General features: G+C 49.0%; 10 protein-coding genes, 1 long non-coding RNA gene and 1 pseudogene across 29 annotated transcripts; 8 read left to right on the top strand and 4 right to left on the bottom strand.

The window, feature by feature from the left end:
* Window positions 1–114,855: 114,855 nt before the first annotated feature.
* On the top strand, window positions 114,856–132,083 carry LOC132438814 (uncharacterized). The gene is made up of 3 exons (XR_009522227.1): window positions 114,856–114,887; window positions 131,622–131,775; window positions 132,039–132,083. It is a non-coding gene; the product is annotated as an uncharacterized lncRNA (long non-coding RNA).
* Window positions 132,084–138,946: 6,863 nt separating this feature from the next.
* On the top strand, window positions 138,947–184,889 carry KDM8 (lysine demethylase 8). Of its 2 annotated transcripts, XM_060031942.1 has the most exons (9): window positions 138,947–139,231; window positions 147,714–148,209; window positions 150,547–150,713; window positions 152,124–152,256; window positions 153,993–154,037; window positions 158,133–158,282; window positions 159,099–159,191; window positions 159,285–159,383; window positions 182,541–184,889. In XM_060031942.1, the coding sequence occupies exons 2-9, from the start codon at window positions 147,742–147,744 to the stop codon at window positions 182,859–182,861; spliced, it is 1,476 nt and encodes a 491-aa protein (XP_059887925.1). In that variant the 5' UTR covers window positions 138,947–139,231; window positions 147,714–147,741; the 3' UTR covers window positions 182,862–184,889. The 2 variants fall into 2 exon arrangements, with proteins under 2 accessions (XP_059887925.1, XP_059887926.1); XM_060031943.1 differs by lacking the exon at window positions 182,541–184,889 and having other exon boundaries at window positions 138,954–139,231; window positions 159,285–160,498.
* NSMCE1 (NSE1 homolog, SMC5-SMC6 complex component) lies at window positions 164,000–197,037 on the bottom strand. Its single transcript, XM_069541412.1, has 8 exons — window positions 196,979–197,037; window positions 189,492–189,638; window positions 172,543–172,664; window positions 171,696–171,773; window positions 170,325–170,471; window positions 165,624–165,740; window positions 164,685–164,805; window positions 164,000–164,215 (listed from the first exon to the last, which is right to left on the bottom strand). The coding sequence occupies exons 2-8, from the start codon at window positions 189,604–189,606 to the stop codon at window positions 164,151–164,153; spliced, it is 765 nt and encodes a 254-aa protein (XP_069397513.1). The 5' UTR covers window positions 189,607–189,638; window positions 196,979–197,037; the 3' UTR covers window positions 164,000–164,150.
* Window positions 197,038–222,358: 25,321 nt separating this feature from the next.
* On the top strand, window positions 222,359–260,395 carry IL4R (interleukin 4 receptor). 14 transcript variants are annotated; one of them, XM_060031952.1, is made up of 11 exons: window positions 222,359–222,475; window positions 234,562–234,942; window positions 240,747–240,837; window positions 241,237–241,411; window positions 243,134–243,285; window positions 244,482–244,633; window positions 249,617–249,773; window positions 252,935–253,034; window positions 254,839–254,917; window positions 256,336–256,385; window positions 257,868–260,395. In XM_060031952.1, the coding sequence occupies exons 3-11, from the start codon at window positions 240,768–240,770 to the stop codon at window positions 259,402–259,404; spliced, it is 2,472 nt and encodes an 823-aa protein (XP_059887935.1). In that variant the 5' UTR covers window positions 222,359–222,475; window positions 234,562–234,942; window positions 240,747–240,767; the 3' UTR covers window positions 259,405–260,395. The 14 variants fall into 14 exon arrangements, with proteins under 14 accessions (XP_059887935.1, XP_059887937.1, XP_059887933.1 ...); XM_060031954.1 differs by having other exon boundaries at window positions 234,809–234,942; XM_060031946.1 differs by lacking the exon at window positions 222,359–222,475 and adding an exon at window positions 225,479–227,314 and having other exon boundaries at window positions 240,750–240,837.
* Window positions 260,396–300,929: 40,534 nt separating this feature from the next.
* IL21R (interleukin 21 receptor) lies at window positions 300,930–332,582 on the top strand. The gene is made up of 9 exons (XM_060033087.2): window positions 300,930–300,962; window positions 318,520–318,583; window positions 321,353–321,455; window positions 324,478–324,677; window positions 327,032–327,177; window positions 327,819–327,996; window positions 328,459–328,555; window positions 329,546–329,630; window positions 331,414–332,582. Exons 2-9 carry the CDS (start codon window positions 318,535–318,537, stop codon window positions 332,176–332,178), a joined length of 1,623 nt encoding a protein of 540 aa, XP_059889070.1. The 5' UTR covers window positions 300,930–300,962; window positions 318,520–318,534; the 3' UTR covers window positions 332,179–332,582.
* Window positions 332,583–341,540: 8,958 nt separating this feature from the next.
* On the bottom strand, window positions 341,541–414,113 carry GTF3C1 (general transcription factor IIIC subunit 1). Its single transcript, XM_060031961.1, has 37 exons — window positions 413,893–414,113; window positions 411,720–411,929; window positions 408,780–408,956; window positions 407,888–408,031; window positions 406,183–406,279; window positions 401,340–401,463; window positions 387,278–387,436; window positions 385,564–385,679; window positions 384,189–384,498; window positions 383,202–383,416; window positions 380,483–380,619; window positions 378,723–378,876; window positions 375,689–375,792; window positions 374,497–374,681; window positions 372,770–373,024; window positions 372,358–372,503; window positions 371,082–371,179; window positions 370,491–370,587; window positions 370,195–370,372; window positions 367,337–367,478; window positions 366,879–367,014; window positions 366,359–366,440; window positions 366,037–366,225; window positions 364,110–364,267; window positions 362,098–362,240; window positions 359,876–359,957; window positions 357,638–357,750; window positions 355,887–355,949; window positions 354,905–354,998; window positions 351,261–351,433; window positions 349,810–350,097; window positions 348,858–349,117; window positions 347,501–347,781; window positions 345,226–345,778; window positions 344,507–344,558; window positions 343,477–343,669; window positions 341,541–342,539 (listed from the first exon to the last, which is right to left on the bottom strand). The coding sequence occupies exons 1-37, from the start codon at window positions 414,111–414,113 to the stop codon at window positions 342,327–342,329; spliced, it is 6,342 nt and encodes a 2,113-aa protein (XP_059887944.1). The 3' UTR covers window positions 341,541–342,326.
* A 267-nt stretch (window positions 414,114–414,380) lies between these two features.
* KATNIP (katanin interacting protein) lies at window positions 414,381–614,982 on the top strand. 2 transcript variants are annotated; one of them, XM_060031962.1, is made up of 28 exons: window positions 414,381–414,401; window positions 434,398–434,459; window positions 465,785–465,861; window positions 474,657–474,826; window positions 476,423–476,520; window positions 488,674–488,805; window positions 510,692–510,959; window positions 517,492–517,623; window positions 532,268–532,440; window positions 533,444–533,503; window positions 534,979–535,097; window positions 536,675–536,777; window positions 540,683–540,898; window positions 551,866–552,003; window positions 570,572–571,439; window positions 584,814–585,539; window positions 586,348–586,553; window positions 588,745–588,823; window positions 596,137–596,314; window positions 601,174–601,339; window positions 604,611–604,768; window positions 606,273–606,337; window positions 607,670–607,780; window positions 609,500–609,639; window positions 611,497–611,598; window positions 612,169–612,329; window positions 612,453–612,541; window positions 613,074–614,982. In XM_060031962.1, the coding sequence occupies exons 1-28, from the start codon at window positions 414,395–414,397 to the stop codon at window positions 613,130–613,132; spliced, it is 4,863 nt and encodes a 1,620-aa protein (XP_059887945.1). In that variant the 5' UTR covers window positions 414,381–414,394; the 3' UTR covers window positions 613,133–614,982. The 2 variants fall into 2 exon arrangements, with proteins under 2 accessions (XP_059887945.1, XP_059887946.1); XM_060031963.1 differs by lacking the exon at window positions 414,381–414,401 and adding an exon at window positions 431,069–431,380.
* An 8,185-nt stretch (window positions 614,983–623,167) lies between these two features.
* GSG1L (GSG1 like) lies at window positions 623,168–841,147 on the bottom strand. Of its 2 annotated transcripts, XM_060031965.1 has the most exons (7): window positions 840,620–841,134; window positions 761,443–761,490; window positions 700,827–700,979; window positions 664,388–664,499; window positions 649,316–649,483; window positions 635,450–635,517; window positions 623,171–623,861 (listed from the first exon to the last, which is right to left on the bottom strand). In XM_060031965.1, exons 1-7 carry the CDS (start codon window positions 840,969–840,971, stop codon window positions 623,764–623,766), a joined length of 999 nt encoding a protein of 332 aa, XP_059887948.1. In that variant the 5' UTR covers window positions 840,972–841,134; the 3' UTR covers window positions 623,171–623,763. The 2 variants fall into 2 exon arrangements, with proteins under 2 accessions (XP_059887949.1, XP_059887948.1); XM_060031966.1 differs by lacking the exon at window positions 649,316–649,483 and having other exon boundaries at window positions 623,168–623,861; window positions 840,620–841,147.
* Window positions 841,148–862,730: 21,583 nt separating this feature from the next.
* Window positions 862,731–970,094, bottom strand: XPO6 (exportin 6). Of its 3 annotated transcripts, none has more exons than XM_060031969.2 (24): window positions 969,486–970,094; window positions 935,136–935,226; window positions 932,021–932,133; window positions 931,025–931,222; window positions 925,834–925,993; window positions 923,604–923,681; window positions 914,325–914,778; window positions 910,918–911,044; window positions 904,762–904,871; window positions 895,961–896,069; window positions 894,416–894,505; window positions 892,989–893,058; window positions 886,356–886,515; window positions 883,156–883,248; window positions 879,384–879,528; window positions 877,571–877,717; window positions 876,477–876,666; window positions 870,836–870,991; window positions 869,762–869,876; window positions 869,415–869,586; window positions 867,846–868,007; window positions 866,457–866,555; window positions 866,071–866,301; window positions 862,731–863,521 (listed from the first exon to the last, which is right to left on the bottom strand). In XM_060031969.2, the coding sequence occupies exons 1-24, from the start codon at window positions 969,486–969,488 to the stop codon at window positions 863,420–863,422; spliced, it is 3,375 nt and encodes a 1,124-aa protein (XP_059887952.1). In that variant the 5' UTR covers window positions 969,489–970,094; the 3' UTR covers window positions 862,731–863,419. The 3 variants fall into 3 exon arrangements, with proteins under 3 accessions (XP_059887952.1, XP_059887951.1, XP_059887953.1); XM_060031968.2 differs by having other exon boundaries at window positions 894,416–894,508; XM_060031970.2 differs by lacking the exon at window positions 894,416–894,505.
* A 39,915-nt stretch (window positions 970,095–1,010,009) lies between these two features.
* On the top strand, window positions 1,010,010–1,010,468 carry LOC132438816 (protein transport protein Sec61 subunit gamma-like). The gene is made up of 2 exons (XM_060033088.1): window positions 1,010,010–1,010,074; window positions 1,010,308–1,010,468. The coding sequence occupies exons 1-2, from the start codon at window positions 1,010,010–1,010,012 to the stop codon at window positions 1,010,447–1,010,449; spliced, it is 207 nt and encodes a 68-aa protein (XP_059889071.1). The 3' UTR covers window positions 1,010,450–1,010,468.
* A 5,660-nt stretch (window positions 1,010,469–1,016,128) lies between these two features.
* On the top strand, window positions 1,016,129–1,019,830 carry LOC132437686 (solute carrier family 35 member E1 pseudogene; annotated as a pseudogene).
* Window positions 1,019,831–1,023,551: 3,721 nt separating this feature from the next.
* Window positions 1,023,552–1,048,123, top strand: SBK1 (SH3 domain binding kinase 1). Its single transcript, XM_060033090.1, has 4 exons — window positions 1,023,552–1,024,320; window positions 1,041,941–1,042,173; window positions 1,043,610–1,043,812; window positions 1,044,559–1,048,123. Exons 2-4 carry the CDS (start codon window positions 1,041,948–1,041,950, stop codon window positions 1,045,390–1,045,392), a joined length of 1,263 nt encoding a protein of 420 aa, XP_059889073.1. The 5' UTR covers window positions 1,023,552–1,024,320; window positions 1,041,941–1,041,947; the 3' UTR covers window positions 1,045,393–1,048,123.
* Window positions 1,048,124–1,075,134: the final 27,011 nt, after the last annotated feature.

Below are 1,075,134 nucleotides of genomic sequence, written 5' to 3' on the forward strand. Positions count from 1 at the left end.
AGCTATTATATATAGAATGGATACACAAGGTCCTGCTGTATAGCACAGGGAACTATATTCAATATCCTATGATAAACCATAACAGAAAAGAATATGAAAACAGAATGTATATATACATATAACTAAATCACTTTGCTGTACAGCAGAAATTAACACATTGTAAATCAACTATACTTCAATTTAAAATTTTTTAAAATACGTGTGTGTGTACACAAGTGCATGTCTACACACCAGCATTTATTATGTGTCAGGAAGAGCTCACGACAGAGCTTTTAAAGTAGTAATGTATTTAAATTTCATAACAATCTTAGGTACTGTCATCACCCCCATTTTCCAGATGAGAAAACCGAGGCAGAAAAGGGCCAAATGACTTGCCCAAGGTCACAGAGCCACTGAATGGCAGAGCTGGGATTTGAGCTCAGGGCATCTGGCTCTAGTGCCTGTGTTTGTAACCCCCACCATGGGTGGATCGTTAAATCTTTTGGGACTATGAGGTCTGGGTCACCTGGACCTCCTGATCGTCCTGCTCCTCCAGAAGCGAGACGTAGGCCCTGTGGGTCAAGAATATTCCCTCAAAGAATGGTTGCATCATTTTGGCATCTACATGAGCAGCAGACCCTGAAAAACCGCCTGGCCTCCCAGGCTGAGCACCGCCCAGTCCTAACCCTGCAGGAGCGGGCCCCAGGATGCTCCCAGGAGAGGCAATTTTCAGGCTGCCCCAACCTCCTAATAGCTCCTGCCTGTTCTGCCTGATTGGACCCAGCATGCTGAGGCAAGACTGCAAATTCCCATTCACCCACTGGAGGGGCCCTTTCTTTTTTTTTTTTTTTTTTTGCGGTACGCGGGCCTCTCACTGCTGTGGCCTCTCCCGTTGCGGAGCACAGGCTCCGGACGCGCAGGCTCAGCGGCCATGGCTCACGGGCCCAGCCGCTCCGCGGCATGTGAGATCTTCCTGGGCCGGGGCACGAACCCACGTCCCCTGCATCGGCAGGCGGACTCTCAACCACTGCGCCACCAGCGAAGCCCTGGAGGGGCCCTTTGACAACAGCACCAACAGGAATTAATTAGGCCTGTGACAGCCCCCAGCTCGGGACAGCTTCCTGCAGGTACCTGCTCAAAAATCCTCCCCAGAGAGCTCTTTCCCTCTGATAAGCAGCATGCTTATCACGTCACCCTGTTTTATTTTCTTCATAACACTTACTGAAATCTAAAATTTTCCAATCTGTTGAATTACTTCTGCCTATTTCTTGTGTGTCTCGGTCCATCAGAATTTAAGCTCCTAAAAAAATCCTACTTCCCTAGCACCTAGCGGCTGGCACATGGTAGGTACTCAATAAATTTTTGTTGAACAAATGAATGAGTGTGAGGGGCCAGCAACAGTGACCTTTCTGGGGGAAATTTCTGGGGTCGGTTATTCTATAAATTCACGTTCTGCAAAACAAGCCACCTACGCAACAAGTTTTAAGTTACCATGTTGACAGAACTGTGGTTAAGACCGTGGTGAAAAGACCTTGAAGGATCAGTATGAAGGCTAGAGTGGGTCTGTTTAACACAAGAGTGAACTGTAAATAATCAGACCAGGAGAAAGTAGTCAAATAGAAAAAAAATTTTGTGTGCTCACTTCCACCAGATAATAGTCTAGGTCCTGGGGTCCTGGTCCTCCACACACACTTCCTCCTCCAGCTGCCCAAGCTAAACTTCTGCCCACATGCTCACTCTTGGAGGTCACCAAAGAGCAGAGGGAAGGGACAAGCTCCATTTACGCTGCCAAAGAATGGGGCAGGTGAGGGAGCATCTCCCCCCTGAACACCTACTGTGTGCCAGACCCCGCTTGAGAAGCCTGTACCTTCAGCATCTTGGGTTTTCATCCCATAACTATAATGATTCCCCTTGTACAGATGAGAAAAGTAAGCTCAGAGAAGCCTCGTAATTCATCCAATTCACACAGCGAATCGGGGGAGGGACTCAGGCCCACTTGGTTCCCCAAAACTTCATCACACTGACACTGCAGGGATTAGGGGGTGTACATCGCCCTTCTTGCTACACAACTATATTCACATCTTATCCCTGCTGTAACGATTACCACAACCTTAGTGGCTTGAAGCAACACAATTTTGTTATTTTCTCGTTCTGGAGGTCAGAAGTCCTCCAGTGATGGTGCCTGTGTTTCCACGGGAGGTTCTAGGAGAAAAATCTGTTTCTCTGCCTTTTTCAGCTCCTACAGGCTGCCTGCTTTCCTTGGCTCATGGCCTCTTCCTACATCTTCAAGGACAGCAGCCTAACAGCTTCAAGTCTCTCTCTATCCTCTGCTTTTGTCACCACATCACCTTCTCTGACTCCTTCTCTCCTGTCTCCCTCTTATAAGGACCCTTGTGATTACATCGGGCCCACCCAGATAATCCAGGATAATCTCCCGTCTCAAGATCCTTCACTTAATCTCAACCACAAAGTCCCTTCTGCCACGTAAGGTCACATATTCACGGCTCCCAGGGTTAGGATGTGCACATCTCTGGAGGACTATTATCGGTCACAAGGACTTCGAAGATCCCATCACCCCAACCCCCATCACAGAGGGGAGGTAAGACATGGCTAAATTTCGGTCCTATAATATTAAAAAAGTATCCATGCCAAAGAAAGAGTCAGATAAAGTACCGATGTAAGGGCTAGAGGGAGAAACTTAATAACCCCAATGGCCCTTACTTAGTGCCTGCAAGGCACTGTTCTGAGCTCTCTCTATAGTTAACTCACTGAACTGCAAACCTGAACTCAGTCAGGTAGGCACTATTGCTATCCCATCTTACAGTTGAGGAAACTGAGGCACAAAGCAACCAAGAAATTTGCTCACCCCAGCTAGTATGTGGTAGAACTGGGATTTGAACCCAGGCCCAGAGTCTTAATGACCACTCTGCCTTGGAGCTGCCCCCTCACATGGCTATCGACCCTGGCCTGCACATAGTATCTATTTTTAAGAGTCCCTTCTCGCGATAACGCAGCTTCCATTGATTGGGGGCCTCATCGTGTGCTGGACTGCGGGGCTGTGCTAAATTCCTTGAGTGCCTTCTTTCACCTAATCCTCCCCTCAATCCCCGATCCTGGGATTCCCTCCCTTTGTAGTGATGAGATAAAAGAGAACCAGAGGGATGAAATAATCAGCGATAAAGCCAAAATTGAACCCTGGGACTTTAAAAATCCAGGCTGTTACCACCAGAGCCCACCTGAGACCAGGTGGATTGCAGCGCATTAAGACAAGGCCCCCAGTCTGGCAGGTCTGTGGAGCCATCAGCCTCCCTCCCCACCCCAGAGCCCGCTCTGCCCTTCAGCAGTGGTCCAGGGGCGGGGGAGGCAGTGTCAATAACGTGTGACATCCATAAACGCTGCTGGCAGAAGCTCATCAATGGTGCAAAGGGGCTTTATGTTTCCCAGCTCAGATGAAGGCAGTTCCTTGTCTTGCCTTGGGCCAGCATAAAGATGTGACCTGCAGAGGTTGCATTTCTCTCCAGAGAGAGCCCCCGCCCCAGCTGATGGGGCTGGGAGGGCCACAGTGACACGTAAGCAGCAGCCCCACTGTTTCCCCCTCCCACCCAAGCTCAGCCAAGCCCCGCTCAGTCTCACGGCAGTTTCCCATCCTGGGTGTTATACCCCCCCACCGTGATTTAAAACTGCTGATGGAATTCAGCCCCTGGGATGGAGCCCCGTGGCTCTGGATTTGGGGATCCCTGCAGGGTTAGGATTAGGGTCTCTGGACTTCCAGAATGAGGATCCCAACCCAGACGTGCCTATATTCATTCACTCGCTCACTGAAAATGCATTGCGCACCTACTTGGTGACACACCCTGCTCCAGGCACTGGCGATGAATGATAATCGAGGCCAAGACCTCCTCTTAGAGATCGTTCCAGAGACGGGGCTGTACGCAGCCCAAGGATCTTCATAATAATGTCTAAAAGCGGACATTTAAGAGCAGAGATAGGGTGCTCCTGTCCAAGGTCACACAGGTTATGAACCACAGAGCTGCTCTCAGAACCAAGTTTGCCCTCTAAACCCTTCCTCTTTTAAAGGTTACTGACTTGAAACCCCTGTAGTGGACGAGAGCCAATGTTGGTTGGAAATCAGCAAATGCCTTAAACGTAAATCTCAGGAGGCAACTGTATGTGAAGGGAACATCTGAAGTTGTCACAAATCCTGGCGCATAGTAGGTTCTCAAAAAAATATTTACAGAAGGAAGTGTGGAAGGGAGGCAAGGAGAGAAGGAGGGAGGAAGGAAGGCGGGAGGAGGCTTAATTTCGGAGGTGATCGTGTTTCCCTGCTGAAAGAGACAGTGAAGCTGACAGTTTTATTGTTCAATTGTTTCATATGGATTTTGAATAAAAAATTGGCTTCTTTTAAAGAGGACAATCCTGAAAGCCTGGGAGACCAGTGGTGAGTCATGCGTGACTGCTCTTGGCAGCCTTCTCACAGCAAGAACTCCCTGTTTGCTGGCGGGTGGGGCTTAGAGCTCAGCAGGGGTGGGAATGACCTCCAGGCTCCCCTACCAGGGTCCCAGGGGAGGAAAACTGCACGTGGAGGGACCTTCGCTACTCTCTCTCCCTGCTCACCATTTGCAAATAACTGCCCTGAAGGCGGGACCCCGGCTCAGTGCATGGTCCTTCTGTCTGTGTGATCTGCCCCAGACCTGGGACCCACTGCCTCCTACTCACTCTGCGATCGTGGGCAAGTCTCTTCCTCTCATTTGTAAAATGGGCGTAAGAAAACCTCCCTCCCAGGACTACTGTGAGAATTTGGTGAGACGTGGTATGTGCAGCATGAAGCACAGAACCTGCCTTGTAACAGGTATGATCGCTGATATATGATGGGATTTAATAGGGATTAAATGGTTCTCAAAGGTACAAAGGCCACCATCTTCACCAAGGAGAGAGGAAGAAGGAATAAGTAAAGGAGGGGAATTGAGGGCACACCCAAGGACACTTGCTCACCTTGAAAATGGATGGAGGGACGCCTTTCCCATAACGGTTTATTTGCCTTTTTTTTTTTTTTTTTGAGGGCAGGAGGCTGAGAGTAATCCCCGAGAGGGCAGAGGGTAGAAGGAGAAACCCAGAAGTCAGCCAGGGTTCTTTCAGTTATACTTGAAAGAAACGAACTTAAAATGGTTTCATTGAGTGAGGGAAATGGATTGGCTCAGGTAACTTTGAAGGCTGGCTTCAGGCACGGCTGTATCCAGGTACCAAAGGATTGTGTCAGGAACCTGTGTCTCTCTCTGTGTTGCTGTCACCTTCAGGCAACTTCTCCCCTGTAAATGTGCCCAGTAGCACCTCCATGCTTTCCTTCTCCCTGCTCAGTAACCCTGATGGAAAGAGAACCTCTCTTCCAATAGTCTCTGTACCAGTCTCAGCAGTGGCTTCCATTGGCCTGCCTCAGGTCACGTGCCCACCCCTGAACCAAACACTGCAGCCAGCATGCGTGATGTGCCAATTGGTCAGGTACGGGTCATTCACCAACTCTTGGGACAAGAAGGTAGCGTTAGTCCCACCTGAACCAATAGGATTTAGAATGAGAAAGACGATTTCCCAAAGGAAAATCAGAATACTGTTTCAGAAGATGGAGAAATGGCTGCTGGGCAGGTAACAAATGGCAGAGGTACGCACACGTCAGAAGGCTTTGCAGCCCCAGGCTGCAGTGGGGAGGGTTTGCTTGGCCCTAAGGCCCACCACCATCTGCTCTCATTTCATTCTCCAGCTCCCTGTAACACCAGATCCCGACCTGGAGAATCCAAGCCCCTCCCCCATTTCCCATCCCTGTGTGGAGGAGATGCTGATAGCCCTCCCATTCCATGCGTTGAATACAAGCCTCCCATGGCCCACCAGATAGCTGGTGGCCAATATAAATTAACTCGATGCTTGTCACTCACTCCCTGTTAATCGCCTTGGACACTCTGGCTTCGTCCTGCTCAGCTCTGGGGTTGTATTTGTTTCTCTGAAGCTCTTCTTGCCTTTATCCTCCAGGTAAGAATGATGCTGTTTCCTTGGACTTGATAATGGTTGACCTCTGCATTCTCTAAATTGTGACCTGCACTCACCCCTGTGGCACCTCCTGAAATCATTTCTCCGAAACTTGCACTGAGACCCCACATCTACTGGACATGACACTCCCCCACTCACACCCAAAGAAGGATCGATCCCTGTGAGAGAAAATATATATATATATCATCTGCCTCTGGTTCCTGACACAGAGCTCCTAACACCCTTGGAATTTCCTAAGTGAGGAGCACCATTAAAGAGTCTTTTGTTATGTTAATGAGGCGACCTTTAGACATTTCCTAAGGATGGGGGCTGGTTGCCAGGAGAACCAACTGTGTGATTAAAGGGTTGGAACTTTCAGCCCCGCCCCCAGACCTCCAGGGAGGGGAGAGGGATTGCAGGTTGAATCAATCGCTAATGGCCAAAGATTTAATCAATCATAACTATGTAAAGAAGCCTCCATAAAAACTCAAGAAGGTCAAGGCTTGGAGAGCTTCCAGGTTGATGGACTTGTGGAGACTGGGGGAGAGTGGTGGGATCAGAGAACATGGAAGTTCCACGCCCTTTCCCTATGCCTTGCCCAGAGCATCTCTTCCATCTGGCTGTTCCTGAGTTATAGAATATCCTTTTATAATAAACCGTTAATCTAATAAGTGAAATGTTTCTCTAAGTTCTATAAGCCACTATAGCAAATCAATTGAACCGGAGGAGAGGGTCCTGGGAACCTCTGACTTATAGCCAGTGAGTCAGAAGTACAGGTTAACAACATGGACTTGTGATTGGCATCTGAAGTCCTAGGAGGTTACTGGAACCTCCAATCCGTGAGCTGATTTATAACAACCTGGACTTGTGGCAGTCATCTGAAATAGCTGTGTCGGGGCATGTGAAGGTGAGTGGGAGTGTTGTAGGATGGAACCCTGAACCTGTGGACTCTGATGTTACCTCCAGCCAGATAACGTCAGGATTGAGTTAAATCATACAACACCCAGCTGGTGTCCCGAGAATGGCCTGGTGGAAGCGTGGGGAACCCGTCTCCCACACTGAAACTGAATGCTCAAAACCTACTTAGCCCCTAACGACCAGAATTAGTTCTGAGGCCCCAGCAAACGGCCGTCCATAAAGCCAGCTCCAAGTCATTTTTATCATTTGCCATTTGCCACTTGAAACATCCTCACCCAATAATTTTTCCAACAGGCTTATGAATCCTTTAGAGCAATGCTAGCTGATGTAACAGATAACCCCCAAACTTCAGCAGCTCACTCTAACAGAACTTCTTTTCCCTCCCATATGTAACAGCCTGATGTGGGTGTTCCTGGATATTGGCAACACCGTATTCAGTGAATCAGCAACCCAGGCTCCTTCTGCATTGTGGCTCCTTCCCCCTCATGGATCCTTCCATTTTATGGCTCCACCATCCCCTAGGTCCTCAGAGCCTTCCACTTCCCACCAGACATGGAGAAAGGTAAAACAGAAGGCTCAACCTACATCTTAAGGTCCCAGCCCAAAAGGGACCGCTATGAGGTCTGCTCAAATTCCATTGGTGAATCCAGTCACGTGATCATGCCTGGGCACAAGGGAGACAGGAAAATGAAGCAGCTGCTTCCCAGTGACAATCCCATACTATGCAAAGGCGAACAGAACACACATCTCTCCAAGGTAACAGGCTATCCATGCCACAGCATCATCTTATCATTTTATCATTAGTCACTAACCATAGGTGAATTGCTTTTTAAATGGATTTATGTTGTGCAGAGTCTCCGTGTATTAACACCCACCTTTCGATTCCCCAGTTATGATCACTGTGTTAACCAACATCGTGTAGCCTGCAGCAAATCAAGCCATTGCCAGGTTCCACTTGGGAATCCCCCGGGGGTCTGAGTAGTTGGATCCTGAGGCGCATCACAGGAAAGGATTCTTGCAGTGAAGCTGGGTCACAGGGATTTCTACTTTCCACGGTACACAAAGGCTTCATTTGGCATAAGTGAATGTCCCAAATATATCCCTCTCAATTAGAGATTAAAACTCCCCAAACCCATCTCTCCCTTAGAAAACCTAGTAAAAAGTGGCATTTTGAGTGTGTCACTTATACAGACTCACTGGGGACGCAGCAAGAGCACATCCACATGAATTATCGCACAGTGCCCAGCGTGTCACAGGCCTTTTAGAAGTGTGTCAGGCCATGCAGATTGAGGTCTTTGGTCTGGCCAGGCATTGGATGGTCACCTAGGACAGCCGCAGGAGGACACGAGGTTAAGAAGCCAAAAGCCAAGCTCTGAGTTCCCAGATCTACCTCTTATTCAATCTGTGACCTCGAACACATCACTCAGTCATGCTGAAAAATGGGAATAACAACATGACCTACCTCCTAAGAGCGCCGTAATTATCCAGTGCCTGTAAAGTGCTTAGCAGAGCGCCTGGCACGTAGCAGGCATTCAGTAGATATTAGCAGTTGTTATTCTTAGGAGTTCATCTTATGAAAAAGTCATATATCTACTGATTTACATCACCTGGCTTCAAAACGTGTTGGTTCAGGATTGGTTAAAGGAAACGGCTTTGGGGACCACTGGAGTAAGAAAGGCCAAGGAGCAGAGGGGGCTGCCTGAACCCTGTTCTGAGGAGTCCAAACACCTCACAATAGGGACTAGCGGTCCTGACTGCAGTGAAGTCAGAGCCAGGCTTTGTGTGGACAGAGACAATGCCCTTTAGGACCCCAAACTAAACACTGAGCCAATAGGTCAAATCGGAGAGGAACCAAGAGTAGTAACTTACACACCTGCCCCAGCCTCTTCTGACCATACATACCACACACACACACACACACACACACACACTCAGAGCAAGCACTTACTACAGCAATTCCACTTCTGAGAATTTTTCCACAGGAAATCATTGGATTGGTGTATAAATATTTATGAACAGGGATAGTTATAGAACTGGAAACAACCTAGATATCCAACAATAGGGGATCCAGTCAACAATAATGGATAGCTCGTAGCATTATGCATCCATTAAAAACAATGACGCAGATCTCTATTTATTGACACAGAAAAACAGTCCTGATTCATCACTTAAAGGAATATCAGACTGAAATAAGCTTCTTGATTACAAAAGCATTTAGATAGCATTTACCATGTACCAAGAACTATACCAAGGACTTTACATATATTAACTCAATTTACTGCTCACACCAACCCTGTGACTCAGAACCTGCACAACAGTAATGCTGACAAGCAAAAAGCAAACTCTGGGTCCCTGATGGCATCTCTGAGCTGTGCACTCACTTGGGAATACCTATACATTTTTCTTCTCTTTTTTTTTAAATTTATTTTGTTGAGGAATAGTTGATTTACAATGTTGTGTTAATTTCTGCTGTACAGCAAAGTGAATCAGTTATACACATAAATACATTCTTTTCCATATTCTCTTCCATTATGGTTTATCACAGGATATTGAATATAGTTCCTTGTACTATCAGTAGGACCTTGTTGTTTACCCGTTCTCTGTATAATAGTTTGCGTCTACTAATTCCAACCTCCCAATCCTTCCTCTTCCCAACACAAGACTGTTCTCTGTCTGTGAGTCTGTTTCTGTTTCACAGATAAGTTCATTTGCGTCATATTTTAGATTCCACATATAAATGATATCATATGGTATTTGTTTTTCTCTTTCCAACTTACTTCGCTTAGTATGATAATCTCTAGGTCCATGAATGTTGCTGCAAATGGCATTATTTCATTCGTTTTTATGGTTGAGTAATATTCCATTGTATATATCTACCACATCTTCTTTATCCATTCATCTGTCGATGGACACTTAGGTTGTTTCCATGTCTTGGCTATTGTGAATAGTGCTGCTATGAACATAAAAGTACATGTATCTTTTTTAATTAGAGTTTTCTCCCGATATATGCTCAGGAGTGGGATTGCTGGATAACATGGCAACTCTATTTTTAGTTTTTTGAGGACCCTCCATACTGTTTTCCATCATGACTGCACCAGTTTACATTCCCACCAACAACGTAGGAGGGTTCCCTTTTCTCCACACCCTCTCCAGCATTTGTTATTCGCAGATTTTTTGATGATGGCCATTCTGACCAGTGTGAGCCTATACGTTTTTCTTGTTTCAAATAAATAAACAAACCCCAATATACTTAAGCCAGTGTTAGTTTCCTGTGCATTGCAGCCAGATGCAATCCTAATTCATATATTTGTAAATGGCAAGGATGGGATCTAACCACTCCTGCAAAGGTGGCAGTGCACAGCCAAAGCACAAAAGGAGATGTGAGAAGATCAACTTTCTCTGGGCTGCCCTGGTCCAGGGCAATCTTCTGCAGGGATGCAATATCTGTCTTCCTCCTGACCCAGCACAAGAACCTGTCACTGCCATCTTTTGCTCCATCTTGCCAGCTGGCCCGCCCCCAGGACTACACCCAGGAGTCTGGGGAAGCCAGGACACTCCCCAGGGTCATTCCTCCCTAAGCTCATGGCTCTGTCAGGTTCATTGCCGGAAAGACACTTTGCATCTCTTCTGCTCATTGCAATTCAGTCACGTCAAAGCAGCCCACAGGATCTGAACGCAATTTTCTCATTGAATTATGCTAAATCCTTTGGGGAAGGAGGCGAAATTATTTAAAACCTATAAAAACTAAAGCAACATTCTGGCTCTATATTTTAACTTTCTGATCATTATTTAGAGTTAACCTTTTCTGCCCCTAAATCACAAACCCATTTTGCTGTATATCAGGCAGCACGGGCCATAAGGCATGGGAAAAGAGAAAAGCACCCAGGCAAAGAGCAGACCTGGGGATTGCTACTTGGGCTCAGGCAGATAATAGAAAATGAGGTGGCATTTTGCTCTTAGAAATCAAAAGTATCAGGACGTGACTCATTGAAGCAGCAGAAAAATGAATTGTGTCTGTGTTGTTATAAATATTAGAGCAATAGATTAGGGGCGAGGTGTGTTTCTGTGGAATGCATTGAGTGGGGATGAGAATTCATGCATCAGGCAGACGAGGGATTGAATCCTGTGCCTGGGATCTCAGGAAATTAGTTATTCCCTCCATACATAAAATGAAAATAACTCATTCAATTAGGAGGTAGGTACTATTATTTATTGTTATTTTTTAAGTGGAGGAAACAAGGCAGAGAAGTCTCAGCCTATGAGGTCAGAAATAGCAAAGCTAAGGTCGATTTCGGGCTGGTGGCTTCAGGGACAGGATTGGCCTGCAGAGTAAATAGATATTCATTATCTTCTTTTTTGCTTAGGACAGTGCTTGGCATATAGTAGGTTCTCAGCAAATGCCGGATGAATAATTTGTATAAGTGTGCATTTATAATCAAATACATTTAATTTGTATAAATAAGTCACATCAATAACCTTATCAACACACCAGTCTAATTCCTGTTTATCATTTTTCCATAGCAGGCTATACTGAAACCCCAAAACTGGCTGGATGCCCCTTATTTGATGCTCTTATAGCAGCACCCTGTATTTTTCTTTCATGGCATTTCAATGCAATTAATTATCCATGTGATTAGCTGGTTCATATGCAACTTCCACTCCAGCCCTGTGGGTTTTACAATTGCAGGGACTGGGTCTTTCTCATTCAGATCCCCAGCACCTAGCACGGTGCCTGATAGGACGTACGCAGCCATTCAGCAATGTTGATTGGGTGTTTACTATGTGCCCAGCAGTGTTCCAGGCACTGTAAATAAAGTCCCTGCCCTCTCGATTCCAGTGAATTCAGTAAATAAGCAAACCAGTAAGTACTTAGTCAAAGGATATCAAAGGATATATCAAAGGATGTCTTAGTCTGTTCGGGCCACTATAACAAAATACCATAGAGTGAGTGGCTTAAATGACAGACAGACCGATCTCTCCCAAAGGACCAGTTTCTCAGTTTTGGTGGTTGGGAAGTCTAAGATCAAGGTACAGGCAGATCTGGTGTCTGGTGAGAACCCTCTGCCTGATGACCATCTTCTCATTGTATGCTCATATGGCAGAGAGCAGAGAGAGAGATCCTGTGTCTCCTCTTTTTACATGGGCACTAATCTCATCATGAGGGCCCCACCCTCATCACCTCATCTAAACAATCAGTTCCCAAAGGCACTATCTACTAACACCATCACATTAGAGGTTAGTATTTCAACATATAAATTGAGGGGGAAGGGAAAGGGGGGGGGGAACAAGCACGTAGTTTGTAGGGAACAGTGTAAGTGTTTGGAGAACTGTAAAGCAGGGGAAGACTCCTGGGGGAGGGGGTTACTTTATAGAGAGTGGTCAGAGAAGTTCTCTATTAAAAAGATGGCCTAATTGAGCAGATAGATGGGAGGGGTCATAAAAATATCTGCAGAAAGAGCTTTTCAAGCAGAGACAACAGCAAGTGCAAAGGCCCTGAGGCAGAAATGTGCTTAGGATGTTTAAGGTCAGTGTTGCTGGAAGGGAGTGAGTCCGATTCAAGGAGTGGAGTAGATGAGGCCAGAAGGGAGATGGGGCAGATAATACATAAATAATTATGTGAAAGAACCAAAAAGAGACAGAGATAGTATCTGTGTTCTTCCTCTCCACATTCACAGACAAACATCAGGTGACCTACACAACACAGGGTTTGGAACACTGATGACCTCTGAGCAATTGATACAAAATCTCAGAGTCTCTGGCCTGAAGAAGAAGGATGGGGCATGGCCACAGTCTCCCAGCATCCAAAGGGCTGTCATGGAGAAGATGGGTTGAATTGGTTTGGGATCATTCCAGTGGCCAGGCTGGAACCAATCGATAGCTCTTACATGAAGGCAGAATAAAGGGACAAATATTCAAAGTCACGGTAGCTAGATTTCTTCTTCCAGGAAGATGTACTAGACACACTTTCCCCTTTCGTTTCCACTAAGTACAAACAAAAACCCTGGAAATTACATATAAAACAAACCTAAGGAGACTTTGAAAGGTGAAGAGAAGAAGACAGTCTGGTCAGGGAACTTGGGACCCCAGGAAAAACACAAGAGTGAGTTCCCCGGGTTCTCTCTTTGCCTCCTGTGTCTCAGACTTGGAACTGAAGGAAACAGCAACCGGAAAAACAAACGCCACAAACAAAAATAAACACTAACAAAAGCCTGATCTCTCCCAGCCGAAGAACCAGGAAAAAGGCAGCCTGGAAAGACAGAAAACTTCAGGACAATAAGCACACTACTGCAGCCAAACACCACAGAGAAAGGAACCGTGGCTCCACCACCCACACCAGCAATACAAGTGGAAAGCCTACGTGTTCACGCTTGTGAGGCTGTAACAGGGCCCCCAGGCCCTACACTGGGGTGACATCAAAGAGGTCGGAATAGGGAGCAACTGAGCTGCAATGTCAGCCTCAACAGCTCATTGATTCTCAACAATATTATTGCTAGAAGTCAGGCACACGCCTCAAGCATAACATTTGTGCCTAAATTAACATCGCTACAATATAAGCAAGTACATCTGCCTGGTGGCTGGAAAAAGAAGTCTCTTACTAAACAGCAGATGTAAGAGAATGAAGGAGCCCAGGGCTCCCATCAATCAGGTGACCGAGGGGATTGGCTCAGGGACGTGCATGTGGCCCAAACCATTCCGGGGCAGGCACGAGACTTTCATTCAGATCACTGGTGCGGCAAGAGCTGTATTATGCTGCTCCAAGAAAAGAAAGTCAGTCTGAAGGTGGAACCAACACAGAGGAAGCAGAACTCAGCCATGAAGAGTCTGAATCCAAATGACGTCATTTGGAAACTGGATCAAGCCATACCTGAAGTTACTCCTGGTCTCTTCTGTTACAGGAACGGACAAACCCCCTTTATATTTAAGCGGCTTTGGGGTATTTCCCACCCCTTGCAACCAAAAAAGTCCTAAATGACTGAAATGGGTGTGGCGTGAGCTCCTCTCTCACTATAGATGCAGAAGCAGGGGTGGAATGGCCGTCTGTGAAGGAGGCGATAGCAAGATTCCAGCATGAATGGGAGGTGGGGCAACAGAGTCCCTGTACAGTGTTTTTCTTGTTCTTGGGGGTAACCTTCCATGACGTTCTTGGTGAGGTTTAAAGACCCTTTGTTCTGCATCTAGACGAATGATGGAATTTCCCAGGAGAATAAATCAGCCCAGCAACCACTGGTTTATCTCTAGGATGAATGCTGGAATTTCCCAGCAGAATAGATCAGCCCAGCAACAGCTGGTTTATCAGGTAGGTGAGGTCCTGTGTGATCTGGCGGCTGCTCTCCTCTCTGACCTCTCATCTCACTCTCCCGCATACTCTCTCCTCTCCTGGTCATTTCTTAAATAGAACAAGCGTGTTCCAACCTCAGGGCCTTTGCATTTAACTGTTCCCTCCACCTCCAGACCTTTCCATGGCTGGGTCCTTCTCACCTCAACCCAGAGGTCACCTGCTCAGAGAGGCTAGGTTGTCCTTGATGGACACATCTGAATTGCAACACCCAGACCCCTCTAGTCTGCTACCGTGTCTTATGTTCATCACAGCACCTTTACAGTCTGAAACGACCTTAAATTAATCTCCATGAGAGCCCAGGCCTCCTCTGTGTGTCGACTGTGGTATCCTTGGAGTGCAGAATAGTACCTGGTAGAAGAAAGATGAAGGTAAAGAAAGAAGGAAGAAAGAAAGAACAGAGGCAAGGGACAGAGGCCAAGAGCTAGGATGGGAAACTGCTGTCCACTGGGGCCTTTCTGTCTCCTCTGGGGACCCACTAAGCGACCAACTTTCAGTGGTTTGGAGGTCCCAGGGGTGGTAAGCCTCGGGTGGCCACACAGGAAACCAGCTCATTAAAGTACACTTGACTGATGTGTCTCCAATCCATCCTCCCTCATCTGTGCTTCCTAGAATCACCTCCTAAAGGAAGTAAATGCCCAGATCTTTGTCTTTGGTGCTGCTTTCAAAGGAACCTATATTAAGACAGACTTTTACCCAGATCCATGCAAGGACACATGTGGAAATGTTCGTCACCGCCTTGCTCATGGTAACATGAGATGGGGGCTAACTTAGGTGCCCATCACTAGGGGAATGGATACTAGGAAGGAGTCAGATGGAGTAAAACAAATGAGCAAAAAGTAGCATGGAGAGATTTCTGAGACATAGTGTTGAGGGGAAATATAGCATGATGCTCTTTCTGTCATTAAAAAACACCCACACTTAAAAATCAACACATATTTCTCCTAAATACATCCTGATTTAAGAACTTGAAATATATTAGAGTGGCTGCCTCTGGGGGAGCAATGAAATGGGAGGAGAGATGGAGGTAAAGAGAACATATATACGTTCATAATGTTATGAACATAACATTAATTGCCTGGACCACTGACGTGCCACAAACCAAGCGAGAAGTGTGGTTAATTCACCTCTGTGCAGCTGAGGTCCAAAAATAAAAGTAAAAAATAATAACTCAAATCCATCTTCTCTTCCCCGAAATAACTCCCACGCCTCCTTTGTATCTCCATGCATGACCCCCCGGGCTCAGACAGAACCCGCATCAGGTGCCCCTCCAGTGCCAGGTGCCTGCACTTCATCACGCCGTCCCAAGTGCAATATCACGCTCATCCCTGTCACTTCTGGGTCTCTGTCTGTCTTCCCCACTCTACTCTCGTTCTAGGAGAGCAGCAGATACATTTTCTCTGTTTCTCCCTCTTCCCTCCCCCTCGCCCTCCTCCCTCCCTCCCCTACACCCTGACCCCTGATGCAGCTTTTGGCACTCTGCAGATTGCTGACTGCATGAATGAGTGAAGACATCCGTGAGAAAGCCAGTCATCAGAGCCACATACACGCAGCCACAAAGGTTCATATCATGCAAATCACACCAAACGTACACTCAGAAAACGCGTCACAGAGCCATACCCGCACAACACACGCTGAAGACGTGGAAATACACATGGAATATGCCCAGATAGGCGCACATTCAGAGCTCTGCACCACACAAAGGCACCAGGCACCAGCCCCCATTACTGTCAACTGCCTCCAGCCTGACCCTCCTCCCCCCACCCTGGGCCTTCCCCAGAGGCACCTGCCTGCCCCCATCCCTGGGCAACGGGGGTCTCCCAGCTTCCAAAGCCAAACTTCATTTCCTATCCCGATGGGTTTCTCCCTTTTAAGCATCCCTTCCCAACTCAAGCTCATACCCAGGTTTCCTCTGGAAGCCCCGTCCTTTCCTCCTGAGAACTTGTTCCCAAACTTCCAGCTTAGCTGGAAAAAAATTACTCAAGCTGCCTCGCCTACAAAGGCCAGCCTCCTGGTACCCAAAGGGGCTTTGGCAGGATAAACAGAAAAAAGGCAGACTGCTTTCTCATTTCAGAAAATGAAAGCAAAGGGAACAAGGAAGGAAGGGAAAGCAGATAAAGCTGAAAGCCTTTAGGGAAAGGTTTTCATGAAACCCATGGTCCAGAGAGCTGGAAGCTTCCCTCTCCTGCCCTCGGGAAGAGAACTTGTGTGCAGTTATCCGGAGGCTTGCAACCTCAGCTTCAGTTAGAGCTCACACCAAGGAAGGCAGGATCTTATTTGCCCTGTCCCCAGTGCCTTGTCCAGTGCCTGGAAACACAAAGGGCACTCAATAAATATTTGTGTTCTGAGCAAACAGACTCAACAAGGGCAGAAGCCTGTGGACAGACACCTTGTTGTCAGTATTAAGTAAATGTCGACTGTGACAAGGCAAGGGCTTTCATGTCTGTTCTCTCACTCTGTTGTGAAGGATCAGAGAGGTTTGTTCACTTGCCAGAGGTCACACAGCTAGCAGGAAGCAGGTGCAGGGTTGGAAAGCAGATCTTTTATTTGTTTATTCGTTCGTTCTTCTTCTATTACTCACTGAGCACCTACTACGTGCCAGGCTCTATTTTGGGCTCAGAGAACAAAATGTGGAGCAAAAAGAGCATATTCCCCTGTCATCTGAATGAGGGTGATGCTTGAGGAACTGGAAACATGTGGAATGAGTTATTAAAATTTAGTAGGTGGACTTGGGATTTGGGGATTGGTTGCATACATAAAGGGACATGTACGTAGTGCAAATGGAGAAGGGGAATTTGAATTGGCATCATCATCATTATATTACATGTATTTGCTGATACTAGGTGTCAGGTGCGGATCTGTATTAATTCCTTAATTCAGTTAATTTACTCGCGGCAAGCCTGGAGGCACGTACCATTGCTGTGCTAACATACAGATGAGAAAAGTAAGGTGGGATGAGGCTGGGTAACTTGCCCCAGGACACACAGCTGGTGAAGGCTGTGGCTGCGGAGTCCACATGACAGGGCAAAGTTGAAGGAAGAAGTGGTGATGGGGCAGTTTGAGGTCTCTTGTTACTGTTTGAGTCTTTGTGGATTTTTTCTTTAAGATGGAAAGACTCGAGCATGCCCCAGAATGGACTGGACACCTTCTACGAAGACCAGTGGGGCTCCATCCAGCAACGTTAGAAGTGCGTGTGCCCAGCATCAAGGAATTCTTCTTCTGGGAATTTATGCCATGGATACCCCAGCATGTGTGAGAAATGATGTGTCTGCCCCAAAGTGGGCACTGCAGCCTCCTCTGAAATTGTAAAAGATTGGACAACCCATACGTCCACCAGTAGGGGACTGGTTACATCAACAATGGTAAAGCCACCCAGTGGAATGCCATATGGCGATAAAAGGACTGAAGAAGATCTTTGTGTGCTGATATGAAATGATCTCCAAAATATACAAGGTGAAGAAAAGGAAGGCACCCAACAGTGTGTAGTGAGACCACATACCCATGGAATTGCTCGTGTGCATAAGATTCTCCGGGGTGATCCACAGGCACTAGCAATTTGGGTTAGTCTCCTGGAGGGAAACTGGGTTGTAACGACAGGAGCAAGGGAGAGATTCACACTTTTGAACCTTTTGATTATATCACTGTATCTATCAACTACTGCTGTAAAACAAAGACCACGAAATCTCAGGCTGGGCTTGGGCACAGGCTGCAGGTTGGGTCTGGGTGACTGGCAGGGTCTGCCCCATGTCTCTGTCTCCTGGGGCGTGGTAATGCCGAAGAGCAAAAGGAACAAGCAGAACGTGCCGTTACTCTAGGATCTGTGCTCCAGAATCGGCTGCCGTCGCTTCTGCCAAAGCAAGTCCCAAGGCCAAAGGGCAGAGACGCACACTCCATCCCTAGTGTGAGGAGTTTCAAAGGCGCCTGGCCAAGAGCAGGGTTCACAGTCACATCCCCCTAAATGCGGTCCCGAGTGTGGGCACACGCCAGGCATGCCTATCCTATTTCTCGGTTCTTTCCAGCACTTATCTCTACATAAGTCACCGTGCTAATTCCTTCACTTGTTTATTGTGACTTCTTCCATCCACATGCAAGCTCCCTGGGGCCGAGGATTTTGTCCTATCCCTCACTGAACATCAGCAGTGCCTGGAACACAGTAGGTGCTCGATTAAAAAAATAAATAAGTTCAAATGAACGAAAGGAAGTAGGAAGTTGAAAGACCTTTCTTCTGGCCATTTCTATCGTCTCTGTGAACTAGGAGATAAACGATCATTTGCTAAGACGGAGGGGGTGAAGGAGGGGTAGGAATTGAGGGAGAAGCTACATCTGTGACGGGAATGGGAGATTAAAGAGCTGATTAAGGGTTTCTAGGAAACACAGAGGGTGCAACTGAGGCTGGAGATCATGAAATTGAAGCAGGACCATTGTAAGAGCCTCAGTGAGCTTCCTCTCTGTCTTTTCAATGGCAAATAAGAGGGCAAGTTGGAGGTCCGGGGCCTGGGATCTTCCAGGAGGCATGTGGTAGGTTGACTGCTGTAATGGTCTCAGTCATTCCAGCCTCCCTTTATCCACGCCCCTTGTCAGTGTCCTCCCACCCGACTCTAGGATTGACCTTTGGACTTATCAATACTTTGGCCAATGGGATTGCAGCAAACAACTAAAGCTGAGGCTTTTAAAAGTACTTGTACATTTCGATTTCCTCCCTTGTTGCCCTGCTTCTGCCAGGAGAACAGGTGCAGGCTACTAGCTGAGGCCATCCTGCATCAGCCAGCCCCCTGCTGATCCGCCAGCTGACTGCAGATGCTTGGGCAGCCAAGCCAGCCCGGAACCGCCCGGAACCGCCAAATCACCGAACTGACCCACAGATTCATGAGAATCATAAAGGGTTGTGTTTGCAAGTCACCGACTTTGGGTCAGATGTTGGGGCAGCATTACAACAACAAGATAACTGATACAGGCACATGAGGTCAAGGACGCTAAGTAACTGAGTCTATTGGCAAGCGAGTGGATGACTTTCAGTAATTCTGTTTCTACCACACCACTCAGAAAAGGTCACCCAAGGAGTTAGGAAAGATTAGCCCCAGATGTTGTAGGCTTCTAGGAAACTCGGAGAATATTGAGTTCAGTTCTGGCCGCTTTCTCCAATCTTGATCTCCCAACCCCCAGGTGTTTGGCTGGTAGGGAAACCAGATAATAAAGGCTGTGGGGTACATGACTCATGAGGAGAGTTTGGACATTATCCCATCTAATCCTGGCAGCAACCCCAGGTGGTCCATGTTTTGTCCCCACCGTGCAGATGGAGAGACAGGCTCAGAAGAGTGCGGAGCTTGCTTGGAGTCACAGAGCTGCTGCGTGGGAAGGGAGGCGCTGGTCAGGTCAGTGACTGCAAAGCCCGGGCTGCTTCCGCCACACAGGCCCCCGAGGGCTGGCCATCCGCAGCCCTGTGCCCTCTCCCAGCCACCTCCTGGCCCCCAGCCCCACTCCTCCTGGCCCTAACTGGCCTGCTTAGCGTTCAGCCCAGTGAGACCACCCCCCTTGGTTTAAAAGCTCTTCAGGAGATGGGAGAAAACTTGGCATTTACCTCTGCACACAGCTTTAAGTACACACACTGGCCAGTCTTTACAGATTTAACTGTCTATAAAACTCCTCTGTGTGCGATTCCCACATGGATCTTCAGGGCCTCGCACGCTTCTTGGCTGGTGCTGTCTCCCAGGCTGGGGTACAGCTGGTTCAACACAAAACAAGGTTACCTGCCAGACTGTGTGACTTTGAGCAAGTGATCCAGGGCCTCAGTTTCCTCATCTGTAAATGGGGATAATCACAGCAACCTGTCACGCGGTTGGGAAAATTAAACGAAACCATGCAGATAAAGCTTTTAGTGCTGTGCCTGGCACACACACAACGTGGTAGCTAATATTTTGAGATCTCAACACATGTTTGCCCCCCTCAATTTCCTGGAACCCTTTCTCCCCCCTCCGCACCCCCTACTCCCATGTTTAGCCATCCACTTTATTGACTCGGGGGACAGGTGATTCAGAGGAAGATATGAGATGTAAGAAAGGAGGCTTTAAAGCTTCAAAACACTGAACCCTGATGAAATCAAGGTATACGGTTTACACCATAAGGAACATTCCAGAGAAAGAACAGCCAGTGCGTCAGCTGGGAGCCATCCTCCTGCAGGTAACAGAACACCCAACTCAAACTAGCTAAGAAATAAGACAAGAGCAGGACTGACAGGGCCAGAGGGAGAGCAGCTTCACAGGTGGGTGACCCAGGAACTCAACACTGTCACTCAAGACAGACCAACTGTCCTCCCTGCCTTCAATGGAGGCTGTTCCAAATCAAGGCTGGATCCCCAGGTAGGGACAAGAGAGCTGCCGGGTGCTCCCAGGGCCTTCCTCACACAAGGGGGTGAGGGGGTGGGAGCACGTGTCTCCAGATGGCTCCACCCAGAAACCCCCAACCAACATCATCTCCCACCTCACTGGCCCCAAACGGGCCACGTTCCCACCTCTGAACCAATCCCTGGAGGAATGGGTTGTGCCGAATGGGTAAATCCGTGGGCCTTTATGCCGATTGGCAGATCCATCATCCCTGGGCCTCTGGGTCCCTCCCCTCCAAATACTGAGGGACTCTTGGGGGTAAAAGGGAGCTTCTTCAGTGAAGTTTTCAAGGCATAAAGTTTATGCCATAATGAATAGAGTGGAAAGAGGATAGATGAAGAGCTTACTAAAAATCGTCTTATCCATACTAGATTACTCCTTGTCTGAACAATATCTGTGCTATATACTTCAACACTTATCTACTGGAAAGTTCCTGTGGGGCTTTCATAGCCAAGATAGCTGTCATTATCTCTTTCAGAATGTGACACCCAGAGGTGACACTGTTCTCCAAGGAGGTCTGGCCAGCACAGAGCACCAGGGGGCTGTCATCTCCAATGGTGATAATAATAATAAACAGCTAACTTTTGTGGAGAAGTTACTGTCTGCTGAGTGCTGTGCTGAGCATGTCACCTTAACTCTTTCAATCCTCGTAAAAACCCTGTGAAAGCAGGTCCTCTTATTATCCCCATTTTACAGATGATGAAACAGAGGCACAGGGAGTAGAATTAACCTGCCCCAAATCACACAGCCAATCAGTGGAAGGTTTGAATCCAGGCAGACTTACTCAAGCTTGGATGCTGTAATGCCTCTCCTCCTATAGTGCCGCGGAAGTTCACATGAGACTTTTGACAGGAGGAGCCATTCGTTCACCTGGCAAACGTTTATGGACTGTGATATGCCAAACAAGCTATGACATTTAAAATTCATTTCTTCAACAGGAACTATTTTAAATGCTTACCCTGTACCGAGCACTGTATATAGTGCGAGGGGACACGGTGGTGGGTGATCCTGACCTAGCCCCAGCCTTCACGAAGTGCACTGTTTTCAATTTCCTTGCCTGTAGTGCTGAGCCCACCATCATCTAAAAGCTCAGGGCTGTCCCGTACAGTCTGGTTGTACAGTGAACGCACTGCGCAATGACACCCAACATAGAGGGGAGTGAGGACTGAATTCCACCGCTCACTCCCCTCATCAAATCCTGCGCTCTGGCATGTAGCTGAAACTGTCCAAAAAGACATCTTTTAAAAAAAAAAAAAAAAAAGACATCTTTTTAAGAAAGTTGCCTTTGACGCATCAAGCCATGCGCTGCAGTGCTCCCTCCACCCAGCAGGGGGCACTTGCTCTAATTTACACAAAAGCACCGTAGAATAACCCGACCCCGTAAGAGCTGCTTCTGCTCCCACTGCCATATTAGGAGTCAAGGTTTTGGTTTGGTTGGTTGGTTGGTTGGTTTCTAGAAGAGCTGCTGCTAAAATATGGCTCTTGGTTCCACTGTCTGTCCGGTTGGGTGTTTCTGATTTGAGCTCAAGGCTTACACCTGCTGCGTTTAATCTCTAAAGAGCTGATCCTATCGCGAGTACTGGTCGGTGAATTATTCTTCCTGAGGGCTTGCATCTTAAGAAGTTCATCACTCACCCAGGAGCCTCAGGGACAACCAGGAACCAGTCTCTTTGGAGGTAAGAAAGTCCTCCCCAGTGACCAGAGTCAAGGGTCCATCAACCCAGGGAACCCAGATCGGTCTACCTCCTCCCCATTCCCAAGTGGAGTTGAAGCAGCAGAGACCCGGTGTTGACACTGGGTGCAAGCATTGCCCAGGACCCATGGCAGGTGCTGTCAGCCCTCCATCTGCACCCCTTGGGTCCCCTTTACCATCCACACCAGCTCCCAACGTGCCTCCATCCCAACAGCCAGCACCTGCACCTCTTTGCTGGAGGATGGCCTCCAGGCTGCTGGAAGCCACCTCACCTGTGTGCACGAGGAGCCAGAAGTAGCTGGGGATTCATTTCCGCTGCCCCGTGGAAGCCTCTGACCTCTGGCTGCCTTTCCCCAGGCCTGGTCCAGAGAGGAGGTGTCACCTACACTGCCTCCAGGGCTGCCCCATGGAACTGAGCCCAAGGTTCACTCCATGGGACCTTGTCTGATGCCAACCCTGACTTCTTTCTTCCCTTCCGTCTCACTCCTTCACTCCCCTACTGATTTTCCCTGGAGGATGCTTCCTAATAAAAATCTTACACATGAGGGACTTTTCTGGTGGCACAGTGGTTAAGAATCCGCCTGCCAATGCAGGGGACACAGGTTCGAGCCCTGGTCCGGGAAGATCCCACATGCCACGGAGCAACTAAGCCCATGCACCACAACTACTGAGCCTGCGCTCTAGAGCCCTCGAGCCACAACTACTGCAGCCCACGTGCCACAACTACTGAAGCCCACGTGCCTAGAGCCCGTGCTCGGCAACAAGAGAAGCCACCGCGATGAGAAGCCTGGGCACCACAACAAAGAGTAGCCCCCACTCGCCACAACTAGAGAAAGCCCATGTGTAGCAACGAAGACCCAGTGCAGCCAATAATTAATTAATTAATTAAAAAAAAAATCTTACACATGAAACTTCATCTAAGGGTCTGATTCAGAGAAATTGAGCCTAGAATGGGAACTGAAGGAAGTTAGCTAGGCCATGCCTGCTGGGTCCCCTTGCCCATGCCCCTTTCTAAGCCTCCTCTGTAATTTCAGGAGACATATGCCAAGTTCCAGTTGGGGCTGAGCCTCAGCCATTTAACTCAATCCATTGGCTCCCTATGGAATCCATCTCTCACATTTTTTTCCTAGACCTCCATGAAAAATGATTTGCAAAGTCCTCTCTCTCCCTCTCCCTCTCCCTCTCCCTCTCTCTCTCTCTCTCTCTCTCTCTCTCTCCCCCGTCTCTCTCTCTCTCTCTGGTTAAACTTGGTGTTCAAGGACTCCCCGAGATGTTTCTCTAAATGACAGCTTTATGGGGCAATAGCTGCTGATGTTATATGTGTCCTCAGATAGGCAAGTCTTTTTATACTGTGTGTGTCCCCATAAAAATGATTGGTTTTAAGTTGTTATTCTAATACTGCTGTGATTGTAACATTGGAGCCGACAGTCTCCAAGGAGAAGAGTATCAAAGCCTGATGAATAGACGCAGGAGGTCCCATCGGTCTACATGGCAGGAGGATGAGGCTGCTGGGCACTGCCCGCCGGTGGGTAGGGCCTCAGAGGCTGTTGTTTTTATGTTATCATAAAGATAATAATTAATGTGATAGTGTCATAAATAATCAAAACTCCCCCCGGCCCAACTGGATAAAACCAGAAGCAGCTCATTGCGGCCTGAGAGGAAAGGAGATGGGCAGAGTCCAGAAGAATATAGATAGAAAAACACCGCTACATACAGAGGGACAAACAGAGAAGGATCTAGGCGGAAGGGGGAAATGAAGCAATGGGTTCAAAAAGAGACAAAGATATATGACAGACAGGTGAGTACTGGGAAAAGGGAGATAGGGACAGAGGGACCCATGGACAAAATCTAAGGCCAACAGACAGAGACAGACACACCAGACACACAGACACACAGACACTGGCAGTCATGGAAACAAAGAACAGATGACAGCAAGACCAAGACAGACAGACAGACGGAGGGGGAAGTAGTAGGAGAAGCGCAAAGGAGTGACTAGGAGAGGAAGACACACACGGGACAGGATGACAGACTAGAGGCCAACATCACAAGCAAAAGAGAACACAGTGGGGAAGACAGGCTGAAAGGCAGATGTTTAAGAGGAGGAGGTGGCGGAAGAGGAGGAAAAGAGGAAACAGAATGAAACCAAACCAGGCCGGCAGGCAGAAGAGTTCCCTAGGGGGACACAGTGGGGAGAGTCTGGGGGGTAAGAATGAGGGCTTAGGAGCCAGGTGCCTGGTCCCAAGCCTGGTTAGACCGCTTGCCAGTAGCTGAGTGACCTCGGGCATATTACTTAGCCTTTCTATGCCTCAGTTTCCCGATGTATAATGTGAGGCACATAGACCCAGCACCCACCCAGCCCCTCATCTGTGGTCCCTGGCACCTCGGCACACCTCTGGTGATAAAAAAAAAAGCCCCTGGGATGGCTCCCAATCACCCCCACCACCTGTGTTCATGCCTTCATGGGACATCCTGAGCGTGGGCCAGACCTAGTGACCAGATAGAACAAACAGGATATGGCAAAGGTGGTGGGGTGTTGCTACTGAGATTAGGTTGCCAACGCCTGTGCCTTCCATCTCTGGAGCTCTGGCCCTGGAGAGAGGATGTTGCCACGGTAAGGACTTCCCTATGGAGAGCTCCACATAGTAAGGAGCTGAGGCCTCCAGCCAACAGCCAACAAAGACCTGAGGCTACCAACAGCCACAGGAGCGAGCTCAGAAGGGGACCCTTCAGGTGCAGCCTCAGGAGACACCCTCAGCTGGAGGACCCAGCTAAGCCAAACTAAGATGCCCACAAACTAAGATAATGGTGGTGGTTTTAAGCCTCCATGTTTGGGGGTAATTTGTTGTGCAGGAATTAATACCTGATACAGATTTTGGTACCTGGGAGATAAGTCAGAGGAAGACAAATACCATATGATCTCATTTATATATGGAATCTTAAAAAAAAAAAATCAAGCTTATAGATAGAGAACAGATTGGTCATTGCCAGAGGCAGAGGGGATGGGGGTGGGCAAAATGGGTGAAGGGACTCAAAAGGTACAAACAAGTCCTGGGGATGTAATGTACAGAATCATGATAACAGTTAATAAGATTGCATTGTATATTTGAAAATAACTAAGAGAACAGATCTTGAAAGTTCTCATCGCAAGAAAAAAAATTGTATAACTTTGTATGGTGACAAGTGTTAACCAGACTCACTATGGTGATCTTTTCACAATATATACAAATACCGAATCAGTCTGTGGTACACCTGAACGTAATATAATGTTATACGTCAATTATACCTCAATAAAAGAAAGAGAGGGACTTCCCTGGTGGCACAGTGGTTAAGAATCTCCCTGCCAATGCAGGGGACATGGTTTCAATCCCTGGTCCGGGAAGATCCCACATGCCGCGGAGCAACTAAGCCCGTGCGCCACAACTACTGAGCCTGCACTCTAGAGCGTGTGAGCCACAACTACTGAGCCCATGTGCCACAACTACTGAAGCCCATGCGCCTAGAGCCCGTGCTCCACAACAAGAGAAGCCACCGCAATAAGCCCACGCACCACAACGAAGAGTAGCCCCCGCTTGCCGCAACTAGAGCAAGCCCGTGCACCGCAACTAGAGAAAGCCCGCGCACAGCAACGAAGACCCAATGCAGCCAAAAATAATAATAATAAATAAATAATAAATTTATTTTAAAAAAAGAAGAAAGAGAAAAAGTTGGGAGAGGCTTTGGAATGAAGCAAAAGACAGAGGTGGGATGGATGCCAAGCCACGTGCTAGAGAAAGACTAAACTTTGGACAGACTGTTACTGAAGCCTGAACTGTGAGGACACCAAAGGGTGGGGATCAAAGGGAAACGGGAGCATGTATTGGGAAGGGGATCTTGTTTTACAGTGACAGGAAGCTCGGCAACATTCTTGGCTTCGGTGACATGGAAAGTAGGAAGTGTGCCCATGAGCCTGGTGGTGGGTGGTGTTGGAAGCTGTCTCCTGGCTTCCTCTTGCTGCTTCTAGAAGAATGCCAGCAGGCCCTTGAGTGCCCTTTTTCTGTGTTGCCTGCCATAATGAACCAACCACGTGTTACTGTCCTGCTGCTGCTGTGACAATTTATCACGAACTGAGTGGCTGAAAATAATGCAAATGACCTCAGTTCTGGAGGTCAGACATCTGACATGGGTCTCAGTGGACTGATATCAAGGGACCAGCAGGCCTGCATTCTTCTAGAGACTCTAAGGGGAGAATCTGTTTCCTCCAGCGACTTCCCTTTTTCAGCTTCTAGAAGGCACCTGCATTCGTTGGCTCGTGGCCTGTTCCTCCATCTTCAAAGACAGCTGTGTAGCATCCTCCAGTATGCCTCTGACCCCTACTTCCGTTGTCACATCTCCTTCCCGAACTCTGACTCAGACCCTCCAGCCTCCCTCTAATAAGGACCCCTGTGATGACACCGGGCCCACGCAAAGAATCCAGGATCATCTCCCAGCTCAAGATCCTTAGTTTAACCACATCTGCCATCTTGCCATGTAAGGTAACACATTCGCAGCTTCCAGGACTAAAATGTGGACTTGGGGGGCCATTATTCTGGCCACCATGCCACTGTGCCAGCACTGATCCTCCTGTACTTTATGTATTGAATTATCTCTGTTCCTGACCAGGCTGTGAGCCCTATGGGAGGACATCTAATGTAGTGATTTAGGTCTTGCCCAAAGTCTAGTTTTAGAGAGATTTGCACGCAAGGCGTGACGCAGCCCCTTACCAGTGACACATCACTCAACTTCTCTAAACCTCAGTTTCCTCATCCAGAGGCTGGAAGACCAGCTCCTGCAGAGTTTGTGTGATAGGCTCACCCCTCGAACACCAGCCCTTACAAGAGTCTGGAATCATACCAGGTGCCTAATAAAGATTTATTGAATGAATAAAAAACAGTACCTACCTCATAAAGCTGTTATGAGGATTTAACGAATAAATGATACAGAGCACATAGCACAGGGCCCGACATGGGGTGGGCCCTCCACCTGTCAGCTATGATGATTATTAGATGGAGATGGAGTCAGCGAGAACGTGGCTGAGACCAGAGGCAGCAGCAGAGACCACGGGCAGATAGGCAGCGGCAGGAAGGGAAAACAGGGAGAGAAGCACGAGGGACAGAGGCAGGGGACCAGCTCACGTTGTCTCCCGGATCCACTTAACTCCTGCATCCTGGGAGCAGCAGGGGTGCCTGCCTGGAGGCAGAGTCAGGAAGGGGAATCGTTCCTGTAAGACCCCAGCCTAGAACCAGGAAGAGACAAAGAGAGACAAACAGATCCCCAGCAAGGCTTGAGACAGGAAGAGAGAAGTTGAAAGGGTCCTAGAAAACAAGAAGAGAGAAGCTTCCTGGGTCCTAGGTGGTTACATCTGAAAGATCATGTGACTTGTGAGCACTTACTATGTACTAAGCATTGTGCTGTGTGCCATGTACACACAAGTCGCCTACATTCCTCTCAGCAACCTACGGATTGGGTGGTATTCTCATCACTGCCCTCTCACAGATGAGGAAATGGAGGCACAGAGATGTTAAGTAACTTGGCCAAGGTCACACAGCTAGCAAGTGGTCAGGAGAAACTGAATATCATGCAGATTGGTTCCAAATACGTTGTTCAGTTAGAGTCACAGTGCTGTTCTTCATGTAGGCCAGAACTTCTGAACCCACAGTCCATTAAAAGCTTCCAAGAGGCCCACAACCTCCTAAAATTATATATAAATTTTCAGTGACCCACAGAGGCACACATGCACATATACCCATGCCTGGGGCAATAGCTTATACCTTGAATCAGATTCTCTTAGGGGTTTATTGCTCACTGATCGGGAATAGCTCACTCCACCTTGTACCCATTTTACAGAAGAAGAAACTGATCCCCAAAGAGATAATAGCTAGCCCAAGATCATTCAGCAAATGAGTCTTGAACTCCTGGGCCCCATCCAGGACTCTGCCTCCTGGGTAAGACAATGCCCCCCCACCGCCTGCACCAGAGACCCCCAGGTGAATGGGAAGGGGCCTCTCTCTGCTTTCTGGGCCCGGCTCATTTTGGTGTACCAGTGGGTGTAGAGGAACACCATTATTCAACCCTGAATCCCTATATACAGCCCATCGCTGCCAGGGCAGTGGATCCACTGCGCTCCCCCTCCTGGAGAATACCCAGGCCAAGGGAGTAAGGGGCAGGACTTAGAGATGCCAGAGTACTGAAATAAAGGGGGTTGAGGGTTCTGAGTATATCTCTCCCACAGCAAGATGTGAAGAAACTAGTTCAGGGATGGAAGACGGATTGATCATCAACTGACAGCCTTAACCTCACTAAGTGACCAGTTTCTCTTCCTCAGAAAAACCCCACGATGACCTTCACCTTCCTGGGGCCACCTCTTTCTCAGGTCAGCCACTATTTTTAAGCAAGAGTATTGGGGAACAATAGAAGAACATGAGGTCTTGGAGGTAGCCAAGGGCCAGATCACATAGGGTCCTGGAGACCAAGGGGAGGAGTTTGGATTTTATTCTAAGCACCACGAGAAGCCATGGGAGAGAGATGAGCAAGGAGTATCCTGATGTGGCTTATGTTTTAAAAGACTCACTCTTTCTGTTGGATGGTAAATAGACTGTAAGGGGCAAAGGTGGGGTCAGGGAGACTAGTTAGAGGCTATTGCTGTGGTCCACATGAGCCAAGAATGGGAGAGGGGCAGTCCAGCCAAAAGATGCTGAACAGACAAGATCATATATCCACTAATCTTGTCTTCTCTGTACGTATCAGTTAGCTACTGCCATAAAATACTGTGTAACAAGCATCACCTGCATCAGTGGCTTAAAATAGCAATTACTCTGTCTCTCTCACAGGACTGCAAGTTGGCCAGAGCAGCTCCGCTCCATGAGTCTCATATTGAGGCCAAACTTGGGAGGCAGTGACTGTCTGGGGAAAGCTTTGTTCCATGGCATAGAAGCCCACAGAGTGGTAAGAAGTGCATGCTGCCTCTTAAGTCTTGGGCTCAGAACTCTCATGCTGTTCCTTCAGCCTACATTCCATTGGCCAAAACAAGTTCATGACCAAGCCTGACATCAAGGGATGGAGTGTGAATATTTTCTGAACGGCAGTCTAATCCGCCACAGTCCTCTGGGTGCTCCTCACTCTTCTCCTGCCCCAGGCAGTCCCTTCCTGAACCAACCAGTCCCTCCCGCTCAGGGTAATGAAAGTTAACACTTGCTACAGGGTTGCCATGTGAGTGCTTTACATACATCATCTCCTTTATCTTCGCAATAATCCTGGGAGGAAAGTCCATTTGTTCTTTTTCCATTTTACACATGAGAAAACTTAGGTTCAGAGAAGCAACACAGCTCATTCAGCACAATCCAGGTAGTATCAGAGGCAGGATTTGAACCCTGAGAACCCAACTCCAGGGTCTGGAATCTTAACTGGTTGCACTCTTTTGCCTCCCCAGACCTAATGGACAATTTGGGGACATAGGATTCACCTCTAAGGACTGAGAGTATCCATACTCCAGAGTGGGGAGCTAGGAAAAAGCATAGGTTTCAGCTAAGTCCCATCTCTGCACCTCAGTTTCCCCATCTGTGAAATGGAGACGCTAACACCTTCCTTACACAAACGTTGTGAAGATTAAAAATGATGCCTTGTGCATACCAGGCACATGGGAAGCTCTCAACAGCGAGTAGCTAGTCTTACTAAAGATAGAACTAGGAGACAGCAACCCACACGGAGCATGTGCCGAGGAGGCAAAGGTCTCTCTCCACTCCCTGCTCTCCACCCCCTACCTCTCCAAAAAAATCACAGTTGATCCACAGCCAGAGACAACTGTGTCAACAGTCAACAGTGTTCATTTTCTGAGTACTGTCATCTGTTATGCTGACCGAGAAACAGCCTGTTTCAAGCCCATTTGGCAAATGCAATTAATTTCTTCAGTATTAAATTGTCTTTTCCTAATTGTCCATATGGACACCCAGGCAGAGGGAGGAAGGGATAGAACGAAAAGGCTATTAATGGGACTTCCCTGGTGGCACAGTGGTTAAGAATCCACCTGCTGATGCAGGGGACATGGGTTTGAGCCCTGGTCCGGGAAGATCCCACATGCTGCCGGAGCAACTAAGCCCGTGCGCCACAACTACTGAGTCCGGGCGCCTAGAGCCCGTGCTCCGCAGCAAGACAAGCCACTGCAATGAGAAGCCCACGCACCACAACGAAGAGTAGGTCCCCCTCACCGCAACGAGAGAAAGCCCGCGCCCAGCAACGAAGACACAAACGCAGCCAAAAATAAATACATAAAATAAATAATTTAAAAAAAAAAGAAAAGGCTATGAGTAGCACTTCTTTGCCAGTGATGGGGTGCTCTGAGGGTGGACCCGAAGCTGTCCAGTCACAGCACTGGCAGCCAGACCAGGGAGCACCCACATGCCACTCAGGCTGAAGAAATTCCCCAGGGCCCCTCCCATGCACGGGTGTGTCCACGGCGGTGCGTGGGTGTGCAGCTCACCCGCCAAGTGTTGTCCGGGCCTCTCACTGCATCCCTAGGAGGTGTCGGATTCTAGGGCTGCGGCATGGGCATGCCTTTCCAATCCTTGGGTCTTCAAGCTGCAGGCACATTTCTAGTCGAGGCCCTGAGCCAGGTCTGACCACATTGGCAGTGTCATCTCACCAGTGGACGGAGCTAGAATAAGTCTAGCTGCCCTGGGCTGAGTGTCACATGTGCCTGGAGGATGCTTGACAGTGTATAACCACAGGGATCCCGCCTCTCCAAAGCCCGGCCTGGTCCACCCAGCTGTGCTGCTCTCTGCGTAGCTGTCGATGTCCCCCAAACCAGCAAGCCTGACCCAGGTGACAAACCTCCACCCTGAAAACTGCCCCTCCCCCCATAGCCATGTTGTACCACATGGTTGTACCTGACGTGCACACCCACGAGCCAACTGGAGGGGCACCATCAGACCCTCTCTGTGCATTCATACGGACTCTTGATGGCAAAAGGTAGACCTCCAGCTCAGACTGGCCTGGGCAAAATGGTAATGCATCAGCTCACGTCAACAAAAGCCCGAGGAGGGAAAAGCCCCAGGCTTCGCTGGATCCGGAAGCTCAAAAAAAATATTACTGAGACTCGGTCTTGACTCTGCTTCCATCTACAATGGCTTTATCCTTCAGTGCCACGAGTGACCTCTAGCAGGTCTAGGCTAATATCTGACCACCCTTGCAACTCAGCACAAAGAGAATGTGTCTCTCCCAAAAGTCCCAGCGAGAGCCCAAGGTGAGGACCTTACCTAGCTCATGTGACCATCCCTGAAAAAGTGTGCAGTGGCCACAGGACTTAGAATATCTGGTTGACCCTGCCGGGATCACAGGCTCATTCCTGGAGCTGAGGTGTAGGGGGAAGGGAAGATTCCTGCCTCCACTGCATGGACTCGGTGGCGGGGCAAGGATGAGGCCGTCCCCAGAGGAAAATCAGGGCGCTGGCACTAGAAGAGGACACTCTGCAAACCTCTTGGGAATCGGGACTCAACACTTGTCGATGTGAGCTCATCCCGTGCATGGACATTTGGGATAGGAACCTGTATGACAGCGATGTGTGCAGAGAGGCAGAGAAAGCCTGTCTGCAGAGAGCATGACAAATAAAATAGACTGTACAGAGCAAAGGGGCAAGCAACAAAGGCCCCGGATCACAGAACATTTTCAACTCCCAGTCCCTTATAAGCCAGACCTTCATAACATTCCCATTAACTCCAAGAGGGAGGAGATTGTGTCCAGCATGTATTTTCCCCAGGGAGCAACATCCCCAGCTCCCTTTGCGGAACCACGTCCTCCTCTCCCAGTGCATGTGGTTCAACTGAGGCTGACCCCACTCCTCCCCACTAAATCCAGTGGGGGGCATGTGAGCCAGGCCCAGCCAGTCAGCTCATTCCATACCTGTCCTTGTCAGTGACTGGTTCAGAGGGCAGGCATATGAACAAAGCCAGGCCAGCAAGGCCTGATTTCTTAGACCTTTGTTGGAACCTCAGGGACGAAGGCCATCTCTTTCCACAGGACCACTGACATTAAAACTGATGTGACTCCAGAGGTGCTGGAAGCCATGACAGGCTGAGGAAGAAGCCAGTGCAGAGGGAAGCAGAGATGACAGATGGAGACATATTCTGAAGCCACTGTTCGGGCTTCTAGATCCAGCTCTGCCTGAAGGCAGCCTCTATTCCCTGGCACTTCTGGCCCTTTTTCTTGCTTAAGTAAGTTAAAGTCAGAGTTTCTGAGACTTGTAGTCCAAAGAGCCCTGACTAAGAGACTCCTTCCCAAGCCATTTTCCTCCCTTCCGTTCCCACTGTTTGCTTAGTCACCCATGGGGAAGCATTTTGAAATCAGAACAGGAGTAGGATCCTGAGGAGGGTCCTGAGCGCCACCAGCTCCCCCCAAGATCCAGTATTGCCTGTTTCAGGCAGGTCTGACTAAGGCGCAGTGTAACCCAGCAGCTCTTCCCAGACCATCCAGTGGGTCTTGGAGTTAAATGTCTCATCCGGGATCAGGGACAAAGCCGCTCTGAGCCCCGTACCCAGGCTTCCTTCGTTGTCTACTAATCACACCATGAATGAGAATAAATACTGTTTAAATGCTAGGGCACTGCCTGATCTTCTTGTCTCTTTGTAGGTGAGCTATAGAGGGCTGTTGGTCCCAGGTCATCCTCCCAGGGCTACTGCTCCCAATGGTTGATGCCTCATGCCATTGTACAGACAACTCAGGTCATGATCTGCCTGACTCATGGATTCAGCAGTCACTGGGATTCTGCTCCTGCTGCATTCCTCCCACCCCATTGGAGCTCTTGGAACCAAAGACTGTCAGAATACACCAGAGGTATGTGTTGTACCTGTGGGGTGATATCAGGATGCATATGGTACAAAGAGCATATGGCCTTTGAAGTCAGATCTGGGGTCAAAGGCAAGTTACTTAACCTCCCTGAATCTTAGTTCCCTCATTTGTGAAGTGGAGGGAACGATGCCTGTCTTACAGGACTGTGTAGGAATAAGCGAAAGGTGAGCACCTAGGACAGTGCCTGGCACAGAGTGGACCCTGAATATGTTGCATGGAAGGAAGGGAGGGAGGGAGGAACAGAGGGAGGGAGGGAGGAACGAAGGCAGGGGAGGGGAGGGGAGAGAAGCACCCAGCACATGTGGCACATGACAGATGCTACTTACTTACTCACTCCCCGCTACCACTTCTCCCATTTTACACCCAGACAACTCAGACACTTTCTGTAGTTTTCCCAGGTTTTGACCTTTCCAGTCCTGACTCCACCCTCACGACGTCATCAGCCCGGTTACTCCACAGCCACACATCCTGGGGTCTCCTCCCGGGGCTGAAGTGCCCAGCCCAATGGTTCCAAGCCACGGGAATCCCAGAGACAACCTTTCCAATGCAGTTTAACCTTCGTCGTCAGAGGCCTTCTCGCGCACCCTGGAAACCTGAGGCAAGTCAACAGCATGTGCTTCCCAACACATCCCTGGAACCTGCCCACTTGAGACATCAGGCAGCAGGAACAGATGCTTCTGTTTAAGGAATGCCTATTATGCCAGCTTGCAAACCGGTGCAACTTCAGTCCATCCCACAGGTATGTTTTGTTTGACCTGAAAAGGGTCTAAATATTTGAATAACTTACCAACATTTAAATATCAAAAAACGTCACGTCAAAATTCGTTAACAGTCTGAAGATGTGGACTCACAGAGCCCCCTTTGACTGGGGCATGGGCTCCCATTTGCCACAGTCTTCGCCAGGCTAGCCCCTTTAGGCATTTGGGTGCAGGACTTCTGATATAATAACAATAAATTCAGATTAGAAAGGGAAAATTAAAACTGCCCCTGTTTGTAGATGGCATGATTATCTATGTAGAAAATTCCAAAGAATCCACCCACACAGAAACTTCTGGAAGTAAGAAGCGAGTTCGGCAAGGTCACAGGATGCAGGACCAACATACAAGACTCAATTTCTATATACTAGCAATGAACAAGTAGAAACTGGAATTACTTATCAGTTACAATTGCTCAGAAAAATTAAATGCTTAGGAATAAATCCAGCAAAATATTACAGGGATTGTATGCTGAATACTACAAGATGTTGATGAAAGAGATCAAAGATCTAAATAAATGGAGAAATGTACCATGTTCATGGATTAGAAGACTCAACATAGTAAAGATGTCAATTCTTCCCAGATTGATATACAGGTTTACTGCAATTCCCATCAGAATCCCAGTAAGATTTTTTTTGAAAGATATAGGTAAGTCTATTTTAAAATGTATATGGAAAGGCAAAGAACTAGGATTTGAAAAGGTTGGAAAAGAAGAATAAAGTGGAAGGAATCATACTACCCACTTTTAAGTCTTACTATAGAGGTACAGTAATCAAGACAATGTGTTACTAGCAGAGGGACAGATGCATAGATCAAGGAAACAGACCAGAGAACCCAGGAATAGCTGCACCCAAGTACAGACAACGATTTTTGACAAAGGTGAAAAAGCGACTCGGTGGAGGAACGGTACTCTTTCAACAAATCGTGCTGGAACGTTTGGACATCCGTAGGGAAAATAATAATAAATTCTATGAGCAAAGGGATGTTACTCTGTTTTGTTCACAGTTCTACCCTAAGCACCTAAGGTAGTAATTGGCACAAAATAAGTGCTTAATCAAGGTTTGTGGAATGTAGAGTAGCTATAAAAGCTTCCATTTTTTAGCCCTGTGTCCCAGGAATAGGTGTTACTATCTCCGTGTGATAGGAGGGAAATCTGAAGTGCAGAGAGGTCAGAAAACGCGCCCAATATCGGCATAGGAGGGAGAGCCAGTATCAGACGCACACGATCTAATTGAGTCCGTCCGTAGATCCCTTTCTGCCCACTTTCTGCCGACGGAGAAGCTCAAGTTCAGAGACACTGCATGAATTTTTCGGGCCCCACAGCTAGCAGGAGGCAGAGCCAAAAGTTGATCAAGAATCTGCCTGATTTCAGGACACTTGCCACTGCTTCCCACAGCTTTCCCGGGCGGGATCCTCAGACCGGCAGGCTGAGTGACACTGCCCCTCTCGGTAAGCCCTCGCCTCTCCCTGTATTTGCTCAGAGCCTGTTGGCATATGTGGCTTAAACACCAGGGCTCCCAGGGGAGCGCAGTTCACCGAGCCGGCTCATTTATTCATTAATTTGCTTTCCGTATTTTCAAACAGAAAGCAGCCGTTCCAGGCAAGGCAAATCAATATTGTGCTCCACGATTCGTCTTCATTCCCACCACATCCCTGCTCCGTCCCCGGTGCTTCTCATCCGGCCTCCTCCTAATGGCTTCCTGGAGGCTGACGAATGGGATGTTCAGAGGCAGCCGCGCCGCGTCAGAAGATTAAATCATTAATATCCACATCGGTCATTTTCACGAGCCCCCCTCACCCCCAAGCTCGTCACCACCCTTGTGTTGAGCTCACTGTTAGTGATTCGGGCAGACACAGTCAAGATGAAATTGCCACTTCGGAGATTTTATTGGCTGCAAGCTTGGAGATACTGATTCTCTCTTCTTCTGCTTTTCTGAAATCAGGTATCCTGCCCAGAGATGCAGAAGTTATTGAGAGGGGGACTGAATATGGACTGGCTGATTTCCCCAGCTCTGTTTGCCAAAGGGTTTTCTTGTTTTCCTAGAAAGGAGAGAAAGGTAGTTTCCTCACGTTCCTTTTGTAGTCACAGTTTAAAACAGGGTACTTACTATTTGCCAACCACTGCTAAGCACTGCACAGGTGATGCCCACGATGTCCTCCCAGCAACGTGAAGAGGTGGGAAGTATTATTAGCTCTTTTTGCTGAGAAAACTGAGGTTCTGAGAGTCCCCCCAAGATTACAGGGAACTTGAACTCAGGTATGCCTAACTCCAGAGACTGGGTTCTTGCCCATCACCGACACGGCCCTGCTCCCCCCTCATTAGCTTCAAGAGGGGCACAGGTAGAAAGATAAGAGATGTTAAGTGTTATAGACTGAATATATTATTCCCCCAAAGTTCATAAGTTGAAGCCTCCCCTAATGTGATGGTATTGGGAAGCGGGGCCTTTGGGTTTAGATGATGTCATGAAGGTAGGGCCTCCATGATGAGATTACTGTCCCTAAAAGAAGAGGAAGAGACCAGAGTGTGCTCGCGCGCTCTCTCTCTCTCTCTCTCTCTTTTTCTTTCTCTCTCTTTCTCTCTCTCTCTCTCTCTCTCTGAGAGAGAAGGTGAGAAGGTGGCCATCTGCAAGGCAGGAAAAGAGCCCTCACCAAGATCCTGACCATGCTGGCACCTTGATCTTGGACTTCCCAGCTTCCAAAACTGTTGTTTAAGCCACCCAGTCTGTGGTATTTAGTTATAGCAGCCCAAGAGGACTAAGACATCAGAAGTATCACTATATCCTGGAGCAGGGTTGCAGGTCAGCCCAGGGTGGGCAGGGATGAAGGGGGCAAGATGCTGGAAATCAGAGCACAGTGTGGATCTGATGCTTTTACACCTCCTCTGCCCACAGGCAAATCCACAGACCTGAACTTCCCCACCCTTCAAAGCAGGAGGGAATTGAAAGTATTTCCTCTTAAGTTCCAGAAGGTTTAACTTTATCTCTCAAGGATCAGATAATAAATATCTAAGGCTCTGTGGGCCATACAGTTTCTGTCACAACTACTCAACTCTGCCGTTGTAGCATAAAAGTGGCCACAGACAGGTAGGTAGGTGAATGGGCATCGCGGCATTCCAATAAAACTTGATTTACCAAAACAGGCAGTGGACCAGATTTGGCCTGTGGGCTATAACTTCCCGTCCTGGAGGATGGGGCTTTAGGAGCAAGTGTTTGTGATTTCTGGACCAGTGACGCTGGCCTGCCTTGCACCACTCAGTGGGACCAGGATGCAGGAAATGTCAGCACAGGGAGGGGAGAAGCAAAGTCCGCATCAACGTGGCCAGATAAAATGCAAAACCACTGCCACAGAGTAGAATCCAAACTGGAGTCAGTCAGGGTAACACAGCAGAAGGTAAGTCTAATAATAATAAAGTATAAGCAAAAATCCTTACCATGATCTACAAGATGCTCATGGTACGCTCCCCCACCTCCCACCCACTCTACCTCTCTGTTCTCATCTTCCACTGCTCCTCCCCTGGCATGCTCTCTCAGCCACGCTGGCCTCCTTACTCTTCCTCAAACGTCCAAGCTTGCTCTCACCTCAGGGCCTTTGCACCTGCTATTTCCTCTGCCTGGACCTTACCACTGGGCTAGCCTGCTGGGGGATGAGACCACGTGGAACACAGATAAACTGTCCCAGCCGAGGCCCTTCTAGACCAGCTACCAGCTGACCATGAACAGGTCCAGTCAAGATCAGCCAAGCTTTGTCCAGGTCAGCAGAACACAACCAAACTCTAGACTCATAAGAAATAATAAGTCTTTGTGGTTTTGAGTCACTTCCTTTTTGGAGCTCGTTCTTACACAGCATGAGCTAACTGACACAGAAGGCTGGGCCACCAACTCACTGTATGAATAATAAAAGCATTCACTATGTCTGGTCTCCGAATTCCTCATCAGGAAAATAAGAGAATCATAAAAATTTTACTCCTTCCTTTGTCTCACGTTGCAGCAACATTCAGCACTATAGCACACTCCCTTTTTCTTTTTTTTTTTAATTGAAGTATAGTTGATTTACAATATTGTGTTAGTTTCAGGGGTAGAGCAAAGTGATTCCGATATATATTCGGATATATACATTCCTGTTTTTCAATTCTTTTCCATTATAGTTTATTACAAGATATTGAATATAGTTGCCTGTGCTATACAGTAAACGCTTGTTGTTTATCTATTTTATATATGGTAGTGTGCATCTGTTAATCCCCTACTCCCAATTTATCCCTCCACTCTCCTCCCCTTGGGTAACCATCAGTTCGTTATCTAAGTCTGTGAGTCTGTTTCTGTTTTGTAAATAAGTTCCTTTGTACTGTCTTTTACATTTCACGTATAAGTGACAGCATATGATATTTGCCTCTGTCTGACTTACTTCACTTAGCATGACAGCCTCTAGGTCCATCCATGTTGCCGCAAATGGCATTATTTCATTCTTTTTATGGCTGAGTAATACTCCACTGCGTATATGTACGCCACCTTCTTTACCCTTTCCTCTGTCGATGGACGCTTAGGCTGCTTCCGTGTCTTGGCTCTTGCAAACAGGCTCACTCACTCTTTCTGAGGCTCTTCCTCCCCTTGGCTTTCATGGCACCACAGTCACATGGTTCTCCAGTTTCTTCCCCCTGTTCCTTCTGCAGAGTCCTTCCCCAGTGCCTGGCCGTGAAATACTGAAGTTACTCAAGACTGGGAAGTAGGCCCTCATCTCCTCTCATTATAAATCTCCCAAAGTCATCACATCCACACCCATGGCTTCACTTGCCATCTCTGTGCTCCACTGGGCACACGCTTTCCTCTCCGTCAGTAACTACGGCGGAATGGGATGGTCAGGGGCCATGTGTGGCCTAAGCTAATCACGGTCTGTGACCTGGGCCTGGGCAAGAAACCCAGCCTGAGCACATGGATCCTCCAAACATGGGGTCGTGACATTTAAAACAAGGGAGGCATGACTCTTAGGTTGGCAACTAACTGGACAACCAGAAATGCGGATACCATCCTTAACCTCTCTCCCTATAAACAATCCCTTCCCCTACCTAATCCGTTAGAGTCTGGTGTATTTCCTCCTGAGCATCCCTCAAATCCACTCCCTTGTCTCTTGCTCCATCTTTAGCACCTATTCCAGGCCAATTGTGCCCCTTTCCTGGATGAAGGCGGCAACCTCACAACTGCCCCGCCACCCCCGCCTTGATCTATGCTACTTCCTCCCGCAGGGCCCCCTTTATTCAGCAACCACAAACTGACCCAGGTGTCTTCCTGCTGAAACTCTGAGTGCTGGCTGCTCTCATGAGGAAGCGGGCCCTGCCCGGACTGCCTCCTGCTGGCAGCTCCTCTGTGCTCCCCCTCACTCTCTCCACGGCAACCAGTTACTAACATGGGCCACACTGCCTCCCGCCGCAGGTCTTTGCACATGCTGTCTCCTCCTCCTAGACTGATCCCATTTCTCCTTTTATCTACCTAACTCCTTTTCATTCCGCAGATCTTAGCTCAAACATTACCTCCTCAGGGAAGCCTTCCTTGATCTCCTGACTAGGTCAGGCGCCCATATAACACATTTGTAGCCCTGTGTAACTTTCCTTCATGAGCACTTACTTTTACTGTCATCTCAACGTTCCGAGTATGATTCTTCGAGCAACAAGAACAGAGATATGCCACTCGATCACACTTACTTCTTCCTTGAAACAATCCCAGGATGTAGGTTCGACTACCCTCAGAGGCGAAAACTTGTTCAAGACTCACAGCTAGAAAAGACTGAGCAGAGATTTGAACCCGGGTTGATCTGACCCTAGAGTTGAACTCACTTCCTTTCATCAGTGGTTGTCTAACTGGACTCCATGAGGCCCTGGGATTCAGCAGGTGTAAAGCCTCAGGGAATAAGGGAAAGCTAAGCAGAGTCAGTACCCTGTACTTTTTGTCCAATCTTTGCCGACCCGTGTCCCTCCAAGAAGCATGAGCCTTTCTTTCCTCTCCTTATCCAGAGCCTTCATCCTGCACCATGTACCCTGGTTAATCTTGAACTTGGCTTCCCAACTTGTTCTTGGCTTCCCCAGGTCCTGTCCCCGTCTCTGGTCCAAGGCCTCCTGCCTACCCCTTGGATTGGAGATTCTTGGTACCAGCTTCTCAGCTCTTCTCAGAAGCTCTTCTCAGCTTCTCCTTCCTGGCCCAGCACCCAGTGGTCAACACACCCCCTTGGTTCACCTTACCCTGTGAGTGGGACTGGGGTACATGGTGGCTTTTAATAGTCAGTAATAACTTTGGCAGCTGAATTAGTCTTTCTCTCCACTCCCAAGTCCTTGGGGACTTTGATGTCCATTGTGAATGAGCCAGTCAACATCTTCAACCTCTCCAACTCCAATGGACCTCACTTTCCTTCCACTTCGACCACCCACACCCGTGATTATGACGTGCCAACTTTTGCTTGAACTTGAATCCCAGTCTCCTACTTATCAACCACAACCTCCTATCATGGCAACCAAGCCCTCCCCTTACGTTACTCTCTATAGCTTCCATCTCTTCTTGACCACTCTCCATCAGTTATCCCCTCTTACTTGTTTTTCAGCCCCTCCTTCTTATTCATCCTCACCATTCAATCATGACGGATTCTTTTCAGTCTGGAAAAATCTAAATCCCTCCTGGAGCAGATGCTCTTGGTGTCTGATCCTGTCCCCTCAGTTTTTTACTATTGGCATCACTCCAATCCAACTTCCCACTGCCACCACCTTTGTCTCTTTGCCTGAGGGCTTCATCTGGCTGCCAGAGCCCACTCTCCCCATGCACACGGCAGGCCAAGTGTCTGGAAATTAATGCTTCCTCAACCAACGAGGAAGAGTCCTCAACCGATGACCGTGGGAATTGGTGGATAAAGACCCCAGCTCCCTCGCCTCTTGCGGACAGTAACTCAGGTGCACGTTCTGAATTGCCTTCTCTAGTTACCCAATGGGATTAAGTTCCATTTTCCCTCAGTGGTTACTTGCTTGCTGGCACACCCCTGACTGATTTCCTTACCTTTACGTCTCACTTCTTCACTCCCCTACTCGTGTTTCCTGGGATCACCTCCAAAATAAACTACTTGCACTTAATCCTGTCTCGTGTCCGCCCAATCCAACATCTCCTCTGGGTACTGCTCCTCTATTGCTTCCCTTTCTTGGACCAGCACCTACACCTATACTCTTGTCTCTTCCATTCACTCTGCAACCCACTGCAGTCTGGCTACCACCCCCAATGTCCCGTCAAAACTGTTTTTTCCTAAATATATAAGAGGCCTTCCATTTTATTTGGCCTCCGTACAGCTTTCAACATGTTGCCACTCTCTTCTCAGAACTCTTTCCTTCCTTGGCTTCGTGACATCACTCTCTCTCTGCTTTTCCTTCTACCTCTCTGCCATTCCTCATCAAGTTCTTTCTCAGCTCCTCAGAACTACAACTGCCCTTTAAATGCTGAGATTCCTAAAGGCCCCACCACCCTTGGCCTTCTCCTCTTCCTCTGAGGTTACACACTCTCCCTGGATGATACCTTCCAACTGCGTCCCAGTTGACTTTCCAGTTGCTCCGCCCACACAGAGCACAATTCCAAGGGTCAGATCTCAACTCCAGCTGCCAATCAAATCTCTCCAACATGTCCTAAACCCAAATCATTCTTTCCCCGCCCCTCTCTGGTTAATGTCATAACCATCCAACCAGTCACCCAGCCCACTTGGAGTCCTCTTAAACTGCTTCCCCTAATTCGGTCGGGATACATGATTCACCACCCAGTCGTGTCGATCTGGCCTCCTGAATCTCTGTCCTCTCCATCTCCATGATCATGACCGTGGGCCCAGGTTTCTGCAATAGCCTCCTTGCCAGTTTCTCTGACTCCGGTGATCCCAATCCAACCCATCCTCTACACCGCTGGCAGAGTAATTCCTTCTGAAGCACAAATAGGAGGCCCTCCTCCTCCTGCTTGAAACCCTCACTGCCCTCAGATAAGGTTCTGATCCCTTAACAGGATTCCAGGACCCTGCATGACCTCGCTCCTGGCCACCTCTCCAGCCACACCTCTCACCACTTTGCACGTTAGTGACTCTAACCTGGCTGAATATTAGCATTATCCGGAGAGCTTCAAAACAAGATACCAAAGCCTCGACCCCACCTCCAGAAATTATGACGTATGTGGTCAGGGATGAGTTGCGGGCACTGGTATTCACCACGCTGATTATTAACTGTCTCACCACCTCAAATAGGTGGTGACTTTCATAGGGGGTCTTTCATCACTCCAACAGCAGGCTCGATACAGGTTCATTGAATGGATGAATTAATGAATGATCCCCAGTCCCCTGTGGCCATGGGAATAGGAACTTGTCTTTTCACTGCTTCCTCCTCCTCCCATAGTTTGATGCCAAAGCACGTAGTAAGTGCTCAATAAATATTTGTTGAGTGGATTAATAAATATCAGACGTGGAGAGACGAGCATCCACGCTGCCCTCATTTTTACAGGAGAGCTCTGGGGAGCAGAGACAAATCAAATTAAACTTCCTACAGTTTTGCTAAAATGGAATTTGCCAAAGACGTCCTGAGAAATGGATTTAATTAGGTCTGTTAATAGGGGAGTCATTGGTGGCTAAGATTTAAAGCTGAGGCTGAAAAAGGTATCAATAATTTTACCGTTTTAAATTATACAGGAGGTTATTTCTCACTCCTGCCTTAATTATGACAATGCAACTTGATGAAACCTCAGCTTTGGTTTCAGAGGCAAGACCTGATATTTCATTGAAATGGAGCATCAGAGGTATGGCAGCTGTACTCGACTGGCTCAGCCCAGGTGTGCTGGCCGTGGAAGAAGTGGACAAGGGGCGCTGCACAGCCAGATCTCATTACACTAACGACTGTCAGTACAACCCCGTGTGGTTTTTAATTGCAAGAAACATCCAGGAGAGCGAAAGGTGCGGCCGGTCTCTAATGATGGCGTGAAATTCTGCATAGGTTTTCAGAGCCCAGTAGATTTCTTGCATTTCATCCCCTCATTAGGCAGTTTTAGAGACCTGAGTTCTAATTAGTTCCACCGTCAGATCCTGAAAGGGGCACACCCTTCTTCTTTAGCTCACCACTATCAGAAATACTCAGCTGTCGCCAAAGGATGGAGCCAAGTAACAGCAGCTGTTTAGGGTTCTAGCTTCCTTCAGATACAAAGACCCTTGAATACCCACTGGAAGACAATATGTTCTCTGGGGACTCAGAAAATGAGCCTGGATACATGGTAGGGCATCATTCATTCTACAAATCTTTCTTGAATGTAACTATGTGTCAGGCACCCTTCTGGGCAGAGCTGGGACTAGGGTGAGGCAAGCGAGGCTCTCAGGGGCACAATTTGAGAGAGGGACCAAAAAACGCAGGCATCAAGATAATCAATATTTTAATACAATATTATTAAAAATAAGAATTAATGCAGGGGCTTCCCTGGTGGTGCAGTGGTTAAGAATCCGCCTGCCAATGCAGGGGACACAGGTTCGAGCCCTGGTCCAGGAAGATCCCACATGCCACGGAGCAACTAAGCACGTGCACCACAACTACTGAGCCTGCGCTCTAGAGCCCGTGAGCCACAACTACTGAGCCCACGTGCCTAGAGCCCGTGCTCCGCAACAAGAGAAGCCACCGCAATGAGAAGCCCACACACCGCAACAAAGACCCAATGCAGCCCAAAATAAATAAATAAAATAAATTTCTTTTTAAAAATTAATTCAAATATATATATAAAATGAACAAAATATCAAATTTTTAACTAAAGACAGGCTCTAAGGACCTAAGCCTAAGGCGTCCCTGCAGGACCTGCCTCTCCTGCCTCACCCCAGCCCCAGCCCTGGTTCTAGGCACTGGGGATACAGAGAGGAATTGGTCAAAACCCCTCCTCACGTAAATGTTCAAGTGGCTAGGAGACAATGAACACAATAACCAAGTCAAATATATAAGGCTGGTGGAGGGTGTTATGGAGAGATATAAAGCAGAGAAGGGGAAAAGTCCATAGCAAACATCTCAAAACCCCCTCCCCAGTCCGGACTTTCTACTTCCTGGTATAGTAGGAAGAACAGGGACTCCCAGCCCAGTCCGAGGGGCAGAACCCAGACCCACCAGCCACCTGAACTAGGTCTTAGGGCACTTAACTCACTTGCTTTCCAGGCTTCACTCACGCTCTACCATCTGAGGAATGGAAAGGTGGGAGTTCATAACCAGGGTCACAATTGTGAGCAATCGCTCTGCATGGAGCCCTGTGCTGAGCTCATGAAGTTCATTCCCTCATTCACCCCTCAGCACGATCCAGCGGCAGTGGGTATTTCTACGGTGTGGAAAGCTGACACTTCACGTTGGACCCAGGGGAGGGTGAGGCTTTGAGGTTCTTCAGGCCAAATTCCCAGCCGTAATGCTGCACACCCCAAACTGCAGCAGGGTTCTGCGCCTGAGTAACCGGGAGCAAGCCCCTGGATCCTTCCGGGCCTTACTGTCCTCATCTGAAAAATGGGGATAATGACGCTCTCCCCCCCGACCCAGGACCGATGAAGCCATGCGTCTGGCATCCAGTGGGTGCCCCGTAAATGTGGGTGCCCCTCCTCCCCTTGGCCCCTGCCCTGGGCAGTGATACCAGTCTCCAAGGCAATGGGGCAGAATCAACCAGTGAAGTTCAAACGCGGCCCATTTCCTATTTTCCTGACAGCCTATTTCATGGATCACAGAGACCCAAGCACAGCTGCTCATTCAACGGAGGAAAGAATGAATTCATTTTCATTTTCATTCCTTAATAACTGATGTGACCTATTCTCTGCTGATCTCTCCTTTCCGAGGCTGCAGCCTTTCCCTTTAAATTTGGCCAGAGAGAGGGAATGTGCATCAATGACAGAACGTGCTGCCCGGAGAATGCTGGGAGCCACCTCAGCGCCGTGCAGTTTTAAGTCCAAATGAAAGATATTACGTCACGTTGTTTCAATTAAACAGAATTAAACTATAGTCCTAGATCATTAAAAATGAACCAATCTGCGGGACAGCTTCCGAGTGCTTGGCACTCAGTGCCCCAAAAGGTGCCCAGCTCCCACAGGGTTGTTTTTTTTTTAACACCTTTATTGGAGTATAATTGCTTTACAATGGCGTGTTAGTTTCTGCTGTATAACAAAGTAAATCAGCTATACGTATACATATATCCCCATATCCCCTCCCTCTTGTGTCTCCCTCCCTCCCACCCTCCCTATCCCACCCCTCTAGGTGGCCACAAAGCACCGAGCTGATCTCCCTGTCCCACAGGGTTTTATGTCCTCATTTTCTGCCAATAATTCCTCCTCTCTGTGAACGTGAGGGAATAATTTGCTCAAAAGGCCATCACCCATCAGCGGTGGCCACATTCCGCAGGCGGCCCTGCTGTGCTAACTCAGGGCCAGCCCTGCCCTCACTGGCGCTCTCCCCCCCGGGCTCAGGCAGGCAGGGCAGCCTGGCAGCGGGGATGCACTGGTCGGCCCCAGCATAGGGACCAAGAGAGACTTTCAGAAGGAGGATGCTGAGCCAAGCCCCGGCTATTCACGTGGTCCTGCTGCATCCGCAGGTACCAATCCTGAAGTTACCTGTGCTAGAAAGGAAGAGCGCTCTGCTCACTGGCGTGCTCTCTGCCCTTTACCCTGGACACATCCCCAGGTGTTCCCTACAGTCCTCAGGCCCAGAGTGCAGAGTACCTGAGGCAGGTGGGGCGGGAAGCGGAGGGAATGTGAGTCCCAACAGGCTCACCATTAATTCCCAGCATCGGTGCACCTGCCCTGTTTTGCATTCGTGAAGGGACAGAGACAGTCTCGAGCCCCAGACTACCTGCTCGGTGTCTGCCCCTGCCTCCCTCCTGCCCGTCCCCTAAAGCTAGACCTTGTCCCTGCTTCCTACAAGAGCTGGCCCCTTCCTCTGGATCACCACCAAGCCACTGCTCTGTCCCTTCCCTGCCAGTCCCTGGTGGGGAATGCAGGACTGTGGGAACAAGAAGTCAGACAGCCGTGAGATGCCCTCATACCCAAGAAGGATCAGAATTTCCGAAGCAAAAGAGATGCCTCTGTGTACAGCAGAGGGACGCTGAATGGCCCCGGGCAATGGGAAAGGAATTCATAATAGACACGACAGTGGTGATTGGCCCTGCTGACTGCCAAGGGGCGGGGCCGCTCACTCTCCAAGGAGCACCTGCCTTCTCCCCTCACCCTGCATCCCAAACAGAGCCAGCCAGCCCTCTCAGACCCATCACAGTCAGGCTAAGCACCAGGGCCATCGCTCTCCCAAGTGTTAGGCAAGCGTTGCATTGAATCTTTATGCTTCTTGATCTTTTGAGGATCACGGACACCCTGGAGAGTTTGATGAAAGCTGTGACTCCTCCCTTAGGGGAGAAAAAAGCATACTTGTGGCTCAGTGCAAATTCTGTACACAATTTCAATGAATTCCCCGAGTCCTTAAAACCCACCTATGAACGCTTTGGGGGGGGGGGGTCAATGAATTTCTCAATTCAGTCATTCAGTGAACATCTATTAAGTATCGGCTAATAAGTGCCACGCTTGGCGTTCTCACAGTACTACTTAATCAGATTTGCACACAGAATCACCTACAAAAAAGCACAGGTAGCCAAGCCTCTCTCCCAGCACAGCAGTTCTCAATGCTGACTGCACGTTGGAATCACGTTGGAGAGCTTTTCAAAATTCTGATGCCAAAGTCTCACCCCAGACCAATTCATCAGAACCGCTGCGAGTGGGACCCAGGTGATCTCAGGTGATCCTGAGGAGCAGCCAAGGGAGAGCCACTGTCCTCAACAAACCAAACACTTATGAAAAGCTCCCTGCGTGGTTATAATGTACATCTGAAGGTGGTCGATTCACTCACTCAGTAAATGCTTAATGAGCATCTATTATGTTGTGTGCCAGGCACTAGGCTGGGTATCAGGGGCAGAGCAGAAAATAAGAAATCAAAATCTCTGCCCTCATGAGGTTGACATTGCAGCAGAGGGAACCAACAGCAATAAATAACCAGTACGTAAAAATCATCGCAAATCATAATTAAAGCCACAAGGCCCATAAATTAGGATGTGGCCTGAAGAATAATAGAGGGATCTTCTTAGGGAGGCCAGGGAAAGCTTAATGAGTGACACTGGAGCTGAAGCCTGAAGGGACCAAGGAAAGAGCATTCCAGGCGGTGGGAACTGCCAGTGCAAAGGCCCTGTGGCAGGTAAGAGCTCGGAATAAGAAAGCGGCTAGTGTGGCTGGGTATCCGAGGTAAGGACGGGGTAGGGTGTGACGTGGGATGAGGCTAAGAGCAGGAGCTCCACCAGGCAGGGCCATGGAAAAATTGAGGTTAGACTCCCGACTGTGAAATTCTCTGCAGTCCTCACAAGTGGCTCAGCGAGGAGTAAGCGGCTCAGAAGATGAAGTGACGTGAGGAAACACAGCACATAAGGGCCTCAGCTGGGATGCATGGCCAGGTCTCCTGACCTGGCAAAGCAGAGGCCACAGGCCTCTTTGAAAGTGGTTCTCACCTCTTCTGGCCGTGATTCCTTTATGAGAAGATTTGCCACTAGGACCTCGAAAAATGCAGACATGAGGACCCAGAAAACCCAGACTTCACCCAGAGTGGTTACCGCCAACAGAAGTAAGAAAGACCTTTAAAAAGTACACACTTTGTCAAAATCATCGATGGATAGCCCTATCTGCAGCAACAACCATCAGCAGAAGAGTCACACGTAGCCAACTGCACCGAGAATCAGCAACGGATGATGAGACCATCTACACTGAAAACCATTCTTGGGAAGAATACGATCCAGAGCCGTCAATGCTGGGTCCACCTGTGTTAAGACCACCAGTGGCAATAACATCAGTCCTGTGAACCCCCGTGACGAGCCATCCCTAACAACATCCCTCAACGGCAAAACCATCTCTGTTGAGAACCATCGTTGGTGGGCTCACCTGTGCACAAACTCATCAGGGGAGACAACTGTTCCACGATGAAACCATCCTAAGTGGGGAACACCATCTACAACCAACACCAACCATGATGAGCTCAGAAGACACAACCACCAACCACAGATGGGAATGTCCACGTCGAGAGCCAGCTGAAGCGGGCACTATCCAGGGAGCTCTGTCCCAAGCACGCTCTGTGGCACGCGCTGCCCACAGGAGCCAGGAGCATCTAGAGAGGACAACTGTGATGACTGCATCAATGGGGCCCCATCCCTGAGGAGCGTCACCCAAGGAAGCGTCACACTTTCACTTTGAACACTGTTTCCAGACAGCTTCAGGCCAGGATCTTCCCAGGAGCAAATGCTCCCTGACGTCCATCCATGTCTCTGTTGCGGGGGCGGAGAGGGAATGAGTGTGTCCTCGGAGGGACAGAAGCCAGAACAGTCATGAAGACATCCACTGGGTACCAGAAGGAAAGCTGAGGGGGCACCAAAGACAACAAAAGGTGTCTGGAGAGGCTGTGTGTGTGTGTGTGTGTGTGTGTGTGTGTGAGTCTGTGTGCGTTCCAGGCACGGCTACCATGACAGTGGGTCACGATCGTACTGAAGAACCGTGGAAGGAGTAGGGTTTAGCTACCAACTCTGCTACTTCTAAGCAAAATCCTCACCCTTTCTGAGCCTCAGCTTGCTCATATGGAAAATGAGACCAGTCACCCCTATTTCACACATGCATAGGATGGTTACGTGGATTACACGAAAATGTATTTTAAGTACCTGGCTAGTAATAGACATTGTTTGTTCCCTTCCCTTTTTTGCCCATCTGTAAAATGGGCACAGTGGTTTCTGCCTTGTTTCACTCACAGGCACAAATGAGACTGCTTAATAGAGCATCTGCTTAGGAGTCAAGACGGTTCAGCAGCTGGGTTTGAGGAGGGGTGAGTTTTTCTGGGTTTGAGGGTGCCACGTGTCTGGACGGGTGGGTTCCTTCCCCTCAAGCATGAGCACCCCTTTGGAGGACAGTCTCCCTGACCTTCCTGGCTCTTCACAAACTGACCTAAATATGTTTTCCCTACCTCAGCTCCGGCTACTTCCTCCTAACCCTCTAGGTGCTGTCACAAACCTGAGTTCAAGCCTCTGGGCCTTTGCACACACTCTTCCCTCTGCCTGCCCTAATTTGCATGCAGTGTAATTTCCATACAATATAATTCACCCTTTTTTAGTGTACAGTTCTATGCTTTTTGACAAACACACACATGCAGTCATGGTGATCCACCATCACCCCCAGAATACCAACTAGTTCCATCATCCCCCGCAAAGTCCCCTCATGCCCCTTTGTATCCGTCCCTCCTCCCACCTCCACAATCGCTGACCAGTTTTCTGTCCCTACAGTTTTCCAGAATGTCACGTACATGGAATCGCACGGTTGGAGCCTGGCTGCTTTCACTTAGCTGATGCCATTTGTGACCCACCAGCATCGTTTGTGTTCGTCCTGAGTCGCGTCCATGGTTTACCAGTCCTCTGGCCGAGACGCATTCTGCTTGTTTCCGTTTGGGGAGGTGATGAATCGGCTAATAAACGTTTATGTACCGGGTTTTGCGCGAACCAACGTAAGTTTATCATTTCACTTGGGTGAATGCCTAGGAGAAGACGGCTGGGAGGCATGTGAGCGTGCTTCGCTTTGCAGGAAAGTGCCAACTCGTTCTCCAAAGGAAGCTCTGCTTTACCGGAGCTTCGTATTTGCTAGCGCTTCGGTTTTTCATTTTAATGATCTAGCTCCCTGTTCATTATCGTAACAGTACGAGGAAGTTTGTTTCAGCCTCCTATTATTAACTCCACTTTACATATGGGGAAACTGAGGCCCAGAAAGACTAACACTGTGTGGGTTAGTTGGCAGGGTTGGGATTTGAACACAGGCAGTGTGGCTCCGGAGTCCATGATCCTAACCATTGGCCTCTCTACCCTCCCCTCTGTGCCTTGGACTCAGCGGGCCCCCAGCAAACCCAGCCACAGGCCACACCAAACACAGGGCCCCCAGCCAGCTGTTTCTTGTCTCAGGCCCCTAAATATGATGCCTCCCACTGGATGTGTCTGTCTCCCTGAGGGGAGGCGCCACTCCCACCCCATCTGATTTTTTTTTTTTTTTGGCCGTGCCATGGCTTGTGGGATCTTAGTTCCCTGACCAGGGATTGAACCCGGGCCCACGGCAGTGAAAGCATCGAGTCTTAACCACTGGACTGCCAGGGAATTCCCGGCCCCACCCCATCTACATCCTTGAGGCCCCATCCCTGTCAGCGGCACCAGTGATCGCCGAATGAATGAATGAATGAATGAGTGAGCAGGCAAGTGAGTGAAGGATGCATGGCTGAATCAGAGGAAGAGAGCTGGGTCCTCCAAGGCCCGTTCTCCAGCGACTACAGCCCACTGTCCAAAAACAATTGTAGCTCAGGATCCAAAAGTTAACTACCGCTTACTGTGCGCGCCCCAGCCCCCAGGACAGCTCCCTCCTCCTCTCACTGTCTGCCCGGCAGATGTGTGTTGGCCCAGCTCCCTCCCACCCCAGCACTGGGCACACAGCAAGCACTTGAAGTGAGGATCATTTTTCATGTGGGCCCAGTGATTTTTTTCTTTCCTGTCCACTAGCTCGGCGTTCAGGGTGCAACAGAGTTGGAATGATGGGTCGGCTGCAGGCGCTGGCTCCTGAATTATTAACTGGGCTGGGGAGAGAGCTGCTTACAAATGCTGTCTGTCCAGCAGACCGCGGCAGCCCTCAGACTTCAAACAGGCCTGGAGTGGGCAGGCAGGACAGGTTGGTGGGCCTCACATGCTGACCAAATCCAGGACCTCTGTTCCCCTGTGCTCCCTTGGCCTCCGTCCCCCAGCCCTGCCCGGAAGGAGGTCATCTTTCACGCTATGATGTGCCTGTTCTGTTGGATTCAAGCTCCTGACCTCTCCTCCTCTGCCCACTCCAAAACCAGTGGGTAAAATGGATGGAGTCTGGCGAGTATGGTTCTCTCTGAGCCAGGAGCTTGCTGGGTAAGCCGGATTCTCAGTCCAGGGCTCATAATGGGCAGGGAAGGGGAGTAGGGCATCCAAGGTCAGGTCCCCTAGAAGCAGAGCCTGAGCTGGGGGTTCTTGTTCCAGGGAGAAGGGAGGAGGAAAGCAGGTTGGGGAAGGGAAGGGCCTGGAGACCGGCCTCAGGCTGATCTCATGGTGAGGGGGAGGGAGTGGGAGGGGGGCAAGGGGCGGTGTTCTACAGTGTCAACTGCAACTCAGAGCTGGTCCCACCTTCAATCAAAGGGGGAGGGCCCTTCATGCCTCCATGCCTGGGTGAAGGGAACATAACCTCCCTGGTGGAATAGCTCCCATCCAACTAAGAGCAATTCTCCAGAGAAGGGACAGCTGTGAGTCACTAGTGGCAATGCCAGGCAGGCAGTCAGGTTGGCATGGTGGCCCCACACAGTGATCAGGAGCTCAGCTCCTTCCAGATCTCCATCCGCCATCCTTAGGATGGGACGCTCGTGCTCATGGTCCAAGATGGCTGTCCAAGCTCCAACCAACACATCTCCGTCCAACACATCGAGGAGAGCAGGGGAGGAAGGAGGGAAGAAAAGCTTGGCCCTTCTTTTTTAAAAAAGGCTTCCTAAAAGTCCCATACAACAGGGCTATGCCTAGCAATAAGAGAGTGAGGAAATTTGGTCTTTATTCTACGAAGCAATGTGTAGAAATGAAATTGGCATTCTGTTACTGGTAGGGGAGGAAGGAATGGATATTGAGGTACAAACTGCCCCCGATCAATTCTCCGCTTTTTACCTTCTAATAACATCACCCTTTCACTTAACACCTTTGGGGTATCTGGCGAAAATGGCCCCAATACCTAGCAACCCCTCCCACTAAGAGGAGGAGTCCATTTCTCCATCACCTGAATCTGGGTTGATCTTGTGATCTGCTCTGACCGACAGAAAGTGATGCTCTGCAGTTCCAAGTCTAGGTCGTCAGGGCCCTTGCAGCTTCCGCTCACACACTCTTCACTCTCCACAGCTATCACGGGATCAAGCTGGGCCAGGCTGGTACATGATGAAAGAATCCCCAGGCCCCCCAGCCGTCCCTGTCAAGGCCATCATAAACCAACCAGCCCCACGTGACCCACCAGGGACCACAGACACATGGACAAGCTCAGCCCAGATCAGCTGAGCCTGACCCAGACCAGAACCACCACCCACTGAGCCAAGCCAAACTGCTGACCGACAGGCTCCCGAGCTAAAGTGGGTTTTTGAAGCTGTTATCTTTGGGGCTAGTTTGTTACACAGATAAAGCCAGCTGCTACTGCTCTGCTATTGGCCCCTTGCTCTCAGGATAAAGAACAGAATTCTCCCCGTGACCTCCACGGAGCTGGCCTCTGCTGACCATTCTGGCCTCATCTGTTCCTCCCTGTGGTGCCTTCACTTCCTCAGACTCCCTCGCCCTGAGCCTCGGCACCAGCAAGTCTGGGACCCAGAATGTTCTCTGCGCCCCTCACTTGGTTACTGCCCACTCTTCCTGCAGAGTCAGCTCACGCGTCCCTCCCCTGGCAGAGGCTTCCCTGGCCCCTGGTGCAGCTCTCAGGCCACCGTGCCCCTCCCGGTCACAGCACTTCATTCAAGTTGTAACTTGACCCTTCCCTGTGACTCTTTGATCAAAATCTGCCTTTAGCTCCACAAGGACAGGGACTGGCTCTAATTTGCTCTTCGTTGGGTCTCCAGAGCCCAGAACAGCCTTCGCACAGTCGGGGCATCTTTGTGTCCCCAGCACCTAGAGCCAAGCCTTGCACACAGTGGGTGCTCAACGCATACTTTTGAATGAATCAGTTGAATCTGAGCATTGCAAGGCCAGCCAGTGGAAACTTGTCAAACCTCGACTGTAATGTTAGTTCTTAAAACACGAAAGGTCAAAAGTGAGAGCCATGGAGGTTGAAAGTCTCTCTCTCTCTCTCTCTCTCTCTCTCTCTCTCACACACACACACACACACACACACACACACACGCACGTACGCACGCACACACGCACACACCAAGTCCGGCAAGGTCAAAAAAGTGACTGTTGACAGACTTACCTCTCGGGCTCTTATGAGTCCCTAGGACCACCTGCTCTCCTCAATGGACTGTCAGTTGTAGTTTACGAAAACTTGCCTGGAATCCCTTTCTTTCTAAAGAAAATCCTTCACTTTCCTATCACATCAGCTGTATGAGCACAAGGTGGCCTCATTCTAATCCTAGAATTCACAGCAACTTAGAGGCCAGATGGGGTTCAGCATCCCTGGGCACAAGTCTCGGCTCTGCCACACACCAGCTCTGTGCCTCGGAACACGCAATTTAACCTCTCTAATCCTCAGTGTTCTCACCTGTATAATGGGATGGAAATAGCACCTCCAGGGTAATCTGTGTCAAGCACATCTGTCTCAATGCACGGTCGGCCATCAATAAATGGTGACTATTTCTGCAGCAGACCCTGGGGCTGGCCTGACTCTCCTCCCAGGCAGCTCCCAGCCCAGGGTGTGTCCCGCTAGTTGCTGGTTTACATGTCTTTCTGCCCACCTCCCACCCTCCACCCCACCTCCAACCCCAGCCCTTAGCTCAGGGCCTGGCACAGAGCAGATGGTGATAAATGTCTGTTGAATGATGAAATAAGAACTTGAAGAGGAAAGACGGAATTCAACTCATTCACACATTCAGTATTCACTAGGCGCTGAGCCCTGGGCTAGATGTCAGAGAACCAAACCAGAATGAGACCATTTCTGCCTTCCGGTTGCTCCTGGGCCGGAAGTCAGAAAGCACCAGCATGCAGATTTCACTTAAAGATCCAAGTGGCCGTCGGCCTGAGATCTGGCCACGTTCCCACCTGGCCGCAAGCTGCTGGCGCAGAGGTCCCTCTATTCCAGACTTATTTTTTGCATGGCCTGTAAGCCATTGAGTTTGCAGCCCTGGGCTGGAGGGAGAGGCAGATGGGTAGACAGTGCAGCAGAGGAGATGACGGAGCCAGAGGCGGCGTGAGGCCCTCACTCAGTCTGGGAAGACAGGGAGGCAGGCGAGGGAGGGACGGGCCATTTCTACTCAGACCACGCAGTGACAACGGGTAGGTCAGTCGCCTTCTCTGGCCTGAGTTTACTCCAGAGTTACATGACGGGGCTCTGCTAGATCAATGGCTTTTATATATATCTGTAAAAGTACTTGAACCCGTTCTCCCAACCCCACCCCAAAAGAAAGGAGACACGTGCGCAGATAGAGGCCAAGCTTGCACAGCTGGGGGGCAGTGGGCAAGACCCTAGCCATTTGTCCCCCACCTGGAGCCCCAGGCCACAGGGATCTGGGAAGAACAGTGGAAAAGATGGTTCTGGCACTTGGGATTCTGAAACCACGTCTCATCAGTCCTCTGAGGCTCAAACCAGGGGTCAAAAACCCACGAGTGCCAGGCCCAGGCCCAAGCCAAGCGCGAGGGACCACAGGAGTCCCCGTTACTTGTCACGGCATCTTAGGCTGGACTCTTCCAACCCAGATAGATAAACTTGGCTTATGTATCAAGTACTTATTTTTTATTTCCATCAAGAAATATGTGCTCTTCCACTTGTCTGGAAATACATGGCCCTCTAGGTCTATCTTTGACTTTTTTTTCTGTTTTTGATTAAGATGTAATATCAAAAAAAGGCTCACTTTCTTCCTTGGTTGGTAGAAGAAAAATGTGGTGCAGGGATCATGAAAGACAGAAGCTACCATCAGCCTCAGGACAGGAAGGTGACAGGGAACAGTCGGGACTGGGGTGAACTGGGACCCGCCGAGCCCCGTCTCAGGAGAAGTTACCACTTAGCACCAGCCAATGGCCGCTTCGCAGGAAGGTGGCGCCAGTATTGCCGAGTCTGCTATTTCCAGAAAATTGGAAACTGGACTTTTTGTGAGAAATCTCCTGATTTTTAATGATTCTTTCCTTTTTTTTTCAAACAACACACTGTTCTGGCAAAACATGTCCATAGATCCAGATTTATCCTAGGAGTCACCAGTTTCTGACCTCCACTCTAATAAGTCTGGTTTATGAAGCTGGTTCTCCTTGGAGATTGGCTGGCTTCCCACACTGAACTTGGCAGTGTCCCGTCTGAGCTGACAAGTTGGCAAAAGAAGTGAGTGGAGGTCCTTCTTGGGAACCCCACACAAACTCCCTCCCGTCCACACCCCACCCCCTCCCCCGAGAACAGATGTAATGGATGAACAGAAACAAAAAGGCAGCTTGAGATTGGACAGACTTTAGAGACATAAAGAATGATTTTTTTCCTGCAAAGGATGACAGGCAATCAGTTTGACCAGGGTGAGAAGTGTTTAAACCAATGCCCTGAGGGTTAACTACAGAAAACAAGAACGACCAAGTGCTCCAGCCAGCAGTCCCAGTATCTTTTTAAAACAAATCCAATCGCGTTTCCAGCACCTTGCTTAAACCTTCAATGGCTTCCCCCTTGCCCTCAGGGTAAAGACCAAATGCAAATGCCTTAACTTGACCTTGATGCCTTCCAGGATCCAGCCTTTTCTCCAACCCCTCCCGCACAAGCCCATGACCCCATGTAGTCCCCACAAAAGTACCTTTCCTTCTCTTCTGGGGATTTTTACAAATTTTCTCTCAATCTGGAACACCCTCCTTCCCTTCTTTTCCTCCCCAACTCTCTCCAGAGGACTCAATTCAGGTGTCCCCTGCACCTTCCCTGATCTCACCCCAGGCTGAATTTAGGTGTCCATTCCCTGTACTCTCACGACCTTCTGCTTTGCTCCATCTTTGTCCAAGTCTCCTGGGTTGTAATTGTCCACTTCCTTGGCAGTTTTCTCCTCTGTGGGGGCAATATCCCCAGCACTTAGCGCAGAGCAGCCACTCAAATGTGTGCTAAAGGAAGAAAGGAGGGAGGTCTGTAAATGGAATAAACCCCTTCCTACAAAGGCTTTGGGGTACAGATCTCCCTGGAAACAGAGGCCTCAGTGGGTGCTCAAAGTCCCTTCCATCACGTGGATTTCAAAGCATCAGAGTCAGTTCAAAGATGGCAGGACTTCTACTCAGAGAGGGACAGAATTTATCAATGATCACACAGCAACATGCAGGCAAAACTCCAATGAAAACTCAAATCAGGACTCTGCTGTGTTCTTGGCTCTTATTTACTTTCTCAAATGCCCCTTCCCCCACCGAGGGGTCAGGAAAAAGTCAAGGTGACGGCGTGGCTGGTGGCAATGGTGGGGAGGACAGAAAATACAGAAGGTATTTTCTCTTCTAGGTCTTCGTAGGCACTGGCTTCATGAATTATTCATCAGGAAATCTGCTTGAGGTAGTATCTTAGCCTTAATTTTCAATTCCCCTAAAGCTGGCCAATTCTCTGCTGAAAAACCTCTCAATTATTAATGTTTCTAAAACAATATTTGTTGTCTCTGCATCTAGCAACAAGCCAAGGCCTCATAGCTAGTGATCCTAACCCGAAAATCCCAGAGAGAGGCTGGACTTGCTGTTGAGGCATTTCAAGGGGGTCAGGGGGGTGTTTGGCTGCAGCAACAGCCAGACGGAGAACATTAAGCCCACGTAGAGAACAGGTACTTAACAGTTTCCTGTTATCAGGAATTCCCAGGACAAAAGAAACTACAATAAAAGCAAAAACAATTACTATGTATTGGTCACTTATGTGCCAAGAGGGAGGCTAAACACTTTACTTTCACTTATCTAAGTCTTACAAAAACTCCACAGGGTAATATTTCTCATCCCCATCTTACAGATGAAGAAACTGAGGCTCAGAGAGGCCCGTGGTTCCACAGTTCACAGCTCAGGAGAACGCGATTAGGACTCAAGTCTATATGACTCCATGGCCAGTACATTCTCTATCTTGACACAATGGTGTCAACTGGGATTTTAGTTGCATACAAGGAAGAAGTTTCTGGAAGCAAATTATGTTACTTTCAAAGAGCGTTTGCAACAAGGCACTGATGGAAGGGCGATATGGATGAGATGAAATTCGGTTGGTGTGACAGTGGAAGTGGGGAGATCTCTGGAGCCCCCGTAGGGACTGCTCTCCTTTACTGTAATACAGCCTAGACCGCCCAGGTCTCGTTGGTGGCAGGTGGGAGGAGGGGCAGGAGACAAACTCTAAAAGCAGTGACAAAAGGCGTGTGTGCGCCACCTTTAACACTCAGACTCAATCATGGACAAAGGGCATGGTGGTGCTGCTGGAGCCTGGCTGAACAGAGGACCCAGGCTGCAGAGCCAGGCCAGCCTGGGATGGCGTCCCCAGCTGAACTACCCCTATCCTCTCTGCCTCTCATTTGCCACATTTGTGAAATAGGGTAATGCCAGTCCCTCCCCCATGGGGTTGTGTGCCCATGACGAGACTGACACACAGTGAGAGACCAGCAAATGCCAGCCCCCCTGTCCTTTTCCCTCTGCTGAGCAAGAGGCTAACATTTTCAAAAAGACTTGCTAAGGAAAAGGGGAAGGACAGAAAGGAAACAGAGAAAACACGTCTTTTTCAAGCCTCTTTAGTTGCAAGGGGAAAAAATCCACTCAAAAGGGATTGAGGCAAAAGGAGGAAGTGAGGGAGAAAAGGAACAGCTTACTGAGCACAAGGCGGGCTCTCACAGGATGCAGGACCCCGGGCCGGGTCTAGCAGAGCCTCACGGGCCAGAAGCACCGCTTCTCTCAATGTCTGCTTCTTCTCCAGAACTCCGATATCTCCTCTTCCTGTCCTTTCCTGCATTTCTTTCCCTCTCCTCTCTCTGCAAACCTGCTTTCTTGGCTTTTCTGCGGATAGAGTTGGACACTGCATGGCTCCCTGGTTTTCGAGCTCTTTTTCAAGGTCTCAGCAGCCTGATTGGCAACGCTTACGTCTCAATTCCAAATTCTGATTGGCCCTGCATACTGTCAGGTATACAATCTGATTGGCTGGGCCAATCAGATGTGGCCAGCAGGGAGGGTGTGGCTTAGTAGAAACATTGCGTCTGGGGCCTCTGTCCTTAGGGAACTTAAAACCGAACTAAGAATCCACTACACCCCCACCAGAATGTCTGAAATTAATGCCTTACAATACCAAATGGTGACAAGACTCTGCAGCAACGGGAGCTCACATACACTGCTAGTGGAGTGTAAAACGGCACATCCATTTGGGGAGATTTTTTGATAGTATCTGCCAAAGCTGAATATATCCCTACCCTTTGACCTGGCAATTCCACTCCTAGGTATGTATCCAAGAGAAATGATTGCTACCTCCGGCAAAAGGAATGTACAAAATGACCACAGCTCCAACTGGAAAATGTTCATAACTCCAAACTGGAAAAAAAAAAATCTCCACCAACAGTAAAATGGACAAATTGTGGCACATTCATATGATGGAATATTGTACAGCAGTGAAAAAAGAATGAATATTGCCACACATAACAACATCGATGAATCTCATAGGAATAACGTTTAGCAAAAGAAGCCATACACAAGAGAGTATATACTATAGGATTCTGTTTACAAAAAAGTTTATCCATGGTGATAGAGACCATAGTATGAGTTATCTTTGGGGAGTATCAACCGCAAGAGGGCACAAGGGAACCTCCGAGGGTGTTATAAATATTCTATATCTTTTTCTTGGTGGTGGTTATATTAAAAAAATATCACCAGGCTAAACATTTAAGATTTGTGCCCTTTACTACACATAATTCCTCAATTAAAAAAACAAACTTGTGGGACTTCCCTGGTGGCACAGTGGTTAAGAATCTACCTGCCAATGCAGGGGACACGGGTTCGAGCCCTGGTCTGGGAAGATCCCACATGCCGTGGAGCAACTAAGCCTGTGTGCCACAACTACTGAGCCTGAGCTCTAGAACCCACGAGCCACAACTACTGAAGCCTGTGCACCTAGAGCCCTTGCTCCGCAACAAGAGAAGCCACTGCAATGAGAAGCCCACGCACTGCAACGAAGGGTAGCTCCCGCTCACCACAACTAGAGAAAGCCTGTGCGCAGCAACAAAGACCCAACACAGCCAAAAATTAATTAATTAATTAATTAAAAAACTTCTATAACACATAAATATAGAATCAACTACATAACCACCCCATCAGCAATACAGTCACCTTTGTCTGAAATAGAGATAAGCACAGGATATACAAACACACGTATACATATGTTACATACATATATGTTTTCTATATTTCACTTGATAAAATATTGACACCAGTAGACTGTAAAATAAATGACATATATAGATAATGTATACCCAGAGAAACCACTAAAAAAAAGATACATCCTCAAAAACACTATAGATAGAATTCTAAAAACTGTTCAAGTAACCTACAGGAAGGCAGGAAAAAGAAAAGAGAGAAATGAAAAAAGAGAACAAACATAAAACAAAAGATGAAAAGACAAACTTAAGCCCTAACACAGCAGTAATTACATTAAATATAAGTAGCCTAAATATATCAATTAAAAGACAGAGTTTGTCAGAGTGACCTAACTACATGCTCTCTACAAGAAACTCCCTTCAAATATAATATAGGTAAGTTAAAAATAAAAGAATGGAAATATATGCATCCTGAAAATTTTAACTAAAAAATCAAGATAAAGTATAATTCAGAGCAAAAATAATTAACAGAGACAGAAGGGAACACCACACAAAGATAAAAGAATCTACCACGAAGACATAACAATCCTAAATATGTATGCACCAAACAGAACTACAAAATATATACAGCAAAACCTGATAGAATTGAAAGGAGAAATAGATACACGAGCACAATTGGAGACATCGACACCCCCTCTCAACAACTGATAAAACAACTATTCAGAAAATCAACAAAATCTTCTTCTAGTCAGAAGAACTCAACAATATCATCAACCAGCAGAATTTAGTTGACATTTATAGAACACTCCACCCAACATCAACATAATACACATTCAAGTGCTCACAAAACATATACCCAAATAGATCGTATTCTAGGCGTCAAAACAAACCTCAATAAATTTAAAAGCATTAAATCATACAGAGAGTGTTCTCTGGGTGTAGTAGATTCAAACTAGAAATCAATAACAGAAGTAGAACAGCAAAATTCCTAAGCTTTTGAAAACTAAACAACGCACTTTTAAATAATCCATGAGTCAAAGTGGAAGTCTCAAGGGAAATTTAAAAATATATTGAACTGAATGAAAATAAAAACACAGTATGACAAAATTTGTGGACACAGATAAAGAAATGTTGAGAGAGAATTCATAGCACTAAATACTTACACGAAAAAAGAGTAAAACTCTCAGATCTAGGAACTAGAAAAAAGAGCAAAATGAACCCAAAGAAAGCAGAAGAAATATAAAAACAGAAATCAAAACTGAAAACAAAAACAATAGGGAACATCAATAAAACAAAATTTGGTTCTTTAAAAAAATCAATAAAATTGATAAACTTCTAGGAAGACTGACAAAACAAAAAGAGAGAAGATACAAATTGCCAAATTTAGGAATGAAACAGCAATATCACTACAGACCCTGCAAACATCAAAAGGATAATAAAAAAGGAATAGTACAAACAACACATACAATCTACACCCAGAAAGCTGGTAACAAATAAAATGAACCAATTTCTTGAAAAACACAAACTACCTAAACTCACTCAAAATGAAATAGGTAGGAGGCTTCCGGGAAGATGGCGGAAGAGTAAGACGCGGAGATCACCTTCCTCCCCACAGATACACCAGAAATACATCTACACGTGGAACAACTCCTACAGAACACCTACTGAATGCTGGCAGAAGACCTCAGACCTCCCAAAAGGCATGAAACCGCCCAAGTACCTGGGTAGGGCAAACGAAAAAAGAATAAACAGAGACAAAAGGATAGGGACGGGACCTGCACCAGTGGGAGGGAGCTGTGAAGGAGGAAATGTTTCCACACACTAGGAAGCCCCTTTGCGGGCGGAGACTGCGGGTGGAAGAGGGGGAAAGCTTCGGCGCCGCGGAGAAGAGCGCAGCCACAGGGGTGCGGAGGGCAAAGCGGTGAGATTCCCGCGCAGAGGATCGTGGCCGACCGGCACTCACCAGCCCGAGAGGCTTGTCTGCTCACCCGCCGGGGCGGGCGGGGCTGGGAGTTAAGGCTTGGGCTTCGGTCGGAGCGCCGGGAGAGGACTGGCGGCGTGAACACAGCCTGCAGGGCGTTAGTGCGCCACGGCTAGCCGGGAGGGAGTCCGGGGAAAGGTCTGGACCTCCGAAGAGGCAAGAGACTTGTTCTTACCTCTTTGTTTCCTGGTGCGCAAGGAGAGGGGATTAAGAGCGCTGCTTGAAGGAGCTCCAGAGACGGGCGCGAGCCGCGGCTAAAAGCGCGGACCCCAGAGACGGGCATGAGACGCTAAGGCCGCTGCTGCCGCCACCAAGAAGCCTGTGTGCGAGCACAGGTCACTCTCCACACCCCCTTCCGGGGAGCCTGTGCAGCCCGCCACTGCCAGGGTCCCGGTATCCAGGGTCAACTCCTCCAGGAGAACGCACGGCGCGCCTCAGGCTGGCAACGTCACGCCGGCCTCTGCCGCCACAGGCCCGCCCCGCCCTCTGCGCCCCTCCCTTCCCCCGGCCTGAGTGAGCCAGAGCCCCCGAATCAGCAGCTCCTTTAACCCCGTCCTGTCTGAGCGAAGAACAGACGCCCTCCAGCGACCTACACGCAGAGGCGGGGCCAAATCCAAAGCTGAGCCCCTGGGAGCTGTGAGAACAAAGAAGAGAAAGGGAAATCTCTCCCAGCAGCCTCAGAAGCAGCGGATTAAAGCTCCACAATCAACTTGATGTACCTGCATCTGTGGAATACATGAATAGATAACGATTCATCCCAAATTGAGAAGGTGGACTTGAGAGCAAGATTTATGATTTTTTCCCCTTTTCCTCTTTTTGTGAGTGTGTATGTGTATGCTTCTCTGTGAGATTTTGTCTGTATAGCTTTGCTTTCACCATTTGTCCTAGGGTTCTATCCATCCGTTTTTTTTTTGTTTCTTTAATTTTTTCTTTTTTTCTCTTAATTATTTTTTTATTTTAATAACTTTATTATATTTTATTTTATTTTACTTTATCTCCTTTCTTTTTTTCCTTCCTTCCCTCCTTCCTTCCTCCCTCCCTCCCTTCTTTCTTCTTTCTTTCTTTCTTTCTTTCTCTCTTTCTACTTCTACTAATTCTTTCTTTCTACTTTTTCTCCCTTTTATTCTGAGCCATGTGGATGAAAGGCTCTTGGTGCTGCAGCCAGGAGTCAGTGCTGTGCCTCTGAGGTGGGAGAGCCAACTTCAGGACACTGGTCCACAAGAGACTTCCCAGCTCCACATAATATCAAACGGCGAAAATCTCCCAGAGATCTCCATCTCAACACCAGCACCCAGCTTCACTCAACGACCAGCAAGCTACAGTGCTGGACACCCTATGCAAACAACTAGTGAGACAGGAACACAACCCCACCCATTAGCAGAGAGGCTGCCTAAAATCATAACAAGTCCACAGACACCCCAAAACACACCACCAGACGTGGACCTGCCCACCAGAAAGACAAGATCCAGCCTCATCCACCAGAACACAGGCACTACTCCCCTCCACCAGGAAGCCTACACAACCCACTGAACCAACCTTAGCCACTGGGGACAGACACCAAAAACAACGGGAACTGTGAACCCGCAGCCTGCAAAAAGGAGACCCCAAACACAGTAAGATAAGCAAAATGAGAAGACAGAAAAACACACAGCAGATGAAGAAGCAAGGTAAAAACCCACCAGACCTAACAAATGAAGAGGAAATAGGCAGTCTACCTGAAAAAGAATTCAGAATAATGATAGTAAAGATGATCCAAAATCTTGGAAATAGAATAGACAAAATGCAAGAAACATTTAACAAGGACCTAGAAGAACTAAAGATGAAACAAACAACGATGAACAATACAATAAATGAAATGAAAAATACTCTAGATGGGATCAATAGCAGAATAACTGAGGCAGAAGAACGGATAAGTGACCTGGAAGATAAAATAGTGGAAATAACTACTGCAGAGCAGAGTAAAGAAAAAAGAATGAAAAGAACTGAGCACAGTCTCAGAGACCTCTGGGACAACATCAAAGGCACCAACATTCGAATTATAGGGGTTCCAGAAGAAGAAGAGAAAAAGAAAGGGACTGAGAAAATATTTGAAGAGATTATAGTTGAAAACTTCCCTAATATGGGAAAGGAAATAGTTAATCAAGTCCAGGAAGCACAGAGAGTCCCATACAGGATAAATCCAAGGAGAAATACGCCAAGACACATATTAATCAAACTGTCAAAAATTAAATACAAAGAAAACATATTAAGAGCAGCAAGGGAAAAACAACAAATAACACACAAGGGAATCCCCATAAGGTTAACAGCTGATCTTTCAGCAGAAACTCTGCAAGCCAGAAGGGACTGGCAGGACATATTTAAAGTGATGAAGGAGAAAAACCTGCAACCAAGATTACCCTACCCAGCAAGGATCTCATTCAGATTTGATGGAGAAATTAAAACCTTTACAGACAAGCAAAAGCTGAGAGAGTTCAGCACCACCAAACCAGCCCTACAACAACTGTTAAAGGAACTTCTCTAGGCAAGAAACACAAGAGAAGGAAAAGACCTACAATAACGAACCCAAAACAATTAAGAAAATGGGAATAGGAACATACATAGTGATAATTACCTTAAATGTAAATGGACTAAATGCTCCCACCAAAAGACACAGATGGGCTGAATGGATACAAAAACAAGACCCATATATTTGCTTTCTACAAGAGACCCACTTCAGACCTAGAGACACATACAGACTGAAAGTAAGGGGATGGAAAAAGATATTTCATGCAAATGGAAACCAAAAGAAAGCTGGAGTAGCAATTCTCATATCAGACAAAATAGACTTTAAAATAAAGACTATTAGAAGAGACAAAGAAGGACACTACATAATGATCAAAGGATCGATCCAAGAAGAAGATATAACAATTGTAAATATTTATGCACCCAACATAGGAGCACCTCAATACATAAGGCAAATACTAACAGTCATAAAAGGGGAAATCGACAGTAACACATTCATAGTAGGGGACTTTAACACCCCACTTTCACCAATGGACAGATCATCCAAAATGAAAATAAATAAGGAAACACAAGCTTTAACTGATACATTAAACAAGATGGACTTAATTGATATTTATAGGACATTCCATCCAAAAACAACAGAATACACATTTTTCTCAAGTGCTCATGGAACATTCTCCAGGATAGATCATATCTTGGGTCACAAATCAAGCCTTGGTAAATTTAAGAAAATTGAAAATGTATCAAGTATTTTTTCCAACCACAACGCTATGAGACTAGATATCAATTACAGGAAAAGATCTGTAAAAAATACAAACACATGGAGGCTAAACAATACACTAGTTAATAACGAAGTGATCACTGAAGAAATCAAAGAGGAAATTAAAAAATACCTAGAAACAAATGACAATGGAGACACGACGACCCAAAATCTATGGGATGCAGCAATAGCAGTTCTAAGAGGGCAGTTTATAGCAATACAATCCTACCTCAAGAAACAGGAAACATCTTGAATAAACAACCTAACCTTGCACCTAAAGCAACTAGAGAAAGAAGAACAAAAAAACCCCAAAGTTAGCAGAAGGAAAGAAATCATAAAAATCAGATCAGAAATAAATGAGAAAGAAATGAAGGAAACGACAGCAAAGATCAATAAAACTAAAAGCTGGTTCTTTGAGAAGATAAAATTGATAAACCATTAGCCAGACTCATCAAGAAAAAAAGGGAGAAGACTCAAATCAATAGAATTAGAAATGAAAAAGGAGAAGTAACAACTGACACTGCAGAAATACAAAGGATCATGAGAGATTACTACAAGCAACTCTATGCCAATAAAATGGGCAACCTGGAAGAAATGGACAAATTCTTAGAAAAGCACAACCTTCTGAGACTGAACCAGGAAGAAATAGAAGATATAAATAGACCAATCACAAGCACTGAAATTGAAACTGTGATTAAAAATCTTCCAACAAACAAAAGCCCAGGACCAGATGGCTTCACAGGCGAATTCTATCAAACATTTAGAGAAGAGTTAACACCTATCCTTCTCAAACTGTTCCAAAATATAGCAGAGGGAGGAACACTCCCAAACTCATTCTACGAGGCCACCATCACCCTGATACCAAAACCAGACAAGGAGGTCACAAAGAAAGAAAACTACAGGTCAATATCACTGATGAACATAGATGCAAAAATCCTCGACAAAATACTAGCAAACAGAATCCAACAGCACATTAAAAGGATCATACACCATGATCAAGTGGGTTTATTCCAGGAATGCAAGGATTCTTCAATATACGCAAATCAATCAACGTGATACACCATATTAACAAATTGAAGGAGAAAAACCATATGATCATCTCAATAGATGCAGAGAAAGCTTTCGACAAAATTCAACACCCATTTATGATAAAAACCCTGCAGAAAGTAGGCATAGAGGGAACCTTCCTCAACATAATAAAGGCCATATATGACAAACCCACAGCCAACATCGTCCTCAATGGTGAAAAACTGAAAGCATTTCCACTCAGATCAGGAACAAGACAAGGTTGCCCACTCTCACCACTCTTATTCAACATAGTTTTGGAAGTTTTAGCCACTGCAATCAGAGAAGAAAAGGTATCCAAATCGGAGGAGAAGAAGTAAAGCTGTCACTGTTTGCAGATGACATGATACTATACATAGAGAATCCTAAAGATGCTACCAGAAAACTACTAGAGCTAATCAATGAATTTGGTAAAGTAGCAGCATACAAAATTAATGCACAGAAATCTCTGGCATTCCTGTACACTAATGATGAAAAATCTGAAAGTGAAATCAAGAAAACACTCCCATTTACGATTGCAACAAAAAGAATAAAATATCTAGGACTAAACCTACCTAAGGAGATAAAAGACCTGTATGCAGAAAATTATAAGACACTGATGAAAGAAATTAAAGATGATACAAATAGATGGAGAGATATACCATGTTCTTGGATTGGAAGAATCAACATTGTGAAAATGACTCTACTACCCAAAGCAATCTACAGATTCAATGCAATCCCTATCAAACTACCACTGGCATTTTTCACAGAACTAGAACAAAAACTTTCACAATTTGTATGGAAACACAAAAGACCCCGAATAGCCAAAGCAATCTTGAGAACGAAAAACGGATCTGGAGGAATCAGGATCCCTGACTTCAGACTATACTACAAAGCTACAGTAATCAAGACAGTATGGTACTGGCACAAAAACAGAAAGATCAATGGAACAGGATAGAAAGCCCAAAGATAAACCCACGCACATATGGTCACCTTACCTTTGATAAAGGAGGCAGGAATGTACAGTGGAGAAAGGACAGCCTCTTCAATAAGTGGTGCTGGGAAAACTGGACAGGTACATGTAAAAGTATGAGATTAGATCACTCCCTAACACCATACACAAAAATAAGCTCAAAATGGATTAAAGACCTAAATGTAAGGCCAGAAACTATCAAACTCTTAGAGGAAAACATAGGCAGAACACTCTATGACATAAATCACAGCAAGATCCTTTCTGACCCACCTCCTAGAGAAATGGAAATAAAAATAAACAAATGGGACCTAATGAAACTTCAAAGCTTTTGCACAGCAAAGGAAACCATAAACAAGACCAAAAGACAACCCTCAGAATGGGAGAAAATATTTGCAAATGAAGCAACTGACAAAGGATTAATCTCCAAAATTTATAAGCAGCTCATGCAGCTCAATAACAAAAAACCAAACAACCCAATCCAAAAATGGGCAGAAGACCTAAATAGACATTTCTCCAAAGAAGATATACAGACTGCCAACAAACACATGAAAGAATGCTCAACATCATTAATCATTAGAGAAATGCAAATCAAAACTACAATGAGATATCATCTCACACCAGTCAGAATGGCCATCATCAAAAAATCTAGAAACAATAAATGCTGGAGAGGGTGTGGAGAAAAGGGAACCGTCTTGCACTGCTGGTGGGAATGTAAATTGATACAGCCACTGTGAACAGTATGGAGGTTCCTTAAAAACCTACAAATCGAACTACCATATGACCCAGCAATCCCACTACTGGGCATATACCCTGAGAAAACCAGAATTCAAAAAGAGTCATGTACCAAAATGTTCATTGCAGCTCTATTTACAATAGCCTGGAGATGGAAACAACCTAAGTGTCCATCATCGGATGAATGGATAAAGAAGATGTGGCACATATATACAATGGAATATTACTCAGCCATAAAAAGAAACAAAATTGAGCTATTTCTAATGAGGTGGATAGACCTAGAGTCTGTCATACAGAGTGAAGTAAGTCAGAAAGAGAAAGACAGACACCGTATGCTAACACATATATATGGAATTTAAGGAAAAAAATGTCATGAAGACCCTAGGGGTAAGACAGGAATAAAGACACAGACCTACTAGAGAATGGACTTGAGGATATGGGGAGGGGGAAGGGTAAGCTGTGACAAAGCGAGAGAGAGGCATGGACATATATACACTACCAAGCGTAAGGTAGATAGCTAGTGGGAAGCAGCCACATAGCACAGGGAGATCAGCTCGGTGCTTTGTGACCGCCTGAAGGGGTGGGATAGGGAGGGTGGGAGGGAGGGAGACGCAAGAGGGAAGAGATATGGGAACATATGTATATGTATAACTGATTCACTTTGTTATAAAGCAGAAACTAACACAACACTGTAAAGCAATTGTACTCCAATAAAGATGTAAAAAAAAATAAAATAATTTTTTTTAAAAAAAGGAATTGGTAATTTGAATAGACCTGGAACTGCTAAGAAAAGTGAATTTATAATTTTAAAATTCCCCAAAAGAAGTCTCCAGGCTTAGATGGTTTCACTGGAGAATTTTATCAAGTATTTAAAGAAAAAGTAATAATAATTCTACACAATCTCTTCTAGAAAATAGAAGAGAGGGCACTTCCAATTCATTTTATGAAGCTAGTATTTCATTGGCACCAATGTCAGACAAAAACAGTACAACAGAAAGAAAACTACAGATCATTATTACTCATGAATAGAGATGCAAATACCCTTAATAAAGTATCAGCAGATAGAATTCAGCAATATATAAGAAAAAAGGACACACCTTGACCAAGTGTGGTTTATTCAAGTGACGCAAGGCTGATTCAATATTTGAAAATCAATCAACATAATCTGTGTTAACAAGCTAACAAATAGAAATCACATGGCCATATCAGTTGATAAAGAAAAGCATTTGACAAAATCCAACACTCATTCATGATTTGAAAAAAAACCCTCTGAGAATACTATAAATAAATGGGAATTTCCTCAACTTCATAAAGAGCATCTACAAAAAAACTATAACTAATACTATACCTAATGATTCAAGACCTAATACTTTCTCCCTAAGTTCTGGAAAAAGTCAAGGATGTCCACTCTCACCACTCTTATTCAACATAGTGCTAAAATTTCTAACAAGTGCTATTAAGCAAGAAAAGGAAATAAAATGCATATAGATCAAAAAGAAGAAATAAAACAGTCCCTATTTGCAGATGACATGATTATCTACACAGAAAATGCCAAGGAGTCTTTAAAAAAAGAAGAAGAAAGAAAAAGAAAAAACTCCTAAGCCAATAAGGAAGTTTAGCTAAGTTTGCAGGACACACGGTAAACATACAAAAATGTTTAGCATTTCTGTATACTAGTAATGAACACATAGACACTGAAATTTAAGATACTATACCATTTTCAATTGCCCTCTCCCCCTCAAAATGAAATACTTAAGTGTAAATATAATAACATACATACAGTATGGACTCTTATCCTGAAAACTACAAAATACTGATGAAAGAAATCAAAGAGGATGTAAATAAAAGGAGAGAAATACCATTTTCACAGATTGGAAGAACTCAACAAAGAAATGATATCAGTTCATCCCAATTTGATATTCAGTTTTAACACAATTCTTATCAAAATCACAGAAAGAGTTTTTGTAGATGTAGACAAGATTATGCTAAAATTTAAATGGCAAGACAAAGAACCAGAATAATTAAAACAATTTTGAAAAGGAAGAATGAAGTGGGAGGAATAAGTCTACCTAATTTCAAGCCTTATTATATAACTACAGAAATCAAGATCATTGACAATAATAGAGGAAAGACAGCACAATGCATAAAATGAAAAAAGTGATACATTGAACATCATAAAAATTAAAAACCCTTTTCTCTGTGAAAGACTCTGTAAACAATGAAAAGACAAGCTACAGATTGGGAGAAAACATTTGCAAACCACATATGCAACAAAGGACTAGTATCTAAAATATGTAGGGTTTCCCTGGTGGCGCAGTGGTTGAGAGTCTGCCTGCCGATGCAGGGGACACGGGTTCGTGCCCCGGTCTGGGAAGATCCCACGTGCCGCAGAGTGTCTGGGCCCGTGAGCCATGGCCACCGAGCCTGCGCGTCCGGAGCCCGTGCTCTGCAACGGGAGAGGCCACAACAGTGAGAGGCCCGTGTACCGAAGAAAAAAAAAACAAAAACCTAAAATATGTAAAGGATTATCAAATCCAATAATAAGAAAACAAACAATCTAATTAGAAAAAGGGCAAAAGAGATAAACAAAAATTCCACTGAAGAGGATATACAGATGGCAAATAAGCACATGAAAAGATGTTCCAACATCATTAGCCATTAGGGAAATGCAAATTAAAATTACAAGACTACATACCTGTCTGAATGGCTAAAATAGAAATTAGTGACAAAACTAAATACTGGTGAGGATGTGGAGAATTTGGATCACTCATACCTGTGGGTGAAAATGTAAAATGGTACAGCCACTCTGGGAAACAGTCTGACAATTACTTATAAAAATACACATGTGACTACCAGATGACCCAGCAGTTATACTCCTGGGCATTTATTCTAGAGAAATGAAAATGTGTGTTCCCACGAAACCCTGTATACAAATGTTCATAGCAGCTTTATTCATAATAGTGATACATTCCAGATGTCTTTCAATTGGTGAATGGATAAACAAACTGTGGTACATCCATACAGTGGAATACTGCTCAGCAGCAAAAAGGAATAAACTATTGATACATGTAACAACTTGGATGAATCTCCAAAGTGTTACGTTAAGTGAAAAAAAAAAAAATCTCAAAAGTTACATACTGTGTGATTCCATTTACATAACATTCTTGAAATGATAAAATTATAGAACTAAAGAACAGATTAGTGGTAGCCAGAGAAAGGGCAATACAAGAGATCCTTGTGGTGATGGAAATGTTCTGTATCTGGACCATAGCAATGTCAGTGTTCTGGTTGTGATTTGTACTGTGGTTAAGGAAGTCATTGCCATTGGGGGAACATGGGAAAGGGGTATACATGGGCCCTCTTTGTACTATTTCTTACACCTGCATGTGAATCTACAATTATCTCAAAATATAAAGTTAATTTATGGTTCTTAACCACAAGAAAAAAAAACCCTCTAAACTCCCCTACCTCACCCTAGTGCTGGCCCTAGTCTTAAACCTAGACTCAGTTTAAGGCTTTTCCTCACAATTTTGGCAAATTGACCATTAGAAGGATGACTAATTTGGGGCAAATTGTCTTTGATGACTTGGCTTTGAATGAACTAACCTACACTCCAGTTACTCAGGGTTAGGAAGAAAGAGGCTGAGGGCGTATATTAGGACTGGATAATACCAGTCTTCAGAGCCGCTTTAAGGAATCTGGACACTGTCCTTGGGACAATGAAGGGTGTATTAGTCAGCTCATAATACAAAGTGCCACGGACTGAGTGGCTTAAACAACAGAAATTTATGTTCTCACCGTTCTTGAGGCTTAGAAGTGTGATATCAAGGTGTCAGCAGAGTTGGTTGCTTCTGAGGCCTCTCCCTTTGGTTTGTAGATGGCCCTCTTGTGTCCTCACATGGTCCTTCCTCTGTGTATCTGTGTCCTAATCTCTTCTGATTGAAGACAGCAGTCATGTTGGATTAGGGCCCACTCCCAATGACCTCATGTTAACTTTACCTCTTTAAAGATGGTATCCCCAAGTACAGTCACATTCTGAGCTACTGGGGATTAGGATTTCAACACATGCATTTGGGGGGAGGGGATGTAATTCAGCGCATAACAAGGAGTTATTAAATGGTTGAAACACGGGGTTAGTGAGGTGATTCATATTTGTGTTATTTGTCTTGTCCTCTGGCTTCAGTGTGGAAAACTGATAGAAGGTAAGAAGGGAGGTGAGAAGACTGATAAGAAGGCTGTCACCATCGTCCAGATAAAAGAAGATGGGGGTCTGCACTGAGGCAGATGCACTGAAGTGGAGAGAAATTTACAAATCCAAGGTGTCATAGTCAGGGCTGCCCTAAAAGCAGACTACAGACATGGACTTGGATACAGGTAGTTTATTTGGGAGATGATCTCAGGAAGCACCATGAGGAAGGTGGGAAAGGGAGGCAAGAAAAGGAGACGAACCTATAAAGGGTATGCCAAGGAGCAAATTCCCCCTGTGGGCACCTGGAGCTCAGTCTCACTGGGAACCATCTGAAGAACCAAGTAAACTGCCCACCGGAGACAGAACTGGCCCACTGGAGGACAGGGAGCCTGAGTAATTTATCCACCAACTCTCATTCCCCATTGGTTGGAGACGGCCCCCAGGGGTCCGCACACATCTGAGTAGTATATACACACAGCCGAGCGACCTTTGGAGGCTGTGAAGCACTGTCGTCTAATAGAACTTTCTGCAATAAGGGAAATGTTCTACATTGATGCTGTCCAATATGGTAGCCACTAGCCAGCCACACGTGGCCACTCAGCACGTGAAGTGCAGCTGGTGTGACTGAGAAACTGAATTTTTCATTTTACTTAATTTTAATGAACGTAAATTTATATAGTCATATGTGGGAGTGGCCATCCTATTGCCCAGCACAGCTTTGGAGAACGCAGAGACCTCACAGAACACAGGACCTGGGGCAGGAGCAGGGAACTGTCCACCACAGCAGTTCTGAATCAGGCTGGCTGAGTGGGTCCGACAAAGAGAGGGAGAATCAACAGGACTTGGTATTTAGTTGGATATGGAGTTGGGGGCTGTGCTGGTGGCTCCAAGTAGGGTGTGCTACAATTGGCCAAAGGCTGTGCAGGTGGTGTTTCCAGGGGCTGAGCTAACCAGTGCCATGGGGCACACTTTGGACCCTTATGTCTGCTGCTAGAAGGGGTCCAGAGGATCAAAAAATGGTTCCCTCACTGCTCTTCCGAACAGGACTAAGCCTCCCTTACAAAGGACAGGGCAGTCAGTCCTGAAGGAGGCAGGTTAAGGGGAGAAATATTAGTGTATTTGGGGTCTCTTGTGAATATTTTGTGGTGTTCTAAAAATGAACATAATTAAAAGCAGCATTTCTTTCAGAAAATCAAAACAAGGTCCCCACCTAAAGAAAGTGATGTGGGTAGATGCGCGTTGGTAACAGACTTGGCAGTGCTCTTGCAGTGCCTACGTGCTGACACGCTATAATTTTTTCTTGATGGTTAGACATACTCTGTTGTTATTCAATCTGACTCCTCTGAGACTGTTGCCAGTAGTCCAATTAAATAGTTAGCTGAATATATTAGTGCACATTGCTGTGTATTTGGCCCTAACGAGGTTTACAGGAAATGCATTTCCCAGGCCGCAAGGGCTCCAGAGGTGGGAATTGCTGATGGCTCTGCTCTCCTTGGCCATCGTCGCTGGCCCCAGGCCAGCTATCCCTGAGAAAGAGCCTCTGATAAACCAAGATGACAGAGCTAGAGCAAGGAGTTGGGGAGCGGCCCTTGGTTTCCTGAAGAGAAATAATCAGTCTTGGGCCTGCTCCAGCTGCCATAACAAAATACCACGGACTGGGTAGCTTAAACACAAAAATGCATTTTCTCACAGTTCTAGAGGGTAGAAGTCCAAGATCAAGGTATCAGAAATTTTGGTTTCTGTCTTCCTGGCTTGTAGATGGCCACCTTCTTCCTTGGCACGCACAGAAAGGGAGATAGAACTCTAATGTCCCTTCCTCTTCTTATAAGGACGTCAGCCCCATGGGATTAGGGCCTCACCCTTATGAACTCATTTAATTTAGTTATCTCCTTCAAGGCCCTATCTCCAAATACAGTCACATTGGGTGTTAGGGTTTCAACATATGAATTGGGTATGGGGCACAATTCAGTCCATAAAAGGGTGGTTGAAGACACCAGTTAGAACAAGCAGAAAGCAAACTGGATCTTGGTCACCTCTGCTTAGAAGGATGCATCCTGACAGAAACATCCCATGCTCACACAACCAATGTTTATTGAGCACCTACTATACACCAGACGTCGAGTTGGTGCTGCAGCTACTGTGGTGAGCAAGAGGGGTTTACTTCTCTTGGAATCTAGTAGGTCCAAGAGAAAGTGCAGGACACCATGAGAACACACACATCAGAGCATCCCTAGTCCTGACCTGGACAGCCCTAGCAGGCTTCTCCAAGGAAGCAACATTTAAGCTGAGACCCAGTAAATGATTATGGATCATTTTTCCAGGGGAAGGAAGTGGGAATGGCAGTGGAGTGCTGTTCCTGACAGTGGGGACAAAACCTATGCAATGACCTTGAGGTAAGAGAGCACGGCTCATTAGAAGAACAGAGAAGTCAGGGTGTCTAGAGCAAAACCCTTCCTTCCCAGCCCACGACAGCACCAGGGCATCATGGGCACCCACCCTCATGGGTCGGATGCTGGATGTTGCTAAGATGTTCACTGGCCAAGACTCAGGCTTTACTTTCTAAAGTTCTCTCTGGCCCTGAGAGGCTAAGACAGTTAGGGTGAGTGGTGTCCTCGCATATCAGCAAAGTTGGTGGAATCATCCCAAACAGACCCTTGCTAGCCTGAACCTGGGGAAGTGGCCTCTTGAAGCCCATAGTGACTCCCAAAACACCATCTGTGAGAGGCCAGATGTGGCCAGGTAGATGGCTTTTATAAAGCCAGGTAAGAGGCAGCACTTTGACCTGACCACATCTTCGGTGGCATCCCAGAAAGCCAGGACACAGCCCCCAAGTCAGGGAGTTCCTATATAGTACAGTGAATGGGAACTGGGGCCCTAGAGTCAGAAGGACCAGGATTTGAGCCCTACTTCTGCCTCTTCTGGCAAGGTGACCTTGGGAAAGTTGCTCACCTCTCTGAGTCTCAGTTTCCCCATCTGAAAAATGGGAATTTATTCCACAAATATTGACTGGCTGCCTACTGTGTGGCAGATGCTGTGCTGGGTGTCTGTGATACAATGGTAAACCCAATAGACACAGGTCGCTTTTGGTCTAGCAGGGGAGCAGACAATCAACCCACAGATGAGGATAACATGTGACCGGAACAATAATGGAAACCCACAGAGTGAGAGGATGAAGACAACAGGAATGAGGAGGAGGGGCATCCATTCATACAAGGGGTCAGAGAAGGCTTCTCGGAGGAGGTGACATGTGAGCCAAGACCAGAAGATGAGCAACAGTCCCTAACTCCCAGGGCGGGTGTAAGAACTAAATGAAACACTGTCCACAAAGTGCCAAGCATGGTGCCTGCACATAGGCAGAGCTCAAAAAACTACTGACTTTATCATCAGCCACTAAACCATGAGCTCCTTTGTTTGCCAGAATACAACACATACAGAGCTGACTGAATTAACAAGCTTCTTTTTTTCTTATGCTATCGTGTTGCTGGCAAAGTCTTTATCTGGCCTTCATTTTTGAAGGACAGTTCGCCAAGGGTTAAACTTATAGCCAACAATAATGTCTTGTACACTTAAAATTTGTTAAGAGGATAGATCTCACTTTAAGTGTTCTTATCACAATAAAATAAAATTTAAAAGAGTTTACCAAATTAATACATTTATAATAGTAATGGTACTAGTAGTAGGAAGAAGAAGAAGAATTGCTAGTAGTTCTAAGAGTAGTAGTATTAACAGTGGTAGTAATAACAGTAGGAATATCAGCAACTCCTGCTACCGCCGACCCTTTCAACAGGGGCGCCATGTTGCAAGGGTAGGAATGTGAGATTTCAAGTCAGTCAAAGCCACACTTGAATAATCCTGGCCCCACTACGTGGTTACTGTGAAGCACTGAAACTCACTTCCCTAAGCCTCAGTTTCCTCATCTATATATGGTAGGGACAACAGAGTGCATCTCTCAGGGCAGCTGTAGGGATTGGGGAGGTATATGTATGGTGACTCAGACAGAGTAGGCCCACAATACGTGGTGATTCTCCACATGCCAAGACGTCCTGCCCCGTAACTGAACTCCAGGCATCTGACACTCAACCACCATCCTTAGGGAGAGATGGGGAAGCCAGCTGGGCATGTGTGGGTCAGGCCTTGCAGCTGCCAGCAACTTATGCTCACCAGGCAGCCACTGCTAATCTGGGTTGGGGTAGCTCACTTCGCTAAACGCTCTCAGACTTATCTGGTCCGGGAACTAGACCCCTTGGAAAATTGCTAGATTGAACTAAACTAAGTAAAAGTTTTCCACAGGACTGAAATTCCAGTGGGCAGAGAAATGTTTTCTGACACATTTAACTGTCAAAATAATGCATATCTATCAATCAACAAGAAAAAGCAAAACTATAAAATAGAAAACTGACAGGGACCTACTACATAGCCCAGGAACTATACTCAATATTATATAATAACCTATAAGGGAAAAGAATCTGAAAAAGAATATATATATATAAATAATATACGTATGTATGTATAACTGAATCACTGTGCTGTACACCTGAAACTTACACGATATTGTAAATCAACTATACTTCAATTAAAAATGTTTTTAAAAATCCATTGACAAGTAAAAAAAAAAAAGAGAGAGAGAAAAAAGAAAAACAACCCCAAATGGACAAAGTATATAAATAGGCAACTCACACATAACAGAGACTTTGGACCAACTAACACACAAAAAGATCCTCGGCCCAGCAAGGATCTATGGAAATTAAAGAGAAGCCCTTTCAGACCTATCAAAGGGACAAAAAAATTAGATCAAAAGTGGCCAGGGTTGGTGACAGTGTAGGGAAATGGGTACTTTCATGTACTGTTGCTAGAAATGAAACATGGTAGCTTTGGGGAGGGCAATCTGACAGTGCCTGTTAAAATCTGAAATTCGGATATTATTTTAGCCACTGCTAAGTGAGTATCCTAGAGAAATACTCATATCCGGGCCCAAGGAGGCATAAAATAGGGATGGTCACCACAAGCATCATTTGTAAGAGCAAACAGTTGAAAACAGTGCAATGTCTATAGATATAGGAATGACTAAATTAAAATAATACAATCATATTATGGAATATAATGAAGCAGATAAAAAGAGATAGATCTAGACGAATGACCACAGACAGAAGATGTCCAAGACATAGTAAGTGAAATCAGAGTGTTATAGAATTAATGCATATAGTATAATCTCATTTGTATGGGAACAAACAGAAGAAAATAATGTATTCCTATAGGAATGTATGTGCATGTGTATGTGCACAGATACACAGAAGAAGGTTGAAAGAAAACACAGTTAAATGATAACAGTTGTTACTTCTGGGGAGAAAGGGGGATGGATTGAGGGGGACTTCAAGTGGAAGTTTAGTATTAGCCATATTTGAATTTTTTTCAAGAATGCATGCATGTAAGGGAAGATAGTTACAGCATACAAAACAAATCAACAAAGGATTGTTATTCAAACTGTATTAAGAATTCTTATGAATTGGTAAGAAGACAAAGCCCACTAAAAAAGTGGGGGAAAAAAGACATGAACAGGAATTTCCCAGAAGAGGAAACTCAAACAACTAATAATATAAAAATAAATAAATAAACTAAACCCAAACAAACAAACACACAAACACGTAGATACATAGAACAGAGTAGTGGCTACCAGAGGCGAAGGGTCAGCAGGGCGGGGGAGGGGGGAGTGTGAAATGGGTAAAGGGGTTAGCTGTATGGTGACGGACGGAAACGAAACTTTCGACGGTGAGCACGCTGTACTGTACAGGGAAGTAGAAATACAATGTTGTACACGTGAAACATATAATCTTATAAACTAATGTTACCTCAATAACTAATAATTTAAAAGATGCAAATCTGACACACAGAAAACTCTTGGTACAACCTAGTATCATTTCAACATTCAACAGATGTGTGTTGAGTGCTTACCATGTGCCGGTATGGAACAAGGTCATGGCGGGTGGGGGAGGGGACTGATAATGGGGGAAGAAAGACACATTTAAGAAATACGGGAAAAAAAAAGAAAAAACAGACAAGAAATAGGAAATTTACAGATTAGGCTCAGCTCTGAAAATTTTTTAAAAGAAGAACTAGAACAGGAATGGGGAGTTGGCTGCCTTTAGATAGCCTTGATCAGAAGAATGTCTGTGAGGACACGACATTCGAACCGAAGGATCCAGTCGTGTGCAGAGCTCAGGAGAGAGTGTTCTAGCCCAGGAAGTATCAGAAACAGAAAGGACAAGGCCCAGTGCAGTGAGAAGCCTGTGGAAGTTTCTCAGCAAAGTGAGACAGGATCTGAGCTGTGTTTTAAAAAAATCCCCCGGTCCAAACCCATGGGATGTACAACACAAAGAGTGAACCAAGAAATGTAAACTGTGGACTCTGGGTGGTAATGATGTGTCCATGTAGGTTCATCAGTTGTAACAAATGTACCATGTGGTGGGCAATGTTGATAACAGGGCAGGCTGTGCATGGTGCGGGGTGGTCTTTGGGAAATCGCTGGACCTTCCACTCAATTTTGCTGTGAACCTAAAACTGCTCTAAAAACATAAAATCTTCATTAAAAAACTAAACTACTGGGGCTTCCCTGGTGGCACAGTGGTTAAGAATCCGCCTGCCATTGCAGGGGACACGGGTTCGAGCCCTGGTCTGGGAAGATCCCACATGCCGCAGAGCAACTAAGCCCACACGCCACAACTACTGAGCCTGCATGCCTGGAGCCCGCGCTGTGCAACAAGAGAAGCCACCGCAAGGAGAAGCCCGTGCACCGCAACAAAGAGTAGCCCTGCTTGCCGCAACTAGAGAAAGCCCATGCGCAGCAACGAAGACCCAACAAAAGCCAAATAAATTAATTAATTAAAAAAAAAACTAAACTACTGAATTGAAAACAAAATAATAAAAGTTGCAAATCATAAAAGCGCAAATTAAAACCACAACGAGATTTCAATTCCCACCAAACAGATGGGCAAAATTGTTAAAGTAAAACATTCGCGGGCTTCCCTGGTGGCGCAGTGGTTGAGAGTCCGCCTGCCGATGCAGGGAACACGGGTTCGTGCCCCGGTCCGGGAAGATCCCACATGCCGCGGAGCAGCTGGGCCCGTGAGCCATGGCCACTGAGCCTGCGTGTCCGGAGCCTGTGCTCCGCAACAGGAGAAGCCACAAGAGTGAGAGGCCCGCGGACCGCAAAAAAACAAACAAACAAAAAATAACATTCGCAAATGCTAGCAGGGATGTGGAATCACAGGAATCCTCAGACACTCTTGGTGGGGTGTTTGGTATAACCACTTTTGAAAACAGGTTGGATTTACCTCCCAAGTTTTACATAAGAAAATCCCATGACCCAGTAGTCATACTCCCGGGCACATACCTAGATAAACCCTTCAACAAGTGTGCCAGGAGACATAAATAGGAATGTCCCGCCAAACTAGTCCCCCCAAACAAAACAATTCATGTGTCCATCACCAACAGAATGGATACATGGTCTGCAGTCATTCACGCAACGGTATACCAGACAGCAGTAAAAACGAATTCAACCTTAGCACAAAATTCAAGATGGCGCTAATTTTTGGAAAGGGAGGGAAATTGTCACTGGGGAAAAGCACCTAGGAGGTTCTGAGGTACTGAGAAATGTTCTACTTCTCAACCTGGGTCTTTATTTTACAGTTACTTTTTAAACTCTGTGTGTGCTTTATATACTATTTTTTTATTCTTTTTTAAATTTTTATTGTATATTGGAGTATAGTTGATTTACAATGTTGTGTTAGTTTCAGGTGTACAGCAAAGTGATCCAGTTATATACATATCCATTTATCTATTCTTTTTCAGATTCTTTTCCCTTATAGGTTATTACAGAGTGTTGAGTAGAGTTCCTTGTGCTATACAGTAGGTCCTTGTTGATTATCTATTTTATATTTTATATTTTATATAGTAGAGTTATACACTATTTTAATGTGTGTAATTGAAAATAAGAAAAAGTCATGAAGGAAAGAAGAAGAGAGACGACTCAGCCCAGTGGCACATCTGTTTCCCTCCACCCAGGAGAGACCACGAACTTACCTCTGGATCCACAGAGAAAAGTGCTCAGGTTGGCTGAACACCCCAAGAGCCCGCATGGTGATGACAGCGGCACAAGCATAGGACAGGCCCATGAGGACCCTAAGGCCAGTCTGCACCTTCCAGTCTCTTTCTCTGCTAAAGCCGTGGCCATTGTGGGTTTAGAGTAAAAAAGGAAGCCCACTTTCTTCCCCAAGTCATTGCTCTAGAAAGGCCTTCAGACATATCTGATCCAACCTCTTTGCCTCACAAAGACCCGAGAGAGGGGGTCACCAAATCAACATAGTCATTCAGTCTAGATCAGTGGTTCTCAACCTCCCTGCCCTCACCATGACCCCCAGGGCAAATGACGTCCACAGGAGTATCCTGTCAGGGATATATCCAGCCTGTGATCAGAGCATAGACAAGACAGACTCTGGGTTAGGTGCAATGCCCCCAGGGAAACTTAAAGTCAGGAATGGGTCCATGTCCCCTGACAGACCCCATCTCATTCACAGAACTGGCACAGTTCCTGACACAGAGCTGAAGCTCAATAACTATTTGTTGACTTAATTTTTACTCCATCTAATTTATTTCAACTAAACTCCCTGTGCCTTTAAACTGAAGAAGAGAAAAGGAAAGGCTTAAATCCACAGGGAGGTGTGGAAAGCATACCAGGGTTCTGGAAAGTGCAGGTACCATGTTTGAAATCAGAAAGCAGAGCCGAGAGGCAGCCACAGGCCACCTGGAAGCTACTCACCTTTGGGAAGTCACTTCTCTGTGGAACCTCTACTCTTCCTTACACGGCTGCCGTGACCTCCTCTCTCCACTACCTGGCTTCCTCTCTGACTCAGGGGTCCAAAATGGCTGCTCCAACCCGGAATCCACTTTGCATTCAAGTTCAACTGCCACTACCAACTGGGAATTCCCCTCTGAGTCTTGTTCAAATTCCAGGAGAGAATCCGATTGGCCAAGCCCATCCAGGCCACACAAGTGATAGGTGGTGAGCCAACCTATAGTCTGGCTGTCCTCAGGTCACATGGCCACTGCTGGTCCGATCAGCCATGACTGGGAAGAGAAAGGGTAGAGTCACTTATTATAGATGACGGCAGTTTAAGGTGACCCAGGGCTGTGAGGAGGGAAGTTTCTTGCAGAAGGCGGATGGATGCAGGAGAAAATTAGCATCTCTAGTCCTTTTAACCTGTGGTTCCTGAGGTCTGAAACGTTATCCTTCAGGGAACCTGCCTCCTGGGATCTGAGCGAGAGGGTCAGGGATATAGTGGTTGGCATGAGTGTCTTTTAGATTATTTATCTCAAGCTGGAAAAACGAATATGACAAGGATTAAGAGTATAGGGTGGGGCTTCCCTGATGGCGCAGTGGTTGAGAGTCCGCCTGCCGATGCAGGGGACACGGGTTCGTGCCCCGGTCTGGGAGGATCCCACATGCCGCGGAGCGGCTGGGCCCGTGAGCCATGGCCGCTGAGCCTGCGCTTCCGGAGCCTGTGCTCCGCAACGGGAGAGGCCACAACAGTGAGAGGCCCGCGCACCAAAAAAAAAAAAAAAAGTATAGGCTGTAGAGTCAGACAGATAGTGATCTAATCCTGGATCTGCCACTTACTCTCTGTGTGTACTTCGGCAAGTTACTAAATGTCTCTGAGCTTTTGTTTTCTCAGCTGTAAAGTAATACTAGAACCTACTTCACAGGGTTGTGAGGATTAAAGGTGACAGAACATGATGCAAAGTGTTAGCACAGTTCCTAGAGCAAAGTAGATGCTCAATAAATGTCAGCTTGTTCTTCTGAATGGAAAGCCCTCATCCAGACACGTGGACAGACACCTGGCCACGTCACTTGAGCACCTGGATGCAGGTGTGCTTCAAGTCATTACCCTGGACTTTTTGGATAAATAAGCAAATAAACTCCCTTTTGTTTGCACAGTCCTGTTTTAACTGGTTCTGTATCACTTGCAGCCAAAAAAATGTCCTGACAAAAACACTGTAAAAAATTACTCTCACTCACTTGCTTTCTGACCAGCTTTCTTTCACAGAGAAAGAAAGCAGTGAATTCACAGCCAGTCACTGAGGACTGCATATAGCCCAGAGGCTGTCTTACCTGTGCTTCAGATCATAGGCTAGGTGTGCCTATAACAAGATACTCCTGTGGATGTCATTTGCCCTGTGGGTCATGGCAGGGGGGCAGGGAGGTTGACAACCATTGGTCTAGACTGAACAGCTGTGTTGATGACACATGAAGGTCCAGCAACCCCAACCCACCTCCTGCCAGCCCAGCCACAGCACAGCCTCTGAGGGTGTGTCTGAAGTACGGGGGTCTCCACACACCCTCTACCTCCACACACACACACACATGCACACTCGCCTTTCCCGGGCATTTCTGACAATGCCAGTCAATGGGCAGAGACTAGGGTCCTGGCTCAAGTGGTCTGGACTCCCTGGGGTAAGAAGCGCTTCATTCTTCCAAAGACTCATTCTATCATTCACTTAAATACCCATTCTTCTCATGCACACTTCCTCTGTGCCAGGCTCTGTGCTGGGCGTGGGGGTGGAGGAAGTGCACAGAATGAATGACCACCATCCCGTGGAAAGAGCTCCCAGACCAGCAGGACTCTCAGCCATGGATGTAAGTGGTACTGCGGATGGGATAGGTACCAGAGGAGAAGAACAGACATGGTTCTGCGTTTCCAGAAGCAAATGCCAGGACACACAGTCTCACAAATACAGTCTCACCCACGGGGACATGATCAGGGATGTGGAGACTTTGAGGGATGGAGTACAGCCGGTGATGAGAGTGGTTACAGACAAGGGCATGGCTAGAAAGGGGGACAAGGTCAGGCAAGGGAATGTGGTCAATGGGAAGGTTCCCATGATTGTTCAGAGATGTTCAGTTTCTCTGCTTTATGTTATGTGGTAGGATTGCACTTCCTTTGACATTGGCTGTGGCTGTGTGACTTGCTTTGGCCATGATATGTCAGTGAGAGGGATATATGTCACTTGCGAATGGGCAACTTGGGACACCCCAGATGGTGGAGGCTCTGTCCACCAGGGTCCCGAGTGAGGAGAAACCCATGAGGGACACGAAGCATGAGGGAGGACGAAACCTCTGTGACTCGGAGCCACTGAGATGGAGATGGGCGACGTTTGTTACTGTGGCAGTACACAGTCTGCCCTGACTGATGTGGTCAGGGTAGGGCGATGAGGGAGCAGGGATGGGGGAGGGGAGGGACTGGGACCAGTAGATCCTGCCCCTCTTCTTTTCACCCTCCAGAGGAGTCTGGCCCCGCAGACAGGGTTGCTCTCTGAGCACAGCCAGCTGTCTTTGTCTTCCTTCCAGAAATTTCACTTGATTTCCCTGGAAGGGACCTGGAGAGCTCTCTCTCTTTCTCTTTATTTCATTCCGAGGATTCCTCATCCCCTCTGTGGAGCCTGCGTTTATCCTGAACTCTGTCAGCTCCGCTGAGCAGCCATAAATCAGGAGCTGTTGCAAAGAGAATCTGCAGAGAAGAAAGTCAAAGCCAGGTTCCTCGGGCAGAGAAGGGGCGTTGAGAACAGAGCCCCCAGGATGATGCCAGCTCCTCCAACCCTAGCCGGCTCTGCAGGGGGTCCAGACACTGCCCCCACCGCACACACACCCAGGCAGCTAATGGTGGTAGCAAATTCTGCCTCCTGTAACCAACGGGGACCATATTTCAACAAATCTAAGATGCCGTTGACTGTACGGTGCACCTTTATGTACCACTAAGAAAGAAAGAACTCGGCCAATTAAACCAAGACATACTGCTTTATTAGCACTTAGAATTTTTATTTTATATGTATCGAAAGGGCTCTCTTAGACGTATTTAAATGTAGATTTTTATCATATATCACTATGGTGCCTATAAAAAATGGAAAACGTGAGCCAAATAAATTGGTCAAGTTATCCTACAACATCTTTGCCTTCAGAATTTGACTTCTGTGAGTCTCTTTTCAACTCAGAGTCATTGATGTTTGTGTTTTTCACACAATACCATCTTCTGGGACATCAAGAGCTTAGGTGATGCACCATCTCTTAAAAGAGTGTTCCACCTTTGTCCCTGAGATTTGATCTCAAGCAGACATTCATTCTTCAAGTTTTGATGTTGCCACTTTTTAAAAAATCTTGCCACAAGTTTCCAGGCAATGAAACTTGCCTGGAAAGTGCATCACACTGCCATCAGGCTAACAATTGTGAAATGCCATTTCATAAGATGAAACCTGTTTTCATGGAGAGGAGAAAACACGTGTCTTTGAATCAGTGGCATCTGCACCCACCTTCCCTGATTCTGCTTCTAATGTAATAGACAAGAGTTTGGGGTCATAAAGGCATGGCTTCAACTCCCAGCCACTCTACGTCTTAGCTGTGTGATGTATACCTCATTTTACTGTGCTTCCCAGATATTGTGTTTTTTAACAAACTGAAGGTTTATGACAATCCTGAGTTGAGCAAGTCTATCAGCACCATTTTTCTAACAGCGGTTGCTCCCTTCATGTCTCTGTGTCACATTCTGGTAATTCTCACACTATTTCTAACTTTTTCATTAGTATTATATTTGTATAGTGATCTGTGATCAGTGATCTTTGATGTTACTACTATGACTCACTGAAGGCTCAGATGATTGGTTACCTTTTTTTAGCAAAAAAGTATTTTTAATTAAGGTATGTACATTTTTTAGACATAATGCTATTGCACACTTAGACTGCAGTATAGTGGAAACATCACTTGTATATGTACTGGGAAACAAAAAAATTTTGTGTGACTTTCTTTATTGCATATTCACTTTATTGCAGTGGTCTGGAATCAAACCTGCAATATCTTTGAGGTCTGCCTGTGTTAATCAGGGTAGGCTATGATCTGCTGCAGTAAAAAACAATCCCAAAATCTCAGTGGCTTAACACAATAAAGGGTTGTGTTCACACAAATCTACTCAAGGTCAGGACCACGTGTCAGGGCAACTGTCCTCCACATGCTAACTGCCTAGAACACATGGTTCCATCACCTGGAGTGATGGGGGGGGTGGGACTCCATAATTATCGAAGGACATTTCCCTGCTTCAGCCAGGAAGTGACACCCATCACTTCCACCCACATTTCAATGGCCAGAACTAGTCCCATGACCCTGCCTAATGTAGGGGACTGGAAAATGTTCTTGTCTGTGTAGGCAGGAAGGAGAAAAGACCAAAATATTTGTGCCTGCAGTAAAGTCGAGCACAGTGATACTAGGCAATTTGCTAAATCTCTCTGAGCCTTTGTTTCATGTCAAAAGGAGGGTTATGAATGTGTCTATTCCTGTGGCATGGGTGACGGACGGATGATGCATGAGACACACACACTGCGTCCTGCCTGATGCAGGGTAAGCACTCAGCGAATACCAGCTGCGATGTATCGAGACCTCCTGAAGTCACACAGAACACCCTTCCCACCTGGAAACGACTATGCTTGCCCCACATCAACCCCTGAGGCATCTCTTCTCTCAGGTGAAACAGTCCCAGCCCCACCCCATCCCACCCCCAAGTCCTTCTCATGATTTTCTCCCCAGAAGAGACCCTCAGAATCACTCATCACCCCTTCTTTACGTCTCTGCTATCTGACAGCCCTGGTGCCTCCAAACACTTGCTTTGTGACCCTTGCCAAGAGCACAGGCCTCTCTGGACCTCTGCTTCCTCGTCCATAAAATGAAGAACGGCAGCAGAGCTCCCCGCCTCGAATGAGGGGAGGTAATGTCAGCAGGAACCTGGACCTGGAGTCTTGAGAACTCAGGGGCTCCCCCGCCCTTGTCTGGAGTCTTGAGAACTGCAGGAGCTCCCCCTAGTCTGATGGAAGGTCAGTCCTGCTCTAGCCCACGGGGAAGGAGGGGAGGATGTTAGCAGAGCTCTCCGTTTTTCCCAAGAAGGTGTGAAATCTGCCAGTTTTTAAATGTCAGCAACTACTTCTTAGGAAAACAATTAACCCTATGTATGCCAAACAACACATGTCAGTGGGGAGGGTTTGGCAAGCTTACAAGCTCTGGCTACACCTTAAGTCTTTAAGAAGCTAGAGGTGGGACGTTTTCCCTTTTAATAAATATTCCTGGACCCAAAGATCTTATTATTCCCCCTCTCAGGAGAAGAACCACAGGGGGTACAGGGAGAGAGGTCAGATTTGCTGGTGACGGTGATGTGTCTGCTTATAGGACTTGATCAAAACCAAATTCAATCAGCAGAAACATCCATGAATAAACCTATACCAGTGCCCACTCCACGCCAGGCCTGGGACACTCAGAGAAGAATCAGATCCAGACCTCACCCGTGAGAAGCTCCCACACACAGGAGAAGACAGATAGAAACACAGGCCACTGAAACGGCAGATGTGGGGATGTGTGAGCCTGGGGTGTGTGGCTGGGAAGGGGGCATCAGCCCAGGTGCTAAGCTGTTTTCCAGGTACGGGGGTGGCGGCTGTGTATGCAAAGGCCTGGAGATGTGAATGTGCCTGTTCCTTGAAGAAAGAAGGAGCATTGCAGGGAGGCTGGAGCCTGGGGCTACGAGGGGAGTGGGAGGAAGGGAGACAGGTGACTGGGGGAGGGCAAGATAAGTCCCCGCCCCACCCAGCTCCCCGGTGGTTCACCTGGCACAGAGCCTGGCACTAGCAGGCATCAATCAAAAAGTCTTCCCAGTTGGTTTCCACCCTAGCAGCCCATTAGAATCGCCCACAGAGCTGTCAAAAATTACCAGGGTAGGGGCCCCACCAGAATTTCTGGAGAAGACCAGGTAATCGATTCAAAAGGTTCCCCAGGTGATTGTAATGAGCAGCCTAAGTGGAGAACGAGGGAACGGGAGGCGACGCTCCGAGAATCCAGCGCTCACCAGGTGCCAAACCTTGGGCAAGGCTCCTCTGTGGACCGTCACTCTATCCTCACAGCTGGCCCGTGAAGCTGGTCCTCGCTGCCCAGATACGGAAGGGGCGATGCAGAAACGTTGACAACTTGCCCAGACACGTTTGGCCAGAGGTGGAATTTGTAGTCCAACTGCAGAATCCAGAAGGAAGGAAGGAAGTGAGAAAGGAGAGAGGGAAGGAGGAAGTTGAAAAGATGGATGGATGGAGGTATGGATGGAGAGAACGAATGGACGGTGGGCGGGCGGTGAAAGAATGAGAGGGAAGAAGGAAGGGAGGAATGAACGGAAAAGGGAAGAAGGAAGGCCGGGAAGGGAGAGAGTGAAGAAAAGTAGTATGCAGGGGTTGAAGCAATGAAGGAAGAAAGAATGCGTCAATTAAGGAAGTACAATCAGGCCCTCCATATCCGCAGGTTCCGCATGCGCGGATTCAACCAGCCACGGGTCAAATTTTGGTTGAACCAGGGGATACTGAGGGCCAGCTGTATTACCTCACTGCATACAAGGGACTCGAGTGAGCATCCGCAGATTTTGGTATCCGCGGAGGTCCTGGAAGCAATCCCCCGCGGAAACCTGCTAGGGTAACAGAAGCAGCCCGAGGTCTCAGGCCGGCGCCTTCCGCTGCCCCCGCAGCCCTGAGCCAACTCGGGTCACCGCCCCGCCGCCGCCTTTTGCATCCCTTCGCCCCTTCCGGGACGTGGTCTGCGTACGCGACGCCGATCGGGCGGCCGCGCATCCGCAGGGCCCTGCTGCACCCTAGCGGCGGCGCGGGGCGCTGCAGCGCGGGGCGGCGACGGAACGCCGCGAGGACCACCCTCCCCAGGGACCCTCCGAGCCGCCCGCGTTCCCTAGCAACTGGCCCTAAATGCTAAGTCCCTCGCTCCGGCAAGCCGGGCGCCGGCTGCAAACTTTAGCATCTCTAGGCCTGGCATCCGCTGGAGGGAAGAGAGAGAGAAGCGTCTCCCGTAGCTTTTTCCCGAAAAGGTTTTCTCTTCTCTCCTCCTGAAAAAGGATAATGAGGTGGGGGTGGGAGAAGGAAATGGTTTAAGTTTTAAACTGTGTCTGCCGCAGGCAACAATCCAGGAAAGGTTTTTCCCTGTTTTTAAAGAGTCACGTTTGAAGCATTGAGGGAAGATCTTTGCTGCAGCCCAGCGGCCACTGCTAGACCTTGGAAAGTCTCTGCAGAGAACCTGCTGAGTTAAGAGAGGGTCCCACGGAGGAACAGCACCGAGGCTTGGCGGTGGCCGAGGTCAGTGGAATCGCCAAGACTAGCCCAGAACCCTTGAAAGGCCGTGGCTAACGTTGACGGAGGGCTTCCTCTTTGCCAGGCATTTTTCATATGTGGGCTCATTTTAAACGCAGGGAGCCATGAGGTTGGTTTTATCCCCACTTCGCCGAGAGGAAACTGAGGCCCAGAGGAGTTAAGGGCCCAGAGCCAGTTAGTGGCAACACCCGGGTTTTAAGCCATGAAGTTCCACCCAGGGCTCACAGGCTTAAGGGCTCTACGGTAACTGCTAAAAATGGATGCTATCACCCCTCTCACCCAACAAATACACTGAGACCTCCAGAGGCTTATTCAAGGCCACTTGTGTACAGTCTGCTGCCCAGACCCTCCCTCCCACCCTCACACCCGAAATGTCCCCCTTGAACACCAGGAGCTAATCTCAGACAGCCCCCCGGGCTGGTGGAAGAGTGTTGGCAGCCGGCCTCCAAGGTGGCCCGAGGCTGTAGTCCCCGACAGCATCCCTGATGACACAAGCTGTGTGCAGGGGGCAAGGGAGCTCAGGGGCTGAGCCACAAACTCTTCTCCACCTGTCTCTTGCCTCCTCCACCGTGTCCAGAGGCAGAGAACTGACACATGAGGCTTCATTTCACCTAACGACTCGTTCATACAATCAGCTGATATTCATTGAGCATCTGCAGATGCCAGGCCCAGTGCTGGACAGTGCGGGGGCGGGGGGGCAGCGGGGGGCGGGGTACTTTGTGATAAAGACAGGAAACAAACTAATCAACCAAGGAATGCACGAGATGATTTTGGATGCTAAGTGCTGAGAAATGAATGAAACAAGTGATGCACTAGGAAGAGGCTGGGGGAGAGGGGAGCGGAACACTGCTATCAGTACCCTTGTTTGAATCCAGCTTTGCAGTTGCACCTCTTGGATTCTGAGGTGCATGCCTCTGTCTGCACCTGGTCCCCTCACCACGTGATGGCTTGAAGGCAGAGCCTGTCCTCCCATCCCTGTGCCCCTACCCCAGGGCTGGGTGCCGGGCAGCACCTCAGGGAAGGGAGCAGAGCTGATCTGGTACTTGCTGAGTGAGGGAGCCCAGAGATGGCTGAAGAGTTTACCTCATGGCATTGAACTTGACACTAGTTTTGGGAAGAGAGATCCCAGTGACAGTCAGTGTTCTGAGCCCTTGCTCTGCTCAGTCATTTGCATGCCTCATCCCCATCAATCCTTGCAATAGCCTTTCAGATAGATACCATTACTAATCCCATTTTACAGATGTGGAAACTGAGGTCACATCTCTAAAGAAGGAGAGCCAAGATTTGAATGAAGACAGCCTGGGTTCAATACCATGATTCTAACCACTGCACCCTACATTCTGCCACCCAGCAGGCCTTACACTCAGTGGGAAATGTCTTGGAGGTGGAGGTGTTACCTTGAGCGAGTCACTTCCCCTCTCTGAGCCTCCATTTCCTCAGGTCTGTGAAACAGGGGTGAAGCAGGGGGCCTACCCTGGCTGGGTTCATTTTGGGGATTCAATAAATAATGCAAGAAACCTGCCCAGCAAGAAGCCTGGAATTCAGGAATAGGTTTTTTTAATTAAAGGATGAAGAAATAAATGAATGAGCATGTAAATGTTAGTTCCCTTCCTTGTTCTTCAATTCTGTAATAATGGGAAAAAAAAAAAAAACTAAAAAGCTTCTGCTGGGTCTGCTGCTCTGCCCAAATTCCTGAACACAGCAGACAGTCACATATCCCCTCAGGCGTCCCTAACAACGTGCACACGTTGCTGACGGGCTTGCAGCCTCTCTCTGGTTTGTGGCTAAAGTGTAAGGCAAGAGACCCCATCCAATTCCTTCTGCACAGCGTGTTCTTGAATCAGACAGACCCGGATCTCCAAATCCCCATCTATCACCTACTTGCTGTGTGATCTTGGGCCGATGTCTTAACCTCTCTGATGTCTGAATTCTTCACTTGTTAAGAAGATACTGCCACATTGGGCTGTCCTAAGGAGGTCCTCTAAATCCCCTTTCCCTGTGAAGCGGTGAGGGTAGGCAAAGGGAACAAATCCAGAAGGTGATGTTTCCACACACACATAGCTGTGAGCTTCCTGAGCTTGAAGTGAGGTTGAAATTGAGTCGTCCATTATTCTCTTCTTCACGCTCCTTTCTCATGTGGCCTTACCCCTCCCCCACACCCAATCCACCCCATGGGTTTCACCTCAAAATATAACCCTGAGCCCATGCTCTTCTCTGCATCCTCACCACTCCATCCCTGGTCCAATCTACTGTCATCAGCCACCTGGACAACTAGAGGAGCCTCCCAAACTGTGCTCCCCACCCTGGCCCTCCCCACCCAATCCACTCCCCAGAACTTGAGCCAGAGAGGTCAAGTTCATCCCAAATCAGATCACTCCTCATCTTAGACCCCGCAGTGGCCCCTCATTGAACTCAGAATAAAATGGACACTGGACCACCCCTTCCACGACTGGACTAGATCTTCTCTGTTTGTCCCCAGGTCACTCTCCATCCTTCCCCACACTGTTTAGTGACCCAGAGGCTGACCTGAAGGGTCAACATCAACCTTTGCCCTCTGGCTTCTGGAGGTGCCAGCAGGAGATGGGGGTGGGAAGGAGGGAGGCGGTATCATTCCCACTTCCTCTCTGCTTGGCCGTGGGCTGGCATGGCTGGGTCCGTCTGATGAGAGCCACTGGTGGTCTCCTACAGCCATGACTATTTCTGGGTTCCCCTCACTGCTCCTCCCTGGCCCCGTCAGGGCTAGGGTGGCAACAAGGGCCCCACTGCTACTGGTGCCCAGGTGCCTCATGCCTCCTAATCAGTCTCCCTCAACCCCACCCAACCTCCATAAATAGTCCCCTCATTAAACTTTCATCGCTTACCTCCCTGAGTGTGCCGTCTGTTTCCTGTCTGGACAGCAACGGATGCTAAGACCCTCAAGATCCACCCCCTACCTGGCTCTCCATCCTCTTCTCACTCTTCACTGCACTCTGGCCACACCTGGCTTCTTCCTGTCCCTCCACCACAGCAAGCTGGGAACCTCCTTGGTGGCGCTGCATTTGCCATTCCGTCCAGCCTGGGACACTGTTCCAGGTCTTCACACAGCTGGTCTCCGCCCAAATGGCACTCTTCAGGGAGACTTTTCTTAACCACCTATCACACACGCCCTAAAGTGTTTTTTTCTCCAAACACCTCAGACACCAAGATGTGTTGGGTGTTTTCACACCAACAACCAATTCTGCAACTCTGCACTCACCAGCTGGGTGTCCCACAATTCAACACCATCTGACACTAAGCGCCCGAGGTTAGCACAGACCCCACAGGTTAAGGGTCCTGTCCCACAAGACAGCCCCCACTTCAGACCCCAACTGCAAGCCACGGGCCTCCTGTACTCCTGACAGACTGACTATGAGTCAGGGGCTCCCACAACTCCCTCACTGGGTTTGGCTAATTGTCAAATTACTCACAGAACTCAGGAAAACTGTTTACTTATGATTACTGGTTTATTATAAAGGATACAACTCAGGAACAGCCCGTGGAAGAGATGCACAGGGCAAGGCGTGGTGGAGGGGTGGTCCATGGACTTCCATGCCCTCTTCAGGCACATCGCCACCCCTGCACCTTGATGTGTGACCAACCTGGAAGCTCTCCAAACCCCATCATTAGGATTTTTATGAAGGTTCCGTTACACAGGCACGAGGGATTAAATCACTGGCGCTGGGTGACTGCACTCAAACTCCAGCCCCATCCCCTTCCTAGAGGTCAAGGGGTGGGGCTCAAAGTTCCAACCCTCTAATCATGCCTTGGTCTTTCTGGCAACCAGCCCCAATTCTGAAGGTATCTAGGCCACCACCCCCAGTCATTCTTAGCATATAAAACAACACTCTTATCATAAGTCCCAAGGGTCTTAGAAGCTCTTGAATCAGGAACCAGGGACTAAGACCAAATATTACGACAAAAGATGCACCTATCACCCCCCATCACTCAGAAAATTATAAGGATTTTAAGAGCTCTGTGCTAGGAAGTGAAGACAAAGACCAAATATATATATATTTATATTTCTCATTATCGCACAATATCACACATCCTAATCCATTTCCTTCACTGGATTTATACCAGTCCAAAATTAGCCCCCTCATTTATTTGTTGGCTTAGGTTTTTGACTATTTCCACCTATAAAAGTGTTAGTTCCACAAGGCAGTCTTTTTGTTTACTGCTGGAGCCCCAGCGCCTAGTGCCACACCTAGAACATTGGAGGGACTCAGTAAATATTTATGGAATTAATACAAGAGGTATATGTTCACTTAGAAGAAGAGATGGAGGACACCCACCTGGGACCCTGGAAGGCAGTGGGAGCACTTGGGTATCTTTTCCAAGCCTCAAACCTTTTAGTGAATCCTCTGAGGGCCCCGGATCCCTTGTAGTTCAGTTACAATCCCAGGTGTGTTTTCTGAGAAGCAGGTGGATGTTGATAAAAGAGCCTAACTCAGGAGTCAGACATATCTGAGCCTCAAGCCTGGCTCTGCTATACCCTGCACTTCCCTGAACCTCAGTCTGGAATAAAAGCACTGAAGGAATGTGAGCTACTGAAATCATTATGCAAGTTTGACTGCACACTGGGATCACCAAAGGAGCTTTAAAAAGCACTGATGTAACGAAAGAGTAAAACCTATACTCTGAAAATTACAAAACATTGTTGAATGAAATTCAGGAAGATCTAAATAAATGAAAAGACATCCCATGTTCATAGGTCAGAAGATTAAGTGTTGCCATTTTGGCCAGACTTCCCAAACTGATCTATAGCCTCAGTGCGATCCCCATCAATATCCCAGCTGGCTGCTTCCTTAGAAATCGATAAGCTTATACTAAAATTCATATGGAAAGTCAAAAAATCAGCAATACAATCTTACAGTCTTGGAAGAAAAAGAGAAAGTTGGAGGATTAACAGTTCCCAATTTCAAAACTTACAACAATACTACAGTAGTTGAGACAGTGTGGCATTGGCATAAATATCAATGGAATAAAATTGGGAGTTCAGAAATACACCCATATATCCATGGGCAGTTGATTTTTGGCAAGGGAGAAAGAATAGTCTTTCCAACAAATAGTGCTGGGACAACTAGATATCCACACGTAAAAGAGTAAATGAAGTTGAACCCCTACCTCACACCACATAAAAAATTACTCAAACTGGATCAAAGACCTAAAGGTAAGACTATCAAATGTAAGACTATATAGTTGTTGTAAAACTATCACATTCTTTGAAGAAAACATAAGATGAAATCTTTGTGACCTTGAGTTTGGATCTTAGATATGACACCCAAATCACAGCAACAAAAGAAAAACTAGATGAATTGGACTTAATCAAAATTAAAAACTTTGTACTTCAAATGACATCATCAAAAGAGTGAAAAGACAACCCATAGAATGAGAAAAAGGGTTTTCAAATTATATGTCTGACTTGTATGTAAACTAAATAAAGAATTATTACAACTCAACAATAAAAACATAACTCAATTTTTAAATGAGTAAAGAATCTGAGTAGATATTTGTCCAAAGGAGATATACAAAAGGCCAATAAGCACAGGAAAAGTTGCTTAACATCATTATCCATCAGAGAAATTCATACTGAAACCACAGTAAGATACCACTTTACACCTGATAGGAAGGCTATAAGCAAAAAGACAGATACCAATAAGTTCTGGTGGTTGTGTGAAACAAAGTGTAAGAAACCCTCTTGCCCTTCTGGTATGAATGGTGCAGCTGCTTTGGAAAACAGTCTGGCAGTTCCTCAAAAGGTTAAACATAAAGACATCATGTGACCCAGCAATTCCATTCCTAGTATACACCTAGGAGAAATGAAAACATAGATCCACACAAAATCTTGTACAGGAATATTTATAGTGGCATTATTCATAATAGCCAAAAAGTGGAAACAATCCCAGTTTGCATCAGCTGATGAATGGACAAATAAAATGTGGTATATCTATATAATGGAATATTACTCGGCAATGAAAAGAAACGAAGTACTGATACATGCATGAGCCTTGAAAACATTATGCTAAGTGAAAGAAGCCAGCCTCAAAGGACCACATATTATATGATTCTATTTATAAGAAATGTCCAGAATAGACAAATCTATAGAGACAGAAAGTAGATTACTGGTTGCCTACAGCTAGGGTGGAGGGTGGAGGCAGGTGGGGGGATTTGGGAGTGACAGTGAAGGGGTGCATTGATATCTTCTTGGGGTAATGGAAGTGCTTTTCAGTTGGTGGTGGGGATGGATGCACAAGTCTGTAAATACAGTAAAAGGCATTAAATTGTAAGAGAGAAAGAGAGGAAGGAAGGAAGGAAAGGAGGAGGAGGCGAAGGTGGGAAAGGGGGAAGCGGGGAAGCGGGGAAGGGGGGAAGGGGGGAAGGAGGGAGGGAGGGGGAAAGGAAAGGAGAGGAAAGGAAAGGAAAGATGCTGACATTTAGACAATCTGCTTTAACTGGTCTGGAGGGCAAGTGTCTGCATCCATGCAGGCTCTGCTTACCAAGCCCTGAGCTCACAGGGCTGATCCTGCCCACAGGCATCTCCTTCTCCTAACTCACACTAAGGTCCTGTGGTGATGCTCCGGTAGCTGACTCAGTCCTGCCCTGAGGAAGGGACGGGATACTAACCTCCCCGTCTTGCTCCATGAGACTCTGGCAAGCCTGACCCTCCCTGGTCCAGGGAGAAGCACATGACCCAAGCCTGGCCAGTCAGGGTGCTCCATGCACCTGGATACAGTGATTGGCTCAAGGATAAGCATGTGACCTAAAATGATCCAATAAGATTCTCTCTCCCAAGAATTTGAATCTTGAATGAAGTGACACCGGACGGAAAGTGGTTACAGCTAATTCATCCTGATGGTGAAGCTGCCCAGGCTCTGCCTCCCAGACCCCCAAGCAGCTATGACGGTTCAGCAGTTCCACACCCTTCTGACGAAGCATGTGTTTTCTGCATATATCGTTCTCTTTTGCTTGCAACCGCAGACTGGACCCTGATGCTCTGATCTGGTACAGGATCTCCCCAGCCAGACACCCCTAGGCTCAGCCTACCGAAGCTTCCTGTCCACATTCTAGGAGGTATTTGTCTCTATGTGCTTCTTGGTACAAGGTCAATTACAACTTTTCAGCAGTAACGCCGTCAACTGACCAAGAAGCACTTTCTGGTCTTCCTCCCCAGAATCCTAAAGTTGACCTGATCCACAGTGGGTACAGGGAAGGGACCCCAATGGATGTCAGGACACTAGCAGACTGTGGGACTTTGGGCAGGTTGTCACCCCTCTTAGGTCCTTCCATTTCCAATTCAGAAAAATGAGAGGTTTGGACTGGACCCGACAGCTCCTATTACAGAGGCAGAGGGGTGGGATGGCAGAGTGGCTAGGAGGCTGGAGACTGCCTGCTTAGAATCCTAGCTCTTCCCCCTCCCTCACCATGCAGCCCTAGCCGGTAACTTCCCCTCTCTGTGCTTCAGCTTCTTCTGTAAATCAGTTTAGAAATAGGACTTGCCTCATTGGGTTGTTCTGAGGGTCAAATGATTTAATATTTGTGCTTAGAACAGTGACAGGCACATAAGTAAGGAGAGTAAAATGCAGCCGTCCTGCACCTCTCGTGACCCCTGCCAGCTATGGGCTCCTCTGGTCCAGAATGGGGCGAGGGAACAGGACCTCACAGGACATGTCACCCAGATGGCTATCTGTGTTCCATTGACTCACATGGTCCTCTGTCCTCAGGTCGTAGGTGTTTATGATGGGGGTGGGGAAAAGGAAGCTCTGGGTCTCTAAGCTTCCAAGGAAAGAGCAGTCTTTGACCTTTGCCTCTTCCTCTGCACCCATCTTCAAGGGCTGTAGGATGGCAGGGTGGGACGAGCTTTTATAGCATGGTGAGTGAGACTCCTGGAAAAAGGAAGAAGGCTTCAGGAGGTAGTTAGGTTATACCATGGAAAGAGGAGGCGTTTCGGAGTCAGAGAGGCCCGAGTTGGACGTTCTGCTTCTGCCACTTTCTAGCTGTGTGACCTCGGGCGATTTCGGTTCTCTCATCTATAAACCTGGGAGACTAATGCCCTCCTGACAAGTGCAATGGCTGTCTTCATGGCTTTAAACTTCATGCAGTAGGAGGTATCTTCCCCTGCCCTGTTTGAAAACTACCCCAGGTCCCGTGGCTCTTCTGACCATGACTGTCCTTCTCCAAGGAAGCAACACTAGAATTGCAGTCTAACAAGACCAGTCGTTGGTGCTCTGTTCATGGATGTAACCCAGCACCTAGAACAGAGGTCTCCCCCGCTTGGCTAGTCCATTGGAAACAGCCACACATCCATTGCCCTGAAACACTCTGGGAGTGCAGGCTAAACCCCTTCAAGCTCTCCTAGAGGAAGAGCTCCTAGGAAATGGTAGTACTCACCAAACATCCAGGTGCTCCTATGTTTCCCAGACTTCCTTGCAGTTGGATTAAAGCCATGTGACAAGTTCTGGCCAATGAAGTGAACAGGATTGCCATGTGTCCCTTCTGGACTGAGATGGTTAAGAACCTCAGAGGCTTCCACCCTCTAGCTCTCCTCCCTTGAGGGCCAAGTATTCTAGACAGCACTGCTATAAGATGGAAGAGAACAGCATCAGACTTCAACCTGAGCAGGAAATAAATCTTAGTTTGATTAAGCCACTGAGACTTCTGGGTTTATTTGTTACTGCATCAAAGACTGTCCTATCCTGACTAATACTCTCCACATACCAGTCTTACTGTTGTACTCCATACACCTATCTCTAGCTTTACAATGAAGAGAATAGCGCCTTTAACTCCTTAAGACAGGGAAAGAATAAGGCTCTCAGGATAGCTTTTTGTAAAGATATCTTCCTCACAAATTGTTTGCCTTCCTCTTCATTTTCAGTTCTTTTCTATTTCTGAAGTAGGTAAAAGGGGATTGAGAGTTGAGGTACATGTTTCCAACTATTTTATTTGTAAGTCTGCATACAGAGAATTGGCACCTCACTTTGAAATTGCTAATCTGTCTTATCCTGGTGCCTAATTGAAACCTCAGTTTTAACATCTAATTACACAAGGCTGTTGTAAGATAACAAGATTGAATAATATTACCATTCTATGAGTGAAGTTATGCTGAACAAGTAATATTTATTATCACATTTAATCCTTCCAGCAACTCTGAGAGACAAGTTACTACTGTTATGAACTCCATTTTGCAGATGAAGAAGCAGGTTTGGCGAGGTAAGTGACTTGCCCAAAGACACTAGGAAGTGTCACTAGGAAGTGTCAGAACAGGGATTGAACCCAAGTCAGATTGATGCCAAAGCCCCTGCTGTTAAGACATATAACCCTCCCTGCCCCCAATTCCTCAGCAACAAGCCAGGGGACTGAAGTCTCCTGGTGACAAGGGTCTATCTGCTGGTCAACAGTGGTGGTGACAAAACCAGCATCTGTACCCAGGTTCCTGTCCCCAAAGCTGGTGACTACACTGCCTCCATGTTTGTGAGGTACCCAGTAGATAGTAGGGACATAGTGATGTCAGCATCCCCTTCCATCCACAAGGAAATTAACCCAGTTAACTAACCTGGCAACTTTCCTTTGGAGGAGCCCCGCCTCTCTGGAAGATGCAGCAGGCATACCCAAGGTCTCCTAGGATGTATACGCACACAAACCCATTGCCATGACCATCCCTTAAGAAGCCCCATCTCTTTTAAGCCTCACTATCCTCAGAGAGATCTAATCCTATTCTCCCTCCTCCCATTGCCCCACACTGCTATCCTCCATTGGCACTCACTCCAGACATATTATTCATGGTGAATTCATTTGTCCTAAATGCAGATGTAAGATGTAATTCCTCAAGAATTCAAATGTAATTTAAAGTTATTTTCCAATATCTAATCTGCCTTTTATTTATTTAGGGCAATATTTCAGCAGGCGCCTCCCAGCCAAAGTACCAGGGTTTATTTACAGTGCCAGGCCCAGCAACAGAGGGAAGCCATGCACCCGAGACACAGACGTGACCAATTTAAAAAGTAATTACAACATTGAACACAGCCTTAAATAAAAGCAAAAAGGCAGGAGACAGGAGGGGAAGCAAAAACATAAATTGGGAACAATACCGTTTTCCCCAGATGTTCTGTAATATTTGCAGCTTGCCTGGTACTGGCACCCTGCCCTGGCTGCCTCAGACACAAGCAAAGCAACCAGCAAGGAGGGATGGTGCAGCTCTGCCCTGTAAAGAGGTGAAAAGAAGTCTCTAATTATGATAGATTATCTATCTGCCTGTTTGCCTGTCTGTCTTAGTATCTTTCACTAGTGAGACCCCTCTTAAACTGGTTCTCAGGAGACGAATTAGTAAGCTATATTATGACAAGTAACCAAAACTCAGCCCAACTCAGACAGACCTAACTAGAAAATGAGTATCTTCTGGCTCATGAAAAAACCATCAGTCATGTTAGCTTCAGGTACAGTTAGATCTAGGTACTCAAAATCTTCAAGAATCTCTCCATCTCTATCTCTTGGCTCTGCTCCCTGCAGAGTTGACTTCATTCTCCGTCAGGCTTTCTCCACCTGGTGGCTACGATAGAATCCCAACAGCTTCAAGCCTACATCCTACCAGCTTAGCATTCTCAACAGAAAGGCAGTGCTTCTCTTCCCATCGTTCTAGCAAAAAATCTCAGGTCAGGCTTTCATTGGCCCTACCTGAGTCACGGCTGATCCCTGAGCCAATCACTGTAGCTGGCGAGTTTCAGTCCTGTGATTGGCCAGGCCTCGGTCAGATTCTCACCCCTTGAGAACAGAGGTAAGACCAGTCTTGCCCAAACCACAGGGACTGACAGTGGGGGGAAGGGTGATTCCTGAAAAGAAAATTGAGGTTCTGTGAGAGTTGAAGAAGCAATAGGATGCTGGGCAGGCAAATGCAGCTGATTTCCACCACAGATACAAATGATTTCTGTCTGTTTCCAATCCTGTACTCTTCCTACATCATCTCCAGACCATGTTTAAAGATGTGTGAGCAGGACTTCCCTGGTGGCGCAGTGGGTAAGAATCCGCCTACCAATGCAGGGGACATGGGTTTGATCCCTGGTCTGGGAAGATCCCACATGCCGCGGAGCAACTAAGCCCATGTGCCACAGCTACTGAAGTCCATGCACCTAGAGCCCGTGAGCCACAACTACTGAGCTCACATGGCACAACTACTGAAGCCCACATGCCCCAGGGCCCGTGCTCCGCAACAACAGAAGCCACCACAATGAGAAGCCCACACACATCAACAAAGACCCAATGCAGCCAAAAATAAATTTTAAAAAAAAGAAAGAAAAGATGTGTGAGCAGAGTGTACTCTATGCTCCACTGTCAGGAGTACAATAGGACCGTCCTGAAGAACATCAAACCTTTGGGTTCCTCCCTCAACTTTACTTAAAGAGGCTGTCAATTACAGATAGCATGACTAGGAATAGAAGGCATTTTTCATCACTGAGCGTAGCCTGCAGCATAAGGATAGGTACAAAGCAAGTTGCCCTTCAAGTGGACTTCTTTCAAGATGTAACAAGAGCTTTGAATGAGTCAAATAATAGCTAATTGTCTAATAATTAGGTCAGAGGGGAAGCATGAGGTAATACTTATGAACTGACTCCAAACCAGTGCCCCTGGGTCCACCTCTTACCCAAAGAGTGACTGTGTATGTGAAGTGACAACATTGACCATAGAGATGTAACCCTGGGGCCTTGGCCAAGCGTAGCACTGAAGGAGTCAGAACACCTTCTCTTGACAGATACCCAGAAACTAAACCCAGTGTAACCACAGAACAAATCATCCACAAGACTGTGCAGAATTTATCTTCAGCGGTGACCCCTGCGGTAAGAAGAAGCAGCTGCAGCAGTGGACCTACCAGGCTCCTGCTCTTGCTTCGTCTGGGTTGGAGGAAGACATATCTCCTTGTGAACTAAAAAAATTTTTGAGGTTCAGAGAGCATTCCAGGGAGGGGGGGGGCAAGGAAAGAAACTTAAGAGGACAGTGATAAGTGCCCTACTAATAAGGCAAGTGAGTGCTGCTGAAGCAATTGGTCAGAAAGGTACAAGTACTCTCTCTTATTTATGCCGCACTTTGGTGTGGGGTCCATAGAATGTTTTCCATTAAAACAGTTTATATAGTAGAGTTGAAGTATCGCTGATAACAATGAAGTAATGAGAAAAAGTTTTAATCACAGAAGTCAGATTTCCATATTAGAAAGATACTCTGGCACTACGTTGGATAGAAATAGGGAGACCATTTTTGCAGGAGATTAGCTGAGAAATTATGAGGACCTAGACTGAAGAAATATAAGGAAAGATGAGGACACAACTTGAAGAGGTATGCAGGAGGGAGAATCAATCGGATTTAGTGATTGATTAGATGTGGAAGGGTGAGGATGTGTGGAGAGGGAAAGAGGAGAACCAGGATCCAAGGAAGGGAGGGAATAGCATCCCCAGGGTACAGAAAGGTAATGAATGTTGAGCTGGTGTGCTTACGGTAGTAATGATGCTGATACTGACGGTGGTGTTGAAGGCTCTGGTCATGATGTGGTGGTGACTGTGATGATGATAGTGATGATGGAGATGATAGAAGTGGTGATGCGACAGCGGTGACGGTGTGGTATTGATAAAACGGGTTTAAGGAGTGATGATGGTGATGATGGAGGTGATGGTGGTGCTGATGTTAATGGTGATGATGGAGGTGATGGTGGTGGTGATGGTGATAAAACTGGTTAGAGAGGAGATCATGGTCATAGTGGTAGTGGTAGTGGCTGCTGTGATTATGATGATGATGACTATAATAGAATTATAATCAAGATGTTATAACCAGAAAACCTAGACGTGAAAGTGGCCACATTCAGCATTGGCCACTCCGGCTGCCCCATCTTGACACCAAGCACCTACTAGGGAAGATCCTACCTTCTCCCGGCCTCATCCATGAAACAAAAATCACACCTCTCTTCTCCCATCACGATGGTAGGTATCACTCTCACGCTGTAATCACTCAATGGGAAATAAACTATAAGTGAGCACTGGAACCAGCAATTCCCCCCACAGCAGGGAATATCCATTATTTACCCATAAAAATATTTCAAGGGTTATTAGCATGTAAACTGTGATTAATTAAATTCACAAAAATTGCTTCCGATGCATGCAAATGCGGCGGCTCCTGCTGGGTGAGGCTGAGGTTTTACTCTCTCTGTGGCTGCTTGGGGGAAGTTGCTCAGCTTGTCCCTGACTCCAAAACTTCAGAAAAAGGAAAACTATAGGGTCCATATTAAATGAGGTTCTGCCCTGAGCTCTTCCAGACTCATCTCTCTTCTAGACTCATCTCTCTAGATCAGGTCTACACAATTAAGGGGATACGTTGGGTTGCTGGTTTCCCTATTTAGGAATTTATTCACACCCATGAGTTTTGATGGGGCCTGAAGGTCATGGAGCTTGAAGGAACCAGAAGGGAGAAAATCAGTTATCAGTGGTCCACTCTGACCACTGAGTCCAGGAAAGGGCCAAGACTAGCTCCCAGTTCTTCTTTTCTAGGGCTTTCTGTATGCCTCCTTAAATTCTTACAGGGTTTTCGTGAGGTCAGCAAGACCCTAGATTGCATACCCAAAGGAAGATGGCCCAGAATTTGTGGCCAGAAGAAAAGGGCAAAGGAAGACGGAGGGATCAGACTGAGTGGTGTTGCAGTGACCTTCAGCATCGAAAAGGTTTGTCCATTGTCTCTGTCTTTTAAGCCTCCGAAGATCCACCTGGCTGACTCTCTAGGCATTTGGTGCTACAAAGGGTCCACAGGAATTTCAGTTATCCGAGAACCCATACAGGTCCCCAGCACCCACCCTGGTACAGCCAGTCCCTAACAAGGGTTGTTCTCCCTGCAGCCTCCACGAGTTCAGTCATTGTTTCTCCAATCCCGGCAGGGCCCACCTCAGCCCAGATGTCTGCCCAGGTCAGGATGTTTGGAGAAGAAACAGACTGTGTGTGCCTGGGTGGAGTCCCTGCGAGGTCTGCAGCTCAGGGACACGCACTCTCCTGCTAGGACCCGCCCACATCCAGAGGCAACGAACACTTGCCCGCACCATCTATGGGCGGCCAGATGCTCTGTTGTGCGTTTTCACTCACAGCTGTGTAAGTGGTGGCGTTACTCAGGTTTTCCTGATGAGGAAATGGGGTCAGCCATGCCTTGAGGACACCACCCATACCAGGTGCCTTTGACAAGACAGGCAAACTCCCCAACACAGACCCCGATGCCCCATCCTGCGGCCAGCTATGTACACAGCAAGACAAGGTCAGATAGTTTCACTGTCCCCCAGAACACTTCCCTGATTCTTTTCTTTTAATTGAAGTATAGTTGATTTACAATGTTGTATTAATTAGTGCTGTACAGCAAAGTGACTCAGTTATACATATATATATATATATACATTCTTTTTCATTATGGTTTATCACAGGATATTGAATATAGTTCCCTGTGCTATACAGTAGGACCTTGTTGTTTATATAAATGTCTTTTTTTTTCTTTTGGCCGTGCCACATGGCTTGTGAGATCTCAGTTCCCCCGACCAGGGATTGAACCCAGGACACGGCACTGAAAGCCCAGAATCCTAACCACTAGGCCACCAGGGAACTAACTACCTTAATTCTTGAGGGCAGGTTTTGGCCCAATGTCCTGGGGCCTGATTGCCAATCCTGAATCTTCTGCACCATTTCTCCCAGAGGCTCAGGAGGCTGCTTTGAGTGAGGCAACGTGGAAGTTCTCACATGCAACTCCCTTGGAGAATGGGGAAAGGGCTTTCTGAAGGAATGGAGTCTCAGGAAGGGTCAGGACAGGAAGATGAAAAGACTGACCCCCAAAGTCAGGACGAAGGAGTCAAGGGGAGCACAGCCTGGCACATAAAAGGGGTCACGAAGACATAACTGTCCCCGAGCCCCTGGCCTCAAGCAATCCCAACTCCACTGCCACCGCAGCCGGCCTAAGATCTGGGCGCCCAAATACCAGGGGCCTCTGGGCACCAAGGGACCCACCTGGATCCACATCCGCACAGCTGCAGGGTCTGTGAAGGGGAGTTCTGACACGTTAGGGTCTCGGGGGCCCAATGATAACACTGGGGCGACCTAATAGTTGACAGAATTGGAAAAAAACAAGGCAGAACTCAGTAGGGAAACTCTCAAGTCTCCTGTGTCTTAACAACCCACTGCAGTCCTTGCCACGCAGAATGAGCCCGAAAAATTCTACACTTGCACTGTCAGGTTCCTTTTGTCCTTCTGGTGTGCAACCAATCTCTTTGAAAGCCTTGACCTCTGCCGTTTATCCAGGTCATTCCTATCCATAGTGTTTTGGAGTCCTCTTACGGGGACCCAGCCCCCACTACCTCATAAATAACTTCTAGGTCACCTGGGATCTTCACAGACTCAATACTGACATTGCACTTGACTGGGCTGGTGTCTTGGACGATGGTGGTGGTTCCAAAACCTGGTCGGGTATCCAAATCTCCCAGGGACTTTTTTTTCTCTGCTATTAACAAATAAAGGGAGAAGTACTAGATATAAATGGTAATCAAGTGAAACAGTATCAGAGGGCACAGAGTCAAAGGGTAACTTTCCCACCTAATTCAGTCAACCAGTCCCCATTTTCAATCCCCACAGGTGATCACTGGACCAGTTTCAGGGGTATCCCTTCTAGAGAGAGTCACGAATATACAAGCATCCAGCTCCCCCAGCTTCTCCTCCCACCTCCAGAGGGAGACACACCATCAAGACTCTCACCATCTTGCTTTTTCCTCTTAATATTTATTGGAGAATATGCCATAACAACATGTGTACATCTGTCTCATAATTATAAATAGCTATGGATACCGTAATTTATTTAATGAGTCCCCGTCTGACGGACCTTTAATAAGTTATTAAATGCATCACATTTAATCCGCACAATCTCCTCTGAGACATGTTATTCCTGTTGAACAATCCAGTGCAGTTCAAAGGTGATCCGTGTACCAACTAAAATGATTAGGAATCCTGTGATATTGTGATTTATAATAAGATATATATATATATATTTGACTTTTGTCCCTATTTCTGGCACAGAGCTCCTAAAATCCTCGGAATTTCCTAGGTGATAAGAGCAATAAAAGTATCTTGATATTTATAACAAACCCCTTTTGACCACACCTGAGTTTATGTTAATGAGATAATGGAGAGCACCCAAGAATGGGGGCTGGTTGTCAGGGGAACCAACCTCGCGATTGGAGGGTTGGACTGTTCAGTCCCACCTCCTGACCTTCGGGGGGAAGGGAGAGGGGCTGGAAGTTGGATCAATCCCCAGTGGCCAATGATTTAATCAATCATGCTTACGTAGGGAAGCCTCCATAAAAACCCAAAAAAGACTGGATTTGGAGAGCTTCCGGGTTGGGGAACACACGGAGGTTTGGAGAGAGTGGTGCGTTCAGAAAGCATGGAAGTTCTGCAGCCCCTTCCCCATGATTTGCCCTGAGCATCTCTTCCATCTGGCTGTTGTTGCGTTACATCCTTTTACAATAAACCAGCAATCTAATAAGTAAAATGTTTCTCTGAGTTCTGTAAGAGGTCCAGCAAATTAATGGAACCTAAGGAGGGGGTCTTGGGAACCTCTGGCTTATGGCCAGTCTGGTGACAACCTGGACTGTGATTGGTGTCTGTGGTGGGGCAGTCTTGTAGGACTGAACCCTCCACCTGTGGGATCTGATGCTGTCTCCAGGTAGATAGTGTCAGAATTGAGTTGAATTGTAGGACACCCAGCTGGTGTTCGATAATTGCTTGGTGTGAAGTCGGCCTCCGAATCAGAAGTCTTCAATCCCGGCCGCACAGTAGAATTACCCAGGGAGCCAGGCTGTCCCTCACAGCTTCTGGGCTGAGGTCTGCACTCCACCCCCTCCTCTGCCTTAGCTGCTGGAGGCTATGTGAGGTCCAGCCAGGCTTTGTAGTGATCAATCCATCCGTTTTTATTTTATGTTAAAGTTGTTCTTCCTGCCGACCACCACTGCCTCCAAGCTATTTCAGGACATTAACCTTTATGGCTGGCCCTCCTCTGCCACTGTTTCTTGGGGTGGCATTTTACTCCACTCAGAAGACCCGGGGACAAAGTAGCGACAGTAACTGTGCAGTTAACACTCCAGGACCCCTGAAGTGCCGCCTTCCCAGCTGGGACTGGTGGCCTTCGGTTCTGTCCCCTAGATGGTGATGGAGCCAGACACAACTGCAGAGAAAGACACCAAGGGGGGTCGAGAGGACGGAGACAGATACCGAGAGAAGCAGAGAGACAGAAAGCTGTACCCTCGTCCCACCTATCCAAAGATGACTTGTATGAATTGGCTCAAGCACATCTTAAATCAGATAAATAATCATTTATTAAGACACTACTATCAATAAAAAGCACTACCCAGAGTGCCTACTGGATGCCAAAGGTAATACAGACCTCGCCTCTGGTTCTCTCTGAAATCCTACAAGGAGGTATTATTGTGAAGAAACTAAACTGCAGCCCAGAGAATTAAGCGCCTTACCCAAGTATATCAGTCAGCGTAGGCTAGGTTATGCTGTGTAAAAAACAGTCCCCCAAATCCCAGTCATAAAGCATCAGAGAGCAGTAAACTATCTCCTTCTCAAGCTGCGCGTCCAACAAGGCACGGCAGCGACTCTGCTCCATGTCACCTTCTTTCATGGACACTGTGCTTCATCCCCAAGATAGCCCCTTAGAGGATGAAGGACCTAGTCCCCAGTGATGTGTCGGTAAATGTTTAATAATAATTCTCTGGGAGAAAAAAATATAAATACACACATTTATTACAAATTTTGCTGATATGAAGAATGTATAGTGTACTGTTTATATATGATAATAAAATAGGTAATACTTTTTATTGTCAATTCCATATAGCCCAATAATTCTCACAGAATGCTTTTATTGATCTTTATTGAACTCATACATCCACAGCCACCTATAGTTGCAATTCAACTGTTATTTGACTTTTTTTTTTTTTTACTATTCACAATGTAACAGCTACCAGTGACATTTAGTTTAGTCTGCCTTTTCTCCATCACTTTCTCCAGTCTAGACAATCAACCAAACAAAGGGAAAAGCCGTGATTTGTAGCATTTGCCAGTTTCTGTGGTATAAATACTCCCACTAGGGTGGATCTCAAGCTGCCGAGGTCACTGAATGCAGTTGCGTGACAGCACACGCTGTGCAGTATTTCCACCATACAATGATGGAAATCAGCTCAAGAGCTCAGGTAAAATAAAATAAAACAATTGGGAAGTGATGAGTCTTGAGTATTTATTACCTTTGTTTTTAATAAAATGTGTTTATACATTTATGTAATTTAATTTTTAATGATGACCATGGTTGGCAACTGGCTCGCCAAATTCCTGAACATTTAATAACTGGTTCTCACAGGCTGTAGCAGCTGGCTCCTTGGGGATTCCCCGGTGGTCCAGTGGTTAGAACTCCACGCTTCCATTGCAGGGGGCACGGGGTCAATCCCTGGTGGGGGAACTAAGATTCCACATGCCATGTGGCGCTCCCCCCAGAAAAGAAGTGGGCACCACTGCTATTCTCCAGCTGCTGGAAGCGCTGCCCTCAGCCCACAGCTGTGCTCCCTCTGCGGGAATTGCTCTCAGCTGAAGAGCTCCACTGCCTCCAAGGTTGCATTCCCTTCCTAGTGTGTGTTTTACAAGGACAGGTTCATATTTTAGCCCATTTTGTGAGCCCCACTGTGCTTTATTCTGTTGTTCTATGCAATTTGACTACTAATGAAAACAATACGAATGCATTGTTGCTGCATTGGTGTAATGGGTGGTTTTGCACTTAGAAGAGGCATTCGGATGATCTAGTTATAAATGTGCATAAAAGCCCCCTCTACTAGTCTAACTGCTTTCAGCGAGTCTCACCAGTGGCCTTACATCTGCAGAGCATTGTGGACTAGGCGGACTTTTTTTTTTTTTATTATATGTGTTTATTTATTTATACTGTGTTGGGTCTTCGTTTCTGCGCGAGGGCTTTCTCTAGTTGTGGCAAGCGGGGGCCACTCTTCATCGCGGTGCGCAGGCCTCTCACTATCGCGGCCTCTGTTGTTGCAGAGCGCAGGCTCCAGACGCGCAGGCTCAGTAGTTGTGGCTCACGGGCCCAGTTGCTCCGCGGCATGTGGGATCCTCCCAGACCAGGTCTCGAACCCGTGTCCCCTGCATTGGCAGGCAGATTCTGAACCACTGTGCCACCAGGGAAGCCCTAGGCTGACTTTTTGAGAGGATTGAAATTGCTTCATATTGTGATCCTAAATTTTATATTCACTATATTCCCTAAAGTATGCCTTTATAAATATTTTATGACCAGGAAAGACAGAAGTTCCTGGGGGTAACTTACATTCAGTGAGTGATTGATATGAAGGTATAAAAGCTCAGACCATTGCCCCAACTTGGGACATCTCTGAAGGACCACCCCAGCTTCAGAGCTCTTGCTTTCCTCCCTTCATCCATGAGTGTGGATCCCAAGAGCATTACCTGGTAAACTTCATGTGTGCTAATCTCCATCTCAGACTCAGCTTCCCAGGGAGACCAGCCTTCACTCTGGGGTCCAGGTGATGGCTAAGCACATCTGGAACATTTTTGTTGGTCATCATGGAAAAAGGAAAGAAACGTTTCTGAGGGATCTCACTTCTGCTCACAGCCCATTGGTCAGAGCTAATCACATGATCCTACAACAATACTATCTAGTTCCCCCCAAATGGGAGCTCCAGAATACTTGGCAAACAGCACTGGTGATTACCACTGCACAGACACACGGCTGGGAAATAGCAGCTCTGGGATAGAACTCCAGGTTTCTCTGACCACAGAGTCTATGGTCTTTCCTCCAGGCCATTTGAGGAGTGAACCTCCTCGCTAGGTCCTAAGAATATGAAGATGAGTAATATTCATTCCCCACCCCGAGCTCCACACTGAAGCACCCACAACATGAAAGCTGATATATAGACTTGTCAGGTCAGAAATCCACACAGTGACTGAATCTTAGTACTCTCAAGAGACGCCTAAGAGACTACTAGTCTAGGTCGGCAGATACACTCCATCCTCCCACGTCACATACATTGCAGACATCACTAATCCATCATGACACTTCTTCCTGATAGGCCACGATGTGGTGAGATCTCCATTCATGGTTCCAGACAGACATTACCAATCGGTTATAGAAAGCACAAAGTTTAAAACCATTTGCCTCTCTGAAATCCTCCGATTTAAATATAAGGAAACTGAGGCCAGAGAAGAAAAGATCATAACCCACATACATGGTAAGTCAGTTTGGCCACATTGTCGCTCCAGCAAAGACATATGTCCTGGGAGGACAGCTACCTGAAGCACCCTGAGTGCTCATTGCTAGGAGGTAGAAAGCCAGCCTCAGCCCAGAGCTTTCCCCCTTGCTTGGCTGATAATAACTAAGAGCAAAAAACAATGATATTTGCCATCTATAGGGCACATTCCATGTGTGACCCCCAGTGGTAAATCCTTGAAATGCATTCATCATTTCTCATCCTTACACCATCCTCAGGTGGTTGTTAGGAATAGGTAGCATGATGTCTGCCCATTTCAAGATGGAGAACCGGAGACTCAGAGAGTGATGGTAGGAAGTCTCTCCTGCAGTGAGTGTTTATTACGTGGCAGGTTCTATCTCTTTTGATCCTCACAACAGCCCTATGAATGGGGTAGTATCATCTCTCATTTTGCAGATAGAGAACCTAGAGCCCAGTGAGGTTGTGTCTGTGACCTAATGTCACAGAGGTGGGATTGGAATCCAGACAGTCTGACTCTACCATCCAGCTCATGACAGTAGATGGTGGTTAGTAGAGAAGTTAGGACTTGAACCTCCTGTTAGTCTGATGCTCTCAACCACTAAGCTTTACTGGCAGTGCCCACTGCCCATCTGAGGGTGGCGCTAAGGAGAGACTTGGAGCTGTGTCTGGAATGCAGAGACCTTGCAGTCTGCAGAGCAGGGCAGAGCAAGAGAGTCGCATGGTTCACCCCAGGCAAGAGGTAACCGGCCAAAAGGAAGCTGTGATCAGAGGAATGGCGTGTTCTGATTGGCCAAATCTCAAGCCCACCCCCGGGCTATACATCCCCACAGCTGAGTGCAACGCCTGGCAAAGATTAGGCGCCAGAGAAATGATTGCTGAGTGATTGTTTCAGTTTACGTTTACTGCATAGAGAACCACCCCTAAATGTAGTGGCTCGAAACAACAGTCACTGTATTTAGCTCATGGATTCAGTAGATTTACTGGGCTGGCTCATTGGAGCTGCGTGGTCGAAGGGGGTTCACCCACGTGCTAGCAAGCTGGTTACCATCAGCTGGGCGGCTCAACCGTGTTCCACATCGTCTCTGCTCATCCAGCAGGCTAGCCCGGGCTTTTCCACGTGGAGTCTCAGGGCAGCACGAGGGGACTAACCTCAGCTGGCACCGCATTTGCTAACATCCCATTGGCCAAAGGCCATCCCATAACTGAGCTCGAATCCGCAATTTGGAGTAGACTTCACTTCTTAGTGGAAGAAGTGCATCACAGAGGGACTGGATACAGGGATAGGAAGAATTTGTGCCCGTTTTTGTTGCAACCTCCCACAGTGATTGAATAAACAAGTAGATGAATAAATAGAAAGGCAGAAAGGAACTAATGAAAAGGTTATGTCCAGGTTGAGCCCCTGAACTCCGTCTGAACTCGGAACCTCTTATATTCCTCTGTCCTTGGCAAGGAGCAGGGGACGGAGCACAGACGTGCGTCAGATGGGATGAAGTGGCTGGGGAGAGGCCAGCAGGAGCGAGGGGCTGAGAGGATCCACGTGCCCAGGCCCCAGCTAGCCCAGGGAGGAGAAGCAGGCTTGTGTGGTCTGCAGGTTCCTGCGTACCACCCTCCCCCCTCCCCCTCCCCCAAAGCTGCATCCCTGCCTCTTGACCCAGCCATCCCTCTGCCCACCTGAGCATTCTTCCAAACCCCCTGTGTCCCTTATGACGCACAGTGCTGGGGTTTGTAATTGCTGTAGTGATTACTTACAGCCATTACATTAAGTTTTAAAATGCTCCCTTCAAATGGAACAATGTTTTTTCAAAGTCAACAGCTGGTTCACAGCTTGAATGCAGCCATTAGGATAAATTAAATAAAAAGGGTAATAAAATCATGGTCTAAATTTAGTTTCTGAAGAGTGCATAGGCTCAAAAAAAAAAGAGCATTTAAATAATGCCTTTAAAATGCAGCCAGAAAAGCTGATGTTAATTCACTCCCTGATTATGTCAGCTAATGGGCACACTGGCACAATTACCCACATAATTGCCCTGGTGTGGACAAAGCCCGGAGCTCACTCCCAGGGTTCCTTTGTACAGCCCACAGGGTCCACAATGGGAAGGGGTTCTCAGACAGGTGGCTGTATATGCAGACATCCCCACAAACTGGCTAACACGCACACGCACACACACACACACGTGCACATCTGCTATAAGGGACCAATTGTCCCTTGAAGCAAAATAACAGCAAAGATAATGTACAGGGCAGGCCCCCATCCCAAAGCATCTTCTCATTACCTGCAGCCACCTGAGGCTACCTGCTGTTACCTGGCAGGCTGGCTGGAGCGTCTTTGAACTTGCTTGTATGCAAGTTGCAACATTCAGCCACTAAAACCCTTTGCCTCTGAAGGGTGGCAGAATATGCCACCCCAAAATATGCCATTTTGGCATAAGGATTCTTTTGAGCTGAAGGCAACTGAAAGAAAAAAGATACAAGAAAATCTCTCCATCCTTCTCCTATTTGCCTAAAAGCAGAACATAAATTTGTAAAGGTGTCCCTACTCTCTACCGGGAAGGACAGAAGTTAATCACTGGAGACAACTCTAGAATCTTATGAGCATGGAGATGACACTAGAGGAATCTACACAACAAACCTTACTAACTAGCTCTCATCTTCCATTAGTTTCCCCATAGTTACCTCCCCACAGTTTGCTGCCCTAGAAACTCAAAGTCCTTTTCCTTCTCATGTCACTCTAGCACTATATTGTGCCTGTGTTAAGATGCTATGTAAGCCCAAGTCCTGACCACTCCTTTGAGTTACTCAGCACTGGACACTCCCATGAGTATGCTAGACGTACATGTTAATAAACTTCTGTTTATCTCTTGTGGGTCTAATTCACAGGGCCCCAGACAATGAATCTAAGATGGGTAGAGGAAGAAAGCATTTTCTTCCTCCCCTACACCTCAAGGCAACTTGCCTCATAACCCACCTAAAAAGACCTGTCCAGCACTTCCTCCGGGATCAAGCCCTACATTCCAATTTGGAGCCAGCCTGGACTTGAATCCCACTTCTTCCACCTACTTGCCATGTGGACTTGAACAGTGATCAGCTCATTCTCCAAAGCCTCTGTAAAAAGGAAACTCATCCATTCTTTCATACAGTCAGTAAATATGTACTGAGCACCTAGTCTGAGCTGGTACCTGGGACACAGCAATGAATCAGTCGGACAGAAATCTCTGCCTGAAGGAATGTAGATCCTAGTGGACCAGACAAACAATGAACACAATCAGGAGGAATATGTATAGACTGGGAGAAAGTAATTCATGTTTGGGGAAAATAAGGTAGGGGAAGGAGGGAGGGGGTGTTGTAATTTTAAATAAGGTGTTTGGGGGAAGGCCCTGCTGAGAGGGAGCAATTGGGGTAAAGCCTGAAGGAGGACAGGGAGCCAGACACATGGATATTGAGTGAAGAGCATCTGGGTAGAGGAACAAAAATGCAAAGGCCCTGAGGCAGGAAGGAGGCCAGTGTGTCTGGAACAGAGTGAGCAGGAGAGTGGTAGGAAACAAGGTGAGAGAGCCACCAGGGGAATAATAAGATCCAATTCAAAGGGCTAATCCCTTCATTCAACCAGTATTTACTGAGTATTCAGAACACACATTAGACAGGTTTGTTGTGAGAGTTAAATCAGATCAAGTGAGGGCAGTTCCTGGCACCTACTAAGCTCTCAATACACGGGAACCACTATTACTGCAGAGGGGTGGACCCCCCTGCATCCTGGGCAGGTGGAGGTGGACACACTGTTCAGGAGAGCCTGAGTCCTGGCTCTGCTTTCTGCCCCTGGCTGAGGATGCCAGTGAGCCTGGCTCCAAAGCCAGAGCCTGAAGGTGTAAACAGCCCTTTAACAGGGTGCCTGGGTTGTTGGGGGATTTCTCCCCAGCTGTCGGTCCAGGTATGGAAGGTCCGCATCACAGCAGAACTCTGTTGTCTCCTCATCCCTTAAAAGAACCATCCTGTGTGGAGAGGGACACAGGAACTGGTCCCATGGAGGGAACCAGGGGAGGGCATGAGAAATCAAGAGAAGATGCTCCCACTCTGGGGACTGCCTTGTGCAGCCTTGGTTAAAGAAATCGGTCCCTTGTAGCAGGTGTGCACACACGTGTGTGTGTGCAGGCAGTGGTCTCTTTCCCCAAATCTGTAGTCTACCTACTACCCGGCAACTCTTCCTTTCCTTGTTAGCACCCAACCTGGGCCCCGGGGTTCATTCACCACTTGAGTCGGCCACAAGCGGGCTCTCAATGCCCCCCTTTCCTCTCCCTCCTCCCATTAATGTATCAGGCCAAGGCCCCACATCACACACACAGGCGCGTGCGCGCACACACCTCCTTCTCCATCTTCTCTCAATTCTTACTCTTGAAAGTACTGCTCCCAGGGCTGGCGTGGTAAGAGGTAACCTGGGGTCTCCTCTGGCTTTTTAAGGATGGCCACCCTGGGCTGGTCTGGTGGGTCATACAGACCACTTCTACAGAAGCACTCAGGTAGATGCTTCCTTTTTCCACTACTATGCCTTAAGGTAGTCTCTCCTCACCTGAGTGATATAAGACCTTAAAGAAAGAATAGCTGGGCTTCCCTGGTGGCGCAGTGGTTGAGAGTCCGCCTGCCGATGTAGGGGACGCGGGTTCGTGCCCCGGTCCGGGAAGATCCCACATGCCCCGGAGCGGCTGGGCCCGTGAGCCATAGCCGCTGAGCCTGCGCGTCCAGAGCCTGTGCTCCGCAACAGGAGAAGCCACAGCAGTGAGAGGCCCGCGTACCGCAAAAAAAAAAAAAAAAAAAAAAGGCAAGCATATGATTGTGACATTCTTATTGGGGCCATAGGTATGAATTGTTCTATAACTCCTGAAATAGAAGATATGCCCCATTTCTTTAGATGTCTAAATCAAGTCATACCCCCATTGGTTAGATAATAAATTCAATAGTAGTCAATTTCTGGAGTCTTCTCCTTTCTGTGGATCATACAAGGATTCCAGGGTTTGGTCCAAAATAATTAGAAAGGATTCAGTTTTCAGGTCTTGTGATCATCATCCCCTCAGTTACTGCTTGTGGCTGTAGAGCACAGGGACTAAGAATAGACTCTATGGCTTATGGCCTCTATTTAAATCCCAGTTCTCCCTTTCACTGGCAGTGTGACCTTGGGCAAGTTGTGCCTCAGTGTCCTCATCTGTAAAATGGGAGTAATACTGAGACCTATAACTTAGCGTATTTAATACAATGAGACCTGGCACTAGTGAACGATTGATAAATGTTTGCTACTGACGTTGTCACCATCATGCACTATGCCCCCACCAACAACTGCTCTTTGGGATGGGTGACAGATGCCCATCAAGGGTTCTCTTCAGTGATGCAGGCCTGTTTCGGGCCCCAGGGACCCCATTCCCAAGCTTGCAGGACTGAGAGTCCAGCTTCCACAGCCCTCATGGAGCCACCCCACTGACAACCTACCACCTGGAGGGCCCTTTGCAAGGGCCACCACCTTCAGAACCTCAGCATCTCCTCACCCAGTCCCAGAGGCCAAAATATCTCTTTCCCCTGCGAGCACCAGCCCCTTGCACCTCTGCATCCCAGATGCAGCTAAATTCCACTCCAGGGAGCCTCAGACACCCAGGGTTCCTATCACCCACATCAGAGTCTCCTGAAGTGTCTGTTTAAAATGCAGAGTCCTGGGCCCACCCCAGAACTGGGGCCCAGGAATCTGTGTTTTCAGCCAGCCCTCTGCCTTCTGCCCTTCTGCTCTCAGGGGGTGTGGAACCTCTGATTTTGCGGCAGGTCCTGGGGAAATGGGAAGAAACATTCCTCTCATTCCTTTCTGACGAGCCTAAAGCAGTTGAGGAAAAAGAGGAAAAAAGACACCAATTAATTTTTCAGTAATTCACACTGCTCCCTAGGAATAACTTTGAATCAGCTCTAATTCTGTTGAACTTAATCATTCTTTGACCTCGGTACTTTAATGGCTTTTAATATCAAAGGGTTGTGATCAGCCTCCCCTCTAGTTACAGCCCCCGCCCACACATTTGGGAGGCCAGGAATAGAGTATCACTGTTCAACCCTCAGAAAACTTCCTGCCCACCGAATCTTGTCCAGAAACCTGAAACAGCGCGTCCCATTTTATGAAAATTTGCATTACGTGACTTGGAAAACGGCGATTTAAAAATATTAATAAAGACTTGCCGTATGTTCAGATTTTGAAATAATGCAGATCTTGCTTTGCATTTATCCCTCTGGGAAATTTAGTCTTGAATAATGCATGGCTTCAGGAATGAATCCCTTGCATAAATCTGATCAGAGCCGATCTGCTCTAATGTTGGGGGAGGGACCCCAACACTTAACCCTTTCTTCCCCTCCCCTGCCCTCCCTGTGTCCCCCACAGGAACCTGTAGCCCAGAGGTGGCCTGGGTGTCCATTCAGTTTTTTTGATAAGATTTCCTGACCAATCATTCTGCTGAGACCTGCCCTCTCATCCACTCAATCCCAATATGTTAAGCACCTACTGTGTGCCCGTCCTGTCATGTGGGCGTATCATCTTTGTGGAGTTTATACCCTGGACCAGCCCTCCCAACAGCCTGAGACGCCAGCGTTGTTCCCAGTGCAAAGGAGGAAACTGAGGCTCAGTCAGAGGTCACCCAATGATTATGTTATGCAGAAGCCACATTTGAAAGCAGTTTGTCTGATTCCAAAATCATCATTCCATCTGCTGGTTGAGAGGCAGGGTGTTGAAGTATCCCAGATCCTGGCCAAACACCACCACATCTCAACTACGGATCTGCAGGGGACGTCACTGAGACTGTGATCATGCTTCTGTGGACAACACTGGAGAGGGGAGCAATGCCTACGTCACAGGACTGGCCTCCTGCAAGGGAGGTCGGGAAGGCGTTTCGGCCGGGAGCATCCTGTTGATATATATATATGGGTTCTGTTATCAGAAGGGGGAATGGATATTGGGAAGGCAACCCAGAGTGTCTCGTGCAGAGAGGAAGCTTGAGGAGAGGTCTGGAAGAATGATAGGAATGTTCCAGTTGAACAAAGGCAGGGAAAAGGCTCAGCAAAGTTCAACATTCAGAGGCAGGAGAAGGCAACTGTTGACTTGGAGACCCAGAGACAGAAGAGGGGGCCTGGTGGGTAAAGAACAGGACGGAAGACAAGGCTGGGGCAGCTGCTGTGAGGAGACATCTCCACACTCTCCCATTCAGCAGGTAGGACCCCAGGTGGGAAGGGAAAGGGGTGGGTGCTTCTCGTCACACCTGTATGGCCCATATGGACGGGCCGTCTCCATATGGGCGTGTTATGAGCTCCCACAAGTTAAGCCTCTTCTTCATAACAGTGTTGTATTTTCTCCCTCAGAAAGTCTAGATTCTGTGAAACACTACATCTCACTTTGTTTCTGTAAAACCAACCCAAGGTCCTCCGTTCCTCTCACTTTGAATTCTGCATATATTTCTGCATATAAAGAGAAATGGCTGCATGGGGTGGGAAGGGGTGCTGGTGCCTGGGAGGGTGTTGAGCTAATGACCATCTAACCTGGGGGTCCCCGGGCCCACCTGCCTGATTAACGGCAGTGACGGGGATTTACCTGCTTTGACAAGAATTTTGGCCTCCAGAGCCCTGTTTCTCCATCAGCAGTATTTATGGGATTACCCAAGGTACTCACATATACTCACAAATAGATCTGAGCCCAGCCTAGCTGCTGCCTTGCCAGGCACCAATGTCCCCACCATCCCCAGCCCTCCAGATGTCACCGCTCTGTGCCCTGTGTCGGGGAGGGGGAAGCAGGGGAGGCAAATGGATTTTTTTGTTAATTCACTGTTACAGCAGCCTCCTGTCTGAGCCCCTTGGGCCCCAGTGTATTCCAGAATGAAAGAGCTTTCTGTTTTGAGTTACAGCCATCTCCAACCCCACAGGGCGGAGCCCCCCAAAAGTCTCAGTGGCCTCTTTCGCTCCAGCCATAGAAACTTCTTGACTACAGTTAGATTCTTGGGGATACGTGCACAGCTCCCCCCAAAGTCTCCTTCCCGAGGAGACTTCCCGCCAAAGGGAGCGGATCCAGCAAGAGCGTTTGTTTCATGTAACCCCACTCCCTGGACACAGCAACGGGACAGGGCAGCTGACCCAAGCTGGGCCGTTCAGATGAATTTCTCCCAAAAAATTCAATGCTGAGGCCAAGAGACATTGGGTCTATTTTCTGTGAGGTCTGGAACTTGCAAAAATGAACCAAAAATCTGAGAAACCTCATCTGTGCTCGGGGCCAGAGAGAAACAGAGATGAGAGGCACGAGAAAAAAGCACGTGGGTGTCTGTCCTCTTCCCAGCTCCAGGCCTTTCCAGCCCATCACTTCCTTGAAGACTCCATATGTCAACGCTGGTCAGGGCTTTGGGGTGCCTGCAACAGGCTCCACTCTAGTTGGTTGAGGAAATAAAGGCATTTATCAGCAACATTCACTGAGTCTCCAGAGAAGCTAGAGAATTAAGCCTACCAAGCCAGGGAGGGTCCTCAGATGACACTGCAAAGGTATTTTAGCAAAGACCCTACAGCGGCCCCTCATGCTGCTGGAGCTGGACCCATGGCGCCCCTGCCAGGACCTTCCTCCTGCTATCCTGAGACCATCCCTGGTCCACACCCAGGTTGCAAGGGGGGCTGCCAGATGGCATCCCTTGACTTCTATCTTGAGGAGGCAGGGCTACGAAGAAAGACAATTTCCCAAAGATGTTCAAAAGAAATCACAGAGCAAGACAAATATTCACTGCCTCACTGTAGCAATGTCTGTCTCTCTCTCTCTGTTTTTTTTTTTTTTTTGCTCTTGCTAGTGGCTGTTATAAGATCTTATGATGAAAGTCTGGGCTCAGCATCCTGGCCTTGCTCTGACCACTGCAGCAGCTGGACCAGTCTAGCTTCTTACCAGGATCAGGAGGGGTGAGACAAGTATAGGGCTCAGGATGCAAAATTTAAGGAGGCGCTTACTCTCAGGCTCGTGGAAGTGTGGGACCAGCGCCTGGGAGTGAGGGTCTCCTTAAATTGGATGCCGTGGGTGCAGGCCCCGCTTCTTGCTGCTTCCGAGGGTTTGCTCTCCAGATGTCTCAGCCCTCATGTAAACACAGATGGGGGATCCACCCCCATCAGCATTCCTGACACATTTCAACATGCCTGAATCCACTTAGAAACCACTGGAAACAGGGACACATTTGTTTGGTTGACTGATTCACAATGATAACAACAAAAAACACTAATCACACACTGACCTCGTGCCAAGCACCTGGGTATTTCATCAACACCACAGCTCTATGAGGCTGTCATTTGATCATCCCCATTTTACAACTTCTGAGGCACAGAGAGGTTAAGGGACTTGCCCAAGGTCACACAGCTAGTAAGTAGCAGAACCAGGAATCAAACCCAAATCTCTGCACTGCCTCTTCCAAGCCCCCTTCAAGAAAATCAGCTGCCTGCCTGTGAGAACCACAGACACAGTGGAAATGACCATTTTTAACTCACTCAAGCTGTTTAGAATGGCCACAGGGCTATTGAGTCATCAGCCCCTAAACCCACTAGTTATTGTTATAATTAGTAGCATGAGTGTCGGTGCCAGTACAATTACTATTACCATGACCGTGATGTGGATCAATTCTTTGTGTTGGATTTAGGCGGGTGATCTCATAAAACCTTCACTACAAGTAGGTGTATTATTATCCCAATTTTACAGTTGGGGAAACTGAAGCACAAAAAAAGTCAAGTTAGGGGGCTTCCCTGGTGGCGCAGTGGTTGAGAGTCTGCCTGCCGATGCAGGGGACACGGGTTCGTGCCCCGGTCCGGGAAGATCCCACATGCCGCGGAGCGGCTGGGCCCATGAGCCATGGCTGCTGAGCCTGCGCGTCCGGAGCCTGTGCTCCGCAACGGGAGAGGCCCACGTACCACTAAAAAAAAAAAAAAAAAAAAAAAAAGTCAAGTTAGTTGCCCACAATCACACAGCTGGGAAGTAGTATCAGAGTACAATGCGGGTGGAGTGATGGGGTGGGTGAGGGCGCAGAGGGTCAAGAAGAGTCCGTGAAGCATATCCAACCCATCAACCCCAGACTCTTGAAATGGATCGAAATCTACCTCCTTCTGACTGGTCATTTAGGGCCAAAATAAGGCCTGCAGGCGCCTCTTCCCTCTCCGTGGCCTGTTCAGAGGAAAGATCATTTTCCCCAGAATACCCACACAGTCTCCAAAAGACAACAGCCTTCCAGCAGCCTCACACGAACTTGGTGATGGAAACAGATTTCTCCCATCTTCTGCTTTCAACCAAGTGACATTTAATTCAAGCTTATAAAACCCACATAACATGTGGTAACAATTATATCACCATATTGAGGCTGAGAAGTATTAAAGTCCAGTATTAAATTAGTCAGACAGGCACGAAGAGGCCTGGAAAAGGATGGCGGCAGGGGAAATGTCCTATCTGATGGGCCCCAGGCAAAGCCAACAAGAAATCCATGGGCTGGACTGGGCTGGGGGAGCGGGAGCTGGGTTCTGGGACATGTTCTGGTATCGGGTGAGCGCACAAATTTTACAAGATGCTGTTCTGTTCAAAGCAACTGTTTAGCCAGGGATAGAGGTTAATATGGCATTAATGAGGTTCCACTCAAAATTAATGATGATAACGATGGTGGACATGAGTCACACTCCCCTTCTTAGTCATGTTTACCCCTTGGCATTTAACACAAGCTTAAAATACAGGAGAGAGTCATAAAGTATCTAACTTGTACTGCATTGTGTTGGTGGTGATGAAAATATGAGTGATGGTGACAATGAAAGCGGTGGTGGCGGTGGCGGTGATTTGGTGACAAGTAGAGGCAAGTGGTGGTGACAGTGGTGGACTGTGGTGAATGATAATGGCAAATAGGCTCACAGTATAAGGATGGTGATGGGGGCAGTGTTGGTGGGATTAACAATGGTGATAGCAATGGTGATGAAGGTGTCATATTGATGGCAGACATGGTAGCACTGATAGTTTGGTGATGGTTGGAGCGGTTGATAGATGGTTGGAGATGGTGATGATGCCATGGGTGATGGTCACTGCTATGGTCATAATGTAACCAGGACAGTGGGCCGCCGGTGGTGAGAGCGGTGGAGCATCGTGAAGAGGGATGGTTATAACAGGATGGTGGTGGTGATGGAGGTTGTGACAACGATAAGTGAAGGAAGATAAAGGAGGATGGAGAAGGGAGAAAAGGGAAAAAGTATCCTGGGGCATTGATGTCATCAGCCTTGCTGACAGGAGCTTAGCTCCATTCCCTTTGGTCGCTGGAGGTCAAAAGGCTCATTGTCCCCCAGGCTAGGGACCCCTCCCACCACCACCACTTCAGCGGGAATGTACAATCTCAACACAGGCCCTGCGGAAATCCCTTCCTAGGGGGAAGATTGGCCCAGACCAGGTTTCATAAATGCATAGATGCCCTCCCTCCATTGTCTAAATCACCAAGTAGGTTTCCGGGAGAGTAAAGACAGCAAGATGATGTGGCAGGCAAGAATCTGGGCTCCGGAGTTCACTTGGATTTGAATTCTCCATTGTGCTGTGTGACCTTGGATCAGTTACTTAACCTCTCTGAGCCTCGGGGACTTCATATGTAAAATGAAGCTCATAACAGCACCTATCTCCCAGGATTGTTGTGAAGATGATGGGAGACAATGCTGTAAACACATGACTCATTGTTTGGTGTCCCGTGGGAATTCAATAATGTCAGTTGTCAGTATTATTACCCACCATTGTTGTTAGATAAATAGAAGGGGCTTCAATAAAGGGTCAGGTCCCCAGAATTCTTTGGGGCAGGGAGATTGGCATCAAGAAGCTCTCTCACAGGGGCTTCCCTGGTGGCGCAGTGGTTGAGAGTCCGCCTGCTGATGGAGGGGATACGGGTTCGTGCCCCGGTCCGGGAACATCCCACATGCCGCGGAGCGGCTGGGCCCGTGAGCCATGGCCGCTGGGCCTGCGCGTCCAGAGCCTGTGCTCCGCAACGGGAGAGGCCACAACAGCGAGAGGCCCGTACTGCAAAAAAAAAAAGAAGCTCTCTCACAGACTCTGTGCGCTCTCCAGTGCCATCTGTCCGTGGAAACACACAGGAGAGGCATCCTGCTTTCAGAGCAGCCATGCAGAAGTTAGAGTGGGACCCCTGTATGACCGAGTGGCTTCTGGCTGGGGATGGCAGGAAGAGGGTCCACATCAGAGCAGCCTGGTGGTGTAATTTAAGTGTTCCTCCTGTCTGCATAGCCTTCAAGTCTGGCGGTAGCCCTCTGGAAATTCTGTGCTCTATTAAATCATTTGTTATTCCTCTTCAACTTAAGATTGCTGCAGTGGCTTCTGTGGTCTTACAACAAAGAGCCTTAACAGCTGTGTTCCATGGCTTATAGCCCATCTCCTCTGACCACACACTGCCCTTGCTCAGGACACACGGCTTCACTTAGTCCCTCACCCTCTCCCAGGCACTGCCCAGGGCAGCTTTGCCTGAAAAACCTACACTCCAAGCCCCAGAGGATTGGGCACCAGCCACCATTTCCCTCATTCATCCAATCACAACGTTTTGAGAGCCTGCTAACCATCAAGTTATCTCAGAGTCCTGTGGAAAAGCGTCATCACAGGAGGAGTGTGGGATCCTTGCTCCGGTAGAGGCAGCAATAAGAATGGTGGTAATACCATCATCTAACACGCACTCTGCCCCGGCAAGGTGTCAAATGTTTTTCCAAGCACTTTACTTCATTTAATTCCCACAACAACACGATGAGATAGATCATATTATTTCCGTTTCACAGATAAGGAAATTGAGATACAGACAGGTTAAGCCACTTGCCCAGAGTCTTATGGCTTTAAGTGGCAGGCCAGGACCTGAAGCCCAGCGGCCGAACCTGATCTCAGCTCATAACCACTCTGCTATCCTGTTTCTCTAAGGTTTTTTAGGAGCATATAACAGAGGCACCCAACCGAGTCCTGGGGGGCACAGGAGGAAGGGATGGTGCCTGGAAGCAGTGGTGCTACCTCAGGGCCTGAAAGGTTCGTAGGAGACAGTGAGGTGAAGAAATGGGGAAAGAATGTTCTTGGCAGAAGGGTTAGGACCAGCTTGTGCAAAGGCTCAGAGGTGAAAGAAGGCCTAAAGGAAGCCCAACTCATTTTTCTGAGCTATTCCAAATACAATAGTATACGGAGAGTTGTAAAACGATGGAGAATGGGAGGAAGATATCTTTTGTTGTTTGCTTTCTGTGTACCAAGCATTGCACTAGTTAGGATAAGTAATTCCAGATGTTTTAACAAACAATCCACAAAATATTAGAGGTCTACACAATAAACAGTTGTTTCTTGCTCATTGAGAATCAGTCCAACATGGCAACTTCTGGCAGGCACGAGGCCTTCTATGTGGTTACTCAGGGATCCTAGCTCCTCCTACCTTATGGCTCTGCCATCTTCTAGGGCAAGGGTCAGCAAACTTTTCTATAAAGGGCTAGACAGTAAATACTTTTGGCTTTGTGAGTCATAGAGTCTCTATCACGATTACTTAACTCTGCCATTAGAGCACATATGCACGGCAATAGACGATACATAAATGAATGGACATGGCCGTGTTCCAATAAAATTTTATTTACAAAAACAGGCAGCACGTGAGATCTAACTCATGGGGCATCATTTGCCAACCCCTGTTCTAAGGTATCAGAGCCTTCCGCTGGAGCTTCACACCCAGCCAGCAGACAGGGGAAGAGTAAGAAGGATCTTGAGGGGGGAGGTTATAATAGTCCTGGCTTGGAAGTAGGACATCGCTTATGCCCACATTCCACTGGCCAGAACACAGTCACATGGCCACATTTAACAGCAAGTGGGACTAGGAAATACAGGCTACGTGCCCAGAGGAAAAAAGAAAGGGATTTTTGTGGATGTACAGCTGTCTCTGCCACACACACTTTACATGCATCCTCTCACTCACTAGGTGGCAGGTAGGTAGCAAGAAGGTATCAGTGGTCCCAATATACAGCTGAGTATACTGAGGCTCAAAGAGGGCTAGAAACTGGTTGAGATCACAGTCAGTAGAAAAGGCCTGTCTGCATGAAACTTCCAAAAGCAGTCTTGAAGGAGAAGAAAAAAAAGTAAGAAACTCAGCCTTGGGGGAGGGGAGTATAAGTAAAAATCCGCCACAACGGAGGATGAATTTGGGATAAAATTTGCTCAAGTCAAAACCCCAGGCATCATCCCTGATGTTTCCCTTTCTATAACCCAGCAAAAAAGGAGCCCACACCTTGGAGGTCACTGCCCCAGTCTCCCATGGCCACCACATTCTGGCACAGAACCCCAAGAAGTCGCAGAAGTCCTAATGTAAACTTGGCTTCCAGGTGCCTACAGAGAAGGTGTTTCCCAGGACTGGAGAGCAGGATATATTTCACTTAATAATGGTGTTAGCTTGACTTCTAAATATTAGACATGTATGGGGGTCCGCATTTGTGCTCTTGCCCCGGTCCTGCCAACAGTAGGGGTGGGGGCCTGTCTTTACCCTCCAACTCCGCTTCTTAACCATGGCAAATATCACCTCTCCATGTCTAACATAGTTCCCGAATCCACCCATTTCACTCCGACTCCGTTGCTTCCACCTTAGTCCACGCCATCTTCACCTCTGCCTGGACTGGGAAGACAAATGTCCTCCTAATGCGCTTCCCTGCTTCCCCTTGAATCCCTCTCTGTCCTTTCTCCATACAGCAGCCAGAGCCACTACTGCAAAACGCAACTCAAATCCAGCTCCTTCTCTGCTTAACATCCCCCAGTGGCTGCCTGTTGTTAATATATTATCCAGATTCCTCATCACCAACAGCCATGTCTCACGCTCATCTCTTGCCCACTGCCTGCTGTTCCCCAAGCTTTTGCCACTCCTTCAGCAAGCCAAGCCTGTTCCTACCTCAGGGCCTTTGCACTTGCTATCCCCTTTGCCAGGATCATTCTTCCCCTGGATAGCCACATCTTGTTACAGGATTCCCCTGCTATCTGAAAGCAGAGCATTCCTATGAAACCTTTTGTAAGCCGAAATGGCATAAAGCAAAGAAGCAATTACCTTAGGACACATCTTGCTCACGGATGCACACAATAAAACAAGGTAAAGCACAGATGCTCACAGGCCCAGTTCAGAGCTACGGTGGCTTGATGCCGAGATGCTGAGTGTGGTTCCCAGGAAGGAGCTTGACAGGGCTGCATGACTGTGTCATGAATGGCTCGCTGCAAAGCAAACACTGAACGCTAGTTTCACTTTTCACCTTTTTTTCATAAAAGAGAAAGCCCTCCTTGGATTTTTGTCGGTTAGCAAATAGAGGTCCTAATATAGGTGTTTCATAAGAGCAAAGTGGCATAAAGCAAACTTTCAAAAAATGGGGGATACCTGTACTTCCAAGGCCACCTGCTCAGGGATGCTCTCCCTGACTCTTCTCTCTAAAGATGTCTGTCTCTCACTCCATTCCCTTCAAAGCACCATTACAATCAAGTAGCCAATATATTATTTGTCTCATTGTCACGATTCTCCCAGAGGAGAGTCAGCTCCAGGAATACAGGGCCATGTTTGCCCTTTCTACCCCCCAACACAGCGCCTGGCATAGTTTATTTACAAGACTGGGGAAAACCTATAAATAGAGGTTGGTGAGAAGGGGGCTTCCATCTTCACCATCAACCACCTTCCATCTTCGAGAAGCAGCCTAGCTAGGATGACCAACTGTCCCATTTTGCCCAGGACTGTCCTAAGTTTAGCACTCAAAGTCCCACATCCATCCTGGGACAGACCTCCTCGGTCCCAGGAAAACCAAGACAGCTGGTCACCCTAAGCACAGGACAGTGGTTAGAAGCACAGACGTTAAAGCCAGGCCACCGCATCCCAGCTCTGTCACTCACCAGCTGTGGGACCTTGAGCAATTTATTTAGAGGTTTGTGCCTCAGTTTCCCCACTGTGCAACGAGGATAACAATAGCTCCAACCTCATAGGGTTGTGGTGGGGATTTAATTGAGTTGACATTTGCAAAGCACTGTTGAAGCAGTAAGTAAAGGGTGCTGTGCCTAGCACTTAACAAGTGCCCTGTTAAATAAATAACCTACCTCTCCCTTCACCTCGAGGGAAATACCAGTTGAATAACGGAAGTCACAAGCTTGCAGCGATTCCTCTCTCTCTGAGAGTTGATAGCTCCGAGGTGGCGCTTACTCTCTCTTACTGGTCCTGAGAAGCAGCTTGTTCAAATGCCAACTGCCGCGTGTCACCTTAGCTGGCGGAAAAAGTTGTTCCCCTTGGTCATAACCCAGAAGTTATGATGCTTTGCTGTTCTACATGGAAGTGCAGGTTGGGACTCTTTGTAAGTTTTGGCACCTGCCAGTCTCAGCAGAGCAGATGAGGGAGAGAAAAGCCCAGGGCCAGGAGCAGCTGACGAAGAGCGGCTTTTGCACGCGGCTCAACCAAGAGGCATGAAATGAGTCAGGCCTTTCCTACTCTTCTAGACCTGCCTGCCCAGCGGGAGTGATAACTCCCTAAAAGGGTCGCAAGGTCAACTCCAGCCCAGCCCTAAAGGCTTTCTCCCAATAAGAGACCCTGGAGCCCTTCCCTCCTTAAGTAAAGAGGAGATAAGAATTGGTCCGTTCTGACTGAAAGTCAATGTCATAGAAGGGGGGGTAATCTGGAGCCTGAAGGAGGGTGGCAGCAGCCCCGCATTTCATCCACAAACACGGTTGCTCAAGAAATATATTCGTTTGTTAAATTCTTCTGCAACCCATTGAATCTCTGACGCTTGCCCTCGTTTTGCCGTGCGAGCATTAGAGTAAACTTCAGTCCGCTTGACTTTCCCGCCCCCTTCTGGGACTGGGCCTCGGCTCTGGGGTTCCGCGGTGCCAAGATGTTACAGCCAGTGTTGGTCAGTCACTGTCTGTGTGGGTTTCCATCCTTCCTGACCACACGACCCCTTCAGAAGCAGAAACTCTCTGTAGCTTCCAGAACATGCCCCAGAAACCGCTCAAGCTGTCTCTGGCACCATCCTCCGGAACCTGAGAACTCAGATGCCCCCAGGGACCAGACTAGTCATTGAAAGAAGAAGCCAGGTAGACTGGCTGTGACACAGCGGCAAGAGGTAGGGGCTTCGGGAAGTAGCAAGTTGGTGTCAGGCTCACCCGTGGGGAGGGGCAGCCTCACAGGAGCACAGGCCCAGGGCGACTGGATCTCTTTTTCACGAGAAACTGCAAATCTGAACCTGAATTTTCAAGAGAATTTTGAAATATCCAGTCTCTTATGGACAAATAACTAAAAAAAAATTAAGACAATTCATGGGCCAAACGAAGCATAGTTGTGGGTAGGATTCAACCCAAGGGGAGGCCTTAGAGGAAGCCTCCTCTCCGGGACCTGACCAGGGAGGTACTCAGGCCCCAGCCCTTCACCTCTCACCCCTCCCCTGCGTCAGCCAAGGGAAGTCTCTCTGCAGCCTGGGGAGGGGGTCCGTTCTCCCCACCGTTGTTCCAAGACGGTTCCGAGGTGCCTCAAATCCCCAGCAGCCTCTTGGTTCCTCCGAGAGCACTCTAAATTCTCCTGAAAGAGAAGAAAAGCCTAGAAAGGCTTATGGGCTATTTCTTCCTCCCCTTCTCCTGTATCCCTCCCCTGAGATAACAGCTGCCTGATTTGATGAGAAGGGAAAGGGGAAACTGGAGGCAGGTGGAACAACAAAAAAGATAAAGTAATAGATCCAAATAAGATGCCGCTTCGTGTACAAAAGCAGATGGGAGGAGGTGGGGGGAGGGGACGGAGCAGAGAGGACCGAAGTCCCTGGAACCTCAAGGGATTCAGGCCATTCCTCCCCGTGAGGCAGGGGGAGGGGATGGGTGACTGGTTGAGATGGGGTAGTCCCAGAAGGCCTCTCCGAGGAGGTGACATCTGAGCTGAAACCTGAAGGATAAAGGAGCCGGCAGCATGGAACCAACCAGAGAGAAGGCATTCCAGGAAGAGGGAACAGCAAGTACAAAGGCTCTGAGGGATATTCAAAAGAAGCCAGGGGGCAAGTGTGGCCTCGCCGTGAGGGAGGGCAGAAGAACCGGACACGTGTGCAGGACCACGGTGGCCGCAGCTTGGATTTCGGTATTAGCCCCTTTGGGAGGGTGGCGAGCATGCGAAGGGTGAGATCTGATTGACAGTTTTATGAGCTCACTCTGGCTGCTGTTTGGAGAACAAACAGTAGGGGGCGCAAGAGTAGCAGCGGGGATGGGTCCCCTGGGTGGGAGGTGACGGTGGTCCAGGCCGCGGCACTCAGGGAGGATCAGGAGACTGGTGCTTGCAGGAAAGGTATATTTCAGAGGTGCTGCTGGTCAGACTCTCTGGTGTTGGGCAAAGGAATCAAATAATAATAATAAAAAATAACAACAGCAACAACAATAAAATAGAAGAAAGACTCTGGATGATGCCTTGGTTTTTGCCCGAGCATTGATGAGTGTCAACCTGGGCCATTCAGTCATCTCTCAATAACTATTTATAGAACAACAATTTATTAAACACCTACTGTGTGCCAAGCTCTGGGCTAGGCCCTGGGGAGCTACAGAGCTGGAGAATACAGGGTTGGTGTCCCCAGGGCTCCACCCTAGGTGACCTGGGCTTTCTGTGACACCTCCCCCTGAAATTGCAGAGGAGGAGAGTGAAAAGGGCAATGTGTCCCTCCAAAGTAAATCCTTTCATCGAGTCGAAAATATTTCCTGAGCACCTACTATGTGCCAAGCACAGTTCAGCAGGAAACAAGACAGGCAAGGTCCCTGCCACTGTGAAGCTTCTACAGAGCAGACAGAAAATAAACGTTTATTTAAAATGCATGTCACGTTAGAAAAGCTGTGAGTGCTGGGGAGAAAGTCAAACCAACGGAGAGAGGAGAGGAAGGCTAGAGCTGCAGTGTTAACTAGTAGGTTCTGAGAAGGGACATTGGAGCACAGATGCGAAAGCAGAGAGCCCTGGAGACTGGAGATGGAGTTGGAGAGCTCCAGGCAGGGGAAGCTGGAGCCTCAGAGGCCCTGAGGACAGGGAGACCCTGGAATGTTCTAGAAGCAGCAAGGAGCCAGAGTGGCTGAACAGACCAAGTGAGGCAGGTAGGAGTGAGAGAGAGTAGGGCCACATCAGCAGGGCTATGTGGACCATGGTAAGGACTTTGGGTTTTCCCCTGAGTGAAATGGGAACTCAGCAGAGGGTCCAACTTGCCGAGGTCCACTCCCCTCAGCTACTCTGCTACCCTCCCCCATATACCCATCAACCCCCTTGAGTCCCAGGGAAGGCCAGACAGAGCCCCCTACTCTCATGGGCTTTTCCAGCTCAGCTGCCATCTCTGGGGCCAGCAGTGACGTGATTTACAAGTCCCTCCCCGGGGTGGTGTGTTTTGAGGCATCTGTTCGTTTTTATTGCTTCTGTCCAGGGCTTTGGTACTCCTTCACAGATCAAATCACTGCCTGCCTTCCCGCTAATTCAAACAGCTGGTTACCGCTCACCGGTTCCCCCGCTCTAATTGCCAAGGGAAGAATTATAAATAAATGTGTACAAGCAAACAGATGCTGTCATTTAAAAAATCAATCCATCTAGCAAAAACGCCCCACTTAGGACTGAAGTGGCAGACTGCAGAGCATGTGTCTTGGTGGCATTTTGAATGAAATCAGAAAAACAATGACGGAGCTTCCTAATGGATTCCCAAGGAGGAAATGACCAAGGACGGAAGGAGGGATGAGGGGGTATGGACACAGTTTACAGCTCCAACACGTGGGACTCAGAGCCATAGCAGAGACGCAGGGCTCCTTTGTTGTTCTGAATGTGATTCTCTCCTTTCCCCTCCTTCCAGCCTTCCCCTGCCTGTTCAACTTGTTGTGACATCAAGTCAGATCATTTGTTATTACATTGTGAGTCTCAGACGCAGTTGGCGGTCCTCACTTTGTGGTTTCTAGGAACCTTAATCCGGGGTGAGGTGTCACCCTCTTTGCTGTCCTGGGCACATAGCTAGACCATCTCCCACCCTTCCTTGTGGCCAGCTTTGTACTGAGAGGCCACTGGAAGCAGAACAGAAGTGACCATTGTCAGGCCTGGCCCATAAAAATCTCCCACATGAGATCTGCCACCATCTTTCCCATCCATGGACGGAAGGAAGAGGACTTCGAGGCCCCTGCAGAGGGTAGGCCTCAGCTGGAGGGACTGTGGGTCCCCAGATGACTGTACGGCGCAGAGTCTCCTTGTGCCTCTACACTGGGATGCAGTGAGAGGGAGAAATAAACTTACTGTGTCTGGCCAAAATGTTGGGGTAGTTTGTTACTGTTGGGATCCTACTCTGACTAATACATGAGTCCCAAAATTCCTTCCTTCCTTCCTTCATTCACTGAGCACATAATAAAAATAATATCTAATTATCTCCTTCAGACATCACAGCAATCTGGAGTAATGAATGGAGAAACTGAGGTTCGGAAAGGTTAAGTAACCTGCTAAGAGACACACAGCTGATAATAACAATAATAATGGGGGCTTCCCTGGTGGCGCAGTGGTTAAGAATCCGCCTGCCAATGCAGGGGACACGGATTTGAGCCCTGATCCAGGAAGATCCCACATGTCACGGAGCAACTAAGCCCGTGCGCCACAACTACTGAGCCTGTGCTCTAGAACCCGTGAGCCACAACTACTGAGCCCACGTGCCACAACTACTGGAGCCCGTGCGCCTAGAGGCCGTGCTCTGCAACAAGAGAAGCCACCGCAATGAGAAGCCTGCGCGCCGCAACGAAGAGTAGCCCCAGCTCACCGCAACTAGAGAAAGCCCACATGCAGCAATGAAGACCCAAAGCAGCCAAAAATAAATAAATAAATTTATTTAAAAAAATAAATAATGGCTATCATTTATTGAACACTTTGTATGTGCCAAACACTGTACTATATGCCTCATCTGCAGGAAAGATATTTTTTATTCCTCATAAAAATTCTCATAGGTATTGTTATTATCCCTATTTTACAGATGAGGAAACTGAGGCTTAGAGAGACTAATCAAAGGGAGGAAGGGAGAAAGGAAGGAAGGAAGGGAGGGACGGAGGGAATAAATAAAAGCAGAAGGATTCAAACTTTCTAGTTTGAACAGGCTAACACTACCTGTTCTTACAATCCCAAGGAGTCTCTAATAAGTGAATCACATTGCATCTTAAAATACCAGCTTATCTCAAATCAGGCAGCCCTAGAGAAACACACACACACACACACACACACACACACACGCACGCACGCACACACACTCCATAAAGGTTAAAATCATTACATCAAAATAAAACATATGGCCACCCAAATCTGCATTTATTACATCTAATTGGAAGAGACACAGTCAAGTACTTGAATATTTTAGCAGTTTCCAACATGCAAATCACTGTGCCAAGACCCAATTACTCTCTAATCAGCACATGGCTGGCTGCTGGTGGCACTGAGTTGGAAAGGGCTCCATCCTTCCCCTCTCCGCAGCAGTGTTTGGGTGGTCTCTCATTCTGAGTCAGTTTGCATTTGTTTCTGCCTTTAAAGAGCACCCCATGAACAGAAAGACTTGAAAAGCTCCCTCTCACCAGGTTTATACCCTTGATTAGTGTCTGGGGAACACAACAGTCAAGGTATTTGGCTCTAAAACGAAATTGAAAATTCAGATCTTTTCATGTAATCTCTGACTAATCAGTTTTAATGAAGAGATTCTAGTCATTGTTGTTTAAGCCCTAGGACATACAGGGAACAAATGGGAATTAACAGAGATTTATTTTTTCTGGCCAATCCCAATAAAGGTCAGAGGTCCCGTGCAGAGAGCAAGCTGAGAAAACAATGGTAGTATTTCCCCAAATGCTACTCATTTGAGTCCTTGCCCTGAGGATTTTCACCATATCTGGGTATCATCTAGCAAATGATTCACTTATTTTTCTTCGAACAAATTCACTTTTTATTTTGGTGAATTTTGCATCATTATGTAAATGAAAATCCAGTATCACTCACTCTATTTAACGTTTATTAGTCTGGAAAGGTTAGGCGATGCAGCAATAACAGTTGCTCCCAAGAGCAAAGTTTCACACGACACGTGTTGCATCTCCACAGTGGGTTGGCAGGAGGCCCGCTTTACTCACTCAATGAGTGTCAGGCAGAAGCAGCAATGCCATCTGAGAACAGGCGATGAGAGAACAGGAGGGTCGCTCACAGGCTTTTAAATCTTCCACACACAGCCCATTAGCCACAGAGAGTCACAAGGCCCTGCCAGAGTGCAGGGGACTGAGACATAGGGGGGCGGGGGAGGAGGGGGGCGCATGCAAACTGGTAAGCAGTGACTGTCTCTGCTGCAAAGAGTGACTGCCAGAGTAAAATAAATAAATACGCTTAAATTCTACCCAGAAGGCTGTGTTGTAAGAACGCTCTGAGCCAGGACATTAAAAAAGAGAAGAAATGAGCAAGTGTTACAAGTGCTCCATTTGTAGCACCAAACTGAGACTTTCTCCTTGACCCCAACGAAAGGACTAGGAGAGTAATGAGAAGGCAATGATTGTCTCACAGTGTGGCTCAATGTTATTGAATGTATGTCCCTCTATCAACTAAAACCATTGTCAAGAAAAACCACACCATGGAAAGAGTTTCTTTGAAGCAAAATAGAAACCAAACAGGGGTGAAAGATGTTTTAAATCAAATAAGAATCCTTGGGCGGGTAGCAGAATCACTGTCGTGACAGATGGTGTTTTCCAAAAACGATGGCACCAGTATATCCCGTCTCATAAGCTCTTACGATGTGACGGTAACAGACCTTCAACCAACAAGCGGGAAATCTGTGTTCTCTCCCCTTGATTCTGAGCAAGGCTGTGATTATGACAGAAGAGAAATCCATGACTTCGGAGGCTATGTTTAAAAAGGCAATACACCCCAGTAGCAATGAGCCCACCTAACACCCAGATCTTGGTTTCTAGTACCATTCTCCAATAAAAGGAACCAGGGCTCCTTGGAGAAATGGCTGATTCTAGACAAAGGCAGGAAATAAACACGATAAGTCTGGAGCATCTTGTAGTGCCTAAAGGTAAGGAAGTGCGCGCGTGCACGCACGCTCACACACGCACGAGGAGGGGAATGAAAGGGACACAATAGTCAACCTGAAAGAGCTCCCAATGGCCAAAGCTAGAACAATTCAAGCAACAAAAAAAGAACGCACCCTAGCACAAAATAAATAAGTGAGTCAATACTGATATAAATAAATGATTGCCTACATAAACAAATATGGGAAACTAGACAAATCTCCCATGCAGAAGAATTTCAAATAATTTATGTTAGATACTCTGCCCTCAAGAAGGTGGAGCCCAACTCCCCACTCCTTAAGTGTGGGCTGTGCATATTTAGTGACTTCCTTCCCAAAAATACACTATGAAAAAGGGGGGAAAGAGTAATTTTACAGTGGAGAAAACTAATAATCACCACCTCACCACATGATCAAAATTAACATCAACAGTGATCAGTCATGCTGACGATATATACCCTTGGTATAATGTGATAAGAAGGGCATTTCACCAGTGTGGTTTTCTACCCCCAAACCCATAACCCCAGCCTAATCATGACGAAAACATCAGACAGATCCCAGTTGAGGGACTCAAAATTGTCACCGTCATCAAAAACAAGGAAAGTATGAGAAACTGTCACAGCCCCAGGGCACTAAGGACATTAAATGTAATGTCGTATCCTAGATGGAATCCTAGGACAGAAAAAGGATATTCGGTAAAAACTAAGGAAATCTGAATAAAGTATGAGCTTTAATTATATAAAGGTATCAATATCGGTTCATTAATTGTGATACACGTACAACACTAACCTAAGAGAATAGGAGAAACTGGGTGTTGGGTACATGGAAACTGTCTATATTATCTCGGCAGTTTTTCTATAAATCTAGAGCTCTTCTAAAACTGTTTTGATTTTTTTTTTTAGGTGATACAGCTTCCTTCTGGTACTCTTTTTCTTGGGTCGTACAACTTAGATGTCCTGCACTGACATGGAGAAGTCCATCTCCCTGACACCATCCCGTTGCAGTGACTGTGTAGCGGCTGCCTGAATCCTCCCAGCCCAGGGACCAGATATGTCGGTGAGCAGCCTTTCAGACGTCTCCAGTCCTTGGCCTTCTAGCTGCCCCAGCTGCCACCAGGTGGAACACAGGCAAGCTGTCCCCACCATGCCCAGCGCAAGTTGTAGATTTGGGCACAAAATAAATGTTGTTCTCAGTCGATTGTGGTGGTTTGTTAGGCAGCGTTAGATAAATGGAACCACTGGTCTGCAAAACCAACTTTGGTGATTGGTTGGTTGATTGATTGATTGATTTTTTTACGCATATGTATTGACCTTTGCTAGGTGCTGGGCAGTGAACAGCGATTCACAAGACCTGGTCCCTGCTCCTGAAGAACTCACATTCCAGAGGAAGAAACTGAGCTCCATGAGAGTAAGAACAAATGATGACAATACTGGATTTGAGCAAAGGGATGGATGCAGTATTTCAGAGACACAGAGAAGAGAGTGAAGGACTCTGGGGGAATCCTGGGGATGTGAGCAAAGAGGAGCACCCAATGTTACGCTGTTCTAAATGTGTTACAACAGTCATATGAATTAATCCTTCCAATTAACCCCATATACATACATATACGTATATATACATACATATATATATATATAGGCAATGCCACGCAGCATGCGGGGTCTTAGTTCCCCAACCAGGGATCAAACCTGTGCCTGCAGTGGGAGCGCAGAGTCTTAACCACCAGACCGCCAGGGAAGTCCCTCCAATTAACCCTATGATGTCATTATTCTAGCCAGTTTAGAGATGAGGAAACTGAGGCACGGGGAAGTAAAGAGATTTCTCAGAGCCTGCCCAGTGGCAGAGATGGGATTTGAAGGGTCTCCCAGTTTTCCCATCTATAAAGTGAGGGTATTGGATAAGGCACACCAAGGCCATTTCTACCTCTGAGGTTGTGTTATGCATGGGTTTTGCCTGCCCAGCATCTGCTCTCCTTCTTCCAGTAACAGCACCCCAATTTTTGAGAGCAGAACTGCTCAACCTCCACTCTCAATTAAGGGGGAACTCATACCTTTCCATGGCCAATCACAGTATCACAACGACTTTACACCGTGATTAGCTCAGGCATATATACAGGGATACAAGCCAGACCAATGGAAGTCTTCTCCAGGACTTTTGCTACAACTCTTAGGAAAAAGCACTCTATTTCCCCTGGAGTTGCTAATACTAGGATGTAAACTTGGAACTGCCAGGGGCCACTATAAGAAGAGAGTCTGCCTAGAAATAAAACCAACCAGTTCAGAGGAAAAAAGAGAGGCCAAAAGATGAGGCAACACCATCTGAGCACCTAGGTCCAGCCTTGCCTGAAGCCAAAACAATCCCTGGGATTATCTGTCATGTGATTCAGTAAATGTGACCATCTGAGTTGGATTTCTATAATTTATAACCAAAATATGTCTGATACAAATCAATGATGATGATATGTGCTAGGGTTTGTCCCCTTATTTTTATTCTCCCTGTTAATGTTTAAGTTCCCAAGAACATAAAATATGCCTTTTCATCTTTGCAGCTTCATCCCCACCACCCCTGCCAGAGCCTCACAGTGCCTGGTTCATCAGAGGACTCAGGAAAATATTCGTGGAATTGCCCTAATGGGCGTCACTGATCACTTTCACCCCAAGCTTCTCCAGCTCCTTCACTAGATGTAAGCCTTCTGAAGGTCTGGGGTACCCAAGCTTTGGTCTGATTCTTTAAAGAACACGAGGCTCTGAGCAATTAAAGTGTCTTCCTGCAGTTTCTGTAACCAGCCAGGACTAGAGGATTGGGGCACAATTGCGCCCCAGCAACTGTGCGACCTTGGGAGGGTTACTGCCTCAAGCTTCCCTTTTCTTATTTTTAAAATGGAGTTTTAGGGAATTCCCTGGCAGTCCAGTGGTCAGGAGTCCGAGCTTCCCCTGCAGGGAGCACAAGTTTCATTCTTGGTCGGGGAACTAAGATCCCTGAAGCCACGTGGCATGGCCAGTAGCTAAATTAATTAATTAATTAAAAAATAAAATGGAGTTTTAGTATCAACATCTCCAGAACCACCACTGTTGAAAACAATGGTAATCGCAATCCTGATGATGATGACGATGATGATGTTAAATGGCCCTTCGAGTCCCCCTGGGGAAAATCAACTAAGCTCTTTGTCTATATTTGCCCCCTCTCTGCTCGCGGATGATGGCCTCTCCCCATGGACACAGGGATGGACACAGGGCGAGGACAGGACATCCTGACTCTTCCTTCTGCTTCATCCTCAGAGGCATCATCTGCTGCTGGGCGCAGCTCCCAGAAACCCCCTGCAGCGGGGGCACAGCAGGGCAAAAAGGCAGCCAAGCTGAGACGTCTTGGTGGCAACTGCAACGTTCTGTGAGGAGCAGAGCCCAGGCTGCTCCCTCTCAAGACAGCCCAGAGACCTCCCTGGCGGTCCGGCAGTTAAGACTCCATGCTTCCAATGCAGGGGGCGCGGGTTCAACCCCTGGTCGGGGAACTAAGATCCCACATGCCCCGCGGTGCAGGGCCCCCCCCCCCCAGAAAGAAGACAGCCCAGAATCTCAAGCTTCTTCCCCAACCCACCCCACCCCACCCCGTTTTCAGTCTGCACTGAAATTGCTAGAGGAAGACAGCGCAGGAAGACCCCAGGCCTCTTCAGGTTATCGGATGGGATACCTGGGCTACCGGAGATGTAAAAAGCCAGGGGCTGGGCCTGGAGGCAGCAAGACCTGGTTTGGGCGGGTACTGACTACAGAGCCGAATGTAAAGATGGCCAGAAAGGGCCACCCCCCCGCCACGTCCCTGGCCCCCTGCCACACGCTCACCCAAGCCGCACATCGTGAGTTCTTCCCAAGAGGCTCCCATTCGCGAAAGGCCTTTGCCAGTTTTCCCATATTCTGCCAACCCCTAATGATCGTACTGTTTTCTTACCCCTCTTTATCTATTCTAAGATGCATATTCTTTTTCACATTTAACGTCTGAAGCCAGGATGCCTCTTGCAGACTATGTCATCATGTAATCGCCGTAGAGCCGGTGGTGGTTGTGACCAAGATGTCATTGCCTATACATGTGCAAACTGGGCAGACATTCCTGATGAAATGACTGCCACGATGACACTTCAACGTTCCCGGGCGTGGGAGAAAATGCCTCCCCAGGCAGCCCTTGTATCACCGGTAGGAGCGCCCATACTTTGGGGATCTTTGCTCTAAATCACCCCTATGGTCTCTCCTGCCCTGCCCCCTGCAGACAGGCTGTTTTCTCTTCCTGGAACACCCCCTCTGCGTGGAAGGTATCTGAGTTACCCCCCTTCCCTTTATTTAATCCTGAGCTACTCTAAAGCTCGTACACGTAATAACCATTATAACTGCTTGCAGATTCGATGGGGTGGGAGATGGCGCGGCAGCGGCAGCTTGTCTCTGTTCCATCACATCCAGAATTCAGCTGGGAAGACTTGTATGGTTGGGGGTAGAACCTTCTGAAGGCTCATTCACTCAAGTACCCGGTACCTGGGCTTCAGGGGGCTCAGACGTCTTACATGGGTGCTCCAGGCTCCTGAGAGTTCCAGGGAACAAAGCAGAAGCTGCGTTATTTTCTAAAACCCAGCCCCAGAAGTCCCATAGCGTCACTCCTGCCATATTCCATCGGTCAAAGTAGTCACAAGCCTGACAGAAACAAGGAACAGGAACTGGGGCCTGGACCAGTAGGCAAATGGGAAGTTGGAACGTACGGATTCTGGGACAAACAAAAGAATAGGGGGTATAGTTTGAGATGTACAGCTGTCTTATGAATACTCACCACCACTTTGGGATGTAGGTTCTCTTACCCATTTCCTGGAGGAGAACGCTAGGGCTCAGAGAGGCAATACGTGGACCAGTCTGTCTGACTGGACGTCAGAGACTTTTTGCCTCCATCCCAGTGGAGTCCACTCAACAAAACACCATGTTTTTTCCTGCCCAGACTTTTAAGATCATCTTAGACTCACTAACTGAGGCAGTGAGGATAACATACCAAAGTGGAAGGAAGGCACAGAATAGGTAATTGACCAGCCCTAGGTCACTCAACCAATCAGTGGAAGAGCCAGTATGTGGGCGGTTTTCACATCATCTTTAAACAATTGGAGTAAATTAAACATCTCTTCTGTTGCCAAGCTAAATGTTGTTTTCCAGTTTGGAGTTTTGTTTGTGTGTATTTTAAATAAATGTGATAATTAAGCCGCAAACGTTCCCAGCACACTTGGATATATTAAAGTTACAGGCTGTTGATCAAATGGAGAAAAATCACGAACACGGACATAAATGAGTCCTTTTGTTTGTTCAGTGCCTCTTGCAGCACTCAGATGGGTCTGTCAGCTTGATGGCGGGGGAGTGAGGGGAGGTGGTGGATTGGCAAGGAGACTACAGAAAGTGAAACCCCATGGTGAAAGATTGTCGTTCTTTTCTTTTCTAAAAACATTTCATCTGTGCCTGTATTTCATCTCAACCAGCCAGTTTTGAAAACACAAACAAGCTGGCAAAAGGGCTGTTTCTCTCTGCCTGGCTGGCAGCACTTCACACTCAATGTTAAAGGCCAGAACCCCTTTCCTGATTGTGGAAGAGAATCAGAGGGTCCTTCTAGAATCAGGGGGTCCTGGTTTCGAATCTCCTTTGGTCCTTGCAGTGGGGCCTGTCTGGGCTCTTAGAGGCCAAGTGCCCCCCCCCACACACACACACTGTAGTCTCTGTCCATTCACTGTCAAATAAAAAAACAAAATCAGACTTAGTAAGGGGAGACTTTGATTTGAAAGGATGATTGCAAAGGGGGAAAGGGGCTATTGTAACAGAGGCAGTGCTGTGACCATAGTTCTGCAAGCATCTCAAGGATTAGGCAAAAGAATTTTCCTTTTATAAGAGGAGAAAAAGAGGCAAGAAGGAACCGGGAGGTTGGATGAAAGGGAGGCATGATGGGACAGGAGGTCAGGGAGTGTTTTATCCTGAGGCCGGTCTATTCTCAGGAGGGGCTGTCTGCAGGCTCAGGCTGAGAGTGGGCCAAAGTTCAGGGGCCTGGAGGAAGGAGAGAATTTAACCAAAGTTTAGTCAACAAGTGTCAACAGGGAATTCCCTGGCGGTCCAGTGGTTAGGACTCCATGCTGTTGCTGCTGACGTTGCGGGTTCAATCCCTGGTCGGGGCACTAAGATCCTGTAAGCCAAAAAAAAAAAGTGTCAACCGACAAAAAATGTACAACCTAAACACTGAGAGTTATGTTTTATTCGGGGACATTACTGAGGACTCCAGCCCAGCATATAGCCTCTCAGATAGGAACTGTTCCAAAGAAGTAAGGGAGTAGCCTAGACATATAGGAGTTTTTGTAAACAAACAAAACCTATGTAGTCAAACAGCAAAAGATTACTGCTAATCACAAATATCAGACATCTCATGTTAATGATTTCACTGCTTTTCCATGTTTGGGAAGATGCAAGAGTCTGGGCTCATTAAAACAATTCCTTTGATATGCATCTTAACTATCAAGGGCCGGTATCCTGTTTTTCTCCATCCTGAACTCTCCTCAGGGTGCACCGGTAGGTGTGGCTACAGTAGCTGACGGCTTGATGGCAGGCAACACTTTTCTCATCCACACAGGAATTTTGCTCAGAATGATTGGTGGAGACAAGCAGTTCAGCTAGTTACTTATGAGGCAAAGAACAGGGATTTGGAGGCTCTGTGGCTGGCCCTGTCATAGGTAAACGAAGTGGGCATCCATGAGTTCCCCTAAGTCACAGGAGGAATGGTGGTTCATTGCAGCAAGTACCTTTCCAGAACAAAAAAGGGTAAGGGGTCTTCCTCTAACCTTCACTGTTTCCAGGAGCACAGGGCTCAGGTAAAATTCAACGCTGTCATCACCCAACTGGGGATGATAATTATGATAGTACTATCTACAATTTTCATATTTTAAAAGTACCTCGGAAGTGCTTGGTGCGTAGTAAATGCTCAATAAATATTTGTGAATCTCACCCGTGAGATCTGGGAGGGCTGGGTAAGTTGATTCAGTGTGTTTTCTTTGGTACCAGCACAGTACCCAAGATCCACTGATCAGCTGAATTGGCCTTGAGCAAGCCTCAGTCTCCCTGACAGTACAGTTACTTTTTTTTTTTGGCTACACCACGCAGCTTGCAGGATCTTAGTTCCCCAACCAGGGACTGAACCTGGACCCTCAGCAGTAAAAGCACAGAGTCCTAACCCCTGGACCATCAGGGAATTCCCAGTTTCCTTGACTGTAAATAAGACATGATAATCTCCACCTCACAGGCTTGTGAAGAGAATTACATAATTTGGAGGAGTCTAGGGGGCCCAGACAATGCCTGACACATCTCTGGTAACCAGTGACAAAGACTCTCTCCTCAACTTAACTCTGGTCGGACTCTTCTGAGACCTCTTTGTAACTACACCTTGCCCTTGGGCTCTGTCTTTGATCTGCTTTGTCTAGTTTTAGCAAGAATTCTGCTGGGTCAGTTTAGCAAAAATCCCTTACCCTTCATATCTGATCAAAATCCTTATCCTTCACCCTTGATATCTTATCACCCTGGCCTGCCATCAGCAAAAAACCTGGGACCTTGGTTTAGCCAGAATTCCCCTTACCCATTATGTTTCCTCTTAATAAGTTTCCAACCACTGACCCAGATCCTGCTCCTTGGCTATCAATCTCCACTTGTCCTTGCTGTATTCAGAGCTGTGCTCCCTCGCTCTCCCCTATCACAACACTTCCGCCCCTCCCATCGCAGCAGTCCCAGTGAATAAAGTCTGACAAATACCACAAATAAATTTTTTTTTAACACCAGTAAATAAATTTCCCTCCTATTTCCACGTGGATTCCAAACGCAGTATGAGCAGAACTTTCTATCGCCTCTGTTCAATGCTTCAAAGGGCCTAGTCCTTGGAGACCATGGGGAGTGTGCTCAAAACCAAAACCCCCAGTGACGCCCACACCACTCAGCACCACGCTAGCAGGGGCAGAAGGACGGACTCTGGCTCCTAGCCCGCCACTCCGTACTGAAACCCTGAGTCCTCCTCACTCGCACAGGCCGTGGATGCAGCACTTGGGGGTGAACTTCGAAAAGTCAGGATCTGCGACTTTCCGAAAGTACGAGTATTTGACCACTTTATCTCACTGAGCCTCGATTTACCGCTCTCTAAAACAGAGAGAAAAATCCGAGTTGTACGATTAGATAAAATGGTAGATGTGATTGTACACGAAGTTATCGTTACAGAGGCAATCGCAGGTGTTACCCACTTGGAAACAGAAACCGAGGCGAAAGCCCAAGCCTAGGCTGTCGCTCCACCCTCCGGCTTTTAAACGGGGCGGGGCGGGGCCACGGCATCGATCACTCGGCGCTCCTCTAGGCACGCCTTGGTGATCGATACTCCTCGGGCAAGCCTCTGACTACTCGGAGACAGCCGGAGTATTCGGTCCAGAAGGAAAAGTCGTCGCCGGCCTCCGACGACTCGACACTGTCCAAACTCGAGACAGGTGAGTTTGAGCAACTCGAGAGGGCGGGCAGCTCTGGCTCCTTAGAAGCGGGGAGGCCGGGCTGAGAGGGGAGGACTGCGCAGGCGTAGCGTGAAGGGGTGAAGCAGGAAAGGACGGTCTCGCGCGTGCGCTTTGGGAAGCCCAGGGCGGCCCTTCAAAGCAGCGAAACGGAGCCGGGTGGTGGGGGGGTGGGGCAAGAACCTGGGGTAGCGCATGCGCTCTGAGAACGCAGGTTAGCCGTTCAACTCCAGCGCCTCCAGGGGTAGGAGGAAGGCCCTGCGCGTGCGTGGTGCGCTTCTTACGCCAGTCGTTTCTTTTTGCGCGTGCGTGAGACTAGGCTGTCGTGTCCCTGCGCGGTTCTTGGTGTCGCGTTGATGCGACTCTAATGCACTTGCGAGGCTTCCGATTTCCGCCGTGTTTGTAGTGGCAGGTGGTTGCCGGCTGACCCTCCCGGGCCAGTCGTCTTTTGTCGGTCTGGAGCTAGGTCGACTGGGCACGCTTAAACCATTGGGCCCCAAATGTGGACCAAGGGAAATGAAGCCCCGGGGGAGGCGCCGGGGAGGGAAAAGGTGTGAGACCTCGGGGTGGAGGGTTGGTGGGTTACGTAGAGCCCGCCCAGCCCGCTCGTCGTGGGGGACCCAGTGGGCCCTGTGCATGTGGCCGCCTGGAGGACGGGGGTGTCTAACTCGATAGGGGTTAATTCTGAGCGGAGATGGGTCACCGTGCCCAACAAGTTTGGAGTAAATCCAGGGGCAGGAGGTGGGCAGGTGTTGGGGCCACACCGACGGCCCAAGCCCAATCCTGTCTGCTCGTTACAAGACTGGGCAGCCTGGTCCCAGAAAGCCAGATTGAGGCCGACGTATTCTGGGAGGCGCTTTAGAGTTTTAAAGATAACTTAAGAGAATTCTGGGATGACTGCGGTGGCTTCCTAGAAGGCTTTATTTTATAAACGTCAGGAACCTACTTAACTAACAGCCAACCAAAGGCCAGCTTACATAATGCCCTCTATCTGGATGGTGAATTCATGAAGTCAGGACCTGAGTCGGGCTGTTGTCTACAGCCTGTAGTTGGCTTCTTGGTGTTTAACGTAACCAGCAAGAAGCCGTTTATGAAGTTCAGATTAGGCTGGTTTATAAAGCCAAGACAAAAGCCACTCTGAGAGGTTAGCTCGTACAACCTTGGTCTGACCCCCTTTTCAAGATGATTTCCTATGCCAACAAACAGTCCACTGAGAAGAGCAATTCTATGCTGCCTGTACCTGAGCTTCCTGTGGAAGCTGTCTCATGTCATGAGACCGGTACAGACAAGTGGCACTCCAGAAGGTCAGTTTACAAAGCCAGGACACACGACCACTCAGGACACAAGACCTTCCTCTGGAAGATTTGTTCATTTAATACAACCTTTTATAAAAGGCAATTCACCTCTACCCTCACCCCCTTCAAAAAAGCCTTATGTAACCAAGAAGAAGTCTTTTAAGACCAATACCTGTCTAGCCCTAGGAGACTGACTTTAAAGTGAGGATACAAGGCCACTCAGGCTTTTTCACATGGCCTGTGATTATGGGGACCATGGGTCTCAATGTGCCTGGAATAATGCCAGTTTATGATTTGTCCCTGAAAACTACTATCAGTACTTCCAGTATTCAACTTGTGTAAGATGAAATTCCTACGTGCAGAAATGGCAGTTCCAAACAGTGAAAAAAAAACATTGGCAAAAATGATGAGAGTAAAAGATTTTGCAAAAGAAAAACGTATATTTTACCAAGCTAAATAAATAAAAGGCTTATATATAGCATCCTGGTTTGTATGATAAATTCCGTAGTTAATCCACCTATACCTACTAGAAGGCTGTTTATGCAAGTTGCTTATCCCTTTTACGTGGAGCTCTGGGAAGCCAGTGTAAAGGCCAGTTTGCAGTCCCACTCTGAAAGACTGTTCACACAGTTTACCCTTGATTCCCTCCTCTGGAAGCCTCGTTCGTTTAATACAACCTTTTATTAAAAAAAGGCAGTTCAGTGAGGAACTCTGGGAAGCAAATCAGTAAAGCCAGGCCATGAGGCTACTCAGGCTGATACCTTACTCCAGAAAATTGCTTGATACAATTGTCAAGAAACCTTTCTATCAGACTAATGTGTGGGGAATGCTGGAAGCCTGATTTGTAAAGCCTGGACGTGAAGCCATTGAGAAAGGCAGCGTTATGTAGCCTCTGCCTGACCTTCAGTGGAAGGCCGTACCAACTGGTTGGTTGTTTGAAGGCTGCTGGTTACAGCCCACATGAGGCCAGCTCCTCTGGAAGGTTGTTTCACACAGCTGACAAGAAGGTGTTTCACCCAGCCAGGGAAGGACCTTGCTCCTATAAGGCCGTTTCAGATGGCTAACAGGAATCATGGAACATAGGTTTGTACAACTAAGACAAAGTCCAGCCTTCACCTGGCCCTCAGACGAGGGCCCAATATGTAATGAAGCCAGTTTTTAAAACAGGTCATGAGGCCACTTTGGAAGACTTTTATGTAACACGCTGTGGCTCCTCCTCGGAAGGCTGTGTGATTCGGCAACTAAAAGGCCAAATCATGAAAGATTCTGGGAGGCCGATGGAACCAAGCCATACATAAGACTACTCAGGTGGGTGGTGGCCAGCATGGCAGCTCACCGGGTTGCTACAGGCTGCAATTGTAAGCCCCCCCGGGAGACTAGTGTTTAAGATCAATCGTGAGATGCACAGGGCCGTTTCAGGTGGCTAACACAGAGGCAACCTGTAAAACCATTTTGAAAATGAACTCACAGCCATCCCGAAGCTCTCACCTCTGAAAGGCTGTGTCGTGCAGCATCAGCGTAAGTCTCTCTGAAGGCTTTGTTGTAAGACGTTCACTGAGGAACTCTGGATTCTATTTTATGTGGCCACGAAGAGGCTGTTCTGTACAGCCAGCTTGAGGCCCTCTCTCCCAGAGGGCTGGGCCACATGGCCATCAACCTGCGGCCCTCCCCTCAACCAGCTGGCGAAGCAGCACATCAGCCGCCTTACCAGGCCAGTTTATGAAAACCAGAGACCACCTTGGGAGGTCATTCTACAAAGCAGCACGTGGGGCCACCTTAGAAGCTGGCTTTGTAAGGCCTTTGCGAGGGACTATTTTGTAAGGTCACCCTGGGAGGCCAGTTTACAAAGGTTAAAATCTGTCCCAGGGAACTAGTTTATAGCCCATTTGAAACCCTCCAGGAGGCTATTTTCTAAGGCCACCAAGAGACCAATTTACAAAGTTGGTACATAGGCCCTAGCAGAAGCCATTTTTGTATTAAGGCAAACAAGTCGTCTTCTGGGAGGCCTTTTTGTAGACCTTTGTGAGAAGCCAGGATATGAGGCCTCTGAGGCCTTTTGCACGCTCAAGGTGAGATTTTTCGAAATTGCTTTATGAGACTCATGTGAGACACTCAGGGGATGAGCATTGAGGCCACCCAGGAAGGCCAGTTGGTGGGTCCACGTGCTGCTTTGCGTGTGGCTAGTGGATAAGACCATGCTGGAAGTCTGCACTGTGAACCTTTTTTTAAAAAATATATTATTTATTGATATTAGTATAGTATTTTTTAATAAATTTTTTAATTTTTATTTATTATTTTTGGCTGTGTTGGGTCTTCATTGCTGCACACAGGCATTCTCTAGTTGTGGCGAGCAAGGGCTACTCTTCGTTACGGTGCGTGGGCTTCTCGTTGCAGAGCACAGGCTCTAGAGTGCGCGGGCTTCAGTAGATGCAATACCTGGGCTCAGTAGTTGTGGCTTGTGGGCTCTAGAGCACAGGCTCAGTAGTTGTGGTGCACGGGCTTAGCTGCTCTGCGGCATGTGGGATCTTCCCGGAGCAGGGCTCGAACCTGTGTCCCCTGCATTGGCAGGCAGATTCTTAACTGCTGCGCCACCAGGGAAGCCCCGCACTGTGAAGCTCTTAACGAGACCAACACAAGACATTTATGAATCTTCTAGGAGGCTGGAGATAGAAATCATCCTGGCGGGCTTGGGCCAGGCCACTCAGGCTCTCTGAGTCCTGTCATGCAGTAAGCCAGCTGGGAAGGATATCCATTGTGAACCCGGGACTGAGCTGGGATCTAAAGCTGCAAAAGCTGATGCAGTCCTCATGCCCGAACATGAAGAGTGTCTGAGTGGACACTGCCACTTACTGTGAAGTTTTGGACAAATTGCTTAATCTCCCAACTCTCACTTCATTCATCTGTAAAACCTCACACTGTAGAATTGTGAGGGATATGTTAGATAATGTACATAAAACATGGAGCATTGGGATTTCCCTGGCTGTCCAGTGGTTAGAACTCCGTGCTTTCACTGCAAGGCCCCGGTTTTGATCCCTGTTCTGGGAACTAAGATCCCACAAACCGCGTGGCACAGAAAAAAAAAAAAAAAAACCAAAAAACATGGAGCATTGACATGGCGCATACGGAAGGGCACTGAGGTTGAGCTTAATCTCAGTTCTGTCTCTGCACAATCGATTGACTGTGGTCTGGACTTTTTTTTCTGGACTTTAGGTTTCTCATCAGCAAAATCGGAGGGTGGGGTTGCAGGGGAAATGATCACATACACCCCTGTCCACTTCACAGTATGTGAGGAACAAATAAAATTCGAAAGCGGTGCTGGGGATAGACTGCAGAACTGAGAAAAACTCTGAATTACTGCACTTACTTTAGGACAGGCCCAGGAAGAGGCACCTCAAAAATAACAAGCGAGAAGGGTACACCCTTCTCTTATGTGAAGTGATAGGGTTTTCTCATCTGTAGAATGGGGAGAAGAATAATTCCTTCCTCAGAGTTTTCTTGAGAGTTAACCCAGATGTGCAGCTTCATCATGTGCTGGCTTGTGATCTTGTGGCTCCGGTCCCTCGTTTATAAGATCATGGATTTGTGAGCTAGACTGCCTGAGTTTTAAATTCCTGCTCCACCTCTTATTAGCTGAATTGCTTTGGGACATCATTAACTTCTCTGCTTTAGCTTCCTTATCTGTAAGATGGAGATGATAATAGAGAGTTTCTGTAAGAATTAAGAGTATATATAAAGCGCTTGGAGCACTCCTGGCTTTACAGCAAACCTTTGTAAGTACTTTATCAGCTTCGTAGGGTCATTGTGGGGGTGAAATGAGGCAAGTATTCTGTCTGCTGAAATGAGCTGAAATGGAGCCCAGCAATAGGAATGGCTTGTCCGAAGCACCCTCAGGGACCATATCTCTAGCATCCCTCACACATCTTTGTTTCTCTGTCTACTGCTAACGTGTTCACACACATTAGAGCTAAAGGGAACCATGCTTTCTCCTCCTGTTCTTTGGTGTGAGTTATAGATGGAGTCCCAGCATGTCCAGGAAATCTGGTAGGAGTGTTTATTATCTATTGCTGCGTAACACATCACCATAAATTTAGTGACTGTAAAACAACACACGTGTATTATCTCTGTTTCTGTGGGTTGGGCGTCTGGACACGGTTTAGCTGGGTCATCTACATCAGGGTCTCTCACAAGGCTCCAGTTACGGTGTCAGGGCTGAGCTCTCATCTGAAGGCTCAGCTGGACAAGGATCTAAGTGCCTGTGGTTGTTGGCAAAATTCAGTTCCTGGAGGGCTGCTGGACTGAGGCCCTCAGTTCCTAGCTTGCTGTTGGCTCTAAGCCACCCTCAGTTCTTTGCCACATGGGCCCCTCCAACAGGGCCACTTGCTTCATCGATGCGTGCAAACCAAGAAGGCAGTAGAGAAAGTCTGCCAGCAAGATGGAAGGTCCAGTCTTATATGACCTGATCCCAGAAGTGGCATCTCGTCACTTTTGCCATCTTAGACCAAAAAGTAAATAGCTACACATACCAAACCTACACACCTGTTGGTTAGAGGCAAGTAATAATCATTTTCTATCGCTGATATAACAAATTATCACAAACGTGATGGCTTAAAACAAAAATTTGCTAGCTTACAGTTCTATAGGTTAGAATTTAAACATGGAACTAAAATCAAGGTCTCAGCAGGGCTGCATTCCCTTCTGGAAGCTCTAGGGGGGAATCCATTTCCTTACCTTTTCCAGCTTCTAGAGACCACCCACATTCCTTGGTTTGGGACCCCCTTCCTCCATCTTCAGAGCTGGCAACATTGCATTGTCTAACTATTCTGTAATCACGTCTCCCTCTGACTCTGACTTTAGCCAGGAAGGATCCTTTCAAGGACTCCTGTGTTAGGTTGGGGCCAGCCAGGTAATCCAGTATAATCCTATCTCACAGCCCTTATTCTTCATCACATCTGCAAAGTCCCTTTTGCCATGTTAGGTAACAGACTCACAGGTTCTGGGGATTAGGATGTGGACGTCTTTGGGGGACGTTATTCTGCCGACCACTCAAATCACAGGTCCTGCCCGTACTTAAGGGGGTTAGATAAGCGTGTTCGTAACAGCAAGCAGGGATCATTGGGCTCTCTTGCGCCTTAGGGTGACTTTCTTCCCTCACGAGAAGCGGAGCATGTGATGGGGCTTTATCACAGCAAGTCTTCGTTCTTGCCTTCACCATCCACCAGTGGCTCTTGAGTGTCAGTTACTTTTAAGGGTCAAATAAGGTTCTTTTATTATTAACCACAGAAACCCTGGTTGACATAAGCAAGAAGAAATTTCTTGGGAGACTGTGGGGCCCACAGAATCGACGGAAAGCTGGAGACCTGGGCTTGGAAAGGACGAGAACTAAAGTGCATCCTAGGAATTGCGGACAATAATTGTGAGGCCCTAGCAAGAATAGTCTGGTCCAGAAACTGCCACTAGGACAAAATGAAATGCCAGCTATCTCTGGTCAAGCTGACCTACTTAAAGTTCACATGCAAAGGAGGCAACTCATTGTCTAGCTTGGGTCACATACCCACCCCTTGGCAACATCCCACCAGACTGATCTCAGTGGGTATGATGGAATTTCTCAAAAGGAGATGGAGGTATGTTGTCAAGAAAGAGAAGAGGATTCTGAGCCACCAGAACTCAACAAATACCCTCTACTATGTTCTCTGCCATCTGTTTCCTCAATAATAGAAGGAAGTTACTGCTTCATTCAGGGCAGGATAACTGCTGCAACAAGCATCAACACCGTAGTGGCTAAACACAACACAAGTTTAGCTTTTGCTCCGGAAGCATTCCAGTGTGGATATTCCTAGTTGGGGGGCTGTCTTATGGCTCTGCCATCCCCTAAGGCCTCAGAGTCTTTAGCTTCCAGCCAGTGGATAGGGAAGGTGTGGAGGATCATACAGTGTTTAAGTGTTTATGGACCAGGCCTGGAAGGGGCATGCGTCACTTCCATTCATTAACTGGAACAAGGTGCTGTGGTCACATCTAATTACAAGTGAGAAATGGAGTCTAACTGTGTGCCCAGGAAGAAGATGGAATGGGCTTTGGTGAGCTTAAAGCAAGAGTTTGTTTTTGTAGATAAAGTTTTATTGGGACACACCATGCCCATTTGTTTACATACTGTATAAAGCTGCTTTCACACTACAGTGACAGAGTAGTAGCAACAGTGACTGTATGGCCTGCAAAGCCTAAAATATTTGATATCTGGCCCTTTACAGATAAAGTTTGTTGACCCCCAGCGTAGAGCAGTCTCTGCAAAAAGCATGATGGTCCCTATTTCTTAGTATCAGATGAGATAGGGCATATGGCAGCTGTTAGTATAATGCCTACAACATTGTAGTGCAGATAAATCACCGTAAGTTGAGCAGTAGAACCTATTCACATGTTAGTACTTATTCCTAGAGACTGGCCTGCCATCTGTATATGATGTGCAGGCTAAAGTCACTAAAGGCACCAACTGTGATAAACCTTTTCGTATAGGATTTATGTATTTCCAGGTTTCCTCCAGAGACGTTAAGATCTCATTCTTTCAGTAGTCCTAATTGAGTGCCTACTATGAGCTTGACTCTGCAAGAAGCTCAAGGGCTATTCAAACCCAAAACACTCTCAGAGCATCTTGGCAGGCTTCACATAGGGGATCATTTAAGTTGGGCCTTAAAGGTTGGATAGGAGTTTGCCAGAGAAGAGGGGTGTTGGAGGCATTTCAGACAAGAATAATACATGTTACTCTCTGAACAAATATGGGTCCGGTGCCCTCTGTGTGCCTAGTGTTACGCCAGGCCCTGAAGATGCAGTGGTGACACCAGACAGATAGGGACCCTGCCCTCACAGGTGCCCTCACAGGGCGGAGAAGACCATTGTTGAAGACTCAGTGCAGATGAGATGTGTGTTACATGGGACAAGTCCGGAAGGCTTGGTAACCTATAGGGGTCCAGGTCTGTGCGTGGTCTCTCTCTCAGTCTCTCTCTTTTCTTAGGAAAATAGTTTATATATTTTTAAAATTTCAGTGGTTGACATTTTGGCCACTGGATGTCATCACAGATCTAGCTTGTTTTCCCCCAGTCTTATTTTATGAAAATGTAGAACTGTAAATATGTAGGCATACAACGTGGTGTTTTGCTGTAACTTATCTTTCCCCCCAGCACTCATCGGACTGAGCCGGCTGGGCTGATGGCGGGGCCGGGCGCGCTCTGGGAGGCCCTCTGGGCACTCCTGCCCCGCACGAAGGAGGAGCTGAAGCTGGAGCTGGGAGAGAAGGTGGAGGGCAGCGTGGTGACACTGCTGCAGGAAGCCGCTGAGCTTTTCTACGGGGACAGGAGGCAAGAGTGTCTGCAGACCTGCGAGGCGCTGCTCGACTACTCCTGGGAGAAGCTCAACACAGGGCCCTGGCAGCACGTGGACAAGGGCTGGCGGCAGGTGTACTCCTTCAGCTGCCTCCTGAAAGCCGTGTGTCTGTGCGCGCCGCCGGGGGATGCTGCCTCCGTGGCCGCCGCCCTGAAAGCCTGCGACATGGGCCTGCTGATGGGGGCGGCCATCCTTGGGGACATCCTCCTTAAAGTCACTGCCGTCCTCCAGAAGCACCTGCTCTCTGGAAAAAGGCCTGCCCCCGGCCCGAGCCAGGAGCCGCTTGGCATAAAGGTATCCGGGGGCGGGGGGGGTGGGCAACCGCCACTGACCGCACCCAACAAAATCCATCAGCCCTGTTTTCCTAGAAGTCACAGGTCAGCTCTCCCCTGGGCTGAAGCCCCTGGCGTGCTGACCCCTTTGGTTGAAAAATGGCATCTCCATCGATTTGGAAATGGAACAGCCTCTTGTCTCAATTTTTTTTTTTTCCCAGTTTGTGCAAAAGCCGTGCCCCTTGGGGAGAGCAGGAGGGTGAAAGCTTTGTGGTTCCTGAGAGGAATGGCTCAGAGGGATTGTGTGGCCGAGCCCTGCAGCCAGCGGGAGCCCTTCTCTTTCAGCTTCTTCCTGGCCCCTTGGCTGAGGTGTCACCCACTTTCCTGGCTGCCTCTGTCTTTGTGCTGCTGAGTTTGGATGAGACACTACAACTCACGTGACTAATCGGTCCTGCCCCTTAGATACTTGGCCGTGTCCTCACTGGTGTTTAAGTGCATGTGAGTCACTGAGGGTGGTTTCCTCAGGCTTCACATCCCAGCACTGACACGCGGACCCACTCACAGCACCTCTGGGCAAGTCAGTCACCTCCTCTGAGCCTCAGTTTCCTTATCTGTGAAGTAGCAGAGTGCTGACCCCCGGAAAAAAAGGGCCGAGACTGTACTGGACACTGGGTGAGGGAGTTACGGGGTGTTTTCGACATTTTTCTAAATATTTTCATGTTTTCAGAATTCCCTACAGTGAGCATTATTTTTCTATAAGAATAATGCAAATGGATGTCATAAATACACCATACATGTAACTGAAATAAAAAGTGAGCCTATAAACAGGGAAGAGAAATTTGCAGCAAAGCTGTCAGAGAGGAGATATCTTTATTGTATAAGAATTACACAAATCAACAGGGGAACAGAAAAATCTGGGCCCCAGGAGGTGGAGAGACCAGACACACGAACAGACTGTTCACAAGGAGGAAACAGATCTGTTAAACATGTGGGAAATGTCCAACCTCACCTCTGGTTTAAACAAACAAACAAACAAAGCAGCCGTTCTTGGCTCTGAAACTATCAGATGAGATTTTATACAACACCCAGTGTTGCCAAGGGTGCCACAGGGCCAAGGGCATGGGGTGTTGGTGGACCTTTCAGAGGGTCGGGCAGACGTGCGGATCAAGGGACAAATATCTGTCCCCTTGGACCCAGGGGTTGCACCCACCCTTGCCCCGGCCAGGGCTGTCCCAAGGGATATGGCGGTGGCTTCATGGCCAAGGTGGTGTTCGCGGTCTGGAGCAGTGTATACAGTCAAGGGGGTGGGAGCTCAGGCTCTGAAGGCAGCTGCCTGGGTTCACATTCCTGTGCCACCCCCTGCTGCCTGTGCCACCTCCATTCCCCTGCCTGTAGGAGGGGCTTTGCTCGGCAGCCTTACTGAGCCCCAGCGGTGGCCCAGATGTGCCGGGAACCAAGGGCGTGGTCCAGACGCCCGTCCTGGAGCTGACATTCTAGTGAGGCTGTGAAAGAATGTCTTCTCCTAGGTGGTGAGAAAGGGGGGGAGGCTGCTTCAGACAGGGTGGTCGGGGAAGGCCTGTCTGACAAGGGAGTACAGGGAAGTCAAAGTCTACACTGGGGACAGTGAGAAAAGAAGAGGCAAATACAAGGCCTCGCACATCGCCTGCAGGGAAGAATGTTAGCTGTCGCTGCCGCCACTGCGTGAGTGTTGAGAACGGGCCTGGGGTCCAGCAGGGGGAGCAGAGGGAGGTGACAGGTGCCAGGCGGCAGTGCTGGGTGCTTTACGTGTGAGGTCTCGTCACCCAGTGGGGTTTAACGTGTGGGGAAATGGGCTCAGAGACAGTAACTTGTTCAGGTCCCTCAGCTGGGAGATGGTTAAGTAAATGATGAGGCAGCCACTCAAGACATTGCAAGGACTGAGTGGCAGCATGGAAACTACTTTAGAGAAATTATTGGACAGAAGAGGCAGAGTTGCTTATTCATCGTGAATCTTAGAGTGGATCAGAGATGCATATGTGTGGACAAAGTGGGAAAGGAACATACAGTAATGAGAAGAATCCTTGTATGTTAGATGGTGGAGTTTGGGATAGTAAGTTTTCCTCTATGAAAGCAATATATTAGTTTTATAATTAAACAAACATTTTAAATGAACCGGTAGAGAAGAAAACATCTTGGTATCGTGAAAGGTCAGTAGTCGCAGTAGCAGCAGTAAAACTGACAATAAATGTTAACTGTTATTATTGTTACTAATGACACCTCAGCTGTCTTACTACCATTGATGCAAATTCCTAGTGGAATGCCTCGAATTTTGGCCTTTCTGCAGTTGTTGCCATCTTGTTTTGTCTTTAATTTTGAACAGAAAGCAAGGAATGACCACGTTCCGATTCCAGATATGACGTCAGAAAGCACGGTGCCCCGGCTTCACTGTCCATCCCTCCAGTATTTCAGGAAGCATTTCTTGGATCCAGGGAGGCCTGTGGTCTTGGAAGGTGTGGCCAACCACTGGCCGTGCATGAAGAAGTGGAGGTGGGTGTCTGCTGAGGGCGGTGTGGTTCCTCTTCCCAATTTAGCATCCCCAGAGACCCCCAAATTCCTCCTCCCATCCCCAGGTGAATACAGCCCCACAGACACTTCACTGGCAGTGAAGTGAGATGGATGGCCGAGGGGCTAAACAGGCATTAAAGGCACAGTGCTCTGAAGCGATGCCAGAGGTTGTAAGATTCTTAGCTTCTACAGCTTGCCGGCCCTAAGCAGTTTTTAAGGAGTGCATCATGGAAGTCCAATGTTAAGTCCATTATGCAGTTTTGCAGGATCTCAGGAATTCTGTGGAGTTTCTTAGGGGTTCCTGAGCCTTGAGAGTAGAAATAAGAACCCAAGGGCTTCCCTGGTGGCGCAGTGGTTGAGAGTCTGCCTGCCAATGCAGGGGACACGGGTTCGATCCCTGGTCCGGGAGGATCCCACATGTCGTGGAGCAACTGGGCCCGTGAGCCACAACTACTAGAGCCCACTCAACTGGAGCCCGTGCTCCGCAGCAGGAGAGGCCACCGCAATGAGAAGCCTGCGCACCCCAACAAAGAGTAGCCCCCGCTCTCTGCAACTAGAGAAAGGCCGCAAGCAGCAACGAAGACCCAATGCAGCCAAAAATAAATAAATAATTAAAAAAAAAAAAAAAGAACCCAAGACAGCCCCACCCCCTCTGCGTGGGCTCCAAGGGCTCCTGTGTTTATTCTCTCCTCATGTCTGTTTCCAGTCCCTCCTCAGATTCATGGTGGCGAGGTCAGATCAGGCAGCTGGACAGTAGCCTAATTTTGAAATGAGGAGGCGTGTCTCAGGCAGGTGGATGGAGCCAGGCTGTCTCGTGGCAGTGGTTTTGCGGAGGGAGTGGTTCCCGCTGACACTTGTGTGCTTGACCACGCAAGGCGGGCACATGCCATGTCTTCCCTCATTGTCCCCTCCCTGGTTCCTGTGCGACGGGCACTGTCATTACCCACAGTTTGCAAACGGGGAACAAGGGCTCAGAGAGGTGAAGGGACTTGCCACAGGTCCCCTGGTGGGTGACAGGCAGGGCTGGACTCGGCACCAGGCCACCGGAGCTGAGGACCCAGGCCCCTCACCACCCCGCACTGTCCTCCACTGGCCCGAAGAAGATCTCTGCTTGTGACAGGGCGAGCAAAGAGCGAAGTTGAAAGGCGCTAGGCAAGCAGGGAAATAGAGCTGCCCAGCAAGAACCAGATTCATTGGTTGTATCTGCAAAGCTGCCCAGCGCCAGGTGGGCAGGTGACCTCGCCTCTCTTGCACCTGTGTCTCCTCAGCAGTGAATTGGGTCTTCCTCCACCTCGTTTGTGCCAATGAAAGGAGACCAGCGTAGCACATTTAGCAGGGCACCCAATGGGTGTTAGCATACGATGGCGATGCCAATCCCTGTTTTCCAAATAGTCTGGAGTACATCCAAGAAATCGCTGGCTGCCGCACCGTCCCAGTAGAGGTCGGTTCCAGGTACACGGACGAGGAGTGGACCCAGACGCTCATGACTGTCGATGAGTTCATCAGCAAGTACATCAGGAATGAGGTGTGTCGTTTGACTCCTGTCCCCTAATACTTAGGAGGGAGGGGACGCGTTACATTTGGACAAATAACTTCCATGTGTCGCCAGGGGAGGTTTTGGAGGAGTCAAGAAGCTATTCTTTAAGGGCCTGTGGTCAGTAGGCTGGCCAGCACGAGAAAGGCAGGCGGGACATAAGGTTCCCATTTCAGGCCCTTTGTTTTTTGGAGGTTTTTTTTCTTTGTTTGGGTTTTTTTGGTTACAATTTAGTGGGTTTTGGTATATTCACAAGATTGCGCAACCATCACCACTATCTAATTCTAGAACATTCTCATCACCCCGAGGAAACCCCGTACTCATTAGTAGTCACTTCCCATATCCCCTTCCCCACCATCCCCAGGCAACCACGAATCTGCTGTTTCTATGGATTTGCCAATTCTGGACATTTCACATCATTGGAATCATATAATATGTGACGACGTGTGTCTGGCTTCTTCTATTTAGCATAACGTTTTCAGGGTTCATCTCTGTCGTGGCACGTACCAGTGCTCCGTGCCTTTGTATGGCCGAATACTGTCCCTTTGATGGATAGACCGCATCTTGTTTGTCCATTCCTCAGTGGATGGCCGTTTGGGTTGTGTCCACTTTTTGGCCAGTATGAAAAATGCTGCTGTGAACATTCACGTACACACTTTTGTGCGGACGTGTGATTCTGTTTCTCTTCGGTGTATACGAGGAGCAGAATTGCTGGGTCAGATGGTAACTCTGTGTATAACCTTTTGAGGAACTGCCAGATTGTCTTCCAAAGCAGCTGCACCATTTTGTCATTTCTTACAGTGAGGGCCTTGCGTGTCTTCCTCTTCCTGATACCTGTTGGCCACTCTGGCCACAGTTTGGGTCAGTGGTGCCCAGCATCCCATCTGCCCCGCCCCCATCTGACCCTTGCAGAGGCCCTCGGGCATCTTCAAAGAACCCCTGAGCGTCGGGGAGCCCGGTTTGTAAAACACTGATCTTTGAACTCATCTGATTGGTAGAAATTTTCACAAAATGGTCATCTCCAGTGCAGGCAGTTGTAGGAAAGTGGACTCTCACATTAACTGCTGGTGAGATTGTAAATGATGTAACGCTTGGGAAAACAACGTGGCAGAAGCTATTGAGATTTAAAATCCACGTACTCCCTGACTGCATTGTTCTCCTCTTGGAAGCATGTAAACGTCAGGACCAGAGCATTCGGCTGTTTATTGAAGCACCGCGGCAGAACCACCTTAATGTCCACCAGCAGGGGGATGGTTGAATGAATAATGATGCATCCTGTCTATAAACATGCATGCATCAAAGGAGTGAGTCACATATGCGTGTACTGACCTGAAGAGGTCGTCATGGTATATCACTAAATGAAGAAAGCAGACGTCACAGTAATATAGATTGTATGATTCCATTTTTATTTAAAAAAATCCTTATGTGTGTACAGCCCCTTCACGTTTCATGTGAGAAACCTGAGCCCCGGGGCTCAGGGTGACTTACTCAGGGCGGAGGCAGGGCCAGATCTGAGTCCCCCCATCAGCCCAGTCTTGCTGGCTGGCAAGGGATCACATTCGCCCCCGGGTCGGAGGAGGGGGTACCAAGCAGGCCGGAGACGAGGGCCCTCCAGGTGACGCCTAGGACAGGGTGCTGAGAGCCAGCCACACGGGCAGCTCTGAGGAGGTGTCCCACGACTAACGGGGCTTTTCTGTGTCGCCTCTGGTCTTTCTCCCGTGGAGTAGCCGAAGGACATCGGGTACCTTGCTCAGCACCAGCTCTTTGACCAGGTGAGTCCGAGCCCCTCTACCCTTCACCCTCTCCCCTCCTCCCACCTCCCTTCCTAGGCGCTGGCCCCGGAGGGTTGGAAAGGGGTCGCAGCCTCGTTTGCTCCCCAGTGGTACTGCCCCCTGCGGTGAGCAGGGAGGCCCCTGTGCCGCTACCCGTGCCCTACTCGCCAGCGGACAGCAGGGGAGCAGAGCAGGCCCTAGGATGGCCCCCAGGGGATGGAGTCTAAAGCCCAGGCAGGTGTGGTCAGAACCGAGGAACAGGTCCCCCAGGTGAGGGTGGCAGGCTGTGACCTGACCCAGAACGAGCGAGTGGCCGCTGACCTGGACTCACAGAGTTCCCTGGGCAGGGCCTGGAGCCGCCCTGACCACCTTTCGGTCGTCTGCTTACGAGGCAGGCTCCCGGCACCTGGGCCTGTGTGCTGTGGCAGGGCCCGGGTTCCACTCCTCTGGGTACCCTGACTGGCTGGATGGAGGACCCTCAGGACGAACTGGTGGAGACTGAAAGACGAGGGGGCCGTGGGCTGGAGCTGAGGGGAGGAGCAGGGCTCGAGGCTGAGGCCAGTCCCAGGGAGAGGCGCCTCATGAGCCAGGGTCGGAGGGCAGAACGAACCCCACGTGCTGGGCGCGTCCACCAGCGTGAGAGGGTTTGGTCAGAAAAGCAGAGCGGGAAGCCGAAGAGGGAGGCTGGGGCCAAGCTGGCAGGGCCTTGAAGGCCAGGCCAAGACGGCGAGGAGCCTGGGACGTTTGTGAGCTGGAGGGTTCCCACTCCGAGGTGGTATTCCCGGGAGAATCCAACAGGGGCGCCGGGGGATGCAAGGAGAGCGCCCAGGGGAAGAAGAGGGACGGTGGCAGGCTGCGCTAGCTCTGTCTCCGTCACACATCCTCCCCTGAGACCGTCCAGGTGTGGCCCAGACAGCGCCAGCGTCCTGGCTTTTAGAGGTGCAGGGTCCATCCTGGGCCGCACCCAGATCAATGGCACCAGCATCACCCGTCACCCAGACCTGCGTCAGGTGGGGCCCGTAGCCGCCAAATGCAGAGCTGGGGAAGTGCTGGCAGGAACCAGGACCGTCTGGCTCGTGGGGAGTGAGGAGATGGGGCTGTGCAGTGCTGTGCAGGATGGCCACAGCTGAGTTGGCAAAGGACAGGAAGAAGGGCCGCAGAAGGTGAACAGGGACTGTCTGCGGGGGGCGAGAGGGCGAGGGGGTCCCTCCCTCTCTTTTCTGCGGTTTCCAAATCATCTATAATGAGTATGTATAGTCCTCATAACGAGAAGAACGAGACTTTGTTTTCAAATGCAAACAAAACAGAACAAAGTGAAGTGTAGCGTGAATCAGATTCATCCTGTGCTTTCAAAGCCGTCCAGTTAGGATGCCGAAACGCTCAGAGGAGGGCTCACCCTGGGGAGCCCTCCGTCCACCCCTTGCCTCATCCCCCGCTCTCCTCTTCGCTCTGTACTTGGGGGGTGGCCCAGGCTGTGGCCCTGGTGGTGGGCGGCAGATGGCTGCTTAGTAGGCCCCTGTGCACGGGCGCTGAACCCTGCCCTGGGGACGCAGGGACAAAGGAGACAGTCGCTCTCCTGCCCCGTGGACCTGAAAAACACACGTATCTGATGGTAATGAGCGCCTTGAAGGAAAGGAGAAATGTACCCTACAAAGGAGGCTGGGCGGGGCAAGGGCTCTTTCCATCTGATGGTCAGGGAAGGGGTCTTGGGGAGGTAATGTCTGAGCAACAGCCCAAAAGATGAGCAGTAGGTACCCAGCCACATGGCAAATATTTTGCCCATTTCTTTTTTATTGGGTTGTTGGTCGTCTTATTTTGAATTTTAGGAATCCTTTATATATGTTCTGGATGCAAGCTAGTTGTCAACTGTAAGCATTGTGGGTATTTTATCCCTGTCATCAACTTGCATTTTATTTTCTTCTCGTGTCTAAAAGGACATGACAAGCGCCATGCCAGCTGGGAGAGCAGCAGGTGTGAACTTTCACCTTCAAGGGGCAGGAGAGTTCAGCGTGGCCAGAGCCGAGCGCATGAAGGGGAGGGAAGTGGCAGATGGGGCCTGAGAGGGAGATCAGGGCTGGAAGAAGGATGGTTTTCTTAATGTGAAGGGAAGTATTTCCAGATGGCTGTGGCACTGTCTGGGGAGGAGTTGGGGTGACAGGTGTGGAAGCAGGGAGACCACTAGAAGGCTGCTGCAGCGGTCTAGGGAGAGCTGACGCCGTGCGTGGAGAGACGGGGTTAGGACGTGTGTGAGCTGCCAGCACCTGACGTGGTGGGCGTGCAGAGATCGAAAGAAAGGGAGCAGCCCAGGAAGACTCCTAGTTTGGGACCCGAACCACTCATTAGATGGAGCTGAGGCATCCTGGGGGACTCGGCAGATGTGGTCTTGGCCAGGCCTTACGCCACAGCTGCCCAGAACGGGCAGTGCTGGGCGGGAGGCGAGGTCAGGGGCTGGGTGTGTGCCCTGAACAGGGAAGACCTGGGTCATTCGGGGTCAGGACCACAGCCAGTGGGAAGCTGGGGTCCCTGTCCTGACCGGGGGGCCCCAGTTGGGGATGTGCCAGCCTTCAGGAGCTGCAGGTCCAAAGTTACAGGGGGGCAGGAGGTGATGGGGCCAGGTGGGCTGTGTCCTCTTGCCCAGGCGTCCCCATGTGAGGACTCGTGGGTCCTGAGTCCTGTCCTCTCTTGCTAAGTAAAGAAAAGGGGGATTCAAGTTGATCAGGCCCCTGCCACGTGATCTCAAGAGACCGGCCTGTCCTATCCCCTGGTCTCAGTCATAGTGGGGCTCGGCCTCCCAGGGCCCCTGGAAGCCACAGGTCAGCTTAGCTCCCTGTCCTGGAGCAGCTTCCTCGGGAGCCCTAACTTCACAGCCTCCCGGAGGCCCCTGATGCCGCCACGCAAAGGAGCAGCACAAGCTCACTTCCAACTGGGCCGAAGTCCATGAATGGTTTTAAGACTTCCACACTTGACCACGTCGCTTTTTTTTTTTAACCCAATTTTTATTATTTGTTTGTTTGTTTATTTTTGGCTGCATTGAGTCTTCGTTGCTGCCTGTGGGCTTTCTCTAGTTGCGGCAAGTGGGGGCTACTCTTTGCTGTGGTGCACGGGCTTCTCACTGCAGTGGCTTCTCTTGTGGCAGAGCACGGACTCCAGGCCCGTGGGCTTCAGTGGTTGTGGCTCGCAGGCTCTAGAGCGCAGGCTTAGTAGTTGTGGCGCACGGGCTTAGTTGCTCTGCGGCATGTGAGATCTTCCTGGACCAGGGCTCGAACCCATGTCCCCTGCATTGGCAGGCGGATTCTTAACCACTGTGCCACCAGGGAAGTCCTGACCACATTGCTTGATGCCACCAGCAGCCTGGCATGAGGGTGCCCCCTTTACCACATCCTCACCACCACTGTGTGTTACCACTTTTTCAACTTCTGCTAATTTGATCAGTGGGAAATGATGACAATGTTTATTGCTAATGAGACCGAAACCCTTCTTTATATCTAATTCATCTTTATGTGTGATCTGCTTTTTGTCCTTTTCTTATTTGTATACCTTATGTATTGGGATCCTTATTATTTTTCCTTATCAGTTTGTGTGCACTCTCTACATTAACCTTCCTTTACACAGTTCAGATGGTTCCCATTTCACTCCCCATCTTTGTATTAAGTAACTTCTCTTAAATGTACCAAGTGTGATTGCTTTACCATTAGGAAATTTTGGAAAATCTTCCCTTCCAGAGATTTCATTAACTGCTCAGTCCCATTTTCTTTTTGTTTTTCTTTAATTTGATGTTCTAAAATTAGAAAATTGCAAGCTGGTTTATTTTTAGGTACAAAGCAGTGGTATCAGGTTTTTAAGAAAAGGAAACAAAGTTAAAATGCATATGACGTGGAAAGAAATCTGAAAATAAAATTATAACCCTTCCCTAGCAATTATGTATTTACTTTTTAGAATTGATTTTTAAACTCCTATACAGTAAAATGTGGCTACAGTCATATTATTACACAAGAAGAGAGTGTGTATCGGCCTTCTGGGAGAGTCAGTGGACTTCTAGGCTGCTGTGTCCCACAGGCCTGGTCTTGAACCTCCACGTCTGCTCTGACCCTACAGATCCCGGAGCTGAAGCAGGACATCAGCATCCCCGATTACTGCTGCCTGGGCGCCGGGGAGGAAGAGGAGATCACCATCAACGCCTGGTTCGGTCCCCAAGGCACCATCTCCCCGCTTCACCAGGATCCCCAGCAGAACTTCCTAGCCCAGGTTGGAGCTGCTCAGAACATCGGCCTTCCCCCTCCTCCTGGCCCAGCCACACGCGGCCTGGCCACGTTGTCCACATTTAAACACTAAAGAGATGAACCACTGACAGGGACGTGGACAGAGTGAAAACAGAGAAAGAAAGGTACCAGGCCTCAGCGGGGGGCCCTCTGCCTGGTCGGGGCGGCTTCCAGACATGGCTCCTGCATCGTCTGGGTTCCCAGACGCCTCCTGAGGGCAGAGTGGGGCCGGGCGCCATCTCCGGATGGAGCAAGTGCCCCGACGGCTGCCTCTCCCCTGCCGTCCATCAGAACCAGGCCAGCTTCTCCTGCCAGAACCCTCCAAATACGGGGAACCTGCTCAGCCAGTGGGTGGTTTTATGGAGACCCAGATAGAGCAGCGCGCCACGTGCGTGCGTGTATGTTGTAAGGGGAGGGGCACCTGTTATAAAACCACCTTCCGTCGCAGGAAGAGAGGTTTGACAAGTGAGAGTGTTCTTCCAGCCCGGGGGCCAGTCCCCAGAGGCAGCAGAGGGGCCGGGAGCCAGACCGCCTCTCAGCCTTGCGAACGTGGCCATTCACTTAACCTCTCTGTGCCTCCATATCCTCACCTGTAAAATGCGGGGAAAGGATAAACCACCTGGGATGGGTGTGCTGAGGCTCAGAGTTAACACACATGCAGCACTGAGACCGCGGTGCCACCGTCGAGGGCCTGTTAGCAACAGTAGCGCAGGCAGTGACTCCTAACCTGACGCGTGTGCTGGGCGCGGGGCGGCCGGGGCGGCCGGGCACCTGCTGAGGAGGGCGGCTCTCTTCCCTGCAGGTGATGGGCAGGAAATACATCCGGCTATACTCCCCGCAGGAGTCAGAGGCCCTGTATCCTCATGACACGCACCTTCTTCACAACACGAGCCAGGTGGGCCTGGAGGACCCGGTGGGACCCACCGTTTCCCCTCCTCCACACCCCGTCTCTTGAGAGCAGGCCAGTGACTTCCTTCGCTTTCCTCAGGTTGACGTGGAGAATCCCGACGTGGAGAAGTTCCCCAGGTTTGCCGAGGCCCCATTCCTGTCCTGCATCCTGTCTCCGGGAGAGATCCTCTTCATCCCGGTGAAGTACTGGCATTACGTGCGGGCTCTGGACTTGAGCTTCTCGGTCAGCTTCTGGTGGTCGTAGCCCGAGAGGAGGGTGCCCGGCAAGCAGACGCGCTCGTGGTCACACATCCTCCGCCCTGTGCCCGGCCCGGCCTGCGCCTAAGGACTCCCTCGCCTTGGCACACGCAGGGCGAGGGGTGCCCAGGCCAGTGTGGGCAGCAGAGGCAGGCGGGTGGGACCCCAAAGGGACATTCCCGGCCCACAACCTGCACAGAAGCTCCGGGGCTCTGAGGTTGGCTGCCTGGATTCAAGCCTGGCCCTGTCGCTTAACCGCTGCATGATGTGGGGCAAGGAACTCCACTGTGTCTCCATCTGGGGAACAGGGCGGCGCTAGTCCTCACCACAGAGGGCTCTGGGGACGTGGTGTGGGCAGAGCTGCGCTACAGACCTCAGGCGCTGTCACCAGCCTTCCTGATTATTACTGTTGTAAATACTGGCCTGTCGGGACAGCCATGGCCCGCAGGCTCTGGAGCGGGGTGGCCATGGCCTGGTCACGGGGGTGCTCAGCTCAGGCCTCTGATGGGCAGTGGGGAGCCTGGGGCAGTTTCTGGCTTGGTTACTGAAGTGTAACCTGCCTTCAGGGAAGCGCACAGCCCTGCCAGCTTGGTGAATTTCCCACTCCACACGCTCCCAGCAGCCAGGAACCACCTGGCGGCCCTCCTGCCCCTTGCTGCCGCCATCGCCCGGGACCACTCCTCTCTGAAAGAGGGTTTTAGGCCAGGAGAGAGGCCCAGGCTTCAGACTTTCCATAAACACGTTTGTTTGTATAAAACATGGGTGGTTCTGTTTGAATTTTGACCAGGTAAGGATGCTGGGGGCAGGGGTGTCACAGACCTGCAGGAACAGCTGCGGAGGCGGCCCAGGGCCATGCCTCTACCCACCAGGCCTCTCTCCCTCCGTGGCCACCTCATGTCTGCTGGTCTTGACCTTGGCCTCGGTCTCTTCCCTCTTGTAGGTAGCCTTCTTCCCAGGGGGAGAAGATGGCCCCAGCAGGTCAACTCCAGATCCCAGCACCTCTACCCACAGCTCAGAAACCTCAGGGAAGGTTCTGACCATTGGGCCTGGGACCTTCGCCCATTCTGGGGCAATGCCGTGGGGCAGGGAGTGGCTGCTCTGATTGGCGGGGCCTGGCTCGCAGGCCCCCCCTGAGTTCCTGTGAGAAGGGGGGTGGGAAGCATTGATGGGCAGCTAAAACTAGCTACTAATGTCCTCTGTAACCAGGCCAAGGAATTTGAACCTTATCATGTAGGTCTTGGGGCTTCAGCGTTTTGAGCAGAGAGATCATCAGAACATACGTTTGATTCTCAGCAGGGAAGAGGAGGGGCTGATGGGCAAAGCTGCAGGGTGGCCGTGGGTCTGACGCCGTGGGTGAGCCCGGGCAAATACGAGAGCTGTTTAGAAAGGAATTGCGGGCTCTGTGAGCAGTTGCTTGTGAGGTCGTTTATTCCCCTACCCAGCATTATTGATAGTTATTTACCTCATTTTTCATATGAAGAATTTATAGCAAATATCAACGCCGCTGAAGGCAGTCAGGCATAAAATAGGGATGCCACCATGCCCACAGGCTCGCCATCAGTGAGGAGACGGGCTGCAGACGAGCCATAACTCCAGGGCTGCCTGCATAACGCCCACTCCTTCCCCGGCTCCAGCTCCCACGGTGGCCCAGCCTTTAGGACCCCATCCATCCCAGCTGGCAGGTCCCACTCCTGACGAAAAGCGGTTCTCCTGTAATGTCATGGTTCTGAAGTTAGGGACTAGAGGAAGCGTTCATTAAAACATATTGAGGCCTGGCCGCCTCGAGCAAGTGTCCCTTGTCAGATGGGAAGATGAAATCTTCATCTGCTCTCCGGGCAAGGCTCCCATCTTGCTAGTATCCCCGCTGGAGGGCTGGCTTCAGCTCTGAGGGGTGTAGACTGAAGGCGGCTTAGAAGAAAGGTGCCAACCAGCTGCTTGCAGGGCCAAGGGGAGGTACGGGCACCCACCCACTGGAGCTGCAGAGGCCTGCTCAACACCGGAGTCCTGTGCCAGGCAGGGCGCGGCATCGAGCAGGATGGGGGCCCTGCCCTCCTTGTGTTTCATGCTCTTGGGGGGGTCCGGAGAGGAGACGGACAATAAAATAAGTAGTGCGGATAGTGGTAAGTGCCATGAAGGCAAGAGAACAGGGTGACGGTGGAATGTGGCAACAGGGGAGGGATTGGGGACGTGACTTTCATAGCTGACGTCTGAGTAGAACCTTGAAGGACCTGGAGTCCAGAACTGACACTGAGATTTGAGGACGGCGCTCCCAGCAGCAGGTGCAGGAGCCCCGAGGCAGGAAAGCCTTGGCCTTGGGAGAGAGGAAGGGGCTGGTGCAGCACAAGCAGAGGGCGCTGAGGGAATGGGGAGGGCAGGGCCTGGACTGTGGCAGCGGGGGGAGGGATGAAGGTGCTAAGCAAGGAGAGACGAGGGCTGATCACATTGCCGTGTGAGAAGAGCCCAAAGGGGGAGACTGGAGGCCGGAAGAGCGGTCAGTGTCCCCGGTCCAGTAATCCCTGGAGTGACACGCTTGGGGCACCAGTGGGAGGGCAGAGTGGTGGGAGACAGGCTGTGCCCGGGGGTGGCAGGGCCGGATCACCAAGGCCTTGAGTGCCAGGCAAGTGCTCTGGAACTTGGGGTTAGGGCTTTGGTTGGGCCGTGCCAAGGGGTCCTCAGGAAGTTCGTGCTGGCGTCACCGCAGGGGAGACTGGCAGCAGGAGGGCAGTGTCCCAGCAGCAGGTGCTCAGAGCTTCCTTGACACCTGCGTGGTGTGACCCTGCCTGGCCTTGACCGCCCAGCCACCTGCCCGGACAGGCAGGAGGGCCACGGCGTGCTGCTCTGCTTTTGGGCCCTGGCCTCCATTCGCCCTTGTCTGGAACAGCATTGTGGAGGATGCCCTTCCTCCCGGGAATGCAGCCTTGGAGGGTGTGTCAACCCGGAGCCCTTCCTGCACCTGCATCTTGAGGGCGCACTGGGAGGACGAACAGAACAGCTGGAGCTGCTGTGCAGTGGCTGCAGTCCCCACCGTGACCGGGAGTGGGTCTTCCCCGCCGGAATCCCCGAGCCCAGGGTCCATGTTTTCTCAGACCCTCCCAAGAAACCCCTTTCTGGGTAAGCTGGCTGGGGCTGGTTTCGGTGGCACAGCTGCGCCCACCCGCCCGCCCGCCAGTCGGGGCTCCCGCAGGGCTTCACCCAGGCTTGTGTTTGCCTTCAGAAGGCTGGCCCAGGGGCCGGGCCGGCGCACAGCTGAGCGCCTCTCGCTGCCTGGGGGTGGGCCTCAGGGCCCAGGCCGGACCCGGGTCCCGCCCCACAGTGGGTTGATGCAAGTGAATCGGGCAGAGGGTCCTTGCCGCACGGGTGGAGGACACCCCACCCTTTGGGCGCCCACATTCATTCCCTCTCTCCCTGGTAACAGCGTCTTCAATTTGCTTAGAGAACCTCCTCCTCAGCCACGTGGCTCGGGAGGGGCTGCCCTACTCACGGCTCAGAGGTGGCCCAGGCCGAGAGTGCCCATTGGACTATCCCACCCTCCCCCACAGGTATCCAGATTGGATGTTTGCTGGGATGGGGGAGCCCCTAAATGAGGCCCGCCCTCTTCCTCCTGACGGCGGGGCCTGGGTGAGCGAGGCCTGCAAGTATGGAAGCCATTTTGCTACCCTGAAGAAAGAGGCTGGATTTGCTGGAAGACCGTGTTTTAGGCGCCAGCGTGAGGCCAACACTCATGATAACAGGGCAGAGAGAGAAATAGGATGCCTGGTGACATCACTGGAACCACTAAGTCAAGCCTCTCCTAAAGGACCCCCTCTGGCCAAGTCCTTCCTTGTTTAAGCCACTCTGAGTTGGGTTTGCTGTCATGACTGAAGGGGTCCTGATTGATTCTGGGGTGGAAGGGAGGCGAGACAGGGAGTCAAAATAGTGCGGCAAGTGTGATGGTCAGAGACACGCGGGGAGGTGGGGGACTGGAGTGGAGGTGGTGGCAGCCTAACTAAGATCTAAAGGGTGGACAGGTGTTGCCCGCAAGGGCGGGACACGCGAGGGGAGGGCAGGCAGGCGGGGGAGACGCGTGTGCAGAGGCCTGGCGGTGAGGAACACGATGGTTCGTTCAGGGACAGAAAGAAATGCCATGCCCTGGAAGGTAGGAGGCCAGAGGGGCTGCGGTACATGGGGCCCCATCGCGTGGCCCAGGCCCGCGGGCAAGGGCAGTCAGCAGGGTCGTGCCAGGCCGCCTGGCACGGTGGGAAGGTGACTCCGCGGGAGAAGCCTGGAGCCGGTGGGTGATGCCGTTCAGGCCGGTGCGTCTTGGGCCAAGGAGGGTGCAGCCCGGGGGGCGTCGGGGGGGCCAAGGCCCCCACAAGCCCAAGTCGGGCCGGCCAGTGTGGGTGGGATGGGTGACCACAGCTGGGGACCGAAGGCAAAGCCGCCCTGAGCAAGTGGCCTCGGACGGTGCTGGGCAGGAGGAGCTCTGCCAGCCTCACTCCGGAGCCCAAGCCGGGGGGCTCCCAACTCTCAGTGAGCTCCAGGAAAGGGGGGCACCCAACCACAGACGAGGCCGAGGTGGCTGCTTAGTAAGTTTATTCCAAACCTGTTAACAAGTGAATGTAAAAGATAAAGGAGGTGAATCACGTGAAACACGAAACTGATGCCTCTCTTCCAAACGGGGCGTGCCGGTCACTGCCCTGAAGGCGGTGGCCGGCTAGTGCTGCCTGGATCACAAGGACCTTTTGTTCGATTTGGAGATGCTGGCCTCCCTCTCCTTCTCGGGGTCAAAGACTTCTGTACGCAGAAAAGCCAGAAAATACTGTGAACAGTGCGGCCGGCTGCCATCCACATTCACGGCTGTGTGCCAAGGACTCTGTCCTATGGAACATTCTACTCTCCAGGAAGGCAGAATTAGTCCCAGTTGACAGATAAACAGAGGGAGCTGGGGACACCGCTTATACCTCCCCTCCCGAGACAGCTGCCAGGGAGAGAGCCTCGTCTACACCAGACCCTCACATGCCTCAGGATGTCTACCAGGGTCTAGGGAGCCCTGTGGAACAGGGCAAGCAAAAGCTGGCCTCAGCTTACAGCAGAAGCTGCTTCAGCATGTGCAGCTCGGGTCCTGCGCACACGTGGCGGCTCTGTTGGCGCACCTTGCCTCCCTGCCCCCCGTGGCCCCTCAGGGCCATGCACCACAACTCGGGCACGCTCGCAGCCCAGCCGCCCAGAGGCCAGGAGGAGACAGCGGCTTAGGGACACGAACCTGGTATCTCGTGGGGCCAGTAGTCGTTACAATGGGGGCAGCGCGGCTCCGAATGGGACTGGAAGTACTTGGCCACACAAGGCAAGTGCATCCTGATTCCACAGGTCTCGCAGCTTTGACCCTGAAATGAGAAAGGTGATGGCTGTGGAGCCCGCCGTGTTCATAAACCTTCAGGAAACTGCAAGGAAAACGTCCCGCAGGCTCAGTATTTTTGTCTTCTAGGCCCCAGATTAATAATAAGAACAACCCGTAAGTCTAACTTAGTGCAGTGAGTTTTAGTAAAGAATCTGATGAATGAGCACACGGGGAGGAAGCTCAAGGCTCCAAAGGCCGGAGCGCGGCAGCGAGGGCGGCAGGCCAGGCCCTTGGAGCAGCAAGGCTAGTCCCAGGCTCCCAGCACGTGTGGGTCCTGCAGTGGGCGTGAGGACGGCCGCTTTGCAGAAGGCACTTTAGCAACGTGGAGCAAAGCTTTCAACAGTCGTGTGTGCACTCTGTTCCAGAAACTCCACTCCCAGGAATTCAACCCAAGAAAACCACCAGGTGCCCAAGGATGGACGTGCAAAGAGGCCTATCCCGGTGTAGGTGACGATCGCAAAAAGATAAAAAGGAAACACAAACATCCAGCACCGGTCCAGCTGCTCTGCTCTGCAGCCCTACAAAGTACACAGGGGAAAACAGATGACAGGGAAACCATGGTTGAGACAGAACGGTGTTCACCACACAGCTGCTGAGATAATATGGACCACACAGAAGACCTCTGAGAGCCTTATCTGGAAAAAAGTAGAAAGAGCCCTGGGACGAGAACAGAGGGACCAGGGAGGAGAGGCGGGCCTTCGTGTGCTCATCCTCAGACACTTCTGCGGAGACGACCATCTTCTGCTCATGCTGGAGGAAGGCCTGGGGCCTTCTAGAAAGTGCCCGCCCCCGGCCCTGTGGTACCTGGATGAGGAGGCTGTGACAGATGGTGCAGACCTTCACGGCGTCGGGGTACGTCTCCCGGATGTACTGCTCCATCTCCAGGATGGCCCGGCCGTGCAGGGTGAACTCCCCTTCCTTCTGCAGGGACACAACAGGAAGAGGCATCTTTTACGAAACTGGCACACCTGGCCCTCTTCCCACCCTGTATCTCTGCTCCCATGGCCCGAGGCCCAGAAACGGGGAGAGGGCCACACGCCCCTCGCCGCACAGGCTTTCACCAACCCCAGTCAACAGGCATCCACGCCGGCCTCTTGCAGAGCCTCTAGTGGGGAAAACTTAGGTAAGACCTAAAAGGAAACCGAGGCAAGGACCCCCGCCCCCGCATCTTCTTGGCGCCTTCCTTGTGCCTTCACGGAATCATGGATCTTGCACGGCAGCCCCACGTGTGAGGCCTGCCCAGCCCCCCAGATGAGGACAGAGGCCGGGAAAGGGAGGCAGTGATCCCACAGCATGAACTCCACCCCCTACCCAAGCGCCCACTTCCTCCTCTCCTCCCCAGAGCCCCCCAGCCCCACCCCCAGGGAGCAGCACAGCAGGTGCCCCCAGCCCTGCTGCCTGGAGCCTCCGAGGGGACCATCCGTGATCACTTCCAGCCGCGCCACTTTACGGGCAACGCTGGAGACGGTCCAGGGAGGCCCCCGGCATGGCTGGGTGGCATGGCTGGTAGGGCCTCCCGGTTCCCCCAACCAGACACGGTGGAAAGCCAGGACGTACAGAAAACCTGGCTGCGGTAACTACCCTACGGCCAGCTCACAGGGCAGAGGCAGGGGTCACAGAGGCCCACGGACGTTTATTCATGAAAGCCGACTAGTGAAGCAGGAGATGAACCTCTTAACCGTGTTCGTTCCTCTCCGCTGCCCGCGCTGGGGGAGGAGGAGCTGCCGGTGGGGCTCCTGGGCAAAGGGCGCTGGAGGGCCGGTGGGGCCGGTGGGCAGGCCGACATTGCAGGCCTCAGGAGAAGCCACTACCGGAACCTGCGGCTGCTGGGTCAGCCCAGCACTCTTTCGTGTCTCCGCTCTTCTCCACCTGACGCCTGCAACGAGCGGGGCCCACTTCACACCCCCTCCCCACCGTAAGCCAGCCAGGAAGTGCATTCACTCTGGGCCTCCAGTGGTAGGCGGGCCACCACCCAGAGGGAGACACAGCAAATGGGCGCAGTCAGAGAGCAGGAGCGCTGACCGTGGAGAGCAGGGCGGGCAGGCAGGACACAGCCCAGGGACTCAAACAAGTGGACGGGGGCCCGGCACGAGGCACTGGTGTCCCGTGCCGCAGGCTGTCGGGCCAGCCAGGAAGCGGACAGGAGCTCTGTGCCCCTCAGGTGCTGGGCACGGGAGGGCGGGCCTCCCAGGCTGCCCTGGGTCCTGTGGCTGCTACCTTCTCAAAAGCTCCCCAGTCCGTAACAACGCTCCATCTCCACGGCCACCCTCACCCTCCTAACTGCCCTCTGGGCCCACCCTTGCCCCTCTGCAACCCTGTCCAGCGACCTGAGCTCTGCGAGGCCCAGCCCTGTGATGCTCCGCCGTTCTTAGGCTGAAGAACCAAACCCCTTACTGCCCACCTCCAGGCGCACCTTGTCCCCTCTTCCAGAGCGCCCAGCCGCAGCTCCTTGCGCCCACCATGCCCACTCGGGCACAGGCTGCTCCTTCTGCCCTGGACCATGGTCCCCACCCCCAGTCCAGGTGCCTTCTATCCAGCCTTCAGCTGAGTGTCACTTCCTCTGCAGAGGGAAGGTTCCTCTGTTAGCGCTGTCATAAAACCCTGTTTCCTCTCTATCTGTAACTCTACTTCAGTGAGATGCGGGGCTGACCTCTGGCTCCCTCCCCAGACCGTGGGCCGGCCCAGTTTTGCTCACTCTGTGTCCCCAGCACGTGATGCGAGGCCCAGCGCTCGGCAGTGCTGTGATAAACGTCTAAGGGAAGAGTTGCATCGACCCTTGCATCGATCCCAAGGAGGAACGCCCGAGGCTGGGGTGAGCAAGTTCAAGTTCAGAGTCAGGCTCGAGTTGCAGTTACTAAACATCTTCTAGCGGCCTGAGACTGCCCAGTGCTCACTGTTCATGACCCCACTCATCCTCGGGGCCGCGTCACCGGGACAGGCGGCCTGCCCTGGATTTCCAAGGAAGACCCAAACCCAGGTTATCTCCCAGGCCTCACAGCCATCCTTTGAGCTGGGATCCTGCGGTGGGGACTGGTCCCTAGGGTGTGCAGAGATGCAGCTGCCAGCAGACACCCAAGCTCCAAGGATCCGTGCTTTCTCTGAGGCCTCCTCCATATCTTGGGGCTCGCCTGCTGACCCTGACCACTCCCTACTCCGGGGCCCCCTGAGGGGCTGCACAGGTGCCTCAGCACCTCCGTACCCTGTGCAAGGCCAGGGCGGACGGAGCCTTGCGCAGGGTACCGGGCGCAGGGTACCGGGCAGGGCTCTCCAGGTACTTTCGTAAAAAAGTGCCGCCAGGTGACATTCCCCCACAGCGTGGCTTCTGAGGAAAGTCCCGTTTCTGAGAGGCTAAGACTCAGACATGGTCCCTCCGGTCAAGGTGCTGCCCCAGGAAGACTGGTCGGGGAACTGGCCAGCACTCACCTCGCAGCCCCTCAGCTGTTCCTCGAAAAGTGCCACAGAACTCACCGCCACGCCCATGCCGACCACTTCAGAAAGCACTCCGCCCTCACTACACAAACACCTGCGTGCCACCACCGTGCTCATCCTTCAGACGGGAAACAGGCTCAGAGGCGAGAAGCCGCCGCCAGAGATACTGGCAAGGCCAGAGGAGGACCCTAGGGGTGTCTCACCACCATGCCCTCCCCCTCCTCCCGGGTCTGTTCCTTTGTCCACACGAGGCTGGAGGGGTCAGTCAGCACAGGGGGTCCCCGGAGGCCGTCGGGGCTGCGGAGGCCAGCGCTCAGGGAACCCCCAGCCCTGGAAGGACGCACCAGCACCTCCACTTCACTGAGGAAGAAGCAGAGAGCACAGGAGGCAGGGCCCAAGGCAAGTCCAGCGGACCCCAGAGGCGTCCTTTCCTTCTGTCGTCCCTGCTCTGGGCAGCAAAGCATCAGTGCCGGTAAAGTTGGGCGCACAGCCCTGCACCGTGGTGGGACAGCACCTGCATGTGCGAGACACACATGACCACCCTGGGGCCCAGAGCCGGGCACAGAGGCTGCGCCTAGGCAGCAGAGGGCGAGCTTCGGGGGATACGACGGGTGTTCGTACCCACACAGTCCCGTATGAATACTGCTATTTCCTAATCTACGAGGATTTCTTGTATTATTTTGGGGGTGAGTTTTAGATAAATGCTGTTCCCCTGGAACTTCATCTACCCACCCGGTTGCCATTCAGGAAGTAGTACCTCCAGGAGTGATGAAGTACAACGATGAGGTCACAGTCCCCAGCCTTAGAAAGCCTGGCCCGAGGACACAGCATGGTCAGTTATGACCCGAGCTGCCCGAGAACATTCCGTATCGCCAAATCCACCCCAGAGAGGAAGAAGAACTGTGACAAAGCAATTGATGGGGACCTGCAGTCACCCAAGCTGGGGCCTGAACGTGGCTCTGCCACTTGCCGGGTGTGGGACTTCACCCAGATCACAGAGCTGCAGTGGGTTCAGCTACAAAACAGAGCTAAGGGGCTCCCCGCCCTCACAGGGCGGCTGCGAGGACCCAAGCACGTGCTGCGCAGACACGCCCAGAGATGCTGGCAGCTCCCCCTCGCCCCGCCCTCGCGGCCGTGGCCTCTTCAGACATTTCCTCCCATCAGGCAAGTACCTCAGGCACTGAACGTTTCTGGTCAGGCTACCAGGGCCCGCCCACCCTCTGAGATCAGTAACTCAGAACACTGTCGCCAGGACTCCAGAGGTGAGCTCCACCCCAAAAGGAAGTGAAGCATCATGTCACCACAGCAGCGGCCTCCCACCAAATGAGGAAGTTAAGGGACTGTCTTGGCACGTCCTGCCCAAACACAGGCCCCCGAGGGGCAGGACTGTGGTGCACGAGGCAGCGCTGAGCCTGTCTGACTCGCATTTCTTGTAAACGGTGGTGCGTTTGTGGAAAAAGAACTGAAACATCTGACTGCTCCAGCCAACAGAATTAGACACGGGGCGTCGAGAAACTTGAACCTCTCAGATTCCTACAGCTCCTCTCCAAACGCTTATCTACACGTCCCCTTTGCTGTTTAAGGGCCACCATCTAAGTGAAAGAACCCCACAGCGCTGGCCCTGGGTAACATGACGCTGGCAACGATAACCAGGACGGGGACGGCGATTTCCGGGAGGGCCCAGCACTGGCACCAACACGGCGGCTCGCCCCGCTCGCCACGCCCCCAGGGGCGCACGCCACCCCCACAGGAACGCGGGGGCACCCGCGCCACCAGGGTTCAGGCCCAGGGCTGACGCCAGCGCCGTGCTCCTGCGCGCCACACTACGTGGCCTGTCTGGGAGCAGAGTCTGGGGCCCACGGCTCTGCCGCTTCCAGCTGGGGCTCCCCCGGGGTCACGTGAGTGAACAGGAGGTTCCAGTCCTCCTCGCAGGGTCACTGTGGGCCTCAAAGCAGAGAAGGGACCCAAACGGGCCTGGCTCAACAGACGTCCGTTAGATACAATATGGTTTTGGAGGAAAAACTGTGATTCATTCTAAAAAGTGAGCCAAGCTGGAAAATCCACGGCACGAAGTACCTCAATCAGCCATTTGTTTTGTACGAACTTCTGCAGCACATGCTCGGCTTCCTTCTTCCTCATCTTCTTGCCCTTAAGCTGATCAACCAGGTTCAAAATATTTGTGGAAGATGCAAAGCCAGTTTCTGAGTCAATAATCAGTTCCAACTGGAAGAAACAGATACCACATTCATCTATTAAACTGGCACAAACAACTTTCAAGCAATAATACCAATTCTGGCAGGGGTGCAGTTATACTATTCCTATCACAGACAGAACTGCAGGACTCTTCAGGAAAATAACTTAATAATATGCATCCAAAGCCATAAACAGTTTTGACCCAAAAGTCCCTCCTGTAACACCATCCCAAATGAATGACCTTAATGCCCCCCCAAATCAAGAAGGGTCACTTCACCTCCCTGAAGATGGAGAAGCTGAGGAATGAATGAATAAGGAAACGGGGCAGCACCCCTCCTACTCAAAGGTGGGCAGGCCATCAGGGCTGGTCTGAGTGGCAGGCTGGAGTCGGGAAGGGCAGGAGAGCAGGGTGGGCCGCGAGAGCACGCTCGGGAGCTGCAGAAGCACTGTGGACCCAGGGCCGCGAGAGACCGGCCGGCCGGCCGCCAACTGCCCTAACACTTCTGCCCACAGCAGGGCACAGCCACTGGGAAGACAGCTTTCCTGCACACACAGGTGTGTCTGGCATCTTAGAGCCCAGTTCTCAACCCTGGCTGCTGATCGTCCCCAGGGGAGACTTAGGAAGGAATGATTCTAGGACTCGGTCAGTCCTCAGAGACTTGGACTCGACAGACCTGAGGCCAGAACGTCTGCGTTGTTTTTACCTCCCCAGTTATTACGTTGCATCCAGAGCTGAGAACCACTGTCTTGACCGGGTGCTCAGCCAGGTGCGTGACAAGGTGGCTGGGGGAACAACTCCAAAGCCAGGCAGGCAGAGCAGCGCTTCACAAATGTGCCTGTGCAAACGGGTCGGGGGCACCTTCTTAGAATGCAGGGTCACATTCAGCAGCCTGGGTGGGGGCTGGGATTCAGCCTTTCTAGCAAAAGCTCCCAGGCGATGCTGCCACAGTACCAGGCAGTGACACCTGCTCACCTGCATCACACACCCAGGAGGCCCACTGCTGCTCAACCAGCTGGGGTCAAACCCCAGCTGGGGTCAAACCCGGACCAGCCTTTCTTTCCTAGGCAGCCGTGGCAACCAGCAATCGCCTGGCAGCTGTGAATTCTGGGCGAGGCGCTTGGTGACATCCCCCTGCAAAGGGCTTTCTCGGGCAGCAGTGGTGACCCTCTAAGATTGCAGTTTCCATTTCCAGTGAAAGACAGGTATTCCTATAAGAAGCCCAGCTGCTGGGCAATGGGAGTTACTGTACTTACAGCCTTTCTAAACAGATCCAGCTCATTCTCTGCAAAATCTGAGGCCATTTTAGAAATTGAAGTTGTTGCAAGATTCACCTAAAAAATAAGTCAGCGTGAGGGTCAGGCTGTGCCCTTCACTTGTCAGTTAATTCACTTGTTGGCGCTCTCTCCCTCCCTGCCTCCCTCCCTGCCTTGCCAGTCACGGAGCACCTGTGTCCCGGTACTGTGGGCCACAGGGATAAATTTGTAACCGGTCTTATGTTACAGGCTTAAACCTATAGCTCAGTCAGTATGTCTAATTTTCAGAGATTTTAGAATTCCCAAGATCGTGCGATATCTTCCAAACTCAGATAAATTCAGGAAACTTGTCTGCATGCTAATGGAGCTTCAAATGCAAAAGGCACTGGGAAGTCTGGCAGTAAATAAATCTGATTTACCGATTTGACCCAGCATTTCCATGTTATTTGATTCTATAACCCTTTCTTCCATGGACAACGTTTGGGAAACCCTGGGCTAGAGCCCCTTTCTGTGTGGGCCTGGTGGGTAGGAGCCTGATCTCCCTTGACAGCCTAAGGTGGTTCCCGAGCCAAGGATGGGGGTTTGTATTTCACCCCCTCCCCTAGCTGGGAGGGAAAACCTGAAAACAACAGGAGGCCCCAAATATGTCTCAGTCCTTAGCGGCCATGCACGTTGTTGCTTTTCCCAGCTTCTATGTCTTGTTCTAAATGAAAAGGCATCTTATCCCTTTCTCCCTCCAAGCCCTTGGTGAGGCGGGTGCACCTGCATTCGCCCCAGTAAGGAGGGCACGGGGCTGTCTCCACCGCGGTCCCTCACACATCCACCAGGGGGCTCTGTCTGCACTCACCAGCGCATAAATGGGTCTCCCGTCATCTTCCGTGACGCCTTTCTTTATCTCGATGTACAAAGACTCCAAGACACTGTTAATGTTGTTGATGAAGTCCTCCAACTTCTCTACGGTAGCAGTGCCTGGAAATAAACAGGCAAAAGCGAAAAAGGGGGAGGGTGCTCCATCAAAAAAAGTGCAGCTTGTTTCAACCCCGCCATCACCCTGAACACGGGACAGCAAAGCCAGAAATGGGTGGAGGCCCTGGTCCTGTTGGGTGAGCGCCAACGCCTGTGGCTTCTTTCTTCCTGGAGCAAAGAGACAGCGCTGTGAAGTACAAACGCCTGGGAAATGGCATCTGAGCCTGCTGAGGTCTTCCTGTCTTGGCTGGCAGCCCTCGGCCTCCTCCCCAGCCCCAGTTCCCTGCCGCCCTGTCACTGTCCCCACTCAGCACCTCAGTGCAGTGGGCATCACAGCCTGACTCCTCCGTAGAGCCTCTGCCCCTGCCTGTCCTCATGCACGCGTCAGGTCCACCTCTATCCTTCCTCCCTTTATTCGACATCCAAACACACATCGAACACAGGCACACCTGTGCTGGCCCGGGGCTGCGACAGTGAAGAATAACGATGACAGGGTAAGAACAGCAGCTCACACGGAGCACCCACCCCGGGGAAGGCCCTGATCTGAGCACTTTTCACGCAGTAATGAACCCACCCTGCCTGCAGAGGGGGGCTCACTCACCCAGCGTTACACTGCCAGGCACAGCGAGCAGTGGGGAGCCCTGACAGCACGGCCACAGCCCCTGACCTGTATGCCAGCCACCTCGTGCTGCCCCTGGTGACGCACAAGGCAGCAGCACCCTCTCCAGGGCCACCAGCCTGTCAGAGGAGGGGGTATGGACAGAGCCCGGGGAGCACCGCAGGGGGCTGGGGTAGATGGACAGCAGACTGGCAGGGGAAAGAAGGACGGCTGGCAGGGCTGCGGCGGCAGCAGCAGGAAGCAGATGGCCCAGGGCCCCACGGGCTAGGGGGCGTGTGCCCTTCCTCCTGTGGGACATGGGAGCCTCTCAGAGCTGGAAGCACAGGAGAGACATGGTCAGCCTTGGGTCCTGGAATCACCCTGTTGTACTGTGAGACTTTTTTAAACCAAACGTATGTATTACTGTTTTCACTTATTAAAATAATTAATTTCAAAAGATTTGTGCCTTAGAAAAATCACTGTAAGAAAAAAATAGCGGGAAAACAGACAATATATAACATTATGTTAAAAACAATAATAAAACCAACAAAACAATATGCAGGAAAAAGGCCAGGAAGGTTACCCACAAAACTGATGAACAAGGCCATTGCTAGGAAGGGAACTAAAATGAGGAGGTCATCCCAGGGCACTTGAACTTTATCTGTTTGGCTTCTTAGAAAGGTACTTGTAAGCTCCTTGTATAGCTAAATATTATGAAAGTTTAAAAAACTAAACGATCACACTGGTGGCAATGGCGGTTGCAGCCACGTAAAGTCGGCAGCTGTGACACAGGCACGGCGTCTGCTGAGGAGGCCCAGAAAAGCTAAAGACAAAGACCCGGACAGAAATACTAATACGTGAATCACAGGCAGGATCTAATCTTCCTTTACAACTAAAGTTGCTTAAGTTAAAGAAAAGAAAAAAAAGCAATTTAGGGAATTCCCTGGCACTCCAGTGGTCAGGACTCTGAGCTTTCACTGCCGTGGCCCGGGTTCAGTCCCTGGTCAGGGAATTAAGATCCCTCAAGCTACGTGGCGTGACCAAAAAAACAAAAAACGATGAGGAAGAAAGCAATTAAAGAAAAAATTCGTATTAATAAACAGGTGGTACTCGGACGTGGCAAAAATCCTAACGGTAGCGTGATGATGAAATCTGGCCACAGCTGCTGAAACACCATGATCAGAGGAGTGAAACACGGTCACATTTCCTGCCTCCGTGCCCTGCTCACGCGCCCTCCTCCTCACTCCCATCGACCAGTTACGAAAGCCAACTTGCAGGGCACTTTTTTCCACGAGCTGTTCTCTGCTGCCCCAGCACGAAGTGCTCCTGTGCTTTCCTCCGCTCCCACACCATGCAAAGCATCTCGCCCCGGTGTGTGGGGCCAGCTACCACGGACGAGCCACGCGCCCGGCTTGCTGGAGACCCTTCGGCCCCCGGCAAGCACCCGACTCAAGCCTGGGAAACTCAGGCGCGGGGCCCCCAGGCACAAGGAACCATCTCCTGCCCACCAACAGGGCCTCTGCTTCGGGAGCCAGCCCGTCCGTCCCACGTGACGCAGTGGCAAGTCTCACATCCCCCTGAAAGCAACAATTCACATTTTCCACTGAAAAGGCCTCTCCTGGGTGTCGTTCAGAAGAACGTACTCTGTGGGCAGATCAAAAGCATTCTGCTACCTCGGACTTTCCTTGTCAGCACGGAGATGAGCTAATAGCCGCCCTGAGCTTTCCCCTCTCCTACCACCTCCAGTTTGCTGTCCAGCCTCACTTTTCAGAAACATGAATGTTCTCAATTTAAGAAAAAAAAAAAGCCCTTCCTACCACTGACCTTGCAGCAGCCGGCCGCCTACTCAGGGGCTCCCGTGGGCTCCAGCGCACAGCGGCCCTCTCGGGGGCTCAGCCACAGCCCTCTGCTGGGCGGACCTGCCTGTGCTGCCCACAGATGCCCTGCGCTGCACCATTACCTGGGAATAAGCTGCTCTCCTGTTCAGCCACACCCCCACCCTAACTGGACTTCTTGGGGCCACAGAGGCAGCAGCACGGCCGGCCCAGTTCCGCCCCGCCCCTCTGTGGGCCCCCAGGCCAGCCTCTCCGTTTCCCTCATCCCTGAAGGCCACCCGCCACCTCACATCCAACCTCACACATCGAGAACACTTCCCCACAACCCTCTCTCCACCACGCCTGCTCCAACCAGCCAGGCTTCTGACCGTCTGGCGTCCCAGACACGTCCCTTCCTGTGCAGGCCTGCCCTGACCACAAAGGATCAGGGTTCCGCGCTCTGTCTCTGTCCTCCCACGGTCCTCAAGCACTTCCTTCCCCATCACACTTTGTTCCAGTTACCAATTCTGGCTGCCCCACTCCCTAAATAGACTCTACCAAAGAGTCTTCCTTTACCCCATCTGTGTGATTCTGGTGGGAAAACAAATCCCATAGGCAGAAAACCAGAGTGCAGGAACCTGCAGGGGCCAGGTCCCAGGTCAGCCAACAGTGGGCCAGAACCCGTGCTCAGCCTGTGAGACACCCTCTCAGTCTGAGCAAGGGACAAAGGGATGGCGGAAGGTGGTTCTAGCCCAGTCGCTGCAGGGGGAGGGTGACTTTGGCCGTGAGGTGCTGCTGTGCTTTCCTGTGCCTGGTGCCCTGGGGCTTTGGCCCATTCCCCAGTCTGGCCACCAGCCAACGGTCAGTCCCGTGTGTTCCTTTCCCAACAGCCTCCCAATACATTCCTTTTCAGGTTGGCCAGAATTGGGAACTCTTGCTTGCTACCAAGATCCCTGATGTGCCCGTTAAGTGTCAAGGTAACACCAGATCAGTGCTTCCCAAAATCAAGTCTTCAAACCAGCTAATTTTCACTGCTCTGCCCCCTCTCCCTCCCCTCTTCCTGGAGCCCATGGTGGAAAAGCTACAGTTGGCAAATCTGTAGGAACAAAGTGGCCTAAAGCAGTGTCCGAGGATCCATTTGGCCCCAATATCCTATGAGTCCACGGCCATGATGCCGTGCGTGAGATAAAGACCACATCACATGATTCTGAGACAACTATTTCCAGTCTTGGTTCTACCACTTCAAGGGACTTCAGAGAACTAACGAGTAACCTACTCCTCCCTTCAGATCCCGAACCAATTGAGAAAAAAAGACAGGCTTCAGGTAAGTATCAAAATACCAAGTTTTTACAGGTAGAACTGGATCAGAGGCTGGGTCCCTCCACACCAATGACCAGCAGTCAGCAACATGGGATGACCAGCTATAAGAGGTAAAGAACAAGGCCCTGGACCTACCACAGCTGCCTCTTCTCAGAGAGCAGAGAGACACCCTAACCAGGACGATTAGCACCATGGCTGAAGCAAGCAAGGGTCTGTAGATCTTTGGTGCCACCTGTGTTCTCTCTCCATGTAAGCAGGGTGTGCCTGTGCCTTTCTTACGGAGTGTGGTGAGGCTGCTACTGTTGGGCTGAGCACAACAGGCCTGTAAATGTGGGGCTGTCATCACCTTAGGATGTGCTGGGCACTGCTCATTAGCTTGGCTCATTGCATCACTGCAAGAACACTAACTCCATAAGGTGAGCTGTTATTATCACCTTTACATACCAGAGGTTAAACAACTCGCCCAGCGTTGGAAATGGAGCCCAGGCCAAGCTCCTGGGCAAGAAGCCACACAGCCTCTGTGGAGCAGAGCAAGTGTCCTCTGGGAACATTCCCTACCCCAGACCCCACCAAGGTCACACCTACATTCCTCCAGAACTTGGCACTGTGCCTTCAGGGTCACAAAGAGGGACTCAGCCAATACAGAAAGACAGGAAGCATCTGAGCAGTGCCTGGGAAAGACGCCAGAGGCGGTGCTGACGCCACAGGGCTGTGCCCCAAGGCCACGTACAGGGGCTGTGCCCGGCCAACATCCATCATTCCTCCAGCCCTGACTACTCAGCCAGGCCACGGGGGCCACATGAGCTGCTGCGGGAGGAGCTAAACTAAAGGCCAAGGACTCAGGAGAGGACAGAACAGCTCTTTCTTCAGCAGGAAATGCCCTTCTTCTGTTGGGGCAATTAAAAAATGGGACTCAGGGCAGTGGACTGGCTGGGGTAGCACTGAGCAAACGGGACACTTCTCTGAGGAGTGAGAGCTGGTTCAATTCATTTTGAGAGGTCGTTTTTTTCTGGCCACCACTGTTACCTCCTCTTCTTTTAAAATAAATTTTAATTTAACCAACAAACCTCTTCTTGTTAATCAGAGTCTCTGCTTCCCGGAAGCCTACTGGAACCCAGGGTTCACTGCATACTTGGGCAGCAGGAAGTCTGCCGCCCTAACTTCTGAGCAACAGATAGTTTTGTTCCAAACCAGGCACCACAGATAGAAAACTTTTAGGCAGAGGAAATACTATTTTAGGCAGAGGAAATAATAGCAAAAAATAAGACCCCAGGGGACCAAACCACTTATGGGCCAACGTGCCCCATGAGAGCTCTCTCATCTGCTGGGGCCAGCCGGGCTGTGCTCCTGAGCACTGAGGACGGGGCAGCCCAGGCCCTGGACCAGACGTGGGCACTAGGCCACATCAGGCCCGAGAGCAGACCCCTGGGCTGGGAGAGGCTGGCAGGCAGGCACACTGGGCCAGAGAGGTGTGTGGGGGGTTGCGTCCCAGCCTAGGGCTTTCACCTCAGTTGCCTGGGGAAGATGGTCCCCTCGACACTCAGGTATGTGAGCTGACAACGGCACTTCCACAGTGCGGCTAGTGAGCAGCGCTGGGAAGCGCAGGGACAGAAGGACAGCGGTCTCTCATGCGGCAGACAGATCAGACAAAGAGTTCTCTCCATCTGTATGTCACATCACTACGTGCTAAAGTTCTGCTCCCTCAGGATCTCATCAGACCCTCACGAACGACCGCCAAGGGGAGCCAGTATGTGGTACAGTCTGTTTTCCAAAAGAGGAAACCAAGGGTCAGAGAGCGTAAGGACTTATCCAAGACCACAGGGCCGGTAAGTGACAAAGTCCAGGTCAGAAAACAAACATCTGGCCTTCAGTCTGGCACAGTGACAAAAGGACCTGAGCATTCATTTAAAAAAAAAATTCTTACTCAGATATGCAATGAGGTCTGAGAATTGTGTCAAAATGATACGGGGGTAAGTAATCAGGAGCACAGATAAAACAAGATCAGTCATGAGTTATCATTTTAACTGGGTGACGATGTGTACATGAGGCTGCGTTGTATTATTCTCTCTACCTTTCTTTCTCCATAATAAACGGTTAAAAAAATATTTCGACACTCAACAACATAACTTGCTGCCTTAACCCCCAGGAGTCTGAATCAAAAAAGAGAAAAATGGTAGCGTCTTGTGACAACGGAGATTAGCTCAGGGCTCTGACTGTAAGCTAGATCCCAATGACACACCACCAGTTTTCAAATTCTGGTGTAGGCTGGAGCCCTGCCATAAAGAGACACGGTGACTGCAGAGGCCACTCCGTCCCCTGACCCACCGGATAAGCGGTTGTGGTTTCTCAGAAGCTGGACTGCAAACAACTCAAAGGAGCAGACTGTGTCACACACATTCTTCTGAGAGACTGAATGTACAAACGGACAATAAACGTTATAGAAACAGGGCTCTGATCCACAATCTGCAGCACCCAGCCCAGGGAACCAACCCACCGCCTAGTGTAACCAGCCCAGGAAGCCAGCCTGCTACCTGTAAGTTAGACCTGTAGGAGGTCAGACCACTATCTCTAGCAACCAGCTCAGGAAGCCAGCCATAAGCTCTGTAATAATTGGCTCAAAATGACCAGGTCTTGGGCTTCCCTGGTGGTGCAGTGGTTAAGAATCCGCCTGCCAATGCAGGGGACACGGGTTCGAGCCCTGGTCCGGGAAGATCCCAGATGCTACGGAGCAACTAAGCCCGTGCACCACAACTACTGAGCCTGTGCTCTAGAGTCTGGGAGCCACAACTACTGAGCCCGAGTGCCCCAACTACTGAAGCCCACACGCCTAGAGCCTGTGCTCCACAACAAGAGAAGTCACTGCAATGAGAAGCCCACGCACCACAATGGAGAGCAGCCCCTGCTCGCCACAACTAGAGAAGGCCCGCGCACAGCAACGAAGACCCAAAGTGGCCAAAAATAAATAAAATAATCTATATTAAAAAAAAAAATGAACAGGTCTTGATTAATAACTGACAGCTTCCCTAATTTCTGTCCCTGCTTCCAACTTAGGACCAACCTGAGAAAGCCAGGTGTGCTCCCGCAACCAATCACAGCCTGTCCTGCTTCTAGACTGTCCGCCTCCAGCTTCCTGAGCCCACGGCCTCCTATCAGGGCACAGCTGAAGCCTTCCCTTTGTTCCTCTATACAGCTTTCCCACTCCTCTGCCTGCCAGCAAGTCTCCAAAACACAAGTCCCCCTGTCAGAGCAAGCTCTGAATAAACAGCCATTGCCTGTTCTCATCTGAGTGGCCTTCACTGATGTCCACACTCTGTACACGTGGGACTTGGCTCAGCACCCCGTTCCCGGCAGGGGTGAGGAAGGTGGCTGAAAGGCACGGGCAGGCCTGTGGTGCCATCGGAAGGATGACTCCGGCCGCTTTCGTCCGGCTCACTGCAGCCCTCCTCTGAGTCCCCAGCGCCTCGCCCCTGGAGTGCGACACAGCCTCCTCCAGCCTCCCAGCGTCCACCCTAGCCCCCCACCCGTCCTCCACATGCAGCCAGGGTGAAGCCAGATACCCGCACCACCACTGCCAACCTGGAAGCCACCAGTGGCTCCCGTGTGCCCCCTCGCTCTACTCTCAGCCGCGCTGGCCTTCCTGTCACTCACACCCCCACTCAGCACCTGCACTCGTGATCTCCTTCCACGAGTATTTCTGAGAAAATCCCAGCGCGAGAAATGCAGCCTATGGTCTACATAACAATTCCTATCACCCTACTTACCAACATCCTGGATCTTCTGAGGTGAGTTCCCACCCCCACCCCCAGCCCCGGGACCTGAGAGTAGATGGTAGGGGGAGGGACATACAGGAAGGAAGGGGCAGCAAGGCGCATGCACTGGACGTGGAGCAGGAAGTACTCTGTGCCAGGCACTTCACCTAAGTTCCTGTTTAACACTCATGACTTTTCCATGAGGTAGGTAAGATCTCCTCTATAAAACAGAAAGCAGAGACTCAGAAAGTGAAGAAAAACACACTTTCCCAAGTCCCTGATTTGAACCTGTGTCTTCAAGAAATGGCTTCCCTATTCCTGCCAGTGGAGTGTGTGGTAATCCTGCTGAAGAATCCACTCCCAGCCCTCCCACACACCCACACACCCTCCCTTGTGGCTGGGAGCCAGTATGAAACACTTCCTGGAGCAAATGAAGGCCACGCTTTGGGAGAGCGTGGAGCACACAGAGGCCCCGGCTCAGCAGATCCGCACTGGCCTAGAAGGACTGCTGGGGACCATCTCCTCGCTGGGTTCCTGCGCCGCAGTCATCAAGGGCCGGCTGGAACTTGGACACAGTGAGTCCTTCAAGAGCCAGAGATGTGAAAGCCACAAGAGTTTGTTTCCTCGTGGCTGCAGAGCTTCCAGAACCCAAAGACTCTGGTCTGAGCACATCACAACTGCCTGTTATGAAATTCTGTATGTTGAAAAATTCATCAAGTTGCGTTTGAGATGTTACTTTTCATGCTAATTTTATGCCACTTTTCAGTTATGGTCACAAGCCTAATCCCCCTTGATTAACTGAAAAGGCAAGCAGGCTGACAGCGGTATGCTTATTAACTGTTCATCACGGCCAAAGGGCAGAAATGGACAATGAAATCATTAAAAGCAGGAGGAAAACTTATTTGGAGCCAGCATCTAATCATCGCTGAGTCCTCCTTGGAAAGAGAAGGTGCGTATAAACGTGACTGCAGATACAGGATAGAATACTAAACTGAAAGGTGGACAGCATCACTGCCTCACCACTAACACGTGCCACCCAACGATGAGTCTGAGCCCTGAGGCCTGCAGAGACAACAGCGCAGATGCGGTCATGTAAATCCGCAGGAGGAAAACAAAGCTAGGATGAGGGCAGATGAGAGGTTTGACAAGAACGGAAAATATCTATCATCCATAATGTTCCTCTGACACTGTGTTCCCTAATCTATTTTTGGTACATGCACTTCAGTTCACTGGTGTTTTGCCTGAATGTCGTATTACTTATTCTGCTCGCTGAAATAATGTTAAGTCTTAATTTTTTAATCTAAGATTTCAGATATTCTACCTAATTTGTCCTGAGGACAAATTGTATGTGACAACTAAATGTGACACATGACTCTGGGGTGGATCCTTTGCTAAAAAAGACAATATTGGGACAACTGGAGAAACACCAATGGGGTCTGTGGACTAGATGATAGTGATGGATCAATGTTAATGTCAGATTTAATGGTTATCCTGCGGTTATTCAGGAGAATGTCTTTGCTAGAAGGAAACACACCCTAAAGAATGTAGGGGTGATGGAATTTCAGATTGGTAACCTACTCTTAAATGATTCAGGGGGGAAAAAGTTCTTTGTACTATTCTTACAACTCTTCTGTGAGTTTGGAACTACTTCAAATTAAAAAAATTAATTTAGGGCTTCCCTGGTGGCGCAGTGGTTGAGAGTCTGCCTGCCGATGCAGGGGACACAGGTTCATGCCCCGGTCTGGGAAGATCCCACATGCCGCAGAGCCGCTGGGCCCATGAGCCATGGCCGCTGAGCCTGCGTGTCCGGAGCCTGTGCTCCGCAACGGGAGAGGCCACAACAGTGAGAGGCCCGCGTACCGCAATCAATCAATCAATCAATCAATCAATCAATAAATTTAAAAACCCTAGGAGCTTCAGGCAAGGCAGGCCCTCAAAGAATCGCGCACTGACTCAGAAGGCAGCACTGGGCAGTGCTGGGGCCCAGAGTCATTGTGTGAGAAGGGGCTACACAGCACACCAGACTCCCAGGGGTTTCTGCTTCCTGCTTTGTAAGACGAGGAGGCTGGACCCAATGATCCCCTAAAACCCAACTTGTTCAACCAAACAGAACCAGAAAGACCAGCCCCAAAATAGTTTAACAAGGCGGGTAACTCTGAAAGACTCGTTGCTATGAAACTGTGGGCTGTGGCAACTTTCTGCTTCTGCCCAGTAAAACCACATGATCAATGACACACATTCCAACCCAGAGTCAGGTTCAGGTTCAGGGCCCCCTCAGACCCCGAGCTGGGCAACACCATTCCCCGACAACATCATCAGGAATACCTACTTTCCAAGGGGACGTGGGCCTCCTTCGAAGGCTTCAAAATTCAGGCTTCCATGTTTGTTTTGTTTTTAGGAAATTGAACTAATGAATCTTCCCATAACTACTTGCCAACTCTCTTGGGAGTCAGACTTCACGGTACACGAAGGTTCAGCAGCCGTTCAGAATGAAATCCAGTGCTACCATGTCATCTATGACAAGAAAAAAGGACCTACTACCCAGACATCACTGGATCGGTTTTTCAGGAGGGTAGATAGAATTGAACCCAGCAAGGAACCAGACCCTGTGCCATCAGCGTCAGGCATGAGTGACATTGCAGCCTGCCCTCCATCTCCTATTGCTGACGATCCTTCAGCTCTACCGTCTCCCACCTCCTCTCCCTCCTCCAGTCAGTAACTCTTCTTGCCTGTTCACTCAACGCCAGCGCCTGTGTGGCAGGTGTTGTACTGCACCGCTGTACTTTGCAAGGTACTGTACTGTAAGATTATAAATGTTTTCTTTATTTTTTGTTTGTTTTTTATGTATTATTTTTGTGAAAAGTATTACAAACCTATTACAGTACAGTACTATATAGCCGATTGTGTTAGTTGTGTACCTAGGCTAACTTTGCTGGACTTACGAACAAACTGGACTTAAGAACGCGCTCTTGGAATGGAACTCGTTTGTATGTAGGGGACTTACTATAATTAAACAGTTCATCCCGCTAGAGGATTGTAAGTAAAGAAAAAAGTATTGGCGACCTCTGGAAGTTAATGATGACTCAAGAAAGCAGACTTGCTTAGCAACAAAACCATGCAACAGAAGTATCAGACACACCCCAAAACAATAAAACAATGGTGGCATGAGACCCACATCCTACCCATATCCTGACTCAGTAAGTTAATGATTCCTCGGACACACTCCTCTGCATGTACTAAAAACAAAAATATAAGGAAAAGGTGACATTATACCAAAACCTGAGATGATTTAGCATTTTTAGCGTATGTTACCGCCTTTTTGCTCATTTCCATAGTGCCACGACAGTCCTGGCTTGACCAAGTAGGGACAAGAAAACTCCCCCGGCCAACCTGTAGGAGGAGCTGATGATGGAAGCCTGACCTCTACTCTAGAATGAGGAAGAGGGTGGCCTTTACCCCCTCCCCACTTTTCCTTTGATTATAAAACTGTGGCCCACTAAGTTCTCGGCACACGGCACCCTCTTGCCCGTCGGCTGCTTGTAACCTCACAAGCGTCCTATTCTAATAAATCACTTCTTATCTATCACTTTGCCTCTCACTGAATTCTTTCTGCACTGAGACATAAAGCACCGGAGCTCCTCGGAGACCTCCCTGAAACGCCACCTAGTGGTTTCAATTTGACTGAAACTGAGTTGAATCTATATATCATTTGGGGAAAACTGATATCTTAGCGATACTGAATTTTCCAGCCCATGAACATGGCATGTCTCTCCATCTATTTAGATCTTCCTTAATTTCTCTCAGCAATATTTTGTGGTTTTCAGTTTACAGACCTTACAAATTTTTGTCAGATTTATTCCTAAGTACTTCATATTTTTGATGCTATTATAAATGGTGCTTTAAAAAATTTTTCAGTTTCTGATGATTCACTGCTAACATACAGAAATGCAACTGATTTTTGTATATCTTGTATCCTGCAACTTTGCTAAACCCACTTATTAGTTCTAGTAGCTTTTTCAAAGATTCCATCACATTTTCTACGATGATCATGTCTGTGAATAGACACTTTTACGTCTTCCTTTCCAATGTGGGTTTTTTTTTTCCCTTGCCTGAGTGCACTGGCTAGAACCTCTAGTACAATGGTGAACAGAAATGATGAGAATGGACGTTCCTGTCTTGCTCCTGATATTAGGGGAAAAGTATTCAGTTTCTCACAATTAAATATGTTAGCAGTAGTTTTATATAGATCCCCTTTATTGGGTTAAGAAAGTTCCCTTCTTTTCCTACTTGCTGAGGGGTTTTTTTTTTTTTGCGGTACGCAGGCCTCTCACTGTTGTGGCCTCTCCCGCTGCGGAGCACAGGCTCCAGACGCGCAGGCTCAGCGGCCATGGCTCATGGGCCTAGCCGCTCCGTGGCAAGTGGGATCTTCCTGGACCGGGGCACGAACCCGTGTCCCCTGCATCGGCAGGCGGACTCTCAACCACTGCGCCACCAGGGAAGCCCGTTTTTTTTTTTTTAAATCAGAAATAGATGTTGGATTTTTCAACTCTGTGCAGACAGTTGTTGATTCCTCTCTCCTGCTCTAACGCCTGAGGTCCTGTTTATCTTGCTTACACCCTGCTCCTGAGGATCGCTTTCATTTTCTGTAAGAAACTTCTGCTTCATCATGCCAGGGTAGGTGTTGGATTTTGTCAAATGCTTCTTCTGCACCTACTGAGATGATCATATGGTTTTGCTTTTTTAGTTTGTTAATGTGGTGAATTACATTGATTAATTTTCAAATGCTAAACCAACCCTGCATTCTTGGGGTAAACCCCACTTGGTCATATTACATCAGCCTTTTTATATATTGCTGAATGAGATTGACAAAAACTGTGTTTAGAATTTTAGCATCTACATTCATGAGGGATCTTGGTCTTTAGTCTTCTCTCCTTGCGATGTCTTTGGTTTTAGTATCAGGATAACACAAGCCTAACAGAATGAGTTGGGAAGCGTTCCCTTCTCTTCAATTTTCTGGAAGAGTGAGGGTGGAATTGGTATTACTTCTTCCTTGAATGTTTGGTAGAATTCACCAGGGAAGCCATTTTGGGCCTGCAATAGGCACTATTCCCAGCCCCGTGTGAACATGCCACATTGTTTCCCTAATTCTTTCTTTCAACTGGTTCTTTCCTCAGCCTCAGGTAGTTCCCGTGCTGATCTGTTCTCAGCTGGATCCTTGATGGGGGTGGAGGGGCACTCTACAGATCTCTACTTTTCTCTCTGTGCATCTCTCTTCTCCAGTACAGTTCTCTGTCCTACAAACCCTAGCTGCTTTCATCTCCTTGAACTCTCAGCTCCATCTCAACTCAGAGTGTCTGTCTAGCTCTGCCTGGTTTCCCCTGTGCCATGGTCTGAAAGTGCTCTCACAGCAGTGAGCGGAGGCAACTGTAGGGCGCAACCCAATTCTCCCTGTGGTATAAGAAAGATACTTGCAGGTGGGAGGGAGGGAGACGCAAGAGGGAGGAGATATGGGGACATATGTATAGCTGATTCACTTTGTTATAAAGCAGAAACTAACACACCATTGTAAAGCAATTATACCCCAATAAAGATGTTAAAAAAAAAAAAAAAGAAAGAAAGAAAGATACTTGCTCTTTGTCCCTGGTTCCTGGCACAGAGCTCCTAAAACACTTGAAATTTCCTAAGTGATAAGGTGATAGGCATGTCTTTTGTTCTAATGAGATGACTCTTGGCAGGTCCCTAAACAATTTCAGGATGGGGGCTGGCTGCCAGAAAGACCAAGCCTTGATTACATGCCTGGAACTTTCGGCCCCATCCCACAACTCTGGGCAGAGGAGACTGAGCTAATCACCAACGGCCAATGATTTAATCAATCATGACTACGTGATAAAACCCCCATTAAAAAAATCCCTAAATGTTGAGATCTGGAGAGCTTCCGGGATGGTGAACACATCCAGGTGCTAGGAGGGTAGAACACCCAGAGAGGGCACGGAGGCTCCAAACCACCCCTGCCCCATGCATCTTATCCATATGGCTGTTCTTGAGTTGCATCCTTTATAGTAAACCAGCAAATGCAAGTGAAGTGTCTTCCTGAGTTCCATGAGCCATTCTACCAATGTATTGAACCTGAGGAGGGCATCATGAGAACCCTGATTTATAGCCAGTCAGAAGTATGGGTGGCCCAGGACTTGAGACTGGCATCGTAAGTAGGGGCAGTCTTGTGGGACTAAGCCCCTCACTGGTGGGATCTGACTCTAACTCCAGGTAGGTAGTGTCAGAACTGAACTGAGTTCTTGGACACTCAAGTTGGTGTCCAGAGAACTGGGGAGGTAGTGCTGGGAAAAAAAAATGCATATTTGGTGTCAAGAGGGAAAAACCCTCATGCTTACCTCTCAAGAGATCACTGTCCTTCACTAACTAATGACCGGTGTTGCATGTTTTTGTCCATTTTTTTATTGTTTCAGACAGGAAGGTAAATTAGTCCCTGTTACCCTATCTTGGTCTAAAGTGGAAATCCTCAAATCCAAGTCTTCTTAACCACCACTCCCCAGGCCTCCTGTACTTACTCCCATCAAGGGGGCTTATACTGGAATCATCTGATTCCGTGTCTGATTCCAGGTCTGACTCACGAAACCCAAGGCGAAGCAAAAGTTTATCTCTGTGTCAAGTTTATCTCTTGCACAGAGGCCTGGCCCACTGGAGAGTCTCAGGAAATGGTGCTGGATGGCCACATGCTTGTACACAAGCCCTGGTTCAAAATCTAAGGTGCTCCAATGCCAGGAAGAAAGGCCAAGGCTTTATACCAGGACATCAGAAAAAAATTGGAATTCTTCACTAGCCAGAGATGTGGGAAATTGGTCTTCCCCTAATGACAGTAAAAGGAGAGCCCAAGCAAGAGCCCAGAATAGGAAGTGCTTTGACAAAAGGGACAAATGCTCTGGGAAACTGAAACTTGCAGTTTCAAATACTCCTTTGTTTCATCATTCTCTGGGAACCTAAATATTTTTCTAGTTGGTAAAAGGGGAATTTCCTAGGAATCTCTTCAAAAGATAGGAGATTAATAATATTGGTCTTACAAGTTTTTACTTAATTTTAGATAATTTCATTCTATCATCCCTCAGTTTAAAAATCTCTCAAATAACATTAACACTTGGAAACAAGCTTTTCTCTCTCTCTTTTTTTTTTTTAATGAACGATGGGAGAAAACACCTATAGTTCTATCCTGACTACCCTAGCCATAACCATATCTTGATGCACAGAAATGGTACATAAAGTGTGAAGAATAAATCAATTCCTAGACACATTTTACAGGACTTTCCTAAATTAGGTCATGACAACTTTAAAGGTCAAATAAAGGCAAAACCACTTTCATTCTTAGTGCCCAGGCATCATACAGCTCCTTCCAGTGAGCTCTGAAACTTCCCCTCAACAATAAAGCTCACACTCAGGACTCAGATGAGAAACTAAAAGGGAAAAGGAACTGTCACGTAGGTAAAATTAAGAAAAGCATGATTCTGCCCATCACTAAAGGACATTGAGGGCCAGGTTTAAAGTCCTGCTGTGTTTTTTTAAAGAGCAAGAGAAGGTAGCTTGACAGATGTAATATTCCCTTTCCATAAAGGAGGCTCTCACCAAAGACCCCAATCCACCACAGTACAGGCAGTTAGAGCAAACATATTTTCAGCAGAAGGAGAGTCTCAAACACAGCAATAATTATGTCACTCTCCTGCTTCAAATCCTTCTAGAAGTCTGCAATATCCACAGAATTAAATTTAAAAAAAAAACCCATTACTATGGTGTACAATTATGAGCTCTTCATAACCTGTAAACCTACGTACCACAAGAACCTGTTCTCTTCCCACACGGCATATGTTCTTGTCCAGAGTTTCCCAAGGTTTGTAGGTCAATTAAGTTTGGAGACAGAAGATTAAACAGAGTTTAAAAGGATTCCTTACTGTAGGGCCCCTCCAAGCTTTTAATTTGTTGATGCGCGCCATCCAGCTCCCAGAATTTCCCGTGAACACCTCACTGGAGCAGCCGCTTCAAACCCTGCCTCTTCTCTACATGCCACCCTCTTAAGTCTTCCTTCTTCTGCACATCAGGAAGATACTGCTTCTCTCCTCACTGTCTTCCCTCTTACTGCCCTCCCCCCCTCAGCTCCTAGGGATCTGGCTTCTGCCTCTGTCAGGCCACAGACTGCAGTTCTCGAAATGTGTCACCTCGTCTTGGGTCCCTTCACCGGTGCACCCAGGGCCCCTCCCACACCTTTCCCCACCCCTCTCGACTTAGCTGACTACTTCTTTTGAAAATTAAAAATACAGAAAGACAAAAACATAGAATAAAAAACAAATACTTAAATTCCTGTTAATCAGTCAGAAGGACAACCATTAGACTATGCTGACAATGCCATGTTTGTCTTTTTTTTAATAAAAGAACAAAACAGGGTAATGATGAAGTATCCTTTGATTTCTAGTGACAAAACGATCCCACGCCTCCTCTCCCCAAAGGCAAGCACACTTATGGTGTACTGCACATCCTTCTAGAATCCACTTTTATATTTTTACACACAGATGTATGTATTCATGAACAATAAAGATCGTGAAGTTTTACAAAAACACTTAGCACAATGACATCATACAATAGGTATAATTTATCAACTTTCTTTTTCACTCAACAAGATCTACCCATACTGACACTCAGTCAGTAAGATCTACCAACATTGATTTCACTGATCTATCAAAATGGATCCTCTTGCTTCTACTGCTACCTCCAGTTATTGAAACCAGGCCCTGTCTCTAAGTGCTCCGCATGTGTTATCTTACTTACCCCTCCCGACAACCCACTGAGAAGATGCTCCCAATGCCCACAGCTGGCACAGGGCAGGGATGGCCCTTCACCGATCTGGCCAAGTCCAAGGCTGTGCCCTTCACCCCTGTGCTAAGGTGCCCTCTTCCTATCAATAGCCAATGCAGCGCCTTCTGTGCCAGGTGTTTTGTATGTATTATGTCTCTTAATCCTCTGAACCACCCCAGGTATGAAGTACAAATGATTATCCTCATTATAGAGATGAAGCAACTTGGACTGGAGAAGGTGCTAGAGCTTTGGTGTGAACCATGACTATCCAGCTTCAGAGTCCAAGTTCTTAGCCACTGGGCTAAATTTCAGATTTACTTTAAAAAAATAAAAAGTTGAAGATGAGATGAGAAAGGTGGGCTGGCATGAGATGGTGAGAGACTTGAACGCCCAGGTCGGCAGTATCGGTTGACTGGGTACATGGTGTTAGTCCAGTGTCACTAGTCCCTGATCACACGGTGGCAGAGCAGCCTGGGAACAGGGAAACGATACTCACCGCCATGGACCTTATAGCAGTGCTTCTGCAAGCGCTGGACGTCCCACTCCTCCAGCACGCCGTGAGTCATCAGCAGCTGCAGGAACCGCCGGTGGACATCAGTCATGACGTCCATTCTCCTCGTGCTGCCCTGCACGGATGGAGGAACTAAAAAAGAAGCAAAGGCAATCCAGTCATGTCTGAGCACCAAAAGCAACGTTCCACGGTCCGTTCCAATTTACATTAACAGATAAAAGTTTGTTATGGTTTTTAAAATCTAGTTCATCACGCCGAATAGTACAAAGATGAAAAGGACACGAGTCAGGGGTGAGGCAAATTAGTACTGGGCAGTGGTGAGAAGTATGGACTCTGGAAGCAGCCAGAAAGCCTGGATTCACAGGCCGCTCCACCACTGAGGTGTGTGAAACGGGGACACTTAACCTCCACGTGCTTCAGTTTCTGATTTGTTAAGTGAGAATAGTGATAGAAACGTCTTCACTAGAATTACTATGAGGATTAAATGAGTAAATACACATAAAAGCCTATAACACTATAAGTGGAGTATAACCTTTAAAAATTGTGAATCACTCTGTTGTACACCTGAAACTTACATAATATTGTGTATCAACTATACCTCAATAAAAAAATACATATAAGAGCCTGGTAACAGACTAGACACTAAAAAAAAAATTTGAGCTATTTTTACTAGTAGACTTCTGGGTCTGAAACTTGGCTCAGCCTCCTACCAGATCTATGGCCTGGGATAAATTTAGCTGAGGCCCCATTTCTCACTATAAAATCAGAATAACTTTCACTGCTTAGAGAACTACTAGTAAACACTTAATAAATGCTAGTTTCCTTCTCCTTTCCCAAACCACTAATAAAACAACTGTCATGCTAGGACTGCAAGGTGTTTTTCAACATCTCCTGCTCTCTACTAAAACGCTAACTTTCCACAAAGATCAGAGCTGATAAAAGGACTGCACAAGCCCTGATCAAAAAGCCCTCCCCGGGCTTCCCTGGTGGCACAGTGGTTGAGAGTCCGCCTGCTGATGCAGTGGACGCGGGTTCGTGCCCCGGTCCGGGAAGATCCCACATGCCGCGGAGCGGCTGGGCCCGTGAGCCATGGCCGCTGAGCCTGCGCATCCGGAGCCTGTGCTCCGCAACGGGAGAGGCCACAACAGTGAGAGGCCCGCGTACCGCAAAAAAAAAAAAAAAAAAAAAAAAAAGCCTGCCCCTGCCACAGAGAGGTGGCGCAGTGCAGCAGCTAAGACCTGAGGGCGAGAACTAGACAGGTAGCTTTGAGACCTGTGCCTGCCAGACCCGCCTGATCTTAAGAATCACCTAACCTGCGTATTAAAAATGCAGACCCCCAGGTCTTTTCTGGAGGTTCTGACTGCAGAGGGGCTTGAAATTCTGAGGTTTTAACATCCACTTCAGGTGATGCCATGATCTTATACGAAAGTCGCTGTTACCTTAAGCAAATATAACACAGACACATTTTTAGCTAATATGCTTAATCTCAGTCTTTTCTTCTATAAAATGGGGATAATACGATCTTTAAAGAATAAAATGCAGTTTAAATGAGATATGACTACCAAGGATTTGCCAAGAACTAGCTCTAGGAGATACGCAAAAAGGCTAGTTACTGCTCTTTTTAAATGGCATCATCAGCTGGGCCTCAGAGCTGGGAAGATGCACCATCTCATGACCGGCTTCTCTGACTGCCTGCTAGCTCTCCTCAAGAATATCTCACCAGCATCTCAACCTCAACCAATCCTAAACCAGACTCATCTCCTCCTTCCTCAACCCCTTCCTCCCCCCGAGTCCTCTTCGAGAATCATCTGGTTTGGGTGTTACAGTCCACGCAGACATACAGACACCACAGACCTGAGCATCAAACCCTGATCATCCTCTCCTCTGAGGCTGACTAGATCCAGCCAGTCCCCAAGTCCTGCCAAGTCTATTTCCTATCACTAGGATCAGGTACCTTCATTCATCCATTCTATTTTTAGGTATTGAGTACCCCTTATTTGCCAGTGATTGTTCCAGACACAAGAACAGAATACGCTGGGCTGAGGAATTTGGACTTTTACCCTAGAAACTCTGGAGATTCAGGCTTTCCAAACTAAGGGTCTTTAAGTAGATGACAGAGCCAGGCTGTCAAACCAGATCAAAAACTTGTCAAATTGAATCATTAATAAAACCTAGCTATATGACATAGAAGTTACCTCTAAAACATAAGAATGCCAAAAAATTTACAGTAAAAGGATAGGAAAATATACACTCTGTGAACTAACCAAAAGACAGCTGATGTGGCTATATCAATATGACACAAAATAGACTTAAAGGCAGAAAGCATTACTAGAGATAAGGATGGTCCCCATAAAATGATAAGAAGGTTCAGTTCCAAAGAAGCCATAACAATTTTAAATATTTAAGCACATAATAACAGAACCTCAAAACAGTTAACAGACCTACAAAAATAAACATACAAATCCATAACCATAGTGGGAGATTCTAAGATATCCCTCTCCATCATTGATAAATGAACAAAAAAATGTTGTAGAGAGAAGATTTGTAAAACACAACAAAAAACTTAATCTGATGGACATGTATAAAACATTGTACTCAACAGCTACAGAATACACAATCTTCAAGCATACCTGGAACAATTTTGCAAATTGCCACATATGGGTCAGAAAGCAAGTCTTAGCGAACTGTAAAAGACTGGTCTCATACAGAACATGTTCTCTGACTGCAATGCAATAAAGGTGGGAACCAGAAAACAGAAAGAAAAGTAGAAAAACTGTTTAAAATTTAAGAAACACACTCTTAATCCTTTATCAAAAAGGAATTGTTAATGGAAATCAGAAAATATTTTGAACTGAAAATAAAATATTACACATAGAAATTGGTGGGAGGCAACTAAAACAGTAGAGAGAAATTAATAGCCTTAAATGTTTATATATAAATATATATTTTGGGGGGGGAGGGAGGCGTGAAAATTAGTGAGTTAGACAGCCATCTGAAGCTATAAAAAGAATAACAGCAAATTAAATCCAAAGAACGCTAAAGAAAGAAAATAATAAAGACCAGAAATTAATGAAATAGAAAATAAGTGCATATCTGAAAAGATCAATAAAACCAAAATTATTCTTTGAAGGCACTTAGTAAAAGTGACAAACCTCTGACAAGATTTTCCGACAGAAAACTTATAAATAAATAATATTTGGAATGAAAAAGGGTAACTAATTGCAGACACAAACATTTTAAAAAGATATTATAGACAACTTAAAATAAGCTGTATTTTAAATATGTACAAAGTCATAGGAAATTCATTCTAAACTGACTAAAGATAATTTAAAAACCTAAACAATTTCATAACCATTCAAGACATTTTATGGGAAATTTATCTTCCCACAAAGAACACTTCAGGTCCCAATGGATTTATCAAGAAATCCTACCAAACATTCAAGAAACAAATCATTTCAAATGTTACATAAACTATCCCAGAGCCAGAAAAAGAACAAACCATCCCCAAAGCATCTGATGAAGCTGATGTAAGTTGGGCACTGAAACCTAACAAAGACAGCAAAAGAAGGTAAAATGAAAATCCGTTATCTTTCATGAACAAAGCAAAAATGTTAACATACCGAACCTAGCAATGTAAAAAGGACAATATATTGTGATTTATCCCAGCAATGGTTAAACATCTGAAAGTCCATCAAATGTCATAAAAAGAAACAAAATTGAGTTCTTTACAGTGAGCAGGATGGACCTAGAGTCTGTCATACAGAGTGAAGTAAGTCAGAAAGAGAAAAACAAATACCGTATGCTAACACATATATATGGAATCTAAAAAACAAACAAAAAAATGGTTATGAAGAACCTAGGGGCAAGATGGGAATAAAGACGCAGACCTACTAGAGAATGGACTTGAGAACAAGGGGAGGGGGAAGGGTAAGCTGGGAAAAAGTGAGAGAATGGCATGTACATACATACACTACCAAATGTAAAATAGATAGCTAGTGGGAAGCAGCTGCATAGCACAGGGAGATCAGCTCGGTGCTTTGTGACCACCTAGAGGGGTGGGATAGAGAGGGTGGGAGGGAGACGCAAGAGGGAGGGGATATGGGGACATATGTATATGTATAACTGATTCACTCTGTTATAAGGCAGAAACTAACACACCATTGTAAAGCAATTACACGCCAATAAAGATGTTAAAAAGGGCTTCCCTGGTGGCGCAGTGGTTGGAAGTCCGCCTGCCTATGCAGAGGACGCGGGTTCGTGCCCCGGTCCGGGGGGATCCCACGTGCCGCGGAGCAGCTGGGCCCGTGGGCCGTGGCCGCTGGGCCGGCGCGTCCGGAGCCTGTGCTCCGCGGCGGGAGAGGCCAGGGCAGTAAGAGGCCCGCGTACCGCAAAAAAAAAAAAAAAGATGTTAAAAAAAAAAGTCATATGTCAATAATATCTCAATAAAGCTGTGGCGGGAGAGAAAAACCAATCAGTGTGAGCCACCACATTAATAGAAAGGAGAAAAAGCATACCATCATCTTAATAGATGCAGAAAATATAGTTGATAAAATCCAACATTTGTTCATACTAAAAACTCTTTAACAAACTTGGAATAGAAGGAAACTTCTACAAAAACCCACAGCACACATAACACTTAAGGATGAAATGTTCAAAGCAATCACTTTAAAATCCAAACTGATCCAATGCAATTGAATCAATACAATTCCAATAAAAATCCTCACAGGCTTTGTGTACATGTCTGTGTGTGACTTGACAAGATGGTTCTAAAATTTACATAGAAAATGTAAAGGCAAAGCAGCAAAGACATTCTTAGAGAAGATAAAGGCAGGAGGACTTGTCCTACCCGGTACCACGACTTATTATACAGGTAGAGTAATGAATAATGGGTGATAATGGTACAGAAATGGACAAATAAGGCCAATGGAACAGAATAGACAACTAAGAAATAGAAATGGGGCCCCGCATACCGCAAAAAAAAAAAAAAGAAATAGAAATGTATACATATATGGATACTTGGTATGTTGAAGAAATGGAACTCCAGATCAAAGCAGACTTTTCAATGAAAGGTGCCAGAACAACCCATTATTCATATGTGAAAAAAAATAAAACTAGACCCTTCCTTCACATTATGCACAAAACTCAATTCTTGAGGATTAAGGTCATAAGAAAGGAAACACAATAAAACTTTTAGACAACAATATAGGAGTATATCTTTATGACCCAAAGGTAGGGAAAGCAGAATTTCTTTAAAAGATATGAAAAGTACAAACCATAAAAGAATATACTGATAAATCCGATTTTGTTAAAATTAAGAACCTCTGTTCATCAAAAATACAGAAAGTGGGGGAGAGAGAGACAGAGACAGAGAGACAAAAGACAAGCTCAAACTGGAAGGTATCTGAAACACATTTAAGCCACACACAAAAGATTCAGAATATATAAAGAAATCTTACAAATCAGTAAGGGGAAGGCAATGTAAGAGAAAAATGAGCAAGAGAAAATTTATGAAAAGAATGCACAAATGACTAATAAATACATAAAGAAATGTTCAATGTCATCAGGCAAATGAGTATTAAAACCATAGTGATTAATATCTTACCCGTCACCAGAAAGGCATACATTCTTAAGAATGGCTGAGGCTGAAACTTTCATCCACTGCTGGTAGAGTATAAGCCCTTATAACCACTTCAGACATTGATTTGATACCACTAAAAATCTGATATCCCCAGAAATCTACTATTAGGTATATACCTTACAGAAACTTCCACGTTTACCCCAGGAAGTATGTTTATGAAGCATGATGTAATAGCAAAAATCTGGCAACAGTATAAGTGCCAGTCAACTGAAGAACACCTACATAAAGCCTTTCTAATCATACCATGGAATTCAAAACAGCAATGAAGTAGAGCTACTCATAGTAACATGGATGCATCTCATAAATGTAATGTTATGTGCAAAAATCAAGTCACACAAAATATATATTTGGATCCCATTTATATAAAATCTAAAAACTAGCAAAACCGTACACTGCATTCATGAGCGATACATAGATACTAAAAAGTACAAGGAAAAACAAGGGAATGATAACACAATATTCAGGGCAGTAGTTATCTGTAGGGAGGGAAGAAAATGATTCAGTGGCGGCTTTGAGGATATGACAATGTACTATTTCTTAACTTGGTGGTGTGTGGATGGTGTTCACTGTACTTTTGTTCTTCAAACTTATATCACACATTTTTATAGGTGGGTAACTTATCTTAATAAAAAAAAAGAAAATTATATAAGTATGTTAAGGAACAGCCAAAATAAATGTTAATAAGGAGGTATAGAACAGTATACAATGCTATAATTTGGGAGAAAGGGGTGGGAAAATGAGGGTGAAAGATACTTATAGGCTTGTTTATGCAGAGAAGTCAGTAGTCTCTATGAAAGGGGGGGGGGTGTATCACCATTCAAATAATTTAAAAATAGAAATATTTGTGGAATAAGCAAATCTCAAACATAACTATCTGTGCCAAGTGCTAGACACAGTATTAATGTTCCACATTCACAGTCTCATTTCATCCTCCCCAGAACCTTATGAGGAAAGCATTACTGACCCCATTTTACAGATGAGGAAACTGAGGCTGAGAGGGCACAAGGCGACACAGCGTTAGTGATGGAGACAGGGAAGTGACCATACAAAAGCAGGGTGAGGAACTGTGGCAGCCTCAGTCCGAATTAGTGAGAAATATGAGTGAACGATAAAATTATGATCCAGATCCCTTATCTGCAATTTTCAAATCTCAAAAGATCTCAAAACTAATCTTTTAAGTTTCAAAACCTGACCTAAGGTGAGACTATTTATGGTTGTTGTTTACCCCTTTCGCGTAAATATGCACATATTTAGCTGTGAGAAAAGTAATGTATTTGATCACAAGACATTGCCCCAGACCCCGCTGAAGATATGACAGAACATATAATATATGCGCCATATTACCTTTCGAAAATCCGAGAAATTCGGGATTCTGAACACATCCAGCCTCAGGGCTTTAAAATAAGGGGCTGTGGACTTGTACAAAGTAAGAAGTTCTGTACCCAAAATAGAGGGGAAGCACAGAGGCCGGCGAGACTAAGAGGGTGGTCAGTGAAGGCCCTATTTTACGTATTCAGTTTAGACAGAATTTTGTATTTTGCTTTTTCAACTAATATTATGATTTAAAGTATTTTTTCACCTCATATTACGTTTTTAAAATGTCTGTCTGCGTGTGATGGACGAGCTTCCGGTCTACCTAGCTCTGCCGCCCCTCACCAGTTTCCCCATCAGGAATTGAGAAGCCCCAGTCCCCGGGCCTCGGAGCCACACTGTGGCACAGCACGCGGACCGACCCCCGGGGCCTGACCCCCCCACCGGCCGTCCGCCCCTCGCCTTCCTGAGCGACACTCTTCCTTCCCTGTCAGCCTCGCGCCCCCGCGCCCCGATTACCCACCACAGCGCTCAAGCACAGCCCACACTGCCGGCGGCGAAGGCGAAAAGGCGGACTCGGCCCCTCCCTCGGGGCGGGGCTAACGCGGACGCGGCGCTCCCATTGGTGACTGTGGCAGATTTGTCCCTCCCACCGGGTGACTCACTTCCTGTTCTCCAGCCCGCGCCGTTGCCTTGGAATCGCGGGATCCGTCCGTGAGGGCGGGAGTTAGCGCATCTAAGCGGCTCTCGGTACCTTACAGGAAAGCGCTTCCGCTTCTCGTCCTCCGCCTCCCGCTCCGCAGTGGCACTACGCGGCCCAAAAGGGGGAAGAGCAAGAATGCAGTATGCCCTCTTCAATGGGCGCGATTCCGTGGGCACAAGTTAGTGCCCCGTCCCGGGCCTCAGTTTTCCCATCTGTAGAACTGACAGTGTGGCCTCATGGTCAAGAAAGAGGCCTCTGTTGTCTTATAGAGTGCGCTAGAATCCTGACTGTCACTTACTAGTTGCCAGATCTTGGGCAAGTCATGGAGCTGCACTGAGCCTCAGGTTCTTCTTCTGTCTAGTAGGGATAATAATAGTCCCTATGAAATAGTGTGTTTGTGAGGTTTTAAGAGATAATGGGACATGGAAGTGCTGATTAAATGTTAGCTACTGTCCTACCTGGGCATTGTTGTGAGAAGTAAATGAAGTTATTAACAGAGGTGAATGGACTGTTTTGCGTCTCCAGGGCACTCATTTTACAAACGTTTGTATTCCAGTCCCTGGTCTGAGAGCTGGTCGTGCAGTCTAGCAGGGGCAACAGGTAACAGGTAACTAATTATAGACCAGTAGAAAGTGCAAGTGTCAATCCCTGTGATGATATCTTCAAGTCCCTACTTGGCCGGTTACCACTCCTGTGGTCTTGGGCAACTTCTCAGTCTCTCTGGACCTCAGTTTTCTCATCTACTGCGGGAGGAAACCAGCAGAGTACTGTGGTTAAAAACTTGAGCTCTGGAGCTGGACTGTCTGGACTTCAAACCTGGTTCTTAAACTCAGAATCTCTGAGACCCAGGGCAAAGTACTGAAGCTCTCTGCCTCAGTTTGCTGCCTCTATAAAGCAGGATAATAATAGCACTTTGTTGATAGGATTGTTGTGAAGATTGACTGAGTTAATACATGCAAACCACTCAGAGGTGTGTCTGGCACATAGTAAATCCTCAATAAATGTGAACTTCCATTACTAATACAGTACCTTGTAAATTGTCCTAGGGGCAGTCGAGTAAGAAAAGAACAGCCCTAATGAGACCATCCATGTTTTATTTACTCTGCACAGTTTTGGCAAACTTTCAATTCATAACCTATATTTAAAGTTGAGGCATTTCACGTAAAACCCTAGGGTATCTGACAGCTCTTGAAAAATGGGGCACTGTAGTGGCAATCAGCCAGCATTCTCCCATGGCAGTGCTTGTTCGGAGCTTGGTAGAGACTGCACCCCTTCGTAATGAATTGTGTGTTTTCCTGGTGTGTGGAGGGATAAAAACTGAGGACCACGAGTAGAAAACGCTGGGGACATTTCAGGATCAAAGGGACAAGAAAGAAGGTAGAAAGACCAGAAAGAGATTCAAAACAGAGTGGTATCAGGGGCAAAATAGGTAGGAGAGAGTTTTGAGAAGCAGGGAGTGGTCGGGATCTTCAGCGCTCTGGACAGGGCAAGAAAGGTGTGACCCGAGTTTAGAATTTGATGGCCAGTTAGAGCCCATAGAGAGAGGAAGAAGCTAGCTTGGCCTCCAATAGGAGTGGATGCACGGAAGCTGAGGTCGGGGGTGCTGACTACTTTTCGGAAGGATGGTTTGGGAAGGGGAGACACAGGAGCAGAGGGGAAAAGTAGAATAAAAACAGGGGAGACAGGAGAGGATGGGGTCAAGGACATACGGAGACAGGATTACTTTTATCTTAAGGAGGAAGAGAGACGCTCTGAAACAGAAGGAAAGGAAGTGAAAATGTTTAAATAAAGGCTCACCCCTGATGTCTTCTCTTTTCTCCATAAATTAGCAAACTATCATTCTGCTGAATAAAGGGGCTGGGGAGATGCTAGGGGACTTGAGGGGGTCAAAAGGTTTGGAACAGAGGCCGAAGTGAGTGCAAAAGTGAGGTTCCAGCGAAGGTTGAAACCTTAAATGTGTAGACGGGACAGTCGCTTACCCGGTTCCCCTCCCCCCCATTCCCCCCCCTCCCCCCCCCCCCCACAATCTCCCATTCGCGTGTCAGGGGCCTCAGAGCAGAAGCTAAGTGTGGATTCATCCTGGGGTGGGTCTTGGTTGGGCATATGCCACTGATTCTAGAAGGCAAAGCAACTGGAGGCGTTGGTGGGAGGGCCTTTGAAGTGATCCACCATGGTGGGCAGGCAGAGGGAGGGAGGAGGGAAAGTGCTGAGAAATTGACGTGGAGGGTACTGCAACCAGAGGCCTCAGTGTGGCAGGCTGGGTTCAGGAGGAACAAGTAGTGAGTGAGGATTAGAGTTCATGATGAGGGAGTGAGTAACCCACCACTGGGTGACTGTCCTGTTCTCTGGTTGACTCCATCCTCAGAACACAGCCCATTCTCTGGTTGACTCAGTATCTATCTAATAGGACCTTTGCGTTGTCAGGCATTGGACTGTCTGCTACAGGACAACTCTGACAGCTCAAGCATTTCTTCTGAAAGTTGACCCTAAAAGATACAAGAGCTACATGTCTGTAAATGTGTTGTATCAAAGGAGGGTAACTGAGGGCTTGGCTAAAGAGGAAGCTTGGGACCACATCATAGGCTAAGGCAGTGGGTCTTTAACCCGAGGACCACAGAAGCTCTCAGAGAGGAAGTGATGAAATCAATTTTGTACTTTAGACAAAGAACATTAGCACATCTGTTCGTTTCAAACACAGTTGAAACATTTACAGAAATTTACTATGCACTGGCCCAGCAAAGGAAGCTTAAATTCCAAAGAATCTACAGACTGTATTCACAAACCGCAACAAAGTAAAATGAAAAATCAACAACAAAAAGAGAGCCAAAAAGAAACCTATTCAACTCACAAGAATACACCTTAAATTAGTAACTGCAGTTGCTTCTCAGGAGGGGGCCAGCAAGACAAAGTGATTTGTTTTTTTATCACCTGCATCTTTTACTTATGAAAAGTAAAATTGAAAATTATCAGCATACATTTGAGTTTTATTTCTTAAGCTGGGTATTCATTATATTATTTTTTTATATCTTTTTGTATTTTGAAAGATTTTATAATACATTTTTAAAACAAAAACAACAGGGACTTCCCTGGTGGCGCAGTGGTTAAGAATCCACCTGCCAATGCAGGGGACACGGGTTCGAGCCCTGGTCCAGAAGATCCCACATGCTGCAGAACAACTAAGCCTATGTGCCACAACTACTGAGCCTGCACTCTAGAGCCCACGAGCCACAACTACTGAGCCTGCATGCCACAACTACTGAAGCCCACGCGCCTAGAGCCCGTGCTCCGCAACAAGAGAAACCACTGCAATGAGAAGCCTGCGCACCGCAGTGAAGAGTAGCCCCCTCTCTCTTCAACTAGAGAAAGCCCACGCACAGCAATGAAGGCCAAATGCAGCCAAAATTTAAATAAATTAATTAATTTTTAAAAAAGAAAGAAAAAGAACATACATTTGGTAACTGAAGAATACACACGGCTTGAAAAGAAAACCAATTAAAAAATTATAAAATATTTAGAAATGAATGACAATAAAAGCCTGACATAAAACTTGTGAGACATAAAACTTGTGGGATCTAACTAAAACAACAATTAGAGGAGGGATTTATAGCCTTAAGGGTACTTATTACAAAGCAAGAAAACAAAATTTAAGTGTTGCATATAAGAGGTAGAAAAATAAAAACTGAAGAGACAACAAAAGGGAAAGCAACTTTTCAAAAGCAAAATGAGAAGAGTAAAATGAAAAACAAAAGAAAATGAAGTTGATTATGGAAATCAAAACCCGACGTTCTGTTAAAGACAAATAAAATAGACAAACTCCTAGTAAGACTGATCAAGAAAATGATACACATAGGCAATGTTATAAATGGCAGAGGAGACACCAGATAGAATAAAAATGTTAGAAAACATCGGAGTACATAATGAACAACTTTATGCCAATACATTTGAAAACCTAGATAAAAGGTAATTTTTGACAAAATTACAAAACTTGGTCCAAAAAGAAGAGAAGTAGATGAACAATCATCAATGAACTTGAAAAGGTAGTATAGAAGACTGGCTCCAACTGCCAAAATGCCTAGACCGAGATAATTTTACTGGAGTGATACACAAAAAATGCGAAAAACAAAAAACAGAACAAAACTGTATCACACAAACTGCCCTGGAATGTGAGCAAGATGGAGTAGTCGATCCAACACATTCTATGAGGCTAGTCTAAACTTGACACCAAAATGAGAACAGCAGAATTAAAGAAAATGTCAGCTCCATCTATAGTACAAACATGGTTGCAAAAACTGAGTCTCCCAGTGTATCTTCCAGAAGAGGAAATTCAAATGGCTGCAAAATGTGTAGAAAGATGTTCAACCTTATTATTACTTGGAAATAAAAACAAAGAGATACCGATTTTCCCCCATAAGAATGACAAAACGTTGCCAAGGGTGAGAGGAGACCAGTATTCTGGTACGTATATGGTGGAGTTGTAAATATTATAGCTGCTCTGGAGAGCAATTTGGTGTTACTGAAATAGAAAAAGCTCATCTGTCAGCTCCACTTCTAGGAAATTAACTGGAGAAAGCTTCCCTTGGGCTCTTCAGGAGGTTTGCTGTCACAGTGTTGGCAATAGAGGAAAAAAAAGAAAACATCTTTAACAGGGAAATGAAAAAGCAAAATATTCACGTGCAATAGATAATTGTGTAACAGTAAAAAGGATGAATTGACTCAAGTATTTCCGCGGATGAATCTTAAAAGCATAGAATGGCGTGGGAAAAAAGCAAGATACAAAAGGATGCAACAGGATTAGCATTTATGCAAAATTGATGAAATGCATAATGGGAATAGTTTATATTTCCAATAGATAAATATATGCATATAAAAGTATTTTCTTTTTAAGGATTGGAAATATTATCACAAAACTGTTACTAGAGGGGCTCTAGGAAGGGGGAAGGGGTGTGGGATGAGGTCGAAAATAAAGAAGTCTTGAGGTTTATCTGTAATATGATAATCTTAAAATAATAAAACCATATATTCATATATAGAGTTTGTATAATTTTGCAAACATCCCCTTTAACAAAGGGGATAGAGGTAAATGTGCCAAAATCTTAACAGTGGTTAATGTTGGATGGTGGGAAAATGGATGACTGTCATTTTTCTTCTCTTTCACTTTTCTGTATTTTTTAAAAATTTCTAATAGAAAGAGTGAAAATAAAAAGAATGAAAACCACATTTTAATTTTTTAAAGTACATGGCAATAAAGGGAGAAGAAAGTAGAAAGGTTAAACCCTTTTCATTTTTTCATGACAGTCCTCGTTAGCATCTGTTACTCACATAATTTGGAGATTCATTACATTTGAAGTTTGATCTGGTGGAGGTAATGGGTATGAATTTGTGGAGCAGAAAGGGAAAGTGATTCCCCTCTACTCATCCCTTATCTTAGAAGGATGGAGACAGCCCCCAAAGGTCAGCTTTAAAAATGATCCCTATTTAGAGTCCAACAGTGGACTGGGAAATGTGCTTGCTGCTGGACAGTGTAGACTGTTCAATCTTCATAAAGGGCAATTTGGCTGTGCCCATGACGAGCCTAGACATATCATGTTCTTTGACCTCATAAGTCCACTTCTAGGAATCTGAGGACATAATCAGAGACTCACACAAAGGTTAATGTACAAAGAAGTGCATCATAGCCTTAATTCCATCAGAGGAAAATAGCAACAATTTAAATGTCTCCATATAATTAAAAAGGAGAATGGTTGGCATAAGTTAAAATTCTGCAGAACATTATGCAGCCTGAAAATCATGTTTTCAAAGAATACTTGAGGTCAGAAAAAAAACACGATGCAGAATATTTTCAGAGAAAGAGAAAACTAGAGAACTAGAAGAATATATACTAAAATATTATCGGTGGATATCCCTCATTGGGGGGATTACGGGTAAATGTTTTTTCGTGTCACTTTCTTATATTTTCCAACTTTTCTCGAAAAGCATGTCTTATATTCATGAGAAATATTATTTTTCAAAATAGAGTCTGTGATCATGAAGATTTTAGATATAATGAAATTGACACTATAAAAATTGGGATCTAGTTACAGCCATATTTATCTAGCATCATCCAAGATTTGTTATACAGAAAGGAATTTTCCATATAACTAGATTATCCCTTCATACACTAACATTTTAAAAGTTTTCTCTTTTCTGTATTAATAATTCTAAAATACTTATCTGCCATTTTAAGCCAATAACAACTTTTCTTGATGAGTACAGGGAAGCTTTTGAGGACAATTACTACTTCTAGGGCTTTTTGCCTTTGCATGAAATACCCCAAGTTTGTAACTGTAGCATCAGCTGTTTACAATATTTCCATCTTCTTCCCTCTGTCAAGCTACCAGCAGTCCTAACCTCTTCTTGTAATTGCCTTCTTTTAACGTCCCCTGGCCTGAGCAAATAAATGTTGGAAAAGTGGCAAATAATAATAAGAAAGCTAAATATTAGTAAAGTGAACACATTTAGAATTTGATACACCTACTTTCTCAGGCCTCTCTTTTGCCTGTGTCTGAGTGATTTTCAGATAAGATTCAAGGTCATAGTGATTTCCTAACTGACTTAAAAAGAAAACTTATCAAAGGTTGAATTCAGGGCAAGCTGATCAAAACTCCAAATCCAGCATGGTCTCCAGTAAGCCTTTTGAGAGCTCTTGAATTGCAGTGACTGTTCTGATCACATAAGGAACATTCTACATTTGCTCTTCCAAGGTGGTCCATGTACTAGCAGCATCAGCATCACCTGGGAGCTTGTGGGACATCTCACAGCATGAGTCTGAGGCCCCACCCTGACCTACTGGAGCAGAATCTGCATTTTAACAAGATCCCCAGCTGAATCACGAGCACATCAAAGTTTGAGCAGGACTGATTTAGAAAACATTTAAATTTATTCACACGTCCCATGGCACAGGCTCTTAAAGGTTATTCCAACAAAAGCATTTTCTCTCTCTTTTTCTCACTGGGAACAGGTTGTAAATCATTTTCACTTTACATGTGTTTCTTTTAAAAGGAAGAAAAGTGGAGAATTCCTTCTCCATGGTTCTTCCTCATGGGTTCAGCAACCTCTTGGGACACTTTTATTCTGATTTGAAAATTATTAATTCCTTTGGGAATGATAGACAAATATTTCCAAATTGCTGCTTCTCTCTTTGTCCACAATACAGTGTTAGACATCAGGATTGGGGGAGGGGTGGGATGGGGAGATGAAAACAAAAAACCCTACATATAGTATCTGTCATGAATTAAGAGCCTAGTGAATATTATTTTTGTTCTGATGTTTCAAAAGTATTTTATTCTTTAGCACTTAATAAATTTTTGAAGTTATGAATCAATTATAATATGATCGAAAACATATATATACATATACATTGCCACCATCATCATAAAAATAGAGGTAAAATCATATTTTTAATCTCTTAATTAAAACTCACTTGAAAATAGATTTGGAAGCCAAGATTGAAAAGAATGTATCTAGTTGACTCATCAAATTTTTCATTTTCATTCAACTTTTGCATTCATCCTAGCAAATAACAAACAAAAAGCTGAAGAATCAACTCTTGCACTGAACAGGGATGAGAGCAGCTTGGGGGACCCAGCTGGCAGAAGCTATGAGGATGCAGTCAGGCTGCCATCCCTTTGGGGTTTCATGTCACCCATCTCAGGATTTGTACTGGAGGGAGAGAGCAGCTGATTGGCCCCAGTCAGGTTTTATGTCCCACCCAAGGCAGAGGTGAGTGGACAACTTGATTGACAGTTTCACCAAAAAGGAAGGAGGGGTCATCCATCCAAACAAAATTGGTGCACTGTTACAATAGAAAGGGAGGGTGCATGCAGGTGGGCAAAAACACACACCTGCTCCAGAGCTGATCCAAATACCCAAGTATTCAGGGTGGACATAATCGAGAGGTTTTAAAGAGGTGACATTCAAGATGAGCCTTGAGGATGGGATAAACGTGATGAGGAGGAAACCGAATCTAGGCCAAGTGTGGATGCAGGGGTAGTATCATCTGCAAGAAAGAGGAGACTAGTTGAGTCTGACTAGAAGTGATTTTCACTTACTTTTTCACCCCATCTTGCCAGCTTGTCTTTGCTCCACTGGGTGTCAGTTCAGGAGACACAAGCGGGTGGAGGCTGGTGGGAATGGCTCACCCTCCAACACGAGTTGGGCACCTTGGTCTTCTGTGTTGACTGAGATTCTCAGTTCTCCTCCACATGGCCTCTCCTGGGGCTCACTTACACTGCCTCGGGCGCAGTGGTCTCAGCGCGGTTGGATTGCTTATCCCATGGCTTAGGGCTACTGAGGATGTAACAGTGGAATCTGCTGGGCCGTCTTGACCCAGACTGACAGCATCAGGCCCTCTGCAATCGAAGAATTAAAGTATTTGACAGGACCCGTGCAGGTTCAGAGTGGGAGGGGGCTGCACAAGACTGTGGATCCTGGGAGATAGGCTCCATTGGGGGCCGTCTTTGGAGACCAGCTACCATGGAGGACATACCTACTCTTGGCCTTCTTACTCCCAGCCTCCAGCATAAGGTATGTGGTGAGAAGTGGGTAACATTGCAAGAAAGATGAGTGCAGTGAGGTCGTCTAGGCCTCAAATGTCGGCCTAAAGAGTTTAAACTTCTAAACCATAAACGAGGGAATTCCCTGGCGGTTCAGTGGTTAGGACTCTGTGCTTTCACTGCTGTGGGCCCGGGTTCAATCCCTGGTCGGGGAACTAAGATCCCAGAAGCCACATGGCATGGCCAAAAATGTTAAATTAAATAAAATAATAAAAAATAAAACATAAATGAAAATGATGGTGCTGGTTGGGGGGAGGGGGCAGGGCGAGCAGAGGTCTTTCTCTTCATGGGCCTCTTTCCAGGTTTCCTCTGTATGTCTTATTGGTCAAAACTGAATCACATCACCACCTCTTGGTGCAAAGGAGCCCAGGAAAGTGAGAATCTGTCAAAGAGGGTTAGGACTGCTGTTTCTGGCTTCAGTCAGTCATGATTCATTCTTTAGGCATGGGCCATGGCAGCTTGAATGAAGTGAGAGAGAAGAAGGGGTGCTGGGTAGGCTATAATACAGGGGCTACGACCAGCAACAAAAAGCAATTTGTTGCTTTAGTTCATATGAGAGGGAGTTAGGGCCTGGACAAGGGCAGAAGCAGCAGGGAGAGGGAAATAGGGCAGATGTGAAAATGAATCCAGGAGTGGAGTGGGCAGACCATGGTGGCTTACAGCTGTCTTTCATGAGAGAGAAGGGGAAAGAGAGAGACCGACAGACGGGGGGAGGTCAAAGATGGTGACATCATTTCCAGCTTGCTTAATTGGATGGTGACACCATTAACTGAGGCTGAGAACACAGAAGGAGAAGTAAAGTTGGAGAAAGATGATGAGTTGGTCTTAGGCATGGAGTTTGAGAGGTCTGAGAGATAGCAACAGGGGAAACGCACACAGATGGGGATCGTGAAACACTGGGACACGGAGGACTGGCAGGGCCGGATGTAGAGACAGAATTATCAACATAGAGTTGTGGTCAAAACCACACTATCAAATTATGTCTCTGTTTGTACAAGAATGCACATCTCAATACTCATAGAGCTTCCTTCTGGGAAGAGGGATTGGGCGGGTCGGGGCTGGGGGACTAGATCCAGGGGAAAACATTCACTGACTTTACATCCTTATGCATGGTTGAAGCTTTGATCACGGGCACGTATCCGATAAGGGAAAAGTAAGTTTGTAAATGAGCTGAACAAGGAGAGTGCTAGAGGGAAAAGAAGAGGACGTGGTGAATGATCCAATTTAGAGGGAAGAAGAAAGGAAAGAGAAAAAGGTGATTAGAGAGTCTGGGTGGAATCTTATAAATCAACACAGGAGAACATTTGAGGAAGAACATTTCAGGAATAACATTTGAGGAAGAAGAAAGGAAAGAGAAAAAGGTGATTAGAGAGTCTGTGTGGAATCTTATAAATCAACACAGGAGAACATTTGAGGAAGAACGGGCAGCTGCAGAGGTTGGGGAGACTGCGTGGGACCTGGAGAAAGAAGGCCTTTGTGTTGAAGCTGCCATTGTTGACCCTACAAAGTTCTGTAAGTGTGGAGATGAAATATAGTCACACACACAGAACTGTGGTGACATAAGGAGAGAACACGGCAGCTCAAGAAAGCGCTGGAGACAAGTGCTGCCACAGAAATGATATTTCTTAACTATAGCAGACCTATCACATCCTTAAAATGTATGATCCCACCCCTCCTCAAAAATTTTAGCTAGTTTTTGACCTATGGGACTCCCACACCAAGTGTTAAATAAACCTGTACAAGGCACACACCAGTTATTGCTGTAACATCCTGCATCACCATGGGACCAGTAGTTGTGGTGTAGATAGGTTGTGCATCTGTCTTTCCCACGAAATTTTTTCTAGTCACAAAATTAACCAGAAACAAGAGAAACATAACCCCTGTCTCCCCACCGACCCCTTTTCTCAGCAAAAGAGAGACAAAGTTTCCAATACAATAAAATGAATAACGTACGGAAACTAAGTTAGAAATAGTCATAACAAGGTGATGATAGGTAATGGTTTCTTTGCCCATCCATGACAGGCTGACCCCCATGTTACAATTCTGATTATGGGATGCCCCCGGATAAAATGAACAAGGCTGTGTGATCAGATTGAGCACAAACCAAGCCCGAGGAATCTGGATTATTCACTTGTGAGTGGTTCCTCCCTTCCGTCTGTATTTTCTTTTGCTGTGTGTCCACCCACTCTCCTATGGACACACTGTAGAACTGCCCATGAGGCCAACACACGTACTAGTGGACCAAGAAGCATCACCCATCTATGACCTCGATTGGCAGTCAGCTCTTGTGCTAATGTGAATCTGGGTGGGGGAGTGGAGGCTGGAGAGTAGAGGGTGTTCATTGAAAGGGCCCCAGGAGTCGCACTGCCACTTCCTTTCAACAGTTACTGAGCATAAATTTCTGTAATAATGTATTCAATGGAATACTTTCAGCTGCTCATACCAGAATCCCCAACTCAAAGTAGCCCTCATAATAAGGACATTTCAGATCCAATTTAACAAAGTGTTCTAAGATAGGAAGTTCCAGAGTTGGGGCAGCAACTCAACAATGTCATGGGGCTTCCCTGGTGGCGCAGTGGTTAAGAATCCACCTGCCAATGCAGGGGAGACGGGTTCGATTCCTGGTCTGGGAAGATCCCACATGCCATGGAGCAACAAAGCCCGTGAGCCACAACTACAGAAGCCCGCATGCCTAGAGCTCATACCCCGCAACAAGAGAAGCCACTGCAATGAGAAGCCCATGCACTGCAACCAAGAGTAGCCCCAGCTCCCCACAAATAGAGAAAGCCCGTGCACAGCAACAAAGACCCAACTCAGCCAAAAATTAATTAATTAATTAATTACTTTTAAAAAAGATGTCATCAGGGCCCCTGACCCTTGCATCTTTCTGCTCTGACATTTTCAGCATGTTGACTTTTATCCTTGCCTCTGCCCTCGTGGTCACAAGATGGCTGCCACAGCTCCAAGTGTCACCTCTCTCTATGATACTGTCCAAGGTCTCTATCTCACTGTCTTTTTATCAGAGAGGAAAATCTTTCCCAGAAGCCTCTTGCACACTTTTGTTCAAGTCCTGTTGCCCAAGATTGGGGCACAGGCTCCTGTCCCAGCTGCAAGCAAGGCTGGGAAGATGAGTACTTTGCACTTTCAGTCTCTAAAGTGGAAAAAAAGGAGCTGGGAATGACTGTTGGGTAGGCAACCAAACACCCACAACAAGTAACAATAATAAGAATAACAAGTAAAAATAGCAGCTAATATTAATTGAGTTATTGGTACACGACAGGCACTGTTCTAAGGAATTAATATGCATTACCTTTGTTCATCCCAACCAAACTACTATAAGATTGGGCCCATTTTACTGAGGCTCAGAGAAGTTTAAAAAACTTGCCTCAGTGACACAATGAGAAAGCCCACTCTTGAGCATTTGGAGACCAAGGTCAGTGAGACTGTTCTTGACCTCAGAAGACTCACAGTTCAGAGAAAGGTCCAGGCCAGGAAATAAATCACTGTAACGTGGTGAGTAAGCGCTGATACATGTGTAACAGGGTATGAGTTAGTAAGAAACTGTCTGGCCTCGGTATCCCTTGCCCGCCCCCCCCAGGCAAGCAAGACCATGCTGTGTTTCCAGTGAAAACTCCCAGGGAAGAGCTTGGGGGAGATGGGCAGAAGCAGCGAGTTCCTCAACTGGGAGGAGGGGGTGCGGGCCTTTGGGGATTGTGTGACGATGCCATGCTGCCTCATGGTGCACAGGGAGGTGACAGGATCCCCTCTGTGGTGCCCTTTGTAGATCAGAGCCCAGAGGGTTCTCCGTAAGTGTCTACACTGCATACATGCCTCCACCCTCTGTCTCAACCTGGAGGCTGGGAGAGTCCAAGCAGCTACTTAGAGTAATTTGTTATACTCTGGGGCATGAGGTCTCGGCACCAGACAACTTTATTTGGAACAACAAATTCCTGTGGCGTTTCGTTCATCCAAAGAGAGAGCCAGCTTGACTTTACAGCTGCTCGCGCAGATAGATGGAAATGCCAAAAAAGGAATCACTGCCTCTGCTGTAGGAGAAGGAATCCAGAAAAATCGCCACAGAGGAGGTGCAGGTGAAGCAGAGTACTGAAGGACGAATAGGAGTTTCACCAGGGGAACAAGAGAGGGAAAAACATCTATGGAAAAGCAAAGAGGTATGAAAGGCATTGCTCCTCTCCGGGACTGTGAATATTCTGAGCGTTGGGCAAATGGTGCAGAGCTCAGGTGATGACTCTGGTAAAGAAGACACCAGGGTTTTGTCTTGAGCTCCAAGACCGTGGGTAGGTAAGCCCAGCTCTTAAAATTGCAGAAATGACTTTGAATGAGGGCTTCCAAACTTGCACTTTGAAGTAGAAGAACATTTTTTTTATGCATGAACACCTCTACAAATTGAAATTAACTGTAACTCCAATATAAAAATCACATATAATAGAGATACATTTTTTCTTGACCACAACTGTCTTGAAGTTAGGAAACACGATTTTAGTAATAAATTAAATTAAGTCTGAACCTGTATGCCCAGTGACAAGGCTGGTGAGAAAGCTAATCTCTGTCAGAATGGGAGAACTTTTTCCCATCCAGCATCGAGTGAAAATCCAGGGTCCAATCCAGTCCAGATGGTGGATGAGAGCCTTGTGGTTTTCACCCACCCAGATGACTTCGAGAACGCTGACTGCTTTCTGCTGTCACCTCAAGCGGGCTCTCTGATGCAGGAGACAGGATTCTGTCCGTGGTCCAGCTTCCCTGGGGACAGCAGACAGCTATTTCCCTCTGAGCTGGGCACAGGCTCCAGCTACTGCCCAGGACCTCCAACTGGCCCTGGTCCCAGAGTGGGGAACCCGCCTAGCTCTGCTCACTTCTGGAGGCCCCAGTCTCCCCAGGCTCTCTCAGATTAAACCCTAAGTGCCTTAACCTGGTCTAAAGCAGTGTTTTTCAAACTGCAGGTCACGACCCATCAGTAGCTTATAAAATCAATTTAGTGGGTCATGACCTCTAATGCTTTAATTATTAATTTATTATTTAAGATCTGAAGGGTGAAATGACTCACTATTTTTTTGTGTAATTAATTGTTTGTTTTGGTCATGCGTACATTTATTTATTTTTATCAATCGCTTAATATCTTTTTGATGTTTTTGCCAAACATCTGATACTGAACTTATTCAAACATACCAAGAAGATATGAATACACATATTCCCACCATCTAGATTCTACCATTAATACATATTTTAAAAAATTTTAGATTAAGGTATAATTTACTTACAGTAAGATTCACCTACTTTAGTGCACAGTTCTGTGAGTTTTGACCAATACAGTCAAGCAGCCACTACCACAATCACGATTCAGAGCAGTGCCTTCAATCCAAAAAATTCTCCCCTGCCCCTTTGCAGTGACCCAGCTTCCCACCCCGTCCCTGGCAATCACTGGTCTAGTTTCTCTCCCTAGAGTCTGTCATATAAACAGAGTCATACAGTAGGTAGCATTTTCAGTCTGGCTTCTTTCATAACACATAGTACTTTGGAGATTTTTCCACAGTGTTGTGTGTATCAGAAGATTCTTCCTTTTTATTGTTGAATAGCATTCCATCATATGGATGTACTGAGGTTCATTTATTCATTCACCAGCTGGGGGACGTCTAGTTTTTGGCAGTTACAAATAAAGTCACTGTAAACATTTGCAGACAGATTGCTGTGTGAACCTGAGTTTTCATTTCTCCAGGATAAATACCTCAGAGTGGAAAAGTGGGTCGTATAGTAGAACATGTTTTACTTTATAAGAAACTGTCCAACTATTTTCCAAATGACTATATCAATTTGCATTCCCACCAGAAGGTGTGAGAATTCCTGTTGTTTCAATCCTCACTATCACTTGGAATTGTGATATATTTAAAAAAAATTAATATAAGAATATGAGCCATTCTAATATGTGTGTTGAGGTATCTCGTTGTGATTTTCATTTCTAAACCCCTAATGACATGATGCTGAGCATCTTTTCACGTGTTTATTTGCTATATGTCTATATTTATTGGTAAAATGTCTGTTCAAGTCTTTTGCCCATTTTTAGGAATTGAGTTGTTTTTTTATTGCATTTTAGAGTTCTTTATATTATAGATACAAGTCCTTTATTAGATACATAGTTTGCAAATATTTTCTTACCATCTGTGGCTTGCCTCTTTATTTCCTTAGTAGTATCTTTTGAAAAGCAGAAGTGTTTAATTTTGGTGAAGTGCAATTTATCAATTGTTTCATTTATGTCTACATTAACATTTTTAAACAGCTTTATTGAGATAAAATCCATAAACCATGCAATTCAGCCATTTAAAGTGTATAATTTAATCGCTTTACTATATTCACAGATCCGTGCAAACCATCACCACAATCAATTTTAGAACCTTTTCGTTACCCCAAGAAGAAACCCTGTACTCCTTAACCATCAGTCTCCTGCTGTCTCATCCCCACCTCCAACCCTGGGCAACATAATCTACTTTCTGGCTCTTCAGATTTGTCTATTTTGGAACTTCCGTATATACTAAATAGAATCACACAACATGTGATCCTTCACAGATGGCTTCTTTCACTTGGCACAATGTCTTCAAGGTTTATCCATGTTGTAGCTTGTATCAGTGCTTCATTTCTTTTTATTCCCAAATAATATTCCCTCGTATGAATAGGGCACATTTTATTTATCCACTCTTAGTGGATGAACATTTGTGTTGTTTCCACCTTTTGGGGATTATGCATAATGCCGTTGTGTGCAAGTTTTTGTTGTTTACATATTCTAGATACAAGTCTCTTATCGGATATATGATTTTGAAAAATTTTCTTCAATTCTGGGGATTATCTTTTCACTTTCTTAATGGTGTCCTTTAAAGCCCCAAAGCTTTTAAATTTGATGATGTCAAACTTACTTATTCTTTTTTCTTTTGTTGATTGTGTTTTTTGTGTCATAGCTCAGAAATCATTGTCTAGTCCAAGGTCAGGAAAATTTATATCCATGTATTCTTCTAAGAGTTTTATAGTTTAACTCTTCCATTTAGGTCTTAGATCCATTTTGAGTTAATTTTTGTATATGATGTGAGGTAAGGATCCAACTTCATTCTTTTGTTTTTTTGGGTTTTAAAAAAAATATTTATTTATTTAGGCTGCACTGGGTCTCAGCTGCAGCACTCGGGATCCCCGTCACGGCATGCGGGATCCCTCAGTTGAGTCATGCAGACTTCTTAGTTGCGGCATGCAGAGTCTTTAGTTGCAGCATTCAGACTCTTTTAGTTGTGGCATTGCGAACTCCCAGTCACAGCATGCATGTGGGATCCAGCTCCCCGACCAGGGACCTAACCCAGGTCTCCCACGGTGGGAGCGTGGAACCTCACGTGCTGGACCATCAGGGAAGTCCCCAACTTTATTCTTTTGTATGTAAATATCCAGTTATTCCAGCACCATTTATTGAAAAGGCTGGCCTTTCCTCATTGAATTGTCTTGACACGTGTTAATAGTTTTTTATATTTGCTTTATCACGTATCTGTAAATATTTCCATTCCTCTATCCATCCACCAATCTATTTTATTTTTTGATGCATTTCAAAAAGTGAGTTGCCAACACCAGAATATTTTCTTCTAACACTTCAGCCTGCATATCATCAACTACAGTTCTCTAATTGCCCACAATTTTTTTCCTTTTGATATAAAATGTACATACAATGAAATACACAAATCTTAAGTGTACCACTTGATGAGTTTTGACAAATGCATTCACCTGTGCAATGCAAATTCCTTAGCAAGATATAGAACATCAACACCACCCCAGAAAGTTCCCTCCCATGCATTTATTTTTATGTATTTATTTTTGACAAATGCATGTGTCCATGTAAGCACCACCCTAATCAAGATGCAGAATATTTTCATCTCCTAAGAAAGCTCTCTTTCACTTCTTTGCTTTTAATCTTGCCTCACCCCATCTGCAGCCCAGACAGCCACTGACCTAATTTATACCACTGTAGATTAGATTAGTCTTGTCTGTTACAGAATTGCATATAAATGAAATCATACGATGTGTACTATTTTGTGATAAGCTTATTTCACCCCTGACCAACATTTGAAAAACAAAATAGAACAGAATACAACATTTCAGAATGAATGGCAAGTCGCAGTGCAAAATATTGCTTTGTTGATCTTTGTTTCACATATGCATGCACACACGTGTGCATGTGCATGTGTGTGTGTGATTGTACCGGGCCAGAATAGAAAATGCATTTCTTACTGTGGGTTGTAATCAAAAAGATTTAAAAGCTACTATTCTCCTGGACCAGAACCCTGTTTCTTTTCCAACTGTCTTGTCATTCTCCCTGTCCCCTCAGCTTTTTTTAATCTCATATCAATTACCCCAGTAGTTGGTCTCCTCTTAATAACCTTGCAAATTCTGTTTCTTCCCCTGGGTCACTCTCCCCACCTCGTCCCACTCACGTTTAAACTGGAGAACGCCTACTCACCCATCAGATGTTCCACATTTGGCCCTTCCTCCAGAAAACTTCTGTTTTCATGCTTCCCTCTCAGAACTGGTATAACATTGTACCCTAATTACTTGGTCATGCTTTCCTCCAGCTGACCATAAGCTCCTTGGGGACCGGGACCATGTCTTATTCGCCTTTGCAGTCCCTAGCTCCCAGGATGTGATGACATATAATAGGCATCAATAAATATACACTGAATGAATGAATAAACCCCAGGGTTCTGGGTGACAGGGTTTTAAATAAACCAGCCTGTTTTTTCCCAAGGCCCCATTCCTGCATATTTTATTGTCCTGTATATCTCTGATTTCTTAACCATCATTTTTTATAACCTCCTTCAATCACCCTGAGACTTTAGCCTTTCAACTTTCTTCTCTCCATGCCCCATACTAGTCCTTTCATCCTTGTAACTTCCTTCCAGACATGCTGAGGCAAACAACTGTCTTTATGAGGATGACATAATAGCCTTATCTTTTTTTATTTTTATTTTTGTAATAGCCGTATCTTTGTGACCTCTGTCCCAGAATGGCCCCGCATCTTCCAAAATAACGCTAATTCTGTGACTGTGGATATGGGAGTGGGTGTGTAGGGTGTGAATGCACATGTGCATGGAGAGATGGTCATAGGCAGGAGAGTCATTGGCTCATTTTGGTCTGGGTCTTGCCCTCAAGGCAAAGAAGCCCACTGATATACCTCCCAGATAGAATCCCAGAGAGGAAGTATAGCAGAGTGGTCAAGGGCACAGGCTGTGGAGTAGGAGGGATATTGGGTATTGTGCATTTTTACCACTTGCTAGCTGTGAGATCTTGGGCAAGTTACTTAATCTCTCTGAGCTTCAACATCTTCGTCTATAAAATGGGGATACACAGTGTTGTTTGAAGATTAAATGGGACAATTAATTATATGGCACTGGGCACATGGCAAGTTTCCAAGGAATGGAAATGAGTCCAGTCTGGAGGAATGACATTTCCCAAGAGGTATGTCTGAGTGTCCGAAGGAGAAGAGAAAAGACCCAGCCAGAGGTAAGCTGAGTTAAAGACCAAAGACACAGATGGCACTCAAGGACCAGCAAAAGGCCACTCAGGGAACACAGAGACATCACAGGAAAGCATTGGACGTGGAGCCCCAGTGTGCCGAGAGCTGGTTTCCACGTTCTTTAACTGTCTGGGCTTCAGCTCCTCCTTGGTCACTTCCTGCTGGGCAGTCGAGGGTGACTCACCGAAGCTCTGTAGGTCTCAGCCACGTCAACGATCCCACAGTCCACGCCTTCATTCACTCACTCACTCAGCAGGTGCTCTGTGGGTGCTGGAAATACAAGACTGTTGTTTGTAGCTGTATCCTAGTACATAGTACAGTGCCTGGCACATAGTAGGTGCTCAATAAATATTGGTTCACAGAGTAAATGAACAAGACAGACAGAGTCACAGCCCGCAAAGAGCTCACATCTAATAGAGAAAACAAGCACAAAATCACAAGGTGCCCAAAACTCCTGAACAAGCACATTGGGTAAGTGGCCACAGGCATACAGAGGAGGTACCCTGTCTGGGAAGCTCAAGACCTCTCCACTGAGGACATGTCAGGCCTTCAAAAAAGACGGTGGTTTCTGCAGGCTGAGGAATGCAAGAAGAGCACAGCCAGCCCAGGGAACAGAGATGGAGAAGGGGAAGCTCATATTATTAATCACTTACTATGGGCCGGAAATTTTATATTTGCTTTTTCACTCTTGGAAAGGATTAGGATTTATCCACAATGAAACAGGAAGACACTGCCACTTGCCATGCCTAGAATCCTTCTGCCTCTTGCTCTCCCCTCTGCTGGGCCTCAGCTCTCATGTGCATTATTGCAACACCCTAGCTGGTCACCAGCCGTGTCTCCCTCAGATTCACCATCCATGCAGCTGCCAGAGGGATTGTTCTATAATCCATGGTTGAACCTCTCTTGCCTTGGTTTGGAATCCTTTGACGCTCCACATCACCTGGGGCTGGTGTTCAAGACCTTTTGTAATATGGCCCCAAGCTGCATTGCTGGCCCCAGCCCGGCACTCCCTGAGATATACTTGTACACCTCCACCCCTTGCTCGTGCTGCTTTTTCTGTCTGGGTGCCCACCTTCCCTCTTGTCTCCTTCAGAATGCTGCCCTACCTTCCACTGCAGCTCATTCCTCTTCAGAGATGCACTCAGGACCCATTTCGGATGCCTCCCTCCCTGGTAGTCCCCACGCTTCCTGCTTGTAGCCTTTTACCCCTGATCACAATCTGGTTGTACTCAATTTGACTACTATCTCTTGAGTCCTCATTGCTCTGAGCTACAGATCAACCTCAGGGGAAAAGAAATAAGCCAAGTAAGGCTGGGTCTTCACCCTTGGGAAGCCCGCTGTCTGATGGGAGGGTCCCCTGAGAGTCCTGTGGTCAAATTAGCTTTTAAAGGTTGGAAGCCTGTTTCCTTTAACCCAGTGGTTCCATGTCTGGGGCCACCACCACTTCCCACCCCACTTTGCATTTGGCAAAGTCTGGAGACATTTTGGTTGCTACAACAGGCAGGAGGCTTCTGGAATCTAGTGGGTAGGGGCCAAGAATGCTGCTAAACATCTTACAATGCATGGGACACCTCCCCACAACAAAGACTTATCCAGCTCAAAATGTCAATAGCACCAAGGCTGAGAAACTCTGGTTTAACCATTAAGCAATGAGGAGTCACAGGGAGATTCTCAACCAAAAGAGAGAGAGATTTAACTTTGTGAATTCTGACAGCTGAGTCCGTGGTGGCCTGGAGGAAGGCAACACTGGAGACAGTATAATTCAGGCCTTTTTTTCCTTTGTCCCGGGACATCAGTGAAGTAAGCAGGCAGGAGTGTACTGGTCTTCAGCCAGGAACACTAAGCTCTGTGTACATTCCTCCCAGATGGCAAATCAAGCATATTGCAACAAGCGCAGTGTTGCAACGTCAGTTAGGCTCCTGAGAGGAGCTTCTCTCTCCTGAGGAAGTGTGCTCACTCAGTACTCACCAGCTATGCAATCTCGAGCAAGTATCTTACCCTCTCTGTGTCTTTTCCCCAACTGTAAATGGACCTAATCATAGTACCTAATTCCAAGAGTTTTTGTAAGGATTAATTAATATATGACAAGAGCCTACAACAGAGTCTGGTACATAGGGCCACACTACTACGTAAATGTCAGCTCTCAACATCATCCTCTCATCACTACCACCATCACCACCACCATCCTTATCATTATCATCAACTTCAACATCCCCACCACTATCATCATCGACATCCCCTGCACCACCACCATGATTATCCCCACCAGCACCATCACCGTCATCATCATCACCATCATCATCATCACCACCGTCATCATCATTCCTTTCTTTTAGAAGAAAGCCTGTTTATCGAACCTGCGCTACCTGAGGTTTGATTGGATGTCATTCTGCCCCAAGGGTGGTAGCAAAAGGGATCAGCCCTCAGCCCCGTTGACACAGTCTGCTGGCTATGTCCACAGAGCTTGGTTCAGGGTTGTCATCAATCCCTTGGTCCTCACCCCCCAAAACCAGGTGAGTCAGGCCAGCTTGGAGGCCCCAGATGGCTCCAACTCTTGAAATAAACCCCCTGGATCTGCTCTGTTCAAAACTGCAAAATGACAAAAAGTCAAAATTTCTCCTGTGGAGAAATGGTGTCTGGAGGTAGACCACAGCTGCTGCGGTTCAGCTGTTCAAAGATGTCAGGGCTCCCATGTCTGGAAAATTCTTTTCACCTTACAAGAATTCCAGATATTGGCCCTTGCTGGAGTTGCTTCCGTAGCCCGCAGACATAAGGACTCCCGCACTGCGGTTGTCTCGGCCTTCCCTCCTGGCGGCAGGATGGTCTGTGTTCACAGCCGCGAGACCCCTTCTATCAGGAATACTAACATTGCCCCGGAAGCACTCCCCCACATACAGACTTCCATGTGTGTTTAGTTGGCAGAACTGGGTCACTCAGCCACCCATAGGACAAGGGAGGCTAGGAAAGCTGGAACGGGACTGTCATGATTGGCTGAAACAAATCATGATCCATTGCCTCAGGGAGGGTACATCGCTGCCCTGAAGAAGCCTGGGTTCCGTTGGCAAGCAAGAACGTGAGAGGTGAGTATTGTAGGTCTGCAGCAGTTCAAGGTACAATGGCTGCAAAACAAACTATCCCCAAACTTTGTGGCATCTATTTAGCTCATGAATCTGCAACCTGGCCGGGCTCAGTGGGGACAGTTTGTCTCTGTGCTACTTGGCATCAGATTGAAACAGTAGCAACATTCATTTTGCTGGTGACTTTGCAATTTGGTCAGGGTTCAGTGGGCTCGGTTCATGTCTGTTCCTCTTGGTGTCAGCTGGGATGGCTAAGGAATGGGAGCTGGAAACATCTGAGGGCTCGCTTGCTCACATCTGGGCCTGGGCTGGGAAGTCCCGTACAGCTGGGATTCCTCCGGCCTTTCTCTCTGTCTCTCTGTGTTCTCTCCATGTTCTCTCTCCAGGACTGTGGCTTCAGGGTAGCTGGACTTCTCACATGTCAGCTCAAGGATCCCAAGTGTGAGCTGAGAGAGAGAGAGAGAGAAAGAGACAGAGACAGACAGACAGGCAGACAACAGAAAGAAAGAAAGAAAAGAAAGAGAGAGGGAGGAGGGAGGGAGGGAGGGAGGGAGGAAGGAAGGAAGGAAGGGATTCTATACATAGACCTTCTACCTTTCACAAAAAATAATGCAAAATGGATCATAAACCTGAATGTACAGTGCAAAACTATAAAACTTCTAGAAGATGACATAGAAGAAAATCTAGGATGTGGGTTTGGCAATAAGTTTTTAGATAACAACACCAAGAGCGTGATCCACGAATGAAAAAACTTAATAAGTTGACTTTCATTTTTTAATAAGTTGACTTTCATTTAAAGTCAAAAATTCCACTTTACAAAAAACTCTGTTAAGAGAATGAAAAGATAAGCCAAAGCTTGGAGAAAATCTTTGCAAAACACATGTCCAATAAAGGACTTGTATCCAAAATATACAAAGAATTTTTAAAAACTCAACTCTAAGAAAACAACCCTATTTAAAAATGGGCAAAAGATCTTGACAGATGAAAAAGAAGATACACAGATGGCAGATAAGCATATGAAAATATGCTCAACATAATACATCTTTAAGGAACTTGTAGATGAAAACAACCATGAGCTACCATTACACGTCTACTACACTGGCTAAGATCCCCAAAACTGACAACACCGAATGCTGGCAGGAACGCAGAGCAACAGGAACTCTCATTCGCTGCTGGCGGAAATGCGAAATGGCACAGCCATTTTGGAAGAGTTCGGCAGCTCCTTACAAAACTAAATGTATTCTTACCATATGATCTTAGCAATCACACTCGGTATTTACCCAAAGGAGTTGAAAACGTGTCCACATAAAAACCTGCACACAAGTGTTTATAGCAGCTTTATTCATACTTGTCAAAAGCTGAAAGCAGTCAAGGAGTCCTTCTGTAGGTGAATGGCTAAATAAGGAGTGGTCCATCCAGACCATGGAATATTATTCAGTGCTAAAAAGAAATGAGGTAGCAAGCCATGAAAAGACATGGGGGGACCTTAAATGCATATTACTAAGTGAAAGAAGCCAGTCTTAAGAGGCTATATACGGTCAGATTCCAACTATATGGCATCCTGGAGAAAGCAAAACTATAGGGACAGTAAAAAGATCAGTGGCTTCCAAGGTTCATGGAGAGGAGGAGGTGAAGCCTAGGGGATTTTCAGGAAGGTGAAACTCTTCTTTATGTTGCTGTCCTGGTGGATAGATGTCATTATGCATTTGTCAAAACCCACAGAACAGCTCAGAAGAAAGCGAGCTTTAACCTTAATGTAAAGAGCAGACTTCAATTAATAATAATGTATGAATACCGGTTCACTAACTGTTACAAATGTACTGCATGAATGCAAGACGTTACTAATAGGGGAAATTATGCACAGGGGAGGGGGTACTATAAGAGCTCTCTGTACTAACAATTTTTCTGTAAAATCTACAACTGTTCTACAATTAAAAAAAACAATTTAAACCTGAAAGACAGGATTAAAAACAAGTAATGTAATGTGAGCTGAGCTCGTATTGAGGCTGAACTTGGCAACCGCCTGTGTTGAGGGCCTGAGTTGTTACTGCTTTGGGGCCTCCAACTCCCCCTCCAAGGCCTGACACAGAGCAGCCACTGACAAAGTTTGGACAGCTCAGGCAGGCATCCAAATAGTGCAGCTATATGCGAGAGGGCAAACTTTACATGTATTATCCTTCTAAGGCTTCAGGACGATGCCTTATTTTCGTTAACTCTTTTTTTTTTTTTTTTTTTTTGGCTGCGTCGGGTCGTTAATGCTTTACATTGACATAATTTCAGACTTACAAAAAAGTGGCAAGTACAAAGAACTCCCATATTCCCTTTCTCCAGATTTCCCAAATGTCTTCACATCCAACCACATCTGCCCCATCCTTTCCTGTCTTTTCAGTGCTGTTTTTACCCCCCATTTCACAACCAAGCAAACAGGTGGAGGAAGCAGGCTCTGAATTGGCTTCTCATCTTCCTTCTGATCAGAACAACAGCGAACATCTATTGAGCACCTACTATGTGCCAGGCGTTGCTCCAAGAACTTTTCATGCATCTCATCACATGTATTTCAGACCCTATGAGGTGGGGCCTGTGATCACCCCCACTTTGCAGATGTGGGGGCTGAGGCACAGTGCACGAGCCACTTCACCCAGAGTCCGACAGTAAGCAGTGGGGTTCGTACGCAGACGCAGACGCAGTCGGTCTGGTGGAAGCGAGGGAAGAGTGAAGAATGACTTAAAGATGCAGAAAACAGGGTGGGAGCCCAGTTCGGGAGGCCAGGAGGGCAGACAGCCCAGACCACACATTCCCAAAGTGAGACTTCCACTGTCTCCAGATAAAAGTTGGCACAAACTCAGAGACACAAAGACGGGGCAAAAGAAGATTTCATGTTTAGGAGGGGACCCCAGCACTATCCAGCCTGGGTCTGCACACCTCCTACCTGACCTTCTTCCCCTCTCCCCTCCTCAAGGCTCTCCAGCCAACCTGGCCTTCAGGCAATTCCTCCAACATGATAAATTGGTTCCCACCCCAGGGCCTTTGCACTTGCTGTTCTCACTTTCTAAACTAGTCTTGCCCCCATCCCCCTCAGGCTAGAAGCTCAAACGTCTCCTCCTCCAGGAGGAGATAAGTCTCTCTCTGTTTTACTCTCTTCTTGGTATCTCTTGTTACCTGAAATACTTTGTTCATTTACTGTTTTTCCCTACCTTCTGGGCTCCAATAGGGCTTTTACGGTGTGCAGTGATTAGTGGTCCATGGAGCGTGGGTTGGAATCCCACACCGGCTGCATGATTCTGAGCAAGTTTCCCCATCTGTAAACTGGGGGACAGTAGTATAGCTCCCTCACAGGGTAGCTGTCAGTTAATATATGCATGGCCTTAGAAAGGGGTCTGCCAGATGGTACTAACTGTTGATTGAAGAGTTGTTTCACAATCTACATTTTTTTTTTTTTTTTTTTTTACAATCTACATTTTGATAGAGCCCGGCATATCGAAGGCGCTCAGAAAACGTTTGCTGAAGAGAAGAACACACGTCCGCATCCAGCAGAAGTTGGGCTGTCGGGGAAGAGTAGCAGGATTAAAGATGCCCAGCCCCCCAACCCTTAACGGACCTGCCCCCTGTGCCTAGAGAGGCAGAGAGGGGCCTCAGCAGGACAGGCAGGGGCAGGGGCGGTGGGACCGGCTGGTGCCAAATCCGGAGGCTCCACCCGGAGCTGGGATTTTATTCTGAGAGCTAGGGGAAGCCCTGCGGAGTTCTCCCCGCTGGGGTGTGACCTCCAGTGGCCTTGGGGCCCGGGCGCTGGGATCGCCTCCGGGAGAGATCGGCAGCCCCTTGGACTGCGGGGACGGCGGGGACCGGGACAGGGACTCAGCTGTGACCGTCGGCGCCCCTGCCGGGAGGGCGACCCGAGGAGCGCGGAGTGAGCGGGGCGGTGAGGGGCGGCGCAGGCCAATGGGCGGGGAGCGGGGCGGGGCGCAGGAAGCTGGGCGGGCTTGGCAGGCGGCCTAGGAAAGCCCCGCCCGACGCAGCCAAGGCTGGGACGGCCGCCCGGGGTGTCTCCCACTTCCCGCTCCGGCGCTGGAGCGGCGACTGGGCCAGGAGCACACAGGTAGGACCCGGGGCCCGCGCACGGGTGGGAGGCTGGGGGATCGGCCCGGGCACGCGGCGGCGGTCCACAGAGCGCTGGGCCGCCGGCGGGACGCCAGGCGGCGGGGACCCCGGGATTTCCCGATCCCCAGTGGGGATTGCTTACCTGCCGGCTCCTCTTCGCGCGAGGGGCAGCGGAGCCTCCGTGCGTTCCGCCCAGCGCACCTGAAGCGGGGCTGGGGAGGTTAGGGCTGATGCTCAGACACCCGCACGCCCCAAACTCGCCCCGTCCCCGACACGTCAGAGGGGCGGTCCCTTGAAGGGGCTTGGGAACGTCGTGAGCGTGGGGGGAGGCAGGTCTTGGGCCACCAACCTCCCCCGTCTTCTCTGGGCAGTCACCCCCAACCCCGCGCACGGGAGATCGGTGAGGATTTGGATAGAGGAATCTGGTGAAACAAGGCCTTTTCGACCTCTGCTGTCCTTATTTGAGTATTGGATGGGCCCAATAATAGCGATCATTTGCTGGGACTTATGTTGTACGGGCCTGCCCTGAGCACTGAAAGTATTCTGAGTTAAAGTTCAAAATAACCTTTCTGGTCGCTGCTTTGTGTTTATTGTGGCCATTTTGCAGATGAGAACTGCCGAGGCACAGGCAGCTTACATGACTTGCCCAAGGTGATGCCCACAAAAAAAGTGCAGAGCAGGATTCCAACGCACTCATTCTGGCACCAGAGCCCACTGCCCTCCACATGTCAACATTTGTCAAACTACCCCGGAAACAAATTCTCCAGGGGATTCGCTTAAGGTGCAGTTTCTCAGGCTCTTTTTGGTGAGATTCAGATTCAGTAAACCCAGGAATCTAGATTCCTCTTCTCCTTCCTCTCCTTCTCCTTCTTCTTCTTCTCTTGAACAAAATCTATGTTCTTGTAATCAGGACAGTCTGGGGACCAGCAAACGGTGCCTGCTGCTGGGATTCATACATCACCCCCAGGCCAGCACTTACCCTGCCTGAATCCCAGCCTTTGCCCTCTGCGGCGAGGTAGGACCCCCGCCCCCCTGCAACTCCTCCCCTATGGGCGGCCTTTTAGGATCACCAGGCATTTGCTGGGACAGCAGTGCCTTTATTAAAATCCTTAAGTCCAGTGGGAAAACTGAGGCTCAGGTTTACTTTTGTCCAGGTTTCCCCCACAGTCAGGGGTTTCCAGAGTCCTACAAAGGCCACTTGAACTCAGCTAGCCCCACCCTGAGTACAGATGAGGATGCTGAGGTATACAAAGAGGGGTGACCTACCCCAGCCATTCATTCACTCATTAGCACTCACTAGGCACTGCTTGAGTGCTGTTCAGGGCACTGGTGTTTGCCCTCAAGGAGCTCCCTCTCGGGGGGGCGGTTGGGGAGAGCTATGAGGAAGGGAGGAAGCACAGGTAGGGGGTGATCAACCTTCATGGGTCAGTGGGACGGACTTCATGGAGCAGGGACCTCTGAGCCAGCCCTGGGAGAGGAGGAGAAGAGCTTGGTAGGTGTAGAATGAAAGGGAACAGCATGCTGAACAGTGGGAACAGCATGGATAAAGGCTAGGAGATCGTTCAGGGAGCGGGGGGAAAAGCCAGTGCTGGATGGAAAGGTGGGGAGTGTTGTGAAAGGCCTTGAATGCCATGCCGAGGAGTGTAGGCCAGTGTATTTTACCTTTGCCTGAACCATAAGAATCACAATACAGATTCCTGGGCCCCACCGTGGACCTCTGGAGCTAAATCTAGAGGGAGGCTGGGGGAAGGCCGCAGGGAGGGAAAACCACTAACCAGTCACGCTGGTTACAATACACCCAGTTACCAGCAGGTCTGGGATGACCTGAGGTTTTCCAAATTCTGGACAGTGACTGAGTAACTGATGTGTTTTGTACAGCAAAGCCCAGGGTTGCAGAAAGCCGAGGGAGGGGCAGGAATGCTGTCCCCGAAGGCATTCACAATTTCCTGCTGTTCAGATTCAGAAGAGGAGCTGAAATGAAGTATCAAGGAAATGAGAAGAGAGACCCTTTCCCGGACCCCCTTCTCTCTACCCCCCTACCCCCCATCCCTACCGTCCGGATGGAGGAGAGAGTTTGGGATCGAATGTCCACTGCCCTTGACGGCAGCTGGGAGTGGGGCAGGGACAGAGGTCCCCTGGGTGCTTCGTTTCCTCACGTTTGTAAAATTGAGCTTCTGTGAGTGCTAATGACATCATGTTTTATAAGCTCCTTAGCACAGTTTCCAACACAACACATCCACAGTCAGTATCCATGTCTGTTGTTAGCTGTCGAGAAATATAGCTTGGAGGTTAAAAGCATGGACTCTGGGGCCAGATCGCACAGGTTCAAATGCTGGCTTTGCCACTTCTCAAGACTTCAGTTTCCCCATCTGTGAAATTATAGTGTCTACTTTATACCATTTGTAGTGATGATGAACTGAATTCATAAGTGCCAAGCATACAGAACAGCGCCCAGTGTGAAGCAAGCACTATATATTTGTTAAGTAAATAAATGCACCCCATTGGATGGCATTTAATCTGCCCATTTTGCAGGTGAGGAAACCAAGACTCAGAGATGTGTGCGGCGGCCTTGCCTAAGGTCGTACATCTAAGAGCACATCTAAGAATGACAGATGGAGGGATTCAAACCTGCTTTCCTTCCCAACCTCTGTCCTTTCCCACTGTGCCACTTTGCTGGGGTGGCCGAGAGGGACACCTTTTGGAGCAGTCCTCAGGACCGTGGAGACATACCAGTCTTGTTTGACCAGATTTCCCTTGGCTCGGCTAGAAGAGAGGCCGACGCTTGCCTAGATGTTGTACGAATTTGCCCTTGCAAGAATGTGGATGGGAGAACCCCAGTGGAGGATGAGAGACCTAGAGAGACCAGGGGACCCTGCATCTGATGGGCCGTAACCCCTGTTGCTTTGCTTCCAGCCAAGTCATTCTGCTTCTCTGACCCTGAGGCAGAGAAAAGGCTTGAAGACAGGGGCCCCAGGTTCAAATGTCAGCTTGCTGTTCTTCCTATCTGTGGGATCTGGAGGAAGTTGCTTAACCTCTCTGAGCCTCAGTTTGCTTGTCAGTAAAATGGGTGTTTGGAGGGGGAGGGGGCGGTATTCGTGAGATGATTTTTGGAGATACCTTGCCCACAGCCCCGTGATTGCTATTTCTCTCCCCAATCAGGACAGAGTCACTTCTTCACATCCAGCGCCTGGCTTCCTCATTCATTTCTTCTTCGGATATTTATTGGGTACTTGTGTGCCAGGCAAGGTGCCAGGTGCTACTGATAGAGCACTGGACAAAGTCCTTGCTCTCCTGGAGTTCGACTTCTAGTTCTGAAAACAGGCAGTACACAAACAAACATACACAGATCTATACTCCTTATCTAACATTGGAAATCCACAAGCTCTGGAAACCGGAAGCGTTCTCATCACTCAGGTGGAAGCAAGACCTGACATGAGCTAAATGCGAGGCTCTTTGGAGGCTTTACTTACTCCCCTTGGTGTGAAGACTCGTGTGTCTCGCTGCAGAGATGTTCATGTGACTGGTCACAGTGTGCTCCTCGGGCCCCATGGCGGGCAGGGGTGGTTTTGATGGGTGGTATTTTATACAAGATGACCTTTCTCTAATCTGAGTAATTCTGAATTCGGAAACACACCTGGCCCCCAGGATCTCAGCCAGGATGACAGGCACCTGCAGTATCGTGTCACATAGTGACAGTGCTTGGAAGCAGTGTGGGGGTGGAGTCGGGGGAGCCTCTCTGAGGAGGGACATTTAGAAGGACAAGGGGCAGAGACCCTGGAGGAGCGGGCCAGGTGGAGGGAACCAGAGAGGATGCTAGAAAAGGTCTCGTCCGCCCGACCGGCCCCATTTCCGGGCCTGCTGCTTGCCCCCGCTCTGCGTGCACAGTTCTGTCTAAATGCACACATCTTCGCCTTTCCAAGAAGTGGTGATGCCTCTGAGGTTTCGGGTTTGCCTCCGACTGACTCATTTTCATTCTTGGGGCCCCCTTGGGACTCCTCATCTTCTCGACGTCACTTAAGAAATCCAAGTCTTCACCAAAGCAGGCCTGGGAGCTGCGACTGTCTGGGGATGCTCACCGTCTGGGCTGGCATCTGAGTCCCCCCTCCCCCTCCCTCCAGAGAGAGAGGGAGGAGGGGGGTCCGGGTGAGGGGAAGAGAAGCTTGGCCCTCGAGGGTTTGGTGGGACGGCTTTCCTGAGAGGGAGGAGGTGTTCTAAGCAACAGGACTGTGAAGGGACTAACAGCCTCCGGCCTGCAGAGCCAGTTTGCGAAGCTGAAAGTGACAGGCGCGCACATGTCTTGAGTGCCAGCGTGGGGGTCGCTGCTTATACTCAACTCAGCAAGCTTGCTGGGGCTGGGGACACAGCAGTGACTGATGCAGCAACAAGGGCCCTCATGGAGCTGACCATCTAGTGGTGGAGGTGACTTTTTTGTGTTTTTTTTTGTGGTACGCGGGCCTCTCACTGTTGTGGCCTCTCCCGTTGCGGAGCACAGGCTCCGGACGCGCAGGCTCAGCGGCCATGGCTCTGCGGCATGTGGGATCTTCCCGGACCTGGGCACGAACCCGTGTCCCCTGCATCGGCAGGCGGACTCTCAACCACTGCGCCACCAGGGAAGCCCTGGAGGTGACTTTTGAGCTAAGACCTGACATAGACACGTGGATATCTGGGGAAAGAGTGATCCCAGCAGAAGGAACAGCAAGTGCAAAGGCCCTGAGGAAGTTGATGTGGTTGGCTGGAGTTGAAGCAAGTTGAAGAGGCCTGGGGAGAGAGGTCAGGCAGGCCAATAGCAGCCAGAGGCCTGCATTGTCTCACTCAACTTGTACAGTAACTCTACGAGGTAGGAACTGCTCACCTCCCATCGATCTGCCCAGCAGCCCTGTGCACATGGTCAGGCCAGGACCGACGTCACAGGTGATCCAATCATTGCCCAGATCATTCTACAGATTATTTTACTGATGAGCATCTTCCCAGCATGGCAGACACCCTAAAGCAGAGGGGACGTGGTGGGGCTGAGGGTCGTGGAGGCAGGTAGATGCGTCGGTGCCTCCCCAGTTCCCTGGGGAGGAAACTGAGGCTCAGGGAAGAGACTTACTCGGTGATACAACTTGGAAGGGGCAGAATCTGGATTCAAATCCAGGGCTGGAAGCCTATGCATTTAACTACTATTCTGAGCCATCCAGCCCAAGGAGCAGAGTTTAAGAGAAGTAGGTTTCTAGGTTAGAAATAAGGGAGCACAGTCACCAAGAGCTGTTTTGGTGAACTGCGGAAGGCCTGAGGGTTTCCTGAAGCAGCCAAGAGAGTGTTTTGTCTTTTTAAGAGGAACTTCTCCAGAGAGGAGGGACGCCAGATCTCTGCGGGGGCAGCCCTCCAAGCCCGCAGACTCTCAGCTTCCCAACAGTCTTGCTTATGGGGAGTAGGCCTTCTAGAAACCAGATTCTACTGTTGGACAGCTCTAACTGGGAGAATATCTTTCCTGGGATTTAGCCAAATTAGCTTTCCAGGAACTTTTGCTTTCTGGCTTTGCTTCTACCCCTTGGAGGTAGTAAGCATCCTCTTCCATCCCAGCGCAGTGATTCTCTTATTCAGATGACACAGCCATAATTCATTCAGTCATTCTTCCTCTTCAGTCTGGCTTTGGGCATGATCTAATTGGTCAGAGTCCCACATAGAAACCATTGCCTCCCCCAAAGCCTGCCCAGTCAGAGAGGAGGGAGACTCTCACCTCCTTCGATCTGGAGCCCATACCTCTGTTGATACCACCTGCAATCATACTTTGTAGTGGCCACACCCCAGTTGGGGCTGCTATTGAACTTGTCAGCTAAACCCTCCAGTTCTCTCCTCTACACGAGCTGCTGTCAGTTAAGGTTTCTTCCATTCTGAGGTTCCTTGTTTGAGGCTAACAGTCGTTCTCAGTCTTTCTTGTTTTCTAATAAATCAACTGCAGGCTATAATTTTTTCTCTGAGTACTGCTATGGCTTCATTCCACAGGTCTCGTTACACAGTGTCATTCACTGCTAACTATTAGAGTTTATAATTTCCCTTTTGATTAAAAGTGTTATGTGTGTTATAATTTTTTTAAGGTAGATGGAATATTTTAAGTTATCTTTTGATTGTTGATTTCTGAATGTATTGCATAATGGTCAATATTTGTAGATCCTATGATATCAGTGATGGAGAATTTGTCGAGATCGTCTTTGTAGGATTTTCTGGTCCATTTTTTTTCTGTTTGTTCCTCTTGCTTTTGAAAGGACGTGTGTTTTTGTTGGGTTAAAGTTCTAGAAATATATTTTGTTCACGCTTACTAATTATATCGTTTATATTTTCTCTGTTTTTATGTAGTTTTCTCTACCTGATATATCTCCCACTATGATAGAGGATCTGTTCATTTTTCTCTGGCCTCCTCTCAGTTTTTTGCTTCGTTTTTGTAGGTATGTTGTTAGGTGCTTATAAACAATATACGATACGAGTAGAAGAGGGCTCATGATTTTCATGCCTTCTTGGTGAGCTGCTCCTTTTATCAGTATAAAACAGCTACCTTTCTTGTAATACTTTGATGCCTTAAAATCCATTTTATTCAGTATTAATATCGTATACCTGTTATCTTTATTTGCATTTTTCCTGACTAACTTTCCAATTCTTTATTTTCTTTTCTTCCCCTCTAACGTCCAAGGACTTTTCTTTGACCCCAGTCTGGTAGCTGCATGAGTTTAAAAAAAAAACAAAAAAGAAACTTGCATTTTAGTCTCAGCTCTGCAACCCACTTGCTCAGTGATCTTGGGCAAGTCATTTTCCCTCTTTGGGCCTCAATTTCCTAAACCGTGACATGGGGATATGACTCGCTTTGCCCCTCTTTAGGGTTTTTGTGAAAATAACAACACATAGTGAATATGAAAGGCATTGTAAACATCCCTGTACTCATACTAGTCGTTGGGTGTAAACACTGGCCGGCATTCTAGGCAGTGAGAATGGCATGTACAAAGGCCTGGAGGAGGGAACACATCCACAATGAGGCAGCCAACGACTTCAGTTTCGCCATCATTGGTTGGCTGCCTCTGCGTTCGCAAGGAGACGTGCATGAGACACAGTCCCTGGCCTGGAGGACTTTCAGTCTGGAAATGGAGCAATATGATGCGCACGGCTCACTCTTTATGAGAATGGAAATGATGTTTGGACAGAGGGACAGGCAGAGCTGGGAGGTGGGGGGAGGAAAGAGTAGCGTTTGATCAGACATCCTGAGAGGGTGGCGTAGGAGGAGGGCACTGAGAGGCAGAGGAAACAGCCCAAGGGAAGTGGGGAGTCTGTGGCTCATATGGGGAGGGTGGGGCAGGGCTGGGGGGGTGTAAGGACTGCTCTTTGATCCCCTCGTCCGCACCCCCTGAGGAGGAAAGCAATGGGGCTTTTGCAAAATTCTGGAACTCCTCACTGACAAATGATACTGCTCGGCCACAGGAGGGCAGGCGGTGATGGCGTGTCTCCAGCCTTGCTCCCTCTCATCACCATAACAACCGCATCCCACGGGGACAGAAGGAAGGAACGTTTGGGAGTGCCAGAGCTTAGGGAGCTTAGGGAAGGTGCGGGGGAGGGGTCTCACCTGTTGCTTCTTTCCTCTCATTGGGGGTCTTCTGGTGTCTCAGGACACCCACTCACCCAGGAGGACATCACCTGGTGGTTGTAAGCCACAGAGGGACCACAAATGTGGGGTGTGGTTTTTAAAAATTGAGCATTTAAAAACCAGGGTAATATACATACAAATCTGGGTTTCTAGCTTCTTGTGAAAAATCGAGCACCCTAGTGACCCCTAGGTCTTCATTTACATGGTGCAAAGCAGAGTGGCGGGTACCTGTTAGGACTGGACATGTGCTCGCCACCTGCCCCCTCTCTACTCACTGAGGTCATGCATCTGCATTCTCTTAGATATTTGGTTGACGTTGGGGGAGATGACCCTCCGTGGCCGTGAGAGGTGGCTGGGAGCTGGGAACTGCCCCCGGAGGGAGTGAGCGCCCCATTGCTGGAAGCAGGCAACTAGAGGGTTGATGGCCCCATGGCAAAGGCCTAGGGGAACTTGAAGTGTTAGCTGACTTGGACTCTGGGGTCTTTGGGGATCCACCAGCTCTGAGAACTGGCTGTTCTGAGACCTTCGATGACAAACTCCAGTAGCCTTGTGCACCCTCTGCTCTATTCCCTTCCCTCTCACCCATCGTATTTTTCTTTTTCTTTTTATTGCAATGTGCATGCAGACAAGTGCCCGGCTTCACAAAGTAAACACAAGCGTGTATAACCTGATCAGGAAACAAAGCGTGACTCACCCCCCAGAAGATTCTCTCCCGCCCCACCCTCCCCAGGACACTTTCCTGACCACTAACCCCAAGATTGGTTTGTGTCCTTTTGGACTTCATATAAATGGAATGAGTATTGCCCTTTCAAGCCCAGCTTCCTATACTCAGCTTGTACTCTGAGACCCTTCTGTGCTGTCATGGCAGCTGTCATGTACTCAGGGTCTGTACTTGGCGTTTGGAGACGAGCTTTTGCTGCCTGCTCCATCAGCACTGCCCTAAGCCTCTTCTACCCAGCTATGCCAGCCATGGTCTCTTTGCCTCCCCTCAACCGCCCCAGGAGGCAAGTGGTTCAGCTCTCATTTCACAGATAAGGAGACTGAGGCTCTGAGAGGACCACAGTGTGTCAAGGTCTCCCAGCCAGTCAGTGCAGAGTCCTTGCGCTTAGGCTCAGAGTTACGCTTCCGCATCTTAGATGCTCTGGGGTCCCTGCCCATGTGGGTGTCCCCACACATCTGCGTGTCCCTGACCGTGCCAAGAATGATAAAGGATGAGACAACAGAAAGAACTCGAGGGACAGCCCCATCCCAACCCCCGCCTGTCTGCAGACAGACCATGAACAGGGAGCTCTTATCTGTGCTGACTGCTTTGTGTTTGCCCAGGGACCAAAGTCCTGGTCCCTGTTGAGACATGCTCCCTGTGAGGACTGGGCAAACAGTGGTCGTGGTGGAGGCCAAGTTCTAGTTCATCACTTCCTGCCTCGTTACCTTGAGACTATTTCTGAATTCCCCTGAGCATCAATTTCCTCCTCTGTGCAGGTAATGTTTAACCACATCTTCCACACGGGGCTTGCTGGGAGGAGCAAACAGAGAGGTGTATAAAAGGAGTGAATTTACGGCTGCTTCCTCCATGCCAGGTGCTGTACTGTGACTCCAGAACCAAAAGATCTGGGTTCAATTCCCAGGCCCACCTCTTACTAGCTGTGCATCCTTAGGCAGGTTCCTGGACCTCTCTGGGCCTCAGTTTCCCCATGTCTACAAAGGGAATGATAATAATTGCACCTTCCATGTTCCTCAGTTGGGGAAGGGTGGAACCTATGGGCAGAAGGGCCCAGGGCATGGTCTCTAAAGACTCAAGGAATTGGGGGCAATCATGGTGACTTCTGGTGACCTCAGTAAGAAGGCGAACTGGGAGCCGTGACTGTCACTAAGACAGCCAAACTCTAATCAGCATCTTGGGGCCGGGACATCTTGTATCTGTGTATCAGGGCAATGAGCAGTAATCAGGGTAACGCCCCAATTACCAGCTCTCTGGAGATCAGCTCCCCCCTCCCCTCTTGGGGTGGCCAAGATCGGTGTGGTGCCTGCCTTGGGCTCAGAGGAGACTGAGCCAGAATTGGTCAGTGTTTATCCAGCAGTAAGAGGCAGAAAATGCCAGCTCTGGGAGCTGTATCCCTGCCTCCATCAGCGATGGCTGGCCAGGCCGCACTGCACACAGCCAGGGGGAGTGCGTGCATTTATTCTTCCATTCAGCAAATATCTATGGACCCCCCCCCCCGCTACTGTGTGCCAGGCGCTGTGCTAGGCTGTAGGGCTATAGCAGTGAACAGGGTGGGCACAGCCTGTAGGAGCTGGTGTTCTCTGGGGGATTTGGACTGTGCACAGGACACATGCGTGTGTGACAGGCAGTGAGGAGTAAGTGCCAGGAAGAGAAATAAAGCAGAAGAAGGGCTTGCAGAGTGAAGGAGGCTGGCCGCTGGTCCTGAGCAGGTGACGTCTGCACTCAGGTCCTCAGGCGCAGCCTCCTCCCTGGGGGCACTGGTACCTTCTGAGGATGGGCGTGGCTTCCAGAATCCTAGATGGAGTCACCCGGCTGCCCCTCCCGTGGACATTTGGACTTAATGTGTCCGCAGCCAACGTGAGCGTCCACATTGCCATAAGGTGGCTGTTAGCACAGGATGCCAGCCTGTCCCGGAGATGGTGCACCCCCTTGGGGCTCTGGCCCAGCCGAATCCCACGAAGGAGGTTCACGGTCTCCAGCCCCCTCCCTCCCCTCTCAGACAAGGCTGTGTCTCTCACTCTGCAAGCTCCCGCGGGCTTCAGCCACAGCTGATGACCTGCAAACCGGTCTCTAGCGTGAGCCTTCCTTCTGAGCTCCAGGCCGCTAGGACATACTGCCTCCTGGTTGCCTCTTGGGGCCCGTCGCCTACTTGGACTCACCAGGTCCACAGTATGGTGAAGTGCATGGTCTTCCGCAGCAAGACCATGCCTTTCCCGGCACCCGCCACTGTCCATCCGCCCGTGCTCCAGCCCAAGGCCACCTCCCTGCTCCCAGCTCCCAGCCACCAGTCATCACCAAGTTCTGCCACGTCTACCTCCCAAACAGAGCTAGAGCCTGGCTTCTCTTCTGCAGGTCGAGCGGCACCGCCTCTTCTGTCAGCTACTCCTGCACTCGTTCTCCACACGCAGGTCAGAGTGGGCTTTCTGGAAAGCAGCTCCTCTCCTGCCCAATAGCCTTCAGTGGCTCCCTACTGCCCTGAGGAAGGAGTCTGAATCGCTTACCACCCCTGGTAGACAGTGTTGTCTTCCGGCCCTTCTGACTGCACTGCTCTCATCCCCTATGACCCCTGCCCCTCACTGCAGCCAAGGGCCTGTCTTGTAGGATGGGAAATGGGCCGCGTCCTCCCTATCTTAGGATCCTTCAGAATCTGTAAAATGGGTTTAATAATTGTACTCATCTCATACGGGGTCTTAAAGCATCCTAGAACAGTACCTGGCATGAAGGAAGCACTGTATAAGTGTAAAAGTCAGAATAAAGTAAAGTACATAAGCTCATTTATTGAGTACCTGCTCTGTGCGGGGCACCGGCTAGGCTTTCTGCTTCCAGAAGATGGAGCACGTCCCCTGCCCTCACGGAGCCCACCATGCCTTCTGGGGGATATTCTTCCTCCCTCTCCACATGCCGCCGTCCCTCCCCTGGAGGATTCTTGTTCATTTACCTGCCCCCTGGCCCCCCACCAACGCTGTAGGACCAGGTGGCCCTTCCTCGCCCCTCCTCATGTCCTCAACAGCCTCTTGCGTATCTGGTGATGCCTGACCTCACGCTGGTCCTTCCCACAGCCCACTCCATCTTGGTGGGTGGCACCTGCATCCTTTCAGTGGCTCCGGCCGAAAGCTTCAGAGTCATTCTTGACCCCTACTTGTCCCCTTTTCTCTGACGCAGGCCCCGAACTCCATTCTGTCAGCAAAGCCTGTTGACTCTACCTTCACAGCAGATCTAGAATTTAACCTCTTCTTACCTCTTCTTCCCTACAACCCTGGTGCACCTGGCACCTGGTGCCTGGGCTAGTCCAGTGGCCTCCTCATGGGTCCCTGCGTCTGCCCTTGACCCCAGAGGCCGGAGGGAGCCTTTGAAGTCTCACCTCTGTGCCCCAAATCCTCCAGTAGCTTCTCTCCTCACTCAAATATTTGTTAAGGGAAAGAAGGAAAAAAGGCACGACTGAATGAATGAATGGCCTTTTCCACATCTGTCCTAGCTGGCACGCAGTAGGTGCTGAGAAAACACCTGCAGCAAGAATACATGGGGCCCCAGCGAGGGGGTGAGGACGCGAAGCACACAGTAGGCGCGGGGGGAGCCTGGTGGGCTCTTTGGCCGAGGTGTCTGGTTCTTGCTGCTGCCGCCCCTCCCCTCCACTCTCTGGGCTGGGGGTGGGGCAGGCAGGCAGAGCCCAGGCCATTTTGGGGCCCTGGCCGGACTTCCTCACTATCCTGGGTGGGGCTGGTGATGTGGCTTTCGCTTCTGGGAACCCTAGCTGGACGGCAGTTCTGGGAAGGCTGCTGACCCGTGGAGAAGTGTATCCCTACCCCCCCTGCCAGACCAGCTCAGCAGACGCTTCAGGCCAGCGTAAGATTGTGGAGTTTCAGGGGTCAGCGGCTCCAGAGGGAGGTCACCCGCAGCGCCTGCTGTCCCGGGCTTCCTATCCACATGCCTCTTGTCAGAGGACCGGCTGCATCCTGTCTGCTGATCCAGCCTCCCACCCCCTCCACGTCGGTTTGCAGCCAAGAGAGGGGAGAGGACCCGGAGGCCTGCACACCCCACTGGCTTCAGGAAGAGCCCCGCTGGGTCACTTCTGTGCCGCTGCTGGCTTCTGACATTTCAAGACTCGCCACTCATCTCCCCGCAAATAAAAAGAGTGAGTTAAGTGTGTTTCCCGGTCAGCAGGAGTGTTTTCCCACTCTGTCTGCTTCTGCTCTTTTCTTGGTCAGGCTTTCACCCACTCTGCTCCTTCCTCACTCCATGAACTTGGCTTTGTCACTTGCCCTCTGTAGGCCTCAAGTTTCCTCTTTGGCCAATCGGACTAATAACACCACATGCCAGGGCTGCAGGGACGACATTCTGAGAGGCAGTGGTGCGTGGATTCTAGAGTGAGATTGCCTGGGTTCAAATCCTGGCTCTGTGACCACAAACGAGTGCTCTGGCCTCTCCGTGCCTTCATCTCCTCATCATTAAAATGAGGATTTTTTTTTTTTTTTTTTTGCGGTACGCAGGCCTCTCACTGTTGTGGCCTCTCCCGTTGCAGAGCACAGGCTCCGGATGCGCAGGCCCAGTGGCCATGGCTCACGGGCCCAGCCACTCCGCGGCATGTGGGGTCTTCCCGGGCCGGGGCACAAACCCGTGTCCCCTGCATCGGCAGGCGGACTCTCAACCACTGCGCCACCAGGGGAGCCCGGATTTTTTTTTTTTTTAATTATTTTTTTATTTTTGGCTGCGTTGGGTCTTCGTTGCTGCGCGCAGGCTTTCTCTAGTTGCGGTGAGTGGGGGCTACTCTTCGTTGCGGTGCGCGGCCTTACCGTTGCGGTGGCTTCTCTTGTTGTGGAGCACGGGCTCTAGAGCGCAGGCTCAGTAGTTGTGGCGCACGGGCCGAGTTGCTCCGCAGCATGTGTGATCTTCCCGGGCCAGGGGCTCGGAACCCGTGTCCCCTGCATTGGCAGGCGGATTCTTAACCACTGTGCCACCAGGCAAGCCCTAAAATGGGGACTTTAATGGCATCTACTTCATAAAGTTGTGAGAACTAAATTGCTTAATATATTATAAGCACTTAGAACCACGCCTGGCACGTAATAAGTACTGTACATGAATGACAGTTATTAGGGGCAAAGGCTTGGTACGTACTCCATGTTTAAAAACAGATTATTGTATTCATTGTTGTTGAATTTTAACCAATCATTGATTTAATAGATGTTTCATGAGCACATACTGTGTACATGTCAGGCACTGTTTAGGCACAGGGGACAAAGCAATGACCATGGCTATTTCACTTAAAGGAATGTTTGTCATGCTGATTTGTAAGACCACTTTATATGTTAAGGCCCTTCACTTTCTGTAACGTAGATTGCCACTTTCTGCTAATCTTTTGCTTGCTTGCTTTTTTTCTTTACGGTGTGTTTTGATCTGGGGAAGTTCAAAACATTTCTGCAGTCAAATCTGTCTATCTTTGCCATCTACCTACTGAAATAAAATAAACATTCACCTATATAACCTCAGAGATATGATGAGAGATGGTGATAAGTGTATGACAGAAATAAACCGGGTGCCGTGATGAGAAGTAACAGAGGGTGCCCTCGCTGGATGGTGTTTCCGGGTGTAAAGGGTGCGAGGGAGGAAAGGGACAGGGGTGTGTCAGAAGGCCAGTGGGACAGAAGGCTCGTGGGGGAGGGAGCACGAGGGAGGGAATAGGAGGGGATGGTAGTGGGGTCTCCGGGGGCCAGATCACCAGAGGGGCTTGGGTGGTTTGGGTTGGTTTCTTTTTTTGCATTTTCTTAAACTTCTTATTTTATGGTAATTGTTGTAAGGATTAATCCACGCAGTTGTAAGAAATAATACAGAGAGATCCCCTCTACTCTGTTTCCCCCAAGGGTAACATCTTACAAAACTATAGTTCGGTATCACAGCCAAGGTATCGACATTGATAGAAACCACCGATCTTCCTCAGATTGCCTCCGTTTTACTGGTACTCGTTTGCGTGTGTGTTTGCGTGTTTGCACACGCACGCACATGTTATTTTTATTCGTTTTGTTAGCTTGCTTCTCATTAATTTAACTGTATCACGTGTACAGTTTTTGTCTCCACCACTGCAGTGAGATACAGAACAGTCCTATCATCGCAAGGATCCCTGTGTTGCCCTTTTATAGCCGTGCCTCCCTCCCTCCCTGCTGCCCCCCCCCACCCGTGCGGGCAACCACGAATCTATTCACCACTTCCATAGTCTGATCATGTCAAGAATGTTACATAAAGGGAATCAAGCGGCATGTAGCCTTTTCGATTGGCTGCTTTCATTCCGGGGCTTGGATTTGATTCTGACTCAGAGATGCTGCTCTTGGATGGGCTGTGGACCCCTGGGGCTCTGTGCTCCCCCCCACAACCCGACCCCGGGGTGAAGACATCTTTCACCAGAGGCCAGAGGCCAGTGAAGTGAACAGACAGATCATGGCCTGGTTTCCAATTTGAAAATGACTCTGGTTTCATCATGGAGAAGAGACTCGCGTTTGTAGCAACTGCTAACTGCCCCCCACCCTGCCGGCTCCCCCTCGTTTCAGCGTTCTCCCCAGCCCCAGACTGGGTCTTGGAAAAACCTTGCCACGACCCTATTCAAAGACCCTCAAAAACCGCTCATTGCCTGGGGGGCGGGTGGGGCTTTGACCTGGAGTCCTTACTTGGGCTTCAGTAAGCTCAAGGAGCCGTTGTGTCTGAACCGCTAAGACGGAATGCAAAATTGAATGTGTGCACTTTTCTGGAAACAGAGCTTGGAGTTTGCATCAGAGGTTCAGATGGGTCAGGGACCTCCAAAACATAGAGAACTCTGGGGTCTAAACACAGATAGTGGTTAAGAGCCAAGGCTCTGGAGCCCGACTGCCCCCCAGGACTATCACCTCTCTGTAACCTCAGACAAGTCACTTAACTTTCCTGAGCCTTGATTTCCTCCTCTAAAAATGGGAAAAAATACTAGTACTTACTGAAGAGGGCTGTTTTAAATATTGAATTATTGTATGTAAAATGTTTAGAAAGAAACTTGGCATGTTTAAATATTTTGGTAAATATTGTATGCTAGAAGAGCTGGCTGGGGTTTTTTTTGTTTTTGTTTTTGAGGTACGTGGGCCTCTCACTGTTGTGGCCTCTCCCGTTGCGGAGCACAGGCTCCAGATGCGCAGACTCAGCGGCCATGGCTCACGGGCCCAGCCGCTCCGCGGCATGTGGGATCTTCCCGGACCGGGGCACGAACCCGTATCCCCTGCACTGGCAAGCGGACTCTCAACCACTGCGCCACCAGGGAAGCCCTAGAAGAGCTGTTTTGATTATTGAATTAATCGATGTAAAATGTTTAGAAGGAAGCAGGTTGACCAACTCTTCCTGGCCCATTTCATTCCATCTTGTTGGGTTCAGTCTGTGGTTCTAGGAGAAACTGGAGTTGGTATATTGAAAGGTACCTTGGTCTCAGAAGCCAGCAGACCTGGATTCTGACTCTGGCCCTGCCCTCTCGCCAGCTGTGGGACCCGATGGGCAAGTTATTTGATCTCTCTGGCCTCGGTTCCCTTAGGAAGAAAGTGGAAATAACAACCCATCTTGCAGGGTTCTTGGGCAGAGTCAATAAGGTAATAACTCTAGTGCACATGGCAAAAGGTCAAGCACATGTGAGTACTTAATAAGCAGGACTTTGTCTACACAAATGCTTGGTTCAGCATAAGGGAGCTGTTTCCAATAGTCAGGCTCTGCTCAAAAGTGACCTAGGGGTGACCACCCCATCCATGGAAAGAGTACAAGCAGAAACTGGATGGCAACATGTCAGAGATGGGATCTCGGCAGGCACCCCTGTTCAGGTTGCCACTTGGGCTGGGCAGGTGACCCCAAGACCCCCCCCCCAGCCCCTACATGTCAGGGTGTGGACTTGAAATTATTTCCTTTTGCCATGTGTCTTACACCCTGATCATTTGGTAATTATTCTTTTTAATTCCTTTGCTTCTCTGCACCTTCGTCCTTCGTTCCCTGTGATGTTCAGAGAGGCCTTGTCGCCACCACATCTGTGCCGCGGTTTCTCCTGAGATGCAGCACCTGCCATCCCTGTGAAACCAGTCAGTGTGCGTGTGTGGGTGTGTGTGTGCACATGCATACGTCTGGATGTGCCTTCCAAAACAGATCAAAGATAACACCCTGACCGCTGTAGATGTCATGATTTAATCTACCCTGGGGGGGTTGCTTCACTCCCCCACACCTTTTTAAAGCACTTTACCACGGTAGCCTTTCTGCTGTGTGACCTTGGACACGCGTCTTGACCTCTCTGTTTCTCTTTCTTCGAAATTGGGGCTAGAGTGACCCCTTTGACATCTCTGCCACAGGATGCTGTGGATGTCTGTGAACTCACAAGAAGGAAGGTTGCTGGGACTTGGCAGAGGAAACCAGCATCACTGTTTTCCAAACCCCACCCCCACCCCTCCTTCCTCGGTCTTCACTGTGGCTCTGCCAGGAGGGCCAGTTGAGACTTTGAGTGGATACCAAGTCTCCCCCTAGGGAGAGCTTTCCAGCCCCGTACTGAGCCCATCAGCGGCCCCACAGCATGTCCAAAGTGAATTTATTCGACAGACTTGCCTGAGCACGTGCTGCGTGCCAGGCATTGCCGTAGGTACTAGGAGATTGGCCGTGCACAAGACAAGCACAGGCTCTCGGGATGACAGACACACAGTTGAAAGGAGAACATCTCCCATTCTCCTTGCCTTTTGCCCCCAGGGCACTTTTGGAAGAGTCTAGGCCGCTTCCTGCATAGACTGCCCCTCAGTGTAGGCTTGTCTGATGTTTCCATGTGATTTGTACACTGGGGGCAGGGACCCCAGGGAAGTGATACTGTGTTCTTCCAAGGGCATTGTTTTCAGAAAGCTCATGACCTTGGTTTGTCCCATTCCTGGCCATGTCGACACTGACCATTTGGTTAAGGTGGTATCTGCCAGGTTTCTGTATATAAGGGTCTATACAATTACATATATCAAGTATTGTATGTGAATTATGTAAAGTTAATTCATGTGAGTTTGTGGGGAGATACTTGGAGCCTGCTGTGGTGAAATAGAGCTGTCCCTTCCCCCCACTTACTCATCTTTATCGCCGTAGACTCCTGCACCCCTATTTTAACTCTGAGGGTTACGGCTGGTTACTATAATATTCATTGTGAGGTTCTAATTGTGCCCGTTTGGGCCAGTGGGCATCCATCCTAGCTGGCTCCTGTGTCTTTTCAAGCGGTCCCCATCATTCGTGGAGTACTTCCTTACTTTCTAGCGCAAGAAGAATTCCAGGCTTTTCTTGTACTTTCCCTGCTCCTGGAGTCAGCTGTTTCTCCGAGGAGCCCTGGTTCCTGTCAGTCGAGAATAGTATTTAGACGCCAAGACCTGGGCACTGGGATGGCATGATCATCAGATGCAATGCATGATTCTGGACCAGATCCTGGACTTACAAAGAGCATTGCTGTGGCAATTAGCAAAAGGGAAACAGGGTCTGTGCATCAGCTGGCGGTAATGCATCCGTGTTAATTTCCTGGTTTGGATGGTTGTGTTGTAGCTATGTCGGCGGCTGTCCTTGTTTTTCTTAATAAACACTGGAGTATTAAGGGGCCATTTATTCATTATGAATAGATGGATGAATAAGATGAACAAATGAGAGAGAAGACAGAGACAGAGACTGAGAGAGTATCAATGAGGACAGGGAGAGGAGAGGCATGGGGGTGAGAGTGAATCCGTGGTATGTTTGAAGAGCAGCAGGAAGTAAAGGTGTGCAGGGGGGCAGGTGCAGGCCTGGCGGAGAGGGAGGCGGGGCCGGGAGGAGGGGGCATGCGGCGTAGGGGGAGGGCTGTATCTGGAGGTGAGCTCTGAAAGCTGGGCTCGGCATGATGGGGGCCGGCTGGCATGATGGGGGCTGTGGGAATCATGAATCAGCGCTAACGGGCTCACTTGCTCCCAGCAGGCGCTGTAGGATCTCCCAATGGGGTGGCTTCACTCTGGGCTCACGTTTTCGGTGGGCTGTCTGATCCTGGTGTGGGCGGCAGGCTGTGGTAAGTCACCATCTCTCATTCATTCATTCCTTCCTTCATTCAGCAAACCTTTACAGTATTGATTGTTTATGCACCAGGCTCACGCCGTGGGATAGATGCCTGTGATGGTGGGATAGCTACCCTTAGACTGACATATTTTTCCTTTAATTCGGCCAAGGGCAGGTAGTTGCATTTGCATACTATAGAGGTGCATTTGGTCTGTCTCCGCTGATGGACCCTGTACCCAAGGGTATTTCTTCAGCTGCAGGCATCACCCCAGTGCCAGCTGGGAAGCTCACAGAGCCCCATTCCTGGCCCCTGCATTGTGAGGACCGTGCCTCGGACAGTGGTTTTGTTGTTTTGTGATGGGCCCCTTGGTCTCTTTGGGCTGGTTTCCAACCCATCCCTCTTGGTCGTCAGGCTCCAGCTGCTCAGAGGTCTCCTGTGTCTCCCCAGGGAGCATGAGGGTCGTGCAGGGGCCCACCTGCTTCTCCGACTACGTCAACATCTCCACCTGTGAGTGGGAGATGGCCCGGCCCACCAACTGCAGAGCTGAGCTCCGCCTCTTCTACCAGCTGAAATTCTTCTACTTCGAGTAAGCCTGGGCTGAAACCGGGAGTTGGGGAGGGTTTGCCTCGGAATTCGCCTGGCCCACCTGGTACCCCGGAGTGCGTGTGCTCAATGCGGTTCACGGGGGCTTACTGGGCATGGTAGAGGGGAGGTGCCCTGGGGTGCAGCGTGTGTAAGACACAGCGAGTGCGTCACGGTGCTCCAAGCTCAGTGTCACCAAGGCACGTGGCATGTGGATGTGGTGGAATCCTGGACTAGACCAGCAGTTCTCAAGCTTTTTCATCTCAGGACTCTCTTGTGTGCTTAAGGATTAAGGGACTTTCTAGGTGGTCCAGTGGCTAAGAGTCCATACTCCCAGTGCAGGGGGCCCAGGTTCTATCCCTGGTCAGGGAACCAGATCCCACATGCTGCAACTAAGAGTTCGCATGGTGCAACTAATTATCCTGCATGCTGCAACTAAGACCCGGTGCAACCAAAGAAAGAAAGAGAGAAAGAAAAGAATTAGTGAGGACCCCCAGAGCTTTAGTCTGGGTAGCTCACATCTACCAATATTTCCCCTATTGGAATTTAAAACAGAAATTTTAAATCACAACAGCCCACAAGTTCACATTCAACAGGCTGTTGGAGCAACGGCCCATCATCACACATCGTGTACCCTCTGGAAAAGTCCACTGTACACTTGTGAGAGAAGGAGAGTGGAAATGGCAACTAATGTCAGAGTATTACTATGAAACCAGTTTGACCCAGTGGAATCTCAGACCACACTTTGAGAACCTCTGGGCTAGGCCATTGTTTGGGGGTACAGTGTTAGCGGTGGAGTTCACAGCCATGGTTGGTGGACCATGGAACTTGGGATATGTTTTTCCAGGTGGTTCACTGGGATAATCCATGGTACACAGGGGTGACCAGTGGTATAGGTGGTGCTCCAGGACATGATCCAGTACACGAGGCACACAGTTGTGGAGCACGTTGGGATATGCAGCACACCTGATGTGGGCCACACTGACAGAGCTGTTATGCCACGATATACTAAGGTGGACCAGCTGTGCTTCTGTATGGGCCACATTGGCCTAGACCAGGGACCTGCAAACTATGGCCCATGGGCCACATCTGGCCTACCACCTGTTTCTGTAAATAAAGTTTTATTGACACACAGCCATGCCCATTTGTTTACGTATTGTCTATGACTGGGGCTTTTTTGTGCTGTATCAGCAGAGTTGTGTAGTTGGAACAGCAAGAGTATGGCCCTCAAAGCCCCAAATATTTACCATCTGGCCCATTACAGAAGACGTTTGCTGACCCCTGGCCTAGTCCATGAGACACGGGGTTGGCTGTTTTGGGTGACACATTAGGATTAGGCTGTGGGGCACAGGGTATGTGCCTGCCAAGCCACAGTCCGCTGTACTGGGCTAAACTGTGCTACCAGAGGGGTGCTGGAACAGACACATATGTTGTTACAAATTCTTTCATGCTGTGGGTTCTTCCCTTTTGCTGGCTTTCAGGGTCCAAGGCTGGGGTCAGGGGCGGATAAGAGTCCATGGTGGGTGTGGTGAGGGGCTGTGGCCCTCAGGGAGGCGGTCCCAGGCCCCTGTCCCCATTGCATCCTGGCCACTCTGCTCCCAAGTTCCCAGATCTGGTCCTTGAGGCAGGGTGACCAGGAAGCTGGAAGGGCCTGTGGTTCCTTGAGGTGTATCCTGGGATGCCCGTGGGTCACATGACCAGCCTAATGCAACATCTGTGTCTGCAGAAACCACACGTGTGTCCCCGAGAACAGAGCTGGCGCGGTGTGCGTGTGCCATATGCATATGGATAACGTGGTCAGTGTGGACACCTACCAGCTGGACCTGTGGGCTGGGGAGCAGCTGCTGTGGAAGAGCGCCTTCAAGCCCAGCGAGCATGGTGAGCAGGGCGGGGCAGGGCGGGGCAGCATAGGGCGGGGCAGCATAGGGCGGGGCTGCAGTTGTTCCCACATCGCCAGGGCGGGGAAGGCAGGCTCCCCTTGGGGGAGGGGGCCATTCAAGCAGCCTCCAACCCCTGATGGGGTTGTGGCCCCTTTCTGGGCCTCAGTCCTCCCATCTTTGAAATGGGGCTGGGCTCAGCAGTACGTCAGGACCCCTTCGGTTCAGATATTTCAACGCCCTGTGTTTAAGTGCCCAGATCGGGGTGCTGAATGAGGCATATTTGGTGGAAGGCATGTTTGCTGCAGATCAGAAACTGAACCGGGAACCGTCCTTCTGCCCTCTGTCAACTGTTCAGCTGCTGCTTCTTCAGACAGCCTAGACCGTGGGAGGCTGACCTCATCCTGGTACCCAGAGTTCCCGCAGGAATTCCCCAAGAGCTTGCCGGGGTGTAGTGACAGGAGTTTAAAACACTACTTATTGCTGTATGATCTTGGGCAAGTCATGTTACCTCTCTGAGCCTCAGTTTCCAAAAGACAGTTATTATCCCTATTTTGCAATTGAAAAACACCGTACATAGTTCAGAGAAGGCAAGTAACCTGCCCTCAGGTCACACAGCTCCTCAACAGCAGAGGCAGTATTCTCACAGAGCTCACAGTAGTCACCACTCCATCAGCAATTCCGGAAGGGCTTACTCATACCCGGAGTTGGAGGGTGTGTGGGGGGGTGATTTAAATTGACCCAGGAACGAATCCATGAATTGAAAGAGTTTTCATGTGTGTGTTGATTTTAATGCTCATAATATACCTGTGATCTCATGGATGTGATTGCTTTAAAAGAGACTAAGTTTTAAAACACATGAATCAAAATAAAGAAAAATACTTGGTAGATAATAATACAGAGCACGGAGATGGCCAATAGAGTGAAGGATAAAGGTAGAAAGGCCAAAGTTTGGGTTACTTTGCTTATGCATTTTGCAGTCACTGTGGAAATGTCGTTAACAACCACTAAAGTGGATTTTAGCGACGTGAGAATCGGTATCAGGGTTTTAATTCTCCACCACGACGAAATCTGTGTGGTATCCCATCAACGTATTGCGGAGGTGGTGTTGACTGAAAATCTAAATGGTCTGCAGGCCGGGCCGGGCCTCCTCCTGACGCCCAGCCCAGCCCCTCACCAGGCACCACTTCTCCGCAGTGAAACCCCTGGCGCCCAGAAACCTCACTGTTCATGCCAACATCTCCCGCACGTGGCTGCTGACGTGGAACAACCCGTACCCTCCTGAGAATCACCTATACTCCGAGCTCACCTACCTGATCAACATCTCAAATGAGAACGACCCCACGGATGTGAGTGGGCGCCCTGTGGGGTCTCTCTGTGACCTCTTGAGACTCAGACGGGTCGAGACTCAGGCTCTGGGGTGGGAGATGGGGAAAGTGACCCGCGATTGGACAGCAAACCCTGGGGATCTGGACCCCCAGCTTCTCCTCTGGCTCTATGCCAGGACCAGGCCCTCCGCCGCTCCAGGCCCCTGATTCCCAGCGTGCACATAGGGGAGTTTATTTCCGGGCACTGTTCCTCATCTATAAAGAAGGACTCTGGACCACATTTGTTCCCCAGGGGGCGGGACACTTGGGATTTTAGGTGATACCTCCAAACACACTTAAATGAGCGAATCCCAGGGTGAGACGGTCACTCCACGCCCGCGCTCCTGCCCGACCCTGACTGTCAGGGGAGGCATCTCAGCTGAGCTGATCGGTTTACTAATCCTTCTCTTTAACAAAGAGAAGAGGCTGCAGGCTCAGAGCCTTCCCCCAGAAAACAAGTTCAGCCGAAATTTCATGCCGTTACGTGGTTTTGATTGCGTTTCCTTTATGAGATGCTCATGGCATTTCGTACTTGCCTTCCAGTCATAGCAGTGGCAGTGAGGTTCCATTTTATTTTATCTTATTCTATTCTGTTATTTTATTTTATGATGTTTCTTTTTTAAAAAACGAATGTATTGACATTTTTAAAATAGGGAGAGCTGATTTGTAGGAAACGATGAAGTAAAGAATCACAGGGGCTACACAGTGGGTGGCTTGGCCTGACTATTTTAGGTGCAACTGGGGGTGGAGGCCATTTGCAACCACCCATGTTTTCCCCTCAAATATTCCCATTGCAGGGATGCCATGTGAATACCAGGGGCCTCAGAGTCCTACAGAGCTGGGTTCCAGTACCTGCCCTGCCACCTGCTGCATGATCTTGAGGTTTTTGCTGAACCTCCTTGTGCCTCAGTTTCCCCATCTGTAACGTGGCGATAACAAGAGTACCCATCCCATAGGGCTGTGGAGAGCAGGCAATATATGACACAGACAGGCTCCCCTGTCATCAACGTCATCCTCCTTTTCTCCTGAGTGCCACAGGCCTTGGAAATCCCATCTGACTCTCCCTCCCGCGCCCTGGCCTGTTACTGTTGAGGGTCTGCTGGGAGCCATGCCCTCGTGTCCCGGGACCCAGGCTGGCCTGGCTTCGGCTGCCGGGGAGCAGGCCCCTGACATCTTGAGCTGTCACATCAGCTTCCGTCCCTGCTTCTTCTCTTCCTGGCCAAGCCGGGGGCGTGGCAGGTGTTGATTTATCTCTCTCAGGTGTGGTTTTCCTCCTTGGCACTGGGCCAGGATGTGGTGTAGAAGCAGGAGTGGGGCAGCCAGGCTCTCAGAGCAGTCGAGAAGAGGTGGTTGGCACAGACGCTGGGGAAAGACACAGGGTCAGTTTTGTCAGTAAATCCCCTTCCCGTTCCTGGGCCTGTGCAGGCTTCGTTCAGGGCATAGCCTGGAGGGGAGAGAAGGGTACAACCTATAGGGCCCAAAGGAATATCAGTTATTTGCTTATCATGGCTGGATCCAGGTTCCAGGAATCTCCATCCTTTGGTCCTGCTTTATTCTATGTTGGCTTCACTTTTAGGCAGGCTCTTCCCTCATGTAGCTGCCAGTACGTCTACTAGCAGCTCCAGGCCTGCATCTTAAAACCGCAGTGGGAAAAGTTCTTCTCTCCAGATAGTCCCAGTAAAAGTCCTGGGGCCAATGATCAGTTATCTGCCTGGGATCACATGCCACTCTCTGAACCTGTCGCAGGCTGTGGGCAGGAGACGGGGTGCTGGTGCAGTGTTCTCACTGGCCAGGGCTGAGTCACATGCCCACCTCTGGAGCAGGTCAGGTCAGCCTCACCCAAACCAGATGGGCTGAAAATGAAGGAGGGGCGGCTCCCCAAAGGAGGTTCTGCGGAAGAGGAAACAGAGACTGGGCTGGCTGAAACACAGCTGGGTTCAGGCCCCAGCACCAGACTCCAGCCAGCGGACAGAATTGTGCCTGGGCTATGGCTTAATGGTCATGTAGGTGCTCGGGGCTGCCTCAGGCCTCGGAATTCCAGGTCCAGCTTCTCTTGCTGGTGGGGCAGAATCTCCTGAGACACCCTTCCCCCGTCTCTCCCTTTCCAGGGACAGAACCGGGCCTGAAGAATTCCCCTCATTAGTCATTGGCCAGAGATAGTCACGTGCTCCTCTCTAACCAGTCACAGGCTAGGGAATGAAATAGCCGTGATTGGTTTAGACCAATGAGAATTAACCCTGGAACTGGAGACAGAGGCTTACCTGCCCTGAGCTTTCGGTACCTGACCCCAATTGTGTAGATGCCGGGTGGGTGCCCAGCTGTTTGCTACAGTATTGCAGACACCACCTGTGGCTCAGACTGGTGGGATCAATTCTAAAAATATTAGAAACTCGCTGTGGAATTTGGGAGATGGAGATGCTCATTGTCCTGGATGATCTCTGGACGAGGTTCTATAATGGAGTTAGAGTTTTGGCTTGGGCAGTGAAGGATGTATAGGAGTTCTCTAGCTAGGGAATGGTAGGCCAGGCAGAGGGAACTACATGAGCCAAGGCTTGGAGGCATGAAAATTCATGGCATCTCTGAGGATTATGGGTCTGTGGGAGTGTGTACAGTGAAAAGGCAGAAAATGAGGCCACAAGCTTACTGAGGGCCATGAATGCCATGTTCATGATAATGTCGCGGGTGCTTACTCTGTGCCAGGCTCAATGTGTATTATCACTAATGACTGGGAAAGCCCTGCAGGTGGGAAGGTGTTTGTCTATCCATTTTAGTGACCAGGACACTGAGGTTTGGAGAGGTGGAATGACTCGCCCAGTGTCCCACAGCTGGAAATGGCCAAGCTGGGATTTGAAGCCAGGATTTGGACTGAGGGACCTGTGCTGTTCTCTTCTTCCGGATCTTTCTCTCAGAATGGTCTCCCGAACACCTGGCCTTTTTTGTTAAAAAACACACCAACCACAAGTAATTCCTCGGAAGCTCAATTTCTTTTTTGTTTCTTAGTAAACCATTTCCCAATTCCCTACACCTCTCTAAGGTGTGTGATTCCTTCAGTGAACGAGATCCAGCTGCTGCTTCCTGTTTACTGCGATTTAGAAAGAAAGGAACACCGGCAGTAAGAGTGTCCTCTGTCCCTGCCCTGGTCTCCTCCTGTCACTTCCACCCTGTCCCCAGCTTCCCTGGAAAGTTCCAGCTGCCCTCCAGTTTCTCCAGCAAGCTGTTAGGACTTTGCTTCCTTGCTGTGCACACCTCCCCTCGGCTCCCTTTACACCAGACCGTTGCCCCCAGGTGCTTCCAACCTGCCAGCAGTAGTGTTGCCAGGAGCTGGGAAGGGGCTGTGGGGGATTGGAGGGGGGCGCTGCGAAGGGATGGACCCTCCACTGGGGGAGAAGCCCAGGCAGAGGATTCAGGCCACTGTCGTGCTGTCAGAATCCATCCTGAACCCAAACTTTACTTCATTTTTTATTTTTTTAAAGTCTTAAAAATAAAAGTAATATTCACATGAAGTAAAAAATTCAAAGGCTACCGAAGGACTTAGAAAGGAACTATGTTTCTCTCCTAACCCCGATCTCCAGTACCTCTCCCAGAGGTTGACCACTGCTCCCCGTCTCTTGCCAGGAGGGGAAGGCCAGGCTAGAGCAGGCAGAGGGTGTGGGGGCATGTGTGTCCTTCTAGAGAGAGTCTATGCCTGTACGAGCAAATGTGTGTGTGTTCCTTCATCACTGTGAAGTTTTTATTATTACATGATAATATTACTGCAAACAGAACTGCTTTCAACAGCACATATTTATTGCCCCAGAGTTTCTGGGGGTCTGGAGTCTGGGCACGGCTCAGCTGGGTCCTCTGCTTAGGGTCTCACAAGGCCGCACACGCAGGGGTTGGCCAGGGGCTTGCTTCCAAGCTCCTGTGATGTTGGCAGCATCCAGTTTCTTGTGGGCTTTGAACTGAGAGCGTCGGGTTCTTGCTGACCTTTGTTGGGAGGCCGCCCGCAGTTCCTTCCCTTGTGGCCTTTTCAAAGCCAGCAAGGGGGAGAGAGTCTCCTAGCAAGTTGGAGTTACAGCCTTGCATAATGGAATCACATCCACGTAGTCCCTATGTATCCATCACCTTCACCATATTCTGTTGGTTAGGAACAAGTCTTAGGTCCCCCTGCCCCTTTAGGCAAGGAGAGGGGATTACACAAGGGCGTGATACAAGGTGGGGTCACGGAGCCATATGAGGCTGTCTGCCACCATCACTATGCCTTCTCCCTCTATATTTTGAACATGAAAGGCAACAGACAACACATACTAATCTTCATGTTACCTTTTTCACTTAACAACAGATCTTGAACCTTCCTTCCCAGTTGGGGCTAGGTTGGGCGGGACTGAGATGATGGGCCATTGTGTTTGGGCTTGACTTTGGAGCCTCTAGAGAGACCTTGAAGGAGAGAGAGGGACACAGTGACCCTGTCTGTGCCTCAGAAAGATCACTCTCATGCTCTCCACATGCCTGGCCCTGTCCGAAGTGCTTACCTGTGTTAACCCACTTAATCCTCACAGAAACCCTGGGAGGTAGGCACTTTTATTATCGCCATGTTGCAGAAGAAGACATCAAGGTCCAGAGAAATTATGGTTACTTATCTAAGGTCACACAGCCAGAAAGTGGCAGTAGGAACTCTTACCTTCATTGTACAGATGAGGAAACTAAAACTCAGAAAGGTTCATCGACTTGCCCCAGTCACGTCAAAATGGCTGATCAGGGTGGGAGTGAGGGTCAGGATAAGGGCTGATTCCCTGACCCATCCTGCTCGATTCTGGTCACAGTTGTGGAAGTGACAAACAAGGGCCTGAAATTGGAGGAATAACCAAATACCTAGGCTGGTGGCTCTTACACATTGTGGGGTCAGCTAAGGACAGCAGCCCGGGTGGGAGCTGGTACTCCCCTCCCCCAGACTCGGTGCACTAATGGCTCCCTTTCCTCTACCAGTTCAGAATTTATAACGTGACCTACAAGGGGCCCACCCTCCGCTTTGCAGCCAGCACCCTGAAGTCTGGAGCTTCCTACAGCGCCCAGGTGAAGGCCTGGGCTCAGAGCTACAACAGCACCTGGAGTGAGTGGAGCCCCAGTGCCAAGTGGCTGAACTGTGAGTATCCTGCTGGGAGTCCTGAGCAGTCGGCCGCGCCACGTGGCTTGCAGGATCTCAGTTCCCTGAACACGGAACCAGAGATTGAACCTGGGCCACGGCAATGAAAGCCCGGAATCCTAACCACGAGGCCACCAGGGAATTCCCAGCAGTTAGCCTCTCTGTTCCCCACTTTCATTCTGTGGCCAGAGACTTCCCCAAGCCAAACATCTGGTTTCCATATCACAGGATGCTCTAATTGCAGTGACGGAATTACCAACTGATGTGGTGTACTGGTCAGGGTAGGGTAGGTTACGGTAACAAACACACGAGTTCTGCGGCTTAACACTGTAGAAATATGTTTCTTGCTCACATAACAATTCAACACGAACTTTGCTGATTGGTAGGTGGTTTTCCTCCCTGTGGCTCCGTCATTCTCTAGGACAGAGATTCTCAGCCTTTCTGTATCATGGACCCCTTTGGCAGTCTGGTGAAGCCTGTGGACCTCATCTCAGAATAATATTTTTATTTTTTTAAATTTTATTTTAGAGTATAGTTGATTCACAACGTTGTGTTAGTTTCAGGTGTCCAGCAGAGTGATGTAGTCATACATATTCATATATCTATTCTTTTTCAGATTCTTTTCCCATGTAGGTTATTACAGAGTATTGAGTAGAGTTCCCTGTGCTGTACAGTAGGTCCTTGTTGATTATCTATTTTATATATAGTAGTGTGCATATGCCAGTCCCAACCTCCCAATTCATCCCTCCTCCCCACCTTCCCCCTTGGCAACCACAAGCCAGTGTAATATTTTTCAACGTATCAAATAAAATACATAGACCTTCAAGGGAAACCTAATTTTATTGAAATGCGATTATAAAAAGATTTTAAAATATACTTGTTATCTAGGAATACATGCTTCTTTAATAACACATTAAAAACAGGATCTAGTGGTAGTTGTCATAAATACTGTAATTTCAAAGTAGATGAACATAAGTGGTATTTCCTGCTACTGCAGCTGTCAGGTGATTTGAGAATAGCTGTGACTTCTGATGGGGGCTAAGTAACTAATGCTGCTATTACTGTGGTTTGCTCCCTCTATTCCTAATGGGAGGAAATGCCAGGTTTCAGAAGTTAGTGAAAACAAAGATATCATTTCTTTCCCCTCCAAGTTCCCAGACCCCTAAATCCTAACGGCAACCATGTTGGAGGTCTGTGGACCCCAAGTTAAGAATCCCTGCTCTGTGGACCTGCCATCATCTGCATCCAGCCAGCAGGAAGGGAATGAGAGCGGGGAGACCACACCTGCTTCTTAAAAGTCTTAGCCCAGAAGTGACACACATCCCTTTCTCTCAAGCTCTATTGGTGGAGCTGGTCACGTGGCCACACATAGCTGTAAGGGATTCTGGGAAATGTAGTCCCTCACCTGGTAGCTGCATCCTCCAAACAGCTCTTTGCGCCTTTATCACACTTTTGCAAAAGAGTATTGAATTATCTTACATAAAATGAAGTCTTTATTTTATTTTTTTTTGGCCGCGCAGCATGTGGGATCTTAATTCCCCCACCAGGGATCGAACCCATGCCCCCTGCAGTGGAAGTGCGGAGTCCTAATCATTGGACTGCTATCAGGGAATTCCCCTAAAATGAAGTCTTGCCAGTGGACCTTCCTGGTTCATACAGCCGCTCAGTTACATCACCCCAGAGTCTTTTCTTTCCCTCTGCCATCCCTAGCATGGTAGCATTTTATCCTTACCCTTGTCACCTCATGGCCCCAAGTTGTCTGCTGCACACACCCTCATGCCCAAGACCCAAAGGAAATGGAAGTCTGCCACAAGGAGTGTATCCCGTGCATCTTTTATCATGAAACAAAAACATTTCCAGTCCTGGTGGCCTTTCCCTTGCCTTTCATTGTTCAGGACTGTCACGTGGCCTCTCCCAACTGCAAGGGAGGCTGGGAACTGAAATGTCTGAAAAGGGGACTAGTTTTGGCCCATGATTGGCCCAAACCTCAGGGTGGGCACATTGCAGCCTAGCAAAGAAGAAGGGGAGATAGCTGTTGCGTGGTGGAGGCTGCCTCGGGCATCATCCGTACAATGGAGAGAAGGAAGGGCTGTTGTGAACATTCAATGAAGGAAGGATTCTTCAAAGTGCTGGGCACAGTGGTGATTGGCAGGTACCTCAACCCAACCCACCACACGCCCCTCTCAGCATCGCCTATCCTGTTCCATGGATACCTCTTGACCACCTGTCTCCCACTCCGGGCTGTGAGCTCTATGGGTAGTATCTGCTCTGTGTCTGTATCTCCATTGCCCAGCATGGTGCCAAGCACACAGTAAGTGCTTAGGAAAGTTTTGTCAAATTGATTTGATTCTTCCTTTAACCTGGAGAAGGGAAGGGAAATAACTTGTATGGGACAGATACCATGTGCTGGACACTCATTATTTCCACAGATATTTCTTGAGTTCCTACTACGTGCTGGCCTAGTGGTGAACAAAATAGGCAAAAATCCCTATTCGTGTGGAACTGACATTCTAGAGGGGGAGACAGAAAATAAACAAGTAAACAAAAAATATAAATGAGATCTAGATCCCGAGGACAATAATTCTGGGAAGGAAATAAAGCAGGGGAAAGGGATGGGAGGAGGCAACAGTAGAGAGGGTGTGAGGGAGAACTTTTGGGACCTGACAGTCAGCAAGGAGAGGGGGCCAGCTGTGTGAATGGACGTGCGGGCACGGCGTCAAGTGTATATTAAATCGTACGATCCTCAGAACAACCCTATGAGTTAAGTAGTTATTAACCCCGTTGCACAGAGAGGAAACCAAGGTACAGAGTGAGTGAGGGGCTTGTCCTGGGTCGCCAGCTAGTATATGACAGAGTCAGGCTTCGAACTGGGGCCGTCCAGCTCCAGAGTCTCTGCCCTTGACCTCACTTATTTCAAAAAAGAGAAAGCAGCACGTTCAAGATCCTGAGGTGGCCCCGAGATTTGGAGGAACAGGGGACAGCAAGGAGGCCGATGTGGCGAGGGCTCCATGTGCAAGAGAGGGGAGTAGGAGGGGATGCAGCGGCCAGCTCACGCAGAGTCTTGGAGGATGCTTTCACGAGGCCTCGGTCTCCTGCTCTGGGAAATGGAGACCAGGCTGGACGCAGCGCGATGCAAGCTCATGGCTTCCCTCCACTTCCAGACTACGAGGCGACCTTGGAGCAGCGCCTCCCGCTGGGCGTCAGCATCTCCTGCGTCATCATCCTGGCTGTCTGCCTGTCCTGCTATGTCAGCATCATCAAGTGAGTCCTGAGCTGTGCAGGAGGCTGCCAAGCCAGCCCCCTGTGGTGTGGAGTGGGTGGGAATTTCCCCTCTGATCTGTCAGCTTGCAGCCCTTTCATTCAACGATAGATATTTATTGAGCAGCTACTATGTGCGAGGCACTGGGACCGACAGGGACCCTGTGTCCTTGGGGAGGCACAAGATGCCAGGCCACCAAGTAACCATGGCTGTTTTCCATAGTGATCCTTGCGCTGAAGGAGATATGCCAGGGCGAGGGGGCCTGTTTTGGATGGGGAGGCCAGTGCAGGCCGCTCTGACGAGGTGTTTGAGCTGAGACCTGACTAGGGCAAAGGAGCTGGCCAGGGCAGGAGCTGGGGGCAGGGCCTTCCTTTGGCAGAAGTGAGATGGATCATGCCCAGGGTATGGCCCAGACACTTGAAGGCATGTGGCAATAGACAGAGGAATTCTAGATGATTGTCCTGCAGAGTCAGACCTGGGTTCAGATCCTAGCCTTGCTGCTTCGTAGCTGTGTGACCACGTTTCTGAACCTCTGTTCAGCCTTGGGTCCCTATTTCATCAGTCCCAAGAGTCCTAAGGGACTCCCCGATCACTCGGTGTAGGGGGACAGAAGGAGCGTTGTTTCCAGTGAGCTTGAGCCCTTGGAATCATGGAGTCTCAGAGCCTCAGTCCTCCCACCTCTGAAATGGGACGAGCGGGCCCCAGGTGACCACTTAAGGATGGCGATGGTTGAGGATTGATGTGAGCAAGTGTCTGTACTCTGCCGGGCACACAGTAGGTGTGCAGGGAATGCAAGGTCCCCTCTCCACGTCTGTTGCTGATGCCTCTGAGCCCCCCTGGGCTGGTCTTTCTCCTTCTCTGAGCCTCAGTTTCCCCATCGTCTGTCTTCCCTACCCCTACTCACTGTGTTCCAGTGCTCCAACCTTGCTGTTCTTTGAACGCCCCAAGCAAGATCTTCCCTTGGAGCCTTTGCACTCGCTGTGCTCTCTGCCTGGAAAGCCCTTTTTCCAGGCATCACCGAGACCAACTCCTCCTCCACCTACAGTTGCCTCTCAGAAGTCACCTCCTCAGGGAGGCCTTCCTGGATCACACTATTCCTCTCTAGTCCCTATCTTCTTTATTTTTATTCCTGGCACTTATCGCCAGGAATGAATGATGTCACATAATCATTTCTGCAGGGGTTTTGCCTGTCTTGTTCACTGTGTGTCCCCGAGGCCTGGCACAGTGAGTGGTACATAGTAGGTACTCAATAAATGTGTGTTAACTGACTGAGTGGAGTGGGTGGAGGCTAATCCAGGGGGTGTCTGAGGACCTTCCCTCCCAGCACTGATGCTCCGTGGCTCCAGGCTGACCCAGGAAGGGAGAAGGAATACCTCAGCCTCTCAGGCCATCCCAGGCCTCTCCCCAGCACCTTATCCTCAGCTGCTCCAGAGTAAAGGTTGTTGAAGGGGAAACCCAGAATTCTCTCTCTGCAGCTTGAGTGTCTCCTGATTCCCTGGAACTTGTTCCCTCTGGAGCAGAGGCGGCCACATTAGGAACTCCACTCTGGGTAGCAGGATGCTGGAGCCCAAACCCGGCTCTTCTGCCCACCAGCTGTCACTTCACCTCCCTGGGCCTCAGTCTTCTCATCGGTAGAGTGGGGTTAGCAGTAGAACCTGTTTCACGGAGTGAGGGTGAGACAGCCAAAAAACCTATCGACATGATCTCTGACCCCTGATAAGTCTTGGTGACTATGATAATTTTTATGGGAGGAACGTCAACCTGTTAGTGATACAGGGACCAACATCTTGTCCTTTTCTTTTTCAGGATTAAGAAAGAATGGTGGGACCAAATTCCCAACCCAGCCCACAGCCCCCTCGTGGCTGTTGTCATCCAGGATTCTCAGGTAGGAGAGGGGGTTGGTAAGGATGCTGTGCACTACGTGTACAGGGAAATACGACTCAAGATGTCTGGGATGTTCAGGATATTTCTTGGCTTTGGGGGTTGCACATGGGAAGTCAGGAAGGTTTCAGGGTAGGTTGAGTCAGCAGCTAGAGGCTTTCACTCCCTTCCCTTTGGCTTCCATGACTGTTCTTTCAGCCTGGGTGGGAGACAGGGGTTCCTCTGGGGTTGGTTTTTTCCCTCCCTTGGGAGGAGATGATCCCTGAGGTCATCGGCATGTCATCTCTTGGCAAGGTACCTGTACCAGAGCAGGAGGCCAAAAGGAGAGGGAGAAGGGGACAGGCTTTCTGTATATTCCTCTTAGGAGCAGGAAACTGCCCCCCAAAACACTAGCAAATCTCTCCATTCTCATTGGCTTGAATTACATCACAGCCTCTTTCCTAAACCACTCAGTTGTAAGGAGTGGGAATACTTGAGACCAACCAGGTGACCACCCCTGAGCTACCGGTGGGGTCAGCTTCCCCAATGCGATGGCCAGGTGGGGTTTGCCTTAGTGCCATCAGGGTTCTCTAGGACAGGGGGAGGCGGGGATACAGGTCCCGTCTAGAACAGAAGGTCTGAGTGTCCTCAATTCTCCAGGGACCCTGTAGCAGGCTCTGGAGTCCAGTGGTACTGGCTTTGAACCCTGGCTCTGCCACTTACCTGCAGGTTAGACTTAACAAGTTGCTTAACTTCTCTGAGCCTCAGTTTTCTTGTGTGGGTTATAGCAGTGGTTATAACAGGGCTGGTGTTGGAATTCACCAAGACAATCCACATGAAGTGTATATTACAGCGTCCTGCACATAGTGTCGTTTATGTATCAGTTAGATTTTGCTGTGTAACAAATCATCCCAAAATTTAGAAAGTTAAAACAGTAGCCACTTATGTAGCTCTTGCTTCTGCAAGTCTGTAGTTGGGCTCTGCTCAGCAGTGGGGGTGGAAGGATCCTGGGTTTGGCTGGGCCTGTACCAGTGGTCTCACTCGCAGGTCTGGCAGGTGGCTGACACATCTGGGGCCATGGAGGTTACTAAGCCATGTATGTGTCTGTCATCCTTCAGCAGGCTGACCCAGTTAGCACAGTATCACTTCCACCACATGCTATTGGTCAAAGCAAGTCACACAGCCATGCCAGGTTCAGGGATAGGAGGAGCTTCAGAGACTGTGGCCGTTTTTGCCATCAGCCACAGCAACTTAATAGTGCAGCCTCCTTAATTCTCAGAAAACTGAGGCTCAGAGAGGGGGAGTGACCTGATCAGACCTCAGACCTGTGTGATGTCAAGACTCAAAGTCTTCTCACGGCAAACATGTGCTGAGCATTGCTGGACGATAGGCTGGGCCGGCAGGCCTCTCGGCTCTGTGTCACTGGCTGTCTCTATGTTTTAGGTGTCACTGTGGGGGAAGCGGTCCCAAGGCCAGGAACCAGCCAAGTGCCCGTATGTATATGAACTTGGGTCATCGCCTATATGGATTTGGAAGGGGATGGAATTGGGGTGGTGGGCCCCATCTTGAGAGTCTGCCGTATCTTCCTTGTTGTTCAGCACTTGTCCTGTGACACTAGACTTCAAGGGATAGCAGGGGGAGGGGTGGTCTGGGTAGGTCAGCTGCTGGCTGAGTCCCCTGAGCTTCACTGGGGGTCAGGTACATACTGAACCCCCTTGGGATGCCCAGTCTGTCCTGAGCAAGCCTGATGGGGGTAACAAGCAGGGCAGCTGTACCACTTGTTAAACTGTTGACATAGTGGCACACTGGTGGGCAGAGACCACTATCCTGGACCCTTGAATATGCCACCTGGCCTCCTTAACCCCTCTCTCAGGGCCCCTTGAACCCACCCACAATCCAATAACTGAAGGGTTTATACCTAGCACAGCAGGGGACTCCAGGATGCTGCCCCAGCCCTAGGACTCCCCAGCCATTCTAATTGGCCCTTACTTATGCTATGGTGTTGATAGGTATTTTATTTTTATTTATTTTTTAACGTCTTTATTGGAATATAATTGCTTTACAATGTTGTATCAGTTTCTGCTGTATAACAAAGTGAATCAGCTATATGTATACATATATCCCCATATCCGCTCCCTCTTGCATCTCCCTCCCACCCTCCCTATCCTACCCCTGATAGGTATTTTAAATACCATCATCCCTGACAAAGACTTCTTATTCAATAGATTGAGTTTGTATTATATGCCAGGCTCCAGAAATCCCAAAGTAAGACACAGGCCCTGCCTTCAAGGAGTTCCCAATCTAGTAGTGAGGGTGGACTGATAGATTATTGATTATAAAGTCTGGAAGTGTGTTTGCAACAGGCAGACATTGACACCCACCAGGGTTCTCGGCCTTCCCTAGTCAAGAGAAATTGACTAGATGCCAGACAAGAAATTCAGGCAAGGCTCTACTGGGGCCCCTGCTGCAATGGGGCGGGGCGGGGTGGGTGAGGGGCTGGGGGGTGTTGGAGAACAAGTAGCAGGTTCTCTTGCCCACTCCCCGAGGGGTGCAGGCGAGCTGGTTCCTGATGTGGGGTGAGGGTAGGGGTGTGTCCAGGGATTGGGCCGGAGGGGTGGCTTAGGTGTCCTGCCCACCCCTCTGGCGGTGTGAAGTGCAGGCGGCATGCGCAGTACCCTGGTTTTGCTCCTGGCTCTTCAGAAGTGGCAGTTGCGTTTTTTGGCCTTTCTGTATCTTTTGTACAAGCCCCAACTGCGCTTGCAGCCAGTATTTTTTAGTCCCATATAGTTTCTTTGTATTTTGTTGCTGGAGGTGAGGTTTGTCCACTTGCAAGCATCGTAGCACTACAGCAAAGGGTCCTGGGTCCCAGCCTGTCTCAACATCAGTCCAGGGTGATTTTGAGCTGGGCTTTGAAGGATGAATAGGAGATTTTTCAAGTGGAGAAACTGAACCCTGATCGAACTTTGCTCTTGTAGACACTGGAAGACTTGTCTTGCCAAGCTTCTGCCCTGTTTACTGGAGCATGGCATGGAAAGGGATGAAGATTCCTCCAAGGCTGCTAGAAATGAGCCTTTCCAGTGTCCTGGAAAAGTAGCATGGCACCCCATGGAGGTCAACAAGACAATCCTCTGGCCAGAGAGCATCAGCTTGGTTCGGTGCGTGGAGCTGTTTGAGGCCCAAGTGGAGAATGAAGAAGAGGAAGTGGAGGAAGATAAAGGGAGCTTCTGCCCATCACCTGACAGCAGCGGGGGCAGCTTCCAGGAGGGCAGGGAGGGCATCGCAGCCCGGCTGACAGAGAGCCTGTTCCTGGACCTTCTCGGGGGCGAGGTTGGGGGCTTTAGCCCACAGGGCTTGGAGGAGTCCTGCCTTCTTCCACCTTTAGAAAATCCAAGTGTTCAGAGGCCCTGGGCCACGTCCCCAAGTGTGGGGCCCCAGGAGGCATCGTCTGAGGACAAGGAGCCTTTGAACCCAGAGTCAAGTCCTCCAACCCAGAGCCCAGCCAGGCTGGCTTTCCCAGAGATGCCCGGCGTCATCGCAGACAACCCCACTTACCGCAACTTCAGCACCTTCCTGAGCCAGTCCTCAGGCCCTGGAGAGCTTGACTCAGACCCACAGCTGGCCGAACACCTGGGGGAAGTGGACCCCAGCATCCCCGCCGCCCCCCAGCCTGAGCCAGAAACGTGGGAGCAGATCCTGCGCCAGAGCGTCCTCCAGTGCAGGGCAGCCCCGGGCCCCGCCTCGGCCCCCAGCAGTGGCTACCGGGAGTTTGTGCAGGCGGTGAAGCAGGGCGGCACCCGGGACAGCGGGCTGGAGGGCTTTGGCCCTTGCGGAGAGGCTGGCTACAAGGCCTTCTCCAGCGTGCTCACTGGCACCGCTAGCTGCCCGGGGACATCTGGGCTTGAGCCCAGCAGTGGGGAGGGGGGCTACAAGCCCTTCCAGAGCCTCACTGCTGGCTGCCCCAGAGCCCCTGCCCCAGTCCCCGTCCCCCTGTTCACCTTTGGACTGGACGTGGAACCCCCTCACAGCCCTCAGGACTCACTCCTCCCAGGCAGCACCCCAGAGTGCCCTGGTTTGGAGCCAGTGGTCAAGGAACAAGACAGCCAGAAGGCCCTGCTATCCCCGGAGCCAACCACAGACCCCCCCGGGGATGACCTGGGCAATGGCATTGTCTACTCAGCCCTCACCTGCCACCTGTGTGGCCACCTGAAGCAATGCCACGGCCAGGAGGAACGTGGCAAGGCCCACATCGAGGCCAGCCCCTGCTGTGGCTGCTGCCGTGGGGACGGGTCCTCACCCCCGGTGAGCCCCCTGAGGGCCCTGGACACCCAGCTCGGTGGGGCTCCATTGGAGGCCAGCCTCTCTCCGGCCTCCCTAGCACCCTTGGGTGTCTCAGAGGAGGGTAAGTCCCCCCTGTTCTTCCAAACTGCCCCCAACAATGCTCAGAGCTCAAGCCAGACCTCCACGGTGGTGGCCATGCTTTCCCCAGGGCCCACGTGCACGGACGCTTCCTAGGTGCGTGCCCACTTCTTGCTGGAGTCTACAAGTGAGGACTGGGCCTTACCCATGACTGCGAAATGCCTCCCTCCAGAAGGCAGCCCGGCTGGCAGGGTTCCAAAAGACTCAGGGAACCCTGCTATGAAGTGGTGAAGTTGTCCAACACTGGGGCTACGGAGACCGGCCGTCCCCGGCTCCCAACGTTGGCCCGGGCTCGCCACGTCCCATGGGAGTGGAGGCACCTGCAGAGACCAGGAGGTTCCCGGGCGCCTTGGCTTGTGAATGAGCTGTTGGTCATTTCACGGGTCCACAGCTGCCCCAGTGGACTATCCCTGTCATGCTCAAGGTGTGTTTTGTCCACCGAGTTGCTCTGTTACTCGTGTCTTGCCCAGGCCTGGGGTTAGCTGCCACCATCTCACTGGATCGGATGCTGAGCCTAGAAGCTAACCAAGCCAATGGGAGAATGACTTGGGAGGCCTTGGGAAACTGAGGTCCAGAAAGGGTGGTCATTTGCCCAGAGACGCCTGTTCATTTAACAGAGGTTGACACTGGCAGCAGAGCCTGAGCTGCGGAGGGGCGCTTAGTCAAGTGGAGTTAACGAGGACATGAAAAATTGTGATTACCGAGCAGTGACGGCGTGCTGCCAGTTTCCCACACAGCTGTAAGGTTGGGGGTTCCTGTTAATCACTGGATCCCCAGAACAAGCATGCCTGGTGACCTTGGGGCCGGCGTGTGCCCCCATGCGTGCCGTCGCTGGCATCGGTGGTTCAGAGGGAGTGGCTCAGGTCTCCTGATCCAGCGAGCTGGGCGTCCAAGATGCCGACACCAGGCACGTCACCTGCACCTCGGCCCCGACCTCAGGTTGAGTAATGTGCATTGTTTGTGTGCATCTCAAAAATTGTTTCATCACCTGGTGTTTGTGTTTGCTGAGGAGGGTAGAATGGGAGGGGGGGGATGGAGTTTTGTATAAATAAAGGTTCTTTACCTCCTTCCCCACCCTCCCCACCCCATTTATTAACCAAACATACTGCCAGGCACTGTTGCGAGTGCTTTATCTCTATTAACTCGTAGAATCCTCCCATCCAGAGGTACTGAGACCAACCCAAGAGGTTAAGTAACTTCCGGTCTTCTTGGGTTTCCCTGAGACCAGGATTCAACTGCAGTTTGTTGAAATAGGTGGCGATCCCAGGAAGCCCTACTTGGAGAGCGGGGAAAGGAGGCAGGGAAGGGCAGGAGGCAATAAAAGGTGTTATCGCACAGAGTGCCAGCGCGGGCAACAGGTGCGTCACGCCGCGGGGGAGCTTGGGCAAGCCAGGCACAGTGCATGCCTAGAGGTGGGGAGCTAGCTGTCCACCAACTCCCATCTGTCATTGGTGGAGGGCTGCTGCCAGGGGCAACTCCCCAGCACTTCCAGCTGCTCCAGGAAAAATTCCTCCGATTGAGAGCTGGGGGGGTGGGGGAGGAGCGGTGTTGGAGCAGCTTTGGGCACGTGGAGATGTGGACAGGGCTGTGATTGGCAGCTGCCCCTTTGCCAAGGTCACACAGCTAGTGGCAGACCCATAGCTGAGCCATTGCTCAGCCTCTTTGTAGATGATCCGTGCTTAACATCTGGGCGGTCGGTGTATGGAGTGGGCCTCAGACAGGCAGGCAGGGGATCTTAAGCTCCTTTGTCTGCGATCACTCTGTGTCTGGGTAGCCGCCCTGACTGCCACGCTTGCAAAATGAAGGGCTCGGCTGTTTGAGGTTCCTTCCTGCTCTGGCATCTTATGTAATACATTACAGAGGTGACGGGGACCTCACTACCTCACATGCAGCCTAATGTTTGTGAGAACTGCCTCCTTTGTGCTGAGCCCAAATCTATCCCTTTAGCTGCCTGAGTCACCACCCCACACCCACGGTTTGCAGATGAGGGAAACTGCTCTAGAGAGGAAAAGGGACTTGCCAACGTCACACAGTGAGTGGCAGAACCTGAACTAGCCCTCTGGACCTTTTGTCTTCAAGAGTTCTTTGTAATAAAATATAATAATTTACAATAAAAATAACTAGTTAGGGCCAAGCAATTTGCTTGGTGTCGTACGCTGACTGTGTCACAGCTCTAGCGAGCAGGTTATTATCCCAACTTTACAGATAAGGGAGCAGGCCCAGAGAGGTTGAGGTTTAGCTTAGGGCCACACAGCTGGGAAGTCCGGGAGCCAGGATTTGAATCCAGGTCTGATTGCAGAGCTCCCAGCCACCATGGTGTGCCATCTCATGTACAGCGTGGCACTGACTCGATTGTCAGCTCTGATTAGCCTGCGGGTCATCTCAGAAAATCAAATTTTAAAACTAAGCAGCCAGTGGATAGGACTCGGTGCTTTCACTGCTGTGGCCCAGGTTCGATACCTGGTCGGGGAACTAAGATCCCGCAAGCCTCGCGGGGTGGCCAAAAATAAAATAAAAACTAAAAAAACCAAGCAGCCAACAGAGAAAATATATTTGGGTGAGTGCTGGAGAGCTGGTTGGATTGCAAGTCCAACAGAATTGAGACTGACTTATTCTATCCCCAGGATCTTAGGAGGAAGACACCCAACTTGTCAGCTGAGGCTCATATTACAGAGTCCGCCGGGCTTTGGGAAACTAGAATGGAGAACTAGGCAGAGACATCTCCCATCTCTTATCCAGATTTCAACCCACCCTCCCAGGTTCAGGGAAGCTGGAGAGAGGTCACCGTTCTGGCTTCCCCAACCCCCTTCTCCATCTTAACACAGGGAAGGAGGAAGCGGAGAGAGCGGGAAACACATCCCACTGATGTTTACTGAGAACTTACTATGGGCCAGCCACTGTGCTGGATGTGAGGAAACTGAGTGACACAAAGTCCCTTCCCTCTTGGATCCTACAGTTCAGTGGGGTAGACAGAAATGTAAAAGACAAAAGGAAAAAATAGGAGTCTGAGATGGGGGGGTTAGTGGAGAGGTCTTTAAGGAGGTGACATGTGAGCTGAGCCTTCAGTGACTAGAAGAACCAGGATGGACTGGAGGAAGAGCATTCCAGGCAGAGGATAGAGCAAGTGCAAAGGCCCTGAGGCACAAGGAGTTTGGCGTGTTCCCAGTAAGAAAGATCAGCTACAGCGCAGTGAGCCAGGGACAGTGGTGAGAGATAAGGTCAGGCAGGATGGGGGACTGGAGTGAGGAATTTATATTTTGGCTTAAATGCACATTAGCCCCACCCACTGAGAAACATGGTCCAATAGACACCCATCTCTCTTCAATCTCTCCAGTCCCAAACGTAATCCATCTATAAGCAGGAGCCCAGGAGAGGAAGTGGAGGCACTGGAGGTGTTCCTCCAATAGGACTCCCTCTCACCTCGCAGAAGTGGAGAACTAAGGTTCCTTCTGACAACAGTGACGGGGGTGGTTAAAATCCTCCTTGCTGCTCTTCTCACTCAGGGGTGAAGTGAATTCCACCAGAAATGTGTTGATTAGCACGGGGGAGTGGCTAGCTGCCAGGGTCTTCCTTGGGAATTTCTTTGATAAAAGACTTTTAAAAATCCCCTTGAAATCTGATCTTGACCTCCCAGGCATGTCTCCAAGTTAGGCAGGGAACCCAAGGGTCTTCGGGGTGTGAATTCCCAGCCCCCATCTCTGCTCTCTCTGTCTCCTTTGTCCTGCCTGTGTCTTCATTTTTTTCATTTGTAAAATAAGAAGGATAATAAAATCTGCATTGGAGCGTTGTCCTGAAGATAGTCTACATTATCATCATCTTCATCATCTCCTGGGTTTACTCCAACCTGGCGGGGGCACAGGTAACAAGAGTGAAAAGGTACAACCCGCTTAGAAATCTAGAATTCTCAGCCTCAGCGACTGCTCTGGGCTTCCTCCCGTGGACCAAAACCAACCAAACAAACAAAATGTTGCCTGCCGTTTCAGTCAACAAAGAATGGTGTCTGCGTTCTGGTAAACAAACATAGTGCCCGCCATCAAGCCTTCCGCCACTGCAGCTGCCCCAGGACAGTGAGCCCCGAAGGGAATTCGGGAGAAAAACAGGATACGCGCCCTAGACAGTTAAGATGCCCGGACTCTCGCATCTTCCCAAACACAGAAAAGCACTAAGATCATTAACTTGAGATGTCTGCTTTTTCTTGTGATTAGCAACAATCTTTCGACGTTCTACTACATGTTTTGTTTTGTTTCAGCAAAAACTCCTATAGATCCAGGCTGCTCTCTTACCTCTTCGGAACAGTTCCTCAGAGCGCTGAGAGGCTGTATCCCAGGCTATATAGTTCTCAGTAACGTCCCTGAATAAAACATAATTCTCAGCTTTTACGGTGTGCTTTTTGTTTTGTTTTGTTTTTTTTCAGTAGACACTCCAAATCTCCCTGGTAAGCCCCTGATGACTCCCACTGCCATTAGTTGATCCTGACATGGGAGATCCCCAGCTCATGCCCGCCCGCCTCAGTCCCCCATGCTCTCTGGTTTCTGCCTACTCCTTCAAGGTCAGGGCTTCCCCAGACTAAGCCTGGCAAGTCACTCCTTCATTCAAATATAATTACTCCCTGACAGCAATTGTTAAAACAAAAATAAATTTCTCAAATTATGAAAGTGGATCAAAGTTTTATTTTAGATTTTTAGGGAGGGAATCAGAAAAAGAGAGAGAGAACATTGGTTCAAGGAACAATCTTAGTGTTACCAAATGCAAGTTCATGTGCCGGACACACAGTGAGACCAACAAACCAAAATGTCGGAGTTTGGAGCAGAGAAAGGTTTATTGCAGGGCCGTGCAAGGGGAGTGGATGGCTTGTACTCAACCCCGAACTCCCCAAAGGGCTTCAGCAAAGCATTTTTAAAGGCCAGGTGAGTCGGGGGCGGGGGAGGGGGGGGGCGAGGCGGGGGCGTCACAGGGTGTGTGATCAGCTCGTGCACGGTTTTCTGATTGGTTGATGGTGAGGTATCAATTGTTAGGCGCCAGTAGGTCTGGGGTCATCAGTATCAAGCAGTTAACTTTCTTCCATTTAGTGGTGGTTTTAGCATCTGTAAAAACAACTGAGGAAATGTGCATCAGATGCTATTATCTAGATATCAATACCTCATAGAGGAGCTACAGCAGAGGATACGGGGGAGGGGTCTGTCCCCAGAAGGCCCCAGAAGGTCCCGCTCTGTTACGTTAGGAAGGGGTTTATAGCAAGACAAATGAGTGTCCGGAATAACGCTATCCAACAGGAATTTTTGCTGTGATGGAGAGCTTTCACGTTGTCCAATACCGTGGCACTAGCCATGTGTGGCTATTACACACTTGAAATATGGTTAGTGTGACGGAGGAACTGATTTTTTAATTTTATTGAATTAACATTTAAATTGAAACAGCCCCCCCCAAATTTTAAATAGCCCCAAGTGGCTAGTGATTACATTATTGGTATTGGACAGGAGGACAGGGCTAGATCATTACAGTCCAAGGTACAACTTTAGCAATTGCCTCAGCGTGGAGGAGAGAGGATAGGGTCCGAAGAGATGAAAGGAGAGAGGAGGGACAGGTTGCATCAAACGTTTGCCCCAGAGCTACTGAGGGGCGGGGTCTAATGGATCGGGTGGGACCAGCGGGGGACCGCCCCACCAAGTAGGAAGTAGGCGGCAGGTGTGGGCGGAGCGAGATGCTGGCCGCGTGAGTTTCCCAGCGCCCCTCGCCGGTCTGCACCAGAGGTATGGAGAGCAGGAGGGGTTCCCCAGGGTAGCAGCACCAAAGGGGGCTGGGCGTGGCCGGAGACTGGAAGGTCTCAGAAGAACCCAGGAGACCTCCAGAGGCATTGAATTCGGGGTCCCCCCGCCCTAGCCCCGCACACCCCCCGCCTCAGTTTTACAAAGATTTTTCCAGAAGGTGGGGGTGGCAGGATGGGGGGGTCGTTTCCGCTTTAGTTTTTTTTTTTTTTTTTTAAAACAAAACCCCTACTTACCAATTTTTTCTGATTACTAAATCGGCACGTGCCAGCCTTCTCCGATTCAGGGAAAACCTAAACGTTTTAGGTTAATAAATAGGAAAGTGAAAAACACCGGAAATCCTGACCCCCTCCCCAGCACCTGGCATTTCGTGGGCGGTCCCAAAATGTGTATGTTTGTTTTTGAAGGTGTATCTCCGTTAACATCCTGTTGAATAACCTGACATTATTTTCCCACGAAAGTTATTGATTAAAAAAACAACAGCACAAACAGCAAGAAGTTTCTGAGCCCCCGCTGCAAGGGAGGCATGACCTCACCGGATCCTCACAGCAGCCAGAGACCTCTGTGCGAGACTTTTCCATGACGTACCCTGACTCCTTACCACTCTTGTCTGCCGTTTGCCTGGATTCTTATACCGCTTTTACAGGTGAGAACACTGAGACTCAGAGAAGCAAGGCTCTGCACTCATCCTGCCTCGGTTTGAACCTGCCTGTGCCAATTCGGAGCCGTGTGACTGTGGGCAAGGTGTTGACCACTCTGGGTCTCAGTTTCCTCCCCATCAAAGATGGATAAGAGAAGTACCCTGCAGCCCACAGTGGTGGAGTGAGGAGCAGATGTCTTGATGGGTGAAGGCCAGGCGATGCCCAGCTGCTCTTGTGACGAACTGGCCTGAGCTTCCTGACAGCAGCAGGACAGTGCCAGTTCTTCCTCAAAATCCCACCCTTTTCCAGCTTTATTAACGAGTTGAGGACGCCTGGCCAGTGGAGATCAGACTGGCTGGAGACCAGCTCACTGGTCCCTGCTGCCCCCTAGTGGCTCACTCTTGCCCAGCGCCTGCCTCTGTGCCTATGGAGGTACCATGCCCAGAAAGCCCAGAAAACTAGGCCTGGGCTACCTCCACCCTCCCGACCTCTCCTCTCTTTCATCCCTGTCTTTCTCCTCCATCCCCTCCAGCACCTGGCAAAGGGCTTGACATACATTCAGAACTCAGGGTGCTCCGAGGACCAGCTGTGTGGCTCAGGGCCAGTCATGGAACCCCTCGGTGCTTCCTTCCTCTTCTGTAAAATGGGAATAATAATAGTACTGACTTCACGGAGCTGTTGTCAGAATTAAATATGTTAATACGCATAAGACTCAGAATGGTGCCTGCACATAGTCGTGCTGTCCGAGCGTTTCCTAGCATTATTGTTATTATACTGAATGGGTCTGTGGGTGTCATAAAACATAATTAAAGGAGATAATAATATTCTAAATTTAATGTCACTTTATTTTGAAAAGGACAGACTGGACCAATAGAAATCCGACACAGAAATGGTCCCGATGGCGTCACCCCACCAACTGTGTATGTGTCCACATCCCTTCTAGACATGGTCCATGTGCAGAGTCAGTGTTTGTATCTTTGCAGAGGTTTCTGTCATGCATTTCTCATCATATATTCATATATATTATATAAGACAGGTCTTTCCAGAGAAGGAGAACAAAACAAGAGAGACCAAGATGCAGAGAGAGAGAAACACTAAACAAACTTCTGATCCCAGCTCCAGTTTGATACTTGACTCCAACTACAGAATGACCTCTGACCCAGCTGTAGACTGATTCCTGACCCATGCTGTGGACCTATTCATGATCTTAGCTGCACACTGACCCCAGCCACCTGCTGACCCCTAGCCCTGGCAACAGAATAATCTTTGACCCCAACCACAGACTGATCTCTGACTCTGGCCACTTGGACCCCTCACTCTTACACACTGACACACCACCCCATCTGGGAAATGGCATTTCCTGATTTCCAGCTGGTAAATTCAGCTTGAGTTGGTCAACATATCTGGTCTGTCTGTCCTTCCTCTCTGCCATGGAACCACAGAGAAAGCTCGCAGTTCTCCTTTCTAGTCAAAGAGAGCAGTGTTAAGGAAGTCCCCTTTGCCACCTTCTCTTCTGCTTTGGATGTGATGTCTGGTGGTTTGGCAGCCATCTTGTGATCATGAGGGGACAAGCTAGGAGAAGAAAGATAGTGCTCTGAGTGGGGCAGAGTGAGAGTAAAAATAGGGCCTGGGTCCTTGATTATATCATCAAGTGATCAAATCGACCTCTGGATTCTGAAATAAACCATAAACATGCTTTTGTTTAAACCACGTAGATTTTCTTGGTTTAAACAAGAAAAGCCACAAAGCAGCTTTAAAGTCATAAAGCAGCCTTAAAGACTGTAGTTGGTAGAATAATGGACCCCTAAAGACGTTCACGTCCTAATCTCTGGAAACTGTGGACATATTACACTGCAAGGGAGAATCAAGATTGCAGGTGGAATCTCAATTGCTAATTAACTGACCTTGAGATGGGAGATTATCCTGGATTACGTGGATGGACTGATATAATCACAAGAGTCTTTATAAGTGAAAGAAGGATGTAGGAGGGTTAGAGTCAGAGAGAGAATTGAAGATGCTCCGCTGCTGGCTTTGAAGATGGAAGAAGGAGCCAGGTGCCAAGGAATGCAGGCAACCACTAGAAGTTGGGAAAGTCTAGGAACAGACTCTCCTTTCGCGTCTCCAGAGGGAATGCAGCCCTGCTGACACCTTGATATTTAGCTCAGTGAGACCAGTTTCAGACCTCTGACCCTAGAACTATAAGGTAATAATACATTTTTGTATTTCAAGCCCTGGATTTGTAGCATTTATTACAGCAGCAATAGGAAACGAATCCACAGATACTCCTCATTCATCTGGACACATCCCAGCCTTCTTTTTCCTCAAGCCCTTCACCCATCACCATCCTCTCCCTCATTTTTGCCACTCAATCTCCACTTCCGGAGGGTTCTGTCAGATCTCTGCCTGCTCCGTACCTCCGTCACATCCACCGTTTCTTGTTAAAGTGAACGTGGGGCAGGGCTGAACTTCATGGACAGGCCACCAGGGCACTAGTGCTGCAGGGCCCTGTGCTTGGAATTTGATGCTGTGAGGTCCCTTTCCTGAAATTCTTAATAATTTTATTTCTGAATCTGTGCTTTGTAAGGGAAGCCCCATGGGACAGTAAGGCATGCGCCAAGGGCTTGGAGTCTCTGCTCGAAACTCCCACCTCCAACCATCTGCCCTCCCCCCTGGGAGAGGGTCATAGCCACCGGCTCCTGCACCCCCTGGCCCTCTAGATACTACTTGGCCTCCCGCTTCCCCCCTGCATCCAGTATCCACTGGAGGGGGCTGGACACAAGGAAGGCACAAGGGAGGGTGGAGGTCGGTTGCTCACTTCATGGGATCTTGGTGAAGAGTATGGCGGTGACCGTTCCCACCCCAGGTGTGTCTGCCGGGTGGCCAGAGGCTGCAACTCAGCCGAAGCGAGCCTCTTGCCTGCCCCCCATCCAGGTACCAAGAGTCACCATCTTGAATTCTTAGTACTTTTTGAAGAAGAAGCCCTGAGTTTTCATTTTGCCCTGAGCCCCTCAAATTCCGTAGCCATTCCTGACATGGAGTCATTCTTTCTCTTCAAGATTGAGCCCTCCACCTCCAAACACCATCACTCCCGTGTTTTCAGCTTTTTCCCTGTGCAGGCTTCTTCCCATCACCACGTATAGCTGTCCTGGTCCCTTCCATCTGCAGACAACCAAAGCTTCCTTCCACCAGCCTCCGACTTGCCCTCTCTCTGTCTCTCTGTCTCTGTCTCTATCTGTCTCTGCCTCTGTCTCTCTGTCTCTCTCTGTCTCTGTCTCTCTCTCTCTGTCTCTGTCTCTCTTTCCCTCCCCAGACACAGTTCTCGAAAGCAGTCTCCTCTCTCTGTCTCCGCTTCCTTAGAGCACACCCACTCCTCAGCCGTCTCTGCGCAGAAGCACTTCTGCCTGGAGCCTGCTTCCACGGACAGCAGCTACCAGGTCCAGGCCTGTTTCACTCCCTAGCGTCCCCTGGCACCAGCCTCTCCCTTGTTCTTGAGGCTCTGCCCTTCTTGGTTTTCTTGCTGCAGGCTGTTTGCTCCTGGACAGGCTCCCTTCCCAGGCCTCCTCTGCCCTCCCTGAAATGTTGGGAATCCTCAAGTCCTGTCCTGGGCCACACACACACACACACACACACACACACACCCCACGGGGAATCTTATCTGTGTCCATACAGATCGTAGCCAACCACAACCTTTACTAAATCTAGACCAGAGTTTCATGGGGTAGGGACTGTATTGTCCAGCACCCAGCATAGTGCCTGGCCCACAGAGTGTGCTCAAGAGACATTGGTTCAGTGCATGAATGAATGAATGAATGATGCCTTCTAAATATGTCTCCCCAGCCCAGATCTCTCCCCTGAACTCCAGACCCATATAGCCAAATGCTTTGGGTGTATCTCAATTTCCACATCTCCCACCCAGATATGTCCCCTGTAGTAAACATCGCTATCTAGTGTGACATCAGTTATGATATATTGTATGAAATATTGTCCTTGATTTCTCATCAGGTCTCCCATGCCTTTCCCACTAGAAGGTAGACTTCACGGAGACAGAGATTTGGGGTTGGTTGGTCTACTGCTGTACCCTGGGGCTTTAGAACAGAGTGTGGTACATAGTAGGTGCTCAAGAAATACTCTGAACAAATGAATGGATCTCCACGTGGATGTGCCCACATCTCAGACTCAGTGTATCCTCAGCTAAGTTCTTCATTATCCTCCGCACACTGTCTCCTTCCGGGTCCTGGTCTCAACTGCTAAATCGAAAGAGTGAGCGTTACTGCAGGCAGCGCCCTCCTCCCTCTCTACCGAGATTCGGGCGCTGGCACCCTGTTCCTAGCACCCCATCTCTCTTTCCTGCTCACGGTACCTCCTGGCTTGCATTAGCCAGAAGTGTGGCACACATACCCCTGGGGTAATCCAGGTGGGGGACACAAACCCCTGGGGTCCCTAAGATGATTTGAAGTGGAACATGGGTGTGGGGTAAAAGGACATCGAGAAAGTGATCCCTTTTTCAATTCTCTTTCTCTTCATCTGACTAGCCTTCCACAGGCTACAGTATCTAGCTAGAATTTCATAATTCATTTTTGGTGTCATTGTTTTTGTTTTTATAGTTCATTTCTGTTTATGAAAAGGAAGGCTGGTTTTCCATTTGTGATGAAGACAATGTTTCTTCTAAAAATAAAATTCTTTAAATAAAACAAGTAAGTCAATATGAAGAAAAAGTTTTAAAGTGATGGAGGGCTTCCCTGGCAGTACAGTGGTTAAGAATCCTCCTGCCAATGCAGGGGACATGGGTTTGAGCCCTGGTCCAGGAGGATCCCACGTGCCGCGGAGCAAATAAGCCCGTGCGCCACGACTACTGAGCCTGCGCTCTAGAGCCTGCGAGCCACAACTACTGAGCCCACGTGCCACAAACTACTGAAGCCCATGCGCCTAGAGTCTGTGCTCCGCAACAAAGAGTAACCCCCACTCGCCGCAACTAGAGAAAGCCTGCACGCAGCAACCAAGACCCAACGCAGCCAAAAATAAATAAATTAATTAATTTTTTTAAAGTGATGGACAAACACGTACATCTGGAAGAAATAAACTGTGGCAGTGTGGATGAGGGACAAAAGTTTGGAAGATGTGGGTCTACAGACCAGAGCCCAAACCCTTTGCAGCCTGGCTCCTGGCTCCTCCCTTCTCATTCCTTCAGCCCATACTACTCCCCAGACACATGACCTTGTGTGATATAACGACTTATAATAAGAAATATATATTTGGTCTTCGTCCCTGTTCCTGGCACAGAGCTCCTAAAACCCTCAGAATTTCCTAAGCGACAAGAGCATTAAATGTCTTTTGTTATGTTAATGAGGTGAGCTTTGGGAAGCCCCTAGGTCCCCTAAGGATGGAGGCTGGTTGCCAGGGGAACCAACCTTGTGATTAGAGGGGAACTGACAGTCCCTCCCTTCAACCTCCTGGGAAGGGAGAGGGGCTGGAGATTGCGTTCAATCACCAATAGCCAATGATATGATCATTCGAGCCTATATGATGAGGCTGCCACAGAAACTCAAAGGGACAGGGTTTGGGGGCTTCTGGTTTGGTGAACATTTGGAGGTGCTGGGAGATTGGCTAGTTCTGGAGATGACCTGGAAGCTCTGTGCCCTTTCCCCATACCTTGCCCTAATGCATCTCTTCCATCTGGCTGTTCCTGAGTTAAATCCTTTCCTAATAAATGAGAAACTAGTAAATAAAATGTTTCTCTCAGCCATGTGAGCTGCACTAGCAAATTAATCAAACCTGACCAGGGGGTTGTCAGAACCAAAAAAAATCTTTTTATGAGCCAGTAAACCCATTTTAAAAAGCTAGTTCTGTCACTTGCAACCACAGGGCTCCTGCTTGAAACAGCGTTTTCTTGTTTTGTTTTGTTTTGTTTTGTTTAGATAGAATTCACATAGCATAAAATTCTCCATTTTAATTACTTAAAAATATACAATTTACTGGGTTTTAGTATATTCACAGTGTTGAATCCATCACTGCTATCTAATCCCATCATCACCCACCACACCCCTCCTCGCAAAAATACCCCAAGTCATTAGCAGTCACTCCCAATTTTCCCTCCGCACATCCCCTGATACCACTGATGAAACGTCATCTTTTAAGACCCAGTTACAGTGGGCATTTCCCCAGAACCTTTCACTAAAGACAAGGCAGAATTGTTCTCTCTTTTATATACATCCCTTTATTATCACTTATGATTGCCAGTTTTATTTTTTGTTTTTAACAATGGACTATTTTGAACATACAGAAAATTACTACTCCTGTTTCTCTGACTAGACTGCCTTGAGGGCAGAAACTATATTTCTTCTGTGTCTCCTAGCCCCCAGCCCAGGGCCGGGTTCAGACAAAGTGTTCAGTGAAAATAAATAAATAAATAAAATATTAAAACAAAAAGTGAACAAGGGCTCAGTCCAAACATCCCAGCCCTGGGCTGGGCCAAGACGTGAAGATGCCAGAAAAGGTTTGTTGACTGACTGCTGGACATCCTTGGTAAACAGTTCCACAATGGATAACACTCTTACCTTGTTTGTGTGTGAAGGGCAGGTGGGGGTGGTATGCTTTAGCTGAACTGATCATTTCCCACACTCTGACAATTAATTAAACCCCAAACTAAAGTTACAGTTGGTTGCCATGTCTGGGTACTCCCTAAAATTTCCCCAAGCCACACCCACTTCAGATGCTTAGAGGCAGTAGAGTGGGGAGGCAGAGCAAACCAGCCATCACGGGCATGTTGACTGAACTTCTCTCATCTCAGTTGTCCCATCTGTACAATGGGGCTAAAAATACTAAGTATGTCCTAGGGTCATCTGAGGATTAAATGAGTGAAGATTTGCATAGCATTTAGATGAGCACTGGCTCATTTAAGAAGTCTATTAAACAGGATACTTTTTCTGGGTTAACCAAGAAGTGTATGAGATCACTAAATCATTGCACATGCTGTTTCCTCTGCTTGGAAATACTCTTTTCTACCCCTTACTCACTGCCTTACTCTGTCACCTTTCCGCTTAGATGCCCCCACCTCCAGGAAGTCCTCTGGCTCCCTAGACTTTGGTTAGGTGCCTCTCCTCCAGGCTCCTTACACCTGTGCTTCCCCATCAGCACAGATGATCTGAGACATCTTGGGGTGCCCGTTGTCTTGCATGGGGCGGGTGCTGAGTTCATGAAAGGACATATCAGAATATACATCAAAGGATAAACAAGTGATTTTGTTCTCATCCCTGAGCGCTTCTAACTGAGACTCTTGCCCTGCCCTGGGCACCAAGGCCCTGGTTGCATCCTCCATGTGTCCCTGGGAAGAGAAGGCTGTGGACCAGTGGGCATCCTAAGGCTGGTTTGCACCAGCTCCAGAGAGCAGCTGTGTCATCTTTACTCAGCCCTGCATTCTGTGACATCAGGTTGGTAGCTTGAAAGTGGCCAGGGTGGGAATATTTACAACCTGGAAAGCAGCAAACACCACACACCAGGTTTTTTTTTTTTTTTTTTTTTTTTTTTTTTTGCGGTATGTGGGCTTCTCACTGTTGTGGCCTCTCCCATTGCGGAGCACAGGCTCCAGACGCGCAGGCCCAGCGGCCATGGCTTGCAGGCCCAGCCACTTCGCGGCATGTGGGATCCTCCCGGACCGGGGCACGAACCCGTGTCCCCTGCATTGGCAGGCGGACTCTCAACCACTGTGCCACCATGGAAGCCCCACACCAGGTTTTTGTTGTTTGCTTTTTGATGGCTGACCGGCACAGCCCCCGTTGTCATTTGGGGGGACCACAGAACGCTTGTTTCAGTCTCACCGGGACATGCTTTCCCACAACTAGATTTTGCGCGTGCAGCTCCCTCTGCCTGGACCCCTCCTCCCCTCCCCCCACGGCTAACCACGGCTCCCTCGTGGCCCCTGACCTTTGAAGGACAAGACCTGTGCTGCTTCCTCCTGCCCTTTCCCTGCTGCACCCAGCCTAGCCTGCAAGCTGCTGCTGTCAGTAAATGCTTGTTGATTGTCTGACGGTTCTTGGTAAATACTTTTGTGAGTTTGACCTTTTCCCCATGTGAATGTGGGGAAACCACGGCAGCCTGAATTTTCAGTAAAGAGGAGCCTCTTTGAGGAAGGGAGTCTTTGCAGAAACTCACCACAGCTGCCTGGAAGCAGAGTCATTGCAGCCCTTCCTCCCTGTGTGCGCAGCCTCTTGGAAGACCCAGGTGACTCGGGGCCACGGCTCCCTCCGGTGCAAGATGGGGGAAGAGGAGGAGGTTGGGGACTTTGGGGCAGCGGCTCTTGGTGGGGTGGGAGGCCCTGGAGGCTGACACGCGTGTGCACACACACAGGTGGGGTTGGGCACGTCAGCAAATGCATGTGGATTTGTCACTTGGATCGTGGTCTGGTTTCAGGCGGGTTGACAGAGGCCTGGGGATCTTCCGACCGCAAAGCGTGCTGAAAATAATGCTGGTCTCTGTCGCCTGCACAACCCACCTCCTGCCAAGACCCAGGCTGTGCCCTGTGGCTCCAGCAGAGAGCGAGAGGGTCTACTCCTGTGTGCACATGTGGGGAACAGTACTCACAGTCCCTGATGCATGGGAAGGCTCAGCTCTGCAGAGTGAACACTCAATAACCAGGACCTGTCTGATTTGACCATGGTGCGTGCATGTCTACACAGGCGCGTGCCACCCCCCCCCATCCATTACACATGTGGGGAAGGCGGGAACTCTGTTTTTGTCACTGCTATGTCCCCAGCACAGTGTCTGGCACATAGTAGATGCTCAATAAGTATTTGCTTTTATGCAAGTGTGCACGTGTACACACATATGTGCCTGTGTTCACGTGACCGTGTGTGTACCTGCACACGGGTGAACATGGGTGGATGGGGCTGTTGTGTGCTTTCCGTACAGCCACGTGAACAGGGCTGTGCACGCCTGTGTGTGAATGTGCCTGAAGAGGGAGCGTGAGAGAGGGGGCTGAGTCCTCACCGGCCCACGTGACCACGCGTGATGCATCTCCCAATAGCTGGGAATCTACTTCTGAGACCTCAGGTTGCACGTGCGCATGGGTGCGTGAGCAGGGGTGTGATTTCATGTGCACGTGTGTGTATGTGAGAGCTGTTCAGATGTACACATGGGGGTGTGCATGGACTTTTGTGAGAAAGGTGATGGGGCGGTGGTTAGCAAACTGTCCAGGCTCAAATTCCTTTCATTTCATAACTCGTCCATCTGAGCAACCATGGACGAGTTACTGAAACTCTTTGTGCCTCAGCTCTTTATCTGTGAGATGGGGTGAGAATAGCAGCTGTCTCCTGGAGCCATTTGGGGGACTAACTAAGACACTAGCCCTTGGCACTCATTCCATTAGGAGTGGCTCTGGGCGTGCCCATGAGAAGCCCATTGGGTGGGAATCTTCCACTAATGCCAGTAGCGAGTCCCAATCATGCCGCCTGCTACTGTTTTAAGTGGTGTGTTGCACATGGCTCTGTGAGCACATCTGTGTCCCCAACCTGCCCCCACCTCAGCCATAGCGAGATAAGAACCCTCTCTGCTGGGCATCAAGATTTGCATGTGGGTTACAGGGAAGTAATCAGGCTTCGGTCTAAGATGATTGGAGCAGGGTGGAGGTGGGGGGAAACTGGACTCTCGTCATTGCAGCCCCTCTCCTCAGCCATCCTTCCTCCCCGCTCGGAGGAGCAGAACTTGGTCTTTCCTTGGTCACCTGACTCCATCCTCCCAGCCTGGAGAGATCAGTCTTTGCCCGGCCAGCTCACTGGGCTCTGGGGAGGAAGATATGAAACGATGGGCGAGGAGCTCACTCTGAGAAAAAGTGGTCCTAGGATGTGCTCACGGTGATTCCATTAGGAGTGGCTCTGGGCGTGCCCATGAGAGGTCCATTGGGCCGGAATCTTCCACTAATGCCATAAAATGGAAAGAACCAGGTGACTTTCGGGGGTCTAAAAAGAGCGATCATGCTCAGGAGGGGAACTTCGTACCTCAGAAGACATCAGAGGAGACTGTCAACCGATTAGTGTGATTAAGGAGGATGAGGACTTTCCTTCACTCCTGCCCAGGCCCTGGGAGGGGCTGGAGGACAGGAAGTGACCTCCGAGGCTAATCCAGAGTGTTCATTCATCCACTGATTCACTTGAATCACATTTCTTGAGTCCCAGAAGATTCTAGGCCCTGGGGGATCCAAGACCGGTTCCTGCCCACGTGGAACTTGCAGTCACATAGAAAAGCCCCAATAATGCAGTGAGGCTCACAGCACGATGAGGGAAGCATGGGCCCAGAGGAAGGGTGACTCACCCAGTCTTGGGGCATCAAGGAAAGCTTCCTGTAGGAGGTGACATCTCCAGTGAAATCTGAAGGATGAAAACCAGTTTACCAGGAGATGGCAGGGGCGAGAGGGCATCTGGTGGAGGATACAGCACAGGCAAAAACCTGGAGGAACAGCCTGACCTGGCTGGGGCACACAGTGTGAGGTGGGTGAGGTGGTAGGTGAAGCTGGAGGGGAAAGCAGAGGCCTGGGAGCCACACGTGGTGTTTGAGGCTGAAAGGACCTTGTCATCTGCAGGCCATCCTGACTCGGGGATGGCAGGGGTGCCTATTGCCTGGGATGAGTCGAAAGTGGGGGTGGAATGGGGCTGATGGTGGAAAGGAGGGCCTTGAAATACCCATGCAATCACTCGACAAATATTTCATGAGCACCTACTATGCGCCAGGCACTGCTCTGAGGGTGGGGGGCTGTGCAGTGAACAGAACAGACAAACCACGGCCCTAATGAAGTTGCGTGTCTACTGTGGGGACAGACAGCCAGGAGATGGGCATGAGCACACTGAGTGAGGCCGGGTGGCAGTGAACAGGCCAGGGAGGTGAGGGAAAGAAGGGCAGAGAGCTGCCATCGGGGGAGGCCAGGGAAAGCCTCGCTGAGGGGTGGGGGCGTCTGAACACTGGCTTGACGGGAGTAAAGGAATGGGCCACGCACGCATCTGGAGGTGGGAGAGGCAGAATGTTCCGGGTGGAGGGGCAGCCTGGGCAAAGGCCCTGAGAAGGGAATGCTGTGATCCACGAACAGCAGGGAGGCCAGAGTGTCCGGAGCAGAGAGCGAGGGGGCGAGGAGATGAATTCCCTGGTGGTGGGGACCAGCCACGGAGGGCCTTGCTGGTTCCCTAAGGACTTCGGGTTTTTATTTGTTTGTTTCTTTTGGCCGCACCGTGCGGCATGAGGGACCCTAGTTCCCCCACCAGGGATTGAATCCGCACGCCCTGCATTGGAAGCACAGAGTCTTAACCACCTGACCGACAGGCTAGTCCCAGAACTTTGGGTTTATTCTACAAATGACAGCAAGGCTTTGGGGGGCCTTCCCCAAACACTTCCCCAACATGGAAGTGACGAGATCAGATTTTTGTTTTATTTATTTATTTTCATAAATTTATTTATATATTTATTTTTGGCTGCGTCGGGTCCTCGTTGCTGCGTGCAGGCTTTGTTTTTAGTTGCGGCGAGCGGGGGCTGCTCTTCGTTGCCGTGCACGGGCTTCTCATTGCAGTGGCTTCTCTTGTTGTGGAGCACGGGCTCTAGGCGCGCGGGCTTCAGTAGTTGTGGCATGCGGGCTCAGTAGTTGTGGCTCACGGGCTTAGTTGCTCTGTGGCATGTGGGATCTTCCCGGACCAGGGCTCGAACCCGTGTCCCCCTGCATTGGCAGGTGGATTCTTAACCACTGAGCCACCAGGGAAGCCCCCAGATTTTTGTCTTAAATGACTACTCTGCAGGGAGGAGAACAGGATGTGTTGGGTGGGGGAGGTCCGAAGGCACAAGTGGGAAGAGCGATGAGCAGCAGCTTGCTGTGATCATCCAGGTGAGGGATGCTGGTGGCTCAGAGCAGGTGCTGACCTTGGAGTCTGGGTGTGTTTTGAAGGTAGACCGGCAAGACTTCCTGACACATGGGTTCAGGGTGAGGAAAGAAAGCGAGAAGGCAAGGATGACCCTGGGCTGAGGCCGTGCTGGGAACCCAGGCGCACTTGCAGTCCACCCCCTTCAGCCTGGAGCAGGTGGAATAATTATCACTGAGAAGCATAATCATAACCCCTGCTGTCTGTTTAGCCCCTACTCGGCCAGCCGTGGTGACCTCATTGCATCCTCGTTATTTTCCCATCTGCAGGTGGGGGTGTAGAGGCTTAAAAGAAGGAGGCCCGCCCAGGCTCTCTCGGCCCTAAGGGTTGAGGTTCACCTGCGATGTCATCAGTAAGATTGTGGGTCCAACACCGCTCCCACTACAACACCAAATCAGGGGTCCTCTCCAGGGGCTACCTGGCCATGTCTAGTGACACTTCCGGTTGTTACTACTGGCATCTAGAAGCCCAGGATGCTGCTTAACATCCTACGAGGCAGAGGACAGCCTCACGGCAAAGAATCATCCAGCCCAGATGTCTACAGCACCGAGGTGGAGAGACCCGGCTCCCCCATCCTTCCAGCGCCCCTAAGAGACCACCTGAGGGATTTGGGAGCCCTTCCCTGAATGAGAAGTGAGTCTGTGTTAGGGTGGCAGTTAGCAGCAGGCAGCTGTGGTGACAGAGGCTGGTTCCTCTGTGGAACTGAACTTGACATCCTTGTGGCTTTTCTTGTCCTTTTCAATTGGTCCAGGCATCTGGGCCTAGGCCTCTCATGTGTAGACAGTCTCCAAGGGCCTGATGTGTCCCCAGCCCACTACCCTGCTAAGGACCTTCTATGGCTCTGGGTACCATCTTCCCTCCAGTCAATGGCCTCACCACTTCCCTCTTGTCCACCCACACCAGGGCCCTCATTCCGCAAATACCCTGTGTCTCTGCTTGGGGCTTTGTTGCTCATCTCCAGGGCACACTTCCTTCCTCTTTCAGTCTGTTCTTGACTGTTTTCCTTCTCTTATTTTCTTCTGCATTTATCTTGCTGCTCTTTCTCCAATTCTTGAGAGGGATGTTTGAAACATTCCTTTTTAGCTTTTCTTCTTTTCTAATTTATGAATTTTTAAGGCTACAAATTTCCCTCTTGGTATTGTTTTAGCTGCAACCCACAAGTTTTGATATGTACTTTTTGTATCGTTCAGTTCAAAATGCTTTCTAATTTCCCACTGTGATTTTTCTCATTGTCCCTTAGGTAATTTAGAGGTGTATTTCTTTGTTTCCCCATCCACATTTTTGACAACCTTTGGAATGGCCTCTCCTATCTTTTCAACATAGTGAACTGCTCTTCTGAGTCCAGTTCAAGTGGCCCCTCCTCTGAGAAGCCTTCCCTGGACAGTCCCTCCACCCCAGTCCAGGCATGTAATTAGTAGTTGCCTCTTTTCTGTTCCCATGGCACTTTATACAGACGATCATTGTAACACTTTTAGGGCACACAGTAATGTATCTGTCAAGACTCTTTCAGTTTCAAGTGAAAGAATACTGGTTCTTTTGGCTGAAACCAAAAGAGAACTTACTGTCTCATTTCACTAAGATGTCTGACTTTTAGGCATAGCTGGATCCAGGTGTTCTGATTCCTGACGACTCAGTTTATCTCTTGGTCATTTCCTGTATGTTGACTCCATTCTGTTGCAAGTTCTCTCATTGTGGCCATGAGCTATCTGCAGCTACTCCAGCTACTGCAGATATAGCTCATCCTCTCTGCTCCAAGTCTGGAGTCTTTGCCCTAATTGTCTCATCAAAAGTTTCATGGAGTCTCATTGGTTCTGACTGGGTCACATACTCTCACTGGATTAATTAATGTGGCCTGGAGAATAGAATACATTGGTTTAGGACAGGGTCATGTGCTCCCCTGGGGAGAGAGACAGAAAAAATCAGAACACAATTACCAGGAGAGGAGTAAGCTAGTACCAGAAAGCTAAAAAAGAAAAAGAAAAAGTAAAAAGGCACTACTCCTAAATACTGTTACTACTAACAACAACTATTTAAGTCAGTCTTATACTCATCGAATGCCACCATCCCAAGTGCTTTACTTTTAGTCTTGCGTGTCCCTTTCCCACTGGACTTGAGACCATCGACAGTGAGGGAAGTTCTATTCTATTAACTGAGAAAAATCAGAAGCTACAGGGAAGGAAGGAGATGGGTAACTCTTCCTCAACCCTGTTAGTGTAGCTGCTGCAGTAACTCTCTGTCTTAATCAGCTCTGGCTGCCACAACAAATACCACAGACGAAGGGGCTTAAACAACAAATTTATTTCTCACGGTTCCAGAGGCAGGAAAGTCCAAGATCAAGGTGCCGACTGATTCAGTTCCTGGTGAGAACCCGCTTCCTCGCTTCGACAGCTGCTCTCTCACGGCATCCTCACGTGGCCTTTCCTTAGGGCCCGTGGAGAGGGGGAGAGAGAATGAGCTCCCTGGTGCCTCTTCTTGTAAGGACACAAATCCAATCCTTAATGAATTCCTTAGCAGCCCCATCTCCATATACAGTCACATGGGGGGGTTAGGGCTACAACATGTGAATTTTGCGGGGACGCGAACATTCAGTCCAGAACACTCTCCATCCAGGATAAGCCCTCCCACATCTTTCCAAAAATGAGAGCCGCAGAGACACTGAGCATGAAAGGAGGCTTTATTGGCCCTGTGGTCCAACCACACATGCAATCAATCTGACCATACATACACCCACAACAACAGGTGGCCAAGCCTTGGTTTGCATACGACCGGGGACAGGAAGTTCACCTTCTACTGTAATTAGGCAGCTCTGACTGCGCTGGTCTGGACCTAAAGGTCAGCTCTCACATCCCGCACCCTGAATCTTCTCTTCTTCAAGCTAAATACCTCTGCTCCCTCGTGGTTTTCAGACCCTCTTCACACCCCTCCCACCTTTTTGGTTGCCTCTTCTGAATATACTCCAGTTCACCAATGTTCTTAAAACGAAGGGCCAGAACTAGACATAGGCTGCAGGTGTGGCCACTACAGTGAGGCTCACCTCCCTTGTTCTGGGCACCACACCTCTCTTAAGGCAGCCTCAGGGTGCCTCAAGTTTCTCTTGGCCATGACATACTCTTGATGTTGGGAAAACCCCCCAAGCGCATGTTGCTTCAGTGGTTCTAATACTCGCACGTGTGAAATCGACTAGTTGACTTGAAGTAAAGGATATAACACTCATCCTTGGTCAGTGTCTTTGGAAGGACCACTACTCACATCTCTATAAATTTGTAATGCCTTCCCTCTTGCCATGCCCTCTCTCCAGCATGCAGGTGCTTTGTGACCTTCCATTTTTAATTTCAAAAATGGAAATAGCTTCATTATTTTCCTCAGATTCCAGAAGCAATGTATCACTTTAAAAATCAATACAGGGGGGCTTCCCTGGTGGCGCAGTGGTTGAGAGTCCGCCTGCCGATGCAGGGGACACGGATTCGTGCCCCGGTCCGGGAAGATCCCACATGCCGCAGAGCAGCTGGGCCCGTGAGCCATGGCCGATGAGTCAGTGCGTCCGGAGCCTGTGCTCCACAACGGGAGAGACCGCAACAATGAGAGGCCCGCGTACCGCAAAAAAAAAAAAAAAAAAAAAATCAATACAGGGAATTCTCTGGTGGTCCAGTGGTTAGGACTTCACGCTTCCACTGCAGGGAGCATGGGTTCAATCCCTGGTTGGGGAACTAAGGTCCCACATGCCTCATGGCACAGCCAAAAAAAAAAAATCAGTACAGAAAAATACAAAAAATTAAAAATAAAAATTCCCACCATCTAGATATAGCCCCATTAACACTTGGAGCTAGACTGCCCAGATTCAAATCCTGACTTGACCACTTTCTAGCCCTATGATCCTGGGCAAGTTGCTTAATCTCCTGCACCTTCATTTCCTTGAGTCTAAAATGCAGATATTAAAAGTGATAACTTAGGGACTTCCCTGGTGGTGCAGTGATTAAGAATCCACCTGCCAATGCAGGGGACATGGGTTCGAGCCCTGGTCCAGGAAGATCCCACATGCCGCGGAGCAGCTAAGCCCCTGAGCCACAACTACTGAAACCCGCTCTCCTAGAGCCCATGCTCCGCAACAAGAGAAGCCAGTGCAATGAGAAGCCCACGCACCGCAACAAGAGTAGCCCCGCTCGCCACAACTTGAGAAAGCCTGCACGCAGCAATGAAGACCCAACGCAGCCAAAAATAAATAAATAAAGTGATAACTTAGCACAGGGCCTATTAGATGGTAAGTTCCTTAAAACTGTAAACAATTTTGTTATTAATAATTGTATCAGTCAGGGTTCTGTTTCTCTGGAGAACCTTGACTAATACAGAGAAATATGTCTTAGTCGGTTCAGGCTGCCATAACAAAATACCATAGACAGGGGCGGGGGTGGGGGCAGCGGGTGCTTAAACAACAGAAATTTATTTTCTCACTGTTCTGGAGGCTGGAAGTCTGAGGTCAAGTCTGAGCCAGGAAGTCAGCATGGTCAGGTTCTGGTGAGGGCTCTTTTCCTGGCTTGCAGACGGCCATCTTCTTGCTGAGTCTTCATGAAAGTTGGGGAGGCAGAGAAAGAGAGAGAGAGTGTGTGTGTGCTCTGGTGTCTCTTCCTCTTCTTATGAAGCTATAGTCTTATCAGATTCAGGCTTCACCCTTATGACTTCATTTAACTTTAATTACCTCCTAAAGGCTCTGTCTCCAGATAGTATAACATTGGGGATAAGGGTTTCAACATATGAACTGGTGGGGGGGAGGGGATGCAGGTCAGTCCTTAGCAATAATATCAGTATATGTGATGGCTATTGTCTTTGTGTAACATGACTCTGTACCCGCACCCCCTTCTTTTTGTGATAACCACAGCGATGGGTTGGCAGTGACCCAATCAGAGCCTCCCTCCTCTTGGTCACAGTGACTCGTGCAGGTATGGCCAGGTTACTCCAGCTGAGCCATCCTTGACCCCAGACTGGCACACAGATTGGCTTGTGATTCAGTCCAAGCCAATGCAAATAATTCCCTGGGGTTTTTCTGGCTGGAGTCCATGGAATCTACTCCTTTCCACTCTGACTGCAGAGCTGGTGAGTTGGGAGTTTGGGGTCTCCAGGTGCTGCACAGAGAAAGCCCGACTGCAGTAGGAGAGAATCCCTTTCTGAGCTTTGCCCACCTGCTGCAATACATTCCCAGGTTTGCTAAGCTTGCTTGGTTTGGTTTTCTACTACTGCAACTGGAATAATGTTGTTAGTAACAGGCCCCGAGTAATAAAATTTGTTTAGTTTATTTTCTAGGATATGAGAGATTGTTCGTTGTCAGTGTCAGTTTTATCTTTTTTCCTCCATAACAAGCCCCTGATGGGCATCTATCCATCAGTCAGGATTCTATCTGCATCTATATCTACCGCTATGTCTACATCCACATCTGTATGCAAATCTGTATCTATATTAGTTCAAATACAGGTTCGGTTGCATGCAACAGGAACTCAAGATGATAGTGGCTTAAATGAGTGTTTTTTTTCTTACATGGACAGAGATGTCCAGGGCTGAGTGGTGCCCCACAAAGTCACCCGGGCACCAAGGCTTCTTCTATCTTACTGCTCTGCCATCCTTAGGATATTTTCCATGTCTGCATTCTCCGAGATGGCCACCACCATGCCCACATTCCAGGGATCAGGAGAAAGAAAGGGGGCAGAATGGCAGGTTACATTCCCTCCCTTTATTTATTTTATTATTTTCATTTTTTAGTGGCTTTAAACAACCATTCTGTCACGATCAAACGTTCTGTGGGTCAGGCATTTGGACAGGACCCAACAGATACGGTTTGTTTCTGCTCCATGGTATCTGAAATTTGAGCTGGGGAGATTTTTTTGTTTTGGTTTGCCCACGCCACGCGGCTTGCAGGATCTCAGTTCCCTGACCAGGGATTGAACCCAGGCTGCAGCAGTGAAAGTGTCAAATCCTAACCATTAGAGCACCAGGGAACTCCCAGAGCTGGGGAGATTTGAAGGCTGGGGGTAACTTACCAGCTGGGGGCTGGAATCATTTGATGGCTCGATCACCTGCAGGTCTGGCACTTGGGTCAGGGTGACTCAAAAACAGGACAGCTGACCAGCAAACCTATACGTGATTTCTCTGTGCAGCTGGATTTCCCCACGGCGTGGCCGCCTCAGGGTTCTTAGAGCTCTTGCCTGGCAGCTCAGCGCTCCCAGTAGAAGTGTTCCAGTCTTTTTTTATTTTTAAAAACTTAAAAGATTTTAAAAGTATAAGACACCTCCCTATAAAGGTATGACTCTGAAATTGCACGTGGTACTTATACTCACAAAACCTGATTTTCTCACTTGATCTATTACGTCTTTTGATTTTAAATAATATAAGCTATCTATTTCTATATCATCTATTTTATATACAAATTAATTTTCCCATTTTAATATCTGCAGAGTATTCCATGATATCAATGTTTTATAAATTATTAATACAACCCTCTCTTCCTGGTTCATTCCAACTTTGTCAATATTTTTATATGTACCTGGCATAACTTGTTGCACCAGTCTGGGTATACAAATAAGCCCCTTTCTCTTTCTGATAGTCATTCAAACCCCCTGTGTGGTTACAGGTTACATTCAAATGGTATGAGACCAACCACAGTGGCTCAATTACTTAAGGGTCTATTCTCTTGTGTAATGTGAAGCCTGGAGGCAAGTAACTACTGACATTGGTTCATGGCCTGTGATATCAGCACCAAGTTCTCTGTGAGTCTCTTAGTCTTTCCCTTTGGTTCCAAATGGCTGCTAGAGCTCCAGCCATCATATCTACACTTTAGGCAGGAGAAAGGAGGAACTGGAAGAATAGAAGGGCCAAAGGGTGCTCTCAGAAGCTCCGTTTGAACATTCTTATCATTAGCTTCAAGGAAGGCTGGGAAGTGATCTGTTAGCTGGGCTGCCCAGAATTACAGTAGTTCTTTTTTTTTTTTTTTGAATTTTTGAATTTTCTTTTATTTATTTTTTATACAGCAGATTCTTATTAGTTATCTATTTTATACATATTAGTGTATATATGTCAATCCCAATCTCCTAATTGATACCACCACCACCACCACCTCCGTCACTTTCCCTGTTTTGTGTCCATACGTTTGTTCTCTACATCTGTGTCTCTATTTCTGCCCTGCAAACCAGTTCATCTGTACCATTTTTCTAGGTTCCACATATATGTGTTAATATATGATATTTGTTTTTCTCTTTCTGACTTACTTCACTGTGTATGACAGTCTCTAGATCCATCCACGAAGGACCTAATTTCGTTCCTTTTTATGGCTGAGTAATATTCCATTGTATATAGGTACCACATCTTCTTTATCCAGTCATCTGTCGATGGGCATTTAGGTTGCTTCCATGACCTGGCTATTGTAAATAGTGCTGCAATGAACATTGGGGTGCATGTGTCTTTTTGAATTATGGTTTTCTCTGGGTATATGCCCAGTAGTGGGATTGCTGGGTCATATGGTAATTCTATTTTTAGATTTTTAAGGAACCTCCATACTGTTCACCATAGTGGCTGTATCAATTTACATTCCCACCAACAGTGCAAGAGGGTTCCCTTTTCTCCTCACCCTCTCCAGCATTTGTTGTTTGTAGATTTTCTGATGATGCCTATTCTTACCGGTGTGAGGTGATACCTCACTGTAGTTTTGATTTGCATTTCTCTAGTAATTAGTGATGTTGAGCAGCTTTTCATGTGCTTCTTGGCCATCTGTATGTCTTCTTTGGAGAAATGTCTATTTAGGTCTTCTGCCCATTTTTGGATTGGGTTGTTTGTTTTTTTAATATTGAGCTGCATGAGCTGTTTATATATTTTGGAGATTAATCCTTTGTCCGTTGATTCGTTTGCAAATACTTTCTCCCATTCTGAGGGTTGTCTTTTCATCTTGTTTGTAGTTTACTTTCCTTTGCAAAAGCTTTTAAGTTTCATTAGGTCCCATTTGTTTATTTTTGTTTTTATTTCCATTATTCTAGGTGATGGATCAAAAAAGATCTTGCTGTGATTTATGTCAGAGTGTTCTTCCTATGTTTTCCCCTAAGAGTTTATAGTGTCCAGTCTTACATTTAGGTCTCTAATCCATTTTGAGTTTATTTTTGTGTATGATGTTAGGGAGTGTTCTAATTTCATTCTTTTATATGTAGCTGTCAAGTTTTCCCAGCACCACTTATTGAAGAGACTGTCTTTTCTCCATTGTATATCCTTGCCTCCTTTGTCATAGATTAGTTGACCATAGGCGTGTGGGTTTATCTCTGGGTTTTCTATGCTGTTCCATTGATCTATATTTATGTTTTTGTGCCAGTACCATATTGTCTTGATTACTGTAGCTTTGTAGTATAATCTGAAGTCAGGGAGTCTGATTCCTCCAGCTCCGTTTTTTTCCCTCAAGACTGCTTTGGCTATTCAGGGTCTTTCGTGTCTGCATACAAATTTTAAGATTTCTTGTTCTAGTTCTGTAAAAAAATGCCACTGGTAATTTGACAGGGATTGCATTGAATCTGTAGATTGCTTTGGGTAGTATAGTCATTTTCACAACATTGATTCTTCCAATCCAAGAACATGGTATATCTTTCCATCTGTTTGTGTCATCTTTGATTTCTTTCATCAGTGTCTTATAGTTTTCTGAGTACAGGTCTTTTACCTCCTTAGGTAGGTTTATTCCTAGGTATTTTATTCTTTTTCTTGCAATGGTGAATGGAATTGTTTCCTTAATTTCTCTTTATGACCTTTAGTTGTTAGTGTATAGGAATACAAGAGATTTCTGTGCATTAATTTTGTATCCTGCCACTTTACTAAATTCATTGATTAGCTCTAGTAGTTTTCTGGTGGCATTTTAAGGATTCCCTATGTATAGTATCATATCATCTGCAAACAGTGACAATTTTACTTCTTCTTTTCCAATTTGTATTCCTTTTACTTCTTTTTCTTCTCTGATTGCTGTGGCTAGGACTTCCAAAACTATGTTGAATAACAGTGGCGAGAGTGGACAGCCTTGTCTTTTTCCTGATCTTAGAGGAAATGCTTTCAGTTTTTCACCATTGAGAATGATGTTTGCTGTGGGTTTGTCGTATATGGCTTTTATTATGTTGAGGTAGATTCCCTCTGTGCCCACTTTCTGGAGAGTTTTTATCATAAGTGGGTGTTGAATTTTGTCAAAAGCTTTTTCTGCATCTATTGAGATGATCATATGGTTTTTATTCTTCAATTTTTTAATATGGTATATCACATTGATTGCTTTGCATATATTGAAGAATCCTTGCATCCCTGGGATAAATCCCACTTGATCATTGTTGTACGATCCTTTTAATGTGTTGTTGGATTTTGTTTTTGCTAGTGTTTTGTCGAGGATTTTTGCATCTATATTCATCAGTGATATTGGTCTGTGATTTCCTTTTTTTGTGGTATCTTTGTCTGGTTTTGGTATCAGGGTGATGGTGGCCTCATAGAATGAGTTTGGGAGTGTTCCTTCCTCTGCAATTTTTTGGAAGAGTTTGAGAAGGATGGGTATTAGCTCTTCTCTAAATGTTTGATAGAATTCACCTGTGAAGCCATCTGTTCGTGGACTTTTGTTTGTTGGAAGATTTTTAATCCCAGTTTCAACTTCATTATTTGTGATTGGTCTGTTCATATTTTTCTGTTTCTTCCTGGTTCAGTCGTGGAAGGTTATACCTTTCTAAGAATTTGTCCATTTCTTCCACGTTGTCCATTTTATTGGCATGTAGTTGCTTGTAGTAGTCTCTTAGGATGCTTTGTGTTTCTGCAGTGTCCACTGTAACTTCTCCTTTTTCAATTCTAATTTTATTGATTTGAGTCCTCTCCCTCTTTTTCTTTATGAGTCTGGCTAATGGTTTATCAATTTTGTTTATCTTCTCAAAGAACCAGCTTTTAGTTTTATTGATCTTTGCTATTGTTTTCTTTGTTTCTATTTCATTTATTTCTGCTCTGATCTTTATGGTTTCTTTCCTTCTACTAACTTTGGGTTTTGTTTGTTCTTCTTTCTCTAGTTCCTTTAGGTGTAAGGTTAGATTGTTTATTTGAGATTTTTCTTGTTTCTTGAGGTAGGCTTGTATTGCTATAAACTTCCCTCTTAGAACTGCTTTTGCTGCATCCCATAGGTTTTGGATAGTCGTGTTTTCATTGTAATGTGTCTCTAGGTATTTTTTAATGTCCTCTTTGATTTCTTCAGTGATCTCTTGGTTATTTAGTAGTGTATTGTTTAGCCTCCATGTTTTTGTGTTTTTTAAGTTTTTTTCCCTTTAATTGATTTCTAATCTCATAGTGTTGTGCTCAGAAAAGATGCTTGATATGATTTCGATTTTCTTAAATTTACTGAGGCTTGATTTGTGACCCAAGATGTGATCTATCCTGGAGAATGTTCCATGTGCACTTGAGAAGAAAGTGTAATCTGCTCTTTTTGGATGGAATGTCCTATAAATATCAATTAAATCTATCTGGTCTATTGTGTCATTTAAAGCTTGTGTTTCCTTATTAATTTTCTGTCTGGATGATCTGTCCATTGGTGTAAGTGAGGTGTTAAAGTCCCCCACTATTATTGTGTCACTGTTGATTTCCTCTTTTATAGCTGTTAGCAGTTGCCTTATGTATTGAGGTGCTCCTATGTTGGGTGCATATATATTTATAATTGTTATATCTTCTTCTTGGATTGATCCCTTGATCATTATGTAGTGTCCTTCCTTGTCTCTTGTAACATTCTTTATTTTAAAGTCTATTTTATCTGATATGAGTATTGCTACTCCAGCTTTCTTTTGATTTCCATTTGCATGGAATATCTTTTTCCATCCCCTCACTTTCAGTCTGTATGTGTCCCTAGGTCAGAGGTGGGTCTCTTGTAGACAGCATATATATGGGTCTTGTTTTTGTATCCATTCAGCAAGCCTGTGTCTTTTGGTTGGAGCATTTAATCCATTCACGTTTAAGGTAATTATCGATATGTGTGTTCCTATGACCATTTTCTTAATCGTTTTGTGTTTGTTTTTGTAGGTCCTTTTCTTCTCTTGTGTTTCCCACTTAGAGAAGTTCCTTTAGCATTTGTTGTAGAGCTGTTTTGGTGGTGCTGAATTCTCTTAGCTTTTGCTTGTCTGTAAAGCTTTTGATTTCTCCGTCGAAGCTGAATGAGATCCTTGCTGGGTAGAGTAATCTTGGTTGCAGGTTCTTCCCTTTCATCACTTTAAATATATCATGCCACTCTCTTCTGGCTTGTAGAGTTTCTGCTGAGAAATCAGCTCTTAACCTTATGGGAGTTCCCTTGTATGTTATTTGTCATTTTTCCCTGTTGCTTTCAATAATTTTTCTTTGTCTTTCATTTTTTGTCAGTTTGATTACTTTGTGTCTTGGCGTGTTTCTCCTTGGGTTTATCCTGCCTGGGACTCTCTGCACTTCCTGGATTTGGATGGTTATTTCCTTTCCCATGTTAGGGAAGTTTTCGACTATAATCTCTTCAAATATTTTCTTGGGTCCTTTCTCTCTCTCTTCTCCTTCTGGGACCCCTATAATGTGAATGTTATTGCATTTAATGTAGTCCCAGACATCTCTTAGGCTGTCTTCATTTCTTTTCATTCTTTTTTCTTTATTCTGTTCTGTGGCAGTGAATTCCACCATCTGTCTTCCAGGTCACTTATCCATTCTTCTGCCTCAGTTATTCTGCTATTGATTCCTTCTAGTGTATTTTTCATTTCAGTTATTATATTGTTCATCTGTGTTTTTTTGTTCTTTAATTCTTCTAGGTGTTTGTTCTTTAACTCTTCTAGGTCTTTGTTAAACATTTCTTGCATCTTCTCGACCTTTGCCTCCATTCTTTTTCCGAGGTCCTGGATCATCTTCACTATCATTACTCTGAATTCTTTTTCTGGAAGGTTGCCTATCTCCACTTCATTTCATTGTTTTTCTGGGGTTTTATCTTGTTCCTTCATCTGGTGCAAAGTCCTCTGCCTTTTCATTTTGTCTGTCTTTCTGTGAATGTGGTTTTCCTTCCACAGGCTGCAGAATTGTAGTTCTTCTTGCTTCTGCTGTCTGCTCTCTGGTGGATGAGGCTATCTAAGAGGCTTGTGCAAGCTTCCTGATGGGAGGGACTGGTGGTGGGTAGAGCTGACTGTTGCTCTGGTGGGCAGAGCTCAGTAAAACTTTGATCTGCTTGACTGCTGATGGGTGGGGCTGGGTTCTCTCCCTGTTGGTTGTTTGGCCTGAGGCAACTCAACACTGGAGCCTACCTGGGCTCTTTGATGGGGCTAATGGCAGACTCTGGGAGGGCTCACACCAAGGAGTACTTCCCAGAACTTCTGCTGCCAGTGTCCTTGTCCCCACGGTGAGCCACAGCCAACCCCCGCCTCTGCAGGAGACCCTCCAACACAAGCAGGTAGGTCTGGTTCAGTCTCCCCCGGGGTCACTGCTCCTTCCCCTGGGTCCCGATGCACACACTACTTTGTGTGTGCCCTCCAAGAGTGGAGTCTCTGTTTCCCCCAGTCTTGTCAAAGTCCTGCAATCAAATCCCGTTAGCCTTCGAAGTCTGATTCTCTAGGAATTCCTCCTCCATTGCCGGACCCCCAGGTTGGGAAGCCTGACGTAGGGCTCATAACCTTCACTCCAGTGGGTGGACTTCCGTGGTATAAGTGTTCTCCAGTTTGTGAGTAACCGACCCAGCAGTTATGGGATTTGATTTTATTGTGATTGTGCCCTTCCTACTGTCTCACTGCAGCTTCTCCTTTGTCTTTGGATGTGGGGTATCTTTTTTGGTGAGTTCCCGTGTCCTCCTGTCGATGATTGTTCAGCAATTAGTTGTGATTTCGGTGCTGTCGCAAGAGGGAGTGAGCACATGTCCTTCTACTCCCCAGTCTCTCTACACTGTGGTTCTAATATGAGGAAGAAGGGCAGGAAGGAAGCTGGGAGGCAATTAGCAGTGGCTGCCATTTGCCCTGCAGCCAACGTTGGAGCCTCACCCTCATCATCTCAGCTCTACACACTGAGGGGTTCTTATTGCAAATACTTGCAACTAGTAGCCCGAAGGTTTATTGTTGACTGCAGGTACACACAGGAGGGCAGCTGAACTGCCCCTGGAAGCAGCCCTCTACTAATGGCAGGTGGGGTCCTAGTGAAGAAATACCCCGGCTTCCCTGCTCCTCGTCTGGGACAAGTTGGAGAAGTTAACTGGATTAAGTTCCAGTTGCCACAGTACTAACCCGCTCTTAGAGCTCCCTGTTGGCTTCCTGCCCGGCCGTGCCTCACTTGCTGACTGGCCTGCAGATGTTTTCCGGGATCACCTCTCAAATCCATCACGTGCACTTGAATCCTTGTCTTATAAATTGCTTCTGGCTCTGCAACAAGAGAAGCCACCACAACGAGAAGCTTGCGCACCACAACGAAGAGTAGCCCCCGCTCGCCGTATCTAGAGAACGCCTGCGTGCAGCAATGAAGACCCAATGCAGCCAAAAATTAATTAATTAATTAATTAAAAAGAAATTGCTTCTGGGGGAACCCAACCAAGACATCCTTCCTGCCTCAAACAGCAATAATGTGATCCATGGCTGGGCAATCTGATCAGCCCACCAGGGAGACTAATTTGAGGAAGAGATTTAGAAAATTCTAAGACGTTATCATCATCTGCTTGAATGAGAGTCCTGTTTGGTCCACAGCCTCAAACACACCAAGGTGAGTCTTGAAAGCAGGATAATCATTTCCCTTCTGTGTTACTCGTAACTGGGGGCACCGTTTATTAGTTTTACCTTTATGTTCAGCCACTGCTCTTGAAATAAATCCACTGTAACAGCGTAACAGAATGAAAAGATGGTTCCAAGTCTCAGCCACATGTGTGTACAGCCCAGCCCTCCTGCCACCACCCTCTAGACGTTACCTTCTGCTATGGTGAGTTCTCAGTGTAACACCTCCTGCCCTTCCTTGGCTAGAGTCCTCAGCAGACCATTTGGTCCATCAAAGGAGACCTACAATGTTGGGCCTCAAAAGGAAATGGATGCGGAAGGAGGTGCCTGAGAGAGATTTTAAAAGATGTAAATAAATGGAGAGCTAGTTCATGGGCATGGATTGGAAGATACAATATTTTTAAGATGGCACATGTCCCCCAATTGATCTATAGATTCGACACAATCCTTGTCAAAATCCCAGCAGATATTTTTGCAGAAATTAACAAGCTAATCCTAAAATTTATACAGAAATCCAAAGGAACCAGAATAGGCAAAACAATTCTGAAAAAGCAAAGTAAAGTTGCATGACTTTCACTTCCCAATTTCAAAACTTGCTACAAAGCTACTGTAATCCAAGACCTACTAGAGAATGGACTTGAGGATATAGGGAGGGGGAAGGGTAAGCTGGGACAAAGTGAGAGAGTGGCGTGGACATATATACACTCCCAAACGTAAGGTAGATAGCTAGTGGGAAGCAGCCGCCTAGCACAGGGAGATCAGCTCGGTGCTTTGTGACCACCTAGAGGGGTGGGATAGAGAGGGTGGGAGGGAGGGAGATGCAAGAGGGAAGAGATATGGGAACATATGTGTATGTATAACTGATTCACTTTGTTATGAAGCAGAAACTAACACACCATTGTAAAGCAATTATACTCCAATAAAGATGTTTATAAAAAAAATTTTTTAAAAAGCTACTGTAATCCAGACAGTGTGGTACTGACACACAGATAGACTTAAAGCAATGGAACAGAATAGAGAGAACAGAAATAAACCCATACATTTATAGTTAATAGGTGCCAAGGTAATTCCATGGGGAAAAGATAATCCTTGTAACGTATTATGCTGGGACAACTGGATATTCACACGCAAAAAGATAAGTTTAGATTATCTCACACTATACACAAACATTAACTCAAAATGAACAATGGTGCTAATCATAAGAACTAAAACAATGAAACCTTTAGAAGAAAACATAAGGAGAATTTTTGTTACCTTGGGCTAGGCACATTGCTCTTAGACATGCACCAAAAGTGCAGTCCACAGAAGGGACAAATAATTGGGAAATTGCACTTTAATAAACTTTAAAATGTAGAGAATTTCAAGGCTCAGTCTTTCCACTGACACAAGCATTAAGCTGGCAAAACCTGTCAGAATCAACTTTTTTTCTGGAATCTAATCAAAACTGTAAAGCAACCAGGGGGCCTCCTTGATGAAGAAAGAGACTCAGTATTTGCTAAGAATGTATTGTGGCATTTTTGCTTATCTGCTTACTATTTCCTATTCCCCAGCTCAGTGAGTGGCGGGGGGGGGGGGGGGTGGGAACAGTGGTCTGCATTTTGGGTGTGATTTGCTAGAACAGGAAAGGGCAATACAGACTTTGTTCTCAAAGAATTGTGGTTGTACCTTTTGATCTGTCTGGTAGCTTCCTGAGGGACTGCCTTGGGCATTTGCCTTCGTCATGCCCCCCCTTTGAAACTCTTTCAAGACTGGAGCTGCTTCCTAGGTAGTGTCTGTTGAAATAATTTAAAGACATATACTGCCCAACTGGGGCAAGGGGTGATGGACAGAGCAAGCACAGACAGACCAAAAAGCCTGGGAAGGAGGAGGCTGGAGAGGAAAATACAAAGGCATTGAAAGGCTTCCACATATACCAGGGAATCTGGAATGCAATGCATGTGCCCAGGGCTGAATGCAGCACAGAAAAGATCTGAGAAGACCCTAGGTTTGCACCTCTGGCTAATCTTTGGATTCTTCACAAGCAGGTGAAACGCTAAGGTGAAAGCTAAAGTGCAGTTATAGTCAGCCTGGCTAAGCATTGAAGAAGTGTCCCAGCCAATCTCTAAAGATTGAGAAAGTAGTTTTTGTTCTGTGTGCCTTATTCATTTTGGCTCCAGGTGTTTAAGGAAATCTCTATCAGATCGCTGGCTGACTGCCAAGATAATGGAATGGAGTGGAGACTTCAGTGAATATACAACAACAAGGAATAATACAGTATTTGCAAAAATAGATTGGAAAAGTCACTCAACAGATGGATGGCTGCAGCCAAAGCAAGCAACAAAAGCAAACCCTGTTGGGGCAGAAGGGCAGGGGAGAATCTAATTTCCAGAGTTATCACATTACAATGTTCAAGATGTCCAGTTTTCAACAATAACAATAACAATAGGGCATAAAAGACATAGGAAAGCATGGCCCATTCAGATAGGAAAACACAAACCAAAAAGGAAAACGACAGAAACTGTCCCCGAGGAAATCCAGACATTGGGCTTACTAGATAAAGATTTTAAATCTGGTGTCTTAAATATGCACAAAATGCTAAAGGAAACCATGGATGAAGAACTAAGGGAAACCAGAATGATGTATGAACAGATAGAAAATATTAATAAAAAGAAATTATACAAAGGAACCAAATAAAAATTCTGGAGCTGAAAAGTAAACACTGAAATGAGAAATTTACCAGAGGGGTTCAACATCAGATTTGCAGCAGGTAGAACAAAGAATCAGTGGCTTGAAGATAGGCAAATTGAAATTATCCAGTTTGAGGTGCATAAAGGAAAAAAAGAGTGAAGAAAAGTGAACAGAGCCTAACGGACTTGTAGGGCCCCATTAAGTATAACAACCTATGATTTATAAGAGTCCCAGAAGGAGAGGAGGGAAAGGGACAGAGAGAATATCTGAATGGCCTCCACCATTTGTTACTACAAATCAGTAACCTAACTGTACACCTTAAGGAACTAGAAAAAGAAGAGCAAATTAAACCCAAAACTGGCAGAGGAAGGAAATAAAAACGATTAAAGTGGGGACAAATGAAACAAAGTATAGAAAAACAGTGAAGAGGATCAACAAAACCAAGAGTTGTTTCTTTGAAAAGATCAACAAAATTGACACACCTTTAGCTGAACTAAGCAAAAAAGAGAAGATGCAACAGACTAAAATTAGAAGTGGAAATGAGGCCATTATTACCAACCTTACAGAAAAAAGATTATAAGAGAATAAAAATTGTATGTCAAAAATTAGATAACCTAACTATCCATTTAGAAATGGAAAGACTCCTAAAAAGACATAAATTACCAAAACTGACTCAAAAAAAAGGAAAGAAAATCTAAACAGATACATAAGAAAAAAATAGTTGAATCAATAATCAAAAACCTCTTAACGAAGAAAAGTCCAGAGTCAGAAATGCTTCACTGATAACTTTTACCAAACATTTAAGGAAGAATTAACATCAATCCTTCTCAAACTCTTCGACAAAATAGAAGAGGAGGGAATACTTCCTAAGTCATTCTATAATACCAAAGCCAGATAAAAGCAGCAGAAGAAAAGAAAACTACATTATGTGCCAATATCCTTTATGAATACAGATGTAAAATCTTCAACAAAATACCAGCAAACTGAATCCTATTGCATGTTAAGAGGATTATACACCATGACCAAGTAGGGTTTTCCCAGGAATCCAAGGGTTGTTCAACAAAAAATTAATCAATGTAGTACACCACATTAATAAAATGAAGGAAAACCCACATGCTGATCTCAACTGATGCAAAAAAAGAGAAGCATTTGATTAAATTCAATACCCTTTCATGATAAAAAAAACACTTAGCAAACTAGGAATAGAATGGAAGTCCCTCAATGTCATAAAGGCCATATGTGAAAAACCCACAGTTAACATCACACATGATGAATGATACACCAAAAGCTTTTCCCCTAAGATCAGAAAGAAGGGTGCCTGCTGTCACCACTGCTATTCAACATCACACTGAAGGATTTTGCCAGAGCAATTCAGCAAGAAAAAGAAATAAAAGAAACTGGAAAGGAAGAGGTAAAATACCACTATTTGCAGATGACATAATACTATAGCTAGAAAATCCTTAAGGATTCACCAAAAAATTATTAGAGCGAATAAACAAATTAAGCAAAATGGCAGGGTACAAGATTAACACAAAAGTTAGCTGTGTTTATATACACTAACAATGAGCAATCCAAAAAGGAAATCAAGAAAACAATTCCATATATAATAGTATCAAAAATAATAATACACTTAGGAATAGATTTAACCAAGGAGGTGAAAGACTTATACACTGGAAACTACAGAACATTGCTGAAAGAAATTAAAGATCTAAGTAAATGAAAAAGCATCCCATGTTCATGTAATGGAAGAATTAGCATTGTTAAGATGGCACTTTTCCTCAAAACAACATCTAGATTCAGTGCAACCCCTGTCAAAATCCCAATAACCTTTTGTTCTTTCAGAAATGGAAAAGTTGATCCTAAAATTCATATGAAATTGCATAGGGCGCAGAATAGCCAAAACAATCTTTAAAAAGAACAACAAAGTTGGAGGGCTCAAGCTCCCAATTTCAGAACTTACTACAAATCTACAGTAATCAAAAGAGTGTAATACTGGCATAAGGACAGAAATAGAGATCAATGGAATTTAATCAAGAGTCTAGAAATAAATCCATGCATGTATGGACAGTGACTTTTGACAAGGATGCCAAGACAATTCAATGGGGAAAGAATAGTCTCTTCAACAAGCAGGTGCTGGGACAACTGGTTATCTACATACATGGACCCTTACATCATATACAAAAATCAATATAAAGTGGATTAGAGACTTAAATATAAGAGCTAACAAAATAAAACTCTTAGAGGAAGGTATAAGGGTATATCTTCATGTCCTTAGATTTGGTGATAGACTCATAGACATGACACCAAGAGGATGGGCACCAAAAGAACAAAAGAGAGAAATTGTACTTCATAAACATTAAAAACTATAAGAAAGTGAAAAGATGACCACAGAATGGGAGAAAGTATTTGCAAATCATATATCTGATAAGGGTCTAGTATCCAGAATATATAAAGAACTCTTACAACTCAACAACAAAATGACAAACAATCTGTCTTAGTCTGTTCGGGCTGCTATAACAAAATCCAGTAGACTAGGTGGCTTATTAACAACAGAATTTACTTCTCACAATTCTGGAGACTGGGAAGTCCAACATCAAGGTGCCAGCAGATTCGATAGAGCCCGCTTCCTTGTTTATAGACTGTTGTGTCCTCACACGGCAGAAGGAGTAACTTATCTTTCTAGTGTCTTGTTCATAAGGGCACTATTCTCATTCATGAAGGCTCTGCCCTCATGACCTAATCATCTCTCAGAGGCCCCACCTTCTAATACCGTTACATTTGAGGGGTAGGATTTCCACATGTGATTATGGGGGAGAACAGACAGTCTATAGCACAGCCCAAGTTAAAAACAGGCAAAGGACTTGAATAGATATTTCTCCAAAGAAGGTGTATAAATGACTACCAAGCACACGAAAATATGTTCAACACCATTAACCATTAGGGAAATGCAAAGCAAAACCACAATGAGATACCACTTTATACACACCAAGATGGCTCTAGTAAAAAAAAAAAGGAAAATAGTAAGTGTTGGCAATGACGTGGAGAAATTGGAGTTCTCATACATTGCTGGTGGCAATGTAAAATGGTGTGGCTGCTGTGGAAATCTGTTTGTCAGCTCTTCGGTAAGTTAAACATAGAATGACCCAGCAATCCACTCCTGGGTGTATATCCGCAAGATTTGAAATGCAGGTCTGCACATAGATTTGCACGGATATGTTCATAGCCGTATTATTCGTAATAAAGATAAAGTGAACACAATCCAACGTCCACCAGCTGATGAACGGAATAACCAAATGTAGCGTTATCTGTGCAATGGAGTATTACTCGGGCATAAAAATGAATGAAGTACATGCTACCACACAGAAGAAACTCACACATGTTACACAAAAGAAAAGAAAGCAGACACAATAGACCACATGCGTGATTCAATTTATACAGAATACCCAGAAAAGAAAAAGGAAAATCAGTAGAGACAGAAAGGAGATTACTGGGGCTGGGAGTGGGAACGGGATTGACTGCAAAGAGGAACAAGGGACCTTTTTGGAAATGTTCAAAAAATTAGATAGCAGTGACGACGGTTGCAAAGCTCAGTAAACTTACTAAAAATCATTGAATTGTACACTTACAATGGGTGAATTTTATGCTGTGTAAATTATACCTCAATAAAACTGCTAAAATAAAAAAGAGGAAATGGGTTGAAGGAGGGGCTGTGTCAATTATTTTTTTCCCAGTAGTCCCCTTGGCTGAAATGCAAATTTAACCACTTCCTCCCCACTGACCAGCTTTAAATACTCAGGGGTGTTGAGAGGGTGTTGAGAGATCTTATTTCACCCTCTTCTGAGACCTCCTGGGCCACATTCGCGAGACAGGAACTGACCTAGAGGGGTCCCTTAAGGGACCCTTCCCTCAACACAGATCTATTTCTAAGGGGACTCAGGTTCACCCCAAAGGACATGGCAGCTGTCAACTTTCCATCTCCAAAAGCATCTACTTTTTAAACACAAAGGGTTAAGTTGCCACTGCTGCATCTTACCCACTCCCTAAATCATGGCCGGAGCACTCTTTTGAAAATGTAGATTGGATTAAGCCACTCCTCTGATGAAACCTCAGATGACATCCATTTTCCCTTGGAGCCAAATCTACCTCCTTCACCCCATCCTGCAAGGTCCTAGGTGGTGTGCAGGATGTGGGACTTCCACGACTCCGTCTCCTAGCATTCCTTTGCTTGTTCACTCTATTCCCCACACTGTTCCCAAGTTCCTGGAGCGAGCCACACTCCCTCCCACCTCAGTGCCTTTGCACTTGCAGGACCTTCTGCCTAAAATGCTTCCCCTGTGGCTGGGGTATTTCTTACCATCCAGGGTGCCCCCTCTGTGTCACTACCTAGACCTCTCATCTGTTTTCTATGACAGTATAATTTGCATTTAGTTTGTCCATTACTTCTTTTTGTCTGTCTCTCCCCACCAGAATACAGGCTCCATGAGGGCCACCACTCTTGTGTATTTCTGGAGAATGTCCCCAGTACCTAGCCAAGGGCATGTTCAATGTCGGCGGGTAGAAGGCCGGAAGGAGAGAATGGGTGGGTTGGGCTGCGTGGGTGCATGGGTAGAAGAATGCAAGAGGGGGTGGGTGGGTGAATGGGTGGGTGGAAGGCAGGCAGCTGGGAGGGAGGGTGGGAGGAGGGACTGAATATCCCTGGGTTAACATACATCCAGAAGCAGTGTAGTGCAGTGATCAAGAATGTAAACTCAGGAGCCCAAATGACTGAGTTCAAATCTCATCTCCACCAGCATCAGCTGTGTGACCTTGAACAAGTCACTTAACCTCTCTGAGCCTTGGTTTCCTTATCTGTAAAATAGGGATGATGTCGATGATGGTAATAATAACTACCTTCTCATGTTATTCTGAGGTTTAAGTGAGGTGATACACCTTTAAAGTCCTTAAAACCCTGGCACAGAATCAGCTTTCAGCAAATATTAGCTCTTTTTTTTTTTTTTTAACTACTCCTTCTCTTGATCTTTCATCCATGGTATCAGAAAACTCACCCTGAAGATCAAGAGACAAAGAAAAGCTGGTTTCCTCTCAAGAAACGTGCTCCAGAGAATACAAGTTATTTTGGTTGTGAGGAAGAGAATCTCTTTAGGGCAAACATCTTTTGAACCGGCCACAGGGGAATTTGTACCAAGTTCCTCAGAAACAACTAGAAAAAGAAAAAAAAAAAAGAATAAATAACAAGATGCTTTCTCTTTTTCTCTGGAGCGGTCATGTGGCTTAGCTGCAAATTATTTCCCAAAAATGAGTCAGCTGGGGAGAGATGGCATGTGTGTTTGAGCCAACCTGTGTCATTAAAACAGCACAAAACAGCCCCCATCCACCCTGGTAACATTTCAAGGATGAAGTGTTTGGGCCCATTTCCACAGCCTTAGGAATCTGATCGACCCAGGTTCAAATCCCAGCTCTGACACTTCTTGGCTAGTGTGACATGTCACCCCTCTAAGCCTTGGTTTCTCCCACTGTAACATAAATAGTCATAATCTTATTTGCCTCACAGGGTTTGTAGAATAAATGAGATCACCTAGTGCCTAAGAGATGCAAGATACTAATAGTGGCAGTTGTGGTGGCACCAGCTCTTTGAGGCTGCTGGGTGTGAACTTGCTGAATTTTGTCCCCAGGTTTCATAAATGTTTGCAAGAGACATCTGACCTTCTCACGGGCCCTTGGCTTGTCAGCAAGACAAGAATTCTCTTGAGAATTTCTTTTCTCTATTTTCTTCCTGAGTTCCCATGTGTAAAACGGCTAGGTCTCCCCATTTGACAGACGGGCAAAGCGAGGCATTCAGAGGGGTGATGTGACATGCCCAAGGGATTGTCTTCTCAAAGGCACGGAGACAGCATCCTGCTCCCTGCAGCATTGCAGCAGGAAGCCGGATTCAAAGGAAAAAGGCTCAGGGAGTCTGGAAGGGGGTCCGGAACTCAGACCTCTGCTGGGCCAGGCAGGCAGCGAGAGGAGTGAAGCCGGCCAGCGTGCAAACTCCAGAAGAGGGGCCATTGCCTCTCCATGGGACCTTGGGCAGGTCTCTGGGTTCTCATGCTTCTCTCTGAGCGGAGACCCCTGGGGACCTCGCGGGTCTCGCTGTGCCACCTCCTCCCCCCTCGGAGCTTCAGTTTCCACAGCGGGGAGAAGCGGCGGCTCACCGCCCCCCTGCCCGCCTTAAAGGTCAAGACTGTGAGGCCTGTGGGGGTCTTGTCACCCGTCCGCAGGAGGCAAACGTCACGCCGGTGGCCCCAAATGTCTTCCTAGCGGGCGACCTTTGGTGAGCAGTGGGCCTTGCCCTGGGGCCGGGCCCCCTCCCACCTCTTTCTCGCTCCCTGGGGGAGGAGCCGGCTGCTCTGTGGGCGGGGCCTGGGGAGCGGCTCACCACATCCTCCCCTTCCTCCCCACCCTGAGCACGCGGTGGGGCTGGGTTGGCAGGCACCGCCTCTGGCGGACCCACTGGAGTCTCTCTGCTGAGCGACCGAAGGGCTCGGGGTCCGACTGTCTGCCTGCTTCTCCCTGCGCGTGACTGACAGCCACACGGCTGTCTGTCTGTCTGCCTGGGTGGCCAGCTACCTCTTTGCTTGGCTTCTCCTGTCTGACTGGCGGGCCAGCCCTTGGCTGCTGTCAGTCCATCCCCCATGCAGCTGACCGGTCCCTGCCCAGCAACCTCTGTCTTCTGTCCGTGTGTGACCTCCTTGGGACGTGACTGATGGTTGCCTTTGCTTCTGCGTGGCCCGCCTGCCCGGAGCCCAGCTGCCGTCCGTCTGGGTGACAGGTCTTGTGCTGTCTGGTCGGTGACTTGGGGCAGGTTTCAGCTTCCCACCCCAGTCCCCTGCCTGTTCTCCCAGACCCCCATCCCTCACGCCAAGCCCAGCTGCCGTCCCCTGGGAGCCCACCGGATTGCCCGAAGCACAGAGAGAATGGATTTCTGAGAAAGAAGTAGGACAGCAGGTAACTCACCTCTAGCTACCGCTCTGGAGGGGGCGTTGGGGGGGAGGTACCTTCTCTGCCCAGGAAGACGTGCAGGGGTCCTGTGGCCTCATCACACCTGGGGACAGTTCACCTGCCTGGCGTGCCTCTCTATGGGTCTTCAAGAGGCCCCAGGGACATAGAGGCAGAGGCAGAGGCATGGCTGAGATGACCCCCTGAGGTTGTGGAAACCAGCCTCCAAAAGGCAGGGGCTGGGGAGGGAAAGCTGGTTCCAGACTGAACATGATGTGACAGTCACCATGGTTCTGGGCAGCTGAGCCGGGCAGGGGTGGGCATGAGTGTGACGGGGTCTGTTTGGGGAAGTGGGGAGGCATCGACTTTGTACCAGGTTCTGTGTTTTATCTCCTTTATTTTATCTAAATCCTTTAAGATGCGTTGGTGTGCCCATTTCACAGATAAATACAGGTTCTGAGAGGTAGAGTGATTTTCCCAAGGTGACTCAACCAGTACGTAGCAGGGTCGGCAGGTGACTTGGAGGCTGGTCCTGCCCTCCACATGCTATCTCCTCATCTTTCCCCTGAAAACACAGCGGATGTGCTGATTCTGAGAGGCAAATCCGTTCTGCATGTGCGGAGGAGAGGGGAATGAGGAGACTCAGGGAGGCTGAGCCTTGAAGGATGGGTTGAATTTTGACTTGGGGAAAAAAGGGGGAAGGAAGAAACAGGCAGACACACTCCTGGCAGAGGAGCAGGTGAGTAAATGCCTGGAGGGGAACTTAGGATGCAGAGGACCCAGGGCAGGTGGGGCATTAAAAAGTCAGGGGCTGCTCCTGGGAGGACATCTGCTTTCCCCTGGGGGAAAGTGCGGGGGTTTTAGAAGCACATGGTAGAGTGGGGAAAACCTGGCGGGTTCAAAATCCAGCCATGCGGCTTCCTGGCTGGGTGAACTTGGGCAAGTTTCTCTGCTTCTTCTAGCCTCGTGGAGCCTCGGTTCTCTCATCTGTGAAATGGGGAGAATGGCAGCTCCGTCCTTGTAGGGCTGGTTGTGAGGATTCGAGGGAATGAAAATATCAAAGCTGCTGGCTGGGGTCCTGCCCAGGAAGGGAGTCTGCATCATGAGGAGGCTGGAGCCTGTGGAGGAGAAAGACCAGTTTCCAAGAGCCATGGAAGGTGCAGGGACACACTCGGGAACGTGCAGTCGGTCCCACCTCCCTGAGCCGCCTGGGTTCTGGTCCTCCCGGGGCCAGCGCTCAGCATGCAACAGGCGTGTGAAGCTCTCCCGTCATCTTCACAACACCAGGTGAGGCTGGTGGCCTCATTCAGCCCATTTCACAGATGAGGAGACTGCCCCTCAGTGAGGAGAAGCTTGCCTCAGGTCAGCTGTGACCATAAGATGCAGAGCTGGGTTTGGAACCCCAGGGTGGCAACCTGCTGGACAGGATAACAAAAAAGCAAGAGTCATAGTCCTGGGGCACCTTCTGAGAGGGGCATTGGATCAAGGGGGCTGGGCAGACCCCAGAGCGGGAGCCCCGATGACCTGTTCCCCATGGTGGGTTCAGCAGAAGCCCTAGTCTTGTCTGCCCCACACCTGGCAGGGAGTCTGGATACTCACATCCCCGCGGTGGAGGAAACTAAGAGCCCTTATGTTAGGACGTGGCCAAGACCCCGGGCCAGGAGAGGCAGGTGAACAAGACAAAGGATGTGCCCCAGATGCTGCAGGCTCCCGCCTGCCCATCAAGGAAGGGAAAGGGGTTGGAGGTGGGGACTGGAGCCCAAAGGGGCTTATAGGCAGAGGAAGGGGGCTTGCTGGAGGAGGGGCCCAGTTTAAGAGAAGATAGAACAAGTAAAGCAGGCCACCAGAAACTTTGGGAGGGACCAGCTTCTCCACAGCATCAGGACCACCCTGGGGCCTGATAAATAAATGAATGAAAGGAAGGAAGGAAGAAAGGGCATCCTTCCTCCCAGCGAGGGGAGCCAGTGCCTTGAGAACCCTGGCAGGCCAGAATGATGGCTCAACTTCTCCACACAGCTGGGAGGTCTCCACAGTCAGCTGGGGAGCCCTGGATCTGGCTCCTCACCACACTACCGATTGTGATTTGGGGCTTTGAAAACAGTCAGACCTAGGTTCGAGTACCATCTCCATCACGTAGTACCTGTGTGACCTGGAGTGAGTCACTTAACCTCTCTGAACCTTTGGTTTCCTTATCTGTTATATGGAAATAAGAATGCCTATCTCGGTTTGCTGTGAGGTTTTATTCAATGTGTATTTATTGAGCACTGTCCTAGGTCCTGGGGACTCGGTGGTACACAGACAGAGCCAGTGCCATTTTGAGGGGAAAGAGCTTAGCAGTGGCTCACGAGAAACAGCAGCTACTGTGTTTTACTTTAAATGTCATTGGTGATAATTGTCTTGTTATTACCCAGGACACTTGGTGTAGCTTCTGGCATATACTCAGCCCTCAATAAGGGATCATTCTGTGATGATTCTACTCCCCCCTTTCTCAGATGGGGAAGCTGAGGCTCTGAGAGGGCTGGGGATTCCTAGGGTCACCCAGGGAGTCATGTACAAGCAGAGGAAAGAAAGCTGTGAAGACAAGCGAACACTTTCTCGCGGGGGGGGTCTTCCCCCCATCACAGCCCCTTCCTCCCCCGCTTCTCCCCTTCCGTGCCTTCTGCGGCACCCTAGCCCCCAGGGGCAGGGGAGGGGGGGCTAAGAGGAGCCCCCGCTTCATGGCTCACAGGTGGCACCGCCCCCACTTCTCGCCCTGGCGCCCGGCCATAGGGACTTTTTACGACAGCTCAAATGAGAGCTCTGAGTAAACTTGGAACTTCTGAAACAACCTGACAATATTCCCCGGGGTGTGAGCAGAGGTCCCTCTGAGGGCCCCCGATGGCCAGGCCACCTGCAAAAGGGCCCTGGCCTGCGGGTCCTCACAGCCCCCAGGAAGGATCTGGCCACTCATATCGTCCTGAGTGAGGTGGGGCAAGTGCACCAGCCTGGCTCCCTGCTCGGGCCCTGGCCGCTCCTCGCTCTGTGACCCTGGGCAAGGCTCTGGGCCTCTCTGGGCCTCTATTTCCTCACGTGCCAAGAGGGCTTGATGATGTAGCCTGGGACGGGGGCCTGCAGGCTTTCTCCAGTCTGAACCAGTAACCCCCAGTCTACTTGGGCCAGGGCCAGGGCAGGCTGATGGGGGCATGCTGGGCCAGGATGGGATAAAGGGCAGGTCGCCAGCCCTGCCCCCCACCCCACCCCAGCCCCCCATCCCCCCCTCATGACCTCAAGCAGCCCTGGTTGAAGCATCCTCTTTTCTCTGCCTTACAGCTAGCCCCTCCTGGTCAGGGGGTCGGGGAAATGGGGCTGGGGTGAGGTGTGGCTACCGGAGCCCAGGGAGGCTGCACAGTCTGGCTGGGGTTGCCCAGCACAGTGAAGGGCAAATAGAGATGGCACAGGAAGGAAGAGTTTGCTGGGAGTGGGGCATGCGCCTCAGCTGGGGGAGGTTGCACAGGCTGGAGAAGTTCCTGCAGGGAAAGGCCAGTCAGGCTTGGAGAGGCTGCGTGGACAGGGATTCATGGCCCGGCTGGGAGAGAGAGACGGACTAAAAGGTTCCACAGGCTCAGAGGTGGGACAGGCTGGGCAGGCCTTTCCCCTCACGTTCAGCTCCTACTGACTAAGCTGTCATCCCAGGGTCTTGGCACACCTGTCCTCAGACACCCCCAACCCACCCTTTGTCACCGCCCCCCGCCCCAAACTATGTAAAAGGCAACTTGCAATACTCGCACACCTACAGTGTGCCCTGCACCCGCCTTACGCTCCCTCAGCCAGACCAGGGCCACTGCCCCCATTCTACAAATGAGGAAACTGAGGCCCAGAGAAAAGAAGAGCCCAAGGTCCCATTATGCGTTAGAGGCAAAGCCTCCTTCTGGATCCAGGGCCACAAGGCTGGTTCTTCCCCAGCCTGAGAACTCCGCTTTAAGAACTCGCTGTGTGACCCTGGGCAACCCAACGTCCCTCTATGACAATTTCTTGCTGCTAATCTGATGACAACGGTCATGGTCACTCAGACCCTGGGAACTGAGGGTGTTGCCCCGGGTGGGGGGAAGTTCCTGAGGACAGTGACAAAGTGGATGGAGAAACCAAGACCTCTTGGGGGCTGCCTTGGGGCTTGCTCCTTGTAGGACTGGACACAGCAATTTGTAGCCTCTGTCACTCATTCACCATTCGTCAGCTCCTTGTTAAGTATCTGTTATGTTCCATGCCCTGTTCTCCGCACTAGGGATGCCGCGTGAACAAAATAGGTAAATTTCCCAACCTCTGGGAGCCTGTGCTTCAGGATAGAGACAGGTCATGAACACAAAACCAGGAACATTTGCTAAACGAATCCTAATGTTACAGTTGCCAAGAAGGAGACAGACAAAGAGGGGTGTGTGGCACCCAGAACTGCAGGGGAGACGCATTTTAGACAGAGAGGGTTGCCTCTTTAAGGAGGCAACACTGTAGCTGAAACCTGAGGATAAGAAAGTAAAGAAGCAGAGGGGGAAAGTGTTCTAGGTAGAAGGAGTGGCATGTGCACAGGCCCTGAGGTGGGGGGAGAATGTTGGAGCTCTGGAGCCTTTATGCTTATCAAGTGCATACAGATCTTCAGTGCGCTGAATTCAAGAAAGAAGAGTCAAAAAGAATAAGATTTATCTTTGGAGTGTACAGTCTACATGGGTTTCAACATTGAGGGTAAGCTTCAAAATCCATTATGATGGAAAGCATCTTCTTGTGTTTAGTCACTCACGTAACAAATGCTTTGAGCACCTACTGTCTTGTCAGGCACTGGTTAGCCACTGCCATTCAGCAGTAACCAAGCAACAACGTGGTTCCCGCCTAGAAATTGCTCAGAATGTTGCCAAAAACACCATGAGCAGTGTGCTCTGGTGGAAGGACGGACCCCAGAGGAAGGAGTGACTCATGCCTTGGAGAGGCCAAAGAGTTACAAAGGAGATGACATTTGAACTGGCTTTTGAAGCCTGAGTAGGAAGCTGGTAGACAGCCAGGGGAAGCAGACAGTTCCGGTGGCTGAAAGAGCACGTGCGAAGGTGTGAGAACCAGATGAATGGGGATGTTGTGAAGATGTCCAGATGTCGGGGATCTGGAGAACCTGGAGTCCGAGATGAAGACTAGGGGCAAAGGGAATGTTGGGGGGCAGATCCTGACATGTTTTGAATGCTGGGCTGAGGAATTTGGGGCTTTCTCTGAAGGGCAGTGGGGAGCCGTGGAGAGACATAGCTGGAATGAGGACTGGCCTGGAGGGGCCACAGCTGGAGGCAGGGAGGTCAGGGAGGAGGGCAGGAGGAGGGCAGGTGAGCAGAAGTCCTTGGAGACCAGGGACAAACTAGGAGCCCTTTCTTCTGTGTTCCCTCTCGGGAAGTCCCTCAGTCTTGACACTTCCCCTTCTGGTGACCTGTTGGGTCTTGTTTCTGGCACCGCTGGGGAGTCCCTCTTCAACAACCTCATGTCGTCTTGGTCCCTATGGAAAACGGGCCATTTTAATTTTACCACACCCCTCACCGTTCACTCTCAAACCCCAGTCCCCACCTGGGTCACATTGGAAACGATGACCGGCTTAAGGATCTGAATGAGTCTCATTCCTGAATCATCGGTGAGCGAAAGAAGATACAGGGGAACCAAGAACTTGGGTTCTTTCCAGTTTGGGGAGGTAAATAATGCGGCTGTGAGCACTCCAGTACACGTCTGCTTCTGTACATGTACATTTTGCTCTTTGGTGCATAATCTAGAAACGGAATTGTTGGGTCTCCTGTTCAGCAGAAGTTTTCCAAAGTGGTTGTACACTCCTCAGAGAAACTTGAGTAGAGATGGAGAGTTTTGATTAGTTCATATCCTTTTTAGCACTTGGAAATGTTTTTTTCATTTTAGTCATTCTGGGCTGATGTGTAGTGCTATCATATTGGGATATAAATTTGCATTTCTTTGATAAGTAATGATTTTAAGCCTTTTTAACATGCTTGTTGGCTGTTTGGATGTTCTCTTTTAGGAAGTGTCTGCTTAAGCTTTTTGTCCATTTAAAAACAAATTGAGTTCTGGGTTATTTATTTATAATTGTTTTGTAGGAGTTCTCTCTATATATGTTGTATATAATTGTATACATAGTTTAACATATTATATATTTATATACAATTATATAAAATATATAATTATATGAAGGAAACTATAACAGATATAGATATAATCTCCCATTTCAGTTTCTTTTCCATTCTTGTTTTTCAATTTGTCTTTTTGTTTGTGTCTTTTTTTTTTTTTTTTGCGGTTCGCGGGCCTCTCACTGTTGTGGCCTCTCCCGTTGTGGAGCACAGGCTCCGGACGCACAGGCTCAGCGGCCATGGCTCATGGGCCCAGCCGCTCTGCGGCATGTGGGATCTTCGCGGACCGGGGCACGAACCCGTGTCCCCTGCATCGGCAGGTGGACTCTCAACCACTGAGCCACCAGGGAAGCCCTGTTTGTGTCTTTTATAAGTGAAAAAATTTCTAAATTCAAAAGGTACTTCCACTGGAGAAAAAAATGGAATTACAGTGTGACCTATTATTGTCACCTTTTTTGAGAACAATAAAACATACCCCAATTTAATGAAGGTAGTTTACTCCATCAATCAAGCTATCTTCATCAACATTTGGCAATTTATCTGACACCTCAGTATATTAATCTATTATTGCCTGATGCATATTTTTGTAGATTTTAGACTTATGCACAAGGTAATTGTGCAAGTATTTATTTCCCTTTTGATAAGCTATCTGGGAAGATACCAGGACACAGAGGTATGATTTGTTTCCCACATATTCTACTTCTCCATACTTAAAAAAATTTTTCTTAAATAAGGAAAATAGTACATAAACTTTGCAGTGTGGCTTATGACTTCTTAAAATGAAACAAAGTTGGTTCTTCTTAAAATAGAGGTCAAAATTAGTATTAGTATTCAGTATCAACATATGAATGTTGATACTGAATCACGTATCAGTTGATTTCTACAAAGTTACTTAATTTACATTCTACTTTGTAAAGGTAAATTTGTCAGAATCATACATTGCTATGTAAAATTAATATCCTCTCTATAATTGATAGTTTATTTTATGATTTAAAATTCTCCTTAGTTTCAGTGATGGTGATATAAAGTTCAAAGTGAATATTTTAATAAGCTGTGTCATTGCTTTTAGAGAAAATGCATTGTATTCAAGTTGCAATATATTTTAGTTTCTGCAGCATTACTCAGTCTTTATAAAATTGCTGAAAACATGTTTTTGTGTACTTTTGACATACTCTTTGAATGAAAAGACATAGGCAAAGCTAGAATAAATGCAATACTCAGTGTTGGTGTAACATTATGATTTATGGAGTAATAGTCTGTTCATGAAATTTAACTACACTGAACAAGACTCTCATTGCAAGTACATACATTAAAAAAATTTTTTTGCTGCTTTTTTGTTGTTGTTGTTTTTGCTCAGTAATGCACCACATTTTTTTTTCTTTTTACCTTTTGACCCCCTTCACCTGCTCCTCCCACCTCCCACTCCTTTCTTCTGGCAACCATCAACCTGTTCTCTGTATCTATGAACTTATTTATTATTATTATTTTTGGATTCTACATATAAGAGAGATCATACAGTGTTTATCTTTCTCTGTCTGGCTTATTTCCCTTAGCATAATACCCTCGAAGTTCATCCATGTTGTTGTAAATGGCAAGAATTCATTATTTTTCATGGCTGAATAATATTCCATTGTATGTCTATTCCACATCATCTTCATCCATTCATCTGTTGAAGGACACTTAGGTTGTTTCCATATCTTGATTATTGTAAATAATACTGTAATGAACATAGAGGCGCAGATATATTTTTGAGATACTGATTTCATTTCCTTTGGGTATATACCCAGAAATGGAATTTCTGGATCATGTGGTAGTTCTATTTTTAATCTTTTGGGGGACTTCCATACTGTTTTCCATAGTGGCTGCACCAAATACATTTCCACCAACAGTGCACAAGTGGTCCCTTTTCTTCATATCCTTACCAATACTAGTTATTTCTTGTCTTTTTGATAATAGCCATTCTAACAAGTGTCAGGTGAAATCTCATTGTGATTTTGATTTCCCTGATGATTAATGATGTTGAGCGCTTTTTTCATGTACCTATTGTCCATCTGTATGTTCTCCTTGGAAAAATGTCTATTCAGATCTTCTGCTCATTTTAAAATCAGATTGTATGAGCTCTTTATATATTTGGCATATTAGTCCCTTATCTGATATATAATTTTCAAATATTTTCTCCCACTCAGTAGGTTGCCTTTTCATGTTGTTGATGGTTTTCTTTGCAATGCAGAAGCTTTTTACTATGATGTAGTCCCACTTCCCTATCTTTGCTTTTGTTGCTTTTGCAGTCCACTTAGAACCTACTTATTTCTTCATAATTCAGTCTTGGCAGGTTTTTAGGAATTTATCCATTTCTTCTACATTATCAAATTTGTTGCTGTATGATTATTCATAGTTGTATCTTATAATCAATTTTACTTCTGTGGCATCAGTTGTAATGTCTCATCTTTCTTTTCTGATTTTAGTTATTTGAATCTTCTCTTTCTTAGTCTAGCTAAAGGTTTGTCAACTTTGTTGATCTTTAGAAATATATTTTTTATATTAGTCTCAAATTCAGTGCCCTTGTTTAACAGTTATTATCTAACAGTTTATCTGTTAAGTATCTGGACTTTTAAAGATAATATCATTCCAATCCTTATAGTTTTCTAATATTTATAAATTTATTTATTTTTCTTGCCTTATTGCATTGACTAGGACCTCCAGTACAAGACATTCTTACATTTGTCCTGCCCTAGAGGATAAAGTGTTCAATATTTGACCATTAGGGATGTTAGTTGTATATAGTGTGTGTGTGCACGTGTGCGCATGCGTGTGTGCTCCCTATCAGATTAAGAGCGCTCCTTCTATTCCTGGTTTCCTGAGAGTGTTTTAAAAATCATGAATGAGTGTTGCAAATTATTAAATGTCGTATTAAAAGTTATTAAATTATCGTATAAAATTTCTTCTTTATTCTGTTTATGTGGTGAAATAGATCACTGACTTTCAAATGTCAAACTACCCTTGTATTCTTGGAATAAACCTCATGTGATAAGGCTATATAATTTACTTCTGTATATATCATCAGATTTGATTTGTTAATATTTTGTTTACAATTTTTGTAAGTATATTTATGAGATTAAACTATAATTTCACTTTATTTTAATGCAAAGTGTTGGTTTCAAGGTTATGTCTTTAATTTCAGTGATTAGTTCATACATTTAATAAAAATACTGAGGTGTTTGGGATTAAGTGTAACTTCTTACTATTTGTTTTCCTTTTGTCCTATCTATTCTTTGTTCCTTTTCCTTCTTTGTTCCATTTCTTAGATGAATAAAGTTTTAAAAATTATTAATCTCTGTTTCCTGTCTATTAGTTTGTTATATTTTCTTTTGTAGCTCTTTTAGTGTTTTTCTTAGCGATTACAGCATGCGTAATTGATTTTTTCTTTTGGAGTCTACCTTTATATTAGTATTTTTATCACTTCCCAGACAATACAGTGACCTTTAACTTTATTCACCCCTTCTTATCTTTGGGGTATCATGGTAATGTAGTTTAATTCTGCATATTGTTTAAACTTCATAAGATATGATCATTATTATTTTCAGCAATCAGTATTATTTATATTTATAATATTCTATTGCTCTTCATTCTTTCCTACAGTAAATTGCTTCCCATCTGAGATTATTTTCCTTTTGCCCCCAAAATTCACTTTAATATGTCTTTTGATGCAGGTCTACAGGTGACAAATCCTCTCAGCTTTTTTTTTTTTTTTTGGTATAAAAAATAAAGATTTATTTTGCCTTCATTTAAAAAAAATTGTAATTAAGATCCAATTCACATACCATAAAATTCACTCTTTTGAGGTATACAATTAAGTAGTTTTTAGTATACTTATAAATTTGTGCAATCATCACTACTATCTAACTGCAGAACACTTTTATTGCTCCAAAAATATCCTATACCCATTAGCAGTCACTCCCTATTCCCCCTCCCTCCAACGCTCTAGCCCTTGACAACCACTAATCTACTAACTGTCTATGGATTTGCCTGTTCTGGGCACTTCATATAAACAGAATCACACAATATGTGCCTTTCTGTGTCTGGCTTCTTTACTTTGGATAAATTTTCAAGGTTCATCCATGTTGCAGCATGTATCAGTAATTGATTCATTTTTATGGTGGAATAATATTCCATTGTATGCATAGTCTACATTTTGTTTGTCTATTCATCAGCTAATGGACCTTTGAGTTGCTTCCAGTTTAGAGTTATTATAGGTAATGCTGCTATGAACATTTGTGTAGAAGGGTCTTTTTGTGAACATATGTTTTCAATTCTTTTCGCTATATACCTAGGAGTCAAATTGCTTGGTCATACTATATTAACTTTTTGAGAAACTGTAAAACTGTTTTGCATAGTGGCTGCACCATTTTACATTCCCGTCAGCAATGTATAAGGGTTCCACCCTTATACCCTCACCCACATTTTTTATTTTCCATTTTTAAAAATAGTGGGTGTGAGATGGTGTCACTCCATGGTCCTTATTTGCATTTCCCTAATGACTAATGATGATAAGCATCTTTTCATGTGTTTATTGGTCACTAGTATATCTCATTGGAAAAATGTCTATTCAGATCTTTTGCACAGTTTAAAATTGGGTTGTCTTTTAGATCTTGAGGGTTCTTTATGTATTCTGAACACTAACAAATACATGGTTTGCAAATATTTTTCCCATTCTTTATATTGTCTTTTCACTTTCTTGATAGTGTCTTTTGAAGCACAAAAGTTTTAAAATTTGAAATAGTTCAATATATCTGTTTTCCTTTGGTTGCTTGTGCTTTTGGTTTCATGTCTAAGAAACTACTGTCTAATACAAGGTTCTGAAGTTTTACACCTGTATTTTATTTTAAGAGTTTAATACTTCTTCCTCTTCGTACTGGGTCTTTGATCCGTTTTGAGTTGATTTTTGTATATGGTGTGAAATAGGAGTCCAGTTTCATTCTATTTCATGTGGATACCCAGTTGTATGAGCACCATTTATTTTATTTTATTTTATTTATTTATTTTAATTTTTTAATTATTTTATTTTATTTTTGGCTGCGTTGGGTCTTCGTTGCTGTGCGCAGACTATCTCTAGTTTCGGCGAGTGGGGGCTACTCTTCGTTGTGGTGTGCAGGCTTTTCATTGCGGTGGCTTCTCTTGAGCACAGACTCTAGGCGTGCGGGCTTCAGTAGTTGCAGCATGCGGGCTCAGTAGTTGCGGCGTATGGACTCAGTAGTTGTGGCGCACAGGCTTCAGCAGTTGTGGCGCGTGGGCTCTAGAGTGCAGGCTCAGTAATTGTGGCGCACAGTTGCTCCGTGGCATGTGAGATCGTCCCGGACCGGGGCACGAACCCGTGTCCCCTGCATCGGCAGGCGGACTCCCAACCACTGCACCACCAGGGAAGCCCCCCCACCATTTATTTTAAAGACTATTCTTTTCCCCCAGTGAATTGTCTTGGCACCCTTGTCAAACATCGATTGAATGTAAATGTATGACCTTTTTTCTGGACTCTCAGTTTTATTCCATTGATCTATATGTGTATAAATAAGCCAGTACCACCCTGTGTAGATTAATGTAGCTTTGTAGTAAGCTTTGAAATTGAGAAGTCTGAGTCCTCTAACTTTGTTCATCTTTGTCAAGATCATTTTGTTTATTCTGGCCACTTATATCTCCATATGAATTTTAGGATCAGCTTGTCAATTTCTGCAAAAGAGCCAGCTGGGATTTTGATAGGGATTATTTTGACTCTGTAGATCATTTGGGGGGAGTTATCTTAGCAATATTAAGTCTTCCAATCCATAAACATGGGATATCCTTCCATTTATTTAGATCTTCCATTATTCTTTCAACAATGTTTTGTACAATAGTTTTTAGTGTACCAGTCTAGCACTCCTTTAGTTAAATTTCTATTTTATTCTTTTTGATGTTATTGTAAATGAAATCACTTTTAAAATTTCATTTTCAGATTGTTCATTCCTAGTTTATTAAAATACAGTTGATTTTGTATATTGATCTTGTATCCTGTAATCCTGCTAAATTCACTAATTAGTCCTAATAGTTTTTGTTTGGTTGTTTGCTTTGTTTCATTTTATTTTCTTGGTGTGGATTCTTTAGGATGCTGTATATACAAGATCATATCATCTGCAAACAGAAATACTTCACTTCTTTCTTTCCATTCTGGATGCCTTTTCTTTCTTTTTCTTGCCTAATTGCCTTGGCTAGAACCAAGGCATTCAGTACAATGAGAGTGGACATCCTTGTTTAATAAAAATCATGAGAGTGGACATCCTTGTCTTGTTTCTGATCTTAGAGGGAAAGCTTTCAATTTTTCATCATTAAGTATGATATCAACTGTGGGATTTTAGTAGATTCCTTTATCGTATTGAGCTACCCTACTTTTTCTGATGATATTTTTGCTGGATATAACATTCTAAGTTGGATTTTAAGTATATCTTTGTCTTTAATTTTTAAAACAGTTTTTCTATGATGTGCCTAGATGTGGTTTTCTTTGTATTTGTTTTGGGGTGGCGGGGGAGGGGTGGTTGTAGAACTAGAATCTGTAGCTTAAGGTTTCTTGTTAGTTTTGAAAAATTCTTAACCAGTATCTCTATTATTGCTTCTGAGTTATCCTCTCTCCTCTTTTTCTTGACTCCAAATACATTTATGTTAGACCTTTTCACAAGGTCTCATGTGTCTCTTTTGCTCTTTTCTGTATTTTTAAACATTTTTTCTCTGCGTGCTTCAATCTTCATTTTCTACCAGTCTTTCAGTTCACCAATCCTATCTTCTGATTTTCTAATCTGTTCCTTTATCCATCTATTAAGTTCTTATAAATTTCAATTCTTGCATTTTTCAGCTCTAGAGTTTCTACTTTTAAACAGATGCCATATTTCTGGTGGAATTCTTGAACATACTGATCATAGTTATTTTAAATCCTATCTCATAAGGCCATTTTCTGAATCACTTATGGGTCTGTTTCTGGTTTTGCTTTGGTTTTATCTTCTTGGCTTTTGGTCATTTGGTACTGTTTTCTAGTTTGTCTTATCAATTTAATTCAATGCTGGACATTGTGTATGGGAAGTATGGAGGCTTTAGATTAAGCTAAGTTTTTCCAGATAGGTTTTAATTTTTTTTTCTAGCAGACATATGGCATATAGGCAGATCATCTTGATGCAGTGAAGACTGAACTATTTCTGATTTTTCTTATTCCCAAGACATAGCCTTTCCTGAATAACTGGGTATTTATCAGGGCCCATTTTTCTTAGACTCTGATTCTTTCCTTAGCATTGTGAAACTGACAAAATCTCTTCTTAGCGTTTTAGCCTGTTACCGGATGCTTTCTGCTAGGTTTCCTGGAATGTAACTCATCTGCAGTGACTTGGCAAATTATTTGAGGGGACATTGCATGCAGAATTTCAATACATTTTCCTTCTCTCTGGCACCCTGGCCTCTCAAGTACTATCTAACTTGGTTGCTTTCTCATGCTTTCTAGTGGTTTTTTTTTCTCCTCTTGTAGTTGTTCTTAGTAAGAGGGTTACTCAGATACCAGCTCCATCATGGCCAGAAGTGGCCACATTTTATTTTATAAATCCAAGATTCACTTACGTTTAAAATGTTATGAAATAGTTTGGACATACAAAAAGGTATAAAGAAAAACATAATCAACACCCATGGTAGCTTCACTCAGTTTTACCAAACTGTTGAGACCCCTGGAGACCCTCACTTCATCACATCCCCTCCTTATCTACGCTATTCAGGATTTGATGTTTTTCATTCCCTTGGATTTCTCTTTATATTCAGGACACATGTATATTCACCCAAACAATATATAGAGCTGCTTTACATGGTGTTAAGTGTTACACAGATGGTGTTATTATGCCTGTGTTCTTTTCTAATCTTTCTTTTGCTTCAGAAAGAGTCATTTGCTTCGTGGGTTTTTTGGTTGGTTTTTGGTTGTTGTTGTTGCTTTTCTGTAAGAGTCATTTGCTTTGTTGTGTGAAGCTATGATTCATTTTCACATTGAGTGATTACACCATAGTTTATCTTTCCATTCTCTTGCTTATGTATATTTAGGTTGTTTCCAGTTTTTCAATATTAAAATCAATGCCACTATAAACATTTCTGCCTATGTTTCTTGTACACACGTGCCAGTGTTTCCTTGGTAGTATACCTCACAGTGGAATTGCTGGGTCTTAGGGTAAACACTTGTTCAAGTTTATTAGACCATGCCAAACTATTTTCCAGACTAGTTGTATTAATTTACATCTCCACTAGCTGTAAATGAGAGTTCCCATTACGTTGTGTCCTCAGCAACACGTGATGTTGTCAGACCTTTAGTTTTTACTAATCTGATAAAATTTAAATGGCATGTTATTGTGGTTTTCATTTGCATTTCTCTGTTGACTGTGAAGTTAAGCACTTTGCGTTCTCCATAGTACCTGCTTCCATTTGACTTCCTCCCCCCAATCTTCTCCACATCCCCAGACTCTCCTGAAATTTGGCCAACTTTTAGTCTGAAGGACCACAACCTCAGAAATCATTTCTAGGCACTGGAGCCTGGTGGATAAGCACCAATTTAGGGCTCCATCCCATCCAGGACTGCGCTGGAATGCTTCACATGCAATAATGCATTTAGTGCCTACAACAAAGATAAGAAAACAGAGAATCAGAGAGGTCAGGAACTTGCCCAAGGTCACACAGCTGGCACCTGGCAGACTCCAAGCCAGGTGTTCTTCACTGCTCTGTAGGAGGCTGCAAGGCACCCTCTGTCCTTCACTCAGGAAGCACACCTGCTGGTCTGGGTGCATGTGGGGAGTAAGTTGCTGTTGCCCTCAGGAGTCAGCTGAGTGGGAAGCCCCATAAGGGGTGGATTCAGGGCAGGGAGGGTAGTGGGACCGGGAGGTGTTCCTACTTGGTGCTGTGGAAACAGGAGAAGACGTCATCATTCAAGGCTGATGTTTCCCAGAATTGAGTGGCTTGTTTAAGATGGTGTTAAATATCCCTGGACCCCCTAGTGAGAGAGTGAGACCTTTTTCAAATTTCTTTCTATCCTCTGATGAGGGAGGGGGTGAGAATCTCAGCTTGATGCTAGTATGTCTTCAACACCTCTCTAATACTCTTTTTTTTTTTTTTTTTTTTTTTTTTTTTTTTTTTTTTTTTTTATTTTTTTTTATTAACATCTTTATTGGGGTATAATTACTTTACAATGGTGTGTTAGTTTCTGCTTTATAACAAAGTGAATCAGTTATACATATACATATGTTCCCATATCTCTTCCCTCTTGCGTCTCCCTCCCTCCCACCCTCCCTATCCCACCCCTCCAGGCTGTCACAGAGCACCGAGCCAATATCCCCGTGCCATGCGGCTGCTTCCCTCTAGCTATCTACCTTACTACGTTTGTTAGTGTGTATATGTCCATGGCTCTAATACTCTTTAATCTCCCTTTTTAAACAAAGGCAAACTAGATCTCCAACTCATCAGAGTCTTTTTTTAAAAAAATAAATTTATTTATTTATTTTTGGCTGCATTGGGTCTTCGTTGCTGTGTGCGGGCTTTCTCTAGTTGTGGCGAGGGGGGGCTACTCTTCGTTGCGGTGCGCGGGCTTCTCATTGCAGTGGCTTCTCTTGTTGCAGAGCACAGGCTCTAGGGGCACGGGCTTCAGTAGTTGTGGCATGCGGGCTCAGTAGTTGTGGCACACGGGCTTAGTTGCTCCGCAGCACGTGGGATCTTCCCGAACCAGGGCTTGAACCAGTGTCCCCTGCATTGGCAGGCGGATTCTTAACCACTGAGCCACCAGGGAAGCCCCATCAGAGTCTTAAGCAGGGAATAGTATCTCACTAAAATTCAATTATTGTCTTTTGTTTTCCTTGTATTTAGTTTTTACATTTCACTGCATTTTGTTTTATGGTAAGTTGATTGCTTTGTTTAAGAAACACTTATATAACATCTGCTATATGCCAGGCACTGTTTCAAATGCTTTACAATCATTGACTGGGGAATGATACACAGCTATGGGGAAAAAATACACAACTATGTGCATTATTGCTTAGGTTGAAGTTGGAGTTAAATTTTTAATAGGGTCTGTTTATAGAAAATATATTAAATAAATAATAGTGCACATGATCTACAAATATGGCCAACTTTTGGAAAATGAGACATTTGGGGACCTCTTGGGTAGATCACTCAGGGAGTCTGTCCATTCTGATGCTTTAAAAGCCTGTATCCATCACTGTTTCTTGAGTGTTTGTGTGCCAGGGGCTATGCCAGGGGCCCAGTGATTCTATAAATGGAGGCTTTGAATCCTCACCAGAATCCTGGAAGCAGGCTTTACCATCTTTACTTCTAAGGCTCAGGGAGGGGAAGTGACCAGCCGAGAGCCACGCAGCTGAACCTGTCCGTGCCCTGCACCACTGCCTGCCTGGTGACCTGTTTGGGAGCTCAGAGGAAGCTCCCAGCGGGGCCAGAGTAGGCTCTGGGGGAAGCCGGGTTCAGGGATGGTGTCCGGAAGAAGCCATGTGTGTGACCTGGTCCCTGCACGGGTCAGCCCTCTGGGCTCCTGTTCCAGCTACACACCTGTCCATGGGATCTATCTAGGTAGGGTTCTTGGGACCCACTGGCTTCTGGCTGGTACCTCCCCAAGTAGACACAGAGCTGGGGGTGCAATGGACAAAGTACCAGCAAGAGCCTGGCATTGCCAGCCTGGTGGGTTGTTCTTCTGCCCAAGGTACCAAAGTCCGCTCTTCCTGGACAGGCTGGCTCTGGTCTCCAAAGAGGTCTCTTCTTCATCTCATGCAGATCAGGGTGTCCAGGGCACCTTCGTGTGGTCAAGCTGGGTTCCCCCATGCTTGCTGGTGGACTAACCCGGGGGAGCTCTGTATTTGGGTAGGAACCCTCGCTATTGGGCTAAACTTATCTTAGGTATGCAGGAACTGTCTCCTTTGTGGGCTAATCTTGGATTTGCTACTCATTAAGAAGCCAATTAATTGGGCTAACATCAACATGGGGGTTTTGTAAGAAAGAGGACGCAAGATCTCTGCCCGCCAAGCCCCTTTCCCCTCCCTGCCTCCCTCTTTCTTATCTAGATGGATAAACGTGCACACGTCGTGCTACATCAACAGGCTTAGCAGGGGGGGACCAGCAGCGAGCTCTTCCCCCTTTTCATCCTCCTCATTTGTGATGGTGCTGGGGGCCCAGGCAGAAGCGGGGAGAAGCGGGTAGGGATCCAGGGGGCAAAGAAGCCACTTCTAAGGGACAGGAATCCTTGGGGGCAGCCTCAGGCTCCTCAAACTCTTGTTTCTCAGAAGCAAATCCAAGAAACTGAGGCAAGTCTTCCAAAGGAGGGATGGGGACCAGAGGATGTTCAGGGTCCCTTGGTCCCCAGGCCCCAGGCCCACCCTCTCCCTGTGTGTCTCTTCCAGGCTCCGGCGGGCAGCATGCTCTGCGGCTGGGCTGCCCCTCTGCTCCTGCTGATGCTCCAGGGGGGTAAGTAGTTGCCCCGTGGTATGTGGGTGGAGAGCGGCCGGGCTGGCCTTGTGGGCTCCAGGGCAGGGTAGAGGCCACAGGGTCAGAGTCTGTGGCATCTGTCCACTTGCGGCCGGCGCAAGTCCAGTAGCCATCTCTGCATTAGCTAGAGCCCATCCCACCAGAGAGCTCCACTGTCCAGAAGTGAGTCCCGGTCTCCACGTCTCGCTGGCCAGGGAAGCGGGGCGGGAGGATGAGGGACTTCATCCTTCTTCTCTCTGCCTTGGCTGGCTCCCAGTTCTCAGCGTGAGGAAGTCCTGCCTGTGATCTAACCACAGTTTCTCCTCATCTCCTAGCAGATGTTTCTCAACAATCACTGGATCCACTGCCAGCACACATATTCCCTGGGTGGGGAGAGTGGCTGTGGAGACAAAAGCAGCCAAAGCCTTAGAAGGAAGCCCCGGAGGAGCAGGAGATGTTGCAGTCAGAGGGAGAGATGTTCGAGACCCGAGCAGGGAAAGGCCAGGTGTTAGACTTGGGGGCGCAGTCAGGGCTGAGAGATCCAGGAAGCCTTCCCAGAGGAGGTGGGACACAGCACACAGGCTCGAATGGGAGCTGGCCCGGGGACAGGGGTGCCCTCAGCCGCCACTGTGCTGACTCATAAGCATTTCACTCCGGTTTTTACCGAAAGACCCAAAGCCTCAAATAGCTCCATCAGGAAACAGATGTCAGTCTCCTTTATTTTCCCTTTCTGAGTGGTCAGAATCCTGTCTTAGCCTCTAAAGGGCCTTTGGGTCACCCGCTGCCTCTCCCCACCCCGTGAGCACAAATAACAAGCCCCTGCTGTGTCCCGGGGGCCGAGCATCCTCATTCCCTTCTGCCGACAGCCTGTGAGGCTCAGAGAGGGTGAGAGGCAGGTCCACGGCCACACAGCCGGGCAGTGGCAGAGCTGGGACGGGTTCCCAAATCTGCCTGATTCCCGTGGTCTTAACTGCTTTTATTGGGTGAGTGCCACACGCAGGCCGCCTGGGCTGCACTGGCGTGATACCATCTAAATACCTCCCCACCCCGTCCGAGGGGCCAGTGTCTCCAGCTTACAAATAGCGACTCAGAGCACGTGTAAGTCACGTGTGCACTTTTCACGGCTCCCACTGCCTCCCACACGCTGTGATAGCCCTGGGCGGGGTGGGGGTGGCCCGGGGGCTCTCTGCGCAGGGCTCAGGGTAGTGACCGGTGACAGGGTTTTTACTCCCTCTGGTCCCTGATGCCACCTCCACACTAGTTCAGGGACTACTGTCCCCTCTCCAATGTTTCATTACAAGTTCGGGACAAACCCTGTCCCTTGGTGGCCTTGAGTCTACCTAGGAAAGGCAGCTCCTCTCCAAGTTCTGGAGCCCTGAAAGAGAACGACTAGGATACGATGAACTCAGAGAGGACACAGCCACCTGGGTTTTGGTCCTACCAAAATCAGTCCTCTTTTCTCCACAAAGTATCTGAACGGGCCGCTCTGTGTCCACTGACAGGCCCCGTGCTCCTCCCCGAGGGAAACTTCCTCCTCCAACAGGATTCCTTTCCACATCTCAGATCCCTTGGTAGTGGCTGTCTGGAGCCACTCAACTGTGTTGAGAAGGATTCTGAGGCCACACCCAAGGGAGTGAGGGCCATGATCGATTAGCGGTGTCCGCCATGTGTGTGGAGGTGAAGAACTAGCACAGATTAGATTTTGCCTTTCCTGGGTCTCCTGAGCCCAGACCAAGAGCGAGACAAAAGGTGTGGCCCAGTCTCAGAGCTTCAGTTTTCTCATTTGTTAAATGTGATGGGAGGAGACGTAAAGGATGTTTCCAGTGACAGTGTTCTTGACTACAAATCCAGCTTCTGACCTAGATGGAGACCCAGGAGGAATGTACTGCTAACCCCTGGGTCTTCATTAGTCAAGGAAAAATAGGAAAAAGCCACTAAGAATGAATCCATTTAAAAGGGGAACAAATTTCTGGTAAATAGTGGGGGGTGGAGGCAGGGGGAATAGCAGCGTTGGCACTTGATCTTACAAAACAAAACTAAACTAAAACTTATTAACTGGATTTTGTCAAACATTTTTAGAACAAAGTAAAGCAATTAACGATGGAGTTGGGAGAGTATTAAATCTTGCAATAAAATTGCCTGAGGGGGACCATACCTGTGTCACTTGGTTGGTGGTGGTGGTGATGGTTTGGGCAGTAGGATAATACAGACATCTTGGCAAAGGTATCCAAGGGCTTCTCAGTTTTCTGAAGGTTTCTTGCTCCCTCGAAGCACTGCCAGGTCACCGAGGTCCATGTCCTGTCTTGGACCAGCTGCGGGGAACAGAGGGAGCATGTGGTCTCTCACTGACCACACGAATCCCTCTCACAGGATGTGCAGATTCCCCCAGCAACCGGGGAGTTCAGGACACACCACCTTGAGAGGGAGGCCGGCCAGGAGGGATGCTGACCTGGTGTCTGGACACAGGGCTTGTGGGGAGGGCGCTGGGTGGGGACCCGCTTAGTTTATGATGTTTCTCGTTAGGAGAGTCTTGTCTCCATAGCCAACCTCGCAACTTTGGGGGCTCAAAAATAGAATTCTTAGGTGGCAAGGACCCCCTTGCTCCAGGCCTTAATCTTAGTGGCCCTAGGGTCATCATATTCATCCTGGCTCTGGGACCCCTGCTTCCCGTCATCCTCCAGCCCTCAAGGGGGTGAGGGGGTGATCAGCTCTGCTGACCCCGACCAGCCCCCACCCCAACCAAGGTCTCTGTGTCCCTTGACCCTCCAGCCTGGGGCTGCTCAGACCTCGTCTGCTACACCGATTACATCCAGACGGTCACCTGCATCCTGAAGACAAGGGCCCCGCACCCTGGCACGCTCACCCTCACCTGGTAAGTGGCCAGACCTCGCCAGCCTCGGGGATGCGATTCAGGGTAGCCCTGGAGGGCTGGGGTGGGGCAGGACTGCCAGAGGCCACAGACGGAGTTGGACCTACTGTGTGCCTGGCAGGTAGTTTAGCAATAAAAATAATGGCTGCCACTTCCGGGGGCTCTCTCAGCCCTTCCACCGACAGCTTTTGGTTTCACCATGAGCTGAGAATCACTGACCGTGATCTGGGACTGGGAGCTGGGAATCACTGTGCCTACCTTACAGATGTCCATGCAGGACTCACGAGACTTGTCCAGCGAGCAGGGCTCCAAAGACCATACTCTCTTGCCCACACAGGCCAGACTGTGGTTTTGAGACCCCAGGATGACCAGACTGCCACATGATTTTTTTGAACACTGAATACATGCCCGGCATCCTGCTACACTTCACATGAACCATCACTTCCCATCCTCACAATTATTACTCCCATTTAACAAATGAGGACACTAGGGTTCAGAGAGGTTATGCAGTTTGCCCAAGGTCACACAGCCAGTGAATGGTGGAGCTGAGATTCAAACACAGGCAGTCTGACTCCAAGATTCATGGGTCCCTATTGTTAAAGAAAACTTTTTCATTGCACTTGTTAAAGAATGGTAAGGCAGACTTTATTCAAGACCGTAATGATCGGGCTTCCCTGGTGGCTCAGTGGTTAAGAATCTGCCTGCCAATGCAGGGGACAGTTTCGAGCGCTGGTCCGGGAAAATCCCACATGCCACGGAGCAACGAAGCCCGTGCGCAACAATTACTGAGCCTGCGCTCTAGAGCCCGTGAGCCACAACTACTGAGCCCACGTGCCACAACTACTGAAGCCTACGCACCTAGAGCCTGTGCTCCGCAACAAGAGAAGCCACTGCGATGAGAAGCCTGCACACCGCAATGAAGAGAGCCCCCTCACCACAACTAGAGAAAGCCCGCGCGCAGAAACGAAAACCCAACGCAGCCAAAAATAAATAAGTAAATAAATTTATTTTAAAAAAAAGAATATATAAGGGATTCTTAAAAAAAAAAAAAAAGACCATCATGATGGGTGTAGGGACTGCTGCGTGGGGTTTTGGTGTGGGGAAGAGAGCTTGGGCTCAACTCGAATACAACAAGGAAAATTAGGAATTTTTAGCTAAGGAGCAGGTCAATGGATGGAAAAATACTAAGAGGAAACATCAGGGGTAAGGGGGGTTCCAGCTAAACTGACTTAACAGGATTCTTGCTAATGGAAGCCCAGGGTGAGCCCACATCACCTGGGTGTGGTGGAGGATGAGGAATTCGATCAGATATCAAGGATGGAAGATTCTGGCTAAAATGACTTAGCAGGATTCTTGCTAACATTAGACAACGCAGAGACAAGCTTGGGAGTCCCAAAGTCAGGGCCTCGTCGAGGAGAGAGTTCCGAGGAGCCTGAGTTGAGCCTGGTCAAGGAGAGTCTTTGTCAACGTGCTGATCAGGATAAAGAACAGCTGGCTTTCATTCTGTCATCACCCATTCATTCGTTCATTCAGTTACTTCTTCAGAACATATTTATTAAGCTCTTGCCAGACACTTGCAGGCACTGGGGGCCCAGTAGAGCCTAAGACAGACCAGGTCCCAGCTGGTCCCGGAGCTGACTTACTGCAGGTGGGGAGTGGCTGGGGAGACAGACAAGAAAAACATAAACAACCAACAGGATGCTTCCTGAGAATAATGAGTGCTTTAAAGTCCAGGAACCTTGAGCCTTGGGTGGAAAGCGAGTGACATGGGGAGAAGGTCTGCTTTAGCCAGGAGGGTCGGGGCAGGCCTTTCTGGGTGAGAAGGAGGCAGCCAGTGAGCTGGGGAAAGGGCAGTGCAGGCAGAGGGCACTGCAAGTGTAAAGGTCCTGAGGTAGGGAGAGACTAATGAGTCTGAGGGACAGCGAGGAGGTCAGTGGGGCCAGAGCAGAGTGAGCCAGTGTGAGAGAGAACAACAAGCAAAGGAGATGAGAGGTAAGCAAGGCCCAGCTTCCCCCCCGCCCCCCGCCCCCAGTACACGGGCCTCTCACTGTGTGGCCTCTCCCGTTGCGGAGCACAGGCTCTGGACGCACAGGCTCAGCAGCCATGGCTCACGGGCCCAGCCACTCCGCGGCATGTGGGATATCTTCCCAGACCAGGGCACGAACCCGCGTCCCCTGCATCAGCAGGCGGACTCTCAACCACTGCGCCACCAGGGAAGCCCAGGGCCAGCTTTTATTGTGTGGGTGATGAGAAGCCACCCGAGGGTTTTAGACATGGGGGTGACAGGCAGTTTTTAAAGATCCTCCTGGCTGCTGTGCAAGAGGTTTAGAGAGACTTTATTCAGCAGAAGTTTCTATTCCAGCAAATATTTAGCAAATAACTGAGTCCACACATCCATATTAGCCTTCAAGGGTGGTCATGTTCACAGCCTGAAGATGTAGGTAGGGAAATAAATATCTGGTGAACTCCTATACATACTTCAAAACCCACTGTTTCTGCCCACTGGCAGTTAAAAAGCCAGAGCATTTTCCCCCAACCTTATACCAATAGCCTCCCTGGTAGTTCACCCAAAGCAGGGGATGAAGTTCATTTGGCTCTTATCTTGGCCCTGAGCACAAGCACTTATTAGGTATTCAGCAGATGTTGGACAGAGGAGGTCAGGAAGGAGAACTGAAATGCTTAGCACCCTTTCTGTAGGACAGTGATACAGTTGATGGAACTGACAGGGACAGCTTTAGGCTCAGTCCAGGCAAGAATGGCCCAAATTTCCAAAGTTAAAAGCTGCTGTCCTTAAATGAGGTAGTGAGTTCCCGGTCCCTTGGAGGCATACAAGCCGAGCCTGGACACCATCCATCAGGGCTACTTCAGGGGAGGAGTATCTTCCCGGGGAAAGGGGTAATTCGACCAGGTGACCCCCGGCACCACTTCAACTCCCTCCCAGCCCCAAGATTCTGGGCTGGGGTCCTGGCCCTCTGCCCTGAGCCCTGCTGGCTTCCAGCCATAACCGGCTGCTCTGTCCTTGAAGGCAAGACTCATATGGAGAACTGGAGGACGAGGTCACCTCCTGCAGCCTCTGCTGGTCCACCCACAATGCCACGCATGCAGAGTACACGTGCCACATGGATGTGCTCCAATACATGGCCGACGACATTTTCAGTGTCAACATGACAGACCATTCGGGCAATCACTCCCAGGAGTGCGGCAGCTTTGTCCTGGCTAAAAGCAGTGAGTATCCCTTGGACCCCAGAGCTGAGGAGGACACATGGTCTCTGAGATGGCTCCCCTTCCCCCACCATCATAGCTGACCTGTCCTATGTCCTTACCTCCCCTTAGAGTTCTGCTCTGTAGGTGCACCGATATTTACTAAGGTGTGACGGGTTGATAACTAGGTTTGAGCTTTAACCAAAGAGAGGCAGCCGCGGTATGAAAAGGAGCTGGACTGGGACCCAGGATCTCGGCCTTCAGTTCTGGTTCAGCCCTGCCTATCTGTGAACTTGGACCAGTTCCCTATTTGCAGAGTGAGGGCCCTTTTAACCCTGACTCTTAGGGATTCTGTCTACATTATGAGGCAAGTGGGGACACTGAGTCCCAAGAGAAAAACTTCCCTGAGTTTTCTCCCATTCATTAGCTCCAGTGAGGCCTGGAATTTCCCTCCAGGCCGGGGGCGGGGTGGAGGGGCGGTGCTGGCTGGTGGAAGAAGTTGTCTCTGTGGGTCCAGACCCAGGGCCGGTCCAGGAGGCAGCTTTTAGTGTGTGTGTGTGTGTGTGTGTGTGTGTGTGTGTGTGTGTCCCCAAAGTGGGATTTCCACGGAGGGGGTGAGAAGCCCGTGCTCAGAGGCATGCAAATGCAGACTGCTAAGAGAGTCCTGCCCTCCTCGGGAAGGCCCAGCCTCTGCGAGGAATCTCTGGGGGATTTTGGCCCTAGGTTCCCAGTGGTGGGGCAGGGGGGTGAGAGGGTGTCTGTCACCTGGAGGGGGTCCAGGTTTGCACCACTTCGCTGAGTGGGTGTCACACTGCACAAGGTGTGAATGAAGGTTCACACACACGCAGACACACCCAGAGTTTCTCACACGCACACTCATAAATACACCCTTGGACAAATGCACGGGTGTCCCAGCAGCCCTGGGCCTAGCCAGCCTGGACACAGGCCCACGCTCTCTCACACACGCCCATATGCACATATACGCACACGGTCACTCAGCCATGCAGATCCAGGCGTGGGAGCAGGGGCGCCCCCTTGCCCCTCTCAGTGAGCGGGGCAGACTGCAAGCCTCCCCCTGCCCTGCAGAGGAGAAGGAACTGCTCCATGGCCCCTCCACCTCGCAGGGCGGCTCCAAGTCCCATTTCTCTCTGGCGCTCTCCCTTTCCCCCTCCCTGCCAGGGCCTGAAGCCAGGGGGCAGTGTTCTACTCCCTTCCCCCTCCTGGGCTCTGGGCCCCCATCCTTGACCCCATCCCTGATCCCCAGCTCTGGTCCTCACCACCCAGCCCAGGACGTACAGGGAAGTGGAAAACCAGGTCTCCATCGGCCTGGGGAAAATAGGAGAGGGCTTAGCAGTTATTCCAGTCCCAAAGGACCCATCGCTGAAATAGCAATGACAATAAAGCCCTCGCCGCAGCCTCCTGAACATCGCAGGCCTTGGTGCTGAGTCGTCCGTAGCCTCAGAGTTCCTTTTTGGAATCCCTGGAAGGTTCATTTGTTGGTTTAACAAGTATCTCTTGAGGGCCTGCTGTGTGCCGGCTCTGTCCTAGGAGCTGCGGACACAGCACTGACCTGGAGAACAAAACCTCTGTCCCAAGGAGCTAAGATCCCCAAGACAGGGGCATATGGCAAGCCGGATCACAGAGCCCAGGAGGGCATGGTGTTGTGGCCCAGATCTCTGCTCACGCACTTTCCAGAAGATGTCTGGGAGATGACAACGGTCACATCGAATTCTCAGGGCCCCTGCGGGCGTCAAAATGCTCGCTGTAGAGCAGCCCGGCAGGCACTCAGAGGTGGTAACTTCCATCATTAGCATAATTGGTGCTAATTAATTAGCATGATGCTAATTACAGTCTTTTGATTCTCAAGGAAGCTAGAGTTAAAAGAAAGTGATTCGGGCTTCCCTGGTGGCGCAGTGGTTGAGAGTCCGCCTGCCGATGCAGGGGACACGGGTTTGTGCCCCAGTCTGGGAAGATCCCACATGCCCCGGAGCGGCTGGGCCCGTGAGCCATGGCCGCTGAGCCTGTGCGTCCGGAGCCTGTGCTCCACAGTTGGGAGAGGCCACAACAGTGAGAGGCCCGCGTAAAAAGAAAATGATGCCATCATTTAGAAAAGAAATGGAGAATGAGTGGGTGTCGTTGGTTTCCCCCCGCTCCCCGGCTACGCCAGTCTGCATTCTTGCCCCCCTGAGTCGTAGCACCCCCACTTTAGACTCATCTAAATCTCTCATTTCTCAGATGAGTAAACTAAGGCCCAGAGACAGGGGATGCTTTACCCCAAGTCATTCAGGGTCATTAGTCTTGATCTCATCAAGGAGAGCATCATTCTCAGCTGCTGCAAAATCTCATCCCATTTTATCTTTCTGGCTTTTTCCTCTAAGTCAAGCCATCTCCCCCTTTCAATGTGACGGTGACCTTCTCTGGACATTATAACATCTCCTGGAGCTCCGATTACAATTTGTACGCGCTGAAGGGCAAACTTCAGTATGAGCTGCGGTACAGGAAGCTCGGAGACCCCTGGGCTCTGGTGAGACCCTCAGAGGACTGGGGCGGGGTGAAGGCTTCTAGAGGCATTCTTTGTTTAGAGTGTTGGAGAGTTCCAGAATGGCCCACTATTTAGAACAGTCACAGATGAAGTGTTCTAGAATTATCCATCCTTTAGAATGGTCCCAGTTTAAGATTTTCATAAATGCCATAGTTTAGACCATCCCCAGTGGAGGACTTCCAGAGGTACCCATTGCTAAGACGCCTGTCGTTAAAGACGCCCAGAAATGCCCACTGTTGAAAGTAGCCACTGTTGAAGAATTACAGAAGTGTCCGAAGTCTGGAATGCTGCCAGCTAAACATGCCCAGGAACGGCCACTGCTGTTCCCGGGACATTCCCAGGCCCAGCAGGCAGGGTCCCCTGTGGGGCTGTGAGTGACTGAGCTGGGCTCAGAGAGAAAGCGACCGAAGCACTGTATCACAGGCAAGGCCAGGGCAGCGCCCGCGGCTCTGTGCTGCCCACACCGGAGTGGCCAGAGCTCAGACTGACTCTTGTGGAGGGGGTGGAGACTTGCCAGGAGAAACTCCACCCCTTTCCTGGGGGCTGGTAAAGGGTGGTTCTGCTGGAGGCGGGGGCTGGCCTGGGCGGTCCTAACCCAGCGCATCCTTTCCCTGGGTTGGCAGAGTCCAGGGAGAAAGCTGATCTCAGTGGATTCGAGAAGCGTCTCTCTCCTGCCCTTGGAGTTCCACAAAGGCTCAAGCTACGAGCTGCAGATGCGGGCAGGGCCCCAGCCTGGCTCCTCCTTCCAGGGGACCTGGAGCGAGTGGAGTGACCCAGTCGTCTTTCACACCCAGCCAGAAGGTAAGAAGTGAAGCAGGGATGGACACCCACTCCTTGTACTAAATCTTGTCCTAGTGCAGCGGCCCTGAGCCCTAAGATTTTCAGCACGGCTGGAAGGTTCCCACTCAGTCATGCATCCCCTTGTAGCTGTTCCACAGCATTTCTGGGGCCCCTGCTCGCCAGGCCCTGCATTGGGTGCCAGGTGCTTCTCCTGGCGGGGCCTTTGATCCTCCTAATGTATCTGTGAAGTGGGAATTATTATCCCCATTTTGCAGATGAGAAAACTGAGGTTCAGAGAGATGAAATCACTTGCCTAGGGTGGGGGTGGGAGCAGGAGTTGAAGCCAGGTCCATCCCACCGCGAGGCACCAGCAGCCTTCCCACCCACTTCCACTCCAGCCCAGACCCAGTGCCCTCCACACCCAGCCCAGGTGGCCTCTCGTAGAGGTTGGTCAAATTCACCCAGTGTTTTCTTCCTTCCCAGAGATAAAGGGAGACTTGTACCCTCACCTGCTTCCCATCTTGGTCCTCGCATGCCTCGTCCTTGTCATCTTAGGCCCGAAGATCCATCAGGTTTGGAGGTGAGGCCAGGGAACAGGGTGGCAGGGAGGGGCTCAGCCTGGGTCGGGACCGGAGGACACACCTGTCACCATGACAATAGTAATGACAGTGATGGTGATACTAAACTGGGCACTGTGTAGAGCACATGCTTAACCCTCACAGCAGCCAGATGAGCTTGATACGCGGCATTTACTTCCATTTGACAAATGGGGAAACTGAGGCACAGAGCTGTCTAGGAACTTGCCCAAAGTCACACAGCAGTGAAGTGGAGGAGAAGTGTTATGAAGTGCTCATAACAGTGACCTCAGCTGTGATCTTGTCCAGTGAATTCTAAGCTTTGAGTCCTGAGGGTCAGGAGGGGCCGCCAGGTGGGGGTTAAGGGCTGGTGGAAGAACCCCCCTGACAATCCTGCTTCAGAACCAGAGGTTTTGCCTTTATCTCTTTATGTATGGGGTTTCTGCTGAACATGGCCATCGAGAGAAGGGCTGATGCTGATTAAAAACATTGATAAAACCTGAGCTCCCCTGGCCTTCGTGCATGCTGCTGGCTGGGGCTGAGCCCTTGCTAAGTGGCAGACACTGGGCGGGGGCCCTGCATACCCTGTTCCAGGCAGAGAAGCCTGCGAATCACAGAGGGTGTTGCAGACCAGTCTCTGGGTGCTGGGGTGCCTGGCGCTGTGCCTACACTTCCTGACCCCTCCCTACAGCCCCATGGAATTGGCTGTTGGCTCATCCCTGGTGGTGGAGGAGGAAGTCACGGCTCAGGGGCCAGCACTGGCTTAGCAGAGAACAGGCAGCCAAGCCCTTAAACTTGGAGCACCTTCAGGAGACTCGCTGCCCCATTTTACAGATGTGAACACTGAGGCCTGGGGCAGAGGGGCGGAAGGGAGGGGCCTGGGTGTGTCTTGGAGGCTCTGAGCCTCCCGCAGGACACATTTGGGGAGCCTCTGAGCGGGAGGCCCGGCTGCCCTCTGGGAGGTGCGGGGGGCTCACCTCGTCTCTGCCCTCCAGGCTATGGAAAAATGTGTGGGTGCAGGTGCCCAGCCCAGAGCCCTTCTTCCAGCCCCTGTACGTGGGCCACAGCGGAGACTTCAAGGTGAGTGTCCCCACCACATGATGAGCCCCTGGGAGCCTCTCACACTCTGGGAGCTTGCTTCCACCCACACATCTAGACCACCAGTCCCACCCTGTAGGCCTGGGGCACCCAGATCCCCGACCCGGGCTGGAACCAGGCTTCAGTCTCTGCACATGCAAAGTGCAGGAAATAATTCCAGTGGGGCAGAGTTGGCATAAGAATTAAACAAGATCCTGCAGCATTTCCCAGCCCAAGGAGCCAAACTGGGAGAGAGGGTGAGCCAGGTGGTCCCTTGAGCCACGAAGTGGCCTCCTGGTCCTTTGGTAGAAGCCCTTGCTATGGAGGTGGGGAGGGAGCAGCTTCTGGGAAGGATATGGCCCTGCCTGCAAAATACACCAGCCCCATCCAGGCCCCAACCCCCGCTACCAGCGCCATCGCCCTTGGGTTCTCTGTGCCTATTTACCACCCCCCACCCGGTGGCGGCAGTCACCGCAGAGAGGATGTGGTGACCCATCTGCTCCAGCAGAGTCTGGAAGTCAGGAAGTGCGACATGCCATCTGCTTGGCACTCACTGAGCGCTGTCTCACCTCCACCCTTTCATCCTCTTAGCAGCCCCTGCAAGTGGGGAGGGTGTGTGCTCCACCATCCCAGGGGAACCACGAGGAGACTGAGGCTCAGAGCCGGGCAGGGGAGGAGCCTAGGCTGCAGCCCACATTGGATAAACCCTTTCCTCTTTCCTCTGCACTTTCCCTGAAGCTCAAATATCACATCTATTTTGTGTTTGTTTTACCAGTACTCTTACAGCACTTGCTGTGCACCAGGCACCCTGCTAGGAGCGCCACAGATGTTATTTAATTTATCATTTAATCCCCACAACCACCCTGTGGAGTGGGGACTATTAGCAGGCCCATTTTACAGATGCAGAAACTGAGGCACAGAGAGGGTAGGTAACTGGCTCAAGGCCACACAGCTGAGAAGTGACTTCAAATCAGTGGTAGTGGCCTCAGCAGGGTTCTGAGAGGAGTTTTCTGATGGAGTAGGCTCAAAACTGGGAGATTCTGGTTCTCAGGGATTTTCCCTGCCAACTGGATGGAGACCCTGTGTCATGAGTGGGACCCCTGGCAGGTGAGGGCAGGGGGATCCTTAAAGTTTAGGGACAGCTGCCTCAGTCCATTGTCACCCCACAGTCCTTATCTATTCTGAGTGGCTGGCCCTTGATCCACTCCATTCATTCATTTAGTTAATATACATTTATTGGGTGCCTACTGTGTGCCAGGCACTGTGTGAGCCTCTGGGGACACAGCCGTGACCAGAAGAATTGGGGCTTCTCCCCTGGTCATGTGTCCACTCTAGTGAGGACACAAACAGAAGAATGCGTGGTTTCGAGAAATCTCCCCGAGGACATAAAACAGAAGGCCTGGTGAGGGCTCTGTCACTCAGCTCTCAGGGCCTCCCGCCCCTCGTCCCCACAGCTTGGGAATCTTGGACCCACACCCATACAGACCCCAGGCCACTGAGCAGCAGATTGTCTGCGCCTGCAGGCTGCTGAGGGCCGTAGCTCCCTGCTATAGGCAGGGAGACTGAGGCCCAGGGAGGCCGGGACGGCGACAGGAACTGTCCCTGGATAGGGACACAGCACGGTGCTCAACTCCCCCCACCCCCATCTCTCTCTTTATCTTCTGGAGTCTTTGTCTCTTTCTCTCTTGCCGTCTGTCTTGTCTCTGTGTCTGTCTGTTGATATGCTCCCCCGCCACCCCTTGTCCCCCATCCCATCCATGACTCTCCCTCCTCTTCTCTCTCGCAGAAATGGGTGGGCACCCCCTTCACTGCTTCCAGCCTGGAACTGAGATCCTGGAGCCCAGGGGTGCCCTTGTCCCTGGAGATGCACAGCCAGTGCCTACCGCAGACTGCAGCCAAGGGGCTGGTGCCCACAGAGCTGCCAGAGCCCCCAGACCTGGTGGAAGCCGACGGGGTGCTTGAGCCGGGCTCCTGGGGCCCAGCCCACTCCACCGCCGACAGCTTGGGCAGCTCAGCTCACAGCCAGGAGAGGGACCGGCCATACGGCCTGGTATCCATCGACACGGTGACCGTGGTGGACGCAGAGGGGCTGTGCACCTGGCCTTGCACCTGCGGGGATGACGGCTACCCAGCCCTGAACCTGGACACCAGCCTGGAGCCTGGCCCGGGCACGGAGGACTCGCTTCCGGGCACGGGGGCCACAGTCCTATCCTGTGGCTGCGTCTCAGCCAGTGGCCCTGCCGGGCCGGGGGACCCCCTGGGCAGCCTGCTTGGCAGGATAAAGCTGCACCTCAAGGATGAGGAGGGTTGGGCCCCCGGGCCGCCCTGGGATGGCGGGTCGCCCCGAGGGGTGTCGGACAGCGAGGCAGGTTCACCCCCAGCTGGCCTGGACATGGACACGTTTGACAGCGGCTTTGTGGACTCTGACTGCGGCAGCCCCGTGGAGCATGACTTCAGTAGCCCCAGGGACGAAGGGCCCCCCAGGAGCTACCTCCGCCAGTGGGTGGTCATGGCCCCTCCACCTGCAGGGCCTGGGCCCCAGGCCAGCTAGTGAGGCCGACTGGCCGTCCAGAGCTGGCCATGCCACTGAGCCACGAGCCACGGACAGGGTCACCTGGGCTGAGGTGTAACGAGGCCTGCAGCCCTTGGTCTCCCGGCTGGGACCCCTGAGCCTCGTGTTTACAGTGCACGTCTGGGGCTCAGGTGCCCGCTGGCGTGGCTGCGCGTGTGAGTGGCCTGCGTGCCTGTGGACACGGAGCTCGGCCGTGGTTCTGCCGTATTCCCAAGGCCACTCGTGTGTCTGTGCCGACGTGAGCTTCCTGCGTGCGCGAGTGTGAGCCGCACGTGTGTCTGTGGGCACGTGATGACAGCCTCCCTCCCTCCGAGGCACGTGGGTGACCCCCAGGTCACGTGCCGAGACCAGGGCACTGCCTGGGACAGACACCAAGCCCAGCCCCCCAGGTCCTGCCTGCAGAGCCGCACAAAGTCCAGACTGTTCCTTATCGCCTTTCAGGGGGAGGGGAAGGGGACCAAGCGAGCCCACAGTGACCCTGGGGGTGGGAAGATTTTGGGGGGAGCCAGTGGACCTGGGTCTGAATCCTGACTCTGACACCTCCTGGCTGTGCCACCTTGGGTGAGTCACTCCCCCTCTCTGGGCTGGAGTTTCCTGTCTTAATAATGGGGGCGGCCTGACCTACCCTGGGGAGAAATTGGAGAGGTCGCCCATGTACAGGGTGCAGCCCAGACTCTCAAAAAACGTCAGCTTCCTTCCTTCTGCGGCCAGGACCAAGGCTTGTGCTGGAGGTGGGTGGGAGTGAGAAACCAGACACAGCCCAGGTACCTGCGGAGGGGCACTTGGGGGATTCCAGGTTTAAAATCAGCTTAGTTTCTTAGAATCAGCCCCTCACCAACCAAGATTTCTTTTTCTGCCTCCTGCTGCCCATTTTGTTGTTCCCTTTATGCACCCCAGAAATATTTATTGAGCACATTTACTGAGTACATGCAGGTGCTGGGATACAGCGAGAGGACGCTCCCCTTGGCACTCACACTGGGGAGGGCCGCAGGCCGGACTCGGCAGCAATGACACGGTGGTCCTGATCCCCTGGCATCTTCCTTGCTTGTCCCGGGGAATTGGTGGAAGTCAAGTTCTTTTTGATGATTTGTCGGAGAAACTGCTGAAATGTGAATTTAAGATGCTGAGAAAATACTTGTTTGTGACGTTTTGAAGGCACCTTATTGAACGTCAGCTCTGGACAGGAGCTCGATATTGGTGCTGGGTATTGCATACAACTCATACTTAAAGAAAAAAGAAAGAAAGAAAGAAAGAGAAGAGATCACTTTCCTCCTAAGGGCGCTCACCTTCAGAGGCTGCTTTTTCGAGGCCAGGAAGCAGGGTTAAAGGAGCAGAGTCTGATTCAGCCGCGGGCTCTCAGAGCCCTGAGGGGAATCCCTACCCTGGCCTGGACCTGCCTGGCCTGTGGTCCTCCCCAAAGGCCAGGCTGCATGCCAGGTGATGCCTGAAGCCCTGGCTTGTCTCTGCTTTTGGACGAGGGCTCAGCTGTCGACCCTGCTGATGGTTTCTCTGTGACTCTTCTGTAAAAGGGGATGTTGGAAGAAGTCACTGAGAGAACACAGGACTCTTCGGTTCTGAAAGTTCTAGAACATTGGTGGTCTTGATAGTGGGACTGTTAACCTGGGATCAAGGCGTGAGGCTCGGATGGGAGCTCAAGTGTGAAACCGCAGCTCCTGCAGGTGTGAGCAGCCCTCACCATCCCCCACCGTCACCCTGGAGACGCTTGGGTCAAGGTGTGCTGTGGTTTTCACACCCTCAAGGAGGCCACAGGTTCCAGGCACCCCGTGAGCCCCAGGCTCCCCGTGGAAGCAGCTCAGCTCTCTCTCCAGCACACACAGCTCTGGGCCAGGGAGTAGGGGGAGGGGACACCTGGGACACTGGCTGATGCCAGGCCGGCGGTCAGGGGGATGGGGCTCTGGCCTGGGCCAGACGTGGCTCCTCACCAGCTCTGTCTTTGAAGGGGACCCAGCTCATAAATGTGGGTGCAGAACGGAGACAGGAACTGGCCCACTGGGAGGCCAGATTAGTAGGACGGGGTGGATGGATGATTTATGGACAAGTGGGCACATTGGTGGGTGGATGGATGGATAAAAGGATGGTGAAATGCTTGAAGGAAGAGCAGTTGGATAGATGGATGGAGATAAACAGTTGCTAGAGACAAGGATGAAATATCAAACCTAAGCTCCATGAAGGCAACAACTTTGCCTCTTTTGTTCACGGCTTTACCCCCCGTCAGGCACCTAGTGGGCCCTCAGTAAAGCCTGATTTGCAGTGTTTGCTTATTTCCATGGTGTGAACACTTTTACCACAGTCAATTTCAAGCTACCAACTTGATGGCTTTAAACATGGGGTTGGAAGAGATGTTTACAATCAACTCTCCTAGCTGGTATGAGGCAGACCCGGCACACCACGGGTTGGAGCCCAGACAGGCAGCAGGAAGGCCCTGGGGGGCTTCAGGGAGGAGGTGGTGTTTGTTGGGCTTTGAAAAATGAATAGGAGTTGTTAGGGACACCAGCTACTCAGGCAGAGGGAAGAGCTTGAGCGAAGGCCTGGAGGGGTGACTGAGCCCTGAACACATGGGGCTGGGGAAGGCAGTTCCCTGTCACCCAGAGTCCAGGCCAGAATTGCTAATGACCCTGTCTTCAGAGGCAGGAGGATGCCACATTCTGTTCCTGACCCAGCCCTTTTCCATCTGCAGGCTCCAAGGGGCAGGGTATCCATCTGACACATGAAGGTGCAGAAGGGGCCGCTGACTTGCCTGAGGTCACACACAATTAAATGTCAGAGTCAGAACTTGGACTCTGGGCTCCTGATCCCAAGTCCAGCTGTCCTCACCTTGCTCTGCTGGAAGGCACCTAGGTCAGGGGCGAAGAAACTCTCAGCAAACACCTGTGGGTGCCTGTGCTTCTGCCCTCACAGCATCGTTGGGGTGGCTGACCCCAGCTCTGGGAGTGACCCAGGCCTGGCCAAGAGAGTATTCTATCCTCCCGGCCTCAGGGCCAGTTCAGGCTCAGACATGTGACCAAGCTGGTCCGTACGCTTTTCCTGCTGGGACTGCTCAGCTGCAGGGCTAGACTGAGCCTGGAGCTGCTGGGTGGTGGGACCGGGGAGGCGGGGGGGCACCAGGAAGAAACAGCTCACCTAATATGAGGCCAACACACTGGAAAGCAGAGCTGGGAAGTGGGCGTATACTCCTGGTAATATCCTCTTAAGCTCCTGGGTCCAGCCATGCCTGAAACTACATTCCCCCTGGACTTTCGAGGTACCCGAGTATGGAAGTCATACTGTTCACCAAGTATGTCCAGCTCTCGGCCTTCTGCCCCGTCTTGTGGTCAGATGGTACCACATGACCAGGATTGGCCAATGAGTGGTGAGCAGAAGTGGTAAGTCTCACCTCTGGACCAGAGCATGGAACTGACCGTCGTGATGCCCTTCAGAGTGCTCCTCTGTGCCACGGTGACCAGTGATGTGTGAGATGGTGGCTTCTCCCTCAGCCCGGGGCCTCGAGTGGGGAGATGTGGGGCAGAACTTCTAGTTCACCTGTGATGGACACGTATTGTGAGCAAGAAAGAAATCTTTTATTCTAATCTGCTAAGATTTGGGGGCTGATTGTTTCCACGGCATAACCCAGCCTATCCTGACTGAATCAATGAGCTGTAAGGTTCCTTTTTTTGCTTCAGCATGTTTGAGATGGGTTTGTCACTTGTAGTAGACAGTATTCTCATCTCACCCCTGCAGTGAGGACTGTCCTCCCATCCCAAGGAAGGAGCACATTCAAAGGGACCTGAGGACCAGGATCCATCATGTATCATGAATGACCTTGGGCAAGTCACTCGCTGTCTCTGAACCTCAGTTTCCTCTTTTGTAATGTGGGGCAGGAGTCAGCCTCTCGGCTGACTCTGGGGATGAAAAGGGAGGATGAGAACAGGGACATTAACTGTGTGTGTGCTTCTCTGCCATCGCCTTCAGCTGGCCTCTGGGTCAGACGAGGAAAGGGCTGTGGTCCCAGCCCTTCTCCAGTCTCCTTCCCAGGGAAATACCCTGAAGCTGACATTGCCCTGTGCTAGGATTTAAAGAACCCAAGAACTCTAGCTTCCAGACGTTTCCCCATCAGCTACTGCAAAGTCTCAGCGTCGGATGCTCTCTGGGTGTCCCGGACCATCTACTTAGGGAGGAAGGGAGAGGGTGCAAATTGGACCCAGCCCTTCATTTTACTGCTGGGGAAACAGAGGCCCAGAGGGGCAGTGACTCGCCCAGTCACCCGGAGTCCTGCTCTCCACTCTGCATCCTCGGCTCCTTTTTGGCCCCTTGTTGGAGGGAGAGCCTCTTCCCCCCTCCTCCCACCCATCTGGGGACTCGGTTTGCCTGGGCCGCTGCCGGCACTGCATGCAGGATAGCCCGTCACAGCCCACCCCAGCTGTGGTCCCTCCAGATGCACCATCAAAACCCAGAACAGGGGACTTCCCTGGCGGTCCAGTGATTAAGACTCCATGCTTCCACTGCAGTGGATGGGGGCTTGATCCCTGGTCAGGGAACTAAGATCTCATATGCCGCACTGCACGGCTGAAAAAAAAGAAAAACAAAACCCAGAATGGGCCTTCCGTGGGTGATGGCAGAGTGAGCGCGTGTACTTCCCCTCCGGGGAGATCATGACACCAAGAACAAAGGAGAAAGGCGTATAAACTCTCCACAATGAAGGGGATGGGACAGGGGGTCACCTGCAGTCAAGAATCATCAACACATGAATGGAAGACAAGCAGAGTCAAGTCTTCGCTCAAATGTCACCTTCGCAGTGGGACCGACCCTAGTCTCCTTACTCAAAACTGCAGCACCCCACAGACCTAGTTTTATTATTTTCCATAACATTTTTTAATCTATTTTATTTATTTATTTATTTTCGCGGTACGCGGGCCTCTCACTGTTGTGGCCTCTCCCGTTGCGGAGCACAGGCTCCGGACGTGCAGGCTCAGAGGCCATGGCTCACGGGCCCAGCCGCTCCGCGGCATGTGGGATCTTCCCGGACCGGGGCACGAACCCGTGTCCCCTGCATCAGCAGGCGGACTCTCAACCACTGCGCCACCAGGGAAGCCCCTTCCATAACATTTATTGTGCTTTTAACATATGTCTTTTACTTGCTTATCATATTTACTGTCTGTCCCATTAGCACAGGGATTTTGTCTGTTTTATCCACTACTCGGTCTCAGAGCCTAGCATAGTGCCTGGCACATAGCAGGTGCTCAACAAATACTGAATGAATGAATGAATCAGTCAAAGGCAGAGTTGTGACTGACAAAGAAGTGGGCAGAGGGGAGGGAGGGGACTGAAACCAGGAGGGACCCACTTGCCCTTGGACTTGGAAATGGCCCAGAATGGGACATGAAAGTGAAAATAGGGGCCTCCTTGAAGTCTGTGAATGGAGCAAGAGACACCCCCCCTCCCCCCCACCCTGCTGCTCACACTGTGGGGCAGCTGGGGATCTTCCTTCATCTATGTGGCAACAGGCGTGAGGGGTTTCCTCCTAAAAAGTGATGTTCCCAGAAAAGAAATTTTGCATTCTGCCATTTTGTGGGTCTCTCAGCATCATGCTGGCTGCCCATCCCGAAGCAAACCCCATCCCTAGAAAGAACTGTCAAGGGGGAGGGCTTTGAGGCTGGACGGCCTGAGTTGGGAAGCCAGCAGACCCACTTACTAGCTTCCAACCTGCAGAAATTATTTTACTTCCTGTGCCTTGGTTTCCTCATACATGAAATGGGTATATTAATTGGACATACTTAGGGCTGTCGTGAGACCAAGAGTTAATATGTGTGAAGTGTGGAGAGCAGCGTGGCACATTGCAAGTGCTCTGAAAATGTTGTCACTTTATCATCATCTTTGTGGCCAAGTCCCCCCCACCCCAGCAAGCTTTTGTTGATCTCAACCTTAAACGTGGATAGACAGACAGCGAGCTACAGAAATCTGGAGACCCAGATGAACCAGCAGGAAACGGAGATGTTGGGCTGCTGCTGCCACCTGCTGGTGACCACTGGAACTTGGCTGAGGAGCCGGCTGAAGGCGGTGCCCTCCCCGCGCTGCGGTCCAGGGGCTCCACTAGCATCTGCCTGCGCTGTCAGGTGGCTTCACAACTGTCACAGAAACTCCATGCGGTGGGAATGTGGCGATGAGGACACAAGGTGAACGGGTAGGTTCTTTTTTGTAAATTGAAGTATAGCTGGTTTACAATACTGTGTTAGTTTCAAGTGTATAGCCTAGTGATTCGTTTTTTGGGGTTTTTGCGTGTCTTTTTTTTTCTTTCCATATTCCATATAGGTCATTACAAGATATTGAGTATAATTCCCTGTGCTACACAGTAAATCCTTGCTGCTTACCTGTCTTATGTATAGTTATTTGTATCTGTTAATCCTAACCTCCCAATTTGTCCCTCCCCCTCTCCTTCTCCCCTTTGGTAACCAGTATGTTCTTTTTAATTAATTAATTAATAATTATTTTTAGTAGGTTCTTTTTAAAATTCAACAAGGGCTGAATTCTACTCCTTGGGTGTGCACATGTGTGCACACACACACATGTACATGTAGACACATACTTCACACACACAACACATATATGCACATGCACATCTGGAAAGTTCCCGGCATAAGTGGGTCAAGGGCCCAAGGGAAGGATGGGTGGTCAGATAGTCAGAGGACAGAGCTCACTCAGCCCAGGGTCCTGGGTGGCCTTGGGCGAAAGGAGGCTGCGAGGGAAGGGAGGGGACGTGGGAGGAGGCTGGCAGCAGCAGCAGACTGAACGAGATCTGATTGAGCTCCAGGAGGAAGGGAGGCGGATCCTGAGAAGGCAGCCAGGAGGATGCTCAGTGGGGGAAACCAGGAAGCAATTTCAGTGAAGAGGGAATAAATCAGGACCTCAGTGCCAGGACTCCCACCATAGAGATTACGTAGCGTGTAGCTCTCTACGTGCGGATACAGATGTGCCAGGGACACTGCAGGGTGAACAGCCGGAGCGGTGTCACTATGTAAAGTGTCATCACAGGGGAGCGTAAAAGGTATGTAAATGAAGAGAAAAGGCCTGCAGGAGAAAGCAGCCTGGAGGCTTAAATCATATCTGTAATGTTTTAAGTGTTTAAAGAGAATGGATTGACTCATGGTTTATGTAAGTAAAAAGGAGTAATGAAACCGAGCAGGACCCTGTGGGGCTCCTGGGCACGGAAGCTTTTCTATCCCCTGCTTTCTTTTTCTTTTTTCTTTATTTTTTTGGCTGCGCCCCGCGGCATGTGGGATCTTAGTTCCCCGACCAGGGATTGAACACGCACCCCCTGCAGGGGAAGGACGGAGTCTTAACCACTGGACCACCAGGGAAGTCCCCTGTCCCCCGTTTCTTGTAGGGAACAGACTCCAGCCTCCATGACCTTCCCTGAGTTCCAAAGGGCAGATTGGAACAGTCACTAATCCGGGAAGGAAAGGGATGCAAAGGCAAGGGAGGGGCAGCCACGAAACAATAGTGCAGCCTGGGGGCAGGGTCCTGGTTCCACCTCAGGGGATACACATATCAGTGTCTTTAAGCTATTTATTATAGAATTAAAACCCAACAAATGGAAGATGTCAGCATTTTTCATACCAGAGAAGCTCATCAACAAGATTAGCTGAGACCAGATCAGAGGAGTGCAAGCCCTGCACACACCCTAATCTTAACAGCAACCCCACCCTTGAAACATTGATAAAACTCATCAAATCCTCCCGGGTTGGGACATGATACAGTTTTTCAGGGCAGGAGCCTGCTGTGTCCCCCTTTGCCTGGCAAAGCAATAAAGCTATTCTTTTCTGCTTCCCCCAAATCTCTGTTTCCGAGATTCAATTTGGCGCCTGTGCACAGAGGCTGAGATTTCAGCATCAAGAGCTGACCCCCACATCCCTATGTCCCATCTCCCATACACATGCCCAAACTGCCCCTCAACTGGGGGAACAAGAAAGGAAACAGACTTGGCTGAGCTGGGCTTGCCCTTGGCGCTCTTCAACTCCTCTGGCCCTCCTGTGAGGGGGATATTCCATCCCCATTTCTCAGATGAGAAAACCAAGGCCCTGAGACCCGAACATCAAGAATGGATCCCAGGGCTTCCCTGGTGGCGCAGTGGCTGAGGGTCTGCCTGCCGCCTGTCGAAGCAGGGGACGCGGGTTCGTGCCCCGGTCTGGGAGGATCCCACGTGTCACGGGGCGGCTGGGCCCGTGAGCCATGGCCGTTGAGCCTGCGCTACGCAATGGGAGAGGCCACAACAGTGAGAGGCCCACATAGCAGGAAAAAAAAAAAAAAAAAAGAATGGATCCTCAAAACAGAGTCCTACTACAAAGCATAGGGAACCCTAGCCAATCTCCTGGGATAAACTTTAACGGAAAAAATATAAGAAAAAGAATGTCTCTATGTGTGTAACTGAGACACTTTGCTGTACAGCAGAGATCGGCACAGCACTGTCAATCAGCTATCCTTCAATTAAAACACCAACCTTACCTTGCTCCTGCCACACAACGCACTCCCACACAATCGGCACGTGTTTACAAAGCAGATCACATCCACTATTCTACCTGATCTCAGAACATCCCCCCAGATGCTAGTTTTCCACACTTGAGTAAAAATGATGCTAAGACTTGGCCAGGTCTTGGCTGTGCTAGGGGGGTTCACCCTCAAGACCCTAGACCTCATGCCCCGCTCCCCTGCCCACCGCCCCGTCACTCTGGAGTCTGGCCCGGGGACCAGGCGCCTGGCAGAGGGAGGATGGAAACACAGGGCCGCTAGCTGGGCCAGGTCAGGAGCTGCAGGCTGTGAGAGAGACGAGCTGCAATGGGCCTGAGACCGGGCCTGGGGGTGCAGCGGCGGCGACTAGGGGGGCAGGTCCCGTACGTGTGACCGTCACAGGCAGTGTTACCAGGTTTCTCATCTTTCAAGAGAAGACAGAGATCTGGATTTTTAAAAAATGGGAAATCTCCAATTTTAAAAAAACGTTGGAAACTAAAAAAACAACAGAAAAAGAAGTGTGCGCTAAAGAGAACAGCCACGGGCCAAATCCACGCCCCAGGCCTGAGACCTCTGCGTCCTGCTGGCATTGTGGGCCACGACTGGCCGGCAGGCCTGCCCTGGATTGGGTGCTGCCGGACGCCTGTCTAGGGACAGGCACGGGCCCAGCTGAGCGGGAGGACGGGCTTCCAAGGCAGCCGCAGGCGGTCAGGCTGTGCCCAGCACCCCGACTCTTCGGTTTTACAGGCAACATCTTATTCCCGGCTGTTCCGAGGTTGAAAAACAAGGAGCCCCCAGGGGATCAAAGATTCTTTAGATAACACACACAACAAATTGCATTTTACTTCGCTTTAATTAAAAAATATATAAATACATGCCAGGGGATTTTTTTTTTCTTAATAACAGGTTGAAAGAACAAAACAAACCCCAAACCTGCCGGGACTCCCCGTTCCTAGGTGGCAGGAGGCCTGCAGGTGGGTCGCAGGCTCAGCCCCAGCCCAGGGGTCAGGGGTGCTGCCTGGAGAGGAGCAAGTCTATGCCGGGCCCTCGGCAGTGGGGCACCCAGCCCTGCTCTGTGACACGGCCCCAAGAGGCCCTGCCCCTCAGGCCACAAGGGCTTTCCAGGGAGCAGGGAGAGTCCTCCGCGGCGGGGTGGCTGGAATCTGGAACGCGAGGTCTGCGTGGATGGGGCAGACCCCCACGGCCCCCAGATCCTGACCCCTCAGTGGCCAGTGGATGTCCGTACAGAAGGCTCGGGGCCTGGGCAGCCTTGCCTTGGAAGCCCTTGGAGGACGCTCCCCACAACCCAGGTTCCAGAGAGATCGGGAACACGAGGAGGAGAGCAGGCGGGACCAGTGTCTCCAAGCTCTCCCCCAGGCCCCGGGCTGACGAAGCACAGTCCTCGGGGCAGTCCCGGAAGGGCCTGGGAGCAGGCGGGCGGGCAGCCTTCCTTCCAGAGTTCCAGGCCAGGAACTACAGGCGGGGCCGCAGGCTGGGCACACAGTGTCCCCGTGCAGCGGGTGGGACGCAGGGCCCCCCCGTGCCCTGACCTCCCCAGGCTGCACCGCACACGTGGGACCCCCAGGAGAGAACATCCTCTCCTCAGGGCCGGCGCTGGGACAGGAGGCTCAGAAGTGGACCCACTTGTTCCAGTTGGCCTCGTGGGGGAAGGCGCGGCCCAGGCGGAGCGTGCAGTCCAGCGTGGGCTCGTAGAAGACCATGCGGCTCCCGCCCGGGCTGGGGGGCGTCTCTGCCTCTCCGCCCGCCGGCTTAGAGAAGAGCGAGACGGCCGGGAGCTTTCTCAGCTGGCGCTTCTGAACGCAGCCGAGGGATTCCAGGCCCTGCAGATGACACAGACAGACCGGTTCACAGGGGCATTCGAGGACCACGTCCTCTGTGCCCGGAGCTGCTCCCAGAACAAACACCTGAACCTGGTCTTGAGAGACGAGTAGGGATTGAACAGGGGGGTTTAGGCAAAAACCCAGGGCAAGAGAGAGAAGCGCGTGACCAGCATCTGTACAGCGGCCGTGTGTTGAGCAGGGGTTGCAGGCCAGCTTCCAGATGGGGTTCTGTTTGGCCCAGACCTGCTGTAAAGCGCGGGGAATTTCACACTGAACTTCCCGTTTCCACTTCTGTGGAAAAGCTGGAGGCCCAGGGTACACAGGGCCGGAGCGCACGGCGGCCATCAGGCTGGGCGGCCATCAGGCTGAGCGGCCCTCAGGAGGCCGCGAGCACGTCTCCAGCTATCCTGCCACCCACGGGGGCTTGTCACTCACTACTCACCTGTCCCTGTGGGCCTGTGAGCCTGAGCCCTGGTCTAGAGAAAGGGTCAGAGGCAAGACCCCGGGAACGCCAACATGTAGGCCTGGGCAGCAGCTCGGGGCTGGGAAAGGGTGCTGTGAGGGACGGCCTGGGGACAGGAACCCAGGGCAGGGGTGGGGGATGTGGGAGGCTGGGCGCCAGCAGCGCTAAAGGGCACAGAGGCCAGAGGCAGGAGGACAGAAGCGGGCGTGGGGCTCGGCCAGCGCCGTGGCCTCAGAGGGCAGTGGGGCTGACGGGGCGTGGGGAGTAAGCAGTGCGGGGGACACCTGGGGCCCGAGGCTCTTCTGAGGAGCCTGGCTGTCTGCCAGGAGGCCAGTGCACCCCCGCGGGCCAAGCCTGTACGTGGCGGCCACACCCTCGAGCTCAGCCAATGCGCCCACCAACCCTGGTCCTCTGAGACTCAAGCCCAGACCCAGGAAGAGGGAGCTGCAGTGGGGGACGGGGACCCAGTCACACCTGGAGCAGCTCGAGCACGGCGAGGGGCTGCAGGACGCCCTCGTAGTGCTGCAGCAGGCAGCTCTCGGGCACGCCGGGCCTGGTCATGATGTGGTGCAGCATGCCCTCCATCATGCCCTTGATCACAGGCGTGTTCAGGCGGCCGTCCACGATGCGCCACGGGCGCCCGATGAAGCGGATGCGCTCACAGTCCCTGCGGGGTGGGCACACGGGTGTCAGGCTCGCACGGTCCCAGCTCCGGGGATGGGACACCAAGGCTCAGGGAGGTCTGGCGCCTGGCCTGGGGCTCAGGGCTGGGGCCCGTCTCCCTCTTGCTCTTCCACCTCCCCCTCCCCCATCTGGACAGACGGGGTCCCAGCCCCACTGCCCACGAGTGCCGGACCCACATCACCACACACTGGCGGGGGCAGGGGGATGGGGGCGGGGGAAGTGCTAGGACCTCTGGATTTACCAGCTCCATCTGGGACCCGGGCGACTGGCTGCCTCGCCTTCTGACCAAGTTCTCAGGTCTGTACTCAAAAGTTCTACTTCTGTGCTGTATAAGGGGGTTCCAGACACACTTTCCTTAGAAGGTTTCTGCTAAAAGCTTAACCAGTGACTGGTCTGACACACAGGGTCCCGGCGTGAGACAAGCCCCAGGGTAGCTGGACACTTGGCTCTGACCGCGTGACTGGGCCCTGGCGGGGGGCGACATCTAAGCTGGGAGAGCACGGCCCCGCCAACCTGAGGGTGATGTACACACTGGGGCAGGCGCCCCCTCGCCAGAAAGGCTTTTGTGACACCCACTGCTCCCGACGGACCGGGCGCTCCAGCAGTCAGCATGCTGGCCCTCGTCCACCACGTGCAAGGAGCACCTGCCTGGCCCCCCAGGGAGCGGGACCAATAGTCCCTCCCATGTCCCGGACCCCTGTGCCACACAGATCTCTGTGAAAGGCCTTCACGTAATAACTGATCTTGGACCCTGGGGACAACCCCCAAGGCCCTCACCGCTCCCCCCGGCCCAGGCCACCTGAGTCCGAAGCACACCCACCTTTCCCACGCTGCCTGGGAGAGGCCCCCGGCCGCAGAACCGTCCGCCAAACCTGTCAAGAGAGAAAGGGTGTGGGAGACTGAAGAAGGTGAGGCCCATCTCTCCCTCCCTCATTCATCCCGCAAGTCCTTCTGGGTCTGGGGATAAAGCAGTGAACAAAGCAACAGCAATCCCGCTCCTCAGAGCCTTCACCCCGGGGCGGCGGGGCGTGGCGGGCAAAGCCTGCGTGCCCAGGACGACACGGGACAGGTGGCAGGGTGCAAGTGTGCAGCCGTGCTCAGGGCACGAGGACGCCCCGCCCCGGGGAGCGGCGAGCGCCGAAAGCCCTGACTGCAGAGCTGGGGGTGTGAAACCCTTGGGCAAAGACATCCCAGAGGATTATAGCATGGGAGAGGAAAACGGGGCACCTGCCAGGCCCCTGGGGAGGCCAGAGCCCTCCCCTTTCTGCTTCCTGACAGGGATGCTTCAGGAAACACCTCTTTCCAGAACCAAGAGCGCCCTGTCCTCATGATTCACAGGTCGTTTAGGAGCATCTGAGGCCTCTGCCCTCTAGTGGAGATACGAGTGTCAATAGGCAAGAGCTTCCCCCTCGAAGCTGAGGCCGTGAAAAGCTGATGTAAAGGCCCCTTCTGTGGCTGCAGCAGGTTCCTGGCCCATCGGGCCCCGTGATAGAGAATGGGCGGGTGGGGGAAGGTGGTGTGGGGGACAGGGTTTGGTACCTCTGGGGTCTTCAGGGCCCTCCGGAAGCTGGGCCTGACAGCTCAGCTGCTCTCGGCCTGGGGAGTTGGGTACCCCGACACCCTCTTGGTCCTCTGGCCTGCCTTCCGATGCTCTGGGGGAAGGCTCCCTCACGCCTGTGTCCTCAGGAGCTGTGGGCAGGGCGGGCACCTGGGTTTCTGGTTCTTCTGCTCTGGGCCCCAGGCTGGGGGCCAAACGCACGTCCTGGAGTGTGGGCCTCTTTGTGGGGGGCTCCGGGGCACTCTCGGGGTCGGCGCCCCTGCCCTGGCTGTCCACATCTGCACCGGCCCAGCTGGCACGCCTCTTGGCGCTCAGGGGGCCCTGAGAAGGTGATGCCTGTCTCTCAGAGGGGCTGTCCTCGCTGGAAGGCCCCTCGGGGGGTCTGGCCTGGGGATCTTCTCTTTGAGGGTCAGCGCCCTCCTCTTTGTCTTTTAGCCGCACCGAGTGCAGGAGCCAGGGCTCGGCAGAGGCCATGGACACCAGGCGAGCGGTGTTGCCGCCGACTTCCAGCACCTGCTGCTGCTCTAAGAGGTCCTAGGAAAAGCAGGAGACACAGGCGTCTGTAGAGATCCCCAGGGTCATCGGGGTCCCCTTCCCCTGCCTGAGGTGTTTAAGCGTTCTGAGCAGTGGCCAGCCCAGCTCCTTCAGGACAGGTGGCTCCGCCTGCGCCCTCAAAGCTGATGTGACCTTCCAAGTCTCCTTCTGCCTGGCCAGCTCCTCCTAGACTTAACACCCCAAGGGTTACCAAGTTCTTCTGCAAAAGCCATAATTATTCCCAAGTGAAGGACAGTGACTCCTTCCCTCGTTCACCACGCCCTCTTCCCACGACCTTGTTCTTATCTATGAGCTGCACCAACTCTGGGCAGCACACGGGGATTCACCAACATCTTTTTCTTTTTTATTAAAAAACCCACAAGTCAAGATTCAAGGAGTTTGCCCCTGTTCACAGCCTGGACGCAGGACTCACGCCCACATCACGCGGGTCTGGGGAGGGTTAGCTGCGCACGCGCCACTAGGGCCCCGTGCTGGACACCAGGGAACAGAGGGAGCTGCCGGCCCCTCGCCTCTCGGCAGCCAGTGGGATCCGCTGCCTGGGCTCCAGCACCGGGGCCTGGGGAAAATCCTCACCCTCCCTCCCAGGGCCCCAGAGGCACCATGAGTTTTAAGAACAATCCAACACCAAGTGAAAGGTACTCAACAGCCCTCTTGTATTTCCTGTATGGGTAAGAACTCCTTTGATAATGACAAGTATCGACTTCCACCCCCTCCCCGCTGCCCCAAGAACACACAGCAAGGCAGGCACCTTGCAACATCAGTAACACACAACATCGATGACAACTGACACGCGGGAGGGCAAGCCAGGTCCCGGGGCACTTGATCTAAAAGGTCCAACTCTTCTCACATTCTTCGGGTTCAAGGGTCACTGATGAAAATGGGTCCGGGTGGGGAAAGCTGTAACCAAGCAGGACCCTACGGGGCCTTTGTGGGGCAGGCCTTTCCCCCACATCCTCTGCTTTAGCTCCTCTCTGAAGTACCCAGGTAACAGTATCTGGTGCACTTTCCTGAGTTGTTTTACAGAGGCGAACCACACACCCCACCCCCACCCCATCAAATGGAAGAAATTTAAATTTGCAGTCCCCAGACCTACTGGCACCTAAGGACTGACAATGTTAACTAACCCCTGGGACACCCCCCTGTTCCCTCACCATCAGCCAATCAGAGAACTGTACACGAGCTGATCACGAACCCTGAGACCCCTCTCCCTCCCCTGGCCTTTAAAAGTGCTTTGCTAAAACCTTTCAGAGAGCTCGGGGCTTGCTGGGGCATGAGCCACCTGTCTCCTTGCAGGGCCCTGCAGTAAACCTTTCTCCCCTCCAAACTCCGACGTTTCGGCTTGTCGGGCCTCATTGCGCGTCAGGCACGTGGACTTGCGCTAACAAAGTGGTGAGTACTGTGGAGCAGGTGCAGGGTACCTGGAGACAGCAGAGAGCTGGGGAGGACAAGGCCCATGGCTTGGGGGGGGCTCCGGCCAGCTGTGCTGAAGAAGCAGGGCCCAGAGTGGCCAGACCTTCTAACGTTCAGGAGAAGCTGGCAATATTTCAGGCAAGATCTCCTGTCTTCAATGTTGACAACGAATCCAGCTTTTGAAAAAATTCCACTACGTGCCCCAAGCCAAGCCCACCCGCAGCGTGCGTCTGGCCCGTGAGTTGCTACTTCTGGTCTGGCTACCACAGGCTGCCTGAGAGCACTGCTCACCTGGACGTAGTCTGCGAAGGTCCGGGAGCGCTCCCCATCTGTCCTCGCCAAGGCGGAGAACCTTCGGCGCAACTCCTCCCTGTCCACCCCGAAGCAGCCGGCCGCTGCGATGGCCCCCTGGACTTCCAGGGCGGCGGCCACGTCTCTGGGTTTGTACCCAGACAGCGCCAGCTGGTGGGCGAACTCTTCCAAGCTGCAGGTGTCCTCCTGCCTGTTTATCAGCCTGGTGAATGTGTCAGGGAGGCAGGAGGTTCCCACCATCAGCTCTTCCAGAGAAGTGACTGTGGAGACCAGGAGGACCAGAATCAGCCCTGAGAAGCCCCTCCCCCACCAGACCAGTGTACAGGCGATGCCGAGGCAGGTCATGCTCCCACACCGACTCACTGCTCCCCAGATGTCCAGGGGTTGCCTTCTGGGTGGACACGGTCGGGCCCCTGGCAGTCGGGCGCCTGATACATGCCGCCCTGGGCCCTTGACTGCAGCCCACGCAATCCCCAGAGCCAGTATGATTCTCTCGTTCAAGACTCACAGGGAAGGGCTCAAAGGCGGGGCTGGGGTCTGAGAGCCAGAACCCTAGAGCTCTGGAGGGAGCGGGGTGGCCCTCCACTCAGGCTGCCCGGGCCCCACCCTTCCTGATGCTCCCATGTCCACGGCTCGCAGACCCCGTGAGATACGCCGGGACCCCTCCATGAGTCCCGACTTTTGTTCACACCAGCCACGGCTGGTTTCTGGTGCTTCCTGTACAAGGTGTCTCTGCTCAGACCACAGGCTACAGGTCATCACATTTTTGCCTGGGCCAAGCTCCTGACACAGCACAGAATACTGACTGTGGTTGTGAAGGTAAACACCTCAACACGTGAAAATAAAGGCAAGTCAGACAGAGCAGGAAAGGGGTAGGAAAGGGGAAGAGAAGTGCAGGGACGAGGCCCTAATATTCTCGTTTTACGTGGAGGGAGGAGAGACTGCCAGAAATTAAGGGTGCAGGGAATGGAGGTTTAAGCAAGTCATTATCGTCTCAAGGGCAATCAACAGAAAGAACTCAGAAAAGTGTAAAAATTGGAAGTAAAGGAGATGAGATGATGAATATAAGCAGAATACTCGTCTTTCACAGCAAGAGGTCGAAAGACAACACTCAGGCAAAGAGACCATGGTGAGCGCTACCCACACGGTGGGCACAGCCCGGGCTCCCCGAGCGGGCCACTCAGGACTCGCGCCCTCTGCGCCGGCGGCTGCGGACAGCAGGGCTTTTCCTTTGCTTTCCGCTTTGGCTCAGTCAGTGGTGGCTGCCGCACGTGGCCTTGGGAGCCTGGCCGTGAGCCCCAGGTCTGGGCCGCGAGGCAGCTGGGGGGGCACTCACCAGCGGCTCCGAGCCCGGTGGGCTTCGGGGTGCAGCGCAGCCGGAGCTTGACCCGGCAGGAGTTCACCACGATGCTGTCGCTGGGGTTGAGGTTGCGGTTGCTGACGATGCCGGGGGCGCAGCAGCCCTTCATCAGCAGGTAGTTGGTGTGGGAGGCCTGGCGGGCTTTCACCTCGATGCTCCGGCGCTTGGCCCCTGAGCCTTCGTCCAGGTCTTCCTCTTCATCCTCGTCCTCTTCCAAGGCGCCGTCCTTTCCCAGGCTAGGAGCAGAAAACGGACCTGGACGACGGAGCCCAGCCAAGCCTTCTGCTGGTCTGGCCGCCCCCTCAGAGAGCGGCGCTCCGACCACAGACAAAGCCCTGGCATCCGGCTGTGAGGTCAGGTCAGCACAGACTGCGCTCCAGATTCATCTCCCTCGTCCACCTTCCATACCCGCCCCCCACCCCACGTCCCTATACCTGTGTCTCTGCAAGGGCTGTCCCTTCGGCCTGGAAGCCCTTCCTAGTCTCTGTCCAAAAATGCCTGCTTTTCCATTAAGTCCCAATTCAGCTGTTACAGCCTCAAGGAACCTTTAACGACCCCCCTGCTCTGCCTACCCCACCCTCCGTGCCACACTGTTCTGGGTCCTTCTCTTTGGTGTGGCCCAGTCACCCCCTCCTCTGGCTCCCCCGGCGCCCAGAGGCACCAGCAGAAGGTGCTGCACTGGACACCGTACTGGAATCCCTGGTTCACAGATCCGTGAGGCCCCGACCCGGGAGCTCCCGGAAGGCACTGCCGATACCCACACAATGCCAAGCACAACGCAGAGAAACGCAGCACGTGTTTGCTGAGAATAAAAACCAGATGACGGAGGAAATAAAATTGCAGATGCCACAGCCTGAGAGGAAATGATGGTTCCCAAAGCCCCCGACGGTGCTCAGACCAGCAGCCCAGCGGCTGCCCTGGCTCTTACCTCTTAATGACCTCGTTCTCCACCATTGAACTGTCCACCACAACGATCTGCTCTGGGATCCTGACGTCCATGGAAACAAGGCCCAAAGAGAAAAGGGTCAGGACGGCCACACAGTGTCCTCCAGGGCCGTCCAAAGAAAATGCCACCAGGTCGCTCGTGGAGTCGTTATTATCCTGGTCTTTGAAGGAAAAATTATCAGGCTGGTCCAACTTGCCGGCAGCCCGGATTCTGTCGAAGAACTGGAATGATTCTGTGCAGATGGTACTCGGAAATCGCCACGTGAAAATCCTACGCAGAAAGAGAAGGGAAGGGCCTTTCTGAGGACAGGGTGCTGGAGGCCTTGGTGCGGACGGGCTGCTGGAGGCCTCGGTGCGGACGGGCTGCTGGAGGCCTTGGTGCGGATGGGCTGAGGGCACTTCAAACCTCGCCGTCAACACTAAACACACCGGCTTCTCCCTGGAAGCCCTGTTTTCCATCTCAGATGAAGATGCTGCACCTTTTCATCTAACCCAACACCCTAGGCCTCGCGGTACCAAATTGGGGAAGACGAATGTGCTTTCTGTAATCATCTTTACACAAGGCAAGCCCTGAACCCCTACAGAGGAGAAGGGACATGCGTGTGTTCGATCTCACAGTCTCCACTCGGAGCCTGCAGTCAAGCCCTTGCCTCTGTCCAGACCCTGTAACAACCTCTTGCTGACGTGCCGCAGACTGGGTCTAAAAAGTACATGATGGGGTTTCCCTGGTGGCGCAGCGGTTAAGAATCCGCCTGCCAATGCAGGGGACACGGGTTCGAGCCCTGGTCCAGGAAGCTCCCACATGCCAAGGAGCAACTAAGCCCGTGTGCCACAACTACCAACTCTGCGCTCTAGAGCCCTCAAGCCACAACTACTGAGCCTGCGTGCCACAACTACTGAAACCCACGTGCCTAGAGCCCGTGCTCCCCAACAAGAGAAGCCACCGCAATGAGAAGCCCACACGCAGCAACAAAGACCCAACGCAGCCCAAAATAAATAAATAAATAAATTTATATATATATAAAAAGAGCAACTTAAAAAAACCCAAAAAGTACACGATGGCTTCCAAATGAAGTGTGTGAGCCTGTAAGGCAGGCAGCCTGGTACAGCTCGGAGCCGTGAAGATTAGGACCGAGGTTATGCCCAGCCGGGAGGGTGCACTTTTAGCTGGTCTAATTATTAGAAACTCCCCAATTTGATGGGAAAAAGGGAAACAAACTACCTACAAAATTGGTAAAATACCCCAACACAAAATACGGCAAGCATTGACCTTATTCCCATAGAAGGGGGGACAGACATTGATGAGAAACTTGGTCCCAGAGGCTGTGTCTCGCGAGGCCCAGGCCGCCCTGCTCTCTGATGAAGAGGGACGCCCATCACTTCCGCTCACCTGTGCTCCTCTCCGCAGACAGGCCCCGCCCTCCCCGTGCTCACCTGTGGTAGGTCTGGGACAACTGGTAGGACATGGGCGCGAAGGGCAGAGCACGGTTTTTCTTGGGGCCCAGCGTGTGGTTGACCCGGCGCCGGTTGACCAAGCTCCTCTTCTGGTACTCCACGAAGGCCTTCACCAGGATGTGGTCCTTGTACTCCCGGTAGAGGCGGAACGTCTGTAACACAGCAGGCCGTGCGTGAACAGGGCTCTCCAGCCGGCGGGGGCAAGACCCAGATGTGGACGCACAAAGCCACAGCTGATCATTGATGGAGGAAGCGGTTGGCGGTGGGGGAGAGCCCGGAGGAAGCCCGCATCCCGACGGTCGGCCTGCACCCACCTTCACGTCACCTCAGAGAGTACAGAGAACAGGCAACTGCAGGGAAAGGCGGATGCCTATTTCTCTGGCTGCAAAGACGCTGGGAGCTGACGCAGGATCATCTCTGATACCACTGTATCCCTTACCACGACCTAACCCATCAGCATGTCTGCTGGGCTCTACCCCCAAAATACGTTCCCAGACGCATCTGGTCTGCGCCATCTCCACTGCCACCATCTGGGCCACGCCACCATCGTTTCTCCCCGTGGCCCCCTGCCCCCAGCCCGGCCACTCTGCACAGCAGCCAAAGTAGCCCTTCGATGCCTACATCAGACCACACGTTCCTTCCCTGCCTCGAAGCCCCGATGGCATCTGTCTGCAGGGGGAACTCTCAGTCCTCACTAGGCTTGACGAGACCCCCGTGAGTAGGACCCGGTCCACCACCCTGGCCTTGACTCCTACAGTAAGTGCAGCCCTTGCTTACCACCCTCCAGCCTCACCCGCTTCCTGAACAAGCCAAGGCACTGCCGCCTCGGGGCCTTTGCACTTCCCGCTCCCAGTTCTCGGACAGCACACTCCCCCAGTCTCTACGTGGCTGACTTCCTAACATTCAGCTCTCAGCTCACACACTTCCCCTCAAAGGCCAAATCCTCCTCCGTCCTGCTCCTCTGCAGTCAACTCAATTACATTAACCCATAGTAACTGTGTCTACCTGAAACGATCTCATTTGTTTATTCACTGTCACTCTCTTCCAGAAGAACACAGACCCGACTCGTACTGCTGCCCCCGCAGGCACCTGGCACCCAGCATGGGGCAAAACGGAGGGCGGTGTCGGGTCCTGGGTGCCGAGGCTCCCCCCGTGGGCCACGCCGCCATGGCTCCCTGGCTCGCAGATGTGGAGCCCGCCCAGAGGGGCAGCAACTCAGAGGACTGCGGGACCGGCAGTCCCGTCACTCCAGTTTTCCGAACAGCGCTGGTTCAGTCAATTGACAGCAAATGTCGAGTACACACCAGCCTCCAGGAAAGTTCAAAGCACTGGCCAAGAAAACCTGCAGGCATGGTCTGAGAATCCTGGCTTAGCAAGTTCTCTGCTGCACTGACCCCGGGACCCGAGGGTGACAGGAGACTGAGGCTCACCGGCTTCCAGGGATCTTCCGAGGCCACACTGCTGGGAGGGGCGGGACCAGGGAGAGGACGAGGTCTCATCCTCGAGCCAGTGGCCAGGGGACTGGGAGTCAAGTGGTGGTCAGTTGGGGTGCTGGGGCAGCATGGGGGTGGCTCTCCCGGAGACAGAGTGGGGTCTGGGCACATACTGGGTCCTGTCAGTCCGAGGTGCGCACAGTGCCCTCGATTTCTCCAGGTACCAACTCTACGTCCGTCCTGGTGCACGGACTAGCAGGCTGATGGGGAAAGACTGAGCAGGGCGGAGGGAAGAAGCAGGACGCAGCCGTCAGGTCATCACTGCTTCCCCCCAAGCGGAAGTGGAAGCTGAATCCAGCTTCCTGTGAAACACCTGCACCTTCTGCTTGTCTCTTCCATGTGGAGACGAGGATAGGCACACTCCCCAGACGGCCGCTGGCGTGGAACAGGGGCGCACAGACCACACACAGTGAGTGGGGAGTGTGGCACAGCCCGTCAAGACTCCCAAGAGGCTGGGCTGTCACAGACACAGTGAACTACCGCCATCTGGGGTGCCTGTGACGTCCACCTTCCTGCAGCACACTTCCCGGAAGCTCGGGGCTGCAGGGAGCCTGGTAGGATCCCGGGTGACCTCTGACCTCATCCCTTTTCTTTTTTTGGGGGTGTGGGGGGTGGGCACGCCACATGGCTTGTGAGATTTCAGTTTCCTGACCAGGGATGGAACCCGGGCCCTTGGTAGTGAAAGCGTGGACCCCTAACCACTGGACCACCAGGGAATTCCCCCGACTTCATCCCTAATGACCTCCCACTCCCTGCTGCCGGGGGAGGGGGTCGCTGAAGAAGGGCCCTGTGTCCTCCTTGGGCTCAGGTGCTCTCTCTCACGTGACTTCCCACACCCTGGGTGGTCAGGGAGAGTGACAGCCCCTTGGCACCATCCCTACCACTCAGACCCAAACTGGAAATGGAGCTAGAGGAAGGAAACGTGAGGCCACGGCCCTGGCTGGGACACAGGGACCAGGCTCTTGCCATAACTTGGGGGCTGGGCTTTCTCGTGTGATGGGGGTTGGACCGACCCCCGAGGTCCTGCTAGCTCTAACCCCGGCTGGGCAGGAGAGCTCGTCAGCGTCCTGCCCCCTCCACTCCTGACTGCAGACTGTGGGGTGGTGCCCGGGGCCCACGTGCCACGAGAGCTCTCCAGTTGACTCGGAAGCATCCCCGCAAAGTTTGGGACAGCACCCATCTAGACAGATCAGTGGGATGAGAAATAACACCAGCCTTTCGTTTTCTTATTTTTTTCTCCCTCATGTCCCAAACTGGCTTGAAGAGCTGAGTTTTGGGTTTAGAGACTAAATAAATACGAAAGTAGACAGGCTCCACTTGGAACACACTTTTGCAATCATTAGAAACAAGGGAAGCGCAGGCTCGGGGAGTGGGCCCCTCCGCTGGGGGCTTGCAGCCACACAGTCTCAGGTTAGACGGATGAGCTCTGGGATCTCGGGCATGGGCTTTTTATTCTCTGAACCTCAAGTTTTCACACCTGTAAAAGAGTACTTCCCACGCTTAGTGCAGGGCTGAGTGAGATCCGCCTTTCTCTTTCATCCTCATTCGGCCACAATAAAGCAGCATTACAGTTCTAGTAAGTTCTCAGGAGATATATGACTCAACACCTGCAGAAAGGCAGCTTTCCCACTGGGCGATATCTGGCAATCAAAATACGTTGACAATTGTCCGTTATAATTGGAAAAGATATGCCGTGTAGTCCAATTACTTTCTCAGCTCTTTTGAGAGGTTCATTTCCTCTTCTGCCTAATTTTCTGCCTTCCACATTAGACTCAAAACCTCAGCGCTGGGAGGGATTTTGGAGGTCACCAGATCCTGTGCCCATACTTCAAAGATGAACAGGGGAGTTCCCTGGTGACCCAGGGGTTAGGACTCAGTAACTCACTGCTGTGGCCTGGGTTCAATCCCTGGTTGGGGAACTGAGATCCCAAAAGCAGCGCGGTTCGGCCAAAAAAAAAAAAGAAGAAAAAAAAAAGATGAACGGCGTGAGGGCTAGAGTCCCAGGGGCAATCAGGTCCTCTGAGGCCCTGCGGTGAAGTGAAGCGGTGGAAACCTCACACGGCCCGGCCTGGGAAGGGCCCGAGTTCCAGAGCACTGCTGTGAAGCCGCTGTTGCGCCCCCGACACCCACCTGGAATGACTGGTAGATCTCCATCTGGCTGTCCGAGAGGGCCAGCGTGCTCTGGATCAGGTTCTGGAGCACCAGGAAGTGGATGTCATCCACGCTGAAAGAGACGAGGCAACGGGGCCACGTGAGCCCGCAGGCCGCAGGGCACCGCTCAGCTTGGGTAGGTTTGGTCTCAAAAAAGTTTTGAATCTCACAAAAGTGATACGAATGTCCAAACTAGTCATAAACCAAAACAAAAGAAATGATGGTTTTTATGCCTTACTGATTGGTCCGTTTTCACAGGGAAAAAGTTTCAGTCTGGTGGGCAAGGGGTGACATAACCTGGAAATGGGTTCTCATGACAACTAACACGTGTGGTTAGTGCTTAGATTTTCTGTTTGTCTAATTTTAAACAACTGTTTCTCCCACGAGAATAGGCTTTTCATTGAATACAGAGCTAAAAATCAAATTGAATACTGATTACCCAAGATGGAAAGAAAAGGCTGAGGCTTCTTTCTTTCTTTTTTTTTTTTTCTTACTTTTCGCCGCGCTGCGCAGCGTGTCAGATCTTAGTTTCCCCACCAGGGGTCAAACCGGCGCCCCCCTGCGGGGGCGGTGCAAAGTCTTAACCTCTGGACCACCAGGGAAGTCCCAAGGGAGTTTTTGCTTGGGAGGTTCATGGGCTAGGAGTTCAAACCCCTTCCCCAACCCGTCCTCAGGCTGGGCCAGTGACAGGCGGGGTGAGGGGTCTCTCCCCGCACAGGGCCTAATAATAAATAATTCAGTCTCTTTGGGTCCAGTGGTCTCTGTTGCAGCCACTCAACCCTGCCCTGAGAGCGTGAAAGCAGTGCAGACTACACGTGCAATGGGTGTGGCTGTGTTCCAATGACACTTTATTTCCAGAAACCGGCGCCAGGCTAGATTCGGCCCTAGATGACCCTGTGCTAGGCTGCAGACAACCCAGTCGAGCAGCCTAGGAAAAGGCACTGGGTCCATCGGTACTTGCCTATGAAGTTCATCCTCTTTCCTGACTTGGTCTTTTTCATCTCCAATCATCAAAACTCGGTATCTGCATAGGAAACAGAAGAACTTGTGAATGGAGCCCAGCTCACGTTCCATAGCCAAGGGGATGCTCGCGGGAGGTGGCTACTGACTGGCTAACGTGGCGGAAAAAACAGTAAAGTCCCTAAAACTGAAACATGTACATGTAAATTAAAATGAGAAAACACCACGTTCTGCCCATCGAATTGAGCGTGTTGCAAGAATGAGGGTTGAGGAAATGAGGAATGTTCGTTCACTGACCATTTTGAGGCAACAAGGAGACGTGAACTCACAGGGAGCGACTGTTAAGTGTTACCGGAGGAGGACACACAGCTGTGGGTTCACCATGATGAAGAACAAGCGTAAGGAAGAAGGTGGCGAGAAAACGCCCCACAGGGCATAGCTGTATCACGTGATGGGATTACAGGTTAACCCCCGGCCTACTTTTCTGAGCTCCAAGTAATATTGTTTTACTGTGTTCATACCAAGCAAATAAATATAGAAGTAAATCGTAGAACTCTACAAAACAACATGGCCACCTATTTGAGACATTTCTTTGGTTTCTACAAAACTAAAGTCAAAACTCATCTTTGCAATCGTAAATGCTTCCTAAAATTTAGGAACAAGACAAAGCACCTTTTCAGAAAAACGTGACCTGATTTGGGCCAAACAAGAAAATATTTGGAACCATCTTCTTTTTTGCTTTGCCTGCCCGAATGCTCAAGATCAAGTTCAGTGGTAAACTGTTACAGCTGGAACTTTCTTCTTTCCTCTAGATGGGTCATGAACTCTTATTTAAAACTCTTAAACGTCTCCTTTCATAACTAAAAGTTGTCCCACAAATTTATTGAAAATATGTGGGGACAGAAATTATACATAGGTAAACAGGCCACTTGAAACATCTTCAAGACTGAAGAGAAACCATGCCACCTGTGGGTTCTGGGGAAGAGTCTGTGGCAAAGGCAAACGACTACAAATCGCTCCTTGGCCCTGGCACACGGTGGGCACGACATCAACTATTTGTTGGGTGAATGAAAGGACGAGATCCCCAACGGAAACGCAGACAGCTCACTGAAAAGGTACCACACAGTTCACAGTGGGACCTGATGGATGGACGTTGTCTCTACAGGAAGAAATGTGGAAATACAGTGGCGAGAGTGACTATCCTAATGAGGATGGTGAAGAGAAGGAATTCACGTTTAGATGAAGCAGCGGAAATAGGTCTGGTTCACGGCCCTCAAGATTTTCAAGTTTCACAGGTCTGGGCTCAAACCCAAGCATGTTCTTTTCCAGATGCCCAGTGGCTGAGCTGGAAAGAGCAGGGGCTCTGGGGTCAGACCTACCTAAGCTCAAATCCTGGCCTGGGGCTCACTAGCACTGTGACCTTGGGAAGTTAAGTACACCTCAGAGTTTCCTCGTGCTTAAAATGAGCAATCATAGCAAAAGGACTCAAATACTTGAGCAAGCCAGAATTAAGTCAGAGCAGGGCCTTCCTGTAATGGAAGGGAGTACTTGGTGGGGCGCGAGGGATGGCAGTGCCTCCCATTTTCAAGTGGCCCATGAGAGGAGACGAGGGCATCCAGAGTCAAGGGTAGTGCAGGGTTCGCTGCAAGGTCAAGTGGAATGGCTGGTGGGGGACACACCCGTGGCGGTCCTGGCCGGTGACTTTTCCTCTTGCCCCAAAGTTCACACAGAACCTTCTCAAGGGAACCTTACCTGGCAAACAGCTCCTTGAGCGTGTCTGGGATTTCAAGGTTAGGATTCCTTAGGGCTGAACTGAACTTCTCTTTAAGCTTCTCCACAAATTCTTTAAACTCGCTGGCACAAACCTTTCAGCATGAGAGAATGAGATGTTAAGCCCTTTTTCTCCCTGAATGGAGGTTTCACTAAGACACATTGAGGGAAAATCTTGTAGCAAACTCCCTCGGCAGCGACCTCCCAGAGACACTGACAGAAACACCGTCTCCTGTGCCCTCCTGCCTCCCCAGCCCCCCGGGAAGGCGACAGGTGCTCACCACTTCACTCGGAGGTGGACAGCCTTACGCCTGCGCCGCCAGCACTCTCCCCCAAGCCCCGGATGGGAGCCCCGAACGTGTCCTGTGCAGTCTCCTCCAATCAGCAGGCCTGCGTCCCCTTGTCGCCTCCCCCCGCCCAGGTCTGTCCCTCTGTGACTCACCTGTGCAAGTCGGCCTCCACCGCCACGCTCAACCTTGAACCCCAAACCAGACCCCTCCTCCTCTGTACCCAACCTGCGACCATCCCAGTGCAGACCTGGATCACAGCGTGGTCCCTCACTGCCTCGCCACCCCCAGGCTCACACCTCCAACTCATCCTCCATGGTGTGGCCAGCAAACCGACCCCGTCACCCTGTCACCCGGTGTCCAGTGCTACAGGACAAGTTCACACTCCTCCCTGACGCCTCTCACTGCCGCCCTCCCATGGGGCACCTCGCCCCCCTTCCTTCTCTGCCTTTCCTCGGCTGGTCCCTCATCTCTGCAGTCTGGGCTCAGTGCTGACACATCTGAAAAGCCCTCTGTAGTAGATGCCATTGGTCACCTCCTTCCTTCATCCTGTTCTCTCTTAGCAGTGGAGCCAGCCCTAATTTGGTGTGGGGAGAAGCCTGCCCAGCTTCCCGAGGCGAGTCAGGACGGATCTTCTGGGAAAGGCTGTCCCCTCCCTGGTACGAGGGCCCTCTCCCCACTTCTTCTTGCCCTGGGATTCTGTTGTGAGGACCAAGCTCCAGCAGTTACCTGGCAGCCATGAGGTGACCAGCATGAGGATGGAAAGCTGACCACCAGGGATGGGGACGGAGTGACAGGATAAACTTGGGACCCTGAGGACATCTCTGCTTTGCTGCACCTGCATAGGATGGCCTACTTCCAGGCTGCTTGGCACATGGGGAAAAAAAAGCCTTAAGCCCTTGTTATGTTTTTTTTCCCATCACCTGCATCAAAAGCACTCCTAATTCTCCCTGAGACCTCAGCGGCCTGTGCTTTCCTCTCTCAGGGCGGCTGCCCTGTTCTGCGGTGCACATTTACTTCTCTGCCCGTCCCACTGCCCTGCAGCTCCATTTCAGCTGGTCTCGCCTGGCGCCAGGCCGGACATACACGCAGCGGAGTCGGTGTTAGCTCAATGAGTGAGGGGTGAGCAGACTCTGAGCCACAGAGCAGAGAAGCCTGGGTCTGGAAAGACAGCTTCCTTCCTTGTCAATCACCATCCCGGCCCCACCCACAGAAAACTCAGAAAGAAAACTCATGGCCGGGCTTTCCTGGTGGCACAGTGGTTAAGAGTCTGCCTGCCAATGCAGGGGACAAGGGTTCGAGCCCTGGTCCGGGAAGATCCCACATGCTGCGGAGCAACTAAGCCCGTGCGCCACAACGACTGAGCCTGCGCTCTAGAACCTACGAGCCACAACTACTGAGCCCGCGTGCCACAACTACTGAAGCCTGCGCGCCTAGAGCCCATGCTCCACAACAAGAGAAACCACCACAATGAGAAGCCCGCACACCGCAACGAAGAGTAGCCCCCGCTCGCCGCAACTAGAGAAAACCAGCGCACAGCAACAAAGACCCAACGCAGCCAAAACTAAAAATAAAATTTTAAATTAAAAAAAAAAAAACAAAACAAAACTCATGGCCTATCCACGAGCTTTCCAGAAGTCTAGCTGTTTGTAATTTCTGAAGAGCAACCCTATTTTCTTAATAAAATAGACCCAAGACACAGCAGCGTTGCAAAGAGACATGGCAAATTCTAATCATCTTTAAAAGTGATGCTGGACCCAGATCAAGTGAGGGCCACAGCCAAAGAACTGACAAGTCAATTTCCCAAATGAGCAGGGGGAAAGCCCATGTTTGCAAGGCTGGCAGAGGCACCGTGGGGCCCAGAGGACCAGACTAGAACGTAGAAATCCCTGCCTTCAGGGCAGGCTGAGCCTGACCACCGCGCGGGGCCCACCTTTGGGTCTCCGTAGTCGCATTTTCGATTCATGAAATCTCCAACCAGCGCCTTATCCTGGTACACCTCGGCGAGGCAAACCCTGCGGGGAGAGCAGGCCACAGTGAAGTCTGGGCAATGTAACGATGCCCACGTTCAGAACCACTGGAGGATTTCTGTCCTAACAGTTCTGGCCTTGGGTGAACACGAAGTAGGATCTGCTTATGTGCCTGACGGGTGATTACAGCTTTTGAAAATGAAGGATTTGGGGTCGGCCTGTTTGTGCTCACGCTTCACATCTCGACTTCTCTGCGCTTCTGTCCTCCACGTGCAAACTGAGAACAGTAGCTTCCACCCGCCTGCCCTCACGGGGGTTTGGCCAGGACCACAGGAGAGACCTATGTCAAAGAGGATCTTGTATTTAAAAACAGGCCCTGGTGTTTGGTACTAAGAGCTCCGGCCTCCTCCGGCACTCTGTCCATTGCGCACATCTTCACACCTCCAGGCACCAAAAGAGCCTGACCTGCACAAAGGGAAACGGAGGGAAAGACAACCAGCGTTTGCTGGGTTCTAGGAGCTGCGCACTCTGAGCGCTGAAGCTGCTCCTTCATAAACAGCCTGCAAGGTAGAGACTGTCATCCACTTCGCAGCTCAGTGGGGCGTAAGGTCCGCCCCTGCCCCCGAGGTCACACAGAAGCCAAGGGCCAGGGCAGGTGGGACAGGTGTGGTTACTATTGGTACCGTTCTGCTCACAGCCTCTAAGGGGATAAATGCCCCGTCCCAGGTCCCACAGCTCTGAGCTGCAGGGGACGGAGACCTGGCCTGCGCACCCTGCAGCCCCCTTCATGTCCCCCTTCCCCGGCTGCTGCAGGACAAGAGGAAGAGCGTCAGGCAGGGGCCAGGAAACCCAACTTCCAAATCTCACTTCACTGCCAGCTCACTGTCACCCCAGCCAACTTGCATGCTGTCTCTGGGCCTGTTTCCACTCTGCAAAAAGGAGGACTTTGGACCAGGTGATCAGAGCCCTTTCAGACAGAACATTCTAAGAGTCTTCCATGCACTGGGGAAGTGGCTTCACACAGAAAGGCCCCTTGGTGTGTCTAACCCAGTGGTTCTCGTCGGGGCGATCTGCTCCCCCGGGGGGGCGTGTGAAGACATTTTTGATTGTCACAGTTGGCGGGGGGTTGGGGTGGGGGTGGGGGTGAGGGTGGTGGTGGGTGTGGGCGGGTTGCCACTGGCACCTCGGGGTGGAGGCAGGGAGGCTGCTAAACACCCCACAGTGCCCAGGACGCCCCACAACAGAGAATGAGCCGCCCCACGTGTCAGCAGCGCCGAGACTGAGGAGCCTGGGCAGAGGGCTGAGTCTCCTCTGCAGTCCAGGGCTGGGCTGCTTTCCTTGCAATCTGGCTGACTGCAGGCAGCTCACGGCTCGGAATCAACCCGGAGCCAAGCTCTCCCACTGACCCGTGGCCCGAACATCAGCTGGTGGAAGCAGCTCCGCTTCCCGGCCTCACCCTCATGCTGGCTGCAACACTCGGGTACCTTCCCACACCACCCGTTGGGCTTCCCCACTCGAGCCCACGCCGGCAGGGGGAGGGAGCTGCAGGAGTCTGACGGGGCTGGGGACAGCTTTACACCGTGGCCCTGAGAGGAACAGACGGCGGGCAGCCTCCCTGGCAACTGACGATGGGGGAGGCTTTGCAGCTCCCGGCCAGCTGCCATCCCCTCACGTCTTTAGGGAACGCCCAGCTCTGCTGAGGAAATGGCTGAGTGCGTTTGATCCATTGATCCCGTTCCTGTCTAGCTCCTTTCTGGAGTGAGCCATTGATGGACCACTAACACGGAGACATAGAGAGCTGCTCTGGAGTGTCGAAACCCTAGTGGAAACGGGCAGAGGCCTCTGCTTTCACCACACGCTACTCAGGTGAGGGGAAGAGGTAACATTCAGCGCTGTCACCTAGCCTGTTTCTTCACCTGTAACAAAGGAGCACCTGCTTTGCAAGCTGCTCTAAAGTAACACCTTGAATGTGCAAGCGCCCAGAATCACACCCAGCCCCCAAATCGAGGACAATCTCACTAACAGTCTCCAACAGACTACTGACGCGCTACTGGACGACTCAGACTTTATCTATCTGGATTTTACTGCCGACTCTTAAGCAAATGGGATGAAAGAAGTGTAAAGAATGAACTAGAAGCACTGGGATACCCTGTCTTGGAGTCACGGAAGTTCAAAGGAGGCTTACTTATAGTTCAGATAGGCCTGTGGATTTTTGACTATGTAGCGAGCTCTTCGTCCGACCGAATGGGATGTTTTATCCAAAGACTCTTCCAAGCTTGAGTGCAGAATGTCCCGCACGACCTGCCAGGGGACAAACGGGCCCTTCACCTGGATTAAACACAAGCCAAGACACAAACTCAGTATCCTTGGAGCCCACATTATGGGTCACTAATGTAAAGGAGGGGGGAATACGTCCTGTGGAACCTCTTTCCTCAGCGGACACTCAACACTGTCACCTCACGCATTTACTCAGTCACATTTACTGGGCACTGACCAGGTGCCTGGCCCCGAGAGGGTGCTGGGCAGAGAGGAATAAGACAAATCCTCCAGGTCCAGTGGGAAGAGTATCTTTTGGTGACTAGTAGAGGTGCTCAGAGGGTGCCTGGGTAATACTGACTGGGGGGGGCAATGCGCCACAGGAGGTCAGGAGTATAGAAGATGTATTTCATTAGACGGTTATAGAGGTTTAAGTACCCATCGTGTACACTCAAGAACGCTCTGTGTACGGCGCCTGTGGTTACACTAGTGGAAACGGAACGTGCTGAGCCACAGACTCAGGAGACCCTCTCAGTGAACACGTGCAGGAAGGCACAGCCCAGGTAAGGAAGGGGCTTGAGGACAGGGTTTTTTCTTTAGCGCCCCAGCAGGAGTGGGCCCAGGAATCTGGTGTAAGTCAAAGCGAATGAGTGGAGGGTCCGTGCAAGGCTCTCCTGGCTCCCCTGGCGGCGTGGAGGGCGGGGGGTGGGGTGGCGGGGGAGAGGCCTCTCCCGTCAGTGCTGTGATGAGACGAGGCCAGGTATTAGGGACAGCAACACGCCTTCGGGTTCCTCCTGGCAGAAGGGATTGGGTGGGGATTTAGGAAGGGGTGGAGGGATAAGAAAATCTGGGGCAATAATAATACAGAAAAGGGATTTAATGAGCTTGCGGGCCGGGTGTCAGACCTCTCAGTGGGTTTCTCTTGGCTGGTGTGGCTGAGAACAGGAAACACAAACGGGGCTCCTATGAAGCCGCCTCACCTACTCTGCCTGGCGGTATTACTGCCTGGAAGGGGCCCTGGACGGGACACTGGCAGAGCCCACGCTCTGGATGGCTTCTGGGAACCAGCCTGACGGGACATTCGCCTCGGCATGGCATGGGAGGCGGGGAGTGAAGCCGGGGACAGCCACCGTCCCACGCCGACTTGGTCCGCACGGACAGAGGGATTACCGCATGGGAGGCACCACGCGAGGGGCTGCAGCTACAAAAACAAGTAAGAAGTCTCGCTGCCTCTAGAAGCTGCCACTCCAGTGGGCTAAGAGGCGCCAGAAGCCAAAGGAGCAGCGTGAAAGGTACGCGTCCAAGGGGCAGAGCGAGAACGCAGTAAATGCTTCCCTTTGGCAGGATCAGGGAAGCCTTTCCAGAGATGATAAACGGTTACTGAAAGATAAATAGGAGTTTTCCAGGCAGATGAGGGTGGGAGGCGGGGAGCAGGGAAGGGTCAGATTCCTGGTGAAGAGCGAGGGAGAGCACGGCTCTCAGCCGTGTGGCCTGCAGCCAGGCAAAGACATAGACGCGGGGGCCGAAGCCAGGAAACAGATGTGCAAAATAAGCACGGCGGGCGCGCGGATAACTACGAAGAACCTGCTGTATAGCACAGGGAACCGCTATCAGGACCTTCTAATGACCTAAATGGGAAAAGAAGCTAAAAAAGAGTGGATATATGTATACGTGTAACAGATTAATTTTGCTATACACCTGACACTAACGCAACACTGTAAATCAACTATACCCCAATAAAATTAAAACAAAACAAGAAAATGAGCGTGGTGTATCCATTGCTAGGATTCTGGGAAATGCTTCTCCCAGTGGCCAAGTGGAGTAGATGGGATGGGTGAGAGGTCCCAGGCATGAGCCTCCCTATGTGGGTCCCATAGCGAGAGGGACTCGCAAATCAGCGGGCCAGAGGCTGGGAGGGGGCGGGGGCGCTGGGCCGGGTACCTTGGTGTTGAGGACGTTGCTGGCAATCCGGCAGAGCACGAGCAGCCCGTCCTCCTGCATGGACCAGGTGACGCGCAGCCGGGTCATCCTCTGCAGGGCGCTCTGGTCGGCCTCGTCGTGGTATCGCAGCCTTTTGCTTTTTTCTTCCGGGAGCTCTTCTAAGGGGGGAAGAGGAGAGGGGGCCTCTAATAACCAGTTTGGAGCTGTCACTGTGGAGAGGGGAAGGGTCCCTACCCAGCAGGTCAGACTGCACCAAGGTACTGGTTATCAGAATCTCATCGTGCGGGGAGTCATTTAAACTAATCACAAAAGACTCAGCCCATCCCGACAGACTTTTTTACCCCTTTCATCGTTTCTCTTTGGTCACATTTCATGGCGATGGGCTGGGCAGCCTGACGCAGCCTCTTGTTAGTTATCTGCCCATCTCTGATCCTTCCCTTGGAGGCACTGAGCCCTTTGAAAGCACCTCGCACAGAAGCCGAGGGAGCCTGCTTGGGGTGCGCTCTCTGGACAAGTGGGTCCCCACCATTCCCTGCTCTGCGACCTCAGAGATGCTGTGCAAACCCTGGCGCAGCGTGGGGACAACAAGGCCCACTCTACGGGGCTGCCTTGAGGAGTGAACGAGACTGGGTATAAAACACCTCGCGCAGCACCTGGCACAAAGTAGCTACTACCTGAATAATAACGGTCACTGACGTTACGGAATGTTTACTAGGTGCCAAACGCTGGGGTAAGCTTTTTACATACATTCACTTATAATTAAAAATAATACTTGGCAACAACCCCATGAGAAGGATACAATTATTATCCCCATTAGGCAGCTGAGGAATCTGAAACACAGAGAGATACAGCACCTTGCCCAAAGTCAGAGCCTAGAAAGCAGCAGACAGGATTGGAACCTGGAGCTCTCAACCACTGGGTTTCCCAAAGTTACTTCCCCTCGGGGAGTCGCTGGTGGTAGTTTCACGGGCAGACGCCATATGCTACCATGTGCTAGTGCCAACTCCCAAAGACTGTTTGTTTAGTGAGTGTCTTCCAGACGAGGGCAGGAGGAAAGCGGGCAAGAGCATTTACATTCAAATCGACACCACCGCGTATTTTGCCTTGTAATGAACTCAGGTCTTTGCGGGCCAAACTGATCTTCTGCGTATCTGGACAGGCTAAACGGAGGAGGCTGTTTCAGCGGACGTGAGCCTGTTTGTTTTGGGCACCAGCAGAATAAACCACTAAAAACAGGTTCCTGTTAAGATATTCTGTTCTCAGCTGAAATAGCTACAGCTATCAGATCACCATTAAAACACGCACACCACTGAGGTGTTATAAAGGTGGCCTAAAACCCGGACGCTGGTCTCCTCGCTGCCCTCCTTCGCTGTAAATACCGCCCAAATGAAGACTCCAAAAGGGCAATCTTTAAGGCACCGCACACGATGGGTTCACGAGATCTGGAGAGATCCTGCAGGCTTAAGTGACACCCATGTTGCCTCTGATTTAAAAACACAACATAACTTTAAACTTTGCCCTGATTAGCACAGATGCAGATATTAAAAAGCAAACCAAAAGAATAATAGGATTTGGGCTGGTTGTGATGAGGACTTTGCTATGGATTTTTTGCCAAGGTTTTTTTTTCCCCAGTTGAGAAGAAATTAGAAATTTGAACTGAGGGAGTTACTAAGTGAAAAGGCTCTACACAATGCAGAGACAGAGAAAGCAGGGGGAAGTACAGAGTCAGTTCGAGGCCCTCTCGGTCAGCAGGCTGGGTGTGGAAAATAAAACGTGATCACGCAGAGTTAGTGCTCCAAATTTAAGGAGATGGAACCCGAGTCTGAAGGCAGAGCTCAGGCTGGGCTGCGGGGAGGCTGCTGTCCATCCCCAGCCAGACCGTGCGTGCAAAGGCAAGCCTGGCAAACACGAACGAGCATCCCGAAACCTTTTTTCTTTCTCTTGATCTTCTTCCCAGGGTCCTTCTTCAGCCGTTTGCGCTTCTGGCTTTTCCCACCCCTCACTTTCTGGTTCCTGTCCAGCGTGGGCTCTCGGCCAACCTCAAAGTGCTCTTCTCTGTCAGCACAGAGCCCCGATCCCGCTCGCGCTTCTCCCCAGACAGTCAACCTGCCGTTGCCTGGAAATAAGCACAGGACACCGCCGCTGCAGAATGACCTCTGCAAAGGCCAGAAGCCAAAGCCAATGTGCAGCGATCGTGTCAGCCCGAGACGGTCCCACGTCTATTTCTGCTGAACTCCTGGCCCACGTACCTCCAGCGCCAAGAGGCAACGGGCGCTTGGACAGAAACGTCTGCAGCCTCACCGTGAGCCCGTTCTCCGACGCGGTGGTCTCCTAAAAGACGAGGATGGTACCGGATAAAGTGTGAGCCTTCATGGACCCCGGGGAGCCCAGGGCAGCCACAGCACTGAGTTGCACGAGTCTCTGACGAAGAGGCTGTGCGGGGACTGCCACCCTCCTATCACACACGAACCCCCTCCCCATGTGACCTTTGTCTTACAGACTTTCTGTTCTTTGTTTTAAAAAGGCATACTTGTCCACATCGCAGAATAAATTAGAATCCATTGGGGGAGAAAAAAAAAAAGGCCAGGCAGATATTTAAGGGGCCTGACATGCCTTTAGTATACATGGAAGTAATTATTTGTGTCTCTGGTCAGTTTTGGTTTGGCCAGTTCAAAATCTGTGAGCCAGGAAAGGGACACGCAGGTGAGTAGCAATGGCAGCCCCCTGGGTTGGGGCCCGGGGAAGGATGCCCCCGTCCTGAAAGCCCACCCTTTTGGCCTTGTCGATGATGTAGCTGGTCCAGATCCAGTTTCGCTTCAGGTGTCCATAGAAACTGGAATCGAGCCCAGCGGCTCCCAGCCCGTCTCCGGGGATAAAGCCTTCATCCACGACCTCACGGCTGCCCCTGGGAGATGGAAATAAACAGAAAACAAGCCCTCCTTGGGAAGTGAAAAGGGAGCTCATGGAGTGGGCAGGGGGCATTTATTATTAACTGTTACCTTCCCAGAAAAACACCTGGCAGGTGGAAGTAAAGGGCTTGTCAGAAACCCAGACTGTTATGTAAAATTCCCAATTTCTGCACCCACGGCCACTAACTTGCAGCCTTGGCACCAGAGACTCAGGCTTCCGGGCCTGATGGGGAAGCCCGATGGGGGGGCGGGCCAGAGTCTGCAGGACCAGGACCCCCGCGGCTCTGCGTGTGGGGGCGGGGCGGGGCGGGGACGCACGCGGTGTACTCCATCATGGCACACTTGCGCTCCAGGGTGTGCTTGTCCATGGCGCTCTCCTGCTCCTTCTGCAGACTGCCCTCCTCATCGCTGCCCTGATCTGGGCCGCTGTTCTTCCGGATGCGCGGGCAGCGCACCACGCCTAGGAAATCAGACACAAGCCCCGCTGAGGACACCTTCCTGCCACGGCCTGCCGCGGGGTGGCAAGAGAAGACTGGATTCCCTTTCTGTGACCAGGCTCCCCACCAGGGGAGAGGGTCTGAAACTGGTGGACCTCCTTGCACAAAATGCAGAAGGCAGAGAGTTAAAGCTGGTCGTGAACCTGAGAACAGGGTCTGCGTGCAGCCTGTACTCTATTTGGGCAGCAAGGCGAGCAGGCAACCAGAGAAAGCCCCCGCCTTCTTCCCTCCAGGGGGATGCCCCGGGGAGCTGTGTGTCGCACAGAGGAAGTGACGAGTGAAAACGGCTGCACACGCTGGTGGCTGCCAGGGTCGGGCTGGTGGGAATCTAGACAGTGCGAGGCAGCCTCACAGTCTCCCTGGGCGCACTGGGCTCCAGGAACAGCCAGACGTTTCCTGAGTGCCCGAGAGGTGCATTAATTTAGTTGGGAAATTACATTCAGTGATTCCACAATAAAGCATCTCTTGCAAGGAAATATAAAATACGATTAAAACCGTTGCTTGAAAAAAGCAAAACAAACAAACAAAAAAAACTGTTGCTTGTGTCGGGCCAGGGAAGGCTGTGATAATTTGCAGACGACCGAAGAGCATCTCATAACGTGATCGGTGGGGAGAGTCCATGCCCTGCACCTCCCAGCTGGGGCTTTACGTGAGATGTCTGGTTCAAGCTTCACCTCAGCCCCACAAGGCGGTGGTGGTGCTCCCAGATTAGAAATGAAGAAACGGAGGCTCAGGAGGGTACAAAGAGCTCACCCAAGGTCATGCATTTGAATGGACCTTGAACCTAAGAGGACTTCAGGCGATGCTTCACCTTCACCTTGCACCACCGAGCTGCCTGTGGGAGACGCAGATTCAGGCCCTCCCCAGGGCTGCTGAATCCAAATCCCTGGACCGCGCCCAGTAATCCGCATTTCAGTGGGTTCCCCAGGTGCTGCCTGTGTGCACTCATGCTCTGGGAGCCTCACTTTAAAGGATCCTCACGTCTCATTATTGAAGGGGCAGAACCCCCTCAAATGTCTGTTGAATGAAGGGACAATCAATGCCTGATTAACGGACTCAATAAGCCCCCCGACATTTCGGCTCACGAACATGGGAAGGGATGGAAATTCACCAGTGGTCAAGCCTGAAAAACTCTGGTGCAAATAACATACTGGTTTGCAAATTTTTATCTAGGTATAAAATGCAGGGGAGCTAGGGCACTTTAAAATCTGCCCTGGTAAAAGCCTAGCTCACTGTTGATGCCAGAGGATTCTACAAAACACTGTTTCTAAAATTTGTCTGGACCCATTCAAGTACCTCTACGAGTGCTCATTAGCGTATGGGCATTCAACAGTTCTACCCAATAAACATGTGGCCCCTGCTTCGCAAAAATCCAAGTGTAACCTTGATCTTCCAGCTCTGTGACAGAAGGAAGAGAGGGAGTCCTCTCCCGGGTGCAGATGCAATGTGGCATCCTTTTCCTCCTGGGGCAGGTGGCAAGAACGGAACTGATGAAAACTGGCTTAGAGGAAAGAGCACAAGACTGGAGGTTCTAACGCCTTCTACGAACCCTCCATTCATTCCACAAACATTTACGGGATGTCACCTATGTACCAGGCACTCTGAGACACGCTGGGGATACAAGCCAAATTCCCTATACTCAAGGAATTCCCAGAATGACATCAGATGACAGTAAAGATGCTGGAAAGGCTTTCTCGGAGAGAGAATGCTTGAAGTAGGAGTGGCCATCTGCAAGGTGAACATAGGTCGGGATGTTCCAGAGAGAGAAGAAAAAACAAGCCAAGGCTTAACTCAAAGCCCAAGTCATCTGACCCACTGGACAGTCTGGTCAGTCCCTCCTCCTAAAGACCTCCCAGCCTGTCCTCTGTCCTTCACTATCACCAGCGGACCTCTCCTGCACCTGAATCACAGCCCCTAGCTGGTCTCCCTGCTTCCACTCTGGTGCCTCTCAGTCTGTTCTCCACACAGCAGCCAGGGCAAGTCTGAAAGACCTGAGATCTTGGCTTACAACCTCCAATGGTTTCTCACTGCTCTTAGAACAAAGCTAAACTCTCCCCGTGTCCTGCAAGGCCCCAGAGTCTGCTTCCTGCCTGCTTCTCCATCTCATCAGCTGCCACTCCCCTCCCACGCACACCGGCCTCTTCCGTTTCTCCATCAACACTCGGGGCCGTTGCACCTGCCTGGGATGCTCCTCGTCAGCTCTGGTCACGGCGGGCTCGGCCTCACCCTTTAGAACTCAGCTCAAAGTCTCCTCCTCAGAAAGGCTGCTCCTGACCAGCCCAGTAAAACACCCTCTATTCATCACCCGGTGTGTTTCCTCCCCAGCTCTTATCACACTCTGGATCTCTGTGTGCTGTGTCTTCGCCAAGACAGCATAAGTCCTGTTGCTGTGTGATCGGGCGCGGGAAAAGACACACACAAGGTGTTCAATAAACACCTACTGAAGGAGCAAAAGAATAAAGACAAAAGCGAAGCTGCGTGGGCTCAATGGGGTGGAGGGCTAGTGGCCCTCCCAGGTAAGGCCCACCACTGCCCTTTCTAAGGGAGCTTCCAGGACACTCCAGGCCTCTGGGGGACAGTCGGAAAACCAGCAGGCGGCTTCCAGTCTCTTCTAGCTCTAACTCCCGCTATCCCACAGAAAGGAGGGAAAACGGCGAGCCCAGTAAAGATGGATGGTACCTAGCGGGGTGTTGAGGCAGACGCACTGCAGATCGAACCAATAGTTCTCCACGTCCTGCATTGAGTTCAGGACGTAGAGACGCCTCTCGAAGGGCCGGCTGCTGTGGGCCAGGTTGTAATGGGGGTCACAGGTGGTGGTGTCCACGATGACCACGTTCTTCTTCAAGAAGATAAAGACCTACGAGGGAGACACCGGATGGGGTGAGGGGAGAGCCTCAGCCTCAGCACCGGGTGAGGTGTCTGGAAACTGCGCTTAGCCGTCAGGACCACCTTCATCTGGGCCTGGAGGCTGTTACCTGATCTTTATCCTGAAACTTCTCTGTGGGCCCGAACTGGAGCAGCCCCATGTAGCACAGCTTCTGAAGGTTCTCCACCACCGAGAAAATGTAACGTCTGGAAAACAGAGGAGGTGGCGGGTTCTCAGCTGCCGTCAGGGGGTCTGCACGGGGGTGAGGGATGTGACTTGCTTCTTCTCCTCTCTTCGACCTGTGGGACCTTGAGGACGGGCCTCGGGCCTGAACTGTGCTGAGACCCAGAACCCTCATCCCAACACCAACCAGGGCAACGGGGCATTGATCCTACTTGGGGGGCTTGAGTTCGAAAGTAAAAGTAACAAAAGGGAAGACCCACCTCATTACCTGCAGTCTTTATCAGCAGATTTTACTCTAAAAGAACCTTGAGAGCAAGTACTGAAATGTCCCAGCCCACACTGCATTTGCCTCTGTGCTTTATGTAGAAGGCACAGGTGGCTGAATTAATGACCTTGGGTCGCTACAACCTGGCAGGCAGAAACCTTTCCTCTTCCTGGTCAACGATTACTCAGAAGCATAACTCCAAGGGGCCTACCAGGACCCTCGGCCGCCCCGAGTCGGCTGCAGGGACCTCACCTCTTGTACAGAAGCTGTTGCCGGATGGGCCTGGGGAGAAAGCGGATCAGCGTGTGCTTCTTCAGAGGGTCGTTCAGAAATTCCTCGAGGTTGTCCACCTGAGAGGTGATTTTCAGGCTCAGCTCACCCTCAAGGACAGGGTGAATTGCAAGAATTGTGAAAAAAACACCACTACTTTCCAGGCTGTGGTCTCGCTGAATCTGGCCATCCGTCCCACGGGAACAGAGCCCCCTCTTGCCTGTCACTCCAAACCCCCCACATTTCTCAGTCCTGACGCCCCTCCCCTCCAACCCATCTGCCACACTGCTGGGTACAGTAAACAGGCGGCCTCATTCACTGCTGGTGGGCATGCAAAGTACTAAAACATTTCTGGGGGACAATAGGGGAATATATTTATTCATCTTTAAATAATTTAAAAAGGATGAAGGATGCTTATTGCCTTTAAAGCCAGTGATTCCACTTCTATCCTTAACCCAAGACGAAAAATTTTGGAGCTGCCCACAAATACATCTAACAAAAAGTATTCATCAACATGTCACTTACACCACCAAGAAACTGGAGCTTAAATGTCCAAAAATAGAGTATTGGTTAAATACATTAGGGTACGTGCATAAGAAGGAATACTATGGATGTACTTAATATCAAGGTAAAGCAACGATGTGGAAAATACAATACATTGTTCAGCGGAAAGAACAGATCATAAAAGAGTAAATACAGCATGGTCTCAATTCAGTTTTTTTTAAAAAGGAAGACCTCACATATATACACATGCATTACATACAAACATGGCACAGGAAGAAAAAGACTAGAAGAAAATGCACCAGAAACACTAGCAGTGATACCTCTGAGTGATGAAGCTATAGCATTTCTATGGTAATTTCTATTTCTTCCTTTTTCTGTATTTACCAAATTTCTAAAAATATATTTTATTGCTATACCCTAATTGTCTGTCTTTTGACTGATCTAGAAGAACAAGTCTTTGAAATATTTCCCTTGACTCACCATCTATCCATCCATCCACCCAATCTATTCTGTCTGCCTTTCTCTTTCTTTGTCTATCTATCTATCTATCTATCTAGCGTGTCTATCTATCTATCTATCTAGCCTCTCTCTCTCTCTCTCTATCTACCTACCTACCTATCTATCTACCTATCGAGCCACCCAGCCAGCCAGCCAGCCAGGCAACTGCAAGCATTTTCTCTTGACAGGTGAGTGTAGGCCCTCTGGTATGGAGCTGAGGGACCAGCCCCTGAGAAAGCCTGGGAGTCATCAGTACCTTGTAGCTGACTTGCACAATCTGGGTGAAGATGGAGAGGGGCAGGCAGAGAAGAATGTCACTGACCAGAGCCCAGCCGAAGCCAAAGTCCTTGTGGACTGGGACGGGAGGGATGTAGCGCGTCCACGAGGCTTCATCCACGTACACTGGGAGAAAACAGGGGTCAGTCCTGAGACAGGGTCCCGGTCATGATGCTGGTGTCGCCTCCCAGTAGGTCTTGGTTCCCTCGCACCACGAACTAGGGCAACACCCTCCTCGTCAGGCAGGAAGCCCGGAGGCTCAGGACGCTTGGATGATGTCTTTGTTTGGATCAGGGCAATAGAGGACTCAGCCGGTTCAGGTCATAAGGACAAGGAACCACCATGACTCCCCTCTGGACCCCACTGGGGCCTGCCTGCCCAGGGCATCTCACCGGTCTCCGTGGAGAGCTCCACTTCACCCTCCCGGGTGGCTCCATCCTGGGTGTCCTGGGGTGGGGCATCCAAGGAGGCCTCCAGGTTGCTCCCGGAGGAGGATGGGGCCCCCGTCCTCCTTTCGCTGCTGCAGCCCGGCTTCTCCACCGTGTCCTTGGCAGGGTGCCCATAGATCAGGTACCACAGAAACATGTGGATCACCCGCAGGCGAGGCATTTTGGGCAGAAACCCTAGAGAACGCCCAAGTCCAGGAACTGGGGCAAGAAAGGAGGGCGATGCTTGAAAACCCCAGATTCAAGTGAGTTCAATTCATTCAAAAACTATTGAGTGCCACTGTAGCCCAGGGGCCAGAGACGGCAAATGTTTTCACCCTCACGGGACTTACTTTCTAGCGGGAAAGGGCAGACAGTAGCAAACTACCTAAGATAGTACATCAGATGGAAATAAAGCAAGGAAGGCAGAGGAGGGCTATAATTCTACAGAGGCCTGGAAGGTCTCACTGGGGAGAGGCCTTAAGGGACATCCTCGAGTTGGTGAGGCAGCGGACCATGCAGACACCTGGGCAACATGCCCCCCAGGGCGAATGCAAGAAGCCTGAGACGGGGGTGTGCCTGGCACAATGGAGGAAGGGCCGGTTGGCCCGAGTGATGGGGTGGAGCAAGGAAGGAGGAGTGTGCAGGAGGTGAGCCAGAATGTAAAAGGGCAGCGGGCCACCACGACAGACCCCAGCAAGAGGACCTGAGGCTGATGGGGACTGTGCAAAACATCCCAGAATCGAGGTTCTTCTAAACAGCTTATTTCTTTGACACAAAGTGCTCCTTGACTTTCCCCAGTGAGAGGAGACAGGTGAGAGCCAAGGGACGCATAGGAACAGGGTGGCGAGGACAAGGGACTGCAGGGCCCCTCCTCTGCCGTCAGGCCTGCACCGCGCAAAGAGCTCCCAGCTGCCTCTGGTCCACTCAGGTGCACGTGCTGCTCCGCTGTGCCGCCTCGTGCGCAGGTTTCTCCCTCCATCTGTACTTTCTAAATGTGACACCTTAAGAGTCTGGGCCAAGTCCCTGTGCCCGGAGCCCTCAGCAAGGGAAGTCACACAAATGACCTCTCCTGCTCAGAATCCCCGGGTTGCCGGGTCCCCCACCAGGACGTTTCTGCCTGACAGAAGTCTGTGGGCCGTCACCATTGTCCTCCTCCTCCAGCTGCATGCTGTGACCAGAGACTACAACTACACCCCAGCTACGAAGGCCCGGCCGTGGGCACCGGCCCAGCACAAGCTGACGTCAGAGCAGCTTGGTGTGGGGTGAGGGGAGACGGCCCTGTTTGAGATCTGCAGCCCAGAAAATTAGATGAACGCTCAAACCCGTCAGTGGCTGTAACTACCAGAGGCTTGTGGGCTCAGGAAAGGCAGAGATTTTCTGTGGTTTACAGAATGTTCCAGCCCAAGGGTATTCAGCAGAAAGAGTTAGTCTTCGTGAACAATTCCTCAGGTTGGGACTTGGCATAATTTCACCTGGGCCTCACAACAGCCTTGTGAGGTACTCCGGGCAAGAATCACCCCCATTTTACAGACAGGAAAACTGATGCTGGCACGTGACCAGCCCCCCACGACCCCAGCTGTTGATTCAGACCTGACTCTCTGCCTGCAGCCCGGGGCTCGGATGTGCAACACCAAGTGACTCAGAAGACGACATGAAACACAAACAGACCCTGACAAGAAGCTGCTTTTTACCTACAACAGGGTGATAGTTTTTCAGCTGGGTTATGCCCATTTTCTCATCAGTCTTCTTCACCCGTCCACTTTCTACTTTAGAGGAAGCATTCAGCTGAGAGTCTCCTGATCCTCTTGGGCCCCCTTTTCCTTGACTTTCTTCTTCAGCTTCCCCTTGAGGCGCTGGAGGCTGGGGCGCTTTAACCCTGAAGTCCAAATATAAGATGTTAGAAAACCAAGGGCTGAGAAAGGACAGGGTCTGTCCTCAAGAATTTGGCCCTGGGGTTTCAAATCAACTGCCTGTAGGGGCCAAACAGGTGATGTAAACGGATAAAATGTGTCGGGGCACTGGACATTTGGGGGTGACCTGGACAGTGGACCCCCACCTACGGGGCGGCTGCTACCTCATGAGAAGGGCTGCCCAATGTGCTGGGGCCGCTGACACTTTCATCGATGCCAGAAATCAGGAATTTGACATGAAATTAATTGGTAACTGATTCAAAGCCCCTGTGGCCAAGGCATGGCAGGCCACACAAACCAACATCTGCGAGCCCAGGCGCCACCTCTAATTTAAACCCAACTGAGAATGTTCTCCCACCGAGCTTTCTGCCAGTCCATTAGGTGGTTTACGAACAAAATGAGAGAAGACCTCAGAAAGGCAACCACAATCGTTCTGAGCTATGTTATAAACTATGCAAGTCTCACATGTCATAGGGCCTATGACTTGGAGTACTCTGTCCACACTCTTAGAGAGCATAGAATTAAGAATGTCAGCAGAGGGGAGCTCTGCTCATTATTCTCTAACAGCCCAAATGGGAAAAGAATTTGAACAAGGATAGATACGTGTATAACTTTATATATATATATATATATATATATATATATATATATATATATATATATATATACACATACACACATATATATGTATAACTGAATCACTTTACCGTATACCTGAAAGTAACAATATTGTTAATCAACTATGCCCCAATATAAAATAAAAATTAAAAAAAGAAAAAAAAAAAAGAAGAATGTTAGGATTTTTTTCCTCTTGAAGAATCCAGAAATTGATCCTTTTTGAGGCTAGAGGATCATGAACCATAAACCCCAAACCAGTGGCTTCACTGATCTCACAAAAGCATGAATAAAGGGCTTCTGTGGAAACTGCTTCAGGTTGGGACACACTGTGGGTCCCGCGGGAGCCGCCACTTGCCTGCTGGCCGTGCTGGAGTTGGACATCCGGAAACGGACCTGCTCAATGGCGCTTCTCACCAGAGGGTCATTCTGGTCCATGGACGGGTGCACCACCAGATCCACCTATGGAGAGAGGTCGGGGGTCCCAAAGGGCTGCGGAGGTGCCAGGGGAGACTTAGTTCCACAACTCGGTTCCCTGGTGGAGCCCTGGTTATACCTGCTGTCACTGACATTTCCAAAAGGCAGTGATGAAACGGGAAGTAAAACGTTACACAGTGTGCCCTTAGAGTTGCTGGCATCAAGACCCCTCAAGCGCCCAAGCCAGGAAGCGCCGCCATCCGTAACGTGCCGCTCTGACCGGTTAGGAATCCTGCCCTGGAAATCCAGCGGTCTGCCCTGCAGCCCCCCAGCTGGGCTGTCACGGCCCACTGGTCCCAGCTGCTACCTGGGGGGCTGCTCCCGACACCCCATCCTGCTAGCTGAGCATTTCCCACAGCTGCTCGGGAATCCCGAGGGCTTCCATCTGGAAGAGGTAAGCGGCTTTCATTAACCTCCCCTTGCTGAGAGTGCTCTTGGGGGACTCCTGCCAGCTGTGCCTCTAAACAAGGTGACAGGGGATCTAGGGCTGCCTTCTTTGTTTTAGCTGTTCCAAGGTGCTGAGCAGCAGATGGGAGTGTGAGGCCTGGGCCCCAGGAGACAGCAAGGTAAGGTTTTCTAAACAAGTGACTCTGGCCAGCAGGCTTCATGCCCAAAATGGCCTGAAGAGGGTGGGTCACGGGGGACAGGTGGCCATGGCTGGACAGCGACTCCAAAGGCCACACGAGGCTCCATCTCTTCTGCTCCTCACTTGGGAAATGGAGACCCTTCCCCGCTGCCCCGCCAACTGTTTTCGTGGTTTTGTGAGGTTCAAATGAGATACAGTTAGGCAACACCTCAGAGAATCTATAAGCCAGGAGCAAATACAAAGCACTCCTAGTTCCCCACTTTCCGCAGCCAAACGGCTGGGCCCACTTCCCAAGAGTCCGATGGACGGGGCAGGACGCAGGAGCAACGGCAAAAGGCGGGTGCCGGACACAGCAACTCCAGCCGGCACGGCTCCAGCAGATCAGCGGGAGCCAGCCAGCAGCGCACGCTCCGGGTGCCAGAGAAACTGAAGCTTACTCTGGAGGCAGATGTACAATACGGCGGCCCTTCCAGCTGGCAAATGGGCGATGACAGTGGTAACCCCCTGGCAAGAGGCCCCCAGTACCGGACACTGATCGACCCTCAGTGTTCACCTGGGACACTCACTCCTCATCCCCACCGCTTGCCCACTCCCTCTGGTACCACCGATGGATAGGTGACCAAATAGGCATGGGGGTGGGGGGCTTCCCTGGTGGCGCAGTGGTTGAGAGTCCGCCTGCCGATGCAGGGGACACGGGTTCGTGCCCCGGTCTGGGAAGATCCCACATGCCGCGGAGCGGCTGGGCCCGTGAGCCATGACTGCTGGGCCTGCGCGTCCGGAGACTGTGCTCCGCAACGGGAGAGGCCACAGCAGTGAGAGGCCCGCATACCGCAAAAACAAAAACAAAAACTAAAACAAATAGGCATGGGGGACACGGCAGATGTCCATATGTCCACAAAAACACAGTCTCTCTCCACTCCTAGGCTGGGGGAGATTTCATTTCCCTGCTCTCAGTTACTGCCTGAGGAGGCTGCACGTCGGAAAGACCTGCTCTGTGAAGACCAACAGAAATCAGAGGCATTAATGCTGACCGGATGGGCTGTTGTCCCCCAGGGAGAGAGGTCAGCACCAGGACCTCCTGCCACGCTCAGGGGGACGAGAGGCAGGCAGCCTGGGGAAGGGAGAGGGGCGATGTCAAGGGGACCCACAGCAGATGTAACAACTGATGAGCTGCCCAACTTGGGATGGTAGAAACAGAGTTTTTTAAGTCATTTTCTAGTACTGCTCTATGTTTCTCAAAATTCATAGGTCTCAAAAAAATAAGATAAAGTAAAAAAGACCAGAAATGACCTTGCCACCTTATTAAGAAAACAAAACATCAAAGCAGAGCTTTCTTAAGGCAGATTTAAAACGTAGTCAGAAGAAACGGCAGGAAATTACAAATGCCTATTCCGCAGCACCATTCCCTTTGGTCCCAACGCCCAGCCGGGTATCTCAAATGACTCTGACCCTGAAAAATTTATGCCTTAGAATATGTGCAAAGCCACTGAGCTGCAGTTGCTATGGGAATGGCCCCAAACTTTAAACTTTACAGAAACAGATACATTGGGAAAGAAGAGATCCACTGTCCTCATTGGGCGACCCGGCAATGCATGCTAATTGAAGCGCTGACATCATTTCCTCTGGGATATGTTTCTGCAGAGCTCTGTGGCTAATGTTTTTGCTGCTTAGTCTAAATTTTCCACCTTAATTTATTTATTTTTGGCCGCATTGGGTCTTCGTTGCTGTGCTTGAGCTTTCTCTAGCTTTGGCGAGCGGGGGCTACTCTTTGTTGTGGTGCATGGGCTTCTCATTGCGGTGGCTTCTCTTGTTGCAGAGCACAGGCTCTGGGCGCATGGGCTTCAGTAGTTGTGGCTTACGGACTCTAGAGCACAGGCTCAGCAGTTGTGGCACACAGGCTTAGCTACTCTGTGGCGTGTGGGATCTTCCCGGACCAGGGCTCGAAGCCGTGTCCCCTGCATTGGCAGGCGGATTCTTAACCACTGTGCCACCAGGGAAAGCCCTAAATTTTCCACCTTCTAAATGTTGCTTAATTTCTCCCAGTGCTAGTTAGCTGAACCTGGATGCCTCCATTACCATCCTCTCCTTCAAGGCTGGCTGTGGGGCAGAACACCTGCCTTGGGCTGCACAGGCTGCTCTACAATCCAAGCAGGTTATTCCTCTTTTCTGCTTCCAGCTTCCACAGGAAGTGGAGATAATCCCTGTTGCCCCAGTGAGGAGGCATAATGGGAAATTCCGAACTATCGGCAACAAAGGAACAACCGAGGGACAGGGATGTGGGAAACTGGGTAAGAAAACGCCCAGCACGCGCAGTGGTCTGTGTGGTTACCTTCTTCTTGATGCCGTCTTGAATGACGGTCGTCCGATACAGCCTCAGAAGGCCTTCCTCGGACAGGTTCCGCACCAGGCGAACGATGGACTTCTTGCAGCACTTGGTGGACACACCTTCTTGCTTCTCCTGATCCATGATCATCTTCTGAATCCTGCAGCGTCACAAAATAAGCCGTTAATATTCCCAGTCTCAACATGGAAGGCCTTTCTAAACCCAGGCAACCGACACCTGCCTAATGGGATCCAGCGGAAAGTAGGGGAGAATTAAAGGGTGTTTCACCACTGAAAGGATGACCTCTTAAGATGGCAAAGATCATCTCTCTTTGTGATAAATGAGTTAGCTGAAGACAAGCCACCATTCACAGCAGCTTCACGTTCTGAGCCTTTCACCAGGAACTAAAGAGATTACATGATTCAAGACGATGGTGGAGAAACTGAGCTCCGGGATGGAAATCTGTCTTCACTGAATCTCCATTCTAATTCAACATCCAGCTAAGGAATGTTCCAGTTTACCACCGTTGACACCCTCAGATCTGAAGCTCTTCTGACTCCTCTCCTCGTGTATCTTCTCTCTAGATGTTACTGAGTCACTATGGTGAAGTTTCTGTATCACTACTCATAGAATGGCAGGTCCAGAAGGGATATTAGGAGCACCTCGCTCCATCTCACCTGCACAGAAGAGGAGACCCAGGCAGCAGTATCCACAGGCGGTCTCCCCATCCCCTAGTTAGAGAACTCACATCCTTGACTCAAGGGTAAGGCTCCTTCCAATCGAGTGGCTTTGACCTTGGCTGCCCAGAAGCCCAAGGATGTCTCCCAGGACGTGGTGGTAACAGTGGGTTAGAAGGACCAAACCAGGGAGCAGAGCCTCCACGGCACCCTGGACACAGAAGCTCCACCTGTGTCCCTTTTTTTTTTAAATAGATCTTTATTGGAGTATAACTGCTTCACAATACCGTGTTAGTTTCTGTTGCACCACAAAGCGAATCAGCCATATGCACACACATGTCCCCATATCCCCTCCCTCTTGAGCCTCCCTCCCACCCTCCCTATCCCACCCCTCTAGGTCATCGCAAAGCACCGAGCCGATCTCCCTGTGCTATGCAGCTGCTTCCCACCAGCCAATTATTTTACATTCGGTAGTGTATACAAGTCCATGCTACTCTCACTTCGCTCCAGCTTCGCCCTCCCACCCCATGTCCTCAAGTCCATGTCTTCCTCTTTATTCTATGTCTTCCTCTTTATTCCTGTCCTGCCCCTAGGTTCTTCAGAACCATTTTTTTTTTATTCCATATAAGTGTTAGCATACGGTATTTGTTTTTCTGACTTACTTCACTCTGTTGGACAGATTCACAGTCCCTTTTGTTTTTGTTTTCATAAAAGATTTCATTTGAACAAAAGGCTCCCTGGAGAACTAATAACAATGTTTCTAAGCTGATGCTATTAGCTGCCTCCGTCTCCTCTCTCCCCTTCCTGAGCACCAAATTCCTAAGGAAGGAACAAGGCAGATGCACTTTCCCCGTGACCTCTGTTTCCTGCCCCGTCATTCTCTCCCTGTCAAGTGTATGGATATTCCTTCATGTCTACACTTTTCAAACCACACAGACTGCAAATCCTTTCTACCACAAAGGGCTCCTATGAGAATCTATACAGCAGAAGAGAGATGCAAATGCCTCTGCGTCATTTCTGCGGATGGTGATGACTGACTGATGTGGGATTTACTACGAATGCAAGACAGACAGACAGACTACTCCTTACGTGAATAAGCTCTCGATTAAGCGGAGGTTGGTGACAGCCTCTATAATCAGATTCCTGCGTTTCAGCAGTCGGTAAGTCTCATGGTGTTTGTCTTGGCCTGGGCCGTGCTTCCCAGTCTTCTGGGAACTGCCACTCTCCTAGAACAGGGACCAAAAGCATGAGAAAACTATGGACTCAGCAAGGTTTGGGGGCCAGGCACCACTCCTGCCGGTACGCTTTCCCTCTTTACGGAATTTCTACGCCATATTTCAAGAAGAAAAGTCAAGAGGATTACTGCCCCCATAGGATCCCACCACCCCACTATTTCAGTGCTTTGTAACGGCACAGACATCTGCCAGCAGAGGAGCCCAGAACTTTATGAAGATCAGCTGGTTTCAGCACAGAAAGCAGAGGCATGTACTCCAGCCCTTCCCGGGGAAGGGGACCGCATCCACTCAGTCTTTCCTTGGCTCTTCCGCCGTGGAAGGGAGGAAATGCACAGACGGAGGGCCGACCCCCTGCCGTCACCCTATGGGGCTTCTTCATCCAGAACTCTCAACCGCCTCATTGTTACGGTCCCCATTTTACACAAGAGGAAACCAGGGCTCAGTGAGGCGAAACCACCATACCGGGTCCCGGGGCGTGAACGTGCGCCAGGACGCGCTTCTGCCTCCGCCTCAGGGAAGCCACGGGCAGCCTCTCTGGGAACATAAGGGAGATGCAGAGGCAGGCTTCCGATGAGTGGCGAGTGAATGACGGAGAGGAGAGCGGACGGGTGCCCTCCCCCACCCCTGCTGCAACGCCCTCTTCTCTCTTCGTGGTTCCTTTTAGCTTCCAGGAACTTAGAATCTGAACCTGTTCCATCTGCCTTTGGATCAAAGATGCTGAAGCCCAAACGTGCACCCTGAAGGGAAAGGAAAGCCCAACCCTAACCCACTCCTGGCCGATCACTCAGCATAGTTCAGTGCCACCTGGCGGTCCCATGGCCAGTTTTGCTGGATGCCCTCCTCGCTTGGAGAAGCGCTTCCAGAGAATGAGAACACGCCTGAGGAGGCCCTTGGGCCAGGGTCCCATCACTTTCCTGCTGGCACCGGTGCTCTGGAAGAGGCTCGGTTCTTTCCTGAAGGGGGCAGGGCTCGAGGGGCGAAAGAGTCACAGATCCAAGGGGCCCAAGAGTGGCAGAAAGACTTTGGTTCTCTCTTGCGTTTCAAAGCAAACATTTTGGAGGAGAACCACGTGAGAAAATCTGCCTGCTTTCCACGCTTCACCAAGGGACCTCCAGACAGGACAGTTCACGCCCCTCTTCTCAGCAAGTGAGCCAAAAGGAGGACAAGGTTCTGCCATTACTCTGGGGACAGATTTCGAAGAGGAAGAGAAAGAGCTGAGCTAGGAAGAGCTGAGCTAGGTAGCTAGCAGCAGGACTGGCAGGGCCTGGAGGGAGTGTGTTGCTGGGGACACGTGGACCTGATGAGGAGGTGCAAGGCAGGTGGCAGGGCCAGGATGGCAGGGAAAACCTTCAGGAGCTTGCTGGGATCCACCTGCCGGCAGGTGCTTCAGGTGGAGACAAGACCAATCATGACTTGATAAAGAGTCATGGCATCCAATGATAGGACACAGCTAGAAGGTTCTAGAAAATTCCACAGAAAATCTCCCCCACCCCATGCTCCATCACTCCTGCTGTAGGGATAGAACCCAAGCTCAGGCTTCCACACCGGAAACAGAGAAGCAGGGCAGGGTGGGAACTCCACACCCACGGGTTCCACTCTCCATTTTGTCATTAACTGAGCAGGCAAGTCCCTCAGTCCCCAGAGGCTCTAGTCGCCTCCTCCTGACCACAGCTGGCTTTCACCTTACAGGGTTGCTGTGAAGCCGGAACCAAACAGCAGCAACAGCATCAAAGGCCACCCCGATCCCAAGTGTGTTCTGTGCTGGGCAACTGAGGCACCATTGGCCATATCTGAGGCACCTTCCAGCGACCAAGGACAGCACTGAGTGAACTGAATCACATAATGACAAAGGCATTCCTGTGTCAACTGCCTTTTAATCCTTCTAATTACACTGAGGAAAAAGTATTGGTTTGATTCTACTGTCTTTAACAGTGTGAAGTAGAACACTGTCTGACCAGAATGGACTAAGGAAGTTTTGTTTTTATCAGATCCATTTTACGATCACCTTCTTTTTATGCAAATGATGTTGGCTTTTCATCTAAAGCAGGGTTTTTCAACCTCAGCACTGCTGACACTTCGGGCTGGATAACTCTGCTGTGGTTTACCCTGCACAGTCTAGGACATTTAACAGCATCCCTGGCCTCCGCCTACGAGATGCCATTAGCACCCTCTCCCCGATGTGACGAGGAAAAACATCTCCAGACATTGCCAAATGTCTCCCGGGGGGCAAAATCGGGCCAGAGTGAGAACCACTGATGTAAAGTAGCCATACACATTTTTCCTTCAAAATAAATTTCAGTAGAAAGAGTACGTTGTTGGAAATTTTAAAACCCTGTAAATAATATGCAGGTGGTTTCTGCTAAGGTGGGCTGCGTGAAGGTGGCGTGTCAACGTGCATTGCGTTCCTACCGCAGAGGCCCCCCCACCTACACGGCCTGAGCGTGTGGCACTTTTACTATTATTGATTTTGTTGTTGTTGTTGCTGTGATTCTTAAGCACAGAAAAGCCAAGGCTGACATCCACCTGCCACAGGCTCCTTCCTAGAGGAAACGCCCTCCCCCGTGGGCACTCACCTTTGGGTTTTCAAGCCTGACCTCTTCTATCACGGCTATGTCGCCGCTGTGACTCTCCATGCAGTGGGAGCCCAAGGACACGCTGGGGTCTGAGGAGCTGCTGGTGTCCAGGAGGTTGTCCCCCCTGAAAGAGCTCTGGGAGGCTCTCTCAGCAGCTCCCAGGGAGGAAGACGGATGCTTCTTCAATGGGTGAAGGCTGATGACTTTCCACCCCCCTGCAGTGGAGGACAGGCGTAGAACGGATGAACCGCGGCCACAGCAGGGGGAAAGCTAGAGGGGCACTTCTGCTCAGCTGCCGGACCAGAGCCGCACAGGCCAGAGGAGTCCATGTGGTCAGTTTAAGACGAGGGAAGTGGACCAGCAAGCAGCGAGCCGCACCCTCCTGACCCCGACCCCCGATGTGCAAATCTGTCACCAGCACCACCCTCCACGTGTTTTAAGAAAAGTCTTCCATAACTAAACTAAAACCCCAAGGGCTTCTTACACAGATTGTCGGAGGGAAAGGGATAGAGGAAGTTTAGGGAATTCCACCCCTTTAATAGTCAAAACTTAACAAACAAAACATGTGCCAAGGGGACTTCCCTGCTGGGGCAGTGGGTAAGACTCTGTGCTCCCAATTCAGGGGGCCCAGGTTCGATCCCTGGTCAGGGAACTAGATCCCACATGCATGCCACGACTAAGGAGCCCACGAGCCGCAACTAAAAGGAGCCCCAGCACAACCAAATAAAAGCAAAACAAACGAAACATCTGCCGAGGAGAAATGACTTGCCAGCAGCCTGGAGACAGACCACACACGCATCTCCTAAGCTTACGATTACGTGATGCACGTGACACCAAGAGGTCCCTCGTTAGGGCAGCACCAAGGCCATCCTCAGGTGTCTGCTGGACTGAACGTCCCCAGAGCCAGGAGGGATAGGCAGCAGCTCAGACTGAGGGCGCGCACCCCCCTGCCCAGCCCCCTACCCCCCGCCCTGAGCACACCCCTACCCTTGGTCGAGGTGGAGTGGTGAGGCTGAGTCCTGAGACTGCCGTTCGAGAAGGACCTCGAGTCCCGCTGTGACCCTCTGCCTCTCCTCCTGCCGCCGCTGCCCTCCTCCTCGCTGTCCGACTCGGAGAGGAAAGCGTCCTCGCCCTCGGGCAGCAGGGACTCTTCCTGCACCGAGGCCAGGCTCACGGTGGTCAGCAGCTCGCTCCGCGCCTTCTCCCTCTCGTACTGCCGGCTCAGGTCGCTCTCCTCCGCAAACACGCAGGAGATGTACTTGGTGGTTCGCTGCCGTCCTTCGTCCTCCATGAAGCCCTGGAGGGGGTGAGATGTGTCTAAGACGCTGCAGAGGACGCCGGGACACCCAGGCGTTCGGGTGACCGGGCTTCTGCGGTGTCTATTTCCTTGTCATTCCCACGTTCCCCCACGTCTCCTCCACACCTCACGCCTGGGCCCCAGCTCAGCCCCTCGTGGGTCCTCCCGTCTCGCCATCCCTCAGGTTCTGCTCCCACAGGAAGCAATCCTGACTGTGTGTCTGCCCTAGGAGACTGTGAGCTCCCTGCTGGGCAGGGCCCTAACCTGGCCTTCCGCAAACCCCCGGGGCCTGGCACAGGACGAGGCCTACGAGAGACGCTCAGTGAGCAGAACTCGACGGTTCCTAACTGTCGTCACAGACTCGGAGTCGGGGCCTTGAGGTCACCAGCTCCATTCGGCCACTGCCGTGGGGCGTGGTGCTGAAGCTGTCACTCAGCCGCTCCCCTCTGTCTCCTACAACAGGGGAAAGGGACTTTCTGCCCTTCATGGCAGAAGGAGTAACACCTCCCATGTACCAACCACACGCCAAGGACAGTGCTAAGTGCTGCACAGTCATTAGCTCAACTGAAACACTGCTTTCCAGCAAAACGGCCAACAAGCTGGCAAGAAGGGAGCGAAGCGCAACGGGCTGAGACAGCAGGTCTGGGTCCCGAAAGGGGACACCAGACACAGCTGGCCGACTCGGCGTCCCCAGGACCCAGGCGAGGAACGTAAGTGAGAAGGAGGGCCGGGCTGGGACTGAGGCCTGGGGGTGCCCGCTTTGTCTCTGGGCGCCGTCGGAGGCGCCACCTCAGCTGACGCCCACGCGGGAGTGGGGGGCCTGCTCCCTGGGCAGCAGCAGCTCCTGCTGACTTTTCAATGCTGACAACTCATTCAATTTTCAAAAAGCGAAACCCAACAAAATCCACGGTGGGGGTGGGGTGGGGCACACTTGTGGGCTGCGCTCAGCACTCCCACCCTCCCTGGCAGCCGAGACGGAAGGCCGACCTGGGCTCCCGACGTCCGAGACAGCCCTTCAGAACCACGCTGTGTGCACATGCGAAGACAATGAACTCACGCTGTTACCTTGACCACTTTGAATCTCTGAAGGAGACGGCACAGCATTCTGGCTTCCAGTTTTCCCACGTTCATAGCCACTCGGATTTCAGCTTGGGAAATGCCTTTCGTGCCTCGACGCTCAACTGTGTGAAACAATACACTTGAACCCCAGCCTCCACCACGGAGCCGTTCTGCACAGGTCAGGTCCGTTCCCAGACATTTCAATGCGGGGAAACCGACACACACAGTAAGACACCTGCCTCCTCCCACCCTCCCCCTCCCCCTCCCCAGACTCTGACCACTCGACTCATTGCTCATTTTTAAGCACTCGCTATCTGCCTCTTCCACGCCAAAGCAATCGACGCCTGATCCACCGAGTTCCAGGGACGCTGTCTTATCCTGCAGCAGGAAGTGTGCTTCCACATGAGCGAACTTTCTCAGCGAAATTCAACTGAGCCTTTTAAGAAGCACCGAAGGAATGTTTAAGGAAGAACATCTTCCCGTCCTTCTCGGTAGACTCGGAGGCACTACGGACACCGATTACTGCCTTATCCCGTAACAGCTGCCGGCCAGCAGGGGCCACAGAAGGAAATAATGCTATTTGGCCCTGTAATAAATGACCGATAGGCAACTGTGCTCTATTACTTGCTCTGTCTGGTGTGTCAGCTCCTGCCCTGCTACACGCTGTGCTATTACTGTATCTTCCTCCAATGAGCCCTTTCAAATGTACTCGACTACTCAGGGGTTGGGAACTCCAGGAAGGAGCCTGGTGGGGTGGCGGTGGGCGGGAGTCCCTCCAGTAAAATACTACAGGGCAGACTTCGGGGCAACACTCTTGGACCGTTCAGAAGGAGCTTCCCCTTTACTTCCTGATGTGGCATACACTTGAGGCCGCCAGGCAAAACCGATCTGGATAAAGGCAGTTTTGCTGTATTGTCCATGCATAAAAATAAACAGCAGAATTGAAAGAGGTGACTAGAATGTGTTCCTACGTTAAACTAGTAACATGCTAAAAGCGGGGACGAAAGGGTTAAGGACAGCATTTCTCAAACTGTGTTCTGAGGAACAGATCCTGAGAGATGTTGAAGAGTTGATGGAAACGGCCTTCCCTAAAGGCTGTGCTGATTCGCCAGGTGCTTTCGTACCTGCTGGCTGAACCAGATCTCCTGCAGCCCCTCCCCTTCTGCTCTAGACATCCTCCGCTCCACAGCGACCTGCGGCCACGCCATCTATGGCACTGGGTCACTGCTGTCTTACATAGATTTTAGGGGATTTAGGGGAAGGGGGAGGAATGGACAGAGACATGTTTCTTCCCCCTTCATCACAACACTCCCCAGGCTGCAATGATTCCAGACCAGTTTTAGAAGTTGGTAGGTGACTCAAATCTTTGAGTAGTAATATTAGTAGGTAATTTTTTTAGTGCGTTCTACGTACCAGGCACTACACCAGATGTTTTAATCCTACTTATTCAGTCCTCTTACGTGCTAGGGGAGATATCCCCATTTTAAAGAGGGAACGGGGGCTCGGAGACCTTGCTAAAGTCTTCAGCTGGCGCACAAGGGGCAGAGCAAGGACTCAAACTCAAGTCTGACCCCAAAGCCTAAACTCTCAAGGGGACCAGGGGGCTTCCCGCTGCATGACATTCTCGACAGCAGGGCCCTCTTTCAACATGTGACCAAAACACACCTCAACTCAAAGCTTGGGGACCCTGTGTAAATGCAGGTAGGAGAACGGGACTTACTGAGTTCGTAGGTCTGTGTGAGCATGTCCCGCTCGTACACGATGTCCACCGGCGGCACGGCCTTGGAGATGGCCTCCTCGTCCTCGTCATCGTCCTGGTCTTCGACCTTCCGCTTGAACTCCTTCAGCAGCCTCAGGCAGCGCACCATGACGTCGGTCCCTGGGAACACAGGCACACGGTTCCATGATGACAAATCAGGGCGGCCCCGGGGGAGGCGGCCTCAGCAGACCCGGAGGCCCCGAGAAAGGCCGCACAGGCCATCTGAGCTTGGAATGTTTAACACTGCACACCTCGGGGCACGAGACCTGAACACTGACTCCATAAAATTGCTTTAAAAACAAAAAACATATTATTAGTGAACAAAGAAATGCAAATGAAAGGAATAATGAGAGGCCTGTTAAATAAACAGCAGCCTCTGCTTCAGACAAGCTCCATGACTACAGGAAACGTGCTTGTCTTTTCCCATCACCGCCCCCCGCTCCCCTGAATAGTGCTTGGTACACAGCAGGCACACGGGTGGTACTGCTGAAAGGATGAATACCATCTTCTCCCTTTTAAGCCAATGCCCGTTGCCACTAAGGTACGGCAGCAGTGTGAACAAGTTCTATGACCTTTCCAGAGCATTTCGAGAGGCCTTTGACTCCATGATTCCAAGGGTAGGAATTTACCCCAAGAAATAACTCAAAAGGAGGCAAAACTGCCAATAGTAAGAGGTCCACCCAGAACTCTTTATAGACCCAGCTTCTGTGAATATAAACAATGACCAGGACTAAGAGGCAGGACACGGACAAGTCACCACGCTCTGCAGGCGAGCGCCTGCCTTCAGACAATCAAAAGGCACCGGTGCTCTCAACCTACGGAAGCACCGTGTGGGGAAAATAACAAGCTCACGCCTATGGCTGTAACACGAGAGGTACAAGGAAAAGGAAAAACACCTCGACACTATGTGTGCTAACTCCTTTGATCCCGACAACCCTAGGAGGCAAACAGATGAAGAAACTGAGGTACAGACGCGTTAACTAACTTGCCCAAACTCCCAGCAGCCTGTGACAGGGGCTAAGTGACTCAGGCGGGTGCCAGGTCTCTGATACGGAAGAGATGGTGTCCTGTGATACTGACAGCCGGGAGGCAGAACAGCAGCCCCTCAAGCATGTCCACGCTTTCATCCCTGGAACCTAAGAATATGTTACCTGCCGTGGCGAAAGGGACTTGCAGGCATGATTTAAGTTAAGGCTTTTTGTCGTGGTGCTGGTGGTCAAGGATTTTGAGATTATCCTGAAATATCTGGCTGGGACCAGTATAACATCACAGAGTCCTTGTAAGAGGGAGGCAGGAGGATCAGAGTGAGAGATTGGAAGACGCTTCGCTGCTGGCTTTGAAGATGGAAGGGACCATGAGTCAAGGAATGCAAGCAGAGTCTAGAAACTGGAAAAGGCCAGGAAATGGATCCTCTCCTAGAGCCTCCAGAAGGAGCAGAGCCCTGCCGAAACCTCGATTTTAGTCCAATGACAGACTTCCAACCTTCAGAATGATAAAATAACGAGTTTGTGTTGTGTTAAGTCACTGTATTTGTAGTAATTGTGACAGCAGGGCCATCAGCAGCTTCTCCACCAGCGTCCATCAGCACACCAAGGTGCAGAATCCTTGGGTACCAGGGCAAGGACCAGTGGCAGTAAAGCTGGTCTCTGCAACCCAGTGCCTCCTAAGCAGGAGCTGTGCCACTGAGGGCCTTGCTGTGAAGGTGTGTGGAACACCCACATCAGGGCAGCACAGACTGAAGTCTGAGCAGATCAAGTCCCATCACCCCAACTCAGGCAGGGGATTCTCTGTAGGTGGGGGACACAGCACGTGGTTTGCAAGTGAAGTTCACAAGCAGTAAAGCATCTCAGGGGCCTGATATCAGAGACTTGACCCTCAGAGTCAGGTCCGCAGAGGCTGACCAACCAGAACCCTCCGGGAGGGCTGGCCTGGGGCCAAAGGTCCGCAGGGCTCGGGCACCCGCTGATTCCCCTCCACTCCCGCCAGTGAGAGAAAATCCCCCAGTTCTCGACTTTTCATGAGAAGAAACATGAAGCCCGCGTCTGGCACAGCCTCCCTGCCTCTGGCTCCCTCTGCGCCTGCCAGGTCCTCCCTTCCTACTTCCAAAGGTTTGCGCTTCGCTCCCGGTGCCTGCCCCGGCCTCTCCCTCCCAAGAGGGAAGACCTGAGTACGAGGGGACTCCTGGGCCATCTGAATGGGTGAGAACCATTTCAAGGCTCCGGGCCCGGGACTGGGCTCTCCGTGGCCAGCACCCCCAGCACGTGGGCAGGACACTGGCCGCCAAGCCCCTCGCCACCGGGTCTTCCTCTCTGTTCTCTACCTTGAGCTACTCCCAAGCCCCTCAGCCCCCCTCTCACCCCTAAGCTGGTACTCACAGAGCGACCTCCTCTCCTAACAATAAAACCACCACCACTCCTAGGACGCCTGCCAGGCCCCTGACGCTGATCTAAGCTCTCCTGGCGGGTTACACGGGTTAGCCCTCGTCACAGCCGTAGGAGGTGGGCTACCATCCCCGTTTCATACCTGAGAACGTGTGGAGCGAAGGGATCTGCCCAAACTCCCATCCCTTAGCAAGTGAGGAGCTGGGATTTACTGGGCAGTCCAGCCTCGAAGCCCAAGCCCTAAACCTTTGATGACATACGGCCCCTAATTCAAAGATGCCCATGTGACCGAGAACAGCAGGTGACCCGGGGCAAGGGCCAGCCCGCGTGAGGGGCGACACAGTGCAGCATTTATGGAGGCCGACGGACTGGCTCTCAGGCAAGAGCCCAGTGTGATTCTTTCCCACACTTTTATAACTTCCTTAACGGGCTAATTAGTCAAGAAAAGATACACAGAACAGTCCTCAAAGTAAGCTAAGTGGAAGAGGAAAAACACTGCTAGTATGCTCACGGACGCTAAGGCAACAAAGGCAAACGCCCTCGGCCACCAGCCTTCTGCTCCTCATGCCCAGGCAGTGCTGTTCTCACCTGCATCCCCCGTCAGGGCCTTCTCCTGATAGCACAGCTGCACCCTCTGCTGACAGCCAGGACGGAAGGATGCTCAGAGGAGAGTGGGGGTAAACGGGCTCCCGGGTCAGGCACATGTGGCTTTCAACCTCAGCTCTGTAACTCTGGGGCAATGACTTGTAGCTCTCTGTTCCCCACTCAGTGAAATGCGATGATGATGTTCTCTCCCTCACGGGTTAGTGTCAGCGAGACCCGAGATGACGTCTGTACAGAGGCTGGCGTGGAGTCATGGACCAGGCACTGTGTTGTGAGCGTTACATAAATTAACCCGTCAAATCTCATGATCTGAGGCGGGCAGGCCCCTGTAAGCTGCACTGTACAGACACAGAAGCTGAGGCACAGAAAAGTTAAGCGACTTGCTCAAAGCGACGGAGCTGTGAAGTGGCGGAGCTAGGGTGTGACCCAGGCTGTCTGACTCTCAACTAACAGAGCAGTTGCTCTTAACGGCATCACCGGCACCTAGCACCGTGCAAAGGCATGACAAACAGGAGCTGAACTCAAGATGGTTGGTCCCTTCCTGTCAGGCAGGAAAACCCCACAACTGGCCCACGGTCGGGTGACCTGGCTCCTGGGTCCCATGGGAACTCTCTCCTGCTCTGGTTCTGAGCATGGGGCTCAGGAAAGCGCCTAGGCAGGCAGGCCGCTGGCTGGGGGAGGCGGAGGGTGACGCAGGAGGACCAGGCTGCTCCCTGCGACTACACTGGGCACCGTGAGCCCCACGACCAACAAGGAGCATGCGATCCAGTGGGGGGAGGGCGAGTCCCAACACATTGCAAGGGGTGAGCTCCAGCATCTAAGGCTGGGCTGAGAAGGAGGCTGCTATGACTTACCCAGATGGCGCCTAGAGAGGCTTGCGGCCACAGGGCCTGCAGCTCTGCCTGTCCTTGGGCACAGCTCATTTCTCTGCCCTGAATCCCAACTGCACTTGTTTCTGTATCCGTCAGAGAGGTAAGCCCTGGTCATTCACCCAACACACTGATGGCGGCAACGTCTCCCTTTCCTCAGGCCATGTCATTTGCATCTTTCCTTTGGAAAACCTTGCGTGAGAGCGAGCAAGCCTGCGCAGTAGTTAAGAATCTGGACTCTTCTGCCTGAGCTGGTGTAGGAACCTGGGCAAGCTGGTCGACCTCCCTCCGCCTCCACCGACTCACCCGCAAACCAGGGCTGATGAGAATGGCAGCCTCGTGGGGCTGGGGGAGAGACGCAGGAGAAAAAGCAGGTACAGGACGGGGCACAGTGCAGTCTGAGCTTCATGATCCAAGGGACCACCTGGAACTCGTTTCACCAGATCTTTATGCATTTCCCATAGTTCCAGAGTTTTTTCCAGACTCAGAATTTCTGTTTTTATTAAAATCCCTTCAGCTCATACTTGCCTTTTTGTTTTTGGCTGTGCTACGCAGCTTGCAGGATCTTAGTTCCCCAACCAGGGATCAAACCCGGACCCCCTGCAGTGGGAGTGGGGAGTCTTAACCAGTGGACCACCAGGGAATTAAGTCCCTCATACCTGCTATTTTTAAGGATATTGTCCTAGAGCACAAGGCAGCTGAAGTCAAAGCAGAAGGGGCTCGAGTGAGACTGGTCGGCAGACTCACGCAGGTGAACGTGGCCTGTCACTCCATTTGAGCTGCCCCCTCGGTTACCTGCAACCGCCCTGGAGGAATCGCGGTCCGTTGATGTCGGCCACTGACCCCTGGGTGCGGGGCTTTTCTTCCCAGAACAAAAGGGAGGAGAAATACAACCGGCCAGATCACCCTCATGCTCTCAAACACACAAAATTTTAGGCATTTTACACACGCAGAAACATGTGGCATGCACTAAGGTCAGCATTTCTACACCAAGGAACCACGCGGTTCTTCTGCGTCAATGATCCAGGAAGGGCTCCACCTTAGCACGAAAAGTGCCTTAATTTAGACATCCTGAAGATCTAAAAAGGAGGAAGGGAAGGACAGAATCTGTACCGAGTACCTGGGATGGGCCAGGCGCTGTGTTAGGTCCCTTCAGAGGCGATTTTACTTAATCATCATGTGAATTCTGCAAGTTATTATCACCATTTTAAGGAAAAGGAAACGGAAGCTCAGGGGGCTCAAGTGATCTAAGTGGCCTTGGACCCAGCAAGTGGCCTTCCTTCCACACTAGGCCACATGGTTGGGCCTGAATCTCACATTTCTCTCAGAAAGTTCCTTGTAAAGGAACAGCCAGGGCGGCTGTGACGCAGAACCAACAGCCCGTGTGTCTCACGTTCCCAGTGAAACGTCTCATCCGGCCTCCTAGCAGAGGGGTACCCTGAACTGTGATCAACCCCGGGAGGAAGAAGAGCAACAGATGAGCCCCAGGACAGACTTCCTCTTAAAGGGTCACAGACAAAGGGACAGTCCTACTAGCAAGCCAAGCGGAAGTTATGTAAATTCAGTGTTACCCCCTTCACCCCACCAACACACACACACACACACACACACACACACACACACACTTGAATGGGGCTGGGTTGGTCAGGGCTGGAGAGTCTGAGAAACTGAAACTATAAGCGAGCCCATGGGACATTCTAAGGAGGTGACTGCCTTGGGTACCGGCAGAGAGGCCTAACCAGAGATGCAAGGACAGCATTCAGGGCAGCACCCAGAAGGACGGAGGAGGGTGCTGCAGCCCAAGCCCAGGGCGATGGAACTGGTGAGAGCCCGCCTCTGCCCCTTACTGGCTGAGTGATCCCACAGCCCTGTTCCTCAGGCTGCTCAGCTATGAAATGGGGACAAGAAGAGCCTCTTCCTCAGAGCGCTCAGGACGGTGCTTGCTCCGGCTTTATCAGTACTGTTATCATCTCCACAACCTCAGAAAAACAGAGCTTGGCGGCTCAAGTGTCAGACGGAGTCACCGCTGTTGAAAATGTCGGGAGGCTGCTTGGGGCCTTTCACTCAATTTCACAGCATTTATTCTGTGACGCGCCTAGAACACATAAAGAAGGACAAGACAGGGTTCCCACCCCTGCAAAGGGCTGTGTCTGAGAGAGAGGCCAGGGAGTCTCGGACAGGGTGACTGGGCTTCACACGGGCCTGGGCGTGAACTCCGGCTCTACCACAAGCAAGCTGTGAACCTCTGAGCCTCAGGCTTCTCAGCTACAAGGCGGGGATAATTCTACAACGTGTCTAGACTAACCTGGGAGTGAGGACTAAGGGAGTGAATGAGTTAAGTGCTCAGGGCACACTATCCAGATGGATGGCTACAGAGAAATCGGCTATAATGCACTCAGGGCTCTGCTTCGAAAACCCACAGAGCTGGCAAACAAAGACTACGCAGGGGAAGGGAGAGAGGAGGGGCCATCTGGGTGGGACATTAAAGGATCCGGAAGAAACTGTCTTGGCAGAAGAGGACAGGCATTCCAGGCAGACGGAAGGGCACCAGCAAAGGCACAGGGGTGGAAAAGGACTGGCCATTTGGGAAGGGGTGCTGGTGGGAGAGGCGGGAATGAGGATGAGGACGGAGATTGCAGATGACTGCAGATGGTCTCTAGCCCAGCAGAGGTTTTATTTTTCATTCTGCAGGCATGACGGGAAGTTACCGATGGGCGTGTAAGAAGGGCTGATGGAGGAGTCTCCTGCCCCCGGCCACCCAGGCCGCCTTCCTTCGCCTTCGCTTTCAGCCCCCCTCCCCACAACCCTGCTTGCACTTCCTGTCAGTCAGGCCAGCCTCTCAGGAGGTGGAGGCCGCAGAGGGGCCTGATGGCCGCAGACTCAAAAGCCACACTTTTCTCTGCTCATTCCCCTACCAGCACTTCCCAGCTCTGTGACCTTAGGCAAGTGATCTGTGCTTTAGTTGCTTATCAGTGAGGAGTAGCACTGAGAAGATGGGGTGATAAAGGGATCAGAGTCAAAGAACCCCACAAATCTGCGAGGCACAAAATGGAAAGGGATCAGAGTCAAAGAACCCCACAAATCTGCGAGGCACAAAATGGCTAACAAAGTGCAGAATCTCCCCTAGCCCCTTCCTCTTTTTCACTCCCTAAGACAAGCCATCAGAGTCAAAGGTCTCTCTGGCTAACTGTGCAAGGCAGCACGGGTTCTGACAGTGGCACACACGGGGCTCACACAGGTTTAGGAATCTGCGGAAACGGCCTCGGTCTAGAGGTTCAGTCACCCTTCAATACCTGCTCACCTGTAGGCCAGCCCTGTGCTCACATGTCCCAGCACTTGCCTTCGGGCTCTTCCAAGCATGGGGAGCCTCCCCCCCTCATCCCTCGATCATACCACAGAAAGTTCTCAAAGAACAAGGTCGCCAGTCCCTCACCTCCGAGGCACATCTACTAGTATGCGCCCCTCTCATTCTCCAGAATTCTGCCCCAGACCTCACCACCCTTCCCCCCGTTGCCAGCCCGCTCCTTCCACCCCACAGACCGGGCAGGCCCATCTCCCTGCTCGGGGGGGGTGCGATGGAGCGGCCAGCAGGCTTGAGCCCGTGTTGCCTCCTGTGGGGGGACACAGAGGAAAGGACTCTTTTCCCACAAGGGCACCCTCCAGGTGCCTGTGCCCCCTCAGGAGAGCCGCCTCCACCCCAGTGAAGTAACCCAAGGCCCAGAATTTATGCCATTGAGGATTCTACCCCTTTCTCTACTCTTTTAAGTTCCTGCCTTTAATAGTTTTTGCCATATTAAAAGGTCTTTTTATTTTATTCATCTTAATTATTAATGAGAGTAATTATCTTCATATTTTAGCTAGAGTCCCTTAATCAATCTTATCACTTTTAACTTAAAGAAATCTCGCTTTTTTTTTTTTTTTTTTTTTTTTGCGGTACGCGGGCCTCTCACTGTTGCGGCCTCTCCCGTTGCGGAGCACAGGCTCCGGACGCGCAGGCTCAGCGGCCATGGCTCACGGGCCCAGCCGCTCCGCGGCATGTGGGATCTTCCCGGACCGGGGCACGAACCTGCGTCCGCTGCATCGGCAGGCGGACTCTCAACCACTGCGCCACCAGGGAAGCCTAATCCTACTGTAACTTTTTAAATGTCCCCTTCTGCCATTTTAATGATCATAATTTAGTTTGCTGTACCCTGTTGTAAGTGTTTGTTGGATTTGGTTTCCATTTTTTATTGCAATTTTAACAGCTTTATTGAGATGTCATTCATAGGCCACACGATTCACCTGTTTAAACTATACAAGTCAGTGGTCTTTTAGCATATTCACAGGTATGTGCACCCATCACAAGTCAGTTCTAGAACATTCTCGTCACCTCAAACCCTTTAGCTATCACCCCTCTGTGCCTCCAGCCCAGCCCCAAGCACTCACTAATCTACTGTCCTATCTGGACTCACCCCTACATGGAATCCCATAGTCACGGCCTTCTGTGATTGGTTTCTTTCTCCACTGAATGATCATGGCACCCTGGCTGGAAAGTCAGTTGACCACAGATGTGTGGGTTTATTTCTGGACTCTCAATTCTATTCCATCAGTCTCTAATTCTATCCCTGTGCCAGTACCATGCTGTCTGGATTACTGTTGCTTTGTAGTAAGTTTTGAAATTACAATGTGTGAGCCCTCTTACTGGATTCTTCTTTTTCAGGACTGTTTCAGCTTTCTACATACCCTCTAATTCCATATGAATTTTAGAATGAGTTTATCGATTTCCACAAAGAAGTCAGCTGGGATTCTTACAGGAATTGCGTGGAATCTGAAGATCAGTTTGGGGAGTACTGACATCTTAACAATGTTGCCTTCTGACCTGTGAACAGGGGATATTTTCCCATTTACTTAGATCTTAAGTTTCTGTCAGTATTTTGTAGTTTTCAGAGTATATGCTTTGTACTTGTTTTGTTAAATTTATTCCTAAGTATTTTATTCTTTTTGATACTATTGTGAACAGAACTGTTTTCTTAATTTCATTTTTGGACTGTTCATTACAAGGGTAAAGAAATAGAACTGATTTTTGTATATTGATCTTGTCCTGCAATCCTGTTGAACTTGTTTTTTATTTTTGAAAAGTCACAGGGCAGCAGCTTGGGGGAAGAGTCCACACCATAAACAGGGAGGTATAGACACTAGAACTACCCCATCCTCTTCACAGCTGGACTCACCTTGCCACTGAACCCGGGAAACCCGCTAAATGCCTGTCTCGGTCATCAGCCCCAGGGAGCCCAACTTCTGTCAACTGCTTTCGACTGTGATCCTTTTCCGAGGGATTACAAAGTTAACTTCTATTTCTCTTCCCTTCTGTTCTCAGCACAACTTAATAAACACAGAACGACTGCTAAACACTTGAAGAAAATAATCCAAACTTGCAAAACACATCAGTTCAGGTGACTGTTTTCATTACCAAGATACTTTTGCCTTTTGCAAAACAGATCACTGCAGCTTTCTGTAACACATCTGAAATATGCCGAAATCCAAACTCTTTGTTTATGTCCTTTTAGAAACACTCATATACATCCAGGCGCACCTGTAAATTTACATGAAGCAATACATCATCTTTATTTAAGTCTTGTCTACTCCATAACAGCTTGGAGGAAGGTTTTATGTTAATTTTGCAAACTGGGAAGACACAGCTCAAGGCAAGAAAAGACTAAAAAGCTGTGCATTCACCCCTTGTCTCCTGCTCCAGGAAAGTCACTGGAGGGGCACCTAATTAAATTAAATTGGCTAAACGTTGACTTAGCACCTACTCTGTTTCCAGCAGACAATGCACAGACATTAAGGACAGAACGTATGTGAGGGGTGCGGCCACCACCCTCAAGGAGGGTGGCTTAGTTGGGAAAAAGTCACACAGATAAATAGCTGAGACACAGCGTGGCAGGCCTGTCCTGAGAGGTGGTGACAAGACCATGCGGGGATGAGATGAGCCTCCTGAACAGTTAGAAACGGGCTCACTGCGCGTGTGCGTGACAATCTAAAAACGCCGACTGTCATCTCATCGTCTTAGGTATTTGCCCTCTTAACCTCACCACTGACATCCTTAGTACCCAGTCTGAGGCGTGCTGATCCTTCTTCCCAGCACTGGGCCTCCAGAAAACCAGGACCACTCATGGTGTGATGAGGACACACCTTCAAGGGTTAGGCAGACGACATACCCAGACTGAGGCCAGCTGCGGGTTAAACAGCAGCTGAATGAATGGGGAAGGGGAATGCGGAAGGTGTGTGCCCTCAACAGAGGGTGGCACACCTCTCTGCCTCACCAGTTGCTATTGAAGAAATGCAGTTCAATGTTGCCTAGTTTTATTTCTACAGAAAAGTTGAAAGGCTGACTTTGTAGGTGAAATTTCTGATTTTTAAATGCCATCAACTACAATTAAAACAAACACCATGAGGCCAACAAAATACACTGCCAGATGTGGCCCAAAGGCCCTGCTCTGTGTACACTGTCACCTGTAAGCTCCACGACACTCTGGAAAGATATATTATTCCAGATAACCCCGATGAGGAAACTGAGGCAGGGAGAGGTCAAAACTTGCTGAAGGACTCCCCAACAGGAAATGACGGGACAAGAATTCTAACCCAGGCTGTCTTACATCAAAAGTCCATTCAGGTGTGACAGTCTCAAGGGGCTAGTTTGAATTTCCAAGGACCTGAAGCCGTGGAGGAGCCCAACAAAAAAAGTTACTTAAGGCTCTTTCTTTCTTAATTTCTCTTTACTCTAAAAAAATACTCATCTGCTTATTTTTAATGCCTTTCTTTCAATAGGTCAGGAAATAAAAATGCTTATTAGATCCACAGGTCATGACATTTTAAGCGTTCAGATAATCATATTTCCAAGTCAAATGTGAGGTGGGAATCCCCAGCACAACTCTCAGTTCCTGAAGCCTTTTCTTCCCTGCCGCAGGACCCAGCGGAACTTCCTGGTCTCCTGTCTACTTAAAGGCTGATGCTCCCCACCCCTTCCCCTGAGGAACTCCAGTCATTCAACCAGTCACACATCTACTCAGCACTTAAGACACTCAAAGATGAAGTCTGCTCTTGGGGGGCTTTCCTACCTCCAGGGGCTCCTGCCTTTTATACACCTGTTGTGTGGTAGTATCTGGACGCTACCATCTCCTCCACAAGACTTAGACACAGGGAAGTCAGACAGGGTGGGCAGTGATTCCATTAACTAAATGAGGAAGTAAAGGAAGAGACACAGCTCCCTCAGACTGGCAGCTCGGTCACTCAGCAAGCACACCACCTCCCTCCTGCGGGCACCAAGCCAAGTGTTGGGGATGCCGTGATCTGTCTTCATCCAGCAAACGTTCTCTGGAGCTGTTAGTGAGGCCAGTCTCCACAGGTTACTTGCTATGCCCACATAGTCAAGCACACGGGCCTTAAGTTGTTTAAAATTACACACCTTTTAGTTTTACCTGGCGTTAATAACTTTTTTCCATTTGCTTGGTTTTCTCTGTACCCATATCGAATTCACACTCAGACTGTCTGCTAGCATACAAATTTCCCTTCACACATTCACAGGTACTAAGCAACTGATCCTTTGCATGGGCTTCCGTCCCCCACGCCCCCACGTCTGTCATCATGATTTCCCTTCATCATCTCTCCAGGGTTTCCCATTGTCCCCCCTCTTCCTGGGCCCCATGCTTTCCTGTCTCTTAGCTTAGCCTGTTATTTGATGGTGTACATCCTCCTGTGGCTTCCTAAAAGGGAACTTGGAAGATCAGAGATGAATTGTTTCCAATCCGCATGTACGAAAATGTGTGAGGTCCTTATCCTCACACCTCATTGACTGGAAGATTCCAGGGTGAAAGTCCATCCCCATCAGAAAGTTGACGGTGTTGCTCCAAGCTCTCTAGCTTCCGTTACTACTGGGAAGTCTGATGTCTCCTCTCTGGAGGCTCTTCAAGCCCCAGACTTCTGAAGTCTCTGGCTGTTGGATCCTGGTGTGGGTTTCTTTATGTTCATCATGCTAGACATCTGCTAGGTCTTTTGATCTAGAACTTAACATCCTTCAGATCTGGGAAAATTCCATGTCATTTCCCGTCATCTCCTCCTTTCTACTCCCCTGCACACACGCTCCCTCCCCTTACTGTGAACTTGAACTCCTACTGTGTGGACATTGGATCTTTTAGACTCAGCCTCTTATTTTCAACTTAAAACTCTCCTATTTCCATCCCTTTTGAGTTTCTGTTCTTTACAGGAGATTTTCTCAACTTTATCTCACTATCTTTCCTTCCACCAAATCTTTTATTGCAATAGTCATATTTCTTTTATTTCCAAGAGCTCTTTTTTATTTTCTGCATGTCCCTCCTTTATAGCCTCTTGCTCTCGTTTCATGATGCAATATCTTCCTTCTCTCCTTTCCTTTTCTTCTGCTCCTCATTTTGGTTCTATTTCCTAAGTTAGTTTCTCTTACATTTGTGTTAGAGTTCTCAAATGCTTGGTGAAAAGTTAAAATGCAGGGGATTCCCTGGTGGCGCAGTGGTTGAGAGTCCGCCTGCCAATGCAGGGGACACGGGTTCGTGCCCCGGTGCGGGAGGATCTCACATGCCGTGGAGTGGCTGGGCCCATGGGCCATGGCCACTGAGCCTGCGCTCCGCAACGGGAGAGGTCACAACAGTGAGAGGACCGCGTACAGCAAAAAAAAGTTAAAATGCTTCATTAAGATACTGCTGTACATTAAAAGTCCTGTGTTTTGCAGGGTCAGGAAGAGAAAGGGAGAGGCTGCCATTGTGTGGGCTTCCATGAAGGGGGAGCAGGCAGAGGCTGGCTAATTTGCTAGGAATCCCCTAAATTTCAGGATCTAGAAGACTTTTCTCTTGGACTGGTCAGTTTCCGCAGAAAAGAAGCCTCCAGCCTCTGGCTTTAGGGACTGTAAGCCTGGCTGCCAGCGTTTTAGGAGCCACAGGGGGAAAGGCAGTGAAGACTCCTACCTCACTGTGTATAGAGATTATCTCATACCGCCTGTTATCAGCACTGTACCCTGTCCCCAGCTGCATCTCATGTCTGAGAGTCTCAAAAGCCTCCAGTGCATCTTCTCTTGAGGTTAAGTCCAAGGAATGAGGAATCACTGGAGGTACTAATGAGGAAAGACTGCTAAGTCACAAAGTCCAGACCTCTGTCTTTGTGGGAAAGGGCTTGTTACCTGGCTATGCCAAGTAGGGGAGGGGACCTGGGGGGTGCAATGGCTCTTCACAGACTATAAACCAATCCTCTTGTCTCTAGCCCCATCCAGACTGGTGCTTTCAGAGGTCCCTGGTTTATTTCAGGTTTGAGGTGTCCACTCTTGGCTACTGCCCCACACAAGCATTCAGCTTTCCCAGTCTGCGCGGTCAGTTACCGTTTGTACATCTGCCTTTGAGCACAGAAACGTAGACAACTCTCCCTGCCGTCACTTCCTGTCCTAGTCTCTTTGTACTTGCAGGTTTATTCCTTTTATAGCCTATCATCACCAGGAAGGAGTTGGAAGAGTGCAGAAAACCGCATCTATTCCTTCTGTCATCTTTTACTGAAAGCTCTGACCCTAAGATTTTTAAACAACTTTGGTTAATCAGGAGGAGTTAAACAGCATGGGATAAAAATCAAGAACTGAGAAAAACAAAGGACTAAGGAAGGTTTTTAAAGTTTCATAGTCTATTGTCCCTAGTTTAACTTTCTCAGAAGTTCAAATCCCACCTCCACCACTTCCTGATTGCTTAACCTCATATAAGTTACTTAGCATCTCTTAACTTTAATCTTACCTGTAAAATGGTAATAATACCACCTACTTTGCAGGGCTAGAAAATGCAATCATGCAACACACAGATCAGGTACTTAAAAAATACTGGCTTAGCATAAGAAGGAAAAGATAAATTTCGGTTTCTGGACGCCAGGAATGGGAGATGTTGGAGGGACATCCATATAGAGATGTTTGCTGGGAGTCAGAATGGGTTTCATTCAGCAAACGTTTCCCGAGCGCTTTTTATATAGAAGGTCCTGGGCCAGGCGCTGAGGAATAGAGTGGAAAAAATAACGTGAAATCATCCTACCTCAGGGCAGAACATGGTAGGAGGGACAGGCTGGCACTTAGAGGGGAGAAGTGAAGACTGTCCGTGCAGCCCAGGCAGGAGCCGAGCCTGCCTTTACCTTTCTTGGTCTTGCAAGGTCCACGTTCAGGGTGGATCTCTTGTAAGGGAAGAGGCACCACCTTGGCCAGCCCCGCATTCAGCATGTACTGGTACAGGCGCTTAAACGTCCTCTCGCACAGCCCCTGCAAAATCGAAACGCTGCTGTTAGGGAGAGCAAGGTGTCTGAAACTACTGGAGGGTCACGTACACGAACGAGCAGGGACCCGAGTTAACTGACGATCTGGAATGAGGAATCACTGGAGGCACTAATGAGAAAATACTGCCAAGCTACCTTGTCCAGGGAACAAAACGAGTCTGCAGCAGCATATAAACCATCCATTTGATTACGAGTGGGGAAAGAGATTTCCCCACTGAAAGGGGTGAGAATGAGGCAGATGGGGGCAGCACTAGAAGATTTTCACTGTATACCGTTTCATCTTGTTTTGGTTTTTTTAAACAAGTGTATTATTAATTATTAATAGATACATACATATGTACACACACCTCTCACAGGCAGTGGAAGAGAAAAAATTAAATTTAAGACCTTTAAAAAAATTTAGTCTATCTGTGAAGTTACAACAAAATGAGGATGAGTACATCCACCCCGTCACTCACATTTCTGCGAGGAGGCAACACAACCAAAATGACCCAAAGCGCTCCTAACTGTCGAGGTTACCAACGAGCAGCCTCCAGTGCAGGCCGTGTTTTTTCATCTACACGTTTTCTTTGCAAAAGGTAATTTACGGGGCTTCCCTGGTGGCGCAGTGGTTGAGAGTCCACCTGCCGATGCAGGGGACGCGGGTTCGTGCCCTGGTCCGGGAAGATCCCACATGCCGCAGAGCGGCTGGGTCCGTGAGCCATGGCCACTGAGCCTGCGCGTCTGGAGCCTGTGCTCCGCAACAGGAGAGGCCACAACAGTGAGAGGCCCGTGTACCGCAAAAAAAAAAAAGTAATTTACTTGCCAACATTGAAAAGTGAGAGAGTTCATTTAAAAAAAAACAGATTCTGGCTTCTCTTGAAAAACAGGATCTGGCAACAAATCCTAGGCCTGCGGTTCCTCCCAGCATCAGCCAGAGGGAGGTGAGGACCAGCTGCTCCCTCCAGACAGGCACGCCCGACCCGGACGCCCTGGCCTTCTCTGCCCATCAGACCCCTTACATGGTGAGGCCGAAGGTCAGTTCCTGTTTACCACCATTTTTGTGCTGCTTTTCTCTCATGATAGTTAAGAGGAAAGTTGAATATTTCTTGAATCCACACTGATATAAAAATTTTTTTTTTTTTTTTTGGGCCCACGCCACGGGGCTTGCAGGATCTCAGTTCCCCAACCAGGGATTGAACCCGGGCCACAGCAGTGAAAGCGCTGAATCCTAACCACTAAACCACCAGGGAACTCCCTCAAAAAATTATTTTACACTTGGCCTGTTTCACTAATCCACACCACCCTCCTGGCCACTACTAGCATTTGATTTTGCCACCACTGGAAGAGCCAGGCAGGTTCCCACCCGAACAGCAGGAGGCACTCGCGACTAAGCGTGGTGCACGGCTCCTCCCAGGTTTCCTCTTACACTCTGGGGCAGACAGAGGCAGCATATGTCTGAGGGCCGCTGCCACCACCCACGTGCGTGTGATCTCCTCTCGGAGGAGCCAGTACGCTAACTGCTGGGCAGCAGAACATATTGTTATCAAAGAAATACCGACAACTCACATGCGGCTCACTTAACCCGCTCGCTGGTAAACGGCGCCTCTTGTTAATCCAGCCGTGCCCCCAGCGTCGTGGAAAGACCCTATGGAAACGCATCCATCGAACCCTAGCCCTCAACATACGGCCCTGAGCCCTGGACCATCCTATGGGGGGCTGCTGTCGAGGACTCACATAACCTGCCCAGAGGATGGAGGATGACGTAGTCCTTCCCTTACGGGGGGGCCACCGTTGAGGACTCGCACCACCTGCCCAGTTAAAGAAAGTGGCCTTCCCCACTCCCCCCAAAAGACAGCATCCACATTCACGGCGTCCACCTCATCCAGAGGTTAATTATTCACTAAATCCTGCTCAGCCTTCTCTGACCCCTATTTCCAGCTGCTGACTAAACATCACCAAGTCAAAGTCCCAGAAGATCTTCATACTCAATAAATCCTAAAATCAAATTTGTCAGGTGCCTCAATCTCAGGCAAACTCACTCCTCTTTCTGAACTCTGTACTTTCATTGTACACTCATTCAACAAATCTGGGCTCGGCGTCTCCGTGGGCCAGGCCGTCCTCATGGTGGGGGGTTGGCAGGCACGATCCCTGCCCTCAGGTACCCGCCCTCCAGCTCTGGTCCACCCCAGGGAGGGGTTGCTACTCGAGCTAGACAACAGACTCCTTCTCCTTCATTGCTCCCCACGCCCGACACCCACACCCTGGCTTCAGTCACTCACCAAGTCCTGCTAGTGCCACCCCCCAAATATCACCAACAATTCAAGGCGTCACCCACCCTACCTGAGGCCACAGCACCCACCTCCCCGCCCTGCCTCCAATCCCCTCCCCATCCATCAGTTCATCTCCCCAACACTCAAACTGCAGTTCACCAGGCTAAAGGCTGAAACCCAAGTCCTCAGCCTGGCACTTGAGACCTTCTTTATCTGGCTCCAACTTTCCTTTCCAGCCACGTCTCTTACTCCTCCCGCCGGGCACGCTGCCGCCTGGCTGCCCCCTGTGTCACTGCCAGCCTCGGAAACACCCATCACCTCCCACAGCTCCACGCCTTTGCTCCAGCCCGGCTCCTCTGCCTGAAAGATGGTCTCTCCTCTGCCGGATGATGCTGACTTCATCTTCAAAGCCCAGCTCAACTGGAACTGGCTCTGCAAAGCTTTTCCCATCTCTCCTTTCACGCAACTCAAACACATCCTTCCAAGGAGCAGTCTGGCCTGAGTGTGTGTTCACACGTCAGCCCCTCCAATTAGACTGCTCTGCGGCAGTGTAAGACCGTCATCCTCGTTCATTTTTGCCATGGTGGTGCGAAACACGGTTCTGACTCCAAATAGATACTTACTAAAGTATTTGTTGAATGAATAAATAAATAAACAGTGTCCTCTATCAGTCAAATCTTGTCACTTAGATCGTCCACAGCTTGACCTGAGATGCTCAGTTTCTCTACCCTTGAGTGACTCAGCAGGGCAGAGGGTTTTGATCTTCAGTGTCTGCATGGGCTGGACGAACAATATAAAGAACAAAGCGGGCAGATACTTCTCTCCGCTTGTAGGAGTTTCCTTCATCTTGACTAGGGCCTCTCAGGAAGAGGCCTTATCAGTCCACCTTTTATTCCCCACTCTTGACAGACACTCAGATACTGAGAAATACTTCTCTCCTCCTGAACAGCAGCGCTCAAAGAGTGACAAATGGCACTGCCTGCCTGTCTGAGAGGTGACAGGAGGGAAGGGGCCTGGGGTGGGCGGCCAGCACACAGCCAGCTCCAGATAACTGCTATCACAAGAGACCACGGGCCCAGGCTGGCCAGAGCCTCTGATATTTCCAGGGAAGCTGGTAACCTAGATTTTGAGGCAAAATCTCAATTTTTAAAAGATGCTAGGTCAAAGTTCTTTTTAACAGTGTGCAGGCTGAATCCGACCCACAAGCTTTGGTTTATAACCTCTGCTTTAAAGAGACTTGGGCATACAGTGCCTTTAGCAGGAGGGGCGAGAGCCCTTCCCTCAGCGCAGTGAAATCAGAGAGCAGAGCCCCCTGGGGGCAGCACAAGGTGAGGAGCGAGAAGGATCTACCTGGAGTCTACAAGCAGACTCCAAGCCATGCTCCTTTGGGGACTAATTACGATCACCCCCAAATCTTGACTTCAAATCCTACTGTTCCACCTACAGGGCAGTCATACTTTCCTCCCGTTTCCAGTGATGGCTCCTTCCTAACTTCTACGGAGGAGGGCTCAAATCAGACCGGAAGCAGCATCACCCTGTGCTTTCTTCCTCCCACTCTCACTTCATCACTGCCTCTGTTCCTGGACCCAAAGATGAAGCAGGTCCACAACTGCTTTTCTCCCTGTGTTGTCTCTCCTCCTTCTCAGTAGTCACTGTTATTTCAGCATAAAACCACTGGGAACAAAATGACAAGCTTGATTATGAAAGTAAATCTAAACGCTCAGATTCACCATTCCACAGGAACTTTTATAGCAGGACTTGGCGCAAATCCCCGGGAAAACTGGAGGCCACCCAAGAGCAGGAAGGACTTAAAGACTGAGCCCTTTTTCATTCTGTAAAGCAAAGTTCTGCTTGTTTCATGGCTATGTTAAACAGAGAAGAGCTAATTCTGACTCCATGTTGATGTTTCTGACTTTAACCTTTGCTTTTCGTTGCTTTTGTTATTATAATCATACATAATGACCTGCCTCAGGGAACCCTGCCCCCCTGCCTGAAAGTTGAACTAAAGTGCCTTTGTTCAGCTCACAGGGAGACAATCTGACCCTGCCCACCTGTGAATGGCTGCACAAAAGAAATTAACATATCCCCTCCCTGATGCTGGCCAAGCCAGGCAAAACTATTGGCCATGTTACTTTACTTCCTCATCTCCTACCCCGCTCTGTTCTATAAAAAAAACTGGCATAGGACAGGATGGTTTGTGGGGACCCCAGTCCGCATCTTCTTGGTCTGCCGACTTTCCGAATAAAGTCATTATCCCTTTGCCTCAACACCTCGCCTCCTGATTTACTGGCCTGTTGTGCAGCGGGCAGAACGGGCTTGGACTCGGTAACAGCTAGGGATGGTCAAGCCCATGACAGGGTTTTCAACTGCGGTGCACTGAAATCTACACTTGACAATGCTCCCCACTGCGTTACAAACGGATCCAGCCCCCGACACGGGCAGGGGCAGCTCACCAGTTCCTCCCTCAGCTTTCCCAGTGTCTCTGTCCGGTTACTCCGTGTGCTCAGCACAGCTGAGAGCTTCTCCATAAGGATGTCGTATTTGCTCCTCCTGCGAGAAATATAAAACACTTCATTTTTTTCCAGACCTACTGCTAAAGATTGCCTGTTTTTTAAAGATGACAAGATTTAAATGACAACACATCAAACTACAGAACCTCGTGGTCTTAGGTCTCAGAGAACATCCAGCCCAACTGCTTGTCCCTTACAGCTGGAAAGACTGGGGCTCTGAGTGGTTCAGTCTCACGGCCAAGGTCACCGAACTAGTGGCAGTGTACAGACTAGCCTCCGTGGCTAAAACTGTCATGAAATGATTCTTTAAAATGCCTTACATCTTTTGATCATACTGATAAATGGAATACTGCCAGTCATAACAGTAAACAAAGGATGTCACAGTCATTAGCAATTGCAGCCCTCCAAGGTGAGCCAGTGAGCCCTGAGGAAACTCAGGAAAGAATACCTACCATCTAGCAGCCATCAGACTGCAGCCACTCCCCATGGTGGGCCCTGAGGAAACTCAGGATGTGAAAACACAGGATACTGGCCCCAAATAGCTGAGGTGCATATCAAAGGAATGATTTCAGTGAGCCCAGACTCTTGCACCTTGCCATACACAGAAATGCGGTAAATTCCTTAACTTGGTTTTCTTTAACAATTATCTTTTGACGTTCAGATTACCTGCCCTGGGCTTGAAGTCCTAAAAATTCCCACCGAATAAAACATTTAGATTGTGAATATTTTTTGAGTTGACAATACCTTAAAGTTTAGGAAGCACCAACATATTTCCTTATAAATCACTTGGTAAGAAAGGATAGGGATTATTTCATAAAGAAGATAAGCTTTTCTAAAATTCAGGCACAAAATGTGAACCCAGGTCTTCTTCCTGGAAATACAGTGCCCTCTGCAGTAATCAGGACACCTCTCTGATTCTGAAGCCCTGGTTTCTATCTCTCACTTCGCTGGCATGACTGACTTTCCCTTCCTTTGCATTTTTATTGTGAAGTGGATGTCATAATAAATGCTTACAAGCTAATGGACGCCAAAGGAAGTTATTAAAGGAGCCAAGGGCTACCCCAGCTGTGTGTGGGTGGGGGGGTGTTGGAGGAGGGGCAGAGAGGATATATGGGATCCAGAGACGCCCACTTCTCCATTTTTACTGCCTTTCAATGAATGAAAGAATAGATGAAGGCACAGATATTCACTGCGTATGAACTAGTACCAAGCTTTGTCATGGCCATTCTACAGAAGAGGAAACAGTGGTTCAGAGAGGTCAAGTGATCGTACCCAAATCAGGAGCAAAGACTTAAATACAGATCTTGACTTAGTCCATTGTTCTCTCTTCTACCCACAGAACCCTGTCACCATAACAAATCAAATTTGACTTATTTACTTTTATTTTTACACTCCCAAATTTCACCAAAATGTTAACAGTTCCTATTGCTGGGCTGTGGGGCGATAGGCATTTTTTGCCCTTCTTTTCTATATAATTTCCGGATTTTCTAAATAAGCAACACTTATTCTCATAATCCAAAATAGGTGGTAAACATCTTTTTTTTAAAAGCTAGTCATATTCTGATTTGGCCTCTAGGACTTTTTAAAGGTATAATACACATGGCTGAAAGACAGAGGGAAGGGAGCATTCTGGTGTCTCACACTGTACCTGTCCATGTGAAACCGATTCAGGAGGAGGAGAATTGAGTGCTGCTGGGCTCCGGTGGGTAATCGGATCACATGTGACTGCATCGTAATGAGCCCATTTTTGTTCAAAATTTTCCTATGATAGTGGAGCTTCCCAGCATCAACCCTGGAGGAGAGGAAGAGAGTGGGCGGTCATTTTGCTTTGCTGGTTGCTTTCACCCCACAGTGTGGAGGACATGAACACCAGAGACACACACCTCCTATCCAGCCAACCTGAGAGAACAGTTGCTATGTGACAATGGCCTTGGAAAGAACAGCCGTGCCTCAGCCTAAGGCACACCCCAGACCCCCAAGAGAGGTGGATGGGGAGATGGGGGTAAAGGAGAGGGGAAACGGAGTGGGAAAGGATGGCTGGCGCAGGAGACAGTAAGGGTTATATTAGCAAGGAGCTAATCAGACATGGGTCTCTAATCATATAGCGGCCAATAACTAGGGTTGCCATGCATTCTGGCTCGCCAGGTGGTCTCAGTTTATGCCCACTGCCTTGGTGTCCCTTCTGGTCAGCTCCACCTTCCACTCTCAAAATGTCTGGTTTGGACAATAAATTCTATGGTCACCCCAGGGTCTCTCTCTCTTTCTTTTTTGTTTTTTCTTTTTTCAGCTGCAACATGAGGCATGCAGGATCTTAGTTCCCCAGACCAGGGATCAAACCCATGCCCCCCTGCAATGGAAAGGCAGAGTCTAAACCACTGGACTGCCAGGGAGTCCCCTTTTTTGGGTCTTTTTTCCAGGGTCTCTTCAATGAGAAAGCATCGTGCTTCCAATCACCATGGATGTGGGGACTGCCCAGGTGGCAGGGCCCAATGATCAGGGAGCCCCAGCATTGACAGCAGAGAAGCAAAGCATCCCCTCACTTGAAAGCAGTGCTGTGGAGGTCTCGTTGAAGCTCCCCTTGCCACCGGGACCGGCCTAATCGCTCCAAAATGCAGTAGGAGAAGTCGGGGAGCTTCAGGTCGGGGTCACCCTCCAAGCCGATCAAGGCCCGGTACCGCATGTCTTGGGAAGCAACAATGATCAGTTTCTTCCGCCACCTGCAAATCAGAAGCCACCGCAGGAAGAAATAACTGTAATTGATTTTTAAGAAAATCGAAATATGAAAAAGCAGAACCTTAGTGAACCATCATTTCCTGCTAATTCTTGGAGGTTCACAATCCCCCAGTTAAGGAGGTTTCCATCCTAGAACCACAGAGCGTTCAGGGGGAACAGAGCCAGTCTCACCAGTTCCTTGCTCAGAGCCCTCCCCGTCCGGCCAGGGCCCTCAGGCCATACCCCCGACTCCCAACCAGGGCCTGGCCCGTCCTGCACACCCCCACGGCCCTGCCCTGCGTCCACAACAGCCCCGCTGGTCCTCTGCCCAGCTGCTCTGCCCTCACGTCTTCAGGCCACTGATTCTCACCATTCAGGCCACTGCTCAGATACCAACACCTCAGGTCTTCCTGAAAATGCTAACCAGAGTCTATCCCCCGCCTCTGACCATTTCCAGACTCTTCACAGCACCTGGCACTCTCAGAAATGGCCGCTTTCTGGGGCACACATTTCTGCAATAAGCGCCCTAAGAGGGGGCAGGTTGTCATCAGGGTCCCCAAGACATCCTCAGGGCCCAGAATGGCTCTGGTGCACAGCAGGGTCTCTGTAAATATCTACTAAGTGAACAAACTCGCCTACTGAACTGGATGGATAAAACAAACTTCAGAATCAAAAACAGTGCCCTGCGTCATCAGTGGACCTGCAGCCTGTTGGAGACCAGACTCGGGACAAATCATTAGTTCCTCCTACTGTCTTGGTGTGTGAAAAATAATGCCCGAAAAAGAGGCCAAGAACACTTCCCAGCCAGGTGCTTCGAGATGTCGCAGCTGGGAAAACTGACTTCTCTGCTGAGGTCTAACAGTCTACGGCGCTGAAGATGGGGACTCCACCCTGGCGCCTTGCCTGCTGACTTACATGGCCATCTTGGGCAGACTGTCTCAGGTCCTAGCCCTGCCAGAGATCCCACAAGGGTGGGCTGGCAGAGAAGCTATCCCCACTCACTCCTTGGCATCGAGACGCACCAGCTGGAGGAGCTCCCTCTCCCAGGGGAATGAGTCTCCAAGGGTCCATGTTAGAGCCCAAGGGCTCCCAACCCCTCCCGCCTAGAGCCACCATCTACTGCTCCCAGCCTGTGGTATACAGATGCCTGATCGCAAGGCCTGTCTTCAGTCACATCGCTCAGTCTGACGGTTCCTCCTCTTGGCCCCCCCTTGCCGCCCAATGTACCAGATGACTTAATTGCTCCCACTGAAGAGGCAAAAAGGAAACAGAGGAGGAACTGCCCATTGCCACGTCTACATTTTCATTTAACTGCAGCTTCTTTCACATTGCCTGTGACCCACAATTAGTCTTCTGCATAGTCACAGGGTCTGTATGGTCCATCTTCAAAAAAGAATGTTAGGCTGTGAATACACGTGACGGACAGAAAGTCTACTTTTCTGTGTCTGTGTGTCACAAACTTAGGACCTGTGTTCTCTGTCTCGAAACAGGCTCATTACGTTAAATTGGAAGAGGTCAGTTGAGAAGAGAAAAGTTTGAAAACAGGGGAGCTGATTTGCTGCTTTAAGAATGTGTTCAGGGTGGTTTACTCCCGTCCTATCAGAACTCCAACATCTCCCAGTAGCTGACTCTAGGACTCCTGCCCGAGGCCCACTTTGCTGAGCCTGGTCATCACATAGGTTATCCAACACTGATGAAGCGCCTCGCAAGGTACCGGAGATGCCAAGATAAATCAACATGGCATCTGCCTTCACGGAGCTCAGAGTCTACCGAAGAGAAAGACAAGAAAAGGAACACTTACTCTGGGATTCGATAACTGTGGTCAAGGTCATGGAATGACATGTGTGAGGAGCCCCAGTTCAGGCCTATGTGCGTGAAGAGAGCGTGTGTGCAGTCACCAGGGAGAGCTCTTCCTGAGCTAGCAGGAAGCCGGGTGGGGGAGGGTCAGGAAGCAGAAGCTGCAAAGCTCCAGAGCCAGAGGAGGGGAGGGGAGGTCAAGAGGAAGAAGGAGTGAGTATAGCTGTTTCTTCCAAGAAGCATGGCTGCAGCAACGGAATCACAGCTACGGGGGATCCAAGGCCAAGAGATCTTGTTTTAAGATGAACGCGCCACGGTAATGGGCTGATGAGAAAGTACTGGTCAACAGGCAAAAAGCTGCAAATAAAGGAGAAAGAGGAGCTCGCTGACAGAGGTCGGAAAGAGCACTAGGAACGGGGGGAAACGGAGGAAGAGAAGCATCCAGATGACAGCCCGAGGCAGGGCCAGGCTTCCTGTCTCCCCTGAGGTGAGGGAGGGGGAGAGAAATCCGGGCAAGCCTGCAAGCTGAAGAAGAAGGTGGCAACTAGGAGAGCTCACACTGGAAGCTTCTCCCTGTTCTGTCAGGTAGGAAGGGAGGTGGGGATGGGGCGAGGGGCTTGAGGCAGCCTGGGAAATTGGGACCCTGACTGAAGACTCACAAAAGTACGGCTGGGCAGCAGAGGACGCAGCCTGGACAAGAGAGCGAAAGGCACCAATCCAAATGACAGCTGCCTGCCCTGCCCAAAGGGCCAGGCGGCCTGTGGACACAAAGGGAACAGAAAGGCAGCGCCCCACCCCCGCCCCCAGCAAAACTAGCCCCAAGAGGAGGGGAGTGGTAAAGGACTGGCTTGGGGCAGGGCGGACGCACTCTGATGGGCACGAGGGCGGCACGCCAGTTGTGGCGCTCTGACCACACCCCCAACTTAAAGCAGGAAGATGCCCACAAGTTTCCCATGATGCAAATCAGTTACCTGCCAAAGGCTTCCACCATCGTACAGCGGGGCTGTAACGTCTTGGTCCTGATGTCACTGGTAATGTTTTTCCTCTCCTTAAAGTACTGGCATGAGCCCTGGATGCCATCTTTATTCTCCAAGATCATATGAATGGGGTAGACATCCTCCAAAGGGACCGGGTCCCTCCTGGACTCCAAAATGCCAGTTTCCAAGTCAATTTCTTCATACCTAAGGGGGAGATCACAGATATCAAACCACAGCTCAGCCTCAGAAATAACACGTTTGGCGTGTTCTGACAACCTCTGGCAGAGGTCGGAGAGAGGAAGTGCGATCACCTGGTCGCACCTGTCTTCCAAACGCAGGTCATCTTAACAAGCAGCGTCCCTGCCTCTCTATCCCAGACAAGAGACTTTCCTAGGAGTCTCTGAATCCACCCTGGATGCTGAATGCTGAAACCAGAACCACCTTCCTGGCCCAAGTCATGGCCTTTTGTTTTCCCCCCAATCCAGTGCCTGGTCTCCAAACCATCAAGTTTGGACTTAATGACTCAAGGCTTCCCTACTTTAAGATGTTACCTTTCCACATCTCTTTAGTTATCCCTCTCGTACTTCCATCCGTTTTTATGGTTTCAATTATCGCTTGCATATTAACAATTCTCACCATCAAATCCTCAGTCTCGTTTTTCCCCCAAACACTAATCCTGCTTTCAACTGTCTACGCCTCAGATCTGATGAGATCAAAACTAAAGTTATGGGCTTCCCTGGTGGCGCAGTGGTTGAGAGTCTGCCTGCCGATGCAGGGGACACGGGTTCATGCCCCGGTCCGGGAAGATCCCACATGCCGCGGAGTGGCTGGGCCCGTGAGCCATGGCCGCTGAGCCTGCGCGTCTGGAGCCTGTGCTCCGCAACAGGAGAGGCCACAACAGTGAGAGGCCCGCGTACCGCAAAAAAACAAAACAAAACAGAACAAAAAACAAAAAAAAACTAAAGTTATGACTGCCACTCCCCACCTCCAATAAAGTCCCTCCTTCCCCTCCTTGGTACCACTTTCTCCCCGTCTGGGTTCAGATTCTGGGTTGATGACCCTCTCTGCGTCTCAATTTTCTCTTCAGGAAAATGGGGATAAGAATATCCAGCTCCTAAAGTTGTTGTAAAACTTAAATAACTTGCTATACGTAAGGATCTTGGAACAGTTCCTGCTTACAATAAGCATATATGTAAATTTGAACTATTATTCCTCATTCACTATCTCCAGTTCTACACTTCAACCCAACTTAACGTACTTCTCTTCCTTTGGAACACTCTGCCAACTGGCTACCTAAATCCAACCTTTAAGTCTTGTTTTAGACAGTATTACCTCTGGGAACCTCTCCCGACCCTCACAATATGGCTTAAGAGCACAGACTTGGGAGACAGACGGCCTGGGTTGAGTCCACACTCAGTCACTTACAATATCCGTAACTTTGGACGGGTTACTTAATCTCTATCACTCAGTTTCCTTCTCTGCAAAATGGGGAAGATAACTGGGAATTCCCTGGCAGTCCAGTGGTGAGGACTCGGTGCTGAATGGGGAACTGAGATCCCGCAAGCCCTGTGGCACAGCCAAAAAAAGAAAAAAATGGGGAAGGGCACCTTCCTCATAGTGTCACTGTGAGAATGAAGTGGGTTCAGTCTCCTGAAACTCCAGGAACAAGATCTTAGAATAGTACGAGGCCATAACGAGCACTAAATAAATGTTAGCTATTATTATTGTTCTTGTTGTTGCTAAGCTTGCCGACGTGAAGACTCTAGTTGCCTTAGGCTCTCTAATCCAGCACTGAACGAATGCTGTTCTGTGGAACTCAACTGTCTCCAGTCTTGAGCTGAACAGCCTGCTCCAATCCTAAGCTCCACTTCGGAGGAAATACTCTCTGAAACACAACGCATATCCTCCCAGTCTTGCTCACCACCACCCCAAACACACACGAACATAGTGGAACATCACCAGGTGACCCCCCCCAACTCCATCAGACGCCTGGGTCCTGCCAGGCCTGAGGGACCCCCAAATCAGCCTTTCTCTGCGCCTCCATCAGACTCCGGGTCTTTCTTCCGCTCCATTCCTTTTTCTCCCCTCCCGTAAGAACCTGGCCCTCTCGCAGCTCCATCAGACCCGGGTCTCTGCCCCCGCCCGCCCGCAGAGCCAGGCCGCTGACCGGTCTTGGAGCTGGAGATCTGGTCTCTCCCGAGGCTCCTCGTAGAAGCTGATGCCCGGGTGCGTGGCAAGGGCCCGCCACAGAAACTCCTGCGTGTTGGGCTCCAGAGGCAGCGGGAAGGGCGGCACTCGCGTCTCCAGACGGCTCCAAAGCGCGGGAAGACACAAGCCATCAAGCCCCTCCAGGGCCACCTCGTCCAACAACGACTCCAGTGCGTCCATTGCTACTTCAGTTGGCAGCAACCGGGGCGCCTGCGCACCACGCCGCCAAAGGCCCTGGTCCAGAGCGCCTGCGCACAACGACTGGCAGCCAGGGCGGCGGGGAGGATCCGGGTACCGGAGGAGGAGTTCCAGAGCATGGTCGTGCTGTCACTCCCTTTGGGGGAGGGTTCATTCCGTGGAACTCCATTGCCATTGGTCCGGAACCCCGCAGTAACCAGGGGAACTGCAAACAGTGTAGAGGCCGCTTCCGGTTCGAGCACCCGGAACCGCCGCCTCTAGGGATGGACGGTGAGTGTCCGCGGGCCCCCCCGGGAGGTCGGGCAGTTACTCTCCCATCCCTCCTGAGGGCTCCCCCGACCCGGGCAGAGCCCTAGGCCACAGACCCCTGGACCACCACTGCCTGACCCAAGGTGGTCTCCGTCTGAGGGAAAGGGAGCCTTAGTGGTCCGGGATGGGAAGAGGAGGCTGGGGGGAGTGGTCAGTGATTTGGTCACTATGCTGCTTGTGGTTGTGTTGGAACCCCGTACTGGCCAGGGCATCAGAGTAAAGGTTGTCGACTGAAAAATTATTCACAACCTAAAAGTTGAGAGTTATGTTTCATTTGGTGGGAGTTTTTATAACTTCAACCCCACTAGGCAGCATCTCAAGTAATCCTGAGAGAACTGCTCAGAGGAGGCAAGTTGGGGGAGCCCGGATATATAGGAGTTTTGCAACAAAGTGCAGATAGTGTGAACGTCAAAAGATTATTGTTAATTAAAGAAAACCAGATATCCCAAGTTAAGGCATTTAGCGCTTTTCTGTGTATGGGAAGATGCAAGAGTCTGGGCTCTCTGAAATCATTCCTTTGATACGCACCTCAGCTATTTGGGTTCAGTATGTAGGGAGTGGCTGCAGTCTGATGGCTGCTAAATGGCAGGTATTCTTTTTCTTCCTGAGTTCCCTCAGGGCTCACTGGCTCCTGTTCGAGGGCTGCAATTGCTGATGACTGTGACATCCTTTGTTTACTGACATGGCAGGAAATATTCCGTTTGTCAGGGTTTAGGGTGGGAAAGACAAATAGAGGTGGGGGGTGGGGTTCTTTGTGTCCTGGGGCATGGAACTGTGGAATACGGGAGGGAGTTGGTATGGAAGTAAGCATTATCATGGGGAATGCAGTCTGCAGCTACTGGGAGATGGGACTTGGTAAGGAGGATGCGGGGGAGACTCTCTTTCTGTGCTTTGATGTTAATGATACTGTTCAGTGCCCGGAACTCTAAATGTTGTCAAGCAGCTCGATAAACTGCATAACAGTCTTTTGAGGTCAGTGTTATCCCATTTTACAAATGAGGACGCCGAGGCTCAGAGAAGTGAAGTATCTTTTGCCCCAAATCAAAGTCATCAAGTGGCAGAGTGAGTAAGGAACCCGGACACTGTCTCTGGAGCTGAATTAGGGAGTTTGAGATTTGAAAGGGATTTTAGAAGCCCTTCATTCCAGAAGTTGCAGGTGCAGATATTTGCAGGGGCAAGTCTGGTGGGCTGGATTGGGCTGTGATTAAAAGTCAATTTCTTTTCTGATTAAAAGTCAATTTCTTTTCTGAAAGGGAAGCTTCTCACTCAGCTCCAACCAGTTAGTTTCCTGGGGTGCTTCTCAAAATGCCACAATGGCCAATCAGTCTGAAGGCCAGATGCAGCCTGTGGGCCATCATTTAGGGATCCCCATAAGAATCAGAGAATTCTATGATTCTAAAAATAGGCTACCCTGATATCTCATTTTATAAATGGGAAGAGTCGGCCAGAATCCACGTAATTTTTCTCATTATACCACTGTCCCTAACTTCTGGGAAATGTTGTTCCTTTGTGATATCTGCTTAACACAGTGTGGAAAAAAAATTTTAATTGAACAATCTGTTATGTGCTTAAAAGACATCTTTGCCCTTTGTACTTCAGAGGTAGTATAAAATGGCATTCACCAGTTTGCCCAGTGGAAAGGTCAATGTAATGTTGCTGTAGAACAACAGTACTCAGATCTTTCTGGTCTCAGGATGCCTTTATGCTCTTAGCTCAAGAGAGCTTTGTGTGTGTTATATCTATGATATTTACCATATCAGAAATTAAAGCCAGGAAAATCTTAAGACATTTGTCATTTATCAACTCATTTAAAAGCAATAATAAATGCATTACTTCTGAACATAAGTAATACTTTTTATTGAAAAGTGGCTATATTTCCCACCAGAAAGGTTAATAGGAAGCATGATATTGTTTTAGAGTTTCTTAAATCTCTTTAATATCTGGTTTAATAGGAAATAGCTAGACTCGTTTCTGCTTCAGCAACCAAACTGTTGTGTTATTTTGGCTGATATATTTGAAGAAAATGGGGCCTCACACAGACATTTTTTTTTGGAACAGGGAGTATTTTAATTGTCTTTTCAGATAGCTGTAAACATTCTTCTTTGACAGTATTCCGAAACTTAGCAAGTGGTAATTTCTCAAAGGTTAGTCACAATGTGGCATCTGAAACCATATTGGTGAACTTTTGTTTGTACTCTGTTACATTAAAGCCCATTGGTCTATCTCGCCCTTTGATTGCGTAGTTTACCCATGTATGATTCCGTAACATTAGGCATTTGTCAATTGGAAAGTTCACTGAGTTATGCAGATCTTCTAAATGTTGACATTGGAAATACAACATTAAATGGCATGTCATTACACAATATCAAAAAATCACATTCCTTAGTATCCCTTTTTTAAAAAAAAAGAGTTTAAGTATTGGGAAGCTATTAAACTCAAAGTACTGGAAACAAGTTTCCTACTTGTTTTCACTTGAAAGCTTGAATTTTATCACTGGCAACAAATACCATCAGTTGTTTTCTTGAAGTGACATGCTTACTTTTGTATTTAAGAAAATGTCTGCCAGATACTCAAGTCTGAATAACTATAGTTTGTCTACTAGTTGTTCATTCAAGTAAACATGACATTTGATACAATATGTGGCTACTTCAGCTGGCAACTTAAACACACAAGTGTTTTGTAGGATCAACTGTTGTACTTTGGCTTATAGCCGAAGTGCTTTATATGTACTTTGCATTTTTTCACACAGAATATTTAAAAGATGTGTTCTCATGGGTTCAGGTTTAATAAAATTCATTTTTATTTAATTTTCATCAGGACATTCTTAAGTGAAAATGTTTTTTTGTTTGTTTTATCATCAGCACGTGGCACTAAAGAGTATAATGACTACTGATACAGTTTGGTGCCGCTGCCTTGTAGCCACTCAAGCTATCAGCAGTTTTACCTACTGTTGCTTTTGCATCATCAGTGCAAATACCAACACAATGAAAAAGTCTTAGAATTATGATGAAGATAATACTTGTCCTTGGGAACCCCTCTTCCTCCCAGGATCTGTGGAACACACTTTGAGAAACATTGCTGTAGACCATTTTCAAGAAGTCTGTTCAGTCAGTTCTGTTATCATCTCAGTGCTCCTGAGCATTATGGCCCAGTGGAGGAATTTGTCCATTTTTAGATTGGTTACAAAAAGGAAAAATTTGTTCTAAGAAAGTGTTTGCCCTAAGATTAGATTTAGCATTCAAAGGATCCCTTTTTCCTTTGCAATTTTTAAAACTTTGATCTCTGCACAATTTTCCAGGCATATATCTATTGGGTAAAGTGAGGCATACCGTGATGAATTTTGATTCTAGCCAACTAGATAGATAAGCCAAGTCCAGCCTTGTTAGAAAGATGTTTACTTCCTAAACCCACAAAAGCTTAAATGTCTGCTAAGTATCCCCAGACTGGATTGTAGTTTGGTTTATTCCTCCTGTCCTAGTCAGCATAGCTTTTCACAACATTTTTTCTGGCCCGTTGGGTTTGACTTGGCGGGTTCTATCTGGCTCTGCGATGCGGCGTGGTGTAATATTCATAGGTTTTGCAGACCAAATAGCCCTGGATTTGAATCCCAGGGGTGTACTCTGACCTCTTTGAGACTCAGTTTTCCTGTCACTAAAGTGGAGATGATGATGAGGCTTACCTTGTTTTGTGTGCCCATCCGTTGGTGAATCTGTTATTGTGAATTCAGTGAGACTATGCATGAATGCACTTAACACCAAGTCTGGCGTATAAAAAGCGCACCTATGTGGTAGCTGATGCTGTCATTGCCTGCCAGTGTGCAGACTTCTTCCGCATTGCTGACAGAAGAGGAAGGAGGGAATATGGTGAAGCTCTCTAACGAATCATAATCTTTGCAATTAGCTCACTCTTTGTTTAAAAGAAAACCCAGTGTTTGACATGGTTTATTTACATGAAAGTAAATTGGCAATGTGTGAGTCTCCTGCCTATGTAAATGTTCACCTTTATGTCAAAGTCGAATTTCCCCCATTGCTTTTAAAATATGAGATGGCCGAGAAAAAAAAAATTCTACTCAGCTTTCCAGGAACATAATAATTAGACAAAAGTTCAGCACATGGAGATAATTAGAAAGGATTTTAAAGCTAGGCATTTGCTTTGGTTCCCCCCAGAGCAAGTACTCAGTGTCTCCCCTGTTTATACTGTTCATTTGCCTAGCAGACTTTCTCAAAGAATTAATAATGCCAAGATGAAATTTAGCCTAGCTTGTCTAAATAATCCCAAACTGCAAAATGGGTGACGGTTGAATTAGTTAGGTTTTGCTGAAAGTCCAGTCACCGTGTCTGATCATTTCTGTTCTTGTGTGGTGTTTACCTGGGCTCCTGGTGATTTGTCTGTTTCTCTTCCTACTCAAAATAAAGCAAGCAAAACAAAGAACAAAATAAAACATAGAAAGCATTCAGCAGGCAAAATAAACATGTGGTCCAGGTAGTCTTTGTGTCGGTTCTTCCTCCTTTGCTTCCATCCTTTTATCTGATTGATTTCTTTTCCCTTGCCGTTCCTCAGCATTCACTCCATCCTGTCGTTTTAGCTCACAGGAACTTGGCACACTCTGTTTTGCTTATTTTTCTTGGGGGCATTTCTTCAGTTACCACATTCAGCTCCTTCTGTGCACTGGGATCCAGAAATATCAAGATGAATTAGATTGAATCCAGGTGAAGTGTAGATGGGAGTTTACTGTAGTCTTCTCCAAATTTTCTTTAAAGTTGATTTTTCAAAAGCATGTAAGTTAAAATTTTTTAACCCTAAAAAATAGAAATGTAGCAAATTTTAAAATGAAGTCTTCATATCAGAGGTTGCACACTGAGAGTCTTGGGCTGAGTCAGCTCACGGGCATATTTATTTGGCCCATAATGGTTTTTAGTTTTTTGAATTAGTTGTCAACATTGAAAAATTGGGAGATTTCTCATAAATCTCTGATTATGGTGTTTTCTTTAAAATATCAGTAAAGTTGATATATCAATCTCAATAAAAAGCAATAAAGTTAACACTGAATTGAAATTCTGCATGGCAAGAGTTCCCTCGGCTGGAGTTAAGTGGAATCTGCCCCCTAGAAGGGAGGTGCCCTTTCCAGTCCATCACAGCCTCTACCTGGCTGGCTTCCCTCATTGCCTCTGGTACCTGGCTGGCTTCCCTCATTGCCTCTGGTACCTGCCTGGGCCCCTGTAGGCTTTTTTTTTTTTTTTTTAAATATTTATCTATCTATCTATCTATCTATCTATCTATCTGGCTGTGCCGGGTTTGGTTACGGCATGCGGGATCTTCGTTGTTGCATGCGGGGATCTTCAGTTGTGGCATGCGAACTCTTAGTTGTGGCCTGTAGGATCTAGTGCCCTGACCAGGAACTGAACCCAGGCCCTCTGTGTTGGGAGCATGGAGTCTTAGCCACTGGACCAGCAGGGAAGTCCCCGCTGAAGGCATTTGAAGTTACAGTCCTGCTCTAGTATTAACTGGGACAATTTTGAAAACCTCTACATACTTCATTGTGTGCCATACTGTGCTTTACTTGTTCTTTTAGTTTTAATCTGGAAAAAAAAAGAAGTGTGGGGGGGATATATTCTCTTCACTGAAGAACTTCATAGTCGAGTGAGAAAGCCAGACATAAACAGATAACTATAGTCCAACATGGGGGTCCCCGGAAGATAACATTTGTAAAGGTCTTCCCCATACCCAAAGCACTCTGGTCCACTGCTGGCTTTTGTAAATAAAGTTTTATTGGAACACAGCCACACCTATTTGCATACAAATGCACACCAACACTCTATGGCAGTTTTCATATTTCAGTGGCAGAGCTGACTCATTGTGACAGGGAACAGATGGCCCCCAAAGCCAAAAATATTTACTGTCTGGCCCTTCACAGGAGAAGTTTGCCAACTTCTGCTGTAGAAGACCCAGTTTGGTCCTTCAGACAGCTCAATATGATGCTGTAATTGTGCTCATTTTACACCACACAGCTAGTTGGTGGCAGAAGCAGGACTCAGCTGAATAAAGTCTACACTCTAGTGTGTCATCAAAGACCCAGCCCAGCCCTGTCCCTGCCAGTGTGTGGCTAGGTTCTCACACCTGGGGAGTGAGTCTGCGGGTGAGGCTTGCCCGTTAGGCTGGTTTAAAAGACACTGTCCTCTACTACTTTCTCGGCTCCCTCCTGGGTCTGACCCTGTGGCTGCTCCTCTGTCCACGTAGGAGGGGCTTACGAGGAGCAACACGGTTGGTTGGAAGGAGGAGCTTGGAGCTGTTCATAGAGCACTTCATGTAGGAATAAGAAAGCATCCGTTGGGGCTTCCCTGGTGGCGCAGTGGTTGAGAGTCCGCCTGCCTTATGCTGGGGTTGCGGGTTCGTGCCCCGGTCCGAAGATCCGAAGATCCCACGTGCCGCGGAGCGGCTAGGCCCGTGAGCCATGGCCGCTGAGCCTGCGCGTCTGGAGCCTGTGCTCCGCAACGGGAGAGGCCACAACAGTGAGAGGCCCGCGTACCGCAAAAAAAAAAAAAAAAAAAAAAAAAAGCATCCATTAATACCACTGGACTGACTACTGGTGACCCATGGTTTTTTTGTGTTTTTTTTTAAGATTTTTTTCATGTGGACTATTTTTAAAGGGACTATTTTTAAAGTCTTTATTGAATTTGTTACAATATTGCTTCTCTTTCAGGTTTTGGTATTTTGGCCGCTAGGCATGTGGGATCTTAGCTCCCCAACCAGGGATGGAACCTCACCCCTGCATTGGGAGGCAAAGTCTTAACCACTGGACCACCAGGGAAGTCCACCCCATGGGGTTTTGAACAGCCTGACCCTTGTAACCTTAACAACTGCCCTGTGGACATAGCACCTTTAATCGGAGAATTTCCCTGGGGAAGCAGTCCCCCTCCTTTCCCCTATCCCTCTGTTGGTCTCCCTCTTCATCTTTAGACACTCACCCACCCACTCTCATGCCCAGAGGTTTTATACTGGGCTGAACTGGGTCCACAGATGTGTTTTCCCACATTTAAAAATAATAATTTCCCATAAAAACCTGGACATTTCAGTCTCTTGATGAAAGGGAGCTTTAGCCCTGGGGCTGTGTAGACCTGCCTTCCTACACAGCCCCAGTGGCCACCCCCTTGACCTTGGGCATGTGATAACAGTTTGAGTCAGCCTTCTGGCTGGTGGTGCCAGTCATTAAGTGTCTGCTTCTTGCATTGAGAATACTGGCCTGACCCTACAGGCACCTGTGACTTCAGCCCCTAGCCAAGCCACCTCAGAAAGCTGGCCGTCTCTTGAGCACCCCGTATCCTTGCCCACCTCCCTGCCTTGCCTTTGCTGTGCTCCCTGCCAACCGTGCCCTTCTTTCATGTCACTTTCACACTGTAGATTACAGTGAGTAACGTCACCTGCAGTCTTAATTCCTCCCACGCGGTGGAATCCTGTGGCCTCTCAGGCATGGTGCTGTATCACAGGTACTGGGCTCCACGCCTTTCTCCTTCTCTGTGGGTAGAGACCCATTCTTGTTCCTTTGCATGCCCAACACTTGGCCCAAGGACTGGCACAGGGAGATGCCCATGAGTGTTTGCTGGGTTGACATTGTAACCAGGAAAGAGATGAATCCATTTGTTCCTTAGTGAATTGCTGGCTGGTCTCCATTAAGCAGAGAAAAAGCCCTTGTAGACAAGCCTCCAGGCCAAGTTCCAGAGACCTCAGCTGGTTTCTCTTTCTCTGGTGGACAAGTATGGTTCCTCCAGACTCTGTCCTTTGCAGCAATTCAATGCAGTCCTAATAATATACTCTAGCCTAGCTACCTTTACTATACCCCAGAGCCTCTAGTTTTATTTTGTTCTTCCTCAGCTTTTCAGTTGGCATTCTTATGCTCCCCCATTCCCTATCCCAGTAAAGCCACTGTCACTCCTACCTCCCGACTTATTTTGGAGTCCGATGCTATTATACCTTGACCACCCTTAGCTGATGGATTCTCCAGACACAGCCCCTGACTTATGTCCTTAGGGGATAGGAAAGTTACAGGTGAATGCAGCACCTGGCAGGAAGTTGGAATATCACAGATGTCTAGTCACCAACCACAGGTCCCCTGCACGGACTACAACACTTTTCTAAACTCTAAGTGAACTTGCAATGCATTGTGTGTGTGTGTGTTTCCACTGTAGAGGGTCCCAAACTAATTAGATACATTGTATGAACCGACATAAAATCACAGAAGGTTAGAGCTGGAAGGGACTTGACAGATCTAGTCCAGGATCCCATTTGGGGAATGCTGATATATCTCAGAACACTGAGGATCCTGTAGAGAGGTCATAAGTTTAGAAGCCTGCAGGGACCAGGCAGGTAATATAATGGCGGCAGTGGCCAGGGTTTATTTCATTATGCTGATTTGCGTGGGGCCTTTTCAACACCTAAATACACTTTGCATATCTGGGAATTTCCTAAAGAAATATGTTGTCTACTAATTTTTTTAAATTAATTAATTTATTTTTGGCTGTGTTGGATCTTCGTTGTTCGGTGCGGGCTTTCTCTAGTTGCGGCGAGCCGGGGCTACTCTTCATTGCGTTGCACGGGCTTCTCATTGTGGTGGCTTCTCTTGTTGCAGAGCACAGGCTCTAGGGCGCATGGGCTTCAGTAGTTGCAGCATGCAGGCTCAGTAGTGATGGTGCACGGGCTTAGTTGCTCCGTGGCATGTGGGGTCTTCCCGGACCAGGGATCGAACCCGTGTCCCCTGCATTGGCAGGCGGATTCTTAACCACTGTGCCACCAGGGAAGTCCCTCTACTAATTTCTTGAAGCACGTGTCTTCCTCCATCTCTCTGTCATCTATACAATAGAGATAATAAATGTATTCACCTCCTAGGGTTGTTGTGAGAATTAAATACATTGGTAGCTGCCAAGCCCTTAGATCAGGGGTTGGCACATGAGAAGTACACGTGTTAAGTACTTTTGATAATGATGTTGATTCACTCTTGCTGGAGACGTGGACACATGAACCTTCACTTGCATCTTTACTGTAGGGAAAAACCTCAGACCTGCCGATAACGGCAACTTGACCTCTGTGATAGGGAGGCAACCGGGGAACAGGGAGGGATGGGAGGGCACCATGCCATCTGGTGGGCATTGCCCTCAGCTCCTGACAATGGCTGCCAGACAGGAACGCAGGTCCTGTGTTGACAGATTTTTCAGTTTTTCAAAAGAATCCAGAACTCAGGATTTTTAAATGTGACATCATCTCCCAAGCTTTAAATGTTGGCTGGGAGAGAAAAAAAAATCTTTCTTAACAGTTTGGAGACCAGACAAATGTATATGGGCTGGGTTCAGCCAGCGAGTGACTTTGGATGTAGTCTGATCACTGTCATTTATCAGATGTGGAGGCCGAGGCATGGGGTGTAGTTAAGAGCCCCCGATGGGCAGCCCAAGAGCAGGTGAACAAGGCTCAGATCGCTTTCAGTCCGGCACCCCTACCCATACCACAAAGCCTTTCTCGTAATGAGCCTGCGCAGCAGAAGTTCTGTCTCCTGCCTCCACTGGGATGGAGATTTCATTTTAAGCCTGCAGAGTGGAACTATGAAAACCAGGGCCAAGAATTTAGACTCTGCTCCCTCTCTTCATGTTGATGCTCACCTGAGCCTTCCTCACCCTGGAAAGGAGTGGAAGGAGCCGAGCTCATGGAGTTAGTCAAAAGGGCTTCGAGGGGCTTCCCTGGTGGCGCAGTGGTTGAGAGTCCGCCTGCCGATGCAGGGGATGCGGGTTCATGCCCCGGTTCGGGGAGATCCCACATGCCGCAGAGCGGCTGGGCGCGTGAGCCATGGCCCCTGAGCCTGCGCGTCCGGAGCCTGTGCTCCGCAACAGGAGAGGCCACAGCAGTGAGAGGCCCGCGTACCGCAAAAGAAAAAAAAAAAAAGGGCTTCGATTTCTGGCGACTCCTCTTCCCAGCCACGTGATCCCGGCTGGGGGAGGGGCGTTAGTTACTTCATCTCAGTACCTGGACTCTTAAATTGTAAAACGGAGATTAATAGAGTGTAACTGGGAAGAGCTAAATCGGACTCCATGTTGATGTTTCTTTGACTTTAACCTTTGCTTTTCATTGCTTTTGTTATAATCATACACAATGGCCTGACTCAGGGAACTCTGCCCCTCTGCCTGAATGTTGAACTAAAGTGCCTTTGTTCAGCTCACAGGGAGACAATCTGACACTGCCCACCTGTGAATGGCTGAAATTAACACGTCCCCTCACCAAAGCTGGCCATTCCAGGAGATGTTTTGCAAGACTGATGGCCCTTTTTACCTTACTTCCTCACTACCTCTCCCTATTATGCCTTTTTACTTTACTTCCCTCTCTGATTCTATAAAATAAACTGGCATCCAGACCCCATAAGATGGTTATTTTGAGACATTAGTCTGTCATTTTCTCGGTCTGCTGGCTTTCCTTATAAAGTCATACCCCTTGCCTCAACACCTCGTGTCCAACTTATTGGCCTGTTGTGCGGCGAGCAGAGCGAGCTTGGACTCGGTAACGGTAGGACCTTCCCATAGGGCTGCTCTGAGAACCAAGTGAATTCATCTATCTAAAGCCCTTAGAATGGTGCCCAGCACTTAATAGGCTCTCAGTAACAATTAACTATCAGAGGAACAAATGCATCTTCTTCCTTAGGATCCCGGGGCTCTCATGAACCAGTCTCATGTTTTCCAAGCTTGTTTGGCTGATCATTTTTTGGAGGGGGATGAAAATACTCAAAAGATACTTGAATTTGGATATACACACACATACACATATTTCCACAAATGCGGTCAGTGTCCTCACTTGTGTTCTATGGGGAGCTGGGATGTGGGAGGAGAAGGCTGGGTGGGGTTTGGAGTGGGAGTGCGTTTGGGAACTTGTATGATGGATACAGAGGTAGATCAAAGTCCATTTTAGCCTGGGAAGCGTGTCATCACGTAGACCACTGATTAGATTACAGATGTGTGGCATTTACTTATCTTCACTCTTTCAAATGAAAAAAATCAATATTTTCCAATTATCTCCAATGGTGTATTTTTTTTAAACTTAATTTCTTTTTGGCTATGTTGGGTCTTCGTTGCTGTGCGCTCCAATGGTGTATTAAACTTACTTTGTCATAGTTCATTTCACCATCCCAGAAAGAGCAAGGGGAAAGGGTCAGGAAAGCACATTGCAAGAGAAGATGAAGTCATTACAGCAGTTCATAATCATGCCTCCTGCCCTTCCAGCATTGTCCATTCAGAAATTTGGTCATTCACTCATTCATCAATTTCAGAAATGTCTACAGACGCCTACTCCATTTCAGGCACCGTTCCAGGTGTGGGAAATTCAGTGATAAAAAAGCCAGACAAGCAGCCTCTGATTTCACAAAGCTGATATCTAGTGAGGCAGGCAGACTACATCAGCAAATAAAGATCAGATAAGTGCTATGCAGAAGATTAAAGTAGGGAGGATTGGGGGCTAGTCCACTCTGAGCAAGTGGGTCCCTTTAAGCTGAGATCTGATTGATGAGAAGGAGCCAGCATGAGAAGACCTAGAGGGATGAGGACAAAGGCCCGGAGGCAGGAATGGATCCTGAGTCCAAGGAGCAGAAGAAAGACTGGGGGCTGCAGAGGTGTGAATGTGAGGGAGGGAAAAGGGAAATGTACAAAGTGAAATACACCAGTGGATGGTCAGCCAGGCAGGTGTCATCACTTGGACTTACGGCCTTATTTTTCGATGGCTGCAGTGGGAAAAGCCAGCAATAGTGGAGGGTGGAGACCTACCAGGTGGCTATTGGAAAGATGACAGGGCACACAAAGGGGTGACAGAGAGGAAGGAGCAGATTCAGGATATGTTTGGGCAGCAGAGTTCAGCGGAACTCCCTCAGATCCACAAACAGCTGTTTCTGTGGAAGGAAACTGCTGAGTACCTACTATGTGCAGGGCAGTGTTCTAAGTGTTTCTCTTGTACTATCTTAACCCTAAAAATGGAATTGGAACTCTTAGGATTCCCAAACAGGTAATTAGTGGCAGAGCGAGACAGGCTGACCCAGAGCCTAGCCTCTCTCAGCCACTGCACAGCATCGTCCCCAGGCTCTCATCTGATTATGAAGCTGGCTGAAGAATGCACGGCTAAGCATTTCTAAACCAAGCAAATGCGCGGAACGGTGTGCAGGTTATAAATAACCATTTCTAGCTGCCAGCTGCTGTTTAGGTTTGGAAAGGAAAAGAGAGTCTTAGCATGACTTGTTTATCTCAGGTAATTTGGCAGTAAACTGGGCCCTGGGAATTTGAGTTGTACAGAAAATGCAAAGGAAGAGTGACAGGGATATTGTTTCGGGCTTTCAGAAGACAGGATGTAACTTAAAGGCCCAGAACCAGCCTGGAGGTGCACATGGAGTATTTGAAGAGAAAAATGTGTCTCAGAGCCAGTGTTTGTTTACTTGGCTCCCAAACAGTCATGCTTTTTGTCTAATAGATTCTGTTCTAATGATGATATTTCCTTAAAGAGGTCTCCCTTCCCCCTCCCCAAAAAGGGTCCATGGCATTGAGATAAGGAAATAACGGGAGGAGTGGGAGATTTTCCCATCTTCTGCCTAGTTGTCTACTAGGTTGGAAACTAGAGGCCTCTTTTGTTGGGCCTGTCCAGAGCTCTAAAAAAATTTTAATTACTTGTCAACATTTAAAAGATTAGAAGCTTTCTCATTACAACTGGACTTCTCTGGAAAAATCTCACCCAACAAAACTGAGCCCACATTCCTGCCTGGAAACCTGCAGCTGGAGACAAATAGTGCTTCCTCTTTAGGCTGGGCAGGTGCTTGCCAGACTGCCCTGTCCCCACCCTGCCACACGTGTCTCTGCAGAGGCTGTAGGTTCAGGAGGCTGGGATGGGGCTGAAGGTGGGTGTGGAGTGGCGTAGAAAGGCCAGTGGGCCTGGAGCTCTGGCACTCCTGGAGGTGAAGAAGGTGTGCAGGCAGGCGGGCCACAGGATGCAGTGAACACGGGATTAGCAGCTAGCTGATGGCTTCTTAACCCCAGTTCTTTCTCTTCATTGCTCTGTGACCTTGGGCAAGTTACTCTGCTCCTCTGAGCCTCCCTCCGGCTTTGTTGTTGCATATGCTAGTGAGGGAATCCCAAGAACTATCACCTGGGGAGGAACCTGACCATGCCCGGTAAACACTAGGAAACCACGAGTTCCAGACAAGCCATCTGGACAGGTCTCAATCTTCCTTTCCTTTTTTTTCTTTTTCTCTTTTTCCTTTCTCATCTTGTCTAGACGTTTCATAAAAAAAAAACTTAGCCCTCAAGTAAACGAGCAGGTCACCACCAGCCTACTGGCTTAGCTCAGAAACTGTTGTTTCAATGTCCAGAAACCATATTTTGTCATCATTTCATTCTTAACTCTCACACATTACAGACTGATCTCTTAAAAGAAGGCAGCTTGTTCTCCGAAAATACTGTGTCCTTTCGAGCATGCTTCGGGGTCCGAGGTCCATGGCGGCTACCTTGTCTCCCTCCGCAGACCACACCCTTGGACCTTAGGTGGGAGTGTCCACAGCGTTTCTCACTATATTTAAAAAAAATCTGAACTAGCCCTTTTGGACATTTAATTTTTTTTTTTTTTTTTTGCGGTACACGGGCCTCTCACTGCCGCGGCCTCTCCCGTTGCAGGGCACAGGCTCCGGACGCGCAGGCCCAGCGGCCACGGCTCTGGCGCCCAGCCGCTCCGCGCGGCATGTGGGATCTTCCTGGACCGGGGCACGAACCCATGTTCCCTGCATCGGCAGGCGGACTCTCAACCACTGCGCCACCAGGGAAGCCCCACATTTAATGTTTTAAGTTTATTTTAGTTTCTTGAGTAGGAAGAAGTTCCAACTAAATCATTCAAAAATAAAAACAATAGAAAAAGTTTACATTGAGAAGTCGCTCTTGGGCATGTGCCTTCCAGGTGGTTCTTTGTACAAACAGAACCAATACGAGCATATATTCTTTTCTTTATATATAAGTTCATTTGTACCTTTTTTTTTAGAGAAATCTGTTTTTATAGGTGTTTTTTGTTTTTAAAAAAATTTATTTTATTTATTTTTGATTGCATCTGGTCTTTGTTGCTGCGCGCAGGCTTTCTCTAGTTGCAGCAGGTGGGGGCTACTCTTTGTTGTGGCACGGGCTTCTCACTGCGGTGGCTTCTCTTGTTGCAGAGCACGGGCTGTAGGTGCATGGGCTCCGTAGTTGTGGCTCACAGGCTCTAGAGCGCAGGCTCAGTAGTTGCGGCGCATGGGCTTAGTTGTTCTGCGGCATGTGGGATCTTCCACGGACCAGGGATCGAACCCATGACCCCTGCATTGGCAGGCGGATTCTTAACCACTGCACCACCAGGGAAGTCCCAGGAGCATATATTCTTATTTTCCCTCTTTCATAGAGAAAAAATTGCATACTACGTCAACTGTCTCCCCCTTGAGTTCATTTAACATATGGTCATATTACCAGCTTGCCATTCTTTCACCCAGTATTCCATTTCCATTGTGTGGATCCACCATATTTATTCAGCCAGTCCCCACTGTGATAGACTTATAGGTCACTTCTAATATTTTCCATTGCAAATTATGATGCAGTGAATACCTTGTGCATGCATTTGTTTCCTATTTGTGGAGCTATTTCTTCCCGGTAGATCCCTAGAAGTGATATTGCTAGCTTAAAGGGATACTGCCAAAAGCCTTTTTGAAGATATTGCCAAGATCCCCTCCACAGAGCCTGTATCATTTTATATTTCTCCCAGCAGTGCTCGAAAATGCCTGCTTCCCAGATCTTGCCAACAGTACATTGTCAAACCTCTGGAATTTTGCCAATCCAATGGGTAAGATTAAGTGGCATCTCTGGGATATTTGCCATTTGCATTAAATTACATAGATATATAAAATGAGAACAGGGTGAGCCCTTATATTTGGACTGCAGGAGAAATAAGCTCGTTTTAGTAACCTAGTAGAAGCACCATCACCCCAGTTGGGAGAAACAAGTTCTTCATTTAAAACTCCTTTTCGATGGGGAGGTCCCTGCATGGTCTTGGATTTCCGCTGAGTTGCCTTTATTCTCCAAAGCCCAGCCCTGCTTGCCAAGGCTGAGCGTTGTACCTGAGTGGATGGGCGTGAGTGTTTAATGCCAACCTGCCTTTCCACATCTGGCACTTAATGGCAGTTTTCTGGCTAATGGGGAACTCCATCTTCCTTGACCCTTGGGGAATCATTTTGTTCTAATCCCCTTATTAATTACTCTAGGAGTCCAAAGTACATTAAAAAGCTGCATCACAGAAAGAAATCCTTAAGTCAGACTCCCTCTCTAGCACATGCTGGCCTTCTCAGACTTGTCTTTAACCTGACGGAGGGGCAGTGTAGTCTAGTGGTTAGGAGTGCAGGCTCTGGAGCCAAACTACCCCGATTCAAATCCAGGCTCCTATACTCGCTAGCTGTGTGATATTAGGCAAGTTTCCTAACCTCTTTGGGTCTCCGTGCCCACCTTGGACAAGTGGGATAATAATAGTACCTATTTCATAAAGTAGCTATAAAGAGTACATGAGGGGCTTCCCTGGTGGCGCAGTGGTTAAGAATCTGCCTGCCAGTGCAAGGGACACGGGTTCGAGCCCTGGCCCGGGAAGGTCCCACATGCCGCGGAGCAGCTAAGCCCGTGCGCCACAAATACTGAGCCTGTGCTCAAGAGCCCGCAAGCCACAACTACTGAGCCCACGTGCCACAACTACTGAAGCCTGCGTGCCTAGAGCCCATGCTCGGCAACAAGAGAAGCCACGACAATGAGAAGCCCGCGCACCGCAACGAAGAGTAGCCCCCTCTCGCCGTAACTAGAGAAAGCCCGTGTGCAGCAACGAAGACCCAACGCAGCCAAAAAAATGAAATAATTAATTAATTAATTAATTAAAAAAAAAGAGTACATGAGTTGGTTCATGTACTTAGCTTGGAGCTCAGCGCCTGGCACATGAGAAACCCTGACTAAGGTGAGCTCATGTGGTAATGATGATGATGATAGTGACGCTGGTGATAGTGATGCTGGCGCTGGCGCTGGTGCTGGTGATGATGGCCATTGGGAGCACACTGAGCCTGACCACCTACAAGCTACCCTTCTCTGGCCTTGAGTAAGCAGCTCAATCACTCACCCTCAGTTTGTTTCTCATTTCTTCATTGGCTTGTTCTAATGGGAATAGCTCTGTCCACCTGAAACAAGAGTCAGCAAACTACAGCCTGGGCACCATATCTGGCTTGCTGCCTGTTTTTGTGAATAAAGTTTTATTGGAACACAGCCATTTGTTTACATATTGTCTATGGCTGTTTTCACGCTCCAGTGGCAGAGTTGAGTAGTTGCACCAGAGACCTTATAACCTCATGACTTTATGGTCTATAAACTAAAAAAATATCTACTCTCTGGGCCTTTACAGAAAAAGTGTATTGACCCCTGATCTAAAGGAGAGTCTGTGAGGATGCAGGAGATGAAGCCTGTGCATAGAACCTGGACCATAGCAGGTGTCTGGTACAGTGGAGCTATATCAACTAAGGGTTTAAGCTTCAGGAGCTCAGTGCCTGGTTCTTGCCACCATCCCCGCCCCCGCCCTCTCCTCCTACCCCAAGATGAGAAACAGAGGGAATAATTACAATATCAATAGCTTAATTAGAAATACCATAAAATTATATTTTGCATGTGTATTTTACCATGTACCATGCATTTCCAAATGCACCAGATATTACACATGCACATTAGTCAACAACAGTGGATATAAAATCTGTGTCCTGGAGGCTGTACTTTACAGGAGGTTTAAGGCTCTTTTTCAAGGGGAAATTTTTTTTTTTTTCCCAAGGGGAATTTTGACACTGATTTTCCCGTGCCTGAGGACTTCAGAAGCTAACATCCAAGGAAGACACAAGTTCCCTCTAAATGGTAGTGATGAATATTATTATCTGCATCCAAAGCAAAGTAAAACGAAAGTGTCAGAATCTTCTAACCACTGAAAATTAATCCTAAGTGCAGATAAAATCTCTCTGAAATCCTAAGTGGGAGACCGGTATTATATTTACGACAATTCCATGCAGTCCCTTTTTCTTTTCCCCAGGCACACATCTGTTTTCTAAAGTGAGGTGTACACGTGGTATTTACATGTGGCCTTATTTATTGTTTCCTGGCTGAAGCTGGCAGGTCACCTTGCAAAATGCAGAGGAACACCCCCTTAATTTTGCAAGCAGCATATATTGATATTAATGTCACCTTCTTACCCCTCCCTAAGTCGCTGTGAGGATAAAATGAGATCTAGGTAGGAAGCTAGCTACTCAGAGAAGCTAAGTGCAGTAGACAGGCACAGTGTAACCTGGTCCCTTCTGTCCTTGGGGAGAAGGAGTCGTCTCCATGTCGAGCTACCTGGAGGAGAGAGGGGCTCGGTGGGGCGAGGACAGAGGCATTCGATAACAAATGTGCATAATTAGAGTGAATTATCTTCATTGGAAAATAAGCAAATTATTTTCCAATTTAATGAATAAAGGAGCTTCTAATTAACTCCAGTAGAGAGATCTGCTTGCAAATTTCAGTGGTTAAGCTCTCTGTTCTTTGTATTAATATTTTCTTTTTATGGCTCACCTGAATCCTTTTTTTTTTTACTGTTCTTTATTAGTATAAAAGAACTTTAGAGATGGAAAGCAAACCCAGAGGTGATTCAGTCTAATCCTCATTTTAAAAAAATAGGAAGAAAATATGGCCCATAGAGAACCTGTTGGATCTCGTGAGTTATCTAAGATCTCATAACTGGTCAGCGATCCACTGGACTGGATCCCCAGGCATGAGTCTGACCAGAACAGGAAGGGCCTCAGCCGGACCCTGGGGTCTGCCATGTTCACCCCCGAACTAGCACTGTTTCCCTCCCGCTCCCTACCCTTGCTCTGCTGACATCTTACTTGCCTCAACACTGCTTTTGCTGCTAGAGCACCCTGGCCTGTCAGCACAGCATTCCTGCCCTCCAGTCTGCTCTGCGCCCTTCCAGCTCCAGACCCACCTCCCAGCTCCTGGCTCTGCATTGCGTGGCCTACTACCTGGTATGTCATCCTCTCTGGTCGACCTTAGGGCCTACCCTGAGGCCTTGACTGACAGCCAGAGCAGGTGTGGATGAGGGTTTGGGGGAGCTGTCCACCCAAGCTCCTGCCCTAGAGCATCAGGGATCAGGAGGTCACGATAAGATTGACAACAACCCGGATCACCTGATCCCTAAATCCTGGGCTTTTTTTTTTTTTTTTTTTAGTTAATAAACTTTATTTTATGGAGCAGATTTAGGTTCATAGCGAAATTGAGTGGAAAGTACAGAGAGTTCTCATATATGCCCTGTCCACCTATGTAAATCCTCCCCCACTATCGACATCCCCCGTCACAGTGGTATCTTTTCCGGGGTTCTTTTTCATCTTTAAACCCTAGCTTCTTTGTCTTAAGGCAAAAAAAAAAAGAGGCAACAGACACACACACACAGAGAACCTAATCTAAGTGGGTGTCTGTGGAACACAAAGGCAAGCGTGCAGTCGGTTTCAGATCTGTTCATTCTGTCTTGGCATTCTGTGTTAGTCTGTCCCCAAGGCCAGTGGCTGGTGGCTGCTCACACATGGAGGTAGCCCTGCTCTGGCCCTCTATCCTCTCTCTCAGAATCAATTTCAGTGTTAGGGGCTGGGATTCTGATTGGCTGCAACTGGGTCAAGTGCCCATACCCAGTGCAGCATATGAAGTTCAGGGTATGGGGTCATGTACAGTCATGGCTGCCACAGGACCCCACTGTGGTGATGGGGAGGAAGAAAAGAGAGAAGGGAGAAGTCTAGGGTGTCATTATGAGCTGAGCAGATACCCCCAAAGATGTCTACCATACCATGATACTGTACATCCTGGGGTCTGCTATGAACAGCTGCCTCTTTTCTACATCCTCTTATGTATTGGCCCCAAGTTTGGCCAGTGCCAGAAGTTCATCTTTGGACCTTTGCTCTTTCCCTTATTCTCACATTTTTGGAAAGAGCATCATCCCTTGACCTGAGCTTTATCACTATCTGTGAGCCCCTCTGCAAGTGACCGCATCCAAAGACAAGCGTCTTTCCTCTCAGATTCGCTCCCCATCTCTCGCCTCTCAATAAGTCATCACTAAGCCTTTTTGTTGCTGCCTTCAGAGTGCTCCTGGCTAATGGGACATATGGTTGTGGTACTCTAGAAAATAGCCACCTGAGAGTGAAGCTGGACAATTTGGGAGACACACTGGCAACGTGCAGTGAGGCTCGCATCTTATGTTTTAAAACCAAGGCGATCCATTAATTTCCCACCAAGGATTCCTTTTATAATGGACACTTCCATTGAAGTTGTAAAAACTGCACTTGGAACAGCATACTTAAACATTCTGATGTCCATCTGTGAAATGTATGCATAACTTCAATATTAGTTTTCCAGTTTTCCGAGAAAAGCCACAATTCTCTCTGAAATTGCCCCATTATGTGAAATGCAGGTGATTACTGCTAATTCACATCTGCACCAGCACCTATGTGGCGAGTTTGGGAGTGTGGTGCAGTGTATTGGCACACACTCATCAAAGGTTATGTGTATGTGCACAGTGGAAGGCATTTTATATAACTCCAATTTAATAAAAATGTAATCCGACTGGGAAAAACTAGTCTGTCAGCCCTTGCAGAGTGCAGATAATGTTCCAGATTAAAGAGTGGAGGCTTTGTTCATTATAGTCAAGTAATATGAGTGTGTGAATTACCATTTCATTGCCGTTGGTCTATTTCAAGAGTATGCCATTTTCCCATTATCATAATAGGCTACATTTTCTTAAAATCACTTGATTGTGATTGGTCCCATCTATTAGGTTTGCAAATAAAAAGCTTTTGTGGTGATAAACTAGCTGTTTTAAAACAGCCTTAATCTCTGTTTCTGTTTTTGAACAGCTACAGGTCAGACTCTGAAGAAGGCTGAGAGAAGCCGGTCCTGCTCTCGGGAGAAAAAGGAGGTAAATGAGTCGCTGGGGAGGGCAGGTGGGAGGCAACTCTATTTAAAGAGACCTGAGGGAGTGGGCTCGTGATTAAGTATCCCTGGATCTCCTATTCTTTTCTCTCATTCTCAACTGGAGTTATCAACCCAGTGTCACTTATAGTAATAATCTCTTACTGAATGTATCAGTTAGCTTTGGCTGTGTAACAAGTCACCCAGATTTTAGTGACTCAAAACAACCACAGATTTAGTTCATGATTCTGAGGGTCAGCCATCTGGGCTCAGCTTCCCCAGGCAGTTCTGCTGATGGGCCAGGCTCTGCTGACCTCAGCTGGGCTCACTTATGCATCTGCAGTTAACAGAGGTGTTGCCCTGGGGCTGCCTGAACATCAGTTAGGGTGCTTTAGTTCTCCTCCGATGTTCTCCCATCCTCCATCAAGCCAGCCAGGTTTGTTCACATGGGGGCTCAGGGGTTCAAGAGCATGAGATTGGAAGACGCAGGAACTCCTGAGCTCTAGGCTTAGCACTGGCATGGTGTCACTTCTGCCACTTTCTGTTCTTTAAAGCAAATCACAAGGTCAATGCAGGTTCAAGGGGTGGGGGAATAGGCCTTACCTCTTAATGGGAAGAGCTACAAAATATTGAAATATACCACATTCTTGAAATTTACCATTCTTGAAATTTTTGAAATTTACTGCACTGAGCCCACCTGCGCTGTGCTGGGCACCAGGGCCAGGACTAAGGGATGGATGAGAGACAGTCCTTGACTCAGGGTGTGCACAGCGTAGTTGGAAGGGATGTGCAATGAGATCATTACAGTACAGTGTGAGAGTGCCAGTACAGGGAGAGAGGGACAAAGAGTGGGATTTCAATACGGAAAAAGGGTCACCTGCCTCTGCCAGTAGTATCAAGAAAGGCTTTGCAGAAAAGCGGATGTAAAGACCAACTCTTGAGGGTGGGTAGTTTTCCAGACCAAGTAAACAGCATGGTCAAAGGCAGAGAGATGGGACTTCCCTGGTTGCACAGTGGTTAAGAATCCGCCTGCCAATGCAGGGGACATGGGTTCGAGCCCTGGTCCGTGAAGATCCCACATGCCGTGGAGCAACTAAGCCTCTGCACCACAACTACTGAGCCTGCGCTCTAGATGCGAGCCACAACTACTGAGCCCATGTGCCACAACTACTGAAGCCTGCGCGCCTAGAGCCCGTGCTCCACAACAAGAGAAGCCACCACAATGAGAAGCCCATGCACCGCAACAAAGAGTAGCCCCCGCTCGCCGCGACTAGAGAAAGCCTGCGCGCAGCAACGGAGACCCAACTCAGCCAAAAATAAATAAATAAATGCATTTAAAAAATAAGTATACAAAGGCAGAGATATATGAATAAGGAAAGCTGCAAGATCATTGAGCCTGAGGTGGGAAGTGGCAGTTAGGACCCATGAATTACTGAAGGGCCCTTCAATCAAGACCCAAGCTTGTGGGAGTTTACATTTGAGTCTTACTTAGCGGCTGATGGGAGCAGGAGTGTGAAGGCTTCTTGCTCATCATCAATATCAACCAATCCTGAAATTCGTCGACACTTAAGTACTCACACTCTTGACTGTAAACTGACCTGATTCCAAAGACAAAAGGGAATTTCTCTGGCTCAGCTGGGTCCAGCGGCTCAAAAATGGCCACTAGACTTGATTCTTCTGTCTGCAACTCATGGCTCTGCTTCCTCGGTGTTGGCCTCACCCCAGACAGCTCTGAGGAGGCAGGTCAGGGTTGGCTTGCAAAGGGCCTTGTGTGCTTTGCTGTGACTTTCATCCTGTCTCCTGTTGCCTCCTTTCTCAGCTGTAGCCAGAAGAGCCAGTGTGGCTTTCCTCCTTCTTGAATCGACCTGCCTGGGATGAGGGCTGGGAGATAACTTAGGAACTTGGATGCTGCCGCAAAGACCTCCATGTCAGCCCCAGTGGACACTCTAGAAGCTGAACCAGGGTGGGTTTTCCCACTCCTTTCTGGTGGAGGCGTTTTTCTGGAGGCAGGAGCAGGTGTCCTTGTCTCCACAAAGTCCTTCCAGAAACCTCAGGGTGGAGGAGCCACGATGGGAGTGAGCGCAGACCTGCAGGCACCAGGTCTCCCTCGATTAAGTAACCAAGAGTGAGGGACTTCCCTCGCAGTGCAGTAGTTAAGAATCTGCCTGCCAGTGCAGGGGACATGGGTTCAATCCTTGATCCGGGAAGATCCCACATGCTGCGGAGCATCTAAGCCTGTACTCCACAACTACTGAGCCTGCACTCTAGGGCGTGCATGCCACACTACTGAGCCCGCATGCTGCAACTACTGAAGCCCATGTGCCTAGAGCCCGTGCTCCGCAACAAGAGAAGCCATCCCAATGCGAAGCCCGTGCACCACAACGAAGAGTAGCCCCTGCTCGCTGCAACTAGAGGAAGACCGCCCGTAGCAACGAAGACCCAATGTAGCCAAAAATAAATAAAAATTAAAAATAAATTAAATTTATTTTTTAAAAAAAGTAACCAAGAGTGGGGACCAGTCCCCCTAGGCCAGGAATGAATTGTTTAAACCTGAGGCCTTTGGTTGCAGAATGACAGCATCCGATTTATCCACATTAAGAAATTCTCTGGAAACATGACAGAGCAGGGCAGCCGGTAACTAGCAGAGATACTTTTTCCCTCCCCTCCTCTCTCTCCTTGGCAACAGGACTCCCCTAATTGCCGCTTTCCCGGCTACTCCCATCATTCCAGTCACCCGAGAGCATTTCAGATCACTCTTCTGAAAAATGCTTGAATGAGGAAAAAGGGAGAGTGGGGTTGTTTATCACAACATCTGAGTTTAACCCTGAAAGATGTTTAAAATGGTTTCACGCCCTCTGAAAAAGAGAGTGCTTTCTTAACAAGGCTTTCGTTTGGTTAGAAAAACAAGAGAAAGAAACTAATAGCAAGCTGCCAGGATGCTCATCCTGCTATATTATAACATGCCTTTCCACCCACCTCCTCTTTCCACATCCTTCCCCACCGCCCCCCCTCCGTCGTCTTTGAAATCTGCACTTCCTGATCCTCTGTGCTTACACAGGATGCCAGGTATAGAGGCAGCTTTGTCCTTGCGAAAGGCAAGGAAAAGACAAGCTGGTTAGAACAGGCAGACAAGGACACTCATCATGTTCCTTCGGAGGCAGGGTATACGGGCCAGCTCACACCTTGGCAGGTGGGTGTGCAGTTTCCATCCTGGGTGGGGATTGGGTACCATCCTGCATGGTCATGGGCCAGCACAGCAAAGGGAGGATGGGAAGTTCTCGGTGAGCCTGCCAGGCCACATTCAGCCCGAAGATGTGTTTTCTTTGGCCCATACCCTACTACAGTTTTTACAAATTAGGAGCTGCATTCAAAAATTAGGAGATTTCACATTAAAATGCTGACTTCTGGCTTCTCTGGAAAAATGGAGAATGACAACACTGAGTCCTTCCTTATTCCTATAAGGAATATTCCTGTAACAGTGGGCAATGGCTTCTGATGAGAACATGTCCCCCTTTTGATGGGACCCTCCCTGTCCCCCCCGACCCCCCACCCACTCAACAGCAAGCAGGTATCAGCACCCACATGATGCCAGGCCCTGTGCTGGGTGCTTGATGTCAACAGTTCACAAATGTTGCAGCACGTTAGAATCACCGGGGAGCTATTAAATACCCCCATGTCCAGGCCTCTTTCCAAACCAGTTAAATCAGAATGTCTGGGGGTGTGACCCGGGCATCAGAATTTTTTAATCTTCCCAAGTGCTTCCGATGTGCAGCCATGGATGAGAAGCAGCGTTTTACGGGTTATTAAGTAACCCCTGGTTCTCGGTGCTTCCCCACGCACTGCACGCCTGCCCTGCTCCAAGGATGCTTCGGTTCTCAAGCCCCGTCAAGACACAGACAGGCACAGATCATAGCAGAGAATGAGGAGACCCAGGTAAAGCCCCAGCGGGTGCTGGAGGAGAGAGAGAAGACTTCCTGGAAGAGGCGGCTTTAACCGAGGTTTTGGAAGGGTTACAGTCATTTCTGAAAAAATGTACCTTTGATGGTTGGCTTGAAGTCGGTATATACTTTTGAAGTAGCTGGTAAAAGTATTCTCCACTTCTTCTCTAGCAAGAGATTATATAGTGTTTCTGGCCCTTGGTCATGAATTATTAATGGTTTTGAAATCGTGGTCACTGTAGTTTACTCAAAAATCATTAGAAAGTAAATTTATTATACAGTGTTAAAAAAGAAAAAAACCAGGAAACCGCAGTGGAGGAAGAAATCTTTATTCATCATCCCCCCCCCCCCACTAGGGTCCACACTGATGGCCGTGGCACCTTGGGGCTCACAGACATGGCGCTGGGGACATGTTCTGCTACTGCACAGAGGCATGGAGGCCCCAGGCAACTCTGTGAATTAGTGCCCACAATGGGCTTCTGTCTCAAATCCTTGTCCGGTGACCTTGGCTGAGTCTCTTGACCCCTCACACCGGATTTGATAATTCCCACCTTGGAGACTCAGTATACAGAGTCAGGGCAGTAATAAAGTGCCTAGCATAGCACATAGTAAACATTCCGTAAGTGTTGGTTGCTACATAATTGTAATCATTCCTTAGAGTGTCTAGAATTTAACAGAGAGACAAGTCGCGGCCTTGGAAGGAAAAGGCAGCACAATTTCACTTAGTACTGAAGGGGTCTCCCTTGCTCCAGCTGGACTTTAGGCTCATTCCAGCCGTCCAGGCTCCTGGCTGTGCGCCCCTAGTCAAGCGAGCCCCAGGCAGGCTAGCTCTGGGGCCCCCACTGTAAACCACTTTGAAGGCCTTCTGTGATCATGGACTGCCTCCTTGTGCAGCTGATTGGAGATTCTGCAAAATGCTTCTGACGGCACACTCCTCTGTTGAGCTCACTTTGTAAAGGACTGAAAAAGTCATTTAACTCAACCACCTAGAAAATGTTAAGCCTTCCCTTTGCACGCACGCATAAGTGTGCACACGTGCACGTGCACACATACGAACACTTCCTGCTATTAAGCAGAGCCTTGTGGTGCAAGGACTAGAGATGCCTTTCATCTTGCCAAGCAAAGGAGGAGACTGGGTTCTCAGGGGAACACAGCAAAGGAGGGAAGCCAGGATCCAGGGTGCCTCCAGGGATGGGGCTATCCCAACAACCTCTCCGTGTGCCACCACGGACACGCCTCTGCTCCCCTCTGGTCCCTCCCTGTACCTCATTGTCATCTTTATGCTCCTCTCTCCCAGCTGTTCCTTCTTTCAGCTCAGAGGCCACAGAGAGAGTCTAATCAACCTGGCTAATCGATGCTAAAGGGCATTGAGGGGGTACAGTACTCAACATTAGCCCCCCGGTTGCCCTCCCAAGAGACAACCATTGAAATCAATTTCTTGTGTCCTTCCAGAAATATTCTATCTATCCCCTCTGCCCTTACCCCTACCTCCTGCCTTTGAACACAATGATAGCATGCAATACACATTGTTCTGGATTTTTCTTTTCACTTAACAACATGTCTTAGAAAACATTCTATAGTACAAATCTCATCCATTCTTTTTTTTTTTTTAATTTATTTGGCTGCGCCGGGTCTTAGTTGCGGCAGACAGGATCTTTAGTTGCGGCATGGGGGATCTAGTTCCCCAACCAAGGATTGAACCCGGGCCCCCTGCATTGGGAGTGTGGAATCTTAACTGCTGTACCGCTAGGGAAGTCCCTCATCCATTCTTTTTTATGGCTGCCTAGTACTCCACTGTGAATCCACAGAAACACAATCCTTTATATGAAATCTTTGGGACCAAATGTGTTTCATTTTTTTAGAATTTAGAAAGTAATACCATCCCAGTATGGCCTGGGTCAGCACTCTATAATCAAATATGTTAATATATCTGTAGGAAAATAAGAATATTCATACTGTGTGGGGTAAATCAAGACTTTAAATTTCATGTCAGTTCAGATCTGGTTTTGCTTCTAAAAAAATGACATATAAAGGATCGTGGGCCTGTCCATAAATACACGAGTTATGACGGTTAATGACTAATCTAGGCTATCAATAGTCTTCTGCTACTCTAAGAGTACTGGAAAGAATATTCTAGAGCAGGCATCTCGGTACACTTGTGCAGGAATAGCCAAAAGTTAATTCTTGCAAATAGAATTAAGGGATCACAGGGGATATGCTTTTTAGATGAGTGTTTGTTTTTGTTTTGCGGTATGCGGACCTCTCACTGTTGCGGCCCCTCCCGTTGCGGAGCACAGGCTCCAGACGCGCAGGCTCAGCGGCCATGTCTCACGGGCCCAGCCGCTCCGCGGCACGTGGGATCTTCCCGGACCGGGGCACGAACCCGTGTCCCTTACATCGGCAGGCGGACTCTCAACCACTGCGCCACCAGGGAAGCCCTAGATGAGTGTTTCTGATTTGTTTTGTAGCAGTGCACGAGGTGGGCAGAGTTTTTTGTTCCAAGACACCTGGTAGCATTCTGGCCAGATTCAAGTGTGGCTACCGTTGGCGGAGGCACCCACACTCAGTGGCCTCTGCTGTAGTTCCCCAGCCCGCTTTCCTCAGCAGGGAGTGGGAGCAGGGCATTGTCCTGAGAAGGACTTGGGGACGTGTCCAGCACCTCGATTTCTGAATGCCATCTCTCACGGGCCCTCAACTCCAAGCACCTGTCTTGGCCAATTGCAGGAGGCCAGTGGGACTGGTGACTCTTCTTGTAAACTTCAGACGCCACTAGCCTGGAGATCCTCCCCTTTCCTCATTTCAGTTCTCAGTGTTCTTGCAGCTTCAGTCTCCTGGGGGAATCAGGAGCTGCACCTTGCATATTTACAGATCTCCACTGCTTTGTTTAAAATGTTAAAAAAAAAATTTTTTTTAAGGAAGGGAGAAAAAAAAAGACAATGTAAGCTGATGGTGCTGCATTACAAGAGCCTGTCTGATGTGACAGCTGACATTCCAAATCTGCACTTTTTCTGGAAAAAGTTCACATTTCTGGGCAGAGAAGAACTAAATCCATTTTACATCCAACTCCCAAATGTGTTCCCAGTTGCGAAGTTACCGTTGTCAGTTTTTTTGCTTCTTGTGCTCTTGGTCTCCATTGCTTTGAGACCTTGGACGAGTGGGGGCCCTGGTGACATGAACAGCTTCTGATTTCTGCAGGGTAGGGCAGTCACATGGCAGGGTTTGAAGCATCATAGCCAAGTGAGCCCTGGAACCAAACAGCCTGGATTCCTAGGCTCGTGCCATCACTCGGGCAAGATACCTAACCTGTCTGTGACTTGACTTCCTCTTCTAAAGAGTAGGGATAATATAGGGAATCCCCGGTGGCTCAGTGGTTAAAAATCCACCTGCCAATGCAGGGGGCACAGGTTCAAGCCCTGGTCCAGGAAGATCCCACATGCCGCGGAGTGACTAAGCCCGTGCACCACAACTACTGAAGCCCGCACGCCGAGAGCCCGGGCTCCACAAGAGAAGCCACCGCAATGAAAAGTCTGTGCACTGCAGTGAAGAGTAGCCCCCGGTTGCCACAACTAGAGAAAGCCTGCACACAACAAGGAAGACCCAACACAGCCAAAAATAAATAAATAAATAATAAAATAAAAATTAGAAAAAAAGAGTAGGGATAATATAGAAGCTGCAGCCTAGGGGTGAGGTAAGGATTCAGTGAGCTGATGCGTGTAAAGTACTTTGAACAGTGCCTGGCACTTACTAGGAACTCGATAAGTGTTGAGTATTATAATTTAGTACTGGTATTATAATAAGTATTATATTGAGGGCAAAATGGCTCGTTAATCCCTTCCGAGTCGGAAGTGGATGAGAACTCTTTCTTAACAAAAAAGCAGGACACGGATTGGGCCATTGTTCCTCAGCCCTTCGGTGTGACGGAACAGCACATAATCCCTCCTGTGAGAATTACCTTGCCCTTGAATCACCACCTACCCCCAGACCCCTGCAATCAGGCTGGGAACTGCAGGAAGCGTGTATACAGATGCCGTGCCTGTAACCCAAGTTAAACAGCAAGGCCAAGACTTGAGCTTCGAAAAGCAAAGAGAATCAATTTCTGATAAAATGCCAGGGAGGAGATTGACATGTCTAAAACCTTCCTGGTATCAGCTGAGCTTCCAGCAGAAGATTAAACTCGGGGAAAAAAACCCATCAGAGAGCTGCAATTTGTGACCAGAAGGAGATAATGTTGACAGCTTCTTCTTCCTGAGTCGGTTTTGGATAAGCATTGTGCCCTTCACCAGAGCATCATCAAAGTTTCCTATATCCTCAGATCTTAGGCATGAAATTGCCCTGAGTCTCCCTTCACCTCTCCACCGCCCCCCCAAATCACTTTATAGAATACAGAATATGATTAGAAAAAAGAATGATACTATCTGAAGGAAGAAGTTTCCTGCAAATTACTGATGAAAGGTATGTGTCCAGGGTGAAAATGCGCCCGTAGAATCGTTCCTCAGTCTGAGGACACCTCTGGAGGAGCAGAACGAGGGCTGTAAGAGTGCCAGGGCACCTGGGCTCCAGTCCTGAGTCACCGTGGCTGACGGTAGGCACACTCACTCTCCCCGCTCTGGGCCTCCGTTTCCTCTGTGACTACTCTGGGTCTGATAAGAGCCAATGGTCCTGTGAACTTCAACTTCATTAGGATTCACAAGCTGTGTCTCTTAGGCTCTGTTCAAGTGATAGAAGCCTTCCTCAAACCAGCGTCAGCAAAACAGGGAATCCTTTTTTGCCTCACCTAGCTGTAAAGTTCAGGGGTGGACCACGTCAGGAATGGCTGGATCCAGGCGCTCCGGCTCAGTCCTTCTGACCCTGCCTTCTTCCAAGACGTGGCCATTCTGCAGCTTCTGGTCCTGCTCAGTGTAAACTGGCCACTGGCAGCTCCAGGCCGACTGCATAGAGGCTGGATAGCTCACGGGTGCAGGGGTGCAGTGGGGAGAACCACACAGGCACTGGAGCCAGATAGCCTGGGGTCGAATCCTGACTCATCACTGACCTAAGTGCTTATCTGCCTCTGAGCCTTGGTTTCTTCATATGTAGAATGGGGATGAGAGCAACACCTACCTCTGCTGGTTGTCAGGGATACTCTGAATGGTGCCTGACATGTAGTAAGTGAGTGCGTGACAGAGGCTTCTTCCTCTTCTCTTACTTTTTTCCTGGCATTATTACAATTCTCTCAGCAATTTCAGCAAAAGAGAGTCCGCACGTTAAGCACATGGTAAGGAAGGGGTGTTTTCCCAAAGTACCATCAAGATCCAGTTACCAGAAGAAATGGGAAAGGCTGGTGGGCAGGCAAAGCCCAGCCACTGTCCATCACCTGGCCACTGTGTAGTGGGTGTGGTAAAGCGGACAAATAGCGCAATTGTTAAGAATTGCTTTCAGGCTTCCCTAGTGGCGCAGTGGTTAAGAATCCGCCTGCCAATGCAGGGGACACGGGTTCAAGCCCTGGTCCGGGAAGATCCCACATGCCGCGGAGCAACTAAGCCCGTGCGCCACAACTGCTGAGCCCACGCTCTAGAGTCCGTGAGCCACAACTACTGAACCTGTGTGCCACAGCTACTGAAGCCTGCGCAGCTAGAGCCCGTGCTCCGCAACAAGGGAAGCCACTGCAATGAGAAGTCCGCGCACCGCAGCAAAGAGTAGCCCCTGCTCGCCGCAACTAGAGAAAGCCTGCGCACAGCAACGAAGACCCATTGCAGCCAAAAATAAATAAATAAAATAAATAAATTTATTTAAAAAATAAAGAATTGCTTTCACGTCCATGCTCACAGTACTCGGTGAGGTAAGCGATAGTATCCTCATCTCGCATGTGAGGAATGTCGGCTCAGGGCAAGGAGGCCACCTGCCCCAGTTAACACAGCAAGCACTGGGCCCAGCTGATCCCGCACGTTCTGTGCACGTGGCAAAATGGAGGCAGGTGGGGGAGCTTAGGCACGTTTCTTCACCCTTCCCAGACTCAGTTTCTTTAGCTGTAAAATGGGCATTATCAGTCCTTCCTCCTCAGGTGCCTGAGGGCTCAGTGAGGTTGAGGGAGATAAACACGGGACACCCAGCCCCTCTCAGGACGCCCCTGCCTCTCCCCTCTCCTCCCCACGGACCCTGCTGCCGGCTCAGAGCTAGACTGGGGGACCCCAGGCTCCTGGGACCATAGAGCTGGGCGGGTGAATGGGAGGCCAGGGCAGTGACTGCCAGATAAATGGAAGCCTCGGTTTCCTCACCTGATGGGCTGAGATAGTCTGACACTGACTTCCAGCTAAACGCTGTTAATGATGGCTAGATTCCCATTAGAGGCCAATGAAGAGATTATGTGCCCCTCCCCGCCCCCCACTACGTATTTCAAAACAAAAACTGAAATAGGTGTAGGAAAGTTCAACAAAGTTCTCCATTTCTTTTCCCAGGATGACTACTTTGATGCCCTTTTATGGTTTTTTGGTTTTGGTTTTTTTTTGGCTGCGTTGGGTCTTCGTTGCTGCGCGCGGGCTTTCTCTAGCTGCGGTGGGGGGGGGGCTACTCTTCATTGAGGTGCGCGGGCTTCTCATTGCGGTGGCTTCTCTTGTTGCGGAGCATGGGCTCTAGGCACGCGCGGGCTCAGTAGTTGTGGCTCGTGGGCTTAGTTGCTCCGCGGTATGTGGGATCTTCCTGGACCAGGGCTTGAACCCGTGTCTCCTGCCATGGCAGGCGGATTCTTAACCACTGCACCACCAGGGAAGTCCTGCCTTTATGTTTTTAATATAGAAGGCTAAGCTCTTTCAGAAAATTTTCTTTGGGCTGCTCATGCTCTGTTGATGCCCTGGGAGATGGCTTGGCACATGAGAGATGGAATGGCAAGACTGGTCAAGGGTAGGGAAGGGGTCCAGGTCGGACTGCTTGGGTTTGCATCCTGGTTCTATCTCTTAATTCGCTGTGAGGTCTTTGACACTTTACATAACCTCTCTGTGCTTCAGTTTCTGTCTGCAGAATGGAGCTGAAAGCATAGTGCCACCTCATGGGGTTGCTGAGAGAATTAAATAATACACATAAAGTATTTAGGACCATACCCGTAAGTGCTGTTTAAATGTATGCTGTTATTCAAGCCCCACCACTGGATCCCCTTCATAGAATGTTCCATCAGCTGGGGTAGCTGGGGGAGGCAGGGTCACATTTGTAGGCATTTACCTCAGTGGGGCCAGCATTAGACATTTTTAATCTCTTTCTGATTCCAGAACTGATGCATGCTGATTGTAGAAAAATAAAAGAAGCAGAAAGCTACAAAAATTAGTCCTTATCCTACCACCTATATAATTACTCTTACTTTTTTTTTTTTTCCCTCCTAGCTTTTCCCTATGCAACTATATATATTTCAGGATTAGGATCATAGTAAGAGACAATTAGAAATGCCTACCTTCTATTATTCTTTATCAGTTTTTTTTTATTTATTGAGGTATAACATATACAATAAAGGGGATAATCTTTGGCATACAGTTTTGTGAATTTTCATGTATGAATACTCCTGTGTTAGCACTACCCACATCAAAATATGGAACATTCCTAGCAATGCAGGAGGCATCTTCATGCCACCTCCCAGTTACTACACCTCTCCAAGAGTAACCACTATCTTGGCTCTAATAGCATAGATTTGCCTGTATTTGAACTTCATATAAATGGATTCACACAGTAAGCACTTTTTTTGTCTTTTTGTTAAACATATCTGTGAGATTCATCCATGTTTGTTTGTTTTTTTATAAATTTATTTATTTTATTTATTTATTTTTGGCTGCGTTGGGTCTTCGTTGCTGCGTGCGGGCTTTCTCTAGTTGCAACGAGCGGGGGCTACTCTTTGTTGCAGTGCACAGCCTTCTCATTGTGATGGCTTCTCTTGTTGTGGAGCATGGGCTCTAGGCGCGTGGGCTTCAGTAGTTGTGGCACGCGGGCTTCAGTAGTTGTGGCTCACGGGCTCTAGAGTGCAGACTCAGTAGTTGTGGCACACGGGCTTAGTTGCTCCGCGGCATGTGGGATCTTCCCGGACCAGGGCTTGAACCCGTGTCCCCTGCATTGGCAGGCGGATTCTTAACCACTGTGCCACCAGGGAAGCCCCATGTTATTAAATGTATCAGTAATTCACTCTTTACCACTGTGGTATTAAACCTTCAGTTATTCTTTCATTAGAAAAATTAAATTGCAAATTTAAAAAATAATTTAGTTGTCATTATTTTTAAAATTTCAAGTTTGCTCATTAAATCAACTTTGCTCTCAAACATACCCCAACTTAATTCCCCTTTCTAGAAACAACCTATTATCAGTAGGATGTTTATCTTTCTGGGCTTTTTTCTATTTATACAATTCTAGTCATTGTTTCAGTTGGGAGTGCATTTGGCTGCAAAGAACAGGAAACCCAACTAACAATGGCCTAAACCAGGGATCAGCAAATTTTTTATGTAAAAGGTCACACTGTCTCTGTCACAACTACTCAACTCTGTCATTGTAGTATGAAAACAGCCATAGTCAATATGTCAATTAATGGGTGTGTCTGTGTTCCAGTAAAGTTTTATTGACAAAAATAGGCAGTGGGACAGATTTGCCCTGTGGGGTATAATTTGCTGACCCTTGGCTTAACAACAGGGATTTGTTTGGCCCATGTGGCAAGAAATCTAGAAATAGCCTCATAAGAAAAGCTAATAATTTATACTCCTGCTAAAAATATTTGAGAATGCTGGACTCTCTAAGACCTTGCTAATAGTGGATATTAACAGCCTATGCTGTTTTTGCCAGTACTCTTTGTGTTTTTCCTGTGTTTTGGGGGGAAATACCTCTGCTTGATCTTCCAGCTCAGTAATTTTCTCTATAACTGTATCTATTCTGTTCTTCATTAACTTTTGATTTTTTTCTTATTTTGATGATTAAATATTTTATTCATGATTTCTAATTCTTTTGCATAGTAGGTTGCTCTTGTTTGATGGAGTCAACATCCTCTCTTATCTCTCTAAGAATATTAAATGTATTTTTAATGTCTCTGCTTGCATCGTTATCTCTGTTTCTTTGGTTGTTAGTTCCGTTTGTTGAGTTGGCTCTTCTCTTTCATGGTGTGAGTTTTCTTGGAATGTTTGGTGATTTGTGAATATGTGCTCTTCTATGTAACCTGATCCCGTTTTCTTCTCTGTGGATGCTATTTCTTTTTACTCGAATTTGCTGCCAGTGATTGTGGACAGAGGGGTGGAAATTGCCACAAGAAGTGTGATGCTAATAGTGTATCTTCTGAGCACAGAATCTTCCTTTTCCTTCTGGACACATCCTGCCTTTCTGTCCCAGAGACCCACAGTCACAGCTCCTACAAGCTGGGTGGATTCAAGGGCCACTTCCTAGCATCCCCACAGGCATTCTCAATCAGTCTGTTTGACCTTTGACCTTAGGCCCCCTCCTCTCCCTGGAGAATGTGTTGCCTCTAGGTTTGGAGCAGCCTAAGACCACCTTCCCCTATCCCAGCAGTCCTTTCTAGCTTCGGATTTGGCCTGTGCTTCTTTTCATTAATCCAGTTCTGTCTGCCATCCATTTCTCAGGAGTTTCTCAACATTTTAAAGCTGCCAGTAGCACCCCCCCATATCTTCCTGTGCTCTTATGAATTTTAAGTGGTGTCATTTCTGTGACTTGGGTGGAAGAGGCTGATGTGTGAACTTGCTCTTGGTCTTCCCAACTTGATTCAGTCTCAAGGTGACTTCTTGTTAGAGTTTTCACCTTCCTGGTCACCTTCATCTGGACAAGTTCATCTTTCTCTAAAAATACACTGTGTCAGAACCAAACTGAATATTCCAACTATGAACAGATCAATGTAGACTATGGAGATGGAGTGTACTTTCTAATAAGAACTGGGTTCCAATACTAACTCTGGTCTCTACTATCAACACATTGGTCAAGTCCCTTCACTTCTCTAAGCCTCAGTTTCCTCACCTGTCAAATGGGAACAATGATTATAACACCCCCCTCATAGGTTAATGAAAGTATCAATTGCAATAGCGTGTCAAGTGTTTAAGGTGGGGCCTGGTACACAGTAGGTGCGGAAGCATGTGAGTTCCCTTCTTCTCTCTGATGCTGACAAAATTTCTAACACACTCATCATGTTTGCTGTGGTGGTGGCCGTTTTTGGCAGCCACGTCACCCTGTTAGCTCATACTGAACACATTAGCTAAAAGCCCTGCCTTTGTCTCGTGAACTTTTCTCAAGCAGACTTTTCCAGTGCCTCTCCTGGTATAGGACCTTTACCTTGGCCGTGACGCATTTTATCAACCTGTTCTTGATCCATCTCTAGCCCGTAGAAATTGATCTGAGCCCAGATTCCGTCATCCAGTTTGCTTTGTGTGCTACCCATCTGAATATCATCTGCAGACTTAATAAACAGCCTTCAACAGCCTGATCTGAGCATTGCTAAAATTACGGCCTGGGATACGACCAAGGACAGAACCCCATGGCGTGCCGCCCCTCAGGGGAAGAGTAATTTAGATGACTAGGCAAGATGATTAATTTGTCCAGTTCCTGTAATACTCTGTCCCTGTGGCTTGATTATAATAATAATATTAGCAACCATGTATTGGGTGTTACTTACAGGCCAGGCACTGAGGTAAGCATTTTTCATATATTATTTTTATTCCCTATAACAAGTCTATAAGGTAAGTCTTTGTATTACTTAGGACTTAGTCCCTGTTCTGCTAAAGATGGAGTTTATTTTTTTAAACTCTGTTACTTCATTACAAAGCTCTAAAGAGTAGGTGCTTCCCAGAAGCCAAGGGCAGGGATGCATCTGGGTGGCACGATGACAAAAACGGTGTCAAAAGTGGTGAACCCATGCCTGCGGCCCCTGAGGTCCCAGAAAATCCTCTCTCTATGGCTCTTATCTTTGTATCTGTCAGTACCTGTGTCCTTCTTCTCACTGGGTGCAAACCAGCTTTCTCTGTTTCTCAGTTCACCTGGCAGAACATAATCCCACCAGCAACTCTGAGTTCATATTCCCCCTTTGAGAAAACAGCCAGATCTTCCCTGAGCCTGTTAGTCCCAATTCCCCGGGATTATTGGCTCTGCTTGGGTCAGGTGCCTGCTCCTGGGCAGTGGTGGGATCACACTGTCCGGACATGACCTCCAGGAGTCTCAGTGCTATGACCTGGTGGCCATGGGGCAGGTGACATCCAGAGTCCTGCCCCATGACATTTGCACATTTTAAAATGACAGGGAGGCCCAGAGTCACATGGCAAGTAAGTAGAGGAATCAAGACTTAATCCTGGTTTATCTGATGCTGAAGCTTGTATTGTTGCTGCTCTGTTCCTTACACCGGGCCACGTGGTCCCAGGGCGGTGCCTGTGGTGAAGGCTGGCCTGTGTCTCTAGCGGGGCAGCTCAAGCACTCACCTAATGCCTCACCATGTCCCAGATCAGGGCTCTGAGACCCTTGGTTGGTTGGTTGGTTTGCTTGTTTCTTTGGTGACTCCGCAGATGCCTCAGTGCTGGCCATCACAGGACTCACACACAACTTTGATGAGGGAACTGATACTTAAGAGGATAAGCACAGACTTTGGAGCCCAGTAAAGCTAGGTTCAGATTCCAGCTCTGCCACTTTTTCCCTGGTGACTCTCTGTGCCTCAGTTTCTATAACTGTAAAATGAAGGTAATACCACCTACTTTGTTAGTTGTTGTGGTGGTGATTTAATGAGATAATATGTGTAGACCACCTATGGCCAGCATAGAGTAATCGGTTCATGCGTCCACTTAGCAAATATTTGTCAAGTACCTACTGTGTGCCAGGCACTGCCCTGGGGCCTGTAGATTTCGTGGTGAACAAAACAGACACAAATCCACACCCTTGTGTTCCAGTGGTTAGAGGCAGACACCAAGCAAATAAATGAGCAAAATATAAAGGGTAGCAGGGAAACAAATAAATCAGGGAAGCGGGATGGGGGCTGCTAGGCGGCTTGTTATGTTACATAGGTCCTCAGGCAGAGACCAGAGGAGGTGAGAGGGGAGAGCTTTGGGCAGAGAAGACAGCAAAGACCAGAGGCCCGAGGGTGGAGGCCGAACTGGGGGAATGAGGGGCAGGGTGGTGGGAGGCGAGGAGAGGGGCAAAGGCCAGGTCGTGGAGGGCCTTGTGGCCGTTAGTAAGGACTTGGGCTTCCGTCTGAGTGAGAGGGGAGTCATGGGAGCATTTTCAGTGAAAAAGGGCCAGGACCCGATTTTAGCAGGATACGCTCCCTGTCTGTATGTGGAGAACAGACAGTGGGGAAGGGCAGATGGGGAGACCTGTCAGGGCTGTTGCAGAAACTCTGTGGAGGTGACAGTGGCTTGGACTTGGGGGGTGCAGCAGTGGAGGAGCAGAGAAGGCGCCAGGTCCCAAGCATCGTGAAGAGGGAGTCGCTTGGATCTGTGGTTGGACAGGATATGAGTGGGGAGGAGAGAGAGGAGGAGTCAAGAAGGACTTTAAGTTTTGGTCTGAAAACCAGAGAGATTGGTCATCTCCTAAGATGGGCACGAGAGTGGGGGCGGGTTTTAGGAGGAAGATCAGGCATTCAGCTTAAACCCTGTTAAGACCTCGATTGAACCTGCAGCTGGGTATGGGAATCTGGAATTCTGGGGAAAAGTCATGTCAGGCTGCATCTGTCTGGAATGTTGGAACCATTGATCTTTTTTTTTCTTACTTTTTTGGAGAAGGGAAATGGGTGGATGGAGGTCATTAGTTAGGCAAGTAATACAAGAAAACAGCTTCCTTAAGAAAATATTTTTTACCCTCTGGATAAGCCTGGAGTCCCTTGTGCCAATTCCCAACCCTCCCTAATCCCAGCCTTCCCCCCCTGGACTAATTGTTGTCACAAGCTTGGCATGCATTCTTCCAGACCTTTCTCTGCACATCCACATATTCGAGTGTATCCATAAAATATACGTGGTATTTGGGGAGTGTATGTATTTTAACAAAACGGTGTCGTAATGAACGCGTCATATGTGCTTTCGTAACTTGTCATTTGCCTCTCTTCTCTGAACGGTGTCTTCAAGATCCATCCTCGGTGTTACAAACAAACCCAGATTTTTCTAAACTTGTTACGGTATGTTATGGACAGACTGTGGGTTACTTAGTCATTTTCCAGATGGAGGGCATTAGCATTTTGTACATTCCTCCTCCGGCACCTGTGTGAGTCTTTCTGATAGATTCCAAGGAGTGAAATGGCTGGGTCTGAGTAGACCGAAGCTGTTCGGGGTTTTTTTTGTCTTGTTTAGTGGAGACTGCTGTTGCTCCCTGAAGTCACCTTAATCGCCAGCTGTGGCAGGTTTTTCATGAGGGAGGCCACAGGGATGTGTGTTGTCGAGCAAAGCACAGTGGCAGGCTGTGGGTTGGAAGGAGCGAGCAGGAAGCCGAGAAGGGAATTTGTGGGCTGCTGTTCTGCTCTTAAGAACCCACATTCAGAGAGGACACAGGCTACTTTAGGGGCTGGGAGAGATGCTCCCAATCCCTTCCTTTCCTCCTGAAAATAGATTAGCACAAATGAAATACCATCTCTCCTGCAGCCTGCACGCCTGGCTTCTTCCCTGTCAGCCAGTTTCTATTCCTAGCCCTCCTCACCAGCTTGGAGTCATCCCCTTTTGACAAACACACCAATCAAGACATTATAAAAATGCTATTTTTATTAGAGCAGACCATCTCCTCCATCAGTGGGCCCCTTATCCTGACCCCAGCCTGATAGCATCCTTTGCCTGCCACCCTCGACGGCACATTCAAGGGTTGGTGCACGCCCAAGGTTGTGTTTGTCACCAGCTTGGCGCCTGTTCTGAGGGTGTGATTGCAGTCCCACTCCTGAGGCAGACCGAATCCTACACCCAGCTGCTCTCCCCTTCCTACACGGGAAAAGGAAAGTTGCAGCCTTTGAAAAGTTACGTCATCTTTTCTTTGCATGAATTTCAGGCGGGTGTTAACTTTGTGGTATAAAATGCCTTTAGGGTTAGCTCAGGGAACTGGGTCTAGGGTCAACTCCAAGTTCAGGTTTTGTGCCATTGTAATTAGAAACTTCGAAATATTTCTCATCAGCATCATCTTCATTGCTAACATTTATCGAGCATGTATTACACATCAGGCAATATTCTAAATATTTTGTGTTTATAAGGTGGATGCTTTTAATCGTCATTCCACTTTTTTTTTGCCTTTTTTTATTGAGATACAATTTATGTTACACAAAATTCACCATTTCAAAGTGTACAATTCCAGGACTTCCCTGGCGGTCCGGTGGTTAAGACTCCGCACTTCCACTGCAGGTGGCACAGGTTCAATCCCTGATCGAGGAATTAAGATCCGCATGCCTCATGGCGCAGCAAATAAAAAAAAAAAGGGTACAATTCAGTGATATTCGCAAAGCTATGCAACCATCACCGCTATTTAGTTCCAGAACATTTAGATCACCCCATACAGAAACCCTGTACCTGTTAGCAGTCACTCCCAGTTCCTCTTTCCCCCGTTCCCTGGCAACCACTAATCTACTGGTACTTTCCGTCTCTGTGGATTTGCCTATTTCGGACCTCTCATATATATGTAGCCTTTTATGTCTGTCTTCTTTCACTTAGCATAATGCTCTCAGGGTCAGCCGTGTGGCCACATGTGCCTGGGCTTCATTCCTTCCTATGACCAGATGATATTCCATTGTAGGGACATGCCACAGCCTGTTTATCCATTCAGCCATTGATGGACAGTTGGGTTGCTTCCACTTTTTTTTTTTTTTTTTTGCGGTACGCGGGCCTCTCACTGTTGTGGCCTCTCCCGTTGCGGAGCACAGGCTCAGCGGCCACGGCTCACGGGCCCAGCCGCTCTGCGGCATGTGGGATCTTCCCAGACCGGGGCACGAACCCGCGTCCCCTGCATCGTCAGGCGGACTCCCAACCACTGCGCCACCAGAGAAGCCCGGGTTGCTTCCACTTTTGGGGCTATTATGAACAACACCGCTAGGATGGCATCCCAGTTTGACAGCTGAGGAAACTTAGGAACAAGTATCTTTTCCCACTCCAAAGAGCCTGATGGGATTCTTACCCAGGTGCCTGGGTTCACAGCCAAGTCCTGACCACCCAACTTGGCTGTTTAGCTGTCGAACTAAGGCCTGGAAATTGAGGACCTATGTCACACACCTTCATGGCAACCATGTTTCAGAATTAAATATTGGGCCCCGTGGTCTGAGGAATTCATTTTTGGGGGACTTGGGTCTGTCCTGTTTGAATTCAGGACCATTGTGGGAAGTCCTGGCTGAGTCAGGACTGTCCATTCAATTCAGTTTGCGTTTACCAATGGCCTTAGATGTAGCAAGGTTCAGCCCTGCCCTGGGAGTTCATGGTCAAGTAACTGCCGTCGGTCCCCAGGAAGCAGACTGTGGGATGGAGATGTGCATGCAGGAGGCTGACTGGGGAGGGCTCTCAGGAGCAACACCCGTGAGGATGAGGGAAGCAGGGTTGGACAGAGGGAGGAGCTGAACTGTGATGCCGGCCTTGCTGACCCCACAGGGAGCTGTGGGGATGGGTGGCCCTTCAGAGATGTTCCCAGTTGAGGCAAGGAGCCTGGGTCTTTGTACCCTTGTCATTAATCAGTATCAGAGATCAGGTATAACTGGCAAGACAGGCTTCTCTCTGGGAGGGGACACAGCTCCCAGCAGCTGGGGTGTGAGTGGGTGATCTGGGCCCATAGCACAGAGTCCACTATACACACCTAGGCCCATGTCCATGGTGGCTTTCATCAGTGTCCTGACAGGGAACAGTCTGTGAAGATGCTTCAGGAGCACAGCTGAGGGAGGGTGTAACCCAGCCTGGGATGGTGAGCAGGGAGGAAAGGGCATCTTAATTGTGCGATGCACCTTGAACCCCAAACCTATACATTCCAACCGCCAGTCCACGAACTCTGCCTCTTGGGTGCCTCAGAGTAGCTACATGACTGCTCCAAGCCAACCTCAGCCTCGCCCCTCCTCCAGCCTTGACCTCTCCGAGAATGGTACCACCACCCCTCCAGTTACCCAGGCCAGAGGCTGCACAGTCATCAATACTTCGTTCTTCCTCGCCTCCTTTTTCCAGCCCATCACCAAGTCCCCCGCCCTCACCTTGGAAGCATGTTCTCCCTGCTTCCTCCATGTGGCTGACACCTCTTGTCCGAACACCCACAGCACCCACTCCTGGCTGCCTCTCACTCCAACCTCCACCCTCTACCCCAGTAACCCCACGTGGCTTCCCATTGGTCTGGGCTTAAGGGAAAAACTCCCTGCTGTGGCCCACATGGTGGTGTTGCCCGCTCAGTCCTGAGTCAACCCCTGCTCCCCTGCCCACCGGCTCCAGCCCCTCTGTCATTCCTTGTCCCTCTTGATACCGACCAGGGTTCTTGGCCTTCCCCAAGCAATAGAAATTGACTAGAGGCCAGACAAGAAATTCAGGCAAGGCTTTACTGAGGCCCCTGCAGCCACTGGAAGGAGCAGGAACAAGTAACAGTTCCCCTTACTTGCTCCCCAAGGTGGGGGGGGAGCCGGTACCCTATATGGGGTGAGGGTAGCGGTGTGTCCCGGGGTGGGGTCGGAGGCGTGGCTTAGGTGGTTTGCCCACCCCGTAGGTGGTGAGTGCAGTGGGCATGCGCAGTACCCTGCTTTTGCTCCCGGCCCTTCAGAAGTGTCAGTTGGGGCTTTTTTTGGTCTTTCTGTATCTTTTTGTCTATAATTTGCCCCAACTGCACATGCACGCAGTTATTTTTAGTCCCTTATAGTTTCTTTGTAATTTGTAGCTTGAGGAGACATTTGTCCAGGTGCAAGCACTGCAGCACTGCAGCAAAGGGTCCCACATCCCAGCTTGTCTCACTCTTACTCTCTGCTCCCTCTCACCACGTGGCCTTCACACGTGCGTTCATTTTGCTTAGAGCACACCCCGCTCTGCGCCCGTAAGTTAACTTGTTCGTCCTTCACATCGTATTTGTTGTCACCCTTCCATGGAGCGTCACCTCACCTCCCTGCCACAGTCGTGTTTCCCATTGAAAACCTCTCAAGGCACCATGCACCTGCCTCCAGAAATGGCTGACGATGTACTTTGGTGGTGGGGTCGTTTGCTTAAAGTTGGCCTCCCTCCCTAGATGGTCCATTCCCTAAGGCAAGGGAACTTGTCCCCGTGGGGAATAGGAGGTGCTCAGTCAAACTAAAGGGGGTAAGGGGAGACAGAGGGAGGGAGGAAAGGATCACAGCCCCACGTGATCAGGGAGGAGACGGGGGCGAACCGTCTCCTTTACATTCCTGGATCTCCAGGATCTCACACGGCAGAAATCTCGACTAGTGTGTGAGACAACATCAAAATGGGGACCCTGAGCCCCACTGCACCGCCCTAGACTTGAGCAGAACGTTTCACTCCCTTCCTGGCTTTCCCCACCACTCAGCACCTGTCATCGGCGCAAACAGGCCTTGTCCCTCATCGGGCTTTAAGCTGGCTGGAATGTCGGAAGCCAGGGCTCTCCCCTGCGATCAACCAGCATGCTCTGACCACTCTCCACCCCAGCCCCGAGATGAGCTCCCAGGGTCTCCTGGCACCAGGCCTTTGCACACGCTGTTCCCGCCCGGATGCCCTGCCCACCCCGTCCACCTCTGAGCTCCTTAGCGTCGGCACCTGTCCTCTCCTCTGCAGGGCCTGCCCCACCCCGGAGCGGTGCCAAGGACCCGTCCTCTCCACCCACCGCCCCCGGCACAGCACCTACTCCCTGGCCTCAGAGCAGTGTCTTTGCTGCTCCTCTAATTTCCTTGAGGACGGGGATCTTGTCTTCCTGCCTCCCTCTCTCTCTCTTCCTCTTCATCCCTTCCTTTCCACAAATACGCTGGCCCTGCCCTCATGGGTCTGGCATCCCAGCAGGGGAACCACAAACAAACAAACAGAGATACTTCCAAAGAGGGAAGTACTGCCACGTCGAGGAGGCTGTGAGGGCCGGGGACAGTCAGAAGAGGCCCCAAGAAGGGCCACACATGCCCATGAACAAGAGGAAGCCATCCAGGCAGGGGGAAGAGCAAGTAACTCAGCCCTGAGGAGGAAGGGGCCTCTCTGAGAAACAGCCTGAAGAGCTATTGGGCTGAGGGGGGTGCAGGAGGTGGGAATGAGGTCAGGAGGGTGGTGGAGCCAGATTACATCCATCTCTGTCTCGGGCCCTTAGCGCAGCACCCGACCCATAGGAGAAGCTCAAGGAGTCTTTGTTGAATCAGTGGGGAGGGGCCCTGAGTGCTCCCCTTTTAGGGGGCGGGGGGGCAGCCCTGGGAGGAGAGCGTCCACTCAGGCAGCCCAGCTTGCTGGGCAGGAGGTGATAGGTAAGGTCCTGGGGATGGATGCGCTCTGTGAGAGGTTCACTCCGTTAGAAGGAAAAATTCTCGGATGCAAATCAAGTGGTGGAGGCAGAGATTGGGGGGAAAATTCCACCCAGGCCGCCTCTCTCCTCTCATCAGGCCAAGCGACGGGTGCTGTGGGATTAGAGGCTCTGACAGGTAATAGCCGCCCTAAATCAGTTTAGCACCAGTCTGGGAGTTCAAGGGCAGGCGTGCCTTGTTCCCTCCTTAGCAGTCAGAGGCTGTTTACACTACTGGGCTTCCAGTGGGCCCTGCAGGCCTACGTCCCCTCCCAAGCTCTCCTCAGGGTGGACGGTGGGAACAGCCTCAGCCCATGGCAGGTCTGCTCAAAACCCTCCACTAGCTTCCTGGTCACCTCATAGTAAGACCAGAGTCCTCACCATGGCCTCCGCCCCCCATCTCAGGGCCTTTGCACTTGCTGTTCCTGCCACCTGGAAACCCCCTTTGTCCAGATTCCCATAGGGGTTCATCTCCTCCACTTCCTTCAGTCTCTGCTCAAAAGTCATTGCACCAGAGGCCTTCTCTGACCCCCTGGCTAAAATAGCACCTCCCTCCCCACTCCCTCTGTTTTTCTCTACCTCCTATTTTCTATAGCACTGAGCATCATTTGACATACTATATATTTACTTTTTTTTTTTTTTTAAATTACTCGTCTCCTCTTGCTAGAATGTGAGCTCCATGATAGTGGAGACTTTGATGTGCCCACTGTGTGTCCAGAAGAGGTGTTCAATAAATATTGAGTGAACAAATGAATTGGGGAGATGAGGTCAGCGCCTCTCGCCTCTCGGGGTTGTGTGGACGTGGAATTCCGGGCACCGAGCTTCCCAGTGCGTGGTTTGCACACTTGCACAGCACTGCAGGTGGCATGTGAACGTGCTATTTCAGCAGGGCCGTATTTCTGTTTGCCTTCGGTTTATGGCAGGCGATAATGATTTTCCATTTATGGCGTTGATATAAAGTTTCCTTTTTGAAGCAAGCTCATTCAAGATTAAAAAAAGAAAAATCTATATTTGCCAGCCTAAAAGATAGTTTATAATACACATTGCCATCTTACAAGGAAACTTTTCTGAGACTACAAAGAAACGTTAATTATTTTCTAGCGGCTATGTATTGAAAATGATTTTTTAGATAGCCGTGGAAGAAAAACATTTTCATAAAGATGCAGCGTACCACGTCCTGGAGACCAGGAGGAAGCCCTAGATTCTGGTTCTGCGTCAATATTCTACAAACCTGAAACTAAGTATCAAATCTCAAGGTGTACATTGGTTGCAGTAAATAATGGTGCATAGGTGTTTGAGAAATAAGCCAAAGTCTTCTTTGGATTATCTACCTGGTATGCAAATAGCATATGATTTTTATTGGCACATCTACCCAGGGCATGCGACTCTCCAACCTTTGCTTCAGTGTTTGTGTTGTTTTGATCCACCTCTAGGAGGCAGTCTCAGCCATCGCTTTAGGTCTCGCAATGTAAGCATACTAGATGCGGAGTATTTATTGTTCTTGTTTTGAGGATGGGGGTACATCTGATATGTCAGCAAAAGCCGCAAAAAGCAAACTCAGAACTATGCCTTTTCATTCAACTAATATGCATTAAGGACTTACTATACAGCACCGGGACACGAAGAACAGAATCACTGGGAGAACACTGGGGTGGGTTTTGAAGGAAGAGTAGGAGTTTTGTACTGTGAGATACATTTGGATCGTCGCTTTCTGTGGGCTTAGGGCCATCGTTGAGAATATTCATTAAGGAATTATTTTAATCCTCTACTAAATGCTCCTCTGGCTGTAGGACACGGCAGACTTCAGATTCAGACACCTCTGAGTATTAGTTCTTCCACTGTACCACCGAGAACTCACTCAAGTGTGAGTTACACACACACACACACACACACACACAATTCAGAGTGGCTTGAGTAAAGAAAGGAATGTATTAGCTCTTGTGACTTAAAAGTCCAAGATAGTGCTGGCTCCACGCGGGGCTGGTTACGGGGGTTGAACACGCTTAAGAAGTTCTACTTTCTATCTGGTCTGTCTCTCTGTGTCCTCAGTTCTGCTCCCTCTATGTTGCTATCACTCTTGGACAAATCTCTTCATGGAACATAGAAGAACATTCATAATAGTGAACCTAATCCCTTGATTAAAAAATAACTTCTTGGGCTTCCCTGGTGGCACAGTGGTGGAGAGTCCGCCTGCCGATGCAGGGGACACGAGTTCGTGCCCCTGTCCGGGAAGATCCCACGTGCCGCGGAGCAGCTGGGCCCGTGAGCCATGGCTGCTGAGCCTGCGCTCCGTAGTGGGAGAGGCCACAACAGTGAGAGGCCTGCATACTCCCCCCAAAAAAATAAATTAAAAAAAATGACTTCTTCCTTTTGGTGGCCCTTGTAGCTCTCAGCTCACATCAGCTAATAATTCCAGGGGAAGAGGAAGACGGACTTTTCCAGCAGATTCAACCAATCCTGGGGTTGAGTCTGTTGGCCTGGCTTTGGGCATGTGCCTAGTCCTAAACCAGTCACATGGCCAGGGAAACGGACTAGCCAGAGTAGCCTGGCCTTGAGTGGCCAGGCCTCTGTCATGTGCTCGCCCTTGAAGTGCCAGCAGTGTTATTTCCACCCACACCACATGGACTGAGAGTGGAGGAGAGGTGGTTTCCCAAAGGAAAACCAAGACGATGTAACTAGAAGAAAATAAATAGATGCTAAACCGACAGAAACAACAAATGTCCACCATCTCCACTTGGACATGGCCTTTGGGCAATTCGCTTCAGCTTGCAAAGCCTCAGTTTCCTCCTCTGTAAAATGGGGATAATGACCCCAGGGCATAGCATTATTGCAGACAGCCACAATAAGCACCACAGAGAGCATCATAAATGGTCATTAAAGCGGCCCAAAGACTGGGCTCCAGTAACCTCGCTTGTCGCTCATAAATCATCCCTCAGTTAAGATGTGGCATTGGGGGAGGGGGAGGGGCAGGGCAGGTGGAGTAGTCAGTCAGGTGTGTGGAAGTGCTTCAAGAACTCTGTGGTGCCCCCGACACAGTGTGTTCACAGCTCATTATTAGACCATTCCAAGTTATTGTTCTTCTCCACTGGGACTTGACACCTACAAAGTCAGGTCCTCAATGTCCTCCAGCCCTGGCAACCAGCCCTATGCTCTAAGCTGCTCGTTAATGCAGCTCAGGCTCTGGCACTCGCTAAATCAACCCTGTTTAGGAGAATTCCAATATTCTGGCCTCAGAGGAATACGTGATCCCTGAAATATAGACTCTGTCGAGTTCCTTTAAGCATAACTGATTCTTGGCGTTTCTCTCCAATTCCATTTCTTTTTCCCCCAGAGAGAATTAATAATATGGCCATTGATAAAATTCTGCACCATCTCTGGGGCCAGCATTAGGGATAAAGATGGTAAGGATAACAATAATGGCAGTGGGACTTTGCTTTCGCATCACGTCCAAATTCCTTAAACCTTTTCCCGTACTTAACTCACGCCTCCCCGACACCCATCACTCTAGTCAAACCCAACTTCTGGCCAATCCATGAACGTTTCAGGCTTTTTCAGGCCCCCAAACCTTTGCCTGTGCTGCTCCAGCTGCCTGGAATGCCTTACTCTTATTGCCCAGCAAACCTTTCAACTTTCAAGTCTCAGCTCAGATGTCTCCTTATTTATTCATTTAGGGCCCATCGTGTGCCAGACAATGTCCTAGGGGCTTGGAATACACAAGTGATCAAAACAGATGCAGCCCCTGCCTTCATGAAGTTTCCATTCTAGTGCAGGGGATGGCCCAATAAATAAAAGGCTTGATGAATAAGATAAAGTAGAGATTATTAGTGAGCGGTTGGGAGTGTGTACGTGTATGTGTGTGTGTGTGTGTGTGCGTGTGCGCATGTGCGCACGCACAGCTTGCAATTTTGAATAGGATGGCTGGGGAGGACCTCCCCGAGAAGGTAAGATCTAAGACAAGCCTTGAGGAGGTGAGGAATCTGGGTATTTACCTGGGGGAAGGAACGGTGGGTCTAAGGCCCTGAGGTGGGCACATGCTGGGTGTTGCGGGTACTGCAGTGATGAGGAGGACAGTGGAGCAGTGGGAGGAGGTCAGGGACGTGGATGGAGGCCCAGTGGGCAGGGCCTGGTGGCCGCTGGGACCCGTGCAGAGTCCAGAGCAGAGAAGTGACATGATTCAACTTCCCTTTCATCAGGACCCCCGGCTGTAGAAAGGAGAACGGACTGTAGGGGTGAGGGCGGGAGCCGGAGGCCAGTGAAGGGTCCTGAACCAGTGTGGTAGCGGGGAAGTGGGGAGAAGTGGTCAGCTTTTGGATACATGGTATTTTTCGCGTGGAGCTGATGGACTGGACGTGGAGTGGGAGAGTGAGTTAGTGAGTTACGCTTCGAAGGTGACTCCCGAGGATTGGGGCCTGGCCGTGCCCTCAGGGGCCTCCTCTGTTCCCTCCTTCAGATCCTTGGCCTCACATTTTATACATTTTGCTGTCATCACTTGTCTCTTTTTTTTGGCCTCAGACACCCTGGGTAATCTGATGAAAGTTATGGACTCTCTTCCCAGAATAGTACCCTTGTGCAGTCAGTTGAATCGATGTGCCCAGAGCCCGCTGCGGGCCATCCCCCGTATTAGGGACCCCTGGCCAGTGTGTGTTGCTTGACTGGGTACATGAAAGCAGGGGGTGCCGTTCACACCGCACACAACAGGGATGGGGGCAGGGTTGTGCAGATCGGCCCCTGGCTGGCGGTTGGGTACTGTCTACAGGCACGTTGGAATCTGAACGCACGCTGGGTCAGTTTTTTGTTAAACCCTCATTGCATAGGTAACAGCCACACAGTAAACACTTGATCAGTGTTTGCTGAAACACAGTGATGATAAACCTGGCGCTTTCTAAGTTTCTCCCACCTTTGTGGGATGCCTTAAATATTAATTAATGCCTCCGTTTTATAGCCTGAGAAATAAAGCCTCAGCAAAGTGAAATATGCCGTGCTGGGGAGAAGTAGTGTCTGATGTCTGACCAGGGTGAGGGTTAGCCAGGTGGGTACTCAGTCAGCCTTAGCAGTTATCATCACGGAGCTGGATGTTGTTGAAGCTGAGACCCGAACCCAGGACTCCAGGCTCCCCACGTGATGGTCCCCTCCTTCCCCAGTTCTGTGCTCCAGGAATTTATAATCCAGCTGGGGAATCAATAAGAAGAAGAAAGAAACGGATCCTAAATTACTTCTACTTTTCTCCTAGTTAATCCTTAGAGCAGCCCTGCCAGGTAGACCTTATTACTATTCCCTTTTTACAGATGAGGAAACTGAGGCTCAGAGAAGGTAAGTAGCAGAGTTCAGGACTCACCTCCAGGTCTCCAAATCCCCAGATAATGAGTGAGCAATAGATATAGTTAAAGGCTTACAGTGCAGCACTTAATTATATATGATTTCACGCTGTATTGTATATAATTTAATACTAATTGCAGGGTTTCAAAATGAGCTGAAGGGAGCGGGGGTGAGAATGGTAGGGGAAGGCTTCGTGGAGAATTGGGGAGCTGAGCTGGGCCTTGGAGAGGATTTGGGTGGAGGCTGGAGGGAAAGGGAATCGAATGATTAAGGCATCAGGATAGCAATGAGCTGGCTGGGAGTGGGGAGGGGCCAGGATAGTACTAGTTAAATAATGGAACTCCATAAATGCAAATGTAACTAACGTTCATTGAGAGCTACCCAAGTGCCAGATACTGTGCTATGTTTTTTTTATTGTTATTGCATCCAACCCACCTTTGACCCTGTGAGGGAAAGACAAATCCAACCAGACAGGCACTATTGTTACCTCCATTTGATCGATAAGGAAACAAATAGCACTGTTGTGACTTGGAGCCAGGCCTGGACTCCAAAGCTCACATTCTTCACAGCTCAAGTTCAGTGCTGATCTGATTAGAGGTGGGCGTATCGTGAACAGTGGGGAATAAGCTGGGCTGGTCTAGGGCCTTGCTGGCTAAGTGTGGCCCACGGGCATTGCCTGGGAGCTTGTTAGACGTGTGGGCTTGGGACCCTTCCCAGTCCTACGGAAGGAGAACCTGCATTTCAGCACAATCCCCAGGTGATTTGTGTTCACATCAGCATTTGAGAAGCACGGGGCTGGTGAGCAGTTTGGCTGGATATATGCCTGAGCTCTTCAAATCTTTCCTATGACATCTCCCTGCTGGCAGAGGCGAATAAATGTATTCCCTGAGGGTCTGAGGTAAAAGCCCAGGACAGCCCGCCCCACGCTGAGATTCCTCTGAAGTCTCATATTTCATCTAAAAATGTCATTGACTATTTCATTGCATACCATAATATATCAGTGGTCATTTTAATATCTCAAAATGGTTATGTAAATTGCCATGGAGTAGGATCCGTGTTCCGGGGAGATGCATGGGACGGGTTTCCTTGTATCTTAAATGGGGTACTAATAACCACTTCAAAGGCTGCTGCAAAGATCAAAGGAGAATCATGTATATGGAATTGCTGCGTCAACTGTCCGCATCGTGCACATGTTGTTGTGGAAGGAACTGAGAGTCCTCTCCAGACCCAGTGTCCCGCAACCAACCAGCTGTCCAGAGGGCGGAGGTCACAGTGCTTTTCTCACAGTCAAGGTGAGGCAGGGCTCAGTCCCGAGGAGGACAAGGGAACATCTCTGGGCATCTCAGGAAGCCAGGGAAATAGGAATAGGAACACCTATTGCTAGTTTGTTTAAATTTCTTATGATTTCATAAAATCACCCTTTCTTATTATTCCCCACTTCCTGATTGGCCAGATTAGTTAAGCCGGAAAACCCCAGGAAAATCCAGAGGCTTCAGAGACATCGGGTGAGAGAAGACGGGAGTACAGCATCCTGTCCCCAGGTGGCCCAGAGAGAGGGGAGCCTGGGAGGAAAAGTGGGGGTGACAGGGAAAGAGGGAAGCAGATGGCCACAACCTGGAGTCCTATAGGAAAAGGGGAGAGAAGGGGACTGGGCTGTCAGCCCTGGACTAGCAGTGACTCTCTGGCTTCCCCATCCAGGGGACCCATTTCCTTGTATCGGAAGAAGAGAAGACAGAGGGAGAGAGACCCAGAGAGGTGAGATGGACAGAGACAGTGACCATCCACGTCCAAGGCCAAGGAAGAAGGGCAGCCAGAGAAGGCACAGGAGGGAAGGAGGCTCATTCAGAACCGCAGAAGCTACAGGAGGGGAATTTGGGGACGGATGGGTGGGAACAGCTCCCCATGGCCCGGAGCAGTCGAAAAGGATGAAGTTGGGAAGAGCTATTATATTTGCTTAAGGAGGTTATGAGTCACCCTTGGGGAGAGTTCTGGTAGATTAGTGGGGTTAAGGCCAGATTTTGAGGCGCTAAGAACAGAATGATGGAGATTCTTTTTTTTTCTTCTTCCCATGATAATCGTTAGGATTTTCACACCAATTGTGTTTCTCTTACAAAGGTCTTACTTGCCATTTAACACTTAATCCCTGTGACTTGTGACTAGAGTGAAGCTGATATTGTCCCTTTAATCCACTCCTTGGCGAAAAGTTAGTTAAGAAACATAGAAAATTACAAAGCATTGTTAACAGTATAATCCGACTTTTGTTTAAAAGAATGTGTGTGTTTGTGTGTGTATTTATAAATATGAACATATGTATATTGTAAACAAAGAAAAACATCTAGAGAAATATGTATCAGATTGTAATGGGGGTTTTACTGGTATATACATGTTGCTTTTAATATGTATAGTTTATTATACATTTATTATCCCTCCATAAAGCTGTAACAAATTCTAATAGGGGTTATCTCTAATGGTCAGGTTACGGTATATGACTTATAATTCTTTTGGCTACAAAGGGCAGAAACTCAGCTGAAACTTTAAAGCAATAACTAAGTTGTTCCAGTACTTCTTCAGGCATGGGTGGATCCAGGGGCTCAAATTATGTCATTGGGAATCTCTCCTCTCCATCTCTGGGATCTGCTGTCTTCTTTCTTGACTTCATTCTCAGGCAATTCCAGGCCTGCGTCTCATCACTTTAGCACTCCAGTGGAAAGAGAACAGCTTTTTCCCCAGGAGTATTAGCAAAGTCCCAGGGCTGACTTTCAAAGGGCCGTGCTCAGGCTCATCCCTAGACTAGTGAATCGTTGTGGCTGAGGGGAGAACTATGTTGATGGTTGAGACCAAGGCCAAGGTCATGTGACCCAAGAGGAGACCAAAGGAACTTTCATGGGCATCTAAGGAAGCCAGTGAACTGAAAAAAGGGGGCCGAATGGTTCCCCCGAAGAAATTCAGAGTTCTGTGGCCGGAAGAGGAAGCAGGAAACCACAAATGTCTGCTTTAAAGGAGCCTTCACTCTCTGGGTCATATATTTTTTTGGGGGGGGTCATATATTTTTGTAACGACTGAGCTGTTTATAATAAGCATGCGTTTTTCTTACAATGGCAAGAGAAAGATGAGCTTCTCCTCTTTTTTTTTTTTTTTTTTGCAGTACGTGGGCCTCTCACTGTTGTGGCCTCTCCTGTTGCAGAGCCCAGGCTCCAGACACGCAGGCTCAGCGGCCATGGCTCACGGGCCTAGCCGCTCCGCGGCATGTGGGATCTTCCCGGACCGGGGCACGAACCCGCGTCCCCTGCATCGGCAGGTGGACTCTCAACCACTGCGCCGCCAGGGAAGCCTGAGCTTCCCCTCTTAAACAACTGATCTGGGTTCCATCTGGTTAGGACAACTGAGATCACAAAATCATGAGTGTGGAGAAAACAGTAAAGCCCAAGTCTTCTCAGAGTCCTTGATTTTATAGGACATGGGAGGAAAGAACAGTGGCAAGGCTGGGGAATCGACCTTCTCCTTTTCGTAGATTGTTAGTTGTGTATGCTCAAGACCCAGTGGGCCATCAGACAGTCTCTGGGGCTCTGGGTCACCAGGGTGATGCGCCCAGGGAGCTAGACCTTCGTCAAGGTCAGCCTATCTGCCTCTCGGCCTCCTGTGTGGTGTGTGCTGTACCCAGGCTTCAGTAAAGCTTCCCTGCATTCCGATATCACATCGCTCTGTTTCTTCATTTCAGGGTTACACTAAGGACATGGTGACAGACTTTGATGAGAAACACGATGAGTATTTAATATTGCTCCAGCAGAGGAACCGGTAAGATGAAGCCGCTCAACGGCTGCCCTTCCTATTAGCCAAATCAAAATCCTGTTTAGATGTATTAACAGCATGCAGGCTGTCTCACATAGGAATGGGATGCAGTCACCCTCCACTCAGAAGCTTGGAATAATATCTGCCGTCCCAGTTCCTATTTCTCCATTCACTGGTTTAATTGCATCTTTTGACTGAGCTGTAGCAAACTGTTCGACGCGTCAGAGCCACGTCTCGCTTCCCTGCTCCGGTTCTGGGAGAAGCTGGGTTTGCCATGAAAAGCTAGACTTTGGCAGGGCCTGTGCATTAGTCACCTGAATAGGCCAACCTGTGATCTCACAGGCTTTGAAGGTCCCTGGAAATCTGAGCCTGTAATCATGCCTTGTTGTATAAAGGAGGAGTCCTTTTACACTTGTGTTTGAAGGTGGTTGATGTCATTTAAAGTTCAGTCAGTCCTGATTTTGACTCTGGAGTGCTGGTTCTCGCAAAAGCCTGCAGCCATGCCACGTGTAGTGACTGGGGTCAAGGCTTGTGGTCTGGCTTGAAAGAGAGCGGGTATCGTGTCCTCCACGCCTTTGCAGGGCTGCGCAAGTTCATTTGCAGTTCACTGTGCTTTGTCTTCAGGCCTGGAACCTTACAGAAAGCTGGGTTTGCAAACTCCGATGCTAGGAGGGGACAGTCAGGGAGTGAAGCTGGCTCAGTGGGGACAGTGGGCACCTGGAACTCTCACGGGCCAAGGGGTCCGTATCCTCCAAGGTGGCCAGAGAAGCTGGAAATCTGGATTTGTGTGGTGAAGTCTCCTGAGTTTTAAAATGTTGGTAATGAATTCAAATCAAAGCACAAAACAAACAGAGGAATTCCGCAGGCCCCCCAGACAGATCTGCAGGACGGGGAAGGACAGGGGCACTAATGTGGGGCTTTGTGTCGTGCGCTGGGCTTGGGGTCCTGTAGCTAAGAGAGTCTGTGGGTTGTTATTCTGAATGTGAATTCAGCCTTGTCTGATGGGCTGGATTCCCGGTGCTTGTCAACTGGGGCCCCGGTGGCATGTCGCATGGGGCAAGTTTTTATGGTGCGGGAGTTTCCCATGTGTTGTAGGAGTTTAGCATCCCTGCCTACCCACCCCTTTACTTAATTCCACTAAGACCCCCAGTATCTATGACAACAATACCTGCCCGCATTCCAGATGCCTCCTTGCAAGCTGGTCCCGCCCCCCATAGAGAACTTCTGAATAGATCAACTCTCCAGGACCAGCCAGAAATGCCAGGCAACATCCCATGTGCCCAGCTGCTCTGCACTCATCTCTCTCCACCCCAGGGGCAGCCTCAAACCCAGGCTTGTGCTGATTAGACCCATGTGGGTTTTTATCATCATTAATGCCAGGAACAGAATGTTTTTATTCAGTTTCTGGCAGGCTGGATGGTGCCACTGAACACCTGGGCGCGATCATTGAATCATATACATGTGACTTGTCTAGGAGGAGAGTGTCATAGTTCTTTTTTTTGTTTGTTTGCGGTACGCGGGCCTCCCACTGCCGTGGCCCCTCCCGCTACGGAGCACAGGCTCCAGACACGCAGGCCCGGCGGCCATGGCTCACCGGCCCAGCTGCTCCGCGGCATGTGGGATCCCCCCGGACCGGAGCACGAACCCGTGTCCCCTGCATCGGCAGGCGGACTCTCAACCACTGCGCCACCAGGGAAGCCCCTGTCATAGTTCTTTACGAGCAAATTGCTTCTCATTAATCGAGAGATCAATACGTGCGTGATCAAAGGGCACAGACCAATAGCATAGCTGAACAGATCCAGAGATGAGGTTGCAGCAGAAAGGCCATTAAAAAATATGTCAACATGGAGCTGCCATAAAATTTGGGGGATGTGTTGTCACCAAGAGAGAGCTGGCTTGATGACAGGAAATTAGAAAGTAGAGCTAGAACACCTCCAAATGGAGACCTGAAGAGTGGGAGTGCCCCTGAGCTGTCATCAGATGAAGCCTGAAAAGGCACCTTTGCTGGAGTGCCAGTTCTGTGGCAGGCACCTCAACCCCATCGGTGCAGTTATTGCACCCATTTTACAGATAAGGAAGCAGAGACCAGGACAGCAAGCAATTTGCCCATGGTCATGCAGCCAGGAAGTGGTGGAGCTGGGCCGTACTTTCTTATTTATGTTTTGTTTGACATTGTCATCAATAATCAAAAGGAGAGAAACCTGCCAGGGTTGCCAATGGCTCTAAGTTCACTACGGAGGAGTTTTGTGGGAATAAACTGAAACTGATTTGGAAATGTAGTTACAAGACTGGGTAGAAAACCAGCCTCTGAACTTTATATTGGGCATAGAGGAAGGTGAAAACCCGGGCTGCTTATCTGCGTTGCCTTGTGACCCAAGAAGGGGGTGTGCAATCACTGGGCTGAGTTCTTAGACATCTGCCCAGAACACAGCTGCCCACAAGATGCTGGTGACATTATTCTTCTATTCATTCAGCAGGATTCCATTGAGTACCTTCTCAGTGCCTAGCATTACCACTGGTATGAAGGAGAACATTGCAATGAGAGCGGGTATCGTGTCCTCCACGCCTTTGCAGGGCTGCGCAAGTTCATTTGCAGTTCACTGTGCTTTGTGAACTGCAAATGTATTAGTTAGCGCTCCTTTGCTTGAAGGGACAGGAACCCAAGGTAAATGACTTTAAACAACGAAACGTACTGACTTGTGAAATTAACAAATCCAGGATGATACACTGGCTTCAGGCATAGTTGGATCCAGGCACTCAAACTGGGTCACTGAAATCAGTCACTCTCCATCTCTCAGTTCTGTTTTCTCATGTTGGAATCATCTCAGGCAGGTACTTCCCTCACGGAGGCCAAGGCAGCCACTGGAAGCCTCACACTTACATCCCACCTCGAGGGGAAGAGAACACATCTTTCCTAATAGTTCCAGCAAAAGCGCTGAGGAGGGCCCCCGTAGGTTTGGCTGGGGCCCCATTCCCATCCCTGAGCCAATCGCCGCCCTGTGCCTGGTGGGGGTGGCAGGGTCTGCCTGGCCACTCCTGGGCCACCCCATTAACTTGGGCGATGGTGTGAGTCTCACCCAAACCACGAGGAGTAAGAGGAGGAGGGGAGTGGTTCCCAAGGGGAACCTGAGGGGCTGTGTTTGGAAGATGGGGGAGAGTTGCTGGACAGGCAAAAAGAACAGGTGCCCACCACACAGCCCTGGCCCTCAAGGAACTCCCCAGGCAGCGGCAAGTGAGCACAAGGCCACCTGTGACTATGCCGGAAGCGCAGAAAGTGGTCATGTGCTCCAGGAGAGGACTGGGGAGAGTGGAGAAGGTGTGGCCGCCCTGTTTCACCCCGTACAACCCTCGCCCAGAGGGTGCTTAGTGATTCTAGTCACTCAGCTTCAGGAAAGAGGTAATCATGGCCAACAGGACTCATGAAAATGCAACCAGAATCATCAAAGGGCTGAGATATGAGGAACAGTTAAGGGCTAACGGCCAAGAGGGGCTGTAATATACGCACTAGATGTGGCAGATCTAAGATCTAAGAATCCAGCAATGGTATTTGCTTTTTTTTTTTTTTTTTTTGCGGTACGCGGGCCTGTCACTGCTGTGGCTTCTCCCGTTGCGGAGCACAGGCTCCGGACGCGCAGGCTCAGTGGCCATGGCTCACGGGCCCAGCCGCTCCGCGGCATGTGGGATCTTCCTGGACCGGGGCACGAACCCGTGTCCCCTGCATCAGCAGGAGGACCCTCAACCACTGCGCCACCAGGGAAGCCCAGTATTTGCTTTTTGAAAAAGGTTGTTTGAGGGAAATTTATAGGAAAACGTACCCACTGCCCCAAGAGGAGATTCAGGCAGAAAGAAGAAAGGGGAGAACCAGCACCCAGGGCAGGCCTTGCACAGGCCCGTCTCTGAGCTGGAGATTCATCTGGTATCCCCTTCCATACTCATGAGCCACAGGCATCCCTGGTCTCATTTTACAGAAGAGGAAACAGGCCCCGGGAGGTGTAGGGAATTGCCCAAGGTCACGAAAGCTGGGAAATGGGAGAGCCTCCAGTACGGAGCTCTGTCCTCCAGCCACATGGGTGGGGGTGGTGACATCCTAGAAGACAAATTACAGAGCCTGTGGGCCCCCAGGTTCTGAGACGAATGGCAGGCTCTTTGCACCACTGCCTTCCTCCTCTGCATCCTTCAAGGCTGCACTGAAATGACACCACCTCCAAGAAGCCCCCACCTGGGAGCTGCTGCTTCTCCTCTGAACTCTCCTTGCTTGGAGCCCCTGCGGCATGATGCCTGGTGAGGAGACAAGCAATGGCACAATGATGTGGCTGGGAGACGGGCTCTGGAGCCTCATGGACTGGAATTTAAATCCTGGCTGCTTCCTCGGCTCTCTGACCTTGGGCAAATTCATCTATGAAACAGATCGATGGTAGGAACTTAATCCCTGGGCCAGTGAAGGATTAAGCAGGACGAGATGCTTGGAGGTCCACAGAAAGCCCACCCGTCCAAGTATACTTTCTCCATCATCATCATCATCATCATCATCGTCATCACCGTCATTTTAATGATAAACATGCCTTCTCAAATGATGTCCAGATAATCCTTGAATGCCTGACCCTTAGAGAACCCCTCAGTTGATCCTGGGGGTGAATGAGGTCCAGAGGAGGCACGTGGCCAGCCCACAGTCACACAGTAACTGTGGCGCTTAGAGACCGAGATGGTTCAGTCATAAACCCGGTCACAGTTAGGCCCGTGAGCAACACGCCACCTGCCCTTTGAGCTCAGCTACGTCCTCTCACCACCTGGACCCCTGCTTGTGCCCTGACCGCCCAGCCGTCAAGCATCTCACATCCCCCCCCCCGACCCCCCGTCACAGTCCCTCACGTGACACCCTGTGCTCTAACTCACAGTGCCTCCACTTCCTCTTCTGAACAGAAGAGCTCTCTGTACAAGTGACCCCAAAGGTCATTACGAGATAAGCGGAAACGATGCCTGTGGCGTGGTTAGATACACGGTGGCTGTATTACGGTGCGCGTCCATGCCTTCTCTCTCCTGCTAGACCTTGAGTTCCAGAAATATTGAGAGTATTCCTCACCGTTCCTCACACTCATCACGGACCCCACACCCAGGGGGCAGGAAGGGAGAATAAACAGGCACACAGATACTATTCCATAGCATGAGGCAGGGAGACACGTGCTGTGAAACAAACAGAATCTGTAAGGGAATAGAGAGTGACAGGGCAGCGGGTGGCTGGGGGCTCCATCTCCGGAAGGGCAGGGACTTAATCTGATTTTTCTGAATCCCTGACACTAAGGGCAGCTTTTTATGCAAAGTAAGCTATCCGTTAAAAAACACCCACTTTCTTTGATGCCACATGTGTACTGCTGATGTGCTCAGCTGCAGCAGAGGAGTTCCTTTAGTGATTCCTTTCACAGTCTGAATAATTATCTCCTCATTTATCAGTTTCATGAATCCACATTTTCATAAATCACTCTGCTTAAAGAGAGACCTGTGTGGAGCGCCAGCCGCAGAGCCTGGATAACGGGATGCCACCGTGACCATTAAGGTAGCATCAGGAGACAGGGTGGTCTCCAGAAGGAAACTGAGGCAGGCACTCCCTGGCTAGATGGTCAGATTTTCCTCGTGCCGCCCCTCCCTGGGCTCCCTGTTCTCCCTCCCCGGGGACTGCTGGTACCCACTGCGCCCTTTGATTGTTTGCTCCAGAGAATGCAGCTACTGCCGTGTTTGGAAATTGTCTCTTAGTTACTTGTGTTTTCCTTCTGTTTTATGCTGTTGCCCAACAATCAGGCATCTCCCAGGCTTCCGAGGCTGGCAAGAGATAAGCAGTCTGTAATAAACGTTCCTGCCACGATTGGCAAGATGGATGTATCAACCATTAAAGAAACAGTTAAAAAGCAAACAAAGAAATCACCAGTAATACCACCACCCTCCCTCAACAGCTGATTTAATTTTCACATTTATCACCCTCCACTGTGGGTCCACAAACACACTTTTTTCCAACTTTGCACTTATCACATATATACCATTTTTATCCTTCCTTTTTCACCCCCCCACTGAACAGATCACAAATAATCCCCTATGTTTTGACAGACTCTTCGTAATTTTAACAGCTGCATGAGATCCCGGCTTCCACTTCCCTAGTGTTGGACATTCAAGTTGCTTTCATGGTTTTGTTATGACTGAATGCTGACCATTGTTCCTGATCAGAAACAATTTGCTTACTGGGCAAAGACCAAGCATATGGCATTTTCTCTATTTTCATATTACTTCTGAGAAGGTCTTCTGAGTTTCCAGCAATGTCTAAGTTTGCCAGTTTCAGCTTGCTAGCTTTATAAGTCACCTTTGTTGTGGTGAAGACTCTGGGGCCACATTGCTTCAATTTGCATCCTAGCCCTGATACCATACTAGCTGTGTGACCTTAGGCAAGTTACTTAACCTCTCTGTGCTCCAGTTTCTTTATCTATTCAATGAGGTTAAGAAAAGTAATTACCGCACAGGGTTGTTCTAAAGATTAAAGTCTTAATACAGTCAGTCCTTATTATTCACAGATTCCATATTTGCAAATTTACCCACTCACTAAAATTTATTTGTAACCTCCAAATCAATACTTGCAGTGCTTTTGTGGTCACTCAAAGGCACATGCAGATGGCAAAAAAAGTTTAGTTGCCCAGCACACACGTTCCCAGCTAAGGTAGAACAAGGGAACACTCTGCCTTCTTGTTTCAGATCTTACAATGTAAAGTGTCCTTTTCACGTTTTACTTAGTGCTGTTGTAACCGAAAGTGGGGTCCAGCTGCTCACCACCCAAAAGCCAATAAAGAGTCCAGGTTGATGGAAAGGAAAGTTTGCTTTATTTCAGACGCCGGCAACCAGAGGGGAGGGCGGACTTCTGACCAAAGGCCAACTCCCCCCACACTGACAGTCAGTGGGCAAGAACTTTTATAGACAAAGGAAGGGGGCTACAGGCAGAAACAGAACAGTCAACTCTTGACGGTCATCTTGAAATTGGTCCTGCGGTGGTCTGACCAGCATCATTTGATTGTTTTAAGTACAGTTAATCTTCAGTTCCAGGGTCGGTTTGTTCCCATTTCCTTGAGGCCAGTTCTTGGAATTGTGGGAGCTTATGTCATGGCTACAGTCCTGTCATCATGTAGTTAACTTCTTCCACCTGGTGGGGCTTTCAGTATCTACAAGACAGCTCAGTGGATATGGCTCAGAATATTACCTATAGCCCTTGAGAAGGAACTAAAGGTCTTGTTGGACTGTTTTCCTTTGTTTCTGCATTTTCTCACTTCTCTGATGAAATTTATTCTTTGGCTAAAGTTTTTCCACAGGCAAAAGGCAGGCTGAGGACCTGGGGGCATAGACCATAGGGTCCTGCTCCGTTTCACCGTGTTTTTTATATTTTTGTACTTTTCATTGTTGACTTTGCTGTTTAAACTGCCCCCCCGGCACAGGGGTAAAGTGGTGTCTCGTATTTATTTCTAAGCCCAAGAAGGCTATGATGTCCCTTACGGAGAAAATACACGTGTTACATAAGCTTCCTTCACTCATGAGTTGAAGTGCTGCTGGCATGAGTTCAGTGTTATTGTATTAAGTACATATTAAATAAGGCGCCTTCAAACAGAAACACACATAAAGCAAGGTTTTGTATTGATCGGCTGATGAAAATGTTGTGACCAGAGGCTCACAGGAACCAAATCCTGTATTTTCCCCTAGGAACAGTGGTTCAGTATTCACTAATTCAGTGTTTGCGGCAACTTTGTGGAACATAACTATTGTGAATAATGAGAACTGACTATACGCAAAGCATCTAGAACAGGGTTTGGCCTTCTACCCTTTATGTGATTGCCATTACTATTATTTTTTTTAATTTACATTTTGCTAATTTGGTGGGAACTTACTTAATCACTGAAGAGGATGCACATTTGTTGCCATGATGGTTGGTTGGTTGTATTTCTTCTTCTTGTGCGGAAATAACTCTGGTTTGTGCGGGGTCCCTAAAAGTGTCTGTAAAGGCGCTGAAGGGTTTGGCATCACACGGGAGCAATTCCGAAGAGGACACTGCACACCGTTTACGGCAGTGAACATCAGGACTGGGGAGAAAAGGACCAAGCCAGGGTGCGAGGTCGGGCTTTAGAGAAAGCTGAACAACGGACCCGGCCGTGCTCACGCCAAAACCCTTTTAGCCAAAGGGTGTGATCATCACATCATTAATCTTGAGCAAAGCCTGCACTGGTGTATTTTTAAACTGCATCAGAATATAAAATAATGACATTTGGGATATCGGGGGGTGGGGGGAGTGTTTGAGAACACATTTATTTCCTGAAGCCAAAAATCAGCCCACCTGGCCTGATGACGGCCGTTTCCTGATGTGTGTATGTGTTCCGTGCAATCTCTCTCACAAAGGCTTAGACCGCGTTTTGTTACACGTGGAGCAAAGGGCTGCTATCCAGGCAAAGTTGAGATGCGCGAAATTGGGATCATCCCTGGAGATCCGGGCTGTGTGTAGCAGCGTGCACACGCGCCTGTTTTTGTCTCAGCCACCTTGGGGGCGAGGCTGGGTGCCCAAGGTTTTGCTAACGTATGTCTGAGCCTCAGAATGAAAAGCAGAAACACCGCTGCAGGGTCCGGAACAGCCTCCCCGTCGCTGCTCCTGCATGTGTGTAATGGGCCTCTCAGGGCTGTTTACGGATGAACAGCTGGGCACCGGCAGCAGCAGGTCCCTCCCCGCATGGGGGTGGGCGGTGGCCCAGGCTCCTAGAATGAGAAGCCAGCAATCGTTTCTCTTCCAGGATATTAAAGCATTTGAAAGCCAAGGACGCCATGCAATTGAGGCTGGAGCACCTGGAACACGGGTTCTCTGTCTACGTCAACGGGGCCAATTCTGAACTTAAGACGTCCCCTCGGAAAGCCGTCCACTCCAGCTTCTCCAGAAGTGCCTCCCACGCCGAGGGGACTCACGGTGAGCACAGGCCAGCAACAGCTCTGCAGACAAATTAGGGACAGTGGAGCCACACCCCATGCACAGAAACTAGTTAACCTATGCAAGTTAACTCTACCCACTTGGCCAGAAAGAAAGAACAAGAAAGTGAGAGAGAGAGAGAGAAATCCTTTTCCACTTCTTTTTAAACTAGTCTCGGCCTCCACCCCCGCAGGGCAAAGGTGGCCAGAGCAGTCCATTCCTGGCATTTACATTTCCTAGGTCTCATGTGCCAGTCGTTTAAGGAAATGTCAAGGATAATTTTGATTATACATGATTTTCACTCACTATGTCTTAACTTTAGTACCTAACCCCGGTGATAATTGATTCCACTGTTCATGTCTGAATTTAGTTAATACATACTCTGCAGACTTTAAGCGGATTTCAGGTGTCCTATAATAAAAGACACATGAAATAAAATCTGGGAAGTGGCCTAGAAGGCACCCGACCCAGTGGCTGGCCCCATATAGGCACCGAAAATGATTTGGTGGTGGTTGAATGAATGAAATGGCAGTGCATAGGAGTCAGATACCAGTTTGGCTGTATTGCTTTGGGGAAACCATTTTTGTCTCTCTGCGACTTTGTTTTCTCATCCTTAAAATGGGGCTAATGAATGCCAGAGTGCCCTTCAAGGCGGGTCACTTTGTCTAAGAGGACAGTGTGCTACTGGGTTACAAGAAGAGGATTTGGAACAAGGCAGGGTTGGGTTCGAACCCTGTTCTGCCACTTTCTAGCTTTGAGACCTCTGGCAATTGGGTCCTCTCTGACCCTCAGTTTCCTCTTCTGTAAAATGGGAGTAATTATGCCCACCTTACAGGCTTCCCAGGAGGATTAAACAACATAAGAAGTGTAAAGTGTCCAGCACACAATAATCTTGACTTGTGTTCTAATTCATTGCCTCACAGGTATGGTAAGATCCCAAGCTATTAATAGACAATAAAAGTCAATACAACAACAAGGGGATAAAAGGAGAAAGTGGTGTCTTCAAATCTTCCCCTAGGAGAGCCACTGCATTTCTGCTTAGAGTTTAGCATGCGTTTCCTAGCCCCCAGGGCAAAGAGGGAAATGGGATGGACTCTCCTAGCTTTCATGGGGGAGGAGTCTGGCTGACCTGCTAGTTAGGAGAAGCCGGCCTTTCCTGGTCCAGGTTTCAGGGAGGTGCAGATAACAGGAATCTCTGTACTTGGGTCCCCAGCAGTATATTTACTCATTCAATATATCTCTCTCCCCTCACCCCTCTTTTATACTAATGCTGGTCTGTTGTGCGCCCTGTCCTATGTACCCTGCTTCTGTATCTTAGAGATTGTTCCTTTTGTACATAGACCTGCCCAGTTCAGGAACATACCTACTGTTTCATAGCACAGAGGTGCTGTGACTGATACCCCATCCCTTTTTCTTGGGCATTTAGCTTGTTTTCTGATGCCTTTTGGCTACAAACAGTGCTACAAAAGTGTATTGCTTCACATACAAGACTCTGGGCACCCTGACGGGCATTGTAGATGTAAGTTACAAAACCACCATCAGTGTGGGCTCGTCACCGGGGCCTCACCAAGTCTCTTTCCCTCATCTCTGGTGCAGATTGCGGACGAAAAACCCTGTTTCGAGAAGCTGAAGAAACTTTAAGACGCAATTCACGGACGGCCCCCAGCAAAGTCCAGCGCCGAGGATGGTACCAGGTGTGGAAACCCTGGGCAGAGGCAAGGCGGTGGCCCCAGCTCACACTTTAGAATAAGCAGCAGGGTTATTGTGAGAATAGAAACATAATCAGAGCATTTGGAATCCCCACGGGCAGGGGTTGGGTCTGGCTGGGCACTGCCATGGTGCCTTCTCCGCCTGTGGCACTGGCCTCTGGAGAGCAAAGGAGCCCTGGGGACCCTCCAGCCCACTCTGTGGCATGATCCTCCCTTCTGGCTGGAGCCACCCCAGCCCCAGTCCGGAGCATCACAGGTCAGACTCACAGCCCTGTCATGATGATGTATTCGTACAGCTGTTTTGTACTGAGCACCTGTGATGTGCCAGGCATGGTCTTAGATGCCATGGATGCGGGGGGTGGATAAGACAAAACCCCTGCCCCACAGACCTGAGATGCTCTTCGGATTGCTACCGATGCTGCTGACCTGGCAGCTTGCCAGTACCAGGCGTGAGCTAAGCTCCCACGTGACTCCTCTCCTTTACCCTCACAGCAGACCTACAGAATAAATTCCAAAGTCCCTCCTCTTTTCATGATGCTGAGGACACGAGAGCTCAGAAAAGTTACGTGAGCTTTCCAAGGTCAACCACTAGGAAGTGGCAGAGTCAAGACTCAAATCTAGATCTGTGGCTCCAGGCTCGGTGTCCTTGCTCATACAGTCCTGACACCTTCCCCTGCAGTTACTCAGCCTTACTTGGGACCAGTGGGACCCCCACTGCACATTCGCATCACCTGGGATTCTCAGGCCCCACCCTCAGAGATTCCGGCTCACTTGGTCTGAGATGAGGCTTAAGCAACATATACATACGTATATGTATATATATGTGTGTGTGTGTATCTCGTGTGTGTGTGTGTGTGTGTGCGTGTGTGTGTGTGTGTATCTCTGTGTGTGTGTGTGTGTGTGTGTATCTCGTGTGTGTGTGTGTGTGTGTGTGTGTGTGTATCTCTGTGTGTGTGTGTGTGTGTGTGTGTGTGTGTGTTAATCCTTTGTTCACCGAGGTTGGGAAGTGCTGTTTTATAACATTTCACACTGCCCACACATATGGGTCTATGGTAAATGCTTTCCTACGCTTTATCCGCTATCTTTGCAATAACCCTGGAGGTACGTAAGTATCCTCATTGTGCCACTGAAGAAATTGAGGCCCAGAGAGCAGAGAGGTAATAAGGTGACTTGCTCCCATAGATGCTAAGGGAGGACGTAGGCTGAGGTTTGCACCCTGGACCTGTGACTCCAAACGCAGTGGTCCTCACTTCTCTGCAGGGACGTCTGTGGGTCTCTGATGAAGTGGGGAGGGGTGTTCCTGCCAGCTAACTCCCAGGCCTCATCTGGATGCTGATGAGCAAGGCCTTCAGGGCACACAGCCTGGAGGCTTCCTTTTGTCCCCAGCAATGAATGTTAATTTCCCAATAATGAGGCCTTTCTCCACTTCGCACTTCAGAGAGTTCTCCTCGCTGTTTTGAGTGCCTTCTATTATCAGGAGCCATATTTGCATCTTAGACTGTGACTTAATGGCTGACCCCAGAGTCTGTGCAATTTAAAGACTTGGCCTAAGATTAATTAGCATCCCTCCGCAGTCTCTCTCTGTGCTCCCACACTTCACAGGGCCTAATGGCTAATTTCCTGGCTTTCTGATGCCATGAAGGCTGTAATTGGCCTTCTGTACCGCCTCCGTCAGGGGTCAGTCAGTGCCAACAACAGAGACCTCTCAGGCTATTTGAAGCATAAATGAATGGAAGGCAGGGAATTGGGTGCTTGCATCCAGCGAGAGGATGGGCTCTGAGCCAGGCCTCCAGGAATGGTACCCAGCATCCTAACGCGGACCTACCAGGAAAGCTGCTACCTAGGACACAGGAGGGAAGGTGGAGATCAGCCTCAGGAATGTGTCACCTGAGCTGTGATCCAGGAATCAGGAAGCCAGTGCCACAACCGTTGGCCTCAGAGTGATGCTGTGTCTGCTGGAGCGACACTTTGAAGAAAGACCTTGCTCACAGCTCATCCAGCCAGGGTGGGACATGGATGAAAACACTCATGGCCTCTGCCACATGCTTAGCACAGAAACAGCCAGCGTGTGTCCCCTCCTTTCCACCTCACTTCCTTCTGCTGTCCCTGCCTTCCATGAGGCCATCTGATCTGCTGCACCCATGTCAAATCCAGACCCCAGCTGGGAGGGAGGTAGGGAAATGCACTGTCTGGCTTTCCAGCCTCTACTGAACTGAGAGGCACCCTTGGAGGAGAGCGGAATGGGTGCTGGGGGGCCACCCCCCACCTTTGCGTCGACTCTGTTCCACCCACACACAGTCCTTTGGGGACCAGCCCTCAGAGTGAGACAAACCCGGGAACCGTCAGAAGTGGTGGTGGGTGGACTGGGAGCCATATGATGAGAGAAGCCATCCATTAAGTTAACGGACATGTATTACCGCGGGCCAGGCACTCTGCAAGTCTCTGGGGTTAAAAAACAAAAATCAGGAGGGCTTCCCTGGTGGCGCAGTGGTTGGGAGTCCGCCTGCCGATGCAGGGGACACGGGTTCGTGCCCCAGTCCGGGAAGATCCCACATGCCGCGGAGCGGCTGGGCCCGTGAGCCATGGCCGCTGAGCCTGCGCGTCCGGAGCCTGTGCTCCACAAAGGGAGAGGCCACAACAGTGAGAGGCCCGCGTACCGCAAAAAAAAAACACAAAAAACAAAAATCAGGCTCAGTTCCTGCCCTGGAAGAACCGACTGTGAAGACATGGGCACTGCTTATCCTGGGGGGAAGGTGCAACAGCTGTTCTCCAACATACGGAGGGCTAGCCCGGTAGACTCTGAAAGTTAACAGCTTGAAGCCTGTGGGCTGAACTGGCCCCCCAGATAATGGTTTTTGGACTCACACAGTTTAAAAAGACTTAATCACTTGGTAACATTTAAATTCAAAAGATTTTACACATTGTTTTAAAAGTTCGATTCCTCCTTGCCTAGGGAAACGGGAAGATCTGGCCCCCGTGCTGGGCCGCCGCCCAGAAGGCAGCCATCCGTGGCAGCCGAGTGGCGGTTCCCAGTTTAGACAGCGAACAGCCCTGTTTGCCGTGGTCCCCACCACTCCCTTTAGAACCCCAGCGCTGAGGCCGAGTGGTAGCTGCAGTTTGTCATCGTGCTCTGGCTGCTGCTTCTCTTATCCCCAGCAGCCTCCCCCTTGCCATTCCCCACCTGGCTCACTGGGGCATTTGAACCTGGGCCCCTGGAGAGTAGAAGAGAATGGGCTTTGGAGTCAGACAAACAGCTTACTAGCTGTGTGCCCCTGAGCCAGCCACGTGGCCTCTCCGAGCTTTGCGCTCAGCATCCATAAAGCCTCCCAGGGCTGCTGGGAAGGAATGTGTGTATCGTATGTGTCACGGGCGGTCCATCAGCAGGGGCTGTCGGCTCCCTCAGGTAGGAGCACCTGGAGGCAGGTGACAGACAAGTCCAGATGGTTAAGAGCACAGCGGCCTGGGTTCAAAACCTCAGCTCTACCAGTTGCTGGCTGTAAGGCCCTGGATAAGTGGCTTGTCTTCTCATCTGTAAGTGGTAATGGTACCCTCCTCAGCGGGTAGTTGCTGAGGACTGAGTGAGCGAACCAGTGTTTGTGGAACGTGCCAACTGGTGCCCGGCACAGAGGAAGCCGACAGTAAACGGTAGTGACCGTTGTAATCAGCTGAGAGGCAGGCAGATGCCGAGGGCGGCTCTTCACTCCAGAGGCTTCCTTCACTCATTCAGTCCTTCATTCATTCCGGGACCATCTACTGGACACTTGCAGGTGCTGGGGTCAGAGCAGTAAGTGAGGCAGGCTAGGCCAGCTCTGGTGTGCGGGTCGGGGCTCTAGAAGACCCCAGAAAGGAGCTTGCGTTTCATCTTACACGTGAGGACTCCCCTGGAGGGTTTTCAGCAGGAGACTTGTGTGTTGGGTTCCTGTTTTGGGTACATCCGCAGCGTTTGCACGGGAAGACCAGGTGGGGGCTGGGAAGCAGGGCTCCCGGTAAGCCTAACGGGCCTTTTCTCTCTCCCAACCTTCCCCAGCCCCACCCTTGCACCTGCTCCCTTCCCCCAGCTTCCCCTTCTCATTTCAGCTTTCTCCAGGTCACAGTTTTTATCTCCCTCAGTATTCGTTTGTTGAAATTTTCCAAGAGAGAGACCTTCTGAGTCTCTCAGCTGGTCTTTGTTACTCGGGTCACGGCCTGGCCTGCCGGTCAGCCTGACGAGGCGCCCGCTCAGGCCTCAGTCGGCCGGGACTGGAGGTGGGGACCAGGTCAGACGACTCAAAGCCTGCCTGCCCTAGAGCTGTCCCCTGAGCAGGGGCTGGGTCCCCACCTTCTCGCCGAGGAGGCTGAGGCAGGACAGTAACTAGACTCGATTTGCCAGCTGCACTGTTACTGTCAAGAGGAAGAGGGGACGGATGGGCTTCCTTTGGCCCCAAGAAGTGGAGTAAAGTAGAAAATTTCTCCATGGTGGAAAGTACATGGAGACAGATTTGGGGGTGCGAAGGATAGAGAGGAAGGCGGTCTCTCTATCTCCATCCTTTCGGATGGGTACCACTGCCCTAGGAGGCGGCCAAGGTCAGGCAGAGTGGCCGAGGCAGCAGAATCTCCAGTGGCCACTGGTGGCCAGTTCTCAAAAGCCACCCCATCAGGAGAGGGACCATAGCCCTGACCCAGTCCTCTTGTGTGCTGTGCCCAGCAGGAGGGACAGGTGGGGCCGCACAGTCACTGGGTGTGTTCACACAGGCCGCGGCCGGGTCAGCCGGGGACACAGCGGTCACAGCCAGCCCCCAACCAGCACCACTTTCTCCCTGTTGCATCCCCGCCCCCTCCGGCTTGTCACCTTGCCCGTTTCTCTGAGCGGCCCCCTAAACTCTCTTGAGTCCCACGTAACCTTTCCACTGACCAAGCCCGATGCCTCTTCCAGTAGAATAGAGTTGCCAGCTTAGGGTCTTGCCCACCAACTAGGAAGCACTTTTGGGTGGAGCTGCCCTGATAGAAGGGGCTGCCGCAGGTGCACGGGCCTGAGGATACCTGGGCCAGAAGGTCAGAGAGTCATCCAAATGCTGGGCGAGATGCTGACGGCTCCACCCGTAAAACCCTTCCCTGACTCTCCAGTGCTGGGGGAGCCAGGGAGGCAGTTGGCGACACTGGGCTGGGCTTCCGAGCGGCCGCCTGCGCTGTGGATCGGGCTGGTGGTGATAAATGGCTCTTGTCGGTGCTGTCCTTTTTTCCCCCACTGCTTCTCGGCCTTAGATCTTCCTGCTGCTACCAGTGGATGAAGATTTATGGCTTCCTCAGACTTGTAATACTTGGGTGGACAGAGGCCTAATCAACAGAGCCGTCGTTTACCAAAATGCTGTCAGAGTTGATGAACGTCATCGGCTCTTAGCATTAAATTGGTAGTGAAGGGATTGGCCTTCCAGCGATTTACTGTGGGGTGGGCTTTCCTTAAAGGCCTGGAAAGCAAGTTCATTGCAGTTATTAAAGCAAAGGCTTTGTCCTCACTCTGCCGCCATATCCGCTTTCCTGTTGGGGGCCAGGCAGCTTAAACACCTCCAGGAAAGCTCCTGAGTGAAAATGTGAAGCGTGTGGGGCCCTTCCCTTTGTTTTCTTCTTTTTTTCTGAGTTTTGAAAACCCCTACAGTGAGGACCATAAATGAAACAACCCATAAAGCATCAGGCTTCACAGTGACCTTGCTTGACACAGACTGTCAGCACGCGAATGCTGTTATTTGTAAGAGATCAGACAGATCCGGGAAGAACATCTCAAATAAGGTCGATTTATTCCCCACCCCAACCCAAAGCTGGCTCTGTCAGTATCTTCAGAGCTCTCCCACCTCTAGAGGGAGCCGTTTACATACTGCACAACCTGTGCAACCATCCAGGGCAGCCCCCAGCCTTGCTCTTTTTTTCTAACTGATAATAAGCGTTAATGCAGACCTCTTAGAATACTTTGCTAAGAGGGGTGGCGATACACACAAAAAACTCTGAGCACGACACTGGGCTGAGTGTGGCTGAGTACAGAACAAGCTGGCCTTGGGCTGGCAAACCGGAACATGGGTGTTTAGGCATGAGGGCTTTTAAACCCTGTTCCAGTATATGGTCGATACCGCAAGGGAGTATCAGGTCTGGGCACTTGCAAGTAGGCAGGAGAGAGCAGCCGCTTAGAAACACCCACTCTGGGTAAAGTGGTGTGCCGAGCAGGGAGCCAGCCAGAAGCTTGGGCATCATCTTCGCAAGGGCGTGAAGGTGGGAGACAGGGAGCGGGTGGGTGAGCCCAGGGACTGGGTTGGAACCTGCCACCTCGCTCTCCTCAGCAGCAGGTGGGTGTCCTCGTATGGGCGGGGCTGCTTGCCATCTCCTCCCGATGTGGGTAGAGGCACCTCCCTGGGGCTGGGGCGGGAGAGCCGGCCAGATGGAGAGACTATTTATTTCCCTCTCCAGCACCCACTCAGTGTTTAGACACTCTTTCTGGACCGCATTAATTTTGTCACATGTTGCTTCATAAACACATTTTCCGTTATGTGTGCTGGGTGGGTTCCTTGAGGCCCGGACATTGGTTTAAAAATTATTTTATATCTTGACATGTTTCCAGAGCCTAGTACGCAGTTAGCACTTGGTAAGGACTTGCTGATTGTTCCTTAATGCCTATTGCAAACCTGTCTCCCGATATCTTGGTGAGGTGAGCGGTTGTGCTAAGCTCCTTGGAGGGAGGACGGAAAAGCTGCAGCACAGAGAGACACACATGGACTCTTCTCCTTGGACGCTGGAGAGCCTTCTCGTATTTATAATTAAGATCAGACCAGTAGAGCTGCATTAATCCCAACTCTCTTACTTGCCCGTGGGAATTCCCACTTCAGGTATGGCTGGATCCAGGTGCTCAGACAATGTGGCAGGGCTCATTCACCATCACCCAACTCTGCTTTTTCCCATGTTGCCCTGGGTGAACCAAGATGGCCACCAGCAGCTCCCAACTTACATTCTTTCACCTGCTGTTACATTTCTTTGGCTTCCCTAAACCAATCACCCAGAGACCGTGGGCCAGCAGGATCTAATGCTCAGAGTGGCCAGGCCTGGGTCATGTGCTCTACCCACCCCTGGATGCAGTTCCACATGAATGCTTGGGTTGGGAGTGGGGAAAGGGAGGATTTCCCAAAAGAAAACCAGGGTACTTTTACCAGAAGACAGGGGAACGCATGCCGGACAGGCAGAAGCAATAGTGCCCACCACAAAACCTCACAGACCTCCTGATCTCACACCTCGCCAACTTTAATGTGCATATAAATCACCCGGGTTCTTGGTAAAATGCAGATTCCGATTCCTGCATCTGAGGTGGGGCTTGAAACTTTGCATTTCTCACAAATTCCTAGGAGAAGCCAATGCTGCTGGTCCCTGGATCCTTGTCCCAGCCCTCCCTTTCCAGAGAAAGGAACAGAAACCCATGGAGGAGCCAGGCTGCGCCCCAGGTCTGGGCCCCGTGCCCAGTGGTCCTCGCTCTGTTCCCCCTCCTCCTTCCCTCCTCCGCTCTTGGACTGTTTCTTCCCAACATTTTTTTTTTTTTGCGGTACACGGGCCTCTCACTGCCATGGCCTCTCCCGTTGCGGAGCACAGGCTCCGGACGTGCAGGCTCAGCGGCCATGGCTCATGGGCCCAGCTGCTCCGCGGCATGTGGGATCTTCCCGGACCAGGGCACGAACCCGCGTCCCCTGCATCGGCAGGCGGACTCTCAACCACTGCGCCACCAGGGAAGCCCCTTCCCAACATTTGAACGTCACTGAGTGGTTTCCGGGAGGAGGGAGGAGCACATTGTGGAACACCCATCCCAGCCATGAACTTCAAAGCCTTCACAGCTTCATCCGGGTCCAAGGCGGGAAAGCCCCCAGGAGCCTCCTGGCCTGGAAAGGCCCAGGCCTGTGGATTCCGTGGTGCCCACCCTCCACGTGGTGCCCACTGCTGGCGCCAACAGACTCTCTGAGAGCGAGTTGACAAAGTCTGGGAGGCAGTGACACCACACGGGAGGCCAGAGCCCAGGGCAGCGAGGCCGACGGCCAAAAGGAAGATGGGTGGAAGGTGCAGTTCCAGAAAGCGCAAGGCGCACTTGGAGTCTGGCGAACATCGCCACAAGACGGGATCGCCCGTGGAAGGAAAAGTGTCCCAGGGCCCCTTCCTCGTGCACCTCTGCCTCCCCGTTCTCCGATAGGGGGCTCCCTACCTGCCTTTTTCTGCCTCTTACACTCTCCAAGCCCTTTTCCTGGAATGATCTAGAGCCCAGCTCCTGCCCCTTTAGTGTTAAATAGTCTCAGGAAATTCTTGAATCCCTCCTTGTTCTCCCCAAGGGCCACTGTAGCCCAGGCTGGATACATTTCTTCTTCACTTGCCTGTTGGGGACAATACAGCGTCGAGGTGCAGGACTGGGGTCAGTCAGAAAACTACAGCCCTGGGGCCAAATTCGGCCACAGCCTGTTTCTGTAAATCGAGTGTTCTGGGGACACAGCCATGCCATTTATGTAGGCATCGTCCAGGGCTGCTCTGAGCTACAGTGGAGCAGTTGACGGTTGTAGCAGAGACCACAGGGCTGGTCTATTCTTTACAGGAAACTGGCTCATCCCTATTTTCGAATAAGGCCTCTGGAGCCACGCTGCTGGGGTTCAGATCCAGGTCCGTGGCTTCCTAGCTGTGTGACCTTGGCCACGTGGCTTACACCCTTGTGCCCCGGTCTCCCCCTGGGATGGCTGTGAGGACTAAGTGAGCAAATGCCCCCGAAGCTCTTGGAGTGGCACCCGCTTTGCATTAAGTGACTTGATGCCCCAGGTGACGGCAGGGGGTGGGGTGGGAGTGCGGGCGGCGTGGACGCGATGAGAAAGAACGTCCGTCCTATCCCACGAGAGTCCCGCAGGTCAACAAGGCTCACCATCCTCATCATCTAGATATAGTAATAGCTCGTTTCACTAAGCTTGTGGGGAAGCTGAATCTCACCCCGGGGGTGGAGGGTTCTTACGCTGGGGCATCAGGGGAAATGCAAGCTCTAAATCACCCTTGACTGTCCCTCGGCTGGGAAGCAGGTCCAGTCCACGTGGCTTGGTGGACCTCTTCTGACTCTCAGAGTGACATTTAAGGAGGCCCTGGCTCTCGGACTTGTGCACGTGCGTGGCCTCACCCATAGGGAACACCTCCTTAGACGTTGCTCCCTGGGCACCTGGCCCGCCTCACACAGGCCCCAGCCTCGCTTACCAAGTCTAGCACAGCCAAGGCTGGACCGGGGGCGGTTTCTTTGCTTGACTACCCAGGTACTTTGGTCCTGGGTCCATGGTGGATGAAACATACCCTTGGGGGGAGGTCTGGCCCCCTGTGTAGACTTCATGTCACCTAAGGTGAATGGTGCAGCCCCACTGCGCTGCTCATCACAGCCCCTCGCCAAGGGCTCAGCCCATCACCACGAGTCATCCTCATGGCAGTTCTGCGAGGAAGATGTCATTAGTGCCACTCTGACAGATGTGGAAACTGGTGCCCAGCGAGGGTCCATGACTTGCCCAGGGCTGCACAGGGAATAATCATCACAGTGCCAGGGACCGAACCCGTCTGCCTGAATTTAGAACCCAGGCCCTAAACCACATGTGAGCAACTCTAAAACAGCCACAAAGAGTGACGAGTGCCCAAAGGAGGGTTATCCACTAGGGTGCAGCTCAGCTGCACGTAATGGACACTGAACCACTGGGGCTTAAAGACTGTTGTTGTTCTTCCTCTGACACGAACAAGGCATTTGGAGGTAGCCAGGCTGCTAGGATGGGTGGATGATGCCCCCAGGGACCCAGGCTCCTTCGGTTTTGCCGTCCTTAGCACATGGCTTGCTTTCTTATTCTCACAAGATGGCTACCCTGCTCCCAAATGTTACATCCACATTCCATCAGGAAGAAGGATAGAAAGATAATGGGCAAAAATCCTGTGTCCCTGAGTGAGTCTTTTTTTTTTTTTTTTTTGGCTGCGTTGGGTCTTCGTTGCTGCGCACAGGCTTTCTCTAGTTGCGGCAAGCAGGGGCTACTCTTTGATGTGGTGCGTGGGCTTCCCATTGCGGTGGCTTCTCTTGTTGCACAGCACGGGCTCTAGGCCCACGGGCTTCAGTAGCTGTGGCACACAGGCTCAGTAGTTGTGGCACACGGGCCTAGTTGCTCTGCGGCATGTGGGATCTTCCCGGACCAGGGCTCGAACCCGTGTCCCCTGCATTGGCAGGCGGATTCTTAACCACTGCGCCACCAGGGAAGCCCCCTGGGGAGCCCCCCCTGAGTGAGTCTTGATTAACAGGGCAACAGTGGCTTCCTCAGCGGCTCCTCCAGCCGCTCACATCTGCCTCACACGCCTTCCCAGCTGCAAGGGCCTCCAGCGACACGACCATCTTAAAGGGGCACAACGCCGACTCGATAGAATCGGGGCTCCATTAAGTCAGGATGGAGAGGGCCATGGGTAGCTATTGGGTGGTCAGGGAGTGTCTCCAAAGTTTAGATAGGACTTGGGTACATGGAGAAGGTTTGAAAGAACGGCCTTAAGGTCGGGAGAACAGCATGAGCAAAGGCACAGAGGTGGGGGAGTCTGGGGCCCAGGCAAGAGTCAGGACTGTGTCACCAGCAACATAAACCCTATTCACATTGGCTTAAGCAAAAGAGAGGAAGCTTCAGCGATGTCTTCCTTCAGGCATGGCTGGATCCAGGGGTTCTGAACAAATCCACCAGGACTCTGCTTCACTCTGTCAGCTCTCTTTATCTCTGTGGAAGGAGCACAATGGTCCCCAGCAGCTCCTGGGGTGCCTCCCTGTAGCTTAGCACCCCTGTAGGAAGAGAGCACCTCCTCCGACAGCTGTAGCAGGAGCTACTGTCATTGGCTGCCTTAGGTCCATTCCCGTCCCTGAACCGCTGGCCAGGCGTATTGTGAGGGATGGAATGGGCTGATTGGCCAGGCCTGAGTCACATTCCCACCCTCCCTTGGGCCACATGTGGACTGAGTCAGGGAGGGAAATGGGGCCTGGAGGAAAATGAGGGAGACCTTTCCTGCAGGCTGGGGAATGGGTGCTGGGCTGACAAAGCTGCAGATATTCGGGGTACAGGAAGCAATTTTGCTTGGCCCAGGTGTCAGGTGTGTGAATGTATGTGTGGGAATCAATGCGGGAAAGATCGGTTGGGGCCGTGTTGTAGAGACCTTCACATGCCAGGTATACCCCGTTTAGGGTACAGGTCTGGCTCCTAAAGCAAGGAGATCCAAATATTGGCTTAAACAACATGAAAGTCGATGTCTCTGACACAGGTTAGCGGTGGGCAGTCACCTTGCTCTGAGAGTTCATGGAGGAACCCCAGCACAACCTCTTTTTTTCGCTCCAGCATCCTCCAGCTGTCGCCCCCTCCCCACAGTCCTCAGCAGTCGGCAGGAAGCGGGGCAGGGCAAGGGGGGGCTCTTCCCTTCCCTTTCCGGGCACAACTTCAAAGATGTACATGCCCCTCTCACCCACCCACACACATCACGGACCAGAACGTGTTCACCTGCTTCCTCCCAGCCGCAGGGGATGCTGGGAGCATCACTTGAACATCTGGAGACTCAGTACAAGAGAGAAAGGGGAAACGGACATTCCAGGGACAGCCTGTGGGCTGCCACACCAGGCCAAAGGATGGGTATCCTAAAGAATGATCCAGGGAGTGCTAGGAGGAAGAGGCCCCACCACACAGTTTCCATGGCCCCAAAAGTTTGGGGTATGTTCCATCTGTATTCTGTTTTAGGATATCCACAGTGTGTGTGGAGGAGGGGGTGAGGGGGCCGTTAAAGGCCCTGAGAAGTCCTGGCCCAAAACCCGGGCTTTCCTAAACTTATTTAGATCACAAAGCCCATTTGGGGAAGTTTAGCACCCACTAAAATTCTACCGATAAGTTATTTCAAACCAAAAAAGTTACTGAAAAATTCTACTGAACACACTTTGGGCAGTAAGAACCAGTAGAGACTTGAGTGGAAGTGGCGTGACCCATCCAGCTGGCCTCCCCGGGATGACGCCGGGCCAGGTGCACCCCGACCTGGCTGCTGTCATGTGCAGCGAACCCCTACAGTGCTTGCCCCTCGGAGGAAACAAGAGGTTCGTTTCACTGTATCTGAAACGGTCTGACTTTTTGTGTATAGAAATCTGTGCAGATCAGAACAGAAGCTGGCCCGCGGCTCCACATCGAGCCTCCTCTGGACTATTCTGAAGACTGTGAGCCACGTGGGGGTGTGACTGTCAAGGCAGAGGATGCTCCTGGGGCTCGTCCACAGGTAGGACTGGCCTCAGCTCGGGGCTATAGCGGCTCTCGGGGGCGCTTTCTAACACTTACTTATCCCTTCCTTTGCGAGCCCTTGCCTTCCTTCACTCTTGCATTTATTTCCCGCACTTTAACAAGCAGACAAATCTTGTGCTAGACGCTCTGCTAGGGAGGGACCCAGTGTCCAAAGGTCAGCAAGGCTGGTGTCTGACCCAAAAGAGGCAAAAGCATATAATCCCTTTACCGCAAGAGGGAGCTGAGAGGTGGGGCAGGGCATAGCGGGACCGGGAGGGAGAGCATCTAGGAAGGCTTCCTGGAGGGAGTGACATTTACCTGGTTCCTAAAAGCTGGATAAGAGTGTGAGGGCGAGGAAGGTAAGGATAGGTAAGCCGAGCTAATACTCAGCCTGTCCACATCTGTATGCCTAAACCTGTTGTTAAATAGTTTGAATATCTGCGCCCCCTCCCCCTCCTGCCACGGCACCAGAAACCACACATGGCAAAACCCAGAGGCCCTGTGTAGCTGTAGCTCAGAGTCCCTGGCCGTGTAGCAACCCACAGGGTTGACCATGGGGTGTTTCACTCCCCTTCCTCAAATTGTCATTTCATTTCTGAAATCCTTGGAATTGCAACAGTAAACCCCAGTCTCCCATTCAACAAGCATTTGTTGGGTACCTACTTTTGAGCATCAGGCTCTGTCCTAGGCACCAGAGATGCAGAAATGAACAAAACTGACAAGGGGCCTATTCTTTTTTTTTTTTTTTTAACATCTTTATTGGGGGGGGCCTATTCTTAACAACTCATGTTCCCGAGGGAGAGACAGACAATAAAGAATAAAACCAAGAAATAAATAATGCGATTTCAGGTATTGATACGTTCTAGGAAAACAAAACAGAAAGGGGAGATGGGACAGCCAGGAGATCAGACAGCATGGGAGGGAGGGAACATTAGACGGTAGAGAGGGAAGGAACGCCTCTCTCAGGTATGATGTTTCAGCTGAAACTTGATGGATAAGAAGGAGCCGGCTTTGGAGCCAGCAATGGGAAAAGCATTCCAGGTGGAGGGAACAGCGGGCACGGATGACCTGAGGCTGGGCTTGTTCAAGGGTGCATGATGTAGATGTGATGTGAGCCAAGGGGAGTTAGAAGGCGATGAGGTTGGCGGGGTAGAGGGGCAGACCTGGCACGGGTAGGGATGGAGAGTTGAATTTTATTTCAAGGGCATCGCTCTTATAATTAGAATGAGTATGTAAATTATCTCCATGGTTATATACAAGCGGAATTTTAGAGGAGGCAGAGTCAAGTTGCTAAGCCAGTCCTGCCCCATTTGCCAGAATGAGACTGTTCAGCCACAGACCCGGGCTGCAGATTCCAGAGCCTCACCAGGAGGACAGACTTCCTTCCGCATGTGACCTTCTGTACAAAAAACCTGCTTTTCTGAAATGAAAACGACTCAAAATGGAGATGGGAATGCCATCCAGGAAACATTCCTCTGATCACCATTGCATGTTGGTGTTTCCTTCTTTGCTTGTAAAGGAAGGACGATTTAAGGAGCAGGGGATCACTTTGTTTCACATTCCGGCTGCAAAAAATCTGAAAGTTAAAGTTAATTGCAAATTTTTGTCTTCCTGGAAAAAAAAAAGTCCTTTTCTATGGAAGGACCCAAAGACCTTGTTTCCTTAAAAACAGTCCACAGAAATGGAATTTTTACAGTGGGAAAAATCGTGGACTTTATTGCCCTCAACACGCACCTCCCACACGACACAGACAGACAGACAGACACACACACACACACACGCGCGCTTCGAATCAACCAAAAGGTTCTCTGCTCAGGATCAGTCTGTGCAAACAGCCCTCAGCTTCCCTTAGGGAGGCAGGTTTGAAGCCAAGTTCGGTCTGTTGCAACCCTAGCCCCGCCCCCTGTCTCAGAACGCATGCATGCCCTTCAAGCAGGAGGCATGCTCGTCCTCTCCTCCTTTGGCCATTTGGTGCCGCCTGTTAATTGAACATATACAGTCTTCCTTCTTTTGCAAGCTTCCAAGCTCCCTGCAACACCACGCAGCCTGTCCCTCACAAGCTATTAAGCTCCATTAGTGTTCCTGCGTGAGCGTGCTCTGAATCGGCATCTCCCTGCTCACCCGCAATTAATTTTCTCCACTGTGAGTGCCTGATTGTATTTCTTCCTTCCCTTTTTCTCCCCAGCTTGAGGGGGCACTCCGTAAGCCTTCACAGTCAGTTTCCCCTTAGAGTTATTTTCCTGCTAAGTGAAAGAGTGAAATGGCCATGCCAGTTTTCGGCAAAGACAGAAGCCTTAATAGATGCAATCTGAACAGAGAAGGAAAAATAATGCCTGGCTACGTATACTCAGCCCCCCTCACACTGTTTGCAAATGCAGTCTGAAATGGAGCAAAAGGAATTCCTGTCCGCATGTGTACTTTTCATCTGACCTTCACTGTTGAAACACACCAGCCTTTTCGCCTTCAGTCAGATCCTTAGTGAACTTCAATTTCTTGGCACTCTGAGTTCACAGACCCGCATATGCAGACGTGTTCTGTTGGCCTTCACCCCCACTGACTGTGCCTTTTTAAAAGATGTGAATTACTCGCTGACATTTAAGAATCAGGAGAGTTCATGTCAAAATCTGAATTGGGGGTTTCTCTTGAAAAGTCGAAAGATTTAGGAATTACATTCTTAAATGACAGCCGTGAGTGGAGCTGGGGGGCAGCTGTCCCCTTAGACAAGTGTGTGCTGCGTGTACCACAGTCCCCACCATGCCCCAGGCACCATCCAAACGCTGAAGCTAAAACAAACAAGTACATAATATGCCAGCAGATGATCGGGCTTGAAAGAGAACTAGGGCAGAGCAAGGGGCTAGAGAATGTGGGCAGAGGCTGCCATGTGATATGGGAGGACGGGGCTTACCCTTGATGAGGTGCTGTGTGAGCAGGGGCCTCAAGGAAGCCAGGGAGTGAGTAGGTAGAGAAGAGCTTCCACACACAGGGAGCAACAGGTGCAGAGGCCCCGAGGACGGAGGACAGCAGGGAGGCCAGTGTGGCTGGAGGTGAGTGAGCAAGGGGACAAGGAAGAGGGGGTGAGGCCAGAGACGTAGCCAAGGCTTAGATGGCACCGGGCTTTGAGGGCTGCGCTAAAGGTGAGGGATTCTACTTTGAGTCAGAGGAGAAGCCATCATAGGGTTTTGTAAGCCATTGTAGCTTAACAACTCCAGGGAAAGGAGGACACCTCTTTCTTTCCAGAGAGTTCTGCCTAAGTGCCAGGTCTTGGTTATGTTGGCTTGCCTTGGGGTATGTGTTACAATGGATAATAACGCTCCATTTAAGGACCAGGAATGAAAGTACACATTTTTTTTCCTATTATTAAGGTATCCTTTTTTTCCTGACAATGCATGATCAATGTTAAAAATTCAAATGATAACACAGAAAATAAAAGTCCTCTCGTAATCCCACTGCCCCAGAGATTAGTGCCGTGAATAGGTGGGTATATTACCATCCAGACTAAAAATTGCATATATTCATTATTTTCCTTGAAAGTATATATTAATTATATCCAAGATGAGATAGTTGATCTGGAATGTTCCAGTCCTGGCCTGTTCCCAATGAGTGGTATTTTTTGCATTATCTTATCAGTCCCTGAGAGCGTGACAGGTGATGGGAAGAAGATTGGCCCACTCCGGCATCTTCTGGAATACCTTCTCTGAGTTTTTCTTTCCATTGTGTAGATCCTGGAGTGGCGTGAATTGGATATTTGGCCACAATTACAATTCAGTGTTTTGAAGTCATTGTTACTTGCTGACACATACAACAACTAAAGACCTGTCTTAACCCGTGTACCACCGGCAGGGCTGCCACATGTGGACTCTGCTGTGGTCCATGAAGGCTCACCCACCTGTCGGTACAGTGTGGATTATGGGGCTGTGCCATCATTGGTGGAGCATCCCTCAGTGGACCAGCCCACCCCACTTTGTCCCCGGCAGGGCTCCTCAGCAAATCCCTTCAGTCACCCTTCATTAATTTCAATGGTGAGACTTAAAAAAGGAAGGATCGTTTTTTAGGGCAGTTCTATTGCTTGGGAACTTCTGCTGTTTCAGATTGCCATATAAATAACCTTTGAGTGAGTGCCTTTTTAAAAAATTTTATTTGTTTATTTATTTATTATTGGGTCTTCGTTGCTGCGTACGGGCTTTCTCTAGTTACGGCGAGCGGGGGCTACTCTTCGTCTTGGTACGTGGGCTTCTCATTGCAGTGGCTTCTCTTGCGGAGCACGGGCTCTAGGTGAGCGGGCTTCAGTAGTTGTGGCACGCGGGCTCAGTAGTTGTGGCGCACGGGCTTAGTTGCTCCGTGGCATGTGGGATCTTCCCAGACCAGGGCTCAAACCCATGTCCCCTGCATTGGCAGGTGGATTCTTAACCACTGCACCACCAGGGAAGTCCCTTTTCTTGATCTTTTATTGTTCTTTCCGCATAAATGGGATTATACTATCCAGGCTATTTGATAGCCCCACTGTTTTTAATCAACAACATGCCAGGGCCATCTTACCACACCAGTACTCACTCAGCCATCTGAACCCAGTGGCTCTGAGCACTGTTTAGCTTGTTGGTGGCCAGAGTGTGAATCCCGGACCACTTACCAGCTGTGTTCCTGCAATGGTAAATCAGGGATGAGTTTGATCAGATGAGCTTTAAGAGCGAGAATGACTTAGGGAGGCATAGAGACCAAGAGAGAGAAAGAGGACCCCATACATCTCCAGGGACGTAAGTTTCTTTTACTACGCCCAGTTCTCTCTGCTTGCCCCTAGGATACCAAATCTCCCATCAGCACCACACCCTGTGATTTTAATTTCTCCCTTCTGAATGTACATGGACGCCCCAACCCTCCAAGCAGTATAGACAGAGAAAGGATCCTCTTAAGTATTCAGGATGTAATGGTAAGATGGACTTTCACATCCTAACTGTCAGGGGCCAGGGTCTTCATACCAAGCAGCTGGGCCATAGGATAGACCCCACGAGAGAGTCTCCATTTACACCTAGGAAAACAACACAGATCACAACAGGATTGGATGTTAACAAAAAAGCCTCTGGCCTACCCACCAGAAGATTTCAAACAACACACAAGAGGCTTGACTTAATACCACTATTTTCTTTAATGATAGTAAAAGCTCACATTAAATGAGCACTTACTCAGTACCTAGCACTGTGTGGAGTGTATAACATCCATCACTGCATTCATTAACCCTGCAAGTTACTTGCTAGGAATTTTCATTCTCATTTTATAGTTTGAGGAAACTGAGGGATGAGAACTGATGTTGCTCACCAAGGCCTCAGAGAAGCCCAGACTGGAAGCCCAGACCCCAGGACTCCTTGTTCCATAAAATTAACAATCACAGGCCGGGAATTGCGCTGAGCTGTTTTTGGGCAGGGTCTGTTGTGAATATCATTGATGTTCTGCCTAGGAGGAAGGTGTTCAGAGGTGGCCATCCATTGGTTCTGCTTAACTGTTTTAAACAACCTGGAGAAGACCTCTACTCTGACAAATATTCCCCCAGTGAACCCCGAGCTGGGAACATTGATGAAAAATGTTTTTCAAAAGTGAAGTCCAATGAGGAAACAACCAGACAAAGCCAAATTGAGGGACAGTCTACTGGCCGGGAGTCTTCAGAAATGTCAGTTGCATAAGAGACAGAGAAAGGCTGTTACAGATTAAAGGGGGCTAAAGAGATACCACAGTTATGCGATGTGAGATCCTGGGAGGTTGGGGGGATTGCTCTAAATTTAAGGATGGTTTGGAAAAATTAATAAAATTTGAAAATCGTATTATATTAGAAAATAATACTGTATTGATGTTAAATTTCCTGAATTCAGCAATTATATTGTGGTTATGTAGGAAAAGGTCCCTGTTCTCAGGTTTCTGAGAATTGGTGAAGAATTGTTGAATATAGGTGATGGGTATTTGGGCATTAATTATACCCTTCTATTATACTATGCTGATAAATTTTCTATGGGTTTTACATTTTTTCAAACCAAGTTTTTAAAAAGCCAGTACATTAAGGAGGAGATAAGCTGCTTCAGTAGAGCTAAGCATCAGCAAAGGAAGAAATAGAGAAAAGTAAAAACAAGGAGACCTAGTTTAAAGAGCTTAGCAGGATTGTATTGATGTCAGTTTCTGGACTGTGCTATTATGCTGTTGTTATATGGGATGTTACCGTGGGGGAGACTGGATGAAGGGTACATGGTATGGCTCTGTATTGTCTACAGTTAGCTCAAAACAAAAAGTAAAATCTAACTAAATAAAAGAAACACAAATGTCCAAGTCATATCATCCAGAGATTTTGATTCTGGTTCTGGATTTGGACTCAGACATGGTTCCTCTGTTTAAGCACCCCATGTGACTGTAATTTGCAGCAATATTTGAGAACCACCGTTATAAGGAAAAAATAGAGCCATGGATCTTAAAATTTGATATACACAAGAATCACTAAGGTACATCAACAGATGAATGGATAAAGAAGATGTGGCACGTATATATACAGTGAAATATTACTCAGCCATAAAAAGAAACGAAATTGGGTTATTTGTAGTGAGGTGGATGGACCTAGAGTCTGTCATACAGAGTGAAGTAAGTCAGAAAGAGAAAAACAAATACCGTATGCTAACACATATATATGGAATCTAAAAAAAAATGGTTCTGAAGAACCTAGGGGCAGGACAGAAATAAAGATGCAGACATAGAGAATGGACTTGAGGGCATGGGGAGGGGGAAGGGTAAGCTGGGACAAAGTGAGAGAGTGGCATGGACATATATACACTACTAAATGTAAAATAGATAGCTAGTGGGAAGCAGCCGCATAGCACAGGGAGATCAGCTCCGTGCTTTGTGACCACCTAGAGGGGTGGGATAGGGAGGGTAGGAGGGAGACGTAAGAGGGAGGAGATATGGGGATATATGTATATGTATAGCTGATTCACTTTGTTATAAAGCAGAAACTAACATACCATTGTAAAGCAATTATACTCCAATAAAGATGTTTAAAAAAAAATAAAAGGGAAAAGTAAATAACAACAACAAAAAGAATCACTAAGGAGATATATATATATATATATATATATATATATATATATTTTTTTTTTTTTTTTTTTTTTTTTTTGCCCATGCTGGGTCTTAGTTGCGGTACGTGAGTTCTTTGTTGCGGCATGTGGGATCTTTAGTTGCATCATGCGGGCTCTAGTTCCCTGACCAGGGATTGAACCCGAGTCCCCTGCATTGGGAGCATGGAGTCTTAACCAGTGGACCACCAGGGAAGTCCCACGATATTTTTTTAAATGCATATTTTAGGTCAAATTTTTATGCTAAGAGAGTTGTTTACAGGAGGTAGCACAGTTTTTAACAGATGAACTCCTGGGGATTCTGAATCAGAAGGTCTGAAGATTAGAGTCTCTCTCAAATGGAAGGAAAGTTTTCGAGATCATTTGGACTTTGTGGCTTTGATTTGGGGACTATAAAAGAAAGAAATGTTAAAATTGGAAGTCAAAATCTCATATGTCAGATAAAATTAAGATAACTGTAAAGTAAAAAGCAAAATAAAATAACAACAAAAATCCGGAGGTTCACAAAAGCCAGAAAGGGATGAGAGGGGGCTCTTCCCTTGTCTTCAAACCATATCCTGTACTTCTGGAAACTCGGGTAGGAGAGGATGTCACTTAATAAATGAAAGATACGAAAGCATAATAGCTCCTGGCAATATCTCCTGTATTATAGATCAGTTTCTCTCCAGAATATTGATCATTCGTATTAAGAAAAGACTAAATTATATTTAATATACATATTCTTTTAAGAAGACAAGGACGTCTTATCTATTTTAGAAGTACTTTCATTTAAAATTATTTTATTTAGGTTTTTGACTATTTAAAGGGGTGAATTTTAGATAAATAGAAAATCCATTTTATATTATTAAGGAATTATTATATTAAGAAAATGAATATGCACCCTTCATACGTGGTTTTCTCACTTCAGTCACATTCAAAATATATCACACATTCAAAATAGGTCTCAAACTTGAGGAAAAAAATTCAGAAAAAATAAGGGCATGTAAGAGAGGATTTCTTATTAGTTACGACTTGAAAAAGTTATGCTTAAATTCAAGATAAGGGTAGAAATATAGTGATAAATGGAAGAGGATATATCCAAAGGGGAGGGTTTGGACCCGTGACCTCAAGGGCCAGCTTCAGCTCACGGGTGTGTTTCATTGGCTGGTCTGGTGTTGTGCTATAATCATTATTGTTGCTGTTTTATGGGGTTGGCCAAACTGGAAAAGAATCCGAACAAACTTTTTGGCCAAACCAATATTTTGAATTAGAAAACTTTTATTCTGAGCATATGCACCCTTCACTCTGCCGTAGTCCTCACCTCTCCCTGTTGTCTGACACTGTGTCTCCCATTGCTGTTTCACACGACGTTACATTTTCTGAAGATGTAGGGAGCTCGTGGCTCCTGTTTTAGGGAGGAAAAAGAACCAGTGACTGTGACTCAGGAAGTCTGGAGAGGGTAGTTTGAGCTTTTCTATAAACTCTGTGGGGACTTGGCTAAGTCACACTCTTTTAGAGCCCCATTTCCTCCCCTACAACAAAAAGGGATAGATTAGATATTTCCTGTGCCTGTCAGCTCTGAAATCATACATCCTAAGGGGGAGGTTATCGGTGTCCCCATATTGCAAAATCCACAAGAACAGAGGATACCTGGTAGTTCATGGAGCCCTCCACTCATCCAAGGACCATTTCTGGAGGCTGTTTGCAAGTTACATATTTAGAGCTTCAACACCCTCCCCCCGCATCCCAGATCTAAGCTTCATGATGGCAGAGACGTGTGCTATCTCTTGCCTGCCGTGTCTCTGGCCCCTAGAAAAGTGCCTGGCGTAGAGTTAGTTGGCAAATCTTTGTTAAGCAAGTGAATTGGGTAGTTGATTGATTGAATCAAGGAGCTAGCGTGGCAGAGAGGTTGATTAGGCACCCTGGCCAGCCCACACATAGCTGAGTTCAGTTATCACATCGCTAAGTTATAATTATGATGACAGTATTTTCCAAACTATGAATCAGGACACATAATCTGACAAAGAATTTCTGTGCTACTTGGGGTAGAAGTGTCAGTTTGGGAGATATAGCTTGGATTCTGAAATATTGGGATTTCTGGCAGAGGGTGCTAATTAAAATGAAAATTTAAATGACATGAGTGAGGGGGGTTGGGGGGCAGTACCAAGGATGGCACTTGGCCTGGGTGTCAGGGCATGGTAGAAACTAGTGGGGATGTAGGGAACAGTCTCTACACAGCTCAGCTGACTGTCGTAGGGGCCCGGTGGCGCCAGGCTTTCTAATTTTAAGAGAAGTCAAGTATCTGGGCTTGTTTGTGTTCGATTTCTCCCATTTTTTTTTTTGGTAACTAATTCACGATTTTCTATGAACGAAACGAGATGTACCTGCTGGCCAGGTGTGGTCTTCAGGCCACCAGCTTGCAACTTTTGATTTAGACAATGAAAGCTTTGTTAGCTCCTGACAAGAGAAGAGGAAGAGGTTTTTTCCTTTCCAGTGACACTTGAGTTAGCCCCTCTGGTACCAAGAACCATCAGGGGCATGGCATCCTGAATGTACCCAGAGATGCCCAGCTGGATAGCTCAGACCAAAGGACCACCTGGCTAATGGCATTAGGAAGGTCCCTGCGCAGGTAGGTCAGACAGCACAAAGCCAGCTGAGCAGGAATAAGTCAGTGATGAGCATGAATGATTTGTGTGGAATGATGCTGAACAAGCACTAACTACCCATAAGATACAGGTCCAGAACTGAGAGATGTAGTAATCCTTTCACCTAATAGAGCATCCCTGTAAGTGAAGATACTGGATGGTATTTGACTTCCTAAAGCATCCTTTTCAATCTTAATGAAAATTTAAAATGATCTCTGAATCAATACCGGAGTAAATAATCTTTTTTATTTCTTGCATTTATAGTCTACTTAGAATTTCTTAGGTATTTTCACATTATTTTGTCATTTTATATAACCTCTAATACATGAGTGATTTCTCATTAGAAAAGATTCAAACAATTAAGGAGTAAACTGAGTAAAATAGGAAAAGCTCTCTCTACCACCCAGACACAGCAGGCCCAGCTTTCAGTTCTATTGAGCATGCATACTTTATTTATTTTGTCGTTCATTCATTCATTCATTCATTTACTGTTGTCTATTTCAGTTCATTTCTGCTTTTATCTTGATTCCTTCGCTAAACTTTTTGGTTTAATTTATTGCTTTGATTCTCCCCCCACCCCCATCCCATAACCTGGCTTCTTACTTTAAATGCTTAATTGCCTTATTTTCAGTCTTGTTTTCTAATACAGCAATTTTAAGCCTATAAATTTTCCTCTGAATACTGCTCTGTCCTTAGCTCACAAATTTTGCGTGTATGTAGTGTTTTCATTGTCATTTACTTCTTTTGGTTTGTGATTTTAGGGATTTTTTTTCTCTTTATTTAGAAGAGTTTTACAAATGTTCTAAGTAGAGAGTTTTTGTCTATCTTTCTGTGTTAATTTCTAATTTTACTACATCATGGTTAGAGATTGGTCTGTTTGATTTCTGTTGTTTTGGAAGTTTTTGAGACTTTGTTTGTGGTCTACCAGATAATTTTTATGAATGCTCTATGATATTTCAAAAGAATAATCATTCTCTTTTTGGTATAAAGTTCTCAGTATATCTATTAAAGCAAGCTATTAATTATGTTATTTAATCAGGCAATTATGTATGTCCCAGTATAGTCCCAGACCACCTATATCAGAATCACTTTGGCTTCTTATTAAAAATGTAAATTCTCATACCCCGTTCAAAGATATAGAGCTGGGTTTACAGGGGGCATGGAGTGCTCAGAGTCTTCATTTTTAATAGGACTCCCAGAAAATTCTTATGCTCATTAACAAACCACTGCAACAGAGCCCCAGTTAATTTTTGTCTATTTAATCTGGGTGATTTCTGTGAACTTATCAATGTTCCCTTATATTTCTCTGTTTTTGCTTTAGACATTTCAAATCTGTCATTGTGTATATAGAGAGTCAAGATGTTTTCTGACAGGTTGTTTGTTTAATCCCTATGAATATATCAGTGTCATTCTCTTCGTCCCGTTTAAAGCACTAGGTGGGCCTTTTCAGTCTAAAGGCTTATGTCTTTCTTCAGCATTGGAAAATGTTCATTTATTATTGTTGTTTTATTATTTTCCATTGTTTCTGTTCTATCCTCTGGAACTTCTCTTGGACAAATGTTGGCCCAGATCTTCAAGTCTCTTAATTTTTCTTTCATATTTTTCTTTTTGTCTTTTTTTTTTTTTTTTTTGGCGGTATGCGGGCCTCTCACTGTTGTGGCCTCTCCCGCTGCAGAGCACAGGCTCCGGACGCGCAGGCCCAGCGGCCATGGCTCACGGGCCCAGCCGCTCCGCGGCATGTGGGATCTTCCCGGACCGGGGCACGAACCTGTGTCCCCTGCATGGGCAGGCGGACTCTCAACCACTGCGCCACCAGGGAAGCCCTCTTTTTGTCTTTTTATACTGTTACCATGTGAAATTGTTTGGCTTGAATTTCTAGCCCATTTAATTTGTCACCTTTTAGCTCTTTCTGTACTTAGTTTATCTTTTCCAAAATGTTAATGATAAAATTAAAACTTGAGATCTCTAGCTGTTTCTTTTTCATGGATGAAATGTCCTCTCAAATCTCTCCAGGCATATTAATTTTCAGGATTCTAAAGTCTTCCTCTGCTTATTCTATTAACTCGCTTTCATTGGGTGTTCGTTCTTTTGTTAATTAAATTTTGTCCCAGTCTTCAGAGTTTTGGTTTTCCCAAATGTTTGGTCATTCTCGGTTGTCTGCTCATCTTTGTATTTGAGAATCCTACTTCTTCTGCCTGTTCTATTTAATATAACCTGACCTTGATGTTGGTTGGGGCACAACATGCTCCGGGAGGCTGTGTGCCTTAGCTCCTCTTCCAGGTATGGGAACTCCTAGCTTACTTTGGGGAAAACAGCCTCCTGGAGCATTGCCCACATCCAGGCATCAGCCTGTGTGCACTTAATACGGCTGGGGAGGGGCCAGCAGCCCTAAAAGCAGCCCCCAATGAATGCCCCAGGGCTTCCTCTCCCTCCACCTTGACTCTGGACTCAGCCACACACACACACACACACACACACACACACACACACACACACACACACACACACAATTCCTTGTATGGAAAATTTTACTGCCGTTGTTTTGGTCCATAGTTTCTTCTGCTTTTACTGCTTCATAGATGTGATCTCTGCTTTCTTGCCTTTCAAGAATTCCTCAAAATTTCTAGTGATCCAGCAGCATTCTGTGTTGTTTGGTCTCTATCCTGTCATCCCTATCTGATTTCCTTCTCTTGGTCGAAAGATCAAAAGCCACCCTCCCACCCCTGCTCTGGGCAGGCTCAGGTGAGGCAACCACAGCACACTGATGCCACAGGGTTTGCCCAGGGCCTCATAGCCAGGAAATGGTACCCTTCTGCTTCCTGAGTCTGTGCTCTTCCTCTTATATCACTCCACTCCTTAAGACAAGGATGGCTTTTTTCTTCATAATAATGGACATTTGAGACTGAACTCTAGGGGGCTTCATAAATAAATTTAGCTTTGAATGAAAATCAGTGAAAGAAAATCCAAGGTTGAAAGGGGGCAGTAAGAAAGTAGCAGAAAACCAAAAGCATCGCACAGGTACTTGAAGCTCAGATAAAACTCATATTTTCCTAGCCATAGTTCCATCAGAATAGATGTAGGGAAATGTGATTTAAAAAATATACAGCATGGACCCTATAGTTAGAGCTCAAGTCACTTTATTCTGGGAAGTTTGTGATCTAGATGCCACCAGGCTTGAGGTGTGGACTGGTAAGCCTCAGATGTGGGTTCTTGACTCTCGTTTTATTGGTAATTTCTTATGGAATGGCTGTCTTTATTGCCAGATTATAAATTCCATGAGAACAGGGACTCTGTCTTATTCCTCACTCTATCCCTAGCACTTAGCAATCAGACCTGCTTACGGGGACACATACATTCAACAATAAATGAATGAATGAAAAGAAGGACAGATTAGTTAATTAACCCTTCATTGCAGGGTAAAAATCATTTCTGGGTCAGGCAGTTTAATATATGTAAAATGGCTCATATAAGGCAATAGGAGTTGGTGGGAATTATTGCAACTAACAGTGCATGCAAATCCCACTTTTATAAAATTGCCAATCAAATGAGGACATCATTGGGGGTTCGCGGCATGTCCATGACCTCTACGCAGAGACTGCTGCTTCCTCTTGAGGACTCACAGTATCCAGTGTGGGTTCATGGGCTAAACGTCTGATATTCTTATAGTCAGTGTCAATAGGGTCTGAGAGATAGAAAAGAATATGCTGTCATCTCAATGTTAAATTTTCTGTAAAACCTAGACCTCTGTTAGAGCAATCACGAAACACTAATTCATAGCTATTATCTCATTGCATCCCTTCCACAAACTTGTCAGGTTGTCAGGGAACATTTTCCCACGTGAGAGGTGGGGGCTTGAGGCTCAGAGACTTGCCTGGGGACATAGGGCCTCTGGAGTCGGGCCTGGAACCCACACCCAGAACTTAGGCCAAGCTGTTCCCTGTTCTAAGTGGAGTTAGAGGCTTAATGCTTCATCCACTAACACCGAACACATACTTTAACACATTCGGTGGCCTCGTGGCAGCTTTGTGGCAAAAGCTCTTACAGGCAGGTGTCATCAATTTCGTGTAAGCCAATGGGTGATCACAGAGCGCCCGACTTTCATCTCACTCTAGAGACCACTGGCTTCCAATGCATTGATGCCAGGCAGGGAATAAACGTGGGCATGGAATGAAAAACCTGGACTTTGGAGTCAGACAGTCCTTCATCCAAACCCTGGCTCTGCCCTTGCTAACCACGTGACCTGGGGCTGCCATTTAAGTGCCCTGAACCTATAAGCTAAGGACCCCTACACACAGGGGTGGTGGGAGGCTGCAGGGAGATGAGGTGTGTAGAGGGGTTAGCCTGGTGCCTGATATGTAGCAAAAGCTTTGTAATCAGCAGCTGCTGCCATTGTTATCACAGTTGTGGTTGCTATTGTTGCAGACATTTCATGTGCTATGTTGACCCGGTTTTGCTCTTTTCCTAGCCCAGCAGAAAAGAGGAAGATCAGGCATGTAAGGCACTAATCCACTGACCATGAAACCTCGGCTGCGTTTTAGTCACTGGTCCAGCATCCTTCCTTCCCTCGCCTCCCCCTGGCTCTCTAGCAAGAAGGCCAATTTGTATACAGTCCCATCATCTGCTCCCCACCTGTGGTATTTGCAGCCTGGCCTTCATGCAGAAGGCTTTCTGTTGAAAGGGCTTGAACTGAACATTTTAAGGGCTGAGCATTGAAATTGCATATAACAAGGTTTTAAAGCAAAGCTATAAAGTAAGTTTTCACAGAGCTTTTTCTGGATGACAGCTTCAAAGCAACTGGTAGATGCCCTAGCAGGGTATCCCTTTGAAGTATCGGCAGGTTGGCTTTCAAAGCAACCAACCCAAGGTCCTCATCTTTCCAGGTGGAAAGGATTTGAACAGCTTTCTCGAGGGAATGTGGCTACTTAGTTCATCTCCCCTGTGCCCCTGGAACAGATGGTTTTAGATCACGTGGGCATTATAAGGGCCTAGGTTCTTAAAGTGTGCTCACCCAGTGTAAGCAAATGTATTATTTTCCTCTGTGAACAAGATAGCAGTAATGCAGGATCTAGGCTTCTTTTATATATATATTTACCATATATATTTATAGTAAATACAATTATGGCATTTAAATTTGCATTAATTTGCCAGAAGCAAAACCAACAGAATTATTGAAATTCAGATTTCTTTATCACAAGAGAGATTTCTTAAAACATCCCGTCCGTTTAATAAATTATGAACAAGATATTAAGAGATCGGAGTTGCCATTTTTTAAAACCCTGTTGTTTCCATTTAAGATGGATATGAATTGACTAATCTGCTATGGAAAATGAGGCCAGGTTGCACCCACACCGCCTGCCCTCTTCTGTTTTTGTTTGTTTGTTTTTTTTGCGGTACGCAGGCCTCTCACGTTGCGGAGCACAGGCTCCGGACGCGCAGGCTCAGCGGCCATGGCTCACAGGCCCAGCCGCTCCGCGGCATGTGGGATCTTCCCGGACCGGGGCACGAACCCACGTCCTCTGCCTCGGCAGGCGGACTCTCAACCACTGCGCCACCAGGGAAGCCCCCTCTTGTGGTTTTTGTGAGCTTCGCTAAGAGCTTAGGTTTAGAACATTGCATTTTGGTCCATAACCCGGATACGTACAATTGTCTAATACAGTTGACCCTTAAATAACACGGGTCTGAACTGCATGGGTCCACTTGTACGTGGGGTTTTTTTCAATAAATATAGTTCCTGTATTTTCATTTTACAGATCTTTAAGTATGGGGAAAAGTTTGTGTTCGGTTAGAGATCACAATATGCGAAATCAAAAGAACTGGGGTTTGAGTCCTCTTCTCTGCAGACTGTTTCAGCTTCCTGCCCTTGGGTGAGCCATTTATCAATTCCTTTGCTTTTGAGGCAGAGATAGCAGTACATGGATTTTCGACTGCATGGGGGGCAGGGCCCCAATCCCCGTGTTGTTCAAGGGTCACTTGTATTTCTTTAGTCTCTAAACATCTTCAGTGCTCACCATTAGACCTTTTATCATAGGGTCTCCTGGTCTGTGTTCTTTATTTTGATTTTACTTTTCATTGTTTGGATTTTGTCCTCTGGAGGTTTTTTTCCGAGAAGGACTTATGGGTGCTATATTTATATTACCGGAATTTCTCCCTGTTGAGATTGGTGGCTTGTTACTTTTAAATCTGGACCACTTGAGTGGATACAGTAAGTTAGACGCTGCCCATCACCTGCCAGCGTCGAGTGCCGCAGCTCACCCATTTCTGAATCCCTCTTTTGGGGACAAGATGTGTTCCAGGCAGGACTAGAGATCAGTGACTATCAGACAACTGGCTGTTCAGGGTCCTCCACACCACTGTTCCTACCACTCCTATATGGAATTTATTTATTTTCAGGAGTAAGGATTTAAACATAAATGTAAATACCTGATATTTTTCTATTTATAAAATTGAAAACATGCTTATAATAAAAAATTAAGTAAAACAAAGCAGAAAACAAAGTCCCCATAATGCCACCCCAGAGAGAATATTAAGAGTTTGATGTTTCCAGACTTTTTGTATGCCTATATGTATACATACTAATATAATAATTTTTAAAAGAATCAGGTTTATACTATATGTACATTTTCCAACATGCTTCTTTTTACTTAAACATATATCTTGCTGTCTTTCCGAATAAGTGCGTGAGACCTACCTCATTCTCTGTATGGGCTGCCTGGGGCTCCGTCAACGCCTGCTCTATTAGTAATTTAACCCATCTCTTACTAATGAACATGCAGGTCATTCTCTTTTATAAATGATGCCTCAATGATCTTTGCATACTTAAGAATGAAGGGTAAATTCCTAGAAGGGCTGGGGTGAAGGGTATGCACATTGTTAATTTCTAGTCAGCCATTTCTGTCATCTCGGCCTCCAAAGTACATCTCAAAATGCATCTTCTGTCCCCACCTCTGCTTCCACCTTCCTCTTTACCTGCTACCGCAGGTGCAGCTGTCTGCTGTCTGTCCTGTTTGCATCCTGGCCCCGCCTCTCAAAATCCACTTGGTATCCAAGAGCCATAGTGATCTTTAAAAACAGAAATCCGATAATGCTGCATTTCTGCTTAGCACCCTTCGTGAGCTCTCATGGTACATGAAAGAAACTCCAGACTCTGCTCCGAGGCCTACAAGGCGCTGCCCCTGTGACCCCCTTCCTGCTCCCCGCCCTCCCCTCCCAGTGTGTTTGGTACCCGCTGCCCTCCAGCCATTGCTGCCTCCAGGCTTTTGCCTCTGCTGTTCCTCCTGACATACCTTGTGCCCCAGACATTCACTGGGCGTTTCTTTATCACCCAGCATTCCGTGACCAGCTTTCAACAGGGCTGCCCTCAGCCCACTCACTCTTGGTTCCATCATGCAGGCAGGTTCTTTCCTTCCCAGTCCTGGCCACATCTGAAACGCCCCTGATTCTTTTTCTTCGTGCACTGATTGCCTTAAGCTTCGCCATCTTACTCCCCACCATTACCTCAGCCCTCAACGCAGCGCCTGTAGCACACCTGCGTGTGTGAATAAACGCATGATAACAGTTGCCGCGTCTTCTTCCCCACTGGCTGGACCACAGAAGTGAGTCTGTTTTACACTTGGATAGTCTAGAAGGAGCAGGGAGCCGTGGCTGAGGGCACACGTCACGACCCTGCCACTTAATCATTGTGACAGGTCGGACCAGCTTAAAGGCTCTAGGCCTCGGTCCTCCGACTTGTGGGGGCTCCAGAAATTCAGTCACTTAAAATATGGGGCTACCACAAGGTGAAGGTGATGAAGAGGCTGGAGGGAACCTGCTCAGCTGACCGTGGGTTCTAGAATCCTAATGCCCCATCCAGCTATTTCCTGGAACTGGCAGTGGGTGGTAGCTCCACTCGGCCTTAGGCATCAGTGGGGAGGATTCTGGGCCCTGGGACCGACCAACATCTCCTGGACAGTCACAGCAGTCTCCCATCCGGGAATCTCCCAGTTTAGCTGGCATCGCTTTTATCGTTTTTTTCCACCGTGACTGGGTGAGAATACCGGGTTTGCCCCCTGTTTTCTCACCTAGCCTTGCCTCCACCCCTGCGGAACAGAGAACTGAAGATGATCCCATCTGAGATGGGTGGGGTGGACCAGGAACCGGGACCAACTGCTTATCCTGCTGTGGCCGGAGTTCACGTTATCACCAAAGCAAGTTGCACTCCACCCATCTATGTTGCAGGGTCACTGTGTGGCTCAAATGGGGGAGGGAGTTGAAAATGTTTTGTAAAGTCAAGGATTACTAGCTTTACAGGCACTGCAGTTGCTGTTAACAGCAGGCCCCCCAGGAACTCATGTCTCCCCACGGAGGAGCAGTAAACCTGTTCGCCCTCCAACTGCCGACCACAATCAGACTTTGAAGACATGAGCCATGGCTTCAGTCTGGCTTCCGTGAAGGTTGCATGGATCACGTCAATACACTCCACTAGAAGACCTTGCTGTTATCTTTTGAAATGCCATTGGTGAATACGTGCTCACTTTAATGTAGGGTTTTTCACTCACATCACTGTTGACATTTGCCCAGATAATTCTTTGTTGTGGGAACTGTCCTGTACATTCTAGGATGTTTAGCAACATCCCTGGCCTCCACCTACCAGATGCCGCTAGCACTCCTTTCCCCCAGTTCTGACCAAAAACATCTCCAAATAATTGCCAAATGTCCCCTGGAGAGGGGACAGCGTCACCCCCAGTTCATACCACTGCTTTAATAAAACAGTTCAGTGACGTTGGGATTCGTTAACCCATTTTTATGGGTGGCACAATGCAGATCAGAGGAGTTAAGTAACTTTCCAAGAGTCACATCACTAATGCCACCGCCAAGGCAGGTGGGTGCTCTCCACCCCTGCCTACAGCTTCTACCCAGTCACTGACATAAATGAGTCATTCAGCACGTATTTGTCAGGCATCTACTATGTGCCAGGCAGTGTTCTATTTGCTCAATAAATATCACTGATACTTGATATTGGGCAGGGCGGGAGGGAGAGAGCTATAAAAGATCAATAGCTGTATTAGTTTCCTGGGGAATTCCTTGGTGGTCCAATGGTTAAGACTCAGTGCTTCCACTGCCAGGGGCCTGGGTTCAATCCCTGGTCAGGGAACTAAGATCCCACAAGCTGTGAGGCATGTCTAAAAAAACAAAACAAAAAACAAGTTTCTTATTGCTGCCATGACAACTTACCACAAACTTAATGGTTTATCTTACAGTTCTGGAGCTCAGAAATCCAAATTCCGTTTCATTGGTCTAAAATCAAGATGTCAGCAGACCTATGTTCCTTCTAGAGGCTCTAGAGGAGAATCTGATTCCTTGCCTTTCCAACTTCTAGAGGCCACCTACATTCCTTGGCTTGTGCCTTTTCCTCCTTCAAGGCCAGCAGGGTAGCATCTTCTCTCCTCCCTAACCTCTGCTTCCACCCTTGTATCTTGTCTTTCTGATGCTGATCTTCCTGCCTCCCTCTTAGCAGGACCCTTGTGATTACATAGGCCCCTCTAGATATCCACGATAATATCCCCCATCTCAAGATCGTTAATCACATCTGCAAGGTCCCTTTGCCATGTAATATTCACCATCCAAGGTGATTAGAACATGGACATCTTTGGGGCCCACAACAGTCTGCTCTCGGGCCCCCAAAGATTCATGTCCACCACACATGCAGAATACTTCCATCCCATCCCAAGTTTCCCAAAAGTCTCAACCCATTACAGTAGCAACTTAAGTGCAAAATATCATTTAAGTCTCATCTGCTCAAAACTCCCAAAGCTCATTATCTATATCTAAATTAGCTAGGGGTGAGTCTATGGGTATTACTCATCTTAGGGCAAAATTTCTCTCCCTCTGTGAACTTTTAAAACTAGAAAACAAGTTATCTGCTCCCAAATACAGTGGTGGGTCAGGCATAGGATAACAGTTATAGACATTCCCATTACAATAGACAGAAAATTAAAGGGAAAAAGGAGTCACCAAACCCAATCAATTTTGAAATCCAACTGGGCAAACTCCATTAGGTTTCAAGGCACAGGAATAATTCTCTGTGGCTCAGGATTCCGCCCTCTGGGCCCATGGCTGCACCCTGGGAGTCACTCTTCCTTTTTCATGAAGGGTAGCATGCGTTTGCACCTACATAGTTTTATTAACCTGTTTCCTGTCTGTAGAATTTTGGGAGCCTGTCAGCTTTCTTTAATTTTGTCCTTTCTCTCTCCCACTGAGTCCAAGCTGGCAGTGTTTCTGCTGGTATAACAGTCTCAAAAACCATGTGCATCTCCTCTGTATGTCTCTAGGATTCACTCCACTAGACAAGAGGCTCCTCCACAAATCTTTCCTGGCTAATCCCATCCCTTTTCCTGGCTTCTGCTGAGATGTCTAAGGGGATTCATGAGTCACATGTCTAATCTCTTCAAAGAGCCCTCATTGTGATTGAATACTCTAAACCAGCGGTCCCCAACCTTTTTGGCACCAGGGACCGGTTTCGTGGAAGACAGTTTTTCCACGGACGGGGTGGGGTGATGGTTCAGGCAGTAATGTGAGCGATGGGGGTGGCAGGTGAAGCTTTGCTTGCTGGCCCGCTGCTCACCTCACCTAACAGGCCGCGGCCTGGTACTGGTCCATGGACCGGGGGTTGGGGACCACTGCTCTAAACTGTAGATCCTTCTGAGGTTTTGGCAAAAGGTTGTGCAGCCACACCCTTCGTTTTTTTCTCCAGAGCACCCTTCCCTGGCTTTTTCATGCTTTTTTTTAGCATCTTTTGCAGTAGGCTGAGAGCTTCCCAAATCATCAACTCCCAGTTCTTTTTACTTAACAGTTCTCTCAGCCTGTCCCTTTCCTCTAGCATTTTACTCTAAGCAGCAAGAAGGAACCAGACTGTATCTTTAACACTTTGCTTGGAACTCTCTTGAGCTAAATATCCAAGTTCATCCTTTACAAGTTCCTCTTACCATATAACTATAGGACACAGTTTGGCTAAGATTCTGCTGCCACATAACAGGATTTTCTGTCCTCTAGTTCCCAATAACGTGGTCCTTATTTCCTGAGCCCTCACCAGCAGCACCTTTGATGTCCGTATTTCTATCATTGGGCTTTTTAGGATGATTTCTCTAAGATGATCAAAGTTTTCTGTGTGGTGCTTCTCACTTGTCCATGAGCCCTCATTAATTCAGTGGGTCCAGGAATAAGGACTTGGACATCTTTGGGGAATCATTGTTCAGCCTACCACACAACCATTAAGTTTATGGTCAACCGTAAACCTGATTGCTTCTCACGCTCTCACAACTATGTTAGTTACTACGAGGGCTACAGGGATAGCATAGCGAGGCTAACCAAACATACTGGTTTCCCCAGACAGTCCAGTGTACACTTTCGTCCCAGTATAAATGTAGCAGTGCCTTTATTCCCCTTCCAAAGTATCCTGGGGACTTCCCTGGTGGTGCAGTGGTTAAGAATCCTCCTGCCAATGCGGGGGACACGGGTTCGAGCCCTGGTCCAGGAAGATCCCCACCCACATGGCGTGGAGCAGCTAAGCCCGTGCACCACAACTACTGAGCCTGTGCTCTAGAGCCCGTGAGCCACAACTGCTGAGCCCGTGAGCCACAACTACTGGAGCCCGCGTGCCTAGAGCCCACGCTCCGCAACAAGAGAAGCCACCGCAATGAGAAGCCCGCACATCGCAGCAAAGAGTAGCCCCCACTCTCCGCTTTCCATGACTTAGAGAAAAGCCTGCGCGCAAAGACGAAGACCCAATGCAGCCAAAAATAAATAAATAAATAAATTCAAAGTATCCTGGCTTCAGTGATAAATTTTTTGATCACTGTAAGTATAGCTTAATGCTTGGTCTTAAGATTGTAAATCTACAATCTCTTAGAGGCAGAAGACATATGAAAAAATTTGCAAACAGCTACAGAAAACCACAATTAATACTATAAAACCAAACTCTGCTCCATCCAGAGGAGAGTTTCTTATTTGTCCCTGACCCTTTGTTTTCTCATCCTCAAAGTGAGGATAACACGTGGGTTGAGATGGTTTTGGTAAACGTTAGCTTCATGGGAATAGTTCTTTGATTCTAATGATCTATTTTCAAAAGAGTTTTTCCTCAAAGGAACATATTTTATTTTTCACTTCTCTTCTTGACTTTTGGCAGGAGCTAAGAAAAAGCCTGGAACTTAGTGTCAACCTACAAAGGAAAGAAGAGGATGGTTCCAGTGATGAGTACGACTCTATCGAAGAAGATGTACTCTCTGAGCCGGAGCCTGAGGACCAGGTGCTGGTGGGTCGTCCTAGAGATGACTCCCCTCTTCCCAGTGGGGACTCCGTGCAGAAGAATGTTTCCGAGGACCAGGAGACAGAAGGACACCCTCCCCAGGGCCCAGATACCCTCATAGTGCTGGAATTTAACCCAGCTTCCAAAAGTAAGCTCTGTCTTATATGGCATATCTTTGCCTTTGATGTCTCTGGATCTAATAATAGGACTTAAATTTCCAGTGGTACTTTGAATTCAGCTTTGGGTAGACCATCTCACAGGCCAGGGTATATATCACTCAGGTCTCTGCTGATTGCAAGAGGTGAAGACTCCCAGAAGCTTACAGACGACCCTGAAATTCCAGATGGTAAATGTCTGGCAGATAGTTGTAGGGGGCTGTCCTGTGCATTATAGGAAGTTTACCAGCATCTATGCGGCAACTGGCTAGTGAAACTGACTTGAGCAAAAGGGACTGTTTATTGACTTGGATAACTAAGGAGTCCAGGGCTGCAGTAGGACTCATTTCCATTCCCCTCCCCTCCCCTTCCCTTCTTCCTTTTCTCCCTCTTCTCTCTTCCTTCTTTTGTCTTGGCACCATTCTAAAGTGGGCTTTCCACATATAGACACAGAATTGAGACACTGGCTTTGCAACTCCATCAGAAAATGGATTTCTCTTCCTAAAAGCTCCAGCAAAAGTCCCAGACTTGGCTCTTGAACCCACGTGGGGTCACATCTCTGAACTAGTCACTGTGGCTCTGATTGCCAGGTCCGGCCAACAGGACTGGGGGTGTGGTTATCGCCACCCAAACCACATGGACAGAGATAGTAGTTTCCAAAGGAAAATTAAGGTGAATCTGAAGGAGAAGGAAAGCAGCTGGGCACCAACAGCAGTTGTCCACTGGAGAAGGTTTTTCAGAAATCACCCTAGAAGGTAGAGTCAACAGAACAATGGGTGGGTGGCAAGGAGGGTTACGGTTAGGGCATTCTCCCCAAAGCCGGAGGTGCCGTATTTCCTGAACCAAATACCAAGACCAACCAATGGGGAAGCATGAGTGAACCTAAGGAAGGAGAAATGAGGGAGTGTTTGAAATCGGGCAGTGAGTATATTCGTCTGCCCAGGCTGCCGTAACAAAGTACACAGACCAGGGGTGGCATCAACAGCCATGGAAATGTAATTTTTTTCACAGTTCTGGAGGCTAGAAATCCAAGATCAGGGCTTCGGCAAGCTTGGTGTCTTCTGAGGCCTCTGTCCTTGGCTTGCAGGTGGCTACCTTCTCCCTGTGTCCTCACATGGTGTTCCCTCTGTGTGTCCCTGTGTCCTAATCTCCTCTTCTTATAAGGACACCGGTCATGTTGGCTTAGCACACACCCTGAAGGCCTCATTTTACCGTAACTACCTCTCTAGTGACCCTATCTCCAAATACAGCCACATTCTGAGGTACTGGGGGTTAGGACTTGAACCTATGAGTCTTGGGGGGACATAATAATAGGCAGCTCTGGAAAATCTACACCCCACGGTTGATGTCTCCAGCGAAAAGAACATTTGTCCCTCCGACATGCTCTCACCTCCTTGCTGGGCTGTTCCCTCCACCTAGATCACCACATTTCCTTTCCTCTCCACTCTGACCCATGAAACCTGGCTCCCTGCTTTTTCCTCGAGACTCAGCTCAGAGGCTGCTTCCTCCAGGAAGCCTTCTTGGCATTCCCAGCCTGGCCAGCTAGGTCGGTGCCTGCTCTGCTCCTGTAGCATCATCATGACACTAGTCTCAATGCCGGCAGTTGCCTTTCTCTCCCTCAGGCCTGTGAGCTCTGCCAGGGCACAGGCCAGCTCTTCCCCTCTGTTGCATCCCCAGCTTGCAGCCTTCACCTGCCACATTCAAGCCATTCGGGAAATCTTTAAAATAAATGAAGGGCTATGCCCACCTGCTAAAGCATCTGGTGGTCACAGCAATGAACAGACCCATTTGAATGAGAACCACTGGGGCTGCGTCGTTGCTGTGGATTGTGTTTCCTCCAAGGGGAAGGGAAGTGCTGTGAGGGGGTTGACTGGGCCCCTGCCCTGGAAACGGGGGTGTGGCGGGGATGGAGGTGGGAGTGGGTATGACAGTCACTTCCGGGTGTGGAGGACCAGACCACAGAAGGGGAGCAACTGGACCCCAGGCAGTTTAATAGTGATACTGGGCATAAAGCTAAAGGAGAGAACTTCACTTTCTTGCCATTTTACATTTTTTAACAATTAGATTGCTTGGCAGGCCCCGAGTTGACCCTGGTGATGTCTGCTGAAGGCGGCGGGTGCCCAGTCTGCAGTACACGAAGGCAGCACGAACACCCCCTACCGCCGCTCTCAGCCGCCCCTTTCATCTGCAGCCCCTGGCTGTCTTCTCAGCCCCAGCAGGAGACAGGCTCCCACCAAGGGGAGCAAGAAGGAGGCTGAGGGGCCTGTTACAAGGTCTCCCGAGACCCCAGCATGGGATTGGAGTTCTGAGATGGTCCTGAGTGTTTACTCAAGAACAGTCAGCAGTAACCTGAAAAGATGTGCTTGGTTCTGGGCTGTTCCTTCATGCACCGGGCACGCATCATGCCCCAGGCACTGCGCTGGGACAAGATGGGCCCACTCATTCCACGTCATTTAATCCTAGCAGGGAAAACAGACAATAAGCACATAACTACATAAATAATAATTGCCAACACTTACTGAGTTGTTATTAATGTGAGCCAAGAGCTATTCCAAGGGCTTTACTTATGTCCCTCATTAAATCCTCACCCGCACATTAAATCTCAACCCCAAGGGAAGTCCTGTCATTGTACTTGTTTTACAGAGGGGAAACTGAAGCACAGAGAGGTCAAATAACTTGCCCAAGGTCACACAGCTAGGAAAGGGCAGAGTGGAATTGAATCTGCAGCAGTCTGAGCCCAGAGCCTGCACTCTTAATCTTTAGGCTAAATAAATAAACCAGATGAAGTTACAAAGTGATAATTAGGCTTTGAGGAGCCAGTAAGTAACCCCACCCCACTCTGCTTTCCCTTCTAAATTGTGAAACAAATGAGAAATGATCATGGATGGAAGGTGAGCAAATGATTACCTCTCCAACTGAAAGTACTGCCCCTCTGCCGTAGACTGACCCCTGACCCCAGATGTTGGCAGAGCTGGACCACTGATGGCATCCGCATGGTAGAAGGGGGCCATGTGACCTGACGGCACCCCCCGTCCCACCCCAGCCCACAGAAGAGGGAAGAAGGAAGGCCTGGGCTGAGCCCCGATGGCTTCCTGCCCCCACTCTCTCCCATCCCATTTGTCCTCCTTGTGAGCAAGGGGCAGTGGATGAGCGGCACAGAGAAAGGCAGAAGTTATTTTTCTATTAACTGGAAAGGGGAGGGCTGGGTCATGGGTTAGGAATTCAGGGAGGAGGAGAGAATGGTACCCTGATGGTCTTGAAAGTTGTGAAGATTATAAAACAGGACACTGGTTGGGCGATGGGGGTCAGAGAAGGATGCTAGTAGCTGGAATGGTCAGAAAAGCCTTCTCAGAGGAGGTGATGTTTAAGCTGGGACAGGAATGAGGAAGAGAAAGCAGTCATGGAAACAGCAATCCAGGTCCAGGGATCAGAAAGCACAAAAGGCTTGGAGAGGGAAGGAGCTTGGTGTACCCAAGTACAGAGAAAGGGCCAGTATGGCTGCAGCCGAGTGAGTCGGGGCCAGGGGTTGGGGGAGGGTGGTACAAAATGAGTGAACCCAGGCCACTTTCCATGAAGACCTGATGGTTTAGGATTGCACCAAGAGTCTGGGTCCTTTGGTGCCCTGAGAAATATCCTTGTATAGACTTTTGATGGCCAAGGCAGACCTCCACCAGCGTTGCGGGAGGGCAGTCTTAAGGAGAGGAGGGAGCCAGGAGACAGGGAATGAAGTGGTTAAGGGCAGGGCTCTGAGCCAGGCAGGCCTGGTCAAATCCTGATTCCCTCACTTCCTAGCTCTGTGTTGTTGGACAAACGACTTGAACCTCAGAGCCTTACTCTGCAATAGTATGTATTAGTTTTCTGCTGCTGCTATAACAACTTAGCCCAAACTTGTTGGCTTAAAACAATACCAACTTTTTATCTTATAGTTCTGTGGGTCAGAAGTTTGACATGAGTCTCACTGAGCTAAAATCACAGTGTCAGCAAGGCTATGTTCCTTCTGGAAGCTCTAGGGGAAAATGTGTTTCCTTGCCTTTTCCAGCTCCTAGAGGCTGTCACATACCTTGGCTCCTGGCCGCCTTCCAAGCTGGCAACGTTGCATCTCTCTGTGCTTTTCTTCTACAGTGACGTCTCCCTTTGATCTTCCTCTTCTGCAGCACTTTTCCACCTGTGTGCTGCTCACGCACATGTGTTTTATTGTGGCAAAATATACATAACATAGAATTTACCGTCTTCACCCTTTTTAAGAGCACAATTCGGTGTCACGAAGTACACTCACATTGTTGTGTAACCGTCACCACTATCTATCACCAGAAGTTTTTCATCATCCCAAACTGAAACTCTGTCCCTCTTCCACTTTTAAGAACCCTTGTGATTACATTGGGTCCAGCAGAATAATCCAAAATAACGTCCCTAGTTTAAGGTCAGCTGATGAGCACAGTCAGTTCCCCTTTGCCTTGTAGCCTAACACAGTCACAGCTTCCGGAAATTAGGATGTGGCCATTTTTGAGGTCCATTATTCTACCTACCCTCCACCCACTAGGATGGCTGGGGAAACACATGAGACAGTGTGTGCCAAGGACCTGTCCCGGTGCCTGGGCACTCAGGAGGCTGAACTGAATACATGCTGGCTGTTGTTCTTACCATCATCAGCATATTTTCAGCACCTAGACAGCCAATATCCGTTTGGGCATTGGCCCCTCTCCATTCTTTGTCTTGTCCCACTGGACATGGTGGCTTCTCGCTCACACACAGGTCTGCCCTTGGGCCCTGGATATCAGGCCAACCAGGGAGCAGCCACCTGAGAAAGTGTAGAGAAACACGTGTCCTTTGCAAAGTCAAGCGGGGATAGCAGAGAGGTTAGTGCAAGTCGGACAGACCCCACACTCGTCCCCAACATCTACCCTGACCTCCCAAGAATCCCATAGCACCCTTGATTCTGGGGCTTCCCTCCTTTGGGCCACCACAGGCCCCAGGATTTCCTTTGAATTTGAGCAGACACTTCCCAGGTTTTCTGCCTTCCCAGGCTGGAGGTTCCCAAGTCCGGGGACCTAACTCTTCTCCCTGCTTTTTCTCTTTATTCCATTTAGCCGCCTGCCCCGCTGCCCCCTGAGCTGCTTTCCTGCCTGGAGCCACTTTACCCTGACTTGTGCCATTTGCAAACCTTCTTCACAATTTTTTTTTTTTGCCAAATTCACAGACCACTCATACTATCTTTTAGCTGTTATTTAAACCAGTCATCTTTCTTCTTTCCTTCTTTCCTTTTCTCTCCACCCCCTCACCCCTTCCTTCCTCACTCCTTTCTTTTCTTCCGTAATTCTAGGATTGTTCCACACAATAATATACATGAAATCAAGGTTTGATACACTGGTTGCTTATTTTTTTCCCATACACATTAAGATAGATAATTGCTTTCTTTTTTTAAATGTTTTTTATTTTTGGCAGTGTTGGGTCTTCATTGCGGCGCGCCGGCTTTCTCGAGTTGCGGCGAGCGGGAGCTACTCTTCGTTGCAGTGCACGGGCTTCTCGCTGTGGTGGCTTCTCTTGTTACAAAGCACGGGCTCTAGGCACACAGCCTTCAGTAGTTGTGGCACATGTGCTCAGTAGTTGTGGCTTGCGGGCTCTAGAGCGCAGGCTTAGTACTTGTGGCGCACGGGCTTAGTTGTTTCGCGGCATGTGGGATCTTCCCGGACCAGGGATCAAACCCATGTGCCCTGCTTTGGCAGGTGGATTCTTATCCACTGAGCCATCAGGGAAGTCCCAGTCATCACCTGTTTCACCAGTGGTCCAGGCACCCCACTTTGGGAAACACTGACTATAAATTATGGCCCGTGGGCCCTTCACTGTCTGGCTCCTCTCGCCAGCCCAGACCCTAGCCACTCACCTGCCACACGCATGTCAGCTCTCAAGCCTTCACACACACTGTTCCCTGTGTCTGAATGCCCCCCTGTTCTGTGCCCTGGAGACACCCTGGTCATCTGTAAGTGTTCTCTTCAGTGTCTGCTGCATACCTGCCAGTCCCGTCCTCCAGGCTGCATGCTCCTCTGTGACCCTGGTACTGGATCCCTTCTTCTGTGCCAGCCCTGCTCTCTTATCCATTCAACCATCCTTTTCCTTGGCGAGAATGTGCCTCGAGAGCAGCAAACATGTCCTACTATACTTTTCCTGCTCTTGCATATCCTTGGTTACATCATTATTTTATGTATCTTGCTGCCAATTAAACCCAGTACCCCGTTGTTTATAAGACTTGTCCCTATTCAGAAATGTTAAAACTTGAAAACCTGTGTGTGTCCTAGAAGAATTCACTTATTTACCAAAATGTGGTGCTTGGCACATAACGGCTCTCAGCAAACTTGTTTTGTTGTCTGCAGCAAATCCGAAACTAGCATGGTGCCTGGCACAGAGCTGGGATTCCATCAATATTTGTTGAATGAATAAGTGAACGCACAAATAAACAGATGCTGGAGCAGAATTTCCCAACTCTGCCTGCACTCAGTGTTTGACATATAAACTATTGTGTTTTTACAGGTAATAAAAAGGAAAGGAATTTGTCTGCTAAGCGGAAGGACAACGCTGAGGTCTTCATTCCCAGCAAACCCGAGCCAAACCGGAGCCCCCAGCCCCTGACCGTGTTCTCAGACCAGGAGAGGGCAAGCTCAAGTAAGAGTTCTGTGTGCACCCCCGAGCAGTTGGGACTGGGCTTTGGGTGAGTGGGGTGCCGTGATGGACCTCCTCCCCGAGGCCTGAGCTGACCTTTAGCAAATGTATTATTGGTCAATGTCTCCAGAGAAACAGAACCAATAGGATGTGTGTGTGTATACATATAGAGAGAGAGAGAGAGAGAGAGAGAGAGAGAGGGGGGTGGAGAAATTTTTTTTTCATTTTTTTAATTGAAGTATAGTTGATTTATAATGTTGTGTTAATTTCTGCTGCACAGCAAAATGACTCAGTTATACACATATATACATTCTTTTATATATTCTTTTCCATTATGGTTTACCCCAGGATATTGAATATCCTGTGCTATACAGTAGGACCTTGTTGTCCATCCATTCCGTATGTGATGCTTTTCATCTGCTAACCCCGTACTCCCAGTCCTTCCCTCCCCCAGAGAGCAATTTGTTGTAAGGAATTGGCTCATGCAATAAAGGAGGCTGCCAAGTCCGATCTGTACGATGGGTCAGCAGGCTGGAGACCCAGGAAAAGTCAGTGTTCCAGTGCGAAGGCCGTCAGGCAGGAAGGGCCAGTGTTGCAGATGAAATCTGGAGGCAGTCTGCTGGAGGAGTCTCTCTTGTTCGTGGGAGGATCAGCGTTTTTGTTTTATTCAGGCCTTCCACCGACTGGATGAGGCCCACCCACACTATGGAGGGCAGTCTGTTTTCTTCTGTCAATTAAAATGTTAATCTCACCCCCAAACACCCTCTCAGAAACATCCAGAATAGTGTTTGACCAAATAGCTGGGCTCCCCATGGCCTAGTCAAGTGGACACCTAAAATTAACTGTCACGGTTACTTTCTGGGTCTCAAACCAAGATGTGGTTATAATTGAAAATTTGTTTTATTTTTGTTTTTACTTTTAAATGAATTTGCTTACTTTATATGGGTAACAATACATGCAGATGATACTACATTCTAAAGGTACAAAGAAGTTTATGGTGAAAGGTCCGTGTGCCGCCCTTCTAATGAAATGAGGGGGTCCATTGATTGAGTACTTACCATGAGCCAGCCACCATTGTAAGCTTTTATTTATTACAATTTACTATGTGTTTACTTATCATTTACTTATATACATTATATAGTTTACTTTTATATATATAAATTCTATATGAAATTTACTCACCTATATGCAGTAAGTCCCCTACATACGAACCTTCAAGTTGCAAACTTTCAAAGATGTGAACATGCATTCCATCAACGTCAGGCTTCAGTGAAATTGCAGCTCGCCCTCCGTCTCTTATTGCTGACAATAAACAGATCCTTCAGCTCTACCATCTCCCACCTCCTCTCCCTCCTCCAGTCAGTAACTGTTCTTGCCTGTTCACTCGATGCCAGCCCCCGTATGCCAGCTGTTGTACTGCCCTACTGTACTTTTCAAGGTACTGTACTGTAAGATTTTAAATGTTTGGTTGTTGTTTTTGTTTGTTTGTTTTTTTGGCCACACTGTGCACGGCGTGTGGGATCTTAATTCCCCAACCAGCGATCGAACCCACAACCCCTGCATTGGGAGCACAGAGTCTTAACCACTGGACTGCCAGGGAAGTCCCCTAAAAATGTTTTCTTTATTTTTTGTGTTTGTGTTTTATGTATTATTTGTGTGAAAAGTATTATAAACCTATTACGGTACAGCACTATATAGCTGACTGTGTTAGTTGGGTATCTAGGCAAACTCTGTTGGACTTATGAATAAATTGGACTTACGAACCCACTCTCGGAACAGAACTCATTCGTATGTAGGGCACTTACTGTATAAGTAAATTATATATGTAATTTATATGTGTAGGTAAATTATAATCCTTATCACCAGGCTTTGAGGTGGGTTCTCCGACTGTGTCCATTTCTCAGATGAGGAACTGAGGCACAGAGCAGGTGATTCACACAGCTGGAAATCAGCAGATGTAGGCCTCAAACCCTGGTGGAGTGACTCCACTGCTGTGTCCTTAACCAGCAGACTGCACACACTGGAGGCTGCAGATGAAACATCTCAGTCTGCGGCTGTGGATCCAAACTAGTGGCTGGAGTGACTCTGTGAGGGCAACTTGCTTCTGATTTCTGTGATCCAAAGAAGCTCAGAGAGCTCAAGGCATCCTGGTGTCCTAAGAATTTGCAGCTGTGGGGTGCCTAGGGCACCCAGGCACAGCCCCAGGCAGCCAGCCTTGTTAGACAAGTGACCTCTGTGGCCAAGACATTCCATCCACGTTTACTGAGGAGCTGGAGGGACTGTTTCCTGCAGGGACGGGCCAAGGGACTTGGTGGCAGGAAGCAACCCCTACTCAAACAGTCACGGTTCCCAGATCTGGACCAGTGCACTCCGTGCATGAGGCCTGAGGCTTGAAGCTCTTTTCCCAGCAGCTCAGGGCAGATGGAAGGAGGCGGAGGAAGTGATAACAATCCTTCCACTGACTGGGCGTTTGTTCCCTGCTATGTAAATATTGTCTTGTTTGGATTCCCCGGAACCAGACTCTGAGATGAGGTCTCCAGAACAAGTAATCGAGTTGGGAGGTGGTCCCTGGAAGGGGACAGGAAAGGGGAGGAGCCCAAACTGGCTTCATCACCAAGCAAGTTCACTGGGCAAGTGGAGCTCCACCTGGCTGGGGAGCTCAGGGGACGGTGCTGAGCAGAAGCCTGCTCCCACCCCGGGGTGGATGAGGGACCCTCCCTTCGGTCCGGGGTTGTGGGCTGCGCCTGGTGGTGTTGACCCTCCAGTGCCCTGGCTCAGGAGGCTCCGGGTGCCGGTGGAGCCCTGAGGCAGAGCTGCAGGTGGAGGTCTGGCTAACGTGGCACCCAAGCATTCCCTGATTAACCCTTATCAAGCCGCAAACTAATGGGGGGAAAAGACCGTACTAACACAAGGCAAAGCATTTTTAGATAGCAAGTGATAAAAAGAGTGGATTGAAGGAAAAGCATCTACATCAACCCATGTAAATGAACTTTCAAAGGTGGTGTGATCTTTGGGCACAGCCAGACCCCAGTAATTAAAGTATGTCAGCAGTCTGCCTCTCCCCACCTCTTGCCACAGCTTCTCCTTTATGCCCTACATTCTCAGAAAGGCTCTTAGGGTGGTGAGACAGCCCACCAGCAGCTCTGGGCTGACAGCCCACCAGCCCAGAAACCCTGGCAGAAAATAGGCCCGGCAGACTCTGCAGCCTGACCACCTGGTACAAATCCTTCCCGTCCACCTACCAGCTCTGTGACCTTGGGCAGGTTACTTAACCTCTCTGGGCCTCACTCTCCCATCTGCCAAACAGGGATAAGAGTAAGACTGTCCTCTGAGGGTCAGTATAAGGATTAAAGGACTGGATGGATAGCTTGCTTAGAGGAGCACCTGGCTCAGAGCAAGTGCTTGCTCAGGGTCAGCTGGTGGAGAGTGTGGAGGGCAAGCCCTGAGCCATTGTTTCTTCTACACCTGGACTGGCTCCACTGACCACTGCTCGAGTTGACAGGACTCCAGTCTACTGCTGGTGTTCACTCTATGTGAAAAATTTAAAAATGCCTTTTTAGAAAATTCCTCCAAGACGAGTTGTTAAGGGCTTCCCTGGTGGTGCAGTGGTTGAGAGTCTGCCTGCTGATGCAGGGGACGCGGGTTTGTGCCCCGGTCTGGGAAGATCCCACATGCCGCGGAGCGGCTGGGCCCGTGAGCCATGGCCCCTGAGCCTGCGTGTCCAGAGCCTGTGCTCCGCAATGGGAGAGGCCACAACAGTGAGAGGCCCACGTACCGCAAAAAAAAAAAAAAAAAAAAAAGACAAGGTGTTAAAAGAAATGAAACCAAGGGTAGAGTGCCACTGTGCAGGAAACTTCCAGAGCCCCTGGTAGAGTGGGAGCAGCACAGTGGCAGTCAAGCACCCTTCCCAGCCGTCCTACTGGGCTCACTGGGATCTCCCTCCTTCATGTGCTGGCCATGATCACTAAATATTTACGTTTCTGGGTAATAAAATGAAGAACCAGCACTTACAAAGCACTGAACCAGCTCCCAGGCTGTGTTTTGTACCACACGTGTTAATCTTGCACTTAATCACCCAAACAACCCCGTGCAGTGGGTACTGCTATTATCAACACTATTATACAGAGGAAACCAAGGCACAGAGAGGTTGAGGAATCTGTCCAAGGTCACACAGCCAGTAAGTGTAAAGCCAGTGTTTAAAACCTGGCTGCAGAGTATCTGTTCTAAATCACTCCACTGCATGGCCCCTCGTGTGTCAACTAAACTGCTATTTGCTTGCGACATACCCACATCAGTCTAGTTCTAAGCAATGACGTGCCTAAAATCCACAGGTTGGAGTCACTTGTTCTGTTTTTTCTAATGTTCATTAATATAAATATATAGTTAACATTTTTAAAGTTAAACCATGTATCAGCTAAAATCATTTCAAATACTGTATTCATTTCCCAGGGCTGCTGTAACAAAGTACCACAATCTGATTGGCTTAAACAATAGAAAGTTATTGTGTCACATTTCTGGAGGCTGGGAAGTCCAAGATCAAGGTGTCAGCAGGGCCATGTTCCTTCTGAAGGCACTAGGGGTGAATCTGCACCAGGCTTCTCTCCTAGCTTCTGGTATTTCCTTGCCTTGTGGCAACATAACTCCAACCTTCACCTGGTGCTTTCCTGTATACACTGGGTCCAAGTTTCCCCTTTTTATAAGGGTACCAGTCATATTGGATTGAGACCCACCCTAATGACCTCATCTTAACTCGATCATCAGCAAAGACCCTATTTCCAAATAAGGTCACATTCACAGGTACTAGGAGGTTAAGACTTCAACAAGTCAACTGTAACACACACCTTCATGTATAGTTTTTTGAGAAGTCGAGCTTCATTAATTATTTATAATCTGCCTTTCTCCAAGAAGTTCTGACATGTTCTAACAAATTTTGTAGTGCAAGAAGACTTTAACAAATATGTAAGGAAATGAAGGTAAAGGGAAAACAAGAGTAGGAACAATAAGTTGACGCCAAGGGGTGAACAGATGAATGCCTCAGGGGGTCACACTCATGACTTTGAGTTTCCTGACCACCATGGCAAGGAAGCAATGCATTCACATAAACAGCACATGTCACTGGGTCCATCTGGTAAAAATCAGATTACCAGCTGTCCCTGGCACTTGGTTCTCAGTTTGTCCCATTGACTCCCTCAAAGAGGACACTGTTTGAGGTGGCGGAATCCTCATTTTGAACAGGTTTGGAGGTCAGCCTTTATCTGTTAAGTATACATGGCTCCTACATAGGCCAAATTTGAAAAAAAGGAAAGTTGAAACCCATGGCATTGTTACCACCCTCATACTGAAATGGGATGACATTGGAGCCACATGTCCCACGGGGATGAGGTTCTAAAGGTCAAAAAAAAGTGCAGGTGGTTAAAGCTACCCTTGAAAATCCCTCAGACCGATGATCAAGTGCAGCGTATGGCTCCTTCTAGAAAACCCCATACAGCCACGTCACCTCTCCTGAAGCCCAAGAGTCATTGCTCCTCCAGGGTGGGGACAATCACAGCTTCTTGCTCAAGCCCCAGATGAAGCAGTTGGCCTTGTTTAGGGTCTGGTTGTAGGGAAAATGTGACTCTAAGCACTGGCATTATGCTGAGGTCACTGAGATATTCCTTCCTCCAGAGGCACAGGACCCTGAGACTTGCTGAAAGGACAGAAGACTCAAACCAGCTCTCACTTGTCCAGGCAAAATCTGGACTGCTTAGATGCTTTACTTTCTGTTTGTGGGGGGGACGTCTTTCTGGGGGGCATACAAAATCAGCCTTTTTATATCTTCCTGGTGAACTGAACCTTTTATCACCATGTGTTGTCTCTTTTTCACTCTAATAATGCTTTTGTCTTAAAGTTGACCAGCTTTCTTTTGCTTAGTGTTTATGTAGCGTATCCTTTTTCATCCTTTCATTTCAAACATTCTGCATCCTTACATTGGGGTTTGTCTCTTGTAAACCCCATGTAATTGGTTTTTATTTTTATCCTCTAACAATCGATGTGTTTTAATGGGCACATTTAGTCCATTTACGTTTAATGTAATTGCAGATATATTTAAGTTTAAATCTGCCATTTTATTGTTTGCTTTTTATTTGTTCTGCCTGTTTTATGTTCCTTTTTCTCTCCTTTCTTGCCCTATTCTGAACTGATTACTTTACATTATCCCTCTTTTTTCTTCTCTATTAGCTTGTTAGTTATACATCCTTTTACTATTCTTTAGTCATTACCAGAGATTGCAGCATGTATTCTTGACTTATTAGAGTCTACTTTAAATTAGCAAGTTTACTGCTTCTCATTCAGTGGAGACCTTTCAACTGTGTAACTCCATTTACTCCCATCCAAAATTAAATGCTATTATTGTCATGCATTTTAATTCTCTCTAGATATTAAACCTCACCAGACATCATTATTATTATTAAAATAGTCAATAGTAATTTAGATTTGCCTACAGTGTTAACCTTTCTGTGCCCTTCACGCCTGGCTCTTTCTAGGTCACCCTGACTCTCGGACTGTAGCCCTGAGTCTGTCACCAGCTCTCTTCAGTTTCTCAGCCTTGCAACAGCTCTTAGAATCAGCAGCACCTTGAGGGGAAACACTTCCCAGGTGCTGGGGTCACCTCTCTAGGTTTCTGTTCTCCTGCCTGTAACCCTTCACAGCCCTGTTCACTCTCCATGCCTTCAAACAGATTTCTTTTTATAAACAGATTTTTATACTACTATTTGGTCCAGGTTTTCTAGTTGTGCTCCAGGGACAGGTTGGTCTGGATTAGATAACCTGCCATTACCATAAGTGTAACCTATTGCCTGCTCTCTTAAAAGAGTTATTTCTCTCCTTGCTCCTTTATCTTTGGCCAAGGTCATAAAATTGAATTTATGTCAATTAAATGTACATATGGTGCAACTCCACGAGAGCTTAATTCCTCTCTATCACTATAACTGTCCCTTGTTCTAATGAAAGGGCCTCATGCCCTGGGTTACTTTGGTCTCTATCAATAAGCCTTCCAGGAAACTTCCAGAGACCTGTTGTCTTGTTGAAGGTGAAAGAAGATCAGTCTTTACTGCAGAAAGTTTACTGTCCAAGTCGTCAGTGCTCTAGGGAAGTTATATATCGGAACCACTTTACCCAGACAAGCTGCCAACCACAGAAATAAAGTAACAGCCCTCAGCGTGAGTGAATTAGAAGACCCTAACAGCCCTGCAGTTAGCGCAGTTAGCATTTCTGTCAAGAAAACCTGCAGCAGGAAGACCATTCTGCCAAAGTCCAGAGTCTCATAACATATGTCAGTGTTCATTATTAATAGCAAGTGTCAGAAATGCAAACTGGCTGAAGCAACAAAGGAAAATGTATCGCTCAGAGACCTGAAAAGTCCAGGACTATAGATCTGCCCTCAGGTATGGTGGGATCCAGGTACTCAGATGATGCTATCACCAGGAACTGTTTCTTCATCACTTAGCTCTACTTTTTGAGTCCAGTGGGTCTCAAACTTGAACATGCATCAGAATTATTGGCCAAGCAAATTAAAACCAGATTGTTGGACCCTGCCCAATTTTTAATTCAGTGCATCTAGGGTGGAGTCTAAGTATTTTAATTCCTAACAAGTTCCTAGGTGATACTGATGTTACTGCTCCAGGGACCACACTTTGAGAACCACATCCGTAGTCTCAGGCGTGGTCTGGAGATGGTCCCTGGTGGCTCCAGGCTCGCATTTACTGACTTAGCAACCCCCGGGGAAAGGGACTGCTCCTCTCCAAATAGTTCCAGCAGAGTCCAAGAACCGGCTCTACCCTGAACCGATCTCCAGTCTCTGTAGTCAGGGAGAGGCACCTGTTCTCTCAAGGGCCCAGGAAGGGCCAGGAGTGGGGGCAGATCCAGATCCATCCAAAGCATGTAGACTGAGAAGATGGAGAAGAGGTGGTTCCCTGAAGGGAAACATGGATGCCGTGAAGGTCACTGCTGCTGGGAGGATGAAAGCAACTGCTGCTCATTTCTTACAAAAATTAACCACACAGGACACTTTGCTACAAATTCTTCAGGGGCCGGGTGCAGAGCAAAGGACTGTAATATGTGAGGAAAGAGTAAAGTCATTTAGTCAGGGATGGGGAGATGGGGGCTGACTGCCTTCCTTGAAAAATCATTAAAAATCACGTGCATTCCTGGGCTCACGAAGAGACAGCAGCGGAAGAATGAGTATTAAGGGTTACAGACAGCATCTGCCTGTGGAGAGGCCCCCAAATAAGCTTCAGAGATGAGAAGAGCACAGACCTGGACAAGCCAGGTGTATCAACTATCTCTTGCCGCCTAACTGTCCCCTCCACACTGCAGTGGCTGCAAGCAACAATGCTTTTATTATTGCTGCAGGGGGGCTGGCCGGTTCCATAGTGGGTGCCTGGCTGGCTGGTCTCGCACGGCCACCCTCACAGCGTCTGGCAGTCCCGCTGGCCCAAGGACCTCAGCTGGGACACCTCGTCTCTGCTCCACGTGGTCTCATTACCCAGCGCCTGGTGGTCTCCAGGCAGCCCGAGAGGACACACCCCAGCATGTAAGTCCTTTCTTAAGTTAGGCTCCGCTTGGTCGTGACTGCTAAGGACCTGTTGGCCAAAGGAAGTCACCAGGCCATGCCCAGCTAGAGAAACAGATTCCACCCACCTTTTGATGGGAGATGCTGCAGTGCCACAGGGCGATATGGCACGTTGCAGGTGGGATGCAGGTGGGAGGCATTTGTGGCCATTTGTCGCGGTCTCCTACGCTGTGGGGAGCGTGTAGCCTGCTGAGGCTGGCCAACTTAAAATGCACAGAGGCTCTGGAATACTCAGACGTAAGCTATTGTCCCAGCGGGCAGCCCCCTTCCCCCTCCTGGGTGGACTTTAGAGGGAGTATGTGCCGCTCAGGACAAAACAGGGCTAAGCCAGCTGTTTCCCTGGACCTTTCACGGCACAAATCGTGCACAGTTTCCGGGCTTACAGGCACGTGACCATCACTGATGCCACGCCTGCAGCAGGAGCTGCCCCCCAGCTCACGATTGCCACGTCAGATCATAGGACTTTTCAAGAGATGCCAGGAATCCCGATTTTCAGGTGGATTTCCTATTCTTTTTTTTTTTTTTAACTTAGCATCTGTTTCCAGTTTTTAAAAAAAGTCACACAACGCAATCTGCAGGCTGGCTTCAGCCTTTGGGCTGCCGGCCTATGAGCTCTATGTTAGACCCTTGTGATTCTCAGATGTAATGTTTGCCTTTTCAGTGGATTCCCAGGTGATCTCAAAGGGCCCTTGCATGTGGGAAGGGGTCATTTTGCTGAGACTCTGACTTTGAGCTTGCCGAGTCATAGCTGGCGAGTGGGAAGAAGCCACCTGGCTGGTGAGCTGACCGGACAGCCCCCATGTCCTCACGTCTTCTTTGTGACATGCGCTGCATTCATGGTAAATCTCCTGAATTGATACACTCTTTTGTTTCCCTGCAAGAGAGATGAAAGCCAAGTTCTAGTGAAGCAAAGAGAAAGTGAAGTTAACAGTAGAGGAGTGGTTTTCAACCAGAAAAGAGCAGCTTGGGATAAATTAAAATGTGCCATTTGGCTTTTGCTGGTGGCAACGATTTATTGTGTGAATAAATCCACCGTTCTCCAGATCTGTGATGAGAATAAATCCACCCTCATGTGGTGCTCAGGCCAGTGCGGAAACGGCTCACCCAAGCGAGCAAGGAGAACTTCCAATGGAATCAAAAGGCAGTGACCTCGTGTGCAATGAGGAAACGCACAGTCTACACAGCTGGGCAGCGGGGATGTGATTCAGGAGGACACGGGCACTGTGGACACGCGTTTCTGGGAAGCCATGGGTGGGGAGAGCTCTGGTGGTGGAGCTGTGGCCTTGACCTTCACTCAGAGAAAGCCTGATTTAATTTTTAAAAGCATCTTCTTAGCCTAATATGACTCAAAGGGCACAGGCAGGACCCAACGATCGTGTTGTTGCAGGAGCATTCCCTCCCAGATGAAAGGCGCTCAGGGCAGAAGGGTTTGTGCAGACAAAGCTGAACCCCGCTGCAAGAAAATGCCTTCCTGATTATCCTTTTCCAAGAAGAGGTGATCGTAGGGTTGTAGTGGCCAAGAACAGATAGTTATGTTGGGCGCGATGCTCCACCATAGCCCCAGGCCACTGAGGCACAAGCAGACGGGGCTCTTGCCCACATAGTGGCAATAGATAGGCAAGGGTTACCACGCAGGGGCTCTCCTTCGACTGACTTTATAAGTGCTCTAGGCAGGAAATGCAGCAGGAGCTTACGAATCTCAGGTTCTGCTTATCCTGATGTTGCCCGAGCCTCGCGCTGATGCTGGGGTTCGCACCCCCAGTGTCAGAGTGCTGGCGCGTTTGTTTAGCTGTACGCAAGATCCTTGGCCCTTATTTATAGGATCTTTTGTAGGATCTGAAGGGGCCTTAAATTTCTCAGCTCTGCTTTACTGCAGATGGAGGAGGAAATGATATGTTTTAATGATATTCACAAATACTGAGATTGACTAGGTTCGGAATTGAAATCGTTTTCCATCCATTCATTTGACAACGATCCTAATGCCGGAGCCAGGGCGTAGCAGCAAACAAGGTGGGCGTGGCCTCCTGGAGTAGCAGGAGGCCTCTGGGGCTTACGTGGCCTCAGGGTCCCATGAGACCTGTCCACCCCCCGCTGCCCTCCAGGCTTCCCTTCGCTCCCCGAGGCCAGCCCCCCTGCCATTCCTCCCTGTGCCAAGCTCCACCCACCACAGGGCCTTGACACCTGCTGCTCCCTTGGCCTGGAACAGCCTCCCCATATGGGTATTCACCGCCTTCAGGTCTCTGCTCAGATGTCACCCTCCCTGACCGAGTGTCTGAAATAGTGTCCTTCCCCCTCCTGTCATCTCTAGCTTTTATCTCACTTGATTTTTTCCCCAGCACTCATCACCTGCTGCTGGCGTGTCCTGTGTGCCTGACCCGTGTCTGTCTGTGCCCCGTGACTGTGAGGTCTGTGGGGACAGGGACATGCCTTTCCCACCCACGTCTGTACCCCGGCACCCAGAGCAGCATCTTATCCCACAGTGTAGTGAGGGATACTACCTTGCGGGGAACCCAGTTCTGCTTCAGCTCCCCCTGGGATGAGGGTGTGTTGGTGCTTCAGGATTCCTCAGTTCCAGCTCCAGACAGACTCAAGGCCACTTCTTTTCTTTCACTCTCTTTTCCTGTCCTCCCAGCTGCGTCAGGGACCTGCGTGAGGAAGACCCCAGTGGCCTCACCACACCCCTTGGACCCACAGTGTTTCCATAGCAATGAGAATCCCCACCTCCATCAGCTCCTCCCAACTCTCACCTTCTCATCCCTCGAGTTGCAGAGCAGGTCGAGTAGCTGATAAGAAAGGAAAACAGAGTTAAAGCAGCCTTGACTGGGGAGAACAGAATCCCCAGGTCACATTGCCAGCAGTGCCTTACTCTGTGTCCCCAGGAGCAGTACTGGAGCCACAGCAAGAGTCCATCAAAGTCAGAGGACGACCCACTGCCATTATCACCCAGGCCAGCCAGCCATCCGAAGGCATGCAGGGCTTCCTTTGACTTTCCTGGAGGAGCAGCTGGGACTTGCCGTGGCCTGTATTAGACCAGCCCTTGGGTTCTGTTGGCTTTCACTTTCCTAAAAACTGCAATACTTTATGAACAAATAAATTCAGGGGGATTTCACATAAACATCAGATTCTAACTTTTCTTGGAGAAAAACCTGGCAACACTAGAAGCACAGCTCTGTCTGGCAGGCATTGGCTGGAGCTGGGCAGTGGCTCAGCTGCCTCCCATCTCCCCTACACCCACCCCGAGTTCAGTCTCACTCACTCAGAGTGCCTGCCCGGTCCCTGGGCATTCACATCCAAAGCCCCTCTCCTGGGTGCCTGGAAGAAATTGGTGTCCCCTCATTTTAGCTTAGCTTTTCCATCAACCCAGTACCTGGCTATGCTCCCTCTCCTGCCAAAGCCATTCTTGGTGTTGCTACTTGAAGCCTCATTCAGATGCAAATTATAACATAGCAGGAGGATAAAGGGCTCCAACTAAATCTCTAATAATCAACGGTGCCTGTTTACTGAGATCATGAGGATGGAAGGTTGCTGGGGTTTTTTTGTTTGTTTGTTTGTTTTCAATTTTTATTTATTTATTTATTTATTGGCTGCGTTGGGTCTTCATTGCTGCACACAGGCTTTCTCTAGTTGTGGCGAGCGGGGGCTGCTCTTCGTTGTGGTGTGCGGGCTTCTCATTGCGGTGGCTTCTCTTGTTGCGGAGCATGGGCTCTAGGCACGTGGGCTCAGTAGTTGTGGCACATGGGCTCAGTAGTTGTGGCTCATGGGCACTAGAGCGCAGACTCGGTAGTTGTGGCGCACGGGCTTAGTTGCTCCGTGGCATGTGGGATCTTCCCAGACCAGGGCTCGAACCCGTGTCCCCTGCATTGGCAGGCAGACTCTCAACCACTGTGCTACCAGGTAAGCCCAGGTTGCTGGTTTTTAACAAGCCTTTGTACCAGGCTATCTATATCTATATCTCCCCAGAGAAGTCATAGCTATCAATTCCCAGTTAGTTAGTTATAGGCCAGCATTAATGTCAGTCTTTGATACTATTGTTAAATGATGCAACCAAGTTGCCTAGGTTGAATTCACATCTCCAGCCCAGACCACCCTCCCAAACTCCACACTCGTGTGTGTGTACAGGCCAACTCGACAGCTCCACCCTGATGCCAAAATCATATCTCTGGGCTCCAAGCTGCCCCTGCTCTTCGCTTCCAAACCTGCTCCTCTGACAGCCCTCCGCAGCTCAACTGAAAGCAACCCCATCATCTGTTTCCTCAGGCCAGAACCTTGGCATCATTCTTGACTCTCTTTCTGCACCAGCCACATCAACTCTGTCAGGAAATCCTGTTGGCTCTGTCGGCAACATACACGCAGAAACTGACCACACTCTGTGTCCCCCCTCCACTGGGCAGCTGCAGGAGCCCTAACTGGCCTCTCTGCTTTCCCCCTCACCTCCCTTCATTCTGTTATCCACTCAGCACCTAAGTCAAATCAGGTCCCCTGCTTTCAAGCCTTCAGTGGCTCCCCATTTCTCTCGGAGTAATGGCCTTACAGTGTCCTCCAAGGCCCTGCCTTGGCCCTCCCCACCCCTTCTCAGGCCTCTCACTTCACACTGGTTCCTGGAACACACTTCCCCAGCGCTCCGTGAGGCCAACCCTGCCACCCTGCTCACCCCATCTCTGTTACCCTGCTCTGCTTTTCTTGTTTTTCCGTATCATTTTCTGACATGGAACACCCTAGAGCATTTCTTGTTTCTCCGCCTATTGCCTCTCTCTACAAGGGCAAGGGTCTTGATCTCTATGGTCACTGCAGTGTCCCCAGTGCTAAGAACAGAGCCTGGCAGAGTGGCACTCAATATTTGCCGAGGGGTTGAAATTCAGTAGGTTAAAGCCTCTTTAAACATCCCAATGGAAACATTTTGAGCGGTTCTATTTTTAAATGGAGATTTTTTTTTTTTAACAGAGAAAGAATCCAAACATAAGTAATTGAGAGGATGTTATCATAACCCCCCATGTTCATTACCGGACCTTGGCAATGGTCCATTGATGGCCAATTTCATCTGCACCCACACCCACACCCCAGGTGATTATGAAGCACATTCAGGTCACCATATTTACCTATAGATATTTTAGAATGCCTTTCTTTTTACAGATGCGTAGTATTCCATTGGGTAAACGTACCATAATGTATTTTTTTCCAACCAGTCTTGTTGGGTACTTTTTCATACATTGCAAATATTTTTGCATATTATAAAATCAGTGTTCCACTCATTAGAACTTCCAGAACCGACTACAGCTTTGCAATACTTTTTTTCTTCAGTTGAGGAGTAATTTCTTCGTAACTCTTACTACCCATCCTTATGAAACATAGCAATGTTTGAAATATGAAACAAAGCAAAAATATTCCCAAATACCCATCCTTCTTCACAATGTCAGGTATTAGTCCTTACAGGCACTTTGTTAGAGGGCTAACTTTTTAACTTTTTATTTCAATTTTAGACGTAAAGGCAAGTTGCAAGCATAGTACAAATGACACTCCCGTTCCCCCAGGTTCACCAGTTGTTAACATTTTGCCGCAGTTACTTTATATTTGCTCTGCGTGAGTGTATTTTTAAATCATTTGAGATTAAATTGTAGACAGCATCCCACTTTACCCTGAACACTGCAGTATGTATCTCCTAAGAACGAGGGCATTCATTTTACGTTGCCACAGTGCACTTACGTATGAAATTCAGGATAGTTAGCATTAATACAATACTGTTATCCAAGTCACAGACTCTACTCGATTTCTCCACTTGCTACAATAATGTTCTTTACAGGGATGTTCGCCGACCCAGGATCCAGCCTCGGGATCGCCATTGCATTCAGCTGCCATGTCTGCCCCGTCTGCTTTCATCTAGAGCAGCTCTCCAGGCTGTCTTTGTCTTTTTTGACCTTGACATTTTTGGAGAGTATGGGCCAGTTGTTTTTATAGAACGTTCCTCAATTTGAGTCTAATCGATTTGGGAGCTGCCCTCCAAGAATGCAATCTAAAGGCTCACCCCCTGTTTTCTGCCCCCAGGACCTGGAAGCCACCGAGAGAGACCCCTATCAGCAACGCGAAAACTCGTGTGCAAGGCTGAGGACCGAGAGGAGGACGCCTCAGCCGTGCTCAGAGCCATCCAGGTGGAGAACGAAGCCCTGCAGAGGGCGATCCTCAGCAGAAAGGCTGAGCGCCCTGCCAGCCCACCACAGGTGCGTTCCCAGGCAGAGGGAAAGGATGGAGAAGGACTTGGGCTACTCAGGGACCAGGCAGTGTCTGAGCGGTGCTGGCCAAGAGCACATGGTGAGGAGAGAGAGCGGTGGAGGCATCCCTGACCTTAGACCAATCAGCGCATCCCCTGTCTGATGCACAGCTGCTTACTGACCTGTCGAAGTCCCCATTTCCTCCACCTCCTTTCCATCTTTTGTTTCCTAGGCCTAAGTTGGACGCTAATATGCCTCCAATTCTTGCTGATTTCCTTACAAACCCTGAATACCTTCAACTACAGTTGAGCATTGGTGTGTCAGAGACAGGATGGCGCAAACAACCAGCTCTGGCTTCTCTGGAAAGACCCCCTTCCCCAGAGCATGAGCCCTTCCAGCCTCCGCAGTCCTCACCACTCCTTAACGTCCTGCTCCTGGCCTGCTTCACCTTTTCAGGAAACCCCTCTGGCCCTACAGGTGTTTGAGTTGGTGCCCGCAGCCTTCAGCTTTGAGCAGCAAACAGGAGGATGGATGGTGGGGTGGAGCGGGGGTCTCTGGGGAGCTGGAGGCCTTGGACATCCCTCAATGTCTACATCCTTTCTCAGAAGCATGTTCCCTGACTCACCTGTTGAAATCTTTTACCTTAGCTTGATGTTCACAGTAGCCCTGCAACAGGCAGGGCTGGTTTCATCACACTGTTTTATAGAGATGGCTGATAGCACCCAGGGAATCCGGGTGGCTTTCTCATGGCATATCTGTGGACGTGGATGAGGTCTGCCTGCCTGAAAGCCTAGGGCCCCGTCCACACCGCTAGTTGCTCCCCAGGCCCTGTTGGCGGGCTGCTCTTTGGGGTGACCACCAAGCAGCATCTGTTGTCTGTTTTCCTGGTGCTCGGCCCTTTGCCCCTGACATTTGTGTCTATGACCTCAAGACAGTCTGTACCTCTATCAGTGAAGGATGTGAAGTGGATGGCTTTATTCTGACCTCAGATCACGTGATTCCATCCTTCCAGGGCACAGAGAGACCACCAGCAGAGTCGTGGACCGGTCTGCTGAAGGAGGAGACCCCTGAGGTCAGTGAAGGCCAGAGAGGGACAGCAGAGCCCCATTCCCACAGCAGCCAACAGTCTCCAGAGGGCCTTCCCCACACGGTCCCAGCAGGACCTCACTGTGCTCCCTGAGCACGCCAGCATTCTGCCCATCTCCCAGATGGGGAGACCCGTGCTGAAGCACGTTGCCCAAGGTTACGAGTGGAAGCCAGACCTCACCCAGGCCTGCTGATCCCAGTCCCTTGTTACGTTTCCATTTCCTGACAAGATAACACAGAAAAGGATCTCAGTATCCTAAATAAATAAATGTATATCTACACCTATCTAGGTCAGTTAGGCCAATCTCAGCAAAGATGGCCCCAGGAAATATGGTCGTGAATTAATAAAACACCTGGGAACGTCTTTGTTAAATTGTGCACAGGTCTATGCTGTGTCCTCAGAATACAGAGGTGACCGAGTCAGACCAGAGTAGCCCCTGGCCTCAGGGAGCTTTCAGACAAGATTCGGGTATATACGAGTAAAGCCGTATATAACCAAGGTGACTTCAGAGAGAGGTGGCAATACAAGGTGCTAATGGGTGAGAGAGTGACAGGGTATAAGATGGTGGCTACCTCCCACGGGGGGATCCAAGGAGGCCCCTTGGAAGGTGTCCTGTTTAGGCTGAGCCCTGCCCAGTAAGAAGGAACCAGCCAACAAAGGAACAGCATTCCAATTGGAAGGAACAGGGGAAAAGCTTCGAAGTGGGAACGAGCCTGGCCTGTTCCAGGAGTGGGAGAGTCGTGGAGGAGAAGAGGACAGGGGAAGATAAGGGGTGGACAGTAGGGAATTGGAGAGAACGCTCATGAAACAGAGTGCCGGGCAGGGCAGCACCCCAGAGCAACATAGTGGGTTTCTTTTGGCATCGCTCCTACTTTTTCTATTACTTCCCAGTCATCTTAAACCATTGCCAGCCAATATTTCTGACAGGTTTGCCACTTTGCCCACCCCGCGGTCCAGGATTTCTGGATGACCTGACCCCTGATTCACAGAGCTTCCAATGACTACAATTATTTGCAGATAAAGATCAGAGCACATTTCTAGTTTAAATGATAAATGGAAAAGAAGGGGAAAAGGCTTGGAGGATTAAAAATGAAAGGGTCTAATGTTACTGGCATTCTCCATGGAGTCCCATTACTTTGTAGCAAACAGAACAGAGATTCACTGGAGGAGGGGAAAGGTTTTGATGAGAGAAATTTTTCAATGGCTCATTGAAGCAGACCGTTTCCTGGGACCTCCCAGATCATAAGAAACTGAGATCCCACCTTTTTTGCAAAGATGTGAGGGGATTCTAGATCTAATCAGCCCCAGGTAGTCGCTTTCACCCTCATTCCTGTTTCCAGTTTCCCGCAGCAAGACTGATGGCCTGCGGAGTGTGTCCCTTTGACCGTGGCTCTGCTGCGTCTTGGGCCAGGAGGGTCGCCTCGGACATCTGTTTAATAAGCATTTCCATCCTCCCTCAGCCACCCTCCATCACCGCGGCAACGGGCACAGCGACCAGCTTGCAGGAGCAGTCCAGGGCAGCAGGGGGAGCCAGAGCCGTCAGTGAAGCCATCGACGGGATCGGCCTTCCAGGGAGCAGGTACTTATCGAGGCAGCTTAAAAACAAAAACAGCAACCCGTAGCCATCCAGCCACGAGCATCTTATTAACTGAGGTTTTTCTTTGCATTTTGATTCCAGACCATTTAAAACTGCTCCCTTAGACTGCATCCCCCCTCACCCTCCCTCCAACCCAAAAGCCTGAAATTGACTTGATTTCTTTCAGACACATGTCTCTTGGCTTGTTCAGTTCCACTCAGCCCATGTAAAACTTCAGTCTCCTCAAAGGTTTCCACGGAAGCAGCCCACGCGGCAGACAGTGACCCAAGGCAGTGTCCTCTGAACCTTCTTTTCTCTATTCAGAGTTTGTTCAAATGCAGCATTCTCTTCCATTCACACATAGCATCAGTGATTGGCACTGTCAAGTTTTATTATCAAAATAAAGGCTTTCCTGTAGTCATCAGGCAACACTGATCTTCAGAAAGACGCACCATGCCGAGCCAATAGCTTCAAGCACACATTTGAGCCCCACCATGCTTCCCGGGCCGCTGTGCAGAGCTGGGCGCGTGGTAGTCTGTGCAGCGCCCATGCCTGGCTGAGCGGTGAGGGCAGCTGAAATCCAGCCTGCACAGTGGTCGCTAAGCTGAGGCTCTGGCCTGAGGCTGCATCAGCCCCGAAAGGCATGGGGGCTTTTTCTCTGCACAAAGGAGGAATTTCCTGGCCAATCTATGTACTCTCCAGATCTGTGTCCATCCAGAGGGTGTTTGCCTTTGATAATTTGTAGAAAAACTCTGAATAGGCTAAAGGCAGTGCTAGCCACTCCTCCAGGAGTCTGCAGACCCCAGATTGGAAACCATGCTGTGGACCACTGTGGCCATGAATAAGAACTTGAAGTTTCCTCCGCGAGTGAAAGGGCTGGGCCATGAGGATATGTTACATCAGATACAGATACAGGATATGTTACAAGCAGCACACACATCACCAAATGCTTCTTTCTTCATCATCAAGATCCTTTGTGCTTCAGGGTCTTGGGAGTTCTCAGCCTTAAACAGCATAAGTAGGGTGTGTTTGCAGACAGCTCTCTGCTAGGTTTGGAATGCTGTGTCCTCAGAAACTAGAGATGCAAGGCAGGTCACTAGATCAGGAGCTGGCAAACTTTTTCAGTAAAGGGCCAGATAGCAAATACTTCAGGCTTTTCACTTTTTGTTTGTTTGTTTGTTTTAACAACGCTTTAACAATGTAAAAACCATTCTTAGCTTGCAGGCCACACAGAAACAGGCCGCGGGCTGCATTTGACCTGCAGGCTGTATGTACTGTGTAGACACCCGCTCTAGAATCTTACAGCCTAGCAGTCAGCTTAAGGAGATCGTCTGGCCATCTGGCCCCAAGCAATTTCTCTTACTTGGCCCTTCTTTCATCGCTAATTGTACAATTATTTATAAAGGGAGAAAACCAGCTGGTGTGCGCCTTTGATCTGTCTGCGGGGATGTGAGTATTTTCGTCTCAAATTGTTACTTCTCTCTGAAATAGAAAAGTAAGCCTGGTACCCTTGATGCAAACTTTCCCTATTGTGTATCGTTACTATCGATACCTGTTTGCTAAAACAAAATCATTTTCAGACACCAGCAGAAGGTTCTGAAAGTCCTCCAGGCCATCGAAAGTGACTCCACCCAACTCAGCCAGGTTGTTTCACCCACTGAGGAGCAAGTTCTGGACCCAGAGGTGAGAACCTTGACTTATGAGGGTTTCTGAAGGCATTCATGTCTTGCCTGAAGGCTGAGGGAGGAAGGGCCCCTCTGTACAATCATTTCTGTTTGGTGGGAGCTGCTCTGACAGTGGTAAACTTAGCATCTTTCTGCCCCAGTCTCCATCCCCCCTCCTCCCCAGCACATAGACATCCATGTAATGGAGCGTGAAGTTTCAGAAGACAGAAGCCTGTCCGCACAAGAGGAAATATAAATAGCCTGTTAAGCCCATACAGAAATATCCAGCATCACTTGTAATCAAGAAATACAAATTAGAGCAACCTCAACATCCCATTTGATGTTAACAAATCTCAGTTAACAAATGATTTTTGATGATAACCTCTAGCACCGGCAAGGTTACAGTAAAACTGGCAGTCTTACCCTGCTGGCAGCAATAGAAATGGGTGGAAAGCTTTTGAAAAGCCGAAAGGCTCTTAGGAAGAGCCTTAGAAATACTTATGTCTTCCAGCCTGACAATCCCACTTCCTTACCCTGAAGAAATCACTCAACAGAAATAAAAAGCTATAGGCGCAAAAGTGTCTCTTGCACAATTATTGGAAGTAGGGAAAGGTGAGAGAAAAAAACACTGAAATAACATAAATGTCTCACAGTAGTAGAGTTAATCAGGAAAGTATGATACGTCAGCACAATGCAGTCGTGTAAAAGGATGGAAATTTTCATTATGGAAGTTATGCAGATAGAAAATGTTAAGGATATAAAGTTAGCTGCAAAAAGTGATGTTCATCTTCATCGAGTCCGATATGACTGTAGCGACCGGGCAAGGATATGGCTGTGAGCGGGTCAATGGAGCTGAGACACGAACGGTGAAAGGGCAAGGTAGCATCAGGGTGGAGGGATAGCGGATGATGCGTTTCTCTTTTGGGTCAAAAGGTGTGTGTCCAGCACATCCTCTCATCTCTTCCTCTACCCAAGCCTTTCTTATAACTGTTTGGTTCATCGGTCACCCATCTTGTGATTGGCCAATGGGGACTTAACAGGAAGCCCTCCCAAAGTCACACGTAAAGCTCATATGAAAGCAGAAAGAGCCCTGCTCCAGCCCAGACTGGAGTTCTGGCTTGGGGTCGGGCATCATCATTTAGAGGTCGTGTGACCTTACATAAGCCTCTTAAGCTGTCTGGTCCTGGGGATGTGTGACTGTCAAACTGGGTAAGTAATCCACAGCCCACGGGGCCACTGTGCAGCTGGAAGAGGAAAGGTCTGTAAGGGCAGATGGCTCGGTGCCTGGCACAAGGCAAGGAGGAATCAGGAAATATGCCGTCTAAAAAAATCTAGGGAGGGCTTCCCTGGTGGTGCCGTGGTTGGGAGTCCGCCTGCCGATGCAGGGGGCGCGGGTTCGTGCCCCGGTCCGGGAGGATCCCACATGCCGCGGAGCGGCTGGGCCCATGAGCCATGGCCGCTGAGCCTGCGCGTCCGGAGCCTGTGCTCCGCAGCGGGGTGGGGCCACAGCAGTGACAGGCCTGCGTACCACCAAAAAAAAACAAAAAAAAAAAGAGAAGAAAAATGACACATTTCTTTGTAATGAATGCCGTAGTCAGGATCAAGCAGGGCTTGATCCAGAAGCTCACGCTGTGTCTGTACCGTGTCAGCTGCATCCTGAGCCTCACCCCCACCTCAGTGCCCAGTCCCAGCTCTGCGCTTTCCCTGTGATCCCTCAATAGCTAGAGTGATTCCCACCTCTTGCCCTTATACCCTCAGACTCCACAGTCAGGAGAAAAGAGCAGTTTCTCCACACACAGATCTGAAACTGGGTCATGTGCCCATCGCTGAGCCATTCCCTCCAGGTGGCCCGGGTGACAGGACACACTGATCAATTGGACCAGTTCATCTCCTCCTTGGGGTAGGAAAGTGTCCATCCCCCATACCTCATGGCTGAGAAAAGAGAAGGGGCAGCTTCACCAAAGGAAAAGCAGGTGGTCTTGTTGAGAGCGGGGCAGTGAACGCCAGGGACCGGAAGCTTGCCAGCCAGCATTTGCCTCAGACCCCTCGATCCTAAATCGAGCAGGGGTGGCCATGGGGTTGCAACGCTGACAAGTTGTGACACTTCCTTAGTGAATAGACCCTTCAGCTTCTTCATTTAGAAACCCCGCTGCAGGAATTTGCACACCTTAGATTGCACTGTGCGTGAGATCCAGCAGCCCCTCCTCGAGGCAGCTCGCCTCCCATCTGGCCTCCTCCCAATGGCCAACAACCACGGTGACCAGCGCCGCATCCTCACGCCTCCCACAGGGCGCACCTGGCAGCGGAACGCGCCTCCCAAGCACAAGTTCATTAACCTCCCGATCCCCGAGGCTTGAGCCGGGCCAGTTGAGTTTTATCACCATCCTGCCTGCCTGGGACTCAGGCCCAGGGTAGCAGAGGGCTTGGCTTGGGCCCACAAGGCCCCGCGGCAGAGAAGGAGGAAGCCGTGGGGTCTGCTGATAAACACAGCCCCTGCGTTCCTTCCGGGAGCTGACAGCTGACTTCCCTCCCTGCATGTCCCCATCCCATCACCTGACAATCAAGGCTCATCCAAACACACGCTGAGAGCACTAGCACGTCTCACTGGCTATTAATTAAAAAAATAAGTAGGGAACAGTTGCTGTTCATTTGCTCAGCTTCCTGCTCACAGAACCATTACGGTGTTAATTAAGAGAGGGCATGTGCGTGCGGGGAAGGCACCATTTTCTAAGCGGCTGATCTGTGGCGACCAGCACTGCAGTCGGAGCCCGAAGGGGCCTCGGGAAGCCATTCCACAGTGTGGCCATTGATTGATGGCATTCACGACCTCTCAGACCAGACAACCCACCCGCGAAGGAGGCAGCATTAAAATCCAGGGAGGAGAGAAATGGGCGGAAGTGGCCACTTAGAGAGTGCACGCAGGCCAGGACTGCTGACCGGGTCTTCTCCGGGTGCGTACCCCACTTAATCTCTGGGACAGGGTTGTCAGATCTATGGTGTCATCTCCTGGTCCCCAACCAGGCAGGGGGATGTCAACTGACTTGTCCAGGGTCCTGTGTTATCTACTGTGTTAGATAGGCCATCTGCTAGGCTACCACAGCCAAGTACCACAGACTGGGTGGATAAAACAGCAGAGACTTCTTTTCTCACAGTTCTGGAAGCGAATCCAAGATCCAGGTGTTGGCAGGATGTTCTCCAGCTTCTCACTGAGTCCCCACACGGCCTTTGCCTTGTGCCTGCCCATCCCTGGTGTCTCTCTAGGTGTCCAAATGTCCTCTTCTTGTAAGGACATCAGTCAGAATGGATTAGGCCCACCCTAACGGCCTCATTTCAACTTAATTACCTCTTTAAAGGCCCTGTCTCCAAACAGTCACCTTCTGAGCTACTAGGGTTTGGGCTTCAGTATCTGAATTTGTGTGTGGTGGACACAATTTTGCCCATAACACCAGCCCAATTCAGCAGAAGTTGTGACATGCCTATAGGACATGAACCCTAGGTAGTGGGTGAGAAAAGTACGTGTTCAGGCAGAATCTGATGCCTTTTAAGCATTCTTTGTTATTTGCAGACTCTTACAGAAGATACTAAGTGCCAGGGTTCATAGTAACTTTTTTTTGGCCATACTGCATGGCTTGCAGGATCTTAGTTCCCCGACCAGGGATCGAACCTGGGCCCCGGCAGTGAAATTGCCAAGGCCTAACCACTGGACCGCCAGGAAATTCCTCTAGTAACTATGTTTGAAACGCCTTAGAAACATGAGCTCATTTAATCTCCATGATAACCATCTGTAATGGGTGCTCTTCTTATCCTCATTGTACAGAGGGGGAAACCCGGCACTGAGCGATTAAATACCTTGTCATTTAGCGGTAGAGCTGGATTCCACCTGTTGTGTTTCCATCCTTTGGCATTACTTTTCTCCTCGCTAAGGACAAATCGGGACCGAAAGCAGAAGAGATCAAGGATGCCATCTACGTGACCATGGATATCCAGTCCAACTGGGGCAGCGCGTCGTGGGTGGGTCTCACGGAAGTGGAATTCTTCGACCGGAACGACATAAAGCTTTATGTGTCGCCTCACGATGTGGCTGTCCGGAACTCTGACACGCCCGGGGAGCCGGGCCACCTGGTCAGCAGGAACTTAGCTGTAAGTGGAGGCGGCCTTGTGTGAGTCTTGGCCGCATGTTTTGATGCATTTTTTCTGCCCACGATAAGCCCACGATAAGGGTGTGGGTGCAGCAAGGGGAAGGATGATGTAGTCGTCCACAGCCATTCATTTGGGCAGGGTGGGGAGGAACCGGAGGGCAAGGTACAGGGAGGGGCCTCCAGCGGCACCCCCCGCCCTGAGCTCTTGCCCAGATCCCTGCTCTGTAGAGGGTTCTTATGGGGGGTGAGGGGCCAAAGAGGAGCCGGTTCACCCCCTTTATCTACATTGCAGTTTCCCATAGTAACCACCAAACATGGGACCTTGGGATGTCATTGAGGGCAACACCCATGTTTTGTAGATGAAGAAACTAAGGCTTGGACAAGGGCATTGACTTGGCCAAGGTCACACAGCCGGAAGGTCGGGGAGGGGGGAGGGGGGCGGTGCAAATGCACCCCCTGCAGCCTGGCCCAGGGCCCACGCACCCTCTCAGGGTCCTGCTTCCCTGGGGCATGGAGTACGCACCCAGCAAACGTGGAACATCACTTTCTTTTAAATATCTGAAAGTTAAAAAAGGAAAAGCACTGACATTTTCTCTTCCTGCCACTTGCAAGCTGGACACAGGAGACTAGACAGACCGCCCAGCACTGACATCTTTACGGTGCTAGTGCTTCAGCGTCAGTCACCGTGACCTCTGGGTGGGGCCCGAGATATGGGGAATAGAGGTTGCCTCTGGGCCACAGAACTGGCTGAGCAAGGGACAGGGGCGATAGGAAGACTTTCGCTTGGATGCTTTTTTGCATCTTTTAAATTTCCTGCGACGTACATGTATTTGCTATTCCAAAGAACAAATTATTAATTTTTTAAAGGTATTGAAAATGAAGACAATTGCCACATGTTCAGTTCTTGCTTTGTGCCGGCACCATGCTAAGTGTGTTGTGTATATAATCTTATATAAACGAAACAGTGTACAGGCTGGAGAAGCAGAGAGGCCTGGGTTCAAAGCTTAATCACTTACAGCTTCATGATCGTGGGCAACTCACCTAACATCTACTTTGATTTCCTCGTCTGTAAAACGGGGAGAATAATAATACTTACGTTCATACGCTGTTTTAAGGATCACGTGTAAATATGATCCTCACTCTTCGAAAGGGCTTCAAAACATCATCTATTACTGTTTCCGTCGTTACTAGTCGTAGTAGCAGTAATACCACTATGAAGTAAATATTATTGCCATTTAAAGGAAAAGAAGCAAGAAAGGAGGGCTTTGAAATCCCCAGCTCTAGAGACCCAGGTTCTGGTCTTGACTCTCTAGCCTTGGGCATCTTACCTGCCTTCTCTGAGAGTCATTTTTTTCTGCCCCCTGTAGAATGGGAGTGGAGGGCCTGGGTAATTCGTATGATTCTTATTTTTCCAGCAAAAGAAACTGAGTCTGGCTCTCTTTAGCAGATTTTTGAAAAGAAATTTGTTGCAAGGCCTTTGAGTAGCTGGTGTGTTCACTGTCACCCAGGCCAAAAGAGGACAGGCCCCGTGAGCAACTTGGGGTTCTGGGTAGCTTCCCGGGATGCATGAGTACCGACAGTTTGGTCTTCTTTTTTTTTGGCGGGGGGTGCAGTGTTTGTTGGTTGCTTGGTTGGTTAGTTGGTTTGCCATCTTGTCATTCTGCTGGAGATACCCAGTCCAGGAAAGGCAGGCTGATGGACCAACCTGGCTAGGAGGGCCAGGCACCTTGCTGCCAGTTCCACTAAGATGCCCCAAGTGGGGCAGGGAGGGAATTTTCCCTGAAGAAATTTGTGGTTGTTACTGAAAGAAAGGCAGGTAGATGTGAGATAGCCAGGAAACACCGCCTGTCCGTAGGGTTGGACTGAGTGGTTTCTGAGCCCACTTAAAGATTAGCAGCTCTGGGACCTTGATGGAAACAGGTCGTGGCCACTTGGACGCTCTGGCCTTGCATCCCCCTCTCTGCTCCTGCTTCAAGTCTGTAGGCTCCCATGCGTGCTGCGGAGGCTTGGACCAGCCCTCGCTAAACCTCTCCCGTCCCCCTTGTGCGCAAAGCAGTGGCACTTTGGAAGCCTACTGTACAGAACAGAGCATACCAGGGGCGATAAAAAGCATCACTGGATTTAATGGGGACAGATTCTGATGATTGCTCTCCCCTTTTCTCTGTTTAGCAGAGGTTGATGAGCATTGCCATGGATAGCAGTGAGGACTTGGGCCCAGGGTTTGGGTGGGTTTCGTTTTTTTCTTAAATTTTGGGCCCTGAGGCAGCTGTCTCACCCTGGGCTGCTAGATCTCTGGGCCCAGCTGTGGGTGGGCTGGATTCCCCCTGCTGCCCTGGCCTGGGGTCTTTCTGATAGTCGCCCTGTGAACCACGCCTGGGGCCACCAGAACACACTGCCTCTCAGAGCCATTCAGTTTCGCTGGGGTCTCGGGCATCCCTCACTGATTCCTCACATGAACCTCGGGATGACTTTCCGCATCTGATAAACGAGAAAACCGAGTCTCAGGGAGGATGAGTGACTCGTCCAGGCCACACTGCTGTGGAGTGGTGGGGCTCGGCTGAAAGCTGAGGAGAAGATACCTGAAAGCAGAGTCTGGGTTTGAAAGAGAAGTTGCTTCAGTGGAGGTGAATGTGGCACCTGCGGGGGGCCTATGAGTGCCCCGTGTTCAGTGCAAACCCTCCTTCCTGCCCTGCCCACCCCATCTCTCTCCTCGCCACCCCCAGGCCCATGGCTTCAAGTTGGCTCCAAATTTATATGCCCAGCCCTGCCTGCTTCCGAGTTCCTGACTTGAACGTCAGCTTCCGCTCAACACCTCAGACTTCAGAGACCTGAAACCTGAGTGTCGATTCCCTGGCCCATGCCCTCATCTCTTCCTCCTCCAGCTCAGTAAATGGCATCCCCATCCGCTCAGCTGCAAAGCCCACCACTTAAGAGCCTCCCTCGGTTGCCCCACGCCCCCTCCCCTTCCAACACATCAGGAAGTCCTATTGATTCCGCCTCCAACACGGAGCCTGGATCGGGCCCCTGCTCTCCATTTCCACTGGTTCTTCCCAAGTCTGATCAGCTGCCCCCTCTCACTGGAACTATTAAGTGGTCTCCTCTCTCACTCCTTTCTTCCATTCTTGCCCCCATCCACTCCATTTTCCACTCTGTATCCAAAGGGATCTTTAACAAATGTCAGCTTGCAGCCCTCCCCTGCTTAAAACCCCTGCCGTGACTTTCTGGGGAAAATTGGATGCCTGTCTGTGGCCCCGGAGGCTGTCTGTGAACCGACCTCCAGCTCCCTCTCTGCCGGCCTCACATACCAGGGCTCCCTTCTGCTCCCTTGACCTGCCAAGCTCGTTCTCACCTGTGGGTTTGGCACTTGCCGCCCCCTCTGCCCAGAGCATCCCTCCTCCAGATGTTCATGTGGCTCCTTCCTTTCTCGTCACTCAGATTTCAGCCCAGGTGTCACTTTCTCAGCAAGACCTTCCCGGACTCTACAAGCTGGAGGAGTCCTGTTCCCTCCCTATGCCAGTCTCTATCACATCAGCTTTGTTCATTTTTTTCAGACCACTTCCCACCATCAAAAGTGATTTTGTTCACTTGTTTCTGATCTGTCTCCTCCCACCAACCTGTACGTTCTTGTCCGTCCTATTCACACTGTATCCCTAGCACGTAGAGCAATACATTTTTGAACTTTTAAAAATAAATGATTATAGACTCACAGGAAATTGTTTTTAAAAAAACAGTGCAGGGCTTCCCTGGTGGCGCAGTGGTAGAGAGTCCGCCTGCCGATGCAGGGGACACGGGTTCGTGCCCCGGTCCGGGAGGACCCCACATGCCGCGGAGTGGCTGGGCCCGTGAGCCCTGGCCACTGAGCCTGCACATCCGGAGCCTGTGCTCCTCAACGGGAGAGGCCACAACAGTGAGAGGCCTGTGTACCGGGAAAAAAAAAAAAAAAAGTGCAGAAAAGAGAAGAACAATAGAGAAAAATCAACAAAGCCAAAAGTTGTTTTTTGGAAGAATCAACAAAATGAACAACCTTTAGCTAGACTGAGCAAGACAAAAAAAGGGGGAAATATTCAAATTACTAAAATCAGGAATGTAAAAGGGGCCACATCACTACCAAACTAATAGAAATAAAAAGGATTACAAGGGAATATTGTGAACAATTTTATGCCAACAAATTAGATATCCTAGATGAAATGGACAAATTCCTAGAAAGACACAAATTACCAAAACTGAATCAAGAAGAAATAGAAAATCTGAATAGACGTATAGCAAGAAAAGAGATTGAATTAGTAATCAATAAAAAACTTCCCACAAAGAAAAGCCTGGGACCAGATGGCTTCACTGGTGAATCTTACCAAATATTTAAAGAATTAGCACCAAGCCTTCACAAACTGTTCTAAAATACAGAAGAAGAGAGAACACTTCCCAGCTCATTCTCTGAGGCCAGTATTACCCTGATACCAAAACCAGAAAAAGCCATCACAAGAAAACTACAGACCAGTATCCCTTATGAATACAGATGTAAAAATCCTCAACAAAACATTAACAAATCAAATCTAGCAGTTTATAAAAAGATTTATATATCAAGACCTAGTGGAGTTTATTCCAGGAATGCAAAGTTGTTCAACATGTGGAAATTAATCAACAGAATACAACATATTAATCGAATAAAGGAGGAAATAACCACATGATGTCTTAATAGACACAGAAAAGGCATTTGATAAAATTCAACATTCTTTCATGATAATACATCAACAAACCAAAATAGAAGGAAACATCCTCAGTCTGATAAAGGGCATTTATGAAAACCCACAGCTAACATCATACTGAATGGTGGAAGACTGAAAGCTTTCCCTCTAAGACCAGGAATGGGACAAGGACGCCTGCTTTCATCACTCCTATTCAGCATTGTACTGGAGATTCTACCCAAGGAAGTTAAGCTAGAAAATGAAATAAGAGGTTGGAAAGGAAGAAATAAACTATATTTGCAGGTGAAACGATCTTATATACAGAAAATCTTAAAGAATTCACAGAAGTTACTGGTAAAGCTAACATGGAGTTCAGCAAGCTTAGAGAATAAAAGATCAATATACAGAAATCAGTAGTATTCCTATACAGTAGCAATGAACCATCCGAAAAGGAAATTAAGAAAATGTCCATTTATAATAGTTTGATGCTATTTAAGAATAAAATACTTAAGAATAGACTTCACCAAATAAGTGAAAGACTTGCACACTGAAAAGTACAAAATATTGTTGACAGAAATTAAAGAAGACCTAAATGATGAAAGCTGAAAAGATATATGTGTTCATGGATTGGAAGACTTAATACCACTGATATGGCAGTGCTCCCCAATTATCTACAGATTCAATGTAATCCTACTGCTTTTTTTGTGGAAATTGACAAGCTGGTTCTAAAGTGTATAATGGAAGCTCAAAGAACCAAGAAGAGCCAAAACAATGTTGGAAAAGGACAAAGTTGGAGGACTCCCACTTCGAGTGAGTCCAGTTTCAAAACTTACTACCAAGCCACAGTAATTACGACTGTGTGGTTCTGGCCTGAGGATAGACATATAGATCAATGGAATGGAATTGAGAGTCCAGAAATAGATTCATGCATCTATAGTCAATTGATTTTTAACAAGGACACCAATACCATTTGATGAGGAAAGAACAGTTTCTTTTCAACAGATGGTATTGGAGCAACTGGATTTCCACATGCAAAAGAATGAAATTGGACTTCTACACACCATTTACCAAAACTAACTCAAGGGGTCAAATACCTTGAGACGTTTATAGTGTTAAGGCTATAAAACTCTTAGAAGAAAACATAGGTGTAAATCTTCATAGCCTGGAATTTTTCAATGGAGTTTTAGATATGACCTCCAAAGCATAAACAACAAAAGAAAAAAATAGGTAAATCAGACCTCATCAAAATTTTTAAACAAACGAAAAATTTTAAACATTTTTGCTTCAAAGGACATTATCAAGAAAGTAAAAAGATAACCTACAAAAAAGGAGAAAATATTTGCAAATCGTGTATGTGATAAGGGTCTTGTATCCAGAATATATGAAGAAAAGGACTCAGACTCAACAACAAAAAGACAAACAACCCAGTGAAAATATGGCCAAGATACTGTGAATAGACATTTCTCCAGAGATGATCTACAAATGGCCAACAAGCACATGAAAAGATGCTCAGTATCATTAGCTATTAGGGAAATGCTAATCAAAACCATAAGGACATATACTTCATACCCGTTAGGATGTTATAGTTTCTTTAAAAAAAGAAAACAGAAATAACAAGTATTGGTGAACAGCATACGGAAAAATTGGAATCATTATACCTTGCTCGTGGGAATGTAAAAATAAAATGATATGGCCATTGTGCAAAATAGTCTGGCAGTTCCTTAAAAAGTTAAATGTAGGGCTTCCCTGGTGGTGCAGTGGTTGAGAGTCCGCCTGCCGATGCAGGGGTCACGAGTTCGTGCCCCGGTCCGGGAGGATCCCACATGCCGCCGAGTGGCTGGGCCCGTGAGCCATGGCCGCTGAGCCTGCGCATCCGGAGCCTGTGCTCCGCAACGGGAGAGGCCACAGCAGTGAGAGGCCCGCGTACTGCAAAAAAAAAAAAAAAAAAAGAGTTAAGTACTGATACATGCTACAACATGGATAAACTTGAAAGCATTATGCTGAATGACGGACGTCAGACATAGGGATCATATATTGTATGACAGCATTTATATGAAATGTCCAGAATGAGTGAATCCATAGAGACAGAAAGTAGGCTAGAGGTTGCCAGGGACTGGGGGAACGGGGAGTGACTGCTAAAGGGCTTCTTTTGGGGGTGATAAAAATATGCTAGGAAAAGATAGTGGTGATGGTTGCAGCACCTTGTGACTATACTGAAAAAACCACTGACTCGTACACTTTAAAGTGGTGATTTTATGTATGTGAATTACATCTCAGTTTTTAAAAAAGTATAGAGAGGTCCCATGTGCCTTTGCCCAGCTTCCCCCAATGGTAATATCCTACGTGACCATAATACATTATCAAAACTAGGAAAGTGACATTGGTATAATGTGCAGACCTTGATACACGTGTGTGTGTGTGTGTGTGTGTGTGTGTGTGTGTATGTAAGTTCTTTTCAGTTTTTGTTTGGGGTTTTTTTTTTGCGGTACGCGGGCCTCTCTCTGTTGTGGCCTCTCCCGTTGCGGAGCACAGGCTCCGGACGCGCAGGCTCAGCGGCCATGGCTCACGGGCCCAGCCGCTCCGCGGCATGTGGGATCCTCCCGGGGCACGAACCCGTGTCCCCTGCATCGGCAGGCGGACTCTCAACCACTGCGCCACCAGGGAAGTCCAGTTCTTTTCAATTTTGTCACATGTAGATTTGTGGAACCACCACCACATCAAGATGCAGAACAGCTCCATCACCTCAAAGGAATTCCCTCATGCGACCCTTTATAGCCACCCCTCCCCACACCTGTCCCTAACCCAGACAGCCACCAACCTATTCTCTATACTTTTTGTCCTTTCAAGAATGCTATATACATGGAATCATACTATATGTAACCTTTCTGAGACTGACTTTTTCCCACTCAGTATAATGCCCTTGACATCTAACCAAATTTTTGTATCAGGAGTTTGTTCCTTTTTAAGGCGATAACTTATTAAATCGGGGCTACTCCTGAGGGCAGTCCAGCATCTCCCTGGGGGGGTGTGGATCTGTGTTAGGTTAAAGCTGGAGAAAGCACCTATGTTAGGAGTTAGAAAGTTACCTCCTGAGAGAAACCTTCTTCTCTGACCATCTGTTCTAAACTAGTCCTTCCATTGGCCATTAATAATTCTCTCATATTTTCTTCATTGAATTTATTCCCCCACCCCCAGCCCCACTTGATTTTTTTTTTTCTTGGCAGTGTTACTTGTTTGCCTCCCCTCCTGGCACAGAGCTGGGATCTGCTGGGCCAGGCGCCCCCCGCACTCGGTATTTGTTGAGCAGGTGGGTAGCAGATGCCGTTGGCGCCTCCCACAGGCCCTTCCCACCTTGGTCCCTGCTGGCTGCTCTTCCCACTGCCAGCACACACATTTCTCCGATGGAGGATCTGTTTTCTGGCCTCCAGGGCCCACTTTGCCTCCCCTGTAGCAGGCCCAAACTGGTGGGGAACTGAGCCCCCAGGAGCAGCCCTGAACCTACACTGATGGGAACTGGGGTGTGGATACCCCAGCTCCCTTGTCCCGGAAGTGGAGTCACCCTGAGGTGTGTTCCACACTGGCTCCCAGGTTCCCTGGTGGCGTGGAGCTCACAGGTGTGCCTAGCCTGGTAACACACTCTTTATGGAATGCCTCTCCCCCTCTCATTTCCCCACCCTCCAGCTGGTGTTTCCTTCACTGTCTAAATCAACTCCTTACACTTGCCTTGCCTCAGGGTCTTCTCCTGGGGCAATCCAAACCAACACAGAATGAATGAATGAATGAATGAATGAATGAAAAACCTAGGTTTAAATCCTCACTCCATCACTTGGGCAAACCACACCTTTTCTGGACTCTGGTCTTCCTTCGGTGACACGAGTGTTACTGCAGTACTCACCTTCCAGGGCTTGGAGAGAACCCAGTGAGATAACGGCAGTGCACAGGTGCCCTGATTCTTGTTCTGCCATCTTGATTACCACCTGCGATGGGCAGGTGCAGCAGACGCTCTCCTGCTGGCCTGGCACCTGGAGGTTTGCCCAGCGTGCCTTGGGTCAGCCCTCAGCAGCTTCCCGGCAGCCTTCCTCTCGGGGACTCTGTCTGTGGAAAGGAAACATCAGAAGGCCCAGTTGCTAATGAGGCCCAGATTTACCCACAGGTTAATGTTCTCCGACTTTGAACACCACGACTCCCACTTAGCCCTCCCGTTATCCCTCCCGCTGACGGAAATGTGATAGGAAATCAATTACAGTCCCCTCGCTTGTGTCTAAGGGTCAGCCTTCAGTCTCTGCCTTTGTCAAGCAGCCTCAGCGACCCATTTTAGGCTCCAGTGAAGAGAAGGAATGAGACTCCCCTGCTGGATTTGAGATGTGCTATCTTTGACCCCTCGCAGCTGCCCAGAGCACTAAAAGTTCTCGCAGAGCTTGAGAAACTTGCCAGAATAAGTCAGAACCCCTTGAACTCATCTCTCCCCCTTAACAAAGCAGCCTCCTCCCTCCTGAAAGGCACCATTGTCACTGGGACAAGCCACCTCTGTCCTCCGCGCAGCTGGAGCCTGAGCCTCACGTCTCCTGGGGGCCAGCAGACCCCAGAGGCAGGCACGGTCCTGGGGATGGGAGCCCATGGAGACACTCGCAAATATGGGGCGATGCTCCTTTCAGATAAAAGGAGCAACTTCAGCCAGCGTCAGAGATACAGGCTGCTTATTGGCAGAGGGGACTTTGACTGTTCAGCCCCTAAGCAGGGACCCTAAACTAATGCCTGCAGGGGCCGGGCAGAAGGTGAGGTGGGTGTAGAACAGTAGGGAATGGTGAGGACTGGGGCACCAGAGAGCACCCGCCCTGGCCGCCAGAGCAGTGCACTCAGCTCCAGCCAACGGCTGTCAGGGACCCCGTGTTGCCGCGTCTCCTAAGTCTGTAGACAAGCCAGACATCTAGCTCTGAGGGGGAGGGGATATCTTCCACCTTAAAGTCTTGGCAACGAATTTGCCTTTAAAAAAAAAACAAAACACTTTCATGAGCTAGACAAAATAGCTCTGCCGGCCAGAACAGTTTAGTCTCTAAAGTTTCAGTGAGAGGACAGATATTAGGAGGTACATTTCACTTATCTGTTCATTTCTTCATTCAACGATTGTTCAAAAAATTCAATTTAAAGATTTTTTGGTCATTGACCAGGTGCCAAGGAACTGTGCTGAACGCTAAGGGTTCTGGAATGAATTAGAAGAGCTCGCAGCTGAGTGTGCGTGTATGTGTATGTGTGTGTGCGCGTGCATGCGTGTGTTGGTGGCGGGGGTGACATAGATATGAAGACAGGTACTTGGGGGACACTGGGTAATTGTAACCTCAGGTGTTGCAAGGAGCCGTGGGCACCTGGAGAAGGGAATGATTGTGACAAGGTAAGGGGTGACAGTGGGGGAGACAGCACATCTGAGCTGAAGTTCCCAGGGGGAGAAGGGCAGGAGAGTACCGCACTCAGAGGCCCAGCCTGTGCAAAGGCACAGAGGCCGAGCCAGCGTGGACATATTTGGGAACAGCTGTGCGTTTTGTCCAGACAGAGAGCAGAAGAGGTACCCAAAGAGACAAGAGAGGAGGTGACCAGGGCTGAGAAAAGTCCCCCGATTTCACTTGTTCCCATCTGCATCCCAAGCACTCATGCTATGAAATTTCGTTGGTGCAAATGAAAATGACAGCAAGGCTCCCCTTCTCCGCTGCCTCTTTGGCCTTGAGAATGGCCTTGGCAGCCTCGCTGGCAGGCGGAAACTGCACACAGGGGTCCCAAGGCTTGGAAACCCTGAAAGGGAACAGAATAAATCCTGAGGCTCAGTGCCATGGCCCCGTCCCAACAAACGCCTGAGCCAGTGTCTTTCTTTTCTATTTTAAAAATTTTTTAAATTCTACAGGGTTTTACAAAAGAAAATCAAAGGCTCTGTTTGCCAGGTTAATCAAACAGCTCAAGTCATGGCTCTTTTCCCGTCCTTCTCCTCCAGTCTCTCTCCCCAACAAAGCCGATTAGGTTGATTAAAATAAAGCCCGCTGCATTTTAAATGTGGTCTGGGTGGCAGGGGCAGAGGGGCCCACGTGACAGCTTTGTGCCGGGGACGAGGGTCAGTAGCCTGCTCCAAAATGCGGTCCAGATGGGGTGAGGTCTAAGACCCCACCCAGGATGAAGTAGAGAAGGTGGGTGGCTTCCCACCCTCATCCTCCCCTGGTTTCCATAGTCACTGCCCGCTTACTTTGGGGTAAGGCAGAATTGTGCTAACAATAACAACTTCCTTCTCTTGCTGGCGTTTCAGGGCAAGAAAGACCCTTCCTTGTGGACGTGCCCCTTCCACCCGCCGCTCCAGCTCTTTTTTGTTATCCGCAACACGAGACAGCTGCGTGACTTTGGTCTAACCAAGATCAAGGTTTGGAATTACTGCACGGCTGACGGCGTAAGTAACAGGCTCCGGTTCCTGGCTGGGCATTTGCCTGATGGAAGCACTTGGTGCTTTCCCGTAGCCTGATTCCCGAAGTTGCAAACTGGGCACCACGAGGCCCCGTTGCCCTTCCTCCTGGGTGTAGCAAGCGCCTGCTGGGGGATTTCACTTCGCGTTGTCAGAGCCCCCAGGAGCAGAGCCTCCGCTGAAGGTTTGGGAAGTAGAATCAGGTCACCTTTCGGGGGAACTGAAGAAATATGAACCGAGGTGCAGTTTTAACAGATAAGGAAACAGACACACAGAGAGGTTACGTAACGTGGCCCAAGGCACACAGCCAGTGAGCGTCAGAGTGAGAATTTGAATCCCTGCAGTCAGACTCCAGGCCCATTGGCTTAGCCAGCGCTTCTCCAACCGTATCCGCAACAACTTGCCTGGGATCTTGGTAAAAAGTGGGTTCTAATCCAGCGGGTCTAGGGCAGGGCCCGAGATTCTGCACGTCTAACCAGCTCTCACATGTACCAGTGATCCTGGTGTGTGCACCCCACTCTAAACAGCCAGGCCCTTAACCTCTGTGCTCTTCAGCCCCTCTGGTTTCAGAACCCCTCCCCTCCTTCCCACCCTCATACCACTACCCAGGCCCTCATCCTTGCTTTCTTCTCCGGGCTGTTTTTCACATGTTCATATGCATTTATTCCTCCATTCAACCTTGATTAGTGAGCACATCCTAGGTACCATCAGGCTTCATGATCGATTCTGAGCGCACTGATGTAAAGACACAGTCCATGCCTTGGAGGTACTCCTTATCTAAAAGCTGGCAGACAAGTACATGTGGACGTGTGAGGCAGTGTGATGAAGGCCTTGATAAAGCTGAACCCAGAGAGCCGGGGTTTCAAACAGAAGCCCCAGGGACTCAGCAGGGAACGCAGTGAGCAAGGAGGGACAGGACTCTCGCAGCCTCTCTCGGTTTCCCCTCTTATGATAGAAAAGGGAGTAAAACTTGTTCTACTTTCCTTTCTAATCTGCTATAAGGGAAGCAGTAGTACAAGCGAGATGATAAATGGCAACCAATCCTCGGCCTCAATGTTGTTAGAGAGACGCTAGGGCCTGGTGGGGAGCGTGGCAGACTGGCAAGCGCATGGCCCAGGTAAAGGGCAGGGCACTTTTCAGCTTTAGCTAATGACTGATGTGGAGCAATGCCAGCCAGTGCTGCTAGACCTTCTGAACGTTCCCAGAGAGCTGGGAATCTGGATTTTGAGATGAGCTGTTTGCAAACGTCAGAAGCTAATTTCACTTCTTTTGAAGCCACCATACGGTTCAAACCAAACTCATCTTTGGGCTGGAGCTAGCCGTTCCCAGTCTGCGGTTGCTGGAGCCTGGAGGAGGGAGCCCGCCTCAGGCTGGGAGAGGTCAGGGAAGGTGCTTTAAAGAGCGCGTACCTGAGCTCTAGTGGAAAGAGAAGCCCTGAGACAGACAGAAAAGGGAAAGACTCTCCAGGTGGAGGGAGCTTCGCGGGCGAAGGCGTGGAGGTGTGGAAGAGTACAGCCTCCTAATCGCTCTCCCTGACCCCGGGCCCAAGCCTCCGGTCTGTCTCCAGTAGCCACTGCGAGGTCTGATCACGACTCTACTGTTTCAAGCCCTCAAAGGCTCCCCTTGATCCAGAGAGTGCAGGACAGAGGGCCCCTAATCCCTGTGCGTCAAGCCTGCCTCTCTCTTGGCACCCGCCCCTTGACCAGGCCACCCTCCAGAGTGCCAGCGGCTCGTGGCTCTCCACCGCCCTCCCTGGTAGGCGCACCTTTAGTCCCTGGCCCCTCCCATCTCGCTCAACTCAGAATGCTTGCCTCTGCCTTGTATTCCTGGGAAACCCAGACGTCCCTTTCTCCAGGATGCTCGCCTGACCCCCTGACCCTTGTGCACTTCTGGACCTCATGAACTGGTTCTATCGCCCCTGTACCAGGATGGGCACTTGTCCCCCCATCACACTGTGGGCCTCTTGGGAGCAGGGCCTGAGTCATCTCCACCACTGCTCTGTTCCAAGTAGAAATACGTGGTTGTCGAATGAATGAATGAGTTCATTCCCCCAAGAGCCCATAAGCAATTGTCTCATCCTTCTTGAGATCCAGATGAGAGACTGAGAGTAGGAGGGGTTAGGATGCTTGCCCGAGGTCATAGCGCAGGTTAGAGGCCAGCTGGGGCTCAATCAGGAGACTCCGTGCCCCCTCCCACCTTGCCGTCCTTCCCTCCTGTACCTCTTCTGGCTGGTTCTTCGCTCACCCACTCACCCAGCCGTCCCTCCAGCTCCCGAATAACCATCTCCTAGGCTCTGGGGATCTGGAGGTTAACATGGCAGACGCGGTCCCAGCCGGCTCTGTTCACACACTGTGCTGCCCCAGAGAAGTAACAAAAAGCTTTCTCTGATTTCTCTGTTTTGATTTTTTTTTTCAAACAAATGCCTAAAGTTTAAATTTGAGAAAAAGTCCAAACTATTGGAACAAATGGGAAAGTTCCTGTGGGCGTGTCAGCCTCCCCTGCCCGGGGTATGCGCAGGGGCTGTCCTCTAGGCCCCGGATGCAGCCCCGGCCCCATGTAGCTGCGGCGCGTTCCCAGCATCTAGGGCTGGGTCCTCTCCTTCTCCAGTTCACCCGGCACTTCCTGGCAGGCGGTCACCAGTATATTCTGGACTGGTTAATGAAACGGCGCTGGCTGCCCAAGCCCGTGCCCTGTAGCTCATCAACTATATCGCTCAGGCCAAGAAAAGCAGATTTTATGTGCTGTATTACAAAGAAGATAAGCTTCGTCCCTTTAGGCTGAGGCCTGCCTTTCTTCTTTAACCTGCACTCGGCCTTCCCTGTGTGCTGAGAACAGAAAAGGAGCAGGACACCAGGGCGTCGTTGCTGTTGTGGGCGCTTCGGGGAGCAGCCGGCTGCGGGGATTAGAGACTTGAGGTGTTTCTACACAGAGGAGTGTGTGGAGGACCGCAGTCCCCGGCAGGGCCACCACTTATGTAACGCACACCTATCTGTTGACAGAATTTTCCGGGGACAGAAAGCGCAAACAAATGCAGCTGCAGGTTGGTTTCATTTAATATTCTCCAGAGAATGCTGTTACCGTGTGTTTTAGAGGAGATAAAATGAGAGTTTATAGGCAATACAGCTCAGCCCAGCAGACACGGCTTGTTAAGACAGTGTTTTGTGTCTGGGAATTCAAGGAAGCAAAGTTCAGTGTGAGGCGCTGATCCAACCAAGGCTTATTTAGAGCATAAGAAAAGAAGGTGCTAGAAGAAAAGGAGTCTCTTATTGGAAAATCTGCTGCCCGTTTAATCCTCGGGCTAACTTGGATGGGTTCCTTCCCCCTCGTTAGGTGATGTGGTAAGCGTAAACCGGCCCGGAGGAGAGGACTTCCGGGCAGGGTAAGGACACGGAGGCTAGCATCTGTCCACGCAGGCACACAGGGTGGCCCGCAGATGTGGGTACTCATCACAGCTGCTGTTTACCCAATGCTGCACGCATCAGGCAGGCGTGAAGCCCCCACTGAGCACTCCATAAACATTTGATGCCTGAACAAAGAACTGAACAAATGAATCATCTCAATTAACCTCCCAACCACCCTACAAGGTGGATGTGGTCGGGCCCCACGTTGTAGATAAAGAAGCTGGGGCTCAGGATAAAAAGCTCCTGCGGGACAGATAGCTGCGTCTGTTTTGTCAACTCTGCTTGGAAATGGCTGCCTGGAGGGCTGTCTTGGGAAGGATTTAGAACTTTCCTTCTGGTTCATCCAGGAAAGGGTGTGTGATGGATCCGCGATGCCTGTCTCGGGCTCAGGAGGAGGACGCGATAATATGTTTGTCACATTTTGTGATGTTTCCCCAGATTAAATGACTGGCCCAGCTAGTGAGGAGTCAGGGACCGAGGTGGGAAGGGAACATGGGGCTGTGGGTTTCCCTGCGGTTTTTCTCGACATGGCTTCCCCTGCAGAGCGACATCTGCTAGGAGAAAGGAATCAATGGTCTCCCTCCTCTAGGATGTAATAACCCATCCAAAAAGTGGGCTTTCAGCTGCTCGCCACGGTCCATCTGTTTTCGTTTATAATAAGCACATTCATCATCTACGTGGCACCATTCCATCACCATTTTCACCTGCAGCATCACCATGCAGATGCCACCTCCAGCCTGGTCACAACAGCAAGTGAGGCAGGACCCAGTGATATATTTTATGCATGGAAATGGTGCTCACTAGTTTTTGAATTAATTAATTAATTAATGTTAGATTTCCCCAATGGTGTATTTCTTTTCTTTTCTTTTTTTTAACTTTTTATTTTATATTGGAGCATAGTTGATTAACAATGTTGTGATGGTTTCAGGTATAGAGCAAAGTGATTCAGTTATACATATACATATAACTATTCTTTTTCAAATTCTTTTCCCATTTAGGTTGTTATGTAATATTGAGCAGAGTTCCCTGTGCTCTACAGCAGGTCCCTGTTGGTTATCCATTTTAAAAATCCATTTTAAAAAACATTTTAAAAAACAGTGTGTACATGTCAATCCCAAACTCCAGTGGTGTATTTCTGTGACTTGCCATGGTGATCCAGGCCAGGACTGCCCAGTAGAACTTCTGATGATATTAACATGCTCTATCTGCCCTGTCTAGGGCAGAAGCCACTAGCCCCAGGCGGCCACTGGGAACTTGAATTGTGGCTCCTGTAACTGAGAGACTGCATTTTACAATTTATTTCATTTTAATATTAAGGTAATTGTCCACATGTGGCTGGTGACGACATATCGGCCCATAAGGGTCTTGGTGCTCAGGGAGCCGTGTTGAACGAATAGACAAGGTCCTGTTCATACAGCCCTGTCCCTTCTCATGAGGAAGGGACAAAAAAAAAAGGGCACAAGTGAATAGTGTCATTTCAGGTAATGCTAAGTGTTCTGAAGACGATAAAATCAGGCAACGGGAGAGAGGCAGGAGGAGAAAGAGGCAGGGCTGCTCCGGACAGGTGATCAAAGGCCTTCCCCAACCTGGATGTGAAGAAGGAGCAGCTAGCATCAGTGGGAAGAGAATTCCCATCAGGGGGCACAGCAAGAGCAAAGGCAGGAACAACCAGTTTAGGCGGAGACTGAGCTGGTGAACAGAGGAGAGGGTAAGGGGAGGTCCCAGGGGTAGGTGGGAACCGGGTCGTGTGGGCCTTACTGGTTTGGAGGCAGAATAGGGGGATGGTCAGAGCCAGCCCAGCTGAGGCAAACCCTGGCTCCTCCTCTTCCTAGCCATGTGACCTTGGGCATGTTACTCTATGCCTCAGTTTCCTCATCTGGAAAATGGGGTGATTCTTGTTCGGTTAATACGTATGAAGTGCTCAGAATGATTCCTGGCCTTTGTGAGCACTATACAAAGGTCAGCTCTTAGTATCATTATTGGAGGGTTTTGGGCAAAGGGTGATACAATCTGATGGAGGAATTTAAAAGATCACTCAGGCTGCTGTTTGGAGAAGGGATCAGAGGGAAGAGGGAGCCCCAAGAGGAGGCTCTTAGCATAGTCTAGCTTGGTGGCTTGGATGAGGGTCACAGTGCCTCTGGAGTGCACCACGGGTAGATTCAATTCATCCCAGGGCAGTATCTGTATTTTCAGAAAGGCCTCTTTTTTAGGCAGGGTGGCGGGCGGGGGTGGACTTTCAAATGAATGCAAGTGAAGAGATTAGTTCAATAACGACCTATGTACCTGTCACCAGCTTCATTAATTATCTACATTCTGCCATTTTTGTTCCATCTCTTCCCCTAACATTTAAAAATAAATTGTAGCTATCATAACATTTCACTCATAAATTTTTTGTATGCATCTCTAACAGATAAGGAGTTTGTTTTTATATAATCCCAATGCCACTATCATACCTGACAATAATTAATTATTATGCTGTAATACCCAGTCCATATTCAAATATCCTTGATTGCCCCAAAATTATTTTTTTTAATAGTTGATACAAACTGAGGCCAAACATGGCAATGGCTTTGAAGTCAAAGATGTGACCTTCATTTGGGCAGCTGAGTCAGTGTAGCCCGACGGCTCTGCCGTAGGGTGGGGTCTGTGCACCCTTGGGCCTGGAGATCATGATGGCATCTTAACAGGGCAGCTGGTGGGAAAGGCACTAACCCAGGCGCCCAAGAGCCTTCCTTAGGTGTTGACCTCAGGCTTGGTCTAGGCCATTGCCTGTCACCAGAGGGTGTTCTCTTGTAGGTGGGCTGCAGGATCTGAAATCTATATGCAGAGTCCACACTCGGGAAGATACAGGTGTGGTCATCTTGAGAGTCCCAGGAGACTCAGGTTTGAAGCAGACCCCCAGCCAGCAGGGGAAGGAGAGGTGAGCAGAGAATTCTGCCTTGAGAGAGGGGGCCCAACGAGGTATTCAGGCTCCAGCCAGAAGGTTGGAATTCAGATCCATACTGTACTCCCACCAAGGGATGAGAACACAGATGCAGAACCAGGGTAGAAGCTGAGGCCCGTATCCTGTTCTGTACAGACCAGGGGACAGGCTGCATCTGGGACCAGACAGGTGTCTAAGCAGGGAGAACTGCTCACCCACGTGCAGGGGCCAGCCTAGGACAGCAAGATAAATTCCAGACCCCCTAGGGGGTAGGGCTCCCCATCTCCTACCTGCCTTGGCCAGGACTGATTTAGTAGCTGAATCTGTTGATTAAATTTCTCAGTCCCAGCGCTAGTGTATCAGCCAGGATTCTCTTGGTAACAAAGGACAAGAAAACCCAATTAAATCCAGCTAAGGACAAAAAAGCGTTCTTTGGCCCGTGTTACAGGAGAGTATGAGTTTGCTGGCTTCAGGCATGGCAGGATCCAGGAGTTCACATGATGCCTTCAGGAAGCTGCCTCCCTCCATCACATATCTCTGCTTTCCTCTGTGTTGGCGTCATCCTCAGGTTCCAAGTGGTGGTCCCTGATGACATCGCTCTTGATTTCAGCACTCTGCAGAGAGACTCTCCTCAAGAAAGTCCCAGACTGAGGCCCCACTGGCCAGGCCTGGGCTGCAACCTGGGGTGAGGCCCACATTATCCACATCGAAGTCAGGTCGAGGGAAGGGTGGATTCCCAATGGAAAATTGAGGTGCTGTCTCCAAAAGAAGGGAACATCACCAGGGAAAGTAGAAAACGATACCCAAGCTAGGTCCTTTTTCTTTTCCTCTAAGAATGCAGAAGTCACATGCTGTTGAATTTATTCACTAAACCCTCCCCAAGGCTTAATTTCTGAACCAAGCTTCGCTCCTAGCCATGAGATACTTTTCTTTGGCATTTCCGCCCGGCCTTGCACCGACACCCCAACTTGGTATCCCCACCCCCAGACCCCTCGGCCCCAGTTCCGGCTCCGCTTCCTCTTACTGTCTGCAGCAGCGCCCGACTCCCACCTTTGAATCCTCCGCTCCCCCCTTTGCCCCTCACTGCCAGTCATCCCTAAGTCCTACCGTTTCCACTGCCCAAACCTGCCTCCTTCCAAGTCCAGCTCCCCCTTCCCCTGCTGCCCGCTACCCCCGCCGCCTCCCCGCTCCGCTCACTCATCTGCTCAGTCCCTGCATCTCATCAACAGAGCCGTTATCGATCGCCCCACACTCAGGCATTTTGCTGGGGCCGGGAATCAGACACGCTGTCTGCCCCTGCGAGCTCTCACCCAGGCAGGAGGGCCCAGGGGGATAACGGCAAACCATAGTTCAGTGGGGCTGGGACAGTGGCGGGAGATGAGCCGAGGGCCTCGCCACTGCAGAATGCCTCAGGGGAGAGGCCACAGTCCCCGGCTAGCTCGTGCTGCCGGGGCATCCTGGGAAGAGGCTAAGCCCCGACTGACCAAAGGCAGCTCACAGATTGCAGCTGGCTCACAGCGTGTTTTCAAATTTCTTTAATTAATTGCCAACATTTAAAAATTGGAAGGGATTCCGTGCAAAATAGGGATTTTTGACTTTTATTGAGAAACTAGACGATCTGGCGACATGAGGTCACATCCACTCCTGGAAGCTTTGGCGGAGCTGAGTCACAGCGCCGCAGTCCCCACCACTCCTACTTGTGTCCCCGACACAGTGGCACAGTTGTCCTGACACCACACCACCTCTCCCATTTGCCATGCTGGCCCGGGCCCTGCGTGCATGTGCACTGGTGACCTTCTCCATTTTCAGACCCCAAAACTGGCTCTCTGGCTCTTCCATCCTTATGCAACTTTCATTCCGTCTGGTCCCTAGGAAACTCCTCTCTTCTGTGCGTTTGCTCCTGCCCTTCCCAGCACCTGGAATACCTAGTCGGTCTCATTACAAACCCTGCCTTTGGAAACATCAAGGTTCTGCTTCACCCACCAGCCTCCTGTACACCCTTAGCCTGCCCCAGGCCCCTTCTGGTGGTCTCAGCCACCCCTCCGGGCACCAAGTCATGTACTTCCCTAGGGTATCCCTCAGTTTCCTGAGCCTTTGGTGTCCCAAACGGGTGCCCCCGGCCAACTCTATCCTGCAGGCGTATTCCGTTTGGCACTCACGATGTTGCACCGCTTGTGAAACATTTGACAACATTGGAAAGTTGGCTTTTGATGAGCTGGCTATATTCCCTCTGTGGCATCCACCGGCTGGAGCCCAGTGACCCCTGCGGCCTCTGGACTTGCAGGTGTGCATTCCCCAGCTCACCAGCGTCCCTGTGCCGCTCACGTCTGTGGTGCTGCAAGCATCTGAGTCTGTGACACCTAATTATTCATACTTTTGTGAACTCCTTAAGGAGAGGAGACTTGCTCTCGTCTTTTGTGTCTCACACAGGCCAGGATCCTGAAAGGCCCCATGTGGTATGAATAAAATTGCGAGAATTGCCTGCTGGGGCCTGAGCCCAGATCGAGGGGAAGCTTTTTTTTTTTTTAATTTATTTTTTATTGAAATATAGTCGATTTACAATATCGTGTTAGTTTCTTGTGTACAGCACAGTGATTCAGTTATATATATGTATGCATATATATGTTATGTGTATACATATATACACATATATATATATATATATTCCTTTTCAGATTCTTTTCCCTTATAGGTTATTACAAACTACTGAGTAGAGTTCCCTGTGCTGTACAGAAGGTCCTTGCTGGTTATCTGTTTTATATAGAGTCGGGTGTATATGTCAATCCCAACTTGAGGGGAATCTTGACCTAAGTCAGCAGGAGTAATGCTAGGCTCCACTCTGGAGTGGATGGGGTTCTCCTGTGCCTGCTGCCAGCCTCTGCCAGGAACAGGGAACTGCTGCACCAGGACTTAGGGGAGCAGGGAGTCTCCAGCCACGCTAGCCCTGAGCAGCCAGCCTCAGCAGGTGCTTCCGTCCAGGTGGTAGATTGGGCACAAGATAATGATGGCGGCTTGCGTCTCTTGAGTGTGTGTTATGTGCCAGCCAGCATTCAAAGCACTTTACACGTATGAGCTCGTTTATTCCGTACAGCAGTCCTATGAGACTGGTACTGTGGTGATCAGCTCCATCCTACAGATGGGGAAGCTGAGGCCCAGAAAAGCAGAAGAACTTGCTGGTAGTCACATGACTACCAGGCAATCTGGTGCCCACCACCTGGTTCCGCCTTTCAATAGAGAGTAACTGTGGTCACTGGCAAGCCGGGCCCTGCCTAGAGCAGCCATCACTCTGCCCTGGCCCCGCCCTGCCAGATGGCCTAAATCTTCAAGAGAGGCCAAAAATGCACATCGTTATGTGAAAGCTCTCAGTTTTTAGATATTATCAGCTGGTTCTGAAATTTTTAACTGCTCTATGGGCCAAACCAACCCAGATTCAGCTGTAGGTCCTCCAGTTAGTGACCCCGTCTGTCAGATCCCATCCCCATCCTTTGTCCTCTGAGTCTGTGACGCCAGGAGGTCAGAGTCGTTGGCCCCCAGCCTGGCATGTAATAGGTTAAATGTAGCTTGTTAAATGTCACATGTCCCCACCATCTTCTTCAAGTAGCTTCATCACAAAGAAGGTTTTCATTGCTCTTCCTCCCAAAGGACATATGAAAGGCCATTGAGATTTTCTCTCAATAAAGCACTCAAGTTCAGGTGGAAAGAGCAGGTTTAGTCCCCAGAGCTAGGCCTCAGGATAGATGGGGATAGGCCAGAAGACAGGTGAGCACATGGGGCCACCAGGTAGTAGGCGCAAGGGTCCAGTCACAAGCCCAGCTGCGAGAGCCTAGAGGGGGACCCTCAACTCAACCCGAGGAGGTGCGATGGGGCAGATCGGGAGAGCCAGGGGCTTCCCGGAGGGGTCGTCAGCTCCTGAGCCAGGTCCCGAAGCCTACATGGCAGCTCTCTGGGCAGCGCAGCTCACTCCCCGAAGTCCCCCGTGCTTGACTAGCCTCCCAGTCAGCCCACAGCCCCTCGGCCTCTCCTGCTGTGGACCCAGCACTTCCCGGCAAAGAGAGCAGTGAGGGACGGCAGCCCATGTTCTCCCTGTGCAGTGGAGCCAGCGTGGGTGCCCAGCAGGTGACAGAACCCCTAGAGTGTGGGCCCCCTCGGGCTGTGCATGAATGAGGTCCAGCGACACACAGCTGGTTCGACTCCAATTGTCACCAACGCCGAGGAAGGGTTTGCTTTAATGGACCCTCCCTGGCATCCGGCCCGTAGGCTTAGCCAATGCTTTGCTCCAAATGATTTCCTTCAGGCTTTTCCACCTGTGCTGAGGGCAGTTGTTGGTCTCTAGGGAAAGTGTTTTGTGAGCACAAGAGCCCCCGCCTCTGCTTGGGTTGTTGTCATGATAGAGCCGGGCCGCCATCAGTCTTTGCTGAGCAATTCATGTGCTCATTGGAAGAGACATGTCATTTGACCCCAGGACCAGGGAGGAGAGTGGCCTTATCGAGTCAATTCAGTTACTTAGATCAAAATAATATTAATGTTCTTGTGTTTAAAATGCATTACGGTCTCAACGTGATTGGTTCTCCTCAACTGGAAAGAAGGATGAAGTCTTTCTTTGGACTAGAGAAGGTGCTCCCATTGACTACGTGGCAGCCACAGAGTTTCAAAGTGTCCTTTTGAAAATTCACTGCAAAAGGGGTTTGAGACAGCATCAACAAAAGGCATAGCAATAACTCTAGTTAAACGAGGAAGGAAATATGAGCCCCGAGGAAGCAAGTACACACACACACACACACACACACACACACACACACACACACACACACACACACACACACAAATGGTAAGGTCAGCAGCAGCATGGAGTTTCACCTCGATTTCTTGGAAGCTGAGGCAAAGGAGAAAACAGCCAGGACTAGAGCCCTCTTGTTGGAAAGGAGGGAGCAGGCTGGTTGTTTAGGAGTGAAAGGATTTTCCCTTGGATCTATTCCCAAAGGCACCCCTCATGCAGAGCTTTACAGAGGGATGCCAAGTAGTACAGACCTGCAAAACCTCGACCCCGTCTTCTCCACGGAGCAGACGTGTGTCTCACATAGCTCTGGGCCACACTCTTGAGGTGTGATGGCCGTTGCATCGATATGTATGTAAACACATAGGAAAAGTCTGGAAGGACACAAGCATATGTACACATGCTCCCCACCAGTGCCCACAGTGACTGCCTCTAGGGAGTGAGGAGAGAGCTAGGATGGGAGTACGAGATAGTTGGTCCATGGGGACTAATTAAGAAGTAGAAGTGGGGACTCAGAGTTCCACCCAGAGCGGGTGGCCAGGCTAGCACGGCCAAGACGGAGGCCCTCTCCAGGTCTGGCTTGACCCAAAGGGAGGTGGCAGTAGGACCTCAGGGTGCCAGCCAGAGTGGCTCCCTGTGCCCCAGCTGTGTGACCTCAGAGAAGGCTGAAGCTCAGTTTCTTCATCTGTCAGATGGGCCCTAATGCCCAAGACCTTGGAGAGTTGTTCCAAAGACAGCATGGGCCAATGCATGCAGCCTTTTTTTTTTTTTAACACATGGAATCCCCAGAGAAGTGACTCCCTACCGTTCCCCACCGGGGATCCCATCCTGGTGATGCTTGGACCAGATCCACCCACAGATACGGCTTGTTTGGTCTGCAGGGTGTTGGCAACTTGGCAGGTTTAAACACCATCAGGTAAGGGGCATGAACCTCTCAGATCCCCACACCCCCCGCCACTCCCTGTGGTTTCCACCCCAACCCTGTTCTCTCTCCTACCTGCCTGATGCTAGGGGCATGAGAGGTCACACCCCTGCCCCAGCCTGCTCCCCTCTCTCTGTCCCCACTCAGCCAGGCTTCTTGGAGAGAGCTGAGGTCAGACGGGGCTCTAGGCCGTTCGCGGACGGTCAAGGAGCCCATTGTGGAAACCAGGCATCTCCTTACGGAAGCCAGGATGCCCATGTGACGACTGTGCGGACTGAAAGGTCTCCTCCCCACCCCACCGCCTCTTTCAGTGAGAGCGTGTCTGTCTCACCAGATGTTTCCACGGCGGTAATTTTGCGGGACTAGTCATTGAAAGCTGCCCAGGCTGTCCTTCTCCAATAGCTATTTCCTGATTAATTCACAGCACACACTTGCGCTGCGCCTCCGCTAAACAGAGAACACATCCGTATAAACATGTAAAAGAGGGCTTTGAGAACCGACTTTTCTGACAGGCAGCAAATAGTAGCCTGCCATCCTGCAATTGGACGTTTGAAGCTGGGTTCCTGTGGTGTAACACGGGCTTGACGTTTCTCATCCTAAATTGCTACGGAAACCTTCATAGCAATAACTTAGTGAACTAGGAAGTTAGCTGGAGCTTCGTTGCCTGGATTTCAGGAGCGCTAAGGCAGGGGGAAATAAGTATAGATGGACACCTCTGGGATCTCAGATCTTGTATCCCAAGAGCAGATCAGAAGCCAAAGCAAGATGGAAAACGGCCTGGGGTTGAAACCAACAGGCTACCATTTTTCTGATCAGGTTTCTTCTCTGATGATCGTTGGAGAGCAGTGTTCCCCGGGGAGAAAAATACCTGTGTTTATTCACTTATAATTCCAAAGGGATTACTGAGCAGCAGCTGTGTGCCAGGCCCTTGCTGGGCCCTTGGACGAGATTAGTAGGCTCTGTGCTGTCTTGGAGCTTAACTCTGAGTGGGGGAGACAATAAATAAGTTAGAAAGCTGATGAACAAGACCATTTCAGAGACCAGGAGGAAAGAAAACAGGGCCATGGGCTAGAGAGGTGACTGGGTGGGGCGGGGGCTGCTCTAGGGAGAGCAGCCACATCTCTCTGAAGACAAGGAGGGGCCAGCCTTGCAGGTTTCCAGGCAGGTGCCCAGGTCCCAAGGTGGGCAGGAGCTCCCTGGGATCACAGAGCAGCAAGCAGAGTGGTGTGTTGGAAGCAGAAGGGGAGGGGAGAGAGAGGTCGTCACAGGACCAGATCACGCAGGCCACATTGACCGCTGAAGGGAGCTGGAATTTATTCTCCACGTAATAGGAAATCATTGGGTGTTTGTTTTTTGTTTTTGTTTTTGTTTTTTTTGTGTGGTACACGGGCCCCTCACTGTTGTGGCCTCTCCCATTGCGGAGCACAGGCTCCGACGTGCAGGCCCAGCGGCCATGGCTCACAGGCCCAACTGCTCCGCGGCACGTGGGATCTTCCCGGACCAGGGCATGAACCCGTGTCCCCTGCATCGGCAGGCGGACTCTCAACCACTGCGCCACCAGGGAAGCCCCATTGGGTGGTTTTAAGCAGGGGCCTGCCGTGATCTGATTTAAGTTGTTTTGGTTTGGTTTGTTTTTTTCTGGCAGCGCCGTGCGGCTTGTGGGATCCCAGTTCCCTGAGCAGGGATTGAACCCGGGCCCCCTGCTGTGGAAGTGCAGAGTCCTAACCACTGGACCACCAGGGAATTCCCTGATTTAAGGTGTTTTTTAAGAAAGACTGGCTGCTGGAAATGAAGTGTGTGTGCCGGAGTGGGGTGGGGGTGGGTGGGTGACGGTGCAGAGTGGATACACAGAGAGCACTTAGGAGGATACGGTCGTTGTCTCCAGGAGAGATGACTGTGACCCAGGCTAGGAGGCGGCCACCATTCAGGGAGAAGAGGTCAGATTCCGGAGGGGGTTTGGAGGTAGAGCCACAGGGCTTCTGATGGATTGGACGTGTGAGTGAGACAGCAAGAAGACTCAAGGACTCCCAGGTTTGGGGCAGCTGGTTGAACGGCGGAACCACTTTTGAGACGAAAGATGACAAGGTTTGGGAAGAGTGGATTGATCATTCTGTTTGGGGCCTGTTAAGGTTGAGACGCCTGTTAGATATCCAAGAAGAGAGGTCACATGGTCACTGTGGGCTGGATGGAGAGGTCAGGATTGGAGATTAAAATAGTCAGGAATCCAGTGTTAATTGGCATTATTCACAATAGCCAAGACATGGAAGCAACCTAAATGTCTACTGACAAACGAATGGATAAAGAAGATGTGGTATATATACACAACGGAATACTACTCAGCCATAAAAAAGGACAAAAATAATTCCATTTGCAGCAATATGGATGGACCTAGAGATTATCATACTAAGTGAAGTAAATCAGACAGAGAAAGACAAATATCACTTATATGTGGAATCTAAAAAATGATACAAATGAACTTATTCACAAAATAGAAACAGACTCACAGACATAGAAAACAAACTTATGGTTACCAAAGGGGAAAGGGGGTGGGGAAGGATAAATTAGGAGTTGGGAATTAGCAGATACAAACTACTATATATAAAATAGATAAACAACAAAGACCTACTATATAGCACAAAGAACTATATTCAATATCTTGCAGTAAAACATAATGGAAGGGACTTCCCTGGTGACACAGTGGTTAAGAATCCGCCTGCCAATGCAGGGGACACGGGTTCGATCCCTAGTCCGGGAAGATCCCACATGCCATGGAGCAGCTAAGCCCGTGAGCCACAACTACTGAGCCTGCACTCTAGAGACCGTGAGCCACAACTACTCAACCCATGTGCCACAACTACTGAAGCCCGCGCACCTAGAGCCCATGCTCTGCAACAAAGAGAAGCCACCGCCATGAGAGGCCCGCACACCGCAACGAAGAGTAACCCCCGCTCGCCACAGCTAGGGAAAGCCCACGCACAGCAACAAAGACCCAATGCAGCCAAAAGTATAAATAAATAAATAAATTTTATTTTTTAAAAAAACATAATGGAAAAGAATATGGAAAAGAATATATATATACACACACATATAAAATGGAATCACTTTGCTGTACATGTGAAACTGAAACAACATAGTAAATCACCTATACTTCAATAATAAAATTAAATTAAATAGGAGTCACCAATGAGAGAACGATAGTTAGGGCCCTGGGCCTGAGTGGGACCCCCTAGTGAGAGGGTGCAGGAAAATCGGGAGGCCGGGGACCAGCCCAACCGGTCAAGGCCCAGCTGAAGAGGAGCAACAGCGGGGAGCCTGGACTGCGGTGAGAGCAGGGGCAGGAGGACAGCCTACCTGAGAAAGGAGAACTTCTCGGTGGGTCTGATCCCCTGCTGGACCCCAAAGCTGACTGTCCAAACCAGGGCACCCCGAGAGTGAAAAGAAGGCTCTATTGAGTGATAGACCAGGGCAACAGGAATAGATCAGAATCGTCCAGGCAACAGGGAAGTTCTGTGACCCAGTTGCTGGCACCTTTGGCAGGGTGGGTTCGTGTAGAGGAGGAGGCAGAGGCCAGTGGGCAGGAGGTGCAGCTGTGACTGTGACTCTTAGAGTTTGCTGTAGAGGTGGACAAACAGATTGTGGGGCACGCCAGCAATAAGAAGGAATAAAACTACTCATCGACACAACATGGATGAATCTCAGAGTTATTATGCTGAGTGAAAGAAGCCAGGCCCCAAAGAGTTCATAGTGTGCGATGCCTTTTATAGAAAAATTCTAGAAAAGGCAGAGTAATCTATAGTGACAGAAGGCTGACGGGTGGTTGGCTCGGGGTGGGGGAAGAAGATAGGGTGGCAGGGATTACATAGGAGTACGAGGAACCCTTGTGGGTGATGGGTGTGTTCATTACCTTGATCATGGGTGGATATGTGTTAAAACTTATAAAGTAGTGTGCTTTATTCTTTTTTATTGAAGTATAGTTGATTTACAATGTTGTGTTAGTTTCAGGTGTATAGCACAGTGATTCAGTTATATATAGTTATATATATATGTGTGTGTGTGTGTGTGTGTATATATATATATATATATATATATATATATATATATATCCTTTGCAGATTCTTTTCACTTGGAAGTTATCACAAAATATTGAATATAGTTCCCTGTGCTATAAGTAGATCCTTGTTGGTTATCTATTTTATACTTAGGAGTGTGTATCTGCTAATCCCAAACTCCTAATTTATCCCTCCCTTTCCCCTTTGGTAACCATAAATTTATTTTCTATGAATGTGGGTCTATTTCTGTTTTGTAAATAAGTTCATTTGTATCTTTTTTTTTTTTTTTTTGCGGTATGCGGGCCTCTCACTCTTGTGGCCTCTCCCGTCGTGGAGCACAGGCTCTGCACGCACAGGCTCAGCGGCCATGGCTCACAGGCCCAACCGCTCCACGGCATGTGGGATCTTCCCAGACCGGGGCACGAACCCGTGTCCCCTGCATTGGCAGGCAGACTCTCAACCACTGCGCCACCAGGGAAGCCCTGTATCTTTTTTTTAGATTCCACATATAAGCAGTATCACATGATATTTGTCTTTCTCTGTCTTACTTGACTTAGTATGATCATCTCTGGGTCCGTCCATGTTGCTGCAAATGGCATTATTTCATGCTTTTTTTAATGGCTGAGTAATATCCATTGTGTGTGTGTGTGTGTATATATATATATATATATATATATATACACACCACATCTTCTTTATCCATTAAGTTGTATGCTTTAAACATGTACAGTTTACTGTATGAGGTATATATTATATTCCTCGAGAAAGCTGTTTATTAAAAATGTTTTTGTGGGCTTCCCTGGTGGCGCAGTGGTTGGGAGTCCGCCTGCCGATGCAGGGGACATGGGTTCGTGCCCCGGTCTGGGAAGATCCCACATGCCGCGGAACGGCTGGGCCCGTGAGCCATGGCCACTGAGCCTGCGCATCCGGAGCCTGTGCTCCGCAACGGGAGAGGCCACAACAGTGAGAGGCCCACGTACCGCAAAAAAAACCAAAAAACTGTTTTTGTGTAAAGAGGTATGGCCAAATAAGGCAGTAGCAGGAGGAGGTGTTATTTGATGTTTTTTTCTTTTCTTTTTTTCCCCTTTTTTTTTTTGGCTGCATTGGGTCTTCTTTGCTGTGCGTGGGCTTTCTCTAGTTGCAGCAAGCGGAGGCTACTCTTCATTGTGGTGCGAGGGCTTCTCATTGCAGTGGCTTCTCTTGTTGCGGAGCACGGGCTCTAGGCGCACAGGCTTCAGTAGTTGTGGCATTAGGGCTCAGTAGTTGTGGTGCACGGGCTTAGTTGCTCCGCGGCATGTGGGATCTTCCTGGACCAGGGCTCAAACCCGTGTCCCCTGCATCGGCAGGCGGACTCTCAACCACTGCGCCACCAGGGAAGCCCCCTAATTTTAAGTATGACCCAAGAAGCGTTGAACACCTGCCTCATACGGGGCACATGTGCTGGGAGAGGAGGAGACAGAAGGCTAGCAGGACCCTTTTGTGAAGGTCCCTGTATGTCATACTGAGGGGTTCGGAATTCATCTCATGGGTCCACACAAGTGCGGCGCCCACACCGCATCCTCTGGGCTCCCCTCGACTTGTGGCCACAGCTGTGTTGGGACAGTCCCGGGTGTGCTGACTGGGCACCACTTCCAGCGCTTCCAGGCTCTGAGCCTTTCTGCTCGGGTCCTTTTGCTGAAGCTTCTAGAGGGCCTAGCCTGTGGTCATGGCGGGGAGTCAGTTTCCCCAGGGGCAGCCATCAACAGCAGGGAAGGGAGTCAGTGGATAAACACCCAGCCTCCCGCCTTTGGAGGGACACTTCTGAGATGCGTTCTGCCGGTCCCTCACAGTGTCCCAGCTGGATGGAGCCCCAGTTCCCCACAGCAGTGACCAGCCCCAAAACCTTTTTGGGTTTTCACCTGCCCTACCTGACTCTCCCTCTTAGGAGCACCTGCTGATAAGCTACCTGCACTCAAATCCTTGTCTCAGGCTCTGCCCTCAGGGCCCCCAAAATACGGAGCCTAGGGCATCTGCATTTTACGTGCCTGCCAAGCTTTTCTGACACAGGAGGCCCAGGAACCATACTTTAAAGAACCCTGCTACAGGCAGTGAAAAAAAACATGAAGAATTTCACAAAGGGATGTGACTGGGCCAGATCTGCTCTTGTAGAAAACTAAGGCAGGTGGCAATGTGAAGCTGAGGTCACAGGAGCAAGAGACAGGAAGCAGGGAGACCAATTAGCAGGCTATTACATGTGTCCCAGCAGGAGGTAATGATGATGAAGATGGTGATGGAGGCCGCCTCTTTGTGCAAGTCCTTTGATTTATAACATATGTAACCCTTTGCACCGAAATGAAAAGGAGTCTGATTTAACAGCCCCAGTGCTGTAGTCTCAGAAAGCTCACGTTTCCAGCGTCCCACATTTGTCTTTTTCACGTGCTCCTTTCAAAATCTGATACATCAGGCCGATGCCACGCATCTTCATTTTGTGAAATTTTGTGTTTTCAGGATCTTGACATTGGGGCCAAAAACGTGAAGCTGTATGTCAACAAAAAACTCATCTTTGATGGCAACTTAGACAAAGGAGGTGACGAGGCCCCACAGAGCATCCTGGTGGGCCTGCAAAATGAGAGAATGGAAAATAGCGTTGCAGCCCACTCAGAAGAAAGCAAAGGTGCCCGCAAGAGGAACAGCACCGATGGGGACAAGCAGCTCGGTGCCAGTTACTCGCAGCCAGCTGGAGCAGCAGAGGATGTGAAGGCTTCTTCACAAGGACATTTATTTGGTGGAAGGATGAATTCTCCTGACTGCATGAAAGACAATTTGTCCAAGTTAGAGGAAGAGTGCAGCTTTTTAGCCACACCATCCTCGCCGGGTGGCATGCCCAGTGTCCCTCCCCACTCCTCGCCCGCGGAATGCCCTCCTCCTCTTGACCAGGAGCTCTCGCTGATCCAACAACTGGAAAACCTTATGGGCAGAAAAGTCTCTGAGCCTCCAGGCAAAACCCCATCCTGGTTACAACCTTCTCCCGCAGGGAAAGGCAGGAAGCAGGAAGGCCTGAAGTCAAAACCCCTCTGGCTGAGTCCGGAGAAGCCGCTGGACTGGAGAGGCAGGGTTCCGTCAGAGGATATCATCCGTGAGGGGCCTGGAGAGACCGAGGCTGGAGATACAGGCCCCAGGCGTGAGCAAGGGCGGACAAGCAGCCGGAATGTCATCGCCAGCGAGAGAGCTCAGAGAGCGACCCCAAGAGTCTGCGGTGATGACTTCGACACCTTTAACCAGCCCTCCCACAGGGAGCACCCTGCTAGTGGGAGGAGAGGCCTGAGGAAGGACGCCCTCAGCAACAGTCATAGTGATGGCCAGCCAGACAGCAGAGGTAAGCTTGGGAAGCAGTCTGACTCGGGGCCATCTCACCTGAGCCGGGGCCACGGATTGGCATGAAGCCATTTTGCTCCCTGGACCTCAGTTTCCTCATCTGCAAAGCAAGTGGGTTCTTCTCAACTAACGGTCACAAATTCCCTGTCTCAGGGGCCACAGGGGTGGCAGCAGTGAGTGAAATGGGCAAGGCACACTTTGCATGTTAAACTCATAGATATATTTGTCATTACCTCCAAGATACGTTCCTTTGTCCATTTTTCTTGCAAAACATGGCTTTTCCAATCTAGACTGCTATCCCACCTCTGACAGAGACGTTGGTCTCTAAGAACTTCACTTCTTTGTAACCATACCATTAGGAAAATAATACAAGTGTGATGAAAAATAGCAATCAATTCTTGCCTGGGGGTTGGAAGGACTATAGGGAATGGTGAGGACTATGGTATTCAGGAATACAAGACCAGTATATGCCAGATCTCCCTTTTCCTTTTATCAAGAGAAATCAAAATTGTAGAATATTCTTGTTTTTCAACATTGGCAAATGATGGAGATTATTTTTAAACCACTGTGTGGGTCAAAAAATATATATATACATCTGCTAGCAGGATTCACCTGCTCTGTGAACTTTGCAGTAGATTATCTCTAAGAGATCTGAAAGGAGGTGCCAACGGCTGGGTTTCTGAATATTTGCCCTCAGATTTGGCTACTGGGATGGAGTGTAGCATAGCAACAAGGAGTCAAACCATTTGAATTCAAGCTCTGCTACTTATAGGTCTGGGACCTCTAGACTGGGTCCTATAGAGCTGGGCATTTCCACTTTCTGAGCCTCAGCATCTTCATCTGTGAAATGGGAATGAACCCCCACTCCCCACAGGGTTGTGAAAAATGAATGAGTTGATAGCTTCAAAATATTGACCAGAGCCTGGCATGTGGAAAGTGCTCCAGAAGTGGTGGCCATGATTTCAACACTAGCATCTACATCCTTTATTGTCCACAGAGCTCCTGGACCTACCAAGGCAAGGCTCACCTCTAGATCCTCTGAGTTTATCCCCAGCCCCTCCCACACAGGAGCAGAAGCCCTAGAGTCAAACTGACTGGGCATGTATCCTGGTTCCCCACTGCCAACCCACACTGTGGGCAAGTTCTGAAATCCCCCTGAGCCTCAGTTTCCTCGTTTATAAGGACACCAGTAATATCCAACTCACGAGGGGCTGGGAGGATCAAATGAGATCCTACGTGTGCAGCGTTTGGCACTGTGCCTGGGACATAAGCGCACCCAACAGATGTTAGCTACTGCTATTTATTATTATTGTTGTTGTTGTTATCATCATCATCACCGTCATCCCCATTCTGTGACTCTGCCTCTTGGTGTATCTGTATGTGAAGCCAATGTATATATTTTCAGTGAATTACATTAGCATCTGCACTATGACTGTCTACTGGACAGACCCCGAAGGCCTGCATTTAGCCAGAGTTTACACCTAGAAATGTGAAGCGTTTGTGGCCTCTTTCAGACCCTTGATGTTACTTAGGGCAGAGCAAGTCCCTCAGACTCTTTGAGTGCCTTTCCATGGTGAGTGGCTGGCTCCCTTCTCCCAGGCAGGGCTTCCCCTTCTGGCTCCCCAGCCTTACAGATTCTGCTGCCCACCCCCACCAAGATTTAACCCTGAGACTGGTTAGCAGGGAGGAGAGCAGAGTGGGAGAACAGAACCGAGAAGCTCTTTGGGGGCAGGGACTGCGTCTTATTTGTGTTGGGGTCCCCAGGACTCAGGTGCCTGACTCATGGTGGGTCTTCTGCAGTGTGGGAAAAATGATGGAAAGAAGGAACTGCAATGGCTAGATGCATGGCATGTTTGCTGTAAGCCAGGCTGTCATTTGGGCACGTTACTCAAACGGGTTCACTTAATCCTCATACCAGTCCCATTTTACAGATAAAGAAAATGTGAGGTAAGAAAGCAGGGTGAGATGGGAGGTTCGAGATGGTGGCATAGGAAGATCCTGAACTCAGCTCCTCGCATAGACACAACAAAACTACAGCTACAAGTAGACTAATTCCCTCTGAAAAGGACCTGAAAACTGGATGAACAGAGTCTCCACAAGAAAGGGTAAAAGGGCAGCATCATGGCAGGTAAGAGAGGCAGAGAGATGACCTCATCAAGGAAAAAACCACACCCCAGGTGCGACAGTCCACAGATGGGAGGGATTACACAGGTACAGTTACTTTCCCTGGGGATTGAGAGATTTGAGCTTCACGTCAGGCACCCCAGTCCTTAGATCCTGCACAAGAGAGATGAGGCCCCAAAACATCTGGCTTTGAAAACCAATGGGGAATACACTCAAGACTATAGAACTGCAGAGAATGGAAAGCTAGCTTTTAAAGGGCACACTCACACTCACTCCACCTGAAAACCAGCACAAAAACACCAGACTGAAAAGTGCATGGACCATAGGTGAATGGGACCCACCTACCAATCTTGAAGCATCTGCTGGAGAGGCAGGAACGAGTTGGGATGCTCCCTGGGGACTGAGAAACTGGAGGGAGCCATTTTTCCAGTCTCAGGCTACCTTGCTGATTCCAGTGCTGGTGGGTGCCATTTTGGAATTCTCCCTCTAGTCGGCACACCCCACTTAGAGCCCCACCCACCCCTGCACCTCAGCCAGGCCTCACAGCTGACTATGTGATAACCCTGCCCACTAGAACCCATCAGCCATTGTGGCCAGCATTGCAGTCTTTCCAGGGGCCAACCCTGCCCACCAATGCATGGCAGCAGCATCCACGACCCTGCCACAACAAGAGGGTGCGCGCAACCCATAAGGGGACACTGCTTGAGGACCCGGCTCTGGTGGCCAGGCATGATTGCATTTCTGAGCCCCACAGGACATGTCCTACATAAGGCCACTCCTTCAAGACCAAGAGAGGTAGCTGCTTTACTTAATATATAGCAACAAACACAGAAAATTAGGCAAAATGAGGAAACAGAGGAATATATTCCTACCAAAAGAACAAGACAGAACCACAGTAAAAGAACTAAACAAAACAGAGATAATCAATCTACCTGATAAAAAGCTCAAAATAATGGTCAAATGCTGCTCATAGAACTTGGGAGAAGAATGGACAAACATGGCGAGAACAACAAAGAGATAGAAAATATAAGAAAGTATCACACAAATTATAACTGAACTGAGAAATACACTAGAGGGGTTCAGCAGCAGATTGGATGAGGTAGAAAAACAAATCAGCAAGCTGGAAGGCAAAGCAATGGAACTCACCCAGACAGAGCAGCATAATGAAAAAGGAATTTTAGAAAAATAAAGATATTTTAAGGGATCTTTGGAACATCAAGCAGAATAACATTCATATTATAGGCTCCCAGAAGAAGAGAGAAAGGGCAAGAAAAATTATTTGAAGGAATAGTGGCTGAAAATTTCCCTGGGGAAGGAAATAGACATCCAGGAAGCCCAGAGAGTTCTGAATAAGATGAACCCAAAGAGACACCCACCAAGACACACTATAATTAAAATGGTAAAAGTTAAGGATAAAAAGAGAATCCTAAAAGCAGCAAGAGAAAAGCAACTTGTGACATACAAGGAAATCCCTTTAAGGCCATCAGCAGATTTTTTTTCAGCATAAACTTTACAGGCCAGAAGGGAATGGCATGACATATTCCAAATACTGAAAGAAGAAAACTTCCAGTGAGAATTCTCTGCCCAGCGAGTTTATCATTCAGAATTGAAGGAGAGATTAAGAGTTTCCCAGGTAAGCAAAAGCTGAAGGAATTTATCACCACTAAACTGGCCCTACAAGAAATGTTAAAGTGACTCTTTTAAACTGAAAATAAATGACACTAATTAATAATATGAAAACATACAAATGTAAAAATCTTAATGACAAAGGTAAATATATAATAAAAGTAGTGGATCAATTAGTTATAAAGCACAACTTCCCTGGTGGTGCAGTGTTTAAGAATCTGCCTGCCAATGCAGGGGACATGGGTTCAAGCCCTGATCTGGGAAGATTCCACATGCCGTGGAGCAACTAAGTCTGTGCCCCACAACTAATGAGCCTGCATGCTAGAGCCTGCATGCCACAACTACTGAGCCTGTGCTCTAGAGCCTGTAAGCCACAACTGCTGAGCCCATGTGCCACAACTACTGAAGCCCGCACGCTCTAGGGCCCATGCTCTGCAGCAAAGAGAAACCACCACAATGGGAAGCCCATGCACCGCAACAAAGAGTAGCCCCCTCTCGCCACAACTAGAGAAAGCCTGCGTGCAGCAACAAAGAACCAACACAGCCAAAAATAAATAGATAGATAGATAGATAAATAAATTTATTTATTTAAAAAAATCAATTATAAAGCAAGCTTGAAGGTTAAAAGGCAAAAGTGTTAAAATTAACTAAAATTACAATAGTTTGTTAAGGGATGCATAAAATAAAAAGATGTAGTACTTGTCATCAAAGTATAAAATGTGTGGAGGGGGAGTAGAAAGACAAAGCTTTGGACTGTGTTCAAATTTAAGTTGCTACCAACTTAAAGCAGACTGCAGCTTACCTAGGATGGCATATGTGATCCTCATGGTAACCACAAGGAAAAAACTCACGGTAAATACACAAAAGAAAATGAGAAAGGAATCTAAATATAGCACTAAAGAAAGCCACCAAAACATAAGGGAAATGAGAAAAGAAAGGAACAGAGGAGAACTACAAAAACAACTAGAAAACAATTCACAAAATGGCAGTAATTACATACTTACCAATAATTACTTTAAATGGGCTAAATTCACCAATCAAAAGACAGAGAGTGGCTTAATGGATTAAAAGAAAAAAACACTCGTCTATATCTGCCTACAAGAAGCTCATTTCAGAAGTAAGGACACACGCTGACTGAAAGTGAAGGGATAGAAAAAGATATTCCATGCAAGTGAAATGAAAAGAAAGCTGGAGTAGCTATTCTTATATCAGACAAAATGGACTTTAAAACAAGACTATAATAAAAGACAAAGAAAGGCATTACATAATGATAAAGGAGTCGATGCAACAAGAAGTTATAACATTTATAAATGTATATGCACCCAACATAGGAGCACCAAAATATATAAAGCAAATACTGATGGACTTAAGAGAAATTGAAAGCAATACAGTAATAGTAGGGGACTTTAACACCCTGCTTACCTCAATGGATAAATCATCCAGACAGAAAATTGATAAGGAAACATCAGACTTAAGCAACACATTATAGCAGATTGGATTAACAGATATATACCAAATATTCCATCCAAAAGCAGCAGAACATACATTCTTCTCAAGTGCACATGGAACATTCTCCAGGATAGATCACATGTTAAGTCACAAAACTAGTCTCAATAAATTCAAGAAGTTTTAAATCACATCAAGAATCTTCTCCAACTACAGTGGTATGAAACTAGAAATCAATCACAAGAAAAAAAATGGGGAAAACCACAAAAACATGAAGATTAAACAACATACTACAAAACAACTGGAGGGTGGGCGGCATTGAAGAAATCAAGGAGAAACAAAAAATACCTGGAGACAAATGAAAACAGAAATACAACATACCAAAATCTGTGGGATACAGCAAAAGTGGTTCTGGGAGGGAAGTTCATAGCAATACAGACCTACCTCAAGAAATAAGAAAAATTCCCAATAAACAATCTAACTTAACACCTAAAGGAACTAGAAAAAGAAGAACAAATAAAGCCCAGAATCAGTAGATGAAGGAAATAATAAAGATCAGAGCAGAAATAAATGAAGTAGAGACTAAAATAAAATAGAAAAAAATCAATGAAACTAAGAGCTGATTCTTTGAAAAGATAAATGTAGTTGACAAACCTTTAGCTAGACTAACCAAGAGAAAAAGAGAGAGGGCTCAAATAAATAAAATCAGAAATAAAAGAGAAGTTACAACTAATACCACACAAATACAAAGGATCGTAAGAGACTACTATGAACAATTATATGCCGGTAAATTGGAAAACCTAGAAGAAATGGATAAATTCCTAGAAACAAACAATCTTCTAAGACTGAATCATGAAGAAATAGAAAATTTAAATAGACCAATTACTAGTAAGGAGATTGAAACAGTAATCAAAAATCTTCCAACAAACAAAAGCCCAGGACCAGACGGCTTCAGTGGTGAATTCTACAAAACACTCAAAGAAGATTTAATACCTAGTCTTTTCAAATGCTTCCAAAAAACCGAAGAGGAGGGAAACCTTCCAAACACATTTTATGAAGCCAGCATTACCCTGATACCAAAACTGGACAAGGACATCACCAAAAAAAAAAAAAAAGAAATCACAGGCCAATATCACTGATGAACATACATGCAGAAATTCTCAACAAAATATGAGCAGACCTAATCCAACAATACATTAAAAGTTTCATACACCATGAATAACTGGGATTTATTCCAGGGATGCAAAGATGGTTCAATATCCACAAATCAGTCAACATGATACAACAAAATGAAGAATACAAATCATATGATTATCTCAATAGATTTAAAAAATGGTTTTGACAAAATTCGACATTTACTTATGATAAAAATTCTCAACATCGTTGGTATAGAGGGAACATACCTCAACATAATAAAGACCATATGTGACAAACTCACAGCTAACATCATACTCAGTGGTGAAAAGCTGAAAGTGTTTCCTCTAAGAGATCAGGAGCAAGACAAGGATGCACACTCTCACCACTTTTATTCAACATTGGAAGTCCTAGCCACAGCAATTAGGCAAGAAAAAGAAATAAAAATCATCCAAATCAGAATAGAAGAAATAAAACTCACTATTTGCAGATGACATGATACTATATATAGAAAACCGTAAAGACTCCATCAAAAAACTGTTATAACTAATAAATGAATTCAGTAAAACTGCAGGATACAAAATCAATATACAGAAATATGTGGCATTTCTATACACTAATAATGAACTGTCAGAAAGAGAAGTAAAGAAAACAATCCCATTTACAATTGCATCAAAAAAAAAACAATACCTAGGAATAAATTTAATCAAGGAGGTTAAAGACTTGTACACTGAAAGCTATAAGACACTGATGAAAGAAATTAAAGAAGACACACACACACACACACAATGAAAGATATTCCTTGCTCATGGATTGGAAGAATTAATATTGTTAAAATGTCCATACCATACTACTAAAGCAATCTATAGATATAATGCAATCCTTATCAAAATTCCAGTGGTGTATTTCACAGAACTAGAACAAATAATTCTAAAATGTATATAGAGCCACAAAAGATCCCAAATAGCCAAAAGCATCAGCATCTTGAGAAAGAAGAACAAAGCTGGAGGTATCATGCTCCCTGATTTTAAATTATACTACATAGCTATAGTGATCAAAACAGTATGATACTGGCACAAAAAGAGACACACAGATCAATGGAATAGAATTGAGAGTCCAGAAATAAACCCATGCACATATAGACTATTAATCAATGACAAAGGAGCAAAGACATAGAATGGAGAAAGGACAGTCTCTTCAATAAATTGTGTTGGGAAAACTGGACAGCCACATGCAAAAGGATGGAACTAGACCACTATCTTACACCATACACAAAAATTAACTCAAAATGGATTAAAGACTTGAATATAAGACCTGAAACCATAAAATTCCTAGAAGAAAACATAGGCAGTAACCTTATTGACATCAACCTTAGAAATGTTTTTGTGGATCTGACTCCAAAAGCAAGAGAAACAAAAGCATAAATAAATAAATGGGACTACATCAAACAGAAAAGGTTATGTACAGTAAAGGAAACCATCCTCAAAATGAAAAGGCAACCTACCGAATGGGAGAAGATATTCACAAATCATATATCTTTTAAGGGCTTAATATCCAAAATATATAAAGAACTCATACAACTCAACAACAAAAAACAAACAAACAGATTTAAAAGTGGGAAGAGGGTCTGAATAGACATTTTTCCAAAGAAGACATACAGATGGCTGACAAGCACAAGAAAAGATGTTCTATATCACTAATTATCAGGGGGATGCAAATCAAAACCACAAGGCAATGTCCCATCACACCTGTTAGAATGGCTACTATCAACAAGACAAGAAATAATAAATGTTGGAGAGGATGTGGAGAAAAGGGAATTCTTGTACACTGTTGGCAAGATTGTAAATTGGTGCAGCCACTATGGAAAACAGTATGGGTATTTATCTGAAGAACATGAAAACACTAATTTGGAAAGATATATGCACCGCATGTTCATTGCAGCATTATTTACAAGAGACAAGATATGGAAAAAACCTAAGTGTCCACTGATGAATGAATAAAGAAGATGTGGTATATGTGTATACATATATATATATAGTATATATGTACATGGAATAATGTATGTACAATGTAATACTTCTCAGCCATAAAAAAGAATGAAATCCTGCCATTTGCAACAACATGCGTGGACCTTGAGGGTATTATGCTAAGTAAAATAAGTCAGACAGAGAAAGACAAATACCGATGACTTCACTAATATGTGGAATCTAATAAACAAAACAAACAAAATAAAACAAAGACAAATTTATAGATATGGAGAGCAGATTAGTGGCTCCCAGAGGAGAAGGCAGTTGGGGTGTGGGTGAAATGGATGAAGGAGGTCAACTGTATGGTGATGGATGGGAGCTAGATTTATGGTGGTGATCACTTTGTAGTGTATACAGATGTTGAACCACAATGCTGTACACCTGAAAGTTATATGATTAAAAAAGAGAAAAGAAAAGAAAATGTGAGGTTTAAGTAACTTTCCTTGGATCACACAGCCAATAAGTGTTAGAGCAGGATTTGAACCCAGGCAGTCCTGCTCCAGCATCTGTGCTTCGAACTACTACCCTACAGTGCCCTGTTTCCCCAGCTGTCATCAGCCACCTGCCCCAGAAGAGCTAGGCAATTCCAAACCTTCCTGGTAAACAGACCCAAAGAACCTCTGGGAGTTATGAGGTGATGGGCATTTTTCTAACTTGTCCATGTTCAGAAGACTTTGTCTCACTTTAATTTCCTTCCAGGCATTTCACTGCTCGGCTCAACACACATTAAGAACTGAGCCCCTGAGATTTCATGCTTGTTAAGCTGGTCGTGCTAAAAAGGAAAGTTGCTTAGAAATTTTAAATTACCCATTACATAGAGCCAAATCCCATAGCTATTCCCGTCAGGAAAGGTGGGGGCCAAGCCCTCCAACAGTGCTTGTAGAATGAATGACTGCCCACGATCCTCCCTGGGACTGGAATCTTGCTGTCGCCGTAATAGAGAGCCTGGAAATCCTTTTGTTAAACAAACTATCTCATTGTAATGACATCTGCATTTTGGAAGTGTCTTTATCAGGGGTCAGTTAGCTACAGGTGAATGAAATCTCATTGGCCCAGTTTGAGCAGTAAAATGGGGTGTTATTTGAGAAGCTCCTGGACCCCCAAAGGCAGGAGGCATACATGGGATTTGAAGGAGGAAGCAGAAAGCGAGTAGGCACCGAGGAAGCTTCTCCCTGACTCTCCAGGGCTGCTGGGCCCTGCCTCTGCTGCTTTGCAGGTCCACTCTTGCTCACCCCTCCTCTGTGCACATGACAGGAAATGGCTTCGCAGTCCAAAAGTGACAATTTCCCAGCTCTAGCTCCAGAATGCAATTCCAGAGTCTCAGGGCAGAAGCTGATTGGCTGGCATGGGTCAGGTGTCCACTCCTAGTCCAATCAGCTATGGCTAATGGGCTGTTCACCTCCAATAAACGTGGTTCTGTTGCATCTCACTACATGCTTTTTCACTTCCCATTTTAATAGCAATTAATGGTTACCTTACAGTGGTGCCAGTGATTTTTATAAACTGAAGTCCAGAATTTTGCAGTTCATATTAATCTCCACCAAAGAGTAGTTTTGAACCTTTAATCCCATCATCTCATACTGGTCCCTCCCAGACCATGAGGACTGCAGATTAAAGCAGTAGCTTTCTGTTATCAGTTCAGATTTGTTGGCAGGAATGTTGACAGACGGGACAAAGCACCAATCCTAGCAGTTGCCCAACTCCCAAAGTCTAATGAGTCATGTGTGACAGAGGGAAATGTGGGCCCCAGCCTGCTGTTTCATCTGAGAGGTCCAAGACAAAGTCTATACCTCTCTGCTTTTAAAACCCAGGGCGTACGTACATCTCGGGGAGAATAGGTCAGAAAGCAGATGCAGGATGAAAGCCAAGGCCTGCCTTTCTTGCACACCCTGGCAGAGAAGGGCAGGCTGAGTCCCTGACACGTGACGTTTGGTGCATTCTCCTCCGTTGCCCTTGCAGACCAACCCAGCCCATTCATTTCAGCCAGTGGAAATCAAATCACAGTAAACTGAGGTCATGACAATCCATATGGGAAGTTCCTTCTGCCAGATGTTAAGCCTCATGCCTGAAAGAAAGGATGGAGGGCACTCCTGGGGTCTTGTTAATGACAGCTGAGAAGGAGGGGAGAGGACAGGAGGTGCAGGAGAACTGACAGGTGGAGGGGGAGTCCCTCGGCGTCCAGCCCTGAGCACAGGGGGTACGTGATGGTGGTGCCAACCACCCGTCCCTTTACTGGCACATGTTTATTGAGCACTTCCAGGCACCAGGTTCTGTGCCAGGCCCTGGGATGCAGCAGGCAACAGGGCAGAAAAGGCCTCTCCAAGAAGGAGGGTGTCAAGAAGAGCCAGCGAAATGGGGCTCTGGGAGAAGAGCGTTCTGGCAGAGGGCACAGTAAGGGCAACGACTCTGAGGCAAGGAGAGACTCGTGTCCATGGAATGAAAGGCTGGCGTGGCTGGAGTGGGATGCTCGTGGAGAGAAGGGTGTGAGGCTAGGCTGGAGAAGTCAGCCGGGAGTTGGGGGTCCACACTCAGGGCCCTAGAGGCACGGTGAGGAGTTAGATTTTCTTTATTCTCAATGTAGTAGAGATAATGCCAATTAGAGGGGTTGATGACAAACTCCATTTTAGGTACCCGGAGTTTGAAGTGACAGAGTGGACATGTCTGGACCGTCCAAGGGGTCTTTGGAATTGGAAGATGGTACCCCAGGAAGAGAGGCCAGAAGTTCGTTGATGTCAGCGAGCAGGGCCTGCATGGGAGCCAGGAGCTGGATGAGGGCAGTGTCGGGAGAGGACGGCATGGAGCTGAGGGGTTTGGGCACCACCAGACTTAGAGTGCAAGGAGGAGTGGAAGGCGCCATGACACAGAGAGAGGAGCCGTTGGCCGGGGAAGTGGAGAACCAGGAAGGGATGATGTCTCCTAAGCTGGTGGAGGGGGGACTGCTGAGTGGAGGAGCTTTGCCTGGGATGTCAAGCAGGGAAGGAGAACTGAGAAAAGGTGGTGTACTTGGAGTCATTGTGTACTTGGAGGAAGTCACTTCAGTGGAGGGTTGTGGGAATTATAGAACTCTTATGGATGCCGGGAACAGAAAACCACAAAGGGATGGACTTCAGGTGCGGCTGGATCCAGGGGCTCAAATGATTGTCATCAGGACTCACCATCTCTCAGCTCACGTTCCCCAGGTTCGCTTCATTCTCAGCCAGGCTCCCCACACACAGTATAGCAAATGGCATCCAACAACCCCACCCCTCCATCCTCCCAGCCCAGCAGTGCCCATTTAAAGAGAGCCCCCCTCTCTCCCCGTAGTTCCTTTCATGAGCCCAGCATGGAAGGATACTGTCAGTGTTTTGCCTAATCTGCATGGACTGAAGGTGGGGAAAATCAGAATTTTGTTCCTAGGAGGAGAAGTGGAGTCTGGGTGGGCAAAACAACAACTCTGCACACAGGAGCCAAGTTTCAGGGGGTTGAGAGAGGGTGATGGTGGTGAGAGAGGGCAGTGGTGATGAGGACGCAGTGTGTTCGGTGAAAGGAGAGAGAAAATAGGACGGTGGTGGGAGGGAGCCCCAAGATCAGGTCAGTTTCCTTTTTCTCTCAGGTAGGAGAGATTTATGAATGTCTGCAGACAGAGAGAGGGGAAGATGCCAGTGGGGCAGGAGTGATTGAAGATTCTGGAGAGAGGAGATAATTGATGGGGCCAGGCCCCCGAGGAGACAGGCAGAAAATGGAGTGCAGGGCGCAGCACGATATGAAAGGAGGAAAAACAGAATGTCAGTGTCATCAGTTGCTGTTTTTTCAGAATGACACCCTTACATGGCAGTTGGCCATGGCGTGGCCGTGAGGACCGGCCGCTGCTTAGATGCACACGCCGGGGCTTTAATGTTCTACAAGCAGGAGAGCAGGGCCGTCAGAGCCACGCCTCCGAGGGCCAGGCCCGCGTTCTCCGCATGCCCCAGACGCAGCTTCAGCTCTCGGAGCCAGTTTAAGCACAAGTAGAAGGAAATTCCTTACCTTGTAATATACCTGGGTTGTTTGGTTTTTTAATAGAATTTGTCTCTGATTATAAAAATTACACGTAGGGAACTTAGAAGATAAGGTGTCAAAGAAGAAAGTACAAGACTTTCCTACTCACCATGCAGAAACGATGATATTAACACGTCGGGACATGCTGCCCACACTAGGAGAGGCCGCATCTCAAATGGCCTATATGGCTCTTTTTTTTTTATTTTTTGCGGTACGCGGGCCTCTCACTGTTACTGCCTCTCCCGTTGTGGAGCACAGGCTCCGGACGCGCAGGCTCAGCGGCCATGGCTCACGGGCCCAGCCGCTCCGCAGCATGTGGGATCTTCCCGGACCGGGGCACGAACCCATGTCCCCCGCATCGGCAGGCGGACTCTCAACCACTGCGCCACCAGGGGAGCCCCCTGGCTCTTTTTTTTCCCATGTAACATTCTTTCACAAGTCTTCCGCCCGCTATTAGGCAGTCTTTGAAACACCCCGTTAGAGTCACGTGGCTGTGACAGCCTTCAGAGCAGACCCTGGGGTTGCTGACTCAGACTCCGCAGGCAGCAGCATCGCCCTGGGTCATGTGAGTCTCTGAAAAGGTTCTCACACAAGCAGAGAGTGTTCCCTTGATTTGCATGGTAGTCGCATTCTTAGAAAATTCAAAGTACACCGAGAAACACTGTGCTCTTTGTAAAACAACTAGGTTCCAGACTCGGGTGAACATAAACAATTTTTTTACCGACCTCAATGGTGCCTGAGACAGGAGAGCGTACTCTGTGCCTGGAACCATCCCCGGCAGTGAGGGACAGTCGCATCCCTGGTCCCACCCTTCAAGTGCCAGCAGGGCCAATAGGCACTGAGACAGCCAAGAGCATCGAACCACCCACTGGTTTCTAGAATCTCCCCCTGAGGGTGACCCCCACCCAGCTGAGAGCCACTGGGTGAAACGATCTCTAAGGGTCCCCACTTCCACACACGCCACTAATGGGGCTTCGCCTCTCCTGTGTCCTTCCTTCCAGAAGATGCCTGGTCCACCCGGACGCCACTGCGGCCCCAGTGGCACAGCAAGCAGGAACACACCTTACGTGAATCGTGGAACTCCCTCACCGTCTTTGACCACTCCCACCGGGGACGCATCTCCAACGTGGAGTTCCAAGGCGACATCCTGGATGAGTTCCTGCAGCAGCAGAAGAGCAGCCGGCACAGCGACCAGCCGCAGCCCTGGAAGGAGGAGAAGCCGGAGCCCATGAAAGGACAGGAGCACGGCTCCCTAGAGGTAGATGACGGGGGTGACTTTAAAATCCCCGTCCTGCCTTATGGACAGCACTTGGTCGTCGATATCAAGTCCACGTGGGGGGACAGGCACTACGTTGGCCTTAACGGGATAGAAATATTCAGTTCCAAGGGAGAGCCGGTTCAAATAGTGAACATTCAAGCCGACCCCCCGGACATCAATATCTTACCGGCCTATGGGAAAGACCCCCGTGTGGTCACCAACCTTATCGACGGGGTGAATAGGACCCAGGACGACATGCATGTCTGGCTGGCCCCCTTCACGCCGGGCAAGTCCCACTCCATCTCCATTGATTTCGTGCAGCCTTGCCAAGTCGCCCTGATCAGGATCTGGAATTACAATAAATCGCGGATACACTCCTTCCGGGGTGTGAAGGACATCACGATGCTGTTAGATACACAGTGCATCTTTAAGGGAGAAATCGCCAAGGCCTCGGGCACCCTGACGGGAGGTACGGTGTGTCTGTAAGAATGCTCTCGAAGCCCCTACCTGCTACTCGCTGAGGCTCTGAGGAAAAACTAAACTTAGTGGCTAGCCAGTGACAGACAGGTCTCTCTCCTTTCCAAGAGCTGGCCCCCTCCTCGCCTTTTGCTCCTGGGTGTGGAAGGGCTGACCTCATTGAAACGCCTCCCCTGGGTACCAGCCTTCCTTAGCCTCCTAGGGCCTGAGCCTGACGAGTGCAAGTGAGTTATGGAGTGCGTGCTCTCAGGAGACCCTGTAGGGCGGGGAGGGGTGTAGGATACGGAAGGGTGGCGGGGAGAAGCTAGGCAAGGATATCGTTTCAGGGGAAGCCCAGCCTCAGCCTGATCCCGAGGGGAGCCCTGGAGTGTAAATCGCAGGGTCTGTCCTGCCTTAAGGCAAAGCAGCAGGGCTTCGGAACCCTCAGACTCCCCTGGTGGGGACGTAACTCCCACACCCTTCCAGGAAGTCCCCCTATAAGGATGGCAGGGGGTCTGGATGGGGCAGCAGCAGCCACAGCTACCGTGCCTCACCCGCGCCTGAGAAACATCCCTTATTTCATGAGAGACCACAGTGACTCTCATCAGATTAGGTGCCTTCATTAAATCTACGTGGTTCTTATGGTCCGTGAATTCCATCTGCAAATGCGTAAAGAAGAATAAGGCTCAGTTACACAAATCAAGACCTGTTAGTGGTTTGGGACTTTCTAGCCCAAAGATTGATGGGTTTAGGTTCCTGGTCTGCACATCACTGGGACGTGGGGTGAGCTGACTCTTCTGTCTTCCTGGTACCCCTTTCAGCTCCAGAGCACTTTGGAGACACGATCTTATTCACAACGGATGATGACATTCTTGAGGCTATCTTCTGTTCTGATGAGACGTTTGACTTGGACGTGGAGAGCCTGTGCAGCCTGCGGTGCGAGGAGGCGCTGAGGAGGCCCAGCACGGCCGACGGCCTGGGGGAGGAGAGGCCCTACACCCAGGCTGGCTCCTGGGCTGATGACCGGGTAGGACTGGAGGCCCAGCACGGCCGGCGGCTGGTGGGAGGAGAGGCCCTACACCCAGGCTGGCTCCTGGGCTGATGACCGGGTAGGACTGGAGGCGGGTGGGCGCCCCAGAGAGACTTCTCCTCCTGACTCAGAGTATACCAGGAGGAATGAAGATGGATCTCCTTTAAGCTGCTGGTACTCCCGTTTTGACATTTCCCATTTTTCTGCTTCATTTTTGTTCTGTAGGTCATATTTCATTCTCTAATTATTTTTTATTTTTTTTTAAACCAAAGTGAAGGAGGTATTCAAATTTTAATCAAAGCTAGGGGAAATCAGTTCTGGTCATTTCTGGAATTTAGAGGTTGGCAGTCTCGGGAAGTTTTGCCTTGGGTTGCATTTTGATCACTCACTGTTGTTTTTGATGGAAGGGCTAGAAATGCTTTTAATAGGCGAACTTGAGAATTAAAAGAATGATGATCCTGGCAGTCACTTCTTGGGCACATACCAGTGATCCAGGTGTGGAGCACCTTGTTGTCGTGCTTAACCCTCGTGACAGCCCTTGGAGTGGAGATGATTAATATCCCCGTTTAGGAAACCAAGGCTGACAGGCTAAGGGCCTTGCCCAAGGGCACATCTTGGGAGCATAACAAGGCTAGAACTTGAATGCAGGACTCCAAAGTCCGTGCTTTTAATGGACAAATTATCAAAAATGAAAGATGACCTTCAGGGCAAGGGTCAGCCCAAGTCAAAGACGAGTAATCAAGGTGAAGAGACACCAGGGTCTCCGGGGATGTTCTTGAGGCCATGGGAGAAAGAGGAGACGGTTAAAGAGGGTGGGGGGAAGAGTGGAAAGAACCAGGAACCAGGGACAAAAGGTTCGGACACAAGAAGGTCATGACCAAGGCGGTACAGTGACATGCCCCGCCCACTCAGACAGGCTAGCTCGTTGTTGACGGTTGTCCTGGTCTTTTCAAAGAAAGCCAGAAATCTGGATTGTTACGTAAAAATCTCCCCATTAAGAAACGTTGGCAACTAATCCATGATGTTTTCAACCCTTCTGCGGGCCACAAAACATGTCCTGGTCTGGCTTCGCTGCGCAGGCCTCCAGCTGGGAGATGGCCTTGAGGCCTTTCATTCCAACATTTTCCAAATGGCAAAGTCCCTGCTCAGGAGCTCTGGTAGGATCTAGTCCTGGGAGGGGCAGGGAGGGATCACTCTCTCTGCCTTAGAGATAGGACCTCGAGCTCAGGGAGGCCCCGTCAGTGTCACACCCCTAGCAGGTGTCTGGGCTGGAGCCGCCCCACGGCCGCCTAGGTGTCCCGGGTCGGGTGCATCCACCAGGGGGCGTGGCAGGAGGCTCAGGCAGGGCAGGGCGCCAGGGAAGGCAGGAGGAGGCACGTGGGTTCCAGGGCAGCAGCTTTCCTGGAGGCCACTCAGTGTCAGGGGTTAACTTCTGGCAGACAACCTTCCTCTCCCTCCTCGCCATAGCCGGGCAGGGGCATGGAGGGGCTGTCCCTAGGGGCTGGACTGAGGGGTCATCAGGGTGTCACTGGGTACCGAAACATCATCCCCACTAAAAACTCTAAGATCCAGAGAAGCGACTTCACCTCTTTTTGCATCTCAGCTTTCCTGTCTGTGACGCAGTACAGGCACTTCTACCCTGACTTACGGTGCAGAGATCTAATGAAAAGAGTTTACATAGAGACCCAAGAAGCAGGGTGTGGCAGCCCACCATGTCTGTAGACCAAGGGTTCTTTATCTGCCTGCCCATGGGAATCACAGAGGAGGTTTTAAAAATGCAGATGCACAGGCCCCAGGGTTGAGAACCACTCTCTACGTTTGAATTCTTTCTTCTCCTTCCCTCCATCCCTCCCTCCCGATCTCTCTCCCTCCCCCCTTCCTCTAGTTCACTAGGTAAACTAGATAGGGCCCTTCCCTGTTCCAGAAAATCTAATCATCTGAGCTGGTTAGTGTCAAACTCCTCCCCTACCAGTAAGAACTTCCGGCAAGGACTCAGATGCACTCAGGGTTTCTGGGCCCGCCGTATTACCAGTCATGGAGCTCCCACCAGGGCAGAAAACACCAGAAAAGACACCGGGACTTACCTGGGGCACAGAGTGGGTATCTAGCTGGGAAGATGTCCAGTGAGATGCGTGGGTATCACTAAAATCACCCCCTTTCCCTCTGCTTCTCTCCAACCTGTGTGCAGACTCCTGAACCAGAGCTGCGCCCCAGCCCCCCTGTCCCTGAAGTAACCACGCCAGAGCCGGGCATCTACCAGGGCATCTGTGAGTACCTTCTCTGGGGGCAGTGTCAGGGGACGGAGGACCTTCACGGGTCGGGGGTGGGGAGGGAGTCATGGCCACTTGGGACGGGGTTTCCCGGGACAGTTGGGCAGGTTGTACCTTGACACAGAGACACCAGGCCCCGGGATAAGTCAGGGCTGAAACCAGCCTGCATTGGCGACACTGGCCCAGGCAGGGCTGCATCCCTTCAGAAGAGGGGTCCTCCTGGCAGTGTGCCCTCCCAGAGTGGCACTTCTGCATTTCACACGCAGACGTCTTACGTGTTAGCTGCAGCCCTGACCCGGGAGGCGGCAGTCGGAGCCCAGAAGTTATAGAGCAAGAAGACATAAGAGCCAGAGAGACTTGGGCATCTGTCAGTCAGGGGCTTGAGTTGCCCCTTCACACTGGACCACAGAGCAGGTGCTGGAGCTGAGAAAGTCTGCATCCTCCTGGCTCTGGGGGGGGTGGGGCAGCAGGAGTACCGGCGCAGGTGCCAGGTCTTCTGAGAAGTCAGAAATCTGGATTTTTACATGAAATCTCCAGATTTTTCAGCGTTGGTGACTAATTTTACAGTATTTTAAAACACCCTATGAGCCAAAAAAACACGTGTGTTCGGCCAGCCGGCTGCTGGTTGGTGGCCTCTGAGCAGATCCCGTCTGGGTTTCGCTGTGTCTGTTCTTCTGTCTCCTCTGCCTGTGTGCCATTCCAGCCAGTTCCTCTCTTACTCCGCATACTTCCCACCAGCACCTCCGCCTGCATCCCAGGGAATCCTCAGGCCCAGCGTTGCGCTGTGATCTCTCCCACCGGTTCCCTGTTCACAAGGCTCTGGGGGTTTGCTCGCTGCGGCCTCCCCTCCTGCTCTTTCTCTTTTTTAAAATTTTTTAATTTTTAAATTTTTGGCTGCATTGGGTCTTCTTTGCTGCGCACGGGCTTTCCTCTAGTTGTGACGAGCAGGAGCTACTCTTCGTTGCGGTGCACGGGCTTCTCACTGCGGTGGCTTCTCTTGTTGTGGAGCACGGGCTCTAGGCACGCGGGCTCAGTAGTTGTGGCTCGTGGGCTCTAGAGCGCAGGCTCAGTAGTTGTGGCTCGTGGGCTCTAGAGCACAGGCTCAGTAGTTGTGGTGCACGGGCTCAGTAGTTGTGGCTCGTGGGCTCTAGAGCACAGGCTCAGTAGTTGTGGTGCACGGGCTCAGTAGTTGTGGCTCGGGGGCTCTAGAGCGCAGGCTCAGTAGTTATGGCGCATGACGGGCTTAGCTGCTCCGCAGCATGTGGGGTTTTCCCAGACCAGGGAGTGAACCCATGTCCCCTGCATTGGCAGGCGGATTCTTAACCACTGCGCCACCAGGGAAGTCCCCCTCCTGCTCTTTCTTGCCCCCTCGTGCCTGTCATCTGCCTCCAGGTATCTTCTGAAAAGAAGAGACGTGCCATTGTCACGCCCCCTCCCCACCTCCCCACCGTTGTCTCCAGAACGAAGCTGAAGCCGGAATGTGTCAGAGTTTAGCCTCCTCCCCGCCCCACCTCCCCCTGCAGGCTTCTGTTCCCTGCTCTCCATCCCTGCCCATTGAAAGGATGTGACTCTCGATTGGGTTCCGAAGAAGCAGCCTCTGAGATGGAGTTTACTGGGGCATGCTTTTGGGGGAGGGCAGGAAGCAGGGCTGGGCAGAGGGAGAACTGGGCCGCGGGGCAGTCGCAGCAAGGCCTCTGCCAGCTCCACAGGGAGCTGCAGAGTCCCCTGGAAGTTGCCCCTGAGTTGAGTAAGGGGGCTGGGCCTTTACACGCCTGTGTTAGCATGCCACTGGATATGGGCTGGCGAGGGGCAAAGCCAGGGTTAGTCACAAGTGGGGGGACTCAGCTGTGGGCTGTCAGCTGTCAGCACTCCCAGCCACTGGAGGGATGAGCCCTTCAGCCCTGGGGATGGGAGGTGGGATCTGGGTGGTGCCCCACACTGTCCTCCACTCCGCCTTCCTAAGGCCTTGCTGTAATCCCACCCCATCCCCAGAAGCCTTCCCCACGGTGCCCACTGAGAATTCAGTTCTCCCTCCCTCACTCCAGAAGGATAAATTACCTCTTAGAAAAGACGAAGTCTTCCTTTGAATCCTCACAGCCCCTTACTTTCCAGAACTCTCTCTCAATTACTTTGGGACTTTGGGACAACCGAGTAATTTAAAAGCCAACCTAATGTAGGCAAGAGCCTGGTTTGAGGCTTGGTTGTGTATCCCATCCAGGCACTGTGCTGGGGCTTTCCCTCCCTTGTCTCACTCACAGCTCTTATTCTCCCCATTTTTCAGATTAGATTAGGAAACTGAGGCTCTGAGAAATTGAGAAAGCCACCCAAGGTCACACAGCTAGTGCAAGGCCAAGAACAGGACCAAGCATATCTGAATTCAAAGCCCAGGTCCTCACCACTCAACACACTCCCTGAGAGGCTGCCTCACCTCAGAGGTCTTTGGGAAGTCAGCATCCCCACAGAGGTGTAAGGTCCTGGAAGACAGCAGTCATTTCTTGTTTAGTCTGGACTCCCCTAGGTTGGTCAGGATCCTGAGCGGCGGGGTCCGGGGGGAACAATGGAACTTGAATTCCAATTGAGTTACGCAAAAAAGAGCATTTCTTAGCTTATGCAACTAAAAAGATCAGGCGTTGCTAGTTTCCCCGTACTGCCGGATCCAGGTGTGCAAATGACGTCATCAGGCCTTGGCATCTCCCTGCATCTCTCTGCCCTATTTCTCACTCTCTTGTCCGTCTCCCATTCAGACTCTGTCCACACCCTAGAAGCTGTACCCGGTAATCCCAGGTAAAAGAACTTCTGCTTCCCAATTAAGTCCAACAGTTGTCCCAGAATTGTCTCCTCACCTGGCTTGGGTCACGTGCCCATCCTTAACTAATAATCACCGTGGCTCACCTTGGCAGGGAGCAGGGTGTGATGGAAAACACGGATTGGCCCGGCCTGGGTCAGAAGCCCATCTTTGGAGCCAAGGGTGAGGAGTCAGCTTCCCATACAGTGCTTCAGAGGAGGTTAGAGTGCCATAACCAGAGGAAGGGAGGAAGGAGGGAAGGAAGGAAGGAGGGAGGGAGGAAGGAGGGAGGGAGGGAGGGAGGAAGGAAGGACGGAGGGAGGGAAGGAAGGAGGGAGGGAGGGAGGGAGGAAGGAAGGAAGGAAGGACGGAGGGAGGGAGGGAGGGAGGAAGGAAGGAAGGACGGAGGGAGGGAGGGAAGGAAGGAAGGAAGGAGGGAAGGAAGGAAGGAAGGAAGGAAGGAGGGAGGAAGGAGGGAGGGAGGGAGGGAGGGAGGAAGGAAGGAAGGAAGGACGGAGGGAGGGAGGGAGGGAGGGAAGGAAGGAAGGAAGGAAGGAAGGAAGGAAGGAGGGAGGGAGGGAGGGAAGGAAGGAAGGAAGGAAGGACGGAGGGAGGGAAGGAAGGAAGGAAGGAAGGGAGGAGCCACTGTCCTCTTCATCTGATGATTTCCCCAAAGATGCTGTATGTAAATGTCTGTCCCACTGAACCGGCTTCTGACCTTTCTTGGAAATGTTATTTCAGTGCCTTTGGGAGTTTTGCCCTGGAATAGCGCTCCCAGACCTTTTTGCTGCAAGGAAAGTGTAATTTCTCTGCGTCTCTACTCAGCAGGAAGGCAGAAGAACCTCCTGATCAAGGACCTTCTGCCCGTCTTGTGGCCTGTGATTTCCGAATCTCTCTTCTCTGAACCTTTGGCTTTTTCCTCATTGTATCCCAAATCCTAACCGTACTTTCCCAGCCTGTGCAAATGAAGAGAGCTTTGATAAAGTGACCCAGGGGGGATGCGTTGGGGTTGGTAAATACGGCCAATCCTATCAATGTTTTGAACGGGGATATATGACTTGCTAATTTGCAGATGACACTAATTTTGGAAGTTTTGCAAATATCAGTGGTGATGAATAGGAAAGGAGCTGAGAGAGTTGAAATATGGGAGAGAAATAACAAAATTAACTTCCATTTATATAAATACTAATTGATACACCAGAGGAAAATGAATATGGAACACGGATATTAGCTCAAAAAGGAGAGCAGTCACTTTGAGAGCAGCCCTAGATTAGACGGCGTCACAGTGCATCTCGCCAGGCAAACAAAGGGGTGGCAGGCTTGGGAGAGTCTGGGGTGCTGCCTCTTGTTTCGAGGGGGGGTGGCATTTCTCCCTCACCGGGATCCCCCTGATCTAAATCCACTCCCTCCTTCACCTCCCGGCCTTCTCCATCTCAGGAATGGTACCCACAGCTACTCTGTCTCTTGGGTCGAAACATTTTCTCTGTTCGTTAATTCCATACAGGCCATTGAGAGCCCTGTCAACGCTGTCTCCAAAGCAGATCCTGAATCTGTCCACTTTGCCCCCGTTTTCACCACTACCGCCTTCGTCCCGGCCACAGGTATCACAACAGCCTCCTCCCTGGCCTCCCTATGGAGTCCAACCCCGGTGCGCTTTCCAAGACACGGGTCCGATCTTGTCACTTCTCGGCTTCCACATCTAAGCCTCCCTAGCTGCCCACTGCAGAGAAGAAGATCCAGACTTCATGACGTGATCTAGCCTCCACCTAACCTTCTGATCTCATTTTCCTCCATCTTCTACCTCAGTCACTTGGTTCCAACCACAGATCAAATATGTTCCCATCCCAGGGCCTTTGCCCTTCCTGCCCTCTCAGCCTAGAATGTTCTTCCAGAAATGCTAGAGAATGGCGGCCTCCTTCTTATCGCCCAGGTCTCAGCTCAAACATCACCTCCTCAGAAAGGCCCTCCGTGACCGTCCCTATTCCTGCTAAGTTAGTCCCTGTCTTATCTCTTTCATTTTTTTCATGGTATTCATCACTCTGTGGAACTATCAGATTATCTTTTTGATGTGTGTTCATTGTCTGTCTTCACTGCAGTGGAAGCTCCTAGAGAGATTTTGCTGTGAATTTGGCCCTGTGAATCTCCAGGGCCAAGAACAGGGCTTGGTACCATAGTAGCAACATGTTTACCATTGACTGTGATTTTGGTGAAACTCAAATGATTGTATTTTGATTCATTTACCTACACGTATCTACTAAACACATACTCTTCAATCAATCATTTATTTTTTTAAAAAAAGCCTTAATTGACCATCTGTTTTCAGGCACTATTCTAGGCTCTGGAGATAACAACAGTGAACACAGCTAACAGAGCCCCTGCCCTCAGGGAGCTTCCATCTTAGTGGGAAAGACTGATGAAAACAAATAAGCAAATCAATGTAGAACATCTCGTCAGGTGACAAAAAATAAAGCAGAGGAAGGGTTTTGAGAGTGATGGGAGAGGGTGCTATTTGAGTTCAGGTGGCTGGCAGGGCCTCTCTGAGGAGATGACAATTAAACATAGACTCATCGTGAGAAGGAATGCATCAGTTAGCTTCTGCTGTGAAACAAACCAACCCCCAATTTAGCAGCTTAATATAACCACCATTAACTGTGATTTATCATAATTCAGTGGCTTGGCTGGGCACTCCTTTGCCTCTGAGCCAGGCTGGCCTCTGCTGGCCCTGCTCACGTGTCTAGTCAGCTGGCAGATGGGCTGGCAGCTGAATGACCTAAGATGTCTTCACCCACATGGCCTGCAATTGGGAGGCTAGCCTGGCTCCTTCACATGGCAAGACTCCAGGTGTGGAAAGAGAGGCCAGACCCCTGTATACATGTGCTTTACAGCCTCTGCAAGCTTCGCTTTTGCTTCCGTCCCATTGGCCAAAGGAAATCACATGGCCCAGATTCAGGAAGTGAAGAGATAGACTCCACTTCTGGATGGGAGAAGCGGCGAAATCACATTGCAAAGAGGCAAGGACTCGGTGGGAGGAATTTGTGGCCATCTTGCAGGCTTCTGGTGCTGTGAGAAGCTATGATGTGCCCAGGACCACGCTGGTCACACATCTGTTTCATGTGCCCCCAAGATGCTCAGAGTTACCTTGGCACCACGGAGGGCAGAGGGATCTGAGACCAAGTTACAAAATGTATGATGGAAACGACAGGGGCATAGGAGAGGAAGCCACGCTCCAGGGAGGTCACGTGGCTTGGCCTCCCTTCCAGCCACAAGGGCGTCTGCAACCTGCCTGAGCTGAAATGGGTGGAGCTACGTGAGTCCAGGCTTCCTCCTTCCAGTGCTACAGTGCTGGCATTCTGTGAAAGTTGCAACAAGTGTGGCCCTTTGGAACACAGCCACCCAAAAGAGTGCTAGAGTAGGCCCCCAGTTCTCCAAGGGTAGAAGAGCTCATGGGGCTTGGTCCCGGTCCTGCTGTAGCGGGAGACCATTCAGGAAGGAGGAACTCCAGCCGGATATTGGATAGAGAGTCATCGGCTTTGCACTTTCTGGGCAAATGAGTGACTCACCTGGGCAGTTCTGCCCAGAAGTTCACTCCTAAATGCTCCCTGATGGAGAAGGGGTGGAACAAGGGCAAAAGCATGGGAGTGTCACGTGGGTCACTTCCTTTACCTTGAATCCTCACGATAGTGGCCAATTTGCATAAAATGTCCATTTCTGACGCTGTGGCTCACTGCTGCAGTCTCCTCTATTTAGTTACTTGTTGAATCATTCCATCTGTACTGAGCTCCTACTGTGGGGCAGGTACTTTGCCAAGCTCTGGGGGCACAATGAGCTAGCAAAACAGATGGGATTTCTGCCCTCAGGGCAGATGGGTATTTACCAAACGATCACAAGATCACACTGGTGACCAGAGCGTGTAAGGGGAAGTTCAGAGTGACATGGCAGGCTGTGAGTGGAGGCTTGGTGTGGTCAAAGAAGTTGGGAGGGCTTCCCTGAGGAAGTAGCTGGGATCTGAAGAATGAGCACAAGTTAGCCTAGGCCATGTGAGTTCAGGAGGGAGAGAACAGCATGTGCAAAGGCCCTGTGGTGGGAGAGGGGAATGTGAATATGCGGGACTGAAAGACAGTCTGAGTGGAGCAAGGGATTTTGGGTGCCAGGTGAGGTTAGAGAAGTAGGCAGAAGTCAGATGACGAAGCCTGCTGGCCAAGCAGCATGGGAAGCCACGCTAAGATGTTAAGCATGGGGTGGGCAGCGTGATTGATAAATGGAGAAAAGACCCAGGGCTGTGTGCAAGTTTAAACCATACCGGCGCACTCATCCTGCAGACATTTCCTAAGCATCAACAGTGACCCAGGTCCAAGGGCCACCGAGAGGAAAGGTGCAGAGCCCACTCTGAAGGCCCTTTCATTGAAGTTTGGGCTTTCCAGTTGGTAGAATGCAGAGGCTGAAGATCACTCCTCTTCCTCTCTCCATCTTGGGTACCTCCTCTGGAACCTGTGATGTTCACGGGACACTTTTCTTCCTGCTGCAGGCCTCCAGCTGAATTTCACCGCCTCCTGGGGAGACCTGCATTACCTGGGGCTCACAGGCCTGGAAGTGGTGGGCAAGGATGGCCAGGCACTGCCCATCAACCTGCACCAGATCTCTGCCTCCCCCAGAGACTTAAAAGACCTCCCTGAGTGCACCAACGACTCCCGGACCCTGGACAAGTGAGTGTCTGTAAGAAGCACAAGCAAGGCTCATGACAGCAGGGGTTCGGGGACCTGATCTGTATCGTAGGTTTCAGACGCAACCATCAAGCGGCATCTCCTATTCCACCTTCTCCCAGCCACCCCGTGAGGTCTGGGGTCTGCCCATTTTGTACTCAAGGGAAACTGAGGCCCAGGAAAGGGCCACACACCTGGAAGAGGTAGGCAGGATTGGAAGCCAGGCTCTCCTGCGTCCAGACCCAGGTGTGCTTTGTGTTTTCTTCACGGTGCTCAGCGTGGGCCTCGCACATGGTGGCTGCTTGGTAAGCCTTTAGCTCGGTGTTTAGGCATGAGGGACCCCACCTCTCGGGCGCTGAAAGCTTTCCCCTCCCTGAGGTCAGAGGTGATGGCTGAGGAAGTCTCCACAGGTGGCTACAGCTGCACTTTCCTCTGCATTTGTCCGATTCATAAGCCCAGGTTGGGTTAAGTCAGTAAGAGAACACAAGCTTGCATATAGCCCTGACCCACGGGGCCCCAGAACCTGCAGTCTGGCACTCGGCCCCCCTGAGTCAGCACAGCTGTCAGGCTTAGGCCCTGCCTGGAGGTGCAAACAAGAAGAGTCTAGGGGAGCCAGAGGGATGAGAGTTCAAATCCTGTCTCTGCCCCTTACCAGCTAGTTGCTTAACCTCTCCAATAATAATAGTCATGATAATAATAATAATAACAGAAATTATAACTGCCATTTTTTGAGCATTTATTAAATGCTAGACACTGGACCATGCTAAGCAGGTTGCAGTTTGCAGATGTTCATTCATTTAAACCTCAAACAGCCCAAAGAGGCCCCCACTCTACAGATGAAGAAACTGAGGTACAGAGAGGTTAAAATTGTCACCCACACTAGTTGAGTGGCAGAGTCATGATTTGAACACGGGTCCATGGGAGACCAACACCCATACATTTGACCACTAAGTTATGCCTCAGTTTCCTTACCAGTAGAATGGAGACAATAATTCCCATGGCTGGAGGGCGGGAGGGGGATTGCCACATCACAGCTGAGCCCTGTCCCTGGCCCAGAGCGTGTGTGGGGTCCACAGCGGACTCCTACCTGCTTTCCTCTAAGGTGCCCCTTAGCCGCGGCCCTCACAGCCTGCTGTCATTACCTGCTCACGGGCCATCTTGGCGAGTCACACCCCTGCACACTGTGGTCCCCGCTGCCGATTGTAAAGGTGATCAGCTCATGGCTGGCCCTGCTTGTGCATATCCACACCCACCCTCCACGCAGATTGTGTTGCAGCAAATCCCAGGTCTGATAGTATTTCATCTCTACATATTTCAGTATGTAGCTCTAAACAATAAGGACTTAAACATAATCCGAGTACCATTATTCCAGCTAAATAATTAACAGTCATTTCTTAAATTACTAGCTATCCAGCATGTTTCTATTTCCCTGACCATCTTTTTCCCCCTTTTATAACAGTTTGTTCCTTGAATTGACATCCAGGTAAGGTCCATACATTGTGATTGGTTGTTATGCCTCGTTTTAAAAAAAATTTTTGGGAATTCCCTGGCAGTCCAGTGGTTAGGACTCCACAATTCCACTGCAGAGGGCCCGGGTTTGATAACTGGTCGGGGAACTGGGATCCCACAAACCGAGTGGTGCGGCCAAAAAATAATTTTTTTTTTAATTTTTAAAATTTTATTTATTTATTAAAAAAATTTTTTTATTGACATATAGTTGATTTACAATGTTGTTTTAGTTTAGGGTAAGCAGCAAAGTGATTCAGATATATATATCTATATATTCATATTCCTTTTTTAGATTCTTTTCCATTACAAGTTATTACAAAATATTGGGTAGAGTCCCCTGTGCTACACAGTGGGTCCTTGTTGGTTGTCTATCTTATATATAGTAGTGTGTATATTTTAATCCCAAACTCCTAATTTATCCCTACCCCGCCTCTTTCCACTTTGGTAACCATAAGTTTGCTTTCTATGACTGTGAGTCTATTTCTGTTTTGTAAGTAAGTTCCTTTGTAGGTTGATATGTCTGTTAAGCCTCTCATAATCTCTAGGTTCCCTTCCATCATTCTTCTTTTTTTCCTTATAAATTACCTGTTGAAGAAACCAGGGTTTTTGCCCTGTTGAGTCTGGATTTTACTGGCTACATCGCTATGGTATCGTTTAGCCTGTTCTTCAGGCCCCTGTATTTCTTGTAAATTGTTCACCAGATCTAGAGGCCTGATCAGATTGAGGTTTGACCATTAGGGCAAGACATAACCATCAGGGCGTGGATGTCACTGTGTATTCCCTTCAGGACTCATGGAATATCTGGTTGTCAGGCTTTCTGTGATGTTGGCAGCCAATACTTAGTGGTTAGATCTGTTACTCTATTGGGGGTTGTGAAACAGTGATACACTGATCCTATCACTCTTTTTTCGTCGATAAAGGGAAAATTTCCCTCAATTATTTGGTTACTTTGAGGTACAATTCAAACAGGAAAGACAACCTAAACGTTTGATTCTTTCCCTTTATTTTTCAGTTTTCAAAAGAGCAAATTGTTTCTCTAGCATCCTTTAAAACATTTGTTTGCTTTTGACTACCATAAACTCATGGATTTAAACCTACTGTGTTTGAAGGGTTTCAATCTATTACGGTTTTTATCCTATCGATGCTCAAATTGATCCCTCTTTGGACATTGGGACCTCCCAAATCCTTTTGTAAAGTAGCAGTCTCTGATAGCTGCCTTGCTTTCTGATGTCACAAGGTAGTCCAGGTTCCTCTTTTATGTGTATTGTCCCAGGCATGGAATCAGCTATTTCTCCAAGAAGCCCAGGTTCCTTCTACTGGGAAATGGTATTTAGAGACCATAATCTAGCCACTAGGGATGCTCATTGCTACTGGGTCAATCCTTGTTTCGAGGCTTTGTTTGTGGACAGAGCTAGGAAGTATCATTTAGATATCCTTGAGGGTGTCTGTGGGGACCTCCCTTCGCCGTCAGCTGTGAACGCTTCATCGGTTCTCTCCACTGTCAGAATTGGGCAGTAGTTTTGTTTTAGAGGTGGCACCATATCTAGGACAGAGAGGTAATTGCTTTTGGAAGGAAATAGAAGGTTCTCTAGCTTTAGACCTCAGTCAGCTTAATTCCACAAACACCCCAGGGTAAAATTGCTGGATCTCCTCAGTTTCAAGATGCCAGCAATTGTAAGACACACCACCCATCAATTTAATAACAGCCTTTTAGAGAAAAAAAGAAACATTACCTCCTTGGATGAACACCTCGATTGTAAGATTTCTTCCAAGTCCAGAACTTCAAAACGTAAGAGGAAAAACATAAAGTTTATTTTAAAATCTAGGAAACGTGGGGCCTTCCCTGGCAGTCCAGTGGTTAAGAATCCATGCTCCCAATGCAGGGGGCATGGATCCTATCCCTGGTCTGGAAACTAAGATCCCACATGCTGCACCACCAAAATAAATAAATAGAATGTTTAAAAAAAAATTAAAAATCCAGGAAATGTGGCAGCAGCCTGTATCCCTCCCAGGGCAGCAGCTTCAAGGTCACCAGGAAAATGGGAGGGTGAGGGGAGGAGGTCGCCCAAGAGGCTGAGAGTTGGGCCCCTATCTCCAGGGCCAGGTCTCTCAGCGGTAGTGAGCTCAGGGCTGGGGTCTGGGCTAGGGTGTGCTGGGCAGAGTCGGGAAGGATGAGACAGGATGTCCCGAGCGGGAGAACCAGAGACTGGCCAGGATGGGACTTCAGTGTGGTAACAAGCTCTTTTAGAACATGAGGGTGCTGGGGGCTCCCTCCCAGCGGTGGCGGGCTGCCCTGGGATATGCAGGCTGGGTGACTACAGGCCAGACCATCTCCTCCCCAGAGGCACCTGCCCCTTCTTGTACTTGTCCCACGCCAGGAGCTGCCAAGTTCCCCCTGGTGCTTTAGTATCTTTCTCCCCCAGCACAAGAAAGAAGGAATAGGGCTTCCCTGGTGGCGCAGTGGTTGAGAGTCCGCCTGCCGATGCAGGGGACACGGGTTCGTGCCCCGGTCCGGGAAGATCCCACATGCCGCGGAGCGGCTGGGCCCGTGAGCCACGCCCGCTGAGCCTGCGCGTCCGGAGCCTGTGCTCCTTCAACAGGAGAGGCCGCAGCAGCGAGAGGCCCGCGTACCAAAAAAAAAAAGAAAAGAAAAAAAGAAAGAAAGAAAGAAGGAATAGAATTCTTTCAAAATGTACCATGGAGTCAATACATCACTTTATAGAAATTTGGGAAAATACAAGTAGTCACCCCCCACCCCCTGACAGAAATAGATCTTTCACTTTCGCGTAATCTCTCCTGGTCCTTGTCCTCGTTTTACAGCATGAAAATCAGCGCCCCCGCCTTTCCCCATTACTGCATCATCCTTGTGATTATCATTTTAACTACCGTACAGATTTACTGAACTTTTCCCTATTTTGAGAGCTTTCAGGGTTTGCTTGTTTGTTGCTAATGTAAGTAGTATCTTGGTGCAGATAGCTTTTTGACATGTTGAATAAATTTTTCTTAGGGGGAATAAATTCTAGAAATGGGATCGCTGGGTTAAAGAGTCCTAAAAACTAGCACACACCCGCATCCCCGCTTTAAAACCCTTCATGATTGCTTCACTGTACCTTTAACCGCACAGACTGTTATTTTTCCCCTTGTTTTCCTATTCTGTCTCACTTCACACATGAGAGGTGGCTCCTCACTGCTGCTTTAATTAGTCTCACCTCCCCGTAATGAGCCGGATCCAGCCAGGCTCGTGCCAGGCAGGGGCTGCCGTGGGGACAGGAGTGGGTGTAGACCCCACACTGTGAGTTCTCCCGGCAGACCGGGCTGCCCCCATCTCTCCGCTCCTTCCCCGCTGAGTGCAGGTTAATCGATGGAGCCAACATCACGATGGAGGATGAGCATATGTGGCTGATCCCCTTCTTGCCGGGGCTGGACCACGTGGTCACGATCCACTTCGACAGAGCCGAAAGCATCGCAGGCCTGCGCTTCTGGAACTACAATAAATCTCCCGAGGACACCTATCGAGGGGTAAGCCGGGCAACGGCAGCCGCGCTCAGTCCACTGTCAGGGAAACAGCACCGTGATGAATGGCTGGCGTGGCTGCCAGAGAGGAGCATAAATCCTCCAGAACTTTCCAAATGAAGCTGGGGGAGGTTACAGCCAGGGAGAGAGAGCTGCCGCTGTTCCCTTCTGCCAACAGCAAATGCAAGCTACAGAGCCCGGGGCTGACTCGGAGAACTGCAGCGCCTTGTCTCTTCTGGGGGCTCAGGGGTCCTCAGCAGGCCCAGCCCCCACTCACAGGGGTCGGTGGCAGCCCTGCTGTTCACTGAGCGCTTTGGCGGCCAGGCCCGGGCTGAGGGCTGCTCATGCCTTTGTCGTTTCATTGGACCCGCATTCCAGCCTCTGGGAGGCAGGTGTTATTACCCCCATCTTTCAGGGTATTGAAAACTGAGGTTCAGAGAGGTCCAGTCACTCGTCTCAGGTCACACAGCTAGAGGCCCAGTCCATGTCTGCTGAGCTTGGAGCCTACACTCTTAATTTCTACACTATGTTCTTCTCCTTCTGGGTGTGAAAAAGCAGGGGCCTCTGTTGGCATGTGGAAAAGAGCATCAGAAGTGCCCCCTTGGGGCTTCCCTGGTGGCGCAGTGGTTGAGAGTCCGCCTGCCGATGCAGGGGACACGGGTTCATGCCCCGGTCCGGTAGGATCCCACACGCCGCGGAGCGGCTGGGCCCGTGAGCCATGGCCGCTGAGCCTGCGCGTCCGGAGCCTGTGCTCCGCAACGGGAGAGGCCACAGCAGTGAGAGGCCCACGTACCGCAAAAAAAAAAGAGAAGAAGTGCCCCTTTTCATGGGCTTTTCTGACCTGCGTGACCATGAACCATGAGACATTTGTCCCCTCCCACTACATGGAAGTGATGATGACAAGGTCACCTGGAATATAGCAATGCAGTTAGGGCCCTCGATGCACAGCTCTGCGTCTGAATCCCCCCCTCTGACCCTTACCACCTGTGTGACCTTTCGCAAGTGGCCCGCCGTCCCTGGACCTCAGTTTCCTCATCTGTAAAAGGGGGAGGAGGATACCTGCCTCTGGCCCTCAGAAGTTGACAGAGCCAGGACCTGGCCTGTGAGGATGCCGTGAGCCCAGGCCTGGGTCCTCAGTACGTCCAGGGACTTAAGACTGTGGGGGTTTATCACAGCGGCGTGAGCAGCCCCCAGCCCCCGGCGCTTATCTTCAGGAGCATTGGCTCCCCTGAGTGTGCAGTTTACAAACCCCGCCCAGGCCGCCCTGGTGTCTTTGTAAGCGTGCTCTTGGGTCGAGCGCGAATAAAATGTCAGCTATATTGGCGTTAAAGAAACATTCTTTTGCCTCAACTCGTGCCTCTGGGCCTTTCCCTTCCCTTGAGTGAATCCCTCTTTCCAGTTGAGCTTCCACGACCTGGATTTACCGCCTGGAAACGTTGGGCCCAGAGGCCCTGCTTCCCAGGTCTGGCCCCCAGCAGCCTTGGTGCCAGTGATGAATGGCCACCATGGGAGCGGGAATGAGCGCCATCTGGGAGGGCGATCCCAGGGCGCAGAGTAATGGAACTCTGGTCCCGCCCTCCCCAGGGAAGTGCATCAGATGCCTACCCCACAAGGCACCACTGGGCACCCTGGCTCTGAGCCCCTGGCATGAGGTTAGAGCCAGGCCTGGCACTCCAAGAGGTGGGCTTCACACCCCTCCAGTGTGTCCTTGGGCAAATTGCTTAGCCTCTCGGAGCTCTAGCTTCCTTAGCTATAAGATGGAGGTGATAATAAAAGCCCCTTCTGAGGCAATGAACCGGGGTCTGGGGAAGTCAGAGATGCTCCCAGGAGGTGGTGGTGGCCCTAGAAGAGGGACAGGGACTTCCTGGACCTCTGCTCTGCTCTGTTGCCAGCTTCACTTCAGGTGGCTTTCTCCTCCAGGCCAACCCTGGCAGCTCTGGGCTTGCATCCTGCATGCTCCAAGCCAGCAGAACCCCAGGAGCCACGTTGCTCTTGCATCCACATGGCCCGTGGGTGACAGTTCTCTGTTTGGCCAGGCCTGAGTCACAGGTCCAGCCCTGGGGCCCAGGCAGGAATTAGGCTTGAGGAAAGCAGCGTGGAAGTGTAGTGACAGCTTTGGGGGCGCCATTTCCAGCCCCTGTACACCTTTTAGGTTATGCACCCTGTGACCGACTGACTGAGTTACGGGGGGGTGAAGAGCCCCAGGGTACATGGTTATCCACGAGACCCAGGACAGGGCCCCTTCCTTTCCTCACGGAGAAGCCCTCTGCGTCTTCCGGGGTGAAGCACCACCAGTTTGGTCAGCAGCTGGCTGGGCTGCTAACCATGAAGGTGGAGTGAGGTGCCAAGAAGCCCTGATTCCAAAATGTAGAGTCAGAGAGGGTACCGGCTTAGCCCCCCTCTCTGCTGCCCTACCACCGCCCTTCCCCAGGGGAACGGAGCTGAGCCACCTCAGATCCTGCCATTAGGCTTTGACATTTACTGGCAGATCCTGGCCATCCGGCTGGCAAATTCTGCCTATAACAGGGGGCCATGGTGGCGCAAATCCAATCAATTCAGCAAGCTCCTACTGTGTGCCATGCCCAGAGGCGGAGGTAGAGAGAATCCAGCTGGGGTCTCTGCCATCAGGGGAGACCCCGAAACCATGGGGGACACAGCTAGGGAACACATGCCCTTCAAAGGACAAGCCAAGGGCTGTGAGAAGGAATATCAGGAAGGGGCCCATTTCTGTCACAGGGGCAGGTGCTAGGAGAGGAGGTGAGGTGTGAGCCAGGGTTTGGAGAAGGATCAGTCCAGGCTAACACTGGTGCAGGGTGTATTTGTGCAAGGCACTATTCTGTTCTAGAGACTTTATATAAGTCAGCTCCTCGTTGAGCCCATCTAACAGATGAGGAAGTTGAGGCAGGGAGGTTAAGTAACTTGCACAACTACTCATGGTGGATCTCAGAGCAGCTGAGTCCACGCCCTTGACCACCATGTCATACCTCCTCAGGCCACTGCAGCTGAGTAGACCGGGGAAGGTCTGTACGTGTCCACCGTGACTGGAGCCTCACCTTCCTGCTCCCCTGCTCTACATCCAGTGCCCAGCACAGAGTAGGGATGGCACCGGAAAGGGGACCCCGGCCAAGTGGTTCTGGCCTGGGAGAAGGGCCTGGGGGCTCTGTGAAGGCCCCCAGTCATACATGCCAGCTGCCAGCAGCGCCAGCCACGTCAGCGCTCACCACCCTCCTCACACTGGCTCCTGTTCTTCAGACTCGTTATTTCTGTTGTTTGCCAGGCTAAAATCGTCCACGTCTCCCTGGATGGCCTGTGCGTCTCCCCTCCTGAGGGCTTCCTCATCCGGAAGGGGCCGGGCAACTGCCACTTCGATTTTGCTCAAGAAATCCTCTTTGTGGACTACCTGCAGCGCTGCCCGCTGCCCCCACCAGCCCAGAGGTGAGGGGAGCGGCTCCATGAATGGTCCCTCCCGGTCCAAGGGCACTGGCTTTGCATCGTGCTCTGAAATGTGTACCTAAAGGGTTTTGAAATGATGATCAAACACGTTGCTTTTCAACTCGGCTGTTTTGTAAAGCTTAGCCAAGCCTCTCCGGAAGCCTGGGGGATGTGCCCGCCTTGTCTGGGGGTGTTGGGCTTTCTCATGGTCTGGAGTGCTTGAGATTTTAAATGCTTTGTTGTGCTTCCTGCTGGGAAGAGAGGCTCAGGCCTGCCTAGATTCCAGAACTGCCTGCTGGCCAATTCGGGGAAGGGCCTTCCTCCTCTTGTTTCTGTATTCCTGATTTAGAAAGATTCAAAGAGAAAAATAGAGCCTAACATTTCATGGATTCCCAGGGATTGCTTGGCCCGTCTCAGCTGCGTTAAGTTCATAACAATCTGTAAATGCCACGTTAAGTTTATTCATTTAAACCCCGTGATGTCCAAGTACCAGAGGCCAAGCTCTCAAAACAAAATGAGTTTCCCTCCACTGTAGCTGGGATCACTCCCTGGGCCAGATACTGGGGATAGTCACTTAATTATAACACTGCCCTTGAAACTGAAGAAAACCAGGCCAGGGCCGGAGGGCACTGGCCGTGGACCAGGGAGAGAAGCCCCGCGGGGAGGAGTCTGGAGGAGGAGAGAGGCTCCCTCCCGTGTGCCTGCTGTGAGCCAGATGCTTTGTGGTCATCCTTCGGGGAATCCTTCCAACCACCCTCTGAAGCAGGGATTGTTAGGCCCATTTCACAGATGTGGGAACTGAGGCCCAGGCGAATGAAGCCTCTTGCTCAAGATCATGAAGCAAAGACTTCAGGGCTCTCCCCACCTCTCTGCCTCCTCTCCCTGCCCGCCTCCCATCCCACCCCACACTTCAGCCCATCTGGCTGCTTTCTGGGACAAACATCAACTGTCCAGCCCCGTCCCACCTCAGAGCCTTTGTTCTGGGTGCTCTTCCGCTTGGAAGGCTCGGCTCTGACTCTTCCCATGGCTGCCTCTTCCTTAGCTCAGACATCACTTCCCTGATTACTGCCTGGGGTAGCCTGCCCCCTCCCAGCACTCTACCCCATTGGCCCATCATGAGTCTCACTCAGCTCTCAGAACAGTGTGGACTTACCTTGTTCATGAAGGGGCTAAAGTTGGGTGGGGTGATTAAGAGTGTGGACCCTGGAACCAGACAACCTCAGGTCACATCCCACTTCTGCCACCTCCCAGCTGTGTGACCTTGAGCAAGTGACTTCACTTCCCTGTGCTCCAGTTTCCTCACCCACAACAGGGATGTGAGAGTACCCACCTCCCAGGGTTGTTTTGAGGAATGCGAGTCAAACCCAAGGTGACGAGCCTCCCCCAGTAGATGGGAATTCCAGAAGCTTGTGTGTCCTTCCCGCACTGCCTCCCCGGGGGATAACTGACCAGCGACTCGGGCCACTGCAATCCTCTGCTTCCTGGTGCTGTTTTGTGTTTTTTTCAGACTGGACACAAAGAGCCTGGAGCGGGCGAGCATGGACTATGAGGCGCCCCTGATGCCCTGTGGCTGTATCCTCCTCCACCGGCCTCACATCCCGGGCACTGGGTCTATGCCCAGAACCCAGGGAGAGGGCGAGGCCCTTGTGGCCTCCTCGCGGGCCCTGACTTGGGGTCTGGGCCTCAGCTGCTACCCTGGGTTTCAGCCAGGCCACAGCCAAGGCAGCTGGAGCCCATGCAGCGAAACTAAGGGGAGGTTGGGAGAGCTCCCGGGTCCCTGGGGACACTGGGTGCTGCTGGGACCGAGGAGTTCCAGGCCCCGCCCCCCTGGTGGGCTGAGGTTCAGGAGGCAGCACCAAGGACTGTAGCTGGGAGGGGCCAGAGAAGCTGGAACCGACCCGGGGACTGGGCTGGGGTCTCTCCTCGGAACCAGGCAGGGAGGAGGTGAAGAGAGAAGGAATCATAGCTCAAATGTGCTGGACCCTTTCTGCCGCCCGGCGCTGTTCGCAGTAGATCGCCTGTATGAACCTCATGTGTTAGCCCCATGAGGTGGGTACTGCAGCCCCATTTCACAGCTGAGAAAACTGAGGCGCAGGGAGGTTAACTAACTTGCCAGGCCACCTAGCCGGGAAGGGGTAGGACCGGGTTAGTGGACACAGACAGCCTGGCTCTCTCACTAGCCTGTTCTCCCTCCGGCTTTATCGCCTGGGGACCACCCTACCACTTCTCAGGCTTCCCGGCCTGCCTGCTCCTGGGGATTCTGGAAGCCAGTGGGGGACAGAGCTGAGGAAGGGCTGGATGCCTGGTTGTCTGTGTGAGGTGCAGTCAGCAATGCGGGAGTGGGGGGGCGGTCACCCTGCCAGGGCCCATCCCCCCAATACTGTGATGCTCCCGCATCCCCCCCTCCCTGTTCACACCCTGCACACTTGAAACGGGTGGAGCAGGGAACAGGCACTCTGTTCGTGTCATTTTACAACCAGGGAAACTGAGGCAGGAGGTAGTTTGAGGCCTGGTCACTGTTCAGCTCTAAATACTGAGTTTGTGACAGATACGTCCCCCCTGCCAGCTCCCTGGAGCACACCCTCCCTGCCTGTCCTCCTACCTCCTGGGGCCTGGAGAAAGCTTTTGAATTCTTAAAACACACATACACACATTCATATGCAGTTTAAATTAAAGAAAATTTCATGCCACATACATTGTGATTGACTTCAGTCTCAAAGGAAAAAGAAATCATTTTTTTCTCTCGTTCATCTCTATAAACATGTGTATATATATATATATATATATATATATATATACACACATACATATATATATATATATACATATCCCTTTTATCTTTGTAATTGTTTTCCTCTGTTCTCCAGAAAATTAAGCCTGTTTTTCCTTAATAACATGTTGCAGTCATTTTCCAGTTTCAGCTCCTGACCAGCTGGGGTGACCCCTATTACATCGGTCTTACCGGCCTGGAGCTGTATGACGAACAGGGAGAGAAAATCCCTCTGTCGGAAAACAGTATCCTTTCTAGGCAGAAGGGGGGCTCCACCCAGACTGCAGGGAGCATGGGAGGGTCAGGGGAAGAAGCAGAATCCTCGAATGTAGAGAGAAATGTCCCTGTAGGAACCAGACCTGGAAATTAAAAATGCCACTGGGCTCTACTTACAGTCAGATGTGACCCTTGCAAAGCAGAGAGAAGCTCCCAGGCACACCTGCCACGACATCCATAAGACAAAGAGTCCTGTGGTTCAGGGATTTGAGAGAGGCTACCACCTGCAGCCCCCTCTTGGAGAACCACAGACACTTTGGAGTTGTAAAGGCTCTGACAGGACCTGTAGGGAGAAACCTGTTCTATTGTGTTCAACCCAGTGTGTCCTGAATTTATTGACCGTGGAGCCCTTTGCTCACAGAATACCGACACCAGAATTAGCAAACTGTTAGCCCAGTGAGTTTTTAAATGTTTTGAGTTAGTGGCTAATATTTTTTAAAAATCAGGAGGTTTCAGATGACAACCCAATCTTCAGCTTCTCTTGAGAAGTTGGCAGTGCGAGGCCACAGTCCTGCATAGTGACGATGGCTGGACCTGAGTGTCTGCTGCCCTTTCTCCCCAAGCGCATCCACCTAGTTGATCCCAGTCCTCTACCTCCAGTTACCTCCCAGGCCCCAGAAACATAGTGTTAATATTCACCAAGGGCTCACTCGGTGCCAGGGCTTGTCCCATGTACCTCATTTGCCCTCACAACAATCTTGTGAAGTGAGGCACAGAGAGGTTGAGTAACTTACCCAAGGTCACACAGCCAGTGAGCTGGGAGTCTGGCTCCAAAGACCATGCTCTTGACCACTGAGCTGTCCTGCTTCCCTTTGATACAACCTGCCTGACCCCTCTGGGCTCTTGATCTGTGATCCCTGACGCACCAGTTAGGGAACTACCAGAGCAGGTCAAACCCAAAAGCCTCCCTTGCATCTCTCTGGGGTCCCTGGGTTCTGATTGGATCCTTTTCCGCTTTGTCCTGGTGGCACCATGCTCCTCACCTGGGATAAGTGATTCTTGGTGGTTTTGATCGTTATTAGTGATTCCTTAGATGTATAAGTCTTCATCAATTCTGGGACAGAGAGATGTTTATTCCCATTTTACAGATGAGGAAACAAGCCCAGAGATAGCCCATGACTTGCCCAAGATCTCACAGGCCAGGATGGCAGAGTCAGAGCTGGGACCATGTCCTCTCCGTCCACATTAATGCCCATTCGTTGAGTAGCAATAGCTGAGTCAGGCTCCGCCCCCCACATCCTTCCAGTCTCGGTAGGGTGGTCACATGCCAAGGCAGAATCCAGCCATGACCCCGTCCATCCCCTCTCAAAGGAAGACCTCAGAGTCTGCCCTCCACTCTCCAAAGAGACAGCAACAGTTTTTATTCCCGCCTCCAGCCCTTCCATGAAACCCGTCTTTTTCAGCCTGCTCTCTGCCCGCTTTCCTCCCCTTTCCTTGATACTGGCCACGCCTCCACTCTCACCCCGACTCCCGTCAGCCTCCTTGCTTTCATTTTCCCCAGAACATGTCTAATTTGGCTGTCACTCCTCTGGCTGCCCAGAGCAGCAGATGGCGGCTCTGCCCGCCAGGCGGGCCCGCCCTGGCGTCCCCTGAGCCGTGCCGTCAGCGTGATGGAGGCTGGAGGCCGCAAGAGGTGCACGGTGGTGAGCACTCCACTTTGGGTTATGAGAGCTTAGAGGCGTCTACAGATATCGCCGCCTTCCCCGACAGCGTCAACTCTCTGGAGGGCGTATGCGGGGACGTCCGGACCCCCGACAAGCTCATCGACCAAGTGAACGACACCAGTGACGGCAGACACATGTGGCTGGCTCCCATCCTGCCCGGCCTGGTGGGTTCCGGAGGCTCTCAGCCCTGGGGTGGATGCTGGGGGCGCTTTCTGTCCCTGGTCTCAGTGACACAGCTTTCTTCCAGGCCAGGTTAACCTCGAACAAGTCAAAGTGCCCAGGGGCCGCCAGGAAGCCTCGGGTCTTTGCTAACACATCTGACAGGTTGGCTCTTCCTGGCCAGAGTTCTTTCCCTTTGCTCTGAGGGTGCATATTATAAGGGGACACCAGGGAGATGAAGGGCTACATTGGACTCTGAGGCCAGGAGCCCAGTGCAGCAGTCCTGGGGGCTTGGGCATCTGTCGATCCCTGCAAGACATCCCTCTCTGGTTCTCTTTTCTGCCCCTGTCTCTCTCTGCAGAGTCCACTCTGTCCTCTTTTTCCCAGCCCCAGCCTCTCCGCATTCACTGTTTCTGCTCCCTTTTTATGCCGCTGGGCACTTGACCCCAACCTTGCCCTCTCTCTGGCCTCAGACCTGCCTGGTAAGCTCTTCCAACCAACTGACTCAGTCTCCCAGATCTCAGACTCTGCAGTTGGTCCTGCCTATCTCTTTGCTCCAAGGCCTGATGGCGAACCTCGGGGTAGGCCTTTGCCCACCTGGGCCTGGTCGATAGTGGTAGAGAGGGAGGTGAGAGACCAGGAGATGGGAGGGGTTGGGTAGCACTCCCTAGCCTCTCAGTCACGGGGCCAGATGCCTGTATAGATGTGCAGCAGGGGCTGGGCATCTACCCCTGTGACCACTGGGTGGGAAGATAAGGGGTACATTTTCCTCTCAAAACCCTCACAGGAAGGGGCAGCACCCCTTCAATGGTCCATCAGCTTCCCTTGAGAAGAGGCCAAACCCCTCAGCCCCACACTGCAAAGGAGAACCACATAGATCTATCAGCCCTCCGACCTGGGGCTGCAAACTGGTGGCCCCTGGCCAGTCCAGCCGGCTGCCACCTTGACCTTGGCCAGCAGGCATCTGCCAACATCTTTCACATGAAGGCCTCTGGGTGCAGAGCAGCTTCTCCGTCTCTCCCTCTTCTAGCTGGACTCAAACATTTGTATCCAGTTGAACGCTGTGGGCAACTGAGTTTGAGGACCCTCCTCTAGACCTTTATTATTTCCATGGTACAAGCGGAAGGCTGACCCTGTCCACATCCCCCTACGTCCTCTCGGGGCTGAGACCCAGGGCTGGAACCACACGAAGTCTGCAGCCTGTGGCCAACACTGAATTCTTATGCTTCCTTCTGTCTTGCAAGGGGCCCCCTAATATTTGCGAGTCTTTGCTGGGGGTGAGGAGGCTGTTGGGTCCCACTTTACTAGCTGATCGGCCACGGATCGGGACACCTCCCGCCCCCTCCGCCGGCAGAGGTTCAAAGATCTCCGCTGAAAATCACCCGGCGGTGCCTTCAAGGCCACTCGGCTGTGCTTTTCATTTATGATCCGGAGAAAGGACAAACAGGGGTCAAGGCTGTGCTGATTGCTCGGAGGTCGTGCCTCTTGACTCTGGAGCTGGGGACCGTTCCCTTGGCCCCTGGAGCCCCAGACTGTGTTTCTGGACCTGACGTGGAGGAAAGGGAAGGGCGCGCCCAGTTCTCCACAGGCATTTCAGTGACGGCCATGCCAGGCCCAGAAAACAGGCCTTTCAACAGCCAGCTCAGCGGTTGGTTGCAAACACAGCCACACGTGACCTGACTCAAGATGGGCTGCAAGGAGAAGAAAGGCGGCGGGAACCCCACGCACAGCGGCCCGCCTGGGCCGGCACTGCCTCGGGCACCCACCCCCCTCGCGCCCCGGCCCACGCCTGGCACCCCGGGCCCAGCCCAGTGCCTCTGTTCCCAAACATGCCTGTTCTAATGAGTTCTTCTCTCTGACAGGTGAACCGGGTTTATGTGATTTTCGATCGGCCTACCACGGTGTCAATGATCAAACTGTGGAATTACGCGAAAACACCCCATCGAGGGGTGAAGGAGTTTGGCGTAAGTACTTACTGGCTGCGTTTTTTGAGGTAATTATGCTCATTGGTAATTAGGCTGCCGGCAATTATCATTTGCCGCAGTTTGACTTACTTCTCTCGGCTGCAACCTTAGACACAGATGCCTGGTCCTCAGAGGCAGGGAGCTGTACCATCCAACCGTGAATTCAAAACCTCCGAGTGATCGAATCATCACCCCGAAAAAAACAAAGTGGCTTTTCTTTCATCTTTTCTTCTTGAATTGCACTCGTGTAGGGAGCTCTTCCTGCCGGAGGCAACTCTGGGGTAGGGAGAGCTAGGGCCCTGGGGGACCAGAGACCCGAGTTCGCCATGCCCTGCCACATGGGCGAAAGATTTTAGCCCTTTGAGCCTCAGCTTCCCCATCTGCAATGTGGGGCTAATCCAGGCGCCTTTCCTGGTCGTCGTGAAGGTTTGAAGTCATAACACGGGCCGCGCACCTAATAAGCGAGGCTCTGAGCAGTGATGCACTTTGCCCGAGGTCACACGTGGGAAGGACGAGGGGGATGATGGACCACACGCCACCCTCCACACAGCCCCTCCTCTGTCTGTCCAGCTCCTGGTGGATGACTTGCTCGTGTACAATGGGATCCTGGCCATGGTGGGCCACCTGGTCAGGGGCATCCTGCCCACGTGTGAGCCCACAGTACCCTACCACACCATCCTCTTCACCGAGGACACGGACATCTGTCACCAGGAGAAACACACCGCCATCAGGTGCGCCCCGAGCCCGTGACCTCCCCTCCCCCATCACCTCCCCTGCCGGACCTAACGAGGAAGGATGGCAGGGACACGCTGCCTGGAGCCTGATGGAACCTTCTGGCTTTTCCCTCCCTGCAGTAATCAGGTGGAGGGGCAGGACGTGCAGATGATGAATGAAAACCAAATCGTTACCAACTCGAAAAGGAAGCAGAATGCAGCTGACCCAGGTCAGCTTCCTTCTCTGCCCAGAGCACCCCTCCCACCCCCCTTCAGGAGTCTGGCCAGAACAGAGAAGGAGCTGGCAGCATCACACACTGTCTCTCGCCCCTGCCAGCTCTCAGACACCTCTCCTCCACCCAGGAGCCTTCCCCGGGGAGCTGTGGGGGGGCTGATGGGGGCAGAACCCCGGGAGCAATGTGGTGTGCTTCCCAGAAGCCAAGCCTTGCATGTACAGGGGGAAAAGGGCCATTAAGGGCAGAAGCGCTATATTGAAAGGGTTGTCCTGCCCTGGGCCACTGGAAACCAGGAGAGGATGCACAGGGTGAGGGCTTCCCAGAGGAGGGATGCTCGAGCTGGATCCTGAAAGATGCTCAGGGTTGGTCAGGCAGAGGGAGCTCGAGGCTGCTGGGGGCGGAGGCCAGGTCTCCAGGGGCCGTGAATGGCAACCCCGGGCAGTCTGGATTTCACCCCAAGGGCATGGGGCAGCCCTCGGGGATGGCGGCTGGGTGACACTGCTCCCTCTGTGCTCTCCCTCGACAGCCTTACGCCCCAAAACCTGCATCAGCGAGAAGGAGACAGCGAGACGCTGGCGGTGCTGACCGCTGAAGGAGGGGGAGCTGGTCCTCTCAGCCAGGGTGGGGCTCCGTTACCCAGCCCCAACTCAGCACCCATGTCCCCCGCCCTCAGGCCTCCGTGTGGGCCAGCCCAGACCCCAGACCCCAGACCCCAGGAGCTGGAAGGGAGCTGCAGCATGGAGGGAGCCCGCTGGAGAGAAGGGACTCAAGGGGTGAATGGCCCTGGGAAATACAGGAGTTCTGGGCAGGTGGAAGAAGTGGTGTGGTGTGGCCTTCCACTGTCCCCCGCGGTCCTGGGCCAGCTGCGGGGAGCCTGGGGTCCCCTGGCTCCGTGGCTCTACCGTGAGATCCAGCAAAGCAGGGCCCGAGTCTGCTGAGGCCTGTCGTGGGATCCGCGGGCTCGGCCTGACTCCAGGCAGGAAGGTACCGTGGCCAGCCATGCCAGGGCCTGGAGTAGGGCTGAGCGGGCGAAGGAGGCCAGGCGTCAGACACCAACACCGACAGGCGTAGAGTCCTGCCTTCCGAGGCCCCCGCTGAGGGGCCAGCAGCTCCCACCCCCACCACCTCCCCGCCTCATCTGGGGGCTGCGGAGCCAGCTGAGCAGGTGGGACTTTCCCCTGGACCCCTGCAGATGTCTAGCCTGGACTGCTACCACCCCTTCACCCATCCTGGGTCCCGCCCAGGCCCAGTTAAGAAGGAGGGATCCCCTGAGGCGAGCCGGTCCTGCAGGGCCTCTGTCCTCTGGTCAAGCCCAAGAAGGGATCTGCCAAGGGCATGTGTCCTGCTGGGCAACGGAGGGAGCTGAGCCCACCGGTGGCCTGCAGCCGGCCCCACCCTGGCATGCGGAGCCTTGTCCCTGCGGTGCTGCCCGGCCCAGATAGGACAGGTGGGCAGCGTCATAGCCCGGAAGGCCAGTAGGACACACCCAGATGCCGTCTGGATGCAGGGCCCGGAGCCAGAGGACCGGTGCCCCGGCCCCACGCTCGGGCCCCAGAAGCCCCGCCCCCTTCCGCTGGAACTAGCCTGGAGGGGGCGGGGCCCTCACTCCCCGGCTGTCCCTGCCCTCGGTCTGATCCAGGCTTTTCGCGCTTGCTGTTTCCCTTTCCATCTGTCCTTGACCCCGTGTCCTGGGCATCGGGCAGTGAGGTTCTTGTTGCCGGGGGTCCCCACCCCTTCTCCCTCATCGAGCAGCTTCCCAGCAAGTTGGAAATAGGCCTTGCACCCCCCAGCTGCGTGAAGCCCAAAACGCATCTATTTCCACCCGTGTAACAAGCTCGGATCAGGGACCTAATTGGTTTCCCAGTGGTGGGTAATTTCTTGTTCCAAATATTAATCCGTTGTTTTCCTGGCGCCCGGCCCAGCCCCGCCGCGTTACTGTACTCTAAGTAGTTCCTATGCAACCAAAAGCCCCAGCAGATACTTTATGAGCTTTGCAGCTTCAGCCGAGCAGCTATGCAAATGCGCTTCTCATTTGGAGCGTGGGGCTGATGTGAAGATAAGGAATCGTTTCTCCCAGAGAAGATCCATCATTTCTGTAGCTTGCAAGCCCCCGGCTGCCCTGCTCACCCCCCAGATGTGGCAAGTGCCTCTGGGGCCTGGGGGCTCCCAGGAGACCTGACCAGCTTTTAGTGACCAAAACCAGTGCCGCGGGTTTCAAGGGAGCCCAGCCTTCCATCCCCACCGAGGCATGTTTACAGGTCAGACGTGTCCGGGAGCTTGCACGAAAACCGCACACACTTGCTCCCAGGATCTCAGTTGATGTTCAGAATGATTGTATGTACCCTGCAATTCAGGGGGAGAAAAAGCTGTACAGGCATTAACTCTAAAATAACTTTCTATTTTTTTCTCTTGTAAAATCAATAAAAGATGTTGTTAAGAATATGGTCTGATGCACTGGATTTGGGGTCAGATAGAGGGAGCCTGTGCTGCCGCCAAGAACTGAGTCAGTCCACTGGAGGCTGGCTGTTCTGTTTTCCCACCTGCAAATGGGGTCGTGGTCCTGACCAGGTAATAGAAGCCCGTACGTTTATAGTGGTTATTACCTGCCTGGAACTAACTCATTTCATCCACATGCAACCCTGTAGGGTAGGTATGATTATGCTCCTCCTTTTACAGACAAGGGAACCAGGGCACAGAGAGGTTGAGTAACTTGCCCAAGACACACAGCTTGGGGAGCTATTAGTCAATACACAAATCCTGAGATAACCAAGGGAGAGCTGAGATGGGGTGAAATTCCCTGGGCCCTGGGGTTTCCCTTCAGCATGTGTGGATTCTGAAAGCCCAACCCCCGGATGCTGGATTGCTGGCTCCTCCTGCAGTTCCCCATGCCCCTGCATCCCTTAGGGGTGAGCATTGGCTTCTGGTTAAAGCAGCCCTTGAGTGGGCAGAAGGTTCAGTCGAAGGGGCCAGGGGTCTAGACTGCAGCTCGGTTGCCAGCAATTGCATTGGCACTAGGTAAGAGGGCCCTCTGGAGACCCCACCTCCCTCCACTGAACCAGTGAGAGGGGAGAGGGCCTCTGTCCTGCCCGAATGTAAGGAAGATGGCAGGGCCTCTAGGGGGCCCGCCCCGGCCCCTGCTCCCCTCTGAGTTCCTGTGAAGACAGAAGGGCCCTGCTCTGCCAGCCACCCTGGTGTTGCCAGGGCTGTGTCTCTGCGCCAGCCCTGGAGACCCTGAACGCAGGCCAGCCCTTCCCGCACTCCAGCTGTGGGCTGTGAGGCCGGCCGGGCATCCCAACGTCTAAGCCTGTCCAGCCACCAGCCGGGGCCCTGGGCCTGGGTCCCTGTTGCTCAGGAGCCAGGCAGGCAACGTCGGGGAGCAAAGCTGGCCTCCAAGGACCTGGTCAATAGGGCAGCACGGGCCCCTTCTAGGGGGCAGCTGCAGCTCAGCACCCAGGGTCCCGCAAAGCCAGATCTTCAGGGGTTTTAAGGGAAGCCAGGAATCCAGGTGTTTTCATTATTTTTAATGTGAAATCGGACTTTTAAATGTTGGCTCTAAATCGTTTAAAGTAAACATTGAGTGAGCCAAATAAATCTGATTACAAGTCCTGCACAGCCGACCGTCCACCCCAGCTCAGCCTGAACGTCAGCCCTCCCTCCCTTCCTGGCCCCCGGGAGGTTTCGGTCCCTGACCCCCGGCTCGGTGAGTGCCCAGGGCTGGTTCCCTCCAGCCCTCCTCGCCTCTCCAGGGAGGTAAAGGGAGGGAGGGGAGTACTCCTGAGGCCTCAGCCCCGCCCCTCAATCCCCAGGGGCAGAAAGGCAGGGGTCAGTGGGGTAACCTTTGCTGGACTGGAGCCACAGTCCCCACCCCCAGCCCTCCTGGAGAACAGAGGCCTTCCTCTCTCTCCACATCCCGCTTCCTGTTCCCTGCATCCCACCCCGACCCTGTAAACAAAGGGGTGTAAATCAGCCCCAAACCATAGCTGTCAGTTGGCACCCAGACCACGCAGGGGGTTGTTGGTACCCAGGCATGGTCTGCTGGGAATGAATCTTGGCCACAGCTGACAAGAGGATTAAGGAAGAGTAGGCACAGGCTCCCAGGGGAGCCTCCCCCAGGCCTCTGTGCCCTGGGGACCTGCCTTCTCTGATCTACAGTGGGAAGGGCCTGCTTCTGTCTGTCTGTCTGTTTGGCTCCAAACAGTTCCAGCACTGGCACCATGACCTCAGAAGGGCCCAGAGGGTCCCGCAGAGCCTGCCAAGGCTGTTGTTTCTGTAGCCAGACAGGTGATAACTGCCCCATGCCCAGACACGTTTGCTGAGATGCCCTGGGTCCCTCCGCAGGCCTCACCTCCCACCCCACCTGGAGCCAGGATGGCCCTTTCCTGAGGCTCCAGGCACCCCCTGGCCTCGGAGTGGAACGGCAGCTCACGGTCCGGAGGCTCGGCCTCCTCGGGGTTGGGTGGCTGCACTGGTTTGGCAATTCCCTGCTTCTCTGGAAAAACCGGAAGCTCTGGCAGCTCTCATCCCACATTACCAGATGGTCCCCAAAGCCAGAGCTGGCCCTGAGCCCGGCAGCTCCTCCCAGATCACCACAGTCCCCACCAGCCCCTTTTGCCTCGCTGGCCTCGACATCACACCTCCACAGCATCCGACTTGGCACCCCTGAGACAGAGACAGTTTGATCATGTGGAAGAGCAGGGGGGACGGGGTGACAGTGCTGCAGGGCCCAGCAGGGGTGGGGCTCAGCCTCCTAGGCACGCAGAGAGCTATCCTGGGGGCCTGGGACTCAAGCTTCAAACATCCAGTCAGGCAACAGGCCCAGGCCAGGGGGCCGGGGGAGGCAGGCGAGGCGTCTGTCGTGTGTCCCAATGTGCCATGGGGCTGGCGGTCAGACATGTCCCTGGACCTCTACGTGGCAGTCACGACACCACTTCCAGGTTCCCAGCCTCTGGGAAACTGCTCCACTCAGCCCCTGCCGAAGGGGCAGCCTTTGGTAGTCGTGTTCTGTGATGATAACAACAAAAATAATAACAGCCAACGCAGGCGAAGCCCGTACCAAGCTGGATGCTCTGGGGGTTTCGTCACTGAAGGTGCACATCACCGTCAGACACCAAGACCTCCAGGGTACCCTTTCCCCAGCGTGCTGCTGATGGGAGCAACGGCCCTGGGGCCAGCCAGCCGGGGCTCAAGTGCAGCCCCACCGCCTCCTAGCTGTGCAACCTTCTCGAGTGACCTTGTGCCCCGCGCTTCCTCAGCTTCCTTACCCAGGTCGCAGGGTGCCAGCCGTGCCTGCTCTGTGGAGTCGCTCTGGGTGCCCTTGGGGCATCTCCTGGGAGGGAGAGCACGCTGGCTAAGTTCCATGATTGCCCTCATGTTTATTTATTTATTTTTTGGGGGGGTACGCGGGCCTCTCACTGCTGTGGCCTCTCCCGCTGCGGAGCACAGGCTCCGGACGCACAGGCTCAGCGGCCATGGCTCACGGGCCCAGCCGCTCCGCGGCATGTGGGATCTTCCCAGACCGGGGCACGAACCCGTGTCCCCTGCATCAGCAGGCAGACTCTCAACCACTGCGCCACCAGGGAAGCCCGATTGCCCTCATTTTATAGGTGTGCAAACTGAGGCTTTCACAGTAAGAGAGTGGCCTGGGGGCTGAGGTGGGACCCCAGGGCTGCCCAGCTCTGGGCCGAGGCTCCTCACCAGAGCGGTGCGGCACTCTCTCCCGCTCCGCCCACCTGAACTTCCGGGATGCCCTCCAGCCTCAGCTGGTCGTCCTCAAAGGGCACTGGCCTTAGAGAGTGAATGCTCTCCCCTCCCCCACCAGCTCTTGTCCCTGCTCCGAGCCCCTCCCTCGCCTCCTCTCTCTAACCCACCCTGCCTGCACCTCCCACCCCTGACACCCACCCACTCACCCTGGAAGTTCTGGGGGAGGGTCAGCAGGGTCCAGGGAAGGGGGCTTGGTGCACTGACTCACCATCTTGGCCTCATGCCATGGAACTTCTCCCAGGCAGAGGCCCCTTCCCGCTCCCTGCCCCCCAAGTCCCAGGGCCCCTCCCTCCCCAATGTCCTGGCCAGTCCTGGCCGCTGCCTGCTCCCCTGCCAGGCCTCTGGCCATCCCCCAGCCACCGGCCTCCCCGAAGGCAGAGGCTCAGACAGCGTCAGTCCGGGGTGAAATGTGGCCCGAGAAGCAATTGCCAGGGTATGGTGGGCCGGGCTGTGCGGGCACAGGGAAGAGGTCCCGCGCCGTGATTTTCTGTCTGTGCAGTAAATCCCCACGCGGAGGTGACTGGCTTTTCCTCATGACTGGTGGTCCGGCTGGGCTGAGTTTATCTTCGGTCCCACGGCGGGGCTGTCCACCAGCACAAGGGTGTAATTCGTTCACTGCCCAGAGGCCCTGGGTGAGGGGTGAGGGGTGAGGGGTGGAGCTAAACTCCAGGCCTCCCAGGCTGTGTGCTCCAGGGCCCCATCTCTTGTGCTTTGGGGACAGGAGCTTTTCTAAGTCATCCACTCAGAGGACACTCTTTCCTGGTTTCCACGAAGGCCTCGTGTGGCCTACAGCATCCCTGCCTGCACAGCATCAAAGCCCCAAAGGGAGGCTCAGAGAAAGGCCAACCCAATCCAGGCGCCCCTCACCCCCTCCCCATCTCCCTCCAGGACCTGCAGCAGCTCCTCTCTGGTCACCCTGCCTCTGCCCTGCACCCCATCTCCCAGACCTGGATGAATTTCCCAAAACGCAGAGCTGATGTGTCCATCTCTTAAAACCCTCCTATTCGAGGTTCCCTGCGGCCTTCCAGGTGAAGGCCAAACTTGCCGTAATCCACGAGGCCCCATACACTCTGACCCCAGACGCCTGCCTGCTCAGTAGCAGCCCTCATGCCCTCGCCTGGAGCGCCAGGCATACTGTCCCGGTGTCACACACAACCACACGGCATTCGTGTCGACCCCAGGGCCTTTGCACATGCTGTGACTTCTGCCCACACCGCCTCATCACCTCCTTCCTCATCCTTCAATCCCTGTTGCCATGGCCCTTCCTCTGAGAGGCCCGCCCTCACCCCTGCAGTTTAAATCCGGTCTTTCCGTGGTTCGCCTACACAGCACTTCGCAGAAGCTGAACTGATATTTTTGTTAGAATTATTAAAGTCATCTCTGTCTCCTCCCTGGAATGTACTTTCCATGAGAATAGAGTCAGTGTCTTTCTGACTCACCGTGGCAGCTCCAGTGCACACTCAGCGCCTGGCACACGGAAGCCCCTCAGCAAAGAGTTCTCGATGAATGAGGCCCAATGCAGGCCAGCGGTGGTCTCAGGATTTGAACTAACTCTGCAGCCCCAGCTGCTTTCCTCTGTCCCCACTTCCTCCCAAACAAGGAGTCGGCACCTTGGAAGCAGCAGCTCTTCCCAGAGATGAGCCTCCCAGCGTGCCTTGTCCTCAGGCCTGGCTGCCGCAGAGGAATGGCCATGAATCAAGTTGACTCTTCCATTACCTGAGGGAGTGTGTGGCCAGGATGGGTTGGCTTTGGTGCTGGTGGCGGGGAGGACGGCTCATCACAGCCACCAGCCGAAGAAGGCAGTCAGCCCAGTGACCTCCAGAGGCCTGGACCTGCCCGCTAGCCCCCGGGCAGGGGAAGGACCATGGCCCCAAGGGCACCTGGGGAGAAAGGGGGTGACGTGAGCAAACAAGAGGGCAGAGCCTCATTTCAGGGCACGGGGCATGTGCAGTCACAGGTCCAGGGCTGTTACGTGTCCAGGGCCAGCACGTGCCCACAGGAGCGCGTGCTCAGGGCCAGTGGGAGCACACAGGCAAGGGTGGGTTAGCAGCTGTGCACGTACAAGTTGCTAACTCAAGCTTATACAATGTCGAGGTTGGCGTGTGCACACAAGCCCAGGGTGTGTGGCTACAGGGAGGCTGGGAGCAGGTGCCCAGGGCAGAACAGGCTGCATAAGAACTACTCTGGGCTGCGGGTCAGGCCAACCTATGGGGGTCAAGGTCAACATCCAAGGTCAACAGCCATTCTATCCATGGACAGACGGATGGTCATTCTATCCATGTCTGCTCAGTGCAGGGGATGCAGCTGGGAAAGCTGTCCGCCGGGGCGGGAGGAGGGCGCCTTTGCCTCCCCATCCAAGCCTCTGTGTGCTCACCCAGGACCCCTGCTTTCAAACCAGGTGGTCCTTCCTCCTCCCAGGTTCAGACAGACAGTGTGGCATTTGTTCCCTGCAAGAAGACAACCCTTCCAGTAACTCTCAGTAGGGACTCATCGGGATCACTCACCTGGCCTGCCTGGAAGTGCTTCCTTTAATCTAACCTGCAGCCTTCTTGCTGCAACCTCTGTGAGACCGAAAGACAGCTACTTCTCCCCGCCGCCCAGCAGGTGCCCAAAAGGACTTGAAGCCTGAGCGGTCCCATGGGCCTCCTCCCTCCTCCCCGTCTCCCTCTCTGGCCTGAGCAGAGGGTAAGAATGGCCCTCGCTTGAGCCGTCCGCGTACCATAATCACATACCACTTCCACGATTATTTATTTAATATTTTTCTTTAAGCCAACGTTTTTCCTTTGAACTTAAATGCCTACTTTGGTTTCATCTTAAGCAATAACGTCTGTGAAATCATGGCACTAATGTGCCCGTTATACATTTTTTTCCTAATACACATTTACATGAACACAACTATTAAAATAGATGAAAATTTTTCCCATGTGTCAATGAAACTCATCTCCCGGACCTCTGTGGTCCACTTGTAACTTTGAAAGGATCCTGGGTGAGAATAAAGAGCTCCAAGGGGCCCTGGGCCAGATTTCCCTTTGGACACGCCCCTGCCCAGCCTCGCTCTGCTGCTGTGGTTTTTTCTCGCCCAGAGGCCAAAGCCTGACCCTCTTGTCCTGACACTCAAAGCCTTTTTATTTGGGTCCCAGACCCAGCTCCCACCCCTCACGGTAGGTCTGCAATATTTGCTGGATGAATGAATCACTGACTTCACAGCTGCATGAATGAATGAATGAATAGCGCACACCTCCACCTGGTGTCCCCCAGGCACCTGAGACTCAACACATCTGACCCTGCCCCCGCCTCCCGCAGCCCATAACCTGAGAGTCATCGCTGACTTTCCCCTCTCCTCCCCCCACATCGGCCTATCCTCCCTGCTGACTAGCTCCTGAATCTGCTTTCACTGTCCCATCCCAGGGCCTCCGTGCTGAAGCAGCCCACCCTCTTCTCTCCCTTCAGGTGTGGTGAGGGTGAGGAAGCGGGCCGTCCTCCCGCATCTCGGGGACCTTCCTGGAATGCACAGCTGGGCGCTTCCCACTCTGCTGAGAGCATCCCCTGCTGCTCCATCCTAAAGAGGCTTCAGAGTCCCTCTGGCTCCACCGACCTCTGCTGCCACATTTCTCATCACCTCCGCTGCTCTCCCTTCTCTCCGCACCTGCCATCTAGACTATCTTAAAGTTCCTATAATGTTCCCAACTTTCTTCCCCTCTACATTTTTGCCTGCCCAACATCTAGACAACTTCATATCTCAGCTTAAATGTCATTTTCCCACAGGAGTCTCCCCTGACCACCACTCCCCCGCCCCCAGCAAGCAGGTGCGGCCTCTGGGCTCCTGCAGCGTCCCCCCCTCAGTTCCCCTCATTGAGGTAACAGCAAACACCGACAGAGCGTTTGTGTGCCAGGCTCTGTTCTACAAGCTTCGCATACATTCCCTCCTTTAACCCTCAGAATAGTTTTAAGAGGTAGGTGTGCTGATGACCCCCATGTGCCCACGGGGTTGAGGCACAGAGAGGTCAGGTAACTTGCCCAAGGTGTCAAGTGGAGGAGCTGGGATCTGAATCCAGGCTGCCTGGTCCCAGAGCACTTCGCACACTGTCCTATATAATCATCTGTCTAGTTATGTGTCCTGCCCACCTGTGAGCTCCGTGAGGACAGATGCCCTCTCTGGATGGTGCAGTGTCCTGTCTCAAGCGCCTACCACAGTGTTCGGCACATAGTAGGGACACATGAATTATATCATTGGATAGATGGATACACAGATGGATGGATGGTTGAATAATGAGGATGGGTGATGCATGAAAGGACGATGGATGGACGTCTGATACAAGGAAGAAAGACCACTGATGGGTGGATAATGGATGAACGGATGGGTGGCTGGCTGGCTGGCTGGAGAGGTGGATGGATGGATGGAAAATGGCTGATGGATGGTTGGATGACGGGTTTATGAAAGAATGAAAAACATTCTCTACTTGAGGGAAAGCTCTAGAAATCCTTCTGGGAAGGGATGAGGCCTCTTGGAGTCAGGAGTCCTGGTTCAAACCCTCACCTGCCGTTTGCTAGCTCTGTGGTCTTGGGCAAGTTACATCATCTCTGTGACCCCAGGTTCCCTCGTCTTCACAATAGGAATGCTTCCCCAGTCACCTAAGCCTTAAGATTCCATGTAAATGTGGCTCTAGACACAGGGTAAAGGGTCCCTGTGGGAGGCAGGGTAGCTTAGCGCCTGGGCTTGAGGGCCTGTCTCTTGTCCACCCAAATCTCCCACCTGCCCGGCCCCCACCTCGCCCACCCTCTGGAATCCAAGGCAGCCTGCCAGCCTGGCTCCATCCTGACCCCAACCCCCCAGGTTCCCCACTTTGCCCCACCCGCCCATGCTTCAATGTCTGGCCCTGACCAGCTCACTCAGGGCCATCTCATCTTCAGGTTCCTTAGGGACCTGATGGGGGGGCCAGGAGGGGGCAGCCACGGCCCAGAGAGCAACTGGCCTCCACACACGGCAAGGAAAGATTCAACAAGCATTTATTGAGCCCTTGCTGTGTGCCTGCTGTGTGATGCCCCTGGTGCCAGTGCCACTGCCCCTCCTTCAGGAAGCCCCACCCATTCCCTGCCCCCCGCAGGGCTCCGCACGCTGGGGACCTCCTGAACTTCCCGGCTGGCTCGTGGGTCCCAGGTTTTCGGTGGCCGAGGTCTGTGTCTCTCCCGGCATCCCAGCTGCACCCAGCAGGGCTCTGCATGTGGCGGTGGCGAGAGTTAGGAGTTGCTGTCCCAGAGTCACGCTGTGCAGCCCTGTGCAGTCCCTCTGGCTGCCCTGGCCCTGTTTCCAGGACCCTGAGACCCAGGCAGCGGCAGGCAGGGCAGGCCACATGTGTCCCACACAGGCCAGGTTTCCAAAGGCGCCAGACCAGTGGTCTTGCAGCAGGGGGCTGGTGCCGATGACGGCCCGAGGTCTGGAGCCAGGCTGGTCGCTGTCACACCCAGTGCCCCAGGACCCAGCACTGGCGGTTCAGCTCTGGCACCTCCTGTGCAGAGCTCCGGGGCCAGGAATCTCCCATGTGTGGCTGGTATCCTGCAGAGAGACGGTGTGGTCAGTGCCGACGGCTGCCTTCCTCCACCCCCACCCCATCGGCCCACCGACGCCCACCAGCTCCCCACCCACCCATCTATCAAGCTGCACCCAGCTCTCTACCCACTGTCCCACTCACCGTATCACCATCCGCCCACCCAGCTCTCCACCTCTGCCACGCCCCCATCACCCACCTCTCTGTCCACCGGTCCACCAACACCTAGACATCCACCTGCCAGTATCCGCTGCCATCCACTCACCAACCCACCAAGATATCCACCATCACTCACACACGATCCCCCCAGGAGCCTGCCACAGCCCTAGAACCCACTCAGGCATCTCCCACCTCTCAACACACCATACGCCCACCATTGCCTCATCCAGCCTCCCAGCACCCCATAATACTCCCACCAGCCTGGCTTCCCACACACACATCTACCCGTAACCTGAAACATCCACCCATCCGGCCACCCAGCCGCTCTCCAACTCATCCGGTTACTCATCTGCTTCCCAAGCTGCCAACACATCCACTAACTCATCAAGTCTCTACCCCTTAACTCACCAACATACCCACCCAACAATCCCCACTGCCCCACCACCAACCCTGTACACCCACCTGCCCTGCCCTTCACCCACCCCACTCAAGCCATCCACCCACCAACCTTCCATCCCCCCCTTCACCTACCCACACCCTCACCTGCCCCCCAGCCACCCACCCCGTCAGGCTTCCCTGGGCTCCGCTGTGGGCTCCCACATGCTTGAGGAGCTGTGGGAGCGTTAGAAGGAGAACAGTGTAGATGACTCCTGGGCCCCAATTGTACTTGACCTCAGGCCAGCGAGCAAGTACGTGGACGTCCCAAAGCCGGCCCTGAGCAGCTCCCTGGGCCGAGACGTGGGGCAGAGACTCTACCGCCTCCCACTACGGCCCTCTGCTCTTGACGGCCTGGGCAAGCACAGGGGCTGGGAGGCTCGACTGATCCAACATGCTCACTCTTCTGTTCTTGATTCTCGGAAGCTCGCTCCCCTGCCTTCACCCAAGCACCTCCTTCATGTCTTCCTAACACACCAGACCCATTTCCATCTCCAAGCTGGGACCTGCCTAAAATGCCCTTGTACCTACTGCTGAATTGAACACTCAAAGCCCAGCTCAAGTTTCTCCTCCTACAGGAAGCCCTCCGGACATCCTCTCTCCAGCCTCAGGGGTCTCCCTCTCTTGGAGCATCCACTCCAAGTGGTGCTCTGTCAGCAACCTCCCCAGCATTAGACAGCCCAGCAGAGAAATGGCTCAACCCCTGGAGAATATTCCACGGTGAATCAATGGAGCCAGAAAGATAAGAACAAAGGGGATCACAGGGAGGAGAGACTGCGTGGCATGGTGGGTGGGACTGGCTCAAAGGGCAAAGGGGAAAACTAACAGCGACAGAGTGCTTATAGTCTACACACCCTGCTAGGTTCTGTCCTCGCAAGCCTGAGCCCATTTTACAGATGAGGAAACTGAGACTCAGCCAACATAAGCAGCTGTCTTAGGATTCACAGCTACAGGCCTGCTGGGTTGAATCAATTTCTTCCTGATTCGAAACTTCAGCATTAAAAGAAATGTGTTCTCTGCTCGTTTGCTTCCCCCTCCGAGCTCTAAAGGATGCTCAGATATACTTCTCATCCTTTAGGGTCAGACATCCTTCAGAGCAAGCCCCTTGAGGTGGGAATTCCTGCTGAAGGCTGCTTGCACTCCTCCAAGGACAGACAGCTCATCACTCTTCCTCCACCCCCAAAGTAGCTCTGACTATTGGGAGATTCTTCCCCATAACAAAGGCTGGAAGGGAACAGACAAAGATGGGGACGTTTGTACCAATGGTGGGGAGTGTGCACGCGTGATTTTTTTTTCCTTTGGCGTTTCTTCTATTTTTAATATTCTTTAATGTTGGTGCTTTGCTAATTTTACTATATTTTAAAAAGGGGTGGGAAACATTTGCCAAACATTCTGGAATCGTTTGGCCTCAGGAAAAATGTTTGTTTTGGCCCCAGTCACTGAAACAGTTGCATTCTTTGTAAGTGCCTGCTGCTGCCAAGATATAGGTGTTGGGATTTTTTTTTAAATCTAAAAGCAAATATTTGGTGCACAGAAAGCCTTGATTGTTTTTCTAAATGACTTCTGTGAGTCAAAATCAGGTCAATTCGCTGATGACTGGGGTCCTCCTCCCTTCTCTAGCCTCCCAGGAGGGGCTTGGGGCCCAGAGCCATTTACAGTGAGGGGAGCCCTGACCTCACCATACACCCCACCAGCCCACCACGACTCCTCACTCACTTCCCTTCTCCTGGTTCCTTTACTTTGGGGCCAGTCACCAGCCAGGAAAAAAGGAAAAGCCGTATGCTATAAATCAGAGAATCCCACCTCAAAATGCCTACTGGCCCAAGCAAATGACATAATTGGGTGAAGTGGCCAGAAGCAGCCTTTCCTCAGCTTTGGTTAACTGTTGCCGTGGGGAATGTGGGCTTGGGTCTCCCAAAATGATCAGAGAAACTGAAAATTGGGATTTTGAAATCAAATCTCCTGGCTTTTAAATGATGACAACTAAGGCTATTAAAGCATTTAAAACCATCTGTGGGCCAAACAGCATCTCTCAGGCTCGACTCAGCCCACAGGAGGCCATTTCTGACCTCTGACTACTTCCCGGCCGGCGTCTTTGTCCCATGACTCCGGGGTCTCCCCAACTAACCTGGGGACTCAGTGCCGTCAGGGACTGGGTCTGCTTCATCCCGGAGCCCGCAGCCCCCAGCACCTGGCTGGGCACAGAGCATGTCCTGAGCTGACTTTTTGTAACAAATGAAGAAACCATGCGGGAGGAGAAGGAGCGATCCCTGAGCTGGAGGCATGTGCTCGGCCCACCTTCCCTGAGATTCTGTATGCTTGAGAGTCTCTTTGCTAGCCTCTCCTCCTTTGGGTACAGACTCAGGGCAGGGAACTGTACTTGGAGTCTGATAGTCAAAGGTTCAAATCCAGGCTCCACCACTGACAAGCTGAGTGAACCTATTTTTTTTTTAAAGCTGTGTGACTTTTGACAAGTAGCTTCACCTCTCTGGGCCCGCAAATGGATGTTAGTTACAAAGGAGTCAGCAGACCCTGCAGGCCCCCTGCTAGAAGCCTTTCATTATGTGACATCAGAGAGATGTGAAAATTTAAAAATGCCAGTACAGAGGGGGTTTGGGTTCAATCACCTCTCTTCACAGATGAGGTGGCCAAGGCCCAGAGGTGGGAAGAGATCTATCCAAGGTCTCACTCAGAGGGTTGGCAGCAAGTACTGTGCTTCAAATTCCCTGGGAACCTCCCAGGCTTAGCAGAGTATTCAGCCCATAGGAGGTTCTCAGAAGATGTGATTTATCTTCCATTTTTGGTCCAAATATCAAACATGAAGTTTTTTAACATTCAGCCTCTTCCAGTCCTAACATCTCAATCCCTCAGTGGGAAATCACTGTCTCAAACTCTCTCCAAGGCACCAAGATCCCGGGAGATCAGCTCTCAGCTCTGCTGAATTGTGTGAAATCACATCCACTGTTCCAGAATGGATTCAGTGGGTTGGAAGGGTCCTTCAAGACCAAGAGCGGCATCACAGATGTGCAGAGAAATGGGGGTGATCACAGGGGAAGTGACTTGTCCAAGGTGCTCCAAAGCCAGTAGGGGAATTAGTGAGGGTGGGCAGGCGGCTGGTATTGACGTTCTTGACCCCAGAGGAGCTCAGCCTATCACAGAAGAGCCAGATGGACCCTCTCCACCAGCTGTCCAAGGTACTGAAGAACTCTCTCCAGGACTCATGGGCCCATCCAGAGCCTACTGTCTGGCTGCCCAACCTTGAACTCTTATCTCTAGAAAGACTTGGGATGTGGGGAGAGATGGGGAGAGGAATCAAGGTTGGCACAGAGATGTCTGGCTTTGGAGACCCTTCCAGCTAGTGACACCGTCATCCCTCTTCCATTGCCGCCCTGACTGCCTCTCCAAGTCAACCCTGCTCTGTAAATCAGCACGTTGAGGACGCTTCAGAAACTCCATCATATTTGGTAATATGTTTACTTGTTTCCTCCCGTTTTCCTCTTCTAGGCTGTATGTAACATGAGGACACAGGCTAGCTCTGCTTTTATTCATCGCTGTGTCCCTGGCACCCAGCACAATTCCACACACAGTGCTGAGAGAGTAGATTTGTTGAATGAATACGATGGAGGATTTGGGAAGGATTTGTGTGGGATCCATGTGGAGGGGAAGGTTGGGTTTTCTGGTTTACCTTGGGGATGGGTTCTCTCCTAGGAGATCGAATGGGGGTCTCATCCCTCTCTTCACTAGAGTCCATCTGCTGGGGACTCCTTCCTGGGCCATAACATTCTCTCCATCTCTTTCCCACACTCGGGATCAGGCTGAGTCCATTGAACCTGCCACCTCTCCCCAGAGCCACTGATTCCTTCATTTCCTCATTTGTTGAGCACCTACTGTGTGTCCGCCTCCATCTGGGTGCTGGGTCTGCAGACAGGAGTCAGATGCAGACCTGTCCTCTGGGTGCTCACAGTCCAGTGAGGGGAAGAGATGACAAGAGCAAACATGCCTCCAGCTCTCACTGTATCAGGAGCCATTCACTGTGCCTCGTGTTCACTGGCTCATTTCATCCTCAGAAATGGGAGTTAGGTGCCATTACTATGCCCGTTACACGGATGAGGAAACTCAGGCTCAGACAGGTTAAGTGACTTGTCCAGGGTCTTACTGCTGGGATTTGAACCTAGGCAGCCTCACTCCACAGGCTGGACTTGTAACCACTATAAAATTCTCCCTCATCTACTCCAGCGCCAGGGAAGGGAAATGCAGAGGTGAACACACCACCGCCGCTAGGGGCTGGAGAGGGGACTGGTTACTATTGCTAGAATCTGAGCTAGACTTGGAAAGCACTGTGAAGCTCACAATTCCACTGCTAGGGTTTGTTTTTTTGTTTTTTGCCAAAGGGAGGCAGGGAGCAGGTCATTTCAGGCAGAAGGAACAGGGTGTGAAATAGGTTCTTGGCAGGTAGATGAGGTTCTCAGGAGGTGTGAAAAGCTCATGATGTTGGTGGTTGGAGGAAAGCAAGATGGTCTGTGAGGCTGGAAAGCCCAGTACACGGGGCTGGAGGGGTGAGGAGTGCAAGGCTGCAGCTGCAAAGACGCTGGGTGCCAGGTGTAAACGGCCCAGCAGGCCCCTGGGGGTACAGGGCTTATCCTGCACCTGGGGTTTCTGCTGTATCATCAGACTTACCTGAAGCCAATTCCTGGCCTGCCGCAAACCAAGGAATTGGAATCTCCAGGGAAATCTGTATTTTAACAACTGGCCCCAAGTGTTTCTTAGGATCGGGGATGATCGCAGCAACACTGCCTTGGGCACAAATGGGCATAAAGAACAATGACGCAGCTTTGAGCTTAGAGTCGCCCAGACTTCTAAGCGAAGAAAAATGACACTGTTGCTCGGAATCCAAGGAACTTCACCTGTAAAACGGAAACAGTCCTCAGAGAAACTGCCCCATGGAGACAAAGTGAGTTCAACCGTTCACTGGAAAGGTACGGAGGCCCAAGCCCGTGCTAGGCACTGGGACTGCCACACAAATGTGGTGACAAGGTCCTGGTCCTCGTGACATTTCCATCCCAGCGGGGAGAGAGTTCGCAAAGGAGGATTCCAAGAGTGATGAGTGACTGAAAGAAAGCGGAAGCACGAGTGGGATGGCTGGGGAAGGCTTCCCGGGGAATGTCCAGGAGGGTTGGCACAGGACCTGACACCCACCAGGGATGCTCTCACAGGAAGGTTTGGGGCTGGGAGGGGGTGGAGAAGACAGGATTTTGTGTCTTAGGAAGATGGATGGGAAGAGAATCGGCCCTAAAAGCAGCAGTTTCCATCCAGAAGTTGCTGGAGAGCCCAAACAGATGACAAAATGCAGACTCCCTCCTGGCAGCAGCCCAGGGACAAGTGCAGTTCAGAATGTGGTCTGTGGAGCAGCAGAAGCAGAGTCTCTGGAAATGCAGAACCCCAGGCCCCACCCTGATCTCCTCAGCCAGAAACTCTGGGGTGGGACCGAGCAATCTGTGTTTCAGGGAGGCCTCCAGGGGATTCCGATGCTGACGCTGGCTCAGCTCTCTCTACCCCAGTGCCAGGGTCTCAGTTATTGCCAAGCTGCATGGCTGTCTGTGTGTCCAGCAAGTTGGCATTGATATTTATTTCAGAAATATTGTCTGTTTCCATTTTAATAAAGGAAGCAGACTCAAGCAGTACTATATTGGATTTGATTTTGATCTAATAAAAATGCCAAGTTGCTCTGAGCCCAGAAAAGTCTTCCTTGAAATTCCCTCTGCTATTTCAAGGGCAGCGGCGGCACAGACTCGTCTAGATGGAGCGCCCAGAAGCCACCTCTATACCCGGCGAGTGACAGCCTCTCACTCAGCCCAGCCTCACAGACACACCTGGCAAAATCAAAAGCTTGTCTCGGGCATTGAACTGGACAGCTGCAATCAGCCGCAAACCCCAGCTGTCCCTAAAAGGAAGATGCAGACACCTGGACCATGTGGCAGCACCGCCTCCATTAAATGCCACATCTGATGTGCCCCCGAGCTAGCTGGTGGCACTGCAAAGCCCCAAAGGCAGCTTTCAAAGGCAAACTCTTTCCTCAGAAAGAAAAAAGAAAAAAATGTGGCAGAATCTATATCACAGCAGCCCAAGAAAAAATAGCAACTTTTGGAACAGTTAAGATAACCAAAAGTTCATGTAACTGTTTATGTAAAAGTGGCTTCTCGGGTGGGATATGGTGGGAGAAAATGAGAAGTTTAGAGAGGCAATTCAGCACCTACTGTGTGCCACCCACTGTTTTAGGCTCTCAGGATACAGGCGTGAACAAAACAAAAGACAGGGTGCCTAATCTCATGGAACCCAGCGGAGAAAGGCAGCAAAACAAAAACCAGGTATGTAAGTATAATGTCAGAGAGGTACAGATACGATGAAGAAAAGAAAACACAGTGATATGAGGTCGACTGGGGAAGCTGGTGCAGGTTAGGGGAGCTTCTCTGAGGAGAAGCTTAAAGAGGATACAAGGGACTTCCCTGGTGGCGCAGTGGTTAAGAATCCGCCTGCCAATGCAGGGGACGCGGGTTCGAGCCCTGGTCCGGGAAGACCCCACATGCCACGGAGCAACTAAGCCCGCGAGCCACAACTACTGAAGCCCACGCGCCACAACTACTGAAGCCCATGTGCCTAGAGCCCATGCTCCGCAACAAGAGAAGCCACCACAATGAGAAGCCCGCACACCGCCATGAAGAGTAGCCCCTGCTCGCCACAACTAGAGAAAGCCCATGTGCAGCAACAAAGACCCAACACAGCCAAAAATAAATAAATAAATTCTTTTTTTAAAAAAAAAGAGGAGACAAAGCCAGCCATGCAAAGATTTAGAGGGAGAGCTTTTCAGGTGGAGACAAGAGCACGTGCAGAGATTCTGTGGAGTGAATGAGTTCTGTATGTTCAAGAAAGAGAAAGGCCAGGGTGGCTGGAGCAGAATGAGGGAGGGGAGAGTGGGAAGAAATGAGGTGGAGAGTTTGGGGGCCAGAGTAGGAACGGCCTGGTTCCAGGATAATGGGAGAGATCTACACGCCAAGCTGAGTTGTACTTCCCCGGGGGACCAGAGATCTCAACAAAGTCAATCTGCGTCTCAGAGCCTCAGCCTCTCAGTCTACACAATAACAACACTCAACCCTCCTTCCCAGAGCTGTGCCAGCCATCAGATGAGACGGCTGTGAAGTGCTGAGCGGGACCTGCACACAGTAAGTGCTTAATAACGCAGGCTCCCTGGCACTCCTCCCCCACCCGTGCTTCCTGCTGGCAAGACAGTACACCAACCAGATCTGAGCAGTTGCTCAGTAGAGAAATATTGCAAAACTTGTCCAGGACTTTCCAAAACATTTTCTTGGCCAAAATCCCACTAGCAGCTAAGAGGCCGCATTCTGGAGACGGTGTCCTTTCCCTAGACGATCAGGCTGCTCTCCAGCCCATGAACCATGTGAGGACCCAGTCCACAGGTGGCTGGGCCCTGCATCCCCAAACGCTGCCTGGGGTCTGGCAGATGGGGTGTGCCCAGCCCACATTCGGGTGCCTCCCCGTCAGCTCCGACAGCAGATGGGGTCTACCTCTTCCTCACTGTTGTGACTCTGAGACCCCAGCGCCTCCGCTGGTCCCCGGGGAAAGACAGCCATCCGGATAACTCGGCTACCTGACGAAAGGCACACATGGCAGAGGTGCTGGGGACTCTTAGGTTCCTTCTTCCCCGAGAGGCTGGGACCTGGAAAACCTGTGGGGGCCACAGGCCCTTCCCCACCGGCTTCCATGCTTCTCTTTGAGCCCCAGGGTGTTAGGACCTCATGGCTTCTCCATCTCTCCCCACCCCACACAATCTCCCTCGACGGTCTCAAAAGTCCCCCAGCTTCAACTGTCTCTGTCCTCAACCCTACACGCCCCTCAAACTCGTCCTCTCCAGGTCCATCAGTGGGTGACATCTGGCCCTTGACTGCTGGCCTGAAAGTTCTGTGCGTATCTTAGGTTCCTGGCCGCCTCCATCCGTCACCTCAAGTCACACAAGCTGAGGCTGTGGGTGCGCCCTCCCTCCCAGCGGAGCAGGCTGCTGACCTCCTACGGCGCCAGAGCTTTCTCCACCCACCCCAGGAGAATTCATGCACCCCACCCTACCCCAGCAGCCTTCGAACAACGCCTGAGGAGAGCTACTGTCATGCCCGGGGGGGATAACTCAGACCGTGTGCTCTGCACTGGCTCCCCAGGTCACCCAGCAGGGCCTACAGTGATAACCAGCCTGGAGCACGGCTTCCACCTGCCTGCCTTTCCCTGCTTAGTCCGCCTCCCCGGCACCTATTGTATTTTCCGGGATCACCCAAATAAGGTGCTTGCTGTTGGGTCCTTATCTCGGGATCTGCTTCCACAGGAGCACAAAGCACTCAGACGACTCTTCTTGTCGTCTTGTATCCTCCCACTTTTATCTCTGTTGCCATAGGTCAGGCCACCGTCACTCCGGGAGATGAGGGGACAGCATCTAAGCTGGTCTGCTGGCCTCTACTCTTCCTCCCCTCCCATCCTTTTCCCACATTGCAGATGGATGGAAGGAGGGATGGATAGATGCGGATATAGGTAAAGATGATGTAGACACAGATATAGACACAGCTATAGATACAGATACAGATAAATAATCTGGGCAAGTCTCTTCCGCACTCACAATGCCCCTCCCCCCACTGCAGAGCCAGCTCCTTCCCATGGTCCTGCCTCCTGGGCACCCCAGCCCCGTCTCCTCCCGCATCCCAATCCCCAACCCCCATCGCTTCCCTGCTCCGGCCACGTGGCCTCCAGTGCTGGCTGCTGCGGAGACTTGGCACCTGCAGGCCCCTCTGCCTGGAGGGCTCTTTGTTTGACTGACTCCATCTATTTCCTTAGGCCCCAGCTCCAGCGGCCCCTCAAAGAGGTGGCTCTAAGGAGGCCTCCCCCGATCCCTCTTTATCATCGCGTTCCTTAGCACTTGAGATCACCATGCTTGTTTCTGAGTTCACTTCTTTCCTGATTCTCCCTCCCTCTGGACTCCCACCCCACAAGGCAGGAGCTTTGCCTGCTCTGGCTCCCGGCTGCCTCTCCAGTGCCGGCACAGAGGGTCTGCACAGCTCAGTATTTGCCGAGGGCATGAAAGGTGGAATTCTCTGCAGGCTGTTGACCTGGGGAATGCATGTGATGCCTGGGAGGTGAAATGGACGCCAGGACAGAGGTGAGGGGCTGGGTTGGGGGTGCAGGGCTTCTGCGGCTCCGCCGACACTGGCTGTCCTCACTTTCCATCCCAGGGCTCGCTTTCAGGGCCAGATTTGCTCTCTGGACTCTTTCTTCCATCGTCAGCCCTCAGGGATCTGGTCTTTCCTCCTCCCAGCTCCCTAGCTGCCCCCACGACCTCTTTCCACCCAGGGCTTCCTGCCCACTCTGCAGGGGCCTCAGGGGGCTCCGGCCCAAGCAGGGGAGCCGGTGGCCCTCTGGAACATGCCAGGGCTCTCAGCCTGTGTCCCTACCATGTGCTTCCTGAACCCCTCTGGTGGATTCCTGCTCTCTTCTGTTATCCCTGAGGCAGGTGCTCCCCAGCCTCCTCCATGCCCTGGCTCCTGACCCCTTCCTCCAGGAAGCCCCCCACCCTGACACCTGCCATGAAGCCACAGTCTGTGGGCCCAGCATCCACCCCAGTTCCTCGGGTAGGCAGTTAGCATTCTGGACATCTTCCTGGGCTGGTGTCTCCTACAGGAGCCTCTTCCCTCAGCGTGAAGACCAGACCCTCTCCTCCTCTCCAGCCGGGCCTCCTCCCAGGCTCCTTCACCCGCCTCCATCTTCTCCTCTCAGCAGAGCCATTTCTCACTCTGTTACTAGGATCCCAGGGGTTGGGGGCAGACAAATCTGAGTTTAAATCTCTGCTGTCTTAGTTCAGATTCCCCAGAGGCAAACCCTGAGATAGGAATTGGAGCAAAGGGGTGACACTACAAAGATGCAGGGAAACTTGACAGAGGCGGGGACATGGCCCAGGGGAGGGAAGGCGGCCAACCCAGGCAGCTGCTAGACCTGGTAAACCTGGCTAATCCTGCAAATCACACACCTCGGGGTGATACCACTCAAGGGGTGAGGGAGCCGGGGTATCTATATACCTGCCTTCTGTGGGTGGAGGCGGGGCAAGCCCCCAGGCACAGAGATGCAGATACTGGCAGCTGGGAGGCCTCGTAGCTTCCTAAAAGATCTGAGAGATACAGGCAGGGCACAGACAGCACCTGCTCTAAGGGCTCTGCCACTGAGTAGCTAAGCTGTGTGACCTTAGGCAAGTTGCTCCACCTCTCTGAGCCCTCATTTCTGCAAAGTGTGGTTAGTAATCCCGGCTGTAGGGGTTGGCGGTCAGCAAGAACAGGAGATCAGGCATAAAAAGCCCTTAGTACAGAGCGGGGTGGGCAGGGAGCACGGGGTGGGCATTCAGCAGGCTCGGATGAGATCCTGCCACTTTAGTCTCAGCTTCTTTCTTTTCTGTGCAGAGCAAGGCCTTTCTCTCCTTTGACCTCCCCTTTGCTTTCTGGTCCAGACATTTGTTTTCTGAATAGGAGCCCTAGATTCTGACCCCCACAGTGAGGCATATGAAGTCAGTGCATTCTGAGCTGCCACCAGTATCCACTGCTCAGACAGATCTTGTGAGCTATCACCTCCCTGGCTCGGCTAGCTCTGCCCCGGAGCCGTTGTCCCTTCCAGCCAATGGCTAACCCCGGCCTGGATGGAGCTGTGGTTCGCCTGCCTGTCTTTAAGGCACCCCCATGTCCCTCTTGCTCCCTTAGCATTCCGACCCCATTGCAAGGGCCGTGGCTGCCACGTGCGGAAGACTTGCTCTGCTAAGACCCCAGCCTCAGTTTCGCCATCTGCAGTATGTGTCTGGGGGAGAATGCAGGGGGGCAGGGAGAGGTTGGCCTGGCCCATCTCCAGGGTCCTCTCTTCTCAGACAGCTCACGAATCTGCAGCACTGGCTCCTGCAGGTGAGGCCACTTACGGGCAGGGTATCTCTCGTGGCGGCAATCCAAGCGAAAGTCCTCCTCATGCCCATCCCCCTTCTCCATCCTGGAAAGAAAAGAAGCCAAAAGCCAGTGTAAGAAAAAGCAGGCTGAGCTGGCAGAGACCCGGGACCTGGAAAAGTGCAGCCCCGCCCCTCTGGGGAACATTTTGCGAAGCAACGTGGCCCATCGTCCCACGGGATCCTTCCCACGGCCCTGTGAGATGGGCATCGTTATCTTTCCATTTTATTGATGAAGAAACTGAGGTATTGAAAGGTGATGTGACCAATCAGGTGCCATGCAGCTGATAAATTAGAGGCGGAATAGGGATGCAAACCTACGTGCTCTTACAAAAAGATGTTCAATCACATGCAAATAGCATATGACACGAGAATGTGTACAGTTTGATTTGCTTAAAAATTACACACGAATATGCACAAAACATTACTTGTCAGAACATATACCAAAGGGTTAGTGGTGATTAACCCCAGATAATGAGAATATAGCAGATTAAATCTAGAACCTTCTTTTTGAACTTACCCCTATTTCCTGATTTGGGGGCAAAGGACTTTTATTCGCTGCGACACTTTCTTTAACTAAATCAAAACATTCCCTAAAGTCATTTCTACATAGAAACAAAGCCCTGGTCTTCTGACCTCTGCCACAGCTCTCTTTCCCACCAACAACTGTGAGCATTTCTCCTCTGGCATCTCAAGATCACTGCAGTTCCAGAGGGAGCTGTCTCTACTGGCCTGGCCGGGGATGGGATGACAAGCACAGAGCAGAGGAAGCGTCAGAGTGGAAGCAGCTGCAGATTCTCCAACACATCCCATCCTCACCCCCATCCCACCGATGACTGAGCCAGAGAATGGGCAGGGCCACAGTCCCACATGGCACTCATCCACGTGTAACCCAAATACATTCCAGAGCTCTACGAGGTCCGGTCCACATGTGCCTCATCTTTAGACAAACATAACCTAGGCCTCCAACGTAGAAACAATTCCAACCATTACTGTATGTCCTAAAGAACACCGAAAGCACCCCCAATTCCTTATCTGTGGCCCTGCACCTTGACATCGGCCCTCTATTCCTTGCTTTGCTTTTACTTGCCTTGCAGCTGTCCTAGAACCTCTCTCATCTCACATCTCACTTTCAGGGCCCCCTACACTCCCTCCAGTGCCCCCAGCATGGAGTCTTCCCTCTTCCCCACCCTCCTCTTCTTTCCACTGCTCTCCTCTTTTCTCTCACGCAAGGATGTCTCAATTCTTTCCAAAGCAAATGCCCCACCCCTGTTTTCTGACTCTTCCCATCACCTCTTATTCCTAGTTGCATAGCTGTGTCCAGAAGCTTGGGGCTAGAGGAGACGTGGGGCAGGCAGTGACTGACAAGCAAGCAATGCCAGAAGTGTCCCCAGTAGAAGGGAAAGAAATACTCATGCAATGATAATTTGGGTCTCCTAACATTGTTCATTCACGCATTCAGCAGGGATTTCCTGAGGCCCTGCTCTGTGTAGTTTGTACCAGATGCTGTAGAGGGTGGAAATGTCTACTTCATAGTCTCTGCCCTCAAAGAGCTTCTAGTCAAGTAGGAAGTCAAGCATGCACACGAGTTAGAAAATCCCATGCATTAAATAACACACTTCGGGATTGCCTACGATAATGTCTGTACCAGGGGCTATAGGCCTGTGCTTCCCGGGAGACAAACCCTGAACACAGATCTTATTAACAAGGACCTTCTGTGGCCTAGGAAGCCTCAGATGGCAGAACAAAGGCCTGAGTGTAGATGCTATAGGAAGGCAGATATCCTATAGATAACTGACGCTATAGGAAGGTTCAAGGGAGGTTCAGTATAAGGGAAGATGTATTTTTGTTTGTTTGGTTGGTTGTTTTTTTGATTTTTGTTTTTTAGTGGAAACATTCTTGTTAGTTTCCTTATACCACAGGCTTGTTTAAAAATTTCCAACTCTATGGGCTTCCCTGGTGGTGCAGTGGTTGAGAGTCCACCTGCCGATGCAGGGGACACGGGTTCGTGCCCCAGTCCGGGAGGATCCCACATGCCGCGGAGCAGCTGGGCCCATGAGCCATGGCCGCTGAGCCTGCATGTCCGGAGCCTGTGCTCCGCAACGGGAGAGGCCACAAGAGTGAGAGGCCCGCGTACCGGAAAAAAAAAAAAAAAAAAAAATCCAACCCTATAGACAGAGCAAAAGTCCCCCTATAATTAAACCTCCATGAAGGGAGATCACCACAGATAGTAGTTTAGGGTTTCAGAATTAATACTTTTTTTTACATAAATAGCCTCAAATTAAACAGATTTTTTTGTAATCTGATTTTTTTTTTTTTTTTTTTTTTTGCAGTTGAAAAGCAGCCACAGACAATATGCAAACAAACGGGCACATTGGGGTTTTTTGTTTGTTTTTTTTTTTTGCAGTACGCGGGCCTCTCACCATTGTGGCCTCTCCTGTTGCGGAGCACAGGCTCTGGACGCGCAGGCTCAGCGGCCATGGCTCACGGGTGCAGCCGCTCCGCGGCATGTGGGATCTTCCCAGACCGGGGCACGAACCCGTGTCCCCTGCATCAGCAGGCGGACCCTCAACCACTGCGCCACCAGGGAAGCCCAGGGCACATTGTTTAATAGATGATTATGTACAGCAGGTGGTGGCCTGGACTTGGCTTCCGGGAGATAGTAGGTTTAACCTCTGGTCTAGCCAGTGGTTCTCCATGTGGAGGCCCCCTGAAGTCACCAGGGGAGTTTCAAGTTGCCCGGTGATCACAGTGTACAGCCAGGGTTGAGATTCACTTGTGTCGGGACCAGCAGAGGCTTCACAGGAGGAAGTGATGCTGGAGCTGCATCAGAGAGGGAGCTGGGATCCAGCCCAGGTCTACCTGTCTTTCTGCTGTGCTGCGTGGCCATTCTGGGAAGAGCTGGTTCCTTGCACAAATGCAGCCCTCTCCACCAGGTTCGCCAATGAAAATAAACGGCCTGCAGGGTCCTGGCAGCTGTCTGGTGAGTGGCTAACGCTCGGTTACGGCAACGCCTGTGACCCTTCGTCCCCCTAACCCCCGTGCTTCCTGGCAGAAAACACGTGAGGACAAGAGGATGCTTTGGGCACAACTGAGACCTTGGGCCCTGCAGTGAGGCAGGATCATGGCTGAGCCCAGCTCTGTTATGAATGGACAGCTCACCCGCTCTGAATCTCTGTGATCCAGAGTTTTCTATGTGGCCATGGGCAGGACAGTGGTGGTAGGAATGACTGTAGGACAGCTACCACTGCCCCACTGGTTGTTGTGAGGTCAGAAGCCCAGGACCTGGCACGGAGGGAGGGCTCAGAACAGAGTAGCACTACTACTGGTTTTCAATCTGTTTAATCACTGGTCTCCCCACAAACATTTTAAACTCAGAGAGAAGAAGGATGGAGTTTATCTCCTTCTCCACTTGTAGTCTCTGGGCCTAGCACAGCGATGGCACAAAGTATCCCAAAGAATGTCAGAAGGGAGGGAAGGGAGAGGGGTAGGTAGGGAGGCAGGGAGTTGAGGAAAGGAAGCCAAGGCTAAGAGCAGACCACCGGGGAGGCAGCCCAGGTTCATCCAGGGAGCCTGAGCTTTGTATTGAAAGAAAAGGAAATACTCAACTGTCACTAGATGACTATCTTCTTTAATTCGAAGTACGTCCTGCAGGAAATATTATGTGCTTTCTGAAGACAGGGGTTTTTTTTTTTTTTTTTGATGGCGGTGTGAGGGGTGACCCACGCATCTAAATAAGTGCCTTGAAGGGTTAGCGGGGGATGCTTGGGGTGAAGCAGTGCTCAGAAGGGGCAGCGGGTGGGGCCCAGGGCCCCTCAGGCCCTCCACGCACCTGCTGTGTCACCTTCCTCTCCGGGTCTCAGCGTCTCCTCTGTGAGTGGGTGGAGCGGTGGCTCCACCATGTACTAGCTCTGAGTCTGGACACGTCCCTGTCATCCCTGAGCCTCGATTTCCTCATCTGATAAATGGGCATAATGACGTACCCACGCTTACGGTTGTCATAAGGATTCAGTGAAGAATACATGCTCCAGCTCCATCTGTTTGGTGTTCTTACAGCACCGCCTGCACTTGCTACTGTCATAACTGTTATTATCATCGTTGTCGTCATCCTCATCGCTGGGGCCTTTGCGGTCGGTCACTCTGTGACTCCACCTCCCAGCTCCTGATGCAGAAGGCTATTATTTTAACATATTAACCAATGCTTCCCCTCAAAAACCCCCACATACACCCCTTCCTTTCATCTCATCATTTTGACCTCGTTGCGTCAGGAAAGGGATGTTTTCCAAGAAGCAGAGAAAAGGCTTCAAAGTATGAAACACCTCTGGATTCAGGGCAGAGGGAAGCACAGGGAGTCACAGCACAGCCTTATGCCCCAGAAGAGAAGAGTCTCCCCAAACTGGGGACAAGGAGAGTCAGAGCAGAGGCTGAGTGAACCGATGCTGTGATGTGCAGAAAGGTGAATGCGCCCTAGGGAAAGGCGACAGAAACAGAGGTAACTGCTCAGACTTTCACAGGAGAGAGAAATAAACGTGTACATTGTTTAAATCCGCATTATTTGCGGTATATTTACACCTCATTATTTGCAGTATATTTACACTGATTCAAACCTGTATCCCAACCACAGAGGCACTACCATCGTCATCATCGTTACCATCATCCCCATTTTACAGATGTGAAAACTTCGTAACTTGCCCAAAGTCTAGTGGTGTGCTGGTAAAGATCAACAACCAGCTCTACAAGAGAGGGTGCTCTGCTTTGGGGTGTCTGTGGACCTCTGTGGGGTGAAGACTCCCAGCACGGCTGATCTGAAGCAGAGAAAAGGCTTCAAAGTGTCAAACACCTCTGGACATCACTGAATGTGTGATGTCACTGAACGTGGCACCAGGAAGGCATCTGTACACTCTGCTATCATGGGCCAGCTCCACCTCGGCAGCTGGCTGGTGGCAGGGCAGGGATTTGAACTCAGGTTTATCAAGAAACAGGCCCAGGCTTCCCTGGTGGCGCAGTGGTTGAGAGTCCGCCTGCTGATGCAGGGGACGCGGGTTCGTGCCCCGGTCCGGGAAGATCCCACATGCCGCGGAGCGGCTGGGCACGTGAGCCATGGCCGCTGAGGCTGCGCGTCCGGAGCCTGTGCTCCACAACGGGAGAGGCCACAAGAGTGAGAGGCCCGCGTACCGCAAAAAAAAAAAAAAAAAAGAAAAAGAAACAGGGCCCAAGCCTGTTTCCATTGTGACCTGCAGATTCCCGGCTGGCAAGGGATGCTCTGTCAGACTCACCATGGGTACACCTACACTAGGAGGTCCCAGTGGAAAGCGGGGCTGGGCACCATCCAACTCGGGCTCTCCCAGAACAGCCAGCAGGTGTGCAAATGGCGGCGGGGGGTGTGACCACACTGTCACAGAGTCACTGCCCCAATGACCCACAACATCTGGAATCGGGTTGAGCCTGGGCATTTGCTCTTTCTGAGAGAAGAGAAGGACGCAAGCGATGGAGCAGGGAGGCTCTGAGGATTTGATGGTGTGAACAAATGTCTTGTCTTACAGAGAGACCCCGGCACCTGCCCATCTAATTCCAGAGCCAAGTGTGGCCACAGCAGCTGGGGCACTGGCAAGAGGGCTACCGGGTCTTACCTCTGTTGTGGCGGGAGCCCCAGGCCTCCCCAGCACACAGCTCCCAGCACGCGCTCCAGCTGCCGTGGCCCTCTCTGCGCCATCCTCAAAGCCACACCCTTTCTTGCTGCCCCAGGCTGGCTTGTTTCCCAAATCTCCAGTTACTTCCTGGTATAAAGCGGCCGTCTACGTGGTGGGCTTCTCAGACCATCTGATAAAGGACTAGGTTTTTCCCCCTTAATTTTCAATCTACCTCGGACCAAAGTTTTAATAAAATACAATAAAAATGAGTTGCTAGAAAACGAAACACACACACACACACAAAAGGTAAGCTTGGGTGTACCAGCGATAGCAACTCACTATGAAAGTTTCCAAACACGTGTCTCAGTTCCTCTCCTTATATCATCATGGACATTTGCAAATGGGTCCTGGTCCAGGGACCACACTTTGAGTAGCACTGAGGTGTAGAACCCTTCTTTATCCACTGGCCTCTACTGGCCATGTCCACCTCCTGACCCATAACCGGGCTGCATCTGCTCTGTCCTCTAGCCCAACGTTTCCCAAATGTGCCAGTGCCCACAGATCACCCGAGGAGCTTTTAAAAATGCAGATTCTGGTTCAGTGGGTCTGGGGCAGTGGGTCTGGGGCAAGGCCTGCATTCTAACAGGTTTCCAGGTGGGGTCGATGCTGTTGGGCCCCAGACCACATCTGAGGAACTAGGCATTGGACCCTGGGCTCTGGGCACTTGTGAGGCTCCGCAAAGGGTCAGCGCAGTCACCCTCTACGTCCTGGGCTGTCACCCAGTGGGCCCAGGCCTCCAGTGCCTTCCCCACAGTCCCAGCTGCAAATGAGCTTCACCGAAGAGCCCGCAGTAGTGACGGTGGGAAGGAGGGCACCCGGAGCCCTCCCGCCTCCACTGGGCTGAGATTTGGAGAAAACATGGAGGTCAGGGAGCAGCTGTCCTGCAGGATCATTTCCAGTTCAAGGACCACTCTGTTCTTTTCGCTTTCCTTTCACAAAGCGTTGGTCATCGAGCTAATCTTGGGAGGGCCCTGAACCTTCCATGGCGCCATCTCTAATTTCTGGGCACCTCGCGAGAGGTGCGAGGCATCCCTGAGAAGTAATATTCAAGCAGCGAGAGTGGAAACAGACAGGTAAGAGGGAGCTGTGCTCGAACACGTCTCAGAGGTTAAATGGCTAAGAAACAGTCACAGAGGACAAAGAACACAATGATTTTTTTTTTTTTTTTACGGTACACGGGCCTCTCACTGTCGCGGCCTCTCCCGTTGCGGAGCACAGGCTCCGGATGCGCAGGCTCAGCGGCCATGGCTCACGGGCCCGGCCACTCCACGGCATGTGGGATCTTCCCGGACCGGGGCATGGACCTGTGTCCCCTGCATCGGCAGGCGGACTCTCAACCACTGCGCCACCAGGGAAGCCCGAACACCATGATTTTTAAATGATGCACTGATGATGGAATGAAGGATGAAATTAAAAGAAAATTTGTCAAATAAATGACCACAGGTGGGAGATTAAGATTCTATAAGATCCCAGCGGAAGTGCCATTCCAAGACGGCGGAAATAAACGGTTTTTTTAAAAGATTCTTTTTTTTCTCTCTCTTTTGCCATTTTGTAAGATCATCATGATACAGAACGGCTGGAAAATACAGGGAGGATAAATAGCCACAGTGCCAGCGCCCCCCCGACCTTCGTGTGTGGCTGACAGTTCTACCTCCTGTTTCTCTACTGGGTTTTAAAAAGACGCCTCTAGATATCAGCGCCTTGAGATTATTTTGGGAACAGCATGGGCTAGAAATTACTACTCAGGAAAACAATCACTAGCGTTAGTGGAGTCCCTACCCCTGCACCCCGTGCCCACCTTCAACAGGTCTAAAGGCCCCTGACAACATGAAAACCTCTACACCTGACTTATCTCAAAAGTCAAAAGACCAGGTGAGCAGAGGTGAGCGCACCTGAGCAGCGTGCTGTTCAGCACGGCGGCAGCAGTGTGGGAAAGGCCATGCAAGCAAGACCAGTGGCAGCTCCTAGAGGACAAAGGTCACCTTGGCCAACAGACTGACCAGCGACCTCCCCACAAGGCTCCTTCCCCTCTGCTGTCACCCTCTCCATCCATCCCTTACTTGGGAATAAAGAAGGGAGTGGACCTGTATCCCTGCCCCGTGGAACTTGCATCCGTGGCCAGTGCTGAGAGAGGACGGGCGGGGGAACTCAGTCCAGTTCAGAATCGATGCTTGAGGACTTCCTTGGTGGCGCAGTGGTTAAGAATTGGCCTGCCAATGCAGGGGACATGGGTTCGAGCCTTGGTCCAGGAAGATCCCACATGCCGCAGAGCAACTAAGCCCGTGCGCCACAACGACTGAGCCTGCACTCTAGAGCCCGTGAGCCACAACTACTGAGCCTGCGTGCCACAACTACTGAAGCCTGCGCACCTAGAACCCATGCTCCACAATAAGAGAGGCCACCGCAATGAGAAGCCCACGCACCGCAACGACGAGTAGCCCCCGCTCGCCACAACTAGAGAAAGCCCGTGCGCAGCAACGAAGACCCAACACAACCAAAAATAAATAAAATTGATTCTAAAAGAAAAAGAAAAAAAAGAATCAATGCTTGAGGTAAGATCTGCAGGCCCAGAACCAACAAGGCGAAGAATGGGGGGCACCCCAGATAGAGAGGACAGCCATCCTGAGGCTGCATGGAAGCAGAACGACTCTGTCTGGGGAACTTCCAGGGGACGGGCAGCTGTGTGCAGGCGAAGGGGCCCGGGTCCACAGGGAGGCTCATAAGTTATGGGGGGGGAGCTGCGCCTTTGTCCTGAGGTTGTGGGGAGGCACTGCAGTGTTTTAGCAGAAAGATGAGGGTAGAGGCACCCTGATCACATTAGCATAGTGAAGAGGCTTTGGCTGCTGGGGGAGGACAGATGTGGGATTTACATCTCACCTCCACTGGATTTGGGGTGTCCTGACATGATGTGCAGATGTCTGCTTGCACAAGCAGGACCACCCTGGGGAGGAGTGTGGAAATAGGACCAGGTTTGGGGGAGACCATCATGAGTGGGTACTGGCTGTGTTGATTTTTGATGTCTTTGAAGATCCAGAGTGGAAACACCAGGGAGGTGGCTGGATATGGGGCTGGGGGTCAGGAGGGGACTAAGAATTCAGGAGTCCTGGCGCGTATGTGGCCGCTGAGGCTAATGTCGAGGAAGGGCCTAAAACTGACTTTGGGAGCATCTCCATTTAACAGAACAAGGAGGAGGGGGTGGGAAGGGCTGCCTGGAGACCAGAAGAGTGGCTGGTGGGAGCTGGGCGGGAGGGTGTGTGCACATCATCTAGGCCTCTGGGAGCTGGTTCAGCGGAGTCAGGGGTGGAGGGCAGCTTGCAGTGGGTCGAGCCATGAGGGGAGGTGAGGAGGTGAAGACCAGCCCTTCCAAAGGTTCGTGACAACAGACAGAAGAGAGAGCAGAGCCAGTGGGGAGTGGGGTCCTTACGGCCCTTTCTGCTCCAGCCATGGGGATGGGTAAAGAGGGGGTGGTCCTCCACTATGCCAGAACGACTTATGTCCAAGCCAATCGCCCCCAGGTTGGGGTGCAGCTTCTCTGCATCTGCCCAGAGCCCCGTGAGGCCTGGCACCCAGGAAGGAGGCTTGGGGACGGTCCCCATGCCACCTTCTCATCCCAGTAACATCCAGTCCGCTACTGCGCCAGCACCGCCCCCCACCCCAAATGCTGTGGGAGGACGAGAGAGATGAGACAGCCAGGCCAAACTCCCACCCATACCCTACTCTCAAATCACACCAAACTGCTTAGAGTTTCCTAACTACCCTTGCGTGTTGCCCGTCCTGGCCTTTGCTCGCACTGTTGCCTGTGCCTGGGAACGCCTTCTCCCACCCACTGCCCATCTGGCCATGCACACTGTGCGTACCTTTAAAAACCTGGCTTGAGGGTCTCGTCTGTGAAGGCTTCTCTAGCCTCTGCCTTTCCCAGGGTGCCCAGCCCTCCACCTGGAGTGACCTCAGGAGACCCCATCGCGGCACCCAGGGTGATTTGCTGCACTCCCTAGACCAGAGCGGGGGGGCCGGCAGGTGATGGAAGAGGCTGGAAGGCTCTGAGGTGAGTGACTCACCTGGGGACTCACAACTAATAAACTGCAGAGCTCATTCCAGCCCTGGTCTATTTCCTTGTGGCTTCCAAAGGGTTAAGTGAGAGTGTACAGGTAAGGCCCTCGAACAGTGCTTGCAACAGAGGGGACTGCACCACTATAACGAACAATATAATTACTACGGATAGTTGATAACTTGTTGAGCATCTGTGGCTCTAGGTGTCAGGGACAGAGCGGAAGCCAAGAAAGCTCACTGCTCTGGCGTGGAGGCAGATAAAGTGCGTGCACAGGTTCAGAGACTGGGACGCGCACCTCACGCCCTGGAGCAAGGGCATGTGACGGGGTGATCTGACCCTGGGGAGGGCAGCTGCGCTCCTCCCTGGAGGCCCCGGCCCTTTGCTCCCACCCACCCACGGCGGCTTCCCCGGGAGCAGGATGCTGGCTCAGTTGAATTCCCCCTGGAGTCCAATCCAACAGGGTCTCGTTTCCTTCCCCGCATTGTTAAACGAGATCTGAACGTCAGACATTCAAGAAAGCCCCAATGTGCAGATATTTACCTTTCGTCCTGCAGCTTTCGACCCTCCCCTGGGAGGCCCGATTAAGACGCCCTTCTTGGGGACGATAGGCAGGGTGAGGCTGGGAGGGTTTAATGCCAGACGTTTCTCAGAGCTGGGACAGGCAAGTCTGCTCAGAGTAAGCAGGCTCGCCCTCCCCCACAAGCCCAACATACAGGGGCACACTGGCCCCTACACATGCATACGCGCGTGCACACACACACACACACACCCATACCTTTCTTCCACACACCACTACATTTCACAACCTCTGAAAACGGTTCGGGATCTGCCTGATCACTCTTCAGACTCACAACTGGCTCCTGCAGAGAAAAATCCAGCAGGACAGGGACGGGGTGCAGTGGGGTGGGCGGCAGTACGGGCCCTCCTACTCCATCAGCCTCCACAGGGCACCGTCTTGTCCTCAGTCAGGGGTGGCTCTCCGCTGATAGGAATGGCAAGGGCGGGGGCGGGGGGCGCCTGGGAAAACCTGCACCCTCTCCAAGGGCACGTCTTATCCCACAGCGCTCTTCCGTATTCACAGCCCACCTCGCACCTCACCCACCTGTTTGCTGTGGTTATTTTTTATTTTTATTTTTTTTGTGGTACGCGGGCCTCTCACTGTTGCGACCTCTCCCGTTGCAGAGCACAGGCTCCGGACGCGCAGGCTCAGCGGCCATGGCTCACGGGCCCAGCCGCTCCGCGGCATGTGGGATCTTCCCGGACCGGGGCCCGAACCCGTGTCCCCTGCATCGACAGGCGGACTCTCAACCACTGCGCCACCAGGGAAGCCCCTGCTGTGGTTATTAATGTGCTTCTTAGATGCCCAATATCCACAACACTGTCTTCCCCTCCATCCTAAGCTGGTCATTCTCAAGCTTTGTACTTTGTATCAGTCGCAGAAGGGACACCTGAAATGCCCTCCATGTGCCACGCACTGTGCTTACCACGTGACCTGGGTCCAATTTGAGCCTTCCCGAGATGACGAGAGCTCTGGGTTCTCCTACTGTAGGTCAGCGGAAATCGACCCAGAGGCGCTCAGTGACTTGCCCCAAGTCACATAGCAGTGAGAAGACAGAACTGGAAAATTCAGGTCAGGGGGGCCCTCAAACCCCTATTCTCTCCACAGCACGCCCTGTTCCCCAAGGAGTAAGAGACGTGGGCAGGGGGCTCAAGGATCTCTTCCCTCACGTCCCTGGCTATGGTTTCAGGGACTCTGGCCACTGCAGGAGTTCAGCCCTGCTGCTGGGTCCCCACAGACCTGTGTAGACATCTGTCTGTGTGCTCTGAGCTCTTTGCAGAGAAGGTACCAAAAAAAAGAAAGAAAGAAAAAAAAATGAACAGCCCAGCTAAGCTGAAGTGTTCTCCTTGGAGAGGAAGGGAAATAAAATTTGATGAACCTCTGCATAATGTTCAAGTTATGAACGTGTAAAGTGATATTCTGCACATATGCTGGGAAGCATTTATCTTCTCCCACATCGTTGGGGCCTGAGCTGTTCAGGACCAGCGAACAGCAGCTTCTGGCTGATGAGGTACAAAGAGGTCCTGTCTTCTGCCTCAGGAGAACGAGGGAGCCCATGATGCTCCGGGCTCTCCCACAGCCCAGGTGACAGAAGATGCGGTGTTCATGGGGCAGCTTTAGACACAAGGCTGCCCACGCAGCTGCTGTAAACACTTCCTGAGCACCTACTACGGGTCCCGTGCTCTGCCAGTCATCACCACCTTCCTAGTGGACGGGCTCTTTCCACAGCCGTGAGCAAGGCGGGCCTGTGTGCCAGGCTGGCCTGACCTCCCTGACCACACCTGACAGGCCCAGGACTGGACAACTGACCTGGGACTTTGATGAAGGGGCACTGGGATGCTGAACCTGCCCAGTGATGGTGGGGCTTGAGCTGAAAGTGGACGAGGCAGTCAGGGCTGAGGTCTCCAAAGAGAAGTATTCAGCCAATCACACACACACACACCCCAAACTAACCCCCAAAATGTTAAATGAGCACCTATTAGGTGCCTGGCCCAGTCCTCGGTGCTCAAAATACAGTGGGGAAGAAGTCAGCAGAGCCCTTCCATCATGGAGCTCCCGGTCTACAAACTACCAAACAGATAAACAAATAAAATAATGTCAGGGGCTTCCCTGGTGGCACAGTGGTTGAGAGTCCTCCTGCTGATGCAGGGGACACGGGTTCGTGCCCCGGTCCGGGAAGATCCCACATGCCGCGGAGCAGCTGGGCCCGTGAGCCGTGGCCGCTGAGCCTGCGCGTCCGGAGCCTGTGCTCCGCAACGGGAGAGGCCACAACAGTGAGAGGCCCGCGTACCGCAAAATAATAATAATAATAATAATAATAATGTCAGGTTGTGTAGGTGCTATGAAAAAATAGCAATGATAAAGAGTGACTAGGACAGGGTGTATGGGGGTGTACAAATTTAGATGAAGTGATTAAGGAAGGCTTCACTGAATACGTGACATCTGAGCCATGACCTGAGTGAGCCAACCAGGTGAGCACTCCAGGCAGGGGCACAGCAGGTGCAAAGGCCCTGAGGTGGGGATGAGCTTGTAGTGTTCAAGAGACAGAAAGGAGGCTCATGGGGCAAGGGAGAGATGATGGGGTCTGCAGCAGTCAGAGGGAGGTTCTGGTGTGGCCCTCACCATCCTCCACCGTGCTACTTCTTGACTTAAACCCTTCCATGTGCCCCACGAAGAGTCCAACTCCTCAGTGCTGCCCAGCTCCACAGTCTCCTTCCCCCTTTTCCTCCTCAGACTCTGTCATCAGTCCTGAGAACCTTTCAGTTCCCTGCCACCAAAAGGCATTATGGCATGTCCAATCAGCTCCCCCAAAGCAGGCTGTGATAAAGATTTGGGTACAGGTAGTTTATTTAGGAGATGGTCCCAGGAAATATGATAACCATTTGCTTGTCCTTCCACCCATGCATCCATCCATCCATCCATCCATCCATCCATCCATCTATCCATCCATCCATCCATCAATTCATCCACATAACCACCCACCCAACCATACATACATCTGTCCATCCGCTCAACCGTCCATCCATCCATCCATCCATCCATCCACCTACTATTTATTGCCATCTTCTCTATTCCCAGCTGGACTCTAAGGACTCAGGTGATCAGATGTGGTCCCTGACCTTGAGGAGCCCTCCTCCTCTAGCAACCGTCACGGATCCCACTGCTGAGTCTTTTTTTTCACTCAGTGCTGTGACACAGCCCAAGAAGGAAACCTTGGTTCTGCCTCTCTGTGACCCTATCTTGGTTCTAGGAAGCATGGGGCCCAAGGGCAAACACTCAAACTTGATTCCCTTCTTGGTTTCTCAGGCTCTGTTCACATAAGCCCAAGGCAACCTCATGCCCCATAAAACATTAAAATGTCCCAGAAATTCCAACATAGTGGGTCCAAACGCTGCCTCACCCAGCCTGCCCCTTCCAACCCGCAACCCCCCAGAACACTTCCGTCAGATCACTCTAGTTTTCGACTGGCGCCCTGTGGCCACTGAGGCCGGGCCTCGGGCTTCTGATTCCCAGTGGTGGCCAGAGGTGACCCCATGTGCACTGACCTCTCCCGGAAGTACTTGATGGCCTCAGGGTCTATGAAGGTCGGCTCCTCCCGGTAGCCCTGCTCAAAGACCTTGCGCTTGTGCCGGAACTCAATGACCGTCTTGGTGTAGGAGTTGAGCGTGGTGACAGAGGCTGCCATGCAGCAGGTAAAGGAGCCCCACGCCAGGCTGCCAAGAGACGAGGAGAGAGGTGCCACGGTGAGGGTGGGCAGGGGACAGAAAACCACACCCACCAGACATCCGGACCTGAGCATGTGCTGCTGCAGAGAAGAGTAAGACTTGATCCCTGCCCCACCCGTGGTCTGGCCTGGGAGACAGCATTATCTGTACACTGTGATGCAGACACCACAGAGGTCATCACTGGGAGGCAAGAAGAGAGCGAGTCATTCCATCCACAGGTTGGCATCAGGGAAAGTGACCAAAATACAACAACGCCTGCAGTCGGTCTTGGAGGATGAGTGAGAGTTTACTAGGGGGAACAGCATTCCAGGAGGAGGGAAGAGCACGTGTAAAGGCGTGGAGACAGGAGGCAGTAGGAAGCACGCCACAAACCGTAGGAGGTTTGAGGTGCCGAGTGAGGGAGTGTGAGGTTAGTTGGAGTTGATGATGGAAAAGCAGAGGGGGCTCAGACGCCCTAGTAGCTGATTTTCCATGAGAGTTAAATCACCCTTGTTCCCGAGTGACCTTGGCAAAGGTGTTTCGCCTGTCTGCCTCATAGAGTACCATGTCACAGGCCTGTTGCAAAGATTAAAGGAAACGACCCATTAAAAATATCTTAGAACAGCACCTGGAAATAGCAGGCACTCAAGAAAGGTTTGCCCTCGTTACTGCCATCACTATTATCAACATCCTCACTACCCACTTTTTTTTTTTTTTTAAATTGGGATAGAGTTGCTTTACCGTGTTGTGTTAGTTTCTGCTGCACAGCGAAGTGAAATCAGCCATATGTATACATAGATCCCCTCTTTTCTGGATTTCCTTCCCATTTAGGTCCCCACAGAGCACTGAGTAGAGTTCCCTGGGCTACACAGCAGGTTCTCATTAGTTATCTATTTTATACATATTAGTGTATATATGTCAGTCCCAATCTCCCCATTTAGCTGACTTGGTTTCCAAGCTCTTTCTCTGTTAGATTAAGGCTCTCTGCTCACACCTCCTCCAGGCACAGCTGGGGACTCCTGGCTGCGCTCACCTGATGTGGATGTCAACCAGAGCTGGAGAATCTGTCCCGTCCACATCTGGAGAGAAGGGAAGGGGGGTGTGGAGCTAGGAGAGTCAGCTGGCCAGGCTGCTGGTCTTCTCTGCTCCAGCGTCCACTCTAGAAATGGCCTCCTGCCTGCTTCCTCTGATCAAGACCGTGCAGTAACATGTAGAACCAGAAGTGGGGTACCCGCCTTGCTCCAGTTGCACCCGGTCTGGTTCCCAGGTACCTGTTGCCCAGTCTCTGTCTTGATAACTGGTTTCCTACACATCAAGGGCTCAGTTTTGCTGCTGCCAACGCTGCGCCGTCTCAGGGCCTCCAGCCTCCCCTTCCACCAGCCACCCATTGGGTCTCTCAACATCACCACCCCTGCATTCCTCAAGGTCAGTGCAGCCCACCTCCCATACCCACTGCTCTTCTCTGTGTCAGCCTCAGAAGGAAAGCAAGGGGAAATCTGAGGATTCCGCCTTTCTCCCAGGGATCCCCATTCATCATCCCTCCCTTATCGCAAAACCCTTTAGGAGGGGGCTTCCCTGGTGGCGCAGTGGTTGAGAGTCCGCCTGCCGATGCAGCGGACGTGGGTTCGTGCCCCGGTCCGGGAAGATCCCACATGCCGCAGAGAGGCTGGGCCCGTAGGCCATGGCTGCTGAGCCTGCACGTCCGGAGCCTGTGCTCCGCAACGGGAGAGGCCACAACAGTGAGAGGCCCACGTACCGGAAAAAAACAAAAACAAAACAAACAAACAAACAAAAAAACCTTTAGGAGATTCCCCTGTTTTTTCATCAGAAACTAATTTAGGTCCTCTAGAAACTCTGAGTATCTATAATAGACAGCTGCAGGGTGTCAGTCTGGCCCCTCGAAGAACTGCCCTGTCCATCAAAGGGCGTAGTAGGTGATCCCACCCTACTGTTCACAGATGATTGGAGGAGGGCCGAACATCTGTCCCAAGCTGGTCCAGTCAGATACATTGTTCTCTCTTCTGAACAATGAAACTGAAGAGTCTAGCTCAATCTGGGATGTCTGTTTGAACTAGAGTGATGGAAATTCAGAACATGAGGACAGAGAATGAAGAAGCAGGCTTTTTCTGGGATTCCATGAGTACACGTATGTTGGTTTGGCCTGACCAGCACCCATTCTGTAAAGGGACCACTACTCCCCTCCTCTTGGGCCGTGTGGTTCCTGTGGGGTTGGCCTCACCCTCAAACTTTAGGGGTGTGCACATGACCTAGGCCTGGCCAAGGAGAGTGTCACTTCCATCTGGCCACAGTAATTGGTTCAGGGATGGACATGTGACACCCTGATGAGGCTATTGAGACTCATTCCCAGGACTTTTGCTGAAGCTATTGGGAAACAGGGCTCATCTTTCTTCTGGGGTGCCAAGCTGGTGGGATTTGAGCCAGGAGCTGCTGGAGCCCATTTGGTCACCCCCCCGCCCCCCCCCCCCCGAGAACGAAGCTGACTCAAAAGGAAGCAGAGCCGCAAAAAGGAGCTAGATCCCTGAGTTGAAGCCATTACTCCTGGACTTTCAATTATAGGAGCCCAAATGCCTTTTTTGGATTTTTTTCCCCCCTCAAGCCAGTTTGAATTGGGTTTCTTTCATTGGCAACAAAAGTTCTTATACAATTACTTTCTATAAATTCCCTTCTTTTGCATAAGTTCCCTTTGAAGTAATTTTCTAGTTTTTACAACCAGGGATCTTTACTCTGAACAGGTCTAACTCTCAACTCTGATGACTCAAGCAAGATGGCGCATCACATTTTACCACATACCCCTGTTTAATTTCACCACAGTCCTCATAACACCCTGCACTTCTCTTGTGTCTTTTTTTTTCTTCTTTTTTCTTCTTGTGCCTTTTTATCTATTATTTTTTTATTCTTTGTTTTTATTTTTATTATTATTATTTTTTTTTTTTTGCGGTACGCAGGCCTCTCACTGTTGTGGCCTCTCCCGCTGCGGAGCACAGGCTCCGGACGCGCAGGCTCTGGACGCGCAGGCCCAGCGGCCATGGCTCACGGGCCCAGCCGCTCCGCGGCACGTGGGATCTTCCCGGACCGGGGCACGAACCCGTGTCCCCTGCATCGGCAGGCAGACTCTCAACCACTGCGCCACCAGGGAAGCCCCTATTCTTTGTTTTTAAATTAAACATTTTATTTTGAGATCATTACAGATTCACATGCAGTTGTAGGAGGTGATTCAGAGAGATCCCTGTGTACTCTTTACCCAGTTTCCCCCAATGGTAACATCTTGCAAATATAGTAACAACCGGGATAGTGACACTGATACAGTCAGGATACAAAACATTTCCATCCATCACCACAGTGATCCCTCCTGTTGCCATTTTATAGGCATACCCACATGGCTCCCAACCTCTGGCAACCACTCATCAGTTCTTCGTTCCTATAATCTCGTCATGTCAAGAATGCTGCAGTAACGGGGTCACCCAGTATGTATGTTTGGGGTTGCCTTTTTTGCTCAGTATAGTTCTCTGGAGATTCATCCAAGTTGTGTGTAGCAAGCATTTGTTCCTTTATATCGCTGCATCGGATTCCTAGAGCAACGTATGAGCTGCTCCACACTCTCACCAGCGTTTGGCACTGTCACTATTTATTAATTTTAGCTATTCTGAGAGACATGTAGAAATATCTCATTGTGGCTTTCATTTGCATTTCCCTAATGGCTAATGGTGTTGAACACCTTTTCATTTGCTTATTTGCCATCTGTGTATCCTCTTTGGTAAAATGGCTGTTCACGTTTTTTGCCCACTTGCTTTCTTTTTATAAATTTATTTATTTATTTTTGGTTGCGTTGGGTCTTAGGTGCTGTGCACAGGCTTTCTCCAGTTGCAGCAAGCGGAGGCTACTGTTCCTTGCAGTGCGCGGGCTTCTTATTGTGGTGGATTCTCTTGTTGCGGAGCATGGGCTCTAGGTGCGTGGGCTTTTAGTAGTTGTGGCTTGCGGGCTCTAGAGCGCAGGCTCAGTTGTGGCGCGCGGGCCTAGCCGCTCTGCGGCATGTGGGGTCCTCCCGGACCAGGACTCAAACCCACTTCCTCTGCATTGGCAGGTGGACTCCCAACCACTGCGCCACCAGGGAAGTCCTGCCCACTTTCTAACTGGATTGTTTTGCTCTTGTTGTTATTTACTGTTGAGTTTTGAGAGTTTTTATATATCCTAGATATTAGTTCTTTGTCAAATATGTGGTTTCCAATAGTTTCTATCAGTCTGTAGCTTATCTTTTCAACCTCTTAACAAGGTTTTTCGCACAGCAGAAGTGTTTAATTTTTTTAAATTAATTAATTAATTAAATTTTTGGCTGCATTGGGTCTTCGTTGCTGCGCGTGGGCTTTCTCTAGTTGCGGTGAGCAGGGGCTACTCTTCGTTGCAATGCGTGGACTTCTCATCGCGGTGGCTTCTCTTGTTTTGGAGCACGGGCTCCACAGCGTGCCGGCTTCTGCAGTTGCAGCACACGGGCTCAGTAGTTGTGGCTTGCGGGCTCTAGAGCGCAGGCTCAGTCGTTGTGGCGCACGGGCTTAGTTGCTCCGCGGCATGTGGGATCTTCCCGGACCAGGGCTCGAACCCATGTCCCTGCATTGGCAGGAGGATTCTTAACCACTGCGCCACCAGGGAAGTCCCAAAAGTGTTTAATTTTGATGAAATCCATTTTATCAATTTTTCCTTTGACGCTTTTGACGTCAAGTCTAAGAACTCTTTGCCAGGTCTAAATCCCAAAGATTTTCTCCTAATTTTTTTCTAAAAATTTTATAGTTTTACATTTTATATCGAGGACAATGATCCATTCAGAGTTACTTTTTATATAAAGTAAGGAGTTTAGATCAAGATTGGGTTTTGTTTGTTCGTTTGTCACCATTTGTTGAAAAAGTTATTCCCTGTTCCACTGAATGGATTTACACCTTTGTCAAAAATCAGTTGGGCATATTTGTGTGGGTCTATTTCTGGGTTCTTTGCTCTGTTCCATTGATCTGTAGGCCTATCCTTCCACCAACACTACACAGTCTGGATTACTGTAGCTATATAGTAAGTCTTGAAACTGGGTAACCTGATCCGTCCTGCTTTATTCTTCTTTCTCAAAATTGTTTTAGCTATTCTCGTTCCTTTACCTTTCCTAATAAGTTTTAGAATAATCTGGTCTAAACCTACAAGAAATGTTGCTGAGATTTTAATGGGAATTGCATTAAACCTCTTTCCCAACTTGAGGAGAATCAACATCTTTACCGTGAACATGGTGTATCTCTCCATTTATTGAGATCTTCTTCTATTTCTTTCATTAGCATTTTGTGGTTTTCAACAAGCAAGTCAAGTAGCTGTTTTGTTAGATTTATGACTATTTCACTTTTTGAAGTGTACATGGTATTGTATTATTTAGTTTTGTTGCCCAACAGTTTTTTCTAGCTTATAGAAATATAATTGATTTTTTTGTATTTTTATCTTGTATCCTGACACCATACTGAACTCATTTATTAGCTCTAGGCATTTTGGAGGGGGTAGATTTCTTAGACTTTTCTACAGAGACAATCATGTCATCTGCAAATAGGTGTAGCTTATTTCTTCCTTTCCAATCTCTATGCGTTTTACTTACTTTTCATGCCTTACTGCACTAGCAAGAACTTCCAGCACTATGTTGAGTAAGAGTGGTGTCCCCAGTCTTAGGGAGAAAGCATTCAACCTTTCACCATTAAGTATAATGTTAGCTGTAGGTGTTTGTAGATGCTCTTTGCCAAGTTGAGGAAGTTTCTCTCTATTCCTAGCTTTCTGCAAGTTTTTTTAAAAAATCACAAATGGATGTTGAATTTTATCAAACTTTTTTCTGCATTGATTGATATGATTATGTGGTTTTCACTTTACGTCCCTTAATCTTCTGCCATCAATAATACAATTGCCTTAAATATTTCCTGAGTAATTTAGAACCACATCAGACCACATTATAATTTTTGCTTCAATCATCATGCATGATTCAGAAAATTCAAGAGAAAAAGTAAAAATGTTCTTTCTTCATTCCTAACATTCCAAGATGCCTTCTTTAATTTTTTTTTTTTTTTTCCTGTTTAGAGAACTCCTTTGGCCATTCTTTTAGGATAGGTCTGCTGACAACAAATTTTCTTAGTTTTCCGTCATCTGAGAATGTCTTGATCCGCCCTTTCCTTTCCTAAAGGATATTTTTGCTAGAAATGGAATTCTGAATTCTTTTCTTTCAGGAGTTGAAATGTCATGTCACTTCCTTCTAGCCCCATGGTTTCTGATGCAAAATCCCCTGTTTAAATTGGTTTACCCTACAGTTAAGGTATTGTATCTCTCTTGCTGCTTTCAATATTTTTTTCTTTCTTTTTTCTTTTTTTTTCTTTTGCGGTACATGGACCTCTCACTGTTGTGGCCTCTCCCGTTGCGGAGCACAGGCTCCAGACGCGCAGGATCAGTGGCCATGGCTCACGGGCCCAGCCGATCCGCGGCATGTGGGATCTTCCCAGACCGGGGCACGAACCCATGTCCCCTGCATTGGCAGGCGGACTCTCAACCACTGCGCCACCAGGGAAGCCCAATTTTGTTTTTTTCTTTGACTTCAGGTTTTTTAAAAACACAGATGTATCATAGTGTGGATTTCTTTGGGTTTATCCTGTTTGGGTATCCACTCAGCTTGACTCTGTAGGTTTATGTCTTTTACAAAATTGGGGAGTTTTTCAGCCATTATTTCTCTGAGTATTTTTTCAGCATCCTCTTTCCTCTCCCCTTCTGGCACTCCAACGTTAGATCTTTTGTTATAGTCCCAGAGGTCCTTGAGGCTCTGTTCATTTTTTTAAAGTCTATTTTCTCTCTATTGTTCAGATCAGGTAACTTCTATCTTCAAGTTCACTGATTCTTTCCTCTGTCCTCTCCATTCTGCTGTTGATCCCACTCACTGAAGTTTTTATTTCAGTTATTGTATTTTTCAGTTCTAAAATTTCAGCTTGTTTCTTCTTCATATTTTCTAGTTCTTTCCCGAGACTTATTTCTTTCCTGAGACTTTCTATTTTTTCATTTGTTTCAAGGGTGTTTGTAATTGCTTGTTGAAGCATCTTCATGATTGCTTTAGAATCTTTCTCAGATGATTCTAACATCTCTGTTATCTCAGTATTGGGATTTTGTCTTTTTACTTTCAGGTTGAGATCTTCCCAGGTCTCGATATGGTGAATGATTTTTAGTTGCAAACTTGACATTTGGGGTATTTTTTTAATGAGACTCTGGATCTTGTTTAAACCTTCTGCTTTAGCTGACTTCCTCTGACACTGTTCTGACACAGGAAGGGGGAACACTGCCTTGTTAATGCCAGGTAGGAGTAGAAGTCCAGGTTTCCCACTGGGCCACCACTGACATTCAAGATGGAAAGGTTCCTGGTTACTGCTGGGCAGGGGTGGGAGTTCTGACCCCCTTAGGCCTTTGTAGATACCACTCTGGTTGGGAGGGGCAGAAGTGCCTCATTACTCCTCCCCAATTTGCCTCCACTGACACCACAGGGAGGGGGATGTCTTCATCACCACTGGGCAGTGGCGAAAATCCTGACTCTCCACTACGTCTCCTCTGACACCACTCCAGCAGGGACAGGGAGGGTTCTTACTTGTTACTGCCTACTGGGGATGGGAGTCCAGGCTCTCCAGGTGACCTCCACTGACACTCAGGGGTGGGTAGGGCATATTACCGTCAAGCAGGGCAAAAGTCACAGCTCCCTACTCTGGTACCAGCTCGGCAGGACGTGGGCGTGCAGTTGAGTGCCTCATTATAGCCTGATGCCATGAGATCTAAACTTGGCACGAGTGGGGTAGAGCCACAGGATGGTTTTGCTGTTGTTGTTTGGGGTTTTTTTGTTTGTTTGTTTTTGTTTTTTTCCTGTGATGGGTGACTGGGTAGAGCAGTTATTGCTAAAAGTTTTCTGTCTTGGTAGGCTGGCCCTTTTCTGGTTCTTTGACAAGAAAGCAGACTTTTAGAGGCATTTTTATGGGGTGGGGCACAGGGGGGAGTCAGTGCCTTTTGGCATTTCTGAGTTGTTGATTTCTTCAGCTCCACATCTGGGATGTAGGAGACAAAAAGTACTCACCAGTGTGTTATCCCTTGGGACCTTAGCCAGGCTACTGTCTTCCCTCCACCTGTCAGAGGCTTATTATGTTTGTTTTATATATAATGTCCGGGATTTCAGTTGTACTTAGCAGGAAGGTAGGGAGAAGTGTGTCTGCTCCATCTTCCCAGAAGTGCAAGTCCTTATTATTTGTTTTCGGATTGTCTTCCCCCACACTCCAGAATGTCAGCTTTATGAAAACAGGAGCTTTATTTCATTCACTGCTATTTCCTTAGCACCTGAAACAGTGCCTGGCACATAGCAGGTGCTCAATAAATATTTGTAGAATGAATAAATACAGATAAAATAAAAGCAGATAGAAAAAAACCCGTTCTGGTTTTGATGTGGGTGAGGGGTTCAGGGGTGCATCTGTGAGTCTTCAACCTCCCTGCTCCCCAAAACCCCCGGCCCTCAGGCCCCCATGCAGAGCACAGATTGAAAACTTCACGTCTGGGACGCCTGCTGGTGTTTGCAGCTTACATGGCTGGACTGGTACAGTGAGGCACATGGGTGGTTGGCCTGGTTTTTGGAGACAAGGACAGAGTGGACACTGTGACACGGATGGGGGAGGGGAAGGGGAGTGGCTGTCAACTAACTCTCTGTCTTCTGGGAGCTATAGGGGTGGGTCGGGGGATGCTAGGGGACCAGATTCAGAGATGCATGGATGCCACCTTGAAATCCACCCCAGGCCCTGCTCGGTGGAAAGATTGTACCTGGTCACTGAGGGAGGCAGCCCCCGTCCACCTGCAGGCCAGATGGGCATAGGGTCACTGTGTGGGGCAGGACATGGTGCAGATGCTCCTAAGGTAGGCCATCCTCAGTGCGTGTGAACTGAAGGAGCCAGGAGGTGATGACGGCAGGTTCTGGGGGCCCAGCTGGTCCATCCACGGCCGCAGGGCACCCTTGGGCACCACACTGCTCTCTCCCTGCCCTGTTCTTAGAGAAAAGGAGGCCAGTGCCACCTGCCTAGGAGGGGGGATGAGTAAGAGCAAGAGATTCCTGCGGACCACACAGCCTCTCGGTAACACCAGCAAACACCCTGTCCAGTGGTTCTTTGCAGCCAAGGCTCTTCCAGAACCCCCCTCCTCCTGCTGCAAGAGATCAACTTGCTGAAATGCCAGCTCAGCCCTGCAGAGAGGGCAGGGCAGCCTGGGATCCCCAGAGAGGGAAAGGGCTAACCTGCTGTTTCCACAGGGTCATGTAGACTGAAAAGGAGGGGAGGGGAAGAAAGGAGGACAGTGGTGAGGCCACCACATGACACACAGATGGGCCCCAGAAGCAAACAGAGAGGGACCACCCTCCTGGGACCTGGCCTAATTTGCTACTCTCACTGCGTGACCTGGGACAAACTACTTAACCTCTCTGGGCATCCAGCTTTTATAAGCTACAACTCCATGATGTTCTACTACCCTCATTCTGTCATGTGAATGCTCAGGATTGGGGTTTCACCGTGTGTGCTAGGGTAGGAGGGCCCCTTTATCCACCTCTCTCCATTTTGATCAAATGCAAAGCGGAAGTAGAAAGTGACTAGCTTTCCATTCTCCCACCATCACCAGGAAAACTGACATGTTGACATTCCAACCGGGATCACAAACTCCAATTCCTGCAAGGTCAGACAAATGACTAAGTGAGGAAATTGTAAGGCAAGGGGAGGCAACAGGGAGCAGTGGGGACTTGGGTAAAGTAGAGAGCAGGTGCCTCATCTAAAGGGGGCAGCCTCTACTCAGCTGAAGCTGACTGCTGCCATGTGGCAATGCAGGCTAGACACAGACATACCTTCCAATAGTCAAGAGAAGCCAGAAACCTGGATTTTTACGTAAAGTTTTTACGAATTTGAATGACAGAAATAAATGCAAATTAAAAAAAAATAAACCACTGTGGCAGGTCAAACAAAACATCTACAGGCTGGGTTCAGCCCTGGGCTTCACGCAGTTTGGAGCCTCTAAAGCTGATTGTGTGACTCGGGCCTTTGCCCTTTCTGAGCCTGTATCCTCATCCCTCAAGTAGACATGGCAACCCCTCCAAGTGGGAGTCAATGGCAGGACCGGAAAGCTCAGGGCTTGTATAGTGCCTCCTGCTGTGCCTGGTACAAAGTTAGGTGCTGACCAACCTTGCTCTCATCCACCCCTTCCCCACACCAAGCATGTGCTGTGTCCCCGTGCCCCCCATCTGCCAGGGTCTTGCCTTGGCACTGTCATAGGTGGACCTGGAGAGAGTTAAGACAAAGAGCTGAAATAAAGGAGCAGGGAGGAGAGCTGGAGGGACCGGGGTGCAGGGCAGGGATGGGGTTCCGCAGCTTAGTGGGGGCCCACGGAGGGGAGTCTGGGCGTGAGGGGAGGGTGTGGCCAGGGCTGGATCTCAAGGAAACACTAAAGTCCTGAAAACAAGCGTGAGTAGCAAGTCGGGGCAGACTGGGAAGAACGGAGCGCAAGGGGCTGCCTGCAAGCTCACCGATGTCATCCTCTTGGACATTTGGGTCACATGTCTCTCAAAAAGTGACAATGGCATTACCAAAGGCCCAATGTCATTATCACCATTTATAATCGCTGCCACTTACACTTACTGTGTATACACACTTTAAGAGCTGGGTGTCACATGGCCCTCACAATAATAACCCCATTAGACCTGCATTACCGTGATCCCTACTCTAGAGATGAAGAAGCTGAGACTCGGAGAGGATGGGTCGCTTGCGTTTAATAGCAAAACGCATCGAGCACATTCTCTGTGCTAAGTGCCTCATGTGCGTTATTTCACACAGTCTCCAAAGATGCCCCCCACCCCTGAGACACACCTCCTGGGGTTCATGCTTTGTGCACCACGTTCTCCTCGACCCTGGCCCCGTTACTCTCTCTTGACCATCAGAACGCAGCAGACGCGACACTGCGTGTCTTCTGAGGCAGGGTCCTAAAATAAACTTGCAGCTTCCACTTGGATCTCTTGGGACACTCTCCAGGGACCCAACCACCGTGCCTGAGAAGCCAATCTCGCTGACAGCCGAGCTCCCAGTGCCAGCCAGCGCCGACTGCCAGCATTGCGAGGGGCCACCCTGGATGCCTAGCCCAGCGGGGCCCCAGAGGACTGGCCCCAGACAGCATCTGACTGAAACATCGTGGAACAGCCCGGAGCAGGACACCCAGCTGAGTTGGGTCGACCCACTGAACCATAAGAGATAATCACACATTTTTTATTTTAAGCCACTAAGTTTTCTGAGGACGTTTGATAAATCAACAGAGAACTAGAGCACCACTCACAAGAGCCCCGTGACGTGGAAACTCAGGCTGTCCCCATTTTACAGCTGAGGATACTGAGGCGCAGGGAGGGTGAGTGACTTGGCCAGGCCCACCGCTGGTGAAGGTCAGGGTCAGGATCTGCTCCCAAGCTGCCTGATTCCCGAGGCCGCCCCTCAACCACGCCCTTATGCTGCTCACGGTGGCCGGCAGTGCCCGTCAGGGCGAGGTTTGAACCCAGGCTGGTGGACCCCTAACCGTGGAACCTTCGCCTTCCCGTGCACGTGTGGCTCTCGAAAGCTGGTCCCCAACATCCGTTGAGCTCCTCAGAAGCCCCAACCGACAAGCCCCTGCAGCCCGTTCTTCCTCTCCTGCTGGGCCGGGAGACAGAGGCCGGTGCTGTCTTGCTGTGGAGCTGGCCTCCTCCCTGGTGGGGGGCTGGGGGCAGAATTTTGACAAATGGCCGCACACATATTAAACAAGAGAGGTGACACTGCACAGCCCTGGCAAGGCCCCCAGATGCGAGGGATGAAAAATGGGGCTGATCTGTCTTGCGGGCCTCAGTGACAAGGAGAAATGGATCAGACCTAACAGGGGCTGCACACTGGGCACCGGCCTTAAATAAGTCAAATGGGAATTGGGTGCCCCTTGAGAGGCTGGCCTGGGGGGAGCTGAGGAGCAGGGCAGGAGGCCTGGCTTTCAGGGGAAGAAAGGTTCCCGTGGGAGACCAGCAGCCTGGGCTCCAGGCCAGGCGGAGAGCCAGGGGCTGCTGGAAAGAGAGGCACGTCGGGGGAGGGGGTCCGGAATCCTGAGCAAGTGACCCAACCTTTCTGAGCCTCAGTGTCTACATATGCAACAGGGGGGTATCGTGCGCGTTAAATTTCATGTCAGTAACGACAATATTAGAAGAACTAGTGTTCCCTGAGCAGTTACATGTGCCATGTGCTATTAGCCCACCCCCTCTGAGAGGCAGAGTACAGAGGTTGAGAGCGTGGGCTCCAGAGCCAGACTGCCTGCGTTCAAATCCCAGCTCCGCTGCTCACAAGCTGGATGACCCTGGACAGGTTACTTAAGTTCTCTGTGCCTCAGTTTCCCCTCCATGAACCACCTACCTCATAGCGCTGTGGTGAGGTTTCCCCACGACTGTTCTACTTAAAGGGATCAGGGTCTGTGTTGATGGGTCAAGGTCCCTTTAGGGCACATGCCTTTAGCTTTAAGGGGGCGGAGCCAAGCAGAGAGTGGGAAGGGGCAGAAAAACAGCAGGAGTGCCCACGGGTCACAATCAAAGCCTTTCTTGCTGCATTCTGACCACCTTCCCCCCAAGACGCCCTCTCACGGGCAAGTCTTTGCACCTGCCATTCCCCTGTCCAACACGCTATCTTATTCCCTCCTCCACCAGCTTGCCTGACCAAATTCTCCCCCGAGGACCCTCCCCAGGGGAAGCTGGGTCAGTGACACTTTCTCTGTGCTTCCGTGGCTGTCTGTGACTCCCCCCACCCCGAGCCAACCACCCACATCATAGCATGGGTTCAGAGTACTGCTTGTCCATTGTCTTAATCCCCTGTTACCACACTGTCTCAGCCACTGCTGTACCCCCAGCACCAGCTGCCCCCAAATAAGTGCTCACTCGGTTAATATGTGTTAAATGACTGAGTGGATAAATGCCCCTAGGCACCAGAACCGGACCTGGATGCCCTGCGTAACAGACAGCTGTGGTCACTGTCTTTGCCAGTGCACATTCCTCCTTTTGAGAACACCTCGCTCCGCCCTTGCCCCACCCCCAGTTATCCATTAGAGGACCTCTCCTCCATCTTCCTGTCCAAGAGTTTGGATGGGGCAACCCCACCCTCTGCACCACATGACTTAGGCCAGACAGTTAGAGCAGCTGAGTCTCCTCGGGGTCTAAATCATTGGTTGCAGTATGGTCACATGACTTAAGCTAACTCAGTGAAAGTCATAAACAAGATTTTGTCTGGCGATATTGGAAAGAGGCCCCAACTCTCTGCTGGTATTGCTACCTTTGTAACATGTAAGCCTAGAACTGGGCTTGGTGACCACATGTGCTACCACCTGGGGAAAAGCTGCTTATGAATAGAGCCGCCAAAGAGAGAATGGAGTCAGAAGTGGGGAGAGAACGACTGAGTTCCTGATCCATCACCTGACCACCTGGATCCAGCTGTGCCTGAAGCAGACATTGCGGTAGCTCACCCAGCATCCATTCCACCCACTTACCATGTGAGAGTTTTGGACTCATTCCTCGTTCCAGAGGAATGGTCCAGCTGAGCCAATGTGCTCATGACACTCCCCCAGCCATGGTGACAATGTAGAAGAGAGAAAATGACTTAAGTTGGGCTTCTCAGAGGGAAGCTTGCGACTTTAGTGAATGTTAGAGAAAGAGCTCTTTCCCCCCCTGTATGTGGAGGAAGAAGCACCAGCTTCAAAGACGCTTTCTCACCACTAGGAGGGAAGCCCACCCAGGGACAGAGGTAACATGGGGAGTGGGCAACGCTCGGGTGACCACAGAGGAAGAAAACTCAGCCCTGATGACAGCAGAAACTCTGGATCAAACGTTCCCTGAAGTCCATGCCAAGCTGCACTTTCCATTTACAGGAACCAAGGTATTTCCTCATTGATTGGACTGAGGTGGGTGGGTTCTTCTGTTACAATCCATGCCCCCACCCCCAGCTGAGCCAACTGGGCTTTTCAGTTCCATGAACTAATACACACCTCCTGTTTACTTAATCTTGGGACTCTATCACCACAAGCCAAAGAATCTTGACGGATGCTGCCTTTCTCTTGCACACCGTGCTCTGAGGTGCTGGCCCCTACAGTCAGAACCCTTCACCAGGCTCTCAACAGCTTCCATCCCACCTTGCAGAGCAGCCTCTAAGGCAGAGGCTGGCCAACTTTATCTGTAAAGGGCCAGATGGTAAATATTTTAGGCTTAGTGGGCCATTCAGTCTCTGTCACAACCGCTCAGCTCTGCCATTGTAGCGTGAAAGCAGCTGTAGACAATATGTAAACAATAAGCTTGGCTATATCCCGAGAAAACTTTATGGACACTGAAATCTGAATTTCCCGAGAAAACTTTATGGACACTGAAATCTGAATTTCCCGAGAAAACTTTATGGACACTGAAATCTGAATTTCCCGAGAAAACTTTATGGACACTGAAATCTGAATTTCCCGAGGAAACTTTATGGACGCTGAAATCTGAATTTCCCGAGAAAACTTTATGGACACTGAAATCTGAATTTCCCATCATTTTCGCATGTCCCCAAATATTTTTCTTCTTTCGATTCATCTGTTCAAGCCTTTAAAAATGTAAAAACCATCCTTAGGTTGAGGGCTACATAAAAACAGGTGATGGGCTGGATTTGGCCCAGAGGCCATAGTTTGTCAACCTCAGCTCTAGGATCTCAAAGCATCTTTGGACTCCGGGCTTCCCCCCGATGCCCCACCTTCCTCTGTTTCCCAATTGGGTTGAGCTACTGAAGTTCCAGCATGCCTCGGGGCTCTGGTGTCTGAAAGTCAAAAGCCACTTACCAGAAGGACCACCCGTAGTCCCAGGAATGGGGCCTCCAGTCTTCAGGGCCGAGGCTCACGGTGACCTGGAACACCTGCGTGTACATCATGTGGGCTACCATTCCCAGGAGGCCTGTGAGGGGGGAGCAGGACAAGGTGTCAGGAAGCAAGGTGGGGCTTTGTCTGCCCACCAGGGGCCTGTTAGTGCTGGGGAGAGCATGAACCCCCAGGGAAGGACAGGCAGCAGGACTGGAACACGGAAGACCAGAGGGCAGTGGTTCTCTAAGCCTGCCAAGGAGTTTGAGTTGAGCCCGAGGGCAAAGGGAGACCCTGGAGAAATGTAAACAAGGGAGACACAGAGTCAGATCTGCTTCTGGATGGGGCAAAGTTTTTCTGTCAGGGGCCAGATAAGTAAACATTTTAGGCTTTCTGGGTTTCAACTCTCCTGTGGCAGCACAAAGGAGCCACAGACAGTACATGAAGGGATGAGCATGGCCGTGGACCAATCAAACTTTATTTACAAAAGCAGGCCTTGGGCTGGATTTAGCCTGTGGGCCAGAGTTTGCTGATACCTGTGTTAGAAGGTCATTTGGGAGAAGCTGCTTAGAGAATGTTGATCAAACCGCAGGTCTTGACTCACTAGACTAGTGGATTGTGAAGTCAACTTCATGGATTGCAACCAGCATTTAAAACAAACAAATACGGGCTTCCCTGGTGGCGCAGTGGTTAAGAATCTGCCTGCCAATGCAGGGGACACCGGTTTGAGCCCTGGTCCGGTTTGAGCCCTGGTCCGGGAAGATCCCATATGCCGTGCTCCACGTGCCTAGAGCCTGTGCTCTGCAACAAGAGAAGCCACCGCAATGAGAAGCCCGCAACTAGAGAAACCTGCGCGCAGCAGCGAAGACCCAACACAGCCAAAAATTAATTAATTAGTTAATTTTAAAAAATTTAAAAAAATAAACAAACAAGAGTGGAATGGAACAGATATCTGATACCATCAAATGTAGCAGAAGTAAATATTGTTTTGTGAAACTTTTCTATACATGTTCTATACATGTGTGTGTCCACGCGTGCACGCACGTGCGTGTGTATAGTGATTGTAATATGAAATGTTTTTCCATGCTCATGTCAAAAATCTTGAAACCCACTGGCTGGGAGAACTCTGATTCCAAGGGATCTGAGTGGGAATCCTTTTCCACCACGTTTCCACTGTGTGGCCCTGGGCGAGGCACCTCACTCTTCTGAGCTTCAGGTCTTTCAACCCTAAGATGAGGATTATGACAAGTAAGGTGAAAAGTGGCTGAAATGAAGCAAGGCAGCATCCATGTCTGCTGCCCAGCGGGCATGCAATCGTTACAGTTACCAGGATCATTATGAACCTGGGGACATTGCTCGTGTGGACTATGGCATCTGGAGCCTTTGTGGGCTAACTGGCGTGGACCTAATTTTCAGATGGAGTGATACGGTATTGATGAGGAGGGAAGAGATAGACGACAAGAGGAAGGAAGGAAACCAACAATGCATGTGCACCTACTGTGTGCCAGGCACTCTGTCAGACTCGTTCACCTCCATTACAGAATTATCTTTTAATCTTCATGACAACCCTCTGAAGTAAGTATGATGATGTGGGCCATGTACCGCTGTTCAGGCTGCCCACTGCACATCTCCATAGGGCTCCATTCATATCACAGTCTATGTGCACATCACTCCCTGGAGTTGAAGCAGACCCACACCTCCAAGGCTGTATATAGTAGTCCTGAATATGATTATTCCCATTTTACAGGTGAGAAAACAGAAGTTCAGAGTGGTCAAGTCTGTCCCAGGTCACAAAGGGAGTAGATGGCTTAGTTGTGACGGGGGCCCAGATCCAAATGCCCTTAAAGCCAGGGCTCTTCCCATGCTGCCTAGAATGCGTCTGTCCTCCCCTTGTTGCCCCAGTCACCCTTTCCCCTATGGAGACGAGAGAAGAGATGGAGATAAGGAGAGAAGGGGTAGAGATAAGGAAAGACAGAAATAAAGAGGCAGTGAGGTACCGAGTCCTGAAACCCAGCCTTGCGGGCAGGTGTGAGGGCAAAGGGGGACACCCTGAGTTGTCATGGTGTGAAGGTAAATGTTTAACACCAGGTTCCCCAAAGAGGGAGAGAGAGAGAGAGAAAAAAAAGCTATGATTTGTAGCGTTTGCCAATTTCCATGGTGTGAATAATCCCACCATGGCCAATTTCAAGCTACCCGTGTAATGTCACTGAAAGCGAGTAGACAAGAGGGGTGCACAGTCGGGTCTCGGGAGCTGAGCCAGCAGGATGCAGCACACCTGTCTCCTTGCAGCCACCTGACCCCAGGCCCCACGGAGACAGAGGACTCAGAGCTGGTTGCCTGTATCTCTGGGCCGGGGCCAGCCCCTCAGGGACCTCTGGCCGCAGATGACAGCTGCTCTCCAGGGCTGGCGGGGAGCACCTGAGTCAGGAAATCCAGGGAGAGGGTGACTGTGACAGGTGCTGAGGCCCCCAGAGATCCCCTAAAGGCTCAGCCTTCCCCAGCTGTCTCTGCCAGGCTTAGACCCCATCCTCAGTCATACCCCGGCAGGTATGCTAGAAGCCTCTAGGGTCCCCTCTGCCTTGGCTCAGTTTGTTAGAAGGAGACAAGGGCTGAGCCACGTGGGTATCTTATTTATCTTTACTTGACACAATTCCTGGTCAACTTCCAAGAGGTACATGACAGACGTACCTTATTCTTTGGAACTGATGCATAAGATTCCCTGATAATGACACACCATGTTTTATTTATCCAATCAGTTGATGGTATTTAAGTCATTTCCAGCTTTTTGCTCTCTAAGCAATGCTGCAATGAACACGTTTCTACAAGTCTCTCTGTGCGGACAAGCAAGTATGTCTCCAGCGTGAACAAGAGGAATTGCCAGGTCGTAAAGCACGTGCATTTTAAATTTTAATCAGCGTCAGTGACCTGCTCTCCTGAGCAGAGGTACCGTGTCGTACTTCCGCCAGCTTCGTGAGAGTCCTCACCCAAATCCTCACCGATACTTGATGTTATAAAACATGAACAATTTTGCCCATTGCATGGTAAAAAATGACACCTCAACATTGTTTTAAGTTTTATAATTTCCCTCATTACTAGTGAGCTTGGGCATTTTTCATGTTATTTATTAACCATTGTTATTTCTTCTTCTATGACTGTGCTTGTCTGTATCCTTTGTCAATTTCCTTTTATTAAAAATCTTTCTCCTTATCAACTGACAGAAATTCTTTATATATTCTGGATACTAAACCTGTCTACTGTATAGACTCCAAATAGCTTACTGCTTGTCTTTCCCCCCTGTACAGCACAGGGGAAAAAGCACTTTTTTTTTCACTAATAGATTTATTTTATTTTTTATTTTATTTTATTTATTTATTTGGCTTCATTAGGCCTTCCTTGTGGCATGAGGGCTCTTCATTGTGCCGTGCGAGTTCTGTAGTTGTGGCACGCGGGCTCAGTAGCTGTGGCACACAGGCTTAGTTGCCCCGCGACATGTGGGATCTTAGTTCCCTGACCAGGGATCGAACCCAGTCCCCTGCATTGAAAGGCGGATTCTTAACCGCTGGACCAACAGGGAAGTCCCAGATTTTATTTTTTAGAGCAGTTTTAGGTTTACAGAAAATTAAGCGGAAAATACAGAGAGTTCCAGAGTTCCTAAATGCCCCCTCTCTCTGCCTTCACGGTTTCTCCCATGATTAACATCTTTCAACAGAGTGTATATTTGTTACAGTTGATGAGCCAATAGCGATATATTATTAATGAAATCCACAGTTTACATTAGGGTTCACTCTGTGTTGTACAGTCTATGGATTTTGACAAACGCATAGCGACATGTATCCATCATTACTGTGTCCAGTAGTTACGGCCCTAAAACCCCCTGTGCTCCACTGGTTCATCCCTCCCTCCCCACTCCTTCTGAACCCCTGGTAACCACAGATTTCTTACTGTCTCCATAGTTGGGGTGCTTTCAGAATGTCATGTAGTTGGAATCACACAGTACGTAGCCTTTTCAGATTGGCTTCTCTCACTTAGCAATATGGATTTAAGGGTTCTCCCCTATCTTTTCAAGGCTTGTTTGTTCTTTACTTTTTTTTTTTTTTTTTTGCGTTACACGGGCCTCTCACTGCTGTGGCCTCTCCCGTCACGGAGCACAGGCTCCGGACGTGCAGGCCCAGCGGCCATGGCTCACGGGCCCAGCCGCTCCGCGGCATGTGGGATCTTCCCGGACCGGGGCACGAACCCGTGTCCCCTGCAATGGCAGGTGGACTCTCAACCACTGCGCCACCAGGGAAGCCCTGTTCTTTTCCTTTTATTGCTAAATAACATTCCACCATATGGATGCATCACTTATTGAAGGACATCTTGGTTGCTTCCAAGTTTTAGCAATCATGAACAAAACTGCTTTTGTCATACATTTTGATATTTAATACAAATTTAGCAGTCTTTTGCTTTTTTTTTTAATTTTAGTCTTTTGCTTTTTGCTTCCTGTGTCTACTTTAAGAAAACCAACACCATCAACACATTATCCTACATTTTTTCTAACATACTTATAGATATTTATGTTAATTCATCTGGAATTTATCTTGGTGAATGGTGTCAAGTAAGGATCTAACTTAATTTTTTTTAATGAGTTGTTAATTGCTCTGAACACTTATAGAAGGGTCTGTTCTTTCGCCAATGATTTCTGATAACACCTTTATACCACACTGCAAGCCTCACATTACACGAGTCTATTCCTAACTCATTCTGTGCCATGGATCTCTCTCTGTTCCTGCGGGAATGCCACACTATTTTTTTGTTTTGCTGTGCCACATGGTTTGTGGGTCCTAGTTCCCTGACCAGGGATTGAACCCAGGCCCCCAGAAGTGGAAGCTCAGAGTCCTAACCGCTGGACCGTCAGGAAATTCCCGCCCTCTGTTTTTTTAATCATTGTAACTTACGGTGGAGTCTGTTAGCTGGAAGGACAGGTCTCTCTTCCTTTCAGCCCATTGCTCATTCCCTCTAGAAGTGCTACCCTACCCAGAACCTTGCTCCCTCTGTGTGGCAGGACCCCTTCTTTAGCCCCACGCCAACCCCACCCACTGCCCTGTTCCCTTTCTGAAGGCAGGACTTGCTTTCCAAACCCCCAGCTGTTGTAACGGTCAGCTTCTTCCTCACCATGTCTGTCCAGATGCTATCCAAGTTATCTGATCTGTCAGTGCCTTGGTTCTCTCATCTATAAAGTGGGGATAACAGTAGACATAGGTAATTCCAGAGAACATCCACTAAAGAAGGAAAACATTCATGAGAACAACTACTCCATGTACTAGGACAACGGGGACAGAAGAGTATTTTAATACAAAAACTACCAACCAAACCCAGAAGCTGGACCCAGCCTGTTGGCAGAATAATTAATTTTCCAAATTGTTAGTTTAGAAATGCATTGATTTCTCAATTGAATCCCATTTATTCCCAAATATGAAAGGCCATGCTTTAAGACAATTCAATAAATGAAAATTACAAATCATTCAAAGATCGGCTGGTGAGATTTTCTGATTGCATTCTAACGATTCTGCTTTTAAAACAATAGAGCTCTCAATCAAGTTTCTGGAAGCATGTTTGCTCTGTAAAGTGAGGTCCCCCACCAGGAGCATCTGCTGTAACAATCCTCGGCAGAAGGAATTGTTTCCAGCTCATTCTGAATTAAAAAGTGACTTTCTGCTGAGTTATGGTACCTCCTAAATCAGTGGCAACTAAACGAACGCAGCTTTCTGTGCTGCTTCTGCTGCTTCCTGGCATGGACTCACACCACGAAACTCACAGCTGTAAAGCTCTCATCCTGTGGTTTCTGGAATCTCCCGACTCCTGACACCAGAAATGGGCTTCTCAGCGCCTGTGGTGAGCCAGGCATGGCTCCTCCCTGCCCCTTCGGGACCTTGGAGAGCACTGACAGGTGGGGGACGCTGGCTGAGGGCTCAGAGCTGGGCTGGGTGTGATGCCATCCAGAACCCAAGGCAAAAAGAGCTGCCATGACCCCCAGGCCTGCCCTCCGCGGGTCAGACTGAGGAAGCCGAAATCTGTTGTCAAGGCCGGAGGGGCTGGTGTCGGGGCCAGAATTAAGAGCCGGAGTCAGGAGAGTCAAAAGGTGAGCCCACAGTAAAGCAGGGGTGAAACAAAGGGAAAGGGAGGGTCTGGTTGCCAGCTCTGTCTCTTACAAGCTTGGGTAGATTACCTTGCCCGTCTGTGCCTCAGTTTCCCCAACTGTAATATGGGGATAATAATAATGCCTGCCTCACAGATTGATATGAGGACTAAGTGGCTTATACTGTAAAGCACTTAGAATAGTGCTTGGCAGGTAATAAGCCCTACATGTTTCAATGAATGAATGAATGAATGTATGTTTGAGACTCACTACGTAGGCCTCACTACGTAGAGACGCGTCAGGAAGGCAGGCGAGGACCAGGTCATCCAGGACCTTGTAGGTCACAGTGAGGAATCTGGCTCTCTTCTAGGTACTATGGGAAGCCATAGTAGAGGGCCGAAGCAGGGGCCTCATTTATGTTTTCAGATCATTCTGATTACTGTGTGAAGACAGATGATGGAAGCTGAGGTAACGAAGGGCGCCCAGGCCGAGCTGCTGCTGCTTGGTCGAAAGTTGTTGCCAGCTCTGGGGCAGGTTTCGAAGGTGGAGTCCACAGGACCTGCTGATGGGCTGGGTGTGAGGGATCAGGGCTACCCAGAGATTGGGATGACCTTGGGGTCTGCGTTTGGGCTATTGGGCAGACGACGGTGCCACTCGTGAAGATGAAGAAGACGGAGGAAGTTGTCTGGGTGGGTCAAACCCCATTTGCGCTACATTCACTTGAAATGCCTACTTTATACCCAAGCTGAGACAACACAGCAGCACTTGGGTGCACAAGTTTGGGGTCCAGGGGGTAGTCAGAGCTGGAGATTTAAATGCGTACGGACATGGGCCTAGAGGAGGCCTGTAGGGAGAGAAGAGAAGGGCCGGGATGGAGCCAACATCCAGTGCTGAGCAGAACAGGCGGAGCCAGCAGAGGAGGGTGAGGCCCAGAGGCCCAGGCAGCAGGAGGAGAACCGGCGCGCGGCATTGCCGGGGCCAGGAGGAGGGTGCATATCGAGGGGGAGGAAGTGGTTTGTTAGATCAGAGATGAAGACAGGGAAGTGACTGCTGGATGTGCCAACATGGAGGCCATGGGGGACAGATGCTCCACGGAATACGCTGAGCAGCGGACAGAAAATAGTCAAAAACGGTTCGAGAGAAGACGTCCAAACCGCTGCATGGAGAAGCAGAGAAATGGGGTGATAGCTGGAGCAGGCCTGGGGTTCAGGGAGGGATCCTGAAGAGGGGAGATATAGGATGCTCCTGCGTTTACCCAGAGTGCTTGAGTAGACAGGGGGAGCCTGAGGGTGCGGAGGAGCCGGACAGCAACCGTAGAAGCAAGGGAGAGAGAAGGTTCTGGAAGACGATGAGAGCAGGGATGCTTGGCCCAAGGGAACGGGAAGCAGGGCGTGCGAGTGAAGATCCCAGTACTGGGGCGGCTTTGCCTCTCCCTCGCCCCAATGAGGCCAGGCCACCAGCCGAGAGCGAGACGGCGGATGTAGGAGTTTTGAGGAGCCAGGAGATGGTGTGAAATGGTCCTTTCAGAGCGTGGGAAAGCACAGAAAAACCGTGGCAGTGCGTGTGGCCGGCGGGGCAGTGCTGCTGCGTGTGAGGCCTGAGCTCAGGAATTGAAAGTGAGACCGGGCAGCATGGCCAAGGGATTCGGGTGCGGGGAGAGGAGTCAGCCTGGCCATGCAGAGCGGTGTCTCCTGGGTCTGGAGGACACACAGGAGGGCCAAGCGGTGATGCCTCCCCCCAAGATAGGGATACAGAGCAATGATGCCCAAGTGAGTTCCAGAACTCCTCTTGCCTGCAGCCCCACTTCTCTTTTGCAGGGTTTGTATGTATTATGTTAGTGGCATGCTCAGTTTAATTGAGATGGCAGAGGAATCAGCTGATGAATTAATTTATAATAGAGTTTATCATTAAAGATGCTGTTCAAGAAGTTATTCCTCAGAACACTCGGGGAGCGTTCATGTCTAAACAAACATTCCGTGTACGTGGGCACTGGCCTGGATTTGCCAACATCCCATGCATGTCATGTCAGGGACGTAAGACAGAGGGGCCTGTGGGGACTTGGAGGAAGCTGAAACCAGATGAGGTGAGGCACAAAGGTAGCAAAGGGAAACCCCTGCTAGGGCAGCCTGACTTTCAGTTAGTCGCTGAGCATGTATTGAGCACCTGCTATGTACCAGGCCTCCTTCTAGCTGGGGGAATATGACTGGGAATGAGAGACCTGGCTTTCAATGCTCTCAGGGAGGTGAGAGACAGAAAACTGGGGACTACTGTGTGGCAGGGCAGCCAACGGGGGAGGCCCGCGGCCTGCGGGAACCCTAGCTGGGCTCCTAGGCCAGGTTTAGGTGGGGAGGTCAGGAAATGCGTCTAGAGGGGGTGACATCCAAGCAGGAGGGTGGACCAGGCAGTGGAGCAGCTCTAGCAGAGCCCACAGGCAAAGTGGTTTGGTGGGGCCTTAATGGGCCGTTAGGTAGAGCATGTGGGTGGAGAGAGAGGCTGCTGGAAGGGTAAACAAGATGCTGCATGGAAAATTCTGAAGCCATCCTGGGAGTTCAGGCTTTCTCCTGAGGGCAATGGGCAGGAATTGCATAATTGGTAAGTTCAGGGCAAGAACCAGGCGGCCTTTTTTAAAGCCCTCTCTTCCTGCTGGTGGAGGACAGATTGGCAAGAAGGTGGGAGCAGAGAGGTCCAGGAGGTGCAGCTGCAGTGAGAGGACGAGGCCAGGCCAAGGGTGCTGAGATTAAGAGGTGGCAAGCCAGTGGCTGGAGGGAGTCACATCTGGCACCGCTGAGATGGATGGATTCCCAGCAAAGCCTCAGGGCACTGGAGAGCCCTGACTCAGGAATGGGGACGGACTGGGAGAAGCTGGTGGGACTGACCCAATTAACATCAGCCCTAAAACTTCCTCCCACAGAAAGAAAACTTGGAGATCTTAAGGGCTGGTATTTCATGACACCAATCAACTGGGGGCAGACGGAAAAAGAAATCCCTTACCTATGCAGATCCAACACATCCATCCAGACGTTTGCCCCGACAGGGGCTAAGGGCTGACTCTCCCTTCTGCCCTTTGGCCTGGGGAGGACCCCAGCCCGCCCTCCGCGAGGCCTGCACTTAAAACCATCCCCAAGAAGCTGAGCTGATGCTGTTTAAAGCTCGCCCGGATCTATTTTTAAAGAACAGGCTATTTTTAGATACCCTGCAGAGACTCCTCAGCCTCTCTTGGTAGCATATTTCAGGCTTTAAAAAGCTCTTCCTTACGCGTAACCTAAATCTTTCCAGCGCCAATTGAAGCTAATTTCTTGCTCTGCCCTCTGAGGACAAGGGGGTTGGGGAGTAAGCTGGTTGGCATCTCCCTGAGAAGAACCTTCCCGGAGCCCTCAACTCTGTCTTCTCGGCACTAGATCATTCCAATCACTCTGCCCTTGCTCCAAAGGTCTCCTTCTGGGCCCCTTGAGTTACCAGCACCACTCCTGATTGGATTCTGCCCATTTCTCTATTTGCTTTTTCAAGTGAAGTGGCCCAGATCAGAGGTGGCATTTAATGAGGGACCAAGGTTTACTGAACCCTCACCAGCCTCGTCCTCCACCCGGCTGCCCCCATCCAGCCCTGAGACGATGAACGGGCTAAGACAGACCCCTCACCCGGGGGCGGGGGACGTCTAGAATGAGGCCACGCCCCCAGTTCCCAGTGAATCTTGGGGTGGCCCGGGGCAACTTGGTGGTGGGTGATTTTTTTTTATATTAGTGGGTATGTCCCCATACCCTCCTTCATTAGGGTAACTAGATATAAGACCTCGATGGCCTCGGCTATCACAGACGACTGAGAAAACAAGAATCAAACCCCTGGCTTTGGGGATTTCAAAAGCCTACATGCAGGGGCTTCCCTGGTGGCGCAGTGGTTGAGAGTCCGCCTGCCGATGCAGGGAACACGGGTTCGTGCCCCGGTCCGGGAGGATCCCACATGCCGCGGAGCGGCTGGGCCCGTGAGTCATGGCCGCTGAGCTTGTGCGTCCGGAGCCTGTGCTCCGCAACGGGAGAGGCCGCAACAGTGAGAGGCCCGCGTACCGCAAAAAAAGCTTACATGCAGGTGTTCAAAGAAAAGGTTTGGAAGCATATATGATCAAGCAGTCCCTCCTAACCTCCACCTGGAGACCAGGTAAAGTTGCCCGCCTGGGGGGAGGAAGAAGAGGAGGAGGAGAGGATAGTGGGTCCCAGGAGAGAATGGACGCAACGATGCAGGCGTGAGCAGGGCAGCCCCCGAGGGGGCCCAGCCTCCCCTTTATTCCCGGGAACACAGGGGAGTGAAGTGGCCTCCACGAAGGGCCCTGTCCCCGTCTGGGTGGACCGGGAACATCCTGGGAGTCGGGCCACGTGCTCACAGACAGCGCCAGTACATCCTGTTCAGGACGATTGCTGTCTGCCTGTGTCCCGGCCCTCGACTCCCGTAGGACTCTTCACGTGGACAACCCCACTGTGACAGCCCTGGATGCCCCTAAGCCCCCCAGGATGGAGGGTCGGCCCTCTGGCCTAGAGGATGATGGTGCGAGGAAGAGGAGAAAGTCCCCCAGCCCGTGCTTGGGTGGGACTGAGTAAAACACGCTGGGAACCTCACACAGACATCCAGGCAGAGGCCGGAGGCCCCCTTCACAGATACACACACCCAAGTCACAGTCCTGCCCCTCTCCCACATCTCCACCCCGGAAATCCATGCGCCACGGCACGGGGTCTTGACATTCCACCCAAGCCTTGGACTTGGGCTGCCTCTGTGGGGAGCAGCCCTGACCCTGTGAAACTGAGCAGAACCCTGTGGGGCTCCTGTACACAAAAGCCTTTCTGGGTCCCCCATTTCTTGATTACAGGAAATAGGCTTCATTCAGCCTCTATGACCTTCCCTCAGTTCCAAAGGGTAGGTTTAAACAGTTGCTAATTAGGGAAGGGACCGGATGGGGAGACAAGGGATGCAGAGACAAGGGAGGAACAGTCAAGAAACAACAGTGCAGCCTTGGGGCAGGGTCCTGGTTCCCCCTTAAGGGATACACATAAGAATATCTTTGAGCTGTTTTGCAGATACTGAAACTCCCACCAGGTGGGAGAAGTTAACTGTATGCTGCTCACAAGCACGTAGACCCCAGACCGGTTGCAACCAGAAGGTGGATGAGGCTGACTCCCGGTTACCTCACTGCCAACCAATCAGAAGAATGTCCACCAGCTGACCACACCCTCTTGGAACCATTACTGTAAAACTCCTCACTACCCCTCCAGGTCGGGACACACAGTTTTGAGGGCCTTAGCCCGCTGTGGACCCCTTTGCCTAACAAAGCAATAAAAGCTATTCTTTTCTACTTCACCCCAAACTGTCTCTGAGATTTAATCTGGTGTTGGGGTACAGAGGCCGGATTTGGCTTCACCTGGGCGTGATGTTCCCAACCACATGTCTGCCACGTGGCCCCTTCTCCGAGGCTCCCAGCCAGCCCCACCTGCAGCCTCTAGTCCCTGCTGCTAAACGGAAATCCCTGAGGATCCCTGAGCACTTAGCGCAGGGTCCGGAGCAGTGGGGGCAAGGATCAGATTACAGGGTAGAGGAGACAGCCAGGGCAGATGGCCCTCTCAAGGCTTAATCACTGCTCACCTCTCCACTGCCCTACTAGGTACAGTGGCTGAGAGTGAGAGGGACCATATCACCGATTGCCCAAGCCAGGACACCTTGGAGATGAAAGGGATGTAACTAAAACTTACCCTGGGACAAGAGGAATACGAGCTCTTGACAATGGTGGTAGATAAATGAATGAGGGAATGAGCCCCAATCTCTCCAGGGATCCCCCTTCTACCTGTGGATGCCCCTAACCTTTACCGAGGGCTTTCCCTCTGCCAAGGACTTTGACACCTGCTGTTTCTCTGACGGGGACAGACTCCCCTTATGGTGTCCATCCCACAAGTGAGATAAAAAAAGTTCACCAAGGAGAGGTTACGTGCCTGACCGACACTGGGGAATCCGGGAACAGAATCCACATCTTGTTTTTTGCCCAAAACTTCCTTCTTTCCTTCCTTCCTTCCTTGCTTCATTGCTTCCTTCCTTCCGTCTGCACGTAACAACGGAGCCCCTACTATGAGCCAGCACTGTGCTAGGGGCTGGAGAAAGAGATAAATGAGACAGATGTGGCCCCTGCCTGCTTGAAGGTCTAGTTGGGGAGACAGACACAAGCAGAAAACAACTGCCAAGGGTCAGAGAGTTAGGAGGTAGGAGGGTCAGGGGCCATAGGACCTGACATCTGGAGTCCTCTGCTCCGGGGGTCAGGGAAGGCGTCCCTGGGGCGGGTATTCCAGCTGAGCCTGAAGGATGAGGCGCAGTTAACCAGGGCAGAGCTGCCCAGGTATGGGGCATACCTCCCTGGGGTGCTCAAGCTTATTTTAGATCAGGAGTTCTAAGCCTCAGCACTACTGGCATCTGGGCTCAGATAACCCTTAGCTGCGGGGGTGAGCTGCCCTGGGCATGGCAGGTTATTTACTCATTACATGCCAGGAGCATTCACCTCCCGGCTCCCCTAGTTGTGACAACCCAAAACGTCTCCAGATGTTGGGACTTCCCTGGTGTTCCAATGGCTAAGACTCCATGCTCCCAATGCACGGGGCCTGGATTCGATCCCTGCTCAGGGAACTAGATCTCACACGCATGCTGCAACTAAGAAGTCCTCATGCCGCAAATAAGGAGCCCGCATGCCACAACTAAGACCCGGCACAGCCAAATAAATAAATAAATAATCAAAATGTCTCCAGATGTTACCATATGGCCCCGGGGGTGGGGAGGGAGCTGACAGTGCAAAACCACCCTACCCCCCACACCCCGGTGAGACCACCGTTTTAAATGCTACATAAACGTCTTTACAATGGTAATGTTTTTATTTTTACAGATTTACAATTCCCTTCTATTTACTGCAAGGGATATTGGCTTTTTATTTCCAAAAGTGATCTGAAGCTTCCTTGCTGGATACATTTAAATTTCAAAAAAAGTGAGTGATTTAGAGGAAAAAAATGCTAAGTAAATAATGGCACATGGATGTGGCTATAGTCGTGGAGGAAGAATGCCCAGGCCTGAGGGCTGAGAAATGCTGAGTCAGGTGAGAGTGGGGCGTGTGGCACCCAAGGAAGCTAGCTGAAGGCTGGTGTGTGTGTGTGTGTGTGTGTGTGTGTGTGTGTGTGAGATGCTTGGGAATGCCCCAGGGCATGCCATCCTGGAGAGCACAGCCTTTCCCTCTGGAGTTCAAGGCCAGCTTTCCTCCTGCCTGGCAACGGATTCTCTCTCTGGGGTTGGGCACCAGAAGAAGGAATTGGCTAAACTTTGGGGGCCCAAGTGGTATGAAAGATAAGAATCTTTAAACACCAGAAGCACACTCTTTGAGGCAAGATGCTCGCGTTATGAAAGGCATTGGGAGCCCTGAGCCGCTGGAGGCAGAGCCAGCGCACTGGACAATCCCATCTCACTGTCCTTCTGGGGCACGTGTTCATAGAGGCCACTAGGCAGACCCCCTCCTTTTGGCTTTTTTCTCTTTCTACCTCTGGCTCTGTCTCTCTCTTTCTTCTATTTCTGCCTTTGACTCTCATTCTGTGTCTGGCGCTCGCTCTCTCTCTCTCTCTCTCTCTCTCTCTCTCACTTTCTCATTGCCCCAGGAATATCTAGATACATGAACCCAAGTTATAAGCAGGAATAGTCACTGTACTCAGGTCTCATGCAGTGAGCCCCCACTTCCCCTCCCACTTAGCCCATGAGGGACCCTGGCCTTCACAGAGAAACCTGGGGTGGGTTTGGGGCTGAAGTTTCAGGCCCACGCCTCACCCCCTGCCCGCTGCCTCTTTCCACCTCAGCACAGAGTGAGCGGAGACCTTCATAAGCAGCCTCGAGAACTTTCCTCCCAGGGCTACCCTTCCATGCCTCCATCACATTAGCTGAAATGCAAAGCCGACACTTCTGGCCGGTTAGCTCTTAAGTGCTCTGACTTCCCTGCAGCGATGCTATGATACCATGCAATTAATTTCACTGCCTGGGAAGCTGCCTGTGCACTAGGAAAATGAGATGCCTTACTGCAGAACCTCTAGAGAACAAAACCTCTGCACAGCCCTTCCCTTCCCTGGGCACTCTACAGTTTGTAAAGCACTCAACTGTCCCATATCTCATATAATCCTTGCCTCATCCCAAGAAGGCTAGGTTTGGTGACACCCTATTTAACAAATGAGAAAGTGAAGCTCAGAGAGGTAAAGCAATCCACCCAGCAAAGCACAGCATGAAAGGAGTGTGTTTGAGTCCAGGTCTGCCCAACTCCAAGTCCAGACGTTTTACCACTCCATCATAGCCCTTTCCATCCATTCATTCAGTCAACACATATTTATTAGGTACTTACTGTGTACCGGGCTCTCTTCATGGTTCAGGATATAAAGGAGTACGTAAGATGAGCGAGGTCCCTGCCCTCCCGGAGCTGATAGTCTTATGAAGGAAGATAGAAAATAAACACAGAAGCATCTAAAATTTAGAGTTTAGAAGACTTCCCTGGTGGTCCAGTGGTTAAGAATCTGCCTTCCAGGGCTTCCCTGGTGGCGCAGTGGTTGAGAGTCCGCCTGCTGATGCAGGGGACATGGGTTCGTGCCCCGGTCCTCCCACAGGCCGCAGAGCGGCTGGGCCCGTGAGCCATGGCCGTTGAGCCTGTGCGTCCGGAGCCTGTGCTCCGCAATGGGAGAGGCCACAGCAGTGAGAGGCCCGCGTACCACAAAAAAAAAAAAAAAAAAAAGAATCTGCCTTCCAATGCAGGGGACGCGGGTTCAATCCCTGGTCGGGGAACTAAGATCCCACATGCCATGGAGCAACTAAGCCTGCGCTGCAACTACTGAGCCCGTGTGCCAAAACTAGAGAGCCTGCACGCCACAACTACTGAGCCCGCGTGCTCTGGACCCTGCGCACCACAACTCGAGAGAAGCCCGCGAGCTACAGCAAAGAGCCTGCTTGCCGCAACGAAAGATCACGCAGGCCTCAACAAAGCTTCCGCGTGCCACAACTAAGACCCAACGCAGCCAAATAAATAAATTAATTCAAAGAAATAAATTAAAATAAAATTCAGAGTTTAGTAAATGCTGTGAAGGAAAAGAGGGGCCATGAGGAAAAGAGAGATTGGGTAGTTAGTCTGGTCAAGGAAGTCAGGGCAGGCACGTCTAGGAAGGTGACATTTAAACCGAGACCTGAATGTTTTGAAGATTTGGGGAAGAGAGGCTTAGGCGAAGATGAGGGCAAGCACAGAGGCCTGGAGATGGGATGGAAGCCAGCTGTCCTCAGTCCAAGAGGCCAAGAGGGCAGGCGCCTCACCTCCACAGCGGCAGGGAGGTGGGGTTACGAGCTGGGAGGAGGTGGGGGCAGAGCACTCTCAGCCCCTCCTCCTTCGTGAGTGATGTTGGCTCTGGGGGTCTCTCCGCAGGCCCCCTTCCTGACCTGGCTCAGGAGGACTCAGAGGGGCCCAGACGCCAATGGACCGCAAGCCCCACTGGGCCCACTTCTGTCCTGGGACAGGAGCTAAGATGGGAGCCTTCAAGACTGGGACCCGGCCACGCACGGCCAGGGTGATGGGAGGACGGAGCTGGAGGGAGACAGCGCAACAAGCCCGGAGCTGGATGTCGAGGGGCTGCCCCAGTCACCCCCCGGCGGCGCTAAGAGCTCCCTCGGGGTGAGAGGCTGGGATTGCCTGGGGCGCTCTTGGAGGACAGGATGTGTCACGCACATCACTGCGGGGGGTGGGGGGGCCGGACACCACTGCCTTTGCTCTTATCGGCCCAGTGCCCCTGTGCCTAAGACCTTCAGCTTTCCTCCTCTGCTCCTCCCTCAGACAGGAATGGGTTTTGCAGCCCATCTTCCAAGGAAGGCCTCGGACTCAGGCAGGTGCCCCCACTGGGGCTCCCCGGGTGCTGAGAGCAGACGTTAGGGCTGGGGGTTCCTCAGGCCACGGGGGGTCAGCTGTGTCTGCGAGCTATGGAGGAGCAGAGGCAAGTGAGGGGTGTTTTGTTTTGTTTTGTTTCACTGTTCAAGGTTTATTTATTGTTCTAGTTGGTATAACACTTAGTTGTCTGCATTATTTATGTTGATTTTTCTTTTTTACATTACATGGCAATGTACACTATTCTGATGCATATAGTACATAAAATACAATTCTTTAGAACAGTTATGCACAAGACATGCAATACTGGATTTATAATCAATCCCAGGATGTGATTAACTGGAGAAAAAAAGAGTTGGACTAGGCATCTTGGCTAAAGGAACCAGAAGTTATATAACACAGAGTTAAATACACATCTGGTTTGAAGGGCAACTGTAGCATCTGCAACATGGTCAGTGGTACCTTTTGAGGAAGTAGAACTATTTTACACGAACCAGGTTAGGACCACACAGATAAGTGCCATGCAGCATCAGGACAGAGCTGCAGGGTTTTATGAACCGTTCCTATTGCTAACGCTAGGAAACCGATGTTTGTCCTGGGCTGTCCTAACATTACTGCTTTAGTCACAGTTCAGATATAAGGGACACTATGCACAACCTCCATTTCCTGGCCACGTCCCTCAGGGTCCAGCTTCCCCTGGGCCAGTGCCTGGCCCCCCTCATGTTTCCCCAGAGACCAGGCCCCTGAGTACCTGGCATCCGTTGCTACACCCACTCTGCTAAGTAGCTTAAAAGCACTAGAACCAAGCAGTTCCAGGACTGTGGGTTTTACTTCCAATCTTTATTAAAATTCTTGCTTCCTCCTATCCCCCCCCAAAGCCCAATTGCCGCCCGGCTCTGTGTCTGGGACCAGCCTCATTTGTATGAAAGGCCCAGTGGGCTGCACATTCCCCCAGTCCTCGCTTCCAAAAGCATGCAAAGGATGTGGCAGAATTTCAATCACCACGACCAGCCTCGGCGAGGTCAAGGACAGACACAGCCTGCGCCCTCGGCACCACCTCCTGAAGACACACCGGCTGCCGCCCAGCTGACAGGTCCTGGTTCCCTTTTAGAATCTTCAGACCCCTCTGCAGGTCCCTGACTTGCTTCTAACACTCCAACTCATTCATTCAGCTAACATTTGTGAAGCGTTCTCTATACGCAAAGCGTTGGATCAGCCCCTGGGGATACAGCTGTGACTACGGCACGGCCATTCCCCCAAGGCTAAGGAGGAGAACAACATAAATAGTGAAGGAAGATCAATGATTACAAATACCAAAATAGAAGTATATACAGCCACGCTCGAAAACCGGCAGCCCAGGAGCTGAATCCAACCTGCAGATGTTGGCTAGAGCTGTAAAAATGATGACTTTTTTTTGGCCAACATTTTTAAATCTGGAGGATTTCCGTTAAAATATGGGAGTTTGGCCTCCTCTTGTAAAAATCAGAAACTGTGGCAACACTGGGTCCGCATTTCCCCTCGGTGACCCTCAGCTGGAGCTGATCAGAGCCATGCTGTTTAGTGAAGACCTGCGGTGGCCGAGCCTCACAGGCTGCACGGCGCCCATGGGGCCACCGTCCCCCTGTACGCTGCCTTTGCCGACCCTGTAATATTCCCACCCACTCACGCATCCACTTTTCCTTCCGGGCCACTCAAGGCATTTACATTTTCAACCCCTGCAAAGGACTGGAGGGAGAGAAGGGGTCAGTGTTACGTGGGCTTGGGGGGCTTGGAAGGGGAAGCGAGCTTCGAGCTGGGTCAGGAAGGATCAGCGTGTGTTCACCAAGAGGGGGCAGGGGGAGGCGGGGAAGAAGGAGAAAGGCAGCCTGGACAAGAGCCCAGGCAAAGGCAGGGAAGAGAGAAACAGCCAGTTCTGGGCCTCCCGGTCCTGCTGAGTGGCATTGGCTGCTCTGATGGGGCTCCTGACTCAGGAATGTCCCAGCTGTGCTTCTCCTCTCCTGGGACCTGCCACGGACAGGAGAGAGCAAGGCTACAAGTGACGCAGACCACAAAGTGTAGGGGACATAAAAAGGGGAGGTTTCCAACCATATCATCTGTAAGCCACCTTGTAACTCTTACTGGAATTTTTTTTAAACTTCTTATTCTGAGATAATCATAGAGTCACAGGAAGTTGCAAAGAAATGTACAAGGACGTCTCATGCACCCTTCCCCCGGTGTTAACGCTTACCCACCTTGCATGGTCCTAGGGCACAATATCAAAGCCAAAAAATTGACCATGGCGCCATCCATAGTTGACTCAGATTTCACTAGTTCTGCATGCACCCGTTAAGTGTGTGTGTGTGCGTGTGTGTGTGTGTTCACTTGTGTAGCCTGGCATAAACACCACCACAGTCAAGATACTCAACTGCACCATCACTAGACCCCATCACGTTCGTTGCCTCTTACTAGACACACCCAGCTGCCCCCCATCCCTCATCCCTGATAACCACCAATCTGTTCTCCATCTCTGGAGATACATTTGTTACATAAATGGAATCATGCAATATGTATCTTTTTGAGATTGGCTTTGCTGGCTCAGCACAATTTCCTTGAGGTCCATCCAAACTATTGTGCGTAGCAGCAGTGGTTCTTTTTTTCTTTTTCTTTCTTTTTTCTGAGTAATGTTCAGTGGGATGGATGTGCGCAATTTGTTTATTTACTCACTCACTGAAAGACATTTGGTTAGTTTCCAGTTCGGGGCTATTACAGATAAAGCCGCTATGAACACTCCTGTACAAGTTCCTGTGTGAAAATAAGTCTTCTTTTCTCTGGGATCAATGCCCAGGAGTGCAATTCCTGGGTCTCCTGGTAAGTCTTACGGTCAATCCATCTTTACTTTTGAAAATAACTGCTGAACTATTTTCCAGAGCGGCTGTACCATTTTACATTCCCACCAACAATGTACACAGTGATCAACTTCCTTGATAACTGGGCTTTTATTTGAAAACAAAAACTTAGAGTTCTTACCAGGAACCCAACCTTTCTGCAGTCTCAACCTTTCTGAGCGACCCCAGGACTTTGACACCCAGGCATCCCATCATTGTCAGCCTTGGACAATGCCCGTCTCCTCCCTCTGCCACTCCCAGGCCATAAGTTCATAGAAATTGGGCACCAGGCCCTGATCAGGTCTGCAGCCCTGGGTCCAGCATAGGCACAGTGCATAGCAGGTACTCTGTGAAGGAAATTAAATTGCACAGAAAGACTAAGCAAGTCAGCAAAGACCCACAGCCAACAAGTCGGTTAGAGAGGAGGGTAGATGCCAGGCCCCCAGGTCCCGGGGCCATGGCTTAACTCACCTCCAGGCAGGCTCTACATGAAAGTGCTCAGGGCTAAAAGGTCACCGTCATCCTAGTACATGCAAAAAAATAAAAATCTAACTGTGTAGAAAGCACAGATGTACATCATGTGTGTAAACAGATACATAGTGTATCTGTGGAGTTAAGATCTCATGAAGGGAGGGGCAATTAGGAAAAGAAAGTGTAAAACGTGGAACAAGAGTGAATGTAAGGTTGAGAAACGCTGTCCTGGCTGCACATCTTGGCCTTCGACCTGTGAGTCAGAGGGAGGGCTCCTGACTGGCAGAGCAGACCTTCCAAAAAGGCACTCTGACTATCTCGCTCCCCTGATCTAGAACCATCACTGGCTCCCCACTGCCTCCAGGGGAGAGTCTGAACTGCCCAGTATGGCCGCCTCTCAAACCTCATCTCGACCCACAGTGCCCACACCCACCACTCACGTTGCAGCTGCAGGAAACTCCAGATTCACCTGCACCCTCCAAGCTCTGCCATGCCTCCTTGCCTGCACACCTGCTGTTCCTTCTGCCTGAAATGCCTTCCCCCGATTCCTTACCTGATCTTCCTTCAAGGAGCAGTCAACCTGTCCCCTGTGTGAAGGCTCCTTCGCCTTTCCAGACGCTCCAGGTGGCCTGCAGTGCTGTGTTCACCCTCCTATGGCATCTCTAACACATCAGATTGTCACGAAGGTATGTCCTGGATGGTTTCTCCAGGCTAGACTCTGAGTTCCCTGGAGACAGGGGTTGCGTCTTACTCACCTGCAGCATTTAACGGGCATCTCAAGTTAGTATGCCCCAGATCTAAACTCCTGATCCCCCAAACGTTCCACCCACCCCGTCTGCCCAACCTGACTGAAGGAGACTCCATCCTTTCAGTGGCTCAAATCCCTCTCTCTCTAAATCTCTCTCTTAATGTCCATCTCCATCTCCCCTACATCGGATTCATCAGTGCAGTCTGTTGTTTCTACCTCTGAAACACATCCAGAAGCTAACCACCTCTCACGCTTCCACCACTGACCCCCCAAATCTAAACACCCACATTTCTCACCTGGACCGTCGTGGTAGCCTCCTCACTGGTCTCCCTGCTTCTGCCCTTCTCAACAAAGCAGCCACTGTGTTCCCTCTAAGACTAGATCAGATCATGCTTCTCTGATCAGAACACTTCAATGGCTCTCGATCTCCTTGGGGTCAAAGCCAAAGTCCTCATAAAGGATAAAGCGGCCGACAAGGACTCCACAATCTAACCCCCGCTCTTCCTGGTCTTTCTCTACCTTCTAGCACTTTCCACTTTGCTCATGCCACCCCAAACAGGTGGCTTCCATTCCTCAGGAAACACCAGGAACACTGCTACCCCAGGGCCTTTGTACTTACTGTCCCTTCACTCTGAAATGCCCTTCCCCAGTAGTCCCACAACTCCCTCACTTCTTCCAAGTCTCTACTGAAATGTACAATACCTCTGCTGAGAGGCCTTTCCTGACCACCCTGTCTACAACAGCCCCTTCTTCCATCACTCTCTATGCCCTTACTTTATTTTTGTCAAAGCATGTTTCATCACCTGACATTATATCATCATATTATCTTTGTTTATCTAATTATATGTCCATCTCCTCCACCAGATTGAAGAACAGTGATTTTGTCTGGGTTTTTTTTTGTTTGTTTTTTGCGGTACGCGGGCCTCTCACTGCCGTGGCCTCTCCCATTGTGGAGCACAGGCTCCGGACGCGCAGGCTCAGCGGCCACGGCTCACGGGCCCAGCCGCTCCGCGGCATGTGGGATCTTCCCGGACCGGGGCACGAACCCGTGTCCCCTGCATCGGCAGGCAGACTCTCAACCACTGCGCCACCAGGGAAGCCCGATTTTGTCTGTTTTGATCACTGTTGTATTTCCCAGATCTAGAGCAGGGGTTGGCAAACTGTGCCCCACCCACCAAACGTGGCTGGTAGTCTGTTTTTGTAAACAAGGTTCTTTTCCTCCCAGTTTTACTGAGATATAATTGACAGATAACATTGTATTCATTTGAGGTAATTGGTGATTTGCTATATCAAATCACCTGATGATTTGATATTTGTATGTATAAATGGTCCCCAATTTATGATTTTTCAACTTCACAGTGGTGTGAAAGTGACAGGCACTCAGAATTCTGAATTTCTCTTTTCCCAGGCTAGGGACACGTGCTTCTTTCGTGATGCTGGGCAGCTCCCAGGCAGCCACGCAATCACGAGGGTAAACAACCGATACACTTAGAACCATTCTGTACCCAGGCAACCATTCTGGTTTTCACCTTCAGTACAATATGCAATAAATTACATGAAATATTCAACACTTTATTATGAAATAGGCTTTGTGTTAGACAATTCTGCCCAACTGCCAGCCAATGTAAGTGTTCTGAGCATGTTCAAGGCAAGCCAGGCTCAGCTTTGATGGTTAGGTGTATTAAATGTATTTTCAACTTACGACATTTTCAACTTAAAACAATGGGTTTATCAGGCATACCCCCCTCACAAGTTGAGGAAGATCTGTGTTGCAAAATGGTTACCATAATAAGTTTAGTTAAAATCCATCACCTCACATAGCTACGATTTTTTTCTTAGGATGAGAATTTTTATGATCTACTCTCTTAGTAACTTTCAAATATATGATACCACGTCATTCATTTCAGTCACCATGCTGTACGTTAACAACCCCAGGACTTAGTTATCTTATAACTGGAAGTTTGTCCTTTTGACCACTTTCACCCATCTTACCCAACCCAACCTGCCTCCTCTGGCAACTACCAACCTGTTCTCTGCATCTATGAGTTCTACTTTTCTTTTTTTTTTGATTCCACATATAAGTGAGGTCATACAGTATTTGTCTTTCTCTGTCTGACTTATTTCATTTAGCATAATGCCCTCAAGGTCTAGCCATGCTGTCACAAATGGCAGAATTTCCTTCTTTTTATGGCTGAATAATATTCCACCGTGTGTGTGTGTGTGTGTGTGTGTGTGTGTGTGTTTGTATATTTCTCACATTTTTCTTCATCCGTTGATGGACACTTCAGTTGTTTCCATGTCTTGGTTATTGTAAATAATGTTGCAGTGCACACGGGAATGCAGATATCTCTCAAGACAGTGATTTTGCTTCTTTCCAAGAATTACCCAGAAGTGAAATGACTGGATCTTATGGTAGGTCTATTTAAAATTTTTTTAGGAACTGCCATTCTTAAAGTTGTTTTGGAAGATGACCATGCCCATCATCTACATATTGTCTATGGCTGCTTTCAACGCAATGGCCTGCACAGCCTAAAATATTTACTCTCTGGCTTTTTATAGAAAGAGTTTGTTGACCCTGTTCTAGAACAATGTCTCGTATGTAGGAGCTCAATAAACATTGGTTGAATGAATGAATGAACCAATAACTGCTATCGCTATTCTCGGAATTCTGTTGTAATTCATTAAGATACACACACACACACACACACACACACACACACACACACACAGCTGTATTCCAGACTTTATTCAACAGTAGAGGGTCCCCAAGGTCTTCGAGTCGGAGAGGGGTTTAATCGTAGGATTAACTGTGATCGTGGGTCTGGCACACAGTAGGGGCTCAGGAAAAATTAGTGTCTCTGCTACCGTTTTCTTGCTGTGTCTCTTCCCTCCTTCCCCCCACCCCCTTGGCTGTCTCTTTCTCCCTGTGTGTGTGTCCCCCTCCATCCTAGGGGGTCTGTCCATCTCCCTCTGCCTCCCCCAGTCTCCTGCTCCATCTCTTTCCTTACCAGGGACCTTCTACTCTCCTCTCTTCCCTGCCCCCTCCCTCCTAGCCCTGGACAGACTGAGACATGGTGAGCAAGTATTTCCCATGAGAGGTCCCGTCTCAGCCCTCACACACCCAGAATGCACCCCTCTGTCTTCCTGACCTCAGGGAATGACTCCCCACTTCCCCATCATAGTCACAACCTTGGGCCCATCAACAACTCCCACCACTGCCCTCCAGGAGCTGCCAATCCTTCTTCTCTCAAATCCATCCCCATCCCTCTCTGTTCCCACTGCCACCACCTCCTTGGGGCCAGACACCCACATAGCCTCCTAGCCGGGCTCCTGGATCTGTGCCCACCCCTCCCTCTACCCCAAGAACCATATTTCTAGAACTTGCCCCTGACGTTACCACTTCTTTGCTTAAAGCCTCAGAGGTCCCCAACTACACCCCCACTCCGGCGAGGCCCACATTTCCTGGCCTGGCTGTCAGTCACAATGAGACCCAAGTTTCCACTTCCCCGCCCTTGCCCAGTGCATCCGTGTCCAGCAGTTCCAGGGGGTCACCTTCCCTGAAAGCTCCTTCCTGAAAACCCCTAATGCCTGGCTTCCTCCCTGTTGTTCTACTAAAACTCAAGCCCTGCCCCATCCATCTCTGCCTCTCATCCCCAGCCCTCCCTTGCTCCCCGGTCTCCTCCCACGGCCACCTTCTCACAGATCCTCCGACATCCCGCCTGGATGGGGCCTTTGCATTTGCTGCCCCCTTGCCTCGGGCACTCTCTCTCACCCCCTCCACCCCCACCGCCTCCTCACCCAGCTAACTCTTCCCATCCTTAGGGCCTCTGGAGGGGCCCCTGAGCCCCCAGCAGCGTGGTCTCTGGCCTTGGGACTGTCTCTTCATATCACAGTCCCAACTGCTCACTAATTCACTGCTTCCCCGCACTAGACACAAGCCCCCGAGGGCAGAGAGCTTGCCTGTTTGTTTTCCTGGTACCTGGTACAGAGGAGATGCTAGAGGACTCTTTGTGGAAGGAAGGGAAGAAGGAAGGAGAAATGAAGGATGGGTGCCATGTGTCCCTCCGGCCTCTGCATCTGTCATCCTGCTTCCTCCCCAGCAAGGGTTTTCACACCTTTCCACCCATCCTTGAAGGCTAAGAGAGTCTTTCTCTAAGTGTCTGTCAGCCCCAGGGTGGAATTAACACTTACACTGGCGAGAGGCTGCTGTCACAGCCCCATCCCCCAGCTCCAAGCAGTCCCCACCCTGCCTGGCCTCCCTCCCTGTTGCCCAGCTGTCAACAACCACAAGAAAAACAAAGCCCAGATGAAAGTCAGCAACTCAGAGTAAAAAAAAAATTTTTTTTTTAAAAAGAAGTCCCATTGTTCCAGCAAGCAGAGAGAAACAGAGCGGAAATAGACCAAGCACTGGACTAGGAGAAAAGGAACAATTCAAAGGAGTGACAGCCAGAAAGGGCTGGCATTGGGGTGGGTGATTTCTGCCTTAGGAAAGAGGAGGGGAAGATGTGGATTCTTTTAAGAAGAAACGCAGAGAATAAGGCAAGAGCAGAGCCCCCAAAAGTGGGTGAGCAGACAGTTTATCATCCGAACCAGGACGCTTCTGGGAATGAAAGGGGCCTGTTAATAATGATTCTGGGGGCTTCCCTGGTGGCGCAATGGTTGAGAGTCCGCCTGCCGATGCAGGGGACACGGGTTCGTGCCCCAGTCCGGGAGGATCCCACATGCCGCGGAGCGGCTGGACCTGTGAGCCATGGCCGCTAAGCCTGCGCGTCTGGAGCCTGTGCTCCGCAACGGGAGAGGCCACAACAGTGAGAGGCCCGCGTACCGCAAACAAACACACAAACAAACAAACAAAAAAATGATGCTGGGACTGTCCTGGGCACACCTGGACACACGGTCACCTACCCAGAAGTGTACAGCCTTGTACCCGATCCCATCGGTGTCACTGTTCTCACCCAAACTCTTCAACAAACAAGACCGAGAATGTGCTGCGTGTCCCCCTGCTCCACTGGCTCTTCATGTGGTTCAGGGGATGTCATTTCATCGCTCAAACCCATCTTGTGCAGATGTTACGAGATGCTATAAGTAACCTGCCAGACCACACAGTTTCAACGGGACCCAGCTGTGGTTTGATCTGATCTGTCTGGTTTCAGAGTCCCTGCTTGCCCTCTTGGGGCGAGTTGCAAACCCCAAAGCTCAAACGCCAACACCCCCACTGTGAGGGGTCTGGCCCACGCGTGTTGCCTCTACAGTGCACTCCTACATTCAAGGAGAATTTGCTGAGGGCCAGGCCCTGGGGATACAGCAGCGAAGAAGACAGCCACGGCTCTCAGGGACCCCACTGTCCAGGGCAGTGGTTCTCAACCAGGAGTGCTTTTTGCCTCCCAAGGGACATTTGGCAACATCTGGAGACATTTTTGGTTGTCGCGACGTGGGTGGGGCACGACTGGCATCTGGTGGGTAGAGGCCAGGGGTGCTGCTCATCACCCTACAACGCACAGGACAGACTCTCTTCCCCACAGTAAAGAATGATCTAGCAAAGAGTGTGCCACCGCTGAGAAAACCTGGCCTGAGGAGCAGAGATGGGGTGGCAGACAAGTAAACAAGTCAGTATATAAGTTCTCTTATCCATTCAACAAATATTCACTGAGTGCCCACCACGCTTTAGCTGATGCTCAGAAAGCAGATGTGCCATTAAGAAAAACAAGCAGGGGCCTCCCTCGTGGTCCAGTGGGTAAGACTCCCCGCTCCCAACGCAGGGGCTCAGGGTTCGATCCCTGGTTGGGGAACTAGATCCCGTGTGCATGCTGCAACTGAGTCCACATGCTGCAACTAAGAAGTCTGAATGCCGCAACTAAGAAGTCTGCATGCCACAATTAAGACCCGGCACAAACAAAATAAAGAAATAGGGCTTCCCTGGTGGCGCAGTGGTTGAGAGTCTGCCTGCCGATGCAGGGGACACGGGTTCGTGCCCCGGTCCGGGAGGATCCCACATGCCGCGGAGCGGCTGGGCCCGTGAGCCATGGCCACTGAGCCTGCGCGTCCGGAGCCTGTGCCCCGCTATGGGAGAGGCCGCAACAGTGAGAGGCCCATGTACCACAAAAAAAAAAAAAAGAAAGAAAGAAAGAAAGAAAGAAATATTTCTAAAAAGGAAAGAAAAACAAGCAGGAGGGGATGGAAACGACTGGGGGAAAGGAAAGAGCTCCTAAGGAGATGCCATTTGAGTGACAGCTGGCTGAAGGAGGAAGTGAGCCAGGCTCATGCGGGGAAGGCAGCCACACGGAGGGGACCACGGGCCTGGGCAGGACCAAGCTCAGAGAGCGTGAAGGCCAGCAAGGAGGGGCTGATTGCAGGAGGTGAAGTTAGAGAGGATGGCAAAGGCCACATTTTGTGGTCTTGGGATGGAGTTTAGATTTTGTTTACAAAAGTAACATTTGATAAATACCAACTAGAAATGACAAAAACAGACTTTGTAAAAAAAATCCCCTAAAATGTCCAATGAGGCGAAGTGAGAAAAAAGCCTTCTATATTTAAAACTCTAAAGGAGCTGGAACTTTATCACACGGAGAGCCGTACACTTGACAAGTATCAACCTGAGGTCAGTCGCTAAGTATGCAAAATGACCATTCGGCAAATAGGTGTGGCGGAATATTTTTAGATGGTAATTCATGCTTTTTTCCCCTGTACTTTTCCCCTTTTTCCTTTCGCTTCATTCAAACGGTAAGAGGCTCTGGACTTCTTCGTCCCAGAGGTTTTGCAGCAAAGAGGGGAAACCCATCTGCAAAATCCTTCCCTCCTGGCTTTCATGTTTAGAAGCCTTAATTTACCGAGGAGGTTAGACAGGGACCTCTGAGTCAGGGAGAGAAAGAGTGAGCTGTCTTCTAGTCCTTAGGACAAAAAAAAGGGTTGGGGACTTCCTTGGTGGCGCAGTGGTTAAGAATCCACCTGCCGATGCAGGGGACACGGGTTCAAGCCCTGGTCCAGGAAGATCCCACGTGCCGTGGAGCAACTAAGCCCATGGGCCACAACTACTGAGCCTGTTCATTAGAGCCTGCGAGCCACAACTACTGAGTCCGCGCGCCACAACTACTGAAGCCAGTGCGCCTAGAGCCCGTGCTCCACAATGAAGAGTAGCCCCTGCTCGCCACAACTAGAGAAAGCCCATGCACAGCAACGAAGACCCAACGCAGCCCCCCCCCCCGCAAAAGAAAAAACAAAAGAAAAAGGGTTGGATTGTCCTTGTCTGGGGCAGGAGTGGATGCTGGGGGTCTGCAGTGGTGTTTTGTTGGCTAATACAATGTTTTGAAATATTTTGAATTAAAAAGTTAAACCTAGGGTTACTAGGTCACCCAACAATTCCTCTCCTAGGAAAACATATGTCTACACAAACACTTGGACATGAATGTTCATAGCAGCATTATTTGTACTAGTCAAAAAGTGGAAAACAACACACATGTCCATCAACTGACAAACAGAGAAATAAGATGTGGTGTATTTGTGCCACGGAATATTACTCGGCAATAAAACGGAACGCAGTGGTGATACACCTTACAACTTGGATGAACCTTGAAAACACCATGCTCAGTGAAAGAAGCCAGTCATAAAAGACCATATAGTGTATGACCCCATTTATATAAAATGTCTAGAATCAGCAAATCCATGGAGACAGAAAGTAGATCAGCGGTTGCCTAAAGATGGGGTGGGGGTTGGTAGAAAATAGGGCGTGACCGCTAGCGGGTACGGGATTTCTTTCTGGGGTGATGAAAAGATTTTAAAATTAGATTCTGTGACGGTTACTAAAAGCCTTTAAACTATACACTTTACATGGGTGAACTTTACGATATGTAAATTCTATCCCAATAAAGCTGTTTAAAAAACATTTTGAATTAAAACTCAGGAGATTTTCCTATAAAAAAGCCAGCGTTGGGCTTTCCTTGAAGGCCGTGCATCTTCCTCCACGGCAGCAATGGGGTGCTGGTGGGGCGTGCACTCCCAAGTTGGCCGCCATCCCCACATCCACTGCTGTGTTACATCTGGACAGCTTGACTCACTTATGTCACCTACGTAGTCCCTGTAGGCACTGCACTTGAGACCTCTGATCACCACAGGCACTGAGGGCACCAGCCCCCTTCTCCCACCTCCCATCTGGCCCTAGAAGCAAAGAGCTCTGGGGACTGGAAGGGACCCTGTGAAGAGGGCATTAGAGGAGGCTCAGTGGCAACCTACATGGACCCACGTAACAGTAAAGCACGTGGCTTTGAAGCCAGAACCGCCACATACTAACTCGGTGCCTCAGTTTTCTCAACTGTAAAATGGGAATAACATTTACAGATGGGAACATCTGTAGGGTTCAACAGAGGGAATATGTTTAGAACAGTGTCTGGCATAATAAATGCTCAATAAATGGAAGCTATTGAGCCCTAATTTCTTATCTGCAATTCCAAATTCCCAGAAGTTCTGAAACCCAAAAGCTTCTTCGTAATTCATCTGGCCACAAAATCTGACTTGGCCTGAACTCATTTAGCACCAAAACCTGACGTGAATGGACGTGAGGTTATTGACCGTCTTTCTTTATTCCCCCCTAGAACGAATATTCGCGTGTTTCACTCTGTTTGCTTACACGGTGCTGCCCCAGCCCCTACTGGGGTGTTGTGTAATGGATGGTTTATGTATTGCGTTACCTGCCCAAATCTGAAAAGTTCCAAATTCTGGAACACTTCTAGCCCTAAGGGTTTCAGATCAGGGACTAAGCTGTATGATGAAGATGATAATGACAAAGATTAAACCCCACCCCCTCTTTGTCTGACACGGCGTAAGACCAGACAGTTGCAGCACAGCCCCAGGCAAAGGCAGTAGGGAGTAAGCCCCTCAAAATTCTGACAATACATCTTCTGCCAGTCCAGGAGGATGGGAGCACAGGATCAAAATGAAGCTCTTTTCCAGAAATGAAAGAAATGCAGTGTTCCTTGCAGAGCTGGATTCGGGGTATGAGAATCACATAGGCCAGGTTAGCTTTAGAGGACAAAACCTCACCTTGGCCTTGGTTTAGCTCCCAGACCTCGTTGGGTGTCTCTTCCTTTGGCTGGTCCTGATTTGTATCCTTTATGACGATACTGTAACCCGAAGTATAGTGCTTTGCTGCGTTCTGTGAGTAGTCCTAACGAATTATCAGACTTCAGAGGGTCATGAGGAAGCTGATTTGAAGCCAGTTGGTTAGAGGCGCGGGCAGCCCAGGGACCCCCTGAACTTACAGGTGGCACCTGCAGTGGGGCAGTCTTGCTGGGGACCGTGGCATCTGATGGCAAATAGCGTCAGAATTGTACTGCAGGGCACAGGCTAATGTCAGAACAGCACCCTTTGCCTTGGTCTGTCCTCACCCATAACCCCCCCGGCCGGCACCAGAGGGCACTGCAGGTTTAGCGGGCAGCTCCGGTGCATGTTGGTGGCTTCCTTCCTCCAACACTTTCCATCTCAGGTGGCGAAGGCCAGAAATGCTGGAGGAGTCACTGACTCAGGAGTGCCCCCTAAACCAGTGATGGATGAGAGATGGTGAAGAAATTCCACTGCTTTCTCACCCCTTGGGTGTCCTACAGTCTCTCAGAGGGTCCCCAGCAGGAGGGAAACCCAGTTGCCGCCAGTGGTCACCCGCCTACCAACATTCCCTTTATTGGCCCTCCTGCCTTCTTGTCTTACAAATCCACTGTCCGACCATACTTCCTGGGATCACTTCCCAAATAAACTACTCGCACCCATATCTTCACCTTAGGGTCTGCTTTGGAGGAACCCACATGAAGACCTCTACCATTCCTGGGGCTCTTGAGTCCCTTAGCTCCACCGCTGACCTCCTGATCATCTCCCAACTTGACAAGCCAACCGATTCCCAACCACTGGGACTTCCAGTCAGCAACGCCTCTGGGCAACCACTTGTCCACCATTGCATAGTAATCCTGCTTGGTCCATGGCTAAGCCCCCACCGCAGGTGTGCTTAGAGACCCGGGCCCAGCTAATCACAGTGTCTCAGCCTCTGGCATGGTGACTGGTTCAGGAATGAGTCTATGAACCCAGCTGGTCTGATCATAGCCCTCCTTGGAGTTTTGCAGGAGACACGTGAAAGGAGTCCTCTCTGCCTCTGGAATCTTACGTAAGGCTAGAGCTGCTTATGGCTATCCACTCTCCACACGGATGGGCCTGACTGAGACAGAAGCTAAAGGAAGTCAGAGTTTGAAGATACAGCTAGATTCCTGATGACATGATCACCTGGATGCAGCCATGCCTGAAGCGTAACCACCCTGTACTCTTCAATTACATGAATCAATAGAGTTCAATCACGCCCCCCCCAACTTCTTCCTTTAGCTAATTTGATTGGGTTCTTGTCACTTGCAAGCAAAAGGAGCTTTTAATGATATTGAAAAACTCATTTCTCTGATTTAGACCCTCTGTACTTTTAGCCACAAAAATACATAAAAGTACTTGCTCTCTCAGTTATGAGCAAGAGACCCAGTCTGGCCAGGGCAGAAGAACTGAACAGAGGGCGCTATGGGCAGGAGATTCTTTTTAGCACAGGCCCAAGGTGGCAGGGTAGCTAGTGGAATTAGCGTCTCAGGAAACTCACCCTAAAATACAATGGCAGTTTACGGTAGGAAGTTACAGATCATCACACCAAGAGTAAGCTCTAAGGAAGAGTCAAAGAATTAAGTGAAGGGTGGACTGGGGAGGAATTCAAGACCACAGGCAACCTCGCTTGGTGGAAGCTGCCATGACTGAACATAAAACAAACAGATCTAAGCTTCCTGGCAGCCAGTGAAAGGCAAACCTGATGGGTTAACCAGCTTACATTCGCTCACAGAAGGTAGCCTCAGACCAGGTCGTAGGGCCAATGGCTCTATAAAACTGCCCTCCTGGAACTCACAGGCTTCATGGCTCATGGGGCTGGAGTTGGGTCCAGAGGAGCAGGTGTGCGCACTTTGCGTGCCTCACAGCTTGGTTTCTGAGGATTCTGGTGGTCCCACGGGTGTCTGCAGTGCAGTGGGATTTGCCTGCTGTGTCCCTCAGGCCCCAGGCCTCCAGATCCCCAGAGGTCTATCCAAAACACACGGGTAGGTGTCCACCTTGCAGGCTTGCCCTTCAACTCATACCTCACCTTGAAAATAGCCCCTGAAATTTTTTTAAAGTGTATGTAATGGTTAAGACTTTAATGCTTCTCAGTCAAAATTCTGAGAAGTCATTCTGAATGCGTAAGATTAGAATTCCTTCAAAGAAAAACATACAAGATTCAGACTTTAATTCCTAACCTAAGTTTCTACTAGCCCTGTAGTTTGGGGTCACAAAAGCATCAAAACATCCCCAAGTCCCATCATACTCCATTCAATTGCCTTTCAAGTTTAAGATATTCTGTATTTTTAAAAAAGAAAATTAAAATAAAAATTTTCAAATCACACATTATGTATATAAGGTTAAGAAACTAAATACGAGATTAAGCGTGGTGTACTGTGCAGTGAAATACATGCTTTAGGATGAAGCCAAATATGCCAAGATTACATAAAAGATAAGGTTCTAGTTTCCCGGATTCAAAGAGCTACCTCAGCCTTGGTCATTTTTTGTTTTATCGCAAAATTTCCTTTTCTCGATACTTAACAAAGTAGACTCTTGCTGACTTCTCCCTGAGGTCTGATTTTTTCCTGGAAACAGACGTCCTCCTCTTCATTCCAGTGCAGTTTTTACTAAAAGCCCACCTGTGTTAGCCTGACCATCCAGGAGTTCTCCAAATGACTTTCTTTCCTTCCTAAGTAGATCAGCCTCATTTTTCGGAGAAACTGGGGAAGAACAGACATCTTCCAGCCTGCTTTCACATCCTCTCTGAGATACAAGACCCTGGCCGCTGGGGGAAGAGACAGTGGCACAGGGAGCCCCATCTTCTCCAGCAGCTCTGCTAAAGTCACAGGACTGGCTGGGTGGGGGCGACACTGGCAGCTGGAGCCGCATCCCCGTCTGGAATTAGTCTTGCCCAGGCCTGAGAGATGGAGAAAAGCTGTGGCCCAGTGCAGGGCCACATTATGACTTTCAAGGGCCCCGGGCACTTTTGACTTCATGGGCCTGTTCCTCCATAACAGAAATATTAAAAATTACATTTTACGATGGCAGTGGTATAAAAAATACCAGTCCAGCCTAGATTCACTCTTATGCCTTCATTATTATTCTCTTTTTTTCTTCTGATTTTAAAAACAGTCAAAATTAAAGCACTTTGTGGGTCCCTAGAAGCACTGGGAGCTCTAGGCTCTGGACCAGCAGACCAACAATCTGTACAACCACCCTCCTGCCAGAATTGGGAACATAGCCCTGCTGGCCCTGCCCCACCACCCCTTCTCCCTTGGCCGTAGAGTCCAAATCCCTCACCCCAGCCTCACTGTGACAGGGCTGGTCCCTGGGGCCCTGATCTGCCCTTCAGTTTATTCAGGGACAACTAGGAATAATAATAACAACAGTGACAACCTGAAGTCCTGGGGGCCAAGCCCTGCTCAAAGCACTCTACGCGGCAGGCTCTGGGTTCAACCACTGGCGAGCTATGTGACTGCCGGCAAGTCAGTTTTCCCATCTGTGGAATGGACGTAATGCCCCTCCCACAAGGACACTGAGGAATAAAGATATTAACACATGCAGCAGGCTCAGGCCAGTGCTGGTACAGCATGGCATCTCAGTCCGTGTTGGCAATTACGATTAATCCTAACCCACTGGCTCATTATAATAATTAATTATAGTAATTGGCTCCCGTAGGGGCTGCCCTGCCTCTGCTTTCTCCTCTACCCTAGAAGGCGTTGACCTTGGGCTGAGGACCCCTCGGTGTGAGCTGGTCCAGCAGCATCACAGCCCTGGCAGCATCAGAGCCCAACCCTCTCCCCACAGGGACTCAGTCGATGCTCGCCCACTCCTTCCCCTCCCACAGCAACAAACCAGAAGCCCACCCACCTCCTCCAAGCTTCTCACCCTCCCCAAACACCCCCCCCAACTCCCCCCCGCCACCAGCTGTCTTGTTCTCAAGGGGCTCCTGAAAGGCCAGCTTCCTGGTTCCTCCAGGACAGGCAAGTCAGGGGCTTGGCTCTCTCCTGGTCTCATGTTTCTCCCGGGTTTATTTTCTCCCAGGCATGAATACAGAATCCTTTCTCTCCACCACTTGCTTATCCCATCATCTGGCTGCTACATCCCTCTCAGTGACTGTTTTCTGAGGACTTAAAAGTCTTCTCCCTCCCTGCCCGCCCGGTCACTCCTGCAGTACGATCCTGAGAAAAGAGCAGAGGGCTTTGAAGCCAGCAGGAGCCGGGTTTAATCCCAGCTCCACAACTGACCAGCTGTGTGACCTTGGGCAAGTCAGTTAACCTCCTTGAGCCGTGCATTGTTTATCTGCCTGAAATTACGGAGATGATCTTATTTTCTTTAGCAGTGGGACTCCCCCCAGAAGGAAACGGGGGTTTTTTGAGGGGTGAAAACTTTGATAAGCCGTTTGAGGTAGGGGGAAGAGCCCCCTACCCGCTTCCCCACGAGAGAGGCTTGAAGAACCAGAGACAGCTGCCTTGGGCTGGCCACCAGCTTTTGTTTTGTGACAGGAGGAAGCAGGTTGAGGGGAGGGCTGGATGCTTGGGATAATGGAGGGGATTCTTTGATGCTTGGTAGAGAGAAAGAAAAGGAGAGATGAAACCACTGACAAGAAAAGGAGCCTGGACACCCTGCAGCACCTCACACCCAACCTGTTCAAAAGGGACCCATCATCTCCCCCAGCTGCTCTTTCCCCACCTTCCCCATCTTGGTGGTACCATCCCATCCTGGCCAAATGCCAGCCCAGATCAGGGGTCTGGCCATCTAGACCTAGGGACCCCCTCCCCAGAATAATGTTTTCAGCTGCATAAAATAAAAGGATATAGAAGAAACCAGTTATACTGAAATACAATTAGCAAAATATTCAAACAAATGTGTTATATAGTCATATATGTGCTTCCTCATTAGCATGTTAGATAAGATTCAGCGGAAGCTCTCAGAAGTATTGCCCTTTCGAAGGAGTGCATTTCAAGATATGTGCATATGAAAAACGTGGTTCCTATTGGTGACTATGTCACAGGTGCCGCCCACGACTGTGATGCGTTACCTCCGCTCATATTTGAAAGATATTCTAAATGTCAGTTGCAAGTTAGAGAAATGAAGATGTAACTTCTCCCCCATCCAGGTTCATGGACTCTCTGAATTCTGTGGGCTCCACACTAGGAACCTTTGACCTAGAGTCTCGGTTTTTCCAACCCACTCATTCCCGCCCACCTCTCTCCTTAGTCAGTCTGCAGGCACTGTGCCTGCATCTCCTATCCCCACAGCCACTGCATGGGGTTGGGGCCTCCCCCTTTCTCACCTCCTGGCTGGCCTCCTCACCTCCATTCTGGCTCCACTCCTCCCGTGCTGCACCCTGAACCCTCATCCCCAAATGCAAACCTGACCGTATCACCCTTTGCTCTGGATTCGTCACTGGCTCCCTATTGCCTGCATGATAAAATCTATAGACCCGTGCAAAGCACCAAGACCCCTACCCGGCTCTCCAGCCTCAGCTCTCGACACTCCTACTCGCCTGCCTTTTCACGTTCCCATTAGTTTGAACTACGTGAAGTTTCCAGAATATGCCACGTCACTAAGCTTTTTCCTATGCTGTTCCCTCCACCCAAAATGCCCTCCCCGAGTTGTCCAACAAGGCAAACTCTTAAAGTTGTTTTCCAAGTCTCAGCTCAAATGATTGCTTCCTCAGGCCCCACCCCACCCATGGGCACCCCCTGGGCAAACGTAGGTGCCCCCTTGCGGGACTCACCACACCCAGTTCATGAAGGTCAACTTGCCACGTTACAAGGGTTTGATGAGTCTGTGTTGCTACAAGATGGCAAACTTCAGGAGGCCAGGACTGAGTCATCTTTTCTTTGACTCCCGCAAACCTAGTACCGACCCCGGAGCCCAGGAGGCCTTCAGTGAGTGTTGGTGGAGTAAATGAATACAATATGAAAAAAAAAAAACTGATTTCAGGCATAATAAACACATCTAATAACAGCAAACAAAGAATAACCCATCTCTCGATCTGGAATAGCTGAAAACAGGGTCACGGGGGAAGGGGAGGGCGGCCAAAATCGACACTGTGCTGTGAGGATCTCTCTGCTTTTCTTTTCTTCCCTTTACTATTCTGGTTAGATTTCCCACATCCTGGGAATGACAATGCGCATGTTTTGATCTATGCAGCATGCTATAATTTCTTGAATTCCGCTCTCTATTCTTTGAGAGATCCTTCTGTTATATACACATACCTCAATTAGGGGGCGATTATCTCCCTTACCAAAAGGCTCATCGTTTCGGTTTCATTAAATAAAGAGTTCTTCCAGTGCATGAAGAATAAGATTAGATTTATAGAAATTCAGTTTATATTTGGCTTTTTAGGAACAGATGTCGTACACAGCCAAGCCACTGCTCTGTCAGGCTTCCTGAAGTTATGGTGTCCAGGCTCCTTTGACTCCCTTCTGGCAAACTCCTGGCTTAACCCCTTATGACCCGGGTCTGCTGAGGCTATTCCGGGCACCTGGCCACCTAATCCAATGACCTTTGCTTGGAGCCTTCTGTCTCCACCTCCCTGAGTCGTGCTGCCGCCGCTGACCACCAAATTTTCCCTGAAACCCTCAAAGTCCTTGGCCTTTGTCCACAATCTCTGCTCACCCCACCTTCACCACTGAGATTCCAAATGTGTTTGTTCATCAAGCTTCCTGCTGGCCATCTCCCCATGGAGGTCTCAAGGGCAAATACGATAAAGCAGATGAGTGATGTGCCCACCACGCCCAGCAGGCTCCCCTTTCATATCCCTGTGACAGACGCCACCGTCCGCCCATTTTCACGACCACCTCCCTTTCCCTCGTGCCACAAATCCAATCCATCGCCCGCCATGGGGCGTTCGTCTCCTGAATACATCTCCAGCAAACCCCTCTCTCTCTCCCATGTGTGTTAAGCTCCATGAAGCACTGGAACTGTCTGTTTCCATTCATTACGATAACCCCATACTTATTAAACACATGACCTGGCACACGAGACACTCAGTAAACACATGCTGAATCAGAGAACAGGGGAGCAGACAAATCCTACTTTACAAATTGTAACACTGAGGTTCAGAGAAGAGAAGTGATTGGCCCATGGTCACCTAGGTGGACCGATCAGGACTTAGCCCGAGGGTGGCTCCAGCTCCCGCATTCCCCTCTGCTCTGGTCACAGGGTTGGTTCCAGTGTGTTCTTGCCCCACTGCCCGAGGCCCTCTGCCTTACCTGAGAGCACCGTGAAGACCGCCGCAAAGGCATTGAGCTTGAGCCCGTCGATGACATTGCTGGAGTGGAAGAGCTCGAGACACATGAGGCTGAAACCAACCACCAGCAGGAGGATGTAGAGTACCTCGGAGACGACCGACAGCCACAGGACCCCTGCAAGGAGGAGGCAGGGAGGCCGTGAGGTGAGGACGCACAGGGCGGACTCTCCCTGGGTTCGTTCCACCCCACGCCCCTGGGTTGGGGGATCAAGTCGTTTTAGAGAAGACCTCGGTTCTAGGGTGGGTCCTGATCAGGTAAGGCGATCCTGGCCAGCCATCCTCCTCACCAGGACTGGCTCAGGAAGCCCGGCCTAAGTCAGTCGGAGCGTGGCACTCTCAGGATGACAGCTACTGGTTCAGGGAGGCATGTGACCAATAAGCGGGTCCATTCAGATTGGAGGGAGGAACTTCCATCCTGTGGCCGGATGGGAGGCTCTCTTTCTCTTCTCATCTGTTACATGACTTCCACTGGGAGCCATCTCATGGCCCAGAGAGCACCTGCCTTAGAACGAAGCTGACACTGGTTGCTGAGCAGAGCAATGGAAAGATGACCTCACTGGGCCACGCAACCACCAGCCCCGAGGGCTTCCCTGTGGCTACGCTGGCCAGTATGATGTTCTCTGTTACCTACAGCTATAAGCATCCCAACTCTTACACACATCATGCTTGCCCTCAAGGTACACCTACATTTTTATTTACCCTGTTCCCTACTCCACTTTTTTCTAGATACCACCACTACTATTCCCACAGCTTCAACCTTGTGGTTCTCTTGGGAGCTGCCATGTTCTGCTGTGGTCCCACCCCACTGGGCACAGCTAATTGATCCAATGTGATCACGTGGCCTAGAATTGGCCAGTCAAAGCCCTTCTCTAGGAATCTGTGCTTGGAACCCACCGAAGTAGACAGGAAGAGAGGCCCAGATGGGAGTCCAGGCACTCTGTCAGTATGAGCGACTGGTTCCAGCTGTTCCTGAAGGCCAGCTGAACCCCATCCTGCCAGTGTTTTGGCTATCCAAAGCTTCTTTTTATTCCTTAACGTAGCACAGCTCCCTCTTCCCCCAAATTGGTCCAAATTGGATTACCATCATTTGCCACCTAATTTAGGGGGCACCTTCTATTTCTCCCATCCTACATTATTCTTCCTTCTTCCTACATGCTTTTTATTGGAAGAACCCCTTTCCTCTCTCAGTCTGTGCAGTTTAGTTGCATCAGATTCACACCCTGGCTCCATGACTCGTATCTGGCCAATCAGAACTCTGTGTCCTTCTGACTCTAGTCATTGGTTCAGGAATGAACCTCTCTATGCCTCAGTTTCTTAACCTATAAAATGGGACTAATAATAACTCTTATCTCATAGTATTGTGGTGCTGCGAGGATTCACACAGCAACGTAATGAGCTTGTGCTTAGCATATAGTAAGAGCTCAGTTCATGGGCGTCATTACCACTGTTGGATGCGAGGAACACGGTGGGGACCGGAAATGGAGCCGAGGGGTCCTTGAGTGAGGTCAAGGTTAGAGACGGTCAAGAGGCAGAAATGACACTGTGGGAGCAGAAGTGATTTCTGAGAAAAAGGGTGGCGAGTAAGAGGCGGAGGACATCATGTGACTTACCCTCCAAGCCACGCTAACCATAGGTTTTGAGAAGGGACTATGGATGGACCAGGCCTGGCCAGCCGGAGATGGACACATGACCCAAATCAGTTCAATGAGTCAGGCACAGGACTTTTGCTGAAACTATTGGGAAAGAAAATTCCTTTTTTCCACTGGGTTTGAGGCTGGGAAGATGGAAGGATGGAATTGACTGCATCAAGTAGCAAGGGCCTTCCTGGGGGCAGAGCCAAGGCCAAGGAAGGCGGCACCAACAGATGGAGGAAGACCGTGTCCTGTGACGTTGAGCCCCCAGATCCAGCCATGCCTACAGCTGCCAGTCATTTGTTCTTTCAATCACATGAACCAAGAGATCCTTGTCTTTGCCTAAGCCGGTTTGGGGTAGAACTTCTGTCTCTTACAACCAACAGTCCGGACCTTCAGTTTTTCTTTTCTCGGAAGCTGCCCTTCCCTACCTCTCTGCCTTTGCACAAGTTGTCCTTTCCACCTTAATGCCCTAGGGATGCCCGATATACACCATTCAGTGAAGGAAGCAAACAAACAGCAATGTCTGAGCCCCGATCTATTCTCTGATGAAGAATCCAGATTCTCAAACACCCACTATCATTCCTAATGCAACGGGGCTTTCAGAGCTTTGAAGAACTTTTTTCTTTTCTTTTTTTTTTTTTGCTACAAAAATATCGCATCTCCTGGGCAATCCCTTGGATTTCTGTAAGAGAATAATGTGCTCTTGGCAGCCTGGATGTTGTTAAAACATCCCCTGGCACCGTACGCTCGTAGCCTCTGAGGCCCTTCGCTGGCCCGAGGCCCACCGGGCAGCGAGGAGGAATGCAGGAGGTGCAGGGTGAGCTGGGCCATGCAGGGGTGCGGCTGCCCTCGGGGAGGCCTGCTCTCCCTCCCAGCAGCCTTCACCTCCAGCTGCTGTTGCCCTGCTGGTGGGCGGAGCCTCACCAGGGTGAGGCTCACTGACTCAGCTGACTCCCCCGCAGTGCCCCCGCTCCCCCAGGGGATGCTCTCATCCTGCCCAAGTGGGCCCCTGGCCAAGCCGCCACCCCACCCACCACCCCTCATAGCAGGGCCCAGCTCTGCTCTTTCAGATGGGATGGAAATGGGGGACTGAGATGCTCCAGGAGTTAAGTTAATCATGGAGAAACAGACAGTGGAATCTCAGCTGCATGGCTGGGATCATGCTTCTTATTTCTGCCAGATTTATTTCCCTGTCTAGCCACTGGGCTCAGAGCATCTGTCTGCAAGTTACAGCCCACCTAAGCCAGAGAAATTAATAACTATAGTAAGAAGCGGAACTGTTGCTGAGGTTATGCTAGTAGCAGCAACGATGTCACCGTAAGGGCCAAGGGATATTAGGTGTTTATCACGGGCCAAGTCATACTGGACAATGTCAATGTTCCACCCAATGTCCCTGCACCTCTTTTTAGCATTTCTGTCTTTGGGCAACTGGACTACATCTTGCCCATATTCATTCAGAAAGTGCCTGGAAACTTACATCTTCCTCTCTGTCCTGTTGTCAACCAGTGGCCGACTGGGGTAGTCCTGCCCCATGGCTCCGGTGGAGACCACCCTGGGTGGTGACCCACACTGCAAAGCTCCCTCAGGGCCCAAACTGAAGCTGCCCTCTCTGGGCCCTGGCCTGACATCACCCCTTCACTTGCCTTCCTCCCTTCCCCGTTCTGCTCCCCTCAATCCCCTTACCATTCTCCTCCAGGGCATTTCCTTTATAAATGACTTGCACATGGATCCTCAGAGTCTGTTTGTAGGGACTCTGGCCTCAAACACCAGCATTCACATGCATGATCTCCCCCAGTCTCCCTGACAACTCTGCAAGGCGGCAGTGCAGCACCCATATTACAGATGAGCAAACTGAGGTTCAGAGGGATTAAACCACTGGTCTACACAGCTGGATAGTGAGTGATATAGTCAATCTGGGTTCAAACTCAGGCCTCTCTGACTCCAGAAACCATCATGGGTAGGGAGGTTGTAACCTATCAGGATAGAATGGCCACTCTGAAGTCATATCGGGGGAGTTGGGTTCCCTGGCGATGGCTCTCATCTATGTGCACTCCAGCATCCCAAAGAATTCCTGCATCGGAATTCTTGCAGGAAGATGGCCACGGAGTGGGATTATGGTGGGGCAGGGGGTTCTCAGTGATCCTGAGCCCAGCTGGCCACCAGGTGTGGTGGGGAAGGAGGTCGCAGGGAAGAGCAGATGGGTCTTGAGGATGCTGGTGACTCAGGCTGGGACCTAGGACCTGGGACCCTTTTGCTGCAATGCTCGTACCTGGACAAAGTCTCTTCGAGCAACAAAACACAAAGAAACTATAAAGGACTAAAAATAATTGTGCGCATTGGCAGTTGGGGCAAATTATGATTATGGAAAACAAGATACGAAAAGACAAAAACCCCAACTGCCGGGGCTTCCCTGGTGGCGCAGTGGTTGAGAGTCCGCCTGCCGATGCAGGGGACGCGGGTTCGTGCCCCTGTCTGGGAAGATCCCACATGCTGCGGAGCAGCTGGGCCCGTGAGCCATGGCCGCTGAGCCTGCGCGTCCGGAGCCTGTGCCCCGCAACGGGAGGGGCCACAACAGTGAGAGGCCCGCGTACTGCAAAAAAAAACCCAAACAAACAAAAAAACCCCAACTGCCACTTCTGAGGAGCCAGGAGCAAAAGCGCAGTACTGCGCATGCCCCTGCACACAGCACCACCAAAGGGGTGGGCAAACCACCTAAGCCACGCCTCTGGCCCGACCCCCTGGACCCGCCCCTACCCTCACCCCATATAAGGAACCAGCTCGCCCCCCCCCCCCATCCCCACCCCACCCTCACTCCGGGAGCCAGCGAGCAAGGGAAACTAACTGTTGCTTGTTTTCGCTCCCTCTTGCTGCAGCAGGGGCCCCGGTAAAGCCTTGCCTGAATTTCTTGTCTGGCCTCTTATCAATTTCTATTGATTAAGGAGGCCAAGAACCCTGGTTGGTAACACTGGGAACCAGGCTGGAAAAGATGGGTTTGACCCATGCTGCAGAGGCAGGTGCAGTCCTAAAGGGCTTAGCAAGGGAAAGACACGCAGGGAGGCTTGCTCTGGAAGCGGGGTGGCTGGAAGACCCGGTGGAGGTTTGGGCCGCGCTCCATGAAGAGATGGTGGCGGCCTGGGCCGTGGCAATGATGGGGGCGGGGGTGAGGACAAGTGGGGAGCTTGATAACTCCAGAGGGGTGGGCTCAGTGGACTGCTGACCCATGAATGCGATGGCAAAGGAGAGGGAGGAGTCCAGAGTGGGGCCATGTTTCCAGTGCAGGCGTCTGAGCAGACAGTCATCGTTCCTCAGTGAGAATGGGATGATGCTAAAGGTAGGAAGGTGGTGAGCTCAGCCACTCCTACATGTGCAGAGTCTGCAGCAGCTGCAGGACCTCCAGTGGGGATGTGCAGGAGGCAGCTGGAGCTCAGACAGGGATGTGGGAACATTGGCAAGACATGGGCACTCACTAAATGTTTGCCGTGATTGTTAAAGAGATGGATGCCCAAAGAAAGCATTTAGAGCAAAAGAGAAAAGGGTAAGAAGTAGAATCCACAGGAACATTAATGCTCAAGGGGAGGGGTGGGGAGGGGCTGCAAAGGTGCAGTGACACTGTGGGTGTCCCACCCATCCCTGCCGACAGCACTTCAACGCACCTGCCACCTGCCAGCACCTCTCTGCCCCAGGGGTTGCCCTGGTCACCAGAGCCTAGTCCCCACCTGCTGGGACACTGACACCACCCTGCCCTCCACCTCAGCAGCAGCCCTCAACCAATGCCTGATGTGAGCTGATAAATAAGTACATATTATACCTGTGTTTCCCACTGTAATAGGGAAGAACAAATCTGACTCCATATTGGATTGGTTTCTTTTCCTTTAAGCTTTATACTCTATTGCTTTTGCTACAAGTTAAGAATATTGCCTATAGCCTGAAATATACAGGATGGCCCATTCTCAAGGTTCTGACCTTTATAGGTATAACACTTTTCCATTCATATAAAAAGTTGCAGAACAGAGAAGAACATTTGTCTTGTTGGAGGTTTACAGGAACATCCTGACCTGACCTAGCTGGACAGTTGCAAGAACAAAGGATTCCGGCACCAAGAAGTTTGCAACAACTAACCACACCGCCTCCCATTTCAGTATAAAAGAAGCTTGAATTCTAGCTTGGGGAAGCTGGTTCTTTGGGACACGAGTCCACCATCTTCTCAGTCTGCTGGCTTTCGGAATAAAGTCGCTATTCCTTGCCCTAGCAGCTCTATCTATTGTCCTGCCATGCATGAGCAGTACAAGCTTGGACTCAATAACACCACCACCAGGGGAGAGATGGTGTTAAGTGTGAAGAACCACAACATTAAATTGTCTGCATCAAAGAGTGAAAACGCTATTCGCTTTTCCATTATTTTAAAAATTCTTATCAGTCCAATCAAAAGAGTCTCCGCTTGGCGATAATATGTCCTTAATACCTTCCTAACACTTGTTAATTGTTTGAAACGAGAGGGCTCAGATCTTCAGCAGTTCCTAAGCAGACTTGAAGAACATTTTGACAGTTGCCTTCTGTGCTGCGGACTCTCCATCACCCCCATCCTCTCCCTCCCCTCCCAGGCCACAGCTCTCCACCCCTCTCTGCCCTACTCTGCGCCCCAGGGGACTGACTCCTTAGAAGGGCATCCCCAAGCTCCCTGGTCCTCTGACTCAGCAATGGGGGGCACCAGTTGGAAATCGGCACATGGGAGGAGAGAGGTCAGCGTGCTTCTGCCCTGCTCCCTCTCTGTCTCTGTCTACTTCTCTGGCATCAGCTTCATCCTCTTGCCCATGACTACAGCTCCGTTGTCACGGCTACTATTCTCACAGACCCAAGAACACTGTTCTTGCCCGTTTCTCCTTCCTGTCCAAGGCTGTCATCAGCCTCTGTCATCAGCCCTTGGGGGCCTCAGATTCTCTTAACCCTTCCCATGCCTCTGTTAGGAGTTCTTTCATCCAAGGGCCTTCATTTGAACCATTTGGGAGATTCTGTTTCCCGCAGAGAGCCTCCTTGGCACATCATTTTTTATGGCAAGGGATCCAATTAGAGGAGTGATCTTAGCCAGTGGTCCCGGAGTAGGCCCCGAATAGCAGCAGCAGCAGCAGCAGCACTTGGGAACTTGTGATGCAAATTCTTGGGCCTTTTACTGAATCCAGGAACTCTGAGAGTAGAACCCATCTGTGTCTTTTTGTTTTAAAATAAATTTATTTATTTATTTATTTTTGGCTGCTTTGGGTCTTTGTTGCTGCGCGTGGGCTTTCTCTAGTTGCAGCGCACGGGCTTCTCATTGTGGTGGCTCCTCTTGTTGCAGAGCACGGGATCTAGGCACGCAGGCTTCAGTAGTTGTGGTGCACAGGCTTAGCTGCTCTGCGGCATGTGGGATCTTCCCGGACCAGGGCTCGAACCCTCGTCCCCTGCATTGGCAGGCAGTTTCTTAACCACTGCAGCACCAGGGAAGTCCCCCATCTGTGTCTTAGCGGGCCCTCCAGGTGATGCTGATGCACATTCAAATATGAGCATCACTGATCTGAAGTCCCCTTTCACATGTCTGTAGAAAAAAGAGAGTCGACTTGTGCGGGGGAGGGGATTGAGTCAATAAATGCTGGACCATAGTTTGTTGGCGTCTGGCCAACGGAGAGAAGGTATAATGGGAATAATGAAACAATCGGGAATCATCCCGTAGTGTCTGGTCTAAAATCAATGCCCACTATTAGCGTTATGGAATGCAGGCACGTGTGAATAAAGGAAGCTGGGAAGGACAGTGGGCTGGCAGCCTCTGGGCAGGACCAGCGGGGAGCCTTGGTGCCACCCGGAAAGGCTCACTAATCACAGAGATGATTGTTTCAAGTCTCTGAAACTTGACGCTAATGGCTCAATTTGTAGCTGAGAACTGGTGACCTCCCGGGGCAGAAGAAATGAAATGATTTCTCATCAGGTGCAGGGCCTGGGGGGTGACAGCTAATCCTGTTAGCTGCACTTTTTGCCTTTTTAAAAAACATCTTCATGACGCCAGCTCTGACCCTCCACTGATGCAATTGATGGGTTTGCAAGAACCATTTCCCTTTTGCCCAGGAATCCCGCCCTTGCTAAGACACTTTCCAGGGCCAGCTCATTGGCTGAGGGGAAAGTCACAGGCGGGAACCGTCTTGGATGTGTGACGTTGGCTGGGGGCCTTAACCTTTTGCCCTCTGTTTCCTCAATTGAAAAATGGGCGTGATAGACTTGTGAGCATTAAATGAGACAATATCTTTAAGTCACACAAGCCTGGCACTTGGAAAGTATTCAAGAGAGCTAAGTATTACTATTACTTCCTAATTAGTATAATTATTAGCAATTACAATAATTACAAGAGGCAGTGAGGCATAGGGGTGAAGAGCCGGACATGGGCCAGGCCGCCTAGATTGACACTAGCTCTGCCAGTTACTAGCTGGGAGACTGAGCAAGTGGTATCTGCTGTACCTGTTTTCTCGCTTATAAACTGGGGACAGATCTAGTACCCACTTATGGACTGTTGTGAGGATAAAGCAAGTTAATTGATAAGTGAAGTGCTAAGGGCAGTGCCTGGCACATAGCAAGTGTTAAGTAAGCGTTAGTTACTGTTACTATTATTGTTGTCATCGGTGTCATTCCCATGGGACGTAGCCAAGGAGTAGGCAGCCTGGAACAATTGCATCTCAGCCACTGGACAAATAAAATTTTTATGGCGGCGGGGGGGCGGGGGGTGGTGCACAGGGGGATTGTGGTAAAATCCTATGAAATCCCAAGATGCAATGGCATTTTAAGAGAAAACATTTTTCCTCCCCAAATCCATCAGTTTCATATGTCAAATCAATAAGTCGTGGTGCAGTGGCCGCTGGCTGTGGGCTCGGTGACACGCCCCCTGAAACCCAGCATGTTAAATCATGTAAATGGCGTGGGCCAGGACCCCTGAGGCTGGAAACAGCTCCATGATAGCTGCTGTTTGCGAAATGTCAATACTGGAAGCTCAGAGGCAGAGATGCATAGGGGATGGGAGGAGAAAGCCAGAGGCCTCGAAGAACTGTGGGGAGGGACTTTGGGGGTCCCCGAGCCCCCAGCCCTCCATCTGCAGATGAGAAGTTAGCCCAGAGAGGAGTTAGGATGTGCCCCTGTCACAAAGCACATGGGGGCAGATTGGGGTAGGGAGGGGCTGCTCAATGTTGCGTGATTGGGGTGACTCTATCACAGGCACTGGGATTGAGATTTTAGGGGAAAGGGGCTGGCTTGAAGATGGTGGCTGCACTGCACGTCTGTAGCCCTGAGTTCCAGCCCTGATGCCGCGGGACCTCTGGAAGGCCCCCGTGTCTCCAGGGGCCTCAGTTTCCCTCCCGGTAAAACAAGTGGCTTCTCAAACAAGCTGCCAACAGGCCGAAGCCAGTCCGCAAAATTGTCTTGTTTGGCCCACACAGTATTTTAAAAATATCTGAATTCATTATCAACATTTAAAAATAGGAGACTTCACATAAAAATCCAGATTTCTGGATTTGTTTGCAAAATGGGTGGATGCAGCCCTATAAGACCCGCACCCCCATATGATGATGACTGTGAGGTGGAGCTGGGGCGGCCCCCCTCAAACAGGGCAGCCCAGTTCACCCCTTCATGGCTCCTTCCTAGCACTCGTGAGCACTGGGTTTACAGCCCCCCATACAATGCTGTCTAAGGTCATTTCTATCCCTGACACTCGGCAGCGATGCAACATTTTGAGAGCCTGTATGGTCCTCCCTGATATTTACATGTGGGAGTGAAATACACAGCAAAGTCTCAGTTATCCAACTTCCTCAGGGATGGGGGGGTTCTAGCAAACACCATGCTACCCCACACAGGAGGGTACCAATTTTCAAAGAGTCAGATTCAAAGGAAAGACATTCAGCTCTAAAAATATGCCCAGATTGATTTAACTGAGCCAAGAGCCTGGGTCTGAACGCTATTTCCAAGAGTCATCTTGTCCACCCCAGCCCTACATCCTGTCCATGAAGGCCTGAGAGGGCCGGTGAGTGGCCCGAGGTCACGACACTGGGAATCTGCCTTTCATGAGTCAGATAGAACCTTTTAGGCTTTGACTGGAGGTCATGGTGGAGACCCTAGGTGGCTGCTCTCGTGGATGTGCCAAAAACGTTGGGTAACAGAGCGCCTGGGAACGGAATGCCATTCAAATGCCCATCAGCGCGTCGCTCTGGAAACACACGGCCTGGCTGGGGCTGTTTTCTGTGTCAGTCACCGTCTTTTCCAGAACTGTCCTTTTCTAGAGCCTCTCTACTCAAAGCAGACCTACTGACTCAGGTCTACATTTTAACCAGATCCCCAGCTGACCCGAACACACGTTCAAGTGTGAGGAGCACTGCTCTAGAGGATGAAGTTCATGTGTTTTACTATGGGACCGGCATCCTTGACAAGCAGGTGCTAAGTAGCCCTGCCCACCTCAGCACTGGCTGCTTGCTGAACATTCCACGCCCTCCTGTGCCTCCAGCACAGCCCTGGCCCTTGGAGTGTTGTCCTCCTCTGGGGTCAGCTGAATAATGGCAAAGATATCCACACCCTAATCACCAGAACCTATGAGTACGTTACCTTATTCAGCAGAAGGGACCTTGCAGACGTGATTATGATCTTGAGATGGGGACATTATCCTGGATTAATTGGATGGGCCCAATGTAATCACAAGAGTCCTTATAAGAGGGAAGCAAGAGGGTCTGAGTCAAGAACAGGAGATGTGACAATAGAAGCAGAGGTTGGAGTGATATGGGGCCACGAGCCAAGGAATGCAGGCAGCCTCTAGAAACTGGAAAATGCAAGGAAACAGGTTCTCCCCTGGAGCCTCCAGAAAGGCATGACGACACTTTGATTTTAGCCCCATAAGGCTCATTTCAGAATTCTGATCCCCAGAACTTTAAGGTAATAAATCCAGGGACTTCTCTGGTGGTCGAGTGGTTAAGACTTCGCCTTCCAATGCAGGGGGTGCGAGTTCAATCCCTGGTCGAGGAGCTAAGATCCCACATGCCTCACGGCCAAAAAAACAAAACATAAAACAGAAGCAATATTGTGGCAAATTCAATAATGACTTTAAAAATGGTCCACATCAAAAAATAAATAAATAAAAATAAATAAATTGGCGTTATTTTAAGCCATTAAAGTTTGTGCTAACTTGTTACTATAGCAATAAGAAACTAATGCATCTTCTTTCTTTGTTCAAGATCAGCTCTGCCAGGAAGCCTCCCCTGACTACCCTAGCCCCCACTGCGGCCCCCAGACAGACCTCAGCAAACAAGAGAGCTTCTCCATCACTTCCAGGTAGATGCCTTGCTGAGATGGAGAGAGCCCGGACTTGGCATCAAGCAGGTCTGGATTTGACCTTGGACCCTTATCTAACTTCTCTGAGCCTCAGCCTCTTTGGCTATAAAATGGAGTCAACACCACCAATCTCACACATTTTCTGGGCAAGTTAAATGAGATTATGGCTGCAAACCCGCCCCCAGCCCCCAACAGTCCAGTTCCTGGCACACTGTAGGTCCTCAGTAAATGTTGTGTATCAAGCTGACACGCTGGGCCCAGAGAAATGAGTCGTTCTCCTCTGAGCTCACAATTAATAAACGAGTTTATCACTGGAATGGATTTTGACAATGTCTTATGGTCCCCAGAGTTCCACAAGGTTCCAGTCTCTGTCAATTTAGAAATGACTCTAGCAGACATGCCCTTTAGAAATGCCTCTGTTGGAACCCTGGGACAATCACTGAGCATTTGAGATGTGTCATGGTGACCTTGGCCTTCAGCATCAGCTACAATGATTTTTCTCTCTCTTTAGGATCCAGAAGCTGGTCTTGAAAATGATCTCTGGCCCACACAAGCCGGGGCCTGGGGAGGAGGCTGGGAGGGGGAGCGTGGTGGGAAGAACTTAGAAGGCCGAGGTGAGTACTGGCCACTACACCCCACCCGGACCTCCCATCACTTTAGCAAGTCCTCTCATCGCCCTGGGCCTCCCCCTTCCCCATCTCTAAAATGGGGTTGCTATGTAGGCAAAGGAAGTAGGACGGGGTAGGTCAGAAGTTGCAAACTGGCCTGAAGACAAGTTTTTGAGATTTTTTTGCTGTGTTTCCTGGGTTGGTGTTTTGTTTTGGTTTGGTTCCTTCTCTTTCTTTGTCTCTCTTTCTGTCTCTGTCTCTCTGTCTCTGTCATTCTGTCTTTCTGTCTCTCTCTCTTGTTATATGTGGTATTTTTAAAATTTTGAATTAGAAAAATGAATTTGAAAAGTGGGAAAATCACATGAAAATCTAGATTCTTTTGGAAATCTGGTTGACCAGGGCCACCTTCCTACAGGAAGATGACGGCTGGAGCCCGGTGGTGGCCGCTCCCCGCAGGCAGTTTCTCTCTAGTTTGCCAGAGTCCTCACCCTTCCCTACAATTTCCTGCCCTGGAGGCTGAGGGCTACAGTCCAGGGAATCACCCCAGAGTGCAGGCAGGTTCTTTTACAATGAGAGCTGGGAGAAAGCCTCTGGGGGCTGGGGAATGCCAGGCGGTGTGCAGCCAGGGGACAGAGATGGGCAGGGCTTGGGGAGGAGGTCGGCAGGGGGTGCTGGGGAAGGCGCTGCATCAGAAGGGCCTCCCAGACACCAGCTGGTTCCTACTCCAGCTGCCACCTGCTGCCAGGTGGGAGGAGTAGTACCCTGGAGAACACAGCTGTGAACATAGAATTAGGCTGGTCATTGCAGAGTCGGTTTAAGAAGGAAATGGTTATCTGCTGTGAGACGGTAGTGTGCCCAACGGTTAAGGGCATAGCCTGGGGAGCCAGACCACCTACAGGCAAATCTCATCTCTGCTAAGGACTTGCTGTGTGGCCTTGGGCAAGTTACTTCACCTCTCTGAGCCGGTTTCCTCCTCCACCTCAGAGGGTGGTTGTAAAAATTAAATGAGACATGTATAGAGGCATAATGCAGGCTCAGCTCATGATGGCTCACGATAGGCCTCAATATAGGTCAGCTGTCCCCATTTAACAAATGAGAACACTGAGACTTGGAAAGAAGAAGAAGAAATTCATCTGTCTCAAGCCTGACAGAGCCAGGCCGAGTGGGCAGTGGGGAGGTACTGTCAACCAGGTGATCTGGATTCAACATTTGCCCAGGATGTCAAGAAGAAGCACAGTCTAGCCCTCTGCCTTCGGCCTCCCTGTGGCCCCCTCGCTACATCAAGGGCATTCTGACTTGCCCTCCCCAATCCTCCCCACACCTCTAGAGTGTCCCTCTTTCCTTAAACTCACCTGAAAAACCATAGTCTCTGCACCAAACAAATTTCCCAAACCCAGACTCTGCAGAGGGCACTATGGGGAAGGCAGAGGGGCACAGACTTGGATCCAGCCCTCTGGGAACCCCACATTTAACCTGAGGGCTGAGATACACCCAATAATGACAACCACGTTATACATCACCTAAGGAGGGCAAAGCCCCATGCTGGGGCCTTGGCAAAGAGAAGCTCATTTCAACCCACAACAACCCTATGACTTGGGTGCTATTATTTTCTCTGAGTTATAGATGAGAGGAAACTGGGCACAGAGAGATTCACTACCGAGCCCAGGAACATAGCTAATAAGTGGCAGAACTGGGATTCAAAGGCCAGCCAGCCCAGATCCCCCTGCATGCCAAGCCCAGCTGGCCTCAGGGTCTGGTGAGCCAGTGGGAAACAGGGCACTTCCTGATAACCTCTCGGTGGCCTGCCTGGTCCCTTCCAACAAGCATTCAAACCAGCTGATACAGGCTCCATCTGACAAATGAGGACACTGAGGCCCAGAGAAGGAGAGTGATTTGCCCAAGGTCCCACAGCATTGGCAAGGGGAGGAGTCCTGAGTGGTGCCCAGCTCTGTCTGAGCCCCCTTCCAGCTCTCTGCAGGGGCTCTGCCCCTCTTCTGGGCCATGGACCCCTATGGCATCTGATGAAGCCTAACATTTTTCTCTGAAAAATGTTTTTAAATAAAACAAACATACAGGATTGCAAAGGAAACCAATTATATTGAAATGGAGTTATCAAGACATTTTAAAAAATCAAATATATAATATTAACCTATGTACTTTTTTATTAATGCACAAAATAACAAGATCTAGTGCAAGTCTAATAACTTCGGTAACTTTGAAGGAGCGAGGAAGAAAGTGATATTTTCAAGACCTCTGCAAACCCTGTAATGTGTTACGAAAACTGTGATTCCAACTGGCAACAAAGTCCCAGGTGGGGCTAGGACTCCACATATCATGGAAAGAAATGTTTAACTGCCAGTTAGAAGCTAGTGAGAGTAAAGATGTAATATTTTGCCACCCAAGTTCTGGGATCCCCTGAATTCTGACCACTGACCCCTTGGGAATTTCCAGGTTAAACATTTCTGCCTGAAGCAGCTGTTCTCCAATATGTAAGTGCTTTGCTGAGATGTAATTCCCAGGCTGGCCCTAGGGAAGCTGATGCTGCAGAGACGAGGAAGAGGCTGGGCTCTGCATTGTGAAAAGCACCCCGGGTCATTCTGATGCATGGGCCATATTTTGAGAAAGAGGCGTCTTTCAAAAGCGCAAATACCATGAAGTCTCTTCTTTGTTGCAACCTTCTGGAGATTTCCCACTGCACTTGGAATAAACCCCAACTTCCAGCCCGGCCTTCAAGCCCCGCCCCCAGATTGTCAAGCCTCTGCCTACCCTTTGACACCTCCTCACCCACCGCGCTCCAGCCACCTCAGGGCCTTTGCACTTGCTGTGCCCTCTGTCCAGAATGCTCATCCCCCAGTGCTGCTTGGTTGACTGCTTCCCAGATCAGACGCCACAGACCACTCCAACTAAATGAGCCACACACCCGACACACACAGTCACCTCCTATCCTTCACCCTGTTTTTATTTTTCATTATTTGAAATGGCGTCTTCTCTTGGCTAACATGTGTGGTCTGTTCTCCATTCACAGTGAAAGTTCCACGCGGGCAGGGATTTTGTCAGACCGTTCAGTGCTGTCTCCTAGAACAGTATCTGGCACTGGCCCGGGAGACACTAAGTAAAAAGTTGTTAAATAAATAATTAAGAAAGGACACAAGCCAAGAGGAAAAGGAGGAGACGGCCAGACTCCCTCAGCTGCAAAGAAGCCAAGGGAAGAAACTGCTTCAAGGATGAGGCAGCTGCTGCTGTGAATGCCACCCAAAGGTCAGGAAAAAACGAGGACCAGGAGATGAGAGAAAGGCCATGGGCTTTGGAGATTTGAGCCCCTCTAGTGACATCTGCGGGGAGAGAGGCAGAGTCTTCAGGGGGGACGATGCCAAGGGGAATCTGACTTGAGGGGCTAGGGAAGGAGTGGGCGGTGAGGCTGGCGGTGCAGACCCCCTGGGTTTTGATGATGAGAACCGGCCGGCCCGGGGGAGGTTTGCTCAAGCTTCAGTGCAGAGGGAGAGAGAAGGGGAGGCAGCCAGTTTGGAGGTTTGGTCATCTGGACTGGGTGGGTGCCCAAGTCATTAATTCAATTTCAGGGGGGCAGGGACAACCCTGGCAGAGCAGTCCAGGAGTCCAGGGGGAAAGAGCGGGGCTCTTGGGAGCCCTGACAGAGTGGCTTCAAATCCCACCTCCTCCACGTACCAGCTGTGTGATTCGGGGCAAGTTATTTACATCCTGCTGGGCCTCAGTTTCCTTATCTGTAAAATGGAATGCCTACAATGCCCATTTCAAGGGTTGTAGCAGGGATTCAATGACCTATGTGGAAATAGAGCCTGGTACACAGTGAGCGCCCAGCAAGTGCAATCTTTTATTTCCTAAATGTGCCGGCGCTGTGACGGAGCTGGAATGTCAGGATGAAAGGCCACTCTCAGGACACACCAGAGGGATGAGGAGAAAGACCAGCTAAGCACGGTCGGTCCACGCATGAGCCTGTAAGCAGGGGCTGTGGCCAGGCTGGGAAGTCCCAAGAGTTTCTGGAGGAGATGCTGCCTCCAATGGGACTTGAAGGACGAGAGGCGACTGGGAAGGGCAAAGGCCCGCAGGAGAAGGAGTTAGGACCACAGGGAACTTCAGGTGTGGCTGGACCACAGAGGCCGAGAGGTAAAGGGCTGGGGCTGGGCGGAGGAGGCCACTTTATCTCGAGGGCAACGGGGATCTAGTGTCCAAAAGTTCATGCTGGTGCCACACAGAGAGGGGAGGGAGGGGTGAGCCTGGAGTCGACGCTGACCTGTGGGGAGACCACTCTGGGTATACAGAAGGCAATGGTGGATAGTGTGACCAAGGCAGCCACAGGGCTCACCCCTGAGGACTCCAGGGCGAGTTAATCTGATGCATGTCCCACTAGGACAAGTACCTGAGGTGGCCACCAAACTCCCACCTGACACCATCAACCCTTGTTCCCCCAACTCCATCATGGCCAGCTGAGGGTCACAGATGGAGCCTATTCGTAGTGCGGCGGGGAGGGGACTTCAGCTGCCGAGACTCCATCCCAGGGGCTGTGGACAGAGAACAGCCTCAAAGCTGGGATGGGCCACCAGGGCACCAACCCCTGCAGAGCAGGCCAGGAGTCCGGGGCTCAGTGGACAGACTGCAGCTCCACCCTCCTCCCCAAGCTCCCATTTGGAAGTCCTGGCCCCAGGAGGGCCCAGCCAAGACACAGACCCTCAGAGGTCCTCCACGAAGCCAGTGCGAGCTCCTCCAGTGGGCTCAGCCTGTAGGGGGCAGCAGTACAGTAGCCTTTAACTCCCCCACACCTCCTGACCCCATTTCCTACTCTCCTCCCCCTTGCTCACTTCCTTCTAGTCATACTGGCCTCCTTGCTGGTCCCTAAATACATCAGGCACACACCTGCCTCAGGGCCTTTGCACTTGTCTTTCCCTTCCCCTGGATCTCCCTCTCCTCCCCTAAGTTTTGCCCAAATGTTATTTCTTAGTGAGGTCTTTCCTGATCCCACTGTTTAAAACTGTCAACACCCCTCCCCAGTATTCCCTGGCCCCTTCCCCTTTTTATTTTTTTCTCTAGCACTTATCACCATTCAGCAGCCACAGGCATCTCTCTAGAATGTAAATGGAATCTCATTCCTTTAAGCCCTCCAATGCTCCAATGTTTTCCCATCACACTCAAAATAAAACCCAAGTTCCTTCCAGGACCCTAAATAATCTGGCCCCTGCCCGTCTGTCTGGCCTGATCTCCCTTCCTCCTTGAGCCAAACGCACAAAACTCATTCCTACCTCAGGGCCTTCGCACATGCTTTTCCCTACCTTTGGCAGAAAACATGGGTGCAAGAAATGTCTTACTTTCTTCCTTAAGTAAAGGCACAAGCACGATAATAAATGGAACTGACACCCGGCTTCCATGTCAGGAAGACAAGAGGGCAACAGGGTGGCAACTGCAGCCACCTGGAGGGCCCTACCCCAGGGAAAAGGAGAGGCTGGCTCAACTCAGCCAACTGCTGGGAGGGTGAAACCAGGGTTGCCAGATCTTCCAACTTTTCAAAAGCCAGGAATCCTGATTCTTTAATGTGAAATCTCTCCATTCTGAAACATCAGCAACAAATTCTAATATTTCCAAACACCACGTGAGTCAAACACTGATGAGCGGTGGCGGCGTCCTACGACACTAGTGTGCATCCTTCACAGAACTCAAAACCCAATCATAACTGAGTCCTCTCCACTTCATCATTCAGATGGTAAAAAGTCACCCCAGAGAGGGAAGAAGAATTAAACAAGGTCACACAGCAGCACACTGGACTCCAATCCAGGACTTCTGATTCTTAACAGACATGTCTTTAACTCCTACAATGCTACACTAGACCACCACACAAAGGGGAAAATGCTAGTCAAGTTCATGTCAACACCTTTAAGGCATGCACAGAATAAGGGGGAAAAAAATGCTTGTGGGCAGAAATCTTTTAGGACTTCTCTGCAAGGGTGTGAGAAGGGCTATTCCAGCACAAAGGAAGGGCTTCTTCTATCTGAGTAGGACATTCATCATGGCGGGGGGTGGGGGGGTGGGGGGGTGGGGGTGGGGTGGGGGTTGAGGGAGTAATGCATGATTCTGCCTGAGTCTCCCTTGCACTTGGAATCTCTTTTATTACCCTGGAGCCAGACAGCATCTTTTCTCTTGCACCCTCCCTCCCCCACCCCCCACCCCGCCGTCACCACCTCGGTCAAAAGGATCCTAGTTTTCTGACTCTAGCAGAGATTCTAAAAATACCAAACTTACCAACTTCAGGGCTTTATTCTCTCATCTGGGAGGCACTCACAAAGCTTTTGCCAATATAAATGGCATTTCCTTTGGTATTTTTAAAGATCAGAGAATCCAAGAGAATATGCAAGCTGGACGGGGCCTTTGAGATCACAGCTTCCAAATGCCTCATATTTCAGGCTTAAAAAAAAAGCGGGCGGGGGCAGATTTTAAAGAGGCCCAAAAGGTTAGGTTTCCAGATAATTCACAAAAGAAGAAAAGAATGTAGTTAAAATTCTATGGAAAAACAGATTCAACCTCATTAGTAGTAAAATTTAAATGAAAACATCCATGAAATACCACCTCTAACCAGCATATTGAGCAAAGGTTTTCCAGGTAAGAGTTTCTGGCCAGAGATGTTAAGGGAAAGTGGGTTTCCCTTGCAAGAACGCTTCTTACTCAATAGCCATGTGATCCCTGGTGTTCCAGACCCCCTGCAGATAGGAAGGGCTGTGTGACTTGTCCTGGCCACTGTGCTCTGAGCAGAAACATGCATCACTTTTGAGGAAATGCATAGAAAAGCTGGCATGTGACCTCTGTAGCCCTCACCCCTGCTTACGGGGAGCGTGGGAGACCACAGGTTGAGATGTTGGTGTGTAGACCAAGTTTGCTTCAGCCTGGGGCCCTCTGCACCTAAGCTGTTCCTTCTGGAATGTTCTTTCCCCTTATCCTCACGTGGCTGACTCCTTTTCTCCATTCACGTCTCAGCTGAGACGTCATCTCTTCAGACACGATCCAGAAAGGTCCCAGTCTCTCTGCCAATCCAGCCTTCCTCTCCCCAGACCATCCCCACTCTAACAGCTTGTTCATCTTCCTAGCAGCTTTCCCATTTGAAATGATCATATCCTTGGCTCAGTCTCCTCATCTGTGAAATGGGCAGTTGGACTCAACAGTTCCTAAGGGCCCTTCCTCTGGGACATGACTTGTGGGACTCGTGGTAGGTACTCACCCCCACGTCCCTCCCCCTCCCCCACCCCCACCCGTTTCCACCACCTCTCCCACTCCTGTGCCCTTGGCCAGCCCAGCATCCCTTTTGGGAATGGAATCTGCTTTTCCCTCCAGGGACCACTGCTCCCCACTACAGTCCCGAGAATGGGTGGGACAGACCCGCCCACCCCGCCCCAGTTCCAGTGGGGCTGGGACTCAGGCCACGGTGATTGGTTCAGGGATGGGCACATGACTCAAAGCTGAGCCAATCAGAGTCAGTCCTGAGCTTTGCTGAACCATCTGGGAAGAAGGTGTTCCTCTTCCATGCTGGGTTGCTAAACTGGGGAAGATGGAAAGCTGGAGCTATCGGGGGCATCTCTGCCGCTACATAACCCACTTGAGAATGAAGCTGATGGGAACACCAAGCTGAGAGACAGAAGCTGCTCCCTTAGTGGACCCGGCTGTGCATTTTGGAGATCTACCCGACTGCTGGGTTACCTAGGCCGGCACGTTCCTCCTTTGGCTCAAGCCTGTTGCAATGAGTTGTCTGTCTCTTGCAACTAAAACAGCCTTCAGCCTTCACTGGCCCTTTAAGAATGCCTGTCACAGCCCCCGGAATGTTTGCTTATTGGCCAGTGTCCCTTCAGGCTGTGAGCTCCCGACAGCTCCTGGCAGGGCCTGTGGCCTCTCTGCCCCTCCACTGCCCTCCACAGCCCTGGCCAAGTGACCGGAGATGACAGAAAGCTCAGTAGCTCAGAGTCCTTAACTGGGGAGCTGTTCTGTCAGTCGAGAAGCTTCAGACTGTGTGATCTGAGCAATTAACCTTTCTGCAGAGGCCAAGGCCAATTATATCCCCGGGCCATCTGTGACATCTGTGTAACAGACCGAGTACCTCAGCCTGACTGCCTGGGTTTTTATAGGACAAAAGTAGCGTAATCAATCTCTTCCATCCCCACTGCTCTTGCCGTGGTCCTTTCCCGTGGCTGCAGCAGCCTCCTCGCCACTTCCTGTCGGCCCCTCCAGTCATTCTCCACAAACTTGTCCCCAAGACAAGACAAACGACCTCTGCTGCCTCATCTGTAGCTACACCCCAGCTCTCCAATCCCCCAAACTCCCTGTGCAATAGATGACAGACGTGGCCCCAATTCTTCACCCCCCCTTGGGTCTGTGTCCTCTGCACTACCCCCCTGCTGGGACTTTAGGCTCCACCGCGTGACTTGCTTTGGCCAATGGGGTTCGAGCGGTTGAGACACAAGCATAGGTGTGCCCTGTTGGTTGCCCCTCTATTATTGCCACAAGGTCATGCCCGTGGCAAGAGGTAACTGACACGTATGACACATAACTCACATGTCATTACTTCGGCAAGAGATCACTGACACATCTTCCAAGTCCCCCAAACACCTCCAGCCTTTGCAAGGGCTCTTCTATCTGCCTGCAAGACCTCCCCGTCCCCACTCTGATCTGCCTGGCCAACTCCTACACATCCTTCAATACTCAGCTCAAGTGTCTCATCCAATGAAGACCTTCAGGAACTTCCTCCTCCCATCCCACCCCAAGATAGTTCATTTCTTTGTGCCCCTGCAACAGCCCTCTGTTAAAACAGGCTGGAGTCAGACAGTGTGGGTCAAGTCCTGGTGCCACCACTTACTAGCTCTGGGGGCTTTGGACCCATCATGTCACCTTACTAAACCTTGGCTTCCTCACCTGAAAATCGAGATGATGATAACAGCACCCGCCTCATAGATAACCCACAGGAAGGGCTGAGCACCGTGTCTGGAGCACAGATTTCAGTGCACCAGACACCTAGCTGTTATTCTTGTTACCATGGTGCTTATCACACCACAATGCAATTCGCTGGCTCCCTCATCAAGGCATGAAGGCATTTGGGCTCTAGAAGTCAGGACCCACACCTTGTTCACCACCACCTGCCTGTGGCCCGGACCATAGAAAGATGGAAAGGTAAAGTGACCCAACACCCCCCATGACCCAGGTCTGGATAAGCTGGCACTGCTGATTCTCTGAAGAGGGCATTAACAGTCCCATTTCATTGCTAAGAAAACTAAGAGGCAGAGAAGAAACATAACTTGCCCATGATCACAGAGCAATTAAGTGAGGTACATGTCCCTCCTGTCCTGTCCATATTTGGGACAAAGAGACATGTTGTGATATCCAAGAAAAGTGAATGGTTCTCTTTGGTATAAATAATAATAATAGCTAATACTGTAAAGCATTTGCTATATTACTCGTGCTGTTCTAATCAACTGACTTATTTCAACATATTTAATCTTTGCAGAAACCTCTCTGAGGTATGACTATGATTATCCCCATTTTACAGTCAAGGAAACTGAGGCACAGAAGGTTCATTGACTTGCTCAAGGTCACACAGCTAGTAAATGTCAGAGCTGGGGTTTGAATAGGCTGCCTGGTGCCATGGAGCTTTCTAGGCTGATGGGCTCTCACGGAAGACAGGATCCAAGAGGTGGAGAGGACACCCCAGCACCACTTCAACCTGTGGCTACTACCCTGTTCTGGGCTCAGCCTAGCTGCCCCGGCACCTCCTCCAGACTCAACCTCACCCCTACCTGAGCCCCACCAGCCTGTGAGTTCTGGCATTAGTCATGTTGCCCCAGACTAGGAAATGAATACTAATGATCCCCAGTCTTCCCACCAGAGATGCCCAAACATACATACAGGTACACACACCTTGTCAACCTGCCTTACACAGTGGGAGCTTGCCTCTGTCTCCACCAAACACTCCAGTTCCCTGCGCAGAACCCCAGGCAAGGGCTGGGGCCCCAACAGTCTCTTTTGATCCCGACCACTTCCTCCCCAGCAGCTGCCAGACCCTGCCACCCCCACCAGCCTGATCAGCCTCTCTCAGAGTTTCTTGGCAGTCAGACTCAAGCCTGCCGTTTGCACAGCCCAGCACAGTCTGGCCCCTTTCCTCTCTAGCCTCACCTCCCTAACTCTCCTCTGTTCTCTCTTTACTCCAGGCACAATGGTCTCTTTGCTGCTTGGCTGTTCTTTGAACATACTGGGCATTCTCCTGCCTTAGGGCCTTTGCACCTGCTGTTCCTGATGCTTAGCACATTCTCCCCCCAACTCCCCCCCAGATATCCTCATGGCTTGTTCCCCCACCTCCCTCTGATCTTTGCTCAGATGTCACCTTCTCAGTGAGGTCTGCTCCGGCCACTCCATCTGAAACGCGAACACCCATTCGCTCCCCGTTCCCTCCTTTTTCTCCACACTTATCACCACCTAAGAAAACCATGTAATTGATGACTTTTACTTTTTGAATGTTTGTTTCTCTCTTCAAGAGGGTAAGCTCCATGGAGCCAGGGATTTTTGTCCCTTTTTACACCACTGAACCCTTGCATCTCGACCAGTGCCTAACACAGAGTAGGCATTCAATAATTGTCAAATAAACAAATGATTCACTTGCCGGCTTTGAATTCAAGCTACAAACTGCTGACTACCTACTGTGGAGGTTCAGGCTGAGGCTTGGTTAGTTCCTACAAATCCTACGAGGGTCTGACAGCCACCACTGTCCCACTATATGGCACCCAAGCTCCCAGCCTGCCTGGGGTCCAGGCCCAGCCACTGGACCACCAGGGAAGTCCCTCACTGTATTTTTTTTTTTTTTTTTTTTTTTGCGGTACGTGGGCCTCTCACTGCTGTGGCCTCTCCCGCCGCAGAGCACAGGCTCCGGACGTGCAGGCCCGGCGGCCATGGCTCACGGGCCCAGCCGCTCCGCGGCACGTGGGTTCTTCCCGGACCGGAGCACGAACCCGTGTCCCCTGCATCGGCAGGCGGACTCTCAACCACTGCGCCACCAGGGAAGCCCCCTCACTGCATTTTTATTATTGGTACTTTGAACTTATTTTCATAAATATTCTTTTGTATCTATTCCAATATTTAATGAAGTCAGGTGTTTTTAACAAGGAAAACAGGGACTTCCCTGGTGGTCCAGTGGTTATGACTCCACGGTTCCACTGCAGGGGGCACGGGTCATCGGGGAACTAAGATCCCACATGCCACACGGCATGGCTTAAAAAAAACTTTAAAAAAGGAAAACAATAACTAGGGAAGGCTAGAGGAAGGAGGGCTGGCAAACTATGGTCCATAGTGTGGCTTACATCTTGAATTTACAAATAAAGTTTTATTGGAACATAGCCATGTCCATTTGTTTACGAGTTGTCTGTGGCTGCTTTCACACTACAATGGCAAGGTTGACTAACTGCAACAGAGACCACAGACCCACAAAGCCAATGTTTACTATCCAGATATTTGCTATCTGGCCACTTTGCAAAAAAAGTTTGCTGAACCCTAGGCTAGAGCCTTGAGCCAAACTCACACACTAAACTAATTATTTTAAATGTTTGTACTTAGTTTTTTAATTTAGAAGTGATACACACTCATTGTGAAGAATTTGAAAAATATGGCAACATGAAAAAATAGCAGTTTTCCTTATAAGGTCAGCACCCAGCAATAACCATTAGGAAAATTGGGAGATATTTACTTCCTTTTTTTAATGCATCTGTTCATCCCCCCCCCCCCATAACCAGGAGCACGCTGATTATGCAATTTGGTACCCTGCTGCTTTCACTCAATATCATCTTAGAAGCATTTTTCTGTGTGGCTTAATTACATTCAATTTTTGCTATTATAAGTAATGATGCAATTAGTATCCTTGTACACACATTTTTGTTGACAATATGAAATATATAGTCATCCAAAATGAATTCTTCAAGGAATTCTTAATGATATGGAGACTGTCATGGCTGCATTATTTATACCAGCAAAGAGGCTGGAAACAAGATGAATGGGCTGGCAGTAGGAGAATCATTATAGGAACTTGGTACATTATTGGATGGAATATTCTGTAGCTATGAAGTGTGACGATCATAAAGAGTAGAAAAATGGCTGTCTTTCAGAGCCTCAGTTTCCTCATCTACAAAGTGGAGACGATACCTTGCAGAGTTGTTTTAGGAGGATTAAAGGAGATGGTGCTTTGGAAGCACCTAGTGCAAATGTCCTGCATCCTCTGTCCTAGAGCTATTATCATTAAAAATAATAATAAATAAATGGGGGGAAAAAGGATATAATCAGGCTGATAGGTCAGTCCGGCATCCTACCAGCTGCTAAATTTTTGAAGATCGCCCCTGGCTACAACCACACTTAAGTAAAAAATAACAAGCTTCTGGAAGGGGCCCCAGCAAAGTGGCAGGAGGCACTCTTCTGGCTCAGCTTTGCAGCCCTGTGAGGACTGTTTCCATATCATTTGTCGAAGGACTGTGATCACAAATGGGCTTTGATGAGAACATACCTGCCACCAAAAAAACGAGCAAATGGCTCTCGACTGCAGACAGAGCTGAGCCGCTACTACGCAGGTATTGATCGGAGCTGAGGCAGAACCGAGCTGAGGGATGCGGTGATCCCCTCCCCTAGAGGCTGTGTGTGCACACGCATGCACACACACAAGCACACCCAAATTTGGTTTCCAAAACAGGAAGGAGGGAGGGAGGGATGGGATGGGGTCTGAACACGTGACCTGCTGCCCAGGAAGTCTGGTGATTTAGGGAGCATTTGCCAGACTCCTGTTTCAGTTAGGAAAGAAATATTTGAAAGCAAAGAAATCCATAAACAGCAGGAGGCCTTTGGGGGCCATAAATAAAGATCAGGGCATACAGGGCACGGTAGTGAGCAGACAAACCACAGGGGAGAGTCAACTGGCTTCCTGGGCTCATGGCCCCACCAGTCCTCATTCACACCAGGAACATTTCCTGAGCACCTTCTATGTGCCAGGCACTGTTCAAAGTACTGGGGATGTAGCTGTTTCTTTCGAAACGATGAGTCAGATCCCTTGAGGAGACTGAAAATAAACAAGCTTTAAGAAGTCAATGAATCTTGTAATAACCTATAATGGAAAAGAATCTGTAGCTATACACCTGAAACTAACACAATGTTGTAAGTCAACTATAGTTCAATAAAAAAATTTTTTTAATTAAAAATTAAAAAAAAGAAGTGAATGAGATAATTTCAGACAGTGCCAGCCAGAGCAGAGTGGCTGAAGGTACAGACTCTGGAGCCAGACGGCCTGGGTTCAAATCCTGACTCTGCCACTTGCTAGGTAGGGACATTGGGTGAGTCATTTAAGCTCTTTGTAGTGAATGCTACCCGTGCTCTGCCCACATCCCCGGCTGCCCTGACTGTGGACCACTAAATGTTCACGTGGCTTCACGTTGCCCCCTTTTGCAGATGTCCTTGGCCGATTTACAGCAACCTCACCTGGAAGGTCATGTTCATTCCCTCTACTTCTTGAGGCAGCCAATGAGGGGAAAAGGCCTGCCCCCTTTGTCTGAAGGTGGGACCAGCTCTGCGGTGCAATTCATGCTCCAAAGCTCCCCGCGGGATCAGATTGAAGCCAGTCTCTCAGAGGCCACATCCTCGCTTAGTCCTTCTCTGCAGCATCTTGCTTCCTTCACACCGCTTTCTCCTGAAGGTGCCTCTCAAAAACCTTGGGCACCAGAATACACACCTTAGGCTGTGTTTCTAGGGAACCTATAGCTTAAGACACTCATTCTTATCAGTAAATGGAGGCTCTAATGGCACCTCTCTCTGGAAATTGTTGTTGACTAAATGAGTCAATATATTTCTTTTCTGCCCCAAGCTTTATTGAGACATATAATATTTATTGACATATAACATTGTGTAAGTTTAAGATATACAACGTGATGATTTGATAGAGGTATATATTGTGAAATGATTACCACAAGAAGGTTAATATATTTTTAAGTGCTTAGGAGAGCACATTACAAGTGCTATTTAAGCATTCATAATTATTAAAGAAAAAATAAAATTGTTTCATGCAAAATAAGTGTCTAAGAGGCTACAGTAGTTAAAAGTGTCCAGTGAAAGTGTCTATGAGGAGGTGACATCTGAGCTAAACTCTGAGTGGTGGAAAGGAGTCAACTAAGTGAAGAGCAGGATGAAGAGAAATCCGCACACAGCAAGTGCAAAGGCCCTGTGGTGGGAATAATGTTGCTTAGTGCTTTGTTCCTGTAACAGAAGGCCAGTGTGGCTGGAACCTCAGAGGGTTTTAAGTAAGGGTGTAGTCTAATTTGATGTACACTGCAGATCACTCTGGTTGATGAGTTAAGAATGGATTTGTTGGCTCAACAAGTACTTCCTGGTGGCTTGTTTTGTGCAAGGCAGTATAACAAGTATTTGGAAGGATTCAGAGATGAACCTCACATCAAAGGGTTCATATCCAGAAGAGGCAGCAAGCCTTAGCATCAGGACTCTACCATCTAGAAAGTGCTGATAGACAGGGGCAGGTGAAACCTGGGGGAGCCTGGGGGTGGAGAGCTGCTGGACCTTAAACAGCGACAGGAAGGTAGATGTGAAGAGAAAGAGAGGATGTTCCAAGCAGAGGGAACAGAATGAGCAAAGGCACAGAGGCGGGAAGGGAGGAGACGGTTAAGGGCAGTTTGAAAGTCCAATTAACCTAGAGCACAGGATACCTTAATCTGAAGCCAGAGAGAGAGAGTGGAGCCAGACTGTGGGAAATCCTGGATGCTGGGTGAGAACTTGAACATTCCTCCCAAGGCAGTGGAGAACTATTCACAAAGTTTTCAAGAGATGAATATTAAACCATCTGTTTTTTGCATATTGAAACATAAAATTTATAGCAGCCTTCTTTTAGTTGAAAGAGACAGAAAATACAACCCAAATAGGCTTAAACAGAAGAATCATTTATCAGCTGAAAATTATAAAGGCAGGTGTAGCTTCAGGCACAACTGGACTCAGGACTTGGTCCTCTCTTTTGGCTCCACCTCCCACTTTGTGGCTTGGGTCTCTGGCTCTTTGCAGTAGCTAGAAAGCTTCTGGCAGCCCTCAGGCCAGTGGAGTGCTGGCAAGTCAGCTCTCAGGGAAAAACACGTCCCTGATTTGTGGCAAATACTTCCACTGTGGCTGACTTCGAGCTACCAGTGTGACATCACTGAACGTCAAGTTGAGAAGAGGTGCAAAATGAGCTCTTAAGAACGTGGGAAACAGCCCCAGCACACCTAGGCCTATATCCTAACACCTTCAAATCCACGGGCACAGTAGCCTTGCCCAGGGGTTGCAGCACATGTTTCACTACATCTCATAACCTCTGTGGGGTCATGGGTCCACCACTTGACCCACTGCCATGATGAGGTGACTATCACGGTAGAGGCCTGGTTCTCGTATCCTATCCTCAGCCCCAAAGCACACAGCCTGAGCACAGGAAGGGATTGGTGCCCAAGAAAAAAACCAGAGTACAGTTACCAGAAGGAGGGTGTGAGACAAACATAATAGATTGTTAGGTTCGAGTGAGAAAATGGCCATGAAAACTCTTTGTAAAGTGGGAAGCCCTGTGTAAGTTTCCTAACTTGCTAGACATTTTTATTCCTGGTCTGGTGCTCCAAGCTGCTGATACGTCTGACTTAAAGTCTCATAAAATGCTACAGAAGACACCTCCGGGAGCATGTGGTCTTGAGATGAATGACTCACCACTCCTTTTTCCTTTACCCATGGCAGACATTGCTAATGGATCATAGCACTCTCCCATAGAGCCTGGGTGATACTCACAGTCCTTCTCTCCATAGCTGTCCAGGCAAACACTACCAAGTGAACAGAGAAGGGATGAAAGATGAAATCTTTTTGTTATCCTTGAACTAGTCCAATTCCATCATGAGCCAGAGTGGAAACAGGCCCAGAGAAGGGTGCAACTGGCCCATTTCACTGAGCAAGTCCTCAGCAGAGCTTGGGGATGCCCCTAGTCTTCTTACTCCTAATTAATCCTGGTAATATCCAAGATGACTCATATGAAGGGATGAGTCAGGAGCGAAGAAGGTTTGAGGGTGTGGAGATGCCCAAAGTGGTGATAGCTTCCCACTGCTGTTAGAATGAACTCCAAATCCCCTACCCTAGCCTGCAAGATTTTCCACAGGCTGGCTCCTGCCTTTCTCTCTGACTTCCTCTCCTACAAAGCTCCCCTCCCCCTCCAGCCCCAAACATCCTGTCTTTTTGTTCCTCAAAACATACCAAGCTCAGCCACTCCTCAGTGTCTCTGAAAGATTTCCCCATGGGGAGACAAAGACCAGCAGCTCAAGCCTAACATCCCACCAGCTTAGCCCACAAACCCCACAGAAGGAGAGCTCCACTTTTCCACTAAGTGCAGCAAAACCCCTAAGCCTGAGTCTCATTAGCCTCCTAGACTCCAGAACCCACTGTGGCAGCCAAGATGCAAAGCTGACTGGCCAGGCCTGGATCCTGCATCCCTGGAGAGCAGAGTCAGCCTCATCCTGATCACGCAGACTGACAGTGATGCAGAGGTGGTCGCCCATGAGGACATTACAGCACACTGGCAGAGGAAGGGAGGAAGGGCTCCACAGACACTCTAGCTGGTAACGTAGAGTCCATATCATTCGGTTTTCACCTGGAAGGAGGAACCTGAGAGACAGGAGGTTTGGGTGCTTATTTTCCCAGGACCAAGAACAAAGAGTGCAAAGGTAAATGGATTTATCCCATCTCTCCTGATGAGGGTCCATCCTCCTCCATGCAGATGGCATATTCAGAGAGGGCTGCATTGGTGAAATACTGGGGAATCTTGACAGCAGAGAAGGGACCTCTTTAGCCATGATCAGAATGTCTTCCTCTGAGGCCTACTGAGGCCTTACATGACCACTGGACTTCAAAAGGACCCCCCCAAAAAAAGATCTCTCATTGTCTTATTTTAAGATACCCCCAAGCCCTGAATAGCCAACATTCACATCCATGCTCCTGTAACATTCAGGCTTAGTGGTGCCATGATCAATTAGCAATGTCTGCCGTGGGCAGAGGAGTGGGAAACAATGGCATGCCTGCTGTGTATTTGCTGACCCTAGTCTACCAAGTTTCTTGGACTCTAGAGTGGCTGCCTAAGGCCAAAAAGATCCCCCCTGGACCTGAGCTGTCAGCACACCAGGTTGACGTAATTAAAGTGAGCAGAATTACTAAGTCATTATTTAACAGATCTAAAGAGTTTCCAGAAGTCCTTGGGAGCACGTACCACCTCCAGGGGAACTGCTGTGTTTTCTGTCCTCTGCCCTGGCTGCGTGGCTCTCTCTCTTTTATCATCTCTCCCGCAGCAAGCGTTTTCCCTGCTTGCTGATCACGCAAAATGGGAATGAGACATGTTTTGCTCGGGAAAACACAGAGCGGCCCAAGGAGCATGGGACAGCCACTGGGGACAGCCACCGGGGACAGCCGCCATGCCGGGAAGCCGCTGTTCATCACTGCATGTTCCTGTCACCCTCCCAGTGACAGCCTGCAGGAGCCTTGTGATGGGCTGAAAAGCCCTCAGGGAACCTGTAATTAAATCCCAGAAGATTGCCAATTCTCTCGCTGGTGAGGGGAGAAAAGAGCAAGGCACAGCAGGCATGTCCAGACAGGGCTGAGCAGAGACAGCCAGCCAGGGACAGAGGCAGCTTGGGCTGCAGTGGCCAAGAGCAGACCATGTGGGGAGCTGGGGATATGTTCAGTCACAGGGAATGAGGGGCCAGATCAAAGCAGGTGATTTCTGGCCAGGCCCAGGCTGAGAAGGACTGGAAACTTTTATATTCTGTCGGGTGGAAAGAAATCAGCCCAGATCCCTACCCAGTCTAAAATTCTATTACCCACCAATCCACCTGGTGAACAAACATTTGCTGTGACCACAGACACTTTTTTTTTTTTTTTTTTTTTTATGGTACGCAGGCCTCTCACCGTTGTGGCCTCTCCCGCTGCGGAACACAGGCTCCGCACGCGCAGGCTCAGCGGCCATGGCTCACGGGCCCAGCCGCTCCACGACATGTGGGATCTTCCCGGACCGGGGCATGAACCCGTGTCCCCTGCATCGGCAGGCGGACTCTCAACCACAGCGCCACCAGGGAAGCCCCCGAGCCACTTTTTAAAGCATAAATCCAATTGTATCATTCCCTTGCTCCCAACTCAGGTCTGCTGGTCAGCTGATATGCACCAGTACAGCCATCCTGATGGTTCGAATACTGAAATACTTTCACACCAGTTCATACAGGTAAATAGTTGCTATCTTGAGCACCACCTCCCTGTCCCCACTGTTCCTCCAACACACATACACTGTCCTCGCCCCTCTCCAAGACCCTTAGTTTTCCCTTCCAAGACTTTCTCCAGCACCATGGCCGGAGTCTGTACTTATGGTTGCTGCCTGAGTGTTATTGAAAGATTTTGAATATCACTCTCCACTATTTAAAGTCCATAGCCTTTCATCTGGCATATTCTTTTATACTCTCGCTCCTACTAACTTTTCTGGGCTTCTCTCTCGCAACACAATCACCATGAACCCCAGTAACATGAATTTCCCACCATTCCCCAAGCAAGACTAAACAAGGCACATTCTCCCTACCTAGCTTTCGGCCTTCCTCATCTTTCCTTCAAAACCCCTACACGTCCTTCACGAGCCTTCTCAGTTTTGCCCCAATTCATACACTTCAGCTTCCTGCAAGTTGAGGAACTGGCTTGATAGCTTGGATTCTGCTCTGTGTATAAACCAGATCTCTGCCTTGATTTCTTTTCCAAGTTTCTGTTTTGGTGATGTGTCTTAGACTGGAGCCCCCTCCTAAGATGAGGACTCTACCTTGATCGTACCTGTCACGCATTTTTTTTGGCAGCAGCAAGAGACAAGGAGGGAAACCACGGCATCAGGATGTCACAGTATCTATATAATAACTCAAGCCAACCCCCTAAAGACCACCAGAAGAGTATCTCCAGCCTTCCCTCCGTCCACCATGTCCTCTAATCAGCTGTGCTGATGAGCAAACATAATAAACAAATTTATCAACATCACATTTATTTACCCTTGTTGTGACCATGCCTGTACACATCTCCTTTATCCATCACTCATCCTTTTCACCCTGAAAATGACTTATTTCTCTCTCCTCTGCACTACTCTAGTTCCTCCATCTCTCTTGTGGCCACAAGAATGTCAAAACTGCAGTTTTCCCCTCTTTATCATGCATGTGTCTCCAAGTATCTTGCTGCACAAGATAGTTGTCTATTTCCATTGATCCAATATATTCTATTTCTCCCAACAAAACAGGCCTATAAAACATTTTCCAACACACACGGCCATATAATTATACTTTTTTCCTTCACATACCTATAACCAAATACACTTTATATGCTTACTACTTAACCTAACAAGTTTCCCTACTCGATTACAATAGATTGGCCCCCGACCAATACTACCAATCACCTCTAGGGGAAGATGGGACTCTTTGATGCAGATGCTGACCTGATTCCCAGTCTCTGTGACTCCCTCCCTATCTCCTTTCCTTTGTTCACTCTGCATTCTGCTTTCTCTCGTGACCCAAGCCTTCAGCACTGCCCACTGGACAGCTCCCCAGCACCATGTATCCCAGGGTTCAGAGTCCAAAGGTGGATGGCACTCAATCCTACACAACAGCCTTCTCCCCAAACACAGACAAGGGGAGGCATCCCACGCTGATGCTCCTGGATCTCCTCATCCCCCACAACTGATTCAACATGTCGCTGTTTAAACATACTATTTGCATATATAGATTTGACAAATCGGGCCAGTATTTACTGGCTGGGTAAAGCCTGGTGCTGGGAGATGGGCTGGACATGATCATCAGGCTTTGCTCTGCTGCCGCTGGCTAGGGTCAGGCTCTATGTGGTACTCAGCACACCACGGCCATCTGGGCAACTGGTGTTGAGCTTCTGCCTCTGTTCCTGTGCTCCCAAGACGCTCTAGACACCCCCAGGATGAGGACCACCTCTCATTTCTACACCCCTGATACACTCTGTCAATGCCCTGCCCTACCGCAAAGGGGGAGACCTCACCAGAAATCCATGGTACACGGCATGCTTCAGGAAAGTTCCAAAAGACCAACTACAAAGAGTACTGTGGGAGCCATTTTTTCAGGGACACTCACAAGGAGTGTGCCATGGTGATTAAGAGCCCAAACTCTGGGGAGTTCCCTGGCAGTCCAGTGGTTAGGACTCGGCGCTATCCCTGCCGTGGCCAGGTTCAATCCCTGGTTGGGGAACTAAGATCCCCCGCCCATGGGGCACAGTAAAAAGAAAGAAAAAAAAAAGGCACAAACTCTGGACCCCAGCTCTCTGTGTTCAAATCTTTGCTCCCCCCGCATACTAGCTTTGTGCCCTTATGCAAGTTACCTAACCTCTCTGGGCCTCAATCTCCTCAAAGTATTATTAAATAGGAATAATAGTACATTCCTTGGAGGGTTTGTGAGGATTAACTCAGTGTGTTAATGTTTAAATTTATGAATATAATATTTATAAACTGTTTAATCTGTAGGAGCAAAATTATATATATAGGTATGAATATACATCTACACATACACAAATATATATCATTATATATATCATATATAATTAGTATATACCATATATACTTATTGAACTATGTAATCAATATTAGATGTTATTATAGTACACTATATACTATACTTTATACAGTATGTTTAGTATAATGTATATGTGCGTGTGTGTGTACACATTACTAAAGGTAGCAGGAAGTGGGGGTAGAAATGAACAGATTCACTACCCTAACAGCTATCATCATTGTTTAAATTCTTTTCTTCTGATCTTTTTTTTCATTTGCATACATTTTTATATCATGCTGAACCTACACTTTTGTGTCTTGATTTCTGGGCATAAATAATGTTATCAGCATTGTTTCATATGACTACACAACCTTAGAGTTCCTTTTTAATGGCTGTATAATACTCCAATGAGTAGATAGACCCGGATTGACTTAGCTGTTGCCCTTATATCTGCTAGGGTGCTTTAGGCTGCAAGTAACAAGAAGCCCTGATTCAACTACCTTAAACAATAAGGGATTTTCTTATCTCACGTAAATGAAACCTTGGAAGGAAAGCATCTCTGGGGTTGATTAATTTGGCAGCTCAAAAGTATCACCACAAAATCCTTTCTATATTTGGGCTCTGCCATCTGCAGGTGATGGATGATGGATTGTTCTAAGATCCCTACGATCATAAAAGGACTGCAGCGATCCAGGCTGAAGTGGAAGAAGGGACTGATTCTTACGTCTCTTCCTAAGAGGAGGAGAAGCTTTCCACTGTCTCCCAGCAGAATGGGGTCACACACCTACTTCTAAGCCAGTCACTGCCAAGGGGACAGGACAACCTTGTTGATTTAGACCAACTGGGTGGGATTCATTCCTAGGCTGGGGATATAGGGTTACATTCCCCAAAAGTGGATACATGTGGACAGCTGAACAGAAGCCAATTCCTTTGGAAGAAGAAAGGTAGGGCGGACAGATAGTGGGGAGACAGTTAACGTATCTGCCTTGTTCCTCGTTTGGACGTTTCACTTACATCCAACTTGGAGAAGCAATTAAGCCTGAGTAAAGGGATTAAAATGTTTAAAGGAGGTGACATTTGATCTGGGCTTTGGAGGATGTGTAAATGTCAGCAGTGTGGGAGGAGCCAACACTTCAGGCTGAAGTTCCAGCATGAGCAGAGTCAGAGGTGCAGTAAACTGTGGGGCATTTTCCAGGAAGAATGAATGTCCCAGGGAAATTGGGATGTGGGGTGCTAGAAGTGAGGAGGGGTGGAATGTAAGGCTACACTGAGGCCAAATTGGAATAAGTGTTTAAATGCTAGTTGAAGAGGCTGGACTTGGAATTTGGGGCCATGGGAAGCCACTGAAGGCTTCAGAGGAAAAAAAAAAAAAAACACAGAAAAGCTGAACTTTGGGGGAAAAAACCTGGGCATAGATATAGGATGCAGGGCAGGAGAGAGGTGGGTGAAGGGAGACCGCTTAGGAACAAGGCACAGTTGTCCAAGGGTGATACCACAGGCTCACCCCAGAGCAGCACTCATGGGAGGGAGGTGAGAGAGTCTACCCATCCAGGGAGGTGGGATCCACAGAAGCAGCGGTGCTTTCATGTTAGGAGAGGGGCCAAGGGGCAGGGGGTGATTAGATGAATGATGGCATCATTAACCAAGTCAGTAAAGAAGCAAAAATAAAGACTACTACCCGACCTGTGGCAAGCATAGAGTCTTAGATTTCCAGGCTATGTGCCAGCACCTCGAATGGCGACAGCAGAGAGCAGCCCAGGAAGTGCAAACAAAAATGCATTTATGCCAACATCGGAGGGGAAGGGGAGGAATTAGCTGAATGAAATGGCGTGTGTTGTTAAAGTTCCAGAGGCATCCTCCGTGGAAGTTTTTCTGCATTAATGGAAGTGGGGCTTCTCATTGGATTTCAATAAAACGGGCTTCACGAATACAAGATGGAGAAAAGGAATGACAAAGCCTAATCTACAATTATGGTTCCATCTTCTCCAAGGAAAGGCCCTGGACATTAGATCGTAAGCGTGGGAAGCCATCACTGAAGGGTTCCACAACCCCGACCATAGGTCAGTCTGGACTCAGTCCTGGCTCCATAAAACGCGGGAGGAGTTATCCATTTATTTGTTCCTTCTTGGCGCTCATTCATTTATCCACAGACATTATGTGCGTGCTATGTGCGCGGCACAGAAAAAGAACCATGAAAAAGAATCATAGAAAGAGAGCCATGATCCAAGTAGTGATGGTCCCTGCCTTTGCAGAGCTCGTGTTCAGTCTAGTGGGGGATGCAGATGAGTACAAAACAAGCTGATAAGATGCATTGACAAGGAATCCCAGTGGAGAAGCAACGAGCTGGAAGACGTGCCATCTGGGATGACGACTGAAGGGTGAGAGGGTAGCACAGAAGGTTGACCTCAGTGAAGTGTCCACTGTGGAGGCAGGTCATTATCTCCCACTTAATGATCACGACAATCCAGCGAGGTGGCTATTACTACTATCCTCCCTTTTCAGATGAGGAACCTGAGGCTCAGAAGGGTTAAGAAACATGTCAGAGACTGATGCCAAACCCAAGCCCCTGACCCCTACATCGAGCCACCACCTCACCCAAGCCTCCGTCTCTGCTCACCCAGATGACTATGGTAACCTCCTGATGGGTCTCCCATGTCCACTTAGATCCCCCTTCAATCCACCCTCCACACAGCAGCCAGAGGGATCTTTTGAAAATGCAAATCTGACCTTGTCACCTCCCACCAGGATCCTTCAAAGGCTTCCCTTACCGTTCAGATGGAGGAAAGCCTCCTCACCACAGACTTCAAGGCCTTGTGCAGTCTGGCCCCTCCCATGTCTCCACACTCATCCTCTCTGTGCTCCAGCCACACTGGCCTTTTCTCAGACCCCCTCCCCAACGCCAACTTCCTTCATGCCACAGGGCCTTTGCCCATGCTCCTCCCTGTCTCGAGCATTCTACCTCACCTTCACCCCCACCAAGCTCCTGCCTTAGTTGGCTCACACCCATCCTTCAGCCCACCTGTCACCTCCTCCAGGATACACTCTCTGACTTCCCACTATAGGGAAAATCTCCCCAGGTACAGCCACAGTGGAGAATCAGTGCCTTATCATAATTTCTTCAATGCATATATCATAATCTTATTCATGTTTGTCTCCTCCACTAGACTATAAGCTCCATGGGGGCAGAGGGTTTCCCCAATCACCCCTCACAGTTCCTGAGAAAGTAGGCACACAATAATACTTATTCTGTGGGTGAAGATCACCATTGCAGCCAGTGTGTGCCAGGCCCGCGGACTTCACGTGCACTGCCTGGTTTCATTCTCACAAAAACCCTATCAGGTGGGAATTCCTATTAGCCCCACTTGACAGATGGGGAAACTGAGGCTTAAGCCAGGATCAAGATCACAAAGAGAAGCGAGTCCCAGAGGGTGGATTCCAGCCCCGATCCATCTGACTCCAGAACGTTCTCCCTACCCAACCCTGCCCATCTCCTCACATCATGGTAAAAAATAACATCTGTGAAGCTGCCACCCCGAGACTCTGATTAAGTGTTTGACTCGGTCTTTCCCAGCCTCTTCACCCCCGAGCCCAGCTCTAAGGAAAATAAAACCCTTGTGAGTGGAGAGAAAACAAAGACCAGGGCTCCATGTGTCAGGCCTACTGGGCACCAGGGAGAGGCATCAAATTGGATTCTGTCCAGCTGACCCGGATCTTCCTGCTGCCACTTGGCTGGTGCTGGAGGGTGCAACAAAGGCCTGGCTCAGAGGGTCCTCGGAGTGGCCCACGGCCCGGGCAGTATGACTTTAACCTCAGTGGCTTTGATGCCCATCAGAAGCCACACTCTGATGAAGCCCACCCTGATGAGCTCCATCCCTGGAGACCCGGACACTGGCCTGGAGCTCAGTTTAATATAAGCCAGAGACTGGCTAAGGGGTTTAGAGTCTGCTTATGGTTTTCTGTCCCTTTGAACTTTCTTCCTTCTGAGCCGGGAGACTGAAAAAATCTTTCCTAATCACAGAATGATAATACGTGGAGTGAATTAAGGAGTGGGAACCCAGGAAAGTGATTCTCAGCTCTGGCTGCCAGAGGAGCGTTTAAAAAATAATGGGGCTGGGGTCCTACCTCAGACCTGTGTCTATCCAGGTAGGGCCCAGGTACCTGTATTGCTTAAAATCTACCCAGGTGGTTTTAACCTGCTGCCAGACGTGAGAACCACTGCACAAGAGGTTCAATGGCTCCTTGACGGTGACAGAGGGTAAAATCATAGTGGAGTCACCCAGTCCATCCTCCCTTCTTCTGGTAACAGCGGCCTGGTTTTCCTTACCCTCCCTCCACTCTCATCCCTTGGTTTGGGACAGTCTCACTGCTGGCCCCGGGAAGGTCACATGACCCAAACCTGGCCAATCAGAGTTTTCCATCTCCCTGATGACAGTGATTGATTCAGGAAGGGCAAGTAGCTCAAGTCATCGCACTGAGAACCAGCCTGGGGCTTTTGTGGGCACTGCTGGGAAAGAAAAGCTGTCTCTCCTCTGGGGTTGCTATGTATGGACGCTCCAGCAGTCACCAGGCCACCTCTTGGAAAGAGTCAGCCAGATAATGAAGCCATAACAGAGGAACTGTAAAGCCAACAGCTGAAAAGAAGATAGATTCCAGAGATGTAGTGTGAGTCCTGGATCCAGCCAGGCCTGAAGGTTGCCTCAGTTACTTGGGCCCATGAAATTTCCTTTTTCCTTTCAGCCTGCCTGAGTTGTGTTTCTGTCGTGTATGGTTTTTAAAAGTCTCGATGGCTGGAGCTGGGATTAATCTGCCTGCTCCATGGTGAGCTTGGTGAGGTGAGGCTGTGGGCCAGATTCCATTCCACATGCCCGGGGCACCCAGCTCAGAGTGAGAGAATGAGGAATGGGTGGGCAGGGTCCCAGCTCTCTGTTCTCTACTATCACACTCTCATCTTTCCTGCTCTTATGGGTCTCCTACAGCCCAGATCACACCCCAGAAAAGCCTCTCTGTGATGAAGCAGTAGCCAAGCCCTGCATAGCTGGCCATCCCCACACGTGCAGCACTTACTGAGTGCCCCATGCTGCGTGTCAGAGAGCAGGTTTGAGCCCAGCTGCGCCTCTTGACCATGGCTGGGACTTGCATGCCTCTGAGAGTGAAGGTCTCCTTATATTTGTTTTTGGGTTTTTTGGGGTTTTTTTTGGGGGGGGGGGTTGGGATCTTTTTTTGCGGTATGCGGGCCTCTCACTGTTGCAGCCTCTCCCGTTGCGGAGCACAGGCTCGGGACGCGCAGGCTCAGCGGCCATGGCTCACGGGCCCAGCCGCTCCGCGGCATGCGGGATCCTCCCGGGCCGGCGCACAAACCTGCGTCCCCTGCATCGGCAGGCGGACTCTCAACCACTGCACCACCAGGGAAGCCCTCCCCTTCTTTATTTTATTTTTTTATTTTTTTTTTTGCGGTACGCGGGCCTCCCACTGCCGTGGCCTCTCCCGTCGCAGAGCAACAGGCTCCGGATGCGCAAGCTCAGTGGCCATGGCTCACGGGCCCAGCCGCTCCGCGGCATGTGGGATCCTCCCGGACCGGGGCACGAACCCGCGTCCCCTGCCTCGGCAGGCGGACTCTCAACCACTGCGCCACCAGGGAAGCCCCTCCTTATATTTTGTACCCAAGGCCCTTAACCTTAGTCTCAGCCTGCTCCTGTGGGCAAGAGGAGCTCCTGTGGGCAAGTCACAGGACGCCCCTGAATCTCCGCTTCCTCATGTATAAACTATAGTCGTTGTACAGAGGGCCTACTAGGTGTCAGGAGCCACTCAGTGCTTTTTTGTAACGCCTTGCTGACCCCACGTGGTCAATCCCCTCATCCCCTTTGGGTCTTTATTCAAAGGAGCCTTCCTCCGGCCCTATTTACAAGTGCATTCACCCTGCCCCACTTCCCTGCTTAGCACTTAACACCAACCACACCTGCTTAGCACTTAACACCAAGCACTTAACACCAACCACCTTAATAATCTACACGATCCACATTCACTTCTTATCTGACTCCCCACTGGAAGGTGAGCTGCAGGAAGGTAGAATTGTTTTGCTTTTATTCACTGCTGTATCCCAGGGCCTAGCATACGCCGTGCACATAGTAGGTGCTCAATCAATGTTTGTTGACTAAATGAAGGAGTTCAGTCTTCACAAGGTCCTGGTATCACCCTTGAGGTGATATCATTATCTTTCAGCCCCCGGCGCATAGTAGGTCCTCGACTGACGTGGTTCAGAAATGCTCTTTTCTTGACTTTCATAGCAACCTGAGAAAGAAGGGTTTGGGGGCACCTCTCAGGCCACTCATAATACAGCAAATAATGTGACATCTGCCTCTTCTTTCAGGTTCTTCATGGGGCCAATCAAGGGACAACAGGTTTCCTATCTCAGAGCTGCTAATAAAGGTTAAATAATTAATGCCACCGGGACAAAGCAGATGAGCCTGGACTTCTTTCCAGGTGAAATCTCCCGCCTGTGCCCACTGAGGCCTCAGCCACATGGATGCCCTGCTCTGACCTCAGCCCAACACGTCCAAATGGGTGGCCTGCACACCTCTGCCCCCCGCCCAGCCCCCTTCCCGGCCCCCGCCCCTCCCCCGACCTCTCTCTCCTGGTAGGAAGCACACAGTGTGAAGGATGTGAAGAGGCAGTTTCCAGAAGCGGAAACTCAAACCTGAGGGGCACGTGAAGAGACACTCAGACGCATTACTAATCAGAGAAATGCAAATTAAGGCAAGGAGATTAGGCTTTCTACTGATTTAGACAGGTAAACGTTAGAAAGCTGGCTGATACCCGGATGTGAGTCCGATGGTCAGAATATGGAGCGTGTGGGACCCTCCAGCGGCGCTGGTGTTAATGTTGCAAAGTAAGAGTATATCCTACCCTACGACCCCGTAATTCTGCTCCTGGGTGTACACCTCAAGGACATCCTCACAGGGCAGACGCAAGGATGTTCTTTGCAGCATCATTTGTGGTGACAGAGAGTGAGAAACAACCTTGGCATCCATCTCTAGGAGAACAAATAGCACACAGAGGAGATGCTCAGCATGGCGTATCAGGCAGGTGTTGGATTAGGTGTGCACACAGCCACATAGATGGAGCTTAAACACGTAGTGCTTAATGGAAATTTAAGAAACAAAGTGAGACCTAAAACAGATACTGCAATCAACTGCATTACTGTTCAGCAAACAGTCTCACCCCTCCTTCTTGGGGCAGGACATACTTCCCCACCCTACTAACTTTGGGGCTGGCTGTGTGACTTGCTTTGTCCACTGGGATATGGACAGAAGTGGCCATGCACCATCCCCTGGCCAAGACTTAAGAAGGCATCACAGATTTCTTTTCTTTTTTTTAGGATTTTCTTTTTGTTCTTGATGTTTTTCATGCATGAATGGGACTTTCATTTATTTATTTATTGAAGTATAGTTGATTTACAATGTTGTGTTGATTTCTTCTGTACAGCAAAGTGACTCAGCTATACATATATGTGTATATTCTTGTTCATATTCTTTTCCATTATGGTTTATCACAGGTTATTGAATATAGTTCCCTATACTATACAGTAGGACCTTGTTGTTTATCCATCCTATATATGATAGTTTGCCTCTGCTAATCCCAAACTCCCATTCCTTCCCTCCCCTACCCACCCTCCCCCATGGAAACCACAAGTCTGTTCTCTATGTCTGGCATCACAGGTTTCTCTCATCCCTTTTGCATTTCTGCCATCGCCATGAGAATATCCTCCAGGTAGATGCCGGCCCCAGCGTTGACAGGACACGCCCAGGGCAGACCTGAACCCAAGGCACAGCCTGGAACCAAGCCCCGTCAGCCCACAACCCACAGCAGTCACCGCCCAACTCTCAGACCCACGAGCAAGAAAAATAAAGCTTGTTTTTGTAAGCCATTGAGTTTTGGGGTGATTTGTCATCGTACTGCCTTACTGCAGAAATAGCAATACACGTACTATTTATATAAATTTAAAGGATGCAAAAAGTGACACATGTGCAAGAATATATACAAATATAAATACTTTAAACAGAACTGAGGGTTGCCAGTACGGAAGAGAGGGGAATGGGAGGAGGGTACGGGGGATAAAGAGAAATCAATCAATCAGTCGCGTACTCGCACGGACCACTGATGGTCACTGCCTCGATCAGAGCAGTAACAAGGGCTCACTCTCTTCCCCTGAGTTTCTGCCTCAACAAAGTCAAGCCCAGGAGGGCAGGGACCAAAAATAACCCTGGGACGGTGGCGTCCACAGCCGGTGCCCAAGAAATACCCGTTGAATCAATGACTAAGATCAAAAATCTGAAAGCTTTTTGACTCTCGGAACCCCAGAACTCTCCCTTCCAGAAGAAAGGTTCACACGATTTTGTCAGAATGCAAAACTCAAGTGCCTGGAGGGAGGGTCTTTGTCACCTTTACCTTGCAGGTCTCAGAGAGGTTCAGAAGCAAGTCCAAGGTCCCCTGGGTGCTGGCCCTGCTTGGCCCCAGTTCTGCTGGAGGTGAAGGCCCTATTTTGAACCCCGGCTCAGAGGTCCTTCCGTTGGCATGAGTGCAGGAGGGGGAAGGGCTAGAGTTGAACTAAATTAAATCGTTCTGACCGTCTCAGCCAGTTTATTTATCAACTTCAGTCGTAAAGGGATGTTGATGAGAACTCCACGGAAAATAATGAGACAGCAGAGGGGAAGCCAGGACGGCTGGGCAGCCTTCCGTGCCCATCAGGTTACCGGTCCATTTGTAAGGGCCCCTCCCCCTTCAGCTTATTTAACTCTAAATAAACCTCAGGATGGAATGCCCTTGAGGTGCAGAGAGGGAAGGAGGACTTAAGTGAGCTCTGAATTTTATTTCCAAGGAAACTAGATTTGGAAGAGAACAAAAAGTAGAGAAAACCCAGAGCAAATGGCTCGGAAGCCACCACAGAGCCGGTTCTGGAGTCCAGGCGGCCCCGGGTTGAATCCCGATGCTGTCACTTTGCAGCTGTGTGCGTGTGAGCAGTGTGCTCAGCCTCAGAAAGAGGAGAAAGTCCTCCTCTTTCTCCTAAACCAAACAATGGTTCATTCCCCATCCCCCTGCCACAGTAGCCCTGCCAACCATCTCCTCCCTGACCACACCACCTTCTTAATGAAACTGACCACAGCCCTGGGGCGTGCTGGGTGATCCCGCCCCCTGCTTCAGCTCATCCAGTCTGAGTTGTTCCCAGCTCCAAGCTGGACCAATCAGATTCTCTGTCCTCAAGTATTTGAAAATGGGACCTGGAGATTTAGTTAACAGATGGAAGGTCAGTAGACTACTATAGGGCTACGGTCATCACGCAGGAGAGGCCACAAGAAAAGAAACAGATGTGCAGAGGAAGAGAGGTAAGACTCCTGGTCAGTCCCCTTCTCATATCCTAAGCTTTGGTCTTGAAATACTTCTCATCCGGACTTTGTGGGGTTGTCCTGTCAAAACCGCCTTTGTAGTTAAGCTGGTCTGAGCAGGCTTCTGGCTCTTGCAGCCAATCTTCCTTCTTTTCTAGAACCTCCCACCAGTCCCCGGTCCAACAATGGTGCCAAGGATTTTGGGAGCACTGAGCGATTGCCTGGGTCTGTCTCACTAGGAGAATGATCTAGAGGTAGACTGCCCATTTCAGATCCCCCGTCAACAAGGGAGATGGTCTCCTGAGAGAGCATAGGGCCATGCAGGATGACCACTGACCTTCCAAGAGTCCAACCTTTATGCTCCCCAAAGACTTCCATCGAGGCAAACATGCCTCGACACGGGCTGGAGTCCAGCAGGGATGGGAGCAGACGCCCTAATGGGGAAGGAAATCTCGAAGGCCCTGTAGGCAGGGTGTCAGGATCCTGTCGGGATGGGCAGGCGCCCACCACCAGGGACTGAGCTGGTGAAATCTGCTGGTGAGAGCAAAAATGAGCTCTGCAGTTCTGTTCAGAACAAGAACAACTGGGCAGGAACAAACAGTCTGCTCAGGGCCAACAGTCTGATGTCAAAGCATGACAGGAAGCGATCGGAACGCCACAATTCTGCTTTATTTCCGACTTCTGTGGCACGAAAGAGGATCAGTTAAAGTGAAAAGGGCAGAGTGAGCACTGGCAAGGTAGAGCCGAAGTCCAAAAGGAAGTGAAGTTCTGTGCTTTCTGAATCAGCCTCCAAAGCAAATAAACACAGTCCAGGGTGCAGGGACCCGCACCTGGGATTGGTGGCCCTTTGTTGCTGTGCAGGGGGGAATCCTGCGGAACCAGTGAGGAATCAAGAACCTGAAAGCAGGTAATGGACGTTTTGATTTTTAAAACGTGCAAGAAACTAGTATCTGCAAACTAAAGGGTGGCAGACACACAACTGGATTCTTGAGTTAACAGTAGCAGGATAATTTTTTGAGACATTAGGTAAGGTTTCCCACAGTTTTCCTGAACCCCTTGTCCTTCCCCACCTGTATCCACTGCTGCAGGGGAGGGGGTCCAGGGGAAAGCAGGGCCAGGTCTCAGGACACAAGAGCAAGGCTCCTGAGCTGCAAAAGCTTGGACTTTTAAGTTTAAAAGCCACAACTTTTACTGTAAATATTGTATTTAGAAAAAGAGAAGACCTGGGCTACCTCCCCTCTCCTGCCCCTTCTCCCCCCGACATCCCACACTCAATAAAGCTCCCCCGGCCTGGGGGACAGAGAAAGGGAAGACAGAGGGTATGGCAGAGACTTCCACGTGTCACCAAAGCCCATTTCCTTTTCCTCGTGGGCACACAAATAAGCTACATTTCCCTATAGCCTTTGTAGTTGAGTACAGCCATGAGACTGAGTTCCAGCCAAAGGAATGTGGGTGGAAATGAAAGGAGCCACTTCCCAGCCCAGCCCGGCCCATAGGGACCTCCCACACCATCCTCTTTCCCCAACTTCTGGCTGGATGGAGAAGACTCCAAAGCCTGCAGGGGAAGGAGCCTGGAGCTCTGGATGAGCATAAGGAAGGGGGTCGGCCATGGGGTCACCTGCACAGGACCTCCCGTGATGGGAAAACCAACTCTTATCACGGAAGGCGACTAAGATTTGGAGGTTTCTTTGTTACAGCAGCTAGTGTTGCTAATTCAAGGGAAGCAAGAAAGCACAGATGCTGGAGTGGGTCCCTGAAGGGGGCCCCTGCACCCTCTGCCAATGCGCACACGTGCATGCACACACACACATGCACACACCATCCTGCCAGGGAGAGAATAACAGACTAGGAAATCTTAAAGCAGAAATCACCCAATCTCCCAAGGAAGACAAGGAGAGTAGCAAGACTGAAGAGTTCTCCTGCACCCAGTGCAGCGCAGGAACAAATGAATGTTTGCAAAGGTTTTCCAGACAAATGGGCCCGGGACAGCCTTGGAGTATTTTTCATGAGGCCAGAAGGATGTGCATGCAGCTGGAGAATCAAAATTATTGGATGGATGGATGGATGGATGGATGGATGAATAAGTTGTGCGTGTGTGTTCATGCTCTTAGAAGGAAACGGGGAAACTTCATGACATTGCATTTGGCAATAATCTCTTGGTTACAACAACAAAAACACAGACAACAAAAGAAAAAGCAAATAAACTGGACTTCATCAAACTTGAAAGCTTTTGTGCATCAGAGGACACTATCAACAGAATGAAAAGGCAACCCACAAAATGGGAGAAAATACTTGCATAGCATATATCTGATAAAGAATGATATTCAGAATATATACAGAACTCCTACAGCTCAACAACAAAAACCAAACAACCCAATTCATAGATGGGCAAAGGACCTGGATAGACATTCTCCAAAGGAGATACACAAATGGCCCAAAAGCACAAGAAGATGCTCAACATCACCAGTCAAATCAAAACCACAGTGAGATACCACCTCACATCCATTAGGACGGCTGTTATCAAAACAGAAAATAACAAGCATTGGTGAGGACGGAGAGAAATTGGAACCCTCGTGCACTGTGAATGTAAAATGGTACGGCTGTTATGGAAAACAGTATGGTGGTTCCTCAAAAAATTAAACATAGAATTACCATATGATCCAGCAATTCCATTTCTGGGTGGAAGAAGTGAAAGCAGGGATCTGAATGGACGTTAGTACACCAATGTTCACAGCAGTATTATTCACAATAGCCAAAAGGTACAAACAATCCAAACGTCCATCAACCGATGGATAAACAATATATAGTATATAGGCTTCCCTGGTGGCGCAGTGGTTGAGAGTCCGCCTGCCGAGGCAGGGGACGCGGGTTCGTGCCCCGGTCCGGGAAGATCCCACATGCCGCGGAGCGGCTGGGCCCGTGAGCCATGGCCGCTGAGCCTGCGCGTCCGGAGCCTGTGCTCCGCAGCGGGAGAGGCCACAACAGTGAGAGGCCCGTGTACCGCCAAAAAAAAAAAAATTTTATATATATATATATATATATATATATATATATATATATATATAGTATATATACCAGACCACACCAAAACATTTTGTTTCTGACACATCCACAGTGAGGTACATAGATGGACCTCAAAGACATTATGCTAAGTGAAATAAGACAGGCACAGAAGGACAAATATTGCATATCCCACTTATATGAGGTACCTTGAGCAGCCTTATTCATAGCGACAAGAAGGAGAACGATGACTGGGAGGGGGGAATGGGAATTAGTGTTTAATGGATACCGAGTTTCAGTTTGGGAGGATAAAAACGGTATGGAGATGGATGCATAACAACGTGAATGGACTTACTGCCACTGAACTGTACAGTTAAAACGGTCAATTTTATGCTATGGGTGTCTTACCACAATTTTCAAAATTAAGAATTTATATTCATCAAAAGACATCTGTGATAAGGCAAGCCCACAGAGTGACAAAAGGGGTATGTAATACCTATAAGCAGCAAAGGCAACAATATGTTAAAAAAGCAGTAATATGTAAAAAAAAAAAACACCTTATAAAGCAATAAGTAAAAGACAAACAATCTAATAGACAAAAGATGTGAACAGGTACTTCACGCAAGAGAAAACCCAAATAAACATGAGGAGATGCTCAACCCCTCTGATAACCAAGGAAATGCAAATTGAAAACCACAATAAGATACCACTTCTCATCCATCCATTGGGCAAATTTTAAAAATCTGATAAAGCTAATCATTGTCGAGAACAGAACAATGGGAATTCTCATACCACGTGTGTGGGAGTATAAATTGGTATGCCCGCTTTGGAAAACAAGACGACTAGCAAAATTAAAGATATACAGAGTTGGCCCAGTAATTCTATGTCTAGGTAAACACTACAGCAGGATGCATTAGAATCACCCTAGGGGCTTGTTAAACACAGACTGCCAGCCCCAACCCGAAGTTTCTTGTTCAGGAGGTCTGGGGTGGGGCTTGAGAATTTACAGTTCTAACAGGCTCCCAGGTGACGCTGATGCTGCTGGTCTGGGGCCCACACTTGAACTAACAGCATTATTCATAATAAAAACTGAAAATGTCCCAAATGCCCACTGAGAGTAAAACGAACAAGCAGAAGGTCTTAGAGTCACACAATGGAATATTACACAGCAATAAAAATGAACAAACTACAGCTACGTGATTGCTACAGACTGAATGTCTGTGTCCCCTACACACACACAGATTCATATGTTGAAATTCTAACTCCCAATGTGATGGTACTTGGAGGTGGAGCATTTGGGGGTGATTAGATCATGAAGGTGGACCCCTCATGAAAGGGATTAATAACTTATAAAAAGAGACCCCAAAGAGCTCCCTCACCCCTTCTGCCCTGTGAGAACACAGCAAGAAGACGGGCATCTGTGAACCAAGGAACAGGTTCCCACCAGACACTGAACCTGGCGATGCCTTGGTCTTGGACTTCCAGCCTCCAAAATTGTGAGAAATAAATTTCTGTTGTTTTTAGCAGCCCGAATGGACTACAATAATGATCAACATAATGTTAAGCAAAAGAAGCCAGACACAAAAAAGGTTCATCATTTGATCACATTTATGTAGGAAGTTCAAAAACAAGCAAATCTATTGTGTTTAAGTTTGCATACTTGATGGTAAACTATGAAGCAGGGTCAGCTAACCTTTTCTGTAAAGAGCCAGGGAGGAAATATCTTATGTTTTTCAGGCCATACCATCTCTGCCATAACCGCTCAACTCTGCCATTATAACATGGAAGCAGCCAGGGATATACATAAGGGAATGAGCGTAGCTGTGTTCCAGTAAAACTTTATTTACAAAAACAAGTAGCGGGGGCTTCCCTGGTGGCGCAGTGGTTGAGAGTCCACCTGCCGATGCAGGGGACACAGGTTCGTGCCCCGGTCTGGGAAGATCCCACATGCCGCGGAGCGGCTGGGCCCGTGAGCCATGGCCGCTGAGCCTGCGTGTCCGGAGCCTGTGCTCCGCAACGGGAGAGGTCACAGCAGTGAGAGGCCCGCGTACCGCAAAAACAAACAAACAAAAAAAACAAGTAGCGGGCCATGCTTTGCCAACCCTGAGGTACAGCTAAGCAAGGCAGTGACTACTCTCCTCTGCGGACAGGAGCTGGTAGTGCTCAGGAAGGGGCACATGGCATGCTGTCAATGATCTTCTTCTTTGACCTCAGTGGTAATAAAGTTTTTGCTTTCAACTATGTTAAGCTATATATTTTATGTACTTTTTGGAATCGTGCTGTATTTCCCAATTTTAAAAAGGGTTGATAAATAAATCTCTACACAATGAAATATTATTTGGCAATAAAAAGAAATGAAGTACTGATACATGTTACAGTATGAATGAACCTTTAAAACATTATGCTAAGGGCTTCCCTGGTGGCGCAGTGGTTGAGAGTCCGCCTGCCGATGCAGGGGACACGGGTTCGTGCTCCGGTCTGGGAAGATCCCACATGCCGCGGAGCGGCTGGGCCCACGAGCCATGGCTGCTGAGCCTGTGCGTCCAGAGCCTGTGCTCCGCAACAGGAGAGGCCACAACAGTGAGAGGCCCATGTACCGCAAAAAAAAAAACACATTATGCTAAGTAAAAGAAGTCAGGCACAAAAATCCTCATATTATATGATTCTGTTCGTATATGTCCAGAATTGACAAATCTACAGTGACAGAAAGGAGATCGTTGGTTGTGTGAGTCTGTGGGGTCTGGTGGATTGAGGGATGATGGCTAAAGGAAACAGTGTTTCTTTCCAGGGTGATGAAAATATTCTATAATTCATAGTGGTGATGATTGCACAACTCTGTGAATACACTAAAAACCACTGAACTTTAAGGGGACAAACAAATGGTAAGTGAATTATATCTCAAAACAGCTGGTACCCCCCAGTCAAAAAAAATTTTAACTAATGAATAAAACCAACAGCTTCTGCCCTCACCACCAGAGATGGGCCAGGGAAGAGGAGTGTGTGATGAGACCAACAGACAGACACCAGCTTCGGAGAAACCACTTTCCTTCCTCGTGTCTCCGGAACAAGTGCGCGCGCACACACACACACACACACACACACACCCCGGGCCTTTCTCTGCCTTTGGCAAAACACACGCTGAATACCAGAAGCCCATGAGGCCAGAGATTCTGTGGACAAGCAGGGGACCAGGGCATCCCTGCCAAGAGACACAGGACTTTTTAAACTCAAAATGAAATTTCAGGGGAAAGCCTAAGCGAAGCAGAGCCCATGGGAGTCAGGCTGGCTCCAGAAACGGCACCAGGTCTGCAGGAGCAAATTCCTGGGTAGCAAACCAGGGCAGGGGCTTCAGCCCTCCAGGGCCTGAAAGGGCCTCTAACTTAAGTCCATCGTTCCTAGTGGGTTCAAGATATAGATAAGGTCTCTCTGCTCCTCACACAGGCTAAAGGCAGTGGGTTTGGGAGATTCTGTGTCACATCACAGACTTAGCGCCTCCAGGGAGCCCGGCAGATGGTTGCAAATGACGAGTCTGCGGGAGCCAGCAGATGTGGTGCGTGAGGAGCAGAGGGTGCCAGGAGCAGGAGCAGCAGCAGCCATGGGTCCCCTTAGCTGCCACCTCCCTCTGCTCCACGCAGGCCCTGACAGCTGTGAGCCAATGGGGCCACCTGGCTGGGTCAGAACACACAGCAAAGCCAATCAAAGAACTTCCTGGGCCCAAGGAGTGGAAGAGGGGCCAGGAGGCCCCAGGCAGGGTGGAAAGACCTGTGAGGTGTGGCAGAAATAGCACGTGACTGATGGGATACATTGCTTTGCTGTGTGACCTCAGGCAAGTAGCTCAACTTCTCTGAGTCTGTTTCCTTGGGTGTAAACCAGAGATAACAGCACCTCCTCAAAGAGCTGTCAACAGAATTAAATGAACCAAGAGATGTGAAAGTATTTAGCAGGGAATGGAATTCTGTGCATGAGTCAATGAAGGTTAGTTGAGTAGAAGTAAACTCAAATTTGAGTTCTTGCCAAGTTAGCTTTCCAGCTGGTCGGGCCGAATGGAGGAGATGGCGGAAATATGCTGGAATATTCATTCAAGCTAGTGCTGATTGAGACAGACCCCGTGCTAACCCCTCGCGTGGATTATTCCATTTGACTCTCGGAAGAATTCCACAGAGTGGATGCTATTTCCCCCATCTTTCAGATGAAGAAAGTGAGCCGTAAAGAGGATGAGGAGCATGCCTGAGGTCCCACAGCTGATGAGGCAGAGTCACAATTTGAATCCAGAGCCCGTGCTCCGCATTAACACTGCACTCAGCTCTGCGATTAAACCCAAGCTCTGCCCCTCCCTGGACCGGGAGCAAGTGTCTTAGCCTGAGCCTCAGCTTCCTGATCTGAAAAGAGGGATAACAGTAAACCCACTTCGTGGGCTGTTGAGAAGATTAAATGGGATACGATGCCTGAAAGGGACTGGTATGTAGCAGGTGCTCAGTAAGTGTTCCTAGAATTGCCAGGGCTGGGCTGGGGGAGGCTGCCCCAGAGTGGGGACTCCACTTCTCAGGGACTGGTACGCCACCTGTACACTCCTTATACAGGCACACCTTGTTACTGCATTTTGAAGATACTGCTTTTACAAATTGAAGATTTGTGGCAATCTTGCATTGTCAGACGACGGTTAGCATTTTTTAGCAATAAAGTATTTTTAATTAAGGTATGCACATTGTATTTTAGACATAACGCTGTTGCACACTTAATAGACTACAGTATTGTGTAAACATAACTCTTCTATGCACTGGGAAACCAAACAATTGGTGTGACTTGCTTTATTGCGATATTTGCTTCATTGCGGTGGCCTGGAACTGACCCCGCAATATCTCTGAGGTCTACCTGTACTCAGGCCATGGCAGCCACGAAGAGTTTTATCTCAGGGCCTCAGTTTTCTTATCTGCAAAATGGAACATGTGAGACCAGCTCTCTGAGGCCTTCCCACCTGACAGCCCATGTGTGATGGTTAGACTCCTATCTTGGAACTAGAAGCATAACAAGAAGGAAGCAGCATGAGATGCACGAGTCATAAGGGCTTTGGAGGATGACAAGTGTCATCCCATGTGGTATGACGGCCCTTTCTCCCTCCCAGCCCCACCCAGACAACACTTACCTCGTCCCTTCCTTTCATTAGATTTTAGTCCTTCCCTAGTCGCGGGGATTCTTCTTCTATTTTAATAGCTCGCATCAGGGCAGCAAGTGGAATGGTAAAGCACAAGGACTCTGCAGCCCACCTGCCCAGGCTCCAACCCAGCACCACCACCGCAACCCATATGGCCTTGGGCAAGTTAACTTAACTTCTCTGGGCCTCAGTTTCCCCACCCATCACATAGTTTAACGACAGCACAAACTCACTGAGTTGTTGGGGGAATCAGCTGCGTCTGACACATTGGCAAAACAGAAATAAGTTTTTGGTACTATTATTATTTATTTTAAAGCACCTCGGAAAAAAATAACATGGCACACTAAAACCGTGAATTGACAGATCTCATTGCTCAGGATGGGGAGAAAATAATTCGACTTTGTAAGTGAATCAACGTAAAGAGAAATAGTAAGTGAATAATAATATGGGGGTGCAGTATACAGCCCAAATCGGGAAGGCAGTGCAAAATGAAAATTCAGGGGACTTCCCTGGTGGCACAGTGGTTAAGAATCTGCCCGCCCATGCAGGGGACACGGGTTCGAGCCCTGTCCGGGAAAATCCCACATGCCGCGGAGCAACTAAGCCCGTGCACCACAACTACTGAGCCTGCGCTCTAGAGCCCCCAAGCTACAACTACTGAGCCCACGTGCCACAACTACTGAAGCCCACGTGCCTAGAGCCCATGCTCTAGGAGAAGCCATCGCAATGAGAAGCCCACGCACCGCAACAAAGAGTAGCCCCCGCTCGCCGCAACTAGAGAGAGCCAGCGCACTGCAACGAAGACCCAACGCAGCCAAATTAATTAATTAATTTAATTTTAAAAAAAAAGAAAATTCAGGGCTTCTTGTTGAAAAAATTATTAAGAATTTCAAGACAGATTTTGACTTCACGACCTTGGGTTCCGGCTGCCTGCTACCTTCAGTCTGCTCTGTGCGGTCATGTCTGTGCTGACTCCACTGCTGCTGAGGGCCCTGACAGGCCCGGCCCGGCGGCTCCCCGTGCCGCGGGCCCAGATCCATTCCAAGCCGCCGCGGGAGCAGCTCGGAACCATGGATATCGCCATTGGGCTCACCTCCTGCTTCCTGTGTTTCCTCCTGCCGTCGGGCTGGGTCCTGTCACACCCACAGAACTATAAGAAGCGGGAGAGACAGTAGCTGTCCTCTCCCTCAGCCTGCGACCTGGCCACCCGGCCTGTCCTGATCATGTCTGCTGCATTCCTGGCCGGCCTCCCCGGGACCCTGTCCTTCAGTTACAGTGACCTCTTCTGCAATCATGACCCCTTCATTTCTCCATGTTGCCATCCTGGGACCACATGTATCCATTTAGAAGGCGCTGCTCGGTAGGGCCTCCCTTGTAACAGTAAAGTCTATTTAAACCCTGCTTCAGGGGGAATTCCCTGGTGGTCCAGTAGTTAGGACTCCACTCTTTCACTGCTGAGGGTGTGGGTTTGATCCCTGGTCAGGGAACTAAGATCCTGCAAGCTATGTGGCCTGGCCAAAAAATAAAAAAATAAATAAACCCTGCTTCAGAAACTCAAAAAAAAAAAGAATTTCAAGACAGTTACAGTATAGCACTAAACCAAACGGAGGGTCCTTCCGTGCACGGAACCCTATGCGACTATAAGGTCACGTGCCCACGAAGCTGGCCCTGGTTCTACATCTTGGCAAGGATGTGGGCTACATGGACGTATGCATTTCTTGAAACTCATTAAACTTTACATGTAAACTCTGTGCCTCTCACTCTTTGTATATTATATAAATGAAATTATATCAATTAAAAAAGAAACATGACAAAATCGGGTTATAAATTCCCTGCTCCTCACAGGCAGTGCGGTTCAGCAATGAGGTGCAGGTATAGACCTGTATGTTGAATGTTGTCTTCTTTTAACCCAGTCTGTGTATCCCCAGCCCCTGCCTACAGTCGTACAGGATGTGCACTGCCCAACCCAATGCCACTCACGTGGATGAATCATGGCCCCCAGAGTTGCACAGTGGGTAACCTACACAACTGTACCTGGTGGCCTTGATGGTACAACTTCATTTGAAGGACTCACCATTTGTCTAAAGTGGAGGTCCTGTGTGAATGCAAAGCCTGGGCCAAATGGAAGGGTCTTACGGCAAATTCCATCCCAAGGCCTCCCATGCAGGCAGAGATCCAGAAGGAAACGAGCCCATGCAAAGACTTTCCTAGAATGTGCAAAGGAGCCATCTTTCAAATGCCTCCACCCCCGTGCAGTTCAGCAAGCCCTATTTCCCCAATGCTGCTGAAACCTCTGCTCAGAGGGGCAAAGAGCTGGATTTAAGCATCCGAGGTAATTTCTCAAACCAAAGTATGATAAGACCGAAGAGTCATTTCGAAATGTTAATTACCACTGTTTACACTTAACGGAGTCTTCTCACCATGGAGAAACTGTTTCCAATTATGAAACATGAAAGCTGGTCACCGTTTGGGGTTAATATGACACTCTCTGAGAGAGCGAACAGGCGAGACTACCCAGACACCTAATTACCCGGAAAGATAATCTTGAATAATTGGAATTAGAGCAACTAAAGCAATTATTGGATGTTGTGATCTCCGGGAGCAGTCCTCTACCGGCACGGGGGTTTAATCACTTTTAATAAGAGCACGTAATTAGAGGAATCCAGAATTTCAGAACGAAAGTGGTAGAACCAGCACTTCAGAATGAGGGAGGTGGGAGGACCATGTGTGATGCTAGAGAAAATGAGGCTGGAGGAATGGGTGGGAAGGAAGGGTGAGATGAGAAAGGATGGGTGGTGTTGGCAGGGTGGGCGGGATGCTGATTAAAAGCCCTCAGGATCCTGGCAGGTGACTCTAACCTAAATTTGCTGTGTGACTTTGAGCAAGGCACTTAACCTCTCGGGGCTACACCTTCCTTCCACACTTCAGTCATTCAGCAAGTGTCTACTGCACATCTGTCACGTGCCTGGCACAAGGATACTGGGTCTCACGTCTTTGCACACGTCATTCATTCTACCAGGAATGAGCCCCCATCCACCGCCGTGACCCTTATGCAGTAGAAGGAATGCCACTCACCCTTCAGGACCCTCCCCACGTGGAACCCTCCACACAGCCTTCCTATACTGCCATCTTCCCTTCCACAGGCCTCTGGGCACCCCCATGGGTCCCTGATTCACAGATGTGACTCTCCACCTCCTTGTGTGTCTCCCCCACTAGAAGGCTCCTCAAGGTCGGAAGCTGTGAGGCGTTCTCCTCACTGACCCAGCTCCTGGCACACAGCCTGGCACCGAGGGATGCTGCCCACTAGCCTGCCCTGGGAAGGTGGAGGGAAGGTGGACAAAGGTCCCTGCAGCCCTTCCCCGAAAACAAGGCTGCAGCCTGCCCTGCTTCCAAGAATGGAATGGCTCCAGGTGAGGTGGCCTGTGTTGTGAGTTTATTGAGAATGGCCAGGAAATGATCTCCTTCTGCAGGAGGATGCCAGAGCTCTGCTGCCTCCACAGAAGGACCAGGGCCATTCAGACAAACGATGCCCCACCCACGGTCAGAGGGCTGCAAAAACTAGCTCAATGTTGTCTGGGAATGGCAGGTGAGAGGGAAAAATGGACGTGTGGACCACTCGGGCCAGTCTCTTGCCTCTTTGTGTCCTGAACTGTCTGTCTTGTTGGGATGAAAGAATCACAGTTCCCTTTTTGTCAGGCCCTGGACCACAGGCATGTACTCGGTGACTTGGGAGCCCAGAGCGGGCATAACTAACTCAGCCTGGGGGCCAGAGAGGACTTCACAGAGGCAGGACCTTTGGGTTGGCAGGTGAAGGTGACAGTGAGTCCCCCAAGCAGCCAGGGAGAAAAGATCACCCAGGATTAATGCACAGGCACGAGGACGCACCAGTGACTCGGTGTGTTCAGGCTGCCGCCAGCAGGCTGACCTGCTTGCAGCTCGATGTCAGAGTCCGGGCAACTGTGGAAGCTGGTTCCCCTCTCCCTTCCCTGTTCGGCATGTTCTGATCTATGCACCTTTCAGTTCTGTGACATAAATCAATAAAATGCACTAAATAAATTAAGTGAGCCGCAGAATTGTAAATCGATTTCAGACGGAGAACAGAGAGGTTGAGGGAAGCAACAGGAGGCTATCATAGGAACTCAGTTGAGAAATAACTCACGCAAGACTAGGGATTGCGGCCACAGAGCCACCACATTGTTCCCTGAAATATTAAACAAATGAAACCTACAAGCTTAGGAAACTGTTTCACAAAAATTGCCCAAAATCCCAGCTCCCTGGGAAAGAGGGGCAGGGAGCCGGGATGGCTTAAAACACAGCTCAGCGCAGGCGCGACAGAGGAGACCATGGCTTCCAGAGTCGGGATCCAGATTTCCAAACCCAAATGGGACTCCCAGTATCTATAACGTGGCCCCTGTTCCTTCCTTCCTTCTTTCCTTCATTCAACAAAACTTTATTAAATTCTTGTTGTGTGCCAACCCCATCTGGGGCACGGGAGCCACTGGAAAGACAAGATCCAGTGCCTGTCCTCAGGGAGTGTCCAGTCTGGTGGAGGAGACCATCTCAAGGCAGTGTGATGGGTGCTAATAGCACCAGTCACCGTGGGTACCTCTGGGGTCCGAGGTGCCTTTTCAGAAGAGGCCATGTCTTAACTGGGCTTTGAAGGATAAATAGAAGTTTTCATGGCAAACAAGAGGTGGTAAAGGTAGGTCAGGCAGAGGGAAGAGAATATGCAAAGGCACAGAGGCATGACATATGATGGAGAGTTTGGGGGGAAATGTGTGCAAGTAAGGAGGCGGGGCTGGAGCACAAGGTCCACATGAGGGATTACAGGAGGTGGAGTGGAAAAGGCGGACACACAGTAGATCACGAAGGGCCACGAGTGCTGTGTTACATGGTGTACGTTTAGGAGCCAGGAAAGGCCTTTAAGCAGGAGGCTGATGGAGCTGGATTTCCAGTTTAGAAAGATAATTTAGAATTCAGTGCGGGAAATTTTTGTTTTACTTTTTATGGAAGTATCACATATACAGGAAAGGGCATTGATCACAAACGTACAGCTTGATGAACTTTCATAAACTGAACACATCGTGTAACTAGCACCCGGCTTAAGAAACCTAACATCGCCAGAGCCCTCCACTGGCTCCCTTTCAGTCACACTCGCTCTTCAAGGGTAACCCCTGTCCTGACTTCTGACGGCACAGATCCGTTTTGCCTGATTTCCAGTTTTATACAAATGGAATCACATACTGTGTGTTCTTTTGAATCTGGCTCCGTTTGCCCAACATCCGTACCGCTGAGAGAAGCTGGAGACTGCACGGTACTCCACGGTGTGTGTTGATGGGCATTGAGGAATCACAGCGATTTACCAGTACAGCCTTGGTGGCAAATACGAATCAGGACGAGCTCAATTCCTTCCCTCCTTCCTTCCTTCCTTCCTTCCTTCTTCCTTCCTTCATTCACAGTGAGAACCCATCCACCTGTGAGGGGAAGCTCCAACCTGGGATTTAGGAACTGGGAATTTTCCCCATACCACACCTTGACAAATGACTTGGGACAGATCTTTACTGGGGGGTCCAGTTAACATAACAAAGGGCAGAAAACCCCAAAATCCTCATGGACGCCCCTACCCCTGCCCCACGGCAGGATCGGAGGTGGCAGCCATCACGTCCCTAGCCTTTTGCACTGGAGGGTGGCCTCCTTGTTCCTCGGCTGGAGCCCTCCCACGGTGCCTGATAACCATTTCCGTAGCTCTCTCCCACTCCTGTAGGGCAGGGACCTTCACCTCATTCGTCCTTGCATTGCCCCCCATACCTAGCCCAGAACTTGGATTAAAGTAGGTGCTCAGGAAATACGTGTTGAATTGGAAGGCGTGTGTGCAGGTGACTGGCATGCAGAGGTTGCTCAATGGATTGTTTGGGGAAGGAACGAATTACCTCCCTCAAATATTCTGGTTACTTTCGGAAAAATGAATAAGTCACTTTGGGATGACAATGACCAGAGGAGACCCTGAGAAGCAAATTAAGCACATACACCCAGAAATCCAGCTGGGCCAGTTCCAGCACAGCCAGCTGTCAATCATCCTTAAGGCCTGTGGTCAGGCCCAGGCGTGGCAGATTAGACTATCACTCAGCAAATATTCATTCCCACTCCACCCTCCACGTGGGTCGTGCCTGGGTCGTGTATTTCTTGCCCCATTGATGCTGGATGCAACCCCATGACTTGCTTTAGCCAACAGGGTGTTAGCAGATAGGATGTAAGCAAAGGTTTTAAATGTGCTTGTGCATGGGACTCCCGTGGCAGTCCAGTGGTTAAGACTCCACGCTTCCATGGCAGGGGGCATGGGTGCAATCCCTGGTCGGGGTACTAAGACCCTGCGTGCTGCACAGTGCAGTCAAAAAAAAAAAAGGAACTTTTTTTTTTTTTTAATGTACTTGTGCAGTTAGCCACCTTGCATTTCTGTCCCCTCTCTTTGGCCCCCAAAAAAGAATACATGTGGGGCTTCCCTGGTGGCGCAGTGGTTGAGAATCTGCCTGCCAATGCAGGGGACACGGGCTTGAGCCCTGGTCTGGGAAGATCCCACATGCCATGGAGCAACTAGGCCCATGTGCCACAACTACTGAGCTGAGCCTGTGCGTTTGGAGCTTGTGCTCTGCAACAAGAGAGGCTGCGACAGAGAGACGCCCGTGCACTGCGATGAAGAGTGGCCCCCACTCGCCGCAACTAGAGGAAACCCATGCACAGAAACGAAGACCCAACAAGCCAAAAATAAATAAATAAAATTTAAAAAAAAAAAAAAAAGAATACATGTGGAGCGGACTTGAGCCCAGTCTGCAGCCTGGAACCAAGACAGCCTACATCAGCTAAACCTAAGTCAACCCACAGACACGCAAGCAAAAAAATACATGCCGAGTGCCACTGAGTTTGGGGATGGCTTGTTACACAGCATTATAGTGACTATTGCTGACCAATACACTAGGTTTGAAAAGTATCCAGTTGGTCACAATTATTTGGTAGGAGAATCTGGCCCCAGGGGATAAGAGGTTGCGATTTGGAGAGACAAGGGAAACCTTGAAGAGGAAGATTAGGAAGCATAAGAAGCTTTTCCTCTGCATTTTCAGTAACGAGTTCACAATACACAGACGTTGCTGTTTATCTGCATTTGCACATTTCATCTTCACAAACTGCTCAAGCGTCCTTAATTCATTCCTCCTCCTCTGCCTCTCATGTCCTGCTGGGCAGATCTTTGTCAGAGAATTTATTACTCTGCTCTGCCAGTAGGGCTCCAGTGCTGGGCTGGGCCCTGGAGGCCCAGAGGTAAATAAGAAACCACTGCTTGGAGGGCCCCATTCTCGTGAGGGAGAAAGATATGTGTACAGGTTACTATTATTCAGCTGTGATACAAGATTCTCAAAGTGTACTGGGGATATAATCTGAATGTCCAGTGATAGGGCTTGGTTAAATAAATTGTTTCTATGTGATGGGCTATTATACAGCTGTTCCAAAAGATAAGTGAGTTCTATGTATTGATATAAAAAGCAATCTACGATTTTATACAGGTGTATAAGTATATATGTGTATATACGTATGTGTGTGTATTTATCTATCTACCTATCTATCTATCTTTCATCCTTCTAACTTTCTTCAGGGACTAATAAACCAAACCATTACCAGTGAATATCTAAGGGTGGGCTTATAAGAGACTTTCATTTCTCATTTACACATTTAAAATTGTTATAATTTTTATAACAAGAGTGTATACAGTTAAAAATCAATGTTCATTTTTCATTAATTCAACAGTGCCAGGCATTGCTTTGGGCCCTGGGGATACAGTGAGTCTCACACACACACACACACACACTCACACACTCACACACACACACACAGAGGCTCGGAAGGCCTAGCTTTTCAGCAGAAGAACCAGGCATTTAAGAGCCAGACAGCTCAGTTTTAAATCCCAGCATCCTAACTATGTGACTTTGGGCAAGTCAATTAACTCTCTAGGCCTCAGTCTCCTCATCTGTAAAATGGGGATTAAATGAGCCACCAGGTATAAAGTTCTCAGAACAGCACCTGGCACGTGGTAAGCACAGCATGAAAGCCAGTCTGTGTTAGTGTCGCCTAACACTAATTATTATGATCGGATTTTGCAGAGCCGGAAGGAAGTCACAGCGGGAGTGGGTGCAGCCAGAACGTGGGAGAAGAGTGCTCTTTGGGAGAGAACACGTCTGGGCTCCAATATCGGCCCGGACTCCCTGTGTGACCCTGAACCAGTCCCCCTCTCTCTGCAGCCTGGGGTCCTCATCTGTGAAACAGACAGCGTGGAGAGGACTCGGCGAGCACGTGGAGGGGTCCGGGGACACTAGGCTCCTGCAGGTGCCCCTGGGAGGACTGGGCCGGGAGGTTCAGAAACAGGCCACAGAGCTGCCTGACCAAACCCCGCCAGCCCCAAAGGCGAGCCTAAGTGCTTGAGAGGCAGGGAGCCCATGAAAACTGGTCTGCAAAGCCAGCCCACTCAGGCTTCTTATAAACGTTTTTCTATGTACAGCCAGAAGGTCTTCGGCGTGGCCACCAAGCCCTGAAAGCAAAATCACGAGGCCAGTAAAACACAAGGATACAACCCCTCTGGGGCCTCGGTCCTCACACACGAGGCAGGAATAAGCCACCATACAGTCCACACTGTATGTGGACACACACACGCATGTACGCACATCCATACGCTCATACGTGCACACATGTGTACATGCCTCCGTGCCCACACTCACCCACGAGTGTGCACGCAGGCACACACACGAGACCCATGTGCACACTCTCAGAGGAGCACCTGCCCATGCATGCATATCCTCGCCCTCAACCAGACATGCACACACATTTTCATATGCACACACAGGCCCAGCTTCCTGGAAGCCAGATTTGGAGCAGAGGTGACCCAGGAACTCCAAGGCCTTGGGGATTATGGGATGAGCATCGGAGAGGTTGCCTACAGGTATTGGCTTCTCAGATGCAGTACAATGGAGCGGTACGGAGCATGGGCTCTGCTCCTTATGAGATGTGAGACGTGAGTGGCTTAATGTCTCTAAGGCTCAGTTTTCTCATCTGTCAAGTGGGGTGAGAATGTCAGCCTCTTCTTAGCAAGGTTGTGGGGAGGTTTCTCAGTTGATACATTTAAAGTGCTTGGCCCAGTGCCTGACACATTGTACCTGCTCAGTAAATATCAGCTATTTATTAGCAGCTGTAGTATTTTCTGAAGAACTCAGTTTGGAAGCTGTGGCCCGAGTTGCTCAGCTCGAAACTTCAGGGATGGCCACAAGCAGCCACGAAACAGGGCATCGCCACTGGGAAGCAGAGGAAACAGAGGAGGTAGTCCCCACTGCAAAAAGCTTGCTCAGAGGGGGAGCCCAGCCTCTTCCTGGACCCGAGAGCACTATGGGCTCCCTGTCACATGCCCCTCAGTCTCACCAGCTGCCACTTGACTGGAGCTCTTCAAGGGGACAGCGTCTGTGAGACAGGAACGTCACCAGCCTCAAAGACACGCAGCCCCCTTGCCTGTCCCGCCTCTCCCAACACCCTGGAGGGGTCAGAGACGGGGCACTTCAGGCCCTTGAACCTCCTGACACTGCAGGGAAACTGCAAACTCAGCCCCACCAGCAGGGGCCGTGGGTGACCGCACAGACTGGATGTAAGAATTTCCCCTGAGCCTCGGCCCCCCAAGGCCCCCCATGTCGGGACAGTTTAGGACTGAACTCTTGTCTCAGTTTCCCCACCCCGACTCCCAGGACCAGAGCCCTCTCCTGATCTCCAGGCTGTCTGAAGAGACCTGCACACCTGTTCTCTCTTGGCGAGGGTTCTCCTTGGCGGCAGGGTAGGGAAGTAGGGAGGCGGCCGTGCCCTACGCTCCTGCGGGAGCGCATCCTCCAGTATCCATTCTCCTGTTCTTTCCTAATGATAAAACCCCTGCCTTTCAGCTGAGCACATGGTTGCCAGGATAAAGACCTCATTTCCCAGCCTCCCTTGCAGCTGTGATCAAGTTCTGCCCAAGGGGATATAAGCCCGTGTCATGGGGCAACTTCTGGGAACCTTACTGTTGACATGCAACCTTTGCCCTTTCTTCTTTGCCTTTCCTCTACCCTGTTGCCTGGAGTGCAGATGTGACAGCTGTAGCTCTAGCCATCCTGTTAGTCCATGAGGACAAAGGCCACAGGGATGATGGAGAGGCCCCCAGGGGCCGGGATCCTGAGGACCGCATGAAGCAGAGCCACCCTAGATTTGAAACTTTTAAAAGGAATCAATACATTTCTCCACTGAAGCCAGTTACTTGGGGCCGCCATTACTTGCAGCTAAACATAATCCTGACGGCTCTGCCCCCTACACGAGCTGCAGCCCCGTCCTAATCATATCTGGGCATCACTGGGCTCAGAATCTCCGCTGTCAAGCCCTGCACACCAATGGGTCCTTTCTGAATGGCAGTGCCGATCAGGCTGGACCTCCCCACACCTGTGAGACGACAGAGACAGAACGTCTGGCTTCCCTCCCCCAAGGTCAAATCCTACACTTGGAAGCAATGCCAACACTGGTCTTGCCTCATCCCAACTTTCGCACGCCCAGCCTACCTCCCCCAAAGTCCCAGCAAGCACTGGAAGTAAGGGAAGTGTAATGGCTCTCAGCACCATCTCACTTGGGGGGCGGGGGAGGGCAAGATGATGTCCCTCCACCTGCCTCTCCCCCTGCACTAACCGCTCAAGAAACTCAGCGCTTTGCAACAGGATTCTGGCCCCTGGGGCACCATCACCCAGGGATGCTGAAGGACAGGATCAGGGCTTCGGGAAGTGTCCCTGGAGAGGGCAAGGCTGGCACACCGGAGCTGGGGCCACACTTACCTTTCTCTGACGCTGGGGCCAGGTCAATGAAGCTGCGGCATTTCTCACCTTTGAAAAAAAAAAGAAAGACAGGTTTTCAGAATATGAAAGGAAGTGAGAGCTTCAGGCTTCCGCCTCTCCCCCTCCCACGAGCCCTGTACGGATCTGGGGGTAGCGGGGCCCAAACATCTCTAACCCGAGCAGCATCTTTCTCTAAACCCTAATTCCCAGAAAGCCAACGTCCTGAGGAATGTGGATGGTGAAGCCGCAAGTCCCTATGATGCCTCCTTCCGTCACCTCCCGGTCCAATCCATCCAGCCCTGTCACTCCCACCTCCTCAAAGCCCTCCTGCCCTTTCCACGGACTCCACCCCTTCCAGGCCCAGCAGGATGAGGGCTGAAGCCATCACTGGGCTCCCTGGACCTCCACTCTGGCTTCTGTCGAATCCACTCTCCACACTGCAGCTGGAGGGGTATTTTCAAACCACACAGCTCTGATTACATCACATGCACACACGCAAGTACGCACACTCCTGCTCAAAACACTTTATCCCAAAATAAAGCCCAAATTCTTTCACATGGATCCAGGACTGGCCTCCACCGGCCTCTCCATCCACACCCCCTCCCCGCCCCTCCTCCCCTCCCCTACTCTCAGCTCCTATACTCTTCGTGTTCCCTTCCCCCACCCCCCGACTGGGAACACACTTCATCCCTAGTAGAAGCTCTCATGGCACCATGGCCTCTCCTAGGTGGCAGCTAGTCACCTTATAACTCTTATCATTTTGTGTGTGATTCTCACAAGCTGGAAGTGGAAGCCCCGTGAAGGCAGGTACCACATCTTCAATTCATCTCCAGCTCAGAAAACGGTACCTCCATCCTCCCAGATGCTCAGGCCAGAACCTTGATATCATCCTTTGTTTCTCTCTTTCTCTCACACCTCCCCATCTGATCTGCAGGTCCACCTTCCCAATATACTTAGAATCCAACTACTTTTCACCACCTCCTCTGGTCCCAGCCCCATCATCTCCTCCTGGATTACTGCAGTAGCCTCTGCATGGGTCTCCCTGTTTCTGCCCTTATCCACACAGTCACCAGAAGGGTCCTGTTATAACCTAAGATGGATTACGTCTCCTCTCAGAACTTTCCCACGGTTCTCAATTCACTCAGAGTCAGAACCTAAGTCCTTACCATGGCCTATAAGGCCCTGTGTGATCTGTGCCCCCATCACCTCCCTGACCTCACTTCCTACTGGCTTGCCCCTTGCTCACTCCACTCCAGCCACACTGGCCTCCTTGCTGATCCTTAAATGTGCCAGCCACATTCCTGCCTCAGGACCTTTGCACGTGCTGTTACTTCTCCCTGGAGCATTCCTCCCCCAGATAGCTGAATGGTTTGCCCTTCCTCTCCTTTATCACTTTCCCCAAGTCTTACCTTCTCAAGAAGGCCTTTCCTAACTAGTTTATTTAATATTCCGAACACCTTTTCCCTGACTCTCCCCATCTCTCTTCCCACTGGACCCCTAGCACCTAGAACACTGCCTGGTACATAGAGAGTGCTCAATAAATATTTACTGAAGGGGTATACGAATGAGTAAATGAATGAATGAACAAACGAATGCCTTCCACCCAAACCTTATGCCTATAAGAAACTTCAACTCTTCAGTCTTTCCTCCCAGCCTCCTTGATGCCAGGCCCTATGCTGGCCATCAAGGACACAGTGAGAGCAAGATGTGACCTAGCCTTAAGGTCCTTTCTCAGATGGGACACGTGCTCTATACTTTGCCACAGTCCCCACCACACCCTGTTGCTTTACCCCTAGACCTTAGACCTCACTGGTCCCTGAGACACTAGATTCGCTGACCTTTAGGGTGAGCTTGCAACTCCTAGTTCAAGGGTTTTACTGCTGAGCATAGCAGCAAGAAATAGATTTCACTGATGAGCCCAACAAGGAGATAGACTTTGAGTCCAAATGGCGTCAATGTAGGTTGGGGATGAAAAGAATCTGGAAGCTTCCAGCATTCTCAATTCTTGTGTCTGCTTGAAGCTTCCTAAATTTTCCTCTAAGAAGGTCCCTTGAAGCCCGTTTGGGCTCCTGAACCTCCTTCCAGCCCCATACAAATGCAAAGGCAGATATCAGGGAGTGGTAAGAGATGAGGCTGAGAAGGAAGGCTGGGGCCAGATCACGAAGGGTCTTAAGTGCTGAGTTAAGGAGTGGATTCCTCTCTTATATATGTCACCCCTTCCAAAGAATCATGAGGCCACAGGTGGATGGATCCCACTCCTGTGATTCCATCGTGCTTGCTTCCTCCCCAGGCTCTATATTGAGATGTAGGACCCTCTCCTTCCTTTATAGAAGAGGCTCAGGGCCACTGAGTGATCAGCCAGGACCACACAGCAAGTCAATGATACTGAGATTATAAAGAGATGTTTGCTGACAGCCAAGAACCAGAAGAGGATTTTTTAAAATGAGAATAGGTAGTGTGCTAAGAATGGATAGATTTTGAATGCATCATCTTAAACTTTCTTTATGTTATATTGTTTTCTCAGAGCTAAAGAGGGAAAATTTTAATGGCTAAATTCAGACCAGCAGCCAGGGCCCCATTAAGACTTTTGTGGACCCTAGGCTCTTTTGCCTTTGGAGTCTCTTCCTCAATAAAGACAAATTAAATTAAAAATTGTATTTTAGGGGGCTTCCCTGGTGGCGCAGTGGTTGAGAGTCCGCCTGCCGATGCAGGGGACACGGGTTCGTGCCCCAGTCCGGGAAGATCCCACATGCCGCGGAGCGGCTGGGTCCATGAGCCATGGCCGCTGAGCCTGTGCGTCCGGAGCCTGTGCTCCGCAACGGGAGAGGCCACAACAGTGAGAGGCCTGCGTACCGCAAAAAATAAATAAATAAATTTTAAAAAATTGAATTTTACAAATGCATTGGTTAAACATTAATATATTAACATTATATATTAAAATTTTTCTTCACCTAAAAGATTTTTTTTATTCTGATTCTGAAAGAAATTAAAACATTTTATGGGCTTTTGCTCTGACCTTGTACCCTGAAATCCTGCTGAATTCATTTATTAGTTCTGATAGTTTTTAGTGGAGTCTTAGGATTTACTATATACAAGATCATGTAATCTACAAATAGATATAGTTTCACTTTTTCCTTTTAATCTCGATGTCATTTATTTCTTTTTCTTGACTAATTGCTCCAGTCAAAACCTCCAGTATAATGTTGAATACAAGTGGCAAGAGCAGGCATCCTTGTCTTGTTCCTGATATGAAAGGGAAAGAATTCATTCTTGTACCACAAGTATGATGTTAACTGTATTCTTTTTCATAGATACTCTTTATCGGGTTGGGGAAGTTCTCTTCTATTTCTAGTTTGTTGAGTAGTTTTATTGTAAAAGTGTGTTTACTTTCTCTTTAATTCCACAACAACCTACAATGTAGTTCTGAGAATCCCCATTTTAGAGACAAGCAAACTGAGGCTCTGAGCTTTCAATGACTTGCCCAAGACCACATAGCCAGTAAGTGATGGACTCAACCCAGTACATAGACCCCAAACTCCATGCCCTAAAGTTTTTCCAGCTATCTATTCCCATTTGCAGCTAGCCATTCCCACTGTGCAGAGCTACTAGGTCCTAAAAGTAACTCTCTGAGAACATACCTCCATGCAGATAGGGAAAATCCACCAGGGACTAAATAAAATGGCTCTCATGCTTCTATTTCTGCTACGTAGACAAGACCAAATAGAAGATGTTTGAGCAGAGATGGTCAAACTTGGCCCAACACTCCCTGTACAGGGCAAAGCTGAGCTTTAAGGAAAAATCATAGTAATGACATAAGGACAACTGGATATTTCAATGGTCACCAAGTCTAATAACTAAAATCCAAACACAGAAGAGTGGTGGTATGTGGCTCTAGAGCCAGACCTGCGTGGGTTCAGCCTGGCTCCATCACCTATTAGATATGTAACATCAATGTTAGCCTTTTGGTGCCTCAATTTCCCTACCTATAAAAAGTGAAAATCACTAATGCTAGTGTTTCTGTAGTGCTTATTACAGGGTGGATCTGTAGGGCTTGGTGCCAACCACCAGGTGACACAGCTAGGACAGCTCAGCAGGCAGGAGTCCAGCCAAGTGGCAGCTGCAGGGATACGTGGGTTCCCCTACGGCCCCGCACCTTCCGTTGTCTCCCCCTAACCATTGCACATTGCCTGGTAACTGCCTCATTTTTGCCCCATGAAGATGCCCTTTCTCCCATCACTTCCTCCCACTCTGATTCCCTCTGACCCAAGATGAGCTACCAAGATCAAGCGGACAAATGGGTGTCAGCCTCTCCTCCCCAGGAGGAGAGTTCCCTAAAGATCCATTGTGTTCCCAGAGGGCCCCTGGAGGGTAACGCTGCCCCACTTCAGGGAGGGGCAGAGGAGGGAATTTGTGCAGGAGGAGGATAGAGCCAGCAGACCCCTGGGGAGAAGTTTTTGGGGGTCCATGAGCCACAGGACCTCCACAGCCCCCTATGGAGATGTCAGGACCTTCTAGGAAAACAGCCTGGGAAAGCTGGACTTTGGGGTCAGAGGTCACAGATTTAACAAAAATCCTGCACCCCAGTGAGGGTCTCAGGGCCCCCATGGGCCCAGGAAACCATGAGCAATGAGGACAAGAGGGGCAGAAGAAGACCAGAGATTCTCCCAAAAGTTCTGAAAACTTCACATCACCCCAGGGCTGTGAGGGAACCTTCATTATGTGAGATCTGAATTTCTCACTATCCCAGAGAATGGACGTTCAGTCCCATTAGACCAGAGGAATAAACTAATGGGAAGTACCTTGCCTGTAAGAAGGGAGCATGCCGATTCAGATCCACCATAGCCTCGAAGGGAAACATCCTGCACAAGGTTCCTCATCCTTGCATCTCGCTCCAAGGTCCGTAGCCAACAGATGGGACTTGGAACCCAGTCCCAATGCAAGGGTGGTCAATACATGAGATCTCAACATCCAGCAATGACTGGGGAAGCCTGTGGGGACTGGGTAACCTGGAGGAGGTGTGCCCTGTCTAAAGGAATATGAATTAACATCCTGGCCATCTGGACCAGTCAGGATCCTGGCAGGAAACAGATGGCACCCTGGAAAGGGCTCACCGAAGACTGCTGAGTGTAGGGCCTATTCATAGACGTGTGGACAGGGGCGAGGGGTGAGCAACAGTGGGGAGCCCTCACCTCCTCCAGCCTGAAGGGGCTGGGGAGGGAAAGGAGGCTGCGAGAGATGATGCCACAGAGGAGGAACTGCCCCTCGGAGCTTAGCTGCACCGAAGCAAGCATCAAAATCAGAATTTCTGCGGCAGGGCCTGAGAATCTGCATTTCTAACAAATTCCCAGGGGTTGCTGATGCTGCTAGTCTGGGGACCACACTTTAGAACCACTCCTTAGAGGAATGCAGTCACTGTCAAAACCTCAACAGGCCAAGAACAAGGTAGGGGAGGGGGAAACACCCCGACCTTTCTCTCCTTCTGCCCTCTGATTTCCTTCCTATGCCTCCCACTGGCCAGAACCAATAAGAAACCAGAGGACGCAGAATTCCGGGCCATTGCATCTGCGCAGGGCAGTCTCCCACGGGGGCAGTCTCCCACAGGGGGCAGTGGACAGACGCGGAGGGGTGAACGGCGAACAATCAGCATGCCACCCTACCCCAGGTGGCCCTCACCCCTCCTCACCCATCACTCTCATCCTCTCACCCTGCATGCTTGTCTCTTTCATAGTCTTACCACGATTACTATCTGAATTGATCTTGTGGACGCATTTGTTCACGTGTTTATTATCTGTGTCGTCTACAGGATGTGTGTGGACTTCTCCTCTGTTGTGGGTTGTATTTACATGTAGGTATGCATAGGCTGTGGGCTTGACCACATTCTGGACCAGGATGGAGGCTGCACACAGTGATGCAACGGTGAAGATGAGATCTCTCTCTCTCTCTCTCTCTCTCTCTCTGAATCCTAGAAATCCAAATCACATCAAGCAGTGATATTTGGGGATGTCTGAATTAATTTTTTTTTAATATTTATTTATTTGTTTATTTTGGGCTGCATCCGGTCTTAGTTGCGGCACGCGGGATCTTTCGTTTCGGCGCGTGAGCTTCTCTCTAGTTGTGGTGCGCAGGCTCCAGAGCGTGTGGGCTCTGTAGCTGTAGCACAGGGGCTCCAGAGTGCGTGGGCTCAGTAGTTGCAGCGTGCAGGCTTAGCTGCCCCATGGCATGTGGAACCTTAGTTCCTCCATGGCATGTGGAATCTTAGTTCCCCAACCAGGGATCAAACCCGAGTCCCCTGCATTGGAAAGAAGATTCTTAACCACCGGACCACCAGGGAAGTCCCATGTTTGAATTAATTTTGACCCCTAAATATATACTTCTCTTTGGTTCCCAATATCAGTGTTTAGTATTCACGCACTTATACTCAATGAACATTTATTGAGCACCTACATGCCAGGCACCATTCAAGGCGCTGGGGGTGCAGCAGAGAACCAGAAGGCAAGTGACCACCCTTGCGGAGCTGCTGTTCTAATATTAAAGTGTATGTATAGACCACTTGGAATCCTTGCACCAAAGAGGGCGTTCCCCAGCTCATCTAAACAGTGCCCAGATGCATATATCCAGACAAAACTCTAATTCAAAAAGATACATGCACCCCTATATTTATAGTAGCACTATACACAATAGCCAAGGCATGGAAGCAACCTAAATGTCCATCGACAGATGAATGGATAGAGAAGATGTGGTGCGTATATACAATGAATACTACTCAGCCATAAAAAAGAATAAAATCATGCCATTTGTAGCAACATGGATGCAGCTAGAGATTATCATACTAAGTGAAGTTAAGTCAGAAAGAGAAAGACAAATACCATGTGATATCACTTATATGTGGAATCTAAAATACGACACAAATGAACCCATCTATGAAACAGAAACAAGACTCATGGACATAGAGAACAGACTGGTGGTTGCCAAGGGGGAGGGGGGTGGAGGAGGGATGGAGTGGGAGGCTGGGGGTAGCAGATGTAAGCTTTATATACAGGATGGATAAACAACAAGGTCCTACTGTACAGCACAGAGAACTGTACCCAATATCCTATGATAAACCATAATGGAAAAGAATATTAAAAAAGAATGTGTATATATGTATGACTGAATCATCTTGCTGTACGTCAGAAGTTAACACAGCATTGTAAATCAACTATACGTCAATTGAAAAATTAAAAATAAATATGTAAACAGTGCCCAGACGGCATCTCTGAGACAAACGGAAGCTCTGTGATCAGGTATCTCATTCGCTGCTGTGTCCTCAAAGCCTGGGACACTAACAGGTGCTCCGGACATGATGGTGGAATGAGTAAATGAAGAGCATTTCACAGATTGCCTTCATTAAGGATTACACCAAAGGGGGGCGCCTCTGCAGAACCCTACAGGTATGGCCAACACACCTGCAGGCAGAGGTGAGAATGAAAGTTGAGCTCCGGAGCGTCTCGGGGCCCATCTGAGAGGGAAGAGGCAAACAGAAAGGGGGGGTCTTCACCACCCAGGGAAGAGCAGCCATGCCCAGCCTCATGTCTGCCACGACGCAGAGGAGCCCGGAGATCAGCCTGGGCATGATGTCTTTGAGGGTCGCCTTTCACCTCCTTTTCTGCTGCTTTGCGCCTGCTGATTCAGATTTACAACCTACCTTTTCCTACCTCTCGATCTCGACGTCTTCTCTCCCTCCATTTCCCCGTGTCTGACACAGCCCCAGCCTTCAAACCCACCAGCTCCCCCACCGTGAAGCCTGCCTTGTTCACCAACCACCTGCCCCGCCTCGAAGAGATGTCTCCCCGCTCTGAATTCCCAGTGTTTTATCATGATATCTCCCATGATACGGTCACTTACTACCATGGGCACAGCTTGGCCCGTTTTGGCCCCCTTTGGGCTGTTAATAGCAGATCTACCCACCATCAGGTGGAAGCTTGAGTTTGTCATGTTGCCTAAGATCCAGGATCCAATGACCCAAGGAGAATCCAGGGCAAGCACCGTGCTAAGAGCATGGCACACATCACAACTGTGTGAGGTCAATATCCATCCCCACTTTACAGATGAGGAAACTGAGGCTCACACAGGCAAAGCGACCTACCCAAGGTTACACAGCCAAGAAGCAGCAGAACCAGGAGCTGGACCCAGGTCTGTGTCTTTCCAAAGCTCTCTCCATCATGCAAGGGACTGACTTGTCCAGACGGGGACAGGGACCCAGGACATTCCATGACCAGACCAGCTTGTTTGGACTCCAGCAAATCAACACTGTCTCTGAAATATCTTTTTTTTTTTAACATTTTACTACGCAAAGTTCCCATCTTTTACAAGAGCAGAGAGATCAGTATGAAGAGTCCCATGTCCGCAGCCCAGCTTGGAAACTCACCTTGTCTCTCCGCACCAGCAGCCCACCACTAGTGGGGTTATCTTGAAACAAGTCCCAGAGGTTTGAATCTAAATGCCTCTTTGAAGGGTTTGCTCCCTTGCTCAGAAAAGACAAATGGAAGGTCATTTCTTCTTAGACTCTCTGGCATCACCCTATGGGGCTGCTGACTTTTAGCACCACGGGAACAAAACGTGCAACCCAAGAGGCCCTGACCTGCCCTAGCTGCTGACTCCTTTTGACCCACTGTCTGCGGGACCTGCCTGAGCTAAGGGTGAGGGGGCTTAGAAATTGCCCTCAACACAGCATCTTCAGCTTGGCAGCCGGCGCTCCAATCCCACCACCAAGGGGAACACCTGGCAAGGCCCTCGGCCGAATCCAGGCTTCCAGGAATCCACACCAGAGACAATGGGAGGGTCACAGCTGCCTCCTCTCTGGCTCAACACTCGTGCCTCATTCCAGGAATCTTACCCCGAGGTCCCTCCTCCAGGTCTGATCTACTTGAGAAAGAAACTCGTGGTGGAGGCCAAGGAAGGCGGGTAGCCTGGGGTTCACGGGAGCCAGGCAGGCTGTGCTCCCTGGTGAAAAGCCTGGGCTCTGATTTCACACGGACCTGAAGCCAAATCTCAGCTCTGCCACCTGCTAGCCGTGGAGCTCTGGGGGAACCATCGTTTTTATTCATTTGGTTGGGTTTTTTGGCCAGTGAAGGATGATGATTCCAGCCTCACGAGGTTGCTTGAGGGCTAAATGAGGTAACGGGTATGAAGCAAGACGTCTTCAGTTAGGATTTAAATCAGGCAACACCTGCGAGGGATCAGCTCAATGTGCCGACACCCACATCCCCAGCCCGTCATTCATCACAGCTCTTGGGCTCCCTCCTCGAAAGGGGGTGCTCTGAAGGCAAATGGAGGTGTCTGGGCTCAGAAACCACAAGACGTGCGTTCAAATCCCTCCTCTGCCTCCCCCTGGCCCCGTGACCTCAGGAAGTGGCTTCACACATCTGAGCCTTTTCCTCAGGTGCCAGATGAAAGTCATTTCAGCTCTGCCCTCCAGGCTTGCAAAAAAGGATGAAAACGGAAGGGAGTGTGAGAAAAATGCCTGCCCCGCGATCGGCTCCGTAAATAAGCGCTATTTTTGATTCCATCCCTGGATCCTAAGTTAGAGTCACACTGCGCTCCTCCTAAGGAGAGCCTGGACGTCTTCCTGAGCCAGGAGCAGGAGGCTGTAACTGTGCCTCTTCAGCGGGAGTAGGTGGGGGGAGCCTGGCAGGGCCACGGGCAGAATCCAGGGAGGTGGCCAGAGGCAGATGCCCAAGGCTGGCAGAAGGGTGAGGAGTGCCGAAGGTCAGCCAAGCTGCCCTCGGCGTGAACACGCAGGAGCCAGATCTGGTTGGCAGCGGGAAGACGGGCAGCAAGAGGAAGGGGCACTGGGGAGCCCAGTGTCCTTGGCTGGGTCCCCAGGTCATGGGTCTGAGGTTCGTGACTTAATTTCACAACCCATCTGATGGTGGAGTTGAGGTTTCTGTGGCTTGCAAGGTAGGGAGGGGCCACCCGGAGGGAGCCCCATGGTGAGGGGCTAGGCCCAACATGCTCTACAAACTACCACCCCCATTTTACAGATGAAGAAACTGAGGCACAGATAGACTGAGTAACTTGTCTAAGGTCGCACAGCCAATGGTGGAGCCTGGATTCAAATGGAGACAGCCCGCCACAGAGCCTTTGCATTTGGCCACTACCCTGTGCTGCCTCTTAGGAGAGTAAGCAGGTTCTAGAAAAATCTATTCTTTCTAAGGGAAGTCTCAGATGCCCTCCAAGAGGACTCCACACGTGGCAGGAGAAATCAGCATCCATCAGGATGTGGCTGCATTTCGAGATGTCCAGCCAGATGCCCAAACATGGCTGGTTCTGCTTTTGACTCTGGTTCTGAGACCCAGATTCCATGGAGCCCAACCTCTGGGCAGGTGCATGGCTAGTTTTCTCTATAGTAGGAGCTTTCAACTTGCTGGGAGGGCAGAGAAAAACAGTCCTGGCCCCCAACAAATGTGGCCAAAGAGAAACCATTTTAACTGTTTGGCAAGGGTGAAAATCCACACACCTTCGCTGGGCTGGATTCAAGGAATTCAGCACCGAGAGCGGGGAGTAAAGAAAAATGCCAGCAGATCTTGCATGAAGCTTCTCCTCGCACTATCCAGGCTGGCGGCAGAGCCTTGGCAGCACTTCCTTGGAATTCTCCGGAGGCCTCTGCCAGTTCAACTGACAGGGCAGCAGATGGCACACACTTATCTGCTGATGATATTTTGATTTATTTATCTCTTACAGATGGTACCAGGCCTTGATTTCTGGCAGGAGTTCAAAATATGGGTCAACTTTCTGGAGAGAATCATTTCTCCAAGTGGATGAAACACTGGAAACTAAAATCCTGCCTGGCATCATGACATGGCATCACCATGACCTCCAGACGTACCTTGCTTGGGCATTTGGGGGCATTCTGGGTAAACTGAAGGGAATAATTTGTTCTGAAGAATTTTACAGCCAGAGGAACCTAAATGCTTATTTAAAATTAACACCATAGTGGTTAAATGGTAAGAGCTTTGAACTCACAGAGCCTCTGCCACTTACAAACTCTGGGACCCAGGCCAGACTCTCTGGGTCTTAGTTTCCTCATCTGTAAAATGGGTATGATTGTCTTCTCCACCCCCATAAGCTGTGACAGAATTACCTAGCTATCCACCAAAAAATGTGCTACTCCTTCTGCAGTGTGGCGTTATTGCTAGAAAGTGGCTGCCCCACCAGGTACAATATTTCCCAGCACCCCCTACATCCTCCTGGGGTCATATGACTGGTTCTTGCCTATAAAATGTGAGTGTGAGTGATGTGTGGCACTTCCTGGGGTGGGCTTTTATGAAGTAGACGTGCCTTTTCTTTCCTCTTCTGCCCAGATGCAGAGGCCTCCGAGGTCCTAGGAAATGGTAGAGGCACAATATGGAAGTTGCCGGGTCCCCAAATCACCATGTGGAGGAGAGCTGCCATCCACCAGCATCACCTGTACCGAAGCGTCACATGAGCTACTGTGTTAATCCCCTGCCATCTCAGGGGTTTATTGGTTACAGCAGTTGTTGTTGCCTTATACATAGTTGGGGATCAAATGAGACCCTACATGTGAGACAGCTGGTGCATGACAAGAACTCAGCAAGTGTTCACAGTTATTATTATTGTCGTCTTTCAAGGGAACTTGATAAATGAAGGATATTGTGATTTTTTTTATGTCATCCCATATGTTGTGGTTAGTTAAAGCAAAGCAAAGCTGCTTTTCCTGATACCTCAGTCTTATTTTCACCCTTTTTTTGATACTATCAGGAAGCCTTCTTGCCTTGTCACTCCTCAAAAGAATGTCCTGAGAGAAATTAAGGAGGGAGAAGGTATGGGTAGTTTTTGGGGGGCACACTCTGGCTGACACAGGGACATCATGGCCCACAATCATCAGTGTTCCCGTTTTGCTTCTCTCCTCCCGCAGCACAGAAGTCTCCACCCCAGCTGGAGATGGGAGGGGGGACCTGGGGACCATGAATCCCACCACCCTCAGCTTCCGGACGTGGAAACCAAGGCCCAGGTAGGGCTCGCAAGTTGCTTACGATCTCATCACCAGGCAGATATTGAGCTGAAGCTGGAACCCAAGTCCTCTGCCTTCTAATCCAGAAGAAGGGATGGGAGGACAGGGGCCCCACAGTCTGTGGCTCCAGAAAATAACAGTAGCCAACACTTACTGAGCACTTACTAGGTGCCAGAAACTGTTCTAAATCTCCATATGCACCACCTTCTTTAATTCTCATAACAACCACAGGAAGGAGACACTATCACTGTTCCCATTTATCAGATGAATAAACTGAGGCCCAGTGAGGTTAAGTATCTTACCCAAAGGCACAGAGATAGTAAGTGGTGGATCCAGGATTCCACCCAGGACACTCCAATTCCAGAAGCTTCGCTTTTAATCATGTTTGGAGGGACGGAACTTGTAGGAAGCATTTTTTTTTTTTTCTACTTGACTCCAGGGAGCAGAATTAAACCCTGTGGGCCCAAGGAGCAGCTCTCTACCTGGCACAACCAAAGAAGAGTCCAGCCATAAAAAAGGCCCCTCCAAGGTGGCATTAAACTTCCCAGTGGTGAGGGAATTTCCTGGCGGTCCAGTGGTTAGGACTCTGTGTTTCCATCACAGGGGGCCCGGTTTCGATCCCTGGTTGGGGAACTAAGATCCTGCAAGCCACGGCACGGCCAAAATAAAACAAAAACAAGAACAAAAACAAACTTCCCCTTGCTGAGAGGATGTAAGAAAGGGTTGGATTCCCACGTGGAGATGTTGCCAAGAGATTTAAGTAGCCAGTGGGATATCTGACTGGGCCAGTGCTCCCTCACGTGTCCCACAGGTGGTTTATGATGGGGGATGTGGCACTAAATTACACGGAATCACATCATGGGTAAACGATTTCCCTTCCCAATTCTCTTCCAACCCTTCAAGATTACTTCCAGGAAAAAACTATCAGTTTTGCGCTAGGCTGTCCTTAACATGGCTCTAACACTTGCTAATCTTCTCTTTTAAAAAAGGAGAAAAGGCAAAAATATCCAGTTGGAATTTGATAGCATTGTGGTCTTGTATGCATACACACACGCATGTGTACATATTTCTTCTATTTTTGGCAAGCCGCGCTGATTTTCTATTTCCAGTTGGAATTGAAAGCTCCCCTTCATTTACGTAAGGAAAATATGAGCCAATATAGAGCAAAAAAAAAAAAAAAAATTCATAGTAGAACAGGAGGACGTGACTAAGAACTAATTCCTAAAGGCGTTATAAGAATAACTAAAGTTTGGCAAACACTGGGATAAAAGCATTCTACGCTTCTAGGCCCACTCCAGGCTAAGAGGTTGCAGGGTCACCACCCTGCACAATGCTGGAAGCACGGTCCACATCGCGGTTTATACAAACGAGATTCCCTGGAGTCATGCAGTGCACAGCCTGCATGGCTGTACACAGCAGCCGTGGATATTTTTAGAGTAACAAATACACCAAACATAGGATAAAAGAGAAGTAATCTTCTGTTCAGCTGCCCTGAAATTGGCAAAGTTCCTCACTCCAAATTATAGCACTCTCTGATCTTCCCACAATGTCCCCATGCTCAGGGGGCCCCCAGGCTGCCCAAGCAGCGCTGGCACCCAACCCATCCTCAGGATGAATGGAAGAACCCCAGGCACGGGGTTCTCCTCGGGCGATGCAGCAGGAAGATAAATGGCAAGTGACCTGCATGTTCAGCTACAAAGGCAGCGGGCAGACGTCCTCAGACACAAAGGCACTTGGAGAATATAGAGTCCGTGAACCATTCCTGGAATGGCTAGTTGACACTGAAATCCAGCTCACCCGGGGATGAACCAAAATCAACTCAAGAATTCATAGTAAAATCACCAAGGTGAGGAAGGAATCTATGGGACACACAAACAAAGTGAAACTATTGTAGATATGAGGGGCTTACAAGCCAGAGGCTGTAATGCAACCCTGACTTTGTAAAACTCATACAAACAGCAAAACTCGTGAGGTCAGGGCAGTAGGAATGCTGGTGCTCTCATGTTTCTCAGGTGGGGTCGAATACTGGAAACACCTTGTTTAAAGGCTGCAAGCACACATTTTTTTCCTCCCCTCCCCGCCCCCGCAAATCACAAAGGTAACCATATACCCAGAGTCAAATGACCGGGCAGAAGGGAAAGGAGATTAGAATTCAGGCCTGACATGTGAACACAGGGACTCACTTGTCCCCAGGGACCCCAACATGGCTCTCTGACCCAGCGTCACTGAGAAAGAGCCTCTCATGTCCTATGAATTTCCCAAGTTGATAAACAAACAAAACAAGAAAATCAACTTACACTCACCCATGCCACGTCAGTCCTAAACTTCTCTCTCTCTCTCTCTCTCTCACACACACACACACACACACACAGAGACACACACACACACTCATCTCTCTCGAGGTCCACTGCCTCAGCCTCTCCTCCGGCCTCCCTGCCTCCACACTGTCAGCCACAGGGATGTTGACGGAGCCCAGATCTGAAATTCCGTTCAGGAGCCTCCAGTTCTCACCAGAATCATCGTGCCCTCAGGCATTTATTAAAAACGCAGACTCCCAAAGATGCATATTCTCTGTGACCCAACAATTTCGTTTCTTGGAATTCACCTTACAGACATACTCACACGTGTGCGAAGTAACACAAGGTCAAGATAATTTGTTGCATCATTATTTTAATAACAAAGCACTGGAAATAATCTAAATTCCCATGAATTAAATAAGAAATACACATTCAATTTATGGAATATTCACGCCCATTAAAACAAACAGGTACAGCGCACAGAATATCAATATTCCACGAAAAAGTGGATACCCTGCTGCAGTTTGAGACCCACTGCTCTTACGGAATAACCTAAACAATTCCATCTGCCCCTTCTTTTATCCAGTGTGGTCTCAATCTTCTCCCTCAGATACTGTATCAGTTTCCTATGGCTGCTATAACAAGTTACCACAAACTTAAAGATGAAACAATACAAAATTTTTATCTTATAATTCTATAGGTCAGAATTCCAACATGAGTCCCACTGGGCTAAAATCATGGTGCTGGCAGGGCTGTGCTCCTCTGTAGAGGCTCTGTGGACCATTCCTTAGCCTTGCCTTTTCTAGCTTCTCACACTCCTTGACTCTCGGTCCCTTCCTCCACCTGCAAAGTCAGCCGTGTTGAATCTCTTCTCTTCCATAGACACAGCTCCCTGTCTGACTACAACTGGAAAGGTTCTCCTCTTTTAAGGACTCATGTGATTAGACTGGGCCCATCTGGAAGATTCAGGATAGTCTCCCCAACTCAAAATCCTTAACTTAATCACATCTGAAAAAGTCTCTTTCACCATTAAGGCAGCATATTCACGCCTTACGGAGAGTCTGATACCGATCTCTTGGGGAAGGGATATTGTTCTGCCCACCATGGATACTCTGGACTCCGGCCACCAAGGCACTGGTCACATCTCATGAAACCCAAGATCTCGTATCCATGCCTCTGCCTGAAATGCTCTTTCTCACTTGCCAGACTCCTACTCAAACCTTCAAGGCTGAACTCCACAGCCCCCTCCTCTGTGAAGCTCTCTCTGATTCCCCCAAGCAGAATTAGGGACACTGCTGGCACTTTGGAAAGACCCTTCTGTATGACACTTGTCACTTGGCGTTTGAGTTATTTGCCTATACGTGCATCTCTCAGTAGCCAGCAAGCAACTTAAGAGTGAACACTTATTCAACCACACATCCCCACCATTCAGCACGATGCCTGGCACACAGTAGGGTTAGCAAACACTGAAGGGATGAATGACTTAATCCTTTCTATTTTACTGTGGCATGAAAAATATATATAAATATACATATAAAATACATATATTATGTATATGTATGTATATATGTGTATATATATATGTGTGTATATATATACATACATATATTTACTTACTGATATTTATATAATCTGTAATCCAAATATGATTTTTTCTTTTTTTGTGGTACGTGGGCCTCTCACTGCTGTGGCCTCTCCCGTTGCGGAGCACAGGCTCCGGACACGCAGGCTCAGGAGCCATGGCTCACGGGCCCAGCCGCTCCGCGGCATGTGGGATCTTCCTGGACCGGGGTGCGAACCCGTGTCCCCTGCATCGGCAGGCGGACTCCCAACCACTGTGCCACCAGGGAAGCCCCCAAATATGATTTTATGTGTCTGTTGTTGTTACAGGTATGTTGTCGTTGTTATTGTCAATCCACGCGCCTGGCATACGATAGGAGCTCAATAAATATTTGTTGCGTAAATAAATTAATAAGCACACCCAATACTTATTGAACTTTTTCTATATTCCAGGCACTTGGCTAAGCTTTTTATAAGCTCTGCCTCCTTCATTATTTTTTCCACAATAACTCTCAAAGGACTACTACAGTAGCTCGGTAATGAATACTAGCTGCTGTTACAAACACCTCAAAATCCTAAAGGCTTATTTCTCAGATGTCTCTCCTGCATGACTCCCATCCACGAGGTGACTCAAGGACCCCAGCTCCTTCCATGGTGCAGCTGTACCACCGACGAGGGAGAGAAAGCATGGGGAGAACACATTGGATACTTACCCACCTTAGCCCAAAGAGAACATATGTCACTTCCATTCATATTCCACTGGCCACACCAGTCACATGGCCAATCCAACTGCAAAGGAGGCTGGGAAATGCAGAGGAGCTCATGGATACTGATAAGCATAGCAGTCACTGCCACAATCATTACCTGCCTCATCTTACCGCTGGAGAGACAGAGGATCAGAGGAATGGAGACATGGCCCAAGACCTCGCCGCTAGTGTGTGGAGGAGACCAGTTCAACCCCAGGTCTGTCTGCCTGCACAGACCACACTCTTAACCATTGCTTGCTCATAGGCCACCACAGAGGGCAAAGGCCTGCCTGGGACCTTGCTGAGTGGCAGGAAGGATTCCACCCTGGGATGGACATTTCCTCTGGACAATCCCCATATCGGATAATCCACACAGAGATCATCGGGAGTTGGCCAGGTCCGGTTCCACCATCGATTTCCTTACCCCTCCAGTGTCAGCTTATTCATAAGCATCTGAATGATGACACGAGGCAGATGTTTTGTGCTTGATTTTCCCCTCCAGACGGTTGCAAGAGGGGAAACAAAATCTATGTTTTTAAGAGAGCATCAGATGATGCTTGAACGAAACCAATAACTCTTTCAGGACAAGCAGCTCTCTAAGCTTCCCACAGACGTTCTCCGAGTGTCATTTCTGACGTTTATTTGGGAGTTGTTTACTGCCTGCAGAGAAACATCGCTCCTGCCTGTATATGTTTCTCCTCTCCTCCTCCCTGTAACCTTCCCCCACGGTGTTAGCCCTTTGCCCTTGCAGTTTAAAATTGTAACAAAAAGATTTCCCCTAACCCCGGCCCCAAGTTGCTTTGCCATGCATCAATCCCAGATCCTGCATCCTCTCTCCAGATCCCATCGTTCTAGTCTGCCTGTTCCTTGTCTTTTAGCATCAGCATCTCAGCTGACACAAATGCAATTATAAGTCAATTCGCAGTTATTCAGGGCTGATTATTCAGGGAGTGGATTCCTCGGGCTTCTAGCTTCCCCCCTCCCTATGGGCCTGGCACCACTCGTTAGCACTTCCATCAGCAGGAAAGAAAGGAAAAGAAAGTTTGCCAAACTCTTAGCCACCAAGAGGAGTTCCTGGTCAGCCACTCCTGTTTGGCAAGGAGGCAACTGAGACACTGGACTCATCTGCTCATGCTACCTCTTCCCCAATCACACAGATAATTCGATGTTTGCAATCATTTCTCCAGAAAGGAAAAGGGAGCTATGGCCGGTACCAGACTGGATCTCCCATCCTCAGGGCTGCTCCCACCAGCCTGTGATGTCTGCACGCTTCACAACAGCACGCGTACTTTTGTGAGCTGTGAGCGTGTTGTCAGCTACGGCGCACAGCTTGATGGCAGGGGCTGTCTCTTTACATCATGAAATATGTCGAGGCATCAATGTGTAATGGCTTATCTAATAAATGCAATGAACTTTTTAAAAACAAAGCAGAGAGAGACAGATGGAAGGCAACTCACCCTCGCATGAAATCATCTTTGCCAGCTGACCCAAGAAGGGGTTTGTTTTCTGACACAAGGCCCTTCCCCAGGCCAAGGCCCCCATTCCTGGGGAATCTGAACCATGGTTCCCTACTGAAGGACTCTAGGAAACACAGGGGACCCACTTGAGGTCGTCTCCAGGGCCCACAAGAGAAAGAACAGACACTGGCCCAGGAGACAGAGTGCACATCAGCCCAGTAGGGGACCCAAGGTTAGTCCAGGTACAACTGGGCCACCTCTGCTGCACTCACCACCTCCATGCCGCCTGGCAGCCCAGTCTCCACCCACTGCTTGGGAACCTTTAGAACCATCATCTACTGGGTCAGAGCAGCCAATTGGCAAGAGGTGGGGGGTCCTCTGTGAGAAGAATGAAATGGGTCCTTTACCTTTCTCCCAGCAAACCCAGCCAAGCTCCAGCTGATCTAACCCTCAGTCCTTTTACCATTTTCTTGCATTCAATCAACAAATCTTCATTAAGCCCCTACGATGTGTCAGGCACTATTCAAAGCACTGAGGAGTCAGCAGTAAACAAGACATTTCATTCCAGCAGAGCAGACAGTAAATAAGTAAACAAATAAGTAAATAACAGACGGTGATATATACTCTGAATACAACAAACCAGGATGGAATGACTGGGGTGGGTAAGACTTCTTTGACAGAGTGATCTCCTCCTCTCTAATGAAAGCATAGTCCAGCTGCAACCTGATGAAGACAAGCCAGCCATGTAAGGGTCCAGGGGGAAAGCACCCCAGAGAAGCTCATCAAGTGCAAAGGCCCTGGGGCAGGAATGCGCTTGGAGGGCTGCAGGAGCAGCCAAGAGTCTGGAGGGCCTGGGGCTGAGTGAGTCCTGGGTGAACAGAAGCAGGAGTCAGCAGGGCTGGGTCTCACGGGCCTCGGGCCGGGGTTAGGCTGAGGAGCTATGCTGGGGCTCTGGGAAGTCACTGGAGGAATCCAAGCAGCACAGTGCTGTGATCTGATTTGCATTTTTAAAAAGCTCTATCTGGAGGCTGTGTAGTTACAAAAGACCGAACCAGCTCACAAGCTTATGCACGGAACCTTGTTAACCTGAAAGGATACAAGCGTATCTTGCTGAACCCAGATGCAGGGCCTGCAGGGATCTGGGAGCCATCGGGAGCCAGGGCAGCCTTTCTCTGGCCATCTCCGCTCCGGGGTCTCTCTTCTCAACCCCTCTCTGCTCCTCAGACCACTGGCCCAAAGCACGTGCTCCGGCCCCTGCTCCGCATCCAGCCCTCCAGAGTCTGACCAGTCCTCCAAATGCCCAGGAGGCTGAGGCTGATTGGCCCAGCTCAGACCACGTGTCCAACCTAGTGGCCAATCAGCACAGCCCCCGGCAAGGGCGAAGCTGCCCAGGAAAACATGGCTGCCGGCAGTGGCCGCAACTGTAGGTGGGGAAGCTCCTGGAGAGGAGGGCTGGGCAGACACCTCCAAGTGCCCTCTGCTTGGCGGTTCCCCAGAATTCCCTCTCGGCAGCCTTTGATGACTTCCTGAATTTCCAGTCTCCATCTCAGTCCCCACCCCCAACTCTCCAGGAGACCGTGGGCTGGCCAGACCCACCAAAGTTCCCTGGGGCTTAGGAAGTGGGAGAGCTTCCCACTCAGAGAATCAGGGGACCCCAGAAGCAGGGGCAACAGAGGGGACAGGCCAAATCCTGAAGACTGAGGCTGGGGTCTGACAGGGAGAAAACCTACCCGGCAGACCCTGGAACCAGAAATCAGGGGCAGACAAACGAGAGTCAGTGCCGCAGGGTCAGGGTGATTGCCGGAACAGCTGCTGGCGCCTATGGCTGGTGTCAAGCACCAGCCAGGCCTGCTGGGGCTGACAGCCACTCTGCCGGAGGCTCATGTGTGCAGGCTCAAGGAGAAAGGACAGAGCCCACGGGGAGCACAGAGAAAGTGGGGGCTCAGCTTGGCTCCTCTGCGGCTCAGGTGCCTCCTCTCCCAGGTAGGGAGGTGTCTCCATTGTCAGCTCAGTGCTGCTGCCATCAGGGCCCCAAGCTGAGACAGTGCAGGCACCCTGGGACCTGGGCATGCCTGGGCCTTCATCAGTCAGCGATGCAATACAGAGGGCCGCTCTGGGAGGAACGGTGGCTGGAGGGAGATGAGGGGCCTGGGAGGGGTCCTCTCTCATCTGCAGGGCCAGGAGGAGAGGAGGGAAGGAGGGAGGCAGAGAGATGGATTAAGGGGGGGTTAGCAGTGAGGAGACAGAGGAACAGTGAGTGAGAAAAAGACAGAAAGATCAGGACAGAGGAAGCAGAGCCAGAGAAACCAAAGGGAGAGAGACAGAGACGGAGACAGAAGCAAGGAGAAAAACCACTGGAGAGTCAAAGAGGGAGAGCTGCCTGGGTTCAAATCCAGGCACCACAACCAATGACAAGTCACTTGTATTCGTTTGTTGGTACCAATAACTGGGCAGCTTAAACAACAAGAATCTATTGCCTCACAGTTCTGGAGGCTATAAGTTCAAGATCAAGGCGTTGGCAGGAATGGTTCCTTCTGAGGCTGTGAGTGAAGAATCTGTTCCGGGCCTCACTCCTTGGTGCATAAATGGCTGTCTTCACGTTCACATGGCGTTCTCCACATATGCGTGTGCATCTCCAAACTTCCCCATTTTATAAGGACACCAGTCGTGCTGGATTAAGGCCCACCTTAATGGCCTCATTTTAACTTGATTATCTCTGTAAGACCCTATCTCCAATCTCCTATCACATTCTGAGGTACCGGGGCGTTTAGGACTTCAACATATGAATTCTGGGAGGACACAATTCAACCCATAACATCGCTTAACCTCTCTGTGCCTCCATTTTCTCATCTACCTTCCCCAGAGGATCATTCTGAGGATTCGTGAGTTTCTAAACATAAAACCTGGCAAGCTGTAAATGCTTATTAAGTGTGAGTCACATTAGCATCCTTATTATCATTATTTGGCGTGTTAGGCAGGATAATGGCCCCCAAAGATGTCCATGCGCTAATCCTCAAAACCTGTAAGTATATTACTTTCCACGACCAAAGGGGACTTTGCAGATGTAATTAACTGCATATCTTGAAATGGGGAGATTATCCAGGATTATCTAAGTGAACACAATGTAATCACACGAGTCTTTAAAAGCAGGGAACCTTCCCCCCCACCCCCGCCCAGCTGTGAAAGGACTCAATCACCATTGCTGGCTCTGAAGATGGAGGAAGGGGTCACAAGCCAAGAACACGGTGACCTATAGAAGCTGAGAACAGTCATCGATTTACAGCCAGCAGGAACCTGGGCACCTCAGTCCTACAACCTTGAGAAACTGAATTCTTCCAACAATCAAAATAAGCAGAAGCAGAGCCTACACTAGGGCCTCCAGAAAGAAATACAGCCTGCCAACACCTTGAGTTTAGGGGGGTGAGACTGTGCAAGACTTCTGACCTCCAGAACGGTAAAATAATAAGCCTGTGCTGTTTTAAGCCACTACATTTGTGGCAATTTGTCACAGCTGGCCCCTCCCCCACCTCCTCACTCACCGTACTCCAAACCCCGTGGCTTCTGTGCTGTCACCCACACCGTCCAGGCTCAGACTTTTGCACCTCCTTGCCCTCTTCCCCCTGCTATCTGTGGGTTTGCACTCTCAAAGGCCTGACCCCCATTATAAGACAGCACTCTGCCCCTGCCCCCTTGACCCTGCCGGACATGGCTCATCAGCACACAAACCTGACTGTGGGCCCAGACGCCTTTGTTCCTGTGCTGTGTGTGCTCATCGTCTGTCTCCACGGACCCTCAGCTCCGTGAGGGCAGGGGGTCCCCTCTGTCTTATTCACCGCTAATTCCCTAATACAGTTCCTGGCACAGAGCATCGGCACATCATATATCGGTTGAATGAGTAGACGAATGCTGCTTTGCTGTTACCCACATCTCTGCTCATACCAGGAAGGCTCACAATGGAAGCCAACTCAGCACCATGCTCCAGCAAAGAGGTTTTGGAAAGGCAGAGGTGCCCCAGAAAGGGCGCTGGCTTGGGCGTCAGCGGGCCTAGAATTGTGTCCCAGCGCGCACCTCAGCCAGCTGGGTCACCCTGAGAGATTCACTGTACCTCTCTGAGTCTCGGTTTGCTCATCTGTAAAATGGGGGTGATGACTTACTTCAGCCAGCCTCACAGCTGTGGGCAGCACGACCAGTACCAGTCTGCCAGTACCAGAATCCCTCTGGGGGATAGCAGTGACTTTGTTGAGCAAAATGTTTGGATGAGTGCTGGAGTACAAGGTAAGTGTCCCACCACATGTGCACACGCAAGGTTGTATGTTGGCTCCAACGGGGAAGGCTTCAGGGGAGAGGCATCAGGCACATCCTGGGAAACCCAGGGGGAAGGAGGGGCCCGTCAGATGCCAGAGCTCCACACTGTGCGCGGTAGCCTCCCACGGATCTTCAGTAAAGTCAGCTAAATCCCCCAACGCTCTCACTCTCTGAAGAGGGGTTTGTCACCATGGAAACCAAAGAAAGGACAGCATCTCATCTTGGAGCTAACCCCATTCATTAGGGGAGTCAGCTGTGGGAAACCCAGACCCTGAATGCACAGGGGGCCTCTGGGAACTTGGAAATAGTAGGGGGTGGGCCCCAGAGACCGTATGCTTTGTGGAGAATTGCGCCAGATGGACCTGGTTCTCCAGGGGGACAGACGTCCCAGCTGAGAGATGGCGCTCAGAAAGAGCAAATTAGACCAGACTCCTACTGGTATGGGAGAGCCTTCTCCACACTGTGGAGTGCTAGCTGACCTTGAGGCGGCAATGCCTTTTCCTGCCCACAGGGACCTTTGGTCTCCAGGAGTCCTGCAGCCCCTGGGAGGCAAGCCTCTCTGCTCTCCAGCTCCACCTGAGTATCTTCATCAACATTCACCCCTAAAAGGAGACCTATTCATCCCCCCTCCTGCCTGATAGTCCCAGCTACGGAGGCTTTGGTGTCAGGAATCGTGGATACCAATGGATGGCGGCAAATATCCCGACACAGGAAATCATTCCTTGGCAACTGGCCCCCCAGCGAGAGTGGGAAGAATATAATCTAGAGCTTCCATGGGGCCTCGACTGCAAAATCCATATGCAGCCTAACGGCCCACAGCTGCCTCTGGCTGGAAGTCTGAACAGCATCCCAGGCCAAAAGGCTCCCGCTATGCCAGCCTCAGCCCTTTCGGGGATGGGAAAGCAGGTCAGGGAGCCTCTGAGGGCAGGGCTGAGGAGGGGGCTCTGCTGGGCCAGCCACTCTCACCCCTGCGTGGGGACCCCCGGGGAGAGCCAGCTCCCAGGGCAAGGAACTCACATGCCTCAGGGACCAGGTGGGTGACGCAGGTGAGTGAAGGAGCAGATGTAAGATGGCTGACACCAACAAACAGTCAGGGACACAAAAGGGAGTGGTGGGGACTGTGGAGAACTGAGCGTACAGGCCCTGTCCAAAAGGGTGGATGCTATTCAACTCATGTCTGTGTGGCCCTGTGTGACCCACCACTGCTGGAGTCTTCCTGTTGTCCAAGAGCCTGAACCCTGAGGCTTCCATGAAATCTCCTGATCTTGCCAGCTTGAAGTGAGAGAGACTCTTATTCAGCCCCAATATCCACCCTCTCCTCCTTTGGCGGCTGGAATCTGGCCATGACCGTGGTCTATCTCGGACCATGTGGACGAGGGCAGTATTTGGGGATGCCACAGTGACAATCTAGGAGAATCCTGGGTCCCCAGTGTGGAGCTGAGATGCCTGACTAGTTCAGGCTCTTATGTGAGAGAGGAAAAAAGCTTCGATCACATGTAAGCGGCTGGTATTTTGGGTGTTTGGCTCAACGGTCAGACTTAAAATCCTACTTAATACAGTTGGCCCCAAATTCCATTGAAGGAGGCTAAGTGAGCCCAGCCAGCTCTGTCAGCCAGCCGGGGCCAGTTTGCAGCCCTGACCTGCAGTGATGTTCTGAAAGGACCCTATGGGCTCATGTGGCTCCTCTGGTTACGAACCTCTGAGAGTTCCCGTCAGCTCGGCTAAGTCCAAACTCCCTGGAACCCCAAAGCAGGGCCTGCACAACCAGCCCTGCATTTGGTTCCATCTTTTATACTCCCATGCAGTTGCGATAGCTACTCCAAACTACCCACAGTTTCTAAGCCTTCAAGGTCACCGCCTCCTCCAGGCAGCCATCCTCTCCCCCAGGCTGAGTCAGTCATGCCCTCCTCTGCCTTCCCACCACCCCTTAAACATACCCTATTAATACCTTATTACATCATGTGGCATTCTAATTGCATCAAGCTGTGAAAGCCAGGGCTCTGGAGGCAGACAGACTGAAATCTCAGTGCCCAAACTCACAAGCTGTGTGATCTTTGGGCTGGTTAGTTACTCAGCCTCTCTAAGCCTCCATTTCCTCATGGGTGAACTGGTGATAATACCGATTAAACAAGTAGAGACAGAATACCTATCGTGCCAGGTGTCCTGCTAAGTGCTGAGCATACAAAAATGCACCTGTCATCCATCGTGAAGCTTACAAACGCACGGTAAGGACTGCCTTGAAAGAAAATCTTTTCTTTTTTTTTTTTTTTGCAGTACGCGGGCCTCTCACTGCCGCGGCCTCTCCCGTTGCGGAGCACAGGCTCCAGACGCGCAGGCTCAGCGGCCATGGCTCACGGGCCCAGCCGCTCTGCGGCATGTGGGATCTTCCCAGACCGGGGCACGAACCCACGTCCCCTGCATCGGCAGGCGGACTCTCAACCACTGTAGGAAGCCCGAAAGAAAATCTTATACAACAAAAGTTACTTCAGTGCAGTTGCGATTAAATTTACAAAGGAAAAGTACCATATGTGGGTAACAGGGGGATCCAACCTAGTCTGGGGGAGGGGGTCGGAGAAAGTTTCCTTGAAGAGGTGGCATTTATGAAGAAACGGAAAGTAGGGGCTGGCTAAGGCCAGTGAGGAGAGCTGCAGGGAAGGCAGTCCCAGAAAGAAGGAAGAGTATATACAAAGGCCCTGAGGTAGGAAGAGAATGTCCTTTTCCAGGAACCCAACAGGATAATGATAATGATGTTTGAGAGCAGAGCAGCTGTGTCTTTGCGTCTCCAGGGCCCAGATCAGAGCTTGGCACGTAGCAAACATTAACAGATATCTGCTAAATGAGTGAAAGACTCTGTTCAGAGTCCACCACCCTCTGTTTCAATGACTAACACGTTACCACGCACTGGCTGCGTGTTTGCCAAGCACGAACCACACACCAGGTGCTGCGTGGGACTGAAGAAAGATGCAGACGTGGATCAGTCCTGGGTCATGCCCTCAGCCTTGCCACTCCCAAAGCCGGGAAGCACGAACAGGGGACCCCACACATGAGGTTAAGGCTCAAGGCTTGTGGCAGAGACCAGCCATCGTCCACCAAAACCTGTTTCCTTCCTTCCATGGTACTGATGCCACGCAAGCCTCCTGGGCAGCAGGCATGGCCACACAGAGCTCTTGCCAAAGGTTTACGAGTCGACACTCCAGGTCAGGGATGAAGACGCCAGGCAGGCCTCCTCCACACTCTTTCCCAGCTTCCTGGGTGGCCCAGTTTCAACCATGCAGACAACTGGGTGCCCTAAGTGTTGGCAGAGTGATGGACGGAACCAAGTTCCTGAAATGACCGGCAGGGGCAGAGCTGCTCCACCAACCGAGACTATTACCTAAGAGAGAAACAGCCTCTCGGTTCCGTAAGCCTCTGTATGGGGGGTCTCTTTGTTACGGCAGCATAGCCTTACCCTGACTAACACAGCACCTGAATAAGAGACATGGTTCTAGGAGTTTGGAGCAGGAAGTGACCATTTTGTACTGCAGGAATCAAGGAAGACTTCCTGGAGGAAGATGGCATTTGCACTAGGCTTTAAGGAAGTCTGTATTCCAAATAAATAAGTGTGTATCCATTGTGGCAATACTAAACAGCTAATAAAGACAATGAGGCAGATCCATATGTGCAGACATGGGGAAAATGCCTGAGTTCTGTTGTTACGAGAAGAAGGCAAAGTGCATACATCCATGTTTCCATTGCTCTGCAGAAGAACGTGGTTGTAGATGGAGAGAAAATAATGGGGAAAATACTGGCTAAACTGAGAAGTGGGGCCGCAGCACAAGGGAAGAAGAAGGATTTTCTTAATTTTCACTTCTCCATTCTACTGGGCTATTGTATCTTTTGACGATGAATACCTATCACACTATAATAAAACTTTCCTGTATTTCTAAAGCAAATTGGAAAATGTGCTTGTCCTACCCTGCCCAGCCGGGACTTGAGCTCTGGAAGAAGGCCCTGGTGTAACTACTGGTCCTCAGAGTGTGGGACTCAGGGATTCCGGGACAGGGAGGTTAGGAATCAATTTCCAGTTAGTCAAGTCTGAGCTTAGTGGTTTCCCAGAGACAGAAGTCTCAGAGGCAGGGAGTTCACCCTCTCTGCCTGGGCCAGGAGCGAGGAAGTGTGACCTCATAGGGCCAGGCCATGGCTAAACAGGGAAGGCCTGGGCAACATCCCATCAAAGGCAGGATGGGTCCCTCGTCTCCTGTGGTACAGGATGGACTGTGACTCAGAGAGGGAAGCCCACCCACGGAAAAGGTGGCCAGATGAATCCCAGCTGCTTCAATTAGTGACTCCTCACATCTCATCTGTCCTCGGCCATCAGGGAGGAACTGAGGCAGCCCAGCTGGCAATGGCGAACTTGTACTCACTGTATAGTAGAGCCTCTTTGTCACAGCTGCAGACCTTTATCACAACTGCACCTGCCTTCTGGGAAAGGGATGGGGTCCTGGGACCTCAGAGCAGGAAGAGGCCATTGACCTAGGAAGTGGACCATTTTCATAATTCTAGAACAGAGGTCAAGAGCCAGAGAGTAAATATTTTAGGTTTTTTGGGCCATCCGGTCCCTGTCACAATTACCCAACTCTGATGTTGTAGCAAAGAAGCAGCCACATGAGATACATAAACGAATAGGCATGACTGCGTTCCAATACAACTTTATTTACAAAAACAAGCAGTGGGCACAACAGTGTGGATATACTTATCACTACTGAACTGTACATTAAAACAGGCTGACGTGGGACTTCCCTGGCAGTCTAGGAGTTAAGACTCCACGCTTCCAATGCAGGGGGCATGGGTTCAATCCCTGGTGAGGGAACTAAGATCCCACATGGCACGCGGCCAAAAAATGGCTGAGATGGTAAATCTTATAGTATGGTTTTTTACAATTAAAAATTAAAATTTTAATTTAAATTAAAAAACAAAAACAGGCAGTGGGCTGGATTTGGCCCCCAGGCTGTAGTTTGCCAACCCCGTTCTAGAACATCGCAGCTGGAAAGACCCTCCGAGGACACAGTCTCTTCTGCTCTAAGGCAGGTTCCTTTAACAAGGGTACTTCATCTGTGATGGGTAAATAGGGAAAGGATGTTGAAATAACAGGGAAATTGTGCCCATACGTGATTTTCCCCAGCACGCTAGTATTTTTAAATAGTCCGGAGCAAGCACAATTTTAAAAAATATCTTTAGCAGGATTTAAAGAACTTACGAAAAAGACTAGAATTCTGTAGAAATGCCTTCGCTTGTTATAAGTAGTAGCTGGATCAGCGGCTCCAAGGACCTCCATGCTGTCACGGGATTAAGCAATGCGGGGATATGGCAAGTTGAGATGAAGAAGCTATAAAGTCATTCCTACTACCTCTCCTGAAACAATGAATTAATGACGAAGGCTATCCTTTCAATCATATTTTTAGTGAAAATGGTCCTGATTAGAAGCCACTGCCCCCCCAGGATCTCCCTCTCAGGAGGCAAAGGGAGCCTCAGGGTTTAAGGCTGAAACGTGTGAATGAGTGTGTAGCTGGGCTCAAATGCCCCTGGGCGTCTGCACGTGCTCAAGAGTTTATTAGAATTGGTATTGATTTTGTGGTGCTCCGGTAGATTCTGAGCAATCCACCTGAACTCTTTTTTTCTCGTTGGCCCTGTTCTTATTAGTGCACGATTATACAGATCACAATGTCTCACAAGAGCGCATTTATGGCAAGAGAGCAGTGACACCTGGAACTTTTCTCAACCACACCGCACCACTGTGGATGAGAACTACGACCAATAGTGGCTGCTAACATTCATTGAGGGTTTACTGGACGCTGGCATTGTGCTAAAGGACTTATACACCCCCTCTCTCCACAGCAATCCTATATTATCATCCCTGTTTTAATAGAAGAGAACACTGAGTCTCAGAGAGGGTAGGGGACCTGCCCAAGTCGGTAATTAGAGCCAGGGAGGGCCCTCTCACATCCTTTCAAATCTCCTTGCCTGCCCCATGTCCTCACCTCCTTACAGCACGCATGCCTGAGAATCCTAGAATGTGCCTCCACCTGCAGAGTTGATTATTCAAAATACATAGTGAGAACCAAGGGAGAGAAATTGGATGCTGACCTTGAAGAGAAGTTCCCACAGATGTGTGGGGAAACTGAACCAGAGGCAGCTTTGATGACTGAGGATGTCAAATCAGTTTTACCCTTACTGGGAACTCTAAAATCAGCAGAACCCAGAGATAAAGCCATGAGTGAAGCAATGGCCTTAAGGCACCCAAAATCACTTAGAGGTGATCACTTAAAGAAGTATGAAAGCCGATATTTAATGGCAAATGGGGCAGAGCACCTTTAAAGATCAAAGGTCAACTCTGCTTGGCCACAGGGCCATTCAGAAGAGAACATGCCCAGGACCTAACGTCGGTGAAGGTGTAAGCAACACGAGCATTCAGCCACTGCTGGGGGAGTATAAATGGGTGACGCCACTTTGGAAAAGCATCTGGCATTACCTAACCAAGGTAGCATGTGCATTCCTAAGACCCAGCAATTCCACTCAAAAGCATATGCCCCATAGTGACTCTTGCCCGTGTGTACCCTGAGACATGGACAAGAATGTCCAGAGCAGCCTGTTGGCAATGGCGACAGAACAGCAAGCATCCCAAATGCTTCCGTTTATATACAATTCAAGGATAGGCATCATTAAACATCATATGTTTGTGGACACACGGGTGAAACAACTATAAAGAACAGTAGGAAATGATTAGTGTAACGTTAAGGATAGTAGTGAGCTCTGGGGAGAATTAGGGTGTGATGGGGAGTATCTCAGGTTTGGTAATGTTCTAATCCTTAACTTAGGTGGTAAGTATATGGGTATTTTTATTATTATTCGTTAGACTATACACTACGTTTTAAACACTCTTTTTCCATAAATGATATATTTCACAATTTTTTAGGTTTAGAAGTTAAAAAAAAAAAGAAAGAAAATGGCCTGGGGTAGGATAGAGCAAATTCAAGACCCTGTGGATGTTTAATGGGCAGCCAATTCTCCATAGCCTCAGATAACATGCTCGAGCACTCCCAATAATATTAGGAATGCAGCTTTCGGTTGAAATCCAAAACTCCACTAGAAGTGGCCTAAATAATAAAGCATTCAATGATCTCTCATAACAAGAAGGTTGGTGGTTAAGGGTTGATCAAGTAGCTGAGTGATGCATTTCTCTGAAATTCTCCTAGAGGCACACGATGGCTGCTGCAGCTCCAGACATCACATCTTCACCCAACCAGAAGTAGGAAGTACGGAAGGAGCCAGGATAGTAAGGAAGACTTCCTTCATATGCCCACATCCTTTCATCAAGGGGAAAATATTTCCCCAAAAGTCCCAGCAGAGTTCCACTTACATCTCACTGGCCAGAACTGGGTCATTTAAACACTGCTAGCCACAAGGGAGGCTGGGTAAATATCTGCCCTTTTCAGCCTTCCTGTCAGATAGAAAGGAAGGAGAGGGAATGCCCACTGGGCAGGAAACCGTAATGCCTGTCCCAACCCACCCCCACCTCTAGGCAAATGAAGTACATCTGTCCCACCACTGATGCCTTCAGATCTGTCAAATAAACCATGCCTCATGTGGAAACTGGAGTGGATACCACAGAGCCCCAAAACGAATGGTTGAGATGTGTCTGTTTCCTCCATGAGATTCTTGGGAGGGGGGGTGCTCTGAAAAGCGTTTGCTCTCCAGCCCCCACCCCAGCTCAGAGTGATAAACATCACTTTGTCAGTCAATAACAGTCGCTATCAGATGATGAAGTAAGTCAGCAAGTCCTCCTGCTGTCATGATCTGGTCATTTGGAACTCTGGTGTATGATGGTGATGACCCCAATGCCAGACCCTATAGAAAAGGGAGAAGCTAGTCAGGAGAGGCCACTAGCCACTTTACCCACTGGTTGCAAACCAACTGGAAACTTGAGCTTCGAGGACCCAAAAGTTCACTACAGGGGTAGGCCATGGCAGCAAAGCACTGAGGCGGGGAGCAGAAATCCAGGCAGTGCTGGCCAACAGTCCTGCAGACAATGACAGCCTGGCACCTGAAATACAACAGCCCTGGAGACAGGGCATCTGTTGTCCTGTCTGCCGCAGTCCCCATCACTCCCTATTGTCTCTCCAACACTGAGGCCAGGGGTTGACTGCTGTTTATCATCACGCTCACATGGTTCTTATTGCCCTTGGCCACTTCCCAAGTTTGGGTTACCTGTCTGGTCTTACACTTGAGTTTTGGATCCTTGAACTGAAGCACTGAAGACAGTCAAGTTTCCTGTTCTGCGGTGAAAGTAACAAGTCTACTCTCACATCAATGCCTTCATTCGCTCTGGGGCACTGATGCGGTAAATGATTGAAGTCAGACTCAATGCTTGTTCCCAAAGAGATGAAAATCAGCCCTACCATCTCGCTGGGCATCAGTCCATGCAGTGAAGCCGACATGCAAAATGCCTATGCGGGGTGCTATCTCTGCACACTGGCTCAAATGCTGCTCTGGAAGTGACTCCAAAGCACAGCTCTTCGTGACTATCGTTACATGGTGTGTCATTCCAGGAAACCCAAGCACCGACTTACAGTTACAAGATTAGGAAATAAAATGAAGCCCAGAAAACTTCATGAAGGTGATGCACTTGGCAGCATGTCTGAAATAATAATGACAACTAGGGCTCCTATGAAGCTTATCGTGTCAGCCACTGTTCTAAGTGCTTTTACCCAGATTCATTCACTTAATCCTCACAAAAACCCTAGGAGGCGGGTACTACTATCCCTATTTCAGATGGGACGTGGTAACCAGCCCCCTGCATGACTCCAGGGAGCCTTACCTCCTGCTCTGCACACCCTTGTGCCTGAACCAGGGATAATGGGCTGCTACAGAAGGGGCAGTGTGTGGCATCCAAGGCCAGGTCACAAAAGGCACTGCAACTTCTGACTTGGTTTCTGGACCACCTGCGCTGGGGGAAGCCAGCCGCCATGCTGTGAGGGCTCTCAAGCAGCCCCATGGCGAGAGGCATGTGCCAGTGCCAGCCTGGCAACAAGACAGTGAGCCCCCTTGCAGGCCAACGATCCAGCCCCAAGAAAGCCTCAGGTGACGTCAGCCCCAACCCTCATCTACTGCAATCTCATGAGAAAGCCCCACTCAGAACCGCCCAGGAAACTGCTCCCAGATTCCTAACCCATAGAATCCCAGAGAGAGAGAGTTCACAATTACTGTTATTTTGAGCCACTAGGTTTTGGACGTGATTTGTTAGGCAGCAATAGGTAACTATTCCAGGTGGTGAAACTCAGGGAGGGAGACAGAAGTTCAATAAACTTCTGCTTATTTATTTTAACTGGCAAGTAGTGGAGCCAGGATTTGAACCCAGGCCATCTTGAGCCCCTGCAACTAACCACTCCACTATACTGCCCCTCTGGCTGTTTCCAAAAGAGATCCAGCTTGTGTTTAACTGTATTCGTCTCCCTTTCTCTGAGTGCCTGCTCTGTGTCCCCAGTGTTACCTATATTCATTCATTTCACTTCCCAACCACTCTGGCAAACACATAATATTCTCTCCATTTTATTCTTTCTATTAAAACATAATTAGCCGAGTAATGCCTCAATGCATTCCTCCTTCCAAAAAAAAATCAATTAGAAGATAAGATCCCTAAATCTCCTTAGAACACTCCCATCCCTACCTCCAGGTCCCTCTCCCAAACTGACGTCATCAGTTTGGTGGGTACCTTTCCAGATCTTTTTTTCTAGTCATTTATATTCATGTTTATGTCCCCCCAAAACTACACAGCAGAACAGCTATGTGGTGAAGTCTCACGAAATAATGTTGAGCAGGACACCAGTCGCAACAGAATCCACTGTGTGACTCCTTTAATGTAAGTATAAAACATAGGCAAAATTATACTGTGGTGTTAGGGTTGTAGGCTTAGGGGGCCAAATTGTCAAGAGAATCAAGGCAGTGACCACCAGAAATGCCAGGGCAGTGGGTACTTCTCAAGGTAAAGGTGGGGGTCATTGCAGAGGTGTGAGAGGAGTTTCTGGGGTGGTGGCAATGTTCTATTTTGACCTCCGAGGTGGTTCCACGGTGTTGGCTTTGCGATAAATTATTAAACGGGGCGTTTTCGTTTTGTGTACCTTTCTATAAGTACAATTCACAGTTTTAAAAGGCTTAGTTTAAGAAACTATGTGTTCTCTACTTCTGTTTTATAGCAAATTTCTCATTCTATCTTTCTAAACACTGCTTCTGTTCACTCACCAATAAGTCTATCCATTTGTCACCTGAAAATTTACTTCATTCTTTTTTAACAGCTACAGAGTGGATATTCCACAATTCACTTAGCCATCCCCTGATGAATATTTGGTGTGTTTCTAATATGAACAAGACGGCAGTGAACATCTTTGTGGACATGGGCGTTTCCTTAGGGATGACCCCAGCAGTTGGAATTGCTGTGGCAAAAGGTAAGAACATTGATAGTTTTAATAAACGTTGCCAAAATAGTGTTCATCATGGTTGTACTGGTTCCTCTCCCCCCAGCATCATGTGAGGATTCCCATGTTCCTTCATCCTTACCAACTCATGATATCCTCAGAGTGCTCCATTTTTTGGCCATTTGGGGGAAGGAAAATAGTGCCTCCTAATTGTCCATTTCACAGATGAAGAAACAAGAGGCTCAGAGAACTTAAGCGATTTGCCTGAGACCACACAGCAAGGAAGTTGTAACACAGGGACTTGAATTCAGACCTTTTGCCTCCAAACCCAAGCTCTTGCCAAGATGTGGGGTTCTGATCCTTGAAGAACAGGTGCTCTTGATACATGCCATGGATACCCCCTACCGAGGGGCTAAAGGCAACCTGATGTCCCCAAGGTCACAACCAGGTGAGATGCATGGGGAGCCTGGCCCGGGGGCTGGCAGGTAGACCACCACCTGCATGGAAATCATCGGGGAGGAAATGAGCTCGAAATGGAATTGACAAGGTGCCGCCGCCAACTCTGATAGTAAATTAGATAAACTTGCATCTGACACGATGCATTTAGAGCATGGGAACACGAGGTTCTCAGCTGCTCCCGAGCAACAAGCCACTGAGAGTAAAAAATAAAACAATCTATGAAGCTACAAAACGCAATAATGAATGATAACAGGCCCCAGAGCAGCAAGGGAGAATTATTGGAAAATCAGCTAAGAGCCCATCAGACTGGAGGCCTGAGCAGCTGGCAGCAGGAGATGGTGAACAGTGGCAGAGAGGACAGGACCTGCAGTCGGAGATGCCTGGGTGTGAAGCGACTCCCACACTTGCCGACTAAGTGACCTTAAACAAATTCCTGAAGCTCTCAAAGACTCAGCTTCCTTGACTGTGAAACAGGAATGAAAACAGCATATATGACCTCCTAGCACTATTATGAGGATTAAATGAGATAGTGACTAGACAGGGCCCAGGGCTGCCAAGCACAGTTGTTCAGGTTGTGCACAAACAAGGACATTTACCTGAGGCTGTGAGTGGGGCTTCAGTCAAACCCATCCTCCATGCCCAAGCAGGAGGCTTTCTCAATTTCGCCAGAGCCTGCCGTGTGCCGCAACAGCCCTGAGAGTGCTAGGCACTTTCAAGCAGGTGCTTGATAAATGGGAGTGTTAGGATCACGGCCACCTGATTCCCCACTTGGGGGCTCAGGCCATTCTGACGGTGTCTGCAACAAGACCTCCTCTCCTAGGACCAAGAGAAAGTCCCCATGCGAAGGTCCTGAAAGCAAACCTTGCAGGACTCAGAGGAATGAGTCGTGTTCCCCCAACAGCCCATGTAAGAAAAGCTGGAGTTCCAGTAAGTGCAAATGAACCAGGAGTTGCTGTGTCCTGTGCCTGCCATGGAGCTGCTGGCGAGCCACATCAGCAGGGAAGGAGGCGAGAAGCCAAGGTGATGGGACAGCTTGACACTCCCCATACGGGAACTCCCAGGAGGGGAGGGCTTGGGAGGACTGGAGCCCCACCTCTAAAGGGCCGCCCCAACCTCCATGTCTTTGTGCTTTTCTTTCTGCCTAAAATGCTCTCTGCTTTGTCAATCTCACCCATCCTCCTAGACCCAGCTCAAATGCCACCTCCCTGGCTCCCCCAGGCCCTCGCACAGCTGTCCCAGGCTAGAAGGACTAACTGGGTCTTATTCTCCCTGGAACCGCCACCCCCCAACTGGACATAATTGGTTATCTGTCTGATAAATTAATGAATAAGTGACTGAGAGAGAGAGAGAGTCTGGCCTTCCTCTAGGACCCTATGAAAGGGCAGGGACCCTCATCCTTGCCTGTCCTTTTATAATTAGGACCAGTGAGGTCTGAAGTCAGAGAACAGTGTGTTAGGACAGGAGAGCGCTGACAGTTAGGCGTGATGTGCCTGTCATTCTGATGGCCCCAAGGGCTACAGCAGGGTAAAATGTGACCGACGGCCAAGGCAGAGACATACCATGGCAGGTGCTGCGTGGAGGATAATGAGCTGGGGAAGGATGCTCCTTGCCACAGAAAGAAGATCTCTAGAGGCCTTCAGTCTCGCTGGACCACCTGCACTTGTAGGACCACACTTCTATTCCAGGGTCGTTTTTAAAGAAATTGATCAGACAAACACGGCGCTCCAGGTCCAAGGCCAGCCAAGCTCCCAGGTCATCTTGGGCCTGGGTCTACCACAGCCCTCCCTGGTCCTGCTGCACCTTCGTCACTTGCTTGCCAATCACTCTCCCTTCCAGCTGTGAGCACCCGGAGGGCAGGGACTGAATCTTGTAAGATCTTCCAATTCCAGCCCCCGGCGTAACGGCAGGAGCTCAGTAAATGGTTCTGCGGCAGCAAGCTCAAGAGAAACCAGGAGAGGAGCCCCTTCTGCCCTGGCCTGAGTTTGGCCCTCACTGGAGTCTGATGCTGCCGCAGGCTTCAGATCCCAAAGTGGATGAGAGCAGGAAGCAGGATGGTAAGAAGGAAGAGGGTCAGGATGGGTATGAGGCAGCTTTTGCTGCAATGATGAAGAGTCCTAAAATCTCAGCTGCTTTCAGTACCAAACATTTATTTCTTATGCTTGTTACGCAAGGGCAGCAGGTTGGCCACAGCTCAAGCAGGTTCAGCTGGGCTCAGCTGGGCGTGGCTGCACTGGGCTCTGCGTGTCCTCTCTCTGGGACCAGGCAGAAGAAACAGCCACTATCTGGGGCTCTGTGTTCTCATGACAGGGGTCTGAAGCTAAAGGAGGGCAGAGGCTTGCCATGCTTGGATACGGCAGACATCACATCAGCTCACATTTCAATGGCCAAAGCAAGTCACATTCCAAACTCAACGGTGGTAGGAAGTACACAGGGCCTCCAGGGACACATGGTAATGGCGGAGAGGAAATGAATAATTGTGAATAAATAATACTATCGAGCACAGTATGTTATTTTTTCACTCTCCAGCTTCCCCTCTCCTCCACTCCGGAAATATATTCCATGTGGTGTGAGCAGACCTAATCATCCCCACCACCGGGTAGGCAGAGGAATTAGGCCAGCCAATCGGAGTATCCCATTCACACCCCCAGGCCACGATGATTGGTTGAGGAATGGAAATGTGGTGTAAACAGGTCAATGAGAGCTCTCCCTGAGACCTTTCCACCAGGGCTACCAGGAAAGATGTTCTCCTCCCTCTGGGGCTGCTAAGCAGGTAGGGTGTGAGTGCAGGGCTTACAAGTGTCCACACCAATCCCCACAGAGAGCAGCACAGTCCAATATGGCAGCAATGGCGGAAATGTTCTGCGCTGCCCACATGTGACTGTGGCTGGTGCAGATGAGTTACTGAAGTTTACATTTTCTTTTGGGTTTAATTTAAATTTTATTTTATTTTAATTCGTTTTGCATTTCAATCTTATAGCCATAGGTCGCTAGTGGCTAACATACTGGATGTGACCAATATAGAGTCATCTAAGAAACGGAAGAGCCTTTTATGATTTTTGGGGACCCCGGGTCCCATCAGGTTGAACCTGATGCCTTTGTCACTTATAAGAGCAAGTAAATTTCTTTGCTTTGCTTAAGCTACTAGGGTTTCCATCATCAGAAGTGGAAAGAGTCTCAAGTAATGCCATCAGCGGCAGTTATCACCTCCATTTATTTTGCCCTACTATGTGCCAGACATTCAGCTGATACACATGTGTCATCTCACTGATCTTTCTAAATAAGCCCATGAGGAACTCGGGAGCCAGATGGCCTGGGCTTGAGTCCCACCTTCACCAAGTACTGGCTGTAGGGCTTTGGGCAAGGTACGCACTTCTTGATGCCTCCGTTTCCTTATCTGTCCAGTGGGGATGACGGTCATCCCTACCTCGAAGGGCTGTGAAGGCCAAGTGAGTTATTAAATGTGGATTGCCTACAACAGCGCCAGGCACGTAGCAAACAGTCCCTAGTGTTAACTGGGTTTTTTTATTATTATTTTCATCCTGATCCTGCAGGTGAGTAAACTGAGGCTCACCCTGCAAAGTGGCAAAGGTGACAAAGCCAGGACTAGAACATCAGCCTATAGGATTCCAGAATGGAAACTCTTTACCACCACATTATGCTGCCTGTGGCTTTTAAACTCTGTCCATGGTCATGACAAGACTAATATTAATAAGCTCTAGCACTCATTGCATGCCCAAGAATATACATCCCAGGCGGTTTTGCCTCAGAGCCCAAGCTTTTAACTCTCAGAGAAAGAAAATTATTCCCTTTTCAGTGCTCCTCCTGTCCTTCTATTAATACCAAGGAGAAAGTCCCAGCTTAGTGCTGATGTGTCTTTAATGCCTCTCTAGTACTTGTGCAGAGAGAGCCAGCCTGAGGCTCAAAAGCCGACCATACTATCTAAAGGGGATTTATTACTATCTAATAGGCCCTGTGCTTAACCTCTATGCTATATGCCTCCAGAAGATGCAGGAATTCCCTCTCTCTAGAGGTACTATGGCTCCTGGTAGCCAGAAAGGCAGTAGTTAGAGACGGGAGGCCTCAGCTTCAGGGAGCTCTCAGAGCCTGTGGAAGTGACCCACAGTCTGCCAGGCTCTCATTCCCAGCCCAGGTAACTTTCAGAGGGTGATGGATGGCAGGGCACTGGTCCCCACCAGCAGCCTTCTGTGACACCACCAGATGTCACACAGCCTGCATCAGCTGGTGGACAGATTCTCAACCCGCAGTGAGTGGAGCTGCAGAAAGTGCCTTGACTCACAGCATGCGATCAGAAGCCAAAGGCCCGTATCTGAGTACCAAGGTGAGGGTCCTCGGGCAGTTCTCTGCCCTCTCTGGGCCTCAGTTTCCTCATCTGAGAAACAGACATAACAATACCCACCCCCAAAGAATGGTCCTAAGAAACAAACGAGGCCATACATGAGAAAGCACCGTGTAAAGAACTGAATAAACGTGAACTGATGCCATTTTTATTATTTGAGTACAAGTGTATTAATTACACCTAGGAATCATTAGCACAAAGTAAATGGCTGACACTAAGGTGAGATGGGAGCACCTGTAACTTTTTGAATTTTCTTTGTTTTTGTATCTGTCTCTTGCTCTTTCAGGGCAGGGATCTTCTTACCCATCTGGGGAGCTCACTGCCTAAGGCAGTGCCCAGATCAGCAGAGACAGCAACAGATATTTGTTATATGGATGGATTGTGGATAAATGGAGAACTGGATGTGTGGGAGTATGGGGGCATGGACGGACGGATGAAGGGATGGATGATGGATACATGGACTGTGGATGGATGAATGGATGGGTAGTGATGGATAGATGGAAGGATGAAGGATTGATGGGTGATGGATGTATAGTGGATGGATGAAAGATGGATGGATGAATGGATGGGTGGTGAATGAGTGGGTGATGTATTTATGAGTGATGGATGTATAATGGATGGATAAATGGATGGAGGAGGGATGGTGATGAAACTGAAATTTTAGGATGCAACTCTTGGCTGGGTCAGAATCTTACTCTGGTACTAGATCCCAAAACCCTCAAGGCACAGGGAGCGTGTGTGTGTGTGTGTGTGTGTGTGTGTGTGTGTATTGGTTGTGCTGTCCTGAGCATGCGTGTGTATTGGTTGTGCTGTCCTGAGCGTGTGTGTGTGTGTGTGTGTGTGTGTGTATTGGTTGTGCTGTCCTGAGCGTGTGTGTGTGTGTGTATTGGTTGTGCTGTCCTGAGCGTGCGTGTGTGTGTGTGTGTGTGTGTGTGTGTGTGTGTATTGGTTGTGCTGTCCTGAGGGAGAATTTGGCAGAGAATGTCGGCTGTGAGAAAGAAGTTCAAATTGAAATGTACTTCCTTTAAGTGCCGGCGGCCTCCGGGGCGGGTCTCCAGCTTGGGCAATGGAAGGACTGACGGACTCACACACCTGGCCTGGCACCACTTGGTCACTCCCTAAAATGTACTTTTTGAAACAAAATCTGGAGTATGCCCTCTGCGAGTCTGCCTTCTCCCCAGTCTCCTACGCCAGCTACACACCCAGACGCATGCAAGGAACGCTTGTGTTCAAGAGGCTGCAGGTAAGGTTGGTCAAGGTCAAAGATCCCCAAAAGGCATCCATCGTGCAGTTCAGCACAGCTCAGCCCCAAGGGGCACTGATTTATCTCAAATGGATTTTCAAGAATGGTTGCGACCAAGAGCTCTGGCCTCTCACCAGAATTCTCAGTTACCTGGAGTGGCCTGTCCTCCAGGCAGCCTACCTATGATGGGTCAGTCTCAGTATTTGTCTGCCTCACTGTAGGTCTCTGGGGCCCTCCTTGAGCCAGAGGTGGGCCCGGCAGGTAGTAACCTGGTGCAGTCTAATTCCCAGCCCCTGTCAATACCTCAGTGATGGGGGCAAAGAGCGGGAGCAGCTAACCCCACCTACAGGGGCCAAGGAAGCTTCATCAGGGAAGCAGCGTTGACTTTGAATTAGGCTCAAAGGACGTGTGGGTGACCCCTAGACGACTCACAGCGGCTTGACCGCACCGGGGCTCCCCTCATGCATACCGCACTTTCACCGGTGAACAGGTAACTATGACAGAGTGTGGGCGGAGAGATGACTCTGCACTTCTCTGTGAGCTGGGGGGAACAGAGAACAGGGCGAGACGAGGCACACCAACCAGGTCACAGATGGAGGGAGCCTTGCTTGCACAACCTCGAAGCAAGAGGAGGAAGGACTTTTCCAGGAGGACTGGGTGGGGGCCATTTCAGAAGGGAAGTGCTTGCAAAAGACACAGAGGCATGGAGAAGTTCTTTGAAGAAAGATGTAGCAAGGTGCTTGTCTGTGGTTCTGCCGGCCCAGCACCCATGCTCCCCTAACTCTGGTAGCGGCATCTTGACTCTCCTTGGGGCACCACCACCCTCAGTGTGTGAGATTCTGTTGGGGCTGACTCCACCCCTCACTCCAGCGGTGAGCCAGTGACCCAGGCCTAGACTATCAGGGCCACATTCTTCACAATGGCAGGGTTAGTGATGTCAAGTGACCCAAACCTGGCTAACGAGCCCTGCCTGGGAGGTTTACTGGTGCTAAACTGGGGGGAATAAATACATGGAGCTGTTGGGGGCTACCATAGAGTGAATCCAACAAAAAAAAAGAAGAATTCTGAAATGGAGAGGAAAAAAAAAAAAAAACAGAAACAGAAGGAGAAACAAAGGGAAGTGGAGAGAAAGAGAGACACTGAATCCCGTTGACATCATATGAGCACCTGGATCTAACTGAGCCTGAAGCCGTGTCTTTTCCCGTGCGTGAGCCAATAAAATCTTGTTTGCTTAAGCCTCTTTTTCCCAAAGTCTTTTTGCTTCAACCAGTTTGAGTTCTGTCACTTGTGGCCAAACAAGTTGCCTTATTCATTTTTGTATCTCAATTCCCATACCAGGAACTCAGGACTGGGAAAGGGATGGGATTCAGCCCCGTCCTTTATGGTAACTGTGCACAGGCCACGCTGTAGTGGTTCATTAGTATGAGCATCATTGCTTGAGCTCATCCATTAACTTTCCCAAAGCAAGGTGTCCAAGAACATGAGGCCCCTCTAGGTTCCAAATGGATGTGTCCATTTGGACATTCATAAGAGGCTTCACCAGAGGGGTGACCTTAATTTCCTGCCTACTTTAAGATCCTAGATTCTTTGTAGCAAGCTGATGTGACCTGAGAGATAAGCACAGTTGTGACCCCAGCACACGGATGGTGCTCTATAAATAGCTGCCCGATGAATCGGTTAATGCTACCTTACGTAAATGTTAACAGAAATACGAGACTCGCTTTCTGGATGTGCAGAGCACAGAAGGTGAACTCCGTGCCAATTTCCATCAGCAGCCCCTCCAAGGAGAGCCTTGACGTCACAGGGGGAAAAAACTGCATCCTGGGGCTTTTTGAGCCTTGACAGGAATTACAACCCTGCTGGAAAGGAAAATAATCTAGAAATAGAGAATATTAGGATTTATAATGAAAAAGCAACGAGAATGTATTATGCCAAGATCAGCAGGGAGCCGCGTCTCTTGGGTTTTCAAGATACACAGGAAAGAGAAGAGACAGCTCCAGCTCTATACCGGAAGGTTCCTCTCCAGTGAGCACCCCTGGCTTTCAGGGTGGAAATGGCTGGAGACGTATGAACTCAATGAGAAACACGCTTCTTTTCTTAATTTGGGTATCCAGCAGATTTGATTCTCCCATAGATTAGGTAAAGCTACTGAAACAAGTAAGAGAGTTCCCAAAATCCAAATACAAGCATCCAACCGATGTCTTCAAATTCACTACAGGCCACGTTTGCTTTGGAAAATTAGAAAGTTACAAAATAAAAAACATGAATGATGGGCTTCCCTGGTGGCGCAGTGGTTGAGAGTCCGCCTGCCAACGCAGGGGACGCGAGTTCGTGCCCCGGTCTGGGAGGATCCCACGTGCCGCGGAGCGGCTGGGCCCGTGAGCCATGGCCGCTGAGCCTGCGCGTCCGGAGCCTGTGCTCCGCAGCGGGAGAGGCCACAACAGTGAGAGGCCGCGTACCACAAAAAACAAAACAAAACAAAACAAAAAACCCATGAATGATAACATGCAGAGCTGGTATAGTTAGGGTGAAACGAGTAGATTCCTACACTGATGTATGCACTAAGCACTCCCAGGTAACCTCAACCCATCCTCCCCGCCATCTCCCTTCCTCACCCCATCGCCCCTACCATGCCCCCTCTACTTGACATGGCCTCTGCGCTGTCACACAGACACAATACACTTAACACGGCCAGTCTGAACTCAAGATTCCCTCCCCTCCTGCTAAATAAATTAATAATAAAAAGAAAAATCTGTTCTCACTTCAATCTTCTCCATCCCAATAGTGGACACAATCATGTGTGTAGAACAAAAGTCTAGGAGTTGTCCTCAGTGCCTCCTTTCCCTCACTCCACATCCAGTTTGTCAGTTGATCCTGTTGGCTGTATCATCAAGCTATACCCTGAATCCATCTAGTTCTCTCCACCTCCCCCTGAGGCCAAGCCACCAGCATCTCTCACCTGGCCCATCACCTGTTAAGTCTCCTATTCCTGCCTCTATCCAATAGTCTCCACTCATCAGTCAAAATGCTCTTTTGTTCAATGCAAATCATATCCTTTCACCTCTCTGCTTAAAAGCCCTCAAAGGCATCCCAGTGTATTTAGCATAAAGTCCAAATTTTAGACCACCGCCAACAAGGCTCTGTATGACCAGTTCTCTCCCAAGCAATTTGACCTTTCTTGTTCTGCAACAGCCCCACTGACCTCCTTCGAGGTCTTGCAATCTGCCAGCCCATTCCTACCCCAGGGCCTTTGCACTTGCTGCCTCATCTTCCTATACCACTCTTCCTTCCATTCTTACCATCTTCTAGGCTTCCACTCAAATGTCACCTCCTTAGAGAGGCCTTCTCTGCCTCCCCTCCCGTCCAAAGGAGATCTGCTCCCACACAAGCCCACAAGCAGAACAGTGGGCAGAGCGTGACCCCATTTATAACACATGAATATATACAAATACTTGAAAAGTGCTATCAGAGGTCACCCCTGGGAGAGGAAGTGGATGGCTGGGAAGAAGGAGACTTTTTACTGTGCATTGTTTAACGCCTTTGAATTTTAAATCATGTGCATATATTATTCTTCCAAAATGTTTCATTAAATCAAATAAAATAAGGAAGGAAAGAAGGGAGGGAGAGAAGAGAAAAAGAAAACAGGGAGAGGGAGAGAAAGAGAAATACTCTTGGGAAATTGTCCTAAGGAAATGATTCCACAAACAAAAATGTTCTATTCAAGAAGATAATCATTGTGGTGTTAAACTACAAGGAATCCAAAAACTAAAAATAAAATAAATGCCCAGCGACACAGGAAGGACTCAGGAAATAGTGCTTTGTGAATAGGACGGAGTAGTATGAAGCACTTAATAGTGATCATTATTAAGACTGCAGAAATGTGGAGAAACATTTATGACAATAACGGAAAAGCAGACTCTAAAAGAGGATATTGAGAAGGGAAAATACTGTCAAATTGTTGAAGAGAGAAGGCCCATAGCTTTCATCACTTTCTCCAGGGAGTTGCAACACAGAAAAACATTGGTAACATCTCAGCTCTAAGCATGGGCCCATCTTTGAGATCAGAAACTGAGGTTCACAGGGTGCCCACGCAGGACTGGCGTGGCAACAAAGGCAGGGTTAGGACTCCAGGAGATCTTAGCAGGGTGATACCAGGCCAGGGTTTCATAGCCTCCGCACTATTGACATATGGTGCTAGATAATTCTCTGTTGTTAGGACTGTCCTGTGCACTGTAAGATGTTTAGCAGCATCCCTGGCCCTGACCCACTGGATGCCAGTAGCAGCCCCCGCATGCAGCCGAGAACCCCTATACTGGGCAAATGTCTGAACTTCTCTGACTGTCAGTTTCCCCAGCTGTAAAATAGGAGAGTGGCTAGCACGTAAACTCTCTCCCCTCCTTTACATACACTAATATATAAAGCTACATATTTTTTAATTCTATTATCTGGCTGCATCGGGTCTTAGCTGCAGCACCTGGATCTTCCTTGCGGCATGCAGGATCTTTCGTTGTGGTGGGCGGGCTCTCTAGTTGCGGCGCACGGGCTCAGTAGTTGCGGCGTGCGGGCTTAGTTGCCCCGCGGCATGTGGGATCTTAGTTCCCCGACCGGGGATCAAACCCGCATCCCTGCATTGGAAAGCAGATTCTTAACCACGGGACCACCAGGGAAGTCCCAACAGCCCTATTTTTTACAGTAGATGTATATTAATTGGGTTTCTATGGTGCCTTTTTAATTTAAATAAAATAGGTGAGGATCCTTCTCTCGTGGGAACCCCAACTGCCAGCTTTTCGGTAGCCCGTCTCAGTGACAGTAATTATTTATCGTCCACTCACCCCCACATACATACGGGTCCGGTTTTATAGCACACGGGTGCCCCTTCACAGGGGGGCTCTAATGGGGCCACGATTAATTCATAAAATATTAGGAAGCACTTCACCACACACCATGATAATAGCCCCGATTTCCACACAGGGTCTTTGTAGTTTAATGGCAGCTCAAATAATAAATTGCTTTAATGTCTTATTCAAGCTTTTCCAGAGACTGGAAATGTCAGCTCTGGAATTAGAGATTTCCTCGTCCAACTCTCATTTTTCAGATGGGAAATCTGAGCTCCTTCCACCTAAAGGGACGTGACCTGTCTGAAGTCTCACAGCTCATAAACAAGAAAGCTGGCATGAGACAGAGCCCGGTCCCCTGGGTCACTGGGCCACCTCGGTGCCACCCAGCCACATTCCCTTGGGAAAACACCGTTAATCAGTGTAGGAGTCGTTTGGGTCAGCAAACTGGGCACTTCTGACCAGCAAATGACCAACGACTGAGCATCTGAGTGGGCTCCCGTGGAATTAGCCTGAGAGTGAGGCTGCAGTGGTGGATTAGGAAAAAGAAAACCAGCTGTAAAAGCTATTCTTCCTCCACGTCCACCCACCTCCAAACTCCCCCAGTCACCTGTGGGATAAACAGCCGGGACTACAGCACCTCTCAAGTGGGCAACATGGACTGAATGCCTTCAAGATTCCACATCGCCCAGGGCAGACTCAGCGCAACTCCTCACCAGCGGTCATCCAGGCACTACTTCCCTAACCCCATTCAGGAGGCTCACTGCCAGCTCCCAACACCGCCCCTGTGCTTCCTCTGGGCCCAGCACATGCTCAACCAGCACCCAGAGCGGGCAAGAAATCAGTGACGCCCTCAGCCGATGGCCCATGGCAGTTGGTGGGGCACGTGCCTGACTCCCCGCGTCTCAAGCTGTCTCCCAGAGTCCTCCGTGGGGTTCCGCATTGGAACACGCACTGTACCAGCTGCCTTCCCTACCCCGCCTCATGACCCCCCCCTTCACCAGGGCTTCTGGAACCCCCTCCCAAATAAATTGCAGACACACAAATGAAGTCCTCATTTCCCAGTTAGCTTCTAAGGCAGTAGCCGAGCAGCCCGGGCTGGCCTGAGCTAAGCCTCCTTCCGTTAGCTTTTGTCAGCACAGTCTCCCTCTGATGGTGACTCTGGGGTCTCTTAGGACGAGTCAGGGCTCTCTTCACCACAGAAGTCCTTGAGACATTTCAAGACAGCTCCCAGATGCCCCCAGACCACTCCCCCTTCCCTGCTTCTCTTTCCTTGGCTTAAAATGCCTTTCCCCACAGTTGAAACCCTCCGCCCAACACACACAGTGTTCATTGCACTTCCCATTGTGTATGAGAATCATGGGCCTGGTTTATACTCCCTAGAAGAGTGTACACTCCATGAGGGCAGAAGTTCTCTTTGTATCTTTCTTAATTCTTAGAACTGCAAGCCATTAACAGATGAGTGAGACACAGCCTCCACTTCCCTGTGAAGAAGTCACCCTACTGGTTCCTCTCCAGAAGACCCATGATAGTTCATTAATTCCCCTCTTAAGGCCAGATGCTTTGGGTGTGCCTCCACTATAGCAGAGAAGAGAGGGGCCACGCCTCCCTCATGCTATATATAATATTTCTAGTGATGTAACCCAAGGTCACATTCTGGTTTGGGGAAGTCATTTTTCACTGTTGGCACAAAATCACAGTAACAACAGTAGCAGCAGCAGCAAAGATAACAATAGTGTGTGTATATATATATATATATATATATATATATATATATATATACACACACACACAGACACTATATATATATATATATACACACACACACACAGACACTATATATATACACACACACAGACACTATATATATATATATACACACAGACACTATATATATATATATATATATACACACACACACAGACACTATATATATATATACACACACAGACACTATACATATACACACACACACAGACACTATATATATATATATATATATATATACACACACACAGACACTATATATATATACACACAGACACTATATATATATACAGACACTATATATATATACACAGACACTATATATATATATATATATACACACACAGACACTATATATATATATATATACACATTTTATATATATATAGGTACTATACATATATAGTATATATATATAAGTGTATATATATATATACAGTAGTATATACCTATATATAGTACTATATATATATACATATATATGATGTGCCAGGCCCTGTTCTTATACCAAATTCACAGTTAACCGGAGCCTTGCTGAGTCTCTCATATGTTGCTGGACTTGCCCATTAGATCCTGTCATTTGCTCTCTGGACCTGAGTGCCTCACATTACGTTTTTCCATGTAATATTTCCCCTAGTGGGATACAGCCACCACCATCCTCTCCCCATCTCTCTGTACCCTGAACCCTCCCCCTACTGTCTGACAGATACACGGTTGGTCAGAGTGCCCCCAATCCCTCTTGCAGGTCATGGATTAAATGTGTCCACATCAGCATCAAGGACAGATCCTCACCACCACCTCTAAACCTCTGGTCCTCTGGTCTGGACGCCCAGACACCCACATGCACAACTGATCCACTTCTCCCCATCTTGCCATGGCTTTGCAGCAAGCTCTACAGAAACTGGATATATACCAGCCTTGTTAAGTTCATTGACTTTTTAAAAAATTAATTAATTTATTTATTTTTGGCTGCATTGGGTCTTCGTTGCTGCCCACGGGCTTTCTCTAGTTGCGGCAAGTGGGGGAGCACGGGCTCTAGGTGCGTGGGCTTCAGTCGTTGCGGCACGTGGGCTCAGTAGTTGTGGCTCATGGGCTCTAGAGCGCAGGCTCAGTAGTTGTGGCACACAGGCTTAGTTGTTCCGCGGCATGTGGGATCTTCCTGGACCAGGACTCGAACCCATGTCCCCTGCATTGGCAGGAGGATTCCTAACCACTGCACCACGAGGGAAGTCCCGTTAAGTTCACTGACTTAACGAACACTTACGCAGCCAGACACGGTCCTAAAAGCTTTAAAAATATCAATCCATTTAATCTTCACAACAACTCTGTGGTAGGTACTATTATTATCCCACTTTACAGCTGAGGAGCTGAGGCACAGAGAAGCTAAATAACGTGTGGTTACACATCCAGTAAGGCTAGAGCTGAGACGCGCCCAGGCAGGCTGCCCCACCTGGCATCAGCACGGCTCCAAGCTGCCGGCTGCCAGAGTCATGGTCTAGTTCTTGGGTCGCCTCATTCTCAAGGGTTCTTATCAAATACACGAATAAAACACAGTGAGGCCACACATTGACCTTCGGTGAGAGGACAGCACAAACCACAGGTCTGGTGTTGTTGAGTGTGTTCATTTGTTTGTGTTTTGTTTGTTTGTTTGTTTTTGTTTTGTTTTGTTTTTTGCGGTACGCGGGCCTCTCACTGTTGTGGCCTCTCCCGTCGCGGAGCACAGGCTCCGGACGCGCAGGCTCAGCGGCCATGGCTCACGGGCCCAGCCGCTCCACGGCATGTGGGATCTTCCCGGACCGGGGCACGAACCCGCGTCCCCTGCATCGGCAGGCGGACTCTCAACCACTGCGCCACCAGGGAAGCCCCTGTTTGTGTTTTTTTAATCAAGGATTTAGATTCCTATCATTCTGGGTTCCTGAGGTCCACATTAACAATACAGCAAGTGAGGCTACACTCAGAGTTTTTGAGAGTTCACAGGGTTCTCTCCCACTGGAGATGGAGTTTGATCCTCCCATAACTTTGCAGGGAGGGGGGAGTACTTTATCTTCATCTCACAGATGAGGAGATGGAGGCTCCCAGAGGCTGAGCCGCTTACCCACAGTCACACGGTCAGGAAGGGGCAGAGGCAGCACCTGAACCCACAGCCCTGGCGTCCAGATTCCACGGTGCTGTCCCTCTCTAAGGTGTCCTCTGACTCCTCGCTTCTGCCCAAGCCAGAGGAAGTCTGGGTAGAGGGAAGAGGGAACGTGCGTGTGTGGTGAGTACATATGTGCAGGAGTGTGGAATCAGCTCCACGGAAAGAAGGTGGGGGAAAGTCTGTCTCCATGGTTACACGGAACCTGAACAAAACATCATACACCACACAGATTACCGTAGCCTTGAGCATTGCCACTCCTCCTCCCGGCGACAGCCTGAGACAGCCAATTGCAGGGCCTTCCAACCTGCCCGCCCGCTTCTGAGAGCCTTCCTTTTTCATTATTCCCATTATTAAACATGGCACTTGATAACAGCTAAATGTTTTCTAATCATTTACAGGTTCACCTTCACAGCACCCCATGAGATAATGATCCCACTGCACATTTCTGTAATATTCTGCCTACCTCCCAAAACTCAAACTGAGTTACCAAGATTATCTCATTGATCCTCCCACTTACGGCTCTGTCAGATCCATAGAAAGCAGTTAGAATTGCTTTCATCTGACTTGCAGGGACACTGAGGCACAGATGGATAAAGGCTGCTGTCTAGGATTTCACTGTAAATCACTGTGTGGGCCACAGAGAGCATTCTGGGTTGCTGTTTTTTTTTTCTTTTTCTTTTAACCCTAGAATAAGGAGAATAAATGGGCTTCCCCTCATTACCAATCCCAGTCATGGATAAGAGCTACTGGTCAGCTGTATTAAGAAGGATTCTGAGGCGGTATCGAGATTTGTAGGAAAAAGTAGTGTGATCAGTTAAGGATGTTGACTACGGGTAAGGGAGAGGGTGGTGCTGGCACCTGTACTGTGTATTTTCCATTTCTTCCTATGACAATGGCAAACGTCCCTGAGAAGGTTTCATGTTGGTTCTCAACCAGGAGCGATTTTGTCCCCCAGGAGACATTTGGCAATGCCTGGAGACATTTAGATTGTCACCACTGGGATGGGTACTACTGGCGTCTAGTTGGTAGAGGCCAATGACGCTTCTAAATACTGTACAAGGCAAAAACAGTCCCTCAAAACAAAGAATGACCCAGTCCAAATGTCAACAGTGCCAAGGTTGAGAAACACTCAGCAGAAGCAGAACACACCCACGCATACACCACACACACACACACACACACACACACACACACAACAGTTTGGATTTCCGTCCTTGGTCCTCAGCAGGTCAGATGTCAACATGAGTATCTAGACGTTAATATGACAAAAAACAAAATTCCCGATTTTATCCCTAAACGTGTTCCCCCTCCTTTTCCTCTGGCACCACCTGTTTGTCAGGCCAACATCCCAGGGCTCATCCCTGACTCTTCTCCTTCCTTTGTGAGCCGCATCATCAAGTCCTGATGTTTCTTCCTGCAAAACAATTCCCACACTCACCCACCCTTCCTCCAGGCCCCCCACCCCAGCTCAATATACCATTTTGTGTGGACCACTGTAACTGCCTCCTAACTGGACCCCCAGCCATACCCACCTTTTTCAGTTCCTTGCTCCCACCTCAGGCCCTTTGCACTTGCTGTTCCCTCTGCCTGTTCTGCTTTCCCCAGATCTTCACTGGGAGGCTCCTTTTTGACATTCAGGTCTTAAGAAAAACATCACCTCCCCAGACAGGCCTCCCTGCCCCAATGACCCGAGCTAAAGTAGCTCTTCAGTTACCCTCCAGCCCATCACTATTTTTTTCCTTCTTTCATTGTAATTCTCACTCTCTGACACCATCTAATTTATTCATTTGTTGCCTCATCACTCCCCTTAAAGAGATTTAAAAGTTCATAAGAGTAGAGACCTTTTCCACCACTGTCTCCTCCTCGTTACCCCCATGAAACCCCAACGAACACAAAACAAAACACACACACACACAGCATTTGGCAGACAGCATGCACTCAGGGAATTCCCTGGCGGTTCAGTGGTTAGAACTCTGCACTTCCACTGCCAAGGGCCAAGGGTTCAATCCCTGGTGGGGGAACTAAGATCCTTGCAAGCCACGTAGCATGGCCAAAAAGAAAAAGAAAAAGAAAAAAAAGCAGCATGCACTCAAAATGTTTTCTAATAAATGAATGAATGAAATTTCAAGGATAGATGCCTTTCCAGCAACCTAAGAAGAGACCCCTTTTGTTGGGTAAGACCCAGCAGATGAAGACAGTCTCACAGCCCCAGAACTGAGAACCTTCTCTCTGCTGAGCTCTGGCCCCTCTGGACACTCAGGCAGGTGGGGGGTATGCGGGTAGCTCCAGGGCCTCCCCTCCGCCCCCGAGGCAGGGCAGTGCCGACTGGCTTCCCAGGCATTTCTTGGAACCAGTTAAGATTTAACCAAACTCTCTTTTCTCAACAGTATTCCTATCCCAGGCCCTCCTTTTAAATTCCAAGTGCTTTATTCAGACTTGAAAGTAGCAAATGTGCGCATACCTGCCTATGCCGAGTGCTATGGGACAGCACTCCTTGCCTGCGTCCTCTCGGCCTCACAACAACCCTCCAGATGTTTGGGGTTTTTATGGCCATTTTAGTGATGGGTAAAATGAGGTACCATTGTCAAGTCATTTATTCAAGATCACACAGAGCTGGTAATGAAAGAATTCCTCGGAGGACAAAGACCCAATGCTAGCCGTCTTTTATCTCTAGTACCTATCAGGTAAGCACCTGATATAATATGAGCTTAATACTTCAGAGCTTAATAAATGGTCGTGGAATGAACAAGTGAGGAAATGAAGGAATAACTGAGCCACAATTCCAATTCACGTCTTCTTATTCTAAATCCAACAGAGATCAAGTTTCCCCTCCTCTTTATCAAAACCTACACTCAACAGAGGGTGCAGGGCTTCTGGGTTAAGACTGGTGGCACACCAGGCATGTATGTCTTGCCTCTTTTATCCATCTTCCAATCAAAATGCTCAGGGAGACACATGAAGCAGTGAAATGTTACAAGGGGACTAGAAATTGGGCTTATAGTCAATGATCTCGGCCAGACCGAGAAGGAATTTCTATTAATCGATTTATCTTTGCAGCCAAGAAAGAAGACCAAAGGGGTCCCACCGCCCTCGTGCAGTGACATCACTAGGTCTGGTAGAGGTGGTGCCCACCCTCTGTAGCCCAGGACCCACAGGACTGTTCAGTCCCCAGCCTCCATCCATCCAGTATCCGTGATGCCCAGTGAGGGCACATGGCGAGGGTCTGAAAGGACGAGCAACAGTGCCTTGCATCTTGAGTTGAACTAAAATGGGGCAAAGACAAGAAGAAATGTAGGAATGGTGTGCTGTGGGAATTGGAGTTTTACATCAGCCATTTCTGTTAAGAAAAGAACTAGAAAGCATTGCATAGAACAGGAAGGTCATTCCTCCTTTCCATACTCAAACCACCAGGAGGGAGAAAGGGAGGTCCCACCTCCAGCAAGCTGAGTCACAAAATGTAAATAAATTCTGAAAAAAACCAGAAATCGGCTTAAGGATATAAATGCCAACCACCGGTACCACTTAAGATACATGAGGAAGAATCTAACCGCGACCAGGTGAAAGGTGAGATGGATGAAAGAGAATCCACACATCCTAGTTTAGAGTAAACATCAGGCCTGGAGAGACCTTTCCAGACCCAAAGATGAGGAAAACAATGACAAATAGGGCATTGGGGATAATTCTACAACCTAAAAAAGAGGAGCAGAAACACATCTTCGAAATGTACTTATTCCAAGATAATTCATGAAAGCATTTGTTTGTGTCCCTGAGAAAATATAAACTCTATAACTGAGACTCAACAGACTGGAGACTAAGACAACAGATTTAGTTGAGAAGAGCCACCAGGAAGGCAGTCTAGGTGAAAGAAGGGACTTTAAGGAACTAAAGGTGCAAAAAACAGAATCCAAATATACATCTGGGGCTTCCCTGGTGGCGCAGTGGTTGAGAGTCCGCCTGCCAATGCAGGGGACACGGGTTCGTGCCCCGGTCCAGGAAGATCCCACATGCCGCAGGGCGGCTGGGCCCGTGAGCCATGGCCGCTGAGCCTGCGCGTCCGGAGCCTGTGCTCGGCGGCAGGAGAGGCCACAACGGTGAGAGGCCCGCGTACCGCAAAAAAAAAAAAAAAACAAATATACATCTAAAGCAGTAAAAAGCAGACTCAACCCTACAGAAAATGGAATCGACATTGCAGCGTGTCAGTGACACTGAGCTCCAGAAAATTACACCACAGGCCCAAGAAGAGATGTTTTGATATGAGTTAGGGACACAAGGAGGCACAGCTCCAGGGCAGAGAGAATCTTCTTTTGCGTCTCTGCTCCTCCAGCTGGAACTGAAACTAGGGCCTGGAGCCTCCTCCTGCTTTGGTGGACGCAGCACATTTCATACCCTTAGAGGTCCCAACAGACTCAGTCTGGGCACAGGGAACAGGAAGCAAGGGGACCTCTCAGACTAGACCAAGGCGCCCTCAGAGCTGGCCGAGCATCGTCCAACCGTGATCACTAGAGTAAGAAAGCATCAAGGATATAGGGTCTGGAATCCACTCTCTTGAGCATTCAGAGATACCAGAAGCTGGAGAACAAACTTTCTAAACTATGTTGGCAAACAGAAGAATGAGACAGGACTCTGGTTTCTGGACCAGCATGTAAGAGGCTTGGAAGTCACCAATCCGTCCTAAGAACAAGTAAGAAAGCTGAACAAACTGAAAAATCAACAACTCTTCTTAGAGCCCTAAGAGAAGTGAGGTCACAGGACAAATGGCTGCCCCCAAAATTGGAGACAGGTGGATTCAGAGAAATACAACTTACTGCAGTAGAAACCACTGCGGGAACCAGCGCGGGCTTAATGCATCCTGAACTGTCATTGACGAATTGCTGGAGGCTCAGCGTGGACAAGTCTGAGTGATGAAAACTCCCGGGGGGGACTCTGTCATCAGGGGTCCTCACACTTTTGTGATCTTACCTCCAGAAGCTCGACCAGGTCCTCGCAGTGAATATCAGAGAAAAATCCCCTCCTGCTTCAGGACAGGAGGAGGAAAAGGAACCATTTTGAAATTCATCAGAGCATTGTGTTCTTAACAAGGCCTGCCCTCAGGACAAACTAGTTAACCAGAGCCTAACCTACTGGGGTGTTATCAGAGCCCAGCTGACCTGGGGGAAGGGAAATACCCAACTCCAGGCATCCTATGCCACCTAACAGGATCCGGGACTGAGAAGCACTTGGGAAACTCACAGCCCAGGGGCACAGGCTCACTAAAAGGCCGAGACCTAAGTCACAGGGCACAGGACACTCGCCCTGCCCCACGCCTCACCACCACATTACTAAAGGCTACTTACAGCAGTTCCTTTTACCCAGCACATCATGTCCAGCTACTAAGAAAAAAATTACAAGGTGCAGTTAACATATGATCCAGCAATACCACTCCTGGGCATATATCCAGAGAAAACTCTAATTTGAAAAGACACATGCACCCCTGTGGGACTTCCCTGGTTAAGACTTTACCTTCCAGTGCTGGAGGTGTGGGTTCGATCCCTGGTCAGGGAGCTAACATCCCCCAGGCCTCTGGCCAAAAAACCAAAACATAAAAATCAGAAACAATATTGTAACAAATTCAACAAAGACTTTAAAAATTGTCCAGATCAAAAAAAAAAATCTTTAGAAAGAAAAGATACATGCACCCCAATGTTCATGGCCGGACTATTTACAATAGCCAGGACATGGAAGCAACTTAAATGTCTACTGACAGATGAATGGATAAAGAAGATGTGGTACACATATACAATGGAGTACTACTCAGCCATAAAAAAGAATGAAATAATGCCATTTGCAGCAACATGGATGGACCTAGAGATTACCATACTAAGTGAAGTAAGTCAGACAAAGACAAATATCATATGATATCACTTATATGTGGAATCTAAAATGTGATGCAAATGAACTTATTTACAAAATAGAAACAGACTCAGACATAGAAAACAAACTTATGGTTACCAAAGGGGAAAGTGGGGGAGGGTTAAATTAGGAGTTTGGGATGAGCAGATACAAACTACTATATATAAAATAGATAAACAACTAGGTCCTACTGTATAGCACAGGGAACTATATTCAATATCTTGTAATAAACCATAATGGCAGAGAATATGAAAAAGAATATATATATTTTATATATACATGTATTTCCCAAATTAACATCAGACATCAAACCACAGATCCAGGAAGCTCAGAGAATACCAAACTGGAAAAATTCCAAAATAATGAGCCGAAAAGAACATTAAGATTATGTGACAGACAATAATAGCCGTAGAGGTCAGGGAACAGAAAGCAATCCCATAAATATGACGTGGGTGTTTCTGAAGAAGAGCCCAGGACAAATGGAATAGTAGAAACAGTTGAAAATATAATACAATTAAGCTTTCCTAAGCTGATCGCAACAGGTACCTGGCCAATTAAAAAAGAGATTTATTTATCCTGTGATGAAATTCTATTTTGAGGATGAATGGGGGAAAAAATCATACAAGAGTTAAGGAAAAAACAAAACAAGCTGCCTACAAAGGAAAAAAATTAGGCTGACTTCAGGCATCTCTTCCTCAACGCTAGATGCCAGAAAACATGGAGCGATGCCCACAGGATGTTGAGGGCAAAGGTTTAAACCTGTGGCTTCTATACCCAGCCATGGTGTTGTCATTCATAGCCAAAGCTGTTCTTAAATAAAGAAGAGCTAAGAAGTAGATTATGTGCATTGGGGATAAAGCACAGCCCTCCAGGCCTACAAAGCTCTCACCTTGTCTCTGCTCCCTCTCCCACTTCGCCCCACACCACTCTCCCTAGCTCACTACCCTCCAGCCACATCCATCTTCTCTCCATTCTTCCCACTCACCAAGCTCTGTCACTCTGCAAAGGCTCTGCACTGCTGTCTGCTCTGCCTGCTCAGGGCCAGCTATTTCTCGCTCTTCAAGTCTCACTTAGATTCCCCTCCTCAGAGGGAGATGGGTTTGCTTCCTTGTGTATTGTTTACATACACATGAGCACACACGTGTGCACACACATACACACAGCTAGAAGTTCCAGGAGGGCAGGAACCTACCTCATTGGCCTCATCTCCGTTGCCTCTCAGCATCTAGCATGGGATCCAGCACACAGCTGGTGGCGAGAACATACACCATCGTATCTAGAGTTCAAAGCCAACCAAGATATGAATAAAATGTGCGGGAAAATGAACTAAAGGGACTTGCAATTAGTGCTGAAACCAGTTACACAAGGGATCAAGCTACAATTATTACTACAAATACGAGCAAAAAGCAGAAACCAAGAGCAACTAATCTCCTCCTACCATGGAAGATGCACCATATACAGCTCTTCATAGTTATTAGAGAAACAGAAACCCAAGTTTTAAAAACAGAATTAACAGCAATGTGTATACTTTTTAAATCAGTAGTGAAGAAAAAAGAAACAAAACCAAATCCACATATCGAAGGATAAAAACAAAGAAAATGTTTAAAGAAAAAGGAATAAAGAATTGAAGCATTCACCAAGAAGAGAGAGATGAGATCAAATTTATTGACTGTAGAAATAAATGTCATTTGGTTGTACCAAAAGACAGAATCTAACTATGCTGTTCTTACCAGATATGCGCCGAACAGAAAGACGTGAAAAAGTTAAAATAACAAGGCTAGAAAGAGATACAGCAAGAGGACACAAATAAAAGAAAACTGGGAGAGCGATATTAAAATATGAAAAAACAGAAGCCAAGGCAAAAAGCATTCACTAGGGGAAAGTAGTCATTTTATCTTGACAAAAGATAAAATCCACAATTCCACAGTGAAAATGTAACTGTCACAAATCTTTTTGTGATGAATAACAAAGAATCAAACTTTATAAAAACAAAAGCTACCAGAAACACAAGTAAACATGGAAAGAATTCTATTGAAGAGAAAGACTTTGACCTACCTCATCCAGCTTTTGACAGATCAAGAAAGCAAAGAGAAATAAATAACAAAATGATCCTTGAAATTCTAAATTCTGGAAAGCTGCTTTCCCTTACATACAGGGAAATTACCCGCTTTTTCAAGTAAAACTTTTACCGGAAAAAGTATGAAGTAGAACCTCACAGGCCACCTCCTCCAACATTCAGTAACACTAGAAATTAATGACAAAAATTTAAGCAAATAAGGCAAAGCACCAGGAAATTTTTAATGCTCCACTAAATTATTCTTGGATCAATGAAGAAACAAAACTGAAATTTCAGAACTGCTAGAAACAAAATTGTAATTACAGAATTTTTAGAAAACAATTTTGGAAAGGCACTGCATTTTTTTTTTTTTTTTTTTTTTTTTTTGGCCATGCAGCATGTTGGATCTTAGCTCCCCAACCAAGGATCAAACCTATGTCCCCTGCATTGGAAGCATGGAAGCTTAACCGCTGGACCGCCAGGGAAGTCCCATGCATTTTAAAACTCACAAGATATGACCAAAGTGGTGCTCATAGGCAAACTCATAGCCTTAAACACATTCTTTTTCTAACTATGGAAACAAAGTTTTCAACTCAAATACTTGAAAACACTAACAAAACAAACCTCAGAAAAGTAAGCCAAAAGAAATTTAATGATGCATTAGGAAATTTGAACAAATAGAATTTATAAATACAAAAGTATAGATTCTTTGAGAAAAAAAAAAAAAGTGGGGGAGGGCAATAAAACAGCCTAGGTGGCAAGACCTGGACCAAAAACAAGGGAGGAAGCTGGAACAAATTACCAGAGCCTCCAACCCAAGGATATGACATCTCAGTTCAGATCCCATGTAAAGATTTCAAGCCAGTCTGCTCTTTCTGGAAGGTCTGAGAAGCAATTTTCACCAGGACCCCTATCACCTTGAGCAGATCTCAGCAAGGTAAATCAAGAGAAAGAGAAAAAAATACACAGGACTAGGAGTACAAAGAGGAAACTCATCAAAGAGAGACTTTTTCTTCTAATCATAAGAAAATACTTTGCTAAATTTTATGCAAATAAGTTCGAATCTTTTGATGAATAAATTATTTTCAGAGAAAATACAATCCACTAAAAATTAACTCAAGAAGTAGAAAACGGATGAACTTATTCTGCCTAGAATGCCCTCCCCCGCACCAGAACTCTGAGTGGCCACCTTATCCTAGTCATTCAGGTCTCAGTTCAAATGTCACCCCTTCAAAGAAGTTTCCCTGACACCCCATCAAGAACTCCACCCTCAGGTGCTACCTCATGACCCTGCTTCATAGCACTTAGGTCTATACTGATTGATAATAAATGAAATTATTGCTTTATCCCTTTTAAACTTATTTATTTTCTCTCTCTCCACTGGAATGTGAGCTTCTTGTGAGCAGGGACCTCATTCATCGAGTTCATCAAGTATTCCTGGTATAGAGGAAAGGACCCAGCACAGAGTAGATGCTCAAAAAACATGTCTGAATGAATGAAAACCAAAGAAGATAAGAGGATAGCTTCCAGAAAATCCTTCCAAATAACCTCTTATTACAAAGGAGGACAAATCTTTCAAGATGGAAATAACTATCCTGGAAAATACTTCAAGGGTCAGGACAACTGGGCCAGCAGGGGAGGGCTCATATACGGGAAGATGACCACAGGTCTCAAAACCCTACTCCAACACCATTAGAGGGGGAATGAAGAACAGGCTTGAGGAGCAACCTAAATGCCCATTGACAGATGAATGGATAAAGAAGATGTGGTACGTATATACAATGGAATACTACTCAGCCATAAAAAAGAATGAAATCATGCCATTTGCAGCAACATGGATGGACCTAGAGATTGTCATACTGAGTGAAGTAAGTCAGACAGAGAAAAACAAATATCATATGATATCACCTATATGTGGAATCTAAAAAAAATGATACAAATGAACTTATTTACAAAACAGAAACAGACTCACAGGCATAGAAAACAAACTTAAATTACGGGGAAAGGCAGGGAGAGATAAATTAGGAGTTTGGGATTCACAGATACACACCACTATATATAAAATAGATAACCAACAAGGACCTACTATATAGCACAGGGAATTATACTCAATATTTTGTAATAACCTATAAGGGAAAAGAGTCTGAAAAAGAATACACACACACACACACACACACACACACACACACACACACACATAACTGTGCGGTACACCTGAAACTGAAACTAACATGATATGTAAATCAACTATACTTCAATTTTAAAAACTCCATTAAAGACAGTGAGTATTCTGACTCTACCACAGATTAAAAAATAAAATAAAACATAATAAACAACAAGGGCCTACTGTATAGCACAGGGAACTATATGCAATATATTGTAATAACCTATAATGGAAAAGAATCTGAAAAAGAAAAAAATATATATATATATCTGAGTCATGTTGCTGCACACCAGAAACGAACACAACATTGTAAATCAATTACACTTCAATTAAAAATTTTTTAAAAATCAGCCTTGAAAAGTCACAGAGATGTGACTGGCTTATGCAATTAAGAACACACGTGGAAGCAGTGAGTGGCCTGTTAGCCCTCAGGGGGTCCAACTGCTTCCCTGGCCCCTGAGTCCCAGGGAATCTGGTGCTGCATAAGCCATGATGAGCGATAAAACCATTCTCATTGTCCGTCCCCCCTAGAACGTAAGCTCCGTGAAGTCAGAGCCTTTGTCTGTCTTGTTCACCACTGAATCCACAGTGGCCTCAGTAAATGCAGGTTAAATGCACAAACATATAAACAACCTCTTACTCTTTCCCTGCTCTAGAATGTAAGTTCCATGAGATTAAAAGCTTCATGTCTTGCTTGCTGCCATAATGTCTGCACCTAAACAAAACCTAGAAAGAACATAGCAGGTATTCATGAACATGAATGAAAGAATGAATAAAAATCTGAAGTTTTCCAACTTCCCACCATGTGGCTTTGGGGAGGCCGGGGAGTGCCATTTTTTAAATAACAGCTCTTCTGACAAATAGAGCAAAAGTCAGGAAACTAGATGTCAAGGTCTGTGGATCTTCAAGGGATAATCGAAGACCAGCAACTAGAAGCCAGGGCTGAGGGGGATGCGGTCCAGGACCCAGCACCAGCTCTGCTAGTGACAGGTGTGGTTTACAGGAGGTCTGCTCCCCTGCAGAGACCTGAGTGTCCTTGGCCATAAAACAGAGTTAAGCAGCTAGTGGTTCTCAGAGTGTGGCTGGCAGATCCCTGGGTCATTGAGGTAGGTCCAGGGACTGATAGAATGTCACAAGGGAAAAGTGTTATGAAAAAAAAATTAAGCTGAGTGGTGGAAGAGGGTGTGCTGGGGTCGCAATTTTAAATAGGGTGACCAGAAAAGATCTCAAACGAAAGGAGGCATTTTATTAAAGTGAGGGGGCAGAAATCTCAGGGAAGAGTGTTCAGGCTGAGGGAACTGCAAGTGCAAAGGCCCTGAGGCAGGCACATGCCTGGGGCATCTGTGCAAAAGCCCAGAGGATAGCAGGGCTGGAGCTGAGGAAACAAGAAAGTATGTAGTGAGAGACGAGGCAGAGGGACATCAGGGACAAGTTACATCTTGCAGCCACTGGGAGGACTCTGGCTACACCCAAGTGAGATGGGAGCCACTAGAGGGCTTAAGCAGAGGAATGAGGTCTGATGTGTAGTAGGGTCCCTCGGCAGACTGTAGGGACACGTGAGGCAGGAGGACCAGTGGGGGGGGGCTGGAGTCGTCCAGGTAAGAGATGGTTCTGGCTCGGACCAGGGTGGCAGAGGAGAGAGGGAGAAACAGTTGGACTCTGGAAGTATTTTTAAAAGAAGCCAATAGGATTTGCTGATGGATTGAATGGTGGTGGTGGTGGTGATAGCGGTGGTGGGGTGTGTGTGTGTGTGTGTGTGTGTGTGTGTGTGTGAGAGAGAGAGAGACAGAGACACAGAGAGACAGAGAGAGACAGAGAGAGGAGTTAAAGAGGACTCCAAGGTTTTGCCTGGGAAAGATGGCATTGTCCTTTATTGTTTCTTGAGATGGAGCTGAGAGGGACAGGTGAGGGTGAGGTAGCCTTTCATGGTGTCACCAATCTTCCCAGTCCTCCGCTTTCTAGGCGCCTGGCAGGATAGCAACGCTCCAGCCCCCGAGGAGATTAGCTATGGCCATGTGACTTGCTTTGGCCAATGACATGCAAGCCGAATGGCATGAGGCACTTCTGGGCAGAAACTCATCCCCCTTTCCTGCTCCTACAGCCAAGGAACCCGGAGACAGAGGCTCTTTTACCTGAGTCCCTGATGGGGACAGCAGGGAACAGAGCCCCCAGGGTTGTCTGAACCCTCCCGGATTTGCAGATGATCAGGGCAGAGTGACCCAGCCTACCCCAGCTGGTGAGGGCAGAAGAACAGGCGGTGGGTTGAAGCTTGTTCACTGGAGATGCTGGTTAGAGCTCTGAGCAGAGGTATCAACTGAGTGGAGACACTGAGACTCGTGTCCACCCTCTCCCACCCCGGCTGTGTCTGGGGAGGGTCTCCCTCCCTCTGCACCTCTTCCAGGACCACCCAGATTTCTCCTGAGGTGGGGTTCGGCAGAGTGGGGCAGCAGGGGACGAAGCCAGCAGCCCAGAGCATGGGAGGGACGGACGGGAGTGCTTCCAGAGCTGCACCCTCAGATAGAGAAAGCATGGTGGACAGAGGCCCAGAGAGAAAGGGGGACAGAGGGGAGGGGAGGCTCCACAAGTGTGTCCCAGAGGCGACAAGGGTACAGATCCAGTTGACTTGCGGAGAAGCTGCCTCCCACGTACTGAGTTTACTTAGGCTGTGAATGACTAATAAAATACCATAGTTTTAAGACAAAGAAACAACCCTCAGAATGGGAGAAAATATCTGCAAACGAAGCAACTGATAAAAGATTAATCTCCAAAATGTACGAGCAGCTCATGCAGCTCAATATCAAAAAAACAAACAACCCAATCCAAAAATGGGCAGAAGACCTAAATAGACATTTCTCCAAAGAAGACATACAGATGGCCAACAAACACATGAAAGGATGCTCAACATCACTAATCATTAGGGAAATGCAGATCAAAACCACAGAGTGGAATCACCTCATACCAGTCAGAATGGCCATCATCAAAAAATCTAGAAACAATAAATGCTGGAGAGGGTGTGGAGAAAAGGCAACCCTCCTGCACTGTTGGTGGGAATGTAAATTAATACAGTCACTATGGTGAACAGCATGGAGGTTCCTTAAAAAACTAAAAACAGAGCTACCATATGACCCAGCAATCCCACTCTTGGGCACATACCCTGTGAAAACCATAATTCAAAAAGAGTCGTGTACCACAATGTTCACTGCAGCACTATTTACAATAGCCAGGACAGGGAAGCAACCTAGTATGTACGATGGAATATTACTCAGCCATAAAAAGGAACGAAACAGAGTTATTTGTAGTGAGGTGGATGGACCTAGAGTCTGTCATACAGAGTGAAATAAGTCAGAAAGAGAAAAACAAATACCGTATGCTGACACGTATACATGGAATCTAAAAAAAACGGTACTGATGAACCTAGTGGCAGGGCAGGAATGAAGACGCAGACGTAGAGAATGGACTTGAGGACACAGAGGGGGAAGGGTAAGCTGGGGTGAAGTGAGAGAATGGCACTGACATGTATACACTACCAAATGTAAAATAGATAGCTAGTGGGAAGCTGCTGCATGGCACAGGGAGATGAACTCGATGTTCTGTGAGGACCTAGAGGGGTGGGATAGGGAGGGTAGGAGGGAGGCTCAAGAGGGAGGGGATATGGGGATATATGTATACGTATAGCTGATTCACTTTGTTATACAGCAGAAACTAACACAACATTGTGAAGCAATTCTACTCCAATAAAGATGTGAGGAAAAAATACCATAGTTTTGCTAAGATGTTTTTATTATTCTCATACATGAGTCATCATTATTATTGACTTGTGACAGTTCAGAGAAGGGCTGGAGAGCCGTGATGGGCAGAAGCCCCTCAGGCCCACCCACTCCCACCAGCAGCGGAGGGATGGAGGCAGGAGGAGGGAGGAGCCTGGGGGAGGGACTGACCTGGCTGCCCCGCCTTTCCCACCTGCTGGTCACCAGGAGCTGAGGCCCCTGGGCAGAGCCGCCTCCTCTCGCCATGGACGCAGCTGTCCTGGAAAAGAGCAGCAAGAAGGGGCCATATGTGCTCCTTCCCGCCTCCCGGGGGCTATTTCAGGCTCCCCTCACTCGCCTCTCCTCCCAGCTCCTCAGGCCTGCTCTTGTGCATGTGTGTGTGTGTGTGTGTGTGTGTGTCTGTCTGTCTGTGTGTGTGTGTCTGTCTGTCTGTCTGTCTGTGTCTGTGTGTGTTTCTCTCTCTCACTGTATCTCTCCCTTTCCGTTTCTCTTTTTCTCTCCTGGTTTCCGTCTCTGTGTTTATCCCTGTGTCTCTCCATCATCTGTATGTGTATCCCTGTGTCTGTGACTCTCTCTGCATCCCTGTGTCTCTCTCTGTATCTGTGTGTCTCTCTGCCTCGCTCCCCCCACTCCCGCTCTCACCCCACCCGTATGTGTCCCCTTTCTCTGTCTCTGTCACCCTCTTTCATTACCTCCCTTCCTGGCTCCTCTGTCTGATCTCAGCCTTTCCCTGGGTCCCTCCCATATGCTGGGTGTATCTGCCATCTCTGACCCACTCCCTGGGACACTGGGACACAGGACCAGGCCCCCACAGCCACTGCCCCTCCCCCAGGCTCCAGCTCAGTTCCCAGAAGGTGGAGCTAGGACACCCACCGCTGGTGTCCACCAGCAGGAAGGGGGCAGCCCCTGAGAGAGGAGCCTGCAGTCAAGTTGTCCAAAAGCCACTAGGAGGCAGCCTCAGCGTGGGCAGGTTGGGGCCAGGCCACCTCTCACACCTTGCCAACGCCAGCACCCAGCTAGAATCTAATGACAGAGGCCAGTGCCACCGTATTCATTTTTTGACAGTGATTCTGGCCTCCCAGTTAGAGTAGATTTAAGCAACCAGGAATCACAGGAAGGAGCTGGTCCAAGAGCTCAGGACTATCACCCCACTTGTCAGATGGGGAAACTGAGAACCACGTTTCCTCTGAAAACTCAGAAGAGGAAAATCTCCTGCTTGCTCTGCTCTAAACCTCTGTCCCCATCCAGACCACATCTTCCTCAGAGTCCTGCGAGCCTGCCCAGGCTTCCACTCCAAGTGTGCTGAGGGCCTCTCCTCACCTCTGACCAGCACCTGGAAAGTCCTGGAGCCCCGGGCTCCACCCTCTGGAACAGGCCTGGGGGGCCGTGGGGCACTCCCCCCTGGCCAGGAAGGCCTCTGTGCTCGGCTGGCCGATCCTGCCTGCCACCTTCTACCCCCTACACACACACACACACACACACACACACACACACACACACACACACACACACACACACACACACACACACACACACACACACACACACACAACCTGGCCCTCCTGGCAGCCCTCAATGCTTAATTTTGCTTTAAGCATGTCCAAGATAACGTGCACATCCCATGGAAGACCCACATCCTGGGACATTGAGACCCTGGGTATCAGCTCTCCCACCCAAAGGGATTCTGCCACTTCCTAAGGACCACTGCATTCTGGTTCTGGGACACCACGGTGAGAAGCTGAACGTGGTCTCTGGTCTGCTCTGAGCTGCTCACTTTAGGATGAGAGGTACAAATCGTAAATGTGCACAGAAATAAAAAAAACAATGTCATTTCAGTGAGTGGTAAGTGCTGTGAAGAAAAGAGACCTTGGGAGGACACCGCAGTGAGGGCTGGGGCTTGGGGAGGGTCTGCGGACGTGACAGCTGAGACAAGTTCTTCATATTTAGAGGAAGGGAACAGCAAACGCCCGGTGGTGGGAAATAAGCTCGATGCGGCTGGAAGTGGAGGGAAGCAGCAAGGCACAGCAGGGAGCAGGAGGCTGAGGTGGGCTGGCCGTCATGCTCTGCGCCACGCTCTGCGCTAGCCCTTCCTGCTGCCTCCCTCCCAGATGCAGAATGAGAGGCCTGGATGGGAACACTGGTGCCCATGCCTGCTGTGTTCTGGAAACCCCTGGGGAAATACAGATCCCTGGACCTCACCCCAGACCCATCTGGCAGTAAGTCCAAGGGCAAGACCCTGGGAATCTGTATTTTAACAAGTTCTCTAGATGACTCTGGGGCACAGCCAACTTTGGGAAACACCAGATGAATCAGAGGTTCTCAACCTGGTGTGGTCTCCAGTGTGGGCCTCGGGAAACTGTAGTCCAAATTGTGTGTTTAGGGGGACGCATTTCTCTGGATAGAGGCCCCTGGTTTCATCCCAGCATCACAGAGCCCCAGAGCCCCACACAGTTAAGAACCTCTGACTCAAGAACAGCTGCAGTGTCTTGGCTAAAAAGGAATTAGGCCAGGGATGGAGGGCATGGCCACAAACTCCTTCAGCTCCCAGATGTATCCTTGTTGTGTAAGTAGGGGGCATCTGTTATTCTTATCTGACCAGCATCTATTTCCCCTCTTACTGGGACGAGTCCCCGATTTTGACGAACCACCTACGATACAGTGATTGCTTTAATGGTCCCAATTCTTCACCCCTCCTGTATCCATGCCCTTGGCCATTATAACTCTGTGGTGCCCCCCGACAGTGACTCCAGGCCAATGGGATGTAAGTAAATGTAACGTAAGCAGAGGCGTGGAAAGCACCTGCACGATTTGGCCTGCTCTGGCTTTTATATTTCTGACACCATCTGAGAACATGCCCAGGCCAGCCTGTTGAAGGACAAGAGGCACGTGGCCCAGCTGCCTCCTTCACTCCAGCCAACAGCCAGCGACCAGCACACGTGTGAGTTACCTAACCTTTAGGCCCAACCTAAATGTGGACCCACAGACTCTTGAGCTAAGTAAATGCTTACAACTGTCTGCCCCTGAGGTTTTGCTGTTACACAGCATTGCTGAGCCAAGGGCCAACTGACATTCCCCTCTTCCACTCTCAGGCCTCACGGCTTAGGGGGACCCGTCCTCATCAACACCATCTACCCCTCGGGCCACACCCATCCATTCAGTCCAAGTTGGTCCAATGAGAACCAGTTCTGGGACTTTTGTTTGGAACTTTGGGGAGGAGGATCTCTTTTTGCCCTGAAGTTACTGGAAGGACAGGAGGTGAGCTCAAAGCTTTGGGGGCTGACCACAGTGGGAGAGCGCACTTGAGCATGAAGCTAATCCAGAAGGAAGCAGGGCCAAGGGCTGGAAAGAGAAATTCCCAATAACACTGTGATGCAGCCGTGACACAACCCCAGACTCTTCTTAGGAGACCTCCTATCAAGAGCGACCATAGGAGAGGAACCAAGATGGCGGAGTAGAAGGGCGCGCGCGCACTCCCTCTTGTGAGAACACCAGAATCACAACTAGCTGCTGGACAATCATCGACAGGAAGACACTGGAACTCACCAAAAAAGATACCCCACATCCAAAGACAAAGGAGAAGCCACAATGAGACGGTAGGAGGGGCACAATCACAGTAAAATCAAATCCCATAACCGCTGGGTGGGTGACTCACAGACTGGAGAACACTTATACCACAGAAGTCCACCCGCTGGAGTGAAGGTTCTGAGCCCCACATCAGGTTCCCAACCTGGGGGTCAGGCAACAGGAGGAGGAATTCCTAGAGAATCAGACTTTGAAGACTCATGGGGTTTGATTGCAGGACTTCGACAGGACGGGGGGAAACAGAGACTCCACTCTTGGAGGCACACACAAAGTAGTGTGCGCATCGGGACCCAGCGGAAGGAGCAGTGACCCCGAGGGAGACTGAACCAGACCTACCTGCTAGTGTTGGAGGGTCTCCTGCAGAGGAGGGGCGTGGCTGTGGTTCACCGTGGGGACAAGGACACTGGCAGCAGAAGTTCTGGGAAGTACGCCTGGGCGAGAGCCCTCCCAGAGTCTGTCATTAGCCCCATCAAAGAGCCCAGATAGGCTCCAGTGTTGGGTCGCCTCAGACCAAACAACCAACAGGGAAGGAACCCAGCCCCACCCATCAGCAGACAAGCGGATTAAAGTTTTACTGAGCTCTGCCCACCAGAGCAACAGTCAGCTCTACCCACCACCAGTCCCTCCCATCAGGAAGCTTGCACAAGCCTCTCAGATAGCCTCATCCACCAGAGGGCAGACAGCAGAAGCAAGAAAAAATACAATCCTGCAGCCTGTGGAACAAAAACCACATTCACAGAAACATAGACAAGATGAAAAGGCAGAGGGCTATGTACCAGATGAAGGAACAAGATAAAACCCCAGAAAAACAATTAAATGAAGTGGAGATGGGCAAACTTCCAGAAAATGAATTGAGAATAATGATAGTGAAGATGATCCAGGACCTCGGAAAAAGAATGGAGGCAAATATCGAGAAGATGCAAGAAATGTTTAACAAAGACCTGGAAGAATTAAAAGAACAAACAAACAGAGATGAACAATACAATAACTGAAGTGAAAACTACACGAGACGGAATCAATAGCAGAATAACTGAGGCAGAAGAACAGATAAGTGACCCGGAAGACAGAATGGTGGAATTCACTGCTGCAGAACAGAATAAAGAAAAAAGAATGAAAAGAAATGAAGACAGCCTAAGAGACCTCTGGGACAACATTAAATGCAACAACATTCACATTATAGGGGTCCCAGAAGGAGAAGAGAGAGAGAAAGGACCTGAGAAAATATTTGAAGAGATTACAGTCGAAAACTTCCCTAACATGGGAAAGGAAATAGCCACCCAAGTCCAGGAAGCGCAGCGAGTCCCATACAGGATAAACCCAAGGAGAAACACGCCGAGACACATAGTAATCAAACTGGCAAAAATTAAAGACAAAGAAAAACTATTGAAAGCAGCAAGGGAAAAATGACAAATAACATACAAGGGAACTCCCATAAGGTTAACAGCTGATTTCTCAGCAGAAACTCTACAAGCCAGAAGGGAGTGGCATGATATACTTAAAGTGATGAAAGGGAAGAACCTACAACCAAGATTACTCTACCCAGCAAGGATCTCATTCAGATTCGATGGAGAAATCAAAAGCTTTACAGACAAGCAAAAGCTAAGAGAATTCAGCACCACCAAACCAGCTCTACAACAAATGCTAAAGGAACTTCTCTAAGTGGGAAACACAAGAGAAGAAAAGGACCTACAAAAACAAACCCAAAACGATTAAGAAAATGGTCACAGGAACATACATATCGATAATTACCTTAAACGTGAATGGATTAAATGCTCCAACCAAAAGACACAGGCTTGCTGAATGGAAACAAAAACAAGACCCATCTATATGCTGTCTAAAGAGACCCACTTCAGACCTAGCGACACATACAGACTGAAAGTGAGGGGATGGAAAAAGATATTCCATGCCAATGGAAATCAAAAGAAAGCTGGGGGCTTCCCTGGTGGCACAGTGGTTGAGAGTCCGCCTGCCGATGCAGGGGACGCGGGTTCGTATCCCGGTCTGGGAAGATCCCACATGCCGTGGAGCGGCTGCGCCCCTGAGCCATGGCCGCTGAGCCTGCGAGTCCGGAACCTGTTGCTCCGCAACGGGAGAGGCCACAACAGTGAGAGGCCCGCGTACCGCAAAAAAAAAAAAAAAAAAAACTATGGGATGCAGCAAAAGCAGTTCTAAGAGGGAAGTTTATACAAGCCTACCTCAAGAAACAAGAAAAATCTCAAATAAACAATCTAACCTTACACCTAATGGAACCAGAGAAAGAAGAACAAACAAAACCCAAAGTTAGAAGAAGGAAAGAAATCATAAAGATCAGAGCAGAAATAAATGAAATAGAAACAAAGAAAACAATAGCAAAGATCAATAAAACTAAAAGCTGGTTCTTTGAGAAGATAAACAAAATTGATAAACCATTAGCCAGACTCATCAAGAAAAAGAGGGAGAGGACTCAAATCAGTAAAATTACAAATGAAAAAGGAGAAGTTACAACAGACACCACAGAAATGCAAAGCAGCCTAAGATGCTACAAGCAACTCTATGCCAATAAAATGGACAACCTGGAAGAAATGGACAAATTCTTAGAAACCTATAACCTTCCAAGACTGAACCAGGAAGAAATAGAAAATATGAACAGACCAATCACAAGTAATGAAATTGAAACTGTGATTAAAAATCTTCCAACAAACAAAAGTCCAGGACCAGATGGCTTCACAGGTGAATTCTATCAAACATTTAGAGAAGAGCTAACATCCATCCTTCTCAAACTCTTCCAAAAAATTGCGGAGGAAGAAACACTCCCAAACTCATTCTATGAGGCCACCATCACCCTGATACCAAAACCAGAAAAAGATACTACAAAGAAAGAAAATTACAAACCAATATCACTGATGAACAGAGATGCAAAAATCCTCAACAAAATACTAGCAAACAGAATCCAACAACACATTAAAAGGATCATACACCATGATCAAGTGGGATTTATCCCAGGGATGCAAGGATTCTTCAATATATGCAAATCAATCAATGTGATACACCATATTAACAAACTGAAGAATAAAAACCATATGATCATCTCAATAGATGCAGAAAAAGCTTTTGACAAAATTCAACACCCATTTATGATAAAAACTCTCCAGAAAGTGGGCATCGAGGGAACCTACCTCAACATAATAAAGGCCATATACGACAAACCCACAGCAAACATCATTCTCAATGGTGAAAAACTGAAAGCATTTCCTCTAAGATCAGGAACAAGACAAGGATGTCCACTCTCACCACTATTATTCAACATAGTTTTAGAAGTCCTAGCCACGGCAATCAGAGAAGAAAAAGAAATAAAAGGAATACAAATTGGAAAAGAAGAAGTAAAACTGTCACTGTTTGCAGATGACATGATACTATACATAGAGAATCCTAAAAATGCCACCAGAAAACTACTAGAGCTAATCAATGAATTTGGTAAAGTTGCAGGATACAAAGTTAATGCACAGAAATCTCTTGCATTCCTATACACTAATGATGAAAAGTCTGAAAGAGAAATTAAGGAAACACTGCCATTTACCATTGCAACAAAAAGAATAAAATACCTAGGAATAAACCTACCTAAGGGAGACAAAAGACCTGTATGCAGAAAACTATAAGACACTGATGAAAGAAATTAAAGATGATACCAACAGATGGAGAGATATACCATGTTCTTGGATTGGAAGAATTAATATTGTGAAAATGACTATACTACCCAAAGCAATCTACAGATTTAATGCAATTCCTATCAAATTACCAATGGCATTTTTTACGGAACTAGAACAAGAAGTCTTAAAATTTGTATGGAGACACAAAAGACCCCAAATAGCCAAAGCAGTCTTGAGGGGAAAAAACGGAGCTGGAGGAATCAGACTCCCTGACTTCAGACTATACTACAAAGCTACAGTAACCAAGACAATATGGTACTGGCACAAAAACAGAAACATAGATCAATGGAACAAGATAGAAAGCCCAGAGATAAACCCACGCACCTGTGCTCAACCAATCTATGACAAAGGAGGCAAGGATATACAATGGAGAAAAGACAGTCTCTTCAATAAGTGGTGCTGGGAAAACTGGACAGCTACATGTAAAAGAATGAAATTAGAACACTCCCTAACACCAAACACAAAAATAAACTCAAACTGGGTTTGAGACCTAAATGTAAGACCGGACACTATAAAACTTTTAGAGGAAAACATAGGAAGAACACTCTTTGACATAAATCGCAGCAAGATCTTTTTTGATCCACCTCCTAGAGTAATGGAAATAAAACCAAAAGTAAACAAATGGGACCTAATGAAACTTCAAAGCTTTTGCACAGCAAAGGAAACCATAAACAAGACGAAAGGACAACTCTCAGAATGGGAGAAAATATTTGCAAATGAATCAACGGACAAAGGATTAATCTCCAAAATATATAAACAGCTCATGCAGCTCAATATTAAAGAAACAAACAACCCAATCCAAAAATGGGCAGAAGACCTACATAGACATTTCTCCAAAGAAGACATACAGATGGCCAAGAAGCACATGAAAAGCTGCTCAACATCACTAATTATTAGAGAAATGCAAATCAAAACTACAATGAGGTATCACCTCACACCAGTTAGAATGGGCATCATCAGAAAATCTACAAACAACAAATGCTGGAGAGGGTGTGGAGAAAAGGGAACCCTCTTGCATTGTTGGTGGGAATGTAAATTGATACAGCCACTATGGAGAACAGTATGGAGGTTCCTTAAAAAACTAAGAACAGAATTACCATATGACCCAACAATCCCACTACTGGGCATATACCCAGAGAAAACCATAATTCAAAAAGACACATGCACCCCAATGTTCATTGCAGCACTATTTACAATAGCCAGGTCATGGGAGCAACCTAAATGCCCATCAACAGATGAATGGATAAAGAAGATGTGGTACATAATGGAATATTACTCAGCTATAGAAAGTAATGAAATTGAGACATGGATGGATCTAGAGACCATCATACAGAGTGAAGTAAGTCAGAAAGAGAAAAACAAATATCGTATATTAACGCATGTATGTGGAACCTAGAAAAATGGTACAGATGAACCGGTTTGCAGAGCAGAAGTTGAGACACAGATGTAGAGAACAAACGTATGGACACCAAGGGGGGAAAGTCGCGGGGGGGTGGGGATGGTGGTGTGATGAATTGGGCGATTGGGATTGACATGTATACACTGATGTGTATAAAATTGATGACTAATAAGAAACTGCTGTATTAAAAAATAAAAAAAAATTTTTAAAAAGAGCAACCATAAATTGTTTGTTTGTTTGTTTCCTTAAACCCATTTCAGGTGAGTTTCCCTCACTTTCAGTGAGTCCTGGTGTCCTGCCTAACAGGGTCGACTCCTTTGGGGATGTCTGCCCAAGCCCCTACCTATTCCCCTGGCTTCCCCTTCCCTCTATCCACAGAATGGAGTTGTGTAATCCTACATCTCCACTCCCAGAACAGAGCAGACTGGACCAGCCATCATGGCCACCAGCACCACACTGTCCAATCAGACTGTCTCTCAAGACCATGAACCAGTAACCATGGAAACAAGGAGCTGGGACTCCAATCACATGAACAACAGAGCTCTGGCTTAGAAGTTGCAAACTGGCAGGACAGGGTCTGCTCATCCCTCATAAGTGTTGGCTTTGGGCCTGCAGAGCGGGCTTCTTATTTTTAATTGAATTCATTGCCAAATTTCAACCATCAAGAAGTTTGGCATATATGTCAAAACAAAATTTGAGAAATTACACTTGAAATATTTTCAATTTTTTAAAAATTTTAAATAAAAACAAGCTAATATACCTCAACAACTTAGCTAAATTTTTTAAAATGTAAAATCTACAATTTTTAATATAAATAAGTTTCTGTTCATCTATTTCCATGATTTAATAAAACTATATTATTTCAATTGCTCTTATAATAACCATTCATCTACAAATGTATTACTTTATTAATAAATATCCATCTCCTGTTAACGTTTTCCTAACAGAGAAAGAATAAAACAAATAAAAGTGGCAGGTATCAATTCTTACTTAAAAAAAGAGGTTTGGTATAAAAACCTGGAGTGTTGACAAAATGGACAACTTGGTACCACACGGTCTCCCCTCCCCCAATGATAATGGTCACCTGGAGCTGAACAGTAGCTGCCGCTTTAGGCCAGGCAGACACTCCCGGTTCCCCACAGTCCCCTGCACTCCCTGTATGTTTACTCTCTTTGGTTTCCAATCTGGCCCCTGTAGGATTTTAGTTGGTGGCTCTAGACCTGAGGAAGGACTCGTCAACTCTGGCCTCCAGGAGCCCAGAAGGTCCCGGCTCTGACCTCCAAGACCTTTGCCTGGATTCTGTAGGCAGCAGCATCATCCTTCTTAAAAACTCCCCAGGCTTCCCTGGTGGCGCAGTGGTTGAGAGTCCGCCTGTCGATGCAGGGGACACGGGTTCGTGCCCCGGTCTGGGAAGATCCCACATGCCGCGGAGCGGCTGGGCCCGTGAGCCATGGCCGCTGAGCCTGTGCGTCCGGAGCCTGTGCTCCGCAATGGGAGAGGCCACAGCAGTGAGAGGCCCACGTACCACAAAAAAAAAAACTCCCCTTTATCCTTAAGTGGGCCTGAGTCTGCTTCTATCACTTGGGAGCAGAAGAGCTTAACCACCGCAGATGGTCCCACAGGCAGCACAGAGGCCCAAGGTCACGGCATCCCTGCAAGATGGTTCTGAGTCTGGTACCCCAGGATTTAAACAGGGAGGATGACCATAGTGAACCCCCTCAGCCCTTCACAGCAGCCCACTAAATACCTCTTCTTGGGAGCAGAACAGGGGAGGGAAGAGGGAAGAAGGAATATCTGACAAGTCCATGGGAATGATGGGCACAGAGCTTGGGGCCTCTCACTGCACACACAAGTCCTGAGAAGGTCCTAGAATCCCAAATGCTTTCAACACGTATTCACCAAACCCTTACTCAAAGCCAGCTCGTCTAGTTTCTGGGATATGGCATTACGTGAAATGGACCAAGTCCTGCCACCATGGAGCTAGCATCCGTGCAGGGCAGAGACATCATAAAGAAGACAAGTGAAAACCAGAAATAGAGTCACAGATATAGAAAACAAACTTATGGTTACCAAGGGGGAAAGGGGGGCAGGGATAAACTGAGAGATTGGGATTGACATATACACACTACTCTATATAAAATAGATAACTAATAAGGACCTACGGTTTAGCACAGGAACTGTACTCAATACTGTGTAATGACCTATATGGGAAAAGAATCTAAAAAAGAGTGGATATATGTATAACTGATTCACTTTGCTGTAGAGCAGAAACTAGCACAACATTGTAAATCAACTAGACTCCAATAAAAATCTTTTAAATTTTTTTTAATGAAAGGAAGAAGATAAATGAGTGTGATATGTAGTGGGTAAGACGATAATGAGAGTGATGGGGGAATAAGGAAGGAGGGAGAAGTGCTTGGGGGTGGTGAGGTCACTGATATACATCGTGTGGTCTGGGAAGGTCTCACTGAGAAGAGAACCTTTGAGCAGAGACCTGCCTGAGAAGGGAGGGAGCCTGGCAGACAGCTGGGAGAAGAGTTCCCACACAGAAGGAACAGCAAGTGCAAAGGCCCTGAGGCAGGAGGTCTTGGCCTGTTCAAGGACCAGCAAGGAGGCTGGTATGGCTGGAGCAGAGCAGTTGCGGGGAGAGATGGTCAGAGGCAATAGGGGCAGATTTCAAAGGGCCCACAGGCTTTGGAGGATGTTTGGCTGTAACTGAGCGAGATGAGATGCACAGGAGGGCCCTGAGCAGTGGAGGGAAGTGACCTGACGGATTTAACAGGATTCCTCTGGCTGCTGGGTGGAGAGCAGATGGTGGGGGGCCAAGGGCAGGAGCAGGGAGCCCAGGGAGGGGCTACTGCCCTAGTCCAGCGGAGAGGCACCAGGAGCCCGGCCAGGGCAGAGCTGGTGGAACGTGATCAGGCAGGGGCTGGATTCTGACTGAAGAGCTGACAGGATTCACCTATGGCTGAGACGTGGGATGTGAGAGCAAGAGGCACCAAGGAGGACCCCAAGGCTTGGGTCCTGAGCGCCGGGAAGGTGGCAAAGTTACCTCAATAGTGAGGAGGGGCGGGCGATGGACTCCCAGAAGGGTCAGCTGCCACTCCCACAGGAACCTGGGCCCAGTGCTGATGGATCTGCCAGGTTTTTGAGAAAAGCCATAAATCCAGGTGTTTCTGTGAAGTGTCTCAATTTTCAAATACTGGCAACTTATTCAAAGATGCTGAAGACCCTGCAGGGCCAAACAAACAGATGGACAGTTTGGATCTGACCCGACGGCCATGGGTCTGCAGCCTCTGACACGAGGTCAGGTCACCAAAAGCTCCATTATTGAGTGATTGCTGTGTACCAGCCAAGCATTCACGTTATCTTGCTTTAACTCCAAGGACACTATCATGAGGCAGATATCATCGTCCTCTTGTCCCAGCCAAGGAAACTGAGGCCCAGAGAGGGCAAGCCCCTGCCAGAGGTCACACAGCAGGTGAGTGGTGGCATGGTGGCTGGAGCCTGAACTGTCTGACCACAAGGCCTGTGGTCCTGGGGTGCTCTGCCGCCTCCATCAACCAGACAAAAAACAAAACCAAACCCTCATTTTACACATAAGGAAAGAAAAGGCCACAGAGAGAGGGAGTGTGACTTGTTTAAAGTCACTCAGCAAGTTGGCACTGGAGGCTGGACTTGAACCCAGGGCTCATGACGCCTGGTGCAGCGTCCTTCTCAGTGAGGCCTCTTAGAGGTGCCTGGGGAGGCTGCGTGAACTGGGTTGGGGGGACGGGGTGCAGCACAGCACCGCAGGCAAGAGCCAGGCTCTGGAGCCTTCTGCATATCACAACTCTGCCACTTGGAAGCTGTGTGACCTTGAACAAGTCACTTCACCTCTCTGTGCCTCGGTTTCCTCATCGGGTGTAACCATGGCACCTACCTCATAGGGCTGTTATGGGAACAAAAGGAAGTAACACTTTTGGGGGCTCAAGCCATGCCCTTCAAAGTCCAACTCTTCATGTATCAGCTGCTCCTGGCCTGTCTAATATTACACCAACGTATTCCCAAGCGCCGCAAGTCCCCAGGTTGGGGACATCACATGCGTCCTCATACTTGTGAAAATGTAGCAGCATGATATAAGGGACGGACAGAAGAGCTGGGGTTTTCTGTAGAAATGAAGGGGAAGCAAGAAAGGCAGGGGGGTGGCAGGGGTCTTCTCCTGAGGGCTTATGGGCCCGCCCCACACTCATGCGTGTGTGTGTGCATGTGTGTGTGTGTGTGTGTGTGTGTGTGTGTGTGTGTGTGTGTAAGGAGGGGTAGATGTAACAGAAGCCTCAGCGGAAGGGGAGGGGTCCCCGGCCGGGCCCCCTGCTTCCCTGCAGCATAAGAAGACACTTAGAGCCTGGCAGAGAACCGGACACAAAGAACAACAGACATAGCAACCAACATCTATCCCACAAATGTTGACTGAACACCTACTGCTGCCAGTGTCCTGAGCACTGGGGAGCCAGCCGTGAAACAACACAAACTCAACCTCCACCTTCACGGAGCTGGTGGACCACACACAAAACAAACGAGGAACACTGAGGAAAAGTCAACGGTGGCAAATGCTAGCAGAAAAATCAAGCAGCAAAAGCGTGGGGAGATAAATACTGAATGGGGTGCTGGGAAAGAGCTGACTTCAAGAAGTTTCCAGAAACCGTCTTGTGGCCAACTGGGGGAAGAGCATTCCAGGCAGAGGGAAAGGCAGTGCAAAGGCACTGAGGTGGAGTGTGCCTGGTGTCAGGAGCCAGTGTGGCAGAAGCCAGTGACCAGGCGGGAGAAGGAGAGGACCCCAGAGAGGCAGAGAGGCCATGTAGCCAGGGAGGGGCTGAGGGCCACCTTCACGCGGGGCCTCAAGCTTTGGGGAGGATGTGGCTTTGACTCTAAGTGGGGGGGGGGCAGTTGTCAGAGGGGGGCTGTGCAAAGGAGAGACAGGATCTGATGATCACTCAGATGCAGGGTGGCCAGGGGACTGGCAGGGGTGGGGGCAATGGTGGAAGCGGGGAGGCTGCTGCCCAAGTCCACAGGAGAGACGTGGGCGGCTCGGACAGCTGGCAGCCCAGAGGTGACCAGGGGCACTCACACACCCAACAGGTGCCCGGCACTTCCCTGCACTCTTTCACTGAATCCTTGCACCATGAGCAGCTGCTAGTTGCTCTGATCTCCCTAACCCCATTCCCCAGGGCAGCAAACTGAGGCCCTCACCCAAACCACACTGCTAAAAAGAGGCAGCGCGTGGCATCCATCCTTCACAAGAGAGAGTGGGCACTGTCCCACCCATGACAGGGGAGAGAGTGGGTCTAGAGTCGGGACACCAAACGTCCAGCTCCTCCTCTCCCTTCTCTCTGGCCGCCCCTATCCCACTTCCCTCCAGCCACGCTCACAAGCCCTCCTAGACCCTGCCACCCCATCAGTCCTCCGGAGCCACCCACTTCCTGAGGTTCCAACACACACTCCCTGAGACTGAAGTCCAGCATCACCTGTGCTCCCCGGTCAGCACAGCCACCTGCCCGCCAGCCCCACCTGCCCGCCTCCAGACCTTCACTCGTGTGACCCCTCCAGGCCTTTCTCTGCTGCCCCTCCAACCCCAATGCCTGCGTCTGCACCCACCCGAGCCTTCCGACCATCTAATCCAGCAGAGAGATCCAATCTGCGTGAAGGGCTTGGGGTAATTCTGCGTCGAGGCCACACTTCTCTTTCTGTTTGTTGAAGGAGGCTGATGCTCCTTCTTGGAGGAAGGAGAAAAGCTTCCTTTGTGCCGGGTCTGGGGAGATTGTGTCTGTTTAGGACAGGCTGCAGTTTTCTTTGTGAACGCCGTAGATTTTTCGTGTGGGAAAAGGGTTTATTAGATCTCCCCGTGGCTGCGCAGAACGGGGAGAGGTTTTTCTGAGCACAGAAAGAAATTACCAAACAGGCGTTTGAGAGGAAGGAACATTGAGCAGCTGCTTCTCACGGAGAGGTTAGTAGTTCGTGGTTGGTGTTTTCATTGGAGCGAACATAAAATGCAGAGAAAGGGAGAAAGCCTTCCCTGTAGTTTCATGGGCATGAGGGAAGGAAGTTGGTCCTTGATGTTCTGGCGGGGAGGACAGGATTTTGTTTGGGGGGGAGGGCTGTTGGGGTGTTGTTTTTTTTTTTCTCTTCAAGTAGAAAATAAATTTTAAAATGGTCGCAGAACCCAGAAGAAAGGTTGTCATAGCAACAAAAGTTTGAGGCCAGGTACCTCCTGACACCCTTTCAGTACCGTGACCGTGGAGGGGCAGCATTTGGGCACTGTAGGATCAGTGGGGGAAACCATCCAAAGCTTGGCTCAGACCTCCCAAATTTCTCACCAGCACTGACAGGCTGATAACTATTTTCCAAGCTCCCAGGGAGGAAAATTGTGATTTTCTGGGAGGGGCGATCTCTAGCCAACAGTGATCAAGAGGAAAGAGAAAACTGTGGGTTTGGTTCATTTACCCAACAAACTAACCATCAATGTTTTTATTAACCAAGGACTGGGGGTGAGGGTCTTATGCTGAGCCCCCCCAGATCACGCCTTTCTCTGACCCCCAACTGTACCGTTCTCTTCCCTGATCACTTCATTTTGATTCCTTTGTGCCCCATGAAGACAATTCAGGCCCCCTCATCAGCTGTGAGGCCAGACGAAAACCTCTCTTAGCTTCAAATTCCTCATCTGAAAAATGGGCACCATAGAAGTGTCTGCCACAAGGGCGTTGGCAAGGATTCAACGAGATCCGGCCGGCGAGACGTTTTAACAATGTCTGGTGCACATGAAGGGCTCAATAAATGTGAGCTAGCATTGTTTTTAATGAACAATTTTTTCAATGCTTAGCTTTAAACATCCTGTATCAAGCCCTGGAGGAGCTACACGGACAAGCTACAGGGAAATAACTGCAAGACTTGGGGGGCGTGACCTCCAGGAAGAAGCTAGGAGAGACCTCAAACAATTGAGAGGCTCAGCTGGCCAGTGAGGGCCCAGGCACTCCATGGGGCAGAGACAGGACAACTCCGCTGCAGGATACAGCATTGGATTTAAGTGTGTACATAAAGGAAAGGGCAGGGAGTCTGCGTTTTTACACGAAGGAGAAACTTGGTGAGAGGCGGAGGTGAGGTGGGGGGACCCCACCCCAAAGCGTGCAGATATTTCCCAGGACGAGGCATTCCGAGGCCTCCATGGGAGAGGATTGGGCTGAGCGGAAAGCAGGGAATTTTAGCCAAGATGTCCTTTAAGGTTAATTATTATTAAATCATTAAATTATTATTATTATTACATCCCAGAGTAAAAATTCAAGTCCTGAGTGCACACCAGAAGTGAGTCTGATGGGGTGAAACTGGTCAGGGGTGGGACCCTATTCGGAGTGTCTTTGGCAAACAGCTGGCATGAAGCAGGTGGTCTCAGGAAAGTTCAGTGGGGCACCCCTCCAGGCAAGACAGAGCAGGCAGCACCCCGGGAAGCCTCTGGCTCACGGTCCCGAAGCCTCATCCAACATTTATCCTGCAAATAGGTATTGAAGACCTTCTATGCACTAGACGGTACCCAGAAACTGAGCATGGCAATGAACAAGACGGCTGGGGCCCTGCCCTCATGGAGTGACATCCTAATGGGTAAGGGTGCCAAGAAGCTGGTGACCAAAGGCATGCCCCCAGAAAACTTCAGGTGTGCCAAGTGTGATGGGGGAGATAAAAATGGTGATGAGCTACGAAGATGGGGAGACCCTGCCTCCAAAGGGGGATAGGGAGGTCTTCTCTCCAAGGGACCCGGCCTGGGAAGGCGGGTCAGGAAGTCCCATTGGAGCTCAGGAGGAGCCAGCCAAGGAAGATGTGGGGAAGGGCATGCCAGGCAGAGGCAGCAGCCTCCCCGGGTTCATTTCACACCTTCCTCCCTCTGTCCTTTAAACCAGTCAGGCCAACGCCGTATTCAGGACAAACTAGCGGTTGTGGCCCACTCCTGTCTACATGAGACTACACACATAGCCCACACTGACATCGAAGAGCTAGGCAGGCACGGGGAGTTTTAACCTTGGGCAAAGAGGTCAATTCCACTCAAGAGGGTCCCCAGACTTGGCCTCGGAGCAACATCGTCTGGGAGGTAGCGGGTGGTGTGGACCAGCGTCCCCAGCATGTGGTACAACCACCGCCAGGCAGCTTTCCCCTGAGCCCTGCCCTAGCCTCAATGCCTGCCTCGGCGACACCTACTCCGGCCCTGGCTGCCTCCGGCGGCAGGTCCAGGAAAGGGTGCGAGGCCGAGGGAACAGTTTGATCTGCCTTCTGAAGAGTCCCCCCCACCCCGCGCCCCAATTCTGATCCGAGCCTCGCCGAGCTGTCCCGCTTTCCCGCCGCATATTCTCCCGGGCAGGGGCCGGGACGCGAAGGGCTCCCTGCCGGGAACCCACCAGACTGCCCCCACTCCTCACTCCCGTGCTGCCCAAACCCGGTCCGGGAGCGGTTTAGTGCGGGCTGGGGATGGGGGTGGAAGAACGAGCCCCTCGGCTTCTGGCTCTGTGGATCTGCGGTGGAAGGGGCGGCTGACAGCAACAGTCCCTGCGCCAACACCACCGCCACCCCAGGCGGGAAGGGATGGATGGGAGTAGCCAGTGCCCCGCGAAAGGAAGAGGGGGAAGGGGCGAGCGTGGAGATGAGTTCTGGCTCGGAAAGGAACGGGGTGGGTGCCGGGAGACGCGCCTCTCCAAGGCGCGGCGACGTCCCCACAGGCGCCTGGTGCTCGTAAGGAGCACAAGCTCTGCCCGAACCTTGAAACGGCGGAGCGTCCCGAACGCCATCATTCGACACCCCCGGACCTGCCCACCGCGCTCCCCGCCCCCGAACGTTCGGCCGAGCCTGCGGAGCGCGGGGCACGGCGTCCTGGCGGTGGCGCGGGCCCCCGTCCCGGGCGCGAGGAGGGAGCGCGGGTTTGGGTCTGGGGCGCCGGGGCCGCGCAGCCCGGGGGAGCCGGGAGCGGAGCCCCGGGGCGCCGCCGCTCACTCACCGAGCCCGCCGAGCTCCTCCTCGCACGAGTACCAGATGCCGGTGTGGAAATTCCTGAAGAGGAATCGGTCGTCGCCTGTCTCCCAGCTGTAGAGCTCGACGCCAGGGGGGCCGTTCCCTGCGGCGGCGGCGGCGGCGGCGGCAGCGGCGGCGGGGGCGGCGGTGCCGTTGGCCGTGGCGTTGGCGCCCGAGTTGGGGCAGTTGGCGCTCCCGCCCTGGCCGCAGACGGGCTTGGGCACCCGCTGCGTGCCCTGGCACCAGTGAGTGGTGAGGAAGGCGGTGGTGGCGAAGAGCAGCGCCAGCAGGTTCAGGGCCACGGCCAGGAGCGCTCGGCCGCGGCGGTTCGTCTTCATGCCGCCCGCGCCGCCGGGACTGCGCCGCCGGGGAGCTCCGCGCGCGAAGTTGGCAGCCGGCGCCCCGCGTCAGCGGCCGCTGCCCGCCGCGCCCCGGGGCTCGGGCGCCTGCGATGGGCGGCGGCGGACGCGGCGCTGGCCCATGCCCCCGCCCCCGGGGTGGGGGCGCGGCGCACGGGGGGCGCGGGGGGCGGGCGGTGGCGGAGCGGCTCCTGCGCGCCCGGAGCCCGGAGCGCGAGTGCACCTCGGCGAGGAGCCGCTGGCGCCTGGCAGCGGCCACGGCGCAGGGACGCGCGCCCCTCCGTGGGGAGACACCTGCAGGCGGCCGGCGACACTGTTCTGGTTCCCGCCCTCACTGGGAGAGGGGGCGCCCCACGCCGGGCGCTGGCGGGGGCCCGGCAGAGAAGGGCGCCCCCTAAAGAGACCCGCACCCGAGTGGAGAGCCTGAGAAGCAAAGAGAGTGCCAGAGAAGGCGCTCTCGGAGAAAGAGGCTTCCCACCGGGGACGTGAGGCAACAAAACCAGCCAGGAGGGGTCATCTCACGCAGGAACCAGAGAAGTCCCGCCCTCTGGAGAGAAGGGCAGAGCCTGCTGGGGCTCCCCACGAGGAACATGGACCCGCAGCACGCTCCCCCGGAGGCCCGGTAGGGAGCCCCAAGAAGGAGCCCCAAAGAGTCTGAGCTGCAGAGTTGAGTTTTTTGGGCTTCCCACACCCAAGAAGCAGCAGGGCCCACTGAAAAGGATGCCTCATTACTGATCCTGGAGTTGCAGGACCTGTCAGGAGGGGTACCTCACCAGAAATGCGGGGTTGTAGAGTCTAAAGGGCTTGTGCTTCCCCTGGGGGTCTCCCAGGGAGATTTGGGCTGTGTGAACCAACAGGACAGGCTCCCCTGGCAGGATGAAGCTGCAGTCACCTGGGGTCCTTATCATGGCATGGTATGGCACGAAGGGTGGCAAAGAAGTGTGCCACACCGGATGCCAAGTGTTGGATATGACGAATGGGACTTCCCCATGCAGGCATCCCCACCCACCTGAGATCCTTAGCAGTATGACCCAAGGAGGTACCACACCAGACACAAAGTTGTTGCAGTTATCAGGCAGGGGTGCCCTACAGAGGCTGCCAACCCAGAATCTCCAAGGTGGGGGGTGGGAACAGAAAGGTCAAGAATACTGACTTTGGGGTCAGGCGACCCTGGGGCTTGACCAGCTGTGGGCTTTGAACAAGTTATTGTACTAAACCTTTCTGAGTCTCAGTTCCATATCTATAAAAAGGTGGAGGAATATTGGGCTGTCGGAATGAGATCACACCTGCAAAAAGCACTTGGCACATAGTACGTGCTCAATAAACGCTGGCCATCATTATTATTATTATTAACATCTGAACCAAGATCAGAGGACTAAATTCACACAGACCTTTTCAGGATCTCTTGTGCAAGGTGGGATTGCCCAACTATGAACGCTCCATCCCCACCTCTGCTCTAAAATAACCATGACCCCTGAAGCCCCGTCACACTGCAAAGCACAGGGTGCCCGGATGCCCAGGATGTGCAACAGTCAATTGCATGTTGATTACAAGAGCTCATCTGAATTCTGCCCAAGCTGAGAACTGCTCCAACAGCCCCCTGCTCGTGGAGTGGCAGGGCCTGCAGAATTCAAGGTTAACGGATTATGAATTGCCTTACTCTAGTGGGTGAGCCTGTGCTCCTTGGCGGCTGGTGCTACTTTGCCTGGGGGTAGGTGAGAATAATTGTAGGCAACGTTCCTGGCAGGAACCCATATGAAGGATGGCCGAGGGTCTCCAGACTTGTTCATTAGATCCCTTTTCTGGCCCTAGGCAAGGCGTTCCCAGCTCTTTTGAGGAGGACCTCCATTCAGTATTGAGGGTATTGGTTGAGAGAGAAAATACATCATGGCCAAACAGCTGAAAAGAATTCAGTGACACTTTTAAACGGCCGAGCAATATTCATCGGAGGAGTATCTGTACACATTTGAAAACCAGTCCCTCGGATGTTGGCTTGAGACAGTGGTTCATGTGCATGTGTGTAGCACTCAGGGACCTACAGGCTGGGAACCCTGTCCTGGGCATTCAAAGCCGGGAGAGCCCAAGTGACATATGTCTCAGGGACCACACTCTCTTAAGAAGTACCCAGAGGAAGCACAGAGGGGTTTGAAATTTCCATCTGAGACAGTCTTGCACTCCCTGAGTGCCCATTGGATGCTCAGCATCAGAGAGAAAAGAGCATGAACAGCATTAATAAGTACGTTGTAGAGTCGGCAGGTGTTAAGAGCCAAGGAGAACAATAAAGCAGGGAGGAGGATAGAAGTGAGGGTAGCAGATTGTGATTTTAAATCAGGGCTTCAAGGAGATCTCACTGGGAAGTTGACATTGGAGCAAAGGCTTGAAGGAGGGTGGGAGCAGGCCCTGGAGATATCCCAGGAAAGGAGGTTCCAGGAAGAGGGAGCAGCCAGTGCAAAGGCCCTGAGGTAGGGGATAACTGAGAAAGCGGTGTGGCTGGAGATGAGTGAGCAGGGAGAGTAGAGAGGTGATGGGGGGAGGGGACAGGTCATCGTGTGTGGAGTCAGTCACAAGGACTCCAGCATTTACTCTGAGTTGGGTGGGAGCCTGGGGAGGTTCTGAATAGAGGAGAGACATATCTGACTTGGAGTATAACAGGACCACTCTCGATGCTGAATTAAGAAGGGGGAAACAGAGACCAGCTGGGGGCCAGTGAGTGAATCCGCGCAAGTAATGCCAGCGGCTCAGACCAGGGTGGTTGCAACGAGGTTCTGCATTTGTGTCAATTTTCAAAAGCAGATCCAGCAGGATCTGAGGTGGGATGTGTAAGACGCCTTTGAGGTGTTTGGCAGGAGCTCCTGCAAGGACAGAGCTTCCCTGTGCTGAGCCCGAGCAGGTGGGGGCGGGGCGCGGGGAAGCTCCAAAGTTCTGACTGATGTTGCCCTGGACCTTGTACTCCACGTGAGGATAAGGACGAGGGGGTGGAGATTGTGCCACCAGAGGGCGCCACTGCATGTGTCTACACACCCTTCTGGAACCGAATCCAAACTCATGAGCAAGCCCCTTGGATAGGATACGTATTTTTATCCTCAAATAATGTTACAGTTGCCTTGGGTGTGGACAGGTGTTAAAGAAAAATTATCCATGACACCTGTTAAGACGGTAAGGCAGCCTTTATTCAGGGACCACTGCAAAAGGAGTTTTGCCACAGGAGAGAGATTGGGCTGAACTCTGAACACAGGGACAAGAGGGAATTTATCGCCAAGGAGCAGGGGGGCGGTCGGTGGGCGGAGGAAACCTCAGGGCTGGGGGGATTCTGGCTAAAGCGACTTGACAGGATTCCTGCTGAAGGCGGCCCAGCAGGGTAAGCTGTCTGGAGTGAGGAATGAGGAACTTGATTGGGTTTCAAGGATGAGGGATTCTTGCTAAACTGAACCAGTAGGATTCTCGCTAAAACTGGAGTAAGCCGGCCAAGGACAGAGCCTAAGGTCAGGGCCTAGTTGAGAGAAGGGCTCAGAGGAGCCCGACTAAGGTTTGGTCAAGGAGGGTCTTTGCCTGGGGTGGGGCTGAGGTGGGGAGGGAGCTTGTTTAGGAGGCCAGAAATGTGGACCCAAGCCCCTGTCCCCTCCTCTTCAGACACTGTCAAAGGCCAAGGCCTCCTGTCTCCCAAGACCCCCGACCAGGGATTGAACCCCGGCCACGGCAGTGAAGGCACCGAGTCCTAACCACTGGACCGCCAGGGAATGCCCCCAGTGCCTCTGTTTAACCTGCTCAAGTACTGCCCTCTGCCGGCCCCAGGACAAAGTCTATATGCCCCAGTTTGCCTTTCCAGGTCCTGTATGGCTGGCCCTGCCCACATCTCAGCCCCTCCCATGCTGCCGACACACCAAGCCACTTTGCGCTTCCTGATAACCATGGCTGGGACAGTCCCCCAGGCCTCGCCCACCTCCCTCCCTCCCCCTCCCTCCGCCTGGATGCCCTCGCTGTGCTGATCCTGTGCGTCCTTCAAAGTGCTGGTCACACATCGCTCCACACACGGCAGAGCCTTCCTTGGCTCTGTCCTTCTCCGTCTGGCCCTTCATCACCCCTCCTGTGCTGTGATGTCTGTGTTCACGCTCATCTCCCCCACGGGCCTGGGGGTCCCTCAAGGTCACCTCCACCGGCAGCCTGCAGGCCAAGTCTGGCCCATGAGCATGTTTTCTTTGGCCTGGTTGGAATTGGCCTCCACAGGTTGCTAAATTTTCATGAGTTGCCAACATTCAATAATCATGATTTCACATAAAAATCTAGACTTTCAGCTTCTCTGGCAAGATCAAGTTACCTGCCGACACCGGGCCTGCATTTTTGCCTGGCAACCATTGCCAAAGTTCCCCGTAAAGCGGATCACAAGGGACCACAGTCCCACTGGGCCCTTCCATCGTTAGGGACACCTGTGGGGAGCCCCTGGGGCATTCAAATTTGAAAACCTGGAATCAAGCCCCCAAACATTTTTGATAACACCATTTGGCACGTCTGTGGTGCTAGAAGTCAGGGTGATGGTTAGTCTCGAGGTGGCATAGTGACTGAAAGGGGCCCCTGGGGGTGGGGCTTCTGGGGGCTGGTCACATAGGTGTGTGCACTTCATGAAAACTCATTGAGCCATACAGTTGGGAACTGTGCCCTCTTTTATATTGAACAAAATTTACCAGAAAAACTGTTGCTGTTAATAATGAAATTCATACTTTTTAGGAACCATGAATATGCTTTGAAGGGACACGACCCAAATGCATCTCACTTTCTACTCGGAGTGGGCTGCTGCAAACACTCTCACCAGCTTCTGGACCTCCTAAGTCACTTCCTGTTTTCTTTTTCTTTTTTTTTTTAAATTTATTTATTTGTTTTTATTTTTGGCTGTGTTGGGTCTTCGTTGCTGCGTGCGGGCTTTCTCTAGTTGTGGTGAGCGGGGGCTACTCTTCGTTGCAGTGCACGGGCTTCTCATTGTGGTGGCTTCTCTTGTTGCGGAGCATGGGCTCTAGGCACGTGGGCTTCAGTAGTTGTGGCACGTGGGCTCAGTAGTTGTGGCTCACCGGCTCTAGAGCACAGGCTCAGTAGTTGTGGCGCATGGGCTTAGTTGCTCTGCGGCATGTGGGATCTTACCAGACCAGGGCTCGAACCCGTGTCCCCTGCATTGGCAGGCGGATTCTTAACCACTGCACCATCAGGGAAGCCCAGTCACTACCTGTTTTCTAAGGCTTGAAAATAAAGCTTGGGAAACCAGAGCATCTCCGGCCTCCAGGCCCTCCTAATTATAGCAAAGGATTAGCCAATTTCCAATTACTGGTGAGGTTTTTTCAACGTTGACTCCCAAGGTATCTAAGCCTAATACACACTTTACTCCCTGGTTCAGTTGCCTCTCCAGGGCTTCAGTGAAAGCCGGCCTCGCGACGCTGGTGTGTTTATGAGGCTGCCTGCTGCTTGGGGCCAGTGTTCCCAGGGGAGGAAGGGACCCTGGAGCTCTGTGTAATCAAAGAAGTCCCAGAGTGTGGGGTCTCCAGAGGAGGAAGGAACCCACTTCATTAGCAAGTGATCAACTGGAGTTTTCTTTGAAACTGTCTTGACTCTTCCAACAACTATTCAAGAAGAAGTTAACAGGCCCTGGCTCTGTGCTAGGCTTTCAACGAACAAGACCAACCAGGTCCATACCTTCATGGGGCTATGTTCTAGAAGAGGAGACAGCAATGAGCAAGGAAACCGCTCATACATTCAATAATTGCAGATGGTAAAACAGGATGCGAGCGACAGCAACCAGGGGCCTCACTGAGGAGGGACGGTTGAGCTGGGATGTGTTAGCAGATGTCCCAGATCGAGGGTGGAAGGTCTGAATTTTAATCCTGGCTCTGCCACATCTGGGCCACCCCTACCTCTCAGAGCCTCAGCTTTCTCATCCGTAAATGGGGAGGGGGAGGGGGCATCAACATGTGCTGAGCGTCCTCACAGGAGGAGACTTCCCTCCCCTGTCACTCTCAACCCTCACAAGGCTAGTTGCCTCCATTTGACAGATGAGGAAACTGAGGCATGGAGGGAGAAGACGCTTAGAGTGCAGGGGGTTGGGGAGAGCTCCTATCCCACAGCCTTGAACATCAACCCAGGAGCTAAGGTCTTACCCCATCAGTGATGAGGATCCAGTGATGACTGTGGAACCTAGAGCATGACACACCCAGGGCTGTGTTTCTGGAAGGTTGCCCAGGGGGCCGGCAGGGTGGGTGGCTGGGAGGTAAGGAGTCCTGGAGGTGTGTCAGGAGGCTCATGCTGTGGTCCACACCTGCTCTGGTGATGAGACGGAAGCCTGGGCTTGTTATCTGGCCGTATTCACAGAGAACAAACAGGCTCGGGCACACATGCACCGCAGGACGTCTACTCAAAAATGTGCTCAGAGGGCTTCCCTGGTGGCGCAGTGGTTGAGAGTCCGCCTGCCGATGCAGGGGACGCAGGTTCGCGCCCCGATCCGGGAAGATCCCACATGCCGCGGAGCGGCTGGGCGCGTGAGCCATGGCCGCTGAGCCTGCGCGTCCAGAGCCTGTGCTCCGCAACGGGAGAGGCTGCAACAGTGAGAGGCCCACGTAACGCAAAAAAAAAAAAAAAAAATGTGCTCAGAAACCACAGCCATAGGGTGACCAACAAATCCACCTCAGCTCTGACATCCGGGGCAGGACGGAAGTGAGCCAGTCCTGGAGAGAAGTGGGAGGAGCACAGGAGGGCCTCACACCTGTCCCCGCCATCAGCCTTGATGTCCTCTGGATGACAGGCCAGGGAAGATCTCAGGGGGATGGAGCATGAACGAATCACGAGAAAGAGTGTGGGAACATTTATTTAGGACCGAGGGCACGTCAGGCACTTTGGCCAAAGGGATGTAACTGAACCCTTATGGAATTCTTAATCTCAGCTGGAGAAACTGAGGCTCAAGAAGTAGCAGGGCAGGGGCCGGAGTCCAGGGCCTGGCTGGCTGTCGTCTTCAGGTGAATCAAGTGTCCAGGTGGAAGCCCCATAGCCCACGGACTCCCCTCCTTGTTTCCAACACTCAGTGGGATTTTTCTCAGTCCTCAGGGGCTGTAGCTGGTTTGTTTTACTCCAGTTTTGAAGGGGACAGTGAGGAAGGCTGGGGAGAAAACAGACATTCTAAGGTGTCTGCTGAAACCAGCCCTTCTCGGGCTATCTTTCTGAGTCCGTTTTTCCCACAAGCTGTTTTTTGCTTCCCTCTTCTGCCCCCTAGAGGCTGAGAATGGGGCAGCAGGCTCTGCTTCCCTGGATCCCGAAGAAAGCCCCCTCTCTCCCCATCCACCCTCCACCAAGAAGCTAAAATTGCCTCCACAGCGACCTGAGGGACACCTGGGACTCGATTAGGTGATTGAGAGCAGAGGTCTCCAAGTGGGCATAAAAGTTTATAAATTACAAATATATTACCAGCAGTATAAAGCATATATAAAAACTAAAAGAATTTAAAGGAGGACATAAAGATTAAATAAACACGGCTTTTAAATGTTTTTACTTTATTTACTAACAGTGTAATAGACCTTCTGGCCTTCCTTTATACATTCTTTATAACATATTTTTACAGCTAGCAATGCAACTGCATACCCTTTCTTCAATTTTTTGGAAAACATGGGTTAACACTCTGTGCTGTCGTGATTCAGGAGTCTGGTTCTGTGTAGAGTTACTTCCATACTTGATTTGGCTGTTAGAGCTGAAAAGAGCGCTTTCATTTGGATTTATACAAATATTTCTAAATCCAGATGAAAGAAGCACCTCATGGGCTGTGTTTTCTTTTCTTTTTTTTTTTTTGCGGTACGCGGGCCTCTCACTGTTGTGGCGTCTCCCGTTGCGGAGCACAGGCTCCGGACGCGCAGGCTCAGCGGCCATGGCTCACGGGCCCAGCCGCTCCACGTTATGTGGGATCTTCCCAGACCGGGGCACGAACCCGTGTCCCCTGCATCGGCAGGCGGACTCTCAACCACTGCGCCACCAGGGAAGCCCTGGACTGTGCTTTCTAAACACCAATATTCATATTTTAGTCCCATTCTCAAAATAGGGAACCGTTTTTGGTGAAATCTGGCTAACCTACATTCATCTTTCTAGATATCCATCACTAAGTTCAGCAAACAAATCGGAAGATTAGTATTCATGTTTTTTTAACAAATGGATTCAAAACCCCCTGAAAGTTTTCTTTTTGGAATCTTTTTGAAATTGGTTGGAATCTTCCGTTTTCAAGTTCTTGAAGTGTGCAGGCTTGGAGAGTTTCTAAGGGAAACATACTTTCCTTGCTTTTTGGCAATACAAGCTCGTAACAATGGAAACATCTCCAAACATCTGCTTTCAAAATGCTCTTTCCGAAGATGTAAAAAAGCAGTTACATTCTCTCCCATTGTTTAAAAGTTACCTTCCTCCTAGAGGAGCAGATTAGGTGCTTTGTTTTCAGGGGGGCAAATAGTGGACAGTCACGTGTCACCCCAGAAGAGGTCAGCGAATGTGGGCGCTTGTCTTTAAATACATGAGCCTCATCTCCAGACTCAGCAGCTGTTTGAAGTCACACTCAGGGTCCCTCCCCATCTCGTAACAAAGTATCACTGAAGAGTCTTCTATGCAAAGTTCTTGTTCTTAGTAGTAATAATACAAATCATAAATACGGTGATAGAGAAGAGGGACTCTGTGTCAGGCACTCTGTAAGCGGGCTCAGACGGATTAACTTACTATATCCACGAACAGCCCTGTGAGGCAGGTCCGATTCTAGACCTTTTTGACAGATGGAGAAACTATGGCACGGACGTGGCAAAACCATGAGAAGCCAACTGGACAGCATGTTTAGGACATCGTTGTTGTGACTGACAGATGATACTGGCAAAGGGGAGACTGTGGATGGGGCCGGTGTGAGAACATGGGGACCCTCAGACTTGGGAACCAGAGTTTCCCCCACCACCCAGGAGACACCATAAGCTTCTAGCGGATTTGAGTCCAGGCCTGTGGTTTCGGCACAGCCGCAAGGGACACCCACACTCTGATGGGAGGCGAAGGACACAGAACTCACTGAAAAAGGGTGAATCTTGCCTGTGCTCGCACTGCCTTATCTTCCTCGGGTTTCTGATCAAGACATATGTTCTGGAGCCTCTCACCTTTACCACACAATCTGTTAAACAGTAGAGATGCTCACACACACACACACAACATACACAACTGCCTGACACTCCTTTTATTGGTTTAGTCTCCCAAGTAAAGCAAAGAGAAAGACGATTTATTGAACATCTACTAAGTGCCGTATGGTGTACCCAGACCTTTATACGCATGACCTCGTTTTTTCCTTGCAATAGCCCTATGAGTCAGGGGCCCTTGTATCCCTATTTTATAGATGAGAAAACTGAAGCTGAAAGAGGAGTTGACCTGCCCAAGGTCAATGGCAGAGCTAGAGTTCAACCCCAGGTATGTGACTCCCGTTCCTGTGGCCCAGGATACCTTGACCTGGCAGCCATCACTTCTGGAAGTTCCACCTGGCAACTCTCTGAGTGGTCAACTCTGTTCTGTGTGCTGGGAGGGGATTTTGTTTATTTGTTGTTTTTTGGTTTTCCTAATGGAATAAATTTGACGACATGTAACATTGTGTAGAGTTTTTGAGCAGAAAAGAATTCTACTGAGTTAGAAGAGGGTTTCGTTAAAATAGGTGAAGGCAGTGAAGCATGGAGAAACAGAAGTAGGAAGAATGGGATGTATTCCATTCGTGTCTCCCCAGGAGTGAGGAAAACCAAACCCTGGGTTCAACCCAGTGCAAGGGAGAGAGCTCCCTCATTGGGGTAAGTTTATCATGAAGAGAAAATCTACCGCCTGACCAGCACCCCTGAGGGGAGGCTGCCCCAGGAAGGGACTTGGCTGGGGTTTGTGAGCCAAGGGTGGGCACACAGGGGGTGGATTTATGCTGTTGAGATGAATAAATGAGGTAGATCCCATCCTTGGCCCCCATTCTTTATCCATCCTGTATCTGTACCCTTTGCCATTTTACACTGTCCTTCCACAGTGGGTGGGGCCTGCTTCCCTGCCTCCTGACTTTGGACACGGCTTTGCCGAGAGCATGAGGTCAAGATGTTGGTGGCTTGGTCCTCAGTCTAGGCCTCATGAGATCTTGCAAGTTCCCACTTGCACTTCTGTCGTCGCTGTGATCAGAACACACCTGGGCTAGGCTGCTGGCCCCAGGAGGGGGACCTTGACTGACAGCCCCTCCTGATTCCCAGATACGTGACCAAGCCAGCCAAGACCAACAGACCTCCCTTGCCAAGTCCAACCTGCCTGGATTCCTGACCTCACATTCTCACATCACGCCAGCTCTCTCTTCGATGATGGGGAAGTTGCTCTTTCCCAGAAGCCCCAGCAGATGGCTCTTGACGTCTCACTGCAGACAGAGCGAATGGGATCCTCCAACTGGCTTAAGACAGTCAGGACCCACCCCTGGAGCTGCGTCTGGGGTCAGTCCCTGCCCAGACATCATGGAGGAGACAGAGAGAGGTGGCTACAACAATTATCTATTGCTGTGTTAACAACGTGCAAAACTTAGCAACAATTACTGTTTCTCACGATCCTGTGGGTTGGAATCTAGGCAACTATACTTCTCTCTCCTGGTACCATTCGTGGGCTGCAGTCTTCTGATGGCTCGACTAGGCCCTAGGATCGATGAGGAGCTCACTTGTACACCTGGAAGCTGGTACTATGCTCGGTGGGGTGCCTTAGTTCATCACGTGAGCCCCCCCTCCAGTCAGCTAGACAGGGCTCCTGTTTTGCGTGTGTCTTGGAGGTCTTAGAAGGCACAGGTGGAAGCCACAAGGCCTCCTAAGCTCTGCCCTAGGCACACACATGGAATCACTTCCAGGCATTCTATTGGTCTAAGCATTTCTGCCCAGATCTAAAGGGAGAGGGAGTATTGCAAAGGCCTGGTAGGTCTGCAAACAATCCCCACAGGTGATTAGGGCAGATACAAGAGAACAGATTCTGGATGGCCAAAATGGCCAATGACCACCACGAGAGGGCAGAGGGAAGCAATGGCAGAGAGGCCTTCCCGGGCAGTGGGTGGATCTTTCTGCCCACGGGTGCCCTGGCAACTCAGCAGGCAATGCCCCTGGAGACAGTGCTCGTGTCAAACACAGGAATGTTCCTGGGACCTACGCCCGGGGATAATCTTTGAGATCAGGACGGTAGGGGCTGGGATTACATGTCTCCCTCTCTAAATTGAGTCATGAAACTTTTATTAAGGGATCTAGCTTGTCAACGTCAAGAAAACAAGGCAATTCTGGGCAGACCCATTAAAAGCAAATCCTTCTCCACTATCGCCATCGCCGGTCCTGGAGGAATTGTGAAATGACAGGGTGAAGAGGCGGGTCGGGGGTGGCAGAAGGGGCTGTCTAATCTGCTAATTGCATGCAGAGTGCTTTCCCAGGCCCCTAAGAATGCAGGCACAGCAGCCACATCCAATTTCCCAAGGTTTCTTCGCAGAAAACTGCCTCCTTCACAGACACGCGTGACAGCTGCTTCCATCAGACACGGGAGTGTGTACCCAGCCACTTCTCCATCAACCAAGAAGGAGGGTCAAGTGTGGCTACGTCATTTCCGGAACCTGAACACCCCCCTCCTGCCCCCTCTGACTGAAGGCCTCAGGGACCCAGACCTCCTAGCTGGAGAGACCCTCTGGGCCCCCTGGACCACTCTGCTCAGGGAATGGGGCCACACAAAGCCCCCACTTGGAAGACTATGATGTCACCCACATCCAGATTGGCCATCTCGTAGATATGTGTTGCTGGTCAAGCAACTTAGCCCCTCTGAACGTAAGATGGGTACGACAGTGTCCACTTAACCTATGGAAAACTCCTGGTATGACTTTTTTTTTTTTTTAATGTGAGCCAAGATTTTAAATCAGGAGATAGAATACAAATAATTGGATTCTCCAGCTTCTTAGGGACAATCTAAAAGTCTGCCAGCACTGGGCCTGCATTCCCAGCTGGCAGAACTGGCTGGAACTGAGTAACTGTTTTAGATAGGATACAGTCTCTCCACTTTGCCACAGTCCCCACCACTCCCTATTGTCTTACATCAGATCTACTTTGCTCATTCCTATCCCTGACCTAATCCCAGCAGGCACTGGAGTTTGCCACCACTGGGTTAGAATTTTAGTTCCACTGTCCTCAGAGCTCTACCAGATCGTTATCCCAGGATCCACTGTCACTAAACCAACAGCTCAACATCTGATCTTTGTAGGGAGCCGTCATTGCCTCCTTCTGCATCCTCCATCGCTCCAGCCACCAGGGGACTTGGAAACCACCTCCCTAGCCAGGCATCTGAGTGACCGGATCAGCCTTCAAACGTCCTTGTTCCTCCCTGTGGCTGAAGATCCTGGGGTGAGGCCTCTGCTTTCAGCAGTTTGCAGGGCCCCAGAATCCAAGTCTGTTTTACTTCTCCAGGCGCTTAGTCTGCAAATGGTTTCATCTCGGTCTCTGGGCTACTTGACTGGAGCATCCAGCTGCCGTCTCTGATGTTTCAATCTTTCAACAAATCCCCGTCGAGCCTCTGTTACAGGAAGCAGCAGACCAAGGCGCATGGGCCAAATCCAGCCCTCCACCTGCTGCATTCTGCCCACAAGCTAAGAACAGTTTTTACATTTTTTAATGGTCGAAACAAAATCAACATAAGAATCATATTTTGTGACACATGAAAATTATATGAAATTCAAATTTCAGTGTCCGCAAATAATGTTGGATTGGAAAGTAGCCATGCCCTTTCATTTCCATGTTATCTGTGGCTGCCTGCGGGCTCCAGGGCAGTGTTGGGTTGTCGCAACAGAGACGTACGGCCCACAGCCCACAGAGCTTCAAATGTTTGCTCTCTGGCCCTTTCCAGAGAAAGCCTGCTGCCCCCTGCTCTGCTACATTCCAGGCCCTGTTCTGGGTATTGGCGCTACAGAACTATTTCCGCTGCCTGGTGCTGCATAACAAAGTACCACAAATTGAGCGACCTAAAACAACAGAAATGTATTCTCTCTGAACTCAAGGTGTCGGCAGGGCCATGCTCCCTCCGGGGGCTCCAGGGGAGGATCCTTCCTTGCCTCTTCCAGTTTCTGGTGGCTCCCGACATTCCTTGTGGCCGCATCCCTCCAATCTCTGCATCCCACCTTCCCCTCTGGGTACATCTTTTGGAGACACTCATCATTGGATTTAGGGCCCACTGGATAATCCAGGGTGGTCTCATCTCTAGATCCTTAAGTATATCTGCAAAGACCCTTTTTAAAAATAAGGTCGCATTGGGCTTCCCTGGTGGCGCAGTGGTTGACAGTCCGCCTGCCGATGCAGGGGACACGGGTTCGTGCCCCGGTCCGGGAAGATCCCACATGCCGTGGAGCGGCTGGGCCCGTGAGCCATGGCCGCTGAGCCTGCGCGTCCGGAGCCTGTGCTCCGCAACGGGAGAGGCTACAATGGTGAGAGGCCCGCGTACCACAAAAAATAAAAAATAAGGTCGCATTTACAGGTTCTGGGACGTGGGCATATCTTTGGCTGGAAGGGGTCATCATTCAACCACTACAAGTGGTTTATTGCCTTCTAAAATCTTCCATTCTTTTGAAGGGAGATTAATGATAACCACTTACCCCCCCCCCCAAAAAAAGACCCTAACAGGTCAGGTGTTGATGAGAGCTGTAGGTGAACTACAGGGAGGTGAAGCAGATGGAGAGGAGGCTGAGCAACAACCACCCCGGGGGGTGGTTGAAGGTGGGAGGGGAAGCCCTAACCCGCAGGGCCCGGGGGGACTGGAGGGAGGCGGCCGAGCCACCCGAGCCCGGTCCCCAGAGTAGGGGAGGAAAGCTGAGGCTCAAGAACAGGGGCCTGAGGCCTGCCCCAGGGCAACAGGCCACGCCCGGCCTGGAGGGTTGGAAAGGCAGGAGCTGCTCCACCACCCACTTAACTGCTGGGGCACCAAACAGCATCGAGTCCTCAAGCCCACTCACTCTGATTTTCTACTCTGCTAACGGGAAGGTGGAGACTTCAGGCGCCGGTGACAACCTGCTGTGTCCTGGTGGGGATGGTAAAGGTCAGATGTCACAGGTAAGGGTCTGGCACGCAGACACACTTAGCTTCAGACACAGGATTCAGTCGGTTTCGGATATTCAGTCCTGAGGGGACCATGATCATCTAATAGTGGCCTTTTAGTCTGAGGATCCAAAGTCCAAAACAAGACCTGGATGTCCCTCCCCCAACCCCATAAAGACGTCTGCCTCCCCCCAAAAGCAATCTTGGAAAGAAGAGGGATGAGGGGGAAGGGAGACCTCTTTAGACAAGACACTTTCAGTGGGGAGTTTGACAAGTCTGCCATGGACAGCTGTGCAGGTTGTTCACCATCCAAGAAGGCCTGGCTAAGGGAGCAAGTGTGGGGTGAAATCTTGCTTACACTCCACTCTCCTGGTGCAGAAGTGCCCCTATTTGGAGGAAGAGGTGCCTTTTGAAATTCTCACAAAACTTGTCTGAAGTTTGAACTTTAATGGAATATTTTATCCAGAAGAGCCTGTTTTAAATCTGGAGAGAATGATTTCTGTTTAATGGGAAAATTTTTAAAAAATACATTTTTCCGGCCACCAGTTTTGCAGTGTAAAATGAGATGATTTCTAGAAACAGGTACGTTTTGTGTACATCTGAGTCAGGTCAGAGCACAGAGTATATTCTGTCCGTCACCTCACACATGCGCACTGTACACACACACACACACACACACATTCACTCTCTCTCTCTCTATCTCTCTCTCTCTCTCTCTCTCTCTCTCTCTCTCTCTCGTAATTATGATGATATGAAGGACATGGACCACTTTCTTGAGGGCAGGACCCATGGTTATCCACGCGTCAGGCCTAGTCCTCGACCCAGTACTGGTCACAGTATAAACCCTCAGTGAATGTCTGGTGATGGACCGGCAGACTGAACAGGTGAGTGGTGCATAAGCGATACACACCTTTGAGCTGAGCGTGGGTCAGACACGCAGCGTTCTATTAAGGGAAACCTACATAGCTGGCCTTTGTTTGGCTCCACAGCCCCTGTGCACAGAGAAACCCCAAGGAGCCTTGTGCTCAGGGACGGACTGGAGTGCCCAGGGTCTCCCAGAAGTGCACTCCACCTGGGTCATCTATACAAACTGGATTCTGCAAATAGCTCTCAAAGCTGCCAGAGGAAGCAGAAGCAACTGTGTGGAGCATACTGTGCGTCAGGAAGCAGTCCTCTCCTCACATGCCCAGGCTCTAAAACCAGAAAGGGATGGGACCCGGCAGACCCAGTGAATCTGGGCCCCCAGGGACCCTGACTCCTGGCTCTCAGCTTCCCACTGTCCCCACAGCCAGCTCAGGCTCTGGCTCTGGGACTCCTCCAGCAGTTCCATCCACAAGCACTTCCTCTCAGGAAGAACAAATCCGACTCCAGGCACAGCAGCCACAGCACCTCTGGCAGGGAACAGAATTTGGAATCCCGTAGACCTGGTTTCCCGCCCTGCCACTTACAAGCTGTGTGACCTCAGGCAAGCCACATAACCCCTCTGGGCCTCAATGTCCTTCAAGTTCAAGGGTGACAGTGACAAATGTCCTGTCTCCTCGCTCAGCAGAATATGAGCTTAGGGGACGTCTCTGGTGATCCAATGGCTAAGACTCCACGCTCCCAATGCAGGGGGCCCGGGTTTGATCCCTGATCAGGGAACTAGAACCCACATGCCGCAACTAAGGATCCCACAGGCCACAACGAAGGTCCCACGTGCCACAACCAAGACCTGATGCAGCCAAATAAATATTTAAAAACAGAGAGAAAGAAAGAGAGAAAGAAAAGAGAAAGAGAAAGGAGAGAAAGAAAAAGAGGGGAAGAAAGAGAAAGAAAGGAAGGAAGGAAGGGAGACAGAAAGAAAGAGAGGAGGGGAGGGAGGGAGGGAGGGAGGCGGGAGGAAACGAGCTTAGGAATGGCTGACAGGAGCACAGAAGCTTCCAAGGCCCCTCAGCATGCCGTTTCCCCAGTGAGGCTGAGCGGAGGCTGGCTCCTCCGTGAGCACGGGCATAGCAGAAAGAACGCAGGCTCTGGAACCACACAGACCTAAAACTGGACCCCAGCTTTGCCCATGACTTGCCGTGTGGCCTTGGGAAATTCACTTCCCCTCTCTGCGTCTCAGTCTCCTTATCTGTTAGCGTTTGCTCTGAAAGCAGCGGATCCTAAGGGCTGGGGTGGGTGCCTGCAGAAAGCAAGCCCTGGGCAGCGTCTGGAAGGCAGTGGTGGTCTGTCTCGTCCTGCAGCGGAGGAGGCGGGAACCATTTTTGGAAATGCCACAGTACAGATCAGTAAGGTAATAACAGCCCCCAGAGTGTCCTCGGGGCTCCCAGCCCCTCCCCAGGTAGGCTCAGCAGGGGGAAGCTGGAGATGCTGTGCACATCCTTCTCTGGAGTCCGAAACACTTCTACTCCAGTGGCCTTCAGAGGCTGGAAGCAAGGTCGCAGCGACTCCAGGGGAGCTCAGGACTTGGGCAGAGAGAGGCAGGGCATGGGCTGGTTGCAGCCTCTGGACCTCAGGCCCCACCTCGGCAAAGTGAGGATAAGTCTTCCTCAAGGGCTCCGAGATTGGACAGTATCTGTCTCGGTTTTTCCGGAAGGAGCCGCCCCTCTGGACGAGTCTCTAGCCTCAGGCCCCAAGCTAACTCCAGACACCAACGTGGGTCCAAGAGCTGAGGGCCCAGATTACCTCCTACAATGTTCCAGAGGCCACTTCTACCTCACTGGTCCCCGTCACGGCTTAGGCAGAAACAGCCAGACAGCTGGGGTCTCTAGGGGTCTGTGACCCACCGAAAGGTGTGTATCTGCACAGAGGCCTAAGGGGGCAAAACCCTGCCACACACATAACAGACATCACGCTGTACAGCCTGGAAGAGGCGTGTGCATGTACACACACCCAAGGAAAGGTCTGGAAGGCCCCCCACTGAGTCCTTAGAATGACTTAAGGAACTTCTATGTTCTTTGTTTCTCTGAAAGGAACATGTATTGTTTGCACAATAAAGAGAAGGAAAACTGGAGCTGCTGGATGTGTTTAAATAATTAATCTTTCACCCTCCTGGCCCCCCACTGCGGGCACCACACAGGGCTCTTGGCGTAGACCCAGGAGGCCGCATAACCCATGTCTGTGGTGAAACCCACCACCCCACCTAGGGCCCGAGCCAATCAATTAACATGGCTTTTAAAAGATGTTTCCAAATGATGCAGACAGGGAAGAGCGGAACAGGGAGTCCCTGAGCTGAAGAAGTCCTTCACTGAAGAGCCGTTCTCTCAAGTGCTTTTCCCTAAGGAGCCTGAAAGTAAGGCCAGGCGTTCTGAGAAGACACCAAGGACGCGGCTTCATTGTGTTAAAAATTAGCGCCAGGAGAGACCTCAATGTGACTCCAGCTTCCTCCTTTGAGGAAAAACCCATTTAGATACATCTGGAAAATCCTCACGCACTCAGTGTTTTGGGGGCACCTGCTCCAGGCCCTACACTGAGCGCTGGGGACACAGATGCTCCCCTGCCTTTAAGGAGGTCTCATCCCGGCGGGGGACAGAGGCGCCGTATGGTTAGCAAGGAAGCCTCGCTGTCAAGGAGCGTGCAGGAGAGCTTCTGAGTGGAGGACCTGGAGGAGGGCAGCCAGCTCAGGTCCAGAGGGTCAGGGAAGACCCCAGCTTTCCCCTGGAGCTGGTGTGGGGATGAACCAAATTGGTCAAACTGCAACCACCAAAATGCTGGCTGTGCAGAACACGATGTTGCTCGTCATGTTTCTCTCAGTGCTGGGGACCAGCTCAGAGTCGATCCCTCCTGATGAGCCAGGCAGCTGCACCTGAAGCTGAAAGGAAGGACGCCGGGGATCGTCTGTCTTCCAGACACTACAAGCCTCCCAGGGCCGGACACTTTCTCTTCCAGGACTAGGGAGAACAGAAGTCCCAGTTTACACCTGTCGCCCCAGAGTTACTGTGATAATGTCTCTTTTCACTCAAGACATCCGGGTTTGGGGAAAAAAAAATTATAGGCATCCTACCCATCTGTCCACCAAAGTTTCATGGTAATCTTCAAATGTCTCCGGTCAGCGCCAGCCTGGTTGCCAGCCTTAAGATGCCGTCACAAGGTGTCTTCAGCCTTCCTCTGCCCACTCGCCCAGAGGCGAGACCTGCTCAGATGATCGTCACCTGTAATGAAGTCTCCCCTGATCCTCAGCCCTCCCCTGATCCCCTAGTTCTACAACCCTCTCTCCATCTTCTGGACTCCCAACCTTGATCACAGTCCTAAGTACTTAGATTCTGCAACAATCTGTTTGCCTTTCTCCTCACTGGTCTGTGAGTTCCTTGCAGACACAGGCTGTGTCTTATTAATCTCCAAATCCTTCCCTCGCAGCCCAAGCACCTGCCTTATGGAGGCATTTGGTAAGTCTGTAAAATTGACGAGCCACCACCAACCATGGCTCCTGTCAAGGTCCCTCTCCCTGGCCCCAGCTGCCTGGCAGAGGTGTCACTTGGGGACACTAACATTGCTCAGAAGTGGGCAGGAGGCCTGGTTAGGCTGCCACTAACCAGCCAGGAGGCCCTGGGGCTCAGGGTCCCCAAGATCCACAAAATTAGGGGCTGATTTGGTCAAATGGTCTCAGTGGAGCCTTACAGCTCAGACATTTTGCAACTCTGAAGTCTGTAACTTTCATCCTTCTTCTGACTAGAAATCAGGCCCCAGTGATATCACAAGCCTCAAAAATATTTGACCCAGCAGTTTCACATGTAGGAACTGAACCTATGGAAATAATCACACAAGTACCAAGATTTATGTACGAGGACATTCACTGCAGCAGCATTTGTAATAAGAAAAACTATAAACAAATCATGGTATAGCCATATGATAGAATACTGCCAACAACTGCAAGTGTGTGTGCCTGACACCCAGTGAGGCCAAACGGAAACATCAGAGTTTGGAGCAGAGAAAGGTTTATTGCAGGGCCACGCAAGGAGATGGGTGGCTCACGCCCCCCAAAACCCCAAACTACCTGAAAGCTTGCAGCAAAGCATTTTAAAAGGTGAGGGAGGGGTGTGGCTGGTTGTTACAAACTTCTTGGTGCAGGAATCCTTTGTCCCCATAGGTCAGGTCACCATGTTCCTGTAAACCTCCAACAAGCCAAGTATTATTCTCTGTTCTGCAACATTTTATCTCTGTATGAGCAGAAAAGTGTAATACTCTTTAACAGGTATAGCCCTTGGGACATTGGGATTGACATATATACACCTGTTGATACTACGTATAAAATAGGTAACTAACGAGAACCTTCTGTGTAGCACAGGGAGCTCTACTCAATGCTCTGTGGTGACCGAAATGAGAAGGAAGTCCAAAAAAGAGGGGATATACGTATCTATACATATAGCTGATTGTAAAGCAACTATGCGCCAATTAAAAAAAAAAAAGGGGCTTCCCTGGTGGCGCAGTGGTTGAGAGTCCGCCTGCCGATGCAGGGGACACGGGTTCGTGCCCCGGTCCGGGAAGATCCCACATGCCGCGGAGCGGCTGGGCCCGTGAGCCACGGCCGCTGAGCCTGTGCGTCCGGAGCCTGTGCTCCGTAATGGGAGAGGCCACAACAGCGAGAGGCCCGCGGACCGCAAAAAAAAAAAAAAAGGTATAGCCTTGAGAATAGGCTGTCCTGTATATTTCAGGCTATGGGCAACATTCTTAACTGGAAGCAAAGGCAACAGAACACAAAGATTAAAGTAAAAGAAACAGACCTAACATGGAGTCAGATTTGTTCTTCCCTATTACAATACCATCCACCATTAAAAACCATGTTTTAGTAGAATATTTAACAACATGAGAAAATGGTCATGTTAAATAAATCAAAAGGAGACTACAAAAACAGGACCTCTATTTAAAAAAAAAGGAAAAGGAAAATCATACATGTTTGCAGACAAATAGGGAAATGTTGAAAGAAAATTCACCAAAATACTAACACTGGTTTTCTCTGGGCACTGGGATTAGATGACCCTATTTTTTTTTTCCTGCATTTTGTACATATTCTTCTACAACATTTTGTAGTTGGAGGGGGAAAAAAGGCTGTTAAAAAATGTCAACCCTCCGTTGTGTGAGGCCAATGGTAGGCAATGGAAGAAAATGCCATAAATTGTGAAAACCAGAAAATTTCATCAGAACCCTTCCCAAAGCCAGCGGCTGTGCCTTTGGCAGATGTAAATGACATAAACCAGAGGAAAAGCAGGACATGGGCATCAAATGGAGCCGAGACAAACTCCTTGCACCCAAAGGTGGCAGGGAAAGCAGCCCACCTCATTGAAAACCCCCAGCCATTATCTGACCTAAAGGCTCCCTCTTGTCCATCTCTATCCTTTCCCCATCCCCTTCCTCAGATCACAAAGACAGTTTCTGGATTTGCCAAGGGCCTGAGAACTTATCCAATTCCACCCAGGTGTCCTAAGGCCTGCTCTGTACCAGGCCCGATGTGGGGCGCTGCAGTCAAGAGAAATCGGATCAAGACCTGTCTGACCTCCCTCCCAGGGGAGGAACCCTTCCTGCAGGTCATCCGGCCTCTTCTTGTCCACCTCCAAGGACTGGGAGCTCACTACCATCCATGCAGCTGGGGCCGCGCCCATCAGTCTTAGAATAAAAATCCTCCATCCCAGCCCATCTTACTCCTCAAGGCCTTTCCTCTACCATCCCAAGTCCTGCCTTGTGTTCCATCCAAGGGTGGGGCTCACAGGCGACCAAACCCATTCCCTCACCCCCTCGGTCATTAGGCATTCAAAAAGCCCTTTCATCATCTCGGGCACAGGCAGTGCTCCCGGCCTTGCCTAGCAGGCAGGTGAGGTGGTGTTTATAGCCCAGGAACAACTGGATGCTAATTCCCTTCTGTTAAAGGGCGACTGAAGTTTCAATTCCCTCCTCTATGAACTCTGAACTGGGGCTAGCTGCAGCTGGGAGGCTGTGACTGACGCGGAGCAAGGGGCTATGTGCACGTGTGCGCGTAGCTCAAATCCAGCCCACGTCCCCACTCCCACCAAAGTTATTCTTATAAAGAAAGGCCTCAGAAGTAGAAGCCATCAGCCCCCAACTCCCTCCCCAGTTCTGTCAATGAGCCTTCGCATAACACCCCTACCCTCACTTTCAGGTGAGCAAACCTCTTCCTGTCAGGCGTGGTGTTCCTCATTAGAAGCAACCCCAGTCCTGTCTGTCCAGTCCCTGTCACACCTAGAGCAGGAGGAGCTGCCGATCCGTTACCCTAGAAACTTCACGGACAAGTGCCATTTCTGCACGTGAACAGCTGGTCAAAGCCTCACGTCTCTGACACACCAGCAAGCCCTGAGTCCCACCCACTCCTCGCCCCTCACACAGCTACACCCTCCCTCCCCTCCCCAACCCCCATTCTCAGACAATCCATTAAGAGACCTTCACCTCCCTGTTGTCCTCAGGCGAGACTTCGGTCTGTTGAGGGGTCCACTCTCTGGGAGGGGGAGCAGTGGGAGCCCACGTTTTGAGAAGCAGGGGTGTGGACACCACCTGGACTCCAGGCCCACCTCCACCACTAGGGTAGATGTCAGACCAAGTCCCCCACCATCCCTGAACTTGAGAAACAGGGACCCTGCGTCTTCTCACTGTTATAAAGATGTTGTCAAGAAGAGGACGGGATGTAAGTTAGTCCTCCTCGGAGGGGCTCCCCCAGGGCACCGACACAGGCCTCACCCCTTGCTGCCCGGCACCCTGCCAGGACGCTCCCCTTCACCTGGATGCTGGCCCTTGAGGAAGTTTTGAGTGGAAAAGAAGCTCCCTAACCAGCGTTTATATAACAACAACATAAGCATTTTATTTTTTCATTAAGCTTCTTAGTTTCTTAGTATCACAATGGAATGATGAGAAAACAAGAACAACAAAAAAAAACCCCACGGGTCTGCAAATCTCTGACAAACAGCAGAGACTTCAAGGCATTGAGGGGGAGGGAGGGAGAGGCCTGACAGAAGTGCCAAAGTAGTTCCAGCATCAGCCTCTCCTTAGCCGGCTGGGCCGGGGTGGGGGGGGGGGGGAGGTGGAATGGTGAGAAGGTGGCACTGTCACAGCTGTCCTTGGCATTTCTGCCTCGTGACTGATACACACATGATCTGCACGGACCACCCCACAGGGTTTCCCGTTGCCTCCCCGGTACCTGGCCGCATGATCCCTGCCTGCTCCAAACCCCTGGACACCCCGGAGCCAGTTCTGCTGGGTGGGTGGCAGGAGAGGAGCGTGGAGGGGGGTGAGGGCAGGCGACGCCGTTCCGGGTGTGAGAAGCCGAGGAGTGGCCGAGGCCCGCCCGGGAGACACCCGTGGCAGCAGGCGGAGGGGGTGCAGGTGGCGGCGGCAGGAGTCCACGTCCCTTGGGCGGTGAGCAGGCCACACCTAGAGCTTCACGGTGCCAGGGGGCAGGCTGTCATTGCAGAGTCTGTAGTAACGCAGGTCGTTGACCAGCCTGTGCACACTCTGGGTGAACGAGGGCAGGTCCTGGAAGGCAGGGGCACAGCTGCAGCCCAGCCCCACCCAACACCCAAAATCACCCCCACCCCACCAGCCACTCCTGTCCCACAGGGCGTCCGGAGCTCTGAGAACATTTGACAAAACGCGAAACTTTACTCACTCTTGCCCCACGTGTCAGCAAAGGCACGGTGGGAGAAAAAGAACAACAGCTGATACCGCCCTAGTGCCCACCACGTGCCAGGCCCTGTCCCAAGCAATTCAGAGACAGAAGTTGTTCAATCCTCACTGCCAGCCTGCGGTGCAGGTTGTTAGTACCGTCATTTGAAGGATGAAGAAAGCGAAGTGCAGACAGATTAAGAAACCTGCCCCAGGTTACACAGTCAGGAAGGGAGGAGATCCAGACTGGAGTCGCTCCCGAGCACGGATACGGCTCCCCTCCACCACGGCCGGCCGAGCCACATCTGCAGAACCCTTCTCCACCCAGGGCTCCAGGCAGGCCCTGCCAATCAACAGTCACAGTGGCCTGTATGTCTCATGACACCGAGCCTGCTAGGCCGCAGAATACAAACAGAGAAGGCCCCTCACAGCAGGAGGCCCAAATTCAACCATGGACCACTACAGGACCACCCGAGGTCTGCTTCTTCATCTTTGGATTGGGATTACTGAAGGCTGGATTGCAGGTCCACAGGCAAGGTAACATCAACGGTGCCTGTCCACACCCCCTAGGCAACCTGGCTAACCTCTCCTCCTCTTCAAACTTTAGCTCAAAGCCTGCCTCTTCCAAAAAGGCCACTCGGATACGTCCTATTTCCTGGCTCCAGTGGGCTAGGTCGGGGCCTCTGCTCCAAGCTCTCTGAGGCCCTTGGCTCACCCTGCCTGTGGACAGTGAGGGCGGGCTCTGGAGCCAGAAGCCCCAGCTCCAGATCCCGCTTCCTGGCTCCACCAATCCCAAGTTCTGTAATTGCCAACCAACTGCTGCCCCTTCTGAGCCTGGGTTCCTCTGTGAAGTGGGGTTAAACAACAGGACCTACACTTCAGAAGGCTGTTGGAAGGCTGTAAAAAAGCCGAGGCAAATACGGTGCTTGGCTCAGTCTGGTCCACAGAGGGCGCTGTTGCCCATCTTCCCAGCAGGACTCCTTAAAGGCAGGGAGGCACGAGCTCCTGGACACCTGGCACAGGGCTGGAGAAGAAGCCAGCTTCAAATACACAGTGGATGGATGAATGAATGAATGAAGGCGCTGATTCCTTTACTTATTTCATCCTCAAGAAAACAAACCAAGGGATATTTTTAAAATCAGTGGTGCCCAAATGCCAAATTCGAATGTCTTGAATGGAACATGGCAGTATATTTCTGCATTTTTAATACGCACCCCAGGTGCTCTGATGCATACCTATCAATAGCTTTGAAAACCACTGCTTTAAATCAAGAAGTTGACTGAGAATGACATCATTAGAAGCTGATCATTAAATATTAGGATTTGGCCTCCAGGATAAGGATGACAAAATACCCAACTGGCTGAAGTGAACTTAACGAAGCTCAGGAGAAAACAAGATCAACGCCAGGGAGAGAAAGTTTCCAAGACAAGGGAAAACAGGAGCCGAGTCTAAGAAAGAACGACCCTGACATGTATCACAGACGAGACAAGCAAGGAAGACGAAGAGTTTGCTCCAGCAAGAGCAACACGCAACCCTGGACGCTGAAGTGGAACGTGGATGGGCTGTTCTCGCACGGCGGTCGGGTCAACACCACCAAGAGGATGTGGGAGAAAGAGAAGGTGTCACTGCATCAAGTGTGAGTGGCTGAAAGACGAAAATTACTTATTCGATAGGAAAAGTTCCAGGAAGAGCCTCTTGGCGGGCGAACAGCCAAGACTTACAGCAGCTGAAACTGGAAGGAGGAGGACAGATGAGGGCCCAGCAACGAGGCCTCAGGACAGGAGAGGCTGGGCACCACGGGACCCGGACACACTAGCAACGATGGCTTCACGTGCATCCACAGACCTCACCACCCCAGTTCCCACTCAAGGGGCTGCCCAGGCGGAACAGCCCACCTGACCGTCTCTGGGTGGGCAGTGGGAGGCAAGAGCATGAGCACTGTGAGGCTCCTCCCAGGGCCTGGCAGCAGGTCAGCCCCACTGAGCCTGGCATCTGGAAGAGCCCAGGGCCCCACCGCTAAACCCTGATGCTTGGGCTCCCAAGTGTCAATCTTCATGGTCTGTCTGCAAGTCCTGGCCGTACTGGCTCACAACCCAGAGGAAACAAGAGCTGGGCCCCAGTCAGAGGTGGGCTCAACAGGGTGCAAAGAAGCTGAGACAAATCAGGCGGACGGCTGGGGCCAGAACCGGGCCCAGTAGCTGAGACAAAGAATATACGTGCTGCAGAGGCCACCACTGGGGGACAGCGTGTGCCCCTCAATCCAGCCACGGCACCAAGTCATCCAGGAGCCGCACGAGCTACAGTGGAGTCGCCGGGGGCACAAAGCACGCGCGAGGCAGCCTGCCCCCTCCTCTCGGAACAGGTGCCAGGCTTGAGAGCCCACGCCTGCCCTCCCTTTAGCCTGGCCTCTCTCTCCTCACCCGATCCATCTTGAAATTCCGCCCCAGCACATTTTTCTGGTTGGCATCCACACCATCACAGCTGGTCAGGAACTCTGGGAGGAAGGCCGCGAAAAAGCCATCGAAGTCCACAGAGGCCATGTTGTAAATGGCGATGCCAATCTCCTCCTGCAGGAGGTCGTGGGACTTGTGAACCAGGACCTGGAGCAGCACGTTCACAAACTGAAAGAGCATGGTGGTCCGGAAGATCTTCTGCAGACAGAAAGAGCAGGGTGAGCGAAGGCCGGGCGGGCTCCCTGCCTACTTCCTGTTGTGCTCCGCAGCCACTGACCTGAGGAGGGTGGCCTCGGCCTGGGCCCATGACACCTCTGAGGAAGAAACCTTCATCTGAGAGCTGGGGCACTTACCTTGTGGTACAGCTTCTGCTTCGTGTTGAGAGTCTCCAAGTAAAAGAGATTTTGTTTAAATAGGTGGATGTCAGGCTGGAGAAAGGACTGTCCAAAAGCCTAGGAAATAAGACCACCATTTATAAGCAGCCTTTCAACACCCTCAGACCCAGCCCTTCTAGGGCACCTCCCTACGCCCAAAGAACTGACACTTGGCGGCGGTTCCCCATGCTGATGCAGGGCGGGGCACCTACCGCCTCATTCTCCTGGCCTGTCTGGTCAGATCTTTGGAACGCTCCTGTGTAGTCTGAGCTCCCAAGTTCTCCCCACTGGGCCTCACTTATTTGGTCTCATCTTGCACCTTTTGTAATAAACCTCCACACCTTCACAGGATCTGTCTTTGAAGGAAGCAGCTAACACCTCTAGGCAAGCACCTCAGCCATCTTAGCAGATACCAGAGGCTGCCCTCCCCGCCTCAAGCCAACCACTCGCCCATAAACCACCCTCTCCTTGGCATCCCAGATCTTATAAACCACAAATCCTTGAAGGCTCCTTCACACCTGGCTGCCTCTGCCTTGGGGTTAAGCAATAGCAAATTTTTAAACTGCTTTGCAGTTTCTGGGCTGCGGAAGTTTCCAGTTCACCCCCCCACCCCAAACACAAAGAGCCCTGCTCCCACAGAAAGTGACTGAGGAGGAGTGGGGGAGGCCAATGAAATGCAAACCCAGTGGTGGGCAGGGCACTCCCCAGAATAAGCCGGTGATGGCCTCGTCATTCCGTCCCTGGGCTCCTAAACTATGAGAAGGGGGTCTTATAGCCACAGTGGTGTGTGCTCAGCCCCCAGAGCTCACTCTCTAGGGTTTAACAGTTGCACTTGATCAGAAAGGGAGACAATCACAGGGCAGTGCTTCTCCCAACACGGTACAAGCCAGAATTATCTCTCAAAAATGCAGATCAACTAACACACTGCTGCAGGTAAGGAGGGCCCCCGGTGGTCCTGACGTGGGCAACCTCCTCACACGTGGGGCAACTCTGCTATAAGGCAGAGGGAATTGAGATGTATCCAGCATCCTGGGTGCCAGGAACGCTGTGTACACTCTCATTTAACCCCACAACAAACCCACGAAATAGGCACTATTATCCCTACTTTACAGATGGAGAGACTGAGGCTCCAAGAAGTTGACTAACTTCATAGGTACTAAGAGGTAGAGCTGAGCTTCAGACCCAAGACCACGAGGCTTCAAAGTGCCACTGTGTGGCGCCTGCTGCAGTGGCCACGTTAGAGGCAGTGGGACCATATGCCACAGAAGCAAAGCAAGGGACAGTCGGCCAGTGGACCCAGTTGGTGTCCAGAATGATGCCCGTCTGTTCCTGGATCACAAGGCAGCCTCACCAGCTCTGCCACATTACCTGCATGATGGCACTGAACTGAGGCTCATTCTCCATCTGCTCCTCAGCAATGCCCCTCTGGACACTGGCCAGGACGGTGGACTTGAAGAAGTACCTCCAGTTGTGATGGAGCGTCCGGAAAAGGAGCTCAAACAGCTCAGCCTTCACGTCAGGGGAGGGGCGCTGTGGAGACACACACAGACCCTCAAACCTTCAGGGAGCCACTCACAGCCTGGGCCCAGAGCAGCAAAGAGGCCTGAGAGATGCCTCCTAACAGCCAGCAGCGTGTTGGCTTTCCACCCTCACTCTCGTCCTGTCAAGGCCCCTGTGGGCCAGCAGTTCAAACGAGGAGTTCTTTGGCAGAGACATGGCCGCAGTTGAGACACAGAATGCCTGGGTCGGTGCCAAGGGGCCCTTTTTCTGATGGAAGCACTCAGCTTTTTAAGCTAAGAGAAAAAGGCTACTAAATGGAAAACAATTAGGAATATGGATTTCCTGCCGAGCAAGCAGCTGATCTGATCTGTCACATCTTCTTGGTGGTGCTGTTCCTTTGCCAGTATAAAAAAAAAGCTGTCCCAGCTAACCTGTTGGCCTTATGCAACCTCTGAGGATAAAGACAAACAAGAAGGCTTAAAAGAGGTTCTGCCCTCTATAGAAAAGGAGTTTAAAGAGCACTTAGAAACCACCAACAGCAGCATTAGAGGGCCTCCAGGTGGAAGCAGCACCTCAGGGGAGGCACTGTGTGGCGCTAATTGCTCTCCCAGCCTGTCTCCTTTCTCACTGGCAAGAGGAGAGGGTGAGGGAGGCAGGCTCAGCAATAATTTTCACATTTATCCAAAAATCTCCAAGTCACTGAAGAGCATGACAGGTCACATTATTCCACAGGTCTCAGCAGAATTAAAAATTATAAGGCCCAGATCTATTTAATTCAGCTTTGATTAAAGTTAAACTAAGACCAGGGGGCACCAACTTCCATGGCAGGAATCCTCAGAGGGCGCAGGTGTGTTTAATGATGCAAAGCAACTGGACTTACTTAAGCCTTAGTCTGGGCAGTTAGGAAGGTTAGCCCTTATTTACGTAACTATTACAGAAAACTTAAGTTAAATATATAATTATTCTGAATTTTGTCATGTTGAGTGGCTGTTTTCTAAGAAGGACAAAGAGCTTTCTAATGATGAAAGCTTTGAATGGTTCTAAGAACTTGTTTTGTACCCCTGAGATCATGAAATTTCTTAATAGGAAAGTGTTATGAACTGTTATTACTACAACATTTGTTATGTTTGCTGGAGAAAACCATATATTCACCTAAAGTTCTACATTGTTTACCATGGGACACTGATCTTACTTACCAACCAACCTTGTGACAATTAACCTGTTATGCTTACACCAGATTAGCTCTAATTAACTCAACCAATATAAAAAAAACATATCAAGCTAATGGCATTCTTTCTCAGAAAAAAAATTATTTTATAAGAAAAATAAAATAACTAACAAATTAGCTTTAAAGCACAACACATTTTCCTCAATATTTCATTCCGTCCCCCATCTCAGGCAGGAGGCAGCACAGTGGACCACCCCAGCCCCTCATACCTCGGCGATGATGGGATACACCTGCTCCATGCACAGGGAGATGATGCTGGGGAGGAAGGGCTTGAACACCTGGCCAGGCTCCTGGACCACCACCTGCAGGATCTTCAGGAACTTCTCAACTACCCGGCAGCCAGTACTGCCTTCGTGGAGGATGCTCTCGGCCAACTGTTCTCTGCAGACAGAGAAAGCACACAGTAGCCAAGAAAATGTTTCTCTGGGGAGCAGTATGAAAACCAACACTTGTGGCAAGTGAAGGAAAGGAGCAAAAAGTCCCACACTTTGTAGCCAGGTCGCACCACTTCTCAGGTTGAGTCTGAAAACCTTGGACACAGCGGGTCTGTGGTTACCTGGTAAACATATTGAGGAAAGTCTGTATGATCTGCTCAGTGAAAGGCACGCCCATCTGTACTCTAAGGCCTCGAAACAGAGTGAGGAAGAAACTCAGCATCTCATCAGTCACATCTAAATAAAGGGACAAAGCAAATGATCAGAGGCACGTACACAGGGATAAACAGACGCCCTTGGCTTGATGCACTTCCTTCTGCAATCTGCACTATCCTTTCTCTTTAATTTCCCCAACACCATCACAGCCAATGACGGAAAGTGGGAAATGATTATGGATGTGCTGAGAAAACAGCTCTGGTACAGAGAACTCTGCCTGATGGCTCACAATAGGAAAAGAAGGTCATCTCAAAGCCGCCCTCACTGCCCAGCACCCAGCGCCATGCAGAATTCTCACTGCAGGTGGGTTATTCTGTACCCGCTGATGCAACTACTGAACTGGGTGAGCCCCTGAGGGCTTCAGCCACTTCTCTATGACTGGTAATCTGCAGTTGGGTCCAGGGTCAAGTGGCTGAAAGTGGACAGTAAGGGTGTACTCAGATTGCATGGCCCTGGGCTATTAAATAGATTAACTGCAGAAAATACTGGTTACATTTAGTGTGGCTCCACTTCCAGATCTAAACAATCATCTCGTACAGTACGTTCTGGCTTGAACTGCACACACTCAGGGGCAATCGGTGAACATCTGCTGACTGAGAAGCCCTGGATATTTCTCTCATAAGACTGACAAGACCACTGTAAGTGGTCATGAGAGCCAGGCGAGTACACCCAGAGACCCAGAGAGAGCCTCTCTGAGTGACAGTGACAGTGTGCGGAGGTGAAGCATCCCAGCAAAATCCACCTTGCCGTGTAAGTAAATAAGTGGAGCTATCAGAAAAGTTCTCTGTCCCGCTGCAATGCCCCTCTTACTCCAATCCATTCATGTTCCCAAGCGACGCAGCGACACACGACATCACCGCCCTCCGCCTTCACCATCTAGGCCGACCCCACCGACTGACTTGGCCTGCCCTGCAGAGCTAAGCAGTTACTCTGGTCCTTGTCAGCACCACCCAGCAGTGAGGCCTGCAGCCAGCTCCTACCTGACTGATGGATAAAAGCTGGGAAGAGGGCCAGGGAGACCTGCACAGATTCCTGCAGGGACTGGTAGCAGATCTGTCGGGACTTGGTGGATTCCCCAGAGATATTCTCCACGATATCTTCTAAGACACTAAGTGTCTGGTGGATAATCACTTTGGCTGCAAACCAAGATTAAGTTGCCTGTTATGACTTGTCTGAGGATAAAGCAGGGTAAGAGGGAACACAGGGAAGGGGAAGAAACCTGCAAAGTTATTCAGAGGACAATCACACAGAAGTCTCTCTTGACTGAGTTATCACTCTCTCTTTGTATCTCTCTTTCTACATCCTTTTCTTCCTTTTTTGTTCCCTTTTTACTGTCAGAACTCCAGTTGCCTGACAGCCAGCCTGCTCAGTTTTTTGCCTCTATTCTGCCTCTATCCACCTGAAACATGTCCACAGAGAAGATGAAAGGTCCCTCAGGTTAGGTGCCTTGCACTTAATCAAGACTGTAAGATGGTGAATAGACCAGTGAGAATGTTAAGTGTCACAAGGTAATCACCACAGGCAAGAATGGACACATGCAGATCAAACACCCTCCTTGAACTGCAGACATGGCTCCAGCCCGGTAATCCACACAAGCACCGGCCATGCACATCTACTGCTGCTGTGTTAAGGAATAAACTGCCTGATCAATCCTTGGTCTATTGGGCCTGAGGGCCTGAAAAAATACATATAATTATTGTTATTATGTTGCATTATATTATATTGTAATATATATTGTATTATATGTTACTGACAATAAATACTTCTAACAATCCCCCCTGATGTAAGAGCTCACTGATGACTCCATACAGCACACAGGGGAAACAGAGGCAGTGGCTAGCAAACAGGCAGGATCTCAGAGGACAGAGCAAGGGCCTGGGTCAGAGGGGCCTGGATGTGAATTGCATGTGGTCAACACAGCTACACATGGGGGCAGGATCCTCATCGGTACACCAGGGTTGGCCAATAGCTCCCACCTTTGCAGGGTTGCTGTGAGGATTAGAGACAAGGTTCAGAATGATTCTCGCAAAGCACCTGACATATCAGGAGATCCAGCACAGGGAAGTTGTCACCATTCCCCAGCACCTGTGGGGTTTCTCTTCCCACCGGCTGCCTCAAGAAGCCCCACAGGGCTCAGCCTGAGCTTGACAGACTCGACCCTGGCGGAGCTCCAGAGGAGGAACTGGAGCTGGGCTGAGAGCCAGCCTCCACCTGCTAGGGCTCTCCGGGTGGTGCTGACCCCCAGAGCCCACCAGCCTCTGTGAGGGCTGCAGCAGCTTCCAGGGAAGGGGACAGCAGAAAGAATCCAGGCTTTAGAGGTGCTTGGGACCAGGTTTGACTCCTGACTCTGCTTATTCTGAATCTCGGTTTCCTCATCTGAAAATGTGGAGAGATGACACCACCTCACTCATAGGACGGGGCATGAAAGAAGACAATGGCTCACAACAGGCCTGGTCCACTCAAGGCTAGTTACAGGGATGCTAGACACTGAGCTCCTGAAGAAGCCATTCACTCACAACACTACCAGCACACGGATGCTCACTAAGCCAGAAAACTGCACCTGGCAGACGCTTCCCCAAGAACACACAAGGCACAGGAAAGGCAAACAGAGTCAAGAGACCAAAATCTGACCTCTGATGTGAGCGTATTTAAACAAGAACCAAGATTTATTCACAAAAATGTGCAAGTGGAAAACTAAAAGCACAATTAAATATGTAATAATAGGAAAATGGATTAAATATGCAAAAATAGGAAATATGTAAATTGGTACTTCCATAGGATAGGATGTTATAAAACCATTAAAAACACTGCTTTCAAGAAGAAAGGCTAATTAATAATAATTTTTAAAAAGGTGGGGGGGGGCTTCCTTGGTGGTGCAGTGGATAAGAATCCACCCGCCAATGCAGGGGACAGGAGTTCGATCCCTGGTCCGGGAAGACCCCACATGCCACGGAGCAACTAAGCCCGTGCTCCACAACTACTGAGCCTGCGCACTACAGCCCGCGAGCCACAACCACTGAGCCCGCAAGCCACAACTACTGAAGCCCACGCACCTAGAGCCCGTGTTCCACAACAAGAGAAGCCACTGCAATGAGACCTGTGCACCACAATGAAGAGTAGCCTCCGCTCGCCACAACTAAAGAAAGCCTGCGCTCAGCAACCAAGACCCAACACAGCCAAAAATAAATAAATAAACTAATTAATTAATTTAAAAAAAAAGAAGAAGAAGAAGAAAGGGGCAATGTGGTGAAGAGCAACGGATCTGGAGCCAGTCAGACGTAAATCACACTCCTGACGCCACCACTTTCCCTGTGATCCAGAGCAACGTACACCTGCCAGGCCTGGGGTGGGGGATAGGGGGTACGGGATACCTTTATTGTGGAGAGATTGGCAGACACTCCCCGAACCTGGTGATCACACTGAGCATCGCCAATAATGGGATAAACAGAAGCAATGCAGTGGAAGTACACGTCACTACCTGGGTGGTATTCCTGCCAAAAACTACTGGAAACAACCAGACAGAATAAGATTATGGGACTTTCTACAAGAAAACAGGTCCGGACGCTTTAAAAATGTCAATGTCGTGACAAACAAAAACTAGGAATATTTTTCTTTATTAAGAAACTAAAGAGATGTGACAATCAAATGTAACTCATGATCCTTGAAGGTATCCTTTTTTAAAAAGCAAAAAAGGACAGTCTGATAACAACTAGGGAAAATTTAAATGTGGTCTATGTTATTAAACAACATTATTGTAACAATGTTCCACAGCTTGGCTGGCTGTGTTAATGGTGTTCTGGTTATATAAGAGAATATCTTGTTCTCAAAGATAAAGGTTAAGTACTCAGGGATAAAGTGTTGATGTCACCAACTTCCTTTAAATGGCTCAGTTAAAAAGAAAAAGTGTGTGTGAGGTTGGGGAGAACACAAATGTGGCAAAATATTAACAACTGGTGAATCCTGGTGAAAGATACCAGTTTCTCATTTACTTAATCTTTTTAAAAAATTTTTTTATTGAAATATAGTTGATTTACAATGTTGTTTTAGTTGGAATGGGGGTTTAACTCTGTTTTACTACCATGTATTTTCTTGGCTGCTTTGGGTCTTCGTTGCTGTACGTGGGCTTTTTCTCTAGTTGCGGCAAGCGGGAGCTACTCTTTGTTACAATGCGTGAGCTCCTCATTGTGGTGGCTTCTCTTGTTGAGGAGCACGGGCTCTGGGGCGTGGGCTTCAGTAGTTGCGGCACGTGTGCTCAGTAGTTGTGGTTCGTGGGCTGTAGAGTGCAGACTCAGTAGTTGTGGCGCACTGGCTTAGCTGCTCAGTGGCATGTGGGATCTTCCTGGACCAGGGCTCGAACCCCTGTCCCCTGCGTTGGCAGGAGGATCCTTAACCACTGCGCCACCAAGGAAGTAGTTAGGATAGGAAAAACTTTCCAGCCTTCATTTCACCACTTGTAGAATGAGGATAATAAGACATAGCTTAAAGGGCTATAGGGAAAGCTAGATGAAACAACGTATATAAAGTTCCCAGCCCAGTGCCCGGGACAGAGTACACACTCAACAAATGTTAACTATGTTTTTCATTACGTTTACTGTGGAAATCATTATGCTATTCAGCAAATATTTCCTCACATGGTGGGAATCACACTTCCCACTTCCTCTGAAGTTAAGCCCTGGCCATATAACCATTCACTGTCCAATGAAATGGGAGTGGAAATGACAAGCATCACTTCTAGGCAAGAGCTTTAAGAACCACTGCACAATTCGCCATGTTCCTTTCCCAACGTAAGCAAAGACTACAACCGAGCCATCATCAGCCTGGGTCCCCGAGTGACTTGAACAAGAACAACCTCCCCAAACCCCTGACGCAAGCTGGACATATAGTAAGAACAAGAAAATAGATGTTTTCCCTGCATTTAAGCCCCTAAGCTTTGGGGGTTGTTTGGTACCACATAGCATAACCTAGCTTATGCTACCTGATATAAGTACATGCAAGATAAAGTGAGAAAAGACCATTAAGCTTTATAAAACATGATTCCACAATAGCTGTATGGAACCCCTAGGCAGGTTACTTGATCTTCACATACCTTAGTTTCCTCATGGATAAAATCAGGATAATTAGCAGTACCTAACTCATAAAGCTGATACTAGAATTAGATGAATTACTCAATGTAAAACACTTAGAACGAGGATCAGACAAATACCAGACTTTGAAGGTTGATGTTGGCACAGCCAGAGATTTGATGAGGATGTAAGATCGCCAAGGCAAGAGCCTGGCACACAGGATGCCCTCACTAAGCCAGCCATTCTTATGCAGCTATATAACTATAAAATATTTTTACAAGTAGAAAAGGGAAGACAATGAGGAATTAAACCTTAGCTAGACCAGGAGTCAGGACAGGTCTGCAGGGGGAGCTATCATGCCCCACCACGTATTATTGTCAGTTACTACAAATAGGAAGGTGTTGCCTACTTATCCCGCAGGAAGAAGAAAATTATTCTCCCACCTGAAGACAGTCCAGCCAATCACAGACTGTAGCAGCCTAACCAGTGAGAAGTCTTTATACTTTGGACTCCCAGGTTCCTCCAATGGACTCTGGTTATTACAGCCCCTAGCAACTCCCCCTTCTACCCTATAAAAGCAAGTGCCCCTTCCTAGTTCTTTGGATTTGCCTGTGGTCTGCCGTAGTCCTCATATCCTGAGAACTGCAATTCCTCTGGCTATTCCTGAATAAACTCACTTTTGCTGGTAAAATAATTGGCTATTACGGTATATTATTATTAAGGTTGACAACAATAAGACAGTTAAAAAGGTTACTTTCTAAAATACTAAAAATGGTGAGATTTAAGAGTTTCTTTTTCCATCTGTATACCATTCTAGTATTTTTGTACAATTAGTATATGTTAATATTTCTAATTATAAAAGTAATGCTTTTTTTAAAGAATGTTGAGTACATATGACTAACATTTCACAAAGCATTTTTGTTGACATCAGCAATGTTCTATTATTTTCTTTCTGTGAAAATAGACTGTATTTTCAAAATATTTCTTTAATATTTGTTATTTCAGGAAGATTTTTCAGAGAAAGCTGATGCCTTCTACTTGAACTATTGAGTTCTCTTGATTCTTTTTTTCCCTCCTCCTTTAATATAAACAATCAAACTTGAAGATACCAAGCTCTTTCAAAGCCTCTTAAATATATTTGGAGAAAGGTTAGAAACGGTTTCAAAAGATAGTTTCATGTTTCCCAGTGTGTAGAAGTGAACTGCTTTGATTGCTTATACAAGTATCTGAAATGGATCAAGAATCACTGTAGGATGTTTACCCACGGAAGGCTTCATCAAATAATGCCTTTAAATGGATGTTTTCCTTATTTTGGACATTTTAAATAAGAGACGGGGGCAACCTGCATTCAGGAAATAGGTTCATCTGATGTGCTCACTGAATTCCACAGGTGAGCAGGATTCTACCCCCAAGTCCGACTCTGCTGCTTAGCAGCTGCGTGACTATGGACAGATGAATTCACCCATGAGCCCCAGATGCAAATCCCATCTGCCACAAAGGAAGAATGATGCCTGCCCTACCTATCTCCCCAGGCTGTCCCTGCCTAGGGGCCACTTACTGTCATCCAGGGGCATCTTCCTCTGCGGGGCGACAGCATTGGGCTTCAGGTTGTGATAATCCCGGGAGAGTGCAGAGATGAGGCTGGCATGGTTGATGGAGCGCACAGGCCACTGCTGCTCATTCTCTGGGAGATTTGGCCATGGAAGCAGCAGGATATTAGAGAGGGCTCGGCACACCAACACCTGAGCCTGGAAGAGACCCCAAGGCGTCCATCAGAAGTTTACGAGCAATGTGGGCAGCAGAGGGGCTGTGCCTGACACAACCTTCAGTACCTACCGCACACAGTGAGCTCAGGCCTCAGGCTCCTTTCTTAAAACCTGGGCCTGGGACTTTGGTCCAACTCAGATAATCCACGGAGAAAAGAGAAACTGAGGCAAAAACACCAAATCTGGGTCTAGCACATCTCAGGGCCAGCCTCAACAATCACTCTTAGTGCTGACACTTCCCCTCTAAGTCAGTACTTGAAGCATTACAGAGGGAGAAATCACAGACACTGAATCCAACCTGTCCCTCAGCTGCCGGCTTCTGACACCCTCCGAGAAGCTACTCAGAACAGTGCTGGTAAGAGTCTCTTACAGTCAATGTGCCCTTGGCGTCAAGTCAGAAGCAATACACTCACATCCCAGGTGCTTTTAACTAACTGCTTTGATTCCCCTATGACCCCACCCCCGTTTTGTTGTTTTTAAACTTCTAGCCTGAGCCTCCCGGAGGATTTTAGGAGAATATACTTGTCTGGAGTGTCTCAACCCTAAGAAAACAAACATTTAACAACAAAAGCAGACTGTTTTAAACCAGAAAGAATGCAAAGAGGACTCTCCCAACACCAGCCAAACTGCCAGCTCTCAAAGCAGCACCATCTCCATGCCTCTTGGGAGGAACACTGTATATGTGAATCAGCACACTGACTGTGTTAGGAAGGTCATGCCAGAGAGCACTGAGGCCGCATTGGTGCCACGCGTATAAGAAATCCATCGATGCTGGCACAGCCTGTAAGCTCTAAGTGCAAAAAGAAAGGCTAGACTCTTCTTCCTCAGCTTCCCTGAGCCTGAGCCACACGGCTCTGGGGACCCCAGGGTAGCCCTGAGGCCTCACCTTATCAACCAGCCGCTGGGCAGAGGCATCGGTGATTCTGTTGAATACTTTCTGTACTGCGGGGATGCTGATCAGAAAGACGGGCCGCACGGTGGTAGCCAGTGAGACCAGTAAATGGCACGCAGATAGCAGCAATTTGTCTTGGACCTGGAGAGGGAAGAGGACATGATATGTCAGCTCACGACATCTCCTGTGAGACTGGTTATTAGAAGAACTTACTGAGGCAGCCACGAGCTAAATATGGCTCTTGGATGCGAAAGTATACCACCTAGGCTCTGGCTCAAAGAACTTTTCCTATAATGACGCCCAGCAACAAGGCATCCTCTTCCTTGCCACATCCATAGCTCCTGCCCTCAAGCCAGGACCACCCCCCCACGCCGCCCCCCCAGTTCCTCCCATTCTCAGTCGCCGGCATCTTTGAGCTCAGTCACTTCTCAGCTCAAGAATCTACAGTGGCTCCCGTCAGCTCTTAAATCACATGGCAAACTCCCTGGCATATCATTCAAACAGCTGGGGATTGTTCATCTCGCTCTTCTTGCTCCAATCAAGCCAAGATCTCTCCACGCGCCCCCCCCCCCCCCCCCCCCCGCTTTCTGCACTCCATCAATCGCACCAGGCTCGCCTACTTCCTTCACCTCAACATGCCAATCAAAACCTTGGTTCACATACCATTCTATCCCTTTCAAATTAGCAAAAGAGAAGACTCTTTGAAAACAGGACCTAATGCTAGTAAGACTGTGGTGAAAACAACACACCAAAGAGTCAGTGGCATGTAGAATAATTTAGGAAAAAAAATTAAATAACTTCCTAGAACCACAAAATATCCCTAATTTTTAACCCTATAATCCCACTTATTCTAAGAAAACTACCTAAAAGGACAAAGCTACATTCATGAGTACACACATTTCAGAGTTATTCATTACAGAGTGACTTTTTATCAAGCGGAGGCAACGTAAAATACCAGCAATGGGTAGGTAAGTTTTGAAACAACCCCTCACAGGGTATCATAACTCATTTACAATTACAAACACAACAAAAATTTACAGAAAACAATACATTGTTCTGTTAATAGTGGTACAGGATGCCATGTATGATTAAAACTACCCCACCCCCCCCCAAAAAAAAGAAAGAAAAGAAAAAAAGTATATGCTTTAGAAATATAAATTGGTGGTCTTCTTGGAGGACGACTTAGAATCTATCAAATTTTACATGGATATAACCTTCGACCCAGCAATTACACTTCTAGGAGTCTACCCTGCAAGGATGTACACACAAGGATCTAATTTCCATCAACAGAAAAATCATTATACACTCCCACTACAGAACAGCACTGGTCAATTTGAAAAACTGAACTTGCTTGACACGTCTCTGAGGCATACTGTTAAGCAAAAGAAGATATCTGAAGATATCTCTCCAACTATCTACAAACTTTTACGTATGCAGTATGTGAAAACAGGAAAAAGTCTGAAAGATATACAACAAACTGTTGACAGTGCTTCCTTTGGAAAGGAAAATGCTTTGAAGGTAGGGATTAAAGAGTACCATAATTTTTTAGTCTGTATATTTGAACAGTATTTTACTTTTTGACAATGAGCATGTATTCATGTGGGACTTAGAGAACCGAAAAAATAGTTATATTTGAATTTATATGGACTACAACTAAAAAGGAACATGAAATGACACATAGTTCTATCACAGCGGTAAGAATTGGGTCTAATGCTTTGTGGTATTTTAATGTTATAATAAACGGGTATATGAACAGAAGGACAGACGTGGAGTTAGAGAAAAGGTGCAGCCTTTGCTGTTTCAAGACCTTGGTGCTGATCAGGGGTGTGACTGCATCCATGGTGGTGGAAATGAGCGTAACAAACTGCTGCGTATTCTGCCGATGAGCCTCACTGCAGTACTGTGCTAGCCAGTGAGAGTAAGCCTGCAGAGCAGCCAGGGACTGAGCGTGCCTGCGAAAGGAGAGAAGATGCGATTTTAAAGGTTATGGTCAAAATACATTATCACTAAACTTTTTTCCACAGGAGGGAAGAATTTCATCCATCACATTTACTATTCTAGGACATGCGTGGAAGTGTGGAAACCATTTACTTGCTCACGTAGTACCTAAAAGTTAAAAACCCGTCGTCTAAATATTGCCACCACTGCCTGGAACACATAAGGCAGTTAGTAAATGTCTACCAGATCTCATTCAACCTTTCTGTGACACATGTGAGCTCAGCCGAGAGAATGGTAAATAATGAAAACAGAATCAAAGAACTTAAATGATAATGTGTTGACTTGGGAACTAGTAAAAATTTTATATCCATAGCTACAAATCAGGATGTAGAAAACTACCAGGAATTATAGCTTTATAAATAAGCATTGATATGAGTCTCTCAAGTTTAAGCTTCCATCATACCATACATGGTATTTGGCTAGAGGCTTGAAGTAGCAAAGACTATGTTTGGACTATGTTTGCACACACAACAAAATATACATCATAAAAGCTCACAATTCATCAGATAATAATCAATCTTTTTACAAGTGAGGCAGTTGTCTCAGAGCTTACAAAACACCAGATCTTCTAATAAACCTAAATAGGTTATTTCTCCCTTTTCTGAAAAAATTAGTAAGTAATCTTGGGGTGATACTTTAAGACTCTAAATAAATATACCATTCCCCAACAAACACCCATTGAGGAACCCTGCCTAAATCATTCTTACACTGGTGGTTGCAAACTAGTGGTTTTTCTTTCTTTTTCTGTTCATTAGCTGTATTCTTCTGTAAAAAACAGCTTTCCCTCCCTGATCTTTTTCTTTCTTTTAAATCATATGGATGCTTTATATTCAATATGTTGTAACTCATTATCATCCTCATTCTTTCTTGATGATCACAATGTCAAGTCTGACCAGGAAAAACCCTTTCATGCTAGCCCCCATGTCCTTTTCATATGTTCCTAACCTTCCTTACTGACTCAACAAGATTTTCCAGGGTCAACCTGCTCCAGACTTGGAGCATTTCTCCAAGGAACTCTGGTTCCTTTTGATGGAGAATGTATTTTAGAAGCCAAGAGCCTGAGTACTAGAGGTAGCATTGCTACTGGAGTGTCACTGCTTCTAGGACCTTTCAGTGGATGTAGCTAGGTTATAGGCAGACAGTATTTAAAAATCAAACTCAGTATCAACAATCCCAGGGCAAACTGACCTCAAGTGCCTCTAGATATGATGCAAGAAGGACATGTCATCTCCTATGCAGTATTCTTGCTAAAATGTTTAACCTCAATCGAATACAGAGAAAAACAACTACACAAATCCAGATTAAGATTTTCTTAAAAAAAAAAAAACAAAAATCAGTAGGATCTGGATCTCCAGAAAGCCAGTCTCTCTCTCCACCCCACCCCTCCCAAACATGCACAATTTGGGGAACTGGTCTAGGCTACAGGAGACACACACAATGTGTGATTCATTAGTTAGAACTCAGATCCAGAAAATGTATGTCTATAGATATATATGTAAAAAGGACATTCTTGGGACAATTAGGGAAATTTGCATAGGGAATATATATACATATACACTTAAAAATAGGAGACATACTTACATACTTACTGACATTACTGTATCTATGAAAGTTTTTGAGTGTTGATAATGGTATTATGGTTACATAGGAGAATGTTCCTAGGAGATACATGCTGAAGGATATACATGTGAAGTGATGTGTTGTCTGCAATTTATTTTCAAACAGTTCACACACAAAAAATGTATGTGTGTGCACTTGTGTACACAGAGAGAAGCACAAGAAAAAAAAAACAGCAGGGCTTCCCTGATGGCGCAGTGGTTAAGAATCCGCCTGCCAATGCAGGGGACACGGGTTCGAACCCTGGTCTGGGAAGATCCCACATGCCGCAGAACAACTAAGCCTGTGCGCCACAGCTACTGAGCCTGTGCTCTAGAGCCCGCGAGCCACAACTACTGATCCCACGTGCCACAGCTACTGAGCCGATGCATCTAGAGATCGTGCTCCACAACAAGAGAAGCCACCACAATGAGAAGCCCAGCAGTGCAACGAAGAGTAGCTCGCCACAACTAGAGAAAGCCTGCATGCAGCAATGAAGACCCAATGCAGCCATAAATAAATAAATAAATAAATAAAATTTATTTAAAAAAAAAAAACAGCAAATGTGGCGAAATATTTATCATTGATGAATCTAGCTTGAGAGTATGGTATATGGGTGTTCATTCTATTTTCCCCTTTTCTATAGATTTGAACTTTTTCAAAATAAGTTAGGTAAGAAAAGGTACTAAGTACCTTAAAGTAAGAAAATATTGGGAATTTTATATTCATAGTGACAAAGCAGTTATTTTGTATTTTATCTTTAGAATCCATTGATCAAAAAGTAAGTACCAAAAGTAAGGAGGAAGACATCAAAGTGCATCTTGGGGTGGGAGGGGGCGGGTTCCTAAGAATTTCAATCAATCTATCAAACTTACAGAGCTCCTTAAAGGCTGAAGGGAGAAGCTCTAAAACTTCCTGAAATTGTGTTCAAGGCGTGTTTATGAGCAAATTAGCACTTTTCTTGGGAGAAGCTTTCTCTAAATTCTCAAAAAGGAAAGCAATATTTTAAAAAAAAATTTTTTTTTAAACAACCACAGTAAATAAGACTCTTTCTATTATTTATCTAATTTGAAGCTCAAGAATGCTCTAGAACAGGGGTCAGAGACTTTTTCTGCAAAAACCAGAGTATAAATATTTCAGGTTTTATAGGTCATCCACTCTTGTTCAGAACTATTCAACTCTGCCACTGTAGTGCAAAAGCAGCTCATAGATAATACGTAAATGAATGGGCATGGCTGTGTTCCAATATTAACTATTTACATAAGCTGGCAGTGGGCTGGATTTGGCACAGGCCATAGCTTGCCAACTCCTGCTCTAGTCTAGAGCAAGCCTTCTGGGCAGTGTAATCTCTGGGATATGGCCCCATCTCCAGTCCCCATTCCTCTATCCCTCCCATATGTCACTTTCCTAATGGCTTTTCACCGTCTGTAAAGTTTCTCAAAGAGTGGTCCCTGGATACCCCGCTTTCAAAATCACTTGAGGTTCTTGTTTAGTATGTAAATACCCGAGGCTTATGCCATCCTGCTACAATCAGAATCTCTGAGGGAATATGTTTCCCAAGCAATTCTCCTGTACCCTTCAGTTTCAGTCACTGGTCTACAGGGTAAGAGTCATGGCATTCAAGGTGAAACACTCAGCCCTAACATGCCTATCCAGCCCCGCCTCCCGCCACACCAACTGCTCACCACATCCCTAACTGTGTGACTCTGGAACACTTCTGTGGCTTGGCTTGTGCTGTTCTTTCCTCCTGAAATGCCTACTCCATATACCTTCTGCTGCCAGCTCTCATCTGCCTGATGAATTCCATTCACTCCAACCACCCCGGCCCCGAGATATCATCAAACAATCTTTCTCTTTCTAGGTTTGGAGGTGGGAGTTTTTCATCTTTTCATGGCAGCCACTACAGTCCCTTTTTATCTGTAAAGTCATTTGGGGCCAGACAACAAAGCCTTTCTGAGAATACACGAACATCTAACTATACTTACACATCAATGAGATCAGGCTTCAATACTGATGGCACGGCAGTCTCAATGTTGTACAATTTTATCTGAGATCCATACAAAGTGACTTTGACCAGCCTGTCGGCAAAGAAGAATATAAGAAAAAACATTCAGTTTATGGACTAAAATAGACAAAATGGACTAGGTACCAAGGTCTCGAGGACAGACTTTTTTTCAATCAAAAAGAATCCAGACCAGGTCTTCAATTTTATCCCAAAGACATAATCTGAGATGTGCATAAAGATTTATATACTAAGATACCAACTAAAGCATTACTTACATTGAAAACAATATAACACAACACAGAGAACATAATGTAATGTAACAATATATACAATAAAAATGATTAGGATGGAAATTTTTATGCTATGTGTATTTTACCACAATAACAAAAATTAGAAAAAAAGTGAATGTTTCAGGCGGATAGGTATATGATAAAGAAAATACAGCAAAATGTTCTCTGTAGAATCTATGGGTATTTCCTACACAATTTTTTAAATTTCTGAAGAGTTGAAATGGGGTGGGGGGGAGGGAGGCCACAAAAGTTTCTAAAATAGATTAAGGTATTTTTAACTTCAAGCACAATTCTTTGAGAAGCAAGTTACTGAGTCCACTGGTTGCCCAAGGGCTCACTATGTATCAGTACAAACGAACACTGAATACAATAACTAACAGCCAGCTCTAGTGGGAAATGGGAAATGCATCTTTCACTAGAGACAGACATTCCTTTCTGAGTAAACATAAGCAAACCAACCAAAAAAACTAGAGACCTGGCTAGGTTCTCTCTGTGCTTGCTCTGTAAGGAAACCTGGGAGCAGGTCTGAGGGGGACGCCAGGGAAGATGGTGCGTGTTTCTCTCCCCCAATCCAACAGTGAGGAGGGTCTCAAACTTCACTGAGCGTAAGAATCAACTGGGGAACTAATTACAAATGCAGTTCGCTGGTGCTACCCCACAGACTGACTCTGTAGCATTGAGGGGGGTCTGGAAATGTGCATCTTTGAAAAGCAGCCAGGGGACTCTGATGCATGTAGACCATACTCTGAAAAATGTTCCTCTCTGATGGTGGGGAGAAAGCAGGACTTTGTTACAAAACCACAAGCTTGAGCCACAAGTTATTCAGGGTTGGGGAGCAGTCAGAAAGACGAATTTCCAGTCAGTCAAGGAAATAAGGGTAAAAGAGCCAAGGGTTCTCAATCTGAAGTCCTAGGAAGCAGGGTGTGGTGGTGGCAATAACTAGGCATCAAATCATTCCCCATCAATAAGTAAGACGCCAATGCGCAGCCAGTATTTAATTCTTTAAGCTGCCCCACATTTTTCACATTCATACAATAAGTGTACAGCTCAGTGGTATTAAATATATTCACAACGTGCTAGCACCCCCACCATCCATCTCCATTACGCTTTCATCTTGTAAAACTGCACCTCAGCACCCATTAAATAACAACTCTCCATACCCCCCCACCCCGGCAACCAGCCTTCTATTTTCTGTCGCTATGGTTCTGACTACTCTAAGCACCTCATATAAATGAAATCATACCGCATGTGACTTTACATTCTGTTTCTTCATTCAACGGCATTCTTTAACGTTGTTCTACACTAAAAATGAACATCTTTTAATATTTCTATGTTTACCAATCTTAATATTAGGTTTTTTTTTATGTAACCTGTAAGTGAAAACACTGCTAATCACAGTGGCTATTAAGATCACATAGCCATAACAAGGAGGCTTCTCTCACACTTTATTCTAAATGAAGACAAAACAGCAAAGTATCTTTACGTACTGAGCCTGAAAACCTAAGCAGTGCAGAAAGATGTATATATTAAGGACCTACAAAATAGCAATCCAGGATCTCTGAACAGTCATTTCACTATGAAGTTGAAATGACTGATGGATATAATATATTGCTTAAGTTTAAATTAAATATAGATTTCAGACAGAAGGACATGTTCTATTCCTACTAACCATCAGCGGAAACAGGCCTAGTGCAGGAAAAAGAAGAAAAAGAACTTGAAGTAGAAGCTCTGTGGTTTGGAAAGAGCACAGTATTTGGACTCAGGAAACTGGTTAAAGTACCTGTGCTCCCACTCATGAACTGTGTGACCTGAGGTAAGGCACTCACCCTCTCTGGGCCAGAATTTACTCAGATAAAATGACAATACCTGTCCCTCAAAGTATAGAATGAAAGAAAATGTACAAAATTACTTTTGAAAATTTCCTACTACTGTATGCTGCTTTTATTATTATTAATCTGGTTTTTCAAGATTTATTTAAAATTCTTAGTTATCGCTGCTTTTAAGCTAAGAGTAATAGTTAAAGAAAAATCTGGCATGCAAGTAATTAGGCTTGAGCCCCAGCTACCCCTCATGTGTTACCAACGATACAGCTACTGGGTAAATGAAAGCACCAGGTGTCTCTCAACTTTTGGCTGGACCCACACCCACCCAGTTTTGATCGAATCAACTCACTGGTTACCTTGAAATGATCTGAAAACCTCCTGTCACTTTTATTTTAAGCATATGACTTTTTAAATGTATGAGTTCATGAGAAGGGAGGGGGCAGACTAGGTAGTAGGAAATGGTCTTCAACAAATGCAGCCGTAAACCCTGTGGGGGACCCTCGAGGAAGAAGTAGTAAAAGGAGCTTGGTGGTGGGAAGGCTGGGATCCACCCCTCAGGTCAGGCTTGGAGGCTGCCCAGCTTCAAATCCTCAGGACCCTAAGAGGACTGGAAAAACCAGTCCCATTCTAAAAGGACCAGAAAAGGCCCCACCTCTGGCCTCTGGCTGCCTACTCAGTAGTGCCCACTGCCTACGTGTTTGTCCTTTTATTAATATGGCTTTCTTCGTGTCTCTTTATGACCTCACCTGGTTTCTTCTGAGGTTACTCCTATCTTTAAATATAAGATCGTCTATGAAATAACAGCTTATATTTACTGTTTGCTACATACTAGGCCCTGTGCTCAGTGCCTTACCTCATGTAATTCTCACAATAAACCTACAGGATACTACGTCCATTCCATTTTACAGATGAGGGACCTGAAGTTCAGAGAGGGTCAGTGACTGCTCCACACTCCCCTGTATGTGGCAGAGCCTCAATTCACCTGGTGCCAGAGCAGAGCTGCCTGGCAACAGCTGTTCCTCACACAAGCAGGTAAGCTGAGCTCCATGCTGTAACTGCCCACCCACCTCTCCACCACCGTGAGGGCGTCGCTGAAGCGCACGACGAACACGTCCCCGATGAAGTACTCGGCTAGGCGGCCCACAGCCTGCAGGAGGGAGCTCAGGTCTCGCAGGGAACAGTGCAGCCGCCGGCAGTCGTTCTCTGCTGTGATGTTCAACCTGTGTCCTGGAACATAACACTTCAGATGGTTTTTCAACAGGAAGAACATGCTTTAATTACCGCTACAGATATCTGCTCATCCAGGCAAGCTACATTCAGCAAAACCAATTTTTGAAACATAGCAACCCACAGGCTGCTTCCCAGTACCAAGCAGGGAAACTGGGCAGGCTCCACCTACAGCCAGACCCACATGCACCCCAAGGCCAGAGGGAGAAACAGAGACAACAGATAGCCCGGGCCGTGCTCACATGGACCGATCTGATCCATGACTGGATTCCTCTGGACCCTGTGAGGAATGACACCGCCAATTTCACAGACAAGAAAACACACCCACGGGGGCCCAGTAACTTGCCTAACGTGGGTCGTATTTCCAGGGCAGAGCTAGACTCCTAAGCTAAGTCTATGCGACTCTGCGGGCTTTCTGCAAATGGCCCTGGTGCAGAATGGAGTCTCCATGGGCTGACAGGGTTCAAAGAACAGGGTGCACTCAGCACTCCCCCCCAGGTTCGCAGGTAGCACCGTATGGACCAAAGGCATAGGACTTGGGATTCAGAAGACACAGGTTCCCTGCCACGTGCAAGCTCTGTGCCTCAGAGAGCCCTCTAAGTCTCAGTTTCTTCATCTTTAAAATGGAAGCAAGCGCTACTATCTAATTCACTATAGTAAGGGCTGAATTAGAATGTGTAAAAACCCTATGAACTATAAAACATTATTCAGTGTTTGTAATTAATAATGAATAACAAAGAGCTAGTGATTTTCTAAGGCCTGAAACTTTCCTTCAACATTTCTTCAAGTTGAGCAAGGAGGAAACAAAGATGAAGGACAACAGCATCCTCAATGCAGCCACATCCTTGCCCTTTGGACCCCTCTGCCCACACAGGTCTACAAAATATATTAATTACTGCCAAGCCAGAGAAAGCGCTCTCCGTCTGACCAAGTCCTCCTCCTGCATCCAGGAGGAAGGAGGGGGGGCAGTAACAGTAAGATCACTGCCACAGGGCACCTGCAATCCATCCACTCCCTAAATACTTTTCAAACCTTCTCCTGCCACTGCCACTTCAGGATTTTACTCTGCTGGAGGCAGGAACCTCCCCCCTCCATGGCGCTCCACAGCATCTTCCTAGAACCCAGATCTAAGCACAAAGCTCCCAGCAGGCAAGGTGCCAAACCCTTCTGGGGCTCCCTCTGGCCAAAAGGGAAAATCCCAACCTCCCCAGCTTCAGCTGAGGTCTCTGTGACTTCACCTCCTCCTCCGATCCCACTCTATCACCTGGACCCACTGATGACCCCCTGGTGCCTCGTCTCTGCACCGCTGCACAAGCTGGGGTCTCTGCCTGGAGTCCCCACGTCACTCTCTGGTCACGCACACCTCACGGCCCTCATATAGCCTGCAGGCTCACCTAAGTATCGCCTGTCCTGGAAAGCCTTCCCTCCCCACTCCCCCAACAGAGGGAACTCACTTCCCCTCCTACACCCCCCCAGGGCACTCCGTGCACGTAAGGAGATAAACTACTGATTTATAAGTCTGTCTCCTCACTGACTGTGAACTCCTTCGTGGTGAGGGGCTCTGCCCAGCAGCCAGCACGGCACCTGGTACAGAATGAGTGACCACAGATGTACGACTGAATTTGACACACACAACAGAGAGCTAACTAGAGCAGGAGAGAGAGTCCTGGGGGCCTGAATTTTCTCATACTGCCCTTGGGAGCATTCACTTTACTATGTAAACGTGAATATGGATAAGCGACACTGGTGGAGAAGAAAAAGGAAGGATGACACCTAAGAGACTGGGGGTGAAGCAGCAAGTTCGATGCCTCAGCTCCTACACTGACTTCCAAGTGCTGAGGCTGGAAGAGAGCCTGTGACAGCCCCGAAGGAAGGACAAGAGCCTGGAAAAGGGGACTCTGTGACCAGGGTGTTGTTACAGTGGGTCACACCCCAAGGAGCAGAAGAACAAAAGGAAGGGGCAACTCAAGGAGAGAGCCAGTGACAAAGCCGGCCCTGACCTGCCCGATCACCTGTCTGCTTGCAACACTCCCCGTGGAGAGCAGAGCCTCGGGGCAGAAACACGGAGTGGGCTTCTCAGCCTCAGGCAGCCCTGCCAAGGCCGCTGGGTGGGAGTCTAAGGAGGGTGGGCCAGCTCCCCTAGTCAGAGCAGGAGGGTGAGCGTCCCACACCTCCAGCCAGAGGAGCCCACAGAATACACAGAACCAAGAAGTGGTTCTGGTCGTGCTTGGTCACATGAGAGGGAAAAATGCCTCTCTCCTCTCCTCTCCCAGTTAACAGGAGTGCCACAGTTACACACCTTCTGAATGTCAAGGATGTTCAGGGTTACTGCTATGTAACTGAAGCCCAGAGTAAACAAAAACCTGTTGTTCCACCTGTATGCAGACAACCAAGGCTTAGGGCTCTGTGGGAAATAAACCCTTAAGAAAAACACACCCTGGAACTGGATGGGGTGGTGGTACAGGCTTCAAAAGAGATGAGGCCAGCTCTCCTTTCAGAGAGCAACGTGGACAGGTTTCGAATCCGCATCAGTGGCCCCTCACGCTCCCTGCACGTACCCGTCCTCATCTTCCACCCCATCTCCCACCGAGCTCTACCCTGACGAGTCAGTTTCAACTTATTCACTGTACTAAATACCAAGAACTAGGTACCCTTAGGTACAACCTAAGAACTAGGTTCTTAAATATTTTAAGCATGAAGGAAAACATTCTGTGTTTCTCTTTTAAAAACCAAACCAAAACACCACCCTAAATCATGTTTCCCTAGTAGATGGTCATGAGACAGCTTAAAAGCCATGGTGACCCGGCCTGCCCCTCTTCCCCTTTGGCCCCTGCATCCACGCATACATCTGAAGCATGGCCTTCCCCCAGCCTTGCCCCTCCAGCCTCTTCCTGGACACCTCAACTGAATACTAGAGAGCCCAATGCCTCTTGAGGGAGTCTTCCATCTTTGGACAGCTTGGTCAAAAACACAGGGGTCTCCCTATAATTGCTCCTTATTACCCCTGGTCCCGCCCTTTGAGGGGAGGAAAACAAGCTTGAGCCTGCTGACACGTGACAGTCCTGGGGAGATACGGAGAGAGGGGTCACACTCTTGCCAGTCTCCTCTTGGCTGAAATACACCCCAGGGCCCCTTCCATTCTCTGTGTCACCCTCCCTCGAGAATCCTTGCCATCCTGATCACTCCCCTCTAAACCTACCCTAATTTGTCTGACAAAAAGCAGTACCTAAAATGAAAAACAGCTCGCAAATGCTATGTGTGTCTTAGACTATTAGTTTGAACCATATGAGATTGCTGATATTTGACCGTTTCTGACCTAACAAAACTGCAATTCCATATAATTCAACTTAAAACATATGTGCCATTCAAGGTTCACATTAATCAAAATGGCAGTTGGCTCTTCCCTGCTCCATCTGCAAGGCAGACAAACATACAGGCAGTAAGTACCCTAAATCAGTCTCCAGCCCCTGCCCCCCAGCCTGGAAACCACATACTACCACCACCACCAAAAAATCATGCAGGGTGCCACACCTCAACCTGAGGGGCGGGCTAGAGTTCCCGCTGTGAAAAGCTGTTCAGATCAACCCACATTTTCTTCTATTTGGCTAAGGCTTCGTTCCCTCCTTCCTCCAGTCAACAGCATAGAACATCCGCAAAGTGGAGCCTGCAGGGGAGAACACTGCTAGGTACAGCTTTCAGAGATAGAAAATATCATGGCCACACTGAAGTCCTATCTTACAGAAAGCAAGTCACCCTGCAGCTGTCTAGATGTACCTAAGCCACATCCAAAGAACAGCTCACTGGCAAATCACTGCCCTGGAAAGAAACATCTTAATGTTAAATATAATTCGGTCTTTCTTTCTTTTCTTTTCTTTTTTTTTTTGGGAGGGGGGGGGTGGGGGAGGCTGGGAGATAAAGGTATAAAAATTAGCATTTAAGGTATTCCACTCTGAGAGAACAAACAAGTCATAAACGAACCTAAGCAGAAGAATTTAAGTCCAAAAATCTATATACTGTAGCTGGAGCAATCTCTTAGGCAGGGAAGTTTGCACAGCTAAACAGAAAAATTAACAGGGCTGCTTAGAGCAGAAATATTGCCCCAATGAGGGAAGATCTCAGTGAGGGGTGGCAGAAGCCAATCACCTACAAAATGGATACCTGAGGGCCACATAAGGACACAAATGCAGCACTAGGGGCACAACAGGGCTTTGAGGATTTCTCAGACCACAAAAGGGACAAACAGCGAGGGCAAAGGATGATTCCCAGGGGTAAGGGAGGAGGCACAGTGACTGATGTACCTACCACAGGGACAGCGTGTTTTGCCTTGGACTTTACTGAGGAAGTGGAAGCAGGAGGATCAGCAGAAGCAGAGTAAAGAGTAAGACTCCCATCTCACAGGCTCTGGAATTCAGGCCAGGAGAAGGTCAATGCAAATGAAAGGAACGGGCCATAACCCATCAGGGGAAAGAGACGTAGTTTCTGGTAAGAGGCAGTAAGCCTGACTAATATAGCATGGAGGTTATATGAGGGGTAAATGACCATGGGAACCAAGGAACAAAACGTACTCAGAGTTTCCATTTTTTAATAGCCTTTGCATTGGAAACTTGGCTTTTGCTTTGTCATGAATAAGAGAGCTCATTTTAAAACAGGAAATAAGGATTTCTCTGGCCTGAGAGGTTCTGCCACTGGGGTATATGCACCAAGGATCAGTGCTAGGGATGAGGTTTAGAAATGACCTGGAAGAGCCAAGGGCACTGTGAAATTGCCAGTAAATGGGCGGCAATGAGAGCAGGCATAGGATATTTCATTTAGGGAAAAATCATTCAGATTATCCTTCTCAGATAAGAAGCTCTAAGTTATCAATTATGTCACAGAAAAAGGACTTAAGAATCACTGCAGATTTTCACCTGAAGACCGACTCAATGTAATGTAAAAAAAAGTCAGCTACTAACACTGACTTAAGGTCAATTTTGGGGGAAAGGAATACAAGCTCGACTTTTTTTTTTTTTAAGATCAAGAATGTCTTTAGGGTCCTGAGTATATTCTAGTTTGAATAGTGGCCCTGAGGGAGAGATCACCATAGTACGATTTTTCCCAAGAATGGTTTCTGGAAACATCTGCAGCATTTGTACACAGTCAAATGTCCATAAATGCTGACAGCATTTTACAGGCGCATTTGCTTTGAAAAGTGGTCTTTTTAAAGTTCTGCATAAGCTGTTCTTACCCTATCTACACAATCAGGGCCTAAAGCTGGGGCATGCCAAGTCCCATCAACCTCCTGGGGCCCAGTGGATTATTTAGAAGCTAATATAGTCATGGAAACAAGCCGTCACAGGCCACCAAGAAGGGCAGCCTCAGAAGGAGCCTCTTGGGGAGGCTCTGCCACAAATAACAAGCTCATCCAGGCAGTGGGCTACACCCTGGACAGCTCTGTGCCAGGCTGAAACGAGAGTTACACAAGAGAGCGGAGCCCGGCCAGGGCCAGGCATAACTCCTGTAAGGAAAACTGGGAGGAAGAGCAGTGTGAAATGACATACGTGTGTGTGTGTGTGTGTGTGTGTGTGTGTGTGTGTGTGTGTGTGTGTGTGTGTGTGTGTGTGTGTGTGTGTGTGTGTGTGTGTTTTCTCTCAGCTGGCAGAATGAATGTCAGATTTTGGTTAATTCAACTTTTTATCATTCCCTATTATACCATCTTGGTACTAGCACCAACAAGCCACGTGACCTTCGGTAAACTAACATCTCTGAACATTAATTTCCTCTTCTGTAAAACAGGAGAACTATTATTAGTACTTACACCTCACAGGCCAGTTGAGAGAATTAAATAACATAAGCAAATAACATGGTGCCTGGCATGCAATGTGTGTTCTACAAATAGAAGGTATTATTTTATCATTATTATTAACAAAATAACCAAAAAATGCTAACCCTAAACCCCAAGCTGGTGAAACCTGCCAACAGCAGGCCAAAATCTTTCCAACTGGCTACAGTCAGGGCTATTGACACAGGAGAGCTAACCATCCCCTAGGGTGAGCTTCTACCAGTCCACCTGCTGCAGAGTTGCTCCCATGTCCTCCTGATTCTAAAAGCCAGAGAAGAACGAACCCGTCGCAGGAAAGTCCAAGACCATTTTTTTCTAGTGTACTAGCTGGCTTAAAGGACACAGAGAAATATTCTAATCACTAGGGTTTTTCAAAAGTCCTACCTCTTTGCTCCAAACCAGCTTCCTTTCTCTCACTGAGATGCCTCTTTGGAATATGCGGTCACAGCCTCATCTCTTACCTCCCCCAAAGCTCCTTTTTAATCATGATTTTGTGTGTTTTTTTTTTTTAATTTTCCCTGTTTAGAAATGGAGAGAGAGGGAGCAGTAGGGAGGGGGCAGTGGAGAAAGCATGTTCTGACAACACAGAAGGCAGTAATTAAATATCAGTCCAATTTTTTCTGAACATTAAATTAGAAAATAAAAGCCAGTTTACCTGATGCTGAAGTAACTATAAACTGCTGTAACCCCAGATAAACTTCTAAATTGTCCTGAAGAACTGGAAACTGAAAACAAAGAAACAAAGATTTAAAAACTAAAAAACAAAAAAAACACAGCATAAATGCAAATTGTAACAGCATTTCAACAATGAAAGAAGTACCTATGGTGGGGAGGAACAGGATAAAAACCTTTTCTCTGGGAAGCTTTATATGCAGCCAAGAAGAGGTGGCACCCTTCAGCACCTCCCACCCCCGGCAATTTCTACAATTGAAACCACCAGTTAATATTTGGAATAAGAAAGAAAATAACACACCAGTTTGATACTTTTTCTATTTTTTATTATTTTATTTTTTGCGGTATGCGGGCCCCTCACTGTTGTGGCCTCTCCCGCCACGGAGCACAGGCTCCGGACACGCAGGCCCAGCGGCCATGGCCCATGGGCCCAGCCGCTCCGAGGCATGTGGGATCTTCCCGGACCGGGGCATGAACCCGCGTCCCCTGCATCAGCAGGCGGACTCCCAACCACTGTGCCACCAGGGAGGCCCCAGTTTGATACTTTTTCTAAACAAAGCACTGGATGCTGGGTATGATTATTATGATTATTATGTTCTTAAAAGAGGACATCAAGCTCCCAAATGATCTACACCTTCTAGAGCTCTGAGACAGGGCTCACCTCCGTTCAAGTCCAAGGAAAACCCTGCCTTTGAAAGAAATAGCACATATGCCTTATTAAAGTGCATGGCAGAGTGAAAAGACAGCCAAATTATTTGGAGTCAGTTTGCCTTACTCATTTAGCAGACAGGACTTTCATAACCAGAGCTCTACCTTTTCTTTCTAAAGCTGCTAACTCACCATTAAGATAAAATTAAGACGTTAATACGACAGGTCCCAAAGAAAGGCAGACGGCAAAATAAAATGGCTGTGCAATGCAAAGCTGACCCTAATAAATTATCTTGCCTCTAGAGGAGAGATGGACTTAATGAAATCTCCTCAAATAACAAACACCACTTAGTAAATGAAATCAGTCCTTATGACTAAGGATTCTAGCACATACACACAGGCAGAGAGTACCCAGCAAATAATTTGTCAAGAGTGAGCTTTACAAAGGCTAACTTTTCAACGATGTAATTTTTATAAATATATCTTCCACTTGGCTTAGCCACTTCTGAGCTACTGATGAAAGCATCAGTAAAATTCATATTACACCCAAGAGTTTAGGAAAGAAAAACAGAGCTTCCAAATGTTGATTTTAAAATATCTGGGCGAAATGTTAACATTTTTAAATTTGAGGGTCAGTTATGGTAATTATTATTGTTTAAAATATATACACTTTATAATACTGGTGAGCAAAAAAGCCTTACTACTCGTGCTATATGCAGGGAAATAATTAGGCTCTTCGTTCCCCTCCAAGTGGTGAGTTACCAGTGTTGAGAAGGCGTGTGTGGGAAGGAGCTCCATCACTTTGGCCACTACCTCCAAGCTCTGGCGTAAGTACCGCTGCCACTCTGTCTGCTGCTGCGGGGCAAACACAGAAGGATCAGCTCTCCCAGACAGGCAGAGTCTCATCATCTTCCCTGCCAACCTGTCCTCAACCTCAAGTCCACTCTCAGACATAAATATGTGAAGAAATAGCAAATGATGGAACCAGGTTATTTGGTATTTTAAAAAGGCTAAGCTAAAAAAATTTTTTTATTTTTTAATCCAGTGAATTAATTTCACAAGAAGCTATTTCCTCAAAAAGCAAATGATCCACATAGAATGACCTACTTTTCTCCCTATTGTCATAGGAATAAGATATTTTTAAAAAGCCACCTGTGAAATGCTCAAGTCCCCTTTACGTCATCCCAGCTATAGGAATTGGTTCATTACCTTCTGAGACAGCCCGTTACTAAGCACATATAAGTATAACCAACCACACCAGTGCCAGGCAAAGTATGGTCCTCAGACAGGCAGCATCAGCATCTCCTGGTGGTTTGTCAGAAATGCAAACTCTGTGCCCCCACCCCAGACCTCCTGAATCAAAGTCTATTTAACAAGCCATCCCAGTGATTCTTATCCAGGCTAAAATATGAGATGCACTGGCCTATATCAAACAGGTAACGGGAAGTGAAGCTAAAATTCACCAAGCCTCTACTATCCACCAGGCACGTGGTCAGTACATCCACATGTGCTACCCTCACATGTAACTGTCAACACAGGTCAGTTCAGATATATCCTTCCACTTTTGGGAGATGAGGAAATTAAAGCTTAGAGAAATTCAGCGACCAGACCTCTACCCCCATCCTACCCAGGGTTGCAGAGATTCAAATCCAGGCCATCTGATTCCAAGTACAAGGCTCTTTTGAACCCAAATATGGCTTCCCTCAAGGTCTTGACCACACCACAGTGGCTGTTATTTTGAGAGTCATACCAGTGACCTGAAATTTTTTAAATGCATGGTGCTTAAGAAAAAGGAACACTGGAGTTGTGTCCTTAAAGACATTTTCCTTACAAACGCTGGGCACACCAGCATTATTAAATTCAAGATTGATTTTAAGAGATATCAGTTTACAAAATATATATAGTCAAAAGAGACATCCTTTCATTCTAGCCTTATCATTTAAGTATCTCTTTAACTATTTCCACCAGCATCCAGCTAGCTTTTATTTGTTGCCCAGAGTGTGGGTGCAAGGCAGGGGAAACAGGAGGTAGATGCAGAGTTCTTACTAAACCACTTTTCACTGTACACATGGTTTTCTCTACTTACCTCTCTAGTCCATAGAGGTAAATGCCTGTAAAACTTTTTTTTTACAGTTAATGAACCCAAAGAGACCAGTCGGATACAAATTTCAAATGCATAACTCAAATCATAAGACCACTCTGGCTTAAAAATAATCTCCAGAGCAAAAGGCCACGGGTTCCAAGGCTCCATTTCGATTCATACCACAGCATGACAATGAATAAGGTCAATTAGGATGTGCTGCTTACATCGTCATCCAGTGTCTCGTCATCCAACTCCTCCAGCTGGGCCTGGTTGTATCTGAACTGGATTCGATTCAACACCTCCGTGAGCAAGAGGACTAGGGCGTCTTCGTACCTATGTGGCAGGGAGAAATTCAACATCAGATGAAAGGAGGCTTTTAGCCTAGGATTTCAAAAAAGCCTCCTGTACTGTGAAGGGAATGGTGTCTGTGTTGGATCACCATACACAAGAAGCATCTAAACTAAACTTAGTTTATGGTTTTGCAAGTGCTATGTGAGAGTGGAACAGTAGCAGGGGTGTTTGTTTATTTATTTAACTATGTTCCAGGCACAGAACATACTGGATTGAACCTTCTTGACGGATTGAACCTTTTATCATTATATAATGTCCTTCTCTGCCTCAGGTAGCAATTTTTGTCTTAAAGTCTGTTTTGTCTGATATTAGTATAGCTACCCTTGCTCTCTTTTGGTTATTGTTTGCATGGAATATCTTTTTCTATCTTTTTACTTTAAACCTATTTGTGTCTAAAATTCAAGTGAGTGTCTTGAACAACATGTAGTTGGATCATGTTTTTTAATCCATTTTGCCAATCTTTGCTTTTTAACTGGAGAAGTTAATCCTTTACATTTAATGTAATTACCAATAAAGGACTTACTTCTGCCATTCTGCCATTTGTTTTCTCTATATCTTTTCTTCCTCAATTCCTCCAGTACTGCCTCCTTTTGTGTTAAATAGATATTTTCTAGTGTGCTATTTTAATTCCCTTGCCATTTCTTTTACCAAATATTTTTAAAGTTTTTTTCTCAGTGGTTGCCCTGAGAATTGTAAGTACTATATATAAATATCTATTAATTCAATGATTCAGTCCTTTTAACAACTGTGACAGGTAGGTGGTATTATCGGTACTTTTCTGATGAGGAAACTACAATTAACAGAAGCTAAATAAACTGCCCAAGGTCACAAAGCTAGCTGGTTTGAACCCAGAGCTCCCTAACTCAACATGTCATGTTCTTCTCTCTACGCATAAACCACCAACAGGCTTGGAGCCTGCTCCACCCACTCCAGAAAACCTCAATTCTAGTCAATTTGTAAGAACACTTAAAACCTAAAAGGAGAGATGGAAAAAGCCTAAGGGAACAATGACCCTTTGATCTATGTCTAAGAATAATTTCTCAAAGAAACATGTGGAGCCCTAGGCTTGGATATTTCCCACATGTGATAAGAACCTAACTCAGAAGACACCATAGTTCTATGTGACAGTTGCTACCACAAGGGCCAACAAACCACTAATTTTCAAGAACAAATCAAGTAGCCTGAATGCTTGCCTGTCCTGAAATGTTTCTACAAGAAGTTCAGACCTCGTCTTACTCACAAGGCAAACCAGGCAGGCTGGTTATTCAGCTCTCAGTGCCAGTCCACTCTCCACGTTTTGTGATGCTGGGACTCAGACTACACAACGCACATTTCTCCTCTGCCTGTTAGGCTCTGTCAACAGGGGCACTGGAGGAAAACTGGAAGGCAGAAGGAGGGGCAAAGGGACCCCATTCTTCCTGTGGGCTTGCTGTCCTGGCCAGTGTCACCCCAACAATGGTCACCTGGCAGTAATAATTGGTTCCAGCTTCCACATTCCCCAAACCAGCCCCATCACGAACTCTCAGAGGTGCTAGCAGCAGCCAGGTTACATCTTCTCCTCAAAGGATTAAGTCCCAGCTCCCTGGGGCCTCTCCTCTGAGCTCCTGTGGCAGTTGGGTGATACCCTCTCCTCAGAGATCTGAGCTCTAGCAGCATGGGGGCCGTCCCTCTGATATTTGACATTTTAATGACACCAACACCTCTTTCCTTTGTACCGCTAGCCCTAGTGGTGGAGCTGCTTCCCACAGTTATCATCTGTGTTGTCTCAGTGGTCAAGGACATGGAAAGAAGTCATCTGGTGGGACCTCTGGGAAAGCTTCTTTTGTCTAACCTCTCCCTCTTATTCCTGCTGCCTGAATCACAGGTGTGATGTCTAGATTCAGCAACCATCTTTGACTATAAGGTGACTGTGGAGATGGAAGCCATGCCTAAGGCTGGTAGAACAACAGGTAAAGGGATCCAAATATTAACTGACAGGGACTTCCCTGGCAGTCCAGTGGTTAACACTCCAAGCTCCCAGTGCAGGGGGCACGGATTCAATCCCTGGTCGGGGAACTAAGATCCTGCATGCCGCACGGTGCGGCCTAAAAAAAACAAACAACAAAATATTAACTGACATACCAAAACAAAGGAGACACTGAACATTTGTCAAGGGAAAGAAAATCAAGATTATCACAGATGACACAGATGTTGAATTATCGAAGATTTTTAAAGCAGCTATTATAACCATCCTCCATGAGGTTCTATCAGCTGGAAGGTGTTTTGGACTGAACTGTGTCCACTCAAAATTCCTATGTTGAGGGACTTCCCTGGTGGCGCAGCAGTTAAGAATCCGCCTGCCAATGCAGAGGACATGGGTTCAGTTGCTGGTCCAGAAAGATCCCACATGCCCTGGAGCAACTAAAAGTCCGTGTGCCACAACTACTGAGCCTGTGTGCTGCAACTACTGAAGCTTGCGCACCTAGAGCCCATGCTCCACAACGAGAGAAGCCACCGCAAGGAGAAGCCCGCACACTGCAACGAAGAGTAGCCCCCACTCGCCGCAACTAGAGAAAGCCTGTGTGCAGCAACGAAGACCCAATGCTGCGAAGACCCAACGAAGACCCAATTTATTTAAATAAATAAATAAATAAATTCACATGCTGAAGCCCTAACTCTCAGTGTGACTGTACTGGAGACAAGGCCTATAAAAGTTAATAAAAGTTAAGTGAGACCATAAGGGTGGGGCGGGCCTTAATCCACTTATATGAAGAGGAGGAGACATGAGGAAGTAGGAGCGAGTGTGCTCACTCTCCCCCACTCCCTGTTCATGCACAGAAGAGAGGCCATGTGAGGTCACAGAGGGAAGGCAGCGTCTGCAAACCACGGAGAGCCCTCACCAGAAACCAAATCTGCCAGCACCCTGATCCATGACTTCCAGTCTCCAGAAGTATGAGAAAATTAATTTCTGTTGTTTAAGCCACCCAGTCAGCGGTATTTTGTTATGGCACCCCGAGCTGATTAAAATAGAAGATAAAGGATAATGAAAAAGAAACCTGGAACTTCAAGAATGAAGGGAAAGCAAGAGAACTGACAAATCTCTTGGTAAATACAACAGACTGCTTATTGTTTCTCTTAAGATCTTTAAAATATGAATGTTGGATGAAAGCAAAAACAGAACACTGTCTGATGGGGTTTTCAATGTACACAGATGTAAAATATATGGCAACCTCAATACAAAGAAGGGAGGGCAAAAAGATCTATATGGTGATGAGGTTCCTATATCACACTTGAAGTGGTAGTATGTTAACGTGAAAAATTAAATATATATATATATATATATATATACACACACACACATATGTATATTTTTTTTTTTTTTTTTTTTTTTTGCGGTACGCAGGCCTTTCACTGTTGTGGTCTCTCCCGTTGCGGAGCACAGGCTCCGGACACGCAGGCTCAGCAGCCATGGCTCACGGGCCCAGCCACTCCACGGCATGTGGGATCTTCCCGGACCAGAGCATGAACCCGTGTCCCCTGCATCGGCAGGCGGACTCTCAACCACTGTGCCACCAGGGAAGCCCGTATATGTATTTTAATATACAGAGCAACCACTTAAAAAACTCACATAAAGAGATATAGTCAAACACTCAATAGATACATTGAAAAGGAAAACTAAACTTGTGTGAAACAACAGTCTCAAAATAAATGAAGCAAAAACTGATAGAACTGAAAGGAGATGTAGACAAATCCACAATTATACCTGGGAGAATTCACCTCTCTCTCAGTAACTGATAGAACAAACCGGATAAAGACAACATATAGAACACCATCAACCAACCTGACCTAACTGACATATCTAGAACACTCCACACAACAACAGCAGAATGCACACTCTTTTCAAGTGCACAATGAACAATCACCAAGAAGACTAGATCATAAAACAAACCTTAACAAATTGAAAAGAATTGAAATCACCCAAAATGTGTTTGCAGATCATAATCAACTAGAAAACAATAATGAGAAGACATATGGAAAATCCCCAAAATCTGGAAATTAAAAAACAAAGAGGAACCCAAGAGAAATTACAAAATATTTTAAATTGAATGGAAAGGAAAATAAAACATATTAAAATTTGATAAAGCTAAAGCAGTGCTCAGAGAGAAACTTATAGCATTACATGGTTAAATATACAATGTAAATACACCCATAGACCTGGGTAGCTCAAGCCACAAATGTGATTCCAAAAGCACCTCAACTTCTTCTGAGAGTTAAATAAAATTATACATATACCTTGTGTAGTCACAAGGTGACTACATAGTAGGTGTTTGTAAACATATGATGAATGAAAGAACAAGAGAACAAACAAATGAATAAACACGCAGGGACTACATAAACAAAACTACAAGTCAGATAACTATGAAGCACTGAAGCACAGTCCTGGATAGCTTTTTCAACTCAATGAAATAACTAAGATTCCATTCCCTTGCTCTCTGGGGCAGTCAACAGCATGAATTTCTCGTAGCAAGAGCTAGAAAGCTACTGAAGCCCTGGTACAACCCTAGTTAATACCTTCTATTAACTGTATCAAAATGCCATGTGTCACAATGGCACTTCCTCTCTATTTAGCAGAAAAACCCACTTAGAAAAAAAGGGCAGCAATTTTTCTCACGCTTACCCACATTTGTTTATAGTCCAATTGAAAGTCACCCAGAATCCCTGGCAGGTCTATGGCCAGCACTTGCCAGTACTTTCATGACAAAGGGGTTCACAGGACATGACTCAATAACTTCAGGTTGCTTAACTCACTTCAGGTTTCCTCATCTTCCTGTAAAAATAAGTTTCTACACAGGTGTCTCCCTTCGCATTGACAAGCATAGAGAGAAGGGAGTAAGAGAGAGAGAAAAGGGACGAGAACCAATACTTATTTACTGAACACCTACGGTCAGCCAAGGCACTTTACACACACTGGTTCATTTAATTTGCTCAACAACTTGTAAAGTAGGAACAACCATTCCCAAAGTACAAAGAGGAGAAGGAGACTGAAATTTAGGTCTTCCCACACCACAGATTCAAAATGGCAAACCTGAACAGTAAACCCCATTAGCAATTTTGTTCAGTTGGGTATGTTACAGAACATTTATTCCATTAACACTGGGACTCAAGTTCTCTAAGTCCCCACCAGTTCTGACCAAGAAACTCTTGAGGATCCTCACTGAACAAGGAACATGCAGAGCTCCAATTTCCAAGCTCCTAGGACCAAAAATAAATCCATGTACATTTGTGCTTCTAAATTCATAGCCTACAATGCCTATCACTTTGTTGTGATGAATGATGCAAAACCTTTAAACCACAAGGGACAGGAACTGAATGCTGTCTCTGTGACTTAACCACACCTACGTTTTACATTTAAGATACCAAGAAAACATTCTTGACTACTTCCTGCAAGATCAGTTGCTTCTGAAATTCTGGCTCAAGCCACAAAAGCCCCCCAACTTCTTTCAGATACATTTTCTCAGTTGAAAAACATTTGATTGCATTTACATGCTCTTCATTAAAATGAATGTGGTAATTATCTGTAGCCAGTGCTCTTTATCAGTTGCTTCTGCAAAACAGTGTATCTCTAATATATTGGGATCTCTAATATAACCTAGAGCAGTGGTTTGACTTTCATTTAAAATTTTTTCAGGGCTTCCCTGGTGGCGCAGTGGTTAAGAATCCGCCTGCCAATGCAGGGGACACGGGTTCAAGCCCTGGGCCGGGAAGATCCCACATGCCGCGGAGCAACTGAGCCCGTGCGCCACAACTACTGAGCCTGTACTCTAGAGCCCGCGAGCCACAACTACTGAGCCCACGTGCTGCAACTACTGAAGCCCACATGCCTAGAGCCCATGCTCCGCAACAAAGAGAAGCCACCGCAATGAGAAGCCCACGCACCGCAACAAAGAGGAGCCCCAGCTCGCCGCAACTAGAGAAAGCCCGCACGCAGCAACGAAGACCCAACGCAGCCAAAAATAAATAAATAAATTTATTTTAAAAATAAATAATTTTAATAAATAAATAAATTTTAAGAATAAATTTTTTTCAGTGCACACTTGTGTAAGCATAAGAGGTGAAAGGAAAAACATGTTAAGTTAAAGTTCAACTATTTTCTTTGCACACCTCAGCAGACTACACCCTTCTTTGTAGTCTACTACCTTAGACCACTAGAGGGTGTCTGACTGACAAGCAGTTCCCCAGAAGATGGTTACCATTTAACAGCATAAACCACAGACAAGCTTTGAAGGTTTGGGGTTTTTTTGTTTTTTAAAGGCATGAAAGTGTTATACATGTATGTTGAAAAAAAAAAGTCATGAAAAATTAGAAAGCCTTATTTAGGATAATAATCAAATGATCAATGAGAAAAATCCCTAGTGCTTTTTTTTAAAATTGGAGTACAGTTGCTTTACAATATTGTGTTAGTTTATACTGTACAGCAAAGTGTATATATGTATACATATACATGAATGTATATACATATACATATATCCCCTCTTCTAAGGATTTCCTTCTCATTTAGGTCACCACAGAGCACTGAGTAGAGTTCCTTGTGCTACACAGTAGGTTCTCATTAGTTGTCTATTTTATACACAGTATCAATAGTGTATATATGTCAATCCCAATTTCCCAAATCATCCCACCCCTAGTGTTTAAAGTGGTCAGCAAGAACCACTGACAACTGTGACAACAGATGACAGATGCCTAGGCAGGCAAGACAATATCTGCAAGTGGGCTGAAAGTCTTTGCTATCCAGGGACCCTGTCATTTAACTCCACAGTCACCACCTCAGTCAAGTAACAGCAACATCTTCTATTACTTATTATTACTGTGTACTCATTACTATGTCCATTTATTGAGTGCCTAATACGTGATCGATAGTGTGCCAGGTATTTTATATACAATTTCCTTGAATCCTAGCCATTCTGCAAAAGAGGTATCAGTATTAGTATGCTCATTTTGCAAGAGGAAATGTGATTACTATATAACTTGACCAAAAGTAACACTGCTGCCATGAAGCAGAAAAGAAATTTAAACTGCACCACTGCTCCTTCTATTGGTGCAACAGTCTGCACAAGTATATATTTTCTCAATGGAACCATACTCTCCACACCTAAAGCACATTTGTACTGTGCTTTAAAAAGCATTTTCATATTAATCATGTATGTCCTCAGTTTATTCTTCCAACAAGCCTGAGATATATGAAAGAATATCTACCACTTAAATATAGCAAAATCAGGCACAGTCCCAGAACCAAAGGATGCAACTGCTCAGCATACAAGAAAGAGAATTTGGCGGAAGTGTCTTTTCTTTGAACAATCTCATTCAACAACACAATTACTCACAGTTGGCAAATTCACAAAAACAGGATCCACTGTTGTGTAAGAAGGTTTCTGACACACAAATAAACTACCCATAACCACATGTGACCTGACACCATAACAAGCTGGAAGCTATTTTGCAATCACAAAAATAGTTTTGGGAATGAAAGTGCAAATGCTAAACTTGGAATGCAAATACTGTTTCAAATTTTAAAAACACATAAAACCTCAGCAATGGAAAGGGTTTTAGAGGCTCAGTCCAACTCTCCCCAGTTGGGGGGGTCTCCTCACCACCTCCATTTGGCACATTTCTGGGGGAGAGGCGTTCACTATCTCCACCATCAACCACTAATACTATTTACTGAGCATCTGTAATGTGCTGAGCATTCTAGATATATTAGCTTCAAATAATTAGATATATAACGACCACAGTGTACAGGAACCATACTTTCTGCCTGCAAACAAGAAAAAATGGGCTTGAGAAACGTGGGGAAAAAAACATTTCCCCATTTTCTGTTTTTTAAAATAAAATTAGAAGTACAAAAATGACTATCTCTGGACTGCGGGATTATAGATAACTTTTCTTTATATTTTTCTATCTTTGCTAGTTTTTAAAATAAATATTTTTTTCCTGACAAGTATTTATTACTTTATTTGGGAAATTTTCAAGCACATACAAAAGGAGTGAGGCTATAATGAACCCCAAATTCCTATCAATTAAGTTCAACACCAATTATCAACACATGGCCAACCCACTTCCCCCTCTATCCCCAGGGAATTTTTTTTTTTTTTTTTTTTTTTGCAGTACGTGGGCCTCTTACTGTTGTGGCCTCTGCCGTTGTGGAGCACAGGCTCCAGATGCGCAGGCTCAGCGGCCATGGCTCACGGGCCCAGCTGCTCCACAGCATGTGGGATCTTCCCGGACCGGGGCACGAACCCATGTCCCCTGCATCAGCAGGCGGACTCTCAACCACTGCGCCACCAGGAAAGCCCCCCAGGGAATTATTTTAAAGCAAATCCCATATATCATTTTATCCAATAAATACTTCAGGTTGTATCTCTAAAATAAGGGCCATGGGGAAGGATGGGGACCACAAAAACATTATCATACCTAAAAAATTAACAATACATATTATTTTTTTAACCAGAAAAATGTATTTTTAAAAAATGAGATATTTAAGGGGAAGAAAGAAGAAAATGCTCAATGGCTTTACTACCTAAACAGCTTACATGACTCAGTTTCACTAAAGAGGTCTGACTGCATGGTTGCCTCTTTAGGCCACAAGAAAAACTGACAAAAATGTTTATTTCTGCTTATAAATGTTTCTGCGGTTTACCTGTTGAGAACTGCTTCCTTGTCTCCCAGACGGCTTTTAATTTTACTTGTCAGATAGTCCAAAAAGAGCGTCCAGATATCCAAACAAGAGAAGTAACCTTCATGAGTAGGCTATGGTGCAAAAGAAATCCAGACAATGAAATTACTTAATGCAACTACTCCTTAGAAACACACCCACCAGTGTTTACATACACCAGAATGCTACAACCATAAGCCTAGGTTCCCTCGGCTTCTTGGTAACCACAGTTGGTGTCTTTTATTCGGTCTTCACGATTGGGCCCTGTTGAACCTAACAAGACAAGGGTACCATGGAACACATCATTAAGGAGATACTGTACTATGCAGGGCAAACCAATTTACAAAATAAGCCGAGCGAACACCTGTTTTAAAGTCTGAGACTGTGATGCGGACAGCTCTTACAGATCATCCAATTCAAATCTGTTTTAGAGAAAAAGAAACTGAGATCCAGAGATATGTTCAAGGTCAGGGGTAGGAACAGGTCCATTTAACCCCAGCCAATGCTCTTTCCACTACATACTATTACAAAACCAAAACTAAGTTTCAGTGGCTCCAAAGTGACAAGTTTACACATTTGAACATTAGGAAAGTAACATCTGCAGTCTTCCTACATAACAGATTGAAAATGAGCTCGTTAAGACTGACCTACAGGCTTTAGCTCATCTGCAAAGTAGATGTGTCAAACAGGCTAATAGCAACCTCTTACCAGGTGTCGATAAGGACAAAGTAAGGAGAAAAGAGCAAGTCTTTGTAGGGTCCTAGTGCCTGGACCACTGCACTGATCAACTTTCTCAAGAGCCTTGAGATTCTATTTCATGCAAAATCCAAGCACTATATTCTCCAACATCTAGTCCTTCTCACACATATTCAGTTTCATCTGTGGCTCCCCAATCCCTTATATATCCACTCAAATTCTTGCTATCTACAAGAACTCTTTGGCTTTACTTGTGATTACTTCATTGAACCACATATTTGATGGCAGGATCAGATATGGAAAGAAATAATACCATCATCTTCTTGAGTCAGTTTCCTTCCATCTCTGGGCCAAAGAAATCCAGAAGTTTACAAGGGCATGTATGGAATCTGTCCAAGAGATAACTACCAATGACGGTGGTGGTGTACCCAGGCTGAGTCTGAGACAGAAAAACTGTAAACTTAAAAAATGTGGCATGGGGCTTCCCTGGTGGCGCAGTGGTTGAGAGTCTGCCTGCCGATGCAGGGGACACGGGTTCGTGCCCCGGTCCGGGAAGATCCCACATGCCGCGGAGCGGCTGGGCCCGTGAGCCATGGCCGCTGAGCCTGCGCGTCCGGAGCCTGTGCTCCGCAATGGGAGAGGCCACAGCAGTGAGAGGCCCGCGTACAGAAAAAAAAAAAAAAAAAAAAAAAAAACGTGGCAGACCCCACTCACAAGCCACAGGGCAGCTCTGGAACTGGACTGCTATGCTACAGCTCAATCAGGACCACTGGCAGGGCCATCCTCAGAACACAAAATGAACCAGAAGAATAAGCAGAAAAAACAATAAGCCGTGTGGAAATAATATGGGTAGCTTGTGGACAGGCACTTGACTTGCAGCCAGGAGATGTAGTCTTGTCCTGGCTTTGGCTTGCTGTGCTTCCAGTAAGGAGGTCACCCAGCCGCCCTTCCTTGCTTTGAAAATAAATACCTACCAGATCCCTCACCAAAAAATATAACTGATCGATGCACGTGGAGGTGCTTTTGAGAAAAGCCACCATATAAATCCAAGTGTTATGGCTATGTCAAAGGAGTTTACAATTATACATGTCTTTCTCATGCGTTTGAATTGAGGATTTACTGTGTGGCTCAAGGCTGGAAAAAAAGTTGGGCAAATACACCCTCTGTAGGACCTGAAACACTACCATTCACATCCATCTCTACAGGCCCCACTGTGAGGCCTTATGCACTGCCCACAGTCTGGCCTTTGACAATTGCTCTGGGCACAGACTGCTAAGGTCATAAAGGCAATACGCTGACTGCACTTTTGGAGTCATACAACTTTGCAGAGCCCTCATGGACCCATTTTTAAAATGTACCCATACTCAGATTTTTTACTTTTCAGATTCCAGGGCTGGTTGGTCACTAAAGATCCTGGCAAGTTCCTTTAAAAAACTAATGATGCTACTCTTCTCTCCAAGTGGTTTGTTTTGATTTGCATAGGTCTATTTGATCTTCACAACAGTCCTGGAAAGCGGAGAGATGTCTTTCTTCCTCCCATTTCACAGACAAAGAAACCAGAAGTCAAGTCATCTGCCCAAGGTGACAAGATAAAGAACAAAAACAGAACTAGACTGTGGATCGTAAGACTCCCCCAGTCCAGACCCTTCCCCCTATGCCATACTATCTCAGGCATGTTTTAAGAAGAAGGGGCAAAATGGAAACTGCAAGACCAAGAAGGAATTGGTAATGATACAGCAAGAGAAGGAGCCGGAAGACAGAAACCATATGTTTATACAGACACCTCAGGGGCTCAGCAGTGGTGGAGGCAAACACCTGGTGAGCACTAGTGGCTGGAGGGACTGTAGCAGGACACTTAGGTGAAAGAAAAACTGCAGGAAAATAAACGGAAGAGAGAAAATGGTTACAGGAAGATACTACCACCATCTTCATCTTATTACTATTCTTTAAAAATATGCTGACCAGGGACTTCCCCTGTGGCGCAGTGGTTAAGAATCCGCCTACCAATGCAGGGGACACGGGTTCGAGCCCTGGTCCGGGAAGATCCCACATGCCGCGGAGCAACTAAGCCCGTGCGCCACAACTACCGAGCCTGTACTCTAGAGCCCGCAAGCCACAACTACTTAAGCCCACGTGCCTGGAGCCCGTGGTCCTCAACAAGAAAAGCCACTGCAATGAGAAGCCTGTGCACCGCAATGAAGAGTAGCCCCCATTCACCGCAACTAGAGAAAGCCCACGCGCAGCAACAAAGACCCAACAGACCCAAAGATTAAATAAATAAATTAAAAAAAAATGTTGACCAGGATTAATATTTCCATGAATTGTAGGAACAAAAGGCAAAGTACACTGAGAATAACCCTCTAAACAAGAGAAAAGACACATTTTCCCACTTTACAGAGAACTTAGCTATGATAAAGGAAGAACATGCTGTTAATGAACAGATGAGAACTTAAAGCTCTCTCTTGACAGCAATTTAATTTCTTATTCTTTTTTTTTTTTTGCGGCATGCGGGCCTCTCACTGCTGTGGCCTCTCCCGTTGTGGAGCACAGGCTCCGTACGCACAGGCTCAGCAGCCATGGCTCACGGGCCCAGCCGCTCCGCGGCATGTGGGATCTTCCCGGACCAGGGCACGAACCCGTGTCCCCTGCGTCGGCAGGCGGACTCTCAACCGCTGCGCCACCAGGGAAGCCCTAATTTCTTATTCTTAAACCTTATCCTAAAGAAATCTTTTACTACCAGCTCCTGGGCCTAGAGTGTGCCCTGCCAGCTTTCTCCCTCCCTGCCTCTCCAGCAAAGGGCAGCTTCCGCCGGAGCCCCTTCCAGGTTCCTGCCCCTCTGGCCAGTGCTCAGAATCGGCTTCTGCCTGCACCTCGAGGCCACCAACCCACACAGCCCAGAGTCTGCACCCAGAAATGCAAGTCCTCACACAGGAGGCCAGCAGAACACAGGGAGCTCAGCTGACAGTGACCCGCTGGTGAGGGAGGAAGACAGAAGCTTGCTGTTTGCCTCATGACCAATCTATCTCTTCCCCCAGTATGTAATTAAAACATATATAAATATATAAAACCACCACTCTCGGTTCAATGGAAAATGAACCCGTAGGATTCTAGTGAAAGAATCACAGAAGATGAATATGGAAAGACCCGAAAGATGCCCACTGCAGTCTATCTCCCTAGGAAATTTAAAAGACTTATCCAAGGACAGAGACCTAACAGAAATAACCAGAGCTCAAACACAGAACTTTTGGGTCCACATCCAAAGAAGGAAGCATCAGACATGCATACTTCAAAGCACTTTTTAGCTTTCTTCTACACCACGTATACTAAAAAGGTCCCATTTTACACAGGGAGCAAAATCGGAAGACGGTTCATTCCGTTTGCCAAACAAACCCTTCCTTCTGCCCCCAGCACTGGCTCCTTATCTCTCGTTCGTTTCTGCTGCACTTATTCAAAGGTATCTATCAAATCCTTCCTTTTTTCCTGGTCCCCTTTAAGATTTCTCCAGATCCATCTCAAATCTCTCCCACTTCTGATGCTTCTCTCCTACATCCTCACCCTCCTATATCTCATCACCTCTTCTATCCCTTCTTAGGCCTAGTGAGATCAGCGTGCTTCCTTCTTGCTCTGCACTCACCGGCCCCTCTATCAGACATCGGCCCCTCTATCAGACATCGTGTCACTTCTTTAACCTTTGATCCTCCTCCTCCATCCGCACCCTTCCAAATCCCCTTTTACATACACACACCCCTCCCAGCCTCCACCCTTACCTCTCCTCTAGCCTCATTAAGTTACAACATCAGTGATTGAAACAACCAAAAAAGACTGCTTGTAAAATCAGATGCCCTCACTGACCCAGCAGTTTCATTCCTGGTAATATACCAACATACACAGAAAGAGCTACGTATGTACATCAAAAGGCAGACACAGGAATATTCACTGCAACATAATTCATGACCACCAAAAACTGGAAGTGGCCCAAATCAGCACTGGAGTGGCTTTTCTAATGACTTCCTATAAAACAATGAGAACAAACTACTGCCACACACAACACAGATGAAGCTCACAAACATAATGTTGAATGAAAAAAGTCAGACAAAACAAATCTACATTGTATGCTTCCATTTAGAGAAGTTCTAAAACAGGCACAACTCATCTGGGATATTAAAGTCAGGTCTGGGGTTACTTCTGGGGAGGATGTGGTGGGGAGTGATGAAGGACATGAGGGGATTTCTGGGGGTGCTGGTAATGTTCTACTTCTTGACTTCGGTGGTCACATGTCTTGTTCGTTTTGGGAAAACTCACGAAGCTACACATGTATGATTTATGTGCTTTTCCATACGTGTATGATAGTTCAACAAAAAGCTTTTTTGGGGGGAGTGGGGGGGGCTACACTGCAATGCTTGCAGGATCTCAGTTCCTCGACCAGGGATTGAGCCCGGACCACACCAGTGAAAGCCCCGAATCCTAACTACTAGGCCGCCAGGGAGCTCCCCAAAAAGCTTATTTTAAAAAGACACACAGGGGCTTCCCTGGTGGCGCAGTGGTTGAGAGTCCGCCTGCCGATGCAGGGGACACGGGTTCGTGCCCTGGTCCGGGAAGATCCCACATGCCGCGGAGTGGCTGGGCCCGTGAGCCACGGCCGCTGAGCCTGCGTGTCCGGAGCCTGTGCTCCGCAACGGGAGAGGCCACAACAGTGAGAGGCCCGTGTACTGCACAAAAAAAAAAAAAAAAAAAAAAGACACACAAATGGGCACAAGTGATAGGGCATGACAGAAATGTTTAAAACTGGACTCTGATGATGGCTGCACAAGTCTATAAATCTACCGAACATCACTGAATTGTACAATTACAATGGGTGAATTGCACAGTAAGTAAATGTTATCTCAATAAAGCTGCTAAAATATATATAGAAACAAAAAATACTGAGTCATCAGAATGTAAATTCAGTGAATGCAAGGACTTTGTTTACAAGGGTTATAGGCCTCACTCCTGGAACACAACAGAAGCTCAAAAAACGTTTGCTGAATGGGGGAAACAACTGGATCCACCAAAACTGAACTCTTGAGAACTTCACTATTTACAATGTCCTTGTGGGTAGTCTTAGTGACAGCTACAGACTAGAACTAAAGGCCCTAACGTCAGACTTTTTCTATATTTTGCTTCTTCAACATAACAGTGATTAAGAGCAGACTCTATCTGGCTCCACCGCTTACTGTATGACCCTCAGCAAGTTATCTTTGTGCCTCAGTTTCTTTATCTGTAAAATGGGGATGATAATAATACCTACCTCATAGGGTTGTTATGAAGGATAAATGTGTTAATCTTCATATAGTAAGCACTATATAAATGTTTGACAAATAAAATAAAGAAGTTCTTTCTCCTGAAAATAACAAAGTAGACATTTTGAGTGGCAAGAGAGAGACATGGGCAGTTCCAGTGCTTTACCTGATGAAATGTGTACTTGAACAAAAGTGTCAAAAACTCCACCACAGGGAACTGGGAGTAGGACTCGATTCGTCTTAGGTGAACACTCACAAAGAGCCGCAGAAAGTCAGTAAACTTCTCAATGTAGCTAAAGAAGACAAGAAGACAAAAGGTGACAATGAGAAACTCGGCCACCTCCCTAGAAGAGAACTCAAATTCAATCCAAATTTCTTTCAGTACAAAACTATACAGATTTATAACAAATATATTTTCAGTTAAAAATATAAAGGCCTGCAACAATTACCTACAGGTCAGGCAACCCTTCATTCCATTACCACCTGAAACATAGCAGAAAAGCAACTTTAATCCTCAGACACTATCTAGGTAAGGCATCTTATAAGCTAGCGTCCTCATATTTTCTAACTCAGTGTTATGACCCAATTAAAGTGAAAGGAAATGGTACTCAAAAGGTCCATGGGCAGATGATCTGTCATTTCAATGTGGCAAGTCTGGAGGGCTGGTTTTCTTTGCTAGGAGGCCAAAATATTAAAACGAATGTGCTAAAAACCCAAAAATCAAAACAAGGCTATAGGAAAGGGATGGCATCCAGGTAAGATATATTCAGTCTTGCAACCTAATGTTCATGTTTTTTCCCCACCCTCTGGCTCCTGGTGCTAATTAAACATAGCACGTCCCAATCCATTCTAAAAGTGATGTCAAATCTAAGGAAGGAGGACTGTTAGAGCTGGACAAGACTCAAGGACAATTTACTGATGCATCATTTTAGAGATGAAGCCCAGAGAGATAAAGTGACTGGCCCAAGGTCACTCAGCCAGCTCACAGAAGAATGGGACTACCATCTACTCCCAATCCAGTGCTCTTTCTTTTCACATCACAGTGAATTCCCAATTCATTTGTATTCAAATATCATTTCACAGAAGAGTGTGGGTCACAGCTGCAAGGATAAGATATTTTTGTTATTGAATACACAGCACATCATCACTCTCACATTTCAGAAACTGTCATTTTAAGCTCCTAAATACCAAAAGGTGATTAGAAAATGAGATGGGCATACCTCCATAAACCACATTTCAGAGACAGATTAAAAAAGATAAAAGATACACTGGGCCTTAGCCAAATATTGAATGATGGTTAAAAGCAATTCTGAAACTCCTAACTGCAAAAAGCTGTGTTTTTTTTTTTTTTTAAAGCAAAGATGTATGAGATAATAAAGGGGAAGAAGACTACTCCTCAGAAGAGCAAAACTGGCCCATAAATAAAACGTCCCATATTGTTTCTGGGACCTAGCACCCTGAGGGTGGCCAATCTGTGTGGCCGCCACACACAGGTAAGCTTATTTGCAGCTTAAAAAAATAATAATAATTTGTTTGATAAGGATCATGGGGTCAAATACTTGAAAAACAGTAAGGCACTAATCAACTGTTTTTAGAGATAGGAAAGTACAAAAAAACTTCTCTGAGGCCTTCAATCACTAATACTCAAGAGCAGGAACTCCTCATTCCTCGCTCAGCCTATTACACATTTTTATGTGGTTATTCAAAGACATCAACCAGTTTGCTGCTCTTTAGGAAGATGCACTCAATTCCCTACCACCCATTAAAGAATAAGGAGAAGTCATGGGTCAAATACCACACAATCTCAATTTTATTTGAATCTCCAACCCAATTTTTTTAAAGAATACAAGCAAGACTGTTCAGTAGCTAAAACTCCAATTTTATTTCACCTCATTTTCTTTCCCTTGCCCACCTTCTGGTACAGGTGCTAATGAGCAGTAGAAAGTTAGAAAAAAAGGCAGTAGAGGAGAAGAGAGGAAGAAACCTGGTTAAGCAGCTCCTAAACAACTGAGAATGGACTTAGCTGTTTAGAATTAGTGGTAAGGGACCCAAGAGCCAGGAAGCAAGCACACAGTGTTGTTCATGTCACCTTTCTGCTTCCAGGCACCTCTCAGCTTTCACAGGGCAATAGGAAGCATAGGATTAAAATATAAAACCAAGAGCACAAAAGTTACACGTAACAAAATCAGAACACAGATCATCCATGATGACATTTTTATACCACCCAAATGTAAGCCATAACAAACATTACACCACAGTAAAAGTCAGAACAACTGATATCTGATGGTTGGTACAAGCAGTTGGGTTACTGTTGTGATTTTTTTAAACATATGAAAATACAGCCTTTCTTAACCAAAGCTAGAAAGGATATAAACATATAAGCTGTGTGTCTCAATGCTGATGTTTTTGAATTCAAATAGGAAGCTATTACCAAATAATGAAAAATAAAACCAACATATTACCATATCAGATTATGAGTTCTTTTGTGATTATACAAAGAAAATTTCACACAAAGCTTGTTTACAATGAACCAAACCAAAATAATCTCATGTATCAATTTTTTCAACTTTAGAATAACTTATTAAAATTGCTAAATTTAGAAAGCAGTAAAACTGTCTTAACTTTAGGCACCTGACTTTATATCCTGCTGCTTACTCTAAAGAAAAAGAAATGGCTTAACTCTGTATAGCTTAACAACAAAAACAAGCCAAGGAAAATTGATGAAAATACTAACAACTTTTGCTGCCAGGCAATCTATAAATATTTACTAATTCAATACAATTTATCTGTTTGAAAGTCTCTGAACAGTCAACATAATGTTCTTAATATAAGCTTCCAATTTTCCCTTTTGTTTTTACACAGCAGTAGCATCATATTAATGAAAGCTGTAAGATACATAAATGACATCATCTGTAAGGGAAATATAAATGAGACCATGCCTCAGCATACTGTGGGACCATCTGCTAAGAGTCCTTAATAAAGCGAGGCTAAGTGATTTCAGGCGCCATTCAAGAGGACAGTAACCAAGAAACTCAGGTGTGTGCCCCATTAACAACTCTCCTTTCTTGTCATCAGTGTAAAACTCACAATAGTGACAACATTCCTATACACTGCACGACGTTCACTTGAGAAAAGTCAAACAGGAAGAACCAACAAGCAACACCAAGCAAGGAAGGGCAAGTGTAACTCCTGTACCTCCACGGGCCTCCTCTCCTGTGCTTGGCTACGCATGAGCAGCGGTCCCAGTTCCTGCACCACCTCAGACCTGCAGGCAAAGAGTGAGGAGAGGGCGGACAAGGGTGGAAGGGAGGACAGGAGGTGGACGGGCAAAGAAGACAACCAACCTACACAATTCACACAATTCACAACTTTTCCAACTCGACTCGCTTCCCTTAACCACCCTAGCCCTTCCAGCTAAGCTTGGACTTACTGGTACACACCTACCTCTCCGTTCCTCACCAGGAGCCCCAGATTCTGAAACCAAAGAGGATTACAGACACTATGCAGCGCAACGTGATAAACAGTCAAGGCCCATTCTCAGGGCACAGCCGATGCCACACCTGTTTTCATTACCTCTCATCGAGTTCTTCTAGCCTGCTCTTCACCGTGTGGGCATTGTTATCCTTGGTGATTTTCTGCAGGAGGTAGAAAGTCTGCTGGAACATACGCAGTAAGTACTCCTCGAACTCCATAGGCACACAGTTCTTGGACATGAGTTCATTGATGCAGGACATGGCCAGGACCCCAAGCCGGCCGCGCTCCTGACCCAACACACAGTTCTGGCTGCTGCCGTTAACTGATGCCATCTTTCTGGCCCGGATGTCACAGCCAAAGCGTGCAAAGTGGAAGATGGTGGTAAGGAGGGACGGGGTGATGCTGGCAGACAGAGGAATCCAACTGAAGAGATGGGCCAGGCACTCCAAGGCCAGGGAACAGATATACTCACTCTCCACATCAAGGATGGGGATTGGCTGATTCAACAGTTTGGCTGAACTAGGACTCTGCAACAGGTTACTCAGTAAGTCGCCTGAAACACAAAAGGCTTTTAAGATACACACTATCAAATCTCTTATAAACCAATTTAAGTAATTCTCCTTACAAAAAACAAAAACAAAAAACCAAGCATTAGCATAAAGCAGAAGTTCTCAAAGTTTGGTCCAGGGACCCCTGAGAGCCCCCAGACGCTTTTCGGGGTTCACAAATTCAAAACTATTTTTAAAAGAATGTTATTTTCCTTTTTCACTTTTATTATCTCACAAGTGTACAACGGAGTTTTCCAGAGGTTACATGCCAAGTTACAAGCAACAGAGAAAAAGCAAACGCTATCTATCATTAAGCTACATATTAAAGAGATTTACAAAAATGTAATGCCGCTCTTCTCAGTAAGTGTTTTTGTTTGCTTTGGAAAAGTTATTTTTCATTAAGATGTATTATTTGTTAATATGCACTGAGTTCATCACAGTTACTTTTAAAAGAATTAATAAATATTTCCAAATTTTCTCAGTTTGAATACCAATAGATAAAACCCACAAAGCTCTTTAAGGACCTCAATAATTCTTAAGAGTAAAGGGGTCCAGGGAATTCCCTGGTGGCACAGTGGTTAAGAATCCACCTGCCAATGGAGGAGACACGGGTTCAAGCCCTGGTCCAGGAAGATCCCACATGCCGCAGAGCAACTAAGCCCGTGTGCCACAACTACTGAGCCTGCGCTCTACAGTCAGCAAGCCACAACTACTGAGCCCGCATGCCACAACTACTGAAGCCCGGGCGCCTAGAGCCTGTGCTCCGCAACAAGAGAAGCCACCGCAGTGAGAAGCCCGCACACCGCAACGAAGAGGAGCCCCCACTCACCACAACTAGAGAGAAAGCCTGTGTGCAGCAACAAAGACCCAATACAGCCAAAAAATAATAATAATAATTAATTAATTTTTTTTTAAAAAAAGAATAAAGGGGTCCAGGGTGGGCGAAACAGGTGAAGGTGGTAAAAAGGTACAAACTTCCAGCTGTAAGACAAATAAGTCCTGGGGATGTAATGTACAATATGGTGACTATAGTTTACAATACTGTATTGTATATTTGAAAGTTGCTAGTAGCGTAAAATAAATTCTCACAAGAAAAAAATTTGTAACTATGTGTGGTAATGGATCTACATTTACTGTGGTGATCATTTTGCAAATATACATAAATCACTATTTTGTACACCTGCAACTAACACTAACAGTGTTATATGTCAATTATACCTCAATTAAAAAAAAAAAAAGAGTAAACAGGTCCAAAGACCAAAAATTTGAAACTACTGGGCTAGTCAAGGTGAGGTCTGTGGACCTGCATCACCAACATAACCTGGAAGTTTGTCGGAAATACAAATGATCAGGCAACACCCACACCCACTGAAGTAGAACCTGGTGGGCAGGGGCAGGAAGCTGTGCTTGTACCAGCTCTCCAGGTGATTCTTACGCTTGCTTAATTTTTGAGAAGCACTAAACACTAAAGGAAATCACACAAAATGAAATTGGGGGTGGGGGTGGCTATAAAATGATTTTAGAGAAGACAAAAGAAGAAAAACATTCATAACTATAACAAGAAGAAGCCTTTCCTGAAATAAAGGTGTCACTATACAAAATGAAAGGGCTTATTCAGCCCCAAGAAAAAAAATGAGTAATCAATACAAAAACTTCAGTAATAAGGGAATGTAGGCAGAAAAGGCACATATACAAAGGAGAAAACCTCGAATTCAGACTTCACAGTAACAGTCAAAGCCAAAAAACAGTGGTGCAGTATCTACAAGTTCTGGGGCAAAGAATGACTTAACCCAAAGGTCCCCTTTGAGTATAAAGGAAGGTGACATTTTTTTAAAACATGCAAAAATTCAAATAATATATTGCCCACAAATTCTTAGGGAGCAACTGAACGATGAAACCATGCAAATAAAGAGATAAATAGAAAAGAATTACAGAATGGTGAAGCTGTGGCAAAGGGACTAATGCAAGCACTGAATTAAATACAGAATCAAGACTAAACAAATGGAGGAATTATAGAAGGGTGTGCTAACTAACTTTCTCATCTTTCACAAGCACAGAGTCTCAAAATATATGGTCTAAAATGAAAATATGTAGTAAGAAATTGGTTTTCATAATCTTTTTTTCTTATCCTTGGAGATATCTTTTACAAACTAATATTCCTTGTGGAAAAAGCATCTCAAGGTCAGCAATTCCTTCCATTTAATACTTCCTGTTAAATTCAAGTAAAACTAAAACTGAATAGTCTTTAGCAAAAATATATGATACCAAAAAAAAAATATATGATACGATACCATTTGGTCCTTTTATTCAGTTTAATCTACCTTTAACTGCATTTATGTAGAGAGAGAGGTCTGGAATGATGTTATTTCTGTATGGTGGAATATTGGGTAAATTTTTACATTTTGTTTTTTACCTTATAGCAGCAGTTCTCAAATGTTTTAGTCTTAAAACCCCTTTACACTCTTAAAAATCACTGAGGACAGCAAAAAGCTTCTTTCTGTTTATGTAGGTTATTTCTATTGATATTTGTCATATTAGAAATTAAAACTAAGAATTTTTCAAATATTTAATTCATTTAATAATGATAAGCCCATTACATGTTAGCATAAATAACATTTTTAAATGAAAAAATTATATTTTGCCCTCCAAAAAATTAGTGAGAAGAATAGCACTGTTTCTACATTTTTGGAAATCTCTTTATTGTGTGGCTTGAAAGAAGATAGCTAGATTCTCTCATCTGGTTCTGTACCCAATCTGTTGTACAATGTTGTTTCACTGAAGTATATGACGAGAACCCAGCTTCACACAGATATACAACTGAAAGAGAAGGAAGTGGCCTTTTCAGATAACGGCAGCTATTCTAATACTAAAATCTGATGAGTACTAATTTCTTAAAGGTTAACTGCAATGTGGAATCTGAATGAGCTTTTTTTACTCGGTATACTCAGAAGAGTGAGAATAAAAATGACAAACAATGTCTTAGTATTTTTATGACCACATCGTTGACCTTTGGGACCCTGAAAGGGTTTGGGGGGACCTCCAGGGGTCCCCAGACCTATTGAGAACTGCTGCCTTATACTAATGTTGGATTAATATGAACAGAGTAGTTAACGTTTCTCAGCCTCAATCTCCTCAGCCATTAAAATGAGGATTTTGTGATTTATTAATAAGAGTTTAATTTCCATTGTTAAAACTAGATTAAAAAGCTGTCCTCTGGCCTCTGTCTTGAAAGGTGTTTGCTGGTTTCTATTCTGAAAGAGCTGCATTTGATACCAGATGAGACTCATCATGATCTCAGCTACTCAAGCTGGTAATCAGAAGACCTGGTTTCAAAGAATAATGCAAGAAGGATGTTCAAGCAGAATCTGCAAACGTTTCAGTTTGTTTATTACTGGATTAATAATTTTGATTTTTGGAATTGCTGTGGTGGCTTTCCACTTGAGTCATACAACTTTCTATCAATGGTTGTTTCTGGTATTGCTTTTTTCATCGTTCATGGACTGACGGCCATTTATGAAAGATGCCAGTTAGAGGAAATCACCATTACCCAACTATTAGAATTATCAGGGCATTTACCAACCAGGATCAAATTGAGGCTTTAGCAATGGAGGAACCAACAGACACCACCTCAGTATGATCTTATACTAAACCCGGACACTGTTGGGCCCTTGGGCCTTTTTAAAGTCTCTTGAACATTCTTAAATAGAAATAAATTCTGGCTTTAAAAACAAAAACAAAACAAAAAAGTTGGCCCTATTCTTCAGCTCAGAAGAATTTTTCCAGAATGGAATTCTAAGGTGGGGTGTGGGGAGAGCAACACATCAATGATAACACTGATGTTAAGAACAGCTACTAGGACTTCCCTGGTGGCACAGTGGTTAAGAATCCGCCTGCCAATGCAGGGGACAGGGGTTAGAGCCCTGGTCTGGTAAGATCCCACATGCCGCGGAGCAACTAAGCCTGTGCACCACAACGACTCAGCCTGCGCTCTACCTGAGAGCCACAACTACTGAAGCCCGGGTGCCCAGAGCCCGTGCTCCGCAACAAGAGAAGCCACTGCAATGAGAGGCCCGCGCACCGCAACAAAGAGTAGCCCCCGCTCGCCACAACTAGAGAAAGCCCGCACGCAGCGAAGACCCAACACAGCCATAAATAAATAAATGTTAAAAAAAAAAAAAAAAGAACAGCTACCATTTCATGTGCTATTATTATTTGCTTGGTGCTGCACCAAGCACTTTACATATTCTCATTTAATGCTCCCAGCTCTAAAGTAGGTATTACGATTATCTGCACTTACAGACAGTTAGAATAACTCAAACACAGATAGATGAGGCATTTCCCCCATGTTCCTCAGCTAGTCAGAGGCAGAGCTAAAACTAAAACCCAGGTCTAGCCCCAAAGCCTATGCTCCTTCCCAGAAGCCAGGTCAGGAAAGATTATGCAGCCAAGAAAAATGATCAGTCAGAAAGCTAATATTCAAAAATAGAAAAATATGTAAGATCCAAAGTCACATGTAAAATAGCATGTGTACACCATGACAGAAACTATAGAAAGATACAAGCACAAGGACAAAGACTGAACGGGAGTATGCAAAGGTAAAAACCTGTTTATGTGGATAGGATGATCTCTGACTATTTTTTCCCCTCAAAACAAGTATCTTTTAATGTTGTTTCTCGATAAAAATTATTTTACTCAACTTTAAATGTTTCAGGGAATTTTAGTAAATCATAGAAGAATTTTTTCCAAAATTATATATATTTTTTCTTTTTTTTCTTTTTTTGCGGTACGCGGGCCTCTCACTGTTGTGGCCTCTCCCGTTGCGGAGCACAGGCTCCGGACGCGCAGGCTCAGCGGCCGTGGCTCAGGGACCCAGCCGCTCTGCGGCATGTGGGATCTTCCCAGACCGGGGCACAAATCTGTGTCCCCTGCATTGGCAGGCGGACTCTCAACCACCGCGCCACCAGGGAAGCCCCAAAATTATATTTTAATCCAAGTGAAGGCATCGCCACAGAACAGAGACCCTGCTTCATGCTGCAGCATTTCCAAAGCTATGCTGAGACAGCTTTCACAAGCTCTTGATTATAAAGAGGACTTGTAAGAGGGCTCCTCGATTTTAAAAAACCTGTGACCAACTTCATCGTCCCTGAATTGGGCCAGGCCCTGGCGGCAACAGACACCCATGCCCCAAGTAGTACGTAGGCTACTCTGGGGCATTTACTGACTTGGAAGTAACCCAGACATGGCTGGAACACTTGTAATGGGCTTTCATACAAAGATCCCCTCAGCTTTCTTCTTTTCTTACTTATTGAAATTCCACATGTGTTCTATTCAGTTCTACATTCACTAAGAGTTTCTCAACCTCAGCACTATTCACATTTGGGGCTGGATAATTCTTTACTGTTCTGTGCACTGAAGGATATTTAGCAGCATCCTTGGCCTCCACTCACCAGACGCCAGTAGTACTTACTCTTTCTTCAGTTATGTTAACCAAGAAGTTTCTCCACATTGCCAAATATCCCCCGCAGGGCTAAATCACCCCAACTAAGAACCTCCGACCTAACTGTAGCCTCAGTCCAGTAAAATGGGGAGAAACTCTTTTTAAGGAACCCTTGGGAGGAGGAAACAAGATCAAAAGAGTTGTGATCCAAAGTCCCATTTTTCTACAGGTGAAAAGATCTGCAAGTACACGAACATGTGCATCTTATAAAGAGTCTGGGAAAAAACCAGAAGGCGTAAACTGGTCGTAATCAATTAGGGCTAAGACATCTTCACCCTAAAACACTTTCCATCGCCAGTATATATACACATCTATATTTAAAACTAAATACCATGTGTGCAAGACCGATATGGCCCCTTAATTTTTATTACAGAACAAAGCTAGCTCAGAACTACAGTATTTATGTAATTTCGTTTTGTTCACATTTTTTCCCATTTTCCAAGCAAAAAGAAGCAAGGACAAGAGGAGAGTAACTAAGGAAGAGGGCTGAGGCTGCACGAGCAAAGAAGGAAGCCGCACCACGGCATACAGACGGTACATCCACACCTCCCCTCACTCACTCCTCAGAGCAGAGCTGCTCTTCTACAGAGAGGACATCCAAGGTCAGAGAAGGTAAACCAAGTAAGCAGCGAGCCAGGACTCAACCAGGGGAAGGAGGAGGCAGGCAGAAATGGTGAGAGTGACCGAGACAGCAAACTTAGAAGAAAGACAGTGCACCTCGACTGGGAATGATGGGTTCACGTCACTGTCCCACCCCTCACTGGTGATGTGACCTCTGGCAAGTTACCCGCCATGAACCCCAGCTTCCTTTTTGTAAATAAGAGAGAAAACCATCATCAATTTCACAGGATTCTGGTCTAGTGAGGTGAGTTTAAGAGATGAGGCAATAATTTGGGGAACTATTCTGAGAAATGAACTACACACACCTGTCAAAATTTTTTCTATAACCAGACTGTTAGAGCAGTTGTCAGAGGGACTAGTCCCTGGGTTTTATTCTTTGAAAGTGATCAGACAGAAAATGACATTACAAGAAAACATATGAGAAAAGAGACCAAAAGCCCACGGGGCCAAGTCTGATGGGTAGCTGGGCAGGGCAGTGAGAGTCTGGCAGGGACTGCTGATGGGGTATGTTTAGGAATTATCTGAGTTTATTCACTGGGCCCTATGGTTTCTCAGAATTTCCTCCATAAAACTGAACTCACAGTCAAGAGAGCTAAAGAATTTTCTAGACATTTTACCACTTAACTTGGTGTCTTAAGGGCACAAAGGCAGTTGAGCAAAAGCATCAAAATAAATGTTGATTAAATCATTAGCATTTTTGCCCATATAGTGAAGCAAGATCTGATGACTTCACTCACAACTCTCACAAAGAGAGTTAACAAGTGAACATGCAATTTTTTTTTAAAAGAGGAAGCGTACCAACTTAAAAGCTTATTTAACTCCCTAGTCCACCCCCCCACCAGTTTCAATTTATTCTGCTTTTTCTCAAACACTAAAATTCAAGACTTCAAAAATTTTAATAGTGTCTAAGAGGCAACTCTCAAAAAGCACTCATCATATTTTTAGGTTTTGTTTGTATGGAATGTCAACTGAGTTCTTATTTTATTTCCCCTAACCTCATAAACAAAACCTAGGCAAAACATGAAAGAGTCAAGCATTTATTTTTGATTTGTATTATCTAATATTCTCCAACCTGGCCGCCAGGATATAAGTCTATCAAAGTATCAACTGAGTTAGCTCAGAACATGTACCTGAAAGAAGCCAACTAAAACTCACAACTTTTGGTACTGGAAAACGATGTCAGAAAAACAAGTTTTACTAAAGTAAACTGCTGCTGCTCACTTAACCTGGATACTAAGATAGTATTCAACTATCAAAAGAACCAATTTTTGCAAACTACTATTGAAATGAGATGACAAATTTTTTTTTTTTGGCCACACCACACGGCCTGTGGGATTCTAGTTCCCCCACCAGGGATTGAACCCGGGCCCTCCGCAGTGAGAGCACGGAGTCCTAACCATTGGACCACCAGGGAATTCCTGAGATGACAAATTTTAAGATCAGCCAAACTGCAAGAGATTCCAAGGTGTATACTCAAAAATCAAATCTCTGCATCTTTGCAATTTTTTCTTTAATCATTCAAATATTGCAAAGTATAAATCTGCTAAGTCACCTCAAATATCCACTTTGAAAATGAAGGTTTGCCACCAAATACAAATAAAGTTCAATTTCCTGTAGGCTTTTAATATACTCTAGAACTCTGTAATAGTTTTTAACCTAAGAAGTATGACAAATGACTAACAGTTTTTAATCCAAGTATGATAAATAGAATTGAAATAAATTAGTAAACTGTAAGCAGTCCTCAAAACTTCATGATGTATTTTCAATTCTACAGCAACTCTGCAAGAATTTCAACTTCCACATATTAACAACAGGCTACATGAAACAGCTAGGGCTCAGAGATGTCTGATTTCAACAGCCTATTTCCTTGAGGTAAAGGAGAAAGATGAGGAAACACTTCTCATTAGCCACATCAACCTTTACAGTAGAGGAAGTAGTATGTGTCATTTCACAGGATGTACTCTACTTGAAAAGAATTTGTGACCATTTAACATAAACAGAAGCCATTTAGAAGTGAAAAGTTCCTGCTCAGACACAATTTCCTCTTTCCATCCATCCTTGAAAGTAGCCATTTTTAGGTGAACTGCACTCTGACTTTTGAAACAGATATTAATATAACTATGGACAATAACTAGCCACCAGTAAACTATTTAATGGCCACTGTAAATATGCCCACACTTGATCAAATAAATCCGAACTTTTGTAAAGTCAATGCTGATTACTGCACACTGGTTCCCAATCTGTCCAGGCCAAGATGACTTTTCCCTGAGCCCATGAGGAAGAAGCACTCCACATGCCCACGTCCCCTCCTTCGGGCTGCCACCCACCTCCTATGACCTGACCCCTGCATGACTGCAAAGCAGACCCATCATGCCCACAGGCTCATACCAACCTCAGCATGAGCAATACAGCCATGAAATATGAGAAAAAGGGAAAAATAAGCCAGGAGGGACAGCAGTCATAAGCTGAAGGTGCCACCTTCCTGATGGGCAAGGAAGAAACAAGCTATGTTGTTCGAAATATTATATTAGAAAGTACATGTACTTACAAGGAACTAAGAAAGTCAGCTACTCAGAAGACAAGGGCAGAGAGGCCAAAAATAGATTAAGGAAGAATGTGCATCTGTGTCTGGCATAGATAAGCAATTGCTACCCTGCTGAGACCCCCAACTGAATTTAAAAAGAGGAACACAATGTGTGGTGCAGACCATACCACTTTCTCCTGAGGTTGGGGATGGTGGTGGGGTGGCAGCAGTCACGCTGTGTTTGTCCCAGACAGTCTCCAAGATACCTACCAAGAAAGGAGAAACTGAGTTTAAGAGAGAAATAAAACCTAACATATAGACGCAACAGGGAAGACATATGGGAACATATGTTTATGTATGACTGATTCACTTTGTTATAAAGCAGAAACTAACACACCATTGTAAAGCAATTATACCCCAATAAAGATGTTAAAAAAAAAAGACAAATTACAAAACAGCAAAAAAAAAAAAAAAAAAAAAAAAAAAAAAAAAACCTAACATATAAAAATCAGATTTAGAAAAACAATGTATTGATATATTTGATCAAGAACCAGTATTTAAACAACTGTCTCTATGTCTAACTGCTTTTTCTGGACACCACCACTTGGATATTCCAAACTCAATTTATCTTCCCCCACAAACCTGCCACTAATATTCTCATGCTCCTCACCAGTCAACAGTACCATCCGCACAATCTCAGCATCTGGCCTCTGCTCTCCCTGTCCGGCCTCACCCCCACCCCACACGCAGGCTTCATCACACTGCACTATTTACTAGCTGTTCCTTTCTCATGTGTTCTCCTTCTTAACCTCTGAACTGCTCTCCCCCTTCCAATCCAACTTGACCTTTCACCAGACTAACTAACTGCTACCTGTCTGTCTCTCAGAATTCCACTCAGCTGTCACCTCCTCCAGGAAGTTTTCCCTGCTCAGTTTTGCCTGCACATAAAACATACCTCTACCATAACTCTTAACACATTGTCTTTCTCCCGTACTAGAGTATACCTTACTAGAGGGCAGGGATTATGTTTTATTCCTCTTTATATCTCCTTACAGAACCTGGTATATAAGATGATCATAAAAGCTTTTAAAAATATTCTGTTCTCAAAATATTTAATATTATAACATGGAAAACACTGAAAATATCATGTTAAGTAAAAGAAGCTAGACACAAAAGGTCACATATTCTATGATTCTATTTTTATGAAAAGTCCAAATAGGAAAAACCAGAGACAGATAATACACTAATGGTTGCCAGAGGTTGGGGTGATGGAAATGTTCTGGAATTAGACAATGTGATAGTAGCACAACCTTGTGACTATACTAAAAACCACTGAGCTGCTACACTTTAAAATGGTAGATTTTATACGTGAATTATATCTCAATTCAAAAAATTTTAGTGTCTGCAAAAGTAGGACACAGAGATATCAGACATGGTCCCTAACTCCAGAAATTTAACATCTAATTGTGGATGTCAATGAATATGCTTTGAATGAATAAATGCTCTGAGGTTTGGGTTTCCCCTAGGGATTTGGGGGAGGATGGGGGGGTGGTAAATGACAAGTTTACTTTTAATCAAAACACTCTTATAACCAATTTTAAGTGCCCACCTCATGACGACTGCTTTTGTAACACATGCAGGAAAAAAAAAAAAAAAAAAAGTCCCTAGATATCCAAGAAGCAGCCTGAGTAGAAGAGCTGGAGACAGAAACCCTTCTGGTCCCTACAACATTCCCTCCAGCGCGCAGCTCAGCCTTGTGGCCCAACACCGCCCAGAACCAGCAGCTCCACTGACAGCACAGCGGGCACGGCCCTTGCCCTGTCTCCCTCGAGACACAGGGGCTCCGTTCTCTTCCTACCCTCCTGTCTCATTCTGCAGTTTGCTTTCTGTTTATTCTTACTCTTCACTCATAGTCACGAGGCTCTAACACAACAGACCAGATGACGAAGCAAACGCTATATACAACTACAACCTGGCGCACAGGGTGCTGACTCCACACCTGGTCTCACTTCCTTACTCAGAATTCGAAATGTTCACATCTTCCTCCTCCTCCTCCAACTTCTCCTGATTTAAATTCAAATCATCTTAAATAAAGTGCCTGCCACCCACCTTACTCAGAATGCAGTAATCAGCATTTCAATCACATTCCTATGACCCTGTCTATACCACATTAATCATGGCTATAGTGACGACAAAATAAAGACTTTAAAAGGAAAATAAATTACAAGCATTTTTTGAGACCCTACCGTGTGCTAGATACTGGGCTAGGTGCTGGGAATACGGCACCACATTCTTTGTGTTTTTACGTTCGGTCTCAGTAACAGCTAAGGCAACTGCTCAAAAATTCTGAGTGCCAGGGCCTGCACTCCGGGCATCTGCAGGCAGGCCTCTGCCTTCTGGTGCCACCCAGCTGCTCACCTGTCAGTAGCCCAAGCACTGTCTGCACCTGTTCCAGCAGCAGCTTTCGCAACTCCTCCTTCCGAGCCACGCTGAGGTCCTCACGGGGACAAGCCAGCTCTTCTGAAGTTGTCTTCAACATGATCAGCCCGAGGGGAGTTGTCACAGGGGACTGGATCAACTGCCAGGAAAAAGTAAGTTTCTGAGCAGAGTGCCTGGCTAATTAAGGTACAAAGAAGACTGACAAATGGTGAACCTATGAAGTACAGTCGTCCCTCGGTATCCGTGGGGGGGGGGGGGGGGTGTTCCCAGGACCCCCGTGGATACCAAAATCCAAGGATGCTCAAGTCCCTTATATTCAATGGTGTCGTGCGGTCAGCCCTCATACAGGAGGGTTCAAATCCTGTGGATACAGAATGTCAACTGCACCTCTGTGTGTTTAATCTTACATGAACAGGCTACATAAATAAAACCTTTAGAAAAATGACTGAGTACACTTATGTACCTTTTTAACCATTCAAAATATATTCTCATCTTATTTTAAAGACAGAATTCTAAATAACACCATGAACTTAAAAACAACAAGAAAGCAATGCTCTTTTACACCTAACATGACAATTTTTATACATGTCCATACTCCCAACAGAGCCTTGGTTACTCTGCCCAGGTTAGTATATTAGTGATTAAGGTATGTGTAAACCAATTTGTGATATCTTTCCAACATTCAGGTGTTAAATCAAGTTTACAGTTCCAAGCTTTGAATGCTTCGTAAGAGTTCAAGATTAAACATGTGGCAGAGCAGAAACACACATACACGTCATTAAACTATGATACTGATACGGTGGACTTTGCAAATACCTACGTAGCAAATTAAGGTACTTTTTCTATCACCTGCAATATCCACTATGCCATAGGAAAGTTTCCTTAAACAAGAGACAAAAAAAGGTACACTTTCAACAGCATAACACTACTTATACCTTTCTTATCAATTTCAATATATTCAAAGCATTTATTTTTTTAGTTTCCAGAAACGGTAAAAGTAATCAAGGTACCATTAAAATCCTACTGGGTTATATGCTACAATCTATGAAAGAGCAAACAAATTGAAAAACTTGACCATTTTCTTTAATCATAGTTAACTTTAAATGTAGTTCATTCCCTGATAAAAATAAGTTTTTTATTTACTCAATCTATAAAATATAAGCCTTAGGGAAGAGGAGGTCAGGAACTACACCCAGACAGAAAGGATATTCTCCACTTCAAAAAACACAGGGCACTTTCCTGTCCTTGAAAACAACTCTTCCCATTGCAGACCAAGGAAAAGCACATCCCCGAAGAGCAGGACTCAATATTGAGAACTTAAAGAGAAATTCAACTGCCCTCAGCAGCAAGCAATAGTGTGTTGAAAATGCTCTCTATTAAATCAGCTAACACTTCAAGTACATCCTCCACAAGTTTTCTCTTCATTTGCTACAAGTTCGGGCTATTTCTAACATCGACTTAAAATTCAGATAATGCAGTAGGGGAGAAACAGGAAATCCCTCCTCTAACAATTTTTCTTTACATGATAACGTGAATAGAACTTTATAAGCATCCCTTTTCACTCAGACACCTTTGGATTATCAATCTGTATTTTAAAAGATTTCTATTACTTCTCCCCTTTCATTTCCTTCTTTCTCTTCCACCCCTTTTGTCTCTATTTTCCCCCAAGACCTCATTCTTACTCTCTCAGCTGGGAATGACTCATTACCAAATAGTCCACTGGGCAATACTTTCCTGTACATATGAAATGCTTCTGTGCTCTCCAGAAATAAAAAATCCCTAGAGTATGGAAAATGTATCTTAAAGGTCCTCCTTTCTCTCATCATTTGGGAGAAGGGAAGAGTCAGACAAGAAGCTGGCTGAAAATTATTCTTTACTTGAAAGAACAGCCTGATAAAATGTGTAATTTTCCTTCTCACTAGCTTTGTTTCCAGAAAGCTTTTTATTAAAAGAGTGTTTCCTTTCACCATCTTCACATACATAATTAAAGCTCATGACATAGGTAATCTCTGCAATTTATTTTAATACAGAATAAGCACCTTCAGGTTGCAAATCAATTTCAGGTGCTTAGTGTTAGCTTCAGAAATTTTTATCATACCAGCCAATCAGAGAAGAAACATCAAAATTCTTTCTATGCTTCTTTTCGATGCTTGCCCCTTAAGTATCTGGCCCCAGGCACACTGTGACCAGAAGTCCAGCTCAGCAGATTCCAGGACTCTGAAGAACAGACTCTAGAAAGGTGTGATGTATGTGCTAGTGCAGGCGGCTGGGGGAGGTGGGGAGAACAGGGGTCGGTTCTCACTTCAATGATTCCTTCTCCAGTGGCCTAGAAAGGCTATACCAACACACAGAATTGCAGGTATCTTTCTGGGCCCCAAATCAACTCCTCTTTGCCTGGTATGACAGTCATCATAATTACGGCATAAGCTGCACAGATGCCCCAGGCCAAATGTTACAGAATTAAAAAAAAAAGGCTATGCACCCCAGACCGCAGGCCATAATGGAACTAAGCCAAAAAAAACCTTTCAGATGGTTTAATCAACAGATCATATAATTGTGAAGTTGATTCCAGAACCAGTTTGGTCTTGTTTACCAATGCCTAAAGAAAAGATTTTATTATCATTATCAGAAATGTCAGCAATTTAGCACCAATCATTCTTGACATGGCTTTCATGCCACTGACTGGTTCTCATGCATGAATAAGAAGCGGGGAATAATACAACTGGAAAGAATTTTAAAGATCACTTAGTCCAATCCTCTCGTTGTACACAGAAGGAAATGGAGGCTCACATAGGAGTTACTAAAATCAAGGTGATCTGTGACAAAAATGGACACAGACCCCAAACCCACTGCCTCCCAGTCCAGTGCCCCTTCCACTACGGGGTGTTTCAAAGTCATGAAGGCTGCATGGGGTGAAAGGAGTCATTTCTGAAGGGTGGAAAGCGGGAGGTGGTGGGCAAGAGAGGAAGACAGCTACCCTTCTGAACTCTCCATGAGCACCTCACCTAAAAATGCTCTTCCAAATTCTCATTTATCATCATTAATCATACTTGATGGGCAGACAAGAAATGTCTGCTTTTCACCGAAGGAAATGATCCCAGCTGGGCGAAAACATGGCTTCTCCTCACTGTTGCCGACAAGACTCAGCTCTCTGTCTGGCTCACATTCCACTGCTGCTTCACACAAGACACACCACTGACCAACCCAGGATGGAATCCACTCAGACCCCCCCACCTTCCTGGTTCTTTCCATCTCCATGGACTTCCTCGCTCCCTCTCAGAGAGCCATGGAGACTTACCACAACTGCTTTTCAACTTGGAGTGAAAGGAAGCGTGTCAGAGAGAGCCAGCAAAGCCTCTGGCCTCCTAACCCACCACTGCAGGCTCCCCACCTCCTTGCCATTCCTCGGGTTCTTTCCACTGTTATTCCCTTTGCCTACAACACTGTTCCCCTGGAAGCCCACATGGCTCACTCCATCACTTCCACTCAGTTTCTGCTCAAGAGTCTGCTTCTCAGAAAAGGCTTCCATGATCGTCCCATCTAAATAACACCTCTGATATTCACTCCTCCTCACCCTAGATTTAGTTTTCTCACAATACTTATACCTACCTGAAAGAATTTATTTGCTTATTGTTTACTGATGCCTCCCCCTTGGTATTATAAGCTCCATGAAGGCAGCTATTTGTTCATTACTATATCCCCCAACGTACCTAGTTATTAGTACATGGCTGGTATTCAACAAATAGTTTATGGAATAAATGCATGAATCTCCTTTACAATAACAATTCAACAAATCTCTAGATAAATGAATCACCATACAAAACAAAATAATATTGAAGGAAGAACTTCTGTGCCACCTTGAGAGGTGATCCAAAAGAAGCAATATGGATGCTGAATTTTTTAAATTGCTGCATCATTCAAACGGTTTGCAGGGAGAGCAAGCAGAACATTAGAAAAGGGTATTGTTCTGGAAGATTCTGCCGTCACTAAGACTATAACCAATTTTCAAAGAATTTTATTTCTATAATCTGTACATGATACCCATTTCCTACATACCCAGACTGCCTCGATAATATAAACATTTCCAACTTTATCACAGGAATCAAATGAACAAAAGCATCGCCCTCTTGGCTTTTAGGTTCCCCCTATTCCCTGATGACTTCCAAATCCTGAACCCCAGATCCACATTTCCTAATGTCTCACCAGACGTGCACAGAAGGAACACGCAAATCTTAAATGCATTTTCTGCCAAACTGAATTCACCATCTTCTACCCAACCCCATTTCCTCAGATGGCCTAGAAAATCTGCCATCTGAGCCAGGAACTTGGAAGGCATTCTAGCTTCCTCCTTCCCTCCTCCCTACAGCCTAGTCCCTGCCCAAAGCCGCCTCCGTGCCTCGCTGCTGTCCAGCAGGTAAGCCCCGGCTTGGCTCAGGCCCCTGGGCTCACTCAGACTTCTCCAGCAGCAGCCTTCCAGGCCTCCTTCGCTCCGGCCTCACCCCTCTGCAATCCAGACTCCAAACTGCTGCCGAAGTCGTCACTCCAACATAAACATGTGGCCACGTTGTCTCCCTTCTCCAAACTTTTCATTAGTTCTCGAGTAAGGACTATGAATTAAACACTGATGCCCCCTGCAAACGCAAAGCCCTCCCTGCTCTGGCCCTGTCCATCAGCCTAGCCTCTCACTCTACCACTCAAGCCACCACCTCACATCTCATCACCAGCAACACTGAAAACACCTCAGCTCCTTGAGTCTAAATGCCGTGTCCTCACTGCACTTGGCACAATACTTCGCTACAGTCATTAACATATTGTTGGGTAATTATTATTTCCATCGCTTTCTCCCCACTAAACTATAACTATCAAAGGCCTCATCCTGGCACCCAATACCTGGCACGGTACCTAACAGGCTTTCAAATACTTGCTGGACAAAATTTCACAAGAAGTTAACAAAGTGATTGGGGTTCCCATCCCCCACCTTCTCCACTGCACCAAGGTACAACACGTCTCAGGAACACAAGGTTAAGTGAATGAGATAATCCACCCCACAATGACCTCACCACTGCAGTTCCAAAATGCTCATCTTAAAAATCCTCTTCAAGACAAGAAAATAATCACTTCTTCAAACAAATTACTTACAAGATAAAGTTTCCATAGGTTATCTCCTTACCTGTAAAATGTTAGTAAAAAAGTCATGGTAGAACATGGGCCAATCTTGACGGCCAATGTCAACAATCACTTTGCAGAGCTTGTTCCGGATGAAGTAAGGTAAGGTTTTGTGGTGAGCCAAGAGGAGTTTGGGCAGGCAGCTACGGATTTCCATCTTATCCTGAGATGGGACCCCAAGCCACATTTTATTGATCAGATTCTGAAAAACAAGTATACATCTTGTAAGTTAACAATCTATACACAAAACAAACTGGTTTTCATCCAACAGTAGCTATCTCCCTCAAACAAGAAACTCTGCTTTTAAACAAAGGTTTGGAGCAATTTGGCAATGAGAATAATAAAATATTCAAATTTTATGATACAATAATCCCATTCCTAGGAACATAATTTAACAGCTACATGATTTAACAGAAACAAAAAGGTGTAGGTGCAAAAACTTTCTATAACACCATTGTCTCCACCAAAGAATAATGACAGAAACAACTTTAATGTAAGAATAAGAGAATGGCTTGGTGAATAATGGTACAACCACTTATAGAAATATAATATAAAGGTTAAGTGGGGGGGAAAAACAGAATGCAAAATGAAACGAGCAATATGATTATAATTAGGTTTTTTGAAAAAAAGTGTGCACAGGAAGGCAATGATTGGAAGAGAGTTGAAATAAATGAAGATTTTTAATGGGTATCATCCCTCCTCCCAACTGTTTTTCTTTAATCATCTTTCTCTTTTAAATGTTAACATGGAAGGAAAAGTTACATGTTACCACAAACGACCTCCCGACCTCACCTATCTTACCTTTTGGTGCTGAAGATGGAAAGGTGCCCTGGAAAACCTGACATCTTGACAAAGGCAGTATATGGGGAAGAAGCCCCTGAGATGGGTTACCACTATTTCCCAGCCATGTACACATCAAAACTAAAGTCTAGTGCCAATAACAAGGCAATGTGACTAAGAAATACTCTTCAGAATAGTATAAAAGTATCTGACAACTTACCTCAAAAACCGTTAAACTGTACATCATTACATAGTCATTCCTAGTGCTGGAGAGAAAATACAGGCAGAATCTCCAGGCTCCTATTTGCTGAGCAAAGTTATTAAGAAGTTCCTCTGGAAAAGTTAAATAGCAACAAGAGAAGGCTATGAAAATACACAAAATTAATACAAGGCTGGCTGTTTTACTATTTTTTTTTTTTAAAACACACCTCTTCTACATAATGTAATGACATCAAAACCAACTACAAAATCCAGCTGATTCTTCAAGATAGAAAGGACAAAGCATACAATATTTTTCTGACTCTGAGGTGACCATGAACGCTGACACCCAAATAACAATAACCTAGCTACGGACACCTTTTTTTTTTATGGGCACTATTTTAGGTAGAGAAACTTTCACTGCTGAAATTCTTAATCTAATGTGTAGACAGACAGATAGAAGAGTATCATTTTTACCTTACAAATGATGGCCAACCGGTAACTTACTTCCTCTGGGGTACAGCTAGATGTTATCTCCTCACCACTCACTCAACACTGTTCTTACACACTTATACACACACACACACACACACACACACACACACACACACACACACACACACACACAATGATGGCCAGAAAAGCAGGAAAAGAAAAAATTAAGACTAATCTTATAAATGCAGGATTGGAAAAAATGCAAGAGAATTCAAGATGGCTAACTCCCTTCATCTGAGTTGGTTTTATTTTAAAATATCACCCAGGAGTCGGCAAACAAGAGCGGCAGTCATGGGAGTTGCCAGGAACCACCCTGGGCACCTCAAATCAGTTAGAAGTTGTTTTCTTCCTCCTGAGGCTGCTGGACAAACAGCAAGCATTAAGAGTCTATCACCGTGTTTCTGGACATGCTGCCCCTTAGTCACCTTGACCTGCTGCGCTGGTCATAAAATATAACACAGAGTGGGTAAAAATACAAAGGCAACAACCCTGAGAGATTCTAGGAAGCCCTTGGAAAAGCAGCAAGCACTGCAGCCCGTTCTAACCCTAAAGTCACCGCTCTGCCAGTGCCCTACAACGCAGGCTAAGTGCACCAAGGCAGTCTCATTATAAATCCCATAAAGGAAGCTGATGATGTGTTCTTATAATTAAGCAAAAGTTTCTATGACTCCCAGAGGTGAAGTCCAACCAGAGAGTGATCTCTGGCTGGAAATGAGGAACTCTGGACTCTGTTCTAGACTTTGCCACTAATTCACTGAGTCTGATCCCAAGCAAATCACTGCTCCTCTTTGATGCTTCAGCCTTCTCCACTTTTAAAAATGACCAGACTGTCTCTTGAGGCTCCCTGCTAACAGCTCTATCTCTAGAGCACTTTTGGTGGAGGATGGGTGGAGCCCCTATAATAAAAGGTCTCCCTCCTTTCTCCCACCTAGCTAGGAAAGACTTTAGTTTATCCTAAGACATCAAAAAAGAAGCAAGAAGTGGTTCCAGCCCACACACTCAAATAAAGCTATGGAGACTAGGTACAAAAAGAACTAAGACACGCCTACTACCAAACCCCCGGATTCTCCTTAGCCGGCATTTAAATTAGACTTCTGTAGCATCTGGTTATTTAAAACTATTTAAAAAATCAGATTAGAATAAAAATATGTTAAAAAGCTTCCACTTTTAATTCATGAACACTGAGGTGAACAACATTAGCTTTGCAATCCAAAACTTAAAGAGAAAAACAAAAAGCATAAAAATTATAAGCTTAAAACAGGACTATGGAGAAATTAGATATAAGGGAAAGATCCTTCACCTCCTTTGGTAAAAATCACCACTGATACTTTTACTATGAGGTACTTTGGTAGCATAAAAGTAACAAGAGGCTCACTCTGGGGGCAAGAGGTGGGTCAGCCCAACTGAGTAATAAGAGAGAACCTAGGGAAGCAAGCAGAGGGGATCTTCTAAGCCAGATGCCTGATCATCTACTGGGCTCAGCTTCCATCAGTATCCCCTGTTTATAAACTCTCTGGTTCCCTGCAGCACAGTCCCTCAGAAAAGAAGGCATATACAGGGCAGGCCCACAAGAGACCACCACATTTAAAATTAAGAGATAAGAAGCTACACCCACCGGGAGCTAATGTGATACTCAAAGGATGCAAGGGAAAATGGGCTGCAGCCAAAGGTCTACTAGCCACCTGAAAATCCAAACGCTAATCAAGCTTTGGCCCAAGGGCAGAAGTCAGCCATAACACTGAGCTGGCTAACATGACTTAGAGAAGCCACGTGCGACAGAGAAATGGCTCTGCAGAGACCCGGAGACACAGAAAAAAGCCTCCAAGGAAGTGAAAGCAATGAAGGTCAGTACAGAGCAGCCAGACACACAGGGGAAAGCCTCGAGGTCTGGATCAAGAAAAACATTTTTCATCGTCAAGTTCAGGGCTTAAGTGAGGACTCAGAGAGAGAAAAAGATTACTCTAGGACTTCAGTGCAGCATGTCCCTGAAGCAGAGATCTCACAACTTAAATAAACCTTCTAGTTTACAGTATGCTTTAATGAATATTGTGCATGTCAGTGAGTATAAAATTCAAAAAGAGGTTCTAGAAGGTGCCAAGGTTCCCAGAAGACCTGAAATTACACCTACATCTCTCTGTTGTTTGAAGCCTTTATTCAACAAAACTTGCAGAATGAGAGCGATAACAGTGGCAATAAGGAAAAAGCAAGAAGGCCCCAAAGGATACACCCGTTAAAGGATCTCTGGGCACTAGATGAGGTTCAGGATAGACCTCTACACACCAAAAACATGTTTGTTTTAATGCTTTCACGAGTTTTTTCTTTAAATTAAGTCACAGACATCTTATAAAAGTTTAACATTGCTAAAATTAAGAGCAAAGCAGGGGTAGGGGTTTCCACACATGGCCAAAGGAAAGAAAATCCATCACTATGGATTATAGTGGGCTCTACCGACTACAGCCCTTGCAGCTAGGTTTGTAGACCTCACCAGCCACCAACCAGCAGGACTGGAGCAAAAGGAGCCAGAATTCAAGGGGAAACATGCAGGCTTGACCAGGCTGCCAACATCAAGGCTACCAACTCCTTCCTCCCCATTGGGGCCTTTTCGTTATAAACGACTCTTTACTACTCAACATTTCACTTACCTATCTCACGTTTTCTTTCATTGGTTGTACAGTCGTGGAAAAACTCTGTCATCAGACTTTCCAGTGCCCTGAGAGAGGCTTCTTCAGATGCCTAACAAAGAAATTTGAAAAAAAACAAACAAAAAAAATCAGTAGCTGTATTTTCAGTTCTACTGTTCCTCAGTTCCTTCCAGGTCACATTCAACAGCCATAGTAATTTACTTCCTCAAAACATCTTGGTTCAACATTCTTCAAATACATGATATAAGCCAGAAAAACTGCAAGGAATTTCCCAGCTGACTCAAAACCCAAAGTTTTAGTATACTCTATAAATTCATGCTACCGTGCTATCGATTTTCAATTATTTATGCTAAGGAAAAGAGAGCAAATAATTTAAAATTTAATTCTTGAAACATACTGAAAGCAAATTAACAGCCCCTGGCTCTGACTGAATAGGCAGAATGAAGAGATTCAGAAAGGTTAGGGTGCCCTATAGACTATCCGTCAACGTTATTTGCCCCATGTCTGAATAGTTAGCCATATTCTAATTCAGAGCAACTGTAGTCAAACTGCTGCATGGATTCCTGGGGCTTTCTGAAGGGACTTCAGGAGCCAAACATCCACTCAACTCTCAATCTCACATGAGCAGTCAACAGAGATTAAGGTGCAGCTAAGAGCCAAGCAGAGCAAGGACTCAAAATGAGACAGTACCTCCCACGCTCAGGCCCACAGAGAGCCAGACTCTCAGCAGAACCACTCAGGCGGAGAATAAGAGGAGAGGGACCCTAAGCCCCCTAAGGCTCATCCTCTCCCTTTTCCATACGGAGCCCCAAACCCACTTCCTCTTCTCTCACTGAAGGAGGGGACATCAGGTGCAGCAATGAACTTGAGTCAACACTCCTTCACATAACCAGTCTGCAACAAGGTGAGCGTTCGCAGGCCCCTCTCAAATCCTCACTGGCAATAATTACCTAGACATGATCAGAAGCCAACAGCAGTTTTGATTTCTTAATCATCTCCTAATTTCCTTCTTCCCACCCACCTTCCCTATATCCTCTCCACTGCCCCTAGAGTGAGAGCTGACTATTAAAACTGTATTTTGAAACAAGCTCACAGGGACTTCGCTGGTGGTACAGTGGTTAAGAATCCGCCTGCCAATGCAGGGGACACGGGTTCAATCCCTGGTCCGGGCAGATCTCACATGCTGTGGAGCAACTAAGCCCGTGCACCACACTTCTGAGCCTGCGCTCTAGAGCCCATGTGCCACAACTACTGAAGCCCACACGCCCAGAGCCCGTGCGCTGCAACAAAGACCCAATGCAGCCGAAAATAAATTTATTTTAAAAATAAATAAATAAAATAAGCCCACACTCAAATGTATCACGTATCAAGCTGTAATATTACCAGGGGCCTCCACTTGGTAATGGGCTTTTGAGGACACTGAGGAACTTGGGCCATTTCTGTGGATCAACGAGCACTTCTTGGGACTGGCACTAATTACAGAGGCTGAATCAGGCTTGCACCAGCCCACCTACATCAACCAGCACATGTTAGCACACTAGACAGCACACGGGGGGCCACGTTCAAGCAGTGCCAGGCACGGCTGTCGCTCCCATGCTGCAGTCATGGTGACAGCTGTGCAATGACAGCTGAACTCTGACATGTTGAGTGATGAATTATTGTTTAATAGTTCTAGCACTTGTGAGTTTGAGGGACTTTTTTATTTATTTATTTACTTTTATTTATTTATTTTTGGCTGCATTGGGTCTTCATTGCTGTGCGCGGGCTTTCTCTAGTTGCAGTGAGCGGGGTCTACTCTTTTTTTTTTAAATTAATTAATTAATTAATTTTGGCTGCATTGGGGCTTTGTTGCTGCACGTGGGCCTTCTCTAGTTGAGGCGAGCGGGGCTACTCTTCGTTGCAATGCGCGGCCTTCTCATTGCAGTGGCTTCTCTTGTTGTGGAACACAGGCTTCAGTAGGTGTGGCACGTGGTGCATGGGCTTCAGTAGTTGTGGCACGTGGGCTCAGCAGTTGTGGCTCACGGGCTCTGGAGCGCAGGCTCAGTAGTTGTGGTGCACGGGCTTAGTTACTCTGCGGCATGTGGGATCTTCTCGGACCAGGGCTCGAACCCATGTCCCCTGCATTGACAGGCGGATTCTTAACCACTGCACCACCAGGGAAGTCATGAGGGACTTTCTGGTCTGAATTTTATGATAAATATTAGCCCTCTGCTCTTTCTTCAAACCAATATATCAGTTCTACTAAAAAATACCCTTGGATTGCAAGTTAAGCTTTTTAATGCAGAAATAACCGGAATGTGGAACAAAAATAGGACTGCAATCCTCTTTAACCTGTTTCAAGTTTTTGTGTTGATCAAAACAGCCTCACTGAGAAAAAAAAAAAAAAAAAAAAAAAAAACAGCCTCACTGTTCTCAGTGACAGATTTGCTAAGTGTTATAAATTCATATTTCAAAATGAATTTGTATAAATAAAAAAATGCTTCGGTCTGCTTCATTAATCAACTTGGTGTACCATTTCATTTGAAAAAACAATTTTTAAAAATGTTTGAGGGAAGATTTAAAAGAATCAAAGGAAAATCTCCTATGTTAAAGTAACTTATTGGCAAAGAAATAAACATAAATCAAGACATATTTCTCGAACCAAAATCAGCTATTTAGTCAAAATAAATCTATAGTTTTTCTGGAGCTAAAATAGGTTCCTGAACACTAATGATACATCTTCAAGTCACACCTGCTACATAACTTATTCTTTTTTTTTTTTTGGCCGTGATGCGCAGCATGTGGGATACATAGTTCCCTGACCAGGGATTGAACCGGGGTCCCCTGCAGTGGAAGCATGGAGTCTTAATCACTGGACCGCCAGGGAAGTAAGTCTCTCCACAACTTATTCTTGCAATGAATCATTTTAGAGTAGATCCTGGAAAAAACCTGAGCTTATCACATTCAAGCAATCAACTGTCAAGGTTTATTTCATATGGGTTCTTGAGGCAGAAGTTTGTGAACTTGACAATTACAGGCCATACATCAAAGCCTGCTGAAAGCAAGTCTCTGACTCCCCAGAGAATCCAACCCTATCTCCATTCCCAGTCCCATCAACCTCACCCCTCCCAGCTCCAACCCTAGCTAACATTCCCAAAGAAAGTGGAAAGACAAAAGTATCCACAAAAATCACAGGATGATAGTCTCACCTGATTTTGTAAATGATGGTTATACGAAAAAGGAAACTCTAAAACCTAATAATCCAGTGGCACACCAGGTGTTTCTCAGCAAGAAAAAATAACATGCTGTTTGCATTTTCAATCATTTCAATAACTGCAACAGGAATACCTACCCCATGGGGTGTTAAGAGGATCAAATGAAATGCTCCATGTAAAACTGATATGTAAACTCCACGAGGTTATCTAATTCACAGTTATGGCTGTTATCATTTTTATTTGGTCTCAGATACCAAATGAAAACAGACCAAAGCAAAACAACAAAAGTGGTCAGGCCTACTTTGAAACTGGAGATTCATGCCTTCAGGCTTAAGGGCTTTGTCCCAAACATTATCCAGTGGCGCTTTTTTCTAACTGGATTTCAAAACAAAACTATCTTGAGGAGAAGAAAAGAAGGGTGAGACTTTTCCAGGATCATACAATCAGAACAGAGCTATAAGGACATAAAGGAGGGCTTCCCTGGTGGAGCAGTGGTTGAGAGTCCGCCTGCCGATGCAGGGGACAGGGGACACGGGTTCGTGCCCCGGTCAGGGAAGATCCCACATGCCACGGAGCGGCTGGGCCCGTGAGCTATGGCCACTGAGCCTGCGCGTCCGGAGCCTGTGCTCTGCAACGGGAGAGGCCACGGCAGTGAGAGGCCCGCGTACCACAAAAAATAAAAATAAAAATAAAAGACATAAAGGATATGTTCAAGACCTGCAAATGGTTGAAGGATATTGGAGAATTAGCCCCATTTGGCAAGAAGGCCACTGGACCCTTTGCTAGCTGTTTTAAGCAGGTGGTGAAGCCAGAATCCAGACGGCAGTGGGTTAAGAAATTAGTGGCCTACTGAAGCCCGCGTGCCTAGAGCCCATGCTCCACAACAAGAGAAGCCACTGCAATGAGAAGCCCGTGCACCCCAACAAAGAGTAGCCCCCACTCGCCGCAGCTAGGGAAAGCCCACGCACAGCAAAGAAGATCAAAAATAAAAAATAAATTTATAAAAAAAATTAGTGGCAAGTAAGTATCAATACATGGGAATATTCCATACAGACTGCACTTTCAAGTTATAAAAGGACAAAGACATTTAAAAAAAAAAGTGTCATGGTGTGGTAGGAAGAGAGGTTTCAATTCAATTCCCAAAGGCTATTCAAGCAATGCTCTGATTAACTGATGAACAACATTCAGGATTCAGAGACACCTGACTGCTTCCCATCTTGGACTTGGGATTTAAGACCCAGATCTTGCAGAACTAAAAGACAAGGTTAGCTTAAAACCAAGCGAGGCACATTCACACACACAAAAAATTTCAGTTACGTGACAGACATAAAATGTAAGCAGTAAAACAATAAAACTTCTAGAAGATAATACAGATCATCCTCATGACCCCGGGGTAGGGAAAAAATTCTTGGAAACACTAAACATAAAGGAAAAGATTGATAAATCGGAATATTCATCAGATGGCACAATGAAGAGAGTGTAAAAGAAAGCCATGAAATGGGAAAAGATATCACCAATATGGATAACAGAGAACTCCTATCAGAGTATAAAATAACTTCTACAGATCAATAAGGAAAAGATAAATGACTCAATTTTTTCAACAGGCAAATAGTTATTAAAGAGGATATCCAAAAAGCCGATACATAAAACAAGTGCTCAACCTCATCAGTCATCACAGAAATGTAAATTAAAAACAAGACAGTGCTACAAATCTACCAGAATGGCTAAATTTTTTTTTTTTTCCAGAATGGCTAAAATTTAAAAGACAGTAACAAGTATTGGTGAGTATGCTGAGCAACTGGGACATGCACACACTGCTGCTGGTGGGTCTATAAACTGGTATAACCATTTTGGAAAATGAACATATGCATACTTTATGATCCTGTAATTCTACTCCTTGACAATATATCCAACAGAAATTTGGATACCCCACAAAACGTACACAGATATTCACAGCACCATTATCCATAATATCCAAAAAGTCTAAAGAACCCAAATGTACATCACCAGTGGAATGGACAAATAAGTTGTAGCTTATTCATCAGGAAGATATTATAAGACAACAAGAATGAATGAACAGGTACTTCCGTAAGTAGCGCCTGCCAATGTAGGGGACACGGGTTCGAGTCCTGGTCCGGGACGATCCCACATGCTGCGAAGCAACTAAGGCCGTGCGCCACAACCACTGAGCCCACGTGCCGTGATTACTGAAGCCCGTGCGCCTAGAGCCCGCGCTCTGCAACAAGAGAAGCCACAGCAGTGAGAAGCCTGAGCACCACAACAAAGAGTAGACCGCGCTCACCACCAACTAGAGAAACCCCCGCACGCAGCAATGAAGACCCAACACAGCCAAAAATAAATAAATTTTAAAAACAAAAAGAATGAATGAATATTGCTTCATACAACAACATGGATGAATTTCACAATGTTGAATTAAAGAGGCCAAAACACATCCTTCATTATTCGTCTTATATTAATTTTTAAAAACAAGCAAAACAAATCCATGGTGTTATAATCAGAATAGTGGTTATTAACCTCTGCAGAGGAGGGATTCTGGGATGCTAGTAATATTATGTTTTCTTGATCTGAAAGTTACACCAGGATGACTGTGCACTTTTCTGTAAGTACATATACACAATTTTTGAAACTTAATGTTATACTTATTTTTAACATTCAGGTTGGTATTTGCAGACTCTGATTTCAGAAATTGTGTTTTTCCTCTATTAGCACAATTATTAAGAGCAGTTGGGAGGCCTACAGGTGAAGTCTGAGCATGAGACTCCTGGATTCCTAGGAATCATCACCGATTTGTCTTCAAAGCTCCAAGGGTGACAACAGAAAGTATTATAATCCCATAAGTCTATGCTTCCCCTGGGCTCACCTCAACAGCAAATTAAAATCCTTAGGATGATGAATTAAAAGTGGCTCAGAATACATACACTCTCGGAGACCTATGTATATATCTAAAAACTCTTTTGTGTTCCAAAAAGAGTTAAAATCTGCCAAGTGGAGCTTTCAACTATGCCTGCCTTGACTTTATCTGCATTTTTATTGCACTGCTCATGGTCCAGCAGTTCAGAGACTATGCTGTACGACTGACTCATTTATTAAGGAACTACTAAGTCAACCAAGACTCACAATCACCTAATAAATTATAAGAAAAATTGGCAAGAAGGGCAAGGGCCACATAATTTGAAATCTTCTTTGACTTTTCCCTCAATACCACTTCTACCAGGCCCTAATCACCCCCTGCCTAGATTGCTGTAACTTCTTTTACCTAGTCGTCCTGATGTCAGCTTTCCCAATTCCAATCCAATCTGTACTTCACTACCAGATAAATACTCCTAAATATCCATTTTCTGCCCCAATTATTCTAAACCTAGCTTTAAAGAGGCTTTGAATCTGGTCCAACTGAGACACTCAGCTATCCACTCAACAAATAAACTCAATATTCACTAAGTAACTGATACTGCATTAGGTCCTTGAGATACCAGGATGAGTAAGACTGTCCTTGACTTCAAAGAACTGGAGATGGCATGGGGGGTGGGGGGGGCGGGGAAGAAGGGCAGAACCTATGAATAAAAACGTAGAATGTGATGGTCTACATCCTATAGTAATGACATATATATAAATGGCTTTAGGAGCCTAAACAGAACTAACTCTGTCTGAGGGAGACAAGAAAGCTTCACAGAGATGATAATATACATTGGGATTTGAAGAATGCAGAGTTTACTAAGAAGAAAGAAGGAAAGCATGCCTGATTCACCATTACTCACCACAGGAAGCCATCACTCCACTCTGAATACTCATGGTCTCAGAACAAATGTCTATTCCCATCCTGCATTTGCTCCTGGGTCTGCAATTCATAGTTCAACCTTCATGAAATTTCTTACGAAGTTTACAGTGCAGATCCCCTCCTTGTTTTCATCTTTTGTCTTTTCTTGTAATCGGTATCACAGAATTTTGCCCATGGCACTGTTCTCTGCTCATTTCGGAATGGCACAATGAAAGAGCACAGGCTCTGGTGTCAGGTTCCTTGGGTTCGAATCAGAATGCACCTTGGCCTAGTTATGTAACCTATTACTCTTTCTCCTCTTGGCAAAACTGGGGATAAGAGAAACTAACACACGGGGTTGTTCTGAGGATTACATAAAATAATCTATGTAAGGCATGTAGTAAACCTAATGCCAGGAATAAAGTAAGAGTTGAAAGTCGTATCTGTAACTATTAATAATTCATAGATATTAGGCCTCTCTAACCAGAACATAAACTGTCTGGAAAGAGATTCTGCCTAATATGTTTGTACTTCCTGTAACGTCCAGTATGGACTGGTACTCAAATATTTTACAGACCAAATTCAGGAGAGTAAAAGGAACAAGTAGACTGTTAGTATCAGTTTTATTTTCTCAGGAATAACGGTAATTCCCTCCGAATTCAAGATACATATGACTCTGTTTAAATTTCCCCCTTTAAGAGCTCTGATCAGGGCTTCCCTGGTGGCGCAGTGGTTGAGAGTCCGCCTGCCGATGCAGGGGACGCGGGTTCGTGCCCCAGTCTGGGAGGATCCCACATGCCGCGGAGCGGCTGAGCCCGTGAGCCATGGCTGCTGAGCCTGCGCGTCCGGAACCTGTGCTTCGCAATGGGAGAGGCCACAACAGTGAGAGGCCCGCGTGCCACACACACACAAGAGCTCTGATCAGAATGACCTTTGCTCACAAGCACTCAATGAATACGTTCTGAAAACCAGGAGACTGCTAATAATTTATCTTAAAAACACTGAGACTGATGATGGGTAATATGGTGCTTTGTTTGTTAAGACACCTAGATGACAGTTTTCTCAAATCCTGATTAAATCTGTAATGTTTTACCTAATTGCCTCTATAACACCCCTCTCTAACACATAAACTTTTTATAAAATAGATACTGGGGAAAAAATGACTTTTTTTTTTTTTTTGTGGTACGCGGGTCTCTCACTGCTGTGGCCTCTCTTGTTGTGGAGCACAGGCTCCGGAAGCGCAGGCCCAGCGGCCATGGCTCACGGGCCCAGCCGCTCCGTGGCATGTGGGATCTTCCCGGACTGGGGCACGAACCCGTGTCCCCTGCATCGGCAGGCGGACTCTCAACCACTGTGCCACCTGGGAAGCCCAAAATGACTATTTTTTTAAAGAAGGTTTTTATCAAGCTTTTTGCCAGGAGCCACATTTTGTCTATCCTTCAAGGAGGTGAATCACATGAGCCTTCTGTATTCAGGTTCATGCTTCCTTGATAGTAAACCTAAAAAAATGACGGCGAGCATAGCGGAGTTCCAACTCAAATACTCCTGTGGCATATCTAGAACAGTTTTACTACTCTATTTACTTATACATAAAGAACGTTTCTGAGAAAAGTGATTCTATACTAACTGCTGACCAAGGTTAAAAATAAAAAGTATGCAAAACATACCTGGTGTGTTACAACAGACACCATTAGCAAAGAAATTCAATCTCATATAAACTCTGGGAGCTAACAGGATTACCATGGATGCCTAAACTCTCAAAAGAACACTCTCATTCTTCCCTCTACCCTTCACCACTGCAAAGAAAACAGACAAGGGAAAAAAATCTCTTTGGCCTTTAGGCCTGCATATAAGTAGAGATGAAATACTAAGCTTAAAATAACACACAATGGGAATCAATGTGACATCTATCCATCCCCTCCTGCAGTCAGCTCAAAATGCTAAGAAGCGCACCAAGGAAGCCCCAGGCAGGAGAAGAATACGCAGAACAAGTCTTCTTCCCACCTTTCCCATCACTGCTCTTTGAGTCTCAACCTGCAGATACTGTCCTTTTAAAAAACAAACTAAACACACCATGATGAAGTAGAACTCTCACTTTATTTCTCTGAAAGCAAATTGGTAAAACCAGTTGAATCTTCAAAGTCTGACACTCAGAAGTGCAGTCACCCTGGGGGTGTTGAATGCTTCCACCAAAGACAGAGGGGAGACAAAGGGTACAGATACACAGTGAAGTAATTAACTCTAAAAGTTATATACCGGGCTTCCCTGGTGGCGCAGTGGTTAAGAATCCGGCTGCCAGGAAGGTTAAGCTGGGACGAAGTAAGAGAGTGGCATGGATATATATACACTACCAAATGTAAAACAGATAGTTGTGGGAAGCAACCGCATAGCACAGGGAGATCAGCTCGGTGCTTTGTGTCCACCTAGAGGGGTGGGATAGGGAGGGTGGGAAGGAGACGCAAGAGGGAGGAGATATGGGGATATATGTATATGTATAGCTGATTCACTTTGTTATACAGCAGACACTAACACACCATTGTAAAGCAATTATACTCCAATAAAGATGTTAAAAAAAAAAAAGAATCCACCTGCCAATGCAGAGGACACGGGTTCGAGCCCTGGTCCGGGAAGATCCCACGTGCCGCAGAGCAACTAAGTCCGTGTGCCGCAACTACTGAGCCTGCGCTCTAGAGCCTGAGAGCCACCACTACTGAGCCAGAGTGCTGCAACTACTGAAGCCTGAACTCCTACAGCCCATGCTCCGCAACAAGAGAAGCCACCGCAATGAGAAGCCCGCGCACCGCAACAAAGAGTAGCCCCTGCTTGCCTCAGTTAGAGAAAGCCCGCGTGCAGCAACAAAGACACAACACAGCCAAAAATAAAAATAAATAAAGTAATTTTTTTTCATTTAAAATTAAAAAATATAAAAGTTATATACAAAAGTTGCAAGGAAAAAAAAATATTTTCTACTGGGCTTCCCTGGTGGCGCAGTGGTTGAGAGTCTGCCTGCCGATGCAGGGGACATGGGTTCGTGCCCCGGTCCGGGAAGATCCCACATGCCGCGAAGGGGCTGGGCCCGTGAGCCATGGCCGCTGAGCCTGTGCGTCCGGAGCCTGTGCTCCGCAACGGGAGAGGCCACAACAGCGAGAGGCCCGCGTACCGCAAAAAAATATATATATATATTTTCTACTGAAGGAAAGACATGGAGAGCCACACCATGTTCCAGGAAAGCAAGGCCGGGGCAGATGCACTTACCACAACTCTACGAACACATGACTGGAACTAACTACTAAAGTTATACGTGTGCCTCGAAAGGCTCCTGGTTGTCTCACCTACAGCTTAAATCTGAACAATATTTGCCCTTTGAGAATAACTACAGACGTAACTTTGAATGATATCATCATGCAGATACTTAATATTTGATTAAAACGTATACTGTGGCTGTATCTAAACATAACTCTAATCATTAAAAGGCACCTATCTGCTTTAGTCTAAAACTACTATAAAGGTGATCAACTACAAGACATTCCCGCCCCTCCCACCCCCAGTATTTCTTGGGTTTGCAGAAAGTGCCCAGTCAGATTCTCCGTCCCTTCCATGAACAAAAGGATCTGTTTACTGCTGAGGACCAGGAGTCAGGAGCAGGATGACTGCCAGTCATCTGGGCCAGAAAGCCCAATGGGTCCCACTATGGTAGTGAGAAAGCCAAAGCAGTATATTCGGTCCCTATGGGGACCAATTAGAGGAAACATCTTGTACACAGAGGACAGTGTGTTTTATGCTGGGAAAAACCAATCCACCCACTACTAGACAAGCTATAATAACAAGAGGCACCAATTAGCTACGAATGGACAGGTGCCCTGGTTTCAAAATTTTCCAGCAAATCTAAAGAAAACTACAGAGTCATGACAAATAACTGTCATTCCTGATTCTAGACTAGATCCTGTACTGGAGGGAAAAAATGCTATAAAGGACATACTGGGCCAACTGACAAAACTGGAATACAGATGGTAGATCAGATAAAAGTACTGAATCAATGTTAAATTAATTAAAGTTGACAACTGCACTATGGTTATGTAAGAGAATATCCCTATTAGGAAATATACTATCTAGGGGCAATGGACCATGATGTAGGCAACTTACTCTCAAATGATTCAGAAAATATCGTGTGTGTGTATATGTATGTATGTGCATAAATATACATAGAGAGGAAGTGCAAATAATAAAAGCAATCATGGCAAAATGTTAACAATAGGTGAGTTTGGGCTAAAAGTGTAAGAGTGTTCTTGGTACTACTCCTTCTTTGCAAGATTTCTGTCCAATTGGAATTTTTCCAACTAAAAAATCTCATCTGTTGGATTGGTACTCTCCACCTTGCTCCTCACTGCTCCAAGCTAGCTGGTCAAAGAGGAAAGAAAAAGTGACAAAAGAGTACAATAAGAAGGAAAGGATTATGTTACTCTCTCAGATGCCAGATTTATTATCTCACACTGTTTCTGAAAAAGGATAATACATAGCCTAGACATTAAAAATTTTGCATCTGCTGGTTGGACAAGAACCACATCCCACTAAGAGCTAAAATACATATAGCTTATACACTTACTTATTTATATTCTAGTCCGAAGGCTTTAATTAGACAGCCAAAGAAGCAAATGATAAAAATAGTTATTCTGCAAGAAACTGCCTAAAATAAATGTGTAATACAGCCAAGAACAGGCTCTCTTCACAATCCCATCTGCTTCTCTTTCCCAGGTACATATCCCAGGAGGATGAATGTTTATACCAGCATGCCTAGTCAATTAAACTCAAAAGATACTTAGTGAGCACATTTAACACAAGGCATGCTACCAAGAATTCCTAAAAGAGGACCACAGAATCTTAAGAGAGAAATAAACAAACCCCAGAGAACAGCAAGTCCAACCTCATTTTACAGATGAGGAAAATGAAGCTCAGAGTATCTTGCCCAAAGTCAGCCAGCTATTGGTCAAGTCACTGGGCAGGGCCACCAGAGTCCTTTCCCAGCGACGGCTCCTCTACCCCTTAAAGAAGCCCAGAGAAGTTCTGCTCCAAGGGCTGTGGGAACGATGAATGAGCTGGCATTACCCTGCATTTGATGAAATCAGGAAATGAATGGGTGCAAGGTTGATGGACCACCATAAAAACACACTGCAGGGCTTCCCTGGTGGTGCAGTGGTTAAGAATCTGCCTGTCAATGCAGGGGACAAGGGTTCAAGCCCTGGTCTGGGAAGATCCCACATGCCGCGGAGCAACTTAGCCTGTGTGCCACAACTACTGAGCCTGCGCTCTAGAGCCTGCGGGCCACAACTACTGAGCCAGCGTGCTGCAACTACTGAAGCCCATGCTCCTAGAACCCGTGCTCTGCAGCAAGAGAAGCCACTGCAATGAGAAGCCCGCGCACCTCAAGGAAGAGTAGCCCCCACTCGCTGCAACTAAAGAAAGCCCGCGTGCAGCAACAAAGACCCAACACAGCCAAAAATAAATAAATTAAAAAAAAATACTGCAAATCTGAATCACAATTAACACTACAGCTCAAATGTAAATAATTTCATTTCACTGCTGTTACCACCTGCACCATTTAAGAGCAAGTCTCTTGTAAACCCATACCACCTTCCTCCTGAATTACTCCCAGAATGGCCTTTTAAATAAGTTAAAATAACATGTTTGTAATTTTGGCAAAAATCTCCAGACTATATTACAGACTGTTGGAATCTGGGGGAGCATAATCATTTCCCTTCTCTCACCCTCCCTGGTTCTATCCATTGATATACAGTCTCAAGAGATCAAGTACAGGTCAAAGTCTAATGTCCTCCTCAGGACGGGTAAAGCTGCAACCCCTTTCTCGTTCTAAACTGCCCTGGCCCGCCCATGCCTAGCCACAAGGGGAAGGCGGGACACAGAGGAAGACAAGGTTCTCCTGAGAGGAAGCAAGTGAGAGGGCACAGGCACAAAGCTGGGCAGTGTTCTGATACAGTCAGTGACCTTGCACCTAGTAGATACGGGCCTTGGTGCTGGGCTCCCCCCAGTGCAACCATCAAGAGATCAATCACTCTTGTGGGAAGAAAGAAATGCGAAGAGGGAGACAGGGCCCAGAAGACTGTGCTCCAGTACTGCTCCCACTTGGGGTACAGACGACAATCCCCTGAATGTGCACCAAAGCAGGAATGAGGGGACACAGAGAAGGTGCTTTTTACACGAGCAATGACAGAACTAACAGGCTGCATGGGAACCAATGCTACCACTGAGAGGTCCTCAGCCACAGCCTGGCAGGCAGAGAAAATACCAAGTGAGAGCCGGCCCCAGCTCCAGAATACAGCCTGCATAAATTTGGGCAAATCCTGCCAGCTCTTGGAGCATCCTTGGTACTAAATGCAATCAGGTGTGTGTACTGCATGTTGATTATAAAGCACTATGTAAATGTTGGCTAATACAGTAGTTCCTGTCTCACTACAGGTTTCTCTTAGCCCACCCTCATGTTTGGATTTGCTTTTATAAAGGCAAAGTCTCCTAAGTTGTCCTCAGCTTGTCCCTCTCAATACACCCAGCACCACCTTAATGCTGTAATTCTTAATTTATGATCAGTCACATTACCCTAAGGCTCTCCAAGTATCACTGCCGACTGCCAAAGGGTGCTTATGTATCCCACACAACGTAAACAATGATGCCCACGGGAGCAGCTGCTGAAGGACCTTTGACGGTGCTACATTCTGCAGGAAGTGTGATGCTGCTACACAAGCAGAGATCTGCGTTCAGTAGGAGGTGACTCTTCCTGACTGGGGAGTTCTAAATGCTCCTCCCATCACCATAGATGACTACTAGTCACCAAGAAAGAAGACACCACATGCTCTGGTGAGAGCAACTCTCTCCACCAGGGACTATCCTGGGTGCTGGGTTCTGCACAGCACTATTAGTCGATGCAATTTTCTTAAGTTTTACTTTCAATAGTATGCTTGGTAATCACAACTGTGATTTTTAAAAAGCTGTAACTTTTACAATATGGAAAGCTATCGTAATATTGAAACTATTCATGATTCTCTTCCTCCACCCCACTGAAGATTCACTGGGTTAGAAGACAGAACAATGGCAGTTCTGGGGATGTTTTTTTAGGAGTGGGGGAAGTGGAGGTGGGAGGTACACAGGAGAAAGGAAATGGATACTTAGCTCCTGTCCAACTGTCTGATCCTGCCAGGAATCCTGGCCTTGCTCACAGCCCTGGATAATGAAGGGATGACTCAAGAAGCAGCCTTCTATCAGCCTCCAAACTCCACACAACAAGCATAATTAGCTTGAGACGGGAGCATGTAACCACCCTTCCTACAGTTCCCAACCGACCCTGCTAGGACATGGGGGAAAGGAGTAGAAACAGAGGTAAAGATAAAGTGCTGCTTTTGATTCCCACCTCCCAGCTCTGCTCCTTCACTCTGGGCAACAGCCCAAAGGCAAGGACTAGAAATTCCACACCATTCCACCTGAACGTGCCCTTCCACCATACAGCTGGCTGGGTACTCCCTATCCTGGGAATGCCTTAAAATGAATTGTCACAGCGTAACTGTGAGGGGTGTGGACTCTGGAGTCAGCCTCAGGTCTGTATCTGACCTCTAACTTTACCACTTTGTGCATGACCTGGCACAAAGTACTTAACGTCTCTGAGCCTCAGTTCTTCACCTGCGAAGTGGATTTACAACAGCTCCCCACCAGGTAGCTGTGAGAAGTAAATGACATAACACACAAAAACCCCTTGGCACCTTTAACTATAAATGAGCAGAACTCTTTCACTATATATTTCACTGATGAGTCAGTAAGCTTTAAAAAAAGGAAGAAACCAAATAAACAAAAATCCCACATAAGTCAACTAAATGCTCAAAAAAATTCCAAGAATGCCACCGTCTTCACTTTCATTTTTATAGTGATCAACCTACCAGTGCCGCACACAAAGAATAAAAGAACAGCACCATTGTCTTCCAGGCTTCTATTTGTGTTTGGGACAACATGGGTTGGAATTAGATTCATGATTCCAGCAGCAAAAGCTGTCTGGTCTTTTTTTTAAGAAAAACATATTACATAGAATCCCAATACATAAAATAGACTCCATCAGAGACTGCTTAATTAATGGGGCTGAAGGAGGAGAACCCAAACGCCTATCCAGCATTTGGGATACCTCCAAGAAAGTACCACATTAAAATTCCTCAGAATTAAAGCCCTTCCAAAAAAAAAAAAAAAAAAGCCCTTCCAGCTTCGATTCAGGTTCTACCAAGTCTGGCAAGTTTTCTTCAGGTAATAAATGGTTTATAAAAGACTGGTTTGCAAATTCTCCCTCAAGTATCTTTCAACTGCAAGCCTCTCACCACCACCCAGGGGCTTTGCCACCTGACCATCAGGGGTGATCAAGTCACCCCATCACCTGGCCCTGACCTGCCCCCATCCCCATGCTCCCTCTTCCAGTTTCCTCAACCACCCTGTGCCCCAGCCAGACCCAGCTTCTCCACATAACAGCTCCATGTCTTCACAGATGCCATTCCTGCTACCTAGGATGCACTTCTCTACCCAGAAAACTCCTACCTATGCATTAAGACTCCTTGAAAATGGCACCACCTCTGTGAAGCCTACTGAAGTTCCCCCGGCAGGGCCGGCCATTCTTTGTGGGCTTCCTAACATTACACTGAACACGGTGAACTGAAATGACCTCTTTCACACAACACTGGCGAGATCATAAACCAGTGCCACCACAATGGAAGACGATTTAGCAGTTATCTACAAATTTTAAATGCATAGACAACTTCACCCAGCGAATATACTTACGGCAATTTTTTTTTTTCCTCCAAAAGTTTATGTGTGAAAGGACCTTCAAGTCAACACTGTTTGTAAAACAAAAGATTGGGAACAACCTAATTTTCCATCAAAGCAAGACTGGTTAAATAAGGTACATCCCTATCATGGAATACTATGCAATAGTGAGAACGCTCTATACACATAGGTATGTGGAACTACATCCAATACATTAAAATTTTTTAAAAGGCACGAAACAGTGTACCAGTATGTACAGTATGCTACCCATTAGTAGAGGCAGAGTAGGGAATATGAAAATACACACGCTTTTCTTTAAACTGGTAACGGTGGTTGCCTCTAGAGAAGAAAATGGGGTTCTGGGGACAGGAGAAGGGAAAGAGGCTGACTTTTCTCTGTACACTCTACTGTATCATTTAAATTTTGTACAATGTTCACTTGTTTAAAAAAGAAAACAGAGAAAACAACTAGAGAAAAAAGAAATTTCCTGCTAATGTGTGGGTCTCTCCAGTAGCCTGGAGTGCATAGGCAGAGACCACTTCCTAGTCATCTCTGTTCCCAGGGTCTAACTAGCACACAGCAGGCACTTAATAAACACTTGTTACAGGAATTATTTTAACTCTTTCTCTTATACTAAGTGAAGCTATAGTTACTCAATGGTGATAACTTAAAAAACTAACATTTACTTAGCACTCAGTACATACCAGGCACTGTCCTAAGGACCTGACATCAACTCCTTTAATCCTCGTAACAATCCCATTGCACAGATGAGGGAAATGAGGCCCAGAGAGATGAAGTAACTTGTCCCAGGTCACATACCTGGTTAAGTGGCAGAGCCAGGATTCAAACCCAGGCCCCAAACCCATGCTCTTAAACATGAGGTTATACTATTTTTCAGATACCTAGGAATGTATTAAAATTGCTAAACACTGAATGCATTCCTTACTTGAATACTTGCTGCAAAAATCCGTCCTTAACTGCTTAATCATAAGCAATGTTGAAATAAAATGAGTTAGGCCACTGCCTACTTGGAGACTGAGGTATCTCTAATCCAAGTTCTGATCACTGGCTTTGCTGATTCACAATGACCCCACCCCACTCTCATGGGTATCCGGCTCTGGGGAAATAACACACTGACTAATGAAAACAAGACATTGACTTGCCCACAGAATTTACCATGGAAGCTATACTTTGTTCCATAAATAAAATCCTCTATCTACACCAAGCATTCCATTTCAGTGGGTGCCTGATCAAACTCTGAAGGCCTTTGGAAAAACGACCTGAAAAATGAAAAACCACACAAACACACAAAACTTCCCCCACTACCAAGGACTTCCAATGAAGATGTCAAACACGAAAAAGACACCGCGGACCCTCTCTGGTTGTCCTTGTTGTCCCCAACGCCACTCTTACTCCTAAGCAAAAATTCGTACATTTCCTGAGGTATTATACATTAGCTACTGTCACAAATGCATTCATTCATTTTTAGGCTGGCTATTTTGTTGCTATTGTTGTTATTTTTTGATGACACGGAGGGAAGCACCTTACCTAAAGTTCTCCAAATCATGCTGCTGTAGAGGTTAACTTCTAGACGAGTTTCCTATATAGTCCCAGCCATGGAATGTGCTGTCATTTCACTGGCTTTCACTCTCCAAGCCCATATTCTTCCAATCTTTGTCCCTATTTCAGGTTCCCTCCTCCCCCAAGGCCTGTAGCCCTCTGTTCACCAACAACAACCATAAACTAGGAATGGGACATCTTGACCAACTAAATATGCTGAATTCAAGACTGTTGCGGGGACTTCCCTGAAGGTCCAGTGGTTAAGACTTCGCCTTCCGATGCAAGGTTCGGGTTCGATCCCTGGTCGGGGAGCTAAGAACCCACATGCCTCGCAGCCAAAAAAAAAAAAACACCAAAAAACATAAAATAGAAGCAATATTGTAACGAATTCAATAAAGACTTTAAAAATGGTCCACATCCAAAAAAAAAAATCTTTAAAAGAAAAGAAAAAGACTATTGCCATAGATGGACTGTCAATTTTCAAACTTTAATATTAATACATAGACTCAATTCAAATTTTATTTAATCTAATTCATCTTTTTTTCTGCTTTAAAGGATATTGAGATGCCATGTACTATATGATCCCATTTATATGAAACATCCAGAATAAGCATACCTATAGAGACAGAAAGCAGATTTGTGGCTGTCAGGTGTTAGGAAGAGGCAGAAATGGGGAGTGACTGCTCCTGGGTACTGGGTTTCCTCTGGAGTGATGAATCACTCTAGAACTGAAGAGTGGGAGTAGTTGCATAACAGGGTGAATGTACTTTAATGTCACTAAATTGTACACTTTAAAGTGGTCAACTTTCTGTTATGTGTATTTGAAGAAACAATAAAAATCAACTTAAGACTATGGAAAAAAAAGTTAAAGGCACCATTTCTAATATATTACAGTAAGCGTAAAGGATACTTAAATAGTAACTAAAGTAACCATAAGGGATCTGTCTCCTATAAACAAACAAAAATAAAATCTAACTTGGTAAAAACTTTTCCTACAAAAAAAGATATTAAGGAATAATGAAAAGCCATTTTTTTAATCTACTAATTTTGCAACAATTTTCTTAAGACTACCCAATGCTGATGAGTATTTATCCATACCTAGTGGAGGAATAAACTGGCGTAACCTTTCTGGAAAATAGCTTACAACATACCTTAAAAATGTTTATACTAAATCTAAAACTATTTTAAAATAAAAGATTTATTAAAAAAAAAAAAACTTCATACCCCCTTGGGCCCTTCTGGGAATCTAGCCTAAGGCAATTTTCTGAAATACAGAAAAAGCTTTTTGCAAAAACATTAATCACATATTATTTACAATGGCAAAAAATGGAACAATCTAACTGCCAAAGAATCCATGCAATGTGATATTATAGAGCCACTGTAAATATTTATGAAGTATTTAATGATTTGGAAAACTACTTATACTATGTTAAGTGGAAAAGGCAGAAGAAAAAAGTACATTTATAGTGTGATCTCAACCATATTTAAAAAGTAAATAGAAAAAAAGACTGGAAGGAAACAAAAACGTTATTAGAGGTTGAATCAGATGGGGGTAATTTCTTGTCTATTTTATACTATCAAATAGTCTACAGAGTTCAAAACACTTTTTACAATCAGGAAAAATAAGCAAAAATCAAAAAATGGCAGAGAAGACCTTGTGGTCACATCAGTACCTACTTTAACAGCCAAGCAGTACTGGAAGGAAGAAGGTGCAGAAACTGAGCTAAATTACTGGAAGACTTGGCTACTGTGGTTTTGTTTTTGTTTTTGTCTTTAATAAATCCCTATGGGAGAAGAGTATACAGGAACTCCCTGTACTATTTTTGCAACTCTTCTGCAAGTCTAAAATAACTCAAAATAAGATATTTAAATTGAATAAATAGGGACTTCCCTGGTGGTGCAGTAGATAGGACTCCACACTCCCAATGCAGGGGGCCCAGGTTCCATCCCTGGTTGGGGAACTAGATCCCTCATGCCACAACTAAGAGCTTGCATACCACAACTAAAGATCCCGCACGCGGCAATGAAGATCCCACATGCCGCAACAAAGACCCAACAGCCAAATAAATAAATAAATAGTTTAAAAAAATAAAATAGATAAACAACAAGGACCTACTGTAGAGCACAGGGAGCTATATTCAATATCTCATTAAAACCTATAATGGAAAAGAATCTGAAAAGAATATATAATGTATACACATATATTCTATATATATACACATATATTATATATATATATATGAATCACTTTGCTGTACACTTGAAGCTAACACAACATTATAAATCAACTATACTTCAATAAAAAATAAAAATTAGGGACTTCCCTGGTGGTCCAGTGGTTAAGACTCCATGCTTCCACCGCAGGGGACACACATTTAACTCCTGGTTTCCAAGATCCCACATGCCTCGCAATGTGGCCATAAAAGTTTTTAAAATAAAAATTAAATTTGTCTTTCTCTAAAAAGAGAATGCAGAATATAGAGGAATAATTTCCTAGGTAATAATAAAGCACATGGCTCCTTCCCTCAATAATTAAATAAAAACCTTTCCAGGAGTAGCTGCCTTCACAGACGTCACCTGCACTGCCTATTAGAACTCCTTATTCTTCAACATTTCAAAGCTTTCATCTTCACGACCTGACCTAAACACGCTGCGTTTTTTTTACTCTTCTGTGTATACCTGTGGCTCCATCTGTCCAAAATGGCCCTTCTGCTTCCCCACCACCTCATGTCCCAAATTCTATGCCTAGGGACTTCCTACTTCTGCTTTGAAACCCAACTCATTTGCCACCTCCTTTGGGAAGCCTTCCCTGATACAATCCTCCCATCCCCAGTGTGGCCAGGCTTTTTTTTTTTCTTTAAGTACAGTTATACCTCTTACAAAGTTATTTTTCTGTACTTATTCCCCAGCATTGTAATCATTTGCTGACATGCACATCTCTTCCAGAAGTTACAAACTTCTGTAACTTCTAGTCACCCTTTTCCATGCTTACATTCAATAGCTGTAGGCCAGCTTCCAGTTATCTTGCAACTCTGTTGCAAGTGAGCCCCCAAATTCACCAACAATGTTTCCTCCAGCTCCTGACTTTCCCTTTCAGTAAAGAATTACAAATTACACACATTCCAGTGAATAGAATAACACCACAAATTAAGTGTCTTTTCAACTTTCTCTAAATAATCAGCAACGTTTGCAATGGCCCACCTAGTATAAGGAATTGTTTTCCTTTCCTTCCACACCTAGAGTATGGTGGATCCAAGGCACCAAGTTTTTAACATTGTTCTCTAATTTGTCCATAACTCCTTTTTGCTAACTAAGAACTTTAACTTCCTCAGATCATTTCATTTGCATCACCAGTTCTATTAGTTGAATTTCTTTGCAGGATTTTCTTTCATAAAGTAATGAAGATTGTCATAACCCTGAACAGTAAAGAACCCCCAGGCTGTACTGAGCTAGGAGATCAGCCGGGCCCACTCATGTGCCAGCCAAGTGAGTTGCTCCAGACACCTGAAGGTATTGCAAATCATACTTTTTTTAAATAACAAATGATTTATCAAAGGCTTTGAAGGTTACTGACAATCAAAAACACAAGTGTTACGTACCAAGGGTCTATCTACTGAGTATGCCAATAAAAGCAGTCTACTCAAAGCTTTCAATCTGTTCCCTCTTGAGGTGTAAAGGGGTATTTTCTCAAAATGTTTCCTTATATTTCTTTTGAGGTCTTTTCAAAAGCCTTAAAGTTTTTTCTCTTCATAAGAAGTCTCCTTTACAGATACACCAGGATATTTTTCAACGCTCCTCATAAAAGTATGTCTGTCCACAGAGCTCAGGAGACGTGGACCAGGCACCCTCACAGTAAAATGTGATGATGGCTACACAGCGCTCCTCAAGATAATGGATGTGCCTGGATCGTTAATTTGCTTGTAAAGATTGGGGAGGGAGGGAAGGGAGGAACAAAAGAAGAGAGGGAGAGAGGAAGAAAGAAAAAATATATATTGACTTTTAAACAACACAGGTTTAACATACAATTCAAGATTATCAAGAAACTTCAGGTTTACAGAGAGCTGCTATGACCTAAAGCCCCAGGACAAGGGCCTTCTCTTAAGCAGGTGTAGGCTCTCTCTGCCATTAGAGGAATTTCAGTAGAAAATCAGGGAAACCCTAAGCATGATCGGTAAACTCTCCTATGAAGCTACTTCATATATCTTTTTTTTTTAAACATCTTTATTGGAGTATAATTGCTTTACAATGGTGTGTTAGTTTCTGCTTTATAACAAAGTGAATCAGTTAACTTCATATACCTTTTAACATTCTAAATTCATGCACCCAATTAACAGGACCAGCAACAAATGATTACCAGAAAAATCACTTCATTCACCAGGGTGAGCACTGCAACTTTCTGGCAATAGAAGTTCTTTCCTATGATTAAACCTGTTCTTACATCATGTTATGACAAATACATATGAAACCAAGTGGGAAGGAATAGACAACTTAATTACATGGATCATCAGACAAAAGGTCTGATGGTTCAGAAAACTATCAGATTACAGCCCCCTCACCAAGACAATCTTTTTATTCAAGTCCACAATACTAGTACACAAGAAATAATAGTGTTCTTAACCTGACTAAAATTAGTGGCATGAGATTAATCAACCAAATGTGCAAGCTATTCCAAACCTAATTTTATCAACATTCTAAAACTATTCAGCCAAATTACATTTAAAAAAAAAAAAATGTTGGCTGACCCAACAGAAAAATGTATAGAGGTCAGGAATGGTCAAGTGACATAGGAAAAAATACACATGGAAATAAAACATCAAAAGATGTTCCACTTCACTCATAACTAAAGGACTGCACATGTTATTCCTGAAGTGCCATTTTCATCTTTCACATTAAAAAGTTTTATTGGTGTCAGCCAGAAGGTGGGGAAACAGGAACTATCCCACTAGTGAGAATATAAACTGATACAATCTTTTTGTAGAAAAAGCACTAAATACCAGAATTTTTAAATGTACTTTTTGCCCCACAATTCCACTTCTAGAAACTTATCCTACAATCTCACAAAATGGACAAAGAGAAATTTGATGTGTTTATTGTAGTACTGATGCAGCACACACTAGAAATCTAAAATATCCAACATTAGGGAACCAGGTAAAAACATTAAGGCAGGCATACCATGTTCTAGGGCAAAATGATAAAAGAATGATCCACACTTAAAGATATCCTAATTGAGTTACTGAACTTCAGCAATACAGAGTTCTCCTAGCAGTCATGCAAAAAAGGCAAGTTCTCTCTCACTGAGGTAAAGGGAGAATGCATTAGGCTAACCAGGCTTTTCCACACAACAACCTTCAATGGAAGAAAACAATGGAGAAATATCCACAGAATTCTAAGGAAAAGAATGTATGACCCATTAATATTATACCCAGCCAAGTTACCATTTATGGATAAGGACGACAGACATTTTCAAAACAAATAATTCAGGGAACAGAGCAACCATGAACTCTATTGGAAAAAAAGTGTACACACACACACACAGACACACACACACACACACGTATCAACTAATCAATGTTAAATGGCGAAGTGGTTGAGAATCCGCCTGCCAATCCAGGGGACAAGGCTTTGATCCCTGGTCCAGGAAGATCCCACATGTGGCACAGCAACTAAGCCCGTGCGTCACAACTACTGAGCCTGTGCTCTAGAGCCCACAAGTCACAACTACTGAGCCCACATGCTGCAACTACTGAAGCCCGCGCACCTAGAGCCCATGCTCCACAACAAGAGAAGCCACCTCAATGAGAAGCCTGTGCACCTCAACAAAGAGTAGCCCCCGCTCACCGCAACTAGAGAAAGCCCGTGCACAGCAACAAAGACCCAACACCGCCAAAAATAAATAAAATAAATGTTTAAAATAAATAATAAAATAAAATTAATAAATTCAAGTAGACGGAGAGACCTCAAGAGCACTGTGCTCAGTGAAAAAAATCAATGTCTAAAGGTTACGGCCTGCAGATTACATTTACACCACTCTCAAAATGACAAAACTGTAGAGATGGAGAACAGATTAGTGGTTGCTAGGAGAGAGGGAGGAGGGCTACAAATACAAAGAGTATTAGGAAAAATATACTCAGGCATGAGTTAGATCTTCAGCGGTGATGGGACAGCTCTGTACCTTGACTGTGGTGGAAGTTACATCAATCAATACATGGAATAAACTGCATAGAGCCATACACACACATGAATGCAGGTCAAAAAATGGTGAAAACTGAATAAGGTCTGTAGTCTAGTCAACAAATGCCATGTACTAATGTCAATTTCCTGGTTTTGATATTGCACACAGCTATGTAAGGTGTCACCGTTGGGGGAATCTGGGTGAAGGGTACAACAGGAATCCTTGCACTCATTTTGCAACTTCCTGTAAGTATATAAAGTATATAAATATTTCAGAAAGTTTTTTTAATACAAAAAATAGTAAATTGATTTTTATTTTAAAACTAGCATGACCCAAAAAATCAGCATCACCACTTTTTTAATAAAAGTACTTATTTTAGATATCTAACCTTATCTTATAGACAAACAGAAACAAAGACGTATGGATTGTTAATCATAGTTCAGGGTAGGAGGATTTAGGGGATTTCTTTTTTTGCCATGTTCTTTGTATTGATACCTTTTGATACTGCTTGATTTTTAATGAGCATACATAATTTTTATACAAATTATCCAACTGTTAATCTAAAAAAAACCCTGATCTATCCCAGGTCTGATTATTAGCCAATTTAAAAACTAATGACTTCCCCCACAACTGCATTTAACTCATAAAATACCTTTACTTTTTCAAGGAGTCTGAGATCAGAGATATTTTTCATTATAACCTTCATATAAAACAGCAGCAGACTGCTCTGATGTAAATTAACTACTGTGTATGCTAAGCCTAATGGGCTTAACTGAACTGAAATACATAAAGAAGCCAAGCAACCTTCCTCTCTGTTGTCCTGTAACGTGGTCCAGCTACCACTTTGTCCTCGAGTCACATTTTTTCTATTCTATCACATTGGAGCATATGCAGAAATATCTATTTTCTCGTTTGTTATCAGTGAACTTTTACCATCTTGCCCTTTCCATTACCAGATGTAAATTATGCAGCTTTTAAGGTTAGATGACTAAATGTACTGTTTTTCCTGGGACAATATACCCAGTTGGGCTACATTTCAAGTAACGTTTGTCATCAGCAAACTTTTACCATCTTGCCCTTTCTGTTATGAAAGGTAAATTATGCAAGTTTTAAGGCTAGCTGGCTAGATGTACTGTTTTTCCTGGGACAATATACTCACTTGGGTTACATCTGAAGTAAATATACCTATGTAAATGTGCATAGGCTTAAAAAGAAATCTAGTGCTACAGAAAAAACTTGGGCTGTGCGTTTAGAATCTTGGGTCAGCATCCCATCTCCATCAACTTGCTATGTAACTTTAAACAAGCTACTTATATTACCCTCCCTGAGCCTCGGGGTCCTCATCTTCCTCAACTGTAAAATAGGAACAGACAGTAATACCTACCTTGCAGGGTGGCTGTAAGATGAAATGAGGTACTGTCTGTAGTATACATGAGGGCCCCTAAACAACGGCTAACACAGAGTGTTGAAACACTCACAGACCTTTTTTCTCCCTCTGAGCCCCAGCTTCCTTCCCTTCCCATTAGCCTCTTTCACCTCCCTCACTTCTCTCTGCCTTGTGGGTTTCCTCAGGTACATCCACAGCTCTCACCTCACCCCACCCCTACTCCCACTTGTTCCCCAGCAGTCCTCCCAGAAGCAATCAGTTTTTGGAGCCTCACAGGAAGTGTACCATCTGCACAGCATTTGTTCTAACAATTCCTCTTGCTTACCTGCTCCCCACCTCCACCTGCCCAGGGCAAAAATGCTGCTATCTGAGCTTGCTGGCTGCATGGCTTTTGGAAAAACAGGGTTTTACTATATTCATACTCTATTTCAAGCTTACTATACTCTCTAAATGCTGCTACTATCATTTACTAACCTCAAGGGCCTACCTTGACCTTCTTGGATTTGTTTTCACACCTCTTTTTTTGGGGGGAGGCGGGGGGGGGGGGGCGCATCACACAGCTTGTGGGATCTTAGTTCCCCAAACAGGGATCGAACCCAGGTCCTTGGCAGCAAACGCAGCGTCCTAACCACTGGACCACCAGGGAATTCCCATCACACCTGACCCTTTCAATTACCTAAGTATCTGTTGAATGCTTACGGGGCACTGGAAATGTAAAGAAGACTGAGATTCATTCTGATATGGGCTCATAAAGAGAAAGAACTAACCCTCTCCACTCCCAGGCTTGGAGGGGGAGAAAAGGAGAGGAAGCCAAGGAAAGGATGGAGGAGGTTCACATTTTGCTCTTCAAACTTCTGAGTTATTTGACACTTACTACAAGAATGTAGCCTTGTAATTCTTATATAATAAAAACAAATAAATCAAAATAATAAAAGCAAAAAAAAAAGAACACCTAACTATAATCAAAGATGAGAAATGTTAAACTAGTGGCTGGAAAGCCTCAAAGAGGTAGGTAAGGTCTCAAAAAGAAGAAAAGGACATTCAAGCAGAGGGAACAGCACTGAACAAAGGCAGAGACGTACGAAAGCGTACTCGGTGTTCTGGGAATGACAAGTGGCTTGCTGTGGCTAGAGAACAAGATATAATTTGAGAAGTTTTGAAATGAAATATCGAATGAATCACTTTAAGCATTTAATAAATCATCTTCTCCTAACTGAGAGGAGTAAAAGAGAAATTATGAAAATCCAGGACCCATGTGCTTTCCACTACTCTGCCGTGATAAAAACTTGGTCTCTGGCAACACTGGGGACCCTCTGCTCAAAATAATTTGGGGTCAAGCGACATGACCACATCTGAGTTCCATGTGGTAGCTCTGGTAGGAATACAGAAAGAAGATGGACTGGTGGAGGAAGAACCTGGAAGCTGTCAAGACACCACCCATGAAAGCAAGAGATGACAATGGCCTGACCAAAATGGAGGGAATGGAGGGAAAGCCCGAGGTCAGGACACAAATGAGTTAGCTGCAGCATCAACAGGCCTACAAGTGGAGGACTGATGGCAAAAAGGACGTTAAATATGACTCAGGTTTATCACTTGAGTGTCCAGTGAATAAGATCATTAAGAGAACTAGGGCATGGGGGAGGAGGCGCTAACCTAAGGGGAAGATGACGGATTTGGTTTAGTCATGTTTAATTTGATGTCTACAGGACACTCCGGTGGATATCCAAGGCTGGAGAGGGTGGTTGAGTTCTCATTGGTACACAGGCCATAGCTGAAGCCATAAGAAAGAAGATCAAGGGAGACTGAACCAAGAGTTATATCATGGAAGCCAAGGGAACCAAGAAAAAGTGTTTCGGGGGGGGAGAAAAAGGGACCAGTGTTTGCCAACAGCCAAAAGATGGCATAAGGACTGAAAAGAGGCTATTTATGCATTCACTGTACTACGCCAACTTATGTAAGGAACTTGAGCATCCATAGATTTTGGTATATGCAGGGGCTCCTGGAACCAAGCCCCCGTGGATACCAACGGATGACTGTATATACTGGAGTCAGCACACAGTGGTCGTTGGTGATCTTGAAAAGTAGTGAAGACAAACAATCAGTCTGCAGTGGGTTGCACAACAAACCACTGGTGGAGAGGAAAAGGGAGGATGAAAAAGAAGCGGAAAGTAACAGCTACACATTCAGGAATTCCCTCCCTCTTCACCCCAGCTGGTGCAGTCACGTCTCCCTTGACTTGGACACATATGTCAACAATCCAACTACCTAAAAGTTGTCAAGATCCTTGTCCTGCGCAATGCCAATTACCTTCATCTCAACACAGCAGCATCTGCCTCCCTACCTACAGAGCCAAATCCCTTATTTTATCGGCACATGGACTGTCTCCTGTCATCTCCCTGTCAGTTTCTTTACCTGTCATCTCTTCCATTCCTTCCAAATCCAACCACCAATTAATTAAAATTTCCTACTATTCCCAATCACCAGTTCAGAGGCTTCCAAAATCAGCTTGAGCTCCTCCCTTTTCTTCATCCCTCGAATCTGGAATCAGTCAGTTTTAAGTGATGACTCTCTTGGTCAAGTCTTCCTCTCCACTCCTAACTCCAAATCCAAGAACAGGCCTTTATCACATCCACACAGGCATGGTGTCCTATCTGTTTTCCCACACCAATCTAACCTACACACAGTAGATGGATTAATGTTCCTTTAAGGAAAAATCAGCCAAAAAACAAAGCCAAACTCCCTTGGGTAGTACTGGAGGCCCTTCATAACCCAGCCCTTGACTGCTTTTATAAGCTTTCTCCCCAACCACTTCTTCACAAAAATCTCCACCATTGCCAAACCAGTCTATTATAGATCCTTTCATAACACTACACATTCAGTTACACCCTTCTCTTCTGAAATACCCACTCTGTGCAAGTTCTATGTACTCCCTTTCTCTAAAGGTCTTGAACACCCAAGACCTCCACAGCATTCCTAACTACAATGTAACTGTCTACTATGCCAGCAATTGTTCTAGACTCTCGGGATACATCAGTGAACAGAGCAAAGCTTTAGGGAGTTAATATTTTAGCACAAAGAGATAACAAAAAATAGATTTCATAAATAACATTAACCACGTAAAATGTTTAAAAGTGTAAATGCTACAAAAAGTAAAGCAGGATGTGAAGGACTGGGAGCTCTGAGATGGGGTTACAATTTTAAATAGGGTGGTAAGGACTGGCCTCACCGGGAAGATGCCTCTTGAGAAGGCCTCAAGGAGGTCACGCTAGTCATATAGACATCTAGAGGAAAGTGCAGTCCAAGCAATGGCAACAGCCAGGCCAAAGCCCGGAGGCAGGCACACACCTGGAGCATCTGAAGGACAGCAAGGAGGCCAGAGTAGCTGAACAGAGTGAGCCAAGGGGAGAGTAGCAGGAGATGGGTTCAGAGTGTAACCATGGGCCAGAATATGGAGGGCACAGTAGGCCATGGAGGCGCACGTGGGCCACTGTGGCCTTCGCTCTAAGTGAGATGAGGAGCCATGGGAACAAAACAAAGACATGATCTGCCTTAGACTTTTCAAAGGATCACTGAGGCTACTGTGTTAAAACAATCTATCATGGAACAAGGTCAGAAGCTAGGAGAACAGTTAGGAGGCAACTGCAGTAATTCAGGCAAGAGATGATGCAGGCCTAAACTAGAGAGACAGCAGTGGAGGGAACAAGAAGGGATAAAATCCTGGCTACATTTCGAAGGTAGAAAACAATCAGCCTTCCTGATACGGACCAGATGTGGGATATGAGAGAAAGAAAGGTCAAGGATGACTCCAAGTTTCTGCCACAAGCAACTAGAAGGATGGAGCTGCCCCCAACTGAGAAAGAGAAGACTGTGGGTAGAAAAGAATTAAGGGGAAAGTCGGGAGTTGGGTTTTAGACAGGTTACATTTGACATGCCTGACAAACAAGCTTGCATGTCAAGTAGGCATCTGGATACATGAGAACTGCGGCTCAGGAGGGAGGCCTGGCCTGGGAGCTAACTAGGTCTGAGGCCTAGAGCACTCCAGCTGTTCAAAGATCAGTGCGATGAGGAAGAAATATCCAGTAAGAAGGCGGAAAACCAAAAGCACATCTTAGTGTCCTGGAGGCCAGGTGAAGAAAGACTTTAACAGAAGGGGGAGTGTTCAACATGTCCAATGCTACGGACAGACTGACTAAGATGAGAACTAACCCCTGCGTTCAACAGCAGCGGGGTGGGACCTTGACAAGTGAGCTTGGGAGAGAATGGAAGGTGAGGAATCAAAGACCACTCCTTCCTGGAGTTCTGTTGCACAGAGGAACAAGGAAATGGGGCAGCAGCTGGCCAGGAAAGTAGGAATAAAGGTATTCACGATGAGAAAAAATAGCATGTTTGTGTACTGTGCGTATAAACGCACATAAAGCCCTACAAAGTCCTAAGTACTCAACAAATGTTAATTCCTTCTTTCACTTCCACCCCGACACCTATTACTTTCTATTATCTTTATTGATACATATCTAATCTTTGTAACTATCTGCAAACTTTCAATTAGAAGGCTCTCCCCCCCCACCCCACCTCCCGTGTCCAGCTGTCAAACTCTTCCTAACCCTTCAAGACTCAAATATTCCTCCTGGGAAATCTTCCCTGTTCCCTGTCCTCAGGAATGCCACCTTTGTATCAATGCATTCTGTGTTAATGGTCACCCTTAACACAGCCTCTCATAATTACCAGAATATATGTCCCATTTCCTCATTAAACTGACCTCTAGAGGGCAGGGACAATACTATCCCTCCTGGGGTGAAAGTGTAACAGTTGAGAGCACTGAGTCTTGAGCCAGACTGCCTGGCTCTGAATGCCAGTTCTGCCACTTGGTTGTAGTGTGAGCTTGAGAAGCTGCCTAACCATTCTGGGCCTTGAATGTTCTCATCTATAAAATGGGAAATAAGAACTTCCCTGGTGGCGCAGTGGTTAAGAATCCGCCTGCCAATGCAGGGGACACGGGTTCAAGCCCTGGTCCGGGAAGATCCCACATGCCGCGGAGCAACTAAGCCTGTGCACCACAACTACTGAAGCCCGCGCACCTAGAGCCCGTGCTCTGCAACAAGAGAAGCCACCGCAATGAGAAGCCCGTGCACAGCAAGGAAGAGTAGCCCCTGCTCGCCGCAACTAGAGAAAGACTGAGTGCAGCTATGATGACCCAATGCAGCCAAAGATAAAGAAAAAAAAAAAAAGAAAAGAAAATGGAAAATAACAATAGCCTCTGCCTCCTGCAATTGTTTTAAAGAGTAAATGAGTTAACATATGTAAACTCATTAGCCTGGCATATGCTAAGCCCTATAAATACAGACTCTTTAACATATTGTATCCACAGTACCTGGGATTTTAAGCTTGATGAGGGAAGTCAATAAACAAATGAATAAACTGAGGTACTCAAAAGCTGGCCTACCATACAGAATTACTTCTCTGTACCACATTAATAGTGCTTTTGGGGTCTGCTTAGCAGGTAATTTTATCATTTGAACCATGTCATCTACTAATTTTTTCACAAGCTGTTCAAGTCATTTCTGGATATTTACTTGTCTCCCAGACAACCTCTAATGCCGTGACTGCCACAGAGCCCCTCTGAGAACCGCTGACCTTTCCCTGCCATCTCCCTCCACCGCCACAGCTTCTTCACGCCTCCCGCCCCAGTGCACAATCCAACACAGTTGCTGAACTAACAGAAGACACACCAACTGAGTGGCCAAATTTAAGGTCTGATTTTCCCTCCATTACAGGGACCATTCATGGAACATGACAGTCAAAAATAAGAAGGTAGGGCTTCCCTGGTGGCTCCATGGTTAAGAATCCGCCTGCCAATGCAGGGGACACTGGTCTGAGCCCTGGTCCAGGAAGATCCCAACATATCGCGGAGCAACTAAGCCCATGCGCCACAACTACTGAGGCCCGCGCACCTAGAGCCCGTGCTCCCCAACAAGAGAAGCCACGGCAATGAGAAGCCCGCACACTGCAAAGAAGAGTTGCCCCTGCTCGCCGCAACTAGAGAAAGCCCACGCGCAGCAACGAAGACCCAACACAGCCAAAAATAAAATAATTAAAAAGAAAAATGAGAAGGCAGACTTCCCTGCTGGTCCAGTGGTTAAGACTCAGCACTTCCACTGCAGGGGGGCACAGGTTCGATCCCTGGTGGGGAACTGAGAGCCCACATGCCTCGCGGCACAGCCAAACATAACAAAAATACAGAGTTCAAAAATGAGAAGACTTTGTAACTGAAGCAATCTTCTAAGCAACTTTAAAAAAGAAAAAAAATGCTAATTTAAGTAAGGGTTCAATTTTGCACAAAATTTCCACAATAAGCAAAGCTCATTTGATATTAAGTAACAACTTTTCAGAGAAGTAGTGGGAACCTCTAAGATGTTACATCACTTGAGAACTCATGGGAATTCAACCTAAAATGATGATTTAATCCAATGTAGTTAGAGTTTAGCTGTTCTAGGAATTCTGTACTGCAACTACAAATTTTTTTTAACTAGCTCTAAATTTGCAGGTCAAAATCCCTCCTCCTAGAGGGACAGTTTAAAGGAAATTCCCATGCTCCCCAGCCCTCATCACTATCTCAGAACCAAATAAAATATAGTTGGATAACATTCCCAACCAACTTCCACATGAGGAAGCACCTGTACCTCAAGGAGCACAGGCTTTGGAGAAGAGCACCTTGGACCCAAATGCCAGCTCCACCACTTGTTAAACAGGTATCCTACACCAGGTCTGTTCATCTCCTCCTCTGGTAGTAACGGCAATAAGGTAACCAACCTACCAGTGTTGGTGTGCTTAACTGATACTGAGTGACTGAAAGAAAAACCAAATAAATGAAAAACAGCTAGCTTAGTATAGATACTTAATAAATGGTAGTTCTATCATATTACACCATTTTCATCTTAATAGAGAGTTGAAGTTTTAAAAAGAAGATATTACAAAGGCCCATACTTACTTGCCAACTCTTTAAACGCTTTTTAAAGTAAAAATGTTAAGTCAGTAAGAAATGGAAAAAAGTTCCTGGAACAAAGAACTGTGATCCCAGGCAAAAGACCCTCCTCTGGGAAGACACAAATCAGGCAATGGCTTCCTTGCAACCAGGGACAAGGCCTGCCCCATCCACACCCCTGAACCTGGGACACCTATAGGAGATGAACCCCTGGTGTCAGTACTGCAAAAAGGATGTAATTTGACAGTCCTATTCACCTTAATCCGCTGTGGTCACCCACTGTATGCTAAAATAAGTGAGGGGTAGGTTATAGAAAACTTGACTCAAAACTTACCTCAGAAAAAGTTGTAAATGGTAATCATGAAGTCAACTACTACTACTTTACAATTAATTGCTCAAAGGTGGTCATTTTCATAACACTCTCCTGACTGCCAATTAAAATGGAACCTGAATACAAGAGTGCTTGGCCAGCTTAAATCAATAAACAATAAAATTCTGTCCAAAGGTTCTAAAGCAATGTTGTCAGCTACCCGAGGAGAGGTACGTGTCTATCTTGTTTAGCTGACATTCACTAGAGCCTCGAATATAGTGGCTACTTAAAATTCATTAAAAGATTTGTACATCCATGTTCACAGCAGCATTACTCACAACAGCCAAAAGGTGGAAGTAATCCAAGTGTCCATCAACAGATGATCGGATAAACAAAATGTGGTCTACACACACAATGGAATATTATTCAGTCTTAAAAAGGAAGGAAATCCTGACAGATGCTACAACACGGATGAACCTCGCAGACATTATGCTAAGTGAAATGAGCCAGTCACAAAAAGACAAAAACTGTACAATTCCATTTATATGAGGGACCTAGAGTAGTCAAATTCATAGAGACAGAAAGTAGAATAGTGGTCACTAGGGGACAGGGAAGGGAATGAGAGTTACTGTTTAATGGGTACAGTTTCAGTTTTACAAGATGAAAACAGTTCTGGGGATGGACGCACACAATGTGAATGTACTTAATGCTACTGAACTATACACTTAAAAATGGTTAAAATGGTAAATATTACGTCACATATATTTTACCACTATTAAAAAAAATTCATTGAAAGAATCAATGAAGGATTACTGAATACTACTTTCATCGTTCACTAAATATTATACCTCATACCTTTAGATTATTCATTAGAAAATCCCTGTCTCCACATTTTATAGCTGAGGAAACTGGGACTCAGAGAGCTTAACTGATCTGCCACTATCCTACATACAGTATCTATTATACAGTGCTGCTTGGCATTAATGGTGCATTTTATCTGACTGGTTGTAAGCCCCACGAAGGCAAGGGCTATGCCTTAGGTCTTCTTTCTCCGCCCAGAACCTAACACATAACCCACAGGCCCCTTGAAACTTCTGAAAACCCCACTGGCCTGAACAGTTATATTACAGATGTAATCCCCCCCTGCATCCCCTTCTCTACTAGACCACTAGTGTGGAAGACGTAAAATGGGCAACCTTAAGAACACTTCTGTAACTGGAAGTGGTCAAACACAGGCCAGGCAACCACCCCAGTGGGCTTACTACGTTCCAAAAGCTGGGGCAGATAAAAGTTCAGACAATTTCATCTTTGAGAGTACTGAGTCTACTGCAATAGACAATAACAATAACAATAAGACAAATGCTTAAAAACAGATGTGACCGCACAAACCTAAGGAAGTACTGACAGTGCCTTTGGGTCTGGAAAATGTGGAATGTTATCTTCAGAAGTGGCTTCTGAACTAGATCTAGAAAGATGAAGAGTTCTCCAGGCACTACCAGGGAAAAGGCCAGAGCATGTAGCAGAAAGAAAGGCAGAACGGGTGTCAAAAGAATAGGCCAATTCCTGACTTTGATTCCTAGTTCCTATGATCTAGGTAAGTGACCTCTGAAAACCACAAACCCTCTCAGCTGTCCCGTATATAAACCTACAGCAAGACCCCCTCCAGCTCTGTGAAGTGTGTTCTATCAAATAGGAACTCTGAAATCAAGACTGCCTGGGTTCAAATCTTGCCACTGTTACTTAAGAGTGACCTTGAGCTGGGTAATTAGCTGCTCTGTGCCTCAGTGTCCCCACTTCAGAACACAGGGCTGGTGTGCTAATTAAATAACACACGTCAATCACTTTAGCACAGCGCCTGGCACATAGTAAGCACTCAATAAATAAATGATAGCTACCATCATGATGAGCTGCTACAATGTAAGAGAGGCAAACACCAGATGCAAGGGTTGTGTCCGCTCGGCGTCCAGGTCCCTCCCAGTTCTGAGCGATCCCGAGGGGGAGGGGGGATGGGAGCTCAGAGCCCTGCTGCAAACCCTGCACGCATGTGTCACTGTCGGGCTCGGCACGCGCCTCTCCCCGCCCCGGGGAGAAGCGATGGCTCAGCAGTCCCGGGCCCGCTCCCACCTCTCAGACCCGGCACCCGGGAGAGAAGGGGCTCCGACCCCACTTACCATGCTGGCTGGGGGAGAGGGCGGCTCAGGTGAGCTAGCTCTCGGGCTTCGGACACGTCCCGCTCGCACAGTTCAGGTCATGGTCCCGGCAGGCTCGGGAAGTCCCCCACCCATGCAAAGACAACCGCCTCCCCACCCGGGCCCCGCGGGGACCCTCTACAAAGAGCGCGGCCCCCTGGCCCGCCTCATCGGGGACCCCCGGAACAATTCATCCAGACCCACCCGCCCCTCCGCAAGGAAACTGAAAAAGCAGGAAATGGGGCTCGGAGGCCGGCGAGGAGAGCAGCGGCTCGGGGCCCCCCGCCCGGGCCCGACCCCCAGTGGGAGGCTCCGGGCCCAGGCAGGGGCTCCCCGGCCCCCGCGTTCAGAAGTGGCGGTGGGCCCGACCCCGAGGCTGAAGGGGCGGACGCTGAATGGGCCTCGGCGGCGCAGCCCGAGCGGCCGGCTCAGGGGAAAGGCCCGAGGGCCCGAGCTATCCTTGCCGCCTCAGCCCACACGGCCGCCGCCGCCGCCCCCCGGAGCATCCCTGCGCAAGCCCGCTCCAGTGCTGCCCGCTCGCGCCGCGCGGCCACCCCCAACCAACAGCCCCAACGCGCCGGAAGTGGCGAGTGCCCGGCGCGGCCCCACGGCGCGGCCGCCGGGCTGCGGCGCTGGAACCGGACCAATCCGGAATCGAGCGGGCGGAGGCCCGGGGGGGTGCGGGGCGGGGCCGCACCTGACGGCTCCCTCTGGCACCGCCCCCATTCGGCCCCGCCCAGCGCCCGGCGCCCTCCGCCAGTCCACGCGGGCCGGCGGCCATGTTGGTAAAGGGTACCGGACCTGCCACCTTGGTAAAGTGTCGATTTCTCTTTCGTTTCCTGCGCTCATTCATTCCCCGTATCTTCATGGAGCGCCTTCTGCGTGCCCAGTACCCGGCTAGAAGTCGGCGGCACACAGCCTCTGCCCTTGTGGAACTTACATCCATTCAGCCCACACATTTTAGCCCTGCCGTGGACCTGGCGCCGCTGTGGGTGCTCGGACTAGTGTAGTAAACAAGACTACTGTAGTCTCTGCCCTCAAGGAGGCAGATAAGCAGCAAGTAGAGAGCAAGTGAATAAATTAATTGTAAGAAACGAGGAGTGCTGTGAGTGAAATGAACGCAACAAACACGCAGGGTCCAGAGATAGAAAATGGAAGGGAGGGATGGAAATGTAAACTGAGGCCTGAAGGATAAAGTCAGTAGCGGGAAGTGTGATCAAAGTCGAAGGAACAGCAACTGCAGAGGATCTCAGAGGGCAAAGATGCGTTGGGTTCCTGTTCCTTTCCTCCAACCACCTTACTTGTGAAAGTGCTGAGTTTAAGAAATAGAAGCAAGAAACAATCCCAGGCAGCAGAGGTGCTGCTAGCGTGCATAGGCTGGATAGCAAATCTGTATAGTGGCTTTCAAACTCCAGCATGAACCAGAATCACCTGGAGGGACTGTTAAAACACTGATTGCCGTTCCCCACTCCTAGAGCTTCTAATCAGTAGAAGCTCATGATTTACACTTCTAACAAGTTCCCAGGTGATGCTTGTGCTGCAGGATCACCCTTGGAGAACTGCTGATATAACTCATGGCTACAGAAAGCAACCACTTTCGTTTACTCTTTCATCAAATATTGTTGCCCACTAAGTGACAACCACTGTTCCAAGGATTCAGTGCTGAGCAAAACAGACACACTTGGGCCCTTATGGAATAGAGAAACAAATTATTTTAAAAGTATTACAAAATAAGTCGGGCTTCCCTGGTGGTGCAATGGTTAAGAATCCGCCTGCCAATGCAGGGGACAAGGGTTCAAGCCCCCGTCCGGGAATTTCCCACATGCCGCGGAGCAAAGAAGCCCCTGCGCCACAACTACTGAGCCTGCACTCTACAGCCCGCGAGCCACAACTACGGAAGCCCACGTGCCTAGAGCGCATGCTCCGCAACAAGAGAGCCACCGCAATGAGAAGCCAGGCACCGCAACGAAGAGTAGACCCTGCTCGCCGCAACTAGAGAAAGCCCGCGCGCAGCAACAAAGACCCAACACAGCCAAAAATAAATAAATAAATAAAATTAATTAATTAAAAAAATAATAATAAGTCATCACTTACAATTGTAATAAGAGCATTAAAGTAAAATACAAACCACTTGAGAGTTAATAGCCAAGGGATATAAGCTAATCTTGGGGGTTGGGATGGAGAGGCAGTCAGGAAGTGACTTTTATTTAGCTGTGGCCTGGAAGACATGTTGTAGTTTGCTAGGCAAAGAGAGGGGACATAGAATCTCCTAGGCAGCATAAACTGCATGTACAAGAGAAGCCATCTCAGAAGATAAACAGGGACTTCCCTGGTGGCCCAGTGGTTAAGACTCCGGAGAGTGCCACAACTAAGAACGGGTGCAGCCAAATAAATATATATATATTTTTAAAGAAGATAAACAGATGAATCAGGATCCATGCCAGGTGACTTGGCCTTTCTTGGCTCAGTTTAGTGAGATGAGCAAAGGCTTTAGGATGAGACAGATTTGAAGCGGGAAACCCCGCTCTTACTGCTAGCTGAGATACATTGAGCAAGTCTTAATTTTCTCACCGTGTGATTGGATTAAATAACAGAAAGTCAACCCACCCTCAATAAGAGGTATGCCTTTGGCTCGCATAACTCCCATGACTGGAAAACCAGAAATAAGTCAGCTTCAGGCTGGGAGTGATGGGAGCCCTGGATCCATTCCTCTAGGATTTTCTCGGCTCTGCAGTCCTCCATGTATCAGCCTTGTCCTCAAGATGGCTGCCAGGGCCAGCCAGGGCCACAAAATTCCCTGTTCACATCCAGCAAGAGAGAGCACCTTTTCTCATGTCCTATCTCATGGCAGTAAGCTTTATCCTACCGGTCCTAATTGACCCAGGCCTGCCCATCCCTGAACTAGCCATGTGGAGGAAGATGGAATTGCTATAATTGACTTAAAGAATCCTCCCCTTGGGCTGATTTCAATTCCCCAGAATAAAGTGGACTTGTTGGAGTCACCACACGTCCATCATACCTCCTTTGCCAGGCTAGAGTGAAGATTAAATTTAATGTACACAAAACGTCTAGCACATAAGGCATGCAATAAATCACAGCTATTATTAATTTTACTCCAGGGATTTTGTCCAAGTCAACTAAATAACATTCTGTTATTAATATTAATCTCAGGCCTGTCTATTCCAAAAAAAGATTTAAGACTGCTATTACTTTTTGTTGGCACTGCAGGGATGGCCCCCATCCATCTCCTCCTGACCATTCCTATTGCTACTGCCTTGGTCTCATTCATTCAGTTATTTGTTCAACATTCAATGAGTTAGTATTAACTTTCTGCCAGACCTTTTGCAAAACCTAAGAGTTCCAAAATGAATAAGATTCAGGCAAATTGTTCACTGCCTCATGGTGGAAACAGCCACCCAAAATTACAGTATAGTGTGACAGGTGCTATAACAGAGGTGTGTACAAGCCTTCTAGCTATGACAGGGGGAGTAGTTGGGAGGCTAAACAGAAATTGTAACGTTTTAGTTGGGTCTTGCTGGATAAATAGAAGTTCACCTGACTGCTGCAGTGTCCCCAACTCCTCTTCCCACTCCAAGCTGTCTTGTACTGTGCCAAGACTCTTTCCACTGCAAGTGACAAAGTTGGGACTCTAGAGTTGGAATTCTAACTATCATATGGAAAAAAGGGACTATATTGTCTCAGGGAGAGATCCAAATGGTCGCTTGGATTTTAGACATGGCTGGATTCTGGATCTGAAGTGATGTCATAGAACTCAGTTTTTCTCCATTTCTTGGTTCTGCTTCCTTGGTTCTGGCAGTCCACATGGTGGGCCCTACATACCCAGGCTTTATCTTCTCCCAGGTTGAAGCCTGGTAGAGAAGAGAGTATACCTCTCCTACAAATGTTCCAGGAATATAATCCCATTGGCTTTCATTGGATCGCTCCTGAACCAATCACTGCAACCAGGGGGAATATGATGCTCTGATTGGCTGGACCTTGGTCACATGCTCCATCCCAAGCTCCACAATAGCTCTTTCAATGGCCAAGATCTCTCTGAGCCCCACCACAATTCTGCCAGGCTGTTAGAACCTGGAGAATTCTCCCATTTTGCAGATGAAGAAACATGTTAGTTTCTCAAAAGACATAGGTGTTAGCGGTAGCACTCAATATGGACTTTAATGAAAGAAGGGGAAAAAGGGTGAGTGTCTGGCACCCTCTATAGGTGATGGGAACACACTCTCTTTAACCTGTCATTCAAGGCCTTTGACAGTCTTTGAAACTCTGTAACCAGAGTCTCTGGGTTGAGTCTTTACTCTGCCTCTTACTAGCTGTGTGGCCTTGAACAAGTCACTTAAACTCTCTGTACCTCAGTTTCCTCATCCATCAAATGGGAAAAACACCAGTACCTAACTGGCCAGGTAGGTACCTGTGTCAGTCAGGTTCTATCAAGAAACTCTAATTCAGATTTGAAGAATTGACAAAGGGGTGTTTCAAAAGGGGTTTTTGTAGGGAAACCCTACAAAGGATAATGCAATACCCCGGGTCTAGTAACAGCAGGACTACTGGTACCCCTAGGCCTAGAGGGGCTAGAGGAGGAATGGTTGCCAGAATCTGGCAAGGGAGAATCATGTGAGAGCAGCTGAAGGAAGCATCCAGCCAAGGTGATCCTGCAGGGAGGAGGCCAGTGGAATAAATACACTGACCTCACTCTCTTCCCTCCCTCTCTCTCCTGCTGCGGCTCCCCTTTGCATAAATCCAACTAGAAGCCAGAGACCAAGGGAGGCTGGTGATACAGTTCATAGAGGCCAACCTCCTGGACCCAGGGTTAGGTAGAGAAGGGGAAATGGAAGAGACCCAGCAGAGCACCATGCAGTATTTAGAACTATGTCTGGCATATTAAAAGATTTTCAATCATTTTAGTTATTAATTACTATCTCCATCCTAGTTCCAGTCCTCCTTTCAATCTCCTCTCTCTCACCTAGCTAGAATCCTCATGGCTCCTGGAAAACAGCAGCCTCTTTCATGTCTCTGAGCCTATGCTTAGGTTGTTCAACCTTTTAGAATGACATTTTCCTAATCCCTTTTCCTCCCTTTCAAAATCCTACTCATCCCAAAGACCAAACTCACATGTCTCCTACCAAGTGTCCTCCTCATGTGGAATAAAGGGCAGTTAATAAACAGTCATTAATATGATATCGGAGAAATATTGTCTGAAGACTTAACTAGTTGTAACATCCACCAGAAATATCCAACAGGAATCATCCATGGGTACAGCATCATGGGGGACAGACCCCTAGTGTCCAGCAATATCTCCCCCTGTTCTCTTCCAAGTACAGGGGAGGATTACATGTCCCTATTCCTTGCAGTTGGGTAGGATGATGCCAACTGAGTGGAAGTGACCCATGTCACTTCTGGGCCAGAGCATTTCCTTGCCTGGGCAATTCCCTTCCATTCTGCTCTCCCCTGCCATAGTAAACCCTGAGGCACCATGTTGAAATTGTGGTACCATGAGATGAGTGACTACATGGGACAGAACCCCTTCCAGACCCACACCAGACCAGCAGAACAAGCAATAAATAAATTTTGTGTTTTGAGGCACTGAGATTTTGAGGTAGTTTGTTACTGCAGCATAACCTGGCCTTTCCTGACTGGTACACATGACCATGTGTGCAAAGATGAGCCCCCTCTGAGTCATATCTGTCAGTATTCTTAGGCTTATGTAGTCCCCTGCCCTTGAACCTGGGCTGGCCCTGGGAATTCAATTCTGACCAATGAATTGGAGTGGAAGGGAGCATGACTTCCAAAGTTAGATCTTAGAAAGCTTATAGCTTTTACCCAGGTTTCATGGAATATTCCCTCTGGGGCAAGTCAGCCACCATGTAAGAAGTCCAATTATGTAAGAATGCCACGCTGCGAGGAAATTCTGGCTAGCCACATGGAAAGACGGTGGGAAGAAAGAGAGTGTTGCCTGACCAGCTTTCATCCATCACAGCTGGCCCAGGGGAGGCACCAGCCATGTAAGGGAAGAGGCCATCTTGGATGGTTGAGCCCAATCATGACTTGGGAAGACTCCAGGCCCAGCACCTGTCTGCCTACAACTGCATGAAAGGCCCCAAATGAGAACCACCCAGCTAGGCCTGGTCAATCTGCAGAACTGTGACAGATAATAAGTTGTTGTTTTAATTCATTAGGTTTTGGGAGACAACAATACATGCCCAGAACCTGCAACTATCCATAACCAGAACACTATAGTAAGAGTCTGCCCTTTAAGGGAGCCCATAAGGAGCCATCACAGCTCCTTTCTTGTAGGACTATGAAAAACCAGTTGTCCACAACCCCAGTCAACCACTGGGCAATCCCTTGACAGGAGACCTGGTTAATTGTCTGTTGACTGTGTCCTTAAAAGACAGAAAGTGCCTGAGGCTCACATCATGCAAGATCAAGACCATCCAACCTCAAGACACACCCAGGCCTCCTACAGCTTCACTGAGCCCCCGCAACCTTCAGATCAGAGACCCTTCAGCTCAAGCCCAACCCCCAGCTCCACCTTCACCGTTAGCTAGTTGTTGAAATGGATTTCTGTTGACCTGGCAAACTTTGGAAAAATGAAGCAGGGCATATGTATTATTAATAGAAAAAATCTGTGAAGTTGCAATACCTCAATTCTGAACATTGTGTGTAAGAGTTATTTTTACCTAAGTTATTTCCCAAACAACATCTAAATTTAGGAAATCCATAAATAATTACTTTTTTAATAGCTAACGAAAATGGTGAGGGTAATAAAAGATCATAAATGGTTCCAAAAATATGGTGCCGACAAAAGAGAAGATGAGCCCTGGTCTGTGGACAAATGAATACAAATTGAGTGCAAAATATCTCTATTTTATATGCAGATTAGACCTAACGGGAAAAAATGTAAAATGCAGAAAATTAAAAGGACACCTTATGGGAATTCCCTGGCGGTCCAGTGGTTAGGACTCCAGGCTTTCACTGCCGATGGCATGGGTTTGATTGCTGGTCAGGGAACTAAGATCCCACAGGCTGTGCGGTGCTCTGGCCCAAAAAAAAAAATTTTTTTTTTAATTTTAAAAAGAAAAGGGCAATTTATTATGAAGCAGACAACAAAGAGGAAATAAATCTAGGGCTTTAATGAAGGAAGATATAAAAAGAGAAATTAAGTGATGTAGCTACAATATAATCAAAAGTCTTTTTTTTTAAAGTCTTTTTTTTATAAATTTATTTTTTTAATTTATTTTTGGCTGCGTTAGGTCTTTGTTGCTGCGCGCGGGCTTTCTCTAGTTGCGGTGAGCAGGGGCTACTCTCTTGTGGTGCGCGGGCTTCTCACAGCAGTGGCTTCTCTTGTTGCAGAGCACAGGCTCTAGGTACGCGGGCTTCAGTGGTTGTAGCACGTGGGCTTCAGCAGTAGTGGCACGCGGGCTCCGTAGTTGTGGCTTGCAAGCTCTAGAGTGCAGGCTCAGTAGTTGTGGTGCACAGGCTTAGTTGCTCTGTGGCATGTGGGATCGTCCCAGACCAGGGCTTGAACCTGTGTCCCCTGCATTGGCAGGCGGATTCTTAACCACTGCACCACCAGGGAAGTCCCTGTAATCAAAAGTCTTATATTCAGGTGTAACCCAGGTGTCAGCTGTGTCTTTGTCCTCTGGCTCCTGTGTGCTCTGCTTTTTGCCTTACATCAACCTGGATGCAAAACCCAAAACGTCTTCAAATTTCCCAAAACAATTGACTCACACCAAAGCAGTGTTTCCAATGGGGTGCGACTGGCCGTGTGTGAGAAACATCTCACCAGTTAGTATGATCCTGGCCACCGAGACAGTAATGACCATGCCCTCACCCCCAGCAGCCATTGTGGCCAGTAAAAACAGCCCACGTGTTTCTAATGCTGCTGGGGCAGCGCCATCCTCAACAGAGTAACCGTGCACCAAAGCAACAAGGACCCATCTTTACTAAAGATTTCATAAGGATACAGAAGAGGAGACTTACATCACACACCCCATTGCAAACAACCTAAAACCTTCATTCACACTCTGCTTTTTTCTACAATCCTTCATCAGCAAAACTGCTACTGGCTCGTTTTTTCTTTAGCCCATCATCTCTCATAGTGCCTGGCAGTCTAGTTCATTTCTCTCCCTGCAGAATTTCATTCCAAATCTCAAGTTTCTCTCCTCACTATTATACAGAAAGGAGACTTATCATTGCCCTGGATGCTACCCCATATTTGCATATGCACACTCATCATTTGCTCAGCAAAGCAAAGGGCCCTCATGTCAACAGAACTTGCCCTCCTTAAAAGGTGGTTTAGCCACCATCTCTGGTTACCTGAACACATCTTGAAATCTTACCACAAGTGTCATATCATCTCTGTTTGCTCTGGAACGTTCTGATGAAGGAAGTTGTCTCCATCTTGTTACACTGGAAGAACATAAATGACACAAGGGACTCCTATTTTTTTCCTGTCCCTTCTTCTGATAACCTCAGTTTTGCTCAGAAGGTACCTCTCCTCCACTCTCAGTGTTTAAAGTTTGGGTGGACTGACTCCATGTCAGGGTTAAGCATGTGACCCAAGATAATATGTTTTCCATTCTTTTACTAACAAAATCAATACTGTAAAAAATAATCTTGGGGACTTCCCTGGTGGTCCAGTGGTTAAGAATCCGCCTTCCAACGCAGGGCACACGGGTTAGATCCCCGGTCTGGGAACTAAGATCCCACATGCCACGGGGCAACTAAGCCCATGCGCCACAACTAGAGAGAAGCCCGCGAGCCGAAACCAAGAGCCCGCACGCACTGCAACAAAAGATCCTGTGTGCCACATCTAAGACCCGACACAGCCAAAATAAATAAATAACTAAATAATAAAAACCTTGTGCATCTACATACATAAGTGTGCCAGAGTGTCCATAGAATAAATTCACAGAAGTAGAATTGCTGGGTCAAAAGATGTTTCTGATGGACGGTGCCAAATCACCCTCCAGAGGAGTTGTGTACTGCTCTAAGCTACACAGAGAGTAGCTATTTCCACATAGACTGGCCAGCAGGATATATTGTCAAGCTTCTGAATTTTTTTGCCAAACTGAGAGGTGCCATCACAATTTTTTTGTGAACTGTCAATTTATGTACTTTGCCCCTTTTTGCCATTGAATTGTTGGACTCTTGCCTACATTTCCAGGAGTTCTTTATGTAATTAGGAGATAAACTATTTGTGATACTGACTTGCAGGTATTTTCCCCAGATTGTCATGTGTCTTTTGATTTTGCTTATGGTTTTAATTTTCCAAGAAGTTTTAAATTTATTTTTTATACTTGAATTAATCAGTCTTTTATGATTTCTGGATTTTGAGCCATACTTCGCAAAGATGCTACCGTGCCAATGTTTGAAGGAATTTGTCCATGCTTTCTTTCTTTTTTTTTTTTTAATATTTATTTATTTATTTGGCTGCGCTGGGTCTTAGTTGCGACACACAAGATCTCCGTTGCTGCGTGCGGGATCTTTAGTTGCAGCAGGCGAACCCTTAGCTGCGCCATGTGGGATCTAGTTCCCTGACCAGGGATTGAACCCCCCCTCCCCCGCATTGGGAACGCGGAATCTTAGCCACTGGACCACCAGGGAAGCCTCTGTCCATGCTTTCTTCAAGTACTTTTATAGCTTTAAAAAGAACACCCAACAACAACAGGTAAATCTCTGATCTGCTTAAGAGTTTATTTTGGTGTACAGTGTGAGGTATGAATCCAAACTGTTGTTTGAGACAGAAGACTCCAAACCCAAACCAGGCACAGACTAAGGTGACTTAGTTCGCAGAAAGAGGCCAGGCCAGTTGCTAGGACCTGATACACAGAATGAAAAATAGTGCCCAGAACTGGCCAAGTTTAGACTCTAGGACAGCAGGAACGAACAACAGGTCCTAGTAGAATGATAGCAAGAAGCAGAATCAGACGGCAAGCCCAAGGTCTCAGCCAGCAGAGGGACAAGGAGACCAGGAGAGGGCCTGGGAAGCTGCTTCCAGCACTCCAGACGAAGCCTGCACGTGCCTGACCTCTGGTAAAGTCTGTGGCTCCAGGCCTGCCAAGCCTCATGGCCAACGTTCCCTTGAACCCTGCTAACCTGATACATGGAGAGAAGTGGGAGAGAGTCCTTGCCCTCAAGTTCTCATTCTTAAGGGAGAGCCACAGGGTATTCCCTGGTGGTCCAGTCGTTAGGGCTCCATGGTTCCACTGCAGGGGGCCCAGGTTTAATCCCTGGTCAGGGAACTAAGGTCCCACAAGCTGCCTGGCTCGGCCAAAAAAAAAAAAACAACACAAGGGAGAGTCACAGCTATCTGCCACCAATTCTAATGAAAGATTGAAAGCAGAATAAAGGTCAAGGAACACTGAGCAATACATTCTGACTGGGGGGCTTCATGTAGGAGGTGATGGCATTTGTGCTGAGCCTTAAAGAATTAGTGAGCTCTGAACAGATGGAGTTTTTTTTTTTTTTAATTGCAATAGCATATATTATACAGATCATCTTGGGAAGAAGCGACATCTTTATGCTGTTGACTTTTCTTTCAAGAATAAGTCTGTCAGGGCTTCCCTGGTGGCGCAGTGGTTGAGAGTTCACCTGCCGATGCAGGGGACACGGGTTCGAGCCCTGGTCTGGGAAGACCCCACATGCCGCGGAGCAACTGAACCCGTGCACCACAACTACTGAGGCTGCGCTCTAGAGCCAGGGAGCCACAACTCCTGAGCCCGCACACCTAGAGCCCGTGCTCTGCGGCAAGAGGAGCCACTGCAATGAGAAGCCGCACACCACAATGAAGAGTAGCCCCCGCTCACCGCAACTAGAGAAAGCCTGCGTGCAGCAACAAAGACCCAACGCAGCCAAAAATAAATAAATAAATAAATTCTATAAAAAAGTATTTATTGAATGAAGAAACAAATGAACGACATTTTATACTGTTTAGTGTTCACGATAGCCCTGATGAGGCTCAGAACAGTTAAGTAACTTGCTGAAGGTCACCCAGATAGTAAGTGGCAGAGCTAGGATTCAAAGCCAGGGTATCTTCCATTGTCCCATGCTGCCACCCAAAAGTTCCATCTGTGTGCAGAGCCCTAAGCTGTGTAGAAAAATGAAATCAATAAGAACCAGCCCCTGGCCTGGAGGAGTTCCCATAAAAAGAGGAAGTTGAAAAGCAGCCCAAGTTTGCCAAGATTTAAAGACCAGCTAAGGACAACAGATGAGATGGCACATAATTTAGTGCCAAATGCACTGCACAGACAAACGTGGAGAGCAGAGAGATGCGCTCTGGGCTGGAACCAATGGTCTGGGAAAGCCTCAGGGACAAGGCAAAGCTGAACCATCAAGACGAGCTATATGCACCCAGATTCTCCCAGGGGAACTTTGGAATCAGGCTCTGGTCATCAGTGCATTGCAATGGATCTGACAACAGGCAATGTGGGCCTTAAGTCGCTGCCTAGAGGCCACACTGTTCTTCATGAGCTGAAATTCTCAAGACATTTTTACTTTGTATGAAAGAAAGCAATTCAAACTGGCTTTAAGAAAACAGTGATATATTCTGATTCACATATATCCTTTTATAATTCTTTTTTCCTTTTAATTTATTTATTTATTGGCTGTGTTTTGGGTCTTCGTTGCTGCACACGGGCTTTCTCTAGTTGCGGCGAGCAGGGACTACTCTTTGTTGCGGTGTGTGGGCTTCTCTTATTGCGGAGCACGGGCTCTAGGCACGGGCTTCAGTAGTTGTGGCACACGGGCTCAGTAGTTGTGGCTCGCGGGCTCTAGAGCGCAGGCTCAGTGGTTGTGGTGCACGGGTTCAGTTGCTCCGGGGCATGTGGGATCTTCCCGGACCAGGGCTCGAACCCATGTCCCCTGCATTGGCAGGCGGATTCTTAACCACTGCACCACCAGGGAAGCCCCACATATATTCTTAGAAGTTTCTGTGTAGGTGGTCTTCAGGCATAGCCTGATCCAGGAGCTCCTACCATGTCCTTGGTCTCTATCTCTGTGGTTTTGCTTTGCTCTTGGACAGGCTCTCCCCTAGTGGTGGACCCTGGTTCCTCCATACTATCACCCTCTCAGGAATGATTCTAAAGGAAAGAAAGGTTTTCTTCTTGGATTGCTCTGGGAAGAGTCCTAGGGCTTATTCTAGGTTGGCTTGGCTTGGGCCATCACTTTTGAGCTGGATGGAGTCAGATTTGAAGTTCTGGATAGTACACATTCTCCAAACACCAACCATATCTGTACTCTGTCAACCCTCTATTTTCAGGCCTTGATGACTTCGGTTGAAGAAGGATGCAGAAGGAAGGGACTAGCAAAGGGATTTCCCCTTGCATAAAGGAAGACCTCAGCCTGGCACCTTCTTCTGGAGCAGTCACGAACCTGCCCAACGTATCATGACACACCTGTAGAAGCCTTCTAGTAGACAAGTCTGGATTTTCCTCAAACACCCAGTGAATGATGGCCTCTGCTGCCCAAAAAGGGGGCCAAGGAAGTACGGTGGGTCCTGAGGTTGACAATAGTTGGTGGACTATCTCCACCCTTCAGCCTGCTTGAAGAACCAAGGTTTTCCACTCAGTACCCCTCAGCAGAATTTACTTACTTATGTGACTCACTTTGAAACATAGAGCCTGGCATGGGGACCACCAGGACAGAACTGCTGGCTGGGTCTGGGCTGAGCATGATGGAGGATAGTTAGGAATACTCTTGCATCCACATGGCCCAGAATCCAAGACACTGTCACTGTGTGGGCACCAGTCATGACAATAAAGAGAAACCCATTTGTGCTAACTTAAATAAAGTTATAGTATATACATTAGGAATGGTTTCAGCAGCAAGAAACAGACATAAAAATGAGGACTTATTTTTCTTGCTTAATAGTAAATAAGTGATGCTGTGTAAACTCAGCTTCTCAACGGGTCGGTGGCATCTCTGATTCTCTTAGCTTTGCCTTCATGGTGGCAAGATGGCTGCTGCAGCTCCAGGCATTGTGTTCACATTCTAAGTAGGAAGCAGAGGGAAAGAGATGGTGGCAGCCACACCTGGCCTCTTTTTTTGGATAAAATAAAAGCTTTCCCGTAAACCTTGAGCAGTCTTCTGCTCTCATCTTATTGACCAGAACTGAGAAATACAGCTTCCCTAAGCTGCAAGAGAGGCTGGGAAAGAAAATCTTTAGCTTTTCCAGGCTGTACAGTGGCAACAGCAAGAGGGAAGGAGGTAAGGAATGCCAGATAGTGTCAACCACAGGGAAGTTTCTTGAAAATATGGCAGGACAATATTTTGGGGATATTAACCTATGTTTTTTAAAATTTCCTGATATTTTCTTTTTTCTTTCCTGCTGTCAAGCCAAAACCTGGGCTTGTCACCTCAAGAGAGGAATGTGAGTGGGTAAAAAGCCATGAGTCTGGCTTTTGTGTCCCAATAGCTTAAGTCGTAACTGGAGAAACATAGAGGCTTGCCAACTTCAGATCAGAAATATTCCCCTGAGGTATGGGACAAAAGAGAGAGGCAGAGGAGAGGTAATGAAAAAAGAGAGTTTGGGAAGTCTCTGAGGGTGAGGCCCTGAACTCAACTTCTTGTGGGGAAAGGAACAATATCCCAGAAAGAGGTTTGAGAAGCCCAAGGGCAGATGGAAAGAATGCGGGTATGGGAACAGCAGAACGATCCCTGAGCCTTGAGGATGGTCCAGAAGAGGCCAAAGGAGCTGCAGAGACAGAAACGAGGGGGACTGTACAAACTAAAGGTCAGTGGCAGACGGCTGAGGGCTGATGTTTTGGGCACACCTGCATGGATAGAGGACTTTAGGACAGACATCGCCCACCATAGCTGGGCATTTCAAAAGCCACCCAGGAATTAGACACATTCACACAGTGAGGTGGCAGTGCCATCCTAGCTTGCGATAGAAATTATGCTAAGTTGCAGAAAACGCAAAGAGAGTTCTTCACGTACCCTTGAGTACCTGGACTGAGGCCACGGTCTGTGGTTGCCTCCCACAGCATCCATTCTCCCCTTGCTCCTTAGGAATAAACCCTTGCTTTTAGCTGGGCACATTTCCCAGACTCCCTTGCAGCAAGGTTTGATCATGTGACTAAGCCATAGCCAATAAGATGTTAGCAAAACTGCTCCATGGGACTTGCAGGAAGTTGCCTTTAAAAGGAGGGACCCACTCTTTGTCCCTTCTTCCTTGATGCTGCCGGTAATAAGGCAACTCCGGCAGCCATCTTGGTCCAAGAGGTGACCTTGAAAATAAAAGGTGGGAGAGAAAGTGGAGCCTGAGTCTCTGTGACATGGCCATACCATCTTGGACTGCCCACCTCCAGACTTATTTGACATGAATGGGAAATGATCTATATTAGTCTGCTCAGGCTGCCATAACAAAGTGCCGTAGGCTGGGTGGCTTAAACAACAAAATGTATTTTCTTACAGTTCTGGAGGCTAGAAATCCAAAGTTGTCGATAGGCTTCTCTCATTGGCTTATAAATGGCTGCCTTCTCCCTGTTTTTACGTGGTCTTCCCTCTGGGTGTCCCTGTGTCCTAATCTCCTCTTCTTATAAGGACACCAGTCATTGGATTAGTGCCCACTCTAATGACCTCATTTTACCTTAATTACCTCTTTAAAGACACCATCTCCAAATTCAGTTGTAATAGGGAAGAACAAATCTGACTCTGTATTAGATCTGTCTCTTTTACTTTAACCTTTGTGTTCTATTGCCTTTGCTTCCAATTAAGAATGTTGCCTATATCCTGAAATATACAGGGTAGCCCATTCTCAAGGCTCTGACCTTTAAGAGTATAACACTTTTCCATTTATATAGAGACAGAAAGTTGCTGAACAGAGAATAACATTTGACTCATTGGAGGTTTACAGGAACATTGTGACCTGACCTATGCGGACAGCTGCAAGAACAAAGGATTCCGACACCAAGAAGTTTGCAACAACTAACCACTCCCCTTCCTTGCTTTTAAAAATGCTTTGCTGAAAGCCTTCAGGAAATTCGGGTTTTGGAGGCCGAGCCACCCATTCTCCTTGCATGGCCCTGCAATAAACCTTTCTCTGCTCCAAACTCTGACGTTTCAATTTATTTAGCATCACTGTGCCTCGGGCACAGTGACATTCTAAGGGACTGGGGTTAGGACTTGAACATATGCGTTGGGGGAGGGGGACAACACTACAGAACAGGTACTTGCTAGCAGGGGCCAGGCCCACCTTGCTGTGCAGCTCTGGACAGTTAGCCCCCCAGACCTTTCTGAGCCGCAGTTTCTTCTGTTGTGAAGCGAGGGGTTTAACATGCTGACGGCTGCTGCTGTGCATTTTGCTTCTCACGCTCACTCTGGGGCTGCTTTGCAGCTAAATTTAGGGCCAATCTGTCCCCGCTGTGGGCTTGTGGAGCTGGAGAAGGGTGTGGGTGGACTTGTGAAGTGATGGCTGCCAGCCTGCAGCCTCCCTGCCCCTCAGCCTCACTTGCGGTCTCCCTCCCTCGCATGCAGTGAGGGTCGGGACTGCCTCAGGCCCTCCACTGACCGTTGACTGTCCTCCCAGGCTGCACTTAGAGGAGTTATGGACAAGGTCTTTTCCCGAAGCTGGCGTCTGCACCCAGCCTACTCAGGGCCTCAGAGAAGAAGTGAGAGTTCCATCTGATAAGTCAGTGCTAAGTGCTTTTCATGCTTAGCTCATTTTACAGATGGCAAAACTGAGGCAAATCCCGACACTTACACCCGGGCCTTGAATTCCAACACTCCTACCCTCTTGCGAACCTCTCTCTTCTATATTTTCAACCACTTTCTCTCAACTGGAATCCATCCCATTCATTTTTTGTTTTAGATATTCATTTATTTATTTATTTGGCTGCACTGGGTCTTAGTTGCAGCGCGCACAGGCTTACTTGCCCTGCGGCATGTGGGATCTTATTTCCCCGACCAGGGATCGAAGCCGCGTCCCCTGCATTGGAAGGTGGATTCTTAACCACTGGACCACCAGGGAAGTCCCCCATTCACTTTTTAAAGAGTAAATAATTTACCGGTTTAATAAAAAAACTAAGAATAAAAATAAAGTTATGTTTGTCTTTTCTGTTCCCCATCCTCCCTATGTCCCAACCTTTTGTGATAACCATTTTTTACTTTTTCCCCCTCAGTGGTTTTTTTTTATGTAAATAAAATATATTTTCATATTTCCCATTTCCCCCATGTCTTACACAAAAGATGGCATTCTAAATATACTCTTCCTTTTCTTGCTTTTTTTGGACTTAACATTGTCCTAGTGATTTTTCCACTACAGCACATAGAAACTTTCATTTTTTTATCACAGTGAATCAGTCTTTTTTTCATTTATAGCAAGTAGTCATTAAATGTTTATTACTTGAATGAATGACTAATAATTTCAATCCAACAATCTTTAAATTGCTTAAAACTATGACACTATTTACCTTTTCAAATTTCATATAATCTTATTCTTTCTCTGCTCTAGTTTCTAAAATCTTGATAATTCTTTCTATTTCTTATCAAAAATTCTTATGCAGCAAATTGGTCCCCTATTGATGGCTTCTTGGGCTACTTCCAGTCTTGTAAGAAAAAAAGTCAACAGAAACAATAACCAACATATACACACACACACACACACACACACATTTTCATCCATGTCAAGTTGCTCTATAGCATAAATTCCTGGAGGTGAGACTGCTGAGTCAAAGGATAAAGGCATTTGTAATTTTTAAAAATTGTATTGAACTATAGTTGATTTACAATGTTGTGTTAATTTCTGCTGTACAGCTAAGTGATTTGGTTATACATATATATATATATTCTCTTTCATATTCTTTTCCATTATGGTTTACCACAGGATATTGAATATAGTTCCCTGTGCTATACAATAGGTCCTTGTTTTTATCCATCCTATATATAATAATCTGCTAATCCCAAACTCCCAATCCTTCCCTTCCCCACCCAAGGCATTTGTAATTTTGATAGATAATGACAAATTGCCGTTCACAAGAATTGTACAAATTTGTACAACGCATCAGAAATATACACAAGGGCCTATGTCTCTTTTGCCTCACAAGAGTCAAAAGAAAAATGACAGGGCTTCCCTGATGGTGCAGTGGTTAAGAATCCGCTTGCCAATGCAAGAGACATGGGTTTGAGCCCTGGTCCGGGAAGATCCCATATGCCGTGGAGCAACAAAGCCAGTGCACCACAACTACTGAGCCTGTGCTCTAGAGCCCACGAGCCACAACTACTGAGCCCGCGCGCCACAACTACTGAAGACTGCGCGCCTAGAGCATGTGCTCCGCAACAAAAGAAGCCACCGCAATGAGAAGACTGCACACCACAACGAAGAGTAGCCTCCACTCGCCGCAACTAGAGAAAGCCTGCGCACAGCAAGGAAGACCCGACGCAGCCAATACATATATACATAAATAAATAAAATTTATTTAAAAAGAAAAGAAAAATGACAAGCTAGGGAAATATATTTGCAGCTCATATCACAAATGAAGGACTCTTTTGCCTAATATGTAGAATTCTTAAAGTCAACAAGAAAAAGACCAATGAACCAATAGGAAAAATGGGTAAAAACGTGAAAAAGATAGTCTCTAAAGAAAAATTTCCCCTAGACCTTTGAAAAGATGCCAAGTTCACTCACAATAAGAGAAATATACGGTGAAACCATACTGAGAGGCTATTTCTCACCTATCAAAGAGTGACAAAGAGGGCTTCCCTGGTGGCGCAGTGGTTGAGAATCCGCCTGCTAATGCAGGGGACACGGGTTCGAGCCCTGGTCCGGGAAGATCCCACATGCCGCGGAGCAACTAGGCCCATGAGCCACAACTACTGAGCCTGCGCGTCTGGAGCCTGTGCTCCACAACAAGAGAGGCCCGCACACCGCGATGAACAGTGGCCCCCGCTTGCCACAACTAGAGAAAGCCCTCGCACAGAAATGAAGACGCAACACAGCAAAAATAAATTAATTCATTAATAAACTCCTACCCACAACATCTTCTTTAAAAAAAAAAAAAAGAGTGGCAAAGAAAATTCAAAAGTTTTCACACTAATATATACAAAATAGATAATTAATAAGAACCTACTGTGTAGAACTGGGAACTCTACTCAATATTCTGTAATGACCTACATGAGAAAAGAATCTAAAAGAGTGGATATATGTATATGTATAACAGAAACTAATGCAGCATTGTAAATCAACTATACTCCAATAAAATTTAATTTAAAAAAATAAAAGAAAATTCAAAAGTTTGCCGCTTCATCGTTATTTATACATTTTCCAAGTTGCCCTCTCCGGCACTATTTCTCTTCTCTACGAGCAATCTTCTAGAAACAACTACCTAATGTCACTGCCGCCATTTGCATGCCTACTCAAAACACGCTGCTGAGGCAGGGGTTCTCAACCAGGGTCAGCTCTGCCTTCCAGGGGACATTAGGCAACATCTGGAAACAATTTCGGTTGCCACAGCTGGGGAGTGGGGTGCTACGAGCATCTAGTGGGTAAAGGCCTGGGCTGCTGCTAAACAATCCTCCAAGACACAGGACAGCCCACAACACAGAATTATCCAGCCCAAATGTCCACAGTGCCCAGGCTGAGAAAGCCGGCATCCAGGCTGCCTCTGCCATAAACGTTACATCCAGTTGGCTTTTTCTAAGTCTTCATCTCTCTTGGCCCCTCGGCAGCGTTCAGCACTGCTCACCCTCCCTCCCTCTTAAAAAGCTACTTCTCTGACCCAGGTTTCCTTTCTTCATCCCCTTTCCTGGCTCATCTCCGTCTATGTGGCAATTAAATTTGGGGGTTCCTCAAGGCGGGGTCCTAGCCCCCTCTTCCTCTCACTCCACACTAACCCTCCTTGTTGTCACTTACTCCCTTGAGTTTAATCACCATCTGCCCAAACCGACCCTGGAGGTTCAGTTCTGCATGTCTAACTTGCTACTCCTCAATTCCACCCGGATGTTTCCTACGCCCGTGGGACCCCTCAGGCTAAGCTTGCCCTCACAATGCTCCGTACCAATTCTCTTTCATCGTTCCTTATTTCATTGACTGACAAAACTGTCGGTCTAGATATGTGAGCCAGGAGCCTAGAAGTCCCCCTCTTCCTACAACCTCACCAAGGCCTGAGATTTACCCTCTACATATCTTTCTAGTTCATCCTTCTTCCATTCCCACTTCCTCCAGTCTGCTCCAGGCCACTGTCACTTTTAGCCTGGACCACTGCACCATATCCCGCATGGGTTCCCCACCCTGACCCTGCCCTCAGCAGCCAGACGGGACTTTTCAAGTCACAAGTCTGATCATGTCTTTTCCTCCTGATTAGCCTCTGTTTACTCTTAGGATCAACTCAAAACCCTTAACCTGCTGGCATGGCCTGGTCCCTGCTGGCCTTATCTCACACAGATGACCTTCCAGGGGCCTTCCCACCTTAGATATTGTGAAATTCAGGCCCCTGGTCATTTATAGCCCTTAGACTATACAGTGACACTTGAGTGACACAGACCTGAAGGAACCTGTGGCAAGTGATGTTGCTACCTGGGGGAGGAGTGTTCCAAACAAATGAACAGGAAATGCAAAGACCCTTCAGGGATGAGAGGAGTTGAATATCTTCCCCATATACTTATTGGCTGCTTCTATTTCTTTGTTTTGGAACTGCCAGTTCACAGTCTCTGCTATTTGTCCTATTGGGTTCATGGTCCTTTTCTTTCTGATTTGAAAGAGCTAATTTTGTATTAAGGACACTAGCTCTTATCTATCATTTGTACTACACACTTTAAAAATAGTTGGCCGGGCTTCCCTGGTGGCGCAGTGTTTGAGAGTCCGCCTGCCGATGCAGGGGACACGGGTTTGTGCCCCGGTCTGGGAAGATCCCACATGCCGCGGAGCGGCTGGGCCCGTGAGCCATGACCACTGAGCCTGCGCGTCCGGAGCTATGCTCCGCAACGGGAGAGGCCACAACAGTGAGAGGCCCGCGTACAAATAGTTGGCCATTTGTGTTTATTTGGTTTGTAGTAGTTTTTGCTGTGTAGAAACTTTTAACTTTTTTATAGTCAGATTTATAATTTCTGAACTTGGTTTCTCACCAGGAGAACACTTTCTCATTGAGATTATTTTTATGTATGGTTTTTTTTTGTTTGTTTGTTTTGAGGTACGCGGGGCTCTCACCACCGTGGCCTCTCCCGCTGCGGAGCACAGCCTCCAGACGTGCAGGCTCAGCGGCCACGGCCCATGGGCCTAGCCGCTCTGCGGCATGTGGGATCCTCCCGGACCGGGGCACGAACCCGCGTCCCCTGCATCAGCAGGCGGACTCTCAACCACTGCGCCATCAGGGAAGCCCTATTTTTAAAATTTATTCATATTTCCTTCTAATTCTTTTATAGTTTTATTTTTAACTTTGAAATCTCTGATCCATCTGTTGTTTCCTATGCTTTAACGAGTGAGGTATCTAGTGAGTGAGAATCCAGATATATATTTTTCAAAGACTATCAAGTAGCCCATCTTTTTCTCACTAATCTGAAATGCCCCGGTGCCAGGTATTAGGCGCAAACCTACTCCTTCTATACTTGGCCTCGTAATGCAGGGGCCGGGGCTATGCAAACCACCTCTCTGCTGGGTCAGAGCTCTACGGTCGTCTCTGTCCATAGGGGGCGCTAGAGGTAGACTTCGAGGATGGAGGACTGAGGACGCACATTGGCCCTGGGGCAATGGTGATGCTTAGGGGTGACTGAGCCGCTCAAGCCCTCCCACCACTTCATCAGTTCCCCCCACAAAGTCATCCCAAATAAGCATTCTAAATTCAACAGCACCCTGGCTCTCCACTGCTGCCTCAAAACAAGCTCCTCTTCCTCTTCCAATCAGATTGCCTTCCCAAAGATGTCTACGGAGAAACTCTGGAACTGACCTTACTTGGGTTCAGAAGGAGAGATCATCAAGGTCCAAGGGGGCTGGTCTCCTAGGTCCAAGACCCACCTTGCTGAGATCTGCACACAGGTCACCCAGCCCACAAAACTTCTCTTTGCAAAGCTGAGCCCACCCAGGTATATTGACCCAAAGACAGCATTCCCTGCGTCCCACTCTCTGGTTCCTCCTTCCCACCACATTACCACTCCGGAAGGGGGATGCAGACCTGAAGGCGGAGTCCCCCAGTACCAGGGACTGACCCTGCTGGGCTGGGAATCCAGTCGCATCTCTGAGGCCACCAGGCTTCTTCAGCTGTGGCCAGTGCCACCGTAGTTCTTTGGGCAGCTCCATCACAACACAGGGTCACGAGGCAGCCGCTCTCTAGCTGGCATCTGACGGAAGGGAGGGGCGGGATTCTACTTCCTTCACATGGGTCCCCAAGGGTAGACATAAGGCTGGTGGGTGGAAGGCACAGGGGCTCTTCCTATTGCTTGTAGCCGTCTTGGAAGGCAGTGAGCTCCCCATCCGTGATCCTTCATCTGGAATGGTTTTCTCCCAAGTATTAACATTACTCACCACTCACCTCCTTCAGCTGTATCACTCAGGTGTCACTTTACCAGTGAGGTCATCTGCGACCACCTTATCTAAAATTGCAAACCTCCCTCTCCATCCCTCTTCCTTGCTCCACTTCCCTAGAGCATGTCATCATATATTTTCTTAATTGATTTTGTTTAGTATCTGTCTTCCACCACTAGAATATAAGCTCCACAAAGGTAGGGGTTTTTATCTGTTTTGTTCATTACTGAATCTTTTGTGTCTAGAACAGTGTACATAGTAAGTGCTCAATAAATATCTGTGGACCGGATCCCTCCCAACCACCTTCAGAAGTAAGTAGTATTTTTATTTTTTGGCTATGCTGTGCAGCTTGTGGGATCTTTGTTCCCCGACCAGGGATACAACCCGGGTCCTTGGCAGTGAAAGCTCGGAGTCCTAACCACTGGTCCTCCAGGGGATTCCCAGTAAGTACTATTTTTATCCCCATTTCACAGCTACAGAAACGGAGGCATATAAAGATGAAATAACCAGACTTAGCAGCAGCCCTGGGTCTCCAATCCCAGGCATTCTATGTCCAGGGCATGTGCCCTTAACTCCACACTGCATTGCAGTTACAAAATGCTTATATTCCAACATTGTCTGTAACAGAAGGCTACAAACACAGTTAAATAAATTACAATACTAGGCATCCTGTTATAGCCTATAAAAGCAACCTATAAACAAATTAAGTAGATCTATATGTGCTTATCTGGAGTGACCTCCAAGTTATTGTTGAGTGAAAATAGCAAGATGCAGAACAGTGCATAGCATGGGCTCTTATCTGTAAAAAAAAAAAAAAAATCATAAACAGAATAATCAGACACAGCTTGGATGTGCAGAGAAATGTTCTGAATGGATACTCTAGAAACTGTTGGCAAGGTGAAGGTCTCTAGCGGGAGAAAGCCTTTGCATTCCATTTGGTATTTTGGGGATTTTATTTTATTTTATTTTAAAATTTATTTATTTATTTATAGCTGTGTTGGGTCTTCATTGCTGCGTGTGGGCTTTCTCTAGTTGCAGTGAGCGGGGGCTACTCTTCGTTCCAGTGCGCGGGCTTCTCATTACGGTGGCTTCTCTTGTTGCAGAGCATGGGCTCTAGCGTGTGGGCTTCAGTAGTTGTGGCACGTGGGCACAGTAGTTGTGGCTCGCAGGCTCTAGACTGCAGGCTCAGCAGCTGTGGCACACGGGACCAGCTGCTCCGTGGCATGTGGGATCCTCCCAGACCAAGGCTCAAACCCGTGTTCCCTGCATCAGCAGGTGGACTCTTAACCACTGCACCACCAGGGAAGCCCCCCTTTGGGGATTTTAAATCATGCACATGATTTATTTTTTTCAGCAACGTAAATCTTCCACATGGTTTAAAACTCAAATAAAACTACAGGGCTTAGGGACTTCCCTGGTGGCACGGTGGTTAAGAATCCACCTGCCAAAGCAGGGGACACAGGTTTGAGCCCTGGGCAGGGAAGATCCCACATGCCACAGAGCAGCTAAGCCCGTGCACCACAACCACTGAGCCTGCGCTCAAGAGCCCGCAAGCCACAACTACTGAGCCCGTGTGCCACAACTACTGAAGCCTGCGTGCCTAGAGCCTGTGGTCCACAACAAGAGAAGCCACTGCAATGAGAAGCCCATGCACTGCAATGAAGAGTAGCCCCCGCTCGCCACAATTGGAGAAAGCCTGCATGCAGCAACGAAGACCCAAGGCAGCCAAAAATTAAAAAAAAAAAAAAAAAAAAACCTACAGAGCTTATATCAAACATTAGCAGTCCCCTACTCCACCTCTCTTGTACTCCAGGTCTCTTCCTAAAGGCAATGAATTCAACTCTTCCAGCTGTTCCTTCTGTTTGCCATTCTCTTTCTTTTCTTCTTTTTTTTTTCATTCTCTTTCTAAGTCAGGGTTTCTCAAACTTCAAGGAGCACGTGAATCACCTGGGATTTTGTTAAAATACAGGTTCTTATTCAGCAGGTCTGAGGTGGGTTCCAAGATTCTGCATTTCCTTATTATTTGTTTTAAAATATTTATTTATTTATCTGGCTGCACTGGGTCTTACTTGCAGCATGCAAACTCTTAGTTGTGGCAAGTGGGATCTAGTTCCCTGACCAGGGATCGAACCCGGGCCCCCTGCGTTGGGAGCGTGGAGTCTTAGGCACTGGACCACCAGGGAAGTCCCTGGCATATGCTCTTAATTTGTCAGAAGGTTTGCTTGAGCCACTGTAATTGAAGGCCTCTTTGTTACAGCAGTTTAGCTGCACCCTAATTAATAGAGAGTGAAGGGCCATCTCTCACCCATTCCCTGCTGGGCAGGTGGTGGGAGTGTTTCCTCTCTGGACCTGTCTGGGCCCCCACATGCACTGCCCAGCATGGGGGGCCTGGCCTAGAGTGTGCACCCGGTGACTACTGAATTTGAACTTGAAATGGGAGCTATTTGTGTCTGTATTTGCTTCCCCCTCGGATTATGAGCAATTTAGATTCTGTCATTCAGGTCTCCAATGAAGGACTTCGAAAAGCCCCAGCCATGCTCAGGTGTGCCCAAGGGGAAGGTGCTTTGTCCAAGCTTCAGAGGCCCCTGGGTGAGAGAGCCCGTCCAGTTACTGTGTACCTGGCATTTCACGTGCCCTGGTTCACGTAATTCTCCCCACCATCCCCTGAGGTAGATATTTGGAGTAAACCTCAGTAGATTTTGCCTGCCCACCATCCACCGAGGTGAGAGGGAATGAGAAATGAATCAAAAGGAAAAAAAGGGTCCTGTGTGGACCGAGAATGACAATGTGCCATGAACTGAAGGGAAAGATTAACCTCGCCTTCTGCACACCTGAGTCCAAAATGGAAAATAAGGGGCATGAGGGAGTGTTCGCTGGGGCCTGGGTGGACAGGACAGGTGAGGCCTGGCAGCCACTGTTCACATCCCAGTTCCTGGTTCACGAAGGCCAGGGTGCTAGGCTAGGAACCCGGCAGACAGCCCCTGTGGATGGCCTGAGTGTTTCCACCCAGCAAAGGCGTGGGTCCAGGGTCCACCAGGAAAGGCCTAGGCTCTCAGGTAAGGAGGTGGGTGGGCCTCTCCAAGGTCAACACATTCCAGGCCTCTTCCTTTTTTAGAGGCTCCCTGTGCTCTGGAAACATTAAGAAGTGCTAGAAACAGCATTATGAACGCCACGGTGTATCTTAAGTGTTTATACTTGCCTAATTAACATACATGCAAGTACAGTGCAAGATAGTTGTTCCGTTCACAAGGTAATGACAGGATTCATAAAGGACAGTGACTCAGGGATACCCCATGGACGGGTCAGGGGAGGATGTGGTCTGAGATGGGACAAGTTCTTAATGTCCCATAAATGTTCTCGGTTCTCAATCCCATCAGAGAAATTGTCATGCCTGAATGTATAACTGCACGTAGAAATCGTATCAGAAGCTTACATTTAAGTCTCTTCAGGAATGTGAGATTCCCCCGACGCCTGAGACAGGTCTGTGAGCCGAGCCTGAGCCCAGGATGGCTGGGGCTGACCCTGAGTGCCAAGGGCTGCAGGCCTGACTCCAGCCCCCCAGAGCTGGTGGGGCTGCCCCTGCTGACGTGTTACTGGCCCATAAGTCTGGTGCGGGGGCCATCCCTCTTGGAGGGGGGTCAAATGGCCGAGGTGTAGTGCTCAGACTCTCCCGAGATGCTTGGAGCCGCCTGGTGACTCTAATCTTCCCTCCCCAGGCGGGGCTCAGAAGCGGGTGGGGCTGAGAGAAGGAAAGGCAGAGTCTCAGGCTCCTGCGAACTGGGTGTGATCCTCCACCCCCACCCACAGCCCAAGAGCAGACCCAGCCACCCAAACAGTAGACAGACAGAGCTTCACAGCCACTGAGAATTAAAACCTATTGATTTTCCCCATTAGCTAGAGAACACCATCAGAGTGCATTAAAACCAGGCAAAGCACCAGCGTCATGAATAATTAACATCCACAAATGACAAACCCAGGGGGCCCAGGGGAGGGGAAGGGGCGCCTGGAGGCCTAGGGCACCTGACCCCTTATGACTCCCACCCCAGGGAGTCCTAACCTGGCCTGCCCTCCCCTCCCCTCCCCTCCCCCTCCTCCATGAATCTCTACTAGTCCTCCTATCCCCTCTCATTTCTTGTCCTCTCCTTAAAGAAACATCAAGTCTCCCAGGGAAGCAGCCTAGGAAGACAGAGTACTGAGGCGAGAATCAGGAATGCCTGGCCCTGCCCTGTGTCACTGTGTGACCTCCAGGGAGTCTGCCCCTTTCTGGGCTCATTCCTCTGGCTAAGTCTATAGATCTATGGTTCCAGAGAGGGACGGTGACTGGCCCAAAGCACACAACAGGTCTGTAAGCAGAGACCATACTTGAACCTGGGGCCCCTAGTCATGCCCCCCCTGTCCCGCCTATGGGGCACCTTTATGCAAATCAGAAAAAAGTCCCCCGCTTTGGATTGATCACTGGAAAATGGCACCCCTCTGGGTGAAGCAATTAGATGAAAGCATGCCCTCTGAACAGATCAATTCAAAAGCGACCCCCCCTCTAAGTGGACTAATTTTTAAAAAGGCACTCTTCAGGCTGACCAATAAGAAAAAGGAACTCTTTTGAGTGGACCAATTAGAAAAAGGTGCTCCCCAACCCCTGCATGCGGTCAGAGTTTTAAATGTGCAAGACTGCAGAGCAGAGGTAGGGCTGCATGTCAGCCCCCACTCACCACCCACCGGGCTGCCCTGTGCAGTGTGTGCAGCCTAAACAACTGTGTGTGGCGGGCTGTGTCCCCACCCCCACCTTTTCTTGGCCAAGGAGGCCCAGATCTGTCCTTCCAGCCGGTGGAATTCAGTTCACTGAATTGGTGTTTCCTTCCAAGCCGCTCCACCTCCCGCGTACTTCCTCAGCCCCTCAGCTGACCCAGGTCCCCACTTCCATCCTCCTCCCACCCATTCTTCCTCCTCAGAGCCCCGGGAGGGGCAGCGCTGGAGTGAATACCTCCTACATCTCTGACCCGTGTTACCTGCATCTTCTTCCTGTCCTGCAGGGCACCCAGCATCTTTCCATGCGTCTGAGCCTTTGCAGGTACACTGCTCTCTGCTGGTGATGCCCCACCTCTAGAGCCCCTGGGAAACATCTACTCACTCTAAAACTCAGCTTCGAGACCTTCTCCTCTGCTCCTCACTCTGTTCCTTAAACATGCCAGCTAGTTCTTGCCTCTGAGGCTTTGCACCTGCTGGTGCCTCTTCTTGGACCTGTTCTGCCTCCAGATATCCTCCAGCTATTCCAGCTGGCTCCTCCTCCTGCCGGTCACAGCTCGGGTGTCCCCTCCTTGTGAGGTCTTCCCTGAGCACCCTGTCAAACCACCTCCCATCAGCCTCCCTCCAGCTCCACGTCTTATTTTTTGTAACACTTTTCACAAGATGAATTTATTTTTCCTTTGTTTACTGGTGCTTCCAAAGCCACTATGAATGGCTGTGCATGTTGTAAGTTGCAGAGGAGGTGAGTGGGGCTGCAACCCAGCCTGCCATGCACTACAAGCTGGTGCTGGGGAGAGGGGCGGGTGTGTGTGGGGGGGAGGGGCTGCACCTAATTCACACACTGCCACCAGTTATACAAGCTTCAGCCCCAACAGCCTCCAGCTGTGACAGGCAAGCGCACCAACTCAGGAAGTGTCTGCCCTCTCCGTTGCTGTGAGTCCAGTGTCCAGCACAGTGCCTGGCACATAGCTGGTGCTCAATAAAGATTTTTCAGTTTTTTTGGGCTGCACCTCTCGGCTTGTGGGATCTTAGTTCCCCGGCCAGGGATTGAACCCGGGCCTCGGCAGTGAAAGCGTGGAGTCCTAACCACTGGACTGCCAAGGAATTCCCAAACATTTTTCAAGCAAACAAATTCTACTCGGATTCCCCCACTCCCACCCGCTCCCCACTCTTCAATAGAATACACCATGCATGTGGTCCATTTCTGGGTCCCACAGGGGCTGCGTGTGGTTCATTGTGGCGGGGCAGGGGGGTCCCACAGGAAGCCAGTGACAGAACTGGACCCAGACTTGGTGACAGTAATTGTTTGTTAAGGGAATGCAGAGGGGATCCAGGAGTGGATGTGTAAGTGAAGGAGTCCTGGGGATGCTCCCTGCAACTCAGTGCCCTGCTCATGACAGGGACGACGCCCTGAGACCCCAGTCTCACCCGGCTCCCTGGAGAAGCGCGTGGTGGGTTCAGGTGGCCCCGGGCACTCTGACCAAGATCCAGATGCCGAGCGCTGCACAGTCATTCTTGGGCAAGAGGTGGCATCTGAGGTCCCGTGGGAGGCAGACCAGGCTCAGGCGGGGGCGGAACTCAGGCGCTGCCTTCCCTCTGCTCCCTGCGGCCACCCGCCTACCGGCCTCCCAGCTCTGGCAGGGAAGGAGTTAACCTCCCGGCTTCTCAGCGTGAATGTGTAGCTATTAATACCCACAGCCAAGCCGGTCTGCGGAGCAGAGCCGCCACTGGAGTCGGAAGAGCCGGGGCAGAGGGAGCTCCAGTGGGAGCCAGCGCTGGAGCCTGGACTCCAGGGCCCAGAACTTTTCTCGGGGATAGCGAGGGCACTGTGCCAGCCTCACCTGGTCCTTGCCCACCTTCCAGCTTCAGGTCCCGGCTGTCCTTCCCGGAGGCCACCCGTGCCGTGCCACCCACCCCAGCTGGGGAGAGCAAACTTTCTTAGGGAAACCACCGCCACTGCCGTGCTGGCTGGACGGCGGGGAGCAGACGGCCGGACAGACAGATGAACAGATGGACAGGACATCTGCAAACCTGTCCTCCTGGTCCTGCCTCTGACAGGCTGCAGCAGACTGGGCAGCTGAGGGGCCTCGGGCGCCACCAGGGGCAGCAAGGGGCCCTGCTGGACCTTTGTCCACCAGCCAGCTGCCTCTGAGTCCAGGCGACTGGAAGCTGCTTCCCGGGGCCCAACCCAGTGGCTGGAAGGTCTGTGGGTCAGGACAGCAGATCCCACCAGACAGAGCCCCAGGCTCTCCCACCCACCGAGGCGACGGGTAAGCTGAGTGAAAAGGCACAGGTGGCAGGTGGGCAGGTGCAGGCGCGGGGTCCTGAAGCCAACAGGCTACTGACCCTGGAGCACGCTGGCTCGGGGTCCCCTGCCCAGGCAAGGGACGATGCTGCCGAGGCCGCCACCAGCCACCCCTGCCCCGTCCTGGAGCTGCCTCCGGCCTGGCCCCTGGGCTGTGGAACAGAGGATGTGCCAGCCTTCTGCTTCGTCTGTTTCCACAGGGAGGAGGAGGAGGAACTGCTGGAAGAAGTCCCGCTGCAGAGGTCAGTGCCTGCGGTGGGCAGCGGGTGGGCAGGGTGAGGGCACAGGGCTCAGATGGGGCCCCTGGGGGCCTGGAAGTCCTGCTTCCGAGTTCCTCGTCTGTCCACTGCTTACCAGCCACCACCACCTCCCTGTGTCAGACTCTCAGATCTCCCACCTGGGTATCCCCACAGCCTCCTCCCTGTCTCTCCCATCCTGCCCCCACAGTGACCCTCCTGTCCTTTCCCATTGTGGTCATGTCCTCCCTGCTCAGAGCCCTCCATGGCTCCCAGCTCCCACACGATGAAGTCAACACTCAGCTGGGCATTCAAGGCCTGCGAGATCAGGCAAGCCCCACCCACCTCATCTCGCTCTGCTCTCCTGTATTTACCCCCAGTGAAACCCTGCCCAGACTTCCCTTTCCCTGGCTCCCCTCCTTCCAGGCCCGGCTGCAATACCTCCTCCTCCAGGAAGCCCTCCAAGAAGCCCCTGCCCCAACCCAAGCTGAAAGCCACCTTTCCTCCCTACACTGACACCTAATAGTGTTAGGTTTTCCTTGAATTAAAAAGTGGAAATGTCTGTGTGTGCATATGCATGCGTGTACGTGAGTTTGTGTATAAAAGAAAGGGAGGGAATGAAGGGGAATGAAGGTTTGTGTGTGTATGTGATTGGGTGTCTGGGTGTGAGTATGTGGGATTGTAAGTATGTATACATGTCTGTGGCAGTGAGTGTGAGTTCTACGTACTTATTTGGGGGAGGGGGTGTGCACTGGGACTGGGTCGGGGGGGTTCATGCCCTAGAGATCATTGTCTCTTTTGCCAGCTCTCCCTACCCCCACCTTCAGGAAAACCCAGGCTCCAGCCAAGTGCATTTCACAAGCTGTGACCGCAAGCTCTGGGAATAGATGGAACATCTGTAGGGGAGACAGGGGTCACCTCTCTCCAGCCCAGCCTGCCCACGCCTCCATCACTGCCTGAGTCAGCACTGCCCTGGGTGGTGAGAAGGGCAGGCTCAGGGCCAGCCCAGGTGTGCCCTCCGGGCCCCTAGTAGGAAGGCAGGGGTATGGGCTCCTGCAGCCTGGGACAGGTTCCTCCCTGAATCTCACTGGGTCAGTCATTTCCCTTCCGCGGGTCTCTGTCTCCTCATCTGGGAAACGGTGGGCTGCTCCTTGCATGGTTGTCAGTTCATCATTCAGCAGCGACTGAGAACTCATAGTGCGCCAGGGCCCCAGCCCTCATGGGGTCCAGCCTGCTAGGAGAGACCCGAAAGCAAACCGATCAGTTTGGCAGAGCGATGGGTGCCTTGATGGGCGTGAGTGCACTGCACGCAGGGAGTGAGGCGGAGGGACTGACCACCTCTGCCCTCAGGAACCCTAGGAGCCCCTGCGGGTCTGTCCTCTGCCAAGTGGTGAGTGAAGTTAAGGAAAGGACATCCCAGGCAAGGGGTACGGCGAGAGCAAAGACTTGGTGATATGAAGAAGGAATTGTGTGGGCATGGTGGAGATGGGGCTGACAGGGTCTGCGGGGGCCAGATCACCAAGGGCCTTGACTGCTGAGCCAAGGACTTGATCTATAGGTGATGGAGCGAGCAGTGGGGAGGGCTTGAAGCAAAACGGGGCCAAGTTAGGTGACTCAATGAGGCCACAGGTGTGGAAGTGTTTCTCGAAATCCAAACCAATGGATTCCTGAGAGCAGCACTATTTTCACAGTAAGAGCTCAAAATGCTTGTTGAATGATTGGACGAATGGACGAATGAATGAATGAATGAATGAATATGATGTGGGGAGATGGGACATCAGAATCACTGAGCTGGTGGGCGCTGGCCCTTTAAGATCTGGAGAGGGGACACCGCCAGACTGGGCAGAGACAGTGACCACAGGTGCCAGGTGGTAAAGCTAAAAATACTGAGTGATGGTGGACACCCAGGCTGCAGGGGCCGGCAGTGCTAGCGGGGAGTGGGGGGGAAGGCTCTGGAGTGTCTCTTTCCTACTGGAGGAGGGGCAGTGGGTAGTGAGGTCTGGTAGGGTCACCTTGTGGGTATAGAGGAGCCTGTTCCCCTCCCCCACGACTCTCAGACTTTCTCCAGCCCCTGGAAGGTGCCAGGTTTCACTCCCAATAGCTTCCATGTTTAGTAGCCCCAGGGCGTGCTAATTCTGAGGCATCCTGCTTCTCTGTGACTCTGGGGAAGTCATTTCCTCTCTTTGGGCCTCTGTAAAATTAAAGCATTGCTGGGGCGCTTTTAGGGACAGAGAAGCAAGGAGGGATGCAGGCAACCAGTTCACTCATGTGTGGATTCAGCAAATGTTCCCCGAGGCCTCCTGGGGACTGGATGCTGAGGCCACAGAGATGAACACAAGCCAGGCACTTCCCTGGAGGAGCCCAGCAAGGATACACTGGAACAATTGCATGCAGCAGCAATGCGCTGTCGTTGAGGTGTGAACGCAGTGCCCTCCGTGGGCTGATGCAAGAAATGGCCATACTGAGAACTCAGCTGCATTTGGTGAAAATTTGTCAACAAAAGCATCACCCATCAGCCACCTCCACTTGATGCTTGGCGTGTGATGAAGGTGAGGCTCGCAGCCTTAATGAACAAGCCCTGGAACCGCACGCGCTTCACATGGTAGAGCCTCCTTTGCTGTTCACGCAAAGTCCAGAGGGGGCTGGGGTGTGGGGGACACTGCTCTACTCAGTCTTTCGGGGACCCAGGCTCCTCCCACCTTGTGATACTGTCATCACCCAGGGCCTCAGAATCCATCGCCGGATCCTCTGCTTCCACTGGCAGATGAAAAAGAAAGAGGGTGGAGATCACGTGGAAGGGTTTTCCGAGCCAAAGCTGCAAGTGGCCTACTTCACTTCTGCCCACACTCCATGGCCAAAGCAGCTAGTTGCAAGAGAAACTGGGAAACGTAGTCCTGCTGTGAAAATGATATATTTGGTGTACATGAAAGCGCCTGGCACACGAGAGGTACCCAGCATGTTCGTGCAGAATGCATTCATTCATTCTGCAGATGTCACTGAGCCCCCTCAGTGGACTGGACAGTGAAAACACCAGTCCTGCTCTCACTGGGCTTTGATCCAAGGGGGAGTCAAACAAAATACAAGTCCACAAACAAACTAATATGATCTTCCGTGTTCAAAACCCACTGTTAAGGAAATGACCAGAGGGATGGTTGGGGGAGACACCCACTTGGCATAAGGAGGAGGGGAAGTAGGGACAATTCCTCTAAGACCTCAAGAATGAGAAGGAGCTGAGCAGAGTTGGAGGAGGAGTATTTCAGGCATGGAGAACAGAGAGTGCAAAGGCCCAGAGGCAGGTTAGAGTTTGGAGACTGTGAGAAAATGTCAGGTCATTGTGGCTAGAGGAGGGTGAGTGATGGGAAGAGTGATACGGGCGATGGGGAGAGTGACAAGGGTGACAGGGAGAGTGCCAAGGGCGATGGGGAGAGTGACACGGGCGACGGGGAGAGTGACATGGGCAATGGGGACAGACAGGAATGGCTAGATCACGTAGGCCTTGTGGGCCATGGTGAGGAGGATGGATTTCATTCTGGATAAGATTGGGAAAGCTTTGGAGGCTTTTAAGTGGGGGAAGCTATATAGTTTGATTGACATCTTAAGTGATCACTTGGGCTGCTCTGGAGAAAATCCATGGCAGCCAGGCCAGAGTAGACACAGGAAACCGGGGTGGAGGTCACGGTGGTGATGGAGGGGGGCCATGGCGTTGGCCTGGACCATGGTGGCCCTTGGAGACGGGGGAAATAGGTGCCTTCTAGATGTATTTGGGAGACAGAATTTGCTGATGGGTTAAAGGAAGAAGGGAAGCAAGGATGAATCTGAGGTTTCTGGGTTGGATAAGTGTGGAGATGATGGGAAGGTTCAAGAGAGGGAAGAGACGTGGTGGGAAACTCAAGAATTCGGCCATGGATGTTTTCAACCTAGAGGCACATGAGATGCCCAAGTGAAGATGTCAAGTGAGGACTTGATACTAAGAGTCCAGAGCTCAAAGCTGTAGTTTTTGGGCGGGCGAGAGGATATCAGAGACTTCAGTGTGAAGATGGCATTGAAAGCCATGAGGTTGGGACTTCCCTGGTGGTGCAGTGGTTAAGAATCCACCTGTCAATGCAGGCGACACGGGTTCGAGCCCTGGTCCGGGAAGATCCCACATGCCGCGGAGCAACTAGGCCCGTGAGCCACAACTACTGAGCCTGCGCTCTAGAGCCCGCGTGCCACAACTACTGAAACCCATACGCCTAGAGCTCGTGCTCCGCAACAAAAGAAGCCACTGCAATGAGAAGCCCGTGCACTGCAACTAGAGAGAGCCCGCGCACAGCAACGAAGACCCAACGCAGCCAAAATTTAATTAATTAATTAAAAAAAAAAAGAAAACCATGCGGTCACAAGGAGAGAGAGGAGAGGAGAGGTCCCAGGATGGAGCCCTGAGGAACTCCACAATTTTGGGGTCACGTGGAGGAGACGCTAACAAGGGCGGAAGAGAAGTAAAGTAGGAGGGAAACCAGGAGCATGGGTAGTCATGGAAACCAAGAGACGAGTGTCTCAAGGAGGAGAGAGAGGTGGACAACTGGCTTCAGAAATGCCAAACAGCCAAGGAAAAGGAGGATAGATTCAGCAGCACAGAAGCTGAAAGTGACCTGGCTGAGAACATTTCATGGAGGGGTGGAGACAGGAGTAGGTGTGAGCAGAAACTTCCGGTTAAAGACAGTGGATCGAATACACACATCTAATTTCTCTGTGTCCTGAAACCCCACGAAAAAGAAGTGAGTGGGGTTTTTTTTCTTTTCCTTTATGGTTTATTACAAGATATTGAATATATTGATAGTTCCCTGTGCTGTACAGCAGGACCTTGTTGTTGTTGTTTTTTTGGTTTTGTTTTTTACTGGTGTTTTTTGGCCACACCGTTCCCTGACCAGGGATCTAACCCGCACCCCCTGCAGTGGAAGCACAGAATTTTTTTTTTTTTAAGATGTTGTGGGTAGGAGTTAATTAATGAATTAATTAATTTTTGCTGTGTTGCGTCTTCGTTTCTGTGCGAGGGCTTTCTCTAGTTGTGGCAAGCGGGGGCCACTCTTCATCACGGTGCGCGGGGCTCTGTTGTTGTGGAGCACAGGCTCCAGACGCGCAGGCTCAGTAGTTGTGGCTCACAGACCTAGTTGCTCTGCGGCATGTGGGATCTTCCCAGACCAGGGCTCGAACCCGTGTCCCCTGCATTAGCAGGCGGATTCTCAACCACTGCGCCACCAGGGAAGCCCAAAGCACAGAATCTTAACCACTGGACCCGCAGGGACGTTCCAGGACTTTGTTGTTTGTCTCTTTTATATATAGTAGTTTGTATCGGTTAATCCCAAACTCCAAATTTATCCCTCCCCCACGTTCCCCTTTGGTAACCATAAGTTTGTTTTCTATGTCTGTCTGTTTCTGTTTTGCAAAAGTTCATTTGTACCGTATTTTAGATGCCACATATAAGTGATATCATCTGATATTTGTCTTTGTCTGGCTTACTTCACTTAGTGTGATCATCTCTAGGTTCATCCATGTAGCTGCAAATGGCATTATTTCATCCTTTTTATGGCTGAGTAATATTCCATTGTGTGTGTGTGTGTGTGTGTGTGTGTGTGTGTGTATAAATATAAAATTGTATATATACATTGTATTATATATATATCACATCTTTTTTATTATTATTTTTATTGAGGTAGAGTTGATTTACAATGCTGTGCCAGTCCCTGCTGTACAGCAAGGTGACTCAGTTTTACACATACATACATTCTTCTTTTAATACTGTTTTCCATTATGGTTTATCCCAGGAGGTTGGATATAGTTCCCTTTGCTATACAGTAGGACCTTGTTGTTTATCCATTCTAAATGTAATAGTTTTGTAGATAGGTTCATTTGTGCCTTATTTTAGATTCCACATATAAGTGATATCATATGGTATTTGTCTTTCTCTTTCTGACTTACTTCACTTAGTACGATAATCTGTAGTTGCATCCATGTTGCTGCAAATGGCATTATTTGTTCTTTTTTATGGCTGAGTAGTATTCCACTGTATCTATGTACCACATCTTTATCCATTCATCTGTTGATGGACATTTAGGTTGTTTCTCTGTTTTGGCTATTGTGACTAGTGCTGCTATGAACATAGGGGTGCATATATACCACATCTTCTTTATTCATTCATCTGTCAGTGGACATTTAGGTAGCTTCCATGTCTTGGCTATTGTAAATAGTGCTACAGTAAACATTAGGGTGCATGTATCTTTTCGAATTCGAGTTTTCTCTGGATATATGCCCAGGAGTGAGATTGCAGCGTCATATGGTAACTCTTTTAGTTTTTTAAGGAACCTCCATACTGTTCTCCATAGTGGCTGCACCAATTTACATTCCCACCAACAGTGTAGGAGGGTTCCCTTTTCTCCACATGTGAGTGGGTTTTTAAGGTATATTTATTGCTCTTTTGTTGCTGTCATAACAAACTACCACAAACTTCGTTGTTTAAAACCAAATTTATCATCTTACTCACTATATGTCAAAAGTCCAACACAGGTCTCCCTGGGCTAAAATCAAGATGTTGACAGGGCTGCTCTTGGAAGCTCTTTCTGGAAGAACTTTCTGGACGCTCTAGGGGAGAATCCATTCCCTTGTCTTTTCCAAGGTGCCGTTTTCCAGTTGGCCCCCTCCCTCCGGCAAGGGAGCGTCTCTCTGGCCCTGCTTCTCTCATCACGTCTTTCTTGGACCACAGCTGGGAAAGGTTCTCTGCTTTTAATGCTGCATGCGATTAGCTTGGGCTCATCTGAGCAATCCAAGATCATCTCCCCATCTCAGGGTCCTTAACCTTAATCACACCTGCAAAGTCCCTTTCTGCCACGTAAGGTAACATGCTCCCAGGTTCTGGAGATTAGGACACAGACATGTTGTGGGATTAGGTGGTCCATTATTCTGCCTGCCACAGCATGAATCAGCAAGAACTAATACATTGAAAAAGGAGACAATAGCAACACAGTTTTGGAATCTGGAAAGCAGAAGAACGTAGTAAATGATGTAGCAGTCTGATGACATTGCACCTCAAGTGAACCCTAAATTGTGGGTGAGAAAGCCAAGGGGCACCACGGTTCCCCCACAAAACCCCAAAAGGCCCTGGTGTTAATGGACTAAGTACCGCCTGGAAGTGAGCGTAAAGCCGGGGCCAAACACAGGAGGATTGGTCTAAGAAGGGCTTTAATTCTCAGATTTCTTCCTCTGCTCAGCACCACTGGGCAGCTGCCTCTCCCCCACCCTGACAAAGACCGAAGGCTTATTGTCCAGAGAGGATAAAACACAAGAGTCTCTGAACCAGAGGACAGGGCACCGTGAGGATGAGGGGAGAGTTCTATACCCTACTGGCGGGATTATTTGAATATTGCATCCTGAATGTGGGGAGCTCTGCCCCGCCCCCATCACCTGGGGTCTCCTTCCCCATCTCAGCTCCCAGAATAGTGAAGTCCAGCCTAAACTCTCCAGGCAGGACACTGCAGATTTATTCCCTTCAATCTCTGAATATATTAACGATTGGTATTTTTTTCTTGCTCTTCTCTTGTTTCCTGTTTTAGTTTTCTTCTCTCCGTGCAGTTTCTGTTTCCTCCAGATTTTTTTTTCTGTTCAGATTAGTTCTGTCTACTACTGAGTCCGTGTGGGTTTAGTTGCCCTGCATCATGTGGGATCTTAGTTCCCCGACCAAGGATCGAACCCGTGTCCCCTGCATTGGAAGGCAGATTCTTTTTTTTTTTTTTTTGCGGTACACGGGCCTCTCACTGCCGCGGCCCCTCCCGCCGCGGAGCACAGGCTCCAGACGCACAGGCCCAGCGGCCACAGCCCACGGGCCCAGCCGCTCCGTGGCATGCGGAACCCTCCCGGACGGGGGCACGAACCCGCGTCCCCTGCATCAGCAGGCGGACCCCCAACCACTGTGTCACCAGGGAAGCCCTGGAAGGCAGATTCTTAACCACTGGACCACCAGTGTCAGACTCTCCAAGAAAAGGATACCTAAAAAGGTTGGCATCAGGGATTTCCCAATGAAACAACCCAATGCGAATTCTCTATATTGACCCCCTGAGTCAGCCAAGCCCCCTACCCATAGCATAGAGCTACTCAGCAGCTTGCTTGCATAAGTTGTATTTTTATATTCTTTAATCAAGGCATAATTACTGTGAAATGCAAAGGTCTTAAGTGGCCAGCTTAATGAGTTTTGACAAATGTATACACCTGTGTAACCCACACCTCAAGCAAAATATTACCATGTGAGGTAACATTCAGGCTTTCATCATGCCCCAGTCAATACCCAACACACACAGAGGCAACTACTATTCTATCAGCTCTTTAACTCTCTTAAATATGAGCAGATAACCAGGGACCATCAACATTTGCGAAAAACCTCTAATATGAGAGTCAGAGCAAAAACAAACAGAAAAACAGAATTTAGAGGAAACAGAATATGCAGGGAAAAGAAAACTTAAAAGCAAAACTATAATAACTATATTCAGAGATTTAGGAAAATATATTGCAACTATGAAACAAAAACTAGATGCTATTTTGAAAGGGAAAAAACCTCTGAGGATGAACAAAACAAAACAAAAAAGTTCTTAAAAATTAAGAATATCATAGCAGTGGGAGTTTGGAGTTAGCAGATGCAAACTAGTATACATAGAATGGATAAAAAACAGGTCCTACTATATAACACAGGGAACTATGTTCAATATCCTGTGATAAACCATAATGGAAAAGAATATGAAAATGTGTGTGTGTGTGTGTGTGTGTGTGTGTGTATGCTGAATCACTTTGCTATACAGCAGAAATTAACACAACATTGTAAATCAACTATACTTCAATTAAAAAAAGAATATCATAGCAGAAATGGAAAATTTATTTAATAAAGTTAGGGGTCAGCAAACTACAGCCTTCATGCCAAATCCAGCCTGTCACCTGCTTTAAAAAAAAAAAAAAATTTTTTTTTATTTATTTATTTTTGGCTGTGTCAGGTCTTAGTTGCAGCCCGCGGGATGTTTTGTTGCAGCGTATGGGCTCTTTGCTTCATTGCAGCCTGTGCACTTCTCTCTAGTTGTGGTGCACGGGCTCCAGAGCACGCAAGCTCAGTAGTTGCGGCCCGTGGGCTTAGCTGCCCCTCAGCATATGGGATCTTAGTTCCCCGACCAAGGATCGAACCCATGTCCCCTGCATTGGAAGGCAGATTCTTAACCACTGGACCACCAGGAAAGTCTCCTGTCACCTGTTTTTTAAATAAAGTTTTATTTGAACACAGCTACACCATTTGTTTATGTACTGCCTATGGCTGCTTTCACATTGGTGGAGTCAAGTAGTTGTTACAGAGACCCTAAGGCCCATAAAGCCTCAAATATTTACCATTGAGCCCTTTATAGGAAAAGTTTCCTGACCCCCGGAGTTAAAGGATAAAGTTGAGGAAATTTTCCAAAAAGTAAAGCAGAAAGGTAATGATACGTATCTGTTTGGATCCTCCAGTAAACAGATGGTGAGCTGAGTTAGCAGTGTAAGAAGTCCTGGGGGGCTAATGCCTGTGAAAAATAAAGGAGGAGGAATCAGGATTGGGCAGGAAGAGTCTTCAGACTGTGACGTAGATCTGACATCTGTGAAATGAAGGAGGAAAGGAAATAAATCTGGGAAGAGAGAGCCTGACTTTGGTGTAGATCAAAGTCTTGACCAACCCAGTGGGGGCTGCAGAGCAAAGACTGTCCATTGGAGGAGCCCCACACTGGGCAGAAAGGGCCAGGTCCTGGTGTCCCCGCTGTGCTCAGTCATTGGCTGGGCTGCCCAAGAAGACCTTGGTCTTGACTCAAAGGCTGTGGTAGGTCTCAAAGGCACTGTAGTTGGAGGCTGTCAACCAACTGCACTCTTCACAGCTGAGTAACAAGTTCTTTCTTGAAGGGAGAACCCAGTGGGGCACCTGCATGGCTGCCACACATGGAAAATAGGAAAGAAAGAGTAAGAAAGAGGACTAGTGCAAGAATCTGACACCTTAACAAAGGAGTTCCAGAAAGAGAAGAGAGGAAACAGAGAAGAGGAAATAAGTCGATGAAATATTTCTCAGAATGGAAGGACCTGAGTTTTCAGATCAGAAGGGCTCACTGAGGACTTCCCTGGTGGTGCAGTGGTTAAGAATCCGCCTGCCAATGCAGGGGACACGGGTTCGAGCCCTGGTCTGGGAAGATCCCACATGCGGCAGAGCAAAAAAAACCCATGTGTCACAACTACTGAGCCTGTACTCTAGAGCCTGCGAGCCACAACTACTGAAGCCCATGCACCTAGAGCCTGTGCTCCGCAACAAGAGAAGCCACCACAATGAGAAACCCGCGCACCACGACGAAGAGTAGCCCCCGCTTGCTGCAACTAGAGAAAGCCCGCGTGCAGCAACAAAGACCCAACGCAGCCAAAAATAAATAAATAAATAAACAAATTTATAAAAAAAAAAGAGGGCCCACTGAGTGTCCAAAAAATGGATAAAGTTCGACCCACACCACAGCCAGTCACTATTAAATTTCAGAACGCAGAGACAAGAAGAACATTCTACCATATTCTACTAAGGATCAAGAATCATAATGGCATCAGATTTCTCAACAGCAATCCTGGAAACCAGAAGACAAGGAAGGTATTTTCAAAAGCATAAAAGAATTATATCCGGTCTAGAATTTGATACTTAGCCAAACCATTAATAAAGTACAAAAAAGATCTTTTTAGATTTACTAAGGCTCAAAAATTTACCTCCCACGCACCCTTTCTTAAGAAAGCTACTGGAGGATGTGTTCCTAAAACAAGGAAGTAAACCAAGAAATAGTAAACCTGGGATGCAGGAAACAAGGGAGCCAACACAAGAGAGAGTTGAAGGGCATCTGCCAGATGTTGGTGAAGGGAGATCCCAGGGCAGCTTCTCTGAGGAGCAGGCCTGGAGGGCAGGCAGTTCACATTGGAAAAGTCAGAAGGTTCTAGAAAAGGTTTCTTCAAGGAGATGAAACTGATAGGATGCCCAGTATACTTAAACTTTTGAAAGATTTACACAACAAAGAGAGAGTGTGGGTTGAATTAGACATAAACAGATAGAAAAACAGGCCCTACCCCCCCCCAAAAAAGCTATTAAATCCAAGAAAAACAACTTTTGTGCAGAAAAGGGAAATTAAAAATTTTAAACTTCTGCTCTAACACACGGTTAAGAGAATGAGAAGATAAGCCATAGAATGGGAGAAAAACATTTGCAAAAGACATCTGATCTGATATAGAAATGTTTAACTGATAAAAGACTGTTATCCAAAGTATACAAAGAACTGGTGAAACTCAACAATAAGAAAATGAACAACCCAATTAAAGAATGGGCAAAAGATCTGAACGGCCACTTCACCAAAGATGATCTGCAGATGGCAAATAAGCATATAGAAGATGCTCCACATCATATGTCATCCGGAAACAGCAAACTAAAACAACAGTGAGGGGCTTCCCTGGTGGCGCAGTGGTTGAGAGTCCGCCTGCCGATGCAGGGGACACGGGTTCGTGCCCCGGTCAAGGAAGATCCCACATGCCGCGGAGCGGCTGGGCCCGTGAGCCATGGCCGCTGAGCCTGCGCGTCCGGAGCCTGTGCTCCGCGACGGGAGAGGCCACAGCGGTGAGAGGCCCGCGTACCACAAAAACAAACAAACAAACAAAAAAAAGAATCCGCCTGCCAGTCTTCGGCTTGCGAGCGAAAGGCCGACATCATGGATCAGGTAATGCAGTTCGTTGAGCCAAGTCGGCAGTTTGTGAAGGCCTCGATTCGGCTGGTTAAAAGATGCACCAAGGGCTTCCCTGGTGGTGCAGTGGTTGAGAGTCCGCCTGCCGATGCAGGGGACACGGGTTCGTGCCCCGGTCCGGGAGGATCCCACATGCCGCGGAGCGGCTAGGCCCGTGAGCCATGACCTCTGAGCCTGCGCGTCCAGAGCCTGTGCTCCGCAACGGGAGAGGCCACAGCAGTGAGAGGCCCGCGTACCGCAAAAAAGAAAAGAAAAAAAAAAAAAAAAAAAGATGCACCAAACCTGATAGAAAAGAATCCCAGAAGATCACCATGGCAACGGCAATAGGATTTGCTATAATGGGATTCATTGGCTTTTTTGTGAAATTGATCCATATTCCTATTAATAACATCATTGTTGGTGGCTGAGTACCTTTTTAGAAAAGTGTTTTTCCATCTTGGGGATTGGTGAACAAATGAGGATTTGAGACGCTCATGGAGTGAAAATTTCCCTATATGTTTTGTGTTTTTCTTTCATTTTTTTTCTTCCAAGATGTTTTCTATTTGTAAATTAAAATAATTTAAAAAAAAATCCGCCTGCCAATGCAGGGACATGGGTTCGATCCCTGTGCCGGGAAGATCCCACATGCCATGAAGCAACTAAGCCCGTGCGCCACAACTACTGAGCCCGCGCGCCTAGAGCCCGTGCTCCACAACAAGAGAAGCCACCGCAATGAGAAGCCCGCGCATTGCAACGCAGAGTAGTCCCTGCTGGCTGCAACTAGAGAAAGCCCGCACACAGCAGCGAAGACCCAACACAGCCAAACATAAATAAATAAAATAAATAAATTTATTAACAACAACAAGAAAGGAAATGGATGGAGATGTGTGGTGGAGGAGACACCAGAGCCCGCAAGCTGGGGGGACAATCCTGGAGAAAGGAGGAGGGGGAAGGGAGGGGGGGGATGTCCTGAAGAATCCAGGGCCCAAGGGAGGGGTTGGCCTCAGAAGGAGAAGGGCCACCCCCCACTGAAGCCTTTGGAAGAAGTGAGGAGCTCGGAGCTCGGTGGGTTTGTGCTTTGATGGTGGGAGCCAATGCAACTGCATCTGGTCCATCTGTTTTCTCAATGAAGTGGCAGCCACGGTTTGAGGAGCGAGGAGAAGGTGGGAAGACCTTGCCATTCAGAGTGGGGTGCATGGACCAGCAGCAACAGCACCCCCTGGGGGCTGGTTAGATGTGCAGAATCTCAGGCCTCACCAAGATCCCTAGGAGATGCACAAGCAAATTAAAGTTTGAGAATCACTGCTCAGAGAGAGTGGGGAAAAGCAACTGACAGGCATACTTGGGTTGTAGGGCGGCAGCAGCGAGTGCCCCTTTGAGACCATGCAGGGAAACTCCCAGCCAGGTGTGGGACCCTCTGACCAGTGCTAGCTCGTGCAGTTGCAGGCAGAGAGCACGTGATAGCTGGCATTTTTCCAGGCAGGTACTTCAACAGGAAAGTTGGGCCCAGCAGTGGGGAGTGGTTTCCAGGGAGCGGCCATGGTGAGGGTGTGCGGAGCCCAAACAGGGCACAGTGGACAGTCGTGGCAGAAGGAGACTGATGGGCAGTGAGAAAGTGATGGGGACAGTGGGCTGGTGGCCTCGATGAGATCAAAGAGCTGTTGTTTCTGGGTACCAGATGAAGACGATGGAAGGGGGAAACAGAGGGAGATGATCAAAACAGATCTCAGAGTGGTTGGGGTTGGGATAATTACAAGGCTTGGGTGTGAGCCTCAGAGGCTGAAGGGAGCAGAGAGGGTTAAGGTGACAGAAAAGGCCAGAGAACGGAGACGCGTGCTGCAGACTGCCTGACATCTCCTCTGTCCTCCCCTCTAATGATGGTGGTGTGGCCTGCGCATCAGGACTTTTGAAAGTTCCCCAGTAGATTATAATGTGCAGCAGAGTTTGAGAACCACGGGTGTGGTCAAGGAGACCCAGGCTCTGACAGAAAGAAAGAGACACAGAGGAGCAACCAGAAAGTTCCTTGGGGCTTGCGTTGCAAGTGGAGCCTGACCAGGGAAAGGGGCAGTTGGGTAGGGGCCGCATGTCCTGGGTTGTAGATGAGGAGATGGACATGTCGTGGTCTTCTCCTGGAGAACCAGATAGTAAATATGTGTGTGCCGCGCGCATGCATGTGTGTGAGACAGAGACCGAGAGATCGGACCGAGCAAGGCCAGCGCCCCGTTAGCCCGTCTTCTGTCCTGCACTGTTGCAGACTGGCCGCTAGAGGGAGCGCCGCGCCCGCACATTGCGGGACGGCCCAGCAGGTTCCAGTGGTGAGGCTTCGGCCTCTTTTTCGGGCAGTTTCTGTGTTCAAAGTTCAGATTCTGCAGCCACGTACCCCTGGGTTTCACTCCAGGTCCCACTACTTCCAGGCTCTGTGATCTTGGCCAGTTACGCGACCACTCTGTGACCCAGTTTCGTCCGCGGTACAGTGGGCACGGCGTTAGTTCTAAGCTGAGATGGTTCAAAGGATGAATGAGGTCACGCGGGTGAAGCGCTGAGCCACACTGGGGAATGGCTAACACGACCTGACAGTGGAGGAAGGTTTGCCCCCGCCTCTGTATCTCTCTGCTTCTCCTGCAGCCCCTCAGCCCTGCCCAGCCCAGATCCAGGGTGAGAAACGAAGTGGGAGGAAGCAGAGGCTGGGTTGGGGGTGGCCTCTAGGCCAGGGACATGCCTGGGCTCCTCCCTTTCCTGCTCAGTCTTGCTGATTCTTTTGTTTTGCAGCAAACCTCACCCTGTGGCTCCTTCCTGGCCACGGTCTCTCCTTCTTACCCCAGACCTTCCCCTGCTCCTCCAAGTGCCCAGGGAACCAGCAGCTGCCCTTGCCTGGCAACCACATCATCCCTGGATACGGGATGCCTGGTGCCCAAGGGCTCAGCATGGGTGCTCCATCCCAGCCATTCTCCTCACTGCCCCCGCTCCTTACTGGCTCCTGCCCAAACCAACCAAGGGCTGACCTATGAGGCCACACCCCAGGGGATGTCTGCATTTCCAGGTTTGCCAAGACCCCCGGTGTGGAGGTTGCAGTGGGTAAAAGGCCCACAGGAGCAGTCCCTCTGTCCTATCCTTGGTCCCACAGAGGGGTATAGCCTGCCTGACATTTTTAAAATGATTTGCCAATATTTTAAAAATCAGGGCATTACACCTTAGGATGCAGATTTCCAACTTCTCCTGAATAATTGGAAGCTCTGCAAACCTGAGTTCACGTTCCCACATGACAGCAGTGGGGCCACAGGGGAGGGGAGGCCGCCACTCAGGTGGGCCAGGGCTCTCCGGCTCACCACGGTCCCCACCTAGGCCGTGCACCCCATTCACAGTCCCTCCCTGGCTCCCGTGAGCATCTCAGTCTGCGACCCCAAGAAGGGGGAACTGTGCCTAAGAGGGTTCATGTAACGTGTCATTGTTGTAGCCACTGGCCCAAGGCAGGCAGAAATGCAGAGGTAGAGGGGGTGGGGGCCCCGGAAATGAGAGCAGACCCTCAGGGGCAAGGAATCTTGGGGGGCAGAGAGCTGCTTAGTGTCCTCAGCTGTTCGTGGAATTTCATGGTCCAGGGGCCAAGGGCACTCTACACACACACACACACACACACACACACACACACAGCCCATCCCATTGGCCAATCGGCCAGCAGATCCTGCCACTTCTCACCACCTCTGTTCCTACTGCCTGGTCTGTTGCTATCTTCTCTTGCCTGGCTGGGTACAGGAGCCTCCTCACTTCCATTCCCACACAGTCTGTCTTCCCCACAGCAGCCAAAGGGAGCCTGTTAAAACCTACAACCCACCTCCTGCCTCCTCTGCTCAAAACCCTCCAAGGACTTCCACCCCGCTCAGAGTCAAAGGCAAAGGCTTACAGTTGTCCTGAACAAACTTTCCCCGTCACCTCTCGTCTCCTCCCTTGCTCCATCAGCCTCCTCGTTGTTCCTGAGCATCCCAAGCACACACTCTGGCCTCAGGGCCTTTGCACTGGCTGTTTCCTCTGCCCAGCCCACTGTACCTGCCCGCCTTCCTCCACATCTGCATGGCTCCCTCCCTCCTTCACCTCCTTCAAGTTTCTGCTCAAATGTAACCGTCTCTGTGAGGACCTTCCTGTATGCCCTGTCCCCTCCCTGCTTTACTTCTTCCCTCCCACTAATCCCTTGAAGCATAATCGTTTACTCGTGTACCCTGTTTTTTGTCTTCTCCCCTCACTACAGTGGACAACGGCAGGGATTTTTCTAGGTTTTGTTCATTGCAAATGGTGCTTGGCATGAAGGAGGCATGCAATAATATTGGGCTGGCCAAAAATGTCGTTCGGGTTTTCATAACATCTTAGGGAAGAACCCAAACAAACTTTTTGGCCAACCCAATATTTTGCAAGTGAATGAATGCATGAACAAATATGTGAAGTGAGGGCAGTAACGGTACCAAGTAAGCAGAGTGTCTGTGAGGACTCAGTCAGTGTGCAGCATTCAGGGCCCCACACTTGGGCTGTAGTGCTCTGTGGTTGGCATCTTGCACTTTTTTTCATTTTTTGGCTGCGCTGCGTGGCTTGTGGGATCTTAGTTCCTCAACCAGGGATCAAACCCTCGCCCTCAGCAGTGAAAACACAGCGTCCTAACCACTGGACTGCCAGGGACTTCCCAGCATCTTGCAATTCTTAATCATTTCATCTTTGAAGTGTAATGAAGTCTGATTAACAACGGCGCATGCACTGTGAATCCCACCTCCCTTCCCACATCCCCTGGGTATGTCTTGGCCACCCACTCCTTGCCCCCAGCCAGTCAAGGCTGCTATCCTTCGTCTGGCAGCGGCCTGGGTGCAGGAGGGTTCCGTGTCAGGTGTGCATCAAGGTGGCCCCAGGCACCCATGAGGGCCTGCACTGGCCCCAGGAGTATCCCTGTGCCCAAGGCAGCATGACATTAATGGCAGGCGGAGAGAGAGGCTTGGGTAGGAAGGAAGAGCTTCTCTTCTGCTTTCTGAACAAGAAGCCCCACATTCTGTAGCTGGCCCTGGTGTCAAGGACACACACCTCACACGTGGTACCTGCTCCAGCCACGGGTGCTGTTGTTGTTACTCAAGACCCCATGATTAGAGGGAAACAGAGCCCAGCAGGGGAAAGCCCCCAGGCTCCTGGGCCAGCTGCTGGCCTCCCAGGGGACCGGCTTGGAAGAGAACATTCCCCTGCCACCCACCACCTGCCTCGCATCCACTCTGTGAGCGGTGGGCTGAGGATGCGCCAGGGCACACCCCTCCCTCCTGGCCGCCGTTGCCACATCTGTGAGCTGGGACTGAGAGCACTGCAGGTTTCCCTCTGGCAACGACAGCGAGTGCTTTGCCAGCTTAAACCTGGGGGAACGTGAGGGTGGTGGTCACGGTTCCCAGGGATTGTCGTGGCTGCTTTGCAGGGTCCCTGGGTCAGGGCTCATTTCCTGCCTCCATCCCCCAAAAGTTCAAAGGGTGATATAGCTTTAAGCCCTGAGTGGTGGGTGACAGGCAGTCAGGTCTCCATGGTGACCTCAACCCAAGCATCCCAGAGCATATGTGGCCTTGGTGAGGGCACTGCACCCTGATGGTAACTTCAGGCCAGACCCTGGGGGTGGCTGCTGACCCCGATGGTCTCAATAGTGGCCTCAGAGCCCCACGGTGGCTGCAGACCTGGTGACGGTGGGGAGGTGCCAGGCACTTTATCCCCCCTCCCTCCGTCCTGCCTAAGCCTCCATCTCTCCTCCGCAGCCACTAGGATTTGAGCCATTCTCCAGGATCCACTTAATTAGCTGAGCTCACTAACTCCCACAGGCTTCTCCTCGCCACCTAATTAACTAACTTAATTAGGGCTTGCAGGCCCGGTTCCACCTGGCCCCCTCCGACTGCACCCTGCCCACGTCCTCCAGGCCCCTGGCTCAGCCAGGCCTCCACCGGGCTGCTGCGAACGGATGGGGGTGGCGCTCGGTCCCTCCAGCGCCCAGGCCTCCACCCTGTGTCCCTCCCTCCAGTCCGGGGTCCCAGCGCAGAGCCCCTCCCGGGCAGAAGCTCATGGGCAAAGGAGTGGAAACCAAGAGAGGGAGGTGGGTAGGGAGAGGGATGGAACTGAGACAGCGGGAGCAGGTGAGAGGAGGCGAGGTTGTTGGGCTGGTTGTGGCACCGGAGTAGTTCGGGGCCTGGTCTCCGGAGCCTGCCTGGGTTCAGGCCCAGCCAGTGTGTCCACCTCGGCAGCTTCTCACCTCCGTGTCTCAGGTACAAAATGAGAGCACGCCCACACCGTAACGTTGTTGTGAAATTTAAACGAGTTCACCTGTGTCAAATGCTTAAAATGTAACACCAATCTGTGTTCGTCAAATAAGCGGGTGGTGTGGGCAAAGGCTCCCTGCGGAGGAGGGGCTGGAGGAGGGGAGGGGAGGGTGCTGCCCGTAGGTGTCGGGGAGACAACCCCCACCCCCACCCAGGCCAGCAGTAGAGTGGGCCTGGGAACTGCAACCAGAGGCTGCCAACTGGGAGGGACCCTTGACCTGGGAGAGGTTAAAGGGACAGGTAGCAAGAAGGGCACAGGACAGAGCGTCCTGTTCCTACTCCAGCAGGTGGGAGAGGCTGGCCTTGCTCGTGCAGGACCCCCATGCTCTGTGCCCTAGTTTCCCCATCTGGGGGAAGGTCTAGCCTTGTGGAAGCACCTGGCACATCCTAGTTGCCTCATAAATGTCTAGAGCCTCATACCTGAGAAGCGAGGTGACCTGAAAAGGTGTTCAACGGCCTTCACCCCCCCCCCCCCGGGACCAAAGTAAAGAAAGTGGGCTGCACTAGCAGCAGGCGGGATGCATGTTAGACAGGAGGTGGGGCCTCCAGGTTGAGGAGTACAAGATCCCAAATGCGGGAAGGAGAAAAGTTGTGTCTGAGCTGCTGAGCGGGCTCCGGGGGAGAGATGGCCGATCAGCAGGGAGCAGGAAGGAGTGAGATGGGGCCTGGGACTACTTAGCTCACAATTTGACGTTGACTGGTGTGAGTGGTATGGGGTCTCCCCCACTAGACTGGAGGCTCCTGAAGGCTAGGATTGTCAGTTTAGCCCACCCTTTTATCCTGGTGCCCTTACACAGCAGGTGCCAGTGAATAAATGTGAATGTGTGAATGCACGCCTGCGTGCCTTGGCCAGGAACACAGAGGTTCCTGATGCTTAGAGGGAAAGGGGCCCCACGTGGCAGCCCAGGCATCCACCCTGCCTGCTCAGCTATGATCCCCCCAGCTCTTCACGTGGCCCCAAGAACAACCAGCCTAAGGCGGCAGGAGCTGGGCTCCAAGGATTCCAAACTCCTGCCCCTGGACACAGAGCTCCCTCTGAGAATCTCTTCAGACAACCTGGGATGCGGAGGAAATAGTGATTATGGGGGACAGAGGGGAGAACCTTTCATTTACTCCTGCATTCTTAAACACTTTAGAAACCCCCATTTACACATAGTGCAAAGAGCTTGGGGTTGTAAGTGACAGAGACCCAATTCAAACTGACGTAAGCACAAAAGGGATTTTTGGGTTACACGACTGAAAAGTCCAGGGTCTTCAGGTATGGCTAGATCCAGGGGCTCAAATGATGACACTGGGATTCTGATACTCTCCATCTCTTGGCTCTGCTCTCTGCTAGGTCAGCTTCTTCCTCTGGGAGGTTCTCCCTCGTGGGAGCAATTCCAGGCTTATATCCCACCCTCTTCCGGGGCAATGGAAAGAGAGTTCTATTGTATCAGCCTGGCATGGGGCACAGACATGTCTCAGAAACAATCAGTGTGGCCAGGGGACTGGTATATGCTGATTGGCGGGAGCTGGGTCACAAGCCCACCCCTAGAGCTGAACAGGTGAGCCCCACTTTCAGAAGCCCTAATGAGTAGGGAAGGGTATGTCAAGGAATGTGAGTGCCCAAAGGAAAACTGGGGTTCTGTTGCTAAAAATGGGGGACAGATGATGCTGTGTAACAGAATTCCACTCTACTTGGAATAGATGGGCATCAAGCCACCCCCAGGGCCCTGTTCGAAGGGCTGGTTATTTGTGGCAGACACTGTCCGTTTCCCGCCCGGATCTCCCTGGGCCCCTTCCCAACTTCTATTTGCCAGTATCCTGGCCCCTCTTCCTGAGGGCCTTCCCTGTTCCAGCCTGCTCTGCCCACATCCACAGGGGCCTGCGCCCCTGCCCAGCAGCTCTCACCAGTGACCGACAGGAGCTGGGATATCATACCTGTTCAGTGTATGGCCGTGCACGTTCTACACCGTCTCTGAGAGTGCCCCAGTGTGTTCACCTCCAGTTGCCTGCAGTGGTGATTTGTCACGGCCTTCCTGTCTCTTTTCTCTACCCCCCTACCTGGGATCACCTGCCAAAAAACCCCCACAGGATATCGAATCCCTCTCTCAGGGTCTGTTTCTGGGAAACCCAAACTAGGACATCATTAAAGCCAGCCCTCCAGGGATGTGTACAAGACAGCACTTTCTTCCTTTCAAATGTCTATTACATTCCTGGGGCTGGCTTTGGTGACCCATCCTTGAGGAAGGAACAGAGACTGACAAGGCTCTGAGTAGCCTCTGTTCTGAAGATGCTCCCAGGTCCCCTGCAGTAAGCATGGTGGGGGAGGGGCAAAGACCTATCAGATCCTCACTCCACTATGTCCCAGAGAAACAGCCACATCCACCCCTAAGGAACACAGGCGTTCAGATCCGCCATGAGCAGTAGGTACAGGTGGCAGGAGGCCAGGGAGCCAAATGTACTACTCATTCCCGTGCTCCTCAGAGAGCGAGAGATGAGATCATTTCAGATAGTTCTTAGACCTGGCTTTAGAAAACAGAGTCACACAGTGAAAAAATTATTTTTTCCTCTCTTTTTTCAAGATCCCATTTAAAAACGCTCCCACTAATTTTTAATTATTTTGAAAAAAAAGTTTAAAAAAATAGGGAAAAGTGTAACCCTGTGCATATCCACAACTAGAATCAATGTTAACATTTTATCATATTTGTGTCAGATGTTTTCAATAAAAAAATAATAAAACATGACAGGTAAAGGTGAATTCCCGTGATCTGTCCCCGCCCCAGTCCCATTTCCTGGACTCCATCCCCAAGGGCAACCACAGTTAGTCTTCTCAAATCAGTTGGCACGCTTTCAGCTGCAAAGGGACAGAATTCCCTTCAAAGCAGCTCCAAGTACAACTCAGCAGCTCTGAGGTGTCACAAAGAAGAGGGTTCTTTCCTCTCTGCACTACCATCACTCTGTACTTCCCATCATCAGTGGCATCCTGCTGGCCGTGGACACAGAGTTGTATTTCGACCCAGGAGGTGGAGAGCCCATCAGGACTCTTGCTAGAACACTGTGTTTCTCACTTCAGAATATTTTCTCTAAAAAGGTGTTGAGAGATTCAAAGATCCATGGCCTCCAGCTGCCATACAGCTGGGGCTGCCCCACTGTCTGCTTTCTGGTCCATTGTGGGTTCAGGTGGATTCTTGGTCTTCCTTACCATCTATAACTTGACCTGTGTCTCCCAGCGGCCCTGAATGCTCCCGCTCCTGGCTGTGGGCAGCTTCTGTACCTTTGCCCCAGATGGCATTGTCTTCAGCATCCTAAGCCTGATCAGCTCTCTGAGCTACTCAGTCACCAATGCCACCAGGGCCCCTGATCATGCTGCATGAGCCAGTCGCCAGCAGCCATGTCCTGGGCATGATGGTGGCCCTCCGGGGGAGGAAATTATTCCTGTACAAGACCATCATAATGCAGACCAACAAGCCAGGAACGTCTTCTCCCAGTCATGACTGGGGCCAGATGCAATAAGGACCATCATAGAACATAGAGTACACTGGGGAAAACCCCCAAAGGCCATCATTGTTCATTGATGGAGATGATCAACACGGCCAAGACAAGGTCTCAATAGAGCCCTTTCAGTACAGCTGGTAGAGGTACCCAAACCCATATAGTTTGAAACATTATGTAGATTCTAGAGGACAGGGACTCTCAATTCCTTCCCTGTTTCCCCCAACAGTAACAGAAATGCAAAATCGTCAAAAGTCCTGTGGTTCCAGGTCTCACATGCTTCCCTGTGCAGGGAGCAGCAACTGACTGTCCAAGACCATGAGGACATGTCAGCATTGGAGAGGGGTGTGGGCAGAGGAAATCTCAGTGGAGGTCTCTGTTTTCCAGTGTTCCTCCCGTGTCGCTATGGAGGTGACAGTTAAGTTTTACGTTTGTGTCCTGCTATCCAAGTGACACCCATCAAAACCCTCTCTTGCAAAGGCAGCATTTGCTGTGGGTGCAAAATTTGAGCTGGCCAGAGTGGCTTATCTCTGGGTGTCAAGGAAAAAGGGCTGCAGCATTACACACAGCTGTTTTAGTTCCTCTCTTCGCATACATTGTATTGGTTCAGTCCTCCAAGAAGTGGGCCAAGACGGGGTCAGATATGCAAGAGATTTACTGGGGAAAATGCTTGGGCGGGAACATGGGGAAGGAGCCAGAGGAGGCTGGGAGAACTGTCAGACTGAAATAGATCCAATATTTGGAAAAGGGAAAGAAAGGAAGGAAGGTGGGATAGGAAGCGTCTTAGATTGCAGTGCAATGTTAAGAAAGTTCCACCAAATCCAATGGAGAGTGCTTGATCTCAAGTTGCCCGTCAGAGAAGCCCTGTATCTCCCAGGAACTGGGCGCTTTAGAGTCTCTGCTGCGCTCAGTCTTTGGCTGGGATGGGCTGGAGGGAAGCAAAGGAGCCTTCTCTGTGAACCCTGCAGACTCCACAGCTGCTGCCCTCAGTCACCATCCCTGCAGTCAGAGATCTGGGTGGTGCATTCTCAGGGCTGCCACATCCCACCCCTTGTGCCACATGGCTCTTCTGTGGATGTCATGAGCCTCTCTTTCTAAGGGGAAAATTTGAAGAGGGAGATCAGTGGAACCAACTACAGCTCCCCTCCCTTCTGCTGCACTTGATCTCAGGGACATAACTGGTACTCATCCCATTCCCCTTCCACCATCCATTCTCAATTATCCACACCCTCAACTGTTACATTGGCAGGTCTTGATGGGTCACCGGATGGTGTGACCCAACCCTTCAGTCCTGAGGGGTCTAAACTCTTAGTTATCATAACCAATGGATTACTTCAATGGATCACTGGGTTCCACATGTATTTCTCCCTGCTCCCACTTTGTAAAAGCAGCCCTGCCTTGTTCTAGTAACTGATCAGGGTACTTCTAGTACCTCCTAATAACTAATGAGGGTCAGTTACTTCTGCCAGGACAGTGACTCCTCTTCTTGCCTGCTGGTCCCAGAACACACGGAGTCCAGAGTACCCCGGCAAGCAGCCATAGCTTAAATTTTAATAGGACCTTTGCTGTGTCCCCTGGTAAGAGTGTGCCCCCTTTGGGGACCAAGACTTCCCTCCCTGCAGAGCTGGAACGGGGGTGTTGATTACCTACGATGCATTTTGGCAAAGCTTTACTAATCACAAGGGTGGGAATCAAATCCCCAGTTGAAGAATCAGGGAAGGCTTCTTCGGAAAGTGGCCTTGAACAGCACTACCCTTGATAACCATAGCTGGGAGAATTTCAAGGCCTGATTCTACCTCTGCTCCTCTCTAGACCTCAGTTTCCCCACCTGTAAAAAGAGGAACTACTCTCTAAATGCTAATGTTCTGGGACTCATGTGTTAGACGAAGGAAGATATTCCCTTCCTTCTTTCTCTAGTCTCCCTCTACTACCTGCCCAATAACTCAAACCCTTCCATTCATTTGTTTGGGACAATAAGGCCTTACTTGGAGAGGATCAGAGCACCGAATGAAATTTGAAACTCGGGAACATTGCCAGGACAGGGAGCAGAGAGGAAAGGTAGGCAGACATACAGGAGGTATCTTGGAGGAAAGCTGTTTGGAGTACAAAGAAGAGGGGAAAGATGTTCGAGGCAGAGAAAACAAAATGTATAAAGGCACAGAGGTCCAAGAGAGCAGATGTTCTAGGAATACCGGCTGAGGTCAAGGCTGAATGGAGAAGAGGGGGCCTCAGCAGGGGAAAGATAGGAGGCCCCAAAGGCTAAGGGCTTGGAATGCCCGGATAAGGTTAGAATTTTACCCTGGTGGTAACAGGGAGTTATTGACAATTTTATGTAGGGGAGCAACCCAATCTACTTTGTACTTTGCGGAGCTGATGATCACATAGACTTGGATTCTTTTTTTTTTTAAAGTTTTGATAGAGGCTGGAGGGAGACAAGTTAGGAAGTAAGGCAATATTCTCCCCAGCAGAGGTTGCAAACCGATGGCCCATGGGCCAGATTTGGCCCCAAAGAATGTTTCATTTGGCCCATTCGGTATTTTTGAATTTGGGGAATTAGTTTCAAACATTTAAAAGTTGGACAATTGTATGTTAGAATATGGATTTCCTGCTTGAAAAATCATCTGTCCACCCAGGGCCCATGATGCTCGTTTGCTTCATCTCCACCATTCCCTATCACGTTACACCTGACCCCAGTCACTATATTACCTATAAGTTCTTGAGTTTGCAATCCCTGGCTCTAAAACTTCTAGAAACAGTCGGGGGGCGGCGGGGGGCGGGCAGTGGTTGGGAAGAGTGTGCTGGGTGGACAAATAGGGAAGGTGCAGGGGGTGTTAGGGGCTTTCTCTTCAGGGAAACAGTGTGGGTGAGGCTGAGAAAGAGGAAAATAGGGCCTGGGAGGCTGAGCTGCCCCCATCTCATCTCCATCCTCATCCACCCCACTTCCTTCCAGGTCACAATTTCCAGTTACCAAACAGACAATATCCTTCATACCTGGGTAGTGCCTTCGCACATGATGCTGCCTGGAATCCCCTTTCTTCCCTTGTATCTGGTGAGCACTGTGAATCCCAGCTGCATCCCATGACTAGCCACTACCTGTTTACAACCGGGGTCAAAAACGCAACCTGGGCTGGACATGACCTTCAAGGCCCCAGTTTCCAACCTCTTTCCTAAGTAGACTTTCCTGAGTTAGTTCTCTGACGTTCTGCTCGGATGGATGGTTGGATGGATGGATGGATGAATTTACATCGGATTGCAGGGTTTAGATGTTTCCCTCCTTGAAAAAGACAGGCTCCGCCCCACAAGAACAGACTGGGACAGTCTGGGGCAGTCTGGTCCCGCAGGAGCCAAGAGGCTGGACCAGGTGACCCTCTCACACTCCCCCGACTCCTCTCTAACCTCGTTCTCGCCCCCTTGTGGGCTCTGACCTAGAAAAGACGGGGATGGGAGGAGAAAAAAGCAGCCCTCGGGCGCTAGGACCCAGCGCGGCCGGAAGGCGGGGTGGGGGCGCCGCGCGCTACTCTCGCCGTGAGGGGAGAATCTGCGCCCAGCGGCGCGCGGCTGGAGGGCGCGGCGGGAGGGCGAGAGCGCGCCGGAGTTAGTGCGCGTGCGCGAGGGCGCGCGCCAAGCGGGGCGGACAAAGGGGCGGGCGGCGGCGCGCGAGCCAGAGGGCGGAGCCGCGGGCCAGGCGGGCAGGTGCGCGCAGGCCGGAGGGCGGAGCCGCGATGCCGCGATGGAGCGCAGCCCGGGCGGGCGCCGGGGCCGGGGCCCGAGCACCAGGCGGAGCGCGAGCAGGAGCCGCAGCCAGAGCCCGGACCAGGCCGGGGTCCGGGACCGCCGGGCCGGGCTGCTCGTAGCGGCGGCGACGGAGCCCCCCAGCGGCTGAGGGGCTTCCTCCCAGCTCCTGCGGTGGCCGGGACTCTGCAAGCCCCCGCAGCCGGGGAGCGTGGGGATCCCCCCACCACATCCAGGACCCAGAGACCCTTAGGAAAGCGGGTGGCCCCTCCAGATCCAATACAGAGCTATTCCCCAGCCGGGGAAGGCGGAGACTACCTCCGTATTCAGAAGACAGCGACCTCCCTGCGGTTCCGCGAAGACACCCCCTCTTCAGTCGGGGCCCCCACAAGACCTAGAACGCAGTGACCCCCCTGTCCGGGATTGTGGGGACCCCTTCTCAAGATCCTGGCCATTACAACTCCACACCTCAAGACACGAAGACCCAGCTCAGAACGCCCCTAGATCAGGGGTATTAGACCTCCCCCCCTCCCCGATTCCGGCTCACAGAAACCCCAAATCTAGGGACCCGAGGACAGCAAGAGCTATCCCTCACCAGCAAGAGGCCTCTGGGACCCCCCCCCTCGAAGCTCCAGGACTGGGGCGACTGAGCCCCTCGCGGCGCCCTTCTCATCCCAGCCTATGGTTGTGGCGCCCTGAGCCCCCCGGGCCGGGCTGACGACGAAAACCGAGACGGCGCCCAGGCCCCCTGCCGCGGCGTCCCCGCGGCCCCAGCCCAGGTAAGCCGGGCCCAGGTGAGGGGCAGCAGGTGAGTGGCCGCCGAGGTCCCTAGCCCTGCAGGTGGGGAAGGAAGTATTGGGTGCGCACCGCCCCCTCCCCAGCGTCGCCATGGAGCCGAGGCTGAAGGACGTCTCTTTGTGTCTCGCTTGGAGGAGCCGCCCCCTCCTCCTCTCCCTTCCCCCACCCCACACCCCGGCCCCGGGGTTTGGGCACAGCTTCCCGGCCCTGCGGGGGAGTGGTGGCAGAGACCCTTGCGCCACAGTGAAGGAGGAAGAGGGTGAGGAGTCCACCCCCCAAAATTGTGAGCCTGGAGCTGTTGGATCCTTGGTCCTTGGAGTGTATATACCCCTCCCCCAAAGGCCAGGCTGAGTTCTCAAGTGAAGTCCCCCCCTGGGAAGAGAAGATTTGGGGTGTCCACAGGTGAGGGGGCCTGCAGTGTGTAGCCCTAGGGTGATGGATGGGGCTTTGGGTGTGTGTCTTTGTCTGCGAGAGACAGGGAAGGGGTGTGTTTGAGAGAATGGGTGGGATTCCCTTCTTTTCTCTGTGATTCCACTGCCCCCAACCCAGGCTGGGAAGGGGTATCTTTACCCAGGCCATGCTTCGTGCTCCCTTCAGGACAGGAAGGGACAAGCCCTTTCCAAAGTGAGGCTCTGGTTTCTGGGGAAGGGAGGAAGTCTGGAAGAAGAAGCCATTTCAGGTCAGGGCACCTTTCTGTCCCCATGTACCCCAGGAACAGCAAACCCAAGGCCCTCCCTTCTGCTCCTGACCTCCAAAACACCCAGGGCCAAACCTCAGGTGGGGTCAGTGTATCCTGGACAACCAAGGAACCATTCTAGGTTCTCACTGTAGCTTTATAGGTGGTGTACAAAGCAGTACCCCAGCCTGGCCTTCAGTGAGGTCCTGAACCCCAGGCCTTGCAGCTCATGGGAAGATGAGAGGCCCAGGGGATGTTTTATCCTGGAATTCTGGATCAGAGATCGTAAGAAGGGACTGGACCATGCCGAGGGAACACACTCTGGGCTGCTGGCGTTTCCACCAGCCTCCTCTCTCTGAGCCCTCTGCGGGCGAGCAGTGATGCTGAAGAAGGTAGGACTCTGAGTACAGGTAGCCCCACCAGGAGTTCCTTTGTTCACTTATTCATTCAAAAACCTTTAGCTAGTGTCTGTGATGTACCAGGCCCTGGAGTCAAGGTCCTTTTTCCCACTTCATCCTCTTTCCTGATCTTTCCTGTTCATCAGATGTCTGGGCTGTTCTCAATTTGCCCAGGCTGTGCTTGGTTGGATCAGTTGGGGTGGGTCTGGTCAGGCCCAGCTGACCGGTTCTGACCCCACTCCTGAAGCACCTGATCCTCAGCAGGATCTGCATCCCCAGCCTGGTCCCACACTCCACCCTGGGGCCCACATAGTGCTGCAGACTTGGGGGCGCTGAGCCTGGGCAGCAGCTTACTCCTCTCCCCGCTTCCCAGTACCAAGTGCCCCCACCCCCACCTGCTGCTGGCATGGACCTAAGGGGTAGGATGTGGTCAGCCGGAGAAGAGGTTGGGGAGCTCCAGGCCAGAGCCCTGGCAGCCCCACCTTCAAATTCAAGGACAGTTGAGACAGTGCCCCTCAGCCCAGGCTGTGGGGGGAGCCAACTGCCCTGAAGACTGGGTGACCTTGGGCAAGCATGTGGCATCTCCCAGAGATAACGGCAGTGGGCCACTCACTCTGCAGCCGGTGGGGTGGATGTGGATCGCCCTTGGGCGGCAGAAGCATCCAGGTGTGTCCTCTCCATCTCTAAAGGAGTTCATTTCCCCCGGGGGGTTCCCAAGAGCCCAGGGCCTTGTCAGACGACCCACCAGCGAGGGAGTGGAGTGAGAGGCTAAAGAGTGGAGATTTGAGTCACTGTGACTAGGGAAAACCATCAAGAGGCCAGAGGGGGACAAGGGAGTAAGATCTTCCCTCCTCGCTAACCTGCAGAGCTCCTCGTTGAGTCTGGAATAAAGCGGCATCAAAGCCCTTTGCAGTGTGGCCCGAAACCACCTCCTGAGTGCCAGTTCCCGCTCCTCACTCTCCAGCCTCTACTTCTGCCTCCTGTCTGTCCTTCCCTCTACCATGTGCTGTTCGCCTGACCTGGAAAGCCCCACTATAGGATGGCTCAAGGGCAGCTCTCCGCCTCCCCTTTTGATCTGACCTGGGCTGGCACAGGGTGGAGAGTAGAGTTAGACTGATGGATGGTTGGTGGCTGGGAGACGGTGGCCCGTGTCTGTATGTGCTGTGAGAGTGTGTCTCCACATCCAGACTCCGATCTCCGACCTCCAGGAGGTGGGACCAGGTCTGCGCCCTCCCTGCTGCATCGGCTTTGTCTAACCCAGAGCCCAGCATATTGTGTAGCACATGTTGTAAAACACAACTGCTAGACACATCTTGTTGATCCAAACAGTGTTTTTCTCATGTTTGTATTTGTTGCCAATGCTAAACAAACATACAGTTTCACACACAAATATTGATTTTTGGATCCTCTTGGAAAATCAGATGCTGTGATAAGCCCAGGCGAGAACCAAAGAATGACAACCTTCTTTAGATTGGCCATCACCCTGCAGCTTGACCCAGGCCCCACCTGGCCTGTTCACTCATTTCCATGACCTGCTGGCCCCTCTTATAGGCATCTGGTCTTGCAGGCCTAGGGTAGAGGCCAGAAAATGTTTGCTCAGAGGGTGACCTTTGTCTGTGTGTGTTTGCACACATGTGTCTTTCCTGCCTCCCCCATGGCCAAGTTAGAACCTGTACAGAGCAGTGTCCCTCCGAAGCTTTTAGGGCTAAGTGGTGCAGTGAGCCTGGATTCCTCCAGCCAGAAGCATCTCCAGCCTGGTCCCACTTTACACTCTGGGCCCCATCTTGTGCCCCCTCCTCTAGATTAGAAGGATTCAGCCAGCAAAAACCTGTTTTAATTGTCCTACTTCCCCAGGAGCAAAAGTCCAAGGTTCTAGACCCAGGTCCTACTGAGGACTCTTGGGGAGGTCTGCCCTCTGGGCCTCAGTTTACCCATGTGTCAGGGAGGAATTGGACTAGAGGTTCTCTCAGCCATAATCTTCCTCCTTGTTCTAACTTTCTAGGACTGAGTCCAAACTGCTGTAGTTTTGGTCGGGCAGGAGACGTGCGGGCCTAGATGCAGAAGTCATGCAAAAATATTGACATACCCTAAACATTAAGGAAACCAGTGGGTGACACTAAGTAGCTGAGCCAGGGGTCAGGAGTCAGCACTGGGCCCCAGCCCCTGGGCATGGCCCTGGAAGGGAGTGTGCCATCTTCCTGGATGAAGGTCTACAGCAGCCCGAGGCCAAAGGAGACAGCAGAGCACTATAGTTGAGAGCACAGGCTCTGGACTTCTGGGTCTGAATTCCATTTAGCTGCTGTGTGATCTCAGGCAAGTCACTTAACCTCTCTGAGCTTCATTTTACTTATGTGGAAAACAAGGATAATACCTACCTCAGGGTCAACAGGGGGATTAAGTGAGCTAAAGCATGAAAAGGGCCTAGGACAGGGTCTGTCATGTGAAAAGTGCTCAGAAACTATTGGCTCCTATTGGAAAGGGCACATTGGCAAGTGGGTAAGTAACCCTTGGTGGTAATGTCTTCTTGGTCTTCCTATAGCTGTTCTGGGGGAGCCAGAGGGCTTTTGGTCCCCAGGAAAGGCGAAGCAGGTATTTGAGAGGCAGTTCTGTGTGGTGCTTAAGGACCTACCTGCCCCTGCTACGGGTGGGGTAGGGTGAGAGTCAAGCCTGAGGGGTGGGACATACATATGGCAGCTGTAGTCGAGGTCCTCTTCCTGCCCAGAGCTGCTTTCTAGGTGAGGTGCCTGCCAGGCTTCTGTCCCCAGGCTTCCTCCTCCAGGCAGATGGGCCTCTGGCCAGAGCCAGGACCAGCATCTCCAACAGACCTAGTCTTCTCCAGACTGCCCCCTCCCTCCCCTATTCCCTTGGTCCCCCTTCTCGGTCTCAGGAAGCTGTGGCGTTAGGCCTGGTGGGGCCCGTTAGAGCCCCCGCTCCTCTCCTGTCCACCCTCTCCCCATCCTCCCCTCCACCCACCGTATAGCTTGGCCACAGTCTGGAGAGGGGACAAGTCCAGACTCCCCGCTAAGCCCCCATTCAGGGAACCATGTAATATCAGGGTTGGAGGGAAGCATTCTTCAGTGTCAAGTGCCCCACACCGGCCACTGGACATCCTTTCTCATTTAGCACCGAGAGCAGCACCTCCTTAACCCAGAGTGGGGATTTGAGCCCAGCTCTGTGAACCCCCAAAGGTTTTGGTGAAACTGGCATCAGACTGCCTTGACCACTCACTAGCTACGTGACCTTGGATGAGGCAGTGTCCTCCATGCCTCAGTTTCTTCGCATGTAGAATGGGAATAATATCAATACTAGCTCCTTCCTAGAGTTGTGGGGAGGATTAAATGATAAAGCACTTTTAGCTCTGCCTGCTCCTTAAGTGTTTGCTTAATACTTCTGCCACCCGCAGCGGGGTATGCAAATGAGTGGGTCCAGCCACTGTGACTCCCCACTGCACCTGCTCTCCTTCCCTGTGGCTTTAGCCAGTCCTGGGAGAGGCAGAGAATGTTCCACCTGCCTCTGGGTGTTGGGATGGCCCTGAGGGGCAGGGGTGGGGACTGGACAGGACAGAGCTGCCTCGTCCTCCTCCTGGTCAGGCCCTGTTGAAGCTGCACAAATCCCTGCCCCAGGGTAGCTTCTGGTCTGTTGGGCCCCCCAACATAGCAGGAAGGCTTCCTACTCTCGAACTGGAGCCCACAGTCCTGCAGGGAGATCATCCCATCCCGAGGGCTTGGGTACCTGCCAGCCCTGACCCCAAGTGTGTCTGGGAGGGAGTGGGGCCAACAGTTAACATGGGTTAGTGGCCAAAAGCACAGCCTCTAAACTCGTTGTGTGATCTTGGGCCAGGTGCCTAGCCTCTGTGCCTCAGGTCCCTCACCTACAAAAAAGGGGACGATACTAGTACTTGCCTTGTAGGCTCATAGTGGATTAAGTGATGGAGGTTTGTAGAGTGCTGTGAGTGGCACCCAGTACCCTCTAAGGTTTGCTATTACCATCAGTCACCTGAAGCCCTGAGCAGAAATGCTAGTCCCACTTGTACAGTTTTAAAAAAAAATGGAGGCTTGGGGTGAAGGTCTTTACTCAAGCTTCCATATCTAGGATTCGGAGAAGATTCTGCCCGCTCTTCCATCATTCACACATAGTCCACAGGCCACGGCCAGCCAGAAGGACCCGGCAGAACCTAACCTGGGCCCTGGCTGCGTTCCTGGACATACTGCCCGCACACCTCTTCTCACCTGGGGCCACGACAGCCGAGAGCTGCAGCACAGAGGAATCTTCGAAGGAAGTCTGTAAGGCTCCCCTATTCCTTCCTCACTCAGCCCCTCCAAGGAAAGTGGTGGGATGCTGCTGGGGGCTGGACTGGGGGTCTCCGAGTGCAGCGGAGTCGGGTTCCTGCTGTCTCTTGGCCTCTCGGGGCCTGGCGCATGGGCTGGCTTCAGGAAGGCTTTGCCCAGGTCCGGAGTCTGGCATGCATCTCCAAGTGAAAGGCAGGTCCTCGCCATGGCCTCCAGGGCCCTGCCCACTGCCCCCCATCCCTTACCTCTACACTCCGCTCTGGCCCCTTGCACCTTACCTGCTACTCCACAGCCATGCCGGCCTCCTCACTGTTCCATGAGCGCACCAAGCACAGCCCTTGCCATCCCCCCCTTGCCTCTGCCAGCAGGGCTCTTCTCCTACAAGATCTAGTCTCCACGTGCTTGTAGCCTTCTCAGGGGCCTTTCCTGACCCCCCTCACCCCACCATCTACAATCCTATTCCCCACCCCCGGCGTTGCCTCACCTCTCCCTGCTTTGTTTTTCCCTTTAGGACTTCTCACTGTCTGACTGACGTCTCTTACTTACCTTTATCATTGTCTCCAAATTAGAATATAAGGTCCTTGAGGACAGGGCTGTTTGTCTGGTTCGTGAATGTATTCCAGACCCAAACACATAGTAGGTGCTTGGCAAATATTTACTGAATGTTCTGGAGCCAGGCAGATCTCCCTAAGCCACGCCTTAGCTGTGTGCCACTGGACACGTTACTTAATCGTCCCTTCTCTGAGTCTCGGGTTCCTGAGCTGTGAGGGATATAATGGGAATAGCGATAGCAGCTTCTCCTAAGATGGTTATGAGGTTTGAATGAGTCAATCTGTATAAAATACTTACACTTCAGGTGGCTCATAAATGTCAGCTATTATTAATAATACTTCAACCTATTTAAGGTATTATTAACCCTATTTTACTGATGAGGAAATGGAGGCACAGAGAAAGTAAGTGACTTACCCAAAATTGCATGCTGGTGACCTGGTTCCACCCAGGGGTGGCTGAATCGGGGCTCCAGGCTCCTAAGCTAGGCTACCTCCCCACTTCCATCCCTCAGTAGGGGCTCAGGGAACGGGGGACAGGGTGAAGGCCTTAGCTAAGGAAGGGCTCATCTCTTCAGGGAGCCTCTGCTCACCCAGCCATCTCCCCACTGGCCGGCCCCTGTCCACTGGTGGACACCCAGGCGAGGCCCCTGAGTGCCGGGCTGCCCACGTCACCCAGCAACAAGGCTCATGCCTCCTCCCACACCCACAGGGGCTGCCACAGGTAGGCTGGGAACGAGGAGGCCCAGGGCTCCCACCTCCCCACAGGGCCTGGCTGGAGAGTCTGTCCCAACTCTGGGCACCAGCTGCAGGCGAGCGGCAGCATCAGCTATTAATAACCACCAAGGATGTGCCCTGGAGAAGGGGCAGACTGCACCAGCTGGGAGGGGAGGCTGAGACAGAGGCTGGAGCCAGAAGCGGAGCCCGGCAGCACAGGGAACCCCAGGCTGCCCCTGGTGGGCAGGGCAGTGGGAAGAATGTTGTTTCCAGCTTCTGCTGCTTGATCTTGGGAAAGTCTCAGCTCCCCCTCTCAGTCTCCCACCTGGGAAATGTCGGGGCTGGCCCACGTGATCTCCAAGGTCCTTCCTGGCTCAAGCAGGTTCTGGGAGTAAGATTTAGCAAAGCCAAAACGGCCCCCATGTCCAGCATAGAAAACCAAGACTCAGTGAGAGTACAGCCTCACTCAAGACGGCGCAGAGTTATCAGGGTCCAGGACGGAACCAAGGTCTCAGGCCCCTCTTCCCAGCAGATTCTTCCTGAGCATCTGCTCTGTGCCAAGCACTGTAGGAAGTGCCCCTTTAATTCTTACAGAAACCCATCATGTTAAACAGGCATTTTCACCCCATTTTACTGATGGGCAAACTGAGGCTTAGGCAGGTGTATGACCCCACAGCTTAGGCCACACAGCGAGAGGGGATGTAGCCAGAATTTGCACCATGAGGGAAGACGAAAAGATTTGAGAATATTCTCCTCCTCCTTTTGACCCTGAATAGAATGTTTGGCAGAGTCTGTATTTGTGTCAAAGGACCGAGGGGAGGGAGAGGACTTACCTGGACTTTCTTATGGGCTCCCTGGGGCCCTGACCCCCTGGTGTTGTATGTAGAAGTGTGAATGTGGTGGCTGGGGACATTTTTCAGGGGAAAGCGTACTGAGACTTCGGTGACCCATGAAGGGATATGAAATGGCTCATTTCACAGATTGGAAAACTATGGGCGGGGGAGCTGGACAGGGCTCCCTGGGGACCAGCAGCAGAGGCCAGAGCTTACCCAAGCAACTCACAGGCCTCTTTCTGGGGTGACAGGGCCCAGCTCTGGACCCCCCACTCCCTGGCAGCAAATAGGAGAGCCCACACGTGAACTGATTTCTGCCCTGGGGTAAAAAACATGAGGGTCAGGGATACCCTTCCGAGAAGGTGTTAAGTGGCATTGAACCAGACTGGGCACTGGCCTTGGGGATGTAGGGGGAGGGCTCCCATCAGGGGTGGGTGTCAAGGGGGCTCCCAGCTGCGCCCACCTTCCTGAGCACAGGCCAGCTCCATGTGGAAGTTCAGGGCAATCAAGCTGGACCACTCCTCCCCAGGCCCCTCTCAGGGGACACCACCCTGGGGTGCTGAGCCTGGGCGGGTGGGCACGACCTCTCCTCACACTCTCCCTTGGCATTGTCTGGACCCCCAGCCATGCCTGATTCCTTACACCCTCCAGACCCAACAGGATTGTACCTAGTGAAAAGTTTAATTCCCGCCCTGCCCCTATTTGCTCAGTTCCCACTTCTCTCCTCAGACATTCATTTGTTCATTCATTCATTCATTCATTCTTCATTCATTCACCAAATATTTATTTGTTTTTTTGTTTTTTTTTTTTTTTTTTTTTTTTGCGGTACGCGGGCCTCTCACTGTTGTGGCCTCTCCCGTTGCGGAGCACAGGCTCCGGACGCGCAGGCTCAGCGGCCATGGCTCACGGGCCGAGCCGCTCCGCGACATGTGGGATCCTCCCGGACCGGGGCACGAACCCGCGTCCCCTGCATAGGCAGGCGGACTCTCAACCACTGCGCCACCAGGGAAGCCCTCACCAAATATTTATTAAATGCCTACTATGTGCCAGGCACTGTGCTAGCTGCTGGGGGTACAGCAGTGAACAAGACCAGCCCAACTAAGTCCCTGCCCTCCCAGTGCTTAAGTTCTAGTGGGAAAAGAGACATTCACAGTAGACATTACATTAGACAGTGATACACTCTACTGGGGAAAAAAAATAAAGGCAGGTAAAGGGAGTGCAGTAGGATAGCCCTAGTTGAGAAGGTGCTGTTTGAGCAGAACTTGGAGGAAATGAGCCATGTGGATGTCTGGGGGCAGAGGGAACAGCCACCAGGCGGGGAGCTGGCGTGTTCAGGGAACAGCAGGGAGACCAGTGTGTCTGGAGCAGAGGGAGGGAGGAGGCGGGTCAGAGGGGTAAATTGAGGGCCGTTGTAAGGACTTTGGAATGAGATGGGAGCCAGTGGAGCGTGTTGACCTGGGGAGTAATGTGATCTGATTGGGGTTTGATGGGCTCCCTGGCTGCTGTGTCGAGAAGAGATTGGGGTTGGCGGGGCAGGGGGGAGCAGTTAGAAGGTCGCTGCTGACGACTCAGGCCAGTGGGAGTGAGTGCTGAGGGTTCATTAGTGCCTGGTTGATTCCAGAGTTACTTTATGCACATGCAAGCAAATGAGGAACTTATTCCTGTTTTCCCCCACTTCAAAGTAACGTACTAAACAAAGTGATATGGAGGCCCAGAGAGGGTGAGGGAGCAGGCAGCAGCTGCTATGTTCCACCAAGAAGCAGCCCTCCCCCTGCATGGCTGGGGGAGGGCCAGTGCAACAGCCCTCTGGGGGACATCGAGCTCTCTGCAGAAATTCCAAATGCACTCATCCTTTAACCTGGCAACCCATTTCTAGAATTGATCATACAGACACACCTGCACACTGCAACATGAGTGATGTACAAGGCTACTCATTGTTTGCGGCAGCAAAAGGTTGAGCACACCCAACATCTATCAGTTGGTTAAATAAACGGCAGCACATATATCCATACATACGTTTTCAGCCCCGGGGGCCTGGGTTTGGTTTGTCAGCCGTTCCTCCATCCTTCTGCCCAGCCTCCTCGGGCCTCCCCTAGCCTTGCACTTTGTGCAGGGCTGGCCCGGGTGCTGTCCACACCTGTGGTGCTGAAGACATGGGGCTGGAGGGAGGCCTTGGCTGCAAACCAGAGACCAAGAGTAGGAAAAGGGAGATAGAGCAGGAGTCATTCAAGTTTCAATTCCTGGCTCTGCCTCGTACCAGCTGAGCGACCTTGGGCAAACTGCTTAACCCCCGAGAGCCTCAGCATCCTTATGTGTAAAATGGGGTTGCTGTGAAGATTGAATGGCAGCAGCAATGTAAAGAATTGGCAACTGAGAAAATAAATGATCATTTTAACTGTATCATTTTAGAGACAGTAAAGCACAGTGGTTAAGCTTTTGGACACGGCAGTGATAATGCCTGGATTTGAATCCTGGCTCTACCACTTGATGGACGGTCTTGATCAAGTGACATGACTGCTCTGTGCCTCAGTTTCCTTGTCTGTAAATTGGAGAGAATAGCAGCCCGCATGTCACAGGATGTTGTGAGGATTTGACGAGTTAATTTACCTGAGGGACTTGGCACAGGACAGGGGTTCCTTAAGTGTTAGCTCTTACTGTAAATTTCTTCTCCATTATCTTCATCATTCTCATCACAGCACTCCAGCCTCTCTGTTCACAGTGGCCAGTGTCGCTCACAGCCACTCCCATCTCTGCTGTGCTTGGGGCTGGGGCTGTTAGAGCGAGACCGCACCTTGCCCTGCAGATGCCCTGGCTTCTAGCCCAGCCCTGCCACTAACTTTATATGTGATTTTGAGCAAATCACTGTCTCTTCTGGCCATCAGTCTCTGCACCTGTAAAATGGGGCTAATGATCTCTCACACAGGCCCCTGGGAAAATAGCTATGTGCCTGCAGGGTCACATTCAGGAAAGCCAAGATATAAAAAGTTACAGCTTCCCAGACACGTAAAGAATTATTCACCGGGCATTTGTCACACACTGGCTAAGTGCTAGGAATAGCGAGATGGTTAAGGCATGGGGCTTGCTTTCAAGGAGCTCTTGGGTTTCTTGCTAGATTGTTAATCCCCTCCAAGGCCCATTAAGGTGTCACCTCCTCCAGGAAGGTACCCTGATCCCCACTGCCAGGACCCTTCTTGGAAATGTTGGGGCACTGATCATGGCCTTCCTGGCCTCATGATTATCTGAGTCCTTTATTTGCCTCCTTGACTTGTAGGCTCATACCCTCTATCTCATACCCTCTATCTAAACTACTCACCCTGTGCCAGCACCCAGCACAGTGCCTGGGCTCAAATAGATATGCTTGTCTGGAGGCCTTAGGCTGTAAGCTACACAAACTCAACTCAAACTGGCTTAAGGCAAACTCAACTCAAGCTGGCTTAAGCCAAAAAGGAAATGTATTGATTCATGAAACAAACATTCAGGAATGTAATTGGCTTTCAGCATGTCTGGAGGCAGGTGCTCTGGACCATCAGAAGTCTTTCCATCTTTCTGCTCTGCCTGTCTCTGTTGCTTCATTCTCGGTCAGGTGCTCCCCTCATGGTGGTTCAGCCAGCCCCCAGCAGCTCCAGGCCCGTGTCCTCCAGCTTTGCAGCCCAGGGGTCAGAAGGTATCTCTTTCCTGATAAGTTCAGCAAAAGTCCTAAGGCGAGATCTCAGTGGGTCACTTTGGTCACGTGTTCATCTCTGAACCAGTCAACAGTGACCTGGCGGATGGGATGGATCCCCTGGTTGGCCGGCCCTGGGTCAGACCTGCGCTTAAAGCCAGAGTGGGGACAGCCCTACTGAACCACCGGACTGAGAGAGGGACCGTTCCCTGGGGAAAGGGAAAGTGATACTGGGCAGGAGAAAACACCACAGGCCGATACAGGGAACCACTGAAAATGCAGAACAAGGCAAGGATCAGGTCAAATCTGGTCTTGAGACAATTTATTTGACCCTGCAGGTGGGGAGGGCTAGAGGGGAGAAACGGGGAGGCGGGCACGCGGAGAATGCAGGGTGTGGGGAGCTGGCTCAGCCACGCAGGCTGAGGGGATGAAGCTCCAGCCCCTCCCTTGACAGAAGCAAAGTGAAGCAGGTGAGAGAAGCCAGAGGGGCTCCGTGTCCCCACTGGGTACCTGAAATTCCACCTCGTGGCTGCTTTTTCACAGGGGTTTTTAATAATAGAGTCACCCAGAGAGGGGACCCACCCAGGCACAATTACTATTCAGTGGCATCTTCCAGGCCAGGGCTTTGTTGAGGATACCCTTGGGGTTTGCCTGTGCTAAGGGCATAGCATGGGTCCAGCGACCTGAGAGAGGGGACCCCGGCATGGGGACAGAGAACCTTAGACTCCCAGAGTGAGAGTAAGAAAGGCCTGGCTGGCTTGGTCCAGCCTCACCCCACATTGATTTCCCCCAACAGATGGGCTTCCAGTATCTGCTTCTCTGCTCCCAGCGGCAGAGAACGCACTTCCTCCCTGTGTGAGACTGTGAGACTGTGAGAACTGTCTCATTTTTGAGTTGCTGTCTGCCTGGGTCTGCCTGTAGGAGCCTCGCAGGACACAGCGTATAAGAGCATGGGATCTAAACCCTGATAGCTGGAGTTCAAATCCCACTCTGCTAGTTATTAGCTCTTGGGCAAGTTACTCAGCCCATCTGTGCCTCAGTATCCCCTTCTGTAAAGTGGGGATAATAATAGTAGCACCTGCCTCTGAGACATCCTGCGATTAAATGATTTAATCCACTGTTAGCGTACCACCTGGCATATGGTAAACAGTAAACATTTGCCAGTATTATTATACTCCCACAAGACAGGGTAAGAGCAGTCTCCCTTCCCTTCACAGGCTGATCACCCTCCACCTACTCCTATAACTGGATTCTTGGTTGCCAGTGTTACCACCATCCAGGTTACCTTGTCTGGCCACATTCCAGGCAGTCGAAAACACTGAGGTTCAAATCTTAGCTCTTTTGTTTACTTGCTACATAACTCTTGAATTAGGGCAGTATTAGCTGCTGTAACAAATAAGCCCCATATATCTCAGCAGCCTAACAAGTCTACTTCTGGCTCACAAAATACAGAGCAGGTAGTCCTCATCGGCAGGAGGCCTCGCATGCCCAGGGGACCCAGGCTCCTCCTGTCCTGTAGCTCCACCACCGTCTTCTAGAGCCTTGGAGTCCTCTGCATCAAGCCACAGAAGAAGAGGAAGAAACTTTAGCCACTTTTAAAAGCTCCAGCCTAGAAGTGACACCTCACTCCTGTTCCCATGCCACTGGGGAAAACCAGTCACAGGTGCCACCCCAGGTGACCACACCTGGAAGCAGGCGAGAGGAGAAATGTAGTTCCCTGCTGACAGCCACCCTCCAAAACAGCTCTGTATTATAGAAGAGAGAACACAAAGCTTTGATGGGCAGTTGGCTATCTTTGCCATAACCGTAGTAAGTCATGGTTTGCATGACTTAGGGCAGAAGTCATCTTTGCCATAACCGTAGTAAGTCACGGTTTACATGACTTAGGGCAGAAGTCATCTTTGCCATAACCGTAGTAAGTCAGCGGTTTCTTGGGCCTCGCTCTTTACCCACAGAGTAGAAAGCATCACTTGACCACAGCAATGGTTGCACAGCTCCGTGCATTTACTGAAATCATTGAATTATACACTTGCTACGGGGGAGTTTTGTGATATGCAAGTTATACCTCAATTAAGCTGATTTTTAAAATGGGAGGCATCTTGCCCCCTTCTCAGGATACTTATGAGGACTCAGTGAGTGAAATTTTGCCAGACTGGCACTGCGTGTGTGTGTGTGTGTTTGCGTGTGTGCATGTGGTGGGGAAGGGGGTCCCAGAGTAGGCCTGAGTTGGGTTACGCTTTGGGTGTTGTTTTCATGAAAGAGGCACCCAGCTTGAGCCACCTGCCAACAGGAAGTGGTAGATGGTTCGGTCTTGCTTCTTGCTTGGGAAACTCTCCCCCACACTACCGTGGCCCTCCCAGCTTGTGGCGGAAGACCCAGCCCATGGGGCCAGAGTCTTTGTGGTCAGGGCCACGACCACTGCCATGAAAACGGGGTGACGCCCTCCTGCCTTCCGCACCCCAGATGGGGAATCGAGGGCCTCCCTCGGGGCCAGTGAGGGCACACACTTGAGTGCAGGTCACGTGGGGTCCCCTGGGGCAGCACTGCCAGCTCGAGTGTGCACGGATGCAGCACCAGCTACACCGGGTGAATGGAGGTTGGCCAGGACCTCTGCTGCCTGGTGCTAGGAAGTTCACGGCCGTCAGGTCCTCGGCTGCTTCTCCAGGTGGAGGCAGTGAGAGAGACGAAGGTAAAATGCTTTTAGGTCAAGTTCCCCCTGATGCCAGACGTCTATGCCTTCAACCACCAGTGAGGCTGATGTGTCTCGCTTCACTCTCTGGGCTCAAGTCCCCACCTGAAAAAGGAGCTGGTCCACCTGCCTCGGGGACTGTTGTGAGGATTGAGTTCATACACGTGGCACACCTGGACCGGTGCCTGGCACCCAGTCGGCTTTCCGCAGGAGCTCCGTGACGGCATGCGCATCCCTGGCTGAGGCTCTATCCTCTTCTGGGTCTCCATTTCCCCACTCAGATACTGAGGGATATGGATGCGATGTTCACACATTCTGACTTGGGGGAAAAAATAGTGGTTAAAAGCACCAGCTTTGGAGCCAATGCCAGCAGTAGCTGGATGACCTTGGGCAAGTTATTCAGTCTCTGCGCCTCATTCTCTTCACCCCTAAAATGGGGATAATAATAATACCTACCTCATGGAGTTGTGAAAGTGAGATGAGTTCATCCTCCAGACAGGGCCTGACGTAGTGAGTACATTTAAGTGTTAGCCGCCGCTATTACTGTTATTATTTTCTTCATCTTATGGATGTGGAAGCTGAGGCCCAGAGAGGTGATGTGACTTATTCAAGGTCACCCAGCTAAAAAGTGGCGCACGTTAGGATCAAGGCCAAGCCTGCTGAGCCCCAAGGCCCGTGCCATTTCCATCGTTCCCCACTGTGCCTCTTAAGTCACGTGTGTAGTAACTGGGACGGAGGCAGTGTGTACCTGGGGGGATGACGCAGCCGCAGGGACAGGGTGCGGGTTAATTCCTTGTCTCCTGCTGACACCTTGCAGAGAACAGGCCTGAGGGGAGAGGGAGGTTGAAGGAGTGAGGGGGGGCAATATACAGGATCCCCCAACCTGGACCCTAGGAACCAAGGGAAGGGACAAGGAAGAGTTGAATTTGATGTAGTACCAGCCCCCAGGGCGCTCTTGGCCTGTTGATGGGGACAGACAGGGACACACAGCTGAGACCACCATATTCAACAGAGGCCCTGAGAGAGAGACATACAGACCCTGTCTGAACCCTGGGGCCCCTCAGAGACAGAAATTGGCACCTGGGGCAGCACGGAAGGCTTCCTGGAGGAGTGGCACCTGAGGATAATGAGATAAGGAGGTGGGGTGTGGGGCAGGGGACAGCGAAGGCAGGCAGCAGGAATGGCGGAGGGCACTGGAGAGGCGTGTTTGAGCTGTAGAGAGGCAGAGCTGGGCAGTGGTCAGAGCACGGGCTGAGCCTGGGGTGAGGGAGCAGGTGTGCCCCCCACCAAGCCCGGTGCCTGCCCAGGGCAACTCTGAGGCCAAAGCAGCAGAGATAAGCCAAGCACTGACAGTCCCTGGGGGAGGGAGGTGGGGCGGGAAGAAGGGCTTCTAGCAACTGGCGGCTGCCAGTCCAGCTCCCAGGAGATGTGGAAAAACGGCCCAAGCTGATCTGACAGGGGCCGAAGCCCGAAGTGGGCGCACTGCCACACGTCCTTGGGGAGTCCACACACATCAGGAGAAGTAGGTCAGCATAGCAGCCCAGCGCCGGGAACTCTTCCTGGTGGGCAGGGGGAAGAGCTCCAGATGAAGAGGGTGTGCGCTCATCGGCACCCCTCGGGGTGGGGTGGGGTGGGGTAGCCCCACACTCCACAGGAACAGCCTTACCTCTCCCGGCTACTTAAGAGCAGGTCGTTCTCACTCGGCGTCCTTTCCCCCCCAGCTAGCGGGTGGACATTTGATAAGAAGAGAGAGCTGACCCCTTCCAGCCTTGCAACCAGAGGAAGCCTTGTGGGGAGATGACACCCCACTCTAGCCCTGCAGCAGGAGGGCCCCAGTGCTGTCCCGCCCGGAGCAGGGACTGCAGAGGCTTGACGACGGTGCCAGGCAGGGTTGGGTTCAACACACTGAGGGTGGCGGAGGAAGCAGGGCCGGGTGTCAGTGGGCCTGGCGCCATCCCTCCATCTTCAGGTCTGTGAAATGCGCTGGAGACGCTGAGGGCATCGTGTGGGACTTTGGCGGGCTCATGAATGGAGGGGAGGGGCCCGCACGGGGGAGCGGGATCCTGAGGAAGCGGAAGGGGGCGGGAGCCAGAGCAGAGGGGGCGGGGACGGCTCCCTGCCCCGACAGCCAGCCGGGAGGACGTGCAGATGGAGCTCCGCTTGGGGCTGGGTGGGAGGCAGGAGGTTCCCTCCTCGTGCTCCTCCTCTCCGCGTGAAGTGGGAGGCTGGGTCGTGCCGAGGGGGAAGGGGAGGCAGAGGAGGAGAAGAGGGTTTGGGCCTGGGAGGGGAGCGGCCGGGCCAGGGTGAAGATGCCAGGCTCGCCTCTGCCCCCAGCCTCCAGCCGTGCTCAGCAGGCGAGCATGGAGGTCATCCGAGTGAGAACGCGTCCACACCTGACACTGGGAGTGCTTACTGTGCACCAGGCATTTCGTGTCCTTTGACCCTTAGGGAAAAGATACTATTATCCTTTTGCTAAGGCGGGGAAACGAGGCACAAAGAAGTGAAGTCGCTTGCACGAGGGCATCCAAATAGCGAGTCATAGAGCCAGGCTTCAAACTCGGCAGTCTGGCTCCAAGTCTGTGCCTTCCCTCAGAGCCGCGGGGTTGTTCTGCAGGGGTGGCGGCTGAGGGGTGGGCTGCGGCTGCTGAGAGCAATGGGTGGTCCACCTGGGATTGGAGGGAGAAGGCAGTGAGAGCAGAGGAGCTGCAGCAGGAGGCAGCTCCCGAGGGTCCAGCCTAGAGCGGATTCAGCGCTGGCCTCCCCTGCTGGCGCGCACGCAGACACGGACACGCGGACACCTGCTCCCGGGGCCTCAGCGCCCTGGTCTAAGCCTCCCCCATTAGACAGACGAGGAATGCAGACTCCAGATGGGCGTTCACTGTCATCCGGCCCTGAACTCTCCCCATTGCAGCTCTCTGCCCCCCTCCCCGGCACCATCTGGAGGCAAACTCAGTACCCCCGACGGGGTAGGTGTATCCAGGAAGGCCTTCCCACCCAGCTCGTGTGAACATTGAAGGGGTCGGTCGGTGAATTTGGAGGGTAGGGGCGAGGGAGGGCGGATCTTTGCAGGACAGGCATTCTGTCCTTGTGTCTGGGGAGCCTGGGTGGGGCCCTGGGGCTACAGCTGTGGCAGTGTGTACCTGAGCCAGGCTGTGTGTTGTCCTCTGAGGTTGGGGGAGGGATTAATGCTGTGATGGGGGTGTGGCCACACCTGCACCGCCCTGCCAGACTTTCGTCCGAGACCCCTGCCCTCAGACCTCGTCTGCCCCTCCCCCTGCCTTATTTTCTCTATAGCGCATGTCACCTTTTATCATAATATATCATTCATGGGTTCACTGTGTTTTGTCCATTTCCCCCCTAGGACGTAAGTCCTGTGAGGGTGGGAGTCTGGTCCATGTGTTCAGTGCTCTGTCCCCAGGGCTCCAAAGAGCACCTGGCGAAGAGCAGGTGCTGATCAGTACTTGTGCACTGGAGCACTCATGTGAACTCAGTATGTGGCGTGTCTTTGTGTGACATAAAAACGTGTGCCTTGCCTGACACAGTGTCTGGATGATAGCACGAGACAGGCCAGCGGTACCAAGTAGGGGCTGGGAGGCAGTGGCTGTGTCTCTGGGGAGTGCTGGCTCAGGCCTGGCCCTGAAGCTTTGGGGGAAAGGTGATGCAGCAAAGATGCCTGTTGCCCCCTTGTGGTCATCTTCGGCCTGGCTTCGGACCCAGCCCTGGGGATCCTGGGCCCTGGGGAGGGAGGAGTAGACCCTGGCTTGATGTCACACTCCATGCCACACAACAGGGAGAAGATGAGCGTGGGCTGCCCAGAGCCCGAGCCGCCCCACTCCCTGCCCTGCTGTGGGCCAGGGACCGCCCCTGGGCTGGGTGCAGGCGTGCCCCTCCTTACTGAAGACATGCAAGCGCTGACCCTCCGCACGCTGGCCGCAAGCGATGTCACCAAGCACTACGAACTCGTCCGGGAGCTGGGCAAGGGCACCTATGGGAAGGTTGACCTGGTAGCCTACAAAGGCACAGGTGAGTGTCTGCAGGGTGGCCAGCTCTAAGACAGGAGTGGGGACTTGGCTGGGGCTCTCTGTAGGGGCCAGGAGGCCAGCAGGAGGCAGAGTCAGTGGTCCACGTGGAGAGAATGTGGCCTGAAGTGGCCCAGGGAGGAGGGGACCAGGCAGATGGGACAAGGGAGCAATTTCTGGGCAGAGTGCCCAGACTGGAGGGTGGGCTGCTTTGGGGCCATCCAGAGTGCCTTTGGGACAGCCAAGGGGATACGCCCGGGGACATCTGGAGTCAGGGGAGAGGTCAGGGCCAGCGGTGGTGTCTGGGGAATCACCAGCATATCGGTGATAGCAGCCCCCAGGGAGGTGGACCGAACTGAGGGGGTCCTCGGGAACAGGGCACCATGCTTACAACAGGTGGGAGAGGGCCTTGTGCGGTCAGTGTGGCCGTCTCCATTTCTCAGGTCACTGAGGACTCTGAGACCCAGAGAGATTCAGTCACTCAGCCAAGGTCGTGCAGCTACAGAGGATGTGAGCTAGAATGAGACCCCAGTAATCAGCTCCAGGGCCTTCTTGCTTAACCCCTGAACTTGATGCCTTCCCCACAGTGTAGGCTCACAGCAGTGCCCACACAGCCAGTCAGGGACAGGGGCTGCATGAGCGCCCACAGCTGCACACAGAGGAGACAGGGACAACAGGAGGAGTACTGGACATGGGGTCACCTGAGCTTTGCTACTTGCTTGCTGTGTGACCTTGGGCAAGTGACTTAACCTCTCTGTGCCTAGGTTTCCTCCTTTGTAAAATAGGGTAGCATTAATGCCCAGCTGATAGGGTCCTAATGAAGAGTGAGCTGTGCACATGAAGTGCAGAAGGCAGACCTGTGATGTGTAAGTGCTCTGTGGACACACACGTGTGTCACACAGCTATGCACCCAGGTGGCTACAGATGCCTGCTCAAGCTCAGAGTCAGGGACGTGCGCCTTGCAGGTCCTCATCTCTCCGTGTCTAGTGCCTTCTTATTTATTCATCCATTTAAGAAACATCTGTTGAGTACCTACTATGCATCAGACTGTTGTCGGCACTGGAGACACAGCAGCAAACAAGACAAAGGTTCCTGTACTCAGGGAGCAGCCTTCTAGGTGGGCGAGACAGACAGATAAATAGGTACACAGTATGCCAGGAAGAAAATGAGAGGGTGGAGGAAGCAACAGGCCCTCCTCATCAAGGGCTTCAGGCTGGGCATGGAGGACCCAGGTTGACCCCTGACTTGCTGCATGGCCTTTGACAAGTTCCTTCCCCTCTCTGGGCCTCAGTCTCCTACCTGTGAGATGAGGAGAGTCACACCTGCTGGGGCCATCATTGTGCACTGTGGCTGGGGCAGGCTGTGCAGACAGGCACGGGTGTGTGAGGTGCAGGGGTACAGGGAGAGGGGTCTTCACCACTGTCACTGTCACCTGGCCAGGCACAAAGATGGCACTGAAGTTTGTGAACAAGAGCAAAACTAAGCTGAAGAACTTCCTGCGGGAGGTGAGCATCACCAACAGCCTCTCCTCCAGCCCCTTCATTATCAAGGTCTTCGACGTAGTGTTTGAGACCGAGGACTGCTACGTCTTTGCTCAGGAGTATGCACCTGCCGGGGACCTGTTTGACATCATTCCTCCTCAGGTACGGGGGTGGTGGCTGAGGAAGGGGAGACTGTCTTCTGGGTCCCCGGAGTAGGAGAGTCGAGGAGGAGTCAGGCGCCTCCCGACTTAATCGTTTATTAGGCGCCTACTGTATGTCAGTCACTGTTTGGAGGGCTGGGGATACACAGCAAACAAGACGAGGTCCTGCTCTGGTCCTAGAGGGGGAAACAGACACTCCACAGTCAGCCAGATGATGCACTGAGATGAGGAGCAGCCAGGGTGATGGGATGAACTCCAGCAGCCCCCTCCTCCGCAGTTGCATAGCAACAGGTGGGGACCCAAGAGGGGAGGTGGCAGGGCCACCAGAGGAGGTGCCCTGGAGGGGGGAGAGTGCCCGGGGGGACTCCAGGCACCTGGTTTTTTGCAGTCGGCCAGGGTGAAACTGCTCTGCCGCTTGCTGGGTAAGTGACAAGGCCTCGGTGTAAGGGAAACGGGCATGTAACGCGCTGCAGAGTTGAGTCGTGCGGGATAGGTCGCTTAGCAAAGCACCTGGCGCAGTGTAGGCGCTCTGGACAGTTGTTGCGGGAAATGCGGGGAAGGTGAGGAAGGTGGGAAACCACGGGGCCAGGGAGGGAGCCTGGGATGAGGGAGGGTGGCTGGCACCGGATCTGCCCAGGAAAGGGACCCGGAGGGAGTTCAGGCGAGCGGTGGCGGGGACGGGAAGGAGAGGACTGGGTCGGGGCCGCCCGGCGCCCCTGATCGGCTCTCCCGTCTGGCCGGCCGCAGGTGGGGCTCCCCGAGGACACGGTGAAGCGCTGTGTGCAGCAGCTGGGCCTGGCGCTGGACTTCATGCACGGCCGGCAGCTGGTGCACCGCGACATCAAGCCCGAGAACGTGCTGCTGTTCGACCGCGAGTGCCGCCGCGTGAAGCTGGCCGACTTCGGCATGACGCGCCGCGTGGGCTGCCGCGTGAAGCGGGTCAGCGGCACCATCCCGTACACGGCGCCCGAGGTGTGCCAGGCGGGCCGCGCCGACGGCTTCGCGGTGGACACGGGTGTGGACGTGTGGGCCTTCGGCGTGCTCATCTTCTGCGTGCTCACCGGCAACTTCCCGTGGGAGGCGGCCTCGGGCGCCGACGCCTTCTTCGAGGAGTTTGTGCGCTGGCAGCGGGGCCGCCTGCCGGGGCTGCCGTCGCAGTGGCGCCGCTTCACCGAGCCGGCGCTGCGCATGTTCCAGCGGCTCCTGGCCCTGGAGCCCGAGCGCCGCGGGCCGGCCAAGGAGGTCTTCCGCTTCCTCAAGCACGAGCTCACGTCCGAGCTGCGGCGCCGGCCCTCGCACCGCGCGCGCAAGCCCGCCGGGGACCGCCCGCCGGCCGCGGGGCCGCTGCGCCTCGAGGCGCCCGGGCCGCTCAAGCGGACGGTGCTGACCGAGAGCGGCAGCGGCTCCCGGCCCGCGGCCCCCGCCGTTGGGCCCGGGCCCGCGCCCGCGCCCGTCCCCGTGCCGGTCCCCGTGCCCGAGCCCGGTCTGGCTCCCCCGGGGCCCCCCGGCAGGACCGACGGCCGCCCAGACAAGAGCAAAGGGCAGGTGGTGCTGGCCACGGCCATCGAGATCTGCGTCTGAGCCGCCCCCGCCGCCCTCGGGCCCGGGGCGCCGTGCAGCAGCCAGGCCGGGGCGCGGGAAGACGCCCTGGGCCGAACCGGCCAGCCCCCCGCGGCGGCAGAAGGGAGTAGTGGTAGACGCCCGGCCCGCGGCGGGCTGGTGAGATCGCCACCAAAAGGAGCCAAGCCCCCCCAGGCCCGAGGATTCAGAGGCCCCCTGACACCAGGAGCAAGGGAGCTTGCCGGCAGACTTCCCACACCTCCCTGAACCCTGGAACCCTGACTAGTTGCTCCCAGCCCTTTGCACCCCCTGGCAGATCCTGCAGGCCCGCCCCCGGTCCTGCCCTCCCGGCCTCCCCGCCCCCCACCCCCACCCTGGGCACGAAAAGGGGCTGAAGTGCTGGGGCAGAGAAGGGCCTTAGGGCCCCTGGGCACTGGCTGGGAGGAGGGAGACGAGCTGAGGGCGGGGGCGTCGCTCAGCGGCCACCTGCCCCTTTCCTGGGAGGCTGGAGGGGAGGGACCAGGCCCCCTGCAAAATGTAGCAAATGTCTGGAAGCTGCAGAAGTGTGTATGTGCAGACACAGGGCCCGACTCCCCACCACCCAGTCCCCAGATGAGGACACTGAGCCCAAAAGGAGGGCAGCCAGCCAGAGACCACACAGCCAGAGAGGTGGAGCTCTGGCGGCCCTCCCCTCCCCCACAGGGATTTCAGGACAACTGAAGGGCTCCGGGACCCCTACATCCCTAGGCCAAGGGAGTGAGTGCAGGGCCGGGACCGCCTGCCCACCGCACCTTCCCCAGGCCCGGGAAACCTCAGATCCTTCTCAGTCCTCGCTGCCCCAGCCCAGACTCAGGGGCCTGGGCTTTTGGCAGGCGGCCAGGTGATCTGTGCCGGGAATCTCTCCTGGGTTTCTGCTGGGGTCTAACATGTCAGCCCGGGGCTGACCCCATCCCCACGTCTCCCAAGTTTCTGGTACTGGGATGTGGGTGTGAGAATGGGAGGCCCTGGAAGTGGGAGGGGGTGAGTGTGTGAATAGGTATGTGTGCAGTGTGAGTGCATGTGGAGTGCACATGTGTGCGTGTAGCCTCGTGTGTTCAGTGGCTGCATCCAGACGCCTCAGTAACTCCACCCCAGGATTCTCAGCGGGCAGCTGCCAGAGGGCTTCCAGGCCTGCGGTTCAGCACACCCCTCAGGGAACCCAGCAAGGAGGCACCTGCAGGTTGGTTCAGGACCCTAGGCAGCAAAACAGACCAGAGGGACCCAACCTCACCCAGCACGACTCCACGACCCCCGCCCCCTCCGTGGAGGCCTGGGACCCCGCAATAACCTCAACATGGGTGAGGCTGCTCCCTCTGCCTGGCAGTGCCCCATCCACTGTCCCGGGCCACACCTTCCAGGGTTCCTCCTGGGGTTCTCGGCCATTTGAGGGAGCTCCCTGACACGCCAGGCTGACCAGAGGGGCCCCTCTGGCCTGAAGTCCCCACCTCTCCATTCACCCTCATTCACACCGCGCAAAAGGGCTATAGGTTCCCCTGCCCTGCCTGGGTCCAGTTTACAAACTGTGCGGTTGCCCCAGGGCCTGGCCCCCACCCCTCCTTGGTGTGCCCACCCCTCTTGAGACCCACCTCCCCAGCGGGCATTGGGGCCCTCCACATGCCAGGTAAGTAGCAAACCCCTCCTCCCACCAAGGGCCAAGTCTCAGAGAAGGCCCCCCCATCACTGCCCCCGGCCCACCTGGAGCCCATCTGGGCACCTCTCCCAGCCGCAACTTCTCCTTTTGCCTTAGGCCTCTTGACATCCTGTCTCTCCTGCAATAACAAGGAAGCGAGATTCCAAGTAGACGCCCCTTACGTGCGCCCTCACTCTTTCTCTCTCTCTCTCTCTCTCTCTCTCTCTCTCTCTCTCTCTCTGTTAAGATCCTGTCTGAGAGTCTCTCCCTCGTAGTATCTAGGATGTTAGAGTGGGGAAGGGATCATAGTTCTGTAGCCCAGCCCCTGTTTCCGGAGGCACAGAGAAGGGGCAGCAGCGGCCAACAAGGAAGCAGGACTGGAACCGGGTCTGCGCCCTCCCTGTTGGGGCCTTGCTGCCGCTGCCGCCACCACCTCTGCTGGTTGGGCTGGGACCCTGTGCCCCTTAGGAGAGGTGTTGGTCACAGATGTTTACCTCAGTTTATGTCACTGTCGAAGAAAAAATAAACAGCAAAAAATAACATCATAAACATGAAGACTTAGAAAACAAAAAAGAACAAAAAACAAACAAAAAAAAACCCCTCGCGATTCTTCTGTGAAGGTGTATGTGTGTGTGCGTGTGTGCCTGCATCTCTGTCCTCCCCTGGGCAGGCCAGGTCATCCCTGCCCTCTGTCCCAGCCCTGTGCCCCCCACACTGCCCCCTGTCCTTCGGTGCTTCCCAGAGGCCCCTCTGAGCTGGCCTGTGGGGTGTGGGGAGCCCCTGCAGGGGAGGCAGGGCCACAGGTTAGCTAGAGGGTCTCCCACCAGGCCAGCTGAGCAGAGCCCTAAGGCTGCCACTGCTCCCCGAGCCCACTCTGTGGCCGGCAGGACAGTCACGATGGCTGGCGTCGGCATCCGAGCCTGGCTCAGGGCCTGGGTGGAATCCCATCCCCAGAGCCCCAGACCCTTATGTTGCCACCGTCCCCCACCATGTGTTTGTAAATACTCTGGCATCCTTTGGCCCTGAGAAGGTTTTTAAACGTGTTATTTACTTCTCTAATCATGACAATTGCTATAAAATAAACAAAAGTTTAGAAAAATTACCACTGGGTGGCTGTCTTGTCTCAGATATGGGGTAGAGAGGGAGGCACACAGAATTACTCTGGAAACTGAAAACTTGACAGATGGGTTAAGGTGGGGTCTGCAGAGTCCAAGGGCAGCTACTCCAGGGCTCCTGCGACCTCTCATGTGACCTAAAGTAGGCCCAGCCCAGGGACTGAGTGTGGAGGGAACAAGGACCCACGTTCTGGGGGAAGAGGCAGGGACTTGTCCCTGGACTGGAGTCCAGCTTTGGCGTGGAGCCCTTCAGACTGGGCAGGAAATAGAAACAGAAAGCCCAGAGGAACAGAGTAGGCGATTCATCCAGCCGCTGCTCAGCAAATGTTTACGGAGTGCATTCTGTGCGCCTGTCTTCCTAGCGGAGCCTGGGGATGCGCCAGTAAACAGGACAGATGGGGCCCCTGTCCTCAGGCAGCCAGCGATCTAATGATGGAGCAGACATTACCCACATGGAAGGCTGGGTGCTGGGAAATTACATAACTGAAAAGCTGTTCAAGTTTGGAGGCGGCAGGAGCTCCCTGAAGACGGAGACCAGAGGACTCGGCAGAGTTGTCTGGGCATCGGCCACAGAGGGTGTGAAGAAGCTGATTGGCAGTGGACTCAGAGGCAGCAGGCAAATGGCCGTTCTAAAGCAGGGCAGCTGGGGCCGGCTGTGGAGAGTTTCATGATTCAGCATTCATTCGGCAAATATTTATTAATTACCTACTTGTGTCAACAGAACAATTCTGTTGGCTCTGCCTTCAGACACAGGTCCACCCAGAATCTGAGCTCGCTCACCACCGGCATTGCTCCCACTGGAAGCCGGCAGCCCTCCTCTGCCTGTTGCCCCTCACTGGTCTCCCAGCTTTCTCTCCTGAGCCTCTTCAGGCTTTTTTCAGAACAGCAACCAAAGTGAGTCCTCCCATAGACAACACCTGTCACTCTGTTGGAAACATTACAAAAGCTCCCTATTTCACCCCAAATCAAAGCTGAAGTCCTTACAGTGGTCTCCAAGGTCCCAGCCCCATCCCCTACTCCACCCCTGTCTGTCTTCAGGCCATGTTGGTCTCTAGGACAGCCAAGCGCACGCTCCCCTCAGGGACTGTACCCTTGCCTGGGACTCTCCCAAATCTCCCTGGAGCCCCCTCCCTCCCCTCCTTCAGGTCCCTGCTCAAATCTCAGTGGTCGCGGGGGGCGGGGGGCGGGGGGAATGGTGGTGTGCTGAACTGGGCGATTGGGATTGACATGTATACACTGATGTGTATAAAATTGATGACTAATAAGAACCTGCAGTATAAAAAAACAAACAAAAACAACTAATACTAAATTTTCTTTAGGTTATTTGTATGGAAATATGTTAATATAAATGTTTCAGACATTACATGAAATTTCTAAAAATCTTATATGTTCTGGTATAATGTTATAAGTCATAATTCTAGGTATGACTTTAAAATGCATATCTCAGAAATAACTAAATTTCCTTGTCAATTGCATCATTATGAACTTTCATCAAATCTTTAACCGTGGTCATTTTTAAGTCTTTTGTCATTTACAGACAGCTCTGGGTGTACTCTGATGCTTTTGCAAAAATGTTCCTGTAAAAGGGTTTCATCTTCAAGGAATTCATGGAAAAGACTCTGACAAGTACAGGTTTCTGGTAACTGACTACACTGCTGAACTCAATGAATAAGCATTTTCAGAACTCTAATGGAAAACTGATGAATTCATAGAAGTGCTAACAAAAGATCAAGATGAAAAAAAATTAATTACATGGGACTTAGCGAACTGATGAGGATGATTATAATTTTTGTGACTTTCTGTTTGAATAAAAAAAAATCCGACAAGGACTCAGAGGGAAAACATATACAAATCAATTTTCACCGCAAAGTAAAGGAGCTGTTACAGTGGAGGATTACTGGACTGAGTGTCAATATTATGACACAGTGTGAGTGTGTTTCGTGTTCAGTAATTGCGATCATTGTTGCTTTTGTTGTGGTCATCCATTTACAATGCTTGGTGTCAGTTTATTTATCTCTTGTAAAAATAAAATACAGTGTGTGTGTGTGAAAAAAAAAAATCTCAGTGGTCAGAGATGACTCCCTGCAGCAAATGACCCTCGCCCTGCTTCACTCACCACCGCTCGCAATACCAAGTATTTGTTTGTTCTCCATCTCTCCCCATTAGAACGTAAGTTCCATAAGAGAAGAGTCAGTATTTGGCAAACTGCTACTCTCCTCCCCATCCCCACCTCAATCCTAGTACAGGGCCTGGCACATGACACTCAAGAATTTGTCAAAAAGGGCTTCCCTGGTGGCGCAGTGGTTGAGAGTCCGCCTGCCGATGCAGTGGACGCGGGTTCGTGCCCTGGTCCGGGAAGATCCCACATGCCACGGAGCAGCTGGGCCCGTGAGCCATGGCCGCTGAGCCTGCGCGTCCGGAGCCTGTGCTCCGCAACGGGAGAGTCCACGGCAGTGAGGGGCCCGCGTACCGCAAAAAAAAAAAAAGAAAAAAAAAGAGAGAGAGAGGGAGGAAAAAATATGAGAAAAAACAAAATCCACCCAGACTAGATCGGAGGGGGAAGGACTCCTACCCAAGAATTTGATCAAAACCCTGTCACTTCAAAATATCTGCCACTTGTCTGCAATCATAAGGGCGGATACCTGGGGGCAATAATCACTTTATTTAACAGAACATTTTAATGGATTGTTAAGGGACGGAGGGGAAATCTATGAATGTACAAATATCCCCTCTTTGTAACTCCCAACGTGTCAGAGAATGCCAGGACTTACCACTAGGGGGCCTTGGTTTTCTGCGCTGTTGCTTCTGTCTGCCTCTCAGCATCACGGCTGAACTCATGCATCCTCCAGGGTGATAAAGCCATCATCCTGCCAGAACAAAGGGGCTTGACAAGAAAGGTTTACACACACACACACACACACACACACACACACACACACACACACACGAGTTTCAGAACCCAACCGACCCCTGGAACCCCTTAGATCCTTCTGTTTAGCCTGGGCCACCTCCCTTTAATCATGGAGAGTTCCTGCTCCAGAGCACTTAGTGTCCTTTCCTGTCCACAGTCTTCAGTCTAGACTTAGTCGCTCAAAAAGTTTCCTATAACATTGAGCTTCAGAAGAGAAGAAATTGTATTCTTGATTCCTTTTTCCCCAAGGTGCTCCTTGAACCCCATGCAAAATTTCCCAACTCCTCGCCAGTGACAGCTAAGTATGCCAAGACAAGGAATATTGGAAGGGGCAACCTCAAACCTCCCATTATACCCTTCATGCAGGGCAATGGATGCCTACTCAACTTGCATCACTAAGGGAGAGAGTGCCCTCACAGCATCTCTGTCTCAAAACTGTAAAGCCCTACCCAGCCATCTAGTGACTAGTCTGGGGGTGGAAATGTGGGTGTAAGAAAAGCAAATTTGAGGTATTTACTGGCAGTTGAGGGGAGGAGAATATTCCTCACCTACCCTTGGGTTAATGGAGCTTTGGGACAATGGAGGAATTCAGGGGTTTCCATTTGGAGCCAAAGAAGGGCAGAAAGTGGATGGTGGCTTCAGAGGCCGAGAGCTCATGGGGAGAGCCAAGAAGTAAGCTGTATAATTAACCTACTGTATTGTATACTTGAAAATTTCCCAGAAAGTATATCTTGTGTTCTCACCACATAAAATTCTAACTATGTGATGTGATGGATATATTAATTAGCTAATTATGGTGGTGATCATTTCACAATATACACACACATATATCAAAACATCAAGTTATACACCCTGAATATATACAATTTTTTTTGGCCACCCTGTGCCATGCAGCTTGTGGTATTTTAGTTTCCCGACCAGGGATTGAACCCAAGCCCTCTGCAGGGAGAGTGCAGAGTCCTAACCACTGGACTGCCAGGGAATTCCCAATATATATAATTTTTATTTGTCAATTATACCTCAATAAAACTAAGGAAAAAAAGGAGTAGGCTGAGCATGGCCTGACTTGAGAGACAGTGAGCCCCAACTTGGGAATCCTCAGAGAGATCATGGAGGTACCTGATTACCCTTAATATGTGGTGAGGGGCTCATGTCATTTTATTTTGATGTGAAAGAAAAATGGAGGGTGACTGCAGAAGGTGGAGGATTGGGGGTTATAGTTAATTACAGCTGTGATAAGAACCACAGGATGCTAAGAATAACATAAGACATAGTGGACATCTGCTATTTCCTGTTCTGCACCCACTCCCCTCTTTGGATGACAGCACCCCAAGTTTTCCCTTCCATGTTTTTTTTTTTTTTTTTTTTTTTTGCGGTACGTGGGCCTCTCACTGTTGTGGTCTCTCCCGTTGCGGAGCACAGGCTCCGGACTCCCAGGCTCAGCGGCCACGGCTCACGGGCCCAGCCGCTCCGCGGCATGTGGGACCCTCCCAGACCAGGGCATGAACCCGCGTCCCCTGCATCGGCAGGCGGACTTCCAACCATTGCGCCACCAGGGAAGCCCTCCCCTCTCTCAAGTCCCCCTGGCAACTGGATTATAAAATGCATAATTTGGGACTTCCCTGGTGGTCCAGTGGGTAAGAATCTGCACTCCCAATGAAGGAGGCCCGGGTTCGATCCCTGGTTGGTGAACTAGATCCCACGTGCATGCGACAACTAAGAAGTCCACATGCCACAACTAAAAATTCCACATGCTGCAACGAAGATCCCACATGCTGCAACTAAGACCCAGTGCAGCCAAAATAAATATTAAAAATAAAATAAAATGCATAATTCATGCAAAACTCCTGAGTCTTATGAGATACCAGAGAACTGAGGATAGGCGTAGGTTCCCGGAATGTGAGGGCCATCGTCTGTATCTTGGTCCTGCTGTCCTGGAAGGATTCAGAGATGCCCTCTCCCTCAACTGCAGACCTGAGGTCCTGCAGCCATTCTCTCACTAGGGTCCCCAGGTCCCTCAACTCCTCCCAGGCTCAGAAGATGCCCCAACTTTTTCTGCCATCATCTGCTTCCCCTCCCACCCCTGGAAAAACAATCTGAAGTAACTTCCATTCAGTGACCTGGGAGGTGCAGTGCTGGTTTGCAATGGGGAAACAGGAGTTTCTTTCTTAACAGCTCATCCATGGTGTCTGTTGTGGTCCTGACCTGAGGATGGAGCCACAGAGCTCCATGAGGATCCTGGACTTCAAGGGGTCTCGGAGCTCTGCTGGCTGAGGCCAGAAGTGTGTCACAGCAGCTCTGAACCTGGCTGTTCACTAGCATCACTAATGTCAGGATTTTTAAAAAATATTTAAGGATAGAGGAACAAGGTAAGTGACACCATGAGGAAAGAATCTGGGAAATCCAGATGTAGGGTATTCTACATGACAACTGGCCTCTTCAAAAAGTAAACGAGGGGGCTTCCCTGGTGGCACAGTGATTGAAAGTCTGCCTGCCGATGCAGGGGACACGGGTTCGTGCCCCGGTCCGGGAGGATCCCACATGCCGCGGAGCAGCTGGGCCCGTGAGCCATGGCCGCTGAGCCTGCGCGTCCAGAGCCTGTGCTCCACAACGGGACAGGCCACAACAGTGAGAGGCCCGCGTACCGCAAAAAAAAATAAAAATAAAAATAAAATAAATAAAAATAAGTAATAAAATAGAGTTCTGTTAAAAAAAAAAAAGTAAACGGGGAACTTCCCTTGTGGCCCAGTGGCTGAGACTCCATGCTCCCATTGCAAGAGGCTACGGTTCAATCTCTGGCCAGGGAACTAGATCCCACATGCCTCAACTAAGAGTTGGCAAGCCACAACTAAATGACCCCGTGGGGCTTCCCTGATGATGCAGTGGTTAAGAATCCGCCTGCCAATGCAGGGGACACGGTTTCGAGCCCTGGTCCGGGAAGATCCCACATGCCGCGGAGCAGCTTAGCCCATGTGCCACAACTACTGAGCCTGCATGCCTGGAGCCCACGAGCCACAACTACTGAAGCCCGTGGGCCTAGAGCCCATGCCCTGCAACAAGAGAAGCCACCGCAATGAGAAGCCTGCACACCACAACTAAGAGTAACCCCCGCTCACCGCAACTAGAGAAAGCCTGCGCACTGCAACGAAGACCCAACGCAGCCAAAAATAAATTAATTAAATAAATTAAAAAAAGAAAAAAGATCCCGCATGCTGCTGGGCTTCCCTGGTGGTGCAGTGGTTGAGAATCCACCTGCCAATGAAGGGGACGCAGGTTCAATCCCTGGTCCGGGAAGATCCCACATGCCGCAGAGCAACTAAGCCCGTGAGCCACAACTACTGAAGCCCACGCGCCTAGAGCCCGTGCTCCGCAACAAGAGAAGCCACCACGATGAGAAGCCCGCGCACCACAACGAAGAGTAGCCCCCGCTCGCCACAACTAGAGAAAGCCTGCACGCAGCAACAAAGACCCAACACAGCCAAAACCAACCAAATAAATAAATAAATAAACTTATTTTTAAAAATAGAAGATATTAGAGAATTACTGTTAATTTTCTTGGGTATGATGAGAGCTTGAGGCTGTGGAGGAAGATATCCCTATTTTTAGTAGATTCATGCTGAAGTCTTTAGGGGTTAAGTGTCATGATGTCTACAACTAACTTTCAAACATTTTAGCAAAGTACACACACATGGCCCAAGCAATACAGCAATTATTATTAATTATTGAATCAGATGATGTAATCATTATACCATCCTTTCAACTCCTCTGTGTTTGAACCTTTAAAAACTAAAAAGCTGGGAAGAAGTTATGGCTGCCGCCTAATTGAGTGGAGCCTGCTCTTATCAGCCCTTCTGGGTCGTTTAAGGACCTTGGATTCTATCCTGAGTGCGTGAGGAAGCCCTGGAAGGTTTTAAGCAGGGTGTGACATGATCTGATTTTTTTTCAATTTATAGCTTTAAAAAAGATATTTTCCTTTTGAGGCTTGGCAAAATGGATGACATAGAAAATGGTTCATAGCCAAGCACCAATGTCTGCACCAGGAAAGCATAATTATCAGATTATAAACGGGAAGCCACCTCATGTGTTGATCATTCTGAATAAACCTAAATTCTTTGGTTCCCCAAAGCTGTGTGAAACAAAATCTCATAATCACTTACAGATAATAATAATAGCACAGGGACTTCCCTGGAGGTCCAGTGGTTAAAACTCCACGCTTCCAATGCAGGGGGTGCAGGTTCGATGCCTGGTCGGGGAACTAAGATCCCACATGCCACGCAGCCAAATAAATAAATAAATAATAACAGATACTGAGGCACCACCCACACCAATTAAATCAGATTCCTGGCACCAGGATCTGTTAAAAAAAAAAACCCATGTGAGCCTGCAGTCCTGGGGTGACAAGTGCCAGCCTGTGATGGCTCGGCTCCCAGAGTCCCTGAGAACACGGCTGGCCCTCAGTGCCGGTAGAAGCACTAAACTGCAAGGACACGTATTGCACCCTGGACCTCTCCCAAATACAGACAGACCCTGGCTCTGGAGGGCCAAGGTCAAGGAAAACTGCTCCTTCCCCCAGGGTTTCAGGACCTCTCAGCTCTTCTTTTCATTTTCACTTAACTTCTCTGATTATAATGACCATATACATTGTAACAAATTAAAATAATATATAAAATATGAGAAAGAAAGTGAAATCACCGAGAATCCCACCGCCCTGAAATAACCACCATCTCACTTGGTGATCACCCTTCAGGTATTCCTTTACGAGGCTAGACACGTGTAAGCATAGAGATGTATGTAGGCGGGGTCCTAACACATAGGCACTGCTTATCGCGGGCAGTCTTTGCTTTTCTCTGGGCTTATCTCCCACCAGGTCTCTCCTCCACTCCATCCCTTCCAGGTAAAGCTAACAATGCGGTGTGTCACCTCTTGTACCTTCCCTGTCTCATACGACCACATCCAAGCATGTATATGCATAGAAAGGGGATTTGCTTTTGTTTCACAAGACTAGAATCCTATTATCCACACTTCTCTCTGTTTGTTTTACTTTCTCCACTTAAGAGCATTTGATGGAATCCCTCCAAGAAAGCTGGGAGGGATCTATCAAATTCATTCTGTCTCCCGGCCCCGTGGTATTCAATGGTGTGGATGTTCCCCAGTTCGTTCAACCATCTCCTCTTGGGTGGACATTCACTTTCCAGTTTTTGCTGCCGTGAACCCTGCTGCAATAACCACCCTTTAAAAACTTATTGGGGCAGAAAAAAAATGTGAAGGATAATGGCTGAAAACTTCCTAAATTAGATGAAAGAGATTATTCTGTCCATCCAAGAATCTTAGCAAACATAACTAAGACATGTAAACTCTACTCAGCACTGAGCCATGAAGTAAATTATGATTACCTTTCCTTTCTGCACTTTTTTTTTTACCGGTGTTTGTAATTCTCTTTTTTTTTTTCTTTTTTCTTTTTTTTTTTTTTTGCGGTACACGGGCCTCTCCCTCTTGTGGCCTCTCCCGTTGCGGAGCACAGGCTCCGGACACACTGGCTCAGTGGCCATGGCTCATGGGCCTAGCCGCTCCGCGGCATGTGGGATCTTCCTGGACCGGGGCACGAACCCGTGTCCCCTGCATCGGCAGGCGGACTCTCAACCACTGCGCCACCAGGGAAGCCCTAATTCTCTTTCCTTTTCTTCCATTTTTCCCTTCCCTCTTTTCTATGCTGGAGCTCCTAGTTCTGTATTAAATTATGTTTCTCTTCCTCGATTGCCTCTCTTGTTTTGGTGGAGCACGTTCTTTTGTAGTTGCCCAATAAAGCATGCATGAAATCTTGCAAAAAATCTTGCAAAAATTCTTATCACATATTGCCAAGTTGCTTTCTGAAAGAGCTTTTAACAGTTTGCATTTCCCTCAGCGATATACGAACCCCAAACCCCTCCAGTTCTTTCATTTTTGCCTACCTGCTGGGTAGGAACGGCCAGCTCATTGGCACTTTAATTTGCCTTTCCCTGCTTACTAGGAGACTGAGCATCTTTAATTGATGTATTTGCCATTTGGATTTACTCCTCTGTGAACTGACTCTTCATACCTTTTGACATTTTTAGGGGGGCTGTTCGTCTTTTTGCTCCAATCTGTAAGGACTGTCTGTGCAGAACAAGCCTGGACCGTTCATCTGCCATATTTGCAAAGACAAATCATCTTTAACTATGCTGACAGTATCTTTCCATACTTCTCCCTCTAATTTTACCATAGTCAGACTCATCTAAAAGATTTTTGGTGGCCTCTGGGCTTCTTTTCTTGGTTTAAAAAATTTCCCCCAAACCTTAGATTGTAAGTCTAGTTTCCTAAGTTTTCTTCTAAGACTTTTATTAAGCCCTTAATTCATCTCTAATTTACTTTTGCCTATGGTATGGAATTTTTTTTTTGAAGTAACACCCTCTCTTTCTTTAATATTTTTACCTATTTTATTTTTATTGAATTTTATTTGTTTTTTTATACAGCAGGTTCTTATTAGTTATCTATTTTATACATATTAGTGTATATACGTGAATCCCAATCTCCCAGTTCATCCCACCACCACCCTCCCTCCACTTTCCCCCCTTGGCATCCATATGTTTGTTCTCTACATCTATGTCTCTATTTCTGGCCTGCAAACTGGTTCTGTGGTATGGAATATCGATCCAGTTTTCTTTCTTTCTTCCAAATGGATAGCCAGTTGTACAGGCACCTATTACGAAATAAACTGCTATCTTCTGGGACTTCCCTGGCGGTCCACTGGTTAGGGCTCCGCACTTCCACTGCAGGGGCCTCAGATTCGATCCCTGGTTGGGGAAACTAGGATCCCACAGGACGCATGGCCAAAAAAAAAAAGCCCTCTTCTGACTGATTTGAAGTTCCACTTTTGTCATGATTATAGATAAGACTCCGCCTGCATTGGCAGGAGGATTCTTTTTTTTTTTTAATAAATTTATTTTTTTATTTATTTATTTTTGGCTGAGTTGGATCTTTGTTGCTGCACGCGGGCTTTCTCTAGTTGTGGTGAGCGGGGGCTACTCTTCGTTGCAGTGCTTCTCACTGCAGTGGCTTCTCTTGTTGCGGAGCACGGGCTCTAGGCTTGTGGGCTTCAGTAGTTGTGGCACGTGGGCTCAGTGGTTGTGGCTCGTGGGCTCTAGAGTGCAGGCTCAGTAGTTGCGGTGCACGGGCTTAGTTGCTCTGCAGCATGTAGGATCTTCCTGGACCAGGGATTGAACCCGCATCCCCCACGTTGGCAGGCAGATTCTTAAACACGGCGCCACCAGGGAAGTCCCCCTGTTATCTAATTTTTCAAAGCTCCGCATTGGGAGCTGCATGTGGGGCATTCATGTTTTTCTGACGTTTTAAGTCATACTATTTTCTGAGGTTAACTCTTTATCTTTGTCCTTCTGCACATTTTTTTCTTCATAGAGATCTGCATTTTCCCTCTTAAATTTATCCACTGATAATATAAATGCAGATGAAATCTTTTCTTTTTTCTATTTCTACCAATGATTTCTTACAGTATCAAATTATCTTATCCCTTCTTTTTCAATAGTGAGGATTTCATTTTTTAAATCCTGGTGTGTTCGATAGGCCCTCCAAAATACTGTTTCATTTTGATTTCAAGGGAAATAGCCTTAGTATTTACAATGAAGTTTGCTGTCAGTTTTTGGCAAAGAACCTTAATCATAGTTCAGTAGTTTATTCCTTTTTAAAATTTATTTTTAGTAATTTTTTTGAAAAAGCTGTTGAATTTTTTCAACTAACTTTTCGACATCAATTGATATGATCACATTGTTACTAGACTTTAATGTGACGTAAAGAATTACGTTGATCAATTACTTGATATTGAACCTGTCTGGATTCCCGAAATGAAGCTCTATTTGCTCAAAGCATGTTATTCTTTCGACATACAATTTTATTTTACTTTTTAGCATTTTATTTAGAATGTTTGCATCCAAGTCATAGAGAGATTGGTCTACAATTTATAGGCTTGTGTTATGTCTTTTTTTATGGTTTTAATTTGTTTGCTGGTTTGCTATGTTTATCAGATTTTCATATTAAGGTCATGCTGCCTTCATAAAATAAAAGGGAGGGAATTCCCTGGTGGTCCAGTGGTTAGGACTTCACGCTTTCACTGTAGGGGGCCCGGGTTCCATCGCAGGTCAGGGAACTAAGATCCCCAAAAGCTTCACAGCAAGACCAAAAATAAATAAAATTTAAAAAATAAAATGGAGATTTTCCCATCTTTTTCTATGACCTAGAATAGTTTAAGTAACATTGGAATTACCTTTATGTTTATCAATTTCAGCTATCTGACGATTCATCTTTGAAACTGTCAGGGCCTGGTGCCTTTACAATTTTATATGTACAAAAAAGGTAATGGGGCTTCCCTGGTGGCGCAGTGGTTGAGAGTCCGCCTGCTGATGCAGGGGATGTGGGTTCGTGACCCGGTCCGGGAGGATCCCACATGCCGCGGAGCGGCTGGGCCCGTGCGCCATGGCCGCTGAGCCTGCGCGTCCGGAGCCTGTGCTCCGCAGCGAGAGAGGCCACAACAGCGAGAGGCCCGCATACCGCAAAAAAATAAATAAATAAATAAAAATAAGGTAATGTAACATAAATGTAACTTTGAAGACAGAGAATGCCAAAGGCCCGAGAGCCAAACTAAGGTACATTTATAAATTACTCATCTGTGTTACCAGGGTTCAGCCTGGGCACTTTTGGGGGTGGGTTTCTCAGCTGTAAATAGATTTGTGTGAGGTTTAAATAAGATAAAGGCTGTGCAGTGTCTGCAGATATTCCACCAACGTGCCTCTTCCTTGTCCTCTTGTCCAAAGTCTCCCCTAACAGAAGACTGCACTATGTGGTGTGGGCAAGGGGGAGCCACTGCTAGTCTTTGAGGTGGGGAGTCCATAGGACTCCATAGGAAGCGTTTAGTGCTGGGAGGTGGACTTAATTAGCCTGATGTTACAGGTGAGGAAACTGAAGCACAGAGAGGGGAAGTTCCTTGCACAAGTTCACACAGCTGCGAAGTAACAGCCGGAATTCAAACCCAGGTCTTTCGGACTCCAGGCCTCTCAGTCACAGGATCTACCCACCCCCAAACTCCAGAATCTGGGAGAAACCACAAGCCCTCCATAGCCCACTGTACCACCAGCTTCTTGGGAGGGACACGCATCAACCCCTTGTGCCCCACATCTTTCGTACTGGCCCCCGCATGAGTCACTGAGGGAGCCAGAATGAAAGAAGCCACCCCCTGGAGGCGTTCTCTGTGTGAGTGCATTTCGGGTTCTGTCTTAGTCACCACTTCTCTTGGTTTCCACCCCTCCCCCCACTGCCAGGAGCCTATGCTGTCCCCATGCGTCCCCAGCCAGGGCTGCCAGTGCTTCCCACAGTGGGTTCTGGCCCCAAGTGTGGTGGAGGCTCGGTGGTGGGGCTGGTGAGGCGGGGTCCTGAGATGTGGGCAGGGTGGCTGCGGGCACCTGGCCCTATAACCACTACTGTCTTCCCTCAACCTAATTGAAAGCAGTGAACCCATCAGGCAAACGCAACCTCAGCGCTACTAACAGCTGACACTTCTGGAGTGCTGACTTCAGCCAGGCCCTGCTCAAAGCCCTTTGCATCAATTAAGACATTTAATCCTCATAAAAACCCATGAGGTACTATGGTCCCTATTTGATAGATGAGGCAACTGAGGCTCAGAGAGGGGAAGTGACTTGCCCAAAGTCACAGAGCCAGCCAGAGACACAGCAGGGAATCCAACTCAGGGAGCCTGTGGCCCGAGTCCACGCCCAGACTCACTACACAATCCTTCCTCTTTGCCCTGCTGGCTTCCCCTGGCCCTCCCCTCCATGATCAGTATCAGAACCAACACTGCTATGTCCCTGCCTGGCCTCATCCTGTCCTTCCAGACCAGCCAGCCAGAGCCCCTGAGAATGGCGTGCAGCTCCCCCAGGTTGCCAGGCTGCTCAGCCTCCAGGCCTTTGTAGGTGGTTTCCTTTGTTTGGATCACCCTCCTCCTTCTCTCCACTGGACCAATCCCCTCTCTGGTACAACTCAAGCGCAGTGCACCTCCTCTGGGAAGCCCTCTGGGATATGCCCCCATGGAACCCTAAACTTCCCCTAATGAGTCCCAAATTTGGCATATGCTTGCTGTGACCTTAGGCAAATTACTGCATCTCTCTAAGCCTTAGTTCACTGATCTACAAAATGGGGCCAATGATATCTCAAGGGGTTGTTCAAAGATGAAGAAATAAACTGGGCAACGTGCTTATGACAGGGCCCAGCCCAAGGTGAATGCTCATTAAATGGGCTCATTTTATGGCACTGAGTTCTGGACACTGGGTTGCAATTGTTTGTGTCTGTCTCTCCCACTGGACTGAGTGCACTACAAGAGAAGAAATCCCAGAGCCCAGCACGGAGCCCACCCTGAAGGACATCTCAACACATATCTGATTTATTGGATGAACGACCACAGTCCAGCTCCCTGGCGGTGGGCTGGGGCCCAGCACTGGCTGAACAGGAGGGCAGGGCTCACCCTGCGGGGGGCGGGGGACTGCCTCTTCCTGGTTGCGTGACCTCGTGCAAGTCACTTAAATTAACCTTTCTGCAACTCAGTGCCTCCAGGCCAAGTGGGGATAACAGTCGTCCTACCTCTAAGGACTCTTAGGAGGATTAACCGAATGACTATTTATAAAGCACTTAAGGAGAGCTGGCCACGGCCACGCTGTATGAGGGCTGTTGGAATAAAATAAGCAGCTGCACCCCCTTCAAGTGTCCACATTTGGCCGGCTCCACCCCCTGCCCCGGCCACCTCAAGGTCTAGGTCACAGGGAGCACTTCCCTGGCCACCTCGTCCTTCATGCCACTCCCTGGTTGTCCCATCGCCCTCAAGGCCCCGCTCCCAGCTGAGCCTCTGTCCCAGATCCGGGGCTGGGTGTCCCTCTCCATGCCAGGCACTCCGTGCAGGAGAAAACCACAGAATCCAGAAGCAGAGGAAAACAGTATAAACTTGTTTTCCGAACCTAATTTTCTTGACTCTGAGCCCCCGAACCCCATTAGCTCTGATGATATAATTGAGAGGGGTTCAGGGTTCAGGGTTCAGGTCCACGCTGGTGATTTTTAGTCACGGTGAAGACTCTGAGTCCCAGCCGTTTTACGACAGTGGTCACGAGATTCTTCCCCCATCACCTGCCTCTAGGCTGGGCCGTGGACCCCAGGCCACAGGGCCACCGAGGGGCGGCTAGGAGCCCGATGACACGGGGGGAGAGGACAGGTCGGACTGCGCCGGGGCCCGGCTGGTGCTTCTGCCCCGCCTCCTCCCATCTGCCCTGGGGCGAGGATGAGTGGGAGCGTTGTGGTTTCCCCTGCAGCTTCAAGGCTGTCTTCTCCGTGTTCACTGTTGCTGAGGCTTCTGAAGTCTCTGCTCGACGCCCGGTTGGCAGCAGCCCTCAGCTACAAGGTCGCATCACCCCTAGGCATAGGCCTGGGATACCCCTGCCCCTTCCCCCACAAACGCCCTCCCCTCCTCTCTCTGCCCCATCCGTTTCACACCCACGGGCAGGCTTGTCGGATAAAATACAGGACACCCAGTTAAATTCGAAGTTCAGAAAACCAACAAGTAATGTTTTAGTGTAAGTCTGGCCCAAACGTTATATTTTTATTTGCCAAACCTGGCAGGGCAGCTCGTGGGGCTGGTTTTGTAGGGGCCTGGCCCAGCAAACCCAGCCAAGGAAGGCGTTGTTGGTCTCCCTGTCTCTCAAAGACCCCACACTCCTTGAGGGACTCTTTCTGTGGTTCCTTCCCTTCCCTCCGCCCTCTTCCCACCCCATCCTTGCCCCTGGATGCCCTAAGGGGAGGGAGGGAAGAAAAACTCCACCGGCTCCTCAGCATCTCAAACTCCCCCTCCGCAGCCCCTTTCCGGATGGCAGGAGAAACCCTGTTCTCCCACTTGGCCTCCCCTCCCTGGTCCACTCTGTGGCACACCTGGCACAGGCTTTTGAACTGGCAGTTTGGCTCTTTGTCTCCATTTCCAGCTGCCTTTGGGGGAGGTGGTAGAAAACAACACGTTGTTTGATGTCTCACATTAACAGGCCGCCGCAGATCAGCCCCTCCATGCCATCCCGCTCTGCACACGTCCTCCCCTTAGAGTCTCCCTACAACCTGCCATTTGATAGATGAGGACACTGAGGCTCAGAGAGGTCAGGGCCTCGCCCCAGGTCACACAGCTGGTGAGTGGTGGGCTGGGAGTCTCTTTCAAGGATTTGGGGCTGCCCGGAGAAAACTCCCGTCTCTGCGGAGACCTGGGTTCCCCGCAGAGAGTAGCAGGCCCTGCAGGGAGGGGCTGAGCTGCTGAGGAGGCTCCAGGCCCCTCAGCCCACGAGGTTTGTTCACACAGGAGCTGGTGCTGCAGCCGCCCGGGTGAAGCCTCATCCCACCCCCCGCAGCTGGGCCGCGTGTGACATTTCCTCTCTGAGGATCAGCCACAGCCTCGGGGCTGGGGGAGAGGGAGGAAGAGGGGGCCCCATCCACCCATGGGAACTCAGAGAAATCTGTCTGCTTGAGGCGGCCAGGCCCCTGCGTGTGGGGCTCAGGAGCGGGCAGGGCCCCTTCTAGAACGAGTGCCGCCGCTCAGCAAGGTCCCGGGAAAGTCATTTCGTGGCTCCAAGTCTCAGCTTCCTCATCCCCAATAGGATTAAACATGGCCTTAAATAATAAAAATAGGGACTTCCCTGGCGGTCCAGTGGTTAAGACTCTGAGCTTCCAATGCAGGGGGCTCGGGTTCGATCCCTGGTCAGGGAACTAAGGTCCTACATGCCCACGGCACAGCCCCCCACCAAAAAAAAAAAAGGTTCACACTTAGTCTTATATGCCCTAGACTGCTCTAGGCACTTTACATAATATATTAAGTTATTTAATCCTCCCAACCAACCCATGAGGTCAGTCGTATTATTATCCCGACCTTGTAGATGAAGAAACTGAGGCAGAGGGAATTCCCTGGCGGTCCAGTGATTAGGACTCCACACTCTCACTGCCGAGGGCCCAGGTTCAGTCCTTGGTCGGGGAGCTCAGATACTGCAAGCCGTGCAGCTCGGCACCCCCCAAAAAAAGAAACAAACTGCGGCAGAGAGATGAAGTCGCTCGTTCAAGGTCACGGAGGTCACCGTAATTCTGAGGGCTCAAGGCTCTTATGTGTAAACCACATGGCACAGAAGTGCTCAAAAACCCTCCACATCAGGAATCAACAACTGAAATGGCCCAGGAAGAGACAGATGTTATCAAATAGACCAAAAATCCAGAACCAGTCCCGGGGAATTTAGTTCAAGATATGGCAACATTTCAGAGTATATGATTATATACATAATCCATAGACAGAAAACACGGACTGTTTCATAAATGGCATTGGGACACGGTTTAGCCAACCTAGAAAAAAAATAATGACTGCTCCATAGATCATACCTTACACCAGCACAAATTACACTAAAGATTTAAGTGGAAACAATAAAACAGCAACAATGCTAAAATAAAGTCAGGAAAATGTTTTTATCTCAGTGTGGGAAAGGCCTAACTACGACAACAGAACCTAGAAGTCATAAAATAGGAGATTGATACACTCAACTGTGTAAAAATATGAAACTGCTCACAGCAAAGCCTAGGATAAATGATGATAAACGTGAGAAACAACAGGGGACACAGGTGGGTCCACTTTGTGAAGATTCCTCAAGCTACACGCTTCTGATCTAATAGTTTGCCGTGTATGTTGTACTTCAGAAAGTTTTTGTTTTTAAAGAGAAGTGACAAACTGGGAAAATATGTTTGCTCCTCATGTCATAGATGAAGAGTTCCTTTTCCTAATATATAAAATGTTCCTAGAAATAATAAGAAAAAGACTACTCAGAAAAATGGTGATGGACACAGACAGGTCACAGAAAAGAGAATACAGATGACCCTTAAACACATGAAAAGATGCTCATCTTTTCTTATAATAAGAGAAATGCAAATTAAAACTACAGTTAGATGTCAATTTTTAACTGACAGTCTGGCAAGAGATTAAAGAGTTATATAGCACTGAGTTGGCAAGGATGTGGGGAGACAGGCGCTGTGGGATATTGCTTGTGGGAGTGTCAATTGCCCTCCTCCCCCGAAGGGGAATTTGGCAATATCTATCAAAATCACACTTGCTCGTTCATTTCGATCAAATGACTCGACTTCTAGGGATTCGTTATACAGAGATACTCCCACATATAAAATCGTTACCGCAACTCGATGTGTGCAAAGTAAATTATTGGAAACAATCTAAATGTCTGTCACTAAAGAACTAGGTAAGGTACATCCATATAATGTCAAACTACAAATCTGCAAAAAAAAAAAAAAAATAACGAGCAAAGTTTTGGGATATGCACAGAATAATCTCCAATACATTGTTACATGAAAAAAACAACATACGAAGATCATGTAGAATTATACCGTTTACGTAAAAAAGGAGGGGTGGAGGATATGCACATTCATGTATTTGCTTATATGTGTGAGAAAAATCTCTGGGTAACATAACACCCACCGTGCCTTGGGTCAGGAACTTAGTGGCAGGGGATGAGGTAAGAGGTGAAATTTTCCACTGTATACCCTTTAGTACCTTTGGGATTTTGAAGCACAGGAATGCAATACCTATTTTTAAAAACATATTACATTTTCATTTTAAAACTTTGAAAATAAAATAGAACAGGGCAAGACCTACACAGCTCTGGCCAGTGGTTGCCACGTGGTAATGCAGAGCCAGCCTTGCCAGACATGTCACATCTTCAGGAGAAGCTGGAACTGAATTTCATATGGAAATTACCTGTGTTCTTCATGTTGGCAACAGTGGGGAACCCATAGTGGCCCTCTCGTTACTTGGTTCTTCCTTAGTTACAGAACTCTGATTTGAAGATATGATCACGTTAAAAAAATGCATTTCCTGGCCTCCCCTGAAGTTAGGATTGGCTAGTGAAATAGAAGCTGTGGTCTCCCTGAGTGGAGATGCATAAAATCTGGAATGGGGGCTTGGAGTTGGTGGGAGAGGCACCCAGTTTGCCCCTCCCAGCTCTACTTTTTCCTGCTGGAACACAGATGTGAGCACTGGCAGCCATCTTGTGACTCTGAGGATGGAGGTAAGAGTTGAAGATGGTGACTAGGAAATGTAGAAGGAAGCTGGGTCCTCGGTGATGCTGTGGAGCTGGCACACCTCCCTGGACCAGGGGCTGCTTGCCTCACAGGACATATTCACGTGGTGGACATGGCAGATTTATATGTGCATGTGACCATTTTCTGGAATACAATAATGGAATGTCTTATTTGAACAAAATCAGCATATCACAACAATTTTCCAACAGGGGGAAATAAAGTCTGTGGAGAAAAGGGTATCTTTCTCTAATTTGCACAAAGAATTAGACTATTATTTGCCTGATCTATTATAGTCAGGTCTCAGTCAAATCTAACTAATACAGCAACTAATTTTTAAAAATTAAATAGAAAAAAATCCATCCTAAAATTCATGTGGAATCTCAAGGGACCCTGAATAGCCAAAATAATCTTTCTTTTTAAATATAAATTTATTTATTTTTATTTTATTTAGTTTTGGCTGCATTGGGTCTTCATTGCTGCATTCAGGCTTTCTCTAGTTGCAGCGAGCGGGGGCTACTCTCCATTGCAGTGTGTGGGTTTCTCAGTGCAATAGCTTCTCTTGTTGCAGAGCATGGGCTCTAGGCATGTGGGCTTCAGTAGTTGTGGCACACAGGCTTAGTTGCTCCAAGGCATGTGGGATCTTCCCGGACAAGGGATCGAACCCATGTCCCCTGCATTGGCAGGAGGATTCTTAACCACGGCGCCACCAGGGAAGTCCCCCAAAACAATCTTGATAAAGAAGAACAAATTTTAGAAGACTCATACTTTCTGATTTCAAAACTTACTACAAAGCTACAGTCATCAAAACAGTGTGATACTGACATAAAGACAGACAGACAGATAGACCAATGGAATAAAATAGAGAGTCCACAAAGAAGCCCTCACTTATATGGTCAAATGATTTTCAACAAGGGTGCTAAGACCATTCAATGAAGAATGGATAGTCTTTTCAACAAATGGTGTTGGTAAAACTGAATATCCACTTGCAAAAGAATGAAGTTGGACACTTACCTAACACCATATACAAAAATTAATTCAAAATAGATTAAACACCTAACACTATAAAACTCCCAGAAAAAAAAACATAAGGGGAAAAGCTTCGTGACATTGGATTTGGCAATGATTTCTTGAATATCACACCCAAAAGCACAGCAACAAAAGCAAAAATAGATAAAAGGGACTACATCAAACTTAAAAGTTTCTGTGCCTCAAAGGACACAATCAGCAGAGTGAAAAGACAACCTACAGAATGGGAGAAAATATTTGCAAATCATATATCTGATAAGGAGTTAATATCTAGAATATATAAAGAATCCTACAACTCAACAACAAAAAACCAAACAACTGAATTAAGAAATGGACAAAAGACTTGGATAGACATTTCAACAGAGGAAGGGATAAACAAAATGTTATGTATACATAGAATGGAATATTATTCAGCCTTAAAAATGAAGGAAATCGTGTCACATGCTACAACATGGATGAACCTTGAGGACATGAGGCTGAGTAAAATAAGCCTGTCACAGAAGGACAAATACTGTACGACTCCACTTGTATGAGGTAGCTAAAGTCAAACGCATAGAAACAAAGAGTAGACTGGTGGTTGTCAGGGGCTGGGGGAAAGGGAATGGGGAGTTGTTTCAGTTTTGTAAGGTGAAAATGTTCAGGAGATCTGTTGTACAACAAGGTGAATATACTTAATACTACTCAATTGTACACTTAGAAATGGTTAAGATGGTGAACTTTCTGTTACATGTTTTTTTTTTTAACCACAATTAAAAAAAAATTAAACACTTCAGTGGGCCACCAGATTGCAACCCTTCTCTTAGACAGTGCTTCTCTCAGACTGGATGTGTGACCACGTGTTAGGACTGCAAGGGCCACGGGGAACTTTTCACTTTGGGGCTCACATGCTTGTCGTCAGCTCTCTTTTAATTCATTCATTCAACAATACTTACCGAGCACTTACTCTGTGCCAAGATCAATGCCAGGCCCTGGAGGGAGAGAGATGAAGGGGGAACTAGCTCACGATCTAGATGAGAGACAAACGATAAACACCAAATGCATAAAAATCAGTGTTATGATGACCGGTGACCGGATTCAGGGTGACTGGGAGCGGGACAAGATTACTTGAGGAGCTGAATGACAAAAGGAGAGGGCCATGTGAGGGCATGGGAGAAGGGCTCCAAGCAGATGGAAAGGCAAGTGCAAAGACCCATGGGCAGAAATGAGCCTGGCCTGTTTGGGGAGGATGGGGCAGGAAGGTCAGCATGACTGGCTCAGAGAGCAAGGGGGAGGTAAATGGTTGAAATTCTGCCAGCAGGCCCACATACATGAAACAGATAAAAAGCAGCCTTTTATCAGCATAAACATTTTTTTTCAATCAGCATAAACTTGATTTGTGAGTTCAGATATACCATTATCTTTCATGGTAAAAATAAATTATAACAATTATTTTGTCCAAGAGAAAGGCTGGGTCAACAGACGTCCCTCAAAATCTCCTATTTGCCTCAACACATCCACTGTCTGCCAAATCTCTGAATTAGTTCCTTGGGGTAATTTAAAAACCACTGATCTGCTTGGGCCCCATCACCCCCACTCAGCAGATGAGTGGACTGAGGCCCAGAGCAGAGAAGGAGCTCCAAGTAAGGCCAGGGCAGAGCAGGAGTTAGGCCTGGCGATGAGGGGTACCTGGCTGCCCGGTCAGGGGTGGGGAGGCCTGGGAGAGGGGGCAGTCCACAGCCCGTGACCCTTACTCACATGGGAGGAGCCATGAGCGACGGGACACTGGAGGGCCCTGGCCCTGCTTCCAGTATAGGGAGAACCCTCTCCCCAACACCCAGGTAGCCTGGGCGTGGGTGTGGGGCCTGGGAGGGACAGTTGAGGGTCAAGCCAGTGGCCTGATGGCAGGGCTGGGAATGTCTGAGCACGGCCACCTGTGCTCAGACCTTCTCCTCACTTCCTGCTGGTTTTCCAAACCCGCCTCAGCCCTCTCCTGTGATCCTCTGGGCCTGGCTCCCCCTCTGGTGAATCTCTTTGAAGCAAACAGTCTCAGCTGGTTTCTGTTGCTTGCTACCAGGAGCTCTGCAGGATCTGGAGGGTCTCCCAGGCTGCAGTGCCTCCGCCACCACCCATCCAGCCCCTCCGATGGCTGCTAGGGTCTCACCCCTGTTACTGACTGGCCACGAGGTCTGGGAGAAGCAATGGCGGGCTCGGCCAGGCTGGGAGGGACATTGGCAGAGCAAGTAAAGGGCTCTCAGTCACCGACCGGCTCTGGGTTTCCTAACATTCAATTCTGAATCCACATTCAGGACTTTTACCATATCCATAACTGCCTGTACTCAATCTTATTATTTTTCTTTAAAATGACTTCCTTTAAAAACTCAAATTCAGGGACTTCCCTGGTGGTCCAGTGGTTAGGACACGGGCTTTCACGGCAGGGGTCCCAGGTTCAATCCCTCATCAGGGAACTAAGATCCCACAAGCCATGCGGTGAGACCAAAACAAAAACAAACAAAACAAAACAAAAAACCTCAAATTCATTTAATAGGCAACTACATGCCACATTCCTAAATGGAAATCCTGTATTTCTTTCCTTAAATAAAAGGAAACCCTAAAAAACAAATCCAGCAAAATCAAAATGGTTAAATTCCATCCACTGCCTGCTCAGGGCACTGAGCTTGAGGCTTCCTCTCTGTGCACAAAGGGAGATTAGCAAGTGTCTAAGGACAGTTAATAGCACCCAAAGAGCCTTTGTCCATAACCATAATCAGAATTGAGAAGAAAATTACTTTCTCTCCCCAAGATTTAAGGTGAGTTAATGCTGCCACTGTTTAAAACCGGCACGTATACAATGTACCCAGACATTGGCAATGATCAGACTAATTCAGCCAGAGTCCTGTCACGTCGAGGGTTCCAGCTGTGTGACCTTGGGCAGGTCACTCAACTTCTCTGTGCCTCGGTTTCCCCATCTCTAAAATAGAATAAATAACAGAACCCACTTCCTCAGGGTATTGTGAGGATTAAAGCAATGAATAGCAGACAGGACTGCCAAACATCTGTTAAATAAATAAGCCCACCGTGGTACAGGTGGAAGCCCTGAGGTGCAGGGAGGGGGAGGGATGGGCTCAGAGCACCTGGAAGCCTCCCTTCCCTCAGCCCCTTAGCAACCCCAGCCAGCCTCGCCCTTGGGCACCCCGCCCTGCCCCCTCCTTGCTGCTCCTCCCTCGCCCCATCTTCCTGGGCTCCCGCTCCGGCTGGGCTACTTGATTTAATTCTCACAGGAACCCCGAGAGGGAGGCGGGCTCATCAGGCCCAGTCCACGGAGGGTCGGCCTGAGCCCCAAAGGGGTGACATAATTCCTGTCTGTCTTTGCGTGCACCAGGGCTGGGAGGAAGACGCAGCGGATTCTGGGCTCCCCCCACATCCAACCCAGGCACCCCCCCACCAATTATCTTTAGGCGGCAGCAGCTGAGCCTCCTGGTATCTCTCTGATCCCCCAAATTTCCGGTTCCCCAAAGACAACTCAGGATGTGGGGAGGGTGGGGCAGGGAGAGGAGGAGGGAGACAGAGAATGAGAGAGAGATCACAGAGAGACAGAGGGCCACAGAGACAGAGAGAGACAGGGCAGAGAGACAGATGAGAGATACGGCTTCCAAGACAGAGACTGTGAAACAGATTGAGGCCCACAGAGAGGGAGACAAAGAGTCAGGAAGGGAACGGGTGATCCAGAGACACACAGAGACGAGGGGCGAGGGAAGGGAGAGGCCAAGAGAATACGGTGGAGGCAAAAGTGAAAGTGGCGAGTGGGATGGGGAGAGAGGGGGCCCGGAGTCGGAGCTTGGTGTGCGGGGTGCCGCAGGGTACCCGGAAACAGAAAGACAAGTGGCGAGCCTGAGAGCCCGGTGGGAGAGGGAGAGAGAGCTCAGAGGCCCAGCCGAGGCATACAGGGAGGCAGACGGGGACAGGGACCCCGAGCGTGGAGGCAGGAGGGGCCCCAGGTCCCCATCTTTCTCGGAGCTCAGGGGGCTCCCAGCCCCCACAGGGCCACAGATGCTCCAAGTGTCCACCCCTCAGGCTCACGTAGCCCGTGTGTCCCCAAGAAGAGGGACTTGGCTCAGGTCCAGCTGCCCACAGCCCAGAGCCTGCAGCCCCTTTGAAGTCCGGCGGGGGAGTGAGCCCTGAATGGCCTTGGCCACCCGCCCCACTGGGGGACAGAGGTGGACAGAGAGGCCTGAGGGGGGACTTGGTGGGTACAGATAGAGGGAGGCACTTGGGAACAGGGGTTGCTTAGACCACTTGGGGAGGGGAAGCCAGTACCCTGCTTGGTCTGGCCACCTGCCCTCTCTGAGCCTCAGTTTCCTCATTTGTAAAAGGGTGATAATGAGAAGAACTTACTCAGGGTCACGGTAGCGACCAAACACATGTGAACCGTGTGACATCTCGCATGGCCTATGTCACTGCCTGAAAGTGGGCCTCGTTGAAGGTCGAAGACCCACGGCATCCTGTCCAGATGAGTCAGGGCCCTTTCATTTGCAAACGACAGAAACCCATGGAGCAGAGCCAAGTGAAGGGTGTTAATTAACTCATGTAACTGAGCAGTTCATGGGTGGTGCCAGTTTCAGGAATGTATGGATCCAGGACCTCAACCCATGTTCTCAGGAACCATTTTCCCCCTACCTGGCGCTGCTCACCTCTGTGCTATCTTCCCCCTCACAGGTGCCCTTCACATGGTGGCCCCTGGCAGCTCCAGGCCCATGTGTCCTCCCTGTTGAGGGGTCCCAGCAGAGAGAGAGAGCCTTATTCCCAAAAGTTTTAGCAAAAATGCCTATGCAAAGCAGAATTGGCTCTCTGTGGAATTTCTCCTTGGGTCTGCTTCCTTGTTTTCTCCTTTTGCACCAACTTTTAACATAGTCTCCCTCCCTTCACTCCAAAGTAGACTGCATTTCCATAAACAACTCTGGCATTTGCTGTGTGACTTTAAGCAAATCACTTAACCTCCCTGAGCCTGTTCGCTTCTCTAAAAAAGGGGCTCCTTATACCTTGTAGACCAGAGTGTTGTGAGACTCCGTGAAATCATGAGTGCGGCACACAATAAATGTGGAATAAATGCATCCCAACAGCCATCCTCCCTTCTACCAGCAATAGCCCCTAATTTTCTCTGGGTGTCTTCCATTTCCGGTGCCTTCCCCATTTCCACTCCCTCAGAGTGGAGCATATGACCCAGGCCTAAGTCAGTCAGCACATGGCATTCTCCTGGCCAGTGATTGGTTAGGGGAGTCTTGTGACCCAAGCTAAGACAATTAGAGTAAGTTTAGGGCTTTTGCTGGCGGTGCTGGGACATTTTGCTCCCCCCACCCCCCAGGATAGGAACTGGAAGGACATGGTCGCTGCAGCTGCCAGAACCATCACCTGACCACAAGGCAGAGGCTGTGAAAATGGAATCAGTGGAGAAATTAGAAGTTGGTAGTGATACTTAAGCCTCTGACTCCAGCCATACCTGAGTCCCAACTACTTTCTCAGCAACAAGGGATCCCATTCTTATACTTCCAGGGACAGCTTTTGGGGCTAGGGACCTCACAATGAGAAGGTTTTAAAACTTAAGTTCAACATCCTCAAAGGTTCCCAAAGTCCAGAAATCTAGTGGCAGAGTTGGGACTGAAACTTAAGCCTCCTCACCTGTATCCCAGTGCTCTTGCCACCAAACTCAGTCCCCTCTCTAGAATTATTGCTCATCAGCTCCAAGACTAATAATACCAAGTAAATAAAGCAAAAGTAAGGAAAAACCAGAAAGATTTCCCTGGGCAGGTGGGTGTTGAGGAGGAAAGTGGGACACTGGGAGGGGATTAGGTAGGAGGGCAGACCCATGTGTCCAGGACAGATGGGTTACCAGCCATAAAGTGTGCACCCAGGTATCTCTGAGGAGCAGTTAGAAGAGGTGGAGGGTGAGGAAAAAGGTGAGTTTCACACATTGGTCACCAGGGGCTCATCACCAGCCTGGGTTGGCCTGATTGTGGTTGGGATTTGGTGGAAACGATAGGCGCCGTGGTTATCCACTAGGAATTTTTTGTGGCAAGTAGAAGAAAGCCTGGCTCGAATGGACCTCACCAATTGGCCTGATGAGATTGACTCATCAGGGAGTAATGTCTTCAGGCATGTTGGATCATGGGATCTGGGTGCTTATACAGCTATCAGGACTCAGTTTTCCGATTTCCATTTCTGTTGACTCTGCTTTCCTCTCTGGAGCCTTCATTCTCAGGCAGCCTCCCTCTAAGTGGAAGTCTGCAAAAGCTCCAGGCCTACGTCTTATGGGCTTGACACCACAGTGGACAAAGAGCTTCTCTTTCCTATTAGTTCCACTGAAAGTCTCAGGAATGTGTCTCATTGGCCTAAATTGGGTCATGTGCCCCTCTATCAACCAATGACTGTAGCCAGGGGGATGGGATATAATGATTGGTTATTCCTGGGTCACATGCACATCTAAGACGTCCTAAGTCCCACCTGAGCCACATAGACATTTCAAATCCAGGTGCCGTCACTGGAAGAAGAAGGCATGGATACTGGCAAGGAAAAACAAAAGAAGTCCTCTATAGATGTTAGAAGGTGGCCGGCAAAATGCTAATAACATTTTTTAAAGTTCTAAAGTCAGGGCTTCCCTGGTGGCACAGTGGTTGGGAGTCCGCCTGCCAGTGCAGGGGACATGGGTTCGAGCCCTGGTCTTGGAAGATCCCACATGCCAGGGAGCAGCTAGGTCCGTCCGCCACAACTACTGAGCCCATGAGCCACAACTACTGAGCCCATGAGCCACAACTACTGAGGCCCGTGCGCCTGGAGCCCGTGCTCCGCAACGGGAGAAGTCACCGCGATGAGAAGCCCGCGCACCGCAACAAAGACCCAATGCAGCCAAAAATAAATAAATTAATAAATTTTTTTTTTTTTTTAAAGTTCTAAAGTCAAATACATTTGGGGAATACTAGATTAGGCAAAGAGAAACAAAGGTTTCTCACGGGATCCCTCAGAGCCATGAACTCAGCAAAGTGCACTTGACTCTGTCCGGAGGATTTAAAGAATGCACTTTTCCCAAACTCTCCTGAAAGCAGAAGGCTTCCTTGAGAAGCTTCTCTCGGGACTCATGCGCCACACAGTGCATTCTGGAAAACAATGGCACTGAATACCACAAACGGCCCGAGCTCTTGCAACAGGCACTGTCGATGCCTTGTCCGTGGCCCTCCTCACCATTTCAGGGCTCACTGGCCCACGCATCTGCCGGCACCTGCCTTCCTCTGCTCCAGGCTTGCTGGGGCCACTGGTGCCCACTGTGCCCACATGAGTGGCAGGCCAGAAGTTCTGGAGAATTAAGAGCCCCCCTTTCCCTGGAGCCACCCTCAGTTGGTGAGTAACGGGCGAGGTTGTACAAATACCCCAGCTCCCTCCCCAGGATGGCTCATACCCACCCACTCCACAAGGCCCCCAGACTGCCCTGGCAGGGCTGTGCCCCAGTTGCCCACATGGGTAACTGGCTCTATAATGCATCCTTTGTTGGCTGCCTTCTCTTTCCTGTCTCACTCCCCTGTCAGTGTTTTTGGGACCACCTCCCAAATAAACTATTTGCACTGGGACCCTTATCTCAAGGACCGCTTCTGAGAGACCCCAAATCAATAGAGCTGTTACCTTCCGATGGCCTTTACAAGCACCCAATTTTCTCCCCAGCAATTCCAGTAAACATTGTCTCTCACTTATCACTAAATCTACCTTTCCTCCAGCAACGGACTTCAAGAAAAAATCCGTTTCTGCTCCCCAGCTGCAGGGATTCTACCCACTGACCGCCCCACTATGCTAAGAACCCCAGCCCAGCCCCGTAGACCTCGTTGCCTTGACTATCTGTCCCTCCTGGCTCATCCGCTGGT

This window comes from Delphinus delphis, chromosome 15 (assembly GCF_949987515.2).
Source record: "Delphinus delphis chromosome 15, mDelDel1.2, whole genome shotgun sequence".
NCBI classification, from domain to species: Eukaryota; Metazoa; Chordata; class Mammalia; order Artiodactyla; family Delphinidae; genus Delphinus; species Delphinus delphis.

What these genes read in the sequence shown, in the direction of transcription:
- IL4R (XM_060031952.1), top strand. Translation starts at nt 240,768, where the DNA reads ATGGGGTGGCTTCACTCTGGGCTCACGTTTTCGGTGGGCTGTCTGATC. An exon ending in CAGTGCCAAGTGGCTGAACT is followed by an intron (nt 249,774 to 252,934) that starts GTGAGTATCCTG and finishes CTCCACTTCCAG; the next exon opens with ACTACGAGGCGACCTTGGAG. An exon ending in TGCTATGTCAGCATCATCAA is followed by an intron (nt 253,035 to 254,838) that starts GTGAGTCCTGAG and finishes TTTCTTTTTCAG; the next exon opens with GATTAAGAAAGAATGGTGGG.
- SBK1 (XM_060033090.1), top strand. Translation starts at nt 1,041,948, where the DNA reads ATGAGCGTGGGCTGCCCAGAGCCCGAGCCGCCCCACTCCCTGCCCTGC. An exon ending in GGTAGCCTACAAAGGCACAG is followed by an intron (nt 1,042,174 to 1,043,609) that starts GTGAGTGTCTGC and finishes TCACCTGGCCAG; the next exon opens with GCACAAAGATGGCACTGAAG. An exon ending in TTGACATCATTCCTCCTCAG is followed by an intron (nt 1,043,813 to 1,044,558) that starts GTACGGGGGTGG and finishes GGCCGGCCGCAG; the next exon opens with GTGGGGCTCCCCGAGGACAC.
- LOC132438816 (XM_060033088.1), top strand. Translation starts at nt 1,010,010, where the DNA reads ATGGATCAGGTAATGCAGTTCGTTGAGCCAAGTCGGCAGTTTGTGAAG. An exon ending in AAGGCCTCGATTCGGCTGGT is followed by an intron (nt 1,010,075 to 1,010,307) that starts TAAAAGATGCAC and finishes AAAAAAAAAAAA; the next exon opens with AAAAAGATGCACCAAACCTG.
- NSMCE1 (XM_069541412.1), bottom strand. Translation starts at nt 189,606, where the DNA reads ATGGACGTCATGACTGATGTCCACCGGCGGTTCCTGCAGCTGCTGATG. An exon ending in TGGATCTGTTTAGAAAGGCT is followed by an intron (nt 170,472 to 171,695) that starts GTAAGTACAGTA and finishes TGTTTCTTCCAG; the next exon opens with TTGGAACTGATTATTGACTC. An exon ending in GTCACAGCCTCCTCATCCAG is followed by an intron (nt 164,806 to 165,623) that starts GTACCACAGGGC and finishes TTCTCATTTCAG; the next exon opens with GGTCAAAGCTGCGAGACCTG.
- XPO6 (XM_060031968.2), bottom strand. An exon ending in CTAGAAGAACTCGATGAGAG is followed by an intron (nt 911,045 to 914,324) that starts GTAATGAAAACA and finishes TGTCTTCTTTAG; the next exon opens with CTACATTGAGAAGTTTACTG. An exon ending in CACACGCCTTCTCAACACTG is followed by an intron (nt 893,059 to 894,415) that starts GTAACTCACCAC and finishes CTTTGTTTTCAG; the next exon opens with TTTCCAGTTCTTCAGGACAA.
- IL21R (XM_060033087.2), top strand. Translation starts at nt 318,535, where the DNA reads ATGCTCTGCGGCTGGGCTGCCCCTCTGCTCCTGCTGATGCTCCAGGGG. An exon ending in CTTTGTCCTGGCTAAAAGCA is followed by an intron (nt 324,678 to 327,031) that starts GTGAGTATCCCT and finishes TTTTCCTCTAAG; the next exon opens with TCAAGCCATCTCCCCCTTTC. An exon ending in AAGATCCATCAGGTTTGGAG is followed by an intron (nt 328,556 to 329,545) that starts GTGAGGCCAGGG and finishes TCTGCCCTCCAG; the next exon opens with GCTATGGAAAAATGTGTGGG.
- GSG1L (XM_060031965.1), bottom strand. Translation starts at nt 840,971, where the DNA reads ATGAAGACGAACCGCCGCGGCCGAGCGCTCCTGGCCGTGGCCCTGAAC. An exon ending in GGTCTTCACGGTGCTCTCAG is followed by an intron (nt 664,500 to 700,826) that starts GTAAGGCAGAGG and finishes CCCCCCTCACAG; the next exon opens with GCCTCCTGGGAATGGTAGCC. An exon ending in ATCAAGTACTTCCGGGAGAG is followed by an intron (nt 635,518 to 649,315) that starts GTCAGTGCACAT and finishes TTTTCTTTCCAG; the next exon opens with GATGGAGAAGGGGGATGGGC.
- KATNIP (XM_060031963.1), top strand. Translation starts at nt 431,074, where the DNA reads ATGAGAAACAGAGGGAATAATTACAATATCAATAGCTTAATTAGAAAT. An exon ending in ATTTAACCCAGCTTCCAAAA is followed by an intron (nt 510,960 to 517,491) that starts GTAAGCTCTGTC and finishes GTGTTTTTACAG; the next exon opens with GTAATAAAAAGGAAAGGAAT. An exon ending in GCAGAATGCAGCTGACCCAG is followed by an intron (nt 612,542 to 613,073) that starts GTCAGCTTCCTT and finishes CTCCCTCGACAG; the next exon opens with CCTTACGCCCCAAAACCTGC.
- GTF3C1 (XM_060031961.1), bottom strand. Translation starts at nt 414,113, where the DNA reads ATGGACGCACTGGAGTCGTTGTTGGACGAGGTGGCCCTGGAGGGGCTT. An exon ending in AAGACGGCATCAAGAAGAAG is followed by an intron (nt 375,793 to 378,722) that starts GTAACCACACAG and finishes CTCTCTCCATAG; the next exon opens with GTGGATCTGGTGGTGCACCC. An exon ending in GGAGCTCTCCACGGAGACCG is followed by an intron (nt 372,504 to 372,769) that starts GTGAGATGCCCT and finishes GTTTTCTCCCAG; the next exon opens with TGTACGTGGATGAAGCCTCG.
- KDM8 (XM_060031942.1), top strand. Translation starts at nt 147,742, where the DNA reads ATGGCGGGGCCGGGCGCGCTCTGGGAGGCCCTCTGGGCACTCCTGCCC. An exon ending in AGCACCAGCTCTTTGACCAG is followed by an intron (nt 154,038 to 158,132) that starts GTGAGTCCGAGC and finishes CTGACCCTACAG; the next exon opens with ATCCCGGAGCTGAAGCAGGA. An exon ending in AGCAGAACTTCCTAGCCCAG is followed by an intron (nt 158,283 to 159,098) that starts GTTGGAGCTGCT and finishes TCTTCCCTGCAG; the next exon opens with GTGATGGGCAGGAAATACAT.